Source organism: Nyctereutes procyonoides, unplaced genomic scaffold (assembly GCF_905146905.1).
Source record: "Nyctereutes procyonoides isolate TBG_1078 unplaced genomic scaffold, NYPRO_anot_genome, whole genome shotgun sequence".
Classification (NCBI taxonomy): Eukaryota; Metazoa; Chordata; class Mammalia; order Carnivora; family Canidae; genus Nyctereutes; species Nyctereutes procyonoides.
Window position 1 is genome coordinate 48,556,372 of NW_026575051.1, and position 1,153,433 is coordinate 49,709,804.

Here is a 1,153,433-nt window from a genome sequence, read left to right on the forward strand (position 1 = left end):
TGTGAAAGCGCCAGCATATTATATGAGCCTCAATTTATGAAGACAATGTAGTCAGAAGCACAGTAGTGTTGGAATTAAATAAGACAACTATAGCAATATGATATATTTAATGACAACATAATTATCATTCTTTGAGCAGCATTGTGGTCTAGAAGAGTCTACGGAGAGTAAAAATTTCTAAACAAGTCCAGATGCTCTGTATCATCCATAATCCTTGTTTACACAGTTTTATCCTTCCTCCCTCCACAAGGCTGGAAAATCCAGTGGTTTGGGGCCAGAGAACTCCATGCAGGGGAAGCTTTCCTCTTTGGCACTGGCATGGGGCACCCCTAGTGCTGTGGAAAGTGCTGGTCTTCACTTCCTCTTCCCATAGCCTAGGATCCAGCCAAAACGGGGATGGCTTGTCCCACAAACCCTATACTATGTAGCCCTAACCTGTCCTGCCTTTCTCATGTCTTTGCTCAGGCCAACCTTTTCATCTACAATAGCACTAATAGAATTTTCTGTGGTTGTGGAAATATTCTATATATCTGTACTATCCAATACAATAGCCATTAGCCACATGTGGCTATTGAACAAAGCACTTGAAATGTGGCCAGTACAGTGGCAAGAACTGCACTTTTATTTTATTTTACTTAAATTTAAACAGATACATGGCTAGTGGCTACCATATTAGCACAGGTCTAACATGAATTTTTCTTCCTTTTTTTTTTTTTTTTTTTGATGGTGGGGAGGTGGGGAGAGAGAGTGGAGCAGGACAGATGAAAAGGGAAAGAAAGAATCTCAAGCAGACTCCCCACTGAGCACAGAGCCTGATTCAGGGCTCCATCTCATGACCCTGAGTTCATGAGCTAAATGAAGAGTGGGATAGCATGTACTTTTCTACATGTGCATTTAGCATGTAAAGCTTCTCAAAATCTCCAATCTTCAAAGGTCACCTCAGGGGCCGTTTTCTCCATTAGATCTAGTCTTTCCAGTGGAAATCATTCTTTCTTTCCTCAGAATTTCCATTACATTTTGAACCACTTAACACTTTTTAACTTATAGATATTTGTATATCCTGGACATCTCAGTGCTGAGAGGATTAGGGTTAGGGTTGGTTTCATGAATCTATAATAGCAGCACAGCAACCAACATTACAATAAACAACTGAGGAAGATTGTTGCACAATCTGGTCTGAGGCCAGAGGAAATGGATGAGGGACTGACAAGAGGAAGGAGAGGAGAAGCTGGGATGCATAGGGCAGTTGTGTGGCAGTCGTGGTGAGGGAGGAGAGGATCAGGGATCTACAGGCCCCTGACTTTAAACTTCAGTAGGCTCTGGCACCCACCTGAGCTCTAATCCTCAGGAACTAAAAATCTCTGCCTGCCCCTGTGGAGCAGATGCCACAAGCCAGCACTCGCCTGACTTAAGGCAGGGTCATCCTCTCTTTTGCTGCACCATTTGGTCATCCTCTCTTTTGCTATACCATTTGTACACTCATGACCAAAGGACCAGATACGCAGACCCTGAGCAGGAAGGTGGAAGGGGTTGTAGGTAGGAAGAAAGAACAGAACAACTTCTTTTATTAAGCAAGAAATCTGAACTGGGCATTCTTTCTTTACTTCCCAGAACAGCCCTCTGATTCCACAAGCTGTAATTGAAAGAGGAGGTACCCTTCTCAAAATTGTGTTCTTTATATTTCCACAAATACTACTGATTAGAAGTTCACTTGAGTTAACTAGCAAAGATCTAAATTACGGATAAGAGAAATGGTTATTCATGATTTATTGTAGATTCCGTTAATCAGATTGCTTTCCTAACCTTAGTTTAGCCACATTAGAGAAAGTCACTACCTTGTGGAAGGGAGAAATCATCCCAAGGTGCAGGGCATTTCTGGTCAGGTAGAGTCCCAGGGGTGGGGACTGGGCTTGGACACAAGGATTATTAAGGATACCTGTCTGATAGGGGAGAAGCCCAGAAAGAGAAGTAGGCTGGAATATGGAACACATTTCCACAGCAGATCCATGGCTCCTTCCTCCCCAAGACCAAGTCCTTGGCCCTCTCCCCAGCAGTAGACTTGTCCTGCATGGAGATTCTAGGAGAGAAGTTTTTAAGCTGCCTTCACAAGGGTCTCATAGGAGACTGGAGGTGCTTTCCTAGACAGACCTAGGAGTAAAAGCACCAGCAAACAGAACGGATCTGTGGGGTCAGTGGGGGTTGGAGGGAGGCAGAAGAGCAGCAGTACTGCCATATGTAGAATGAGTGCAGGCTTAGAGAAGTTCTCTGAGAGACCTCTATTTGTTCATTTCCACAGGACCAGGCACAGAGTGGGTACTCAATATTTAATGAGTGGTTGAATGGATTGCAAAATCATGCAACCAGGACCCCTAGGAAAACACTGACCAATAAATTAAGTTGAAAAATATGTAGGAGGCAGGAAATATCAACCTGGAGTATTTGTCAATGGCGTGGGTGTTCTGGAAGATGCGAAGACCCATGTGGCCCCTCAGAAGCCCCTTCTTCCTGGAGGAGTTGGATTCATTGCTCAGAGCCAGGTGGACCACTATTTTGTCTTGTCTTTCTTCTTCTGTCAGAATATGGCTTCTTGGGTATCCAGCCAGACTGTTGGCCTCAGACTCACTGTAGCTTCCATCCAGCATCATGGTTCTCGAGTGAAGCATTCCACACATGCACGGGAACTGTGGGCAGCAAATGCAAGGAAGGTGTCAGGCATGTTTAGGGCTTGTGGAGAGGCAGAGGAGGTGCCTTGGGCCCAGAGCAAAGCCCCATGGCTACTCAGAACCACAGAAAGGCAGAACGAGAAGGATCTCCAGAGATCACTCAGTCCAGTGACTCTCTACATATTATAATTCTCTGAATATTAGAATCATCCAGGGAGCTCTTTAAAATGGCCACATCCAGGTTTTACTCTAATTGATGTGAAGCTCCCCAGGTGATTGTACCACCCAGCCAGGGTCCAGAATCACCGACTTAGTCTGTTGCAGAGGGAAAAACTAAGACCCAGTGAGGCTACACAATTTTCCTGAGATTACACAGCTAGTGTTGGAGTCAGGACTTTAACCCCCCACATTCTGGGGGCACCTGAGTAACTCAGTTGGTTAAGCATCTGACTCTTGATTTTGGCTCAGGTCATGATCTCAGGGTTGTTGGCTTGAGCCCTGCATTGGGCTTCACACTCAGCTCAGAGTCTGCTTGAGATTCTCTCTTCCTCTCCCTCTGCTCCTCCCCCTGCTCTCTTTCTCTCTCTCAAATAAATAAAATCTTTTAAAAATATATTTAAAAATAAATAAAATAAACACACACATTCTGATTCCAGTTGTGGGTCTCCAACTCTTTGTGCATGAATCAAAAGATGATTAAATAGGAGAGTATCCTTACTTTAAAGAGTTACATTTAAGCATAAAAGGTCATGGTACCTGCAATGCACTTTTAAATGGTTCAACTACATGGACAAAACTACATGTATATGGAGAAAGAGCTCACACAAAAATGCCAAAACATTAGCAATGTTGAGTGTAGGTGCAGAGTCTATGGATGTATATTATCCTATTTTTCAACTGTTTCTACAAGTATGAAAATGTTTATAAGAAATTGTAAGTTGGGGCAGCCCCAGTGGCACAGTGGTTTACCACTGCCTACAGCCCGGGGTGCAATCCTGGAGACCCAGGATCGAGTCCCACATTGGGATCCCTGTATGGAGCCTGCTTCTCCCTCTGCCTATGTCTCTGCCTCTCTCTCTGTGTGTGTCTTTCATGAATAAATAAGTAAAATCTTTAAAAAAAAAAAAAGAAATTATAAGTTGGAAGGAAGGAAATGGCTTCACTTCTCCCCATAATTTGAGTCAGCAAAGAGTGGGCTTCCAGCTGGCCCTGGTTAGTAATTCAAGGGCATGTACCTGTCAGGTGGAGGCATGTTATTTTTTTTGACAGCTCCATACAGGAAAGTTCATTGGATTATAAATCAAAAGTGTTTAAATCCAGAAGTCCATTTGACAATGACCAATGTGCAGATTTATTGAAAATTTGAATGAGTACTCAAATGCTAAAGTAAAAAAGGTTTGAATAGAACTTTAAAAATAAATTCTTAAACAGTCTAGCCTAAATATATATAATATATTTAAGTATAATCTGGGCATTGAAAAACTGTTTTTGAAAAGGCAACACATCATCTTTTCCTAAAATTTAAAGCTCCCTTATGTTAAATAGCTACCAGCCACCTAGATGTACATAAATGTGGGATTTTCATATCCCCTGATCTTTATACCTTCTAGGTGAATACCCATTTTGATTAGTACAATGATGACCAATGATTTAGCAACAAGTTGGCATTTTATTGTTTACTGTGATTAATAAGAGTCTGAATATGAATGGAATGGAGTCTCCCTCCCTGTCCAAAGGCCGACGCACATTGCCTGAATTTCCCATTTGTATTCTATCTCATAACTGACGTAGGTTACTACACTGCAGTACAGTGTAGACAGCATAGTATTTCCAATGAGTCTGAAGGCTAAAGTTGTATGTAGCTGAATTTCCACTGGGTCAGAGCACAGATAAATACAGGAGTTTTTAATTCTAGACCTTTCCCCTCATCTGGGCACAGGACCTGGAGGCACCTTCCCTAAACATGTTCGTAGTAATAGTGATACTTTATGTCTGCCTAGAACCCCACAGTTTCAAAACAACTTTTGCATACGTTATCTCATGTGACCCTTACAACAACCCTGGGAGGAGGGGAGGGGAGGATTCCTCTATACCTTTTTACAGATGAGGAAACAGAGGCCCAGGGTAAGTGGTGCCTAAGAACCCAAGTCTTTGGGATCCCTGGTGGCTCAGCAGTTTGGCGCCTGTCTTCAGCCCAGGGCATGATCCTGGAGTCCCAGGATAGAGTCCCACATCGGGCTCTTTGCATGGAGCCTGCTTCTCCCTCTGCCTTTCTGTGTCTCTCATGAATAAATAAAATATAAAAAAAAGAACCCAAGTCTTCCCAGTCCTGTTCCAAAGACTTTCTGATTCCTTTTTTTTTTTTTAAGATTTTTATTTATTTATTCATGAGACACACACACACACACAGAGAGAGAGAGGGGCAGAGACACAGACAGAGGGAGAAGCAGGTTCCATGCAGGGAACCTGACGTGGGACTTGATCCTGACACTCCAGGATCACGCCCTGGGCCTAAGGCAGGCGCTAAACCGCTGAGCCACCCAGGGATCCCCTCTTTTTTTTTTTTTTTTAAGATGTTATTTATTTATTTGAGAGAGTACAAGCAAGGGGGAGGGCAGAGAGAGAGAGGGAAGCAGATTCCCCACTGAGCAGGGAGCCCAACGTGCACCTTATCCCAGGACCCCAGGATCACGACCTGAGCCCAAGGCCAACGCTTAACCCACTGAGCCCCCCAGGCTCCGGACTCTCTGCTTTCTGGGATGCTTGGTGGTTGAAGCTAGAACCCCTTCTGGAATAGATCCTCCTCCTTTTGGGCAGCCCTGGCTCCCTGCCCTTCTCATGCAACCAGTAGCCTGGGCTGCGGGCGGGAGATGAGGGACTCTGGTCTCGCCTTGTCCCGCAGCTTCCGCTCCTTGCGCTCCTGCACGGTGGTCAGGTAGTTGACGGCCGCGTACTCCAGCACCGAGAGGAACACGAACACGAAGCTGACCCACAGGTAGATGTCCACCGCCTTGATGTAGGAGACGCGGGGCATGGAGGCGTTCACGCCCGTGATGATGGTGGACATGGTCAGCACCGTGGTGATACCTGCAACGTGCAGCCGGGGTTCAGCCACCGCGAGGGTGCAGAACGGCCCCCACATTTCACAGAGTCACCGTTTTGCATTCTTCCTCCGTGTGGGAAACCCACGGAGGGGCCCCCCCCCGGGCATGGAAACCTCCACGCGGCAGATCTGCTCCATGGGCAGCAGGCGGGTCCCTCCGGGCCAGCTCGCTGCTGGCCTCCTCTGCCTTGCAGCCCCCCATCCTCACCCGGGGGGCTGGGAGGGGGCTGGTGTCTGTGGTGTGGCTGGCCGCCTCCTCAGTGCTTCACCAAGGACCCGGTCAGATGTGGAATTTGCAACAGTGACCGGAGGACACCCCTAAAGGAAACTCCCCACCCCTGCAGGGAATGCCCTCCCTCCCTCTCCTCCCAACCACATGTATTAAGTCTCTGAACGCTGTGGAAATTCCTGGAAGCCTATCATGCTATCTTCTTCACTGTGCCTTGCTGGTAAAACCCTCACATTTCTTGGAGACCCGGCTGATTGTGGCCAAATTGACCATGATGAGCTGTACACGTTCCCCCTGTTCCCCCTGGAGCTTCTGGTCTGTGGAGGCGGAAAACCACAAGTCCAGGGAGTACAGCCCTCCCCCTCCCCCAAATCCCCTATTACCCCCCCTGCCTTCAGACTCCAAACAAGGAGGACACACAGAGTGTGTGTATTTACAGAGGGAGGTTTTGGTGTTTGTAGAATTGTCTTATTTATGAAAGTACTGAGCTCTAATCCTGCTGGTGGTGGAAGTCTATCCCCCAGACAGGCTTCATGTTTCTGAGATGATTCGAGCAAAGCTGATGTAGCTTTAGCTCCCTGTGGTTTTCCTAAAGTAGTGGAGGGAACAGCGTGGCATGTGAGTGGTGACGGCAACAAGTGGGAGGAACGTTTGCTCCCTTTGACTCTGACAGCCCATCAGTTAAGAACTCTGAATAATGGTTGTCCTTTTTCTCTTTATAGTGACCAGCTGAAACAATAACCACCCCACCGCACCTTATCACATGCTTTTACCCAGTGAAACTCTGGCGGGCACAGCTCTGCGGTCGATCCAGAAGGACACCCAGGACAGCATGACCATCAGGGTGGCAGGGAAGTAGGTTTGGAGGAGGAAGAAGAAGATGTGGCGTCGCAACGTGAAGTTAATGTACAGACGGTTGTACCAGCCTGGGGGACACAGGAAGAAACCGGGGAGGTTCAGCTGGAGAGGCGAAAACAAACCCCGTCCCCAGGAGCCCTTCTTCCCCCTCCCCCCCACACTGCTCTCATCTTCAGCAGAAAGTTAAAAGTTAATGATTAATAGACTTAATATAGTACATCTCCTATCTAAAATCTAAGCCCTCTCTCCTATAAATAAGTATCTTGCGAGTATCTAACACATGTACTGTTTTTTTTTTTAAGATTTTATTTTTATTTATTCATGGAAGATACAGAAAGAGAGGCAGAGACACAGGCAGAGGGAGAAGCAGGCTCCATGTAGGGAGCCCGACGTGGGACTCGATCCTGAGTCTCCAGGATCACATCCTGGGCTGAAGGCGGCGCTAAACCGCTGAGCCACCCAGGCTGCCCTACATGTACTGTTTTATTCAATATTACCTAACTTTTCTTCCCCTAACATTTTGGGAGAACGTAGAAAGAGATATCTAGGTTTAGTTGTTTGTTTTGTATTTGTTATTTGCAAACCAAAACCATATTTCCTGAGGACTCACTGCTCAGGAGGCCCAGAAGTGGGACTGGGTTCTATTTCATTGAGGCCAGGGCAGCCTGGGTGGCTCAGCGGTTTAGTGCCAACTTCAGCCCAGGCTGTGATCTTGGAGTTCCAGGATCAAGTCCCACATCAGGCTCCCTGCACGGAGCTTACTTTTCCCTCTGCCTATGTCTCTGGCTCTCTCTGTGTGTCTCTCATGAATAAATACATAAAATCTTTTTAAAAAATAGTATATATTTTGTTGAGGCCAGTACCACTGAGGCAGGAGCCAGCAGAGCCTGGGTCTTGCCACTGTTCTCTCTGTTGTAGATTGGTCAACTCAGTCAGTTTCCACATATATCATGAGATGGGTGGTTGTAAATAAGGACTAAAATGATAAGGTCTCAAATCCACAAGATCTATACCCAATCACTGGGATCAAAGATGGTGTCAAGGACAGTATAAATGTGAAAAAGTGGACTGAAACTGTGTGCACACACACACTCCACTCTCATCTCAGCCCTGCCTGGGATACTGGCTCAGTAGCTTACAATGGGACCCAGAAATCTGCTTGTCAAACACACTCCCCTGTGGATATGGATGCAGGAGGACCTCAGGCTGCTCCCAGGAAAATGCTGCGCAGGTAACAAAGGCTACCTGGCTGGTGTAAAAAGTTACTGTGGAGTCAGGTTAAGGAAGGGTTGGATCAATAGGGAAAGGCTCAAACAATAGGATGGGTCCAGACAAGCTTGACCCATGGTTCCTGTGTAGGTTCCTCTGTTGTTTGAATGAGCTAGCTACTTTTAGTGGACTGGATAAATAGAAAGTGATCTTCAGATGTGACAGAAATAACCTAATCCTTTTTTCATCCCACAACCTTTGTCCCGTCATGTCAGCTTTATCTTCCCTACGTAAATCGGCACCCATGAAGCAAATCACATTGTGCTTTAGGTTTGTACAGGGTCTTTCTGGAAGGGCTGAGCATTGCCTTAATTCTGTTAAGGTTTGTTCCACTATCCTTTCCTTCTAAGAAAATCAGGGAGGGTTGCCTTGGAAACACTAAGAGGGAACCAGGAGCTTCACAAATGTATACTCTGTGTTCCAAACAGAGCACTCGTGGGGAGCTCACAGCCCCTGTACCAAGCCACTTGTTGGCACGTAGTAAATAATGGGAGAGGAAGATGCATTTTAATCTGGACTCCAGAAAGGCTGGAATGGGGGACAAGACAAACAAACAAACTTCTATTTGAACACAGAAAACGTCTAATAGAAGTACACATAGTGACTAAGGCACGTTGGCCACTTACTAGCTGTGCAACTTTGATAGGCAAATTAACCCTTCTGAGTCTCAGTTTTCTCATCTGTAAATTGGGGATGATGATAATATCTACACCACGGGGTTGTTGGGTAGAAATTAGTTAATTCATATAAAGCACTCAAGACAGTGACACATAGTAAAAAGTTATATAGGACATTCTTAAAAATGGTTTTAGCAAGAGAGTGGATTTGAACTTGCCAAGAAGAGATGAGAAATTGTGTGGTAATACATACCAGAGGAAAAGAAAGGGAGGAATGAGGATGAGTCCTATGGGCAGAAAGGGAAGGCACCTTGGGCTGTCCAGACACTAACTCCACCTTCTCTGAGACTCAGGCTTTTTCAGTGATTGATGTTGGGGACAAAGGGGTGTGGGGGGGGCAGGTGAATGGGCAGATGGTGGCTATGTGGGGACAGACAGTAGCACAGAAGCTCCACATGTAAGGGCTGGGGTTTCTCAGCATATGGACAAGGGGTGATGAAGTGAAAAGTCCCTTAGAGTCCTGTAGCTACTGCAGAGCTGTCATGGGGGTGAACTGTGTCCCTCAGAAAGATATGTTGAAGTCCTAACTCCCAGTTTCTGTGAACATGGCCTTATTTAGAAATTGGGTCTTGCACATGGAATCGAGATGAGATGAGGTCATACTGGATTAGGGAGGGCCATAATCCAATGACTAATATCCTTACAGAAGAGGGAAATTTGGACACAGATCCACAGAAACAGCAGCATGTTAGGACACAGAGAGGGACATGGGGGGAATGCCACGTGACAACAGAGGATGGCACTGGAGCAATGCAGCACCCACCAGAAACTAGTAAGACACAAGGCAGAGTTCCTTCTAAAGCCTAAGGGAGGGCAGCCCCGGTGGTGCAGCAGTTTGGTGCCACCTGAAGCCTGGGGTGTGATCCTGGAGACCTGGGATCGAGTCCCACGTCGGGTTCCCTGCATGGAGCCTGCTTCTCCCTCTGCGTGTGTGTGTGTGTGTGTGTGTGTGTGTGTGTGTCTCATGAATAAATAAAATCTTTAAAAAAGAAAAAGAAAAAAGAAAGCCTAAGAGAGGAGCATGGCCCCCAGAACTGTGGGCAAATATATTCCTGTTGTTTCAGGGCCCCAGTTTAGATACTTTATTTTGACAGCCCTCAGAAGTGACTATAAGAGCTAAGTAATGGTGAAATTAGAGACAGATGGACAAGTGCAACCTCTCAAAACTTCAAACACAGCCCAGGGTCCGGGATGAGTTACACTAAACATTAAAAATAAGTCTAAAGTGCCTGGGTGACTCAGTCGGTTAGGTGTCCGACCTCTTTTTTTAAGATTTTATTTATTTATTCATGAGAGGCACAGAAAGAGAGAGGCAGAGGCATAAGCAGAGGGAGAAGCAGGCTCCATGCAGGGAGCCTGATGTGGGACTCGATCCCGGGACCCCAAGATCACGCCCTGAGCCAAAGGCAGACACTCAACTGCTGAGCCACCCAGGTGTCTCAAGTGTCCAACTCTTGCTTTCGGCTCAGGTCATGATCTCAGTATCATGAGATCAAGCCCCATGTTGGGCTCTGCACTGGGTATGGAGCCTACTTAAGACTCTCTCTCCCTCTCTGCCTCCCCTTCCCCCCACTTAAGTAACTAACTAAATAAATCAATAAATCTATAGATCTAAATATAGGTAATAGATACATTTCCTCGAAAAGCTATCATCCGTATCATTAAGTCAAACAAATCAGATAACAGCATAGCACGGAAAACATGACCCCACTTTACATAATTAAAGCAAGATGTTCACAAGGGTGTGTGCTAAACCGTTAGGAGTGGTTGCCTCTGGCCATCGGCTTTGAAAAGATGACAAAACTTTTTAAATTTCTAAGTGTTGCTTATGTTTTGTAGAACTATGCATTCCTTAGTAATACAGATTCATTCTCATTGGAAGGGGAAAAGTTTAAGGCTGGAGAAGTCTTTTTTTTTTAATTTTAAAAATTTATTTATTTATGATAGTCACAGAGAGAGAGAGAGAGGCAGAGACATAGGCAGAGGGAGAAGCAGGCTCCATGCACCGGGAACCCGATGTGGGATTCGATCCCGGGTCTCCAGGATCACGCCCTGAGCCAAAGGCAGGCGCCAAACCGCTGCGCCACCCAGGGATCCCAAGGCTGGAGAAGTCTAATGTATTTTCTCCCACATTTGCACCCGACCATGGCAAACATTAGCTACCAGTGCTGCTGTAGAAGGCCAGTCTGGAAGTGGTGTGAAATTTCTGAATCAGAAACTGGGACAAGGAGATCTTCTCATCAGTTTTCAAGGATTCGTCCCCATTCTTCCAATACAGCATCAGATCTTCATCTGTATATGCATCTTTGGAGAGAGGAAAATAAGTTAATTTGACTCCTTGGCTTCTGATGTGGCCGAAGCAACAGGGAAATCCTACACCAGCCTAGGAGTAAACAGGTCTTAACACTGGCAGGCAGTACTCAGCGTCACGGTTACTGAAGTGGCACAGAGATTGGAGAGGGAACAAGGCAGAGATTTGTCGTTAGGGACACTGATACTTACAGCTTTCCAGCTCCAAAGAGCAGGTCTGGGAGTCCAGGGGAAAGTGGCTGAAGTCCATGTTGCACATGGCAGTCACCGTAATCCTAGGCAACCCAAACAGGCATGTTGGCTCATGCAGTGAGTTCTTGGCTCATGTGCCTGCCCCGAGTAAGAAGAACACCAACGACCAAGAGCAAATGCTTTCTCACGTCTAATTCAGAAGCTTGGAAACCCTGGTCCCTAAGTTGCAGGACCCTAACTTTCAAGTTCTGTCTTCTGCAGGACATGTCATCAGCGCTCTGCTGGGCCCCAGCTACTGTCAAGAGCCCATTCCTGCACTCTGCTCTGCGCCTGTGAGCAACCTCCCCCCAAGATGCCTGGGTGGCCACACCTCCCTACCCCACACCACCCCGCCCACACCTCCCTACCCCACACCACACCAAGGCTATTAGCATCAAATTCTGGTGAACCCTACAAGCAGGCCAAGAAGATGTGGAATAAGCCTGTGCAATCACTCATTGGCCCAGAAGCCAATCTGGAATAACACTCAATAAACAGTAGGTCTTGTTGTCTTTTTAAATCTTTATTATCAATAAACTAGAATGATAGGCTCTCAGGGGTGGAAGGCACGTAGAATGTCATTGACTCTCAACTCACTCAGGTCTAACAAGTCTCCTAACCTGAGCTTAAGATTGCCGATGACTGGGAAGTCACTGGCTACTAGGGTGACCATTTCATCTTCAGAGACTTCTAAGAGCTATCAGAAGGCTCATCGCATCCATATAGCCCTCAGGCCCAACCACAATGATAAACTCTTCAGGGCCAAAGAGACTGACCATACGTATTAGAATGGCATTGGACAAAGAGCCAGTGACCCCATGGACAGTTACCTCATGCTGTATAGCACGTGCCCATCCGGAAACACCCTCAGCATGATGTTATCAGTGGTGGTGTCATGAGTGAATGACCTTTTGGAGTGAACAAAGAAGACGTCGGGGACCCAGATCTTCTTTACCAGCCGACCATCGAAGGTCATGCTCTTGTTACTCGTGCTGGGAAAGGCCAGCCTCTCATCCTTCCAGTAATGCCGCAGGTACAGGGTCATGGTGAAGTCCTGTGGGAGCCCCAGGTGACACCAAACACAAGTGCTTAGAAAGCTTCCTTTCTGGTGGCTCTACCGGTTAAGCATCCGACTCTTGATTGCAGCTCAGGTCATGATCTCAGGATCGTGAATCGAGCCCCACATCAGGGTCCGTGCTGGGCATGGGGGCCTGCTTGGGATTCTCTCTCTCCTTCTCCCTCTGCCCCTCCCACCCAGCTCTTGCCCATGCGTGCTCTCTCTCTCTCTTTCTCTCTCTCTCTCAGTCTCCAAAATAAATAAATAGGGACGCCTGGGTGGCTCAGTGGTTGAGCATCTGCCTTCGGCTCAGGGAGTGATCCTGGGGTCCTAGGATCCAGTCCCGTATCAGGCTCCCTGTGGGGAGCTTGCTTCTCCCTCTGCCTAGGTCTCTGCCTCTCTCTCTCTGTCTCTCAGGAATAAATAAATAAATAAATAAATAAATAAATAAATAAATAAATCTTTAATTTAAAAAAAAAAGCTTCCTTTCCTACAATCAACCCATCATTAACCCACGTAACGGACACCTCAGGCTCAGCCTCCAGTGACAGGGCTGCAGCACCTACAGGAGGGTGGCCGCTGCCGCAGGGGTGCTGCTACAATAGGAAAGGGCCTGGCGCATTGTTGCTGCGCATCGTGAGGTGGGAGCCTGGGACGGGGAGCAGCCCATCCTTCAGGCTTTGAGGATGAAACCTACAGGGGTGAGGCAGCCAGCAAGGGGGCCAGCAGGGCAGGATTTCCCAGGAGTCCTGCTCTCTCCCCTAGACTCAGGCACACAGTGCTCCTTTCCTGTTGGCCAAGCATGCAGTTTCAGGTTGGTGGATGCTGGGAGAAACCTGCACGGTCAAGTGTCCTATTTAAAAGAGTTTCTGTCATTGATCTTGGAGAATCTTTGTGGGCAGAATTGTGCCCTGCGTGCCATTGAATCCCCAGGCCCTACTTGGCAAGGCACACAGTGGGTGCTCAATAAATATTTGCAGGATAGAAAAATGCGGGGTGGGGGTGGGAATGAATGGATGAAGGTATGTGCAGCTGCAGATCCACTATCATTTCAGCCTGAAAGTACTTTCTGTTAAACAGTGTCTCCTCGCCTGCAGGGCTGCTGCCTTAAACCAAGAGCCTGGCACCCCCGCCACAGCGGAAGATGCAAGTGCTAAGTTACAAGTGCAGATAAGTCAATAAGGGCCCCAAGCATCCCCCTCGGGAGCGAGGATGGAAAGATGCCTGGTGACAGTGGTCTCAGAGCATAGTGCCCACTTCTGCTTTACCAGCACACCTAGAACTGACTGTCCTGCAGGCTCAGTGGGGAGGGGAGCACCCCCACCCTCCCCCTCTCCATCCCCACCCCTTCCTCAGTTTGTGCTCTACTGTTTTATTTTGTGTTTATAAACCTCCTGTTTCTTCTGCCTCAAGGGGCCCTTGCCCCACTCTTGCTCTGGCCCTCCCCACGATGTCTCCTTCTTATCTATCCTTCAGGTCTCAATTGAAACAAGGCGTCTTTAAGAGCCTTCCCTTACTGCCTGACCTTGGTGGACACTGCCAAGGAAGGCGTAGGGAAGCAATGCTCAGGTGGGCATTAGCAAGCAGAGAACTGCAGAATTTCTGTCTGAAAATGACCCCCGCCTGTGCTCCTCCAAGTGTGGTTCATCTCCCCAGTCCCATCACCTGAGGAGTGTGTTCAAAGTGTAAGGTGCCGGGCCTCACTCCCAGAGACTGGTCCAGGACGTCTCCGGTGGGGCCCAGGAATCTCCTTGTAACCAACTCCCCCAGTTACTTTTACCCATCAGGTTGAGAACCCCTGCTTCAGGTTTCACTGCACCTGAGCCAACTTCCAAGTCCTAGTTTTACCCCCTGCTGCCCTGGCTCTGCCCACCAGGCATAGCCTGCACCTGCGCAGCCACCCCAGCCACAGGCTCTCACAGACCCTTAACCTCAGGACCCTGGATTTGAAGCCCCCGCCAAGGGCGCTGCGCACCATGTCCACCTCCGAGATGCTGTCCAGGCTCTCCACCTGCACGTCCACGCCCACCGGGATAGCAGGGCCTGCAGAAGAGCAAAGACAGCTGAGGAAGGCACATTCCTATCTACCAATGGGTCCGCAGCCACACACCCCTCCTGGGGATAGCCTGACCAGAGCAGAGTGAAGCAGGGGTTCCAATTCTATGAGGGCTTTCTTGCTACATCCTGACATGATGAGTGCCTGAGCTTTCTTCCTGAGGGCGGAGATCGTGTCTGACTTATGTGTCTTTCCTGGACCAAGGTGAATGTTTAATCCATGCTTGTGGGATGAATCGATGAGCTGGATTACTTTCTACATCCCAGGGCTATCACTCTAGGGTAGAGGGAATAATGTTCTATGTGTGTGTGTGTGTGTGTGTGTGTGTGTGTGTGTGTTTTTAAAGATTTTATTTATTTATTCATGAGAGAGAGAGAGAGGCAGAGACACAGGCAGAAGGAGAAGCAGGCTCCATGCAGGGAGCCCTATGTGGGACTTGATTCCAGGACCACAGGATCACGCCCTGAGTTGAAGACAGGCACTCAACTGCTGAGCCACCCAGGCATCCCATGTTCTAGTGTTTGAATAGCGACCCTAGTTAATTGTCCTCTTATAAAGGGCAGATGAGGCCTAAGAACCTCAGATCCAGGCTTGGGACACCAGCCTGCCCAGGGCCAGATTCATTTGGTCACTCAACCTACACCTATAGAGTAACAGATAACTGGGATCCTGCCCTCTAGAAGCCTCACAGTCTCGTGTGAGATAAGATCTCTCTGCAGATAGATCACAGCCAAAGCAATTTACACATTCAATACAATCCCTATTGAAATACCATGGACTTTTTTTAGAGAGTTGGAACAAATAATCATAAGATTTGTGTGGAATCAGAAAAGACCCAAATAGCCAGGAGAATATTGAAAAGGAAAACCAGAGCTGGGGACATCACAATGCCAGATTTCAAGTTGTACTATGAAGATGTGATCATCAAGACAGTGTGGTACTGGCACAAAAACAGTCACATAGATCAATGGAACAGAATAGGGAATTCAGAAATGGGCCCTCAACTCTACGGTCAGCTAATATTTGACAGAGCAGGAAAGACTAACCACTGGAAAAAGGACAGTCTCTTCAATAATTGGTGCTGGGAAAATTGGACAGCCACGTGCAGAAGAATGAAACTAGACCATTCTCTTACACCATACACAAAGATAAACTCAAAATGGATGAAAAATCTAAATGTGACAAGAATCCACCAAAATCCTAGAGGAGAACACAGGCAACACCTGTTTTGAACTTGGCCACAGCAACTTCTTGCAAGATACATCTATGAAGGCAAGGGAAACAAAAGCAAAAATGAATTATTGGGACTTCATCAAGATAAAAAGCTTCTGCACAGCAAAAGATACAGTCAACAAAACTAAAAGACAACCTACAGAATGGGAGAAGATATTTGCAAATGACCTATCAGATAAAGGGCTAGTTTCCAAGATCTATAAAGAACTTATTAAACTCAACACCCAAGAAACAAACAATCCAATCATGAAATGGGCAAAAGACATGAACAGAAATCTCACAGAGGAAGACATAGACATGGCCAAGAAGCACGTGAGAAAATGCTCTGCATCACTGGCCTTCAGGGAAATACAAATGAAAACCACAATGAGATACCACCTCACACCAGTGAGAATGGGGAAAATTAACAAGACAGGAAACAATAAATGTTGGAGAGGATGTGGAGAAAGGGGAACCCTCTTGCACTGTTGGTGGGAATGTGAACTGGTGCAGCCACTCTGGAAAACTGTGTGGAGGTTTCTCAAAGACTTAAAAATAGATCTGCCCTACAACCCAGCAATTGCACCGTTAGGGATTTACCCCAAAGATACAGATGCAGTGAAACGCTGGGACACCTGCACCCCGATGTTTCTAGCAGCCATGTCCACAATAGCCAAACTGTGGAAGGAGCCTCGGTGTCCATCGAAAGATGAATGGATAAAAGAAGTGGTTTATGTATACAATGGAATATTACTCAGCCATTAGAAATGACGAATACCCACCATTTGCTTCAACATGGATGGAACTTAGGGTATTATGCTGAGTGAAGTAAGTCAATCGGAGAAGGACAAACATTATATGGTCTCATTCATTTGGGAAATATAAAAAATAGTTAAAGGGATTATAGGGGAAAGGAGAGAAAATGAGTGGGAAAAGTCAGAGAGGGTAACAAAACATGAGAGACACCTAACTGGGAAACGAACAAGGGGTAGTAGAAGGGGAGGTGGGCGGGGGGTTGGGGTGACTGGGTGATGGGCACTGAGGGGGGCACTTGACGGGATGAGCACTGGGTGTTATACTATATGTTGGCAAATAAAACTCCAATAAAAAATATACAAAAAAATAAAAAAAGATCACAACCAAAGACAATACTACACAAGATTTTTAAATCCTTTCAGGACATGTCAGAAGAAAAGTAGAAGAGTACATAGCACAGGAGTTTGACACTCAAGTCCATCTGGCTCATGGCAAAATTTCCAAAACCAGGTTTAGCTGTGGATTTATCTGTGGCTATTGTTCTATTTCTTGGGCTGGTTGATGGTTACATTCACTTTGTGATAACTTAACGGGCTGTCCGCTCAAATTTGTGTACTTTCTATATGTATGTTATACTTCCATAGAATATTTTAATATTTTTTAGATTTTAATATATATTTTAAATTTATTTAGTCATCAGAGAGAGAGAGAGAGAGAGAAGCAGAAACATAGGCAGAGGGAGAAGCTAGCTCCCCGAGGGGAGCCCGATGAGGGACTCGATCCCGGATTCCAGGATCACGCCCTGAGTCAAAGGAAGATGCTCAACCACTGAGCCACCCAGGCGTCCCTAGGTTTTTAAACCTAAAATAGGGAAAATGAAAATCAAAAATGTGTTTGTCAAGCATATTAACAAATGCTATTATACTCACAGACAAAAAAAAAGTGTATATATATATATATATATATATATATATATATATATATATACCTCTGAGAGTCAAGTGGGAGCTGAGCTAGGTTTCCTGGGGAGAGGGTATTGTCTAGAGGCCAGCCCTGCTGCTCCTAGAACCTCTGAGTGCAGGGAGTACAGGACCAGGGCATGCTGACCCACTGTGGTCTGAGCAAGAAGAACCTTAGAGTGGCCAAGGGAGCCTGGGTCTTAGTGGTGAGAAGTTCTGGAAGGCACCAAGACTTTGGTCATGGGCAGGGAAAGAGGATCAGAGACACTGACATGGAGTGGGAACCAGAAGGCTCAATCCTCAGTTCCAGCCCAAACTGGGGAGCAAGGGTTCCTCATGGAGGTGGCCCATGGCATTGGATGGACTCACCAACTTCCCCCCAAAACTCCCCTGTACACCTGCTAATATAATACTTACAATCTCACCATTAAAGATTCATTTTTTGACTGAGCCCAATAGAATGGAAGCATTTTATTTATTACTAGTGGGAGGTAATGGATATTTTCTGTGTTCTTAACCATGTTAGCAAATGAGTACAATGCTTTACTTTTTAGTTTTAGTTTTTCCCTCTCAAATAAATCAGAGTGTAAGCTGATCTTTTTATTTTCCCATAGTTTTCAATTGATGCTTAGCTTAGGTCAGGGCCCATGAGAAGTCTCTGCTCTGACAGCTGTGTTCATTCCTTATCTCAGGCTGCAGGGGTGCTTTGAAAGCGCCAGAAGTGGAATGTTCAGTGTGGGAGGAGGCCCCCTCCTGAGGGCTGACTGGGCTGCCTTTCTTCCCCAGGGAGCTTGCATCACGAGGGGGTTCTGCAGGCAGCCTGGCCAGGGTCCTCTCCTGGCCCCCACTCCCCTGCGCAGGGCTACATGCTCCCAGCATAGCCATCAGGGAGGTGGGGCTGAGTTTCCTCATCCTCTGGACCCTAAGCCAGAGATATTAAAATGATTCAGCGTCTAGGCTGTTAACTGGGGTAGCCCTGCCTCTCATGGAGGTTTGCTGTACTTGCTCCCTCACTTTCTTTCTCTCTCTAAAGTGCCACGCTATCTGCTACACCCAGTTCTTCCAGGAGCCAAATGGAAGAAACAATATGCCATCAACCTCTTTGGACCTCCCTCCTAGTGGCCCGGTTTTCAGATAATGGGCCCAGTGTTTGAATAGGAGCTGGTTTTGGCAAAGGACGCATTCAAGATAAAGCATATCAGCTTGCTTGGAATCTGGAATGGTGTCTCTCTGTTCTCAGGGCCTGCCCTGCTCTCCACAGCTCCAGCTGCCCTTCGCAGAGAAATTTGATAATACCTGTAAGGGTGGCGTCAGTGCTCTGGAAGGTAGTGCTCACGTGGGAGTGCAGGTCAAGTTCTCAGGAGATCTGGATTGTTGGAGGTAAACAGTCTGGGTGTTCAGGAGGCTCTAAAGCTGCATTCCGTGGGACTCACCTCAACTTTGTACAGAAGCAACAACCTGTTCTCCTTAGTCTGAGTGCAATGGAGTTGATCTCTGTCCTTGACCTGCCCACTGCCCAGGGCGAATGCTTCCAGCCTCTCCTGAACTCTATTTTGTGGCCCTTCTTGACCTGATTTTGGGAGAAAGTCTTCCAAAGTACTGGTCTTTCTCCTCCTTCCTTGAACAATTTTATGTTTTGAGTGGGACTGGGTTCCATAGGGTGTTAGAAAGAAAACGGTCTCATTAAACTAAGTAGGCATTTCTGCCTTGGCCTCGTCACACTGCTGTGGTTTTCCTGCTTTGAGAGAGGGATCTGGTAAACCAAATAGAAGTCACTGGTGGAATTTCAGGCAGTATAGCCAAATGAGGTGACAAATTCAAGGCAGGATATGGAGATACATGTGTAGCCAAGGATTTTCTTGGTTCCTAGCCTTTCTATCGTTATTTGTCCTCACATGGTCCTAAAAAGCACACATGAGGAATTTATCCATTTTTGAAGTTGAGATATCCCACTTCTTCCTCACTGACTCCAAGAATGAAAGTGAGACAGAATTTTCAGAGAAACTAAAACAGAGAATTGGACATGTGTCCTGCCCTAAATGAAGATATTTCTCAAGTTGAAGGAATGTGATCCCAGAGGGAAAGCTGGAGATGCAAGAATGAAGAGAGAAAACAAAAATGGAAAACGTACACATAATTGTAAGTAAACATTGGCTATATAAAACAATATTAATAATATACTGGGGAGATGAGAAAACGAAACAGAAATCCAAGCAAGAATAGCATTTGAATGAGGAGGGATATAAATAGAGTGAAAGTGTTGTGAGGTCTTCACACTGTCTGAGAGAGAAATAAAAGTAGCTAATTAACATACTAGTCTGATAAGCCAAGAGTTCATGCTGTTTTCTGGGGAGCCACTGAAAAATAGCAAGAGTACATATGTTCAAAACTAAAATAGGAAACCCTAAATAAGAATAACCAAAAGTAGCCAATCCATAAGAAAACAAGTAAGGAAAGAGAAAAAGAAAGAACATAGAATTGGTTAGACAACAAAAAAGAAACAGTAAGTAGGATGACAGATTTATTTATTTATTTATTTAGATGACAGATTTAATTTATTTTTTATTTTTTATTTTTATTTATTTATGATAGTCACACACACAGAGAGAGAGGCAGAGACACAGGCAGAGGGAGAAGCAGGCTCCATGCACCAGGAGCCCGACGCGGGACTCGAGGATCTCCAGGATCGGTCTCCAGGATCGCGCCCTGGGCCAAAGGCAGGCGCCAAACCGCTGCGCCACCCAGGGATCCCTAGATGACAGATTTAAAACCACATTTGGATCTACTTCTCCTGGGAGAATTTGCTAACTCAGGAAGGCAACTGAGAAGCTGAAGGATGCTTTTGATGGTTTTGGGAAGCCTCAGGTCTTGGATTAGACACCAGGGCCCACCAAGTGGTCTAGCTCCAGCTTAGGATCCCTAAGAGCATATCCTAGCAGTGAAGGTACCATGTGCAGCTCAGCTTCAAACCAGATCAGTCCCTACAAGTGGGTTAAAGTTATCTGGAGTGGTAGTGGCCTCAGGCAGCCCCAGGTATTAGTGCTACCAGGTACCTGGTAGAAATAAATGGAAACAAACAGAAATCCTCTCTGGAGAAAGATAACATCATCCGAGGTCTCCATTTATTTCTATTAAAAATATTGTAAATATAATATATAGTTCATAATAAAAAAAATAGCCAGGCACACAAGAAAGTAAGACATACAATAACCATCAGAAAAAATAGAAAATAGGAGCAAGGGGCTTTCGATATTGAAATAGCATAAACTTTAAAATATCTTTGTGTACTAAGTGCAAAGAGATTAAAAAATTAAGCTTGAGAATTTCTGCATAAAACTCTAAACTATAAAAACAGAATCGGGCCCCTGGGTAGCAGTCAGTTAAGTGGCCACTCTTGGTTTCTGCTCATGTCATGCATTCAGGGTTATGAGATCAAGCTCCACATGAGACTGATGCTCAGTGCAGAGTCTGCTTAGGTTTCTCTCTCTCTCTCCCTCAGTCCCTACCCCCCAACTCTCTCTCTCTCTTCCTCTCAAATAAATAAAAAATAAATCCTAAAAATAGAATCAATCAAATAATTTTCCACATTAACAGAAAAGCCTTTACTAAAATTAGTGTCCATTTATGATTTTTTTAAAGCGCACAAGAATAGAAGGGAACTTCCTTAATTTGAAAAATGATAGCTACCAAAAAATAGCTACAGTAAATACCATATTTATTTTTAAGAATTTTATTTATTTATTTATTTATTTATTTATTTATTTATTTATTTGAGAGAGAACATGAGTGGGGGTGGGAAGCAGAGCAAGAGAGACAAGCAGACTCTGCGCTGAGTGCAGAGTCCAACACAGGGCTCAGTCTTGCCACCAAGAGATCATGACCTGAGCCAAAATCAAGAGTTGGACACCTAACCAACTGAACCAACTGAACCGCCCAAGTAAATACCATATTTAATGGTAAAGTGCTGAAAGATTTCCTTTAATATTAAGAATGCCTGTAAATGTCACTTCTATTCAATATTGTTTTGAAAGGACTAGATAGTACAATAAGGAAAGAAATGAGAAAAACTTATGACAACTGGAAAAAAGAAACAAAATTACTATTATTTGTATAAGATTGGGTATATAATTTTTTAATTTGCAGATAAACTATTAGAATTAATTAGAGATTTTAATAAAGATGTTGAATACAGAGTCAGGATACAAAAGTCAAAGTTACAAAAGGAAATTTTTTCCAAAATGTCTTTAATGATAGCATCAAAAAGACCTAGGAGGGGGGCCTGGGTGACTCAGTTGGTTAAGCATCTGCCTTTGGTTCAGGTCATGATCCCAGGGCTTTGGATGGCGCCCCACATCTGGCTCCCCACTCAGCAAGGCAAGGGTCTGCTTCTCCCTCTTCCCCTGCCCCTTCCCCAGCTTGTGCATGTTCTCTTTCTCTCTCACTCTCTCTCTCCCAAATAAATAAATAAATAAAATCTTTAAAAAAAAAAAACCCTAAGAATAAGTACCTAAAATAAATCTAACAAAATATATGGATGTTCTCTATGAAGTAAACTATGAAATATTATTGAAAGAAATTAAAGACCTAAATAAATTGGAAAATAAATCATGTTCCTGTATTGGAAGCTTCAACATTATGAAAATATTAGTGATCCTATATTGATAGATAGACTCAATGCAATTCTAATCAAGATCTCATTAAGTTTTCTTATGGAACTTGAAAAAATGATTATCAGGAAATTCAAAGCAGTGAATTTTGAAGAAAAACAGTGTGAGGAGATGTGCTGTACCAGATATCAAGATTTATTATAGAACTACAGTAAACAAGAAGTGAAGGACTAGCATAAAAATGAACAAACTGACAAATGGAACAGAGTAGAAAGTAACAGAAACAGACACACACACTTAAGGACATTGACTTATTATAAAGATATCACTATAGATCATTGGAGAAGGAATAGTATCTTTAATAATCAATGTTAGGACAATTGGTGATACATATGCAAATCACACAATATGCAAAGTAACTCCAAGTGGATTATAGATCCAAATGTGAAAAGTAAAACAATATGCTCCAGATGTTAATAGAGGGGAAGGCATTCTTACCTCAGGGGAGCAATATCAGGACACAAAAAACACTAACCATAAGAAAAGATCAGATCAGATCAATAGATTTACATTGAAATTGAGATTACCTAGCAAAACAAATATTTGGTGTTAGAAGTTAGGATAATGGGACAGCTGGGTGGCTCAGTTGGTTGAGTGTCTGCCTTTGGCTCAGGTCATGATCCCAGGGTCCCGGGATGGTATCTCACATAGGACTCCCTGCTCAGTAGAGAGTCTGCTTCTCCCTCTCCCTCTGTGCCTCCTCCCTGCTCCCTGCTCATGCTCTCTCTCTCAAATAAATAAATAAAATCTTAAAAAAAAAAAAAAAGAAGTCAGGAAAATGGTTGCCTATGATGGAAGGATAATGAAAGGGAGAGGAGACTTCTGGAAATACTTGATCTAGGCGCTCATTAATGAAAGTGTTCAGTTTGTAATAATTTACTAAGCTGTACACTTATGATTTGTGTATATTTTCTGCATACATGTTACCATTCAATAAAAAATTTTTCATTGAGGGGCACCTGGATGGCTCAGTCGGTGAAGCGTCTACCTTCAGCTCAGGTCATGATCTCAGCCCCTGAGTTGGGATCGAGTCCCTGAGTTGGGCTCCCCTGATCACAGGGAGTCTGCTTCTCCCTTTCCCCCTGCCACTCTCCCTGCTTATGCTCTCTCTCTCTCTGTCAAATAAATAAATAAAATCTTAAAAACATTTTTCCATTGAAAAAATCAAGAACTCCTATTTATCAAAAAACACCACTGGCAAAGAGCTCATATGCCGAATATATAAATAATTCCCAGAAGTCCCATTAAGAAAAAGTCAGACAACCCAATACAAAAACAGGCATGAGACTTGAATAAGCATTTCAAAAAAAAGGAAATAAATAATAGTCATATAAAATAGACAGAACTCCATTTGAAACACAGCAAGCTATAACTACTCTATCTAGTCAAATTGACCAGAGTCTCAGCTTAAACCCTTCTTTTTTTTCTAGGAGGATTCCCCCAACTGCCTAATTGAGGTTGTCGAAACCCAGGGTCCTGTTCTTTTCCTACCAGAACGCTCATCCACTCCCCACCCCTGCAAGCACTGGGGAGGAGGGTTGTCTTTCTATTTTGTCAGCCTCAAAAATCTGCACTCTAGAAAGCTTCTGAGACACCCGCACCCCCACACATTAGAGTTGGGTGGGGCAGTTAGCATATCAATAGACAACAAGACCTGAGGATAATGGCTAAGGTTCCCCCAGAAGTGTGGAAGAAGAGCAAGTGGTGGGGAGATGTTGCAGGCCCTCTGGTCCCACAGGGTGGAGAAGAAAGTGGTCATTTACCAACTCTGGTTAAGGAAGCAGGTCCCACTCCCATCTTCTCCAACCAGCTTATCAGTGGGTTGAGGAACCGCTGCTGCAGGAATGATTAAGATCAGGAAGTGGAAGATAAGTCCAAGAAAGCCACCTTGCCCTCAGGAGCGCCAGAAGACCGAACAGGCTCCAGGGCAGGATAGAGGGCCATTTCTTTGTCCCTCTGGTCCCCCACCTGGTCTTGCATTCCCTCCTTTGCTTTCTCTAGGTACTCTTCATGCCACATCCCAGCAGCCCTGAACTGCTTGGCTCCTGTCTGTGTTTTGTCATTCTCTACAAATGTCCTCACATGGAGATCATCTGTGCAAGGCAGGCAGGGGTAGTTATCCTGAGCTTCAGGGAGCCCCTAGGGACAGGTGCAGGATTCTATGAACCTCCTGACATTGCATATAAAAGTTTGTGTGTGTGAGAAACAAGTAGATTTTCAAAGGACTCAATGCTTCAACAAAGTAAAAAAACAAACCCATTGTATTAAATAGCCAGGAGCTGAATTTTGGCTCCAACATTTACTAGCAGCGTGACCTTGGGCAAACATAATTTCTCTGTGCCTCAATTTCCTTATCTGTAAAGTAGGTATAGTATATACCAACCTAATATAGTCGTCATGAGGATTGAATGTGTTAATCCCTGCAAAGCCCATGTAAGGGTTTGGCATATAAGATGTTCTATAAATGGTTGTATTATCACTGCCATTGTTACTGTGGCCTGGCTCATTTACCTAGAAGGCAGAGCCCCAAACTCATTCATTGTTATTTCCCTCAGAACTCACAGAACAGAGAGCCTGGCCCAAAGTGGGCTTAATACACATTGGAGGGGGCAGACCCCGGTGGCTCAGCGGTTTAGCCCCACCTTCAGTCCAGGGCCTGATCCTGGAGACCCCGGATCGAGTCCCACGTCCAGGTCCTTGCATGGAGCCTGCTTCTCCCTCTGCCTGTGTCTCTGCCTCTCTCTCTCTCTCTCTCTCTGTCTCTCATGAATAAATAAATAAAATCTTAAACACACACACACACACACACACACACACATTGGAGGCAGGAATGATGGCCATCCTCTTAGTCCTGGTGTCATCACTGAGGCGCCATGGTGCAGATCCAGTTCCCCAAGGAAATCACAGGGACCCTGGTGTCCCGCCCACCACACCAGCATAACCGCCCACTGTGCCTGGACTCCGCAGGGCCAAACTCACCCAGGCCCAGCCTTGGGTGAAGTGCAGCTTCACTCACCTCCAGCAGTGCGAGCAGAAATAAAATTCTCCAGACTGCCCTGGAATAGAATGGGGAAGCCCAACAACAGAGAAATCACTGTGGGCCACCCTTGAAGAAGGGCTGGCAATTATAGGCAGTGTATGCTCTCAGCTACATGGAGTTACAACTTGTCACTTGTCACAGTAAAGGGAAAGTACACCTCAAGGGTTTGTCGAAAGAGATGCTGTGGTCAGTGAATGAATCAGACTCATCTGGCAGTATCTTTTTAGAAACTAAAAATTTAAATTCCAGTAAAGCTAACATATAGCATTATATTAGTTTCAGGTGTACCATATAGTGACACAACACTTCTGTACATTCCTGCATGCTCCTCCTGGTAAGTGCGCTCTTCAATCCCCTCCACCTATTGTACCCATTCCCCCCACCTACCTCTCCTCTGGTGACCATCAGCTTGTTCTCTATCATTAAAAGTCCTTTTGTTTTTTCTCCTTTTTCCCTTTCTTTATTTGGTTTTTTAAATTTCCCATATGAGTAAAATAACATGGTATTTGTCTTTCTCTGACTGATTTATTTTGCAGCATTGTACTCTCCAGATCCATCCATGTTGTTGCAAATGGCAAGATTTCATTCTTTTTACGGCTCAGTAATATTCCATTCCATCTTTATCCATTCATCTATTGATGGACATTTGGGCTGCTTTCATTATTTGGCTATTGTAAGTAATGCTGCAATAAACATAGGGGTGCATATATCTTCTTGAACTAGTGTTTTCTTTTTTGGGGGTAAATAGTACTAGTGGAATTACTGGATCATGTGAGAATGCTATTTTTAATTTTTTGAAAAATCTCTATAGTGTTTTCCACAGTTTGCATTCCCACCAACAGTGCAAGAGGGTTCCTTTTTTCCCCCACATCCTCAGCAGCACTTGTTTCTTGTGTTGTTGATTTTAGCCATTCTGACAGGTGTGACAGGACACGCATTGTAGTTTTGATTTACATTTTCCTGATGATGGGTGATGTTGAGCATTTTTTTGTGTACTCGTTGGCCATCTGGATGTCTTCTTTGTAGAAATATCTGTTCATCTCTTCCGTCATCTGGCCGTATCTTTTCAAAGTCTTTCCAAAGCCTCTTTTTATAATGAAATGTTCTTGGGCTTGTAGTAAAATTAATTGAAACAAAAAACAAGGCCTTAATAATGATTCTTTATTATTCTTCTTACTTTGATATTTTAGGTGTCACAGTCTTTCATAGATCAGCATAGCAGCAGCTTACTCTGCGTAAGACTCTCCACATATGCTCTCTATCAGTACTTCCTGATGTTACCATGCCACACTGACTGCCTGCTTCATTCATTCAAACCTGCGCTGTCCATGTCCATCAGGCCAGGCCCTCAGGGGTGCAGTTGGGAGCATGGAGATCAAGAAGACAGTTTCTTTCTCCAGGGGGACTGGAAAAACACACTAAGGGGGACAATGAGCTCTGTTTCATGGCACATCACAAATGTAATAATAGAAGCATCAAGGAGAGGGGCACCTTGCTGGCTTGGTCAGTTAAGTATCTGCCTTGGGCTCAGGTCATGATCCTGGGGTCCTCGGATCGAACCCCACATCAGGCTCCCTGCTCAGCAGAGAGCCTGCTTCTCCTTCTCCCTCTCCCTCTGCCCCTCCCTGTGCTCACTCTCTTTCCCTCTCCCTCTCAAATAAATAAATAAAATGTAAAAAAGAAAGAGGAGTACCTAGGAGATACTGCAGGAGGCCAGAGGAAAGCTCAATTAATTCTAACCAAAGTCACTGTAGAAAATTTTACAAAAGAGACAACTTTTGATTAATTCTCACAGTGGACACTGGAGAAAGTGTCCCCATAGGGACAGTGTTTGGGCTGGGCTTTGAAGCATTGGTTACTTCTCACAAGTAATGAAGGGACGAAAGGCATTTCAGGTTGTATGAACAGTGTCAGGAAGCACAGGGGAGCAAGGTGGATCATTAACCCACACTTCTCAGATGTGAAAAAATAGGCAGCTTCTTTGATCTTTCTTGCAAAAGATCATGCCTCAAGGTGTGAGAATTTTGCAGTTACCAATTAATAGCAGCTCAGTCTAGTCTGGTTTTAAAAGTGTTTTAGATTTCCCCTCACCTTGGGTGACCTTGCAGCATAGAGGAGAAAGGGGCCCTTGTATCCACACCGGCTGGCTTCTATCATGAAGTACTTGGTCTGGACCGACCCCTGGACTGGCATCTGCTGAGCTGCAATAAACTCCATGGGTCTTTTGGCAAATCCATGAACCCTCCTTTTGCCTCCAGTAGCAAAACCCTCCCACCCAGTGGGTCTCTGTGTCCAGACCTGAAGCCTGTGCTGGTCTGCTGGTCACTTCAGCATGCTATATCTGCTAAGGCAAGAAACACAGACTAAACCAGACACACACACACACACACACACACACACACACACACCCTCTCCCATGCTATGCCAAGGCTGTGAGCAACCAACCTTCCTTCTCTACCACATCCACAAAACATTCTTGGGTTCCCTCAAAAAGACAGACTGGCACTCAAATGATGAAAAAACTCTCCGTTGTACTGTTCCAAAGAGGGACCAGGTTACTTCACAGAACATCATATGCTGCAGGATTCCATTGATATGAAACTCAAGAATGAGCAAAACTAATTAGACAGAGGAAGACAAATCATGAGAGACTCCTAACTCTGGGAAACAAACAAAAGATTGCAGAAGAGGAGGAGGGTGGGGGGATAGGGTAACTGGGTGATGGGCACTAAAGAGGACATGTGATGAGATGAGCACTGGGTGTTCTACTGTATGTTGGCAAATTGAATTAAAGGAAGAAAAAGAGAGAAAGAAAAGGAAGGAAGGAAGGAAGGAAGGAAGGAAGGAAGGCAGGAAGGAAGGGAAGGGAAAGAGCAAAATTAATTTGTGATGATAGAGTTCAGCATAATGGCGACCCTTGGGAGGCACTAACTGGGAGGGGAGATAAGGAAGCCTTTTGAGGAGCTGGAAACGTTCTAGATCTTGATCTCGGTAGTGCTTTCAAGGATAAATGTTTACATATGTAAAAAGTCAAGCTATATACTTAAGGTTTATGAACTTCACCTTACATATCTTTGTGGTGGACAGAATAATGCCCCCACCCCAAGGATGCTTATATCCTGATCTGAAGAACCTGTGAATATGTTAGGCACCATGGCCAAGAGGAATTAAGATAGCAGATAGAACTAAGGATGCTGGGCAGCCCAGGTGGCTCATCGGTTTAGCGCCACCTTCAGCCCCGGCCATGATCCTGGAGACCTGGGATGGAGTCCCACGTCAGACTCCCCGCATGGAGCCTGCTTCTCCCTCTGCCTGTGTCTCTGACCCTCTCCCTCTGTGTGTGTGTGTGTGTCTCTCACGAAAAAATAAATAAAATCTCTAAAAAAAAAAAAAAAAAAAAAGAACTAAGGATGCTAAGCAGCTGACCTGAAGATAGGAAGCACAGCCTTGATTATCCAGGTGGACCCGATGTAATCACAAGGCCCTTCAATGTGAAAGAAAGAAGAGTTCAGAGTGATGCAGGGTTGGGAGAGCTTAACCAGCTGCTGCTGGCTTTAAAGACAGAGGGGGACGCTGGGAATTCAAGAATCTGGGCAGCCTCCAGAAGCCAGGAAGGGCGAGAAAGCAGACTCTGTCAGGAGCCTCCAGAAAGGAGCACAACCCCGGTGACCCCTTAAGTCACCGGTGAGACCCGTTTCAGACTTCGGAACGACAGAGCCATAAGGTAATAGACCTGTGCTGTTTTAAGTCTCTAAATCTGTGGTGATTTGTTAAAGACCTCCAGAACCCTAACACGGTGCTTACTTCAAGAAAATATTGTTTTAAGGCCCAAGAGAGAGCGTCCTGGATGGGCAGGAGAGAACCCGGGTGCAGACCGTGTCCATGGGCTGCCTCAGTGAGCACCCTGTGCACCCTGTGCACCGCTGACTCCCCGAGGATCAGCCTCGACCGCCTTGCTCTATTTCACTGACTCTGTGCTGAACTGTTCTGGGGAAACCGCTCACATATCCATCACTGGGAAAGGTAGAAGGGGACGCTGGGTGGGCACAGACCCCAAGGAAGGAGGGGCCTGCTGTGAACTGAATGCTTGTCTCTCCCCCCACCTCCACCCCAAATTCATACGTTGAAGCCTAGTTGCCATATGTGTGGTGTTAGCAGGTCAGGGCCTTCGGGAGGCGAGCTGTTCATGAGGGTGGAACCTCCACAGATAGGACTTGTAAGAAGAGACACTTATGAGGACACAGCGAGAAGGTGGCCATCCGCACACCAGGAAAAGGACTCTCCCCAGGAACCACATGGATGATCTCAGACTTCCAGCCTCCAGAATGGAGGCTCTTTATAACCTGCTCAGTCTATGGTATTTTGCTAAAGAAGGATTTTTGGTGTTAGGACTTTAGGACCTAGGCTGGACTAGACCGGGGTGGGGGTGGGGGTGGGTGGGCTACCTTCCTTAGCAGCAACAGCCTCACCAGGCACATGTTAGCAACAGGATTCTGGAGTCTTACGCCAGGGCTCCTGAGCCGGAGGCTCTGGGGTGGGGCCCAGGAGTCTGGGTTTTCAGAAGCACTATGGTGATGCTGATCCACACTCAAGTTTGAGAACCTCTGGATGGCTGACCTCTAAGGAGACATCCGAACCAAAATGAGATTGTACAATTTCCCATGCCCTCATGGCCACTTGCCTCTTATTGCCAATCTCTTCCACTACCACAGCTCCCCCAGCTGTCTCCACCTCCTACCTGTCCCCTCCTGACGCTGCTGAGCTGCTGAGTAGAGGAGTCTTCTAGGGCCTCTGGTTTCCTTGTTGAAACCCCTCCCTCTGTGGTCTCTGGAACAAAGCTCTTCTCTGCAGACACTCAGCCCCTCCCACAACCAACTCCCCCCTGAAAGGCCACACTGACCCTCATCACTCTCCTGGTCCCCATCTCTGACCCAAACTCCAATAGCCTGATTGTTGGTTAAAGATTAAAAGAGGCCTCCAGCCTTCCTTTCCAACTAGGGCCCGGCAGAATGGCTCCTGCAAAGAAGGGTGGCGAGAAGGGCCCTTCTGCCATCAATGAGGTAGTGACCAGAGAATACACCATCAACATTCAAACGTATCCATGGAGTGGGTTTCAAGAAGCGTGCCCCTCGGGCACTCAAAGAGATCCAGAAATTTGCCATGAAGGAGATGGGAACTCCAGATGTGCGCATTGACACCAGGCTCAACAAAGCTGTCTGGGCCAAAGGAATAAGGAATGTTCCATACCGTATCCATGTGCGATTGTCCAGAAAACGTAACGAGGATGAAGATTCACCAAACAAGCTCTACACGCTGGTTACCTACGTACCTGTCACCACTTTCAAAAATCTACAGACTGTTAATGTGGATGAGAACTAATCGCTGATTGTCAAATAAAGGTATAAAACTGAAAGAAAAAAAAATAAAAGAGGCCTCCACTGGATATCTAACAATTTCTTAAATTTAACATCCCAAGACCGGCTCATTAGTGGGGCCCAGCAACCTGTCCTTTTGGAGCATGGTGACCCTGTTGTTCACCTGGGCTCTCAGGTAGGGCCAAGTGAGGCCCCTACAGAGAAAATTCTAATAGAATTTAAGGTTGTCAATTAATTCAAATTTATTTTTAATTTTTTTAAGATTTTATTTATTTATTCATGAGAGAGAGAGAGAGAGAGAGAGAGGCAGACAGAGACACAGGCAGAGGGAGAAGCAGGCTCCATGCAGGGAGCCCGATGTGGGACTCTAGATCCCAGGTCTCCAGGATCACACCCTGGGCTGAAGGTGGCGCTAAACAGCTGAGCCATTCGGGATGCCCCAATTAATTCAAATTTAAATGAAATGCTAAGAAAGAAGGTGAGAATATGTGTGGTGGAAGGGGGTGAGGCACGGGAAAGGGGGGGCAGATCTGAGTGACAGTTTGATGGATGAATTGATTCAAGCTGGTTGGTTTGGAAGGGGACAAGGACAAGGGCTGGATGAGGGCTCCAGCCTGAGTCGCCTGACAAAGAACTAACAGAAAACCAGCAGGTTCCTAGGTGAAGGTTGGAAGCATTGGGGTTTGCGGTTATCTCGGTTATCTCGTGAGCCAATGCTGCCTGCCTTCTCTCCTGAATTCAGTCCTTTTGCTGTGTGAATTTAGCACAGAAAGGGTGTTCTCCTGGGTTCCAGAAGCTGATGTGGGGAAGGCGCTATGGCCTAGCCAGTGCCCCAACCTGCCCCTGGTCACAGGCTGGGTTCAGTCCCCAGGGGTTTTTGGAGTCCCTCAGTCTCAACCCATCCGGTGCTCACCTCCAGGCCCACTGTCCTCCCTGCCCGGTGCTGGGGAGCTGACCTCTATGGACAGCAACAACATTGGCAGGCCCGCCCATAGGCAAGAGTACAACCAGAGACCTCTATGCCATATGCTTGAATATCTGAAGGTTATAAACCAACCCAAGGTACTGCAACATGATATATAGCCTATCTTACCTCTTTGACAAATATATCTTCCCAACAACCCCAAAGGCCAAGTCCAACTTCAGAACACTTAGACTGCTCAGAGTTCCAGGCTGGCCCATGGCAGGGCAGGGAGATCAGGCCCCAGGCCCTAAGCCACCTTCCTTTTCCCCACAGCAGCACCCTCCGTGCAGAAGAGCCTCTTACGCATGCACGTGGACACCCCCCACCCACACCCCATAAGTCTATCCCACCCCCTTCCAAGAGCTATGCCTCAGCCACCTTTCAAAAAGAGGGGTGTACACACGGATAGTACAGTCCCCCTTGGGGGCTTGCCTAGGGAAGAGGCCTGTGCAGGCCCTGGAAACAGGCTCAAGGTAGTGTGGACAGGTGAGTCCAAGTCCCTGTGCTCAGATGTGGCCAGGAGGGAGACCCCGGGTGGGTATTGCCTGGTGGCCACACAGAGCATAGCCTGAGGCAGACGTGTGTCAGAGCAGGGCCACAGCAGGGTCCCGCTGCCTGGGCTGAGGACTGCTGCTGACGACCACAGGTCCCTGCCTCCCGCCTTCGGTCTGGGTGCATCCACTGAAGGTGCCAGTGGGCATCAGAAGGCAGGAGGAGAATGAGAGGAATAGCTTCTCTCCCAGAGGCCACAGCTCTAGATTTTTCCTAGATTCAGGTAACTGCTGCTCCCTCTTACCCTTCAGGCCTCAGCCTGGTGATGGCTCCACACTCCCAGCACATTGGGCTCTCTCTGCCCCCCCACCCCGCGCCATCCATCTCTTCCCCCCGCTGTTACTCTGTCTTCTCCCAGTTTCTTTTCCTTGATGCTGCCTCTCAGTGAATGGTCTCCCCCTACACAGATGCTTAGGTGCCCCCAGTGCCCTGATGGCATCCGAGGCTGTCTCCCTTCTTAGCATCTCTCAGACCCCTCCACTTCTCCCTGTGGCCTTAGCTTAACCTCTCACAGGCTCTGTTCCAGATGAGAAGTGGCCAGCCAGTGACCAGTAACCATTTTAACTGCCCAGCATCCTCCCACAGGCCCACAGTGAGTGTCCTAGAGCACAGTCTTCCCAGAGCTGCCCCTGCCCAGCCAGCCTTCTCTCTCTCTGCCCCACCTCACGCACACACACACGCACATTAGATATAGTCCAGACACAAGGAGCTTCTCATATTTCCCTGACACACTTCATCTTTTATCCAAGAGCACCCTCCTCCCTGGTTTGTCCTTTGTCCTTTTTTCTGCCCACTGGGCTCACTCACTAAACATCTTTCCAGATTCATTGCAAGCATCGCCTCCTGAGGGAAGGCATCTCTGGTCCTCTCTCTGAGCAGAACTGACCATTTCCTCAGCACCCTCACTCCATCAGTAGGGACATCCAACGTTGCTTCTGTGGTACTTGGACATTGCTTCTGTGGTACTTGACTGCGCTTCATCATTTCTTTGTTTCTGTTAGCTTCTCGAGAACAATCTATCTTTTCAGGTGAAGTCACTGAATGTAAAGGACTCCAATGGTACATGCTTCCCAGGCAAGGGTGACTCCTTGGTGTTCTTCCTCCCTGGCTTCTCAGGGCAGCAGCCCCCTGGTACCGCATGACCAGACCCTGCTGTGTGTACCCCACGGCTTCCGAACTTTCCTTCCCAGCAGTTCTCACATCTTCTAAAGTGAGGATCTCATTAACACTGGTCTTTCTCACTAGAGTGAACTCTTCCTCACCACTGGGTCCCTGGATACCACAGGCCCTGCTGACACATAATAACAGCTCAAAAAATATGAGGCTTTTTTTAAAAAATAGGCTCCACACCCAACATGGGGCTTGGCCTCATGACCCTGAGATCAAGAGTCTCATGCTCTACCAGCGAAACCAGTCAGGTGCCTGCAGCTCAAAATACATGTATTTGTCTTATGAACAGAAGTATTTTGGTTGGAGAACCTGACCTACTTTGTTGCTACCATTCTTCTTGATAAGCCTGACAAAGTCCTTGCATATAATTCAAAAGAATCCATAAGGACACTCCATCCCTCCTATAACAGTTTGATTTTAAACATCAGCATTGTGCTAGTGGTAATATAAAATGCACAGCTGCTATACAAGAAAGTGTGTAGGGTCTTCCAAAAAGTAAACAGAACTACCATATGATCCACCAATTCCATTTCTGAATATACCCAAATGAATTAAAAAGCAGGGTTTCAAATATATTTTTTTAAATTTTATTTATTTATGATAGTCACAGAGAAAGAGAGAGAGAGAGAGGCAGAGACACAGGCAGAGGGAGAAGCAGGCTCCATGCACCGGGAGCCCGACGTGGGATTCGATCCCGGGTCTCCAGGATCATGCCCTGGGCCAAAGGCAGGCGCTAAACCACTGCACCACCCAGGGATCCCAGAGTTTCAAACAGATACTTGTACACCTATGTTCATGGCGGCATTGGTCACAGAGCCAAAAGGTGGAAACCACCCAATACCTACTAACAGATGAATGGATAGGGATCCCTAGGTGGCAGAGTGAATTAGTGCCCGCCTTTGGCCCAGGGCGCAATCCTGGAGACCAGGGATCGAGTCCCACGTCGGGCTCCCGGTGCATGGAGCCTGCTTCTCCCTCTGCCTGTGTCTCTGCCTCTCTCTCTCTCTCTCTCTCTCTCTCTCTCTCTGTCTATCACGAATAAATAAATAAAATCTAAAAACAAAAAAAACAGATGAATGGATAAACAAAATGTGACCTATACATTCAATGGAATATTATTTGGCTTTAAAAAGAAAAGACATTTTGATATATGCTACAACGTGGGCAAACCTGGAGCACATTATGCTAAATGAGATTACCCAGTCACAAAAGTCAGTCAAGAACTGTAGGATTCCCCTTCCACGAGGTACGGAGACTAGTCAAATTCATAGAGGCAGAAAGTAGAATGAGATAGAAAGCAGTAGGTGGTTGCCAGGGGCTGGGCAAAGAGGAAAGAATGGGAGGGAAGTTTTTAATGGGCACAGAGTTTCAGTTTGGGAAGATGAGAAAATTCTGGAGATGGCTGATGGTGTTGGTGGTTGCAGAACAGGGGCACTGACTGTACACCTAAAAATGATTAAAATGGTTCATTTTATGTTCTGTATGGCAATTTTTTAAAAATTGCATTTAAACTCAAATAAACAGCATTGTGACGTACCTCCTAACACGTGGAGGAGCTCCCCGGGTCTCTGGAGCTTCCTCTAACCAGGACACGCTACTGCATCAGGCAGCTGGGAGCTTAGGCAAGGTATTTTTGTTTCAACTGATCCCTGGGATTATTAGGAAGCTGCTAGAATTTTAATCTTTTCTCTTTCCAGACTGAAAAGGTCATCCACAGGGTATCTAACCTTAGATAAATTCTTCTCTATCAACTACTTTTAAGCATCAATCTACAAGGAAGTCCCTCTTAAAGAAAATAGAGGAGACAGGGAAAAGAGATACCCCACAATTATCAACCGATACCCCTGTTCAAGTGACCCGCTTAGTGCACGTGGGTGCTAAGGAGAGGAGGGGGTCGGGATGGGCCGGCATTAGGGCTGGTGGGGCCCAGGCTCTGCTGCTAACCAGGGGCCTGGTACAGGGCCGTCCACCAGCAAGGAGTGCCTTCTGCTACTTGCATGGAGTTGCCCATGTGCTGTTCTGTCCCCCAGGAACTGGCTGTCGCCTGGGTGGTGTCCCCCACCCAAGGATGAGGTGCTGGGGAGAATGGGAGCCTCAGGAGCAGGTGCAGGGGAAGCTGCTTGGCTCTGAACCCTCTCCAGATACTCCCCACTCCTAGAATGACCCCATCCCACCCTCCTGGCCTGGACTCCCTGAAGTATAAACCTTCTTATCTACGGGCTGCTGAGAGTGTGGAGCCCTGGCACCTCACTGCGTGCTCCCTTTTCCCCACTTCAGTCCAGTGATGTCTGGACATCCAGGAAAGCCCTGAATAGGATAAAAGGTGACCAAAGGACCAAACGCCCTGGGCCGGGGCGGGGCGGGGGGGGGGAGTGTAGGGGGAGTGGTTTGGAAAGAGGAACAAACAGCCCCCATCCTGTCCTTTGGGAACTGAGATCTGATATGTAAGAGCCTCAGGTCTTATCATACCTGCCAGAGGTGACCCCTCCTTCCCCTGCAGCTTCCCCCAAAGTCAGGGCCTTCCCAGCCTCCTTCAGAGGCTTACACAGGCAGGGGCAGGGGACCATCCTGACCCTTCAGTCTGTGTGGGGCCCCCTTGGATGGGACACAGAAGGCCAATTTGCTATTCGAATGTGGTTGGAGGAAGGAGCACCCTGACTGGGGTTGCAGCCTGTTGGATGATTCTCCTCAGAGCCAGGTTTTCTGGGAACATGGCAAGGCTTCACCCTCCGCTCCCGAGAGCTAGCTCCAGGTTTCCTGACTCTCCTGGAGGAGGGCGCATTTTTATGAGGCTTTCAGTTTTATAGTTTATGTCCCAGATGAAACCAGTTCTGCTCCTGGCTGTCCTGTAGCCACCTCCTAATCCTCCTGGGTGCCCCCAGCTCTTCCTCTTGATACCCCAGGTAAACTAAGGGTATTGACCAGGTGACTGCAGGCTCCTGCCCGCAGCAACAGCCTCCAGTGAAAAGTTACAGCAAGTTCTCCAGGGTATTACCACACCCATACACACACACCTGCCCCACAAAACTGGACAGTGAGGCAAGGGCCATGGTATGACCTTTGAGGGCCTGGGGCATTTTTGCTTTCATGGGCTCCTTCTTCCATTAAAAAAAAAAAAAGCATATCTCATAACTGTTTTGGCCTGAGGTAAATATATAATTATATATCTTAAGAACTTTTCTCCTACTTAACATTGCATTTTTTTCCTTCTGGTTTTAACATATTTTCAGAGGCTTCTGAGAGTATCACTGTGAGCATCTGACTCCGTGCCTACCCTGCCCACTGGATATGTCAGCCCTACACTGAGGGACAGACAGGTGGAAGGGACAAGAAAGAGCCTCAGCCAGGAGGGAGGGCCTGACCTCAGCAGGCCTGTGACCTCACCTCTCTGGGCCTTCCCCAGATGGGGAAACTAATAGTACCTACCTCACGGAGTGGTTGTGAGCACTAAAATAAGATGTTGTATGTGTCTGCCTTGATTAGAATGGTGCCTGGCACAGAAAAAAATCACCCTGAGGGGATCCCTGGGTGGCTCAGTGGTTTAGCACCTGCCTTTGGCCCAGGCCCTGATCCTGGAGTCCCGGATCGAGTCCCGTGTTGGGCTCCCTACATGGAGCCTGCTTCTCCCTCCTCCTGTGTCTCTGTCTCTCTCTTTCTCTCTGTGTCTATCATAAATAAATAAATCTTTAAAATAATTATTAAAAAAAATCACCCTGAAGTGTTAGCTGTCATTAATACTAATGTGTGTTACTGTCCCAGCCGCTCAGCTGACCCTCTCCGTATCTCCAGGGAGAGGCATCGTGGAGCTTCCTGCTGAGAGGATGTCGCATTTAGACCTCCTGGAGCAGATACAGCTATTTTCTTCGAGCTGCTTATTCAGGAAAACTTTGTTTTCATAAAATTCCTCCTCAGCATTACTATGGCTGGCGGCTCCGGGGGGGGGGGGGGGGGTGGGGGGGGTGGAGGGGGGGGGGCGGAGGGGGGACCAGAGCTGCCAGAGAGATGGCAACTTCCTGACCTGAGCCCCTGGTGAGCAGCCTTCCTGGGCAGGAAGCAGAGGCACAGGGCCATAATCTGCCTCCTACTTTTCTCCTGCTCAGCAGGTGTCAGAGCTCAGGGATTGAGGGGGAGGCTTTGAGGCCTTTTAAAATGCAAAGGCCTCTGGGATAAAGGAATGTCTAATCCCTTAACAGTCACACAGAGGAAGGCCTGACAGCTGGGTTTTTCTAAGGGGACCCTGAACCCTTATGTGTCAAGGGCTTTACATACATTATCTCCTTTAATCCAGGCCACCCCTGACTGTAGGGATTACTATCCCCATTTTACAAACCTGCAAACAGAGGCTCAGAGAGGGCCTGGGACTTACTTGCCCGAAGGTCACCCCTACTGCCTCAGGAACCTAAGAGGAGATCTGGAAAGGGAGACAAAGGAAAAGGGAAGCCGGCTTGCCCAGTTCTGCTTTGGCCAGGGCCCACTGGCTGAAATGCACTGGGCCTCAGTTTCCAGAATCCACAAGGGGGACATTGGCCCCACGTCTCACACATTCTGCTGTTCTCACCCCACTCCCTGCCTGGTCAGAACAGATGGCTGGCTGGCTCCTTTCCTGGCCTCCCTGTGGCATTTCTCCAGTCCCTGGAAGGGACAGCCACCAGCCTCACCACCCCTCTCTGACTCCAAAGCAGCAAAGCCCCTTTGGGGACAGGTCTCCGAGGGGACTTATAGTAGGTTAAATTGTTGCTGCACTGAAAGGCAGGTGGCCTTCAAAACCCCAAATTCCCAGCTAATCACAGGGTGACCAAGCAGGGGAGCCATTCTGTGTCCAGCTCTCCGGGCTGGCTCATATTTTAGGAAAAGCAATATGGCAGCAGCAGGGCAGGTGGACTCTGGCCGTAAACAGCTTAGCCCTCAGCAGCACTCTAGTCAGCACCCTTCTCTGCTCACTTGTCTCCTTGGGAACACGAGTAATTCTGGAAGCCGAATTGGGCTTATCTGACCAGGAGTGGGATAATCAGGGCCCCAAGGGAGGGCTGTGCCTGAGAGAACAGGACCGAGCAACAGCAGCCCATCCCCAAGGACCAGGCCCCACCTCGGCCAAGGCAAGTACTCAGTCCTACCTCCAAAGGCGGGCCTCATGGAGAAATCATGGTCCTCCACTCTGAGAAGTGGCTGAGGCTTTCCCTTGCGGATTTTGGTCACATCAAGGTTCTTCTTATATAGGTGACTGCAAAGACAAAGTAAGAGACATTTTCCAGTGGCCCACAGAGGCCTGTGGGGAGATTACTCCCTGCAGGATTTACCTGTTAAGCATCTTTTCTCCATCTGCTGAAGGCTACACACTCACACCTCCCCAGGTCCTCACAGGCAGGTCCTAAGGACCAAACCCTTCCAGAGCCTTCCTAAGGTAAGTTATGATCGAATGACAGCAGTTGGTTTGAATGGTGCAGGATTATTTTTTTTTAAAGATTTTATTTATTTATTAATGAGAGACACATAGAGAGAGGCAGAGACACAGGAAGAGCGAGAAGCAGGCTCCATGTAGGGAGCCTGATGTGGGACTTGATCCCGGGTCTCCAAGATCAGGCTCTGGGCCAAAGGCAGATGCTCAACCGCTGAGCCACCCAGGTGTCCCGGATTATAATTTTTAAAAATATTTTATTTATTTATTCATGAGAGACACAGAAAGAGAGGCAGAGACACAGGCAGAGGGAGAAGCAGACTTCCCATGTGGAGCCTGATTCAGGACTTGATTCTAGGACCCTGGGATCACATCTTGAGCCAGAGGCAGATGCTCAACCACTGAGCCACCCAGGTGTCCCTAAATTTTTTTTTCTTTTTAAGTGTTTCTCTTATCTTACTGCAATATTGATTTTGTGATAAATAAAATTCTGAGACAAATACAGTAGACAAAAACAGTTTTAAAATGCTGGTCCTAGTCAGACCTGATGCTCCTTACATCAGCCCAGTTAGGAGCTGTCTACAGAATCCACTCTAGTGCAGAGCCTCAATCCCAAAGAGAACAGACAAGGTACAGCCAAGGGGGATCAACACCCCAGCTGGGGACAGGGTTGCTCTGGCCACTGAGCCAGGTGGTGGAAGGTGGAGCCAGCCACAGACTGCAGACCCTGGTCCACTCTCCTTCCCTAACCCAGATGACAAAGGAGTCCCTCTCTATTCTCTCTCATCCACACTCACTCTTTCTAGATCATCTTTATGTTTTTTTTTCGCACCACAACCACACATAATCCTAAAGCAGTAAAATCCAAAAAATATATATATTTTAAAGATTTTATTTATTTATTCATGAGAGACACACAGAGAGAGAGACAGGCAGAGACACAGGCAGAGGGAGAAGCAGGCTCCATGCAGGGAGCTCGATGTGGGACTCGATTCTGGGACTGCAGGATCATGCCCTGGGCAGAAGGCAGCACTAAACCGCTGAGCCACCCGGGCTGCCCAGAAATCCAAAATATTCTAAAGCAATATTCTACTGACATGATTATCACTAAACAAAAGGAAGAGAGGAGGGAAAGGGAGAGAGAGGGGGGAAGGATGGATTTGTGTCTGACAAGATGTGAGATCTAATTCTTGACATAAGAAACTAAACAACCTTATCAGAAGTTAGTGTTACTGTAAATTTCGTTATGTGTAGGATATTTAAGGACTCTAGGAAACGAAGAGGTTTTTTTTTTTTGTTGTTTTATTTATTTATTTATTTATGATAGTCACAGAGAGAGAGAGAGAGAGAGAGAGAGAGAGAGGCAGAGACACAGGCAAAGGGAGAAGCAAGCTCCATGCACCAGGAGCCTGATGTGGGACTCGATCCCCGGGTCTCCAGGATCGCGCCCTGGGCCAAAGGCAGGTCCAAACCGCTGCGCCACCCAGGGATCCCGGAAATGAAGAGGTTTTGTGTTGAATGTTGTTCGTTTATATATACACCCCGATTTTACTCTGTTTTTATCACCCTTTTTTTTTTTCCAGAGAAACAGACCTATTTCCTGTTTAAACTCTATAAGAGGGAAGTAATATGTTTCCTCTCTTGAGAGCCCGTTCTTTGAGACACCTTTCTGTGCAATCCTCCTTAGCTTTCATTCTCTGTCAGCTCTGCTTGGATGCTGTAATTTGATGGGAGGTCTAAAGTTGTGCTGATCAAAAGAGTAGCCACTACTATTTCTGGCTATTTAAGTCAATTAAAATTAAATTAATAAAGTCAATAATAAGACAAAATAATATCAATTTTATTTAATTATACAGGCCGTACTAATGTGCTTAATAGCCACATGAGGCTAGTGGCTACTGTATTGGATAGCGCAGATCTATAGCATTTCCACAGTCTCAAAAAGTTTTATTACGCAGTGCTGGTCTAGAGGTTGGTCTGCCCTCCACTCCCCTCCCCATCCAGGTTAAACCCTATAACCTGGGTTTCCCACCTTACAGCACTACCTTTAGAGCCACCTGGAGCTCCAGACCTCCCAACTATTTTCTCCCTCTTCCAGCAATGGCTTTGGTCCCAACCACTTCTCTTCTTCTTCATTCACTTCCTCCCATCAACCTTAGGGATGTCCATATGGACAGCCATCCTACACTCTGGTCACACAATTCCTCAATTCCTAGACTCAAAACCAATTGCTAACCACATTTCTGTGGAGAACCTACTCTGTCCAGTTTCTGTACAAGTCATGTGGAGGACATGAACTCACTGCCCTCACAGGGCTAAATACCTAGTGGGGGAGATAGACAATAAACAAGTGGACAGATAAATGACATAACTTCAGAAAGTGCCAAGTGCCATATCAATGTAATAAAGCAGGGTAAGTAGTAAGAGGGAGATGGGTTGGGGTGGAAGGTGGTCAGGAAAGCCACCTGCGACCTGGAGGGGATGAGGGGCAGAGCAAGTCATAAGAAGATCTGGAAAAAGTACACTCTGAAAGAGGGAATAGCAAGTACAAATGTCCTAGGGTGAGTCTGGCTTGTGTGAGAGCCAGTAAGACAACCAGTGAATTGGAGGACAGCAAGGAGAAGGAAAGCAGGAGGAAGGAGGTGGGAGATAAGACCAGAGACAAGATCATGAGACCCTCACAGGTATAATTCTGAGAAGAAACACATGAAATTCTGAGCAGGGGAGTCACAAGGACTGGCTTAGGACCTAAGAAGATCCTCTGGCCACTGTGTAGAGGAGACTGAAGAGAGTGGAGTAGACATGGGAAACCATTAGGAGACTTGCTGAAAACATGGCACCTGGATCAGGGCGGTAGGGGAGGGAGATGCAGAGAAGTGATCAGATCTGAGAAAGGCAGAGAAGTCTTGATGATGGATTAAGGTATGAGGGAAGAGAGGGCCAAAGATGACCCTGGTTTATAACTTGAGCACCTGGGTAAATGGTGGGGGCATTCCCGAGATGGTAGGTGACATGTTTGTGGTGAAAAGGGGTGCATCTCATTCTTAGCCATCTGGATTTTGAGGTGCCTGTAAGATATTCAGATAGAAGGTGAATACAGGGCTGGGGCAACTTGGGAGCAGGAGCAGTAGTAGTACTTTCACTTCTTTTAGCCTTGCAGTTTCTTAGAGGCCGGGGGCTTGGCAGAGGTGCCTGACCCTCCTCCCAGAACCCTTGACCTCTGCCCTCAAAACTCTCACCCCAGCTTCCTCAGCATCTCCCTTTCCTAGGGCTCCCTCTTGTCAGCTTTCCAACTGGATTCAAGTCTCTCCTCCCTTAAACCAAAACTCATCAAAATGTCTAGACTGCACATCCTCACACAAAATTTATTGAAAAATGGTAATGGTAATTATATTTGTCTTTAAGCTTGTTCTTTAAAAAAAAAGGTCTTCCCTCTTCTAATAAATCCATAATCTTCCCAGAGAGCTGAGTGCCCCGTGCTGCTGCCACATCCTGACTCCCAAGAACTTCTTGCCCCACTTGTATGCCTGACCCGAGGCATTGAAGCTACTCTTGCTGGACGCTGGTTTCTCTGCACCACCGAGGACCAGGCCTCTGCTAGAAACCTGGTCTTTCAGGACCAGGCACTGGGTTGTACTCCTATATCACCTGAGAGCTCATTCTCAATCTCCATTGCCGCCCCCCTGCCCTTAGCCCAAATCTTATGCTAATATCCCCAGGGTCCCGTCCCAGCCACCCTCTCTTCTCCCTTTACCCCTCTTTGGCAGGCTGGCCTATGTCTGTGGCTTCAGTGGTCATTAACATGTTGATGATTCTTCAATTTGTACCCTCTGCTCTAGACCTTTTATCCAACTGCCCAACTGATGATACCCAAATGGATATCCTATAGGCATTTAAACTCAGCACACCTACACTTTGGTTTGGTACATGCTACATTTGAGGTGGTCTAGGCTGAAGGATGGGTGGGCATCCAGTAAAAGGGGAAGGGAAGGAAGAGGCACAGAGGCAGACCAAGTGAGTCTGCAGGGGCATGCAGGGACCAGGCCAGGCAAAGCCCTGAAGATCATGTTAAGAATTCTGTTTTTATCCGAAGGCAATGGGAAAACACTGAAGGCGTTAAGCAGTTGGAGGAAGAAGCCATGATCAGAGTTGCTTTTAGACAAGCCCTTTGGAGAGAAGTCCAATGTAATGTCTTCCTCCCAGTTAGCTGGAATATGGAACCCAAGTCCAATTCCCTTGAAGCACGGTGGTCACTGTCACGGTGCCTCCACGGAGCTTCCCCTTTCGGTCGTGGTCTCTGTCCCAAGCCTGGCTCCAGAAGGCAGGAGATACCAGGCCCAGTTCCCTGCTCAGCAACTGCATGACAGGCCATATTTGACACCCCAGCAAAGACACCCTGGAGAGGCAGAGGCAGAGCTCAACCTGAGGGTTTAGCAGATCACAGACATTAAATTGTGAGTGCAGCCGTGTGGCTCTGCCTCCTGGGAAGCAAATCCCTGCTGGCTAGCAGTTTCCATATCCATTTAGAGGGGAGGATTAGGGAGCGGAAGTCCCAGAATTCCACCCCAGCAGGACAGAGAAGATTGAAATGCCTGTGCCATTAATGAGGGCCTAGAAGTGTTTTGTTGATTTTTTTTTTAAAGGAACCAGTTATTTGATAACTCAGGCCACTAATATCCCCAGCCTTGGGCTATTTGTGTGAGCCAGATGCACTCAATTCATCCTTCCAGTGCCCAGATGCCTTGGCCCAAAGCCTCCAGACTCCCCAGACTCTCTGAGTCCCACCTCAGTGAGGGGAAGCCAGGACTTCCATGAGACCTCAGACCAGCCTTGGGTGGAGAGAGAGGAAAAATGTGCTCACTACCTTTGAGAGGTAGGGCTAGTGCTACCATGTTGAGGTCTATTTGGTAGCCATAAGAGCAGTCATACTGACCATGCCCTTTCTCTGTGCGGGACCTGAGCTGTGGTTACCCCATCATCCCAGTGGGGAAAGCCTCACGACCAGCCCTTTTCAGTTGGAGAAACAAGGTTCAGAAAGATTGGGAAAGGGGATGCCTGGATGGCTCAGTGGTTGAGCCCTGCCTTCGGCTCAGGGCGTGATCCCGGGGTCCAGGAATTGAATCCTGCAGCTGGCTCCCCACAGGAAGCCTGTTTCTCCCTCTGCCTATGTCTCTGCCTCTCTCTGTGTCTCTCATGAATAAATAAAATCTTTAAAGAAAAAAAAAGAAAGAAAGAAATATTGGGAAACGTGGCCATGGCCAGGGAGCAACAGAATCAGGACCTGAAGCTGGTTTCCCTGACTTCCTGGCACCATGTCCCTCCCCAGGCCCCTGAGAAGGTGAGGATCATTGGGCAGCAGGAAAGCAAAGCTGTTCCTGAGCCCAGCACAACTTGAGACACAATGCGGACCAGGAGAAGGATGGCCAGAGGGAGGGCAGCAAACAGGAGAGGAAATATGGAAGGGGCCCCCCGGGCTCTGGGACCAGAGGGAACCAGAAAGTGTTATCCTGGACCCCGAGAGCCCAGAGCTAGATTCCCTCTCAGATCTCCAGGGAGAAGGGCCTCTCTTGCTGGAAAGAAGTTGTGTGCTCAGGAGGCCAAGTTAGGAGGCAGGCAGGAAGGAGTAGGAATAAAGCTGGGAGGCTGAAAGGCAAGGAGAACAGAACAAATCAGACAGCTAAGTGAAAACGGGTTCAAGTGGCAACAGTTCAATAAAGGGGAACACGAAGGGTGGGGAAATTGGAAGCAGTTTTTTTTTTTAAAGATTTATTTATTTATTCATAAGAAACACACACACACACACAGAGAGAGGCAGAGGCACAGGCAGAGGGAGAAGCAGGCTCCATGCAGGGAGCCTGATGTGGGATTCAATCCCGGGTCTCCAGGATCACACCCTGGGCTGCAGGTGGCACTAAACTGCTGCACCACCGGGGCTGCCCTGGAAGCAGCTTTTGAAAAAGCACCCACTGAGCAGAATAATTGTTCTGTGAGGGTGTCTCGGCCAGAATAATTAATACAGAAGGTATATGGGTTACAAGAGATCCTAACAGAGTGTGTGTGCATGTGTGTGTGTGTGTTTGTGTGACTGTATACGTGAGTGTGACCATATAATTTACATGTGAAGGGATGGCTGTGTGTGTGAGACCATGTGTGGGGCGTGCATGTGTGTGCATGACTATGTGAAATCCTATGTATGGTGTGTGTGTGTGTATGACTGTGTGGAGGGGGTTGGGGGGACAGCATTTCCAAGAAAAGAAGCTCCCCTACAGAGATGCAGTGCTCTAAAAGTCAGATCATTTTATTCCTGTTTATTCTATAGCTTAACTCTTCTGTGTCAATGATGAAAGTAATTGTTTAGACAGATGCTTGGCTGAAATTTTTCACAGCTTCATGATTGAACTCCAGCTACATGCCCTGGTGGACTTAGAAAGGCCTAGAATCATGTTCCCCGATGTGACATTTTCTCTGTCCTCTTTCCCAGCCTCTCCCTTCAATAATTATTTTATATTTGTTGAATGTATATGTTTACCTTTTCTTCCATTTTAACATATCCTGGGATGGAGTTCAAGAAACCGTGGTCACCCCTAAGGGTCAGTTCAGTCTGTCCCCAAGCTCGGGCAGGTGTCTGGGAATGACTGCGGGTCTTCTGAGGAGTGACACAGGTATGAGAGCCCAGGCTGCCGAGGAGGATCCCTGAGGATCCCTGAGGATCCCTGAGGGGCTCCTGCTGAACCCTAGCACTGTTCTCGGGGTACAGACAAGTCCATATAATGCTATTCCTCCAGGTGTGGAGGCCAAGAAAATTAAGGCCATTCCACTTTAAGTTCAGCGTTCTCACAAGTACAGCCATCCCAGGCCCCTGTGAATAAGAGCTGAACTTGACCTTGCTTCAGTTACAGGAAGAAAACAGCTTACAGCTTAACGTCCTAGAAAGCCCCATATTAGAATAAGAACAGAGCCCAATGCCCTTGAAAGCCCCATATCAAAATGTAAACAGAACTTGAGAAATTCTTCCACCCCTTCTGAAGATCCCCTAGACCAGCCTATAAAAACTAAGCTGAAACCCACCTCGGGGTCCAAGTCCCTGCTCTGCTGTGTCGGGTGCACTTGGACCCAAGCTCGAGCTGGTAAATAAACCCTCGTGTGTTTGCATCGGTGTCGGCTCCACAACACAGGCTAAGTACATCAGGGACGTTCTAGCCCCTGGGGGTCACTAACCAGCTGTGTGAGTTACCCATGCCTGCGAGCCGACTTTCCAGCGTCTGTAAAATTGAGATGGTGTTTCCAGTGTGTGCTCTGTAAAATAGGAATCCCACAAGAGAGTGCCCCAAAAGTGGGGTTTTCTGAGAAACTGCATAATATATTTTCCTTTTCCAAATTCAGAGTGTCTGCATAATAAAGGTTCTAGAAGCTGCACTATAAAGACATCTGTTTAAAATGGTGCAAACCAGAGTTTCCCAAGTTCCTTTGACCCGGAAACCCCTTTCTCATACAACACCTAGTCACATTTACAGTCTAAAAGCTCAGAGGAATTACCAGATCAAATGACCTCTGAGCTTCCTTCCAATTTACCAGCCTGTAATTCTGGCAACGTAACCAGGATGAGGCTTCCAGAACAGTGCGTCTTCCCTGTATCCTGGACAAAATTCATCTGTTTGCTTTCTGCGTAGGTAACATTAGGCCCTGTAGAGCGTGTAGCTCCCCCAGAGCAGCGGCCTCCTAAGACACTCGATGCGGACGCAGAAAGTAGAGATTGTAACTCTTACTGATAGTCTTTATCTAAAAATAAGGACCCGATCAAGTTTTACTTCTGTATACATATGCACAATAGCACAATGTATATAAGTGAATATACGGGAGGTACGGTTTCAAAAAATTGTCACCGAGAGCGGTGCCTGATTAAAAATAAAAACCAGTTACCTAGAAAATGTGCCTCAGTGTATTACTGCTCACAGTCATTAGTTCACACATGATGAGTAGAATGGGGAACAGATGTGTAACATCTCACACATGCTGTTTACATCTCAGCTGCTTACTCTTTTCTCCATGCTGAACAGTTGTTCGATGTCGGGCCTGGAGTATCGCACTTCGTACATCGGTTCAAACACACTTAATAAGGAACTTTGATTTGTAATGTCACGATTTTTTAATGCAAACTCTGCACCTAACCAGTATCTTGGAAACGTATCCGTCACATGGTGCCAATGGCAGTTGCTGTGTCCACACATGTATTTCTGATAACCTAGCAAATTTTAAATACCTTTTTTTTTCTTTCTTTCTTTCTTTTTTTTTTCAAATACCTTCTTAAGATTGAAATAGTGAGAGGTGCCTGGGTGGCTCAGCGGTTGGGCATCTGCCTTCAGCTCAGGGAGTGATCCCCAGGGTCCGGGGATCCAGTTTCACATGGGGCTCCCTACGAGGAGCCTGCCTCTCCCCCTGCCTGTGTCTCTGCCTCTCTCTCTGTGTCTCTCATGAATAAATAAATAAAGTCTTAAAAAAAAAAAGATCAAAACAGTGAAAGGAAAATTGATACCATTATAAAGCTGTTCCCAGGGATCCCTGGGTGGCGCAGTGGTTTAGCGCCTGCCTTTGGCCCAGGGCGTGATCCTGGAGACCCAGGATCGAATCCCACATCGGGCTCCCGGTGCATGGAGCCAGCTTCTCCCTCTGCCTATGTCTCTGCCTCTCTCCCTCTCTCTCTCTCTCTCTCTCTCTCTCTGTGACTATCATAAATAAATAAAAATTAAAAAAAAATTTAAAAAAAAAAAAAGCTGTTCCCAATCAAATAATTTAAAGAAGTCAACTTTCAGTTACATGTTTTTCTTAATAGTTCCAATGAAATTCCTATATACAGTCCCCCCTCCGACGTTCCTGAGTGCAGTTACTCAGCAGGCCCCCACCGTCCCTACAGGATGTCATCCTGAGCAACAAAGCAACACAAGCCGAGAAGTACAAGGTGTTTTACCCCCGAAATCTTCAACCACCTGCCTTAAGTCAAAATGCTTGGACAGAACAGATACCAGAACAAAATGCTTAGCCTAGTCTAGTTTTGCTCTCCTGTGCCTGTGACACTAGAGAATATTTGTGCCCTGAGACAGACTGGTGGCCCCATCTACCCCTGGCTGGAAAATCGATTCCAGGACAGTGTCACCACTAGCCCTCCTGGGAGCTGTCCCGCTGTGCCCCGGTGCTAGTGGCCTTCCTCGCCTCCCACCCACCACTTTACCTTGGCTTGGGCATTTCCAGCTGCCCTGTCCATCTCTTCCTCTTGGGCTTTCTGCTTTCCACAATAGCCATCAGGCAAAACAAGAACAAAATGAGTCTTGTGAAATAAGGCATTCTGTGAACGTCTATGATGCCACAAGCTGCTCTCCAGTGACCTGCAGCGGGGCAGACCCCCCTGTGCCGAACCATGGATTCAGTCTGTCGCTTTGTGATGGTGCTTCTCCAAGGGGCTGCAAGAGCATGACTGGCCAGATGGATTTTTGCGATTAATATTTGATAGTGATGCTCGTCCCACCCCACCTCCCACCACAGCTCTCCCACCCCCCTGCATGACACAGACACCAAGGCTTTGCCCTCCCTGCTGCTTAGTGATTGGCCATTAGTCAACAAGTTTGTCCTCCTGTGAAATTCTGCTTCCGCTGAGTCCCAGAGCAGCTTTGACTAAAACTGTTACGTAAAAAAAAAAAAAAAAAAAAAAAAAAAATTTAAACCTTTTGAACATGCCAGCTCTTTGCTGAGAGCATTAATCCTTCCCTTTGGCTGCATAAAACCAGTCTGTCACATCCACTAGGGAGACAGCTTGGATTCTGAGTGGATTTGCAGGGAAGACCTGATGGACAAGCTGAACGCATGAATGTACTCCGGAAATCCTGAGTAAACACACAAATAACCCATTTTCACAGGATTGCTTTATTTCTCAATCTAAGAAAGCATGCGTTGCCTATGGCCAAGGATGCTTGCTTCCTCCCCAAATCCACATCGTTTTCTCAATGAAAATACATCTTATCAAAGCATAAAGCCCATTTTGATTTTGAAGGAATGTATAAACCAAAGGAGAATTCAGGATTATGTAAACTCTTCTTCCTATCATGAGCATTAGATTAATTTGGATTTTTAATCCTAAAATGTATAATTTCATCATAAAGTAGCCTTGATTCCTATCCTGGGATATGGAATCATGAACATTTGAAGTGTAAAGATATATGCGGTTATATTTAATCTACTGAATAGGATAAAATGTTTAAAAACTACTTATTACTTGCCTGCTGTGTCTGAGATGGAGAGGAGTTTAGTGTGGTAGAGACAGAAGGAGGCAAGGTTGGAGTTCAAAGGAGTGGTAGCCAGAAGGGAACAGAATTGGGGTGTATTATGTAAGAAAGATAGAATCAAAAAAAGTTCTTTTGATTCCTTTAAGCAAAGTGGGATGACATGATCCACTTTATTTTTTTAAGGAATTCCTATCTGGGATCACTTGTATTCGAGAAGTTATAATAACAAAGGAGGATGGGGTCCTGCCCTAATGGAAGGAATGGTGGGAGGAGAAGAGGAGGGAAAACAGAAGGATGAGACAGTCAAGTCATTTCTGAAGTAGAAGACATTAGCTGACTGAATAGAGGGGGAGATAGAGAAGACAACAGTGATATCTACAATCTAGTTTGGAGGTAGGACTGGTGAATGGTACCATTTACCGATACCCATTAGAGGTGGACAAGTGTGGTGGGGAGATGACATAGATTTTGACTTGTGGGGTTTGAGGGATCGTGGGACTTCAAGATGCCAAACAGGCCGCTGGAGTATAAAGAAGCCTGGAGCTCAGGCTTCAAGGTCTGGACTGGAGAAATAGATTAGGAGCCATCAGTGTATGGTAGTAGTCTAACCACAGGAAAGGGTGAGATCTTCCAGGAAAATAGAAGTCCCAGTGAAGTGTAGAATCCTGGGGAATCTCTACTTTCTTTAAGATTTTATTATTCATTAATCTCTATACCCAATGTGGGGCTCAAACCCACAACCTCGAGATCAAGAGTTGCATTTTCTACTGATTGAGCCAGTCAAATGCCCTGGAATCTTCACTTCTAATGGATGGATGGGAAGCCCAAACAAAAGCGTAGAAGAACTAGCAAAGATATTGACTATGAAAACCAAAGGAGTTTCTGGAAGGGGGTAGTCAACAGTGTTGTGAAGAAGTGAGGGCAGGAAACAGGTTCACTGGGTCTGGCAACCAGAACATTGGTCCTAACTTCAGTTAACTGTAGTGTTAGTTGAAAGATGTGGCAGGAAGCCAAATTACAGGAATTAAATAGGAAGTTGGGAGTGGGAATAATTTCAGTATTTGGACTAATTCAATGGTTTTCCAACTGGCTGCTTCTCAGAATTATCCAGGTAATTTGTTTAAAAGTCCTATTAAAGTTCTTTCCCATAGATTTTGTTCAAAAGCTCACACTTTTCCTCTCTTCCATTTGCAACAGGCTTATAAAGGACTGGCTAGAAGCCTAGAACTATTTATGGATATTGTTAGTTTTCAAGAAATATTTGTTTTGGGATGCCTGGATGGCTCAGGTGGCTAAGTGTCGCACTCTTGGTCTCAGCTCAGGTCATGATCTCAAGGTCATGAGATGGAGCCCTGCATAAGGCTCCACACTTAGTGGGGAGTCTTTTTTTTTTAATATTTTATTTTTTCATGAGAGACACAGAGAGAGAGGCAGAGACACAGGCGGAGGGAGAAGCAGGCTCCATGCAGGGAACCTGAAGTGGGACTCGATCCCAGGACTCCAGGATCATGCCCCAGGCCAAAGGCAGGCACTAAACCACTGAGCCACCCAGCGATCCCCTTAGTGGGGAGTCTACTGGAGATTCTCTTCTTCTCCCCTTGCCCCTGCCCTCCTCTTCTCTAACAAATAAATAAATATTTTTTTAAAAAGAAAAGAAAGAAATACTTGTTTTTTTGCATCCTGGAATCTATCAATTTTTTCTTGAAATCCTTATTTTCAGTAGATCAATTATTGTAATGATGGTATGGAGAAAAACTCAGTTGGAGGTAAGTATAAATTTTTAAGTAATGGCTTTATTGAAGTATTGGTCACAGACATAAATTTACCCCTTTATTTTTCAAAGATTTTATTCATTTATTTGAGAAAGAGAGCATGAATGGGAGGAGGAGCAGAGGGAGAGGGAAAAGTAGATACCCCACTGAGCCAGGAGCCTGACCCAAGGCTCCATCCCAGGACTCGGAGATTATGACCTGAGCCCAAGGCAGATGCTTAACCGACTGAGCCACTCAGGTGTCCCAATTTTATTCCTCTAAACTGTGGTTTTTAGTAGTCAGTGTGTGTAACCATCACCAGTATCTAATTTTAGAACATTTTCATCTCCCACCAAAGAAACCTCATACCTATTAGCAATCACTCCCCCTTCACTTCCCTTCAGCCCCTGGCAATCACCAACCTACTTGGTGTCCTGTGGATTTGCGTACTGTGGGTATTTCATATAAATGGAATCATACACAATTTAGCCTTATGTGTCTGGGACTTGATGTTATCTTTTCTTTTTTTTTTTTCCGGCATGATGTTTTCAAGACTCATCCATGTTGTAGTATGCATTATAACTTCATTCCTCTTTATTGCCAAGTAACATTCCATTGTATAGACAGAACACATCTTGTTTATCTTCAGTCAATGAGCATTTGAGCTTCCAGTACATAATACTATGAATACTTGTGTATAACTTTGTGTAACTATGTCTGCATTTCTCTTGGCAATACACCTGGGACTGGAATGATGAGGTCATATGGTAACTCCTTGCTTAATTTTTTGAGGAACTATCAGTTTTTTTTTCTTTTTTTAAGATTTTATTTATTTTTTAAATTTTTTTTAAAATTTTTATTTATTTATGATAGTCAGAGAGAGAGAGAGAGAGAGAGAGAGAGAGGCAGAGACACAGACAGAGGGAGAAGCAGGCTCCATGCACCGGGAGCCCGACGTGGGATTCGATCCTGGTCTCCAGGATTGCGCCCTGGGCCAAAGGCAGGCGCCAAACCGCTGTGCCACCCAGGGATCCCAAGATTTTATTTATTTATTCATGAGAGACACACACGCAGAGAGAGAGAGAGAGAGGCAGAGACACAGGCAGAGGGAGAAGCAGGCTCCATGCAGGAAGCCCGACGTGGGACTCGATCCCAGGTCTCCAGGATCACGTCCTGGGCTGAAGGCAGTGCTAAATCACTGAGCTACCCGGGCTGCCCAAACTATCAGTTTTTCAAAGTGGCTGCCCCACTCTACATTTCCACCAGGAATGGATGAGAATTCCAACTTCTCCACATCCTCACCAACACTTAACTGTTTTATTCTAGCCATCACAGGGGATGTGAAGTATCTTACTGTACTTTTGATGTGCATTTCCCTAATGACTAATGATGTTTGAGCATCTTTTCATGTTTCCGGGTCATCTGTGTGTCTACAATCCCTTTGCTGTTTTTAAATGTTTATCTTTTTTATTATTGAGAAATGAGTTCTCTAGATATTGATATAGATCTCTTATCAGATATATCTGCAAATATTTTCTCCCATTCACTATTGTCTTTTCACTTTATTAATGATGTTCTTTGAAACACAAAGGGTTTATTTTGATAAAGCATAATTTATCTACTTCTTTCCTTGGTTACTTGTGCTTTTAGTCTTGTGTCTAAGAAATTACTGCCTCATTCATGGTCACAAAGTTTTAGTATGCTTTCTTCTAACAATTTTATAGTTTTTGTTCTTAACATTAAGGTCTTGGATCCGTTTTGAGTTGTTTTGTATATGGTGTGAGGCAGTAGATGTATAATTTTACATTTGTTTATTTCTCTCACAACAGAGGATTGGCCCGTGGCTCAGAGCTGTGGAAAGGCGGCAGTAGACATTTGCTGTCAGATTAGGCCAGAGAGGTCAGAGGGACTCTAGTTACACACAGCCTTATAAACTACATTAAGGGTGTGAGCTTAAGAGATAGAATCAGACCTGCACACTGGAGAAGATGCTGGCAGGGGTAGGGGGAATGATAGGGCAAGACTGGAGACTTGTCCGAGGAGAGGAGGCTCATTAGGGTAAAGGCAGGGAGCATAAAGAGAAGTGGAAGACGTGAGAGAATATTTAAGGAGGCAAAATGGATTGAAGATCGAATAATATAAAGAATACAACTTTTGGTCAAAGCACGGTATGAATAAAGTCACTGGTTTTATTGAGCAGCTCAAACTAGTTCTGAAGGCAACTGTTCAAGAGGCGTTCCAAACAGCTTCTGAGCAATGTACACCCTCCCACAAGGCTTAAACAGTACACACGCTAATGTACACATTAGTCTTTAAGAGTCAGGTTCACTAAATGCAGTCATTTCATATACTTAATTGCAAATGATGCAACAGTATAGGCTTTTCAGTACCTCAGCCTAGATTTCTGCTCAAGTAAGTCCAAATGTGTGAGGTTTGCTTGTTTACAGATTCTGGTCTATAAAAATGGGAGGTCTCAAGATACCAGAAGGTTTATTCATAGCCAAAAGTAACAAAAAGATTTCTTATTCTCCTGAAATAAGAAATATTACATTTCCATAGTCAAAATGATAAACAATTTTAAAGGTTTTTTTTAAAAAACTTCATTGAGAATTTTGATGAAATTCATTTATTTCAGTAGAATAAAACAAATAAGCAGCATGAACATGTAAAGTGCTACATAAAAGCCCCACAATACATAAATTTTTAAAGGTTTCATCGGCTTAAACAGTTACAGGTGAAACAGACATTATATATTTTTTTCAAGCATGCTATTTTAACTACCTTGATATGTAGTCATGTGCTTTGTTGGTCAAAGAAAAAGCCACGAATTACCTAAATCTGAGGATTGGGGGAAGGAGTCCTAAGCCTTTACCAACCAGATCACACGTATCTGGTTTTGCCCTTACTCTGTAATTAAAGGGATAAACTGGGGCTTTAAAAAATAACAGTTTTCTGAAGTCTCTTCAGGTGGCATTCAAGTAAGAATAGCCCCAAAGATCAATTTTGCTCATCAACTCCAGGATGGGAATCAGATTGACAACTTAAGGATTTTTAGGTAGCATATGTGAGCTGAAAGGGAAAGAGCAAAAAATATGCCACTTTCAGGTATGTGTATCAAGTGCTTAAAAAATGCCAACACAAACAAGTGGCCTGTCAGCTGACAGGTGTGAGACGAGAGGCAAATCAGATAGAGAAGGACCTGCACAATGCAAAATCTTCTCGGCTTAATCAATCTGAAAGTATTGGTACACCCCATGGATACATGTAACAAGATCACAGAGATCCAGAGGCTGGCTCAAGTTTGAGAGGAAGTGGAGGGAAGATTGTTCCTAGCACATGATTAATCTCAGCAGAGGTTGAGAGCAAGGGGACTTTCTTTTTCTCAGGTGATGATGTTATTTGGTCTTCCCAGGTGGGTCAATGCCCTCTTCCTAGGAGGAACCAATATCTCTAATATTTTGTGTTCCAAACCAAAACTTCAGAATGTGCTTTCTCATGGGCAATAAAGTTATAAAATGGGAACCTATAATTTTCCTGACATAGGAGGTCTTCATAAAGTCCTTGAGCTTTTTTTAAGACTTTATCAACTTTGTAGATATAACAGAAACAATCTGTTAACACTTTTAAAATGCTAATTTATTAAAGTTTAAGACAATTATGTGTTATATAATAGTATACAGTATGTTCTTTATTTTAGAGGTGGACATAAAGGAAAAACGGCTATCAGATGAACATAGAAATTGTGTCTGATAATGAACAGAACCAAAGTCCATAGTAGCAATAAAAATTAAATTTGCCTTTAATATAATTTTACAAATTGTTTCTATCTTGCCCATAATTTCGGTTAGTTAAAACTACATTAAGGACTTTATGAACACCATCCCCCAAAGTACTCGAGACACATTATGGACTAACTTTTTGGACTTGTCTAGAACCCGAATGCCATTTATAACAGTTGTAAAAAATAATAATAATAACCCACAAATGTACTTTTAGAACATAACCTATTTGAAAGCAGGAGGACGGTCTGTATTTAAAAATTAACTCTTCATTAACAAATACACTTGAGTGCCCTCAATGCGGCTACTGAATATGGTGAAGGCAATGTTTTTCTGTGATTCTATGTTCTCACCAGGCATTATGATGATAAAATTATCTGCTACAATCCGTGGAGCTAGTTCGCACTACATTATATATGTTGATTTTGCACTGAAAATTATTTCTTGGGCTTTGATTAGGTGGACAATTCTAAGTAAAGGTTTTTCCTATTTCTATCACTGTTACTTGGGCCCTGAGCTTTTCTATTAAAATGGTACATGAAATATTTCAACATTATGCATTATTCCTAGAATAATTAAATTTATAGTGATTACAAAGCTAGGCATATAATACCTTCAAAAGATATACAATTCAAAGCAGAGCAAACATTAAAATCTGAAGATCCTTCCGTTTGACTTCTGGAAGAAAATCAAGTGATTTCCTGGCTTGGACCCTTCTTTCCTTAAAAAAAGCTCTATGGAGGACTGTTTCCTTTCTTTTTGAATCTTGTGTGCATTTGGGAGAGAAGGGGATAACAGCATATCAAAGTGGTTACAAAGCATTATTCCCTCCAAGTAACATCCAGTAACAAAGATGTAATCTCTCCTCATAAATGTCTGACTGAAATAATTACTTTCACTGAACAACATTTAGGACACAAAGTCACAGAATGGGCATCCCAGTCTATCTCCTATGAATGACATTCTCAGCAAGCTATCTGAAGAGCTCTACTTTCCCTTTTCAATTCTTATCCCTAGATCATTCTACATAAGTAGAAACAGAGTACTCAATAAATGATATTGAGTAACTAGTAATACTCACTGGAACTTAAAACACCTTCTTTAATCCAAAAATTTCAAAGAGTTATACTGAAAAGTATCACAAATTTACATAAAAAGAAGTTGAGGCATGAGAAACAATAAGTTATTTCTCTGTAAAGCAGGTCATATGGTGAGACAAGGGACTTTGACTTTCTAGTCCCCTAAACTAAGCAGACACAGTCTGAAAGTCTAGCTATATTGATACTGAATTTATAAGGATCAAAAAAGGAATGAAGGGTAAATACAAAATAATATTTTTGTAAACAATTCTTAGATTATACCCAATGCAGAATGTTTAATGAAGCAGCTGAGTCACAGCTCTTAAGACACAAAACAATATTATAACTCAAAGTCAAATATGTACTCATTGGCCAGATATATTCGTCGGAATATAAGAGCTGCCAATGCCAAAGTCAAGATGACAATCAGAACAGCAGATCCTCCATGATCAGTGTGGTTGTCTCTTGGCTGCTGGCCCTGGATCACATCTGGGGAAGTAGACGACCTTCTCTGACTCTGCTGCTGGGCTCGGCGTTGTCGAGGGCTCATGGAGGTATTCTTAACTACAGGCTGAGCAGGTCGTTGAAGGGATGCTGCTGAGGGGTTCTGGGCTCCATACTAGGAAATTTTAGGAAATCTTGTTTGAAATTGGCAAAGAAAACTTGTATATATGGAAGTTACAAGAATACACAAAACCTCAGAGCACTAAAATATGACTATGGGCAAAACAACCAAGAATGATGTGAAGGCTGAAACTAATTACCCTCCTGAACAAGCCAACAACACAATTTATTCTGAATACTCATCAGGTAGAGGAGGACTTTATCAGCAACAAATAGGATGAGAACAGAGGTTAGCCATGTGCTCTACAGATGGCTTTCTACCCTCCTGTAGCTACAACTCCAGCAATATATGTTAAGCATCTGGGCATCTTACTTTCTTACAGGAGAGCTAAGAAGGGAAGCAATCTGATTTCTTTTTGGCTTGAAAATTTGCCAGACTAAATGTCAAAAAGTTTTAACTCTCAACAGTTTGCCTTTCATGAACCAGGTCTCTTCCAATGTTATCTGACTACATCCACATGCTTCCACAAACAATCATACAGCATAGGGAATAATTTCAAACCATACTTTCTTCACAGCAGTACTGTTATAAAAATCAGATGTTTTCAAGCCACATTTGTCTTTTCTCATAACTCCTGCAAAGTGAATTGAGCACAAGTCTAGAATAATTCTTTACTGTGTATTTGAATTATGTTACCGGGATCCCTGGGTGGCGCAGCGGTTTGGCGCCTGCCTTTGGCCCAGGGCGCGATCCTGGAGACCCGGGATCGAATCCCACATTGGGCTCCCGGTGCATGGAGCCTGCTTCTCCTTCTGCCTGTGTCTCTGCCTCTCTCTCTCTCTCTCTCTCTGTGACTATCATAAATAAATTAAAAAAAATTGAATTATGTTACCTTATGCATATAAAGCATACTTTGGCACACTGGAGGGCCCTACAAAGCACAAGATATCAATTGTTTTCTGTCCTTTCAATGACTACTGGGCCTAGCATAATTACAATGTGATACGAAGTGATTCAAAATCTTAAATATGGTATATAGATAAGAAAGCTCTACAAAATATAAATTGCATTTTATTTATATAGAGACCTTAACTCTACCTCTAATAACCCAGTGGCCTTTAATTCTTTTATTGAAAACAACTTTATATTGGTTATATTAGTACCAATAGCCTTTCAAATAAAAAATAAGAACGCATGTCTTTTTCAGGATAACTTTAAAAACTGAGTAAATATAAAAATATTTTTAAAACTTTCCATTAGAGAAGATTTCAAATAGAAGAAAAAAATCAATAATGTACTTTTTAAAAAGCGTAAGAGGATGAGCTTTGTTCTGGCAACAGCTATAAACATTAGGGAAGAAACTGCTGATCTAAGTTACCTACAGAAGAAAGTACATTTTAAATCTGACATTCATTTCAACATTACAAGGTGTGAATAATCTGAGTTTCTTAAAACTGTCTTTTGGAAGCACTCGAATGTAGTGACCCATGACACAGAGACAGAAAAGGAACTACGAGGTCTTACACTGTCACCGGCATCATATTATCTTAATAAGCACTCATTGGGTTGAGCTGAGTTATAGTGGCTGATACAGCAACATTCCATTTGAAATCTCCCATTCTTCTGATTTCTCAGCCAAGAAGCTAAAAGTGTCTAATGCAGTAAAAGTGCTCAAGGCTTACAGGGAAGGTTCTTAAGGAAAGTAAAAAACACAAAGGTGCTATCAATCCAGGAACTAGCACAAGAGATTGATTCAGCTTAAAGATTTTATTTTATACATGTTATTTTTTTCCATTAGTTTGAGAGAATACAATGCCCATACACCTGACTAAAACAAGCAGCCTTATCATTCATTAATTACCAGGCAGGCTCTAGCACTTTGGGGATGCAGGACCCTGGGCAAATTATTCAGCCTAAGACTCAGCTCTTTCATCTGTACAATTGGATAATATCCAATTCTGTACTTATAAGGATTATTTGTTTTGTTTTAAAGATTTATTTATTCATGAAAGACACACAGAGAGAGGCAGAGACATAGGCAGAGGGAAAAGCAGGCTCCTCACAGGGAACCCGATGTGGGACTCGATCCCCAAACTGGGATTATGCCCTGAGCTAAAGGCAGATGCTCAACTGCTGAGCCACCCAGGCGTTCTATGTACTTATAAGGATTAAAAGGATTAACAATATAAAATGCTTAGGATACACAACTGCTGATAAATGTTACTTATTATTAATATTGTCATTGTTAATATACCCCTATGGAGACACTAGATTTAGGTTTGTTTTTTTTAAAGATTTATTTATTTATTTGAGAGAGAGTATGTGTGCATGCACACACAGGGTGGAGGGGTGGAGGGAGAGAATCTCAAGCAGACACTGGTTGAGCTCCAAGCCCTACTTGGGGCTTGATCTCACAACCCGGAGTCAGGACCTGAGCTGAAACCAAGAGTCCATCAGTGTTTAACCTACTGTGCCACCCAGGAACCTCACAGATTTAGATTTTCAAAAAGTGATTGCTTAGGACAGATTTTCAGACCTCTGTTAGTATGATTAGCATATTTTAGGGGCACTGGGTGGTTCAGTGGGTTGAGGGGTTAACTCTTGGCTTTAGTTTAGGTCATAATCTCAGGGTCTGAGATCCTCCCACCCATGGGGCTCATGTCCTCAAGGAGAAATCAGTTTCAGATTCTCTGCCTCTCCCTCTACCCCTCCCCCTTACATGCCCACTCCTCCCACTCCTTCTCTCTAAAATAAATAAAATCTTTAAAAAACATATTTAGAAAAACAGTCCCTATAAAACATTGTCTTTAGATGATATTTTAGTACATGCACTTAATGGAAATACTTTATAGACATACTGCTTTAATTAGATTCCTATATTTCAAGGACACCTGGGTGGCTCAGTGCTTGGGCATCTGTCTTCGGCTCAGGGTGTGATCCCAGGGTTCCAGAATCAAGTCCCACATCGGACTCCCCACAGAGAGCCTGCTTCTCCCTCTGCCTATGTCTCTGCCTCTCTGTGTCACTCATGAATAAATAAATAAAATCTTTTTTTTTATAAAATCTTAAAAATAAAAAAGATTCCTACGTCTCAGATGCCTTCTGGATACTATATTGTTGAGTATTACTGACTAGCGCTGAGCTGAGATATAACATTCTAAAAATTTTCCTATTTAAAACAATCACATCATAAGAAAATGGTAACAACCCTAAGGTTATAGACCTGGAGGAACCTAGATTGCTTGGAGTTGAACTGGACAAAATTTTGGCAGTTCACATGGAGTTGGCATTTTCAAAATGCTGTGTATGGGCAGCCCGGGTGACTCAGTGTTTAGTGCTGCCTTCAGCCCGGAGCCTGATCTTGGGGTCCCGGGATCGAGTCCCACATCAGGCTCCCTGCATGGAGCCTGCTTCTCCCTCTGCCTGTGTCTCTGCCTCTCTGTCTCTCATGAATAAAGAAATAAAATCTTTAAATAAATAAATAAATAATAACAAAATGCTGTGTATGATTGGGAATCAGACTTCTAAATTTTTGCTGTTTATCTAAATTTGTCCAAACACACCTATCACTGAATGAAGACTTAAGTCATACCAGTTTCCATGTCCTTAGTTAAGATGAAGCAACCATTTTTGGGAAGGCAGAAGTTTATGACATTTGTATTTAATTCAGTTAATTTTTAAAAACCATTAGTCACAGATAATTCCCTTATAATACATATAGGTTTTTCTATAATAATCTAGAATAACCTCTATTAGTGAAGGAGTTGTATGTTTGCTTTTTAATATAAAATAGAATGGCTTATTCAGAACCTCAATCCCTAGGAAGAGTGGAAAAAAGTCTAACAGACTGGAAGAACATAAAACTACCATCAGTATTTTCCCTCTTTCTACATAGCTAAAAAAAATCTGCATCAAAAAGCAACAGATGGCCTGATATTATCTGCTGTATTTAGACTTTGGGCAATCTCTCGCCCCCTCAAGGCTAAAAAAACATAGCTTATCTGGGATTTTATGTATAATATTTTAGTGAATTTATATTACACTTGCATGTAAAGCAGCCACCCCTAGCCAAAACCAAGTTTCAATTACTTCCATAGTGATCAAATTATATAATTATCCTCTGAGATAATCTGTATGTAAATGTAACCAAAATCTTAACTTGCAACTGTAGACAATTTATTGCTTCTTGTGTTTTAACCAGAATTGGTATCAATTACCTTTATCTATGAAAAAGAATTCAAAGTTTTATGTAATTTAAAATCAGAATGCCCAGCTGAACCTAGAACAACACTGTATATCAACCTAACTGAAATAATAAAAATGAAAACAAATCACATCAAACCAAAATGGAAAATACCACTATGATAATAATACTAGTTATGCAATGTATATACTTAAACTTCTAGATTTCTTTACCTGTATTTCTAGTATTTTTTACAAGTGCCAATCCCAAGATTCATTTATTCAATCAAAAAAAGTATTAAAAAAAAAATAGTATGTATTGGGCAGCCTGGGTGGCTCAGCAGTTTAGCGCTGCCTTCGGCCCAGGGCGTGATCCTGGAAACCCAGGACCGAGTCCTGCGTCGGGCTCTCTGCGTGGAGCCTGCTTCTCCCTCTGCCTATGTGTCCACCTCCCTCTTTTTCTGTGTCTCTCATAAATAAATAAATAAATAAATAAATAAATAAATAAATAAATAAATAAATAAATAATCTTAAAAAAAAAAAATGTATGTATTGACCACCAACTATACAACTATACACAAGGCACAAGGCCAGGCACCAGGGATATAATGCAATAGAAGGAAAGCTCTGATCCTCAAGGAACATTCTGTGAAGATAGACAATAAATAATTAATGATAAAATAAATTACAAGTAGAATAACTGCGATATGCAATAGGGGGACTTGACATAGATTTAAGAGACTAAAGACAGATTTGAATACATCACAAATATCAGGAGACTGTCCTTACAGGTGAAAAAAGATAAACACCCTCTTCTCTGTAATAGGATGGTTCCATTTAAAAAAAAAAAAAAAAAAGAAAAAATAAAAACAGGGGATCCCTGCGCGGCTCAGTGGTTTAGCGCCTGCCTTTGGCCCAAGGCACAATCTGGGAGTCCCAGGATCGAGTCCCGTGTCCGGCTCCCTGCAGGGAGCCTGCTTCTCTCTCTGCCTCTTTCTATGTCTATCGTGAATAAACAAATAAAATATTTAAATAAAATAAAATAAATAAAATAAAATAAAATAAAATAAAATAAAATAAAATAAAATAAAATAAAATAAAATAAAATAAATAAAATAAAAATAAAAAATAAAAACCCAAAACTATAAAATAAAAAAACAATTAGAATTCTAAAAGTGAAAAGTAGTCTGAGTTTAATATTTCAAGGTAAAACATATACTGACTAAAATTAATTCATAATATCCCTCTGCAATTCATAAAATTACATGGGGATCATGTGAAAACAATTTAACTCTCAGCATACACTTTTTCCTTATACCTCCATCTCCAGTCCTCCAACTGCTTCCTCCAGCGTACCCTTTCCCCTTCTCTCTCCAGCCTACTTCTCTCTACCCATCTCACTCTCTGAAAAGGAGAGAACAACCACTCAGGACTATGCAGTCCCACTTTATAGTAAGTTATGCCTGAGGAAAGGGCACATCTGTATTGGCCAGCTATCTAAATTTTCCTGACCCTTTAAAATCCTCTCTAAAACTGAAGAGGGGGGAAAGAAGATGCAGCTACTCAACCAATCTGTTACCAAAAGACATCTGTTCTTTTACATATAGAAAGGAAATCTATGTTTTTCCCCCAGAATCCTAATTATTTAGTGACTATACATCACATTTTCTTAATCAATCTCTGATGATCTATACCCACCAGTACTTAGACAACAGGTCAGGGCAGAACTAACAAGACACATAGTATTCATTTAATCTTTCATTCAACAATTAGTTATTGGACACTTACTATGTGCAAGGCAGCACTGTCCAATAGAACTTTCTGAGATGATAACATTCGGTATCTCTGCTGTCCAAATGGCATCCACAGCCACAAGTGGCTATGGATTACTTGAAATGTGACCACTATGACTCAGGAACTGAATTTTAAGCTTAATTTAATTCTGAGTAACTTAAATACAAATTTAGATAGCTACATGTGCCTAGTGGCTACAGTATTGGGCAGAGCAGATCTGAGACAAATCTTTGGCTCTAGTCCTTTATTAATTGAGTGACTTAATGCAGCTTAAAAAACCTGCCAAAGAAACAGTGCCTATTCAGAAAGTGGCCAAACTATGTATCTTTTGTTTTATTCAGAGTGTAGTGCTATATTGTAACCAACTTTTCAGAGAAATCACAGAATTCTGGAGGGACAATAGGACCCCATTTAACAAGAAAGAAGGCCCAAAAAGTATGAATAATTTGCTTAAGATACTATGATTCATTAGAGGGAGAGGTGAGCTGGAATCCAACTGTCAGGGCAGCCCTGGTGGCATAGCGGTTTGGCGCCGCCTGCAGCCTGGGGTGTGATCCTGGAGACCCGGGATCGACTCCCACATTGGGCTCTCTGCGTGGAGCCTGCTTCTCCCTCTGCCTGTGTCTCTGCCCCTCTCTCTCTGTGCCTATGAATAAATAAATAAAATCTTAAAAAAAAAAAAAAAAGGAATCCAACTGTCAGGAGAATCAAAATATTCAGATATTTCATCTAGAGATTTCCTCCTCCTATTGCAAATGACAATGATACAGACATACATATATGTAGAAAACAAGAGCCATACCGAGGTACTGGCCGTAGCACCCTGGAATGTTGTAGGTATATCATCCTGTAAATCAGTTAGTGAAAAAGAGTGGTTTAAGTCTGGCTCAGCAATAGTCTTTCCAGATGAATTGACTTCTGCCTGTAAAAAAAGTACACCCAAGAGCTGTGTTAAAATAGGAAATGTACAGAAGAACCTACACCTACTAATCCTCTCTTGGACTTATTTTATTTGCTAATTTACTATCAACTATTAAGTGCACATGTGTCTAAAACTGCTAGGTATTTCAAGATGCACAGACAAAACCTGTTCTCAAGGAGCTATCACTTGGTAAGAGACAAAACTAACACCCGTGGCTCATAATCCACAATTCTAAATGAAGTTTTTTGGTAATTTCCAGATGAAGTGTGACATGTGAAGTTATTAATACTCTTTATCCCACATTAGTGTAGATATTCTCAGGTTTGCTGAGGGAATATTAATAGACTTGATTATGGGTTACTGCCCCAGATCCCATTTGTGGGTACCAAAATATGGTGTGTGTTTGTTATTTTCTAAAATCCAAAATTCTGATGTATAAAAAAACCTGGCCCTACAATTTTCAGAAAAGCAATATTAAGTATGATAGGAATTTTCAGAAGAAAGAAAATAACAAATACTTATTAAGCACCTCCTCTTCCAGGCAACACAATGAACAGAAGGAAAAATTTCTCCTAAGAACTGGATATGAAAGGACAGACAGGATGTTAAGAGACGTGAAGAGGGAGAAGTAGCATTGCTGCATAATGCAGGTTGACATTTTTTATAGAGCTAATTAAATTCCAAAAGTAATTATATGTTTGAGTAAAACACATGTGGAGAAAAAGGACATAAGGGAGATATGCTAAAATATTAACAGCAGTTATTTCTTGGGGATGGGATTATGTATGACTGTGATTTTCTTATAAATTACTATATCTTCTATAACAAGAGTTAAAATTTATTAAGTATCAGGGACAGTTCTAAATGCAATACACTTAGGTATTAACTCAATCCTCATAAGAATCCTATAAGATAAGTAACGTTATTAACAGATGAGAAAAAGGCACAGAGTGGGTAAGTAGTACGTCTGAGGTCCTAAAACTAATAAACAGTAAAGCTGAGATTTGAACCCCAGCATGGTATACCAGAGTCCAAGCTCTTAACCACTATGCTGTAATGCCTTTCTAAACATTATTAGTTTCGTAATAAAGAATTATTCGTAAAATCTTACTTCACAAAACTATATCGCCTTTACTTTCTATCCAGAATTTGGCAGTAAACAAAAAGGTTACATAATTACGTTTACAAATTTAGAGTACCTTAAAACTGATTTGTCTAGCCAGTTCCTTGGCTTCTTGGTCAGCTTGACTTGAATCACTTCCAGATTTTAAAGGCAACAGGACATCCTTCATGGCACAGCCACATCCCTCACAACAGAAATCTTGTGATCTGGTAGGAAATAATTTTTTGATAGGTATAAATCAAATACTTGAATATTAATTTAAGATACTCAAATACTGAATGATTCAATTTAAAATAAAAGAATACTGGAAAATTCCATATCATATTCATCTATAAATTAGACAATTACAGCAATATTATAGTTCTGAGACAAATACACAAGTTAGGTTAGGTTGGTATTAGGAAAAAAAACTCATGCTGGGGTGCTTGGCTGGCTCAGTCAAAAGAGCATGCAACTCTTAATCTCAGGGTTGTTGAGTTCAACCCCCATGTTGGGTGGAGAGATTACTCAAATAAAACTTAACAACAATAAAAACTCGTGTCAATTATATCTCAATTTTTTTAAATCTAAATTTTTAAAAAAATCAGGGCTTAGATTCCATTTTTTCCCAACATACTCTTTAAAGAAAACTAAGTTTATTTTTTTTAATCTTTTTTTTTTTTTTTATGATAGTCACAGTGAGAGAGAGAGAGGCAGAGACACAGGCAGAGGGAGAAGCAGGCTCCATGCACTGGGAGCCCGACGTGGGATTCGATCCCGGGTCTCTAGGATCGCGCCCTGGGCCAAAGGCAGGCGCCAAACCGCTGCGCCACCCAGGGATCCCGAAAACTAAGTTTAGATCTATACAACAAAATATATAGAATGTCTAACCACAGTGTCCTAAAGATCACATAACAAAACTATGTTAAACCTGTGAAAAAAAGTCCGTTATAAAGTTTGAATTACTTTTTAGCTGAAACATAGATAAAATAGTAAAGAGGCCATTAAAAATAGAATTTACAGATATTTCTAGGGAAAAAATTCACAAATCTTATTCATCTAAATAGCAGTATAACTTATGGTAAACGAAATAAGAGAAAGACAAACACTGTATGATTTCACTCATGCGCAATTTAAGAAACAAACAAGAGAAGGGGAGGAAAAAGAGAGAGGAAAACTAAGAAACAGACTTTTTTTTTTAAGATTTTATTTATTTATTCATGAGAGACAGAGAGAGAGAGAGAGAGAGAGAGAGGCAGGGACACAGGCAGAGGGAGAAGCAGGCTCCATGTAGGGAGCCCCACGCAGGAAATGATCCCCAGACTCTGGCAGAGGCTCAACTTCTGAGCCACCCAGGCATCCCAAGAAAGACTCTTAACTATAGAGAACAAACTGAGGGTTAGCAGAGGGGAGGAGCGAGGGTAGGAGGTGATGTATGGGGGGTGTTAAACAGTAAATAGGATTAAGGAGGGCACTAGTGATGAGCAAAATATATATCGTATATAAATGTATATAAGTGATGAATCACTAAGTTCTAAACCTCAAATTAATATTGCACTGTATGTTAACTAGCTAGAATTTTAAGAAAACTTAGAAAAACATAATAAAAAAATAAATAGCAGTATAACTTGAAAGACAGAGAACTCATATAAAATCCAAAGACTGAAATTTATCGCTCATTATATTAAGCAGAGTCAAGATAAATCTGTTAACTAGACTACTTCCTAAGATTTATTTGTTTTTCTAGGTTTTCATTTTCCCTTTTGTATTCCAGATATAGCCAAAAGTGTCCCAAAGTCCACAAGAGTGCTGAGGATTTGTAGGACTGGAAGTAAATATGTCTAACATATAAAAATATCCATCATTACATTGCTGAACTTTAAAAAAAATCATTTTATTGTACTTCCACTTCAACATAATAAAAGCCTTTGTTCTTTAAGATCATGCTATTTAAATTTATTTAAAAACTTCATGTGAACAAATATATGTAAAAGTCGTATTTTTTTTTAATTTTTATTTATTTTATGATAGTCACAGAGAGAGAGAGAGAGAGAGAGAGAGAGGCAGAGACACAGGTAGAGGGAGAAGCAGGCTCCATGCACCGGGAGCCTGACGTGGGATTCGATCCCAGGTCTCCAGGATCGCGCCCTGAGCCAAAGGCAGGCGCCAAACTGCTGCGCCACCCAGGGATCCCCTAAAAGTCGTATTAACTTAGTACTTGTTGATGAATATTTTTATTTCACCAGAAGCAGCACTGCTGTCCATATCCTTTTGAAAGTCAGTTGTATTCAAATTATTTGCTTTAAAATGTGTCCACTTTAACTGAGAAGTCATGAGACTTAAAGGGGAAGGTTAATTTTTAATATATTAGTTTATCCACAGGACAATATGCTACCATGGATGAATGCAAAATCATGTTTTTTAAAACGCCTCTATCATTAGGGCACCTGGGTGGCTCAGTTAGCTGGGTGTCTGCCTTCAGCTCCGGCCATGATCCCTGGGGTCCTGGGATCAATCAAGCCCACAGTCGAGGCTTTCTGCTCAGAGGGGAGCCTGTTTCTCCCTCTCCTTCCACCTGCTGCTCTGCCTACTTGTGTTTTCTCTCTGTCAGATGAATAAATAAAATCTTTAAAACAAAATAACCTAGAATATATACACTGGTAAATCTAGAACAAAAAAACAAAGTTCTTTTTTTTCCTTATACATGAAATGAACTGGATAAAAGTATCAAGACAGAAAGCCAACAAAGAAAATCAAATAAAAGCATATGCTATATATTCAGAGTACATATTATATAATTTGTAAATAACAGCTACAGTATAAGGTATACCCCAGAACCTGGAAATAAGGTTTATAAAGAAAAGTTGTTGATGAAATCCAAGAGTCTATCAAATCTTTCAGACACTAAAATCTATTTGATTTAACAAACATCTAAAGAGGACATGTTCTGGGCTGTGCTAGGTAAGATATACTGTAATTTAATTAACATAATATGTCTGAGAGGTGATAGCAGAGTCCAAGCAGGAAAATGATGAAGATCAAAGATTACAGAATGTAAGTACTTTTTTTTTTAAAGATTTTATTTTTTTATTCATGAGAGACAGAGAGAGAGAGAGAAAGAGACACAGGCAGAGTCATGTGCCAGAAGGCAATTCAGAGCCATGAAGCAGGCTCCATGCAGGGAGCCTGACGTGAGACCCAATCCTGGGACTCCAGGATCATGCCCCAGGCCGAAGGCAGGTGCCAAACCGCCAAGCCACCCAGAGATCCCCCTGTAAGTACTTTTAAATACTCTTCCTCCTCACTCAGTGCAATTTTGGAATCTTTAACATTTGTTGAGGGTTGGGACTAGTATTCTAGGATTGGAAAGCCTTTTTATAGGATTTCTTATAGGGTCTCTTCCCTATGCACACTGATTAAAAAATAAACTGGGTTAGAAAGAAGTTGGTCTTTAAAAAAAAAAGGAGAGGACAGCCTGGGTGGCTCAGCAGTTTAGCGCCGCCTTCAGCCCAGGGCCTGATCCTGGAGACCCGGGATTGAGTCCCACATGGGGCTCCCTACATGGGGCCTGCTTCTCCCTCTGTCTGTGTCTCTGCCTCTCTGTGTGTCTCTCCTGAATAAATAAAAATCTTTAAAAGAGAGAGAGAGAGAGAGAGAGAGAGAGAGAGAGAGAATTAGTCTTTGCACTACTCAAAGAAGAGGCTACTCTGAATCTGGTGACTAATCTGGGTTATACAGACAGAATGCATCTGAAGAAAATGAGAAGGCAATACCACTAAGAAGCCATAACTTGATAAAGAAAATCTCCTTTATTTTATTCTGGATCGTTTATTGAGTATTTGCTTTGAGCCTGATACTGTAGATGCAAAGATGGGTAAAGTGGACTTCCTCCCTGCCCTTTAGAAGTTTTCAATCTTATGGAAAGCTACATATAAACAATTGCGTTGGTTTGGTTTTTTTCTTTTTCTATCTGTAATTCTGCCCAATTGGAGACAAATGACCAGAATAGATATCTTCTTTTAGAAGATACGTTGCTATTACCAAGTACTTTCTAAAACTAGACAGTATGAAATCAATTCTTTAGACTCTGGTCACCCCTGGATAGTAAACTGCTACAAATGAAATTCTAAAATAGCACAACTAGACTAGATCCTGTAACCAAGGTAACTCACAAAGAGACTGAGCCCATCTCCTAACAGCCATTACCCAGAATAGTATTTAAATCTTAACAAAGAATGAAATGCAAAACTTACTTTTTGGCAAGTGCTCTTCTTTCCTCTGGTGTGTAATCTAGAGAACCTATGGCTCCCTCTCCTTTTGTTGGCATAAACCCAATGATGGCTAGTAACGCTGTTCTTACTGAAATAAAAGGTAAACATCAATCTAAGTTGTTTTGTAAAAGGAACTGGGTTTACTCTGGAAGAAGAAAACAAGACGCATGGGCTTTTACTAAAAAGGTACAGGTAAGGTGGTTGTGTTAAAATGATGGCAAAAATTGAGACAAGGCAAGGATTTTTATTCTTTATTCAGTAACATCAAATTAATTACCCCAAACAGCTTCAGTCTCAAGAGGGTGTTATACTTTATAATTATGAGTTAATTAGAATTACAGAAGATTTATATTCACTTTAAATTAATACTCACTACTCCATGAAGGCTGCCAAGTTTCAGGATGATGTCCTGAGATGCTCAAACAGATCTTCTTGCCTACTTCAAATCGTCCATTAGCCTTAGAATAAATAAGGCATTTAAAAATATATATATGTAATGTTTTATATTTTATAAATATATTTTATAAATAAATAATTTTAAAAGAAAGCTTTAAAAGAATATAATCTCCAAAGGGACTTAGATTTTTTAGACACTCCACAAATACTTGTAAAATATATGCTGTTTTTAGAAGTTGTAGCACCTTTCTGAAACTGAGTTATATAACTGAAATCTAAAATCTAAATAACTGACATAGCAAGATAATTAATAAATAAATAAATAAATAAATAAATAACTGACATATAATGATGTCCTGATATCCTCCTCTGAGTATAATACTGTGCTAGGCTCTGTGAAGGATCTAAAAGAGAAGACATGCAGAGGCTAGGAAAAACCAGAGGACTTGGTGTCACCTAACTAGATACTGCTGCAGAAGGCTCTGAGACAGGAATGATTTTCATACGGATGATGCAATTTCATAAGACAAGAATACAAAAGAGGCAGATCAGAGGTAATGATTTCCATTTTGGACATGGATCTGTTGTCTTGGTAGAAGAGCTACTGATGATATACAGCAGAAAGGCAGAAATACAGACACGCTGATGTCAGAAGAAGATACATGTGTTTGGTATCTGACTTCACAGAGGTGACCAGTGAAGCCATCTCAACAGGCGTAAGAAAAAACAGCTGATATCTGAACTTATAGAATATCCATACTCATGGGGATGGGCAAAGAAGAGACATGAAGTTAGAATATAAGCTCCACATAGCCAGAGAACTTGAGTTATTATTCCCTGCCACACCTACAAGGGCATGACCTATATTTTTTTTAAATTTTATTTATTCATTTTGAGAGAGAGAGGGAGAGAGCAGGGAGAGGCAGAGGGGGAAGGAGAGGGACAAGCAGACTGCACTGAATGTGGAGCCCTATGCAGAGCTCAGTATCATGAACCCTGAGATCATGATCTGAGCTGAAATCAAGAATCAGATGCTTAACTGACTGAGCCCCATGGTTCATGACATATGTTTAGTAAATATTTGCTGAATGAAGATTGGAGAAGGCTTTCCAAAAGAGAAAAGTGAATCAGAAAGATCAAATACTGAAAACCAGGAAGGCAGTGTGCTAACCATAACCATACATCAGTTAACTACTGAAATATTTCTGTATTTGTTAACAGCTGCTGCCCCAACTACCCCCACTACCACCCACCCCTGGTTTCCCCATACACCAGCCCCATCCCCTGAACCACCTGGTTCTCCCCAATGTCAAGCAACTAAAAAGTGACTCCTAATACAGGAGGGCCCCTCCAAGACCCTACTCTTACCCTACTGCTGGCATTAACAATTCACAACATCACCTAGTATTTGTTAAGCAGAAAATGTTATGTCCTAGGGACTTTATATTGTGAATATATTTGCCATACACAACCCTTAACAGATGAGAAAATTGAACCTCAAAAAGATTAAGTAACCTGCCTGGTGTAATGGAGAGAGCAGTGGTCAGAATCCAGGTCTGTTGGCTTTGAAATTAACGCTCTTTCCACTGTACCACACATGGGTAAAAGCAGCTTTAGTCCAGTATTGATGAATACCTTCCGTTTCACCGTTTGCTACTCATGTGTATCAGATGTTTAACTTATATGGTCTGGGATGAGGACTGAGAAGAGGCAGTGGGAACTGTCAAGCTGGTCTCTGAGACTGGTGCAGTAAGCCTGGAGAAACCAGACTGCAACAGGCTAAGCTAGAGGAAGGATGTCTTGAAAGAGAAAGTAGGACAATAGCTTAAAGAGAAAGGAGAGATCCAGAAAGGCTTTTGTTTTGGTTTTGCTTTTTTCAAGGTTAGGGATAATCAGCCATTCTTGCAAATGAAAGGAAATGAGGGAAGAAGAACTTACTAAGAGAGGAATTTACTCTGAAGGAACAACATCCCAGGAAAAATAAAGAGAAAACTGGATCAATAGTTTTCCTTACATGGAGATAAAATATGTGGAGAGAAATTCGAAGATATAAAGAGTAATAATATAACTAACATTTATTGAAGACTCTGGGACAGTTTTTATTTTCAGAGCTCTATGTAAAAATGAGGAAACTGAGGAAAAGAGTTTAAAGTGAAAAGTTGAAGGTGATGATGTGATTAAGAGATATAGTAACATTAACTACCCTTTCCTGGTACTTACCAAGTGCCAGACACTGTCCCTAGCACTTTGTATCCACTAATTCATTGAATCCTATCAACAATACTATGGCAACTGTGCATCCATTAGCATTGACAATTCCTAGGAATTATTTTCGGGGAAAAGAATTGTACTATCAAATCTTGGTCCCCAATGACAAAGTTATAGCAATGTTCTGCTTTATTTCTTAATGAAAATGAGTATGCTAACCATGCTTTGCAATCACCATGAAGAGTTAAACGACAAGCATTCTAAATTGCCAAGAATCCTTACCGTTAAAAGAATAATGCTTGGTGGTTTCATGGGATATTCTGGGGGCAGTACTATTCGTCCATGATAAACTCCTCCATCAAAATCAGAATCTGGGGGCCCTCTAACTGTGAAGTGCCATTCAAAAAGGTTATCCTGCACAGAAACAATAACCAGTAAGGAATCAATAACATTAAAACATTTGATCATCTTTATTAATGAGTACCAGAAATATTCCCGGGTGAGAAAAATTAAATGTTTCAAATTATTACTAGAATAGTTTCTAATGCACAAAATAACTCAAGTATAAAAGTTATAAATAAGGGCAGCCCCGGTGGCTCAGCAGTTTGGTGCCGCCTTCAGCCCAGGGCGTGATCCTGGAGACTCAGGATGGAGTCCCGTGTCAGGCTCCCTGCATGGAGCCTGCTTCTCCTTCTGCCTGTGTCTCTGCCTCCCTCTCTGTGTGTCTTGCATGAATAAATAAATAAATAAATTTTTTTAAAAAAAGAAAGTTATAAATAAAAGCTATTTGATCTAGTTTTCATGTCCCACAAGAGCTAAAATTTTTTTTTAAGATTTTATTTATTTATTTGATAGAGAGAGCACAAGCAGGGAGAGCTGCAGGCAGAGGGGAAAGAGAGAAGCAGGCTCCCCACTAAGCAAGGAGCCCAGTAGAGGGCTAGATCCCAGGACCCTGGGATCATGACCTGAGTGGAAGGCAAATGCTCAACTGACTGACTCACCCAGGTGCCCCTAAAAGCTTTTTTAAACAAATACATTTAAAAACAGCTGAGCATTGTTATATATTCATAAATTAGATTACATAATTAAGCTAAGTTAAATTAGATTACATATTTAATTAAGTTATTATATAATCAAATAATTGCTGTAAATGTGTATTATTTTAACAAACCTTAAAAAATCATCCCTCACAAAAAAAAAAAAAAAATCATCCCTCAGGGCAGCCCTGGTGGCGCAGTGGTTTAGCACCACCTTCAGCCCGGGGTGTGATCCTGGGGACTCGGGATCAAGTCCCACATCAGGCTCCCTGCATGGAGCCTGCTTCTCCCTCTGCCTGTGTCTCTGCCCCTCTTTCTCTGTCTCTATGAATAACCAAATAAAAAATCTTAAAAAAAAAAAATCATCCCTCATAGATGCTCAAGAGCTTATTTATTAGTCAGTAATATTAATTTTTCGGGTGATATACTATCATCATCTTAGAGTCCCCAAGTATTTTACAGTTTACAGTGTGCAAAATATTTGCACTTTATTATATTTTATTCTCATTATCAAGGAAACCAGACCGAACACATTTAAATATCCTCCTCCGACAGATGAGAAGACTGAAAAGAAACAGAGATGTTTGTACAAGAAGCCCAAACTAGCTGCAGAGGTCCCTTCAAGGGGCCAGGTCTTCCAAACTATAGACTTTGGGGTTCTTTCCATTACCCCTCTCTCCCTCATACTTACAACCTAAAACTAAAATCTTAGCATTTAAGACCATTTTATAGAGACTGGGAATTTGTTTCTAAAATGTCAGATTCTTGGGACGCCTGGGTGGCTCAGTGGTTGAGCGTCTGCCTTTGGTTCAAGGGCATGATCCTGTAGTCCCGGGAATGAGTCCCACATCAGGCTTCCTGCATGGAACCTGCTTCTCCCTCTGCCTGTGTCTCTGCCTCTCTCTCTCTGTGTCTCTCATGAATAAATAAATAAAATTAAAAAAAAAAAGTGAGATTCTGAATGGCTAATGGAATAAGTACTAAGAAAATACAGGGAGTAAAATATATCAATAAACCATATCAAACACATCTGTAATGACTCAAAGCAATGAAAAAACAATTTAAGGAATTCATTTAAAATATTAAGGTATTAAAATCCAGATGTAAAAGATGGAAACTAACCTCTAATGGCTGTGCATGGTAATGATCTGTTGGATCTTTCAATTCTGCTGCTTCTTTCATTAAACGCTTAACAGCTAAAATAAAATTTATAAGATAGAGACATTTAAAATACACTTTACCAAGACATTAGTACAGATTTACAAACCTAATGAAAAAGTTCCTACTTCAATAAAAAATGTGTAGAGGACTAGTTCAACTGAGTATATGATAAAAGTTTAATTATGAGATAACAGTAATAATTGGAGAAGGGAAGGACATGGCAGGTAAGCATTAGAAGAATTATATATTAAATTAAATATTTAGGGCAGTACTATTTTTATTTAATAAGTACTTACATGATGTTTCCTATGTGCTAGCACTCAAACATTAATTCATCTAGTTCCCAAAACAATGCTATGAGATAGGTACTATTTTTATTCCCATTTTCCAGACAAAGAAATGGAAACATAGAGAAATTAATAATTTGTTCAAGGTCACACAGCTAGTCAATGACAGCTGGAATTCTAACACAGGCAGTCCAACTCTATCTTGTTAAAATGCCTATCTTAACAAAAACATGCCCTCTGTAATTCATGTTTATGAACAGTAGACTCCCCCATATCTTCCATCTTTTGGGAATTTCCACCCACCATCTGGCATTAATCTAAATGGGACAATCCCCAGAGGTCACTGAAATGCCACAGTTCTAACAGAATTGCTTTTTTTTTTTTTGTAAGTTCTATGCCCAATGTAGGGCTTGAGCTCATGACCCTGAGATCAATAGTTCCATGCTCTACTGATTGAGCCAGCCAGGTGCCCTTGAATTCCTTTTTTGAAATGACTCAACTTGGGTAGCCCAGGTGGCTCAGCAGTTTGGCGCCGCCTTCAGCCCAGGGCCTGATCCTGGAGACCCAGGATTGAGTCCCATGTTGGGCTCCCTGCATTGAGCCTGCTTCTCCTTCTGGCTGTGTCTCTGCCTCTCTCTCTCTCTCTGTCTCACATGAATAAATAAATAATAATAAAAATCTTAAAAAAAAAAAAAGAAATGACTCAACTTAAAACTTTCAATCCACTGACACCATAACTTCCTGTGCTCACCTACACCTATATTCGCTTCTCTCTTTATCCACACACTTGGCTCTTAGGAGTTCTTTTCTCACAATCCCTAATAAAATTCAATTCTAGCTGACCCAACCCCACCATCTTCTTATTTGGTACCTATACCCAAACAGCTGGGTATTACTGAAATGAGGGTGAGGGAAATCACAGAAGCAGGAACACTGATGCCATTATAATCTACAACCTCCACTGGGACACAATGCTACCTAATATTCCTGTTTCTCTAGTAAGCTCACCAGCCCACTCCAACTAGTACCCCAAGACTATTTCACACCTGTTTTCTCCTCACCTTCTCTTCCACCTCTTGGAGTTAATGGCAAAGCCTTTTACTTCCATGATAAATGACTGTTGACAGCTTACCACAACCTACAATCCTATCTGTATCTGTACCCTCTTTCCTTCCCTATTGGCTCTCAAAGATCAATCCTTTGATCCCAGCCCCTTTCACCTCAAGTTTTGGGTGCTAAAAAATGTCACGATACTGGTGTAGGAGAGCAAAGCCAGGGAAAAACCAGGTAGTCCAAGGCTCACCAAAACTCTGCTTGAAAATCAACCGGTAGGTTGGTAGGTCAGGGATGGGAGGAAAGCTGACTTACTGGATCAGCTGATGTGGTTCAACAAGTGCTATAAGAAAAGTATGTAATCAAGTGGCACCTAACCTGAGAGCAGACAGAAAAGAAAAGGGATCAGGTACTGACATCTTTCAGAAAGAGAGTAGGGGGACGCCTGAGTGGCTCAGTGACTGAGCGTCTGCCTTTGGCTCAGGGTGTGATCCCAGAGTCCCAGGATCGACCACATCGGGCTCCCTGCGTGGACCCTGCTTCTCCCTCTATGTCTCTGCTTCTCTGTGTGTCTCTCATGAATAAATAAATAAAATCTTAAAAAAAATAGATAGTAGGAAGTATGCATGAGTATGAATACACAGAGGAAACAATAAAAGTAAAATATATGGAAGTTTAGATTGGAATGCTATGGGGAAAGAAGTTAACTGAAAAAACCTCCTACATACACAGAACCAAATAGTTCAGTAAGTATCAGACTTCTGCATAAAATTTCATTTTAATCAAGAGTTCTTAAGTGGGGGGAAAAAGTTAAGTCACTACCCTATTCCATAATTACTAATTTTTTTCCGTCTCCTGCACTGAACTAGGTCCCTAGAGGCACAGACTTTGCTCACTTGATGGAAGTATTTGAACATCAAATATTTATTAAGTTCATACTAGATGTTACAGCTATAACCAAAATAAAATAGTTTTGGTTACCAAGGAGCTTGTAGTCTTGGGGCAGGTGGTGGGGGAATCAAAGAATTGAACAAAGCCTCCTGTCCAGAGCATGGAGGGAAAATGCGTCTCAATAGGTACATATATGGGGACGCCTGCGTGGCTATGCGGTTGAGCGTCTGCCTTTCACTTAAAGTGTGATCCCCGGGGATCCCTGGGTGGCTCAGCGGTTTAGCGCCTGCCTTTGGCCCAGGGCGCAATCCTGGAGTCCCGGGATCGAGTCCCACGTCGGGCTCCCAGCATGGAGCCTGCCTCTCCCTCCTCCTGTGTCTCTGCCTCTCTCCCTATCTCTCTATGTCTATCATAAATAAATAAATCTTTAAAAAAAAAAAAAGTGTGATCCCGTAATGCTGGGATCAAGTCCCGCATCAGGCTTCCAAAATGGAGCTTGCTTCTCTCTCTGCCTGTGTCTGTCTCTCTCTATGTCTCCCATGAATAATAAATAAAGAAAATCTTTTTAGGGGATCCCTGAGTGGCGCAGCGGTTTAGCGCCTGCCTTTGGCCCAGGGCGCGATCCTGGAGTCCCGGGATCGAGTCCCACATCAGGCTCCTGGCATGGAGCCTGCTTCTCCCTCTGCCTGTGTCTCTGCCTCTCTCTCTCTATGTCATAATAATAAATAAATAAATAAATTTATAATATTTATTTTTTTTTTTTTTTTTTACTTATGATAGAGAGAGAGAGAGAGGCAGAGACACTGGCTGAGGGAGAAGCAGGCTCCATGCCCAGGAGCCCGACGTGGGACTCGATCCCAGGTCTCCAGGATCGCGCCCTGGGCCAAAGGCAGGCGCTAAACCGCTGCGCCACTCAGGGATCCCTAAATAAATAAATCTTAAAAAAAAAGAAAATCTTTAAAAATAATATGTATGGGCAGCCCTGGTGGCGCAGCGGTTTAGCGCCGCCTGCAGCCTGGGGTGTGATCCTGGGGACCCTGGATCGAGTCCCATATCGGGCTCCCTGCATGGAGCCTGCTTCTCCCTCTGCCTGTTCCTCTGCCCCTCTCTCTCTGTGTCTCTATGAATAAATAAATAAAATATTTAAAATAATAATAATAATATGCACGTATATTTTCTACTCTATCATTTGTCTTGTTCTTCAGCTTGCAATACTGTTCCTACTCCCACTCTCCATCTCATCATCTAGACTGGCTTTAGAGTAGCTTTTTCAGAGGGACGCCTGGGTGGCTCAGTGATTGAGCCCCTGCCTTCAGCCTAGGGCGTGATCCTGGAGTCCTGGAATCCAGTCCCACTTTGGGCTCCCTGCAGGACCTTGCTTCTCTCTCTGTCCTGTGTCTCTGCCTCTCTTTCATGAATAATTAAAATCTTTAAAGAAAAAATAATAAGCTTTCTCAGGAAGGTCGCTCTGACCCTTTCCCTTGTACATGCTGCGGAATGACTAGAGATTCCCACTGGGACAGATAAAAATTTGAGGAATCCTGGGAGGGGAGTGGAGACCAGAAATACTTCAAGTTATTCTCATAGTCTGTCACGTTTGGAAGCCATTACCCTAGAAACTAGGTTGAGTCTCCTTGCTGGAAGCCCTCATAACACTCTGTATTTTATCTTTTATAAAGTTGATCTCACCTGTAATTACTTAACCCCGATCTTTCCTGTTAAACAATTTACTTCACTGCAGGCTCCTCAGGGCTTAGCAAACAGTAAGCACTCAAATATTAGTTTGCTTGAATTTTACTATCATCTCCTCAAAAATCTCTAAGCATCTAATTAAAATGGTTTTCAAACTTATCTGACAATAAGATAAAATCCTTTGTTAAAAAAAAAAAAGCTTCATGAGAACCTCAGTGTGTAAAAGAGGTAACAGAGCTGCTCTGATTGAAGAAACCAGCGTGGGGCAGCCCCGGGTGGCTCAGCGGTTTAATGCCTCCTTCAACCCAGGGCGTGATCCTGGAGACCCGGGATCGAGTCCCACATCGGGCTCCCTACATGGGGCCTGCTTCTCCCTCTGCCTGTGTCTCTGCCTCACTCTTTGTGTCTCTCATGAATAAATAAATAAAATCTTAAATTAAAAAAAAAAAAAAGAAGAAGCCAGCATGGAAGGGCTGTTGACCCCTTTCGACCTAGTCTATGGAAGCGTCCCATAGAACAAAGATGGAAAAACTCTGGTTTAGAGCCACACAAAAATATCATTCTTTCAAATTAATATTATTAGACTTAATTAAATTTTGGAATCTGTCATGAAGTTAATTTATTTGGCTGCTGTTGGCAACCAAAGATGCCACGGAGATTGTTTTTCCTTCATTCCTCAACAGTTGGCTGAATAAGCTGAAGAAGTCAGATTTTATGTCATTCCATACCCTTACCACATTTTCTCTGCCTCTCTCCCACTCAGCTCAGTTCAATAGGAGAGAAGAAAATAAACACCCAGTAGTACCTCAATATTATGAGAGATGTAAGAAAGGGTCAGAATTGATTTAAGAATGTATTTAAAGGAACAATCATTTGCTCAACAACTAAGCATGCTGATTTTACTAGCTCATATAGCCATAACAGGCCATACAGTCAAATAGTAGGCAATATTAGTTTAGTATTTTCATAATTTTTCCCTACATTTACATATATTACAAAACCGTAGTGCAAAAAAATATGGACTCCAAATTACAGCTGCATCAAACTTCTGGCTCTAAATCCTTAAATAAATCACATAATTTTATTCTTCTTCAATGTTTGTATCTAGTGAATGGGAGTCAATGATTTCTTCATATAATTCTCCTTTCTCCCTCCCCCTTCCATGGTCACAAGTTATTAAAGTCAGAAATAGATTGGGATATAAGGCTCTCTCCTTGGTTCAAAACCAAGCAACGAACATATGCAGTTGGCTTCATAGCATGGCTCTCTGGTTCCCAAGGAGAAATATTACTGCTATGGAACAGTCAAGTTTCAAAATACTGCCTGGCAACCGGGGCTAGTGCATAATCTGCCACTCCTGATACTTCATCTCTTGCTATCACATAGTTAGAAAACTTCTTCTGATCAACTGCTCTCTTATCTTTGCAAGATTATTCAAGAAATTCTTCTACCATGGTGAGATAAGATGTGCCAGGGAAGGGAAAGAGGTGGGAAGCACCTGCATGCCTGCTCTTGTTCTTTTCTATGGAGGCCACATAATCACTCTAGATCCAAGCTCTAGGCTCCTTAGGCCCAAGCATCTTCCCATGTCCAGGCTCCACCACACCAGGCTTACACTGGGCTTTGGAGACAAAGCTCTAGCTAAAGAGATCTTTTACAGGTTGCTGTCTCTCATGGATCTAACTTCTCTTGGAAAGCAAATATCTTAATATAATCAATCTCCAAAGCATAGATAGGACGCAGGATCAGGTATTTTGAGGACATGAATTCAATGTTTGCTCCCCAAGTGCCTCTTCCTGCTCCCATAGTGAAGGCCTTTAAGCAAATGTTTAAGGACTAGTGTTTCTGCCCCAAATGACCCTACAAAGGTATCCATTCAACAAACATTTAAAGAATGTCTGAGTGATGCAGACAGAAGAATAACCAAGACCTGCTTCTTGCCTTCAAATAGCTCAGAGTGAGAAAGATATGAAAACAATTATAATACAAACACGACATATGTACAAATACAGGGACTACCTTATAGTTTACATAGTGGTCAGCTGAACAAGGCTGAACCTTAAAGAAGCTTGAAGAATAGGAATTTCAGATGGATTAAAGGGAAGCCATTCCAAGCAGAGGTTCCAACAGGTCTTTATCAGGGCATACATAGGGCAGCACGGGTAGCTCAGTGGTTTAGTGCTGCCTTCATCCCAGGGTGAGATCCTGGAGACCTGGGATCAAGGCCCACGTCAGGCTCTCTGCATGGAGCCTGCTTCTCCCTCTCCCTGTGTCTCTGACTCTCTCTCTCTCTCATGAATAAATACATAAAATCTTAAAAAAAATATATCAGGGCATACAGGTGAGAAGAGTTGCTCCATCTAGAAAGTCACTTGGAAAAATGGATACATGGCAAAAACGCAAAGGAGAAAAAAAAAAAAGGCAAAGGAGCAGTTGTGGGAAACTAGGTTGGTGAGAAAGGCAAGGATCAAATCATGAGCAGCCCTGTAGGTCAAGCTAAACACTTTACTTTGAACTTTATCCTTAGGTATGAGAAAGCTCCTGAAAATTTTTCAGTGTGAGGAGTGATCTAATCAGTTTTGTTTTATTGGATCTGGTGACAATAGTGACTGAATAGATAAAAACTTATTGTGTGGACTGGTACCATGTGAGAATGCCTGTGTGTGTGCGTGTGCGTGTGCGTGTGCGTGTGTTCCTGGCTAGGAGGTGAAGTAAAGGAGTAGACCAAGAGATCAAAGATGATTCCTACAAGTACCTAGTTGCTATTAACCCCTGGAATAAGGGATGGGGTGCAAGTTTGGGGGAGGAGAATAAATTGATGAGTTCAGTTTATTACCTTCTAGAGATTTTTTCAGTCTGTGGGAAATTCATACTAAGGGCATGGGTGGGAGAAGCTCCCAGGTTTTTGATGGAGATAGTAGGATCCTTTGCACTCGTTTCTTATGTACCAATCACCTGCTAAACATACCAATAGGCCCCTTCTGGAGAAAGCTGCCACAAGAGATCACACATGGGTCTTCCTACTTTGTACTGTGAGACCCTACTGCCTTGGCCAGAGCAGACCCAAAAAGGGACCAGGGAGCTTGATGCAGTGCAACTATTGAGAGGCTACGTCAGAGGCTTATGAGGTGGCTCTCTACAGAGCTCTCTGCCCATCGCCAAAAGTCCATTCGAGAAAAGTCACAAAAAATTAAGTTTTCCCACTTACAAAATGAACAAATTACTATCCACATGCTAGCACACTGGCCCTTAACCAGTTATGGGTATTCTCTTAATTGAACCATCCATACCTCTAAGACAATTCCACATTAGAGAGAAAGGGTTATATCTCTTACATTGTGCAGTGCTTTTAACCACTTTTTTCCACATATGCATTGCTCCAAAAATATCACAGCACTGAAAATAAAACAAAGGAAGGAAGCATTTTCATCGTGCCTCCTAGCATTTCTAGTGCATCCCATATGTCATCTAATTCACCTTCACTATGAACTCCAAATGATCCATACAACAAAGCAAACAAACAAAAAAGATTTTTAAAAATCATCTCGCATAGAACAGCAACACCACCTTTGAGGAAATGATACCAAAAAAGAGGAAGCAATTTATAAACATGGCATGTCGGCCAAAGCTCAGCCAGCTGGTAGATCCTACACTTTGGAAATGCACAAAATTCTGGAGAATTTTAAAAGTTTCTCATAACCTCAGGTCTGATGACCTTTTGAAAGTGAGCTATGTGCTCTTAACAACGTCTTGGGACCCACCAGTTCTCCGTTCCAGAGACTGCACTATTATTTTTGTTTGCATTATTCTCTGGACACTCCACGAAGTCCCTCAGCTGTTCTAAGGAACTTGGTATCATGTGACCTCTAAGGAGTCACCATACATGTTTACCCACATAGTTTCATTTAAATCTATGAAAATCTAAACAATTTAAGCATCCTACCATCTAATCTAAAAGCGAAGGTTTTCTTTCCCTCTTTCTTCTTTTACTTTCCTTTTTTCCCCCTGGGGGTTCTTAAGAGAAATTATATGAATGCATTTCTTGGAAAGGCTTTGGGCTTTCCAAGGCTTTTCCAAGCCTTCACCAGATTTTAAAAGCAGTCCATGCACCCTCAAATATTATGATCCATTCTACACACTTGGTCAGCTAAGACTATTTCTCAGCCCGACAGCACTCAAGTTACCAACACTCTGTTCGATCAATATCCCCAGACTTTTCTGGAGTTCCTACACATTAAGTATTTCTTAAAGATCAAAGATTCGCAGTGTCAGCTCTATTCCATCGGGATGCTAATCTTGCTGATTCCTACGGAAAAGACGCTTCCTTGGAAGGAAGACCTAAAGCAGCAGCAATATGTGCTCAAACCATCACTAATATTCTAGGATTACCATTTAGAGCTGAACTGCGGAGTTTCTCCCTCTTGACAAACTTATCAAGGTGCAGATAAAATGAATACCACTTACAAAACCTAGTGGTTTATTTCCAGCCTGCCTTAATAGGAGAGAGTGGCTTAACTTTTCTTGCATCTTTACAATGCACCAGAGAAGAACTTGAGGCTGGGATTGTCCGGGCTGCTATGTGAATGGGGCTGGGGCACTAACCACAGGAAGTCTCTATGACGGAATATCGAGATCTATCATCATGTTAGTCGTCACGGCAAAAATCATCTTAGGGGCAGCCCGGGTGGCTCAGCGGTTTAGTGCCGCCTTCCGCCCAGGGCGTGATCCTGGAAATCCGGGATCGAGTCCCACGTCGGGCTCCCTACGTGGAGCCTGCTTCTCCCTCGGCCGGCCTGTGTCTCTCATGAATAAATAAATAAAAAAAAAAAATCATGGTTAGCCCCAGAGTACACGGCTCATCTAACTAGTTTTCTGAGCTCGCTGGTTTCCAACAGGGCACTTCTTTATGTCTGTAATTCCAGTCGCCCCAAATGCTGCAAATGGGAAATTCAAACAAGCCGGTCCTCACACGCCAAGTGAGTCAAACAGCTAATAAAAGTCCCGTGGCGGCGACGAAGGGACGGCGACGGTCTGTGTTCCGGGACCGCAGGGGCTAGCTGCCGCCCACGGAGGACATCACCGTGACACCTGCTCTTGGCGAGGAGCCTAGGGCCCAGCACTAGGCGCCCACGATGACGGGAGGGAGAGCCCGGGCGCCGCGGGGAAGCGGCCGGTCCCCGGGGTCGGCGGCGGGCGCCCGCCCTGCGGCCTGCACCAGCCCGGCAGGCGGCGGTCTCGCGTAGAGCGCGAAGCCCCGCGGCCGAGCGGCGAGTGCCGGCGGACGCGAGGGAACCGCAGCGCCGGGCCCGGGAGCCGGGGGTCGCGCCGGCCCTGCCCGGCCCGCCCAGGGGCGCCGCCCGCCGCCCGCCGCCCGCCGCCCGCCGCCCCGCTCACCCGGACTCTTCAGGTTGTAGCGCGTCTCCATGGCCGATCGCCGTCCGGGCTCCGGCCTCCCGGCCCGCCGCCTCCACCTTTCCGCGCCGCGGCCGTCCGGGCGTCAGCGCGGCTCGGGCCGATTGGGTCGGGCCGAGGGAGCCTCCGCAGACGCCGCCCAGCCCCGGCCCGGACTGCGGGCGGGGCGCGGGCTTCGCGATGGCGCCGCCTCCTCCGCGGCTCCCCCGCCTCCCTGAGGGCCGGGCGGGCGCGGGCGCGGGCGCGGGCGCCGGCGCCGGCCGCGGCGTCGCAGAGCGGGGCGCCCGGGCTGCAGGTCAGCCTCGTCGCCTGGCCGCCGGCCCCACCCCGCCGCGGCCGCCGGCGCTGCGTCACCCGCCCTCGCCCGGGTTTGTGAAGTTGCCCTGACGTGGCGGCCGCTTCGTGGCGGTCGGTCGCCGCCGGGGTCGCTCCGGGCTCTGCAAAAGCGGGCGGCGCCCGGGTCCGCCTCAGGCTGCGGCCCCGCCGAGCCCGACCTTTCGCGGGTGGTGAGGGGCGCCGCGCGGGCCCGGAGCCCATCCCACAGCGGTAGGGACGGCCGGTGCGGGACCAAAACCCAGTCAGGAGCCGATGGACCCTGGGAAGCGAACGCGGGGTGGCGGCAGGGGCGGGGGGCGGGGGGCGGAGGGCGGGGGTTGGGGTGACCGGGTGACGGGCGCTGAGGGGGCACTTGACGGGACGAGCACTGGGTGACGTGCTAGATGTTGGCAAATTGAACTCCAATTAAAAAAATAATAATAAATTAATTTTAAAAAATCTTTAATCAGGAAAAATAAATAAAATCTTTAAAAATAAAAGGAAATTGAGTAGGATTTTTATTTTTTTTATTGTTTTAAAAGATTTTATTTATTTATTCATGACAGACACAGGAAGAGAGAGAGGCGGAGGGAGAAGCAGGCTCCACGTGGGCCTCGATCCCTGAACTCAAGGATCAGGCCCTGGGCTGAAGGCGGCGCTAAACCACTGGGCCACCCGGACTGCCCGAGTAGGATTTTTTTTTTTTTTGATATTTTATTTATTTATTCATAAGAGACAGAGAGAGAGAGAGGCAGAGACACAGGCAGAGGGAGAGCAGGCTCCATGCAGGGAGCCCGATGTGGGACTCGATCCTGAGTCCCCAGGATCAGGCCCTGGGCTGAAGGCGGCGCTAAACCATGAGCCACCCAGACTGCCCCCCCCCCCGCCCCCCGTAGGATTTGTATAGCAATTTAGGTTTGTGGGTTTCTTTTGTTGTTGTTGTTTTTGTTTTTTGTTTTTTTGTTTTAGTAATGTGATTAGGTGCAAGGTACTTTTAAGCCTGGGGAGTGAAAGAAATGATAACTTGTCAAATAAAACAGCGAGTCACATTGAATTTGGGGGGAACGTGTACAAATACATAAGGGTAAACCTCAAAGGACACAGTATAGGCTTCATTGTGGAAAGTGGGATTCAAAGAAAGGGCTACATACGGGTTCTCGAAGGCTAAGGAAGGGGTGAGAATTGAGGCAGACAGGGAGGGATTGGCACGGTGGGGAGGATGAAGAGGATGAAGAGGGAAGGGAGGAATTCTAGGTGAGGTGAAGCAGGGTTAATCTGGCTGGACAAGTTCTATTTTGTTACATAGAGAATTGTACCAGCAACCGTTGGTAAAGACTGAAATGGAGAGGGAAGGGACGAAATGGAGGATATCTAAAATAAGAATTAGGTGGTATCTTTGAAGCCATTCCATGATGTTGTTTTCTGAGCCGCAAATGGATAATCAGAGTGGCTGAGATATGCAAACAAAACCAAACCCCCATACCCTGCTTCATTCATTTATGCATTCTTTGTGTTAAATCTTCAAATTGTTTAACACTTGACAGTTTTGCAAAAGCCTGTGGCTTGTGCAATAGGCCTCACAGTAAAGAGGCTTGTGAAATAGGTACTATCATTCTCCTTGATAGCTAAGGAAACAGTTCTGGAAACACTAAGAACCTTTTTTTAGTTTTTAACTTTACAGGTTTTATTTATTTATTCATGAGAGACACAGAGAGAGAGGCAGAGACATAGACAGAGGGAGAAGCAGGCTCCTTGCAGGGAGCCTGATGTGGGACTTGATCCCTGGACCCTGGAAGTGTGAAGACAGAGGTTCAATGGCTGAGCCACCCAGGCGTCCCTCTTAATTTTTAGAAGACATCCCCACCTAGTCTATTCCTTGGTGCTGAGGGGGTTCAGGACAGCAGTCCCCCCACCTCCCACCCCCTGAGTGTTATTTGGCATATGGATTATTTTAAAGATTTTATTTATTTATTCATGAGAGAGAGAGGCAGAGACACAGGCAGAGGGAGGAGCAGGCTCCCTGCAGGGAGCCCAATGCAGGACTGGATCCCAGGACCCCGGGATCACACCCTGGGCGGAAGGCGGCCCTAAACTGCTGAGCCACCCGGGCTGCCCAATTTTGTTTGTCTTTAACCAAGAAAGGAGAGATTATAATTACCACTGAGCCAGTCTTGGGGTGGGGGAGGGAAAGAGTCCAGTTGAGGAGCAAGAATTCTTTGTCCCTTTTCACGGAGCAAGAACTCCTGTCCCCTTCAAGGTCCTTCTAGCTGGACCAAGAATCAAATTGACACAAGACAGATAAACAGGAGAAAATCAACTTTAATCGCGAATGTACAGGGAATCTAAAGAGACATGGAGACTCCAAAGACGGAAAATGAGGTCTATACGTCATCCTGAACTAGAGAGAAGGAGGTAGGGATCTGGGATTTCAGAGGGAAGGAATACAATTCACGGGCAATAAGGAGAACAGATGTTTGGTAATTAGATGTTTGCCCTGCCATACAGATGGGTCACTCAGATAAAATTTATGCCTTCCCTTTATCTGGGAAAGACCTCCAATTTAGATTCTTCTGTGTGGTTAAGGGAGGGGCAAAAGTTTCTTTTGAGCTCCCAGGGTCTTAAGTGCCTTCAGCTCAAAATAATCCATATGCCAGGGGCTCCTGGGTTGCTCAGTGGTTGAGCATCTGTCTTTGGCTCTCATAAATAAATAAATAAAAATTTTCTTAAAAAATTTATTCTGACACTTTAGTTAATGGGCACACGTTAAAGTTTTTAAGCTTATCTCAAGAGCAAAGACCTCTAAGCCAATAGAAAGATTTCTCTCCGCAGAGACATTTATAGATAAAAGAGTATTTATTTAGAACCACAATCCAGCACCTGGGTACTTAGTTCTTTAAGCATCTGACTCTTGATCTCAGATCAGGTCTTGATCTCAAGGGTTGTGAGTTCAAGCCCCAGTTGGGTTCCATGCCTACTTAAAAACACACACACACAACTATAATCATTGACCTATACAGTTCCTCTTTTCCTTAGATAGAACAGAAGCCCTTTGAAGTGCAGATCCCCCACCCATCTTTATTTGCATCCAGGGAGCAGAGCAGAGGACTATACTTTTTGAGCATCTCCTGTGTATGGGGCCCAGTATTGGGCACTTGACATACATCAACTCATTTGTTCTTCAGAACAATACTGATAGCAGCACAGGTTATTTATACCCATTTTACTAGTGAAGACAGTTGAGGTCTCAGAGAAGTGAGCAATTTATTTTTTTGAAGATTTGGTGGGGAGTGTGCCTGGGTGGGTCAGTCAGTTAAGCATCTGACTCTCATCTCAGATCACAAGATTGAGCCCAGCTCTGCCTTCAGCTCAGAGTCTGCTTGGGATTCTCTCCCTCTCCCTCTGCCCCTCCCCTGCTCAGGCACTTGCTCTCTCTCTCTCACTCTCTCTCTCAAATAAATACAATCTTTAAAAAAAATTTTTTTAAATCTGTACACCTAAAATGGAGATCAAACTTATGACCCTGAGATCAAAAATCACATGCTTCACGATTGAGCCAGTCAGGTGCCCCAAAACCATTTACTTTAATTCTCAGTTTTTTCCACTACAAGTTCTTATGCTTCTGACATTATTGCTTTATCATATTGATGAAAACAATTTTTTCTAGAATTTTTTTTATTTTTTTATTTGATTTGAATACTTTGAAATCTTAAAGTTTCATTGTCTTATCAGAGGTTGCTTGTCTAGAAAGTGGAAGAACACTGATTCAAGTCCAGGTCTTCTGACTCTGAAACCTGGATTGTTTTTGCTACACTAGCAAGGAATCATGCTATTTTGGGGAAAATCAGGCCTTTTCCTCATTATTTGAAAATGGATATGCTTCTTAGAACCTCAGTGTTATTCACTTTAAGATATTTATCCTTCAGGGATCCCTGGGTGGCGCAGTGGTTTGGCGCTTGCCTTTGGCCCAGGGCGCGATCCTGGAGACCCGGGATCGAATCCCACGTCGGGCTCCCTGTGCATGGAGCCTGCTTCTCCCTCTGCCTGTGTCTCTGCCTCTCTCTATCTCTCTGTGACTATCATAAATAAATAAAAATTTAAAAATTTAAAAAAAAAAGATATTTATCCTTCAGCATTTAAAGCTTTTCTTATATATATTTTTTTATTTGAGAGAGCGAGAGAACACACACACACAAGTGCGAGCATGGGTGGGGTGGTGGTTAGAGCCAGAGGGAGAGGGTGAGGGAGAATGAGAATCTTAAGCAGGTTCTATGTCCATCAAGAGCCTGATCTCAGAACTCTGAGAGCTGAAACCAAGAGTCCATGCTTAATTGAGCCACTCAAGAGCCCCAAACTTTTCTTATTTTTTAAAATGATTTTTCTTCTTGGTCATAAAGGTTTACATGATTGTTGTTCAGTATCTGGAATATGAACAAAATGCAAATCTCCCATAATCCTACTGTACAGAAATGGCCATGATCAACATTTTAGTGTATTTACCTTGAGCCTTTATTTATAAAGTATTAGTACTTTAACAGAGTTGAGCTTCCTTTGTATATAGTCCTTTTTATATTAAAAAATCTAATAAATAAAATCTTTAAAGAGGAGGGGGCGCTTGAGTGGCTCAGCAGATGAGCATCTGCCTTTAGCCCAGGGCATGATCCTGGGGTCCTGGGATCGAGTCCCGCATCGGTCTCCCTGCATGGAGCCTGCTTCTCTCTCTGCCTGTGTCTCTGCCTCTCTCTCTCTCTCTCTCTCTCTGTGTGTGTCTCTCATGAATAAATAAATAAAATCTTTAAAAAAAATAAAAGTATCTGCCATCAGCTAACTGGATTACTTGTTTTGCAAGTAGCAGTACTATTATCACTTAGATTGATAGTGTAAATTGACTAATTTCACATCAATGCCTTCCTAGAGTATACTTAAAAGTGAAAAAACACCTCAGAAAGTCATATATGGACTCTATTGTAGGTATTTTATTAATTACTTTGAATATTTTCTAATAGACACTTTTCAATTTTTCACTTAAAAGAAGACCCACCTGCCATGGTTTTCCTATTGTTTCACCCCCAGGATTTCCCCTTTAAAATAATTAATAAGAAAAATAGGACTAATTATTCAATGGAGATGTAATTATAGCTGATATTAATATAAGGAGATGCTGGCCATTATCGGGGACCCAAGTTTAAACTCTGCTCACCTGAACAAAAATGTCAGCCAGGAAGGAATTTGTTTCCCGTGAGCCCAGCCTTACTGCACCGCAGGTCCAGCATCTACCCACCATCAGGTGGCAGGCTGACAGATCCAGGAGTGAAATGACCTCTTCATTTTATCCTCCTCAGTTTCTGATTTGTTCAAGACATATCTGACCTGCTAATTCTATGTTAACACTTTTCTAATACTGTGTTCTAGAAGAAAGTATTGTGAAGAGATCACATGTGAATTTATCTGAAACCCAGTGGAGTGCTTGTGAAACTAGTTTAGTAGGGCCCTTCCACCAAACAACTTGTAGTCCACTCGTTTTAAAAGTACCTCATTTTCCATTAATAAGCAAAGAAGCAATTTCTAAATACAGTAGTAAACAGTTGTTTGCAACACTATTTAAATCGTTTTTATTGTCTTTTACTGTCTTTTTGGAGATCCAATCTGCGGCCATAATTTTGATTTATCTGACACCTTACCCAAAATTACAGCTCTTGATATTAGAAATGAGGAAATAGAGGGGTGCTTAGGTTGTTCAGTCAGGTAAGTGTCTGAGACTCTTGATTTCTGCTCCATTCATGATCTCAGGGCCGTGAGATGGAGCCCCATAAGGGACTCCGCACTCAGCAGGGAGACTGCTTGAGATTCTCTCCCTCTGCCTCTCCCTCTGCTCATGCGCATGCTCTCTCTCTAATATAAATAAATAAAATCTTTACAAAAAAAGAAATGAAGAAAAAGAAACCTGCTTAGTATTGTGGTTTTGCTTCATTTGCAGGGACTGCATTTGTTTTTGTGGTTTTTCATAGTAAAGTGCCTTTATTTATTTTCAATTATTTAAGTAATCTCTATACCCAACCTGGGGCTCAAACTCAATGACCCTAAGATCAAGAATCACACGCTCTTCTGATTGAGCCAGTCAGGTGCCCCTCATAATAAAAGTGCTCTTAAAATTAAAAAAATTGCAATACTCATATTCCGTACTCCTTAGTTCTAACAGATTGATGAGTTGGTCAAGAGATATTTCATTTTCTAATCTTAGCTCTAAGGAAACACCTGCCACTAAGATAAAACTAGTTGTTCATGGGTGAAAGAACAGGTACCTCACGATGTGCCTGCAGCTGTGTCTTCTTCCTACCTCCTCCTGGGTCCTTTCTTAATTATTTCTCCCAGCACTGTCCCTCTGCCTCTCTGTCTATGCCTTTTTTCTTTCAGGTCCCCTATCGGGCCGTTGCCAATCCATCATCCTCTGAGCCTTTTTAGCCACTTGCCAATTGAAGAAACTTGTTCACTTATGAACTAGCCTGAATAGCTTAAAAAAACTGCTCCCTATCTTGAAAGCAGTTTCAGTTTCTATTCGTTGGGAAAATACAAAATGGCAAAAAAATTACTTTGAGTTTAATACTTTTAAAGAAATTTGTATTTCCTTCATCACTATAGTATCCACAGTAGTCCAGAAAAGTCATTGTTCATAAAGATGTGAAAACTTCTTTAGTCTACAGACAATGCTCAGTGCATACACAAATTACAGACTTTCCCGGAGAAATTTTGCAGCCCCAAGGCATTTCAGTAATACTATTAACATCTTTAGAACAAACAACCTTATGCTCCTTCCCATTAAAATCCAGTCTACAAACTTTGAATGACAAGTCATCAACTTTTAAAAAGCAGTGCTGGACTTCCCTGTGGTTTATCCTTTTAGCATAAAATAACCAAAAGGCATGGGTATGCCATACTCCATCCACCTTCTAGCATCTTGTGAGAAATCAGCTGGGCCAGTCTGACTTCCCTGGAAGTTGAAGTTGGGTTTAGGTGCAGATGTTCTTAAAAGAAAATGTATGCTATATATATGCCAAGAAGAGAAAGCAAAACTTTTCCCAAATACCATTTTTCAGAAAGGAGAGTTGCCTTATATTTTTGTCTTTACTTTGTCCTATTTTTTTTTTAATTTATTTATTCATGAGAGACACAAAGAAAGGCAGAAACACAGGCAGAGGGAGAAGCAGGCTCCTTGTGGGGGAAACTGATGTGGGACTTGATCCCAGGACTCCAGGAGCACACCCTGAGCCAATGGCAGACACTCAACCACTGAGCAACCCAGGTGCCCCTACTTTGTCTTCTTGAACAACGTACTCTTCAGAAAGAAAATAGGTCTTGAAAGGCCTTCAAGCAGTGGCAGTTTTCTAATAAGGGCCACCTAAAATTTAATGGCATACACATGGGGAATCCACATAGAAATGTAAACTCCAAAGACAGGCAAAATGAGGTCTGTATGTCATCCTGAACTAAGGAGAAGGAGGTAGGGACCTGGAATTTCAGAAGGAAGGAATGCACTGCACAGGGTGATAAGTAAAGTAGATATTGGGTAATTAGGTGTTTGCCCTGCCATACTGATGGGTCACTCGGATAAAGTTTATCTCTGGTAATAATCCTTACTCTGTGAAAGACCCCCAATTTAGATTCTTCTGTGTGGTTACAGGAGGGGCCAAAGTTTCTCTTGAGGGTCTTAATTGCCTTCGGCTTAAACTTCACACCAGAGGGACCCATCTTGGGCCTGCATTAGCATGGAAGAAACAGGTCCTAATTGCTCTACTATAGTTGGGCATTCAGGGGAAGGGTCTTAGTTTTGTTTTGTTTTTTTCTTTTTTAAGATTTTATTTATCTATTTGAGAGTGAGAGACCATGAGCAGGGGGGAGGGGCAGAGGAAGAAGAAGCAGACTGAGGACACTGAGCAGGGAGCCCAATGTGGGGCTCTATCCCATTACCCTGGAATCATGACCTGAGCCAAAGGCAGATGCTTAACCAACTGAGCCACCCAGGCACCCCAGGCCTTAGTGCCTTAGTTTTTTGTTTTTTTTTGTTTTTTGTTTTTTTTTTATGATAGTCACACACACACACACACACACAGAGAGAGAGAGAGAGAGGCAGAGACACAGGCAGAGGGAGAAGCAGGCTCCATGCACCGGGAGCCGGACGTGGGACTCAATCCCGTATCTCCAGGATCGTGCCCTGGGCCAAAGGCAGGCACGAAACCACTGCACCACCCAGGGATCCCGGCCTTAGGTTTTTTACACAGTTTTGGGAGACTAGAAAGATCCTCCTTGCCCCAGCAGCAAGGGGCACATTGAGTACACATTGAGGAAGCTGGGATGTCAAGACCCCAGGCAGCGAGACACTAGTTAATGCTCTCCTCCACACTGAGTGTAGCAGCTATATCAACTCCCTTTCATGGGGAAGGGACTTGTCCACCTGCTTCTTGGAGTGTTCAAATACTACAAAAGGGCAAAACTTGTGGATTCTTGATACCAGATAAGACCAATGACATCTGAATTAACAAAGGTTCCATAGAATTTAGATACACTTATGAGTCCCTAAACTCCCAGTAAGGTTAATTACTGGGGTGCCTGGGTGGCTCAGTCAGTTAAGCATCGGACTCTTGATTTGGGATTTGATCTGGCCAATGGATTCATTCACTCCAGCAATGCTTCACAAATTACAGGTCATGACCCATTAGTGGATTGTGAAATCTTTTTTTAAAAAGGAAATAAAATAATACTAGAATGCATTGCAGTAGAAGGAATAGTACTTTGTGATTTTTTTTTAAAGTAATAATTATAGGGTACCTGGCTAGCTCAAGCAATGGAACATGTGACTTTTGGTCTCAGGGTTGTGAGTTCAAGCCCCACCTGGGCATAGAGCTCACTTAAAGAAAATAAAAATGAAAATAAAAAATAAAAGTAATATTTATAAGGGGCGCTTGGCTGGCTCAGTTGGTGGAACGTGTGACTCTTGATCTCAGGGTTGTGAATTAGTGCCCCACATTGGGTGTAGAGGTTACTTAAAAATAAAATCTTTAAAAATAATAATTTAAAAAAACTTTAAAAAGTAATTTTTATGTGACTATGTGATAGTTTGCAGTGTGAGTTGTATTTTTTGTGACTCACAACAACAAAAAGTTTAAAATGGATTGCATGAAGAGTTAACTCCTACAGTTCTGTAAAGTACTTTATTTTCTATTACTAAAATCCTTCCATCTCTAGAATCTGCCTTTTAGCTGTTTTATTAAGCACAATGTCTGGCATATAATAGGTGCCCTATCAGTCACTGATGAATGAAAAAAAATTATCATTTCCCTTAGAAAACAACTGACAAAGAAAGGAATCAAGATTCATGGTTCCATGGGGGTGCCTGGGTGGCTCAGTTGGTTAAGCCTCTGCCTTCTACTCAGGTCCTGACCCCAGGGTCCTGGTCAGCAGGGAGCCTGCTTCTCCCTCTCCTCCCCAATCATACTCTTGCTCTCTCACTCTCTCAAGTAAATAAAACCAGAAAAAAAAAAAAAAGACTGTTTCCTCTTATTTACCATACACTATAGGGGCATGCTGTTTCACCTCTGTTGAGAGATGAACCACAGCTAGAGAGGGAGGTAAGAACCAGGGAGACAGGTTCTTGCAAACTTTACTGAGGAGTTTGTTATCTATAATGGAGAGCTATGAGAGATGTTGAGCAAGGCAGTGATATGGTCAGAATGGTGGTGGTTTGGAAGGGTCACTCTGGGTCTTGTGTGGAGAATGGAGATGGATGGATGAGGTGGAATGATGTTAGTTAAGATGCTATTGAGATCCATAGAAAAGGAGATGGTGGTCTAAACCAGGGTAGTGGCAAAAGAGATGGAGAGAATTGATTGAATAGATGTTTATAAGGCTGAACTGAAAGAACTGGATGGTTGATTGGATGGAGTGAGCTGGAAGGGAGAGTTAAGAAGGAAGCCCACATTTCTGGCAGGGACTGCAGGAAGCAGAGTCACATCGCCACAGAAGGAGAAGATTTAGCAAGAAGGGAGTTCAATTTTGGACATTTTAGATTTCTTATAGAAGATTCCAGTTAGATTATGCTAATGGCAATTTTAAAGGTGGATCTGCAGCTCAAGGAGAGGTTAGGATTGAAATGTATCTTTTTGGGGGTGTCTGGGTGGCTCAGTTGGTTAACCCTCTGCTTTTGGCTCAGGTCATGATCTTGGGGTCCAGGGATAGAGCCCCTCATCAGGCTCCCCGCTCAGCAGGGAATCTGCTTCTCCCTCTCCTCCCCATTATTGCTCTGTTGCTATCTCTCTCTCTCAGATAAATAAAATCTTTTTAAAAATTTGAGTTTTAATCCAGATCATTGTTTTTTTTTATATAAATATGGTTGCATATAATAGAAGTGAAGTAAAAGGTTGAATATAGCTAAGATCAAAGACTAATTCTCTCTTGACTTTCTGAGAATTTGATATACTTTTGCTTCTTAGAAAACTAAGTGTCTGGAAAAGGTATTTAAATTCTCGTTTGATATTTAAACATTTTAATATTATTTTTCACATTCAAGTTATGTAATGAATTAGGAAGAAGGCATAATCTTGAGTGAAGCACATTAAAAGGCTGCTCTTACTGCTTCTCATGTGAGAAAACGTATTTCTTTTAAAATTTTCCAGCATTTTAGCCTTCATAATCCCAGGCAGCAGTAAATCCTAAACTTCAAGTCCCCCATTTTACTATCTGTAAAGAGATGGCATTTAAAGGGACATGTGGTACAGCTGCTTAGAGCAGTATTGAGGGTGGACTCTCCAGCTAGACTCCCGGCTTTGTGTCTTGCTAGTTACGTGATCTTGACTGGGTTATTTTAACTCTCTACCCTCAGCTGCCTGATCTGTAAAATAGGAGTGATAATAGTATCCACCTCTTGGGTTTATGAAGATAACTTATGCAAAAGCACTTATGAGCCTGAAATAATAATGTGTGCACTCAATCATTATACAGCATTAGTAAGTAATTCTGTTAAAGACATTTTCTTTCTCCTAAACTCAACATCACTATCAGTTAAAAATCTTAAAAACATATTATTTTAGACCAGATTTTCCAATCAGAAACAGAATTTCATATATAAGATATTTTTTATTCATCCATTCATCCGAGACACACAGAGAGAGGCAGAGACATAGGCAAAGGGAGAAGCAGGCTCCCCTGCAGGGAGCCTGATGCGAGACTTGATCCCAGGACCCCAGGATCACAACCTGAGCCAAAGGCAGATGCTCAACCACTAGGCCACCCCAGTGCCCCTCATGTATGATACAACATCTAAAGCTACTCTTCTCTGGGAACTCTAAGAATCTGTAAAAGTCATTACAGATTGGAATCCTACTAAGCAAGTCAGAATCGATAAGGTGGACTGTTTGGAAAAGAATTTCCAGATGGCTAGGGATTAGAGGACAGAGCAGCAAGAATTAGTATCTGAGGTTTACTGAAAAAACAGTTCTATATTCTAAACAACCATGCTCCCATAAAAAATTTGGAGAGATAAGAGAGCTTAAAAATATAATAAAAATAAAAGTGTAAATAGAGTGATTTATCCTCATTTCCATAAAATGAAAGCTGGTTAATCGGGACATTTTACTAAAGGGACCCAGCCAATGAAGCCATGATATTCACATGCAGTAAACAACCACAAACAGGAAGGATCATACTTACACCTCACCAAAGAGAATATTCTGGTCCCAGAATGATTAGTTACGAATATGCTTGAAATAAAACAAGGGCCTTACCAAATCATGAGCATGACACATGCTTTTAAATTGGCAGTTAACATCTTTGAAAGCAATGGTTTAACAATTATAAATGTACTGCTTAAAGTAAAACATAATATTGCGCTTGATTACAAATTACAACCAGTCTATAGAAGTTAAATGCATACCATACTTTAATAATCAAGACAGTTCAGCCGTTTTTCTGGAGTATGTCTCAAACAGAATTAGCATATAACCCGTATATAACAATATTGCTGTGTTTTTTAGTCCTTTTATGTTTAAGGGTCCAAAATATATTATGCTCACAAAATAACACTGTCTGTGAAGGCCAACCAGTTTTTTTTGTTGTTGTTTTTTTTTAAATTTATATTCCTTCAAAAACATTCTACCCTGGTCATACACGCTAATTTACATAACTAAAAACAACCAAAGATGGTAATTCACAGTCTCACCTCCACATAGAAGTTCTAATTGCCCTAGAACCCCACAGGTCAAGTTCTCAACCTTTGAAAAGGAGTCAAAATGTTCCAGAGCAGTCACTGTAGCCATGTATTTGGGCTTTGTATTTATAGCATTAGATTTGAGACCTAACCATGGCCATACACATCGCAATAAGCAAAGTTCCATATCAAAAATAAAATGCAAAAGGAATAGATTTTGTAATTCCAATAGCACAGACTTAAAAAAAAATTGAAAACTTAGACATAACTCCTACATCTGTCTTTAACTAAGAGGTCATTGCCATGCTTACAGGTTTGAGGCAGTAATCTATGTTATTAGTGTGTAATCAATCAAAGAGTGCACTTACTACCATGAACTCAGGTCCTATGCCATAGGATTATTTTTGCTTTTCCCCCAAAGAATCATTTGCTCCTGAAGTAATAGACTTTTAAGGCACATTTTACAAAAACCCATCATACACCCAGCTTAAAAATGGAAGCTCCTCCTGGTTACAATAATATGTATATGTATACCTAAGTATTGTGTGATTTACCAGATAGGCAAGTGTCTCTACCTTGAGGATAAAGTCACATTAGAAAATTGTTTATTTGCTTAATCAAAAAGAAAGATTGTGTAAAAAATATTAGAACATTAAATTTATAAGAATAGCCCATATGTACCAAGTCTGTTGGCAAAGATCCAAAGAGCCAACAAGATATACAGGTCTAGAAATTAAGGAAAAGTCTCTTTTGGAACCCTGGGTTCCTACCCACCCAGGCTTCTGAGCAGGAATCATGAGGAAGGGAGTTGGGCGCCTTAATAATTCTGAGAAATTTCCTTCCAAAATGCACGGACCCTTGGGAGGACTCAAATCTTATACCTGAATCAGCTACCATCTTGCATTGTAGTTAGCAGCCTCAAAGGAATAGGACTTGGGGAGGGAGGGAGAGAGGATGGAAGGAAGACACAGATAGAAGTAGGATAGTTTTAAGGTTAAGTCGCTTTAGGAACTTGGTACATTTTGCTAGGACCAGCTTCGATTTCCTTACGAGTCTTTGCTTAAAAATAAATACATACATAAAATTATTTTCTAACACTCTCAAGTATGCTTTAGGACACTGACCCTTGGGACGGACATAGAATTATCTACTAGGAATGGTTTGGGATGAGGGGAGATTTAGGAGTCCCTTAATATCCTGAAAGTCTAAAGTAAATATAAGTGGAAGAATTTCACAGAAACAAACACAGAGCTAACTGTAATGCCTCCTCTGGCCGTCCTCTTCCCGCCGATTGTTAGGGGTTTGCAGGATGGCTTTTCAGCTGTGCAGAGTGTGCTGCTGGCAAGCTGAGCTCTAGTTCAATCAGAAGGTGGGAACAAGCAGAGTCCACAAGGCACACTGTCATGGATGAGCAGGAGACTCAGTGGTGACAAATGTGCTCAGCATTATGCTCTTTGGGAGAGATCTGAGACATTCCCTGTGGTTATGATCCTAAATAACATTTTAAATGTTGCACAACAGACCCATCTCACAGCGGCCAAACATACAAATTGTATATATATATATTTAAATCTGTAGGTACCAATCACCTACATTTGGGAAACCACGTTACCTCTGATGTTACTTCAGCCTAAGTGGCAGGTACAGAAAAGCCTCCAGAAACCCTGAAATTCAGCAACATTCTTATTTCTCTCCAGTGATTGGCACCATTTTGGAAATCTGGTCCCGAAGATTCTAAAGAACAGTCATGCAGCAAAAAGGAATAACCTCTCTGTATAAAATGATTCTAGAGATGTGTGTTGAGGTAAAGAGCTTTGTAAAAACTGTTCAGTAGGGAAGTACTGCCACAGCTATAGAAATTTTTAGATAAGTTTGGTGCTAATATTATTCAACAAAACTCCCATTTATACCAGTTATAAACAGGAGACAGTTCTTATTGCTCCTGGAGCTTGCCGCCCCGATCTGTCTCAGCTCCACTGAAAAATGATTTTTCTCAACAATTAGTAGCAAAGATTCCCAAATTTGTAAAAAAAAAAAAAAAAAAAAATCATTGCCAGTGCATTGCTTTTTTGATTTCTGATTGCCATATAGATCTGAACTACCCTACAGTATGCATGTCCTTGACACCAAGTACAGAAAAAAGCTTAGAAAAGTTGTCTTATCAAAGTTCAAAGAAAAAAAAAACATGAAAAAGGAAAATATATACAGTTCCTGACAGTCCTCACATCGGAGTTTCTGACTACAGACCATAAAAGTTTACATTTGTGTAAGGAAATTACAGTAGATTTGACTTCGTTGTTAAAATACAAGTTTCGGCTTCAAAGTGCTCACTTTATTTAAAAAAGATCAAGAGGGTTGCAGGATTTTTTTTTTTTTTACAACAAATACATCATGTGTCCCAATCTCCTTTTTCCTCTTCCGTTAGTGCAACACAGGGCAGCAGCCTCAAAAGGTCTGACTTGCAAAGATACTCGCGAAGCCTCACTACAGGAGCACGTTTGGGGTCCCATTGGGGGTGGCTCCTTTCTTCTTCTGCATCCGATTCTGAACCTTCCGTGATTTCACCATTTTCATTCTCACCTCAAAAACCTCATGGATGGCTTTCCGGAAGCAATGAAAATTATAGTCAATAAGCCCTGGGGAAGAAAACAAAATAATTAGAAATGTCACACAGAAATAATAATCTCCTCTTGTCATGTCATGCTATGGTCAGGACAAGCTACTAGAACAGCCTCAACAGAAGGTCCACAGATTTCCCTCAAAGCTCTGCAACTGGGCTTCAGGAATCGCATGCAAAGTTTCGTGAATGTCCACATTTTCCTAAGGAAAGGTTCCAGAGGAGAGACCACATTTTCAAAGATGTCTATGACCTGTAATATTGAAGAACCAACTGAAATGCACATTTTTTGACCTATTAGAATTCAAGATCTCTCTCCTTTTTTAAGATTTTATTTATTTATTCATGAGAGACACACAGAGAGAGGCAGAGACATGAGCAGAGGTAGAAGCAAACTCCATATGGGGAGCCTGATGTGGGACTCGATCCCAGGACCCCTGGATCACAACCTGAGCCAAAGGCGAGATGCCCAACCACTGAGCCACTCACGTGCCCCCAGAATTCAAGATTTCTTACAATTAAGACATATCTTCCATGATATGTTTATTATTTTTCCTCAAAAGGGATTATTAAATTGACTGAGTGGTGGCCGACCCTGACTTGAAATGTGGCTAAGATCTCAAAGCTCCAATATTCATCATTCAACCAATCAATACTTACTGAAAATCTATTATATTTAAGCCATTGTCAGAAGCCCTGGGAAAAGCAAAGTCCCTGACCTTGGAGTGGTAGTAGTCACCTCAGGTCAATTCCAAGCTCGGAAGTTCAACGACCAATGACACTCACTCAATACTAAGTAAATTTTAAATGCAGAAATAGTAGGGGAGAATCTTCTATTGTGTTCTGAAAATACTGGTACAGGAATGGAATAAAAGATAATCCCAGGGACACCTTGGTGGCTCAGTGGTTGAGTATCTGCCTTTGGCCCAGGGCATGATCCCAGAGTTCCAGGATAGAGTCCTGCATCGGGTTCCCTGCATGGAGCCTGCTTCTCCCTCTGCCTATGTCTCTGCCTCTGTGTGTCTCTCATGAATAAATAAAAAAAAATTAAAAAAAAAAGATAATCCCAAATCTTGGGTGCATTTTTTCTTTTTTTTTTAAGATTTTATTTATTTATTCCTGAGAGACACACACACACACACACAGAGAGAGAGAGAGAGAGAGAGAGAGAGAGAGAGAGAGACAGGCAGAGTGAGAAGCAGGATCCATGCAGGGAGCCTGATGTGGGACTCGATCCCGGGTCTCCAGGATCAGGCCCTGGGCCAAAGGCAGGCTCTAAACCGCTGAGCCACCCAGGGATCTCCCTTGGGTGCATTTTTCATTACACTAATTTGTAAAAGTGTTGAGAGCAACATTATGTTTATACCACTTAGGATAAGGCAGTTGGTTCTTTTTTTTTTTTTTTTTAAGGCAGTTGGTTCTATTTGCTATCTTTAAATTCATTAGAATAACTAGCCCAACAATCATTTCTATCCACTGAGGTGATGCTTCCAAAGCCCTAACCAAAATAAAAGAACTGGGATTCAAGCCAACGAGTGAAATTCTTCAAAGTAGTCATACAACCTCAAGTGTCCTGGAGGAAACACTAGCTCAACTTCCAGAAGCAGGAAACTCTCTGAGTGGCGCCCTCTGCTGCTTCTGAAGTGACAGTGACCACAGTGCAATAAAACCCTTAAGTGATAATCCTAAAGGCAAGACTACTGGAATAAGGGGGAAAGTAGTAAGAAATAAATAAGCCCCGGGCACCTGGCTGGCTCAGTCAGTAGAACATGTGACTCTTGATCTCAGTGTTGTGAGCTTGAGCCCCATTTTGAGTGTAGAGATTACTTAAAAAGAAAATCTTGTGGCACCTGGGTGACTTGGTTGAGTGGCTGACTTCAGCTGGGTTCCTGACATCAGGGTCCTGGAACTGGGCCCTGTGTGGGGCTCCCCACCCTGTGAGGTGTCTGCTTATCCCTCTGCCCCTCCCCTTGCTCATGCTCTCTTTCTCTCCCTCTCAAATAAATAAAATCTTTAAAATAAAATAAAGCCTTAACAAATAAACATTCATTTTCTAAGGCTTTCTTTGGTACCACATAACTGCCTTGACCACACACAGACAGCTACCAGGGATATGGGAATGAATATTTTGAGGACACCCCTCAAACAGGGGCATGGTGGAGAAAGGTAGACAAATGTTGCAGTCTTTCACAAACCATGAGAGACTCCTAACTCTGGGAAACAAACAAAGGGTTGCAGAAGGGGTGGTGGGTGGAGGGATAGGGTAACTGGATGATGGGCATTAGGGAGGGCACGTGATGAGATGAGCACTGGGTGTTATACATTACTATATGTTGGCAAGTTGAATTTAAATAAAATTCTAAAAATAAAAATAAATAAAAAATGTTGCAGTCTCCCATACTCAACTGGGGTGATTCGGAGTTTGTTCCACACAGCTTCTCAGAGATTCCCTTATTGGGAGTGAACATAAATCTACTCATCGACACCACTATGGGTGGCTTTTCTACCTTCCCTGTCTCATTTCCCTACTTCATCATTTTTGTTTCTTGAGACCATCTTCCAAACAAAGCACGTAATTAAAAGAAAATAAACAAGGAGCAAATAAATGATTTTATTTAGTGGGAATATGGATAGAAGATATGAGAACCACCTCAAAATCCTTTGCCTATATATGCAACCAACTGCCTTAGGAAGAAAGTTTAGCTAGAAAAACTTTGGCTCAGTGAGAAGTCAACTTGCAGAAATAATCTGTTGGTAGTTCTGACAAGTCTGAACTTACTCATCTTCACAGTTTTTTTAAAGATTTTATTTATTTATTCATGAGAGACCCAGAGAGAGAGAGGCGGAGACACAGGCAGAGGAAGAAGCAGGCTCCATGCAGGGAGCCGGATGTGGGACTTGACCCCAGGACTCCATGCCCTGGGCCAAAGGCAGATAGATGCTCAACCACTGAGCCACCCAGGCGTCCCATCATTTTCACAATTTAAAACCTAACAGTTAACTTGCTGCATTTGAAGTTTTAAAAGTAAAAATTCACAACTGAGGTTTTTAAAGGAAGCATTCGTATCAAGTGGCTGCCATTTCTTTCAACCTTTTCACTAAAAGCTTTTGAAATGTTCAAGAAGAGAGACTCCAACAGAACAAACACTATCTTCACCACCACAAATGGTTACATGATGGTTCCACATCCTTCTCTGCTTCAGTGGTTCTCAACCCTAGCCGTACAATAAAAACATCCACGGTACTTAAAACAATTTAACAATTCATAGGCCCTTCTCCCAGGAATTCTAATTGTTTGGAGGAGGGCCCAGATTTCCATATTTTTTAGCCGCCTCCTTTCCCAAGGTACCTATAACGTGCAGCCAAGGCTGAAAACTCCACATCTGCTTTCGATCCTCTCCTTTCTGCCAAAGTAGTCACAGAGATCATTAATGAAAACTCAGACAGAGACCCAGCATGAGGAAAAGCTCATCAACAAGGGTCCGTTATCTGCGCCAACAGGACTCTACAATATGAGATGAAAGCAACAAAAATAGGGATGCCTGGCTGGCTCAGTTAGAAGAGCCTGCGACTCTCGATCTTGGGATTGGAAGTCTGAGTCCATGTTGGGTTGAGAGATTACTTAAAAATAAAAATCTTTAAAGAAGAAAAAGTAGGGCAGCCCGGGTGGCTCAGCGGTTTACCACCGCCTTCAGCCAAGGGCCTGATCCTGGAGACCTGGGATCAAGTTCCACATCAGGCTCCCTGCATGGAGCCTGCTCCTCCCTCTGCCTCTCTCTCTCTGTCTCTTATGAGTAAATAAAATCTTTAAAAAAGAGGAAAAAGTAAAGCTACAAAACCAAACTATTTTATGCATTTATAAGCATTAAGTTTTGTTTTCAATGATCAACCACCTAATCCTCAGGGTGACCAATTTGCCCCGTTTGCCTAGGACGTTCCCAGTATCAGCTCTGAAGGTCTCCTGTCCTTGGAAGCCCTTCCATCCCAGGCAAATAGAGATAATCACTTTAAAAAGGCACATGAGGGGACACCTGGGTGGCTCAGTGGTTGAGCATCTGCCTTTGGCTCAGGGCATGATCCTGGAGTCCAAGGATCGAGTCCCACATCTGGCTCCCTGCAGAGAGCCTGTTTCTCCCTCTGCCTGTGTCTCTGCCTCTCTCTCTCTCTCTCTCTCTCTCATGAATAAATAAAATCTTTAAAAAAAATAAAAAAAGCACATGAGTTTAACATGATGGGTTTAACATGATGGTTTTTTTTAAAAATACTTTATTTATTCATTCATGAGAGACACAGAGATCGAGGCAGAGACACAAGGCAGAGGGAGAAGCAGGCAAAGGGAGAAGCAGGCTCCATCCATGTAGGGAGCCTGATGCAGGACTCGATCCCGGGACTCCAGGATCACACCCTGAGCCAAAGGCAGATGTTCAACTGCTGAGCCACCCAGGATTCCCTAACCTGATGGGGTTAAATCTGTCATTTCCTAGTTAAAACATTAAAAATAATACCTAGGTTTCTAGCTAGTTTAGTAAATGCTACCAAATCTGCCTATCCTCAGAGATGATCCCACCTAGGTGGCTTAGCAGTACCTTACAAAGACCCACATGATAAACTCCTGTTTCAATTTATTTCCACAACCACAGATGGATGTTAAAATTAGTGGGCAAAGGTGTGAGGAGGAAGAGGCTTTACATCATTTGGAATCATTTATTAACTACAAAGGGAAAGAGGAACTTTCCAGTGATAAAACCTGGCAGGCGTTACCTTAACTAAATCAAGGTCAACATCACCAGTAATAAGACTTATCATCATCCTGAACTGCTTGATATGATGCACCAAGAAGGACACATTCTTGTCAAAGTGCATAATCTTGTTCCAACTGGGTGGAAACAGCAGACAAGCCTGACTGGAGGGAACACTCTACAAAATAATTGATCAGTAGTCCTCAGAAGTGTCAAGGTCATGAAAGACAACTGTCAGAGACTGGAGAACACTAAGGGGGATAACAACTAAATCGATTTGGAATCCTAGAACAGAAAAAAGGGGCATTTTTGGAAAAATGGTGAAATCTAAATAAGGTCTATGTTTTTTTTTTCATTTTTTAAAATTTTTATTTATTTATGATAGTCACACACAGAGAGAGAGAGAGAGAGGCAGAGACACAGGCAGAGGGAAAAGCAGGCTCCATGCACCAGGAGCCCGACGTGGGATTCGATCCCGGGTCTCCAGGATCACGCCCTGGGCCAAAGGCAGGCGCTAAACCGCTGCGCCACCCAGGGTTCCCGGTCTATGGTTTTTTAATGGATACTAATTAATTTACTAATACTATTAATTAGTATTATGCCAATAGTGATTCCCTATTTTTCATAACTATCTATAGTATATAAGATGTTAACATTTGGGAAATTGGATGAGGAATATGTATAAATTACATACTATTTTTACTACTTTTCTATTAAATCTAAAATCAGTTCAAAATAAACAAGCTCTCTGGGTTGATGCTAACATACCCTAAATTTTAGGACCTGCTGCTAACCTAGATGTTTTGGCGGCTCTAGTTGTACTATTTGTATTACTTTTATTTTACTTAGCTTCCAAAATCAACATGAAATATTAATCACCAAATATAAATTCTGGAAATATTTTTAACCAAGGAAATATATATATGACAGTACAAAGCACAATGTACACAAGCGATTCTATGTAGGGACAAGTCCAGGAATCTGACTGCCATACACAGGTAGGAGGACTTTGAGAGAAAGTCACTTTATAGTTCCTTGGTGTGCGTAAAAATCATCTATAATTGAGAGAATGAAACAAGGTATGGTCTTGTCTATGTTCAGAATTCCAGGAGCCTATTCTTATTTTCAGCAAGATGAAACTAAGGAGTGAAAGATTAACAAGACTCAATTAGAAGTTTTGAAGGCCAAGAACACAAAAGGGAATTTGGTTGATAACAGTCATTAAATATAGGAAAAATACACAACTTCACCAAGAAGCAAGGAAATATAAATTCAAACAAGATTAGTTTTTAATAATTTTTTTAGTGCTAATATCCAATATTGATAAGAATACAGCAAAATGGACACACTTATATACTCTTAGTAGCATAAACCCATAACATCTTTCAGAAGGACATTTTGATCATACGTATTAGAAGCCACCAAAACATGCCTACCCTGCCCTTGGATCTAAGTAATTCCATCTAAGTAATTCCATTGTTGAAGTTTTTCCTAAGGAAATAACCAATATGTACACAAATATTCAGTGTAAGGAAGGCCATCACAGATTATTTACATTAAAATCTAAAAACAATATAATTTTAATAATAAAATAAACTAACAATTATTAAAATGATAAGGTAAGAAAAAAGGCCTAGTGAATGAGAAAGATGTCTGTAATAAATTCAGTGAAGGTTGTAAAGTAGTATTTATCATATTATCCCATATAGATAGAGACATAGCTACAGATGAAAAAGTCTGAAAAGCTCTAAAGAAAATGTTAAGAATGGGATGCTTGAGTGGCTCAGTTGTTGAATGTCTGCCTTTGGCTCAGATAGTGATTCTGAGCTCCTGGGATCAAGTCTCACAGGGAGCCTGCTTCTCCCTCTGCCTATGTCTATGCCCCTCTCTCTGCGTCTCTCATGAATAAATAAATAAAATCTTTTTATAAATAAATAAATACATCCAGCTTTAACGTTCTATAAGTCCTCTCCTTTACACAGGGATCTCAAATGGTCACATGGTCCCTAAGACCTTCCAGAGGAGTGGACCAAGAAGGAGGCCTTGACCCTCCCTACAGGCTGCTGGGCCCTCCCTGGCAGGAGACTTTACAGCCTGGCAACAAGCTTTTAAGAAAAAGCTAGAGCCCCTGGGAGGATTGTCTGGTGCCATTTCCACTTCATGGCAGCTGCATCACTAGAGGGCAGGCTGGTTCAAGGATCCCAGAAACCTGACAGACATGGGCAGGAGTCCAGGGGACCTGGGACTCAAGCTGGGAGCTTCAAGAGGCATGCTGCTGATTGTCCCCATTCAACAAACAGTAGGAGCAGTATAGTCTGAAATGAAATGCTTCACTTAAATCACACACACACACACACACACACACAAATTACCTTTTCTTTCAAAGCTTTCCTCTCTGACAAAGCAAACAAGAGCCAGGAACTTTGTCACTTCTTTTAAATAAAGAACTGTTGTATTATTCAGCTTTATAATGGCTGTTGACTCCTTGTCATAGGGGGTTCCTGCTCCATCTTCTTTGAGACTAAATGGAGACAGAAACCAGAACATATGTGACCATTAAGAAAAAACTATAAATTGTAACTCAGTGAGAGAAACCAGCTTTAATACACACAATGATAATCATGAGAATTTGTTTACAATCACGGTGCCTTTCAGCAGTCTTAGAAACACACAATCACAAGGATGTACATAGTGTATGACAGTCCCTTCCTACTGACACAATGAGTGGCTGTTGGGGCAGGGGGGCAACCCTCCAGCACCTGAGGAACACACGTGAGGGATGAAGGTTAGCTCTTCTCTCCTCCACAAGGGGTGTCTTGTTTTTTTTTGTTTTGTTTTGTTTTGTTTTGTTTTTTTCTGACAGAATAACCAGGCTGGTCAAAATCATGGTCTGATGAAAGACTGAGAGCTGAATGACTATTCCAGATTACAGAAGCCTAAGGAGACATGACAGCCAAAGACTGGCCTAGGTCCTGGATCAGGAATATAGATAGAATTGGAACCATAGGTAAGATTTGAATATGGAGGGGCACCTGGGTGGCTCAGTTAGTTAAGTGGCTGCCTTTGGCTCGGCTCATGATCCTGGGTGGTGAGACTGAGCCCTACGTCAGGCTCCCTGGTCAGTGGAGAGGGTGCTTCTCTCTCTCTTCCTGGTTCCTGCTCTCTCTCACTATCTCTGTCTCTCTCTCTCTCAAATAAATAAATAAAATCTTTTGAAAAAAAAAAGATTTGAATATGGGCAATATATTAGATAATGCATTAATGTAGCCATGCTAAATATGCTTAATATGCCTAAACTGTGGTCCTATAAGACAATGTCTGTTTTTTTTTTTTTTTAGGAATTTGTATTTTTTTTTAAGATTTTATTTATTTATTCATCAGAGACACACAGAGAGAGAGGCAAAGGGAGAAGAGGGAGAAGCAGGCTCCATGCAGGGAGCCCAATGTGGGACTCGATCCCAGGTCTCCAGGATCACGCCCTGGACTAAAGGCGGCGCTAAACCGCTGAGCCACCGGGGCTGCCCCCCCCCCCTTTTTTTAAGATTTTATTTGAGAATGTCTATTTTTTTTAAAGAGACATACACTCAAGTAAGTGTCTAGGATCAAAGAATCATGATGTCTGCAATTCACTCTCGTATGGTTCAGCAAAACTAACCACAGAATGTATTAGAAAAAGAGAGAGCAACTATGGCAAATTGGTAGAATTGGTGGATCCCAGTAAAGGGTATCATACAGGAGTTCACTAGACTATCCTTGCATATTTTCTGTAGGTTTGAAATTTTTTCAAAATAAAACATTAAATATACTGGTCTGTTTAAGAAAAGGTGTGGCCTACAGACACAGATGACTCATGTTTGAACCCCAGCTCACTTATTATGTGAACTGGAACAAGGTGAATAACTTCTTTGAACCTCAATTTCCTCACCTGTATACTAACAGTAATTACCTCTAAGTTTCCCAATGCAATGAAATAAGAGATATACAGCACTGAGCACAGTTCTGAGACCATGTAAAATGCATGGTTAACCACTATTATTATTATTATGTCCTTTAATGATCAAAACTGGACCCTCCAGGGGCACCTGGGTGGCTCAGTTAGTTAAGTGGTTAAGTGGTTAAGCTTCTGCCTTTGGCTCAGGTCATCAGCTCATGGTCCTGGGATGGAGCCGCATAACCGGCTCCCTCATTAGTGGGGAGCCTGCTTCTCCCTCTCCCTCTGCCCCTCTCCACCACTCCCCTCTGCGCTCATTTTCTTTGTCTCTCCCCCTCTCTCTCAAACAAATAAATAAAATTTAAAAAAAAAACAAAACTGGACCCTCTGAAGACACTGACGTAATCAGAGTTTTATGTCCTTTCCTTATAGGCAAAGGAACACTTCCCTGGAACTTTCCCCCTTATCCAAAACTGTGTGCGCATATATATGTATGTATGTGTGTATTTTTATTTCCAAAATTAATGAATAATTGATCAGAAATTTAACTTAGTTGGAATTGTGCTAGACCTTATTAATACAACACAGTAACACGGCAAGAGCAACATGATCCCTTTGCAGAGTAAGAGCCAACATTTAAAATGTCACAGGCACCATTCTTAGTTTTTATACTGAATTATCTATCATCTGGCCTAAAAATCATCTAAGCTAGGCATTGAGGAACTGAGGCTAAGGGAAATAGGATAATTTGGTCAAGGTTGATGATGGGGGTAGAGGCAGGACCTCAAACTAATCTAATTTCAGAGTTAATGCTTTTAATCTCATAAATATCATAAGGCGGTAGGATGACAAACCAGATTAAATGAAAAGCTGAAATAGAGTATTTCAAAGGAAATGCAAGTTTTTAGTTTGGAGAATATTTTAAACTGCCACACACATGGCTACTTAAAAGTAAACCAGGGAAGACAGTTATTTTTTTTTTTTTAAAGGATTCAACTCACTGTGACCTACCAAAACATTAAAGAAAAATCTCTAAGAAGTGTTGGATCTCAGATATTAAAGATGCTTCATCGGAATTCTTAACTTCCTTTGTACTATTTTTAGCTGTTTTTCTTTCTTTTTTTTTTAATTTTTATTTATTTATTTATGATAGTCACACAGAGAGAGAGAGAGAGGCAGAGACACAGGCAGAGGGAGAAGCAGGCTCCGTGCACCGGGAGCCCGACGTGGGATTCGATCCCGGGTCTCCAGGATCGCGCCCTGGGCCAAAGGCAGGCACTAAACCGCTGCGCCACCCAGGGATCCCTTTAGCTGTTTTTCTAAACTGAATTTGTCTTGCTAATAAGTAATGTTCTGAGAACAATAGGCTAAAACATTTGAATTTTTTTTTTTTTACCCAATGAAGAAAACTGTATTTAAAACGTCCAAGAAGGGCAGCCCGGTGGCTCAGCAATTTAGCACCTGCCTTCGGCCCAGAGCGTGATCCTGGAAACCTGAGATCGAGTCCAACGTCAGGCTCCCAGGATGGAGCCTGCTTCTCCCTCTGCCTGTGTCTCTGCCCCTCTCTCTCTCTCTCAAGAATAAACAAAAATCTTTAAATGAAATAAAATAAAATAAAAACTTCCAAGAGGGATGCCTTAGTGACTCCGCGGTTGAGTGTCTGCCTTCCACCCAGGGCGTGATCCTGGAGTCCTGGGATCGAGTCCCACATCAGGTTCCCTGCATGGAGCCTGCTTCTCTCTATTTTCTGCCTCTCTCTCTGTGCCTCTCATGAATAAATAAATAAAATCTTAAGAAAAAACTTGCAAGAAAATAAAATAGTAAACAGACATTATACACTGTTTACTAACAGCACCAATTCTTAGGTAATAATGTTAAATGCATAAAGCAGGATATATTTAAAATTATACATACAAAGTGATCACAGTATCCTAAAAATTATACAGAGAAATAAGAATAAAACACATTAAATGTTAATAGTGACTGTCATTAGGTGATGAGATTATGGGCTATTTTAATAATTTTATTCTTTATGCTTTTACATATTTTCTGCAGTGAGCATGGATTGCATTCATAGTCAGAAAAAAAGTAAACATTAAACAAATTGGAAAAACCAAAAAGATCCAAAAACTTATGAGTAAAAACTAGTGATGTAGTACAACTCCAACAGCTACATGCTACTACTCAAATTTGCATTCACCAGTGAAAATACACGCAGCTGCAATGGATTTTAGAATGTGTGGTGCTTGTATGCGTGCACTTGCAGAGCAGAAGCTCCGCAGATTCCTGAGCAGGCTGACCCAGGCACCAGGTCTCCATGGAGCATCTGGGAACTGGCAGCAAGCCTGTTTCCTCGGCTGCTGCCAGTCAACTGGGCTGGCTCCTTGTGGCTCCAGCAAACACTGGGGAAACTCCAAGGCCCACAGCCAACGGGTGACCCAGACTGGTTCTTACTGAACCTGACAGGTTCTCAGGAACACTGCACGCTGCCACAGAAAAACAATCTGACTCCTCCTACTGCCACCCTCCTCATGTTTGTTTTAGCTGGGTAAAAGGAACTCTGATTAACATCATTTACATGAACAGCTTAGCACTTACATCTAATTACCATATGGCACAATAATAATTATGCATATCATTAAATAGGTGCCAGATTAATTGTGTTTATGGTATTTGATTACCACGACAACCTAGACTATAATCAGGATACATTCAGTTTCCATGACTATTTCAAGGTCATCCACTTAGTGTTTAAAAACAATAGAATGCTGTATAGCAGTGATCTCAGAAAACAAGGTCTATTTCTGAAGCCAGATGGCAGTGTTTAATAATACTACTAAAAAGGCAGTAATCTTAGGGAATAAGGTCTGTTTCTAAAGCTAAATGACAATGTTTAATAATAATAATAATAATAATAATGGCAGCTACATTTATCCAGAGCTTACCAGGTGATATGTCATCCTTACTGTGGTCTTGTAAGTATCACTTTCCCTATTTCATAATGGAAGGGACCCTGCGTGCATGTGTGTATAAGACAAAGAATCTGAACTGAGGGGCAAAGGATTTTCAGAGGAAGAGAGAAATGGGGAGACCAAGACCCTCACCAAAGCTGACAGAGGTGGCCAGGTGAGGCAGGTTACAGCTGGTGAGTAGAGAGGAAGAACAAGAACTTTACGCATCAGTGATTGGATAAGCAGGGATCCCTGGATGGCGCAGCGGTTTGGCGCCTGCTTTCGGCCCAGGGTGTGATCCTGGAGACCTGGGATCGAATCCCACATCGGGCTCCCTACATGGAGCCTGCTTCTCCCTCTGCCTGTGTCTCTGTATCTCTCTCTCTCTCTCTCTCTCTCTGTGTCTCATGAATAAATAAAATCTTAAAAAAAAAAAGATTGGATAAGCATGTAAGATCCAACATAAATCGACAGCAACAACTTGATATCTTAGTAAGACAAACTAGTTCATATCCATTCACTCTATACAACACCCAAGAAATTTAAAATATGTGGAATTGTTTCTATGTCTGGTACCACAATCAATTTTCTTCACTCCTTGCTTATTTTATAATATTTTAAGTGTACAGGAAGTTCTGTTTCCTAAGACTCTAAGAAATAGAGTAATAATAAACAGGTAATACTGTTTGCTTAGTTTTGTAATTCTCTGCTGCTCCTAAAAGAAGGCAAAGTGTGTTAAAGAAAACCCAGCAGTAAAAAAAAAAAATCATAAATAAAATTTAAAAAAAAGACCCGGGATCGAATCCCACGTCGGGCTCCCGGTGCATGGAGCCTGCTTCTCCCTCTGCCTATGTCTCTGCCTCTCTCTCTCTCTGTGTGACTATCATAAATAAAATTTAAAAAAAATAAAAATAAAAAAATAAAACCCAGCAATTATTTCCTATAATGAAGAAAGTAACAGAACTGTTGTTAATATGAGATATGTATTTAGAGTTGGAGGATCCTATTAGTCTCTCCCAAGTGTGTATGACATTATGATATGATGACAGATTTTTCAGAAGAACCAGGAATCAGACTTGAGTTCAAATTCTAGTTCTGTCCTTTATTGACAGTGTGAGCAGGGGCTAGAAACTTAACCACTCTGAACCTCACTTCCCCCATCTGTGAAATGGGGATAGGAAATTGCACCTCATGGAATAGTGGGGAATTAAATGTTATAATGTATGCAATACACTTATTAGCAGAATGTCAGGCATTAACTCAATGATTTTTGTTGTTATTGCATGCTAAGTTGTTATTGCATCCTATATTTATTTATAGGTCTCAGTCATTTAAAACACAAGTATTAAAATCAAATAAGTAAATGCAAATGTTATAAAGGTTATGAAAGGTTTCATTTTCTAATCTGAAGTATGGTTTGATTGTAGCCTTCAAGAATATTTTACTTACCCATAAATACAAGAAATGTCAATAACGACATCGATCATATCACAGCAGAGCTCATAGGTTTGCATATCCACTGGGGTACTATCAGTTGCAATATAAATTTTACTGACCACATCAAAGAGAAATGCCTTTTCAATTCCAGAATTCTGAAACAAAAAGAATATGCTATCTTAAAGGGACAGCTGATTTGAGAACATGTCACCACTTATAAAAAATTACATGCTATCCTCACTGTAAAATATGAATGAACAAAAATTAATTTACTAAAAATGTTCTATTTTATTACAACCTCACATAAAGCTTTATAATGGATTTGCATAAGACATGAAGAATTCTTATTTTTCATCAATTATTTACTGTAGGTAAACAAATTGGCCACTGTTTCCTGGTTCTTAGAGATGTACCTGTAGTTAGGAAAAGGCAAGCAAAAACACTAATTTTGCTGACTGTAAATTTTAAAATAAAATAAATTTTAAAAATCTAAACAAACTCCACAAACGGTGGAGTGACAGAGTAAATATGAGTACCACCACCAAGTCTGACTCAAGTCAACAGCAGAGCTTGCCTAGAGCTGACGGTTTATAGGGCTCATTCAGCCAGCTCATCACAGGGTTAAACATATAAAATATAAAATAGTATTATATCTTATTGCCCCAACCACCCTTACTGCTTCCTACATCTCATAGGGCTCTATCAACATTGAACGACTGCCTACAACTTTAATAAACACTCTAATTATATCAGGAAAGTACAGGAATGGTTTGGGGAGTTAGATTTTAAAGAACATAAAACAGTATATAGGAGCATTCTTCCAAAATAATCCTTCAGTGACCTTGCAGTGCCATAAGAGCAAGCAGAAATAAGATTGTTTTCACGCTTGCAATGTTATTCTAAAATTCTGCAAATGGTTCTACCAGGATGATATTATTTACTTACTGAGATAAAGATGTTTAGCAAATTCTCTAGGGTGGGGAGCTGCGGAATCAGTTTCTGAACCACTTTGCTAAAAGCTTCAAATATTGAATGATCATATATACTTGTCAAATAGAAGCTGAAAGAGAAAACGGTATTTCATCACATTTTCCTTTTGACTGGAGAACAGATTGCTTAGGCTGTCACAACACCAGTGCCCTGCTCCCTGTGTCTACAGTCCCTACGCACACGTTCCAAATGACCTCGGTAAATAGTGAACCATGTCTTAACAAGCCATTACTCCAACTCCCAAAAAGCAAGGATTGTACCCATTCTCATCTGCTGACTGGCTGGACTGGAAAGCTTAAAAATTGCAGTGCTGTGTGCCCATACAAGCTTCCTTACATTCTGCAAAAGAATCCACAGCAGGTCATCTTTACGCACACCTCTTGGGTTAGTAATGCCTAGGTTATTGGTATTGAAGCATCTTATTTTTCCATTTCCTGATTTGTAAATTGAATGATGTGTACACCTCCCCATAAATAAAATTGATAGAGGGGCACCTGGCTGGCTTAGTCGGTGGAGCATGCGACTTTTGATCTTGGGGTTGTAAGTTCAAGCCCCATTCTGGGTGTAGAGATTACTTAATAAAATCTTTTAAAAAAACTGACAGAGAAGTGGTTTTCCTCTGTATTTCTATTTGAATCCTCTTCAGAGTTCTCTTTTACTTGAGACTATAAATACTACTGTATTCATCACGAATTGTAAACTTCAGCAGTGATTAACTTCCTGGATTATGTCCTTAAGTTTTATGTTATGTTTTTCATATGTGGGGAATGCTTTGACCATTTGTTTAAAAAACAAAAACAGGGATGCCTGGCTGGCTCAGCGATTGAGCATTGGCCTTAGGCCCAGGGTGTGATCCTGGGGTCCTGGGATCGAGTCCTACATTGGGTTCCCTGCAGGAAGCCTGCTTCTCCCTCTGCCTGTGTGTGTCTCTCTCTCTGTCTCTCATGAATAAATAGATAAAATTAAAAAAACAAAAAACAAAAATATCCCACCAAAAATCAGAATTAGCACGTGCAAAGCTTGCTTTTCCCAAATACTGTCCCAATGTATACAGCACAAATAGGGTAAACAGATGAACACCAAACCACTCATTGTGACTTTGGACTTCACACCTGCTTTTTGTTGTTGTTGTTGTTAACTGCGATCCCAGAGGGCTCCTGTTCTCACCTGAGGTGAATTTTTTCTAATCCAGCATCTGCCAGGTCATCATTTGCCCTCTGGTGAATATCTCTTTGGGTTTCAATTTTGTGGTCATCTGACAGACCATCCACTTTATGAATGAACACTTCGAAGTTGATATCGGTGTTCACTTTGTAGGCCCTGGTCACGGTGAGGTGGAGCCTGGCCAAGGCTTCCATATAATCGTCCTGGGAACAAACACACACTTGTTAGGGGAGGCCAAACCCTTCTGAGCTGCCTTCCACAGACACTCCTTCTCCCCCAGTCTTATTGAGGTATGATGGACACATAAACACTGTGTGTGTTTAAGGTGTACAATGTGATGCTCTAATATATTATATACATCATGAAATCATCCCCCCAATCAAGTTAATTTATCCATCACCTTATTTCGCAGTTATCTTTTTTTCCCTTCCATATACACTTCTAATCTGGAAATCACGTGGGTACAACCCTCCAAAATATTTTGCAAAAGCCCAAATAAAAGCTGGTTTCATGAAATTCAAGTTTGAAAACTGAAGTTGCATCAACAAAGAGATGAAAAAGAAAGGCTAGAAAAACACAGCTGTAGGCAGTTGTGATGGAGCTTGATGATAGTCATTAAGATCAGCGTTGTAGTTTTAGGACTTCAAAATGACCCCATACCACCTAGGACCTACCCTGGGACACTATCCTTCCCAGACGTATGAGTCCCTTGGTGAACCGTGATGAATAGTTAGAGATGGAAACGCGATATGGGTCACTGGGAGAATGGAGAAGGAGCCAAGAGGAAAGGTAAGGGCCACTGATCTAGAGCACAGGTCAGCAAACCATGGCCTGAGGGCCAAACTGGGCTCATTGTGTGTTGTTCCTAAGTAAAGTTTTATTGGAACACAGCTACACTCATCTATTTACATATTGTCTGTGGCTGCTTCTGTGGTACAGCGGCACAGCTGAGTGGCATTCCTCTGTGGAAACTCCTCAGAGATGGAACAGACAGCCTGCAAAGCTTAAAATAGTTACCATCTAGCCCTCTACAGAAAGTTTGCTGACCTTTGATCTAGAGTAACTAACCCAAACAATGCAATACTATTTTTTCTCCTTCCTACAAATGACACTTTTATAGTAACATGATGAACGTCTACATATGCATCTCCCTGTTTAAGAAATCAAACACTAGGGGTGCCTGGCTGCCTCAGTTGGAGGACCATGCAACTCTTTTTTAAGTAATCTGTGCACCCAACATGGGCCTCAAACTCACAACTCCGAGATCAAGAATTGCATGCTCTATCAAGTGAGCCAGCCAGGCACCCTGAGCATGCGACTCTTGATCTCAAAATCGGGAGTTTGAGCCCCACATTGGGTGTAGACATTAATACATAAAATTTATTTTTTAAAAAAGAAAGAAAGCCCTTGTGTGTCTCTCCCCATCTTCCCAACCCACCTCATCACTCGACCCTCGATCCTCCAGAGGTATCCACTATCCTGAGTTTAGTGTTTATTCTCAATCATCTCTTTATGTGTGACTACATACGTCCTTAAACAACAAAATTCATTTATGTTGTCTCAAAATTTAGGGGGAGGCTGTCTGAGAAAAGACAACACAGGAAGCTTTTGGGGTGGTGGAAATATTCTGTATCTTGACTGTGAAGTGGTTACAAGGTATATGCATTTCTCAAACTCACTGAACTGCACACTCAAAATGAAAGAATTTTATTGTATGTAAATTATACCTTAAAAATTTGTTATTGTTTATGTCTTTAACTTAACAGAGGAGTTAAGGGGACATGTCTGTAAGCGAAATTAGCCAATATCAAGAGAGTATCACAAGCTCAAAAGATTAGAAATTGCTACTGTAACTTCCTTGCCAGGCATACAAGATGATCTGATTACCAACTAAGTGATGAAGTGGCACATACCTACAAGGACTAAAAATAACATTGGAGGGGTGCCTGGGTGGCTCAGTGGTTGGGCGTCTGCCTTTGGCTCAGGGTGTGGTCCCTGAGCACCCGGATGGAGTCCCACATCAAGCTCCCCTCAGGGAGCCTGCTTCTCCCTCTGTCTAGGTCTCGGCCTCTCTCTCTGTGTCTCTCATGAATAAATAAGTAACTAATCTTAAAAAAATAACATTTGAAAGAAGGAAATACTTGGTTTATTAGAATAGAGGGAGCATGGATGATTTTTCCCACTGTGTTTGTTGCTGTCTTCTACAACAAATAAAAATACAGGAAAAAAAGCACTGCTTAGTTCCATAATTAGATCTAAGAGTTACAGGGGCAGGTCACAATCACCAATGTAGATGAAGCCAACACTCCATTGTGGTTCCCAAAGCCTCAGGGGGCCAAGGGTGGCCTGGGAGGTGTGGGACATATTGGGCTCTGCCTGGGGGGCTGGCAGTGTCATGCAGTTAACTCACAGGAAACTGCTCTTGGTACTTTCATTCTCTTTTATTTTACAACACTTTGTGAGGACACATTTATCTCCCTGGTGATATATTTATCTGGCAATCCTGTGATTGTGAGGAATTCACAAGGAAAAAAATAAAAATATGAGGCGTCAGACCAACACAGCCCTGTTTAAAAATAAAGGCAATGACGTTCGAGTGCCTGCCAAGACTCCCTGATTTGCTTTTCTTTTCGGTACTTGTAAGCACATCGTATATAAATTTCTAAAAACATGGTTTTTATAGTCTGCTTCCAATACAAAAGTATGTATTAGGCTCCGAAACAACTTATTGAATTATTCCTTCCTTTTAGTAAATGATAGCTCTCAATAATGTTTTTCCTACTTTTTAAAAGTGGAACCTAAAAAGACAGATTTCTCAAACATTCTTAAACCTTTCTCTGCCCTCCCTTGGGGCGGGGGTGGGGGACCAAGAAGCAAAATGAAAGAAAACACATTTACCAACCCAAACTGAAGGGCAACTTTTCATGTTCAGGTAAAATTAAAACCAAATTACAGCTGCAACTTAAAAATAGGCAAGTGAACCTATTTTGGCCACATTATAGCTATACTACAAACACGTAGGATGAAAAAAAAAAAAGAACAAAAAAAAACACAACTAGGATAGAGTTGCATTGGACATTTGAATTCTATAAATGCAAACTGCTACGTAAGCATGGACAGGCTACTGAAGTGAGTACTTACTAAACTTACTAAGCCACTGTCTTGAAAAGATGAGTCATCTGGCTGGAATCCACTTACCCACGGGGAGGGCTACTATTGCTGCTCCCTTGTTCAACAACTACAGAAAGAGCAGTGGAGAGACTTAGGGGAAAAACTGGAGCTTAGAAGAGACAGCTGAGTGGGACATATCCAAGAGCTTGCCCCCCACGCCACCGCATGCACACAACCTGGACTGCTCTTCCGAGCTCCAGCTCCCTGATTTATGGCGCTGGCAGACCAAAGCAGGAAGGCAGTGGCTCCTGCCAAGGCCACAGAAGGGCCAGAAAACAGGTCAGTACAAGTGGGGCAGCCAAGAAAGCAGCAACGGACTGCAGGCCCAGGACCTGTTGCAGGTGTCTACAGCATGCGTTTCCAGATGGGCCCAGGGGAGGAGAGGCACTGCTTACTGTTCACAGATCGGGCCCTGGACTTTAAAGCCTCTCCTCAGGGGATCTCTGGATGGCTCAGCGGTTAAGCGCCTGCCTTCGGCCCAGGGCGTGATCCTGGAGTCATGGGATCGAGTCCCACATCGGGCTCCCTGCATGGAGCCTGCTTCTGTCTCTGGCTGTCTCTGCCTGTCTCTCTTTCTCTGTGTCTCTCATGAATAAATAAAATCTTAAAAAAAAAAAAAAAAAAGCCTCTCCCCAGCACACTACCACCAAAAAAGAAAGAGCGAGGCCCTCCTACCATGTGGCCGCACTCCCACAGCTACACTAGAAGTCCACGGTGCAATCACTTGGAACTAAAAGGCTTAGTCGGAAATTTCATTATTATATTAAACAGGCACTTAGTTCCCTGAAGGAATTTATGATGCTCTCGGGCATGAACAGTCTTCTCAGAGAATGGCTTTCCAAGTGTGGGCTCAGAACCATTATTACTAGCAGTTTACATACCCCTTCCTTCTAACACCATTGGCATTCCTGGAAGGGGCAGGTATGCTCGGCCCATGTGTCTGACTGTAGGTCCAGTTTCAGGGAAATACCATGCCCTGAACTTAGAGCGGGTTTAGTCCATTCCTGAAGACTTATTGCCATTTATTCCCAACAGCTATAAAAGAGAGCCCTTTGGAGAGCCTTAGGGCTGAGCTTATGTTTCTGGATACTTTCTAAGAGTGCCTGGACATGGGGAGAGTTTGAAGAGCATCACTGTCCCAATTCTGTTCCTTGTACTCTTTCCTAAGACTGGCATGCCTGAGATGCCCCTGCTGGCTCTCACTTTACAGGAGGAAGGCCTAGAATACCAAAGAGACAATTCAGGAGACTAGTTTGAACACTAATAAAGGGAATAACTAATACCTGGGTAATAAGGCTCTTCACCAGTCAAGGGATCCTCGCGTCTTTGCTTTCAGCAAAGCTAAAGGAAGGCTCAATCAGAATGTCTACTGATAAACTACTAGAAACAATCCCTTGTGATAGTAAACTGGGCAATTTAGAGGATATAACTTGGAAAGCGTTTAAATAATTGAGCGAATGCTATAACAAAACTCACTCTGTATCCATCTACTTATTTATGTGAACAAAGTTTCTCAGAACTTTTATCTACACAATCAAAAACAGAATTGACGCCAAATCTGGTCTTATTCAAGCATAGATATGTGAATCAAGTGGAAAAATATCCATCGTCTTAAGAGATATACTTAACAAAATTAGTTTTCTATATAATAATTATCCATAAAATACATAATAGTTTAATCAATTGTGTACCAATAATAATTATAATAACTTAATTAAAGAAAAAAACTTCAGGATGCCTGGGTGGCTCAGCAGTTGAGCGTCTACCTTTAGCTCAGGGCATGATCCTGGGGTTCCAGGATCAAGTCCTGCATCGGGCCCCCCATAGGGAGCCTGCTTCTCCGTCTGCCTATGTCTCTGCCTCTCTCATGAATAAACAAATAAATCTTAAAAAAAAAAAAAAAGAAAAACTTCACACTTAGAATTTTATCTTCCTAGGAAAGAGCCAACATTTAAAATGGAGACTTAGGGACACTTGGGTGGCTCAGCGGTTGAGCACCTGCCTTTTGCTCAAGGTGTGATCCTGTGGTCCTAGAATCGAGTCCCACTCCTTGCATGGAGCCTGCTTCTCCCTCTGCCTAAGTCTCTGCCTCTCTCTGTGTGTCTTTCATGAATATATATATAAATAAAATCTTTAAAAAAAATAAAATAAAATGTAGACTTATATACAAATTTTTGTTGCAAAGAACCTATGCTGTTTTATAGATGTCTGCCAAGAGTATCCAGGCAGGTGGGGAGGGGACACATATTTACTGTCCTTGGTCTGTATTGCAGCCCCCTCCATCTGTGAAGTTTCTATGATTTGCTGTGACTACACAACTCCCTAAGGGTGCTCACTGCTCTCTGGTTAGGGTTACACAGAGGAAGCCCTTTCCCCTTTGCAGCCCCCAGAATCCCCACTGAGAAACACTTGTTTGGTAAAAAAAAGGGCTAGTCCTGATTCTAAAATCCAAACCAAATCCAGTCACAAATAACCTGGTTTGAACACAGGGGAGAGGCTGCCTTTAGGGGGAGATGGGGCCTGCAGTCTCTTGTACCCCGATACTGAACTTCACCTGGGAATCGATGACAAATATCAGTGCTCCTGTTCCCCGGAAGATCATCTCATAGTCAAAGGTAGGATCAAAAAAGTCAATCTGTCCTGGGAAGTCCCAAATCTGAAAATTAACAAAGGAGCTATTGGAAACATCTTCCCGGCAGATCTTGTTTGTGCTCTCCAAGAACAGTGTTTCGTTGGGAGACATTTTGTGAAAGACAACTTTCTGAATAGATGACTTGCCACTTCTCCTCAGGCCCATGAGCAGGATTCTTGGCTTCACCTCAGTGCTGAAGGGATCGCTGAAGTCCAGAACTGGAGAAACCACAAAACAAGAATGAGAGTGAATCGATTTCACAGTGGTTAATTAGAGGAGTTTCACTTCCACCTCAGATGTGATTTATGATTCACAGTCAATGCTAATCTTCCAAACACAAAGACTGCTAACTACAGCACTCCCATTCATTGAGGGGCCTCTGAGTAAGTTCAGAACACGGAAAAATACTGTTTCACGATCTGTCACACCATTCCAGAGGGCCAGAAAACCTGTACAACTTCACATCACAAGCAGTGAAGCTGGTGTGAAGAATATAAAGCTTTCCTGGAGCAGACCATGACGGGAAAAATCCAGTCTCAGCATTCCAAAGCAACGTCTTCTTTGTCTAGATCATCAGAGTGTCTCTGCCCTAAAGAGATGCTTGTTCATTTGAGTTATGACTCAAACAATTTTGGACTTCACGAAAGTTTAAAACATTGGTGCTTCAAAAGACACTATCAAGAAAGTCAAGACAACCCACCAATTGGAAGAAAACACCTGCAAATCACATATGTGATAAGGGACTAGTCTCCAGATATATAAAGAACTCTTACAATTCAATAATAAAGACAACCTAATAAAAAAAATGGGCAAACGCTCTAAGTAGACATTTCCCCCAAAGAAGATACAAAAATGGCCAGTAAGCACATGAAACAAAGCTCTACATCATTAGCCATCAAAAAAAAAAAAAAAAAAAAATAGGATCCCTGGGTGGCGCAGCGGTTTGGCGCCTGCCTTTGGCCCAGGGCGCGATCCTGGCGACCCGGGATCGAATCCCACGTCGGGCTCCCGATGCGTGGAGCCTGCTTCTCCCTCTGCCTGTGTCTCTGCCTCTCTCTCTCTCTCTCTCTATCAAAAATAAATTAAAAATTTAAAAAAAAATACTAATGAAAACCACAATAAGATGCCACTTCACACCCACCAGGATGGGTATAATAAAAAAGACAAGTAATAAACAAGTGTTGGTGAGGCTATAGAATAATTAGAACCCTCGTCCACTACTGGTGAGAATGTAAAATGATGTGCTTTCAACAGTTTGGCACTTTCTTAGAAGGTTAAACACTGAGTCACCATATGACTCAGCAATTCCACTCCTAGGAATATATTCAAAGAAATGAAAATATATGTCCAATGTACTTGAATTTCTTTTTTGTTTTCTTCTGACAACCCCTCATGCTTTTCTCAGTCCCTGGTCCCACTCTAATTCAGTAGCGATTGGAAAGTAATTATTTTTTCCCTTCTTGTAATTAATAATTTTTTCCAAGTCTCTACAATTGTCTAAAACACATATTAATACTTGATAATATCTTAGTGAATTTCATTTACCATATATAATATTTTGATGTTTGAATTTGCAATAGGTTTAGGTAAACACATAAATTTCAGGTAAAACGGTAAGTTATGAATGAAGAAAAAGTAAGCAGGTACAGATGTGCACAGCAGCTACTCTACTACAAGCAACACTTCACTCCCACCCTACCCACACACACACTCTTTTCCAGTTCAACTTAACCCAATTCAATAATCTGCTGATGATATACAATAGAAGCAGTAATGCAGAAGCAAAGCACCCAAAAAGTCACCAGCTTTCTTCTTTTTCATCAGTCATTATATGCTACTCACTCACAGTACTGTCATTACAAGTCAATCTTAGTAAAATCAGGGCATAAATTAAAAAAGAAAACAGGGCTTCCCAGTTTTAAAATTTTCAGCCTGATAACATATCACAGTCTTCCCCTTTCATAGTGAGTCACTAAAAATAACAGAAAGGTATAAACCATAAAGTAAACAGATGAACAAATAAACATAAATATCTGAGCTTACACCAAACAAACAAAACCCCTCAAGGTTGACAGATTACAGAGAAATCCCTAAAAACCCCAAAGGTCAGGGTGAAGAGGGAACCTGCAGCCCCTGACTAGGAATGATAGGGTTCTGCTACAGAAGGTAGAACTGTTAGAAGCCTGAACAGGAAGGGACATGAAGACAATCAACAGGGTTGTTATTTGGAGAATCACAATGAGAAAAGTCAGCAGATAAACTCTACACTACTGCCACTTACCCAGTACACACTTCCAAGTAGAAGCAATGAGTGTAGGAGTTTGGGTATGAGGGAGAAGGCAGTGCTCCAAGGGCTCAGGATGCCCAGGAGGAACAATGAGCACCCACACTACCACTCTCCAAGTGCTCTGACCTTCCCTAATTCTCACTACACTTTGTAGAGTTCAACAGGCGGAAGCAGCACCATCTTCCCTCCAGACATTTCCTCAAAAGTCTAATATCCATATACCTGAACATACACCTGAAAAAGCAGGGTTCATACAGGAGTCACAGTAAACTTCCAAGTTAAGTATAATTAAAATATTCAAAAAAATAAAATAAATAAATAAAATAAAATGTTCAGAGAAAATGTAGTACCCATAAAACAAGAACAGAGAGTTTCAGAATAAGAGCAACCATGAAAAATGGCCTTAGAGATGTTAGAAATAAAAATATAATTGTGTGTATGGGGGGGTTAGATATATGGATTGAAAAGTAGAATAAAGATAAAGAGGGCAATAGTGAACTAGAACATCAAATCTTCTCAGAATGAAGTACAAAGGGATACAATGCTAGAAAGTATGAGATAATGGTTAAAGTGACATCAGGAATAATTATCTCAAACCAACAGAAAATATAAATACTTGACAAAATACATTAGAAAAGGGTCCAGAAGGATGCACCGCAAACAAAAAGTACATGAGTGAAAGATTTGGGGGGAGGGACGCCCAGGTCGCTCAGCAGTTTGGCACTTGACTTCGGCCCAGGGCGTGATCCTGGAGACCCAGGATCGAGTCCTGCATCAGGCTCCCTGCATGAAGCCTGCTTCTCTGCCTGTGTCTCTGCTTCTCTCTCTGTATTTCTCATGAATAAATAAATAAAATCTTAAAAAAAAAAAGATTTGGGGGAATCATCAAAGGGGTTTGGGCTTTAATTTTTTTTAGTAATCTCTACACCCAACATGGAGCTCCATCTCATAACTCTTGAGATCAAGAATTGCATGCTGCTTCGACTGAGGCAGCCAGGCACCCCTGTGACTTTAATTATAGAAAGGAAACACATTTATATTTATATAATTAAAATTAGTTTTTAAGAAAATGTTTAATGTAGAGAGAGTTCTGACAGATACAGAAATATTTCAAAATATTAAATATTCTTTATTTTTTAAAGATTTTTATTTATTTATTCATAGACACACAGAGAGAGACAGGCAGAGGGAGAAGCAGGCTCCACACAGGGAGCCCAATGTGGGACTTGATCCCAGGTCTCCAGGATCATACCCCAGGCTGCAGGCGGCACCAAACCACTGCACCACCAGGGCTGCCATTAGCTATTCTTTAAATTGTGATTTCAACTTAACACTTTCTCGTTAAGTGGTTGTTGTAAGGTTTCTGTTTTTTCAATACAATAAATATATTGGGATGCCTGGGTGGCTCAGTGGTTGAGCATCTGCCTCCAGCTCAGGACGTGATCCCAGGATCAAGTCCCACATCGGGCTCCTGCATGGAGCCTGCTTCTCCTCCCTCTGCCTATGTCTCTGTCTCTCTGTCTCTCACGAATAAATAAAATAAAATCTTAAAAAATAAAAATAAAATAATAAATAAATATACTGGTTAATGTACTGAAAGTAGTAAGGTCGGTTGGACAAAAAGATATGCAAAACATGGTTATCTTGGAGCTCCTCAAAATCCAGTCTAGACGATGTGGTATGGGCAAAAAGACAGAGAAAGAGATCATTGGAATATAATAAAGAATCCGGACATAAACCCACATATACCAGGACAACTGAGTTTTGACAAAGATTAAAGCCAACTCCATGGAGACAGGGTAGTCATTTTCACCAAATGGTGCTAAAACAAATGGATATTCTTATGTTAAAAAAAAAAAAGGAATTTCAATCCACATCTCACACAATATACAAAAATTAACTCAAAATAGATCAGAGACTAATTTTAAGTCTCAAACTATCCAACTTCTAGAAGAAAATATTTATGACTTTGGGTTAAACAAAGATCTTTTAGATATAACACCCTCCCCCCAATATTGATAAACTGGACTTAATTAAAATAAAATCTTCTGCTCTACAAATGACAGCATTAAAATAATAATAAAAAAAGGCAAGCCACAGATTAGAAGAAAATATTTGTAAATCATATATCTGATAAAGAATTTGTAGCTGGAATATGTAAGGAACTCTAAAAACTTACTAATAAGAAAACAAAACTCTATTTTCAGAAAGATGGGGAAGCAAAAGACTTAAACAGATAATCCACTAAAGAAGACTTATGGAAGGTAAATTTGTACATAAAAAGATGCTCAGCACATCATTAGTCATAAAGGAATGTAAATCAAAACCACAATGAGATGCTATTGCTCACTCGCTAACACGGCTAAAATTAAGAACACAGGCAGTAACAAGTATTGAGGATGTAGAGATACTAGAACTCTCATACACTGCTAGTGGAAACGTAAAATGGTACAACCATTTTAGAAAACAGTCTGATGATTTCTTGAGAAGTCAAACATATATTACCCCAGCTATTCCACAGCTATATATTTACCTAAAAGTAATCAAAGTATATATCCATACTTGTACACAATGGCTCAGAGCAATTTTATTTGTAATAGTCAAAGACTGTTAACAACCCAAATGTTTATCAACAGGTGAATGGAAAAAAAAAAAAAACAGGTGAATGGATAAACAAATTGTGGTGCATCTCAGCAATAAAAAATTGTTGATACATATGACTTGGATGAATATCAAAATAATTATGCTGAGTGAAAGCCAGTTGAAAAAGAATCACACTCCGTGATTTCATTTACGTAAAGTTCTAAAAACTGTAAACTCATCTACAATGACAAGTAGCAGATCAGGAGTTGCCTGGGAAATGGAAGAGGTAGTGAGAAGGGGTCAGAGGGAGAGACCTTGAAGGGGTATAAGAAAACTTTTGGGGGTGATGGATACATCCTTGGTTGCGGTGACGGTTTCACAGATGTACACTTACGTCAAAACTTATCAAACAGATGCACTTAATTTTTTTTTTTTTAAATTTTTTTTTTTTAAATTTATGATAGTCACAGAGAGAGAGAGAGAGAGAGAGAGAGAGAGAGAGAGGTAGAGACATAGGCAGAGGGAGAAGCAGGCTCCAAGCACCGGGAGCCCGACGTGGGATTCGATCCCAGGTCTCCAGGATCGCGCCCCGGGCCAAAGGCAGGCGCCAAACCGCTGCGCCACCCAGGGATCCCCAGATGCACTTAATTTTATGTCAAATATACCTCAATAGAGTTTTTTTATTTTTTTAAAGATTTTACCCATTTATTCATGAGAGACACGGGGGGAGGGGAGTGCAGAGACACAGGCAGAGGGAGAAGCAGGCTCCATGCAAGGAGCCCGAACCAGGACTCAATCCCGGATACCCAGGATCACGCCCTGGGCTGCTGAAGGCGGCACTAAACCACTGAGCCACCTGGGCTGCCCAACAGAGCTTTTTTAAAAAAGATTTATTTAGAAAGAGAGAGAGAAAGAGAGAGCCTAAGAGAGGGGCAGAGGAAGAAGGAGAGAAATCCTCAAGCAGACCCCACTGAGCATGGAGCCTGACATAGGGCTCAAGCCTACGGACCCTGAGATCATGACCTGAGCCAAAACCAAGAGTTGGTTGCTTAACCAACTGAGCCAACCAGGCGCCCCCTCAATACAGCTGTTTTAAGAAATGTATTCTCTGGGGCACCTGGCTGGCCCAGTCGGTAAAGCATAGACTCTTAATCTCGGGGTTTTGAGTTCAAGGCCCATGTTGAGTGCAGAGATTACTTTTAAAAAATTAGAAAATGGGCAGCCCGGGTGGCTCAGAGGTTTGGCGCCTGCCTTCGGCCCAGGGTGTGATCCTGGAGACCCAGGATCGAGTCTCACGTCGGGCTCCCTGCATGGAGCTTGCTTCTCCCTCTGCTTGTGTCTGTGCCTCTCTCTGTCTCTTTCTCTGTCTCTCTCATGAATAAAGAAAATCTTAAAAAAAATAAAGATAAAAAATTAGAAAGTAAATAAAAATAAAATAAAATTTAAAAAGAATACCTAAGAAAAAATGTTTAAAAATGTATCCTCAAGGACAAAAATGGAAACCTCAAGAGCTATAGTTATTCTATTATTACCTCACAAACAGTGTAGATCAATGCAAAGAGTAGGGGAGAAATGCCCATGGGCAGTAGGAAGGAACTCAGCACATTACAAGAGCTTTGAATGCAGACAAAGCAGCACAGGGTTTGGATGGGGATGATGGGTGTGGGGAGAAGGAGGCTCTCTGAGTGGAGCCCAAATGTAGGCAAAGGTAGAATGCCTTTCATAGAACAGGGAAGTATGTGTGCAACGAAAACTCAGCAGCCATGTATGAAAGTACCTTCCTATGCCAAGTACTGTGCTAGGCACTCTCCACACCCCAATCCTATTCAACTCTTTCAGGAATACATAGTATTACATCCATTTCATAGGTAAAGAAATTTCAGGCTCAGGAAGGTTAAGTAACATTCAAACCGAGGGCTAGCCCATCCAAAAATCTATGCATTCTGTTTCTGCTGCGCAACACAGAATCAACAATCCAACAGATATTGGACTGTGCAACAATCCAATCAAAGAAAGTAAAAGCTCATGTTAAATTATGTGCAAGCACAAAAATATTTAAGTGTTTATACATGTCTTTATTTCTTCCCAATTTATACTGCTGGATGTCAGTGTAGATTTTATCTTCCTTAGGGTCTGCAAGTGTCTCTGCGGCATGACCATCCATGCTGGTGCCTTGGAGGACAGACTTCCTCCTCCTGGGAGAGTGGGAGGTGATGGAGGCCACTGTGTAGAGAGAAGGTGGTGTATTTGCACGTTATGTATATACACAGACTGGCTGGGAAGTGAGATGCACATGCTGCTACAACATACACATGTGGTTGGAAGTATTTCCTTTTCCCTGCCAAATTCAGGCACAGGCCACCAACGGTAAACTGCTGGGCAATGGTGAGCCAGATCAGCGAGGGTACCATCAACTCTGTGGAGACCCCTCAGACCCATGCAGATACATTTTACATTTAGCAGGTATGGACATGTGCCAGGTACCTTGCTAGGTGTTTCTTAAACTTTTACCCCCTCCTCCTCAACATGACCTCTATCCCCCACCCCCCAGCAATGAGGAGGTACAAGTCTGTTTTGCACCTGAGGAATCTGGGAGAAGGAACATGCCCAAGGTCACAGGGCTGGTATGTGGTGGAGTCCTCACCTAGGGCCTTAGCCAACAACCAGATGGCAGTCAACAAAAACTGCAACAAAGAAAACAGAAGAGACTAGGAAATACCAGAGTACATCATGCATAGTAAGAGTACATACCACTAGCAAAACTCTTTTAGATTTACTTAGACATATATGGTGTTGATTCACAATATAAATGTTATTTGTTATGTGAACCACAGTCAAAAGCACTTTGTTAACCACTGCTATTGACCAGGAGAGGTTTCTTTTATCACAGAGGACTGCTGACAAAAGTCCCTCCTTTGGGGTGTTTGGCCGGCTCAGTCAGTAAAGCATATGACTCTTGATCTTGGGGTCATGAGTTTGAGCCTCACCTTGGGCACAGAGATTACTTTAGAAAATAAATAAAATTTTTATTTATTTTTAAATATTTTTTTTCAAAGACTTTATTTATTCATGAAAGACAGAATGAGAAAGAGAGAGAGGCAGAGACATAGGCAGAGGGAGAAGCAGGCTCCATGCAGGAAGCCTGATGTGGGACTCTAGGATCATGCCCTGAGGCAAAGGCAGCCACTCAACCGCTTTTATTTAGGTGTCGGTGTCCCTAAACAAAATTTTTTAAAAATTGATTTGCCATTACTCTCAAACACGATGGGCCTCTAGGGTCTGATACAGATCATGTATATATATATTTTTAAATCTCTCCTCTAATCCTCTCCCACCTCCCCTCATGCTTCTGAAACCTTGTGGGGTTTTTCAGAGACTCTCATCCCACTCTGGGAGTGATAGCAGGGAATGCACATCAGGAAATGCAGCACCCAGCCTCCTGGCCAGCTGGCTCTCTCCACTAAACTTACCCTGTGCATCACCACTTGTTCAAGAACATCATGAGCAAGGTGAAAGGAAGAGAATGAAGAATGAAGAATGAGAGCTGCAATAAAAGGACTAACACTTTAAAAAGAAAAAAAAAAAAAGATCAGAAAGGATTTGGGACTGGAGATGGCATCCCAGGGAGGGCCCTTTAGAAGTGTCAGCGGGTGCTGGAGGAAGTTGCCGGGAGAGGTGAAATTTACCAGCGGGCAGTTTGTTCAGTTTCATAAAGGTTCCCTGATCCTCTGCCAAGTGTTAGACCGGGCTGAGCCAGGGGCTGCAGACACAAAGAAAGATTCATTCCTTAGTGATTAGAGGAGAAAATTGACAAGAAAAACTGACAATTACAATGCACTGCTATCGAGGTGTACGGGCTCAGAGAGAGGGCTCCCTGGAGATAAATGTCTGAGTCTTAAAGAAAAGGAGGTGTGAAAGAGATGAACGGGGGGGGGGGGGGGGGGGGGGGGGGGTTGTGCCAGGAAGAGATTCTGGCTTCCCTGGGGTTAAAGAAATGTAGTTTAAAGGCAAGAAAAGGCTGCACACTAGCCAGTGACTTCCTTCCCACAGCATTTTGAATAAAATCCACTTTCTTTCCCCAGAAGGCCCTACAGAGGCTACTACCCTTTCATCCCCACTAGTTCCCTATCCTGTAACCACACTGACCTTCTGGTTCCTCACCTCTGGGTCTGGACCTGCTCCTCCCTCCACCTGACAGGCTTCCCTTAGTTTTCTTCCCATGTAGCCCAGCAGCAACTTTACCTCCTCTAGCTCAATCAGACCTCATCACTTCCTGGTCACCCTGTGTCTTCGGAATAGTACTTATTACTAGCGGCTCCTGGGTGACTCAGCTGGTTAAGCCACCAATTCTTTATTTTGGCTCAGGTCATGATCTCAGGGTCATGATCTCAGAGCCCTGAGATGGAGCCCCGCATATGGGCCCTTCACTGAGCAAGGAGTGCACGTGAGATGCTCTCCCTCTGCCCCTCCTCCCATTTGTCTTCTCAGTCTCTCTCACATAAGTAAATAAATCTTTTTAAAAATTAGTACTTATAAAAAAAAATTAGTACTTATCACTATACAAAACTATCTTTTTACTTTACACTTTTGTCTTCTTGTCTGTTTACTTGTTTATTGTCTGTCCCACATATAGATAGGCAAATCACAAAGCATGTGGCATGAGTCCAAGAAGTATCAGTTGATAGAGGAGCCTGTTACCTCCATAGCAAACAAAAACTGCAACAAAGAAAACAGAAGGGACTGGGAAATACCAGAGTACATCATGCATAATAAGAGTACAAACTGCTAGCAAAACTCTTTCAAGTCTACCTAGACATATGTGGTGCTAGTTCACAATACAAACATATTTTTTACTGCAGACCACAGTCAAAAATATTTTGTTGACTCTGTCACCCTACGAATGAGACCCTACGAATGAGATGCCAGGAAGTTCGGATTTTACTTTGAAAGCCATGAAGAGGGACGCCTGGGTGGCTCAGTGGTTGAGTATTTGCCTTCAGCTCAGGGTGTGATCCCAGGATCCAGGATCAAGTTCTGCACTGGGCTCCCTGTGAGGAGCCTGCTTCTCCTTCTGCTTATGTCTCTGCCTCTCTCTCTCTCTCTGTCTCTCATGATTAAATAAATAAATCTTTAAAAAAAAAAGTCATGAAGAAATCACTAAGAATTTTAGGGGAAACTAACATGCTCATTTTCACACTTCAAGAAGTTCACTCCAGAAACAGATCTCCTACAGGGGGTCAGTGTGGAGACAGGGAAGGGGTCTAGAGTAAGCCACTGTGGCATGAAAATTACACTGAGTGAAAGATATTGAAGTCCCTGAAATCCCTTATTTGCCTAAAGTAGAAGCAAAAGAACTCACTTGCCATAAATCTCCTTCCCAGAAGCAGCTCTAATCTTTTGGTGAAGACTGGAATTGAGACAGAAGTTGGCATCACACTCAACAGACATGGTTCCCAAACTATCCTATCTCCCAGCTGTTCTCTTGTGCGCCCATTTATCTTTCCAAAACGTCACTTGTTTTTTCCATAAATGCCCTTTCCCCAACTCCCTTCCAAGAAGTCATTCATTATCCCAGAACTGCCCCTCTGCCCTTCCCCATCCTCTATTAGGATAGTAATAAAGCCAGAATTCTGGAACGCCTGGGTGGCTCAGCAGTTGAGCCTTTGCCTTCAGCTCAGGGCATGATCCTGGAGTCCCGGAATCGAGTCCCACATCGCCTCCCTGCATGGAGCCTACTTCTCCTTCTGCCTGTGTCTCTGCCTCTCTTTTTCTGAGTCTCTCATGAATAAATACTTTTTTTAAAAAAAAAGCCAGAATTCTAAACAGTTTTTTAAAGTTATTATTTAAATAATCTCTACTGCCAACATGAGATCAAGAGTCGCATGCTTTTCCGACTCAGCCAGCCAGGCGTCCCTCTAAACACCTGGTAAGTTGCATTTTCTGTGAACTCTCATGCATTAGTACATAATTAAATCTGGTTTTCTCTTGTTAATCCATCTTTTGTCAGTTTAATTTGCAGGCTCCCAATTCAGAACCTAAAAGAGTACAGGAAAAGCTTTTCCTCCCCTGATAGCAATTCAGTTATTCTAGAACACAAATGAGAAATGAAAGGACTAATAAGGCACAGGCCATGGAAATGGTCAGAAGAAATGGGTTTGTGAGTAGTCCAATCAACTCAATAGTATTTAGTGATTCCCTGGACACAGATGACGAGGGAGAAAGAAGCCCCGAGTTTCCAAGCTGGCAGACCATGCTAACAAGAGCCCGTTCACAAAGATGCCAAAGGGAAAGGGGCTGAATGGGTATTTGAAGTCGTGGAATTTGTCCACCTGCAGCTCAGGTGAGAGAAGGATCCAGGGCCTGGGAAGAACATGAGGTCACAGACAGGTTTGAAGTGGGAATGTAGGTTGCTGAGGAAGTCCATGCCTCAACTCCTGGTTTTTCCCCTAATCTTGTTGTCTGAGGGTGAGGGCATTTTTGAGAGGTTTTAGCTTTGGCCAGCATGAAACAGCTCGAACCAACCTGCTCCAACCTCTTATCGCCCAGCAGTTATCATTTACTGACCACCTGCATAGCATGTAGGGTCAGCTCTAATCCTCAAATTGATAACATACATCCTTTACAGATGCAAAAACTGAGGCCTCAGTGCTTCCTACAGTAAACACTCCACAGATGTCTGCTGGGTGGGATAACTGAATGAAAGTGACAAAGCAGAGTTTGAAGCTAAATTAACTGAAGCTTTTAAAAGAAATTTGAGGGATTCCTGGGTCGTTCAGCAGTTAAGTGCCTGCCTTCAGCTCAGGGCATGATCCTGGAGACCCAGGATCAAATCCCACGTCAGGCTCACTGCATGGAGCCTGCTTCTCCCTCTGCCTATGTCTCTGCCTCTCTCTCTCTCTCATGAATAAATAAATAAAATCTTAAAAAATAAAAAATAAAAAGAAATTTGATATCTGACATTGGCCCAGATCAGCACCTGAGTATCAAAAGTATGATCTTTATGCCTAGGTAGTTTATCTACTGTGGTCAGGGACACTGAACATAGCTTATCTATCTTGCACTGGGTCCTGTCAAGGACCAAATTTTCCAAACAGCCTGGCTTTGTAACTAGACTTCTGGAAATCCCAGGGAAACTCAATCATCCAAGGAACAGCATTATGGGGAAGGGCCATCTAACTGGACCTGCAGGTTAATTACTTCATCAGTAACTGGCAAATCCCTTTCAAAAATCAATAGGACTTAGAAATATACAAGGAAGGGAAAGATGCATGGCACATGGCTGCCTAGGGGCCACACGCGACAGATCTGTGGGATGGGAATATTCACAGCAAAGAACCAGGAATCAGGAAAATGAGAACTAAAGGCCTGACCCAGTTCTACCAGGGTTGGCCTTACCTTCTTAAGCTCAAGCGGTCTCTCAGAGGAGAATGAGACATCATATGGAATGTACTTCATAGGGCAGCCCGGGTGGCTCAGCGGTTTAGTGCTGCCTTCAGCCCAGGGTGTGATCCTGGGGGCCTGGGATCGAGTCCCGCATCGGGCTCCCTGCATGGAGCCTGTTTCTCCCCCTGCCTGTGTCTCTGCCTCTCTCTTTCGGTGTCTCTCATGAATAAATAAATAAAATCTTTAAAAAAAAATTTTTTTTTTATTTATGACAGTCACAGAGAGAGAGAGAGAGAGGCAGAGACACAGGCAGAGGGAGAAGCAGGTTCCATGCACTGGGAGCCCGACATGGGATTCGATCCCGGGTCTCCAGGATCGCGCCCTGGGCCAAAGACCGGCGCTAAACCACTGCGCCACCCAGGGATCCCTAAATAAATAAAATCTTAAAAAAAAAAAAAAAAAGAAATGCACTTCATAAATTCTGAAATATTATATAATCGAGAACTATTCTAATTAAGGAATGTTCTCCAAAAGGTGACACCTTTAAACAAGTCCAAAATGGGAAAATTAAACAGTTAATGAAAAGTTAGGATAATATGATGGCAGAGTGATGGTAAGTGGAATGGTTTAAATAGTACTGGATGGTGACAAACTGGGGTTCAAGTCCGAGCTCTGCCATGTACCAGCTGTGTGACCCCATACATGGCCCCTGGCCCATGAGTCTGTGTATACACATGCACCCCCACCTTCCTTCCTTTCCTTCTTTCTCTTTCTTCCTCTTTCTTTCTTTCTTTTTCTTTCTTTCTCCCTCTCTCTCTTTCTTTCCCCAGCCGAAGCCTAGGTAATGAGAGGTCTTTTTGTGGAATGTGGCTACAGTGAGAGACTCACACGGCCTTAAGGGAAAGTCAGAATTTCTTTGCTATTAGTATTCTGTTGTGTCACCACAGAAAGGCTTAAGTTTCTATTTATTTATGCTTTTAGGAAGAGGCCTCTGATTTGTTTCTATTTGCAATATTATCTGTGGTCCTTTACATTTCTGATAAATAGAACTACTTATACATTCAAGACCCCAGGAGCTCAGGGGTACCTGACTGCTTCAGTTGGTGGAGCATGCCACTCTTGATCTCAGGGTCATGAGGCTCTACACTGAGTGTAGAGCCTACTTAATTAAAAAAAAAAAAAGGCCCAGGAGCTCAGGGAGAAATTATATCATAAGTGGGAATTAAATATGAATGATAATACCATTAATAAAAGAATATGCAAAAATCATAAAGACTCTATTTGATCAACTACTTAGTAAGAATTAAATGCAAACAACATATATTTTCAAAGGCATCAAAGATTTTGAAGGTGATTTTTATTTATACGTGAAGACCAAATCTCTCTCTATGAAATCCTTTCCCATCACACTGACAGGTCACTGAAAACAATTCCATATATGAATATTTCCTTAACATATATATTCAGTAACATTTCGAATGTGTTCTGATTTACTAATGTTCCTGAAAAAAATGCAAAGTGTTCATGTGAACTTTTTTTAACAATCACTTTGACAGTGATCTAGGTTGGTTTTCTATGGTCCCCTACTTGGTGCACTGAGAAACTGAGCTGGTGTCTGCCCCAGAGGTCTCCAAGAGGAGAAAGTCGACAGCATCCTGAACTATTTAGGACAGGAGTGAAAAACCCATTTGCTTGAGTGTCACAGCACCAGGGAAAGCCACTGTTACAAGACAGCTTGAAAGCTTTCACAGAAGAGGAGGAACAGAAAAAAAAAAAAAAAGGTAAGGAACAGTAACAGAGGTAGAGAAGTAAGAAAAATAAGCAGGAAAGTGGCTGTGGTATGAAGTGAAATTGTGCCACCCACAACAGCTATGGGGGCCGAGGGACTGATTAAAGCAGATGGTAAACAGGGAGACACACAGTCAACTGGGGATCGACAAAGATGATCTTTCAAACTCAGAGCTACTGCCCTTATCCAGAACTCTAGAACTTAGTTTCTTTTTTTTTTCTTTTTTTTTTTTTTAGAACTTAGTTTCTGCCTTTTTTCTAATCCCATCAGACTACCCTGTATCTGTTCCAAAACAAAAATGGGAGAGATTTCTGATCAAAGTATAGAATCAAGGATGCCTGGGTGGCTCAGGGGTTAAGTGCCTGCCTTTGGCCCAGGGGATGAGACCTGCCTTCATGGAGCCTGCTTCTCCCTCTGCCTGTGACTCTGCAGCTCTCTCTCTCTGTGTCTCTCATGAATAAATAAATAAAATCTTAAAAAAAAAGTATAGAATCAAGATTCTACGATACCCTGAATCACTAAAACATGTTTGCAAAATATCTAATATAAAAATATGCTCTTAAGGTGCCCGGGTGGTGCAGCTGGTTGAGAGTTCAACCCCTGGTTTTCACTCAGGTTGTGATCTCAGGGTCAGGAGATCAACCCCTATGCTGGGCTCTGTGTGGAGTCTGATTAAGACCCTCTTTCTCTCTCTTCCTCCCTCTCTCCCCCTTCCCCACTCACATATTACATGTATTTAAACAAGCATAGTGGGGATCCCTGGGTGGCTCAGCAGTTTGGCGCCTGCCTTCGGCCCAGGGTGTGATCCTGGAGTCCAGGGATGGAGTCCTGCATCAGGCTCCCTGCATGGGGCCTGCTTCTCCCTCTGCCCATGTTTCTGCCCCCCCCCCCATGTGTCTCTAATGGATAAATAAATAAAATACTAAAAAAAAATAAACAAGCATCGTGCCTAAGGTGTGACTTTGGTCACATCATTTTTACTCATTTTTTTTCATTTTACTCATTTTATTTCATCTATTCTGACTCTTCTGTATCCTTGGATTTCCAGGGCCAGAGGGAAACCCAAGAGATTAGGCATAGCCAGGGCTGTAGTCAACCCAACTCTTTTTTTGGACAAGGGAGAATTACTAGGAAAGGGATTTGCATTTCCATGAACTTGACCCTCTACTAAACCTTGCTCAGGTTTAACCTTATGTTGTGGCTGCAGAAAAGTCCTGGCACCTCTGAGCCACAGTCTCACTATCAGAAGAACAATGATCTATCTCTACTTACTCTCAGGGAACAATGAGAGGATGAATTCACTAGTAATTTTAAATTACTTTAAGAAGAAAAAAAAAAGCTGACACTCATGATTAATAGATGCAAACTGGTGGTTTCACTGCATTTACACCCATCACGGAAGTATCACCTGCTGACCGTCGATTTTTCGTGCCTTCAGTAACCACCTAAACTGTCACTTCCTCAGACCCTAAGAGAGTTCACAGGCTACTATGGAAACAGGACCGCACCTTAACTGGACTGTGGATGATGAGCAGCTGTCTTAGCCAAGTTTCCCCCTAAAAATTGGGAGGAACTTTGGGAAAAAAACAATTTCACTTTCTGATTATGATCTTTTCATTGCTTTCCTTGTGATTGCAGTTTTTAAGGCACAACAATTTACTAAAGATTTAAACTCCATGTGTCTAAAAACAATCATTATATTTGCTGCAATTGTTTTTAATGGCTTATTTATTGCCTCCACTCACTGGAGTTTTATCTGGAGTGAGGAGGTTGAAGGTGAAACTCACCTTATCTCTGATTAACTATATTCAAAGAGGGGTGGAGAGGTGCCCAAGTCTGTCCTTAACAAAGCTACAGTGCCCGAGAACATTCCTACTATTCATAAATAAAATTTGGAGTGCAAGCCAGAGAAGTGCAATTTAAGTTTCACCTTAGTTGCACTAAGTTTTCAAATTCTGCACATTGTGGTAAAACTTATAAGTCCCTCAGTTTAAAAATAAGATCAGAGGTTCCTTCTAAGGCTAAGGGAAATGAAATTTATACTATCCACTTTCAATCTGCTTTTTTTTTTTTTTTTTTTTTTTTTGCACAGTTCCTGACAAATTCCTTTGCAACTGACCTGGTGATGCTAGTCAGGCCTGCATCCCACCTACCAGAGTACATTTCTGAACCTCACGGAAAAAGCCCCAGGTCTCCACGAAGCAAAGGCATTAAATCAAGTCCATTAGGAAGGTAAAGGGAGAAGGGAGTTCATTAGAGAAATACTTTGTTCATGCTTCAAAATGTACCATACCCACCTTTCCTCAGAGTAAAAAAAAAGTCCCTTCCTCTCCACATTCCATTTCTTACTTTTGAGAGCAGGTAAATGTAAATTTTACCAAAAATAACACAGGACTCTAATGCAGTATATGCCCAGGGCCCATTAGAAATTGAGATGACCCTTTTGCGGCACCTGAGGTCCCAGGAATCAAAGTCACAACTCCTAGCCTCCACCCTCGTCTCAACTTCCCAGGACCATATCAGTTGGCATGACAGGACAGTTGTCGCTAGAACTGCTGACTGAGGAGCCTATCTGCCACTCTAGAAAGTGAATGCTCTGATAAGAGACTCTGCATTCAGGCCTAAACCCCAAAATCAAAGCTAGGGATACATGGAAAAAACAGGAATTTGAGATAACAGAGGAAGGCTTCTGAGACCAGACCACCTACCTACCTACAGCAGGCCCAGCAGCTTCAGTAATGTCTGCAGGAGCAAATAATCATTTGTCGCTCCTCTTACCACATAAATACACTCAATGCTTTTACAGCAAGATTCCAGGTTGATCCCAAGAACTCACGAGGGATGATTTCATTACTGAAGTAATGAAAAGCATCAGTTACAGACGAGTTTGCCTTTAGGTTAGGAGCAGTGGGGAGCATTCAAGACCAGGCTCTAGGGAAGCCCTTTGTTCAGGAAATCCCACCCCTCAGGCAAAGCTTTACTTTCATTTCAAGTCCTCAAATCAAATTTGAAAAGTGCCCCCTAAAAGAGCTACAGAATAAGCAGGCCCTTTACTTTCCATGGAACATCTCAGGTCCCCAGAACAATTATCAAATTACAGGGCTTTTCTTCCCAGATACAGTCTCTTTTCTTTTTCTTTTTTTAAAAGAATATCACACATGCACCCTATTGTGTGTCTACCATTTCAAATATCTTCCAAACACATCCCCATTCTGAATCTCTGGAGTCTTCTAAGAATCTAGAAGGAGCTAAGGAAAGCAATTTGAATAATACAAAGCGACTGAACAATTTAATTACCAAAGGTAGCCCCAGAGACTCCAACAAAAGGGTTGAAAGCCTTTATCTACAAAAACGTGGCCACGTGCTCAACTGTGGGACCAATTATGGGGAGTGCAGAAGAGAGAAGCACACAGGTGCACACACCAATTTAAGCAAATGGAGAATTAGCACAAATCCTCTGTGGAGACAGGACACTATGAAAAAGTGTGACTTAAAAAGCTTCTTTCTCATCTATCAGCCTCAAGATTTAGTTAACTTTTTTTTTTTTTTTAACTTTCTTCCCTTTCTGATTAATTGAAAGTAGCGGCTGGCGTATTTAAATCACGGGAAGCATCCTCCGCAGAGAGGCTTTGTATAGGAATTTTTAAGTTCAAGGCGTTTTCAACAAAAGTTCTTCCAAATCAACCGTCACAAAGGTAGTTTTACCCCTCCCACAATTTCTTCAAAGTGAAATGTTGAGAAGTTAGTTCCTTCTTTAGGAAGCACACGGCTTTCATCTAAATGTTGTGTTTAACAGCCTCATTCTATTGACCTTCTCAAGTGACCTTACAATAAAGGACCTTTCCCCCTTGCTTTGGAGGCCAACAACAACAAAAGATGAACCTTTCTGGAATCCCAAAAAACTCTCAACTTTCTTAGGCCCCAAGAATTTAAATACAGGACCCCCCCCACCACCACCACCACCACCAGGCTGAGCAATTGCTAAATCCCACTTCTTAAACCGGAAACAGAGTTTGCCTCCGAATGGCAACGCAGTTCCCCGCCCCTCGCTCACTCTGGGGCAAGCGCTGCCTTGCCCAGGTGGTGACGCCGAGCAGAGACAAGGTGTCCTAACAACTCTATTTGCCTGGATGCCGGGGAGCCCGCGGCCGCTCGGCGACTCCCCCCCCCCCACCTGCGCGCATCCCCCCCCCCGCGGCTCCAGGGTGCCCCCCACGCTGCAGACCCGGGCAGCCCGGGGACCCCTCCCGCGGCCACACGGGCTAAGACTGACACCCGCAGCTGCCTGCGACCCTGCCAGTCACGCTGCCGCCGGCTGCCTTTTTTAGCCACGACATCTGACCAGGCTTCGACAGCAGCATCCAGGGAGAGGTCCCAGGGCGCGCCGGGCGGTCCCCTCCCACTCCCAACCCCCAGACCCTGCGGAGAGCCCGGGGTGAGGGTGGAGGAGGGACCAGCCGTGGCGGGGGCCAGAGAGGGCGCGTTCCTCCTGCCCCTGCGCTCCCCCCGCCCCCCGCTCTCTCGGCGGATCCGGGGCCACCCTCCGCCGCCCGCACCCGGGATCCCCGATTTTGCAGCCCCCGGTCGCTCCTCGGGCGCCCCGCCCCCCGCCCCACCCCCAACTCCGCTCTCCGGGGTCCCCTCCAAGTCGGTGGCCCGCGCGCCCGGCCGGGCTGGGGGCTGGAAGACACAGGGGGCCGGGGCCGGGCGGGGGCCGGGCGGGGCCGGGCGGGGGGCCCCGCGCTCACCTCCCTCCTCCGCCCCGCTGTCCGGGTCGGCGTCCGAGGAGTCGGGCCCGTCCCCGTAGTCCGCCAGCCCCACCAGCTCATCCTCCTCGTCGTCGTCCTCGTCCTCCGGCTGCGGCTTCCCCAGCACCTGGCTCATCGCTCCCGCGGCCGGCCGGCCGGCCCGGGGGCGGCGGGGGTCCCTGGCGGGGGCCAAGCCTCCTTCCCCGCCGCTCGCAACCTCTCTCTCAATCGGGGTTTTGTCTGGAGGTTGGCGGGAGCCCGCGGAGGCAGGGCCGCGCGCCCCCCGCGGCGGTCGGCGTCCAGGTCCGGGGCTCGCGGTTCCCACCGCGCCCGGAGCCCCCCGCCCCGCCCGCCCGCCCGCCGGCGGAGGAGTCAGGCGGAGCGCGGCAGTTCCTCCCCGAGGAGGGAGAGAGAGACTGCGTGACCCGAGTCACCTGACACACACTGTCACTCACTCACACACTCACACACACACACACACACACACACACGCGGGCGCGCGCGCGCTTTCCCGGGCTCCGGCTGCGCTCCGCAGGGCTCCGCGGGGCCCCGGGCCGCGGCGGCGCGCGCACGCCGGGGAGGGCGCGGGGGCAGGGCGGCGCGCAGGTCTCCACCTAAGCGGGAGCTCGCGGCGCACACGCCCCGGGCCGCGGGCTCCCGGCCGCTGCGCAGTCACCCACCGCGGCTGCGCGCCAGGGGCCCCCACGCGCGCCTCCTGCACGTGGTACCCGCACAGGCCGGCGAGCGCGGGGCCTGCCCAACCCAGAACGTACCCCCCTCCCCCCACACACCTCCACCTCACGCACCCTACCTCCTTCCCCAGGGTGCGTGGCCTTCTCCACTGTCAGCCTTGGAGAGGGTTCCGGTCCCGAGGCTGCCTCTTGCCTCTCCCCGACCCCAACACCGCTGCTGCGCCCGGGCCCCCACCCAGAGCAGCGTGCCTAGGACGCTGCATGGATGCTGAAGCTCCCCCGGGCAGAAAACTCCAGAGCAATGCACTGCAGAGGCTCAGTCTCCATGGCAATTGCCTTGCAGTGTGCGTTTATGGTTCAAAGTGCTTCCCACCAAGAATATTAAAAAAAAAAAAGAAAAAATCAGGCCTACCCAGATGTAAATGTTTCTTCAAAACGGAACGCGCCTCGTGGCTGCCTAGACTGAATAGTAATTCCTCTGCAGCATTTTGGAAAAGGTTGCAGGGGTACAACATGTTTAGAGGTTATTCGTGATCCCCACTCCTGTCTCATTGTTTCGTAGACTGGGATCCCACATCTCAGAATGTTTCAAGCCTTGGGGTGGGGGGGGGTGAGGGGGGCAAGTCTCACATAGGAAGAGCAACAATGTGGGGGTGAAACTAAAACCTGCATTTCTCCACAAGCTTTTTATCACAGGACAGACTGTACCCACCCTTTCTGGATACTGCCAGAATCACGTGGATGAACTTCCTTCTGTCAAGCACAATAAGAAATAAACCAGCTGGCCAACATGGTGATCCAGATCCTACAGGTGCCAACAGCGCAGCAGGTGGCGTGGGGGAGGAGGCAGGGAGCTGAGACTGCAGGCTCTTGGGGCCCAAGGGTGCTGCCTCTGTCAGAAACATTTATTGAGCACCTATTATATGCCAGGGGCTGAGCTAAGTGTGGGATGGGGGGGGGTCCACCTACACAGTGTAGACAGTGTTCCTGACACTGTGTTCCTGACATAGAGGACCTCTCAGTTTAGCAGATCATAACTCAAGTCCTGAATTTTATAGTAGTTGTGTTAAAGGCAGATGTAGACACCTTGGAGGTGGCTGCTTCTGACTGGGAAGGTCTTCAGATTTTCCAAATGGAGGAAGCATAACTTGATAGGACTGTATCAGTCAAGGTCCTTTCTAGGAGGAAAACAGATGGCAGGGGCAAAGATTTTAACTTATAGAAAGTTTTACATTAAGGGACTATTTAGAGAGGCATGGGCAGGGTTCAGAGAATCAACACAGGGATTAGTAACAGTGTGAAGATACTATTAACCCTAAAATATTAGGAGGAAAAGAAAGGATCTAGAGTACTGGACCGGGGGCACAAAATTGGAGCTCTAGATGATGAGAAAGCAGCCACTTTCAAAAGCACCTCACTGTCAGGGAGACAGTAATGGAAATATGCTGACATCTCTCTCCAACCGCCATTCTCCTAGAAGTGCCTCCCAGTGGCAAAACCCAGCTGGAAACCAGAGGGCAAGGGAGTCTAGAACCTAGTCCAGGATGCCTAGCACAGGGCAGATGGTGGGTCCCAGGCTGGCGCTGGAATAGGGGGCAAATAGCGTAGCCAACAGAAGAAGGCTCTACTTGTTCTTATCAGAGGAAGTTACTCTAGGGGTAATTTTCCTGGCACATTTTCATCCATTTTATAAAAGGAGGTCCCCAAGAGGAAGGAAGGAGTCTTCTCCCAGAGTAGATTTAACGACTTTCAGCTATCCCAGAACAAACCCACCAGCTTGAGAAGGACATTGAGCTGGCTTGATTCATACTGCAGAGGGCTACTTATGGGGCCATAGAAGCCAGTCCAAAGTCAGGCTAGACAGGGCGTTCCTGGGCTGGTTGTTGAGTGTGTCTGCCCCAGGGACCTGGGGTTCAAGATAGGACAGTTCCTAAGGCAGAAGTCCCCCTGTGCCTGAGACCCAGAAAAGATAGAGATATTTGATGATCCTCTGCTTTTCCCCAAAAAAGACAGATTTTAGAGGGAACATCAGCAGTAAATTGGAGCATACCCTAAAATATTTGAGAATTGGACCATTCTTGAGAAAAAAAGGAACAATTCCATAAAAAATCAGTAAGAGCTAAATCTTCAATTGTGCTCCAGCCCAAGGTAGATAAAAGTCATATATAGGGTTAAGAAATTCTAATTCATTGTCATTCACAAATGTATAGTATTGATAAAGTTTGGGCAAACAGAACAAGAAAAAAATTCACCGCTTTTCTTTTGCTGTTATTTCAATACTGTCAAATAAGGGATATATTGAAAAAATTGAAAGAGAAGTATTTTAATTTAAAAAGTCATATATATAGGTTCTTTCAGAATTTAAATAAAAATGGAAAGACTTTGGAGTACTTGGCTGCCTCAGTTGGTGAAGCATATGACTCGATCTTGGGGTCCTGAGTGAGTTCAACCCCACATTGGACATAGACCCTACTTTTAAAAAATAAAAATTAAAAAAAATAATAAAAAGAATGTGAGGGGCACCTGGGTGGCTCAGTGGTTGAGCGTCTGCTTTTGGCTCAGGGTGTGATCCCGGGATCCTGGGATCAAGTCCCACATCGGATTTCCCCCAGGGAGCCTGCTTCTCCCTCTGCCTATGTCTTGGCCTCTGTCTCTGTGTCTCTCTTGAATAAATAAATAAAATCTTTAGAAAAAATAATGACCTGACATATGAGAGAGATGATCACTCTTAGGCCTTCATCCCTTCAGGACTGCCTAAAGATTTGAAAGAATCACAATATAATGACTATTAAATGCTTATTTTTACTCATCCTTCCTTCTAAAAAAAACTCTTAACTCTTTTTCCCCCCCCTTAAAATTTTTTTATTATATTTCTTTTTATTTGAATATAGTGGACAAAAATTACTAACTCTGAGAAGTATTTTGTAGCTTAATGAAAGATGAGCTTTGTCTATTGCATACTAAAATTTAATCAACTAGGGACACCTGGGTGGCTTAGTGGTTGAGTGTCTGCCTCTGGCTCAGGGCATGATCCCGGAGCCGCAGAATCGAGTCCCACATCGGGCTTCCTGCATGGAGCCTTGCTTCTCCCTCTGCCTGTGTTCCTGCCTCTGTGTGTGTGTGTGTGTCTATCATGAATAAATAGTCTTTTAAAACATAATAAAAATAATAAAATTTAATCAACTAATATTTAGTGAGTTTTTCCACAAAGGAGCCACTGTTCCAAAATACTATGACCTTCAAAATAATCACATTAAGTAAATATGATTGTCTCTACAGGTAAGAACACTGAGGTTAAACTTTCCCCAGGGTACCACATAGAGTGGACCTGGAGCGGATCATGGAACTACTTTGGAGCTCAGTTAGACATTGGATCTTATTCCTACTTAGTAGCTACAGTCAATTTAAATTATAGCCTTAAACTGGAAAGGGGGTTGGGGGAGAAGTGAAGAGCTGGCTCCCAATCTCCTCAGTAAAGAATCAAAACACACATATACACTCAAAAATGGATCTCTTGTCTCAAGCTATTTAACTTATAGGATTCACTGAAAGGAAGAAAATAAAATCTCAAAGCGTCCTAACCAAGGAAAGTTAGAAAACTACTTGCCATAATAAAACCGCTGATTGTCATTGCTCCTTCTATTAAGAACACAAATAGCAAGTGATTTAATAACCCTTTCTGGTTTATATGGCTAATATTGTACCATGAAGCCAAAGTATAATATCTAAGTGGGTTTTTTTATTTTAAATTTCAATTTTAGGGCAGCCCGGGCAGCTCAGCGGTTTAGCACCGCCTTCAGCCCAGGGTGTGATGCTGGAGACCGGGGATCGAGTCCCACATGGGGCTCCCTGCATGGAGCCTGCTTCTCCCTCTGCCTGGGTGTCTGCCTCACTCTTTGTGTCTCTCATGAATAATAAATAAAATAAGAAGAGAGATACAGAGAGAGAAAGAGAGGCAGAGACCCAGGCAGAGGGAGAAGCAGGCTCCATGCAGGGAGCCCCATGTGGGACTCGATCCCCGGTCTCCAGCATCACACCCTGGGCTGAAGGCGGTGCTAAACCGCTGAGCTGCCCGGGCTGCCCAAATAAATAAAATCTTTAAAAAAAATTTCAATTTTAAAGGCCAGACGTTTGTGTCCTTATTTTAGTGAATTATTTTGCCATTTGCAATTAGATGTCTTGTGACAAGGAACATGAGAGCTATGTAAAAGAGACCTGTACAATTTAGGGAGAATAATTGCAGTCCTGAAGAGGGCAAGCAATTAAATGGAGCCTGCATCCTGCATCTTAGGATATTTTAAGGCATCTGATGGCATTATGCCTGGTTCTTGGGATTCACATGTTCAAAGTCTTTTAGGCTTTCTTTTAAAATATGTATTTATGTATTTAAAGCCATTAATTCTCTCTTGAAGCAAACAAAGGAAAGAGCCTTCTACAGAATCTCCCTGGACTCCTGCTAATCCAGAGAAGCCAACCACATTTTTCAAGAGTGCTGCTCACAGTCTCCAATTCTCCTAACAGTCATTGACCTGATAAAATCATTAAATAATCATTGAATCATTTTCCCTGAGGCAGTCCATCATTAAAGAGATTTTATTAAAATAACAGTTTGAGGGGCACCTGGCTGGTTCAATCAGTAGAGCATGAGACTCTTGATCTTGGGGTTGTGAGTTTGAGCCCCACACCGGGTGTAGAGATTACTTTAAAAAATAATAATCAGGGCAGCCCGGGTGGCTCGGTGGTTTACCGCTGCCTTCAGCCCAGAGCCTCATCCTGGAGACCCAGGATCGAGTCCCAGGTCAGGCTCCCTGCATGGAGCCTGCTTCTCCCTCCGCCTGTGTCTCTGCCTCTCTGTCTCTCTGTTTCTCATGAGTAAATAAATAAAATCTTAAAAAAAATAAAAATAAAAAAATAATCCATGCATATGGTAAAATAGTCAAACAGCATAAGAGAATATCCAGTGATATTTTCCCCTCCATAGAAGTGTGCTTTTAAGTGTGCAGACATATTTGTAGCCATTTTAGAGACTTATATTTGATAACTTCATCTCTTTAAAAGTCAACAAATATGCTTTGTTTTGTTTTTTAATGACCATGAAGACAATTAGATTTTCAGGGCTGTACTTTGAAGGAGATGAGCAGAGGGAGGTGAAAGAGTACATGGGGGTGAAAGAAGGAGCCTGATGTTGATGGGGTGGCCACAGAAGACCTCTATAAAAAAGATGACATTTGGGGCACCTGGCTGCCTTAGTTGGGTAGAGCATGTGACTCTTGATCTTAGAGTTGTATGTTCAAGCTCCACATTGGGTGTAGAGATCACTTTTAAAAAATAAAATAAATAAATAAGTAATAAATAAATAAATAAATAAATAAAAAATTTGACATTTCAGTTGACCACAAGGAGATATAGCAAAGTTAAGCCAGGATGAAGAGTGTTCCTTTGGAAGGTTTCTCAGTAGTTGGAAAAACCAAGGAGCAAGGGAAGGGCATTGGAGGAACAAAATGTCAGTGTCATGAGAGAGGGGGACAGTGGTGGAGTAGGCATGAGGGACAGGTGGTCTTTTCAGGATAGGGAGTTTTGGATTTTATTCAAAGTGCCTCTGGAGGCATTGAAGAGTTTTAAGAAGGGAGATGAGATGTGCGGTTTACTTTTCTAAAAGCCCTTGCTAGTGGATTGTTTCCAAAGATGGCCACAACCATCCATACCATCCCACATGCTGTTTTGCAAATGTGACTTGGCCACTCCTCCCACCTATTTTCCTTCCTTTTGAATGTGGGCAGGCCCTGTGACTTGCTTTAACCAATAGAATGAAAGTGAGGTGGGGAGGGGAAGGGGTGACTGGGTGACGGACACTGAGGGGGGCACTTGATGGGATGAGCACTGGGTGTTATGTTTATGTTGGCAAATTAAACTCCAATAAAAAAAATATACAAAAAAAAAAACCCAAATAGAATGTTACAGAAATGACAGTAACAATGTGCAACTTCTGAGATTGGGCCATAAGAGGCCTTGCTACTTCCTTTTTCACTTTCTTGGAGCCTAGAGCCACCATGAAAAGAGATCTGGGCTAGTTTGGTGGAGAAGCCTCATAGACAGAAAGGCCATGAAGGATGCCAGAGCACAAGAGTAGAAAGGCCCAGCCTTCCAGCCATTCCAGCTGAGGGACCAGACATGTGAGTGACACTGTCTTGGATTCCCCGGCCCGTGTTGCAGCCACATCAGCAAGTCCAGTCCACACCATGTGGAACACAGACTTGCTATTCCAGCTGAACCCTGCTTTGCCAACCCACAGAATCATGAACAAATAAAACGACTCTTGTCATCGTCGTTGTTTTAGTAGGCTCTACACCCAACGTGGGACTTGAACTCACAACCCCTAGATCAAGAATCACTCTACTGACTGAGCTAGCCAGGTACCCCTAAAATGGCTGTTTTTTTTTAAAGCCATTACGATTTGGTTTGGTTTGTTACACAGCAGTAGATAAGTGATGCCTATATTCTGGCAGAGGTGGGGGAAATGGATTGCAGATTTATAGGTGGAAGAAGAAAGAACAGTGAAAAGTGAGAGGAGTGGGTAGATTTTATATCAATTTCAGAGGTAGAATAGATAATATTTGTTGGTAGCTTCTTTAACATGAGTGGTCAGGGAAAGGACTCCTCCCAGGCATTTGGTTTGAGCAGCTAAATGTATTGTAACGCCGTTTATTAAATTGAGTAAGACTCAGACAGGAACAAGATGGGGTGGAGGAGCAAGATGTGAATCAAGGTCCTTGATTTCTAACATCCTGGTTATTGTACATTGCCCTTGGGCAATTTCTTTTAATACTGTGATTTTTTTGGATATTTCTTAGATATCTATCATGTTGTCTTTGGAATAAATAATGAATTTTTCTGATTTAGAGCCATGAACCAACTGAAGATGACATTTGTTATTACCCAAGCAAAATCCCAAACTAGTGAGATGGACCACATGTGGACTTCTATAAAAAATAAATAAATAAACTTTTTATTCATATGGACTTTCAAGGACAAGCTTCTGACCTAAATGGTGCCGTAACACGAGGGCAGAAAACTCCTGACGGTAGAGTCAACCAAACAAAAGTATTAACCGTTCCGCCTATCTGTAGATCGGTTTGCACTTGTCAACTCCTGCTTAGGCCAGAAAGTTATACTAATGTATACATTCAATGATACAAGAAAACAGATTTTTTAAAGATTTTATTTATTTATTCATGAGAGACACACACAGAGAGAAACAGAGGCAGAGACACAGGCATAGGGAGAAGCAGGCTCCTCACAGGGAGCCCCATGTGGGACTTGATCCCAGGTCCCCAGGACCATGCCCTGGGCTGAAGGCAGTGCTAAACCACTGAGCCACCAGGGCTGCCCAAGAAAACAGATTCTTTAAGAAAAATGATCATATTAAAAATCTACTAGAGGAGCACTTGGCTGGCTCAGTCTGCACAGGAATTCTTGATCTCGGGTTTATGAGGTCAAGCCCCATATTGGAGGTAGAGTTTACTAAACAAATAAATAAATATCTACTAGAATGAGATCTAGGAACTGTCATGTAAGCGTTTCACTTAGTGTGACCTGCCAAAGTTGCAGACACTGTTCGTCAGCTACTTACCAGCCTTTCCCAAATTTCCCAAACCCACTTCCCTGTTCTTCTATGTCCATTTCCCAAACTAGAGATGGGAAAAGTCAAATACTCAAACTTTGAGACTCCTTAATATTTGGTCAGTAAGAAATAAGGGGGAATCTTGCTAGGGAACTTCTAGGAAAGAGTTTGCTTTCTCATAAGAGAGGCCAATGAATCAGAAGGGCCGCTTGACACCACCCTTTCCTGCTTTGAAAACAGTTGTGTAAGAACACAGTACTTGGAGGTAGGGAAGCCATCTTGCAACCATGGGTACCAAGTCTAAAACCAAAACCCTGTCATGGAAATGACAGGATAGAAAGATAGAGTCTGGATGACTTTGCCGAACTACTGTACTCAGACTTGGAAAGGCCTATCCCCAAACTTCTTATTTCATGAGAATTTTTTTTAAGTAGTCTCCACACCCAGCTTGGAGCCCAACATAGGGCTTGAACCCTGAGATCAAGATCTGAGCTGAGATCAAGAGTCAGAAACTTAGCCAGCTGAGCCACCCAGGTGCCCCTTAGAAGTCCATTCTTGAAGCCACTGTTTTCCCATGGTAAAAATAGAAAATGATACTATTTATATGGCACACTGACATAAATGGTCAGGCTACTTGCAGCCAGAGGCTCAGAGACTTTGGTCACCTCAGGTCCTGCCCAGCTGCCCCAAAAGGCTGAAGAAATCAATAACTTAGCTGAATCGGGATCCCTGGGTGGCGCAACAGTTTGGCGCCTGCCTTTGGCCCAGGGCGCGATCCTGGAGACCTGGGATTGAGTCCCACGTCGGGCTCCTGGTGCATGGAGCCTGCTTCTCCCTCTGCCTCTCTCTCTGTGTGTGTGACTATCATAAATAAATAAAAATTAAAAAAAATAACTTAGCTGAATCTATAACCCATTTATTTGCACACAAGTGGTAGTAGCAAACCATTTGGGAAGTTCTGCTTGAATTACTGTAGAGGGGTAAGGATACCTAGCTGGCTTGGTAGATAGAGCATGCAACTATAGATTTTGGGGTAATGAGTACAAAATTCACACCCAGCTAGAGCTTACTTAAAAAAAAACAACTCTGAAAGTGAGTGTTCTGACCTTTGCAATAGAATGTGTCCTGATTGACACAATATATACCCTTTATGAATTGGGGGAGGAGGGAAGCCTGGGTGGCTCAGCAGTTTAGCACTGCCTTCAGCCCAGGGCCTGATCCTGGAGACCCAGGATTGAGTCCCATGTCGGGCTCCCTGCATGAAGCCTGCTTCTCCCTCTGCCTGTGTCTCTGCCCTCTGTGTGTGTGTGTGTGTGTGTCTCTCATGAATAAATAAATAAAATCCTTATAAAAAAATAAGCCTCAATCTTTAAAAAAAATGAATGGGGGGGATGGAAGGAATGAGTGGATAAAACCTGATCATATACTTGGTGATAAAGTTCAGAAATTATGTTATATTCAATGGATTTTGGTAAAGGTGTCTTAAGATATTATGGGAGATAATTGAGGCCTCATTAAAAAGGGAACTCATTTTTTGCTTCTTTCTACACTTCTCACTTCATTCTTCAATCTACATGAAAACTGGCTTTCTATGCTTTTCATGCCAGGTGACAGAAGATGGTGGCCCCACCCTTCTAGTCCCCATGATAGTGGTCCCAGGCTCTAGAACCAGGCTACCTGGGTTCAAATCCTAGTTTTACCACTAACTAAGCATTGTGATCTGGCCTAAGTTACCTAACCTATCTGTGCTTCAATTTCCTCATCTCTAAACTGGTGATACTGTTATATATCTCAATAGAGTTGTGGGAATTAAATCCACTGAACTGTGGGTGTGTGTATATCTATATAGCTACATATCTATATTTAAAAGGCAAACACTATATACGTATTAGTTATTAGTATCTTTTCTTTTCCAAGGCAAGAAGATTTGATTGAGTTTGGCCCAGTGGTCCACTCCTGGCCTAATCTCCCAATCATACTTTACACAGTGCCATGTATGCTACACTTTTAGAGCATTTCTCTCAGCTATAATTCAATATTTGATTGAGGACTGTATTCACCACAAGACTCTGGGACTATCTGATTTTCTCTCCATTCTGTTCTCAGTGCCTAGCACAGTGGTCAAAACTCCATGAAGCACAAGCTAGGGATTACTGTTTACATTGTATTCCATGTGCAACATGACAACTTGATGGTGGTCAAGTCCTAAATGATATGCTGAATTAATGGTTTAATCCACTATGGCTGGGGGGTGTGGTTGGTGGCTGCAGAGGTCTAACCTCATGAGCATGGAGGCAGCTCTTAGCAAAAGGGGATAAGCTGAACAGAAGCCTCTAAATGTGTCTACCATGAGCCTCACCTGGTCAGACAGAAGGGATGCAAAGTCAACAAATGTCAGGTAGACATTGTTGGTGGCATAACCAACACTCCCCTTACCCCTCTCTTAGTTTGTTATACTGAAATACTTTTGGGTATCACCATACTTAGGGAAGGAACCTCAGACCTAAAGGTTGAATCATGGTTCATGACTTACCTAGGTATAGTAACCACATCCCTTACCACCTTGTGACCGAGCTGTATCCAATGATACATAAGAAGAAATATATTTAAGGGTCATCTGAGAATAATTTGTTCCCAAATTGAAATAAATGCAATGAGAAGGCCTGTCCCTTTCTCCTGCTTAAATGTCAAGCTAAAGACAAGAGCCAAAAAATAAAATAAATAAAATAAAATAAAATAAAGACAAGAGCCAATACTGAGTGTGATATAATAAATTATAGAAAAACCCTAAACTCAGATTTTTTTATGTAAGTTATTATGTGTTTTATGATTTAAACCACTATAGTCAAGCATGCTGTCTCTTGTAGCCAAACACAGGCTAACTGATAAATATGGTCCCATTATCTTTGGAACTGAAAGTGAGTGATGGAGCCAGATCAGACAATCAGTAGCTTAAAATCAGAAACAGAGAAGGATGCCCACTGCCACCATTTCTATTCCACAGTGTGCTACATCCTTGATTGCAGGATAAGATAGGGAAAAGAATCAAAGGTATGTGACACTAAAAGCAAGTACTATCCCTAAAAGAAAAAAAAATCAATAAATTGGATTTTATTAAAATTATAGCTTTTTCTTGTAAACTCCCTGTTAAGAGAATGAAAAGACAAGGTGTGACTGGCTGGCTCAGTTGGTAGAACATGTGACTCTTGATCTTGTGGTGGTGTGTTCAAGCCCCACTTTGAGCATAAAGATTACTTGGAGAAGAAAAAATGAAAAGCTATAGACTGGAGCGAAATGTTTGTTAACGATATATCTGAAATAGGACTCACATTATAACATGTAAAGAATTTTTGAAACTCAACAGCAAAAAAAAAAAAATCCAATTGGAAAACAGGCAAAAGCATGAAGACACATTTTTTTATTTTATTTTTTTTATTGGAGTTCAGTTTGCCAACATATAGCACATCACCCAGTGCTCATCCTATCAAGTGCTCCCCTCAGTGCCTATCACCCAGTCACCCCAACCCCCCGCCCACCTCCCTTTCCACTACCCCTTGTTCGCTTCCCAGAGTTAGGAGTCTCTCATGTTCTCTCATCCTCACTGAATTTTTCACTCATTTTCTCTCCTTTCCCCTTTATTCCTTTCACTATTTTTTATATTCCCCAAATGAATGAGACCATATAATGTTTGTCCTTCTCCGATTGACTTACTTCACTCAGCATAATACCCTCCAGTTCCAACCACATCGAAGCAAATGGTGGGTATTTGTTGTTTCTAATGGCCGAGGAATATTCCATTGTATACATAGACCACACCTTCTTTATCCATTCATCTTTCGATGGACACCGAGGCTCCTTCCACAGTTTGGCTATTGTGGACATTGCTGCTAGAAACATCGGGGTGCAGATGTCCTGGCGTTTCACTGCATCTGTATCTTTGGGGTAAATCCCCAGCAGTGCAATTGCTGGGTCATAGGGCAGATGTATTTTTAGCTCTTTGCGGAACCTCCACACAGTTTTCCAGAGTGGCTGCACCAGTTCACATTCCCACCAACAGTGCAAGGGGGTTCCCCTTTCTCCTCATCCTCTCCAACATTTGTTGATTCTTGTCTTGTTAATTTTCCCCATTCTCACTGGTGTGAGGTGGTATCTCATTGTGGTTTTGATTTGTATTTCCCTGATGGCCAGTGATGCGGAGCATTTTCTCACGTGCTTCTTGGCCATGTCTATGTCTTCCTCTGTGAAATTTCTGTTCATGTCTTTTGCCCATTTCATGATTGGATTGTTTGTTTCTTTGCTGTTGAGTTTAATAAGTTCTTTATAGACCTGAGAAACTAGCCCTTTATCTGATACGTCATTTGCAAATATCTTCTCCCATTCTGTAGGTTGTCTTTTACTTTTGTTGACTGTTTCTTTTGCTGTGCAGAAGCTTTTGATCTTGATGAAGTCCCAATAATTCATTTTTACTTTTGTTTCCCTTGCCTTCATAGATGTATCTTGCAAGAAGTTGCTGTGGCCAAGTTCAAAAAGGGTGTTGCCTGCGTTCTCCTCTAGGATTTTTTTTAAAGATTTATTTATTTATGATAGACAGAGAGAGAGAGAGAGAGAGAGAGAGAGAGAGAGAGAGGCAGAGACACAGGAGGAGGGAGAAGCAGGCTCCATGCCAGGAGCCCGACGCAGGACTCAATCCCGGGACTCCAGGATCATGCCCTGGGTCAAAGGCAGGTGCCAAACCGCTGAGCCACCCAGGGATCCCCTCTCCTCTAGGATTTTGATGGATTCTTGTCTCACTTTTATATCTTTCATCCATTTTGAGTTTATCTTTGTGTATGGTGAAAGAGAGTGGTCTAGTTTCATTCTTCTGCATGTGGATGTCCAATTTTCCCAGCACCATTTATTGAAGAGACTGTCCTTTTTCCAGTAGATAGTCTTTCCTGCTTTGTTGAATATTAGTTGACCATAGAGTTGAGGGTCCACTTCTGGATTCTCTATTCTGTTCCATTGATCTATGTGATGAAGACACATTTTACTGAAGAAGATACAGGATGTCAAATAAGCACATGGAAAGATACTCAGTCTTTTGGTCAGAACCACCATCTTCCAGTAGTCATCCAAAATGACCAACCCAAAGACAAAGAGGAGAATAACCCACTATATGTGGTTATATATAACCCACTTATATTCTAAGCCTTAGAAAACATGGATTTGTTCCTTTGGCTGTATACATGCTAATCTACAAAAAAGGTGTTACGGTAGACATCAAGGCAATGGGCACTATTCAAAAAGGAGTACCTCACGAATGTTCCCATGACAAAAATGGAAGTCTGTAGTGTGACCCAGCATGCTGTTGGCATTGTTGAAACAAATGAGCTAAAGGTAACATTCTTGCTGAGAGAATTAATGTATGCATTGAGCACGCTAGGAGCCAGATAGCTTCAAGAAAAAAGTGAAGGGAAATAATCAGGAAAAGAGGGAACCCATAGAGAAAGATAATTGGGTTCAACTGGAGCACCAGCCTACTTCACCCAGAGAAGCACACTTTTTGAGAGCCAATGGAAAGGAGCCTGAGCTTCTGGGATCCTTTTCTTATAAATTCATGGTGTAATGAGTATAAACAAAAATAAAAATACTCTAGGATGTAAGAGAAAAGAGAGTCAATATCACTAGCCATTAAAGAAAAGCAAATTATTGGGACAATGATGACATACTACTGTTACCTATCAAAATGGTTAAAACAGGGGCACCTGGGTGGCTCAGTCATTTGAGCATCCAACTCTTGGTTTCTGTTCAGTCATGATCTTAGGGTCCTAAGGTCGAGCCCCACATCGGGCTCCACGCTCAACAAGGAGTCTGCTTGAGATTCTCTCCCTCTGCTCCTCCTCCTGCTCCCACCCTCTCTCTCTCTTTCAAATAAAAACAAATAAATAAATCTTTTGAAAAAATAGCTAAAATTTGAAAAGTAGTAATAACAGCAAATGCTGGCAAAGATGTAGAAAAACTGGATCTCTTATATATTGGTGATAGGAATGTAAAATGACATAGTCACTCTGTCAAACAGTTAATTTGATCTCATGGGTCTTGATATTGAGCCCCATGTCAGGCTGTGTACTCAGTGAAGTCTGCTTGAGATTCTCTCCTCTGACCCTCCCCCTTCAAATAAATAAATCTTTTTTAAAAAATTAAAAAGGGGGATCTCTGAGTGGCTCAGTGGTTTAGCGCCTGCCTTCAGCCCAGGGCATGATCCTGGAGTCCTGGGATCAAGTCCCGGGGTTGGGCTCCCTGTATGGAGCCTGCTTCTCCCTCTGTCTATGTCTCTGCCTCTCTCTCTCTCTCTGTGTGTCTCTCATGAATAAATAAAATCTTTAAAAAAAATTAAACATGCAACTACTGTACAACCCAGCAATTGCATTTATGGCCACTTTTCTTAGAGAAATGAAAACATGTTTATTTTTAATTTTTTTTGTAAGATTTTATTTATTTATTCATGAGAGACACACAGCGAGAGAGGGGGCAGAGAAAGACTCAGGCTCCATACAGGGAGCCTGATGTGGACTCGATCCCGGGTCTCCAGGATCACACCCTGAGCCGAAGGCAGGCGCTAAACCACTGAGCCACCCAGGAATCCCCAAAAACATGTTTGTATAAAAATCTGTATATGATTGTTCAGGGCAGCTTTATTCATAATAGCCAAACCTCTAAACAACCCAGATGTCTTTCAACAGATGAATGGCTAAACAAACTGTGCTACATCCATATTATGGAATATTACTCAGCAATAAAAAGAATGAACTATTGAAACATACCAACAACTTGGATGAATCTCTAGGGCATTTACACTGAGTGAAAAAAAGACAGTCTCAAAAGGTCACATTCTGTATGATGTCATTCATAAAACATTCTCGGAAGATAAAATTGTAAAGATGGAAAACTGATTAGTGGTTGCCAGAGGTTAGGTTGGTATGGGGAAAGGAGAAGGTGTGGAACATGAGTAAGATTCATTGTGGTAATGGAATAGTTCTTTACCCTGATTGTGATGGTGGTTAAATGAAGCTACACATGTGATAAAATTGCACACACATCATACCAATGTCAATTTGTTGGTTTTGATATTGTGATATAGTAATGTAAAATGTAACCATTGGGAGAAACTGGGTGAAGGATACACAGGACCTCTTTATACTATTTTTGCAAATTTTTGTGAATATAAAATTATCTCAAAATAAGTTTTTTAAAGATGTAAGGATTAGAAAGGAAGAAATAAAATATCCTTACTTGTAGGTACATAGAAAAGTAAAGAATTTACAATTTACTCAAATTAATAACAGAATTTAGCAATGTTTTTAAATGCAAATATAATAAAAAAGATATTTGCATTTTTGTCAACAACACAAGGGGTAGAAAATGTACTTTTAGAGGTAGAGATATCACTTACAATAGTAAAAAGATAATAAATCTCAGAAAATGAATAGTTTTTTTTAAATTTTATTTATTTATTTGCATGAGAGAGAAGGAGCACTAGAGAGATAGCAAGCACAAGTGGAGAGCAGAGGGAGAGGGAGAAGCAGGCTCCCCACTGAGCTGAGAGCCCCATGGGGGCTTGATCCCAGGACTTGGGATCATGACCTGAGCCAAGGGCAGACACCCAACCAACTGAGCCACCCAGGCACCCCAGAAAATGAAAAGTTCTAAAACATTTAAGTCACTACATTTTTAAGTAAATGTCAAATATGTTCATAGATAGAAAGATACAACAGTGTAAAGTTGCTGATTCTCGGGACGCCTGGGTGGCTCAGCGGTTGAGCATCTGCCTTCAGCCCAGGGCATGATCCCAGGTTCTGGGATGGAGTCCGCATGGGGCTCCCTGCGAGGAGCCTGTTTCTCTCTCTGCCTGTGTCTCTGCCTCTCTTTGTGTCTCTCATGAATAAATAACATTTTTTTTAAGTTGCTAAATCTCTCCAAATTGCAGAAGCAGCAAACTATTTCTTGCTCCCATTACATGAGAGCACAGAGCATCTGTAATCATACTGAGCTCTATGATTCCATGTGATTTCTCATACTGGCAGCCACTCTTTGCAGTATATTCTCATAGCAAGGACGGAAGCTCAAGGTGAGAAAAGCAGGGGCAAAGAAGCACTAAAGTCCACAACATATTTAAAGCTTCTGCTCCAACATGGTGTTGGTCAAGACAAGTCACACAAGTCCCAAACCAGTGGGGCAGAGGAATCTATACCACTATAGGGAAGCATGGCAAGGGTAGAAAGGTGAATAAACAATCATGAATTTAAAAATGCCATCTGCCATATAGATTCTCTGGATTTCAAATCAAGATCACAAAATTTTCATGGAGGGGTACCTGGCTGGCTCAGCAGAGTATGCAACTCTTAATCTCTGGGTTGTGAGTTTGAGCCCCAAATCTGGCATAGTTTACTTAAGAAAATTTAAAAATTTAAAAAACAGAACCCAAAATTTTCATAGAGCCAGACAAGCTAAACCTAAAATGTCTCTGGAAAAGAGCTAAGAATACTTGAGATTCTTTATGAAAAAGAGGTAGATCAGGGTAGGACTTCTATGATCAGAAATCAAGATTTTTTTTAAATTTTATGTATTTATTCATGAGAGACAGAGAGAGGCAGAGACAACAGCAGAGGGAGAAGCAGGCCCCGTGTAGGGAGCCCGAGCCCGACATGGGACTCGATCCTGGGTCTCCAGGATCACATCTTGGGCTGAAGGTGGCGCTAAACCGCTGAGCCACTCCGGCTGCCCAGAAATCAGTTTTTTTTTTTTTTAAGATTTTATTTATTTATTCATGAGAGACACAGAGAAAGAGAGGCAGAGACATAGACAGAGAGAGAAGCAGGTTCCATGTAGGGAGCCTGACATGGGACTTGATCCACAGACTCCAGGATCACGCCCTGGGCCAAGGGCAGGCACTCAACCCCTGAGCCACCCAGGCATCCCAGAAATGGAGATTTAACAACACCAACAAAAACCCCACCAATTTTCAGGGCACCTAGGCGGCTCAGTAGGTTAAGTAACTGCCTTCAGCTTAGGTTATGATCCAGGGGTCCTGAGATCAAGCCCCACATTTGGCTCCCTAAGTGGGGAGTCTACTTCTCCCTCTGCCCCTCCCATTGCTTGGGAGCAAATAAATAAATAATAAACAGCAAATAAATAAACAAAATCTCAAAAAAAAAAAATACCGGGGATCCCTGGATGGCTCAGCTGTTGGGCATCTGCTTTCGGCCCAGGGCGTGGTCCTGAAGTCCCGGGATCGAGTCCTGCATCGGGGTCCCTGCATGGAGCCTGCTTCTCTCTCTGCCTGTGTCTCTGCCTCTCTCTCTGTGTGTGTCTCTCATGAATAAATAAATAAAATCTTTAAAAAAAATACCAATTTTCAGGCAGTATGGCACTTGCACAGGAATAGGCAAATAGAACAAAATAGAGAACCTAAAACAGACCCAAGCATACATGGAAACCCATTGTAATGCTTGCATGCTTTGGCGTTGCAAATGAGAGGTGAAATGAATTTCAGATGGAATATGGTCTTAAATATGAAAGGCAAAACTTTCAAACTTTTTAAAAGATTTTTTTTTATTTAAGATTTTATTTACTCACGAGAGACACACAGAGAGGGAGAGATGCAGAGACACAGGCGGAGGGAGAAGCAGGCTCCATGCAGGGAGCCTGACGTGAGACTCCATCCCTAGTCTCCAGGGTCACACCCTGGGCTGAAGGCAGCGCCAAACCGCTGAGCCACCCAGGCTGCCCTAAGATATTATTTTTTTAAGTGATCTCTACACCGAACATGGGGCTTGACTCATAATCCCAAGATCAAGAGTCACATGCTCTACTGACCGAGTCAGTCAGGTGTCCCAAAGCTTTAAAACTTTTAGAAGGGCAGCCTGGGTGGCTCAGTGGTTTAGCGCCGCCTTCAGGCCAGGGCCTGATCCTGGAGCCCCAGGGTCAAGTCCCACATTGGGCTCCCTTGCATGGAGTCCGCTTCTCCCTCTGCCTCTCTCTCCTCTCTGTGTGTCTCTCATAAATAAATAAAATCTTTAAAAAAATAAATAAAACGTTTTTATTTATTTATTCATGAGAGACACACACACACACACACAGAGAGAGAGAGAGAGAGAGAGAGAGAGAGAGGCAGAGACACAGGCAGAGGGAGAAGCAGGCCTCATGCAGGGAGCCCGACATGGGACTCGATCCCAGGTCTCCAGGATCAGGCCCTGGGTCGAAGGCAGGCACCAAACCACTGAACCACCCAGGGATCCCCTAAATAAAACTTTTAGAAGAAAATATGGAAGAATATTTGTATACCTCAGGGTCAAGAAGGATTTCTCAAAACACATGGAACAGGGCAACAGACATGACTAACAAAAGAGAAAACAAGAAAATTTATTAAATGTTAAAGATGTTCAATTGTACTAGTAATCGGGAAAATACAAATCACAACCATAATAAGAAATAATTTCACACAAACACGCACAAACCAAAAATAAGTGCTGGCAAAGATGTAGAGGAAGGGGAACTTGAACACATTGCTGATGGAAATAAAAATTGATACAACTGGTTTAGAAAATTTTGGTGGGGGGCCTGGGTGGTTCAGTTGGTTAGGTTAATTGGCAGGCTCTTGATTTTGACTTAGGTCATGATCTCAGGGTTATGAGATCGAGCCCTGGGTTGGTGCTAAGCACAGAGCCTGCTTGGTATCCTCTCTCTCCCTCTCTCCCAGTCCCTCTCCCTCCCTCTCTGCCCATTTTCTTGACTATGTGTGCTCTCTCTCTCTCAAATAAATAAATCTTTAAAAAAAATTTGGCATTACCTAGTAAATTTGAATACATACATACCTTAAGACAGAACAATTCCACTTCTATTTTTTGTTTTTTAACAATTCCACTTCTAGATAAAGATCCTGAAAACTCTTCCACGCATGCATCAGGAGAAATATTTGAGTGTTCATAGCAACACTGTTTGCAACAGCAAAAACTGGAGCCAACCCAATGTCCAAAAGTAGACTGGAAAATAAATTGCAGTATCTTCTTACAATGAAACACTATATAGCAGAGAAATTGAATAGCTGAATCTCAAAAACAGAATGCTGAGTGAGGAAAGCAGGATGCATAGGAAGAGGGCAGAATGATTTTTTTTTTTTTTAAGATTTGTTTATTGGGCAGCCCCGGTGGCTCAGCGGTTTAGCACCACCTTTGGCTGGGGCATGATCCTGGAGACCCAGGATCAAGTCCCACGTTGGGCTCCCTGCATGGAGCCTGCTCCTCCCTCAGCCTGTGTCTCTGCCTCTCTGTGTGTGTCCCTCATGAATAAATAAATAAAATCTTTTTAAAAATATAAATATTTGTTTATTTATTTGAGAGAGAGAGAGTGAGTGCGTGTGCACTCCAGCAAATGGGGGCAGGGGAAATGGCAGAGGGAAAGAATTTCAAACAGACTTTCCTATTGAGCACAGAGCCCTACACAGGGCTCAATCTCACAACTCTGAGATCACGACTTGAGCTGAAATCAAGAGTTGGATGTTTAATTGACTGAGCCACCCAGTGCTCCCAAAATGATTCCATTTACAAAAAGTTCAAAACTAGGCTAAACTGTACAAGGTAGTGTTTAGGAATATATACATATAGATAGATATAGATATAGATATATACATATATATTTGTGATAAGAGAATTATTAATACACACAGGCAAAATTTTTTTTTGGTTGTCAAATGATCCTTTATTGAAATATTTTCCTTCATAGTTCTTAACCAGCTGGGCATTCCACTGCACCACTGTTGATGTCATCTATGAGGTCACGAGGATGGCGAATGTTGCTCGAAATCAGAGCAGATTATATTCTCAGAAAGTAGGGAAAACTATCATTGGCAGAACAGACTTTCTTGTAAGGCAGAAGGAGGAGGTAGGGAGGTGGATCTATGAGGCTGGCTTTGATTAAGCTGAACAGAGGTACAAGAATGGAACTGTAGGCTGGGAGCCTTCCTCCTATAGTGGGAAGTTTAGAGTCTCTTTTCATTAGTTTTCCAAAGACTGTGTGCCCACTTGGAGATGAGCAAACAAGATCTGTAAGCAGCTCACCCACTGCCTGCTTTGGCTCTCATGAGGCCCCTCAGCCAGGAATTCCCACTAGTCAAAGCCTGGGAACCATTACAGACCAGTTGGCTTCCAGGAGCAGGAACATGTTTTATGGGTTAGCTTTCTCTTCTTTCAGTAGAATTAATGGGTGATTGCTCTGACTGCCCACAAATGAAACTTAAAACTCCATCTCATTTCGACTTTATGGTGATGTTTTAAAGCTTCCCAGAGGAATGGAGCACTCTGTATCTCTAGCAGTTCATTTAAATGAACAGCTAGGAAAACTCTTTAATCTGGAAACATACAAGAAAGAAATTATCAAGTTGATAAATCATACATACATATCTTGACTTTGGGGGTTCACCTATAATTCACCGGTGACTTGCCTAGAGTGAAATCAAGAGCTACGGATGGGCAGGGAAAGGAAATGCGCTTTTTTTTTAAGATTTTATTTATTTATTTATTCATGAGAGACACACACACAGAGAGAGGCAGAGACACAGGCAGAGGGAGAAGCAGGCTCCATGCAGGGAGCCAGAGGTGGGACTGAATCCAGGGTCTCCAGGGTCACAATCTGGGCTGAAGGCGGCCCTAAACCGCTGAGCCACAGGGACTGCCCAGGAAACGTGTTCTAGATGAGGAATGACAGGGATGGGAACAAATCTGAAGAGGGTCAAAGCACACTCAAGGGAGGTTTCACACCTTGCCAAGAAAAGCTGCAGCTATGGCTATGGGGCGGGGAAGTTCTGACATTGTAGAGGGAAATCAAGCACTTACTCATTCTGGGTGTGAGTTTGGATTTCTCCTACCCTACGGAATGGAATGCACCCTGAAAGAGAGAGGGAGATCAATATCTTAAGAAAAAAAGAGAGATCATCATGTTCCTTTGCCTCTGGAAACCAGGCCTATTTCAAAGCAGATAAGAAAAATCAGGTTCAAAATAAGCTTATCCCAACCCTCAGGTAAGACTGGGACTCCATTCTAGGGCTCAACCCTCTCCGTCCTGCTGTGTCCACAGCAGTTACCTGTCATGCTCCTTGAAAAGGTTGAATGAGGTTCTATTCATTCACACATACACCGGACAGTACTTTATTGGACGCTCACGATTTTTCAGGGAACTCTTCTAGGTCCTGAAGAAGTAACCGTGAAAAACAGACCAAGTTAGGGCAGCCAGGGTGGCTCAGCCGTTTGGCGCCGCCTTCAGCCCAAGGTGTGATCCTGGAGACTGCCGGATCGAGTCCCACGTCGGGCTCCCTGCATGGAGCCTGTTTCTCCCTCTGCTTGCGTCCCTGCCTCTCTCTGTGTGTCTCTGAATACATAAAATCTTCAAAACAACAACAACAACAAAAAAAGAAAAACCAGACCAAGTTAGTGGTACGTAAACTGTGCTTTGAATACAAGAGTCAGGAAAGCTCAATGCTTTTGTGTGTGTCCATGGGATGGTTCTGACAAGCTACTTACAGACACGCTGTTTGCAACAAGGACTTCCTTACCCTTTCCAGCTCTTCAATGCATCTGCATCATCCATCCCTGTTGAGCTTCCACTGGGCTATTCCGGTTAAGTGAGCTAAGAGTAGCCTGAAATACCCATTTGGCCACGGGATGAGGCATGTTCTCTGCGCCCAGTCCCTCTCCCTCCGATAAACCCTGGAGCCCCGCGCCCGGAAGAGCTCACCCCACTGCGGCGCCCCCTCGCTCCCGCAGGAGGCGTCCCGGGGGGCGGCCCAGCAGGGAGCGGCCTGCAGCCCGCGGGCAGCCCCAGGGCCGTGCCCCCGCCACGCCCCTCCCCGGGCCCTGCCGTGCCCCGCGCAGGCCGCTGCGGGGCGCTGCGGCCCCAGGTTGGGAGCCCCGGGTGGGCGGGGCCAGGCCGTGCGGGCTGCGGGCGCGGCGAGCTCCGCCACAGGTAAGCCGCGGGGTCCGCGGGGCGAGCGGGCGGCGGGAGGCGCGGCGCTGCGCGGCGCCGAGGCCCGGGGCCGCCGGAGGCTGCGGGAGCCGTCCGCGTCGTGTCCCTCGCCCCCCACCCTGTCGCCGGCCGCGGTCCCTGCCTGCGGCGCGGACGTCCGGCGCGCGAGGGAAAGGTACGGGGCGACCTCGCTGGGCTCCGTGGAGACGCCCTGCACCTGCACTCCCCGGGGACCTCCCGGCCCGGGGGACGGCGTCGGAGGCGGCGGCGGCGCTGCTCCCTCGGCGCCCCAGGTCGCCGTCTGCTCGGCGGGGAGACCCAGAGGGAGCGCCCGGCCCCCCTCCCGCGGCCTCGGGGCAGCCGGGACGGGCAGGGTCTTCCCGGGGCACCGCCCTGGTCGCTTCGCTCCACTCGCCTCCCCGGAGGACAGAACTTGGGGGGCGGCGGCGAACTCCGTCACCTCTGCGGGTCCCCTCCGCTTTCTCCCGTGAGCTCAGAGTTCGAAGAAAGTGGGGGTGGGGGGGTGGGGGGTGGGGGGTCCCAGGCGTTGCTCCCGGATGCGGCGGCTGGCGGTGCGCGGGAGGAGGAACGGAGGGTCCCCCGTGCGGCTCGGCTGGGGCGCCCCGGCAGCCTGCCCCTCCCCTTCCCTCTGCGCCGGCTGCGGAGGGGCGCGGACCCGGGGCGCGGGGCGCGGACTGGGGCCTCGGGGGAGCCGCCCCGGCCGGAATCCGGCGCTGGGGGCTCGGCGCGCGGCATCTCCCGGGGCCGGGCCGAGGAAGCGAGCGCGGGTCTGACTTCGCACACCCGCTTGCCCGCACTGGGCCTGGGGATGCAGGTGCGGGGCTTCCGGTACATTTGGGGAGCGTCGGGGGAAGTGGGGGGCATTATTTGTGACGGGAGAGGGGCTCGGATTTCATAAAGCTGGTCAAGAAGGTTTCCCTGCAGCAGAGTGCGGTGGATCAGGTGGTGGAGGTCTGCTTGACACGTACGAGGTTGTGTCTTGATTCCACCACTTGTTAGGTGTAGGACTTTGGAAACCCCATTTCTTTCTTTCTCCTTTCCTTTCCTTTCCTTTCCTTTCCTTTCCTTTCCTTTCCTTTCCCTTTCCCTTTCCCTTTCCCTTTCCCTTTCCCTTTCCTTTCCCTTTCTTTCTTTCTTTCTTTCTTTCCTTCTTTCTTTCTTTCTTTTTCTTTCCCTTCCTTCCTTCTTTCCTTCCTTCTCTTTTCTTTTCTTTTCTTTTTTTTTTCTTTTCTTTCTTTTCTTTCCCCCTTGTTTCTCTCTCTCCCTTCCTTCCTTACAAGACTAGTGAAGTGAATCAGTGGGAATGGAGAAGGAACAAACAAATCTATCTGTAACTGGTGGTGATCAATTAATTTTAAACACCACTGCCCTTGGACCAGCCTGGAAAACCCATTTCACTAAACTTAGTTTTGAGAACCGTAAACTGGGTGTATTATACATAATTGGGTAGTATTGTGGAAATTAAATGAAATGATGCGAGTAAAATGCTTGGCATGGTGCTCTTGAATGTTAGGCATCCTTTTTGTGAACCTGTTGAATGGTTCTGTTCATTCATGTTTGGGTAAAGTGTTATAGGCCAATGTAAGTGTAAAGAACTTGGCAGTGAAGACATATACACCTGGGTCCACAGTAGTGTACAAGTGTACTGATTGTCTCTGAGGAGATATTTCCCATCCCTAAAATAGCAATAGCAACCTGTTGTTTTTGCTTGTAGTAGGTGCAACCATACGGGTTTAAGTGTTTAACTTCCTTCTGCCATCCTTAGCCAGTGCTTAGCATATGGCAAATGAATTTTTTTTAAAATTAGGGATGTAAATGAAAGTTGGAAGAGTTTTCTGCCCTTTTGGTCATAAGAGGGGAGGAGAGAGTTGGAGACGGTGGAGAAGAATAAGACACCATAAAACTACTAGCTGCACATTGTTGGAAGGTATGAACTAAGGGTGATAAATGCTCATATGATGGGGTTCCTGGCTGGATCAGTCAGTGGAGCATGTGACTCTTGATCTCAGGGTTGTGAATTCGAGCCTATGTTGGGTGTAGAGTTTACGTAAAATATAAATATGTATATATATGTATACACATATGTATATGTATATTGGGACACTTGGCTGGCTCAGTTGGAGGAGTGTGCAACTCTTGATATCAGGGTTGTGAGCTAGAACCCTATATTGGGTGACACGTTCATTTTATTTTATTTTATTTATTTTGTTTTTTTTTTTTTTTCCATGAAAAACAGGCAGAAACATAGGCAGAGGGAAAAGCAGGCTTCCCACAAGGAGCCCTATGAGGGACTTGATCCCCTGACCCAGGATCATGCCCTGAGCTGAAGGCAGACACTTAACCACCGAGCCACCCAGGCATCCCAACATGTTCATTTATTCATTCCTTGTTTTTTAGTGATTATACCAGAAATTAACCTTAACTTCCCATTTAAATTCATCATCCTCTCCAGAGCCCTCGGGCTAAGCATTTACTTCAAGTAAAGGTGGATGGCTAGTGATCCAACTCAACTTAGAGACAAGGCTTACTTTCAACTCCGGAGGCCCTACCACATAGAAATTCTGTGTTCCCATCCCCATTATGAAATATACCTGCACAAAGTATCAAACTACATGTTCAATGTAAAGAATAAGAATAGAGCCCACGCACCCAAGTACCCATCACCCATTTGAAGAACTAGAGCATCCCCATGGCCTTGGAGCCCCCAAATAACTCTCCATGGCATTCCATTCCTCCTTCTTCCTGCAAGGAACCATTGGTTGAATTTGTGTTAATTTTCTCCTTGCTTTTCACACATCATATGCTACATAAAAAGGTCTGTGAAAGGGAAGTTTCCAAACAAGCATTTCCTCAATAACCTGGAGCATTCTTATTGAACTTAAAAGCAGGATATTGAGAGTAGGATGCAAACCACAAAAAAGCTGACAGTCTCAAAGTACTGGGGTGAGGCAGTCTGTCTTTCAAGGTTTCCCCCAGGTTTCTTTGGCACAGGCTCTGCGGGCGTGTTCTGTCTCTATAGGGGAGGTGTAGTCTCTTCCAAAATAGCTTGGAGGCTATAATTTTTAAAAGCTTTGCTTGAGTTCTTAAGAATGAGAAAAACAGTAATTTGTGTGCATGTGTTTTAGAAGTTTTTTTTTTAAATGCAAATTATCCAGGGGAACATTGTGTGGGATTTGAAGGATTAAACCAACAGAGAGCAATCTTTAAAAATGATTTTAACCCAATTCTTTTCCTGGTTGTTATGTTTGTGTTTTGGACTTTCTTTTAAGTTACTTTTTCAGGGTTCCACAGCTCTCCAGAGAATATTGCACAACTCCATCACTTCTTGGTTAAGGCAAAAGATTCCTAAACTTGGTTCATGGCTTATTTAGTATGTTAGTATGTTTTCACAGTGCCCTAGTTTTAAGTAGTTCATCATAGTTCGGTTCAAACAACTTATTGAATATATACGTCCTAACAACATAGAAGCTATTTTAAAGAAATAATACACATAAACTGAGAGAAAAAATATTGATCATTCTTAAATAACCATAATTACAAGCAAGATGTGTGTACCTGTACTAATTCTTAAATCTTGGGATCTTATTGGATACCACCACTCTCATTTCCTTTCGACATTAACTTTTCGTAGCACTTGCTTTTTATTTTATTTTATTACGATTTTATTTATTTGTTCATTAGAGGTACACAGAGAGAGAGGCAGAGACATAGGCAGAGGGAGAAACAGGCTTCCTCCAGGGAGCCTGTGGGACTCTAGATGTCAGGACCCCAGGATCAGGACCTGAACCAAAGGCAGATGCTCAACCACTGAGCCACTCAGGTGCCCCTGGAGCACTCACCTTTTTTTCACAGCATCCACTGAAAACCCAGGTTTTGCAAAGATGTGTATGATGTTATTGATAGGAAGGAGTGTAATGTGATCCACCATTGAAACTGAATTCTGGTTTGTAGGTTCAGCATTTTCCAACCTGTTGAATACATTGTGTTTCTCAAAACTTTCAAATATCCTACCTAAGGCCTTTGTGAATTTGCTACAGTATCCAGATTACCTTGGTACTCAGTTTGGGCATTGTTGGTCTAAGGTAATAAAAACCCTCTTCTAGGGAGAGGGCAGTTACTAAAGAAGGGGTCTGTCTGAAATAGCACCAGGTTAAGCTACTGTGTGGAGTGGGCTACATCTTGGCTTCTCCTCTACATAAATGGAATGGCTAAAGCCTGCCTCTTAGGGTCATTAAGTGGATTAAACTAGATAATGCATATAAAAGCATCTCTAAAAAGCCTGAAATAGAACAGAGTCTCAATAAATGATAGCTGTTTTATGATTACTAAATACTCCAATAATAAGTAAATATATTATAGTCACTATTTAAGTATAGCCAGTGCAAAAACAAAAAAAAGTCAATGCTTGAAATCTCAATCTTAGCACATAATTTATGAAGTAGTTGGTTCACAATATAAAATGATTTATCATCCAGCTTTGCAGACCATCTTTGGAATGTTCATTTTCATTTGCCAGCTTGTACCCAGGTTTGAAGAGGCAATCATAACTGATTGGAAAGAGAAGGCCTGAGCTTGGACAAGTAGACTTCTGATTTCAGGAGAAAAGTACTTTTGTCTTATATCTTGGGAAGTTTGGATGTTGGTTTGTAGGGGCCCAGGGCATGCTGCCCCAAACGGGCCACTTTGGCAAAAAGATTATTTTGAGTCAAGAGTAATAGAAACCCAGCAGATGCAGCCAAGGTGCTCTGCCTCCCCCTAACTGCCTAAATTTACATTAGAAAGGAGAGCCTGCTGTAGGAAGGGAAGTATTGACAGAGGCCCTCTTTAGGAACTCATCTGCATAATAGAACAATCTTCTTTTTCCAAACATCTCCTTTCACCTTCCTGCTAATGAATTTTCTCTCCTTTGTATCCTCAGGCTGCTGCCTTTTTCCTTAGCTCATGTAAGCTTCAAGTTGCCTCGTTGTCTCTGGAATCTCGTGTGTGTGTGTGTGTGTGTGTGTGTGTGTGTGTGTGTATTCCCCCTAAGTATGCCTATTAAATCTAATTTTCTCCTGTTAACCTGTCTCAGGTCAATTTAATTCTAAGTCTAGCTAGAAGGACAGAAGAAAGTCTTCCTTCCCAACTGGTTACAGACCTGCAGATGTTTCAAGTAGGGTTTAATTTTTGCATCTCTGTGCAGCATAGAGAGGCAGACCATCTTTTCAGTGAAATAGTTTTATTAAACTGATTAGCAGCACATGGTAATTCCTGTCAATAAATGGTACTTACTAATCCTCCAAGGAAAGGCTGACTTTATTCAAGAGACATGTTATACGTGGCTGTCGCGGTGTCTTTTAGGAAACAGAGACCTTTACCCCCTGTCCTGTTTATTTTCCAGACCCTAAGCCTAACTTAGAAGCTGGTGATTCTTTGACAATTTGTGAGAATACATTCAATAGTGGTATTTCTAGTGTAGTTTTTAATTTTTATTGTTGTTTACTTTGGTCATTTATCATTGAGGAATCTGTACAGAACCATAGATGATCATGATGATGCTTCCAAGTTGACATAAATACTACTGGAATACAATTTTTATTTGTTTTGATTCCTTTCTTTTTTCCCCCTTAAAGTAGGCTCCATGGCCAATATGGAGCTTCATGAACTCAGGACCCTGAGATCAAGAGTTGAATGCTCTACCAGCTGAGCCAGCCAGGCACCCCTGGTTCTAATATTGAGAGTTGTTAATTTCTTTATAATATTTGGGATGTGTGTGTGGGGAGAAACTGTTTTGATTCTTCTTAACTAATTGTTCTCTTTTTTCCATTTGATGTCTGATGTGGGAAACAAAGGCAAAATAAAAAATTAAATTTCCTTACTACTTACAGCCCATTGACAAGTCCTTGAAACAGGGCAGAGTGACCTTCCACTGGGAGCTTGGCTGCCTCCATATTGACACTTAGCTAAGGGCAAAAGGCCGTTCTTAACCTGACCCCCCCCCCAAAGGATCCTATGAATCTACATTAAAAATATAGAAGTTTCTTTGGAAGCTCCCTTTGTCTCTTATCCCCACTCCCCCCACCAAGATACATGATAGGAATCATCATCCAAGCATAGGGCCCACTAATATACATCTGAAGGGTCTCAGGACTGAGACTTTACTAAACAATAATAAAAAATAAATAATAAATCAGACCCTGGGCTGAAGGCGGCGCTAAACTGCTGAGCCACCCGGGCTGCCCCTAAAATCACCTGGGTGGCTCAGCAGTTGAGCATCTGCCTTTGGCTCAGAATATGATACTGGAGTCCTGGGATTGAGTCCCACATCGGGCTCCCTGCATGGAGCCTGCTTCTCCCACTGCCTGTGTCTCTGCCTCTCTCTCTCTCTCCCTCTGTGTCTCTCATGAATAAATAAACAAAATCTTTAAAAATAAAATAAAATAAAATAAAATCACCTTTTTAAACAAAAGACGTCTCAAGCATTCTTCCTTGGCTGTCAGGTCCAGATCCCAACAACATGAAAAACCACATCAATGTCAATGTAATAAATTGTCAGCATTTTTTTTTAATTTTTAAAAATATGTTATTTATTTATCCACGAGAGAGACACTGAGAGATGCAGAGAGGCAGAGACACTAGCAGAGGGAGAAGCAGGCTCCATGCAAGGAGCCCAACGTAGGACTCGATCCCAGGTCTCTAGGATCACGACCTGGGCGGAAGGCAGAGCTAAACTGCTGAGCCACCTGGGATGCCCTCAGCATCATTTTCATTTAACATAGAATTTCTCTTTTAAAATAATAAATAAGGAGCACCTCGGTGGCTTAGTTGGTTAAGTCTGATTCTTGATTTGAACTCTGCTCATGAGATGGAGCCCCAGGTAGTTCTCCATACTCAGCAGGGAGTCAACTTGAGATTCTTTCTTTCCCTCTGCCCCTCCTCCCCACCTCGCACATGTGCTCGTGCGCTCTCTCTCTTTCTCAAATAAATAAGTAAATTCTTTTTAAATTTAAGATATTTATTTATTTGTTTGTTTATTCATTTATTTATTTGACAGAGAGAGAACAGGGAGTGGCAGAGGGAGAGGGAGAAGCAGACTCTGAGCAGGGAGCCTGATGCAGGACCTATCCCAGGACCCTGGGATCATGACCAGAGCCAAAGGCAGACATCCAACCTACTGAGCCACCCAGGTGCCCCAATAAATCATTTTTTTAAATAAAAAATGTTTTTAAATAAAAAATAAATAAGAATTTCAAATATTTCTCTGGGTTAGACTGACTATAGTTAATACTCAATATCTTAAGGTTTTAGGGTACAAAGTAGAAAACTACATTATAGATAATTAAACACACTAGAATGAATTGTTTTCCTTTTGTTGTTTTTTAGTCTTTAAAAGAAAATTGAGGGGCGCCTGACTGGCTCATTGTTTAGACTGTACAACTTTTGATCTCAGTGTTGTGACTTTGAATCCCACATTTAATGTAGAGAGTACTTTTAAAAAATTAAAAGAAAATTGAAAGTCAGAAAGTTTGAGCATCTATTTAACTATTAGAATTCAGTGTTTTGGGATGCCTAGGTGGCTCAGCAGTTGAGCACCTGCCTTTGGCCCAGGGCGTGATCCTGGAGTCCAAGGATTGAGTCCCACATCAGGCTCTCTGCATGGAGCCTGCTTCTCTCTCTGCCTGTGTCTCTGCCTCTTTCTCTCTCTGTCTTTCATGAATAAATAAATAAATAAATCTTCAAAAAAATTCGGTGTTCTAGGTACAGAGTCCTTTGGGAAATGCTTGACTCGGTATTCTCATGAAAAACTAGGAAAGGGCATAAAAAGATTAAAACAATTTAAATTTGGGAGCTTATTGGTAGCTGAATGGACTTAATTCTTCATCACTGACTTGTTCTTGGTACAAGAATGGAGATTATGGGAAATATTTCTATCCATGATGGTAAAACACATTCTTTTTTAAAAAAGTGAATTTAATGGACCTATCAGTAAATAGTAACCAAGAATGGAGAAGTAGACCAAAGTAAACTAATCTTAATAGCTAAACAGGAATAAGCAAGGCCTTTGTTTGTTTTTGTTTTTATAAAGGACATCTGCTTTAATCTTTCTAAAATGAATAGATACAATCGAATAGAATAAGGTTGATTTTTCTTATAGATGTTAAGTAGATGAAAGATGAGGTTCTATTGAGGTTGTGACCTTTTTCACTTTAGCTTTAGGAATCTTCTCTTATCTGGCTGGGTTGGGTGAGGCAGTGGGAGATGGAGGAGCAAATACTGGGACCTTGTAGAGGATGGAAGGACATTGATGAACTTCAGAAAACATGGTATAGTCCTGACCACCAACTCACTGTGGACCTCTACACATTGAAATTCTCAGAGCCTCAAATTTTTCATTCTAAATAAGGAGACCAGACCAAAATATATCTTTTAAAAAATACCGTTCTGTGAAATCATACATATTCATAGTGGCAACACTTTGTTTTTCCATAATTTTAGAGAGAGGTATCTTCAAGTCAACCTGATGATTCGTGGAACAAAAGGAACAAAAGGAACTAACTGTTAACTTGATGTAACCTGATGATTTTCTGACGTTAACTAAAATCGTCCTACTGATGTTAGTATGAACATCAGTAACTTCCTGTGTAGTGTCTTTTAAGACTGTCTGTGGGGCACCTAGATAGCTCAGTGGCTGAGCGTCTGCCTTTGGCTCAAGTCGTGATCCCAGGGTCCTGGGAACGAGTTCCGCATTAGTCTCCTGGCAGGGAGACTGTTTCTCCCTCTGCCTGTGTCTCTGCCTCTCTCTCTGTGTCTCTCATGAATAAATAAATAAAATCTTAAAAAAAGAAAAAAAAAGGCTGTATGTATTCACATTCTACAATATAAAGCAAGAGTTCCATTTTATTCTACAACTTGATTCCAAGGTCATAAAATTCATATTCTTAGGGGCGCCTGGGTGGCTCAGTCAGTTAAGCATCTGCCTTTTGCTCGGGTCAAAATCCCAGGGTCCTGGGATCGAGCCCAATGTCTGGGGTCCTTGCTCAGCTTTTCCCTCTCTTTTTGTATCTCCCCCTGCTCATGTCTCTCTTACTCTCAAAATAAATAAATAATACCTTTTGAAAAATTCATATTCTTATTTCAATGGGTTAGAAATTTCAGTTTCTAGGGCAGCCCTGGTGGTGCAGCAGGCTGCAGCCAGGGGTGTGATCCTAGAGACCCTGGATCGAGTCCCACGTCAGGCTCCCTGCATGGAGCCTGCTTCTCCCTCTGCCTGTGTCTCTGCCTCTCTCTCTCTCTCTCTCTCTCTCTCTCTCTCTCTCTCTCTGTCTCAATAAATAAAAATAAAATCTTAAAAAAAAAAAAAGAATTTTCAGTTTCTACATGCCAGGGTGGCTCAGTAGTTGAGTGTCTGCTTTCAGCTCAGGTCGTGATCCCGGGGTCCTGGGATCAAGTCATACATTGGGCTCCCCTCAGGAAGCCAGCTTCTCCCTCTGCCTTCTCCTTCAGCCCAGGGCATGATCCTGGAGTCCTGGGATCGGGTCCCACGTCAGGCTCCCTGCACGGAGCCTGCTTCTCTCTCTGCCTATGTCTCTGCCTCTCTCTCTCTGTCTCTCATGAATAAATAAATAAAATCTTTTTTTATTTTTTTAAGGAATTTTCAGTTTCGTTTTTTCCTGCACTTTATTTGAAATCTAGGAAAGTCCCATGGGAATCTGATACACAGGGAAATTTCCTCTAGCTGGTGAGTTTTAGAAGTATTGGGGTCCCCCGCCACATCTTTATGGGAACTATAAAGACTTGCAATGAGAATATATTACATTTACAATCAGAAAAATAGGGGTACCTGGGTGGTTCAGTCAGTTAAACATTGGATTCTGGATCTCAGCTCAGGTCTTGAGTTCAGGGTCATGGGTTCAAGCCCTGTGTTGGGCTCCATGCTGAGTGTGGAGCCTATTTATTTATTTATTTATTTATTTATTTTTAACTTTTATTTATTTATGATAGTCACAGAGAGAGAGAGAGAGAGAGAGAGAGAGAGAGAGAGAGGCAGAGACACAGGCAGAGGGAGAAGCAGGCTCCATGCACCGGGAGCCCGACGTGGGATTCGATCCCGGGTCTCCAGGATCGCGCCCTGGGCCAAAGGCAGGCGCCAAACCGCTGCGCCACCCAGGGATCCCTGTGGAGCCTATTTAAAACATCAATCAATCAATCAGGTAAAAAAGCTTTAAAAGTCACACAAGAAAATTCAATATTAGTCACATTAGTCTTTTTTTTTTTTTTTTTTAATACTTTGTTCTCCAGGATCCCCGGGCGGTTCAGTGGTTTACTACGGCCTGCCTTGGCCCAGGATGTGATCCTGTAGTTCTGGGATCAAGTCCACATCAGGTTCCCTGCAGGGAGCCTACTTCTCCCTCTGTCTGTGTCTCTGCATCTCTCTCTCTGTGTCTCTCATGAATAAATAAATAAAATTTGTTTAAAAAATACTTTTTTCTCATAATGGAACTATTTGGATGTTCTAGTAATTAAAATACGTATTTGTGGCACCTGGGTGGCTCAGTTGGTTAAGCATCTGCCTTCAGCTCAGGTCATGATCTCAGGATACTGGGATTGAAGCCCACTTTGGGCTCCCCGTTCAGTAGAGAGTCTATTTCCTTCAATTCCTCTACCCTCCCCCCCACCACTGTGTGCGCTCTCTCTCTCTCTCTCTCTCTCTCAAATAAATAAATAAAATCTTAAGAAAAAATAAGATATTTATTTAATAGGAGGTGAAAATGTGATGACATGGATGAACCTATTTCATCATGCTTATATGATGGTGATTTTTAGTTCATTTTTTAAAAATTTTTAAAGATTTTATTTATTTATTCATGAAAGACACACAGAGAGAGAGGCAGAGACACAGGCAGAGGGAGAAGCAGGCTCCGTGCAGGGAGCCCGACATGGGACCCGATCCCAGGACTCTAGGATCATGCCCTGGGCTGAAGGCCAGCAGTAAACCGCTGAGCCACGGGGGAGCCCGTGATTTTTTTTTTTTTAATATAAGTTCTGTGTCTGAGGTGGGGCTTGAAATCACCACCCAAAGAATTACATGCTTTATTGACTGAGATAGCCAGCTCCCCCTCTAATAGTGATTTGAATTTATTATTAAGGATAAAAAATAAACCAAACCATGAACAATCAACTTGGAAAATTTCAGCTCAGGTTTTTCACAGAACAAAGTTATTTCTTTTTCTCTGGTCGGGATAACATGTCTTATGCCAGTTTTAAAACTTATTTTTTAGCTAGGAAATGCCAAGCTACCCCTAAGTCCCAACATGAAATTCTGAATTCAACTCAACTTGGGTAAAATGCTGAGATACAGCATTTTATATTTTTTATATTGTATTTTATATTTTAGTTACACTTTATATTATGCCACCTATAAGTCCTAGAGAATGGATTTCTTTTTTCTTTTCTTTTTCTTTTTTTTTTTTTTTTAAGATTTTATTTAGTTATTCATGAGAGACACAGAGAGAGAGAGACAGAGACATAGGCAGAGGGAAAAGCAGGCTCCCTGCAGGGAGCCTGATGTGGGACTGGATCCCAGGACCCCGGGATCACGCCCTGAGCCAAAGGCAGATGCTCAACCACTGAGCCACCCATGTGCCCGTGGAGAGTAGATTTCTTGAGTGGGTACTCAAGAGGGTTTCCTAGATATCCTCTATACTTAGAGGATCCTCTATACTTAGAGCTACCAATAGTTAAGAGCCATAGGCTTCACAGTGATCTTACTGGGTTTGATGCCTGGCTTGCCACCTATTGGTTGTAAAAATTTTGACAATTTACTTAACATTTCTATGTCTCAGTTCTTTAAATATAAAATGAGAATTTGAAATAACTTTTGAACTTTTCATGGTGCTCACATGAATCTATATATGTGATAAAGTATATGGAAGTATACACACACATCCACACACACACACACAGTGAGTGCATGGAAAAAGTGAAATTCAAATAAAATCCATAGTTTAGTTAATATTATGACACCAATCCAATTTCCTTGTTTTGATAACTGTACTGTGGTTATATAAGAGCATCATTGGTAGGTAGGATACACAGGGACTCTAATTTTTTTATTGTGATAAAATTCATTATTTCAATAATTTTTTAAGTAACTTCTGTCTCCAACGTGGGGCTTGAACTTATGACCCCAAGATCAAGAATCATGGGCTCTACTGACTAAGCCAGCCAGGCACTCCATCCATTTAATAATTTTTAAGTATGCTGTTGAGTGACATTAATTACATTTACAGTGTTGTGCAGTCATCACCACAATTAATCTTCAGAACTTTTGCATCATCCAAACTGAAACTCTATACACTAAATAATAATCCTTCACGCTCCCTCTCCCTGCCATGCCCCAGGCCCTGGTGACCTCTGTTCTACTTTGTGTTTCTATGGATTTCACTATTCTAGATACCTCGTATAAGTGGAATCATACAATATTTGTCCTTTTTTGATTGGTTTATTTCGCTTGATATCTTTGAGGTTCATCTACTATTTTTGCAACTTTTATATGAGGTCAATATTATATCAAAATAAAGTTTAAAAATAAAAAGCCCCACTGATGGAGTCCCAAAGCCGGACTGTACCAAGCACAAAGGTTAGGGACAGTGCAGGGTAGCCAGAAAAGCTGAGGAGTGACATTACCTTTCCCTCCAATCTCTAATCAGGGGGGAAAGATGCAAGAAGTAGCAATGTTCTGTCTCATATAGGAAAGTGTCTACATTATTTACTAGTGAGTTCTTACACCAACCTGAGAAGCAGCTATGAAATTTCCCACTAAAATAGGAATTTTCTTTCTTTCTTTCTTTCTTCTTCTTTCTTTCTTTCTTTCTTTCTTTCTTTCTTTCTTTCTTTCTTTTCTTTCTTCTTATTTTTAGATTTTATTTATTCATGAGAGACATACAGAGAGAGGCAAAGATGTAGGCAGAGGGAGAAGCAGGCTCCCTGTGAGGAGCCTGATACAGGACTCTGGGATCATGACCTGAGCAAAAGGCAGACGCTCAGCCACTGAGCCACCCACAATTTTATTTTATTTATTTTTATTTATCTATTTTATTTTATTCCCTAAAATAAGAATTCTTAACCTGGCGTTCGTCCATGGGCTATAGATCTCAAGAGCTCCCTGAATTTATGTATGAATATTTAAATGAATGTTCATATGTGTATTTGAGAAGAAGTTCCATAGCTTTCATCTGATTCTCAAATGGTTCTCTAACCCCAGAATGGTTAATAAGCAGTACAAGAAAATATTGTTTACAGAGATATAACAATCCCACAATAGGCTCTTTCACTTGGGTGTTTTAGCCCCTTTTAGTTCTCTGGCATGTCTTTCCCCCAGAGGTTTCTTTCTGCTCAAGCCTGGGATAAGCTTGAATAGTTCTTTACCCTTAAAGCCTCTGGCCATTCACCTGTGCCCTACAAACTCCTGGACCTATCTTTAAGGACTAGAGGAGCCCTAGGGTGAACTGTTTTGGAGGCCCTAGTAGGGGACATGTCGAACTAAAGTTTTGTGCAGAACTCCGTCTCATGACTGCCAAATCTCTCCCCACCTTTCTTAGGCCCCAGAAAATAGAAAGGAAAAACTCATGAAGTGGTAACAAATGACTGAAATTCAGTAAATTCTGCCTTGGGAAATGTAAATTTAATTTTCAGATTGTCTTCTGGTTTACACTTTATGTTTTAAATGTATTTTAAATAATACAATGCCTTCTACCTTGTGTAATATTCAATGATTTAGGTAGCTATTGCATTGACATATTGTTATAGGAGATGTTGAATGTTAGAATTTATTTAGACTGATTTGTAGGCTCATATGGATGGATTGCAGAAATGGCAAAAATGGGATCCCTGGGTGGCGCAGCGGTTTAGCGCCTGCCTTTGGCCCAGGGCGTGATCCTGGAGACCCGGGATCGAGTCCCACGTCGGGCTCCCGGTGCATGGAGCCTGCTTCTCCCTCTGCCTGGGTCTCTGCCCCTCTCTCTCTCTCTCTCTCTCGCTCTGTGGGACTATCATAAATAAATAAAAATTTTAAAAAATGGCAAAAATTGTAATTTGCCAATTTTCTTATACATATGACTCTTCAATATTTGAATTTATCTCAGAAACCCTTCAATAAATCATGTTTATTGACTCTTTTCTCCAACTCAGATATATTCTGTTAAGGTAGACTAAGTGCTCTAATAACCATCTCCAAATGTCAGTGACTTGATCCAGTCAGTAAAAGTTTATTTCTAGCTTATACAAAGTCTAAATCTGTTACTCCTGTTTGGGCAGTTCTCCTGGTTACCTGTCTTACTCGTGACTCAGGGATAAAGGCTCTTTCCGTCTTGTGACACCACATCTTCAACATGACATAGAATCCAATGTCACTATAAGGGGAAGACAGTATGGAAAGGCATACTAGATTAATTACCTCCGCCAGCAAGTGAAACACATTACTTCTGCTCACCTCCTATTGGCCAGAACAAGTCACATAGCCCCACCTAGATTTAAGGAAGGTGGGAAATGTATTCCTTGGCTGAGCAATTGTTTCTGAGCAATAATTGTTTATTTTGAAAGGGGAATGGAACTCTTTGGTGGGTAAGTAGCCATCTTTTCTACAAATGTGCTGGTCTTTTTACTAGTAAGTTAAGGGTAACTACCTTCATATAATTTATTTTTCACTTTCCAAACATCTGTGTATACATAGCATATCTATATAGTGTAAGGTATAGATGAAACTTCCATACAGGAAGCAATTATATCATAATTGCCATGTAATAAATAAAAATGGGAATAAGCCATCTAGATTCATATATTTATTAGGGAACAAAGTATATTTGATTTACTCAGAGTCATCCAACCATGTAGAGAATTGTACAGTTGAGAAAGACTAGCAGAGAACAAGAATATGCATGTTTTATTGGCTTTATGCATGTTACCATAGCAGTTAAAACTACTTCAAGCTGCTGGCAATAAAGTGTGAAACTCTTTTCTTTTTCAAAAAAAAAAAAAAAAAGGTAGTCTTTGCCATGGAATGTATTACACAGTCACAAATACATGTGTCCCTTTTACTTATTTGCTATTAAGGGAAACTAAAATTGTAAGGTTTGGACCTATTTGTCTTATTTGTTTGAAGTAAAATTGTGCCTACGAGGGCACCATTTGGCTATGTCCAGCATCTTAACAGCTGCGAATGGAACATATTGAGGGATTAAATATAAGACCATATGAAAGATACCAGTACCCAGTTGCAGTCATGGAGAAAATGGTTCTCAATTTTAGTACTGTGGGATCCCTGGGTGGCGCAGCGGTTTGGCGCCTGCCTTTGGCCCAGGGTGCGATCCTGGAGACCTGGGATCGAGTCCCACATCGGGCTCCCGGTGCATGGAGCCTGCTTCTCCCTCTGCCTGTGTCTCTGCCTCTCTCTCTCTCTCTCTCTCTCGCTCTCTCTCTATCATAAGTAAAAAAAATAAAATAAAATAAAAAAATTTTAGTACTGTATACTAACCATAGTAATGCTTCACTTATCCATTACTGGCTCAAATTAGACTGTTCTACTTAAGGAAACTATCCAAATAATTAATATTTACCATCTTTTAAGTCCTAGGGTTTTGTTTTGTTTTGTTTTGTTTTCTTTAAAGATTTTATTTTATTTATTTGACAGAGAGAAAGCACAAGCAGGGAGAATGACAGGCAGAGGGAGAGGGAGAAACAGGCTTGATCTGGGGCTTGATCCCAGGACCCTGTGATCATGACCTGGGCTGAAGGCAGACACTTAACCGACTGAGCCACCCGGGTGCCCTAAATCCTAATTTTTAAAAAAGTTATATTTCACGGTCCCCATGTTGGAATTAAAGGTGCACCAAACCAAAGGTCAGTAAATTATAGCCATGGACCAAATGTAGCCCACTGCCTGATTTGGTAATTTTTCAGTAGAACTTGAGTAGGACTTTGTGCCAATCTCATTCATTTATATACTACCTATGGTTGCTTTCACGCCACACTGGGAGAGTTGAGTAGTTATTTATCACAGAGACCCTATGGCCCACAACACCTGATATATTCACTTCTATTCCTTTACAGGAGAAGTTTGCTAACCCCTTCACTAGGCTTAAAATTAGTGTAACTTGGTTTGAGAATAATTCTCCTGTTTAGAATTTACTTCATCTCTCTGGCCCATAGTTTTCTCACCATTATAGTCGGGTTAATAAGACCTACCTACTGAAGTGCTTAAAGAAAGTAGATTTTTAAATTAAATGACCTCAGGCAAGTCACTAAAGTTATCTTCAAGATAGCAATCTGCCTACTTATTTTCCAGATAGCTTCCTTAGACCAGTAGTTTTTGAATCTATCATGCTGAGATCATCTGGGACATCTATTAAAATTCAGATATTCATGGGATCCCTGGGTGGCGCAGCGATTTGGTGCCTGCCTTTGGCCCAGGGCGCGATCCTGGAGACCCGGGATCGAATCCCACATCGGGCTCCCGGTGCATGGAGCCTGCTTCTCCCTCTGCCTGTGTCTCTGCCTCTCTCTCTCTCTCTCTCTCTCTCTCTCTCTCTCTCTCTCTCTCTGTGACTATCATAAATAAAAAAAATAAAAAAAAATTCAGATATTCCCACCCTAACTACTTAGATGCTGATTCGGGAGGACTGGGGAGGTGCCCATTTCACAAGCACCCCAGATTCTGATGCGGGTGGCCCGGACTTGACGGAACCCAGGCCCTTGTGGCAACTTGTCTTTTAGTGGCTAGAAATAGTTTCTCTGGCAGCTCTATATATGCTTTTTGTCTCACCCAGAATTGAAGCCTCACCTACTTGATAGCAGACCTTGCAACCAAAAGGAGAATGCCCAGCGGGTGTTAATCCTTGGCATTCTTAGCATGTGCTGAGAGACCCAGTCAGTGGGCTTATCCTATAAATCAAATCATTCACTGCCTGACCTCACCTATACAGCCATCTGCTGCTTTGCTTCCAAATAGAAATAATTATAGGAAAGTTGGCACTGGGGCGTTAGTGAATGGGACTGGTTTACAGTGAAACGCAGAATGCCTCTTGATAATGCTAAGAGAGAAGAAAATCACACTAAAATTAGCATGATGGTCCTGGGTTAGCTGCTTCTTTTTAAAATCAAGGCAAAAGTTAATAGCAGAAGGAGTTACCATGAGAGGAAGAACCTAAGTCCTGGTGATTTATAAGCGCATTAAGAACGGATGCTTATTTAATTGTTTATAATTTCCTTAATCTCCAGAATGTATTATCCTGGGTTAGGGGATACTTAATGAATGGCTTGCTCACTGAAGCCTTTGTATGCTTCCATTTGTTATTCAAAAACTTAGTAAAGACTGCAGAACCAGTCATGAATAACAGCAAAATCCCCTGGCACCTGCTGGGTTTTTATACAATACAGAAAAAAGTTAAGACCTTGCCAAAAGACCCCAGAATCAAAAAACAAAAAATATAAACTTGAGGAAGAGTCAAAGAACCTCACACCTTCAGTACAGAATATGAGTGGAGGTATGTTGCTGCTGTTTTGAAGCACTTCTTTAAAACTAAGAATTAGGTGCCTTTAAATATTTTTTATTTTTGTTACCCTGCTGGAATAAAATATGGATGTTTGATTGGGTGTAAGCCAGGGTATTTTGTACTTTGAAATGTAAGTAAAGTGAACACTTTATCATCCAATGAAGGATTTCCAGCTAATTAGATATCTTCCTGCTGGGAGCCATCTAGGGAAATTGATTTCAAAGATGTGTTAATAGGGATTTTTAAAAATCCTATGTAAGATTATTAAAGGATTCCTTTAAATAATGAGTTCCCTTAGACCAAGGATATTTAACATATGATTAGAATTACTAAAATTCAAAGTATACCCTTGTACAGGAGCCCATTCTTGCCAGGAGGTAGGAACATCACTAAGGAACACATTCTAGAAAGGTTGCAAACTAAATAGCCATCTTTTATTGTTACTAACATGATGGCTCTAGATCATTCCTTTCCCCCCTCCAAAAAATGTAACAGGTCTAATTTATCTCTAGATAACAGAGTTTCTTTTGATTAAAGCCTTAACAAAAAGTCCATTTTGAAGAAAATAAAGCTTATATCTTTTTTTTCTTTATTTATTTTTTAAAAGTAAATTCTACCCCCAGTGTGAGGCTCGAACTCACAATGCTGACTGAGATCAAGAGTTGGTGCTCTACCAAACAGGTTGGTGCTCTAGCCACCCAGGCGCCTCAGAAAATACAGCTTATATCTTTAAAAACTAATTATTATTTTGATATATTAAGAGTAATTGTCTTAATGCTCAGTGCATTTCCTTTTTTTAAAATCCCAAATTCACTAATTTATATTCTTGCCTTGGTATTTAAAGACTCTAAAACACTAACTCTATGCTTATAATTGACTGGTTGTGTTAAAAGTGACTGTATTTTTTGTGCATCTAAAAATAGAACATAAAAATTGTGTCAGGTTTTGCTTTAGGACTTATGTGTAATCTTTTACTATGTCTGTATGTCCCCACCATTTGGAATTTCCCTTAATGCCAGGGACATTAACTTTGTAAAGGAATAAATCTTAGAGACTTTTAGGATTTGCTTTTTAAAAAAATTCTTAAAATTATTTATTTATTATTTATTTAACTATTTATTTATTTATTTTTAGGATTTGCTTTGAATTTACTAGCCAATTAAATTGGATGGAAGTTAACATCTCAGTTATATCGGTCGTTCTTTTTGTTATGTTAGCAAGAATCATCATTGTTATTATTTTATTATTTTTCTTTTTAAAATTTTAAAAAAGATTTTATTTTTTAAAAAGATTATATTTATTTATTTACTTAATTGAGAGTGAGTGAGTGCATGTATGCATGTGTGCACACCAATAGGGGGGTGCAGAGGGGGAGGGAAAGGGAGAGAATTTCAAGCTGACTCTGCTGAGCATGGAGCCCACTGCAAGACTTGATCCCATGTCACTGAAATCATGACCTGAGCCGAAACCAAGGGCCCTACACTCAATCAAATGAGCCACTCAGGTGCACCTTAAAGATTTTAAGTAATCTCTACACACACCATGGAGTCAAATTTACAACCCCTAGATCAAGAGTTGCATGCTCAACTGATTGAGCCAGCCGGGCTCCCCTTAAATATTTATTTATTTGTTTGTTTGTTTATTTATTTATTTATTTATTTATCCACTCATTCATTCATTCATGCATTCATTCATTCATGAGAGACTCACAAAGAGAGACAGAGACATAGGCAGAAGGAGAAGCAGGCTCCATGCAGGGAGCCCAATGTGGGACTCGATCCTGGGACACTGAGATTATGCCCTGAGCTGAAGGCAGATGCTCAACCGCTGAGCCATCCAGGTGTCCAATATTTTTTTTTAGATTTTGTTTATTTATTTGAGAGAGAGAGAGAGAGTTGTATGCACACATGAGCAGGGGGGGAGGGGCAGAGGGAGAGGGAGAAGGAGAAGCAGGCTCTCCGCTGAGCAGGGAGCCTGATATGGGGCTTGATCTCAGGACCCTGAGAGCATGACCTGAACTGAAGGCAGACGCTTAACCAACTGAGCCACCTAGGCACCCCTCTCCTTAAATTTTTTGATTGAAGTATATGGTTGATATGTATTCATTTCAGGTATATAACATAGTGGTTTGAGAATTACCATGGCAAGTATAGTTACCATCTGTCATCACACAAAGTTATTTCAGTATTATTGACTATATTCCCCATGCTTTACTTTTCATCCTGTGACTTATTTTATAACTGGAAGCTTATACCTCTTAATCCCCTTCACTCATTTTACGTCCCCCCTACCGCCCGACTGGTTTGTACTGTGTGTGAGTCTGTTTCTGTTTTTTTGTTTGTTTGTTCTAAGGTGTTCTAACTTCTTGTTAATATTAATGAAAGCTATGTGTAAAGCAAAGGGAAAACATACTCCCTACATCAGTAGGCAATAGAAGCCATGTAATATCTGATGGATTCTGTATGAAAAAAACTGTATCAGAGGCTACTAGGGGATTTAAGTGAAGGGGAAAATGTTACATTATGGTACTAAATGTAGAAGGAAAGACCCAAGTATTGATTGTAACCTAACCGGGTATGGTAAATGCACAGCAGCATTGCCTTGGCCCTACAGGATAAATGGCATTCATTAAGTGTGAGTGTATTGTTGCCCTAAGGTCAGGATGCAAACTGTTTTAACGATTCTCAGCCAGCCTAATCTCTCCATCTGAAAAATAATTTAAGAAACAAATTTTAAGGTCAGAGACCCTCTTTTGGCCTTCTTATATATTTATTTATTTATTTATTTATTTATTTATTTATTTATTTATTTTTGGCCTTCTTATTTATTAGTCTTTTTCTTTCTGATTAGCATTAGATAATGTATCTTAAAACCCCAGGCCTCCACATTCAAACCTGGCTGAATTACCTCTCTTGGAAGTGGACAATAAAGATGCCCTTTAGGGGACGTCTGTTTCATGGGAGACTGGCCGGGTTGAAAGAGAGGAGTGCACACCTGGCTGCCAGGAAGGCCTGGGTTCTGGTTTCAGGTTTGACAGCAGCTTTTGTGCCCTTTGCCAAGTCACTTTCCTGCTTCTGTGGCTTTTCTTTTCTTTTCCCTCAGAAAGGTGACCATAGGCCTGATGTTTCAGATGGGTCCTCATTTACTAGTCCCCTGCTACCATGGATTTAAGTCACAGAAACATTTTTTAGCTTAACAAAGTATTATAAGGCAAATACCTTTAGTTAAGGGTAACAGAAAGATCTCTGCCAGTCGCTCCAGAAGCCTCTCCTTGTGTCAGATCTAAGCCATGATCCTGTCCCCCTCTCCCTCCAAAGTGACTCCAGGCAGTCCTTGCATGGTATGGCATGATGCTGTGGGTCTGCCGAGGTAACAGTATATGCTGAAGCCCTCAAAGGCTCTCTTAGTAATCAGTGAGGGAAACTGCAATTTTTCTGGGACCTTAGACATTTGGCTTCAACATTAAAAATTCTTTTACTAAAAAGAAATTCTCTTACTGTCGGTTATAAGTGTACAGAGAAATGAAAAAAAAATAAAATTTAGTACACTGTAATTTAAAACATTAGCAACATCGAGAATTAAGCTTTTATTGCTTTTAAAAACTTACCAAGAGTAGTTTGGTTTGCCTTCTTCCCATCCTATAATTTATGCTACAAGTACCTTTTCTATGCCTGGATAAATTTTTTCAAAGTTCTTTTGAAATTTGGATCAGTTCTGACATTTTATCCTTCATGCTTTTTAATGTTATGAAGTTTTTTCAGTAATTGCTTTATTCTTTTTAAATTAAAAAAATTTTTTAACGTAAGCTCTATACCCAATGTGGGGCTTAGACTCACCACACTGAGATCAAGAGTCACATGCTTTAGTGCTTGAGCCAGCCAGGCACTTCTCTAAGAGTTCCTTTAATGTGAAATTCCTAGAATTAACTAATTTTTTTTGAATTAACTAATTCTTTAAGTAATCTCTACACCCAAACATGGGGCTTGGACTCACAACCCCCAAGATCAAGACTCCCATGCTGTACCAACTGAGCCAACTAGGCACTGCTAATGTGAAGTTTTTGCCAGCATCACTTCTTCATCCTTTTCATCTCAATCACTTTGCTCACTTATGTCCATGAGTTGCCTTCATGAAGTTCCTCTGGCTGCTGGGACACCTGGGTGGCTCAATGGTTGAGCATCTGCCTTCTGCTTAAGGTGTGATCCCGGGGTCGTGGGATCAAGTCCCTCAATTGGCTCCCTGAGAGGAGCCTGCTTCTCCCTCTATGTCTCTGCCTCTCTTGCTGGGTCTCCATGAACAAATAAATAAAATCTTTAAAACAACAAAAAAGAAATTCTTCTGGCTGCACATCTAGAATCTTCAAGTGAAAGCAATGTCAGCATTCCCATGGTCAGTTATGTCTTCTATAACTCCATTGTATTTTGGTCAGATTTCACACCAATGTTACCACTTTTCATTTCTTTGCTGTACTTTCCTCTTTGTTGGCCAATTACTGGTCTCAGTTGTTCATTTTGGTAAAATATTGTGTGGGTTTATCAGTGGGAGACAAGCAATTTCAATGCATGTTTGCTGTCTGTGGGTGAGCTGAATAACACGTGAGGAGCCACTGATCACTGACACTTTGGAAGATGGGACGGGATTCATCACTGATTATGATGCATATTCTGTTAATCACATAGTGACTTGTAGACTGAAGAGTATTAGCGAAACTTGTATTTTATGCAGTTTCTCAGTTAATACATCATGGTGAGATTTGAACTGTATTGTTGGAGAATTGGTGTAATTTAACTGAACTCTAGAAACTGAAAGTGTAGGCTGCCTATAATAGTAACTATTTCCTTTTATTATTTTTTTTATAGTTCTGTTACCCAAGTGCTCATCTTTAGAAACTATGGTTTAATGTTGTTCCTTAAACTGTTTTTATGTTCTCTCTCTCTCTCTCTCTCTTTCTAATCTATAAGTTTCTCCTCTGTATTAGTTTTCCAGTGCTGCCATAATAAAGTACCATAGGCTGGGTGGCTTAAACAATGGAAATTTATTCTCTCATAGTTCTGGAGGCTGTAAGTTCCAGGTCAAGATGTTAGCAGATTTGGTTTTTTCTGAGGCCTCTCTCCTTGGCTTGCAGATGGACACCTTCTCACTGTACCCAAACATGGTCTTTCCTCTGTATGTGCACTCCTGGTGCCTCCTTCTCTCCTTTTAACAACACCAGTCTTATTGGATTAGGACTCACCTTAATGGCCTCATTTTAACCTAATTTTTCCTTTAAAGGCCTTATCTTTAATTACAGTCCCATTCCTAATACTAGGAGTTAGAGTTTCAATATATGAATTTGGGGGGGGGGGGCGGCATACAATTCAGCCCATGATGTCTTTTACTGCTTTTTTTTTCTTTACTACTTATCTATCAAAATAGTTGGGCTGTTTGACCACTAGTCATATAAAATCTAAATTATAGAAACTTTTCATTAAAGAGTCAGTATCATTCATGAAGGAGACTGTTGAAGATTAGGCCCAGATCATATTGGGTAAAATTATGTTCCAGTAAGGCTGTGTAGCAAATCATCCCAAAACTTGGCAACTTAAAACAGCAATAATTATTATCTCCCACAGCCTTTTAGTCAGGAATTGGAGAATGACCCAGCTGAGAGGTTCTGACTCTAGTCTCTTGTCTCATTGTTGTCAAATGCTAGCTGGGGCTACACTCATCTGAGAGCTTGAATGGGGTTGCAGGATCCACCTCTAAGATGGCTCACTCACTTGGTTGGTATGTTGGTGATGACTGTTGGTGGGAGGCCTCAGTTCCCTTCTGCACGATTGTTTGAATGTCCTAATGTCATGGCAGCTGATTTCCCTTGAATAAGTAATCCAAGAGGCCAGGACAGAAGCTGTCCACCTTGGATCCACCCTTTGATTTGAAGAGTGGTAGCAGAGCAACCTAGGGCAATCTGGAGGGAAGGGGGGTATATGCACTCCTGCAGGTGTAAGTGCCTTGTTTCCTGTTGGTTCACAATTTTCATCCTCATTTGTTTTTCCTTTTTCTGGATAGTCTCTGTTCTTCCAAATAACCATACCTTTAAGTTCATCACCTCAATTTCCATAAATCCAGCAATAACTCAAATGAACTTCAAGTGAATGAAAAGTTTCTGTTCCCAAGAATTGAACTCTGCAATGTCCCTTCCTGGTCTAGCCCTCCAGCTTCTATTTCTGCTGCCATCTAAAGATCATTTATTTATCGAAGCAGCATCCTAAGAGTTAGGGTTGGTTTTATTTAATCATGATTATAATTATAAGCAGATATATCAGGCCCCACCTTTATTTCTTTCCATAAATATGTATCTGCTTAATCATATGGACAAAGATAGCAGATAATATATAAGTATTTCTAATGTTTCCAGAACTGTGCTGCTACTGTGTAAAACTGATTAAATATTATCCTTCGGGGATCCCTGGGTGGAGCAGCGGTTTAGCCCCTGACTTTAGCCCAGGGCGCGATCCTGGAGACCCGGGATCGAATCCCACGTCCGGCTCCCGGTGCATGGAGCCTGCTTCTCCCTCTGCCTATGTCTCTGCCTCTCTCTCTCTCTCTCTGTGTGTGTGACTATCATAAATAAATAAATACAAAATTAAAAAAAAATAAATATTATCCTTCGCCCTAGGGAGCATACATTTTTGGAAATGAAGCATTTTACTGTTAATTCAAATAATTCACTTTCTCTTGTGGCAGTTTTTTAGAATTGTCCTCCTGGATCCTCAAATTGAGGATCCAGACAGCCTTTTCCAAGAGCACACCAGATACGGGAATAATGGTACCTGACAGATCATGATCATGGAGACAGAAAACTTGCCTGACATTGATCCATTTGGATAATAATATAGTTATCATTAATGAAAAACAAATTAAATTTTTCCTTTTTTTCTAAAGAGAGAGGATGGGCAATATTTAAAGCCAAACCAATTTAAAAAGCAACTATTAAAATCAGAGGAGCTTCAAAAATGCCTTATAGATTAAGGAGATTTAGGAAGCATACTAAATAATTCTTAAGAATTATTTTTCTCTCAAAAAAAAAAAGAATTATTTTTCTCTCAAGTTGTCTATTACATTTGCTAGTTGGGAGCATTTCAGAATGAGAGACAGTGGAGGGACAGAGAAAGAAATGAGAGTCACATTATCCACCCTTGCTGGATTGTACTAATGCCATATCAGTGTACAGGAATTCACAAAGTGGAATGTTAGTTCCAAAAGATTCATATCCCCCTCGGGAGTTCCTGAGTTACTTGAAATTGGGATCCGCAGTTTAGCCTTTGTGTGAGTAGGAGACTGTACTAGAAATGACAGAAGAGCATGTGCTAAGAAGCAGGAAGAACATAAAAAGGAAGGGAAGCAAGTTGAACAGAGGTGAAGGTGAGTAGTAGTAGGACAGTCTGTTAGTTGAGGGGGATAATAGAATTGGTGTGAGATGATTTCTGATTACAGATTGTGCTAAAGTATTATTTACCATTTGTAGGAAGATCTGTGGTTACCGAGTAAGTTTGAAGCATGAAAAAGTATGAAATTCTGGCTTTCTGTTAAATCTGCTTATGTCCATTGCAAGACTGATGCTAATACTCTAGGATCTAAATATTTTAGTAGTGCACATTCACTCAACAACTCAGTATCATTTGTTAAATAAAGATGTTTGGGTTTATTCTTTTTTTTTTTTTTTTAAGATTTTATTTATTTATTCATGAGAGACAGAGAGAGAGGCAGAGATACAGGCCCAGGAAGAAGCAGGCTTCATGTAGGGAGCCCGATGTGAGACTCGATCCTGGGACTCCGGGATCACTCCCTGAGCCGAAGGCAGATGCTCAACCGCTGAGCCAACCAGTCACCCTGTTTGGGGTTTATTCATAAAGGAAAATGCGGAACATTATTTTAAAGCCCCATAATGTATTGTAGTTTGACTGGACTACACACAGCTGTGGAAATGAGTTCAGTATTCAATCCAAACTCTTGTGAATAGAATGCTAGAAATGATGTTACTGAACTTTAACACCCCTGGAAGTTTGTCGAATAAATTGAGTACTTGTCACACTGAGTTTCATAAATTCACATCTGAAAATATAACTAAGAATTAATTTAGTTGTCTTCTACCTCATTTCACAGGCTCTTCAGAGGTGGCTGGTTTTGCTAGTTTGAAAAATGTAGTGCAGGAAGTTAGTGTTTGCGTTCATTTGGGATCTGGCTGTTTTGCAGAAACAAGTTAAGTTTTTGAAATTTATTTGTGGTAGAGGTGGGTGAATAATAAGCAGTTCTTTCCAAACACATAATACAAGCTTGCTGTTGGCTTCTGTCTGTCTGCCTGAGGAACAAAGATGTCTCTGTGCTGCAGGATAGAGACCTGGAGTGAAATGACCGCCTGATAAAGGCTGAAGAGCACATACAGGGCAAAGAATCCCAGGGACTAGTGTGGTGACTGGATTGCTTTGGAAACACCAATACCTCCAAATCCTGATTGGAGTGGTGTTCACACCATTATTTCCAAATCCTGATTGGAGTGGAGTTCACAAATCCGTGTTCTTTCATATTTCATATGTAGCATTTTGTTTCAGAGAGAATAGGTCTGTTGGGTAAGATAATGAAAGATTGATTGTCTTTGGGCAATTGCTTCCTATAACAGACTTTCTGTTTTAACAGATCCCTTGATATTTGAGCCCTTTTATTTATTTTTAAAGACATTTTAAAAACCAGAAGAGTACACAGTTACCCCTATGAATTGACCACCAAGATGAGTTTTTAGTTTTTAACATATTCATGATGGGAACTTGATTTTTCTGCTTCACAAAATATTATGCTCAGCATAAAGTCTTTCAATTTGTGGAAAATAAGACTAGCAGAGTGAAGAACATAGATCCCTTCCAAGACTAGCTTTTATTTATAGATGTAGCTTCTAACTTTACTACTTTGCACTTTGTAAACTCACCAGTCCCACTGCTTCACATTATCAATAAGCTGTGACTTGTTTGTTTTAGTGTAATTGATTGGATGCCTTTTTTTGGGTATTATCTTCAAATGGTTATACCCGTCCCAGAGTAGTGAGGAGGAAGAGAAAATGAAATGGATCCTTATCCTTTTAAAAAATGATCAGAAAGGGTGCTCTTGGGGTGCTGGGGTGGCTCAGTTGATTAAGTGTACAACCTTGGTTTTGGCTCAGGTCATGATCTCAGGGTTGTGAGATCAGTCCCCACGTTGGGCTCTACATGCAGTATCGAGTCTGTTTGAGATTCTCTGCCTCTCCTTCTCCATCTACTACGCCCCTGCTCAAACTCTCTCAAATAAATAAATTAAATCTTTAAAAAATATATCAAAAAATTAAAAATGATCTTCCTTCTCATCTAAAGAATTTAGTAACTCTGAAATGTCAACCACTTAATGTGGTTGATTTTTTTTTTTTTTTCATTGTGCTTGGCTCATTCAATATGGAAACTCATTCTTCAGTTCTGGGAAATTTTCTTCTGTCGTTTCTTTGATAATTAACCTGTCCTCTCTTTGCTCTCTCTTTAAATTCTTTTTTTTTTTTTTAAGATTTTATTTATTTATTTGAGACAGCACAAGCAGGGAGAGAAGGGGGCAGAAGGAGAAGCTCTCCACTGAGCAAGGAGCCCCACTTGTGGTTCCATTTCAGAATCCTGGGATCAGGACCTGAGCTAAAGGCAGACACTTTTTTTTTTTTTTAAGATTTTATTTATTTATTCATAAGAGGCACACACAGAGAGAGAGAGGCAGAGACACAGGCAGAGGAGAAGCAGGCTCCATGCAGGGAGCCTGATGTGGGACTTGATCCCGGGTCTCCAGGATCACACCTGGGCTGAAGGCAGCGCTAAACCACTGAGCCACCGGGGCTGCCCAAGGCAGATGCTTTTAACTGACAGAGCCACCCAGGTACCCCTTTGCTTCCTCTTTAGAAATTTCTGATATGCAGATATTGGACCTATTGGATTGAACCTCTTTTTGCTTAAGTTTATTTTTTTTAGATTTTATTTATTTGGGCAGCCTGGGTGGCTTACTGGGAGCTTGCTTCTCCGTCTGCCTGTGTCTCTCCCCCCCCCCGTCTCTGTCTCTCTCTCTGTGTCTCTCATGAATAAATAAATAAAATCTTAAAAAAAAAGATTTTATTTATTTGAGAGAGAGAGAGAGTACATGAGTGGTGGGAGGATCAGAGGAGAGGAGAAGCAGACTCCTCACTGAGCAGGGAGGGAGCCAGACATCGGGCTTTATCACAAGACCCCAAGATCATGACCTGAGCTGAAGGCAGACACTTAACCAACTGAACCACCCAGGCACCCCTCTGTATCTATTTCCATTTCTATTTCTGTCTTTTGGTTCTACTTCCTGGGAGTTTTCTTTTTGTTGAATTTTTAAGATTTTGTCAATCACATTTTTATTTCGAGGAACTCTCTTTTGTTCTCTGATTATTCTTTTTTGTTTTAACTTGTTCTATAATACTTTTAAAAATCTTTCTGAGGATACTAATTAAAGTTTTTTTTTTTTTTTTTTTTTTTTTTTTTTTTATGTTCTTATCAGTTACCAATGTTATCTTAGGGCCTTACTCCAGGGTTATTTCTTTTTGTTTTGTGGTCTCTCCTTTTCATTTTGGAAACTTGAATGTTTGCTGATTGATCCTTGGTTTCTAAGGTTTTGTGTTCATGTTTAAGACTAAAAGGCAATTGGAGGCTCTGTGGGCAAAAATGTAGTGCATATGAAGCACTTGCCTAAGGAACCTTTCAAAATCTCAAGAGAGGAAACTTACAATGTTGGTGGAAGAAAAAGCAAGCCACAGGTGAATTAATACAATATTAATATTAATTTTACAAATTGAAGAACTAAATGCTAAATGACTTATGGATATATGCATGTGTGACAAAACCATCATAATGGCAAAGAAAACTAAACACAAAATTCAAATAGTGCTTACACTTTGGATATATAATTGGGGTGACAAAAGGTTTCACTGTTACTGGTTACTTTCTAAATTGAGAAGTGAGGGGGCACCTGGGTGGCTCTGTTGGTGGCTCAGTTGTTAATCAGCCAATTCTTGGGATGCCTGTCTGGCTCAGTGGTTGAGCATCTGCCTTTGGCTCAGGTCATGATCCAGGGGTCCTGGAATTGATCCTGCATCAAGCTCCCCCCACAGGAGCCTGCTTCTCCCCCCCACCCCATGTCTCTGCCTCTCTCTGTGTGTGTCTCTCTTGAATAAATAAATAAAATCTTTAAGAAAAAAAAAAGACTAATCAGCTGACTCTTGGTTTTGCTCAGGTCATGATCTCAGGGTTCATGAGACAGAGCCCATGTTGGGGTCCATCCTCAGCGGGCAGTCTGCTTCTCTCCCTCTCCAGCTCCCTCTGTGTCTCTTCCCACTCACTCTCTCTCTTTCTCTCTGTCTCCTAAAGTAAATAAATAAATCTTAAAAAATAGAGAAGTGACTTTTATTATCATTTTCATTACTAATAGATATGTAATATATTACATATCATCTTTTATATGTGTCAAATATTTTATAATAAAAATTAGATATTTTATAAATAATTTATAATATTTTATATTTATAAATATTCTTTTATTTATATAATAAAATTTTTTATAAAAAATAAAATAAAAATTTTATTTTATTTATTTATTTATTAAAGATTTTATTTATTCATGAGAGACACAGAGAGAGAGAGGCAGAGACACAGGCAGAGGGAGAAGCAGGCTCCATGCTGAGAGTCCGACGTGGGATTTGATCCCTGGTCTCCAGGATCACACCCTGGGCTGAAGGCTGCACTAAACCGCTGAGCCACCCTGGCTGCCCAAAATTAGAAATTTTAAAGAAAACTCTTTTCATTCCATCTTGAGAGAGTGGATACTTTTTAGTATTTTTTTTTTTTAAGATTTATTTATTTATTAAAGAGAGACAGAGACACAGGCAGAGGGAGAAGCAGGCTCCTGGCAGGGAGCCTGATGCAGGACTCAATCCCAGGACCCTGGGATCACACTCTGAGCCGAAGGCAGAGGCTCAACCGCTGAGCCACCTAGGTGCCCCTAAGATTGCTTTTTGATAAATTTTTGCCATTGAAGGAGCTCATACTAATTAGTCTCATTCTTTGGTAAGTCAATCTTTTGTTAGGTTCACTTTTGCAAAACAAAGATATAATGTATATCTTTGCACTGGAAATATGGATCAATCTAATCTTTCAGTTAGGTATAAAACCACAGCCCTTCAGTAATGGGAACTTGTCTTTAAGAAGCTCTTGGATAACAAAATAAAATACTTTTTTATGAACTGTAACTCAGGAGAGCTATTATTGGTCCCTGAAGTTAAGAAGCTGCCATTGTTCTGTAATAAGATAATTTCATCACTACTGGTGATATTTTATCTGGTAGCCTAATTCCTGCTTCTACAGGCAGGAACTTCTCTTCTTTTTTAACCTGATCAAGTGTCCAATTTTAGAACAACAGATGTCTGAAGCTTGCTTTATACTGATTAGTAATATTTTTTTCCTCTAAGTTACATAAGACATTTTTTTTTAGTCTCTTGCAACTTGATCATCTGCACCCTTACGGAAATCGCAGTGCAACCTGGATAGTTCAGAGTGTTATCTACAAGCACTTACATCTGTCAGGCTTTTGTTCAGAGGCCAGAGCAGGAGTGACACATGATACACAGGAAAAGATCCTGTAATCTTACCTATTCTTATGTGACACACCATGGTTTGTCAAGAGTCTTTTGTATTTTAATAGCACCTTTCCAAGAACCTATATTGCTTTCATCTAAACCACCCTGTAATATCCTTAGGCGAAAATAGCATACATTTCTATGTAAGGCAAATGGAAAATACTTTGTTTTATACTGGATTGTGAGTTAAATTTTATTATGTCTGGATAGACTTTTGAGGAGTTACTTGTGTGGGACCCACCTTAGCTTTTAGGAACAGGAAAGACATTCTCAGGGAATTGTTGTGGGCTGGGAAGGATACAGGAGCTCCTGTGTTGCCAATTACAGCTTGAGATTTTGATGATTTGAGTTTGTGTGTGTGTAGAGGGGTGGGTGATAGAAGAGTAAATAGATGACTTTTCAGATAACCTGAGTAAAAACCTGAAACAAAAAGGACAACTTGGAGACAGAGAACTTCCGGTTTTACCACCTGTCTCCCAATATGCCCTCAAAATTCTGGCCCACGAGGATCCTCTTTCTATAAGAATTTGTCATGTATGTGATTATAGATTGTCTGGCATTTTGCTTTAAATTATTTAAAAAAACATGAATCATTGCAAAGTGGTTAACAGATTAGACTCTGGAGCTAGGTCAACGAGGACAAATACTGGCTCCATGATATACCAGCTGTGTGACCTTGGACAAGTTCCTTAATCTCTCTATGCCTCAGTTTTGTCATATTTAAGATGGAGATACTGGGCACCTAGATGGCTCAGTCAGGTAGGTGTTTACCTTTGGCTTGGGTCATGATCCTGGGGTCTAGGGATCTAGTCCTGCATCAGGCTTCCTGCTCAGCAGAGAATCTGCTTCTCCCTCTGCCCCTCCCCCCGCTCAAGCTCTCTCTCTCTCTCTCTCTCTCTCTCTCTCATGCTCTCTCTCACAAATAAATAAAATATTTACAAAAGTAAAATGGAGATAATTGATATTATCTACCTTTTTTGGATTGTTATGGGTAAAGTACTTAGTCACAAAATTAATACATATTCATTGTAGGAAAGTAGATAATATGGAAATTTAGCAGAAAAGGATCTCCAATCTTCCATCTGTGGTTAACTACTATTACTACATTGGTATATATCCTTATATATATTTTTTGTACACATCTTTGAGATTATACTTTCCATGATATTTTGTAACTTTTTCCCCTTAATAATTATATCATGAGCCTTTTCCCATACTACTCAGTTTTCTACGTCATTCTTTTTTAAAAGACAGAACTACACTGAATGGAATATATTGAATATATTTCAGTTTATTAAACTGTTCCCATATTATTGAAGCTTTAGGTGGCTTCCAGTTTTTCACTTTTACATGTAATGCTTCAATAAACATTTTTGTATGTTAATCTCACTCTTGAAGCTACTTTCCTTAATGAGAAATGGAATTGCTGAAGGAAAAGGTAATTATTTATATTTTTAAAGCCTTTGACACATAATGCCAAATTGCCTTCCAGAAATATTACTTGCAATACATGTTTGTTTTCTTTGCCCTCCTTTCAGTATTCATTATTCTAATTTTTTAATGTTCCATTTTCTGGGCAAGAAAATTATATCTTTATTGTTTTATTTTTGTTTGATCATGAAGAAAGCTGAACATTTGTATATGGTTTTTAGCTCTTGAATTTCACTTTCTTCTCTGTGTGTGAAATGCCTGTGAATTTCGTGGGCACTTTTTTAAAGTATTCACTTTTTTATAAATTATCTGTTTACAACAGATCTGTATATGAAAAGGTGTTGATTGGCCTTCCTGAGATTTTCCCCCACAAAGTTAAATTTTAGCAACTTTGCCAATGAATCTAATGTGTTGAACTTGGTTAATTAAGCTTCATCCATAAATTCTCTAAGAGAAAAACTACAAATCAGTTGATATTTATAATACATAGCATATTATTTATTGATAAAACAGGGAAGTCTTTTATTCCCCCCTTCTGAGTACAACAGATACTTTTGGTAAATTGATTTATTATGGTTTGTAGTTTGTTTTGGGTGAAATATACTTAATTCATTTTGATTAAATATTATGAATCCTATTTCATGCTACACCTGCGATGTCTTGGTAGATTCCCCAGCTACTTATTGGACACTGTCGTAGTATTTAAGCTCTTGTAGTCTGCCGCAATGTTTATGCCAGGTATTTATTCAAGGAATCACTGTATAGGAGCCACCTGGGTGGCTCAGTGGTTGAGCATCTACCTTTGGCTCAAGTTGTGATCCCGGAGTCCCGGGATTGAGTCCTACATCAGTCTCCCTGCAGGAGCCTTCTTCTCTCTCTGCCTATGTCTCTGCCTCTCTCTCTGTGTCTTTCATCAATCAATAAATAAAATCTTAAAAAAAAAAAGAGAGAGACAGGTCAAAAGTCAAGATGGTGGTGCATAGATTTTTGTGATGCTAGAATTGAGAACATAATGTTTAGTATCCAAATCACTTGAAAGATGGGATTCTTAGAAAGATTGGAACTCTTGAAAAAGATTTACGCTTCACTGATCCTCTTTGAAGAGTATCACAAGAGCTCACCCTGTATAGGGAAGGTCATTGTTGCTCAGGCCTCCTGCACACATAACTGCTGAAAGCATCTCATGTTGGGGGACTCACTCATCCGTGTAGCATTTTGAGGCTTGAGCAGGAAGCATATAGTTTTGTGAAACCTGGAGCTGAAGTGAATTCCATTAGTGCAGTTTGAAACTTTATTCGTACCTATAAATACATTTTGCAATTTAAAACAACTGCAGAAATTCCTGTTACACTGACGGAGTTTGGAGTTCATGTGGCAGTGTGTATGTTGTTCCACGTTCTTTATCTCCCAAGCCTCTCCCATTGCAAATCCCCCCAAATGTCTAAGCAGGCATTAGCACTGAGTAGAAAAGCCCCCTAAAAACCACAAGGTAACTCACATCAGGTATCTATGACTTTGGGTCTCACAGATGATTTTTTTCTTAATAGTTTACCCTCTTTATCTTTAAGGACACTTAAGAAGTTCTGGTTGGGGAGTCTAAATATTCATATCTTACCTAGTAGGTGATGAGAGTTTTTACCTCACCTGTCGGGATATTTTTTTATTCAAAGTTTGATGAAATATTCTGTATTACCTATAACCTTTTATTTAAAAATGTGAATAGACTTTGGGGAAATATGTAAAACCTATATAAATCAGGTGAGCAAAAATCAAGTTCTTACGAATATTATTTTTAAAATTTAATTTGTTTATTTATTCATGACAGACAGAGGCAGAGACACAGGCAGAGGGAGAAGCAGGCACCAATATTATTTTTTTTTAATTTTTTTTTAAATTTTTTTATTTAGTTATGATAGTCACAGAGAGAGAGAGAGGCAGAGACACAGGCAGAGGGAGAAGCAGGCTCCATGCACCGGAAGCCCGTGGGATTCGATCCCGGGTCTCCAGGATCGCGCCCTGGGCCAAAGGCAGGCGCCAAACCGCTGCGCCACCCAGGGATCCCCCAATATTATTTATAAATATTTAGATGTTATTGATTTAGGCATAACAAATATGTTCTTTTTTGATTGAATGTGCAGGTTGCTTAGAATTAAATTTTGAGTTTCAATTTTTCTTTTCTTTCTTTCTTTTCTTTCTTTTGTTTCAGTTTTTCTGAGTGGTAATGACTTTTCCTGCTAACTTAAGTGATTTTTATAGTATTTGGCTGCTTAACCTGAATTTAGAATTTTTAGTATTTTTTTTTAAGATTTTATTTATTTATTCATGAGAGACACACAGAAAGAGAGAGGCAGAGAGACACAGGCAGAGGGAGAAGCAGGCTCCATGCAGGGAACCTGATGTGGGACTCCATCCCGGGTCTCCAGGATCACACCCTGAGTGGAAGGCGGGGCTAAACCGCTGAGCCACTCGGGCTCCCCTAGAATTTTTAGTATTTTGAGAAATTTTCAAGGCACATCATTTTGTAAAAATTTCTATTACAAGCTTGTTTCTTTCTAATTCTCCCTTCCTTAGCATGCATCTTTTAACTTCTCCACCCTCCTGTACTGGGGCTGTTTTATCTATCACTTCATGCGTAATGAATATTGCCTGAGACTTCTCTTATAAAGTCAACTCTTTCTAAATGAGGCACTAGAGCTGTCTCTTATATTTTGGATTTTCTTTAGGATAACTGTTCATTATTACTGCCTCATTTTCTTATACCCCACTCAGTAAGTTACAGAAAGAGAAGAGGAAACACCTGTTTATAAAATGGGGTATTTGAGAGGCGACCTGAGTTGCTCAGTCAGTTAAACCATGTGACTCTTGATTTCAGCTCAGGTCATGATCTGAGGGTTGAAAGTCAAGCCCTGCATTGGGTTCTAGGCTCCGTGCTCAGTGCCCAGGCTTCTTGAGGTTCTTTCCTCCTCTGTATCCTCATCTGCTCCCCATCCCTTGTGCTCTCTCCCTCTCTCAAATAAAATAAAATAAAGTGGAGTATTTGAGTAAAATTCTTTCTTTTCTTTTTTTTTTTTTATGATAGTCACAGAGAGAGAGAGAGAGGCAGAGACACAGGCAGAGGGAGAAGCAGGCTCCATGCACCGGGAGCCCGACGTGGGATTCGATCCCGGGTCTCCAGGATCACGCCCTGGGCCAAAGGCAGGCGCCAAACCGCTGCGCCACCCAGGGATCCCCTTGAGTAAAATTCTTAATGCAAAATGATAGATATCATAGATTCATATAATCCACTCAACCTTGTCTTGATGAGATTTCCCCAGGTTGTGGATGTCAAATGGTTCATACTGTAAATAGACTTCTACTACCAGGCTGTACATGGCACTCTTCACTTCTGTTGCCGTCATTTTAATTCACAACTCTAGTTCATGTCTCTGTCACGTTGGCTTTTTCATTGAGCTTTCCTTGCCTCCACAGTCTAGTTCCTTTAATGTGTAAATACAACAAGTAGCTACTGGATTAATGTGTCCTAAGCACCATTAGGAGTATGTCACTGCACTGCTCAGCCCTCCTAAATTCCTGCTGAGTTATGATTAAAGTCCTTAGCCTCTTCAAGTCTTTTTACCATCAGCTCCAGATTACTTTTCTGGTCTCATCATCATTTGCTGTCCCTTGACCCTAAAATTATGCTCTGTTGATCTGAGTGGCCTGCCAGTTGAACAGGCAACACTTTTCTTACCACCATCTTCTGCAGAGAAATCTGACCCACTGTGGAAGTGACACCATTTCCTCCAGCATTTCTTTCCAGATCCCACCCCCTACCCTGTGAGCAGTGTTCCTCCAAATCTGCAGCTCCTGTGTCACTCATCTGAAATTATTTTTATATTATATATACCTTTATGTCTCTTGCCTGAGAGACACTCACCCACTTCTCATTCTTTTCCTCATTAACAGTCCGATTTCTCCTACTGTAAAACAACTGCCCCAAACTCTCTCTTTACCCAAATCTCCTTCCTGCTGCAAACATGGCTCTTCCCTTCATGAATTTTCTTTTAATGAAAGAGAATAGCTTTGTTGATTTTCCTGACAAACAAGCTTATTGGAGAAAAATGCAAATAATTCAGAAATTGAAAAGGATAAAAATCATCCAAAATGCCATTGTCCAGAGAGATAAATTGCCTTTCACTAAACATCCGTTTCACACATACGCACACACTTTCACCAGTGGTATACAGTTTCATATCACACTATTCATGCTGTTGTATAACCAGCTTTAAAAAAAAAATCAACAATTGGGGCACCTGGGTGGCTCAGCGGTTGAGTGTCTGCCTTTGGCTCAGGGTGTGATCCTGGGGTCCTGGGATTGAGTCCCGCATTGGGCTCCCTACAGGGAGCCTGCTTCTCCCTCTGCCTATGTCTCTGCTTCTCTCTGTGTCTCTCATGAATAAATTTTTTAAAAAATCAACAATATATCAGGAATATATTTCCAAATCAATTCATGATAATTCTCATCATTACTGTAAATGACTATGAAGTATTCCATTGATCAAAATTATTTAATTTACTACCTTTTGATGAGTACATTCATTTGTTCCTGTTTTTTTTAACTTATGTAACTAACACAATAGTTTTATTCATTAGGATTCTCCAGAGAAAGAGAAACAAAGGAAGATCACAAACACACAATGCTACACACAAACTTATTATAAGGATATTGTCAAATCATCCTATCTTTGCCAGTTTTATGGTTTACAAAATGTTTTTACATTTCAAGACTGTGGTTGAATATCATTTTGTGAGTTAATGTGTGTGTGAATGTTCCTTCAATTAGACTGACCATTATTTTTTTTAACATATGATAACTCCTTTTTTAAAAAAAGATTTTATTTATTTATTCATGAGACACACAGAGAGAGAGGCAGAGACATAGGCAGAGGGAGAAGCAGGCTCCCTGCAGGGAGCCCGATGTGGCACTCCATCCAGGCCCTCTGGGACCACGCCCTGAGCTGAAGGCAGATGCCCAAGCCCTGAGCCACCCACGCGTCCCTAGACTGACCACTATCTACTGCAGTCTTCTAGGGTCCTGAGTTCGAATAATTCCTGTCCTATAATATAGGTGTGGAACTGCCTAATCAGATCCTTTATTCACTTTACTATTTGAATGTTTTGTCTTTATTCATTTGTAAAAACTTAAAAAATATTATTCATGTTACAAATATCTGTTATAACTTTCCTATTAAATTTTTGGCTTTTATGATTAGTTGAAAAAGACTTCTCTGACTCCTAATATTGTAAACATATTAGTCTATTTTCTTTTGAAATTTTTATGGTTTGATTTTTAGAATTATCTTATTTGTGTATTTATTTATTTATTTATTTATTTATTTATTTATTTGAGGGAGAGATCATGAGCTGGGCGGGGAGGGGCAGAGGGAGAGGGAGAAGCAGACTCCCCACTAAGCAGGGAGCCACATGCATGGCTCCATCCCAGGACTCCGGGATCATGTCTGGAGTCAGTTAAGGTGAATACTTAACTGACTAAGCCACCTAGGTGCTCTATCATTCATTTTCATATAATACATATACTAAACATTTATATATATATATTTTTTAAGATTTTATTTATCCATTCATGAGAGACACACAGAGAGAGGCAGAGACACAGGCAGAGGGAGAAGCAGGCTCCACGCAGGGAGCCTGACGTGGGACTCGATTCCGGGTCTCCAGGATCAGGCCCTGGGCTGAAGGTGGCGCTAAACCTCTGAGCCACCTGGGCTGCCCCAACATTTATATTTTTACCTTTATTTTTATAATTTGTAATAGGTAACAACCTTTCTGTTTTTATTATTTTCAGAGTTTTTCTATCTGTCCTCCCATGCTTGCTTTACAGTTAATCTTTAAAATCTTTTGTAAGTTAAAAATATCTGGCAATGCCTAGGTGGCTCAGTCACTTAAGTTTTAGACTTTTGATTTCAGCTCAGGTCATGATCTCTGGGTTGGGAAATTGAGCCCCACATTGGGCTTCATGCTTCGTGTGGAGTCTGCTTACAATTCTCTCTATCCCTCTGCCTACCCCTCTTAAAAATAAATTAAACAAGGGATGCCTGTGTGGCTCAGCGGTTGAGCATCTGCCTTTGGCTCAGGGTGTGATCCCGGAGTCCTGGGATCGAATCCCACATCAGTGTTCCTGCATAGAGCCTGCTTCTCCCTCTGCCTGTGTCTCTGCCTGTCTTTCATGAATGAATAAATAAAATCTTTTAAAAATTAATTAATTAATTAATTAAACAAAATATCTGTTGTTTGGTATTATATTGGATGTATGGATTATTGGGTGGAGAGTCAATGTAATGCTGAATCATTCATTCTTTCAAAGAAATTTATGCAGTGCCTGCTGTGTACTAAGCATTTGCTAGTCACAAAATCCACACAAAGCCTTGCCATTGATGAAGCTTACATTCTAGAGCTGTACCATCCAATATGGGTAGCCACATGTGGTTACTGATCAACATTTAAATGTTGCTAGTGGTGCATGTTGAAGTGATATATTGAGTAAGATAAAATATAAAATTAAAATTAATTTTACTTGTTGCTTTTTATGTGTTTAATATTAGCTATATTAAATTTTAAATGTGCAACAATTTTAAGTTGCATGTGAGACTCAGATTCAGTTACATTTCTATTTGATAAGTCTGATCTAGAGTTTCTTTCAGGAGATGTGTATTAGAGGAGAGGCTGAGTATGAACATAAAAAGTAAGTAATACAAGATATTAGGTGGCCAAAAGTGATAAAGAGGAAAGGGGGAATATAAGTATTTTTGTGTACTTTGTGTAAATGGTCAGGAAGACCTCATTGAGGAATCTCTTGGGTAAAGTTCTGAAGGAAGGGAGGAAGCAAGCCATGTGAATGCCTGGGGAAAGAGCATTCTAGGTAGAGGAAACAGCAAGTGCAAAGGTCCTGGGGTGAGCACACACTAGTATTTTCAAATAGGAGGAAGAGTGGCCATTGTGATTAGAACTGTGCATAGAAGAATAGGAAACAAGGTCAGAGGGTCTAGAGTGTAGAGGAGAAATCTAGGGTAAAAAGTCAAATGCTGGAGTTATCAGCACTTGAAAGTAATTGATGCCACGAGACTGCATGAGACGCCTAAAGAATTAGTATGGATATACTGGAGGCCCAAGGACTGAGTCCTGGGACTGCTTAACATTACATATGGGGAGATAAGGAGGAGCAAGCTAAAAACATGGGGAGCAATGGCCAGAAAGATAGGAAGACAACTAGGTGAGAGAGAGAGAGAGAGAGAGAGAGAGAGAGAGAGAGAGAATGTGTGTGTGTGTGTGTGTGTGTGTGTGTGCGCGCCTGTGTTTTCCTGGAAGCCAAAAACATCAAGGACAAAGGACCCACTTCCTCAAATGATGCTAGGGATCTAGTTAGTGGAGAACTGAGAAATGACGTTGGAGTTCAGCAATGTGCAGATCACCAGTGACCTTGATAAGAGCAATTGTAGTGGAGTGACAGAGTGAAAGCCTGAATGGAGTAGACTTAAGGGAGAGGAGGAGAGAAATTTGAGCTATAGACTCACTCCTTAAGGAGTTTACCTATCTAAGAACGAGATTTGTTTTCCTGTTAAGTCATCTTTCACGTACATTCCTCAGCAGTTTTTAGTTGTCTTATATAGAGACTGCCATTTCTTATTAAATTCATTCTTTAGGTGTATTTTACTTTTTTTAAATTGCTGAAGTATAAGCACCATACAGTGTTATATTACTTTCAAGTATACAACATAGTGATTCAACAATTCTATTCATTATTCAGTGCTCACAAGTGATGTGTAGTCACCATCTGTTACCAACATTATTGCAATATTGTTGACTATATTCCTTATGCTATACTTTTTATCTCTGTGACTTATTTTATAACTGCAAATTTCTATCTTAATCCCCTTTATGTGTTTAACCTATCCCCGCACCCACCTCCCTTTTGGCAACCCTCAGTTTGTTTTCTATGTTTGTTTGTTTGTTCATTTGTTTTATGTTTTATGTTCCATACATAAGTGAAATCATATGTCATTTGTCTTTACTTCATTGATTTACTTCACTTAGCATAATACAGTCTACAGTTATCCATGTTGTTGCAAATGGCAAAATCTCATTCTTATTTATGTCCAAGCATAAATGGAACGAGAGCCATATGTGCTGCCATAGCGACCTCTATTTATGGTTGAACAATATTTCATTGTGTGTGTGTTCTGCCAGAACTTCTTTATCCATTCATCTATCAATGGATACTTGGGTTACTTCCATATCTTAGTTATTGTGAATAGTGCTGCAATAAACATAGGGGTGCATATGTCTTTATTTGTGTTGCACTTTTTGGAAGTTGTTATTGTGAATAGGGGCACCTGGTAGTACAGTCAGTTAAGTGTCGGACTCCTGGTTTTGGTTCAGGTTATGATCTGAATGTAACAGTGGTACAGAAATAGATACCATCAGAGTTCATGAAGAAATTTTCATCTGGAGGAACTAAAATATCAGTAATTTATAGAATTTTCCCCTCTTTTTAGTTAATCTGAAAAATTCCCCAGTACATTGTTACAATGAATATATTCCAGAGACAAACCTAGTGTTAATTTCTTTTGCCTCCTTTGTAGCCTACACTGAGGAGATCTGATTTAACTGTATTCTTGACCTGATCAGAATTTCGGTACTTCGAGTCAGTCAACCATAAAAGAAAGTCAGCGTAAAGTGAGAAATGTATCTTGTTTATAAATTGCCAGAAAGCAATAACCCTAACACTCTCTATGTAAATGATAGTAGATACATGGAAACACAGCTTAGTTAGGAAACAAATCCTGGGAGCCTGAACTTAGGATCTAGACATTTCCTATTTAAACAAAAATAGGAAAAGATGAGAGCACATACAGCTCTTGTTCCATCACTGTTTTCATATGAAGAGTTGCTATACTCTAAATTCTGTTTGTGAAGTTGGGAGGTAAGAAAGCAATCTAAAACCCACTTATTTCAGTTGAATCTGTATGTCAGTATCTGTGCCGGCATGCTTGTGATTGGAACGTGGAGAGTTGAATCAGCACCCTTGTTTCTGGTCAGTTGCCAGTAATAAAGACATCAAAGGAAATAGATAAACTGGGCCGCAAATCAAAGCTGCATGGGTTTTTCATTTAGTGGGTTATTGTAGGTCTGTCTGCAGCTTTTCTAAATGAAATTGTCCCTCCCCCAATCCCCCCTATGAAGGACCACCCTCCCAATAGATGAGCTGTTCGCTCCTGTTACCTTTGCATTTGTACATATGTAGAATTGTTTTTGCAGGACAGATTCCCACACGTGGAAATGCTCAAAGGAAGTGAACACATACAGCTTTAACAGATACTGCCAAGTTGTCCCCTAGAAAGGTGGTACCCATGTAGGAGTGACAATGAGAGCAGCTGCTTATAGTGAATGACAGCGGGGGGTCTGGGTGGAGGAGGGGAGCCACTCAAGCCTGAGGTTTTGCCTGCTTTTTTCTAATTCAGAAGTTGATTCTTGGAATGGTGATGAGCTGTTGTAGGCAGTGTTAAACAAGATACGAACATCCTTAGAAAAGAACATTTTCATAAGTACTTTTAAAATGAAAATATAATTGTATTAAAGAATCTTTAAAAATAATGCATAATCCTACTCTTAAAAGATTTTCAGTTTTGCAAATTATCATCAACATGTATAAATTTTACCAGTCATAATTAGTGTATATGTGTTTTCATATTTTATTTTTTCACATAAGCTGTTTTCTGTTTCTACATACCTTTCATAACAGTCACTTAAAAGCTGCATAATACTGCATTATGTTACTGTATCAATGATTTGCTAAATATGTCCTTTTTATTGAAGATTTAATATACAACCAAATACTTAAACTGCGTATTCTTAACTACTAAGATTTGTTGGTTCTGGTTATGAGAGTAATATAGTTCATTACAAAAAAATTTAAGGGGCCTCCTGGGTGGCTCAGTCAGTTAAGCATCTGCCTTTGGCTCAGGTTAGGATCTCAGGGTCATGGGATAACCCTGGGACATTAGCTCCCTGCTGGGTGGGGAGCCTGCTTCTCCCTCTCCCTCTGCCCCTCCCCCACCGCTCATGCTCTCTTGGCCCTGCATTCTATCTCAAATAAATAAATCTTTTTAAAAAATTAGGAAAACACAAAAAATAAGAAGGCATACACAGAACTCTTCCTATAACCTCTGATAATGAACTCTGTGAGCATTATCATAGATTTCCTTCTTGCCTTTTCTTAATATTTTATTTCTTCGTTTTATAAACTATACTATTTGTGTAAAACATGTTCATTTTTTGATATTTCCAAATCCTTTTAAAAGGGTTTAAATTAAATTTTTTTCCTTTTTTAAAAAAAGTGAAAGATGTTTATTTTCTCAACTATAAAAATAATTTGAAACTGTTATAAGAAATTGGGAAATAATCCCAAACATTCATAATCCTATTACCCAGCGGCAAATACCTATAACATTTTCATTTATTACCTTCGTATTAAAAAAAAATTGAGATATTATACCATCAATGGTTCTAAGTTTGGGATGGTCATGGACCCTTTTAAAAGTCTTTAAGAATCCAAATTAAGGGCAGCCCTGGTGGCTCAGTGGTTTAGTGCTGCCTTCATCCTAGGGTGTGATCCTGGAGATCCAGGATCAAATCCCATGTCAGGCTCCCTGCATGGAGCCTGCTTCTCCCTCTGCCTGTGTTTCTCATGAATAAATAAATAAAATCTTAAAAAAAAAAGAATCCAAATTAAGAACTCTTGTTGTATACATAAATATACCTAACTTTTTTTTCTATTAGCCATTATGAAATAAGTATTTCCTTTTGTTGTGAACTCTTATAAATCTCTAAATTTGCTGATTGTTAGAGGTTGAATTGTGTCCCTCCCCCCCCCCCAAAAAAAACTTCCTATGTGGAAGTCCTAACTCTCATTACCCTATATTGTGACGTTATTTGGAGATAAGGTCTCTGCAGAACTCATCAAGTTAAAGTGAAGTCATTAGACTTGCCATGCCATATGACAGGCATCTTTATAGAAAGAGGAAATCTGGAGACAGACATATGCTCAAGGAACGTGCTGAGCGTAGATGGAGAAGATGGGCAGCTACAAGCCAAGAAGAGAGGCCTGAGAGGGGCCCTTCTCATACTGCTCTCAGAAGGAACTGAACCTGTTGGCACCTTGATTTCAGACTTAGAGCCTCAGAACTGTGAGACTATAAATTTCTGTTTGTTGAAGCCACCCTATTGGTGGTACTTGGTTATAGCAGCCCTAGCAAACCAGTACCCTGACTGTATCATTTTACACGATGTAGACATTTGGATAAATACTTTGTGCTAGAAACTGTGCCAGATGTTGGGAATACTAAGTCAGTGAAGTCACGTTCCCTGTCTTTAAGATGCTGAGATCGGCACATAACATGACCTGGAGTCATGCTATGATGGGCAATGCATAGAGCATCCTAGGAGCCCAGAACTGGGCCAGGGTGAGGGCAGACTTCTCAAGAATTACCACTCAAGCTGAGTTTTGAAGAACCAATAGGAGCCTATTTATTCTATTCTTGAGCATTAGGGTATTTGCAATTTCTTTTGTTTTTGGACTATTTCTATAGAGTAGATCCCCAGTAATGCATTACTGAGATAAGGATTGTGAACCTTGAAACATCATTTTTAGGGTAAAATAATATTCTGTCAGATGGAGGTTTCCTGATTTATTGAATCCTACTCTTTTACGGGATAGGAGTTTCCCTGACATTCTGTTTCCAATGTTTTGCTGTTATAAATAATCATATAATGTACATCTTTTTTTGCTTGAAGCTTTCTCTATAATTAGAATTATTTCCTTAGTGATAGAGTTCTAGAAATAGAATTACGTTATCAAAAAGGTCAAATTGTTTTTCAGAAATACTGATCTATATTCCCATTATTAATCAAGTGAAATTTATTAACAGATCTATTTGATTTATTATAGTCTTTATATACTTTGGGGTCTGGGAAAATAGAGTTCAATGTTTCCCTTTTTGGGAGATTGAACCCTTACTAGGAACCAACGTGTCATTTGTATCACTTGGGTTGAAAGAACTACTCCTTGGGTTCCTTTCTTCATCTGAAAAAACCTGCTTGAAGGGCATTGTCCCATCAAGAAGCCCCACCTGGTTTCTAACCAGCAGGTAGGTGTGTGTACTGGCCTCTGGTTATACTCTCTTAATAAGACTCACCGTCTATCTGAAATGTAACTATCTCAGAAGACCAGCCTTTGGAGTGAGCTGTCATTTCTTTCCTGAGCTGCTTTTACAATGACTCTTGTACTCTCCACTCTGCTAGACTCCAAATCCCACTTACGGTGGCAGCATATCTACTATAATAGAATAACAAAAAGAATTGCAATCATGGTGACATGTTGGGATTATAGACACATGAATGAGCCACATCAGAGGTGATGGTATTGTGTCTCCTTGAGAGAAGAGTTCATTAGCAAGTACTGCATTGTTTCCTTCATTTTAAAAGTGAGTGTGAGGGGCGCCTGGCTGGACTCTTGATCTCGGGGTTTTATGTTTGATCTCCATGTTGAGTGTAGAGATTACTTAAAAACAAAATCTTAAAAAAACAGAGAAATAGGGATCCCTGGGTGGCGCAGTGGTTTGGCGCCTGCCTTTGGCCCAGGGAGCGATCCTGGAGACCCGGGATCAAATCCCACGTCGGGCTCCCGGTGCATGGAGCCTGCTTCTCCCTCTGCCTATGTCTCTGCCTCTCTCTCTCTCTCTCTCTCTCTCTCTCTCTCTCTCTCTCTCTGTGACTATCATAAATAAATAAAAATTAAAAAACAAAACAAAACAAACAAACAAAAAAAAACCAGAGAAATAAAAGTGAGTGTGAGTACAAGGAGTGCCTGTCTGGCTCAGTCGATGGAACATGGAACTCATGATCTTGGGGTTGCGAGTTCAAGCCCCATATAGGATGGAAAGATTACTTAAAAATAAAATCTTATCAAAAAACCAACAAAGTAAAAAAAAAAAAAAAAAAAAAAACCAACAAAGTGAGTGTGAGTACCAGATAACAAACATCAAGGAATAAAGACTACACCCTAATCAGTTTTGTATTTCTATGTCATAGCCTGCTTTACAAAATTGATTAATTGATGTAAAATCATAATCAATGTAATTTTTAAAATGCCCCACTCATTAATTACTTTTGAAAACTTATTTTTGAGAGCAGCCCTGGTGGCGCAGGGGTTTAGCGCTGCCTGCAGTCCAGGGCGTGATCCTGGAGACCCTGGATTGAGTCCCACGTCGGGCTCTCTGCATGGAGCCTGCTTCTCTCTCTGCCTGTGTCTCTGCTTCTCTCTGTGTGTCTCTATGAATAAATAAATAAAATCTTAAAAAAAACATATTTTTGAAATCAGAAAAGAAGCAAAGCTATACATTTTTTAAAAAGATTTTATTTATTTATTCATGAGAGACACACACAGAGAGAGGCAGAGACACAGGCAGAGGGAAAAGCAGGCTCCATGCAGGGAGCCCGACGTGGGACTCGATCCCTGGTCTCTAGGATCACGCCTGGGCTGAAGGCAGGCGCTAAACCGCTGAGCCACCCAGGGATCCCCAAAGCTATACATATTTTAAACATTATAGAAGTGCACAATGTGAAAAGTGTAAGTCTCCTGTATTTCTACCCCACAAAGGTAAGCAACCATGATCTGCAATTTAGGGTATGTTTCTCCAATTTTTTTCCCTAGCTATTTAAGAAATAAAATGATGCTTAACCTCACTAACAAGAAGTAAAATACAGAGTAAAGAAGAATCAGATTCCCTCTCCACCCCTGCCCCCATCAAGTTCTCAAAGATAAAACAGGTAGGAAAATGGGTACCCGCAGATGATGTTGGTGGTAGTATAAATTAGAACAGTCTACTTGGAGGCTAATTTGTCAGTAATTGCCAAAATTTTATATATACATACCTTGTGTGTTTTCTGGCTTTAGAAAAAATAAGAATGTCGATACCTTTTACAACAATGTTATTTGGTATTGTGGTGGTCGTGGTGGTGGTGGTGGTGGTGGTGACAGCAGTGCTGCTGTCTTCTACTCTGAGGAGGCTGGATGAAGTCACATCCCAGTGGGCTTTGTAACCCAGAACAGTGCCAGGGGGCAGCGTGGCTCAGAACAATTCTTCGATTCTTTCAGGACATGGGCAGAAAGGTCAGCTTCCCAGGGGAGGAAGGACTTTATCTACCCTTCCCTTCTTAAGTTAGAAACAGTCAGGGGCCACACAGACCCTTGCAGATACATTCAGAAGGCACTCCCTAGGAACTCCCTCCTGTTCTCTGCTTTTAAGTCCAAAACCAGCAGTGAGATTCTGCTCTATGAAATATTCATAAAATTCAATTGACCGTAGAACATTTTCTAAATGTAAGTGCTGTAAGTGACCTAAATTATATTAGCAGCTTTTTGAGAAACGGAGAGAGAAAGGAAAAGGAACGTAAGGGAATGGGATCCAGAGCCAACCTTGGCATTTGCAAACCATAATAAATGGGTCCTGGATCTGCATTGTGTAATTTCAGAAGTGACTAATGCTTGGACTGTTTCGGGGCATTAGCAGAGTGGCCTAGCCCCATGTAAATCAGTCTTTCTACATTACACAGATTGTGTGCCCCTTTTAAAATCTATATTTTTATTTCATAGTCATTTTGTTTCCAGCTCTAAAAATCTTGAGAATCTGTACCCAAGGCAGTCTTCCTATATCAGATGCTAGGGAAGTCCTGGATGCCCAGTTGGCCTCCGGGTGAGAATGCCAGGAGCCCCTGCCTGCACTTTAGTGCAAGTCCTTGAACAGGGCCCTGCGGGGAAACTTCCCTACCCGCTGACTCATGGGGACCAGAGATTTTCATTGTTAGAAAACTCTCCTGTGTTTATGCAGATGCTATCTCCATCCAACCATCTATCCTTTGTTCTGCTGTCTGGAGCTCCCAGAATAAATCTACTCTTTGTACCTTTTGATGATGGAGGATGGTCATTCCCCGCCCCCTCCCTGTCCAAATCATTTCTTTCTTACCCTAGAATTTTTTCCTCTCTTGTTTACCCAATCTTCTCTGTGGAATACAGAGTACACAGACCATCTATTCTCCTTCATCCCTCCCATGCTCATCATACTGCCTTTCTGATAATGAACCCTAAAATTAAGTTTGTGCGTTTGCTTTTGGCATCCACTTCACACCTTTGTGTCATATTGACTTGTAAATAAACTAAAACCCCAGAGCAGTTGCTTTTTGAGCTTAAATGAAAGATGTAACATCTATTTTTCTGAAATCTTTCTTCCTCTTGGCTCATTTTTCTTTAACCCAGACTGCCTTTGGAATTCTGATTCTGTCATTTTATCTAAAGCATTCATCTCTCCCAGCATGGTGTCGTCGGATCCTTTGAAAAGCCTGCCTGCAGATTGCTGATGTATTTACCTAGGCTCAGGGCTTGAAGAGGGTGACAAATCCCTCATAATGAGTTTGCCAAATGCCTGCTGGCAGCCAGCAGATTCAAGGCTCTGTGGAAAAGGGACAAGGACAAAACCTAAGCCTCTCAACCTGGAGGGGCACGGGCCACCGGAGTTGGAGGAACTTTGGTTTGACCATTGACATGTAAATGGTCGCAGGGCCCCTAGGCGGGTCCCCAGCAGACCCTCCCACCAGCCCTCCGACCACACAAAGCCCTGGCCGGGAAGGGCTGCAGGCTTTGCTTCAGCGAGGCCCCTGGGCATCCTGGCTGCAGAGGTAAGTCCCCTCATTAGTTGTGTTGTAAAACTGTTCCATTTGGGGCAGTGATTGTGGTCTGGAAAGTTCTCCCAGCCACATACAGTGGGAGTGGTCTCATTGGACCTCACTCTGTCCTGGGCAGAGACATAGGCCCTAAAAAGGTTTTTGAAATGACAAAAAATACTAAAAAGAGAAACAATCACATTTGCCCATATGTGTGTACATACACAAGAACTTTTTGAATGTTACCTGAAATTTCTCTAGGATAATTCTGTTTTTCTCACTGTATTTCCTGGAGTCAAGCTCCCTCCCCCTCTCTCTCCCCTCCTCTGTCTTTAAAACTTCCTTACTTTTCCTCTTCCCTCCCTTCCCTTGTAGTGATGATAGATTGTGTAACTCACAAGGGAAATGTTACTATGTGCTCTACAAGCTAGAGAAATAAAGGAAAATTACACAAGACTAGAAGAAATCACATGAATAAATCACTGCTAAAAAATGGGGATTTGCTGATTTTTCTGCCCTCTGAAACCTTAGTGGAAGAGTTTTTGTAGTTCTAATGTCCTAAATGTAACAACATGAATTATAAAATTTATGGTGCTCTTACCTTTACATGGTAAAAGGTAAAGTATATGTCATACTTTGGACTGATTTTGTTCCAAGTCCTTTAAGAACTAGCAAGAAATTATTTAAAATATGTTTAGATTTTACATTGAGAATGAGTGCCAGATGGAGTTAAAGGAGAATCTTGATTTTAAAAAATCTTGATATAGGGGTGCCTGCATGGCTCAGTTGATTAAGCATCTGACTTTTTTTTTAATTTTTTATTTATTTATGATAGTCACAGAGAGAGGCAGAGACACAGACAGAGGGAGAAGCAGGCTCCATGCACCGGAAGCCCGACGTGGGATTCGATCCCAGGTCTCCAGGATCGCGCCCTGGGCCAAAGGCAGGCGCCAAACCGCTGTGCCACCCAGGGATCCCCAAGCATCTGACTTTTGATTTCTGCTCAGGTCATGATCTCAGGGTTGGGAAATCAAGCCCTCTGGAGGGCTCTGCGCTCATCAGGGGAGTCTGCTTAAGATTGCCTCTCTTTCTCTGCCCCCCTCAAATTAATAAATAATCTTTAAAAAGTCTTGAAATAAAGGGTTTAATTTGGTAAAATATCCCACATAGGGCTTACTTTCCTGACTGCTTGCAGAGATGGTGCTTTTAGGAAAATATTTTCATAATACAATGCAAATGTTTCCAGATTCACCCCTCCACTCCTCTACTCCTTTCTGTTTCTGTTTCTGTCTCTGTCTCATAGATACTGTTTTTTGTAGGACAACTCCATTCAGTACACAATGGGTCCTGAAGCCTTTGGTGGTTGTTAGTTCAGATACTTTTTTGCTCTTTTAAAGTAACTATAGTAATAGAATTATGCTTTTATTATATTAGAGTACCCATAATGAAATTTATAAAGAAAACTCATCCAATCAGTCTTAGATCCATAAATCCTGTCATTAGGTATGAAGTCTATTTGTAGGTGTCTCATGCTCCAGTGAGCATAGGGGAGTTTGGTACAGTGGAAAGAACACCATACTAAGTGCTACGAGATATGGGATCTGTGTCTAGCTACCAAAGTGGCCTTAACAATTGACTAAATTCTTTGGACCTCAGGGATAGACTGAATCAATGGGTATCAACCAGGGGTGGTGATGTCCCTTGAGGGGTGCTTGGAAATGTTGAGGGGGAACATTTTCAATTGTCACAGAGTATGGGGGATGCTAATGGTTGGAAACCCCAGAAATTAGAAATCTGGAAATGCCACCCAGCCCAGTGAAGAATTGGCCCACTCCAAATGCCAATAGCACTCCAACTGGGAAACACTTGACTGCACAATCACTAAGATTCTTTCAGCTTTATTTCTCTTGAGTTCATAAAGAGCATTTCAAACATCTGAAGTGATATTGAACTATTACATTTAGTATCTGTATCTCACATTTAGCATTAGATGCTGTGTTGTTGGAAGTGAAGTCAGACCCAGTAATGCTGGGGCAGGACACTCATGGCATGGCAGTTGGGATGCAGAACTAATATCTCTGGGTCAATTCCCTCCTCTAAGCATAGAAAAGCACCGGTACTGTTCAAAAGCAGGTGTGGAGCCAGGCCTGGGTTTTTTGGTTGGCTTTGAGTTTTGTTTCTTGTCCTCCTTTTCTCAGAGGGATGAAGTGGGTTTATTGTGGCCACAGGCATGGCTTTGAGGCCCTGGACTTGTTGCCTTAGAGGAAGGCAGCTGTCTAACCACACTGCCCTGCTGCTGGGCGCTGTCTATCTGTCGGGAGGGAGTCATTGTCGAAGCAGGTGCTGGGCTGAAAATCTGCCTGCCAGTTGTCAGAGGCCAGACCAGAGGCCTCAATGAGGCAGAAAGGGATTTGGGCTGGAATAAAGACTCCTGGGGAGTCTGATTCTTAGATTATTTGGTGTGATTAAGTTAGTTTTTACTTGACGGTGAAGTGCTATTAATTCAAAGTCCCACATCAAACCTTCTCTTAGGATTGTCTTTTTTATTAAAAAGGAATAGAGAGATGAGTTATAAATCCTCACCAGAAATTTACTGTAATTTGTATTTGTATCCAACTCTCAATAACTAAACTGTACCTGGAACATATTTTTTAATTGATAAGTTGTTTATAGATACACAAATGATTTACCTAAAAAATTTCAAATATATATATGTATGTATATACTGTATAGTAAGTGTCTTGTACTATATAGTAATTATATATTATTATATTATAATTATATATTAATTATAATTATTATATATACTATATAAAAAGCATTTATATTTATATTCATATATTTATATTATATATACTATATTGTACTATATAGTATATATAATATAAATATATAATTTTATATATACTATATATATATAGTATCCAGTATATATCTCCTGCTAGTCTTAAAAATTTTATAAAAATGGTGTTCCGGTATGTGATGTTTTATAACCTACTTTGTTCATGTCATACTACCTCCTGAATATATTTCTGTAACATAGATATTACATAATTTTACATGACTTCTGGTGATCCACTGAGAGAATGGAGTCAAAGACAACAGACTTTAGAGTCAGACTCTGGCTTCATACCTCAGTCCTGCCTCTTATTAGCTGGACAATTCACTTTTTTGTGCCTTGGTTTACTCTTCTCTAAAATAGGGAGAATAATAATACCCACTACATTGGAGTGTCTTGAGAATTAAATGGGATACTATGTTGAGTGCATAGAATAGGATCTTGTATAAAGTAAGCACTCAATATCTGTGGCATACCATCATGTTTTCAGCTTCAGCGTCATTATATGACTATATCATCTCTGCTAATCAGTCCCCTGGTATTAGATATTTTTACAACTAAATCTGTTTTGACATTCAGAGTTATTACTTTCATATCAGTTCCTAAAAGTGGAATTTTTAGGCCAAAGAACAAACAACAATTTGGGTCTTTGTTTTTTTTTTTTTTTTAAGATTTTATTTATTTATTCATGAGAGACACAGAGAGAGGTAGAGACATAGGTAGAGGGAGAAGCAGGCTCCAGAGGAGGGAGGGCATGTGGGACTCTAGCCCCAGGACCCTGCCCTGAGCCTAAGGCAGACGCTCAACTCCTGAGCCACCCAGGCGTCCCCTTTTTTATTCTTTAGCAGGTTGCTTGTGATCCACTAACTTATTTTCAAGACCCACAAATGGGCTGTGACCTCTATTTCAGAAATTGTGTTCCACAGACGTTTTCTTATTGAGTGTGAGATGACTGGTAATCTTGGTGGAGGACTTCCAGCCCTTTCATGGTGGAAGCATGTTCCCTTCCTCCTGGTGCTGCGTCCAGGGCAGCTTTCTATGCCTGGGGCATTGCCTCCAGAAGGGTCTAAGTCCCAGGGAGCCTGGCAGGAGGTGGAGGCAGACAGTCTTGTGTTCACCGTCTGGGCATTTAAACAGCTTTGTATTTGAGAATTTTCTCCTTCTCTGGACTGGCTGCTGCAGCTGACAACTCTGCCTGAGAGGGAAGGTTTAAACAAAGACAATAATTCAATTTGAGTGTCCCTGAATCATGTCTTTGTCTCTGCTCTTGACAGAACAGAAGGAAGTTGTTCATTATTAAGGATGCCAGCTGCCCATGGATTGATATATCTGTAGCCAGGGCTGGCTCACTTTCAAGTAGGTAGAGAGGTGGCTCCCTAGTCGGTGTATTCTGAAGAGGTCCAGAAAAGATTTCCTCAAAATGCCTACTTATCTCGGGGTGCCTAAAATTTTATGATTAAAAGTTCATTCTTCTAAATTATTATAAGCTTTTTGGTCTTCCAGAATTCCAGATCAATATAAAAATGTCTTAGAAAAGAGAATACCTTAAGATTGTATCAGATAACATTTAATGGGGGGTGGGGGTGTAGGAGGGGGTGCAGGGAGCTTAGAGGACTATCAACAAGAACCGAGGAGGTTGCTGGGCTATGGAAGTTTTTGTGTCTCATGATCTTTTGAAAGTTATTTGAAGTTTTGGTGAGCTCTTTACATTTTTTTAAAGATTTATTTATTTGAGATAGAGATAGAGAAACTGAGAACACACTCCTGCAAGAGGTGGGGGGTGAGGGATGAAGGGAGAGGGAGAAGCAGGCTCCCTGCTCAGATCCTAGGACCCTAAGATCACAATCTGAGCCAGAGGCAGACACTTAACCGGCTGAGCCACCTAGGTGCCCCTCAAATTTTTTAAAAAAGATTGTATTTATTTATTTGTGAGAGAGGCAGAGACATAGGCAGAGGGAGAAGCAGGCTCCCTGCGGGGAGCCCTATGCAGGACTCTATCCCAGGACTCCGGGATCATGCCCTGAGCCAAAGGCAGATGCTCAACCACTGAGCCACCCCAGCGTCCTTCCTTAAATGGTTTTATGAGAATGTTGTAAAGACCTGGTGGCTTGGGGTGAACTTGAGTCGGGCTTAGGGTTAAGGATACTGAAGCCCACCAAAGATGGCCAGAACTCTTACAACCTTACAACCACTTGTTCCTCAGGGATTTTGTGGCTAATACTGTCCAGTGCTTGTGTTTTGTTAACACATTTACTACCAGTAGATGACATGACTGAAATATGCTACCCAAGGTTTACAGCTTATTGTGCCCAGTGCCTTCTAAGCACCTTCAACTTATTGGGCACTCTTCCTTAACCTTAGCTTTCTGATTGCTCAGGTCGCCACAAATTCCATTGCACGCCACTTTGTTTTTCCAGTCTTTGGTTATTGTAGAATTTAGAGCCAAAAAAGACCTTAGTGATCCTCTGGGTCAGTGTTTTTTCAAGCTGTTGTTATCTCCCCATTGCAGGGCCATTAAATCAGCTTCATGGGTGATGCTGACAGAGACTTTTGGTTGTGGAATGGGTGAGAACCGCCTAAATATTTATCATCACTACCAAGTGCTGTGTGACACAGATATGCAGCACCTCTTAGTGAGTAACCGTATGCACAACAGTACATTTCATATGGCACAGATACAGTCATTTTTTATTTGACAAATATCAATTGTCAATTAAGCACCTATTATTTATAGATACTATAGTGAGGGACAGGGGTATAAAGGTGAGTAAGTCATGGGACCTCCTTGGAGATGCTCAGGTGGTAGTGGGGGAGACAGGCACAGATATTATTGTGATAGTGTGGTGGTTGCAGTGGTGTTACTTTTTCCTTACGTAGGTGAGGTGGAGAAGCAATGGGCTGGCTGATTCCTCTGGAGTCAGAAAGTAAGACAAGGGAGGGCTTCTGATGAGAGGTGATATCTCAGCGTGGACTATATAATGGGTTGAAAATTTCATTCATGCCTTAATCCCTAGAATCTGGGAATGTTCCCTTATTTGGAAAAATAGTTTATACAGATGCAATTAAGTGAAAGATTCTGTGATGAGATCATCCTGTATTATCTGAGTAAGCGTTAAATTCATTGGCAAGTGTGCTTTAAAGTGTGAGGAGATCTGGCCCGACAGAAGAGAAGGAGATTGTGTGACCAGAGATTGGGATGATGCGTCAAGGAATGCCAAATGCTGCAGCCACCAGAAGCTGGCAGAGACAAGGAGTGATTCTCCACAAGAGCTTCTAGAAGGACTGCAGGCTAGCCCACAGCTTGATTTTGGAGTTGTGGCTTCCAGAAGTATAAGAAAATAAACTTATGTTGTGTTAAGCCACCAGGTTCATTGTGATTCATTAGAGCAGCCCTGGGAAACTTTTTTTATTGGTCTTCTAGCTTAGGGACTTCCTCAAGGGCACAGAATTTTCTGAAAATAATTTTATTTTATTTTATTTTTAAATATTTTATTTATTTTTTCATGAGAGACACACAGAGAGAGGCAGAGACATAGGAAGAGAGAGGAGAAACAGGCTCCATGCAGAGAGCCCATTGCGGGACTCCATCACAGGACTTCAGGATCACTCCCTGAGCCAAAGGCAGATGCTCAACTGCTGAGCCATCCAGGCGTTCCTGAAAATAATTTTATTTTTTATTTTATTTTTTAACATATATTTTAAAGTATTTTATTTATTTATTCATGAGAGGGGCAGAGACACAGGCAGAGGGAGAAGCAGGCTCCCTGTGGGGAGCCCGATGTGGGACTTGATCCTGGGACCATGGGATCATGCCCTGGGCTGAAAGTGGATGCTTAACTGCTTAGCCATCCAGGGGGTCCCAGAAAATAATTTTAATATGCAAGAGTAGTCTGGGGAAAATATAACTATTATGACAGGATTTTAACATGCAGTATAAGGATCTTTATAGGATTCACAGATGTGCTTTAGGGAAATCCATAAACTCACTGAAATCTCTTATAACATATACTTTACTATAGTATATGTTATAATAATGGTATATGTAATACTATATGCAAACTATACTATATGTAATACTATATGCAAATGTGCTTTAGGGAAATCCATAAACTCACTGAAATCTCTTATAACATATACTTTACTATAGTATATGTTATAATAATGGTATATGTAATACTATATGCAAACACATTTTTTTTTTCTCGGAGAAAGAGCAAAGCCTGGGACCTACTGAAAGGAGGTCATTTCTGGAGAGAGTACAGAGGAAGAGGCAAAGCCCTGTTTGCAAAGAGACAAGTGAGCCTTCTCACTGGAGCACAATTTTTGTGAGAGGGACTAACAGGGGATAGGGCTGGAAAGTTTATCTGAGTCTTTGCCTTTGTGGTCAGTTGGAGTAAAAACCTGTTTTTAAAGATTATTTATTTATTTATTTATTTATTTATTTATTTATTTATTTGAGGACAGAGAGAGAGAGGCAGAGACACAGGCAGAGGGAGAAGCAGGCTCCATGTGGGGAGCCTGACGTGGGACTCCGATCCTGGGACTCCAGGATCACGCCCTGGGTGGAAGGCGGCGCTAAACCGCTGAGCCACCTGGGCTGCCCTAAAAACCTGTTTTTAAAGGTGATAAACTATCATGTGATATAGTTCATTGTACTGCCTCGTGGGTGATGGCTATTAACACTGGGTGACAGGGCAAAAAATACAGGATGAGATGGCTACAGTCTTGTGTAGAGTGTAAAGCTTCTTTGATTATATTCCCCCTTGACAGAGCCATACACACCCCCACTGGAAGGTTTCTTTAGTCACTCAACACATCTTGTTCTTGAACTTGCAGTTCTTCACCGCATTTTCCTAAAAAATATATATTTTCATGGCACTGAAAAAAGTATGTATGTATGTATGTATGTATGTATGTATTTATTTTTAAGTAATTGCTATATCCAATATGGGGCTTGAACTCACAACCCCAAGATCAAGAGTCATATGCTCTACCTACTGAGCCAGCCAAGTACACCTGTTTTCTTTTCTTTTTTTAGTTTTTTTAATTTATTTGAGAGAGAAAACAAGTGCACACACATGCAAACACACAAGGGCCCCCCTTAGAGGGAGATAGAATAGAATTCCAAGCAGGCTCCACACCCAGTGTGGAACGTGACACTAGCCCCGACCCCACAACCCGGAGATCATGACCTGAGCCGAAACCAAGAATTAGATGCTTAACCTCCTGAGCCACCCAGGCACCCCTATTTTCATGGCATTTTACTTCCTCTAAATTATCAATTAATGTATAATTATTCCTGTGACACGCAGTGAACATCTTTAAACCAGATGAAGAAAATCATGTTCCTCAACACAAAACTAGCCTATGCTTTCAGTTATTCAGGAGTGCAGATTCTAGAGCAGACTCTCCCCACATCGTGCTCTTTCTTTGAGAAGAACTGAACCAGTTGATACCTTATTATTTCCTTTAATGGAATAGAATTTATTAGTGAGTACATTTGGGGATCAAGTTAAATTTTATTTCTTCAGACTGAGAAATAGCAGCTAAAGGTCTTGTGTCTCCTCAGCTGTCTTTGTGACCTACATGATATCTTCTTATATCTTGGCTCTCTTCCAAGCCCAATGTTTTACACAGACTCATGTTTTATGGTGTTTAATTACAAAAATAATTCAAGCTTATTATAAAAATTTCAAGTGGTAGATTTGATTATATTGCTCTTTAATACTGAGCTGGCCATAAAACAAATTTCTCTCTTTGCTATGGTCTGAATGTTGGTCCCCCCAAAATTCATATGTTGAAACCTAATCCTCAGTGGGATGGTCTTTGGGGGGTCAGGCATTTGGGGTTTTGGGTTCATGAGGGTTCCACCTCCCATACAAAAGTAGTCTCAGAGAGCTCCCTTCTTCCTTCCACTATGTAAGGACACCGTGGACAGGTGCTGACTATGAAACAGAAAGTGAGCTCTCACCTGACACTAAACTGGCTGGCAGGTTGATCTTGGACTTGCCAGCCTCTGAACTGAGAAACAAATTTCTGTTGTTGATAAGCCATCTGTGGTATTTTGTTAGAGCAGCTTGAATGGACTGACACATACTTCTATCCCTGTTTTAGTTTCTTGTGGCTGTTGTAGCAAATTAATACAAATTGGGTGGCGTAATACAACAGAAATTTATTTCTCACCGTTTTGGAAGCCTGAAGTTCAAAATCAAGCTGTTGGAAGGGCGAGCTCCCTCCAGGGGCTCTAGGGGAAATTCTGTTCCTTGACTTTTCCAGCTGCTGTTGGCCACAGATATTCCTTGGCTTGAGGCCACATCTATCCATTCTTTGCTTCTGTCTTACATCACTGTTTCCTCTTCTGTTTGTCTCTGTGTGTCTGTGTCCCCAGACTCTCTCTGCCCTTCTCTTATAAGGATACATGTGATTGCTTTTAGGGCCCAATAAAGCAATATTTATTCTTTTGCTGCATAAGTTAATACTCACAGGTCCTGGGCATTAGGATGTAACATAACTCTTGGGAGACCACTGTTTAATCCACTAACCATTGTTAAAGAAAAAATTATTCTGGCACATGTTAAAATGGTAGAGAAGACTTTATTCGGGATTGTTGTGATAGGTGTCAGAATTGTGATAGTTGTCAAGACTGTTGTAGTTGTGGGGAGAGATCGGGCTTAACTCCGAATACAGCAAGAATAACTGGGGATCCATAGTATAGGAGCAGGCTGGAGGGTGGAGGGAAGGTTACTAAGGGGGGCTTCTTACCAAGCTAACAGGATTCTTGTTGAAGGCAGGCCAGAGTGAGCAGGTTTTACCTAAAGAATGGTGTGGGATAAGGATAAGGATCAGATAATGAAGGCGATGCAAAATTAAGAGTGAGAAGATTCTTTCTCGACTGACTTAGCAGGATTCTTGATAAAATGGGGCTACACAGACCTGGCAAGCACAGGGCCATGGTAAGTTAGGTCTAGGAGAAAATCTTTGCCACAATTCTTTAAACAGTGTTTTCCAGACTTAGAAAAACCCAGTCTTTCTGGATTTTCCAAACCCAGATTAGCAGCAACTAGGCTTGTGCTGGTGGGGAAATTTCTGCAGCTGCTGCTTAATTAGAAACATGGCTTTAGGGGATCCCTGGGTGGCGCAGTGGTTTAGCGCCTGCCTTTGGCCCAGGGCGCGATCCTGGAGACCCGGGATCGAGTCCCACATCGGGCTCCCGGAGCATGGAGCCTGCTTCTCCCTCTGCCTGTGTCTCTGCCTCTCTCTCTCTCTCTCTCTCTCTCTGTGACTATCATAAATAAATTAAAAAAAAAAAAAAAAAGAAACATGGCTTTATGCAGGAGTCTCTTGTCTCCTGCAGTGACTTCCTCTTGCCTCTCCCGACCTGCCCTAGCAATGTGGATATGCCACCTTCTTTAGGAGGGTCAGTTTACAGGCCAGTTGCCCTCTCCCCCAACCCCCTAGTTATAAAGCAGCACCTGCCCCTGTCTGGGTATTATTGTTTGGATTCAAACTACAGGAAAAATAAAACACCCATGAGGGCTGATGTTAGGAAACTCATTGCAGCATCAGAGAGAATGTCAGATAAATCATGATGTGGGAAGAGGAAATTCAATGTTGGTTTTGGGCCTAGACTGGGAACATTTGGTGACTGATAAGTCCAGTGGCCATTCTAGGGATCTGATTAGCATGAACTCCATGGCTTTAGGAGTGGGGACAGAGCTGGTCCAGTTTCAAGACTGGGCATGGGGGGGAAATCTCTTCCATAGCAGGGGAGGAAGGGTCCACCTTTAAACCCCAAAGTGACCTAATCCCTCAGGCCTCTGGCTGGACTCCCCTCGGAACAGATAGATACTGGCCTGTATCATGCCTCAGACTCTGACAGGTAGTAAATAAATGAAATGCACTCTGCCATTCTGCAAGTAGCTCCCACTGGTGCTTCAGGGAATAAGAGGCCCTGCTTTCAGAGTGTTTTCTGGTACTCTTGTATAGAAGCTCATTTTTCTACTATGGGATGAGAGACAATAATGCTTTTTAACTTGTCAAACTGGAACTCTTTCATAGAGCTTCATGCAATTCAGTACCCTAATTCTGTTACACTTAACTCACATTTATTGAACACCGATCCTATGCTATATGCTACCTAGGACACTTTTTCTTTACCTCATTCACACCTGTGAGTTATCGGTATTATCTCCATTTCTTAAAGTGAAGAAACTGAGGTCAAACCTGACTTGCCTAGGTCCTCCCATCTGCTGACTATAGGTCAGGATTGGAATCTGGGGGGATGCCTGGGTGGTTGAGCACCTTTGGCCCCCGGGACTCCAGGAGCACGCCCCACATCAGGCTTCTTGTGTGGAGCCTGCTTCTCTCCCTGCTGATGTCTCTGCCTCTCTCTCTCTCTCTCTCTCTCTCTCTCTCTGTGTCTCTCATGAGTAAATAAATAAATAAAATAAAATAAATAAAATCTTAAAAAAAAAAAAAAGATTGGAATCTGGGGCTGCTGGTGCTAGACCAGTGTGTGTGCTTGGGTGCAGCTCCAGTAAAGAAGGGAAAGCACTGTGGAGCTGATGGCCACTTTCAGGTCTTTAGGATATCTTTTTTTTTTTTTTTTTTTTTTTTTTACTTATGATAGTCACAGAGAGAGAGAGAGAGAGAGAGGCAGAGACACAGGCGGAGGGAGAAGCAGGCTCCATGCACCGGGAGCCCGACGTGGGATTCGATCCCGGGTCTCCAGGATCACGCCCTGGGCCAAAGGCAGGCGCCAAACCGCTGCGCCACCCAGGGATCCCCAGGATATCGTAATTATAAATGAGGGCACCTCATGTTGAGGGTACCTGGGTGACTCATTCGGTTAAGAGGCTGCCTTCAGCTCAGGTCATGATCTCAGGGCCCTGAGATGGAGCTCCAAATCCTGCTCCCTGCTCAGTGGGGAGTCTGCTTCTCCCTCTTCTCCTGCATCTCCCCGCTGCTTGTCTTCTCTCTCATTCTGTCAAATAAATAAATAAAATCTTAAAAAAAGAAAAAAACCTGTTGAAAAGTGAAAACTCTGGAATTATACTTCTCCAGGTCTCGGGAATAAGCAAGTTGCTTATTCTTATTTTTTTTTATTTTTTTGGAAGTACTTAAGAGTTTCATTTGGGAAGAGTATTTGAATGGATAACAGGACAGAATTCTGTGTATGAAGGGGTGTGGGGCATCTGGGGTACATAGAAGGTGAGATTCTGTTGAAGTGATTAAGGCTGTCAGGAGCAGAATAAATCACCTGCCACGATCCTGCTTAGGACAAACCTGCAGGACATTAGCCAAAGTCCGTGTGTAGACTCAGAGATCGGCAAGTATGAAGCATGGTGCCATCCCCGTCCAGGAAACCTGCCTCCTCCCCGCTTCACTTTTCAGGTATATGCCCTGGGGAAGTCTAAAATTTAAATCCTACCTGCTGTCTTTCAAGCAACAATGAATAAACTTTAAGTGTGAGAATTGGGGAAACTTATGAGGTTTATAATGAGGTTTACTACAACATCTAAGTGTAAACTCCACCAGTTATCGTTTGATAGACAATATTGATGAAACATTAAAGTTGTTTTACTTCTTACTTTCCAGCAGACAAAACTTCTTCCCCAAACGTAATGCCTCCTGCTCTGGGTGGCTTTGTAGCTTCCTTTAGTCTGTTTTGGTGTAAATTCTAGCTTGTTGGAGATGCTTCCTTTTACAATAGAAAATGAGGTTTCTTGTTTTCATTTTGCACATTTTCTTTTTTTATTTTTATTTTTTAAAAAAAGATTTTATTTATTCATGAGACACACACACACACACACACACACACACACACACACAGAGGCAGAGACACAGGCAGAGGGAGAAGCAGGCTCCATGCAGGGAGCCCGATGTGGGACTCGATCCCCGGTCTCCAGGATCAGGCCTGGGCCAAAGGCAGGCGCTAAACCGCTAAGCCACCTGGGCTGCCCCTTTTTTAAAAATTGAAGTGTAATTGATATACACTATCCTGTTAGTTTCAGGTGTACATCATAGTGATCTGATTTCTTTTTTTTAAGATTTTATTTATTTATTCATGAGAGAGAGAGAGGCAGAGACACAGGCAGAGGGAGAAACAGGCTCCATGCAGGGAGCCTGATGTGGGACTCGATCCCGGGACTCCAAGATCACGTCCTGGGCTGTGAAGGTGGCACTAAACCACTGAGCCACCGGGGCTGCCCTGGTATTTTTATATATTACAAAATGACCTCATGGTAAGCCTAGTTACCATCTGTCACCATACGAAGTTATTACAGTATTGTGGAGTATATCTGAAGTTTCAAATTAATTTTCCTTACAAGGTAGATTTAATGTGAGGTGGTTTTTAATGGATTAGATTGTCCTGAAAGTTTAAAAAATAAAATTAGAAAAAAATTACTTTAGTGCTTAGCACAACCTGGTGATTTAGGATATTTAAAGTTGAATGAATTAGAGGCCCCTGGCTGGCTCAGTCTGTGAAGCATGCGGGCTTTTTTTTTTTTTTTTTTTTTTTTTTTTTTGCCTGAGGCTCTTGATCTCCGGGTTGTAAATTCAAGCCCCACCCTGGAGGTAGAGATTACTTAAAAATCTTAAAAAAAAAAAAAAAAAGTTTGAAACTTTAAACTACACTTATTTAGTTGTTTGTCATAACTTTGTTTTTCTCTTTTACTTTGTAACTTTTGTATAAACAAAGGGATCTAATTACCTCTTCTTTGCCTGTGGAGTTCCTGACTCCTGGTGAGTTCTTTTTTTTTTTCCTGGTGAGTTCTTGTTCCTGCATTTCTTTGGCTGGATCAAGCACAGACCTATTTGCTGTTTTTCTTTTTCTGTTTCTAATTTTCAGATTTGTAGAAACATTACAAGAAATGATATATATGACTAAACACTGATTTTCTATGATGCTACATCAGAACCTTTGAAATCCTTGGAGAGTGTCCTTTTGTCAAAATTGCCTTTTTTTATTGTAACACTTCTGCAAGTCTTATTTTCCCAAGTATAGTATTAACAAGGAGCAGTGGTGCATTTCTCTCTTTCTCTCTCTGTCTCTGTTTCTCTCTGTCTGTCTCTCTCTGAGGGTGTGTGTCTTCAGATGGGAGAAGGGAGAGAGAGACTCTTAAGCAGGTTCCATGCTTAGTGGGGGAACACCTCATGGGGCCTATCTCAGGATCCTGAGAGCATGACTTGAGCCAAAATCAAGAGTTGTCTGCTTAAACCTATGGAGCTATCCTGGGGCCCCTCCCAGAGCTATTTTAAAAATAGCTTTATTGAGGTATAATTTACATAGCATAAAATTTATCCATTATAAGCATTCAGTTAACTGATTTAAAAAAAATTTTTTTAAAGATTTTATTTATTTATTCATGAGAGATACAGAGAGAGAAGCAGAGACACAGGCAGAGGAAGAAGAAGCAGACTCCATGCAGGGAGCCCGATGCGGGACTCGATCTCAGGACTCCAGGATCACACCCTGGGCCGGAGGCAGGCGCTAAATCACTGAGCCACCCAGGGACCCCCAGTTCACTGATTTTTTTTAAAACAAATTTATACGGTTGTGCAACCATCACCCCAGCCAGTTTTAGAACATTTTCATCACTCCTGAAAGACTGTGCCTATTTACTGTCAATCTCCACTCCCACTCCTGGCTCCAGGCAACCATTGCTCATCTTTCTGCCCCTGTAAATATGACTTTTCTAAACATTTCCTATAAGTAGAATCATATAATATATATAGTTTCTTGTGTTTGACTACTTCCATTCAGGACATCTTTGAGGTTCGTCACTAAAGTGTATATCAGTATTAATTCCAGAGCTATTTAAAAAAAAAAGCCTTTCTATTGTGACAAATTTCAAGGTTAGAGAGACTAGTATAAATCACCCACATGTACCTCACTCCCAGATTCTATAGGTACAAACTCATGGTTAGTCTTATGTCTTCTATTGGCCCTCTCTGCTTCTCTCCCCACTCTGTTAGATTATTTTGAAGCCAATCTCAGATACGGTATCACTTAATTTGTAAATAGTTTAGTGTATCCATTTGTATGTATCTCCTGCTTTTTTGTAGCTGAGGAGCTAAATATTTTTTAGAAATTATGGGGATTTGGATTAAAGGGAAAGGTAAGAGGGCTAAATATTAATTTAACTAAGATATAATACTCCTGCTATGTTCAAGATGCTACATGTGGCAATCTAGGATACAGTGGTTTATGTATCTTGTATATCTTTTAGGTCTATAAGGTAAAATAGCAATTCAAACATCATGTATTGATAATATATTTCCCTTCTGTGGGTTTTTTTTTCTTGTGTATGTTTTGCTTTTATGCTAAGAATCAAGTTTTGTTTGAAGAGGAGAGATGCATTATGGAGGGTGATATGACATCTTCTTTTGAAAGCTGTTATATGAGAGGTGAAAGCAGATAATTTCAAATTTGCTAATTGGAATTTGTGACTGGGGTGAGCATACTATTTGGTCATTCTTTCTGTTGATTTTGGAGCCTAGTTGGCTGCAGATTAGATGGATTCTTATTTGAATTAAAATAGGCAAGAGAAATAAACTCCGGATTAGCTTTGCAGACCACTTGTTAATTTTTTCAGAATTATTGAATATAAAACATAAGCCAGCTTCCTTGTTGAATGTGAACAGTGTTGGATAAAGATGCCTATGGCAGATACCTGACATGGGCTCTCTCCAGGCCTGTTCTCATTCTCAGCTGCCTTCTTCCTTGCCTTTCTCTTACTGCAGAGACTGGAAATCTGAATGTTCCAATGTCCTAACTATCCTAGTTAGGATGCCTATGTGATGCAGTTTGGCCAGTGCAGTAAAGCTCAAGTCCGTTGAGAAGGGCTTCCCTTCATGAATAAAAAGACATACCTAAGCGCCCCTGAGTGGCTTGGTTGATCCATCTTCCACCCAGCCCCAAGTCAGGCTTCCTGTTCAGTGGGCAGTCTGCTTCTCCCTCTCCCTCTGCCCCTCCCCTATGCTTGCATATGCTGTCTCTCTCAAATATATAAAGAAAATCTTAAAAAAATAAAAGACATAACTAAGATGGAAAAAGTCTTTGGCTTTTTTTTTTTTTTTAAGATTTTGTTTATTCATTCATGAGAGACACACACACACACAGAGAGGCAGAGACACAGACAGAGGGAGAAGCAGGCCCCCCGGAAAGGAGCCTGATGCAGGACCCAATCCCAGATCCTGGGATTACACCCTGAGATGCAGACAGATGCTCAACCCCTGAGCCATCCAGGTGTCCCCCTTTGCCTCTTTTGCATTCTTCTTGCCTCGAACCTAAATGTGACATCTAGAGGTGGAACAGCCATTTTGAAATCATGAGCTTGACATGAGGATAAAAGTCATCACACAAAGGATGGCAAGGCACCAAAATCAAGAGTCTGGGTTCCCTGGGGTGTTATTACTTACTGTAGACTGCCTTCCTCAGGGGTTCTTTGTATGGGAGAAAAAAGTAATAAGCTCTATCTAGTGAAGCCTAGTTATCTATTTTTTTGTTTGCAGCTGAATGCCTTCTTCTTTGATGATAACTGTGTGTTTGTACCTTTTTCCCACCTCAGGGCATATTCACACCGAACACTTCGTGGACTTGGGAAATGTTAAGCATGGGAAATTCTAGAAATTATCTAGTGTAGTGGTTGTCAGCCAGGGGGTATAGGTCACTGTCTGCAAGGTGCTGCTGTTATGTAGCAGCTGGAGGCCAGGGGAGCTAACAACCTGTATTGTGTGGGGTAGGCCCACAGCATGCATGTTGCTGTTCAAAATGCCAGTAGTGCACGATAATAAACACTGATATAGTCTACTTCCCTGATTTGGTCCTAGACAGAGAGCAAGCCACCCAGGGGTTTGGAGACACTGCTACACTGGTTTGGACAATCTAGAGAGTATCCCCAAAGTCCTTTTGCATGCCTCTGCTCAGTATAGCCTGGCTTCCCTTCTCCCTCTGCTTCGGCACCCTCCTCGATAGAGACTGCAGCATTGAGGTTGAGTTGCAAGTGGAAGACTAGAGAATAAGGGACAAAAGCATGGAGTATCCATTGAACTCCCTAACGCCTCTACAAAACCACTCTTCTGAGAAGTCTCTGAGGCATCTGGGCTTAGAGTTTTTGTTCACTGTCTCCAGACATTCCATTACCTCCCAGTTTTATGAGGCCTGGGCTTGGGGTGACATTGGTGACTGTAATGATGAGAGAGGTTGTGGGTCACCTTTTCTGTCTCCAGTAACTTAGTCTTGTCCCAGTATGGAGCGGCTGGCCTTGATACTGGCAGAGGTGAGAAGAGGCTCTTGTCATCTAAACAGCTTTTGGTCCCTTGCATAGTAGCCGAGAGCTGAGTCTAGAGCTTCTAGCCTGGCATCCCAGGAGATAGTTGGGTGCCACTCTTTCTTTCTTTCTTTCTTTCTTTCTTTCTTTCTTTCTTTCTTTCTTTCTTTCTTTCTTTCTTTTTTTAAGATTTTATTTATTTATTCATGATAGAGAGAGAGAGAGGCAGAGACACAGGCAGAGGGAGGAGCAGGCTCCATTCAGGGAGCCTGACGCGGACTCGATCCCGGGACTCCAGGACCACGCCCTGGGCCAAAGGCAGGCTCTGAACTGCTGAGCCACCCAGGGATCCCCCATGCCACTCTTTCTTTGTCTCTCTTACCCAGAGGTGAGATTCCAGGAGAAGAGGCCAGAGGCTGTTTGCCCTGCAGTATCCAGGATAGAAATGCTACCCTGAAGTTCCTGGCACCAAAAAGTAAAAGTGAGATATACCAGGGTCAGAAAAATGTATCAAGCCACAACATTTTCACCAGGCAGTCCGTTAACAATATCATAGGATTTTTTTTTTTAATACCAACAAAAAGTACACTGAAAGTAGATAGTAGCTGGAATTGATAAAGTCCTGGTGTGTCTTCTTCAGTAAGCCACTGGATTTCTAAGAGTTCTCATAGATAATAGGGATAATAGTGTAGCAACCATCTCCTGAGTGGAGATTAAAGGGGATGTGGGCCCGGAAAGCACTTTGGAATTGGTAAATGGCTATACCGAAGTTAATTACTGTTCTCATGAGAGCAATTGATGCTTTTAGTGGCTTTGGGCATTAAAAATAGTCAAAGGTTGTGTAGCAGGACTGTGGGTCATAGTTTAAGTTGGTGTTGGTTATTGTTGTATTTTAATTTATTAGGACCAAGTGAATTTATTTCAGGCCAAGGCAATGGGTTAAGGAAGCAATAAAGATAATAAGGATGCACTTAGCAAAGTCAGAAGAGGATTGTATCCAGCTGAGTCATACTTCTTTCCAGCACAGAAAAGCACAGCTTTCACTCTGTCTGAAAGGCACTTTGCTGGGAATGTGCATCAAGATGGGGCTTGCAGTTGAGGCCATTTCTTAGCAGCAGCTTTTTTTTTTTTTTTTTTTTGCATCATAATTACACAACACGTCCTTAGACTGCTTCTTATTGAGGTTGACTTCCCTTTACATGGTACACAAATCCTACCCACAAAATCAAGACTTAGGCTTATCTCATTGTTTTCTTCTGTGGAACAGGCTTGTTTCTAAGTATTTCCAGTGCTTTGCCCTTTAAGGAGCACATGATTATAAAAACAGATACTTTCAGCCAAAAGTCTCTTGTGTCTCCCTTCCACAGCTTAGACTAAAATCAATGGGGCTCGATCTACATTTGCATTCAAAAGGGAAATGCCTTCTTGGCAAATACCACAGGCACGCCGTCAGTCTTGGGTTACTTGGAACTCCTTAAGCTTACTTAAACATTCCTTAGTAACACATTCCTCTGAAGAGCTCGACATGACTCCTCAGGAGGAGAGCACATCTTATTCGTGGCATTTAGTTTCTGTCACTAACCAGCAAGGCAGCTCTCTAGAAGGAAACAAAACATGACAAAATGCTGGTCAACTATGTACATCCTCTAGTATCTTTGCATTAAAGAAATGTACTTATTTCAGTGATTGGGGAGGGGCATTCTGGGAGAGATCCGTTTGGAGATGCTTGAAAATAATGTGTTTCTCACCCTGGAGTAAATGGGCATTTGTGGTTTGTATGATATTTAGTACTGTAAGATTCTTCTTCTTTTTCCTTCCTTTCTCATTGAAAAGACATTGTGTGCTAGGTTCTTAATATGAGAAAGTTATCTTCAAAAAACAAGTGAAGGGGGATCTCTGGGTGGCTCAGTGGTTTAGTGCCTGCCTTTGGCCTGGGATGTGATCCTGGAGTCCCGGGATCGGGTCCCACGTCGGCATCCCTACATGGAGCCTGCTTTTCTCTCTGCCTGTGTCTCTGCCTCTCACTCTCTCTCAGTGTCTCTCATGAATGAATAAATAAAATCTTAAAAAAAATAAAAAAGTGAAGCCGTGACTTGAGTGGTACAGATAACATTATGCTGCATCCCACTCCTGACCCACAGAATTTCTCTTCTAACTAGTCTAGTTTCTCAGTTGCTCACCTGCATTGGTTTCTAGCCGAAATGTAGTTGGCCACTGAGGTATATAGCACTGTGCCTTAGCCCCTGCATTCTTGTTGATGTTAAATTACACTTGCCCTAAAACTTCCTTTTATTCCCTTTCTCTCACTAGTTATTAGAAGCTTGTAATTCTTGGGGAACCTGGGTGGTTCAATCAGTTAAGTGCCTGCCTTCAGGTCAGGTTCTGATCCCAGGGTCCTAGGATGGAGCCCGGATTGGGCTCCCAGCTCAGCAGGAGGTCTGCTTCTCTCCTTCTCTCCCCTGGCTCATGCGCCCACTCTCTCTCTCTATTTCAAATAAATAAATAAAATCTTGGAGAAAAAAAGTTTGTAATTCTGAGGCCTGCCGCATTTCCTCACAGCAACAATTGTGATCACTGTGATAGTAGTTAGATCTGGGATTTATACCGCCTATTTTTAAAACAGTTTTTGGTTTGATATATGTAGGTATTTTAGTGATATTACCAAAATTAACATAGCCATAATAAAAGTAATCTAACTGTAATTATCTCTGTAACCAAATTGTAATGCAAAATAACCATTTCGACATCTCAATAGAGATGGGAAAAGGAATAGGTCCAGATCCCTGTCTTACCAGGCTTACAGCCTAGTCTTATTTGTTGTTTAGAATGGTCTGGGCTGATGAATTAATATTTTTAAAGTCAGCTTTTAAGGTTCATGCAGAGTCAATCCTGTATTCCTTACCTGACAAGACCCTTTTTGAGCTTTTGGCTGTTGTTGAGAAATACAGTGATTAAATCCCATTATGATAATAGCTACAGAAATGTAGGATTTACAGCATGGCAGGTACTATTCTAAGTCTGTTATTTATATTATATTATATTTGCTTAATTAAAAGAAACACAGAGTTCTCAACATAAAGTATAACACGAAAGACTGCCAGGCTCTAGCTAATGGTCCACCTCCTCAAATACATATTTCATTCAACAAAGGGAGGGGTGCAGGTTAGGTGATTCTAACAGGCTTTCAGCCATCCTTTGCTGCTGCTGCTACTCCTGCTTCTATTTCTATATAAGCTTGTGCCGTAATCCATCCATTGCTCCCTCCCCAGCCTCCTCCTAGTGCTGTAGAGCCTGTCTACCCTCTCTTCCATTCAGCAGTCTGTAGAATGCTTGGCTTGGACCTGTACTATCCTTTGTGCCTAAATATAAGGTAATTTGTAGAAGCCACCTTGCCTGAAGTTAGTGATTGGCTTAAAAGATGGACACAGCCCATTTTTTTTTGCATTAGATTAGTGGATGGATCTAATGCTTTTTGACTGCTGGGGCTCTCAAGGAAGGATTGGAAGAAGGACAGGGAAAGTCCTCAGAAAGTGGGCTCCCACTGCTTCTCTGCCCAGTGTGGAAGCAGTGTTGATTGGGCCCAATGCATCTAAGGTGAGCACCTCTGCTCGGTAGAGAAGACAGCAACCCGTTAGATTTACATCAGTTCAAAGCTAATGCCTGCTGCATCTCTGCCAGCCCCGAGATGTGGAAGGAGGGTTTCAGGTGCCCTGGATAGTGTGCAGGTGTCTGAGTCACAACCTGAGTGTTTTTTTTTTTTTTTTTAGATTTTATTTATTTATTCATGAGAGACACAAAGAGAGAGAGAGAGAGGCAGAGACACAGGCAGAGGGAGAAGCAGGCTCCATGCAGGGAGCCCGATGCAGGACCCGATCCCGGCCTCCAGGATTGTGCCCTGGACCGAAGGTAGGCACTAAACCACTGAGTCACCCAGGTATCCCCAGTCACAACCTGAGTTTGGCCCCTAGCACTGCTTCTTACCCCATGCATACGTGGGCAAGCTCCCTATCCCTTAGATTCTTCATCCATTCATTAAATTCAACAAATATTTATTAAGTATTTATTACCTATTATGTCCCTGATACAGCCTTGTACAAAACAATTCCCACCCTCATGGAGCTCGAAAAGGGTGAAAACAGTACACTAAATATACAGGTAGTGATAAATGCTGAGATTGCAATTTTATATAAGGTGGTCAGAGAAGGCATCATTGATAAGGTAACATTTGTGCAAACACCTGTGGGGGCTCAAGAAGAGGGCATTTAGACATCTAGGTGAAAAATAGTTTATGTAGAGAGACAGCAGTGCAAAGGTCCTGAGGCAAAAGTGTACCTTGTGTATTGGAAGAGTAGCAAGAAGACCAGCGTGGCTGAAGTAGAGTGAGCCAGGGGTCTAGCTGGAGGTGTGATCAGAGAGGAAAGAGGGAGCAGATCCCGGAGGACTTTATAGACCATTCTACAGACCTGAGCTTCTATTCTAGGTAATATGAAAAGCCATGTTCAAGGAAAGGAGGTTTCAGTAGAAAAGGGACATGATCTAACTAGGTCCTCAAAAACCGGCAGCTGCTACTGCTGTACTGAGGGGCTTGTTGTCTTATAGGGCATCCTGACATACATACAGGAAACAGGTCAGGGATTTGTCTGTCCAGTCAGCAGTAACAGCGTTGGGAGTGGTACTCAGAATTGCTGGCTTTGAACCCGAAGTGTGCTTCCTGCCTTTCCCTTTAAATGAAAATCTAAACCACTGTGAAACCACAGCCTGGAAGTGGTCGGTTAAATCGCACACATGGAGAAGAACTGCTACCGGCACATCTTATTTTAGCCTCATTTTATGTAGTGTGAGCTTTGACTCCAAAGCAGCAAGCCTGGTTTCCATATGTCACGTGTGTCCTCAGGCTGGTTTGTGGCTGACTGGTTCATCAATTCATTAATACATTAATTAATTTAAATCAGTTTAATAACTTAAGTCAATTTCATAAATTAGTTAATTGAATACAAATTAAATCGTATTTAAATTTAGCCTTTATGGTTTAGGTTTTCCTGTACCTCTTCCCCTCTTCTTTTTGTCCCCTCTGTGCGCAGTTGGGCTGGCCCTGACCCTGGCACTGTGCTAGTTCGCCATTTCCTTGCCAGGTTTCTGTATTGCTGTTTCCTCCAGGGGTTTGTTCAGTGTCAGCACCTGCCACCTGTCCTGAAGCAGTCTGAGGTTGGGTGGTTAGAACGTAAACATAGGATGGCTGCATTTGCATTTTGTAATATTTTCAAAAGATCTAGGATTTTTGTTGTGCATAGGTAAGGGCTGAGTGCAGGAAAGAGAAACCACTCCGGGTATTTTAAGTGGGAGAGGAGGTATGGAGTGTTCACCAATTTACCCAGCTGTAGTCTGGGTCCCAGGTGGTTCCAGAACAGTGCAAAACTGGCCTGCCAGCGGGCTCCCAACTCAGAGGACAGTAAGTGGTGCTTTGGGTTCAAGAACCTACTCCCTGCCTGGGTACCAGGGATCAGGAAGCCTGAAGTGAGAGAGGGTGGCCAGCATGATGGTCCTACAAGGTGGCCACAGAAAACCTCCCATTTCCACACCTTGCTTGCGAGCCAAAAGCTGCATAGAGAAGTCCTCCACTTCACTTCCGCTTCCTGATTTTGCACAGGTACCTTGGATGTGTTGGATCACATCCCAATCTCTAGCTACAGGGTATGGGGACTACAAAATGTACTTTTCTGCCCTCCAGTGAGGAGGGGATTGTGGTGAGGTTAAACAAGCCAATCCCTAGTCCCCATGACATGTCACTTGTCTGCAGGGAATACTGTGGGGGGCTCTCCTTCCTCGTATGTTGGTGTTGGCCTGTGTTGAGAAGATACTACACACAACTTTATGTAAAACACCGAATCCAGGGGATCCCTGGGTGGCTCAGCGGTTTAGCGCCTGCCTTAGGCCCAGGGTGTGGTCCTGGAGACCCAGGATCGAGTCCCACACCAGGCTCCCTGCATGGAGCCTGCTTCTCCCTCTCCCTCTGCCTCTCTCCCTCTCTCTCTCTCTCTTTGGGTCTTTCATGAATAAATAAATAAAATCTTAAAAAAAAAACACACTGAATCCAAATGTCCATGTTTTCCAAGTTTATCTTTAGTCCAACACAGTGTACTTTGTCATAGAGGAGCTCTTATAATCCGTTACATTGTGGTGACCCCCTCTGATATCTGTAAAATAAACAAAGTGGACTCCCATCCTTGACAGGCAGATTTCAGTTTATTTGTATTTGGAGAAAATAATGAGTCTGGATTTCTGTTTCTCACAAAACGTTTTTATGGTTCATGTCATTCCATTTAAAATCTAGGCTAGGGGCACCTGGGTGGCCCAATCGGTTAAGTGACCAACTCCTGATTTCATTTCCTCAGGTCATGATCTTGGGGTTATGAGATCGAGCCCTGCATTGGGCTCCGTGCTTAGCATGGAGTCTGCTTGAGATTCTCTCTGTCTGTCTTCCCCTTACCCCCATGCTCTCGCTCTCTTTCCCTCTCTCTCTCTCTCTCTCTCTCTCACACACACACACACACAATAAATAAATAAATCTTTAATTTTAAGAAAAACCTAGGCTAGTTCCACTATTTATCTGAAAATTCATTATAATGTTTGGTATGAACTGCAGTTTTAGTAGACTAATTTCACTATAAAAACATAAACTACGGACACCTGGGTGGCTCAGCAGTTTAGTGCCTGCCTTTGGCTCAGGGCCTGATTCTGGAGTCCTGGGATCAAGTCCCACATCAGGCTCCTTGCATGGAGCCTGCTTCGCCCTCTGCCTGTGTCTCTGCCTCTCTTTCTGCGTTTCGCATGAATAAATAAATAGAAACTTAAAAAACAAACAAACACACCATGAGCTAGTGGGTGTCAGGTCCAGATAAAGATTAAGGAAAACATGAACTGGCATTGACACCGGTCTGACCAGTCCACATTCTCTGGAGCACAGAAGTATCCATTTCTTGCAGCTTTGTGTTGAGTGTGTTTTGTAAAAGTTAATCAAATTTCTCTGACCATTACCTGATAAGGCAGCAGGGAATTCAGCTAGCCTAATTAGCTTGGGAACTAAATCAGACAGAGTGTGTGTACAACAGAGCCTAGAGTAGGTGTCTTCATCTGAAGAAATAGGTTACTGTTGGTCTAAAAGTAATTTCTTACCTATCATGGGGTCCTGATGAACACCCTGACTGATAAAAACTGAAATTGGCAGATTGATGTGTTTTTGAAAATTGGAAGTTGGGATAAAAACGAGCAACATAGCACACATATATTTAATACTACTTGATACACACAAATATGCACTTTAAAAACATACTTAGTATATAATGTTCTAAAGGTATCTGCTTTCAAAATAGACTATATTCCTTGGTAGCCCTTGTAAACCATTCTCTTCTGTTGTTCAGAAAACATTACCACGGCTGTGTCATGGGCTAATCTAGCTGCCAGTTTTATGTTATATTTTATGTTGTTTCCCCCAACATTTGATTATGAAAATTTCTCTACATACAGCAACATTGAGAGAATTTTACAGTGAACCCTGTATAACCATCACTTAAATTCTATCAACATTTTATTAAAATTGTTTTATCAAGTAGCTATAGGTGCTTTGTCACTTACAAAGTCAGTTTTTTGCTGCATAACAAATTACCCCACACTTAGCAGCTTATTTAGAAAAAATAAGCTTCTATTATCTCACATAGTTATTGTGATCCTAGAATCTGGGAGTGGTCTGCAGTGAGTGGTTCTGGCTCGGAGTCCCTCATGAGGTTGCAGTCAAGATGTTGGCTAGGACTGCTGTCATCTGCAATTTGACTGAGGTTGGACGGTCTACTTTCCAGAAGGCTCATCTACTTCCAGGGGGCTCACTCATATGGTGGTTGGTTTGAACATTAAAAGATGGCACAAGGCAGTGTCAAACCAGTGTGTTGATAGTAAGTGATCCAGAAATGGCAGGAAATTCAGGGAGAGCTGTTACCTAGAAGGTGGCACTTGCCTGGAGCCTGTACCCAGGGCCATGGCATTCCAGCCCAGAGAGATGATAATACAAGGTGCGGAGAGGGAAATCATATGGAGTGCACAGCAGAGTGAGAGCGTGCTCCAAGGCACATCCTAAGAGGCACAAAGGGTTTGAGGTGATAGATTACATTCCTGACAGTGGCTTTAATAGCTCTTGGAAAGGAGGAGCCTCAGCTTCTGAGACTAAAATCATTGATGTAGTCACTAACATTTAAAAAACAGCACTGAGAGATTTCTTTTCCTAGCACACGCACATTTTTATTCGCACATTCAGTGCGTTCAGCTAAGGTTGCCATATCGTGGATGACTTCCCACCCTTTAAAGCTCTGTTTTGCTGACAGCTTTTTTCCCCCCTCAGCACATTTTCCTGATTTTTCATTTTGTATTTCTGTTGCTGACTGCAGAATAGGGCCAGACTGGACCACAGAAAGGTCCCTGGGAATGTTTGGCTCCTCTTAAACCGTGAGGATGACAGCTACTGCCCCTCTAACACAGAGATGCAGTGCCCACCTACGAGGGAAGGTGGAAGTGTGTGTGGCAGGCTGCTTCTGAGTGGTGTGTGGAGTGGTGTGCTGAGTGTTTTAAAGTCCTCATTCAACTGTGGGAGGAGGTGAGCTCACCACCCTCTGGGTGGAGGCCAGCTGCCCTCTGAGTGACTGTTTACCCCTCTTACCACTCTGCTTGGGAGGGGAGGCACTTCCTTTGAAGTGTACTGGGACCTGCCTCTCTCCTGGCAGCTTCCTGGCATCGACTGGCAGTCAGTGGGCGCTTTTCCAGGTTGGTAGGGTTAGAGTAGGCCTGCCTAGAGGGGAGAATCCAGGTGAGGTTCGCCTTTCTGGACCAGGCAAGGAAGGGGAGGATCCTCCTTTATGGTAAAAGAATGAAGAGTAAACAATGAAAAATACCATGTTAGGCCAAGTCAGTGACCCATGAATCAAAGAATTCCAAGCTCTTAGTGCTGGAGAACCTTGGAAATTACCGTGTATAGCCCCTCTTTATAAAGATAAGAAGGAAGCCTAGAAGCCAGAGCCTGGGCAGTTGGTCAGAGGCCAGGCCAAGTAGGCTTGAGCTTCCCGGTTCTCTGTTAATAAAGGCTGCTGTTTATGTTGGACCTACTTTGTATGTGTTGGCTCTTGTGCTGATACCTCACACGCTGCCCATCCATTAACTGTATTATAAAAATAAAAAGCATTTCCTTTCAATCTTGTTTTCAAAATAATATAAACCATGTAGTGCTTATGGTATTAGTACTTGCCAGGAACTGTTCTAAGTTCCCTATAGATAGATACATTCAGTTAATCTTCTAACAAACCAATGAGGTAAATGCTGTTACTATCCCCATTTATGGATGAGGAAACTGAGCCATGAATAGATCAAGTTAACTTCTCTAAGTTGTGTGATGTCTGGCTAGTGTGTGGCTGCATTAGGGTTCAAAGCCAAGCACAGTGTTTCACAATCTGTGCTCTTAACCACACTGTGCCCTAATTCCCTGTGCAAACTCTAGGGCTCCTTACTGAATATTCTATTCTATTTTCTAGGCATGTGATGGGCACCTCCTGGCCTCCTTGTGTTTGTGGGGCCATGTGACAACTTCTGACGATCGAGTTGTGAAATGCATACTGTATCACTTCTGGGCAAGATCATGTGATCACTAGATCTCTCTTTCCTTGTGCCATGGAGACTGGCAAAGTTCCGGATGATGGTTTTTCTATCAGCCTGGGCATGTCAGAGAGGAAATAGCTTCCACTAACCTAGGTGAACATTGCTTGAATGTGACATGAACTTGTGTTGTTTAGCCACTGAGATTTTGGGTTTGTTTGTTACCCAGCTTCTCTTGACTGATGTAATCTCTACTGTGTCTAATAATTTAAGGGATACATCACTAAATAAGTTGGACACTTAAAGATCTTTCCAAATAATTAATTTTTTTTATCCTCATTGGGTAACATTCATTTTCTTCCTTATATATAGAAGGCAGCCTAGTATTGTAGAAACAGCATGGAACTTGGCTTTGAAAGTTCTGGGTTTTGTTCTTCGTTTTTTTTGTTTGTTTTGTTTTTTTAAGATTTTATTTATTTATTCATGAGAGACACAGAAACATAGGCAGAGGGAAAAGCAGATTCCCTGTGGGGAGCCTGATATGGGACTTGATCCCAGGACCCCAGGATCATGCTCTGAGCCAAAGGCAGATGCTCAACCACTGAGCCACCCAGGCATCCCAGTCTTTATTTTTTTAATGCAACAGATCTATTGAGATATAATTCACATACCATACAGTCCACCTATTTAAAGTGTACAATTCAGTGGTTTTGAATATATTCACAGAATAGCACAACCATCACCACTATCAATTTTAAAACATTTTCACCTTTCCAACAAAGAACCCCCCTTATGCACTAGCAGTCATCCCCATTTCCTCCTAATCTGCCAACTCTGGGCAACTACTCATCTACTTTCTGTCTATAGATTTGCCTTTTCTGGACATTTCATGTACATGGAATCATATAGAATATAAGTTCCTCTAGGGAAGGGATTTTTGCCTACTATGTTCTATGCTGTGACTCTGGCACCTAGCGCAGTGCCTGGCATATAGTAGGTGCTCAGTATGTATTTATTGGATGACTGAATGGCTGCCAAAGGCAAGCGCTGAGAGCAGGGTGGTGATAGCTGTGTGCTGCTTAACATCACCCTGGATGAAAAATTAAGAGGGCAATATAGTAACCTGTTGATAATCTCTGTCTTCTGTTTATCCAGAAACTTTTATCCCAGGACTTATTATGAAGTTTCAAAGATAGGTCCAATGAGGGTCATGCCCTTGACATGGGATGCATCTTAAAATGCCCCCTTGCAGGGCTGAGGTCATGAAGGAGTAGGTGCAAACCCACCACATCCTAGATTTCTCTTCCTCTATAGACTTCTCGAACCCATACTTTTCTCACAACCCCACTGGGTTCCTTCCCCTCCAGGGCAACCTACTCCCCCTGGCCCTCCTTCCCTGGTTACCTGGCCAGAGATGGGATCTAAAACCATGGATTGTACTTTTTCTCAGAGGCCCACAAAGAGGGTTGGGAGATTCTTGTGGTTCTGAGTAGCACTGTGGGCACTGCTGGTTTGCTAGTCTGTGAAATTCCTACCCCCATCTGCAGACTGAAGCCTGGGCAGCCTGTTTGCCTTTGTTAAGTACTCAGCCACATTATTCAAGACCATGAGGGAGATGCCTGGGTGGCTCAGCCATTGAGCATCTGCCTTGGGCTCGGGGAGTGATCCTGGAGTTCAGGATTGAGTCCTGCGTCAGGCTTTCTGCATGGAGCCTGCCTCTCCCTCTGCCTGTGTCTCTGCCTATCTCTCTCTCTGTCTCTCATGAATGAATAAATAAAATCTAAAAAAGCAAAAAAAAAAAAAAAAAAGAAAAAAAAAAAAGAAAAGAAAAGAAAAGAAAAAGAAAGACCATGAGGAGACAGAGTAGTGTAGTAGTTAAAAGTACAGGTTTGGGGTCCTGATCTCAGATTGGTTATCTAAGAAGCTGGGAAAAGTTACTTATCCTTTTTTAATCTTTATATCCTGTCTGCAAAATGAGATAAGGATAGTATAATGACATGAACACTTATGAAGTTTACCCGGAATGATGCATGTGAACTTCTTAGTGCAATGCCTAGCCCAGTAAATTGTTTGCCTCTGCTTTCCATATGATCAATAATGTGGTCATGATATGGTTGATGTCACTATTACCTAGGGAACAAAAGAACCAAATTTAAATTAGTCATTTCTAAATTGCCCTAAGATTTGCCAGATGATTTATAAAGCTGAGTAACTGAATTTTGGTGTGCCTGTCATCTCCTGAAAGGGAGGTGAGGGAAAGAGTGGAAAAGCCATGAATGGCCATAGTGGCAAAGACCACACTGGCTCACTGTTTGGTCTTCAGGATGGTTGTATCATAGGCTTACCCTGACTGTTCATACCAAAGAAGCCATGTTGAAAGTAGCTGCAGGGCCACATTATAAGCCTGTGTGAGCCATTTAAACCTCAATGCACAGATGTTTCAGAAACTTAACAAATATCTTCCACTTTGATGATCATTACCCCCCCCACATAGAAACTTATTAGCCAAAAAAAAAAAAAAAGAATCTTATTAGCAATTATTTTTTAAAAATCAGTAAATTCTGTATTTGTAAACTCCAGGCACATGTGGTAGAGAGGCTGGGTCTCAGCGTCAATAAACAAAGGGGCAATGTTAAAAATTTCTCTTTTGGATATGTCCATTGTTGTATCCTACTCTCTCCACTGTCTCTTGAACTGCCATGAGGCAAATCTAAGCTCTCTGTTGGTTTTGTTTTTTAAAACAACAGTGAGGGGACACCTGGGTGGCTCAGTGGTTGAGAGTCTGCCTTTGGCTCAAGGCATGATCCCAGGGTCCCCAGATGGAGTCCCGTATCAGGCTCCCTGCAGGGAGCCTGCTTCTCCCTTGGTGTATGTCTCCACCTCTTTCTCTCTCTCTGTCTCTCATGAATAAATAAACAAAATATTTTTTTTAAAAAATAAAATAAAGCAGTGAGTATTTTGGCACCTAGGTTACTCGGTGAGTTGAGCACTTGACTCTTGATTTTGGCTCAGGTTGTGATCTCAGAGTCCGGGGTCCAGCCCTGAGTTGGGGTCTGCACTCAGCATGGAGTCTGCTTGGGGTTCTCTCTCTCCCTCTCCCTCTTCCCCTCCCCCTGCTCATGTACTCAGATAGATAGATAGATAGATAGATAGATAAATAGATAGATATAGATAAGTAAGTAAAATCTTTTACACAATGCTTGAGAGTCTCTATCTAAGTTTGGGGCTGGAGGTGCAGTCATGGGATACAGAATTCCTGAGCTGTCATCTGGAGCTGGCCATGAAACCTAGGAGTGCAGGGTTACAGTCCAGGATCTGCTTAGCAGCAGCATCTGTATTTCTCTGTTGGTGTGCACTTGGATTTTGGCTGCAAGAAGATATTTGCAGCACTTTACCAGTATTCATGAAGCTTGGAAACTAATTTATTGGCCGTTTCAGAAATGCCACTAAGCTTAGCAACTGGCTGCTGCAGCACTTTGTACATCAATACCAATTTTCATCAAAGGTACTGACTGGGGGAAATTTCTCAGCTAACTTGGAAAGAGTAATAATCCTTGTTGCCTTTCTTTTCTTAGAGAAGTGAGTGGTTTCCTTTCAGAAAATTGAGAACCAGAGGTTTAGAGCTTTAAAAAACTTTTTTCAATTAAAACATAGTATACCAAAAAACCCCCACACAAATCATGAACCTACAGATTGATGAATTTTCAAAAGTAAATGAAACTACCATCCAGATCAGGAAACTGAATACTGGCAGTGGCCCAGAAGCCTCCCTCATGTCCCTCCTGGTCACTACCTGCCTTCCTCCCCATAAATCTTTGTCCTACTTCTAACACAATAGATTAGTTTTGCTTGTTTCTGAATTTTAAATAAGAATCATACAGTGTGTCTTTTCTGTCTGGTTTCTTCTGCAAAGCAGAATGTTTGTGAGATTTATTCATGTGGTTGTGGGTAGTAATAGCTTATTGATTTGCATTGTTATGCAGTCTGAATATTTCATAATTTGTCCATTCAGCTATTAATAGACATTTAAGTTGTTTTATGGCTTTCTAAAATTGACTATACTGTATTTTAAATTTTATTTTCAATTTGTTTGTGCTACTCAAGCACTAAGCAATTACTAAACAACAACTTCAGAACATAATCCAAATATTTTGGTTAATTTCATTCTAGAATAGAAAGGCATTGATGTTCATTTTAGGTGGCAATGAGCTTTACAGAAGAGACAGAGAAGTTTATACTTCATTATAAAGTAATTAAATGTTTCCCTGTTTATGGCATGGTTAAGGGATTCAGGATGCATTTGTTACTCTGTAGATAAATTGTTAAAATCATAACATAGGAAAATTTAATGTTCCAATTTGTGACAACAAGAATTATCAAACTCTGTCATATTTTAGCTAATTAAGTAATAAAATCATAAATGGAATTACATTGTACATAATACATCCACAGTAGCCTGTCATAATATATTTTGTGGAAATAGAGACAATTCACATCATCTCTATGTTTATACAGGCTACCAATAACTTCTTTTACAGTGTTTTACTATTAAGAGTGATGCTACAATGAACATTCCACATATATCCCTTGATGCACGGGTGTTTGCATTTCTTTCTTTTTTTTTTTAATTTTAAGATTTGTTTATTTATTCATGAGAGACACAGAGAGAGGCAGAGACATAAGCAGAGGTAGAGTTGGTGTGGTTGGTAGACAAAATAGCCCTCCAAAGATATATTCACTTCCTAATTACCAAAACCTATGGCTATTACTTTATATGATAAAAGAGTGGATACTACCCTGTATGCCTCCCCCCCCCCAAAAAAAAAGATGTGATTAAGGACCTTGAGAGGAGGAGGAGGTTATCCTGATTACCAGGGTGGGCCCCAAATGCTGAGCCTTGAGTGGTGACTTGTTACACAGCAGCCACAGGAAACAAAGGTAGTTGGCCTGACAGAAGTTTGTTGGTCCATAACTTCTTTTAATGAGTAATAGCTTAACAACTTTATTATAGTCCGTTTCTAGACTGTAATTACTATTTCAGATTAAATTAGGAAATGCAGTTCTTTGATTATGGTGCTGACAAGTATGTAATTTTAAATACATTGTAAAAAGAAGTACAATGATTTCTATTGTTACTACAAAGCTGGCCTCTTATTTATAGAATCAAGCAACTCATTTGATGAAATTCAGATAGGATAAAAATCTGATGTGCATTATTAGTTTTCCCTAATATAGGGTAGTGCATTTATTAAAAAAATTATTGAGACACTGATTAAAAACATCATGTGGAAAAAAACAACTTGTAGTGAATCATTATAAATGAAGAAATTTGGATTTATAGTTCAGATAGATCATTTAAACAACATAATCATCCTTATAATTTGGAAAAACTGATAGTCATGTTTATTCCACTCACTTCTAAACAACACTTTTTAAAAAGAAAAATTATATTTTCCTCTCGAGTTTAAAATTCCTAAATAGAATAGAAGCCCAGAAGCCTCGTTTGTTTTCCTAAAGTTGTTGGGATATATAGTGGGGTGTGGATAAACCATGTAACACCAGCTAGGATCCTGGGATCTCCCTGGTCATAGCCCCTGTAACAGTTGCTTTACCTTTTTCAGATATAAGCCTATCTGCAGGCACTTGAGAGCAAAGCCCATGTCTTCATAGCATCAGTGATTCATTTAATATATTGTTGTTCTCTCCTGTTTTGTCCCAAGTGCTGAGCCGGGTACCGAAGAGACTTGGAGCAGCAGAACCCAACATGATTCCTACTTTCATGGTGTTTACAATCTAAGGACAACCCCAAAAATCACTAAGACAAATGTGCTATGCAAACTAAGACCAGTGATCTGAAGGAAAGGCACATGAGTCTATGAGTACACAGGAAAACAAAGCTTGAGCTAAGCTGAGGGATCAGGAAAGGCTAACGATGAGCTGAATCTGAACATTTCAAGTGGACAGATCAGCTCACACAAAGTCATAGGATCCAAGAAAGCAAATCACCAGTGAGGAGCTGAAGGAAACCCCAGTGTGACTAGTCACCAGAAAGTTAAGAGTTGTGTTGAGAAAGATAACCCTAGCAGGGTGGTTTCATGCAGAACGTTTTCCATCAAGTCAGGGACATATATATGTATCTTAAGAGCCATGGAAATCTGCATCAGTTCAATTGGCCTGCCATAATAAATAGCACAGGTGACTGAGTGGCTTAAACAACAGAAATTTTATTTTTCCACGGTTTTAGAGACTGCAAGTCCAAGATCAAAGTGCTGGCAGTGTTGGTTTCTCCCAAGGCCTCATTTTTGGTTTGCAGATAGTTGCCTTCTTGCTGTGTTCTCATATGACTTTTTCCCTCTCTGCGTACGCATCCTTGGTGTCTTTTTTTTTTTAATAAGATTTTATTTATTTATTCATGAAAGACACACAGAGAGAGGCAGAGACATAGGCAGAGGGAGAAGCAGGCTCCCTGTGGGGAGCCCAAAGTGGGACTTGATGGCAGGACCCTGGGATCACAATCTGAGCCGACGGCAGATGCTCAACCACTGAGCCAGCCAGGCATCCCTGTCTCTTCTTTTTCTTAAAGGTGTTATGGCTTAAATATATGTGTGTCCCAAACTTCATATGTTGAAACCCTAATCCCTAGTGTGGTTTGGCTATATTTGAAATAAGGACATAATTACCGTTAAATGAGGTCATAAGGGTGAGTCCTTTAATCTGATAGGATTAGTATCCTTATAAGAAGAGACATCAGAGACCTGGTTCCCCTCCACACCTCATCCGTCTCCACCCCATGCCAATGCATCAGTGAAAGGCCATGTGACGTGGTCTTGCTATGATAACATAACAAGAAGGCAGTCATCTACAGGCTAGCAGGAGAGCTCTCATTAGCAACTGAATTGGCCTGAACCTTGATCCTGAACTTGTAGCCTCCAGAACTGTAAGAAAATTAACTTTTGGTATTATAGTAGAAATGGATGTGAGAGAGATTTTGGAAGTGAAATCGGCAGGATGCAGTGATGATGAATTGAAGAATTTGATAGAGGGGATAGAAAAAGAGATTTCAAGATTGATGCCAAATTTTTAGACTCGCAGAGTGGCAATAGGAACACCGAAGGAGACTAGGTTGGAGAAAGCTAAGTTTGGTCTTAGATTTGTAGATTTGTCTCTTGAGACATCTGGTGGAAATGACAAGTAGCTAGATATGTGGATCAGGAGTTTGGAGGAGAGATTGGGAATTAAGATACGAATTTGAGAGTCTTGGGCCTACAGATGGTGATAGTACTTAGTGCCCTGTCTAGCATATTTTAAATTTTTGATAAATGTTTTCAAGTAAAAAATAAATAAATGGTGGGCTAAAATGTTTCCTATGTTATGCAGCAGGACATAAGGATAGTTCATAATTGTCTCCTTTCAAAGGCTGTAAGTTGAAAAAAAAATAGTAGAATGCATCTCTAACCAAACAAATGATTCTTTGGATCACATGATACTTTGTGTCTAGGCAGTTGACTCTTCCAATAAGAATTTTGGAAAGAAGTTGGAAAATAAATTCAAGCTATGGGAGTAAGAGGAAATTTGGTACTTCTCATTTTCCTGAGAGTCCTGCAGCTTATACCTGTCTCATCTGTTGCATGGACCACAGACCCATCAGGCAACTACCTGCACAGATGCAGGAACAGAAGTATGTTGCATATATTTGGCTGCAAATCTGTTAGCGGCACAACAAATAGCAAAGACACAAAAAATATCACAGCAAACTCATCACAGCAAAATATCACAGCTAACTCACAAAGGATGAGAAAGATAGGGACTCAGGGTCCTATCAAAATGGTCTTCTAGCAACAGTTCACAGCTTTCTTGGATTATTCCATATGCCTGGATTATTAATGGCTTATGTTGAGCCAGGCACAGACCTGGTATCCAGATGGCCAGATGAGTTTAGAAGTATCCCCTGGAACTTTGAAATCTAGGCTTCAGAGTAGCAGAGGTGAGTCCAGCCCTTCTTGTTCATGTGAACAAGAATGGTGCATGCTTTTAAAAGGCAGCAATTATATTAGCTTTAGTTATGATAGTAGGTGCTGTTTGTTTTGTCTTCGAGAACAGTAGGTATGTAGATACAGGAAAGCTTGGCACAATAAATGTTTGTCCTCCCACATGCTCTTCTTTTAAGATGTAATTCTTAAAATATCACAGGAGATAACATGCTGAGAAGTACAGAGATTTTATTTAATGTTGCCCTGGTTTTCAGAACTTCATTTTTAAAGAAATAAAGCATTCAAATTCAATATTTATTGAACACCTACTTTGTGCCAAGGTGGGGCCCTTGTGGTCCTTGCCCTCAGAGTGCTCATGGTCTGTCCCAGGAGACAGGCATTAAACAAGTAATTATAAGTCTAATCAGAGTCATGAAAGAAACCTTCAAGATACTGAAGGTTTATCTGGACTGGTGTGTCAGGGAAAGTCTTTCTGGAAGCAATATCTAGACTCAGCCTTCAGAGGTGAGTAAGAATTAAACCAAGAGAAAGAGGGAGAGTTCCAGATGGGGGAAGCAGCATGTCAACACGCCAGAACAAGCACAGCAAGCCCCAGGAGGTGAGGCTGGAGTGAAGGGGCCAGTAGGCTCCGAGCCATGTTAAGGATTATGAATTTTATCCTCAGGGCGCCCAGTATGCTGGGGAAGGTTTTAAGAATGGAAATGACATCATCAGATTTATGTTTTTAAAACAGCATTCTTGCTTCAAAGAGAAGAAACCAGAGAAAGTGAAACAAGTCTAGTTGTAAGAAGCTAGAGGTGAAGTTTTAGTTCAGAGCAGAGATGATGGGAGGCCTGCATTAAGGTGGCTGCACTGGGGCTGGAGAGCATTGAAAAGATAAGATAGCCTATTTTCCTTTGTAAAAATAATGGTCTTTTTTTTTTCATAATATTTTTCCTGCAGAAAATCTTCAGAAAATATGTGAGCACAAAAAAGAAAATAAGTCACTCAACTCCATCTCTGAGGGAGAAGCATTGTTTATTTGATATAAACCCTTCCAGTCTTTTATGCATTTATAATACATATTTATTTTTAAAAACAAAATTTGTATATTATATATACCTTGTTTAAGAACCTATATTTTTAATAATATCCTTTCTAGCCTCCAGTGTAAGTTCTTTGGCTTGTGTTGGCAAATGAAATGGCTTGGTATCAGTTTGTGCATGTTCCCAGAAAGGATCCCCTATCAGTGTTTGTAGATAAACCTGGGGCCTATTTTCAGAGCCTGCTATTCATGGTCCTGATCTTATTAATTTCTGATCTGCAGGAACACCTGGGTGGCTCAGTAGTTTAGCATCTGTCTTTGGCTCAGGAAGTGATTCTGGGGTCCTGGAATCGAATTCTGCATCGGGCTCCCTGCAGGGAGCCCGCTTCTCCCTCTGTCTATGTCTCTGCATCTCTCTCTCTCTCTCTGTGTGTCTCATGAATAAATAAATAAAATCTTTGAAAATTTTTTCTGACCTGTAGGAGTGTCTACACAGTATTTGGCATCTAAACCATAGGAGAAGGGTCCCTGGGAGAAGCTTGTAGAAGCTCCAGTTCCAGAGCTCTGCTGAAAGGCAGGCAACCACCCGTAGGGGTTCCTTGAGGCCATTGTTGGGGCTGTGGAGATGCTTACAGAGCTCAGTTGCATCTCTAAATAGTCAAGGTATTATGAGGGTGAATTGCCAAGTAGCTCCCTGCAGAGTGAGCTGAAGCAGGCATGCTCTCTTAAAACCTGCTGAAGGGGAAACTAAGAAGTGAAATACTGAAAATGATATAGTGTTATATGTCAATATCATTTCAGTTTAAAAAAATGAAATAATATTGGGGGTGTGGTCTTAAGATAGTGTGATAACCCTTCTTGACAGGCTGTAAAGCAAACTGATACCCTTCTAAATCGGAAATTGTCAGCACTGTGTGGTTTGTCTCTCTCATTTTGACGCTGCTTACTGATGCTTTGCAAAACCCGTGGAAGGGATTCCAGCTTCCTGAGTCAGCAGTATACACCAGTTGTCTGGGACATTTTTCTAGGGCAGCCACAGAAGATTTAGGGAATAACATCTCTTGATTCTAGAGAAGTTTCTTATAGAATTTTTTTTTTCCTTTTCTCCCAGAAGAGATTAGGAGGGAGTCTCATGGCCATGAGCTCCACCTATTTAGATGTGCACACTTGCTGGTCTTTTGTATCTGGCTGCAATTGGCACTGCATAAGGGGAGGGAGGGATAATTCTAGTGGTGGGAAGTCCTGTCCTAACCCTCCTGAGATTCAGCCTTCAGATTGTCAGGGAGTCAGAAGTACAGGGACTCGGGATTGCTGCAGGTCACAAGCATTCCTACACAGTGCTGCAGGGATGACCCTCTGTGCCGTTCACCTGCCTAGGTTAGATAGAGACAGGAAGTTTCCCCCTAAGAGCTGGAGCAGCCTCTTCAGCCTGTTGTTTTAGTCTCTCTTCATTAACGGTGTTAATGTGTGCTAAAAATACTGGCTTGGGGGATCCCGTAGTGACTTAGCGGTTTAGCACCTGCCTTTGGCCCAGGGCCTGATCCTGGAGACCCAAGATCGAGTCCCATATCAGACTCCTGGCATGGAGCCTGCTTCTCCCTCTGCCTGTCTCTCTGCCTGCCTCTCTCTCTCTCTGTCTTTCATGAATGAATACATAAAAAATAAAAATAAAAATCTATAAAAATACTGCCTTGTCCACCCCAGAAGAGGGTCTTTAAGGAGCTGTGGCATCAGCAGGCTGTCAGTTCTACATTGGACAAGATGTGTATCTTCCCTTTTCTCTCTGAGAAGCTGTTTGCTTCTTTGCATTGGTGAGCAGCTATCTTTGTGGGAGAGGCGAGAGAGAGGCTGGCTTTTGGTAAATAGAAAGAGGGAATTTGCCTTTGAAGACTGTCGTGCAAAAGATCTAAAGAGAAGATATTTCAAGAAGGCTTTTTCTGCTACCGGACCAGCTTATGGTTGGAAGACCCTCAGGTCCTTCTAGGGGACTATGCATATTTAGGTATGTCATAAAAAGTGACAAAACCAAGCATTGCCTTTTTGAATAAGAGCTCAGAAATACTGCTTTATGCCACAAGGGGACAGTTCTTTTTATGTTTATCATCTTGGTGACTCATTCTTATCATGCCTAGAGAGGAGCTTTAGGTCCCTTCTGCGTCTGGAGTTCTCCATCTTTTTAAAATTTTTAAAATTTTTAAAAGATTTTATTTATTCATGAGAGACACACAGAGAGAGGCAGAGACATAGGCAGAGGGAGAAGCAGGCTCTCTGTGGGGAGCCTGATGTAGGACTCCATCCCAAGACCCCCAGGATCATGCCCTGAGCCGAAGGCAGACACTCGACCACTGAGCCAACCGGCATCCTGCAAAACATGTTTCTTTCTTTTCTTTTCTTTTCTTTCTTCTTCTTCTTTTTTTTTTTTTTTTGCAAAACATGTTTCTATAATGAGATTAGCTCATATGCAATTGACAGAGGTGCATAATGTCAGTTCATATGTTTTTTGCCCTATTTTAGAGGCGCCCAAATAACAAGAGTAAAATTATAAACTTCATCAAGAAAGGAAAATGCCCTCAGCTCAACTTTTACCCCCAGGAGCTCTTTCTGCTCTGATTTAAGAAACTTAAAAAATGGAGGCACCTGGGTGGCTCACTTGGTTAAGCAACCAACTCTTGATCTCGGGTCAGGTCTTGATCTCAGGGTCATGAGTTCAGGCCCCACATTGGGCTCCATCCTGGGTGTGGTGCCTACTTAAGAAAAGAAAAGACAATTAAAAATGAGTGCCTGTGCCCAGGTCTCTATTCCTAGAGACTTGGACCCTAGCCTTGAGGACTCTCAACTGGCGGCAGCTATACTTCCTCCTGTCTTATCCCTGGGAAACCAGCATTTCCATCCTATCACTTGTGTGCTTGGAATATTTATTTTTTATTTTATTATTTTTTTAAGATTTTATTCATCCATTCATGAGAGACACACATATAGAGGGAGAGATGGAGAGAGAGAGAGAGAGAGAGAGAGAAAGGCAGAGGGAGAAGCAGGCTCCATGCAGGGAGCCCCATGTGAGACTCGATCCCTGGTCTCCAGGGTCAGACCCTGGGCTGAAGGCGGCCTTAAACCACTGAACCACCTGGGCTGCCCTTGGAATATTTCTTGCAGCAACTTCTTGCTGCCATGAGCTGTTGGTTTGCTTCTGAGGTACTAATGGTGTGTGAAAGTGTGAGTGTGAGTGCAAGCATGCCCTCTGGTTACCATAGATTTCAGATGGTCTCGAGTGATCTGGTGCTGCCATCCAGAGAGCCAAAGGTAGTTAAGCATCCATGACCCCAAGAGATGGGAGTGGCAAGCCCTCCTTTCAGCTTGCCCCAACACCCTTCCATCTGTGAACCCCCAAGAGTGTGAAGTCCCAGTAGTCAGTTCTGTTTGCAGGCTCTGAAATGTGGCTCCTCAGATTGCAGCTCTGGCCTCAGCTGGAGAGAGAGGAGACTAGTGGAACCTGTCCATTTCTCAGTGGTTCAGATTCTGCAGGGAAATTCATGGCCCTTTTTCCATCTTCTAAAGTGGGCATGGGATGAGGGCTCCTAAACTAACTTATCACATGGGAAGGGGAGCCAACGGGCTATTTGGAATCCCTTTTTGTTTGGCCTGATTCTGTTGTGACCTTAAGTGAGTAATAACACTTTCTCAGTGGCAGCAGGGAGTTAAGTAGCCTAGTTTACTTTCAGAGACACAGACCACCAGTGGTCTTCACTTCGGGCCGGACATCAGGCTACCACTCACAGTGCTCCGACTTGGGGCCGGGTAGAGCCAGCAGGAAGGGCCCCTGTGGGAATAAATCAAGAATATGGAACATCTGGCCAGAAGAGCTTGCTTTGAAAGTGTTCCCAAGATAAATGCATAACTTGATTCTTTTTTTTTTAAGATTTTATTTTATTATTTATTCATGAGAGACACACAGACAGAGAGACAGAGACACAGGCAGAGGGAGAAGCAGGAGCCTGATGTGACACTCGATCCCAGGACTCCAGGATCAGGCCCTGGGCCGAAGGCAGCGCTAAACCGCTGAGCCACCCAGGGATCCCCTGCATAACTTGATTCTGAACGTTTTACTTTATGGGGGCTGGAGATATCTCCCAGCTTCCCCACTGCCCTGACCCTCCAGTCTTCATGCTACATAGCGGCAGACCAGTTCAAAATCAAGAGGTTGCTTTGAGAAGCAAATCTATTTATTTATTAAACTTTTGCATATGAATGTCAAGAGTTTAAAAAGATGGTTGGTTTTGTTTGTATCACACACACATACAGAATGCAATCATGGGAATCCATGGGAGGCCATATTATCCTCAATTTGCTATAAGAGTTGCAAGTGAAGGGTCAATTATTGTTGCTGTGAGCCCCAGAAAACTGTGTCTATGGGAATGAGAGCTGGCGGTGTGTGCCTGTGACCATGTATGCATTCCTGTCTGGGAATTCAGCCAAAGTTCTGATCCATTTTTTCTCTTAGCTCCTGTTTTTACAGTTATATCACTGTTAGACTGAAGAAAGGGGATAGAATAATCAATAGACTGGAAGGTGTGAGCAAATAAATATGTTTAAAGTGGAAAAATGGGGTACCTGGGTGGCTCAGTTGGTTAAGTGGCTGCCTTCGGCTCAGGTCATGATCTCAAGGTCCTGGGATTGAGCCCCGCGTTGGGAGCCTGCTTCTCCCTCTCTGCCCCACTTCTGCTCTCTCTTGCTATCTCTCTTTCTCTGAAATAAATAAATAAATAAATAAATAAATAAATAAATAAATAAATAAATAAATAAAAAATAGGAAGAACCAATGAATCCACTATACTAACAAGCACTTTCCTTGAAGGAGAATTACAGAATGTTTTATCTCCCTTTTCTAAGAAAAAAGACATTAATATCTAATCATGTGGATCAAAACTTCTCAATATTTCATAGATCATTCCATGTCAGATTTTCCCCATCTCTACCCCAATCCAAGCCTCTGACATCTACTCATGCTGCAGCAGGAACAGCCCATGATAAACCAGCTCCCCTATTGCTTCATTCCTCTACTTGTCATGCTGTACCTTTGCAGACCATTTAAAAATCGCAGATCTAGTCATGATACTTCCTCTAAAATGCCCTCCCAGAGCTCAGCATTGCTCCATACATCTCCTCGCCCTCATATCCCATGACTTACCCATTGGGACTGCTAGACCTTGGGTGGCCCCCACCTACATGACCACCTTATCTCTCCTTATTCCCTATATTAGTCAGGGTTCTTCAGAGACACAGATCAATGATACATGTATATATACAGAGATTTATTTATTTATTTATTTATTTATTTATTTATGAGAGACACAGAGACACAGGCAGAGGGAGAAGCAGGCTCCATGCAGGGAGCCAGACATATATACAGAGATTGATTGATTGATTGATTGATTGGTTGATTGATGAGAGACACAGAGACACAGGCAGAGGGAGAAGCAGGCTCCACGCAGGGAGCCACACATGGGACTTGATTCCAGGATCATGCCCTGGGTCAAAGGTGGTGCCAAACTGCTAAGCCACTGGGGCCGCCCTATACAGAGATTTATTATATGGAATAAGCTCATATGATTGTGGAGGCTGGCAAGTCCAAAAACAGCAGGGTGGGCCAGCAGGCTAGAGGCCCAGGAGAGCTGATGTTTTAATTCAGTCTGAAGGCAACCTGCTGGAGAACCAGAAGGAGCCAGTGTTGCAGATGAAGTAAAAGGCAGTCAGCTAGAGAATTCTCTCTTGCTTGGGGGAGACTAGTGGGTTTTTTATTGTTGTTCTATTCAGGCCTTTAGCTGATTAGATGAGGCCCACCCACATTATGAAGGGCAATCTGCTCTACTCAAAGTCTACAGATGAAAACATTAATCCAAAAACAACCTTACAGAAACATCCAGAATAATGTCTGACTATATTGATAAATATCTGTGCACCTGTGGCCCAACCAAGTTGATGCATGAAATTAACTATCTCACTCCCTGTTTGCTTTTTGTCACCTGTCCACACTGGACTGGTTCCAGCTTTTCTAATGTGCTATGCTAATACTGGACTCTGGGTTTTTGCACATGCTACTTATCCCACCCAGAATGTTTTCATCTGGTCCATTTTTATTTACCCATCATGTGTCAGCTGAAATTCCACTTCCTTGAAGGGAACTTCCCTGATTTTCCCGGGCTAGGTTCATTCCCTTAGATACATATTGCTAAAGCACCTTGAACTTCCCTTTATTTTATTTTTTTAATTTTTATTTCTTTATTCATGAAAGACAGAGGGAGAGAGAGAGGCAGAGACACAGGCAGAGGGAGAAGCAGGCTCCATGCAGGGAGCCCGACGTGGAACTCGATCCCAGGACTCCAGAATCATGCCCTGGGCCAAAGGCAGGCACTAAACTACTGAGCCACCCAGGGATCCCCTGCACTTCCCTTTAATATAATACTGAGAGTCACTTGTTTTGTGCCAGTCTTCCTCACTAGACTTTAAGCTCCATGAGGGCAGGAAGCATATCTGTTTTGATGCTATATGCCTGGACGTTTACTAGCTGTTCACAGATCATCTGATGAGTGAGTGAATGAATGATCTGAAAGTTTATACTGCATTAAACGCTTACAAGGTACACAAGGCCCTTACATAGATACAACCATGTGAGGTAAACTATATTATCTTCACTTTTACGGATTGAGGTCCACAGAGGATAAGGACTATTCATATAGAATTTGGCCTTCAAATAAAAGAATAGATGCAACCACTAGCACTTACAGCTCTTACTAAGTGTTAGGCACTATGCTATATACACATATAGAACTTACAGCAACCTAATGAGATGAATAGCCCTGTAGCATTCATTCTCGGCTCCTGGTATTCACTCTGCAGGGTCCAGTTCCATGTGTCTCAGGGATCCAGAATCTGGAATTCGTGGGAAGGTTGGTCCACTCTTCACCCTGTGGTCTTTCTGGACTATCTCCGGTTCTATTTTTCTCTGTCTCAGTAAACAGGGGCAAATTAGCAAGTCTGCTAGCCAAGCATATGTCCAGTTGAGGAACAGAATGCTGGTCTCCCCTTGTTGAAGTTACCCTAGTTTGTATAAGAACCCCCTTGCCTCCAGCCACCATGAGTAAGCATGTGTAGAGAAATGTTTCTCTTCATAGTCACTGTGCTCTTCAAAAAGTAGCCTTCTCTGTCTTCCATTTAGATCAACCTAGCCAGGTGTGTGTGTATGTGTGTGTAAGCTAAATTCTCTGAGTTGACATCTCAGTGACCTGGAGAAGGCAGAGTGGGAGTGGGATGTCAGATAGTACCTAGTGCTAATAAATAGTAAGATTTGTTGTTTTTTTTTAAAGATTTTATTTATTTATTCACGAGAGACACAGAGAGATGCAGAGACACAGGCAGAGGGAGAAGCAGGCTCCATGCAGGGAGCCCCAAATGGGACTTGATCCCAGACTCTAGGGATCATGCCCTGAGCCGAAGGCAGATGCTCAACCGCTGAGCCACTGAGGTGTCCCAAGATTTGGTTTTCTGAAATCCAGTATATACTTGTATGTTTTGAGGCTAAGTGTCTTCCCTGGAAGACTTGAAAATACATCTGTACTCCTAGAGTTTGGGGATATTGTAGCTAAATGTCTGCTTCATTGTATTAAATTACAAACCAATACCCTAGAAGAATGAATTCCCCAAATGATGGAACAGGTCTTTTTTCTTCTATGCCAAGTCACAGTATTAATAATGCAGTCAAATGTGGCTCTGCTGTAAAAGAGTTTAATGTTCAAAGACAATTGACAATTTTATGGCTGACTTGAAGCATTTGTCTGTAACTACTGAGTTGATATCAGTTGCTTTCCTAACGGATTCTTGCTGATAGCCAAAGGAGAGGTAAGATGTGGCAATACCAAAGCTTTTCAATTAACTTATGATTCTGTTAGGTGTAAAGCCTATAATTACTCTGTGGTTGTTGACTTTGCCAAAACTAAGTTGAAAATGTGTTTTATGGGAAAGTTATTTTCTGAACTTGAAAGAGAGCATAGGTTAAAAAAAAAAAGTTTGTACTCCCTCCTCCAGAGTGAGGGGTGGGGAAAAGTGAAGGTTTCTGGTCTATTCCTTCTCCTAACCAGTGAGTTTATAAAATACTATTTGGTAAAACAGGCAAGTATTTAGAACAATCTTTAGATCCTACTTTTACATTATTGACGAGCCATCTCATATCCAGCTGATTCATTCAACACATATTTATAAGTGCTGCTATGCCCAGGGATTGCTGCAGGCTTTGAGATAAACTGGTGACTATGGAAAGAGCTCCTGTTCCCTTGGAGTTCCCATGGCATGCAGGTGACAAGAGACAATATATAAGTAAATAAATTAATGAACAAGATAATTTCAAAGTGGTTGATTTGGGGCAAAAAAATAGGAATCGGTAATGTGACAAAGTATGTGGACTTATAGGAGGGAAGCAGCTAGTCCATTCAGACTCACCTAAAACACTACAGACCTAGGGAGCTGGTGCCAGAGAAAGGTTCCCCATTTCTGCCTCTCTCCTATCTGGCTATGCGAGATGGTGCAGCTCCCATGGCAGGTGGAAATGGAAGCTTTTGCAAAAAAATGGTAAACCACTAATAGGACTCTTCTTGGACTCCCAGTTCAGCTAAGTAGAGCAGATGGCTTCTTAGGGAAAAGAGGAGGAGGCACTAAAAGTCTTAAACAAAAGTAAGATTCCCCAATCGCTGCCTTAATCAAGTTCATTAAAACCAAATGTATATTTAAAGCTTTCTTATGATTAACTTTATTTAATGTAAGTAATAATATTTGAATTCCTCCATAATGTCAAAAGGTATGTTCATTTAGGAGATGGGAGAAGTGTGCCCCTCTAATGTAAATCTTTGGCTTTCATCAACTGTTTTTGTAATAAGCCCCAAATGCCTGCAGTATAATTTTCTTTTAAAGATGTATTTATTTTATTTTAGGGGATGGAGGGGCAGAGGGAGAAGGAGAGATCTCAAGCTGATTCCCTGCTGACCATAGAAGCTGACTTGGGGCTCAATCCCATGACCATAGCCGAAACCAAGAATCAGACACCTAACCGACTGAGCCACCCAGGCACCCCTGCAATATAATTTCTACGAATCAGACATTCTGGGGGGAAAAATACTGGGTTTTAAGAACTACTACTACAGACTATTTCCATGTTGCCTCAGCCACTGTATTGTGACAGCTGAGATAATAAGTCTAAACCAAACGAGAGTTTAACACACACACACACACAAACTCTATGTGGGAAAAGACCAATGCACAGATAGGAGTTTGTGGAATATGGAATGTGATGTGCACATGGTTGTTTGGTGGAATTCCTACCCTGTGCCAGCCCATAAAGTACATGGAACACTTCTCTGTTCAACAGGGTCCTCTGCAGAGAACTCCTGATAACAGTGACCAGTAATATAGGGCTTTGCCCAAATTTAAGTCAAAAATGCATTTATTCTGAAAGAATACCTTAGAATATGGCCTATACTTGGCCTAACATGGAAAGTTGATGCCTTCTTGATACTAGGGTCCAAGTATTTGCCCTGGTCTTTGACAACCTGGTTCACATCCTGACCGAACCACTTATTAGCAGTGCAGTCCTGATGAAGTGGCCTCACACCTCTCTCCAGTTTATTTCCTCATCTCTGAAATGTGAAATGTGCAATCCTAGACCCAACCCCTTGTGCCACCAAGAGGATTAAGTGACGACCTTACCATGATATACAGCTTAGGGTAAGAAGCTCAGAAAATGTTTGCCCTCTTGTCATTCCCACCATTATTATGGTCCAACTGGTGCCCACACGGGGTTTCTTTTGCCCTTTTCTGTTGTCCCGGTTGCCTTTTCTCTGTAAAGCAGCATGAAAGTTACATCCCCAGAAATGAAGGTGCTGCTAGGAGGAAAGCATGTGCTGCTTCCTCTTGAAACAGCACTTTCTCAGCCTCAGAATGTGGAATGTGCTTTGGTGGAATGTTGCTCTGACTGTCCTCTCTGTAGCCCTGGTGAGCAGAAAAAGACATGTTTGGGAATTTTTTAAGGAATGTAGCTGATCCAGTAGGAGTTGTATCCAAAAGCTTCTCTGTCAGGCTAACTTGAATTGTTTGTATATATGTGTTATATATAATATATATTTGTGTAATATATACATTGTATTATATGTTTATACATTTTAAAAATACATATTTTAAAAATATATTACAGCACGGAACTGATTAAGCAGAATGAATGCTCTTATATTATGTTGGGAGATCCTTGGGAAGCATGTCAATAGGCTGGTAGATCTTCTCTTTTCTGCTCTAGGCCATGCTACAAACGTGGGCAAGACACTTGCCCTCTTTTCCTTTCATTTACCTATATGAAAATGAATATGATGGACACAAAGAGACATTTATTTATTGCAGTGTTATTTGTGACAAAAGAATTGGAAACAACCTAAGTGATTATCAATAAGGGAATTACCTAATAAACTATATTTTCCATAGAATACTATAATAGCAGTTTTTGAAAAAAAGCACATTGCAAATAATACATGTGGCAATTATGCTAAAATATACACACACACTACTATATACTGTTGAAAGAGTATATATATTTGTGCTTCCGTGTGTGTGTGTGCACTCACAGAAATAATCTGGAAGGAATGACATCAAACTGGGAATATGTTTTCCTATAGGAAGGGAGTGGGATGGAGAGGAGGGAGGTAATGATCAAGGGGAATTTTGCTTTGTCATATTTTAATTTTATTCTACAATGAGAGTTTAGACATGCATTACTTGTGTGATTAAATTTAAAATAACTTCTAAAGTAATCATGAGGCTGACTATCTTAGTTTGGGCTTCTGTGACAACAACTAAACAATAAACATTTACTTCTTAAGAATTCTGAAGTCTAAGATGAAGTGGCAGTGATTTTTGGGTTTTGGTGAGGACTCTCTTCCTGGCTTGTAGACAGCCACCTTCTTGCTGTGTCCTCACATGGCAGAGGGTGGGGGGACTCTAGCCTCTTCCTCTTCTTATAAAGGTACTAATCCCGCCATGACAGTACCACCCTCACAATCTCGTCCAAACCTAATTACTTTCCAAAGGCCCTGCTTCCTAATATCACCGTGGGGATTAGTACTTCAATATATGAATCTGGAGAAACGCACGCATTTAGTCTGTGTTGCTAGCCTATAACGTTGTTGAAAATCACCATTCCAGTCAGGTTTGACTTGCCCATGACTCAAGCATCTTCAGAAACATCCTCTCTAAGCTGTCTAAGCTGAGGGAGTGTAGTTTACCTCCACTTAGTTATGTCTGACAACCGAAGGGAGGCAGTGCAGACTGAAGGGTTTTATTTTTTTTTTAAAGCTTTTATTTATTTTAGAGAGAGAGAGTGGGGAAGAGGCAGAGGGAGAGGGAGAGAAACTCCAGCAGACTCCCCACTGAGCATGGAGCCCCACACAGAACTCAGTCCCACCACCCTGAGATCACGACCTGAGCCAAAATCGTCAGTCCCTCAACCGACTGAATCACCCAGGTGCCCACTAAAGAGTTTTAAAAATTTTAAGCATATTCTAGATATCTATGTTTGTAATACAAAGGAATAAAAAAACTTTAACAAAATCTAGACTGTTTGTGCTACCCAGAAAACACCGTAAGAGACCTGAGTTTTAAAAGATTAAGAGTTACCCACAAACAAGCTTAATGCTAAGAACCAAGGGTGTCTCAGAGCTATGTGTCTTCTGTTCATCTACCCCTGACTGTGCTAACCATTATCCGTGATCTGGATTATTTGTACATATGTCCTACTATTTTTTTTTAAATGTCTATGGATCAAGAATAAAATACTTGATTTTTCATAGTAGCTTTTGGTCACTGGGCTTTTTTGACCACTTAAAAAAAGTTTAATTAGAAAACATTTAATACATATGAAAATAGAAAGAAAAGCACAATGGACCTATACAAATCACCTCGATTTCATAATTTTCAGAGTATGGCCAATCTTATTTCATCTATACTCCTCTCCTCCAAAACTGGGTTACTTTGGATGAATCATGTTATTTCATCTGTAATTATTTCATTTTGTATATCTAAAACCACTCTTCTAAAGTAAATAACTGCAGCATCTTTATCACACATTCAAAAATTAATCACTCCTTGATATCATAAAATATTCAATAATTACATTTTTCTGTCACATAAAATTTTAAGTTTCTTTTCATGGGAATCCAAAAGAGGCTGTATATAACAATTCACTAAGTCTTCTAAGTCTTTCTTAATCTCTGAGTTTCTCCTCCATCTCTTTTTTATTTTCTGCAGTTTTTTGTTGATATTGAAAAAAATCAGGTCATTTTTCTTACCGAGTAGTGTTTTTCAGTGTGGTCTGGTGTTGGTTTGTGACAAGTATAGGGTAAATGTTTAGAACTTATTATAGCAATTAGACATTGCTGTAACATCCAGGCTTTTGAGTATTATCAGCAAATGTGGTTTGGACTTAAAATTTTGTGTATGAGGCTGTTCTAATGCTGAAGCTAGAATGATAAAACATTCTAGAGTAATTATGAGCATGAAGAAGCTAGTGTCAGAAAGTAAATAAACCTGCTACTTCCTGCATCACAAATGTCTTGGCTATGAAAATATGTCAGCAGAGGGGTGTCTGGGTGACTCAGTCAGTTAAGCGTCTGCCTTTGGCTCTGGTCATGATCTTGGGGTCCTGGGACTGAGCCTTGGATTGGGTTCCCTGCTCAGTGGGAAGTCTGCTTCTCCCTCTCCTTCTGCCCCTCCCTCCCCCCTACTCATGCTCCTGTACTCTCTTTCTCTTTCTCTCTCTCTCTCTTTCTTGCTTTCTCTCAAATAAATAAATAAAAAATCTTTTTAAAAATGTCAGCAGAATTAAACAGTAGGCTTAGTGATATATGAAAAGTTATTAATTTACATAAAGGCTAATCTGTTAAATTTGAGATTATTGTCTTTATTATGTGATAAGTAGAAGCTGATCATAAACAATAGTTATAGTGTACAGAAGTATGATGACTTTTGAGGGAAAAGTTCTTTCAAAAGTAGGAACTTTTAGTGTTCCTCAAGATAAGAAGCTAGTTTGGTGGCAACTCTTTAAAAATGTGAATTTCTTTTTTTTAAAAAAAGATTTTATTTATTTATTCATGAGAGACAGAGAGACAGAGAGAGAGAGAGAGGGAGGCAGAGACACAGGCAGAGGGAGAAGCAGGCTCCATCCAGGGAGCCCGATGCAGGACTCTATCCCGGGTCTCCAAGATCACACCCTGGGCTGATGGTGGCACTAAACTTCCAAGCCACCTGGGCAACCCTAAAAATGTGAATTTCTGTGATATCTTTTGTATTTTAATCATAGTACCCTTGTGCAAAGAAGAAAAGCAATGTGCTTTTCAATGGCAAATAAGATCAAAAGAGAAATAAAAGCTTAGAAGAGCAGAGTTTCAATTGATTGACATATTCCATAATTATAACCACTGTCAATGAAGAATATCCACATGTGACTTTCTGCATATATAACAAATGATCACCGGATATCTCTTGAATTTTATCAAGCATTTTGAATTTAATTTTCCATCAAAAGAAAATCCACGTAGAGGAGATTCATGAATCTGGAAGTCCATTTTTTTCATTGAAAGATAATTTAAATTTAACCATATACAATAAATTACTCAAGTTGGCTACTATAGATTGAAGATAAATTTTGAAAATGCAACTTCTGCTGATTCACTTTATTTTTTATTTTTTTTTAAAGATTTTTATTTATTCATAGAGACACACAGAGAGAGGCGCAGACACACACAGGCAGAGAGAGAAGCAGGCACCATGCAGAGGGCCTGACGTGGGACTCAATCCTGGGTCTCCAGGATCACTCCCTGGGCCGCAGGCGGCTCTAAATTGCTGCGCCACTGGGGCTGCCCTGCTGATTCACTTTAGATAAAAATTAAGAAGTAAATATCTTGAACTTGCTAAAGTTACTTTAAAATCTCTTCTTCCATTCCTGTAAACACCTCCTTGTGAGACTGTTTTCTCTACTATGATTATTATTATACATAGAAAAAATTCATATAAATATCCTCAATAAGTAGCATTTTCCTTAATCCAGTTTAGGTCACACTGGTTAATAGATTTGAAGTAAGCAAATTTTTAAAAAAAGATTATTTATTTGAGGGAGGGAGACAGAGAGAGAGAGAGAGAGAGAGAGAGCATGAACAGAGGGGTGGAACAGAGGGAGAGGAAGAAGCAGACTCCCTGCTGAGCAAGGAGCCAGACTCTGGCTTGATCCCAGGATGCAGAGATCATGACCTGAGCTTAAGGCAGACACTCAGCCAACTGAGCCACCCCGGCGCCCTGAAACCAGCTGATTCTAAACATTAAAATTTTTAAATAGTGATATACATAGTGTTCATTCAAAGTGTGTATGTAAGCATTTAATATAAAGAATTGCTATTTTGTTCAAAGCTTTATTTAGCTGTGACTGCAGAATGACAGAAAATTCGGAGTGTAATAGCAATTTTCTATTGTGTATTTGCACATTTTCGATGAATAATGTGCATAGCTTTCCTAATTCTTTTCTTATTTTATGTATTTTTAATCTGTAAATAAAAACTTGGGGCTTGTATTTTGTACGTTAATTTTTTTCCATTAATACATTTTTATTATACTTACAAATAAAATGTTAAAAACTGAGAAATAAAAAGGCTAGAAATAAAAAGTCAAGTTAGAAGAAAGCATCCGCATGGTGTCCTTTAACACGTGCCTCTATTCCTTATATTTTCTATACATTGGTAGTTAGATCTCCTAGAAGCTTGATCAGATTTGGGCTCTTTTTGGGGGGTGAGAGGCACAATTGGTGTTATGTACTTCTAACAGAAGGTATACAATGTCTAGTTGCTGCTGTCTCTCTCTGTAATGCTATTACCTGTTGATTGCCGAGATCCATTAATGCATTAAGCAATGTACAGTGATCATATTTCTGTCATTCTTCCTTTTTTTATCTCTGTACTTCTGTACTATGAGGTAAACTTTTTCAAAGAGAAACTTCATCTCATTTACTGTTTGATCATCCTGAGGCATAGGAGGCATGGATAGTACAGGACACAAAATCCTTTTGACACTCTCAGAATCCTTGCTCCTGGTGCTGCTTTTCTAGTGATCTCTTGTCATAGAGAAATAGCTCTCACCAACTGTTTTTTTTTTAAGTTTGTATTATCATTCCAGTTAGTTAACATGCAGTGTTCTATCAGCTTCAGACATACAATATAGTGATTCAATACTTCCATATATCACCAGGGCTCATCACAACAAATACACTCCTTAATCCTCATCACCTATTTAACCCATCCCTTTGCCCACTTCCCCTCTGATAACCATTAGTTTGTTCTGTATAATTAAGAGTCTGTTTCTTGCTTTGTCTCTCTTATTTTTTTCCCTTTCCTTGTTTGTTTCTCAGATTCTACATATGAGTGAAATCATATGATATTTGTCTTTTTCTGACTGACTTATTTTACTTAGTGTTGTACTTTCTAGCTCCATCCATGTCGTTGCAAATGGCAAGATTTTATTCTTTTGATGGCTGAATAATATTCCATTGTATATATTTACCACGTCCTTTTTACCCATTCATCAATCCATGGACACTTGGGCTGTTTTCATAATTTGGCTAATGTATATAATGCTGCTATAAATATTGGAGTGCATGTGTCCCTTTGAATTAGAGTTATTGTATTCTTTGGGTAAATATCCAGTAGTGTGATTGCTGGATCAGAAGGTAGTTCTATTTTTAACATTTTAAGTAACCTCCATACTATTTTCTACAGTGGCTGCACCAGTTTGCATTCCCATCAACAGTGCATGAATGTTCCTTTTTCTCCATATCCTTGCTAACACTTGTTGTTTCTTGTGTTGTTGATTTTAGCCATTCTGACAGGTGTGCAGTGATATCTCATTGTAGTTTTGATTTACATTTCCCTGATGATAAATAATGAAGAGTATCTTTTGATGTGTATCTTGGCCTACTGGATGACTTCTTTGGAGAAATGTTTGCTCAAGTCTTTTGCCCAGTTTTTGTTGGATTATCCTTTTTTTTTTTGTATTGAGTTCTATAAGTTCTTTATATATTTTAGATTCTAACCCTTTATCAGATAGTCATTTGCAAATATCTTCTCCCGTTCAGTAGCTTGCCTTTTAGTTTTGTTGATTGTTTTCTTCTGCACCAAAGCTTTTTATTTTGATGTAGTCCTGATAGTTTATTTTTGCTTTTGTTTTCCTTGCCTCAGGAGACATATCTAAAAAGAAGTTACTATGGCTACTGTCAAAGAAGTTACTGCCTGTGCTCTTTTAGGATTCTTATGTTTTCAGGTCTCATATTTAGATCTTTAATCCACTTTGAGTTCATTTTTGTATATGGTATAAGAAAGTGGTCCAGTTTCATTCTTTTGTATGTTGCTGTCCAGTTTTCCCAACACCATTTGTTGAAGAGATTATCTTTTTCCCATTGCATAATCTTGCCTGCTTTGTTGAAGATTAATTGACCATATAGGGGAATCCCTGGTGGCTCAGCGGTTTGGCGCCTGCCTTTGGCCCAGGGTGCGATCCTGGAGTCCCGGGATTGAGTCCCGCGTCGGGCTCCCTGCATGGAGCCTGCTTCTCCCTCTGCCTGTGTCTCTGCTTCTCTCTCTCTTTCTCTCTCTCTCTCTCTCTCTCTCTCTCTCTCTGTGTCTCTCATGAATGAATGAATGCATAAATAAATAAATAATAATAAATAAATAAATAATAATGTAATTGACCATATAATTGTGGGCTTATTTCTGAATTTTCTCTTCTGTTCTATTGATCTGTGTGTCTGTTTTTGTGCCAGTATCGTACTGTTTTGATCCCTACAACTTTGTAATGTGACTTGAAGTACAGAATTGTGATACCTCCAACTTTGCTTTTCTTTTTCAAGATTGCTTTGAGTAGTCTCGATCTTTTGTGTTTTTATATAAATTTTAAGATTCTTTGTCTCACCAACTGTTTAATGAGTATCTACTCTGTGCAAAGCACTGTGGAGGCAAGTAAGGTTAAATAAGAATAGGATATGGTTCTTTAACCTTAAGAATTTTTTGTGTGTTATTTTTTGGATCAGCTCTGACACCTAAAATTCTTTAAGGTCATCAGTATAAGGAATTCAGTGCTAAATCACTTCATTTCACAACTTTTCCATATAAAGGTAAAAATGAGCTGCAGTCATTCCTAATTATAGCTTTTAATTTCAACCACATAAGCTGGTGTCCTTTTTTTCTTCCTCTTTGTCTAACAAATTTGTATTTATACTTGTTAAAAATGGTAACACTGTGGGGAGAATGGGGACTTCATTTGCCCAAATGAATATTGTTTAACTGTTTAATCTCAAATTGCCAAATATGAATTTGTTCTTGGGCTTTTTATGGTATCTTACATTCAGCTATTCAGCTTGTCTGGTAATGGACAAAATTCAGGTCACTAAATATCATGGACATGTAAGACTATCAGACATGACAAAAGGCAAATATATTGTGAATGTTCCTTCATACCATCTTGTAAAGGAATATAGACTATCTTTTATCTTTATTTTTTCAGACTGCCAACTATTATTCCAGGAACAAAATACTGTTTTGCTTTATAAATGTAAGAAAAATAGCATCTATAGGGGGTCTTCCTCTTCTACAGAGAGAGTGTCCTTACTCTTCCACAGGGTACCATTATGAGGGTTATGTCAGTTTCTAGGTATATCTATATGAAATAACCACAAGATGCTTTTGTGGACCTACTAGACGTGGTGACAACTTTGTCACGTGGAGTCCATAAGCCTCTGCTCCAATTGGAAAAGTAGCATTTTGGTCCCATAGGATTAGAGTCAGCTTAGACCCATAACCAACATGAAAAATCTGGCATTCCACTTTCCTCAGTGCCAACAATCCTAGTAAGTGGTTCCATGTCCTTTTGTAGAAGGATCAGTGAAACCTTTATTGTATGAGCTTTGTGGTAGTATTGCAGGGTTTTTCCCCAAGAAGACCTAATCTCTTCTCAGTCAGTGGCCTGTAAACCTATGAATTACAGCAACTGATATCAACCTTCTGCTCTCAGCTGACTCTTTTTTTATACAAGTCAAATAACATCCTGGTCAATTGTCTCCTCATCTTTCCCATGGCCAATCAGCATTGCCATAGATGCCTTCCAAATGGCCAAAACCTCTTGTTTGCCAGTGTGGCCTTGTTGGCAGTTCTTATATTTACATCCACCTAGCCTCTGATGGTTAGTTGTCACAGCCTGGCCTCTGCAATTTTGGAATCTTGTCATTTCCCATTAATTCAGAAGAGCCTTATACTATGGCAGCATCTCCTATAGTCAACTCTGGTCAACAGAGAACAGAACCACTGGACTCTTTAATGATGCCCCTTATCCCTTTAGTGATCAGATCTTCCTGGGATCATGTTCAGACAGTGAGTACTTTGGTTCATAATAAATCCAGTCTAGCGCACCCATCTTTTTGCCTTTTGACTCCTCCCTCAACATTCTGCCAAAGCTGTTCCTGCATCCCTATTAGCCTCTGTAGGCCATTACTGTGCCCAGACTTCAAGGAGCCAGACCAACTTCAGGTGTCTGTGCCAGATACTAAGCCACAACTTACAAGAGAGTGCTTTTGTGTCAATAAATTCTCATCAGTCTATCCTGACATTCATCCCATTGACCTTCCCTCACCCATGTGTTCCCTCAGTTCCATCAGTACAGAACAGTGGAATCTGAAAGTCCTTCGCTATGAATCTAGTTCCTGCAAGGGCAGGGACTGTTTCCTCACATGGTGCTGAGACCTGACCCTAATTATTGGCTGAGGTGGAAGGATTTTGAAGAAGAGGAGTATCGCCTTAGGAAGCAGTTGCCTTAAGTGAGGTGTTTTGGTCTCTGAGCAAGAAGCGGCAACTTTCCTCTATCAAGTAAAAGTTACTTTAGGGGTTCAAAAAGTTCAGGGAGGAGTTTAGAATTCTGGAACTTGTCCACAAAATGTTCCCATGGCAAGTTTCAGGGTGGGTGGCTCCATCTGTGTAAACTTCCCACACCTCTACGTTGTGCCAAGAGATATGCTGAGGGAGTCCCACTCTGTAGTGTCAAAGAAACTGCATCCCCAGGTGAGGTGCTGCGTAGGTCTCTGGTCTGCAGTTCTGGTTGGAGCAGCAGTCACTTAAAAGGTGAAGTCAAGGGGATCCCTGGATGGCTCAGCGGTTTAGTGCCTGCCTGCCGCCCATGGCATGGTCCTGGAGTCCTAGGATCGAGTCCCACATCGGGCTCCCTGCGTGGAGCCTGCTTCTCTCTCTGCCTATGTTTCTGCCTCTCTCATGAATAAATAAATAAAATCTTAAAAGAAAAAAAAAGGTGAAGTCAAGAGAATGATGAAGTGGTATATACAGGTGCCTGAAACAAGGGGTCTCCACTAGACTTTATTTACAAGAGGAGCTCAGAGAAATACATCATTTAAACCTAGAACTTCCTGTGTGACAGATACATTCACAGGGTTCACAGAGGCCCAGTTCTTCCAAGTGTCTCAAACCCCAAAAGGCATACTAACTCTTGAGGAAAGCAATATTGAACCAGAGTCAAACATGATTGTCTAATGCCATAAGAGCAATAATAGTCGTTACTAAAAGCTGGTATCTATGTCATTCTAGATTCATTATCTTATTTCTGTAACTTAATGTTTCTATTATCTTATTTAACACTATCTTATTTAATGTTCATCACCATTCTATCACAAATAGATAATATATCCATTTTACAAAAGAAGCAGCTGATACTCAGAGAAGTTAAGTAGCTTTTACATAGTAAATTAACCAGTAAGGAGTGGATCCTAAATTTACCTGGCTCCAACTTACAACTTTTTTTTTTCCAACTTACAACTTATAAGCTATGTTGACACTCAACAAAGCCATGAAAATTTAAGAGAAGTAATGTATATACTAGCCAAAATTTTATACATATGTAAATAATTTATACATACATAAATACTTTCTGAGAAAGGAACAGTACAGCAAGCCGATGATGTAAAAACACTGGTAAAAAAGCTGAGGGTCCCCTGGGGCGTGATCCTGTAGTGGGGCTCGCTGCAAGGAGCCTGCTTCTTCCTCTGCCTGTGTCTCTGTCTCTCCTCATGAATAAATACATTTTTTTAAAATTTTTTTCAATTTTTATTTATTTATGATAGTCACAGAGAGAGAGAGAGAGAGAGAGAGAGAGAGAGAGGCAGAGACATAGGCAGAGGGAGAAGCAGGCTGCATGCACCGGGAGCCCGATGTGGGATTCGATCCCGGGTCTCCAGGATCGCGCCCTGGGCCAAAGGCAGGCGCTAAACCGCTGCGCCACCCAGGGATCCCTAAATAAATAAAATCTTAAAAAAAAAGCTGAAAGCAATGTGATGATTTTTAAAAATTACATCAAACTACAGTTAGGAAAAGGTAAAAGCAAAAAAAAAAAAAAAAAAACTAATAGAAGGAAGCTCTTCTGTAGGATCTTACTGTGATTGATGTTCACAAGAGGAGCAGTCCCAAAGACCATTAAAGGGATACGCCCTGCAGTCAGTCTTTCTTCAGTTCTTGGTAATTATAGAATAAATTTTGAACTGTCACCCCTGAAATATTACTTTCAAGGAAATTTCTGGTTTATGGAGTACCGTTGGCATTGCTAAAACCATTAACTAGAAAGATCCTATTACAACTTATTATTTGAGGGATTAAATATGATGTGTTCCAGCAACAAACTGAGGCAGGTGTAGGGGGCAGCGGTTGTTCTGGCAAGAGGTGAATCTTGGAGATGGTATTTGAGGGGTGGCATCCTACTCAGCTGATTCTCAGCCAACAAGGACTTCCTGGCAGCAACTGCCTGACAGCTTATCCTTAGGAACTCTGGAGACAACTCTTGCATCCCTGTTATTCTGCTTGTTGATATGTCTTCCTTTATAGCAGGATTTCCCCCCTTTTGACTGAACAGCAAACCTCACTTGTGTAACTCCTTATATATTATATATATATCAGTTATGTCCTTTAGTGGGTTTGATAGAAATAATTGATGAGTGTATCCTGGAGGATGTCAAAACGTGCATTTGCTAGGAGCCAGTTTCTACTATTTCTGCAAACATTAGCATCATTACTAGGCACTTTCTATGTGTGATCACTGTGATAAAAAAGTATCATCTTGAGTATCCTAGTTGCCATTTGAGATCATTCTTTTATCTCCATTTTACGGAGGAGGAGACTGCAGCTCAGAGGGCTTAAATCGCTTATCCACAGCATCATGCATGTAGCAGCTGGAGTCAAGTCCATGGCTGTTTGATGTCAGTGCCCTGGTCTGAACTTGACATTTTAAAAAATGGAGATATACTTCATATATCATAGAACTCATCCTTTTGAAGTATACAATTTAGTGGTATTTTCTATATCCACAAAGTTGTGTAGTCATTACCTATTCCAAAACATTTCTATGACCCCAAAAAGAAAACCCATACCCATTAGTAGTCATTCCCCATTCTCTTTCCCTGTGCCCCCTTCCAATCACCAATCTACTTCCTGTCTCTATGGATTTGTCTATTCTGGATATTTTATATAAAGGCAAGTATATAATGTGTGATCTTTTATGTCTGGCTTTGTTTACTTAGCTTAATGTTTTTCAAGGTCCATCCATGTTATATAGGATATATCAGTTCATTCCTTATTTTATTTTATTTTATTTTTTTAGAGAGAGAATGTGTCTGCAAGCAGTGAGGGAAGAAGGGCAGAGGGAGAGGGGGAGAACGAATCTTAAGCTGACTCACATGGTATGTCTGTGACTTAATTGGATGTTTACCTGAGAAAACTCTGGAATCTTTTTTGAATATGAAAGTAAAATAAGGTAGTTTCTGTGGCAATGCTTTAGAAGACTATCATAGTATGGAAAAGCAGGCTCCTGGAGGGGATTTTTCCTTTGGAGCTTTGTTAAGTGTTTTTGTAGAACTGTCCAGTGACTTGAAGTGCTTTGTAAAGCAATGTGATCCTGATTCTTAGTGTGTGGGCCAGGGAGCACATGATTTACAGAATAATAATTATGCTTTCATTTCCATTTCTCATCTTTGGAATACATCCAACTACTTTTTAAGACTAATTTGATAAAAACAAGTCATGAACTAATGAAATACTGTTCTTGGTGTCCTTTTCTTTCCATCCATTGGGCATTTGATGTGGGTCCAGTGGGTGGAGTGAGTTTCTTCTTGGTGGAAGGAGCAAGGCAGCTGTCCGGGGTCAGCATTGTCTGCCAGTAATTTTTCAGTTAATGATATTCAGGCAGTGATAGTTCTTTTGCTCTGTAACATACTTATACAAAATAACAAAAGCAAACTAAAGATTTGTTCCTCTTACATGATTTTTTGAAGGCATAGACTGTCTCTAAGAGTGGTAGGAATAGACAAACCCAGTGCTCCTCATTTCTGCCTGGGACTCTCATGTGCCTTATATGATTCACATAGACTGATAGGATACATGTGATTGTGAGAAATATGCATAGAAACATCTGCTGAATTTGAATATACATGTGCATGCCTATGACCCCAAAATTCTATTCCTAGGTAGACTTGGCATATGTGTCTTCACCAAAAACTATGCATGTAAGAATATTCAAAGCCGCACTGTTTTGAGTACATGAAATATAAAACTACCCGAAAGCCCATCAATAGAATGGATAAATGAATTGTGGCGTATTCATACAATGGAACACTACATAGCCATGAGAATGAATAGAGTACAGTATGGATGAATTTCACAAATGTGAAATGAAAGAAGCCAGACAGAAAAGGATACATTCTATTTGATTCCATTCACATAAAATTCAAAAATAGGTGAAACTAATCCATGTTGTTAAAAATCAGGAGAGTGGTTACTCCTGGGGGTGAAAGTAGAATTAGATGTGCATGAAGGGGGCTTCAGGGATACTGGTGATTGATTTTGTGGATTAAGGTGCTGGATACATGCGTCCATTCTGTTTCTGAAAGTTCAGATGTCCCAGCAACATTTTACTTTAGTATTAAAACTAGAGGGACACCTGGGTGGCCCAGCGGTTGAGCGTCTGCTTCAGCTCAGGTCTTGATCCCGGGGTCCTGGGATCGAATCCTGCTTCGGGCTCCCCACAGGGAGCCTGCTTCTCCCTCTCCCTGTGTCTGCCTCTCTCTCTGTCTCTCATGAATAAACAAATAAATCTTTTTAAAAAATCAAATAAAATATTGCTAAACATTTTGCTAAGCCTGATACAGACTGTAGAATTATAAGACATAAATTCTATCACAAGGAGTCCCTGCACTGATTTAACCAACACCCAGTGAACAGAGATTGAGCTGGGCTGAATATTTCTGGCTGGGGGAGGGGCGGGAATTGGAAGGGATTGCCCTTGAGTGTGCTCCCCACCTCTTCTTATCAGTAGCTGCATCCTAGCTGTGGTACGCTCATGGTCTTTTCATGTTGTCCTTCCTCCTGCAGTCCTCCCTCTCTCCCCTTTCTCCTTCGTTTTTCTCTCTTGCCCTCTTCCCAGCGTGCTCTTTGTTTGGACATTGGACTAAATGATCATCAAAGAGGCAATCTGCCTGAAGGTGGAGAACACATGGAACTGTTTGGGGGAGCAACCCCCTCTCCCCCAAGGAAGGGCTAGAGTGGGTCTGTGGATTCTTCATAGGGACTGAGTCCCAAAGAAGATCGGTGGAAACCTGGGAACAAAAGCTTCACGTATCATAGCGAATCCAGACCTACCCTTTGATGAAGAGAAGCACAGCTTCAGTCCCTGAGAAAACTATCAGAAGAGGGAGGGCAGAGGCTTCACCTGGGACTCTTACCCAGAGGGTCTCATGCTTTGTAATTTCTCAAGTTGACCCTGTCTCCTGAAGACTGGTGAAGCTCAACTAATTATATATATTTTCATCATGGAAATAATTTGACCATGATAATAATGAGAAATTCCTAAGAGACCTATTTTAAGATTGTTTAAAACTCTTGGGGACAGATATCTCTGGGGCTAATTCTGGGCATGTAATAAGCAATTCAAGGTCGGTGTCATTTCTGTTCTTGCTGCCTTCACTGTAAGAACCTCTTTTCCTTGTAAAGATGTGGCCAAATTTTAATTTCAAATAATGGACCATAACTGATGCTGATGACAATTGGGCATGATTGTCATGTGATGCAATTATTAGTAGCAAAAGAATTTAGACCAGATTTGCTATGGTTAATCTATGACCGAAACTTAAAATATGAACAATAACCAGTTTGAGAGAAAGTCTGAGCTGGGAAATAACCAGGGGTAGGAAGAGACTGAATGTGAGGAGAGCTGACTTCAGGTGGAACATTCCACGGAAGCTTGCCCTCCACCTAATAAATAGATCCTCACCTTCCTGGGATGCAGAGTCCACGAGGTCAGAGGCCATCTTTCCAAGCATGCACATGTCTGTCGGTGTGTGATGGCCCGAGTATGGGGAGAGGCTGCAAAGCCTCCCTGATGGCCAGCTCCACTTGAAGTCCTAATTCCCCTCCTCTGTGGGAACACTTGATCCTAGCAAAGGTTTGTGCTGAAGCCAAACGCTGTGTCATGCTGTGTATTGAGTAAGGCCAAGGGACCAAGCTCTCCTTGGGGCAGCCACTGGGAACTGTAAAGAAGAGGTAGAAGGAGGATTAAATAATGGAAAGAGTTTGGAAATCTAATTGGAGAATTTAGCCTCTGGTTGACTTTATTCATGTGCACACACAAACACACACACACACACACAATATTTCCTGAGTGCTTACTCTGTGCCAGGTGCTATGCTAAATGCTTGTCATCTACTCCCACAGGTAATTCTTTCAGCTTCCTGATGCAGCTAGTAGCTACTATTATTACCCCCATTTTACAGATGAGGACATTAAGGCCCAGGAAAGTTATATAGCCTGCCCAGAGTCATGAAGCACACTCTGTGAGCGGAGTGTTTAAGTAACCTTCTTCTTCCCTTGCTTCTACCCACTTCTACCTCAGCCAGTCTTAAAAGGGAATTGAGATGAGAAATCCATGTGTGTATAGTCTTCTGCAAACACTGGTGTGGAAACAGTTGTTTATTGGAAGTCTCTTTTTGTAGGTGATGCACAATATTACTATTGCATCACATCTAACCCAGTCATGCTTGCTGAAAGTTGCAGATTTTGAAAGAGCTATTATTACAGGGGATCCCTGGGTGGCTTAGCAGTTTAGTGCCTGCCTTTGGCCCAGGGCGTGGTCCTGGAGTCTCGGGATCAAATCCCATATCGGGCTCCCTGCATGGAGCCTGCTTCTCCCTCTGCCTTTCTCTCTCTCTCTCTCTGTCTCTCATGAATGAATACATAAATAAATAAATAAATAAATAAATAAATAAATAAATAAATAATCTTTAAAAAAAAGGAAGAGCTATTACAGAAAGTCATGTGGATTAGGGGAAATAGGAGTTGGGAAGGAGAGGTGGTATCTATTTCAGTATCAGATGGATATTATGTTAATACTTCATCAACTGTACAATTGATCAAATTAGGATCACTCCTATAAAAACTGAGTCCAGCAGACTTAAAAACAATAATTTCTGGAAGATTAGATAGCAGACCTTGATAAGTAAAAGCAATAAGTGTGCATGCTGGAGGAATTTGAGTGGTCTCCTGCAAGGGTCATGGGCTTGCTGACCAAGAGACCTCCTCCAGCTCTGAGAGAAGACCTCTGTTCTCTGAGGAATATAGTGGAAGAAATAATGCTGTAATTATAGTGGCAGGTCCCTGCGATGTTTACTTCTGAGTAGACACTCCTGTTAATCCCAGACTTCCTTTTACCGTATTTGAAACTATGTCTATGGGCTTGCATTCAGACACTTAATTCTTGGCTGGCAGAGCAACTTTATGATTGAGACTTGTGTGTGTATGTGTGTGCACACGCACACACTGTGATACAGAATTGGGAACTGAAAGTCTAATGTGGCTCTCTTTCAGTTCAGCAGTGTTTCCTGCAAGTGCTTCCCTCCTGTGCTAGCTCCTTCTTGAAAGAATGAGTGAAGGACATTATGTAGGAGTATGTAGTCAGTAGACACTTAGCCCCCGGAACCTGACTACCCCTCAGACAGTAGCAAGGGACCGTTTGGTTACAACAGCACTGTAAATGTTGAAGTGACATAGTACAGTCCTGGCTCTTGGCCAGGAGAGAGTGGGTGAGTGACTTTGAAAAGGAAGCACAGCTTGTGATTGTAAGTGACCCCGACAGGTAATTGACAAAGAGTTATTGAACATCCATTATGTATAAGCATTTGTGTTATTTTCCTGTGGCTGCTGTAACAAATCACCATAAACTCGATGGCTTAAAACAGTAGGGAGTTATTCTCTCACATTCTGGAGGCCAGAAATCTGAAATCAAGATGTCAGCTGGGCTGTACTCCCTGTGGAAGCTCTAGGGGATAATTCTTCCTTTCCTCACCTGGCCTCTGATGGCTCTAGGTGGCATGTGTCCTCATCACTCTAATCTCTGCCTTTGGGGTCACATGGCCTCCTTTTTTTCTGTTTTAAGACTCCCTTTGCTTCTCTTCTAAGGATTCACATGATTGCATTTAGAACTCACCCAGATAATCCAGGATAACCATCTCTTCTCAGGATCCTTAACATAATATATCTTTTTAAAAAAATAATTATTTATTCATGAGAGACACAGAGAGAGAGAGGCAGAGACACAGGCAGAGGGAGAAGCAGGCTCCATGCAGGGAGCCCGACGTGGGACAAGATCCTGGGTCTGCAGGATCACGCCCTGGGCCAAAGGTGGCACTTAACCACTGAGCCACACTGGCTGCCCCATTAATATATCTTTTGTTATATAATTTAGCACTCAGGCTCTGGGGATTAGGACATGGACATATCTTTTAGGGGGGCCACTATTCAACTCACCACAGCATTCAATGATTTATTTGGATAGATGGAAAAATTAGAGCATTGACTTGCTCATAGGAATCTATGATCCAGTTGTATAAGCATAGATGTGTTTATTTATTCAGCAAGTATTTACTGTTCATACATCACATATGGCTGTGTGATTGCATTGGATTTACAGAAAGCGATGAGACACAGCTCCTCTACTGGAGAAGCTGACTCTAGAGCAAAGACATTGTAAACAAGGGTACCCCTAAAGAATTTCAGTTTCATGTGGTCTAGTGTTTGTATGGATGTATTCAAAAAAATCACAATCCAAAGACCAAAAATAATTTTTAAAAAATAGTAATCATTAACTTGTTCCTTTTTAAAAAATTAAGGGAAACTCAATTCATAAACTCCCGGTAACAATTTTCATATCCCTTTTCCTCCCCCTAATTCTCTCATATTCCACAGTGTTTAGAAGCCAATTGTTTGCCGCCAACCTCCAGAAACTCTTTTAAACTCTTTTTCCTTCCTCCATCCTGCATGGCACTTCTTTTCTCTCTCTCCCAGCTCTTTGTTAAACAGAGTAGCTTGGCCTCCCTTGACAAGTCAACCTTCTCCTTTCCCCTCGCTGCTGACTGTCCTGTAATTCTGCATCCTAAAGTCCAGAAGCCTCTCTGGCTGGGACAGTGTCCTTAGAAGAGTAGCTGAATGGGGAAGGCTTTTTAATCAGAAGGTAGGAGGGGAGGCCAAGAAAACTGACATCACACAATTGCAGTCCAGTTTGGTAAATACTTACAATGAGATTTAAAAGTTACATTATTTTATATTAGCCTCTTTTAATGTTTGCAACAACCCAATGGGTAAAAACTGCTATCCTTTCTATTTTACACATGAGGAAATGAACTTAGATTTATTAAATACGTTGCCCCAAATAAGTAGTCAAGTCGGATTTGAGCCTAGGCTACCTGGGGTTTGGGCCTTGGGAACCTGGAATATAGAGTAGCATTGGAAGAATCTTCTGTGAGAAGGAAACCTTGAATCAGGTTTGAAGGATAAGAAAGAGTTTGGAAAAGATCTAAAGAGTATTGTAAGCAAAAATGGCAGGACGGTGCTTTTCAGGTTCTGTATACCTGTGTGGTGAAGCCAGGGTGCAGAATGGGCGGGTGGGAAATCGAGGTAACACCAGGCCATGTGTGGACTTGTGTCTCATGGACTTTGTTCTGGGGGAACCCGAGTCACTGAGGGTTATTAGAAAAGGGGAAGCATGATCACATTTGCTGTGAAAAGAGCATTCTAAGAGTGATGATATATATTGAGGTGGAGGAGGGGATGGGCAGGACTTGAGACCAGGAGAGTACCTTGGGAGATAGCTTCTGCATGCCAACTTCTCTCCTGATTAGCAGTCTCTATAGCCCCCATATGGTCTGGTCATAGAACGCTCTTTGACCAGAAGCACAAAGGATGAGAGGTCCATAGACACAGGCAAAATAGTTGGCACCAAAGACCTAGGCACCACAGCCGAGCAGACTATTGCCTGGCAGATAGGCAGTGTTAATGACTCCTCCAGCATTGCAGCTCATCTGTCTGCAATTTCAATCTTTGCCATCCTGAAATGAATTAGAGAAGTTTCCCATTACTCCCTTTCTTCTACACACAGAAGGGAGAACTTATCCCTTACTTGCTCAGTGATCTTCTAAGGCCCAGTCAGAGGAGAATTTAACACTGTTGGCTCAATGGCTCTCTTTCCTGAGGGTCAAGTTTAGTAAATCCTGACAACAATCTGGGCAGGTTATATTGATTTCTACAAAGTTAGCTTTTATTGAAGATATATTTTGAGCCCAAGTATACTCACTGTCAGAATCCTGAACATTAGTCTGGCCTACTTTTCCCTTGGTAAAAACTCATCTGCAGCAGCAGATTCCATTACACAAGCTGAAAAGTACTTCACCTTTCTTATCCCAGTTTCCAAGTTTAGATAATCAAAGGCAGAATTTCAAGAAATGTCATTAGCATGCAGTTGGAGATCACTGTGATAGTTCAGGTAAGAAATGACGACTTCCTAAATCAAAGCAAGTGGCAATGCAGCTAGAGAAGAGAGGATAGATCAAGGAACATTTAAGCAACAACCATACAGCCATGCTTATATTTACTGAGCACTGTCTGTGTGCCAGGCATTATATAGTGCGTGTATTATCTCATTCAATCTTTGCAACAACCCAGTGAGGTAAGAACTGTTATTCTGTTTTATACATGAGAAAACAGGCTTAGAGTCATTAGAAATTTACCCAAAGAAATTTACCCAGAGCTGGGATTTGAGCCCAGCAAACTGATCCCAAAACTCTCATATTTTTTAAAGATTTATTTACTTTATATGAGAGAGACAGAGCACGAGTGAGAGGGGCAGAAGGAAAGGAGAGAGGTCCCAAGCAGTACTCTATGCTGAGCATGAAGCCAGCTGCAGGGCTTGATCTTATGACCCTGAGATCACATCCTGAGCTGAAACCAAGAGCTGTCACTTAACTGATGGCACCCCTCAAAACTCTCATTTTTAATCTCTGTGTATTACTGTCTCAAATCAGGAGGATTTGGTAATTTATGGAATGTGGGAGCGGGGGAAGGAGAATTAGAGGAACGGGAGGAGTGTTCCAGATTAGGGAAACAGGCAGATAGATGAAAGATGGAGCTGGTCACCAAAATGGGGATGGAGGAAAAGGAATGGGTTTGAAAAAAGGATGATGATTTGGTGTGAATATGTTGATAGGGGACATCCAAGTAAGATGTCTTTAAATGGTTGAGTGCTTAAAATATGGAGCTTCAGAGAAAGTGATTGAGGCTAAAGAAGTCTGTATCTAGGCAGCAGAGGAGCATGTGGGCAGCAACAGCAGGGGGTGGGGAGGTGGGTAACCGAGATTTTCTAGAGAAGAAGATGAGCAGAGAAGGCAATCAGAGATAGAATCTCAGGGACCTGCATTTGGGGACCCGTGAATGAAGAGCCCTTGAATGAGAGAAAAATAGTTCAAGGGATGGTAGGAGAACAAGAAGAGACTGGGTCACAGACACCAAAGGAGAAGGAAGTGTGATGAAGGGATGATAGCAGTGCCTAATGCAACAGAGAAATCATATAAGGTAAGAACTGAAAGTTACCATTCCATTTGGCAATTAGGTCAATGTAAAATCAGCTGGTGGGAATGTAAAACGTTAATAGCCATTTTGGAAGACAGTATAGCAGTTTCTTATAAAGCTAAACATTTTCCTAGCATATGATTTACTAGTGGTATTCCTTAGTATTTACCAAATGAGATTAAAAAAAAAAGAGAAGTGTGACACACAAAAACCACATCAATAGTTTGTTTATAGCAGCTTTATTCATAATTGCTAAAACTTGAAAGCAATGAAAAGGTCCTTTAATAGATGAATGGATAAACTGGTACATCTGTAGAACGGAATATGATTTAATGATAACAAAAGTGAGTTATCAAGCCATGAAAAGACTTGGAGAAACCTTAAGTGCATGTTACTAAGTGAAAGAAGCCAACCGAAAAGGTTATGTACTATATGATTCCAACTATATGACGTTGTGAGAAAGGGAAAACTATGAGATAGTATTGAGTTCAGTGGCTGCCAGAAGTTGAGGGAAGAGAGGGATAAATAAGTAGAGCATTAGGCCAGTGAAACTATTCTGTATGGTACTGTAATGGTGTATACACCTCATTATACATTTGTCCAAACCCATGGAACTATACACACAAAGAAACCCTAGTGCAAACCATGACCTTTAATTAGTAATAATGTAACAATATTGACTCATCAATTATAAAACATTTTTCATACCAATGCAGAATGTTAATAATAGGGGAAACTGGCAGGGGGCTTTTGGGGGGGTACATGGAAACCCTTTGTACTTTCTGGTCAGTTTTCTGTAAACCTAAAACTGATTTAAAAAATAAGATCTATTGACTAAAACAAAAAGAGGAAAGGAAGGAATAAAAGAATAAACAAATGAAGAAAGAGAAAGAAAGCCATGTGTATACAATCTTGAAAGTATAACGTGAACCTATAATTATAATAAATCTAATTCTTAGAAATCTTGAAGTCTACGTTGAGTCAAAATAGGACTAGTTTCTCTTCTGTTTACCAACTTCTAGAGCTGCCCATCACAAATGCAAGATATAAACCAAACTTTGGCATGATATGAACATTTTTTCACAGCTCAACTTTGCAGCATGATCTCTGGGTCATCACCCACATATAATGAGCTTCAGCTGCAACAGTCTCTTGCTTGTCTTTACCACTCATGATGTGTACTTCAAGACTACTCTGCCTTTTTGCTCTTGCTGTTTCTTCTACCTATTTCTTCTCCCCTTCTCTAGCTAACAAAATCCTACACATCCTCCACCACCCATCCCACACCTTCCCTTCTCTGTGAGAACTTTGTTGATTCCTTTTTTCACCTCTAACACACTAAGCAAGAAAGATCCCTTCCCCGGCTTCTATACTTCTTTGTGCCCATCTCTTCCATAAGTGCGTAGTATAGTACAACATCAACAACAAATAGATTAGTGAGAAAATTGGAGTGGAAAGAAGACTGATTAAAGCAGATTTAAAAAGTAGGTGGGAGAAATGTATGGATAGAAGGTAAACTATTGTGTGGGGATTGGTCTTGTAATTTGGCATTGCTTGTTTTGGTTTGTCTTTAGCATTTGTGGTTTTACCCAACTGGGATTGAGGGTAGCAAGAAAATTCTGGAGTGGCTGTGGCGCTGTCCAATGCTTGCAATGCTGATGGACCTGTGGCACTGGGTAGGATCTGTCTCAAGATCGGTAATTCTTCTCTCCCAGGAGCCTTGGTCCTCTGTTTTGGGGTTGGAGGGAGAGAGGAGAATGGCTATATCCATTTATTATCTCTCAGAGGTTCAGGAGCCATAGCCTACCTCATCTGTGGGGGAAAGAGAAAAAGGTTTGCTGACTTGGTTGACACTTCCTCTTTTTCTCATGGGATCCACAGGCTCCTGAAGATGAGTTAATGACTAGAAAAGCAATTAGTTATTAGTTTTTCTTTTCTTTTTTTTAACTAAAACAGTTGACAATTTTATTTTCACATTTCACAATACAAATGAAAATTGCCCTTTTTTTTTTTGTCCCACTATTCCCCTGCAGAAACTATTCTCTCTTTGATAGGAAGGGGAAGCAAGTCTTCCTTGTCATGCTGTTAGAAAACACCTAGAGTCACAGCACCATGATCTCCTGGTGAAGTAGAACAAGTAATATAAAATGAATATAAAGAGGTTCCTGTCTCTCCTTATCTGTCTGGTCGAGTCATTCCTGGCCGAGTGGGTACCATCATGGGACGAGCAGGAGGTCTCATCATTGGGGGCCCAGGCATCATTGGCATATGGCCTCCCATAGGTGGCCTCATTCCAGGAGCAGGTCCCACTGGCATCATCCCAGGAGGAGGAGGGCCTGTCATTGGCATCATGGGAGGGCCCCCCATATGGGGGACTGGCATCATACCAGGGCGAGGAGGACCCGTTGTTTTGTCGATCAGGCTCTGAGCCTGCTCTTCCATCCATTTCTGATAGTAGTCTTTCACATTCTTTGTGTTTCCTACCCCTGCAGTGTGTCTTTCTCACAGATGGAGAGTCATGGGTGAGGTATGTGTCTCAGTAGTCACAATAAAACTTAGGCGTGTTGCTCTGCAGGCTGTTGGCCACTCCGTCCCGCGCTGCCCAGTTATTAGTTTTTCTATCATCCACTTAACAGATATTAAAAGCTAACTATTCCAGGAACCATCCCAGGCACTGGAATACAAGATAACCAAAACACGGTTCCTGTCTTCAAGGAATTTCGTCTAAGCAAGATCAGCCTTGAGCCCATGCCAGCAATTACACTGTGAAGGGAGCTGTCTTAGTTTAGGCTACCAGAACAAGATACATAGACTGAGTGGCTTAAGTAATAGAAATTTATTTTCTCATAGTCCTCAAGGCTGGAAGTCCAAGATCAGGGTCCAGCAGGGTTTGGTTTTTGCTAAGCACTTCCTTCTTGGCTTGCAGGTGGCCACTTTCTTGCTAGGTCTTCATATGGCCTTTCCTCTGAGAGTGTGGGTGGTGGTTGTAGGAGTGTGATGAGAGGGAATAGGGGGATGGACTTTCTTTGGTATTTCTCTTATAAGGGGGCCCCATTCTATGACCTCAATTTATTTACCTCCTAAAGGCCCTATTTCCAGTACAGTCACACTGAAGGTCAGGGCCTCAACACATGAATTGGGGTGAGGGGGAGGGGCACAATTCAGTCCATAACAGGAGCTTATAGAAAACTGTAAGAGCACAGATGAGGGCATAATGGTCTTGTTTATGGAAAGAAGGCTCAGTGATGACTCTTGATGTGGATTCTGAGCACATGGGTATCAGTATATGTGATTTCAGTAGCCCCAAGTTGGAGGCTCTGGTGATCTAGCCAGAATAATTATTGTCCCGTGTAAAAAGAAGAGGTCTCCATACCACAAGCTGTCAATCATAACTTTATATTCAATGATATTCTTAGGCCTCTGAAACTATTTTTATATCTATTAGCAGCTTTTCTTCGTAGTAGAGGATGTCACAGGTTTCCAGATGTCACTCAGCCTTTATTGCAACAGGCTCTATATGCCTCCTGCAAAGGTGATTATCTCAACGAGTCAATAACTGTCAGGTTCAGAAGTACTGTACTTCTAGTGGCTCCAGAAATAAGCATACATGTTCCTCTGCAGTAGTAAGGTGTGTAAAATGAGTCATGGGCTTGTTCAAGAGGGTGTTTTGCCTCTGTTGTCCCTGTCTTTTGCAGATAGTGTTTGTGGGTACCAGGCTCTGTGAACAGCGAGTGCTGAAATGTCCTCATTGATAATATTAGGTCGAGGAGTCCCTGTATGTGGGGTACATATTCTCAGAAGAAGGAAGCTCTGAAGTCCCAGAAGCTCTGAGAAAAGTAACCACTGCTTTCTTTATACTTCTGTCACATTTGGTGTACCTTTCTCACTTGGCATCTGGCCTTTGGGCTTCATTCAGGCCTATCAGAGCCAGTTTCTTTAAAGCAGGGAGTGAGTCACATTGCACTCTGTTCTAACCTCACTTGTCCTCCAGTGGTGGTAGCAGTATCCCCGTGGTGATCACTTTTGGATAAACTAGTACGATTGTTGAATATTAAAAATAAGCTATCATTCTACTGGCACTTTGTCTCCCCAGCAGAATTCAGTCTGTCTGTAAGGCACTGCCCTGATTCTGGCTTTTCTCCCCTTGGTATAAGTCAAATAATGGCCAAAGAAGCATCCCAGTCTTTTGCCCATAAGAGCTGCTACCCTCAAGGACATAGGGGCAAGGCCTTGAGGAGGGAGGATGCTTTGCATTGACAGAGTCATTTTCCCATCTTGAGGACCAACAATTTTGGCTTTAGAAATAAGGAAAAAGTGGTAATGTGGCTCAAGTCAAAATGAAAACCCTCTTCCTGGGGCAGCCCAGGTGGCTTGGCGGTTTAGCGCCGCCTTCAGCCCAGGACCTGATCCTGGAGACCCGGGATCAGGTCCCACATCGGGCTCCCTGCATAGAGCCTGCTTCTCCCTCTGCCCGTGTCTCTTTTTTTTTTTTTTTTCTGCCCGTGTCTCTACGCCTCTCTCCTCTGTGTGTCTCATGAATAAATAAATAAAATCTTTAAAAAAAAAAGAAAGAAAGAAAGAAAAAGAAAACCCTCTTCCTTTCTATGGCTACTCCAGTTGGGGAGTTAGTTTTCTGTTGCTTCAACAAGTGGTCTGGAGGACACCTCTGTGGTGTTTAGGGCCATTGATGGCACTTGAACAGCTTTGTTCCCTGTCTCCTGCCTGCCCTCTCCCCACAGAGACTCTGTTTAGAGGAGCATTTGGGAGACAGACTCTGGGCTTACAAACATTGAAATAGCCTATCTCCCAGCCCCTTGACTCCTATGCTGCTGCAGTCACGATGCTGGAACTCTCTGCCGGGGAGGGTGGAGTGTCTGGATCTCTGCTGTTCCCTGTTACCATAAAGGCAGCTCATTACAGGTTTTGACCCTTCTTGCATTCTCCCTCCCTTACAACATGCACATTCCTCTCTTCTCCTGGCATTACTGCTGGCAGAGTGCAAACTTCCTTTCTCTGTCATCTGAGCATCATTCAAAAGCAGTCCGCCCATCTGTGAATTATGCCCTGACTCTTCGATAGGGCAGTGTTACAGGTCCTCTGCTGGCAGGAGGGAGCAGTCCGACAAGATCTGAAGACCAATACTTTGAGAAGCTGTGACGAGCGGACTAGGAAACCACAAAACATTGTGAGCTGAGTGGATGTCTTAATAAGCTTTTAGATGTGATTTGGCCAGAGTTGGCAGAGGAAGCCCAAGGGAAAAAGGCGAGTAAATCAATGCAGACCCACTGGGCTTGACAATCCTAGGAAGCTAATGATCTCTCCAGGAAAGAACTGAAAGCAAATATCCAGCAACAGACCACCATGTAGGATGGGGAGGACGGACCCCCGGATGTGAGTACAATCTCTCTTCACTACAGGGCTCTGAGCAGTAGGAGCAAAGCAAGTTATTGTCACTGATGGTGCTCCCTAACCACTGGTTCCGGGGGCCTGTGGACTGTCTCTGGGTGGGCTGTGCAGAAGGTCCTGGCTGGGACTATTTGTAGGCCTTTTCTAGGATATTTTGTCTGTCAGGAAACTGAATATAGTGGTTTGGGGATATTGGTACCAGGAGACTTTGTTGTAAACCCTCAGGAAACCAGCAAAAGCAAACCTCAGAGACCTTTTGCTATAAAAAGAAAACAGATTGCATCACAGACCAAGCAGCTGTGTGGCCTTCTGGCATTCGCGATGAGAGGAAAAAAGCATAGGCAAATTGGAATGCAGTGAAAATGGGGCAGTGGGCTGGGAAAAAGGAGGGAAATCTTAGGAAGCTAAATACCTTTCTGGATTCAGGATGCTCGTTGAATATTTATGATCACGGATTTATTTCATTTCTGCTTAAAGAACTGGCAGCATGTTTGCATTTAATGTTTTTCTCTAGAACCCAGTGAAAGTGAGCATTGTGACGAAGAGGGATGTGATTGATAGATGTGGGGCAGAAGAAATTCCTCACCACCATCAGTGGGAAGTGTCTTGAAAGATAGCTGATCTACTTGGAGGAGGAGGCTCAGATTTAATGAGGGAACGGGGCTGCTACAACCCGGGTACCCAACAGGTTGGCAGTGAAACTTAACTCGTTTATTGCAGACTGGTTGCCACCTTTCTATTCTTTTCCCCTTACCATTTATTATTGGGTGTTCTCTCTCCTCCTTATTCCCCACCCCCTAGCCTGCCTCTGCCTGGCCCAATTTGTCAGTTCAGAGGTGTCACACGAGAAGTTGAGTATTTCCTGACTCCAAAAGGATGTAAGGAAAAGGATGGGGGTATAGAAAGGAAACATAAGACTCAGCCACTTTGATCCCTTCCCACCACCCTGAGTGTAAGTGCAACTGTAGGTGAATGCTGGAGGTCCTACAAGTGAGGCTATTACTGGATTTAAATTGAGAATGAACATGAGATGCCCAAGCACACAGGGATGATGCTAACTGCAGACTGGGAACTGGAACCCTGGGATTTTGTTCCTGATTTTGCAGGCAGTTCTCTGTGCAATTCTAGTTGGGAGCAGTATCCAAAATCCTATAAGCAACATATCCTGGAGCTGCCCAGTGCCTCAGGCAGGCTGTGCATTGACCAAGGGGGAAGAGGAAGGGTGAGGAGTGGAGAGCATTTCATTCCTAAGTAGCTGTAACTGAAAAGCTAAAAAAACAAAAAACAAAAACAAAAAACAAAACTGGCCAACATTTTTCAACTGTAGTGTTTTTCTATCTTAAAAAAAAAAAGGAATAGTAATGTATGCTAGATTTGCAAAGGGCTGTTTACCAAAGGTAATTATGTAAACAAGGCTATCTCAGAAGGCTGCAACCATGGCAATAGATGTCTGAGAGCTGAATTTATTGTCTGGGACAGGAGGGGAGTGGCTGTACATGTACTATGGGCCCATTGACCCGTGCATCTGTTGCTGGGGAGACTGGACAGCACTGCTGGTCTGGAGCTTGTGACCTCGGCTGATGGGCTGCACTGAGTTTGCAGCTAGGACATCTCTATTCCCTAAGCTCTGAAGTAAAATGAGTGAAATTTTAGCCATGATAATAGTCTTTGTATGCACTGGGCCATTGTCCTTGAGACATTCAAACGCCCATTGCAGGAAAAGTTTGGGTACGAGAAGGTGGCAGTTGAGTGTGCAAGGACAACAAATGAGTAAATGGAAGAATGTGGTTGTGGAGGGAGAGCATTTAGGAAGCCACGGCTAATATTGTATTTTCGTGCCACTTGGGCCTGGAGCGCTTTTGCAGTATTGGGACAAACAGAGCAGAAGCTCAGTATTCTTGGTGTGAAGGTTCCACGGATGATCTATAGAGAGACAGTGTTTTCAATATTTACAAAAACAGGGCAGCCTGGGTGGCTCAGCGGTTTAAGCACCCAGGGTGTGATCCTGGAGTCCCTGGATCAAGTCCCACGTCGGGCTCCCTACATGGAGCCTGCTTCTCCCTCTGCCTGTGTCTCTGCCTCTCTCTCTCTCTCTCTCTCTCTCTCTGTGTCTATCATAAATAAGTAAATAAGGGATCCCTGGGTGGCGCAGCGATTTAGTGCCTGCCTTTGGCCCAGGGCGCGATCCTGGAGACTCAGGATCGAGTCCCACGTCGGGCTCCCGGTGCATGGAGCCTGCTTCTCCCTCTGCCTGTGTCTCTGCCTCTCTCTCTCTCCCTGTGTGTGACTATCATAAATAAATAAAAATTTAAAAAAAAAGTAAATAAAATCTTTAAAAATAATAATAATAATAAAAGTATATCCAGGAGCTAACTCATTAAAAAAGAAATATTTACAAAAACAAACCACTTGTAAACAGTGGAACAGTCTGAGAAACATAAAGCCCGAACTAGTCTTTCAGTGGGGCCCTGGGAGTTTCCAGTGGCATTTCCAGCTCTGTTTCTGTGTTTTGAGTCTCAGCTTGATTCTTTAATTGGCTTATTCTTCATTCACCCAAGATTTCTGGTGCTTCCCAGGGACCTCTGACCATGGCTAACAGAGGAGTCCTCTGCTTTGGAGCATCCCTTCTCCAGGTCTGCTGAGCCAACAATGAGCAGAGCAGGGTAGATTGGTGAATGTTTCTTGGCTCTCTTTCCTTGCTATTCTTTACCCACATTTTGGGCAATGTATGGATGAAGTGAGAAAATTTGATAATTAACAAGTAGGGGGTAGGAGGGATAATCATTACCTTTTTGAAAGTATAATATTCACATTTGGCCAATACTTTCACATAATAGAATGCTACGTTTCATCCCCACCAATTTCGTTTTTTTGTTTGTTTGTTTGTTTTGTTTTGTTTTTGTCTGATTTATATATGATCATTTAACCCCAGCCTTTCAGAGCTGTTGGCAAAATGACTTACCTGGAATGCCATGGTAGGATGAGAGTTAGGGCAAGGTACCTACTGTCCAGAACTTTTCTAGTCACCTCATGGCCAGTTCCTTAGTTTTAGAGGTTGAAAGGAGCCTTGAGTTTGTCTGGAAGCAACTGTAAAAGATGTCGTATCTTCCAGGCCTTCAAAATTAGAATGTATAGTAGGGCCTGGGGTTAAAAGTGGTGTCCCCTTGGCATAGTGTTTTCTGTCCATTTGCATATACTGGTATTTTTAATAAGTATGTTTTAAAACACAAAGCACAAAGCTTTCACTTCCTTTATGTCCTAGAGGAAGTGTGTTTAATTTTTAAGCATTCCTTCTTTTGCCCCGCGAAAACTCTTTTTTTTTTTTTGAGGGTGGGGAGGGCAAGAGAGAATCTTAAGCAGACTCCATATGCACCTCAAGGCTTCATCTCAAGACCCTGAGATCATGACCTGAATGAAAATCAAGAGTCAGGATCCTTAACCATTTGAACCACCCAGGCACCCTGAACCCCTTACTTTTGACATAATTACCAATGGCTTTGGTTTGCTCTCATGGTGGCCTGGGGCCACTGAGAGGAGTCAGTCTTTAAAATTCTGTTCATTTGCCCTTTGGTGGAAAGAAGAGGTTAAGTTTACTACTGGTTACCACCTCCAGACCGCTGCTCTGAGTCGGGGCTTCATGTCCTAGAGGTGGCTTTAGTAGGCCTTTTATTTCCTTTTAAGCACGGAGGCAACACAAGCAGCCCTTCCTGGTGCCACTGGCAGTGCGCACTGTCAGTATTTCTAGCATCCTTGTTTTCCCAACGTGTGTTGTTCCGACAGTAATTGGAACTGGGAGATGGCCCCGGGCCTGTGCCCAGCTCTCCATCTGCCCCAGAACTCAGGAAACCGCACTGCTTACAAAAGAACTGCAGTAAATGCCAGGACAACATCCCAAGGATCTAGCCCAGTCCTCAGGGCCTCAGTGGGGTGTGGTCCACTGGCCCCTTTGCCAGAGAGGGGGGATGAGCATGTTAGCTGTAGTGGACCCCTGGCACATGGTCAGAAGGCCCTCTGTGATCATACACACAGGACAGTGACCTGCAGAGGCTGACCTGGAAACCCCATGATGTTGATGGGGTTCTATTTTTTTTTTTTTTAGATTTTATTTATTTATTCATGAGAGACACAGAGAGACAGAGAGTCAGAGATATAGGCAGAAGGAGAAGCAGGCTCCTCGCGGGGAGCCCAATGCGGGACTCGATCCCAGGACCCCGGGAGCACGCCCTGAGCTGAAGGCAGACGCTCAACCACTGAGCCACCCAGACGTCCCTGTTGATGGGATTCTATCAGGTGTCTGCAACCCAGGATGGAAGTGCAGAGCAGACCTCACAGTTTGGGCTGTGGTCCTCTGGGGAATGTCCCTGAAACGGGAAGAAGGGAGGGCGACTGGCGCACTCTGCTGTCATCTCCTCCCAGGTTCAGGGGTCTTGGTGTGCAGAGACAGTTCTTCGTGCTTGTCCTGTCCTCACTCAGCTCCTGCCCCCTGCAATGAGCCATCAGCAGATGCCCTAAAACCAGAGAAGAGGTGTGGCCGGTCCTGTGTACCGAGTGGTGCTGATGGCAACTCTGTTTTGTAATCCCCAGGTCCCGAAGATGGCATAGTAATAAAGACCCCTTCTAATGATCGGGAGCATCTTTACCTGTGGGTGCCTGCCCGGGCCGGTGGCGTCGTGTTGAGCCGAAAGAACTTGACTACTGCTGTCCTGAAAACCTCTTTCTCTCCTAATTCATGAGCCAGCAGGATGCGGTCGCTGCACTTTCAGAACGCCTTCTCATAGCTGCGTACAAAGGCCAAGCGGAGAATGTGGTTCAGCTCATCAACAAGGGCGCCAAGGTAGCAGTTACCAAGGTAACAAGAAGGGGGTGAAAAACCGCTTTAGCCATTCCCTGGGAAAAAGCCTACCTCTTAATAACCATTGTCTGTACAACTGTTGTGTGTGGTTTGAAGCTTTCACAGAACTGGCTTTTTCTTTTTTCCAGTGATGGCAGTTTGGAGAGAAGGAAGGAGGATTAAAATGCTTTCAATGCTACCTTTCAAATGGAGTGACTTGTAATTAGCATTTGAGTCTTTAAAATCACAGTGTGGCTTTTTCTCACCTATTCCTTTAGCTAAAAGGACAAGAGATCTCTCTGGAGAAGTTGGGACACAAAAATTTATTGGGAAAAGTGTTTGTACAATAGTCACATTAGACTAGCTTGTGGACCGGCAGCCCATCCACTGTGGGGAACCTCGCTGTTCCCGTCTGTATAGTGACAGACCTGGACCAGATGATGGGCGCCTTCTCTTTGGGCTTTCATTTCATATGGGTCAGTAAAAATGCATAGTAGGCTTTGGAGGACATTGGTTACCCCTCACCGACAGATGACACCATGGGAGATGAGAGAACAAACTGGCCAAGGGCGCAGTTTTGTAGCAAAATGGAGGAAAGTCAGGCTGCAGAGTTAGGTGACAAGTTAAAAATACAAAAGTGAAATAATGCTGATGGAAGATACTTATTGTGCACTTAGTATTGCTCTAAGAACTACAGTTCTCTAGAAGAGGTACATTTTTGTGCCCACTGTAGAGATGAGGAAACTGAGGCACAGAATCATATAAGCAACTTGCTCAGGGTCCTTCAGCTGTTGAGTGACCGAATTGCTACTTGTATCTGCAGAGTCTGGCTCCAAAGCCCACCTTCCAGACCACCCCAGACAGAGCTGTGGTGAGAAGCACAGTTTAATTTTCAAATGGTAATGTCTGACAACCTGTGGCAACAATTGGCCAGCTCACATTTTCAGTTTCTCACATGCAGTCTCTCTGTTTCATGATTCTGATGTGTGCTTCTTTGGCACCACCAAGCAGTTAGCTTAGTTTTGACACTATCTATCTGGGGATGGTGACAGGTCTTAGAGTTTAAGGTCTCCGTCCCACAAGAGTGCCTAGCCTCACAATACCCCTTCAGATTCCAATTGCTGAGCACGGTTGTCACCTGTGCTTTTCATCAACTGGTTATAAATCAAAGGCTCTGGGGATCCCTGGATGGCTCAGGGGTTTGGCACCTGCCTTCAGCCCAGGGCATGATCCTGGAGTCCTGGGATCGAGTCCCACATCAGGCTTCCTGCATGGAGCCTGCTTCTTCTCTGCTGTGTCTCTGCATGCCTCTCTCTCTCTCTCTCTCTCTCTCTCTCTCTCTCTCTCTCATGAATAAATAAAACCTTAAAAAAATTCTTCCTATTAAAAAAAATAATCAAAGTTCTCACAACCTCGTCCTAGGGTTTGATTAATTCGCTAGAGCAGGTCACAGAACTCAGGAAGACCTTTTGTTGGCTAGATTACCAGTTTATTATGAAAGGATATAACTGAGGATCAGCCAGATGGAAGAGATACATAGGGCAAGGTATAAGGAAAGAGGCACAGAATTTCCATGCTCTCTGAGTGCATCACCCTCCCAGCACTTCCATGTCTTCATCAACCCAGAAGTTTTCTGAATTCTCTTGGGTTTTTATGGAGGCTTCATTGGTGCTTGATGAATGACATTCAGACTCCAGCCTCACCTCCCTCCTTCGAAGTCAGAGGATAGGACAGAAAGTTAACCCTCTAGCCTAGTTTGGTTCCCCTGGCTACCAGCCCCCATCCTTAAGGGCTTTCAAAAAGTTACCTCATTAACATAAACTCAGGTGTGGTTGAAAGGGGCTTATTATGAAGAACAGACTTCTTTCACTTTTTTTATTCTGGGGCTATTTCAGGAACTAAGGACAAAAGATCAACTATTGTAACAAAAGATGCTCCTATTGCTCTTATCACTTAGGAAATTCCAAGGATTTGGGGAGCTGTGAGCCAGGACAGGGACTAAAACCAAGTATATATTTATTATTAAAAAATTCCATCCTCATTGGTTGGGAGAAAAAAAATTGTTAAAATATCTATGCTATCCAAAGCAATGTACACATTAAATACAATTCTTATCAAAATACCAACAGCATTTTTCATAGAATCAGAACAGTCCTAAAATTTGTATGGAACCACAAAAGATCCCAAACAGCTAAAGCAATCTTGAAAAAGAAAAGCAAAGCTGGAGGCAATCAGAATTCGGGGTTTCAAGTTAAATTACAAAGCAGCAATAATCAAAACAGTATGGTACTGGCACAAAAATAAACACATGGGGTGCCTGGGTGACTTAGTTATGCATCAGACTCTTGGTTTCAGCCCAGGTCATGATTTCAGGGTCATGAGATTGAGCCCCTCATCAGGTTCCACATTCAGTGGGGAGTCTACTTGAGATTCTCTCTCCCCATTTCCCTCTACCCCTCCCTGTTCCTCCCAAAACAAACAAATAAATAAGTTTTTTTTTTAAAGACCCATAGATCAAATAAACCTGCAATTATATGGCCAATCAATCTTCAAAAAATGAAGTAAGAATGTACAATGGGAAAAAGACAATCTCTTCAACAAATGGTGTTGGGAAAAACTGGGCACCTATATATAAAAGAGTGAAATTGGACCATTTTCTTACACCATACACAAAAATAAATTCAAAAAGGATTCAACACCTAAATGTGAGACCTGAAAACTTACGAATCCTAAAAGACCACGAGCAGTGACTTCTTTAACATTAGACATAGCAACTGCTTTCTAGATATGTCTCCTGAGGCAAGGAAAACAAAGGCAAAAATAAACTATTGGGACTACATCAAAATAAAAAATCTCCTGCACAGCAAAGGAAACAGTCAACAGAACTAAAAGACAACCAAGTGAATGAGAATAGATAGTTGCAAATTACATATTCAGTAAAGGGTTAGTGTCTAAAATTATAAAGAACTTATAAAACTCAACACCCAAAAAACAAATAATCCAATTTAAAAATGGGCAGAAAACTTGAACAGATACTTCTCCAAAGAAGACATACAATTGGCCAACAGGCACATGAAAAGATGCTCATCATCACATATCATCAGGGAAATGCAAATGAAAACTACAATGTGATAGTGTGTCACACCTATCAGAATGGCTAAAATCAACAACACAAAAAACAACAGGTGCTGGAGAGGTTATGGAGAAAAGGGAGTCCTCTTGTACTGTTGGTGGGGATGCAAACTGGTGCAGCCACCGTGGAAGACACTATGGAGGCTCCTCAAAAAGTTAAAAATAGAACAACCTTATGATCCAGCAATAGCACTTTTGGATATTTACCCAATTAATAAGCCATATATGAAAAGCCTATAGTAAATATCATTTTCAGTGGGGGAAAAACAGAGCTTTTTACCTAAAGTCAGGAACATGGCAGGGATGTCCACTATCACTACTGATGTTCAACATAGTACAAGATGTCCTAGCTTCAGCAATCAGACAACAAAAAGAAATAAAAGGCATCTGAATCAGCAAAGAACAAAAGACACTAATTCAAAGAGATGCGTACACCCCTATGTCTATAGCAGCATTATTTACAGTAGCCAAGATGCAGAAGCAGCCCAAGTATCCACTGATAGATGAATGGATAAAGAAGACAGATAGATAGCAATATCATTCAAGATTTTATATACATATATATCAGAATATTATGCAGCCAATGAAAAGAATGAATTCTTGTCATTTGTGACCACATAGATGGTGCTAGAGCAAAATAAGAGAAAGAAAAATACTATATGATTTCACTTGTGTGGAATTAAATAAATGAGCAAAGGAGATAAAGAGAGAGAGAGAGAGAGAAAGACAAACCAAGAAACAGACTCTTAACTATAGAAAACAAACTGGTAGGTTACCAGAGGGGAGGTGGATGGGAGAAATGGAAAAATAGGTGATGGGAATTAAGGAGTGCATTTGTCTGGTGAGATATGGAAGTGCTAAATCACTGTATCATATACCTGAAACTAATATTACGCTGTATGTTAACTAACAAATTAAAATAAAAACTTTTTAAAAAGTAGGTATTACTTTAATTTTTATATTGTACCTCCACATAGATTAAAGTCAAATATGTTTACTGTGTTTCTCTTCCTTTTCTGATTCTCCAAAGCCAACTACATTCAGTCTTTTAGGTAGTTTTCCTTTAGCGTTTACATTCATAAATGGTATCCTGATATTGTTCAATCTTGATTTTTCCATTTGAGGCTTCATATGTTGATGTAACAATATGAAAACTGGTGATTTAAGATTTAATTTTCTTTTTTCCCTGCTGTCATATATGCCTGTCTACCTTCTCCAATATAGTTGTGTCATTACTTAGATGATATCAGCATTTGGTCTTTATGTTAATTTAACCAGTTCATTTATTTATTGTTTATTTTAAAGATTTATTACTTGAGAGAGAGTGGGGGGAGGATTAGAGGGAGAGAATCTCAGGCAGAGTCCCTGCTGAATGCAGAGCTGGATCCCCTGACTCTGAGATCATAAGCTGAACTGAAATCAAGAGCCAGACATTCAACTGACTATGCCACCTAGGTGCCCCTTAACCAGTTTATTTCTGGATGACCCATGTAGTAGGTACTATCGTTAGGTTTCCTTTTTTTTTCTTTGTAATAATTCGTTTACTCTGATGTTAATAATTGTCTTGTGTTTGTTTCCTTGGTTTTGTCTGTGCATACTACAAACTATCCTCAAACTCTCCCTCAGTTGCTAATCTTCTCTCTGGATGTTCAGATGTGTGAGGTAGTCTCTCTACTGAGTCTCTTTGAAGAGATGTTCTCTGGAGCCCCCTTCCCTATTTCAGTCTGGACTGGTGGCCTGTAGGGCCTTCTAACAAATGTCACTCTTCACTATATAACTGTTATCCTAAGGATTCCATTTACCATTTTCCAATATATTTATCTTCTGTTTCTGGACCCTCGTGTCTTTTTCTTTCTTGATTTACTCCCTTGGTTTGATGAGATACACCCTGTAGACAGCACTGTCCAACAGAACTTCCTGTGATGATGAAATGTTCTATATCTGTGCTAATAAGGTAGCAATGCATAGCTATTCAGTACCTAGAATGTTGCCAGTACGGCTGAATTTCACATTTAATTTTAATTAACTAAAATTGAAATGCCACGTGTGGCTGTTGGCTACTGTATTGAATAGCACAGCTGTGATGTCTTCCTGAGAATGAGTGCATGGAAGAGATTGATCAACTTCAGACATAATCTATTGCCCCTTTCTCTTTCACACTCTCTCAGTCTAGTTATATCACAATTCTTGAGCAGATTCAGAATTACTGTGATTATGTAATTGCTGTTCATTGGTGAGCCAAGAGTTGTACTATAATTAATTCCATTTCCATTTTTATATAACTTGCTGTTTTTCCTGGACTTGATAATTGCCTTGATTTTTTAATTTGGTTAGCTTTACTCAAACTTATAATTAAGAGTTCCTCTGCCCTCCAACAAATCTGTAAAGCAGTTCTTAGTACAATTTTCCATGACCGATCCTATCATGTATTTGTCAGGTTTATTCTATTCCTTGAGATATCCCTTCTGGAGCCATCCATCTTTTCATTCCAGTTTGATCTGTGTTGTTCTCTAGTTCTGCTTGAACAGAGTCGTCCTGAGAATTTCTTTCACTGCTCCTCTGTACTAGATCCTATTTGCTGGAACCCATGTCACCCTTAGTTTGGTGGTGCATGGTGACTGGTAACTTCTAAATAAAGGCAACAGGAAGATAAATGTTTTGAGAGTCTGCACGTCCGAAAAAATATCTTAATTCTAACCTCTCACTTAAGTGACAATTTGGTATGAAACCTAGGCTGAGAATTATTTTGCCTCAGAACTTTGAAGGCAATATTTGTCTTGAGCTTGCAGTGTTGCTGTTGGGAAACTGTTTATAGATTCTTCCCTGCGAGACTCCTGAAAGACCCTACATACCCACTCTGCCCCCATAAGGCCTACTCATTCATTCTGAACCTGGTGCAGGTAGTTCACTTAGAGAAGTATCCTGCATGGTATGCGCTCTACTCTCAACTGGTGAAATGCTGCCCATTCAGTCTAATAATTGGATACTGTTGTGTGGATACTCACAACTCCCCACCAGACTATTACTCTGACCTGGTCTGAGTTTATCTCCCATATCTCTCTGTGTTTGGCACAGAAGACGAGCAATGGATTTGGAATCCAAAGACCTTGGTACAGGCACCTGCTCCATTGCTTATTAACTACTTGTTAATGTGGCCAGGGTTGCTTGACTTCCATATCACTGACATTTTAGGTCACGCAGTTCTTTTTGTGGGAATTGGTCCTATGCATGGTAGAATGTTTAGCAACATCTCTGGCATCCACCCATTAGATGCCAATAGTGCCCTTTTTTACCCAGTTGTAACAACCAAAAATGTTTCCAGAAGTTGCTAAGTATCTCCTGGGGGGCAAGATCACCATTGGCTAAGAGCCACTGATGTAGTTAAATTTCTTCACTTCATGAGTTTCAAATTCTTCACCAAACTTTATTCTAAAGATTTCATTTTTAAAAAAAGATTTATTCGTTTGAAAGAGAGAGAGAGAGAGAAAGAGCCCTCACATGGTTGCGAGGGTAGTGGCAGGGCGAGAAACTTAAGCAGATTCTGCACTACTCAGACATCCCTTAAAGATTTTATTTTTAAGTTATCTCTACACCCAATGTGGGCTTGAACTTAAAACCACAAAGTCAAGAGTCACATGCTCTACCAGTTGAGCCAGCCAGGTGCCTCGAATTCCTCCCCAGACTTAAAGGGTTTCCATAAGAACTAAGTGTGAGAACATTAGTTGCCACAGTTACAAAGTCTAAGTAGGTACATCATATGCAGTATTCACACAGTAAGGCCCATGTACATTGAGTGAGGGAATAGTGTTGTTGAGTATAAACTGCTTTCCCTTAAATAAATAGTGTTTCTGAGGTGCCAGGTACTCTTTCAAGAGCCATTCAGTGATTAAATGTTTTAAACTTACCACAACTCCATTTTCCTTATTATACAGATAAGGAAACTGAGGTAAGACGAGATTAGGTAACTAACCCATCCAAAGTTTCACTTAGGAAGTATCAGGACTGGGATTCAAACACTGGCCATCTGGTTCCAGAGTTCTTGCTCTGAGCCAGCATGTTCAAATGTGTGGTTTATAACTTTGGATTGTGAACTTCCTGTGGGCTACTTCTTGTTAGAATATCTTCCTTGGTATCTTGCACATGGTAGATGTAATCTGCAAATGTTTTCCTGCCTAGAACACCATCTGCACAGATATTTTAATAAAGCCGTATCCCAATAATGGTATTATACATGGGTGTAACATTTTATACTTTGCAAATTATTTTCACATACATGTTGCTCAGCCCCAGAACCTTTGAATGTACATACACATATTTTTCTTTTGGAGTTGTAAGGAAATGGGAGGCCCCCAAAGGGGAATGACTGGTACATCTAGAAAGTGCCAGTGCTGAGACCAGAACCAGGATCTCCTGGCTCCCATTCAGATATCCTGTTAGACCAGGGCTCAGACAAGGGTAGTCTCTTCTGTGTCATGGAGATTTTTACTTGGTAGCTAATAGTGTGTAGTTGTGCTATCTTATCTGCCAGGTAGGGACAGAATTATGCACAGGACAACTCCTCAGAGTTAATGGGGTTGGGAGTTGGGAATTGGGTAGAAACTACATGTAAAAGAATTTTTTTTGTATTTAAAGATTTTATTTATTTGACACAGAAAGAGAACTCTGATTAGCTATTTGCATAATTTTCATATTTAGATCTATTATTTTCATGTTGTATTGACCAACACATTTTCAGTTAGAACAGGTAACCTGACAAGGACAGTGGATATCATATGTCAGACATATCCCTAGAGTAAATTGGCTGTTAGAGATGGAAGCTTGGGATCTCCCAGTATATTGGCTCCCTTTCCCCTCACTTCTGTGCCACTACTCTCACCCAAGTCACCTGTTATCTCACCCATCCAGCAAGTATTAATTGAGCACCTGCTTTACACCAGTGAACAAGACAGGGTGCGGGGGATGGGGTGAGAGAAGTCTGTTTTTGTTGGGGAAATTGGCAAGAATTTGCATGTTGCCCATCCTCCCTCCATGAAGATCTTCTGGCTCCTTAGTGCTCTGCCTCTTGGGTTTTCTTCTCTCATGCTGCCTCCATCTCCTTTTGCTGTTTCTGCCTCCAAAGCTGGCCTTCTTCGGGGCTCTCAGCACTCATTGGCTCTCACTCTGCACACCCACCTTGACTTACCAGCTCTGCTGGGCACCTTCACCTTCATCTCCTGATCCACCTGGTGATCCGCCCTCATGGGCATCTTTATCTGAATGATGTGTGGGCATCTTTATCTGAATGATGTGTGAAATAACCTCACAGTTATTTCATTTTTTATGTATGTTTTTATTAGAGTTCTATTTGCCAACATATAACACCTGGTGCTCATCCTGTCAAGTGCCCCCCCTCAGTGCCCGTCACCCAGTCACCTTATGCCCCCGCCCACCTCCCCTTCCACTCCTCACAGTTATTTCAGATCTGAATACACATCACTGACCCTATGCCCTTCCTGAAACCCAGTCCTTTTTCCATGGTCTCCTTGTTGATGAATGGCATCCATTTGCTCAGTCCTCAAGCAGAAGGTCAAACCACCCTCTCTTCTTTTGGCTGCTTTACATCCCTCCCCTTATACAAGTTCCCAATGGCACAGCACTCCCCGCTCTGCCTCCTAGTTTTCTCTTTCCCCTGTGCCATTCTAGTTGCCCCACTGAGGTATTTGGTACTAAAACATTAAGCGAGATTTCTTTCTCTACAAGACAACATATTTTATGTGAACATATTCTCACCATAGTCACCTCACATTTTAGTTAAAAATCTTTACCTACGACTTAATTTTGTTACTTCAAAACCAGTAGGTATGGGGCACCTGGGTGGCTCAGTGCAAGCTGAGCCTCTGCCTTTGGCTCAGGTCATGATCCTGGGGTCCTGGGATTAAGTTTCACATCAGGCTCCCCACAGGGAGCCTGCTTCTCCCTCTGCTTATGTCTCTGCCTCTCTCTGGGTGTCTCTCATGAATAAATAAAATAAAAAAAAATACCAGTAGGTATTTTTCTGTCTGAATAAACCCTTTGTACCTCAATGCCATGTGCCAACCATGTAGCAAGAGTGGTTGTGAACCTCTAGGAAGCCACAGGTAGCGTGTCTTTTTACAGAGCTTTTAGGAAGCTGGTCCTTGGGTTGTTTCACTGCAGCTTTTGGTTCCTTCCAAAACAACCAGACAAAGGTTATTTGATGAAACTTTAGTTAAAAAAAGTGGTTTTATTTATAAAATTAACCTTTCCCAGATTTCCATTTGATACCTACTGCTACCCCTGAATAATGAAATAGGGATTTAGACAATTAAGGACAGATCGTGGGGCACCTGGGTGGCTCAGTTGGTTAAGTTTAGTTTGCCTTCTGCTCAGGTAGTGATCCCAGGGTCCTGGGATTGAGCCCCTGTCAGGCTCCCTGCTCAGTGGGGAGTCTGCATCTCCCTCTGCTCCTCCCCCCTGCTCATGCTATTGCTCACTCTGTTGTCTCTTTAAAAAAAAAAAAAAAAAAAAAAAAAAACCAACCAAGTACAGATCATGGCCTCAAGCAGTTTGTTCAAAGAGTGCACCCCCACAGTTCGCTGCAGAGTAAGCAGGGAGAAAACTCAGGAGGTGGCCTCATGGGGATACTTTATGGAGGTGGGGAAAAAGGGGCCAGAGGCAAGGAAAAAAACAGAACTAAAGGCCATATGTACACCATTCCCAGAGTTTTGTAGCAGCTTTGAAATTCCCTACCAAGGCTGTGTAGTGTAGAGGGTGTGAGCATGGATGTCAGAACCGGACTGCCATGGGTTCCGATGCCAGTGCATTTACCAAACCTTGCTGATCTCGAGGAGATTACTTCATCTCTGGGCCTCATATTGTCACCTCTGAAATGAGTAATAAATAATAGTAGCTACCTCATTAGGTTGTTTAAGAAACTAAATCAATATATGCAAAGTACTTAGAACCATGCTTAGTGTCAAATGTGGAAGCCCTCAGGAGATTCTGATGCCACAGTGGCCACCTCCTGGTCTGAAAGTTGTGGTCTGAGTAGCAGGCAGTGAGTCCTGAGCAGAGGGCACAAGGCTATTCAATGTCCTCACCTGAAAAATGAGGATAATCCCAACCTCGTGGTGTTGCTGTGAAGATTAAATGAGATGGCAGTTGTTGAGCACAATTTCTGTCATTAAATAAATGACTGTTACAAGCTTTCTTGGTTGAAGTTGAGAAGCTGAGTCTAAAATTTATATGAAAATGCAGGGCAGGGATCCCTGGGTGGCGCAGCGGTTTGGCGCCTGCCTTTGGCTCAGGGCACGATCCTGGAGACCTGGGATCGAATCCCATATCGGGCTCCCGGTGCATGGAGCCTGCTTCTCCCTCTGCCTGTGTCTCTGCCTCTCTCTCTCTGTGACTATCATAAATAATAAATAAATTTAAAAAAAAAAAAAAGAAAAGAAAATGCAGGGCAGCCCGGATGGCTCAGCGGTTTAGCGCCACCTTCAGCCCAGGGTGTGATCCTGGAGACCCGGGATCGAGTCCCGCACATCAGACTCCCTTCATGGAGCCTGCTTCTCCCTCTGCCTGTGTCTCCGCCTCTCTCTCTCTGTCTCTCATGAATAAATAAATAAAATCTTAAAAAAAAAGAAAGAAAATGCAAAGAAAGCACCTAGACTAGCCAAAGCAATTTCGACGAACAGAGTTGGAGGGTTTCTAGGTTTACTGTACAACTATGATAATCAACCCAGACAAGAGCAAAAGAATGGAATACGGAATTCACAAATAGATCTACACACATGTGGTCAGTTGATTTTTGACAAACATGCCAAGGCAGTTTGGCAGGTAAAGAACAGTCTTCTCAACAAATGGTGTTGGCACAATTGAACATCTGTATGCAAAAAAAGTAAATGTATTGTAGCATATGCAAACATTAACATAAGGCTTAAATGTAGGGACTACAAAATATAAAAATTGTGGAAGAGGGCAGCTCTGGTGACTCAGCAGTTTAGCGCCGCCGCCTTCAGCCCAGGGCCTGATCCTGGAGATCCAGGATCGAGTCCCACATTGGGCTCCCTGTGTGGAGCCTGCTTCTCCCTCTGCCTGTGTCTCTGCCTCTCTCTGTGTGTCTCTCATGAATGAATAAATAAAATCTTAAAAAAAAAATTGTGGAAAAAAACAGGCTAAAATCTTTGGGATCTTATGTGATGGTTAATTTTGTTTCAATTTGGCTAAGCCATGATACCTAGATATTTGGTCAAACATTATTCTATATATTTCTGTAAAGATATTTCTTGGATGTGATTAACACTTAAATCAGTAGACTTTGAATTAGGCAGATTATCCTCCATAATGTGGGTGGGCCTTATCCAATCAGTTGAAGACCTTAAGAGAAAAAGACTCCTGTGAGGAAGAGATAGTTCTGGCTCCAAACTGCATTTGAGTTTGAGGTGAAGGAGCAACTCTTGCAAAGGTCTGCAGCCCGCTAGCTTACCATGTGACGTTTGGACTTGCCAAGCCTCCACAATTGGCAGGAGTTAATTCCTTAAAGTAAACCTCACAACTACCAATGATAAACACATTGGGAAATGCTATTCAGCAATAAAAAGGAATGAGCTACTGACTGATGGAGGAAACAACATTAACAAATGTCAAAAGCATATGCATTTGAAGCCACAAAAGGCCACACACTGTATGATTCCATTCATGTGACATTCTAGAAGAGTCAGAACTATTAGAATGGAAATCAGGGGGTCTAGATGGTGGAAATGGATAGACAGAAAAATTGGAAGGAATGGGGAGGGGGCAATGAAAATATTCTATATCTTGCATGTAGTGATGGTCATATGATTATGTACATTTATCTAAATACATCAAACTGAATACTTTGAAATGGTGAGTTTTAGTGAATATAAATTATACCTCCAGAAATACCTTTTTTGGGCAGCCCCGGTGGCACAGCGGTTTAGTGCCGCCTGTAGCCCAGGGTGTGATCCTGGAGATCCAGGATCGAGTCCTGCATGGGGCTCCCTGCATGGAGCCTGTGTCTCCCTCTGCCTGTGTCTCTACCTCTCTCTCTCTCTCGTTCTGTGTCTCTCATGAATAAATAAAATAAAATCTTAAAAAAAAAAACAAAACAGAAATGTCTTTTTTTTTTTTTTTTTTTAAACCAGCAAGAATAGGTTTATTTAGGAATAGCAGAGAATTACAATTCAGGACATGCAAGCTATGGCAAAACCACAGGCAAGTCCCCAGAAACTTGATTTTTTTATTTTATTTTTTTAATGATTTATTTATTTATTTATGATAGACATAGAGAGAGAGAGAGAGAGGCAGAGACACAGGAGGAGGGAGAAGCAGGCTGCTTGCCAGGAGCCCGACGCGGAACTCGATCCCGGGACTCCAGGATCGCGCCCTGGGCCAAAGGCAGGCGCCAAACCGCTGAGCCACCCAGGGATCCCTGAAACTTGATTTTTTAAAACAGCTGTTCTAAATATAGCAATTGTTACAGATAAGGAAGCAAACATAAGGAGGTTTAATAACTGTTCTCATCATTTGTAGTTGTGGCTCCTGGGGGCTTTCGTATCTTGTCTCCCTAGTAAATGACTAAATGACTAAGCTCCCATTAACATAAACTCTAAACTTGTAAAAGAGAAATGCAAAGGGTTTGATTGTAATAAAGAAAATTTCCCAAGCATGACACTTGATAGTTTTTGTAGAAATGAAGAGTACGTGGGGCGGGTACATATTTTCTGGCAGTCACTCCAAAGAGAAGGCTGGAGGTAAAAGATGTATTCGCAGCCTAGGAACTAGAGCAAGAGCAGGCTCTGCATGCATCATCCCTCCTACTGCCTTTGCCTGGACTTCTTGCTCTTGAACCTGTTTCCTGTTGAGTAAAATCCCCAGGACGGGTCTGTGAGGCCAGCTTTCCCAGACGGAGGGAAGCAGTGGGAACCAAGGATCTATTTTGTTGTTGTTCATTTGCTTTGTTTTTGATTCTGTGAGTGTGGATTTTGTTGTTTTTTTTTTTTAAGTGTGGATCTATTTCTGGATGCTTTATTTTATTTTTAGTTTAATTTAATTTAAACTCAATTAATTAACATATAGTGTATTATTGGTTTCAAAGGAGAGTCATTGATTCATCAGTTGCATATAACACCCAGTGCTCATCACATCACGTGCCCTCCTTCATGCCCATCACCCCGTGACCTGATCCCCCCCCACCTGTCTCCCCTCCAGCAACCTTCAGTGTGTTTCCTAGAGTTGAGTCTCTTACAGTTTGTCTGACCATGTGTTTAATATTAGGACTTACTAGAATGGTGTGGGTACAAATTTGTGTTTGCCAGTCTGTGGGTTTGTGGCTGCCAATCCCCAGGAGGTGGGTGGTAGGAGAAATACATGCTTATGAAGTTTTTGCTCAGGTGAAATGGTTCATTTGAGGGAAAACGTGTTGTGTGTAGTGTGCTTCTTCCAGAAGATTCCATATACTTGCTGATAAAGATATAAAAATTGTTCAGGTTTTTAGTAGATAACCTATTCACATGGTTCTGATACAGAAGATACAGTGTTGACAAGTCTTCCTCCCATGCTGTCTCCCAACCACTCAGTGTTTCCCTCTGGGTAGACCACGTGTGTTACCTGTTTCTTGCGGTATTTTCCTGATGTAATTCATGCATATATGTGCAAATACACATATTTGTGTCTAGCTGAGATCCAGTAGATATTGGGAAACAATAAAGTGTTTCCCTCCTTTTATGTAAATTGTAGGATACTATACATATTCTTCTTCACTATGCTTTATTTTGTGAACCATCCCCTAACCTAACCAGTAGGGGAGAGGTTAGGAATTGGCCTAACCCATCCCCTACTGATGGGCATTTAGATTGTTAATCTTTTCTTATAAATTACGCTGCAGTGACTAACCTTGTCTTAAGGTATCATTATACACTGGGATCAGTATATCTGATGAACAGATTTCTCTAACTGGCACTGCTGGGTCAGGGCATGTGTGCCCTTGGAACTGTGCCAGCTTGAGCAGAATTGCTTTGCACTGAGCCTGTGTCAGTGGACACTCACTAGCACAGAGAGAGGCCTGGAGCCTGAGCCTTATGCACAGGCCACCAGTGTTTTACTGACCTCTTCCTTCTTGATAGCTCCATCTTCCCTCTTTCCTGGACCTTCATCTTCTGAATTTATTCTGCCTTTATAGCACTCACTCAAGGAGCTCTCTGCTATGGCTCATTTGGCCTCTTGGCCTTTGTTCCTCTTTGCTTCAGCATGGGTTTCATAGAATTTTCTTCCTTTTTTTTTTTTTTTTTTAATACCTGTTCTGGGTTATGTCAAAGGCCCACTGCCAGGAGTCAGGGAAAAAAGACTGGGGTGGGCATCTCCACACCTCTTTGCTTCCTCACCATCCAGTCAGCTGGAAGACAGGGTTCCCTTCCAAGGCTGCCTGGGACTTTTCACCTCATACCCAGTGGCCCCATGTGTTCTCACCTCCTGAATGGGGGCTGGAGCCTAGGCAGGGCTGATGAAGCCCCTGGTCCTGCTCTGGGCTCTTACATCTACACACCCCATGGAGGGCAGCAAGGATGAACAGTTACATCTCAGGTCAGGCAGAAAGTCTGCTTTTTGTTCTGCGATAGCTAAAAGTGTCGTCTTGTGGGGAGAAAACCTCAATCAGGAGAACTTAGGCCTTTGTAGTTTATCATCAGAAATCATCAGGGAAACTTGACATATGGTGGTAATTCTGAGCAACAGATATAAAACAAACACATGTTAAGATTTTATTTAATCAAGTCATGAGGGAACCAATGAGATGTTGCAACTGGCTCAAAGGAGAATTCAAAGAATCATAAGTGTAGGCCATCCGGAAAGTGGAAATAAATTTGCTGTTTAGATGTAAAACTGGCCAATATCTACTGGATCTCAGCTAGACACAATTTATTGGCATCACACTCTGCATCCTGCTACTTAGAGCTGTAAAATAGCTAAAAGACAATGAAGATAACTGGGATATAACTTGGAATTGCACTGTGTGAGACAGGGCATCAAATCCTCTCTCTGTCTTTCTCTTTCACCCATTTTTATTTTATTTGTAAATTTCTCTTTTTATTTTTTAAAATTATGACAAAATATACCTAACCTGACATTTACCATCTGAACCATATTTGAGTGTACAGTTCAGCGGCATTAAGTATATTCACATTTTTGTGCAACCATCAGTGCCATCCATCTTCAAAACTTTTGCATCTTCCCAAGCTGAACCTCTGTGCTCATTAAACAATAACTCCCCATTCACCCCTCCTCTGGTCCCTGGCAACCACTGTTCCACTTTCTGTTTCTATAAATTTGTCACCCATTTAAAAATCTTTCCTTACCAAGAGTGGAGGCAGCAAATCACATTAACTATCTCTGTGATGTTGGCCAAGTTATTAGCCACCTGAACCTTGGTTTCCTTTCTATAAAATTAGCATAACAGCACCTCCCTCAGGGATTTGTTGTGAGGATTTTTTTTTTTTATAAATTAATTTTTATTGGTGTTCAATTTACCAACATACAGAATAACACCCAGTGCTCATCCCGTCAAGTGTCCCCCTCCGTGCCCGTCACCCATTCACCCCCACCCCCCGCCCTCCTCCCCTTCCACCACCCCTAGTTCATTTCCCAGAGTTAGAAGTCTTTATGTTCTGTGTCCCTTTCTGATATCTCCCACACATTTCTTCTCCCTTCCCTTATATTCCCCTTCACTATTATTCATATTCCCCAAATAAGTGAGAACATACACTGTTTGTCCTTCTCCGATTGACTTACTTCACTCAGCATAATACCCTCCAGTTCCATCCACGTTGAAGCAAATGGTGGGTATTTGTTGTTTCTAATGGCTGAGTAATATTCCATTGTATACATAAACCACATCTTCTTTATCCATTCATCTTTCGATGGGCACCGAGGCTCCTTCCACAGTTTGGCTATTGTGGACATGGCTGCTAGAAACATCGGGGTGCAGGTGCCCCGGCGTTTCATTGCATCTGAATCTTCGGGGTAAATCCCTAACAGTGCAATTGCTGGGTCGTAGGGCAGGTCTATTTTTAATTCTTTGAGGAACCTCCACACAGTTTTCCAGAGTGGCTGCACCAGTTCACATTCCCACCAACAGTGTAAGAGGGTTCCCTTTTCTCCGCATCCTCTCCAACATTTGTTGTTTCCTGCCTTGTTAATTTTCCCCATTCTCACTGGTGTGAGGTGGTATCTCATTGTGGTTTTGATTTGTATTTCCCTGATGGCAAGTGATGCAGAGCATTTTCTCATGTGCATGTTGGCCATGTCTATGTCTTCCTCTGTGAGATTTCTCTTCATGTCTTTTGCCCATTTCATGATTGGATTGTTTGTTTCTTTGGTGTTGAGTTTAATAAGTTCTTTATAGATTTTGGAAACTAGCCCTTTATCTGATATGTTATTTGCAAATATCTTCTCCCATTCTGTAGGTTGTCTTTGAGTTTTGTTGACTGTATCCTTTGCTGTGCAAAAGCTTCTTATCTTGATGAAGTCCCAATAGTTCATTTTTGCTTTTGTTTCTTTTGTTTTCGTGGATGTATCTTGCAAGAAGTTACTGTGGCCAAGTTCAAAAAGGGTGTTGCCTGTGTTCTCCTCTAGGATTTTGATGGAGTCTTGTCTCACATTTAAATCTTTCATCCATTTTGAGTTTATCTTTGTGTATGGTGCAAGAGAGTGGTCTAGTTTCATTCTTCTGCATGTGGATGACCAATTTTCCCAGCACCATTTATTGAAGAGACTGTCTTTCTTCCAGTGGATCGTCTTTCCTCCTTTGTCGAATATTAGTTGACCATAAAGTTCAGGGTTCATTTCTGGATTCTCTATTCTGTTCCATTGGTCTATGTGTCTGTTTTTGTGCCAGTACCACACTGTCTTGATGACCACAGCTTTGTAGTACAACCTGAAATCTGGCATTGTGATGCCCCCAGCTATGGTTTTCTTTTTTAAAATTCCCCTGGCTATTCGGGGTCTTTTCTGATTCCACACAAATCTTAAAATAATTTGTTCTAAGTCTCTGAAAAAAGTCCATGGTATTTTGATAGGGATTGCATTGAACGTGTAAATTGCCCTGGGTAGCATTGACATTTTCACAATATTAATTCTGCCAATCCATGAGCATGGAATATTTTTCCATCTCTTTGTGTCTTCCTCAATTTCTTTCAGAAGTGTTCTATAGTTTTTAGGGTATAGATCCTTTACCTCTTTGGTTAGGTTTATTCCTAGGTATCTTATGCTTTTGGGTGCAATTGTAAATGGGATTGACTCCTTAATTTCTCTTTCTTCAGTCTCATTGTTAGTGTATAGGAATGCCATTGATTTCTGGGCATTGATTTTGTATCCTGCCACGCTACCAAATTGCTGTATGAGTTCTAGCAATCTTGGGGTGGAGGCTTTTGGGTTTTCTATGTAGAGTATCATGTCATCGGCGAAGAGGGAGAGTTTGACTTCTTCTTTGCCAATTTGAATGCCTTTAATGTCTTTTTGTTGTCTGATTGCTGAGGCTAGGACTTCCAATACTATGTTGAATAGCAGTGGTGAGAGTGGACATCCCTGTCTGGTTCCTGATCTTAGGGGAAAGGCTCCCAGTGCTTCCCCATTGAGAATGATATTTGCTGTGGGCTTTTCGTAGATGGCTTTTAAGATATCGAGGAAAGTTCCCTCTATCCCTACACTCTGAAGAGTTTTAATCAGGAATGGATGCTGTATTTTGTCAAATGCTTTCTCTGCATCTAATGAGAGGATCATATGGTTCTTGGTTTTTCTCTTGCTGATATGATGAATCACATTGATTGTTTTACGAGTGTTGAACCAGCCTTGCATCCCGGGGATAAATCCTACTTGGTCATGGTGAATAATTTTCTTAATGTGTTGTTGGATCCTATTGGCTAGTATCTTGTTGAGAATTTTTGCATCCATGTTCATCAGGGATATTGGTCTGTAATTCTCCTTTTTGGTGGGGTCTTTGTCTGGTTTTGGAATTAAGGTGATGCTGGCCTCATAGAATGAGTTTGGAAGTACTCCATCTCTTTCTATCTTTCCAAACAGCTTTAGTAGAATAGGTATGATTTCTTCTTTAAACGTTTGATAGAATTCCCCTGGGAAGCCATCTGGCCCTGGACTCTTGTGTCTTGGGAGGTTTTTGATGACTGCTTCAATTTCCTCCCTGGTTATTGGCCTGTTCAGGTTTTCTATTTCTTCCTGCTCCAGTTTTGGTAGTTTGTGGCTTTCCAGGAATGCGTCCATTTCTTCTAGATTGCCTAATTTATTGGCGTAGAGCTGTTCATAATATGTTTTTAAAATCGTTTGTATTTCCTTGGTGTTGGTAGTGATCTCTCCTTTCTCATTCATGATTTTATTAATTTGAGTCTTCTCTCTCTTCTTTTTAATAAGGTTGGCTAATGGTTTATCTATCTTATTAATTCTTTCAAAGAACCAACTCCTGGTTCTATTGATCTGTTCCACAGTTCTTCTGGTCTCAATTTCGTTGAGTTCTGCTCGAATTTTAATTAACTCTCTTCTTCTGCTGGGCGTCGGGTCGATTTGCTGCTTCTTCTCTAGCTCCTTTATGTGTAAGGTTAGCTTTTGTATTTGAGTTCTTTCCAGTTTTTGAATGGATGCTTGTATTGCGATGTATTTCCCCCTCAGGACTGCTTTTGCTGCTCCCAAAGATTTTGAACAGTTGTATCTTCATTCTCATTAGTTTCCATGAATCTTTTTAATTCTTCCTTAATTTCCTGGTTGACCCTTTTATCTTTTAGCAGGATGGTCCTTAACCTCCACGTGTTTGAGGTCCTTCCAAACTTCTTCTTGTGATTGAGTTCTAATTTCAAGGCGTTATGGTCTGAGAATATGCAGGGGACGATCCCAATCTTTTGGTATCGGTTCAGACCCGATTTGTGACCCAGTATGTGGTCTATTCTGGAAAAAGTTCCATGTGCACTTGAGAAGAATGTGTATTCAGTTGAGTTTGGATGTAAAGTTCTGTAGATATCTGTGAAATCTATCTGGTCCAGTGTATCATTTAAAGCTCTCGTTTCTTTGGAGATGTTGTGTTTAGAAGACCTATCAAGGGTAGAGAGAGCTAGATTGAAGTCACCAAGTATAAGTGTATTATTATCTAAGTATTTCTTTACTTTGGTTAATAATTCGTTTAAGTATTTGGCAGCTCCCACATTCGGGGCATATATATTGAGGATTGTTAAGTCCTCTTGTTGGATAGATCCTTTAAGTATGATATAGTGTCCCTCTTCGTCTCTCACTACTGTCTTCGGAGTGAATTTTAGTTTATCTGATACAAGGATGGCTACCCCTGCTTTCTTTTGAGAACCATTTGAATGGTAAATGGTTCTCCAACCTTTTATTTTCAGGTTGTAGGTGTCCTTCTGTCTAAAATGAGTCTCTTGTAGACAGCAAATAGATGGGTCCTGCTTTTTTATCCAGTCTGAAACCCTGCGCCTTTTGATGGGGTCATTAAGCCCGTTCACGTTCAGAGTTACTATTGACAGATATGAGTTTAGTGTCATCATGATATCTATTTAGTCCTTGTTTTTGTGGATTGTTCCACTGAACTTCTTCTTAAAGGGGAATTTTAAGAGTCCCCCTTAAAATTTCTTGCAGAGCTGGTTTGGAGGTCACATATTCTTTCAGTTCCTGCCTGTCTTGGAAGCTCTTTATCTCTCCTTCCATTTTGAATGAGAGCCTTGCTGGATAAAGTATTCTTGGTTGCATGTTCTTCTCATTTAGGACCCTGAATATATCCTGCCAGCCCTTTCTGGCCTGCCAGGTCTCTGTGGAGAGGTCTGCTGTTACCCTAATATTCCTCCCCATGAAAGTCAGGGACTTCTTGTCTCTTGCTGCTTTAAGGATCTTCTCTTTATCTTTGGAATTTGCAAGCTTCACTATTAGATGTCGAGGTGTTGAACGGTTTTTATTGATTTTAGGGGGGGATCTCTCTATTTCCTGGATCTGAATGCCTGTTTCCCTTCCCAGATTGGGAAAGTTTTCAGCTAGGATTTGTTCAAATACATATTCTGGCCCTCTGTCCCTTTCGGCGCCCTCGGGAACCCCAATTAAACGTAGATTTTTCTTCCTTAGAGTGTCATTTATTTCCCTTAATCTGTCTTCATGGTTCTTTAATTGTTTATCTCTTTTTTCCTCAGTTTCCCTCTTTGCCATTAACTTGTCTTCTATGTCACTCACTCGTTCTTCCACCTCGTTAACCCTCGTCGTTAGGACTTCTAGTTTGGATTGCATCTCATTCAGTTGATTTTTAATTTCTGCCTGATTGGATCTAAATTCTGCAGTCATGAAGTCTCGTGAGTCCTTAATGCTTTTTTCTAGAGCCACCAGTAGCTGTATAATAGTGCTTCTGAATTGGCTTTCTGACATTGAATTGTAATCCAGATTTTGTAGCTCTGTGGGAGAGAGGGCTGTTTCTGATTCTTTCTTTTGAGGTGAGGTTTTCCTTCTAGTCATTTTGCTCAGTGCGGAGTGGCCAAAAACAAGTTGTATTGGGAGAATGAGAGAAAGAGAGAGAAGGAAAGAAAAGAGAAAAAGAAAAAAGAAAAAGAAAAGAAAAAGGAAAGAAGAGAAGAAAAAGGGAAAGAAAAAGAAAGAAAGGTGAAAAAAAAAGGGGGTGGGGGAAGCAATCAGAAATCAAAAAGAAAAGAAAAAAGAAAAGAAAAAAAAAAACACGGGGGAGTATTTCTGTAGAGTTTAAGTCCCTTGACTTCCCCTGGAACTGGTCCGTCCAGCTGGTCTTCTGGGGGAGGGGCCTGTTGCGCTGATTTTCAGGTGTTAGCACTTGGGGGAGCTGCTCTGCCCCTGCCTGCTGCAGGGCTCAGAGGGGGTTGTTTACCCCGTGAGGTCTCAGGAGGAACAGTTGCAGTTGCTATGGCAACTCTGGAAGCCTGGATTCAGCCTCCGCAGGAACTCGGGGCTCTCGGCTCTCCGTCCGCAGGGCCTGGAGGCTCCGGGGCGGGGCCGCTGATCTGCTCAGCTCGGGGCAGGAGCGTCCTTGCTGTCCTGGGCCCTCCCGGCCTCTGCCTGTCCCGGGGGAGGCCGGATCCTGGGCTGTGTCCCGGCGCCCTGTGCTCCGGGGCCTGCTGTTGTTGGATTCGCGCTCCCGCCCCGCAGCTCCCTCCCTGGAGCCGCTCCCGAGCCCCTCCGAGCTGCTCCGGTGCGTGCTGCAGCCCTTAGGGAGCTCGGCGCACTCTCCTGCGGCGCAGGTGCCTGTTAGTGTCCCCGGGAGCCCGAGGGCATCCCCGCCCTCCTGGGTCCTGCTCCAACTCCCTGCGAGCCCCTTTCCGCCCGCCGGGAAGGTTGGTGCAGCTCCTGCTCCTCCGGGACGGGGCTCTCCTGTCCTGGGGACACTCGCCCCGGCCTCAGCCCGGCTCCTCGCGGGGCCCCTCCCCCTCGGAGGCCTTTTGTTTCTTTATTTCTCTTTCCCCGTCTTCCTACCTTGATAGAAGCGCGAACTCCTCTCACTGTAGCATTCCAGCTGGTCTCTCTTTAAATCTCAGGCCGAATTCGTAGATTTTCAGGATGGTTTGAAGGTTATCTAGGTAATTTGTTGGGGACAGGTGATTTGGGGACCCTACTCCTCCGCCATCTTGCCCCTCCTCTGTTGTGAGGATTAAATGAGGTAGTCTTTGCAGAGCACTTAGTGTAAGAAGTATATAAAAAGGTCAATGGATGGTAGTTTTATTGTCATACTTACTGTTTTCTCACTTGAGTTTATGGTCCTCAGAGGCATGGAAGTTCCTTTAGGTCAGTGGTTCTCAGTATCAACTGCACATGTGATCACCTGGAGAGCCTTTGAAAATGCTGATGCCCAGGTCCCACACTCAGAGGTTCAGATTTAACTGGTCTGAGTGTGGGTTGGGCTTGGTGGGCTTTCAAATCTCTAATGGGACACCCGGGTGGCTCAGTTGTTTAGTGCCGCCTTCAGCCCAGGGCGTGGTCCTGGAGTCCCCAGATCAAGTCCCACATCGGGCTCCCTGCATGGAGCCTGCTTCTCCCTCTGTGTCTCTGCCTCTCTCTCTGTGTGTCTCTGGTGTCTCTCATGGATAAATAAATAAAATCTTAAAAAAAAAAAAAAAGCTCTAATGAGCAGCCAAGTGGAGAACCACTCACTGCTCCAGGTGTTTCTCCCTGAGGTCCCAGAGCTTCATGGCCATGTGGGATAGGACAACACTCTAGTGAGCATTGGACCAAGTCAGTAGTTAGACACCTGAAGTCCTTGCTCTTTGCAGAACACTATGGAATATTGATAATCCAAATGCCATACTTCAGACTAGAAACTTGTTTACTACCAAGAAATAAATGTCCCAGACGTGGGAAGAGAATTGTGTGGCTTGCCTATGAGACAGTGCGTGGAAATTTATTGGGTCAATAGTAGGAAAGTCTCATTGTTAACTTATGATGGGGGGTTAATTAGGCAGGCAGCGCTAACAAAGGTAGGGAGGCACCCTCTGGAGATGCTCTTGCAGGAAGGAAAAGTAGACTTCTCTGACACAGAGGGACAATGTAAGAACTGGTGTAGCAGGTCACTCAGGAGTCCCTGCAGGGGCCTGTGGGGAGACAGGCTCGGTTGAGGAAGCAAGCCTTAGAACTTTATAGATGGACACTCAAACCTGACTCACGCATCTGAGGAGGCGCTGTTGAGGCTGCCATTGGAGCAGGAACGCTGGAGCTGGCCCTGCGTCTCTCGGCTACTCTCCCCCACACTCTGCTGCCTCCGAGGAAGTCTCTGGAGTGTCACCTCGCTCTGCAGGGCCTCTTCTCTTCCCTCATGCCCGTGCTTACAGTGGTGTTCAGTGGGGGTGGAGGCAGGCCAGTGCACCTGGGCAGTCAGGCAGCTGGCCATCTGTTCCTTGTGCCCGTGGTCTGCCTGTGGGGTTTGCACTGTTGCCTCAGCAGTCTGCACTTCAAATTGAGGCCTCTAACTACACAGCTGAGTATTTTGTAACACAGATTAATGTGCCACAAAACCCCCTATAGTTAAAAACCAACCAACCAACCAACCAACCAACCCTGAAGTCATGTATTTAATAGTTCCTAACCACCCTAGAGGAGATATTTTAAATGTCCTGGCACACCTGGGTGTCAGTATTTTAAAATCCTCCCTAAATGTCTCTATCTTTTCTGAATGAATACATTGGAGGATTAGTGGTTTCCATGCCAGTAATTGGCCTGTTGCAAGGTTTCCACGGTGTCATCACCTAATCTGTGTTGAGGAATATCATGAAGAAACCACGGGGGAAGGAGCTTTAGAAGCTGCTCAGATGCCAGTGCAGGTGGTCTGTTGGTAAGTTCCATGAGTCCCTCTTATTGGTTTTCTTCTTTCTCTTAGGCTATAATGACTCAGGTTTCAGAAAATAAACTAATCCAGAAACTTGTTCAGAAGCTGAGATTTTTTTCTTATCAGTCCTCACAGTGTGTTTTCAGTGAGAATTGGCTGTTGTATTTAGATTGTTGTAAATCAGGATCTAGGATAGATGAGTGAGTGGGTAGCAACTGTGCCTGGTCTTCTTTTAGCTCATGTTTCCATCTATTCAAGCAAGGTATGAAGAATTATATACCACGAGCAGATGAAATTTATTCCAAGTATGCAAAGCTAGTTCAACACTAATTAATATAATCCTTCTATCAACCGATGTGTTAGTTTGCTCAGGCTACTATAATTAATAGTATAGACTGGGTGGATTAAACAACAGACACTTATTGCTCACAATTCTGGAAGCTGGCAAGTCCAAGAGCAAGGTACTGGCAGATTCAGTTCCTGGTCAGAACCCTCTGCCTGCTTAGAGACTGTCACCTTCTCACTGTGTCCCCACATGTCTCTGATCTCCTTGCTCTTCTTCTTTTTTTTTTCTTTTTAGAGAAAGTGCTTATAAGCAGGGCTTAGGCAGGCAGAGGGAGAGGGAAAGAAAGAATCTTAAGCAAGCTCCACACCCAGAGTGGACCCCAACACGAAGGTCGATCTCATGACTCTGAGATCATGACCTGAGCTGAAATCAGAGTTGGATGCTTACCAACTGAACTGCCCAGATTCTCCTCTCTTCTTCATCTTATAGAGACAATGCCTATCTTGAGGTCTCCATATTCACCATCTCGTCTCAGCCTATTTACTTCCCAGAGGCCATGTCTCTAAACACTATCACATTGGGAATTAGAACGTCAATATATACATTTGGGGGGGACACAAACATTTAGTCCATAACAATAAGCTAAACAAGAAAAATTATGTAATCGTATCAACAGATGCAGAAAAGGTGTTTGACAGAATCCAACACCCATTCATGGTAAAAACAAAACCCTCAGAAAAATAGGAATTGAGGAGAACTTTCTCAACATGATAAATAGCATCTATATAAAACCTACAGCTGACATCATACTAAATAGTAGAACACTGAACTCCCCTCTAAGATAAGGAACAAGGCAAGGATGTCTGCTCTTACCACTCATATTCAATATAGTGTACAAATTCTAACCACTGCAATGATGCAAGAAGAAAAAAAGGCATGCAGATTGGAAAAGAAGAAATAACTCTTTTTGTGCAGATGATGTGATTGTCTACGTAGAAAATATTAAGGGATCAACAAAAAACTAAAACTAGTAAGAGTTTGGCAAACTTGCAGGGTAGAAGATCAACACACAAAATCAACTGCATTGCTTTATACTAACTGTGAACATGTGGAAATGGAAATTAAAAACACAATACCCTTGGGACGCCTGGGTGGCTCAGTGGTTGAGTGTTTGCTTTTGGCTCAGGTTGTGATCCTGGGGCCCCAGAATCGAGTTTTGCATCGGGCTCCCTGCAGGGAGGTTGCTCTTCCCTCTGCCTATGTCTCTGCCTCTCTGTGTCTCTCATGAATAAATAAATAAAACCTTAAAAAAAAATAAAAGCACAATACTCTTTATAGTCACTTTAAAGGGAATTAAATACTTAGGTGTATTCTTACCAAAACAAGGATATGAAACCTTATAAAAAAGTGGTGAAGGGAATCAAAGGAGACCTAAATAAATAGAGTTGCATACCAGGTTCACAGAAAACTCAACATAGTAAAGATAACAATTCTCTCCAAATTGATCTTTAGATTGAATGTGGTTTCTATTCAAATTCCAGCATAGTTTTTTTTTTTGCACATATAGACAGACACATTCTAAAATGTATGTGGAGAGGCATAGACCCTAGAATAGGTGGGAAAAAGTAAATTGGGAGTAATTACTCTACTAGATATTAAGGCTGAAAATGTAGCTACAGTAATTGAAAGAGTACAGTATTGGCAGAAGAATAGACACAGAAATCACAGAACACAATTAACAGAACACCCAGAAATAGACCACACTGTTTTTATTATGACAATACAAAAGCAATGCAGTAGAGGAATTCTCCACAAATGATGTTGGAGCAATTGGATGTCCATAGTTTCAAAAAATGAACCAAATACCGTATATAGAAATTAACTCCAAATGGTTCATTACCTTAAATGTAAAATTATAAAATTTTTAGAAAAAAATCAAAAGAGAAAATCTTCAGGACCCAGGGCCAGGCAAAGAGTTCTTGGACTTTATACCTAAAACATGATATATAAAAGGAAAACTTGATAAAGTGGATTTCATTAACTTTAAAAAGTTTTGCTGTGTGAACAACTCTGTAAATGATGACAAGGCAACCAATGGTCTGGGAGAAAATATTTGCAAACTACATATTTAATAAAGGATTCGTATCTAGAATGTATAAAGTAACTATTATAACTCCAATAGCAAAATAATGAACAATCTTATGAGAAAATGGGCAAAAGACATGAAGAGACATTTCACTGAAGAAAATATATGGTTTGCAAATATGCAAATGAAAAGATAATAAATATTTTCTTATCTGATTACTGTGGCTAGGAGTTCCAGTATTATGCTGAATAAAAGTGGTCAGAGTAGATGTCCTTGTCTTGTTCCTGATCTTAGGGGAGAAGCTCTCAGTTTTTCACTGTTGAGTATGATATTAGCTGTGGGTTTGTCATGTATGGCCTTTATTATGTTGTGCTTTGTTCCCTCTAAGCCTACTTTGTTGAGGGTTTTTATCATGAATCTACGTTGTACTTTTTCAAATGCTTTTTCTGTATCTATTGAAATGATCATAAGGTTTTTATTCTTTCTCTTGTTGATAACCTGGTCTCGTTGATTGATTTGTGAATACAGCCCGATTTTTAAAATAAGCAAAGAACTTGAGAAGTTTCTCCAACAAAGATATAGATATGGTCAGTAAGCACATGACAAGACGTTTAGTAGCACTAGTCATTAGGGAAATGTATAGCAAAATCATAATGTGATACCTCACACTCATTAGAATTGCTATTATCAAACAAAGCAAACAAAAAGTAAGTGTTTTAAGAACATGGAGAAATTAGAACACTTAAACCTTGCTGGTTGGAATATAAGATGGTGCAGCTACTCTGGAAAATGATTTGGTGGGTCCTGAAAAAGTTAAAAATGGGATTAGCATATAATTTGGCAATTCCACTTCTAGGTGGGACTTGAAGAGATGTTTGTACACCCACGTTCATACAGCATTATTCACAATAGCAAAAGTGAAAGCAACCCATATGTCCATCAGCAGATTAAAGGATAAGCAAAATGCTGTATGTTCATGAAATGAAATATTATTATTCAATCTTAAAAAGGAATTAAATACTGATACATGCTATAACATGGATGAACCTTGAATGTGTGTGCTCAGTGTAATAAGCCAGATACAAAGGACAAAATTTTGTATGATTTCACTTGTATGAAGTACTTAGAATAGGCAAATTCATAGAGATAGCAAATAAAATAGAGATTGGCAGGGGTTAGGAGGAGGTGAGTGGACGGAGGATTGATTATTGTTTAATGGATACAGCTTGTTGGGAAAATGAAAACATTGGAATTTTTTTTAAATTTTTAAATTTGTAAAAAGTTTTTAAAATTGGCTCCATGTGCAACATGGAGCCCAATGCAGGGCTTGAAACTCATGACCCTGAGATCAAGACCTTAGATGACATCAAGAGTCAGATGCTTAACTGACTGAGCCACCCAGGTGCCCCCAAAACTTGGAATTTGATAGCGGTGATGGTTGTACAACATCATGACTATGCATAATGTTACTGAGTTGTACACCTCAAAATGGTTAAAATGGTTAATTTTTATGTTATGTATACCTTACCACAAATAAAAAATATCAGCAACAAATTGACCCAAGAAGAAGCAGAAAACTTAAATAGTCTAGTTACTGTAGAAGATTATAAACATGATTAAAGATGCAGCTTTAAAAAAGTACTAGGGCTGAGGGATCCCTGGGTGGCTCAGCAGTTTGGCGCCTGCCTTTGGCCCAGGGCGCGATCCTGGAGTCCCGGGATCAAGTCCCACATCGGGCTCCCTGCATGGAGCCTGCTTCTCCCTCTGCCTGTGTTTCTGCCTCTCTCTCTCTATGTCTATCATGAATAAATAAATAAATAAATCTTTTAAAAAAATAAAAAAAATTAAAGAGTACTAGGGCCAAATGGTTAACCCTGTTCCATAGTTTAGCAACAACAAAAAAATAGTTCCATTGTTATTTAAACTATTCTAAGCATAGAACAAAATGGAAAGCTAGATTTGGTTTATGAAACCAGCACAACCTGAATACAAAAACCAAGTAAGTATGAGAGAGAGAGAGAGAGAGAAAGATACAGTACAAGAAGTATAGATCAACCTCACTTATGAACATAGATATAAAATAATAACATTACTTAGATTAATAACATTACTTAGAAGGATACAGTATTTATCAAAAGAATAATACTGTGTGATCATGTAGGGTTTGATCCAGAAATGCATGGTTGGCTCCATAATTCAATATGCCAACAAGTTAAAGGAGAAAACTACATGATTATATTAATAGTTGCTGAAAAGGCAGTGATTTCTAGTAAAAAAAAATATATATATATATATATATGAATATGAGAGGACAGTTCTGATCTCTTGACCATAGTTCATTCTGCATTGGACCACCGTGTTTCGTTCTGTCAATGCATCAACTGATTGAAAATGCTAAGCAGCAATCTGTGAGGAATATGGGGGCCATGAAGTCATGCTTTATCACTTAGGGACAGATGTACTATAGGAACTGATGGAATCCTTAACAGCCAACTAACTTGCTTGAAGTATTTTGGTTCTTCTTTTTTTTTTTTTTTTTAAGATTTTATTTATCTATTCATGAGAGACACAGAGAGAGGCAGAGACATAGGCAGAGGGAGAAACAGGCTACATGCCGGAAGCCTGACGTGGGACTCGATCCTTGAATTTGGATCACGCCCTGAGCCAAAGGCAGATGCTCAACCGCTGAGCCACCAGGGGTCCCAGTATTTTGGTTCTTCTTGCTGGTGGACTTTTCTAGAAGCAAGCCTGACCCTGGCAGTTACTGGATCACCTTAAAAAGAAATCTAATTAATTAAGCTATTATATTTGAATAATTGTTTCTTAACAATATACATTTCAAATCATCTCACCAAATTATTTATAATTATCAGGCTATCCCCAAAGTAAGACTTAGAGAAATATTATGAAGATTTTGGCATAGAAAGTTGGTAATTTGAAAAGGGAGGATTATTTTACGGGACAATTCTTGTACCCCTGCCCTTGTGTGATTGGACTGTTGATCCTCAGCACAGGAATTTTACATCTGCCCCCATTACATTTTGTCTTGTGAAAATTCGTGTATTCTTCCAATATGAGATTTTCTTGGATCCCAATTTTTGTCATCCAAGGAATTTAGTTAGTCTCTTGCTGCTTTTTTGTCACCTATAGTCTCATTAAGATGTGATAAGTCACTCATCCAAGTAGACAGGTAGATAAGATTCTTTTCCAACAAGGAAAGAAAGCTCCGAAGGTTCATTGGTATGTATGTATGTATGTATGTATGTATGTATGTATGTATGTATTTTAGTGGTGGGGAGGCGCAGAGGGAGAGGGAGAAAGAGAATCTTAAGCAGGCTCCAGGCCAAGCATGGAACCTGACTTGGGGCTCCATCTCAAAACCCTGAGATCATGACCTGAGCCGAAATCACAAGTCGGATGCTTAATCAACTGAGCCACCCAGGTGCCCCTCTGAAGGCTTTTTAAGCTATCAACTTTTTAAAAATAAAAGTTGTACTGTCTCAGTCTCCTTCGATCCATGGTACTTTTTCTTTGCCCATTTTCTCCTGAATTCCTTCATAACTTTCTTTTCATTGAATCATAAATCTGGGAAGGACTGAATTTTTCAACCCAAATCTATACCATTCTAGGCAGTTGGGATTTGGGGAACACTGTCTATTAGAAGAGGACCCAGGGGCACCTAAGAAAGTTGGGGGGGTTTCTACAATTTAAAATCTAAATGAGGTTCCAAGTGGCCAGGGTTCTAGATCTATGCAGTTCTGCCAGAAATTAGATTTATAGTCTTACAAAATCATAGAACCTCTATTACTCTTACTATCCTCATCCAAATTAAACTCTCAAAGACCCTTATCAATCTGAACATTATTCTGTTTCTAAAATATGTTGCTCTTATTTTACCAGCATTGCATCTTTCTCTTGCCTCCTATCTCTCTTCCCTTGCTTCTTTCTTTAATGCCACGGATAATGTAGACAGACGTTTCTTGCCTCAGTAAAGATTGCATGACCCTGATCTATTTCATGATCTCCTGAAGAAAGGAAGTCTTGTCATTTTGAAGTTATTATATTAATCTAACCTAAATTCTTCCTCCCTAAACTGTTTCCCTTCCTGTGGGTAACATCTGTGCAACTGCCCACCTTGTAACAACTTCCAATTAAGAGATTTAACCGTTTTATTTTTTTGAGCTACTGAGTCCCGGTTCCTTCATCCTTGCCGCTCCCCTCTTCAGAGTCTCCAGCCTTTTTATTCCTTTGGGTTCTGTCCCAGGGCTCTGTGTGACTTTGGTCATAAGCATGTCATTGAACAAAGGCAGTGTTCCAAGAATGGGTAAACACAGCACCCTTTCTTCTCATTTTTTTAAATTGAGATATGATTGACATATAATATTTTATTAGTTACAGGTAAACAACATAATGATTCAATATGTGTATATATTGCCTTCTCACTTTTTAGGCCTGCTCTCTCTTAGACCAGGCAGCTGCCAGAGGGTCAGGGCTCATCATTCACGGGATCATTCATTGTCAGTCTGAAAGGCTTGCTCTTTACTAAGGATGATCTGGGATACCTAAGCACGAGAGAAGAGCTGGGACCCAATGTCTGAATCCTGGCTAAAGTAATGAGTGACCAGGGTCATGGCCACATGGAGTCTGTAGAAAAGGAGTCTTTCTAGGTTTCTGTCGGTTGTAGTTCTCAAATGGTCCCTAGTCCCCCTCCCTCAGCTCAGCTCTTTCTTAGGAGTCTCTCCAGTAACCATTCCTGTCCCCCGAGGATTGTCAGTGACAGGGTTAAGCCCCATATCTGAACACCTGGTGGGAACAAAACACCTCCACTTCCTTTCAAGGTGTATTTTAAGCTGGTTACCTTTGGCTAGTCTCCCTTGTCATCCCCACCGGTAGGAGATCTTTATCTGAGCAAGAATCCTCCTCCTGGAATGCTCCCTGACAGAACCCAGCCCCTCCAGCCTGGAGCTGGCCTCTTCAGAATGAGAAGCAAGGATTGCTTCATTCTGTATACCCTTCATGGTCACCTCTGAGTGTAATTTATGGATCCTGCCTGCTGGAATAGGACTCTGCTGTTCATGCAGCAGTTCTGCTCGAAGTTGGGACCCATCAGGCTGACCTGCATAATAAAGCAGCCCCCTTAGACCAGAATCCCAGAGTCGCTGATACTGAGGCCACTTTTTTTGTGGTTATTGCCTGGCAACATCTCAAGGCCCTTTGCTGTTTAGTTCTCCAGGAGTGGACAGGTGCTGAGTCTCTGTCTCACTCTGGTTAAATCAAGGGAAATGTGCATTCCCTGCAGGGTCTTGTGTCCTCTCACTGCTACTGGTCTCAGATGGCCTATCCTGATGCCAGGGAAGGTTGGAGCAACTGGTACCTTTAAAGGGTCCCAGGCAGGGATTTATAGCCTCCGGATGCACATTAGAATCACCCGGAACTTCAAACTCCTATTCATATTCTTCCAACCCTAGGCTGAGAGAATACAGTCCTTTGGGGGTAAATTTTGGGTTTGTTTTTATTTTAAGATTTCAAGTAATTCTAATATGCAAACAGCCTGAAAATCAGTGGTTTACATCAGTGGCTCTCAAAATGTCATCCCCTACTAGCAGCATCTGCCTCTCCTGGGAACTTGTTAGAAATGCAAATTCTTAGTCTCCACTCTAACCTACTGAATCAGAAATTCTGAAAGGGCCCCGATACCTATCTGTCCTTTGTAACAAGCCGTCCAGGAGATTCTGGTGCCCAATAAAGTTTGAGAAGCGCTGGTTTAAGGTATAATATTAATAAAAAAGGAAGATAGTTATATGTGACCTATTGATATAACTTGCAAAAGCATCAGTAGAAAAGATGCAGTGAAAAAGATTAGATAAAAATAATAGCTGTGGGATGCCTGGGCGGCTCAGTCAGTTAAGCATCTGACTCTTGGTTTTTGCTGCAGGTCATGATCTCAGGGTTGTGAGATTGAGCCCATCGTTGGGTGCCCCCCTTCAGTGCAGAGTGTACTTGGGATTCTTTCCCTCTCCCTCCCCCTTTGCCCCCGCTTAAATAAATGAATGAATAAATAAATAAAAGATTTTAAAATGGGGTACCTGTGTGGCTCCGTCGGTTAAGCGTCTAACTCTTGGTTTTGGCTCAGGTCATGATCTCAGGGGTCCTGAAATGGAGCCTGCCTCAGGCTCTGTGCTCAGCATGGAGTCTGCTAGTCCCTCTCCCTCCCCCATCTGCACCTCCCTACCCCCCCATCTCTCTACTCCAGTGCTTATAAGCTCTCACACGTGCTCTCTCTCAAGCTAATAAATAAATAAATGTTAATAGTTATTTAAAAATGATAATAGTTGTATTTGGTGGTAGAATTACCGATTTTTAATTTTCCAAATTTTTAGTAATGTCATTATATTGCTCACACACTCTTTTCAGAAACAGAAACTCTGGGTTGTGGTGGTGCAGTATTTTAGTGTTTTGTACTGACAGGTGGGGTTGAGAGCATCACGAGGAATGTAACTAGAGGAATGACTCGTGCCTGGACAGGCCCAACAGGGCAGGTTTCACCTGAGGGCCTATAGCTTTCCTGGAGAGGATTATCCTACCCCCTCTTTATCTCCTCCTATGGTTCTTAGCCCGGTCACTCACCTGGGAGGGTGTAGAACAACAGATGCCTGGGCCCCACCGCAGAGAGTTGAGTCAGAAACTCTGGAGAAGGGACTCACACATCAATATAGGTGGACAAACAGACCAACCTGCCCAAGTTATTAGCTGTAGAGTGAGAACAGAAAACCTCTCTCCTTGTCCTTGAGATTCTAAGGAAACCAGGTGATTTCCAGAGGTCATCATCTGGGAGTCTTGGGAACTTCCTAACTGTGCGACGTGGAACCCCTCTGCAAGGAGAGAGCTTCACACACACACACACACACACACACACACACACACACACACACAGCAAGTGGGCAGCAGGTAGGTGGGTCAGAGTGTGGGGGCCAGAGTCAGATGGCTTAGGGGTGAATCCAGGCTCTAATTACTTGCTTTATAACATAGAAAAAGTGACCAGATCCCTCCATGCCTCAGTATTGTCATCTCTGAAATGGAAATTTCTCACCTAAATACAGTGCCTACCTCATAGGGTTGTGAGGTGGCCTGAATGAGCTAGTACATGTAACATTCTTAAGATATCACATAGGAAGTATCCCATAAATACTAGCTGCTGCTGTTTCTTGCTCTTGTCCTTATTATTAATGGTTTACCTGAGCCTCCAGAGCCCAGGTTGAGTTGAGTTGAATTGAACTGGGGAAGCCAAGGACAAATGGGTGCTTCAAAAATTTCTTCTTTTTATTGTTTATAGTTCATAGTCTTTCTCCTTTTCCTGTTTCTTACATTGGCCAGTCCCACGGGCATGAAGATGAGAGCAGTTGAATCCTTGGCCCTAAGTCATTCAGAGACTTCTCTAAGGGTCGGTTATTATTTGCCCCCTCACACTTAGGGGGATTGCAGCTTTCCCCATTTGCCGGGGTTGACCTTGAGATGTCCCTGTGTGTTGGGTGGGAGCAGTAACTTTTTTTTTTTAGTATTTTATTCAGTTTGCCAATATATAGTATAACACCCAGTCCTCATCCCATCAATTGCCCTCCTTAGTTCCCGTTACTCGGTTACCCCATCCCTCCACTCTCCTCCCCTTCTGCAACCCTTTATTTGTTTCCTAGAGTTAAGTCTCTCATGGTTTGTCTTCCTCTCTAATTTTTGCCCCATTCAATTTCCCCTCCTTCCTCATGGTCCTTTTCACTATTTCTTATATTCCACATATGAGTGAAAACCATATAATTGCCTTTTCTCCAATTGACTTATCTCACTCAGCACAATACCCTCCAGTTCTATCCACGTCAATGTAAATGGTAGGTATTCATTCTTTCTGATGGCTGAGTAGTATTTCATTGTACATATATACCACATCTTCCTTATCCATTCATCTGTCAAAAGACATGGCTCCTTCCACAGTTTGGCTATTGTGGACATTGCTGCTATGAATATTGTTGTGCAGGTGTCCCATCGTTTCATATCTGTATCTTTGGTGTATATACTCAGTAGTGCAATTGCTGGGTCATAGGGTAGTTCTATTTTTAACTCTTGAGGAACCTCCACACTGTTTTCCAGAGTGGCTGCACCAGCTTACATTCCCATCAACAGTGCAAGAGTGCTCCCCTTTCTCCACATCCTCACCAATATTTGTTGTTTCCTGTCTTGTTAATTTTAGCCATTCTCACCAGTGTAAAGTGGTAAGTCATTGTGGTTTTGATTTGTACTTCCCTGATGGCAAGTGATGTGGAACATTTTATCACGTGCTTGTTGGCCATATGTAGGTCTTCTTTGGAGAAATGTCTGTTCATGAGCAGTGACTTTTCTGATTGGCTCTACTTTTGTTACTTTTCACAATATAATGTCATAGAAAACCAAATGCATTTCTGCTTCTTTTTTGCTCTCCACCTTTGGTATGTGTGTGTGAGTGTGTGTGTAAGGGAGTTGGTCTTGTGTTAGGAAACCCCAGGGAACAGGAATGAGACAGCTTCAGGTTCCATGGGAAACCAATAACTATTGCCTTTGCAGCTGCTATACTTTTACCTGATGCCAGAAAAGCAGCCACATGTGTGAGGGGGACACTGACTCCTCAGAGAAGTCCCCATGTCACTGTTGCACCTGCTTAAATACTTATGAAGCCCCTAGATGTCTACACTTCTCTGAGGGCCTGAGACATCCCAAAACCTGGAGTCCGCAGCCATTCCCATACTCTCCATTTCTCTGACATCAAGCCTGGAATTGGAATTTGCTCCTGTGTCCCAGGTAGCCTCAGTCTGCCTGTGGCTCAGGAGCACTGTCTGTCTCCTCCTTAACTTGGCCCCATACTACCCCAGAGTCAACCTGCTTCATCATTCATGGAAGGCACAGTCCTGCCCTCAGGGGATTATGGCCTAGTTGGAAGGAAAAGCCAGGGCCCAGGGTGACAGAATGTGATGGTTTCTTAAGAGGAAGCTGAGATGCTGTGGGAACAGAGAAGACAAGTCTGGGAATGCTTCTTGGGGAATCTGAGAAGTCATAGTTTAGAGAAGAACATTCCCAGGAAGAAGGCCCATCTAGCAAAGATGTAGAAACTGGGAACCATGAGCCATATTTCAAAAATGGAAGTGGACAAGTGGATCAGGATTGCCCAGTTGGAGGGGCGCCTCGGTGACTCAGTCAGTTAAGCATCCAACTCTTGCTTTCGGCTCAGGTCATAATCTCAGGGTTGTGAGATTGAGCCCTGCATCAGGCTTTGTGCTGAATGTGGAGCCTGCTTAAGGTTCTCTTTCTGCCTTTCCTTCTGCCCCTCCCCACCCCTAAAAAAAAAAAAAGAAGAAGAAGAAGAACTGCCCAGTAGGAACCTTGACCTCTCAGCTGGAGCCTAACTGAATATCCAAGTGATCTGATTTCCAACACTTTACCCAGGTCTGTTCACCATTGAAAATATCCCACTGATCTTTGCTAAGGCAAAAGTGTAGGGATGCCAAGGGGGAGAGGGAACAATTGGGGTATCTTCAGGGGTGAGGACTGAGGACAGCTGGCGGGAAGGAAAACCCATCTTAGATGGTGGATCTTATCTTTTCTGGCATTAATCTGCTCATTTATCCTACTTCAATTTATGGGGTGAATAGTGGAGGCGATTCCTATTTTAGAGGTGGGAAAATGGGCTTAGGAGAATATCATGCACAAAGTCACAGGTGTTATTAGTCAGAGCTGAGATTTGAACTTGGCTCATCAGGCTCTAACACCTCAAGCCTGTCCTTTCTCCACAGAAAAGATTCTCTGCTGACTTTGGATTAGGAAGGTGCCTCTAGTCCAGGGCCATCTTGTTAGTAATTTCTAGTTTCTAAATGGCCCTCCTAGATGTGACCTGGTTTGAACCACAGCAGCATTTCCTTCTGCCTTCTGATTATTTGTGTTCACTTGGGCAAACCCTTTTGCCTCCTTGGGCCTCAACTTCTAACCAGTTATATCTGGTTACTGATGAGGATGTTCCTCAGGCTGCTCTGCCTGACACCTGGAGTCTCTTTGTCCTTTGTCCTCTTCTCCAGGCTCTCTCCAGTGGCTTCTCTCCATCAAGGTTTATATTTTCCAGTTGCCCAGAAGCACTTGTCTCCCACCATCCTGTCAGCCTTGCTCACAGCACACACATCTGTCTCCTCACAAACATGACAGACTTCCCTGTTTCCTAATGCCTTAGAAACTTAGTGAAGGTCATCATCAGACGTCCTTAGCAAGGACATGTGATGACAGATGGATCCTGGGACCAGGCCCAGTGAGTGGAACCCGCTTATTTTGCTCCATCTGATCAGCTGTGGACCTTTCATTGAAAGAATCAAGGTTAAGCAGTGTGCACTGAGACGACTGCTAGCCAAGGAAGGTCACTCCATCTCCTCTCAGACATTGCCTTTTTATGAAGGCTTTTTATAGCCCACTTTCTTGGGAGTAACTTTTTTCTTAATTAAGAATTCTAATTTTAAAGTGAGCTCTGACCTCTTTCTTTATAGAATCATTCTACTGCTTTGATTGCATTTCATGGGTAGAAATTAAGATCCTTTATTGTCTGCTATCTCTGTTTTCCAAACGGCTGGTTACCCATGGCAAACTGACACTTTATGGAGATCATAAATGAGTTTATCCTGCTAGAATATCAATAAAGCTCCTTGGAAAGTTTTATCGAGGTACTAGAAGGACATAAGAGACTATTAGCTCCCTTCCTTTTTTAAAAGATTTTATTTGTTTGAGAAAGAGAGAGAGCGAGGGACTGAGCACAAGGTAGGGGGTGAGGGAGAAGCAGGCTCCCTGCTGAGCAGGGATGTGGGGCTTCATTGCAGGATCCCAGATCCATGACCTGAGCCGAAGGCAGATCCATAACCAACTGAGCACCCAGGTGCCCTCTTATCCTCTTATTAAGAATGCACAGGGTGTGCTTCAGCATGGGTGGGAGCTGTAGCTAAATGACTTCTGAAGCAGAACGTAGAACATTTCTTTAGAGTGAACTTGAGGGAGAATGCAAAGGGAATATGATGCCTCCTTTAGAATTTGAAGAAGTTGGAATTTGGCAAGGCCAGTTCTCTGGATAGAAGTTGATTTACACTGAAGAGCGTTATTCTGAGTATTACTTCCTGTGTACCTCAGGAACCAGTCATCTCTGCGACCCAACCACAGGGCCAAGAAGCCTCCTCAAGTGCACAGGGAGATGTGTACACAAATGTGTCTGCAAACCCCTGAAAGATCCGGGGTGCCCATCAGTAGAGCATGGGTGAATAATAAATAAATGAACCGGAACTACATGTGACAGTATGAAAAAGAAATCTAAAATATATAACATTGGACAAAAATATTGGCAAATGATATTTTAATAGTTTAATGCTACTTATGTAAGGTTTTAAACTAAGCAAAAGAGTGTTTAGTTATTATTTATGACAATAAATGCATAGTAAAATACAATAGGTGGCAAAAGAATGAAGAATACCAAATTTAAAAGTGATTACCTCTGGAGCTGGAGGACTCTGGGAAATGTTCACAGGGAACATATCTGGTTTCTTAAAGTGATTGCTAGGTATGTACATTGAAAATATTATTCAGGGATCCCTGGGTGGCGCAGCAGTTTGGCGCCTGCCCTTGGCCCAGGGCGCGATCCTGGAGACCTGGGATCGAATCCCACGTCGGGCTTCCGGTGCATGGAGCCTGCTTCTCCCTCTGCCTGTGTCTCTGCCTCTCTCTCTGTGACTATCATAAATAAATAAAAAATTAAAAAAAAGAAAATATTATTCATATTTTTGAGGCTGAAATATGTTGCAATTTTAAATTTGGTTTTACAAAGGGAGAACCTATCCAAAACAGTTTGGCCAGTAGTTTCAATTTTTAATAATTACTAACCAGATTTTTCTGGGGGCTGATTAACTTGAGATTTTGTTGTTCTCTCATCTTTTGCCCCATCCAATTCATTGTGGTCACTTCATCATCCTTGAGCACCAGGGGGAAAATAAGAGAAGACAAGAAACTCCTCATTTTCCTATTTGTTTGTTGAGTATGGAGTAGAAATTATGCACTGAAGGAAATCTTTACATTTTTAGCATATTCATTTATCACAAGGCTCATAACAGGTTAACTGAGACACACTTGAATTCTGGGTAAATATATAAGGACTTCCTGCTGAACTGAAGGGGAAGGGGCCTGCCACTGTGTAAATATTTTTTTTTAAGATTTTATTTATTTATTCATGAGAGACACACAGAGAGAGAGGCAGAGACACAGGAAGAGGGAGAGGCAGGCTCCATGCAGGGAGCCCGACGTGGGACTCGATCCCGGGACTCCAGGATCATGACCTGAGCTAAAGGCAGACGCACAACTACTGAGCCACCCAGGCGTCCTTACTGTGTAAATCTTGCTCCAGGTCCCCACTCTGCTCCAGGGCAGTGTTTCTTAGTTTTTTTTTTTTTTTTTAAGATTTATTTATTTATTTTAGAAAGAGTGTGTGCAAGCAGCGGGAGAGGCAGAGGGAGAGAATCCAAGTAGACTCTACACTGAGCACAGAGCCTGACACAAGGCCTGGTTCCATGACCCTAAGATCATAACCTGAGTTGGCACTAAGAGTTGGGCGCTTAACTGATAGTCACCCAGGTGCCCTCGGGGCAGTGGTTTTGATGTCCTGTTCTGAAATCAGTGTTTGTTTTGCCTTAACAGCATGGCCGGACCCCCCTTCATCTTGCTGCCAATAAGGGCCATCTTTCTGTGGTCCAGATCTTGCTGAAGGCTGGCTGTGACCTTGATGTCCAGGATGATGTGAGTAGAAGCCACATTCTATTGGGATGGGATGTTAGGAGATCTTGTCTGCCTAGAAATCCACAGTACAGTGTGTAACCAGCTATAAGGTGGAAGAGTAGAAGTTGCACTTCTACCATTTTTTAGCTTTATCTTGGTCCCCATGGCGGGAAGAACTTCCTCTTAAAGACCTGCCCTGGGATCCATTCTCAGTAACAAGCTAGAGTTTGCAACGGTGCGGTAGTTTTTGCTTCATGGTTCATGTCCTATCTAGTATCATCCAAGTGTAGAGCCTCAAAGGGCGTTTTGCCTATGTCCTGTCTTGGTGTGAAGGAGCACACTACACACAGACACACGCATATGCACACGTACACACACTAGAGTGAATGTGGGCAAGGCCTGTTGGAAATGTGTAATTGACTAGGCTTACTACTAGAAAAAGTAGGGCTTAAAAACTTAATTTCTTCCTTTTCTCACCTTGATTTCTCTTAGTGTACATTTAGTTAAAGAGGATCTGTTCAAAGAAAAAAAATAACTGATACCATGGAATCCAAGAAAAAGGTAGCCTGCTGAAGGAATTCCTTCTGGGGCAATGCCTTTATTAAGACTTATTTCTGAGTCTTTCATTCAGATTATCTAGAGAAAGACTCTGATTGGCTCCTTTGGAGTCAAATATCTATTCCTGAGTCAATCATCAGTGGCTGGGGTGACGTCACATAGTGCACAGGCTTGCCTTGGTCTTTGGGGATATAGATTCTCTAAAAGGAAGATAGAGATAAGATTATATAAATTGTCCTCCAATGAGCTATTACCGAAGTCCTATGATAATGTGATTGGAAATTATTTTCAGAAATTCTATTTTTTTTAAGGTTTTATTTATTTATTCATGAGAGACAGAGAGAGAGAGAGAGGTAGACACACAGGCAGAGGGAGAAGCAGGCTCCATGTAGGGAGCCTGATGTGGGACTCGATCACAGGTCTCCAGGATGACACCCTGGGCCAAAGGCAGGCGCCCAACCGCTGAGCCATCCAGGCGTCCCTATTTTCAGAAATTCTAATTTCAACTTTAATTTGTGTGGTAGGACCCTAACAAATAAATTTTGTGAGGAATACAAAATCTTAAAGAATTTGCATTTATCATAATCTCTTCCTGATTCACCTTTAATAACTGTGGTTACAGAGTGTTAATCAAATTTCAGACCCTCAAGTATGCTAGCATATAGGTTACCATAATGCTTCTAATTTTGTGTAATCATCTGTGCAATGTTCTGAAACTTGGCAGACACACAAGATGGACAGTATTCGTAAAGAAATAACTAAATGTCATTGTTTTACGTACAGGCAGAAGGCTGTCCAATATCATTCTTAAATCTCTGGTTATATTTGGAAGTTGTTGGGTCATCAAAACTGTTACTTTCAAAAGATGCTGATTTAGCTTTTAGCTGTTGATTTCTACTCTGGATCATAATACTTTTTTTCTCCACACTGTAACCATCGTAACATTCCTGATTATATATCATCTCCTTAGATGACAGGAATGAAAATACAATACAAGAAGAGAGAAAAGATTTTGACCACAGAAAAGGCAGGGCATTGGGTGCTGGTGCGGACATGTTGGTCTTCTCTTTGCATAATTAAAGTCCTCACTGGCTCTGCCAGCAAGGCTACCATGCCAGGCGTGCTAACTCCTCTCAACCTAAGTCCTGCATCAAGCTTAGGCTCCGAAAATCACTGTGTTCTCATGTAGCAAAAGCCACGCTAACTTCCTTACAAGTTTATATCAGGCAAGGGTGTTTATATTAGGTAAGGTAGGAAGTAAAATAGGAGTTTTCACAAGGTAGCCAAGGGGAGACATGTCAGCAGAAGGAAGTTCAGCACTACTTTTAGACAGAAACTCCTTCATTTCATTTATTGGAATAATGTATTTTCTTGCATCTTTTCCTTGCCCTTATCAGACAATATATACATTGCTTCTCCTTGATAACTTAAATCAAGACAAAACAAAACAAAAACAGAGCAACAAAACCATGTAAAATCAGTTGGGAAAGGAGAAAGTAGCATTGATCATCATCACTAGTTCTGAAGTAATGCGTTCACCAGAATACTCTTCATGTCTGTCTTCTACATTTTCTGTGCCTGTTGATGATCAGTTTTGAAATTTATGCACGAATTCGAAGAAGAAAACTATGGGTGTTTGTTTTTTAAAGAAGCTGGGACATTAATTATTGGAAAAAATCAGTTCAGAAGTTACCTGTCTTGGATGATGGGTAGAAATAGAGAATGTTAATGTTGTGAAGAATTTACTCCTAACTTCATATTCTACAGATACATTCCCTATGTCATGGTAAGGACTGAGAATTAGTTGAAGAATGACCTCCAGTGGCCTGGAATGGGATTATTATGAATTTCAACCTGTGGAAACAAGTTCTTTAGAATATGCAACTCCAGGAGAAAATCCCCTCTTGCTTCCTGCCAATCCTGTCAACTCGCATTGGAGCTCTAATGCCATCTCTGATTGGTCAATGAGCAACTACATGGCCCCCACCTCAGAAATAGTCCAGGACCCCGTGGCCATGATCAAAGCCACGAAGGAAGAAAAAAATAAGAAAAACCAGAGAAGAAAGGCTAGGAAGAACCCTAGAAGATCAGAGAGAGAAAAAGAGGTCAGCAGCTTGCTTTTGCACACCTGTGCTGTTCTGGGCTTCCTTGCAACATGTCTGTCAGTGCCACCTGGGAAGGATTCCTCCTGAAGAGGGACGTGTTCCACCTCTGTGTGCTTTGGGCTCCTTGGGCTTCTTCCCAGAGCTTAGCTTTGGAATCTCCATGCACTGTGTGCTCACTCTTTTTCACCACGTAGGAGAGAGAATTAAAAGTATTTCACAACAAAGATTTAGACCTCAGAGGTTGCAAGCTCCTTAAATCCCGTAAGTGAGAAACACTGAAGCCAGAAAAATTGAGAGCTGGCAGTTTACGCACTTTGCAAACAGGTCAGCATGTCCCAAATCAAAGTGCCAAACTGCAGGGTTGCTGCTGGCTCTCCAGGTTCCCAGCTGCAGTGTTTTTCCTTCTGCTTCTTTGTAGTTAATCATTCAACAAATACTTCTTGGGCACCTGTAGTGGCCATGGCACTGTGCTAAAGCACTTAGCTAGATGATGCCATAAAGAGGCAGCTGATCTTTTTTAAGGCCTGCATTGAGGTTAATTGACTTCATGGGGTGGATACAGCTTGGAGTAAGTGCAAAGAGCCTTGACAATTTGAATTCTGGCCTAACCGTGCTACCCCGAATTAACTGGATATCCTCGGCGAGGCACTGAATAGCACTGAGCTTTAGTAATTTGTTTGTTTGTTATCAATAAAATGAGAGAATTAGATGCCATTTAGAGTAGAGGGTCAATAAACATGTATTGAACAAACAACTATCGAATGCTGTTAAGAGTGTCATACCTTTTCCAGCATTTTTTTTCAAATTTACAGAATTTCATGGTGTACTTAGATAATACAGAAATAAGGATTATGTCAAAGTTGCCGCCTGGGTCTGTTAATAAGTATGTATTGAGGACACATTTTGTTGTTTTTTGTGTCCCATTTCAAAGACGAAATGTTTCTACAGTAAATTTTATAGGAGAAAAGTAACTGGCCCTATTTCAGTCGAGGGTCTCAGGTGCTTGATGGGGTTGGGTTTGGGGAAGAGGAGCCCTGAGATAGATAGCCCAGGGTGGCCTATTGCTTATATGTTTCATGTCTCTCTGAGTGGCCTTCCGCTCTCATCTTGGTAACTTTGTGGTGGCTGGTATTTATAAGCCAGAGAAAGTGTCTCATGCAGTCCTCTAGAACTGCCCCATCCAGTGTTTGCAAGGCCAATGGCACAGCTCAAGGACAGCCTCCTACAGTGAGGAAAAGCTGATGTTGGCCTTCTTGGCAGTGTTTATCTGACTGATGGGGTCAGGACCCAGGCTCAGAGTGAGTTCTCAGAGGGGAGTAGAGCTGGAGGGGAAGCGGTGGCCTAGAGACAGGCAGTGCCCTCAAAGTCTCTGCAGGAGACATCTGCTCCAGTGGCTTAGGACAATCTATGTTCTCACTGCACCTCACTCACTTAATTAGATCTCCTTGAGTCTTGATAATCCGTCTGGAAATTTACTTTTAAAGGCTAAACCAAAAGTTAGATTTAGCTTCTTTCATCGAGCTAGAGTTTCACAAAGGAAAGTCCTCTCCAGGGAAGCAAAAGATTCATGCTGAGAGCAAGTAATAAATAATAGTGATATTCTAGCTCTGAAGCTGCTTGAACTTGTGATTTAGAGGCAGCTTGTGAAACACAAGAAAACACTTGATCTGCAGCAAGGCTTAGGCTAGACTGCAGCCTCACCAGCTGAGGCCCCTCATGCAATGACTTGGACAGAAAAGTGGCTGACGTGACCCCTGAGTGCCGGGCTTTGTGCACAACACAGATCAAATGGTTAAGTTCTGTTATGTGAAAAGGCAGTTCTCATCAGTCCAAGGAGTGCTGGTTCCAGTGCTGGCAGTCTGTGGGAATATTAAAAGGTCCTGGGAGGGGTGTCTGGGTGGCTCAGTGGTCAAGCACCTGCCTTTGGCTCAGATCATGATCCCAGGGTCCTGGAATAGAGTCCTGCATTTGGGCTTCCCACAGGGAGCCTCCTTCTCCCTCTGCCTGTGTCTCTGCCTCTCTCTGTGTTTCTCATGAATAAACAAATAAAATCTAAAAAAAAAAAAAAGCCATGTTTATCCCAAAAGACTAAGCTGCAGTCTCCCCTTCTTGCAGAGAACAGAACACCATCTATCTTATCAGGTCATCAACTGTACTTGAGGCCCATTTTGGGAAAACCTGTCACCATTCTGATGGGGAAATGGCAGTCTTGGAAATTCATACAGAAAATTTTTAAAAGTTAAGATTTGGGCAGTTTCTCATAGGATGACTTGTTTGTACATAGTGTATGTCATCTGGAAATACTTCCTAGCATGTTTCAGAGGAATGTGTAATGGTTTGATGCACCTCCTGCAACTGCTGATCCAGTGGCCACATTCTTCTTGTGACTGCAAGGCATGCAGAAAGGGTTCTCTTTGAGTAAGGGGTCTGGGAAGGTGGACAAGAAAGTAACCAAGTCTTAATCTAATTTATAATGGAGATAATGGTTTAGAATGCCAAGAGGGAGGGTTCATGATAGAAATGCTGGGGGCAGTGGATAAATCATAATAATGGAGCTAGATGTCCTGACTGATCACACTGCAGAAATCCCTTAATTCTATACATGAATAGTGAGAAGAGATTCTGAGACATGGACAATCCTATTATTGGTATATTGTTACAGCTTAGACTTTTAATAAATAGCAGTTTTCCCTGTTGCTAAAATTGTACATCTTAAATATAAAAAATAGGAAGATATTTAAAAGTATAAGGAAAAAAATAAAAATTACTTCCCCTCATGGATTTTTATTTTATTTTTATTTTTTAAGATTTTATTTATTTATTCATGAAAGGCACACAGAGAGAGGGAGAGACACAGGCAGGGGAAGAGGCAGGCTCCATGCAGGGAGCCTGACCTGGGACTCGATCCCAGGGTCTCCAGGATCACACCCCAGGCTGAAGGGGGCACTAAACCGCTGAGCCACCAGGGCTGCCCCCCCTTATGGATTTTTAAAGGGAGTTTTTTTTTTTAATTTTAAGAAAGTGAATTTGAGTTTTAAATAGCCTTATATGCTCTTTTTATTATGATAAAATGCACATAAGATTTACCATTTTCAACTGTACAGTTAAGGGGCATTAAGTATATTCACATTGTTGTACAACCATCACGACCATCCATCTCCAGGATTTTTTTTTATTAAGTGATTTTAATATGCATGGTTGTTTTTTCTAAATTTTAGGGTGTTTAATAAGTAGAATCAGCATTTCATTAAGGTTATTTATAGGTAGCAGTACATCCCTCTTCAAAAAAATCTCCATATTTTCTGTCTTATAATGGTCTCTCTTTCCTCTCTTGGGCTAGGATGAGGGATGCCCCAGGGTATGTCCTTTGCTCCTCTGGTGCTCCACCAGAACATTTTATTTATGCAGAACTCTTACCAACCAAATCATAGAACCCAAGAAGGGAAGGGACAGACCTTGGGGACCATCCACCCCTCCTTTTATAGGTGAAGTACCAGAGGCCCAACAAGGTGACAGCTGTCTCCCAAGGCTGTGCAAGACTCACATCTGGCCCCCTTGCCCTGCACCCCTCCCTTTTCTACCAGAAGTTTTCCACACTGTTCACCCATCTCTCTGTTCCAGTTTGGACCCCAGGCTGACTTGATTTGTCTCGACTTGACTTCCGGAGTACATGTCAGAGATGAGTTATGCTCTTAGAGACTTCAGAACCCTCTCTTATCTTGATCATCTTACTTTCTCTCAAATGCAATTAGGGGAAAGAGTCAAGTTCCCTTTGGTGCCCTGATGGAGAAAGAGGAGGTCAGCAATCCCCGGCATCTGATCACAGGGAAAGGGGTCAAGTGGCAGCATAAATCAGTGAGGATGCTGTCATGAAATATCAGAAGAGGCTTCATAGACATACACAGTGGTAGCTTATAGTCCCTGGAGTCCTCAGATGACATAGCATAAACCTCAACGTTGCCCTCAGCCTGTACAGATCAGTCCACAAATATGCACCCATCATCAAATCATGAGTGTTGCTAGCTGACATAGCTGGATACGGATTCCTCTGAAAGAAAGCAGACAACGGGAGGACTCAGTAGGGAGTAAAGATTGCTGGTTTGATCGCATAGCACACACAGTCTAGCTCTCAGACTTTTCACAGATGTGACAGTCATAATCCCCCCGAACACTGCCATTCCTTGGGGCGGCGGGGGAGTGCCTGACCCTTATTTCGAGGTCAGCACTGAAGCTGTTCTATGGTTGGTTCAAGGTTCCCACTGAGTTTGTGAACAAAAAAGCTCTGCCTGGCATGGTGGCCAGTCTGCTCCAGTTGAGGAGAGGAGATGTCCTTGTGTCAGAGTAGGGGAGTTTGAGTATTGCAGGGTGGGGTCGGGAGAGCTGACTGCTGTTCCTGCGTCCACGTCACTCTGCAGGGGGATCAGACCGCCTTGCACCGGGCCACAGTGGTGGGGAACACGGAAGTCATCGCGGCGCTCATCCAGGAGGGCTGTGCTCTGGACCGCCAAGACAAGGTGACGTGGGGCGTGTTGGCCTGAGGACGCTGCTTTGGGAACTTGTGACTGTTCAAGGTGTTATCAATCCTGAGTCCTGTCACTCATGATTTAATGTGATAAAATCAGCCCAAACTTCTTTTAAAAGACTAATATTCCAACAAATTGTTTTTTTTTTAAATCCTCCCATTCTGTGGCTGCAATGTGCGACCACATAAATATAAATGATAAAGAAGAAAAGTCTTTTAATAATGAACTGTGGAGGCCTCGATGGGGGAAGGGATGTGCCCTGGATTATTTCTAATTTTTCTTTAAAAGAAAGTGACCAATTTATTTGAAATAGATTGGAAGGAAAAAATAAGCAAAACTAGTTCTTTAAGAAATCCCAATGATATATATATTAATCATTGCTTTTCATTCATTAAACAGTCTTAAAACAGGGGACTTCATAATTAAGCGCAGCTCAGCCGGTGTTTACTTTTTAGACAACTTTTTATTAAAGTGTGATATATATACACAGAAAAATGTGCAAATTATAAGCGTGCCGTTCAGTGAGTTTCCACTAAGTGGGCACATCCGTATAAGGGCCCCCGTCCCCCCATCAAGACGCAGAGCAGCAGCAGCACGCCAGAAGCACCCTCACCAGTGCCCCCAGTCACTTTTTCCTTTGCCTCCTGTGCAGTCGGGCCCACGGGCCAGTGCATGCATCGCCACTACCATTCCCAGCACCATCCCACTCCCTGGCCTTTGGGACACTACCTTGCCTTCCCCTTGTGGGTGTCAGTGCTAGTGAGCCAGTCTCGTGGAGTGGACACTCTGCGCCCTGACCTGGAACAGCACAGGTGGTCTCTGTGCCTCTCCTCTCCATGTCTCTCCCCCCCCTGTAACCCACACCCCACTCGCTTCACTGCAATTAATATTTCTTTTATAGGAAGGTAAGCAAGTGCCAGCTGTGTGTGTCCATTGGTTGGTTTTTATTTAAAAGCCACATATCGGGGGCACTCGTTTATCTTATTTACAAGTCAGTGTTTTCTCAGTGTCTGCTAATTTGTTTCAGTCCCTGAGACTTTGGCCTGAACTGGATGAGATTAAATTTTGGGGGGAGAAGATGAGAGGAGGAATCTGTCTATCCAGCCCTTGGGCCTGGCAGTTTATGAAGCCAGACTCTTCATTTGCCTGATCTTTGCAGAGTTCTCTCTGGGGCCAGGAGCAGAGCAGACCCCAAAGGCTGTTGGAGGTGGGAAGGAATGAACATCATGTCCTCTTGTGGTTAAGCATAACCTGTGGATGAGCCTTTCTCAACTGGGGTTCCTTGAGAGATTTAAGCCCTAATGCCTTAAAGCATCTATTATACATCATAAATCTAAAATGGTATTTGCTTGAGTGCCTGGGGGATTCAGTCATTCAAGCATCCGACGTGATCTCAGCTCAGGTCATGATCTCAGGGTCATGGGATTGAGCCCCACATTAGGCTCCAAGCTGGGGGTGGAGCCTGCTTAAGATTCTCTCTCTCTTCCTCTGCCCCTCTCCCCCAAAATAAAAATTAAAAAACTAAATGGTACTTATTATGTACTGTTTCTGGGAGAAGGGAGAAACTGGCCACTGATATCATTTTCTGGGCTCTGTGGTTCCAATGAAAAGCCCCATTTGAGAAAGGACCCGTGGTGTGCCCTCGAAGTACACTATGGTGTGTCGATACTAAGGAGATGAATTAGGTCTTCGACAATGTGCTTTCTGTTTCTGTATGTGTTTCTCAGGACGGGAACACGGCTCTACACGAAGCGTCCTGGCACGGTTTTAGCCAGTCAGCCAAACTGCTCGTTAAAGCAGGAGCCAACGTGCTTGCCAAGAACAAGGTGAGGCCCAGCAGGTGCTAGAACCCTTCGTCCACAGGTGAGGATGGCTGCGGGCTTTTGTCCCTGTGGGAGCCTCCTCTCTGAGCAGAGTGAGAGCTCAGGGGAGCACGTGGAACCCAGCCGGGGAAATGAAAGCTTGGAACTCGTTAGTGAACCTATAATCTCCGTGATGAGCCAGAGAACCCACTAGAGTCGCTTTGACTTCTTTGAATTCTCCGGGCTCTCACTGCTTTCCCATTGGTTTATTAGGGTGTGGTTAGGCAAGCAGCCCTGTCCTCATGGAGACAGGGAGAGGCCAGGAGCACCTCTTCTCCCTCCTTTTCCTGTCTCACCTGCAGTGACACATCACGTTTTCTCCCCCTCCTTCTGTGCTCATTATTAATGAGTGCATCTCTGGATTGCTTCAGAAGCCTCACAGCAGATCGGCCCGCTTGCCTAGTCCCTTCTTCATCCTGCTCCTCCTCTGCCCAGGAATCTTCCAGTAAAGCCCTGCAGCCTGATGCTGTCTCTGGCCTCCCTGCAGTGGCCTCTGTCTATGTCTGCAGCCTCCTTCCCTGTGCCTTTCCCAGCATGTGGCTCCTCTACTCACAGTGGGCTCACTGTCCCTCCCTTTGAGGAAGCCTGCCCCTCATCTCCGCCTACAGACCTCCAACCCAGACAACCAGGGCAGTGGCCTCTCCCTCTCCAAAGGCCCATCAGGCTACTTCCTGCACAGCTCCTCTGACACTACACACAGCTTTGTGCTGTCATTTATAGGTTAAATGTTTCTCATGGTTCCCTCATGGGACAAAAGCTTGAAGAAAAGAAGCAAGCCATGCATTATAATATCTCCAGTAATGCCTGAGTCACTGCCTGGCAGACTGGTGGCTGCTTCCTTTCTTCCAAGTGGTACATTGTCTGGAACATGGGTTGTAGGTGGATCCGCATTGTATATTTAGATCCTGGAACTCTGAGAAGTGGGTGGTTCCCAGTTAATGGATAGGGAAGCCTAGGTGGGAGCCAGTAGTCTCAACTATGACATGTGACTTGTTTGTGACACAGTTAGGGCCATAAACTAGCCTGAGTCTATCTTCTCCACCACTCTGCCTCCCATCCTATATGGATCCCAAAGGTATTGTGGAAAGCCACAAGATCTCTCTGGATAAAATAGTAGCGACTGTCAGAAGCAAAAGTAGGTGTTACCCTAGAAAAGGACTTCTATATTCTGCACCAGCCACAGCCTCTGGGGAAGCCTATAAAAAGGTTGTCCCCTCTCCCCTCACTTTTATTGAGGTACAACTGACAAGTAAAATTGTAAGGTATTTAAAATGTACAAAGTGATGTCTTGATAGATATATACATTGTGAAAGGATTGCCCCCCCATCTGGTTAATTAACACATCCAACACCTCACATGTTTACACTTCCCCAAAAATATTTGATGTGAACATTTCAGTTCTATTCTTAATGCAGTTTATCAACTATAGTCACCATGATCTATGTTAGACTTACTCATCTTATAACTGAAACGTTGTACCCTTTTAGCAAGCTCTCCCTACCTTCCCCACCCTCCACATATAAGTGATACCATACAGGATTTGCTTCTCTGGCTTATTTCATTTAGCATATTGTGCTCCAGGTTCATACATGTCACAAACGATACAATTTCCTTCTATTTTTAAGGTTGAATGATACTCCATTGCATGAGAACATTCTGTCGTATAAGAACTTACTCAGTGAGTGTATCAGCCTCTGTCTGGGAAATAAGTACTCATTACTCAGGATGGAAAAAATGCCTGCTATGTTTATCTATGTAGGTCACATTTTCTAAATGTCAGCTTCTGAGGTAAAATCCATATACAATAAAGTTCAGCCTTCTTAGGTATATTGTCATAGGAGTTTTGACAAATGTGTACAGTTGTGTAACCACCTCCTCAATCAAGATATAGAATGTTCCCATTACCCCCAAAGACTTCCCTTGTGTGGCTTGGTGGAAATGGTCCACCCACCCACCACTCTCGGCTCCTGGCAACCGCCAATCTGTTTTTGCCTTTCTCAGAACATCATATAAATGGAATCATATAGTATGCAGCATTTTTGTGTCTAAACCTCTTTCACTTAATGTTTTCGAGATTTCTCCATGTTGTGACACGTATGATTAGTTCATTCCTTTTTATTGCTGAGTTCCAGTGTGTGAACATACCATAATTTGTGTATTCTAACCACAGCTTTTACCTTTCTTGATCCAAATATTTTTCAGCATTATTGATACTTTCTTATTAGCAAAGTTTGGTGTACAGCTCTAGAACCATTAGGTTTCTTTTACGTCACTCAGTTTTTCAACACATTTAATAGCTCCCACGAGGCCAACACCTTTGAGACAACCTACTCCCTTTGCAGTAAGAATTACACCAATCCAGGCACTGAGCCCTTGCACAGGGAACGGAATGTTTAAAATGTGGACAGACCCTTGGTTTTTGAGAACTAAGCTAGCAGTGGCTCTCTACCTGGTGGTGCTTTAAAATCTCCTGGAAAACTTCAAACAGAAACAAAAAGTTGGGGCACCGGGGTAGAAATAACCAAACTCACCTGATGGCTAGCTGTAGGGTGATGGGCTGTCCCACTTTTCCCAGAGTCAAGGGGCCTCCCGGAGTTTAGGACTTCTAGTGCTAAAGCCTGCACTGCCCAGAATCCACTCTCAGGCCAAGTACACCAGAGCCCCTAGATGGGTTGCAGCTGGGCACCGGGATTAAGGCTTCCTCGGGTGATTCTGTGGCGCAGTGGGAGGTTGATAACCACTCAGCTCACTAAGCCCTCAGTCTTAAAATCTTCAGATTCCTTGCAGGTAACAGCAAGGAAGAAAGATTCTACCCAGGGAATTAGGGCTGAGGGTGTGAGGGGGAGGTAGGTGAACCAGCCACGTACAGGCTTCCTCTGTGTGTTTTGTTTTGTTTCTTTAAATAAAAACTTAATCGTCTTTTCAAGAAGTGAGGAATAGAACATCCTCGAGTATGGGCAGACAGTGCTGTGGGGTCCAGACCCTGGCTGAGGAAGAGCTGTCATAGGCAGTGAGACAGCTCTGAGTCCACGCTGGTGCAGTGTTGATGCAGCTTTTTAGCACAGCCCTCAATCACCCTGAGCTTATATACTTAACCTCCTGTATGCTCCTAGGCTCTCCAGGCCAACACCGTATCTCCTCCTGTGCTGTCTGCTTTTCTTGTTACTTTTATCAGCAGCCTTGCAGGCACTGCGTGCATGGCTTTAAAAAGTTGTATTTATGTCATAAATTCTTTCTGTAAGATTACCGTGGACATTATTCTGCTCCTGGGTTGTCACTATGAAATGGCATATTGAAGACAGAGCCCTAAAAGCAAGGGGGACTCTATCTCTATGGTAAGTCGTGGATGTAATTCTATTGCCTGCTGTGTGGGTACCTGGTCCATGGTTCACGTTTTGATGTTTCAAGAAAAATACGAGAATGGACGACTTGCACAAGGCCTACAAGTTAAATCTCCGTGATCTACACTTGCAGGAAGTGGCCTGTCTTGCCTTTCCTTCACTAGTGGAGCACTGTGGCCACAGCTGTTATCCGTGTGGCGCAGGAAGGATGCAGCCCTCTCCAAAAGGAGTGTAACGTAGTGCATGTGCACAGCATTTGGCCCTTAAATAAAACTTTTCCTAGGCACTCTGAATTCATCCCTACAGCCTCAGGAATGTAAAACATTCCGTTTTACAGGTAAGGAATTCAAGACTGAGCATATTAGGAGTCTTGATCAGTGACTTTCAACTAGTAAGTGGCAGAGCCAAGGTTTCCTGACAGATGTGACTCTTGTGCCTGTCTGGATTCCAAATGAAATGCTCTTGCTTCCGAAACGCCCTGCTGGGGTCACCAGTCAGGAAGCAGAGAATGTGAGCATTGACTTTTTCTTTTCCCTGCAAGTGTCTGTCATCTGTCTGCAAAGCCTGCCCGGTGCAGGTCTGCCGAGAAGCGTGTCGCTAACGTGTCCTCCCTTCTCTTGCCTCTCTCCAAGGCGGGGAACACAGCTCTGCACCTGGCCTGCCAGAACAGCCACTCCCAGAGCACACGCGTCCTCCTGCTGGGCGGGTCCCGGGCCGACCTCAAAAATAACGTGGGTGAACAAATCCGGCTTCTCTCGCGCTCTCTTGAATCACCTTGGGAAATAACCCTTCCGAAAGCATACCTGAGTATTAACAGAAAGTGAAAATGTGCAAAATGTTTGGGGCCTATCTATAAAGTATTCACTTTTTTGCTATGTCTTAAGGGGTCGGCTAGGGGCAGGAGAAGAGCAATCAAGATGTCACAACACTGCTTTCCTCGCAGCCTTTCCCCTCCTTCCTCAGCCTGGGTTTGTTTCAAGGTTTCTCCTGGCATGTGCTGGCAAACGAGCCCAGGAAAGCTCTGCCCACGTAACGTACAGTTTAGCAACGGCAGATGATGCCACGCAGGGAAGGCCTTCCGATGCTCCATGACCTGCGTCTGCAGATCCATTGCTGAGGCACCCCTGGGTCGGTGGTTCTTGGGGAGGCCTGACTTTTGAGGTCACGTGGGTATGCTTCCTCCCTCCATAGGCAGTGGGGTTTCCTTTCTTTTTTTTATTTTTTATTTTTATTTATTCATTCATGAGAGGCACAGAGAGAGGGAGGCTCCATGGAGGGAGCCTTATGCGGACTCGATCTCGTGACCCCAAGATCACCCTGGGCTGAAGGCAGGCGCTTAACCGCTGAGCCACCCGGGTGTCCCTTGTTTCCTTTTCTAAGTCCTGTGCCTCAGTCACTTGGCTAGAGACTCTGACTGAGGCTCCTCTCAAAGAACGGGCTTAGCTGAGGTCTCAGAATGCCCTGAACCTGGGCCTTGAGCCTGGCTCCCCCTTAGTCTGGGGGAGAAGGTTATGCTGAGTGGTTGTCATCTCTAAACAAAGTCAGAATGGAAACATCAAGAAAACCCTGCAGGATGTCATGACTTTGTCTCCAGTTTTGTTCTCTCTGGGAGCAAGTTAGCCTGTGACCACTAAGGAAGATCTTGATGCTGGGTTTTTCTGCATGCCCAGTTTTATGTGCTGTGATTGCCACCCCGTCAGCTGCACCCCCTGCTCTGCCCCGTGTGGGCTATGGTGTCACAATAAGATGTAGCTCAAATTTTTTTTTTTAGAACACATGTGATCTTAAAATCTGACGGCTCTCCCTGCCGCCCTGAGGCACGACGAACGCACGATGAAAAGGGCTCATGTCGAAGGCGGTGCCGTTGGTCTTAATTCGGCATAGTCCGGAGCCTTCGGGCTGCAGGGGAAGCCGTGCTGAGTGGATCCCTAGCAAGTGCGGGGTAGGCAGAGGCTGCCTTAGCCCTGGTGAGGTCTCGGGGCAATGGGCCTCCAGCATCTGACCCCCGAAAGCAGAGTCTGTGCGGCCGGGGGAGCTGCAGACAGCAGCACAGCATCTGCGGGCAAGGGGCTGCTCCCACCTCAAAGATTTATTTATTTATGAGATTGAGAGAGAGGCAGAGACACAGGCAGAGGGAGAAGCAGGCTCCATGCAGGGAGCCCGACGTGGGACTCGACCCCAGGTCTCCAGGATCACGCCCTGGGCTGAAGGCAGCGCTAACCCGCTGGGCCACCCGGGCTGCCCTGCTCCCAGTTCAGGCCGAGCCCCTCTAGAGAACACACGCTACTCTGCCAGTCTTTTAATGATCTTTTTTCTTTTGTAATTGCTCAGATTGTGCTCAGAGTTTGATTTCTGTCCGCAGGCAGGCGATACCTGTTTGCACGTTGCCGCGCGCTATAATCACTTGTCCATCATTAAGCTCCTCCTCAGTGCTTTCTGTTCTGTCCATGAAAAGAACCAGGTCAGTGCATGTGTCCTCCCCATGGCTCCCGGCCCCCTTCCCACAAGGCTGACAGGTGTGTTAGCACAAACGGGTGCAGAGGCCACCGGGAGCCTCTTCAGGTGTAGGACTAGGCCAGTGCTGGCCTTTGCGTGGGGGTGCCACCGAGTTCCCGTGGTCCTGGTTTATCTGGTCCCCTAGGGAGAGCCTGCTCTTATCATTCCAGTGCATAGCTCCACATTTGCACATTGAACATCTGAAAATTCTGGGGCAGGTTTTGCTTTTCATGCTTTTACAAAGGAAACCCACAAAGAGGAATGTGACAAAATAAAGAAACAGGGAATTAGATGTCCCTTGACTCCCTGAGTTCCGTTCCTTGCACTGGCACTTTGAGCTGACGGAATCTCTGGTCTCTGTAAAATTGGGTGTGTGATCTGCATCTGTGCCATAGAGTGGGGGTTTGCAATAAAGCTGTGATTATTACAGTGTTCCGGGGAAATGTGTGTGATTTTTCAGTAGTTTAGATTTTTTTTTTTTAATGTCTTGGTATTTACTGATACCTAAGTGATAGTTTGGCTTTTCTGAGTTTTGGTGCATATATCTGAAATTCTAAAAACAGATCATTATTCAGATTAACCGTGCCCCATAATGGTGGTTTCTGACCCCGGCTGCATATAAGAATCAACAGGGAAATTCTAAATACCATCGCCTAATCCTACCCCAGTTTAAATGACCAGAATCCAGGTAAATGGGATTTTTAGAAAGCTCTTGACCAGAGTGTGCAGACAGGATTGAGAACCACTGGCCTAGCTAAATAACTAAATCCTGTCATTCTACAGCCTCCTAGAGGATTCCAGTTCAGCAGATTACCCTTACCCAAACCCCGTGAACCAGTGTTCCTCAACCTTGGCAGGATGTTTTAGTCACTTGAGAGCTTTGAGAAGTCACTGCGCCCCAGCCTACACTTCAGAACAATTAAATCAGTGCCTGGGGGCAGGCTCCGGGCATCAATAGGGCTTAAAGCTCCCCCAGCTGATTCCAATTTGCAGCCAAAGTTGGAAACCACTGCTACAGAGCATCCCCCAACACACACAAGTGACTCAGCAATGAGCCAAAACCTCCCTAGCCATTCTCGGGGGAGGCCACAGGAGAGCTGGATTTTCATGCTGCCCAGGAAAACATGTTCTCCAGAGCTTTACCTGATCACCCAATGGGAGAGAATGAATTATTTCACATCTGTATTTGCCTTATTTATATCCTTCTTCTTGGGGAAATACAAATGTTTACATTTGGAATTGGCCCATCAGGCCACAGTTGTCCATAGCCTTTCATAGTTGACTGTCTGAACATCTTATGTATAAAGAAAACTGGAACTTTATTTTTTTTAAAAGATTTTATTTATTCATAGACACACACACACACACACACACGAGAGAGAGAGAGAGAGAGAGAGAGAGAGAGAGGCAGAGACACAGGCAGAGGGAGAAGCAGGCTCCATGCAGGGAGCCCGACATGGGACTTGATCCTGGGTGTCCAGGATCATGACCTGGGCTGCAGGTGGCGCTAAACCGCTGTGCCACTGGGGGGGGCCCAAAATTGGAACTTTAATATAGGCTATTTGGTAAGGGGTGAGAACAGCTGGTGTTAAGTGAACACTGATTTTCTTCAGTGACTCCGCCCAAGTAAATGAAGAACCCCCTGAGCCTACAGAGTGATTCCCAGTGAGCCCTTCACATTCCCCCAGGTGCTTGTAGAAGTAGCCACTTTTGCAGCTTCTGCTCATTCTAGCACTCAGAAACCAAGGGGTCCTCCCCCTGGGCAGAGGGACATGGTGCAGAGCTCTGTGATGGCTAGCCTGCTGGCCCCTGGCTGTGTGCCCATCATTCTAGCTTTGTGTAAGGCTTCGGGTCTCCCCGTTCTCAGCCACCCCAGCCCGACATATTCTGCTCCCTGTACTTCATCCTGTGATTTTTGGTATCCTTGGTCAGAAAGGAATGTGATCTTTGTACACAGGTCATTTTAAAGGGAACCACATAACCCTTGAGCAAAGGGCCCCCTATCAATCAGTCTAAGGCAAATCCTAATTTGAGAAGCTACCACCAGGCCATGGGATGAAAACCAGAGGGCTGTAAACCATAATCAGTGGAGTTTAGCAGCCTTTCTTCTGATTGATTTCAGGCTGGAGACACAGCACTTCATGTTGCTGCTGCCCTAAATCACAAGAAGGTGGTTAAAATCTTATTGGAAGCTGGAGCAGATGGGACCATTGTTAATAATGTAAGTTAAGTTGCAACAATGTTTCTAAAAGTCACTCTCACCCTTTTCCAGAATGGAGTGTGTTGTTACTGCCTCACCTCCTGCAAGGCGCACAGCCCCACCCAGCCTTACTCTGTAGGAACTCTTGCTCATGGCAGCCCCATGAGTTGTTGGGCCCTAAGGGCTTATCTTTAGACTCCTAGCTCAAATGAGCACATCCTGCCAGGAAAGCTTGGAAGGTCAGAGGTGTCTAAGTAAACTGACCAGTGGATGTTACTGAAAGTGATTTCCTGCCCTGTAAAGGGATAGGGTCCTCAGAAAAGTGGCCACAAATGACTGTCAGATTAATCATCCTCAAAACTCTTCTCTCTCCAAAATCTCTCAGGATCCCACCCCACACTATTCCCCCTCTCTCCCGGGTCCGATGACAGCCACCAGCTCGAGCACCCTTTCTTCCTTGAGGCTGACCTGTGCTCTCTGCCCTCCTGAAGTAGCACAGACTCAGAGGGGCAGGGGGTGGAGCAGTGGAGTGGAGGGTTGGGGAGCACTGAAGCCTTCCTCTTCCTCCTCTTCTTCCTCTTCCACCTCACAGCTCCCCTACCTGTATTGGGTAGTGCATGATTGTACCTGTCCCATGATGCCTTTTCCTTCTTTGAATCCCACCATTATCAACTCCTGCTTCTTGGCTTAATCTCCTTAGAGCCTCCGATGGCCATAGCTTCCTAATTGTTCTTTACAATCCAGGTCCTGAGACTTGGCTGGGCCCTGATCCGCCCTTCCAGGTGTCCTCCAGGGAACATTCATTGCTTGGCTGGATTTTATGATCCTTTGTGTTTCTACAACTGAAATCTTACAGCTTGACCTTGTCTTTTACATTCCCGCCTCTCTTTTCTAGGAATCATTCCTTGGTGGGCAGGTATTGCAGAGCTTTGCTTCTTGGAGCACTTTTCGCTGGGTCAGCACTGACCCTCTGTTGCTGTATGTTAATCATTATGCCCTCAGGTGTGACTTGGCTCCCTCCCTGAGTGGGGTGAGGCTCAAGAGCAGGGCCAGGTCTTCCATGTGATTATATTTTGTTGGGCTTAGGTGTACGTGCTGGTGTGCTGTGTGCAGGGTTGGTGTCCCCTTTGGGCTGGGTGTGTACAGGGTTGGCGTCTTTTACTCACTTGTCCTCCCCTGTGCCTTTCTGTAGGCAGGCCAGACTCCGTTGGAGACTGCCCGCTACCACAATAATCCAGAAGTCGCTCTTCTCCTCACTAAAGCTCCCCAGGTAGGATCTATTGCATTTTCCATTACACTGATTATGTGGGGCTGCAGAGTTATTGGGCTTCTCTGGTGGCCATCTACTAAACCCGGTTCAAACTAACTTGAGTAGGAAATTGATGGGTTCGCAACCAGGCCATGGAAGTGGAGGACTCCATGTGGGCGTCCAGGGTAACCAAAACCTGAGACTTCGGGTCCAGCACACTCGTCTTCATATGTAGGCATCCTTTCTTCTCTGTGGCTGGATCATTGTCATTACCAGCTTGGTGGATTGTAACTCCCCAGGTCCTCCGGGAAGAAGTTCTGGTTTAAATGATTACAGAAGAGGATCATGATGGGCGAGATTGGAGCAAATAAATGCCCAGAACAGGTAGGGCAGGGCAGGTGCTTTAGGAAGACACCTGAGTCCATATCTGACTACGTGGTTCCTAGAGAAAGGTGGGAGGAAGGGATCCAGTCTGGGCAAACAAAGCAGGAAATGTCCATTAGAGGCAGTTAAGTATATAGTATTCTTTCGTTTTTAAATTTTTTAAAAAGATTTTATTTATTTATTCATGAGAGACACAGAGAGAGGCAGAGACACAGGCAGGGGGAGAAGCAGGCTCCCCGAAGGAGCCCTATGGTGGGACTCGATCCCAGGTTCCAGGATCACACCCTGAACTGCTGAGCCACCCAGGCGTCCCCTCTTTCCTTTTTTATTGAATATAATGGGATTTGGGTCATCGTTTAACATAAATTGATAACATTTTAGTTGAGATTGAAATTATCTAACATTTAATAATGTATAAGCCATTCATTTCAGCACCTTAAAATAACTGCTTTTGTTTCATGTTACCTTTCAGATACATAATTTTTATAATTGTGCCTTAATATACATACCCTTTTGTATCCTGCCCCTTTTCCTAACTATAGTAGGAAAATGTTTGGCAGTTCTCATAATTATTCATCACAATGGAAATCAGTTTGCTTTTTTTTTGTTGCTGTCCAATATTTTGTTAACCTAAATGTCCAATATTAAGGAAATGGTTTGCTTCCTGCCCGATTGGAGCTACTCTGAGTTACATGACAGCAAAACTGATTAGTTTTTGACCTTATTCTAACTGACGCTGTGAGAAGGTTAAGTTTCAGAGAGCCGGAGGAAGATTCCAGAAACCAGCCTGCTGTGCCTGAGCCCTGGCAGCCCAGAAGTCTGCTTGGCCATTATTCCATTTAAGTTTTAAAATCCTGCCTGATATACCTAGCAGTTTCTGGAAGTGGTGAAGATTTTTGCCTTTTGAAAACTGTTCATCCTATTGCCCATGGAGTTGGTCCTACTTAGTGGTGTCTGGAAGTCTGTGGAGCCCCTGACAGCCTAAGTCAAGTGGTCCTTTAGAAAAAGTTTCTACCTCTTTCTACTTGCAAACAAATCATCAGTGGAATCATACCCATGAATCATGATAGAAAAATGCTGGTCTCTTATAGATCAAAAAGTACAGATTGCTATAATAAGGGTCAGAATCCATCTCTGTTATGTGACATTTCAATGTTTGGCAGTGTGGACAGCCAGCTCTGTCCTTAGCCATATGAAGACCATCAAATTTTGTGGGGTGGGCTATCCCCAAGGAACACAGACTTACTGGCCTTTAACCCAACCTTTGTCTTCCAGAACTCAAGGATGTGAGTTCATAGGGAAAAAGCTTTACTGTGGACCATTTTCCTATGTGAATTCTCCTTTAGTGTTTCTGTTAAAAAAAAAAAAAGGCTTCAGTTTTTCCACCCCCATTTGAATAGCAAATATAAATAGGATGACACTATACAGAAGTATTTTACATGGTTGTATATGATAAACTCTATCCTTGACACGAAGGAACTTTGGAATATGCGTAAAATCATACACATGTCGTTCTTTTGTTCTGAAGTTACAAAACTAGACTTTCTCTTTGTGTGAAACTCCTTGCCTTGGCACCTTGGTTGACCATGGATTTCGATGGCTCACAGCAGTGCTAAGAGGTTACTTTCTAAAGATCCATATACCCTGATTTCCGTGAACTGGAAAAGATTGATGACATTCCATTTGGTAGGTGATATGGTTCGCTGGGAAAGGCTATAAGCCATGCAAAGTTATTTTCACTGGCTAATAACATGGTCTATGGAGGGAGTTATTCTGATGATTTGGGTGACCTTGAGTATCCCTTCTCATTTTAGATGGATACGGCTCACAAATGCTTCTGAAAGTGAATTTTGGGCTGATGCTGAGGCTGTATCCTGTTCCAAGAGTCCATAAACTGAATGAATGATGGGCACTAGTCACTTCTTTTCATCAGATTTGATTTCCTAGTGAGACTGAATTTAGCTTAAGAAAGGGCTTAGGACCTTTTGCGTCTCAGACCTTTTGGTCTAGGGACACTTAATGTTCTAGAGACCCATGAAGAACTGTGTTTATATCTATTCATAGTTACCATATTTGAAATTCAAGTTGAGAAGTGTTAAAAATGTTTATTCATTTAAAAATAAGTTCATGTTGTGATAACATAAATTGCGTCATTTTTTAGAAAAGTAACTATCAAAACAAATTGTGTGAGAAGTAGCATTATTTTACATTTTTGCAAATCTCCATACTGTTTGAGAAGATGAGAGGGCTTTCCTTTACTTCTGCACACCATCCACTGGAGTATTGTGTGCAGCTTCTGGCACACACCACTGTACACTCAGTGTGAGAGAGAAAAAGGCTGGCGTGGTTGTGATATTATAGAGATGATTTTAGCTTCATGGACCCAGGGTTCCCTGGACACTTTGAGAGCTGTTGGCTTAGGGGATGAGAATATAATTAAAAAACCTGCTTCGGCCATGGGTAGGTATTATCAGGAATCCTCCAGTTAGGTGGTACCCGCTGCCCATAGAGGTTCTTTCTTTTTTTATTTTATTTTATTTATTTTATTTTATTATTTATTTTTTTCGTAAAGGTTCTTTCTGTGGTCTTTCTAGAGGTCATATAATGGTGTCATTTGAATTTAATAAACATAAGAAAGTTGAACGTCGAGATGAAAACACTGTGCTGAACTTCAGAGAACCCTTCTCTATCTGCATATGAAGACCAATGTTTTTTTGCAGAAATATTGTGAGACTTTGAATAAATGTCTTGACTTCCTGGACCTCCTTGGTTAAAGGGGACGACCTTGGGGGCCACTGGGGGAAGGGCGTGGAGCTGGGCCAGAGACCAAAGCTCAAAGGACTGAACTCTGGTTACAGTTCCTCTGCCAGTTAAGGTACTCACAGGACTGAGGCAGGAAGAAAGGTCCCTAACAGTGACTGCCGGTCCAGGGCACGCCAGCCATCTGCTTTGTCTTGGCTAATTCCATGAACTCCCCACATGTGCATTCGAGGATACAGAGGGACGTAACCTCCCCAAGGAGTCTACAGCTAGCTGCTGCTAGGTTCCAAAATCAGGCTGCCGGACCCCATGTCCCCTCGCCTGTGTCTGTTCTACTGTCCTGCCCTCGAAGGGCCAGACCAACTGCTTCCTTCTAGGGAAGAGATTCCTGTCCCACGGTTGGTACCGTGGTTCACAGACGCACCTCCAGTGTTTTGGTTTTGTTTTTTTTAAGGTTTTATTTATTCATTCATGATAGAGAGAGAGAGAGAGGCAGAGACACAGGCAGAGGGAGAAGCAGGCTCCATGCAGGGAGCCCAATGTGGGATTCGATCCTGGGACCCCAGGACCACGCCCTGGGCCAAAGGCAGGCGCTGAACCGCTGAGCCACCCAGGGATCCCCGACCTCCAGTGTTTGAATCAAGCTGCAAATGACTTGAATACAGTCTGGTCCAGAGAAAATCTGATGGGCTAGTTCAGGTCCAGGGCACCAAGATAGGGAGCCGGTGGCTGGCACAGTGCGCCACGCCCCGCGCCTCCAGGGGGTGCCACTCCTCCCCTAGTCTGTGGGAGTGCTGGGCTGGAGGTAAGTGTGCGCAGCCCACACACGCCTCGGGGTGGCCGCGGCCCGGCACACGAGCGCCTCTGGTTCCTGCCCTAGACTGTGCGCTCCTCGACGTCAGGGAGGTGCTGCTCCCTCCCAAGGCCTGGGAGGCACAGACAGTCTGGAAGCTTGTTTGACGTGAACGCGTGGTCCCCCGACGAGTCTGGGAGCTCCTGAGGTCAGAGCGCCGGGTCGAGGACCGCACGTCGAGCCCATCTGCGCGCACCACTGGTCGGTAACCATGCCTCTTGCCTCCTCCAGGTCTTGCGTTTCAGTCGTGGGCGAAGCCTGAGGAAAAAGAGAGAGAGGCTCAAGGAAGAGAGGAGAGCCCAGTCTGTGCCAAGAGATGAGGTGGCGCAAGGCAAGGTGGGGGGTAGCCCTCCCGCCCCTCCCCAGCCTCACCCCCTTACAGAGGATGCCCCCCCTCGCTGCTCCTGCTGCCAGGCCCTCGTCTGTCTGTCTCTTCCCCTGGGTCTTCAGACCGTTGCCAGTGCTTTCTCTTCAGCTTCGTGTCCGCCACTCCTCCGGGGTTTCAGGGGTTTCAGATCCTAGGCCTGTGCTGCCGATCTTCGTGTGGGGGTGTCTTCTAGCCCCCTGTGTTTGTGGCCTCGTCACCACCGTGTGGACGGCACTGCCTCTGACACTGCCCTTAACGGTATAGGGCGGTGGTTTTCAAAATGTGGTGACTGACCACTGTGTCATCTGGGACCTTGTTAAAAATGCAGAGTTTGGGGCTTCATCTGAGACGCCCCCCTCCCCCGGATCAGAAGCCCCGGGAGGGGGCCCAGCAATCTGTGTTTGAACAAGCCCCGCAGGGGCTTCTGAAGTGGACTAAAGTTTGACAACCATTGGCATAGGGTTTCTCCTTCCTTTCTGCTTAGGGCATGGACGGAGGCTGTGCTAGCCCATGTGATTCCTCGGTGAACGTTTAGAAAAAGATGCCCCCTGGGCAGCCCGGCCCTGCTCAGGGCACCCAAGATAAAAGAGCCGGAGCTGGATTTCAGCTCCCTCTGCTCGGTGCCCTTGTACAGTGGACAGCTCGCACAGCCGTACGCCGTAGCCCTGGAATGACCCCTGCCTTGCAGCTCTCGCAGGAGGAAAAAGACTAGGCTACAAAGACAACTTTTGGCACATAAGATTTTTATACCAAGTACTCATTATTCTATTTTGAAGTCTTCTTATCCGTTTCCAGGGTTAAGGCATTGTGACTCTGATAAGTTCCTGTGGGTGTATTGTATATATTAATTTGTGAAAGTTCTTACGAGGATTGGAAATGTGATGTTTTTTTCATTTCAGACGTTTCTCCTACTCCATTATGAGGGCCAAGTTCGAAGAATGAATTTTTTTTTTAAGATTTTATTCATTTATTCATGAGAGACGCACTGAGAGAGAGGCAGAGACACAGGCAGAGGGAGAAGCAGGCTCCGTGCAGGCAACCCGATGTGGGACTCAATCCTGGGACTCCAGGACCATGCCCTGGGCCCAAGGCAGGCACCAAACCTCTGAGCCACCCAGGGATCCCCAGAATGAATGTTTTTTTTGTTGTGGTTGAAATGCAAAAAATTTTTTTTGAATCTCTAATGTTGAAAAGATGTTTATGGTAGGCCCCGAAGCTCTAGAATATAGAATTAGACCCAAGACTATATTTAGTTTAGCACCTAATAAAGCAAAAGCCAAATATTCAACCGATTAGTAAAACAGAATGTCTTCGGTTTAGACCACCGAGCGGCGTTCCCTATTTGTCATTGGCTCAGAGTCCCACGGGTCCTTTAGTGGATGCAGTCTTGAAAACAGAATTTTACACCATTACAGAAAAAAGCAGAGGGATGCAATTAGAATTCGTTTCTGGGCTTTTTTTTTTTTTTCCCCTCTGTAGGGAAGTGTCTCAGCAGGAGACACCCCCAGCAGTGAGCAGGCTGTACCCAGAAAAGAAGAAGCTAGAGAAGATTTCCTGTCCGCCTCCCCAGAGCCCAGAGCAAAGGACAACAGGCAGAGAAAGTCAAGGCCCAAGGTCAGGAGGCACGTGAAAGCAGCCAAGAGAGGGCTGGGAGATGGGTTGGCAGAGGGCCCTGGGATAGCGTCATGCCCACTAGCTAAAAGCCGCTTCACTTGGCTTGCTGGTTGGCAGCCAGAGCCCAGAAATTAAATCTGGCTAGCTTCAAACACAAGGTTAGCGTGCTGATGTATTTCTTTTGACATGTGGTGCTTAGAGTGGAATGCCACGAGACAAAGCAAGGCGGGTTCTTTGGCCAAACGTGGGTGAGATGCGAGCGGTTGGCTGGGTGTCAGTCCTGCAGATGTCACAGTGCTCAGGGGTATTGTCGCTTCCTCTCCCACAGGTGTCAGCGTTTTCTGACCCCACCCCACCAGCAGACCAACAGCCTGGACATCAGAAGAACGTGCATGCTCATAACCATCCTAAAAAGAGAGCCAGGCACCGGTGTTCACCCCCGCCCCCTCCCCATGAGTTCAGAGCGTACCAGCTCTACACGCTGTACCGGGGCAAGGACGGGAAAGTGATGCAGGTACCCAGCGAGCCCTGTCTGGACGTGGGACCGTAGGCCTTGGGCAAGGCTGTCTATTTATTACTGTTCCTGGGACTGATATCCACTTTCCGTGTTGACGACTTAGGAAGGCATGAGCTTTGAGGATAAACCAGATGGCCCTCCTGACCTAAGCTGCAGGCACGTCCCCGTAGCTTAGGCCCAGACAAACAGAGGTAGTCACAAAGCTTTCTGTACCATCGTTAGGTGACTAGGTAATCTTGAGGCCCACAGGCCCCCAGGTGCATAAAAGTGACAAGGACCCTGTGTAACCCTGTGTCCCTGTGTCTCTGAATTTTGTTAGTGCCTGTTGGTCCCAAAGCTTGGCCCACTGGACATCCCAAAGTCATGCCAGGGATGAGTCTGCCTCGTGCATCCTCTGTGTCCCCCGGCATACTGACTGGCACTGGATGGGTGCTCAAAACCAATCTGTTGAAGGAATGACTGAGTGGATTGATTCCTTTATTGTTCTCCCATCAGGCACCAATAAATGGGTGTCGATGTGAACCCCTAATCAACAAGCTGGAGAACCAGTTGGAGGCAACTGTGGAGGAGATCAAAGCGGAGCTCGGGTCAGTTCAGGATAAAATGAACACAAAGCTGGGACATATGGAGAACAAGACCCAGCACCAGGTCAGTGTGTTGCGCATCTTCTCACATCCAGGTGTTCTGACAGGAAACGAACTTGGAAAGAGCCCTCAGCACGTCCTTCTGTTCTAGACTCTGCCCTGAGCATGTCAGGCGGGCCAACAGGGAAGAGGCCTGCTCTCGTGATTTCTTTCAAACTCATTTATTAAAATTTTTTAAGATCACGTTTAAATTGTCTCTGCTTATAAAAGTAATATCCATTATAGAGCATTTTTTTAAAATAGGAAAATTAGGAAAAGAAATCACGGAGACACCCACTGCAGTGACAAGTCACTATTGATATTTGGGTTTATTTTCTTCTTTTATGTCGTCTTTTATATCCCATATACCTCTTTCCCATCTCACACAATTAGAACGATCATGTCTATAGGTGTCTTTACTTTGAAAATTTTCAAATGAAGCAAAGAAAAACATTGAAATAGTGTAATGAATGCTTGTTTACCCTCCACCTAGATTCAACCAATTGTTAATATGGTTGCCACATTGGCTCTATGTGTTTCTCACGCTTTTTTCTCTTGCTGAACTGTTTGAGCTTTTAGTTGGAGACTATCCTGATCTCTCACTTCTAAATACTTGAGAGCTCATCACCTGAGAATAAGGACTTTCCTCTTCATAATAGAATACCATTATCAAATATAAGAAAATTAACAGTAATTGCATAATATTCCATCCATATTCAGATATTCTTAGTTCTTCTGAAGCATTTTTTTATAGTTGGTTTTTGTTTTCAATCTCAGCTCAGCATCTAGTGATTCTTTTGTGCATTCATGTTATGTCTCCTGTTTGTTTGTTTTTTTAATCTACAATAAATAGTCTGATTCCTTGTTCCAGCTTTTGTCTTTATTCCTGTGATACTAACTTTTTTAAAAGTCCAGGCCAGTTGTTACTATAGAGGATGTTCAGTGTTCTGGATTTGCCTGATAGTCTCTTCATGATGTTACTCAACTTGTTCCTTTGTCTGTATTTCTGTGAACTGAATGTTGTTAGGTCTAGAGCAGTGGGTCTCAGCGTGTCCTGCTTGTTACCAGTAGCATCAACATTATCTGCGCAGTTGTGTGCGGGGTGGCAGGGAGATGCAAATTCTTGGGCCTCAGTCCAGATCTACTTAATCGCGAATAAACCTCTGGGAGTGGGATCTAGTAATCATGTCTTAACAAGACTTCCAAGTGATGCTGATGCACCTCCATTTGAGAAACCACTAGTGTCTAGATGCCTGTTTAGGTTTGGGTTAAAAATTATTTTGGCAAAAAAATTTCATAGTTAATGGTGTAAACTTCAAATGACATCACATCGGGAGGCATGTAATGATCAGATTTATTATTAATGAAACATCCTGACACTTGGCTAAGTTGGTAATCACCCTTTCTTCCATCAAAGTTACATTTTCCCTTTGTAATAAGAAATGTATGGTGGATATAGACTTTTTTTTAAAGATTTTATTTGTTTATTTATGATAGACACAGAGAGAGAGAGACAGAGACAGAGACACAGGCAGAGGGAGAAGCAGGCTCCATGCAGGGAGCCTGACATGGGACTCAATCCCGGGTCTCCAGGATCATGCCCTGGGCCGAAGGCAGGTGCTAAACTGCTGAGCCACCCAGGGATCCCCAGATATCGACTTTTATTTTTATTATTTTATTTATTTATTTATTTATTTATTTATTTATTTATTTGTTTGTTTGTTTGTTTATTTATTTATTTATTTTTGGATATAGACTTTTAAATACAAAAAGTACTTTAAAAATTTATAGGCTAACACATATTAATTGGGAAAAACATTCCACATTACAGAAATATGAAATATAGTGACACTTCCTGGAGATCCCCTCCATTCCTGGTTTGGTCTATTTTCCTAGAAAATAATTAATTGAACTGTAGTTGGCATAGTTTAGTTTACATTAGTTTCAGGTATACAACATAATGATTTGACAAGTCACTGTTATGCCATGCTCACGACCCAGTGTAGTTATCTGTTACCTTTCACCCTCATGACCTATTCATTCCATAACTGGAGACCTGTACCTCCCACTCCCCTTCACCCATTTCACCTACCCCTTCTCTGGCAACTACCAGTTCTCTGTATTTATGGGTCTCTTTCTGATTTTTTTTTTTTTTTTTTAGATTCTACATAAGTGAAATCATATGGTATTCATCTCTGACTTATTTCATTTAGTGTAATACCCTCTAGGTCCATCTATATTGTCACAAATGGCAAGATACTCTTTTTTATGGCTGAGCAGTACTTCATTTGGGGTGTGTGGGTGTGTGTGTACACCATATCTTTTTTTTTTTTAAGATCTTATTTATTAGTACATGTGCATGCACGAGCAGGGGGAGAAAGGGGCCATGCAGACTCCACCCTGAGCGTGAGCCTAACTCAGGGCTCAATTTCATGACCTGAGCCAAAAACAAGAGTCAGACTTTTAACCAACTGAGCCACCCAGGCGCCCCATACACACTGTATGTTCTTTATCCATTCATCTCTCAGTGAATACTTGGGCTGCTTCCCTATGTTGACTATTGTAAATAATGCTGTAATAAACATAGAAGCGCATATGTCTTTCCAAGTTAGTGTTTTTGTTTTCTTCAGGTAAATACGCTGTAGTGGAATTACTGGGTCATATATGATAATTCTATTGAGGAACCTCCATACCGTTTTCCACAGTGGTTTTACCAGCTTACATTTCCCACCAACAGTGCATGAGGGTTCCTTTTTCTACACATCCTAGCCAGCACTTATTTCTTATGTTTTTGATACTAGCTCTTCTGACTGGCTTGAGGTGATCGTCTCATTGTGTTTTTTTTTCTCTCATTGTGGTTTTGATTTGTATTTCCCTGATTAATGATTTTGAATGTCTTTTATATGTCTGCCATCTGTCTTCTTTGGAAAAATGTCTATTCAGGTCCTTCCCCCATTTTTAAATCAAATTGTTTATTGTTGTAGAGGTTATTTATATATTTTGATTGTTAACCCCTTATTGGGCATATCACACGTAGGTATCTTCTCTCATTCAGTAGGTTGCACTTTCATCTTGTTGATGGTTTCCTCAGTGTGCAAAAGCTTTTTATTTTGGCGTAATCCCAGTGGTTTATTTTTGCTCTTGTTTCTTTGCCTGAGGAGAGCTATCTAGAAAAATGTTTCTAAGGCCAATGGCAAAAAGATTACTCCCTCTATTTTCTTCTAAAAGTTTAATGGTTTTAGGCCTTCCATTTAAGTCTTTCATCCATTTTAAATTCATTTTTTTTGGTATGGTGTAAGAAAGTGGTCCAGTTTCATCCTTTTGCATGTAGCTGTCCAGTTTCCTCAGCACCATTTATTGAAGAGACTGTCTTGTCCCCCATATATTCCTGCCTCTTTTTTCATAGATTGACCATTTAGATGTTGGTTTATTTCTGGGCTCTCTATCCTCTTCATTGATTTCTGTGTCTGTTTTTGTGTGAGTGCCATATTGTCTGGACTATTATAGCTTTGTGGTATATCTTGAAATCTGGGATTTCATCCAGCTTTTTCTTTTTTTTTTTTTAAGATTTTATTTTTATTTATTAGAGAGAGAGAGAGAAAGAGAGGCAGAGACCCAGGCAGAGGGAGAAGCAGGCTCCATGCAGGGAGCCTGACATGGGACTCGATCCCCGGTTTCCAGGATCATGCCCTGGGCTGAAGGTGGCACTAAACCGCTGAGCCACCTGGGCTGCCCGCAGCTTTTTCTTTATAAGATTGCTTTGGCTATTCAGGGTCTTTTGTAGTTCTATTCAAAAAAATTTTTTCAAAATTTTCATTTTGTTCAGAACTCTCTGTGCTTCTTGAACCCAGATGTCTGTGTCCTTCCCCAGCTAAAGGGAGTTTTCAGCTCTCCCTTCAAATAAGTTTTCTGTTCTCTTTTCCCTCTCCCCTCCTTCTGGGATTCCTATAATGCAAATGTTTGTTTGCAGTTGTCAGATCTCTTAGGTATCATTATTTTTTTTTAATTCTTTTTTTTTCTTCTTATTGAACAGTTTGGGTGCTTTCCATTACCTCATCTTCCAGATTCCAGACCCATTCTTCATCCTCTATTCTGTTGATTTCCTCTATTGTATTTTTCTTTTTGAGTTACTATATTCTTCAACTCTGATTGGTTCTTTTTATATTTTCTGTCTCTTCCTTGAAATTCTGAGTTCTTCCCCTTCTTTGCAGCTGGTGAGCATCTTTAAGACCATTACTTTGAACTTTTATCAGGTAAATTAGTTATTTCTGTTTCATTTAGTTCTTTTGTCTTGTTCTTTTGTTTGAAGCCTATTCCTTCGTCTCATTTTGCTTGACTTTCTAAGCTTGTTTCTACGAATTAAGCAGAACAGCTTGAAGGAACATTCTTGTGTCTGGTCATCCCCCTGTTAGAGTGTGTATGCTTGGGGACTTTGGCTGGCTGGTAGAACTGTGGCTGCTGTGGCCTAGGGGTCCCCAGACTCTCCGCACTGGGCCTGTATCAGAGGATGGCCCGAGCTGGAGTGGGTGAGTTTGGGGCAGCGCTGGGGCCCTCTGTGCCAGAGGCCTCCGCAGAGGTGAAGTGGGTGCACGCTGATGTGTTCTGAGGTGCTCTGCACAGGGTGCACCCCAGCACATTGTCTAGAGCCAAAGGGGACTCTGCGTTGAGTGTGCCCTGGCAAGTCATTTGGTGTTGAAGTGACATGGGCCTGGAGCGTTCGAGACACTTTGCACCCATGTCAGTGAGCACTGACAGAAGATATTCAAGTGTGTACCACGCCCAGGCTGCCTTGGCAGGGCAGAGAGACCCAGTGTGGGTTAGGGCAGGGCTCACTGAGGTGACAGGATGGCGGTGGTGCCCAGGCCCTGCTCCCCATCTGTGGCATCAAGCTGGGGAGGAAGAGAGACCATGGTGCTCGCTAGCCCTTCTGACCTGGGGAGAGTTCAGTGGCTCCCTTGATATTTGGCAGGGTTCTAGGGCTGGATCCTTTGTACTCTAGTTGCCCTTTTATATCCTGGCTCTTCTTCTGTACACTAGGGCAGAAGTGTACCCACATGCCCTCAGTTCTATCTCCACTACAGTTCACAGTGTTGGGGGTGGGGGGTTCCCTTTGCTACTGTGACTCTGTCTTCCTTGCTGTTCTCTATATGGTTTATTGTTTGTGGTACAGATACTGCTCAGTCATCCCCCAGGTCTTTAGGAGGAATTGCTCTATAAATAAGTATAGATTTGGTGTGTCTGTGTAGGAGATTACAAGGTTTTCCTGCCTCACCATCGTGGACCCGAAGAGCCCTTGTCATCTTTGTAGCTTATGTCTAAATTTAGTATTATTTTAGACATATTGAGTTTCAGTATGCTACTTAGTGGCAATGTACTCTTCTGTATATAAAGCTACGCATTAAAAAAAATAAAGCTACGCATAAATTTGTTTTTATCTAGTACATGGTTTATTTTATTTTTGCTTCCAGTATAGTTAACACACAGTGTTATATTTCAGCTGTACAATATAGTGATTCAACAATTTCATACATCACCCAGTGCTCATCCCAACAAGTTCATTCCTTAATCCCTATCACCTAGTTCGCCCATTCCCCCTGCCCACTGCCCTAAGTTATACCTTAGGTTACCCTAATACTAGATCTGTGTTGGCTCAAGTTGTAGATTTACTGTGTGTTCCATCTCTTCAACACCTTAGGATTTTCACTAATGAGAGAAAGAAGCCTTGACTACACAAACATGGTCAGGGATTATGCAAAGCTAGAGTTTGATGAATACTAGGTGAGACCTTAAGTTATATATTTTTGCTTCCAGCTTTTTTCACCTAATTTGACCTCCTAAGCACTTTCCTGTGTCCTTTGCTTCACAATATTCTAGCATATTAATACAACAGCTTATTTAACCATTCCTTTTTGTTAGACTTTAAAATCACTTATAGGGGATCCCTGGGTGGCTCAGCGGTTTAGCGCCTGCCTTTGGCCCAGGGCGCCATCCTGGAGTCCCGGGATGGAGTCCCACATCGGGCTCCCGGCATGGAGCCTGCTTCTCCCTCCTCCTGTGTCTCTGCCTCTCTCTCTCTCTCTCTCTGTCTATCACGAATAAATAAATAAATAAATCTTTAAAAAAAATTAAGTCACTTATAGCTCTTCACTCTTATAAGTAATACTATGATGAACATTTATGTGCATAAATGTTTGCTTTTCAAGTTATTTGCTCAGAGTTAGGATAATTGGGTTCAAAGTTTAAGAATAATGTTATTCATGAGAGACACAGAGACAGAGGTGGAGACTGAGGCAGAGAGAGAAGCAGGCTCCTTGCGGGGAGCCTGATGTAGAACTTGATCCCAGGACCTAGGAATCATGATCTGAGCCAAAGGCAAACACTCAACCACTGAGCCTCCCAGGTGCCCCAGGTTGTACAAATTTATATCCAACAGTCAGATGGGATATAAATTGAGTCTCTGTCACAAATCTTTGCCATCATTAATGTTACCATTTTTAAAGTTTTTGCCAAATTAAGGATGATCTTTTTTTTTTTAAGGATGATCTTTAATTCTTATTTCCTTGTTTGTTGGTGAAGTACAACATTTTAGGTTTATTTGCTATTTGTACTAATGGAAAGCCTGTTTAAGAAATCTTTCCTACTGCCCTAATATATTAGTTAAGACTGTTTTACAAATAAAAGCCACTTCAACTAGCCTAAGCCCAGAGAGAAGTGTATTAGATAAATGGTGGACTTTCTCAAGGACCTCACTTCAGTTCAAGAAGGGTGACAGATGGGGGTGGAGACTCTTAGTCCTCATCCCTAATCACAGGTAAAGGACTCTGGTGTGGCGTGAGTCCGGTGCTCATGCCTGAATCAATCAGCCATGCCCTGGAACAAAGCTGTGTATCAACATGGGTTGCTCTTGACAGAGGATAAGGAGATAAGGGAGGAGACCAATCCTAGAAAACAGGAGAGCGGTTCACAGAAAAACACGAGGGATGAAGAAACAACACAGGTGCTTACCACATCTCCAGAACTGCTGCTGCATTTTTTTCTTTTGAACATCCTGTGTGTCCCTGACAGGAGAAGAGCTCACCGGTGAGCCCTCATCACTTCTCCAGAATGAATCTTCTTTTTGTTTGTGTTTTGTCCATCTGAGTGTGGAACATCATGCTTGTCCCACCCAGGAGAGGAGCTCAGCAGTGAGCCCTTGTGGGCCGGTCCCTGGTAGCAATGTTCCTTTCCCTTGTTTGAACCTTGTCAATGCAGTGAAAGTCTGGCTTTCCTGGCTGTTAGGGCCCTGGGGCAAATGTCAAGATGATGGGGGACCCAGGAGGACATCATTAAGAAGGGGCAGCCATTCATTCTCTGAAACACTTTCTCTGAACTCCCTCCCTACCTTTCTTCACACTTGTTTTGATTACTAACACTGGATAAAAGCCCTGAGCAATTCAGCTTCTTTCACTACCTCACAGGCAGCCACTAGCATTTAAGTGAAGGGTGTTAAAAATGGAAAGGGTAATTAAAATCATGTATAGCTCCAAACATTTAGATATAGTTTTCCTTTTCAGTGATAGTCTTGGAAATAATGTTCTGAGACCTACAAAAATACCCCTGTGTACAAGGTCTGCATTGGCTCAAGTTGTAGATTTATTGTGTTTCATCTCTTCAATCCCTTAGGACATCCACAATGAGAAAAAGAAGCCTTGACTACACAGAAACATGCTCAGGGATTGGAAAAAACTAGAGTCCAATGAATACTAGATGAAACTAGATGAAAAGAGAAGTTGAGGCTTGTTTCTATTCTTTCTGGCCCCTGCTTGGTCTCGCAGAGCCCCATCCTTAGATCATCTCAGTCCTATGCTCTTTGCCCCTTGACTTCTAGATGCGTGTTCTGGACAAGCTGATGGTTGAGCGGCTCTCAGCAGAAAGGACGGAGTGCCTGAACCGCCTGCAGCAGCACTCAGACGCAGAGAAGCACGAGGGAGAGAAACGACAGGTGAGAACCAGGATCTGTTCTTACCTGGGTACTGACTACACATCTCCACTGAGTTAAGACGCAGATCCATCACTGAATACCCAGAGGCCAAGAACCCAGAAGAGCATTTGTGTCATGTACCATATCCTTTTTATAACTCTGAAATGAAGATAGAACATGTAGTTCAGTTCATTTGTTGTTGAATATTCTGGTAATAGATGGAGACTGAACCGTTTAAAGAACACGCTGGGGAAAATGTGGTCTCTGCTTTGGATCACTTCTATGCGTTGTGCATTTGTTGGGCACTGTTCTGCTGTGAGCAAGCTTTGGTTCCTGCCCCTGGGGAGTCTGTCTACCTCAGACAATAGACATAAATGAGTACTTGTTGAGTGTACAAGAGTTCATGCTCCTAGGAAGCCAGAAGTTCTTGATTTGTAAGATTCGGGAAGCATTGGGTGTTCAAGGTGTCCCTTGCCCTAAGTCATTCAAAGATTATTGAAACGATTGGGTTTGGTGCCAGGTGAATTCCGGTCTACAGAGGGCAAGCGAGCAGAGACGGCTGTGTGGCTTTTGGGAGGGCAAGGTCATCCACAACTTCTAGGCTTGTCAAGATGGTATCTTGAACTATCGTAATTGAAAAGTCTAATCTTGATGCTGTAATTCATATACCACATGTCAGATTCACCTGATCATTTATGTGGGTTTTTTTTTAATAGATGTCATTAGTGGATGAATTAAAAACCTGGTGCATGTTAAAGATTCAGAATCTGGAGCTGAAGCTTTCTGGAGATTCTAGGGCCTCTAGGACCAAATCCACACCATCTACTTGCGAGTCCTCTACAGGTAACACATGTGCGATGAGAGCCATTCCATCCAAAGGTGGTAAAACCCCCAGATATTGTTCTCAGCTACATCCAGAGGCATCCCATAGTATAGGGCTGTGGAAAACACTGGATTGTAAACTCTGTAGGTTCAAGGAGTTATTTTGCTTACTGCTGTACATTCTGTTCCTATAAGGTAATAAAGCGCTCCCATTTAAGTATTCAAACATTTGAATGAAGGAATAAAAGAATTGGTGACTGGTGATAGCAGTGTTTCAGGTATGTCTGTGGTGTCAGAGTGGGCCCCAAAGATGAAGAGTGATGAATGAACATCTGTCTCTTCAGCAGGGCTCTTGCCCTGGCCCTTGTGTTTCTCTCTCTTTTTTTTTTCCTTAAGATTTTATTTATTTATTCATGAGAGAGACAGAGAGAGAGAGAGAGAGAGAGAGAGGCAGAGACACAGGCAGAGGGAGAAGCAGGCTCCATGCAGGGACCCTGATGCGGTACTCGATCCCGGGTCTCCAGGATCACTCCCTGGGCTGAAGGTGGTGCTAAACCGCTGAGCCACTGGGGCTGCCCTCCTTTCTTCCCTTTGATCAGCCTTTTACCTTTGTCCAACTGTGTAAAACTTCCATAAATAGCAGATCATATAATGAAGCTGTCCCCGGTGCTAGATAAAGAGATCTTTCAACCAAAGTGTCTTTTCATTAGCCTACAGTAATTATACTCAATGGTAATTTTGAGGACATTTAGAGCCTTTGTAACTAGGCCTCTGTGAGGAATTTTGATATGTCAAATGCATTATGTTATTATAAACCACTTCCGGGACTGTGGTTTTATCTTTTTTTGTGCCTGGGACATTGGGGAGATCCTGGGCACCTTGTTTGTCATCGGTCTAGTTAAAGAGCTTGGCTGGAGCTCTGAGTATAGAGGATTTGACCACCTCTCCAAATTGGAGCTTGGCTCAAGGACTAGTAACTGGCGCCATGGCCTGGGAAAGGCCCATCAATTAGGGGAGGGGCATATTCATTCTCATCAATACATGCCCAGTCATTCTGCAGGCACTTGACGAGCTGGGTCATCCTTAGCAATCCAAAATGGTACCCAGAGCTTTCTAAGGTAAATTGAAACTGGCTAAAAGAAAGGCCAGCAACTTTTTTTGGCTTAGATGCCGCCAGTGTGATTAACAAGGTTATTCATGAAAGCCCTGACAAGCCAAAATGGTCATCAGGGGTAAGTGGTAGGGGAGGACACATGGTGGTTGGCAGTTGGGTTGCTTGGGTGGTTGGGTGGTAGCTGATGGTTTAAAGGATTACCAGGACTCTGAAATGCTGACCCAGAGCCACATGACTGTGTGAATGTGGTTTTATTTTCCTTCTGAAACTAGGTATGGATCAATCAGTGGTCACTGCAGGTCCAGTAGCAGCTTCTGACAGTTCTCCTCAGGTGGTTAGGCCCAAGGAAAAGGCCTTCAGCTCCACGGTTCCCCACAGACTCCAGCAGGAGCTGTCTTCCTCAGACTGCACAGGCTCCCGACTGAGGAACGTCAAGGTACAGACAGCCTTGGTACCCTTGAAAGAAGCAACCAAATGTGATCAGCAGGCTGGGCCCTGTGTTGACAGAGGCACCCAAACCAAGAAGTCTGGGAAAAGTGGGCAGACGAGGCACCGGACTCAGCAGCCAGCACCCAGCAACACCTGTGGGCCGCCCCCACCAGCAGCAGGCAGTGAGCAGACTGCCCCTCATGTTCGAGACACCTCCCAGGCTCTGGAGATTACTCAGTATTTTTTTGAGGCTGTTTCTACCCAGATGGAAAAGTGGTATGAAAGGAAGATTGAAGAAGCTCGAAGCCAAGCCAGTCAGAAAGCCCAGCAAGACAAGGCCACCCTGAAGGAACATATTAAAAGTTTAGAAGAAGAACTTGCTAAACTACGGACGAAGGTGCAGAAGGAAAATTAGGACCTGGGAAGTAGCACAAGAAGGGATTCTTGAGGATTGCTGGTTTTGCGACTGCAGGATAGCTATACCCAAGGTGTCATTTATGGACACAGCAGACTTGCCTTTAAAAAAAAAAAACCCAAAAAACAAAAACAGATTTCTGAAATGTGCCAGAAACATGCTTCCTATGCCCTGAAGTTATGAAGACCTCAACAATGAGCCTGAAACCAGGGAACACTGGCTTAGTTTCAGGTTTCATTACAAACTCCTAACCTCAGTCCAGGTTCCTCATCTGAGGTTGCAAAGTTCAGATTAAGTAAGCCACGCTAAGAAACTGAATGATGTGTAAAGCCTGAGCCCTAAAATTTAGGATGTATATAATAATATAAATCAAAAGGAAGAAGAAAAATTAATCCCTTGTAAGCTCCAGTGGTCATTAGCGTGGTGCATACCTGCTGTGCCCAGACAGGAGCATCTTTCTGTAAGAGATGTAGCTGAGATGTGCTCAGTCGGCTCTGTCAAATTCCTACTTCTTGAAGTGCTGACCTTTTAACCAGATGAAAACTTATCAAATAGATTTTGAGAAAAAGATTTTCCTGATGTCACTAGAGCCAGTATATCTTAAAATATTTTGCAAAGTCAGAGGGTACTGAAAATAATGAGCAATTGACCGATAGCCCTGGGAATATTTGTTAATAAACTCAAATGAGAAAGGTTCAAATCCTTTGGTCATTTTTTTCTGTATTTCCACCCAAAACGTGGAAATACTACAATTAACTAATTGTACCGATTTTAAAGATTAATGGAAAAACATTCACCTAACAGTTACCTGAAACTTCTATCCATATCCACATCCATAATACACAACAGTTATCCAAGAGAACCTTTCTAAATTTGAGCTTTATTGGTTTACATTTTATAAAGAAGTAAGGCCATTTCTTGAAAATATTTCACTTCTCATCGTCTCTTGTCATTGAAGAGCCTCAAAAGTTTCCCACTGCTTTGCACTGATTATGTCAAGGTAAAATAATTCAGTAACTTGATCTAGACCCCACTGTTCTCAGCTTCGCAGAGCCCCAAGGATTTTACTGTACTCTCATCCTAAAGTTGTAAAAGTAGCTTGGTTATGTTGAAATTTTGGAATTATCTTCTATGCTTTGTGTCCCTTGGTATGTGGGACTGTATTCATCTCACGGTTCCATGTGTGCACAGAAATCTCAATTCTGTTTCCATCAACACAGGAACTGAGTAACCATTGTCTCTAACACTGAATAAAATGTTGCTCATTGAGCCAAAGAGAAAATGATTTCCTGACATGGGAACACCCAGAAAAACACAGTATGTTTATAGTCCTTTTGTTTTTGCCTATCAAGCTCACAGTTGTTTAATAGTGATGATCTATGGATATAGATGGACATTCCTAACAAATCTAGATCTAGTTCTAGGTCACCATTACACAACCTGGATGGGAAATCCATTGAATGTTCTATCGAGTTGATGTTCACGGCTGCGAGCTTGTCTCGTTCCTCAGCGGCTCCTGTTGCAGTGCTGCACGTAGAGGTGCCTTCCTCTCCGCATTCCCCCCTGCGTTCCTGATGCAGGCACTGCAGAGTTAGATGGTACTTAGTTGCCCAGCTCCCCTAATCAGGCATCAGGGACATCTTTGGAATCCTTCCTCAATACCCATCAGTTTCTTGAGAACTGCCTGATACTCAAAGACATGAAATCCTGAGATAGTAAGTTGTAGTCTCAGCAGGAGTTCTTTTCACCTACGAAATCTCCTGTTATCCCAAGGAATATCCTTGCTGAGAAATGCTGAAAACAAATTTTAACTAGACCATAGAGTGCTTTGGAAGGAAGGATTTTGATTATATAACCTCTACCCCTCAAGTAGGCAGCTTCTCATTGTGAACTGGGTATTTTTGTCCAAGTAACAGGGAAGAGACTAGGGAAGAATGAGAAGAGTCAAAGCCACCCAGTCTGTCTGATTACCTGGATCCTTCTCTAATGGAAAGGAAAACCAGTAGAGAGGCAAGGAAACAGGGTCAGTCAGCGTCCTAACCCAAGCTGGTGGCAGCATCCCAAGACCAATATCTTTTTAATTTCAAAGACTGGGTTTTTGTTCTTTAGTTCTGTCAAAAATTCAACTTTGGGTTTGATAGGTATCTTATTTTTCCCTTGTGCTATCTGCGAAAATGAGCGAATGTCACAATAGTACTTTTCCAAAGAAGCAAAATTATTAATTTATAGTCTCTCGCGTGGGTTGTGTTTGAAAGTGAAATTGGAAATCTCAATAGCTATAAAATGATGTAAAATACAGACTGTCTAACACTACAGTGGGGCTTTTGTTACTGAATTATTGCATTGAATAAAGTAAATATCTGTGGTTAGATTGAATATAGTTCTAAGCTTACTTTTGACTTTGGGAGCCCAAAATAAAGTAAGTGATGTTTTCATGTTTAAATCTTTTTTTTTTTCTTCAGCCAAGCGCTGATAATTAGAGGTATGTTGTCTTCTATTTAGTATTTTTATTACCTTGAATTTGTCTCTTCCAAACATCAAACCATGGTTCTCAACATTATGGATATTAAAATCCTTATTTAGGGATCCCTGGGTGGCACAGCGGTTTAGCGCCTGCCTTTGGCCCAGGGCGCGATCCTGGAGATCCAGGATCGAATCCCACATCGGGCTCCTGGTGCATGGAGCCTGCTTCTCCCTCAGCCTGTGTCTCTGCCCCACTCTCTCTCTCTCTGTGTGTGACTATCATAAATAAATAAAAATTAAAAAAAAAATAAAATCCTTATTTAGAAATGAAAGTGTGAATATTTAGTGTACATTTTCATTTGTGTGGTTGACCAAATTTATGGTTCCCAGAAAGAGTACCTTCACCTAGCCACACTTTACCTTGTTTTGATAGAAGAGTGACTTCTGGTAAATGCATCCGCTTTAAAGTAGCGATCAGATGCACTGCATGAAAAATAAATTTTTCAAGAGCCCATAATATGGAAATATTCTCAGTGCAGGCTTGTCTTGTTTAAAATGTTGACCTTTTAGAAAATAGCAGAGAACAAAACCTCACTTATAACTGTAAGCAGGCGAAATAACATTTCCTAACAAATTGTTCATAAAAACTAAATACATTTCTTCCTGTGATATAAAAGCCAAATCAATTAGGATTTAAAAGACAAAATCAGTGACCTTTTAGAATTCTTATAAATAAGAGAAATTAAAATTGTTTCCGTTGATTTCAAAGGGAAACATTCTTCTCTAATATTGTCAAAATATGACAATAATTGTGCATATATTAAATCCATGAGACACATAATCGAGAAGCAGCAGAGATATTCCTAATGGAAAACAGTGTGGGTAAAAAGCAATTTCCTCTTAGTAAACAAAAATAGCAAACTTAATCCTGATAGAATTTCTCAGATGTCTGACTGAAGGAAGGAAATAGGCTGTGGCAATTTCTAGTTTGGCACAAAGTGATGATTTGCTTTTGATCCGGCTCGGACTTGCTCTCCATAATCCCGGGTTTTTTTCCACATGGATGTGAGCTGTTACCTTCTGTTGTTTAGCATTTTTCCTCCAAAGAAGAAACAATTTAGGTAAGTGTGGTCTCAGTCTCTTCTGAGTACCTGCTTGTGTGACTACAGTAATACAAATACCAGGAAATATGTTCTGTTTTCCTCAAATATTACAAAGTCCTCTGCAGGCACCCTCCACAGCAATCCCTGTGCCGTGAGTTTAGGAACTTCCAACCCGATGGCACACTTAAAAGGCAGTAATGATGTAGGAACAGTCAGTATGCTAAATAATAGCCCTAGCCGCTTGTCCTCATGCTAGAAAGCTTTTGTATTTTAAAAATTTTAATACAAAGATTTGACTTGTTGTAGTTCAAATATTGAACATCCAAATATTTTAAACTTGACAAAACTTTTACATTCAGATAAGGGTATAGTTGTGTTTTTTTTTTTGTGCTTTAAGGGATGGGTAGGGAATAAGGGAGAGAGGGACAGTCTTAAGCAGGCCCCATGCCCAGCACAGAGCCCAACTCCAAGCTTGATCTCACAACCCTGAGATGACATGAGCAGAAATCCAGAGTCAGACACTTAACCAACTGAGCCACCCAGGTGCCCCCACACAGGTAATTTGTTATCCAAGCCAGAACACTGATAAAGACGCTAAATAAAATGTGTTTCACCAGGAGTTCTAACTGGCCAACATCTTAATGAGCATGATTCCATGTGGGAGGAGAAATTGTTGTTTAGCCTAAGATTTATTTAGTATTAAAACACTGTCCATTATTACTTAATATTATAATAATCTTCGCTTCTAGAAGATGACAATTCAATTTGTAGTGTTTTGCCCAATTTAAAAAACATACAGAACAAATCCCAAGCTAGGTTTTCTTAGAGTCTGGTATTTGCATCTTACAAAGTACAAATGCTCCTTACATCTTTGACATATACCGCTGCTAGGAAGAACATCATCAAGTCACTTCTACATCTCATAAAAGGATGATTTATAGTGTCAGGATTTTAGATTTACTAGAAATAGTCTATACTTGAGTATGTATATCATGCTACACAAAAGTGTCCTCTGTTCAGACTGTTTACAAATGCTTCTGTTCATCAGGTTGATTAATGTACACTTATGTACAAATCTGATAATTAGCTCCTGCATTTTGATATTAGATTACCCTGTTGAAGAATATTCAGAATTATTTTGTCTTGTGGGCTGAGGCTGTGGGAACGGCAGGTGGATCCTGGCAATGCAGGTCATTGACAAACGCCACCATCTGCTTCTCTCTCCCCTTTGGCACACAGTACAGTACTAGGTAACCATCTATCATTCTGCAACTTTTTTCCTACACTTTTCAGGTGCTGGTCAGATTCTTGGATTAAATTTTTAGATCTATTCTGTAGAACAGAGGATGTCTATTTGCAGGATTGACAATCCAGCCTCTTTCATAAGTTTTCACTTTCACTAACTAGTATACATTTGGTCTCAGAGTGTCTTCAGGTCCACTTCTTGTCTTCAGTGTATTCTTCAAACTTTTTCTTCCTGTCACTGGAGGAGAACCTAATGCACCAAGGATCTTCCTTGATGGTTTCATGTCTTTCTATATGGATGCTAAGGTAATTGCATTAGTTTCATCCAGATACTGCTTTTTCTTTTTGGTAAGTGCTTCAATGTGTTCATTAAGCCTCTGTCTCTCCTCTTTCCAACAAAGATCTATATTCCCAGTGATCCTTTCAGAAAGTCCTTGAGCTACTGCATCATTACAAATCTGAAGAACCTACCTCACCAGCCCTCAGTAATGCAGGATTTTTTCTAGAAAGGCCTAAGGTATCTCCTGAGGTCAGTATACTTCCATACATCTCATACTGTTTCTTAAAACAGCTTTATTGACTTACACAGTATGTCAATTATATATCAGCAAAAAAAACAAAACAAACAAAAAAAAAACCCTTTATTGAAGTATAATTCACATATACATGCAAAATGCAGGCTTTAAAGGACTTTAGTAGATTCAGAGTTGTGTAACCAACGCCCAAATCTAACTTTAGAATGTTTTCATCACGCAGAAAATAAACCCCATGTCCAGTAGCAATCCCTCTCCTGCTGTCCACAGTCCTGGGCAACCACCTCTTCCTACTTTAGGTATTTCATGTAAATGGAATCACATATGTGATCTTTTGTGACTGGTCTTGGGGTTCATCCATGTGTAGCAGGCATGCATCAGTACTTCATTTCTTTTTATTGCTAAATATTCTAGACATTTTATTTAACCATTTGTCAGTTGATGGGCATTTGGATTGCTTCTACTTTTTTGGTTATAAATAATGCTGCTATGAATATTCCTGTAAAAGTTTTTTATAGAAAGATCTTCAGTTCTGTTGGGTATAGGCCTAGGAAGAAACTGCGGAACTGTATGGTAACTTAATCTTTTAAGCAATTGACAGTCTGTTTTCTGAGTGGCTGTGCCATTTCATAAGCCCACAGCCATGTATGTATAGGGCTCCAATTTCCCTGCATCTTTACTAACATTTGTTATTAGCTGTTTTTAATCACAGTTATTCCAGTGGATGTGGTACTGTTTCAATGTGGTTTTATTTATTTTTTTATTATTATTTTTTCAATGCGGTTTTAATTTGCATTTTCCAGACGGGTAATGATATTAAGCATCTTATGTGCTGACCACTTACACTGGTTTTCGCTGCTTGAACTGATGACACATCCAAAAAATTTTCAAAACGCAGGATTGTTTTTCAGTGTTAAGGCAATTGTTCTGATATGCTTTTGTTTGCTCTGACATGCCAGGCTCCATGTTCTGATATTTTCCCAAGTACTGTACAGTTGGACTTGGTTTTAGGCTGCCCATCGTTGAGTCTCTCATCAGCCCAACAATACATATGGACTGAAAATCTTTCACAATGATGCTGTAGGTTAAGATTTTGCCAAAGCAAGTGTTTTTTCTAACTCCTTAAGTTGCATGTTGCCTTGAGTAATCATCATCCGGATTGTATCCTGTAGAAGAAAAGTGAAATTTGGTTACTGTTTGACTAACAAATGAAAGAGTAGAGCTGTACTGTGTTTAACCAAGTAAGAGACCAACACTGTGAATTGGAACTACTGTGAATTAGGGTGCACACTGCCTGGCATGTTCTCATATACCCGTCATCATACTTCCCAAACCATCATGCTGTCTTATTATTTCTTCTTGTATGTCTGGTTTAACAGAGGAGTCAGGTAATGCTACTATAGAGCAAAGACTGTAAAATTTTCTTTTATTATTTTTTATAATTTTTAAAAATATTTAATTTATTTATTCACGAGAGACACAAGAGAGAAAGAGAGGCAGAGACACAGGCAGAGGGAGAAGCAGGCTCCATGCAGGGAGCTCGACATGGGACTCGATCCCTGGGCTCTAGGATCAAATTTCAGGCTGCAGGCGCTAAGCCGCTGCGCCACCGGGGCCCCTGTAATATTTTAAATATCAATTGAGTTGGAAGTTGGTAACATTAAAAGCAATGGTCAGGATCTATATCTCCGTGACCCTTATATTCCAAGACATCTATTAAACTTTTTTAAAAATAATTCAACTGGGGGCAGCCTGGGTGGCTCAGTGGTTTAGCGCTGCCTTCAGCCCAGGCGTTATCCTGGAGACCGGGATCGAGTCCCACGTCGGGCTCCCTGCATGGAGCCTGCTTCTCCCTCTGCCTGTGTCTCTGCCTCTCTCTCATAAATAAATAAAATCTTAAAAGATAAATAAAATATAATTCAACTAATACAAAATAGTCAGGGCTTATCCTCAACGTGATCGTGTTCTCACCTCTTCGGTAGCACTTTTGTTTCTTTTGAATTCTTCTCTTGCCCAGTCCTTCAGGTATTTGCGATCAGAATCACCTGGAACTTGTCGAATGGCTTGCAAAATCCTTCTGTAGAGGAGGAGGACTTGTTGCCTTCTCAAGAACTGTGGAGGGAGGAGAAATGTCGATTACAACTGCAAAATCTACAGCCCCAGAGAACTTTAATTTTTTTAAAAATATTTTATGTATTCATCAGAGATAGAGATAGAGAGAGAGAGAGAGAGAGAGAGAGGGAGGCAGGCAGGCCGAGGCAGAAGCAGGCTCCATGCAGGGAGCCCGATGCGGGACCGATCCCGGGACTCCAGGATCGCGCCCTGGGCCGAAGGCAGGTGCTAAACCGCTGCGCCACCCAGGGGTCCCCCGAGGGCTTTACTTTAGGACACCAAACTACATAGACCGACTTCTCTTTCGTCCTCAATTTTTAAAAAGGGCGAAGATGAACTTAAAAGAGCAAAAGGTTGATTTGGGCTGTTTGCTTATTCCCTTTGTCCAGCCTAAGGACCCTCAACAGCAAGAGAGGGCCACTGAGCAGAAACACGGCTCTCCGTTCCTACAGCCTTAGCTTCACGAACAGCACGATCCCCGAACCAGAGCAGGTGCCGCATCCGTCGGCAATCCCGCCCCGCCCTCCGCCCCGCTCGGCCCGACAGGCGGACGGCCTCACGGGCCCCGCCGCCGCCCCCGCCCCCGCCCCGCCCCCCAGGGCGCGGCGGAGGGCTGAGGTCCGACCCTAGACCGCGGCCTTCGAAGGCGGCCGAGAACCGGCTACCTGCTTTAGCGTCAGCGTCGCGGGGGGTAGGCGGGAAGCAGCCATGTCCTCCCGAGAACGCGGGCGCGCTCGCCCCCGCCGGCCCCGCCGCGGGCTCCAGTGCGCAGGAGCGGAAGCGGGGGCGCGGCCAAGGGGCGGGGCGAGCTCGGTTTCCTGGGAGACGGCCGGTGGCTTCCCCTCGGCCCCCCTCCCCCCACCCCCCGCCGCAGTGTCAGAAGTGAGGCGGTTGGAACCCATAACGAGCCATAGAGCCTCGGGCAATTTTACTGGACTAAATTTCCTTATGGGTGAGAGGGGGCAGCAATTCTTGCGTCACAGACAGTGGTGATAATAGGAGTGGTAAGGCGACTGGCACGGTTCCTGGCACCGTCGGATTAGTTTGAGAGGGGTAAAATTAGTGTATTCCTGTTGAGGCTTTTCTTTTTTTATTTCTTTTTAAAGATTTTATTTATCTACTCATGAAAGATACAGAGATAGAGAGCGGCAGAGACACAGGCAGAGGGAGAAGCAGGCTCCATGCAGGGAGCCTGTAGAAAAGCTGATTTGGTGTATCTCCCCACCTCAAAACTGCCAAGAATTAAAAGCTTTTGATTTATTTTGTTTTATTTACTCATGAGAGATACAGAGCGAGAGAGAGAGAGAGAGAGAGAGAGAGAGGCAGAGGGAGAGGCAGGCTCCATGCGGGGAGCCCGACGTGGGACTCGATCCAGGGTCTCCAGGATCAGGCCCTGCAAACTTAGTATGTTTTTGAAGTTTATCCATGTCATAGTATATATATCAGAATTTCATTATTTTTTAGGGCTGAATAATATTCTGTAGAGATATAGCATATACTGTTGATTCATTCACCTATTGATGAACACTTGGTTTGTTTCCACTTTTGGACTATTGTGAATAATGCTGCAATGAAAATTGTCCTACAACTAAAAAAAAAAAAAAAATACACTCCAGGATTACTCCAGAATAAGTGTATCACAGGATCATGCCCTGGATAGAAGGCAGGCTCTAAACCACTGAGCCACCCAGGGATCCCCTGTTGAGGCTTTTAGATGTGTAGAGTTAGAAATAATAAAAATGTAAATGTTGGCTTTTAGAGTTTGTGTTCTGTTCGTCATCCCCCCCCCCCCCCCCCCCGGTTTTTATCCTGATCTTTTCTGTTTGCAAGCATTTTCCCCATGGTGGCAGTCTTACTGGTTGCCATTACTTACATTAATCTTATACGTAAAGGTTATTTTACCAGCAAAAGTGGATTTATTTGGGAAGAGAGAATTGCAGTTGGGGACACACAAGCTACGGCAAAACTACAGGCGAGTCCAGTAAAGGGGAGAAACTTACTTTATGGAGAAGGAAATTGAGAGTTCTTTTGCAAAATTCATTGGGGGGAAAAAAATCAAGATTCTTCCTGGAGTTGCTGGGGTAGTTGATTTCTTGAACATTGTGCTTCTCACATCTTTTCCCCCTTAGGGCCTGTAATTGATTATTCTTTCCTGTTGACCTTCTTTTGGGAGCTATAATTAGGCGTCTGCTAGTGTCTGTAACTGACAATTCTTCCTGGAAGGGACATTGGTCCCTCTTAGCCTCCTAACTCTACTTTAGTGAAGTCTCCCTGTAGTAATTTTCACATTATTAGCTCTCAGGTTTTAGATGGCTGCTCCATTAAGTTTTAACAGTTTTGTATCACTAATAATGAGGAACTGAATGTTCCCACAACTTAAGCTTTTCCTCATAACTTTATCCCCACAAAACACACATGCCCTTAAATTATGTAAGTAGCATTAGTGAATCTTTGCTATACGTTGTCAAATACAATTGTTCTAATTTAAAACAGCCAAAAATGAACATGTTCATTTGGTTACCTATTTACTATTTATTTGTCTCACTTGTTGTAAGCTTTTGGTGCTCCCTTTTCCTAATTGTATTCTTTTGGCAACTTAATCTCTCCTGGCATCTTTCCTCATCTGGAAGGAAGCTGAAATAACATCTACCTCAGAGTTGCATTATACATGTAATGCACTGAAAACAGGACCGGCCACCTATATTCCAATGCCTACCTTTCTTGACCACTACCAGGCACTGAATGGGTGATGTTAACTGTGACTGCCTCTTAAAGTTTCTTCTAATTGGCAATAGCAATTCATTCTTTTCTTACAAGAATTACTGACATAGGGCAGACCCGGGGGCGCAGCGGTTTAGTGCTGCCTGCAGCCCAGGGTGTGATCCTGGAGTCCCTGGAATCCCTGGATGGAGTCCCACGTCTGGCTCTGTATGGTGCCTGCTTCTCCCTCTGCCTGTGTCTCTGCCTTTCTCTCTCTCTCTGTCTCTATGAATAAATAATCTTTAAAAAAAAAATGAGTAATCTTTATTAAAAAAAAAACAACAAAAATTAGTGACATAAAAGTGGCAAGGGGTATTTTATGAATTGGCATGACTGGTCCCATTTATGGAGATGAAGGCTTTTATTCTAATTTTGTATGGCCTGTCTGGCTGTTCTTTTTGTTTATATAGCCTTAAGAAGTCTCTATATACTCACGTGTTTTTCTTTTGAGGCTTTTCAATTTCATCCCCCCACCTTTAGAAATTTGCAATTAGACCTTATTGTGTCTTAAAATATTTACTCCATCTATTTATGGCATATGAATGTCAAACCTTTTTCCAGTTGCTAAACTAATTTTGACACCATTTATTAAATCACTCTTCTTGGGCTTTATGATACCATATGGTAATTTTTTTTAGGGTCTGAACAAATTGTTCAGGATTACTTCATAGAGGACTAATACATTTTATTATTCGTCAGGACTAATACCCTGTAGTTTCTTGCAAGAATCTTTTGTATCCTTTCCCTGCAAATTATAAAATCTTTTATAGTGCTGAATCTATAAATTAATGTGAGAAGACATTTTTATACTAGTTCTTCCCATCCAGAAACATTCACTCATGCTAGACACTGGGATACCGTCATGGGTCAGACTCACTTTGGGCAGGAGACATAACACAGGGAGCATCTAAGTCCAATATTATAGATGGCAGGGTTCATACTTGAGGGCTTATCTGAACTAGGCAGCTGGTTCAAGAAAGGCCCATTAGGTAAGAAAATTCCAAACTGGTGGATTCCAGGACCTCTGGTTTGCTGTGACTAGACCAGCTACTGTTGGGGAGATTCTGGGAGAGAAGAGACAGGAGAGGTCACCCTAAGAAGGGTGAATAATGCCCTCTTCACAATAGGGACCTCTAAAGGAATTTTAGAAAGATCTCTTGGCTGTTATAAGAAAAGGAAGCAGGCAAAGTGACTTGTCTAGGTTATCACCAAAGTAGGCCAGAGTACAGATTAAAAGTGCTCCAACTATAGTGTAAGCAGAGCAGAAGGGCATATGGGATAAAATAGATGTCAACGTTAGACTGAACAAGATTGGGGTGTGAAGACAAAGTAAGGCAGCTATAACTTCTGAGCTCCAAAGGAGACAAGCGTACCCTCAGAACTCCCTCTGTGACCTGACATCACCATTCCTTTGGAGGTCTCCTGGAACTGCTTCCATGCTTTCCAACCCTTTTCCCATCACAGCACAAGCTGACAATGGGACTCTTAGGTACCAGCTGGGAAGCTCCAGCTTATATGGTACAATTTCAAAGATATATATGATAGACCATATTATGGTCAGAATGTTGGTGTCTTTCCCTACCAGACCCATCATAGAGGGCAATGGCCAATGAAACGAACAAACATGTCATTTCGAACAAAATCTTTAGAAGCTCTTGTGTTTTTCAACTCATCCTTTCCTCTGCTGCAGAGCCAGCATGTGGCAGCTCACCCATCGTGGATGTGAAACACAAATGAGAGAGAAACCATTATTGCAGTGAGTCACTGAAGTTGTGCAGGTCATGGTGACACCATATTAGCCAGTGATAGCTGACTGATGGAGCAGACAAAATCATTCTTCTGGCACACCTTTTATACAGTTGTCATAGTCCATTAAGAATAGTCATGAATTATATCAACAGAGGTATATATTTAATAATTTTCAGAATATAAGCTGCATAGCTTTTTAGAATAAAAAATGATATAACCTCAGGTACATGCTTTAGGACACTTGGTTAAACAACAAGCAATCTGTGTCTTTGATGACCACCTCAAAAATGTGGCAAACTTCACAGTGTAACTTGAAAACAGATGTGGAGATAGACAATTATACATCATGGCATATTGTCTACAAAAGAACATTCTGACAACTTAAATAGAACACAGCACACAATTTCAAGTATTCAAGCAGTGTTTTCTGGCCAAGTAAGAACTGTCTAAAAACCGCTGATGTATTTTGACTTGGGGGGTGGAGGTGGGGTGGAATGTAGCTGCTTATTTTTCCTAAAGACAGCATTTTTTTTTTTCCAGAATGGGACTGGCTCAGTCCAGCTTAAAAGCATTGAAGGAACAGCTCTTCCTCTTGTTAAGAAAAAAAAAAAAAAAAGACCTAAAGAAATAAATACAACAACAGGGGTGGGCTGTGGCACTAGGAGGATGAAATAATCAAAGGGAAAATTAGCTTCCCATCATTGCATAGTCTCCTGAAGCAGCAAAAGTGAAAGACAACATGGAAAAGCTACTTCATTTTCCCATCACCCAAGGGTCAGGGTCATTTTTCTGACCACCTGGGCCCCATGACTGGTTGCTTTCTGAGAACCCCTATAATGCAACCTACCTACCCTCCAAAAGAAGGTAGTTCCCGTCATATGAAGCACAATGAGAAAAGATACACACTCAGGACTCCACAAAGCTGCTGTTGTCTCAGCCTCTTGATAGCACTTGGATACACATTATGGGCTTGGCAAGGTGGAGCCTTAGAGCAGAGTCAGAAGGGGAGCTGTCTTTAGTCCTTTGTCCAAAGGACTGGGACAATCCTAATTCTAGCAGCTGCTATCGGTAGGTGTACAGGGCTCCTGCAAGAGGGAAAAAGTAGCTGGTCCCAGGTCTCCTCTTAGGCCAGGGCTTCCGACACCAGACACTTGCTGCTGCTATTCCTTCACTGACCCAGATTTCTTACAACTGTAACCCAGGCAAAGCAGGGAGCCCCAGGCTTGCTCTAGCTCTGAAAGCACATTATAAAATAAAATGTACATTGTAATAAAAACTTTCTGTAGCTAATAAGTGAATTTTTATCAGTCAGATCAAAAGCACTTGTCCAAAAGAGGGAGCACGTAGCCAGAGACGCCACAGTCTGACTGTGTTTTAAAGTCTCACTTTAAATTGTTCCTTCTCTACAGGTGATCGGAGGCTGCCACCAACTCAAACCACTGCCTCAGAGCATCGCTGAGTGTCTCAGGGAGGGCATTCACATCACGAAGAATGATGTAGAATGGGAATGGGAACTCTTCCATGTATGATCGGATTTCGGGCATCTCTCCAGGTCCTTTAAATATTGGCACTTTAATATCCAAGATAGAATCCTGTCAACAGAAAACATTTTGATATAAAAGAAAAACCAAACCAGTATCCTTGGCTAGCTTTTCTCTGATCTCTTTTGCTAACAGTTTTTACGTCTCCTATAATCTAACTCCTACATATAAAATTAGCTTTTATTACTAAGGAACAATTTTCAGAACTCTTACTGAGGCGGCAGATCTCTTTCTGAGCACTCTTTGAGGGAATATGGGCATTAAAAGGGAGCAAAGGGCGGACAAGAAAACTCAAATTTCCTATAAGGATATTATCCCATTTTCTACATGGAGTAATTCACAAGTCTTCCAACTTGTTATCCAGGCCTTAATGTGACTTGTAGAGACAATGCTTCCCCTGGAACAGAACTGCCCTGTGGGTATCTTTCACTTAGCAACCGCTGCACCCTGCTCTGAGAAGGGCACTGCTGGGATAGAAGTAATTGGAATGGGCTGGGGCTGGTCTACAGTTTCAAGTGGATAAGGCCCATTATCAAGGCTGCAGTACCTACAAGGAGACAGTGCAGAGGGAAAGGATGACTCACAAAGGTAGGAGTTGGCACAGAAAGGGTAGTCTCTGGAATCTGAATCTGGCTTTCCTACTCATTACCTATAATAACCTGTGTTTATGTCTTTCACTGCAAAGTGGGAATAATGATCCCTACCTCACTGGGTTATTCACCAAAAACAAGTGCCTAGAAGAGTGACCAACAGAACATTAGGGGTGATGATAGTGTGACTTAGGCCATATTTCATCAGATAGGACAGGCTGAAGGGAATCCCCACTTTAACCCCAGAAAAGCAACTTTTAGTAACACTTACCCGTGAACTGGGATTGTCCAATACAACAAAAATGACAAAGATGTTAGCATTCCGGGCGGCCTGGACTGCTGCCAGTACTCTGTCTTTACCCTCGAGGAAAAGGCCACGTCCATCAGAGACCACCAGGAGGAGTTGTGCGGTTTCTAAAGTGGAACATATAGTAGGAGAGGAAACAGGGAACAAAACAAAAATCCCACTTTTAACAACTCAAATCTACTTGAAGACAAATTACTGTAGCCTTTCTCTATACTATTAACCAAAGAGATGTCCAAAACCGATGAATTCTGGACATAAACAAAAGGGACCTAAGTCTATTACTTCAGACCCTCCAGTGGGACACAAGGCTGCACAAAGACATATGAAGCTTCTGTCAATAAAACAATTTCTCTGTCACATTAATTTCATATAGCAATAACAAAACATATTTATGGCTATAAAGTATAAACATGGCAGTATTGAGGGGTGCCTGGGTTGCTTAGTTGATTAAGCACCCTGCTCTTGGGCAGCCCCGGTGGCCCAGCGGTTTAGTACCGCCTTCAGCCTGGGGTGTGATCCTGGAGACCCAGGATCAAGTCCCACGTCAGGCTCCCTGCATGGAGCCTGCTTCTCCCTCTGCCTGTGTCTCTGCCTCTCTCTCTCTTCTCTATGTCTGTCATGAATAAATGAATAAAATCTTTTTTTTTTTTTTTTAAAAAAAAGCATCCTACTCTTGATTTCAGCTCAGATTATGATCTCAGGGTCGTGAGATGAAGCCCCATTTTGGGCTCCACACTGGCATGGAGCCTGCTTAAGATTCCCTCTGGTTATGAGTATAGTGGGATGAAGCAAGCAGCTTGTGAATGTACATAACAGAAAAGTATTTTGTTAATAAAAATTAAAAACTGCAGCTCACCTGGACTGGTGTTCTGTGAGGGCTGCTGAGCAGCTGCAAACATGCTGGCTACGGACTCCAGAAACTAAACCAGAACCAGAGACAGGCCATTAGAAACCTACTGAAATTCTCTTCTTTGTTGCAGAGACTGAAATTACTCCTAACTCTTAAGTGATAATCAAATAACCTTCTTAGATATATAGGCAATCACACTGCCCCTTCAAGCCATCTGTACTGGGGACCGATGACTCGCACTGTTGGCATCTATCCTTGGGTAGTGGCATTCTCCAGCACAGACCTGTATCTCTAGCATACATGCTATTAGTGTTCTCTAACACACCCTAGAGGAAAAAAAAAAACACTTCCCCTGGGGGATAAAGATAAGACATCAAAAATGCCCCCCAATTTAACAAAACAGTTGTCTTCTTTCGGAAGAAAATAATTGAGTAGAAAAAGGCAAGAAAACATACAATCTCTAGTGCAACATAATAAAAATAGGTTAAATCAAGGCAGATATGAAGAGGACAGAATTATCATCCTATGCTGTTTTGAACTTATGTCATCGTGAGCAAGTCACTGGTTTATTTTACATTATTTCTTCTCTAGACTAAATGGGGGAGAAAAATTGGCCGAATTAAGAGTACAGGAAGATGGTTTATTTTTGCAAAAGTCCCTAATCTCTCATAAAACAGGGAGCAAGAGAATTAGTGACACAAAGTCAAGCAATCTTTGGGGAACTGAGAAAAAGGAAGTCATGCCCTATTTGCTAATGGGTGCAAAGAAGTTTTTATTCCCATGACAAATAGGCTGAAGTCTAGAACTATTCTGCATTGGAAATTTTACCTGTCCTAAAACCGTACTGGGGAGGAGAGAATGCTAAAAATTATGTCTCTGGGGCCCCTGGGTGGCTGAGTCAGTTGAGGTTCTGCCTTAGGTGCAAGTCATAATCCCACGGTTCTGAGATAAAATCCCATGTAGGGCTCCCTGCTTAGCTTCTCTCTCTCTCTCTCTCTCTCTCAATCTGGCCCTTCCCTCACTCATGCTCGCTCAATCAAATAAATAAGACCTTTAAAAAAAACCCTTTTCTTATTAAAAAAAAAATAAAAATTACGTCTCCCCACACCTGCTTAAGAATGACTGTGCAGAGGATCTTTGATGTTGTCAGCATACCTGAGCAATCTTGGTTTTCTTCTGTTGGAATTTGCAAAGTCGCAGAATCTGGGACCCCGAGGAGTCACTGAACTGTTCATGGAATGGATGTAACAGCTTTACGGACTCTCCAAAACTAGAGAGAGAAAAATGAAATACAGTGGGAGTTATTTTTTGTGTGATCAATGTAACAATAGTTTGATTTTCCTACTGGAATTAAAAGGCACCCTTACCTGCACACAGCAATCTGACCCACTTCCAGGAGTGTAAGAGCATTTCCAATCACAGCCAAAGATTCAAATGCCAGCTATGAAATAGAAAGTTAAGGAAGGGTTGAAGCAATCAGAATATCCTCTAGATCAATGCCTCTCACCTTTTATTATACCAAGAGTCCCAAGGAAAATGGTATTTTTGCATGGCCCACAGGGAATATCACCACGGCTATTCACAATCAAGCCAGAGGCCATAGTGGCTCAGACCCTGTCAAGTATCACAAATCCTGAAACCCAGAATCTATTACACTAGTAGCAAAGGTCTTTTCTAGACATCATCTAATAAAAGTGATCCTAAGAGATTTGGTCCATAAAATTTTTAGAATTTTTCCCTTTGGGGGGTGGGGGTGGAGGGTAGGGCAGGAAGACTACATAAAAAGTAATCTCTTACGGCTACAAGATTCTAAAAACCAATTTATTTTAACCCATATGTAAATGATATCATAATTTTAGAATTTAAATCTCACTAAAAAGGTGATACTTATAGCAGCTAACATCTACTGAACACATATCAAGTGCTAGGCATTCAACTGAGTACATACTTCATTTTAATTTTCACAACTCTGCATATAATAGATACTATTTCAATTCTCATTTTTCAGAAGATGAAACTGACAGCAAATAAATCACCCAACATCATTAGGAAAAAGTGAGGAGCCTGGATTTGAACCTTTTTCAAGAGAACATATATAGAGATTTAGGTTGTTCATTGGTTCATTCTAGGTAATAGCATCAATGCAAAAACCATCAGTCTTCCCTTAAGCCATATGTATACTAGGGGTACCTGGGTGGCTCAGATTGTTAAGTGTCTGCCTTTGGCTCAGGTTATGATCTCTATGTCCTGGGATGGAGCCCTGCATCGGGTTTCCTGCTCAGTAGAGAAGTCTGCTTCTCTCCCTCCACTGCCCCTCCCTCCCACTTGTGCGTGTGCTTGCTTTTCTAATGAATCTTAAAAAACAAAAAAACCCTTGTGACTAAGAGAGCACTAAGTCCAGATAATTTCAGACTTAGAGAAATACAATGAACACTTAAAAAAAATCAATGATAGATATGTTGTTGTACAAGGTCATAAAAGATAGTTTAATAGTACGTTGCATTTTGTGGAAAATAAACATTGTCATAGTTACTCTTCTGTGGCTAGACAGGAGCATAGCAAGGTTAAAAAGAACAAGTGGGGTCCCCTAGGTGGCTTGGTGGTTTAGCGCCTGCCTTCGGCCCAGGGAGCGATCCTGGAGACCTGGGATCAAGTCCTGCATCAGGCTCCCTGCATGAAGCCTGCTTCCCCCTCTGCCTGTGTCTCTGCCTGCCCTCCCACCCCGTGTGTGGGTCTCTCATGAATGAATGAATGAATGAATGAATTAATTAATTAATTAATAAACAAACTTAAAAGGCCTCCAACAGTAAGGGACCAAATTATTTTGAGACATCCTAAATCTGCCTTTTTAACTTCTTTTAAAAATTTGAGGTCTTCTCAAACATGATATCACATTCTAAGAACAGTAATTGTTATTTCAAAGTGCTTTTTGCCAGAACAATATTTTAATCTTCTAGGTGGCCATGAAGCATGGCTTGGGGTCAATTTCTCATTAAACTAGCACTGTGCTTCCTTACCTGTTTGGTATGGTTGTCCACCATGCTAGAAGAGTCATCGATAGCCAAACAAATCTGATACTGGCGTTTACTGGGCTTGGTCCTTCGAAGCCAAATCTTGTCTTTCCGAAATTGACTAGCAATGTATGGAATGACCTTCCTCATGTTTAGCCGCTTCCCGGTTCGATAGTCTCCTCTATTAAATTTACCCAAATGAGGCAAAGATTAGTTAACAACTGCTCATCCTCTGATAACTTTTTTTAAAGAATAAAATTACATTGTAATACTTCATAAACAAGAATACCAACCAGTAACCTGGCACACTCAAGTGTCACTGTCAATTGAGAATTGAGGGCAGTCAGAAAAACTGGATATGTATTTGGCAATAATAATTAGGTCCTTCCAGGTAAGCTAAGACACATTTTAAAAATTAGAAAAATATGTTTGCGCTGATTAAATCTTGGATTCTTTTCTGTTCTGAAATTGTCAGTTTGGATAAATCTTTGAAAAGATCTAAGTGAGTAACACATGCAGCAAGCCCACACACCCATCTAAAGGCTCAGCCAATTTTCCCATCAGATGTTAATAAATCAAAGGAACTGTAGTCATACCAAACTTAAAAGACACTTTTTAGAGGTAACATGAAAAAAGGTATAGAATAACATACTGGTGCCTATGCAGCACAAATGGCCACCACAAGCCAGTACTTTAAGTGGTTAAGGGCCGAGCTCAATAGAAAGGGTGACAATGCCATCTTTTCAGGGCGCTATGAGTGAGTCCAATGGAGAAGACTTACTTCAGCTTGGCTGCCTGGGTAGGCTCTAATATGAGGCGAAGCTGTTCACACAACTGCTGTGAAAGAGGCGCAGTTAAGGCCAGGTAACTCTGCCACATCTCAGCTGCAGCCTTTTCCTGTGACAGTAACGTGGAAGTTACCCATAGAACGTCAGAGCCAGCCAAAGTCATTACAGCGAGAGGACACTTGAAGCAGAGCAGTACAAAATGACCTCCATGAACCTGGTCCACAGAAGCTAACTCAAAAGCTTCTCTTAGCAAGCTGCCATCTATTTCATATCCTTAAAAATGTCTCCTCTTCTACCAAACCCACAACCCTCAGTTCCAAATGAGAAAGGATGAAAATGGCAGAAAATATTGGAATTCATGCCCAAATCAACACTTTATTCTCACTACTTATGAAGCCTATAACCTGTACGCTTCATGTGGCTAGGGAGCTGTGGATGGATATTATGGTGCTATGAGATCCAGCCACATAATCATGGGCTCTCGGAGTCATGTTTCAAAAGCAAAAGCAATGAGTGCAAATCTCTCAACAGTGTGTTATTGCCGAGACACAAAGCTCCAACTATGGCAGAGCCCTCCTACAGGTCTGTAGTGGGAATGAGGATAGTGGCCGCAAAATATAAACATGTACACATACAGTAAATTTAGGATGCCAAGTCATTAAAAATGAAGCTTCTGACTTAATGCTGACACATTAAGTCAGCCAGCAACATTCCAGGTGGCCTATTCTGATAATGACACATTTTGCCTCATTTTTCAACCAATGTCACATCTGTTTTATCTATTATATACAGTAAGTAATGGAAATGAAAGGAAATAAACAGGGACGTCTGGATGGCTCAGCAGCTGAGCATATGCCTGAGCCAAAGCTCAGGTCCTGATCCTGGGATCCAGGATCGAGTCCCACCATCAGGCTCCTTGTGGGGAGCTTACTTCTCCCTCTGCCTATGTCTATGCCTCTCTCTTTCTGTGTTTCTCATGAATAAATAAATAAAATATTTTTAAAAAGACTTTTTTAGGGACATCCTGGGTGGCTCAGCAGTTTAGCGCTGCCTTCAGCCCAGGGCATGATCCTGGAGACCCAGGATTGAGTCTCACCCACGTCAGGCTCTCTGCAGGGAGCCTGCTTCTCCCTCCACCTGTGTCTCTGCCTCTCTCTCTCTCTCTCTCTCTCTCTCTCTCTGTGTGTGTGTTTCTCATGAAGAAATAGTCTTTAAGAAAATAAAAAAATAAAAAGACTTTTCAGTTTAAAAAAAAAAGGAAATAAATACATCAGCTTCTCTGTTTTAATTAAGCTACTTATCTAGTGGCAAAGTAGGCAGAAAGCAATGGATAGGCTTAGGCTTCAGACTGTTCATTATAGCCTCCATATACTCACTCTTGTACAAGGGTGATGGGTGCTAAGAACCTGTTAAACTTGCTGCATCTATTTAAAAAAAAAAAAATCAAGATATCTTATGAAAAGACCAGTGACTTACTTCTTCTGGGTTTCCAGATTCATGTGGCTGCCACATTTCCAGCTGTCTCTCCAGTTCCTGTCTTAGCTCGCTGATATCTTTTAAAAAGGGCTAAGAAGAAAAAGCCACAGGTAAGAGGCAGTCTAGGGTAAAATCACCAACTCATTATCACTGGCTGCCTTCTTCCCAGCAGTATGAACTCCAAATACATAACATGAGAAACAAAACTTAAGCAAATTTAATGGCACAATAAGAAGATGCCAGGCAACTAGTCTTTTTCCCATTTTGTAAAGACAAGATAAAGGAAATCTTACCATTTACAAGAAATATATCCAGCAAAATAAAAACCAAAGGTATTAATATCAGAATGTTCTTTGATTAATCGAGACTGCTATTAAATCAAATGATTAGGGAAAACAACTCCGTTAAATCTGCTTTCCCTAAGGATTCTTGCTACTTCACCAGCAAAAGCTATAAATTGTCACACAAGGATGCTGGATATGAGAAGAGTAGATCTGAGAACCTGAAGCTGGAGGACCAGACCCACCAGCACAGCCAGGTCAGGACAGATAATCCATCAGGACCCTGGGACTGACTGCTGGAAGAGTGTTATCTATTTAGAGAGAACTGTCACAAAGAGTTCTAAAAACGTTGATAAGATACTCCCAACAATGAGATATTCCATGAAGTTCTAAAGACAAACATTTAAAAGCAGTTTATAACTACATTTTGTTAACTTATTAAAGCAGTAATCTGAAAATTTTAGTACCTGGAAAACTGTGCCCATGAGGAACTGATGGGCTGTGTGAATGGTCGAATCTCGGCTTCTCTCTGGTTTCTCATTCTCTGTCTCCTCCTGTGATATGTCAGTCCTGGGATCTTGGTCTTCTTCTGTTTTAACAGCTTGAGTCTCCACCTCCGTCTCATCAAAGCCTATTTGCATTTAAGAGAGTTTTACTTACCATAATATTACAAAAAGACACTTTGCAATTGCCTGCCAATCCTAATAATTACTCAAACCTCACTCCTTCACTCCTCAGAAAATTTCCACATGTTCTTTCTCTTTGGGTCAGTCACTGCCAATTCTTAGTCCACTAAGCTCCCCTCCTCCCCACTGCAATGTCAAAGGTGGCTGTTCTACAAAGAGAAGTAGGGGAGACTCCGAATTACCCTGATAAGCCTTGTGTGATTCTTTAAACTGTGTGATTCTTTAAACTACGTGCATATAGACCTCGGATAAAAATAAAAACTAAAAGTCACATTCCATTCTAAAGATGAGAAAACTGAGGCAAAGAATATATGCTCAACAAATATATTTCCTCAACCTATAATGTGAAGAAGAGGCAAAGTCTGGATTCTGAATTTTCATCAGAGCTATGCCATTCCCACTGTTATATAATGGCTGGGCAGTCATAGTTCTAAAACCCGAGAGGACAAGAAGAAGGCAGAAAAAAAAAAAGGCCCTTGAATTGGGCAGGTTCTTTTGAATTTGCATTTATTCCACCACTGATAAAGGTATTTTTTAATGTGTTAAATGTATGTCTTTTTTTCTTTTTTTTTTTTTTAATAAGTTGTCTGGTAATAATACTTGGTCAACTATATTTAAGACATTTGGTTACTTTTTTTTTTAAATTTTTATTTATTTATGATAGTCATACAGAGAGAAAGAGAGAGAGAGAGAGAGAGAGGCAGAGACATAGGCAGAGGGAGAAGCAGGCTCCATGCACCGGGAGCCCGATGTGGGACTCGATCCCGGGTCTCCAGGATTGCGCCCTGGGCCAAAGGCAAGCGCTAAACCGCTGCGCCACCCAGGGATCCCTGGTTACTTTTTCATATGCATTTTCCCCATTCTATTTCTTTAAATATTTTTACTGTATTTTATGCTGTCTATATTTTTATATAATTGAAAACATTTCTCTAATAATCAAGAGTGTATCTTCTGATCATAGCTGAATTAAGTGTACTATTTTGTTTCCTAGATATTTTTAAAAAAACTGATGGCCTGAAACTCAGGTTTCTGAGGTGTCCTTGAAGGATACTGTCTACAACATCACTCCACTTTATTTTATTTTTTTTTTTTTTTAATTTTTATTTATGATAGTCACACAGGGAGAGAGAGAGAGAGAGGCAGAGACATAGGCAGAGGGAGAAGCAGGCTCCATGCACCGGGAGCCTGATGTGGGATTCGATCCCGGGTCTCCAGGATCGCGCCCTGGGCCAAAGGCAGGCGCCAAACCGCTGCGCCACCCAGGGATCCCCATCACTCCACTTTAAAAAAAAAAATTATTTATTTTATTCATGAGAGACAGAGAGAGAGAAAAGCAGAGACACAGGCAGAGGGAGAAGCAGGCTTCCCACAAGGAAGCTAATGTGATCCTGGACCCCAGGATTATGCCCTGAGCCAAAGGGCATAATCACTTACTGAGCCACCCAGGTGTCCCACAACTCCACCTTTTGACTCAGAAGTGAAATATAGTGAAATTATCATAGGCAAATAAGTACCTAGGCCATGGTTTAGGATACGGGAAAACAAACCAGATCAGACTACAGAACACCAGAAGTGATTTCTCCAAGTCAGAAAGCTCAGAAGGGATTCGTTCACTGCAGGACTCACCCGGCGTGGTCCCTGACTTGACCTTCTCTGGTTTCAGCTGCTCTATGTCTGCTGCTCGGAGCTCCTCCTCCTTCTCTGTGTCCAGAAAGGTATCCTCCACCTCCTCTTCCTGATCCCTCCTGGAATCTTCTGTAGACTGTTGCTGCTGCTCCTTGCTTGCCACATCTGCCAATAAAGCATACAAATACATAGAAGCCTAGGTCTTTGCAGAACAAAGTAATCATGAGTGGGTGTAGTTTGTCCTTTTTAGCTTCCAAGGTTTTATTCATGCTGGTTCTCCCGCTGACCAACTATGTGACATGAACACAGTGCTTGGCTTTTCTGTGCCCCGGAAGCTCTACTGACCTACTGATGTCACTACCTATTCTCTACCACAAAAGTAGGATGCTTAACTAGGTTTTTACTGCTATTACAAGAGATTGAACTAGAATAAACAGGCTGGACAGATGACTCAGCAGTTAATGGAATTAACCATTATGTGCTCCATTAACCATTATGAGTGAAGAAACTATAATGATTAAGAGTATAACATAGGACACAGAAGAACCAACACTGAGACTAGCATTGTGATTTGGACAAGTTCTTAAACTTGTCTGGCTTCAGTATCCTCATCTATGAAGTGGAAATATCATAACTCAGGGATGCCTGGGTGGCTCAGTGGTTGAGCACCTGCCTTCGGCCCAGGGAGTAATTCTGGAGTCCCGGGATCAAGTCCCACTTTGGGCTTCCTGCATGGAGCCTACTTCTCCCTGTGTCTCTGCTGCTCTGTTTGTCTCTCATGAATAAATAAAATCTTAAAAAAAAAATCATAGCTTATTAAGATTATTGGAAAAATTTCATGATCATTCAACAGACTCTGAAGAGTGGTACAAAGTAAAGGCTCAATTCATGGTAGCAATGATTATTACTCCTTTATTTTTCTAAAAAGTGAAGTCAGAAAAGTAACTCATGGTAGAGCAATCATTTCTGAAACTATGTTCATGGATAAGTATCATGAACACTAAATTTTGCATATTAGGAATAAAACACTAAAAAGTCACCAAGAGAACTAGGAGAGACTAAGACTGGTCACTCCCTTGTGATTTTCTTCCTCTTTTCACTTATGAAAAAAACATACACTTCTAGTTCACACCTCCTGCCATTGCAGGAGTGACCTCACAGTGACCAAGAAGCAATATGTCCAGTACTCAGAAACCGTGAAACTAGTGCTAGGTTTGGATGTGGCCAAATGTTATCAAGGATATTAAAAGACTTATCCCAGACCCCGAAACCCTGAACACTTGCACTTGCTGCAGATATCGTTTTAGACCCAAACCAAACTGTATTCCTGCATAATTCTTATTAGAGAGAAAACAGTTCAAAAAAGCCATTCCCACCCCTAAGATGAATTTGTTTATCTGCTGGGCACACAGTCATACAGCCTAGTCTCACAAAGAACTCAGCAAAGGAGAAGCCTTCTCTGAACCATACCATACATCTGTGCATCATACGGGTCACTGCCTTGCTTAATGTGCTCAAAGGCATCTGCATCTTCTGCCTGCGGCTGGGGCTGGGCTGGCCCCTGCTCAGTGTGGTTCTCCATATCCACAGTCTTCAGCCGCTTATGCACATGCTCACTGTGATCACCCATGGAGCGTTCATTGTCGGCCTGTCCAGGTTTCCTTTTGAAACTCTGTGGGAAATAGGAAATTCACTAGAGTTTTGTCTATACTGGCAAAAAAGACTTAACATACCTAATAAAGTTAACCAGCCCCCTATGGATGGGCAACCACAGAAAAATGGAATTCAATGCAGCTGTTAAAAAGAATGGGCTGATCTCCAGACAAAAATATAGATCTGTATGATAGACTTTAGATCTGAAATAAAAGGAAGAAACACATCCATACTTAAGTTACATACACAAAAGTACATGTAAAACAAGAAAAAACTGTTGGCAACAATTTATTCTTATGTGGCTTAAAGACAGGAATAAGATGGAAGCTTTTTAGGGGATTGCTTTTTATATATGAATTTCATTTCATGTACATGAATTATATCCCGTTAAAAAAAAAAAACAAAAACCAAGAAACCCTAATTTTTAGGGTCACCTATGGGACTCAGTCAGCTGAACATCTGACTCTTGATTTTGGCTCAGGTCATGATCTCAGGGTCATAAGATCGAGCACCACATCAGGCTCCAAACTGGACTCAGTGCTGTGGGCACAGGGTCCACTTGGGATTCTTTCTCTGCCCCTTCCCCCACTCATGCTTGTGCTCTCTCAATAAATAAATAAATGAACTTTTTAAAGACCCTTATTTTTAAAACACAAAAAAGTGGGACAGTGGAAAAAAAGACTGGCTAGTACTAGGCAACAACAGCCAACACTTGGCTCTTAGGCTGCATAATAGGAATAGGGAAGGTGTGTGTGTGTGTGTGTACACACACCTCCCTGGGGAAGAAGCCTGGGGTCCTGATATGCTTGCTATAGCCACCATCAATCATGTTTGGTGAGACAGCAAAGCCTGGGAGCTTGGCTGTTTTTAAACCACCACACTCAGGGCATCTTTTCACACATAGCCTGCGCCCAAGTTCAGCAGAAGAGGGACAGAGACCTGTGTGTTTTTCCTGGTCTGTTTCTGGGAAGCCAACCGAGCGATGAAGTTGGATTCATGGCCTTCTGCCTGATTTGCGTCCGCAGCTCCACTTCCGTGTTCCTATGAAATCCAAGCGACGAGAGAATGAAAGTGGAAGATGCCGTATGAGCACCTGGCTACTGTGCTGTTTTATATGCAGCTTCTCTACTATTTTCCTCTCAGAGTCAAACAATACACCTGTCTCCCTGGTCCAGAACTCACCTATGACTAAGGCCTAGCCTGTGGGCAAAAATAAGAGCATCTAAATCCAGATAGGTCACCCTCTTGAGGGACTTCACTATGTAAGGCTGATTAGTTCCTTGTTTCCAGAACGGTAATGGCTTACTCTGAAGGCAGGAAAGACCTCTACAAGAATCCAGGCTCTGACATTTACCAGCTGTGCATCCTTGAAATGGTCATTTCACTTTACTGTGGCTTATTTAGATCAAATATAAAATGGAGAGAGTAGTAACGATAATCAGCAGTCTTAGAGAACTATTATGAGGACTTGAAGTAATAAAAATCCTTAGCACCTACCTAAATGGGTGCTCAATAAATGGGGGGTGGGCAGTACAAGAAGTATAAGTAAGTGTTATTACTGGTGAGAAAACTGGGTTCAAAGAGCTTGAACAAGATGTCCAGAGTCACCACTGTAAGTAGCAGGTCCTCTCTTTCCATAGCATATAAGTGGCCTAAACTGTGGTCCATATAGACAGCAATCACTCTAGCTAAAGGAACAAAGAAGTGCTTTGCTTTTTTAAAAAGAAAACCTTAAGAGCGGTGCCTAAGTGGCTCAGTCATTTAAGCATCAACTCCTGATTTTGGCTCAGGTCATGATCTCAGGGTTGTGAGATCAAGCTCCAGGTTGGGTTCTGTGCTGGGTATGGAGCCTGCTTAGGATTTTGTCTCCCTTTACCTCTGCCTCTCCCCCTCCACTGATGTAGTCACTCTTTCTTAAAAACAAACACAAAACCTTTAGAGCCCAGTGAACAGCAGGGAAAAGGGAAATACTATTAAAAGGCAGATTACTGCCTCTTGAAGTCTAAATTCAACCTTCCTTTACTTGGAAGCTTTCTAAAAATTAACACCAACTGGAGTATCCCATGATACTACTACCAGCCTAATAGCTTTTTCTCATTAAGCACAATACTTATATACAGCATGTAGCAAATATTCTAGGGTTTGTTCTGAGAGGCATATAAAAGTGCATATCTGAATCATTTTCTTAAAGAATGGAAGATCATCTTTTAGATGTTAAGAGAACATCACATATACACCAACTACTTCTAAATAGATGGTGGTTTCACCCAGGGGAAAGAGACCCTCTAGAGGCAGCTGGCACAGGCAGTGAGGGCCTATTACCTCCTTCCCCTGCTCCTTCTCAGGCGCAGTCCCAGCCAGCTCCACAGCTTGTGCACTCTGCATACTCTCCAACCCAGTCTGTCCGCAAGAGTCATGCTCTTTCCTCTCCGTGGCCTCTGGCACCTGTTCCTCGGTGTCAGAATTCTCTCCGCCTTCTTCTTCCTGTTTTTGCAGGGTAAGCAAACACCACATTAAAATGCTCTGAAGGAAGAGTATGAAGCAGTGGGGTGAGGGGTGGATCCTGCAACAATAAGATACCCCACTCCTCACCATAGGGAGTCTGCAGGGTTATTAGCCAGAAAGGGTCTTACACAGAAACTTAAAGCTGCTCAGCAGCGCCACCTGGTGATAGAGAAGTATCCTAAAAGATTCTGATTGGAATATAATAACCTCTGTTTGCTATTATTTTTAACTTGAGACAAGCCAGACACTACACAATACCTGGGGCTGGAGACCTTGGTCAACAGGAACGCCATTCTCTGCACTTCCCTTACTGGCTTCCTCGTCCTTGTCTTCCAGAGACTGCTGCTCATCCTCTGAGTTTTCTTCAGGATGTTCAGCAGTATCTTTGTCTTGGCCGTCAGTTCCCGTGTCCATCTCTTCCTCCTCCTCGCCCTTTTCCTCTTCAATGGGGCCTTCCTCAGGCTCATGTTGGCCCTGCCCTTCACTGTGGTCAGCCTCGATCTCTTCCTTTATTTCCTCAGCTTCATGACCTGCTTCTTCAGTATCCATTGGTTTTTCTTTAATTTCCAAAGGATTTTCTTCTGGATACAACAAAAGTAAGACACACAGAATTTAACACAACTTAACATGGGATTGAGTTACATAAGCTTTTTGTTATTACTCTTGAACCAGGAATTGGCACACTATGGCCCAAGGGCCAAATAGGGCCCAAGTGTCTCTGTAAATAAAGTTTTATTGGAATACAGCCACATCTATTTGCTTACTTATGTGTTTAGCCCGCCTACTCTGTGTTGCCTATGGCTGCTTTCACACTACTATAAAAGCAGAATGGAGGTTTTGCAACCCGTCGCAGCTTATGGCCTATAAAGTATGATACATTTATTATCTGACCCTTACAGAAAAACTTTGCCCACCTCTGCTCTAAACCATTGTATGTTACATACAATTGTCTGGATGGTGCATTTCATTTTTTTTTTTAAAGATTTTATTTATTTATTCATGAGAGACACACACAGAGAGAGGTAGAGACACAGGCAGAAGAAGCAGGCTCCATGCAGGGAGCCCGATGTGGGACTCAATCCTGGGTCTCCAGGATCAGGCCCCGGGCTGAAGGCAGCACTAAACCACTGAGCCACCCGGGCTGCCCTAGATGGTGCATTAAAAGATTCTTTTTTTTTTAATTTTTTTTTATTTATTTATAATAGGCACACAGTGAGAGAGAGAGAGGCAGAGACACAGGCAGAGGGAGAAACAGGCTCCATGCACTGGGAACCCGACGTGGGATTCGATCCCGGGTCTCCAGGATTGCGCCCTGGGCCAAAGGCAGGCGCCAAACCGCTGCGCCACCCAGGGATCCCCTATTAAAAGATTCTAAGTAATCTACCAAAAAAATCCTAAAAGCCAGCACAATAGGAATATTTTGGACCAAAGATTGGCAATGATGTTTTACCCTTGACAATAACTGGTAGACAGCCTTTTTTATCATACACAGAAAATACAACATACATTCAATGGAAACATTCCTATTTGGAAAAGTTTTGTTTATTAAAAGCATGTTCCTATACTTTGGACACTTCAGAAATCACAGCTAAATAATTCTTTAAAATAATTGCTTCTTAGTTTATATACACAATTGTCTACAGTAAGCTTGCGTGTTATTCTAGAACAAATAGCTATTACACTCTCGTTGGATTTTAGTTTTCTTAATTTTATGCTTGCTTACTTCTTGAATTTAAGGTTGATGTCAGAATCTAAAATTATATGGTAGTGAAATGGTCTCAGAAGTAGCAACTTATACAGTGCTAAATAAGTCAGCTAGAATTTTTTTTAAGTAGGCTCCACACCTTGCATAGAGCCCAATGTGGGGTTGAATTTAGGACCCTGATATCAATACCTGAGCTGAGATCAAGAGTCGGACACTTAACTGACTGAGCTGCTCATGTGCCCTAAAAGTCAGAGTTTAAATGTAACAAGTCTCACCTTGAGATGTTGGGAAATTTCCTTTAGGTTTCTTAATAAAACTATACAAAAATGGGGGATGGGTGGGTGGGGAGTAAGCTATAGAGAGATTCAGAGAGTGAAGACTTGTTCTTAGCATGAGGAAAGCCTGTTATCAAATTTTCAATCAAATGATTCTGGTTAAATAACAGTTCACAAATTCATTTTTTTTAATTATTAAATACTTCAAGTATGGAAAATGCATTTTAAAATCAAAAACCTGGGCAGCCTGGGTGGCTCAGCGGTTTAGCGCCGCCTTCAGCCCAGGGCGTGATCCTGGAGACCTGGGATCAAGTCCCAGGTCAGGCTCCCTGTATGGAACCTGCCTGTGTCTCTGCCTCTTTCTCTCTCTGTGTGTCTCTCATGAATAATAAATAAACATAATCTTTTAAATAAAAATTAAAAAATAAAATTAAAAACCACCTAGATTTAATAGATGTGAACACTGTGCCGTATTTGTATCAAACTTCTGTCACTTGTTTTTAAGAAATAAATGGTTCTGGGTACAACTATATGGATTCTGGATGCCTTTGCCCTTCCTACTTCCTCAAAGGTCACCATAACCTGAAGCTGCTGTGTTTTATTCCTTTTTGTGTTTTCCTATATTTGATGCACCCATTAATATATAGCATTAAACTTTTACATAAATGTTACTTCTTATTTATTCTTTTATAACTTACTAATTTTGTCCAATATGGGGTTTTAAAAAGTTTAATAACTTTTCTATATATGTAACAGATTTGTTATGAAGCACAGTGAGGCTAGCTTCTATCTGTCGGATTACCCACCATGATTGCGGACTTTCTATTGTAGGGGCATTTTCCAAACAATACGGTATCAGCTCTCCCTTGTTGAGGGAACTCACTCAAACTGAACAGCGGATGACAGGCAGATTACTGTCAAGTGCCCTGTGACTTCTCTTGATTATTCAGTTTCATTCCCTGTAACAATGACTTCATATTTCAAATTAAACATGTAACAGATGCATAGCCACCAATAACTGAAACAATCATTTCCCTAAGAAAGCTGTACCTAAGGCTCCACTAGAGGCCTCATATACTCAGATTTCAGTGTCTACATCAATCCATGAGATGGGGCATCGAGATGGCTGTGAGGAAATGAAGCTTTGTGTGATGAAGGACCACACAGCTACTGCAATGCTAAAACATAGGACAGGAGGGGACATTAATGACAAAAAACCTGCTAGTTTACTTTCACTGTACTCAGCTTAAGCTTTAAGTCTAACTCAGGTGAGAAACACTACAGAGAAAAAGCAAACAATTTTCTCAAAGAGGAATTGAGATGACTGGACAGGATTTATGACCTACCCATGATATGGCATGAAGAAACTGGTTATTGTACATTTTTAGTAAATTCCAACTGGTCTCTTTAGGTTTTGAAAGACATACCTCCTTCTTCATGGTCTGTGTCCTCACCACCGTTCTTGTCTTCACTGTCTAGGTTCAAGTCGTCTGGAAGGTCCAAGGCCTCAGGTTCTGGCAGCTTCTCCTGATTGCCATGGTAAGGGTCCACCTCATTTTCATCATATTCCCTCTTTGGACAATGGAGAGAACAGGAACAAATAAATTACAAACTTTTTAAAAAATAGTATTTGCATATAATTAGCTTTAAGCAGCTATGCTAACAGAATACAAAGTCTCTTCTCTAAAATTTCCCCCATACTTCAGAATTTTACAAATGCTTCTAGAAATTTCAAACTTCACTTTCTATGCACGTTCTCCACTGATAAGAGGTACTGTGTTGCTTAATTTCAAGAAAGAAACTAAGGTTTACAAGGAAATACATAGAAAAGAACCACAGAATTTAGCTTTCAAACTCCAGCATGAGCCCAAACAGCATGAAGACTACCTCATTAGTAATCAATAGTTAGATATTTTATGAGGTGTTGAGAGACTTTGTTACACGTTTTATGAGGCAATGGGAAAACAACTGATGAACAGGATGAAAATATCTTAAGACTTCCCCAGGAGCTCTGCAGTACAACAGCCCTGGCCTTGAATCAGGGGTAGATCCATTTCATAACCTCATCACCTCATCTATTTGTTCATTAATTTTGTCCTGGCCTTGTCCATCATCAGCAACTTCTTCTTCCTTTTCTTCCTTATCTTGGTTTTTATCTTTGTTTGATTTCCCAGCATCTAAGTTGTCATCTTTGGCAACAAGTCCACAATCTTCCTAAACGTCAGAGGAAGAAAAGGCACAAAAATCACAAAATCATTACTCTCAATATAAGAAACTGCTTTCATGTAGGTTGATTCTATCTAAATTAGTTCTTAGACATGTACAATTTCTGCCTGTTGGGCCAATCCCATGGAAATATCCAGATGACAGGCTGTCATTTACAACCTAGAAAGAATAGTCTGGCTTTAGCCCAGATGGCAGCAGTAATAGCAGAGGTGTGAACAGTGGGATGGGCCACACTGTGCTGCTGCAGAGTCCCATCCAGCCCGACTTTTCCCAAGCAGGGAGGTGGAGAAGTTCAGTGGCTAACAGCCAAATCAGAACCCTTGCACTGAGTCTTAACTTCGCTCTTCCATAATACATGGCCCAGGTTAGGCCATTCTTCTGGCTCGGAATACAATCAAGAAGAGGCAAAAAAGAAGAAGAACAAGAGGGATGAAAGAAAGAAGAAAAACAATGACAGAGAAGAGCAGTAAATAACAGAAAATGGTAACTGGTGGGAACAATGTCTCCTCTCAACCTGGGGACTATAGGATAGGGGGAATCTTTTAATTACCTCATCCATTCCTGGTCCTGTTTCTTCAGTTTTACTGTCTTCTTCCTCCTCCTCTTCTTCCTCCTCCTCATCATCATCACCCCAAAGCCTCTCATCTAGTTTATCAGCTTCCTCACCGTTCAGATCGCCCATCTGTTTATCCAGGTCTCCACCATCACTATCTGATTTCCCATCATCCTCTTCTGAAAGGGAAGACAGCTTAGTAAGGTAAATCCCCAAACTGGTCCATGTGTGCAGAACAGGGATGGATACACTACCTGGCAAGTGCCCCACCTGAGATTTATTGCTTGCATTTACAGGACTTTGTAGGGGCAGATGCCTTTAGACCTACTGAAGTAGTCCTACTGTGTTTTGCAAACTATTTGAAGGAAAAAAGAAGTCGTAATACGTGATATTAACAAACAGAAGGTGGTAGAATAGCTGTCAGTGTGTCTACTTCTGGTGCTAGGGGGAATATTCATTATGAGACTCAGCAACTTCACTGGGTTTTGGTTTCTTATCTGTGAAATGAAAGATTTAAACTATATAATTTCCAAGGTTCCTCCCCATTTCTAACACATTATATATACACTTCTATTTCATCCAACAATCTAAAATCATGTGTCTAATTCAATCGAACTTTCTTACCATTGTTTTTGCTCAAGGTCTACTGTGATAAAGGTTATATTCTTTAAAAAAAATTTTTTTTTTAAAGTATTTATTCACAAGAGACACAGAGAGAGGCAGCGACATAGGTAGAGGGAGAAGCTCCCTGTTGGAAGCCTGATGCAGGACTCAATCCCAGGACCCCTGGATCATGACAGAGCCAAAGGCAGACACTCAACCACTGAGCCACCCGGGTACCCCTAAAGGTTATATTCTTATGTTTCTTAGGCGAGTGTATACTTTTCTACTCTAAGGTCAACTCTCATTTCTGCAATACCTTCACTTACAATAAGACATGATATCTCAAATTACACTATGGTCAGAAATTTAGGGCAATTGCTGAATTATGGTACAAACCTGTGACAAGTGATAATGTGCTATTAAGAAATCACATTCTCAAATAATTGATAATGATAGGGGAATGTTCATATGTTAAATGAAAAAAGCAAACTGACTATAAAGGACCCTGGGTGGCTCATACGGTTAAACATCTAACTCCTGGTTTCTGGCTCAGGTCATGATCTCAGGGTTGTGGGATCAAGGCTCACATCAGGCTCCACGCTGGACATGGAGCCTGCTTAAGATTCTCTCTCCCTCTCTCTTTGCCCATTCCCCCAGCTCTCTCTCTCCCTATAAAAGGAAAAAAAAATAAAAAAAAGACTACAGAACTACTTATGGTCTCTGTGTGTATACATATATACACACACAATAAATGGAAAGAAATAAAAATTTATTAAGTGGTTTGAGTGGTAAGTCTAAGGGCTACCTATTCACTCCTGCACTCTCGTTCCAAATCATCTGTAACAAATGCCTACTACTTTTTTTTTAAATTGTTTAAAGAAACTTCCCTGACCAATTTACTTTTGAGCTGAGAGTCAAGCTCTGTTAGGGATATCTCTTCTTGTTCTTTCAGGCTTCCCTGAAGGGGAAGTCATTATGTCTAGCACAGGAGGCAGCCAAAATACCAATGTCTTGAGTTTACGGAGATGAATCTCCAAAACGGACTATAGACTTCTGCCTCAGTGAAGACAGTGAAGAAACATACATATGCTAATGTTTTCATTTCCAGTTATGCAGAGTAATAAACTTGTTCCAAAAAATTATAATAGGCTCCTTATTGAGAACATGTAATTTCCTAGATAAACTATTTTTTAAAAACAAGAATGAAGTAACAACCACAAACCTTGTTCTTCAAGTTCCCCACCATGCATTTTCCCATCAAAGTCTTCTGACATCTCAATGGCATTATCCTCGCCCTTAATGTCTGATTTTGAGTTAGGATCCTCTTTATCCTTTTCTTGACCTTTCTGAAATGTATCTTCTGCCTATATAAAAAAAGCATTATAGAAAACATAAACACCGTCACTTTGCTGTTGTTTATTCAGCTCTAAATAGAACATAAATATATAAGCCACCATTAATGATATAAAGTTATCTCTAGGGAGAGGAAAAATAAGAGAACCAATGGGGATATAACCACACACAATTTCTGGTTTGCTTTAGTAGGTCTGTAATTTCTAGTTTTATTGCATTGGGATTAGAGAATATAGAATTTTGTTGAAGTTTTCTTCTTGTGAATTGTTAAAAAAAAAAAGCAATTCCAGACATATTCAAAAAGAATATGCATTCTTAAAAAAAATAACTTCTTAAGAATAAGAAGGATAAAAAATTCAATCTTATTATAATGTCCACATCTTCAATATTTTTATCATTTTGGTCTCAGATAGTAACTGAATGTAATTTTTGTTCACTTTTCCTTAAACTATATACATTCCTATATACTCTAGGTGTTATTTGTGGCAGAAGATTCATGATTGTTCTCTTATTATGGTTGAATTTTATTTTTTTTCAAACTATGGTTGGATTTTAAAATGCTTTTTAAAAATACAAACACAATAAAATCCCATTAAAAGAACTGTAAGCAAAACAGAAAGAGTAAGTTTCCCATGGAACCACCGTCCTGCAAAAATCTCAAAGAAATTAGTATCAGTGACATTCTGGTACATCTTTATATCCATGAATACACCTAGGTGATCTGTATCAGTACACACCCCCCACATCTTTATAAACAAAAAGGGATCACTGCTTTACTAACTGCTTTGCAATCTGCTTTTCATTTCTTTTTTAAAAAATTTTTTATTTTTAAGTAATCTCTACCATTCAACATGAGGCTCAAGCTCATGACCCCGAGATCAAGCATTGCATGCTCTATTGACTGAGCCAGCCAGGAACCCGGTTTTTCTAATTTAAAAAATAAAGATATTTTCAGATAGATAGATTTCCATCTTGATACATATAAATCTATCTCATTCTGTCTAATTAGCTTAAAGCACTGTTCTGCATGGATGGTGTCATAATTTTTTTTTGATGGTGTATAATTTAAACAATTCCCTCCTGATAAGTATTTGGAATTTTTTTCACAATTTTCACCATTATAATGTTATAGGGAACATCCTTGTACAAAAAAACCTCCTTCATATACCTATTTATCTTTAATATTAACATTTCTCTCAGAAAACATGGAATTCCTAGGTCAAAGAATACATACAATTAAAATTTATGAAATATTGCCAAATTGTTCTGATAGCTTTTATCCCACATCATGTTTTTTTGCACAGGATTGCACTTTTCTATTAAGTTTGTGATTTTTTTTTTTTGCTTTAATTTTGTTTCCATGAAAAAAGTAACGTTGACGAAGAAATTAAAGAAATACAGAAAAGCCAAATAAAAAAATGTATGTGTATTAAACAGAGCTCTACCATCAACACTAGCTTAACTCTTTTCGTTTTTCTTTCCAGTTTTCAAAGGATAAGTTTGAATTGATTTCCTTCTTTATTTTTAATAGCTACAACCATAGCTTATTTTTTTTTTTTACAACCATAGCTTAAATAAAAATGTGTGGTCTGCTTTAGATTTAGAATATAGGAGCTAAAAAAAAAATTCCATTATTTCTTCAAGTCACAGTTGGTAAATCTGTATGACTAATAATAGTATGCTTAAAAAAAAAGAAAAATCACTCCCAAATAAGACAGGCATTTAAAAAAAGCAACACAGGAATCTTAGCCCAAAACACCTATTTCAAAAACATTCTTGATTCCAACTAAAACAGGATATAAATTAAGATTTTTCAACAGGTCTTAAAGATATGCAATAGAATCTGTTAATAATAAACACTGGTATTATTTAATGCACGTTACTTAAAATAGCCAAGTTTTTTTATCCTTAAATGAGTCACTACCAAAAATACTCTAGAATATCATCAGCAAAGATCTCTCCATTTAAAATAAAAAATTTTAGATTACTTCCTTGTCAAATTATAGCCATAACTAATGACTGAGCTACAAAGATCCCTTCTGTAGTTTTTTGGCTTTTTATTTATCTCCACTCTCTAAAGCTTTAGTATTCTTAGGGCTCCACAAACCAGAGTTCGAAAATCATTAACCTAGTAAAAAACATTCATGTATAAAACTTAATATTGAGAAGAAAATAAAAAGGGAGTTTCTGAAAACTGTATGTATATTTTGGGCATGCGATAACGTACCTGTTCTTCATTTTCTATCTGGTCACTCACATCTTTCATGCCCTCGCCTTCCCCAATTCCACCCCCCTCATAGTCATGGAATTCAGTTGCTCCTTCTCCTGCTGAATCTTCCATGAATTCTTTAGGCAGGCAAAATCCCTTAAAAACAAGAGTGAATAATTAGGTACAAAAGCAATAAAAGAAAAATAATTTTTGACCTTTTCTCTCAGTATTTTCAATCTGATGGAAATTCATACAGTAGACATGGCATTTCCTTCTTCCTTGGTGATAACAGTCATTATGCTGTTCAAAGCTGGACATTAGATTTAACATATAAGGTTTTGACTTTGTAGAGGTCTTTCTGATATGTAGTAATCCTAACTGGCAAGACAAAAATCTGAATCAATTATACTAGGACAACATTTTAGGACCAAGTCACTCAGCAAGAGTATAACCTCTCAAGTGTCTAAATCCCAAAGGGATAATTCATTCTTCTTTATTTACTTCTCAAATTAGTAAAGCCAGAGAGCAGCCTGGGTGGCTCAGCAGTTTAGCACCACCTTCAGCTCAGGGCATGATCCTGGATAACTGGGATCGAGTCTCATGTCAGGCTCCCTGCATGGAGCCTGCTTCTCCCTCTGCCTGTGTCTCTGCCCCCCCCCCCTCTGTCTCTCATGAATAAATAAATAAAATCTTAACAAAAAAAAGAAAAAAGAGAAATTAGTAAGTCAGAGAAGAAAGAGAGGAGGGCAAGAAGACCTATAACCCTGGAGGTACAGCAACTTGAAGCAGATGCCACAGTGGGAAATTTCATTTTTACTTCAAAAATTGAAGAAAATTTGGTGTGATGCTCAAATAAAATGTTAATTTTAATATAAAAAAACATGCCTCCCCCTCAACTCTTAAGGTAGAACTGTCACTCTTAATGTATGTGCCATGTTTTCTGCCAAGGCATCTGGCATGTCATGGGTTCTAGAGTCAAGAACAAGGTCAAAGAAAAGACTCATGAAGTGTTAACAAAACAGTATTTAGTGTTGGAAAATATTTTGGAAAGGAAAATCAACTACTAGCATATGGGACAAAAATGAACAGAAAAACAAGTATAAGAGAAGAGTAGTTCTCAATCACAAATTTTATCAGACAAGCTATCAAGTTATTTGTCCATCTTAGGATGGAAAAGTACTAAGAAATCAGCTGCCAACTAACACAGAATCAAGAGCCCCAAACCAGTTGCCAACTGTGTCACCAAAAGCTTTCCATGGATTGTTATAATTATGACCTAGATCTTAGCACTGAGTCTAACCTACTTTGTTTCCCTCAGGACTATTCAGAAAGGATATGAATATAATTTGGATACATAAAAACTTAAAGTAAAGGCAAAATAACTTTTAGGACATGTATTCCTGGAATATTGATTGAAAAATATGTTTTGGTTAACTTAACTAATTTTCCCATTGGGCTACATTATTTTAAAATAGGTTTAGATATAGACAGAATACAACCATACAGGAGAAGACTCAGATGTCCTTCTGCAGGAGCATCACTACAGTAGCTACCTCTAGAACAGCCAAGGGCTCCCAACACTTTTGCTTATATCAGAACCCCCACACCCCACCGAAGCACAGGCCAAATTCATTCTAGAACCTGTCAGACCAGAGCAACAGCACAAGTGGACTAACACAGCTAACTCAAATCTCCGGGCACCCTCACTATACACTGTCCTGCCACTGTCTTTTGCATGCAGTCTATCTTCCAAAGAGTGATGGGGAAAAAAAACAAAAACAAACAAACAAAAAAAACAGAGTGATGGGATGTGAGATTGGCTCAGTGCCCATTGGAGAGAGGGAGCAAATAGGACTAACTCATTTATTACTAAACAAATACAAATATTTATCCTCTAGATATGCTTGCTGCATGGGCTTGCCTCCCATTTTTAAACCCTTTCTAGTATTCCAGATACTCAGAACTAAGAACTCTTGACTATTTATAAGAAGGCTAGACCCAATCTTCAGTCTGTAAATTCCTATCTTTCTCAAGTGATTCTCGCCTGTATTGTACCTGGATTTGGAAAAAATCTTAGAATACTAAGGAAATAAAAACAAAACAAAGTATATATTCAGTTAAATGTAGTTCTCACAAAAATGGTAAGGAATGTAGGCAGATCTCACTTTACAAATGAGGAGACTGAGGCTCACGACAGCCCCTGGAGTCTAGGGAATTCATCAGTGGGGGACCTGCAGGTTCCAAGACCTTAATGGAAACAGGCTTAGCAAAAGGGTGTTGGATAAAGCCCTGAAAAATCCACAGGGAGAACAAATCACCTATTTGTGAAGGTTCAAAAAAACCAACTTGGGAACCCAAGCACTAATGGGTATGGAGGATGATGGACAGTCCTTACCTCCTGGGCCAACTCTGTAAAGACCTGGGCAAGCACAGAGAGCAGCTTTGCAGTGCTACGGTGAGTTGCCAGAGACACCGTCAGGAAGAAGAGGACAAGGTCTGAGTATCTGGAGAGCATGGGCACCAGACGCACCAACACGCAGCAGGACTGGCTGAAGAACTGTGGGCAAACGATCACAAGGCCTGTTCACACTAGTAACCAGTACCAGGTTTTCTCTGGGGTAATAATAATGTTCTATAACTAGACAGCAACAATAATTGCACAACACTGAACCTACTAAATGCCACTAATGGTAAGTTTTATGTATATTTTCTCTTATACACACACACACCCCTATGCTCACTGATATTTCCTCCTTGTTCACACAAACCTTCACAAAAGTACATTTTAAATTCTGTCACTTAAGTTTCACTTAGTTAACAAGGTTTTTCGTTTTTGCTTTTAAATAAGACGTTTACATACAAATTCTATTTGGAATCAAAGTTAGCACTGGAAGCAATACTAGAGACTTATGATATCCTACAAAATAAATTGCTTCTCTGGACTTTTATGGACACAGCAACTTCCCCCTCTGCTGGTTTGTTATGAAGGGAAAGGTATTTGCAGGGTGTGGCCATTCAGCCTTAGAGGACAGCAGTAGCATCCACATTAAGATCAAATACCCAGGAGTATGTGGTTGAGTATGAAAGAATCCCAAGAAAATAGAGAACTCTGGATTGCTGGCATTTTTTGCGTCTGTGCATCTTACAACTATAACCCTTAGCTAGCAAGCCCTAAGGATTACAAAGTTTGTCAGTGATGTTTACATGCATAAAGAAATCAAACTTAGTGATTTTTTTTTTTTTTTTTTTTTTTTTTTTTTTTTTTTTTTGCCACAAAGGCCTGCTTTGGGACCAACCACTTGGAGCAAAGTGAGACCCACTCTGCCTTTGCTCAGCCCACTCTAGATAGCAAGAAGTCTATATTACCGTGTGCTTTGATGCTATGCCATCCTCGCCATATGATTTCAGCCTCTCCAACAGCTCAGAGACAGCGGAAATTATTTTCTGAACATGCAGAGCGCTCACATCGGCCCGTAAGTCATCCTCTAAGAGTTTTGTTAGATGTCCTGTCTGCAATCTCTCAAAGCCTGCTGCCTCTTTCATTCACAGAAAAGGAAGACATGATGAATAATACAAAATACTCTTTTCATCTCCATTCATCCAGTCATCATTCCTAACATCTGTCCTTAAATATTTAGCCACAAAAATAAATTTAAAAATTAAATAAAATATAAAAATCGTTTTTGCCTGATTTCAGACATACCATCCTCTTCTTGTGGTCTTGTTTGGTCAGCGTTCTCCTCTGTCTTTTTACTGTTTCTTTCTGCTAAATTCTGGATGGCACAAAGGATGGCCCTGATGGCAGTTTCCACTTGCTCTGAAAAATCTTCCACAAACCCTTCCTCCAACATTTGGTTTCCTAGTAAGTAACATGGTGCAAAACAAAAAAACCCCAATCATTTGCTTCAATGTCTCTGGAAATAATTAACAATTCTCACTTGTTACTTTTTACAAACGGCTACCTATCAAGTACCTACTATGGATGAGCCACCGTGTCAAACTGCTGAAACAAAGGTGAATGAGACTTATTCCTTATCTAGATAAAACCTACAAGAGTTTACCATCTTTTATTGAATGCTTTCCTGGAAGAATGCCAAAAATATGAAGATAGTTATGATGGTGCATATAAACACCAACTTAGTTATCAGCCCTCAACTTTCCAGTGTAAGAGAGAATGGTTTGTAACAGCGAGTGAGCCTGTGCCACCTCCCTACATATGTGCTACAAAGTGACATCATCAATTCAGAGGCAAGATACTCAAAGAAAAGAGGCAGCAATAGTTAAAAGCTGTGAGTTCCAACCATACCTGTCTGTCTTAGAAACCTGGATAGATATGTCTGGAACAAAACATAATGTGTTTTTAGGATAGGCTGGACTTAAATCTGTAAGACATCACTCCTACCCTGGGCTTTGACTCCCTTGTTGAAGGACAGTCCTTACCGCCTTGGCTGCCTAAAGCAAGTAGATGTGTCTTCCAGGTAGTAAAGTCATCTGTGGCTTTATTGATTTCTCCTCTTAAATATTCCAGGCTCTCAACTAATGCCATTTGTTGATCTGTTTGCTCAACCTCCATCCCTGGAATAATGAACAAGGACTCTAGGCCTTGCAAATGAACTGACATCTGGGATAGGCAACTCAGCCCAGAAGAGCAAACTTCAAAATCTTTCCTGCAACAAGAGAAATGCCACAACGTTGAGAGGAAGGGGCTACCGTACACACACACACACCTCCCTCCAACCACTAAAATTTAAGCAGGGGAAAATTCACTCCATTTCAAGATTAATAGTGAGATATATGCCACAAAGCACCATGAAAGCCCACAGAAAAACAGAGAATTAAAGCAAAATCCCTTTCATCACTTGCTCTCATTACTAAACCTTGATCAAGTACCTGAGCATAGAGAGGGACAGTAAAGACATAGGCACACTCACCAAGAATGAAAGAGAGTCTCACAGGATAGCTGCCTGATTTTGTCCACATCAGCTTTTACTGTTTTAATAGTTTTCAGCATCTCTGTTAATCTTGCAGTTGACTGTTGCCAAACTTGGTCCTGTTTACGCATCAAGCAACCAGAGGGCAGCTGATTTCGAGGTACTGGGGATGGATGACTCAGTTCTGATGGAACGAGGTCCTGTACTGCTCTGGAAAACCGTCCCTCGGTGAGGTCTGGTCCTTCTGGGTAGGCAGCAGAAGGCTGACCCTGTGCTTGGGCATCACCTCGGCCTGGAGTTGGCCCTGCACTGGGGCAGCACTGGAGGAGCCAGGAGAGCTGCTCCAGAAGGATCTGGCTCTGCATGGCTAGGTGCTGCAGCCTTTCTGTCCACTGCTGCACACCACCCTGAGGAGGGAAGGCCACTGGGTACACCAATGGGCCAGTCAGCCTGCTATGAATCTCCTGCACACAGCCAAGGAGGTTCCTGTGCCGAGAAACCAACAGGGAAAACACATGGCACCTTAAACTGTGTCACCATGTTGTTTTAAACAGGAAATTCATTTATTTCTAAACAAAGTATGGGCTTTTTCACATAATCAAGAAGACAGGATCCCCCGCAGATAAGAAGTCTGTTAAATGCCTTTTAATACACTTAATTAAACACATCCTTCTGAAGACTGAAAGGAGGCTCTTCAGTCTTTCACAAGTATCAAAACTCACTGCTTATCTATTCCCTTACAGCTTATCACACCCAACATAGTCACACCACTGCAGTGATTTCAACCATTATTTAAGAAAAAGAAAATCCAGTAATTGTAGTATACTTTGTTAGATAAACCCTTATAAGTAAAGAAGAAAACAGCTGTAGCCAAAGTGTGTATATAGTCTGGAAATACTACCTTTCAGCCAACAATCCACTCAACAAATGGATGACAGCCTTCCTAACTGTCCTCATTTTTTAAATATCTATTTCCAATGAGAAGCATCTGTGTATGGCTCAGTAAATTGCAACTCTGTGATCCAAAAAGCCTAATGAATGGAAACAATCACAAATCTGATCTGTGTTCAGAGACAGATACTCCAATACCATAAACACAATCCTGTCACACAGCCAGATAGACTGTCAACCACAAACCCCCTCAATCCAGACCTGGGTGTACTTCAGCCCGGAACTCCTCCTCCAGGGCCCATTCTCCCAAGAGGTGGTACCAGAACCACAGAGCAGAAGCAGATAACCAAGAGAAAGGGACAGAGCCAAGAGAAACCCCACCTACATCTCTGAGCCTCAAATTTCATTTCACGTGAGAGCTGACTCGCACAATTCTTCCTAATTCATGCCACAAATCCTACTAACTAGTTAGCAAATACCTGAGGAGGATCCACTGCTCAGTCAGCGTGGTCAGGGAGCGCCGCTGTCGAATAAGCATCTTCATCAAATGTGCCGAGAACCCTTTGCACCGCTCAACGTTGCTCATGCCCAACTCCTGACAGGGGGAGAAGGAAGCATGCCAAGGGTGCCGCTGGCAAACACCACCACCTATGCAGGTGTCATTAGAGAGCTGGTTCATCTAATCCTCTCTGGGCAAGTGCCCCTTGCATAGATAAGCTTTGGATATAGACTGCAGTCTAGAAGCAACGCATTCATCTTTTTGAGCAGTGCTTTTCAAATTATGCGTCCAGATGTTCCATGAATAGGAACTAGACTTAACATCAAAATTAGTAGTCTTTTCTCAATTCACAAAGAGAAAAAAATACAAGATGGCATTCTCACTTGAAGCTTTTTTGACTTAACTTTTCTTAAGCATTGGGTCTTGCTGGCAAATGTAAGTAACAGAATTTATGATAAAATGCTCCATGATTAAACACAAAATTGGCCAAACCTGATTTATATTAAGTTTAATGATGTTCTACAAAAAACTCAGTCACTTTCGGTAATGTACTCTGATCGCTTAACAAGACTTGAGAATGCTACCCTAGGGGCACAACAGGAGCTTTCTTTGCGTTTCTGCAAAATCTCTGGGGTTCTGTCACCTACCTTGACAGGAGCTGCTAAGGCTGCACTAAGTCTGGCGTGCCGTGCAAGAGAGCGAAAGAAGTATTTCTGGCATCCATCCCATGAAGATGAGATTTCTGTAAGCAGTCTAGAAAAGAAATCAACATGATTTACTTAAATAAAACCACTATTTCCCAGCGCAGATCCTGAAGACACAGAGATTGAGATTGTTTAATCACAACTCAAAGTCAAGTGTGTGAATAAATTTATTTCTGTGCGGTCTCATTCAGTCTCAGGTACTTGTCAGCCCTTTATGTGAAAAATGTGTTATATACTCAGCACTGGAGGGATAGTAGGGAAATAAATTATGATGACAATATAGTTTCCTTAATGAAAACTTTGTAACTATCTTAGGAGTGGAAGCTATGGGTCATAAATTCTGATGCCTACAGGGGCCAAGCAGATAATATAAATGATTAAGGACAGCCAAGCATAAAATGATACATGCCAATGACAACTGACTTCAATGTAGAATATGCAAAAGGTATTGTTGAAGACCACAATGATATGAAGAGCATATGTCCTGTCAAAAGGAGGGAGCTACAGTTTTAACTTTTGACTACATGGAAAAGTGAACCCACTTGGCCAAATCTTCCTGAAAAACTGAAATCCAGAATATTTATGTAAAATTTCTACTTTTGGGGTGACTGCCAGGCTCAAGTAGAAGAACATGTAACTCTTGATCTCAAGGTTATGAGTTTGAGCCCCTCGTTGGGTGTAGAGATTGCTTAAAAAGACTTAAAAAATAATTTCTATTTTTTACAATGTTGTGTTGAATTAAAATTTAAAGCATTGAGAGGACCATTGGCAAACAAAATACAAATGTATGCATACCCAGGTGAGCAAATCATCATTTACAACCACCTCTGCCATAGTTATGAACACAGTTCTGTCTCAAAAGGTTCTCAAATTCAAGAATATATTAGAAATTATAAAGAATTTATGTACAGGGAACAGCTACAAATGTGGCCATTCTCTCGTGGATTTTCACCTGTGAATTGAAATCAAGTGAAGAGACCTTAGGAAAATCAAAGGACCAAAAATATAATGGGAGAGGTGAATACAAGGAGGAAAGGAAAAGATACTTTTAAAAAAGTGTGTGTGTGTGTGGGGGGGTACTAGCTGGCTCCATCAATAGAGCATACAACTCTTGATCTCAGGGTCAAGAGTTCAAACCCCATGTTGGGTGTTAGATGGAGGCAGGGAGGGAAGGAGGAAGAAAGGAAGAAAAGAAAAAGAAGAAAAGGAAAAGGAAAAGGAATGAACTTTTATTTAACGAATGCTTACCACAAGCCAGATCCTAAGCCAGGCACTTTTCTAAATGTTATCTGTACACCAACACTAGGAGAGAGATATTCTATACCCATTTTGGCAAATAAGGACATGGAGGCTTAAATAACTTGCTCCGTTTATAATTTAAAAAACAAACCTAGAATCAGCTTCCTGAGTGCTGACTATAGACAACGCGCTCCGGATATCTAATGGGTGAAGATAAAGCATCTCTTGAGGGTTTTTTGAACGGGCCCAGGCAAGACCTTTGCGATATGACAAACCTGGGAAATAAATATCATGTGTTTAAGAAACTCAGAAGAGAATGTGCCATGCCTCATCCCATCCCACCATCATTGCTACTCAAAATAAAGTCCTTGGAACAGCACAACCCAGTAGCTTCTTAAAAAAAAAACAGGCTCTCAGGCCCTGCCCTGCACCTGAACAGAACTACTACACTTAACGAGATTCCTCAAGTCATTTGTACATGCACTAAAGTTTGAGATATGTTGCTCTCTAAGTTATGTTGAAAGGGTGGGTGCCATACAACATATGGTGATGAAAATAAAGCATGGTTTTTGAGAAACTTCATTACAAAACTGTGAAAATATTTGGAAATCACAAATGGCTCATCAGAGGAATTTCATATGTATGACTGTACTCTCAGAATGGCATTTCAAAATCTTGCCTACATACCTTCTGTTTCCCACCATCAACCGTCTCTAGAAATTTCCCCTAAATCACTCACGTTGTTTCCCCCGCTAATAGCTGACCATCATTCTCCATCAGGTTTCAAGCAATAATCTTACCAGTTTTTGCAAGGTGTTGAAAGAGGTCTGCTAAAGCTCGCTGCTTCCGCAGAAGAATGTGCTTGGCTTCTGATCGTTGCTTCTCCTTCTCTGCAGAGGGCTCCACCTTTAAGCTCTGTAGTTCACCTACAGAGGAAATCACTTCACCTGAGGAGATAATGAGGCAATACTGAAATCACAAGGGCTTAGTCATGTGTTAAAACCAATACTCAAGATTCAGTACATTATAGAAAATAAGAACCAGGTGAGGTTCATATTTAAGGCTCTGACAAGTAGCATAGTCCCTAGCACTTAGTAAATTCTAAACTAAAGGAATAGAATGCATGACTATTCCATGACTAACGCATGGAAATAGAAAATGAAAAATTACGGATTTTATCTCAACAAACAACCCAAATAAAAGTAGTTGTTTTTTTTTTTAATCTAGGGATTTATATTCGATCGGGCAGAAAGCACTTGTTTAGCACTATGCGCAGCAATTTATAAGAATTTAAGTCATCTGAGATAAATTTCCCATAAATATGATACATACTGAGGTCCTATCCTATACCTAGTTCCTGGTAGATGTTCCTTTATACCGTACAACTCCAGAAGCACTGATTTCTAGCTGCTTGGAGAGGCTCAGAGAGGTCTCATCACTTTCTAAAGTCCATTTACTTAAAGAATGGACTAGGAGGGGGCAGCCTGGGTGGCTCAGTGGTTTAGCGCCACCTTCCGCCCAGGGCATGATCCTGGAGACCCAGGATCGAGTCCCGAGTCAGGCTCCCTGCATGGAGCCTGCTTCTCCCTCTGCCTCTGTGTGTGTGTGTCATGAATAAACAGATAAAAATCTTAAAAAAAAAAAAAAAAAAAAAAAAGAATGGAACTAAGAGATAGGACATGAACCCTGGCCAGAATGACTCCAAAAGCCCAAGTTTTCTCTCCAGCACCACACTGCCTTGCTGAATACTCACAGGTACCTGTAACATGAGGCTGCTGCCTGCCTGCCACAGGCAGTGTTATGGGTGAGCGTGACCCCCAAAATTCATGTTACCGTATCCTAACCCTAGTGCTTCAAAATGTGACTGTATTTGGAGACAAAGCCTTTAAAGAGGTAATTAAGGTAAGAGGAGGCCACATGGATGGGCTCTAATCCAACCTGACTAATGTCCTTAACAGAAGAGTAGAACATAAGAAACTATGTGAAGACAAAGAAGGAAAACAGACATCTACCAGCCAAGAAGAGGCCTCAGAAGAAACCAAACCTGCTAGTACTTTGTTTTTGTATGTTTAACCTCAAAACTGAGTGAAAATTAATTTCTCTTAAATCACCTTTGTTAAGGTAGCCCTAACAAACTTAACACGGGCCATCTAGCCTTCCAGTAGTCAGCAAATGTACTGCATACAGACACTGCAGGAGTGTTAGAGAATTCTTTATGTCACAGAGTGGGTGCCCTTTCCAGAGGATCCACATGGAACCTTCTGTTGATCCTGGTCATCAGGCTTAGGTAGGGAAGGTTATCTTGAGAATGGAGATTATTAGGCTATTCTTCTAATAAGTTTTAAAGATAAAGAGCTCCCTGAGATCAGACTGTAGCCTCACTAAAGGACCTGACACTACTGACACTACACTCACTAGGGATGAAAGGGGAGAAGGATAATGGTGAAAGGTTGCCAAGACCTCAATCTATTAAGTTCTGAAATCTGTTCCTCAGTCATTGCTGTTAAACTACAAAGCAAATCTTGACTCTCAACTTCCCTATGTGAGGACAACCAGGGAGATGAAATTGCTCCATTTTTCCACAGTGGAGAAAACAAGAAGACTGTGGATGAATCTTCTTTCATTTAAGACAACAGTTTGAGAGGTAGGGATAGCTTACAGACTCTGGGAAATCCATCTCTCCAACCAAAGAGAGCTGATATAGACAAGGCTATTGTAGAAAATGGCATAACATAGCATTAGTTTACATGAGAGGAAGACAAGATGAAAATTATGGCTCCTGCATCTGGGATCTGTTAGTTTTTAGCCCACTTGTTTATTCAATTAACTACTCAACACTATTCAAGAGATCAAAAAAGGGCATACATAACAAATTCCCACCCTCTTTGGGGACTGGGGAAAACAGAGAGCAAACCCCACCCTCTGCCCTGGCTGCTGGTACCCACCGGTGAAGTGATCGAGGCTCTCCACTAGGTGAGGCAGACGGCTTTCCTTCAGGAATGTCAGGCACATCTTCCTCATTTGTTTCATGAGCTTTGGCAGGCGACGCAGCAGTTCTCCCTCTGAAGGAAAAGGAGCACCCTGACACTGTTCTGGAATCACAGCCTGTGAGACAAGGCACAAGTTAGTCTCACTGCCAAGAACAACTGTAATAGCACTAACTTGCACATGTGCTAAATTTAAATGCTACACCCCTCCAAACACACCTGGCTCAGCAAATATTAAACTCTCTCCTCCCCATCTCTGAAGTCTCACAAAAAGCAGCATCACCAAAATGAAAAAGGCATGTGTCCTGGATATTCAAAAACCCCTCTTGCTGCTCTACATGAGATCACTGTAGAAGGAGCTCTTGTACCCCAAGCCAATGCTACCTGTGCTAGCCATAAGAAGGCTCCAGTCCTCATCTCTGAATGTAGTAACACTGCTATCTTTATGGTGCTGTGCTGCAGTGCATTTCTCAGCCACACAAATCCTACTTCTAACCATCTCTCCCCACCCTCCACTTCCTGACAATTCAATTATCAGGAACCCAGACATCCAATAAAGGGGAAAGCTTTCACCCACAAGGGCTTATTTTCTTTTTTTGTTTTTGTTTTTTTGTTTTTCCTTTAGAATCCCTGAAACTCCTGTGTTGTCATCAATAGCAAATCAAAATTTTTGGTCATCAGGACAGAAATCAGTGAGTTGATGAATATAATCAAAAGAAAGTAAACTTGGCACCCATATCATTTGTAGAGCCATATCATGGCTATATGCTCAATTTCTATTATGCTTTCTGTACTGCGAAAATACCAAGAATAGCTTGAGGACCTTCACTGCTTACTCTATGGAACCCAAGATGGGAAATACAGTAAGAAAGCCAAAGCTATTACTCTCTTGAGGTGTGCTCCTTGATCCCAGAGCTCTTTACATCTAAGGATATGATGTGAGAACATACATCCTGTAACAGATCTGCTCACCCAAGCTCTCCAGGACTATTATATTTTCTGGAATTTTGCAAGCCAACTCTTTAACTGCTAGTGCTTGAAACTGGCCACAATAAGAGAATTTATATCATGGTCATCAGCAACCACTAAAATCAACAGAGCACTGCATACAGTCACCCCCTGTGCGGCAGCTTCAGTGGCGTACTCCTCAACTGATGCTTCGAGTCTTCTGTCCCAGGTAGATGAAATCTTCACAGGTGAGCACAATACTTACTTCTCATGGGTGACCATTAAACTTTCAGCACCAGGATCAATGCTTTCTGCATTACCATGCAGCAGTGTCAGGCAGACATACAAATGCTATACTTGTCCAAAGAGCAAGATTTCAAAGGCATTCCCTTGCCTAGTTCTAGGAACACCCCCTACAGAGAAAGCATACATCTCTCCTGACTGGGCAGGAATAAGCAAACACTGTCTTATGAGATATACCTGTGCAGCTGCTGGCCGGGCCAACAGGGTCTCCCTCAGTGCCTTGTTCAGACTCTGAATGGAGGATGCCTCACTAGTGGCTGCTGGCTGTGACAAAAAGTCAGGCTGCTCCTCCTTGTGACTCTCCATCAAGGATGACCGGCAGGGTTCACTCAGGACAGCTTCAAATTTCTTCATGAACTTAAACAGGGTCCTGGCCCCAGGTAATGACAGATGAGGAGGGAAAAATGGGTGGAAAGTGAGGAAATGTAAAAGTGGCAAAACGCATACATACATAACTTAATAACCTGTACCTACTGTATACATGAACTCCTTAGATATTCAAATTGTTTTTAAATTTTTTTTTTTTTTTTATGATAGTCACAGAGAGAGAGAGAGGCAGAGAGGCAGAGACACAGGCAGAGGGAGAAGCAGGCTCCATGCACCGGGAGCCCGACATGGGACTCGATCCCAGGTCTCCAGGATCGCGCCCTGGGCCAAAGGCAGGCGCCAAACTGCTGCGCCACCCAGGGATCCCCTCCTTAGATATTCATAATCATCCTGTTTGTTTTTAAGGAAAAGTAAGGCAGGTATTGTCATCTCCCTTTTCTAGAAGAAAAACCTAAAGTCAGGAATGGTGGGATCACTTCACTCAAGCTAAAACAGCTAGTAGGTGACAAAAGACTCAACCCTTCTACAGTGCTTAGCCTGCTTTGTCTCAAGGCACACCAATTCCTTTTGCACACAGATTTTGCTTTGGGTGTTACGGTGCTGTTGAAAAGCCACACCAAAACAATCTAGTGCTTCATAATAAGTTCAAGGCAACACTACGTCAGGCCACATTAACAATGTAGTCTTGCTATCTAGCATACAAAAGTTCTGAGCTTTGGTTCCCCCCATTTTTTTTTAACAGGCTCCACACCCAGCATGGAGCCCAACGCAGGGCTTGAGCTCATGACCCAGAAATCAAGACCTGAGCTGAGATCAGGAGTTGGACATTTAACCAACTGGGCCACCAAAGCACCCCGTCACCCTCCAATTTTTAAAAAATGAATTACCTGTGTGTCTTTTCCACAGATTGTTTAATGGACCAGAAGCTGACATCATTCCACTTGGATATTTTAACAAATTCCTGAAAGATAAATGAAGATCAAGGAATGGGTTATCAAGCTGGTGTTATTCTGTTCCTTTCTAAATCATCTGTTTGCCAAAGACCAGAGCCCACTCCATCCCAAATACCAGACTATGTACCAGTAAACAAGTCCAAAAAAGGAACCACATATTTGTCACCAAGCAATGAAAAGAGTGCTGCCACAATCAACAGGTCACCTGATATGTATTGTTTGTGCCACAGTTGGTTCCATAACCACAGAATTCTCAAAAGACAGGGTCCTCCTTTCCCCAAGGCATCTTGATAGCACTCAACACTAAATAACACTCCTCTGAGGTGGATAATCAGCCTGGGCAAGAGCAGGGGAGGGAGCACTAAAAGAAGTATGTGGCAATCCTCTTGAGGAGCCTTTGACAGGGGCCACTCCACTAACCTCTCAAACCCCTGGACAGGTCAGTAATGGAGCCAATGCCACAAAATGTAAATCTTGCCATCCTACTTGGCAGTTGCAATGCTCTCTTCCACTCCTGAGAGCCCCCCGGCCTCACAGTTAAATAGATAAAAGAACAGAACCAAAAAGAATTTACTGATTTTATTCTCCCAAGAATGATCATGACAATTGCTAATCTTACTTTAAGTTCTTTTTCAAGGGGAGAACGAAGTTCCACAATTTTGGCTTGGACCCGGTCAAAGAATTGCTTGTAATAATGGTACAGATTCCACAGAACACTGCAAAGTGAATCTGGAAGAAATGAAAAGGAAACAAAAACACCACACTTGCTGCATATGCTACTTGCCACACCTGTGGGCTCCAACTTTCAGTGATGCTCCTTCCTTATTACTTTTAAGGCCATGAGATTATAGCACAACATTCCACAGGTAGATTATTTAATAGCTCATTGGGGAGCCTGAGTCTAGCTGTTCCCAGAGAAGCAGGAAGACTGTCAACACCAGCCCATTTTTAAATTTCAGCTTGTACTGAATTTTTTGCACTTTTGTTCTTAAAGATGGTGTACTCAGATGTTCCACTGAACACAATTTCAAACCCTTTCTTGGAATCTCAACATAAAGTTAGCAGAAACTGAGCCCATCTTAAAAGATGGTGAATTAAAAGGTTCACCCTGGCTGCTCATTCACATACAACCTATAGTCGTGGTTTTGTTTCATCCAAATAGGTGTGGTCAGGGACAGTAATTAACAGTGTTTTATGTGCAGTTACTTGACATGTAGCAGAGCTCTCACTAGATCAAATAATCTAATTATGCCCTCGATCAAGCAAAAGCTTAGCAGAACATCTACACTGTCTAGACAGAAAGATCTGTAGCCTCAACACACTGGTTCCCAAGATCTGAATTTGGCAATTAATCTCTGGCAGAGTCCACTAGTCAGGGCTTCATCTATAACCAGTTTGTACTTTAATGTTGTTCTCTGTATCTAATGTGAATCACTTCAAAGTAAAAGATGACTAAAAGTATCTTATTTATTTTTAAAGATTTTATTTATTTATTCATGAGAGACACAGAGAGATAGAGAGGCAAAGACACAGGCAAAGGGAGAAGCAGGCTCCATGCAGGGAGCTCGATGCGGAACTTGATCCTGGGTGTCCAGGATCAGGCCCTGGGCTGAAGGTGGCGCTAAACTGCTGAGCCACCCAGGCTTCCCCAAAAGGATCTTATTTAAAACCTGGTATGCAGAGATGCCTGGGTGGCTCAGTTAAGCATCTGACTCTTGGTTTCTGTCAGGTCATGATTTCATCGTTGGTGGGATAGAGCCACACATGAGGCCCCACACTCAGTGTGGAGTCTGCTTGAGATTCTCTCTCTGCCCCTCTTCCACTCATGAATGCTCTCACTCTCTCAAATAAATATATAAAATCTTTGTGTATAAATAAATAAAACTTAGTATGCAACAAGATACCTACCTATCTCATGGAGAATTCAAAGCCTAACCATGTAAATAGCGTAGTGTAAAAGAAACACACACACACACACCCCCTCCTTACCCTTTCCTTCAACTTGAGGCATCAACAAGACATGACAATGGAAAACCAGTAACATCTGAAGTCGTACGTGGAATTCTCCCAGTGAGGATCCTTCAATAAATGCTTGTAATGTGCTGACCAGCAACATCAGGGTCATCTGTTTGTCATCTTTAGAGATTCAAAGTGGAAAACATATGCACTTGCAACTATCATTCTGGATTTATAACATGCATCTAATCTACTATGGGACACACTGAAGGATGGCAGGCAAGTACAGACCACTTAATGTTTCAAAGCAAAACTTTGAAGCAAAGGACTAGAGATAAATTCCAAGCTGATATAAAAACAGCTGCAGGCAGGATATGTGATAAATGCAGTCACAGCAAATTATGAAACTGAATGTAAGATGTTGTTTTAAGCATGAAATGAAATACTTTTAACTCAAGCACATCAACTAGTACCTAAGAAGAGAAATCTTCATTGTGACTTGTCTCTTGGATACAGAGAATAAGGAAATCTTATCTTACAACCAGCTCTCTAGAATTTGAACAAAGTCACTTAAAACTCTCAGGAATACTATCAAGTCAAATGATGAATTCCATGTAAAAGCAGTGGTGCCAGAAGACAAGGCAAACAAGTAAATCCTACACTTTGCAGCACTCTCCAATTAGCCTGCAACTTTTAAATATGCAGGGAATTTATGGACAGGTGTTACCTTCCTGCTCCTCTGTTTGTTCCTGCATGTGCTTCTCAAGCATCTGATAGATAGAGAACCAGTGTTTAGTGGATTTCTCAGTATGGCGCTTCATAGTATTATCCAAACTCATAGACCAGCAACTGAAATGTGAGAGAAGAGGTCAAAGAGACGTTTAAGGAAACCCATTTGAAAGATCTGAAACCACTGAAGCAGAAGCTAACCAAACGTTCCCTAGTCTCTCCTCCCAAGTTGGAGGTGGAGAAGCCACCTAGTTTGCTGCCTTGGAAATGTATGCTGCTGTCTGGTCTCTACTGAGACCATTTTAATGCCCTGCTTTTAATTCTGTGATTAATAACCGAAAAGTACATTCTCAGTCTTACTACATCAACAAATTATCAAAAGACAAGTGTCTCTACAGCATTAGTTCAGGAGGGGAAGGGAAGTGACAGATTATCACTTACTTCAGTTCCAGTTTACGCCAACGAATGATCATCTGACTGACTAAATCGAGATGCTTCCTCAGAGAGAGAGCTCGACTTGCATTCTCCTCCCAATCCTAATAAAAGCAAAGATAAAATTTACTATGGCCATTATTCAATTTCTTAATCATCTCCCACCCTCTGGAATATCTTGGACTTTTTTTGTCTTTGAGTAAAGACCACCGGACCCCTAAATAACTTTTATGGCAATTTACCAATAGCAATGAGTTTACATCTAGTGTATCAAGCTTCAAGTTGTTTCTGGTTACCTGACAGAACTCCAGAAGAGCCAAGTATAGGCAAACAGCAAAGGATTTGGGGAGCTGAGTCTGAATTCCTATTGTCAGACATGTGACTGCTCCAAAGTGCAGAGCCCTAATTTGATAATCAGGGAAGCACCAGATACTTCAAGAGCTGTGAGAGGATGGAGGGGGACATGTCCAGGCACTCAGCTAGTTTGGAAGCCTATCTGGAAGCCCCGGCAGAGGGGGAGGTCCCAGTACCAGTGGATGTGGCATCCTATCCTTGAGAATAGGGGAGGCAAGTCCCTCACGTGCCCCACAAGGCAACGGTTTCACTTGTAATAATCTGACTCCATGCCAGAAAAACCAGGGAAGCTTATCCCTCTCTCCAAGCCAAAAGTATAACTTCTGTCCTCTAACAATAACTTTGCTACAAGATAATCTTTTTTTAATTGACTACTAACTAAAATGAGAGAGGGAAAGAGAATTATCTTACCTGTGCCTTTGCAAGAAGGATCTCTAAGCCATTCAGGAACTTTGAGATGGGACTGGAAAGTGGGAAACTACGAATCCTATCCATTACAACCAGCAGCTGCAGAAAAAGAAGAAAAAAGATCTAGGCATCTCTGTGGGTATATCAATCACCCAAAGTACTGAAGAGAGGCCTAATGAAATTTTTATGCAAGGTCCCTGCTTTGCACCTGCTACAGCCATGGAGGAAACTTCTAGGAATGTGGATCTAAGAGAAACACTTTATCTGCTGTATTACTCTAGAAAAAACATGGAGTTTGAGAAGATCATTACTTTTTAGATTTGTTTTTTTAGTAATCCCTACAGCCAACGTGGGGCTTGAACTCACGACCTAGAGATCAAGAGTCACAAGCTCTTCTGACTGACCAGCAGGTGCCCCCAGATAATCTCTCTTAACCACTCTCTGTTGTAAGAGTTATTAAAAAATTGGATGAAGACTACAGAGTAAAGTCTCTGTTAAAACTGCTGATAGTGAAAAAACCAGGCCTTTGCTAATATACATAGGTATCTGAATAAACAGAGCAATATAGCAGTATTTTAACATGTGGACAGCAAACCTGATCAACAAATAAAATTAGTGGAATTTGAAACATCATTTATACAATAGCTATACAAACTGGTATGTCCATCCTGCAATGAGTAGTGTCCCACTGAAGTGGGGTTCTGTGAATCTTTGTTTATACACTGAAATGTATACGTGAATGCCCTTAGAGACGGCAGAGATCATATCCTCAGTGCTCCCTTCCCACCAGCTGCCCTACCTGTTCGAGAGCTGGGTGTTCTGGCCAATCCTGCAGTAGCTGACTAACAGCCTCTGAGAAACCCTGAAGCACAGGTTGACAATGCCTTGCTTCTGGGACATTGGGGTGCTGGTAGAAGTCATAGGGCCCATCAGGCTTCACTATTAGATCCGAGGTTGCCTCACCAAACAGAGTGTTATAGGAGAGGGTACAAGCCAAAAGTTGGCTGCCCAAGAGTTGGTCATTCAGCTCAGCTCCTATGAAGTTAACATCATAGTAAAGTCAGCGAACTCAGTAGACTCAGTAGGTTGAGATACCAAGGTACAAAGATGACAAAAACGTGTTCAGAAATAATGAAGATATTTTAAAGCCATTCATGCCCGAAGCAACATAGGCCTAAAGGACTAGGAGGACCCTAGTATCACAGGAATGTCACCAAAATCTGCCAAGTGTTTGGGATACATAGAGGAACTCAGATATTGCCTACTGTTATCAAGAGATACAGTTTGGTTTGATGGATTCAATTTCCTGGTTTTTGTGGCTATCTTGGTAGGCAGAAATGAAATCTAAGGCCTCCTTCCTAATAGCCAAGGAATAACTCACGAGGTCATACAGGGAACTGAATCAAACAATATTCTGTAAGATTAATTTCTGAGATCCCAGGATGCTCCCAGGAACACATGATTTGAAAACCACTGAAGCTATTAGAGGCAAATTAGAAATAATATTGAGGAACAAAACCACTCAAACTAAGTCTATATCCTTATTTTTTTTTTTAATTTATTTATGATAGAGAGAGAGAGAGAGGCAGAGACATAGGCAGAGGGAGAAGCAGGCTCCGTGCACCAGGAGCCGGACGTGGGATTCGATCCCGGGTCTCCAGGATCGTGCCCTGGGCCAAAGGCAGGCGCCAAACCGCTGCGCCACCCAGGGATCCCAGTCTATATCCTTATTTTTTAAATCCCTTCACTCCAAAGTATTCAGAGGAGAAAAATCCACTATTGCAGAATTTTAAATCAAGTTTTTTGAAGTAGCCGGAGTCTCTTAAGCTAAGGAAACGACCTCAACAAGGAATTCAGTAAAAAACAAGAAGGTAATGACTAACTGCTCCAGAAGTAGTAATCCTATTTATTCATTTGTATTCCCCAAAAGTATAACACAAAAGTAAACCGTCATACCCATCAGAGAGTAGAAGTGTGTCACAAGAGATGCCCCAGTTTGATAGCAGGACAGAAACAGGCCAAGGTAATGCTTTGTCTCATGTGGCGGTAGAGGCTGTTGGTACCAGAGGGACCGAGCAAAGTTGAGGCAAAGCTGCTGGTGAATCAACATCACAGCCTGCATTGAGCTCTGGGAGAAGAGGGCAGGGTCTGTGGCTGCTCCCTCTTCTTGCACATCTGAAGTTCCCTTCTCGTCCAGTGTTGGTTCTACTAGAATATCTGCAAAATCCTGCCAATAACATTAAAGCAAATGAACTTCTAAAAATTAAATCGTTTTAACAAAAAAGGAAAGGGCAAAGGTGGAGTGTGAACAATAAAGAAAACAAAGTAATGACTTACATAAAGATATGATAAAAAGATAGATAATCAAACCATTCAAAGGTAACACAGGTGGTATCAAGGGAAATTATTCCAAAACAAACCCTGTTACTACCACCCAACCTTTTCATGAAGTGGGAACTGCTTTCTGAACTCCCGTTCTTCCTCCTCCTCCTCGCTCAGGGCTGTCCTGGAGTTTCTGCTCCTATATCTGTATAGGCTGCTCTCCTGCTCGGCCTTCTCTTGGGCTATGCGTTCCTGTTCATCCCACTCATTGATAATTTCCTGAAAAGTCACACATTTGAAAGGAAACTTCTTTGCCTTTGCTGAGGTGCTTAAATAAACAAAGCAGAACTTGCTATCTCTTAGTTTCTCATGATAACAACAGTACCATGGTTCAAAACAAGTAAATGCCAACATCCAAAATACTCCAGGTAATAGCAAATAAACTCTGTTTTTAAACTGTATCTGCAGCAACCCATTTTCTAAATTCCCCCTTGCTATAGTGCTACATTTTCACAGTGTAAAAACATGCAACAATAGGGCTAATACCACTGGAACTTCCTGTCAGAAGTTAATGGAGTTCTGTACTAAGGATAAGCTCTGGGTAGGCAATGTGGGGGTTGTGATTCAGACTGGACTTGGCTAACAACTCAAGCAGCTGGCCCAGGAGTTCAGGAAACAGAAATGTGGGCCAGGGGCAGGGTGGTTACAGGGCATCAATCAGGCAAAACCGGGCTATGCCTTACCAAACACTTTTTAAATCCCCAGTAACTCTAAGATTTTTAAGTCCCAAAGTTTGGCAAAAAGTATAAATTAAGAAAACACTCCGTACTGATGAGAATCGAGGAGATGAGCATCTACCTTTCAGAATGATAGTTTGTATTAAAAACCTAAAGCGGTTAATCTTCATCCCGGCAATTCTGCTTTCTAAAATTTGTTCCCAAAGACCTAGGTATAAGACTATTTATGGTGGTGGTGATGTTTTCTAAGACAGGAAAAAGACCACATAAAAATATAAATGTTCAATGATAAATTAGTTAAGCGTCTTAGAGCATATCTATATAATAGAAAACTAGATAGCTAGTCAATAGGATGCAGGTGAAAAATACCATAATTATGGAGGAAAATAATCACTTAGTGCTGTCAGGTTTTTTAAAGCAAAGTATAAAACAGAATGGACTTTAGCAGTGGTTTGTGGAACTCTAGCAACTTAAGGACCAGCTTCAGAAGCCACAGAGAGGACAGAATTGTCCTCAATTAAAGTATGTCTTTTATCTATTACATACTGGGAAACTATTCTAAGACTTTTATTTTTAAAAGAGTTCTACTACTAAAAAACAGAAATTTATAAACCACTGGGATGAATGACTTAAATTTATAATGTCACAGACATACAGGTACAGACACATCTACAAACAAACAAGGCTAGAATGGGATGCACCAGAACGTTAAGTTTATATAGCTTAATTTAAGTGGTAAAAAAATCTAGTAATTTTTATTTATATTTATTATTTTAATTGTATAAATTGAGAACAAATTGTTTTCATTGATAAAAAAAACAGAAGTTACTTTCTTAATAAAAGCTGTTACTATCACATGGCCAAAACCACCATAAATAAAGTCTAAAACAAAAAACAGACCAGGGGAAAATATATATAGTGCGTGTCAGAGACAAAGAATTAATATCACTAATTTTTTCTAATCTCTTAATAATTCAGGGACAAAGACCCCCAAAACGGAAAACTGAATAGGAGTAATAAACGAAGACACTAGATCCCACTGCCTAACCACAGGGTCTCCATCCACATTGCTAATGTCCTGCAGATACCCTGCTTGTGCTGCCAGCGCCCTTCAGGAGGAAGTCATGGGCTTACCTGGCACACGTGCCTGAAAAGCTGCAGAGCCCTCTGGTCCAACTCTCCCTTGCACAACACATGGGAGCGCAGGTAAAAAAGTGCATTCATCAGCAGCTGCTCTCGCGTTGGGCAAGGTCTCTGGCCCTTGCCTTCTAGTTCCTTTCCTCCTGAGCGCTTGAGGATCAACTTTCCAAGGCCTCGAAGAACCTCTTCTGACTTCACTGAGCATAAAGTATCTGCATGAGCATAGTAAGTGGGGAAGGCAGGGCCCACCGATGGAAAAGCCAACAAGGATGTGGCCAGGCTACCCAGCCTGTCTGCACAGACTACACTGCCATGGAATGAAGCACAGACTTCAGATGCCACCAGCCTCATCCCATGCTGCAACTGCAAGATGGATGCCTGCAGTGGGGTCACAGAGTCTGGATACAGGGCATACTCCTCGGCCAGCCGCTTCCTGAACTGGTGGTGGGATTGCTGCCAGGAGGCTTCCTCTTTCAGAAGGTTCTGGACCACCTGGGCAGACCGAGGTCCATCCATGTGGAGGGCCTGCAGGAGCCGTGTGAGCAGATCCTGAACAGCAGAGGCCTTGGCAATGCTGGTGACATAGTGGTGGATCTCCTGCACCAGTGACTCATAGGCAGGCACCTGGGGTCTGAAGGCCTGCTTCTTTGACAGGCTGCAGATTAAATTCTCCAGATGATCAATTCTTTGGCGAAGTAGTCTAAAGGCAAATTAACACAATATACAAATTCAGTCAAGAGAAAAACAGCGAATCTAGACTGAGCCCTTAGCTAGGAAAACAAAATAAAGACGTAGCAGCCCCTAAGGAATAACATGAAGAAAATATTGACTATAATAATGTAAATGAATAATACAAAGAGATCATTCATCACATGCCACACATGGTGCTAAACAACGGAGATGCATATTTCATCAAAGTCTAATCACAATTCATCAAAGTAAATGCTATTATTCTCCCCTTACAGACACAGACTCCAAGGCTGAGAGGCAATTAAGTGATCTATTCAAAGTCTAAAGCCAAAGGGCAGGGGCAGGACTAAACACAGACCTGCTACACTATATAATGTTTACCAAGACAACAAATCCACAGAGTGCACATCACCAGACCCAATTTCTGTCATGTTGAAAAAAGTTTTGTTTTCAATGCTCCTGACCGACCCCATGTGAATCCTGCCCCTCCTTTCAGAATATTAATTTTTCCTGACTATAACCATGGCTTTAGGGTCTAATTGCTAATGTAGTTCAGAGTATGTATTATCAACTGCAATTACATTGCAAAGGCCAACCTTAAAATGTCTTAAAAAAAAAAAAAAAGTCAATAAACCCCCAACACAATCACTCCGCTGTTACCTGATGTGAGGATGAGAGTAACGGATAATGACTTCATCTTCCAAGTCTGTTCCAGTCAGTAGCTGGGACGAGAGCTTTCGGGTCTTCCACTCACACTGCAACTGGTGTAACTAACAGAAAGGAAGAAGCAGGTCTGCTGTGCCCAGCTGTGACCCTGTCCAAGAGGACAATGCCCCAGGGAAAGGTAGAGAAACTGGATAGAAGGAATCTGGGCTCTTGAATGACTCAAGAGCAGGGGTTTCTGCTCCATTAACCTGGACCACTCACCTTAGAGCTATTAGGAAAAGAAACTACCTTATTTATACTGCTGAACTTCTAAGGACTCTGCTATAGCAGCTTAGTCTTTACCAACTCATATACTAGTTCCACATTTTGAAGAAGGAAAATTCTATCACTATCTTTATATATTCAGCTCCTGAGTTTGGTCAGAAGTTCAAATATCAAGGGATACCACATAATCTAAATCTACTTGATCCTTGAGTTTTAGATAACAAACCAAAAGTTCAAAGCTGAGGAATACCATACCACATCTGAAGAAGTTATCCAAGTCCAAATATTCGACTTAGTTCAGATAGAGGGAGTATGTATAAGAGAGATACCACTAGTTCTCTGGCAATGCCTCAGATAGATGTTCAACTGTCGTGACCTCTGCCTACTGTAGTCTATTGGCAAATACATCAGAAGCTTAGGAAGGACCCCTCCAAATACCTAAGCTTACTCAGAGGAATTCTCAAAGAGGAAAATGCAGTCATTAGAACACACTCCTGGGATATCACAGGGCAGCCTATGCAAAATCATCTCTCTGGTGCTCTAAGCATTCAAAAGGCAATAAAAGGAGTAATATACTAAGTCAGGGATGGAGCCCCATGCTCCAAATTCTCACCCCTCCATACCTCTTCCTTAGCATACTTGAGCTTGTATTCCCTCTTCACTGCAGGATCAAAGCGTGCCTGCGGAAGCCACGTCTGAATCTGGAGCAAGCCAAGGCTCACCCAGAGGCTCCCACGATGGGCTGGCTCGGAGAGGTCCTGTTTAATATCCCCTTCCCCAAACAAGTGGCGCAAGGAAGTAAGCAAGAGGCATAGCAGCTCTTTGGGCAGAGGCTCCTGTCCAGCCATGTCTCCAAGAGTCTGGCTCACATGCTGGAAAGCTTGTCTGTCCCCGAGCAGCAGCTGTTCGCAGTTCTGCATATACTCCTGCCGCTGGGGTTCAGGGAGCAGCTCTGTCAAACCTGCCAGGTGCCGACACAGCACAAGCCCCTGGAGCTGGGAATCTGTGCGTCTGTAGAGATAAGGAAGCACTTAAGGGCTTGCATTACATCAAACAGCACTCTTTTCTCACAACTATCATTCTTTCAGAAAATGACAGGGTAGATCGCATTACTGCACTAATTCACCACTTAGCGGTGAATTTCTCAAGTAACCTTACATGCTTTTCTAAGCACCGCTCTATCACAATAAGCTTAAAACCAACAGAGGTTGGTTCAGGATATCCAGATATCCAGTTGGCTAGTGAGCCAACTCCTAATAACTTGTCATGGGCTAAAAACCTGCTGATCCAGTCAGAAAATATACTTGTCTTCAGCCATCAAAACTAGCCACTACAGAAACAAGTTATGACTGAGTTCTCTGCTACATGCTCTATAAAAAAGACAGAACTTTACAGTCTACCTGGGAGCAGGGCAGGGGAGGGCAAGAATACCTGAATTCTGTGACTGAAGGCACAGCCATGTTGGTCCAAAGCGCCATGCTGATGTCCTGGAGCTGCTGGGCTCTTTCAACCCATTCTCCCAGGATGACATGTGAGGAGGATAGGATAGGGAGGCCACTCACATCCCAAGGACTTGCTCTGCAGCTGCTGGTCAAGACTTCAAAGCAGCACTTGGAGAATATGGCTCTACTGAGACTGCTGGGGCCCTGATGGACAGAGAGGAGTCATGTATCTTTTAGAAATTAAAACGATTTGGGATCCCTGGGTGGCTCAGCGGTTTAGCCCCGCCTTCGGCCCAGGGCATGATCCTGGAGACCCTGGATGACCCAGGATCAGGATCGAGTCCCACAACAGGCTCCCTGTATGGAGCCTGCTTCTCCCTCTGCCTGTGTCTCTGCCTCTCTCTCTCTGTCTCTCATGAATAAATAAAATCTTTAAAAAAAAAAAAAAAGAAATTAAAAGGATTTTAACAAGCAGCACTGAGCACTTCAGAGGAAGAAAGGGAGTAAAAAAAAAGGAAGTTCAAGTTGCTAGAACCAGGTAAACATCAACCAGAGTGCAGAACGGTGTCAGGTGTTAGACTTTTTTTTTTTTTTTAAGGTGTTAGGCTTTAAAGAAACAGACTCCATTCTCAAAGAATGAGGAACAACTGGTGCTTTACTAATGCAAGAAAATCCCTCCAACCTGGGCATCAAGACCATTCTTGCAGTAGAGCTAGAAGATAAATGTTAAGAGCCAGGGACAAAGTTTGTTAAACCTGTGCTCCTTGGACTGTTCATCTGGGACACAGTAATAGCTATCTACAGCAAAGGATTAAGTGGTTAAATACATAAGATGGGAAACACTGTATATACTCTGTAACTCTCGGGAATTCACAAGATTTCTCACTGAAGGCTTTCAGAAATATTCTACAATAAGGAAATCAATTTTGAAGGATGCCTGGCTGGGCCTAGTCAGAAGAATATGCCACTCTTGATTTCAGGGTCATGAATTGGAGCCCCATGAAGGGTACAGAGGTAATGAAAAAAAATTTTTTAATTAATTTAAAAGATAATTTTGATAGAGCAAGAGAACAGAAGAGTCCCAAACAAATCCATGAACATCTGTGGGAATAAGGTATGATAAAGGTGGCATTTCAAATGAGTCGAAAGGATAATCAAATGTGGTGTTATTATGCTGCTTTTAGATATACTGTTTGTATAAAATATTTATATACCTACCTCACAAAATAAGATATCCAGATATAACTAATGATTTAAATATAAAACAAAAATATACAAAAAATTTTAGGCAAATGGTTTTCACCTCTAGGGAAAGGGAAGGGGAAGACTATTTTTATTTTTTAAAGATCTTATTTATTTATTCACGAGAGGCACAGAGAGAGAGAGAGAGAGAGAGAGAGAGAGAGAGAGAGAGAGGCAGAGACAGAGGCAGAGGCAGAGGAGAAGCAGGCCCCATGCAGGGAGCCTGATGCAGGTCTTGATCCCAGGTCTCCAGGATCACGCCCCATGCCGAAGGTGGCACTAAACCGCTGAGACACCTGGGCTGCCCCAGAAGACATTTTTTTAAAAGCATGACATCAAAGCCAGAAAATAGAAAGGGGGTAGAATATTTGAAAAGAAAACACTATAAAACCTGAGAGAGATGGGATGCCTGGGTGGCTCAGCAGTTGAGTGCCTGCCTTCGGCCCAGGGCGTGATCCTGGAATCCCAGGATCGAGTCCCACATCGTGCTCCCTGCATGGAGCCTACTTCTCCATCTGCCTGTGTGTCTCTTTCTCTCTCTGTGTCTCTCGTGAATAAATAAATAAATAAATAACATCTTAAAAAAAAAAAAACCTGAGAGACAAGATAACACTAGAAATATATTTCTAACCATATGGTGGGTAAAGGTTTAATATCTATAATTTTTATAAAGAGATCTTCAATATGAAAATGATGACTTCATTTTTTAACAAAATGAGCAGTAAACATGACTGAAAAATACATGAAAGGAAATATACATACATATAAAGATGTTTAATCTAAAAAAATAATGAGAACAAATTCAAACAAGATTTTTTAAAACTGATTAGCAATAATTAAATATGCTGGTAACACCTAGTGTGTCAAAAATGTAAATAAATAGATTACATAATAAGTGAAATTGTGCTCTAGTCCTAAGTCTTCCTGTGATTATCCTGGGCTTTGTGATCCTCCTTTACCAGCTCCTAGCATGTTTGACAAAGTAAAAAACACACCCTGTTGATAGCAGCATTATCAATAATAGACAAATTATGGAAACAGCCCAAATGTCCATCAACTGGTAAATGGATAAAATTTACACACTGGAATATTACTTAACCATAAAAAAAAAAAAGAATGCAATATTGCCATTTGCAACGACATGGACAGAGCCAGAGAATACTTTGCTAAGTGAACTAAGTCAGTCAGAGAAAGACAAATATATGGTTTCACTCATATGTGTAATTTTTTTTAATTTTTTTTTAATTTTTATTTATTTTATGATAGTCACACAGAGAGAGAGAAAGAGGCAGAGACATAGGCAGAGGGAGAAGCAGGCTCCATGCACCAGGAGCCCGACGTGGGATTCGATCCGGGGTCTCCAGAATCGCGCCCTGGGCCAAAGGCAGGCGCCAAACCGCTGCGCCACCCAGGGATCCCTCATATGTGTAATTTAAGAAACAAAACAAATGATGATGGGGGGAGGGCGGGGAGAGGCAAACAAAGAAACAGACTCAACATAGGAAACAAAATGACAGTTATTACAGGGGAAGGGGCCTGGAGATGGGTGTTAAGGAGGGCACTTGTGAGGAGTACCAGGTAACTAAATTCTACACCTGAAATTAGTGTTACTCTGTATGTTAACTGGAATTTAAATAAAAACTAGGTGGGGAGATGTATGTGTGTGTGAAAAACAAAAACCACTGCTAAAAACCACCTGCCCAGACATTCTGAGAATAGCCATAAATTTCTTTAACTGTACAGACATTCTAACCAAGGAATAAATTCTAGTTTTTATTATAGGAAAGGGAGAAATAAAGGCAAAAAACCTCAACATTTATGAATAAGTGATTAAAATAAATTCCAGCACATTTGAACAATGGCATACCTTACAAAGTATAAGCTGGAATGACATGTTTCCATGACATATGAACAAAGAAAGCGATCTTATTTTTATGTATACATTTAATACAAAATGTATGTAAATAAGATACAGAGCAAATAATACTTATTTCTACAGAATTCTATATATAGATGTAAAGTTGATCCTCAATCAACACAGGGGTTAGGAATGCCAATCCCCCACCCCCACCCCACCACATACATAAAAAAAAAACCCCATGTATTTAATGGTTAACTACCCAAAACCCTAACTATGTACAATACTGTAGAAAAAGACACACAGGCCTTCTGATCTCCAACCAAAGTTGGCAAAGTTGGACCCTAGAGTGCTATCTGCTACTTGCTACTATAGCAAAGAATGCAGAATCTCCTTCCACATAGAGTCCAGAGAAAGGCAAAGAACCAGGGAAGGCAGAGCACCTTTACTCACCTTTCCTGGCCACTTGCTCCACCTGGCCCCTATTCCAAGTTCTAACACCGTTCCTGCTTACAGAAAATGGTGGCAAGCAGTGAGCCAGCTGCCACTATCCCTGTGGTATTAATTCCCTGCCTCAGACTTTCAGTACCATGGATAACAACTCCTCCCCGCAGTCCCCTCTGTCACCAAGAATCCTGTTTAGTGCTCATCCTACCCCCTGGTTCTCCTAGACTTCTTACTTCAGGGAGGAGGCAGGTTATCATTCTGTTGTCCTTGGCCAACTCTGGCCAGTGATAGGTCCTACCACTGTAGTGAGAATTCACCCCCCAAGCCCGTCAGTTCCTTTGCACCTCTTTCACCATTCAATACCTCAATGACCAAGTTTTGCACATGTAGTAGGATAAGGAGTACCAGAATAAGATGATGGCCCTTTTGTTCCAGCCTTCCCTGTATCTAACTTCCCTTTGCTTCTAGGCATTTGGCAACTTCTACCTTACTTTTCAGTCACAAATAAAATACATATTTATTGGGAAACATCCATGTGTAAGTGACCTCCTGTTCAGTTCAAACCCTGTGTTGTTCAAGGGTCAACTGTATATACACACACATATACACACATATATTTGTATAAATGTGACTAGAAAAGATATTTTATTTAGAGAATAAAGTGAAGACTATTATTTTAGAGAAAACATGAGCAGGGGAAGCTTAGAGGGGGAGGGGGGAGAAGAATCCCCAAGCAGACTCTGAGCTGAGTGTAGGGCCCAATGCAGGGCTCAATCTCATGACCCTGAGATTTTGACCTGAGCTGAAAACAAGAGTCAGATGCTCAAACAACTGAACCATTGAAGCACTCAGGTACCCTGAGTGAAGACATTTAACTTTATTTACTTTAATTCAGGTACCCTCAGTGAAGTCATTTAACTTTATTTACTTTAATTTTTGAAATAATTTAAGATAGAATATCTTTTTTGAAGGTTTATTAACATCCTGCAGAAAATAAAGTATTAGAGAGTCACTTATTTAGTTGTTCCTCTGTCCTTGGAATAAATATTTATTGCTAGATCAAAAAATTTTTCCACCATCAAACATCTTCATGATTTTATGCCAACAAACCTTCAATGTGGAGTCCAGAAGGGACCTAGGCATCTCCCTCTGCTGTATATCAGGCAGAGGGCTCCACGTTAGCCAGTACTCTGGATTTGTAGTCACAGTACTGCTCCAAAAAGACCCAAACATGGAATTAAATAAGTCAGACCACAACGAAGTAATTTCTTCGGTAGACACCTAGAGATAAATAGATAAGAGGATATCTGAGAAAAATTCCATAAACCGAGTTATGAGGTTTCTGTCTTATAAATCATCTAAAATTAACATGGGTCTAAAGGTGTTAATTCTAATGTCCCTGATTTTCTGCCACCCTGGTCATCTTGGTTAAGCCACTTATCTTATTGATGATAATTTTATAAAACTGAGATCTGCTTTTATGAGGTACAGGAGGAAATATAAGTGAATCACATGATTATAATATCAGGAAAACAGATAAATGAATAGAGCATCATAAAAAAATTAAGGTTGTACTAATGAAGTTATATTAACTGTAGTTTACCACTACTCACATTCAATTCTTGGGGGAAAGATTAAAAACACTCACCCACTATGTTTTTGCACAAACAATAAAAATAAGCAAATATTTTAGCCTCATTTAACTGGAAACCTAATAGAATGATTCTAGGAAGAGCTGGGAAATACACAGATAATTACTGCAAAAAACACTCAAAATTCTCCCCCTTTGAAAGTTAATTCAAGTAAGATTGGAGTTTTGGACATAAATAAACCATTCTGCAACCAGTCTGTCACAATAAGTCTAATTGGCTCATAGTATAGAGGTTTATTTCCCTTTTGATTTTGGTTTTTACCTTCTGATGGTGCAGTAAGGACCAAAGGTCTCGAAGCTCTTGCGGAGCAACTGGTGTGTGCTTAAGACAAAATGTGATGTGATGACTTATCTCCTCATCTATCTGGGGTTGCTGATTTTTGCTGGATCTGTTCCACAAATAAAGAGGAAGAAAGGATGGGCTGTCGGCTATCAATAAAGTGCTAAAAATCTATTATGTATGGGAAGATGGAACACACAGAACTTAGAGTGCATCTATTAAAAAACAGACAGCAATTCTATTGGAATAACACCCAGTAACTTATAGAGGTGGAATCAAAATAGGCAAAGAATCAGTGGCAACTGACTTCTCTTGTTGTCTTTCAGTAACTAGTCCCCTTTAAGTCTGTACTTTGTTTCACATTAGGATACAGAGAATAATCAAACAAGAAAAAAAAGTCCCCCAGAGGAAAATGGCTTACCTTCTTAGACAGGCCTGTGTCATAAAATCAGCTACCACTTTGTACTGCCAAAGCATAGCCAGGTACTCCATCGCAGGCCACAACTGAACACTCCTGGTAAGCTGGATTAAGGAGGTAAAGTCTGGTTGGAACACGGAGGAAGCTTCATTGTGCTTTTTCTCCAGAAAATCAAATGAAATTCCTTTGGCTTTTAGTTCTAAACAATGAGCATTCACAAGATTCTTCAACTCATCTGGACAAAAAGACACATGCAACATTATAGCATAGTGATAAACAGAACAGGCTTAGATTCCCAACTAGTCATGTGACTGTGAGCTTAAACTAAGCTTGAGCTTTGTACTTGTAAAATGATGTTAATACCTGCACAATTCTGATGAGAGAATTACATAATATATGTAAAGTTCATCTCTATGCCTGGCACTTATTTAATTGTAGTTATAGCATACAAAAAGAGGAAAGAAAAAAGGAAGAAAGTGAAACAGTAAGAAGAAAATCTAAGGGAAAAACTTAAAACTTATTGGCTACTGGGCAAGAGATACTCCTGGAACACCTGTCAGTAGGTTAAACTCCAGAGTATATTACCTAGATTGGCATCTTCCAGAATATTAGCTCTGAGGACCAATCCCCAGGCCTGCAAGAGACTTTTTTTAAAAGTCCATTCGGAAGCAACCACTTGGAGACGATTAATGTCTTCCCACCATCCACTTTCCCCAAGGGCAGGCATCCGCTCCCTTATGGCAAGCGCTTTGTTAAGGATTTTCAACTGAGAAAAACATTCCACCACCAGCTTGTTCTGAAACAACAAAACCCAGGAGAACCGACTTATAGAGGAAAAATGAGATTCTTTTTAGCAGCCTGTTCACATCTAAGAAAAAATTTTAAGTATTTCCACAGTGCTTCTAGAAAACATACAGTTAGTTTACCCCTGCTGCTCTCAGATTTTACAGTAATAAAGTTAAAACACCACCCAGACTAATACTGTCAACAATAAGCAAGATGTTAACACTTAACAAATCAGTTAATAGTATTCAGTGAACACTTAGAAGTTATACATTTAGGCAAGGATAAGTCTAGTTGAATGGCAGGCCTCATGCTCCAGGAGAACTTCAGAAGAGGTCAGATCTTTGTGTTTACTACATGTTTCTTAATTATACCTTAAAAGGAAATGGTCGTCCCAGGAACTTCTGCAACTTCTTTATACCAGTGAAGCCACCAGTCGGGCTCCCCAAGCAATTCTGAATATGTTCTGAGACCGTCTGAACCTCTTTGTAGTATCTTTAAAGCGGAAAAGAGCAGAGGGAAGTAAGGAAAAGGGGAAATGCTGGATAGTAGAGACAGAGTAGAGATATCATTTACATTTGATTTACATTCACCAATAGGCCAACGGAATAAACCAAAGTAAAGCAAGAAGAAAAGTTTAAATTCCAAACCCTTTTCTCTTTATTATCATAGATGTACATACTGACATCATTACTCTAAATGACTCTTACTTGTCTTCATGGTTCATTAGGAGGTGGGGGATTTGACGGACCAAATGTTTTAAAACCCAGTGCCAGTGCAGGGCAAGCAGGGCCAAGCCGGGGTATCCACTTTTACTGTGTCAGCCACAGTCCAAAACCGGTCCCGCCACCGCACAGAATCCAAGATCTAAAAACAAAGTAAACCAAATTACTCACAAACATTTCTCCGTAAAAACACAAGAAACATATTTCAATTGATGATGACTAAGAAGGCTTAAGTGGATTAAAAAATAAATTAAAATTCCACGGTTCTTCAAGAGATGAATGGATTGTAGTACATACATTTGATGGAATATTACTTGGCAATAAAAAAAGGAATGAACTGATACGAAACAATCTGGATGCATCTCAAAATAACTGTTTTGAGTGTAAGAAGCCAGACAGAAAAGTATAATGCATGACTCCATTTATATAAAATGCTAGAAAACACAACTGATCTATAGGAACCAAAAGCACATTAATGGATGTTTGTGTGGGGGGAAGGGAGAGAAAGGGAATACAAAAGAACATGAAGGAAGGCTTGAGGTTATTAGGTATGTTCACTATTATGGTAATGGTTTCATAGACATATACATGTCAAAACATAAAATTCTACACTTCATATATATGCTATTTATTATGCTAGTTATATACCCATAAAGTTCTAAAATATGTATATATATATATTTAAAACTGTTAAGATATATTAAATTTCTCAAGTAATATTGGGCATATAACAACACTGTAGTTCATTTCTCCAAGAATCTGAAATATTTCTCTTAGCACAAAAATAAAAACATGAAGTACATTTCCTCACCTTAATGACAATGGCATCAGACACCACCCCCTGAGAGGACTGTACCCAGAGCAGGATTAGTGCATCGCAAAGTTCAAAAAAAGCAGCAAGGTTGACCACAATTTCATGGGGCAAGCTGTGATAGCTCTCTGGATCTTAGAGTTGACATAAATAAGAACATTCGATCAGATTTAAATTAATCCCTGGATATTATCAAAATCAACTGTAACATGCAACTTAACTGCATCTTTAGTACAAAGGTCAATTTTGAAAGGTCAAAATTGAAAGTAATTTCTTAGTCTACTATTATATTAAACTTAGCAAATCAGGTATGCATATCTACAGAAGTTCTTAATGTCTTAATGAAAAATGAAAATTTTAAAACAATGCAGATTTTATATAAGTACTTGTTTAAATACAAAACAAATCGAAGTGTATGTATGTTTGAAAGAATAGACAGCACAGAGGAGAAGATACAAATGAATGTACTATTAACAATAACGTCTTCAAAGACAGACTTCTATTTTTATGCTTCAATATAGTCCAAATTTTCTCTGACAATCACAGATATATTTTCAATTTAAAAAATAAAGGAAGAATGAAGAAAGAACCTATAGCCAAATAGTTAGGAGCATGAACATTTTGAGCCAACAGATCTAGATTTCAAATTCTAGCTCTATTACTTGCTAGAGATCTGACCATGAGGATCTCTATACATCCTTCTCCTCTTTCACAGCATAGGACCATGGTGTACCATGCAAGGTTGCTATAAAAAGTTAAGTGAAATCAAGAACATGTAACAAAGCAGTTAGTCATTATTACTGAATAAATTAGGCCAGCAAATCAAAAAGAATCAGAAAACGGCAGCAGCTGCTGAACGTCTCTTACCTTTAGAGACATTCTGTGATCAGATGCATAACTCAAGAATACAAAAGGTTAAACTTCTTACCTTTATGGAATTCAAAGGACATTCTCAAAACACTATTTCTTAGCTTTTTGCCACCAGTGGAAACCAAATTTGCTTCAGTAAAAATCCGTTTTTCCCGGTCAAGATATAGGATTGTCCTGAAATGAGATCAATAATATAACAAATATTCAGTTATTGGTGTATACTACTTGGCAATCACATCCTCTAACTGCTAAAATCTTGAGAATGCTTGGAACATCAATCTCCTTCAACCTGTCATTCACTTCCAACCCCTGCAAATTCTGGATTGAAGAGATGGAGGTGAAAAGTGATGATGACTGAGTTGGGGGTAGGGGTGAAAAAGGGGGGAAAGATGACTGGGAAAACCTGCATTTGGGTAAACTGCCAGGCTTTACTGTGACCTGACAAACGGCCCTATCAACTCTTAAAAGCGGCCAAAATAAAATTAATCTCCAGTGTTAGAAGTTATCTGGGGAGGCAGATGGGGAAGCTACTAGGAGGGGGAGACAAGAGGGCCTTTGAAGTGCTACTTCATACCACATGCATGAGTTCATTTTGTGAAAATCCATCGAAACCAAATATACTCATTATTAAGTGTACTTTTCTATAATGTACATTATACCTCAATTACAAAATTAGTTTTAAAAATGTATTACATTGCTTTCATGAAGATGGCACCAAAGGCAAAGAAGGAAACCCGTCCCCCTGCCAAAGCAAAGGCTTTGAAAGCTATGAAAGCGGTGCTGAAAAGCATGGACAGTCACAAAAAAATAGAAGATCCACATGTCACCTACATTCCGATGACCCAAGACCCTGCGTCATAGAAGGCAGCCCAAATATCCTCAAAAGAGTGCCCCCAGGAGAAACAAGCCTGATGACTATGCCATCATCGAGTTCCCCCTGACTACTGAGTCAGCCATGAAGAAAACAGAAGGCAACAACACACTTGTGTTCACTGTGGATGTTAAGGCCAGTAAGCACCAGATCAAACAGGCTGTGAAGAATCTCTATGACACTGATGTGGCCAAGGTAAACACCTTAATCAGGCCTGATGGAGAGAAGAAAGCATATGTTTGACTGCCTCCTGACTATGCTTTGGATGTTGCCAACAAAATTGGGATCATCTAAACTGAGTCCAGCCAGCTATAAATTTTTTCACTATATTAAAAAAAAAAGTATTACATTACAGATAGTCAATTAAAAAAATAATGCTGGCCATTGTATTAAATGTGAGGAAAGACCAGCCTATGAAACAATTAGATAAATTTGTATGTTGAGTGTGTAGGTGAGCGTACAGGTGCTACATATTTCTCCAACATGGGAAGTGATGTGGAAGGCTGAGGAAAGGACCTGTGAAAGAATGAGCAGGTGAAAATGGGAGGAGCTGCTGCAAATCAGGAATAGAAAACAATTGAAGCATGACTATCCTATGATAAAGGATTAATTGCAAAATAAAGGCAACATTAACGTTAAGCTGGTATATCTCTAAAAGCATCCTATTAAATTATTAAAAACTTGCAAAATTTATAGGCATTTTGATACCAGAGCCAGAATTACTTGAATGAGCAGAGAGCATAAAGGAGAAGCAGCAATGAAGGAAATCCCACCTAATATCCACCACTTCTCGGGTTCAGAAGATTAAACACATGTAAGCTAAACTTGACAGAGTTTAGAAAAGGTATAATCTGTAAAGCTATATTGTACAATGAGGTAAACAGTGCTCAGAATATCAGGCTTCACCTACTTGTTCGCAACAGACTCTAAAAGGGCAAAGAGCTGCTCAGGCTGGTCTGTTTGTGGATCAAAGTCCATTGAATTTTTAATGATGTCCAAGGCCTGCATATTCCATCGGGGATCCAAAAGAATCACAAATTCATCTGGTGAAAATATAAAACAAAAAGTAGAATTTTGGAGTTAAACTCTTTGCCTAGAAAACTTCAATTGAAGATTTTTACTATCTTAATTTGATCATATTCAGTTCTGATGGGGAAGGGACAGAATAGGAAAATTGCTAGTTTCAGCACACAGCATTAGAAAAGTAAAATCAAACTGCTTTTACACTTTCCTTTCTAAATGAAAGATTTCTACTAGTCCTGAAAATTCATTCCACTGTAGGATATAAAGTAATCTCTCTGGAACATAAGCATTCCAACCAATACAGTCACTTGCTCCAAAAACAATTCATGAGCTTAATCACCCAATCTGCTGTCATTACCTTCAAAAAACTAACTTACGTGGTGGAAAAATGAATAAATATGTCTCATTATTTGATTTCAAAAAGAAAATCAATTCAAGGAGCATTTGGGTGGCATAGTTCAGTGTCCAACTCTTATTTCAGCTCTGGTCCTGATCTCAGGGTCATGGGACCTGTGTCAGATCCTGTGCATGCATGGAGTCAGCCTGAGAGTCCTCTCCTTCTACATGTCCCCCTCTTCTTTGAACTTGCAAGCACAGGTGCACTCTCAAAAATAAATAAATCTTTAAAATACATACACACACACAAAAAAAAAACCCCTCAAGATTATTTTATTATTTAAAAAAGCCCTTTCTTTATAATCAGAGAATGTGGCATCTGCTGCTTCTTCGGCTTAAACTTGGCACCTCTTCTGTAAGGCAGCAGTGATCAGATCTGACTTTTCTCCAGAGGCTGTGAGAACTCAAAGAAGGGAGGCAGAACAAAACAAAGGTAACATAAACTTCAAGGCGGCTGGGTAGGTCAGTGGAGCACTTCAAGTTTTAAAGGTATCTACCATCTGAAGAGGGTACCTGCACCCCAGTGGTCATAGGAGCAATGTCCCCTATGGTCAAACTAGGAAAGAGCCCAGATGTCCATCGACAGATGAATGTATTGGATAAAGAAGATGTGGTATATAGATGTATACAATGGAATACTACTCAGCCACCAAATAAAGAGAAATCTTGCCACTTGCAATGACATGGATGGAGCTAGACGGTATTATGCTAAGTGAAATAAGTCAATCAGAGAAAGACATATGATCTCACTGATATGTGGAATTTAAGAAACAAAACAGAGGATCATAGGGAAAGAAAGGAAAAAATAAAACAAGAGAGGGAGACAAACCATTAAGAGACTCTTAATCACAGGAAACAAACTGAGGGTTTCTGGAGAAGAGGAGGAAGGGGGGAGGGTATAACTGGCTGATGGACATTAAAGAGGGCGTAGGACATAATGAGCACTGGGTATTATAGAAGAATCACTGACTTCTACTTCTGAAACTAATGATACAGCAATTTAAATTCAATTAACATATAAAAACTTTAAAAATAAATAATAGTAAATAAAGGTTATCTACTATACAGTAGACTAACAAATGCCTACTGTGAACAGCAAAGTACATGGAGGAAACTCACATTCCAAAGTCCAGTAAGACTACATGATCCAAAGATATACACTTAAAAAGGAAGATGAAGGCATACCTACTATGTTCCAACAGTGGGCAAATGATACCTGCTAAAAAGGGAAACTGCTACTCTAGTCTAGAACTATTCCCAAAGACCAAAATTCTTTCATACTTGGGAAACCATGATTTAGTTCAGCCACAACATGACCACTACAGAGTTTTCCCTATTATTTGATTTCTTCCCAAACGTTTACCTGTTACCTTTAGTGTACAAAAGACAACTGGTGTAGCACAAAAGCATCATGCATGTTTTCTTCTAAACCAAATGGCAATGGTATTTTTTTTTTTTAATGATAGTCAGAGAGAGAGAGAGAGGCAGAGACACAGGCAGAGGGAGAAGCAGGCTCCATGCACCGGGAGCCCGACGTGGGATTCGATCCCGGGTCTCCAGGATCGTGCCCTGGGCCAAAGACAGGCGCTAAACCGCTGCGCCACCCAGGGATCCCCAATGGTATGTTTTGATCTATATCAAATGAAGATAGGGATGGGAAATTAAAAACCTGGTTCTGTGAACATGTCCCTAATTTCCTCATTAATGCTTATGTTCAACCAACTTCATATTATTCTCTTCAAGTAAAAGAATCTTACTCTAATTAAAAATAAATTCTGGGGGCTCCCAGGTGGCTAGGTCAGTAGTGTTTGACTTCCACTCCGCTCATGGTCCCAGGATCAAGCCCCAAGTCAGGCTCTCCCCACTCAATGGGGACTCTGCTTCTCCCTCTGTCTTTGCCCCTCCCCCCACCTATCCTCTGTCTCTTAAATAGTCTTTTTAGGAAATAAAAATAAAAAAATAAGTTCTGAGTGCCTCATTTGCTTTTTTTTTTAAGGTTTTATTTATTTATTCATGAGACAGAGGGAGAGAGAGAGAGAATGACAGAGACAGAGAGAAGCAGGCTCCACGCAGGGAGCCCAATGCGGAACTTGATCCCGGGACCCAGGATCATTCCCTGGGCCAAAGGCAGACGCTCAACAGCTGAGTCACCCAGGTGTCCCTGAATGCCTCATTTGATTAGATACCTTGAATGACTATTTATTTTATCATTATGGTTTTATAACTTTATATTTAAGGCTTTAAAAAGTTTATTAAGGTTTTGTATCTTCTGAGGTAATTCACACAATATACCCATAGCTTAAAACCCTTTCTGTTAACAACACTAATAAGTAACAGAATGCTTTGGGGGGAAGGGACCCAGAAAAATGAATTTAATTCCCCTATTATTCAAACATAGGAAGTAAATATGAATGATGGTTTCCAAATGAAGCCAGTTTGTGGCTGAGTTGGGACCACAGACCAGTCTTCCAACTCCCATTTTCTCCCCCTATGTTGTATATCACCATCCTCTTTCAAAGACTAAAGAATAAATGGATAGTTTCAAACAAAAAAAGTGGAATTTGCATCTGGATACATTGAGTCTTACAAAATACAGTGTTTATTATAGTGGCAGTTGTGACAGGTCTTTTTCCATGGACTCAATGGACCAATTTCCTAAACTGTGCATTTCCTGAACTCGAAATTAAATCAGGTACAGTACCTGTTATATTTGGTTGTAATATTTTGATGACATTACTGACCCCAGCTGAGAGAGAATTTGAGTAAAAATTCCTAAGAGATGCAGCACTGGCTTCCAAATGAATCTGTATTGATTCTGTGGAGAAAGGAGAAATAATGTTAATATCTAAAGTGGGGCTGTCCAAGCAAACTTTTTGCAATAATGGAAACATCCTATAGTTGCAGTGTGAGGGCAGCCATTAGTCTTGTGTTAGTAAGCATGTGAAATGTGGCCAGTGCAACTAAGGACTGGATTTTAGATTTTATTTAACTTTAATTAATTTATATTTACATTTTAGTAGCTACCTGTGGCTAGTAGCTCTCATACAGGACAATGCAGATAAAATACAAATTCTCTCTATACAATTTTAGACAGATCACATGCATAATATAATACACATATTCTTTGGCTAAGTTCTCATGGATAGAAAGGTTCATATAAACTCTACTACTTTAGGCAACAAGTTCTACCAACAAATTCCAAGTCCTGTACTTTGCAACCCATGTAATGTTGTTAAGGTTGGTTTTTCCTCTTAAAATGAAAAAAAAAGTACAAGGAAATTAAGCAGGACAACTTAGAATACTGGAACTAAAATAAGTCTCCTAAGCACTTTAAGGCAAATGAAGTTTACCAAAAACAACCTTCCCCAGATAGGATGGTTGTATAGCAGCATGTTCAAAAAATAAGCAGTAACATGATATAGTACATTTTCCTTTTGGATTTGATAGAAAAGTGGAAGACCATGAAATGCTAAGGATTACACAGGGGCAAAGTTTCTCTTAGGACACATCTAAGGGCAGTTACATGCCTTAATTTTTTTTAACAGCTATACAAATAGTAAGGCCAGGTAACAAATTTATTGCTAGATCTCCCAGATACAATTTTAAGTATCTTCACAGGATAATACAGCTACTGAGGCACTAAAATAGTTTACTTATGCACTTATTATACAAATTAAGCTTTTCAACTCACCCAACCCCTGTGGTATATTCTTGGCTAAATGATAAAGCCATTTAACTCTGAGCATCCAATCTTGATTGGTTGCTCGTTCTATAAGCAATTTAACAGCCATGGCCAGAACATCTGGTTCATCAATCCAGTAAGTATCCACTTCGACTGAACTGAATTTCAAGCTCTCAGGGTTAGGAGACTGCATAATTTTCTCTAAATCGGGTAAGGTAAGAGGCTGAATCCTGAAATTCATTAGAAAAATAAAGCAAAGTCAGTACTAGAATGAACTTTCATTTTACATTTTAAAGAACCAGGAAAATAACTTTACAAATAACAGATCAAAGAAGTAATAGGGGAAAGATTAGTCCCTTTCAAAGGAGAATAATTAAAACATATCTAGTGAATAATAAATAGGGAGCAATATTACAATGAACAAGGAAACTATAACAGCTGGGTAATAAATGACCATATAACATTCCGGTCAAACATGTTGGGTCATGACCACTACCATCAAAAAAAAGTCATGATGCCAAAGAGACACAAACTCAAGGCTCCACTAACCTGGCCCAGCTGCTGGTTTTCATGCTCATCCTGTTAAGGCAATATACTAAGATCTGTCCATCACTTCGGACTACAGACAGGTGAGAGTCTTCTGTAACAAAGAGAGCTGAGGGCAGAGAATCTGGCCACAGGCCCATAGCAAGGATGGAGTTACCCCAGGTTTCATGTGCTCGAAGAGAAAAAACATGTTTCTCCAGTAAAGCCTGTGCAAGCTGGTAGGAGATAAAAACACAAAGGCAACATCTAAGTGCTATTACCAAAAAGTAGAAGAGGAATAATAGTTTTCCAGGACCTTTGTGATCATCCCACAACTCTCATCACAGTCTTCAATTTTCAACACTACAAGCTAAATTCCACTTTGCCTAAAGACAGCTAAGTTTCAAAGAATATTTACATTTAACCTATTTTCCAGAAAAGTACTTAGAGACCAGATCTCTACTACAGAGTAACTGAAGTGCTCCACTCTCAGTTCATTAAAGTCACCATCAATAAAAGGAATTTCCCCCATTCAAATAATGCAAAGTGTTATAAATGAGAAAGCTGTTTGAAATACTTCATGGTACCTTCTGGTTTGCTGGTGAATGCTGGGAGCAGACATATGCTTCCCAGCATACTTCAGAAAAAGCTCTGTCTAAACTCAGCCCTCGCTGTAGGTACTGCACAATGAATAAGGCTGTTTGAATTAGAGTTGAAATAGAGGACGTTGGAGAACCTATAAAGAAAAAAAATATTGCCATCTATGAGCAACAGATTCTGCAAAATCTCCAATGAAAATAGATAAATTCATCTTCTCATCAAACTTTGTTTCATTCAATCCACCCACTTACCTTAGAAAGCCTTTTAAGTAGAATCTAGAGTCTCACCAGCACATTATGGACTTATAAGAACATTCATATTCCTTCCCTATCCTGTCTCCCTCCCTCCATTTCTGGCTGTCACAAACATACTGCAGGAAAGTGAAAACTACAAGTAGGACAAAGCCTGGTCATTTATATCCTTAATCTAAAGTTGACAAATGCTGAAGTAGCAAAATGAGCATGGCCTCATAAAGGACCATGCACTTTAAAATCCAACAGAACTACATTCAAAGCCTCACTGTTTGGCTTTGGTGAGTTATTCAACCTCTCTGAACCCTATTCTATAACACGAAAACATGCCATGAAGAATTAACGTGAAAACTAAAAAACCAATAGACATTGAACCTAACACATAGCAGTTACTCAATATATAGCATTTATCATTACCTTTGTTATTATTCTTGCCTGTTCCTGTATATTTGGACAGATAGGTTTTATTAGAAGAAATAACACCTGTTTTAAGCAGTTCAAAGTTCCCTCTTTATTCTATCTTCAAAAGACTCAATGACCAGATAAGAGGGATAAACTTTACAAATTTTAGTGCCTAAAGCAGTATTCCTTAAGGTAAGAGTGTCTGAATGAATCTACCAGAATCATCTGGGGAGCTTCTTTATAATACTAATTTCTGTGTCTCACCCAGATTTACTGAACCCAATCTCTTAGGGGGAAGATAGGCATCAGCACATCTCTATTTTTAACAGACTTTTCTGGTAATTCCTATTTGTATGTACACTAAATTTAAGAACTCCTAGATTAGCAGTCAAATGAAAAAACATATGAATTTCTAGAAGAATAAAACTCTGCAGAGGCCTGTAAGTCAAGCACCTTACCTACTACAGTGCTTTGGATCTCTGTGTGTAGAGCCAAGAGGCTATCACACACACTATCCCCCACCAACCCAAGGCTGTGCAGCAGAACTTTCAGATCCAGGTCATCTGGGATGTTTCCATCCCCTTCTCCTGAAATGTAGATTTCAAGTCCACGATTCCTCATAGCTCGGGATATTTCTCCATGAACAGGATCCATCGAGAGAAAAAGTCTAGCAATTCAAAGGGAAAAAAAATTAAAATCACAGTTGCAACCAATGATGCAGCTCAGCAACAACTGATGAGGGCAAATCCTATGTGTTAGAACTTCAGGGAGATACCATTAACTAAAACTCTGCTATTTTCATCTATATTCTATCTTTTAGTGCCAAAATGCACCAATATAGCAAAATCAGTTTCTCTAAACCTATTCTCCTTAGAAACTGTTTATCCAATGCACCTTTAATGCTGAGAATATAAATTCTTTCAGATAGTCCCCAAATCAGACAGTGCTAATTCATCATTCTAACTCACCTACAGAGATCAGAAAAGGGAGCAGTGTATTCTCCTGAAACAATTACCTTCATATATGTCTAGCAACATCTCCATATAGCCAACATCTCCAAAGCTAAACAGTGGATTCCCTGCTAACCTTCCCATGTCAAACCTGCTCCTTTGCCAGTCTTTCCTTTCCCATATTTACCAATTACCCAAGCCAAAAACTTGTATAAAATCCTTGCTTCCTCTTTTTTTTCAACCCACACATCCATCAGAAAGTCCCACTCATATGGCCACCCTAGTCTAAGCTATCATATCTCTTGCCAGAACTACTGCAAAAAACTTGTGATCAGTCTCCCTGCTTCTACCCTTTACCATCATCCCACAATAGGGACCTCACCTCTCTTATTTTTTTATTATTATTTTTTAAAGTAAGCTCTGTGCCCACAATGGGGCTTGAACTCACAACTCCAAGATCAAGAGTCACATGTTCTACCTACGGAGCCAGCCAGGAGACCCCTCTTGTTTACTGATGCGATCCCAGAGTCTGGCAAATAGCAAAGCCTCAATAAATAAGTGCTAACTGAATCAATAAATGGGTGAACATACTTATAACTGGATGTATAAATAAAACAGGTAAGAAGGTCCTACTTAATTGAGGCAGTCAGATTCTTAAGCAGAAACTTAAGAGGCAAGAATACCTGAAATTGGGATTTGGTGTTATGGTGGGAGTGGATCCATCTATCATCCCCCTCTCACTAAGAGTGAGTACACCTCCAGGTTCAAGCAAAGCATTCAAACGATCCAGCACCGATGGGCTGCACAAAGAGAATTCAAATACAATGGTGACAGACTGACACGCTGCACTGGTTCTATTTTCCTCGCACAGGCCTCCTACTGCTCCTGACTCAGGTCGTCCTTAAGCATAGACCACTCCCCCCATATAGAATTGTGCTCTCTCTCCCTGTCCAATCCCCTTTTCACTCCCAAAGGCATTCTTTCCAGAGATTTACAAACAGTAAATATGTAAAATATTTGTTAAATAAGTAAATGAAATTAAGGAAAATTGTTCCATGATCTATAGCTCTTTCTTTTTTCTTTCTCCTTCCATCTCTCCACTTCCTAACATTATCAAACCAATTTGAAGACACCTGGATTTCAATTCAAACATTCTGAAAAAATCTCCAGGTAGAGAAACTCATCATCTTGACCCGGAATAGTTTCTATTATGCTATGTACTACGGAAGTTTTACGATGCCTTTTTCCTTACTTTAGAATCAAAGCAATACACACTGATGCATATTTACTAAATGTCTGGCCTGTAAAAGATCACTATTTCAAAAACTTGGCCTCAAGAATGACCCTAACAAAAGGAGTATTTTCGATATTAAATAAAAAGGTCTACCTCAAAAATGGTTGGAAAAGTAACCCAATTGTGTTAGCCTTCAGCTCAGTTCAAAACAGTCATACAAAACTAAAATCTTGCAACTAATGACCAACTACCTTTGTTCACCACAGGGATATGTATCTAGTTAACAATGGGTTCAAAATACCAGAGCTTTCAACTGGGTTTCTACTTTGACAAGCATATCTCAAATATCAATCTTGTGATTAAGCAGAAGGTCCTTACTTGCAGAAGTTAACATTGTCCATCAAAAGCCAATCTCCAGACTTCAGAGCCCGAACAAACATGCTGTCAACCCATTCAAATGTGCCATGGCTGTGGCCACTGGTGGACTGCAGAAGCTTCACCCCAAAATTTCGGAACTCTTCCACAAGTTTGGCAAATTCTGAAACGTCACAGCCATAGCATTTATTTTCAAACTGGGACAATAAGAAAACCAACAAAAGAAAAACAAAAAACCCTAAGAGTTTATTAAAAGAAAATTGGAGGGCAGCCTGGGTGGCTCAGTGGTTTAGTGCCCGTCTTTGGCCCAGGGTGTGATCCTGGAGACCCAGGATCGAGTCCCACATCAGGCTCCCTGCATGGAGCCTGTCTCTCCCTCTGCCTGTATATCTGCCTCTCTCTCTGTGTGTGTCTTTCATGGATAAATAAAAGATTTTTAAAAAAGAAAGAAAATTGGAAACTTCTGACCCAGGTTTTTTAAAAAGATTTATTTATTTATTCATGAGAAAAACAGAGAGAGAGAGAGGCAGACACACAGGCAGAGGGAGAGGCAGGCTCCTTGCAGGGAGTCCGGTGGAGGACTCGATCCCTGGAATGGGATAGCGCCCTGAACCAAAGGCAGACGCTCAACTGCTGAGTCACCCAGAAGTCCCTGGCCCTAGTGTTTAAAGTTTTGTAATAGAGTATAAATAAGAAGGGGGTTTTTGTTTTGTTTTTATTTAAACAAAACAGGTTAAAAAAAAAAAAAAGGAAAGAAGAAAAATTAGGGCTGGTGGCAGAAAATATTTTTTAATGCTTTTCTGAATTAATGGCTAGGTAGAGGGAACTCAAAGGTGATAGTAAAGGTAAATAATCTTTGTTATAATTTCTTAAATGGCATAAGGAGAATAATGCCTCCCACCTATTACCGCATTTTTATCAAATGTCCATGAAATGGACACTAAAAATTGGCACAATGAAAATCAACGCCATTAAACTAGACTTTCTTTATAATGACGATATCATACGATTATAGTAACAACAGGTATTTATTTGCTTAGTGCTTAAATGGCCCATGCCAAAAACTTTTCAACTGCTCTTTTTTTTTTATTGGAAGTTCTCTTATGACTCTTGTTCATATCACCAAGTATTATGCATTGAACTCCATGAGGAATAATAAAGTTTAGACTTTACCTCCACTGTTAACCACCTAAAAACTGTATCAAATATATGAAACAACTGCTTTCAAACACTGGCCAACAGCAGAGGGCTGTGACACCTAAGGAAAGGAAGCCCTATAATTTCACTCGATTTCTGCCTGGAAGCAATTTCAGGATCGCAAAGCAAGGAGAGGGAACTCAAACATACCACAGAGGTCTCAGACAGACTGGAAACAAACCTACCACGTTGAAGCAAATAGGAAAGGCTGAGAAATATTCTCACCATAAACCCCATCTCTAGTGCTGTGTGACCCACAACTTGGAAAAGCCTGAAAACGTGGAGCTTCTCACTATGGAACAAAAGGTTTGAACCAGGGATCCCTGGGTGGCACAGTGGTTTAGCGCCTGCCTTTGGCCCAGGGCGCGATCCTGGAGACCCGGGATCGAATCCCACGTCGGGCTCCCAGTGCATGGAGCCTGCTTCTCCCTCTGCCTGTGTCTCTGCCTCTCTCTCTCTCTGTGTGTGACTATCATAAATAAATTTTAAAAATAATTAAAAAAAAAAAAAAGGTTTGAACCACACATCAGGAATCCCAACTTCTAAAACATGAACCTGAAAGGCAAGCCCTCAAAACATCTATCTTCTAAAAGCAACAGGGTCACATCCCAAGAATACAAGATTGTGATTGGAGAAAGGGCTCACACACACTCAGACTCCTCCAACCCAGGGCAGAGCTAAGAGAGACAGCTAACTGCACCCAGACTCAAAGTGAAGGAGGCTCACCTCGTTGTATGGAAGACACACCTGAGAAGCAAGCACCTAATATAACATATACATCCTAGAGCCCGCTGGAACACTATCTGGGGAAGAAGACTGATGGGCACGATCTTTGTGCTCTTCCTTTGTGGTGCTCTAGAGCACCAGTACTTCCCAGAAAGCTTTTTACATTAAGTCTTGGGCTCTGATTTTTATAGCTATCACTCAGGGGATGCCTCTTGATCCTCTGGCTCTGGAGGCCAGGAGAGGTTGAGTTCCTGATCTCATGGAACTGTAATAAGCAGTGTCACCCAGAAATGAGATAGAATTGGTAAATTCTACGAACATTCAAAAAGAATATCAATCTTTCTCAAACAATTCCCCAAAAAACAGAAGAAGAAGAGGAGGGAACTTTTCCAAACTCATTTTATAATGTCAACATTACCCCGATACCAAAACCTGACAAGGATGCCGCAAGGAAAGAAAATTACAGTCTATGGGTGCCTCGCTGGCTCAGTTGGTAGAGCATTCAACTCTTGAGCTTACAGCTGTGAGTTCAAGGCCCACGTGGAGTCTACTTAAAAAAAAAAAATTATAGGCTAATATCACTGATAAACATAGATCTGAAGATTCCCAACAAAACAATCAGTAAACTAAATTCAGCAATACAGTGAAAGGATCATACACTACAATCAAATGGTTTTTATTCCAGGGATGCAAGAATGGTTCAATATCTGCAAATCAATGTGACCAAACAAGTTAACAAAATGAAGGATAGGGCAGCCCCGGTGGCTTAGCAGTTTAGCGCCACCTGCAGCTCAGGGCGTGATCCTGGGGACCCGGGATCGAGTCCCATGTCGGGCTCCCTGCATGGAGCCTGCTTCTCCCTCTGCCTGTGTCTCTGTCTCTCTCTCTCCTCTCTGTGTATTCTCATGAATAAATAAATAAAATCTTAAAAAAAAAATGAAGGATAAAAATCATATGACCATTTCAACAGATGCAGAAAAAGCACCTGACAAAATTCAACATCCATTCATGATAAAAACCCTTAATAAAGTGAGTACAGAGGGAATATGCTTCAACATATTAATATATTACTATATAGAGTTTTATTATAACACAGATAACATCACACTTAGCAACAAAAAGCTGACAGCTTTTCCTCTGAGATCAAGAACAAGGTAAGGATGTCAACTCTCACCATTTTATTCAACACAATACTGGAATTCCAAGCCAGAGCAATTAGGAGAGAAAAATAAAGCATCCGAATTGGAAAGGAAAAAGGAAAACTGTCACTATTTGCACATGATGTAACATTACATAGAGAAAACCCTACACCACCACAAAGAAAGAAAAAAAATTCAGTAAACTTGCAGAACACAAAATCAACACAAAAAAATTCACTGTGGGGCAGCCCCGGTGGCACAGCGGTTTGGCGCCGCCTGCAGCCCAGAGTGTGATCCTGGAGACCCGGGATTGAGTCCCACATCAGACTCCCTGCATGGAGCCTGCTTCTCCCTCTGCCTGTGTGTCTGCCTCTCTTTCTGTCTCTCGTGAATAGATAAATAAAATCCTTAAAAAAAAATAAAAAAAAAAAAGAAAAATGGTGCTGGGGAAATTGGATAGCAACATACAAAGCCACATATAACTTCTGACTCCTCAAAAACCTAACCACTAATAGCCACCTTACCAGCAGCAGTCTATTAACACATTATGCACACTGTATATACTATATACTATATACTCTATTATTACAATTCTTAGTAAGCTAAAAGATTTTAAAAATATTATAAGGAAAATACATTTATATGTTTTTGGGAAAAAATCCACACATAAGTCAACCCATTCAAACGCCATGTTGCTCAAGGATCAACAAAAATGCAGCACTAAGCGCTTAAAATTTCCAGCATCCAATCAAAATTACTAGACGTACAAAGAAAATATGACTTACAACCAGGAAAAAAAAAAAGTCAATAGAACTAACCCAAAAATCAGATGAAATTAGCAAAAATGTTAATGCAGCTATTATGAAAAAGCATTAGCATTTAAGATAAATATATTCTAGTTCTCAAGTTAATAATATAACTCATGTATCTTCACAGTAATGTTAAGATATAAATATTTACAGAAAAAAACATTTAACCAAAAGTAAAACAGAAAAATTGTTTGACACACCTTTTCTCACTCTATTAATACCCCTAAGAAATTACTCAATATGAAAGTGATTCTTAAATAAGCAGCATTTTGAATGAGCTGTGAGAACTTACTGTAAATATTTAAATTTCAACTGAAAGATACATAGAAGAACTAGACTGAAGGCTGTAAGGTCAGAGGATTAGATTCAAAACCTAGTCAAGCCACTTTGTAACTGTACAACATTAAGCATGGTATTTAACCTCTATGAGCAACCATTTCCATAAACATAAGATGAAGATAATCTTTCCTTGTAATGCAGTGGTATTGTGAGGTTTAAAAGTAAATTTTTAGGGATCCTTGGGTGGCGCAGCGGTTTGGCGCCTGCCTTTGGCCCAGGGCGCGATCCTGGAGACCCAGGATCGAATCCCACATCGGGCTCCCGGTGCATGGAGCCTGCTTCTCCCTCTGCCTGTGTCTCTGTCTCTCTCTCTCTGTGACTATCATAAGTAAATAAAAATTAAAAAAAAAAAAAAAGTAAATTTTTAATACAAGACTACCACCCACTTGGAATTCATAGCTCAATGGGAAATTTTATAATACCTTCAAAAAATGTATAAACCAATGTATAACTCCATTAAATATCTCTCACAATTAAATTTGAGTGAATGAGGAAAGGATTTCAAATCTAATTAATGGGCTTGAATTGGGGGAACTGACAAATCAAATCAACAATAAAATCATTCTCCTGCTTAAGAAAGTAAACTATTTAACCCACAGCCATGGATACATTGTTTATAGAGCTAGATGAGAGGAGTCTCACTTCTTTATCTCTAAGGAATCAACCCTTTATAACCAGTAAAAGGCTTTGAAAATAAAAGATGACAATCATAGTGATGGACACAATCTATGAGCCTATAATCTTCCCTAAAAGCATAATCTTCATCACCCAAAAAACTGCACCACAATATGCGAGAAGTTTCCATGTTAACTGAAGATTTTCTTCCACTTTCTATACAAAACTAATAAACACATCCTAATGATCAATTTAGATTTCTATTCTCCCATTTAAATATTTAATTTTGGGGAGTGCCTGGGTGGCTCAGTTGATTAAGCATCTGCCTTTGGCTCAGGTCATGATCTAGGGTCCTGGGATGGAGCCCCAAGTCAGGCTCCCTGCACAGCAGGGAGTCTGCTTGTTTCTCTTCTCTCCCTTCCACCCCCAACCCCCCACACACTCATGCTCTCTTGAGCGTGCACTCTCTTTCAAATAAATAAATAATAATTTAAAATAAAATAAAATTTTAGGGACGCCTAGGTGGCTCAGCGGTTGAGCATCTATCTGTCTTTGGCTCAGGGCGTGATCTCGCGGTCCTGGGATTGAGGCCTGCATCAGGCTCCCTGCATGGAGCCTGCTTCTCCCTCTGCCTCCATTTCTGTCTCTCTCCCTCTGAGTCTCTCATGAATAAGTAAATAAAATCATAACTAACTGAATGAATGAATGAATAAATGATATTTTGAGAAATTACTTAACTAGTTTTATTTTTTTAACTAGTTTTAAAAGCCAAGAAAAAAATAAAGCCAGTTTACATGCAAATGATTTACTATCATAGATGATTACATACAAGATAAACTATCAAGCTCACTAAATTTCTTTCATTTTTGCTTTATAATTCTAAATTATTTTACATCAGCTTCATGTTAATTTCTAAAACAAATATTTTCAAGTTTTCTTAATAACTATTACATTAATTAAAAAATTACAGATAATACCTTACAAATACATTACTACTTATACATGGACACTACATGGACAATACTATCTACATATCTGAAACACATATCCAAACACACATACCTGCCTTGGAGTAGGAGTTGATTTTGTTGTTGAGTCGCTGCATAAGCAATAATACTGCTTCCAGCTTGTTGACAATCTCCATCGTGATACCTTTACCAGCATCTCCAAGACACTTGGGCTTATAAGTCAGAAGAAAGTGACTCCAGGCTCGAAGCACTACTTCTGCATCATCAGAACTGATAAGAAGGCTGTCTCTTAACAGTGCCCTTACAGTGCCTTCCACCTTTTCTAGCAGCTGCCTCCATGGCCGTATAAGATCAACCTGAAATTTCCAGAGCATAAACTCATCATAGCCACTGGCCAGAGTCAAAAGAACACTCTTTTAAATTAAAAAACAAAACAAAAATTCCTACTTGTAGTCACCAACACAGAAGACCAAGAGTCAGACCACAGCATTATACATGTTTTGACTGAAAATGCAAAGGCAGACTTTACCTGCTCAAATCCACCCAGAAGCTCTGTAGTATCCATTGCACTGTTCATAGCCATGATCTTTAATGTGTGACCAGTAAGGTGTGCCAGAAGCTGGACCAGGCTGGTCTTGCCCACAGAGGCTGGACCCACAAGGATGACCATCCAGCTCATCTGCACACATTTCATAATAGACTCCAGAGACTGTAATGACTGGTGCAGGAGCAACAGGGGACGGCGGGACAGGAGAGGAACGTAACTACCACGGGAAAGGACAGAGTAGCCCAGCTGAAAAAGACATGCCAGTCAGATTTCACAAGTGTGCCTGGTTGTGGGGGCAGAGAAAATCAAAGAAAAATGTAAAAGAATAGTGGTTTATTCTACATGACTCACCTGAACATCATAAGGAGTGATGTGAAATAGTCTGGTTCCCAAGTATGGGTTGGAACTTGAATTAAACACATCCTTGAACACAGCAATGACCTAAATGAAGATAATACAATCAAAACATGTATCACTTCATCAAATTCCTAGCCAAATCTTCTAGAAAACATGCACAGCAAGAGATATCACAATACTGTGAATGAACACTAGTCACAATTTCCCTATCCTTTTGATTTTTCTCTTATAGATTACATTTATTTAAATCTTCAGAATGATAAATAAAAATTAAAAAAAAAAAAAAAAAAGGGATCCCTGGGTGGCGCAGCAGTTTAGCGCCTGCCTTTGGCCCAGGGCGCGATCCTGGAGACCCGGGATCGGATCCCACGTCAGGCTCCCGGTGCATGGAGCCTGCTTCTCCCCCTGCCTGTGTCTCTGCCTCTCTCTCTCTCTCTCTGTGACTATCATAAATAAATAAAAATTTAAAAAAAAAAATAAATAAATAAATAAATAAATCTTCAGAATGAAAGCAAACTGGAACTCAAGAAAAGAGTAATCACCTAATCTCAAACTATATGAGATTCCAGTTGAGAATATATCATAAATTAAAGCCATGGATATTATGGCAAATCTACAGATAAAAAATGAATCTGGAAAAAAAAAAGAAAAATGAATCTGCTTTCCTTTTTCTTAAAAGATTTTATTCATTTATTCATGAGAGACACACAAAGAGAGAGGCAGAGACACAGGTAGAGGGAGAAGCAGGCTCCATGCAGGGAGCCCGATGTGGGACTCAATCCCAGGTCTCAAGGATCAAGCCCTGAGCTGAAAGCAGAGGCTCAACCACTGAGCCACCCACGCCTCCCTGAATCTGCTTTCCCCATTCAAGATACCATCTAAAAAGAAGGTAGAATAGTCTGAAGATTTTGAAGAGCAATGACCATTTTTTGAGCATCTATTATGTGCCAAACATTATAGAAGTACTTTAATAGATTATTTCTGATCCTTACAGCCTTGCAAGATAGGTATCATTTCTACTTTATTGATATATATAGCAGGATTCATAAGAGTTATAGGATTTACTCATGGTTAGTAAGTTATTTATTCCATAATATGATTTTAGCTTTCTAAATATTTATGTAGAATGACAACCATTGCTATTTTTCTGATTATTTACATCAGTTATCCCTTCCTTACCAGAAATACAATTAGAAAACTTGCCAATAGCCCTACTTCTTTCCTTCCTGGATTTCTTTTTAAGAGGAATTGGGGCAGAGAGGATAGCTAGGGATGTGTAAAATACACAATTTAGTCCAGAGTAGCAAGAAAAATTCCGGCCACCCAAAATAAGTACACCAAATTGCATGTTTCTAACAAAGCAGCCAAAACTCATTATCACTGTACACTGGACTAAAGTCAGAAAATAAAATAGCAATATTATAAAATAAGTCATAGGACAGAATGTACAGCATGGTGACTGTAGTTAATAATACAGTATTGTGTGTTTGAAAACTGCTAATAGAACAGGTTTCAAAAGTTGTCATCCAAAGGAAAAAGTCTTTTGTAACTATGTAAGGTGACATGTGTTAACTAGACATATTGTGATTTCACAAGGTAAACAAATACTGAATCACTGTGTTCTACACCTGAAAATAATGTTTATATGTCAGTTATATCTCAACTAAAAAAATTAATAAGAGTTTGACAAACAGGAGAAAAAAAAAGGTAAAATCATTATCAGTACCAAATGTTGACTAGGGGTCAAAGAGCAGCACAGGAGAAAGTGCTCCTGTCACATACTGCTGGGTCCAGGTACTCAGTGACCTTATATTCTACTCCAAGGCAGATTATCCTCTCCTCTCCCTAATAGTCCACCAGAATTAAAATTACAAATACATTCACAATGTGGTTTATTTAGTTTTATTAAGTCAGACTGAATTTACTCAAACTCTTCCAGCTTAAATAAACCTTTCTCCTATTACTATTTTTCCTCACTTTTGTGTGTGTGAATTACAATAACTGACACAGAGAATGGATAGAAACCTTCCCTTATAGTGACATACCATCTAACATCAGTTACCCAATTAACTGGCCAGGGTCTTGCCACAATGAATACACTATAATTAGTAAGTGGACAAAGAAAATAAAGTTCTAGGTGATGGTATATGAATTATAAGTAATAAAATTATATTTTCTAAAAACTAGGTGAATATTCTAATGTAATGACCAAAAGCCACTTGTACATAATAAATGAGTTAACATTTGGCTACAATTGTGAGATGGAAGGAAAGTTCGGGGCTGGAGTGCTGGCTCTACCACTTTACTATAGGTGACACCCCATGACTCTAGGCACTGGATCCTCATTGGTAAGAGGTCATAGGTCATGATAGTGCCTCTTGCCTGCAGCTACTGTGAGTATTCTGTGAGACTGGACTTTAAATACCACAAGGCAAAATGAACAGCTGATTAGTTGTTCTAATATTGGCTAGAAATTCTAGTGTCATTTTCTATTTACAAAGGAGATATTTTTATTTCCATTCAGATACAGAATATTCTCCTACAATACTTACTTATATTTTCTAGATAAAAGGCTTTGTAGCTCAAAAGTTTATTTAAAAACAGAAAACCCTCCTCCTCTACTGATTATCACCTGTCTCCTCCTGTTTCTCCCCTTTGTGCCTTGAAAGATGATGAAGACCTAGCTCTTTATTACTGGGAGGCCATAGTGGTTTTTTTTTTTTTTTAGATTTATTTATTTGTTTGTTTGTTTGTTTATGATAGACTGAGTGGGGGGGCAGAGACACAGGAGGAAGGAGAAGCAGGCTCCATGCCAGGAGCCCAATGTGGGACTCGATCCCGGGACTCCAGGATCGCGCCCTGGGCCAAAGGCAAGCTCCAAACCGCTGAGCCACCCAGGGATCCCCTGGGAGGCCATAGTTTTAAGAAGGTTTGCAATAAGAGGGTTCAGAGAGATCAACAAATTGTGTATTCCAAAGCAAACTACTCTGCACTTTGAGACCTTGAGATAGGTGAACATTTAGTCTCTTTAACTTCTAAATTCTAAGCAGCTTTCCTGAGGTTAGTATTATTAGTGAGTATGCCCTTTCTCTCCCTTAGGAAGAAATCAACTTTCAGATGGAAAAAAACACAAGGAACAAGAGTGAAACTCACCTTTTCTTTGTCTTCCTTGGTTCTCATTCTCTCACCATAGACCAAAAACACATGTTGACCAGGATCATAACACCCAGGAGACTGGTCAACTAACATCAACTGACACCAGCGGAAAAGGTCCCGAAGGTTGAATTCCCAGGGTCCTCCTTTTTGCCCCCATTTCTTTTCGACAGTCACTTCATGATCAATCTAAAAAGAAAACGCCATTCATTATTGGGAAACATGTCCCATTAGTAGGCACTGCATTAAGTACTTTCATTGTACTACAAATGCATACATAATCGGGAAACAGAAATCAGCAGGTTTGATACAAATGTCTCTTTCTCCCAACCCAGATGTTTAAATCAGGATACTCTTGTAAGCATTAACATCCATACACATAATAGATCTGAATTACTATAATCCTCAAATGAGTAGTTTCTTCCACTAAAAATGTGTATTATTCAATGTGGTTTATTTTAGAGAGACTGGTAAATTTGATGGTATCCCACATTGAAAAAATTATGGTTCTAAAAAAGACTTATGGTTCTATCACAGCATGAAAATAAAAAACAATACAAGTAGGTACTTACTTGGTTATTGAAAGCAACCATCTTCTTAACAATATTTTTGTCAATGGCTGGAAACAGAGTACTAGCAATGAACTCCATGTCAATTACTGTAAGGGGATCCACAAAGACCTATCGAATCCAAAAAGAACACGAAGAAATGCTATTGCTTCTCTTTACTGAACACCAGGAAGGACTACCACTTGTAAAGTAAAACTGTTATTTAACACCAAAGTAACGATACCTCAGTTTAGATATATATATAAAAATTGAGTTAAAGAAATCTTTCCAAAAAAAAAAAAAAAGAAAGAAAGAAAAGAAGTCTTTCCTTGCATTTTTAGGATACAGAATCCTAAAGATAAATGAAATACAGGCAACAGAGGTTTTGTTGTTAGCTCCATGCTAGTGAATTTTTTAAGGGCATAGGAGCATTAACTTTAAAATTTCAACTTTTTTGGGCAGCCCAGGTGGCTCAATGGTTTAGCGCTGCCTTCAGCCCAGGGCATGATCCTGGAAACCTGGGATCAAGTCCCACGTCAGGCTCCCTGCATGGAGCCTGTTTCTCCTTCTGCCTGTCTCTGCCTCTCTCTCTTTCTGTCTCTCTCATGAATAAATAAATATTTTTTAAAAAATTTTCAACTTTTCAGTTGAAAAGTTTAAATGTTTGAAATTCTTCATAATAAATTATTCTGAAAAGATATTCAGCAAATTATTAACTGTCAATGGAAAGGGACATTAAAGAAAGCTAACATCTAGAGCCATTTCCAAAACTGGAGCCTAGTCAAACTTTGGCAAATAAATGTTAAAACAAGTAAGCATATGTACACACACACATTCTCCCCCCACCCTCACCCCCGCATTTCTGTAAATGAGAATATAGGCAGGAAGAAAGACATTGAATGTTAATAATAATTGACTCTGGTATGGAGAATACTGGACTTTTTTATTCTTCCTGGTAGTTTTCTGTTCTTTCTCACTTTATTTTAATTTTTTTTAAGATTGTATTTATTTATTCATGAGAGACAGAGAGAGAGAGAGAGAGAGAGAGAGAGAGAGAGAGGCAGAGACACAGGCAGAGGGAGGAGCAGGCTCCCTGTAGGTAGCCCGAGGTGGGACTCAAATCCACGGACCCCAGGATCACACCCCGGGCCGAGGGTAGACACTCAACCGCTGAGCCACACAGGCGTCCCTCTTTCTCACTTTAACTGAAATGCATTATTTTCATCATAAAAAAAAAAAAATTCAGTATTTTAATAGATCACTTAGACACCTGGAAAGGCTGAATACTGGCCTTTATTTTGAGCACAGTAATGGGATTTCCTGGAGGAATGGTTACCTTACTCTCTAACTGATAACACATCAGATCCTCCTAACTAAAGACAAAGGGACTCACACCAGGAGGGGAGTGATGATGAAATCAGTCACATCAATATTCATTACATAAAGACACAGAATTGAGAAACAGATCATTAAACTGATGCTCTCTCATTCTTATAGTGAGTGTCCTAATAGCTTTGTGCCAGCAGTCTTATCACCCTCGACACTCCACCTGTAGTCTCCATGGCAACAGCAAATCTTACCTGAGTGAATCTGTTAAGGAAAGACCTTGGCAAGCCCTTCCTCCCACCTCCTTGTCTAAAAGGATTTTGACACCCGAAAATCTTCGTCTTTTCATGCTGTACTTGAAAACTCATTCCTAACTCAGGAACATAGATTTCTCCTCTGTGGTCAAAACAAGCATTGAGTCCTTCCAATACAGACTGAGAAGCCAGGTTGAGCTATTTGAAGAAAATATACATATTTATTACATATGGCATAACTATACCAAAAAGCAGAATAATATGCATAAAAGTAGAACAGTATTGTTTTCAAGAGGAGAAAGCTCAAACAATATAAGTAATATTCTATTTTTTTTAGATTTTTTTTTTTGAAAGAAGGGAGGAAGGTATGAGGGGTAGAGAGAATCTCCAGTAGACCCCCTGCTGAGCACAGGGCCTGCCTTGGGGCTCAATTCCTTGGAAGACAGAACCAAGAGTCTGATGCTTAACCAATTGAGCCACCCTAGGAACCCTGGTAACATTCTATTTCTTTCTTTTTTTTTTTTTTAAAGATTTTATTTATTCATGAAAGACACAGAGAGAGAAAGGCAAAGAGTAGGCAGAGGGAGAAGCAGGCTCCAGGCAGGGAGCCTGACGTGGGACTCGATCCTGAGACCGCGGATCACGCCCTGAGCCAGGGGCAGGTGCTCAACCACTGAACCACCCAGGCATCCCACATTCTATTTCTTAAACCAAGTTTATTCATCCTATTATTTCACACACACACACACACACACACACACACACGCATGCACACACAAATACACGTCAGACAACTAGGGTATATAAATTATCAAGAACTTTTAAGTAAACTGAATAAATACTCTGAATTTTTTTTAAAAAGCAGTTAAAATCTTCTCTAAAATTAAACTGTATCCTTTGTATTCACCCCTATATGGACCTACCTTGCACATCCCAGCTTACCAAAAGAACTTACCAGTACAGAGATCTCACTTTTGCAAATCTGAGATCTTTAAAGACAAAGACTGCTCTTTACATACTTAAATAAGTATCTTTCCCAGCTCAAATACTGAATGAAATCTCCAAATGGGCTTCAAAGCCATGACATAAACCACACAAAGGAGACTGACACAGCTAACTTTCACCAACATTTTTATGAACAAGAACAAATATAAGAAGTTTCTGTGCAGCTCCGGTGGCTCAGCGGTTTAGCACCACCTTCAGCCCAGGGCGTGATCCTGGAGTCCCAGGATCGAGTCCCATGTCGGGCTCCCTGCATAGAGCCTGCTTCTCCCTCTGTTTGTGTCTCTGCCTCTCTCTCTCTCTCTCTCTCTCTCTCATAAAATAAATAAGATATTTAAAAAAAAAAGGAGGAGGAGGAGGAGGAGAAGAAGAAGTAGTAGTAGTAGTAGTAGTAGTACTGGTGGTAGTAGTAGTAGTAGTAGTAGTAGTAGTAGTAGTAGTTGTTGTTTCTGTGCCAAAAATGAAAAGAGTTGAATGGAGGTCTTCAGATGCTAAGTTCAGAGGTCGGGGATGCGAAGTGTGATAGTTTTGAAGGAACATGGAAAAATTCAATAAGGAAAATGTAAAATCAATAAAATGCAAATGGGCAAAAAACTGCACTACATTATATTAGAATTTCAAGTGTCATGTTTACATAAACACTACAAAACACAAATTCCACCGAATATTCTCAAACAGATAAAACTCTAAAAACTACTCTTAAATGTGACTGCAGTCAAGAATGTCTTGGGTACCTGGATGCATTTCCACCCAGTAAGAGTATGGTCTGAGACTTAAACTTTAAAACCAGGCTCTTTTTTTTTTTTTTCACCTTGGCTGAAGAATACTATCAGGCATCTTTTTCCAAAAATCGGAATGGGACACACCTCCTTCCTCCTTAATATCTCCCCCATGCTAAGTAGGAAGCAGCTCAGCTGAAAAGAAATCCCACAGCCCACCCTCCAACCTCAGACCCAAAGGATGTGAATCTTAGGACCCACTGGGGCCAGTCTCAAAATTTCCATCCATAGCATTTTGATCACACCAATCGCTTAAGTCCACAACTACTTCCCAGCTTTTTCCTGGATTAACAAGGCATATCCCAAAGTGACCCAACACCTTTGCCCATAGCCTTAATTCTATTTTTGTGCATCACTTTTCCATTATCTCCAGCAGCCTGCTAGTCACTAAGATTCAGCATTTATCCCAGGTATCATGAGGGGTTCTGTTCTCCCCAGTCAAAAACTTATCCAATATGCACACGTAACACTGACTGTTTTCTCACCATTTTTTGTATGCCTCTTAAAATAACATCCTGCAGTCTTTCTGTTGTACTTATAAAACATGTGGTGGTTGACACTGCTTTGTATTAACACTCATGAAATACATACAAAATACCAAACAAGCCCACCAGAGACCACAGTATAAACTGGTAAAGAGACAGTTTTTCTCTGAAAGCTGGCTTACAAAAGGAGCAGTGGCTTGTATATATAGGGGCTTCTATATGTGCTTTATTACAAGTGACTTTTCTTATTCTTAAAAGAAACCATGGAGGACTTTTCTTCATTAGAGAATTTATCTTTACTAGCAAAATAGCAATGAGATACAGCCTAGCAATATGAAAAGTATGACTGCTCTTCCCATTGTGACCCCATGCTTGGCACGACAGACAGTCCTCTTACCTCATCCAACACAACCCAATGGCCTGCCTTCAGAGCTGCCAGCAAGGGGCCATCCCGCCAGGCAAACTCTCCTCCCTTGCCACCTTCAACAGGTAGATCTGCTCCAAACAGGTCTGTGATGTCCTTTGAGAGGGGGTAGAAAGGAGAAAAAGCCAACATTACATAAAAAAATTAACTAGATCTCAAGACCATAAATCTAAACTGATAAATTCTTGGGCTTTATGTCACTTTTCCTTTTTATACCCAAGACAGAACTAACCAATCTAACCAATCCTAGCACTCTTTACCAGGAGCCCAGACATGCTCTGAAGAATCGTCCTATCAATCATTTGGAGTTAGAGCTCTGTATCAGTAGTTCTCAACTGTAGCTATACTTGGAAATTAATTGGTGAGCTTTATAAAAAAACAAAACTCAAAACAAATAGGGACGCCTGGGTGGCTCGGTGATTGAATCTGCCTTTGGCTTAGGGTGTAAACTCGGGTCCAGGGTTCCTTGTGAGGAGCCTGCTTCTCCCTGTGTCACTGCCTCTGTCTCTGTGTCTCCCATGAATAAATAAATAAAACCTTTAAATAAATAAAATAAAAACAAAGACCAGTAACAACATCCAGGCCCTCTCTAAGACCTCATTCCTAGAGAGTTTCATTTGTCACCTCTTGTCCCATAATTTCATAAGACTGTTAAATGGACATTTTATTTCTACTAATTTTTTCCAGAAAGTACAAAAATAAAGGAGAGTATACAGAATTGGGCAATTACCTCTCAAAAGACTATTAGGATAAAGCATCTAGAGAGCACAATATTATAGATATCAGTTATTCATGTATCCAAAAGGACACTTAGTTTAGAAGCTCATGTTGCTGTGGTCTTTTATCACTAAGACATATTTGGAATACTGAAAAGGTCATAACTATTTTTGATTAAGAAACTCTATGAACAGATAAATCCATTACTCCATATACCCATCCTCATCAGCTGTAGGATGACTAAGCTTACCGTCTGTTCAGACAAGTTGATTCGAACAAGGATGTTGCCTGAAGCCTTGGCTAATGCTCCCACCAAACTTGTCTTGCCCACACCAGGGGAGCCCTCCAGGAGAATAGGTTTGTTCAGTTTTGTAGCTCTTAAGAGTCTCTGGGTGTTCATAGCTGTGGTGCCTGCACTAAGGGCATAGTCAGCAATATTATTCCTGTGAAGGACAGGTCCTTAAATAGAGAAAAGAAAAGCCACATATAAGCTGGACCTCAACCAAATCGTATATACATATCCATTCAAGACTTTAAGAATCTAACCAGTAGATTTTCAGTCAGTGAAGTACCATCTGTAATGAAAATGTTCAGCCCTATTTCAACGTTTCCCCACTTCTAGGTCCATAAAATGCTTTAAAGGAATAGCCAGCAACATAACGTTCTTCAATTGTGCCTACTACTATGATCCCTCCTGCACTTATAATTACACATATATGTACTTACATAGGTCTACCTGCAAGCACACATTTTTCCTTTCACAACCTACATCTGGAATTACTATATGTACTTGTACAATTTACCTTTACAAGTAAGTATTTTCCTAAAAGTCTAAGCTAGTGTAAGCTAGGTGTATAGGCCACATGGTTCCAAATAAATAATTTTATCCAAGGTTTTTAGGTCTTGAAGACAATTCAGGATGTATCTTTAACCCATAACCTAGCTGAATTACAGATTAATAATAGTTTTATAGGGATTAACATTTATGTCATTGTGTCTCTTGGAAGAAACTTCTCATATAACAGTTTGGAGGGCTAGGAAAACATCCATGACCTCAGCTATGGAAGCAGAAACAAGGACCACCCCAGTCCCAGGTCACTAACATACAGCTCCTATATGAGAATACCAAATACTATGATGGTGATATAGGGAAATTAGATCATGGATGCACCATCAGGAAAGGAGAGCACTACTTAAGAGGGAAAGAGAAAAGGGCAATATTCCATTAGGCCAGGAACCTGACTGGTTTCGTTCACTACTGAACCCCCAGTAACTGCCAGTGTTCCTCTCAGCATTTCAGACACTCAACAATTATTAATGTACGGAGAGAAGAAGAAACAAGAAACAAATGACCCCCCCCAAAAAAAAAGAAACAAATGACCCTGCTAGAGAAGTAACAGTCTAACAAATTATTAGTGCCTTAGAAGATAGCTAATCTATCTCATTTAAATATTTGGTAGAAGCAACCTAGTAAGAATGAGAACAAGGATTAGAACTGAAACCCACCTCAGTTTCCCATTTATCATTCATTCATTTATATCCATTTACTCAATCAAAAGACATTTTCTGAATGCCTAGGACTGCTGGACTACATCTCAGGTGTCAGAGACAAGACAAGAGACACAATTCCCACCCCCAAGAGTTCACTAAACTATCTTGGTAAGCACTGATGAGCATCTATAGGTGATACATTATGGGCTGAATTATCACTATAGGAAAGCTCTTGTCTTGAGCATCAAATAAAAAATGAATTTTTAACGTGACAATCTATTCAAAGACTAAAGACTATACTTTTTATATGTCAGTTATGTATTTTTAATTATTCATGAAATTATGGTTGGTTATGCCAAGTCAGATTCTAATTCAGATAACCAGTTTAGAAATAATCATGAACATGATACACTAAAAGTCACAATAAAAGTCAAGTACCACCTATGATCTACAAGAAGAGAATCTTCATTTATTCAAAATCATTCTTACCCCTTGGTATAAAAAATGGATGAATTCCCCAAAGGTTATCTATTCCAGTAAATTCTTTGGCTTTGAGTCTGTCATAAATCTTCAATTCATTTTTCTGACACTCTGTAAGTCGCACTATCTTGGAAAGTTTCTTGATAAGGAATTTCAGACATTCTTTGCGAGCCAAGAGAGCCGTACCAAACCCTGAGGAAGTTACCCCTAAAAGATAATGGAACAGTCCATCAAACATGACATGACATGACGCCAAGCTTTCCAACTACTAATCAAGAGCTCTTGAGCACTTTCACGGAGAAATGAGGTCCTAGTAGAAGTACACCCAAAATACAACTGCTAGTGTAAACAATCCAAAAGCAAAAGTCTCGATCCCTTATCCCTTCAATTTACAGATCAGCAGCAGCTTATTCAGTAAAGCACCCATGCACTCCAGGATGAATCAGCCTGGAAGACAGGAGTAACTAATGTGGTACTGCTGATCATTTTGGTTTAATCTCTAATCTTCACTGCTGAAAAAACAGAAAAACACTGAATTTTATGAAATTATGGCAAACTTAAAAACAAACTAAAGGATCCAGGCCATTAACTATAAATAACCATTCATGTTAAGAATATCCAGTCCTGGGTGCCTGGGTGGCTCAGCCAGTTACACATCTGCCTTCAACTCTGGTCGTGAACCCAGGATCCTGGGATCAAGCCCTGCATCTGGAACAGGGAGCATGCTTCTCCCTCTCCCTCTGACTGCTGCTTCCCCTGCTTGTGTGCTTGCTCCCTTACTCTGTCAAATAAATAAAATCTAAAAAAAAAAAAAAGAATTATGTAGTCCTATTAAGGAAGGCATGTGATGTAATACGCCATGATATTATATATGACTGATGAATCACTGACCTCTACCTCCGAAACTAATAATATATTTTAATTGAATTTAAATTTTAAAAAATTAAAAAAAAAAGGAAGAAAGAATTATCCAGTCCTTCAGGAGCAAGAGCATTTCCAAGTCTTCTTTTTACTCTAATCATCATTTCATGTTTACCAAGTTCCTGGCCTAAAAGCAATGAGAAGTTGCAGCCTATCTTTCATATTGAACATCTCTCAAAAACAGAAAGAAAAGAAAATCCATTCTTGGTCTTGGAAACGTGAGAGTGACTAATTTTTTAACATATCTGGGTCAGAGGTCAGAGATCTGGCTTGCTCCATTTCATACTCTCCTCTACCCTAATCCCTTTGTCCCCACACCATTTAACAGACAACATACCTGAACCTATTCCATCTATGTACACCAGGCATGCAGCATGGACAAAAGACGTCACAGTGGAGATGGTCTCTGGCCTTTTCAAAGCAGCTTCCTCCTCCATTGTGTTCATGAAATTAACCCAGGACAGGATATCTCTGATACTGACCACACATCTTCGGCCAAATTCCTGATGGGTCAGCCAATAAATGAAATCCAGCATCACCTCAGCTATGTCAGCCCCTGAAATACAAAGAGGCAAAAGCAGTTGCTTAGAAGTAGTTGCATCAAACACTCCTAATAGGGTTTTGTAATATAGGCCCTAGAGATAGCCTATAAGAGGTCTGTGCTCCATAAGATTATATGCAAATTTTTGTGAAAGTACATTACTGCTTTTTTTAAGGAGGGAGGTGTGTGTGTGTGTGAAGTCCATAGTTTTTATTACAGTCCCAAGAGGTTCATGTATAGTATAACACATCTTAAGAATTACAGCCTAAGAAGCAATCCTGAAAACCGCTCAAAGAAAAGTATTCATTTGGTTCATGTTCAAATACAATTCTGAAGTTAAGGTACAATGATTTTAGGAAATATATAAATTTTATTTTATTTTAAACTGATTCACTGGAACGGAGATGCTATATCTGCAATGGCATTTTTTAAAAGGATTTATTTATTTATTCGAAAGAGAGAGAGTGAGTGTGTGTGTGTGTGTGTGTGTGTGTGTGAGAGAGAGAGAGACAGAAAGAGGAAGATCAGGGGGAGGGGCAGAGGGAGAAGCAGACTCCCCATTGAGCAGGGAGCCCCATGTGGAATTTGATCCCAGGACCCTGGGATCATGAGCTGAACACAGATGCTTAAACGACTGAGCCATTCAGGCATCCCTTCAGTGGCATTTAGTTCAGCTTTGTTTTGCTAAATTAACACATCCATCAGAATTCAGCAAATTAGAGGATTCATAAATTTTGTTTCCTAAATTTTGTTTCATGATTTATTCTAATTATCACAATTTCATATTGTAAAATATTTGGAAACAAAATACTTCTTAGGTAATACAGATTAGGGGACACCTGGGTAGCTCAGCAGTTGAGCGTCTGCCTTCAGCCCAGGCATGATCCTGGAGTCCCGAGATCGAGTCCCACATCAGGCTCCCTGCATGGGGCCTGCTTCTCCTCTGCCTGTGTCTCTGCCTCTCTGTGTTGCTTATCAATTAAAAAAAAAAAAAAGTAATATGGATTAGAAGTAATTAAGTTTAATAAAGCACTTTGTGTAACTCCTGAATATTAAACGTTTATCTAAAAAGCATGATACCAAAGAATGTTTTTTATTTTTTTTCCAAAGAATGTTTTTTAAAAAAAGAAAATACAATAAGGAATAATCAGCACTGCTGTTAATAAAATTGGACCATTTAGCAAAAGGCTTTAAGGCTACACTGTGAATCACTTAGAAGAAAACTATCTAAAGTTTCTTTAGAAGAAAAATATTACCAAAAAAAAAATTCATTAATCTTTAAAAAGAACTTAAAATGACAACTCAAGGGGAAAAAATCCAGTCACAATGAGGAAAGAAACTAAATGCTGTTTTAGCAACTAGGTATTAAACATGAGTACTTGAAAAACAAACAAACAAACATGAGTACTTGGATCTACATTTCAGAGTGGAATAAGTTTGAAGTAAATCAAACTTTACTTTAGCCATTGTTAGAGGATAATTAGACCTTGACTGTTAGAAAACCATCAGGCAAGGTGGTTGGGTTCATACATGTATTTTTTATAACAAATATTAAAAGGTAACAAAAAAGGAATCTATGTGTTAAATGTAATAAATAATACTAGTATGTAAAATGATTGGGGTACATGGCTGGCTCAGTCTCCAAAATATGTGATTCGTGATCTCAGGGTCTTGGATTTGAGCTCCAATATAGGATGTAGAGATTACTTAAACAAATAAAAATAAAATGACTGGTATTTATTAAAAAGTAAATCATGCAGAATTCTCATCACTAATAATTAAAGAAAATGAAATTTTAGACTATCCATTAAAGTAACAAGAATAAAACAATGGATTTCATAATATTACAAAGAAAACTCCACGTTGGAAGGACTATGCCAAGAAGGCACATTTACTAAATTGCTGGTAGCACTACGAATGGGACCATCCTTCTGGAAAGCAATTTGGCCATAACCAATGAAGACCATGAATTTATTTCCACTTTCAGAAATACTACTCAAAGAAATAATTCTAAATACATAATTTTAACAAAAATATAATGTCTTCAGAAGTACTGGTCATAAGAGTAGGAGATTTAAAAAAGCCCACATGCCCTTCAGAGGTTATTATTATAAAAAAAAAACATCAATTTCATAGAATATTTTCTGTTTTGTTCATATTGTAGATGTAGAGACAAAATTACTATAGAGATTCGAGAACAAAAAAAAATTCCTAGAGAAAGTTAGAACTCAGTATTTATATTTTGATTAAGACAATGCACTAAATATATCAAGTATTCTTTTTTTTAATTTATTTATGATAGTCACAGAGAGAGAGAGAGAGGCAGAGACACAGGCAGAGGGAGAAGCAGGCTCCATGCATGGGAGCCCGATGTGGGATTCGATCCCGGGTCTCCAGGATCGCGCCCCGGGCCAAAGGCAGGCGCCAAACCGCTGCGCCACCCAGGGATCCCTATCTTAAGTATTCTGAATAGGATCAGAATTCAGTTTAGAATTCATAATCAGATGATATATTAGATTCATTAAATCTTACAATCTTTAAAAGAAAATCTGGAAATAAAAGCTTTAGTTTCTTGTTTTTAAAAACATTTTTATACTATGCCAATCTGATCGATTTCCAGATGATAAAAATTAAGCCACTTCTCCCTTATTCTCCTTACTCCTTCAGAATCTCTAAAGCTTCCCTCAAAGAAGTCACTGCCATATAGCCTACAAAGCTTAGAGTAAACAGGCTCTCTAAGGAAAAGCAGTGAGGCTCAGAGTCAACTCCTAGGAGCTGCAACGGCAACTGCCCTATAGAGGAAATGTGCACTCTGTTAAGCATGAAGGCCACTGGTGATGGAGCAAATGTGGCAGTGTAATGGCAGCTACATTCTCTGCCATTCTTATCACAATCCAAATAACTTATAAGAAGAGTACACAGCCCAATAAAACATACAGAGGCTACTAAGTCCTAGGGGGATCTGGCCCCAATACAGAGCCAAAAGGTAAACCATTTTACCAGAATTCTCACAATAAGTGCAGGACTGCAAACAGCACACAACCAAGGTAAGTCAGAATTTCTGAGTATGGGCCTTGGACCAACATTATTGGTATCACCTAAAAAATTATTAGAAAGGCAAATTCTCCAGCCCCACTCCAGACTGACTGAATCAGAAACTGTAGGTACAAGGCCCAGGAAGCTTTATTTCTATAAGTCCAGGTGAATTTAGAACTCAAAGAAGTAAATATCCTTTTACCTTCTTTAAGAATGAGAGATTTAAAGAGAGAGAGAGAGAGACAGAGAGAGAGAGAGAGAGAGAGAGAGAGGGGAAATGGTCCAAAAAACTATTAAGGTTTGAAACCAGAACTGGATTCTAAATTTAGTTCTTCAATATGTTAAGATAAATATATATACATCATGATGAATGTTAGATTTATTGTGATCATTTCTCAATAGATACAAATAATGAATCATGTACACCTGGAAACTCAGGATATTGCATATTGATTATACCTCAATAAAAAAAACACGCATGTAATAATACATCAAAGTAATCTAGGCTCAATAAAAGAACCATATAAAAAATGTTTTGATCCTTACTAGGGATCTTTTTTTATTATTTAAATTCAATTTGCCAACATATAATACCCAGTGCTCATCCCATCTTAAAAATTGCTAAATTTAGATTTTAGGTATACAGAAGTTTCATTTTTAATACTAATTTTCTATTTCCTTATGTTTGAAAATTTTTATAATGAAAAGAAAATTTATTTTTTTTCTTGAAGAGAGCGAGCAAGTGGGGGGGGGGTAGCAAGCCACCCAGGAAATTTTTAAATAAAGTTTATAATAAATTAGTTGATGACAGGAATGCCTGGGTGGTTCAGTCGATTGAGCATCAGACTCCTGATTTCTGCTTGGGTCATGATTTTCGGGTCATGGGACTAAGCCCTGCATTGGGCTCTGCACTGAGCAGGGAGTCTGCTTAGGATTTTCTCTCTCACTCTCCCTCTACCCCCAGCCCCACCGCACTTGCTCTTTCTCTTAAACATAAATCTTTAAAAATAAACAAAGCTTTAACATAGATTTTTTTTAAGTATTTTGGTATTATTTCTGATTTTAATTAAATGAAATCTTAGACCTAGTCCTATTTTCTAAAGCATGATTTCTAATTTCTATTAGCTTCAGAAGTTTGCGAATTACATTTGCTACCTGAAAGATCTCACCTTTATGATCTATTCTGCCCAGAGACAATCCTGGACGAAGATTATGTCTGATAATCTGAATTAAATCTTCACGATTTGTGCTTTGGGGGCACCATATTTCTGTAAACCGGTTTCTTAAGGCAGGAGACAGCTACAAGAAACAAAAATTTCAATGTGAACGTAGTACCTATGAGGAAAACTAGAAAACAAATCCTTTGAAGGAGTATTAGCTGATGAGTCTAACAAATACCAGATGCTTCTTTTATTACCTCTACTACTAGGTACAATTTATTAAAGACCTTTTATCCTGGCTCCTTCCACAGGCCATCTCCACCACACCCTCCAAGACAATATTCCCATCACTTTCTTTTTTAAGATTTTATTTATTTATTCATGAGAGACAGAGAGGAAGAGACATAGACAAAGGAAGAAGCAGATTCCCTGTGGGGAGCCTGATGCAGGACTTGATCCCAGGGCCCTGGGATCACACCTGAGCCAGAGGCAGATACTCAACCACTGAGCCACCCAGGTGCCCCCCATCACTTTGTTTATATGCATAGTACAGAACTTCAAGGTCATATAGAATAAGTGCTGCAAGTTGAATTCCAGCCCCAGTGGGTAACCCCCAAACCTGAACACTTTCCCCTAAACAAAGGCTCCTCCTTTACCTTCAGTTATATAATTAATGCTTTAAAGAAAATAGCAGCTATTATCCCACAGAGGAGAGCTGTCTGAAGTAGAAAGAGAAAACTTCTTTTATGTGGCTCAAAGGGGAACAGTGAAATTATTAAGGAAGTACATATTTTATGTCTTGTATAACAAAGAATTGTTAGTCCTTTCAGTTTTATGGCCTTTGCCCTCAAAATGGATTCCTCTTACCCTTCTTTCCCTTTCCCTACATCAATTAACTCCTATAAACAAGAGTTTACAATGCCACATATCCATAGAACTATTAGCTTATCATTGCTTTCCTTTGACTTGATAAACTCCATCATTCTACCTGGCTTACTGCAGCAGGACTAGGAGCAATGCTTATACTCAGGTGCAGCTCAGTGAAGACCCAGTGAATGTGGGAGTGTTCCTTGTTGCCATCCTATATAAGCAGTGCCATTGGTCTTCAGCATCCTAACTCACTCTGCCTGCTAGGCATACAGAAACAAAAAAGAACTTTCCCTTAGAAAAAGACTGCCTACTTTCACCTAAAAAAAAAAAAAAACTATCCTAATTTAAGCTAATCTTAACACACACAAACTTGAAATCAGATCTTTCTATGCTATTTCCATTTGCCAAAGAACCAGTTTCCAAGTAAGGTTTGAAGCTATGCTGTATTTCTTCCTATTATTTCTTCTCTTCAGAACATTTCAAGAAGCATACTGATAATCTTTCTTATTATGCTACGGGAAAATCAAGCCCCAAATATCATATTCACATTTCAGGGGGCACCTATCAAGTTGCCAAGAATTTTAATCACTTTCATTCACAATCAAACCCTGTTTCTTCTCATCATCCCTGGCCTGTCACCACATCAACATTTTCCTAACAGACCAGGATCCCACACACAATGCAAACTTCTCCACTGAGAGGCTTCAACATGGTGTTTAGGGTATTGGATCTGGGCTGAATCCTAACACCACCCCACCCTCTGTACAGAATGCTGCTCTCCACCCTTTCCTTTACAAATAATATGAGAGTAGCCCAGAAGAGATACGTACCACCTGCAAAACCAGAAGAGATTCCAGGCTGCAACATTTTTGTCACTTTAAAACACTCAAAGCCACACCTGTGTTTAAGTGTTTAACTAAAATCAATTTAAGATTAAATTTTAGTTTCAACTTTTCTCATCCATGAAAGTAAGAAAATAACTCACACATAGTTACTGTGAGGATTTGTTATAGTAACATATGTAAAAAGCTGGGGAAAATGAAACAATGAAATTTCAGTTACGTACACAGAGATAATAAGGAAACAATTATGTCAGAACTTCTGAAACTTGTAATAATTCTAAAATATCTTTCTAGGTTTTTAATTTTTTCCCAATATAAAATTCCAAATGCATTTTTCATACTATATTTACAGCTGCCAATGAGCTGAGGTCAAAAACTGGAAAAAAAATTATGCTTCAGGAACACAATTTTACCTCTTTTTTTCCAAAGTCGCCCCCAGGGTTCATGGTTGCTAAGATACGGAATTTTTTCCCAGCAGTCAAGAGCTCTACCTCATTATCCTTGTCCTCTACACTGCCCTTTTCAGCTAATACCAGGGACTTTTCCACTTCAAGGACACTAGAAGACAGAAAAATTGAAGAATATAAGATTAGAAAAGGCTTAAATAACCTTCCTATTTTGTGGCCTTCAAATTCTCTTAAAAAGGAAAGAAGTTATCTCTTCTACTGAGCTATTTTAGTTAACACTTTCCTAGCACAAATTTTAAAATGACTCATTATCCCAATTCCTGTGTAATGGAACAATATTTCTGATCAAAAAGAAAAAAGAAATCCCTTTACCCACTTATGACCCATTAAGACATCTGGTTTAAAAATGAGTGTCTTGTAATCAAATATCCATGGCAGCATTATTCATGAGTAGAAATAACCCAAATACTGTCAAGTGAATGAATAAAAAAAAAAAATGGTATATCTATATAATGGAATACTCTCAGGAATAAAAAAGAACTATTAACATAGGCTATTAACATGGATGAACATCAAAACAATGCAAAGTGAGAGAAGAGGCCATTTATACACAAAGTGCTGAAAAGACAAATGTTTCTTTTTTTACAGAAAGTAAATTAGTAATTGCCTGGTGCAGTAGGTGGCATCAGAAATATACTATGAAAAGGCAGAAGGGATACTACTGATATGGTGAAAATGTAAAACCGGATTGTGGTGCAAAAGTCAGTAAATTTACCAAAACATATAATTATACATTTGAAATGGATACATTTTATGGTATGTAAATTAAACTTCAGGGACACCCAGGTGGCTCAGTGGTTGCGCATCTGCCTCCAGCCTAGGGCGTGATCCTGGAGACCCCGGATCAAGTCCCACATCATGCTCCCTGCATGGAGCCTGCTTCTCCCTCTGCCTGTGTCTCTGCCTCTCTGTGTGGGGTGTGTGTGTGTGTGTTTCATGAATAAGTAAATATAATCTTTAAAAAAAAAAAAAGTAAATTAAACTTCAAAGAAGAAAAATAGGTATATATCAAAAAAATTCATATTGGTCTGAGATTTTGAGGTCGTACAGCCATATATAATCCATAATTCTGATTCTAATTCTTTGAAGAATTTAGACAAAGTCACATTATTTGCCTTAATAAAGAGTTTTAACTTCGGCTCGTTTGTTTTAGCCCTGCCATTCCACAGTCTCACCTTTTTGATTATTGACAGCAAAACAGAAAACCTAAGCCTCTTAAAGGACCCTGCGTGCTAAAGCCAAAAAACAAACAAAAAAACAGTAACTCATCATTTTCAAACATTTACTATGCATCTATGAAGAACTTTACTATAAAACAAGACCAGTAAACAGTATAGACAAGTCTCAAAAAATTAAAAACAGAAGTACCATATGATCCAGTAATTCCACTATTGGGTATTTATCCAAAAAATATGAAAACACCGATTCAAAAGGACATATGCAACCCTATGTTTATTGCAGCATTATTTACAATACTCAAATAATAGAAGCAGCCCAAACATCCATCAATAGATGAATGGATAGAGAAAATCTCTCAGACACAGACACACACACACACACACACACACACACACACACACACACACAGTGGAACATTACTTAGCCATAAAAAGGAATGAAATCTTGACATTTGCAACAATATGAATAGAGCTAGACTGTACAATGCTAAGTGAAGTCAGTCAGTCAACGAAAGACAAATACCATATGATTTCAGTCATACGTGGAATTTAAGAAACAAAACAAATGAACATAGAAAAAAAAGGAGACAAATCAAGAAACAGACTCTTAACTATAGAGAAAAAACTGATAGTTACCAGACGAGAGGTAGGTAGGAGGATGAGTAAAACAGATGAAGTGGATTAAGAGTAGACATATCATGATGAGCACTGCTTAATGTATAGAATTGTTGAATCACTATACTGTAATCTGAAACTAATATGCTTTATGTTAACTACATGGGAACTTTACATTTTTTCATTACTTAAATAATTAAAAAATAACCAGACCAATGAGAACATCAGACACAGGGCAAACCTCTTATACATATACCTATTGAGTCTTTCCAGGACAGAGTCATCAGCCAGTGAGATCTCATCCAAGAGAAAAAAGCCATCTTCCTTCATGGCCAAAACTAGAGGACCATCATGCCACTCAAAAAGTCTTGATGTATCAATTTCTTCCTACAATTGGGAAAAGAAGGTGTGAAATTAAAGAGCAGTTGGCTCCACAAGAAAATACACATGTAGCTAGCTGGTATCTACTGGAGTTAAGTAATCGTTCTGCAGAAAGGGTCTAAGAACAAGGAATAAAACCTGCACAACAGGATGCTATGAAGGCCCTTTGTAGAAAAATGAAAAACCTAAAGATATATACCAAACCTGGAATCAAAACCTCACCATGAACAAATTCCACAGCTGACTCATGCACAGAGCCAAGAGTAATTCTTCAAATCAATGAACACATCATCATTCACTATTGAACAAACCTTGTCCTTTGACATCTGTCTCACTGGCCGTAGCCCCCCCAGGAAATCTGATGTCTCCATGTGTAAGTGGCAGTTGACAGAGTATAGTTTTTGATTTGACAAGCTGGCAAACACCTGACAGATAGTAGTTTTCCCACACCTGTTAAAGAGATACATACCAGATTAACAAGGACCAAAACTTCCAAATATACACCCACAAACACACTAGTCAGCAAGAGGGGAGCTCTGGTGAGGGCCTCACGGCGGCAGCAGATGATGTTGGCCAACATAGAACCTCTGCACCCTGGGCTTAGGACATCCTTCCCCCAAACATCAGCACCCTATAGTGTTTCTTATCCAAAAAAGCACACACTGCCTGAATTCTATCCTTTCCTACTTCTACCAAAACCACCAAAGGATGAGAAAGAAATCTAATCCTTACAGACTTTCAGGAGAGAGTAGCTCATCTGCTGTTCTCTATAGATATATAAATGAATGTCACTATTTATAAGAATTACAGGGATCCCTGGGGGGCGCAGCGGTTTGGCGCCTGCCTTTGGCCGAGGGCGCGATCCTGGAGACCCGGAATCGAGTCTCACGTCGGGCTCCCGGTGCATGGAGCCTGCTTCTCCCTCTGCCTGTGTCTCTGTCTCTGTCTCTCTCTCTGTGACTATAATAAATTTTTTTAAAAAATTTAAAAAATATAAAATAAAAAATAAAATTAAAAGAAAAAACAGCTGCACTGATAAAAATGTACAAAATCATTCTTTTCTATCCTCTTCTGAAAGAAGAGGAAAATAAACAATATCTCTTACATGCCCTCTCCAAAAATAAAAAAAGGGAGAAAAGGAAAAGAAAAAAAAAAAAGATCACATTCCTGATAATCCTTCACAGATAACTCAAGTACTCCTATGCAACTTAACTGAACCATCATGAGTTACTATCACAGAAGCACAGAACTTTACCCAGTGTCTCCAACCAGCAACACTGGTTCACCAAATTCCAGTGCCCTTCCCACCAGCATCGCCAGTCTCCGCATGCTTTCAGTCCACACAATGTGTCTGAATGTAGATTCCAAAGTGGATACCTGAGTGGACAATTTACCTATAAAATGTAGAATAAATGTTTAGCTTCTAATAGGAGTACAGTTCAATTCATTTCCTCCGGATATTCTGACCTACTCACTCAGTAATTTTAGGACATTTTCCCTGGAGAAGAGGGACTGAGGACACAATTTTTTCTTGAAATGTTTTTCAAGGACTTCTTGAATCACATCAATCTCCTCCTGTTTCCTTACCCGGCCTGAGAGAAGCATAAAACCTTAAAAAAAAAAAAAAAAAAAAAAAAAAAGAATCATCAAGTGTCAGGTTATAATAGCAAGGGATGTTGAGAATATGTAGCAACAGCAACTCTTATTTACTGCTGTTGGCCAGGGTTATCTAAAGAACAACCTTGGAAAACTGGGAGAACCTACTGCAACTAACCATATGCAGGCTATGTCCTAGCAACATGACTTCCAGGTAGACCTAAACTCAAGTAAACATGTGTGCACCAGGAGACCTACAGAGGAATGCTCAGAGCAGGTCTTTTCATAATAGCTAAAAAGTGGAAATAACCCAAAGAACATGTGTGCACCAGAAGACCTATATAGGAATGCTCAGAGCAGTTCTTTTCATAATAACTAAAAAGTGGAAATAACCCAAATGTCTATCAATAAGAAAATGAATAAACATATTATAGTATCTCCATACAACAGGTTATAATACAGTAATAATAAAAAGAACGAATTCCTAATACACATAACAGTATGGCTGAACCTCACATTACAATGGGTGAAAAGAGGGACGCCTGGGTGGCTCAGTGGTTGAGCATCTGCCTTGGGCCCAGGTTGTGATCCCAAGGTCCTGGGATCAAGTTCCACATCAGGCTTTAGACAGGGAGCATGCTTCTCTCTCTGCCTAGGTATCTGCTGCCTCTTTGTGACTCTCATGAATAAATAAATAAAATCTTTAAAAAAAAAAAAAAAAAGAATGGGTCCAAAGAAGTCAAACCAAAGGAGTACATACTGCATGATACTAGCTGAAGCTCAAGCATAGACAAACATCAGTGGTGATAGAGGTCAGAGCAGACGTTACCTCCAGGGTAGGTTAAGACTGGCAAAAGTCATGATAGAATCTTTTGAGGTACTACAAAATATTCTAAACCTTGGCCTAGGTGATGTTTTATGTGAGCACATACATATGTTAAATAAATAAACAAACAAACAAATAAAACATGAAAAAATGAACTCTAAATTCACTTTACTATATATGTTATACCTTAAGAACTGTTTTCTTTGAAGTTTTTTTTTTTAAAAAAACATGTTCCTCCATCTATCTACCAGTAAAGGAGAAAAAATACAACTTTCATAGGTTTAATTTACTCCCCTTATTAACCACTCCATTAATGACTCATTAGCACTTTTCAAATCCAAAGATTCTGAAATGCTTTCTTTCATATAGAGAAACATATAAATTCTTTCCATGGATTAAACCAAAATGAAGAATCGTGAGTCTCGGATGACATAAATGCCTTCCTTCAGAATTCTGATATTACCTGACCAACCTGTCAGTTTTCTGTTAAAGGCACAGGCATGACTCTCTAGGAAGAGTGGGTTGCAGATACATAGTCTACAAAGACACCACCAACCACCTACCGACACTCCCCCAGGCACCGGGCTCCTATCTGACTCTTACATGTAGCCAAAGCAGAGAGAAACCCAAACAAACTAGCACAAAGGCCTGCGGAAAAGAACCATTTTCAAAAGCACTTGGCACTAGAGAGAGAATGACTATTTCTGGAACACCTATTAATATGTATATATTGAGCACAATTTGGGAAAGATTTATTTTAATAAGAAGGTTTGATATCTGACATAACTTTAATTAGCATCCAATTAAAAGCATACCATCATTGGCTAAATGCTGTAGCCAGTCATACTCTTTCTCAGTCTGTTCAGCCAATCTGTACCTTTCAGCCCATCGAAAAAGATCACGAAGGGTGATGAAACCCTGTTTTCCAGCAAACACTGAAGAACTTCTGCGATAGGACTATTAAAATATCAAAACAAATCAAAAAGGGCAATAGTAAGCACAGTTTACAACCTATATAAAATTTTTAACAAATTTAAGCTCTATAAAAATGATTCATCCCATTAAGATGAATTTTTGAAAAAAGTAAATGGACTACAATCCTTTGAAGATATTCAAATTCATGTATGAGCATATAAATTTCAAATCATAATACCAAGAAAAAAAGGAATTCCTTTTCCTATACCATACAAAAAAAAAAAAACTATGAATACAAATGATGGCAAACATGCAGAAACATTAATCCCATAATGTGGGAACATAGTAAGATTGCCAATTATTATTAGCTCTCTAGAAAATAAAAGTTTATTAATTCTGCTAACACTTTTAACACCATAAAATGAGATATTCAAAAAAAAAAACTGTAGCTTTGCAGAGTTGACAGGGGAGAGACCAATCTTTAGTTATGTCCATTCAAGGACTAAATTCATTTAGAAAACAAAATTGTAGCTTGTCAATGCCAAATTCCAATCTAAACAAAATGTTCCAACATTATCCACAAGAAGGGAACTATTACCATAATAAGCATGAGAAAAACTAACATATCAAACTGTTGATTTACAAAACCAAAAAATGGGTATCATGGAGTGCATTTTAAAGATAGTATCCTTACTCTGTGAAAAAAAAATGGATGGACTGCTGTGGCTACCTGAGAAGGCCATCAAATTTTAAATTTACTCGCCAAATCTAATCAGTACATTCCATTTGAAACTAAATGAGAGAAAGATGAAATACCTGAAGGTCCAGCATGACTTTAACCAACTTGCTACAATAGGAGGGTGGCAAACTACAGCGCTTATGCAAGATTGTTTCCAACTCAGAACTAGGCAATTCATCGAAATGCAATTCCACAAACCGATTCCTGAAGGCTCTAGAAAGCACCTGGGAAACACACAGGAAAAAAACATGATGAAGAAAGCCTTCTTATCCAGTTTCCAAAACGGAGGCTCTCCTTTTCACCACAAAAAGAAAAACCCTTCAAAAGAAATAAAAACATCTCAGTCTAACCCAAGAAAGATCTATTACTTGACCAGGTAACAAATGGGCAAATGAAAGGCTACACACCTTTCTGCCTCCATAAAGTCCTGGGGGATTCTGGGTAGCAAAAAGCATGAACCGAGGGTGAGCTTTAACAACTTCTTGTGTTTCTGTGATGAGCAATTCACGATTATCATCTAGCAATCTGTTCAGTGCCTCTAACACATCAGTAGGAGCCAAATTTAATTCATCTAAAATAATCCAGTGGCCCTTTCTCATAGCATCAATAAGAACACCTTAGGAAAAAACAAACACTGAGGATTAGAGCATAAATTAGTCCAAAGTTTTAAAATATATTTAAAAATGCTATATAAATCAACCAATCCTAGACCATTACATTTCAAAACAAATTACTCCCTGCAGCAGCTAGTCATGCCCAAAAATAATTTGTGATGCCAAATATCAAGGAAGCACAATTTTCAATTAAAGTAATCCTTTTATTTCATACAGAAGGAGAGCTAAGGCTGATAAATATATTTCCAATTTTTCCCCCTGCAGTCTAATTTCATTTAAATCACCACATTCAGGCAGCCTGGGTGGCTCAGCAGTTTAGCGCCACCTTTGGCTCAGGGCATGATTCTGGAGTCCGGGGATCGAGTCCCACATCCGGCTTCTTGCATGGAGCCTGCTTCTTTCTCTGCCTGTGTCTCTGCCCACCGCCACCCCCACCCCCCGTGTTTCTCATTAATAAATAAATAAAATCTTTAAATAACATAATCAATCAATCAATCACCACATTCTTGGGGCACCTGGCTCAGTCATTAAGCATCTACCTTCAGCTCAGGTCATGATCTGGGGGTCCTGAGATTGAGCCCCATGTTGGGCTCCCTTTCAGTGGGGAGCCTGCTTGTCCCTCTTCCTCTGTCCCTCCCCTGCTTATGCTTTCTCTGTGTCAAATAAATAAATAAAATATTTAAATAAATAAATCACCACATTCTCATATCTATTCTAAGCTTCCGTCTGTTCAAAGCTCATCTCATTCTTCTGAGTCTCTAGGACATTAAGTAGCAGTTCCATTGCACCCTACAGAACTTGGTGCTAGTCCCCTATACAGCTGACAAGATGAGTGGGGCCCAAAGGAAGCTGGATCCATAACCATCTTCCCTTAACCAGGGAGATCAGAGAGAGAGAAAAACCAGCTCTTATGGCAAAGGTCCATGGGCCTCAACTGGAAGGGATGAAATTTACATGGGGAAATGTGCTTAAAAGAATGAATGCCTATAACCATGGAAGGAAATAATAGCCCTACCTTCTTTAAACACAAGTTTCCCTGAAGAGTCAGACGTATAACAACCAATGTACTCCTGAATATCCGTGTGTTCATGATTGTTAATACGTACACAGTGGTTACCAGTAGCTCCAGCCAGCCAGCGGATAAGGCTTGTTTTACCAACTGACGTCTCTCCCTGAATCAACACCGGATAGGTTCTTTAAAAGACCAGCCAATAAAGCAATTTAAGGGAAAAAAAAAAAAAAAAGACAAAAACCAGAATTAATTCAAGTAGTATTAAAAAGGAATTTATTATCACCATAAAAAAACATTTTTATATACCTATATGCCACTAATGGAATGTTTCTGAAGCCATAAGAAGTTTCTATGTAAAAACGGTTCCTCGGAAAATACCGAGGAAAGCAATCTCAACCTTGCTTGTAGTACTTGTGAGAAATGGTGAATGGAACTAGCTGTTATTCATTTAAATAATGGATGATAAGTAGTCATCAACAAAATACTGGAAAATAAGCATAATGATGGCCAAAATAATCTGCATCTGTATTGCTTCCACCAAAAGGTACAATTAGAAACAATGCTTCGTGCCAGGAGAAAAGTGACAATACTGATTTTAGAAGGAATTACTCATTTAGCAAATAAACAACAATAAAGAAATTTGAAAATTAAGGAAGTAAAAAAAAAAAAGTAAAAAAAAAAATAAAAATAAAAGAAAATTAAGAAAGTAAGACTAGAATGTCATCAATGCCTATGCTGGTAAAACTTTAGAGCAGCAAGAGAAAAGGTCCACACACCCCGCAGAAACCACTCGGACAATGTCTCTCAGGTTCAGCTTAACAGAAGATGTAAGAATGTAGGTCTCATCTATTGTAGGTTCCTTGTCTCCCACTGAAATCCAATATCCTTCAACCTGGATAAGTCGTCCTCCTTTTGGTTCTGGAATAGGCTGAAAGTCACAGAAGTTAGAGAAATAACCCACAGTCCTATTCTTTCAGAGAGGGGCCTAAGGTAGGAGAAAACGCTGTCACCAAGAATGCTGCCCTCTTCTGGATGCTTTCAACATTAAAAGCCATGGGTGAAATATGAAAAGTACTTTGAGGAATGAGAACAAAATGATGACATGTATTGGTTTTTAAATCCAGGTGAGTGGTAGTGAGGAAAGAACTTGAATTGGATAGTTTCTGATTCAGTTCTTTTCTCTCACCTACCAAAATTTTCACTCTCAGTCTGATGAAATATTTGTCAAAAACATGTACTTCAAATGAACTAAGTTCCTAAAAACAAGACCAGTTCTGAACTGAGGGAATGGGCTTTTGCATTATTACACTGATTTATAACAAAACTGTCATTTTCATACATCAAAAATAGTCAAAAGTGGTCAGATTTGTAGCTATGAAAAAATGTTCTTCTAAAACATTTAGTTCCCTGATTTGAAGCTACTACCATTCTAGGCACTTCTTTAAGAGCTCCTCAACTGAGCTCAGAAGCAGTGGGGAAAAAAAGGATCCTTAGGCCTCCATCAGGGGTAACCATGAGGAACACATAAAAAAAAGATAAGTAAAGGACAGTGGTATTAGAATAATAATCAAATGAAGCTTAACTTTTTTTTTCAATGTTTTTATGGTTTACCAAAAGTACATATTCATGTGTTACTTATATAAATTTTAAAAAGGAAAAAATACTGAATCCAAAGTAATCCTAAGTCCCTAATAAGGTTCCTTCTTCCTTAAGAGCAAGGAATCAACATAAAAACAAACCAGTTAGTTGATAAACTACTTTCTCAGCATCTTTCACTCCCATGTTATTCTAGAGTCTCCTCCTCAAACTGAAATGGTTGCTGTGTTTAATAAGAAAAAAAAAAAAGTCCAACTATCAGATGGGAAATGTGTACACAAACTATGGTGTAAGCAACAAATTAGTATGCAACCATTAGAAACCATGTCATAGTGATCTGCGGTACAGACACAAAAATATATCCAGGATATGGTTAGGCTAAGAAAGGAAGCCACAGAACAGTATTATGAGATGATTCTTTTTAAGTCATGTATATTAGATATATACATTAGAATTTGCCCTTACTGAGTGAAGTCAGGAAAAGACAAATACCATTTGATTTCACATATATGTACAATCTAAGAAACAAACAAACAAAAAAGACAACCCAAAAAAAAAGACTCTTAACAAGAGAGAACAAATTGATGGTTTACCCAAGGGGAGGGGAGGGAAGGAGAGGGAAATGGTGAAACAAGTGAAGGGAATTAAGAGTACACTTAGCTTCAGCAACGAGTAACATACATAAAGATTTGTTGAATCACTGTATTATATACCTGAAACTAATGTAATACTGTATATTAAATATACTGGAATTAAAATAAAAAACAAGAAAGAATTTGCCTTGATAAATCTATACATACACTGTCAAAATTTAAATATATAAAAAACAAAATACAAATATAATTTAGGTGGAAAGGTATATGGTTTAAATCTAAAGAGTAGAAGGATTACTAGGAATTTTCACCATCTAAGACACAACTTAATTTTTTGGAACAAACTGATTACTTTTATAATTAGAAACAAGTTTAAAAAAAACAAAACACCAAAATTTTGATAATTCAGCCTTTCATTTATGTTAAAGAAGTCAAAAAAATCAAACAACATACCTGCTTCAGCAGACTTTTTACATTGCCAGAGACAATGTGTTGACAAATGAGCTTCTGAACTATTGGGTGTGATGCCCTGTCAAGCTGTGTTAAGAAACCCAAACAAAAGCCCTAGAAAAAAAACCAAATATGCATAAAACTGATTACACCCTTCTGCAATTACAGGCCAACTTATTTCAAGAAAAAAATTCAACCTCTTGGGTGGTGCTGGTTCCCAGAACAACTTTTAAATGTGATATTATAGAATAAGGACAGGGTCACTCTGGTATGTTCTGGGCTGATCTGACTAAATGGAACACACATGCACAGGCAGACCCAGCATATGCATCACCACTCCCTCCCTTTCAATGATGTACCCATCCACCAAGCTCCCATCCAAGCACAGACTTTAGGAAGACCTCATAGAGCGAGCGCTGGATGTTGCCACACGGATTGGAAGCTGCAAATCGCAGAGCCCTGCAAAGGGTCCGAAGGCTGTAATGAGGTCTATGACCAGTTCCATCCACCAATTTTGTCCCAGAGTCTTTCCGGAGAGCTGTGTACAAGCTACAAAAAAGACAAAGTTCAGATGACTTTATTAACTCATATGCATTCACCATTTTGCCGTTACTTTGATTTTCTACACATGGCCCAAAAGCCACTTTTATAGAATTAGATATTTAAGCTTACATGCAATTTCCTAGAGCATTCATCAAAACCTCTCAGACATTCACTTTTAAATCTATTTCTCACACACTCAAAGACTTTTTCAAAAGAAGGATCTATCAATTTCCTTTTGGGTAAAAAGAGGAGAGAGGTGATGTTCTTAACAAAAAGATGCCAAGACAGGAGAAGTCCTAGTAAAAATATCCAGAGTTCAGAGGCACTTGGGTAGCTTAGCCATTTAAGCGTTTGACTCTTACTTTCGGCTCAGGTCATGATCACAGGGTTGTGGGATCAAGCCCCATGTTGGGCTCTGTGCTCAGAGGGGAGTGGGCTTGACCTCTCCCTCTCCCTGTCCCTTCCCCTTCCCCCCATGCTCTCTCTTTAAATATAAATAAATCTTAGTATATGTATTGCAGAAGCAAGCACATAAATAAACCTTAGAGAGAGAGAGAGAGAGAATATACAGAGTTCAAACACAGTGTTCCTAATACTCTAATACAATGGGGAAATAAAGTGCCTATGTAATCTATAATAGTAATGGAGAAGAAGCACACAGGAAAAATCACAGTGTATTGAAAGGTCATAGGTACTGCCATAATCAACAATGACAAAATGTTAAAAAGCATGAAAATATGACTGTTATCATTATCACAAACTTTAGAAGTCTAAAAGATGACAAGATGTTAGGAGTTTCAGAATAAAACATGAAATGCGAGGAATTTAAAATTTCATGAAATTCATGATCAGCTATACAAGATCAAGAGTAACCAAATGCATGTCACATATGAAATCCAAATGAGATTTGGCTTATCTCTGCAATCTAGCTATATATTCTTTCTTTTATAGAAAGAATCTACATTCCAGAAATGGGTTATTACAAATGGAACACTTACTACTTATACTATCAGCATCTTACAAGAGCCTCTGCTTTACTAATCTGTTTTATCTCGCTTTTGAATTTTAATCACACGTATTTATACTTTTTCCAAATAATCTTGGCTAACAAAATATGTTCCAATTTTAGAATGTGGTATTGGTAAACCACTCCAAAGCATTTTCACAAATGCCTTCTTAACTATCCTATTTAAAACAGGGCCCCAAGCCTGTATTTTCTAATCCCCATTTTACTTTATGTGTTATTTTTCTTCACTTACCATAACCTAAAATAAGGAGAATCAGGATTCAGATATAGCTATTATTAATATTAAATATTCAGATATTTATAGCTATATCTCTAGCACCTGGGGAACTCAATAATTATTTGTACAAAAAAAAGGGGAACAAACCACAAAAAGCAAAGTAAAACATTAATATGATCCTATTTCAAAAACTTTACATAATGTAATGTTCTTTCTAGATGACACAGACAAAATTAAAATTACTAAGTAATGTGCCCAGAATGATAGAATTTGTTTTTGACAGAGCTTGTACTAGGATTCAGGCTGTCTAATATAAGAGACTGTACCCTTTTCACATGGCATAAAAACAAAACAGAAACAGTTTGCACTAGCATGCAAACTGCAAAAATAAGATTTCATCAAGACAGATCAAAATACAAGCAAGCCTTTTACACCTTCCAGAGATGCAAACTCCTAGCTATGAATACAAAACTAATTAGGAGAACATTGTCTCATTGTTTACATATTCTCCTTAAGTGGTAATTTCTAAGCTTTCGATGTGGCTTCATTAGGAAGATCCATGGGAATTCTTAAAGTTCCAACTTTAAAATAGAAACCTTAATGATAATCCTTCTCTAATAAGAAGCATTAAATAAATAAATAAACAAACAAACATAAAATTAGTATTTGCGGATGAGGCACAAGGGGACCTACCTGATGATTCCTTGCACTGTGGTCTTATTTACACTCAGTCCTTTCAGATAATCCACAATAAGAATTTGTAAATCTTCTTTACTTTCCAATTCTTCTACATAAAGTTCTGTGAACCTATAAGACAATGATTATTACATAATAGCCACTTTTTAGGAAGTTAATACAACTATTCTGACAATTAAAAAATACAAAACACAAAGGATGGCTGGGTGGCTCAGTCAGTGAGCCAGCATCTGCCTTTGGCTCTGGTCATAATCCCAGGTCAAGCCCCTTGGGGGGTTCCTTGCTCAGTGGGAAGCCTGTTTTTTTGTTTTTCCCTCTCCCTCTGCTACTCCTTCTCACAGTTTGTTCTCTCTCAAATAAATAAATAAAATCTTAAAAAAAAAATACAAAAAACAAAAAGCTATGTAAACTCATTTTAATTGCTTATAGTATAAAATATGAAAGTCTTTCATCTAGCTATAAACTGACCATAGTGAAATAAGATAACGTAATTGTTACCAAAAATTTATTATTTCTACGCAATACTCTTTGTAAGAAATAATTATAAAAAATAAGACATTTATCCCTTATTTTCAGAGGTGTTATAGCTACATGTAATAAAAAAAACATCCAGCAGCAACAACAAAAAGCACCCACACATTCAAAAATAAAGTCACTGGAGCAAAGGTAAATATGTTTATAGTTTATAAAATTTTCCTAAGAAGGTTTTATTACTCTTATAATGAGAGGAATCTAATAAAATTTTAACACTATTTTAATACTCAAAATTCAACAAAAGGTCACCAACAAAAATAAGATCATTTATCTTTTTCCAAATGCTATATACATAAAATACCAAACAACTAAGTTCCATGTTAGTGTCAGTGTTTACTGAACAGTGAAACTTAAAAGGTCTTTTACAAATCACTGGCCTCATCCAAGAGGATTCATTCAGTTCCTAAAATGTACTTATACTGTTATATATTATACTGTTTTATTAGTATGTAAAGGTTTTCCTAATAGCTATAAGGTTATTTGAAGTAAGAAAAAATTTTATTTTCAACAATATCCATGAGCCATTACGTGTCATACAAACAACTGAAAAAATTCTCCAGTGTTCTGGGGTCCTCCATATTCCTATCACCTAAAGAAAGTAGAAGAATATGACAAAGTAGAATTCCTCTTAGCAGAGATCAAGAAATTTCAAGCACTATTATGAGGACTGGTTATGTTATTATTATCAACCAATAAAGAGAATTTTTTAAAAAATCCCCAGGAACCAAGCCATGTCCCCTCACCTGTTTCTTATTCCTGGTGGGAGATTTCTTTTGCCCACGTCTGTTGCTGGGTTCATACAAGCAAATAAACGGAAGTCAGGATGACGAACCAGGGGTTCTGGTAAGAGAAAACCATAAGTTATCAACTGGTAACATCAAGTGATCAGCCACAAGTGCCCCGGGGAAGACTAAGTTCACAGAACCTCAGGCCAGGAAGCCCTGCCTCAGACTTAGCAAGAATGGTGCTGGCTGTTCAAACCATCCTTGGTTTTTCTGAAATCCCACTGAAACCAATTTCCAGACATATGTAACAACTTAATCTTATGCTCCCCTTCCACCATCTTTTAAGGTATGGTTGTTCATTATCATTTATCTTTTATCACCTATTCACCTATATGTATATCACCTATTCAAATATATACAATTCAGTATATACTACCAAGTAACAAATTCTTATTCTTGGGCGCCTGGGTGGCTCAGTTGGTTAAGTGTCTCCTTTTGGCTTGGGTCATAATCTCAGGGTCCTGGAATCAAGTCCCACATTGGGCTCCCTGTTCTGTGGGTAGCCTGCCTCTGCCTTTCCCTATGCCTCTACCTCTCTTTTTCTCTCATGAATAAATAATTTTTTAAAAGATTTATTTATTTATTTATTCATGATAGAGAGAGAGAGAGAGAGAGAGAGAGAGAGAGAGAGAGAGAGAGAGAGAGAGGCAGAGACACAGGAGGAGGGAGAAACAGGCTCCATGCCAGGAGCCCGACGTGGGACTCGATCCCCCGACTCCAGAATCGCATCCTGGGCCAAAGGCAGGCACCAAACCGCTGAGCCACCCAGGGATCCCCATGAATAAATAATTTAAAAAAATTTTTTTTAATTCTTATTCTTTGCATTCCCCATGCCTCCTAACTTGGCAGAAAATTAGTCCTGTGGAATGAACACTGGGAGACCTATGTAATCCACCTAACCAAAAGAATCTTACTCTAAAGAGGTCAAAGACCTGGCATCAAGTCAAACCTCAATGAGATCAAGTACCTGTGTCTCCTCGATCCAGCAACACTAGGGAGCCAGAGGAACCTTCAAGTAAACCACTGAGACATTCTAATGTTTCTGGAGCAGCCAGATTAATCTCATCCAACAAGATCCACTCTCCTTTCTTTACGGCTTGAGCTAGTGTACCCTAAAAGAAGATAAAGTGTTAAAAATCCACTGCAAAAAAGATACTCTCACCAAGAGCAGTTATGTATAAGCAGGGTTAGAAACAAGGGCAAACCTCTTGTACTTAATGAACTTTCACCCTAAATGCTGAATGGCTGCCAGGTGATTTCAAGAGCTAAGGTCAAGTTACCATTTTTAAATGTCCAGAAGGGTCAAGGGAGTATGTTTGAACCTAACAGAGACACGCAACAAACTAAATCATCTCAGTAGATGGATAGTCAGGTAACTAATAATCTATAATGTGTTTAGATGTTTAGAAGTATCCAAATTGTTATTAAAACCACTGAAAATAAATGTAGGGTCAGCTGATGAGTATGCAAAGATGAGACAAATGACTAAGTCGAAAGAGTGCAGTGGTTGTAATACATAGCCTTATACATTTGCTAAAGAATATAAAAAGAAATCTTTCCTCTTCTTCATTGATTTATCTCTTCAAGTTCTGTTTCCAAGAGAACTGAAATATAAATCTTAAAATCCACTGTTGATACAACACCAGAAACTGTTTTATTATTAAATGGCTTTATACTTTTGTTTTCACAATGATCCTAATAGAATCATCTATAAATTGAAAACATTAAAACAGGACAAGGGTATTGAACTCCAGTGTAATGCCAAGTCATGAAATAGATATAAACCTTATTTTGAGAGTATTTGACATCCTAATTGGTTATTTAAAAAAATATTCCTATTAAGATGACATTCTCTGATGACCAAATTTCCCATATTGATGGACATGACTGAGTAATCTCTCTCACCAAAACACTATCTCAAACATGAGTCCCACCTCCTTTTAAGGTGTGGTCTAAAATATGTCACAGAAACAATTTATTATTATTATTATTTTTAAAGAAATGCCACAGTTTATTGAAGACTACAAATATTTTGTTACAAGTTGAAACTACATGCCTTCCAGAATCAAAAGCAACAGCAGGTGTGTGCATTGACGCTTCGGAGGTGCTGCACCACTTGAACTCGAAATGGGTAAGAGGGTCAGACACATGGGGGAGATGGAAATGGGGAAAGGGCAAGTTCAAAGCTTAGAAGGCAGAAACAATTTTTTAAAATAAGAATTTAAAAATCTTAAGCTGGGGATCCCTGCATGGCTCAGCGGTTTAGCACCTGCCTCTGGCCCAGGGCATGATCCTGTGGTCCCGGGATCAAGTCCCACATCGGGCTCCCTGCTTCTCCCTCTGCCTGTGTCTCTGCCTCTCTCTGTGTGTCTCTCATGAATAAATAAATAAAATCTTTAAAAAACTAAAAATAAATAAAAATCTTAAGCTATGAAAATTTTTTAGGGTGGTCCTTCCCACAGGGTGATAGGCAGAAAACAGAACTACCCATTCACTGAAATAGAGAGTGAGGCCTAAAGTGAATAGATCCAAATCTACTCCCCCTTCCCCCTCACCATGAAACAGAGTCCACTAGTTGTCCTCAACTGCAACTTTACGAATAATGGTGCTCATCAAGACCTTATAATTTCCATAAAGGATATTTTTCAGAAATCTCCCCCTGAATTATTATTTCATTAGTGTTTATTAAGTCTTAAACACCAAGCACTAAAAATATCAACATAAAGATAATACAAAATAGTAGCCTGCCTAAACCTGAATTTTGTATCAAATCAACATTCCTTTAACCTAAATAACTGAACCAAAATACCTCTACAAATGCAAACAATAGGGCATTTTCAGTCATTTTCATCTGTTGTTGAGCATGGTTGAGTCTAAGACCAAATGCTTCCCATTTCTCTTTTAGGAGTAACCCTAGAAAAGAATAAGGACAAGAATTTAACATACACTTTAGGTTGTAAAACACAGAACTTAAACACACACAAAAAAACAAAACACATAAAAATCAAACATCTTAGAAGTATAAAAAAATAAGTTCAAATACTTATATAATGTTATGTTTCAGCCACAATAGTAACTAGTTCACTTATATGCATATGTACGTTAGTTAATTCTTTCACCGCTCATAACAGCTCCGAAGTAGATACCCTTATTCCCATTTTATGAACGAGGAAACACAGAGAAGATAACTAAACTACCAAACTCCCTTTGGCTGTAGAATTCAGCTTTTTGGATATAATTTATTTTCTAAGGAAAGATGACTTATTGACCAATAAGTGGTACTTGTACATCAACATTAACAACCATGTTTTTATGGAAATCATGCCTAGAATCACAAGAGCAGCAATACTTCAGAATTAGTCATCTCTCCCTTAAGTCCTACAAAGCTCCAATTTCTACTGCTTCATTCTTCCCCAAACTCCTCCTAATTCTGTAAGGGAACCCAAGTTTGTCTGCCTGATGTGCCAATCACAAAGACACCAACTATGCAGCAGGAATTTATTTAAGAGTCAGCCCAATGAGGAGACTCTGAATAGAAACCTCAATCCACCCTTCCCCAAGAAAGATAGGAAAATTTAAAGGCAAGTGAAAACAGGTCTGGGTAAAAAGTTGCATCTGTGGTTTTAGTCTGCATCTGCACTTATTATTGGTCCCACTAACCCTCTGTTACCAGTTTCAATCCCCACTGTCTTTTGAACATGATTCACTCTTGAGTAAATTGGGATAACAGTTCTAACTACTTCCTACTGAAACAGGGTGCAGTTTCGGGGTTTGAGGAATCAAACAACTTTGTGCTTTCTTGGAAATATTCCCTAGCACTTGGCTTAACATGTACATTCTGCTTGACTAAACAGTAGTTTCTTCTTTGGTTGCTTTCAAGCAACATCAAAGCTGACATATTCAGCAACCATACAAGCTACCAGAAGCAGCTCAAGTCCTTTACCTCCATGCAGCAACTAACCTTCATCAAGAATAAGGAGCTTTACAACTTGGGAAAGAGCTGTATCCCCAACACTCTTTCTTGTCACTAAATCTCATTTTTCTGGTGTGGCTGACAACTGCATTATCACCAGTCAATTCTTTCACAGCGATGCCCAGAAGCTCTAGAAGTTTGCTGAATTTGTTGCTGGTGTTGGAAGTAGTGTTAAACACAATTCACTGAATTCTACTGAATCTCCTCATTCCTTTAAAACCCAGCCACCTGATCTAAGTCTTGGATATAAATTGGTTTTTCCTCAAAGGCAAATAGCATTAGTTCACAGTAGGGGTTGGCTTGTGACACCAATGACACTAGTAAAAAGGTGAATGCAAGAAATATTTAACTGTGGAGAAAAACATTCTTATACTGTACAACAGGTGGGTCATAGAGTGCTGTCATAGCACCTCCTACTCTGACCAGATGGGTTCTATCAGCATCAGTGGCCACCATCTGTGTATACCCCCTGGTCATTTTTCTGCATGTCCATATTCAGACCCTTGTGTAGGTAAAAGCAGGAAATCTGGCCACTGTTTTTCTATTAGAGACACAGCTCTTCTTACAGTGGCACTTTAAGGATGTACAAACACCATCACCTGTTGTCCAGCCTTTATTGCTTGTGGATTCAACCTGCTGTAAAGTATATAGCAAATCAGTAACCCCAAGTAATAACACTCCTCTGTTAGTCTGTCTCTTAAAAAAAACATCTTAAGATATATTGGGGTGGGCACGCGGGTGGCTCAGTCAGTTATATGGCCTACTCTTGGTTTTAGCTCAGGTCATGATCTCAGGGTTGAGATCAAGCCACAAGTCAGGATCTGCACTCAGCAGGGTGTCTGCTTAAGACTCTCTTCTCCTCTGCCCCTCCCCCCATGCTCACTTGCTTGCTTTCTAAAAATACATAAATCTTATTTTAAAAAATCTGTCAGCGCTCACAAGAATAGTTAGCAAAATTTTCGTTCCAAAAATAGTGGGTGAAATCGATACTCAAGGTGTGCCACCATCCAAGGTTTGGGTGATCCTGGCTCTTATGTTTCTACGAATTGCCTTTAAGCTGAAACATACTTGCAAGATCATCAACAATAACTATAAATGGCAAAAGGCTCAAAAATGGCCATGGTTAAAGATCTGATCAGAGTTCATTATAATACAGTTGACAGGGAAATATAATTATTACTGGGCACACAACATTTTAATAATTAGAATTACAAGTAATGACGCTGTACCAAGTTATATTAAAATCTTATAACCTGGGACGCCTGGGTGGCTCAGTGGTGTAGCTCCTGCCTTCGGCCCAGGGTGTGATCCTTGAGTCCCGGGATCGAGTCCCACATCGGGTTTCCTGTGTGGAGCCTGCTTCTCCCTCTGCCTATGTCTCTGCCTCTCTCTTTCTCTCACTCTCAGTCTCTCTCACGAATAAATAAAATATATTTTTTTAAATTTATAACTTAAGAAGGTTTACCATCCTTTCTTTGACAATGCTTCCATGTAATCTGACATAACAAACAAGCCTAATTAGTAAAAAAGACTTCATTTAGAAGTTGAATTTTGGGAAATTTGTCAGAAGTATCACAAAATTTTGAAGCATATGCCAAAAATAGGATTATAGATCATTACGAAACTTAGTAACCTATTTAGCCAAGGCAGCAATAAGAGATTCTAAAGGTTACAGAATACAAATACAGAAGGTTACAGAATCGTTAGCAACACTGTTTTTCTTTTAATACTGAGAAGATGCAACTTTCTTAAATAATCAAGGATCTAATAAACACAAAACACAGAAATTTGTTTTTCTAAGTAGATTAAAGATAAAAACCTGTTTATAATTTATTAGAACAATAACCTAAGGAAACTGTCATTTTAACATGAAAACCTAATTCCAATTTGATGCTGGTATACTTCTGGTATACTTCTGATATTAAAGATTACTCGTTCCAACAAATGAATTCTTTAAAAATTTATAGAGTCCCTTCCTTTTTCCTGTCATCTCCCATGCTGACATACACTTATTAGGGTAAGGATACCCAGGGCACAGGATGGATCTGAGTTCTTGTGGTGGGTGTAGTGATGTACTGACCAGAATCTCCATCAGAAATGAAGGACTCTCAGCTGCAGGGGTGCTGCCAACAGTCTTCAACTCTGAAATGCCACTGGGGATGGCCTTGACTAAAGACAGCTGCCTTACCAAGGGCATGCCCTCTTCCCAGGTGGTCACATCCAGTAACTATTATAAAAGTCCAGTCCCAATTTTGCCCCAATTTAGGATGGTTCTGAAGGGGCAGCCCCGGTGGCGCAGCGGTTTAGCACCGCCTGCAGCCTGGGGTGTGATCCTGGAGATCCAGGATCGAGTCCCACATCGGGCTTCCTGCATGGAGCCTGCTTCTCCCTCCTCCTGTGTCTCTGCCTCTCTCTTAGCTCTCTCTGAATGAATAAATCTTTTTTTAAAAAAAAAAAAAAGGATGGTTCTGAAGGATAATCCAAATTTGAAACTCCTCAGAGAATCAGCTAAGCTTCTGTTGATATTGTATCACTGCTCAACTTCTGTCTAATCTTGCTTTCTTACTCCCTTCTCTTCCCCAGGTGTTGATCACTCCCTAATAACTTAATCTTAGTGCCTACCAAGCACAAAATTCCTTTCCAAAGATTCCTTTCTCACAAACCTACAACTTTCCTCTTTACATTCACTTTTTGTCCTCAATTCTCCCTCTCAATAACCAGTCTCACTTTCCTTGCATAGTTTTTTCTCTGATCATTTCCATTAATTCTATATATTAGAATTCTTAACTCTTAGAAACCTTAAGTTTCTGGTGAAAACTAAGTAGTAACTAATTGTGAACTGTCTGTTGTACCAGCAGCATTCCTTAGACTGGTGAATTTATGACATTTAAGAATTTTTAGAAATATACGCCTTATCTCAGCAATGGCACAAAACATGTTTACTAACAAACTCAAATATCTTTAGTTTCTCTGTAAAAGGAGGCCAAAAGCATATAAACCTATGTTTAGTAATTAAGGTTTTATCTTATTTAGAAATGATCTAGAGATTTAGTGTTTTTACTTAACTCATCATTTAACTTAGTAAAACTTTAGTTTTAGGTTACCAAGGACTTTGAAAATGACTTTAAAGTTTATCTATAAACCTTTTAATCTCATTTACAAGTTTGTTCTTAACAGTTATGTTTAGATTACCCACGAAAACTATAAAAGACAAAGTCATTCATCCAAGCTATATGTATTTTAAAAATTATATCAATTTATTTGACTTAAATAAATTTGACTTAAATAAATGCTGAAAATTCTAAAGATATGTCTATTTTAATTAAACCAACAAACTTAAATTACCTTTAATACCCAATATTTTTTCAGATCATATGAACTTGAAAACCTTGGATTAGTTTCTGAGTTTTAGAATGCCCAATTCTTATACACACTCGCCTTTAACTGAAATAGTGCTCCTTTACAAACTAATTTTAGCACTATCTAGAGGTGGAGAAAATATCTCATATTTACAGCATACATGAACACATATCCAAATACACAAACAAGGTGCAAACAAAATCTTACAGAACAAATCCAACTGCGAGATGGTATTATAATTTACGGATTCATTAAGTGGTCATTCTTATCCAAGGTCTAATGAATATTACGGCTAAGCAATGTTGCAAAAAAAATCTTTCTTGTTTCATAAGTTCCTAACTACACATTGCCCAATTTTGGAGAATATAGCCCAAAGGGCTACATTCAGGAGTCAAGTTGTCATTTCCCATTTTCCAATTAAAATGCGGCTGATTTTATCCAAAGATGACAACAAAAGCTGCAGCAACAAACCAAATTAAGCCCAGAATACCTCTATAAGCACTGGTTACTCCCTAATATCAGGGCTTCACCAACCAAACCAAATGGCTTCCTAGTTAACCTTTTCCTAATCCAGCAAGAAAAGGAGGCTAAGAAAGTGAAGACAAATGGGAGAAAGAAATAAGCTCACTAAGACACATCTGTCCAAAGCAAAAACCATTTCCTTGCCACACCAGCTAAATTAAGCACTGAGGGCTGGCAGCACCCAGTCAGGGTAGGGCTTCAGGTACAATCCCTAAGACAAAGAGCCTAGGCAGCTGCTTGAACTTGTAACCAGATTTTTGTTATCATTTGGCAGCCCACGAACCACTGGCAAAAAGCTACTGGATGGATGGCTCACCAAATTCATAACTAAACCAAAGTTCATGTCTGACACACAGAAAAGCCAATTGAGTAAGCAGCAAGGAAAGAGATTTAATTAAGGAGGCAGCCAAGAAGCAGCTTATCTCAGGGTTGTAGGTCTGAGCCCCACTTTGGGTATAGATTCCTTGAAAAATAAAATCTTAAAAAAAAAAAAAAAAAAAAAAGGCAGCCAAAATAAGGAGATGGAACAATAAGCCTCAAATCTGCCTTGCAGGGGAGAGGAGTCAGGGATGTTTAATGGAAAACACTGCGTATAGATTCCTTAAAAATTAAATCTTAAAAAAAAAAAAAAGGGCAGTCAAATAAGATGTAACAATAAGCCTCAAATCTTGCAGAGGAGAAGAGTCAGGGATGTTTAAACACTGCAGCCTCATTTATTAGTCCCATTAGCCTTGTGGTCACTGGTTTCAATTCTGCTAATTACACCCCAGCCTGATGACCTCCCACTAGTAGTATGGGTCCTATTCTTACCAGTTTCACTCTCTTTTTCATCCTTGTTGACAGCCGACTTGTGCACATGCTGCATTAGTCTGAGGAGATCCTGCCACCGTTTCTGCCTGTAACAGGTCTGAATATGTCCCAAGAACGTAAAGTTTTGCTTCTTAGAAAATGTCTGGGCAAAGAGTTCTTCAAATGCCTCCCGTAAGGGCAGCCAAATAAGCTTATGGTCCACTGGTTTGTAACTGAAACAAAAGATAAATGTAATTCCAAAACTTCTGAGGCTAAGAGAATTTAGAAATCATGTCTTAGAATATAGGAATTTTAATCAAATTTAATCAAAATCGGAAATAATACCAAATACTTTTAAAATCTATGTTAAAGTTTTATTTTTTTATAAAGATTTATTTATTTGAGAGAGAGACCAAGGTGGGGGTGTGGAGAAGGAATCCTCAGCTGATCAAGGCCAACATGGGGCTCGATTCCAGGACCCTGAATTCATGACCTGAGCCAAAAACCAAGAGTTAGCTGTTTAACCAATTGAGCCAGCCAGGTGCCCCAGGTTAAAGGTTTAATTAAATTATAATCTATTTTCTCCACACTAAGTGTTTGAAGGGTCTATACTGAAGGTAAAAACTAGTATTTGATAAACAGTATTATGAAAAAAATTGGAAATTCCTAGTTGGGCAGTAAGAGGCATGTCACTTATTTTACTAACATGTTTAAATAAACATCATTAATGATGTATTTTATTAAAGTTAACCAAAAAGTTTTCAGGATATTTTTAGAAGAAAATACAACTCTGAAATTAACTTAAGCGAAGTGAACACAGCTCATAGCATCTCAATTGATGGGGGAATATACTGCTCTTAAAGAGACATAAGATGGGAGAGAGGGGGCAGCAACAAAACCTTAGACATTGCAATGGTTTGTTGCCCTCCAAAGCTCAACATTTTATTACTTAGTATTTAGATTCTCTCTTATTCTTTAGCAATTCTCTGGTTGAGGAGCTAGAAAATTAATTCATATAAATTTTATTTATTTATTTTAAGCATTAGGCTCCAGACCCAGCATGGAGCCTAATTGCAGAGCTTGAACTCACAACCCAGAGATCATGACATGAGTTGAGATCAAGAGTTGGACACTTAACTGAGCCACTCAGGTGCCCCTCTGTAAATTTTAATTTAATATTCAGGGTTAAGGATGATAATGAAGAGTTCAGAAACACTTCTGTAGCTAAAAGTTGCTCAAGCACCACTAATTGTTCCTGAAAAATATAAATATACAATTTTCTGTATCCTAAGATACTAATACTATAATTCAAGGACCATGACATAAAGTTTATTTCCAAGAAAAATAACTTGAGAACTGAAATACCAAGTATGCTTCAGAAGAGTCAAGCACAATTAGAGAACACATAGACCCTATTTACTCATTGGACTGTGAGGGAGGAACCATGAGATAAGTAAAACCAAGACCCTGACACTGAGTATCTATCAAAGAGTCTGATTCCAGAGAAAAAGTACGAGAACTTCAAACTCATTTATATTTAACAGCAAGCACGAACACATTGATAAAGACATTTACTCTATTTACTCAACAAAAATTTACTGAGTACCTGCTAGGTGTTAGGCACTGAGTAAACAAGACTCACAAGGTCCTGCCCCACTATAGCTTACAATCTAACAAAAGAGAAAATAAAAAATATACCTACCATAAAATACAAGTAGTGCTGTGAATATAAATAAAGGAGAGTGGGAGAAGAAGGCACTGATAATTCAGTTATGATAGTCAGAAAGGCTTTCTTAAAGATTGGAATTTGAAGGGGATTCAAATCAAGCATGGGGGCGGGGGGGGGGGGGAGGGCGGCAAGGGATGCCACAGAGACAACAGCACCTAGGTGCAACACGGAAAAGTGTGTGGCTGGAGCTCAGTGGCAGAGCCAGACAAAGGAAATTATGTCAGAGAAGTGCCAATGCCGGATTATACAGGGCCTTAGAGATAAAAAAAAAAAAAGAAAAAAAAGAAAAAAGCCTTTGGAATATACTCTAAATTGCCTGAGAAGTCAATGCAAGGATTTGAGACAGAGAATGATGTGCTTGCTGTCCAACTTCTGATTACACCTTTGAAAGACGATTAACTACTAAATGGAAGAGAGACCACAGGGAAATTAGGAGTACAAGGAAAGATGAGAGAGCTACACACTGGAGCAAGCAAATGATGATGAACAGTAGAAGAAGTAAGGAATTAAAAAAAAAAAACACCACATTTTATTTAAATAAAATTGCTAGTCTTTAGGATGATAGTACACATGGAACCCAAAGCAAACTGAGGTAGCAGAGTAATGATTAAAAGTACATACACTCAGTACAGACTGCCTAGGTTCAAACATGAACCAGCCATTACCTTGAACAAGGTACTTAATCCCATGTGCCTCAGGTCTCTTGAGTATAAAATGGGGTAATAGTCTGTGCCTCATGGTTGCTAAAAACGTTAGCACAAAGGACTCCAGGGTGCCTGGGTGGCACAATTAGGTGTCCAACTCTTGGTTTTGGCTCAGGTCATGATCTCAGGGTCCCGAGATCAAGCTCCATGCTTGGCAGGGAGTCAGCTTGAGGTTTTGCTTTCTGCCTCTGTTCCCAACCCCTCTCCCCCACCTTGTTCTCTCTCTAAAATAAATAAATCTTTTAAAAATAAAAAATAAAGGACTCTAAATAGTGCCTGGGGCAGCCCCGGTGGCGCAGCAGTTTAGCGCCGCCTGCAGCCTGAGGTGTGATCCTGGAGACCCAGGATCGAGTCCCACGTCGGGCTTCCTGCATGGAGCCTGCTTCTCCCTCTGCCTGTGTCCCTGCCTCTGTGTGTGTGTGTGTGTGTGTGTGTGTGTGTGTGTGTGTCTATGAATAAATAAACAAAATCTTAAAGAATAAAATAAAATAAACTATGAGATTAAAAAAAATAGTGCCTTGGGCAGCCCCGGTGGCGCAGCAGTTTAGCGCCGCCTGCAGCCCGGGGTGTGATCCTGGGGACCCAGGATCGAGTCCCGCATCAGGCTTCCTGCATGGAGCCTGCTTCTCCCTCTGCCTGTGTCTCTGCCTCTCTCTTCTCTCTCTCTCTCTCTGAATAAATAAATAAATCTTTAAAAAAAAAATAGTGCCTGGAACATGAGTATATATATAAGAATCAGCTATTATAATTATTACCATTATTAACTGGCCCAAGTTTATTGAATTCATGAAAGTATAGTAGCTTAATAACTACAAATTAGACTCAAAGAAACATTTGTTCATTTAAAGTGGAGCCTAAAAAAAAAAAAAATAAAAAAAAATAAAGTGGAGCCTAGTGACTGAAAGAGTTAAGTCAATATAAGTCAATTTTACAAGTGATGTAAAAACTGAATGTGTGTGTGTGTGTGTGTGTGTGTGTGTATAGATAGATAGATAGATAGATAGATAGATAGATAGATACATACATACATACATACATACATACATACACTTCAGGGATACCTGGGTGGCTCAGTGGTTGAGTGTCCGCCTTCAGCTCAGGGCATGATCCTGGGGTCCGGGATCGAGTCCTACATCAGGCTCCTTGTGGGGAGCCTGCATCTCCCTCTGTCTATGTCTCTGCCTCTCTCTCTCTCTCTCTCTCTCCTGCATCTCCCTCTGCCTATGTCTCTGCCTCTCTCTCTCTCTCTCATGAATAAATAAAATCTTAAAAATATACACTTCAGAAAAGAAAAAAAAACTGAATTGCAACACAAATATTCAGTGAGAACCAACCTGACACTTGAGAGAACATAACGCTGAGAATGCATGTAAGAATTCATTTGAAAATGGCTAAAAGAAAATGACTTTCTAAAACTGTAATATGTGAAAGAACACAAAACAGTACATGCTGAGAAATGATAAACACTCTTCTTCAAGGGGCACATGGGTGCTCAGTCGGTTAAGCATCTGCTTTGGCTCGGGTCACGATCCTGGGTCCTGGAATCAAGCCCCATGTGGGGCTCGCTGCTCAGCAGAGAGCCTGCTTCTCCCTCTCCCTCTGCCTGCCACTCCCCTTGCTTGTACTTTTTCTCTCTTTGTCAAATAAATAAAAAAAAATTTTAAAGGCGGTGGGAGTAAGAAACACTTTTCTTCATTTTAGAGTCAGGATTCCAAGTTTATAAGCATATGCACTTCTGCCCTGCTCTCTTCTGAGCAGATGTTTCTATGAGTGGCAAGAAAGAGGATAGGATGCAAGTTGGTCGCCCTTCCATTTCTACGGGATCTTTACTTTTCCTCCGATTTTTTCTTTCCTTCATTGACAACTTCTCCAAAGGGACCTCTCCTTCTCTATACAGCTGTTTCTCCCTCAGAGGTTGCCTTTCCCGAGATAATCTCCTTCTCAATAGTCAGTACTGTGAACCTGTGCTCTGGGTTTTGCCATTTAGTCCTAGACTTCCTCCTTCTGGAATGATTTTATCTGGTTCATATAAGTCCTCTGTCTCCTTTACTCTTCTTTATGGAGTCTCATCACCCTCAACTCTGTTTGAACTTGGGTTCTCTACTCACAGGTAATCTAAAGGTGTATGTTCTGCCTACCAGAATAACAGGAGCACCTGGCTGGCTCAGTCAGTGGAGCATGTGACTCCTAATCTCAGGGTAATATGTCCGAGCCCCCATGTTGGGTGCAGAGATTACTTCAAAATAAAATCTTAAAAATTAAAAAAAAAAAAAGAGCTAAAATTAAATGCAGGGGATCCTGGCTGGCTCAATCAGTAAAGCATGCAACTCTTGATCTCATGGTCATGAGCTCAGGTCCCACGTTTGGTGTGGAGTCTACTTAAAGGGGAAAAAAAAACCTCACAAACCTAAAATTAAATGAAGGAAAAAGGTATACCAAACTAATACTAATAAAAAAAACAAGGAGGTACATATACCAACAAAGATCAGTAGGCAATCTGCATAACATAAAACTCTGATGGTCTCTGAAGCTTAACTTTTACCAAGTGTTTTTAATCCTCAATAATAATCTTCTTAAAACCAATCTAAAGGATCCAGATTCACAAACCAAACTAATTAGGTTTATAAATTTCTTTCATTTTTTTAAAAGATCTTATTTATTTATTCATGATACACAGAGAGAAGGCAGAGACATAGCAGAGGGAGAACGAGGCTCCTCGCAGGGAGCCCGGTGTGGAACTTGATCTCGGAACTCTGGGATCACGCCCTGAGCTGAAAGTAGACACTCAACCGCTAAGCCACCCACGCGTCCCTCTTTCGTTATTTTTTTACAATAGTATTTGACACATGCAAACTATGTTTAACATAAGTTATAAAACCTAATAAAACAGATGAAAGTTAACAACACATCCCCAAAATAAAGTTATTACCCTTTCTAGATCCCATCTCCCTGCCAACTCTTGAATATTGTTTTCCACTCCCTTGTCTTTTAAAAGTAATTTTGTCTCTCTTATATACAAAAATTCATAAGCAAGGGAATCATCCATGCATCTACAATATGTTATATACTAAAAGATCTGATTTATACTACTTTCCAGTAATACAAAAGAATAGGAAGCAATGCATATTTCCAACCATATAAAAATTGAAGCATATGTAAGTTTTCTGAAAGCTGATGCTAACCTACTGACAAGGAAAAATGAATATATACTCTTTTTAGCAAGTTGGCACTAAAACAAAATTCCAGTTACCTTATTCTGATTCTAACCTTTTAATATTATCAATTGCATCAGGACACAAATAAACATCTTTGTACTCACTATGTTTAAAACGATTTAAAATGGTTGACATAACACTATAAATTCTTACAAGAGACAGACCCAGTCCATGTTCATTTAGTACGAGCCTAGCCATTTATGTTAGGAATACATAACAAGAGAATATTCCTGCAGACATATATAGATACAGAATAGAGAGAAATACATGGTAGTATAGACATATCTAGTTAAGTAACAAATTCTATGTTAGTGAAAACACATGGCCAAGTACCTCAATGAGGGAAAGGGGAGATTAAGTGTCAATTAATTGATAGAAGTAAAATAAACACAAGGTAGAAAGATCACCGGGGAAATAAAAGTAGAATTAGAGTAAGAAAGATAAGCCTCAGCTAATGGATCTTAAGATAATATATATTTAAAACATATATATAACATATATACTTAAAATAAATATTTAAAGCATTAAGTACAAAATTACTAACATGTGTAGAACACAATATAAGTAATAGGTAAGAAAAGAAAAAGTACCAAAGGAAGCAGGATTCCAAAGTGGCACTCTACTCACAGCGAGGAAGGATATAAGACAAAGAGTATAAACAAAAAGTGCTGTAATGTGGTCCTCAAAAAAAAAAAAAAAAAAAAGAGATAAATGAAAAGCTTTCTGGCAGACACCATAAAGAGCAAAAAGGACAATAAATTCTACTTCATGCCTTTAACGATTTTTTTAAGTAACTGTTCTGAGTTAATAAGACACCCTAATATTGCTCAACATAAAGAATGCCAATAGCATCCATCAGCTTTACAGCTTTCAGCACAAACTAAAATTGTAACTGTAACATATTCAAAAATACCAACATGGAAGAAGGGCATTTTAATGACCTTTGTGGGGTCCTAGGAGCAGCATTTAACCAAATAGAGTTACTCAATGTTTCAAAGATAGCTGAACTGCAAGAGAGAGTCTAGCTCCAAGGCATTGCGACTCCAGAATGTAGGCTGATAAATGACTGGACACACAAATATTAGTTGGTTATATACGTGTTTTTTTTTTTCTCTCTCTCCATTCCAGCATGATCTTTGAAAGCAAGAACCTCAAGTGTTCTTTAAAATAAAAAGAAACATCTACAAATCCAAGAGCTCTGCAATACAATCCAATAAATAACCTGCTTGGGTGGGGTAGGGGTGCACATCTTTGAACCTTTTTCTAAGGCTACTTTTGAACTTTAAATGGAAAAATTATTTGTTCCCTCAAGCAGAACATAAAGTAACAAGAAAAGAATTTTAAATCATACTCACCCCCCAAGCAAGTCTGCAGTGTCACTTTGTTGATTCATATTGACAACCCTCAAACGGTGGCCTTTTAAAAAGAAAGGGCGAAAGGGTCACTCTGAAAATGTCAAGACTAATTATATCCAGTGTGATCTTTAAGGATGTGTGGACATGAGCATAAGGCAAATCTTTAAGTGCGTATTTCTTCTGATCCTCTTATTTTACTTTCAGGAATTTCCCAACCATTCAATAATTTTCACCTAACCCAGAAAGATATGTGTAAGAAGATTCATTGTGTATTATTGCTGTGGCATCAGATAACTGAAAACAACGAAAAAAATCCTTCAGTAAGTCCATGTCATCTATAAGTTAGAATTAAATAAACAGCCAGTATAGAATATTATTAATTAGCCACTGGAACAGAAATGAAGCAGTTCTATTTTTAAAGATGCCCAATTTATTTAGGAACTAAATGCAATACAAAGAGCATGATCCCATTTTTTTCAACATAAAACCAGACTTAAATGTTTATATATTTGCAGGCCATAGATTAGAACCAAAAAAAGTTAATACCAAGCCATTAACAGCAGTTATTTCCAGGAGGAAAAAATTACATTATTTCCGAGGAAAAAATCTTCGGTGGTTATTTCCAAAGTGGAGTGGTGGCACTTTTTAAACTCCCAATATTTTGTGGACTTTTTATTTAAGGGGACATAACAGGGCAGCCCAGGTGGCTCAGCGGTTTGGCGCCGCCTTCAGCCCAGGGTATGATCCTGGAGACCCAGGATCAAGTCCCATGTCGGGCTCCCTGCATGGAGCCTGTTTCTCCCTCTGCCTGTGTCTCTCTGCCTCTATGTGTGTGTGTCTCATGAACAAATAAATAAAAATAAAGTATTTTAAAAAGGGGGGGTAGATAACAAAAAAAGGCAAAGTCAAACGTTTATTGTCTGGGGGCAGAGTGCTTCCCCTCAAGTTACCTGTAATGTGAGCCAAGTACTGGACAGTAGAGGTCTTGCCAGTCCCTGTCTCTCCCACCAGCAACACAGGCTCCCCTTTACTAACACACACTGCAAGCTGTTCAATAAGAACAGAGGACGGCCTTGTAGGAGCAAAAGTGAACTTCTCCCTGGGAATGGGAAAACAAATAAGTAGTCAGAGAAGCAGGCTACAAGTTTCTCTTAAGTGTTATTTTGAGGAACCAGATTTTCCAGACTCCGCAAAAATGAGAAAACAACCCACAGCATCTGTTTTCATACTATAAAACAGGTATCCTTATAGTCTATGAGTTGCAGAATTCATCAATTCTACATTACACCCAATACTTTACTAGACTTCCAAGATTCAAAACATCAATAAGGTAGGACGTTATCTGTCCTAGCTATGTCATCCTAAGCCAATTACTTAGGCTCTCTTAGCCTTCATTTCCTCACCTGTAAACTCTGGATCAGAGTTACTATTTGTGTTGGGTTGAATAGTTTTTCCCCAAAATTCATGTCCATCCAGAACCTGTAAATGTGACCTTACTTGGAAAAGGGGTCTTTGCAGATATAACAAAGTTAAAATCCTATCATACTGGGTTTAAGGGTAAGCCTTAAAATCCAATGACTGTTATCCTTAGGAAGACAGAGAGAGACTTAGAAACAAAAACACACACAAAAACAAAAACACAAGAAAGATGATATGACAATGGAGAGAGAGAGAGAGATGGAAGAGTGTAGCTACAGAAACAAGGAACACCAAAGATTGCTGGGAGCCATCAGAAGCCAGAAGGAGGCAAAAGCCTTCGGTGGAAGTGTGGCCCTGCCAACATTATTATGATTTCAGATTTCTAGTCTCCAGAGCTGTGAGAAAATAAATGTCTGTTGTTTTGGCTACCAAGTAATTTGTTATGGCAGCTGTAAGACATTAATAAGTTAATTCATAAAGTTATTATAACTGCTACATAAGAAAACATATGCAAAGCACTTAGCACAATATTAGGCATATACAAAGTATTTAATAAATGGTAACCAGATCTCAGAATCTAATACAATTCCAGCCTTCAAGGAATTAACAGACTAACGTTAGGACCTCGTCTAACTTCCAAGTGAGGCTTACTTTGTAAATACATGATAGTGAATAAAACAAAAAATGCATTTTTTCTAGTTCCAAGTCCCTAATGACCCTCATCACCTCCTTTACCTATTAATGTCTAATTTTATAAAATATACTTTAGGAAAGCACTGCTTCTTACCATCCAGCACAGTGGAGAAGTCATCACTCACACAACACATTTTGCTCAGACACAAGGGGCTGGACTAGTCAGTCCTTCTATCATGTTCCTAACGCCCCACAGTCTCAGATTAGTTGAGAGACTATTTACCTCTGTATGTGGACAGCCTCACTTTGTTTCCGTAGAAGCCGTACTCGACCCACTTGCACATCTAGCTCATTGATCACAATTTCGGGTTTATAAAGCTGACAGAAGAATTCGGCCTATGGAAGGGGACAGAGTAAAATTCTGTATAGTCTTTAAAAAAAAAGAAATTCTGTATATTCTTCAAACATTTCCTCGGCCATGTGGCTTATTATGCCCATCTAATTAGCCCTTTACTACTAAGGATTTTCTACTTCCAAGATAGGCGAGTTAGCTTCAATTATGTCTTTTCTAGAACTGACTGAATTTGGGGAGCCCGGGTAGCTCAGCGGTTTAGCGCCGCCTTCAGCACAGGGCATGATACTGGAGATCCAGGATCAAGTCCAAGTCAGGCTCCCTGCATGGAGCCTGCTTCTCCCTCTGCCTGTGACTCTGTCTCTGTCTCTCATGAATAAATAAATAAAATCTTTTAAAAATAAGTAAATAAATAAAATAAAATTGACTGAATTTCTGTTCATGTATTTTAAAACATTATGAAATGCTTTCTTATAATGGTACTTTTTATTCATTCAAATAAGCCCATATCTGCCTATATCTAAAGTGAACATACATATTCCAATAGCAAATGAACAGAAAGTTCTACTCCTAACTAAAGTTTATGAAAAAAAACAGTGATTGTTCTTCACCTATGCTTTTCTAAAATATTACTAAATATTCTAAAATATTAGATTCTAAAATATTGCAGGAAACAATGATTTGAATGAACCATGGTACATTTGACTATAGCCAGAACACAAAGAGAAGCTGTGACAGATGCTTCCAGGGTATCTACCCATAAGCGATCCCTCTCTTGTCAGTGTCACTAATCCTAAGAACCCATTTTGTTTAGATTTGGGGCAGGAATGAAAGGAGCAGTGAAGTGTTCAGGGAAAGTGAATCTCTCTTCAACCAAAAGGGATAAATACTGATCAGTCTAAGCCAATTGTGGTAGTTTCATTTCTTTTTTGCCTACTATAATTATTAATTATTTAAGGCCCATTTACAAGGTGTTTTGTCACCTGCAGCTAAAACCATCTCAACAGTTTCAGAATCGTAAGGAGCCCCTTGAACATAAGGTTTTTTTGAGTCATCTATTTGGAAATGGCAGATATCTGCCACAAGATGGGCCTCAGACATATCTCTAGCTACCATTACCACTCTGAAGGGCTCTCTCCTCCAAAAATACATATTTTGAAATAAAACAAGAATGGCAAAATATTAAAAATGTCAGCAATGAACCTAAGTACTAGTCTTTGTACTATTCTTGGTATCCATTGGTACTACTATTCTCAATTTTTCTGATGTCTGACATTAATGAAAAGTTGGAAAAAATCTAATTGTGCCTAAAATCACAGACAAAGGTGTTACTAAAACAGCTCCAGTCCTGAGTCCACAATCTATGAAATAACACGTCCATTAAAACACTGGAGAAAATAATGCATACATGGTGATATAAGGTACAAGGTAGTCACTTTAAGAATGTAGAGCACATGGAGAACTTCTTATCTAAGAGACACTGAGAGCTTTATATCCATGAAAGGCAACAATGAAACTATCAACTTTGACAGAGGAAGTAGTTATTACAAAGGAACTATTAGATAAGGACCAGACACTAGCAAGTAAATATCCCAGTTTCCTTCCAACAGAAAAGTAAAAATAGCACTGCATACCTTTTTCTTGGAAATGTTCAATTTGCTTCCAATTATTTCTGCCATTTTCAGTTTGCTTGTATGCTTAGAAAGCATTGCTGTGAAACAGTCCAGAGCCTATTAAAATAACGAAGGTCAATGCAAATTGATTTTTTTTTAAATACTACATTAATCACAGAGCACCACTACCCTGGCCACAAAAAGGAAGAACATAAAACCCAGGAGAAACATATCTGCTAGACTGAGAGTAGAAATAAGGTACCAGCCCTAGACTCGAGGGCCTTACAATAATACAGACAGGATAAACAAATGTGAAGGCTTTACTATCAAAATACTGTTGAATTAGGGGAAAAAAAAAAAAACCGACACAGAAAAAGCTTCATTTTACAGGGTACCTGGCTGGCTCAGTTGGTTAAGCATCTGATTCTTGGTTTTGGCACAGGTCATGATCTCAGGGTCCTGGGATCAGATCCCATGTTGTGCTCTGTGCTCAGCAGGTAATCTGTTGAGGATTTTCTTCCTCTCCCTCTACCCCTTCCCCTGCTCATACCTCCCCTCCTGCCTTCTAATTTTTTAAAAAAGCTTCATTTTACAAATTGAAATTCAGGCAAAAATAGAATAGAGTTAATCATTATATGATTCATGAGGGAACTGACTCTTAAGCCACGAAAGTAACACCAAAAGATTACTTGCTAGCTGTAAAGGAAAATTCTTGATGCACACCCTAATGCAGTACTCTATCTCAGACAACTACTGATAGGCCAACCAGATATGTGTCTTCTGCCTTTTTTTTTTTTTTTTTTTTTTGGTAAGTAAAAAAATGTGGGGCTTAAACTCACAACCCTGAGATCAAGAACTGAGCTAAGGTCAAGAGTCAGATGTTTAACCAACTGAGCCACTTGGGTGGCTCCAGATGTAGGTCTTCTGTATATATTACCACTAAAAATGAATTCTACCCAAAAAGTTTGAATTGGAATACATTAAGCATTTTAATAAACTTCTACTTACAGGAAAGACAAGAGAGAAAATAACAACAGAAAGGATACTATGAGTATAGCAAACAAAGAATACATTTGGTTCTGTCACCACCAAGTGTAAAACATCAATAAACTTCATAAACATTTAAAAAGAGAGGGAAAAAAATAAAAAATAAAAAAAATAAAAAGAGAGGGAATTTATACAGTCCTTGTTCCTAATACCTGGCACAGAGTTTTAAAAACCCTTGGAATTACCAAAAATAAGAAGTGTCTTTTGTTATTCACTAAGGCCCCTTTGGACCATACCATACTTAAGTTTATTAAGCTAAGCAAGGTGTGGGACACCTGGGTGGCTCAGGGGTTGAGCGTATGCGTTTGGCTCAGGATGTGATCCCTGTCTGGGGATTGAGCTCCCAGCGAGGAGCCTGCTTCTCCTTCTGCCTGTCTCTGCCTCTGTCTCTCTCATGAATAAATGAATAAAATCTTAAAAAAAAAAAAAAGTTTAAAAAAAATTTTAAAAGCTAAGCAAGATGACTCTTAATGGGCCTTTAGGTAGTTTAAGGAGGGACTGGCCAGGTCAGAAAGACCAAGCACTGACTTGGAGGGTTGAAATTTTCAGCTCCACCACTAAGGGAGGGAGGAGGGGCTAGAAATTATGCTCGATCATATGGCCAATGACTTAAGACCTAATAAAATACTGGACATCCAAAGCTTGGAGAGCCTAGCTGTTGGTGGACATATGGATATGCCAGGAAGCTAGTACACCCTAACTAACTATGCTCAGGACCCTTGAGACTTTGCCCTTTATCTCTTCCATTTGACTGTCTTTAAGTTATATCTTTTATAATAAAACCATTACCCGTACTTTTTATAAGTATAGTGCTTTCCACGGAGTTCTGTGGGTTGACTATTGAACCTGAGATGATCATGGGAACCTCTGAATTTGTAGTTGGTAGGTCACAAATACAGGTGGCCCCCAAGACTTGCAGCTGGAGTCTAAAGTGGGGGTAATCTTATGGAGGCCTTGAGCATTTGATTCTTGATCTTGGGGTCCTGAGTTCAAGCCCCAGGTTGGGTGTAGGGATTACTTAAAAATAAAATCTTTGGAAGGAAGGGAGGGAAAAAGGAAGGAAGGAAGGAAGGAAGGAAGAGTAGAGAGAGATCTAGAAGGAGATACACCAAGGTATTAAAAGTGTTAGGGAATGTCTGGATGACAGCTATTTTTTTTTTAAGATTTATTTATTATTTATGATCGACACAGAGAGAGACAAAGACACAGGAGGAGGGAGAAGCAGGCTCCATGCCAGGAGCCCGACGCGGGACCCGATCCTGGGTTGACGGCTATTTTTATTTTACCACTTTGCTTTCCTATATTTCCCAATTTTCAACAATGTATATATATTGTTTCTACATTAATAAAATACCTGTATACAAAAGTTCAGAACAGTATTTGTCATAGCCAAAAGGTGAAAACAACCCAAATATCCACCAATGAATAAATGGATAAACAAAATACAAACAAAATCTGTTATTATGAATACAATGAAATGTTATTCAGCCATAAAAAATAATTCAGGCTACAACATGGATTAACTGAGAGAATATGCAGAGTCAAAGAAGTTAGATACAAAGGTCACATATTCTATGATTCCACTTATATGAAATATCCCAAATCAGCAAATCTATAGACAGAGATATGCCACAGTTTTATTTTAAAAGTGCAAAACAAGGTCATCTCTAGAAAGATGATAAATTTAGGGAAATGAAAAAGTGAGTTCACGGGAAAGAAGAACAAGATTCAAGGACTGGCACACAGCATTTCAGGGTTCAGCTCACCATAAGTGTGAATTCCAAATGTGGTTTCTTTCTACTGATACTAACTTTGCCAACACAACAAGAATGCAATGCAAACCAAATTGGGTCACTACTCTCCTCAATCCCAAATGACAGAAACCAGAGTTAGTTACTTAATTTATTGAGAGACAGAAAACACCTGATGTGGGGCTCAATCTCACAACCTTTGAAATCATGATCTGAGCCGCAATCAAGAGTCAGATACTTAACCAACTGAGCCACTCAGGCACCCTTAGAAACCAGAACACTTTGGGATACCTGGGTGAGTCAGAGGTTGAGCATCTGCTTTTGGCTTGAGTCATAATCCCGGGGTCCTGGGATAGAGCCCTGCATCAGGCTCCCCACAGGGAGTCAGCTCCTCCTGCCAATGTCTCTGCCTCCCTCTCTGTGTATCTCAAGAACAAATAAATTAAATCTTTTTTAAAAAGAAACAAACAAGAATACTTTATAATCAAAATTAGTGTTTTGGGGATCCTTGGGTGGCTCAGCGGTTTGGCGCCTGCCTTTGGCCCAGGGCGTGATCCTGGAGTCCCGGGATCGAGTCCCATCTCAGGCTCCCAGCATGGAGCCTGCTTCTCCCTCCTCCTGTGTCTCTGCCTCTCTCTCTCTCTCACTCTCTATCATAAATAAATAATCTTTAAAAAAAAAAAAAGTAGTGTTTTAAGAGCCCACAGATCTTCAGACAGTATCACTTTTATTCTTAAGCAACCAGGAATAAATATCTCCCTGTTCTTATTGAATATGACAGAGTTGTAATTCAAGGGGGTTTCCCTCCCGCACAACACATTTTTTGACCAAGCCCAGCATACAAGGCTATACTTTGTAACCCCTACGTAAATTTCTCTAGACTAAAGTAAAAGGCCCTACCAAGAAGTGGAAAGATCAGACAAATAGAACTCTTATCAAATAGATTATGAAATTTTATGTAGGAATAAATACTGAGCATGTTTTTCAGTAGGCTCCATACCCAAAATGGGGCTCAAACTCATGACCTCAAGATCAAGAATCATATGCTCCACAGACTGAGCCAGCCAGTCACCCCTAATACTACACATTTGAGAAACACTTTGTATTTCACAACATTACTGTCACCTAGGAGATTTTCTTTTCATTTTATCTGTAATATTTCAGTGTCTGCTTTACTGTATCTAAACTATCCTTATTTATAATTTATAGTAACCTGCTTTAAAACTAAAAACAATATTATGCCCATATTAATATGCCCAGTTAGTTTTAAGGCAACATTAGTTGAGTTTTAACTAGCTAGGGATAATAAACACAAAAGAAAAATTCTGATAGCAACCAAGAGACAGAAAATGACAATGGAAATCAACAGCCTCACAGGATAAAAAGAAAACAAACATGAATTCTCTACCTTACCTCTTGAAAAATATTTAAGGATGCTGATGAAGACAGACTGTCAAAACAATGGACAATCCTATTACACCAATTCAGTAGATCCCTTTAAAAAATAAAAACAGAAACAAGGAAATAAAAGACCATAGGTCAAAGACATCAAAGCCATCAGAGTTCAATCCACCTAAGTCTGGGGAACACATGACAATGAAGTCTCTCTGTTTCTCTGGCATTGTAAAGATAAATAGTGCAGGGGATAGAATAAGTGAGGGATCCCACCTATTAGGAAGTGATCTGTCACATATATTATCCCAATCCATGCCAGATAAGGTTGGGGAGAGTGGGACAGCAACTAACTCTCAGAGCAAAAATCAGGGGAGTTGCCCCATTCCTAAGGCTCACTTAAAGGGAAAGCCAATCATCGAGAATAGAAAGCAAAGGTATAGAACTCACTGTATATAGCAAAATCAAGGGTCTTATTTAAGACCCCAAATGTCACAAAAGAAAAAGCCAGTGAAAGAATTATGTCAGTAAGGAATTTCAACCTTAGCTTTTAAAGTTATTTTTTTTCTTTTCTTTTTTTTTTAAGCAGCCTCCACATCCAACATGGGGCTTGAATTCATGACTCTGAAATTAAGAGGACCATGTTCTACCAACTAAGCCAGTCAGGTGCCCTCAAAGTTATTTTTTAAAGCTAAAATAACATTCCCTTATAAGCCTTCCTAATCATTATCTATAAGATCTGAAACAGGATCCAACATAATGAAGCAGCCCACAGGTCTAATTTCAAAACCTGACCGCTCATAACCATTTAGTGATAGCTGCTAAGAACTTTTAAGGGAAATAATTTTTAAAATATTACCTCAAGGAGCACCTGGATGGCTCAATTTGGGGAGCACACAACTCTTGACCTTGGGATCATGAGTTCGAGCCCTGTGATAGGTATGGAGCCTACTTAAAAAAATAAATAAATAAAATATCAACTCAAAAGTGCTTAATCTAGTACCTTAGAGACAATTCTCTTCCTTCAAGGCTTAGTCTTTTGTTTTCTCTTCTGGCTTCTGCAAATTCTTCAGGTACCTGTTCACATGTAACAGAACTATCACTGCGAGAGTGATGTTTCTCTCCAGTAAGTTGGATGTAAATGTCAAGCAGGTGATCAGTTACTGCCAAGAGGCTGGGATATCTATTCTGAAGAACCTGACAGAGGGAAGAAAAAAGCAAAGAAAATTTAGCAGCAGACACAATAATTTTTAAAAAGCACATATAAGGGGAGCCTGGGTGGCTCAGTCAGTTAAGCAGCTGACTCTTGGTTTCAGCTCAGGTCATGACCTCAGGGTCCTGGGAGCAAGCCTTCCATCAGGGTCCACGCTCAGGAGCCAGTCTGCCTGAGGACTCTTTCTCCCTCTCCCTCGGCCTCTCCCTGAGCTCACTCTTGCTCGTTCTCTCTCACTCTCTAAATATATAACTTTTAAAATAAATAAATAAATAAATGAATGAATGAATGAATGAATGAATGAATAAATAAATAAATAAATAAATAAATAAATAAATGCACATGTAAACTCCTGCTAGTATTAGTCAAGCAAAAAATGAATTTCTCTTTGAAATTTGTACCAAGTACTCCCCCAAGAAACCCAGTGGATGCTTAAAACTACAGATAGTACAAAACCCTAAACATACTATGTTTTTCCCCACAGACATACCTATGATAAAGTTTAATGTACAAATTAGACATAGTAAGAGATTAACAACAATAACTAATAATAAAATAGAACAATTATAATATGCTGTAATAAAAATTGTATGAATGTGGTCTCTCTCTCAAAATATCATGTATTATGCTAACATGAGATGATAAAATACCTAGAAAATGATATGAAGGGAATGACACAGGCCCTGTGATGTAGTGTCAGGCTACTACTGACCTTCTGACAATACATTAGGAGAACCATCTGTTTCTGGACTGAGGTTGACTGTGGGTAGCTGAAAGTGCAAAAAGCAAAACCAAGGATAATGGGGAGCTACCATGTAAGAACTTCTGCCTGTACCAATATCCCTTGACCCTCAAAAACCACAACTTTTTTCCTGGCCAGAACGCAGTTATCTGGCAATCTCATCATTTACACAACTTAGGGTACAGAAGCCAGATGGGAAAAGAGTCTTCAAGCAACAAACACATCCAAGCCCTAGGAATTTATGCACTGAAGAATCCTGTAAGTACTACTTTAATTTTAACATAATTCTAGGGGCACCTGTGGCTCAGTTGGTTAAGCGTCCAACTCTTGGTTTTGGCTCATGTCATGAGCTCAGGTTGTGAGATCCAGTCCCAAGTCAGGAGCTGTACTCAGCAGGGAGTCTGCTTGAGATTCTCTCTCGGGCAGCCAGGGTGGCTCAGTGGTTTAGCACCACCTTCAGCCCAGGGCCTGATCCTGGAGACCCCGGATCAAGTCCCACGTCAGGCTCCCCGCATGGAACCTGCTTCTCCCTCTGCCTGTGTCTCTGCCTCTCTCTCCTCTCTCTCTCTCTCTCGTTCTCTCTCTGTGTCTGTCATGAATAAATAAATAAAATCTTAAAAAAGAAAGAAAGAAAGAAAGAAAGAAAGAAAGAAAGAAAGAAAGAAAGAAAAGAAAGAAGAGAGAGAGAAAGAAAGAAAGAAAGAAAAGAAAAGAAAAGAAAAGAAAAGAAAAGAAAAGAAAAGAAAAGAAAAGAAAAGAAAAGAAAGAAATTAACTCTTTGGGGAAAAAAAAAGAGATTCTCTCTCTCCCTCTACCCCTCCCCCGATTCCCACTCCCAAAGGCTGGCACATGTATGTGCTAAAATAAATAAATATATCTATCTTTAAAAATAAACAAACACAATTCTACTAAGATTTGTTAGGTCAGGGAAGCCCGGTGGCTCAGTAGTTTAGCGCTGCCTTCAGCCCAGGGCATGATCCTGGAGACCCGGGATCGAGTCCCGCCTCGGGCTTCCTGCATGGAGCCTGCTTCTCCCTCTGCTGTGTCTCTGCCTCTCTCTCTCTCCTGTGTTTCTCATGGATAAATAAATAAAATCTTAAAAAAAAAAGAAAAAAGAAAGAAAGAAAGATTTGTTAGGTCATTTTTCAGCAAAAGCAACCAGAAGCAATTAATAGGAAAAAAAATAATAATAAGCATATAAAAGCAAACCACAGTAAAAGAAGCTAATATAAAGTACTGATAAAAAGCAACTGATCTTTAAAAAAAAAACAACAAAAAGCAAACAGAAATTAAAAAGCAAAAGATGTACTTAATTAATTAAAAAGCAAGAATAAATGTACCTATTTACTTCAATTATTGAGAATTTTTTCCAGAATAATACTTGGTACTCATACTATTGGTTTTAAGCTTTTATGATATGGATTTATTCAAACAGATCTATTTGAGAAAAAAGGGAAATATGTATATATTAGAAATATTGTCTGGGGTGCCTGGCTGGCTCATCAATGGAGTGTAAGACTCTTGATCTTAGGCTGTGAGTCCAGCCCCAGGTTGGGTGTAAAAGTTATTTAAAAACAAAATCTTGGGCATCCCCAATGGCGCAGTGGTTTGGCGCCACCTGTGGTCCGGGGTGTGGTCCCAGAGACCTGGGGTCCAGTCCCACATCGGGCTTCCTGTATGGAGCCTGCTTCTCCCTCTGCCTGTGTCTCTGCCTCTCCTCTCTCTCTCTGAATAAATAAATAAATCTTGAAAAAAATGAAAAGGAGGTCCTTTTTAAAAAAATAAAAAATAAAAAATAAAAAAATAAAAACAAAATCTTAAAAGAAAGGAAATATTGTCATCCAATACATTTAAATTAGCTTGAAAAATATATTGTGATTCCAATTTGTATATGAAATATCCACTTATTCTGTATATGTAATGTATACATATTTACAAAAATAAGGATCTACAACCTTTTAACAATGTCATCTCGAGTAGTAGATATCACAGATTTTAATTCATGTTTTTTTACTGAAGGACTTTACGATACTGCTGAAAACATGTTTCAGATAGATTAAAAATTAAAACAAAAAAGTTACAAAATCAGTAAAATGGATATACACATAGATCTTTAAAATGCAGAATATATATTTTTGGGTAGGGAGTAAACATTTATAAAATTGGACATATATATTCATGACCTTGGTCACCACAAAATATAGACTATTTCCAACACCTCCCCCTTTTTTATTAAGATTTATTTATTTGCTTATTTAGAGACAGAGCACACGTGTATGAGCAGGGGCAGGGCAAAGAGAAAGAAAAATCCCAAGCAAAATCCCCACTGAGCGCAGAGCCAGACACAGGGCTCCATCCCACCACGAGATCATGACCTACAATGAAATCAGGAGTTAAGACACTTAAATGAGTCATCCAAGTGTCCTTCCATCACCTCTTCAACAAAAAGTTCCTGGGACACTTTTGGGTCAGTGGTTGAGCATCTGCCTTTGGCTCAGGGCATGATCCCACAGTACTGAGATCAATCCTACATTGGGCTTCCTATATAGAGCCTGCTTCTCCCCTTTGCTTATGTTTCTGCCTCTCTCTCTCTGTGTCTCTCATGAATAAATAAAAATTTTTTAAAAAGTTCCCTTATGCCCCTTTTGTAATCAATCCCTTCTCCCACACCCCTGCCTGTGGGAATCAGGTATCAGATTCTGATCCCTATAGATCTGCTTTCAAGTCGTCATCTAGGGGCAGCCCCAATGGCTCAGCGGTTTAGCACCACCTTCGGCCCAGGGCATGATCCTGGAGACCCAGGATCGAATCCCACATCAGGCTACGTGCGTGGAGCCTGCTTCTCCCTCTTTTTTTTTTTTAATAAAGATTTTATTTATTTATTCAGGAGAGACAGAGAGAGAAGCAGAGACACAGGCAGAGGGAGAAGCAGGCTCCATGTGGGCTGAAGGCGGCGCTAAACCGCTGAGCCACCCACGGTGCCCGCCTGCTTCTCCCTCTGCCTGTGTCTCTGGCTCTCTCTCATAAATAAATAAATAAAATATTTTTTAAAAAAGTGTCATCTAAAAGGAGTCATACAGGATGTACTGTGTAACCTGGTTTCCCTTACTCAGCTAATGTTTTTGAGATTTATCTAGACATTACTGCATGTATCACTAGTTTAAACGTTTTCACTGCTGAGTAGTAATTCCATTATATAAGCATGTATATTTATCGTAAGAATGAGAAAAAAACGATTTTTATTTAGAAAAAAGAATTTTATCAGTTTTACACTTTAGTGAGGGCTCAGCTATTTGGGTAAAAAGTTCTGAATAGAAAAGATCTATAAGGGATCCCTGGGTGGCGCAGCGGTTTGGCGCCTGCCTTTGGCCTAGGACACGATCCTAGAGACCCGGGATCGAATCCCACGTTGGGTTCCTGGTGCATGGAGCCTGCTTCTCCCTCTGCCTGTGTCTCTGCCTCTCTTTCTCTCTCTGTGTGACTATCATAAACAAATAATTTAAAATAAAAAAATTTAAAAAAAAAAGAAAAGATCTATAAATACACACAAACCGGCTGTTTTCTTCCTTAGCCAAAAAATCTTTTCTTTGTTATTACCACAAATATAAAAATTCTAAAACAATGTCACTTAATAAACTAATCTGATATAATATGGCTCTATTATCAATTTAATATACGTATTTTGGAGGTTCATTCCTTTAATAAGCATTTCTTAAGTCCCCACTTACATCAGCAACACTAAGGATACGAAAACAAAACCAAAATGAATGTAGCCTACCCTCAAGAAATGCTATCTGGTCTAAAAAACAGATACACAAGCAAATCAAAATTGCAATGTGGTCAGCCCTCCCTGGAGACCCAGGAAGATTTCATGGAGATGTTGCACTTGGCAGATGTCATTAACGGTTGTGAATAGGCACTGCCAGCAGAGACGGTAGGTCTTCTAAGGCACTATCTCCTAAGATACGAGGGCACATTCAAGGTATACAGAGGAGACAAGATTTGAGAAACTGCCAGGGATGACTCCCTGGCACTTATTAGCTATGAGGAGTTAGCACTATACAAATAGCTCATTTTTTAAAGTATAATCTGTTATTTCAGCAAGTCAAAGACATCATTTTTTGAAAAATAGGCTCTATGCCCAGTGTGGAGCCCAACATGGGGCTTGACCTCATGATCCTGAGATCAAGACCTGAGCTGAGATCAAGGGTTGAATGCTTAACCGACTAAGCCATCCAAGCGCCCCATTCAAAGACAATCTTTCTAGGCATAAGATGACTGGAGCTGGCAGCAATAGAAATGCAGTCCCTTGTGCTCCCCATGAGATCAGCTTAGGATATTATTTTATTTCCTAAACAATGCACACAAGCATTTTAGCCAATAGTCACTTATTCAGGAGAGTGTTATTAGAATTTATTAGTTAGGTTCAAAGGCTTAAAAATAAGAGAACTTCTCAAGGTCAACTAATATGATATACATTATTTAAATGAGGGGGTGAATGCTCCTATTGTGCGTCCTATAAGCAGAATGACTCAGCTGTTCATAACAGAAATGGAAAATGAGCTTTGGCTTTTACCGAAAAAAAAAAAAAAAAGTAGCATGTTGTCATCCTTTCAATGCCCAACAAATCACACCTAAATGTGAATTTCGGACCTCTTATTTAAAGAATAGGATGGCAATTTAGTAATGAAAACTAAACATGGCATTTAGTAATTTAGTAATGAAATGTCTACAATTGCAAAACAAAGAGCTGAGTGATGACAGAGCAACACAAGTGCTTATAATGTGCCAGGTGGAGTGGATGCTGGGGACACAAAGATGAATGTTATTGGAGGAACTATTGTGGAGGGCAGCAAAACAGGGATACACAAACAGACAAAGAAATAGACAACTAGGAATTAGAATGAGATAAACTCACAAGTCCAAAATAGGCTGCAGAGTTACAAAATCACAATGGCAAAACAAGGCTTCTGAGAGATTACACGATCAAACTTTTTCCAGTAATACAGTGAACTAGATACCCTGAAAACCTCTCTGCTAATAAACACCTAAAATGGTGAATAAGATATTTGGTAAGGTTGTCTTGTGTCACTTATTTATCTAAAAACTTACACCAAGAAAGAGCAAAGCATCCTTCCCATGCCTGTATAATCACCAATAGTGCATTATTTGCTATGCTCCCAGATGAAGTGTTGCAGAATGGGAAGCTTTCCAACTGAGGGGGTAAATGTAAGAGGAAAGTGGGGGGAATTAGCAGGGTAGAGAGGTACAATTCTTAAACGTTTGAGGATAATGAGCAATACCACAAAATGAATCAATGAGTAACATCTAAAAAGTAATTCATCTTGGGCAGCCCTGGTGGCTCGGCGGTTTAGCGCCGCCTACAGCCCGGGGCTTGATCCTGGAGACCCAGGATAGAATCCCATGTCGGGCTCCCTGCATGGAGCCTGCTTCTCCCTCTGCCTGTGTCTCTGCCTCTCTCTCTCTCCTCTCTTTGTATTCTCATGAATAAATAAATAAAATCTTTTTAAAAAATAAAATAAAAATTAAATAAAAAATAATTCATCTCAATTTTTATTAATACCCAGAACAAAATGTATATTAAGTTGTTGAATATATGAGACATTAGTTACAAAACAACTTAGTAAATTATTTTTTTAAAAAAGGAGCTTTGAAAACAATTGAGGAAACTTGAATATAGTCTGAAAATTAAATGGTATTGAGACATTACTGTTCATTTTACTGGGGACGATAAAGTTATTGTGGTTATATATGGAAAGGCCCAGGGCACCTGAATGGCTCAGTTGGATAAGCATCTGCCTTAGGCTCAGGTAATGATCTCAGGGCCTGGGACTGATCCCAGGCATCCTTTGGGCTCCCTGCTCAGTGGGGAGTCAGCTTCTCCCTCTGCCCCTCCCCCTGCTTGTGCCCTCACACTCACACATGTGCTCTCTCAAATAAATCTTTTTTTTTTTTAAGATAGATTTATTTATTTATTTATTTATTTACGAGAAACACAGAGAGGGGCAAAGACACAGGCAGAGGGAGAACCAGGCTCCATGCAGGGAGCCCAACGTAGGACTCGATCCTGGGACTCCAGGATCACGCCCTGAGCTGAAGGCAGATGCTTAACCGCTGAGCCACCTAGGTGTCCCTCAAATAAATCTTAAAAAAAAAAAAAAAAAAAAAAAAAAAGCCCTTAAAGTTTTAAAGCAAAGTATTGAAGTATTAATGTATGCATTATTCAGGAATGAAATGTTAAGGGGTTTGCTTTCAAATATATTGGCAAATAAAAAATATTAGATGAAGCAAATGCTGTAAAATGTTAGTACATTAACTGTTAAACTTAGGTTGATGAGTATTTTGATGATCAATTACACTATTTCCTCTATTTACACATATATCTGGAACTGTTAATAACAAAAAGTAAAAAAGAAAACCACTAATACTTTCCCACTGATAACCACATACCTCATTCAGTTCTGTCTTATCCATGTTATCCATGTGAATTTTTGTCCAGTATTTGTCTAGCAGAGTAGCATGACTATTTAGAGGTCGATACAAATTTCCTCCACAGCTCAAGAGTCTGTATTTCAAAATTTAAAAAAAGAATTACACAAAATTCCCAATTTAATCTTTAATTATGCCTCTGGTTAACCCTTGCTAGACATTATCTCATTCTGGTGCCAGATTACCAGTATGTTGGGCTCACAGGGCAGATGACAAATGAAAGAGAGGCTGACAGTTGACCCAAGTCTGACTCTTTTCCCTTTTTTTTTTTTTTAAAGATTTTATTTATTTATTCACAAGAGACACAGAGAGAGAGAGACAGAGACACAGGCAGACGGAGAGCAGGCTCCATGCAGGGAGCCCGATGTGGGACTCGATCCCGGGACTCCAAGATCACGCCCTAGGCTGAAGGCCGCGCTAAACCACTGAGCCACCCAGGGATCCCGACTCTTTTCCTAAGGTCATTTAATAGCTTTAACCAAGTTATTTTCTAATCACTATAAATGATTCTATTAGGTTTATCTTTTTTTTTTATTTTTTTTTTATTTATGATCGTCACACACAGAGAGAGAGAGGCAGAGACATAGGCAGAGGGAGAAGCAGGCTCCATGCACCGGGAGCCTGATGTGGGGTTCGATCCCGGGTCTCCAGGATCGCGCCCTGGGCCAAAGGCAGGTGCCAAACCGCTGCGCCACCCAGGGATCCCTAGGTTTTTTTATCTTAACAGCATGTTTCTCTTCCTTAAGACATAACTGTAGGAAACAGAAAACATAATCCAAAGCCCACAGCATTAAAAATAAGTTCAGTGCTTATTACCAAAAGCTACAGTACCCAAAATCATTAAAAATTTCAAGAAGGAATATTCATTAAACACATACTCTGGCCAAGCCACAAGCTTGCATCTAGGCCATTTACTGTAATGCATGTTTCACAACTTTCTGAGATGGCACCTTACTTTTCTTCTAATGCATAAAGAGGAAGAAAGTAATGTCCTCTGATCACTCAGCTACAAATGGCAGAGGTAAGAACTGAATTCAGATCTGTCTGACACCTTCTACAATGTCCCAGGACTTTCTGAGATATGAACATAGCAGAGAAAAACTTTACTATCTCTGAATAAAGGCAGGGTTTACTTTAAAAAAGCAGGACCTAGCTAAGTGTTCCTTGACAACTATTAGGTTAACTCCACACTCCACCTCTTGATGTTCACCGAGGCAAACACTACTATAACTACTTATTATGTGACATTACGATCATTCTTGAGCATATTAACATGGAAAAGTGTACAGATACATACTACCAGTAGAAAATCAATCACTGTGTTCATGTTGTTATAAAATATAGACATGGACATATATACTAAGTTTGTTTAGCTTTTATTCCTTTCTTATGTTTATATTCAATTTTTTTTAGCTACTTGAAATCTACAGGTCATCATCATCACCATCATTGTGGCTAGCCATTAGGTGGGCACTTAATACGGGACAGATCTTTAATACAAGTTATTTCATTTAATCTTTACAACTTACACCAACTTGTAAAGTAAGTATTATTAGCCCCATCATTATCAGACAAGAAAAGTATATACAGGTACAAAATATCAGTGTCAGGACTCAAACCCAGGGCTGTCTAACAATGGTCTCAACAGTGATTGTTTTTGAAAACGTGAAAACAAGATAAACTTTTAAAAAACTGAATATCTTTAAGTGGGGGGAGGAACCCTCTCATTTTGATTTAATTATCTTTATTTAAAACAAGAATGAAAGGGGCACCTGGGTGGCTCAATTACTTGCCCGACTCCTTGATTTCAGCTCAGGTCACAATCTCTGGGTCCTAGGATCCAGCCTCACGTAGGGGCTGTGGGAATACTTTCTCTCTCTAAAATAAATAATTCTTTAAAAAATAAAGAAAATAAAACAGGAATGAAGGGGCATCTGGAGGCTCAGTTGGTACAACATGCAACTCAATCTCAGCGTCGTGAATTCAATCCCATGTTGGGTATAGAGCTTAAATCTAAAACACAGTAATCAGGACACCTGGGTGGCTCAGTGGTTGGGTGTCTGCTTTTAGCTCAGAGCATGATTCTGGGATCTGGGGTTGAGTCCCACATCAGGCTCCTTGCAGGTAGCCTGCTTCTCCCTCTGCCTGTGTCTCTGCCTCTCTCTCCCTCTCTCTGTGTTTCTCATGAATAAATAAATAAAATCCTTAAAAAAAAATAAAATACTACAGTAATTAAGATACTATGATATTGGTGTAAAGATAGACAAATGAACAATCAAAGTAGAGTCCTGAAATAGGAACTAGATCTTTAAAAATTAGGTAATTAAAATAAAACAGGAATGAAAAGGGTGGATCTGTCATCAGTTCCAACTGATCCTGCTTAATGTGGGCCCAGAAAACTACTCCAGGACACTGGATTCAGTACTCCAGTGTGGGGACTTATGAGAAAAAGGCTCCAGTGGGAATAGATAGGTTAAAAGAACACACCTCCTAGTTGCAAAGAACTGAAATCCAGGAGCCACTTTCAGACAGTCACCTCGGCCAGGAATCAAGAGCTCTCCATTCTCCAAAAGAGGGATCAGCACGGAAACCTAAATCACAAAACCCAAACGATAAAACTATTAAGGCAGAAGTAACAAAAAAACAAAATAACCCTCTCTCCAAACAATGAACACATCCTTAAAGAAAACCTTAGTTTTCAGAACATGAACTAAGATCAAAAGGCAAGTGGCAATGTGTGAGCCACCTAGACTCCAACGATTTATTCATTCAATATTTACCAAGCCAGACACTCAAAATCCAGACATGACTGAGGCCTTACAGCCTAGCATCTGACAAAATAGCCATGCAAACCACCATACGGCATGATGAGTATGACCCTAGGGGTGACTGTGAATCAGAATAGAATGGTGTAGGGATCCCTGGGTGGCGCAGCGATTTAGCACCTGCCTTTGGCCCAGGGCGCGATCCTGGAGACCCGGGATCGAATCCCACGTCGGGCTCCTGGTGCATGGAGCCTGCTTCTCCCTCTGTCTATGTCTCTGCCTCTCTCTCTGTGTGTGTGACTATCATAAATAAATAAAAATTAAAAAAAAAAAAAGAATAGAATGGTGTAGAAGCATTGAAAGTGCAGACAGACATCCCAGAGATAATGATATTCACTGAGTCTTAAACATGAGCAGGAAGCCAGTTTTGGTGGAGGGAAACTCCCAGCACATATACTCCAGGCAAATAATATTCAAACAGATAAAAATCTCTGTTCCTAAGAGCATAGCATGAGAGGATTCCGCTGTTAGGGCAGAATGTGCATATGAAGTAGTGGAAAACTATAAAACTTAGAAATAAATAAAGGGTCTCCTGTGCTGAGCTAAGGAGTTTGAATTTTTTTCATGAAAGTTACTGAGAGTAAATTAGCCTGGGGGAAAAACTATAATTTTTATTTTAGCAACTGTGCAACAAACAGAACATCAACTGAAAGGAGGCTAGCCTACAGGAAAGAGGCAAAAACAAAGATAGGATGGCTATATAGATAGATGTCTGGCTGGCAAGAAAGAAGAGTAAAAGGCAGCCCTGGTGGCACAGCGGTTTAGCACCACCTGCAGCCCGAGGTGTGATCCTGGAGACCCGGATGAGTCCCACATTGAGTTCCCTGCATGGAGCCTGCTTCTCCCTCTGCCGGTGTCTCTGTCTCTGCCTCTCTCTCTCTCTCTCTCTCTCTCTCTCCCTCTCCCTCTCCCTCTCTCTCTGTGTGTGTCTCTATGAATAAATAAATAAAATCTTTAAAAAAAAAGAAAAGAAGAGTAAAGAAAAAAGAAAAAGAGAAAAATAGGTAACAAAGCAAAATGGCTAGACAGACGGATGAAAATAAATCCTATGCTAAGGCAGTGGGAGAGAAAAAAATAAAATAAAGAGATAAAAAAACACTAAGCAATTTAAGACTAAATAACTAAGAGACTAGAAGGAGACATCAAACTATGGCAGAAAAGGCTGTTCTGAGAAAGAGCAAGCAAATTCCATCTTGGACATCTTTAACTTCCACCAGCTAAGGGACATTTTTTTTTAAATATTTCAAGAAAAGGGTAGGCCACACACATAGATCTAGAGAACATGAGTTTATAGAGGAAGCTTAAAAAGAAAAAACAAAGTAAGACCAAAGAGTCAAAGAAAAGGGTTCTAAAATATCAGACGTAATTTTATTAAATATTCTTACTACACACCTGGCTAGAAGCTGAAAGGAAAGCCCAAAATAATATAGGAGCAACTCCAAATGATTCCAAAACTTGAAACTAAAGAAAAATAACCTGAATATCTGTAAAAGCTACCTTAAAATAAAAAAGGACTATTAGGGATCCCTGGGTGGTGCAGCGGTTTGGCGCCTGCCTTTGGCCCAGGGCGCGATCCTGGAGACCCGGGATCGAATCCCACGTCGGGCTCCCGGTGCATGGAGCCTGCTTCTCCCTCTGCCTATGTCTCTGCCTCTCTCTCTCTCTCTCTCTCTCTCTCTCTCTCCCTCTCTCTCTGTGTGTGTGACTATCATAAATAAATTAAAAAAAAAAATTAAAAAAAAAGGACTATTAGCTGAGAAGTTCTGAAAACAACAAAACAATAATCAAAAAGATCTAGGCATGTCTTTAAGTAAACACAACTTCATTATAACAATAATGAAGTTTAAATATAATCAAATGAGCAACATAACCTTTATATGAACACAACAAATATATGAACAGGAGAATGGTCTACAGAAATTTGGACTAAATGTAGAAGAATTTTCTGACATTTATGAGATACTGCCAAAGGAAGAGCAAGTCAGAAATTGTCAGTTAAGTCTTGAATCTGGACTTTACCTTCAAAGAATATAATTAACTATAAGACAATACGAGATCCCTAGGCTCCATCATGGCCTGGATGTAACCTCTCTCATGTTCACCTATCTTCTTTGGCTCTAATTCCACAATGCACAATCCTAATGATTTCCAGATACCCTGATAGCTGAAAAAACTGCCTAAGGAAGAAAGCACTAGAAAACGGAAAGCCGGGGCAGCCCGGGTGGCTCAGCGGTTTGGTGCCACCTTCGGCCCAGGGCCTGATCCTGGAGGCCAAGGAACAAGTCCCATGTCGGGCTCCCTGCATGGAGCCTACTTCTCCCTCTGCCTGTGTCTCTGCCTCTCTTCTCTGTGTCTCACATGAATAAATAAATAAAATCTAAAAAAAAAGGCAATTTTTCTAAAAACGAAAATATATATCCAGTATATTTTCCGTAATGAAACAAAAACAAACATGCTCTCTTCCTTTACCTGTCCTCAGCCTGTTGCTCTACAGATGCCATAGCTAGGAAGCATGGTCTCAAAATTCTCAATGTATTTGTAACATGGGTAAGCTATTTCCCACAAGGCTTATTCTTTTGGAAATGTTGACACTGATCACATATTCAACTAAAGGAGCAAAAAACTACAATGAAATTGATCACATATCCAACTATAGTATTTCCCCCTTATCCATGTGGAGTATGTTCCAAGACCCTCGGTGGTTTCTGAAACTGTGGATAATACAGAGTCCTATATATACTATGCTTTTTCCTATACATACATACTTTGATAAAGTTTGCCTTACAAATGGGCAAGGTAAGAGATTAACAGCAGTAAATGACAATAGAATAGAATAATTGTAACAATATACTATAGTAAAAGTTATGTGAATGTGGTTTCTCTCAAAGTATCTTACTATACTCACCCTTCCTATGGAGATGTGAGATGATGAAATGCCTATGTGACCAGATAAAGTGAGGTGAATGATGGAGGCATTTCGACATAGTGTTAGGCTACTACTGACCTTCTGATACATTAGGAGGATCATTGCTTCAGGACTGAGAGTAACCACGGGTAATTGAATGGCAGATAAGGGGGGACTACTATACTCAGTGAAATAGTACCAGCAGAACTTTATCAATTTTCTATCAAACAAGAGACCAGCTAAGTAATTCCACCTCAAACCAGATTAGGTAGGTAATCATGAATGAGCTTCTCACAAAACGTAACATCTCTAAGCAAATACCTATTATTTTTTTAAGGATATTTATTTTAGGGAGAGAGAAAAGGAGCAGAGGGGAGGGGCAGAGGGATAAAGAGACAGAGAAGCAGACTCACCCACTGAGCAGGGAGTCCGATGCAGGGCTCCAATCCCAGGACCCTGGGATCATGATCTGAGCCAAAGGCAGATGCTTAACTAACTGAGCCACCCAGGTGCCCCTGATTTCCTGTCTTTGAAATGTATTTTGTTAATAGTGATTTTGGGAGATAAGTTTCAGTAATACAGGTGTCTGGGGCACCTGGATAGCTCAGTGGGGTAAGCATCTTTCTTAAAAAATAATCATGAACCCATGGTCCTAGGATGGAGCCAGGCATCCTTAAGCTCTCTATTCAGCAGGGAGTCTGTGTCTCCTTCTCCCTCTGCCCCACCCCTACCCCACTAGTGCTCTCCCTCTTTCTCCTAAATAAATAAATAAAATCTTTTTTTTTTTGGGGGGGGGGAAAGACAGAAAATCAGTAAATAATTAGTGAGGTAACATACCACATCTAAGGGGGCATAGTCAATATCCTCCAGAAGGATCCAGTGTCCCTTTGTGACTGCCTGTGTGAGAGTACCAGGTTGCCACACAAACTCTCCTGGGACATCTGTACACCGATACATTCCCAACAGCATCTTGAGGAAAAGGAAAAAGTATTAATGAAACCACATATCTGAGATGCCAATGCCACATCCTTTGATTAATTCTGTTAAAATTCTATACGGATATAAGCAGGCACTTGATGTTTTTACACGTTGGTCCCATCAGTTATGAGGAGGACCAATAACTATTCTCACATTCCCTTAGCAAAAACAATACTTTAATGCAAACATTTATAAGCATGTGAACCCACCAAAATTTGCTATTTCTTAATTACCTTACTGTCGGTCTGATCTCCAAGCTGGACTTTAAGAAGCTGAGGGGGCTTCCTTCTACCCGTCATTGAACCTAAGTGTTCAATTAAGGAAGTTTTGCCACATCCTATTGGTCCTTCCAACAACACAGCATTCTGAGAAGCCACTGCCATAGCCAGTGTCTGAAGATTTTTGCAGATTGAATCAACCAGCACATAAGATCTAAAGGCCAGCTCCTGTTCATGAGAAGAACTCCTATTACTAGCCTAAGGAGGCAAGGGAAAAATAAAAGGCATGTTAAGTCTTTCCTCCAAAGTGCACAGATTAATTTCTACAACAATGATTTCACTAACCTTTACATAAACCTCTAATTAGTAGTACTAGAACTATAATAACAACAGGTATGTTACCCAAAATAAGGATCTTTTTCCTTTTGGCAGGATTTAAGGAAAATCTCCCAAAGTCTGAGAAGCCAAAAAAGTTAACACACAAAAGATAGGGGCAAACTTCATCTCATGACTGCATTTTTGTTTTCCTTCCTCTTATACAACATTCTAGGACTTCGTATCTTTTTTTTCTTTTTTTTTTCTTAAGATTTTATTTATTTATTCACGAGAGACACAGATTGAGAGAGAGAGAGGCAGAGAGACAGGCCGAGGGAGAAGCAGGCTCCATGCAGGAAGCCTGACGCGGAACTCGATCCCAGGACTCCAGGATCACACCCTGGGCCCAAAGCAGGCGCTAAACCGCTTAGGGATCCCCTAAGACTTCATATCTAAAATAAAGAATGCACACAACATATTTATCAATCAGGGAAAAGGATACTTTGTATTATAAAATTATTGTATTTTTTCAGGTATAATAAAGAATAATGGCTTTTTTAAAAGTTCTTTTCTTTTATATGTATATACTGAATTATTTAGGCATGAAATGATGTGCTATCTGGAAGTTGCTTCAAATAACACTGGGGAAAGTGTGCAGAACTATAAATAAAATGTAACTGATAATTTATAATTACTGAAGCTAAGTGATGGGTACATGGGGATTCATTACACCACTGTTTCTACTTTGAAATATATTTGACATTTTCCATTAACAAAAAGTAAAAATAATAGTAATAATTCTCTCAATATGTTTAATGTGTATAGAGTTTTAATTCTGCAAAATGAAAAAGTTTTGGAGTTTGTTTATAAAACAAGATGAGTATATTTAACATCACTGATGTGTACACTTAAAACTGTTTAAGATGTTTGGGATGCCTGGCTAGCTAAGTCAATAGAGCATGTGACTCTTGATCTCAGTGTTTCAAGTTGGAGTCTCACATTGGGGGTAGAGTTTATTTACATAAAAAAAAAAGTTTAAAATGGTAAATGTTTTGTTTTACTGCGTTAAAAAATTTTTCAAATAATAATGTACCTAATATAACATAAGGAAAAAGATCCCTTGGGAAGGTGGAATTTTTAAGAATTTTTTTAAGGAATAAAAACTTCTCAAACACGGCTAGTTCCCTATAGATACGTGAGAATAAAATGAGATTCAAGGCTGGAAGTTTGTTTGCTTTTTATTTTTTATTTTTTTGTTTGTTTGTTTGCTTTTTAAATTCTATTTATTTGAAAGAAAAAGAGAGCATGAGCAGGGGGAGGGCCAGAGGGACAAGCAGACGTCCCACTGAGCACAGAGCTGGACACAGGGCTGGATCCTAGGACCCTGAGATCCTGACCTGAGCCAAAGTCAAATGCTTAACCACTTAACCACCTCCAGGTGCCCCAGGACTGGAGTTCTTGAACTCTCTGCAGGGCTATTACTCTGTTATTAAGCAGGCAGGCTGGGACATAGCACCATTTTGTGCTTCTGCCCCAGTGTCTTGTCACTGCTACTCAACATTAGGCCCATCCCAACTAGAATCCTTCCCTATGTTAAAATTCTTTTTTTTTTTTTCCTATGTTAAAATTCTAATGATCCAAACCTAATCCATGTTAGGAGAATGGTTGGGGTTGGGAGGATCTTAGTGACTAGAGGAAAACACACGGGCCGCTAGAAATGCTGCTATCCTCGTGTTGGTTACATAGATATATTCAGTTTATGAATAATCATTGAGCTGTACATTTCAGATGTGCATTTTTAAATGTATATTAAGCTTTTTAAATGTTTTTAAGGTTATTTATTTGAAGTAATCTCTACACCCAACATGGGGCTCAAACTCACAACCCCAAAATAAAGAGCCACAAGCTCTTCTGACTGAGCCAGCAAGGTGCCCCCATTATGCTTCTTTTCTTTAAATTGTACTGCCCAATGGACAAACCAATGATTCAAGGAATGACAAGGGCTTTTTCCAAAAAGAAAACGGTGAATCTGACCATCACACAAAGTGACAACTGACTAAAGACTACTAGGGAAAACAGAATGGCTCCCAACAGTTTCAGATTATAGAGCTAGATTATAATCTATAAATCTTTCAAAAGCATGGGTCTGGAGACACATTCTTGAAAAGAAGCTCATTTCATATGGCAGGGGATGTTCACTATACTTACTAGCCTCCCACACAATGAGTAAAAAGAATGTCATGACATAAAGAGGCTGCTGGGAGTTATACTTAAGCCTAGCCCTGTCTCTCCCAAAGAGCAACCCAAAGGTCTCCAGACTAATCATTCTGCCTTTGTTTCATATAAAAATGTTACCACAGTATGTACTACCCAACATCACACAGAGAATAAATGGAAGAGCTTTGCTGAAGTTAAAAGCATCATATAGGCATCATTAGAGTTTCTAATTTAACATCAAATAGAGACAAAGGAAATATCAAAGAGAGCCCTGGGTAACTTTTTCTTAATCTCTTCTGAGTACTTCTGTAAATGGAACAGCAATTTGGCAAACTTAATTTGACTCACACTTTTAACACAGAGCCCAAAGAAAAAAGCACACTGAGTGTTTAAGAGGGGGAAAAAGATACCCTACTGATGCCAACATACCTGCTCTCCAGGGACTGGTGGCTGCCCAGGCAGCACCACACCACAGACAGCAGTCACTCTGGAAGAGAGGTCAGCTGAAACAAGATGTCCCTGTAAGTACTGCAGCTCCTTCTCATTACGCCAAAGGGAGGTTTCTGGATTAGCCAAAACCAGGGCCTTCTCCAAGTCCTGCAGCTGGGCCTCTTCTAGTAACCTGAGGAAAATGAGGATCTCATCAGTTACTTTAATACACAGCAAAGCCACATGAACATCTCTAGGAATCCTCCTCCTTACCTCAACCTGAAATGAATCAGTTCCTCACTATTAAAAATCTTCTTAAGGAATGATAACTTGTGCTCTTCATTCATACAAGTGACCAAAGCAAGACAATTGGCTGTGTACCTGGAGAAAATTAAAGTATATAAACTCAGAACAAGCAGCTAATTCTCAAGAATAAAGAAAATTTGCTAGCCAACTAAATACTAAAAAAAGAAATTCTAGGGGCGCCTGGCTGGTTCAGTTGGTAAAGCATGCAACCCTTAATCTCTAGATGGTAAGTTCAAGCCCCACACTGGGCATAGAGATAACTAAAATAAATAAATGAGGAATGAATAAACTTTAAAAAAAAAAAAAAGAGAGGGATGCCTGGATGGCTCAGCAGTTGATCATCTGCCTTCTGCTCAGGCATGATCCCAGAGTCCTGGGATCAAGTCCCACATCGGGCTCCCTGCACGGAGCCTGCTTCTCCCTCTGCCTGTGTCTCTGCTTTTCCCTCTCTGTGTCTCTCATAAATAAATAAATAAAATCTTTAAAAAATGATAATAATAATTATATAAAGAAAAAGAAAAAAAGCTCAGTCAGTTCTGCCTTCTTCTCAGGTCATGATCCCGGAGGTCCTAGAATCAGCCCCTGCTGGGCTTCAGCAGGGAGCCTGCTTCTCCCTCTGCCCCTCCCCCCAGGTGCTCCCTGGCTCTCTCTTGTCCTCTCTCAAATAAATAAATAAAAACCTTAAAAAAAAAAAAAGAAGAAAAAGAAATCTTATAGAATTGATATATTATAATTAAGAGTACAAAATACAAATCAGGCATGATGAATTCATTTGACAGAACCCGAAAAAGGTGCACTCCACTAGTATCATCTCATTTTCCATAAAAGAGATACATGATTAAGGAAAGGCAGTAAGAACCCCAAAGGCACCAGAATAAAAATAACACATTTTACATAGCTTCCTTTCCCTCCTGACGCACAGAACTCTACACTCCCTCTACCATCCCCACACTTGAAACATGAGAAAAGTCCAACAGCTACAGACCAGCGGACCAAGGTGTCATGGCTTCTGAGGAGAGGGACACACACACTCCAGTCCCAGAGCTCCCGAAACACAGACTGGTCTTGTTGCAGAAACTTGTAAGCTGCTTCCATTAGGTCCCGGAGCTTCATCCGCCTGCGTCCATAGCGGACTGGATTAGCATCTGAACTCTCTAGGAAGAGTCTCTGAAAGACTGGAGAAGTGTCCTTGAAATACCTCAGGGCAAACCTTCAGAAAGAGAGAGATTATTTTCATTTGTTAGTGAGGATATCAAAGCATAAATTTCTACTTTGAGACAGGACAGCAGAATGTAACAGGAATTTCCAAGGGTCTGAAAACAGATATGAATACTGAAGCTACCTAGTCCTAGACAGTATCCTGTTTAACTAGGACCATGGCATGATATGTCTAAGAAAATACAAAAATCAAAAGTACTTACCCCAAGTGTTTTCTACTGAAAATACACTCATTTTCAACAAACACTTATTGACCTCACACTAGAAGCCAGACACTGTGTTAACTACAAGCCGTACAAAACCAAGGAGATACTTTCCTTGAAGAGCTTCAATCTAGCAAGAAAGATAGTAATTTACAGAAACAACAAGAGGCACAAAGGAAAAAGATTCAACTAAATCTGGGGGAGTCCAAAAGAGATGCCTTAGTTGCATCTGAAGAGATGAACAGACTTGCACGAAACATAGAAGGAAGGCGGCTAAGATTGTGAGAGGGACAAAAACTTCAGACGAGGTGCCTGGGTGGCTCAGCCAACTATGTGTCCAATACTTGGTTTGAGCTCAACTCATGATCTCAGAGTCATGAGACTGAGCCCTGCATGATGCTCCATGCTCAGTGCTCAGCACAGAGTCTGCTTGAGATTTTCCTTCTTCCTCTCCCTCCCCTTCTGCCCTTCCCTGCACTCTTGAGCTTACACAGTCTCTCTCTCAAATAAATAAAATCTTAGGGGGGAAAAAAAAGCTTCACATTGAATTTCTTTACATAATCTTAATGTTAATCCCCTATCAGAGGCAATTTGCAAACATTTTCTCCCAATCTGTAGGCTGTCTCTACATCCTTGTTTCCTTTGCTGTGCAGCAGCTTTTTAGTTTGATGTTCCATTTGTCTACTTTTGCTTTTGTTGCTTGTGCTTTTGGTGTCACCAAAAAAAAAAAAAAAATCACTGCCAAATCTAGTATTATGAAGCAATCAATCTCTTCCATCAGCCTGTTCCTGAGTTGCATCCTTTTATAATAACTTGGTGAACTAGTAGTCAGTAACAGAATCCTCAGGAGCCTACTGGGGATGCGACAGAGCAGGGGCAACAGCCATTTGAATCTGTTTTCCAGAGCAACTTGTATTGAAGCACCAAGGAAGTATACCCCAGACTCCTAGCTCAAGAAATCCCCAAATATACAACTGTAATTGGGAAATAATGAGAATTCAGGAGATGGGTGAGAAAGCTTGGAACTTCCACAAGCAAGCCAACAAACAGGAATAGGGACTTGGTAAATTAACACGTGATATTCTGAAGGCGACTGGATAAAGGAGATTTAGAAGATTCAAATGGGGCTCAGAAGAGACGTGGCAGAGTAAGAAAAAGAAAAGAAATTTGGGAGAAAACACACCAAAACTATTATTAATAAGTTATCCCTAAAAAGTAGGATTTCAGGGTGAAGACTTCTGCTTTTGGCAATTCTTATTATTACTTAATACATTATTACTTAAATATACTACTTTTGTAAAAATAAGACATTTTTTTCTTCACAAGTATACTGTCAGAATAATTCTTCAGGGGAAAGAGGCTGGTATTCCACTAGCTCAGAGGCAGCTACTGTTGGCAGCACATGTGGGACTAGTGGACAGTAAGAAGTATGCAAGCATGGCAGCCCAGGTGGCTCAGTGGTTTAGCGCCCCCTTCAGCCCAGGGCGTGATTCTGGAGACCCGGGATCGAGTCCCATGTCGGGCTCCCTGCATGGAGCCTGCTTCTCCCTCTCCCTGTGTCTCTGCCTCTCCCTCTCTCTGTGTGTCTCATAAATAAATAAATAAAATCTTAAAAAAAAAAAAAAGTATGCAAACAGATAAGCAGTAACCAAATGGTCAACCTGACCCAGGAGGTCTTTGAGGAAGATAGGGGGAAATGAGCAGAGTGTACTGGCAATGATCCTGCATCTGTGCAGCAATGGGGAGAACAGTGATCCAATCTAAGCACACAAAAGGGAGTCTGGTCAATACTCTCTTCCAAACTTATTTGACTACAGTAGCACCCTTTACTCTAGAGACCCATCATTTTCAAGGAGTGCTCTAAAATTCTGGTCTAAACAATGACAGATAAACCAATAAAGTAAAGCATTTTTAGCCAGAGAATAACAACATTAGTTTTTTCCCTAAAGAATATTCAAAGACTAAGGAGAAGAGGAGGTCTCTTTCCTGTAGTATGATAAAGAGTCATAAGGTTCAAAATGCAACATGGAATACCACCCAGTTAAACATCTAATCTTGGACAAGCCACTTGGGCAACTCATCAGTCTTCCTACCATCTAGAAATAAGACCTGTGATCCAGTTCTGGCCCTGACACTTAGGACAATTTAGTTAACCTCTCTAAAGACTTAAAATAAGAGTAATAGTGACTGAGGATGTTATAATATAAAGATTAAAGAACGCCTGACTGGCTCAGTCAGAAGAGCATATGACTCTTGATCTCAGGGTTGTGAGTTCAAACCCCACAGTGAATGTAGAAAGAAAAGGAATAAACAAAGAAACTTTAAAAAAAAACAAAACAGGAAACAGTCCACCACTAAATGCAAATCAAAGAATAAAAAGATAACATACAGCTACATACTTAAATGCTATATAATCCTGTATAAAAATTACTAAAACACCACCATTGGGGATCCCTGGGTGGCTCAGCGGTTTGGCGCCTGCCTTTGGCGCAGGGCACGATCCTGGAGTCCCGGGATCGAGTCCCGCGTAGGGCTCCCGGCATGGAGCCTGCTTCTCCTCCCTCTGCCTGTGTCTCTGCCTTTCTCTCTGTGTCTCTCATGAATAAATAAAATATTTAAAAAAAAAAAAGAAAGTTCTTTTCTCAATTAAAAAAACTCTAACACTCACTTTACTGCCCCTTTGACAATTCCACACAAAAGATACTTTACTATTAATTTAAAAGGCAAAGGTAGATAGTGTGGTATGAAGCAATAGACCCCAGCTATTTGGGAGGATGAGGCAGGATTGTAGTTCTGGTCTGTAGTGCACTATGCTGATCTGGTGTCCATGATAAATTTGGCATCAATATGGTGACCTCCCAGAAGTGGAGGACCACCAGGCTGTCTAGGGAGGGCTGAACCAGCCCAACGTGGAAACAGAGCTGGTCAAAAGAAAATCACGTTAGAATCCAGTTCTAATACCACTTCTTACCATACTGCTTCGGATAGATTGTTATAAAGTTAGAACGGACACCAGAACTCTTCCGACTCCTGCAGCTGCTCTAGCAAGCAAAAAATGGCATACATCTAAAGTGAATGCTGTAAGAGCTTCAACTAAAACTCATTTAAATCAGGGCACTTGGGTGGCTCAGTTAGTTAAGCCTGTCCGCCTTCAGCTCAGGTCATGACCCTGCACTGGGCTTCCTGCTCTTGGGGAACCTGCTTCTCCCTCGCCCTCTGCCTGCACTCTACCTACTCTCTATCACATAAATAAATAAAATTATTTTTAAAAATAATAAAATAAAACTCATTTAAATCACCTTATATGGATGTCTCACCAAATGATACAATCCTTGAAGATAGGGAACCTATCTTGGCCATTTTGCCAGACCTGTCTTGATGGCCAAGATTTAAAAGAACCTAGTAAATGGTCACTAAACTAAGCTAGATAAAGGGATTCCACTGTGATCATTTTTATAAAATAGTACCACCTATATTTCTTCTTTCTTGTATTTCCCTTCTCAACTCACTCCTTCTTTACATCCCAAGTTCTACTATCTCAAGGAGAAATGTGAAGAAAAAACGGTTACTCACGGAAGGATGTCAGGATGGTTACAGATGAGTTTGCTCATTGACACACAGAGCCTTTCGTGTAAATCATGGTTGACTTGGCCTCCAGCTTTAATGGCCTCAGCATTCCTTTCCAGCAAATCCAAAAGAAGAGGGCGTAGCTGGCGACCAACCAGCACAGTACAGTCTTTATCCAGAAGTAATTGTGCTAAGGTATTCAGGATACACTGGCGATCTTGAGGTGTCCACACCTGAGAGAAAGGCAAAACAAAGTCTATGTGAATGCTACTCATTTGCACTGCTACAGAAGAGCAAAAAGTCCTAGCTTGGAATTAAAACATCCAATTTCCAGATTTCATAAATGAGTTTACCTTATAAAACACAGTGAAGGTTTTTGCAATAGACGATTACAGTGAATTTAATGTAAAAGGCTGTTACAAAGAAGTTTCAGTCCACTGGGATTTTCGCTAAAGGACTGATAGCTGAATTCCATGTAAAATGCTACACAACTTCCCTGAAAAATAATCTGCTTCATGGTCTCAGCACTTCCCAGAAATTCCAATGTTTCCCCCAGCTCCTTTGCTCTTGAAGGAAAACAGAAATTGCATGGGTTTGGGCACCAACCTTGCAGTTATTATGTAAAACTGTCAACTCTCTTGAGGTAAGGATAGAGATTAGAAATCAATTCCTCAAAATGAATGAGGACAGCCTTATGAAGGCTTCAGCCTCGAAGAAATAAAACAGATCCAAAGGAGACGGCCATACTTTGATATGAAAGATGAAACAGACCACAAAATTCTAGTGCCTGGATTCAGAATGTCCATAAGAGTAACAAAGAAAACTGAAAAAGTGTGTGAAAAGTCTCATGTTGCTAGTGTGCATGGAGGCCTATACAACCCTTGCGGCCAACAATGAGATTGTGGGTTTAAACTGTTTAAGGGTCATAACCTCTGGCCCAGCAAATCCAATGCTATGAATGTATCCCAAGGAGTTTCATACTAAGGAGTTTCATTTTTACATCAGATGTAAAAATTTAACAGTTTTCCAAAATTATCTCAGAAAAAGGTCACCTTACACTTAAGCTCTTAAAAAAACTGTCAAAATATACAGCATTGACTTATAAAACTAATTCTGAACAAAGCACTGATTGGAGGAAGATGTTATATTGGAACAATTTCCATCAATATTAGTCCTGCAAGGACATTTAACAGATTTGGTCATGATTCACAGGAACATGATGTGACATTTTCGATTGCTGAATGTCCCTATAAACAAGTCCACGAAAAATATCACTTAAAAAGTATACAGTAGGGATGCCTGGGTGACTCAGTCAATTAAGCATCTAACTCTTGATTTCAGCTCAGGTTATGATTTCAGGGTTGTGATTGAGCCTTGCCTCTGGCTCCATACTGGGCGCACAGCCTGCTTAAGATGCTCTGTCATGGGACGCCTGGGTGGCTCAGCAGTTGAGTGTCTGCCTTCGGCTCAGGGTGTGATCCTCAGTCAAGGGATCCAGTCCCACATCGGGATCCCTGCAAGTAGTCTGCTTCTCCCTCTGCCTGTGTCTCTGCCTCTCTCTCTGTGTCTCTCATGAATAAATAAAATCTTAAAAAAAAAAAAAAAAGATTCTGTCTTCCTCTGCCCCTCCTCCCACCTCAAAAATATAAATAAATAAATAAATAAATAAATAAATAGATAGATAGATAGATAGATAGATAGTATTCAGTAACTAGTTACGAAGTGAAGAAAAAAAAACTTCATCTACAAAATGAATGAAAAAAACCATAACTCTCCAGGACATGTTCTACAAATGGATACTTGCAGGTTGGGGAAAAAACCTCCAGAGAGAGTATCATTTCACGAGCTTTATCTTCAAAAGGTAATATGGAAGTGCCTGGGTGGCTCAGTGACTGGGTGACTGTTGATTTTGGCTCAGGTCATGATCTCAGGGTCTCAGGATCGAGCTCTGCATCAGGCTCCACACTCAGCAGAGTCTAGCTGAGATTCTCTCTTTTTCTTCTCCCTATGCCCCTCTTTCCTGCTCATTCATGAGCGTGCTCTAAAATAAATAAACAAAATCTTAAAAAAAAAAAAAAAAGTAACCTGGAAAACTGTGTTAGAAGAAATAGATAGTCAGCCTTTTTTAAAAAGTAAACTCTAAGCCCAACATAGGGCTTAAACTCCTGACCCCAAGATCAAGAGTCCCATCCTCTGGGGCACCTGGGTGGCTTAGTCAGTTAAGTATCTCTTCAGCTCCAGTCATGATCTCAGGGTCCTGGGATGGAGCCCCGTGTAAAACTCCCTGGTCAGCAGGGAGTCTGCTTCTCCCTCTCCCTTTATGCTCGTCCTCTCAAATAAATAAAATATTTAAAGATAAAAATAATTTAAAAAAACAATAGAAAGAGTCAGTAGTGCTCTACCAACTGAGCCAGCTAGGTGCCCTCAAACATTTAGCTTTTCAAAAACCAACTTCAATCCATCAATCTTTTTTGACATATACTCTACATACAATAAAATGCACCCATTTATAGTTTGATGAGTTTTGAAATATATACACACCCATGCAATCACCACCCAATAAAAGTATCAAACCCAAAGTTCCCTTATGTTTCTTGGCAGTCAATCTTCTCACCAATAATATGATTTTAGGACCATAGATTAGATATGCCCAGTCTAGAACTTTATGTAAATTTAATCAGGGCATGCCTGGGTGGCTCAGCGGTTGAGCGTCTTTGCCTTGGCTCAGGATGTGATCCCAGAGTTCTGGATGAAGTTCCACATCGGGCTCCCCACAGGGAGCCTGCTTCTCCTCCCTCTATGTCTCTGCCTCTCTCTGTGCCTCTCATGAATAAATAAATAAATAATCTAAAATAAATGAATGAATTTAATCATGCAGTATGTGCTCTTTTCTGTCCAATTTCTGTTCAGTATAATGCTTTTGACAATCATTCATGTAAATAAATGCTTCAATAGTTTATTCCATTTTGTTACTTTTTCACTGTCTGAATAAACCACAACTTTTTTATCCATTTGCATGTTGATAGATAGCTTCACTGCTTCGCTGTTTCCAACTATCATCCAAAAAGCTACTATGGGAGCACCTACCTCAGTGACTTAGTGGGTTAAGTGTCTGACTTGATTTTGGCTCAGGTCATGATCTCACAATTGTAAGATCAAGCCAGGCATTGGCTCCCTTCTGGGTGTGGAGTCTGCCTAAGTTTCTCCTTCCCTCTGCTCCTCTCCCTCCTCTAACCACCCCCCTTAAAAAAAAAAAAAAAAAAAAAAAAAAGCTACTATGAACATTTAGGTACATATATTCAATGCTTTCTTTTTTTGTACCAGCTGTAATATATTTTACATAACCTAAGAGTGAGATTGCTAGGTCATATACCTATATGCTTAATTTGAATGTAAATTTTAATTTAACTTAAAAAATTTTTAAAGATTTTATTTATTTGAGAGAGAGCGTGTGCACAAACACAAAGCTGGAGAAGAGGCGGGGTGGGGGGGCGAGGAGCAGAGAGTAGAGGGAAAGCAGATTTTTTTTTTTAGATTTTATTTATTCATTCATAGAGACAGAGAGAATGAGAGACAGAGACACAGGCAGGAGAAGCAGGCTCCATGCAGAGAGCCCGACGCCGGACTCGATCCAGGGTCTCCAGGATCATGCCCTGGGCTGCAGGTGGCGCTAAACCGCTGCGCCACCGGGGCTGCCCGAAAGCAGATTTCTTGTTGAGGGCAGCGCGGGTGGCTCAGCAGTTTAGCCTTCGGCCCAGGGCCTGATCCTGGAGACCCGGGATCGAGTCCTGATTCAGGCTCCCTGCATGGAGCCTGCTTCTCCCTCTGCCTCTGCCCCTCTCTCTGTGTGTCTCTCATGAATAAATAAAATCTTTAAAAAAAAGAAAAATTTCTTGTTGAGCACAGAGCCAGATGGGGCTCGATCCCAGGACCCTGAGATCTGGGCTGAACTCAAGACACTTTTTTTTTTTTTTAAGATTTTATTTATTTACTCATGAGAGGTCTCAGGGTCCTGGGATCAAGCTCCCTGTGGAGTTCCCTGGTCAGTGGGGAGTCTGCTTCTCTCTCTCTCCCTCCCTCCTGTCTGTGCTCTCCTCTTACTGTCTCTCTCTCTCTCTCAAGTAAATAAAATCTTAAAAAAAAAAAAAAGTCACATCTATCAATTAAGGCAGCCAGGCGCCCCTCAACCTTTAACTTTAAAACAAGTTGGGGGGGCAGCCCCTGTGGTGCAGCAGTTTAGCGCCGCCTGTAGCCTGGGGTATGATCCTGGAGACCGGGGACCAAGTCCCACGTCAGGTTCCCTGCATGGAGCCTGCTTCTCCCTCTGCCTGTGTCTCTGCCTGTGTGTGTGTGTGTGTGTGTGTGTGTGTGTGTGTGTCTATGAGTAAATAAATAAAATCTTTAAAAAAATAAAACAAGTTGGGGATCCCTGGGTGGCTCAGTGGTTTGGTGCCTGTGTCTCTCATGAATAAATAAAACCTTTTTTTTTAATAAATAAAATCTTTAAAAAAAAAAACTTTAAAACAAGTATTTGTACCAGTGTACACCCACCAGCAATGCCTGAGACCTCTAGCCGCCAGGTAACTTCACCAACATATAGTATTGTCAGTTATAATTTTAGTCATTCTAGTGGAGCGAGAGTGGTACCTGGTGCTTTTATCTGCATTTCCCTGATGCCAAAGATGTTGAGAATTTTTTCAAGTGTTTAGTAGCCATACATTTATCAACTGTTGTGATGTTTGTTCAGTCTTTTATCCATTTTCTTAAAGATTTTATTTATTTATTTATTCATATGAGAGAGAGAGAGAGAGAGAGAGAGAGAGAGAGGGAGGCAGAGACACAGGAGAGGGAGAAGCAGGCTCCATGTAGGGAGCCCGACGTGGGACCCACCCGGACTGCCCTCTTTTATCCATTTTTAAATTTGGCTGTTCACATATATTCAATGCTTTGAAAATGTTATGAATTTCCTTCCAATTACTGCTCTAGCTGCATTCCACAATTTGTTTAAATTATCATTCAATTCAAAATGCTTTCATAGGGGCACCTGGGTGGCTCAGTAGGTTAAGCATCTGCCTTCGGCTCAAATCATGATCTCAGAGTCCTGGGATCCAGTCTCATGTACTTCTGGCTTCCTGCTCGGCAGAGGAAGTCTGCTTCTCCCTCTTCTTCTGCCCCTTCCCACAGCTCATGCATGCATGCACATGCATATGTACTCTCTCTCAAGTAAATAAAATCTTCAAAAAAATACTTTCCGATTCTACCAGTGATTTTCCTTCAACCATCTTTAATTTTGTTTTTTGTTTTTAATTCCTAACATTCAGGGTTTTTTTTCCTAATTTAATTCCATTGGGGGGCAGCCCGGGTGGCTCAGCAGTTTAGCATTGCCTCCCATTGACATGGGATCGGGTCCCATGTCAGGCTTCCTGCATGAGGCCTGCTTCTCCCTCTGTCTGTGTCTCTGCCTCTCTCTGTGTCTCTCATGAATAAGTAAATAAAATCTTAAAAAAAAAAAAAAATCCATTGGGATCACTGAATATCTCATGTATGACTTTAATTCTCCTAAATTTATTAAGACTTATTTAATGGCTCAGAGTATGCTCTATCTTGGTCAATGTTCCAGATGAGCAGAACATGTATTCCACAGTTACTGGGCACAGCATTCTATAAATGTCAATTAGATAAGGTTTATTGATAGTGGGTCTTCCACATGCTTAGTGATTTTCTGTATTTCTTCAATCAATTACTCAGGACAGGATGTTAAGTCTCCGTTTATAATTGTGAATTTGTCTATTTTTCCTCCTCTGTCACTTTTTGACTCATGTATTTTGATCTTCTGTTATTAGGTGTACAAATATTTAAAATTTATTCCTTAAATTCACACCGTGAGGCTATCACATGCATTATAACATATTTGGCAACACTCCTGGCCTCTAAATACTACATGCTAGAAGCAACCCCACCAGCAGTTCTGACTACCAAAAATGTCTCCAGATTTGCCCTTGGGGGCAAAATTACCCCAGTTGAGAATCACTAGGCTGGATTTAAAAACATCTGAAACAAAAAATGGAAATAAAGCTGACAGAAAAAAAAATTCTTTTAAAAGCTTTTGTTTTGGGGGCACCCGGCTGGCTCAGCTAGAAGAGTATGAGACTCCTGATCATGAGTTTGAGCCCCACGCAGGATATAAGGACTCAATAAACTTTCTTTTAAGAAACTTTTAAGTTTAAAATTAAAAAAAAACAAAACACCTCACATACCATTTTAGAAACCTTGGATATTTATTCTAGAGACAATGGGGAGCTTTTATACAAAATACTTATAGAGTCAGATGACTTATTAATTATAAGTATATTAAATGATCAGAATAGGGGACCTATAGATAAAAACAGTAAGTTAGTGGTTGCCTGGGGGGATGTGAGAAAGCACAGTGATGGGGGTAGGGCGGTGATAGCTAAAAGGTATGGGGGCTTCTTTTTGAAATAATGAAAGTGTCAGGGCTTCTGGCTTGCGCAGTTGAAAGAGCATGCAACTCTTGTTCTCAGGGTCATGAGTTTGAGCCTCACATTGGGTATAGAGATCACCTAAAGAAAAACATTTTTTTTAATTTTTTAAAAGGATGAAAATGGGGATGCCTAGGTGGCTCAGCTGTTGAGCGTCTGCCTTTGGCTCAGGGCGTGATCACAGGTCCGGGGACTTGATCCCCCACATAGGGCTCCCCGTGTGGAGCCTGCTTCTCCCTCTGTCTCTACCTCTTTGTGTGTCTCTCATGGATAAATAAAATCTTAAAAAAAGGGACACCTGGGTGGCTTAGCGGTCGAGAATCTGCCTTCAGCTCAGGGCGTGATCCTGGAATCCGGGATCGAGTCCCACATCGGGCTTCCTGCGTGGAACCTGCTTCTCCCTCTGCCTGTCTCTCTCTATCTCTGTGTGTGTGTGTGTGTGTGTGTGTGTCTCATGAATAAATAAAATATTTTTTAAAATAAAATTTAAAAAAAAATCTTAAAGAAAAGAAAAAGGATGAAAATAAACCTGAGCCAAAGCCAAGAGTGGGACACTTAACAGACTGAGCCACCCAGACACCCCATGATTTTTAATAGTACATTTTTCTTAAAAGCCCTTGGAACGTCCTGTGAGGAGAATGATAAAAGTGTCTTTTGTTGTATTAAGGAGGTGAATTTTATGAGGTTTTTAAAGTTAAGTTCGAGGCCCAACGTGGCCCACCACCCCAAGATCAAGAGTTGCATGCTCTACCAACTTATGCCAGCCAGGTGCCCCACAAGTGAATTCTGGAAAGTACCTAAGGGCTGGTTATCTAGAGAACCAACCAAATCATTAGTGTTGGACTTTCAGTCATACACCCACCTCCACCTCAGGCCAGGGTTGGATATAGTTCCAACACCAATGGCTAAAGATTTCATCAATCATACCTAAGTAACAAAGCCACCTCAAAAACCCAAAAGGACTTGGTCGGGATGGCTTCCAAGTTGGTGAAGACATGGATATGTGGAGAAAGAGCCACCTCTGGAGAGGGCATGGAAGCTCTGCACTCCTTCTCACACACCCTGTCCTATGCATCTCTTCCACCTGGCAGTTGCTGAATCTGCTTCTCTCTGTCTCTTATGAATAAATAAATCTTTAAAAAAAAATTATTTCAGATCCCAATTGCAATGAGAATCATCTTTCAAAGGTCACTGCTTTCCAATAAAAATGGTTTTGTTTCCAAAAATAGGAGAAATACAGACTGGCAACACAATCAACTCTTCTGAGTGAAAATCTTAAAATTATTACTGAAAATGGCTCAAGGAACAAACCTGAGAAGACATCTCAGGACAGAATTTAACAATGTGAAGCAAAGAAAAGGGAGAAGCAAAGGTGTTCAAATCTCCTTAATTCAAATGAACTTTTTTTTTTTAAAGATTTTATTTATTTATTCATGAGAGAGACAGACGAGAGAGAGGCAGAGAGACACAGGCAGAGGGAGAAGCAGGCTCCACGCAGGGAGCCCGACGCGGGACTCGATCCCAGGTCTCCAGGATCACGCCCTGGGCTGCAGGCGGCGCTAAACCGCTGAGCCACCAGGGCTGCCCCCTCAACTGAACTTTCTAGTAGCTTTCAGATCCAATACTATTTCAAATACAATCTCAGAATCCACATGAGTGGTTCTCACACTTACGTGTATCAGATTCTCTAAAACTTTATCTCCTAAAGACTACAAACCCTTTCCCCACCCTACTCCCAATACATAAACACCAATTTTACATTCAATAACAGCAGTGGGGACACATCAATCTCCTGTTGCTGGTTCATGATCCCCGGAATCAGAACCTGTGCTTTGAATTCTAAAGCCCACTTACAGAAAAATACCTCTAGCAACAATACATAATTCAGGAGCCTGTAACGAAAAGCTCAGCTCACGCGAACGGATTATCTCTTCCTTAGTCCAACCCATCAAAACTCAGTTCTCTTTCTACAGCTCACCATTTGATTAGGGATTCCCTTCACTGGGTCTCAGAAGCCAGAAATTCCAGGCTATCTTGACTCCTCCGTCCCTTTACTTCACACTTTCAATTTGTTGTCACCAAACAGAAATGCCTCTCGTGTCAATTCTCTGCTGCTCCAGACCCAAAATACTCCCGTTATTCCTAAGCTATGCCATGTGTTTGTGTACAACGCATTAATGACTTAAGTTAGATACTGGAGTTAGAAGGAAAAAAAAAAAAAAAAACCCCACATTTTCTACTCTCAAGAAGCTCCAAGATATTGGGGGTGGGGAACCTTAAAAAAAGGAAATTAAAATGCAACGTGGAAAAAAAAATGCATGATAAAGGTCCTCCACTCAAGACAGCAGGGAGTCCAGAGAAGGCTCTTAAAAGGCCAAACACCCACTTCCTAGAAGACTCTAATTCACCTCATAACGCATATGGTTAATGTCACAGTTCGTACTCGCTGTCTCGCTTTGTCCTTCAGTTGTTTTCTGTGTTTACCAACTGTCTCCAAAAATAGACGCTGTATTCCCCGGCGGGCAGAGACCGTAACCAACTTCTCCGTCTCCTCACAGAACCGCACGGTTACCTCACGTAAAGCAGGAACGCAATCGATACGTGCCTGCGGGCCCGAACTACGCGATGGGACGGAGGGGGGGGGGGGGGAGAAGTCACCCAGACTAACGGGGGTGGCTCAGACTTGGCACACTTAAGTAAAACACATGTCAAGCGGGCCGAGATCCAACCCCAATCGCAGGAAAAACCAACCACGTTTCCTTCGGAAGGCCGTGTCTGCCACAGAGCGCTCGGCGGCTGCCGGGAACCGAAGGGCCTCTCAGGTACGCACAAAAGGCTGCTTCCAATTTCCTCAGACGCGCGCGGACGTCCCCGGCCCTGGTCGGCCCTGGGGAGGGGGCCTGGAGGGCAGAACGCCGAACCTCCGTACCCCGAGCGTAGTGCGTCTCGCTCAGGGCCGCAGGGCACGCGCCACGGGGGCGACAGGGTCCCGGCCCGGCGATTCCCCCCCCCACCTCCCCCCTGCTTTTACCTGTTTGGTCAAGAACCTGCCCAGTTCGCTACGGCTCTTCTCGTTCTTGGCAGCGAGTAAGCGCAGCGGGGCAGCCGCCACCTCCAGGAAAAGGTGCTCCATGTCCGCAGGCCCTGCTGCCCCCGGCGGCCCCCAGCGCTCCCTACTTAGCGCTCGGAGCTCCCCCCCCCCCCCCCCCGCCGAGCCGCGGAGGTCGCGCGCGGCAAGCGCCAGCAACTACGCCCCCGGGGAAAGCCGAAGCAGCAGCCCCGCAGACACCGGGAGAACTGCAGCACACGTGGGGGAGCACGCGGCGCCCTGCGTCATCAGCCCGCGACCGCGACCGCAAGGGCAGGGCAGCCCCAGCCCCGCCCCCTCGGCGGCGGAAACGGCGAGAGTCGCCCCCGCGCCACTTCCGGGAGGGAAACGGGCCGACAGCTCTTGCGGTCCGGGTCCCGAGAGTACCGTGATGGGAGGTCTCAGAGACCACGTGTGGCCGGACCGCGCGATCGGAGGTTCCGCTAGGCCCGAGGCGGGGGAGCCCTCGGCCCACCGTGTCTCCCTCCGATGGAAATTTCTCGCACACAAGCACACCCCTTGCAATATTCTTAATAAATATATATATATAATATTGGAATATTTATATATAATATGTATATTGGAAATAAGTGTTCAGTTAGGGAATATTTAATGAAACTGGTATATACACTATAGAATATTCAGAAGCCGTTGAAGAGTGGAATAGAAGCGTACACGAAAGCTCATTTATGTGAAGGTCAAGAACAAGCCAAAATAATGACAAAGTCGAGCTAATGGTTGCCTTCGGGAGTATTGACAGGCCAGGGTCCTAAGGGAGCATGGTGCGGTGATGGAACGGTTTCAGGATCTTCCTCTCGGTGGATTGGAATGGTTACTCTGGTAGATAAATTTTTAAAAGCAAAAAAAACAAACAAACAAAAAAAAAAAAACTCTACCCAAGGTTTGTGCACCTTGTCCAAATTATGCCTCCAAAATGGGTTTTAAAAGCAAGTAGAGGGATCCCTGGGTGGCTCAGCGGTTTGGCGCCTGCCTTTGGCCCGGGGCACGATCCTGGAGACCCGGGATCGAATCCCACGTCGGGCTCCCGGTGCGTGGAGCCTGCTTCTCCCTCTGCCTGTGTCTCTGCCTCTCTCTCTCTCTCTCTCTGTGACTATCATGAATAAATAAAAACTAAAAAAAAAAGCAAGTAAAATAAATAAATAAATAAATAAATAAATAAATAAATAAATAAATAAATAAATAAATACAAGCAAGCAAGTAGAGGGGCAGGCCGAGTGGTTCAGCGGTTTAGCGCCGCCTTCAGTCCAGGGCCTGATCCTGGCGACCTGGGGTCAAGTCCCATCGGTCCACGTCGAGTCCCACGTCGGGCTCCCTGCATGGAGCCTGCTTCTCCCTCTGCCTATGTCTCTGCCTCTCTCTCTCTGTGTGTGTCTCTCATGAATAAATAAATAATAAATCTTAAAATAAAAAAATAGATCTCTAATAGCAAGTGTATACTGTGATGGAGTCTTTCAAAAAGGCATTTGAATTTGAATTTTCTTTCCCTAGGGTTTTGAATGTTTGCTTTTGGGGGAACTCAAAAAGCACAGAACTTCTAGAACATCCAGAAGTAGGAAACTGTGAAAATGGGGCAAAAAACATTTCCAAGAACTAGGGGACTGTGGAAATGGGGCAAAAAAAAATCTCCAAATAAATTTTAAAATTTCCAAGAAGACTGAGAAGGTCCCCTGAGGACCTAGCACAATGAATGAAAAATTACCCACGTTTGGAGGAGTTACTCATTTTTTTCCCCTGGGTATCTCCCATGTATATGTGAAGTGTTCATGTTAATAAACTTATGTGTGGGGGCATCTGGGTGGCCCAGTGGTTGAGCGTCTGATTTTGGCTCAGGTCGTGATCCAGGAATGGAGTCCCACGTCAGGTTCCCTGCATGGAGCCTGCTTCTCCCTCTGCCTGTGTCTCTGCCTCTCTCTCTCTCTCTCTCTCTCTCTCTCTCTCTCTAGTAAATAAATAAATAAAATCTTTAAAAATAAATAAACTTGTGGTTTTTTTTCCTCTTAGACTTTTATGACAAGAACTTAGAAGAGTAAAAGGAAAGTTATGTTTACTCCTCTACACACCCTTTCTTATGACCTCTCACAAATAACCATAAGACAACATTTTTGGGTGATAGAAATGTTTCAAGACTACTGTGATGGTGGCACAACTTAAAAATTGAATAAAGTCATTGAATCGCACACTTACAGAGGCTGAAAATTTTTTTAAAGATTTCATTTATTCATTCATGAGAGACACAGAGAGAGAGAGAGGCAGAGACACAAGCAGAGGGAGAAGCAGGCTCCCTGCAAGGAGCCCAATGCAGGACTCCATCCTGAACCCTAGGATCATGCCCTGAGCCAAAGGCAGACACTCAACCGCTGAGCCACCCAAGTGTCCCACAGTGGGTGAATTTTATGATATATAAGTTATACCTCAGAAAAGCTCTAAAAATAACAATAATAATCATCAAGGAATAGGGTATGTGTAAGTATAGATGAAACAAGATTGACAATATATTGATAATTATTGAAACAATGTCAGGTAAAGGGAGTTCATTATACTTTCTCTACATTTGTGTATGTTAGAAAATTACAATAATAAAAGGTAAAATAATATTTTTTTAAAAAAAGGAGAATAAGATCTTGTCAAAAAAACTCAGGTACTAAAGAATAGCAGAATATATCACTTAGGTGTGAAAGAATTTGGGACTTGCCACCCCAAACTATGTCACTTTGGCATATTGATTATTCTGAGCTAAAAACACTTTAGAAATAGTAGATACAGGAAGGGCTCTCTGACCACCCCTTCCTTTTCTACCTAAAGCAGGTCATAAAATTTTTTTTTCAGGCCATAAAATCTCTCATGAGAAAGGTGCCCCCCCCCTTTTGCCAGGAATAAAAGAACATACTTATTACCAGAGACTCTTAATTGACATTGAATGGGTCTGTGCAAACAAACTTACTAAAATGACCCTTATCTTCCACTAGTTTCCCCTCCATATATCTTCTAATCACTTCCCTGCACTTCCCTACAATTTACTGCCTCTAGCCCAAACCACTTTTGGCTTATCATTTCTTTTACAAATTTATTCCTTCTTTTTCTAGAAGGTATATAAGCTTTCTTGAGCTGAAGGCAATGAGGAGAAGCAGATATAAAAGCTCTGTGCCCTCCTCTTATTTGCCTAAAGCAGAATATAAGTGTGTAAAAGTGTTCCCCTTTCCCCTCTCTACCAAGGACAGGAGTTAATCACTGGAGACAACTGTCAATCTCTATTAGCACAGAGACAGCATCAGAAGAAACTACAGAACAAGCCTTGATAAAACTGTTATCTACCATTAGTTTCTCCATGTATCTGCCTTCCCACAGTTCGCCACCCCCAGAAGCTCAAAGTTCTGTCTTGTCACTTCTCTATAAACGTTCTGTTCTTTTTTTTTTTTTTAAGATTTATTTTTATTTGGGATTCCTGGGTGGCTCTCATGGCTTTCTCTGTGTCTCTCATGAGTAAATAAATAAAATCTTTTAAAAAAAAGATTTATTTTCATTTATTTACGATAGACACACACACACACAGAGAGAGAGAGAGAGAGAGAGAGAGAGAGAGAGAGGCAGAGACACAGGCAGAGGGAGAAGCAGGCTCCATGCCGGGAGCTGACGCGGGACTCGATCCTGGGACTCCAGGATCATGCCCTGGGTCGAAGGCAGGTGCCAAACCGCTGAGCCACCCAGGGATCCCCTTGTTCTTTTTTTTAAGATGCTATATAAGCCCAGGTTTTAACTACCTCTTTGAGTTGCTGGTCTCTGAGTGCTCCCATGTGTATGCATGATGCACATATATAAAATATAAAAGTGTTTTTAAATGAATATAGAAAATGTAAACAAAAACTAAAAAGTTGATTCAGACTTCAGGACATGTCAGGGATAAGAGTTTTCATTTCTCCTAGGCACTCTTCTTTAACTTCACATTATTGCTGTCAAAAAACTATTTGTGCCTCAAGGGTGCCTGGCTGGCTCAGTTGGTGGAGCATGCGACTCAGTCTTGGGGTTTTAAGTTCGAGCTCCATGTTGGGTGTAGAGATTACTTAAAAATAAAATCTAGGGGATCCCTGGGTGGCTCGGTGGTTTGGCGCCTGCCTTTGGTCCAGAGCGCGATCCTGGAGTCCCGGGATCGAGTCCCGCGTCGGGCTCCCGGCATGGAATGGAGCCTGCTTCTCCCTCCTGTGTCTCTGCCTCTCTCTCTCTCTCTCTCTCTCTCTCTCTCTCTCTCTCTGTCTATCATAAATAAATAAATCTTTAAAAAATAAAATAAATAAAATCTAAAAAAAGTTTACTCATGCCTCATTAGGATATCAGAAGTGTTAACTGAAGTTGAGAGAGCACTGAAACAACATCTAAGGACCTGAGCAATTAGTTGTACTTTTCCATTAACTAGCTATGTGACTTAGGTTAAGTGACTTAACCTTCCTAGACCTCATTTTTTCTCTAGAAGTTCTGATTCTGTGTCTATCTTCCCAGAGTTGATATATACTCTTGGAACACAGGAAGTGCCTTATTCATCTTTGTATCTCACACAGCACTACATACTTTCTCAACAACAGGTGTTTAACAAATGTCCAATCCTGGATGCTTGGGTTATTCAATCTGTTAAACGTCTGCCTTCAGCTCAGGCAGGTCATGATCCCAGGTTCCTGGGGTCAAGTCCTACATCGTGCTCCTTGCCCAGCACAGACCCTGCCTACCTCTCCCTCTGCCTGCTGCTCCCCCTGCTGTGTTCTTTCTCTCTGTCTCTGACAAATAAATAAATAAAATCTTTAAAAAAACAAAAGTTCAAAAAAAATAAAAAATAAAAAAACAAAAGTTCTTTCCTTCCAGGTATTTAGACGTCTGAGAAAACTAAGAGCCACTTATTTAATTAAATACTGTGCAAATTATAAAAGAATCGTATGTTTAGAAACTGTTGCATGATTTCCTTCTTTACTTACAAACCGTATAAGAGTAAATATAAATTAAGAGGCTTAATATCCCTTGTTGAAAATTAAGAGAAGAAACTTCTCCTCTTCCCACTCCACCTCATCACTCATCCTTTTCTTTAAGAATTTCTTTCTCTCTTGGACAGCCTGGGTGGGTTAGCAGTTTAGCGCCGCCTTCAGCCCAGGGTGTCATCCTGGAGACCCAGGATCAAGTCCCACATCAGGCTCCCTGCATGGAGCCTGCTTCTCCCTCTGTGTCTCTCATGAATGAATAAATAAATAAAATCTTTTTTTAAAAAAAAAGGAATTTCTTTCTCTCTTTTTCAAATGTATGTAAACTTTTTTAAAAAATATTTATTTGAGGAAGGGGGCGGGGATGGAGGGAGAAAGAGAGAGAGAATCTCAGACTCCCCACTGAGTGCAGAGCCCAAGACATTCCAGAACCTCATGAGAGCATGACCTAAGCCTAAATCAAGAGTCAGCTGCCTAACCAACTGAACCATCCAGCTGCCCTTCAAATGTATGTACATTTTTAACAGAAAAAATTTATCTTGCCAGTTTTACAACTCAGGAATTTTTCTTCAAGGATCTGGGAACCATCTGTTCGCAATGAAATTATCACTAGGGAATATAATGCCCGGCTGCCCAATTTCCAGGGAGTAGTGGGCCTAACTTGTTACTCGACTCTAATTTGCAAAACCTACTCAATGTAATGGGTTATATCCATTTGGCTATTGTTAAATTAATTAAACAGGCCATTAGACTGAGGTGGCTCTAATGCTGGTAGCCTTCTTAAGCAAATCAAAATCTAAGTCCATAAACACCTGAAGGTTAGGAAATTAAAACACTAAAGAATCACAAACAGCCAACTCGGCTTTGAGCTATAGCAAATCAAATAATTTCCCTTTTTTGCATCTGTACTTTCTCTGTATAGGTCTTTCTCCTTGCTTCTGTCACAGGGCACTCCTAACTATTTCTGGTTTAACATTGACCAATTTGAATTGATTTTTGCTCAAACTCTTATAATTTTTAATATGCCTCAGTTTATCTTTTAATGCTATATAAAAGAGTGAGATATCACTCCTTTTCACGGCCATCCGGTGTGTGTGGTTGACTGTTCCTCACCATATCTTCTCACAAGACTTACAGAATCAAGCAATTCCTGGCCAAGGAACAAAAGCAGAATCGTTCCATTCCCTAGTGGATTCGGATGAAAACTGGTAATAAAATCAAGTGCAACTCCAAGAGGAGGCTGGAGAAGAACCAAATTGAGTCTATAAGACATCTCACATGAGATGGCACATATAATTGGCACACATATTTAAGCTGCATGAAGATCACATGTCCTTAATCCTGTCACTCTGTAAACATCCCTCCTACCTGGCCAATAGATGTGTTTTTTCAGGGAAATGATTTTTGTCTGGTACTATGCCTCCACATCAGTAGGTTGGTTCAGTAATAAGTGTGAGACCTTTTGGTTGAAAAGAAAAGAAAGAGACTTCTTTTTGTCTTTGTAATCTCTTTAAGGGATTGTCTGTGATATGCATCACATTCTGGTTTAATGCTAATTCAGTAAAAAATTGTTTTCTTTCTCTCCCTCTTTGGAGAGATATTTTGGGTTTGGAGGAGACTTTGTTTTTAATAGCTTTCCCCCGGGGATCCCTGAGTGGCTCAGTGGTTTAGTGCCTGCTTCCGCCCAGGGCAGGATCCTGGGATCCCGGGATCCTGGAGTCCTGGAGTTCTGGATTCCTGGAGTCCCTGGATCTGGATCGAGTCCCGGGATCGAGTCCCACGTCCGGCTCCCTGCATGGACCCTGCTTCTCCCTCTGCCTGTGTCTCTGCCTCTCTCTCTCTCTCTCTCTCTCTCTCTCTGTGTCTTTCATGAATAAATAAATAAAATTTAAAAAAAAAATAGTTTTCCCCCAACAACTATGATTTCATATATAAAACAAGTGGTAAAAAGAACCAAAGCACCTTAAGAATTACAAGAAATTAAGTCACCCTCATCATTATTTTAAGTAATGAATTCCTTATTAAAATATCAGTTCCTTCCATAAATACTGACTACCCTTTATTTGCAGTTAGTTTATTCAATATATACTAGAGACCTTTCTGTTATCCATATTTAACAGTTAATGCCCACAAGAGGCAAAACAAAAATTATCTTAAGATTTTCTGGTTCCAAATGTTCCTAATTCTCATCTCAGTGTAAAGACGATGGACAGGGGCCCAGACGTTAAAGGATTCTCAGTCTTATGGTAAAGACAGACACCTAAGAGATAGTGTCAAAAATGGCTCTAATAGGGATTTGGGAAGAGGGTGCTTGAGAGTACAAGTAGGGAAGCTGCCAACTCAACCTGGAAGATAAGAGACACTTCTAGAGAAGAAGAGATGTGAGCTTAGGCTTCAGAGTGATATGATAGGGTTTGGGTTTTTTTTTTAAGACTTTATTTATTTATTTATTTATTTACTTACTTATTTAAGAGAAAGAGGGCATGGGAGGGAGGGGCAGAGGAGAGGGAGAAGCAGACTCCCCACTGAGCAGGGACCCCAATGTGGAACTCCATCCCAAGGAAAGGGCTTAACAGACTGAGCCACTCAGGTCCCCAATATAATAGGTTTTATTACAGGTTTAGGGAAAATTCAAAGAAATTACACATTAAATGCTATTTCTCTAGCAAGCTTTTCATGGAGACCCTTGTTGCTAGCCCTACTCCCCTCTCAATCACCCTCCTCTCTGCCAGGTTCTGAGAAAGGACCCTCCATCAAGTAAATCTGTGTCTCTTCTAGGAAAACTCTATTCCTTTCCCACAGAAGTTGGCCTCATTGATGATCTGTTCTGTTTCCAAGATATCTGGGAGATTTTCCAAGACATATTAACAACCACACATTTCTCACAATCCAACTTCTTTAACCAATACTTTCCTCTGCTATTGTTAAAAACAACAGGCCCAAAATGAAGCCTCTTATGCTAAGCCCCTCTTCACTAAACCCAGACTTAATTACAGTTTGGCTTGCCCAGAAATGGAATCTTAAACCAGTCAATCAAGAATTGCCAGATCAGTACTAGGTAGGTAATCTGCCTGAGAGACCCCTGCCAATCCCCGATAGAAACACACTTTGCAATAACCAATTTGATTTTTTACCAGTATAACTTCTTTGTTCCCATTCTTTTGTCTATGTAAGTCTTTCATTTTGTGCAGCTCCTCGGAGTTCTTTTTTATTTTCTAGATTTTTTTTTAAGATTTTATTTATTCATGAGACACACACACACACACACAGAGGGGGGCAGAGACACAGACAGAGGGAGAAGCAGGCTCCATGCAGGGAGCCCGACACGGGACTCTATCCTGGGTCTCCAGGATCAGGCCCTGGGCTGAAGGTGGCATTAAACTGCTGGGCCACCAGGGCTGCCCTATTTTCTAGATTTTTAAAAAGATTTTATTTATTCATGAAAGAGAGAGAGAGAGAGAGAGGCAGAGACATAGGCAGAGGGAGAAGCAGGCTCCCTGCAGGAAGCCTGATGTGGGACTTGATCCCGGGACTTCAGGATCATGCCCTGAATCAAAGGCAGATGATCAACCACTGAGCCACCTAGGCATCCCATTTTTAAAAAATAATTTTTTAAACATTTTATTTATTTATTCATGAGACACACACACACACACACACACACACACACAGGGGCAGAGACATAGGCATAGAGAGAAGCATGCTCCATGCAGAGAGCCCAATGTGGGACTCCATCCTGGGACTCTAGAATCATGCCCTGGGCCAAAGGCAGGTGCTCAACCACTGAGCCACTCAAGTGCCCTTTTCATTTTCTAGATTTAATGCTAGCTGATTCAAATAGATTTTTGCAAAAAAAAAAGTCCTTAAATAAACCCTTAAAATTTTTATTATGCCTCACTTTATCATTTAACATTATCAATAGGACCATTGATTAATTTTGCCTGATCTTGAACTTAATATAACTTAAATCACACAGTATTATCTATGTCTTATAACACAATTTATTTTTTCTTTCTCTTTTTTTTAATTTTTTCTTTCTCTTATTGGTAAACATTTAGGTTGTTCCCAGTCACAGCTGTTTGAAAAAAGCCTTTATGAATATTATGATGCATGCCTCTTGTTCAAAAACACACATAACTCTTGGGTATATAAGAGTAAAATTGCAGGACCATAGGCTGGGAATTTTATTTTATTTTATTATTTTATTTTATTTTGTTTTGACTGGGTAATTTAAACACATGCTGTGGTGGATAATGTCAAAGAGTTTTCTAAAATGGTTATACCAATTCACACAATCATTAGAAAAGTGTGAAAGTTTCAGTTATTCTATTTCTTTGCTGATACTTGTTATTCTCAGACTTGTTATTTTAATGTTAGCCAGGCTGGTTGATTTGTAGAGGTATCTCACTGTTTGAATTTGCATTTCCCAGATGAGCAAGTATGTTAGTATGTTTTCAACTACTTAGTCATATGGATATGCTTTTTGAGTAGTTCTTTTGCCCATTTAAAGAAGTTGGGTTGTCTTTTTGTTACTGATTTGTGGATGTGAGTGTGGCTTGTTTTTTCTTTTGTTTTGTTTTGTTTCATATTCTGGATTTAATTCCTTGTCAGATATATGTATTATAAATATCTTCCCCTCATCGGTAATGAAAAAGTGTAGGACGTTCTACTCCAAAATACACTGCTTCGGTATACTGATGACTTTGAGCAGTAGGTGCTTAAACAGCAAATACAGGGAGAGGCTTTCTCTGAGCTCCCTTCATCTGTCTAAAGATAGATCCTCCAAAAGGAACTCAATTGTCATAAACCTCCTTCTTGAGAGTTTTATCAGCCAGGAAAGATCGACCCTTACCACAAAAGAGGACACTATAAGTCTATACCATACCCAAAGTTTGTCACAAACTATCCTACCTCCTATCTATTTTTCTAAGGGTCCATTCATCTTTCTTAAAAATCATTTGCTTTTCCCTAGAAAGTTTGTAGTCCCCCTCCACCTTCTCCTATTAAGAAGGTATATAAGATTTTACATCTCACTGCTTTTTTGGATACGTACTTTTTTGAATATACACAGTGGTGCCATGGTGATGCATATAATGTTAAAATCAATAAATTTGTAACAAATAAATAAACAAATATATGTATACCTTTTATCCTGTTAAGCCGCCTGTTGTCAATTTATTTCATAGAACCACCTATAGAACCCCTAAGGATAGAGGGGAAGGCTTTCATCCTTTACAGTAGCTTTCCTTTTCATTATTTTTTAAAAAGATTTTATTTATTTATTTATTCATGAGAGACACACACAGAGAGAGAGAGAGGCAGAGACACAGGCAGAAGGAGAAGCAGGTTCCATGCAGGAAGCCCAATGTGGGACTTGATCCCAGGATTCTGGGATCATGCCCTGAGCCAAAGGCAGATGCTCAACCACTGAGCCACCCAAGTGTCCCTCCTTTTCATTATCTTAATAATATCTGTTAACAAACTAAAGTTCTTAATTTTAATAAAGTTCATTTTAAAAATGACTTATGGTTAATATTTCTTGTCTTGTTTTTTAAAAAAATCTTTGGCTACCTCAAAGTTACTAAATTATAATCCTGTATTTTCTTCTAGAGGCTTTATTGTTCTACCTTTTATTTTTAAATGTTTTTAAATATTTTTATCTACTTATTCATGAGAGACACACAGAGAGAGGCAGAGACATGGCAGAGGGAGAAGCAGACTCCCTGAGGGGAACCTGAAGCAGACCCCAATCCCAGGACCCCAGGATCATGACCTGAGCCAAAGGCAGATGCTCAACCACTGAGCCACCTAGATGCCCCTTGTTTTACCTTTTAAATCTATAATCTGTCTCAAACTAATTTAATGCTTGGTATGAAGTAAAGGGTTTATTATTTATTTATTTATTTTAATTATTTTTAAAAATATTTTATGTGTTTATTCATGAGAGACAGAGAGAGAGAGAGAGAAAGGCAGAGACACAAGGCCGAGTGAGAAGCAGGCACCACGCAGGGAGCCCAATGTGGGACTCAATCCTGGGGGCCTCCAGGATCAAGACCTGAGCGGAAGGCACATGCTCAACTGCTAAGCCACTTAGGCATCCCCAGGGTTTATTTTTTAAACATCAATTTTTTTAAAGTAATCTCTACACCCAATGTGGTGCTCAAACTCATGACTCCAAGATCAAGAGTTGCATGCTTTACCAACTGAACCAGCCGTACCCCATTTTTAAAATATTAATATTTAGGTTTTTAAAAGTAATCCAGGGTTTATTTCAATATGGATACCCAGTTGCTCTTCACCATTTATTGAAAAGACAACATATACATATATATGTATATATATATAAATTTTTATTTATTTATTTATTTATTCATGAGAGACACAGAGAGAAAGACAGAGGCAGAGACACAGGCAGAGGGAGAAGCAGGCTCCCTGCAGGGAACCTGACGTGGGACTGGATCCCAGGTCTCCAGGATCAGGCCCTGGGCTGAAGGCGGTGCTAAACTGGTGAGCCATCTGGACTCCCCAAGGGACCTCTTTTTCATGTACTGATATGCCACATCTCTGAGGCCTGGTCAGAATACTGGTATTCTGTGCCATGGTGTCTTTTGGCTGACATCACCCATTCAGTATGTTTCACTTTCCTCTGCATTCAGTATGTTTCACTTTCCTCTGATCACCACATCTCATTTGTGGCTAGAGAAAATATTGTGACTGGGTTTTTCCTTTCCACTTGGAAAAGACAATCTTTTATCCACTGAATTGCTGTGGCATCTTTGTCATAAATCAAGTAACCCTATGTGTGTGGTTCTGTTTCTAGACTTTCCATTCTGTTCCATCAGGCTATTTGTCTATCTTTGCAGTCATCCTACATTGTCGTAATTACTGTAGCTGTTGAAATACGGTTGTAGTAGTCAGGGTTCTCCAGAGAAACAGAATCAATAAGAGATATGTATGTATAAACAAGTATTTCCTATAATATCCTATTATATATATTTTATTTTTTAAGATGTTATTTTTTTTTGACAGAGAGAGAGAGAGAGAGAGAGAGAGAGAGAGAATGAGCACAACCAGGGGGAGCAGGAGAGGGAGAAGTAGGCTCCCCGCAGAGCCCTGGGATCATGACCTGAGCTGAAGGCAGATGCTTAACCTACTGAGCCATTCAGATACCCCTATTATATATATTATATATGTATGGAATTGATTCGTGAAATTATGGAGTCTAGGAAGTTCCATATCTGCCATCTGCAAGCTGGAGACCCAGGAAACTGAGTAGTGTAGGTCTAGTCTCATTCCAAAGACCTGAGATCCAGGAGCATTGATGGTATAAATTGTGGTCCTATAGCAGGAGAGAATCCTCAAGCTGATGCCACACTTAGCATAAACTTAATGTGGGGCTCGATCCCAGGACCCTGAGACCATTCCCTGACCTGGAACCAAGAGTAGGCTACTTAACTGACTGAGCCACTCAGGCTTTTCTTATCTTTTTTTCTTAAAGAATTTATTTTTATTTATAAAATATTTATTAATTTGAGAGAGAGAGAGAGAGAGAGAGAGAGAGAGAGAGAGAGAGAGAACATGAGTAGGGGAGAAGGGGAGAGGCAAAGGCAGAGGAAGAGCCAGATGCGGGGCTGGTATCCCAGGAACCTGGTATCATGAACTGCTTCAGGCAGAACTGCTTCAGGCAGAAGCTTAGCCAACTGAGTCATCTGGGTGCCCCTTAAAGATTTTATTTTTTTTTTAAGATTTATGTATTTATTTATGATAGACATAGAGAGAGAGGCAGAGACACAGGCAGAGGGAGAAGCAGGCTCCATGCCGGGAGCCCGACATGGGACTCGATCCCAGGACTCCAGGATCGCGCCCTGGGCCAAAGGCAGGCGCTTAAACCGCTGAGCCCCCCAGGGATCTCAAAGATTTTATATTTAGATAATCTATACACCCAGTATGGGGCTCAAGCTTATAACCTTGAGATCAAGAGTTGCTTGCTCTTCCGACTGAGCCAGCCAGGCACTCCCTCTAGAACCACTCTCATTGGCGTTATCTTGCTTCAAATCCTCTGATTATACTATTCCCTTGTTCAGAATGCATTTCCATCCCACTTTTTCTTTAGCTAACTTTTCCACTTTCAGGTCTTAGCTTAAAGGTTGCTGAATCTGAGAGGCCTTCGCCAGAAGAAAGTATCCCTGGTAGCACTTTATGAAATTGCTTCCTTTGTCTCTCTGCCCACCCCAACTAGAGTCAAAGTTCTTGGGGTGAGAGACTATATATGATTCATCTTCATATTTCTAGTGATAATAGTAGCTTATCCCATGCCAGGGAACTTTAGGAGTTTTACATGTGTCAACCTATTTAATCCTCACAATAATCTATGAGGTAGATAGTATTGACTTAGAATCCCCTCAAGAGAACTGGCTGGCTCACACAGTAGGCTCAATAAATATATGTGAATTAATGAAGTTTGTTACAGTCATGTAGAACATTATTCTCCTAACAAACCAGGCTGTTTTCTGCTTCCTTGTATTTCTTCCTACTGTACTCCTACTTAAAATAGACTTCACTCCTTCCATTTCTATCATCAACATGATCTACTTTTCATTGCTTACCTTAAAAATTCTCTCTTCTACTCCATCCCTTTCTTCTTCTTTTTTAAGTTTTTTAAAATATTTTATTTATTTATTCATGAGAGACAGAGAGAGAGGCAGAGACACAGGCAGAGGGAGAAGCAGGCTCCTGAAGCGGAACTCGATCCCAGGACCTTGGGATCACAACCTGAGCCTAAGGCAGACGCTCAACCACAAGCCACCCAGGTACCCTTCTTCTCCTTCTCCTTCTCCTTCTCCTTCTCCTTCTCCTTCTCCTTCTTCTGTAACCCAAGCTTTCCAAGTGTAGTTTGATCATTTCTTTTCCAGGGTACCCACTGTTCCACATGCTCCTATTTAGAATTATCAGCAATCCTCTTTTTCTGGGGTTGAGCTTTTCTTTTATATTCTTAATACACAGAGGGCATTCAATAAATGCTTTGTGATGATTGGGAAATATCAGTGAGGGTGACAGAACATGAGATACTCAACTCTGGGAAACGAACAAGGGGTAGTGGAAGGGGAGGTGGGCGGGGAGTTGGGGTGACTGGGTGACAGGCACTTGATGGGATGAGCACTGGGTGTTATGCTATATGTTGGCAAATCAAACTCCATTAAAAATATACAAAAAATGCTTTCTGAATGAATTAATGCCACTGTCCAAGAACAGCAACTTCTTTCCAGAGTGTACATTTTTCCAAAGCTGTGAACAGTCTTCTAGCCACTTCATACAAACAAATGCTATGAGTCCAACTAAGGTCACCATGCCAGGATCCTGCAGAAAAAAAAATATGTGTATATTCGCAGGTACCCCTAAATTCTTTTTAAACAAACACAGCAGGCAGCCCCGGTGGCTCGGCAGTTTAGCGCCTCCTGCAGGCCAGGGCGTGATCCTGGAGACCCTGAATGGAGTCCCACGTCAGGCTCCCTCCTTGCTTCTCCCTCTGCCTGTGTCTCTATGAATAAATAAGTAAAATCTTAAAAAAAAAAAAAACACCACAGCACCTAGTATGTTACCTACCCTATGTCTTTAATGAGTATTTGTTAAAGTGAAGGATGATACTGAATAAATGAGACACTGAAGGAAATAAGAGAATCAACATTTGACAGTGCCACACTTCTATGTTCCAAGAATTTGGCTCTTCCAGGTTGCAAGGAGGAGAGAAATGCTGAGGTGTTGTGAAAGATGCATGGAGAAGGAAGGAAGCCCAGGAAGCTCTGGCAGTAGGTCCCTGAGGCAGGCAGGAGCAGTGTCTCCCTCTCCCCATGCCTCAGCAGGTATGCTAATGGTCTTAAAAGCATCTGGGTCTATTGGGGACACGTCATCTGGGACAGTCATTTTTGTAGCGACTTGTCAAATTCACATCTTAGTTCCTTTCCATCACTGTCTCACTCTTCTGCCTCTCCCTGACCTTATGGTTTCAGCTGTTTCAGTTACCTTTTTTCCCCTCTGTATCGGTTGTTTCAATTACTTTTTTTCCTCTGTGTATTTTGTATCTAAAACTCCCTTACAGAAAAGATCTGAATGCATCAGCTGGCAGTTTGTCACCATCTAATAAGAATATAGTTGACCCTTGAACAACACAGGTTTGAAGTAAGCAGGTCCACTTATATCTGGATTTCTTCTCTCTCTCTTTTTTCTCTCTTTTTAAAAAATAAATACAGTACAGTACTATAAATGTATTTTCTTTTCCTTATGACTTTTAAAATTTTGTTTATAACATTTCCTTTACTCTAGCTTACTTTGTTATAAGAATATAGCATATAATACCCATAACATACAAAATGATTTGACTATTAGTCAAAGGGAAGGCTATTAGTAGTTAGGTTTTTGGGAACTCAAAAGTTATTGTTGAATGTATTGCTCGTCAGGTATTGTTGCTTCCAGACTTTTTAAGGAACAGAGGTAAGAAATACATATTTTTAAAAATCATGAGGTCATGTTGACATTTCCAATTCAGATTTAATAGTATAAGATTTCCCTCTAATTTTTAAAAATTTTCCCCCTCTCTAATTTTTTGATTTTATGTTTGGATCTATTTTCTCTTCCATTAAATATCTTGGTTCCTAGGGATCCCTGGGAGGCGCAGCGGTTTAGTGCCTGCCTTTGGCCCAGGGCGCGATCCTGGAGACCTGGGATCGAATCCCACATCGGGCTCCCGGTGCATGGAGCCTGCTTCTCCCTCTGCCTATGTCTCTGCCTCTCTCTCTCTCTCTCTCTCTCTGTGTGACTATCATAAATAAATAAATAAATAAATAAATAAATAAATAAATAAATAAATAAATATCTTGGTTCCTAAAAATATTAACATATTACATATTTATCTTACAACATATGTTAAATAGTTTCAAAATTACAAAATTACAATATTAAGGCTAACAATAAAACTGCATAAAGTATAAGATTTCTTTGGAGTTCTTTTTGTGCTTGGAATAAACCCTACTTACAATCAGAGCATTGTGTTTAAATGTTACTTGAGATAATTTTTTGGTTTGAATGGTTATATTTCTCTGGTTGACACAGTTCATTTATTTCAATTTGTTTTCCATTTTAGCATTTTTTCTTTCTGATTTGATTCAATCTTTGAATATATGGAACACTTCCATGAAGCAAAAGCAAAAGTTTATAAAAAGGCAAATGCAGCACTTTAAATAGGTGAAATACATGGTATGTGAATTCTTCGTCAAGAAAACTGTTATTTAAAAAAAGCAGTTATTGAAAAAGGAAGAAAAGCTATGTATATTTGCATATAAAAGTACTTAAATGGAAAGATTTTAAAAAGGCATACTCGAAGGAGTTTCCTTTCTTCTTTATCCCTCCAGCCAGTCTCTTTCCCTGGTAAATTACTCTTCTATTAGGTTTTAATTTTATTAGTTTTTTTTAAAGATTTTATTTATTTATTCATGAGAGACACACAGAGAGAGGGGCAGAGACACAGGCAGAGGGAGCAGCAAGCTCCATGCAGGGAGCCCGATGTGTGACTCGGTCCAGGGACTCCAGGACCACACCTGAAGGTGGCGCTAAACCGCTGAGCAACCAGGGCTGCCCAATTTTATTAGGTTTCAATCCTTCAAGTGTCCCTTATGCAAAGAGAAGAAAAAAATATATATATATTCTTTTCCTAATTTATTCCTACACAAAAGCTAGCATGCTATGCTGTACTTTTGCCTTCCTTAACACTACACGTTGTAGATTACCCCCATTTAAGTACATGTAGACCTCTTTAGGATTTTTTTTTCTTTCTGTAGTTGTGTGTGTGTGTTTTTTTTTTAAGATTTTATTTATTTATTCATGAGACACACACACACACACACACACACACACACAGTGAGAGAGTGAGAGAGGCAGAGACACAGGCAGGGGGAGAAGCAGGCTCCATGCAGGGAGCCTGATGCGGGACTCAATCCCCAGACCCCAGGATCACACCCTGGGCATAAGGTGGTGCTAAACCGCTGAGCCACCCAGGCTGCCCTGTGTTTTTTTTTTTTTTTTTTTAAGTAAGCTCTATGTCCAACAGGGCCTAGAGCTCACTACTCCCAAGATCAAGAGTGCATGCTCTACCAACTGAGGCAGCCAGGCTCACCTAGAAATGGCTTTTTTAAAAAGGAACATTTGTAATTATGAGTTCAGATTTCATAAAACATGTAACTGTGTTACATTTGTTTTCTTTAAAAAAAGATGCCAATTCCTTCAGTTGACTTCTAGAAGTATCCCAAATTCCCAAGTTGGCATTGATTGAAGTCTTTCTAAGCAAACATTTTCAAATCAATCGCTTTCTATTCATTGTAAAGTTTTTAAGAAGTACTGGTAAAATGAGAGCCTTTGTAAGGAGTTCAGTAAGAGGGCCACTCTTCTCTGGAAGATAAGTTTGGGGAAAACTTCAGTTATCCTTGAGGTATATATTCTATGTTCTCAATAAATATTTTTTGATAAATGTTTTTATGGACCCATGTAGAAAACCCATACTCAATCATTTGCCAAGTTTGGTTGATTTCATTCACCTCCTAAATATTCTAAAATCTATCCTCTCTATTACCTACCATTTTTTCCAGATCATTTTCTCTAGCTTGGATCATCTAGTTAGAGCATCTTAAAATTCTCCTTCTTAAGGACAGAGGATTTTAATAATGCAAATCAGATCACAAACACACAAAGCTAAAATCCACCAATGCCTCATTATTTAAAGGTAAAATCCAAGCTCTCTGACATATATAAGGACTTCCAAGTTCTGACCCCCGTCTCCCCCACCAGCCTCATCTCATACTTCATGCCCCATAATAAACGCCACATAGTTGCACACCCTTTACTCTTTTCCAGGCTCCACTACCTGGAATGCCTGCCTAACTTCTCAGAAACAAAGCTGGTTGGGGTAGAATCTAGGAAACCAGTGTTCTTCCAGAACATACTCTCCTGAATGGGGTGGGGGGAGGTGTCTTTCTGAAAAATTAAAAAATATGTAATAAGTTCATAGGACAGTTAGAAATTACTAAAATGGACAGACAGGTGGAAAGGGTTAGAAAGCAAGATGAAGATCCCCTGATCAGGTAGGAGAGGAAGTCATCTTTGTTTTACTCCCCCAGCAATCAATGGCATGGACTCAGTCTCTGGAGGCTAGACCCTACAGGCACCTCTATTTCCTGCAGATTCTATAAGACAATTGAGGTAGTCTACCCTCCAGAAAGTTCTCCTGTTCCTCCCATCCCACCTGACTTGGATATCCCCTCTTCAAAGCTCCCAAAGCCCTGGGCTCAATTGTTGGCCTATCTTGCAGGGGAGTGTTGAGGACAAGGCACAGCGCTTATTCATGATTATGTAGCCAGCGTCTAGCACCTCGTCTGACACGCAGTTGACTGACACTCGGTAGAATTTATAGAATAAAGGACTAAAAAAAAATAATAAAGGACTATATGGTGGCTCAGCAGTTTAGTGCCGCCTTCGGCCCAGGGTGTGATCCTGGGGACCCGGGATGGAGTCCCTCATCGGGCTCCCTGCACGGAACCTGCTTCTCCCTCTACCTGTGTCTCTGCCTCTCTCTCTCTCTCTCTCTGTGTCTCTCATGAATAAATAAATAAAATCTTTAAAAAAAAAGTTAAATGAAAGTAAAAGACAAGGCCTTCTCAGAGCTTACTTTCCCTTTCATTAAAGACCTTTCCCCAGACCCCGCCCCTAATTTACCTGAGGTCCCGCCCCTTCCGCTGCTAAGCCCCGCCCCCAGCCTGGGCCCCGCCTCTTTCTCTTAAAGTCCGCACAAGCCTACGCGAGTTTGGCGCCAACCGTGGTTTTTTTTTCCGCCCTGCCAAAGGCGGGAACTAGTTCTGTGCGCCGGGACGTGCCTTACGTCTGGTCTGATTGGCCAGGGATGCTCAGTCCCGCCTCCGCGTCCTGACTGCGCCCTGGCATTGGCGGAGATGCCAGGGAGACCTCGGTGTCCAGAAGGGAGCCCCGGCTATCTTGGGCTAGGCAGGGCGGGTAAGTTGATGTGGGGGTCCGGTCGGCTCGGGGCTGTTGGGGAAGAGACTAAATGGCGCGGTGGTGCCCCAAGCGGAAGCTGGTGGTTTCCGGGGAGCCAAGGAGTCGAAGGGAGCCGCGGAGTCGGGGGAGGGGGGCGCGCCTGGTGTCCGGGGCCCGCAGGTCGCTGCGTTCCCGCCGCCTCGGGTGCAGTTCCTGGGTTTGCTTTCGCGTCCCTCTGTGGTCCCTCGAGAGGATCCAGGGGCGCTTGGGGCGAGCGCACGTCGGAGCTGCGCTTCCGACTGCTCCTCCCGCCCCTCCCGCCCCTCCGCCCCTCCCCCGTCTTGTCTTGGAATGTACTCCTTAAAGCTTTCGGGTGGGATTCTGGAGGAATGGGTCTGTGCTAAGTGTCAGGTGGTCATTGATGTCGGTTGTTTTCGAGACTGCAATAATCCAGCGAAGTTACTTACCTTGATCTCCACAACGCCTAGAACCGCACCTGACACATAGTTGGCCCCCAACTCAGTTGTTGGTGTAGCATTAGCAGAATCTCGGGATTTGTGCGTCGGGGATCAAGTTGGCGTTGACTCTGATTCTTCCCCTGGTCTTTCGCGGATTTTTCCCTCATCTTTTCCATTCTCCGCAGCTAGAGCTCCAAACCTTTCCCTTCCTCAGTGCCCCTCCCCCAATCCCATGGGCAAGAATTCCCCAACCCCCACCCCATTTATCTTCTAGGGTTTCTTCCCATTTCACAAGACGTGGCCCCCGTTCAATGAAAAATTATTTTTCCATCTAATGAATATTCTTCATTTTTGTCATTTGGCTTTAAAGGAGCTGGAATCTAATCCCAGTGATGCCATTTAGCGGCTGTTTGACCTTGGGGCAGGTTTCTTGATCATTTGTTATCTGTTTCCTCATCTATAAAATGGGAAAAAGAATAGTTATACTTAATGGGATGTCGGGAAGATTTAAATAATGTATTTGGAACATTGAAGGCCCCGGCCCATAGTGGTCAGTATATGCAGTGTTTGTTATTATTTTCCCTTTACATTCTCTTCAGGGCTCTTGCTCTATTAGATTTAGCCTTTCCCATGAGCCTTAAAATATACTCTCCTTCTCCCCTCACTTTTTCCTGTTTTTCTCTACAAATGCTTATTTCATTCTTTTTCTTTTCTTCTTCTTCTTCTTTTTTTTTTTTTAAGGAAAATTTCCTTTAGAGTGTCTTTTTAAGACATTGTCCTGTCACAAAAGGGTGGGTAATCTTTCTCTCATATGCTCCGTCTTCACATCTGAATCCATTGGAATTGTTCCTAAAATAATTGGGTGACTTCGCAGTTCTTTTCTTTCATCATCATGGTTCTCAACACGTAAAATTTTGCCTCTACACTTTGCATAGGTGTAACACTCCTGTCAATAGTACCTCACCTTGTATGTTGAGATACTCATTTGGGGGAAGGTGAGAGAGAGCCCATGTGAATAAGCCCCTCTTTCCAAGAAATCTGTACATAATTCTTCCTCTTCCTTCTCTTCCAGGAGAATCATGGGCCTTTGTGATTTCAAGAGAGTAATCTGATCTCTACCAATTAGGTTTTGTCTTTTGTGCTACATTCTCCAGTTTCCAGTTTTTTATTAGACAACTTCACCTGCACGTCCAACAGATAATTCATCATGTTTTCTTTGGTTCTCTGTTTCAGTTAAAAGCAGGACTACCTTGTTGTCAAAGGTAGGAACTTCAGAGTTGTCATTAGTATTGGGAATATCAGTAATTCAACAAATATATATATACATACATATATATATATATATATGTATGTATATATATATATTTTTTTATTACCTACTGACTTGGAAGGCCCTGTGCGGAGAGCTGGGGATACAATGGTGAACAGAACAGAGCCAGTCCTGTTCTTCATGGAGCTTATAGTCCATTGGATGAGATGGACATTTCTTTAGGAATTCCCACAAAAATGTAATCATAAACTAAAAAGAGGCCATATAGAGAAAGGACGCAGTGGTATAATAATATATATGAGAGGGACTGATCTAGGGGAGAGAGAGAAGCCAGGGAGGCTCAAACGTTACTTAAGCCAAAATACTAGAGATAAGTTAAATGATGGTAGGAGCATTAAGGAAAGACCATTCCTTGCAGAGGCCCTGTGGTGGGAGGGGACAAATGGCATGTTCACGGATGAAAGAAGGTCAATTTGATCAAGAGTAAAGACTTCTGGGAAGTGGGGAAGTAGGATGCAGACTAACACTGGAATTGTGGGCGGAGGCCAGGTCACTCTGGACCTTGTAAACACAATTGTGACTATTTTTTTTTTTTAAGATTTTATTTATTTATTCATAGAGACAGAGAGAGAGAGAGAGAGGCAGAGACACAGGCAGAGGGAGAAGCAGGCTCCATGCAGGGAGCCTGACGCAGGACTTGATCCCGGGTCTCCGGGATCATGCCTTGGACTGAAGGCGGCACTAAACTGCTGAGCCACCTGGGGTGCCCCAAAATTTGTTTTTTTTTTTTAATTTTTTAAATTTTATTTATTTATTTATTTATTTATTATTTTTTTCCAAAATTTGTTTTTTAATCTGAAATCAACAGGAAGCACGGATGAGTTTTAAGCAAAGGAGGGAACATGATTAGACTTGCATTTTAGAAAAGTCAGATAAGTTACTTGGGTTTCATCCAGTAGGAATTGGAAGAAACCAACGAAAGTGTTTTTTTTTTTTTTTTTTTAAGATTTACTTATTTATTTATTAGTCATGATAGACACACACACACACACACACACAGAGAGAGAGAGAGAGAGAGAGAGAGAGAGAGAGAGAGAGAGGCAGAGACACAGGAGGAGGGAGAAGCAGGCTCCATGCCGGCGGCCTGATGTGGGACTCCATCCCGGGACTCCAGGATCGCACCCTGGGCCAAAGGCAGGCGCCAAATTGCTGAGCCACCCAGGGATCCCCCCACCGAGGGTTTTTAAAGCAAGATAATACCATGATCAAATCTGGATTTCAGGAATTTAACTGTAGCAAGAAGAGTATAGAAAATATTACTTACAAAAAGTAGAGAAGACTATGAAAACAGTACAGGAGACCATGAGAGGTGACTGAGCTATAGCAGAGATATAAGCAGATCTGAGTTTTCTGTGGAGAATAAAAAGATTTAACGGAAAGTGTATTCAAATGTCCACTCCTGACCATTTCAAAACCACAGCCTGACTTGCCTTTTCAAATTACAAAAAGTAAGAGATTTCTGAAATTCTAATATAGAGGTATTCACACCCAGACTTGCTTGTGAGCAATGTAGTGCTTGTGAGATGTAGTGGGGAGATGGTATCAGGGATTGTGTTTGCAAACAGGAGCCTGTTTTCACTGAACCTTGGGATTTTGGAAACCTTGGGACAGTGAATGATGGGGCTAGAAAGTAGGCATCAGTATGTATCAAGGTAGGGTGTTTGGACTTTATTCAGTAGATATTGGGAAGTAATGGAAAGGCTTTGAGCAGGAAATAATACGAGCAGGATTACTTCAGAAAAACCCAACAGTTGTGTTTGGCATGTATTTGGAGAGAGGAGATAATTAGATAACTATAGTGGAGCCTAAAATAAAATGCAGATAGCAAGATCAAGGATAAATGGGAGAAACATTGCAGACCATTATATATTCAGCAGACTATTAATAGTCAGCAGACTATTAGGGGATGCTAAGTGCTACTCAAGTAGACATGTCAGGAGGTGACAGATGTTGATGGGAAGATGATCTCTCTTGGTTTTGGACTTGGTGAGTTTGGACTTAAAGGAATGTGTTTATTAACTTTAGCATCTTGTTGCTGACTGCTGATTTGTGTTTTAGTTCAAATATTACTAATTTTCAAGTACTCTGAGGTGGCAGCAGAGGAGTCTATAAATCTGAAATGGTGCTCATGTTTGTGTTTGCTTGTGTTAGCTTATCAAGTGTTTAACCCAATGAAATAAATTTTGCTTTGTAGTGGTAGAAAAGAAGATATTGATGTCCAGGACCTTATTGCCTTAAGATAGCATTCAAATAGATTTTTATAAGGGCCCAATTGCATTTAGAGCTAGTTAGGTGTTATTGAAGTTGAAATAATCATAGCTCTGTGAAATCTTTCCTGTGAGCTTTTTGTGGCAAATGAAACTATAAAGATAATAAATTTGTGTTAAGACACTAAGTTTGTGTAAAGTTGTTAGAGCAGCAATAGGAAAGGATTATACTCAAACTATGCATATTTTGCATATGTAATCTACCTCCCATGCCTCTATTGATATGCAGGTCTTTTGTCTACAAAGCAAATCGTCAGCAATGTGTATGCTCTTATTCTCCACACATCTTTGCCAACATTTGGGAGAGGATAATGGCTACAAGGGGACATAAGGAGTACTTCTAGGGTGCTGTTAATGGTGTCCTCATTTGGAATCTGTCTCCCACTCCATTGATATGCAGGTCCTTCTACAAAATAAGTCATCAGCAATGTGGTACACATCTCCACGCATCTTTGCCGACATTTGGGAGTGGCTACAAGTTGCTACATATGGTTAGTAGTTACTATATTGGACAGCTCAGATATACAGAACATTTTTATCGTCATAGAAAGTTCAATTGGCCAGCACTGGTCTAAGGAAGGTAGTTTTCTGGGCACCTCATTGGCTCAGTAGTGTAACACGCAACTCTTGGTCTTGTGGGTTGTAAGTTTGAGCCCCATGTTGGGTATACAGATTACTTAAAAGTAAAATCTTAAAAAAAAAAAAAGGGGGGGGGAAGGTAGTTCTCAAAGTGTGGTCCTTGGGTTAGCAGCATGACCTGGGAACTTTTTAAGCGTGCAGATTTTTAAGTTTCACTCCAGACCTACAGAGTCAGAAATTTGGGAGATGGGACCCATCAACCTTGTGTTCTAACTCCTCCAGGTATTTGATGTATGCTAAAGTCTAAGAACAACTTTAGAAGGCAAATAATTGCAGTGGAGGTAGCTGAATGTAATAGTATGTTCAGTGTGTCAGTACAATAAGGGAATGAGGATTGTGTCTCTAGAAAAGGGGGTTCTCTATTATGGTAGTTGGGTTTGGGAAGAGGATGAACAGTCCAGGTAAAGAAACAGAAGATGCAGGATATTGTGGATTTAAGTACATGGCATAATTTAGGAACTGCAAGTAGTCTGCAGTGGCAGACTGGATGGCTTTGGCTCTTTGCCTGGTGTTTGGGTGCCCCACAAAGACGGAGGAAAATCATGCTTACCTCCTTGCAAGACAAAGGCTGTTGCTGTACTGAGATCAGAGGAAGAAAGGGGACTTGAACATCTAGGGTAATGGCATTAACATAGGACTAGAGTCCTTCCAGGCTTGTTGCATTTGGCTGCTATAATTTATGGTACATAATCTTTTAATCTGGGAAGAATGGTGTCTGAACCAATATAATTTCTACATTACACTAACATCATTTCTCTACTTCTCAATAATGTGTACTACCTTGCATTATAGAAACGAATGGTGTAGTACAGAATGTCTCATGTGGCTAAATGCGGTAGGTGAGGGGAGCAATGTGAGATAGAAAAGTTGTGATATTTCTGGAAAGGCCTTGTGTTCTGTGCTAGACAAGCTTAATTCAGTAATGTTTTCAGTAGCTCCTAAATATTTTTGACCTGGGAGTGAAACACGGTTAGACATTACAGGATTTTTGCTTTAATGGTTGAAGGAAGGGTGCCTGGGTGGCTCAATTGGTTAAGTGTCTAACTCTTGATTTAGGCTCAGGTTATAATCTCAGCGTCATGAGATGAAGCCCCATGTCAGGCTCCATGCTGAGCGTGGAGTCTCTTTAAGATCTCTCTTCCTTTCATTCTGCCCCTTCTGCTTGTATACGCCCATGCATACTGTCTCAAAAAAATCTTAAAAAAAAGAAAGTGCTAGAAGGAAAAAGGCTTTAGTAGTATGGAAACTAGCTAGGAGACTATAATAATTTAAGTGAAAAATAATTAGAAACTGGGATAACTGAGTGAAAAGGAGACATTAAATTTGAGAGATTTAAAAATAAAGTCGCTAAGAATTTGCGACCACTTGAAAGTGAGTGTGGGGCAGCCCCGGTGGCCCAGTGGTTTAGTGTCACCTTTGGCCCGGGGTGTGATCCTGGAGACCTGGGATCGAGTCCCACATCGGGCTCCCTGCATGGAGCCTGCTTCTCCCTCAGCCTGTGTCTCTCTCTGTGTGTGTCTGTCATTAATAAATAAGTAAAATCTTAAAAAAAAAAAGAATGGGTAAGAAAACAAGTTTAAAAAAAAAAAAGAAAGTGAGTGTGGATATAAGAAAAGAATCAAATATAATGGAAATTTGTAGCTTGAGAATGAGTTGAGGCAAAAGATGATTGTTTATATTTCCCATATCCAGGCATCTACCCTATTTGCTTTCTTCCATTATTATATCTCACATAAACATCCTTTTCATTCCCACTGTCTCCATCTTGGATTATTTTATTATGTGGACCCATAGTAGCCTCCTTTCCAGTTTCTTTTCCTACACTTTCTAGTTCATTCCACACATTAATCTTTCCATTTCATTTTTTATACCAGTGTTTCTAACTCAGAAACCTTCAGTGCTCCTGTTTTTGAAAGTTCAAGACCAGACTCCTTGGTTTGACATTTAGTGTCTTCTGTTTGACTCTAATGAAATTTGAGTCTTATCCTCCATCCTCTTCTGCCTGAGGTCCAGGAATGTATGCCTTCTCTCCAAAGTTAATGGTGTCCTCATTTGTAATCTACCTCCCATGCCTCTATTGATATGCAGGTCTTTTGTCTACAAAGCAAATCATCAGCAATGTGTATGCTCTTATTCTCCACACATCTTTGCCAACATTTGGGAGAGGATAATGGCTACAAGGGGACATAAGGAGTACTTCTAGGGTGCTGTTAATGGTGTCCTCATTTGGAATCTGTCTCCCATTCCATTGATATGCAGGTCCTTCTACAAAATAAGTCATCGGCAATGTGGTACACATCTCCACACATTTTTGCCAACATTTGGGAGTGGCTATAAGGGGGCATGAGGAATACTTCCGGGGTGCTGATAGTGCTCTGTTTCTGGATCTGGATGGTAGTCAGATGGATGTGCTTAGGTTGTTAAAAATCATAGGACTGTCTATTAATGATTTGTGCTTTTTTTCTATATTTATGTTATACTTCAGTAAAAAGCTTACTCCCTTTCCATCAAAATAAAAAATGTTCTGGCTTTCATAGGCCCTTTACACTTCAGTTTGAATTTTATGGTCAACTTCTTAAGTTTGGGTGAAATTGCATTGAGTTTATAAAGTTGGGGAAAATTGCCAACGTTGATAATGAATTTTCCTATATGTGAATTATATTTATTTATTAATTGTTTTTTAAAGACTTTTTAGAAGATTTATTTATTTACAAGGGAGAGAGGGAAAGAGAGAGCCCAAGAGTGCAAGAGCACAAGCAGGAGGGGCAAGAGGGAGAGGAAAAGAGAATCTCAAGTAGACTTCTCTTTGAGTGCAGAGCCTGATGCCAAGCTTGATCCATGACTCCAAGATCATGGCTAGAGCTGAAACCAGGAGTAGGCACTTAACTGACTGGGGGACCCAGGCACCTCTAAAGATTTTATTTTTTAAAATTTTTATAAAGATTTTATTTATTTCTTTTCAGAAAGCACGCCCGTGAGCAAGGGGGAAGGGAAGAAGGAGAGGGAGAAGCAAGCTAGCAGGCTCTCCACTGAGTGGGGAGCCTGATAGACATGGGGCTCGATCCTAGGATGCTGGGATCATGACCTGAGCTGAAGGCAGATGTTTGACCAACTGAACCATCCAGGTGCCCCTGTCAACATGATTTATGACTATTGATACAGGTTTCCTCATTGTTAAGCCCCACCCCCCCCATACTCTGTTTTTTGGAAGGGAGTCACTAATGCACAGCCCATATTTGATAGTGGGAAATTATGCCGTGCCTGCTCTGTAAATAAATAATTTGGAATTGTACATGGCAAATTCATCTCTTTTCCATTTATTAATTTACTAGTATCAGTATAGACTGATATATTTATGCTTTGGGTTATAATACAATACTACTTTAATTTGTTGCTCAAATTGTTCCAGCTTGGGCTCTTCAGGGCTGTCAGTTGGTTCCAGTGGCCCTTTTTGACATACTTTCATCAATTGTTTTTTTTTTTTTCTTTTTAAAAAAATTTTTTTTTTTTTTTTATTTATGATAGTCACAGAGAGAGAGAGAGAGAGGCAGAGACACAGGCAGAGGGAGAAGCAGGCTCCATGCACCGGGAGCCCGACGTGGGATTCGATCCCGGGTCTCCAGGATCGCGCCCTGGGCCAAAGGCAGGCGCCAAACCGCTGCGCCACCCAGGGATCCCTCATCAATTGTTTTTAAGCTTGAGGGAGATTTTTTAAAAACTTCATTGATTAATTTAAGGGTTATTTATTTTTAGTAATCTCTTTACCCAGTGTGGGGCTCACACTCAGGACCCTGAGATCAAGAGTTGCGTGCTCTACCAACTGACAGCCAGGCACCTCCTTCATCAATTTTTTTGGACACTTATTTACTTCTGTGCACTAGAAGATGCTTCACTTTTATCTTGTATATTTTCTGTTCCTCTCTTAAAATCAGCTACTTTTCCCAGGAGTCTTGGTCCATTTTAGTGGAGAATAATATTAGAAGCCAAAATGTGGATACTAGGTGTGCTTACTGTCATTGAGGTGTTGTTTTTTAGGCCCTCCCAGCTGGTAGAGCAAAGAAATATATGTGTATGTACTAATGCATGTATATACATATAACTGCAAATATTTCTATATGTAATCAATATCTGTATTAAATTAAATAGGAGTTCTTATTGATGATTTCAACTCTAATCCATTGCTACAGGGGTCATTCTAGCTTATTCTCTTGTTTTTCTGTAACCTCCCACTTCAGTAGTGGAAAATATGGTTCCTATCATCTATCATCCATTTATGTGAATTATTCATTTCCAGTATACATATAAAATAGTATAAGCCCCTAGGAAGCAAAGGGGGAGGACAGTACTTATGCTAATTGCCTTTTTAATGTTAAACCATTCTTGCTTTTTAAAGATAAAGCTCACTTGTCTGTAGTGTGTTTTTATTTTTAAAGATTTTGTTTACTTATTTATTTGAGGTATCTAGTGAGCCAGGGGGAAGGGCAAAGGGAAAGGGAGGGAGAATCTCAAGCAGACTCCATGCTGAGCACAGACTGTGATGTGGGCCTTGATCTCACAACCCTGAAATCATGACCTGAGCTGAAATCAAGAGTCAGATGCCGACTGAGGCACCCCTTGTTTTTGTTTTTTGCTTAATATCTTGCTGGATGCATTCAGTAAATTTTAAAAAAAGATTTATTTGAGAGAGTTGAGCGAGAGCATGAGCTGGTGTGTGTGGGGCAGGAGCAGAGGGAGAGGGAGGGAGAATCTCAAGCAGACTCCACACCGAGTGGGAAGCCTGATGTGGTGTTCGATGTCATGACCATGAGATAATGACCTGAGCTGAAACCAAGAGTCAGATGCTTAACCGACTGTGCCACCCAGGTGCCCCTGACTAATTTTTTTAAAAATTTTATTTATTTATTCATGAGAGACACAGAGAGAGAGAGAGAGGGGCACAGACACAGGCAGAGGGAGAAGCAGGCTCCATTCCATGCAGGGAGCCTGACGTGGGACTCGATCCCGGGTCTCCAGGACCACACCCGGAACTCAAGGTGGTGCTAAGCCACTGAGCCACCCGGGCTGCCCCCCCCCCCTGACTAATTTTTTAAGGCTGTTTTTATGCTTATAAAAAAAGATTGGCCTATAGTTTTCATGTCTTGTAATTTTCCAATTTTGTCCTATTTTTGCCCACTTTTGATGTCTACACTGTACTAACTTTATGAAATTATTTGTCTCTTAGACTTTTTCTCCCTTTCTGCTGTCTGGAATATATTATGTTTTATCTGTTCTTTGAAAGTATGGTAGAGTTCACTGTTTGTGTTTAGTAGTTTCTTTGTGAATAGATTAACTACTGTATCAAATTATCTAATCATCTTAAGTATGTCCATGTTTTCTATTTCTTCTTGAGTCAATTCTGGCCAGTTACATTTTTCTTTTTCTCTTTCTTTTCTTTCTTTTTTTTTTTTAAAGATTTTATTTATTTATTAATAAGAGAAACAGAGAAAGAGAGAGGCAGAGACACAGGCAAAGGGAGAAGGAGGCTCCATGCAGGGAGCCCGACACGGGACTTGATTCCGGGTCTCCAGGATCACCCCCTGGGCAGAAGGCGGCGCTAAACCGCTGAGCCACTGGGGCTGCCCAAAGCACTTTTTTTTGAAGTGATTGTAGAGAGTGAATTTATTCATTGTGTCCAGATTTGGAAGTTGCTTTTTAACTTAAAGCTAGGTTTATTCTCTGAATTGTGAAGTTGATTTTAACAGTGGAAAATCTTTATATATTCAATACTTTAGATGGCGACTGTCAAAAGGAAATAGGATCATGGCAGCAGATGATGACAATGGTGATGGAACAGGTTTATTTGATGTATTTCCTGGTAAGAGCTTATTTTAACTGTCTTTCTAAATTTCTTTAATTACAAAATAATTTATTCTCATTGAAAACACTGTCATCAACTTTCTTCTCACACATAAATGAATTAATACAACAAAGTGCCTGGCAAATAGGAAATGTTTAGTAAATGTGAACTTACTTTTTTTCTTTTTTTAAAGATTTTATTTATTTATTTGACAGAGAGCAAGAGAGCACAAGCTGGAGGAATGGCAGAGGGAGAGGGAGAAACAGGCTCCCTATTGAGCAGGGACCCTGATGCTGGGCTCGATCCTGGGATCCTGGGATCCTGACCTGAGCTGAAGGCAGACACTTAACCCACTGAGCCACCCAGGCACCCCTAAATGTGAACTTTCTTATAATTGTATGCTTTCAGGCCTTTTAAATTTAATGAAATTAACAACTTTGCCAAAGTAAGTGGTAATGATATTGTCATATCTAAAGAAATACAAAATTGGTATTTGTTACTTGTAAGTTGCATACATCATGTATATACTTCTTAGTGTATTTCATAAGAAAAAGTTAGATTTTTAAAAATACAATAGCATAATTATCAATTTCAGTAAATTTAACATTGATAAAATACTTTTATTTAATCTGCTGTTTTTATTCCTATTTTATCAGCCCCCAATTTTTTTTTTATTATTGTGATTGGATTTTAATCTATCATTTTAATACTTTTAGTTTTTCTCATCACTTTTTTCTTTCTTTCTGATTTTCTTGCTTTCTTTCAAATGTTGAATGTATTTTAAAATTCTATTCTAATTTATATGTTAGCTTTTTGGGATATACCTCTTTGCATTATTTTTTAGTGGTTGCTCGAGGGATTTATTATACTTCTTTAACATTTTGTAGTGTACATCCTACTTTTCTACCTTTTCATCTAAGATGTAGAATCTTGTATGTATAGTTGTATTTAACTCATCCATCCTTTTTTGCTAAAGACGTCATAAACCTCATGATACAAAGCTTGTAATTTTTACTTTAAACCATTCTATGTCTTTTAAAAATTAAGAGGAATTAAAAGAAATTAAGAAAAATTAGTCTTTTATATTTACTCATTTATCATTTCTAGTCCTTTTAATATCCTGTAGTATCCTTCTAGAATCATTTCCTCCCCATTCTCTCTTTTCTTCTGGGACTCCGGATATATAGTATGTGAGAACTTTTGACGTTATCCTATAGGGCACTAAGACTTTTTTGGTTGTTTGTTTATTTGTTTGATTTCGTTTTAAATCTTTTTCTCTTTGGTTTTCAGATAGGGTAATTTATATTGATCTGTCTACTGTCAAGCACATTCAGTGGATTTTTTTGAATTAGAAATTGTAGTTTTCAGTTTTAGAATTTTCATTCTTTTTATTTTTTTAAGCTTATATTATTTTTTTCTAGTAATCTCTGTACTCAGTGTGGGGCTCGAACTCATGACCCTGAGGTCAAGAGTTGTGCACTTCTCCAACTGTGCCAGCCAGGTACACCACATTCTTTGTTTTAATGGTTTCTGTTTCTTTTTTTTTTTTTTTTAATTTTTTTATTTATTTACGATAGTCATACAGAGAGAGAGAAAGGCAGAGACACAGGCAGAGGGAGAAGCAGGCTCCATGCACTGGGAGCCCTATGTGGGATTCGATCCCGGGTCTCCAGGATCACGCCCTGAGCCAAAGGCAGGCGCCAAACCGCTGCGCCACCCAGGGATCCCAATGGTTTCTGTTTCTTTGCCAAGATTTCCTATGCAGTAATTTTGGATTGCATTCTGGACACTGAATTCTCATGTTTTAGAGACATTGGATTATGCTAGAATTGTTCTTTTTTTTTTTTTAAGATTTTATTTATTCATGAGAAACAGAGAGTGAGAGAGAGGGAGGCAGAGACACAGACACAGACATAGGCAGAGGGAGAAGCAGGCTCCATGCAGGGAGCCTGACGTGGGACTCGATCCCTGGGTCCCCAGGATACACCCCTCTACCCCCGCCTCCCGCCCCTGCCCCGGGCCGAAGGCGGTGCTAATCCACTGAGCCAGCCGGGGTGCCCTGCTAGAATTGTTCTGAAGAGTGTTGTTTTTACTTGTAGCAAGGATTTAACTTGGCTGAACTTAGACTTCTCTCCTACCTGTGGTGGATTGCAGCTGAAAACTGTTCAGATGCTTAACCAGCCGGACATTTTAGAGCTCTAACCTTTGCTTAATGTAGTTTGGGGGTCACTTGGAGATTTGGGTACAATTTGGGGAATACCCTCTCTGGCTCTCTGGATTTTCTTTCTTAGTTTCTAGTTGCTGTTTTCACTCCCAAATTTTTTCTCTCATTCTTTATTATGACTAGAGGCTTCTTTTTTTTTTTTCTTTTTCTTTTTTTTTTTTTCTTTTCTTTTCTTTCTTTTCTCTTCTTTCTTCAGATTTTATTTATTTATTCATGAGAGACACAGAAAGAGAGGCAGAGACACAGGCAGAGGGAGAAGCAGGCTTCCTGCAGGGAGCGCGATGAGGGACTCGATCCCAGGAATCCAAGTTCACTCCCTGAGCCAAAGGCAGATGCCCAGCCACTGAGCCACCCAGGTGTCCCGACTAGAGGTTTCCATATGAGATTTCTTTGTCTATTGTAGTTTCTGTTAGGGCCAATCCTATAAAAATTTGTAATAGAAGGGGATAGGGAACGCATGTAAGACTGTTTGCTTTTTCAGGTGTTGTCTTCAGTTTTTGACTGCTTTGGAGTGCTATTTAGTTTTTTAGATCACCTTTTTTTTCCTCCTTCAAATTTAGGTAAAATTTACATATAAGTTTCTGTTAGTTTCAGGTATAGGACATAATGATTAAATATTTGTATATAATGGGAACTAATCACCACAATAATAGTCTAGTGATAGAGCATTTGGACTATATGTAATAGTTTGCTTGGAGTTTATGGTCAGCAAGAGGCTTGATCTTTTTTTTTTTTTTTTTTAAAGAGGGGGAGAATCTTTTTTTTTTTTTTTTTAATTTTTTTATTTATTTACGATAGTCACACACAGAGAGAGAGAGAGAGAGAGGCAGAGACACAGGCAGAGGGAGAAGCAGGCTCCATGCACCGGGAGCCCGACGTGGGATTCGATCCCGGGTCTCCAGGATCGTGCCCCAGGCCAAAGGCAGGCGCCAAACCACTGCGCCACCCAGGGATCCCAAGAGGCTTGATCTAATAGAACTACTCTATTATTGGATTTGGAGTTGTCTGAAAAGTTTGTTTTTGAAGGTGAATTTTTAAGCCTAAATCTTATGTACTGAGTCATAAATCTGTGTACTGAGATCTTTCTGTTTATAAGGATGTATAAAAACTTATAAACAATTGTCTTTTTTGGTATAAACAATTGTCTTTTTTGGTGTAAGACTAATAAAGTCTCTATTTTCCTTCAGAGTAGGAATAGAAAAATTTTATTAAGTGCATAAAGTCAGTTTTAACTATTTGATTTTCTTGCAGCTTCTCCTCTTAAAAATAATGACGAAGGTTCTTTGGACATATATGCTGGGTTGGACAGTGCTGTTTCTGGTATGTAAATTCTAGTATATGTGCTGCTGAAGCGAGCACTGGTATGTAAATTCTAAAATAAATAGTTTAATATTCTTTGATCAGTCTGTTGGAAGTATTTATCTTGTTGTTACCAATTCTTGGAGTAATGCATCGTTCCTCAACAATTTGGCCATTCTTTGAAAGGATTTTCTTTTTTTTTTTTTAATAATAAATTTATTTTTTATTGGTGTTCAATTTGCCAACATACAGAATAACACCCAGTGCTCATCCCGTCAAGTGCCCCCCTCAGTGCCCGTCACCCATTCACCCCACCCCTCGCCCTCCTCCCCTTCCACTACCCCTCGTTTGTTTCCCAGAGTTAGGAGTCTGAAAGGATTTTCTTGACCAAAGTTTGATCAGTAGAACAAATTAGCACTCAGGTTTGCTATTCATCTAGGTCTCAGATTTAAATGGACCTTGAGCAAATATATTTTGTACCATTGAAACTTAGCTGGTGGTGATATATGTACATACATTATTAATACTGTCACTGTTTACATGATATTAGAACTTTTGAAAAGGGTAGTTGCTATAAATGTTTTCAGATATATCAGTTAGAGTGGGCTATACAGAGAGACTAATGACCTATTCAAATTAGAAACCTTTTCCATAATTAAATCTCTCAAAACTTTGAGCAAATATGATCCTTATATCTGATTTGTTGGCACAAGCATTTTAGGTAAATTGGTTTTCCAACCAGTCAGTATAGATTTGGATGAAATGCAGGAGATAGAGAAATGTAGAGCCCTTTGTGTTGAAGTAAACACATCAAAAAACTTATTTGCGTATATTTTCTTTTTTTCCCAGCTTTATTGAGATATGGTCGATATATAACATCGTATAAGTTTAAAATATAAAATATAAGTATGGATTATATACATTTATGTGTTGGAAAATGTTACCACTTTATCCTTAGCTAACACCTCCATCAATCATGTCACATAATTACCATCTCTTTTCTGTGGTGAGAACATTTAAGATCTCTTCTCTTAGCAACTTTTAAGTATGTAATACAGTATGATTGACTGTAATCACTATGCTGTATTTTAGATTCCCAGAACTTATTCATCTTATAGCTGAAAGTTTATACTCTTTGATCAACATCTCATCCTCCCTGACCTTCCACCCCAGCCCCTGGTAACCACCATTTTGTCTGTGTTTCTATGTATTTGGCATTTTTAGAGTTCACATAAAATTTGATATCATACAGTATTTGTCTTTCTCTGACTTATTTCATTTAGCATAATGTTCTCAAAGTCCATCCATGTTGTTGCAAATGGCAGGATATCCTTCTTTCTCATGGCTGAATAATATCCAGTTGCATATATGTATATTTTGTGTCACTTTTAACCATCCATCTGTTAATGAACACTCTTTCCATATCATGACTATAGTGAATAATGCTGCAGTGAACATGGTTGTGCAATCTCTTTGAGATACTGTTTTTATATTCTTTAAATAAATACCAAGAGGTGGGATTGCTGATCTAACATAGTTCTATTTTTAAGCTTTTGAGGAACCTCCACAATGCTTTCCATAGTAGCTGCACCAGTTTACATTCCCGCCAACCATGCACAAGTGTTTCATTTTTTTCACAGCTTTGCCAACACTTGTTATCTCATGGTTGTTGTTCTTGTTTTTTTTTAAGAGAAGATCTCTGTGATAACAGCAACCTTTCCTGAATGTTTACTTTCTAAGTGTGGCAGGTGCTTTTTATTTTTTATTTATTCATTTATTTTGTTGAAGTATAGTTGACGTATAGCATTATATTAGTTTTAAGTGTACAGCATAGTGATTTGACAATTCTATACTTTATGTAGTGGTCGTCATGCTAAGTGTAGTTACCATTTGTCACCAACAAAGTCATTATAGTATTATTGACTATATTCCCTCTGCTGTACCTTTTTATCTCTTGTCTTTTTGATAGTCATTCTAACAGGTAAAAGGCAGTATCTCATTTTGATTTTGACTTGCATTTCCCTGGTAATTAGTCATGTGGAGCACCTTTTCATGTTGTCAGCCATTTGTATGTCTTTGAAAAAAATGTCTCCAGTTTCTCTGCCCATTTTTCCATCGGATTTTTAAAATTTATTTCTTGCTCTTGAGTGGTATGAGTTCTTTTTTTTTTTTTTAAGGTTTTATTTATTTATTCATGAGAGACAGAGAGAGAGAAAGGAAGAGACACAGGCAGAGGGAGAAGCAGGCTCCATGCAGGGAGCCCGTTGTGGGACCGATCCTGGGACTCTGGGATCATGCCCTGGGCTGAAGGCAGGTGCTAGACCGCTCAGCTACCCAGGCGTCCCTGATGGTATGAGTTCTTTATATAGTTTGGATACTAACCCCATGTTAGATATATACTTTCCAAATATTTTCTCCCATTCTGTGAGTTGGCCTTTTCATTTTGTTGATGGCCTCCTTTGTTGTGCTGAAGCTTATTTTTATTAATTAATTAGGTTTTTTTTTTTTTTTTTTTTTTTTTTTTAAGAAAGAGAATGGCAGAAGGAGAGAGAGTCTTAAGCAGGCCCCCTGCCCAGTGTGGAGCCCAACATGGAGCCCAACGTGGGACTTGATCTCATGACCCTGAGATCATGACCTGACCCAAAATCAAGTGTTGGATGATTGACTGAGTGAGCCACCTAGGCGCCCTGTGTTCTGAAGCTTTTAATTTGATGTTGTTCTACTTGTTTATTTTTGCTTTTATTTCCCTTGCTTTTGGTGTTGGATCCAGAAGTCTTTGCCTGGACTGATGTCTAGGAGCTTACCCTTATATTTTTTTCCCTGAGAGTTTATGGTTTTGGGTCTCACATTTAAGTCTTTTAAATCCATTTTGAGTTGATTTTTGTGTTTGGAGTTAAGTTGGGGTCCAGTTTTCCCAGCACCATTTATTGAAAAAGCTTATCCATTCCCTATTGTATACTGTTGGCTCCTCTGTCATAAATTAATTGATCACATATATTTCTGGGGTCTCTATTCTGTTTCATTGATATGTGTCTGTTTTTATGCCAATAGTAATCAAAACTGATTTGATTTTTGATTACTATAGTTTTGTATTATAGTTTGAAATTAGGAAATGTGATGCCTCCAGCTTTGGTCTTCTTTTTCAAGATAGCTTTGTCTAATTGCTATCTTTGGTGGTTTCTTATGAATTTTAGGATTGTTGTTTCTATTTCTGTGAAAAAAATACATTGGAATTTTGATAGGATTGAATCAGAAAGTATATATTTTAATTTAAGAGCTTTTTGTTTGTTTTAGACAATACTTCCAAATCGTGTATACCATCCCGAAATTGTTTGGATTTATATGAGGAAATCCTGACTGAAGAAGGAACTGCAAAGGAAGCAACATACAATGATGTACGGTTTGCCATAATTAAGGACAATTATTTTACCTTTTGTGGCTTCTGAGGTTCATCCATTAGCTTACTATTAAACATTCTGTTTAAGAAATAGCTCGTAGTCTAAAAGAATATTTAAGTCAGTTTCTGCCTTCAGATCTGCTTTAAAAAAATCTTTTCTGAATGCTTGTCTAAATTTAGTTACAATTTGACTTGATTAAATTTGTGTCTGAGTATATAAAACCTCAACAGGCAATCAGTATGATAAAACATTTTATCTTTTCATGATTTGTACTAAGTTATAAAATGTTTCAAGACTTAATTCAGACAAATTTCTTTCTACCTTATTTGAATTTTAAGATCTGGAGATTAAATGTGAAACTAAACAAAATAAGTTTTTGGTTGGGACAATTTTTAAAAACTAGTAATTTTACTAAATATCTTGTAGTAGAAATAGACCTTGTCTACCCTTCATAGTGGGTTGATTTTCTAAATTTTAAAGTATTTTAAAATGTCATTTAGGCTAAGAAAGTAGTTTAGAACAATACTTAAGTTAATTTTTTTATATCTTACAGTTGCAAGTAGAATATGGTAAATGTCAACTGCAAATGAAAGAGTTGATGAAAAAGTTTAAGGAAATACAAACACAGGTAGGATTATAATGAATATTTTTGCCTTTTTAAAATTTCTCTTTCAGTCAATGGAAGGGAAACATTATGAGGCCCTGGGGCCTTTTGCCTTAGTTTTAAATCAAAATGTAATAAATTGGGATCCCTGGGTGGCGCAGCGGTTTGGCGCCTGCCTTTGGCCCAGGGCGCGATCCTGGAGACCCGGGATCGAGTCCCGCGTCGGGCTCCCGGTGCATGGAGCCTGCTTCTCCATCTGCCTGTGTCTCTGCCTCTCTCTCCTTCTCTCTCTGTGACTGTCATAAATAAAAAAAAAAAAAAAAAAAAAAAAATTAAAAAAAAATGTAATAAATTGTTTTTGTTAGAAATTAAGATACTAAAGTGTTAGTGGTTTAAAAGGAAACTCTCATTAGTGTTACATGAAACATGCATTATTTCCTGTGTCCAGGAAATTGATAGCGGAAAGTGGATTGATTTGTTAAATGACATTGACATAAAGATCTGTTAGACTAGTTAACAGTTAAATAATAGAAAATTAGTGAAGGTGATATCAGGTGGTTTAAAAGAGAATGGTTTGAGGAGCAAAGATTTAGAATGGCTGTTGGGGGAAAATGGTTATGTCTTCACAATTTTTGCAAGAATGACTTTTTGTGAGCATGCTGTAGAATACAGGAAGGTCATGTCTTGTTCTGATTTTTTTCTTTTTGGTAGCGTTGTTTCTCTTCATTTCCATTTCCCCTAAAGAACAAGTTAATCCTAATAAATTCATTCTTTGTTCATCTGAGAATTAGTACCTTGTTGCAAATTAAACATTAGTTGTTAAATATAATAAAGTTTGTCTTTATTTTCAATTTTCAAGATAATGACCCAAGCAAAACTTTTTTCTTGTCTTTTTACTGAACGTTATATTGCCTATTCATTTTGATCCCTGTTTTAAGTAGTTTCATTTGAACTGGCCTTTCTCTGGTGCCAGTCATCTTTGAATCTCTGCTGCATAATGAGCATAATCATACTTCTCATAGGATTTTTTTGAGAATTACACAGGGAAAAAAATGTGATGCCTGGCATGTAATTAGAGCATTCAGTAATCATTAGCTGTATTCTATATGTAGAAGTTTAATAATCCTGTGGACATATTTATATATGTACTTTAAATATATTTTATGCTGTTTAGAATTTCAGCTTAAAAAATGAAAACCAGTCTCTTAAGAAGAATATTTCAGCACTTATCAAAACCGCTAGAGTGGAAATAAATCGCAAGGATGAAGAAATAAGTAATCTTCACCAAAGGTACAATTGAAGAGTGTGGGTCTGTTTATAAATCACATGGGTATTGATATGTGGAATATAGTAAACTTTTGGTGGAAAGATAGGAAAATCATGCATTTTATTAAGAATTTAAGGTTTTACTGTAAGTGACTAATATTCTTTTTCTCTTTAAAATTTTGGTTGGGTGCGGTATTCTCCAGAGAATTTCATCTCCTTCCCTTCCACAGTCAGACCTTCAAAGACCTTCTCAACTTGCTGTCTTCATTTTCCTTTTCTACTCACTTTAGACTCCATTTTATGCTGATTTCTACCTGTTGGTGTACTGAACCAGCTGTCATTTTGGTCAGTGGTCACTGTTGTTACATCCATCAGTTTTGAGTTCTAATTTTAACTTGCCCTCACACACTATTTGACATAATTGACCTTCTTTTCTTGAAATAGTCTCTCACATTGGCTTTCATGATTCTTCGTTTTCTTCCTAACTTCAATTTTATTCTTTCATACTTGGCTAGATTGGAATTCTTCAAAGCTCAAACCTGTGTTTTTTCCTTTCTCTATCAGTATTTTTGTATGAAGTCATCTCATTCATAGATCAATTCTATTTATAACTACTTTACATCTCTATAAAATATTCAAAATTACCTCATCCAAAATGGAATTTATGATCAAACCTCTTCCATGTTTCCTAGGTCAGTGAATTCCCCCTCATTAATTCAGCTGGTGCAAGCCAGAGACCTAGGGGTAGAATGACCATGTAATTTATTGCCCACACCAGGACCCTTTTAAGAGCAGAAGTGGGTGCTATTAATAATTGCATGAGATTACTTGGCAAACTGGGACATAGAGTCTCCATGCCTAGAAGTCATCATGGGCACTTACCTCTTTAATCACCCCTCAGATCTAAATTCATTATCATGTCCTGTTGATTTTTCAATTAGCAATAATCGTGCCTCTGATAAACCTCATTGGCTACGATACTGCCACTGCGCAAAGCTTGTCCTATTGATTTTTATGTCTTTATAATCACTTACATTACTCATTTCTCTCCGTTTGTACCATCATTGTTACTACCAACTCTTATCAGGCAGCACTGTTTCTGCTGGTCTCTCTACATCCATTCTTGCTCTTTCCAGCCTCTGGTTTATCTGTTCTTAGTATGAAAGCCACAGACAGGATACCTTTTGTTTTTTCATTTTTAAAATTTTATTTTATTTTCTTTATTAGGGAAGGAGAAAGGGAGAGGGAGGATTGAAGGGGAGGGGTGGGGGGGGGAGAGAGAGAGAGAGAGAGAACCTTCAGTAGGTCCCCTGCTGAGTGTGGAGCCCTCCATGAGGCTCAATCTCATAACTTTGAGATCATGACCTGTGCTGAAATTAGGAGTCAGATGCTTAACTGACTAAGCCACTCAGGAGCCCCCAGATGGACACTTTTTAAAGTACAAGTCTGGACATCTTGCTATCATAGAATTACCCCACTCTTCACAATATTGTCCTAAACTGCTTTTCAGGTCTTGCCTTCAGTGTTTACCTTTGTCCTGGGTGTCATAGCTCTGGTATGTCTCTGGCATTCTTTTGGTTCCTTGGATGTACCATGAGCTCTGCCTTTGCATGGACTGTTTCCATTCCCTGGAAGGCTCCTCCGTCTGCTAAAAATCACTTCATTCTCAGGTCTCAGGATAAACTTCCTTTTCACAGGGGTATTAGTCTGTTATCCCTCAATAGGTCAGATTTTTCTTTTGTAGCTTCATGTACATTTTGAGTTTTTAAAATTGTTAATGGGATTACTTGTTTAGTATCTTTCTTATCTCCATATTATCTCTTGTGTTACAAGCTCTATGGACTAGAACTATCTTTTAGTATCTATCTTTCCACTAAACTGTAAGCTTCATGGAGCAAGGACCATGTCTTTGTATCTTTAACATTTTTATCAAGCACTGACTATGGCAGATAGTCAATAAATGTTTGACAGGTGAGAGAAGATAATCTTATATGTGGACTATACGGCATCATAAGTCACTTTAGGCCTGTTGAAAATGAAGATGTTGGTTATATCTGTTTACTAACCTAAATCCCATCAGTGCAACTAGTATAAGATTACTTCCTGAAATATTGGGGAAATTTTATACAAATTTGAATCTTTTATAGGAGGGATGTGATACTTGAACAGGGTGGAAAGAGAAACTGGGTGAATAAATGAGAGTTATGTCATTAGATTGATTGATGTGTTTTTACATTATCTAGTAAATATTCTGCCAAATAATTTCACTTTTTAATTGTGATCTGTATCTGGTATTCTAATGGTAAGTGTTTATCATGTTGAAATCTTGTTTTTAATAGAAAAAACATAATGTAAGGTGAAATTTAAGAGTGTAAATTCTGGGAAGTGTGTTAGGTGAAGGTTCATTTTAATAGAAAACTTTACTTTAAAAAGTTTATTTAAGTAATCTCTGCACCCAACAGGGGCTCAAACTCATGACCCTGAGATCAAGAGTTGTATGCTCTTCTGAGCTAGCCAGATACCACTTAATATAAAGCTTTGGATAGCATTTTACCTAGTAAGGAGCTATGCTAAATATGTATTACAAGCCCTGTAGACTAGAACTGTCTTTTAGGAGCTTACAGTTTAATAGTTTATAGGTTTGATAAGGATGACGTACATTACATGTATGTCCTTTGTTGAATATGAGTTCTCTGTTGGGTAAATTTATCACAAACATCAGCCATTCTGAGACTTATCACTCTTTATTGTGTCTTTTAAAAAATATTTAAATTCAAAAAATAAAATAAAATAAAAAATATTTAAATTCAGTTTGCCAACATTAAGTATAACACACAGGGCTCATCTCATCAGGTGCCCTCTGTAGTGCCCATCACCTAGTTACTCCATTCCTCCCCTTTATTGTGTCTTGTGAGGATTAGAAGTTTTTATTTATAGTGATGTTCAGTTCATCAGATTTTTTCTTTTATAGTTAGTACTTTTTATATTCATGTTTCCCCAGTTGTCTTGAAGGTATCTCCTAATTGTTTTTTTGAGTCAAGATCTGTATTAATTTCCTAAGGCTGCCATAACATTCTACCATAAACTGGGTAGCTTAATAAATATTGTTATTTAAATTTATTGTTTCATAGTTCTAGAACCTAGAAGTCCAAGATCAAGGTGTTAGCAAGATTGGTTCCTTCTGGGGACTCTGTGGTGGAAGGATCTGTTCCAGGCCTCTCTCTTTGGCTTGTAAATGGTTACTTTCTTCCTGTGCCTCTTCCTTTTGTGCTCCTTGTACACATATCTCTAGTCTATATTTCCCTTTTTTATAGGGATACTAATTATAGTGGATTAGGGCCTGCCCTAGTGACCTCTCTTTAACTTGATTGCCTCTGTAAAGATCTTGTCCTCAAGTAAAGTCATACTGAGATATTGGGAGTTAGGACTTCAACATATGAATTTGAGTTGGGAGGCACAATTTAACTCATAACAAGATCCATATAAAGCCTGTCTATTGTTTTAGGTTGTAGGTTTCCCATATCCTCTTTTGTTTTTATAAAAATCTCTCTTTATTCCTGAGTCTTTTAAGCTTTGGCGTTCTCTATACATTTAGTACTGAGTAGGAATAGATTTATAGAGATTTGAGATGCCTGAGTGGCTCAGTGGTGGAGCATCTGCCTTCTGCTCAGGTCATGATCCCAGAGTCCTGGGATTGAGTCTCCCCTGCAGGGAGCCTGCTTCTCGCTCTGCCTATGTCTCTCCCTCTCTCTGTATCTCTCATGAATAAATAAATAATTAAAATCTTTTATAAAAAAAGGGATGTCTGAGTGGCTCAGCAGTTGAGCATCTGCCTTCGGCTCAGGGTGTGATCCCAGGATCCAGGATCGAGTCCCACATTGGCGTCCTTGCAGGGAGTCTGCTTCTTCCTCTGCCTGTGTCTCTGCCTCTCTCTCATCAAATAAATAAATATATAAATGTAAAAAAAAATTATGGAGATTCAGGAAAGTTAAGGAATTCAGGAAGATGGACTTAAAAGTATTACAAAGAACTAATATGAGTTATTTACTTTTTATTATTAGGAAAACTGCCAGTTTTCTGAAACACTAATATAAAACCTTTTAGGCTTTTGTTGTTGGTAAAAGATAAATATATGCCATTCCCCTAAGAAAGAATCATATACTACGCAAAAATAAAGAAAAATAAAGAATAATATGGAGTTATGTGCCACTTTAAGATGACTATGCTTTGGTTTACTGTGGGATTGTATGTGAAACAAAAAACAAAACCTAGGGTAGAGAGCTACATAGAAACCTATGATTGTGTTGTTGGCAGTTTTTTACCTTTTCTTCTGTTTCAGTTGTACTAGAGTAAGTATGGGCAAGAAAACAGTGTCATTTGTTCTAAAAGAAATGAATCTGTGGTGAGTTTGTGAGTTGTCTGCCTGTGTTAAGGGAAGTCTGGAAGACGTTGGTAAATGCTGAGATAGAATGGAGAGGTCCTCCAGGCTTTGAGCAAAGCAGATGAAAGAGTTCCCTGTTTTGAAAACGGGCCCATTTAGTTAGAAGCTGGTAAGTATCACTCACGTCTTTATATAAATAAAATCAGTTTTGCCAGGATGTGAGCCCTGAATTTTAAAGTGTTTTGCATGTGATTAAAATTTAGATTATTAAAAAGCAATTAACTTTGGTTTTTGTTGTAATTTCTATTTCTCAATAGATTATCTGAATTCTCACATTTTCGAAATAATCACAAAACTATAAGGACACCAGATATAGTTAAAACAAAAGATCTTAAATCCAGATCTCCCCATTTGGACGACTGTTCAAAGACTGATCTCAGAGTGAAAAGTGATGTTTCCAAAGATGTACATCATAGCACTTCACTGCCAAATCCCAAAAAGGAAGGAAAATCACATTGTGAGAAAAAGAGCCCTTTGTATTTGTCTCCATCTGTTGAAAAACACTGCACCAATGGCATTTGGTCACGTTCCCATTATCAGGTTGGTGAGAGTATCTCAAATGAGGATAGTAGAAGAGGGAGAAAAGATATTAGACATAGCCAATATAGCAGAGGAACGGATAGAATACGGAAAGACTTAAATTCTGGTTGTGGTGATGGTGACTCGAGGAACATAGAGGGTAGTCAAAGGCTACAAGGACGTTCTGAGAAATATGGTAAAGGTGAACCAAAGGCTGAAAGCAAAAATTCAAAGTTTAAAAGTAACACAGATTTGGATTATAAAAATGAACGCATTAGCTCTTCTTGGGAAAAAGAGACCTTTAGAGAAAGGTCACACGCCCGAGTGGAATCTCAAAGTGACAAAAAACTAGAAAGACAAAGTGAAAGATCACAAAATATAAATAGAAAAGAACTTAAGTCGCAAGACAAAGAAGAAAGAAAAGCTGATCAAAAACCGAAATCCGTAGTAAAAGACCAGGATCATTGGAGAAGATCTGAACGAGCGTCAGTTCCTCATTCCAAGAATGAACTAAAATCTTCTTATAATTCAAGTAAATACCACCCGGACGAGAGAAGGGGGAGGGAGGATTGTAAAAGAGATAGAGGTGTAAGTAATCATAGTTTTCAAGAAGGAAGATGTCCTTCCTTTCTTTCATCCAGTAGAACTCATAAACACGTTGACTCCAAGGAAGTTGATGGTTTACACCAATGGGAAAATACACCTTTAAAAGCAGAACGGCATAGAACTGAAGAGAAGAGGAAAAGAGAACGAGAAAGCAAAGAAGAAAGTAGGCATATGAGAAGTGAAAAAAGAACACCTACAGAACATTTGCAGAAGACTAACAAAGAAACTAAGAAAACCACTACTGATTTAAAGAGACAGAATGAGCCAAAGAACGATAAAGGCGAAGTCTCTAACGATACTTCCGAAGGAGCAGATAATAAGGAGCTTGCAATTAAAGCTGACAGTGGTCCAAATGAAACAAAAAATAAAGACTTAAAGTTGAGTTTTATGGAAAAATTAAACTTAACACTTTCTCCTGCTAAAAAGCAGCCTGTTTCTCCAGATAACCACCGTAAAATAACCAATATCCCCAAATCCAGTGGCATATGTGATTTAGAGTGCTTGGTGCAGGCGACAACAGTGACCTGTGTTTCCTCTGTCAGTGAACATACCACAGAGGAAACCGAATCAAAGTTGTCAGAACCAAAGGATGTTCTTGCAGTTACATCTGAACCCAGTACCAGTAATCCAGAAAGGAAAATGGAAGAAGAAAATAGTTTGTTAGTTAAATCTAATGTTGAGAATACTATGGATTGTGATGTGCCCATTTGTGGTACAGAGACTTCCTTCTCAACACCTGTGGAAATGGAACAAACAGAATCCCTGTTTCCATCATCAAAAGAAATGGAACAAACTATTAACGGTACCAGGGCAGCAGTTCCTGTAGTAATGGACATATTACAAACAAATGTTTCTCAAAACTTTGGCTTGGAATTGGATCCAAAAAAAAATGATGATTTAAGTTCCTCTACTATTTCTGAAGGTATGGGAATAAAGGAGGCTTTTTCAACAGAAGTAGCTGAATCCACTGATAGCAGTTTGCAGCCTTCAGTTGAAGAAACTGGCATTTTGCCAGTAGTCCTTTCAGAAGATGGTAACTGCAAACTTGAGCCTTCTCTTGTAGATACACCACTGGTTGAAAATAAGTCTTACCATTTGGAGCCTTGCTCACCTAAGGAGACACTAGAATCCTCACTTCAGCAGACTGAGTTAATGGACAACAGGATGGAAATCAGTGAAACAAACTCAGTATATAATGATGATGAGAATTCAGTTCTGAGCATTGATCTTAATCACCTGAGGCCTATTCCAGAAGCCATCAGTCCTCTGAATAGTCCAGTGAGACCTGTAGCAAAAGTTCTTAGATTGGAAAGCCCGTCTCAAGTTCCATTATGTAATAACAGTCATAAAGGTAATAGTTTATATTATGTTCTATAACTTTTTGTGAGAATTCAGAATATTATAAGAAAGAAGAGTTAGTGCTTTTTCTTTTTTGATAATATAATTAACATACTATTTAGACCCCATTGTTAATTAGAAATGTACATTGAGTCTAAAAAAAAATGTACACTGAGCCTTTAAATTTAGATAATTCTTATTTTTACAAAAAAGGGAGTGCTAGGACAGATTGCTACTAATACTCTTTACTTGCTTTCATGGATGTTTTTGTTCAAAAGCCATCATCAAATGATGTAGAGTAGGTAATGCTGCTAACATGAAGTAAAGATACCTGAAGAGTTGGTTGATGGTTTTTCCGATGACCATATACCATCACTGAGCACCAACTGAGACCAGTAAAGACATATGACATGATTAAATATTAGGCATTAATATTTTATTGAGAAAAAAAATTAAAATAATGAATAAAAATATATTACATGATTAAGTATTAGGCATTAATGGTTTACTGAAAAAAGCTATTAAAATAATGAATTGGGGGGGACACCTGGGTGGCTCAGTGGTTGAGTGTGTCTGTCTGCCTTTGGCTCAGGGTATGATCCCGGAGTTCTGGGATCGAGTCCTGCATCGGGCTTCCTGCATGGTGCCTGCTTCTCCCTCTGCCTATGTCTCTGTGTCTTTCATAAGTAAATAAATAAATAAAATATTAAAAAAAATGAATTGGGGGTGCCTGGGTGGCTCTGTTGGTTAAGCATTCGACTCTTGATCTCAGGGTTGTGATTTCAAGCCCTGCATTGAGCTCCAGGCTTAGGTGTGGAACATATTTTCTTTTTTACTTATTTATTTTTTTAAAGATTTTATTTATTCATTTGATAGAGTGTGTGTAAATGAGTAGGGGCAGAGGCAGAGGGAGAGGGAGTAGCAGACTTCCCACTGAGCAGGGAGTCCAATGGCTGGGCTCTATCCCAGGACCTAGAGATCATGACCTGAGCCAAAGGCAAACACCCAATTTTCTGAGCCACTCAGGTGCCCTGGAGCCTACTTCAAAAACAAAAAAAGAAAAAGAAGAATTGCCTCAGTATTTTAAGTTTTTGTTAAATTTAGTATGAAAATGTCAAATGACTAAGGCTCTAGTCATGTGACTATAATATATTTTCTCTTCCACAGATATATTTCCAAATTCAGCTCAGTCTACCTCCAAGAGCAAGTCTGATCTCAATAAGGAAAATCAAAAGCCAGTTTGCAAATCTGACAAATTTATAGATGCAGACTCTCATAAGAACTCATCTTTAGATGAATTAGAAGAAGGAGAAATTGTAAGCGATAGTGAAAAACCTAAACCACAAAAAAGTTTTGAAAAAAGTGCCAAATCTAGGACTTCAACTGAGGTGCAGAACCCAAAAACTAGCCCAGGAAGTAGGAAAAGTACTATGCATTTGGGTAGAGACAATAGGAAAACATCTATAAAGATCCATCAGACCAAAAGCAAATGGAATAAAAGACGAAGTGAATCTAGCAGATCTTCAAAAACAGAGAAGAAAGAGAAGACAATGAGTACCTCCAGCCTGGAAAAAATAGTTCCGATTATTGCTGCACCCTCTTCTGTACGAGAGATTATGCACATGTTGCGAATGATAAGAAAACATGTAAGGAAAAATTATATGAAATTCAAGGTAAAATTTTCATTAATACAGTTTCATAGAATCATCGAGTCAGCAGTTTTGAGTTTTACATCACTAATTAAACACCTTGACTTATCCAAAATCTCAAAATCTGTGACTACTTTACAGAATAATCTTTGTGATGTTATAGAATCTAAACTTAAGCAAGTTAAAAAGAACGGCATTGTGGATCGTTTGTTTGAACAGCAGCTACCAGATATGAAAAAGAAATTGTGGAAATTTGTAGATGAACAGCTGGATTACTTGTTTGCAAAGCTTAAGAAAATCTTAGTAAAGTTTTGTGATTCCATAAACTTTGGCAGTGACAGTGATGAAGGAAAACGTGAAAAGATAAATAAAGAGAAAGCACAATATTCTAATTGTCAGAAGGGGAATGTGGACTATGCCAGCAAAGAAATGCTGAAGGAGAAATCTCTCAAATCAGAAGTTTCTGTTAATTGTAAGTCTTCACTAGGATGTAAAAAATCTGAGGAAAAACATCAAGACCAAAATAATTTCAATATTAACACAGTAAAGCGTGACATTAAAAAAAGTTTTAACACTTGCTTTGATAACATTAAGAACTCTCAATCTGAAGAACACTCCTTGGAACCAAACTGTCCCAACACCCCAAAGCCAGGGAAAATTGAAGGCAGCACCATAGAGGATGCACAAACATCCCAGCACGTAGCTTTGAAGCCAGAACGCAGTTTCGAGATTCTTACTGAACAGCAAGCCTCTAGCCTTACTTTTAATTTAGTGAGTGATGCACAGATGGGTGAAATATTTAAAAGTTTGTTACAGGGTTCTGATCTTTTGGATAACAGTGTTAATTGTAATGAAAAAAGTGAGTGGGAGTTAAAGACCCCAGAAAAACAGCTGCTGGAGAGTCTTAAGTGTGAATCTATACCAGCCTGTACAACCGACGAGCTCGTTTCAGGGGTGGTTTCTCCGTGTCCTAAAATGATTAGTGATGATAACTGGTCATTATTATCATCTGAGAAAGGCCCTTCTCTGTCATCAGGGCTTTCATTGCCAGTTCATCCTGATGTACTGGATGAAAGTTGTATGTTTGAAGTGTCCACTAACATAGCTTTGAGTAAAGATAATGTATGTAGTTCAGAAAAGAGCAAGCCCTGCATTTCCTCCATACTTCTTGAAGATCTAGCAGTCTCTTTAACAGTGCCGTCACCTCTGAAGTCAGATGGTCATCTTAGTTTCTTAAAGCCTGAAGTTTTGTCTAGTTCAACTCCTGAAGAAGTTATTAGTGCCCATTTTAGTGAAGATGCCTTACTTGAGGAAGAAGATGCATCTGAACAAGATATTCATTTAGCCCTGGAGTCTGATAATTCAAGCAGCAAATCAAGTTGTTCTTCATCATGGACAAGTCGGTCTGTGGCTCCAGGCTTTCAGTACCACCCCAACCTGCCCATGCATGCTGTCATTATGGAAAAGTCCAATGATCATTTCATTGTGAAAATACGGCGTGCAGCACCATCTACCTCGCCTAGTCTTAAACAGAATATGGTGGCTGATGAGTCATTGACATCTTTACCCAGAGTGGAAAAGGAATCTGATAAAGAGGCAGAGAAAGAATATGTTTCATGTCAGAATGAGGTTTTTAAATCTGTGGAGGAAGTAAATTCCAACAGCAATGTTCATAGCAGTAAATCAGCTCAGGAAGAACAGGACTGTATGATACAAACACAGGTTCCCGATATATATGAATTTCTTAAAGATGCTTCTGGCAAAGTGGGCGATAATAATGAAGTGACTGATGAATGTTTCAAGTTGCATCAAGTGTGGGAACCAAAAGTACCTGAAAGCATTGAAGAATTGCCTCCAATGGAAGAAATTTCACATTCTGTCGAGGATCACCTTCCAAACACATATATAGACCTCACAAAAGATCCAGTCACTGAGACCAAAAACTTGGGGGAATTCATAGAAGTAACAGTTTTAAATATTGATCAGTTGGGATGCCCTGAGGGCAATTTAGATCAGAATGCTCAAATATTAGATAATATGCAGCCTGATACCGTGGATGCTTTTATTGATTTGACACAAGATGTTTCAAGTGAAAGTAAAAATGAAAGTAACTGTCCTGCTTTAGCTGTTGAACGCTCAGAGTGTCAGGTAATATGTGTAGAAGGAGATAATTGTAAAGAAGAAAAGGTGCAAGTGGCAGACAGGCCTTTGGAATGCATTGTTGAAGAAGCCTATATTGATTTGACCTCAGAACCTCCCAATTCGTGTGAAGTTAAAAAGGATGATTTAAAGTCAGAGCTGGCATCAAATTCTGATGGTTCAATGTTGCCTGGAGCTTTGGATAATGCTCCTAAAAAGAGAAAAAACCTTTCTGACCTAAATCATTCTCATAAAAAACAGAGAAAAGAGACAGACTTAACCAGTAGGGAAAAGACCAAGAAAATTACCCAAGATTCTGGTGAGAATGATGAAGCTCACCGAAAGAAAGCCAGTAAGAAAAAGGCCCCTGCAGTGACTAAAGACCCCTCCTCATCAAGCCCAGGGATTAAGGATCCATCAGCAGCATCTTCCACGTCTCCCATAAGCCTATCTGCAAAGAATGTTATTAAAAAGAAGGGAGAGATTATCGTTTTATGGACAAGGTAAGAATCTTGAGACTTTTAAATCAGGAAATTTTGAGGGGCCAGATACCTGTTTTGTCATGTCATCATAGTTTTATCCCATTCTAAAATAAGGCAAATGATGACTTCAAAAGTGGCCCAAGTTGGTAGAAGATGCACTCTAGAGTACAGTCTAACTGCAGTTTAGAATGATCTAGAGCAGTGGCTCTTAACTAGGTATGTGCACTGGCACTATGAACATAATTTTTCACTGTTTTTTTTTTTGTTTGTTGTTGTTGTTTTAAATAAGCTTCACACCCAGCATGGAGATCAGTGCAGGGCTTGAACTCAAGACCATGAGATCAAGACCTGAGCTGAGATCAAGAGTTGGATGTTTACCTGACTGAGCCACCTGGGCGCTCCTGTTTTTTGTTTTTTTTTTTAATTTCACTTTTTCAGTCAAAAATTCTTTTTGATTTGTAAGGAACTGATATAGCCACACTTTATTTTTTATTGTTTTTAAAGATTGTATCTGTTTATTTCAGAGAGAACACAAGTGCAGGGAAGAGCAGAGAGGAGGACAGGCAGATTGCACTGAGCACAGAGCCTGACGCTGGGCTTGATTCCATGACCCTGAGACCATGACCCAAGCCGAAATTAAGCCAGACGCTCAACCAACTGGATCACTAGGTGCCCCAGCATAACCACATTTTAGAGAGGAAGAATGACAGGTGGTAAAACAGGGCAGAAAGTGAGCATTTGTAATTTGCGTTTTCCTCTAAATTAAGAGTTTTAAAAAAAAGTTTCATCAGTAGGTTGCACTTTTGTTTTTGTTTTTTTTTTAAAGATTTTATTAAAAAAAAAGATTTTATTTATTCATGAGAGACAGAGAGAGAGAGAGAGAGAGAGGAGAGCAAGAGAGGGGCAGAGACACAGGCAGAGGGAGAAGCAGGCTCCATGCAGGGAGCCCGATGTGGGACTTGATCCTGAGTCTCCAGGATCACACCCTGGGCTGAAGGCGGTGGTAAACTGCTGAGCCACTTGGGCTGCCCAGGTTGCACTTTTGATTTTTATGTGGACTTTTTAAGAACTGTAGATTTAAAGATCCAATTTCACACATAAATGTAACCGCAGTTGTGAACCACTGGACTAGAACTACACTGCTCCCCAGATTTAGAGTACATAATGAGGGAAGCTTAATCATATTGAAATTGGTGACCAGTTTTATTATTTATTTTTATTAATTTATTCTATTTAATTTTATCATATTTTATTTTTTAATAAATTAAAGAGATATGTTTATTTTAACCAAAAGCACTAGCTACCACAGAACACCGCCAGCTTCTAGAGTGTGATTTGGGGGCATGCGCGTTTGAGGTATAGTTGGTATTGAGAAGCACCTGGAGTGCCCAGCTCCCTACCCCACTGAGAGCCCCACATCTTCTCTCCCTGGTCACAGCTCAAGTCTCCAGACATTGACCTTTTGTTTTTGCTCTTAACTTCGGGTCCTGGATGTGCTCAGAGGTCTGGGGCATCTCTGTAGCAACCTCCTGGTGACCAGTTTTAATACCACAGTCTTCCATGCCTTCACCTCTGGGGATTTACAGATGGCAGAATAGAATCTCAGAGATTATAATAACACACACTGGTTCAGACCATGTAGAGAATCAGAGGTCTGAGAAGGAGAACATCTGGATTCTGTTTTATTCTTTTTTTTTTTTTTTTAAGATTTTATTTATTTATTCACAAGAGACACAGAGACAGAGACACAGGCAGAGGGAGAAGCAGGCTCCACGCAGGGAGCCTGACGCGGGACTTGATTCCAGGTCCCCAGGATCACACCCTGGGCCTAAGGCGGTGCTAAACCACTGAGCCACCCAGGCTGCCCCTGGATTCTGTTTTATTTATTATTTTATTTTATTTTTTAAAAGATTTTATTTATTTATTCATGAGAGACACGGAGAGAGAGAGAGGCAGAGACATAGGCAGAGCGAGAAGCAGGCTCCACGCAGGGAGCCCGACACGGGACTCGATCTCAGGTTCCCGGGATCACGCCCTGGCCAAAGGTGGTGCTAAACCACTGAGCCACCCAGGCTGCCTCTGGATTCTGTTTTACTTGTGGTTCTGCTTGTTAAGACTGTGATCATGTTTAGCCCTTGATTTTAAAAGTACTCTACAATTAAAGGTAGAAGTTAAAAAAAATCCTTAACTTTTCTTTTTTAAGATTTTATTTATTTATTCATGAGAGACACAGAAAGAGAGGCAGAGGGAGGAGAAGCAGGCTCCATGCAAGAAGCTCAATGTGGGACTCGATCCCGGGAATCCAGGATCATGCCCTGAGCCAAAGGCAGATGCTCAACCACTGAGCCACCCAGGAGTCCCAAAAAATCCTTAATTTTGTAATTAGAAAAAATATATTAGTTTATTTTAGAACATTCTGGTAAATACTTGTGAGCTCAGATATTAAAATCATCCGTAATACTTCTCAGAGATAATCACTGTCCATATTTTGGTGTATACATCTTTATTCGTGGGTTTTAATAAAAATGTTACCCCCTATTGGTAGACATTAAGGCAGTCTACCAATTTTGTTTACCTTTCGGCTTTAATCTATAAAGGCTAAATAACGTTTTTCTCTCTTCAGAAATGATGACCGGGAAATTTTACTGGAGTGTCAAAAAAGAGGGCCATCATTGAAAACATTTTCTTATTTAGCTTCCAAGTTGAATAAAAATCCGTATCAGGTAACTACCCAATTTTTACATCTCTATAGTTTTATAAATGTTGCTACTATAAATATTTAGATTTAATTTTTATCATGTTTGAAATAAGTAGGTATTTATTAGCCACAATTCTTTTAACAGTATGGCTCTTCATGTAAAACTGTTGAAAACTTAGGGGCACCTGGCTGGCTCAGTCAATAGAGCATGTGACTCTTAATCCCAGGGTTGTGAATTTGAGTCCCACTTTGGGCACAGGAAAGAAAAAAAAAAAAAAACTTGGTGATTGTGGAAGAAGTTTGGATCAATCCTAATTTTTTCCCTCTTGTTTTACCATTTACTTATTTGATCTCAGGCTGTTTTGTAATGACATTTGCTTGTTAAAGAAGGTTTAATATTAAAAATTAAACTAATAATCATCTTTAGTATGAAGATAAATCTCATTTTTCCAAACATTACTTCATGTCTTTATTATTGAGGGCAGATATTTCTGTCTTTAGATGTTTTTTGAAAATATTCGTCACATATTAAAAAAAAAAGATTATTGAGACATTTGTAATTAACACTTGTTTAAAATTTTTCAGGTCTCAGAAAGATTCCAGCAGCTAATGAAGCTCTTTGAAAAGTCAAAATGCAGGTAGTTAATGGTTCTGCTACAGGAGACTAGTGAAGTAAATGTTTGACACTGTTACTGTGCAGTTAATGACCTGTTAGTCATTGAAGATACGAGTAGTGGGTGAGAGATACCCAGTTGAGTTCCTGCTTCAGTCACAGGTTGGAGGATGATTGCTCGTGCAGGCTTCTGAGGTCACCTCATCCACAGGGACATGCTCAGAGAGAAGCCTGCTGCAGTTCAGATCAGCATGGCATCTCTCCTCAACTCTCCCTCTCTCTTTTTAAAGTATAATTGACATACCATATTATATTTCTCCTCAACCTTCTGACTGCTGATGAGTCTAGGGTGGAGGGGAAATGCATTTGATGATTAATAAAAAATTTTTTATAGGTGAAGAAAAATAAAACATTCTTGAATAGCATATATTTCACAATGAAGTCTATAGTCTTTGTAATTTAATATTTTTCAAATTTTAATTAGGAATACTAAATACTTTTAAAATATGAAACATACATCATTCATAAACATGAAATCCACTGTCATCTGAATAGATGACATCATTTACCATATCAATTTAAATTAATAATGTTCACAGACATGTTTCCTCAGTTTATTTAAGCCATTTCTTTACAGGTTTATTAAGGCAATAATTAGAGCAGTTTTTTTTTTTTAAGACCCAAACCAATTGCTTAGATATTTTGAACTTTTACATAAAGAAATGGTAAAGATATGTAACCTATCACTATTTTTCAGTTTGTTTGTAAGTATAATTGAGTGCAGAACACCCAATTTCAAATGAACTTCAAATTAAATTCAGTACAAATTAAATTAAATCTGAATAGAAACTGTATTGGGACATAGATCTTAGTGTAGAGCATCCTGAATATTTTTGAGTTTTAAGTCTATTTCTGAACCCAATGTAAATTACTGTCTTGAGATAACCTGTTAATTTCAGTATCCTCTCTAAGCAACTCAATTGCTAGTGAGAGCTTAAGATGTTTAGCAGTTTACTATGAAGTTAAAATCCTATTTACATAATTCAGAATGTAAGATTGAATAATGGAGAGTTTAAATAGAAAACATCTTATTCTTTAAGAACTTTTCCAAATGGCCCGATTATTTTTCAGATTTTCTGGACTTTAAAATTTTCACAGCCTTTAAGAGATTAAGCTGAGTTTTTATTTTACTTGAATGTTATCTTAAAATGTGACTTCCATTCTCTTGTGAAGATAAACACATTCATGAAAGAATAAACTTGTATCTGGAAGTTATGTTTATTAGTTCCATTACAAATCTAAAATCCTAATGGCTTTGATACTTGAAATTTTATTTGCTTGCATGATAGCAGAAACAGTAGGTTATTTTAATCCTAGCTGTCTCTTAACTCATTTTTTCTATCGCAAGTACTATAGTCTCATTAAATTCTTTCAAAATCAGAATATAGCAATAAAGTTACCAAACTGATTCTGTAAAAAGCTAGTTCTTTAACATTGATATCTGAGTGAACTCATTTAAAGAACAACACCTTATAAAGGGTCATGTAAGAAAAATAGAATCATAACTTCAGCATTTTCTTATATTACAGATAAATTGCTGAACTTTTTGGAATCTTAATTGATATTCCATACTACACAGAAGCTTAGAATTCCTCATGTTTTAAATGGGGAAGTAGAGGGCAGTTTTATGGCATATTTGGTTACTAGATGAAAATCAATATTTGCTATTACTCGCTGACTTTTTAATCTCAAGTCAGCTTATTTAGCTTGTTCCAGCCATCAGTCTGATTGCCCACTTGTTACTGGTCAAGATATTTATTTTTAAACAGAACTTGTTATTAAGATAAAAGCAACAGTGAAATGGCATTGAAACCTTAGTTTTGATATTTCAGAGAAACGACTTTCTTTTCTAGATTTTTCAGAATAATTTTGTAGCATTTTAAACAATGATTATTTAGTTTGTTTTCATCCATTTTTATTTGCTTTTCTAATTGCCTCTCATTTTGGTAAATTGTAAAATAATTTAAATAGTGTATATGTAAATATGTATAATTACAATGATGTAAAATACTTTGTGTGTGTGTATGTGTGTTTGTGTGTATACAAACACATAAAGGGCTTTGCCTAGCCAAGGATTTTTTTTATATGTATAAAACTTTTTGTATAAAGTTTGCTTTCAATACCATTAATGTATAAATAAAGCCATGTAAATTCTGTTATATTTTTATTAGAATGTTTCTTTTAGTGTGTTTAGATAATGATTAAAAGGAAAAAAGTAAACTCCCAGGGGACATGGGGGCTGTTTTGAATTGGTTCTTGGTGGGGATATGGCTTGCTGAATGTGAGTAGATTCGTTAGAGAAAACCAGTTGCCTTTGCCTGCTTTCTTACAGCAGGTACTAGTACAGTGAACCAGACTTCTGCTGCAGGTGTCCTCACAGATAAAATCTGGGCAGCACAAAAGCCCTTTTGGGTGAAGATTTGGGGGAAAACAGGTAAGGATTGACTAGTTTGTGCATTATTTGTTCACTCCTCCCCCTCCAGACTCATAGGTCTGGTGGGTTGCAGTGTCAGCCCTAAATTCTAGGAAGTGTCTTAGGAAATTGCCAATTCTTCCATGATATCTGAAGAGGGAGCTCTATTCTGAAGGGTTACTTGGTAGATTACAAACTGAAATAATTTACTATGGTTTTAGTAGCGTTGGGGCTGTCCACCATCAGGCTGTATCTGCTTGCCTGTCTTTCAACCCTCAAGATAGCCCAGGGGGCTGGCCCTCAGCCTTTCCTTAGAGCATACTATCACTCAAAAGAGCCTACACCACCAGGTAAGTGAGTTCACAGCCGAAAGAGGTGCCACTGGTTCAAAAGAAAATTGATTACATAAGACCATCAGAATCTAAAAGTAAGCCCATAAACATTAAAAGAAATAAAGGGAAGATTATAGCGATGTGATACAAGAATAAGAAATAATGACCCAAATAGAAATATAAAAAACAAGGCAGCACGGGTGGCTCAGTGGTTTAGCGCCGCCTTCAGCCCAGGGCGTGATCCTGGAGACCCGGGATTGAGTCCCGCATTGGGCTCTCTGCATAGAGCCTGCTTCTCTCTCTGCCTCTCTCTCTTTTTCTCTGTGTCTCTCATGAATGATTTTAAAAAAATTAAATAAAAAAACCCCAGTATTTAATGTGTATATTAATGTGATAAAGTGGAATAAAAATAGGATGGATGTAACTGAAGAATAAATTAGTAAGTTGGAAAATCAAATTGAGAAACTCTCCCAGGGATCCCTGGGTGGCGCAGCGGTTTGGCGCCTGCCTTTGGCCCAGGGCGCGATCCTGGAGACCTGGGATCGAGTCCCACGTCGGGCTCCCGGTGCATGGAGCCTGCTTCTCCCTCTACCTGTGTCTGCCTCTCTCTCTCTCTGTGTGACTATCATAAATAAATAAAAAAATTAAAAAAACAAACAGAAAAGAGCATCTCTTTAAAAAAAAAAAAAAAAAGAAACTCTCCCAGAAGAAAGAAGAAAAAAGAAAACATGGATATAGATTTAAGTGAGATGAAGGACGGAGCTTGATGGACCAACATTTAAGTAACTAAAGGGGTCCAGGATAAGAAAAAATTTGAAGTTCGGAAGGGCCATAAAGTACTAATGAAGAAGAAAGTACTCACATCTGGACACATTGAAATTTAAGAGTATTACAGATGAGAAAAATCTTAAGTTTTTCTTGTAAAAAAAAAGTTTTTAAAGATTTTATTTATTCATGAGAAACACACAGAGAGAGGCAGAGACACAGGCAGAGTGAGAAGCAGGCTCCATGCAGGGAGCCAGACATGGGACTTGATCCTGGGTCTCCAGGATCACGCCCTGGGCGGAAGGCAGGCGCTAAACTGCTGAGCCACCCAGGGATCCCTGACCTCAGACTTTTCAAGAGCAATATTGGCTGTAAGAAAACCTTTTGAAGTATTGGATCTAAAGTTTTATATCCACTTGTTACTCAAATGTGAGGTCTAAACATTAAGGTTTACCAATCAAAAATCCATATTGTAAACACTTTTTGAAAAATACTCAACAAAAAATAAGCCCAGGAGATAGTATAAGAGCTAGGCAGTAAGAATGGTTAGATATCTTGGTAAAGTGTAAATAGGGCAAGAAAGAGAAAAAAGGACAAATCCATAATCCAGAATTAGTTTTTTTTTTTTTTTCAGAATTAATTTTAGACCATACCAACACGATGGAGATCAAGGGACCATGAGAATGTTAAGAGTTCTTGTCTTGTTAGGATGAAGGTACACGTTTAAAAATGTTGAGCTTCATTTTTTTTTTTAATAGATTTTATTTGAGAGAGAGCATAGTGAGGGGAGGGACACAGGAAGAGGGAGAATCAGACTCCACTGAGCAGGGAGCCCAACATGGGGCTCAATCCCAAGACCCTGAAATCATGACCTGAGCCAAAGGAAGATACTGAGCCACCCAGGCACCCCGAAAGTTTGAATTTTAAAAATTAAAGTCTGGCACTGAGAAAAGTAGCTTGGTAAATTCCCACAAAGTGAACAGTTCTATAACACCATCCAGGTAAAGAATGATAATTTTGTTAGCTCCCCCAGAGAGTCCCACCCCCCCATTCCTAGTTATAATCCATCTTCTTGGAGATCGGTGCTATTGCTGATACTACCGTAGGATAGCTTTACCTGTTTTAATGAAATCATACATCATATACACCCTTATTTGACTTTTGCTCATTCAGGTTTGTGAGAATCTTCCATTTAGGATGTTTCCATTGGGGGTTATTTAAATAATGCTGGTCTGAACATTGTACATGTTTTTCTGCTGCATGTATGGACACATTTGTGTTGGATACATACCTATTAGTCGTATGCAGATGTGAAACTTTAGTAAACGCTGCCCAACAGTTTTCCTAAGTGCATTTGCCAATTTACATGTCTTCAGTAGTGTGAGTTCCAATTTCTTCACATGCCCTCTACCACTCAGTATGGTAAGTCTTTCATCTTAGTCATTCTGGTGGAGTGATTTCTCCTGAATGATGGCCATTTGAATACCCTTTTTTTGGTAAAGTCCTTGTTCAAGTCTCTGATCTATTTTTCTTACTAATTTGTAGGAACTATTGATATGGTCTGGATATGATCCCTTTATTCTGTACATGGAAATCCCTTTTCTGACTTTGTGGTTTGCCTTTCACTGGGTCACATATTTTTTGATGAGCAGACATTTTAATGAAGATCTAGTTTATCATTCTTTTAATTTATAGTAGTACTTACTGAAGATAATCTTTATCAACTCCAAGATGAAGATATTTTCTTAATGTCTGAAATTTTTATTGGTTTACCTCACGCATTTACATGTACAATTTACTTGGAATTGATTTTTTTCTAGGGTGTGAGGTAGGGGCTGACTTTAATTTCTATTTTTAAAAAATATCTTCTTGATTAAGTCTCATTTGTTGTAAAGACTGTCCATACCTCACCACTCTTCATTGCCACTTTGGCAACAAATGAGATTCCCATGTATACATGAATTTCTTTCTGCAATGTCTCTTCTGCTTATTGGTCTCTTTTTCTAAACTTGCACTCACATTATCACTCTCTTAATTAGTGTATAGTAAGTTTTGATACTCAGTAGACAAATTCTGTCACTTTGTTTTCTTTCCTCACCATTGTAGTGGATGCATTTGGCTCTTCACATTTCCACATACGGGTTAGAATCAGTTTATCAAGTTCCACAGAATCCATGAATCAATTAATTTGGGAAGAACTGACATCTTTAAAATTTTGAAATTTCTAATCCCTGAGCATGATATATCCCACTATTGAAATGCATTTATCTAAATAACAATGTGTGTGTGTGTGTAAGTCTTGCATATTTTCATTCTTACTGTTTGATAGTATCCGATCCTGTAATAAACAATTTCATTTTCTTTTTGGTATACAGAAATACACTTGACTTTATACCTAGAGACTTGCTGAACTGTCATATATATGTTAAAGATTTATCGGTAGATTCTTTTGAATTTTCTGTACAAATCATAGTTTTATTTCTTCCTTTGTAATCTTAATTTTTTTTTCGTTTCTTTGCAGTGGCTAAGAACTCTAATACAATAATGTTTAGAATTGATACTAGTGAACATTCTTGTCTTATTCTTGATCTCGTAGTGGAAACTTAAAATATTTTATTAATATGAGACTTCCTGTTGGGGATCCCTGGGTGGCTCAGCGGTTTGGCACCTGCCTTTGGCGCAGGGCGTGATCCTGGAGTCCCGGGTTCGAGTCTCACGTCGGGCTCCCAGCATGGAGCCTGCTTCTCCCTCCTCCTGTGTCTCTGCCTCTCTCTCTATGTCTATCATAAATAAATAAATAAATAAATAAATAAATAAATAAATAAATCTTTAAAAAAATATGAGACTTCCTGTAAATCAAAAAAGAATGGATACAAATTAAGGAAGTTTCCTTACATTCCTAAGGGCTTTAAAAAAAATCATGAGTGAATATTTATTTTTATTAAACTGTTCTTTTAGTTTGTAAATGTGAATTACATTGATTTTTAAATAAACCTTGTAATCTCAGAATAAGCCTAACTTTGATGTATTAGATCCTTTATATATAATATTAGGTTTGGTTTGCTATTTAGGATTTTCTGTGATTTTTTTAATTTTTTTTTGTGCATGAGATTGATCTTAAAATTTTTCTTAATGTCTTGTCAGATTTTGGTGTTCCGGTTATGCTGGCTTCATAAAAATGCATTGGAAGGTGTTCTTTTTTTCTGTTTTCTGATGAGATTGTGAAAGATGAGCATAAGCCCATTTGCTGAAACTATTTTGCTGTGAAATGAGTTTCTTCAATAGAAAATGTGTGGAATACAGTAGTGGTGAATAGGTATTCCATAATGCCATTCTAAGAATATGATTGCTTCCTGTTCCTTGGACAGAGTCAGTGTGATGTAATACACCTGCTACTCAGTAGTTGGCTAGTCCATATTTGGACTTAACTTTGACTTCGTGGTTGATAGGTTAAGACTTACACAGTGGATGTACCCAAAAGAGCTGTGGTAAGGGGAAGTCCATACTGTTGAGCTCATACAAAGCTTTCTTGCCATATGGCCATTTTTACACTAAGCACTGGGTTTGCAAGGGAAAGAGACTCATTTCCAGAATGCGTTATCTTGTCCACCTCATTGTTGAGATTCTGTTCAATAAGCAGATGCCTTTTGTGAATATTCACATGGGACACAGTCTTCTCTGTGTATGATGTTAGGAATGCACTCACGTTGCTGCTTCCCTAGACTTTGTCATATATCCAATTATGTTCTCTTCAATTCTAACCTTCTAGCTATGCTGTTAACTACTGTCCTTGAATAGATTCTAGTTTTGGCCCTCTCTCTGAGTGAAGGAGACAAATATAAAGTTCTGTGTCTCCTCCTACCCCCATCCTTGGGGAGAATTTCCCTTTTTCTTTCTTTCTTTTTTTTAAAGATTTTATTTATTTATTCATGAGAGACACAGAAGGAGAGAGAGGCAGAAACACAGGCAGAGGGAGAAGCAGGCTCCATGCAGGGAGCCTGATGTGGGACTTGATCCCGGGTCTCCAGGATCATACCCCGGGCTGAAGGCGGCAGTAAAACCGCTGAGCCACCAGGGCTCCCCGAATTTCCCTTTTTCATTCTGTCCTGATTGGGATTGTAATAGAGCACTCGACATCTGGCTTGTGCTAGCATGTAATACAGAAACACCTGGAAGCCAGGCCCAAATCTTTTTCTTCTCAGATAACTGGTTATAAGGGGCTGCACATGAAGCCATAGGTGTTGAGTGAGTGAGAAGAGAGGTACAGCATTACATATTAGAGTCTGAATTACCTGCTTATGCAACTTGTATCTTTCAGATCTGCTTCAGCCTGCTTATTTATATAACATATCTTCTTATTGATGAATGCTGCTTTTTGTGCTCAACTTTATGATTGGGTGGGTCAGATAAAACCCGGTTAATTCTAGGCAGTTTGGGTCACCTGGTCCCTTGATTACCCAGGGTCAGACATTCAGTTTCTAACAGGGTACACAGCTTTGTTATAAAACACTGGAGGTATCCACTCTGATTTCTTTTATTGAGGGTTATCAGAGACTTCATGCAACATATTTATTAGCTGTAGTCTCTTTGAGTCTCATCTTATTTGCTGGGATCTTGCACTGCTTTTGTATTATAGCCTGACCTTGCTACAGAGCCTTCTCTTTGTTCCCTAGTGGAAACTGACAGCCTTACAGCTTAATCGTTAAGTGGGGGTAGTGTAACACATCAAATGGCCTCTGGAATTCATAAAGGCTTATCAAGCATTATGGATTTTGTTTTTGCAATTATTTTAGTGCAAAGGACAGCAACATATCTTTTCACTTGGCAAGGGATGGACCTCCAGAAACTCCACTGGGGTGGCAGGCCCCTTCATTTTGATGGGGGTTTATATCCCATCCTGTGGCTTGCATGTCTTATTACTAAAGCATCTACCATACTTGCTACCTCTTTCTCATCAGATCCAATCAGCAAAATGTGGCCCAGTATGATGTTCTGGGGATGTCAAGACTGTCTAGACTCTGTGGCCTAAATGATGGCAGAAGACAGGGAAATTGATGTAACTTTCAGACAAGATGGTGACAACTGTATTGTCTGTGATCCATTTTGAGTTAATTTTTGTGAAGGCTGTAAGCTCTACGTCTAAATTGAGGAAGGCAAATGAAGGGTTAGGGAAGAAGCATCTAGAAAATGGTGTCAGTGTTCTACTCAGTTTGGTGTGGGTTCATGGATGTTCACTATAGTATTAAAAATACATTTTCAAAAAAGATCTACATGAAAGAATAATGGCAGTGTGCCATGATCCAATGGTTATGATTGATTTGATTCAGTGCACTGAGGTATACTTTAAAAATTAAATACATATTGAGGTGCCTAAGTCCTGACATTGTGATAGGTGCTGGTGATAAAAATGAAAAATTCTTCCTCTGAAGGAGTTCAGCTTCTGGGAAGACAAACACCCAAGTTAACTGTGAGAAGTGATACACTGGTGTTACAGGCAACAAATTGGGGCAACATAGAGGAAATGCTGTATGATCTGGTCCTTGAAGGATGCCAAGGCAGAGAAGAGTTGTGAAAGGCATAAATTCAGCTTCGTGGGTAAATTATTTTGAAATTTAATTGAAAATTTTGTGTAGGTAATACATTAGCTTGGTTTAAAAATTAAGAAGATATAAAATGGGGGCGCCTGGGTGGCTCAGTGGTTGAATGTCTGCCTTTGGCTCAGGTCCTGATCCTGGCTGGGGTCCTGGGGTCGAGTCCTGCATCGGGCTCCTCACAGGGATCTGCTTCTTCCTCTTCCTATTGTCTCTGCCTCTCTCTATGTCTCTCATGAATAAATAGATAAAATCCTAAGGAAAAAAAAAGTTATAAAATGTATCATTCTGAGACTTGCTTCTGTCTTTTTCTTTGTCCACCCTATTAGGGTAATCTCATATTAATTTCTTGTGCATATTTTTTACTACTACCTTATGCATTTTCGTTTCTTATTTCTTCCCCTTTCTTACAAAAAGAAAAGAGTTATGTACCTTGCTATTTTCATTTCATACAATACGCTGGAGAATGTTCCATATCAGTATGTTTTCTTTTGGACAGCTGGAAATATACCATTGTGTGAATTTGTCATAGTTATTTAACCAGTTCCCTGTAGATGGACATGCTGGCATTTCCTATCTTCTGCAAATGAATCACTTTGTAAACGTCATTTTATACATGTGCAAGCATACCTATAAAATAAATTTGTAAGGGTAGATAATTGATAACCAAAGTAATAGATTAAATTAGGTTCATGAGCATACATCCTGGTACTGGGAGAGGCAACTGGCTGAAGGTGGTAAGAGAAAAGTACTGTTTATTAAGCAGTGATGTCTCCTAAATATGACAGTCAACACTGCATTTTTTTTTTTTTTTTAAGATTTGATTTTATCAGAGTGTGCGAATGTGACGGGAGGAGAGGCAGAGGCAGAGCTAGAGAGGGAGAAGCAGGGAGCCTGCTGATTAGGGAGCCTGCTGCGGGGCTTGAACCCAGGACCTCAGGATTATGACCCAAGCTGAAGGCAGACACTTAGCCCACTGGGCCATCCAGGCACCCCAGTGGAGGGATTTTAAAACAAGATTTCAAAATTAATTCCTCTGGCAAGTCTTTGGATTGGGGGAAGTAGGGATGTTCAATAGATAAGTCTGGAGCTTTCCATCCTGGCTGGCTTTATCCAGACTGCCTGTTTTTACCGTTTTATAAATTGAAATTCCTAACAACAATTGACTTTAGGTTCTGCTGCTACAGTGTTTTCATCTTTTATTTTGCAGTTCTGTTTTTCTGTAATTGGCATTTTTTTTTGGGGGGGGTGATAACTTATCTGAAGAACACCAAATTCTTTGCTTGGAACCTGATGGGTTAACCCAGTTCCTATAATTTCTTACATTTTCTCTTGGGAATCTCCTATTTCCTCTGAATCTGAGTAACAGATGAGGGACTTGGCACAAATGAGCTTTTTTCTTCTGCAGCTTCTACCCTATATTACTCGTACTTTCCCTTCATTGGTATTATATTGTCTTTCCCAGTCCTAATGTTTTACAGCTGCTTATGGGAAACCAACAACCTCTTCTGCCTCTAGGGAATTTATGTCATCCCCCCGCGGTGAATGTGGGGACTCTGTAAGTATCTGTACCACTGACTAGCACAGAGGCGGTAACTAGTGGAGCTCTCAACTCCATGTGCATCTTCCTCCATCCTGGGACATTTATTCTCTAAACTTTCTGTTCCCTTCTGTTTCTCTGAGTGTGTCTTGAGCCTGCCAGTGACTTCACAGATTCAACATAACTTGGTGAAGGAGAAAGGAGGAAATTGGGGAAAAACACACACAACCTTGTTCTCTCTGGCAGTAGTTCTCCTCCTTTAGTGTGCTAATTCCTGCTGAGCCTTAGGGCTGGTTGGGGATGAGGCAGTGGGTAGAACTTCAGCAGCAGGGCAGGATTATTTAACCTCACTAGGCCGTTTTAAACTATTGTGAGATTATGGGAGAGTTGTCCACTGTGTGCCTCTGCCTTAAAGATACTCACCTGCTTGCTGAAAAGTCCTCAAGAGGGCAGCCTGGGTGGCTCAGTGGTTTAGCGCCGCCTTTGGCCCAGGGTGTGATCCTGGAGACCTGGGATCGAGTCCTATGTCGGGCTCCCTGCATGGAGCCTGCTTCTGCCTGTGTCTGTGCCTCTCTCTCTCTCTCTGTCTCTCATGAATAAATAAATAAGGTCTTTAAAATAAAAATAAAAAGTCTTCAAGAAGGAAGTGATCAGATTGATACATCTGCAGACTTTTTTTAAAAAACAAATTGACATATAGTTGCGTTTATTTTTACTTCACTGCCTAGTTTAAACATTTTCTTGAATTAGGTGATACATTTGCTGTTCAGAGGATTCAGTGTACAAGATTCATCTTACCTCTTCCCCAGCCACTCAGTTACCTTCTGTTGAGGCAACTAATATTAGGAGTTTCTTAAAAAAAAAAAAAGGAGTTTCTTGTGTACCCTTCTGGATTATTCTATGCATAATGTATGATTTTAATGTTTGACAAGATGCTTTAAAGGCATTACATTCATCTCTTCAGGTGAATTTTGGAATTAAATGTCAAGGGCTTTCTGGAACAGTGTGCTCAATGCCATAAAAATACACATATTAATACATTATGTGTTTTTGCTTCTAGTTAATTCTGACAATTTGTTCTTCAGGCTAGTGTGCCAGATAGTGGAAATTTTTTTTTTAATTTTTTAAATTTATTTATTTATGATAGTCACAGAGAGAGAGAGAGAGAGAGAGGCAGAGACACAGGCAGAGGGAGAAGCAGGCTCCATGCACCGGGAGCCCGATATGGGATTCGATCCCGGGTCTCCAGGATCGCGCCCTGGGCCAAAGGCAGGCGCCAAACCGCTGCGCCACCCAGGGATCCCCAGATAGTGGAAATTTAACCTCACTTGTTTAGCTTTTATTATTCTTTAAGACTAAATATATGAAAATAGAATAGTTAGATGATACTTAGGAACTATCATTAATTTATATACTTTCCAAAAAATTTTAAAATATTTATTTATTAGAGGGGGGTGGCAATGGGACAGAGAGAGAAGGAGAGGAAGAGAGTCTTCAGCAGACTTCATGCTGAGCGTGTAGCCTGACTCAAGGCTCAGTCCCATGATGCTGAGATCATGACTTGAACCAAAGTCAAGAGTCAGATGCTCCGTCAACTGAGGCACCCAGGCGCCCCAAGCAACAAACTCTTGATCTCAGTTCAGATCTTGATCTCAGGGTCATGAGTTCGAGCCCCATGTTGGGCTCCATGTTGGATGTGGAGCTTACTTAAAAAAAAATGCACAGGAGCTGTCATTTGGTATCATCACTGGGTTCTAGTGATACCCTTGCTTCAACCCCTCTAAGATAGCAGTAAGACTGTGTATTTGAGATGTGACTGATGTAGATATTACAAGACCGGGGGTTAGGAGACATAGTCTCTGCCCTGCATTGGGCAAGTCATTTGACCTCTCTGGAATTTAAATGCTTTTTCCACAAAAATCTGTCATAGCTCTCTGAGGCTTTCAGATTATGTACTGAAAAAAAAATTCCTCAGCTGTCTGTTTCAACCTAATGGAATATTGCTAGAACAATCTACAGACGTGTAGCTGGCTCCCTCTCTGGTCTATTGATCTCTTTTTGCGATGTTTCTACTTTCATCCTAGCATGATTTGCAAGAACACTTTGGGTTTGTCATTCCATTGTTACTTGTTCACATTTGACAAGGCAAGACTCACCCCAGGCAGCTCTTGAATGAAATTGGACATGTCCCATTGATCTGTTACATGCATTCCCAGAGTAATCAGTTGGAAGAAATGCACCAAAACTCAAATCACTGTAATCATCCACAAATAAAAAAGGAAAATTCTCATTTGTCTCACTTTTTGTTTCTAAATATGATACACCAGGAGAGGCTCAGGCATGGTGTCAATTAGGAGAAAATATTACAAGAGAATTGCAAAGCCCCCAAAGGACATTTTGACCTCCAGGGAGAAGTAGGTTAGACTGTATTGATCAAAATTACTGTGCTCATTCTGGATTCTGGCCCACACACAGCTGATCAGAGTCTTTATATCTGCAACCAGCAGCAGCTGTTCACTAATTAGCCACTCATGGTCCAACTTTAAGGTTCTTTGATCCCAGTTATTTTTTTTGACCACCCATGAGGTAAGTGGTAAATATGTGGACTTGTTTATGAGAAATATGGGGAATCCCTGTGGGGATAGAAAGATAAGATCTGAACTAAAATTCAGGAAAGGGGCACCAGTTTTTACATGGGAGATGCTAAATTAGTATTTGATAATAAAATTCAAGAATATTTCTAGGACCTGTAGTCATTATTGGTAAAAAGTAGTTACGTTTAGGAAACATGGGAATATTTGTCTGAAGGATTTTGCTCTTGCGTGCCAATATGCATGATTGTAGTTTTATTTTTCATGTTGACCTAGTTTTCTTTTACTTGCTATGTAAAGGTAATGATTACCAAGTTTTAAAGAGATAGTGGCAATAAAAAGGATTAAATATTGGGGCACCTGGGTGGCTCAGTGGTTGAGTGTCTGCCTTTGGCTCAGGTCCTGATCCCAGGGTCCTGGAATCGAGTCCCACATTAGGCTCCCCTGCCTGTATCTCAGCTTCTCTCTCTCTGTCTCTCATGAATGGATGAATCTTTAAAAAGAAAAAAGCATTAAATAGTTTAGGACTGCCAACTAGAGAATAAGTTAATGAAATGAGTTAGCTTTCCCATTTCAGGGTTTTTATATAAAATAGAAAGTCTAGATTTTTTGGTAAGTGCTAAATGAGTGATTTAAAAAAAATAATGGGGATCCCTGGGTGGCGCAGCGGTTTGGCGCCTGCCTTTGGCCCAGGGCGTGATCCTGGAGACCCAGGATCGAATCCCACGTCGGGCTCCCGGTGTATGGAGCCTGCTTCTCCCTCTGCCTGTGTCTCTGCCTCTCTCTCTCTCTCTCTCTCTCTCTCTCTCTGTGACTATCATAAATAAAAAATAATAAAAAGAAAAACTTTAAAAAAAAATAAAAATAAAAAAAATAATGTCCAAAATTTTTAAAGAAATGATGAGAAAGGACCTAAACTTTAAGAAAGGATAGAACTTAGTAAATTATTGCCTCAGTTCATGAGGCATAAGTCCAAGGTTTTAAAATCTAATTTTTAGGGCAGCTCTGGTGGCGCAGCAGTTTAGCGCCGCCTGCAGCCCAGGGCGTGATCCTGGAGACCCTGGATTGAGTCCCACGTTGGGCTCTCTGCATGGAGCCTGCTTCTCCCTCTGCCTGTGTCTCTGCCTCTCTCTCTCTGTGTGTCTCTGTGAATAAAAAAAAAAAAATCTAAAACCTAATTTTTTATTTGCAAGTACTACATATAACTACATTCCTAATTTTTCAATTTCAAAGAATTCACAAGTACATAGAATGTTTCATTAATACCCCTCCCAAGTTCTGAGAGCTATCTACTAAGTAAATGTTATTTTAAAAAATTATGTGTACATATGTATGTATATACAAGTAAAAATTTACATAAATAATTTACATTGGATAAAAATCTGTCATGCTTAGAAGAGTCTTTATTCTTTTTCTTTTTTGCCTCTCCTTGCCCCTATACCTTCATCACCTTCTACAGACCTCCAGTATCCTATATATATGTTTTTAAAGATTTTACTTATTTATTCATGAGGGAGGGGGTGGCAGAGACACTGGCAGAGGGAGAAGCAGGCTCTATGCAGGGAGCCCGACGTGGGACTCGATCCCAAGTCTCCAGGATCAGGTCTCCAGGATCAGGCCCTGGGCTGAAGGTGGCGCTAAACCGCTGAGCCACCTCGGCTGCCCCTCCAGTAATCTATTAACTTCATAGTGTGTGCCCTGTATTTTTTCTCCATGCTCATATAGATATATACCATATACCAAATATGTATACACATTTATAGGATTTTATTTTACTCTGATATAAAAATCTCACATTGAATCTATGGATCAGTTAATTTGGGGAGAATTGACATGTTTACAAATACTATTTTCCAATCCCTGAGCATGGTATATCCCCCAATTAATTTATATAAAGAAATATGTGTATTTGGCAGTGTGTCTATCCTTGAAACTTTGTCCTTTGGTTTCAGTGACACTATTCTTAGGGTTCCCCCACCCACCCTTTGTCCATTTTTCATTTTTATTTGTAGATTTATTTTCCTATGCTATTTCTCAGCGTTCTGTCATTGGCTTACTTTGTCTTGTCCCAGCATGATCTCTACCTATTCAGTGATTATTCACAAATTGTAAATGTTTATCTCCTGTTTGTACCTTTTTTTTAAAACGTCTTTTTTTTAAGATTTGTTTGTTTGCTTATTTATTTATTTATTTATTTATTTATTTATTTATTTATTTATTTATTTATGATAGACATAGAGAGAGAGGCAGAGACACAGGAGGAGGGAGAAGCCGGCTCCATGCCGGGAGCCCGACGTGGGACTCGATCCCGGGACTCCAGGATCGTGCCCTGGGCCAAAGGCAGGCGCTAAACCGCTGAGCCACCCAGGGATCCCCATGTTTGTACCTTTTGTTGTTTTTACTCTCGAGACCCAAATGCCTTCTGGACATCTCCACTTTTGGTATTCAATTTTTTGGGTAAAATCTAAAAATTTTTCAATTGCAATTTCTGGCACTGATGTGCTTAAAAAGGATTTCCTTTACTTCAAAATTATAAAACATTTGTCCTTTATATATATTTTTTAATTAATTAATTTATTTATGATAGAGAGAGAGAGAGAGAGAGAGAGGGGCAGAGACACAGGCAGAGGGAGAAGCAGGCTCCATGCACTGGGAGCCCGACATGGGATTCGATCCCGGGTCTCCAGGATCGCGCCCTGGGCCAAAGGCAGCCGCTAAACCGCTGCGCCACCCAGGGATCCCTGTCCTTTATATTTTATTCTAATACTTTCATAGTTAACTTTTTTACATTTAATACTATATTCCACCTGGGATTTATTTTATTTTTGGATATAAGTAGGGAAAATGGAATGATTCTATATTTTTTCTCTTGTTTTTTTAAAAAGATTTATTCATTTGAGAGAGAGAGCAAGTGCACTTGCATTGTGTACAAAAGAGCAGGGGAGGGGCATAGGGAGAGGAAAAGGAAGAGAATCCTCAGCAGACTCTCAGCTGAGTGCAGAGCCCAACCTGAGGTTTGTTCCCATGACCTTGAGATCATAACCTGGGCTGAAACCAAGAGTTGGACACTCAACTGACTGAGCCACTCAGGCACCCCTGTCTTGTGTTTTTGAGTTGATATTCATCAATTCTTTTTCAGTATTTGTCTGTTTTGTATGTTAGTGAGAATCCTTACTAAGTACTATGAAAGCTGGACCAGGTATATCTTGTTCATTGTTGAATTCTTTGGCTCTAGGACAATGTCTAGGTGATAGTAGGATTTTAGTAAATATTATTGAATGAATGAATTGTGGAAGGGGAAAATTCTTTCATTATTGGTTTTAACTTTATAACATTTTCTGTTTTTTTTTTCTCCACATTTTTAGTATTGGGAAGTCTTCCACATCTTAGAAGCCTTTAACCTATTTAAGTATTTTAATCTCATCGAACTTTAAAAATATTCTTTTTTTTTCAGGGTAAACCAAATAACCTATTCATGTCAGCTATACTTGGTTCTTTCCTAGATTCCAAGCTTGCTAGAGAAGCAGTTTATATTCACTTTTCTTCTAAATTAACAAAGCTTTCATGAAAACATGCAGTTCCAGATGTGGCTTTGTGGGTATAATCACATGTCTGGTACTGTTTCTATGACTGCTTAATCTTTACTGCTACCCTGTGCCTGTCCCAGAGGGCTTATTTGGTTGATTTTTCTTACTTGCAGTGGGATCCATAGACAATACATAATGAGGATCTACTTAGATTTTTTTGTTGATTATTCCAGTGATAAAGCCAAGGAACAGTTTTAAAATGGAAAGACATTTCATCCCAGTATTATTTAATGATACCTTCTGTGTGTAAAGAATAAAATGCTATAGAAAGTGTCTCTGTCTGCAGAAAGTATACCTTTCCATGAAGAGGGACATAAGACATAACCATCACAAAACTCATGGTATATACAATGCCAGATGAGTGGTATTCAGGAATGGGAAAAATCTCTCTGACTTGGGATGGTTAAGGAAAAACTTCCTGGCAAAATTGAGACTTAGTTAAGATCACATAGGATAGGGGAGCCTGGGTGGCTCAGTTGGTTAAGTGTCTGCCTTCAGCTCAGGTCATGATCCCAGGGTTCTGGGATTGAGCCCCACTTTGGGCCCCTGCTCAGTGGGGAGCCTGCTTTTCGCTCTCCCTCTACCTGACTCTCCCCCTGATTTTGTCTCTTCCTCTCTGTTAAGTAAATAAATAAAAATGTAAAAAAAGTTAATGTAGGATGTCTGGTCAATGGGACATCTGATATAGGTAGAAAAAGGATCAAAATTTGTGATGAATGCATTGTACAAATACGAGGGCCATTGCATATGGTGGGATGATGGGATGATAGTCAACTTTGTGTGGGAGAGGAGAGGATAGGCAGGAAACTGGATCAGTCTTTAGTTTTTTGTTTGCCAAAAACATATTCCTTGAAAGTATCCTATTTCAATCAAGCATGGACCTTAAATATTAGGGCTGGAAAATCCCTCATAGTTTTGCTGACATGAAAAAAGAAACTGCTTTATTGATGAGCCTGTGTTGTTGAACATTATATCCATGAGTGCTAATAACTTCAGCGTTTTCTGTATGTTTCAGACATTAGCCTCTTACCATGGGGGATTGGAATTTATTGGGTGGCATCCTAGAGGAAGTTCATTCCCACTCAACTATAGTGGGGAAAATCTGGCTGACCATTCTCTTCATTTTCCGAATGCTGGTACTTGGTGTGGCTGCTGAAGATGTCTGGGATGATGAACAGTCAGCATTTGCCTGCAACACTCAGCAGCCAGGTTGCAACAATATCTGTTACGATGATGCTTTCCCTATCTCTTTGATCAGGTTCTGGGTTTTACAGATCATTTTTGTGTCTTCTCCTTCTCTGGTGTATATGGGCCATGCACTTTATAGACTTAGGGCTTTTGAGAAGGAGAGACAGAGGAAAAAGTCACACCTCCGAGTCCAGATGGAGAATCCAGAACTTGAATTGGAGGAGCAACAAAGGATAGATACAGAACTGAAAAGGTTAGAGGAGGAGAAGAGAATCCACAAAGTCCCCTTGAAAGGATGTCTGCTGCGTACTTATGTATTACATATCTTGACAAGATCTGTGATGGAAGTAGGGTTCATGATAGGCCAATTTATTCTTTATGGGTTTCAAATGCACCCCCTTTACAAATGCACTCAACCGCCTTGCCCTAATGCAGTGGATTGCTTTGTATCCAGGCCCACAGAGAAGACAATTTTCATGCTCTTTATGCACAGCATTGCAGCCATCTCTTTGTTCCTGAATGTACTGGAAATATTTCATCTGGGAATCAGGAAAATCATGAGGGCACTTTATGAGAAATCCAGCAATGAAGGCGTTGAAGAGGAAAGTGGAACCCCATTCCATTTGAAAAAATATTCAGTGGCCCAGGAGTGTATGATTTGCTCTCCCTTGTCTAAAAGAATCTCTCTACTTCAAGCCAACAATCAACAGCAAGTCATTCGAGTCAGTGTGCCAAAGTCTAAAACCACGTGGCAAAGCTCACAGCCCATGCCAGTTGAAGTAGACCCTTGCTATGTTAAAAAAGAGTGGGCCAGGAAGGATCAGTACAGAGGACAGCTCCATGTGCACAGCCCATGTCCCTGGGATGGCGTTACTCAAATTCAGCACCCGGGACAGCAACCAGACCGCTCCTCTGGCCTAGAAAATGCAAAGTCCCAGTCCTGGGTAGGTACAGAGATGGCTTCTAAACACTACCGATCCCATGCAGTAGGAACCTGGGAGCAGTCCCAGGGTCGACGATCCTCAAGAGAGCCTCTCACAGATTTGCACAGTTTCTGTAGAGACAGCGATGGCAGTGTGAGAAAGAGTGGGGCCTGGACAGACAGATCTTACCCGGGCAGTCGCAAGGCCAGCTTTCTGTCCAGATTGCTGTCTGAAAAGGGACAGTTGCACAGTGACTCAGGAAGCTCCAATTCTCGGAACAGCTCTTGCTTGGACCTTCTGCACCGGGAAAATAGCCCCTCACTTCTGCCTTCAGCCACTGGGTACAGAACATCAATGGTAAGTAAAGACAGACAGCTGGACTGAACATAGAACTATTGCAAGAGGTTTTCCACTCTGGCTACTTCTTAGCCTTCCTTTTCCAGCTTCCTTGTGTGTATATGTGTGTGTTAAGAGAGAGATAGAGGAGGTGAGGGAGGTTAATTTATGGGCAGTTAAATCCAGTCATTCAATACATTCAGTTAAATTCAATTAATGGTATAAGCTTACTGAAAACTTACTTTATATCGTTCAGTCTTGTAAGTGCTGGGTTTATAAATGGATAAAATGCTGTCTATGCCATCAAAGGACTCAGAGTCTAGATGGGAAAGTTAGACAGGTGAGCATACAAATGTGATCAAATGTAAGGTGCCATGTTAGAAGGGGTGGGAGGGCAAAGGAGGGGGTGGTCAATTCTTTATGGATGGGTTGGGAAAAGCTTCATACTTTTGAATTGAGTCTTAAAAGATGTGATGAGTTTCTCCAGACCTAAGAGGGCTGGGACACATGAAAGAAGGCCATCCCAGTACAGAGAGCAGCACAGACAAAGGCTGAGAGATGTGACACAGTAGTGCTGTCTGGGGAGCTATGTGTGGTTGGAGCACTAGCACGTAGGAAGGCTATGGACAGGGAAGGCTGGAGAAGGGCCATGGAGGTCTTGTGGGAAGACAATGGAGAACCCACTGAGAGTGTGCAGTGGAGAAGAAATGGGATCAGAACTACATTTTAGAAAGCTCTTTTCTGTCATAGTGTGGAAAATGGATCAGAAGAGAGATCATTTGTAACCTTGAGTTGCCCATGTCTCATTAAGGAAGGAGGGTGTGCTCCATTGTTTTTAATAGCTCTGGCATTTAAAAGACATATACAAATATTTGGCTATATAGTTCACAAAGACTAAAATCAATATTGTATCGATTTTAATTCTGTTTTCTGAAAAGCCAATGTGTAATAAACATTTCCTGGCCATTGTTAAGACATAATGGATATTTACTATGGACTCTTCTCAACTCTGGAAAAAAGAATGACACTTGCTTTATCCACTGTTCTTAACAGCTTTTTCTATTAAAAGGAAACTCCCCCAAGTTTAGTGGGGGAACTTCCTAGTTGAGCTCACTTGGTTAAGCTCTACACACATACTTTCTCCTGTTAATGATTATATCTGTGATGATTGAATCTCTCCCTTAGTTTCATATCTCCTGTGAGTTTAGAGATACTTTGTTATGCACTAAAACCATATATTGAGGAGGAATCATCCTATCTAGATTTTTCCCATAATACTTCTTTCAAACTGAAACTCATTTTTTGTCAGTGACCAGTCATCTACCCAGAGACTATGTTTAGGATCAGTGTGTGGCTACTTGGAACCCATACCAACCTATAGCAGGGTTCTCAACCCTGGCTGAGTTAGAGTCATCTGGGTGCTTTAAAAAATCTTTTTGCCTAGAACCCATCCAATTAGAATTAAACCAAAATCTCTGGGGGTGGACTGCAGGATCAGAATATTTAAATAAATTCTACCCACAATGTGGGGCTCGAACTCATCATCCCAAATCAGGAGTCACATGCTCTACTGACTGAGCCATTCAGGTGCCCCTAGGATTAGTATTTCTTTTTTTTATTTTTTTTTAAGATTTATTTATTTATTAGACACACCCACACACACTGTACACAACAGGGGTGAGAGGAGCAGAGGGAGTAGGGAGAGAAAATCTCCAGCTGGCTCCCTGCTGAGAGCAAGGAGCTTGATGCAGGCTCAATCCCACAACCCTGAGATCCTGAGATCCTAACCTGAGCTGAAACTGACTGAGCCACCCAGGCACCCCTAGGTTAGTATTTTTTAAGCTCCCATGGTGATTGCAATGTGCAGCCAGGGTTGAGAACCACTATTTACAGTAAACTTGCCAGTGGTTACTACTTCTTACCTACATTTGTGAAGTCAGCAAGACAATTTTAATCATTTTCCCTTTCTTATACCTCCTTCCACGTGCGAGGAATCTTTGTATCGGCAGAGAATTGAGGGAGAGTCCAAAGTGTTTAGTTGAGGCAGATATTTAAAAATCTTTCAGATTATCTTTTAGGTGAGGCCAGCCATTTTTTTTAAGCCTGGAGAAAAGATGATGAAGATGACAGACCCCCTATCTTTTTTCTTCTCTTTCTTCCCTGTTTTTTATGTTTCTAGGAATTACAAATAATGTCTTTGGACACAGAGCTTTCCTACTTATGGTCACTTTCCCACTAAGTCTCTTACAGGGTCGACGGGCTACTTCACTCCCCAAATGGTAAGATGACTTGGGGATTGAGGCCCCAACTATCAACCCTAGGGCTCTGTGGATGACACATCATGCTTCTTGCCAACAGAGGGACCTTTAATTAGAAATCAGTGCAGCAAGAAGGATTGTAATCATCACTGTGAATATATTGACTATAACCTGCTTTTTTACACTGTATTAGGCCCTGGATTGTAGAACTTTTAGGACTCGGTCAGATGCATTCTGATTTTGGCAGTTGATGTTTCAGAGAGAAATGACTTCTGGTTAGGACCACAGTTGCTTTGCCACTTATGATGTCTCCCTTGGAACAGTTCTGCAAGAGAAATGCATACTATTCTAGAAGACCATAAAAGCCACCTAGAGGAGCCATGATTTTATGCTCTGAGACATTTCCCTTGCTGTCACTCAAATCCCACTATTTCTTCAAGTCCAAACTCATTGATTGCTAGATAAGTTCCTATCAGGGTTAGTTCTTTGAGGTCAGACTTGGCTGGGCATGGAAAGCAGACTTTCATTTTGGCCAGATGAGCCTGGGGAAGAGGGCCGGCTGAGTTGTTGAGCAAAAATGGAGCTTTGGAAAAGGTTGGCTTACAGTTTCAGACCTGGATTTTGGACAAAAAACAATAAAAAACAATGGGAGAAGGATAAGATGGCGGGATCCATGGGTGGCTCAGCAGTTTAGCATCTACCTTCGGCCCAGGGCATGATTCTGGAGATCTGGGATCGAGTCCCACATCGGGCTCCCTGTATGGAGCCTGCTTCTCCCTCTGTCTGTGTCTCTGCCTCTTTCTCTCATGAATAAATAAATAAAATCTTAAAAAAGAAAAAAGGATAAGAAGATGGCAAATGGGATTTGGATCTTTTAGGGAATCTAAAGAATCTGAAGAATTGTCTTCAGCAGGTTTTGATTGGATCCCTGGTATTTGTGACATACACAGAGTCCCAGTTGGGTGGGCAGGACTGACTTTTACAAGCCCTTTGGATCTATTTTGCTTTGTTTGTCTTGTTTCCTATTTCTTTCAGAACATGCTTCTAGAACTTTCATCTATTATGAAAAAATAATCCATGCGTGGGGCTAGAAAAATGGACCCAGGAGCAGCCGGCATCTGCAGGAGAAAAGTTGCACTTTTGTTAGCTCAAATTGCAAGAAGAACTGCAGGAACCATTCTCTCCACAGGGACACCCACCAGGTGATGGGTGTGTACAGGGCCCACAGGAGACCTTTCCCTGATGGGGCTGGGATCAATGTCTGGTTGCCCCTGGCCTCACCACTGGGGGGCAGGTCTGCTCTCAGGCAGGATGAGACAGGGAGGAAGTGCAAACCAGGAGAAAAAAATCTCGGGGAAGAGCTCCTGCCACTCTGAGGGGAGAAGGATTAAGAAATGGCTATCCTTGCCCCACCGAGCAGCCTGGTGGGACTTGTTGCCCTGTTCACTGCAGAGAGCACTCCTGCTCTGCAGTGGCACAGCAGCAGCTGGAACCATTGAATAGATGGATCGATCGATCGATCTCCTATTGGCTCTCTCTGGAGGACCCTGATACACTGGGTAACTGCCTGGGATGCTGCGGAAGGGAGCCCAGCATTGGATGGGGCTGCTCTGTGCTTCTAGCCCGAATGGCTACTGAGTCCTCTCTGTCCCCATACTTTGCAGAGGTGGAAATGAGGTGTGGAGATATGAAGAGGCATGATCTGTTCCACAGTGAGTTGCTAGAAGAGCCGGTGAAGACCATGTGGATGAAAACGATGTTGGGGCCAAGTCCAAGTGTGTGCGTGCCCTTAAGGGGCCCACCATATTCCATGTGCTTGATGAGGACTCATTCTATCTTGTACAGCTGTGTAAAGTTATTGTTCATCCCGTTTTATAGATCAGCGAAGGCTCAAAGAGACGAAGTAACTTGCCCCACAGCTAAGGATCGCACAGCTGAAGTGTCTGCTGTGCAGCTGAATTCAAACCCAGTCCCAGCTGCTCCAAGGTGCAGACCCCTTCCAGGAAGCTGTGAAGCCGTGCTGCCTCTTGTCCATAACAATCAGCAGCCCCTGGGCCATGATTTATTTGCACATCTGTCTGTCCAGCTAGCCTGTGGAAGCTATAAGGATAAGGCCTGTGCATTTTAAATCTTGGATGCCCAGCATGCAGCACAGCATTGGATGAATGAATGTATGTTTATGCATAGATGCCAAAGACAATATATTACCTTTCACTTTCAAGTCTCTAGGCTCTTCCTTATTCACTGGTGTTCTGTTGTGTGCTGTCAATAGGTTTATTATGAGAGACTCTTTCAGAAACCTGTATGGCAGCGGGTTTTTTTTTTTCCTTTAAATTTCCTTTACCCCCAGAAGCCTTTACAGGGTCATAAACAAATAGAAGTTATAAATAAACGTTAAAGGAGTGTAAAAGGTGATGCTTCTAGTAAATGCTGGTGTGTCTCTGATGGATTCCATCTTTTGCTTTAGGATGAGGCTCACTGCCTCAGGGATGCACCTGTCTTCAAGGGGGAAGAGGAAAAGCTAGCCATGAAGAACCAGTAATGCCTCTTTCTGGTTGACTGAGCAGGCCAGTGGCAGGTGTATGTGGGGATCTGAAGGAGCCAGAGGTGTGAGGATAGAAGGTATCATGGTTCTTGAATCAAAGTGAAAGGAAAGGCACTTGAGTAATGGGATGTGGGATGAATAGCTTTTTCCATCTCTCTGGAAAGCGACAGTGCTCAAGGGGGAGAATTAGAAACCCATTCCACTCTGGGCACTATTGCCAGCTGATGTTAAACATCAACTACAGTCTAGCTCGTGCATTATAATTGAGGGGTGGGGGTGATGGGTTGGAGAAGAGTGAAAAATTCTAGAACAGTTCGAAAGCCTAGTTTTTTTTTTTAAGATTTTATTTATTTATTCATAGACAGAGAGAGAGAGAGAGGAAGAGACACAGGCATAGGGAGAAGCAGGCTCTATGCAGGGAGCCCGATGTGGGACTCAATCCCGGGTCTCCAGGATCACACCCCAGGCTGCAGGCGGTGCCAAACCGCTGTGCCACCGGGGCTGCCTAAAGCCCAGTTATTTCTAAACAGATCCCCAAACTGTTGGAGGGAACTGGTATAGCAGTCGCTAATCTGAGAATCCTCATTGTACCCTGAAAGTAGATATGAATCCCTCCAAAGGTGCTCAAAGGAAAGTGGCTGCTGACCATCTGGGGTGGGCGGTGTTTGAATGCTCCTGTTCTGCAGAACACAATGGCTTTATTCTATTTCAAACTATCATGGTCATTCCCACCACAGGTGCAAATGTCAAGGCCGAAGAGCAAATGACCATCAGTTCCAAATGACCAGGTTGGCTTTCTGGCCTCCCTCCCTCCCTTCCTCCCCTTCCTTCCTTCCTTCCTTCCTTCCTTCCTTCCTTCCTTCCTTCCCTCCCTCCCTCCTTCCTTCCTTCCTTCTGTTCTTTCCTTCTATCCTTTCTTTTCCTTCCTTCTTTCCTTTCTTTTTTCCTTCTCTTTCTCCCCCCCCTTTTTAAAAAAAGATTTCAGAGAGAGAGAAAGCGCATGCGCATGGTGGAGGGGGGAGCAGAGAGAGAGGGAGAGAGAAAAACCCAAGCAGACTTGGAAGCTAAGTGCGGAGCCCAACATGGGGACTTGATCCCGTGACCCATGAGATCATGACTTGAGCTGAAATCAAGAGTCTGATGTCTAACCAACTGCACCACCCAGGCGCCCTTAAATCACCAGGTTTTCTTAATAAAATTTTTTGGAACTAAGACCCACCTGCTTTCCCCAGAAGGGATTGAATAGCTTTGTGTCTTTAGGCAAAGGACTATACTTGACCTCTCATGCCTAAAACGTTATGATGGTGTGGTTTTGCTAACAGTTGCTAACCCCATTATATGCTCCCTGGAAGCCCTCCTTGACTCAGTAGAGTGCCCAGGGTGTGGAAATTAGTTTCCCCATCTGGTGGATGGGGTGAGGCCAGGCACTTCCTGAAGCTCAGATCTCAGCAGCACTGTGCTCTTCAGACAGCATGAGAATTTATTATTGACCACCCACGTCCAGCTCTCCTCATGGTCATCTAGCCTACCGGCCATTCGGTATCTTGCTTTCCTTTTACATTGAACTCCAGGACTCAAATGATCAAATACAGTTTCCTAGTTTAATGTTACTCCCTTAACCACAATTCTAAATTCCCCTAACCACAATTGTAAACTCCCTTAACCACAATTCTAAACTCCCTGCCCTGCTGATCCTCGTATCTTGGTGTTGTTGGTTTAGTGCCCCTTTCTCTCTGGTTACTTTTAGTTAGCTTTCTGTTTTATTTATTCATTTAGTCAGTCAGTTAAATCTGCCCCCAATGTGGGGCTCAAACTCACCACCCTGAGATCAGAGTCACATGCTTCCCTGACTGAGCCATCTGGGCACTCCTAGCTTTCGGTTTTCAATTAGACCTGTTATTTTGCGGTAACTGTAGATCCACATGTCCTTGTAAGAAACAATACCCTTCACCAGCTGCCCTTCACCAGCTGATGTTTTGTGTGGCTATGGCACATGGAAGCCAGGAAATTGCGTTTAATGCCTTTTATCTGCTTTACCAGGCATTGGGGATTTTTTTTTTTAATTCAGAGCTGAGGAGTTACATTAGCATTATCCCATTTTTTAGGTCTCTCATCAGATTAATCAGGCAGCAGTTAAGGGTCCATGCTAGAGGAATACCCATGGCCTCTCTGGGAGAAGAGATTTCCTACGGCCTCCAGTCCCGTGATCCGTAACACAGGGAGCAGAGGCAGGGAAAACCAACTTACAATGCATAATGATATGTCTTTATTTCATCAACAGAAATGGTGTCTAGACAAAATTCAGTTAACACTAGCAATTCAATTGAGTGAAAATTCTTTTTTGCACAATAGTGTATTTACAATGAGTAAATGAAGTTTCAATTCATTAGTTCATAGCAATGCTTTTTTTCCCCCAAAATGGTAAAAATTCTTAGTTACAGAGAATAAGCATCAACAGCCATTTCATTTTTACAATAAAAACCACAACAAAAAACCACAATCACTTAGAAAAAAAAAAGACAAGCCTAAGAACTAGTACAATAAAACGATGCATCGAATTAAGTTACATTAATCGCATAGAATCTGTGTAAAAAGTATGTAGAAAAACACCTGATGTAACCTGTTACAGTCGTTGAGCAGTTATGAGAGGTACAGAGGGTTATACAGGTAGATATGTGTGAAACTGTCCGTATGGTTCGACCTGGGGAGGAAGAAGAGAGGGGCTGCAGCCCCTTGCATACACTGAGAAGACCCTGTTTTGAATATGGCCTCTGGAGTTTGTAAGGCATATATTAGAGGTGCGCTTGCATCAGACTGGTTCTGGAACAAATCCTCCCAGGCCCTTCTGGCCTCACAAGCAGAGGTGGTGCTTGCCTTGAGCGGCTCACCGTGTCTAACCAGCACCCGGAGCTCCCAGGTGCACTCACCAGAGGTGGCAGGTCTTTCACGTCCGAGCGTGAATGGGCATCCCGGCCTTCACACACACCAGCGGCATTGCTAGGACCCAGGGGAGGTCACCCCTCTGCCCGCAGGCATATTTGGGTAGGAGACTTAGCATCATCGGTAGGAAAAACCCTCTTTGTCCCAAATCCCTTCCCTCCTTCCTCATATACGTGTCTGGTCAGCCCCCCCAGGAACACTTGGCACTGACTGAATGGTCTTGGTGCCCTTCTGCTTCTAAGGAGGGCCACTGTTTTATCTGAGGTCAAGAAACTGGAATGAAGTGAAAGTCAGAGTTGTTTATCCATTGCTTGGTAGTGAGATGCATGCACCACGTCACAACATTAAATCAAAGCTACAAAGTGGGCCTCTGCACCCAAGGGGTAGTCTTCACAGAATGGCAGCATCATTTTCCTATTACCATTAAAATGCACTGATACTCATTTGATATAAATATTATCTCCCCGGGTGGAGTGTAGGAAAATACTATACACGTCCTTTTCTTTGCAAGAAATGTTTTTGCACCGTCAGCCGAATAATTTATCCTCAATCTGCCACCATAGGTCCTTTCTATGTACAAATACGATCTGCACACACTATCTGCGTACAGATGTCGTCTAGTCTACAGCATCAGTCTTTGACGCTCGGGTCAGGAGCCGGCTCGGGCGGTACTGAGAACATCCAGATGGCCTCCATGCACACGGACCTCCCGCACGAATACCAGCTCCACACAGGGTACTGCACCGTGGCCTGACTCGCCATTAACTGTGCCTACAACAAGATCCTCAATTTGGGGAAGGAATATTAACCTAGGATAGAGTGAACAGCTTTATTTTTAAACAACAACAAAAAAATTCTGCCCCTCAGTCTATTTACAGTGATTTGAAGACAAGACTTGATTCTTGCTCCCTTTCAGGTCTGCGACTCCTCCAAAACTAGAAGCAGAAGGGGAGCAGTGTGAAGTCATTTGTTAGGCAGCTGCTAGTTTAAATGGGGTATAATGTAGAGACCCAGCCGGGTAGGTCTTTTGTAGCCAAGTAACCTTGCAGACTTTACCCACTTTGAGAGGCGCTGTGCTACTCCACAGGATGCAGAGCAGCCCAGAGGGACAGGGCTCTGGGATTTCTTAAAAGGCTTATAGTTTATACGCCTTTGTTTGTTTCTTCTTCCTTAATGGCATCATTAAGTATTAAAAGAGTAATTGTAGGTTTAGGCCTTTTTTTTTTTTTTTAAAGATTTTTAAAAAGTCATCTCTACACCCAATGTGGGGCTGGAACTTAACCCCAAGATCAAGAGTCGCTTGCTTTATCGACTGAGCCAGCCAGGCGCCCCTAGACCTCCCGATCATAGCTTCGAACTTCACGTTGTGCCCACCTGATTTCTGGCAGTTCTCTCGTGCAAGTCCTAGAGCTGGTCCCTGGCCTCCTTTTTAAGGAGAAGTGGCAGTTGGCATTCTAATCACTAGCCTTTTTTTTTTTTTTTTTTTACTTCCTTGGGAAAGCAATACAAGGATTAAATCCAAAGTCATAGTGCATCTTAAAAGCAGCATACTTTTAGAAAGACAGTTAATAAATTACTTATACAAAATAATGTTTTATACTGCAGCATCACCTCTGACGCCTGAGTCATTGTTAGGGAACCCGGAATAGAAATAGCAGGATGGCCTAGTAACTTCGCCAGCTCTTTTGTTTTGTTTTTGCAACTGTTTTGTTCCAGAATCAGTATGTAATGAAGTTTGATTTTATTCAAGGCACCCCCAGATAACGCAGAGAAACACACACATACAGCAACACTCACCTGCCCAAAGCCTGACCAACCTGAATGAAGTGAGGTTGTCTGGACACACAAGTAGAACAAAGGCAGATCCAAGGGGAGGACTAGATTCAGGCAGATGCTAACTAGCCACAGGGCCACCTCCGTGGTCCCCACCCCAGCAGCTCATGCCCACCTCTTCGGAGACTCAACTTGGCCATGGCAGGGATCTTCCTCAACAGTCCATGGCTGGAGGGTCCTTTATTTTTTATAAGGAAGGACCCATAAGAGCACAACTAAATGTCACCGCACTGTGCAAACACTATTTCTTGCTCTTAACTTACTTTTCTTTTTCATAAAAGACACGGGCCTCCTAAGGGATCCCAGGTTAAGGAGATAGGCTGGTTTTTAAGACTCCACTCGAGGCAATTTGGATTCTGGCCCCCAGCTAGTCCTCCCTGTGAATCCATCCAGAAACAATTTTGACGAACACATGGTTCAGGGTAGTAAAAGACAGGACAGGTCACGGAGACAATTGCACAGAGCCAGTCACTGTTTATGGTACATAGTGAACAAAATCCCAAGTTGTTAAAAATCTCTAAGAAATGGAAAGAGTTTTTTCAAGCAGTGTTTTTAACCAGTTCCCCATAGCAGGGGTTTGGTTGAGGAAGAGGAGGAAAAGCGAGGTGGGGGTAGATGGAGGGAGAATGTGGACTGGGTCAGGGTGGAGGGACCTAGGGAGAGCCTTCCCCACCTGGCCACGGCCGGCCGCGCAGGTGTGTGCAGACCGAACGACAGGGAGACAGGGAGACGGACGGAATGTGGTCAAGACTACCAGTTGCACATGAGTTGTCACCAGGGTGAATCACGCCAACAAGTTGGTTTGGACCTGGTTATGATACTAGCAGAGAACATTCTTTTTTTTTTTTTTTTTTCAAAAGAAGAGGAGGTCACTTAACAGAGGCAACAAGAGAGTTAAAACACAAACTACTGCTGGCTGACTCCTCCACCGTAACACATACCTGTGGCCTATCACAGGATTCACACTGAATTTCAATCCCAGCTGTCACCAGTTTTCTACAAAGGCAAACCCCACGGTGAAGCACAGCACGGTTCCACTAGGCCGAGAAATTCCAACAACCCTCATAAGAAGGGCAGCTCCAACTCCGAGCTGCGGCAAAGTCCGTCTCAGACTAGCACACGCAGACACGCACACATGAGGAGAAACAGAAACCCAGAGGCAGGTTTTAAAAGCGGAACTATTTTAAAAGAAAAGTCTTTTTTTTTTTTTATCCTACCGCATGAACCAACAAATTTCTGGCATTCATATTTAAACATTTAGCGCTAATATTTGTACAGAAAAAAGTTAATAATACTAAAACATATGTTACTATGATTTCACTTTTCGCCTACATCATATACTAATTTCCCCTTTTACATGCAGCTTTAATATTGTCCAAACAATGGCACAAATAAAGAAACAAAGTCAACCATCTACTCCCCACTGCCCACCACCCCATCCCCACATCAAACCTTTCGGGACTCTTCCCGCAGCCCGGCTGGAGGGCCCACCGGAGGGAGGGAGCCGATTCCTCCTCTTAGGCTGGCGGCAGGGTCTGGGCACATCTTCCTGTAAACGTGGCCAGGGGCCAGCACGCCCCCAAAGCCAAGGGAAGCTGCTCTCCGTGGGTTGCAAGCCAACCAGTTTTGCAGCAAGAGAAGAAAATTATCATCAGGTGAGGGTAGGTGTGTGTGTGGCGGGGAGGGGGGCAGGGAGGGCTCCTTGGCCATATCGCGTCCAAAGCCTCAGAATGAAATCTGCCTTCGGACAAGAGATGAGCAGAAAAACCTCAGAATTCAACTCAAAGCATCTGGAGAGGGGGAAGGAGAAAGAAATACTTCTGCCTGCGTCAGGGACAGACCCCAGGCTCACGTGTGCCCCCCCCCTCCCGCTCTGCTCTCCCCTCCTCTGGGCGAGCTGCATCAGCCCAGGACGCCACTTACAGGCAACTCCAGGTGCTGTGATGCAAACTCACTCAGGTGAGACATCCTGGGAGCCCGGCCTGGGCAGGGGAGGGGCGGGGTGGCCGATCCACCGGCCAAATCCTTCCAAAAAGTTCCTCCCCCACTGCACTTCCAAGGGCAGGCAGAGGCCTGAGGACCGGCTGAAATGAATGGGACTCGCCCCCTGGGTGAGAAAATAGTAATAACTTGATTTTTAGGAGCCAATGCCTGCTGAGTTCTGGAACAAAATCATGGGTTCCTGCTGTTTGGATGCACTTTCGAGCGGACGTCCACACTCTCTCCCCACTTAGGAGTCTGAACGTCCAGCATCAACTCTGAACTCTCCGCATTTAAACTTTGCTTCCGGGAAAGGTGGGGAGGAGGTGAAATATAAAAATATTCAAGCAGATTATTGTCTACACATCCTAGGATGAATTCATTATTTGGCAAGATTATTTTTCCTACATAATTATCACCTGAGTGCTTTTTAATTAGCTAAAATGTCTTACTTTTTAAACTAAAAGCAAAGAATATACAGTATACTTGAGTTATACTGAAGTAACAACTTCATTTAAGAAAATAGGTTTGACCCAAAACTCAGTGCAAGTGGCAAAGTTGACCATGACTGTACAGTATCTGCAAGAAAAAAAAAAGAAAGAAAAAAAGAAAAACAAACCCATGACACTCAGATGACACCAGCTGATGGTGCCCAAAGCAAACCAAACGACAACAAAAAAGGGTCTGAAATAAAACCTCCAAAAAAAAAAAAAGCTTCCAACACTGAATTCTGATCCATAAATAAGTACAAATTGAAATTGAACTGCGAAGCAAGAAAAATGACCATGTTAACGGTTACCAAACTAGTTCTAGCATCGGAGACAAAAGAAGAGGAATGTTGGAACCTGTTGGTAAATGAGAAATGAAGTTTCCAGTTTCAGGATGAGAGAATTGAGGCATGCAGGACTTTTGCATATGGATATATATATATTTTATATATATATATTATATATAATATGTACAGTCTAGCTATAAAACTTTGATGTGTATAGAAGCTGTCTTCAATGAAAAAAATTGAACATTCAGAAGAAATTCCTGAGATAGGGTTTGTGACATGGGCCACTGAGAAAAAAAATCCGTGGTTGGGTCCTGGAGGTGTTATAGTCTATCCCTGTTGAGACTGAAATTCACCCACAGACAGGCAGTGCCACCACCGCCGCCGCCCCTTGCCGGGCAAGGGCTAGCACCATTGGGAAGGTAACTGTACCGCTCGGCGCGGAGAGAGGAGGGAATACTCAGAGACAGTATTGCTGCTAAGAACGCTGTAGTGTGCACCGATTCCTTCTAGGTTCTTCCAGACGGCAGAAGAGCAGCACGGCGGGCTGCCCGGGGAGCACCTGGGGGGCGGCGGGGCCGCCAAGTGGGCCGCGTCCCTAGGTGTACTCCTTCCTGGGCTGCTCGTCAGTTGTACACTTGTCAGTCATTTCCTGGCAGAAGTCCACGGTCACCGTCTGGCTCCTGGATTCCAGCGGAGGCCCCCTCTCCGGGAAGCCCCCCGGGTCGCTGCCCTCCGGCCTCCTCGTGCAATTCTCCGAGGAGGAGGAGGAGGAGGAGGAGGGGGGGGGGCGCCGCCGGGAGCCCAGGGGGGGCCGGGGGGCGCGGGCCCGGGCTCCAGGCAGCAGGGCGTGCTCTCCCCCACCGCGCACTGGGGGGCGGCCAGGTTCTGCTCGACGCCCAGAGGCGCAGCGTTAATACCGGTGGCGGCGGGGAGGCCCACGGGCCTGAGGACGGGGCAGTACCGGTGCAGGGCCTGGATCTGCTCGGGGCTCTGGATGTCGCGGCAGACCTCCTGGGAGAGGCAGGAGAAGTTGTCCAGCAGCTCCCCCATGCAGGCCTTCAGCTGGTTCCTCTCCGACAGCAGCTTCTCCTTCTCGCACACCTGCACCACAGAGAAGGACAAGGCCCCGTCAAGCCTGACCCGGAGGACAGGAGCCCTCGGCCGGGCTTGGCCAGCTGCTGCACTCTGTGTTACACGGGGGCTCACGAAAGCACAGGCCAGGATCTGGGGACCCACAGACCAGGTTCAGGGAGCTGGGCCTGAGCAGCCTACCCGGGCGTGCCAGGGAGCCCGACAGACAGACCAGACAGACGCCTTCTGTGCGGCAGCTCTTCGTCGTTCTCTGGGGTCTGGCAAAATTATCACCTGCGAGAGAACTGCAGGGGGTCAAGGTGCTGGTTTCTGGGAATTTGGGGGTTGCAGAGAATCAACTGGAAAACTCTCAGTACCAAAAGTGTAGTTGGAAAAAGCTCCCCCAAACGCATTAGGCTGCCATTTTTGAAGGTCAGAAATTGACCAATTCCAACTCTATGACATTTTGGAAAGAGGCAACATTATGGGGACGGCAGAAAGACCAGAGGTGGCCAGGGAGTGTGGAGTGGGGGGAGAGAGGGATGGGCAGGTGAAGCACAGAGGATCTTCAGGGCAGCAGAATTACTCAGTGTACAGTCAGGATGCATCTACTGTCCAAATCCACAACCTACACAACACCAAGAGCGAGCCCTGATATAAATTATGGGCATTGGGTGACTATGATGTGTGCATTCAAGTTCCTCAACTGTAGCAAATGCACTACCCGGGTGGGAGGTGTTGGTGATGGGAGAGGGGGTGAGTGTACAGGGGTAGAGGGCAGGGGCGTCATTCAATTTTGCTGTGAACCAAAACTTCTCTAAAAAAGAAGTCTATTAAAAAAGTCAACAAAAATCACAACAACAAAAAGTGGCCACTGGCAATGTCACACGGTTCGATTAAACCTCAGCTGGTTTTCTGGCCTTTGCGGGGGACAGACTGCACAGAGCAGGTCCTCTCTGGGACAGGTGGGGACCGTGCAGCGGGTCACGGGCATCGATTCTCCGCGGACACATGGAGGGCAGACACAGGCATGGAGACCGAGCCCTAGCAGAGCAGCCTGAGGTTCTGAGAGGTTGTCCTCCAAGAAGTTCTTGTGTTACTAAAATTCATCATCCCATCAGAGAGATGAATTTCACCACTAGGGGGGAGGCTGGTGAAGGTTACACCTGAACTATCTGTGCGAGGAGAGAGTTGTGGGGGTCCCATGGGGCACACCCAGTGAGAGAGATGAGGAAACCGGACATCACCGCCAGATGGGAGGGCGAATGAGTTGGGGGTGCGGCAGAGGGAGAGGGAGAGAGAAAGGAGGAGAGGGAAGCGAACATACGAGATGGGGGCTCCAACATGGTTGCTGCACGTGCTGGAGCATGAATGCAATCTGGCAGGCAGCGTGGGCATGTGTGTCGGAGACAGAGATTTACACGGGGAAAGGGCACCTGCTAAAATATTTATAAATTTATCAAGAAAACATGTTTTAAAAATGAAAAATAAACAGATGTACAAGTGCAAGTTGAGAGAAATACATTATGCAACTTTGCAAAAGCTGAGTGGTGCGCCGGAGGCAGTGTGGGAGTGGGGGGTGAGTGCGTGTGTGCCGGGGGCTCGCGGGGCGTACTGGCCTCCCCCCTCTGCCCCCACACCAGGGCCATCCTTGACACCCAGCTGGAGGGCGGTGGATAAGAAACAAAGTACATCTGGAGGTCCCTCCCCGAAAAATCTTACCTTTGTGGCTGTGCCACCCAGAGCGCCCAGAAGCACTGGGGGCCTGCAGAGCTAGAGGCAACAGTGCCTGGTCCCAGGAGGGCCATCTCAGTCTCTGTTATGCCACATTATCTTGGCCAAGCCATTGACCCCCCCCCACCCCCCACCGATATGCAAACTGTTGCGGACCTCTTTTAGGGAGAAGAAAAAGAAATGCTTCTCCTCCTTCTCTTTCCTCAGCCTTCAATATGCCACGTGCTTCATTCTCTTGCCTTTTGGTAAAGATAAAAGGCAGATTTGAGGAAAGTATACTATTATCATGGAACGCATTTTTATGGTTGTATTATAAAATTGTTGAAAATAAAGGGTCTAATGGAAACACTTAATGAGGAAGTACAGGGGCTCTATCACATGTACCTCCCCCCCTTTTTAGTGAATAGACCGTTTAAAGTAAATTAGGTAAAGGATATAAATTCTGTTGTTTCAGTTTTAATATTTCATGACTGATTTTTTAATTTTTTTTAATTTTTATTTATTTATGATAGTCACAGAGAGAGAGAGAGAGAGAGAGAGAGAGAGAGAGGCGCAGAGACATAGGCAGAGGGAGAAGCAGGCTCCATGCGCTGGGAGCCCGACGTGGGATTCGATCCTGGGTCTCCAGGATCGCGCCCTGGGCCAAAGGCAGGCGCCAAACCGCTGCACCACCCAGGGATCCCCATGACTGATTTTATAGATGAAATTATATTTTACCATAAATAGGAAGAAGAATTTACACAGCCTGTTCTATTTGATGTGAAATAGCAAATCCCATTTCTCTGCAGTTGTAAAGAAAATTCATTATAATGTCTTTAGTTGTAAGAGATGGTTTCGTTGTGATTAGTTACATTGATAATAAAACAACCTTTTCAAATGACCATAAGAAAAAAAAAAAGTGTTTTGGCTCTGTGCAGGAAAGGCAGTATAAACCCAGGCCTTGGTTACCGGGGTGAAGCTCTAAGTCACAGATGTACATTGATGAGCTCGGAAAACTCTCACTCAGTGGGAAAATGCAGCCTATTATTTAAGGGGTCTCCAGAAACGGTGGGAGGAGAGGTAGGAGACGCCCTCTCTGTCCTTCAACTGAACACTATCAGCAAAGTGCTTTACGTATCTGCCTGGTGTGTGGCTTAGACTTTGCTATGTGTTCAGTATTACAAAATTACAAGGAAAGAATGCTAATTACAAAAATCAGGTATTTCTCAAATACAGGTGATGAGAATCGTTCTGCTTTCTGGAGAGGGGCACGGGGCCGAATGACCATGGACCTGTGCTCAGAGCCCCGAAAGCCCGTCCTTGGCAGACTCAGCCTTGCTGGGTCCCTGCCGAAGCCCCGCCAGCTTTCAGAAGACCCATGTTCACCAGCAGCAATGTCTTGCTTCCTTATGTGGCTTAAATGCAAACTGTTCTTGTCGTTGTTAAAGCAACGTTAAAGAAAAATTGGGAAGAGAGAAGGAATTTGTAATCCCACAACCCAGTCACAATTTCAGATACATTTCAGGGCAAGAGACGTTTCCTGAGAGGCATCCCTGGCCCTGCTGTGGTGAGACTAGGGGACGATCCAGTCATCACTGACCCTGTTGTGAGGAACCTACCGCTTCGCCCAGGAGCTGGGGGGACAGACACACACACATAGATGAGGCAAGACTGCTGGGATGAGCAGGAAGCCAGAGGTCAGATCAGGACTCCAGGGCTGGGTGCTCAGTCTCCCCAGGGACTCGGGAAAGGGGTTTCCTTGAGAGGAGGCAGTAACCTGATTCTTAAAGGATGAAGTCAGAGAAGAAAATAGCCAGGGAATGTCCATGGTAGAGGGGAGCTAGCACAAACACAGAAGCAGAAAGAGCAAGTGGCAGGAAGTGCAGAGCGTTTGATTTTATTATCGGTCAAGTTTGGAGTGGAAGGTGATTCTGGACGTAGCTACAGACTAAACCTGTATGAGCAAGTATGAATGTCTTCCTAAGAAGCTTGGGCTTTATTTGGCAGGTGAGGGGAGGCCCTGCCAGGAGCAGTTCCCCTGCTTGGTGGGAGTTGACCAAAAAAGAAAACAGACTCTGAAGTCCTGGATGACCTTTACTCATGCTTTTCAAATGTCTTATCTCGTTCTTAGGTTCTCATCAGGACGGTGGCTTACCATGAGGCCCAGGATCACCGTGTATGGTCTGAGGACCCAAACTTAGATCATAAGCACATCACTGTGGCCTCTCTCTTCTTCAGCCTGACATGACATGGCACCTGAGATGTTCCCGGTATTTGGCCAGCACAAAGGTTGAGCTGAATGAGGTTGCACTCTCTGCTTTCAGAGCTAAGTCAGGAGCCAGAGGCCACCTGGATTTATTTCCTGTGGCTTAAGCTTGCTTACCAAGGAGAAGGGGGCACCGAGCTCCCAGTGAGGGGAGCCTGGGAACTTATTCCCTGAGACAAAATACTCTCAGGCACGGGGAAGAGGAGCCAGCCACTTGGAGGCAGAACTGCAAACTCAAGGACCCTGGAGCTTCGAGGGGGTTCAGGTCATGTGGTGTCCTATCTGGATTCTACATTCTTCTGTGGGGGCAGGAGAAAGCGGCGGTGGCAGGTTACAAGATTTGGAATGAGGCAACTGGGTTTGCATTCAGGCTCTGCTACAGAGCGGGGAGTTGGCAAAACTCTCTGCACTCATTCCCTCCTCTGAAAATGGAGATAAAATAGAACCTAAGTCATAGGGTTGATGTGAGGCTCTAATGTGATCGTTTACAAAAAACAGTTGGGAATAATACCTGGCCCACACGCGTACGCAAAGGATGTTAGCAGCTAGGACATGTTGAATGGAAAAAACCCAAAGGACTACCTCTATATGTGTGGCTGGAGGCCATAAAATATTGAAACGTGATTACACACCTGCACAGACCCACACAATTGCAGATATAAAGCTACTACTTTTGTTGAGAAACTTGCTTGAAAATAACCCCAAACTTCCCAGAATGCAACTTGGCACGAATCCTGCTCACTCCAGGTTGCCGACAGCAACGAACGGGTCAACTCACCAATTTGCGGATTTCACATTCTAAATTCTGAATACAGTCCAGTTTCCGCTTGCGGCAGCGCTGGGCCGCGATGCGGTTCTTGCTGCGCCGTCGGACGTCGTGAATGAACTCTAACTGTTCTGAGGTTAGCTTGTGCATCTTAATCATCATCTGGAAATCGTTCCTTGGAAGATCTGTGATTTGATCTACAGGAAAGGGAAGTTTGACCTGAAACCAAGAACAGTAGAATATGATTATGGTGGTTGGGTTTTAGTTGGAATTCCAGCTGGCAAAACATCAAAAAAAAAAAAAAAAAAAAAAAAAGGTAAAACCTCCTTTTTAGGATGACCAAGTAGTATGGAAACTACTGAATGCAGCCAGTGATCAAGTCTTTCTTGTTTCAGAGAGAAATAAGATGTAATATTTAGAGAGTCAAACAGAATGTGAACACAAATTATTATTATTTTTTAAAAGATTTTATTTATTTATTCATGAGAGACCCACACAGAGAGAGGCAGAGACACAGGCAGAGGGAGAAGCAGGCCCCATGCAGGGAGCCTGATGTGGGACTCGATCCCGGGACTCCAGGATCACACCCTGGGCCAAAGGCAGACACTCAACCACTGAGCCACCCAGGTGTCCCGTGAACACAAATTATAACGTGGTTATCATTCCTGAGATTTCTGAAGCAAACAGCATGGGAGCTATTGGAGAATGCATACTTTTTCACTGCTGTAGCAATTTTGTAACAAGGGCTAGATAGTTGAAACCTACTTCCATGGTGCCTCGACTCCACAAAGAACAATTCACAGACAGATACCATCTAAGGAATTATGGGAATCACTTGAATGAGGAGAGCACCACACACTTCGAACGGGCTGGAAAGATGAAACCGCCAGTGTGATTTTCAGTGCCATGGCTTAAGGAGATGCAGCGAGAGAGCTCAGGTAGGCTACACCGAGGTGGACTAGGAGCTGGAAGTGGGCTTTAGTCCTTCTAGGAGACGTGACACTTCAGGCTAGTTACCTTACTTCTCTGGGCCTCAATGTTCTCATCTGCAAAATGGGGCATGCGTTTGGGCTGCATACGGCTGTACAAAGTTGGGCACTTTGGCGGATTGTATTTTCCAAAAATACAATGGCCATCCCATCTCACATTTTCTTTTACAACATGATGGTGACTTTTCTCCATCGGGGGGGGGGGGGGAGATGCACATTCCTGCCTCTCAATCATCGCCATGCGGTGGGAGTCACAGTATGTGGTTTGAGGCGAGGTTATAAAAGGAGCTGTAGCTTCTTCTTTAGGCTCCTAGACTGCTCCCTCTGGAGGAAACCAGCTGCCGGGCCTACAGGACTCTCAGGCAGTGCTGTGGAGGGCCTAGGCCCATGTGGAGAAGAACTGAGGCCTGCAGCCAACTATCAGCGTTGCCTGGCCACTCGTGTGAACCAACCACCACGGACGTGGATTCTCCAGGCCCATCACACCTTCAGGTATGGAAGCCCCAGACACTGACTTCAACCTCATGACGTATCCCAAGCCAGAAGTGCTCAGATGGGCCACTCCTGAGTTCCTGCCCCAAAGAAGAGATGATAAATGATTTAAGCCATGGAATCTGGGGGCGATTTGTTATGCAGCAGTGAGAACTGATGCAGATACTGTCAGCAGCAAGATTCCAACTTCCAAACTCCTGACAAAGGCAAATAAGCATTATCCAAGACAGGACGTGAGTCTCTGGAGGGATGGATCTGTGACCTCCTTATATTCTGTCAAATGCACAGGCCTGAATCTTCCAGCAGTTCCTCACTGCCTCTCCTGGTGATGCAGGGACTCCTGGGTTTGGTTCTGGATCTGTTTCAGAAAAGGAAGGTTGCGTGTTGTTTGGCCAAGAGACGGTGTCTCCCAGCTCAGCTTCACTTAATTCTTGCTTACATCAGCGTCTGCTTCGCGTGGACCAGCAGATGGCACCATAGACCTAAACTTCAAGTGCCCGCCCAGTGCTGTCCAATGCAAATAGCAAGAGCTGTGATTTTGCATTTCTAGGAGCCACATTAAAGGGAGTGAAAAAAAAAAAAAACAACCAACAACTGAAATTCATTTTAATAGTATATTTAACTTAGCCCAGTAGGTCCATGATATTTTCAACGTGTAATTAATATAAACATTATTGAGTTACTTTACTGTTTTGGCAGCGCGTTTTCAAAATTGGAGGCCTATTTTTTGCTCTTGTCACAATCCAGAACTAGGCACATTCTTCTTTTTCTTTTTTTACATTTCTAGGGCTCCATAGCCACGCGTGGTTTGTGGCTGCTACACTGGACAGCACAGCCCTAGAAGACGGGACAAATGGGATGCAGTGAACTTAACCAGAAAACCAGGAGAGGTCGGGTCTCATTGATCAAAATATTTTTGGGTGAAGACACCAACCCCTCGTTAATATGCAGAAGCTGCAGTGTTATGTCTGCGCTGTTCAGGGGAGTGAGATGAAGATACTTTAGTGTGAGCTCAGGCTTTTTCTTTGATTGCATCAGATGCGGAAGACGAGTCTAGATCCTGGCACTGACGGCCAGTTAATCCCCACGCACAAAGGCAGCTCCACTGCGCGATCATTTGACTCTTCCGTGGCCGGATGCGACTGCTTTGTCAGGGTCCTTCATAGCCCTGAGCCTGCTGGACGTGCCATTTGCTGAGGGCTCCCAATGGGTGCTCTGATTCAAACTCCGCCTGGCGAACCCTGCCCCGTGCCATCTGTGCCATTTCGGCCCAAGAAAGCAAAGTGGCGACAGCTCGCATTCCGCCACAGTCAGCCCAGCCCTGCTCCCACGGCCGAAGGCCGGCAGCCAGGGAAAGCCAGCAGGCTTTGTCCACGGGCTGTGTTTGCACAGGGCTCATAATGATCCGAAGAATGTTTGATTTCCCTTTATACCCTTTGGATAACAAACAGACACGCCAATCCTGGACGGTGCGTAACTCACACAGAGATGAGCCTGGCGGGGACACGGGTGTCTCCACACCAGGAAGAAGCTTGTTTGCACACACAGGTTGCAGCGCTGTGGGGCCTCGTGGGGTCTCCCCTTCTGCTGACGACAAAGCAATGCTGCTTCGGCTCTGAATCCTGTTTACTTCTCTTCCGAAAGAATACATACCTACGGTTCGGGCCGCAGGGAAAGTCAAAAGGCCTTCTAGACCAAGAGCTACTACTGTATTTAACATCATCCAGACAGAGACTATAAAACACCAGGGAAACAGGACAGAGGATGACAGGAAGAGGAAAAATCAACAACGCTTGTTTCAAAGTCCTCGAAGCAAAAGGCCATAGAAAGTTTCGGGAGAGCTGTTGCAACTCCAGCTGCTTTTTAAAGAGGTCAAAGGAAAAGAAAATAGGCAGCTACAGACCTTCCTCCACGTAAAAGAAACAAGAGTGGCCGGGCGGTGGGGTTTCTTTTTAATAGGCTCCGTTAGGCCTCAAGCAAGGGAGAATTCACACTGCCCACCCGAGGGAAGTCCCGAAGTGTTTGGGATAGAGCAGTGGGAACACTGCTATTTTCAGAGGAGTAAGTTCCAAGCCAGTGGGCATCTTCCCTGCAGATGAAGAGCAGCCAGAGCCCCTTATGGGGAGGGGAGAACAGTCCATTCTGAAGCTGGCAGGCACCCAAACACTCCCCTAAAGGAGCTCGAAAGTCACCTAATGCGACCTGGCCTTAGAAGGTTCAAACACGTCGAGAGGGGCAGAGGCCCTTCTCCCTTTCTTCTGGCAAATTCTCATAACCCAAATAGGCCCTAGAGGGCTTAACATCTTATTTCTTGTCCCTCCACACGCTCATTCTTCCAGGGTTTTACTTCTCAGCAGTGGGTTCATTTTCATTCACTGGACTCTCAGTGCAAAACACCTGACCTCCAGAGATGAAACGTCCTGCCAGCTGCCGTCACCACCCGCCTGGACGCAGGCCTGCAAAGGTCCACCTGCAAGACCCACAGGAGGCTGAGCACGCTGCACAAAAGGGGGCAGGGCCCATGGGATGGAGCGTATGGTTTCTCATGGCTGCTGCTCATGCCCGCCCCCACTTTGGTTTTCAGTAGAGACTCCAAAAGTCAGGGGCAGCCACGGAGGCAGCCAGCCAAGGGCCCAACAGGGCCCCATGGGCCAGCGCCACAGTTTGCACCGTCTGCTGCTGTGGATTTGCTGCTCAGTGGCTTGAGCCTTCTGGAGCACAACTGGAAGTACAGGACAGGGGGCTTTCCAGTCCCGTCCCAGGACCTGACCTGGACCCGAACAGCCACCAGAGCCAGGTTAGGCCTTCTGGGGGTCCCAGCTCATGAGCACACGGTGAAATGGGTGGTCACTGCAGGGTGCTGAGGGACCTCTGGCCCTGGGGGCTAGGAAAAGGTGGAAGGAAAGTTATGACATCTAGATGGCAAATGAAACCTAAATATTTCTCCTCCAGGGCCTGAGCAGGGGTGCTGGGGGACCCTGCAGTGCCAGCGCCTCCTCCTGTCCAACAGGAATCAGTTCCACTTCTCCCCTTACCCACAACCACCTCGTTCTGCGGCCCAAACTACCCCCTGCTCCCAAGTTAAACAAAAATACCATTAAAGGTGTTGTGCTATATGTTGGCAAATTGAATTTAAATTTAAAAAATGTAAAAAAATAATTATACGAGAAATAGAACTTCTTGCAGAAAATTCAAATGAGACAAAAGGTGAAGAAAAAAAATTCCCACTCCCAAACAATGGCTGTCTCGCTCTGGTGACCTCGGTTTTCCCTGCATCCTTTTTACAGGGGTGTAAGCAGACCACAGGCACCTCACTTCACCATGCCTCTTACCACATTTCACCTGCCTGGAGCTGCAGGTTTGCTGAATGGGAGCTACTGGAGAAACGGGACACAGATGCAAAAATTGTGGAAAAAGCTGAACACAAGCATTTCCTCTAGAAAGACCAGCTGAAGCTGGTTTGTGAATCCTTTTTCCTACCCCCTTTCTTGGTTTCACTATCCGGTGTTGAATAGAAGCGGCAGGAGTTGGATCATACTAACGGTACCCTTAGGCCCAGCGTCTTTAACACCTGTGCTCTAACGAGGCCCTCAGTTCTCTGTACCTTGTCAGGGGAGGAAGCGAGATGCCCCCCGGGCTGACGAGTCAGTGCTGCTGGCCGGCGGACAGCCAGGTCCACACAAGACAGATGCCTGTGACAGAATGTCCCATCGCCACTAAGAAATGTTTCCCACACAATTGTCCTCCTACCCTCTATTCTCATGGTCCATTTTCCAGAACAAACGCAGGACACCTGGGATTTAGTTGTACTGCAATTAATTAGCCGCGTGACCTCAGGCCAGTCTTTCATTCTCTCTATCCTGAAGTTCTTTGAGGATCTGTGAGAAAGGAAGATAATAATACATGCCCTACTTAGCTTACAGGATTGCTATGAAGAATAAAATTGGGTAACAGATGGAGAAAGTGCTTTGAAAAGTCTGAATTGCCTGATAGGTATGAGGTATTATTAATTCTGTTTATTAGCCCTATCTTTCTTTGTCACATGGTTTCTTCCTCCAGACAGACTGTATGCTTTGGAATTCCCGATGCTAGGAACATTTTTCTAGACAACACAAAAACATTGTTTTAAGCAGAACTAGGGCCGACTTCTATGCTGCCTAGCAAGGTTTTCTATGAAGCAGACCAATCATCAGCATTTTAAAAAAGATGCCTGATTCAATGAACTGCAACAATGAGTGTAAAATTTTTACATACAACTTATGTCTGGAAGTTGACATGTGGGTGGAAGAATTAGGGTCAGACACAGCTCTTCCATCTTATTGCATGCCAGACATCATTGCTCCCTGCTCCCACAGTCCTGTGTAAACCCAAACGTACACACTGTCACATACTTTTATCCCTCCTGACATAAAATGTGTTCATAAAGAAAGTCCAACTAATCAATGCTTTTGGCCATGCAAAGAAACTGTCGTTCTAATGCTTTCTTGCTAAAACCTACAATTAGGTAGAAATGCTTGTAGTATAAAACCATCCCACTACGAGGGTTACTACTCAGAAAATGCTTCTGACTTTTCTATAATTTTCAAATACTAAAAATGAACTCACAAACCAAAATGAGATGCCATTCCACATTCACTAGGATGGCTATAATAAAAAAAGGTGGACAGTAGCCAGTGCTGGTGAGGGTGTGGAGCAACAGGAGCCCTCATACACTGCTGTGGAAATGTAAAATGGTGGTTACCTTGGAAGACAGTCTGGTAGTTCCTCAGAAGGTTAGACATACAGTTATCATGATTTAGCGATTCTGCTAGATGCACAATGAAGAGGACTGACAACTTGTCTACAAAACACTTGTACACCAATGCCCACAGTAGCATTATTGATAATAGTCAAAAAGGGGAAACAATCCAAATGTCCCTCAACCGATCAATGAATCTACAAAGTGTGGTATATCCACAGAGTAAATTATTATTCGGCAATAAATAAAGAACAAAGCACTGATACATGGTGTACCCACTGGTACATCAATGGCAAGGATGAACCTTGAAAGCATTATGCTCAGTGAAAGAAGCCAGACACCAAAGGCCACACAGTGTAAGATCCCATTGTTATAAAATGTTCAGAATAGGCAAATCTTTATAGAGATAGAAGGTAGATTAGTGGTTGCCTGGGGTTAAGGAGAGGACGGTGAGGAGCATCTGCTAATGGGGATGGTGTTTCTTTTGGGGGTGATGAAAATGTCCTGGAATTAGAGTGGTGATGGTCCAAACCTTCATGAATCATTAAAAAAATCCCTGTGCTCACTTTAACAGGGTAAGTTTTATGGTGTGTGAATGATATCTCAAAATAATGACCTTGTGTGAGATACACATAAATAAAATTCAAACATTAGAGGTACACAGAAATAAAACTTTCCTTATATTCTTCCCCAACTTTGCCTATTTTATCTTATTCTCTATACCACCTTTTAAGAAATAATATGTATATTTATGAAGCAAACTAGGATCTTGTTATACATACTGTTTTGTTACTTTTTCCACTTTATATGACCTGTTCGTTTTTTTCATCATTGGAAGATAAAAATTCCCAAACTGACTTTTTAAGTAATATAGCAGACCCAAAAGTCATAAAGACAAAGATGCTCAACCACTTTACATAAAATTTAAAATTACATAAAACTTAAAATTTTCTATATTGGAAAAAAATTCCCTAAATAAAAAGATCGAGTAGGAGAAAAAATGGGAAACGTTTCTAATAAAAGGTTAATATTCCTGTATTAAGGATTAAGGATCCTATAAATTGGTTTAAAGACGAACAGCACAAGTTAACAATGGGCAAAGATATAAAGTGGTGAGTCACAGGAAGGGAAATATAAATGGCACATACACACGAGAAAAGATGTCAACCTCATTAGTCATCATCTTTTGCCTATCAGATTGGCAAATTCTTAAAAAAATATTTATTTATTTATTTGTTTATTTATTTATTTATGACAGACATAGAGAGAGAGGCAGAGACACAGGAGGAGGGAGAAGCAGGCTCCATGCCAGGAGCCCGATGTGGGACCCGATCCCGGGACTCCAGGATCGCGCCCTGGGCCAAAGGCAGGCGCCAAGTCACCAAGCCACCCAGGGATCCCCCAGATTGGCAAAATTTAAAAGGACTGGTAACAGCTAGTACTGGAAAGAACAAGGGGGAATGGACATTCATAAATTGGTGAAGGATACAACCTTTCAGGGGAAGTAATTAAGTAGTATTTCACAAATAAGCATCATCACCTTTAACCCACTTATGGGATTCTAACCCACAAAAATAAAAGCACCACTACTAAATATGTTCACAAACATGTTTATTGCAGCAATTTTTATAGAAAGGGAGAAAACTGGAAAAACTGTTGAGAGATGGTAGCTGAATAAGCTGTGATTTGTGGGGCCCATGGATATTAAAAAAGTTTGCTTTAACCTGATGTGACTGACCTACAGGCATGCACACAGGAGATAGCTCTGTGAAAGAAGCAAGCTGCTGTTTGATTATTTCAAAGAAGGAAGTAATTTTAAAAAGCTGATTGTTGGGGCACCTGGGTGGCTCAGTGGTTGAGCATCTGCCTTTGGCTCAGGCCATGATCCTGGGGTCCTGGGATCAAGTTCCACATCAGGCTCTCTGTAGGAAGCCAGCTTCTCCCTCTGCCTATGTCCTCTCATGAATTAATAAAATCTAAGGAAAAAAAAAAAAGCTCTGATTGTTGAGAAAGGACAATACTGTGCTATCTGAAGCTCTTCTTCAAAGCTAGGGGACAGATGGAAAGGATGAGAGAAGTCAATATCGATGAGATGTTATAACCAGAAACACCTTACAGACTGTAAGGGATGCCAGTACTTTTATTCTGATCTAACATTTTGGCTCCTTACAGAGGTGGAGGGAGAGAGGCTGAGAAGGAGCCTGGCCTGTCGGTCTGAAGCACTGGACAGGTGCCTGGCAGGAGGGGAGAACTCTCTTGTTTCCGACTTCAGTGTCTCCTTGGGCTTTACTTGGAAGAGGAGTCATGTGAAGGCCTTATAAGAGCAGATCAGGGCAGGATCAGATCAACAGATGTCGGCCTCTTCTGGATTAGTTCAACTCAGGAAAAGGAGTGACAGTTCATATTGTGAATGAAGGATCTGCCTTCATGGTTATTACTGGGGACCACACTTCCACTGAGTCAAAGTAACTTCCGGAAGCAACTTATTAACTCAGAGAGGACCAGTCATGCGGAGCCCCTGAGTAGACCTAATCTCTACTTTAGGAAAACTAAAATGCCAAACTGGGAAAGACATTTACCTTTACCCTAACAACCCTGTCCAAAATGCCCTTCTGAGAGGGGCTAAACGTGATCCTTGAAATGGCCTAGAGCTCTGGTAAACGTTTCCGCTTTCAGTGTTTAGAAATGCAAAGACCGTATTTCTTTTTGGAAAAATAAATATATATATTCTTTAAGACTTTTATTTATTTATTCATGAGAGACACAGAGAGAGGCAGAGACACAGAGGGAGAAGCAGGCTCCTCGCAGGGAGCCCGAAGCGGGACTCGATCCCCATATTGGGATCACGCCCTGAGCTGAAGGCAGATGCTCAACCGCTGAGCCACCCAGGCCTCCGAGGTAAAAATATTTTTAAAGGGCTGATATCTTTCAGGGGGAGACTAGTCCTGTTCACGACTCTTTTATAGGTTGAATCTTCCTTTTGAGTGGTTCATTTAGAACTGAAGCGCTCTAAAGGGAGACAAGTTATGTGGCCAAACACACAGGAAAAACGCATGTGCTCTTGTTGGTGGCATTTAATTTGAAGTGACTTTTTTTTTTAAGACTTTATTTTTTTTATTCATGAGAAACACACAGACACGGGGCGGGGGGGTGGGGTGGGCAGAGACACAGGCAGAGGGAGAAGCAGGCTCCATGCAGGGAGACCGATGTGGGACTCGATCCCGGGTCTCTAGGATCACACCCTGGGCCCAAGGCGGCACTAAACTGCTGGGCCACCTGGGCTGCCCTGAAGTGACTTTAAGCCCATTTTCGGGATAGGAGAGAGACAAAAGGAGATAATCAGAAATGGACAGTTCCTTGAACAAATGCCAATGTCATGACAACACAACCCATTCAGGTTAATGGTGGGGTTCCCCTTAGGGGAGAGGCAAAGAGGAAGACATTTGTCCTTTTCTTGAGACACCAATCCTCAGCAAGATAAGTCATTATGCTGATGAACCTGACCCACGGACTAGGCTTGTGCATCAGGGGTACTTAGGAACAATGTGGGGGGGAGGTGCAGAACCCAAAACTTCACCTAAGTTATGGTCAGTCGGAGGAAGAGGAATGAGTGAGGGAAGAGAGAGAGTACAAACGTTTCACTGTTTTCACAAAAACAGTCCTCCCGGGTCATGAGCACAGATGCCACTGGCTGGGGCACCTGGGCACACCCAAACCTGAGGGGATATGGTGTATTCAGACAGAAGAGTTCTCATTCAATTTTCCTTTAGCTAAATTAAATCCTTTCAGTATGTTTCTTTCTCCATCCCCCCACCCCCTCCGGCAGTAACAGAAGCGCCTGGACCAGGCTAGCAGGCAAAATGAGGAAGTGACCACAGGGCATCCCTGCAGTTGGCACAGGGAGCTTTGGGATCTATTTTCAAAACATGCCCTAACTAAAACCTCATGTTTCTTGCCAATCTTGCCGAGGCTGAATAAACCGCACGTGGCTTTGTGAAAAGGCACCTCACCCCGTGTGGCATTTCTGCTGTCTGGTTGGCTTAACATCCCTGCTTTACTGGGGGCTGATATCCAGGGAGGGCAGACGTGTACCGAGGGCGCTGGCCTAATGAGGACCACGCTTCATTTCCTCCTGTGGTTTCCAGATAAGCAGCTCTGAGGAGGGACTTCTCACTGGGTTTGCTCACACTGCTCCCAAGGCAGGTCTGAGACCCAGGTGCCAGTCTCAGGTTGGTTCCTTGTCAAGCAGCCAGACAGCACCAGATCATGACACAGACTCCCTCAGATCTTTGCAGGGGCCTCTCATGTTACAGAGGGGAAGGGAACGAACGGGGCATCTCCTCTTTCCTCTCCTTAGCCATGTGAGTTTTGCTCCATCTCCCAGCATTGGTAAGATGGATGGAGCCTTTGGGAGTTTTTATCTATAAAGCACTAGAAGGCACTTTGCTTTCGAGGGGGCAGAGACTGCTACTCAACCCCACTACTCCTTAAAGTGACTTCTCATCATTTGTGGGGAGCTCAGGAAACGATACATTACACAATTATGTGTGACTGACCAGGGTGCTTCTGCAGTGCCCCGGGGACCAGGATGGATGGCGAGTTCCCTGTACTGCAGTGGACAAGGGATGGCCCTGGGACTCCTGTCGACAAGGAAAACTTAAAGGGTGCTGCAGGAGCACCTGCTATTGTGGGTCTGTCTAGTGTCAATCAATCAGTTTTGAAAGTGAGTCTCTATTTTCCTTCACACTGAAGGGGTGCAGCACCAGGATGAGGGTGATGAGTATAGCATCCTTTCAAAGCAGATGGAGGAGAAAGGGAAGAGGAAGGGAGACATCTGAAGTACCCGAGCATGCTTTCTTTCACACATTAGACTTAACTTTTTTTTTTTTTTTTCACTAAGCAGCTTGCCTCTGCTTGTTGGGTACTGAAATGTAGGTCAAATTTCAAGTGCCCTCTAGGACAAAAGTGGTTAATTTGGAATAACTCTGAAGCATCCTGCCTCTGTGGATGGGGGAGGCAGTCCCTTTCCTGTAACCTTTAATCTGGGGGTGGTGGGGCAGCAGGTGGAGTCCAGATAAAGGACTGCAAGAGTGGATCACATGCTTGAATTTATGCGGGTTCCCTACCTCCTGGCCCCTGTCCTGCACAGGACACGACTCACTGTCTGCTTCCGAGAACGATCCGGATTCGTCGCTGGAGTTGGTTCCATAAGACTGCTCACATTTAATTTGGGGTCGGACTTGGTTGTACATTCCATCTCCCATCAGGCCTGGTTCCTGATGTTCTGTGGCTAGGAATCTGGCTCCCTGGGAACAGGGCGAGGAGGAGAACTCACAGAGAGGGAGGCTGCAGGGTGAGCCCCCGCTCCCGTCCTCTGCGTAGGAATAGGAGGAGCATGAGCTGGAAGTCCTGGTCCTGGTCTCCAAAGGGGGCGAGCGAGGGCAGACTTTGATTGGCACCGGGCAGCTAGTGTTGGGCCGTATCCTTCCTGGCAAATGGTCAGCCATCAGCCCACCGTGGGAGTAGGCCTGTGAGCTGGGGAGGGACTGGCCAGCCCCCACCCACAGACCCTTTGGCACCGGCTCAGAGAGGTCTTTGTCCAAACTGCTTACCCCAGAATACGAATGCACCGCAGTGCTCACTTGGTCACAAGCGCTCGAGGAGAAGATCACACTTCTCCGGTCCAGCTCTCCTTCCTGTTTACAGAGAGCCTCCAACCCAGGCCCCTTGAGGGGCGACCCCATGGTGAAGTTGGACACGTCCTTCTGGCCCAGGTGGGGCTGTCCGTAATTCCCCGGGAAAGGGGTGTAGTCAGTTTTAAGGTCACCCTGAGTGATCCCCTTGTCAAAAGGGCACGCTGAACTCCTGGCAAAGTGCTGCTGAGAGGTACTGGGCAGGCCAGACAACTCCACGCTATTTTTTATGCTGAATAGAGACCTTAGACAGGAGGGGGAGGACACGCTCCTGGATCTCTCCAGGCAGGTGGCCCCGGCAGGGGGGGCGGGGGCGGGGGCAGGGCTGGGCTGTTTCCGGTCCATTTCCACGTCCCCCGCTCTGTCCTTGATGTCAGGCTCGTCTCCGGACAGGCAGAGCGCGATGCTCTCTTCCTCGTTCTCTTCACTGGGCGGCTCACTTTTAATCTGCCCCATGGCAAGGCCCGGCTTGAGGCTGTTGCTAGAGTTCTCTTCACTGAATGTGCTTGCAAAACCTGAGGTACTGTGTGATGCTGCATTATAGACATTCTTGGTACATGCAAGCTGGTATTTCTTGTATCTGGGGTACTGCGTCAGCGCGTCCTTCTCCGAGGTCTCCTTGGTGTCGGTGGGCACGTCGGACTCGGGCAGCAGAGCTGCTTCCTTCTCGGCGACTGGGATGGCAGTGGCCTCAAAGCTGATGGGGTCTGCAAGCATCTGGTCCCGGGGGCACCCCAGCTTGGCCGTCTCCGAGTCCATGGTCTCCTCCTCCTCCTCCTCCTCCTCTCCCGCGGAGTTCTCACGGTCCTCGTGCGGGCGCTGGCACGCAGCATCCTTCCGGCACACGAACAGGCCATCCTCGCTGTTCAGGAGCTGGGTCTGCAGGAAGCTGAAGCAGGAGTCCTCCAGGTTATGCATGCGCAGGAACTCAGCACAGCGGATGACCTCGCGGATGTTTTCTCTGCTGAGTAATAGCTTGGCGGTGTAGGCGAACTGTAACAGCGGCCCAAAGCCCCTGGCCGTGACCTGCAAAACAAACAGGGAAATCGCCGACGTTACCATCAGCACCGCTATTGTCCCGAATCCCTCAACTGAAGCAGGATCACCAGACAGTGCTAATGTCCCAGAATAAAGACTGCAAAGGAGCAGTTAATCTCGCACTGGGTCAGCACTGATTCTGCTTCCAATAATTAGTGCCCGTCTCGTGCATGCCTCGGCTCCACTTCATCACCTGGCACAGGGAGTTGAAAATCACCAGGGTCAAGTGGCTAAACACGACCACAACGGGTCCAGTGTTTACACTTAATGAAATACCCTGGCAAAAATGCATGGTGACGATGGGAAGCCTATTAATTCCCCGCCCCCCAGTCTTGTGGAGGGCCCTTCTACGTAAGGGGTGCTGTGACACTTGCTCCCCACTTGAGCCAAGGGAAGCATTCTGTTTTTCTTGTCAACTGCAAAACTCGCGACACGGCCTGTTTAAAAACTGAAGGTCCACAGGGCTTGACAAACAGCTTTCCCTCGCTTAAAAAGTTAAAAAGTGACATTAAAAAGCAACTTGTGTCTTTCTCATTCATTGTGGTTTCCAGACGGGACTTTTCAGTCATCACGTCATACCTGATCTCACAGCGATACCAGAGATGATGACAATCCAAAGCATTGTTCTCAACAAGAAATCAACTCCTGGCCGGTGAAGAATGGGGGTTACAGAACTAAACAAACCGGCTGTCATTTCAATGGTCCAAGTTGCTGAGTGGCACAGAACGCAGGCTATCCCTTCCCTAATTATGAGCAGCAGCTTTGCCATGCAGCTTTTTTCCTGCAAAATCTTTATAGAAGCTCAGCCTACTACTGTCAGGTGCTCTTCATCCTTTAAATTTTATCGATTGAAAATGTGCTATTTGTGCACAGCTTTGCGTACGCACACACCCCCGTACACACAGGGAATGACTTAGACAATTAGAAATACAATTGTTTTTTTCAGATGGAAGTGGATTAAATGAGCTGGTGTTCAGGGCAGGCTTCCTCACCCTATATGCAAAACCTACACACATCTTCTGGGTTCTTGCAAGCACTGCTTCCTCCATAGGAAGGGGAGGCAGATCTATGGATCATATGTACAAATTGAATGGAAGCAGCAATCATGGGGTCCTTGCTGGAAGCTCCAGTAGCGGTGATTACAAAACAACTGCTAAGGGAGTAGGTGTAGAGCAAGTTGAACTGGCCAGCTCTGAACACATCCCACATGTACTGAGTTCACTGCAGCACACAGAGCCAAAACTCTTGTGAGGACTTATATCTGTTGCTTGAGATTCAACTTGGACATCACCTTCTCCAGGAACAGTCTCCCAACCTCTTAGAACAGATGATACCAGCCTCTCAGCCCCATCGCTAGGGTGAGGAAAATGTCCTGGATGCTCCCAGCCAGCACTAATTTTAATATGCGGCATTCTTTCCAGTAAGGGAAATTTCTTAGATATATAACAGAATGGGATTTTAATTGTTAATATTTTTGAAGGACTTTATATTCCAAATTAAAAAAAACTCTGTCAGATAATGAGTCCCAAGATATTTGGTTAAAAAAAGAACACAACAAAAAAACACGACCGCTAGACTCACACTATAGTTCCACAAGGGCAATCACTGCCATCTCACTTTTATTATACTTAATTGGGTCTGTTTCTATGGTAAGACAGCAAGCTCCTTCAGATCAGGAACTGCTTCATTTCTCTTTATAACTCTGCATCTGATTAGGGTCTCTAACACGGTATACACCTGATAAAAGCATGTGTAGTACTGAAATGTCATAAGTCTAACTGTGCCCCTAACATACAGCTAACTGCAGTGTACAAATGTAACAACACGCTCTGTTTGGTGAGTACTGCCTCAAATTACTTTGGAGCAAGTCACTGTGTAAACCAACAAACCACACCCCAACTAATCAGAGGCAGGCAACAGTCCTTTTTTGTCCTAACCCCTAGTACCACGATTGAAACAGAGCTCATCTGGCCAGGCTTCATGTCCTACTAAGCTGACGTGGTAACAGATTCAGCAAATGCAGTATCTATCTGCCATATCCATTTTTTGTCCCTAGGAACCTTTCAAAGGGAGTGCTAGGCAAGGAAGTACACATTTAGAAGTAACCAAAGGCAGTGATGGGAATGTCACATGACCCACTTCTTCGCTGTAACGTGACTTTGCCACAAAGAGAAGAATGACCTAATCAAGGCAGAGTCGACCCCTCCATAAGCAAGCATTTCCTGCTCTGCTCCCAGGCAGTCTACCAGTTGCTGACGGGATAACACACATCTCAAGTTTGGGTAGATGGGCTCAGTTTTTGCGAAAAGGGGGAAGCTCTCCTCAACATCATTTATATTTTTTATATAGCCCTCCCTTATGGTCATTTCCTTTTTTTTTTTGATGACATTGATCTCAATAAGTCCTGCCACTGTCTCCTACTATGGCTGCTTTTAAAGAAAATTCCTAGAGAAACCAGGAACACCCTGGGGATGATTAGACCAGTCACGGGCATCGCCACCTGCCACATGGCTACAGGGAGCTGGAGAAAGCCTCTCTATGCAGGGACAAGCTGATGCTTCAATGTATGAGTGGGCCTGAGGATGCCAATGAGCACCAATTTGCACATCCCAAATCACATCACTAATCCTTTTGGGCCTAGAAGACATGATGAGCTTGAAATGATCACCATATGGTCACAAAAGAGTCATGATTAAAAAGAGAACTGTAAACTGTCATTCAAGTTCAAGGTTAGAGGAAATGGTGTCCTCCCCATGAATTTTCAAATTTCAAGAGTTTAAATCCTCTGTTTTGTCAAATTCAGTTCTGCTAAACTTTGCTCAGCTTGTGTGTGCAAGGCTGTGCCCAAGAAACCTACAATTTAGCTTTGTAACACACCTTAAGAATGGAAAGTTAATTATCAAATAACATCAGTCAGCAATGGGAAGGCTGTTACAAGATTACACGATTAGCTGTCAACTGAGAAATCCTGACCAGTCCAGGAGAGAAGGCTACTTCAGAGGTCTGTAGGGATCCTGTGAACACTTATAAGCACAACACCTAGAGTGCAGTGAAATCGCCATGACTATGTCCACTCTGGGTCAAGAGTTGCTTTGATGCAATGGGTACCTCCTGAACCACTTGGTGTTCCTCCCAGGAATCCATCGCTGGTACACACTGGGCCAGCTGTAATAGCTCCAAATACACAAAACAGAAAGCAAGTGCCCGTCACACATATAGGCCACGTCAAATTAGGTGGAGCCTTTCTTTTTTTTTTTTTTATTTTTTTTTATTATAAATTAATTTTTATTGGTGTTCAATTTACCAACATACAGAATAACACCCAGTGCTCATCCCGTCAAGTGTCCCCCTCCGTGCCCGTCACCCATTCACCCCCACCCCCCGCCCTCCTCCCCTTAGGTGGAGCCTTTCTAAGGACTGGATTTAGCTTCCGTCCTGGTAGCTTGCACGGTCCTTTCATTTTTAGGAATCGTTTAAACTCCCCCACTGTACTCAGAAAGCAAATATCCAGGTACCAGTGGAAAGCTATATGTTTATGAACCCATGATCACAAAGGCTGCATTGTTATTTACTTTCTGTTTTTAACAAGTAAGGCCCTGATAATGGGAAAAATAAGAAGGAGTGGGAAGTGGAGAATCACACATAAAACTAACGACCCATAAAAATGTTATTTAAAAAGGTAATGATCATAAAGTTAAAGTGGAATGAAGTGGCTGGAAATAGCAAACCAGTTCCATTTCACTGATGGTATTGGAGCTGTGTCCCACTGCTCTAAGGGAAGCAGATATATCTCTCTTGCCTTCTGGTTGCTCCCAAGGAGGTGATGACCTTCTCCAGCCTTTGGCACACACAAGGCAAGTGACCTTGACCTTTGGGTTTCAGGTCGGAAAGAAACAAGGTCAAACTACCAAACTTGTGCTATGCTGTGAGTCCACATGAGGATAAGGTATTGAAAATCTGACTCACTGAAACTATGACCCTTATTAACCTTTTGTTCCCGTGGGTTCTGAGGTATCCTCTCTATGCTTTTGATGAAAGTTAGATGAACTGATGAAAACTGAGCAGGCACAGGGCACGTTTGGGTGCTGTTTGTAAAGCTCCCTCTCTGGAGGTACACGGTTTGCTGCTGGACAGAGCTCCTGAAAGGAAACATCCAACAGTTTCCTTGCTCTGGATTGTTACAGAGGTCGGGCAGGTCGGCTTCAGCTGTAGATTGAAAACAGGGCTTGGGAATTTTTATGAGACTTGGAGCAGAGTTTTCTACTTAAGCCATGTGATTAAGGTCTTCTCAGTTGGTTCTGGCAGTACAAACACGCAGTTGTAGCACTGAGCTCATCTGCAGAAGGCTGGTCAGACGGATGGGGAGATCTCAGGACTGTTTTCTAAGAGAAGGACGGCACATTCCTCAAGGCTGTCTAACTACAGCCTTTTACAAAACACAAAACCTTTTACCTTCAGCAACACCATGCATACTTCCCCGATGAAGTTGGATCTCATATACATGCAGGAGCTGGGAAGATGAAGGTAACAGAGCTATGCTGATGGGCTTTTAAATTTTTTTTAATTTTTTAAAAAGTTTTAAAGATTTTATTTATTTATTCATGAGAGACAGAGAGAGAGAGAGAGAGAGAGAGAGAGAGAGAGAGAGAGAGAGGCAGAGGGAGAATCAGGCTCCATGCAGGGAGCCCGACGTGGGACTTGATCCTGGATCCCCAGGATCACGCCCTGGGCCGAAGGTGGCGCCAAACCACTGAGCCACTTGGGCTGCCCTGATGGGCTTTTTTAATACAGTGAGCCTTGGTCATCCTTCTGGGTTGTATTTTCATGGCAAGCACTTGTCAAAGAAAACAATATTGGTGACAACTCACTCTTCCTTTCCACCTCCACATTGCCCTGTATCCCATTTTATTAAAAAAAAAAAAAAGACAAATTTGGCGATGAGGTGTCACTTATAATCTTAATTTTCTATAATCATTATCCATATTATCATGCTCTTCTCTCCAAAGTAACATGCTATACAAGCATACCACACAAGCGTATCTGGATGTATTTGTTAAATTAATTAACTTCACTCTTTCAACAAAGCTTCTGGTCATTTTAGTATTAATTTAGCTAAAGATAGAGCCAGAGAAACCAATCTTGTTTCCTTTCTCAAAGTAACAACAAAAAAACATTTAGGTTGATTTAGACATATAAGTATATAATTTCATACATTTTTCTCCTAAAAAAATGTCTGTGCTAGTAAATGTGGCTTAAAAGCATAAAATTGGGGGATCCCTGGGTGGCTCAGTGGTTTAGCGCCTGCCTTCGGCCCAGGGCATGATCCTGTAGACCCGGAATCGAGTCCCACATCAGGCTCCCTGCACGGAGCCTGCTTCTCCCTCTGCCTGTGTCTCTGCCTCTCTCTCTCTGTCTCTCATGAATAAATAAATAAAATCTTAAAAAAAAAGCATAAAAATGTCTTTTCTCCCCTCTGCAGGTTTGAATTTGGGTCTGCAGCCACAATATAAAGTTCTTCTATTTGTAAATCTGCCCCTTGAGGTTCTCTACCTTATCTTTTAGTCACTATCTTTTATTCATTCATTCATTCACTCATTCCTTCACCAACCACTACTGGGCACACACCGCACAGTGGGTGAGAACTAAAACCACCTTTCTGGGATTCAAATCCCAGCTCTACTATGTACCGTCTGGGTAACTTGGGCTGGTTACTTACTTTTAACCTTTCTGTTTTTCAGTTTCTCAAACTGAAGAAGGGGATCCCAACAGTGACTGTTTTATAATAAAATCTTTGGAACAGGTTCTGGCATTGAGTAACAACTATATCGTTGCTATTGTTACAAAAATGAATAAAAATAGTTGCTTTCTCCAAGGAGCTAAGAGGTTGACCAGGGAGCCAGATGTTTCATACAAAGGTCTACAATGTAACCTAAGTATGTAATAGGTATTTAAAGGGTGCTAAGGGAGGACCACGCTGGCACTGGCGGCAGAAACTGCTGAGAGAATGATGTAAGCCTTCCTGGAAAAGGTGCCTTTGCCTTGAATGTTGAAGGCTGAGCTGAGCTGAAGTTTATCAGAATGAGACAAAGAATGATATGGCTCCCTCCCCCCTCTCCTTTAAGCTCTTCCTCCAATGCCACTTCATCTGCCAGGCCTTTTCTGGACCTCCCTTCACAACGGCCCTCCTCCACCCTACCACCCAACTGGCTACATGATTTTCAGGAACATTAAACCAAGTACAGGGTTGTTCTGAGTATGGGGCCCTGCACCGGTTGTGCACCTACGAATATAGCCCTGTCAACACATATGCCCTATCCACTGCAGTTGAAATGGGCTCCCCGATTTTAGTGGGGTACATGACATCCAAACAGTTGAACTACACTGGAGTTAACTCTAAAGGCTTGCTGGCATGGCTTCTGAGGTCAGCAGCATAGTTCAGTGGTTACCAGCAGGATCATGGGTATCCTGGAAATACATGGTTAGCCTACTAAGGTACTTTTAGGTTGGTTAAAAAAAGGGAAATCATATAGGCTCACTGAACAAAAATCTGGCTTGAATCCACTCATATGAAGTCTGTATGAGTCCCCACAATTGAAGAGTCATGATCTCAGATTGGAGTCTCTTCATGGACTCAGACTCCCTGAAACTAATTCCTGGGAACTCTTGAGGACGGATCCTACAATAACCTGCGTTTTCACTATAACTATTCCTGCCACAAGGGTTTGCAGAAACCTGTATCTTGTAATTTTTCTTGCCAAGTCATGAACTAAACATAATTTTTTTATTTAGAAGAACTTTCATTGAAAGTTATTCAGAAATTGTTCAGCTCAGAACTAAATCTATGCATCAGTGTGTCTGTGTATCCATCCATCCCCATCTGTGTATTAAAGTAATATTACTTTAATATAAACAGGAAAATAAAAATAATTCCGACCAACTACTAACTTCGACTTCTATAATTTAATTTACTTTAGTCTGACATTATAAACTCATAAGCTATTTGTTTACTATCGTCTCTTGGCCTCATGCCAAATCTTTTCCTGTTCCTCTCTGTAATGCTGGTAGACTACGTTTCTCAGGCTTTGCTGGTTGACTTCTTATTGGATTCTGCCAATAGGGGGGCACTGGTGGGATATCAGAAAATAGGAGGAAAGAAGCTGTGGTTCCTTGGGTTTCTTGTTCTCTTTCTTTCCTTCCCTGGTGGTGTGTTCTGGAGGAGGCTGCATCCTTGACTCCCTGCTGGAGTTTCTGGTAAGAAAATTTAGGTAAGAAAACACAGGTACAGCCCCTGAGGCATCAGCCCTTTCTCTAGGCTCAGAGGAGCCTTTTATCCCCTCCGGCCCTAGGAGTGGTAGCTGCTTCCTACAATCATTAATTACTGAGTTAATTCTCCTTCCCCTTTCTGTTCTTCCAGTTTTCCAACACCTGTGTAACCAATTCCTTGTTTTATATCCCCTCTGTTTGAAACACCTGGCATGGTTTCTGTTTCCCTGACTCAATCCTCATCCACTTTACAGACAAGGAAGCCAAAAAAGGTGAAGCCCAGAAAGCCCAGAAAGGTGAAGGGATTTTCCCAAAGTCACACAGCTGGTCAGCCAGGGTTTAACTCAAGTATTCTGACTATAGCTTTCAACTCTCATTCTCCTTTCTCACTCAGGTATATATGGTTATATTTCTCAGGTAAGTGACAGGCAAAATTTATATATGATACAAATACTCTATTCATATTTTCTCTAAAAGTATACAATGAAAACAGGAAATCTCCCTTCTGAAAGATTACATAATGAAGTTCATGGAATAATTTAAAAAATCTAATTTCAGTATAAGTGTAGATCCTAAAATAGGTATAAAATAGTAGTAACTTTTTACAGTTTTCAGTGTAAAATGAAAGTGAAAAGCATCCCACTCACTGGTAATGAAGTGGTAAAACCTGCATCTAGGTTTATAGTTTCATTTGAAAAACCGCCTCCAACCGAAAATTATTTTTTAAAAGAAGATTTAAAAAAACTACCTAATTTTCATTTTAAATGACCCTTTCCCCATTCAGGAAACCAATGATCTTCCTAGACCAGAATTCTCTTGAGTCAAGGTTTGGTTTTACCTCCTCAACCCATCCAGTCATTTCAAACCAACCATCAACCACTTGATCTTCAACCAGAAAACAAAACATTTTTTAAGTCTTCCAGTGTTAAGAGGTTCAGTCTCTCACCAGAGCCCTCTAAGTTCTCCATAGCAAGCCAAAATTCCCATCCCAGAAACCCAACCAGTTATGAGCCCTTATAGGCCCCTCACTGCTCTCCTTGGAACCATCTCCAGTTTGACTATATCCCCAGCAGCGTATCTGGATTGAGTAAATACTCCTGTCAGGGGTATGGAGGCCTGAACTATCACTTCTCTCAAGTTTAGAGCCTATTTTCTAGGAGTGCCGACTAAAGTTTATTTCATTGTCACTTATTACTTGTGGTGTTATCAATGAACATCTCCGAGGTTTTTTTTTCCTAGCAAGTGTTACTATTAAGCCAGGTGTCCATCTTAATCTTGCAAAATTGATTTTTTTACCCAAGAGTATACACTTGTCTTGATATTCAGATTTATTGTCCAGATAAATTGTTCCTATTATACAAATTGCTCTTCAGTCAATTTTTTAAAGATCTACTTTCTTCCTTTCTTTTTAAATTATGTCATTTTCTGATCTCCAGACTTCTGATGCTTTCCTAGTTTCTGCAACTTTTCAAAGATTTTGACCATAACATGTTGTTCCATAATCATGTCTAATTTTTTTCTGTAGTTTGGAGGCTTTACTTCATCCACACTGGGAACTTAGGTATTTTCTCATTATTCATCTACCCGGGGTTTACATTCCCTTCTCCAAGTTTTACTTACTTCTCCATCAAATAGACATTCTCCTTGAAACACAATATGGAGGTAACTCTGGACTCTTTGTCATCCTCAGTACTAAAATGGTCAGCCCTAAGACCAGCTGTTGGTTTCCTTGCTTTCTGGCTCTAAAGAGGCCCATACATCTATTTTCCTTGTCTGTTTAAACCCACATGTCCATTGGTGGATGAATAGAAAAACAAAATATTGTATACAAAGACAATGGAATATTGTACAATCTTGAAAAGGGAAGAATTCCTATCATATACTACAACATGGATAAATCTTGAGCCATTATGCTAAGTAAGATGAGCCAGTGAAAAAAAGGCAAATGCTGTACGATTCCACTTATACAAGGTATCTCAGGTAGTCAAATTCATAGATACAGAAAATAGAATGGTGGGACTGAGGTCAAGGAGAAAAGGGAGGATTATTGTTCAATAAGTTCAGAATATTATCTTGTAAGATGGCAAGAGTTCTGGAGATCTGCTTAGTTTCATAGCAATATGAATATTCTTTAAGATGAACATTTGATGGATGTCAGTATACTCAGTTTAAAATGGTTAAGATGGTAAATTTCATGTTTTCTTTTAATTGCAATAAAAAAGTCTTGAAATATTTCAGACTATGTAAAATGTCCTCTTTGACTATCACATTCTCTAAGATGGTATCTCTTTCTTCTAAGGATCCTCTCATGTGTACTCCTGTCAATTCCTTTTAGTCAGTCAGTATTAGGACTAAAACAGCAATTCAACTCTTGTACCCTCTACCCTCTTGAAGGTGAAACTGCCAATATGGCAAATCAAGAACTACTCAGGTATTCTTTTCTTCATTGAAGGGAATTATAGTAGCTATTCATATAGCTGAAGTTCTGCATCATACTTCTCCCTAGCTATAATTTTGTAAATATGGAGTTGTGTCTCACAGCCATATTTCAGTGTGATGTCCTTTTGCTCATTAGGTTACTAAGAAATTCTATTTATCACCCTGGCAGTAATCTCCAATTCAATTTTTTAATTACTCCTGCTTCCCCTACTGATGGATAGACATTAGAGACTGTAAGTATTGCTTCTGTCTTCTCCTTCTCCTTGGTTTAGCCAACGATTCACCATATACTTCACACTTTTATATCAATGTCAAACCTGCTTGCTTCTGCAATAATTGATGTCATGAGTTTAGCAGGATATTCATCTCCCTTCTTCTCTGACCATTTTCAGTTTAAAGCATGAGCCCTGTGTACTGCAGGTTCTTTATAACTATTAGTTGAACTGAATTGAGCTAACCCTAGTAATGCCCATGGGGTCAAGCAGACAGTTTGAATCCTTCCTTCATATGACAATCCATCACATATTTGAAGACATCTGTCAAGCCCGGTTAGGGATTTTTTTTCTTTAAGAACTGAAGTCATATTTTCCATCTGAAATCAAAACTGAAGAACTGACAGATCACATGTCTCTTATGGAAAATGTTATTTTCTATTTGGCCTCTGGTACAAGTGGGTTTATACTCCACTAATACTCCAGTAGCTATGAGGACCCACTGTCAGCAGGGGAGGACCACTGGTCTTTAGTAAGGAAGGTAATTTGATCCTGACAACTTGAGACATTCTGCTGCCATTTCCCTCTGTCATTTGCGAAACAGCGATAAACCAGGACACGCTGAGGAAATCATCTACCTGAAGGGCTTTTGAGACACAAAACATGAAAAATTCTAAAAAGATGTATATCATCTTCTCCATGCCTTCCTCATTGCCTTTGCAAGGGAAGTGGGTGTTACTGTGGCTTGCAGAAGAAACAAAGCTGTGGATTTTGCCTTATGGGCATGGTTTTTACAACAGCAATAATAGTATTTCTACAGTCTTTAGTTTCCTTCATCTAAGTCCTTCTTAACTAACTACCACATAACAGAAGCTGAGACACACGGACTGCGTTAGCCAAGGCTCTACAGTAAGTCAGGGAAAACGCATATATGGAAACCAGACTTTTGCCAAAGGGACGGTACACTCATCTCTCCTCCCTTCTCCTGTTTCTATGATGGGCTCTGCCAATGGAGAAGAGTTAATGCTGATGCAATGCAGGCACCATCTGTGCTCTGTGAGGATTTAAACAGCGGCCATCGACACAAAAACCCCCATATGTGAATGGGACAATGGCTGCCCTGGAGCTATGGGACTAGCAGACAGCAGGCACGGCTCTACAGCAGCCTGGGCTGCAGGGATTGCATGACACAACCCACCCACACTCCTGGATAGGAACACGAAGTCAGGTTTGCCCCTCGGCCACTTCCCCTCCTCCCCTGAGTTCCAATCTTTTCTCTGTGTGATCCGTGTTGTCAGGGGAGGGAATGAAGAGGCAGCCGGTTCCCTCCAAATGCATGGCCACGTCTGTGGTTTTTGCCTCATCTGTTGGGCTCTTGCCCTGCAGCCTTCCACAGCCTTTCTTGGGATGCTAGGTTGCCAGCCTGGCAAATGACATCAAAGAGGACTGGAAGCAGGCCTTTCCTGAGAAGAGCGGTGTATTCAGGACTTCAGGCAGCTGGGGCATGAAGGGGCGGTCCTGTTTTTGCCAACGGTGTCATCTCTGGCAGCATGGCTGCTGAAGCAGAGGAGGCAGAAATTTCCAACAATGTCTGGCTGATTGTGTCCAGTTTCTGTGGGGCTGAGACACACTTTCCATGCTAACTTGGGGATGGCGAGAAAAGGAAATAAGTCATGGTTGCATCCAGAAAGTGCACCGTGGAGTCTGTTCTGGGACATCTATTTTGAATGTGGCTTGGAACTGTTATGAAAGACCTCTTTACTTACAGCTCCTAACTAGGAAAACACCTTTTCTACTAAAAATACAGATATCCAAACATTCTGAAAAGGAAGGTTTTGGTTTTTGATAAATACCGCACCTCAAGAACACCAGGTGTTCTTGTTTTGGGTGAATCAAACTATTCTTGAACATACCTTTACTTATTTATTCATGAGAGACACAGAGAGGGAGGCAGAGACATAGGCAGAGGGAGAGACAGGCTCCTTGCAAGGAGCCCGATGTAGGACTCGATCCTGGGGCTGGGATCATGCCCTGAGCCAAAGGCAGATGTTCAACTGCTAAGCCATCCAGACATCCCTTGAGCATACCTTTAAAGGTGTGAGTTAAGGCATCTACAGTACTTGGGGGTATTCCAGTATTTTGATGGGGTTTTAGTCCTTGAAGCTGAAAGTCAGAAACCTACCAAATCCTGGTAGAAAACAAGTCCTCCACTTTCCTTACGCTATTATAGCAGGAACCATTTGGCTCATGGGAGAAAGGGTTGTAGAATGCATCCACAGCACATTACCAGCAGCCTTCCAAACTGGTATAGCTCTAAAAACCCCCAAGTAAGCTAGCAGGTGTCTAGATGGCCTTGTCATTTCTTTAACAAGCGTAGGAGGCCAGGGCTTAAGAATCTCTGGGTCACCACTGTGGTAAAAAATACCAAGACTCAAAGCAAAAGAAAACACCTCTCCTCTCTGTTGATGCCATCTTTCCTCTCCCATGCACCTCCATGATCTCTCTGGATCGTCAATCACAGGGAGGGAGCCGGGAGAATCTTCTGGGGAATGTTCCTGACATGGACTATGTTTCAAGCAGCAAGCCCCTGCTTTAGAGAGCAAACTTTATTCTTTTCTGTCTTCTAGATTCCCCCCAGACTGATTCCCTTTTCTGTCTCATTTCCAATTGTCCTCTTGAGGCAGACTGCTAGCCTTCCTCTTGCCTTCTAGCATTTGCTCAGGCTGTACTCACTGCCTAGATGCATTCTTCACTTTGTTTTGTCACTTCCAACTGTACCTATGATAGTTGTGAAGGACAGGGGTCCATCAATATAGAATGCAAGGGCCAGGAGAAAAGCTTGCAAAGGAGGTGGCGATTTAACTGGACCCCATTTCCAACCATTAAGACAACAGCTGCTGCTTATAGACCAGTCCTGGCATTTCATCACCTAAGTGCTATTTTCCATTGTTATCTAAATGTTCCATTGTGCCTATCTTGATTGGAAATTCCTGAAAGTTGGGGTATCTGGCCAGCTCAGTTGGTGGAGCATGGGACTCTTAATCTCAGGGTTGTGAGTTTAAGCCCCATGTTGGGCATGAAGCCTACTTGGTAAATAAAAAAATAAAATAAACCATACGACCAATCACTGAAAGTCAAGTACCAAGTCTTATACTTTTGGTATGTAATCTACATGTACTCTAATAAAATCTGCTAAATATCTGCATTACTAAAATGAGTTGGTTATTTTTTCTAGAAGGCAAGAGCATCACACATTGAAAAAGGATTAACAAAAGGTGACATTTGCATGTCAATCAGATGAAATAGTGTTCAAGAAAGGTCACTAAACAGGAAATCATTAGATTGTAGAGAAGCACAGGAACCATGAGTATTTCTGTGTACACTAGGTATCCTGCACAAACAAGATGCTACTAAATCAGCAGTCCAAAAATATTTACTTGAACATTTGCTTTGTTGGGAGCTAGGGAGAACCTGAAAGATGCAAAAAGTATAGTTTTACCTTGGAGAAGCTCACAATATAGTATTCACAGCTGGAGAATAAGTAAACGCTATCCTCTATATTGTTGAGACTCCTGTGCCTCAGACTTTGAGAGAAGAGGGATGAGCATGGCTATCGAAAGGCACTAAGTTTGGACCAGGACAGGCTGGAAGACAGGAGAGCACAACACCCATGCAAGTCAACCTTTGCTCTCCAAATATTGTGGTTCTGTAACAAATAGCCTCGTGGCCTTCTAGGAAAGGAATTTCTATAAATACCCAGGATTTAACAACACTCTTCTCTACCTAAGAGAAACCAGTGTCCTCCACCCCCATCTACATGAAACTTCAAATGTACGCCATAAAAGGGAGCATCACGGTAGAAAAAGAAATGATCCATTGGGAAGAGGTTGACAATGCACAGAAGAAAACCTTAGGGCTAAATAGGGAGGGTTTTAGGAGAGGACACAGCCACCATCCTGTAGGGCAGAGGGAATAAGACTGGGAACTGGTTTGAGAAATGAAGACTGGGAGTGTTAAATGGTTGAGCAAAACTGGTTCTTCCTTAGCACGTTAAGTTAGAATGATAGCAATTTAGATTTGAGGGTGTGTGCTCTTCTGGATGGGCTTGAGAAAAATCAAAATCAAAATCTTTTACACTAAAATAGGAAAAATGACATACTTAGCCAGGATGCTATTTTGGAAAGTCGAATGGGGAAAAAAAAGAATATAAAGTAAATGGGTAAAATTGTGAAATGTCTAAGAAGCAACTGCAATGAGACAAAGAGGTGGGCAGGGTCAGAGCTCAGAGGTAGCTCCAGGGGATGCTGGGAGCCAAGGAGACCAGGTGAAGTCTGGTCTCCCTCTTGAGGGAGTGTTGTCCTGCTAGCTCTATAGCAGGACCTTGCACTGCCCCATTTCCAGCCTTGTGCTCCTGATGCAAAGCACCACCTTAGCCAGCGGTGAAGACCATTCTACATCCCTACTCTTGGTGGGGAGAGAATATGGTGTGCTCTTCACCACAGTACAGAGCAGATATCAGAATACTTTATCTGGCATATGGAAGGAACAGAATGTCAAAGGGGTTTTTATTGCACCTGACCAGATAATTAGGTAATTAGCACTGTTAACTGATAGGGCACATCCTCCATGCATCTGTACATCTCCAGGGAGGAATATTTTCAAAAATGTACCATCGAGTGCTTTTTATTTTATATATGTACATATATATATATATATATATATATATATATTTTTTTTTTTTCTTTTCTGGACAGCATTTCATTTCTCAGAAGGGATGCCAGGCACATTTCTCTTCCGTGCCAGTATGGCCCTTTTTCACTTAGTCAAGCTGGCCTGCAAACAACAAAGAAGTGAATCTGTTTCTGGTCCCCCACGGATCTTACAACATGCCCTGCAGCGCTGGTTAGCTTCTTTGTTAACACGCCAAGCCCCCACCTGGGGGGGCGGGGGTGATGTGTGCACAATTCTAGGAACATGGTCTTACTTAAAGACAGAAAAGACCAGGAGAGGGAGCACAAGAACACAAGATATTTATATTGGTGGGTTTGCAGGGCAAGTCATAGAGAGAGAGCAAGGAGAAGAGAAGCAAATTGCCTCAAAAATATATGTAGAATCTGAATGGTATAGTTTTTAGGGGGGAAAAAGGGCATTTGGGACCTCTTATTGGTCATCGCGTATAAGAAATCTTTAGCTGGTTATACTGAATGCAGACCTAAAAGGCTGTTCGATTTGTTCTTATTTGTCCTGGATCATAGCATTACTTTATGAACTGCTAAGTCTGTTGGCAATTAATAATACTTTATAGTTACCTTTCCTCGTCATTTTAGTTCACCTTTGCCACACAGTGATATGGGAGCAAATGCATCAAAATGGCAAGTGTGTAGCCTCATGATTTCTCAAGACCAGGAAATCTTAGTTCTACCACAGTCCTTAGCTGGGTTAGGTTTGCAGGCTGAGGAGCCTGCATCATCCAGTTCGAGGCAGTGAGACCAGGTGTCCTCCCCTACAGGGACCTTACTATATGGGCTGCTGCTGTGGACCACCTTTGCAATATAGGGTACAGCTCACTTTTCTCCCTTAACAAACTTCACCTACCTCCCATGCTTCTATAGCCTTAGGTGCTAGGAGGATAAAACAATGAATAAGGAAGAAAGGGCACCTAGTCTGAGATGGTCTAGGCTGATGGGACAGAGACGAGTCTGCAGGTAGTGAAACACAGTGGAAGAGCTGCAATGGTGCAAGCACAGGTGTTGGCAGAAGGGGCATCTGACTCAGAGGAAGGAAGACAGAGGTGGAGGCCCAAGTGAGGGGTAGCCACGTACTGGGTGGGCGCTGGTGCTGCATGTGGAAGGGATATGCAGACATATCTAAAGGTGCCGCAGGAGTTCAGCTGTGGTGGGGTGCTGGGGTGGCCATAGGACACTAGAGAGCTGAGCAGGGGGGTGAGCAGCACAGCCAGCTTATGTCACACCTATGAGGCTGGCCGGCAGTCGAGAGCCACTGGAGTCTGCCAAGCAGGAGTACTGGGGAGATTAGCCACAGCTTGGGGACAAGCTGGGTAGGGGGCATGTCCTGACCCGAGTGTGGCTAGTGATGTAGACAGATTAGAGAGGCTGGGAGGCGGATGAGCTGCTGATGAGTGACAGCATGGACTGAGACTCATATACAAAGGGCCATACTGCTTGTAACCAACCAACCAAAGCCAGAGCTTGGATATCACAGTGGTGGAAGTAGGGTTCCAGTCACAGTCTTTTGGGATGATTTACCACGTGACGGATATGATAGGAATTATGTACAGGTTCAGAGGCATCACTAAGGTAGTTTGGGAATCAAAGTCATATATTACTCATGAGGATATGGGTCAGAATTCCGTAGCCTGGAGCTTTCTTTAAAGGATCACAACCATCGATGCTAGCCAGTTGTTTTAGCCACTGCATGATGTAGGGTTTTTAAGGACAGCTAACTTGCCCAATAAATCATTCTGGCCTGGCAATGGGAAAGAGGTGAAAGTTCCTAGAGAATGTGAGAAGTCTATTTTATTTTAAAATAAAGATGAATGGAAGATAGATGAACTAATAAAATGAGATGACTTGCTGAAAATAGCTATGGTCAGAAATGGGGAAAAGACAACCCAGTCCCTGTTCATAGATTTTTATGATAACTGTGGAGCAACCGACCAGTTCTCTGGTCAGGGTTTCTACCTGGGACTCTAGAAACTTCTTCTATCATCACTTGAGTGGACCTCAGACTTTCAAGTGGACCTTCAGAGTCTGACCCTTCTGCTTCCCTCTTATGATTACATTGCACCTAATTAGATAACGAAGGATACTTTCCCCAGCTCAATCCTTAACTTAATCCTTTTTGCCATGTAAGGTAAATATACTCATAGGTTTGGGGGGATCAGGACATGGACATCTTGGGGGGCCATTATTCTACCTACCACACTGGGTTATTATTAAATCTGTATAGGGATGCCTAGGTGGCTCAGTCAGTTAAGCATCTGCCTTCAGCTCAGGTCATGATCTCAGGGTCCTGGGATTGAGCCCCACATCGGGTTCCCTGATCAGTGGAGAGTGCTTCTCCCGCTCCCTCTTGCTTCCCTCCTTGTGCTCTCTCACTTGAGTGCACTCAAATAAATAACTACAACCTTTAAAAAAATAATTCTATTAAAAAATCTTTATAATTGGTTTCTTAGACATGTCTTATATACCTTGTGCCTCAAAAATGAGGCCTCAGACAAAAGCAAGTCCTTACAGGAGTCAAGATGACCTAGATATTAAGGTTTTTATGTGATCAAGTGGCATGAATTGAGGAATTATCCATGGGTAGATAGAATGAAAATTTATCTCCGATTTAAGGTATTTTCTCTTTGCTATCATTTTACATTTTATTTTTTTTTCAGCATTTTTCGTTATTTTTGCATGAAGGAAAATTTCTCTTGCTAGGTTCCTGGTGACTTCTTTGTGGCACAGGAAAACCTTGAACAAGAGATGGAGATACTGGCTGTCTCCAAGCTATAGCTGACTGGTGTGTCAACCTGGGCCTTGTTTTCCCATTTGTTTAAAACACAGACACCTGGGGTGCCTGGGTGGCTCAGTCAGTTAAGTGTCTGACTCTTGATTTGGGGTCAGGTCATGATGTCAGGATTCTGGGATCAAGCCCCGTGTTGGGTTCTGCGTTCAGTGCAGAGTCCACTTGTCCCTCCCCCTCTGCTCCTTCCCCTGCTTGCTCTCTCTCTCTCTCAAATTAATAAATAAGAAAATCTTATAAAACCCCCCCAAGCCCACAGACACTTGCATCTTTTTTTTTTTAAGATTTTATTTATTTATTCATGAGAGACACACACACACACACACACAGAGAGAGAGAGAGAGAGAGAGAGAGAGACAGAGACACAGGCAGAGGGAGAAGCAGGCTCCATGCCGGGAGCCCGATGTGGAACTTGATCCCGGGACTCCAGGATCACACCCTGGGCGAAAGACAGGCACTAAACCACTAAACCACTGAGCCACCCAGGGATCCCGACACTTGCAACTTTAATGAGTGTACTACTGTCATCTCTGAGGCAAGAGGTTTAGTATATGGGTCCTGGAGTCAGGCTGCTCAGGCTTCTATCCAGGCTTCTTGACTTAGGAGCTGATCTTGGCACAATTAACCTCTCTTACCTCAGTTTCCTTACCATATGGAGATAATAATAATAATAGCAATCCCAGACGGTCAATGAGTTAAACATGTAAAAAAAGTGCATGGAGCAGTGCCTGGCACATAGTGAATGCTCAATAAAGGTTATTTTTTTAAATCATCATCAGCATCACTATATTAGACAGGAAGGCTATACAGAAGATAAAATATAGCCCATTTCTTTAGTGCTGGGTCAGATGAATTTTAAGACCAAGGTTTTATGATTCCCAATATATCACAGAAGAAAAAAACTCCCCGATGTTCTTACTTCCCATGCATCATGCTGCGTTAGCAAGATCTTTTAATATTTCTCCTTGCTGCCAATTAAGGGCACCGAGTCAAAGTTGATATGTAAAAATTACTGTTCCATTATCACCTGCTGGCCTTGCTAATAAATCTTTGCTTAATGAAGCATATGTATCTTTTTAGTAGAACAGAGTATAACCCAAACTAGAGGGACAGGAGCTCCAGCTTGTTTATAATAGGACCTTCAGAAAGCCTAGTGCATAACTGCATGCACATAAATACTAATGCTGTTATTTTCTTGGATCAAAGATCATTTTCAAAAAGTAAGCACATACACATCTATACTCGTGGTAGCTTCTCAAGCAGGTTCTACAAGGTCCAATAAGTCAGTTTTGAGAGTAGGCCTTCAAATAGCTCTCTTCCACTTGAAATCTGAAGTGTGGAAAGTGGAGTGGTTGTATGTTTTACTGGAAGAGTCAGCAATAGAAAATAGAGGACACTCACAGCTGTAGCAAGCCAGGATGAATTTATACAGTGAATTTTAAATCAGGCTCAAAATTGGCTTATGTTATCCATTGAAAAAAATTCCATTGATTTTGGGCTTCCTGATGATGTTTTCTGGGTGAGGCAGACCTTTGATTGAGAGCCAAAGAAATCTTCAGATGCAGACTCCTTTATTTTCAAAAGAATCTGAAGAGGCAGAAATTGCTAGCAGAATTCAGGAACAACAATGAATATTATATTTCCACTTGGTAGCAACTATCTTGGTATTAAATTCGACTGATTTGGTCCTGTCCTTAGTGGCTGAAACTCTTCCACCTTATTCTTACTTCTTTAGACAGATTTTAAGGACTTTGTTTCTCGCTGTCTTCTTTTCCCCTTTTCTGTCTTCTATTCAAATATTTCTACAAGTGTTTATAATGGAACATAGTATTCCATTAAAAACCCCCTGACTCTGTAAGTCCACTGATCTTTTCTCATTTCTCTGATCCTAAGAACTTGTTATTCTGCTCAAATTATTTTTATATTCACTTAGTATACAACAGGTGCTCAATCAAGTTAGTTTTTTCTTTTTTGCTTGGACCTTATCTGAGAACATATTCCTTTAGCCTTTGGTTTACAAACTACTTGCCAAATAATTGGCTTTGAGAGCCTCCTTAAGAGTCTACATCATTTATTGGGGAAACTCTGCCCCCACAATGATAACTCTCATAAGGCATCTTGGAATTGAAAAGGTTTCAGAAAAAAAAAATAAAGCCCCACTTATCAAAAATGAAGTGCTTTTGTTCTCATTTCAGATCTGGTGGCAGAAGGGAAATGTCAGCTTTCAGAGGTCCTAATGAAATATTTGACAAGATATGTGAGATGTTTTTCTTTATTTGGGCTGCTCGTTTCATAATACACTTGATGTGTTTCACAAGAAATCCAAGGTCAATTCAATTGATCAAACATGGTTTCAGCGACAGATACACACACATATAACATGCTCACATTCTCCCAGTTATAATGACACTGCATCTAATTTAGAGCCACAAGAGCTTGGGAATTAAGAGTTAATACTTAGGCCCCGTCCTTAATTCATCCTGTCATGCCTGAGTATCACTTCTATAGCAAGCAAGATCACCCACCGTTCTGAGGCCACTAGACAGAGAATGAAATCGGCTATAACATTACCGTGTCACCACGGAGGTAATTAGGGATGAGCCTGGAGAACAAGCTTGGGTGCTCTTTGTATGTGAGAGCGGGAGGCAGGACAGGAGGGAAAGAAAGGAAGATAAAATAAAAAGAGAAAGAAGGCAGGCACATTAGCCACAGGCAAGCTCTTGCTGGTCCTCCGTTCTGTTCCTACCGAGGGCATCTTTAGAGTAGGGTGCAGGCTGCTGCTCTCACTGCACGGCACAGGCTATTAGCAGTCTAAACTCCCAAACAAACTTGAAAGGATATATGAACCACGATGATCAAGCTGATAAAATGCTATGGTCTAACGCTTTCTCATGCAATTGTGCATGTGGGCAGGAAAAGGGGGGGGGGCTTCTCTTCTCAGCTGAAGGGCTCCTTGGTTTGCTTATTTTAGGAATGGTTTGGATTACTGCTCTTTCAACAACATTATGGGTCATATATACCCACTAAAATGAGACAATCATACTTTATTTTTTTTCACACTTTATTTCTTTATCATGAATCACTGCTTTAATTTTTAATCTGACCCAGTGGGAAAGAAATTATGTGTTTAACTCCATATACTTTCCTTCGATTATAGAATTAATAAAATCTCTGTTACCAAACAGAACCCATGCACTATCTCAGGGCAACATCAAATTTAAGGAGGGAATCACCCCCGCCACCCCTTCTCTAATGCCTTCTTGGTTTGGAACATATAAAATTACATACAAAAAAGGAAAAAGGAACTTTACTAAGTTGCCTCCCTTATTTGCTATTTTACTGTAAAGAGGTTTGCTTTCCTTATAAATTCATTTTTCTTCAAGGCTTCCTCATCATAGGACTAGGTCCTGCCAATAAATAATACTCTCAGATTGTCATTTGTCTGTAAACTTTTAATGTTATTATTTCTTCATTTTTGCAATTTGGAAAGTTTAATCACACACTGAGGAATCACTATTTTGATGCTGTTAATATATATATATAATGAATTTCTTCCTTATCCTGTTTAAGGTAAAGTACACCTCTCAAAGAGAAGAATGACCTCATGAAATATGGGTTCTGTTTGAATTTATTCAGAAAATAAATACATATATTTGTTATTAGGATTTCTCAAATTTATGAAAATAATACCTATTTGAACCCAAAACATGTGCAGAGGTTAGCTATTATCTTAATCCTAAATTCTATTATATTTATATCACAGATGTTCTGTGCTGATAGAAAAGTCTGAGCCAGGTTGGATTAATAACTAGCCATCTCAAATCATTAATGATGCTGGTTCCAGTTCAGTGATTGAAATGGGTAAAGAAAAAAAATCTCATTTTATTCTTTCCTTATGAAAGAGCTGTTGGCTTCATGATGTGCTTCTTTCTGGAAAAAGTCCTTTGGAAAGGAAGAATACTGAAAACGGTGTAAAAAGCACTAGAGAAGAATAGAAATTCATTTTAAAGCAGTGTACCATGTACAAATGCTGTCTTACAAATAGGATTATTTAATTTAAACCTTAGATCTGTCAAGCTCCATTACTTCAAATGGAGCCTGTCGCTTCTTGAGTTCATTATATATCGAGATTATATTACAATTTATGTTAGGTTAAGTCAATGCTGAGATACAAGGCGGTTAAAAAAATAATTACACAGCAGTGTCAGTAAATAGAGCAAAGTCACTGCAGTGTTCGGAAAGGCAAAAAGTCATCTTGCTAAATGAGGATCCAAGCTGTCCTGTACCAAGACTGTTCCTAATAAATAAAAGGCCTCTGGGAAAAGTGCTGAGCGTATGCTGGATCTATTTTCAGCTTGCATCAGCAGCTGCTGCCCCTGGGATCACATCTTTACGCATACTCTACACCATATGTAATCACTCCAGTGCTGCAACCAGTAAGATAATGAAAGAGCATGGCATAAATCTATACTTGAGTGGAATGCTAAATGAGGAAAATAATACAAAAAGGGGGGAAATAAACCGCATTTTCAAGTCATTAGGAAGAAAGACTTTGACATATGAAGTGTTGCAACCATTAATAGCACTTATCATATAGAGTGGAGACAAAGAGACAAATTAATCAAACTGACAGAACTGGGACATTTTATGCTAATGCAGGCTCCTGGGTTTTAGTCTGTATTCCTCTGCGTCTGGAAAACTGATACCATTACAGGGCAGGAAATTGCATGAATAACATGCAACAGATCATAAAAATTCACACACCAACTGCAGAAACACTGCCAAAAGCTCTGTAAAAACAAGGATGGAGACCTCAACAGAGAAACTACCAGCAAGTAATGAATGTAAATAAGTCCAGGAATATCTCCCATTCATGCATCGTAATTAACCATAGGCTTTTCGCTCATAATTATAGTGGCAAAACCAAAGCCTAGAGAGCGGACGCTGAGGCTAGCCAGAGAAGGCTACCTAGGCCCTCATTCAAGGCTGCCTGCCATCAGCTGGGGCGAGGGCCACTCAGAAATTTACTGGCTGGATCGTGTTAGCATGAAAAAATGCAAAATAAACATAAAAACATTAACTTCAGACTTTGAAAGGGAGGGAGGGGAAAAACTGATAATGCAAAGAAAAGATAAGCAACAATTTCCATATATGTTTGTACAAGTGGTGGAAATAAAGAGAACCTAATACTGAAAGCTGTTTTATGAAACACATGCTGCCCCTGACTAAAAACAGCCCCCACTTTGTGAATAAGCTGTACTTAAAAAGTGAATGGCAGGCAAGTCCTCATGAAGGCTCATGGGAGAAACTGCCCTTTGTTCTCCAATTGTGAACACCCATGCTGGTTGGTTGAGATGGATCCACGGGCTTATTAAGACCGATCTATAGAGATCGCTATCCCTCCCCAGAGGAAGCTCATGCATCCTTGATACTGAGAGAAGATGGGCTCCTTAGCTGGAACCTCAAAAATATTTTCCCATAAAAAATATAAAACGAACAGCTTAGGCATGGCTGAAAAAAGACACCAGAACTAGAAGCCAGTGATATCCTCTTTGCTGGCATTCAGACTCCGTTACCTTCCTCCCTCTCACTTCCATCTAATACATGCTACACATTTTCCTGCCCCTAGAATTTTTCTAAAGGATGCTCTTGATTTATTTCACAAATATTAACCAAATGGCTACCATGCTGGCATTGTTCTAGACAGTCCATTTGCAGATTGAAAATACAACCACCACACAGAAATCTTGCACAAGGATCCTACTGTCTAGATGAGACAGGCAAGTAATAACTCAATTACCATATAAGCCAAAGGTGCTATGATGGAGATATAGAGAAGGGGCTACAGGCATAGTAAGGGGGATGGACACTAACCCCAAGATGGCCTTTTTCTTTCTTTCTTTTCTTTTAGATTTTCTTTCTTTATTCATGAGACACACACACACACACAGAGAGAGAGAGAGAGAGAGAGAGAGAGACATAGGCAGAGGGAGAAGCAGGCTCCTGGCAGGGAGCCTGATGTGGGACTTGATCCCAGGACCTTGGGATCCTGGGCTGAAAGCAGATGCTCAACCACTGAGCCACCCAGGCGTCTCAAAATGGCCTTTTGCCATCCATTGAAATTCTACTTGTACCTTCTGTCCTCCATCATGTCCCCTCTCCTTAGAATGGCCTACACTTCCTTTGTACCACCATAGCCCTTCACTTATTCCTAAAAAATTCATTTCCTTCTCTCTTTGCAAGATAATGTTCACTGAATAAATTTTAAAAAATGAAAGATGATACAGATGTGAGGTTTGGGAGCTGATTTAGGAAAGTAATCATGATTTATAACCTATTTATAGAAAAAAATTACACTCTAAGTTCAAACCATTAATTTCTTAAGAAACTTTTGGAATGTAATTTATCCAGACTGCCCATCCTAGCCTTTGTTCCTTAGACAATGGGCTACCAAAAATACAACCTGCATCTACAGAGACCAATGCATGAGACAATGGAAATGTTTCAAGTAGTGCAAATGTGAAGTGAAAATTCTTCTTACGGTTATGTAACTTGCATATTAAAAAAAAAATCAGTGTTTCAGGGGAGGATTCTCACTGTATCCCAGCCGTGGTAAGATGGAAAGTGAAAGGCACACTTGGTCTTACGTATGAACACAGGGTTATGTTTGGTTGTATGCAGTACTTTATATAAAACTGCTTCATAAGGACCCTAAGTTGATCCATTATTATGATTATAATAATCAGATTAGGCTTCTCACAGTGGCAGATCTGGGAACACAGCTAGACCACAGGAGCTAACCCTTACTACCATGGTACCAAGTCTGACTGGCAACCCTCCAGGGGGAAAAGAAGGGCCAGGTGTGGTTTTTCTCTGCTGCTTTTCAGCCCTGAGGACACATGCCTGAGAACCCAGATCTTGGGTAGAGTAATCACCTACCAGTGAATCTGTAGAACCATGCTGGCTTCTGCTGGAAGGACTTGTACTGTTGCTTTTTCTTTCTTGTAAAGTCTGTATAACTTTTCTTTTTTTTTTTTTTTTAAAGATTTTTATTTATTCATGAAAGGCACATACACAGAGAGGGGGGGGGGGAGAGAGAAAGAGAGACAGAGAGACAGGCAGAGGCAGAGGGAGAAGCAGGCCCCATGCAGGGAGCCTGACGCGGGACCAGATCCCGGGACTCCAGGATCACGCCCTGGGCTAAAGGCAGGCGCTAAACTGCTGAGCCACCCAGGGAGCCTCTAACTTTTATTTCTTAATGTAATTTTACAATGGGCTAATTGTCTAAATATTGTAAACACAATATTTTCAATGTTTATCTTTTGTTATAATTTCAGCATACTTACCATTTTACCCTTTTATCAATACAATCAATTGTCATGCTATTGATTAGTCAGTGGTGAGCTAGTCTCACTATAAGGAGAGCTTAATTTTCAGTATTTTCACCAATGGTCGGGGCACAGTGGCCTTATTCTTCATGTACTAGCCACAGAGAGATGTCTGAATTAGAATTAAAGCTTAAAAGGTGGCAGATAGTGTATTCTGGTTAGGTTTAATTAGATGTTAATATTTTGGAAAGAAAAAAGATATAATCCAAATGTAAGACAGAAATAATTATTTAAGCTCACATATGATGAAAACCAATAGGATTTCTAATGATTCCTACCTTTAAATATGATTAGAAAGAGAACATGCTCTCAGTTGGGGAGAATATTGAGGACTATGATGGCAAAATCTGAAAACTGATACTCAGGTTCCCTGAATTGATGAGCAATTATTTGTATTGTGTATAGTTATAGCCCTTTATTTTAATAAGTATATTAAACTCTGGAAAAAAATGACAAAAAGACCAGAAAAGTCATATATATGAAAAAGAAATGGGACTTATGTACTATGAGAAAGTATTTCTAAAAAAAAAAAAAAAAAGAGAGAGAAAGTATTTCTAGTGGCAATTTAGTAACTATTTTTGACAGGAATCTTTAAAAATCCAGGATCTGGGGAAACAGCATGAGATCACGACATGCAGGCCAAGTTTTCAAAATTTTCTCTAGTAGTTGTTACCTACATGAAGAATCTAAGTCAGTGCGATGTTATTTGATAAAGTTATACAAAGCTCTGTCTGTGGATGGTCAGTACCTGTGGAACGATGACCAGCTCTTTGCTATAATCATGGAAAGTGAAGAAAGGGAAATGGGGGTGAGGTATAGATGCTTAGCAACCCAAGCAGAAGAGCTAGGGTATTTTGGAAGAAACACACAAATCAGATAACCAAGAATGGTTGGTTGAAAGAAACACACACAAGAAGTTTTTTCATCTAAATGTACTTAATGCAAAAAGCCTGTTCCTGTATTTTATATAAAACTTATGAAAATAGGCATGACCCTGTATTCCCTATGAGATGCCACTGTGGCTTTCTTTGGGTGGAAATTGTACAAGATCAACAGGGCTGTGGACAGAAAAAAATACTGAGTTATGAAGTGTTTCCTAAACTTCACAGAGACTTGTGACCCACTGTCATAATTTTTAGTATTTTCTCTAATCCAACTCTCTTTCCTCCTCAGATACATTTAGTTTAAAAAGAAACCTATCCTAAGCAAAACTGTGAAATCTTAGGTTATACTTTCTCTAGTACATCTTAAAATAAACACAATAACTTGTAAAAAGGTTCCTCATATACCACTTGAGATCATTTCACGTCCATGTTGTACTACACAAATTCATATTTTGAGAAATATTGGGATTAGGATTCTGGCTAAGTGCTGACATAGAAGACATTTGGCCATGGCCTCTCATATTATCCAGTCTGAAACACAGGGAAAGGACTGTGTGTTACTTCCTCGTGGTTGTGGGGCAGGGGTGGAATGGGGTGGGGAGTGAAGCAGCAAAAGGTGGTAAAGTGTTGGTAGACATGAAGTGTTAATTCTTGATCGGCAACAACATCATTTTCTTTTCTGGGGCTAGTGAGAATCAGTGGATAAACTTTTACAAGGTGCACAGAACTTTGCAAGTGTCTACTGTAGCTATCAGTCCCTTGGAGGGAAGTAAACAACTGAGGAGGAGGCATCCAGCCTGGGAGGCCGACCGAGTACAGGTTTGTGGGTGGCCTAAGGGGGTCCTGTTGGCATCTTCTAGCCTGTATGCTGACAGGCTACCTCCTCTGTGTGTAGCCCAGGACTCCAGATGCTGTAGTAAGGTGGCACCAGTTTGGTGAGGGTGGGAATGTGAAAATTCTCATATCAAGGATGCACAGATGTCAGAACTCCCCCATTCCTGCTACTGGCACAGGGCTGCCTCTGGGGCCGCCACATGAGATCATCTGAGTTGGACTCTCCAGGGACTCAGCTGGGCGGCGCCTCTACAGCTTTTGTCAGAGGCTTATTTTTCTTGCAAAAAAGGAGAGAAAAACCTGACTCCCCAAATGAAGGGGACTTTCTGTAACCCTCCCGCCATTTCTCTCTCACCTCTATAGTGTAGCTGAGCTCTTAGAAAACCAGTGTTAAAGCACTTCAGCAAGAAGCCAGGCCACTGAGAGCCCCCTTCTACCAGCTGTTAATGGTTGTCGATGAAAAAGGCAGACACAGGGCTGCAACGAACGGAGCCAAAAATAACTCGACAGCAGTATTTTCCAGGATTCAATCATTTCTGGTGCTGGAAAGAGGGAGCTTGAGGAACTGAAGTACAGCTCTATGACCACAGTGGAGAGCTGGAGGGACGAAGGCCATCATGGGCTGATGCTCGTATAACCTAGTCCTCGTGTAGCAGGACCTGTAAGGGCTTTCTCAGGAACCCATATCTGAGAAAGACTAAAACAGGAAAACGGAAAGGCAAGGGAAGGAGGACTGATGTTGGAAGGGAACTGACCTCAGTCCCCCTGCATTTTAACTCCGGGGCCATGCACTGGGGGAGCTCTGTGAGGCTGGCTCTTCTTGGCGAGTGTATGTGTTTGATATGGTACACTGTAGGAATTTGTGTGTTGTCCTTACACAGGGCCATACTAATCTTCTCTGTACTTTCCAGTTTTCGGGTATGTGCTGCGGAAGCGAGCACTTCTTGATGTGTGTTTTTAATCTGTGTTTCATTCTGTGGGATTTACAAACCCATCCCATGATCAAGACATGGGATGTGCTAAGGAGACATATTTCTCCTTAGAAACCCTGCCCTTGACTCCTAGCCTGAATGGGGTTGCCTCCCTACTCCCTTTCCACTCAACAGGATCGCTCTTTAATAGAGATTTGTAGCGGCTCAGGAACTCAAAGTTTTTGTTTTTCTAACATCCTGCCTCCATTTCTGCTCTTAAATCATATATCAATCTTATCAGCCATTTCCCCAAGAATTGTAGTTACATTATTGTTTTTTTGGTTTTCTTTTCTTTTTTTTTGAAGATTTTGTTTTTGAGTAATCCCTATACCCAACACGGGGCTCAAACTCACAACCCTGAGATCAAGAACTGCTTGCTCCACTGACTGGGCCAGCCAGACGCCCTATGGTTTTCTTTTCATTTTTACAATGTATACACATAATAGAGGAGTCTTTTCCCTGGTATTTTCACTGTCATTCAATTCAGATGTGCATGTGGCACTCTTTCTACCCGCTCTCTGAAAGTTTTGATACTCCTCGAGAGTAAAACTAGTAAGCCTCTGAACAGCACTTCCATTTAAACTATATACTTGATCTTTCTGGGCTTGGCAAACCATCACCCACTCAGAACCTAGACAGGGAAGTGGGAGATGATTCAAGCTTCATTAGGAACAAGTCATGCCAAAATAACTTCATTTCTGGTTTTGATAGGATTACTGCTCAGAGAATGCAGTAGAAATAGCATCCCAGGATTTCAGCAAGGCAGCTGATATCTCTTAGGCCACTCTTTGAATAATATGAAAAAAAATGGGGTCTGGAAGATAGTAAAATTAAATGACCAGTAGCTGGATGATGGATCAATGTCAACGTCAACCTGAAGGAAAGTGTCTGGTGACGTGACCCAGGCTTCTGTTGTCTGCTCTGCCGTTTAAGTTCTATACCTGACTAGGAAAAGATGTGAGTGGCAAACCGCTCAGATACTTCAGGAAAGACAATCAAGATTCCAAACAATGACCACAGACTAATATTATGGAGTAAAGTATAAAGATTCACTTTAACAAAAATAGAAATTAAATTCTCTATGGGGATTAAAAAAGTGAACTTTAAAAGGACAGGATGTTAAAGTGCTGGCTTAACAAGGTGAGTCACTACAGTGACACAGATGCCAGGAAACTTAATGCAATCCTGGGCTACAGCAAGAGATGCATAATGCAGGGACAGGGTAATAACTTTACCCTTCAGATCACATCGAGACTCTAGCATTTAGTGCTGTATGTTAAGAGCAACAAGGATCATGATGCGCACTGAATCCATGTGATATACGGAACCAAGCTGTTAAATCCAGAGAAAGCAAGATTTACAGGGCCCACATAAGAGCTGCCTTTAGAGAGCTAATGGGCTATTACGAGAAGAAGAGATGAAATTTGTTCTCTTTCATTCCAGAGGGTATAAATAAGATCACAAATAAAACTGTAAGGGATGTAGATATCTGCTAAAAGTGAGGAAGGATTTTCTAGTAATCACTGATGACAAAATGGAGGCAGCTCTGGAGTGGTGGTGAGCTCCCCATTGCTGGAAGTGTTCCAGCAGAGGCTGGAGAGCTACCTCTATCATTTTAATAAAAGCATTCCAAACTGGATGGGAGATTGGACTAGATGATTTCTAACATGCCTTATTTTCTAACCTGTAATCCTTGACACTCCTTACCATTTTCCCACAATAATTAAGAGTAGTTATGGTTCTTAGTATTCCTTAAACACTTGATACAAAAATTGACAAGGAAGAAAGACAAGGTTGATAGTATTTTCATTTACTCTGGATACCACTGGCAAGATATGTGGAGTTGGCAAAACAAACAGCTTTCTTGAACTTCCCCAAGTCTCCTGTGAGTCTATGAATGACATATCCTTCAAGCTACTTTAGTTTGGAATGCTGGCCTGGTCCAACCAGTCTGCTGAGATCATGTACAATTTACAGGGAACACAGGGAGTCTTGATAGAATGTAATGGAAAGCAGTATTAACAAAAATAAAGAAGTCAGTGATTTCCTAAGTATGTAAGTTTTCAAAGGCCATCATACCTATTCAACAAAAATTCAACTGTATAGTTACAGAACCTTGAAATTAAACAAATGCAGACTTAGCAGACTGAGTTTCAAGACATTTATACAGGCATTATTTCCAGGCATGATTTTCCCTCACTGAACAAGTAAGCTCCTTCTATTTAGACCTGCCAGGGGAGCAAGTGTAGTCAATCACATGGACCTACAATTTTGTTTGAATGGATAGCAGCATGCCCCATCTTGTATTTTCCTGGGCTTGACAAAATAACAGCCACTTAATAATATCATGAAAGTCGTACACACCCTGCCATTCTATACACCTTGAAAATGGCAGGAGAAAATAGCCCGAAGCCTTTCCTCCTCAATAATCTCTTGGACAGGGTTTAGTACTGAACCAGGTAATCCTGAAATCTTTGCTAATGAGAGGAAAAGAAACCAGATGATCTGACCACAGGTAGAAGAGATGGAGGACACAAGGCAATGAAAGCAGTGAAATGAGGTAACTCTAAAACATGGAAGTCAGTACTGTGATTTACTCATGGTTGATACTTACGGTAGATATCTCTATTTTATCAAGAATGGTCAGAACTTATGAGAGAACACAGCTCTGTACCAGCAACCTGAGGCCAAGGCAAAAGAGATGCTCAGGCAATGATGGGGCCAACTAGGTTCCTGGAGATCACCCATCCTAGCTCCTGTGTAGCCATCTGTTTCCTGTGCTAGTGCTTAGGACTCGAATCTGGGTTGGAATTTTTTGGGCAGGTTTCCCAGGTCTGTGACCTTGCTATCTCATTAATGATTCTAACTCAAACTCTAGACACAAAGTTGAGATGAACAATTGAACTAGGGCTTCCTATTGTGGAGCTGGCAGTGGAGGGACCTTCTCTTGACACTGGCCTTTGATCACAGATGGCCATGCTGGTACAGAGCCTGCCCCTCTAAGTTCTATTAAGACAGAACAGGAAGAAAGCCTTGGATGCTAAGATGATCATGCTCTTTCAGAAATCTTTAACTCAAAGCAAGTTACAATTTCAAATAATATCATACATTTTTTTTCTCCAAAAAGGATTGAAGTAAATCCTAAGATCCAAAAATAACCTTCTAATACAGACTGAGGAACCCACAGGGGCCAGACTCTATAGGACCCAGGGAATTATACAATTCAATACCTGGTTAGAAAAGGGGCCCAAGTGTGTATGAAGCATAAAAGAGGCTGAATTTCAGTTTTGGACCAAGAGGCAATTGTATTTGAAGTAAGTAACAGTAGGAGCTGAAATAGAAATTTGTGCCAAGTAGAGCTGCCCTAGACTGCTGCTTGACATTAAGCCTAGCAGAGGACTACCCAGTGGGCATGCTGGGTATCTTAAGGGTGACTCTGAAGCCTTTTCTTATCATGAATGGTGATGATGACCATGAATGGAAGACCCCTGTGCCATGTACCAGGTACTCACTCCCATCCTGCAGAGCAGATATATTATCCCCGGGAGCTAGGCTCAGGGTTTTAGGAACTTACCCAGCACTAAACTGGTTGGTGTGGGAGGTGTTGCTTCCAAGAGGCTACTCTCTCTACTTATCTTGCTACCTACTGAAATCCAAGCTCTTAAATAAGAACTACTCCTGGCCAGAGAGCAGGAGTTGCCTGAGATAAATAAAAAGAGTGATTCTGGGGCTAGGTATCCTGGATTTTCCAGTAATCGGTTATGTGAGCCTGAGTATGTCATACTGCTCCTTGGTCTTTCTTTATTTTTTTAATTATTTTTTAAAGATTCTATTTATTTATTTGACAGAGAGAGCGCGCGCATGAGAGCGCACACACAAATGGGGTACAGCAGGCAGAGGGAGAAGCAGGCTCCCTGATGAGGAGTGGGGCTTGACCTCCGGACCCTGGGATCATAACCAAGGCCAAAGGCAGACACTTAACTGACTGAGCCCCCCAGGCACTCCGTCCTTGGTCTTTCTTTAAAAGACAAAATTACATCAGGTCCCTTGTGCAGATGAACCCTTAGAGGAACTTAAAAATGTCTACAAAATGCTGGAGTATTTACACATAAGATATATAGGCACACACACCATATGTATGTGCATCCTGTAGAATCATGCGGAGGTGGTAATAGAAACATCTATGGTCATAACATAAAAACCTTACCCCACGGGCTAACAGGCTCTGCCTGTTTGCTATGTCCTAAGGCGTTCAAGTTTTAGAACTCGTGTATTTTTCTTTCCATGGAAGTAATGCTGCTAATGTAGCTTTAAAAAAGCTGTGGTAAAAACCATGTACCTTAAAATTTACCATCATGGTCATTTTTAAGTGTATAGTTCTGTAGTGTGAAGTATATTCACACTGTTGTGAAACAGATCTCTGGGACTTTTTATCTTGAAAATCTGAAACTCCGTAACCATTAAGCAACCCCCTCTTCCTCCCCTTACCCCCCAGGCCCTGGTAACCACCAATCTATTTCTGTTTCTGTGAATCTGACTACTTTAGATACACCATATATGTGGACTCATACAGTATTTGTCTTTGTGGCTGGTTTATTTCACTAACATGACTTTTGAAATAAATCCAGGGAGATGGGAAGAAAAGGTCTGAAGAATGAGAGGGAGAGGGCGAATCCACCTCCCCTCTGCTTCTGGTGTTAGCTAGAAAGGATGGTCTCCTAGAGTGTCCTCTTGTGCTGGACCACAGTGGGTAGAATGTACTACAGCTGCAGAGAGAGGGTCCTCCAGGCAGAGTGGGTTCAAGGCCTACCATCTCCACCAACGAGTGTCTACGGAGGGCCCCATTTTAAGTACACTTTCTGAAGTCCACAGAACCTCAGCAATTTTTCAAGAATTCTCATGAAAAGCTCTCAGCATCTTCCTGGGGGAGGAAGAATCTGAATAAATAAGGCTTCATTATTTTAAGAGCAGCCTCTGTCGGAATCTTGGCGGGAGAGCAGAAGAGGCAATGGAATGCGAATGAATAGTTTCAAAGCTGCCAGAGCCTGCTCTTGAGGAACGAAATATGCTTAGAATGTGTGTCCCTGATGGACGCAGGCGTGGGGCATAGAAGGAAGGGAAATTTGGGCTCAAACTGAAAGACAGCCTGTGGAATCTGGTCACATGTCAAAGGGGTCATTGGCCAAAAATGTCTGGGAACCACTGTTACACTCCAGCTGAACCTTGTAGGGCCGCTCCCACCAACGCGGCCTCACATGTCACTGTGAATAGGGCCATGTCTTCAGCACGAATTCCTCCTTTCCCACCGAAACTTCCATTCAGCACCCAGAACCAGGGAGGCCCTCTACAGCAGCTCAATGTGGGAGCTAGACACCTTTTCTTTCTTTTTTTTAAATATATATATATTTTTATTGGAGTTCAATTTGCCAACATATAGCATAACACCCAGTGCTCATCCCATCAAGTGCCCCCCTCAGTGCCCGTCACCCAGTCACCCCCACCCCCCGCCCACCTCCCTTTCCATCACCCCTTGTTCATTTCCCAGAGTTAGGAGTCTCTCATGTTCTGTCTCCCTCTCTGATACGTCCCACTCATTTTTTCTCCTTTCCCCTTTATTCCCTTTCACTATTTTTTATATAGACACCTTTTCATCTGAGCTCACAGAGTTCACTCGCCAGTAGGTTTATTTGTAAATAAAAACATTCTATGAAAAGACTTACACAAGGCAAGTCTAATTATCCTTGCACAAGCTTGCTGTGAGATTCCCAGATTTTTACATTTTTGCCTCTTCGTTCCACCTGACTGCTGAACATCCCTTGATCTTGCCATCCACCCACCCAAACCCTTGTTGCCTCTCTTAAACCTGCTCCTTGGGTAGACTTTCCTTCGCACCTCAGTTCAAGGCAACTCCTATCCTTCTGGTTTTGCGGCCCAAAACCTCAGTCATCTTGGATCCTTTTCTTTCTCTCATATCCTACTTCTAGTCAGTTGGTGGGAACTTCGGCAGTTCTGCCTCAAAACAGAGTCAGAATCCAAACCCTTGCATTCCCCCCCTGCTATGTTCTTGTACAGACCACCTCCTGCTTGGGTTATCGTAGGAGATGCATAACTAGTAACCCTGCTTCTGCCCCGGTCCCTGTGCAGCTCATTCTCCAACCCACCAACCAGAGGCATCCTTTAGAAACATAAGCTGGATTACATCACTGTTCTAGCCAGAATCCTCCAAAAGATTCCCATTTCCCTGAGTCAAAGCCAGTCACTAAGCGGCCCATCAGGTGCCATGATGAACTGTCTCCTCCCAACTCTACTCTCACTCTGATCTCTGTGTATTTCCTGCTTGGTGAGACCTTCCTGAACTACTGTATCTAAGATTTCAACTCCTGTCCTCATTAACTATTCCCTTCCCTGCTTTATTTTCCCCTGTAACACTGATCACCAACTTACACCGTCCTACTGTTTATAAACCCTGAAGGGAACATACCTTTGTGAAGGTAGAGGGCTGATCTGTACACGGTAAGTGCTCAATACAAATCTGTTGAACGGATGAACGGCTCCTTCTGGCCACTCAGGTCTCAGCTCAAAGGCCCCCTTCTTGGAGAAGCCTTCCCTGGCTGCCCTAGCAAACACTGCCTCTCCCTTGATGGCTATTCATCGTATCACCCTGTTTATTTTGCTTCCAGCACTTAACCACAATCTAGACTTATCTTGTTTTCTTTTTTGTTTTCCCCACTAAAAGACAGGCCCAGAAGAACTCCAATGGACTCTGTCCTATCCCTTGCTATATCCCCAACACTTAGAACAGGGCTTGGTACAGAGTAGGTGCTCAGTGAATGCTTTCTGAATGAATGGAGCACTTTCATTGCAGAATCAATCCACATTGATTATTTGTTTGCCCTGAATTTTTTAACTTGGAAATTTTAATCTATAGGGAAAAAAAGCAAGAAATTTACACTTATACCATTAATCTAGAGCCACCAACTGTTCAATTTTGCTAAATGTGTACACTCTCCATTCTATCAATGTGTATACACACACACATATACATTTCTTTTCAGAACCATTTGAGAATAAATCATGGCATTTCACTTCTGAATACTTCAGCATATATCTCTTGAGAATAAGGACAGTTTATATAACAAAAATACCATTTTCCTACCCAAGAAAAGTAATGTTGATATAACATTGTAAACTAACATACAGGTAGTCTATCTTCAGGGTTTCTAAATTGCTCCAAGGATGTAATTTACAGATTTTTTTTTCCCAATCTGGGAGCCAATCAAAGGTCACTTACTGCATTTACCTAGGATAATCCCTCATCATTTTGACTTTCATGACACTGACATTTTTGGAAAATTCAGGCTAGCTGTCTTGAAGAATGTCCCACTGAGGCTGTCTAGTCACAGGACCAAATGCAAAACTTAATCTAATTTATCCTTTTATTCTGTGTGGTTAACCAACGAATTTAAAACACAGTGAGTTCATTTTTTCTATTTGTTTTAAATTTTTAGGTTTGCTGCTTCTTGTCCTTTTGCCTAAATTTAAACCTTTTGACTATGTAAAACATTTAAATGGTTCAAAAGTCAACCTCAAGTAAAAAGATATATTCAGAGAGTCTCTCATCTCAAACCTTTCACTCTCTTTTCACCCCTGTTCTATAGGTCACTCTTTTTTCATAATTCTTTATCTTTTCTGTTTCTTTTATAAAGTCTGAAAATGTGTGCATGTTTATGAGTTATACATATACTTTTATATATTATAAATATATATTCTTATTTTCCCTTTTTCCTTGCACACAAGGGAGCATACCATACTATATAGTGTATGTGCTCTTCTGCATCTTATTTTTGCCTTCTAAAATATATCCTGGAAATTATTCCATATCAGTGCATGGAGCTCTTCTTTTTTTCTTTCTTATGACTGCATCATACATGGTTATGTGGTTGTACATATGTGCATAATGTTGCACATGTGTTGTTCTGTATTTATACAAATCCATCTTTTTTTAGTGTATTGTTACAGACTGAATTACATCCCCTACCAAATCCACAGTTTGAAGCCCTAATCCCTCATGTGGCTGTACTTAGAGATGGGGTCTTTAAGGAGGTAATTAAAGTTAAATGATGCCATAAGGTGAGGCCTTAATCTCATAGGACTGGTCTCCTTATAAGGAGAAGAGATACCAGTGCTCTCCATGTACAGAGGAAAGGCCATGTGAGGATACAGCGAGAAGGTGGCTGCCTACAAGCCTCAAGCCTCCAGAACTGTGAGAAAATACATTTTTGTTTAAGCTATCCAATCTGAGGTATTTTCTTATGGTACCCTGAGCTGACCAGTACATGAGTGTTAGAAGAATTAAATACTATAGACCTCCCATGTAAACAAACTGAAGTTGATTTAAGAAAAAAATCACTTAAAAAAAAAACTTAAAAGAGACATTTCTGGAGGTCCCTGAGGAGGAAGCAAGGAAGAATCAGTGCTCTGTTGGCCAAAGTAGGTATTAGTTTGCCTACTAGGTAAAAGTTGTTTTAAATGCCAGCATGAGCCTTACAGGTGCAGATCCATTCGAGCATCACTTTCTATTCTGACTCACTCTTCTGAAATTTCAATCATACACGTGTCAGTTGTCTTCTTCCAGATTTTGGGCATGATGAAGGGGAATCACCTTATTATTGCAGGGCTCCCATGAACTGATGCAGGGGAAATGTGGAAAGGAATGAAAGCCGAGTAAGTTCCAGGGGATCCCAGGGGTCTAGGCTTTTCAGGATCAGGGGGTGACTTCGTTGTGTCTTCTTTTAATAAAGCCCAGTTAAAGGTGAAAGAAGCCTTTTACTGTTAGTTTTGTAAAATGTCACCATCCATCTGACTAAGATAAAGACATGTCCTTATTACTGAACATTCTGACCCATCTTTGTCAAAGATTTGTCTAATGTAAATACTAAAGTTATTGAGTGACTTCCCAAAGCAGACCTTTAGAGATATTTATGTATGTTGGAAAATATCTATGAAAGGATGCTCCTTTTTTTGAGTTTCAGTACTTGAACACCAGGCTGACAGGAAAGGAGAGAGAACTCTTCACATCCTCTCCATCCTTCATAGCTGCATCAGATTTGAGGGAAGGGTGAGACTTTTTTTTTTTGTATTTTTTTTTATTGGAGTTCAATTTGCCAACATCTAGCATAACACCCAGTGCTCATCTCGTCAATGCCCCTCTCAATGCCTGTCACCCAGTCACCCCAACCCCCCCCCCATCTGCCTTTCCACTACCCCTTGTTCATTTCCCAGAGTTAGGGGTCTCAGGGTGAGACTTTTCTTCTCTATCTGGGAATGCCTTAGGGTTAGAGACTTGGAAAATACCTGAGATGTTTCCATCTAAAATAACAGTAGTGATTTCCAGAGGTGTCACTCTAGAAAACATACAGGAAGGCAAGGGCATCTCTAAGTTTCAATGTCCAAACTTAAATATGAAGAAAGGTCCTAAACTTTTAATAAGAAGGAATTAGAAGCAACCTATTTCCTTTATTGCTTGTTGGTTTGATTTTCACTTAACCAATGACACCGTAGATACCAGTCTGATCAGCCCAATTTAAGGACATTAGTTTCTAAGGGGAATGCAGATCCCTGAACTGGACAGAAGGGAGCAGAAAGCATGAGGGCAGCACTGGTACTTTTAGGGAGAAAAACAGTGAGGCCCACAGAACCTCTGAAATCATATATAAAGTCATATTTGAAGTTTTATTCTTCCAATGCTATGCTCCATACTTCATTAGGTCTTCCTTCGTTCCTTTCCTTCTATCCACTGAGCTGTTCAAATAATCCTTTTATTACTACAAAAATGTAATAATGCACGCTGTAGGGAATTGGAAAATCCAGACAAGCAAAACAAAATACATCACATTCTACCACTCACAGGTCACCACTGTTAACATTTTAGCACATGTCCCTATGGCTTTTTACACACACACACACACACACACACACACACACTCTCTCTCTCTCGTGTTTTTTAACCAAACCAAGATCATACTGGGTGTATCATTCCCCAGTCTGCCTTTTCCAGTTATCACCACCTTTCTATTTTAAGAAAACATCTACTTACCTAGACTACATTTGAATTTCTCCAATTTCCTCCCAAAAGTCACATAACTGGTTGTCCAAACCAGTAACCACTCCAGGACCATATACTGCAACAGGTTTTTAAATCTGTTAAATCTTGTTTAATTTAGCATAGTCCCATTTTTATGACACTGACTTATTGAAGAAATCGGGCCATTTGTTCTGTAAAACGTTCCACCCCCTTGATTTGACCTGTTGCTACCTTCATGGTGTTGTTAAGCCTATTTCTCTAATCCTTGATTTTTCCTCTAACTGGAAGCTATTATATAAAAGGCTTTGAGGTCAAGCTATGCACATACATTGGGGATGATGTGTATTTTATGAATATGTGCAGCAGAAGACATCTGATACTTGGTTGGCCCACCAGGAGTGATGCTCAGATTGATCCCTGCCCGTGTAGATGCGCAGTCAGTGTGTGTGTGTGGTGTTACCTGGTGTGTCTGTGTGTTGCTTTGTACTACAAAAATGTCCATCAAACACTCACCACCATGGTTTTAACCCTAAGTGATCACCTTTCCCGAATCTGTTCCTGGCATTTAAAAACATGTGATACGGGATCCCTGGGTGGCGCAGCGGTTTGGCGCCTGCCTTTGGCCCAGGGTGCGATCCTGGAGACCCGGGATCGAATCCCACATCGGGCTCCCGGTGCATGGAGCCTGCTTCTCCCTCTGCCTATGTCTCTGCCTCTCTCTCTGTGACTATCATAAATTAAAAAAAAAACATGTGATACCAGATTATAAATAACCCTGAAGCAGGGACTTAGTGCTCTAGAAATCTGATATATCCTTGTGGGTCCTTGTACGCAGGTGTGCTAAGTAAGACTTGATGCTCAGAGTATCATTTGGGAGACATACTCCCTTAAAAGGTGATTTCAGGAGCACCTCTTCATGCGTCTGCAGTGAGATAAACTGCTGGAGATGAAATATTTCCCAAATGACTGAAAGGAAAGTTAAAGCCAGTGATCCTGAGTAAACCTCATTCTTAGTAGAGGAACCAGCAATGGGGGTCTAAGTGTTGGAGTCCACCTCAGTCCCTGCCTGCCCCCTTTTTATCTTCTCTTTTCTGAGGAACATCACGTCCTGGTGATTTCAGCCATCACCTACATGCCAGCATTCCTAATATTTGTCTCTTCAGATCTGTACTCAGTGTCTTGGGTATATATAAAGCCCCATAGATACAGATCAAGGTTCCATGGCCTTTTTCCCCACCTGTGTGTTGTCACAGCGAATTTTCTGGGATCTGTGGAAGGTGTTATCATTCTCTCTTCCCTTTAACCAGGGTACAGACCTTTCTCAGCTCATGCTAGGATCAGGGTGAGTCTCCTAAGGGTACCCTCTGTCAGGAATAGTTTGTCATTCCATCCATTAACCATTCCATTGCTAAACAGATATTCCTTAAACTATTTTTCATCACATTATTTCTTGGCTCACATTTCAGTGAATTTCTCTTGTTTATCTGACCAAAATTAAATTCTTTTTGTCTCAATTTTGTTCTTTCATAGTAAGGTCCCATGTAATCTGACCGTATTTTTTTTTAATAATAAATTTATTTTTTATTGGTGTTCAATTTGCCAACATACAGAATAACACCCAGTGCTCATCCCGTCAGGTGCCCCCCTCAGTGCCCGTCACCCATTCACCCCCACCCCCCCGCCCTCCTCCCCTTCCACCACTCCTAGTTCGTTTCCCAGAGTTAGGAGTCTTCATGTTCTGTCTCCCTTCCTGATATTTCCTACCCATTTCTTCTCCCTTCCCTTCGATTCCCTTTCACTATTATTTATATTCCCCAAATGAATGAGACCATATAATGTTTGTCCTTCTCCGATTGACTTATTTCACTCAACATAATACCCTCCAGTTCCATCCACGTTGAAGCAAATGGTGGGTATTTGTCGTTTCTAATGGCTGAGTAATATTCCATTGTATACATAAACCACATCTTCTTTATCCATTCATCTTTCGATGGACACCGAGGCTCCGTATTTTGAACTATTTCCCCAAGTCTGCCATTGTGCTAATCCAAGCTGGCTCCTTAATGTCTTGTGAATGCTTCATTTTGGGCCTTGGCTATGCCAGTGTCCTCTCCTGGAGGATCCCTCCCCACGTGTTCCCTAAAAAAGTCCTATCAGTCCTGTTAGTGTTGGGTTTAAGTGGTCTAAACTTCATGGAGGAGATGAAAGGAAAATCCTGTCCTTTCCCACATTACAAACAATGGCCAATGGCCAACACAACTTGGCAGCTACAACAAATGCTCTTGAGTTGTTCAGCTTTGATTTCATTGGTTTTATCTTGATCTTTCAACTATATTGCAAGCTCTTTGAAGGAAATGATCTTGCGTTATATTTTTAAGTTAATCCCCTAAAGAAGTGACCTATGAAAGAGTTATGTGTTCCACCCTTCTGCTTCTATGAACTGCTTTAGTGAAGCCACCTTGTCCTTTTGAATACCTGCTTTAAACACATCACACATATACACCCCATCTCTTCTGAAGTAATTCTGGTTTTTTTTTGTACCTTTTTCCAGTGCCTAGCATCTTACCCTATTATACAATTCTCCTTTAATACAGCTGAAAACCCTCAGATGTAGGGAGGATACTATTTCTTCTGTTCTGTGAGTGAGAACATCTGGTCAACATTTACTGTAACTGCCTTAAACAGAGGCATTAAGATACTTTGTTAAACAGAACTTTGAAAGGTCATCACATTTCTCCCTATGAGCATCTTGTAAATCTGATGGATTTAAGTCACTCAAAAAATTTCCAGAGTTTCAAAAGGTGTGCTTCAAATATCTTTCAGTATCCTACTAATTTCCACAAACTATGAGGTTCTTACCCTAACTCCTGAAGTTCTACATTCCTAGTCTTTCCACCTTCCTATTGCAGGGCACACAGTTCAAGTCTTGGGCTACTACAGCTTCTCTAGGGAGAAGTTAGATTCCCACAGTCTGAGGTGTCTACTGGGAAGGAAGAAGCCCTCTTTATGTGGCAGGACCCTTGAGAGTTCTATCTTTTAGCACACATTTTCCTGGCCTTTTAGTAATTTTTCTGTTTTTCCCCACCCTTCTCTTTTTGTAACTAATAAAAAGCAAGAATAATAGGTCAGTTGTCAGGCATTAGAAAGCCTCTCCGGACAGATCTCTGAAGTGACTCACACACATAATTCCATTCCAACCCACGTCACTCAACATGGCTCAGCATACACGTGTGTGGCTGCTGCTTTCAGAAACCTGCTCTGCTCTACTCTGTTCTGGTTGCCGGGACCACCTTCACGAATGGTATCATCTCTATATTGTCTTTAGGAAGAAGAATCTGTCAGCAGCTTTTGAAAATAAAGAATTAAAAAAGAAAGCAACAGAGCAAAAATGAAGACTCAGAAGTAAAGAATCAGAAAAAAATGAGTCTCTAGGATATTTAATACATTCCTTTGTAGAGCAAAAGACAAAATGAGATAGTCGCTCCTTCAGCTGTAATTGTGACCTTCTGTAGCCTTCTTTTGATTTTCTTCTAAACACAGGAATCTTTTGTTGGCTAAATCCCAGATTTTCTTTTTTTTTTTTTTTTTTACCCCTGGGCCAACTTTTTGGCTTGCTTGGAAACAGCTGCCGGTATTTCTTTTTGCTGCCAGTCAGTCAAAAAATGTGCTCACATTGGAGGCCTGGCTCCATCCCACCCAGGGTGCTGAATGCATTAACTTTTTCACACACAGTCTTTGCCAGGCTGCACATAGAAGTCCATCTCAGACAGTAAAGCTCACTGAATCATCAGCTAGCTTGGAGTTGGTGCCAATGTCGGGTAGAGACTGTCAACATATTTTAGGAGTCTATGGCAAAGTGATAAATTTTTACTATATGCACCAAGTTAATAGGAAAAAGAACACTTCTGAGATATCAGGAAACCAAAAGTGCCATTATTTAATTGCTCCACTCTTGAAAGCAAAAACAACGCAACCTTTGATCTAGCCTGTGAGTTGGTTAAAAACCAAAATAAACAAGAATAGAAACATAAGGTATTTAACTGATTACTGCCAACAATTTTATTTTACTTTCTTTGTGCTTCTAAGAGCAGCCTTTTCTACTGACAACCACACACCACTCCAATGTCTGGATATGATCCATTTTATTAAGAAATTCCTGAATCAATTTCCTGGTTTATAGCTTGTCCAACCAAGAATCCAGGTGTTCTCACCATAAGAAGGGTCTCTTTCAAAAGCTGTCTGCTTGTATAACTGTACACCCAACAGAAATGTCATGGACACCCCAACAATAGAGCTGAAGCCTGAAGCAGTTTGGTGACATTCCAAGTTTTTGAATGGAATGTGAACCCATTAAGATTATTAGGTAACTTTACTGATATCCTCAAATTTGTGCCAAGCGTTAAAGCTGCCAAAGAAAAGACAGAATAAAAACTGACTCTTGGATTCCAACTCTGAGTATTTTGGTGTGGAAACTGTATTTTCTTGTAACTCATTTAAAAAACACACCATGATTTCACTGTTTAATTGCAATCTCAGTTTTCAGGAAGCAAAGAGAAACAAGATACATAATCGATGTTTCTCTTCCGTTCGGCTTTCAGCCTAAATGGTCCTGTGCTTTTATTGGCAAAGCAGGGCAGGTAATAACAGTGAACAAGAAACCTATTCTAAGAAGAACTGGCTCAAGTGAAGTACCACTACATCATGAGTGAGTCAACCATCTACTTGAGAGTGATTACTCTGCAACGATGAAGCCATGCTAATTGGACAATGGCTTGCTGCCAGTTCATGTTGGCATGACCTACAATACCCTTGGCTGACGGCCATTATGTTTCTCTAGCACATTTTTTTTTTTTTGTAATCTGGATGGGAAGTGGAAATAATTTTTTAAAAACTCTCCCCAGTGCTATTTAACTTCTTATCATGAATTAAAAGTTTAATTAAGTACCCTGTTAAAGGCCCAGGTTCTATGATTAAATATGACAAAATAATAGTTATGATTACTAACCAAGTGACGAACTTTACAGCTCTGAACTTTGTCTTTAAAGCTATTATTAATTTTAATTGAAATAGCTAAGAGACTCCATAATAGGAGAAAGGAAGAAATGTAAGGGACATTTAATTTCTTTATACGGAAGAGGTTTAAAATGAACAGATGAGGCAGTAACTAATTTTATAAAATGTAATGCAAACAACTTTGCTGTCAAAGGCTTTGTTTAAATCCATTTAAAAATGTTAACTACTGAGGTCATCTCATATGATCTAGGGATAAATAGACATAGTGAAAAGAATCCTTAAACTGGCTTTGAAATCAGGTCACTTAAAAATAATTTTTAGATATGTCTTAGTTTTTGTCAACTCAACTCCTTCTACTATGCCAAAATAGCGCATTTCTGCTAAGTTTCTTTAAATAGGACTTACTGGCCTCAGGATTTAAAAAAATGTAAGAGGTTTGGAAACAGCTTATGCATTTCAGTTTTAAAATTAGCTATTGCTGTGGCTATTTTCACACCAGATTTCCCTCCCTCTGTATCAGCACCATTGAGCAGCCTTTGGAGGTGGAATCACAATAGTATTAGCTCTTCTTTTCTTGGCTTTGCTTTATTACACCCCCATTTGAGACTGAGGCCCAGATTTCAGGGCTGGAAGTCACCTTTATGTTACTATAAATAAGTTCTGCCTTTAGGCATTTCAAAATTATCAGCATGATTCTAGGACTTGAAAACTTCTTACTTGCCAGCAAGTAGTTACCTGGAATATTTTGACTTATTATTTATTTGCTTTTTTTTCATCTGCTGCCAAGTCTCACTAATGCAACCTGGAAAATTGCACCACAGCTTTTAATGAGGATTCTGAGGTAAGAGCCATTTCATCAGAGAAGACTATGCTTTCCTTTTATGGGAATAATAACACCTCCTGTTTATATAGCACCATCCTTCCAAGAAGTCTAACAGATCACATTTCATTAATCCGAATGGCAGCCCTGCAAGTCAAGCCAGTAACCAGTATTGCTACTCCCTACAAATTCACACTGATATTGAGGTCATTAAATGCAAATACATTTTTCAAAATCCTAAAATCTTTGGAAATGGTGAGAGAGCAATAATCTAAATCTTCTATGACTCGCTTGTATTCCAGGTTATCAAACAGCCCAGTGGTTCTACTACAGCTCTTTAACTGTCATCTCCTGCAAACTCTTGTAAGACCATTTTTTTTTTTTTAGTATTTTATTCATTTGTTTGAGAGAGAAAGAGAGATAGAGAAAGAGAGCACACGGCAGGGGGAGAGGCAGAGGGAGAAGCAGGCTTCCTGCTGAGCAGCGACTCTGATGTCGGGCTCCATCCCAGGCCCCTGGGATCATGACCTGAGCCAAAGGCAGATGCTCAATTGACTGAGCCACTCAGCTGCCCCCTGTAAGACCATTTCTGAAGGCAGGAAGAATTCACAAAGATGAGTAGGAGAAGGAAGCTCGCTCCTCTTGTGAAATCCTATGGTTCTTTCCTTTCCTGACTGGTTTGCTTCCCATCTCTGTGGCCTTTCCCTAATCCAAACATCTCTCCTCTCTTTCTGACCAGTAGGATTTATTCTCTCTCTGTGGTAGGAACCTACAAAGTTCAAGGGCTATGAACTTACGGTACAGGGTCAGACCTCAGACATCATTTTCATATAAGGATGTGTTAAGTCGAGTCTGCCCACTTGCTCAGTAGATCCCATCCTCTTTCAAGTACCTAAGAGCATTTGTTTAGCAATTGGTCTTCTGTCTCCTGTATTATCAAGTTTTCTCTCTCTTTGGCAACATTCCCATCAGCCCAAGTCTTAGGATGGGCTAGGCTGTGCTGAGGAAACAAACACCAACTCTTAATGGCTTAACATAAAGGTTTATTTCCCATTCATGTCAGAGTCTGATTTGACTCCCATGGCTCTTCTCCAGCAGTGACTCAGGGAGCTGGGCTACAGTTCCAACATCTCAGAATACTTGGAGTTCTTTGACACCAGTTAAATGGGAATAAACATGAAGAACTCATCCCTACTTTTAACTGTTTCAGGCCAGAAGTGACCCACAACTTCCACTCATATTTCTTTGGCTATAGCTAGTTACATAGCATGCTTGACTGTAAATTTGGTCTTCCTGTGTGTCCAGAGAAGAGAGGAAAACTGGATGTGGGTGGATACTGATCCTCTTTACCACAGAGAGCAAACATGCTGGAATTTCTTCCCACTTAAAAAAAGCAAATTAAACTTTTAACACCATTTCCCTCCAGCTGCTGGCCCATTTTTCTGCTTCCTTTAATTAGAAATCTAGCCTAAAAAATGTAGACTACTTTAGCGTTTTCACGTTTTCTTTTCATTCTCTTTAGAACATAGTCACATTGGTTTTTGATCCCACTGCTCCCCTAAAAGTGCTCAATGAAATCACAAATGGCTTCCAAACTTCATCTTAGCGGTCTATTGGCATCATTTGACACAGTGGATTACTCTGTCTTCTTTGAAATGCTTTCTTTACCTGGCTTCCAGTACACTATATATTCCTGCTTTTCCCTCTATCTCAATGGCTTTTTCTTCTTGGTCTCAAGAAGACCGACTGACTCCTCTTTATCTCTCTGACTTCTTAATTCTAAAAAGCCCCAAGATCCGAACCTAGGGCCTCTTTTTTCCTCTTTCTATCTACACTTACTCTCTTGGTGATGGTATTTTGTCTCATGGCTTTTAATATCCCCAATACTGTGGTATTAAAACTTCTATCTCCAGGCTGAACTTGTCTCATGAATTCCAACCATGCATATCCTACTGTGTACTAGATATCTCTACTTTAACACGCGTCTCAGACTTAATGTGTATGAAACAGAACTCCTAATCTCCTTCTTACCACTTAAAACCTACTTCTCCCCATCTTCACCAATCCCAGTTAATGGCAACCCCATTCTTCCAATAGCTCAGACCCTAAACCTTGGAATTCTCTTTAATTGCTCTCTTTCTCTTCTTCCATCCTATATCCATTATATAAGGAAATCTTGTAAGCTCCATTTAAAAATGTCACCAGAATCTGACACTGATCATCACTCTACTGCTATCACTCTGATCTAGGCCATTCTATCATGCCTGGGTTGCTGCCTTAGCATCTTCAGTGTTTCCCTTGCTTTTGCCTTTGCCCTCTCTTTCAATCTATTTTTTATTTCTTTTTATTTTATAGATTATTTATTATTATTTATTTATTTATTTATTTATTTATTTATGAGAGAGAGAGAGAGAGAGAGAGAGAGAGAGAGAGAGAAGCAGGCTCCATGCAGGGAGCCCGACATGGGACTTGATCCCAGGTCTCCAGGATCAGGCCCTGGGCTGGGCTAAAGGCAGTGCTAAACCACTGAGCCACCCGGGCTGCCCTTTTCATTCTTTTTAAAAGAGATTTTATTCATCTGACAGAGAGAAAGAGAGAGAGACAGAGAGAGAAAGAGAGAGAGAAAGAAGGAAGGAGAGGAGAGAAAGGAAACAAATAGGGGGAGTGGCAGGCAGAGGGAGAGGGAGAAGCAAGCTCCCTGCTGAGCAGGGAGCCCAACGCAGGCTCGATCCTAGGACCCTGGTATCATGATCTGAGCTGAAGGCAGATGCTCAGCCAAATGAGCCACCCAGGTGTGCCTCTTTCAATCTACTTTCCTATACCAATCAAAATGATCTGTGAAACTTTCCAGAAGGCCTCTCAGCTCATTCCAAGAAAAAGTAATGTATCTAAAAGGTGCACAGACTGGCCCTGTTACCTGACATGCCTCCCCTCCTATCCTACCATTTGCTCATTCTGTTACTGTGTGTCCATTATGACAAGGCCATTTTAGCCTCAGAGGCTTTCCTTGTTATTCCTTCTGCCTAGGCCACCCAGATGTCAGCATGTCTGGCTCCCTCATCTCCTTCAAGTCTCATTCAAAGTTATCCCCTTAAAAAGGTCCTTTTTAACCATCCTTTCTTTCTATGCATCTATCTACTTATCTCCTTATTGAGTATAGTTGACACAAAATGATACATTAGTTTCAGGTGTACAACATAGTCAAGAAGTTTATACATTAGTCTATGTTTACAAGTGTAGCTGCCATCTGTCACCACACACTATTACAATATCATTGTTGACCACTGTATTTAAAACTGCAGGGATCCCTGGGTGGCCCAGCGGTTTAGCACCTGCCTTCAGCCCAGGGCGTGATCCTGGAGTTCTGGGATCGAGTCCCACATCGGGCTCCCTGCATGGTGCCTGCTCCTCCCTCTGCCTGTGTCTCTGCCTCTCTCTCTCTGTGTCTCTCATGAATAAATAAATTAGATTTATTAATTAAAAAAATAAAATTGCAGAGCCCTGACATTCCTCAACCCCTTTCTGTTTTATTCTCAATCGCATCTAAGTACATATTGTATTTATATTGTCTCTCCTTCCTCTCCCCCAGTGGAATATAAACTCAGTTGTTCCCTAAGTTCATCCAATAGCTAGAGCAGTGCACCCTGGCAAATAGTAGGGCCTTGATTTGTTGAATGAAAGAAATTTGTATTTGTTGAATGAATGAAAAATGAGTGAGGGGACTCCTGAGTGGCTCAGCGGTTGGGCGTCTGCCTTTGGCTCAGGTGGTGATTCTGGGGTCCCGGGATTGAGTCCCGTATCGGGGCTCCCTGCAGGGAGCCTGCTTCTCCCTCTGCCTATGTCTCTGCCTTTCTGTGTGTGTCTCTCATGAATAAATAAATAAAATCTTTAAAAAAAAGAAAATAAATGGGTGAGGAAACAGAAGCCCAAAGAGGCTGACTGGCTTGGTTAAGATCTTATATGAAATAAGTGCCAAGGTTCAGACTGGTTTTCCCAGCAACTCATGATGGGAATGAGGCTACTGCTCCTTAAATCTACAATTTTGCCTATTACTCTTCGTCAGTTTTGTCTAGGTGGTGAACGGGGTGAGGCCAGAGGGCTGGCTCTGTGCTCTGGGGTGGGTGTTTCATTCTTTTTATCTTGGTCATGCACTCCCCAAATAACTCAATTACTGTTTCCCATCAATTCTCACCTCCCCCAAAGTTACACTCAGGCTAAGAACACTGTTGGCAAGCTGGGCGCCAGGGTTAAGTACTTTCTGTAGTATTGCACACCAAAACTACTGTCCAAAGATAATCGTGACTATCTTATTGCTTCTTTAAAAGACTGGACCTAAGCCATCCCAGAGACATTAGCAGTTTTCATCTCCTCTAAAAACCTTCAGTCAAGGAGATTCCATAATTTCCTCATCGGTCTCTGTGCTTGGCAGTACTACTACAAGAACATTCCTTATTGTACCCTGTGGTTAAGTCTTAACAACAAATGCCTTTGCTTCAGAATCCTTCTGGGTCAGTTTTCCTTTTTGTTTAGCACTGAAAAAAAATGAGATCTGCCCTAAAATGTTGAGAGAGAGAAGTGAAATAGAGAGAAAGCATAAGACAGAGATAGAAAGTGAGCCAAAGCTTGAAATATATTTATACCTAAGAGAGCATATGGTCCACCTGAAGGGGCATACTTACCCCTACCCAATAAGCTCTTTTCTGCATGAAACTTTCTCCTTCTCTAGAAGGTGAAAGACCATGGTTAGTAAACCCAAAGAAAGGTGGTAGAGCTGTGGCAATAATCTTATTTTTTCCTCCGTTGTTTTTATTTTTTTAAAGATTTTATTTATTTATTCATGAGGGAGAGAGAGAGAGAGAGAGAGAGAGAGAGAGAGAGAGAGAGAGAGAAGCAGAGACACAGGCAGAGGGAGAAGCAGGCTCCATGCAGGGAGCCTGACGTGGGACTCGATCCTGGGTCTCCAGGATCATGCCCTGGGCCGAAGGCAGACGCTTAACCTCTGAGCCACCCAGGTGTCCCTTCCTCCCTTGTTTTTAAAATATTTATTTAATTTTCACAAATAAAAATTATATATAATTAAGGTTTACAATGTGATGTTTTGATATGGATATATAAACACTATGAAATGATCACCACAATCAAACTAACTTACATATCTAACACCTCCCATGGTTCTCATTTGTGTGTGTGTGCATTTGTGTGTGTGTGTTTGGGGTGAGAACAACTGAGATCTATTCTTTTAGGAAATACAATTATATATTATTATTAACTACAGTGTCTATGCTGTACCTTAGGTTTCCAGAACTTACTCATCTTAGAACTGGAAATTTGTACCTTTTGAATAGGTACCTTTGTACCTATTTCCACTTTTGGCCCACACCCTCCCCGAAGCTTCTAATAACCACCATTTACTCTCTGTTACTATCATTTGGCTTTTTTTTAGATGCCACACAGAGTGAGATCCTGCAGTATTTGTCTTTCTATGTCTGGCTTGCACTTAGCATAATGTCCTCCAGGTTTACTCATGTTGCCGCCAACAGCAGGATTTTTTTCCTTTTTAAGACTGAATAATATTCACACACACAGCATCTTTTCTTTATCTAGTTATCTGTCAATAGACAAGTTGTTTTCACACCTTGCCTAGTGTGAATAATGCTGCAATGAACACAGGAGTGCAGGTACCTCTTCGAGATGGTGATGATATTTCTTTCAGATATATATCCAAAAAGTGGTACTGCTGGATCACCTGGCAGTTCTATTTTTAATTGTTTGAGGAACCTCCATCCTATTTTCCAGAGTGGCTGTACTGATTTACATTCCTACCAACAGTGCATAAGGGTTCCCCTTTCTCCACATCCTCGCCAATACTTGTTATCTTTTGACTTTTTGATAATAGACCTTGGCAATAACCTCTTAACAGCTGCTCTTCCTCTGGCATTCTGGGAGGGAGCCAAGCAGCCCCATAAGGATGGGGCTAATAGGCAAACCCACTGTGGGCTCCATAACTTCTAAGGAAGCACACCCCATTCCTGCCCTCTGTACTCAACACACCGTAAGACTGAACTGAACTTCATGATTGTGATGCCACTTCCAGCATGGTTGGCATCTAGCCCACAATGGTCTCCATGACTACAGCTAAGGAGGTGTTTGTTGAGCCAACTTTAATACTAATGAGCAGTGGAGTAACGGCCTTGCAATGCTTGGCACATCGAACACTTTCTCTTCATCTCTTAGCACAAAATACACTTACTAATTATACATTAAATGATCTGTTTTATTATTTAACTAAAGTACTAAGTTACAATGCCTTATGTCTTGCTTTTTGCTGATACACATTCTTGGGTGTGTTTTTCAATAGGGAGCCAACACTCAAGTTATATAAACTCTAGGGACTGTCATTCTATTTTAGAAAAAAAAAAAAACTAGAAAAGAAAAAAAAAAAGAGCAAGACATTTCAATTACTCCTTGACTTCCAGAAGGAGGCCTCTATATTTGTGTCTTTCCCTTTTAGTTTAGAGGTTACAGTGGGCACTGTAGTGGCTCTAATTTGCCAGTTATAGCATTGCCCATAGAAGTCAGGATTTTGGGGTAGAACTGCACAATTGGATAACTAGATACCAGAGCTGGGTTTGGCCTAAACTGATCAACTTAGGGAGTGGGAGCGGCACCAGTATGTATCTGGAAGTTTCACAGTCCAAGAAAGAGCTTTTGGACTCAGCCATGAGGGTCCCCTGAGGAGCACAGAGGCTGGCTAGCTAGAAGTGTAGAGGTGGGCCAAGTGTGAACAAGGCTGGGACAAACCAGAAGTTAATTTGAACTTGGTGACAGGATAATGATGAGGTTCAAAAATTTCTAAGGAGCTAATCGAATGTTTTTTTTTTTCTTACATCATATAAACCAAATGCCGATTAGTTTTAAGCAGCTACTTTCCAAGGTAATGTTTGGGATGTTTGCTTATTCATGACTTAATTCAAATTCTAAAGTCATTCACTGAGCTAAGTGGGGACAATGACTGTAGAGCCTGCAAGGACATTTCAGTGCACACACAAGGAGACGAAAACAATGCTTAGCACTTGGGGCCACAGGAGGGTGCTCTGAGCAGAGGGAGTGGGGTCTTGGAAGGAGGCCTCAGAAACAATTACAGACCACAAAGGAAAGTACCACTGTGGCTGGCTTGCATGCCACATCAGCAAGATACCTACAAGCTGGGTTACTAACAATATGAGTTCATGTTTTATAGGAAGGAAAAATATCTAATTGTATCTGAAGGTTTCAGGTTTTAATGGTTTGGAAATGTAGATAATGAAGAAACAGCAATCATTTTACATGACTAGGAAGAAAGAAAATCAACACTTAGCAAATTCCCACTTAGTTGGAACACAATCAAAAAGGCCAAATAGCAGATTTTTGTGTGATGTCTATACAATGTGCCTCTTCCTTTAAAGAGTTCCTAATGCCGGGGCGCCTGGGTGGCTCAGTCAGTTGAGCATCAGACTCTTGATTTCAGCTCAGGTCATGATTTCAGCATCTTGAAATCAAGCCCCTGGGTTGGGCTCTGGGCTCAGCAGGGAGTCTGCTTGAGATTCTTTCCCTCTGCCCCTTTATCCACACTTTTTCTCTCTCTCAAATAAGTAAGTAAATCTTAAAAAAAAAAAAAAAATAGAGTCCCTAATGTCAAGGAAATAAGTGATTTTCAGGGATTTGATCTAAAGAAACTTTCAGTTATGCCATATGCATTTATATCCTGGTTTTCTTTAAATTTTACTGCCTTGGTATTGTATTATGATAAATAATTCAAGGATTTCAGAGTTTTAGGTGTTTCTAGGGGTAGAAACTGGGGCTTAGATTGGGGGTGGGTAAAATGACTAAATCAGGATCCCAAAGCTAACTAGGGGCAGGCCAGGGCACATAGTCCACAAAGTTTTGAGATGGGGCCAGAAGTCACTGAAGAGAGACTAAATTACATATGATTTTCACTTGTAAATACATTTTAATATAACCTTTTTTGAAAATTGGTAAAAAACTTATAAATGAAATAGCTCTCAAACAGATATAGATAATAAATAAACTATAAAATCCAGCCTCTCCCCAAAACCATTCTGGATGATTGGAAGTTTTCCAAATATTTCTAGGGAATTCCAGAGTTGGACTAAATTACAAAGTTATTCTTGCTGCCCATCCAGAGAAGAAAGGGTCTTATCTTTGATGAATGCCTACTATGGGATAGAGACCATGCTGAGAACCTCTATGTTTATCATCTCATCTAACGATGGGTTAAATATTCACCCACTGATGTAGATGAGGAAAATCCAGCTCAGAATCACATCATAGCTGCCATTCCTTGGCCTTTTTTTTTTTTTTTTTAAATGATAGTCACACAGAGAGAGAGGCAGAGACACAGGCAGAGGGAGAAGCAGGCTCCATGCACCGGGAGCCTGACGTGGGATTCGATCCCGGGTCTCCAGGATCGCGCCCTGGGCCAAAGGCAGGCGCCAAACCACTGCGCCACCCAGGGATCCCTCCTTGGCCTTTTGATAGTACTTGTTACATAAGTTTCCCTCCCTACACCAGCCCCAATTACATTATCTACAACCAATTTGTCCTTTTGCCTCTGGAATTGGGATCTTTCTAGTAATCTAATTCCTAGGGATGTGAGGAGTGGTACTGGAGCCCTTTATGTGGGTACATAAAAGAGAATATTAATGAGAAAACATTGATTGCTTATGCAGTCTTCACTAAGCTGGCCACTCTCTTGCTCTGCAGGGTTAACAGCAGATGCCATTTAATAAGGGACTGGATCTGGTGAACCTTTCTGACCCCTGTGTCTTGTTTGCATATTTGTTTTTTATGTTGGATTTGGATGCCTTTCTGTGGAGCAGGTGCTTACCCCACCGTTCCTAGTATCTTATACACAGCCTGCTTTATTTATTTATATTATTTGCCAGGCCTCTGGAGGCATTTGGGTTTGTGACCCCTGGGATTTAATGCTACTTGTATTCATTAGTACCTTACTCAGGGTCATGGGGTCTTTGGTTTCTTTCAGAGTTGCTATGAAAAGTTGTGCAGTTGCTCTGGGTCACTGCACAACTCTAGGGCTCCATCCGCATAGACTATGGATTTGAGTTGTCCCTCTGGGAATTGTGCAGTGCACAGCCTGGACATACTAGTATCTATACACTATATAGATGCACAGTGAAAGATTCTGGACCTGAACACAAAGTGTAAGGCTGCTCAGTGTTACCCTTGGTCCCATGTATATGAAAGGGAGCTAAGATGATGGAAATAGAGGAACTGTATACATAGTTCAAAGGGTGACCATTTTAATGTTTTGTCATTTAAAGCCCATCTTTTAAGTTCTTGCAGCTTAGGCCATCCAACTGAATGAATACTGACTCTCAAGAGAACAGGTCCAGCTACCAGTGTCCCTAAAGTACAGATATAACTGTACTCACTTAAGTAATTAAGAAACATGAGCAGGGTATTTTCAACAATGGTGAGAAAAACAAGTTTGCACTTCTTAGAATCCTACTATATTAACTGTGAAAATTACTGATTGCTTTTACTTTTCCCCCAGGCAAGGAAGGTGCTGTGAATACTCTCATTCTTTTACTCTCAAGGGAAATCAAGTGTTCTTTCAACCATTTGAAAGAGAAAAATCATAGCCACGGTCTCAGTGACTCAGATCCCACATCTAGGACTATAACAAACTTTGGCTGTACTACTCAAAACCTGAAGAGTAAGTGAACTAGAAACTACAAGTGGCCGTGAGCCACAGGTGAGGTTCAGTTCCCTTACAGAAAGATGCTCTGCTCAAGATTCATGCCTCCGAGACTTTAAGTGCATCAAACAGAAACTGGCTATGCCATGAACCTAACAGTGTTGGTGATATGGACATCAGTCCCTGGGCAGGAATGTGGCCCAGGATCCACCTTTTAGCTCCTACTTAGCCGACTGTCTACAAGTTAATAAACCTCCATGAGCAACCACACAAACAAACCAAAGTACTGTACCTCCTCAGGCAAGCTGACCACCAAGTCATTTTTCGTCTGTCCAACCAGCGCCTGCCAGAAATATTCACTGCATGCGGCCAGCACAGCCCGGTGGGCCCGGAACTCCTTCCTTTCCACGATCAGAGTCACGTCACAGAGAATATCCTTTTTCCGCTGGTCATTGAGGCCCAGGAGGATGTTGGTGCAGTGGACTGTGGACTCATACACATACATGGGGGAGTCAGGCTTCTCATCCACAGACATGCCGTTCACACCCTGAAAGAAAGAAAGGCTGGGTCAGATGCAGGAAGTGAGAAGAATGTCACAGTTCCTGTGTCCCATTGCCATGAGCCAGGTGAAAAGGAGAATTGTCCATTAGCATATTCAGGCTCAGCACAATGAGCTCAGAAAACGCATCTGGGAAGTCATGTTCAATGGCTAGTTTTCAATCCTTTCCACTTACTATGTCCTTTTACCCCATGGAAACAACCTGGGTCTCTTCTTAAAACCCCCAAAACATTTAAAACACATACGTACTCTAAAACTTGGTAGTTTTGATTTTGTTAGCTGACTGAAAAGGAACTTCCACATATATATGGTCCCAATTCAAGTACTGTTTGAGCTTTGTGTTAAGGGGAAATGAATAATTTTGAAGTATTTGTAATGCTCTCTTGATGAAGTACACATAAGCTCCTAGGTTGACATATGGCTAAGATGCCAAACTGAATGAATAAATATCTAATCACAATACATAACTGAACACGTGAAATAAACTGTATGTGTACTAAAGTGTAGATATAGAGAGCTATGGCAATTGCCCTCCACTTAAAGACAAAGCACAACCAACATAATGCTCTTGTTGCTCACAAAAAGCTCTTGAAAAGAAGTGGACTTTTATCCATTATCCATTATCCCAGCAGACTTGATATATATCCTCTTTAAGGAAACAAAATATATCACATGAAGAGTCATAAAAAAATATATACCCACAGTGAAGATTACTTTTACAAAAGAGTTCTTATAAGTAGATACTTCAAAAGTAGTATCTGTAATTAATTTACATAACAGTTTTTCAGTAATGTCTACTACTAGTATGAATTCCAATAAAGTTTTACTTTTCTTTTGCTTCATTCTTATTTAACACGCAATAAATTGTATGTATTTACAGTGGGTGGTTTGATAGGTGGTTTTGGCGTATGTATGCAACTGTGAAACCATCATCACTATCAAGACAGGGAACATATCCTTCACCGTCAAAATATCTATGTCCCTTAGTAGTATTTCCCTTGCACCTCTCTGAGCCCCACCCCCTGAAAACACACGTCTGCTTCTTAACAGTATATATTAGTTCGCAGTTTTTATATTTTATGTAAATGGAATCATACAGATTGTATTCTTTTACGTCTGGCTTCTTTTACTCAGGATAGTTATTTTGCAATTCATGCATGTTTTTGTGTGCATCAAACAGTTGTTCCTTTATTGCTGAGTACTGTTCCATTGTATGGATACAGCACAATTTTTTATCCATTCATCTACTGGCAGATATTTGGGTGTTTCCAGTTTTGGGCTATTACAAATAAAGCTATCAATTAGTGTATAAATATCTGTATGAACAAACGCTTTCATTTCTCTTGTGTAAATCCCTAGAGGTAGAATGGATGGATCATTTGGCATGTGTAAGTCTAACTTTCTGAGAGACTATCCCTGTTTTCTACAGCGGTTGTAGCATTTCACATTTCAAAAGCAGTGTATGAGAGTTCCAGTTCTTTCACATTCTTGCCACCACTTGTTATACTCAGTCTTTCTACTTTTGGCCATTCTAATAAATATACCGTGTTATCTCTTTGTGGTTTTAATATGTTTTTCTCTAATGACTGCAGAAGCTGAGCATCTTTCGTGTACTTATTTGCCATCTATTTACGTTCTCTGTTGTTTCCTGATTATTGAGTTTTGAGCATTCTTTATATACTCTAAATAAAAGTCCTTTCTCAATATGTGATTTGCAAGTATTTTCTCCAAGTCTGTAGCTTGCCTTTTCATTCTCTTAACAGTGTTTTTCAAGGAGCGGAAAATCTTCTGAAGACCAGTTGAGAATTTTTTTCTTTTCTTTTTTTTTTAATTTTTTTTTATTTATTTATGATAGTCATACAGAGAGAGAGACAGAGAGAGGCAGAGACACAGGCAGAGGGAGAAGCAGGCTCCATGCACCGGGAGCCCGACGTGGGACTCGATCCCGGGTCTCCAGGATCACGCCCTGGGGCCAAAGGCAGGCGCCAAACCGCTGCGCCACCCAGAGATCCCCGAGAATTTTTTTCTTTTATGGATTATGCTTTTGGTAGTATATCTAAAAAATCTTTGCCTAAACCAAAGTCACATCTTGTCTTCAGATTTATACCTAGATGGAAATATTCTTAATGATTTTTTAAAAGATTTTATTTATCTATCTGTGTATGAGAGAGAGAGAGAGAGAGAGAGAGAGAGAGAGAGAGAGAGAGAGAGGCAGAGACACAGGCAGAGGGAGAAGCAGGCTCCATGCAGGGAGTCTGATGTGGGATTTGATCCCGGGACTCCAGGATCACGCCCTGAGCTGAAGGCAGATGTTTTAACCGCCGAGCCACCCAGGTATCCCGATTTTGATTTTCAATTTAAATTCTTGTTTTTCACCATTACTAGTATACAGTAATATAAATTATTTTTGTTTATTGATCTTGTATCCTGCAATTTTGCCTAACTTGGTTATTAGTTCTCACAGCCTTTTCTTTTTTGGTACGTAACATAGATTTTCTACAAAGAATAAAACATGTATGTTGTCTGTGAATGAAGACATTTTATTTTCTTTCCAATCTGTATGATTTCAATGTTTTTTTTTCTTGCCTTACTACATTGGCTAGAACCTCTAGTGCAATGTTGAATGTAAGTGGTAAGAGTAAACATCCTTACCTTGTTTCTGATTTTAGAGGAACACTTTATCCTTTCTCTGTTATTTATGATGGTGGGTCTATGTGCTTCATAGAAGCCCCTATTGAGTTGAGGAAATTTTTTTCTATTCCTATTTGCTAGGAATTTAAAAAAAAATCAGGAATGGATTCTGGAGTTTTTGTTAAGTGTGTTTCTGCATGTATTGATAATCACATAGTTTTCCTTTTTAAATATGTTAATATGAATAATGATTGATTTTTGAATGTTAAATCAATCATGCATCTCTAAAATAAGCTCCATTTGACCATAATGTATTTGTCTTGTTACACAATGTTGGATTCAATTTTTTACCATTTTGCTAAGAATTTTTCCATCTATGCCCATGTGGGATATCAGTCTGTAGTTTTCTTTTCATATATATATTTTTTTAATCAGGGTAATGCTGGTCTCACAAAATAAGTTGGAAAATAGTTCTTCCTCTTCAGTTTTCTAGAAGAAATTTTGTAGAATTGATATAATTTCTTCCTTAAATATTTGGTAGAATTTATCTGTGAAGTCTCCTTGGCCTGGAGTTTTAACTACAAATTCAATTTTTTAAAAAAATTCTCAAATTCATTGGCACCAAGTTGTACATAATATTTCCTTAATTTTCTTTTAATATCAGTAGAATCTGTATTGAAGCTCACTTTCCTGATATGGGGAATTTGTGTCATCTTTTTTTTTTTTTCTGATCAGTTTGGCTAGGGGTTTATTAATTTTATCACCATTCCCAAGGAACTAGCTTTTTGTTAAATTGATTCTTCTTAATGTTCTCTTTTTTATTACATTGATTTCTGCTCTTGTATCCTTTCTTCTGCTTACTTTAGGTTTTAATTTGTTCTTTTTTCTTGCCTTTTATTATTTTTTAAATTTTAACTCCAGTATAGTTAACATGCAGTATTTTATTAGTTTCAAGTGTAAAATATAATTATTCAACAATTCTATATAATGTATACTCAGTGCTCATTATGATGTGTACTCTTAATCCCCCTCACCTATTTCATCCATTATCCCCAACCCCACCCCCTACTTTCTCTTTGGTAACCATCAGCTTGTTCTCTATAGTTAGGCATTTTTTTTTTTGGTTTATCTTTTTTATTCTTTTGTTTTGTTTCTTAAATTACACATATAAGTGAAATCATATGGCATTTCTTTCTCTGACTTATGTCACTTAGCATTAAACTCTCAGATTCCACCCATGTTATTGCAGATAGCAAGATTTTTCTTTTTTATGGCTGAGTAATATTTCATTCCCACCCCCCCCCACCCCACATCTTTATCTATTCATCTCTCGACAGACATTTGGGTGCTTCCATAATTTGGCTACTGTAAATAGTGCTGCAATAAACACAGGGGTACATATATCCTTTTGAATTAGTGTTTTCGTATTCTTTGGGTAAATATCCAGTAGTGGGATTATTGGATTATATGATAGTTCTATTCTTAAATTTTTGAGGAACCTCCATAATGTTTTCCACAATGACTGCACCCAGTTTACCTTTCCACCAGCAGTGCAAGAGGAGTCCTTTTTCTCCACATCCTTGCCAACATTTGCTGTTTCTTGTGGTTTTGATTTTAGCTGTTCTGACAGGTGTGATGTGACATCATATTGTAGTTTTAATTTGCATTTCCCTGATGATTGGTGATATTGAGCATCTATTCATGTCTATTGGCCATCTGGATGTCTTTGGAAAAATGTCTGTTCATGTCTTTGGCCCATTTTTAAATCAGATTGGTTTTTGGGTTGAACTTTATAAGTTCTTTATATATTTTGGATACTAAACCTTTACCAGATATGTCATTTGGAAATATCTTCTCCCATTCAGTAGGTTGTCTTTTAGTTTTGTTGACTGTTTCCTTTGCTGTGCAGAAGGTTTTTATTTTTATGTAATCTCAATAGTTTATTTTTGCTTTTGTTTCCCTTGCCTCAGGACACATATCTAGAAAAATGTTGCTAAGGCAGATGTCAGAGAAATTACTGCCTGTGCTCTCTTCTAGGATTTTTAACAGTTTTGGGTCTCACATTTAGGTCCTTAATCCATTTTGAGTTTATTTTTGTGTGTTGTGTAAGAAAGTAGTCCAGTTTTATTCTTTTGCATGTAGCCTTTCAGTTTTCCCAACACCATTTGAATGAAATTGTTTTTTCCCATTGCATATTTTTGCCTCCTTTGTCAAAGATTAATTGACCATTAATTTGCTCTTTTCTCAGTTTCCAAAGGTGAAAGTTGAGTTCATTGATCTGAGATCTTTCATCCTTTCTAAGAAAAGTTTTAATGCTCTACATTTCACTCTAAGTACTGCTTTATCAGCATCTCAGAAATTTTGAAATGAACTTTTATTTTCACTAATTTTAAAATGCTTTCTAATTTCCTTTTTGCTTTCTTCCTTAATGTATAAATCATTTGGAAATGTTAGTTTCCAAACATTTGAAGGAGTTTCCAGATATCTTTCAGTTATTGTTTTCTGATTTAATTCCATTGTGGTCAGAGAACAAATTTTGAATGACTTTAATCCTTTTAGTTTTTGGAGACTTGTCTTATATCCCAGAATATGGTCTATCTTGGTAAATATTCCAAGATACTTGAAAGGAATGTGTGTTCTGTTGTTGGCTGGAGTGTTCTGTAAATGTCAATTAAGTCAAATTGTATAATAAATGTTGTTCAAATCTTCTATTTCTTTACTAATTTTCTGTTCATGGGTTCTATTAAGGTATTGAGAAGAGTCGCTGAAATTTCTAATTATAATTGTACATTTATCTACCAGTTTTTGCTCCATGCAGTTTGAAATCCTGTTATTAGATACATACATGGTTAGAATTTTTATTTTCTCTTGCAATATTTATTCTATCACAACATGACTTTTTAATTCCTGGAAATGTTATTTGCTTCAAAATCTAATTTGTCTGATATTAATACAGTCACTTCAGCTTTTTTTTTTGATTAGTGTTAGCATAGTATATCTTTTCCCCTACTTATCCTTTTAACCTATCTGTGTCTTTATATTTAAAGTGTATTTCTTGTAGGCAGCATATAGTTGAGTCTTGGTTTTAAAAAAAAATCCAAGCAAGGGGTGCCTCAGTGGCACAGTCAATTAAGCATCAGACTCTTGCTTTTGGCTCAGATCATGAGACTGAGCCCTGCATTGGGCTCTGCTGTTTAAGACTCTCTCCCCCTCTCCTCCTCCTCACCACACCTACTTTCTCTCTGTAAAATAAATACGCAAATCTTTAAAAAAAAAATCAAATCTGAAAAAATCCAATCTAATAATCTCTGACTTTTAATTCTGGTACTTACATCATTTGCATTTAATGTTATTACGGATTTGGCAGGGTTCAGATACACCATTTTGAAACTTGTTCTCTTTGTTCTTTGTTCCCTTTCCCCTCACTCTCTGTTTTTGTATTAACAGTATTTGTTATAATTCAAGCTTATCCCCTTTATTGGCATGTTGTTTTGTTATTTTATTAGTCACCTAGGGTTTATAATATGCTTCTTTAAATTATCACAATATATCTTCAAGTAATATTACACCACTTCAGATAGAGTAAGAACCTTACAATAATATGCTTCCATTTCTCCTTTCTTGGTGATGCATTTTACTTCCGCAAATGTTATAAACCCCACACTACACTGTTATTATTTTTGTTTAAACAATTATCTCTTACAGAGATTTAAATAGCAAGAGAATAAGGTGTGCACACACACACACACACACTTTTCTTTAGCCTGAAGTACTTCCTTTAATATGACTGGTAGTGTGGATATGTTGGTGTCTTAGTCACCCTGGGCTGTCATAGCAAAATAGTAGAAACTGGGTAACTTAAATAACAGTATTTCTTTCTCATAGTTCTTTAGGCTGGGAATTCCAAGATCAAGGTGCCAGCTGATTTGATTCTTTGGTGAGGGCTCTCTTCTTGACTTGTGGATAGCTACCTTCTCACTATGTCTTTGCATAGGGAAGAGGCAGAGCTTTAATCTTTGTCTTCTTATCCTAGGGGCTCCATCCTCATGACTTCCTCTAAACCTAATTGCTTTCCAAAGGCCCCATCTCCAAATACTACTGCAGTGGGGTTAGGGCTTTTGGGGGTGGACATAAGCATTCAGTCCATCATAGTTGGTGATGAATTCTTTCAGTGTTTATTTATCTTAAAAAGTGTGTTGCCTTCCTTTTTGAAGGCAGATACAGAGGTGAGGTACAGATTCTAGGTAGGCATTTTTTTTTCTGTTCAGTACTTTAAAAAATGTCATTGCACTATCTTTTCATTTGCATGGTTTCCAATGAAAAATCCGCCTTTATCCTTATCTCTGTTCCTCTATACGTAATGTCCTTTTTCCTTCTAGCTACTTTTAAGATTCTTTATCACTTGTTTTGAGCAATTGGATTATGATGTACTTTGGTGTAGTTTTTTTCAAGGTTTTTGAACTTTTCGAATGGGTGGTTAGAGTTTTCACCAAATTTGGATGCAAGTCAGACATTATTATCTCGACTACCTGAATGTAGACTATCTGAAATTGTCCTGTAGCTCATTAATGCTCTGTACATTTCTCTTTCTGGTAGTCTCTTTTCTCTGTGTGTTTCATTTGGGACAGTTTCTATTGATAGGCCTTCAAGTTCACTAATCCTTTCTTCTGCAATATCTAATCTGCCATTAATGCCTTTTACAGTAATTTTCATCTCAGAAATTGGGGCTGTCATCTCTAAAAGTTTAATTTGGGTCCTTTTTACATCTCCCATGACTCTACTTAGTCAATCACTGCTCCAACTTCTTGAACACTTGGAATATAGTTATAATGACTATCTCTCTCTGTTAATTCTAACATCTGTGTCAATTCTGGTTTAGTTTTGATTGCTAGTTCTCTTCATTAGGAGTCATATATCTCTGCTTCTGTGTATGCCTGGAAATTTTTTATTGGAGCCAGACATTTCGAATTTTACCTTGTTGGATGCTTGATATTTGTGTGTTCTTATTAATATTCTTAAGCTTTGTCTTAGGACTCTGCTGAGTTATATGGAGACAGTTCAGTCCTCCAGGTTTAGCTTTTGAGATGTTAGGTGGGAACAGCAGCATTTAATCTAGAACTCCTTATTCTCCACTACTAATTCAAGACTCTTCTGAGTATTTTACCCAATGCCCCTTGAATTATGGGTTTTCTAGTCTGGCTGAGAGGGATGAGTATTATTCCTGAACCTCTGTGAGCTCCAAGTACTGTTTCTTCTAATTGTTTCAGGTGGTTCTTTCCCTATTTTTGGTATTTTTCTCACACACATGTGCTATTAAGTACTTTGCACAATAATTAAGGAAAACCCTCTGCAGATCTCTGGAGTTTTCTCTCTGTGAAGCTCTCTCTTCTTTGCTACCCTACTTTGTGAAGGCCACCGCAGTCCCTTTTGATTATTAGCTCTGTCTCCTCCACTCAGGAGTCAGCCATGATCTTCTTTGGTTTCTCTTTCCCCTGCCATTGTCTGGAAACATTCTCAAAACAGTAAGCTAGGCTCAGATTGTTTTCCTTCTTTTAGGGATCAGTGTCCTTTGTTGCCTCATGTCCAATATCTTGAAAAGCTTTTTGATATATTTTATTTGTTTTTATAGTTGCTTCAGGTGGAAGTAAATTTAGTAAACCTAGTACCTGTCTCTCCATCTTGGCTGGAAGTAAAAATCCTGGATTTAGTCTTTATGTTATAGTTACACCAAGCACATTACAAACAATAATTTATCACTTTGCTAACCATACAGTATAAAGTTTGCTCTACTATAAATGATGATTTGTAAGATGTAATTTACAAAATATTTCTGCAAAAAATAACTTTTAGTCCTTTGTATTCCAATGAAATAAAGTATCTGTAAGCTTTATAATCTAGAATCATCTTTTATGCAATAAGAATAGCATTTTAAATGTCACAATTCAGTTACAATGACCATAAGCCATGGAACAAGACTGAGTTTGCATGGCTTCTGTTTTTATGACTAATTACTACTGAATTCTTTTTTTTTGTTCCTTTTTTTTAATAAATTAATTTTTATTGGTGTTCAATTTACCAACATACAGAATAACACCCAGTGCTCATCCCGTCAAGTGTCCCCTTCAGTGCCCGTCACCCATTCACCCCCACCCCCCGCCCTCCTCCCCTTCCACCACCCCTAGTTCGTTTCCCAGAGTTAGGAGTCTTTATGTTCTGTGTCCCTTTCTGATATTCCGAACACATTTCTTCTCCCTTCCCTTATATTCCCTTTCACTATTCTGAATTCTTTTTTTACCTAGTAAGAAGACAAATATTTTTTCTTTTTTCCCCATTTTCCCAAGATTAAATGATTATTTAAAAAGTACGTTACATTGCATAGAAGTCAACATTCTTTCCCATAATTCTGTGCATCTGGGGCTATAATAATGTTACTGTCCCTCCCCCATATCTTCAAATTAACATTTTCAGGTCACAACAGTAAGTCTTCCCAAAGGGGACCTTCTATAAAAACAAGGTATTTCTTTGGCTTATATTTCCCTCTTTTTGTAGCATGAGCCAGAACTCTATTCAAAAGTATATATATTGGGGAGTAATGAGGGAATTCACCAGCAAGCCCACAGTTGTTGACATTCATAAAATTAGAGACAAGCACAACATACTGGAAAAAAATCCTGTCAACATACTGGCAAAAAAAATCCTGTCAAATCCTTAATTAAGTCTTTAATGAAACAAGAAATGAACGAAAGTCAAAAGAGAAATGAAAGTGAGGTGCAGTTGAAGAAGGAGTATACCTGGAATCTAAGTCTTTTGATCCAGCTCTAGCACTGACCAGTTTTGTGGATTTTGGATAAACTGCCTAACTTTCTCTGGACCTGCTTCCATATTTGTAAAATGAAAAGCCTAAACTAGAAGATCAGCAAAGTTGTTATATATCTACAATTCTCTGAGTCTTAGAGTCTATAAAAGAAATGTCTAATTGGTCACAGGGAGTGGGTCATTGTCACTTTAGTTGAGAGAAACTAGCTTTCTTTGGCTTTATTAAGACCATTTATATACCCTATTTTATTGTTGCTAATGTTGCATGACTTAAAAGAAACTGCCTCTGCAGAGGCGATTACAGGGAATGGGATGGAGGGCATAAAGGAAAAAAACAAAATCTTCTGGGACAGAAGGAACTAGTACCCCAACCCCTGCTCTCATAGGTTACAAATTAGAAAGATCTGTCTGGATAGAGCATGATATCTCTGAGTAAATGGAGAAGAACAGGTTAAGTCCCTTGAGCTGTAATTACCTTTCAGAAATGGGAGAATCCAAATACAGGAAGACATTTTGGCACAACATGTGGTGCTAATGTTATTAGCTCTTTTAGTGCTAGACATTTTAGCCCATAGGTTTGTTCTGAGAACCATGGCTGGGTAAGGGAGTATAAACTGAAAGAATTATGTCACCTGGAAACCCAGTGTGGAGTTCCACTGAGGTCTGAGTGGGGGCCTGACTGCTATACAGCAGCATTGGATGAGAGTCTACCCCACCAGGGGGGAAGGAGTCATCAACAGTGGTAAAGCCAAGGCAGTGGGTGGGATCTCAGATGCCAGTTCACATGCTTGATGGTCTCTCTCTGGTCTAAGATATCTAGTGGGGGGGCGGGGGCTCAAGGAATGATTCAATATCCTACTATAGGGCAGGTTTGGGAAAATAAAGGGGTAATGGCAATATATGCTCCCCAAGTTAATGCAGAAGCTATGATAGTCACATGAACATGGATGTCTGCTTTTTGGGTTAAACCTTCCAGAGAGTTTTAGAAGACACTTAAAACAGATTAGATCTTTTCGTCAAATGGTATAATCTAAAATCTATCATTCTCATGAAGCTATTGCTAGACTTTAACCTGTCTGAGGATTTTCTTGCTTTTATTACATTATTCCTGGATAATCCTTCCTTATGCCATGCCAGCACCACTCTCTTCCTCTTGGCCTTTACATTCCAATTGGATCTTATCACACCCCTCACTGTTGGCCCCTCTTCAAGCATAATGGAACATACTGTTTCTTCTTCTTTTAGAAATCAGTCAGCCCTTCTCATCCTCCAGTTATCATGGGTGCTCTTCTAGGAACTCCCTCCAATTTGTCTGTTTTTGACTCACCAATACCAACGTGAATTCTGTTTCTCCTATCACTGCATTATGTCCCATTAATTTTTTTTCCACTTGCCTTGCTAATATTAATTAAAAAAAAAACATTTTCCCTCCTAATGCCGCAAATCCTGAAATCTGCAGCAGGACCCATGGGATCTAAGAATGAAATACTTTGTAGTGAGTAACAGAGCCCAGAATAGCATGTAGGAGTCTGACAGCCAGTCTTTACACTAAGCATTAGACAATGTGTTAAAGTGTGTAGACATTAGCTGAAATCAGATTGTAAGGAAGCTTTCCAAAGGTTCTGATTTGGGTTTTGGCTGGATCTCTTTCTTCTTTTTGTAGGCCAAAAAACCCAGCTGCACATGTACATACACATATACCCCAATCATCTTATCATATGGTTCAGCAATAAAAGTTAATTACTATTATTTTACCATAATATGCTCATTCCATCAAAAAACCACACAGACCACAACTCTTATCAGTCAAAGATATAATATTAATGAGTAGAGACTCATGTATTCACTTACTCATTCAGTTTTCATTCATTATTGGTTCATATTCAGAACTTAAAACATCTAACACTTAGTTCTGAAGGTTAAAAGTATAAATCGAAAAACCAGAAAGAAAAAAAAAAATCTACAGTGGGAAATGTGAAAAGCTGAAATTCACAAAAAAGTAGAATGTTAAGGTTTTTCAGACAACCTGTCATGTCTAGAATGGTTCACATGAAAAGAAATGAATACGCCTTGCAGGTAATGATAAAGACCAAATTGTAAACCATTTCATTTGAAATTCCAACCACATTTCCCATAGAAACAGGGCATTAAGTAAATACTTCTGTGAATCACACACTAAATTATTTAGTAATTGCTGAGTAAATTCCTGCTCTTATCAAGCATGCTTTTTTTAAAAAGTTATTTACAATGAAACTATAAGGGTTAGTTTTTATAAAAGAAAGTTATCAAGTCTATAGAAATTTTAGAGTGCATAGTGCCATTAAAATTACTAAGTTATTGCTTTTGGATTGGAAGCACTTTTCAATTGCATCAAGACTCAAACTTCTTACTTAAAGTGGAAAGCAATCCAATTTCAGTATTTTATAATGGAAAACTGCAGTGCCTGTCATTTAATGTCTCTAATGCCTTAGATAGCTAGAGTAAGGGCCTGACATTGAGCAGCTAAAACGTTCCGTGTTCTTTATTTACTCAAACACTCCATCTGCGTGTGTGCTCGTCAGTGCCAAGGGAACTGAAATTTAAGGCTGCTGTTAGAAGGAAGCACTTGCAATTGTATCGTCGAATCCTTAATAGCTCTGAATGGTTCTCGTACTTCAACATAAACTTCCATCTTCTTTGACCTTTTGGGAGGAAGTTCAATTTACTGACACAGTTTGTGACAATGGTTTTTACTGTACAGTAGAAAAAAATACATAAAGAATTTAGGGACAATTATCATAAGCCCCAATTTTGGGGTAATTCTTGTTGATGTTGTTTCATTCATTTTTTAAAAAAACAGACCAAAATAAAAAATAACCCAAGCTTTCTCAATATCTAGTAATAAAACAGTGACAAGTACTGTTTAGATGTGAACTGTATGGAGAGGCATGCTGTGATATGGAAGCTGAGCTAGAAGAAGTACTGGAATGTTGGTAACAGGCAATCCCGATCAGAATGCCACTAGCATTTTTCACAGATCTAGAACAAACAATCTTTAAATTTGTATGGAACCACAAAAGACCCCAAATAACCAAAGCAATACTGAAAAAGAAAAGGGAAGCATCACAAATCCAGACTTCAAGCTATATTACAAAGCTGTAGTCATCAAGACAATATGGCACTGGCACAAAAACAAACACACAGATCAATGGAACAGAACAGAAAGCCTGGAAATGGACCCACAACTATATGGGCAACTAATCTTAACAAAGCAGGAAAGAGTATCCAATGGAAAAAAAGACAGTCTCTTCAATGAATGGTGTTGGGAAAACTGGACAGAGACATGCAGAGGAATGAAACTGGACCATTTTCTTACACCATATAAAAAAACAAACTCAAAATGGATGAAAGACCTAAATGTGAGACAGGACACCATCAAAATTCTAGAGAACACAGGCAGCAACCTCTTTGATCTCAGCTGTAGTAATTTCTTATTAGACATGTCACTAGGGGCAAGGGAAACAAAAGCAAAAGCAAATTACTGGGGCTTAATCAAGATAAAAAGCTTCTGCACAGTGAAGGAAACAATCAACAAAACTAAAAGGCAGCCTATGGAATGGGAGAAGATATTTGCAATTACATACCTGATAAAGGGTTAGTATCCAAAATCTATAAAGAACTTATTAAACTCAACGCCCTAAACCCAAAAAACACAGTTAAGAAATGAATAGACATTTTCCCAAAGAAGATATCCGGATGCCTAAAAGACACGTGAAAAGATGCTCAACATCAGTCAACATCACAAATCAAAACCACAGTGAGATACCACCTCACACCAGTTGGAATGTCTAAAATTAACAACATGGGAGACAACAGGTGTTGGCAAGGATGCAGAGAAAGGGGAACCCTCTTGCACTGTTGGTGGGAATGCAAAGCGGTATAGCCACTCTAGAAAACAAGTTCCTCAAAAAGCTAAAAATAGAATTACCCTATTATCCAGCAATTGCTCTACTAGGTATTTATCCAAAGGATACAAAAATACACATTCGAGGGGGCACTTGGGTGGCTCAGTCAGTTAAGGGCCTGACTCTTGGTATTTGTCTCAGTCTTGAGCCTGAGTCTTGAGACTGAGCCCCTCACTGGGCTGTGGACTGAACATGGAGACTGTTTGATTCTCACTCTTTTCTTCCTCTGCCTCTCCCCTCCCTGTTCACATTCTCTCTCCCCACTCTAAAGAAAAATAAACATTTGAAGGAGTACATACACCCTGATATTTATAGCAGCATTATCAACAATAGCCAAACTGTGAAAAGAAGCCAAATGCCCAATGATGGATAAAGAAGATACGGTGTGTGTGTATGCGTGTGTGTGTGTATATGTGTGTGTGTGTATATATATATATAATATTATATTATATTATTATATATAATAATTGTGTGTGCATATATAATGTATATATATATAATTCCATTATATAATGGAATACTCCTCAGACTGATGGATAAAGAAGATACGGTGTGTGTGTGTGTATATATATGTACATATATATAATAATTCCATATATATAACGGAATACTCCTCAGACATCAAAAAGAATGAAATCTTGGGAATGCCTGGGTGTCTCAGTGGTTGAGTGTCTGCCTTTGGCTCAGGTCGTGATCCTGGGGTCCTGGGATCGAGTCCTATATCAGGCTCACCGCAGGGAGCCTGGCTCTCCCTCTGCCTATGTTTCTCATGAATAAATAATCTTTTTTTAAAAAAAGAATGAAATCTTGCCATTTGCAACAACATGGATGGAACTAGAGTGTATAATGTTAAGCAAAGTAAGTCAATCACAGAAAGACAAATACCATATGATTTCATTCATACCTGGATTTAAGACATAAAATGGATGAACACACGGGAGGGAGGGAAAGAGAGAGAGGGGGGAAACAAATCATGAGAGCCTCTTAGCTATAGAGAACAAACTGATGGTTGATGGAGGGACGTGGGTGGGGGATGGGCTAGATAGGCGATGGTTATTAAGGAGGGCACTTGTTACGATGAGCACTGGGTGTTATATGTAAATGATGAACCACCGAACTATACTCCTGAAACCAATACTGAACTGTATGTCAACTAATTAGAATTAAAAAAAAAAAGAATGTTGGTAGCAGGCTGTCTGTATTAATCTAAAGGTATTAAGGGATTGAAGATATATTACACATCCACCAAACTGGAATAAACTAAGAAGTTTGGCAATTTCAAGTGTGAAGATGTAAAGCAACAGGGACTCTGATACATATGGACAGACTATGACCCAGTATTTCCATTCCTGGATTACGCCCAAGATACTCCTGCATGTCTGTAGCAGGAATGTGTACGAAGTGTTCACAGCAGCTATGCAGCATTGCTCCCAACTGGAAACAATACAATGCCTGTCAGTAGCTGAATGAATAAATACACTGAGGTATATTCATATATTCATATAATGGAAAGACACAAAGCACGTTAGAGCTATATGCAACAACATGAATGAATCTCACTAACCTAATGTTGAATACTGAGCTAGAGAAACAAGACACAAAATAACAACATACAACTGGATTCTGTTTAGATCAAGTTAAAAAACGGCAAAACTTAAATATCTAGGGATACATACGTAGGTGGTAAACCTATAAGGGACTCAGAACAGAGTTTCTATTTGTGGGAAAAGAGTTGTTACAGGTCAGTGGTACTGAGGAGGGACTCTGGGGTGCTGTCACAACGTTCTATTTCTTGGCACTGGTGATAGGTAGACGTGTATTCACTTTGTGTTAAATTGTACATTTGTCTAATGTATTTTTCTATACCTACATTGTATTTTATAAGTAAAAAAACAAAAACAAAAACACTCCTCCAGCTCCCTCCAAATTAAAGATTGTAGGAAAGGGTTAACAGCTCCGGTTCTATAACTTAATCATGAAAGTCCTATGGTAGACTTTGGGCTTCAAACAAAACACAAAGTCTGCAAAAATGGGCCATGTATGGGGTTGAGGCCCTTCAGGAGGTGGTGAGAAATCTAAGCCTGGCTTTTGCTTCCGAGGACTCTTTTCAGAGATCTCGAGTTTCATCCTCTCCTGTGACGACCAAATCATTTCAACACACTTCCATGTCCTTATTTATAAATTGAGCAAACAGACTAGGTGAACTGCAAGGCATTTCGAGTTCTATTTTCCCTGGTTCTATGAAAGTATAAAAACGTTAGGAAAAACCTGAAATGTGACCTTCTCTACCTTCAGTTCTTGAGAAGGCTGTTTTTGAGAAGTGAGAGATGGTCAAAATAACACAGCTGGCTGGAAGGGAGACATGCCAGCACATAACTTCTGGGACAGACCAAGAAGAGAGGAAGGCTTGCCCAATAACCATGTGAATTTTTCTATCTTATGATTGAGTTAACCCAAAGGAAGGATGAAGCAATGGAGCACAGTGCTCAATGGTACCCAGCAGTAGTTCAACACTTTGCTCTCTTCTCACTCCTCTCCCCACCAAACAATGCTCTGGTGTGCAGGTCAGAGTCTCAGAGACTGTGTCAGATAGATAGCTACAGAATCAAGGCGGGTGTTGGCCAACTCCTCCTGTCTGAGTCTCCACCCAGTAACATCACGTGAGACAACACTGTTTGGGGCTTGGGGGAAAGCTACAGCTTGGGTTTAACAAAACATAGTGCATATACTGTCATCTCAAAAACTAGATGAAAGAGATTACATGCTTTGAAATCAATGGGTGGAAAGGACTCCCATGCGAGGCTGTCCAAGATACACAGTTATTGTTAGTGGAGGCTGGCATGATGAGGGTGTGTGTATGGTTAAGGGGGGAGAACAAGCAGGCAGAAAGGGTGGAGTGAGGGGTCGGCAGATTTGTATATGTGGCTTTGCAATCATCTACTGTGTTCTTCTTTTCTGTATTTTTTTAAATGATTTTGTTTATTTATTCATGAGACACACAGAGAGCGAGGCAGAGACACAGGCAGAGGGAGAAGCAGGCTCCATGCAGGGAGCCCGATGTGGGACTCGATCCCGGGACTTCAGGATCATGCCCTGAGCCGAAGGCGGACCCCAACCTCTGAGCCACCCAGGCGTCCCTTCTTTTCTGTATTTTGATGCTTGTTTTGGGTTCTTTTGTGATAACCCACCAACTAGGGGTTTGGCCAAAGCCCCCATTTATTCTGCTGGGGTAGGTCCTTTTCTACCCTTGACTACTTTTCTATCTTGTCACTTCCAGTTTGTCTCCCACACTACTTCTTTGTATCTCTGTTCCCCATTTATATTCATTTCTCATACATCAATCTCTGCTTCCTATTAGCATTTGCTTCTTGCCTATTAGGAGTTAGAGGACAGAGAGAAGTCATTTCTTTTCTACATTTTTCTTTATCAGGGCATCTGTGTAAAATATTCTCTCCCAATATCCTCTTCCCTTGCCTTCTAGCCAGAGAATATTACCCTAGAGCTTCATGTTGCTAATGTGAGAAGAAATTATGAACAGTGATTAGGAGGCTAAATGAGGGTGGTGGAACCTATTTACTTCATTAGGTTCCTTCAGGGAAAAAGCAAGGATGGGAAACTGAGAGATAAGGGTTAATACTAAAAGAATAAAAGATCCATTTGACTCAGAGCAATCTTCCAGTCTGCCTGGATTCTATCAGACACCCTTCTCCATGGGGAAATCATTACAGAGAAATGACATGCAAAGTACGCCATAAAGCATCTGAGTCAAACCAGAGGGAGGATGACTCAACGGATCGTTTTACATTTTAATAGAAGGCACTGCAGATTTGTAACCAGTGCACAGTTCAACACGGGGTGCACATCCCCTCCCCAAAACTTCTCCATTGGGTGGGAGGGGAGTTCCCAGAACCTGACAGAAATTATTCTGTCTTAGATAAGAACCAAGTCAAAACTCACAACAGAGAATCAAAGACTAAGAAAAGACAACAGATAGTCAAATGCAGAAAAAAGGGGAGACTACAAGTCTGTCTGATTCCAGCTTCAGCATTACTGTCAAAACTCATATTGTCAAAAACTGAACTTGGTAATTAGTGGACTTTGAATCTGATGAAGGGGAGGGGAAGAAGAGGTAGTGACAGAGGGAAGCAGGAAAGGAAGGAGGAAGAAAGGAGAGAGAGAGGAAGAAAGAGAACATCTAAGTGCTATAAATTTAAAGATGTGCTCCTTGGAATTAGCTTCAAAAGATACTGTGTAATTATTGCCAGAAGCTCACCCACCAGATCAGTGCCAAACACTAGGCTTGGGTGTCCACGTGAAGTCAAGAAACCCTATCAGGGATGCCAGGATTCCCAGCACAATTTTTGAGCTGATTTATCACTGGTAGGTGCTAATAATCTGCCAAAGGTAGATTCATCTGACGAGAAGTTATGATGGTAGAAATTGGATTTTCAACTCTAAACTCCTTCTCCAGGGGTTCAACCCCAGATGTGGTTCTGACAGAAAGGTCTGCGGTACCTGAAGAGTATCTATGTCTATGGGTATGTGGCTGTTCATCCCTATGATCGCTCTTGATGCTTGCCCTGCTTCCTAAGTGGGCACACTGCCCACAGGTGGGAAAGAAAACAGAAGTGAGTTTTCAAGTCTTGGCAGAAAGACAGCTTTCACAGAAAGGGTTCTTAATAAAAGGAAACTTGTTTCTTTCACGTATCAGGGTCTTTTGGACAACATGATTCTGTTCTGAAATATCATCTTCTCTGCAGGGATGCAAGCTGGAATGGACAAAGTTTAGATTGCAAGATGGTTCATCTGGTAACTAAAACAATCAAAACTCAGCATCCATGGCAGGCAGCATCTAATCAAGGCAGAGGAGTCATCTGGCTCAAGGGTCATTTTGGGAAGTGCTTTGGGAAAGGTTTTTGAGTTTCTGCTGAAGCCTTGACACCCTCGCTCCCATTTTTCCTATTTAAAAATGATTAAAACCATGAGGCTAAGACCATTGGCTGGCAGTTTGTTAGATTCCACAACCAGTAATAAAAGCACTTGGACCATCTGTCACAATTCAGGAGATTGAATGGAGGTGGAATATTAACACACAGGTGAAATGCTCTCTTGGGAGTCAGGGGTAAAGGCAGGAGGTCAGAAGAGAGAGATGGGGGAGGGAGAAGGATGTACTTGGAGCCTTCCGAGTCTCTGTCTTGTCCTTGGCTGCTTCTCAGAGTAATGATTATTGTTACCAAAAGGCAGGGACACAAATGCTTCAGGACATCGAGTATGTTGTTTAAAAATAAGTCCTATTATATGCTTATACCACCACCATCCACACAAATCACTGGTACCCCACAGGATATGCTGCAGATAAAGCAAAGCATATTCAAGAAGAGATTATTTTCTAACTCACTCCTTATAAACAGTCAAAACTGAACTGCAGCAAGGGAAAAGATACCTTCTGTCCAAACGGTCAGGAAGGGGTTTGACAAGGGCCAGCCCTTTCAACACATGGTAACGGAGAAGCACCAAGAAGCCCCCAGAAGTACCCAGGCAGGAAGAGATTTCTCAGCACTTTCTTGACTCGATGTACCACTTTCTCATTTCTCCTTTCATCCGAGGCCGAGGGGCCTCCTTTTGAGACCCATCCTCCCACTTCCTAGCTGAAGGGCTTCGGGTGTGTTTTTAGATTCTGTCTCTAATCCTTGGTTTTTCCACGTGCAAAATGGCTGGGAAGATTAAATGAGATGAAGAGATAATGTATTTAGGATAGCCTCTGTTTTATATAGTGAATATTCCATAAATAAAAGCTATTATGAATGGAAAATTAGTTTCTTGGTACATTATACAAATCTGTAATTCTGCACAGGCTGGGTTTCTTATATGGAGGCAAACCTGGACTACATGGGGAATGATGTACGTCTTTGTTTGCCAGATTCTCCCGCTTAACCTTGGGGAAAGGCCAATTTGCTTGATTTCCATCCATGGCCTATGAGAAAATAATAGGACAGTGTGTTGGATCTGGCACTTTCTGGCAACTTCAGCCATGCCACCATGGCAGCCTTCTCTCTGTAACATCCCACAGTGACCATGAAGGTCAAATAAGGCAATAGATGTGAGAGCTCTCTGAGAAGTACAAAGTACTTTGCTTGCATCAAAAATTACCCTCCCCACCATTTGACTAATTCTACACATAATTATATCAAGAATGTCTGCTCTTACGGGCACTTAACCCTGATATATTTCTCTTTCATGCCAAGAGAAAGCATCTGGCAGATGGGGGACTTGTCCTGATTCTCATCTAATAACATTTCCAAAAGACTCTATCTCCTTATATTTGCTAAAAGTACGTGCTTTGAATAATCCACCTTTCTATTGCAGGCTTTTTCTCTTTTCTCTCTCCGATATCTTTGCATAGGTTTCATTCAAATCAGAATCCTCCATCGTGAGACACAATGTGCTGCAGTGGTGAAGAACCAGCCCCTAGTGCCAGCCTGCTGGTATCTGAATACTGACTGCTAAACCCCTCAGACAAATTGTGTAAGCTCTCAGTAAGGACTCCCTATCTTCAATCCCATTGTCATGAGGAGTAAATAATTTAAAGTGCAAACATGCAAAGTGCTTAAAACAATTCCTGGAGTGTCGTAAGCACTCACTAAATACCATATGCATGATGGTTTATGGAGGCAGTAGAGTGGAATGGTTGAGAATGCAAGCTCTGGAGTAGGCTGTCTGGCTTTGAATCCTGATTCTGTCATTCACCTCTGGCAAGACACTTAATTTTTTCTGTGCCTCAGTTTCCTGATTTGTATGAAAGGGTATGATGAAGAGCACCTACCTCATTAGGCTATGAGGAGTAAAACACTCCACGTGTTTGTTCACTAGTTCATTAATTTACTATTCAACATACAATAAATGTTAATATAAAATTAGCTCTTTCTTACCATGCCAACTGTTTGCATTCACCTTTCATTCCTGGCTTAATAACGGCCTGTCCTTTCACGGCAGCATCTCCTGCTTTCAGCCCTGCCTACACAACTTGGGGCTCTTCCAGCTGCCTTCCTATCTCTTGGAATTATAACAGTTCTCACGCTGCATGGATTTAGGGTAACAGGAGTGGGGCTGGAAATGTGCAGTTTAACCCCCAAGGCAGCTGACCCAAGGCAGCTCAACATACCTGAAATGTCTGCCCTGGCCTTCCAGGGTGGAAAACTTACATCTTAAGTCTTCCTAAATCTTACTTTCTCACTTCCTTACTCACTTCTCTGTCTCCTTACACATGGAAGGAAGATCAAACATGCCTCCTATGAGACTATTCTGAGATCTCAATGTGTTGGCTCACTTCCTGACCTCCTTTGGGTCTTTGGTCAGATGTTGTGTTCTCAGAAAGGCCTCCTTGACCATCTCACTTAGACCCAACCCCAGCCTTCCGCCCACACTCATTGTCTTCCTCCCTGCTTTATGCTACTTTTATTTCTGCTAAGGTCTCCTTTGAACCTACTTCATTGCACATCTTCCTATACTCTCCGGAGCTGCCTGTTTTTTCTGGGCTTCCAGCTCACCTTGCCTATCCTTTCATCCATAGAAAACTCAGTCCATTCTGAGCAATGTGAATGTTAGAGGAAACTAATGATATAACCTCTGAGATACACAACCCAGACATTGGCAAGGTGCAAAAGCTATAGGAAAAGGCTGGACTGACACAGTGAAGGAAAAGTTAGTATCTGGAGAGTTTCTCAGTGGAAGGGTCTTAAGTGTATTTTGTTTCCAAAGCTTTCTGGGCACAACGACTCACAAACAGTGAGTCTTATTCTTTTTCTGTTGTTCTGTACAGTGTAGGTCCTTACAGAGAATAATTTCGCTGTTCTATCCTAGTAAAAACCTCCTTGCTCCCAATTCTGAAAGATGGCGCTGATTCCCTTCCTCTACATTCATAGCTTCCCATCTCAAATTGTCAAACAGTCATGCCCTCTCCTTCAAGCAGCATCTGAGAGTCCAAGCCCTTAGGAGATGATGACTACACAGGACCCTCGATGGCATCCTCAGGACAATCGATGTTTTTCAGAGTGTGGCTACTGCCTGGGCCTCTGATGCTCTGAGACAATACACAGCTCTGGAGGGCTTGGGATGGAGAGAAGATGGGAAGAGGAAGATTCCTGACGTTCATTCCAAAATCTGAAAAGCAATCCTCAGGAGCGACAGGGATGGGCCTTGGTTCTACTTATAGTGGTCTGATTACAAACGTCTCTTTAATAATTTATAATTTGAAATTATAAGACATTGGAGCAAGTGCAACCATGTAAAAATAAACGACTCATGATCTTCCTGAGAAAGTGGAGGTGCATTTGCACAGCAATTCCCTGGAATGATGCCCTGTGGATGGTTTTCTGATCATCTTAGAAAAGGACTGATTAAAAACCAGCATATGCATTGTAAAGTTTTGTACCACAAGCCTTCAAAATTCTTTGGAAAGAAAAAAGATGGTCACCTGTTTAAAAAAAAAATTGTATCTTTCTAAAGGACACACTTGAAAACCAAAAAAAAAAAAAAAAAAAAAAGAAAAGAAAAAAAAAAACAAAAACAACAACAAAACAAAACAAAAACCAGGCATTACCTTCTTTAAAAAAATAAAATGGCACAGCAGAAGTTCACATAAAATGCTCAACAATGTTTCTTTTCAATAGAACTCAGGCTGAGGGAGACATTCTTGGATTCTGAGCTTTGGCTGGTTACCTAGGTTGCAAAGGATACCAAAAGAGACTCACACCAGGAATTCTTAGTTAGAATGCCAGTCAAGGAAAAGTTCATAATCCTTTCAAGTTTTAAATTCTGTGTGTCTGTGAGGAGGAAAACCAGTTAGTATTTTGGACAATTGGAAAAGAAGATCAGACCAGACTTCGTCTATAAAGACTGTACACTATGCGCTATAGTCATCAAAGGTAGAGGGAAATGGCTTTTTAGGCTATAGCACTTGTTATTCTTTTTTTGAAAATGTGTAGTTATATGGAGACTGCTGGTTGTTTAATTAGAATGGAAACAGATACACAGAAAAACACATGAACTGTATCTAGTGTATGAGCCTGATATTCATAACCAACAATTGATTGCTTAAAATTGACCAGATTTGAAATCCATTAAAATTTCTTAATTATTCATATGTACTCACAGTTATTGCTTTCTTTTAAGGAAACACGAAAGGCTTAATGATTCATATAACAATTTCAAAGGCTTTCTCATACAGATTGGACTAGACTCCATGGTCTTTACAGAATGATCATTACTTAGTTAATGAACTCAGCACACTGAACATTTTTCAGCCACCTGAAACTCCCAAGTATTGTATGAGTTTTTGGCCAATTAATTATCAATTACAACATCATAAAACATTAGCACAAAAATAGGAATAATGAAATTTAATTATATATTATTCTTCTGAGTTGCTGCAAATACTATACAAGATTGATTCTGATTAATAATTCATTCAGCAATAAAGTATCAGGAAAGATAATTATGCAGTGCCACAATTCTCACACTGATTTCTATAATTACAGATTACAACAGTGTTAGCAATTTAAAAGGTTAGAGAGCTGTGGCAATTTGCTATGTCATCCTCAGCTATATTAATGTCTCCCTTTGAGCATCCAAGATAATTGAAAATATAATAATGGACCAAATCAGATGGCTTGCTCATGCTCTTCTCACCTAAAACATCTTCAACCTAAGTACATTAGTAAAGTCAAGTCCTTGATAATTAGCCTCTTTCCTTATTTAAGTAGCCCCCAACTCACATTCAGTTTATAGCTAATCTAAGGGAGAAAATATGTAGGTATATGTGCCAAAATATGCAAACACAGAAACATATCTATAGAAAAGGTATAACATGCATAACTACAACCAGGTATGTAACTTTTATCTGGCTTGACTATGAATACACATATTTATATCTGTATAAATACCCCTTTAATTAGACTTGCCAAGAGACCACATAATACTGGAAGTTGAGTTTCTGTCTTTGACAATACAGTTGAATAAATAGCACGTGAAGAGATACAAAGTTTATCCAATTACATTCTTTGAGTTGTTTATATACTGTGACACACCAAAGTACTCTTCCCTTTGAGTTCTATTACACCCTGAGAATGAAAATAGACTCATCCCACTAGGAATACTTATCCTATTCTGTTTTAATCCCTCAGGAAAGATACTGGCTAGCAATTGAGAGCCTCTTCCGATTATCAGCATTTAAATGAAATTTTCATTTGGGGATAAGCCCAAGTAAACAAAACACATAGTTCCACAAATAGAAAAATCACTTTCTTCTCTGCTCTTTTTGTATTCTCGGAAGAGATGCACTGTGGCCATAAGTATCTCTCCTCTCCTCAATGTCTTGAGTATTTGACTAGCTTCAGATCCAACTAATATGGAGAAAAAGAAAGAAAAGTCACTGGGACTAAACTCTTAAGCATTATTTAAATGAGCTCCTAGCAGAGTCCTTTGTGTGCTTTGTTGGGACTGGGGGTCCCTTCCTCTAAGAGTATGTCAGGGTCTGGATTCAAGATTTTATTACAGCTGGCCCCCAAAAGATGACCTAGGATGAAGGGCAGGGGGAAAAGTTTTATTTCAGCACTAGGAGGGATTTTGTAGATCATCTGATTGAATCTACTCTTTTTTACAATTGTGGAAATTTAGGCTCAAAGAATTTAAAAGCAATTTACTCAAGATCACAGAACCATTTAGAGTAACAAAAACGAAGAGAACTCAAGTGTTTCTGATTTCCAGGTTTCTACTATATTGTATTAAGGAAAACACAATAGATGAAGAAGGGCGTGGGTGAACACTTGGAGACAATTTCTTTTCTAAATCAAATGCATTTATTTACATTTACTTCCCACAAGGGAGATAATTATGATATTGGATGGGGGTAGGTAGAGGAAGAGTAATTCTAAGAGAATTCATAGAATTGTAGCTCTTCATATCTTTCTTCAAGTAAAAATAAAAATGGGTTTCCTTTGCGTCATGAGCACAATTATAAAACAAGGCATTGTTTTTGATGGAGCCTAATCAGCTTTCTTCCTGGGCCACGTGTAGGCGGCTGGCACAAGATCATATTGTATGATGCCACATTGAAATGTAAATGTCCTTTGCCCTTTTTCAACTATTTCCTTTTCAAAGCCTTATTCCAGTAGGGCAATAAAACAAGCTCCTGTTTATTTCTGTGAATCTGTTGCTGGACTGACCAGGAGATCCCTGGCATAGGTAAGACTGTTCCCTGTTTTAAGTAGGAGACATTCAAGTCTGTGACAGAAAAAATAAAAGGCAAGTATACTTTGGCCCCATATGTGCAAGGTCCTCTATGGTTTTGTACTTTGAATTTTTCTAAAATCTCATGAAAACTTTCAAACTTAACAGAAAAGCTTAAAGAATTTTACAGTGAACATCTAATACCTAACATCTAGGTTCTACAATTAATATTTTAGTATGCTTATTTTATAATACATCCATTCATCTATATCCATCTCTAGCCATTTGTCAATTCATCTTATTTTTTTCAATGTACATTAAAGTACATTGCAGACATCAGCACACTTTCCCCTAAACACTAACAGGCATATCATTTACTAGGGTTCAAGATTTGTTTATAGTTTTTTCTTTTGATGTAAAATTTATATACAATGAAATGTACAAAGCTTCAGACATCTGTTGAGTTTTGATATATGTGTATACCTCTGTATTCTGAACCACATCAAGTTATAGAATATAACCATCCCCAGAAAGATTCCTCATCCTAGCCAATTTCCTTTGCCAAAGGCAATCACTGCCTTACCAAGTTTTTTAACATAGATTAATTTTGCCTGCCCTACCATGACTGAATTTTGAAATTGTTGAAGGCTTCATTTGACAGTTAAATGGCTAATTGTTCTGTTTTTCTTCCTTCACTCAATGAACACTTATTGAACATGTACAATAAGCCATGCACACTGGAAGCCAGTGACAACGAAATAATTATTTCATTAAATTAGAAAAATAATTTCAATGGTGGTGAGACTTACGGGATTAATTATATCTCAAGGGAGATTTGGATGCACAAATAGTTGTCTGATACTCATTTGGAAACTTGCTCACTCTTTGATAGAAAAATAAAACCCATACCCATGCCTAGTGAAAAATGAAGGCTTTGCAGGATCCCTTGGAGTAAATCTGAAAAATGAGGAGGCTTTTTTAAAAAGCCCATCTTCAGACCAACATTATTGCTCTATGATGAAGATGAATGGTCATAGTGTGCCAAGCTATATCCTATAAAGTCACAACCCCTAGTTTTATAGAACTGTAAACTCATGAAGGAGGTTATCAAAGAAGTTAAAAAAAGCTCCTTGTTTATTTTCTTTTATTTTTTATTATTATTTTAAAAAGTATTTTATTTATTTATTCATGAGAGACACAGAGAGAGAGAGGCAGAGACACAGGCAGAGGGAGAAGCAAGCTCCATGCAGGGAGTGCGACGTGGGACTCGATCCCAGGTCTCCAGGATCATACCCTGGGCTGAAGGTGGCGCTAAACTGCTGAGCCACCCGGGATGCCCTGTTTATTTTCTTTTAATTTAACTAAGTGTAGTCAGTGGATTAGGCCCTTATTTTCCAGTAGCTGAATTATTGCCAAGGAGATGACACCATTGGTAAACACAGCACTGTTACTTTTTTTGTAACAGCTCAAAAATGGCACACATTACAAATCAGTCACTAAAACAGGATTAAGACATTCCTGTATAGCAACTCTAATACTCTAAAAATTCTCCATTAACCTTTGTCATAGACTGATTGTGTCCCCCAAGCCCCAAAAAGATATGTTGAATTCCTAACCTCCAGTACCACTAAATGTAACTTTATTTGGAAATGGGGTTGTTGCAAATATAATTAGTTAAAATGAAATCATACTGGAGTAGAGTGAGCCCCAATCCAATATGACTGCTATCCTTCTAAAAGGAACTCCATGTGAGATACCATGTGAAGATGGAGGCAGAGACAAGAGTGATGTATCTACTAGCCAATGGAATGCCAAGGATTAATGGCTACCACCTAGAAGCAAGGAAAGATTCTTCCCTACAGGTTTCAGAGGGAGCATGGCCCTGCTGACACCTTGGTTTTGGACTTCTGGAGTCCAAGACTGGGACACAAGAAATTCCTGTTGTTTTAAGCCACTTAGTTTGTGGTACCATGTTACAGCAGTTGTGGGAAACTAATACAACCCTAAATATTTTTTTTTCTTTTCTGTAATTTTTAAAAACTGGAATATAGTTTACATGCAGGAAAGTGCACCAACCATAAAGGCAGCGATCACCCACTTAACTGCCACCCAAATCAAGAAAATTACCAGCAACCCAAAAGTCTCCTTTATGCCTCATCCCAGTCATCATCCCCACCAAGCTAAATGCCATTCTAACTTCCTTTATCATAGATTAATTTTGTCTCTTTTTGAACTTTAGCTATATGGGAAAATATTATATATATGTAAATATATGTATATTTAGGTGTGTCTGGCTTTTTTTTTCTCAATATTATGTTTGTGAGGTTCACCCATGTCCTGTGTAACTGGTTTCTTCTGAAGACAATGTTTTTTTTTTTTTCTCTTAAGTGAGACTTGAATTCACGATCCTGAGATCAAGACCTGAGCCAATATCAAGAGTCAGTTGCTTAAGTGACTGAGCCACCTAAGTGCCCCACTGCAGACAATTTTTAAAATATAATTTAAAATGTTGTTGGCTGGTTCAAATTTCAAAAAATACAAGTGGTATACAGTGAAAGTCTTAAAAATCTCCCTACCACTGCTTCTCAGTCACATAGTTCCATTTCCTAGAGGCAACTAATAATATCTCTTGTGTATTCTTCTAGAGGGGTTTTATGCCTATTTAAGCAAATATATATATATATTTATATTTATATATAAATCTTTCTTTTTTTTATACAAAACTTACCATACCATACTAGTATTATGTACCTTTCTCTTTAATTTTTTTTCCTTTCTCTTTTACTTTAAAATACATCTTAAGTAATGTATCAAATCTACCCATAAAATTGTTTCCTCATCCTTGTTTTATGGTTACATAGTATTTCACTGTAAGAATATGGTACATGTAACATTACATATATAACCAACTCTGTATTGATAACCATTTGGGTTATTGTCAATCTTGGGTTATTGTAAACAAGACTGCAGTGTGTAACCTTGTAATTTTGCACATCATAAGCACATCCATGTTTTCCCCAAAGCAGAACTGATGCATCAAAAGATAGAAACTTTTGTAATTTTGATAATGCCAAATTCTTCTCCAGTGAGGTTGTACTAATCTGAATACTTACTAGCAATGTATAATATTACCTCCATAGTTTTGCTAATAGATTGTATAATCAGACTTAAAATCTGCAAAATAACATTTCATTATAGTTTTAATTTATATTCATTTTTTCTAAATGAAGCTGGATATATTTCATATATCAATAAGCAGTTATTTATATTTCCTCTTCTGTAAACTGTTAACAACCTTTATTTCCTATTGCATTGTTGGTCTTTTTTTTTTAAGATTTATTTATTTATTCATGAGAGACACAGAGAGAGAGAGAGAGAGGCAGAGACATAGGCAGAGGGAGAAGCAGGCTCCTTGCAGGGAGCCTGATGTGGGACTCGATCGCGGATCCTGGGATCACGCCCTGAGCTGAAGGCAGATGCTCAACTGCTATGCCGCCCAGGTGTCCCTGATGGTCTTTTTTTCTTAGTGCCTTGTAGAATGCTCTTTACATATTAGGGAAATGGCTTTTTCTTTTATATGAATTGTTAAATATTTTTCCAGGGATCCCTGGGTGGCGCAGCACTTTGGCGCCTGCCTTTGGCCCAGGGTGCGATCCTGGACACCCGGGATCGAATCCCACGTCGGGCTCCTGGTGCATGGAGCCTGCTTCTCCCTCTGCCTATGTCTCTGCCTCTCTCTCTCTCTGTGACTATCATAAATAAAAAATTAAAAAAAATTAAATATTTTTCCTAGTTTGTCACTTGTCTTTTGCCTTTGTTTGTGGTGATACTTGCCTCTCAGAAAAATTCTGACTTTTAAGCAATTGAAATCACTTTATGGCTTTTTTTTTTTTTTTACTTTATGGCTTTTTAAAAAAGATTTTATTCATTTATTCATGAGACAGAGAGAGAGAGAGAGAGACGCAGAGACATAGGCAGAGGGAGAAGCAGGCTCCCCACGGGTAACCCAATGCAGGAATCGATTCCCAGACCCCAGGACCATGCCCGGAGCTGAAGGCAGACACTCATCCACTGAGCCATCCAGACATCCCTATGGCTTTCTTTTTATAGCTTCTGGATTTTGCATCATATTTTCACTAATGGATACAAAAAATTCCTCCTAAATTCTTTAGTAATTTTAAAATACTTTTTAAAAATTAAGTCTTTGATGCATTTAGAATTTATCTTAGTGTAAACTATCAATAAATTTTATTTTTCCAGACAGCTAATTAGCCCAGCATCATTTATTCAACAATCTAGTTTTATCACGCTAATCTGAGATGCTTAATGTAAACTAAAATTCCAAATGTATTTGAAATTATTTCTGTACCCCATGCTGTATCATTGAACTATTAATACCTAAATTCAAATATATAAATATATTTGCAATATGTCTTAATATTTATTTATTTAGATTTATTTATTTGAGAGGGAGAGAGAGAGAGCGTGTGCATACACATGTGCACGTTGTGGGGAAGTGGCAGAAGGAGGAGGAGGAGACAGAGACAATCTCAAGCAGACTTCTTACTGACCATGAGCCTGAGGAAAAGCTCTGTCTCAGGATCTTGAGATCAAGACCTGGGCCAAAATTAAGAGTTGGATGCTTACCCGACTGAGCCACCCAGGTGCCCTGTAACATGTCAATATTTAAAAAGCAACTTTCTTTTTTTATTCCTGACTGTTCTTGATTAAAAATAATTTTTTTCATGTAAACTTCAGCATCAGCTTTTTTGGCTGTCGTATTTTTTAAAAAAATTCTGTTGGTATTTTTACTGGGATCATGTTAAATTTCTGATGCTGAGATTTTTTATCCAAGAAAATGGTTTGCCTTTCTATTTATTTACATTCTTTCTTTTTTTCTTCTGCATCTCAGGGAATTAAAGAAGTTTTACTCATTTATAGAACTATTCATATCTTACAGATACTTTAAGTTCAATTCTTATATTTATATATGATGTATTCTTGTATTTATTTATATTTACATTTGTATTTTCCTTTTTTGCTACCGTAAATGAGATTTTTCTTCCATTTTATCTCTAATGAGCTGTTGATCATATATATGAATAATGTTCATTTTTACCAATAAGTTGGTACTCAGCCACCTTACTGAATTATTATTGTTTGTAATAATTTCTCCAGTTGATCCATAGAACAAGCATATAATCCAAGTATATGATCATATCATCTGCAAATTAATATAAACATTAGTTCAACCTCCTCCTTTTGCCTTTTAATGCTTCCAGCTTCTTTCTCTTGTACTGCATTGGCCAGTGCATTCAGAACAATGTTAAAGAATAGTTATAACAATGAACACCCTTGTCTTCATTCTTTTTGGCATAATATGGCTTCTAAGTGTTTCTCTATCAAACATGACACTCAATTCTTGAGTGAGATACATATATTTTATCATGTTAAAGAGGTGTTCATTACGTCCTATTTTATAAAGTGTTTTTAATGAAAAATTGATACTGAATTACATCAATATATTTGCAGCATTTATGAATGAGTTTTCTATAAACATCTACTAATACAGTAAATTTAAAAAATGATAAATTATATTAAAAGATTTCCCAATACTGTATCATTCTTGCACCTCTGGAATAAACCTCATTAGGTCATGGTACACTGTTCTTTCAAAATGCTGCTACACCCTGTTTGTTAATATTTTATTTAGAATTTAACATTAGTGTTCTATGGTAGTTGTTCTGATGGATTTTCCTTCTCTTTTGCAGTCAGGGTGATTAAACTATATTTTCTTAGATAATTATGCATTTCATCTGGGTTTTCAAATTTATTTGTAAAAAGTTCAGTAAAGGAAACCATATTTCCTCTAAAATAATACTTTATATTCATCTTATTTTACTTATTAGTCAAGTTAGCCAAAGCTTCTTCTATTTTGTTGTTTTCAAATATGATATTTGCATTTAATAATTCATTTTTCAATTTCTGAATTCATGCTTTAATTTTATTATTTCTTTCCTGATGTTTTTCTTAGGTTTGTGTTACTGTTCTTTTTCTAACTTTCTAAGTGGGATGCTTAATTCATCTACTTATATTTTTCTTACTTACCAAAGTAAGTATTTGTGGGCCATGACTTTTCTTCTGATTATTGTTTTAGCTGCATCTCTTGGATACTGATAAAAGAAACTTACTTAGATCAGGTTGGTTTTAGGTAATAGATGTTTACCTAACCACTATATATATATAAACTTTGGGAAATCCATCATTTTAAAGGTAGTAGGGAAGATCATTAAAGGAATCCAGCAGTGAGTCTGCTGTAATATGAAGAATAATTCTTTCACAGACATTCTTGGTGTATTGACCACAATTCTGGATAATGTGAGAACACAGATGCACATGAAGCATTCTCCGTCTTTCCACTGTTAAGGGAAAAACCCCAAACATGAAATATGTAATCACATGCCATAATACTACAGAACCATTAGGACAAGGCATACAAATATAAAAAAGATACAAACTTTGACATCAAGAGGATTTCATTCCTCTACTAAAAGCATACATATTAAGACTCTTTCATAAGAACCCATTTAGGTGATACTGACCTAAGTTGCTCTTCCAGTTTTAATTTAAAAGCTTTCACAATGACAATGTTGGTTTTTGTAGGAAGGTGGGTCATTGTGGGGTCAGAAGAGAAGCAAGGAGGCTTGTTGGGAGGCTCTTGCAATTGTCTAAGGGAACAATAATGATGGTTTGGACTATGGAAGAGGTGGTGACTAGAACCTGGATTTGGCATATAATTAGAGGGTAGAGCTGATGGGATCTGCTAATGGATTGGATACAGAGTGTGACAGAATGAATAGTTTTAGATGACTGAGAATTTCATGTAAACAATTGCTTGAATTGGGTGTGTTACTGAAGGGGAAAACTCCAGAAGAGGATAATGTTTGGGGGCTAGGATTAAAATAAATTATTGTTTCTTGGCAGCTCATCTACACAAACTCATCTCACACATCTCTCTCAGAAGTTGGCCATATTCAAAATCTTTGTATTACAGCTCCATGCTGTTGTATGTGTTGTTTCCACATATGAAGTGTCCTTCCCTCTCCTCTCTGTCTGGCAAACACCTGCTCATCCTTCAAGACTAATCTCCAATGTCAGTTACTCCAGTTACCTTCATGACCCCTGCAGGCACAGTTAGGAGATTCTTGTTTGAGCTTCCCCAACGCACCAGCCATATCACAATCACAGAATTGCTCATGCATCTGTCTCTGCTACCCAGGACAAGTCCCTCAAGGACAGAAGCCATGTTGTTTTTTTTCTTTTTTCTTTTCCTGTAGCATAATGCCTGAAACAAAGTTGGCTGCTCGATAAGTTTTTTTTAAAGATTCGTTCACCTATTTGAGAGAGAGAAAGAGAGAGAGAGATAGAGCACTCTTGAGAATGAGTAGGGGGAGGGGCAGAAGGAGAGAAATCTCCCAAGCAGACTCCCTGCTGAGCAGGAACCCTAACTTTGGACTTGATCCCACAACCCATGAGATTATGACCTGAGCCGAAACCAAAGAGCTGATGCTCAACCGACTGAGCCACCCAGATGCCCCTCAATAAGTGTTTAATTCACTCAATCAATATGGGCTGAGTGCCTACCATGTACAGTAGATGATGTCATACACTAGCCTAGGTGCCCGAGGATACAGCAATGAACCCAGCAAAGCTGTGCTGTCAAACTGTGCTGTGCCATCTACCCGAGCAGAATGTACTGGGGTAGATGGCAATACACAAACAAGTAGAACCACAATAAAATGTGCAGTAGAGAAAACAAAGCAAGGCAGAGCAAGACAAATGAAGGATGAAATTTGAAAACTGGGATGCCTGGGTGGCTCAGTGGTTGAGCCTTTGGCTCAGGTTGTGATCCTGGAGTCCTGGGATCGAGTCCCACGTCGGGCTCCCTGCATGGAGCCTGCTTCTCCCTCTGCCTGTGTCTCTCCCCCTCTCTCTCTGTGTCTCTCATGAATAAATAAATAAAATCTAAAAAAAAAAAGAAAATTGAGAACTGAGGTGCTGTTTTAGAGAAGGTACCCATGGGAGGTCTCATTTAAGCAGATTCTAAATCAATGAGGGTATAAAGTGGGTATGTATCGAGGAGAAGAGCCTTCCTGGTAAACAACTAGCCAAAATCCAAACTCCCTAGAGGATAGTAGCCAGAGAAGGCTGCTGAAGCAGTCAGGACAGTGAGGCAATTCAGGGTGGGAGTCTGGGTTTTATTCTAAGTGTTATGGGAAGCCACAGTAGTCAGGGATCTGATTTAAATTTTGAAAAGACAACTTTGGTTTTTATGTGGACGATGGGTTGTTGTGGGGTCAGTCTAGAAGCAAGTTGAGAGGCTCTCAGCCATCTAGCTGAGTAATGACAGTGGATTAGAGTAGGAAGGGAGCAGAAGAGGTGGGGACAAGTGGCTGGATTTGGCACATGGACTTTGCAAATGGACTGGATGTGGGATGTGAGAGAATGTGTTAAGGATGACTTTGAAGGAGCACCTGAGTGGCTCAGTGGTTGAGCATCTGCCTTTGGCTCAGGGCGTGATCCCAGGGTCCTGGGATAGAGTCCTGCATCAGGCTCCCTACAGGGAGCCTGCTTCTTCCTCTGCCCATGTCTTTGCTTCTTTCTCTGTTTCTCTCATGAATAAACAAATAAAATCTTTTTTTAAAAGGATGACTTTGAGGATTTCAGCTTAAGTGACCAGATGAATAGAGATGTCACCGATTGAAATGAGAGACCTTGGGGGAGGATTGGGTGTAGAGAGGATGAGGGGAGAACAAGGATTACTTCCGGATGTGCTATGTAGGAGCACAGCCTTATTAGACTGCCCTTTGGAGATATTATGTAAGCAGCTGAATGCAGAGCATGAGACTGAGGGCAGGGCTGATTCTAGAGATACACATTTGGGAGGCATTAGCGTAGAGATGGTATTTCAAAGCCACAGTACTGGGTGAGATCACCCAGGGAGTAAGCTCATGTGGGTTGAATGAATGAATAAGCAAGTTTATGTGCAGGAAGGAAGATGTTAACAGGTTCATATAATCTGACTGCACAGATGAATTTTTCTTCCTTTCTAGGTAGCCGATTCAGATTTTTTCCCTTGGACTCTTGTAAGAGCCTGGATTCCAAATTATTTAAGTCTAAAGTGGATCACTGGACTCTCCGTAGCAAATTTCTATTGTGGAGCATGTGGATAGGGTGTGTAAACCTTCTTTATGCTGTTTGGGAACTAAGCATCTCTCTGGGGAAGGGCCCTATCATAGCATGAGGTGTGGGCTGGAATCCATGAGGATGAGTCCTTCTGGAAAGAAAAGAGATTAACATATGTACACAATGTGTTTCAAATTAGAAAGAGGGGAAAAGATCACAAATCTAACATCTGTAGACATCCTTTATATGCAACATGTCGTTTCCACTGAAGAAATAGACAGGCAACCTTCCACAATTCAGATAAAATAATCTTTGCCATAAGCCCAGGACAAGTGTTGTGGAATTTGAGATAGTTAAGTTGTATTTCTCAGAAGTCAAAAGCAGGTCAGTGGGTCCACCAAATTCTTTTGGTTACTTCAAATATCACATTACCCATTAACAATAGCTTCTCAGACCCATGGGAATATAATCACATTAAAAAACACTAAGAAGGATAATGATGTAAGAGATATCCACTGTGAAAAACTTCTTTTGCATACTTTCTAAGATTAATATTTCTAAGTACACAGTTGTGTTTATATCATTATTTTGCTGTTTAATGAGGCATTAAAAATCAGCATTTAATGCTCCAGTATCTCCGGACTTTTTCTTTTTTTAAAAAGATTCATTTATTTGAGAGAGAGAGTGACAGAGGGGAGTAGCAGAGGGAGAGGGAGAGAAAGTCTTAAGCCGATGCCACCCTAAGCATGGAGCAGGGCTCAATCTAACGACCCTGCGATCTCAACCTGAGCTGAAACCAAGTCTGAGGCTTAACTGGCTATGTCACCCAGGTGCCCCTATCTTTTTTTTTTTTTATCTTTAGTCACTCCTATGGTGTTTTAAGCTTTTCTCACTTAAAAATCATCAACACATTGCTCATACTTGCTCCCTTGCTCCACTGTGATCACAGATACTTTTATCTCAATGTAATCCTCAAAACAGGAATCCTCAACAGAATCCTCAAAAGACCCAAAGTGAAGTCTTATTGTCCTGTGCCTTCTCAAGTATCCTACCCACAATCCAAAGAGCTAAAGCTTTGCTCTAGAATTTTTTAAAAAGATTTTATTTATTTATTTAAAAAGGTTTTATTTATTTATTCATGAGAGACACACAGAGAGGCAGAGACATGGGCAGAGGGAGAAGCAGGCTCCCCACAGGGAGCCTGATGCAGGGCTTGATTCCAGGACCCCGGGATCATGACCTGAGCCAAAGGCAGATGCTCAACCACCGAGCCACCCAGGCGTCCCAGCTTTGTTCTAGAATTATTGTTAACTGCAGTGGGAGCTCCTGCTCTACAACTAGCTGCTCAAACTACATAAATCAACACAGTGATGTACTTATGGGTGCCCAGAAATAGACAAACTACAATACTCAAAGAAGAGCAAAGTTAGTGTGGAACTTTGGACAGGTAGAAAGATTCAGTCATTTACACATCCAGGAAACATTTACTATGCCAGCACTTAGATAGGAGCTAATTCAGAAACACAAGTAAGACTCTATAAATGATAGAGAACAAAGTGAAGGTTTATGGAGGGAAGCGCACAGAGGATGAGCTGGATGGGTGACGGGTATTAAGGAAGGTGCTTGTGATGAGCATTGGGTGTTGTACGTAAGTGATGAATCACTGAATTCTACTCCTGAAATCAATATTGCACTGTATGTTAACTTACTAGAATTTAAATAAAAATTAAAAAAACCCCAAAAAACCCAAATAAGCCTCTGGAATGTATAACATAGTGGTTAATCAGGCAAATTAGATACCACATCATAAGACATGTTGCAAGGGTATTTCAGCATGTCATCAAGCACAGATGGGAGCCTTCCCAGCAGTGACAATGTCTAAGCTGAATTCTAAATGACAAAGTAGGAGTTATTTAAGAGAATGAAAAGAGAAAGATCAACTCAAATTTGCAAAGAAGAATCAACTAATATTTGTGGGTCTCTATATTTTCCCTAGCTTGATGCTAGATATACAAAGATGAATATGAAGATATAGTAGCTATTTTATTTTTTTTAGTAGCTATTTTCAAACTTCTAAGGAGAAATGTGGAAAAAAAAAGCATCAGACTTTTCTGAGTGGCCCTATGAGTGATACCGACAGAGAAGATACTTTAGAAGAGGCTGCCAGAAACTGTTTCAACGGGCTATTTTGGATATTTTCTCCACTGACCTATAGAGATGACTTTTTGAAAAAGATCAACTTTATGGGCATTCATAAATGAATTGAGCAGAGGAATTAGAATCTTTCCAATTAGATCTACAATTGAGCTTTGGGATGCTGATGATTTTTTAAAAAAAGATTTTATTTATTTGACGGGGGGGAGGTGAGGGAGAGAGAGAAAACAGGCAGAGAAGTAGGCAGAAGCAGGCTCCCCACTGACCAGGGAGCCCATGGGGCTTTATCCCAGGACTCTAGGATCATCACTTGGGCTGAAGGCAAACTTGACCAACTAAGCCACCCAGGTGTCCCAAGCTTAAGGTTGATTATTAATGGAAATTAAGAAAATCTGAGTATCTCATAACTAAGCTTTTTAATATTTATATGAAACTATGACCCTGACCATTTGCATCTCCAGAAAGAGACAGTCTGTGCTATTAGCTATATACTGCCAGCCTGGGGGCAGCCCTGCAATTTTATGACTTGGTGTTTCCATTTCAGAAGCTAGAGACCCTTTATGCCCTGGCAAGGATTCCAACAGATATTAAAGATGAAAAAAAAAAAAGATGAACAAGAACTCCACAATGGATTAAAGTCTCAAGAGAAGGAGATACTATGGAGAGAAGAAATTTTTTATACTTTTTCCCCCAAAGATTGAGAGAGAGAGAGAGAGAGAGAGAGCATGAGCAAGCTTGTTAAGGGGAAGGACAGAAGGAAAAGGAGAGAGAACCCTAAGCAGATGTGTGCTAAGTGTGCAGCCATTTCAGGGCTTGATCCCACAACCCTGAGCCCATGACCTGAGCAGAAACCAAGAGTTGAATGCCCAACTGACTATTCCACCCAGGTATTCTGAGAATAACTTATTTGATAAATGCTAGAGTGATAACTGTTCATGGTGGGTATCCACTGGGAATGGGACTACATGCATAGAAAGAGGTTTCCTGACATTTTATATCACAAACCATAGACATTGTGTTGCTGGTGGGGATGAACATATGGGTGAGACAGCCCTCTGGGGAGTTTGGGTTAAAAACTTCAACAGAACAATGTATTAGAATATCCCTTTGTATACTCTGCAGATATAAGACCAAACAAGTCATTACCAGAAGCCAAGGCCAGGCCTAGACTAACTGAACAAGGTATTTATTTCTAGGAATCATTATCCTCTAGGTGTCTCAGGGAAGTTCCTGGCTTAGGGCAGTGGGAGAGGCCTACAGGGGAACTGATATGTACTAGATAGGGAGGTTCCTTTCCTATTGCTGGTGAGAATCCAATATCAGCTAGAACTACACTGGCACATCCATGGTCCTCTCCAAAAAAGACTCAGGCAAAGGCTTTTCCTAAGACATTCTGCTTTTCCTCCCTCTGTCTCCTAGATATCTGTGTTCCTTTGCTGACAGATCTTCCCCCGATTCCCATTTTTCAAAATCACTTAAATTTTTTCTTTGTTCTTCTGACTATAGTTTCTTCACTGTGTACCTCTGTGTGTTTAGAGCTTTATTTTTTGGAAAGCTGTGAGTGACTTCAAATCTCTCCTGAAGTTGCCAGAAGTATTTATATTCTAACTGAAGGCGAATGAAGTTAATGGATAATTGTGAACTTTCACACAGGTGGAAAAGAAAGGCCCCGTGAACGAATGGCTACTGTAGAGTCACACCACTAACCCCTGCAAGAAAGCTGGCCCTGAGTTTCCACTAGCACATTTTAAAAACAGAACTAGGATGAAACACTGATACTTTAGTTTTTAAAAGTTCTAGATCTTAGGGCTAGCAAACACAATCCTAGGGAACTGACTGTCCAAGTTCTTTATGGTGTCTACATTGGCTAATCTAGGAGCTTCCTTGAAAGTCTGTTGGTAGATCTTTCCTTGGTATTAAAGATTTCACATAAAACAGAAACAGAGCATCCATCTGTCTAGATCAAAAGAGGGCTGACTTGTATTCCATGTTCTACTCCTGATTCTATGTAACCCCTAAAACTTGGTCATAGCTTCCCTGTGGCATATTCTATGAAGTAAAGTTACAATAGCTGAGATTAGGTTAAGGCTTAAGTCTCCATGCTGACAAGCATGTTATCACCTATTATTGGACACTTGTTCCAGCCAGGAACCAGGGTAAAGGAGAGATCTTTGGTGTGAATGTAACTTAAGAACTTCATGCTCATTTGCCATTGCTACAGTTCCTATGAAAGATCCTAAGAACTTCTGAGCAAGAGACTAAAGAAATACAATGGTTTCTTGGGAATTGAAGACTGAGGTAAACATTTCTAAAATGTGCAAATAAGTTAATTTTGAAAATCTGCTGCTCATTTGTTATAACTTCAGAGTTTCAATTTTAATTACTTTAAAAATTCCCTCTAACAAACACACTTTCTGAATGACTACTGCCTCATCATTTGGCAGCCAATTCTTGAAACCTTGGCACTCTGAGCAATAATTGTGATTATGTATTAATGTGCATCCATTGAGTTACTGTTTCACCTGGGAGGAAGCTGAAGGATACACCTTAAATTTTTGGCTCTAACACTTATCTTTAGGTTTGGAACAGTTCTTGTTGACTGTTTTTTTTGTTTTGTTTTGTTTTTTGTTTTTTGTTTTTGTAAAAAGGGATAAATAATACTCAGCCTTCAGGGTGTTTGTGAGACTAAGTTAAAAACATATGTAGCAAAACTCAAAAGTTCCTTCTATTATTATCCATAGAATCTAGGGTACAAAATAGCTATTTATAGCTATGAGGCAATCTGAACAAGAAATGAAGAGAATCCGAGCTCCCTGTATATCATTTCAAAATGATTCAATCATTCCTTAAGTATTTACTGAGTGCTTAGTTTCCAAGTACTATTTTAGATTTTGGAGATACAGTTTTTGTACTGAACATGATAGACAAGGTCCCTGCATTCTCAAGTCTTACATCCAGTTGAGGGAGACAGATAACAAACACATAAATAGATAATAAATTATCAAGTACTGATAAGTGCTATGATAAAAGCAAAGTAGGGTCATATGTTAGGGAGTTACAGTTCTCTTTGCAGTCATGGCATTTAAACTGTGATCTGAATGACATCTAGGAGACAGCCACATGAAAGTCTATGGCAAATGATCTCAGGTATGGTTCACAGAATCCCTAGGGATCCTGACAACCTCTCAGAAAGTAAATGAAGTCATAAAACTAAGATGTTATTTGTTTTTTCCACAGGCATAAAACTAAGATGTTCTTTTTTATTTTTATTTCTTATAATTTTTTTTTAACAGGCTGGCATTTGAGTTGATGGTGCAAATATAATGGTGGGTAAAACTGCTGGTGCCTCAGCATGAAACAAGACAGTGGAACCAATTGTACTAGTTCTTCACTACCATACAGTAAAATAAAATGTTAATTTCACTTAAGAATGTATTGATCAAGTAGTAAGAATTATTATTTGTATTAAATTTATATTAAATCTCAACATTTGAGTACACATCATTTTAATATTTTGACAAATGCGCATAAAATACTTTTACTGCATACTGAAATATGACTGTTGTCTCAAGGAAAAACATTTGTGGGATTGTCTGAGTTGCAAGTTGAACAAGCCACTTTCATAGAACATCATTTTTACTCGAAAGAATGCCTGAAAAACTATAGTTATTCAGATTTAGGTATTTGGCAGATATTTTCTTGAAAACGAAAAAAAGTGAGCTGTCATTTCAAGGAAAACCACTGGTAGAATTTGCTAATGACAAAATGCAAACTTCTAAAAATCAGATTTTTGCAAAGTGTGTATCTGCTACTGTGAGCGTGACAGCTTCCTCAAACTAAAAAACTTTTCTGATGGGATTGTTGGTAATATTAACCTGTGATTTTTTGGACACTGCAAATAAAATGTGCTACCATTTTGAAGATCTGTATAACTGTTAACCAATATTTTCCAAATAACCAATCACGGCCTTTAAAAAATCATGCTTTGGTAATAGAGCCCTACAATATGAAAAGCAGGCCAATAAATTTTAATATAATGGAGTGGGTCACTGATTTGGTTTTAGATTCTGTATTTCAATTAACATGTAGGAAGTTACCACATATCAAATTTTGGTGTAGGGTCAAAGAAGAGTATTCACAGTTATTTGAAAAGGCTATTAAAGGCTTTCCCGACTACAATCTGTGTAAAACATAATTTTCTTCATATAGTTTAACCAAAACAACATATTAAATACTTAAACAGATATTAGAATCCAAGTATCTTCTGTTTTGCTAGACATTAAAGAGATTTGGAAAAAAAATAAAATAATGCCACTTTTATTTTTTTGTCTTGAAAGACAGTTTTTTCATAAAGATACGTTTTTTATGTTAACATGAGAGATATGACTAGCACAGTTATTGTTTTAAATTAATAAATAAATGTTCACTTTTTAATTTTTAATAAAGCAAATATAGATGGATAAAACCCAAATAAACAAAAGCTCTTTGCTATTCTCAGTAATTTTTTGGACTATAAAGAGGTCTGAAATCAAAATTTTGAAAACCATTGGTCTGAGAATGAGGCAGATTAAACAACAATATTTAAATTTCTTCAGAGTTTACACAAAGTTTATTAGATCCAGGCACTTGAAAATTTTATTATAAAGAACTTTTGAAGTTATTTTGTTGTGTTACTGGTGTATAAAAAGGCAACTAATTTTTGTATATTGATCTTATATCCAGCCACTCTGCTAAACTTCCTCATTGTTTTTTGTGCAATCTTAACCATTAGTCCAGTGGTCAGTAAATTATGATCCATAGGCCAAAATAGGTTGTTCACTAGTTTTGTAAATAAAATTTTATTGGATGGAACAGAGCTACATCTGTTTGTTTTGCACTACAATGGCAAAGTTGAGTGACAGAGACTATATTGCACAGAACCAAAAATATTTACTACTTACTTTTTTCAAAACTCTGAACTCTATTCACAGAACCAGCTTTGGCTCTGTTGATCCCCTATCTCATATTTTAAATTTCAATTTAATTAATTTCTGTTGTCATATTTATTCCTCCTTCCTTCCTTTCTCCTTCCTTTGCCTTTTGCTATCTTCTCAAAGTTAGTTTATTAATTTTTACTTTTTTCTCTTTTGGTAAAACATTTGAGGCTATAAATTTTCCTCTAAGTACAACTTTCACTGCATCCCACAAGTTTTGATATGTAATATTTTCATTTTCATTCATTTCTAAGTACTTAAAAATTTCCATTGTAAAATCTTTGATCATTGAATTATTTAGAAATGTTTTCAAATTTCCAAATATAAGGGGAAATTTGGAGAATTTAATGTTTTAGTTACTGACTTATAGTTTAATTGTACTATTAACATAAAATTTCCATTGTAAAATCTTTGATTTTAAAAATTTCCATTGTAAAATCTTTGATCATTGAATTATTTAGAAATGTTTTCAAATTTCCAAATATAAGGGGAAATTTGGAGAATTTAATGTTTTAGTTACTGACTTATAGTTTAATTGTACTATGATCAGAGAATGCAGTTATTATTAGTTATTCTTGGAAATCTGGTGACATTTGTTTTGTGGCATAGTATAAGGTCAATTCTTATAACTTTCTTGTGAAGAATACATGTATCCTAATTGTTTGGTGGAAGATTTCTTATGTCCATGAATCAAACTATTTAACTGTGATGCCTAGCTTTTATGTATCTTTACTATTTGTTGTCTCCTTGACCAAGCAATAACTTGTGATAAATATGTGAAATTTCCCTAAGTTTTATCAGTTTTTGTTTCATATAGTTTGAGGCTATTTTAGAAATGTTATACTTTTCAATGAATTAAACTTTTATTTTTACTTAATTTTACTATATCTGTCTTTTAGCTAGAAAGATCAGGTCCTTTACATAAATTGTGATTGCTAATATATTTGTATTTGTTCCTATAATCTTACCTTTGTTATTTATACTGTTTTATTTTCTATGCTTTATTTTTGCTTGATTTTTAAAAATGTGGCTTGGAAGTTATATACTATTTCTATTCTTTTAGTAGTTTCTCTTGGACTCTAAAATTAATATTGTAATCTCCTTCAGAACAATAAAAGGACCTTATAATACTAACTCTGATATCTCCTTCCCTGTGTACATGAAGTTTAACCCAATATTTTGGTTTATCTTTTCCTTTATATTAGACATTATTAATGGTTATTTTAAACCATTAATATTTGTTTACATTTACCTATAGGTTTACCAACTTCTTTGCTTATCATTTCTCCCTGTATTTTAGACTTTTTCTTTTACTATTTTTGTCCTTATTTCTGAAATATATCCTTTGCCTTCAATGTAAGCCTGCTGGTAGTAAACTCCCTTAGATTTTCTTCTTATGAAAATAGTATTTCACTCACATTTTTGAAAGTTATTTTTGCCGAGTACACAATTTTATTATTCTCAGAACCTTAAAAATACTGTTTCACTGTTCCTGGCTTAAGTTGTCACCATTGAGAAGTCTGCTGTCAGCCTAATTATTATTCCGTAGAGGGTATACTCTGTGTTTTCTCTATGGCTCCTTTTAATAGAACTCTGTCTTCAGTGATGTGCAATCTTACTTCATTGTCAAAGGTTATGTATGCCTTTTGTATTTGTCTACTTAGTACTTACTGCTTCCTTTATCTGTGGATCCATATTTCTCATCTTATTTGGAAAATTCTCAACCATAATTTCATTGTCTCACCACCATCTTATATATTCTTTCCCTTTGTGACCCTGAATCACCATATGATAGGCCTTCTTATTCTGCCTTCTATACTATTAACCTCTCTTCCTTACATTTCCATCTCTTTTTTATTTGTGCTCCGTTGTATGAAACTAGTTTGATTTTCCTATTCATGAATTCATCAATTATAAATGAGCATATCCACTAATTTTTTTGTTAATCAATTAATTCTTTTCATTTCACTTTTTCAGAAGTGTCTGGTGATCCTGATAGCCTATTGTTGCTGGTTGTTTTGTATTCTATTTTAAAAAGTGTTTTAAAATATAGAGGGAGGCTTTTAAAAAAAAGTCTTATCATTCAAACACATAAAGTCCTTGGTGGGGAAGGGGTAATACATTATTTGTTGCTTGTGATTTCTACTCATGGATTTGTTTCCCTGTTTGATGATCTTTATTTGACAATTTAGTGAAAAAAATGAGAATTTAAGTTCTGCTTTTGATATGTAAATTTTGAAATGATTATTAAGCATCCAAACAGATATGTCAAGTATACCACTGGATATATGCGCTGGATATTCACGGGAGAGATCAGAGTTGGAGATATAAACTGGGGAGTCAGTACTATGAACTTTTGGGAGCAGAGGAGACAGCAAGTGCAAGTGCAGAGAGAGAAAGGATGAAGTTAAGGATTGTGCCTCAGGGCACACCAATTTGGACACTAAACAGAGAAGACAGCAATGGTGACTGGAAAAAAACAAAAACAAACAATCCAGGAAGTGGTGCTTTCATGCAGGCCCAGAAAATAGTGGGTTTCAGGAAGAAGTGAGTGGTTGACTGTGTTGAATGCTCCTGAGAAGCTGTGGAAGATGAGGCAAGAAGGACATTGGTGGCCTTGACATGAATATTTTTGGATGAGTAGTAGGATTATGTGAGGGAGCAGAGATAGCTCATGCCTACAGACAAAACGCTCAGTGTGAAAGGGAGCAGTAAAGTAGGGTAGGGGCTACAGGAATGTGTGGCAAAAGGTTTTTTTCATTGGGTGACATTAAATATTTTATATACCAATGGAAAGACTGGGTACAAGGGGGGGAAGCTAATCATATGAAAGACAAGAGGATATGTTCAGGAGCAACATTTTTGAAAAGGCCAAGTGCCCAAAGTCTTCTAAGATGTGATGTGGAACATGTGTGTGGCATAAATCATGCATACAACCTACAGGACAGAAAGGCTAGGACACCTATATTATACAAGGATTTGGGGACTGTGTAATCCTAAATATAGCCAAGTTCTCATGATAGGTACTACATCCTAACTTCAAATTTACCCATGTCATAGCAACAGGTGGTAGAAACTATAAAACATATCTGATAATCATAATCCAAAAGTTGTTCAGAGTATTTATGGAAGTAGGAGATTAACTCAATCACAGTGCTGAAGGAGCCTTGAGAGATTTCCTACTTTGGTCTCCTATCCACCCTAGGCAAATGAATCCAAAAGATCTTGGAATAGACATCTCACTGTGGTATCCCTGGGGAACACTGGTAGAACTCTGTCACCATGTAATGTACCCAAAAGAAATAAAAGCCAAGTTCCTCATGTTTTGTGCTTAGTGGACATAGAGTATAGCTGAACTGTTATTTTCTTCACCAAAAAACCCTTAAGTGTCTGAGGACAGAAATTAACTTCATTTTTTCTTCTCCAAATGAAACAATTTTTCCCTGTTATTTTCCTTCATAGAACTTATTTTGTATTATTTGGCTAGTCTTCCCAACATTTTTCCCTCTCTCCAACTGCTTTTCTAAAAGTGCCGTGACCAGAAATCAACAAGCTACTCAAATAAAGTCTGAGTAATCCTGAGAACAGTGGGGGGATTTCAACACATCTCCTTTGGACAGATGAAAGGCTGAATTGACTCTGCCAAGACTTGAACACATTCCAGTTCCTGCTGATCTGGGGAGAGTCTTCCACTTGCGTTTTTCTTCTTTTACCTAGCAATTTGAATACAACAAAAATACAACCAGACATATACAGGAAAGAGTTTTTAGTACTGTACACCTGTTCTTGAAAATCAGCCTGACATCAATATAAGTCAAAAACTGTATATACCAATTCCTCCTAAAATGTAGTAACTATCTGAACTTACTAATAAAAACAGCTTTGTCTCTTAAATGTATATTTCAGAGAGTGCTTCTTAAAATCCAGAAGGAAGTATTCAGATGAAGTAATTAATTAAGAGAAGTGTTGGGTTTGGAGAGCCTTCTACTCTTTTGAGGCTAATGGATGGATGAGAAAGTCCTATGGGTGTGATCCTGCCTGCTAATTACTACTCAATATCATTCAACAATCATTCTGATTTTTGCTAAGCAGCATGAAATATCACATCACATTACATTATGTTATGTCATGCAACAGGGTGTTCCTAGGGTAACATGATAAAACAATACAGCTGGGGAAAAACACCTGAAAGGCCAACTGATGTGCATATAATTTTGAAAAGAAAGAAGAAGGTCCATGTTGATAATAAGACTTAGAGCTAGCTTACTTAAGGGTTTTGATATCCAAAGGTGATTTAGGAAAGCAGCTATGTCTCAGCCACAAAATTTGGCTCTTTTATTTATAGTAGTCTCACTGTGAAAAAAAATTGTAGCCTCTTTAAAACTTTAATTTTTTTCCCATAAAATGGGAATAATACAACCTATCCTACCTCTCTTATATGACTGTTGTGAGATTCCAATGCCTGGCACCCTTAGGTATTTTATCTAGTTGGATACATATTTTAGGTATTTTTATCTAGTTAGATATCTGTATCTATCTAAATTGGGTTTAATATTTTGTATTTCACTGATTCTAGGATGCACATTTTCTCACTTAATAATTTTTCCTATTTCAGAAATTAGGAGACATCTTAAAATTCATAGCTTATTATAGTTTGGTATTTTTCTTTCTTAGTGGTTTATAACATATTACACTTAAATCAATGGCCTCATAGACGTATGGCAGATAAGAGTCTGGAAATAGTAAAAGTGATACACAAATGTCAGTTATCCATTTACTCATAAAACAAGATTTTACTAAAAGTCTCCTCTGTGCAAGGCACTCGGGAGGAAATGGAAATGAATAAGACCTGTTCTTTAATTTCAAGTAGGGATGTAATGCATGAGGTAGATGAGAGAGGATAATTCAAAAGCCAGACAGTATGAGATATGTATCATCTAAGTTGCACTCCAAGCTCAGCACCCTGTGAGGGCAGAGAAGGAAATAGCTTTCAATGAGGGCAATCAGGAAAGCAGCATGTAGGAGGTGGCACCTAGCCCTGGCTTTGACAGATGAGTAGTAACTCAAAAGACATCTGCAAACAGACACAGGGACACACTATGCATACTCAGAAAAAGGCAAGGAGTCTAGACAAAGAGGAGGTTAGGGTCTGTGTTGGGGTGCTTACTGAGGATATTAAAGAGTCTGTTTGTTGAATGGACAAGGCTTTTGATTAAAATGATGCATCAGAAGATCAGCTGGTTGGTGATGTTCAGGGGCAAGGGAGAGGAAGAGGCTGGAAACAGGGCACCCTAAATTAGGCCACATATACTTCTGTGAAGTCCACCTAATAGGTGGGTGGTGGGGGTAGAAGGGAGATATGAAAGGATGGGTCATAATTAAATACTAAAGATCCTTAGTAGGAATCTAAGAGAGCATCCATTTCACAACTGGACAGAAGGACACACAGAACTGATGTTTGGCTGAATGCCCCCTGAGGATAGGAACTGCCTATTTAGTTCATCACTGCATGGCAGGGCCTATGGCAGTACTTAGCACATTACAGTTACACAGTAACTATTACTTGTACTCCCTTTTCTCAGAGATTCAATTTATGAGTTTAGTTTAGTTCCACAAAAGCACATACTGAGTATACACCATGTGTGCAATGCTGAACACTGGGGACAGCCCATTCTGGTGTAACTTATGTGACTCTAGGGCTTTACAGCTGCCATTGAAGCTAGTATTCTTATTCAGTTCTATAATGTTAGAATATCTTTTGTTGAAGATGTGAATGAAGTGTGCATGTGGATCAACTTTTGAATTCACTTTTGTGCCATTTTTGTAAATACAATAGTTTTGCACAACCTCTCACAAATGTCTGTACTAATTTCACATACTAAAAAGTAGATGATGTGCCAACCAGAAGCACAAGAGTTCCTACACAAAACTCTGTACATCATTAGAGCTTTTGTATAGTAGGAGTAGTTTACAATCTTGGGCTTATAGAATACCAAACTGAAATCTTTGCTTAGTCTGTCATAGACTTAAGCTTTTTCATTTGTTACTAATATCCATGACATTCAGTGGCCTTGTGCAGATATGATATGTTGCTCAGGCATATCTTTTGTCCTATGCAGAACATTTCATTTTGACTTTTATGAAAATTGCAATTCATGTAATTTATACAAACTTTTTAAATGCAGAAACTTTTTACTTCCACAGTCCATTTGGGGGACACTAGAATAAAAGGCTTCGATACTCTGAAAAAAAAATAAAGTGAAGTGAAGGGGGAATGGTGCTTAAGGAAGAATGAGCTGGTACAGTGGACTATTTTCCCAAAATGGCTGCAATAACTTGCTCCTGTAATACAGGCTCCTGGGTTGTCCCCCAGCCCCACTCCATCCCCAACCCTGATTCTGGGCTTGGCTACAGGATTTACTTTTACCAAAGGGACAATAGAAAATGTGATGCAAGCAGAGTTGAAAAATGCTTATATATTGAAGCTTGCCCTCTCTTGCTACTTGTTGGAATCCTGACACCACTATATAAAGAAGTCTGGCTAGCCTCCTAGAGAATGAGAGACCACATCAAGCAGAAATGAGTATCCCACGTGAGGCCTCTCCAGACAAACCAGCCTGCCAACCACTGGACAAGTAGGTGAGGCCATCTTAAAGCAGGGTTGGCAAACTTCTACTCAAAGGACCAGAAAATAAATATTTTAGCCCTTGCAGCTTATATGCTGTCTTCACAACTACTCAACTTGTACTGTAACAGGGCAACCATAGACAGGGCAGCCCGGGTGGCTCAGTGGTTTAGCACCGTGTTCAGCCCAGGGTATGATCCTGGAGACCCGGGATCAAGTCCCTGCATGGAGCCTGCTTCTCCCTCTGCCTGTGTCTCTGCCCCCCCCACCCCTCTCTCATGAAAAGATAAATAAAATCTTTAAAAAAGAAGCAACCATAGACAAATATAAAGGTGACTGTGTTGCAATACAACCTTATTTACAAAACCAGTCGCAGGCTATAGTTTGCCCACCTCTATCCTAGATTATTCAGCTCTAATCAAGCCAGTCCGAATGAGAAGTACTGAGTCTGGTTAACTCACAAAATTATGAGAAATCATAAATGTTTATTGTTTTAAGTCACTACGTTTGGGGGTATTTCATTACACAGCAAATGCTAACGGATAAAGTTGGTATAAAATACATAAGGCTTATAGGCTTTCTTGCAAGGCATTTAAAATCCACCTGTGGAAGTAGAACACATATGCAGGACCCACTTAAATAACGATAAAAGGCAGAACGTGAGTAAATGTCAAAATGCATGTAGCAGGGCAATTAATATAAAGGCTGATAAAAGAGAAAAATTAATTTGGACAGAAATATACTTGGGTAGATCTTAATGGATGAATAGAATGTGACCAGCTACCCAAATAATTCTGCTTTCCTGTCACTGAATATCTTTGTGCTATTTATTGTTTGTCTATATACTTTAACGGACTGAGGTCCCCCTGAGGACACAACGTGCCTTATTTTCTATTTTCTATGTTCCCACAGCCTAACGCAGTGGTTGGTTCACAGCCAGGCTCAATGTGCACTTACTGAACAAACCAATAAGCCCAGAGCTACAAAGAAGGAAGGGCATTTATTTTGAAAAACCAAACTTCACAACTAAAGGGAGAGGTGGGAATCTATGTGCTCTGTTCAAGAGAGAAGATCAGAGGCTCAGAGAGAGGACTGGGACTGGGGGAAGTAGAAGGTACAGTTGGACACATGATTCTGGAGTGGGGGCGGGTAGGGGTGACAGGGCAAAGTAAAGGACCCCGAAAGTTAGGCATGGGAGTTTAAACCAAATGTCACGGAGCAAAGTGACCACGTTGATATTTACGAAGATTAATCTGGTGGCAGAGAATATGGTAGATTCCAGGCAAGGAGAACAGGATAATTTGTATTCCAGGAGTGAGAAAACACACTTGTCCAGGAGCCAGTGAGGATAGTAAGCCTGTGCAATCTCCTGATACATAATCGCCAACTGGAGCATGTGCCTCAGTATAAACTAACCCAAAGGGGACATCTCAGGCATTTGTTCATACCAGATTTACTGTGTATGAGGTATTAAGTTATATATCACGAGCCCATGGGGGAACTCAATAGATCTGTGTTGCACTGGGACCAAACTATGTGTAACCCAGGATCTCTCCTACTTGAGGGGAAATGTAAGACAACCAGCATTATGGGTGAGGCTGCTGCGATGCTAGAGTGGGTGGTGTCCAGGTTTTCCAGTAACACAGACCAGGGGTTTGAAGCCTCGCTCCACTCTTACCAGCAGCGTGATATGAAATCATCAACATTGCTGGTTGGGGCAGAACTCTAAAAAGGGCAGGTGACTGCATTGTACCATGCCTCAAATAGAGTAGACACTAGTATGAACCAAAAGTACAATAAAAGCAACATGTAATAGGCAGCATTTGAGGGGTATAAGCCAAGCACTATAATAGTATAGAGAACAGAAAGTCACTCTGGGCTGTACCAATCACTCTGAATTTGATAGTAAGAATACCATGTAGTTTGATAGTAAAAAAGGAGTATGATTTTAATAAGTAGGGCAAGAGGACGGGCTCTCCAGGACAAGAGAACGACATGTGGAAAGAACATAGATGAAAGGTGAGCCCGTCTGTGGAATGCAATGGAATTTAGTTAGCTTGGCTTGAGCGTGTGTGAAGCAAGGCTGAAAAGGTTAGTCAGACAGTGGAGTGGCCTGAATTCCAGGATGGGGAGTTGGACATTATTCAATAAATAAAGAGGTACTGCTAGACGATCCCAACTAGACAAATGATGTGATCAAAGTGATGTGTGAGACAGATTAAACCCAGGACAGCATGCAGAGTGGCAGAGGTGAGAGACAAATGCAAGGTCAGACATGAGGTAATGCAAGCCCATTGCAGGGGTGGCAAGAGCAAAGGGGGGAGGGAGCATGTACGAGAGGCTACAGAGAAAGAACTGATTGCATCTGGTGAACAGTGTGAGTGGGCAGGGAGAAGGCAGAGCTGAAGTTCACTGTGAACTATGACCACGGACTGCCAGGGATATGCTCATTCATTCAGCCAAACTTCCACTGAGCTTTGTTTGCTGTGTGCCAGACACGGTTTCAAAGAGTGGATATACACATATGCAAAGGACACGGTCCCTTGTCTCCTGTCTGGGGTCGGGGTTGGGGGGAAACAGACACAACACAAATCACTCTAATGGGGTGTGATAACAGACTGTACATGAGGTGTGGACACAGTAGTGGCACACTAGGGGTTCATCAGAGAATAACACGAATATTTCTGCATCAATGAAGTTACCACATTCCAGTAAAGAACGAAAGGAAAAAAAAAAAAGAACGAAAGGACCCATCAAACCCAGAGTAAGTATAAGGTTAGTGGCTAAATCACTGCACTTTCAGCTTTGAAAGGCCATCTGGAGGAAGGTTAGTTTAGGGGTGACCTCGCAGAGGAGGTGGCCTGCCAGGTGCGCCAGGTGGATGAGGTGCGGAGGGTCTAAGGGAACGGCAAAGGCACAAGAGCGTGAAACCACAGGGTACATACAGAAACCTCAAATCGTTTGGTGTTGCCAAAGGGCAAGGTGTGCCTGTGTCCAGCTCTACCGTCTAGTCTCCAGTCTAAATCCTCTCTCTGAGCGGCTGGTCTCTCTTGAACCAGCCTTCACTTTTAGATTTCTTATCTCTGCCTTCACTTTTAGAATTCTCACCTAAGTGCCCTTCCCTCATCTCAGCTCTGGCTCGACTGGTTCACTCAGTAAACGTACATGGAACTCACATAATGTGCTAGACCCCTGGAACATAGAAATGAAGATGGAGTGGAGGGGCAGGAGATGAAACTAGAGAAATAAGCAGGGGCCAGACACACAAGATGTTATACAGGCTGTGTTAAAGAGTTTTGAATGTATTGGTTCACATCTGTGATTTAGAAGGATCTCTCCGGGTTCATGTGGAATAGATGAAAGGGGGTGGGAAAGGCTGGAGACAAGATGGTCAGCTGGTGCCAGACCAAAGCAGGGGACTGCAGAAGAACACGGATCAGAGAGGTTTAAGGTAGCACCCGCACATGTGGAGGCTCCTTGGATGCCTGGAACATGAAGGAGAAGGATGACTCATAGGCTTGTCTGATGGGTGGATATGGAGGGATTATTCTTTAAAATTTTATTTAAATTCAATTTGCCAACATACAGTATAACACCTATCTAGTGCTCATCTTATTCCAGGCCAGGAGGGATTATTCTTCATAGGGAGAATGGGCGGGTGAAATGACGAGTTCTAGTCTGGACAGATTGAATACAAAATCCCGGCCGAATGTCCAGCAGGCAATTTAGTATAGAGCACTGAGGGAAATGGAGTCTGGAATAAGACCTGGTCAAGTTCTCAGCATTTAGGTGGTAACTAAAACTGTAGGGATAGCTATGGAACACCAAGCTTTAAGAGAGAGGCGAGAGGAAGAAGAACTGCAAAGGAGGCTGTACTAGAAGGATGCTGGAAAGAAGAATTTCAAACCAGGAATGCCTGTTCTCACCTGGCAGCTTGCTTTGACCTGGAAGTCTGATGTGCATGTTTACTGTCTATGCAGCCTTCAGCATGACTGCATCCTGGCACTTATCATGACTCTCCACCTCCTAAGGAGCTTGACAATTTAGGATAAAGGTTAGTTAAATAAAAGGACAAAAGCTGATTGTTCTTTGATCTTCTTATTTCAATGTGAGAACAACAACACTTAAATAATAACCATAAATCTCTGCATACTTTTTCATTGCTTTCCCACATCCTATAATAATTAGTGGTTCCATATCCTGTCTTCCTCGTTAGATTATGGAGTTCTTGGAGCAAACTATACCTTACTCAGCAGCCTAGTCCCCAGAGTCTACCATAAGACTTGACACACTCATTCATTCATTCAGCAAACATTTATTAAGCACCTATTGCATACCAAGCATAGTCTGAGGCCCTGGAGACAGAGAGTTTAAAAAATATTTCTTCACTTGTGGAGGTAATAAATTTTAGTAAAGAACATGGGAATCCAGCAAATCTAGCAGTAAGTATGGTGTTCATGGCTAGATCACCATACCATGTAGATAAGGAGAATTTCTTGAAATCTCTGCATTTGGTCTGCACTCCAAATGTAAACAAAAATCACTTCCCTTATTCTGTGTTCCAGAACTTTTCCTGGGGTCATCATTTGTTTTCCTCTTCAGAGTTAAAAAAAAAATTCTGAAAAGGTCCAAAATAGCTATTTTTTTTAAATTATTTATTTATTTATTTATTTATTTATTTATTTATTTATTTATTTATGATAGTCACACACACACAGAGAGAGAGAGGCAGAGACACAGGCAGAGGGAGAAGCAGGCTCCATGCATCGGGAGCCCAATGTGGGATTCGATCCCGGGTCTCCAGGACTGCGCCCTGGGCCAAAGGCAGGCGCCAAACTGCTGTGCCACCCAGGGATCCCGAAAATAGCTATTTTTATATAGAATCAAGTTAATGAGCTTAAAAATAGGGTTATTAATTTTGGGATTGAAATGGAGCATGACATGGTACAGAACATATTTGCTCAAATAAACATTCATGAAGATCCACTATTTGTAAGCCCACGTCAGACACCACTGATAACAGTAGTGAGGAACTGAAAGTCCCTATCCTCAAGAATCCTGTGAGATCATAAGAGGGATAAGACAAATATAAGATACAGGGTCAGACAAAACTAGGATTCTCAAATGTGTCTTGCTTTTTCTTTTCTCTTTATTCTGTTTAAAGGGTTAGTTATCTCCACTAGATGTGCCCTTACTGTAACCCAGCTCTACCTGTCAAATAAATTGGTACCTGCTACCCATGTCACAACTATTTATGTATGTCTTACTGCTGGGTGGGGATTGAACTTTATGCAACCCTGCATGGGCAGTGTAGTGGGCATTTAAGATAGGAACATAGTGTTGTGGAAACCCAGAGAAGTGGCAGTTTAAAGCTCAGATATTTTTGTACTGGTTTACAAAAAACAACAACAACAAAACAAAAAAACAAAAAAACATGAATATTTGCAAACACGACAAAGGCCCAGAGAATTTTCTGGAAAAGAAGGAGAAAATTATTTCTCTTTTAGGATGTTGCAAGATTCCTCTAAATGGAATTTGGCAACTGACTAAATTGGAGATAGCAAATGACCTCAACTGTTAGGCTAAGATTTTAGAAACACATAAATATACTGTGAAAATAAAAACTGACATTGTTATATTCCAAATAAAATTCTTTACATATTTAACACCTTAGTTTTCAAAATTCCTTTGTATACATACATCTCGTCTTACTTGATTGCCAGGACAACCCAGGGGTGTACACAAGGCAGACATTTCTCCTCCTGACCCTCCCACAAAGACCTGGAGGTCCAGGGAGATAATACATCACTGGCTGCTGCTGGGTCATAGGCTGACCCAGGAACAAGAGCAATGCTTTTTCCACTAGGTCAATGGCCCCAAAGAAACACTATGATCAGCAAGAGATGGGGAAAATGGACTGTTTTTTTTTTTTTTTAACTTTTCCTTGGGAGGGAAAGAATTCAGTTTTCTGATTTACAAGTCAGAAATGACTAGAGGGGTAAAGTTGCATTTTTCTGCTAAATAACAAGCAACATAGCTTAAAGGGAGAAAAATCAGAAGAAACGTGTGTTCTAAGGGATGTACCCAGAGAATGTGTGGCTTCCATTTTGACTTCTATATAGATGAAGATAATTAGCATCACACTTCCCCATAAACTTTATTCAAGTTTCCATATGTAGTGATGTTTCCCTGGATGCTCACTGCAATCATTAAATTGTACTTAGTGCATGCTGCAATTTATACCCCCGGCACTACATATAATATAATTTCCTTTCTTCCTTTGACTGTTCTCCCTCTTTCATTCTTTTTCTTCCTCTATCATGCAGCTTTTACTGTCATTCCTGTGTTACTGCAAAGACCCTGTGAGGACTGCTGGGAATATGGGAATACAGATGAAACAAGCCACTGTTCCAGCAGCTCAAAAAGCAGAGTAGATACAAGGAAGACTAAGGGCAGGGTCCTATCACTCACCCAGGGTCTGCCCAGGAACTTATGCTGGGTTGTAGACAAGAACCTGTTTCTTGAGCATTTAATATGGATGGTTAGGGGGATGGGTGGATGGATGGGTGAAAGAGATGTCTGAATATGGACAGCGGTGTTCTAATTTCTGACTTGGTAAAATGGTTGAAGCTTCCCTCCCCTGCCCATTGCTTTTTCTGTTTCAGCAACCCGCTTTCAATAGGAAAGGCTGGGACAAGAGAATCAAATTGGCATTCTGGCGCTCTTTATTTAGCAATTTGCTCTGTCTGAGTTAATATATGGGTTAGGTTCCCCGTGAGCGACACTCTCCTAACTCTAGCAATGTCAGAGAGACACTCAGCTGCTGTGTGTCTAGCAAATTAATGACTATAAGCCCAAGGGATGGAGGGATGGGAAAATGTTAACATTTGAAAAAAATAACTTCAAGCAAATTCAGAAGAAAATGAAAAAGGCCTCATCCTCCCCAAAAGCTATATAAAACCTCTTATTTTGAACAAAAAAATTATAGGAAATAGTACTTTAAACTTTGTGCCGATCAGAATCATCCACCCCAGAATGCAGAAAAGAAAGACAGAAAGGGAAATTAGATGGCAATGAGAAGAAAAGAGTACTGGGAACATGTGGAAGGAGAAGAGGAAGGAAGAACCAGAAAAGGCAGAGAAGGCAGCTCTGTGCTGAGATGACAAGGCAACAGGAGAGGGTACAAGCACCGGGTGGAGTCTCAGGGGCAGGTGAAAGAACCTTCTGAGGTCCTCAGCAGCAGAGGTATCCCAGCTCCACAAGGTGAAACAAGGCTGACCATCCAGAAGACCTGCTCTATGGCAGGAACTGTGCTTTCAAATGCAATGTTACGTTCAGTTATCCCACTTGCAGCAACTCTGCAAGGAAGGCAATGATGCCCACAGTACTGGTGACAATGCTGAGCTCACAGGCCGTCAGTGATGTCGATGTCCACAAAGGACTTTATCTTACTTACTTTACCTTACTTCAGCCTTAAGACAACTCTGTGAAATGAATATTATTTCCATTTTGCGTGGCAAAAAGTGGAGACTTGGAGGCTTTGAGGGAGTCACTCGCACTCACACAACTAGCAGGGGGCCAGGATGCATGCAAACTGGGAAACAACCCAGTGCTCCTTCTGTTTCACTATACAGACTTCCTGTGGGAGTAGCCAGCTCCCTGCCCCATACTCCATCTCCAGTGTCAGCCTGTAAATTGTGAGCAGTTGGGGGCTGAGCACCAGACCAACAAGGTACCACGTGGAGGTTGGGCTGATGTTCCATGGTCATCCTGAGTGTGGTTTTGCATGGAATGGGGACTCTGAACCTTAAAAATCACCATAGGGTTACATGATCTAATAATTCAATTACTGGGTATTTACCCAAAGAAATAAAAAACATCAAAAAAACATGCATCCCTGTGTTTTTTTTTTTTGCAGTACTATTTACAATAGCCAAGATATGGAAGCAACCTAAGTGTCTATTGGCAGACAAATGGATAAGGAAGATGTGGTATGTGTGTGTGTGTGTGTGTGTGTATACAAATATATATATATACACAAATATATTTATAAATATATTATATATATATATATATATATATAATTACACAGTCATAAAAAAGGATGTGATCTTGCCATTTTGCAACACCACGGATGGACCTAGAGAGTATCAGGATAAGGGAAATAAGTCAGACTGAGAAAGACAAATGCCATGTGATTTCACTTATGTGTGGAATCTAAAAAACAAAATAACAAATAAACAAAAGGCAGAATCACATCTATAAATATAGAGAACAAACTATGGTTGCCAGAGGGGGAAGGCAGGTGGAAGATACAGGGTTCCAATTATGGAATGAAGAAGTCACAGGGATAAAAGGTACAGCATTGGGAATATAGTCAACGATACTGTAATAGCATTGTATGGTGACAGATGGTAGCTAGTTACACTTGTGGGGTGCATACCCATAATGCATAGAGAACTTGAATCACTGTGTTGAACACCTGAAACTAACGTAACATTGTGTGTCAACTATACTCAAAAAAATGAAACCCCCTCTACCATGGTAAGGTATTTGGTTTGTGCTCCCACACAGTGTAGCAATCTTGTTTACAGGAGTTCCCAAACATGGCCCTAAAATATAATGATTCTCATTCTAGTAATAGGGGATTCATTACTACCAAATGGGGCCACTGGTTCCACTGCGGGCTAGTTCCAGCCACATGAAAATAAGCGTTTTGAAGCCAAATCTCTTTCTCTAGAACTTCTACCTTTTGGCTCTGTTTTTCTTAGAGTGAGCAAGTCTTTCCTTTATCTCATCAGCACAGCTATTGTGTCTCAATTCTTATTCTCTTCTCCTGGCTAACCTTCCTCAGTTCCTTCAAACACTGTTTATAGGACATGCTCTCTGATGACCTTTCCATTTCTGATCCCTATTCACAGGTACACTCCCATCTGTCTATTTCCCTTGCCATGTGTACTATTAAAATTGTTTGTATGTCAAAACAATTCATATGTTGATGTGCTCTAAGTACTGTGGAGTCCAATGAAATCATCACTACTCTTTTTTTCTCTGGGCATACGATTTCTACTGTCACAATTAAGATAATGCTAGCTTTTGCAGCAACCACTTCGTTGGGGAGAAAGATAAATAAACAAGCTCATGCAGTAAGGCATGATAAGTGCTGTGAAGGTGGCCGGCACTGTGCTGTGGATCAGAAGAGGGGCAGCCAATTCAGCCTGGAAGAAGCAAACAAAACTCTTGGAGACGCTGTTTGAATGACTCAAAGTCAGAGTTAACCAGGTGGAGAGAGTGGAAGAGCTTTCCAGGTAGATGGGAAAGATTTTGCAAAGATGAGCTGGCATGAGAGAACATAGCGGTATTGTTCCCCTCCCCCACCTCCTCAGGTCTCCTCTTTTCCATTCTTTTCTTCAGTTTTCCTCTGGTTGGCTTTGCTTCCTTCTCTGACGTTCTTTTCTGTCAAGGCCTGGAATAAACTAGGGCCTCCTGTTTTAGGAAATATCCATCATATAGAGTTTAACATTCTTCATATAACACCTGCATACTGCAAGTATTAAATGTGCATTAAATGGCCAAAACACTGGCAATGTTATGGTCATATGTATTTTGAGCCTGCTCTTTTTTTCAGAGACTGTACTTCCACTTCAGTCGACTGTCTGATGAGGGTTGAAAAGCAAACAGCGCCTCCAGTATTCAAAGGCAGCCAAGGTTCCTTCAGAGCCATGAGATGGACCATAGCTCTTGGGAAGAACTGCAGGAGTCAGAGGTCTTTGCCTCTGGATCAGCTGACCCGTTTTTTTCTTCAGTGCCTCCAGCCAGCAATGCTTGAAGTAAGGCATTTAAGGATATCTAAAGTCTCATGTGTAAGGTTATTATTCACACTCTTACCAAGGCTGTTTTCTCAGGCTGGAAAGCAGACAGGCTAGGAACCTCACCTTGGCAGGGGAATTCAAGAAACTCAAGATGTGGTAACTCATGCACCTGTTATTTCCTTCTGCTTGTTCCTTCTCTGCCTGCAGCCTCTTGGGTCATCCAATCCCCTCCTCTGAACAGAGCACAACTCGAGGCTTCCCTTAAACCTCTGACAGGTGAACAAAGAGACATACCTCTCATAAATCCAAAATATCAAAGGATAAAAGAGAGAACAGAACCTGTCGTAAAGAACCCTAAACATCCCACCAGAAAGTCCCAAACAACCCTGAAAAGTGAGAATAAAACTACCAAAAGCTGACAGAGGGTAACAAGCATTATTTCCAACCCACATTTGTCCTTCTAAAAAAAGCCAACCAACTACTGAAAAAACCCCTGAAATGTATGAAATCTAACATCGTTAACATATTTCCTGTCCTCACATAGCTTATAAAAAATGTTTCTGAGCTTTTCCCTGGCTCATTTACAATGACGAGAAGGAGCAAAAAGGAAATGCAACAGATGGGACTACCATCTTCTCTCGCAGTGATTTATCTTTACTTGAGGTAGCTTGGGCAAGCTTTCAAACATTTCTGAGATGTACCAATAGCTTATTCCTGCTCCAGAACAATGAAGATGAGGTTCCCTAAAAAAAAAAAAAAAAAAAAAAAAAACAAACACCCTTGCAGGTTATAAGCCATGTTTACTACTATCTATTTTTGTTATTTCTAAAAGAGATCACCTCAGCTTCCCTCCCCAACCCTCCTGGTACTGACTCCATGAGGATCTAATCTGGTGCTGATTTAGAGCTGACAGGTGGTACATGCATAATTAAAGATGACCTAACACAGAATGCTCTCATTCCTGGCATATTATCAGACACTTAAGCAAAGCAATTATCAGTAGGCAATCTTTTCTGTCAACAGAGATAGAGATGAAACATTTCTTCAATTAAGAGGATTTTGCAAGGATGCTGTATATATATCCATTTGCAAATACTTGAAAGTCTTTACAGTATAATAATAGTAAGACAGCTCAATGGAACACTTTTGGTCAGTGAAATCGTGCTCCTCCCTGCCCTCTTATCCTGGAAGGTCACATTTTAAACATCAGAATCCCCAAAATTGGAATGATTCTGAGGCACTGTCAGAGACCCTGATCCAAGTTGACAAGGAACTCCCTGGATTTTTCTGCCATAGCCCAGTTGGGCTTTGCAAATATACCAAACCTTCCTTTAAAGGCTCAAAGCGAAGAAGGACAGGGTTCAAGTAAAAGTAAATTTAATTAAAATTTTCCTTTAAAGGAGCGTTATTCCCTGCTCATGCTCCACCAATGTCAGAGGAGTTAGAGAACTGTTATTAAGCCTTAAAACTTCATCTGGAATCTAAAAGTGATTTAAAGGATTTTTTTTTCATTTTGAAGAAATAAATATTATTCAAAGGAAGAAGGGTCTTGATAAAATGATAGATTTCCCATTTCAGGTGAAGGAGGGAAGAGGCCCATTGCATTTCCTAATAGAGTACTGTGTTTTGTTTTTTTTTTTTTTTTTATAAATTATAGTGCATGTACTTTATATAAATGAATGCATTTCAGCTTTCCTTAGAATAGAAATTGCTTTAATGTTGTAGCGAGACAAGTGATTTTCATTTCTTTTTTTTTTTTTAAGGGTGGTTTATACGTTAATGGGTTTTTTGAAGCCCATGTAAAAACTGCCTTCCATGAGACAGAGAACTTCACAACGTTTGTGGTGCATATTTTGCCACATTTCACAAGGGGACTTATTGTTTAAATTCTTATATCCTTATGTCATATGTGAACAAACGACCTTATTGTTCATTTGAACATGTCTTTATAGGATCTCTGGTGGTAGAGCTGGTGTTGTTGTTTGCATTTTTTTTCCTCATCAAGTCAGAACAAAAGTCTCTTTTTCTGCAGCACTGGGAAGTCAAGGGAACACGGCAATGTGTGGCAGCAGTTGTCATTTGGAAACACCATAATGATAATGTAAGTGAAGTGCTAATGTTAATGGGTTGACTTCTGACGAGTAAATCAAGGTCTACAGAAAAGTTTCTTCTACATAGCAGACTGTAAGGTGATGTAAAATAGAAGCACTTTAAAGGACAATTAAGACTCTCCCAATAAACTATTAAAGAGGTGGGCCTGCTAGGCAACCAGACCCAATTCCTTCCAAGATGTGTTTCATTTGGAGGACACTCCATTCAGAATATTAGGGAAAATACAAGTAGTCTTTGGGGAAAACATAATCAGGCGGAGAGGTGGTGATGATGGTGGGATCGTTAATGGGAGATTCACAGGACTCAAAGCTCAAGTTCATTATATTTCTGAGAACTAAGAATAGCTTCTGAATGAGTGCTCACAATTCTCCACAGACCTATATCTCCTAAGGAGCATCCCCTTTCTCCCTTTCCAATTTTAATGTAAAAAAAAAGAAGAGAATATAGTTAGACATGAATACGTAGGCAAGAACAAAGGAACCTCCACATAACAGAGGAGCATCTAAACCAGTTCCATTCTAGATGTCATTAAATTGCTTCCATCAGGTTCAATTCAGAAAAACTCAAAGATGTAGTTTGATAGCATGCTGCATCAAGAGGCCAGGACAAAGAAATATGCTGTATGTGTACTATTGTGGCAAACAACAAAACACTTGTGATTTCCCAATTGATGTCATGGATAAAGAGAAAATATAAGCTATGAGGCACATACTCCCATCAAAATAAACTTAAGAAAAAAGGAAAAAAAATTCTGGTGAGTTTATTTAGGGAGAGACTCTCATTTCCCATACAGCAAAGAGTCCTAGACTTTTGTACAGCTTTAGTAAATAAAGCAAAGTCTATAAGCACAGTCTGTACGCTGAAGATGGCACATGGTGTTAAGGCATTTTATATCATGCTTTTTACACTGAGTTATTATTTTAGAATCATCAACTAACATTTTTTTTTAAGTGGGCTCTGCACTGGGCTCAACCTCATGACCCTGAGACCAAGGCCTGAGCTGAAATCAAGAGTCAGACACCTAATCGACCGAACCACCCAGGCACCCCCATTAACCAACATTTTTTAAGGTGATGGTACCTTACATAATACAGAAATGTCAACCATCTTATTGTTAACCTAGGTTTTTCCTAATCACCCTCAAAACTAGTTTTCCAAATATCTTGGTTTTAGTAAGTTTTATGCTTGGATGAATAAAAGAAGACTGCAACTATAGCAACAAAATAAAGACTAAATCATACAGACGATCTGGATCAAGTATATTTTGGAAAGAATAAAAGTCAAATAAAAGTCAAGATATTATTATTGTCACTGTTACCTATTTGTGTCCTGTTTCAGAAAGGTTGTTTGCAACCTGCCATTTGGAAGTTTTACAGAGACATTCTGCAGAATCTATGTGTTCTTCCTGTTAATAAATTATCAGAGATGCTTATTGGATTTATTTCACTAAGGACAAAGTACAGCATATTTAAGAAAGTCAGAAAGGGTGCCACTCACTCCAAATCTCTATCCACTGGGGAGAAGACACTTACTTTCTGGTTCAGAAGTGACTATGTTAATTCCAGAGCACTTGGAATTGGCTTTTTCAAGAACTGACATTGGAGGTCAAACCAGACAAAGGTGGCTGGCACATCTTCAATGACTCAGAAGGCAGCAGTACAATCAGTCCTCTTATTTTCTTCTCCTAATACTTCCCTAGAGATAGTCTGACAGATGGACCAAAAAAGGGATGGCCTCACTTCACTGCAGGGGGATAAAAGAAAATAGAAGTGAAAAAAATGTTTTCTTCCCCCCACAAATTGCACTCTAGGAATCAACTGTTCTTAACTTTGAGTTCTTTCACAAAACGAAATGCTATGTGCCAGTACAATTTGTTTCCCTTAGGGAGGGAAGGTGCTGAGAGGAAACAAGTGTTAGGAGAGGATTAAAGAAACATATGTTCTTATTAAAGCAGGGTTTGAAAGGAAATAATGTTACAGAGGGAATGATGAGTGCATCCTAATAAAGTATGTGGAAAACCTCACTAACAGAAAAGAAAATAAGGGCAAGCTTATATTGGACATCTAATATGCCCAGCTACAAATAACAAGAAAGAAATTCTTAACACTAACCAATTCCTACAAATCAACTTATATTTATTTCCTGACGATTGACCACATAACCTATACCCCAAGTAGACATGATGGCTTTTATGCGGACACGTTTCTAACGTCTGTAAACTAATTAACAAAGGAGAATACAAAATATCCAGGCAGAATGGAAACCAGTGACTTCTATATATCCCTGCAGCCAGTTGTACTGTAATATCTTCCACTTGGTGCTGACAGCTTTCTCTTCCCTCCTCTCATTCCGACACAATGCCATCAGGTCTGTCTAAGTAATGTAATTTACTGGAGTGGAATTCCCCTGGTAGCCTGTGCAGCACTTGGTGACAGTGTCATTTATACTCCATAGTGTCGTGGCCTGACACTGATACATCAGCCTTCATCCCTCATTCATAGCAGAGCGTGCAATTTCACCTTCTGCTGTGCCCTTCTGTAGTATGTGCGTACAAATTTACTCCATTCAGCCCTAATTACAAACCTTGGTTAAAATGCTCTCATTAGATTTATATTTCCAGCTCCAAATGTCAATCTTATTGAAAATTCCGATTTTCCCGAGGATTCATCCATTAGCAATAAACTCTAAAGCATTCCATGACTGAGTGCATTAAACCAGCAATGCGGACATGCACTTAAAATACATCATTAGAGCAAATCTCCATTGCAAATGCTTTACATTATTCAACCAAAGGAATAATGAGCTCGGCCCAGCCAGTACCCTCAAATTGCACATGAAGGATAGGTTAAAACTGGCTGTTATCCAGGAAGAAGCACACAGTATATCAATGGGATGGATTTCAGAGTTTTTGTCATTCCTTATGAAGGTGTGGGAGGAAATCACAGCCATTGCCTCACTCATCACTTTCTTTTGCCTTTTCTCTCCCGAGAAACTTCAGTCTGTGGCAAAACACAATAAGGGAGGCAAAGATAACAGGGGGTGTATGTGTTCATGTAGAGGACTAGCACTGTATCTGCAATGCCAAGAACTTTGTTAGTTACCCCAAATGATTTACTCTGCCTGAAAAGCAATCTTCCATTTCATTCAACAGAAAAAAATGTAAAAAGCAGGACTGTCTGGATACACTGTAAGAACCTGGGTACCATTCTAATAAAAGACAGATCTTACTGGTGGAGCCAGCCTGAGAATCATCTCTACCCCAGCCTGTTGAATACTAACATTAAAAACCCAGAAAACCCAATGATGATGTTGATATGTAAATTACAAGTCAGCAGTTGTATCTGTCAGTGGGTAGGACCTACCAAGAAAAAAAATTGGAGAGAAATTAAAAAACAAAACAAAACACAGCAACTAATAAAATATATCACTTGATCACTTGCTAAAACCAAGCCATCATTGTTTTCTATCACTCTCAGTTTTAATTCCTTAGCTTATTGATCTCGTTTATCACCTCTTGTCAAGTCCCAGGTGAGGCAAAGTCAAGGTGTAGTCGTAATTTATTTTTTAATTTGGTAAGAGAAAAAACTGTATCCTGGGAGGTCATGGAGGAGGTTGAAGGAAGAGTCTGATGTGAACTCTTTGCATCTAATACATATATTTTACTTTTTTTTTTTTTTTAAGTAAGCTCTACACCCAGCTTGGGGCCGGAACTCATGACTCTGAGATCAAGAGTTGCACGCTGTATCGAATGAGCCAGCCAGGCACCCTAAATATATTTACTTTTTTTTTTTTTTTTAAAGTAGGCTCCGTGCCCTGTATGCCCAACGCCATGCTTGAATCACAACCCTGATGTCAAGACCTGAGCTGAGATCAAGAGTCAGATACTTAATCTACTGAGCCATGCAGGTGCCCCTATATTTACTTTTTTAATGGAAAAATTTAGTGGGCAGAAAGACTCTTAGAAGGGTGGGGATACACTACATTAAACAGTAAATAATTTTTCAAAAATAATACAAAGTAAAAGAAGCCAGAGCAATTGTTTTCTGCCTGTCAGTATCCAGCCATCTCTAAGATGGACTAGTAACCAGAATTATAATAGATGCAATATTTTCTGTGGGGAATTATACCACCACAGAAGCTAATTGCTCCTGAAGTTTTTTGCCCATTCCCACCTGAAATATTTAAAATTGTACTTGATTACAACATTAGCGCTCTCTCTTTCAGAATGTATATCAGCAGGTACTACAATTAACATGCACAGATGTTAGCACTGAAATATCCACTTTGAAATAAAAAACATAGTGAGAAGGTAAAAATAACCGAATATGCTCAACACAGTAGTAATCTTAAAAATAAAGAGAGGCTTCCACTGTGCTAGTTTCATGGCAAACTAAAGAAATGACCTCCCAGATGGCATCAGTAACCTATGAAGAACCAAATGACTCTGTAAATGACCTGTAGCTTTCTGATTGAGAAACAGTGAACAAGAGGCTGATTGTGTGTCCATTTAATTCCAAAATTTGTATCCCAAGCACAGAGGGGAACCTCCAAATGCCCTAAAATTCTCCAACACATTCCTATGTTCCAATGGCACAAATAGGAGTATCATCATTTTTTATTAAGTGCTGGCTTTGTGCTTCATATATGTTATTTCATTTAATCCCCACAATCACCTATCCCTGGTGGTAGGTACGGTCCCTGTTCCCGTTTTCAAATAAAAACAACCAACCAGGCTCAGAAAAGGTTAAATAAACAGATCAAGGTCAGCACCTAGCTAAGCTGAGATAGGGTCCTGAGTCCTCTTTCTCCCAAAGCTCTTGCATTGCCATAACCACCACACTTTACTGTCTGCTCAGTTGGAGATGCCAATGAGGAATGTGATTTGCAGTCTTCAATTTCCAGAGGCTTCTGGAATGACTGCCCTCTTGACTCATCTCATTTCATAAATTACATCAAACCGAAAGGCTCAGAACACTTGCAGACATTCTCATTCTTTGGAAATGCCACAGCCACGCAGCCAGTGGAATGGGGACAGCACCATCACTGGGATCACGAAGGTACAAATTTCCCTGTGAACGCTGACGCCACCTCTCTTTGGTGTTTCTTCTAGCCACAAACTGACATGTTATCACTTACTGTGGTTGCAGTAGACTCAGCAGTCAGATGAAGGGGAGTTTTTACTTGGTTAACTGCCTCCCCGCCAACATCTGTGTCCACGGAGGGTATTCCAGGACGGGCATGCACTCATCCTCGTCCCCCTTCCCTCACCATCCCATCAGTACACAAACAAAAGCCTTGGCTCATCTCTTGGCAGCACCACCAGGAAATCCTTCCCTTGCCATTCTACGAGGCTTCAAGAGACAACTTTCTAACAATGAGTCAAAAAGATGGATGTTTTAAAACAGCATTTCAAACAAGGCAATTACTTTTTAAAAAAAGATTCGAAGATTCTATAACTTCTTCTTTCAACCTTCCATCGACACAATTTGTTTATGTATGAGCTGTGTCTTTCTTCCTTCAGAAGGGGAAAATGCTGATAAACTAGCACATGTAGACAAACAGCGCAAACCTGGCTGCCTCTTGCCGCTTAAACAGAGTCACATTTATTTCCCAATGCACCACTTACCAGACAGATGCAAAGATGTGGGCAAGCCAGTCATCAGAATTAACAGAGTGATTGTGCTTGCACTACATATTCTGATTTGTATGAATCTTATTTTTAGCCAGGCACAAAGGGCAATAAATGGAAAATCTTATTCTAACCGCTACTTTTTTCTGGGCCACCCACACTGCTCCACCTACCGCACAAGTTCACAAATGTAAAAAACCCGACCCAGGGTTTGTCCTAACAAGGGATGCAAAGAGGCTAAAATGTGTGACATTTTTTCCAGTTAGTGTTGGTACTTTCACTCTTTTTCTGTATCAGGACTTTCAGGGAAAACAACGTTGACTTATCTACAGGCATTTTCCAGAGACTCCACGTTGCTCTGTCATTCCGCGCACAGGCAAGCGTGATCCGCGAGCCACACGTCAACCACCTCGCAGCAAAGAAAAGCACCCGCAAACCTTTCTGTACGGTCGGGAAGACCATACCCACGACGTTTTGTTTTGAAACAATGAGCGCGTTTTAAAGGTTCTTCAAATGAGCCAAAGTGATGTCGGCGAGCAGACACCCTTGAGACAGAGCAGGAGGGCAGGCACGATTTGACCCCAAGTGAGGTCAGGATCACTTGCCCTGGATCTGTTTTTAGCGCTGCAGTAGAACAAGGCTCACCAAGGCTGATGTCCCCTTTGGCGCTCCCCGTCCTCCCCTGCACGCACTCGTCCCCCTTCTGCTCTGGCCACCGTCCCCACCGTCCCCACTGCACAGGCCGAGGCTCACCAAGTGCTAGGGCGCACCGCTTCCACGCCACCGGCTGGTGCTGAGACACACTTGGAGAGCCACCGAGGAAAACACGGTGATGAAGACGACGGCGACGTGTTCCAGGGGCGCAGAGAGAGCAGAGCCTGTTTTGGATTTACCAGTCTCTTTAGATGTCTCACGAAGAGTTAGACTATTAAGGTCCCAGGGTATCGACTAAAATGCTCATTCTTCCGAGCCCTCTGCAGACCCCAGCAGCAAACATATATGCAAGTAGTGATCACTATTTAAAAGTCAACTCAGCAAGAATAATTAAGACACAAAAGGAGGCAATGCTGAGAAAGGCATCTTTCTTTACCTGTGTGCTTGCTCATTATCCAGAAACTAGAGGAAACGTCCTGTCATCGTCTGGTAGTTAACACACGCCCAGCAGAGCTAGCACCTTCTTCCCATAACGCACGGTACTAGAGCAGCCCCGGTGAGGTGTATCAGAAAATCTTTTTTGGGTTATAGTCCACTATCGTCAGACCTTCTGACTAGTGCTGTAAAAACACGGGTAATTAAGTGTTATGAAAAAGTGGGTCATACACCGCCGAGATACAACCACACCGCCCCCAAACTAGACTCCAAATGACTGTGCTCTGAGGAGGTGGGAGGGGTCTGAACACAGCGAAAGCAAAACTTTTATGTGGTGAGGAGCATTTTGGTTTTCACTGGTTTAGGTTAGAGAAAGTTAATCTCAATGTCAACTACAAACCAAATAACTTTTAATGTGTTCTTGAAATTTTATGACAAATGCTGGCTCTTAATGTAATGGGAAATTCAGGTACAATGTCATAAACAGTCCAAGGGACAGTCTCAGGCTTAGGTGACATGCCGATCACCGAAGAGCGAGCGCTGTGACTCAGTGAAGCAAGGCGGTCAAACTGAAACTGAAGACAAAGAAGCAAATGCTTATGATCCACATTAGCATCTCCTTTTCCTAGGGAGGATCAAAGTACTGTATACCACTTCCCCACACCTGTAGCCAACCCGGGCATTTAACAGTCACGGATATTTATCAAAGCACCCCTTCTGGGGCAAGAAGGCAAAATGTAGTACCTGAATTGAGCACAGTCGTTCACCTGTCACTCAAGAGTCACAGAAATACTGATTCTATACATACCGAGTCCCTATTATAAACAAGGACACAAACGATGTGAAGGGATGCAGAGAGAAGAACCGAGAAGAATCTGCTTTCAAAGAACTTCAGGTCTGTACAGAGGAGAAGACCTAGTCATACCCATGCCAAATATAGAGCATTCTTTTAAAACAAAATCTATTCTAGCAACTGCTTATCACAGACTTCCTATTCTATTGACACAGGCTTGCAGATACCATTCCTACAACATTTCTCAGATGAATCTTTTAACTATTCCCTAATTTTTTTTTAATCCGGGTTTTCTTTCAGTGCTCAATATCCTTCCTAACCTTGGCTACATGTTAGGATTCATCCCCATCCAAAAGGAAGCACGGGGCGGGGGGAGAGTGGGGTGGGGGATCCCTGGGTGGCTCAGTGGTTCAGTGCCTGCCTTCAGCCCAGGGCGTGATCCTGGAGCCCCGGGATCGAGTCCCGCATCCGGCTCCCTGCATGGAGCCTGCTTCTCCCTCTGCCTGTGTCTCTGCCTCTTTCTCTCTGTGTGTCTCTCTTGAATAAATAAATAAATAAAATCTTTTAAAAAAACAAAACAAAACAAAACAAAGGGAAGCACGGAGTTCTCACACAATCCCAGGAACTACTACTACACCAGAAGAATTTAAAGAGAAATTTCTTTGAAGGGGGATAAAGGGTACAAAGTTGAAGGAAAACTCTGGTTCACAGCACAAGAAATGATATATTTGAATCACATTTTGTTACCATGAGGTATAAAATTAGAATTTTACTGGAGAACATATTATTTGGATTATGGATGGGGAAAGGGGGAATCTAACTAACTAACCTTTCCCATTTCTGGCAAACTGCTGGTTCATACTGATTATGAATTTTTAAGTAACTACAACATAATTAGTTGATCTAACACTAAAACCATCCTGTACATAATTAAAATTTTCTTTTATGATTCCAGAGGCCCATTAGGATCTTGCAGGCCATTTAGTAATCATTTTTATTGACAAGATGCAGAATGGAAAAAAAAAAACAGTTAATACGGACTTCCACTTGATAAAGATAATGGTGTGTCGACACAGATATCTGTTCTTTTTTAATGTATATTTTATTATTATTATTATTTAAATTCAACTTGCTAACATCAGGTATCTCCTCTTTTAAGGGTTGATTAGTATAATCTGAGGTGAGGAAAATAAGAAGCTAGGAAATCACTGTCCTAGAAAATGATATCTAAAGTCATCATACCTAAGGTCCACCAAATCTGTAGGACATAATCGGTCCAGGGTACTGCTTATTTGGAATTATTTGATTAATTGAAAAAAGCCTGGAAAAATACACCAAAGTATTTAACAGTCAGGTTTTATCTAGGTAGCTGGATTAAAGAGAATTTATTTTTTTCTGATTTTGTTATTTTATAAATTATGTAAAACAGGCATATTACTTTCACAATCAGGAAAAGTTACTTCTAAAAAAAAAAGAAAAGTTACTTCTGTTTTGATGAAAGGAAACAATTAATTATTCTCTGATTCTGTTCTTCCTAGTAATTAAAAACACTTAATACATGGAACCCAGTCTAATAATCTGGCCTGGTGACAAGTCAGACATGCAATATAGGAAAAATCTACTAGAAACAACAGGCTACAGCTTTTAGTTAAGTTCTACAAGGACTCTAAGAATCCTGCTACACTCCAGACCTTTGCAAATACCGTTCTTCTTCATCATGGTTGAGGCACTCTCTAGTTGCAGCAAAGCTCCAGATGCCAGGGCCCTCAGAATGATCAATTCAATGGGGAAGAGGGGTTGGTGTCCTTGTAAGAATGTGGTGCCACCACTTGGTGTAAATCATGGCTCAGAGAGAGGTGTCACTTTGCTAATGAAAGGCACATCCAAAAGAAAGCATACCAATGATTTCTAAAAGCAACAGATTGGAAATTCTGTTAAACTCTGGAAATTCTGATAAACTATTTGTGCTACAACTGATAATCACTTGGTAAAGCAGCTTTATAACACGCATGGCTGAGTTTATTTGGAGATTCACAGGGAATACCATTTGAAATTTTTGATTTACATATTAATGTATATTACCATGCTGGTAAATATCATCCCTATCTATACCATCAGTGTATATGCAGAGAATGAAAATTATTTTGATGACGCCTTAAGCAGAACATAATTGTGAAACTGAAGACTAGATTCTTTTAAAAAAACACAAGACAATTGGCTTCAAAACTATACCAATTGTTTTCCAATGACTATAAGAACTGAATATGTACGTTCATAAAATTATTTTCTATATTACTCTTAATATCATTAATACTACAACTTTTAAAGTGCTTCTAAACATAAAAAACATAAGGAGAATATCTGAAATTAAGCTCCGGCATTGGAAAGGTAGTAAAAGTCAAAACCTGTACAGTTTTTCAAGAAGAAAAAAAATGGTATATTTCTCTTTTGTAAATCAACAGTTTAAGATTATTAATTAGGCATGAAAATAGGTACAATAAAATTTCAGTTAACTGGACTAATTGAGGACAAGAAGATTTTTGTTTCTTTCAATTTTCTGATTGACAGCTAGAAAATGCCTTTTGTTGAAAATACTTCCAAAGCAGTTTCTTTTCCTAATTTTAAAACATTTAACCATTCTCAATGATTCAGCAGGTCAGTGTCATTAGCTACAGATATCCTCCAGGGTATATTTTCCATCTTTACTAAACCAAAGCTATCTTGTTTTCTGAATCTCTATTTCTGAAAAAGGGAAGTGGGATGTGTGCGGTGGGTAGGGTGGGGTGTGCGGGAGGGGGTGAAGTGAGGGTGGGGAAGTGTGAAGGTTAGTTAATTCAGGGTTCTGGTTAGTTGGGTTCCAGGTAGCTAAGCCATCACTAAACATGAATTCAGTGTCTGATATGAGGTGATCTGATTCCTAGGAAACATGAGAGCCTACATGGGGAGGGAGCCCCCAAGGTTCTGTCTTTGTTGATATTCTCTACCTATGTCATTGAGTCTGGGTGACTAGGTTTGCTGGTCTTCTCTGTGGAAAACCTGTGTCTAAAAAGTATGGTCTCTGAAGTCATGGGAATGAATCTATTTTTATTTGATTCTATATCCATGTCATTTCAACACAAGCTTAGGGTGCAGGTAGCCACACATACATGTAGATGTCAAGGATGAATAAACAGTTGCTTTTCTCTTAGACTTGCTGCTCTAGATTTTCTTTTCTATAAAAATCTTTAATTCCAGTTTCTGATATCTTAGCAGCTGAAACCTTTATTTTGCCCTTTGTCCATCACCTAGAGAGTTTATTTCTAAGCAGGTTTGGAAAAGCTGGGTAAGAATGATAGGACTGATTTATACATATTGTACTTTAACATTGACAACTTTATTTTTTATCATACCTTTTCCTTAAGCCAAATACATACATATACACATATGTGTATATGTGTGTGTATGTGTGTGTGTATATATATATTTATTGCACACATACACACACACACATAAATAATCTTGATTATTCCCTGGTTACTCCTTCCTTAAGAAGGAAGTGGGATAAATTAGGACAGAGATTTCTTTTTTTTTTCTTTTTTTCTTTCTTTCTTTCTTTCTTTCTTTCTTTCTTTCTTTCTTTTTTTTTTTTTTTTAGGAGGGAGATTTCTGAGCTTTTTGGAACTATGGGTCCTTATGCTCTGCTCTTCAGGAATTAGAAGCCCTGTTCAGATCCAAGGGCAGGTCCTGAAAGTAGTACAGGATGTTTGAAGAAAGCATGGCTACTGGGTCCCATGAGAATTTGCCGATCATTCGACAAATCCAGTTTTCAAGAAACATAGAATAAAAAGCAAAATCTCCCCAGAATAGGGCCTGAAGAGACTAATCTAGTAAATTCAATCCTGCATATTCCTCACAGAACTGCAGGACTCACTAAATTGTTCTGTGATTTATGGGTACATTGACACCTAAGACTACTATGATTTGCTGATGAGGGGTAGACTATTATTTCATTTGGAGTATGTAAAACAGGCATTATAATGATTTGAGGCCCTGTTGCAAGAGAATTGTTTGCTATTCATTTCCTCCTATAGCTTTCCTTTTTTTCTAGGTTTCAATCTGTGGCTGCAATATAATCAAATCTATAATCCCTGGTTTGTGCCTCAATGTCCGCCTCTACTGAGGAAGACCTGTCACGTACCACAGCTATGCACACGGCGCCGTGATCCCGTACAGTATGGTACACTGTAGTTGGACTCATTCATGAACACACAATTCAGATGAATTGAGCAGCCCCAACACAGGAGCACAGGTAGATACATACTCCCTCCATCACAGTGAGACAGCTTTCCTGTATGTGTCAGTGTCATTTGATAGAGTTGTTTATGACAAATTTCCCTGGTGGTTTCCTTCTTTCTTTCTCTCTTTCTTTTTTTTTAATTTTAAGATTGTATCTATTTATTCATAAAAGACACACAGAGAGAGGCAGAGACATAGGCAGAGGGAGAAGCAGGCTCCCTGCGGGAAGCCCAACGTGGGCCTTGATCCCAGGACCCCGGGATCACGGCCTGAACCAAAGGCAGATGCTCTGATTGAGCCACCCAGGTGCCACTCCCTGGTAGTTTCTGACAAATATCTCCTTGCTCTGAGAGGAAAGCCATCCCTAAGATTAAAGTATACATTCTGTAGATCCCTTACTCTTGCCCAAAGGGTGCCAGGGAATATATCAGGGCTGAGGGAGGTATGAGGGACATAGCCATCAATTCTTACTCCACCCTTACAAACTATAACAGTCCTGTCAAGCACTAGTTAGTTATTATTCTGCACAGTATTCTTGGAAGGAAAGTCAGCTCTGGTATTCAGTTCAAAACAAAAAAATCAATTATTTTTTCTGGGGTAAAATATATATAACATTTACCACTTTTAAGAGTACAATTCAGTAGCATCAAGTACATTCAGATTATTTTACAACCATCACCACTATCCATCTTCAGAACTTTTTTATTTTCCCAAAGTGAAACTACCCATACACTAACTCTCCATTCCTCTCTATTCCCAAACCTTGGCATCCATCATTCTATTTTCTGGCTATAAGCTTCACAACTCTAGATATCTATATAAGTGGGATCATATGATACTTGTCCTTTTGAATCTAGCTTATCACATTTAGTATCTTCAAAGTTCATCTATGTTGTAGCATGTGTCAGAACTACATTATCTTTATAGGGCCAAATAATATTCCATTGTATGTATATTCCACATTTTTCTTATCCATTCATCTGTTGATAGACATGTGGGTGGCTTCTACCACCTTTTGGCTATTATGAATAATGCTGTAGGAACATGGGTTTACAACCAGCTGTCAAGTCTTTGCTTTCAGTTCTTTTAGGTATATGCCCAGAAGTGGAATTACTGGATCATATAGTAATTCCATGTTTACTCTTCTGAAGAACTGTCATACAGTTTGGTATTTAGTTTTTTTTTTTTAATTAATGAACTTTATTTTTTTAATGCAGATTTAGGTTGAGAGCAAAACTGAGGAAAGAAGACAGGGTTCCCATACCCCTTGTCCCCACACATTTATGGTACTTTTACAGAGACGCTCAGGCATTCAGTGACTTGGGTGCTTCACCCCAGGCTGGTGATCGAGGCAGGCTGTGCCAGGTCTGGCAGGAGCTCTCAGCGCTGAGTCACCTGAGGCAAGTCACTTGAGGTGTCAGAGCAGACTTCTTCCCTCCCCAGCCTGTAGTCATGAAACTGACTGACATCAAAGGTCATCCTGCAGGAAAACCTGATGTGTAAACATGGACATTCACAGATGCCAAAGCAGGAAGGAGATTAAGGAACATTTAATCCAACCTACTTCTTTTCCGTATCATGGTGAAGATGCTTTGTACACTGAAAACTTCGCTTCCAAGAATGCTGTGCAGAATAACTCATTAGTGCTTGACAGAGATGTTATAGTTTGTGAGGGTGGAGTAAGAATACATAATTACATCACTCACAACTCTATCAGCCCTCTTACCAGCCCCGCTACCCCGTGGACAGCACCTAGAAGACAGCTCTGGATTAATTCCTTATAGAACTCTTTCATCAGCTATCACTTTTTTTTTTTTGCCTTGTTTATCTGATTCTGCGATTTTCATTTTAAACACACACACTTAAATCTATCTCCAGGATTTTTGGCTCTGCCAATGGGTAGGCAATAGATAAGCTCCTTCATTATGTCTGCTTTGGTAGTGCTTTATTAACAGTGATTATTCTCAATTTCTGTGATTTCTAATAAAAGAACTGTAAGTCCTAAGTGCTATCCTGAACGAACATTTACCATACCAAGTAAAATGTTATAAATCACAATGCTTATCCACAGATTTAAATGCCCAGAAATTTCTCATACATTTCCTGGACAGCATCACTCATACTATTTTTATACTCCCATCGACTCAATGAAACAAAAGAAAAATGTTTAAAATTCTTACAATGAAAGCTAGGAATATACAAAATGCATATATATTCATAGGCACATATGTACATTTGCATGTATGCTCACATATATCCAAATGCACATTTGTTGAGCCAAAATCTTCTACTTTTTCCCATTAACATGGAATAAATTGTTCTTGTCCTCAGTGGAGAGGTGATTGGCTTACTTCAAAGCTAACACTGATCCTCAAAATACTGATCCTCAAAATATGTCAGTCTTGAGAACTTAAAATCCCAGAGAAACCTGGCTTGATGATAAGGACTATTTATTAGAGATGCGCCTCCCTTCCCACATGTGTTTTGTAAATCATTTCCCATTTAAGTGTATGAGAGGAAAGATAATACCATGATGATTCACTTTAAAAAGCAGCAATATATTTCTCAACCCAGGGGAAGAAAAGATTTTCCCTTCTGAGTGTCTAAGAACATGATGAACATGCCCACAAACGGACTGCCACTGTCATTTTTGCCGGATACGGTGCAGTTAAGTCACCCTTGTTGAAAACCAAGGGCAAAGAATGACTGATACTATTGACTCTGAAGCTGGCACAGAATAACGGCATCTACTTGGTTGTACTTTCAAATGTGATGGGGCCGAGAGGACCTTAAAACTCTCTTTTCTTGAGAGATGAGTCAATACATTCAGCAAGGCACTAAGTATCTGAATTAAGTGGTGTGTAATACCGAATATTTAATACTTTTTTCTCCCTTTATCGTTCATCCTTTCAGTTACACTTGAATTAAAGCAGTGATTCTCAAAGTGGGGTCCCTGGACCACCTGCCTCAGCATCACCTGGAAACTTGTCAGCACAGCAACTTCCCAGCCCGCCCCAGGTCTCCTGAACCAGAAATTCTGGGCATGAAGCCCAGCAAGCTATACTTTAAAGAACACTTCAGGTGATTCTGATGCAAGTCCAAGAGCCAGTGAATTAAGGAGACACCGCTATGCAGATTTGAATCCCTGCTCCCTTTCTCAATTGTAATTTTCAAGAAACTTTGTTGAAAGAAAAGTAACCCATGCGGGTTTAGGCTACCTGCTGTTATCATCTAGAAAATTCTTACCATTGTTTGGTTTGAGGGAAGAAACCTCAGTCAAAACTTACATGTAATTCTTCCAGGCTCTGTGCTGGCTTCGAGGCTTAGGATGCGGGGAACTGGGCGAAGGGAGAGATGAGAAGGCTACAGCAATCCATTCAGACATGGACACCAAAGCTTTGCAGGGCAACTTTGTGACAGGTCAGTGAGTGTCCACCTGAATGGGATGGAAGAGCTGTCCATTAGCAGGGTAAACCTCGGACATCAGCCTTTCTCCCTCCCTCCTGCTATCCTGTGACACTGTCTTCCTTGTGTTTATAACTTCTAACTTACTGTGCCTCTGTCTGCCTCTTGACTGGTCCACATAAACAGAATATGATAAGATATCCCAAGGGATCAATGCCAGGGCTCAACACACAGGGAAGCCCTATGCCATGAGTATATCCTGTAGGTGAGCATCCCTCACCGGTTGCTCTTTTTAACCCAAAAGCAGTTTGGAGATGGATCAATGTCCAATCTCATGAAGGTTTTCCTTTCAACAAACCAGAGTACCCGGATTTAAAAGACACATGTAACTGCAGTGACAGGAAGACACAGGAAGCAAATGACAAGGTCAGGAATTCTTTTTTTTTTTTTTTTAGTTTTCACTCTATATGTTTATTATAGTTTCAGAAATAATGACAGTGCATATGGTCTCTTGTGAATTTTTTGGTTGAAACTCTGATTTACTACTATGTAATAAAATACATATAGTTGATATAAATATTTCTAATGGAATGGATATTTCACACAGCTGTATCTTAACCATAATTTTATGAACACTTAAGACACACACAGAGCCCAGGATGAGTACTATTATTAAATCATTGATTTTTAAATGAAGTTAAAATAATTCACCACATCCTTTTTTCATAATTCTTCAAGTTATACTAGTACATAAATATTTCTCAGAGGAGAAGACTTTCTTGATCATGATCAAGTTCAGGAATTCTGACTGAAATGAGGTGATTCTCTGAGGCCTTAAACACGTTGATTTTTAACACTTTTTTTCTCATGATAAATTGATACATGCTTACTGTAGAACATTTGGAAAATATGGAAAAGCATAAAGATACCAACAAGATACCAAGAAACAAACTTAACTGTTGGGAACAAAACAGAGGGGAGGTGAGGTGGATGGGGGGACGCATGAAATAGGTGATGAGAATGAAGGAGTGCACTTGCGTGATGAGCACCAGGTGATGTATGGAAATGTTGAATCACTACATTGTACACCTGAAACTAAGATAACACTGTATGTTAACTAACTGGAATTAAAATAAAATAAACAAGAAAAAGGAAAGATCAACTATAGCCTTAGCACTGATAAATCACTTTGTTGTATGTTACCTTGTTGTATAGTTCTACAACCCCATAACTGAAACTTCTGAGCTTCAGGGTATGTTTCAGAATTCAGAATTGTTTGGATTTTAAAACTATTTATTGGTGCAACTACCATTTATCACATAATACTCCATCAGGGTCTAGAGCAGCACCTATTTCATAACATTTCTGTAGCAAAACAGATGTATATTCTTATTAAATTGGATTAAAATAGAATCTCACATTAGTTCAGAGCAGCTATTTCTATCAAAGAAATTGCCAAAAACCCCTTTGAATTTGGAATGCTTTTGGATTCAAAATTAAGAATAAAAGATTGTGGACCATTATTCTTTTCAGATACACAAAAATATTCAGTTTTGTTTCTACTTTTCATTTGATGTTATATGAATGTGAGAATTTACCAAAGTTATTAAAACACTTCCAAAACATGCTTTTCAATGTCTATGTAATATTATATTCCATGGAAAAGGGTTTATTTAATGATTTCATTTAGGGAATTACATTTTTTTGGTTGTTGTTAATGCAAATAACACTTTGAGAGATGTATCTGAATATCAGATTGTCTAAATTTCTGAATACTATATTTTAGGTATATTCTAGAAAAAGGATTATTGGGTCAACTGGTGTGAACTTTAAGGGTCTTGATGATTTCCCAGAAAAGCTATACCAATTTACACTCCTAACACAGCATGAGTGCCTGGTTAATTTGTTTAATTACCCACATTATCATAGCACAGAAAAAATGCACTTGCATCTCATACATCTTAACAAAGCTCTAATCAATGATAATCATACTTAGGAGATTTTATTTTTGTTTTTCTTACACAGAAGATAGTGAATAGCGTACTATCTTTCACACAACAAGAGAGAAATGGGATTACTGTGAGTTTGCCATCAAATGGAACCTCATTAGACCAGACTGAGTCAGATCTGGGCAATGGAAGAGTTGTCACTTGTCCATGGGGTCTTAACTTGGCAAAAGTTATGGGGGTGGGTTTGGAAATAATTCACACATCATCCTGAGAAGACAAACACTCTGATGCTAATTATTTGTAGGCTGATAAATTCTGCTTCTAGGCTACGGAGGGCTTTTTTCCCTTCCTTTTGGTGTTTTTGTGTTTCTTGGACATTTTGCTGCTACTCACCATGGCCATCAGAGAGCAGAAAGAGATGTGAAGACAAAATCAAGTCAGACAAGCTAATAACAGTGGATAGCTCTTATGAGTGCTTACCATGTGTCAACTCTGGTGCTGGGCAGGTTGTGTGCATTATCTCATTTAATGCTGAGTGCACTGGTATAAAAACCGACAGCCGCAAAGTTTAAAAGCAAGTGCTCACTCATCAATCACCTTTCCTCCCTAATAAGTTTGGAGGAATCAGAAGTTTGGAATTTCAAAGGGCTAATCAAGCCTACTGTCTTATTACATGACTTCACGTCTAGCTATAAAAACCTTACCCTTTATGCTTTTTTTGATCAGCACCCTCTATAGCAGCATCTGCCACAAAAGCAGGGGAAATGACAAAATCCAAGAAAACTCTAGATATTAATAAACACTTTGAAGGTCTTATATGTACAGGAGGAAGGCCACATCTCTCAGAGTACAACAGAGAGTTGGGAGTCTGCTGTGTAACACAAAATAGGGTACATGTAGAGAAGACACGGATACACACATAATACATACTTCTTCAAAAAACAAACACCAAACACATTCTTCCCAGATAGGACTACAAATTGGTAATGATAAAGTCAGGACCCACAATCTCAAGTTCCTTTTCATTTATAGCTTTGTCTAATGATTTTTCTCTTTTCCCTTTACATGTATTAAACATTACAGGATAATTGGTGTAGAGAATGCCACCATTTTCATATGCTAATAAAATAAAACTGAAGAGATACTTCTTTGTCATATAGAATGAAATAACATCACTCTTTTCCTTATCTACAAACTCAATTTCTCCATAGTAGAATATAGTATATATTATAAAATGGTTGAGATTCAGAGAGAGAGAGAGAGAGGGAGAAAGAAAGAAACACATGCAAAAAATTCCACTTTATTTTGGGAGTGGGTTGAGTTGATCTTCCTTCCCAATAATCTTATCTTAGTAAGGGATGTTTCTATCAAAATTATCAAAAGACCAAAAGACAAAAGATATATCAAGAAGTGAATCATTTCCTTCACTGTGGCTTCTCTTTATAATTTAAATAACATTCTCCTGACAGTTAGATGTCAAGTGAGTAGAATGGCTCCTACAGGATTTTTCTTTGCCACAATCATATATATGGTTAATTTTCTAAATATACTAGAACTATAGGGTGTGAAAAAATAAAGCAGCAATAGAGGAAATAACCCCTCAAAGAACATACTTTGTTTTTTCCAAAATGCCTAATTGCTTGGGGGAAAATACAAAAAATAAAATAAGCCACCTACTAATAACAGAAATGACTACCAGAAGCTCTTTATATACTCAAACTGCACAACTAACATTTCTAAAGCTAATTACAAATTTGGATTCTCTCATTTTAAAAATACACTTCGAAGCAGCCCACTTCTGTTTTAATGCTGAACCAAAGTCTGTGCAATTGGCACATTATCAAAGTAAAAAAAATGCGTTGCTTGAACAAAGTTACCACTTTCAATGTCACTAAATCTTGAACTGCAAAATACCACAAGCTAAAAACTAGTAATACCATGTGGTTATGTTATCTTACATTTACAAAGGAGTTTATAGTTTCCCAAGCCCTAAGAGACTGAGATCCCTGTTATCATAGCAGCTTTGTTATCTTGGGAAGGTCATTTGCTACTTCTTAACCCAACACCTTTCACAGGTTCTTGGGAGGATTAAATGAGAATGCATACAAAAGGGCTTTTGTAAACTATAGGACATATGTAAAATGTGGGGTATCATTTTTTTTTTACTAGCAACTCTGTGAGGCATAAAGATATTAATTCCCATTTCATAGTTAAGGAAACTGACAACAGGAAGATGTACCAAAGGAAAAAAAAAGTACCAAGTTAGGAGATTCGAGTTTTATCTCTAAATTGGCCACAAACTAGTTAGGTGACTCTGTGACTTGTTTCTTCAGTAAAATGAAATGGATAGGAGGAGATGATTTTAAGGTCTTCTTGAAGCCAATGGTTCTGTGGTCTGGGACGTGGCCATGGTGGTGATACGGCAACTCTTAGAAAAACTCTGGGACCAGTCCCTCCTGGAGGCTAAGTGCTGCACCTATTAATCTAAGGCCTCCAGTGCTGGGGTGGAGAGTTCTTGAGCAGTCTGCTAGCTCCAGGGATGGGACTGGCATTAGCTAACATGTTTTGCTGGATTAAGGGGAGGTTGGAGGATACTAGGTGAATGGCCAAGGCCTCTGGGCCACAGGAAGTAGGTACTGGAGGGACTTGAAATAGCCAACTCTTTATTAACTGGTACAGATATTTCACACACTAACTAGCGTAGTCAAATGAGTACATCACCGTAATGTCAGTTTGCTAACAGCCCCGCTGTTGTTTGGCTTTCAGTTTCAAAGAGATAGCCACTTCATGGGCCACCGACCTTTCTTGACTGAATTCTTACAGTGTTGGGGAGAGAGATGTAAAAACTCTACTTTTTAGGGCAGCCCGGATGGCTCAGCGGTTTGGCACCGCCTTCCGCCCAAGGTGTGACCCTGGAGACCCGGGATCAAGTCCCACATCGGGCTCCCTGCATGGAGCCTGCTTCTCCCTCTGCCTGTGTCTCTGCCTCTCTCTCTGTGTGTCTCTATGAATAAATAAATAAAATCTTTTTTTAAAAAAGTCTACTTTTTAAATTATGAGTGCACATTATGGTCACATGGGAAATTCACTTTAAAAAAATTGGAGCCGCCAATTTAGGCCTCTACTAATGATATTCTATCAGCACTAACACAACTCTCTGTGATGATGAAAATTTTCAGTACGTATGCTGTCCAATATGGCAGCCACCAGCTACATAGGATTATTGAGTATTTAATGCTCAATAAGTGCTACTGGGCAACTGAGGGACTGAATTTTAATTTTAATGTATTTAAATTCAATTTAAATAGCCACACGTGGTTAGTGGTTACCTGATTGGATAGTGCAGCCCTAGATGCCTTACATACTAGTTTTTTGGGACATATTTCAGACTCCAGAAGCCCACTGGACAACACCCATTCAAGAAGTTTTTACTGAGCTTTCCCTGGGTGCTGGGCACCATTTAAGTGTCTTAAAACAATGGTGAACGAGAGCTATGGACACTTCCTGCCCTCATGGTGTTTCTCAGCTAGACTGATTTCCGAAGACCTCACAAAACCTTGAAGTGGTTCACAGGACTGTGCTTAGGAAAAGGTGGGTGAGTAGATATGGTAATGCTACACTAAGCATGAAAGCACAGCTTTTTCATTTCTTCATATTTACTGTTAGAGAAGCTGGGGGAAAGTTTAAAAAAGAGATATCTGAATGATTACTGTTCCTTCCCTTACAAGTAAAGTAACATATCCCAGGTATGGGAAATTATCTGTAAGTAATTCCCTCTTGCACAAACATAAATTTATTTAAAAGAAAAAGTCAAGGAGACCTGTATTCTTAAGCCTAAGAGAAACTAAGTGGTATTTAATTACAGCAACAATCATAAAAGCATAAGTGGATCTCAAGCTGCATGCAGTGGGCAAGGGAACATTTATACCAATTAGCAGCGAAATGATCGGGTTTTCTAGAAGGTACCTCTTGTATAAGTGAAGCTGATTGCATCTTTGTCTCTACAATTCAACTCTTAGCTAAGATTTTCTTAGTGGTTTTAATGGGATGTGATGAACAAAACCGTATTTGCTTTTTGCTAGGAAACTATAGATGGAGGTACTTTTATCTACACCACAAATATAATACTAACAACATAATTTCTAAGAAAGTGGTTTGGTTTAGTGCTTTTCCAATTTCCAATAATGTTTTCCCTGTCCTGTCGTCAATTCTTTCCTATGCTTACCACCTTATGAAACCACTGTATCATTTAGAATGTTACAAGGAAAATAAAACAAAATATTTAGAATTGGTTTATGTTCTTGTTTGAACCCGAATCCAGGTTTGCCTAAATTTAAAAGGACAGGGACATCTTGCTCTGGGATACAATAATTTTTTAAAAAGATTCCATTTATTTATTCATGAGAGAGAGAGAGAGAGAGAGGCAGAGACACAGGCAGAGGGAGAAGCAGGTTCCACGCAGAGAGCCCAATGTGGGACTCGATCCTGAGACCCCAGGATCATGCCCTAGGCTGAAGGTGGCGCTAAACCGCTGAGGCACCCGGCCTGTCCTGGGATACAATATTTTTAAGTTCTTTTCACTGTATTTTAACTTGAGGCAAAATATTCAACTGGGTTTTGCTTAGTATCCCAGCAGGGCCGTACCTGGCTGGTACCATCGAGCCAACCTGACCTCCTAGTCTTAAAATGCCACTCTGGTCCCCTGCCCAAATTTGGACTACTGATTTTGGGAGCTGATAAATGACTCTTACACATCTATAGACACACAGGCATGTTCCCATCACTTTTTCTCTCTAGATTGAGTAGAAAAATAGATTACAGTAGTCAGAAAATAAGAGTTCAAAACTTAGACTGAATGTAATTTGTACTTTTGGAACTATCACCTGTAGAAAAGGTCAAATCTCAAATGTTCCACTGTCCCATGCTATATAAAATTTACTAAAAATTTGGTGACAGCTTTAGCAATAAACATGTAAACTGAGAGTGGCCCTGGTGTCCTTATTCATATTCAGAAACACTAAATGGAGTCGTCACACATCATTTTATGGCCAGAAGGGCTTTAAAAAGAAAGGGGTTAATTTTTTGGAAACTACAGAGATGAATTTTTAAAAACTTTACATTTCAAGCAATTTAAATAGTCACTTGTATAAGGCAAAAGACCTTTGAATCATAGATCTTGTGGCTTTTGTGTTTTGCTCTACTGGCATGGGAAGGTGATGCAAGGAAATGTGCTTTCTTTCTTTTCTTTTCTTTCCTTCTTTTTTTTTTTTTGCTACAACACAGAAAGACGCAGCCATTTCAGACAGGATGGAGAAAATTAAGATGAAAATGTCTCTGAAAGTTTCCACTTACACATTTCAGGTGCTGGGACGAAGTTATTCTGGTTGGGGAATATAGCTAGAAAATTCACTTCGTTGATATTCAAGATGTTTGTGTTCCCAAAATATGGTAGGTTTGTCCAGATTTCTACCTCTATTATAAGAGGATAGTGCTATTTTAGAATTATTTGCCATTGACAATTCAGAAAAGAAAAGCCCAAAAAGAAATAAGTATTAAAAATACACACCTGAAATAATTTTGGGGTCTGTAGGCTTTATATCTAAAAAAATACTGGCCTGTACTTACATATCATACTAAGTTCTATTTGCTGAAAACTTCTGTGTACTGGGAACCATCATAGGAATTTTACAGGTATTATTAACTCGTCTGCTGGATGGGAGAACTATGGCTCACAGAGGGTAAATGTCTTGGCTAAGGTCACAATGATGGAGAAGGGGTGACATGCAATCTGAATCCGTCTCCACCTGACTCTCAAGGCTACTCCTTTCCTGTGTAGTACTACCAGCCACTATAATTTGGGGAGATGACATCCCTCTTCCCAAAGGAAACATGATCAATTTTCCATGTGCTACCAGTAAAATGTCAAAGTAACCTGATGAAGCTGCAGGTCCTACAGTAATCTGATTATGTGTAGAAAAAGAACTAATTAACTTGTTAGTCCTAAAATGGTTATATTTCACACATTAGAATTAAATTAGAATTAATAAGACTTAAATACTTTTTTCTATTGCAGTTTCTTTAAATAAAAGTACTACCGTGTAGCTTATTAAGAAATGACCCAGATCATTTTCTAAAGGTGATTTAAAGCACAGGATACCTGTCCTTAGTCATGGGACATGGCAGTGAAAATGCTGCATGAGGAATCTCACTCTGGGTCTCAATCTCAGAAGAGCATCATCATTCCTGGCAATCAATGTCCAAGCAGAAAATGCCCAGAGCAGGGTCTGGTGTACCATTTAGGGCTCAAGTACCATATTTTCTATCCCTATGTCAAAGATCATCCATGAAATCACACAATGACTAAGTTCATCTGCAAGAAATGCAGTGGGTAAGCCCAGTGGCTTTGCTTGCCAACATAGTGAACGGCAGTTTCTTGAGAACGTGGATGGGCCAATAGTGCCTTGACTTCTCCTAGGTTCCATGCTTGGTCTGATCTATCTGCCTCCTTCCCCTAATCTGAGAACTTCAGCTCTGCCCATGCTCATTTACCAGCCAGAAAAACCTGGAAAGTCCTATCCCCCTGGGGAGCTTCAAATGTCTGCTGGCCTCAACTGTCAATTGCAGGTGCCCCTTGACTTCCAAGCTGCACAAGTGTGGGTGCCAAGTGGGGCTCACACAAAGCAAGGTGCTGCTGGGCTGTCCCCAAGTGAGGCTGGCGAGATCCACACAGAGCTCACTGCAGGTGTGACGGCTGCAACAATTTTGGCCAGGACCCTGAAGACAGGTGAGCCATATGTTGTTCAAAAAGGGTGTGATAAACCATTTAAGGAAAAGGCAATACCACTGACCTACAGCTAAAAAACTAAGAGTTACCTTAGATTTCTTAGCCTTTCCTCTCTCCCTCTCCCTTCTAAACATCTAACCCATTGGCAAGTGCTGCCGATTCTACCTTCAACTTATATTTCCAATCAGTCTACCCTTCTCCATCTCTACTCCTGTCACCATTATTTCTCACTGGGTCCACTGCTATTGTCATGGTAACTGGCCTCTCTGTTTTCAATTCCCTCTTGGCATCGAAAGTCCCCAGGATCGGGATCCCTGGGTGGCGCAGCGGTTTGGCGCCTGCCTTTGGCTCAGGGCGCGATCCTGGAGACCCGGGATCGAATCCCATATCGGGCTCCCGGTGCATGGAGCCTGCTTCTCCCTCTGCCTATGTCTCTGCCTCTCTCTCTCTCTCTCTGTGACTATCATAAATAAATAAATTAAAAAAAAAAAGAAAGTCCCCAGGATCACAGAAGGCTGGGTGATTTGCGAGGAGGACTCACGAGACAGCATGTAGTTGTACCTACGCTTTGATTTATTAGAGCCAGATCTCATCTGATTCCAGCTCAAAACCTGATTGGGGACTCTGGCCACACACCTGCCCTCACCCTCCCCTCCAGCTGCCACCTGCACCCTCAGAAGCCTCTTCTTCCCCTAACAGGCTCTGCTTCCTGCTGCTTTTTCCTCACTTGACAAACTCAGCTTCTCTCCCTGGATCTACAGTCTCTATGCTCCTGCCACCATCTGCCTTATATAAATATCAATTGTACTTTATACATCAGGTCATACATCCTTCAGTGAATTGGGGGCTGTGGCTCTGAATCCCACGGTACCCATAACCACATGGCACTATCAGAGCCAACTCCAGTCCTGCTGCGGTGTAGGCACTGCATCCAGCCTGACACCCACCGCCAGGCCCCTCACCCCAGCCCTCTGTCTTGAGCCACCTCAATCCTCTCTCCTCATTTCCCCTTTCTAAGCTTACGGATGATTCTCTGCAGGCTGAGGAAAAGAAAAAATACGGAGCAGAGGAGAGTGCAAATCAGAAGTGGCAAAAGCTGCTGTGTGTACACACAGGGGACTGCGGCTGTCCAGATGGATCTGATACTGTTCTGCAGACCTATTTTTGTTTTCTGTTTTTGTTTTCATAAAGCATGGATTGGTAGAGCTGAAAGGACCTTGGAGATCATGGCGTTCAATCATCCTCCTTTTACTGATGAGGAAACTGTGGTGTGAGAAGAGAATGAGAAGGAGAAAGAATTTATTGAAGGCTCATCATCTACTTTGGATACATGTCCTAGGTCCCACAGCCAGTGAGTAGGTGACAGAGTTGGGGCTACAGAGTGCTTAAGGGAGCATTTTCATCTCACATACACTTTTGCCTATTACTTACTCATATCAATACAGAGGAAAGGGCATATATTTAACACATAAAGATACTTGGAATTCCCATCTCAAAAGGTAAATGATTTCCCCCTCTGTATTATCCAATGCATATTTTCATAGCATCAATGCATATTTCAAAACACATAAAACATAAAAGTCACATTTTGACCATCTTTAAGTGAACAGTTCAGTGGAATTAAGTACATTAATTTTGCTGGGCAACCATCACCATGACTCATCCAATACATTTTTTTAAAAAGATTTATTTATTTATTTATTCAAAGAGAGATAGGCAGAGGCAGGCAGAGGGAGAAGCAGGCTCCATGCTGGAAGCCCGATGTGGGACTCGATCCCGGGTCTCCAGGATCACACCCCGGGCTGCAGACGGTGCTAAACTGCTGTGCCACCGGGGCTGCCCCATCCAGTACATTTTTAAGAGTATTTTCTGGGGGGCCTGGATGGCTTAGTTGGCTAAGTGTCCGACTCTTGATCTCAGTTCAGGCTTGATCTCAGGGTTGTGAGTTCAAGCCCCGAGGTGGTCTCCACATTGGGTGTGGAGCCTACTTAAAAAAAACATTTTCTGAAGAGTAAATTCGAAATGCAATTTAAGAGTGCTCCTCCCCAAAGAAAAGACAGGAAAACACAGGTAGAAAATAAACTTTGGGGGTTACATTTCATCTAACAAAACCTTTCAGATATACTTCTCTCTGTGACATATTCTCCATTATCCTCTCAGTCTTGAAACCAGAACTCTAAGAATGCTGGTTGCCAGGTGAAAAGGTAGCTTTTGTTGTTTCTCGAGGTTCTATACTAGTTGTATCTGCTTACAAAAATGTTATGCAACCCAGGAAATCACAGCCTTCCATGCCTCCTCCATAAAAGGACAAGTAAAACAATATTTCTTGGAAAGATAGGCATTTACCAACGTGCTACATCTAGATGGAGCTGTCTCTGCCGCTCCAGTCTGTTTCTCAGCAGGGTTTAAAAGTGTTGGCACAGAGCACAAAGAACGTCCCTCAGCTATTCAGCATTTAGTTCAACTCCACAATATATTTAGCAAGATTTCTCTCTCTCTCTTTTTTTTTTCCTTCCCTTCTTGGTTTAATGACCTCAAATGTACCAACATCCTGTCTTACCTAATCCCCTAACAAGTTCTATCAAATGCCAGGACAGAATCAGACAGCACTGTAGGCAGTGAGATCATTCACTAAGAATTCATTTTTATTCCAAAAATTAGGAGTGCCAGACCATTTAACACAATCTATCACACAGCCAGAAAATTAGCCCGGCACTTTAAGAGAAACATCTAATTTTTTTAAAACCTCCTCCTGTCATAGGTCCTTTCACAAACTGATGACTTTTTCTCCCCAGAAAAAGATGCACATACAGAACATATTTCCACATTCTGGGAGGGGTTCAAGGCATCCCCTATGAACCCACAGACCCTAGGTTAAAATCCTCTGCTATAAATGAACTCCAAAAGAGTTCACTTTGTCTATAGACCTCTGTACTGGGTCTCTAGAGCATCCTAGGGTGACCTTCTTTGGTACCACTTTAGCCTCTAGGTGAAAGTGACTTTTCTTGTGTTGGCTTCAGGAACAGTCCCACCTGGCTTCTGGTCAAAATCACATCAGCAGGGCTACATCTCTCACCAAGTCAGCTGGCTGCTCTGGGAACACTCATTTCTCTCACTGATCTATGACAAGCTTGTTCTACCCTCATGTTCCTGGGTTCTGCTCTTTATTTTGCTGTCATAGATCTTGCTGTCCCCTTTCTCTCCCTGTCACTTTCCTTGCGATGGCGCTCTTCTAATAAAAAAAGAAAATGAGACCTGATTTTTTTTTTCTTTACCATAAAAGTAACAATCTCCATTTTGTTTTTAATTCCTTTGCTTTTTCTCCAAAAGCATCCTTCAGCCTTTCATCCTTTGAACCCTGGGAATAATCTGCTCAGAATGCTCAGTAGCAGTCCCTGTGCTCTTTGTTCAGCCAGGGACAGAATTTCTCCATCAGGAGCAGTGAGTGTGGTTGGTGCAGGAGGAGGAGAGTAAGCCTAAAGTCAGACAGACCCGAGTCCAATCCCAACTTGCTGACTGACTTTGGCCACTAATTTAAATAAAGGCTCAATTTTCCCAACATAAAATAATAGGGATGATAAGAACCAACTTGCAAGGCCAACTGACCTTTGCAAATAAGGTCATTGACCCAATATACAATTTGCAAATATCTTCTCCCATTCTGATTATTTTTTCATTATCTTAATGGTTTCCTTTGAAACATAGCAGTTTTTAATTTTCTTAAGTTCCATTTATCTATTTTTTTCTTTTGTCTTTTATGCTTTTGGTGTCACATCTAAAAAAAATTGCCAAATCCAAGATCACAAAGGTTTATTCCTGTTTTCTTCTAAGAGTTTTACATTTAAGTTTGCATTTAGTAAGAGCTCTTACATTTAGTTTTATGATCTATTTAGAGTAAATTTTTGTATATACATACAGCAATTTTTGTATGTGCATAAGTATATACTTTAAGGTAGGGGTCTAATTTCATTGTTTTGCATGTGAATATCCAGTTGTCCCAGCACCATTTGTTGAAAAGACTATTATTTCCCTATCAAATATTCCTGGAACTCTTATTGAAAAACTTTAACACAAACATAAGGATTTCTTTTTCTTTCCTTCCTTCTTTCTTTCTTTCTTTCTTTCTTTCTTTCTTTCTTTCTTTCTTTCTTTCTTTCTTTCTTCCTTCCTTCCTTCCTTCCTTCCTTCCTTTCTTTCTTTCTTTCTTTCTTTTCATTTATTTGACGGGGAGAGATGGAGGGAGAGAGAGAGAGAGTGAGAGAGAGAGAGAAACAAGCAGGGGGATCAGTAGGCAGAGGGAGAAGCAGACTCCTTGCTGAGCAGGACCCTGGGATTTTGATCTGAGCCGAAGACAGATGCTTAACTGACTGAGCCACCCAGGCACCCCATAAGGATTTATTTCTGGACTCTTTTAATTCTATTCCATTGTCCTATGAACACTGTCTTGATTAGTATAACTTTGTAGGATGTTTTGAAATCAGAAAGGAAGTTCTCCAACTTTGTTCTTTTTCAAGATTGTTTCAGCTATTTTGGCTCCCTTGCATTTCCGTATGAATTTTTAAATCAGCCTGTCAATTTCTCCAAAAAAAGCTAGCTGGGATTTTGATAGAGATTGCATTGAATATGCATGTTGATCAGTTTGGTAGTATTGCCATCTTAACAAAACTAAGTCTTTTGATCTATGAACATCGGATGTTTTCCATTTATTTTAATTTCTTTCTGTAGTCTCCTATAGTTTTGTGTATAAGTTTTACACTTCTTTTGTTAAACTTATTTCTGAGTATTTTATTCTTTCTGGTGTAATTGTAAATGGAGTTGTTTTCTTAATTTCATTTTCAGAGTCTTGATTTTTGAATATTGACCTTGTATCCTGCAACCATGGCTGAACTTGTTTGTTAGCTCTCTTTTCCTCTTTTTGTCTTAAAGCTGGAGTCTTAAATATTTTTAAGTATTCCAAAGGACAGGTAGATCCCAGCACATAATACTTAAATTGCACCACAGAAAAAAGCCCATGCTACTCATCCGTCCTCCCTTGGCACTAGGTGATGTTCCTGCTTCTGGGTGATAGTCTTAGTGGCATTCCTACTCTCTGACAGACCATACAATAATTTGAAGAGATGAGTTCCTGGAACTCCAGGATTCACTGTGAAACATAAACCTATTTTCCAGAAAGGGGTGTTCATATAAGACATGGCAGGTTCTCAGTCTATCCCATTAGGTCTATTTGAGTGGACATCATTAGGTAAAGCTGCTACAGGTTCTAGCCTCACCATTCTCAGAGTAACAGAGATTAAAGTTTTGTTTCAATGGGAAACCACATCCTAAAGGAGTTTTGTTTGATCCTTTACAAAAGAACCTTCCCTATCAGCAGAGACTTCTAAGGGGTTTTCATGTAGATCCTTCTTACATACACCTTGACAACTCAGTACAGACTCCCAATGTACATTACTTGGAGGGACAGTGGTGATTACTCTCACAAAAACTGCTAAACTTGGCACAAATGATGTATATTTTTTATTACACTATATTCACTTCAGGTTTAAAAACTGATTTCTAGCCAGCCAGCATGCAGAGACCTACTTTGCATCTTGATCCATGAGTCACTGATTTAAGTATGCATTTGCCCAGAATACCCGGGCATGTGAAAGGATCAAAATATCACACTTTGATTGATTCAGAAAGTTATTTTCTACCACTATGCAGTCTGAGAATTTCTATGCAGCGTCTGACTAAGTGGGGAGGTGTAAGAGCAGACAGCTAGGAGTTGCTGTGTACAAGACCTTGTCCCTCTTCTCAGGCACCAAGATCCCAGGGAGTAAAAGCCGCAGCTCTCCAAGGCAAAAGACGTCCGTGTGATGCTCCTCTGAGCATAATCTGGGTATCGGAGTTGTCTTTTGAAGGGATCCTGGTATTTCGGTTTGACAAAAATCGAGAAACATTGAGAAAGAAAATCGGATTTGTGTGTAAATGAAGAATATTCCTGAAAAGAAACTCTGTTACGAAACTGAAATCTGGAGACCGCGGTGGTGCTAAGTTGAGTCATCAGTTCCCTTTACACCCTAATAATTGACGGCACTTTGATCACAATGACTGCTCTGGGTGATGCTTTTGTGTTTGCTTTTTTAAGTACTTCCTTGTGTAAACAGGTTGTCTCACTATCGTCTTGCAAACATGTTTACATTTGGGGGATCATGGGGAACATCTGTTAGAAACAGATTTCACGCGTTTCTGTCAACTTAGGGAAATCTGAATCATATTTCTTGGTAAAATAAAAAAGCTCTTGGATTGTTAAATGAAGTTTTACTGGAAGGGGGCTTGATAGGATATCTAGTTACCTTTATATCCCTACTTAGAAATTTGTCCTGAAAACTGCCTCTTGAAGTAGTCAGAAACAAGCACTAATTAGTCTCCATTTTTATAGATGAGGTCAAGGAAGTATAGAGATGTGAAGGGGCCTGGTCAATGATTGAGAAAGTGGCAAAGGAGAGGCCACACACACCACAGGCTTTTCGATTTACAATCTTCGGGGATCGAGGATCCTGTGATGTTATTTCCCCCCAAAATGTTACAATCCTTCCCAATTTTATTAAGAAGATAACTTCTTCTGATGAGGGTAAAAAGAGGGGCTGACTAATGGACTGTAAGAGAGCAGTTCTTAAATCCAGGTCCCAAATGAGACACCTAGATGTCTGTGGAGAGGTGCAGGCATGCAGAATGGAACAGGAATAGAGCCTGAACAATAAGATGCAGGCAAAATCGGCAAAATGCTCTACTGAAACATCAACACTGCACCTGCTCCTGCCAGGCCCAGAAGCATGATGCCATGATGCTTCTCTTGGAGGACACGCCAACTCTGGCCCTTAGCAGTCAAGGCTGGGCTGTCTACATGTGTGCATTGAGGCCTCTGCAGTGTGGGACAGAGTGGGCGAGTGGGAGAAGGGGTAGGAAAGAAGGGGCAGGGTGGACCCCGGCTCTCTGTACACTACCATGTTCTAGTTGTTTTTTTTTTTTTTAAGATTTTTAAATTTATTTATTCATGAGAATACACAGAGAGGAGAGAAAGAGAGAGAGAGAGAGAGAGGCAGAGGGAGAAGCAGGCTCCATGCAGGGAGCCCAACACGGACTCGATCCGGGGTCTCCAGGATCACGCCCTGGGTTGAAGGTGGCGCTAAACCGCTGAGCCACCTGGGCTGCCCTACCATGCTCTAGTTTGGAGCTCCAAGGAGCTTCAGAATTCTAGATCCGAACTTGGCCTTCTGAAAATTCCTCATGTCAAGGTAGCTGGACAGCACGTATTTCATGCAACTAGTTTGTTAGCCTGATTTATAATATTTTCATGTTTAAACACATGGCACATGAACTTCATTTGTTCCCTTCCTTGCTCCGACTCACATGAATGTTAGGGCCAGGCCTTCCTGGTGGCCACTGAGGTCTGGGCACTTGTGGATTATACACACTAGTGTTGCAGACACTGACTGACCCTCTGGGTGAGGAAGTAGAGGTGGCTTCACGGGGCTTTTAGAATATCAAGGCATTTACACAACAAAGGTTTACTTCACTGTAGTTTTGAGGTGATCATACTGAAAGAGGTTAGCCAAATCTTTTCCTATCTAGCTGCTCTACATCAGGCTCTTGCTGTGGGCTAAGCAAATCTTATCTTAAAAATCTTTTTTTTTAATCACTGAATTTTTCATCTCTTGTGATTTTATTTCATATACACTCCGTAATACATTTGTTAGCGGCTAGTTTGAACAACTCAATGGTACTGGTGGGAACCAAACCAACAAGCAGTTAAGACATGTCAAGGAAGTACCAAATGTAGCCAGGAAAAGAAAAATACCAAGGCACGTTAGGATGACCTATAAGAAATAATTAAGTGGCTGTACATCAAATGAATAAATATGATTCATTTTAAAGGCCCACACACATTACACCCACTTTCAGGAGTTTCCCGAAGTAATTTAAAACCATTTCATGTTGCTTCCTGTTTTTCAGTCCTTTTATCTATTGATGGGGGTGGCAATTCTACTGTTACCCACTGAACAAGAAGAAAAGTGGAGGATGGGGCAAGTTTCCTCATTTTAGTCATCAAAATCTGCTTTAAAAGGCCTCATCATTAGATTTTAAATTCCAAAATTTGGGGCTCTAAGCCAAAGTAATTAAGATTTATCATGTATTATAACCACAGATTGCACCAGTAGTTTCTCTTGGAGTTAATAAACTTCTTGCATCAACTTTGGGCCACTTGTCCTCTTCAAAGCTCTCTACCAAAGCAACTGATCTTCAGAAGAAAGAAGATAGGTTAGAGGCACACTGGCCCTGGTGTGTGTGGTCAGCATATTTCTCTTTTCTTCCTTGAGATAAGGGCTGACCAGAAAAAGGCCTTTTCACATTTTGAAGCTGGAGTTTCAGAAACACTAGACAAATATTCCAAAAATATTTGCTCTAAAAAATCATCTTCAAGCACCAATAGCAGTAGCTCTGGAGAAGTGGCCACCTCTTTTTATTTGGCTTTAATAGCTTATTATTTTATTTTGTTATTTTTATTTTAATGGCTCATTATTTTAATCAAGTAGATGATTAATGAAAAAAAACCTCTATACTCTGCATGAAATAAATATTGATAAATACCACAACAGGGCGAGAGGTACTTTGGGGGTTGTCTAGTACAACCCAACCTCAAAGACTTGACCATCAAGAGGTCGATTCTGATTAAATACCTCCATTGAGAAGAAAGGTACTATCTCCTAAGCAGCCACGTCTGTTTTGGAGAAGTATATGTCATTGCATATATCATTACAGTTCTTTCTGAAGCAAATATGCCTCCTGATAGCTTAAAACACTGGTCTGCCCTCCTGAGAAACCAGAGGAAGGATTATATGTGTTAGGGAATAACCATGGCTCCAATTCTTTTTACCCCAAGTCTTTTCTCTGGGTAATTTTTTTTTTTTTTCCTCTGGGTAATTGTTTCTAATTCCTTCAAATTTCACCTGGGACATGTTTTCAAATTCTCTCACTATCATTGTCTTGGGCCCTTGTCTTTAGAAAACTTAAGCTCTAAATTGAAAAATAACAATTTAAGTTTACCACCAAAGAATAGGCAACAGTATATTTGCCAACTTATCCATCAAAATGTGACCTCAAATATAGTATAATTTTAATAGTGAGGGGCAGATAGAGATATCTGTCAACTTCTCAGTCCTACAATGCAGATCACAATTTCATTAACATTGTGGGCCACTCCGTCACATCAGTGACTAGGACTGAGCTTGTAGAAATTAAACCCTTATGACTTTTTGTATATTGCTACTGCCTTTTATTTTCCACATTCTCTATTTGTGAAGCTCATTTTTGGGGGGTGGAAGGGGAGGATGCAACCATAGGGTCTTTATTTCTGTTATTAAATTTCAGCTCTTTCAGATTGAGTTACTTGTTTTTTCTTCTTTCTTCTGTTTATATACTCAGTGGCAAAGGAAAACATGAAAGAGAACAGTGCCCAAGAGATTTTTTTTTTATCATGAAACTGTAGTAGGCTTACAAAGCAGTGGCCAGTCAGGGTGAAAACTCACTCGGTAAACAATACCCTTTAGGAACTGGCTCAGTGTGTATGCTGTGTTGAATCCTGCTCTGTCAATTCTGAGAGGAAACTCGGAATAAATATTTATTATATTTATTTATTCCTCCTACTGAGAACTATCTAAGATAAGAGGATGTTTAATGATGAAACATATTTCAGGATTTCTGCTCTATGCAGTATCCTGCCCATGGGGCGTGAGGACTGACACAAGTTCCAGCCTCATAATGAAACCAGACACAGTTCACTTCCTTTTTTTCTGAAACTACCCCCTCACCTGGGGGATGTCTTGAGATGACACAGAGTTAGTCATGTATCACTAACCTGAGATACTGAAGGGAATGATTGATACTCATTCTCATTAACAATAATAATGTTTAAAATATCCTCCTAGGAAGATGGACAGCATTTGCTTGGTATAGAATAGAGCCCTGACCATGCTTACCTGTTCCAGCTGTCAATCCCTGCAGTCTCAAAAGGAGAAAAGAGACATTTCAACTCCAGAGCTGTTTTCTCTTGTAATTGGAATAACAAAGAGAAATCCAGGTGTCCAGTCAGATGGGTGGACACCAGGCTACACTCCTATGGCTTATTAATGAAAGCAAACAACCAAGAAATCACAATGCACTCTTTGTCCAGTCCCCACTGTGCCCCCAGGCTTTTGGGAGACAACCTGACTACTGGGGATCAGAGAGATGGGGCTAATCCGATCCCCAACCTGGTTGTTAGGTGGGTACTCTGCTTCTCACAGCCTGGGGGAAGACAACCAAAGGCTGGGGCAGTAGAGAATGTTTGCCATCTCTCCAGACAAGCGGGAAAGAACAAAAACCAAACAAGTGCAAAAAAAAAAAACAATCCCCAAACAAATGTAGAACCTAGACCCCTTCTCATTTCAGAGGCCCCGAAGAAACGTCTTTAGTTTTGACTGTTTTCTATTGTCAACCTTTTTGTTAAGGGCATAGAAATGCTCTGCCCCATTCCTGGGCTTCCTGTTTACTCTTCCTCCCCCAATTAGGAATCAGTTACTGTTCTCAAGCTCTGGATCCTCTCTCTTCTTCACTCAAGGAATTTGTTCCGGATTTATCCTCATTCACCTTGTGACATCAATTTCTCCCTTTCTCCTGGACCACTGGCTTGCAAACAAATTTAATATCTCCCATCTTACAATCTTGATTCACTGACTTTGATTCACTGACTTCCCCAAGTACCACTCACTTTCTCTGCCTCTGTTTCAACAGAAGACCCTTGAAGGAGTTATCTAGACTTACTGCTATTTTCTCATTTCTCATTGTCTCCTTAACCTGGTGTACGTAAATTCTGTGTTATTTCAGAGAAACTGTGTTTATCAGGGTCACCAATGATTCCATCTTCCCAATTCTATGCTCAATTCTCTCTTTTCATCTTGCATGACTTCTCAGCAGCTTTTGACTCAGCCCTCCATGAAATGACTTCTTCCCATGGCTTCTGTGGTATCACATTGTCTTGACTTCTCACCTGCCTCATCTGTGATTCTTTCCCAGTCCCCTTGGCTTGCGCCCCCTCTAAATTTAGTGTGTTCCAAGCCTCTGACCTTGGACTTTTTCTCCTAACTATACTCACTCCTGGGGCTGTGGTTTTGTTATCCGTATGCTCAGGGCTCCCACATGTCTTATATCTTGCTCTAACCTCGTCCCTAATTTCCATCCAGTTACTCACTCAGCATCTGAGCTGTATATCCAACATGCATCTTAAACACAACATGGCCCAAATAGAGTTCTTGTTCCGACCCTCCCCACCTCACTCTGTTGCCTGAAACCTTTTCTATAGACTTTGTACTGTTCTTAGCATAGAGTCTGAAGTCCTTACTCAGGACTGTTGGGTCCCAGCTTGGTTTCTTTCTTATTTGTATCTGTCCTCCTTTTGTTCCCCCTCCTCCAGCCACTTTAGCTCATGGGCCCATTCCTCAATCCATGTACTGTTCATTTTGGCACTTTTGCATATTCTCTTGCTTCAGCCTAGAAGGCCCTTCTCCCAGGTCTTAGCATAGCAAGGTCCTTCTCTTCATTCGGGTTTTAGCTCCATGTCAAGTACTATGTGGCCTTCCTATACATGCTTCCCTACACATCACCCTCATCACAGTCCTCCATTTTACTACCGTCATTCTTCACTCTCTGAAATTATTTTATTAATAGGGTTTCCAGTTTACAGTCTACATCCCTGAAATAAAATGTCAATTTCCACAAGAGCAGGAGTCTTGTTTTTTGTACTACACTATATTCCTACTACCTAGGACAATACTTGGAATATAGCAGGTGATTAATTAATATTTGCTGAATGAGTACAAGCATGCACGAGGAATAATGGGTGGTATGCTGCCATGTAGGAAAGCCCTCTGTGTATGGCAAAACATCATGTACATGTAAGAGAATAATAAGCTGTGACTAGTAGTACTCTGCCTTCCCAAACAAGTCATCAGTAACATTATTATTCTATGAATGTTTGCCATCTTGGCTCCATTTCTGCAGATGGAGCAAGGTAAGAAGAGTCCAAGTTTTCACTGTTTCTTGCCAGTTCCTAAACTGGTCTCCCTGCCACCAGTCTTTTCCTCTCTGGGTCATCTTCCACAATGTAGCTAGTCTTTCAACATGGAAACCTGATCATGTCACTTCTCTGCTTCTCACCAATCTTAGGATAAAAATCAAATATGGCTTCAAGGCTGCTCATGATCAGGATGTCACTCCCTCTCCAGCCCCATCTTTCACCACCCCTTCTCCCCTACTCTCTGTCCCAGCTATCGTGAACTTCAGTGCTGTGAAAGTATCAGGTATTATCTCCTCAGGATTCATGCAATCATTCCCTCTTCTTCCTACCTCTCTCACCTGGCTAACTCACCCGTTAGGTATAAGATGAGAGAGTGTTTCCTCTGGGAGCCTTTGTAGGTCCTCTCTGTCTGGGTTAAGTGTACCTCTTCTGAAATGCTAGAGTGTAACTATACAAAACCAGACTTTGTCATTTCTATGATGACTGTTAATCAATGTGTCTCCTCCAGTGAACTGTAAGTTCCTCAAGGGCAGGGACTATGATCTCCAGTCCATCACTATACCCTAGTGCCTGACATACCACCTAACACACAACGGGTACTTAATAACAATTATGGAATTAATGAACAAATGAGCTAACCTGTGAATCCTATCAAAGACAAGAGAGAGAATTCTAAAATGTGTGTATGTGACCAGCTTTGATTTTTCTCTGCTTTAATGTCTTTAACTCTTCCCAATTCCTGAACTTCATTTTCAGCCTTCCTGTTTTAGCTTTCTAGTCCTTTACCCACATTTTGGATCAACATACATCTCTCCATTTGGTGTTTCACACACCACGTGTGAATAAACAATTGTTCTTTATCTTATCTAAGTTTAGTCCCTTTTCTTCTGAAGTCTTTTTCATTTCACTTTCTTCTACTATCCCATGTTTACAAGCAAAGTGCTCCACTGTGTTTATTACTGACTGTAATAGTTTTGTTTTATGCTTCATTATAGTTCCACTTATAAGTGGCTTTGTTTAAGGACAGTTAAGACTAATGGACAATGTAAAGTTCTTTAGAGCAATTAAAATTCAAGCTAAGAAGTTTTCAAGCAAACCCATCTCCTGTGGACATTTTCCAGGAGTATAATGCTAACCAAAGAATCTGAAGGAGAACCATCTACTCTTTATACTAAGGAAATGAGGATGGTGGCTTCACACGGCTGACTTTCTTTGCTACTGTCTAGCCTTTCCTGGTCTGTGGATAACAGAGACAAGACAAAAGAACCATGATATTCCATGAGTAAATAACTCTTTTAAGCAACTAGATTGCAAGTCGGGAAAAATTACTCTCCAGTAATTAAAAGAGCTTTCTGGAATCCCCTGTTATGGCATCTAAGTACATCACTAGTCTCATTGGGGGAGCTGATTCCCATGGAAGATTTCGCCCTACAGTTCATAGGAGTTTTGATAAATAATTTCATTGTATTTGCATTCACCTACTGTTAATACAGGCAAATCAACAACCAGTACACATGAGCTACAATTAAGTTCTCATTTATTCAAGAAATAGGCATTTGAGGAGTGGACCAGCCTTACTCAAAGAATACCAATATGCTACTCTTAAGAAAAGCTGACAACAGTAAGCTAATAGGATCACTATAAGTATCTAAAGTAAAAGTGGAATGAACAAAGGATCCTTTGTTGTTCTTTGTGGGCATTCAAACAGGCAGCAGCAGAGCATAGTCAGGAAGAGTGTGGGCTCTTGGGCCTTACCCAGACCTGGGTATGGTTCCAAGCTCGGCTGTTCAGTGCCTACAAGGGATCTAGAAAAGGTCACTCCACTCTTCTAATTCCAGTACTATATAATGAGGATAACAGTAGGGGATTTTTGTGAGGATTAAAGGAGATAATATATGAAGTATTTGAACTCAGTCCCAGGTACATAGCAAATGTTCAGAACATTTTACTTAAATATTGTATTTAAATTAATACAAGCAAATATTCAGAACATTTTACTTAAATATTGTATTTTATTTTTCATTCTCCTTTGTACAAACATGTGACATGACTCATACAAAATGTAAAAACTGTATTTACATGTAAGACTTAATGTGACACTTATAAATTTGCATGTCCATATGACATTTGAGAACTTTTATTGATATGCTGTAGAAACCGAATTTGTACCTGTGATATGCATGTAGCTACATCTAACGATGGTGGTTTAGTCAAGATCCTTTCAGGGTCTCCTGTGGGCCCAGCCCTTACTACCTCTACTTAATTATGTTAGTTTCAATAAACAACTAAAATATGAAGACTTAATGAAGAACATAAATAAAAATAATCCACACATACCAAAAACCAACTTAAACCCACTGATGTCCAAAATTCATTATTTGAAATATGGTACACATTACAGAAATGCTTAATGATAGTCCAACCTACCACTGGATTTGTGATGTTGGATTATTGAGCCATCAATTTAAATTAAAAACCCTGAAATTTGGATATACAGAATAGATGAGCAGCTGTAGAAACAACCTTCTAAAAATATATAATATTATCCAGCAGATGGAAAAGCAATTATTTATTGAAAATATTCAGAACTTGGTATTATCAAATAACTGCAAAAGTTGCTAGAAAGATATAATTAACATTTACTGGAGAGTCTTAGTGGGTAAACTGTTTTAAATAAAACAAATATTTAGTAGTTTTTAGTTACTGGCAAAAGCAATCTCTTAAAATATAATGTTCATTCACCTTGAAAAGGAAACTACTAACTTGGACATTTCCAGATAATTTTGAAGACCCAAAATAAAAACTCCCAGATGTGTGTGTGATAACACATGCGATTCGCCCATCATTGAAACACAAAGCCTGTCAAAATAAAGGAGTTGCTCATCTTGGTTTATATTATTTGTCATACTCTATGACTAGATAAATGGGTCTTGCTCAGATCTGGGGAATATTAAGGACCCATGAAAGCCAGCAAAACACTAGGAGATCCTGATGTAAGAGAAAGAAATAAAATAGTCAGAAAACCTGACTCTAACCACAACTTTATGTTTTGCAAGCTGTGTGACCTGTCTCTCTCATCCATTGATTCACCTATTCCAGGTATCAAGGATACCAATGAATAAGACAGACATGCCCCTCACAGAGCTCATTCAATTAAGACCTCACCAGCGACTTAAATATGGGGTGGAGGAAGGAGGACCACAAAGATTTAAACCAAACGTCACAACAGAAAACCCATTTTCATGGAGTGGACAGTCTTTGGGTCTTTTTATCCACAGAACAGGAATAGAAACACCTGCTTTCTCTACCTCAGTAAGGATCAAACTCTGTGAGCACTCATTATGTTGTACAAGTTTGAAAGTAAATGAACAAACAAACAAACAAACAAACCACTGCCTTATCAGAATAAACTATTAGGAAAACCAATTTCTCTAAAGTTCAATTTTCTCAGGGCAAAGCTTCCCTCTTCCACAATATCTTCAGAAGGAGCCAAGTATTTGTATGACTACAAGTCTCCTTCAATATCTTGAGTCTTAGTGAAGATCTTAATATCTCCAAGTGGGTCCCTATGTGTGACAGAACTCTTAAAACAATTTTAAAGCCACTTGCTTTTATTTTTTAAAAAATATTTCATTTATTCATTTTGAGAGAGAGAGAGCAGGAGGAAGGGCAGAGGCAGAGAGAGAAGCAAACTCCCCACTGAGCAGGGAGCTGGACTCAGGGCTGTGGGGCTCAATCTTAGGATCCTGGGATCATGACTGGAGCCAAAGGCAGATGCTTAATTGACTGAGCTACCTAAGTGCCCCTGAGACTACTTGCTTTTAGAACTGATTTTTACCTATGAGTTTCTTGGAGGGCTTCAGAATATATCCCATAGAAATTCTCTTAACTGATGGACGTGCATCTGGGAAACTGCATGCTTAAACAGTTAATGCAAGCTGCATTTGTTATGATGATTACATAATTTAATTAAATATTGTGTTGGTTAATGATATATGAGTGTTAAAAATAAAGTTATTTGTCTGAAAATTTAGTGAAATAGAAGACATGAAAGGAGCAAGTTGCTGACATAAATTTGTTATTGAACTAGATATGAGTAAGATAACTGAAAGATGAAGGAAATGATATAAATTTTAAATGGTTTTGCACTCAGATCATGTTGCAAGTATCTTTTAAAATTCTTTCAATTTAAAGAGACTGCAAATGGAAATCATGCAATAATGTGCATGAAAGATATCACAGAATTACAACCAGCAGACTCGAACTCCAAGAAAAGGCCTTGGGCTCACATCAAAAGATTGGCAAATAACTGCATTTGTAGCTTTTCATTAAATACATTATTTAGGCCATGCAGTATCTTTTTTTTTTTAAACGATTCATCCTTTAACTGATTTTTCAATTAACCATAAAATATCTGGTCCCAGTCAGGTTAGCTAAGAGAGACTGTACAATTAGCCATGACCCTGGGAATCTCTAGGAATATGGAGTTTCTTCTTTTTTGCTCTTTCTAATTTTTAATTGTCTAACTTTTCCCAATGGTCATTCACTGCTTATTTAATAAAAATTAAAAACATACATATATATGCTTATTTAGGTTACATGTAAGTTTCAGAGATCCTGGAACAAACAGCCTTTGTGTATTTTAAGAAAAAAAAAAAAGAAAGCTGAATATTTTCACTCACATAAAAATGTGTTGCTTACATAGTTACAGTAACTTTGCCTTTTGCCTCACTATCTCTGGTGTGACGATACTTACTTGTTTGTAAGACTGGGTTAATTGGGTTTTAATTAGCATGAATCTCCCTAGTAACAAAAGCTGGATCTTTCTAATCTAATGGTTGATTCTGGGGCATTAGAACCCTAGCATGAGTGAAAAAGTTTCCTTTTATTAATCTGGTTCTCCTCCTGTACATTTTGGGAAATGACACAAGTCCAGGCAAAGCACATCATGGGTCAAATGCACATCTCTGCCTGGACCTTAGAGAAACTGTGACTCAAAGCATTTCACTGGGGATGCCCAGGGGTTGTGCATGACCAGACACTGGCAAAGCAATTTTGAGAAACCTCCTCCTCAAATGAAAATACACTGTGAGAAACCTGTAGCATGTACTGAACAAGAATCAAGTCAAACACCAAGAAAGATAGGTTTGTGTCAGTCTCGGTATCAAACACACTTCACCCTCCTTTCCCAGAATAATAACTACAACAAAAAAAGGTTTACAGGAAGGGACTGCTTGAAAGCAGTAAGATGGGATAGATGGTTAGACTCATGTTAGCCTTTGTCCTTCTCCCTATAGGCCAGGGTGGGGAAGGCTAGCATTGAACCTGTTCAAAGTCTAGTTAAATACAATCAGAAGACTTATGATGATATTTCTCTAAAATTTCTACTCAGCTATTGGTTTTATTCTTCAGTAAACATGTCTCTAATTTCTACATTGCAGGAGAACCTGGGCAAAGAATGACTATTAGATCATATGTCCACCAGAGCACTGGCAAGAAGTATGAATGTGACCAGAGAGAATGTTGAGAGTTCCTGGCTCTCCCAGGTCCTTTGATAGCTAGAATACTGCCAGACAAGAGGGGGGTCCCCCCAGGATAGAGTCCTAAGCTCCACAATGCAGCTGCATTGCTAATGTAGACACTGACTACCCTTGGCAACCGTTTAACTTTTCTCATGGAAGAACTTCCTAGAGCTATACGTAATAAAGGGAAACAAAACAAAAAACTCAATCTCAGATCAAAATAAAAGGCTACATCTCGAATGTTCTTCAAAATGGTTGTTCAACTACTTAATGGAGTGGGTTAAACTGTGGCTGCCAAAGAAGGTGCATCTTGGTCCTAATTCCCAGAAGATGTACATGTGACCTTATTTGGAAGAAGGGTCTTTCCAGATATAATTCAGTTGAGGATTTTGAAATTATCCCAACTTAATAGGATGGGCCCTATATCCAATGACAAATGTCCTTATAAGAGACAAGAGAAGACACAGAGGAGAAGGGCATGTGAAGATGCAGCCACACACCATGCAAGCCCCAGAAGCTGGAAAAGTCAAGGAGAGCATCTCCCCTAAAGCCTCAGGAGAAAAGTAGAACACCTTGATTTTAGACTTCTGGCCTCCACAGCTGTGAAAGAATAAACTTCTGTTGTTTTAAGCCACCAAATTTGTGGTGATTATTCAGAGTAGCCCCAGGAAAGTAATACAGAAGGCTCGGCAGAGCAGCGTATCAGGAGACTGATGGAAAACTTCAAGAAACATCTATTGGAAGTATTAAGTCTTATGTGTGGAAACCAGTATCAGCCCCCCAGTGCCCAAAACATGATGATTCTGAGAGAAGGGAGCAGGGCAGAGGGTAGAAGCCTCCTGTAAATGCACACATGGGCCCAGTTTCTGATGTGTAACAATCTGAAGTCTGGATCAGAGGCCAACCCTAGTGTGTGTCAGAAACACCTGGAGAACTTTTAAAAAAAATGCTGATTTCTCTGCTTAAGGATGGTTGAACCACAATCTCTCAAGAACCTGTGTTTTTCAAAAGTCTCCCATGTGATTCTGATGATCCATCCTCCTTAAAAATGACTATCCTATGTGGTCTGACTCTCCCTTAAATGCTTGAGAAGTAAATCTGAAGTCAACTTTTTTGAAAAGACAAGGTTTTTAACAGGCTAATTATTACTTAAAAATTAGTTCTACTGTTTATGTAAAGTTGATATTGATGCATGATATATAGAAAAGCACAAATATGAAAGCAAAATCATCCAGATTCATCATGTTGTAGAATCTTCCATGCACTTATTCCGGGCAAATTTATTTGCACATACATGTATGTGTAGAGTTGAACCTCATCTCAAACCGCATCTCAAACTGTGGTCCACAGACCAGTAGCATTGGTAATACTGGGGAAACAGCTAACAGTTCCAAATCTCAGTATTAACCAGGTCCTCCTGAGTAGGAATCTACATTTGCATATAAGTATTTGAGAAACATTGGTTTAATATAACTCAAATATTCCTTGTTCGATACTGTAAACATCTGTCCTTGGCAATATACAGCTATACCAATCTTTCTCTTTTCTTTTAAAGATTTTATTAATTTGAGTGGGTGCACGTGCATGGGGGGGGGGCAAAGGAGGGTAGGGTAGAGGGAGATAGGAAGAGGGAGAGAGAGAACCCTAAGCAGACTCCATGCTAAGTGTGGAGCCTGAGAGCTCAACTCAATTTCATGACCCTGAGATCATGACCTGAGCCAAAACCAAGAGTCAGACACTCAACAGACTGAACCACCCAGGCACCCCTATACTGATCTTTCTTTCTTTTCTTAAGATTTTATTTATTTATTTATGAGAGATACAGAGAGAGGGGCAGAGACATAGGCAGAGGGAGAGGCAGGCTCCCCGCAGAGAGCCTGATGCAGGACTTGATCCCAGGACCCTCGGATCATAACCTGAGCCGAAGGCAGACACTCAACCACTGAGCCACCCAGGCATCCCTTATACTGATCTTTCTTAATGGACACACAGTACTCCTTTATGTACCATAATTAGTCCCTTTTTGATGATCATTTCTATTTGCCTTTTTCCCCCCACTATTGCCAGCAACACTGACATAAGAATCCTGAGAATACATCTTTCTGTTTTGTTATTATTTTTGGGTAAATCCCTTGAAGTGCTTTTGACAAGTCAGATGATGTGCATATTTGTAATTCCAGGATGTCTTCCCAAAATACTACACCAGTATGTGTGCCTACAGACTGTGCACATCAATGCTAGCTACCTCACACCCTTCGCAACATAGCAGTTTTCCTGATAGTTTTAACCTTTGCCGGATACTGAAACATGGGAGTTCACTGATATTTTTTCCTGCATTTTTCTAAAACCTATCAAAAAACCGAATATTTCTTCGTACATTTATTGGCCATCTGTCTTTCTCCCTTTGTGAACTGTCCAGAGTAGTTCTGGTTATTTAAAATAACAGTTATAGAAGAATCTGCAGAATTACGTAGTTTAGAAATACAGTTTAATCACAATGAAAAGACACGAAGAAGAAAAAAAAGGAAGGGAGAAGAAAATGTGCCATAAAAAAGGATAATCAAAAGATTAGTTTGTGTGTTTATTTATAGACACTGGTTACAGCAATCCAGTGATTAGGCAAATTAATGCAGCTGTGTATGATCGCAGCTCTGGGATCAGCCCCCACATCCTTTTCAACTGATGCCACCTGTCATTTAAGTATTTTGCATTTGCCTTTTATGTTACATACATTTCATGATGATTCCCATTTTAAAAACATCGTTAGTTAACTCTTTGGAGTCTGACATGATATGGATTTCTTTTCTAGTATCTCTTTTACAGTCAGGAAGTGGAGAGCTAACCTCCTCCCTACTGGGCCAGGCAGGAGAAACGGTGCATTTGCCTCCGAAAAGGAACAACCCTCTTCAAATGCTTACTTTTTAGGAAAGAACAGTTGAGTTCATTTCACTGGGTATAAAATGGATTCACTGCTCAGAACTGACTGGAAAACATGGGGATCAGATGTAGTATATGGCTGGACTTCAGTAGCACATGTTTACCATATCTCATTCTGTATGATGGGTACAGTCCTTACACTCCCTGAGTGACCTTAGGCCTGCTCTCATACAGAGACATCCTTCACGGGCTCAACACTTTGCATGCACACCCTCTCTACCTAACTAGCGGCAGGGTCTTCTCATAAGGCCCTTGGAAATCTCTTTCAAACTGAAGATGATGCTGAAGGGATCATCTTCAACCCACCTCATCCACCCCTGCCATCCTCCGTTGTTGCAACTTCATTTGTGATTGGAGATGCATCAGTTACCTTCATTGACCAAGCATTTTCCACATATGATAAGTGCCCTGTACTGGGTGCTGAGGAGGGAGGGCTGCAGAGAAATGGTGAAGACACGGGAGAGAGAGAAAGTTTTCAGCCTCTGCTTTGTGGTGTGAGGATGTGAATAGGCTGAACAAGGTCTTATTCAACACATTTCAGGATGTTACAAGTAGGCTTCATTATAAAGCCTAAAGAAAGGAATTTTAGAATAAAAAGATAAGCATGACCTTTCAGAGCAGGTCCTGTGTAAACATATAAAGCATACAAACCTTGGGGAACATGCAGGCTAAAATAGATTTCAGTAGCTGTTAGAATAGGAATGTTATGCACAATAGATTCTTACACGTTTTAAAAGGATTGGAAACTCTGGAACACATCTTAAAAATGTGGGTCAGAGTCAAGGAAGCTCATTGTTACAATGCTGTAAGATACTCCTCCGTGCTACTGTCTGATAGGAAGCAGCAGGGAAGGGAGGCCCTGGGTCTGCCAGAGGTATGAAGAGTTGTAGACTTTAAAAATTGGCTAGGGATACAGAGAGGAGAAAGAATGGAGACCTTTAAGCAAAAAGAAACAGAAAAGTGAAAATGAATCTATCTAGATATTTTCTATATCTAGAAAAATATATACATAATTGACCCTTGAACAACGTGGGGGTTAGGGACGCTGACCCCCTGCACAGTGAAAAATCTATGTGTAACTTTCAACTCCCCCAAAACTTAACTACTAATAGCCTCTTGTTGACTGTAATCCTTACTGATAACACAAAGTCAATTAACACCTATTTTATATATGTATTATATGCTGTATTCTCACAGTAAAGCTAAAGAAAAGAAAATGTTATTGAAAAATCATAGGGTGGGGGTGAATGGGTGACGGGCACTGAGGGGTACACTTGACGGGATGAGCACTGGGTGTTATTCTGTATGTTGGTAAATTGAACACCAATAAAAATTAATTTATAAAAAAAATAAAATAAAAAAAAAATAAAATGAAAAAAAAAAAAAAAAGAAAATACATTGACAGTACTATACTGTATTTATCAAAAGAAAAACCCCATGTGTCAATGTATCCTTGCATTTCAAACCCATGTTGTTCAAGGATCAATTGTGTATGTGTGTGTATCTCAACCTGAGTGAAGCGAGTGACTGTTTTAACTGTGTGAATAAAGTTCAATCGATTATTCAACCTTATAGTAATGAAGGTAGTAAAAGAAATAAAAGAATATATCTCTCATGTCACCGTGCTTGACACATGTGTTGTCTTTGTGTTTTGCACTTTATAGTAATATATTTTTTTTAAAGATTTATTTATTTGAGAGGGAGAGAGCATGAGTGGGAGGGGTAGAGGGAGAAGGAGAGAGAATCTCAAGTAGACTCCACATCAAGCACAGAGCCCGACTCGGGGCTCGATCTCGGGACCCTGAGATTATGACCTGAGCCAAAATGAAGAGTTGGATGTTAAACCACTGCACCACCCAGGTGCCCCAATGGTGATATCTCCTTTAAGAGTGATGTGGACCACATATTCTAGAACCAATTCTAAAATAGTGGGAAGTACCCAATGCCTGGTGGTTTAGGTAGATACTCAAACACATTAAGAACATCATCCACTCTAAAAAGTTAACAATGGGGTGGTCAAAAGAAAAGGCAAAAATCACAAGATGGGCGTGGCTACAAATTTCTGCTCCTTATACCCCAGCCAACTTGACTTGTCAGGGAGGAGGCATCTTTTGTTTCATTCTCCCCTGAGAGCAGGGACGGCAAGCTGTTGACAACTCCTACTGTACAAAGAGTTGTTCACACTGCAAAAGTGTTTACTGCTCACAAGTGATGCTCAAAATTAATTCACAGCAGCAACACCAGCAGAAAGCTTTGACAGACTGTCTTATGTGTTGACACAGTTATAAGTTGTTAGATAAAAAAAGTAACACACTTTCCCTCTTTTCCAGCCCATACACATCAAAGTTGCTCCTAAGAGAGAACATGAAACGTGTCTGAGATTGTGAATGCCATCTTGCAGGTGAGATTTCCGGTTCTGGGGTTCATGGCTTTGGGCGTGAGAAGAATGTGGACCCCGGTTTTCAGGGGAAGTGAGGTGGTGAGCCTCTCACCCAGCCTCAGCTACAACTGGTCACAGTGGTTATCTTTCCTTCAAGAGCACTTCCCTTGAGGGCAAACCTCAGGCACCAAGGTGGGAAGTAGAGTAGAGCTGTTTATACACCTCCTCAGCAGCAAAAAGGGTGCTAGTATAGCAGCTTTCATAAGACACAAATAATTCATCTCCTTATTCTTTTTAAAACCACAATCCTTTACTTACTATGGTTTCAGGGAAGCTAGAAAGATAGGACTTGCTTGCTCTGAAATGATTTACACTAAAAAATCAGAAAGAATGCAGTCTTATTTAATTATCTCAAGCCACTTGAGATAATTAGGATAAAAAAAAAAGAAAAAGAAAAAGAAGCCAGGTGGGATAGCAAATATTTGGCCTTCTCTCGAAGATGTTATACAAACTCACTGGGGCTCAGCTCAGCTCTGTGCTGTGTAGAGTGGGTGTTGTGTTTGGAGATTTCCTGTTGAGCAGAGAGCATCCTCTCCATTATAAGTCACATGCTTTGGAAAATGAAGATTACTATTTAACATCGTAGCTGTGCTTCCAGGGATCAGAAGTTGCCATTCAGTCAAAACTGGGCGTGTAAGAGCTTTCTTTAGGAAGGCTGTATTTAAATAACTATTGAAAACAACATAGCACTGACCTGGAGGAAAACTGAATCAGGCAAATTCTCTGACTTCCCATGGACATTTTCATACCAGCCCCTCCATCTCCACTCACACTGGCCATGATCCGTGGATTCTGAAAGAGCTTTTCCGGCTTTGCCCTCAGCAGACCCCCTATTCTCTCCTTCATTATCAAATTCCCCTTTCTTTTGGTGTTAGAGGATAGAATTCATATCAAGATACAAATGACTGATGCTATAGGGTAGCCAGCCTCACAAGGTGCTGAGAATTTGTGAGAGTGTACCCTGTTGGTGGAACTCTTGCCAGTGGGATGAGAGACACTGAGAGGGCTTTAAACATCAAGGTAAGAAGGGATAACGGAGTGTCCTTAAAATCTGGGATTTAGGAAGTTGGTCTGCTTTATCCAAGAGCCCTACGCCCAATATTCAGGTGTACACTGGCAGTCAGCAGGAGAGTCAACCTGACCAAGAAAGCCATGTGTAAGAAAGCTCTGGTCCTCCCAATGATGATGATAGTGACAGTGACATAATATTAACACTGATGGAGCCTTTCCCTTGCGCTGGGCATCACGTGATGTACTTTTACATATGTGGTCTCATCCAATACTCAAGAACCCTGAGAACGAGTGCTTTTGTTATCCCTTGTTTACCAAGGCAGTAACTGAGGCTTAAGGAGGTTAGGTAACTTGCTTAGAGCTGTAACAGCTCATAAAAGTGGCAGAGCTAGAACTGAAAGCCAACTGAGTCTGGAACAACTGCCCTTCTATCGCCCCCAGCGGTTTCACCCCAACGTAAACCATCTATTGCGAGCAGCCAGCACAGGCCAGCACGCCCTGGTTTACCACAGTGGGATGCTAGGAGAACTAGAGGCCACACTGCAGATGCAAAAGGCCTTTCTCATGTGAATGTGGTGCAGTAAGGAGAACATGAAATTAGAACGCAGACAGATTTGGTTAGAATCCCAGCCCTGCCTATGACCTGGGGTAAATCTCTGACTTTAGTTTCTCCTGTCAAATTAATCTGGTGCTACCTGGTTCACAGAGTTGTGAGTATTGACTAAGGTGATGCACATGACATGTTTTTGGAAGCATAAACTGTTAATTGTTATTTATGACTGTTAATACGGTCTTTCCATGGGAAGAACAGTTCCTGAGAACAGATGATTGCCCTCCGTGTCGGTACAAGCTAGCCCAACCTGACAAAGCCTGGAGGAGGTTCTCAGGATGATGACTGGGGAAAAGGGAGTGGAAGCAGGTTACAATGCTGGCATTTACCAGTGATAATGAAGTCTGACCCTAAAAAACAACACATGAGGATGAATTCTGTAACCAGATGACAAATGGTAACGTTCAGTGAATTCAGAGTAGGTGACCCTTTCCACACTCACAGCCTGCTTCAAGACCCGTGTGTCAGCTGCTGAACTAGAGTATGGGGTGCCATTTTCTTACTGGTGATTGCACGTATGCCTTTGTACACTGCAGACTGGGTTCAAAAGAAAGGGTCACCTTTGTGCAGTTGACTCCTCATTTTGTAACAATTCCAAAATGCAGTAGCTTCTCCCAAAGTATTTCAAAGACATCAACCTGCTGAGACCCAGGGGCATCCATCAGGGTACTAAACCTTCTTTTTCTAATGGCCTCAATCTCAGTGAATACTTTTGAATAGATAGGTGAGCTCCAGAAGGACTGTCTGTGGTTATTAATCTAACCCCTCTGTTATGGAGAGTCTCAATCCTTTTTCTACACATGAGCTCACCCTTCAAACCACCACATTTGTGACCATTTTTGGGAGGGTTGAACTAAAGTTTAAAGCATTATGTCATTGTAAACAAATAATCACATGTAGCATGAGTCGGTGGAAAATACAGCATTTCACTCTTGTGGTGTTGGTTCCACTAAAAGAACAGGGAACCCAAATGATGAGGTCAGTGGGCCAGCTGCCACACAAAAGAGAATGCCAAATCCACGTACACAGAGCAAGCCGCTCTCACTCACAACTAAAAAATTAAGCTCATTATTCTGACACCAGCCAACAAAAGTGATTGCTTTCCTAAATTAAATGGAAATAGAACTTCAGAGACTGCTTCTCCCTGCATCACACATTCTTGCCTGGAGGTCAAGAGGGCTGTTACCCTTGCTGATGATGACATGATCACATCCAGGCCGGTTTCATTTAGATAATGTCTAGGCACATTTCTAGCTAATAAAAGGTAAATGAAAACATGCTACCACAACTCAGTAGCTAGAATGGAGGCAACAGAAGTAGGTGGTAAGAGAGGAAGTTATCTAAATCCTAGGCACCTTACTCAGTCAAAGAGGGTAAACCATATTCTTCTGCCAAGTGCCTGTGCTTCCGGTTGTAAGCAATGGGTGCGCAGGTATGTATACTGGTGTGTAGGTCAACCTGACTTTGTCTTTGTCTATTGTTGCCTAAGGGAGAACATTACTCTTCCAGCAGGCAACAGAGCTGACCAGAGCCCCTGCATCATTTTTTTTTCTAGCAAATCTAATGGAAGCATTAGAACAAGGGGAGGTGGTTTATATTCTAGTCACTCTTTATCTTCCTATGTCCACCAACTATTCTTTTGGGTATTCAGGCTTACAGCCCATGGGTCTTCTCAGATTTCTATTTCTTTTGTCTAGTCCTGACTCTATCAATATTCACATTCAGTACTCACCAAAGTCTCACTGATTACTCCTTTGATATATGTCTAGACTTTATCTCTGTTCTCTACTCCTACTGTCACCATTTTGTTCAAGACCTTTCTGTAGGCCACTCCACCCATGGCTACACCATCACAAGAACTTCTTGATGGTGTCATGCCTCTGGTTTCTGCCGCCACAAATCTGGCATGGACACTATCACTAAGTCACCACAATGGCCTTTAAAGGCTGATAGGCAGCAAGTTAAAAACTCAGCTTATGTTCATGGTCCTCAGCAATGTGGTAACCAATCTGCCTCACCAATCCTATTCTTGCTTCTGCCCTACACGCCACCACCCCCTGTCCCATACCCACATCCATGCCTTTGCGCACACCTTTTCTTTTTTTTTTTTTTAAAGATTTTCTTTATTCATGAGAGACACACACAGAGAAAGAGGCAGAGACACAGGCAGAGGGAGAAGCAGGCTCCATGCAGGGAGCCAGATGTGGGACTCGACCCCAGGACTCCAGGATCATGCCCTGGGCTGAAGGCAGGCGCTAAACCACTGAGCCACCCAGGGATCCCCCCCGCGCCCCCCCCCCCACACCTTTTCCCCTTCTTCATTCTGTCTGGCTACCCACCAAGGTCCAAGTAAGGCACATTTCCTCTAGGAAGATAGCCCTGGGCACTCCAGGAGAATGTGTATAGCCCTGACCCAGATGCTCGCTTGATGATAAGCAGTGTACCTCCTTGTGACCTCTTTTATAATATTTATTGCTTTTATTGCTATTCAAATATAAATTGGTTAATTTGCCTCTTCACTTAGACTTATCATGGCTCCCAGAAGATTATGTTCTCTACTTCTTTGTATCATCTCTGCCCACCCCATCCTTTGTCCTTCTTCTCCTTCACAACCCATGTAGCAATTACAATAAGGACTTCTTTTTATCTATGCCCTAAGGAGAAATCAGGAAAGGAACCTAAACAAAATAGAAAAGTAAACTCAGCAGAGACAAAACTGGCCCCCTCTGAGTGGATGACACAACAGAACTGAATAAACCCTGAATTAAGTACATCTGCTGTCAGCAAATCTGCAACACTGGCAAATATGCTCACCTATGTTAAACCTGGTAATAACTCTGGGGTTGAGATATAATTCAGTATGTAAGGGAGAGACAGGAGGAGATAAAATATTTCCTCTACAGAAATTCATTTTTCCCCTAAATGCTTTAAATACATGCCTTTACTTTTTAACCAGTTTTTATTTAGAAGTATTTCATATTGTAAAAAAAATTTTTTTTCTTATGATGCACATCACTGCCCTGTTTGGGGTTCCTATCAATCGGGGCATGGAGAATGATAAGGGCAGTTCTTTTACAAAATTATGGATAAGCAGGAGTCTTTCCTGGTCAATGGGGTTCAATGAGACAGGAGTGATTTGAACAACTGGTAGAGCTGGGATCACAGGATGTACAGTTCCAGTGGTCAGGGCTCTGAGGTCCCATTTCTCTGGAATAGCAATTAATTATGCAGCAGGATAGGCAGTGCACAGGAGAATAATTGAAATGGCAACCTTCTCCAGAATGGTGGCCTCCAGAGTGAAACTTTTTACGTTACAGAGCGCAGATCTTCTTACCTAAAAGGAACGGGAGCAGGTTGCCAGATGAGTTGGTATTTATGTCTAAATTGAGAGTTATGTGTTCTGGTGAAACTGAAACCTCATGCAAAGAACTGGTGTTTGCTTTGGTCAAGGCCCTGAAGGGCGGGCCAATTCCTTCCCATCAACCTAGCTGGGACAGTCACGTGGAGACTTGGGGCCTTGGATTTCTAACAATCAGTTATTGGGATACATGGTAGAGGCAGACGTAGAACAGATGGTATGAAATGTGCAACAAATAGATCCGGACCTTGTTGGGTCCTGAGATTTACACTTTTAGAAGAGTTTCAACAGTTCCATTACTTTTAACCATTTGTCTGCTTCTCTCTCAATGGACAGCATGCCTTTGCACACTATTATTGCTTGTCAGGTAGCATGCTGCGATCACCTTTTTGCAAAAATGAGAATGAAATTAAGGAATGAAGTCTACCAAAGCAGCCTTGCCTTCCTTCAAAGTGGTTTTCTCATCCTACAAAACTTTTCTTTATAGTTGTCCTTCAACTGTCATTGTCCTTCAACCCAACACAACCGACTAAAACAGAACCTCTGCTGTCTTCATCATAAGGTGAAGCTCTGTTCCCTCCTATCACCTCTATACCCACCCATCTATCTCACATCTTAGAAATCTACAACAGGACTTTAGAAAATGATGACACTCCTGCACCAATGGCCCCAGGCTACAAACTTCTCCCAAGTTTTACTGAATGTTTGATGTTGTTCAGAATTCTGGTCACAAGTTTATTTTTTTTTAAAGATTTTATTTATTTATTCATGAGACGGGGAGGGGGGGCAGACACAGGCAGAGGGATAAGCAGGCTCCATAGAGGGAGCCCAACGTGGGACTCAATCCCAGGTCTCCAGGATCAGGCCCTGGGCCGAAGGCAGCACTAAACCGCTGAGCCACCAGGGCTGCCCTGGTCACAAGTTTAAAACAGAGGATTAAACGCTATGATCAAGAGGATTATTAGAAGCCTTGTATTCTCTCCCATCAACCCTCCTCCCATTTCATCCATCCCTCACTAAGCATGGATGTGCCAACTCAGGTCTCACGGCCAGCAGAGCACTGATGATGCTGAGCTCCAGGATGCGCTCCCACCTCTTCCGCTGCCCCTGGGTCTGCACCTCTGCAGGGGCGCTTCGCATCTTTACTACTGCCAGCAGATCCTCCCCACTTTCCATCCCAGCTGCTCCTTACTTCCACTGCTCTGTCACTTCTCTGCTCTCTCACCACTTCACCCAAGCTTCCTGTAGTTCTCTACTAGTAGTAGGCCTCGTAAAAAGAGGCCTCCCTTCCTGTGACCAGTCAGTCCCACAAACATAACCCCGATCCCAGGCTCTAACTTCACACTAGGTTCTGCTGTTGCTAAGGCTGTGTTTCTTCACTTCCAGAGGTACTTATTTTTTCTTTTCATTTCTTTTTTCTTTTCTTTTCTTTCCCTTTCATTCCTTTCTTTTTCTTTCCCTCTCTCCTTCCCTCTCTCCCTCCCTCCCTCCCTTCCTTCTTTCTTTAACTTTCAGGATTAATTTTATTACAGATAAATGAGACTATTAAAGTAGGTTACGGTTATGTGAGCTTTATGTAGCCATGTGGAAAGAGCCTGGCTTTGGAGTCAGACAGATCTGGTTTCAAATCCTGGTCATAACTGCAATACTAGCTGTAGTAACTTTGACAAATCGTTTGACTCTTCTTGGTCTCATTTGCCATATCTGCAAAATGGGGATGACAATTCTCCCCCATCGGTTTGTTCTGATAATGACTCAATGTATAAAATGCCTTCCACACAGAAAGTGCCCTAGAAATGTTCCTTCCCTAACCCACTCCGTCTCCCCCTACACAGATGATACAGAAGATGGCTACATAAATAGGAAGGAGAAGGGACATCCATGGTAAAATTTAAGCAAATCTTATCATAACTAACCAGTTAACCGACAATATAACCAGTGCTAGTCTATTATAAAAATCTAGAGATTAAGTTTTTTTTTTTTTTTAAACAAGGTCGCAAAATTAGATCTACAGGGGCAATAAGGCAGCAGAAGAAAGAGGTAACTAAATGTGAACTCCACAGCTAGGCTCTACAACAAAATGCATGTTAAGCTATTTACTGTATTTTTTAAGTGTCCTATAAACAAACAGGATATAAGGAAACTAATGTGTGAGAAAAGCCTGGCCTTATGCACAGAGCTGACAAATATGAAAAAACCTAGACCAGATTCCCATTTTAAAAAGGAATTTGCAGAGTGACTAAACCTAAAGTGAGGCATTCTTGTATGCCAAGTCATCCTGGGACCCTTGCGCAGGGCAGCACACAAAATGCGTGTGAATGAAGCCATGAAGAGAATGATGTACCACAGGCAGAAAGAGGACCAGGCTTATCTGGCCTACACTTGCTGTTTTTAGACCAAAGACACGATATCACCTAAGGAATACTCATACTAACTTTTTATTCAACTCCTCGTCCACGGCAGGGCAAGTGAAGTGAATGAAAAAGTACAGCTGTCTCTATATGCTCTCGGAGAGGTAAATCTAACTCTTTGCAAATACCCCAGCAGAATGTTCAGATGTTTCTGCTGTAGTGAGGAAAAGCATGTGTGTTTGAGTGAAATATGATGGTTACCAACTGTCTAAAGATGCCACAAGTCTATTAGCTTGAACTTCAAAGAACAAATTCTGAGAAAATTGAAAGCCAGGGTGGGGCAAGTAGAACTGGATCTAAACCATCTCTCTGTTCTTTTCCAGAAAAACAATGCAAACCAAAGTAGGCTCCAGTCCCTTCTCCCAATTTTTACTACTTGCCATACTTTTGAAAATCTCTTCTGCATAGTTCTGTCTCTGACAAACAGATTCTTATTCAAGTTTGTGGTTAAATGCTACTCCATGAGCTCATTTTTCTATGATTTGTTGGACATTTTAATGTGGCTTTTACTGAGAACAGTTTAAAGAGAATTATCTTTGAGAAGCCTGTGGGATTCTATAATTCTCTAGTGCTCTTCCCAATCAGGATGATTTATTCCAAGACAATTCTAAACCAGGAAGGACTTGATGCCCAGATTTCTAATAAGCTTGGCTGCTGTCTTGCAAAGCCGGGAAGTGTAGGACAGTGGGAAGGGCAAATGGGTCCAGGCTAAAATCTATTGTGTGGCCAGGGCAAATGATTTCATCTCCCTGAGAGGTGACTATAAAATGTTAGAGGGGTGATGCCTTCTTAGATTCTCCAGCCCTAATACTCCATGATGTTACAACATCTACTCATACTGCATATATACAAACGCACTGAAGCTCAGGATATGCTTTCTTATAACCAAAGGCTCATTCTACATTTAATCAAAGAGACAAATGGGAGAAACACAGACATGAACGGGGTGGTGAGAGTCTGTTTAAATTACCAGGGACATACAAACAAGTATAATAACGGGCAGGGGGGAAAAGATCTATGTCAGCCTTTCCCTTGAAAAATCCAAGGGATCCCTGGGTGGCGCAGCGGTTTGGCGCCTGCCTTTGGCCCAGGGCGCGATCCTGGAGACCCGGGATCGAGTCCCACATCGGGCTCCCAGTGCATGGAGCCTGCTTCTCCCTCTGCCTGTGTCTCTGCCTCTCTCTCTCTCTGTGACTATCATAAATAAATAAATAAAAATTTAAAAAAAAAAAAAAAAAAAGAAAAATCCTTGAAAAAATCACTACCATAGCTTGAAAACTACAGGCCCATATGAATAATTGAGGTGAATTTTCACTACATACACTAGAGGATACTTTCTAGGAGCTAGAACATATTAAACTAAGGAAGCATTTTCTAGGCTCACCCCTCCAGCTCCACTAACTCCTTGCCACTAAATAATAACCTTTAATAGCTCTATCAGGAAATGACACATACAAGCTTAAATAAGACATATGAACACAATACCCGTAACCCACTTCAGCGTCTGTATTAATTGATACACCACATGTTTTAGTAATAAGAAAGTGAGGGTGGGAAGAATAGTGGGGGTAAAGTGAATTCTTGCCAAGCTCAAGTAGAATGAGCTAGAAGGGGGGGCCAGGTTTGTGTCTTGAAAGAATACCCTTTCTGCTCCATCAGCTTCCCCTACGCACACCTGAACAAGGTGAATAAACAGGATATGTCCACTATACTCCCCTGTCTTCTCTTAAGGTGACTTCACTGAAAAAGGGGCACCAAAGGCCTTTATTGCTAATCACCAGATAGAAAAAGTCTGTTTGCAGCAATCCTTTATGTCCATGACTGAAATCTGAAATTGTTCAACCTTATATCCTTTCTCCACCCTTTCTCCTCTTTTCTCTCTGTCCTCTTATTTATCCCTTGCCAAGTTTCTCATGATGCAATTGTATATTTCATGTTTCATGGAAAATGCTGTGTGCCTTGAGCTGTCTGGTGAAAGAGCTAGATAAACCTAACAGATGCTCACAAATACTGTTTGTAAGAAAAAAAGTGAAGATGAAGGTAGAGAAATGCAGCCTGCAGCTTGTTTCCATCCACAGTGACAGGTCCCATGAAGATGCTCAGGCTCACAGTGTGGGGCTGTCAGTTCCAAACTGCTGCCTCATGCTCCAGGATGCCACTGCCCGATGTATGTTTTGATAGAGCAGTTTGCTGTGGGTTCTCTATATGAACATCCCTCCTTCTTTTTTCTGGGAGAAAGAGGGGGAAGGAAAGGGATGCTCTGGAAACCCACAGGCCTATTTGTAAATGAACACAGGAAACATGATTATGTAACGCAGTATTCTAATGATATCCTTACTTTCCATATGAACAAAGCTGTACTTTCATATGCTGGTAGGGTGCTCTGAATCTGTTAAGAAAATCACTTTCCATTAATGATATAGAAAACAGAAAATGAATGTAGGAAAGAGCACAGAAGATAGAAGGCCATAAAATTGGTAAGATCACTGTTTTGGACAGGATTAAGCCAGACTCCAGGTAACAGAGATCCCCAAACAGAGACTTCAATAGCAGGTTTCTCTTTCCTATAAAAGAAGTCAGGCGCAAGCAGTCTAGGACTGTATGAATGTTTCTCATTCATCAAGACCATAGCTCTTTTCTGCTATCTGCCCTCTCATGTGGTCCTCCTCCTCTAAGTCCAAAATGGTGCTGGTGCTCCAGCCATCACATTTATGTTCCAGGGAATAAGATGGAGGAAGAGATGAAGAATGGTGTGGCCCTTCCCACACCATTCACACACACACACACACACACACACACACACACACACACACACACACACCTCATTGGCTATAATGTAGCCACATGGACAGGGAGGCTGGGAAACATGCCTTCTAGCCTGCTAGCAGCAATGTGGCTCTCTGGCTAGCAAATCAACTATGCAAGGGAGGAGTCTGTTAATCGGTGAGCATGGAGAAGGCAGCTTTTTGATGGCTAACAAATGGTCTCTGATATAATGAAGGCTTTGCAAGCTTCCTTATTTATTGATATAATATGGGGATTAGCAACACACACAACAGATAGAAACATAAAAAGCACTATTATAGTGAAGTACTGTAATAGAATTCTACGGAATTTAAGAAAAATCATATGGATTCTCTGTGTCATAGACTCGGTGATGTGTTCAAATGATTTAATGTCATTCACAGGGAAGGGGTAATATATCACACGGTCCTGTAGAGACACCTCACTGAGCCCAGTGGTTGCAAACATTTTCAATCAATAGGTTTGGACAACGCAACAGACATAAAACCCTCTAACCTGTATTTAATACTAATCCAGTGGCATGAAGCATGAGGAAGGAGGGAGACAGAATAAACATCTTGGACAGCAATAAAATGATCTTGCTAAAGAGTTACTCAGAATTAATTAAAACACTGCCACAAGGGGACAATAATTGAATAATTCCCTAGGATGTGAGGAAAGTATTACTGATTGGTGCAATCTGAAAATTTATATTAAATACCTTAAAATTCTGCAAGACTCTGACCCAGCAAATCTATTTCTAGAAATTTAACTTAAGAAAAATAGCCACGGATATACCCAGAGACTTATCTATGCAGACATTCATCAAAGTTATTTAAAACAGTAAGTGGGAAATAAACCTCTTCGATACCTAATAAAAGAGGACTGGTTAAGTAAATGCTGGCCCGTTCACTCTAATGTAGCAATTGCGAATGATATGGTTAAGAAAATTAAGTCACGGAAAAGCCATAATTCTATAAAGTATAAAAAACAGGCTACAAAACAAAACATACACTGTGATCCTGTTTTTTATTTAAAAACCAAAGTACCGGGATGCCTGGGTGGCTCAGCGGTTGAGCATCTGCCTTCGGCCCAGGGTGTGATCTTGGAGTCCGGGGATCAAGTCCCACATCGGGCTCCCTGCGTGGAGCCTGCTTCCCCCTCTCCCTGTGTCTCTGCCTCTCTCTCTCTCTCTGTGTCTCTCATGAATAAATAAATAAAATCTTAAAAAAAATAAAAATAAAAACCAAAGTACCTATATTACCATGCACATCTGAATTGAGGTAGCCTCAATTTAAAACATCTCCTATTTTATTTACCAATGTGAGTACAAAAACAAAAAATCAAATAGTTCTGCTAACTTGAGTTTATAAACCTTCAGGAATGTGATGAAATAATTATCTTTTGATATTTACTTCATATTTGTATTTCAAATTACATTCACACAAAATAGAAGATTGATTTGAAAATGTTTTGGAATCCCATTTTATGAAAAAAATTTTATCCAGATGTTTCACATACATCTCCAATGTCTTCATCATTGTTAGAATCCCTTTTGAGTCACCTAACAACTGTGACTGAGATGGAATCTCTAAATTTCTATGTGATATTGTCACTAGAAAGGTGATCCCAAGTGAGAAATAACCATTTGCATCATATTAAGAAAGCTGGTGCTGGGACACCTGGGTGGCTCAGCGGTTGGGCATCGGCCTTTGGCCCAGGACGTGATCCTGGAGTCCCAGATCGAGTCCCATGTAGGGCTCCCTGCATGGAGCCTGCCTCTCTCTCTGCTTATGTCTCTGCCGATCTCTCTGTGTGTCTCTCATGAATAAATAAAATCTTTAAAAAAAAAAGAAAGCTGGTGCTATAATTTGATCTGTATGTGATCTTCACTATGCAACTACTTATCATGTTGCTTTTAAAAGTGCTCTTTAAAAAGATTTGTTCTTGATTGCATCCAACTGGGGCTGTGAGGTCATGCTTTGGGCTAAATTTCTATTGACTTTTATCATCATCATCATTGTTGTTCAAAAATAAAATTATAGAGAGAATGTCCAGATTAGGAGAAAATTTATATGAATTTGATCATTACACCCATTTCTGTAATGGAAGTACATGGCCAAACAAAACCCCTTTCTTGCCTTATATTCAGATGTATTTCATGTATACACAGAAAAAGGACTAGAAGAACCATTTGTATAATAATGTCTGCAGTGGTTACTGCTGATAGGGAGATTACTCTCGGAGATTTAAACTCTCTTCTGAAAAAAAAAACTCTCTTCTGTTTGCTTCTCTTTATTTTCTAAAGTTTCTTCAATGAATGAGAATGTTGAAATTGGAAAATAATTATTATGAAATAAAAAGAACAAAGAAAGAGACATTATGTAAATAACACATGGGGCATGAGCAGAGACAGGCTAAGCCAACCATGCTGTGTGATTTCAGTTCAAAAACAATTCCCTATTGGCCTGAAATTTGTCACTCTTTAGGGTGACAGCGAGCTGCAAGTTAGTTAAAATGTAGATGTGTTTTCTGGAAAGGTAACTCATTCATCTACTACTCCCCCCACCACCCTCCCCCTTCACGGCAGACTCATTTATCAGATTCGTTTCCATGTCTGGAGACAGTCCAGAGGGAATGAGTCAGTGACAGGACAGGTGAGTTTTATGTGAGGAGAGATAATCAGAAAGGTCACACCTTCTCTCTTACTCCCCACAAAGTTCTGATGGCCAGGGAGCCAGGGAGTAAGACTGAGATGGTACAATGAAGGATAACACCAGTCAGCAGCATCTAGAGGCAGTTTAGCCTACAATTAAGCCTGCAGCCTCTGGAGCCTGCCTGCCCAGTTCGCATCCTACCTCTGCTCATCATCAGGTGTGCTACCTTGGGCAAGTAACTTACTCTCTCTGTGCCTCAGTCTCCCCAACTGCAGGATAAGGATGATAACTGTTTCTATTTCACTAGGTGTTTGTGAGGCCTAAGTAGTAAGTCCGTACATAGAAAGCACTTGTATGAGTTCAATAAATGCTGATTATTACATGCCAGTGGCCACATCCAGGGCTCAGACCATGGTTCTCTCTGTCGATTGTCACAACAATCGTACCAGGTGCGTACATACAACTATATCTGTTTTACAGATGCAGAAACTGAGGCCCTAGGAAATGAAGTGACTTGCACAGGTTTATACAATTACTAAATGGGACGTGAATTCTTTATGAGGGGCAGTCATCTGTGCCTCCTTGCGGGCCTCATCTTTGACTTGGAATACATCAGCCATTCCTTTCAGTGTCTTCCCACACAGACTGCTATCGTTGGACCCCTCATCAACCCTCCCCAGCTTCTCCCTACTTGGAAGGACATCCTATGCAGGCAGGGCAGCCAGAGGGCCCTTCTAAATCCAGATCTGAAGTAACTTCATAGTTCAGAAATGACTGACATTGCCCTGTCCTGCTGACCAATAGGAAAAAGGCCAAAGTCTTCAACCCTTTCACTGTCTGGCCCCACCTGGGTCTCCTGGAATTACCTCTCCTACACTTCCCTCTGCAGCATCCTGACACTGCTCCTGTAAGCCCCCAGGGACCTTCACGTCTTCTGCCTTTACTCACACTGTCTAGAAGGTGCTTTTCTTCCCCATCCCTTATTGAACAGCTGAAACGTCACTCCCTTTAATAGGCCCTGACTGAAGGCTAACACCACTGGTTGATCCAAAAATACTAATTGCCTACTATGTGTCAGGCGCTGCCTCACACATTTTGGATACAATCTGTCCCCACCCTTCTAAATGCTCATAATCTCTCACTCCCCAGCCTACCCCCAGTGACATGCTATGGTTTTAATATACACTTTACAGAACTCCTTTCCTCTGTACAATGTGAGTCCTTGGAGAAAAAGGGACCGTGTCTTCTCAGCTTTATATTTTTTTGTGTCTGGCAAAGAGCCTGATGCGCTAAAGCACTTACTAAATATTGGATTGATGAATGAGGTCTCCAAAAATCTTCATGCTAGAAAATACTCACCTATAACTACGCTATGAGCAACTGTTCTATTTGGAAACATGGAGATGATTCATCTAAAGATATTTTCCCTTTCATTAAAAAAAAATGCGTATGGCTTGCCTTTCGGTAAAAAACAAACCAACCAACCCATGTGTCACTTGTGTCTATGTATTTAGCTCTGGATCCCTAGGACTTTATACAGTGCTAGGTATTCAGTAGGCACTCCATAAAGGTTTGTCGAAGGAATGGAGGAAGGTGGGTAGATAGGAAGAAAAGAAGGAGAGAAAAATGAAAATTTGGGTGCCAAGAGCTAAAAGTGAACGACCATTATCCCTGAGGTAAGTAAGGCACAGGAAGCTGTTAGCAAACATGGGTCTGGCCCCAAAGGAGGAAGGCAGTGTTGACCAGCAAAGGGAGATCCTGGCTAGGCCTGTTGCACCTGGGGCAGGTTTCACTCCTCAGGTTAGGGGGATACCACTGTTCCAGAATGACAGGCCTAAGAGATTTAAATGCTAACTAGGTGAGTAAGCTCCACTGAGGAAAGTAATAAAACCAATTTCTTACAAATACTCGAGAAGCACAATAAATAAATAAGTAATCCTTCCTGACATGCTTCATTTGGTGAGTTGAGTCTTCTATTCACCGACAATGCAGGTGAGCAAACAGGCTTTTGAAAAGAAACAGAAACAAACTCATGTTGAAACTTCCCAGAGAGCGATCATCCTTGATTTTAAAGAGTTTCTGCCAATAACCAACCAGAATTTCTACCAACCTGCAAATAAAGATCAGAGTAGCAACACTCTTGTAGATGGACTCATCCATAAAAATGGGTGTACCATCCCAGAGATCACAACCTCTCTCCGCTGCTCCCTCAACCGCTCCCCCTCACCCCCATCCCAAACGCAACACACACTGAGGTTACGGTGGTAATTCAAGCTGCAGATTCAGGGGAAAAAGAGATTAAATCAGACAATGTATGTGGGAGTGATGAGAGCACGCTGCCTGACACACAGTGGGTCCTCTTTAAATGTTTCTAAAATAAAATAAAAAAGGCAGCAAGGGAAAGAACAGCTCATCTAATCTATACTTGGAATTTCTCAAATTACTCATAAGAGCACTTAAAAAATTCCAGAAAGACAGAGTATGCAACCCCTGTCAAAATAGTATTAAGTGCTAAAACACAGACAAAGATAGGTAATTAACAGCTACCAGCTTAGATGAAAATGTCTGCAATCTTGTTTAAGTGCTTGGGTGATAGAAAGCATTAGGAGATAAACTTAGGAAGATGTGGAGGCTGGGAAGTGAAGAGAAAAGGTGTTTAAAAAGTAGCACGCAGTCAGCTTTTTACAAAACTGGTTCACACAAAAACTTAAATGCAAGACACTTAAAACACAATCAGAGCTCCCTCAGAATGATGGAAATACGCTTGACAAGGTTCTCTGAAGGTCCCTAAAGGGTCTCTTTCTGCAGATACATCATCTAAAAACGGCAGGGAGTGACATTCTCCTAAATATGACTGATGTGCCAGGACTTCGAATCAAATTATTCATATTAAAATATATGACTTCATCATTAAGTCTCCCTCTGACTAATCTGGACCTTTTGATCTACTCAGCTGCAAGGAATGGTAACCCCAAGAAAGAGGGATATCACCTTCTGAAAGGGCACAATGGATTTGCATAGAGAGGGAAAACAGGTAGGTTTAAGCAAGAAAAAGAAAACAGAGCGTAGAAAGAAGCTGAGGAGAAACAGCTGGAAAATGACAATGTCCTTAACCAACTGGCTAAGTTGTTCTGTGACCTTCTCTCTTTGACTTCCAATAAATTTTCAATTCTGGAATCAGGAACAAGTTACATCTGAATAGGCGTTTGAAGTTAAAACTTTGCTTGAAAAGTTTTACATTAAATTCTAGGCTAAGGTACACAGAAGACTTAAAAAATTGAAAAATAAAGGATTTTTTAAAAGACTGAATTTAGGAACAGTGCTTTTGGGGTTAAATTTTACTACACCGGAAACAATATTCTCACATCACCATGTATAAAAAAACCAAGGACATACAGAAACACAGAAGTGATGGTATAACACTGTGTTCAACTCTAAACCATAGTGTATTGACCTAGGTCAAGACTCTGTGTGTGTGTGTGTGTGTGTGTGTGTGTGTGTGTGTGTGGCGCTGAGGGGGGGAGGGGGTGGGTGATCCTAGTTTTCTAATGGTATCCGCCCTCAAGCACTAAAGATGATGGTTTTACACCAAGGCACTGATTCTGTCATTGACACGGCGTGAAAGTCTTCTAGAATGAGATATAAAGACAGGAGTGTCTAAAATGGCTTTAACTACCCCATGATCAAAAAAAACTACCCCATGATCCAAGGTTGATTGGTCAAGACTTCCAAGACCTTGTTTTAAACTAGATAGCCAGACATACTTAAAGAGCAAATGGTCTCAACACAGAAAGAGACAGAAGACTGAAAAATTAGTAGATGAATTATTTATTTCAGCTTAGAACAATTAAATACCTGAATATTTCCAGAGGAGCAATTTCTGAGTTCTCTTTGTTGTTTTTAAAGCACCAGAATGGACACTGCATGGAGATTTACCGGAAGACTGGCTCATGTTCAATTCGCCTCTTGTCTTATAATCTGAGAGTGAACTATCAGGAATGATGTAAAAAACGAGTTCAAAAAAAGTGTTTTGGGAATGAAGATTTAAAAATTTAGGAACTCAAAGGCCATGACAGTAGAAGAAACAAAAAGGCCTTTATATCAAAAGGTGTAAGTAAGTCAAAGCAAACACACCATCACTTGTTCCCGGTCTCACATTTCTACTGTGTCTTTAAAAGAAAAAGAAAAAAAGAAAAATTAAAAGAAAAAGAAAGAAAAAGAAAAAGAAAAAGAAAAAGAAAAAGAAAAAGAAAAAGAAAAAGAAAAAAACACACACACACACACACAAAAAAAAAAAACCAAAAAAAGAATTTTTCCCGAAAGGGTAGAATATGGCAGAAATAGTAAATACCAAACCCAGAAAAAAGAGGAAGTCGGTCCCTTACATAGAAATGGGTGGCGGGCTTTATGTGATATTAAAAATTGCCGCAACACGAATGGGGCAGTAATAAAAATAAATTATTTCCCTTTTTGCAAAGCATGTGAGGGTAGAAAATTGACCCAAACTGCCAGAGAAATGAGGAAGCACCCTTTTCACACTGTCCTCGGAAGGCTGTTTCATAATTTATCCCATCCCGCAGATGCCCTTTCTCTGCCACGTCCCCTGCTCTCTGCTCTTCAGCTGTCCTCTCACCAAGCTCCTCAATTAAATTACCTCACGTTTTTCTCTGATCTGCTGTTCGCAGCTTGTCACATCACTCTACCATAAGCCTCCCCACAAGCTGCTGAAACAGGACACGGGGGGAGCCGCTGGTTTCTCCCTTCAGCTGCTCAGGGGCCTGGCTCCCAGGCTCTGACTGCAGCCTCACTGTCCACAGGGAGCATGCGCGTGTGCAGGCCTCTTCCCACAGACCCACAGACGCTAAGGAGCCTATGGAGCCACAGCCCTCAAAACATCACGAGAGGTGGCATGACCAACCTACTGAGGCGACAACCTATGTCCCAGACACCGCAGTTGTGCCTGTCCCTCATCCTGCTGGATGGGAGGACGGGCAATTTTCTCCCGAGCACTTGCAATGACAAGACTCAAGCCGCACAGCTGCCCCCAGTGCTCAGCTTTTCATCTTTTCATTTCTGCAAGATAAATATAATGGTTAATCCTTGGAGTCTGTAAGAAGTCTTTCACAAAACAGTATTTCAAAAAATTGTTTTATGAAATATTCCGTCCAGAATGGCATGAATTATCCAGAGCAGCGGTACAAGGAACCTATGTGCCAAATTAAAGCATTAAATCAAAAGGCCAATAGCCGAGAAAAGAGGAAATAGTGTTGCAAAATGAGATGAGATTAAAGAAAGAGACACAGATGAGATTCTCCAGTTTGATGAGGCTGAGGTGCAGAAAAGGTTCTTTCCAGAGGGTCAACACTTCAGAGAAACAGTGCATTGATTTAAAGGGGGGTAATTTAGACGAGGCGGTGGAAGCTAACACAGCCAATAAAGAAGAAGAATCTCACATGAGCCAGGGAGACACCCTATTCAAGGAGAGTTTAAAAACACTGGAAAATTGGAACTGGATACACACATGAGTAAAGTACTATTTTCTTACTCTTTCTCTTTTCCTTTCATTTTTCCCCCCAGGTAGGACTACTGGTCCCATCAGGAACCAGGTGTTCAAAGCTTCATGTGCCCTGAGGGGAGGAGATAAATAGATCCATCCTTTCAGGAGAGTAATTTGACAATATGGTACCAAAATCCTTAAAAATGTTTATCTCTTAGGTCTGGTAATTCCATTTCAAGGATGTGTGGAAAGTTATATGTGTGAGGATGCTATTTACTGCTCTCTTTATAATTTTCTGCCTTGTTTATAATAGTGGGGAAAAAAGCAGAAACAACCTCAATGTGCAGCGATAAAACGGAATACATTCTAGACAGACATCTGAAATAATGCTGTAGAGGGATGTTTAGTGACGGGAAACTAAGAGATTACAACATTTAAGAGGGATGTTACCAAAAAGTGGGAGTGTGATGGTTTTTATTTTACACACACACACACACCCCACTCCCACTTAGGATTATAAGATACACTCAGGATGCACACAGTAGGGATGGCAATATTATAAGTGCTTTTGAAAAAAAAATTATTTATTTGGCAGAGAGAGAGCCAGAGAGCACCAGAGGGGAGAATGGCAGAGGGAGAGGGAGAAGCAGGCTCCCTCTTGAGCAGGGAGACTGACACCAGGCCCAATCCCAGGACCTCGGGATCATGACCTGAGCCAAAGGCAGACGTTCAACCACTGAGCCACGCAGGTGCCCCAGTTATGAGTGCTTTAATTTTTTTCTTATATGCTTCTTTTTGAAAATATCTGTAATAAAAATATAGTACTTTTTGATAAAGAGAAAAACCAATAAAAACATTTTTAAAGGAACAAAATCAGGGGGTGGTCTTGTGTACAGATACCTATCAACGCCAGGGCTATAAGGGCCTTGAGCTCCCTGAGTCACCATCTTAATTTGACATACGAGAAACCAAACATACATATAGAACAGGAAGGTTCTGACCTCAGAAACGCTCGGGAAAGGAATGAAGGCAGTCACAGCAAGAAGGAAAACAGGCTGCTGAAGGCTGCTCCAGTAGGGCTGAGTAGGTAAATACAACATAAGTGATAAGCATGTATGATTTGGGCGTGGGGGGGGGGGGTTGTTCAAGAGAGCTGAAGGTCCCAGGAGATGCTAGGTTTTGGAACAATAATGTATCAGGAACTTAAGGAAATTAGGAGATACGGTAGGGAGCACGGAACTAACATTTTTTCAGCACCTCCATGTAAAAGGCTCATGTTAGTTCATGGAAACCTCTAAATAACTTAGAAAATACCAGTACTCCCATTTTACACATCGGGACACTTAAGTTCAAATAACTTGCACTGGTCACAGATGTACCAAGTAACAGAGCTATGATCTGCTCTCAGGATGGATTCCCAAGTCCTTCTGAACTTTAGCACCTGTGTGTGCAAGCGGCGGGAGGTGGGACGTGGGGGGGTGGGGAGAGAAAGAATCCTAAGCAGGCTCCACGCCCAGCCCAGAGCTTGACGCAGGGCTCAATCTCACTACCCTGAGATCATGACCGGAGCCAAAACCAAGATTCAGATGCTTTACCAACTGAGCCACCCAGATGCGCCACCCGCCCCCCATGCGTGTTACTTATTAACTGAGGCAGCTGGAGGTGTAATTGATAAGTCAATAACCCGAGGGATGCCTACAGTAAGGCCGGCACAGACGAACCATTCAAAATGATATATTCATGAAACTCAAAAAGGCCAGCTCCCCCGACCATGGCAATGGGATGGAAAGAAAGAGTGGTATTTCAAAAATCCTATTTCTGGATATATAGACACCTGAATGTCTTTTAATCCTGCCCTTACAGATATCAAGAAACTTGTGTCCCTTTCCTTCCAATATATCCCTCAGAGTTCCCATTAGTGCCGCCCTTGAACTACCAGGTGTCCACAGGTGCAGCATTAGCGGTGACCTTATATAACAGCGGCGCTAGCTGGCTATTATTTGGAGGAGAACATAACAGCAGGCACTGCAATACCTTCTCTCTTTTGGCCTGGAAAACGGACAGCAGACAGTACGGATTCCATTAAATGGGGGATCTCAGCCACCCATTAGCTACTCGCAGAAACCAAGACATGATCATTCTCCTTAAAGCCCTGCAAGTACTTTTCTCATTGCAGGGTTAGTGGAAGCATTAAGTCTTCTCATCCTTTTCTTATTGTTCTGATCATCTCAGAAAGGTCTGATTAGGATCACAGCCTTTTTCCCAGTTATCCCCAACTACAGTGATTGGCAACCAAGCTTATAGGCTTAGTTAAAAGTATGTCATATTGGTAAAACAGGCTTTTTTTGAATAAAAGAATATAATTTTGAAACCCCCTATATCTTAGTTCTTTAGTACTTTCAGCTTTGGATATACTTCTAAATGGTAGCTACTAGTCACATGTGACTATTCACATTTAAACTGAATAAAGCAAAAAATAAAAATAAAAATAAATAAACTGAATAAAGCTAAACATTGAGTTTCTGGGTGGCCCCGGTGGCTGAGCGCCGCCTTCAGCTCAGGGCGTGATCCTGGGGACCCGGGGTCGAGTCCCACGTCGGGCTCCCTGCATGGAGCCTGCTTCTCCCTCTGCCTGTGTCTCTGCCTCTCTCTCTCTCATGAATAAATAAAATCTTAAAAAAAAAATCCAAAACATTGAGTTTCTCAGTCATACCAGCCACATTACAGGTACTCAATAGTCTCATATGGTGAGCAACCATGGTTCTGGATGGCACAGACATACATTTCCACAACTGCAGAAAGTTCTCTGACCAAGGCTGCCACAGAGCAACAGGCAAACTCAGAAATACTGAGTTCTTATGTGCCAGGCATTGTTTTAAACTTTTCAAATGTATTAGTACATATACTACTCACTATGATTCCATGAGCGATGTTGGGCTTATTATTGTTCCCATATCATAGGGATGTGCCACTCCAAGGCACACAGTGATTAAATGATCTCTGATTCCTCTCTCTCCCATGGTATCCAAACCCACAGACCTTCCCTGTGCTGTGCCTCTCATACCCATGGCAGAGTCTGTCATCACAGATGCTATATACTCATTTAGGTTCTTACTGGACAATGGCTGTACCCTCTTAACTGGTCTCCTTATTTAAACCATCCTCCTCCATCCTCATCCTGATCAAATAATTAAGCACTCAATGGAGTCCACTGAATCAGAGTCAAATTCTTCAAAGCAGTTTTCAAAGTTGCCTATAATATGGTTCCAAAAAAACCACAAAAAACAAAAAATAATATGGTTCCAATTTTTTTCTAATCTCATCCCTATTTAATATCTAACACTTACCAATAACTAGGGCCACTGTGTTAGTTTGGGTCTGCTAGGAAGCAGACACTACCACCATAGGATTAGATATGCAAGAGGTTTTTTGGAGAAGGGAGCAGGAGTGGACTGAGAAAGCATATAGACTGAGATGTAGGTCCAATGCTGTGGAGGAGAGGAAGGAGGAAGGGGGATAAGGTGGGAAGCATCTCAGAGTGCAGCACAGTTCCAAGAGAGGTTTAGCTATGCCAGTGGAGAGTTCCTGAGCCAAAGCTAGTCAGTGGAGGCTCCCCTGTCTTGCTGGAATGGACATGCCTTGACACCTTCACTGTGCACAACTGCTGGCTGAGAGTAGCCCAGGGATAGCATGGCTGTGGTGCCAAAGCGTGGTGCGTCCAGAGGGGCTGCTGCTGGGGATGTCAGTTAGTTTTGCTGCCTATAGCAGGAGAGCAGAGTGGTGCATTTTCACAGCCACTGTATAACTTACCATTTAACTGGGATAGTTTCTATCTTTAAGGATTCATTTATTTATTTGAGAGACAGAGTATATGCACTTGCAGCTGAAGGGGAGGGCAGAAGGAGAGAGAGATTCTCAGGCAGACTCCTAGCTGAGCATGAACCCTGACGCGGGTTTGATCTCAGGACCCTGAGCTGAAATCAACAACTGGATGCCTAACCAAATAAACCACCCAGGTGCCCCTAACTGGGGTACGTTTAAGAGTAGCAGCAGCAGGTGCTATTAATAATTAGACTGAAGGGCAGCCTGGGTGGCTTAATGGTTTAGTGCCACCTTCAGCCCAGGGGGTGATCCCGGAGACCCAGGATCGAGTCCCACATCAGGCTCTCTGCATGGAGCCTGCTTCTCCCTCTGCCTGTATCTCTGCCTCTCTCTTTCTGTGTGTCTCTATGAATAAATAAATAAAATGTTTAAAAAAATAATTAGACTGGGCAACAGGTGAAACCAGGGACGATCCTAGGCAAAGGGGAATTTATGGTCACCCTACAACAACTTACACATCAAAGAGCCTACTCAATGTTCATCAGCACAGATCATTCCAATTCTTGGTATTCTTTCAGTCTGGAGCTGCTTTATAACCCAAACTGTGGCTATAGAAATCTTAGACATCTTTTAAAACTGACCTCAAATGGTACTTCTGAATGTCATCTTTTGGTACTACTTCATATGTACCTTTCTTAAAATCCTGATCCATTCTATGTATTTTAATTAGTTTGGAATTATCTCATTCCTGATCATCAAACAGTAAAAGTCCCCAGAGGGTAGGGACTGTGTTTTTCAGTTTTTTTTCCTCCCTTTGTGACTAGCACAATGTCTTGCACATACAGTGGGCACCAACAGAAGGTGTACTCTTGTTTTTTTCATTTTTCATTTTTATTTTTATTTATGATAGTCACACCACCCACCTGAGAGAGAGAGAGAGAGAGAGAGAGGAGAGAGAGCAGAGACACAGGCAGAGGGAGAAGCAGGCTCCATGCACCGGGAGCCCGACGTGGGACTCAATCCCGGGTCTCCAGGATCATGCCCTGGGCCAAAGGCAGGCGCCAAACCGCTGCGCCACCCAGGGATCCCCAGAAGGTGTACTCTTAACTTAGCAGAGTGCTCCAACATCAGGCTTTCTTAGAACTCTTCTGTATTATTTATTTGTTTATTTAAGATATTATTTCTTTATTCATGAGAGATACACAGAGAGAGATGCAGAGGGAGAAGCAGGCGCCATGCAGGGAGCCTGATGTGGGAATCGATCCCTGCACTCTGGGATCACGCCCTGAGCCAAAAAGGCAGATGCTCAACCGCTGAGCCACCCAGGAGTCCCAGAACTCTTCTGTTTTAAACAAATACTTGCATCATCTTGTATTTCTTAAATGCCATTTTTTCTATATCTTTATAGTTCAGAGAATTCAAATACCAGCCAACCTTGGTGAATGAATTCTTTTATGACTTGCTAATTGTCCTTTTTCTGCTCAAAGCCTACACTGAATTACTTCAACTACACCTCAAAAGGGGACTAAAAAAATTGCTGAATATAACTTGCACTTTAAACAATAAAGTTACTAATGGCATTTTAGCAAGAACACTCATTTTCTTTTCAGCAATACATCAGCATTTCATCCATTATAAATTGCTTGGTCAGCATCAAATGGCTTCAGAATAAATCTCTTTCTCCTTTCCACCTCTGCTGTCCATGATAAAGAAAGGAGGCAGAAGGTAATCCTGTGATCTGCATTCCCGGGCATATCATTTTCATGCTGCAGGATTCTGTAATTTATTTCTAGTGATAAACCCCTTGTAGTCCTATGTTGGATTATGCTCACACATGTCCAAATACACACACTCCTCCACATTAACATCCAAATGAAGGGGCTTCCAGGTGAAGGACTTAGGGACCACACATAGTAGAACTGTGAAGCCTATTATAGATTTGAGTACCAGGGCAGATGTAAAAATAAACAGCAATGTTCTAATAATTAGACTATTCTTTTTGAGCCTCACCTCCAGGTATGGTTATAAATACAATATAGCGACATTAGATGGGACACAATTATCTCTTAAAGATTAGGCTATTGTATCTGCACATTTCTGAGATATATACCTCAGAAGTTCTACTTTTTAAAAAGCCCTCGCATTGAAATTTTCTCAACTCTATGATGTACCCATTTTTGTACTTCTGAACACAGCACAATATCAAAGTGGGTGCCTAATTAATATTTAAGTGAATGAGTTAATAGATGAATGCTTTTCATTTAGTTTGCTGAAGTCTTATTAGTTAACAGTATTATTCATTCATCAAAACTAAATACTATTATGTCATCTACAGTTATTATAAGCTGGTCCTTCTTATTTTAAATTATACTGATATTTGAGAGTTATGCTTACTGTCAGTTACAGTACTCACATTTCAAATATATGGAGGACTTTATGAATGTTATTATGAATAATGGTGATTAGTTGCTTTTAATATCCTAGGCAGAGTGAAAAAAAAATAGACTTAAGCTACAGCATGAGAGATTTAAGTCAGATAAGAATGTTCCGGCATCAAATCTAATTAACACTAGAGTGGATTAACGAGGTAAGTCATGAAATCTTCCTTCTTGGAAGTCTTTAAAAGTAAGATAGAATCGCGGCACCTGGGTTAAGTCAGTTAAGTATCTGCCTTTGGCTCAGGTCATGATCTTTGGGTACTGGGATCGAGGCCCGCATCAGGGTTCTTGCTCAGCGGGGTACCTGCTTCTCCCACTTCCTCTGGCTGCTGCTCCCCCTGCTGTGCTCTCTCTCTCTCACTCTCTGTGTCAAATGAATAAATAAAATCTTAAAAAATATATGGAACCTATTCATATATTTATCATTAAGTATGCCCCTATAAAAAAATGGAAGAATTGGTTTCAATATTCTCTGAATGACAGGTATATTGATTAAGGGTATATCTAAAATAATATAATGTTCTGAAGCATGGATGTTCAGGTAAAATACTGGTATCAATTCATAATCAAAGACATGAATCATATAAAGAAATGATTTCTGGTTTTAATCTCCATTTCCTCATGTGACTTTATGGCAAGCCATTTTATCTCTAAGGTAAAGATTCTTTACCAAATAAATAGGAATAATCCTAATTCTAAGGATTAGGATTAGTCTTCAAAACAAATTATGTAAGATCTTGTTGGGTAAATTATATCTGAATAAATAAGCTGTAGGGATATGATTCCTACAATTTAAGGTTATTTCAATGCTATATCCTCATTTTATTGACCTGAAGTAAATTATACTATATATATATAGAGAGAGAGAGTAAAATGTTTATTATACTGGTAACAATTAGAAAAGAAGTACTAATAGATAAATTTTAGATTATGGCAATTAAAGGAAAAGAACCTGACACAGGGTTTACCTTTAAAATCCAAGTGCTATAATATATTTATACCAATCTCTTTCCATGTTGATAATCTTATTGTGGAACTTTATTATTATACCACAGATAAATCATTTCATTAAAAAAATTTTTTAAAAGATTTATTTTAGAGAGAGACTGCATATGTGCAAGAGAGCATGTGTGAGCAGGGGAAGGGACAGAGGAGAGTGCGAGAAGCAGCCTCCCCTCTGAGTGTGGAGCCCAATGCAGGGTTTGATCTCACAACCCTGAGATCATGACCTGAGCTGAAACCAAGAGTCAGATGCTTAACCAACCAACTGAACCACTCAGGTGCCCCTGAATCTATCATTTCAAAATTCCCAGGCACGAGGCTTGAGCAAATGAAAACTAACACTCCCTTCATGTTATGGAATTTAGGGAAAATAATGCTTTCTTAGCCACTGGAATATATTTTCTTCCTCAAGGTTGACAACTTTGGAAAAATCATGGTACAGACTATGCAATTTATGTTTAAAGTATTGTAACTGCTTTTGTGTTATGATTCATACTATGCGAAAATTCTTTTTTTTTTTCTGCCTGGATATTGATCTATTTTGATTGTGGTCATTGAATGTTATACAGCCTAAAAAGAACATATAATTCCATTCTCTGTCTCTTTTAAAATAGAGACTTTTGGCTACAACATGTTTTTCCCAACAGCCCACCTCCTCACTCAGAAATGCCAATACAAAAGCAGTATTTCAGGTGGGAGTGCGGGAGGAAATAACCAGAGCTATTTGCAGAGTACAATCACAGGTTCCAGTGGTAGAAATGTGTGACAAGTTGGGAGAATGTGAGTTATAAAGCATACAGGGGTGAAACAATGAAATGAATAAAATGAACTCATGGAGGACAATTAGATAAGGAAGTAGAAGAGCCCAACCACGTTGAAAAGATCAACTTTCAAGAGAAGGACGGTAAATCAGGTCTTTAAGAACATTAGAACATTAATGTGGAAGCAATGTTGAAGGTCATTTGGAGACTAATCTCCCTTTACAAATGAGGAAATGGGCCTAATGAGAGTATGTGACTTTCTCAGGGTCACCCTATCCCAGGAAGTGACAAGTGCACTGCACAATTCAGAATAATGAGTGGCAATTTCAGAGCCTGAAGACCTTGCAGTGAGCCAGGGTACCTGCCCATCCACTCAGGAGGATCTTCTCTCCAAGCGCCTAGCCCTTCTCCTATGGATCACCACACTTCGAATCTAGTTAGTGATGGGGAATGATAGGTGAAGAAGGAAAGGACATCTGTCAACACTTAGAATGTATTCATTCTGATGGTCCTAGCTCCAGCTACCTTTCGAATAGCACCATCCTAGTTCTGGACAGGAGGCAAAATGAGTGTTATTTTGACATAGTTCTGGCCCTTGAAGAGAGACCCACTGAGAGCCTTTAGTCTAGAGGCTCAGACAATGGGAAGAGCCATGCCACTTCCTCCCAAGGGTCAGCTACTTCAAGGAGAAAGAAAGGCAGCATACAGAAAAAGGGAGGACAGAAGAGTCAGCGAAGGAAAGGGTATATACATTCAAAAATTCCAGAACTTGGAGGAGGCTCATCTACACACAGCAGACACAGGGCAAGGGGGCACTGTACAAGGAGATCATACATACAATGCTATTCTGGAAAGCGTTGTCTGTGATCTGTAATTTATATAGATATAATAAACTCCATGCCTAAGACACAAAAGCCCCAAACAGCCACTACCAAAACACAAAACACGTGTTTAAAGAGGAAAATTATCCACAACATTAGGTTTTTCCACATGGCTGGACCAGGAGGTTTGCAAAATCCATCACTGTTATGGGCTGGAAAGCCAACTTGGGGAGCCCTCTTACTACTTTTAAAGGGAAACATTTTGGATGAACCTCTTGGTCTTAGAAGAAAGACAGTTATATTTAACTATAAACACATGGCAGTAGGTGTCAGAGATATGCTCCATTTGAAGACTATATAAAATAAATACTATTTTTGGAAAAGGAAACTACACTAAGAATAGATAACCTGAGAATGCCAGACAAGGGCTAGTGCACCTTGCCATGCTTTCTCAAGCATTTAGCACTTAGATTTAGCCTTCAGCTGAACTACACTCACTTCAACCATCTTTAATTTATGCAGATGATTCATCTCCAACATTAAATCATTACAACACTGTAACAACAACAGACTAGAAATACAGGAGGCCTGCTCTGACCACCTAACTTAAAACTGCAATCTCTCTCCCTCTCCCCAAACTGACATTCCTCTTACTCTGCTCTCCTTTTTTCTTCTTTTTAAAGCAACTTTCACCTTCTAACATACTATAATTTGCTTATTTGTTCAGTGCTTATTTTGTGTTCTCCCCCAATAGGATATAAGCTCCAAGAGGACAGGAACTTTTGTATGCTTTGCTCACAGAGGTAGCCCAGGCACCCAGAACAGTGTGTGGCATACTCCAGGTGTGCAAAAATGCTGGTGGATAAATCAGAAAGAGACAGACATGGATGAGGTGTCAATACCATATAAAGCTCTTTTCTCAGATAACAATGAAGTGCCTCACTGGTAACTGAAAAGAGTATATATTTTTCAATAGAAATCACCAAAGTTAAAAAAAATTTCAAATTCAGAGGTTGGTGGGGCAGTTCTGCTATCAGAAGGAGGTGATTCACTCCAAAGGTTTCAGGGGAACTGATTTCAGCATGTGTGGGTCCAGGCTGATGACCTGCTCCTGCATCTCTATGGGTGTACAGAGGGAAACTGAGGTAAGTACTGAGCAGTAGGAAAAGATGCCTCACAAGGGTTTGTCTTTGGTAGCTTTATAACATTAGTATGTTTGCATGTGGCACTTCCCTGGGCCTAAGAAATGCTTTCACTATATCTCACTCTACTTTGTTTTCTGATCCGTGGAGAGTGTGTCATTTGCCCAGGGTGGTGGGCCAAAGTGGATCATACATAGCTTGGAATAAGAAAGCAAGTACAAATTCTGTGCTTTTTTTTCACATGGCATGGCTGAAAGTATTACTCTCCAAGACTGTTTAGCTACCCACCTCCTGTGGTTTATTACCAGGGGAGCATTTTAGAGAAAGGAGTGATTGCCTGGTCTTCACTGCCAAAGTGATCTAGAGAAAGAAGTGACTGCCTGGTCTTCACTGCCAAAGTGCCCGGAGATCAAGTAAATAATGAGAGAACTCCGAAGTCTCTGCTACCAAACAAGCAGGCACTTCAGAGGGTATTTATTTCAGACCCTGCATTTCCTATGTTATGGAGGAGGTCTATGAAAAAAAGGCAGCAGACACAAAGCCTAGATTTACAGGGATCATTCAAAGTTCTGTCTGTGCAAAAAATGCTAAGAAACAAACCAAACTCCCCTCTTATATAGAAACTATTCCACAACCATGGAGGAGGGATCTACACCACAACTCACCAAAATGCAGACAAGACAGAGAATGTGTGGAGTGGGCAGGTCTTGAGAATTTTATCCCCACACAAAGAGAAATTGTACAGTATCCAGAGAGAAGAAATGAGTATGGTAGCTGAGGAGCATTAGCAACCAAAGGGGATGAATCAGCTCAGCGTCTGAAAACACCTACAGGTTCTGTCAAACCTGCCCGCAGTCTTCAAGAGCTTCAAGGCTCACAAACAGGAAATTGCTCGGTATGACTTAATCTGACTCTCAACCTCCTCAGAGAAGAGCTCGCCCCAAAAAGTTATGAACAAAGTGCGGAGCCAAAAGGTGAGAGGTGAAGAAGAATGTGAGCTCAAGTTCAGAGGATGGGGCATTTAGTAGAAGGAAATAATTTTCAAAACATATAGCAGTTCCTTGGGATTTCAGCATTGGGTTCAATACTGGTCAACATCTCTACCAGCAGTCCAAAGGTTTATAGAAATGAAGAGAGAGAAAACTGAATTACAATGGGACTTGTGAAGATGTGAGATTAAGTCATTCATTTATTCATGTGTTCATGACATTCTGTTTCAGGACATCTTCAGGAACAGAAAACTGAATTGACTTGAACAAATAAGAGGATTTATTAGCTTATACAACCGAGTTGCCTGGAGGTAGAACCGTCCCAGGACTGGTTTATTTATAGCACCTCGGCAACATCATTAAGGACCCAAGTTCTCTCCATCTTTGTATTTTGATTTGCTTAGACTAACCAAAAATTCACCCTCTGGATCAAGAACTGGGGTTGAGGCTTGGGCCAGCTGCCGAGAGCAGCCAGAAGCAAGTAAATACTTCAGCCAAAACAGAGTTGTGCTAAAAAGAAAGGGGCTAATGGCCACCGGTGGGTGGGGGGTGGGCAGAGATATCCGTGGATGTTCACTCAACAATATTCACTGAGGATCTCGTACGTCCATTCCTGTACTGGTCACTGGAAACATGGAAAAGAGGCACTACGTGCTCCTAGGAATTTAGAGATTAGTGGATGAGACAGACATTAATGAAATAACCACAAAAATAATGATGAAGCATCAACTGCCCTAAGTGCTCTGCTGAGAAGGTGTGTGGTGCCATGAAAGCATAACAGGGGGCTCTGGTTAATGGGGTGGGGGGAAAGCCCTGAAAAAGGGACCCTGGAGCTGTTGTGATGGGGGACTGAGAAACATTTCAGACCGAGGGAGCAAATGGAATGGTCAAGCGAAAGGAGGGAATAGGGCGCATCCAAAAACCATCCCTCGATGGAGAACACACAGGGAGGATAGGCAGGAAGCAGGAGGAAGGTGAAGAGGTTCACGGCAGCCAGACTCTATGAGTTATAGACAATGGAAGGAAATATTAACAAATTCATATTTTTGGGGCAGTCCCGGTGGCTCAGTGGTTTAGCGCCGCCTTCAGCCCAGGGCCTGATACTGGAGACCTGGGATCGAGTCCCATGTCAGGCTCCCTGCATGGAGCCTGCTTCTCCCTCTGTCTGTGTCTCTGCCTCTCTCTTTCTCTCTGTGTCTCCCATGAATAAATAAATAAAATCTTAAAAAAAAACAAATTCATAATTTTAAACTTTCAAAATCTTAGACCTTTTGTTCACATCAAGTTTGACCCAAAAGGGGGCTTTTAAAGTGTCTGAGTGCACAGAGGCTCTGAGAATGTCAAGTGGCCATTCCCTCTCCTTTCAAAATGAATACTTTTGGTCACTTCACATAAGAGTATACCCCAGGAAGAAAGGCTGGGTGTGGGGCTGGGGAGGTGAGGCACGGGCAAGCCTGGAATCTGGGTTGTAAGTGGAAACCACAGAGTTGTACCTGATTGGGAAAGGAAAGAATTCATGAAAGATGCTGGGTGAGGTAAAGGATGTAGAGGGGCCCTATGACTCTGAGACATGGTTGAATGGGATCAGGGACCTGGACAGAAGTTCCTGGGGTATGGTAACAAGACAGGGTGCTTGAGCTAGAGGGTGCAGGAAGACATGGAAGCACAGTGAATGGAGGGACCCCGCTGAGGGGCAATCTTACCCTGGTCCCGGCCTCACACCTTTGGAGAGGTAACAAGAGTGAGACTGCAAAATTCAGTCTATTTCTGTGCTTTCTGGGGTGTGCTTGCTTACTTATCAAGAGATTAGACAGAAATTACTCAAGGTAAAGTGCCACAGAATCCTCTCAGCAAATGAAAATACGCTTGAGGAATAAACACCACCACCACTTCCTTATGGGGCCAAAAAATATTACCTCTTTCTCTGGTTTCTTATCACCATAAGCTAACTCATAATCTCTCAATAGTTGAGTATAAATGGTCTAATTAACCATCTTTTGCCCTTCAAATACTTAAGAATTTCCATGGTGACTAACCATGCATTTCTTCTACCACATGGATAAGCATGTAACTAAAAGGATTCTTGTCCTCCAAAGCAGACATTTAAAGTGTGACAAAGTCATTTCAGAGAAACTTGGCCCTTTTGAAATGAGATAACTAATTACCCGGTGAAAAGGCAGTCTTTTCCCACTGAGAAATCAGCTATGTGGTCTAGTAGAATGAAAGGCATGGACCATGGCAAATCAGGTCTGCAAATACAGTAAACAAAACAAGCCACAGAACAATTAACACATGTGGAAAACGCAAAACAGCACCAGCCACACAGTTGATTTGATTTTAAAAAAACTGAATCTGTGTTTCAGAAAGAAAAAAAAAAGGGTGAAAATACACAAAAGTATAAGAAACAAAATACCCTAAAAGCACAGACAACTAAAAGCTAAGTAAAACTCATACACACCAACCTCACAGACTACACAAATTATTTTGTCTGAATTATCTACAAACTTAGGAAATGGCCCTATGCATGGATTTTATCATTCAGGAATATAGCCCGTGTCTCTTCCAGAATCCCACTGCTAACAAACACAAAGCAGTGAACCATGGAGACGGTTTTCCTTTCAAAATAGGGACATAACCTATTTTCTCTAGATCAGATGTAGCTGTAACGGAGAGCCTATACATACTGTAGTAACACAGAGAAAAGGAAATGGATGGTGAAAGCAAATTTAATCCAGTGAGCTAGCAACATTATAATGTACAAATCTGCAAAGGGGATAGAGGTGGAGACAGACAGAAGACACACACACAGTGGCTACTTTGTTCCTTTTCAGCTTTATCAAATTACATTATATATTGTCACTTTTGCCCTAAGAATCATGAAAAAAAATTGACAATAAAAGGTTATCCGAATGGAACATTGGTCTTTGGTTAAGTGTCTGGCACAAAAAGAATCAATTTTTTTTTTCAACGAGCCTTCAAACAAAGTGTACGAGCTCTTGACATCTGCAGATGAGCTACAGTTTCCTCTTCTTCAAAACTCAAAGCTTCTCTAAATTAAACAGAAGCTTGTTTTTGGTGTCTGTAAAATATATGTGGATAAAATTCAAAGTTTTAGAAAAGGAGTTGCCATAGTAACACACAACTCCCTAAAAGAGCAATCCGTTGCCTCTTAAGGCAGCCCGTCATCATAGATATTTATTCAGGGCTGCAGACAATGCATAAAGGACAGTCAGAATGCACACACTGGACAAATACACAAATTAAATAAGTCAAGCAATTTAAGTGGGGGATGATGAGCCCATCTGTATGAGTGTGGTGTGGGGACGTATCATGTGAGCTGAACCCTGTGGTACAGCTGAAATGCAGCCATCATACAAAGATTTATTTAAAACATAATTCTGCAACAATCTGGGCATTGCACCCAGTTATCATTATGGACTGTTTTCTGTGAATTCTTTTAAAATGTGGATGTAAGTACTAGAAGCAGCACTTACAAAAATAGCCTTATTTTTACTAGCAGAGTAGACTCAAGCTAAAAATAAATTAAATGGGAATTTTGTACTGTAGACTTTTCAAAAACATAGTGTCAGTATACCTAGACAAACACCACCTCTTTATTAGAAGCTTCTGTGCACATTCCAAAAAGGTCACCCGATTTCCAGCCAGATTACAGTTCTTCAGACTTGCTCTCTCTTGAGACAAAGGAACTTCATGGAGATAAAATCTAAGTTGGAGTCTTGAATCAAACCACTTACTGATCCTGAGAGAAAGATTTCTGTTCTCAGGCTTTCACCAGAAGAGGCCAAATTATCACACAGCCCTTTGACATTAGGATGGTCCTAGCTGGGAGGAAACAAAATAAGTATCTTTGAAGGTCTGTGTCCCCAAAAAACTTGCAATGAAAGTTTGGGATTAAAAAAAATTAAAGCCAAAAAAAAATAAAATAAAATAAAAAAATTAAAGCCAGGTTAAGTCATGATTTGTATGAAAATGTGATCTTTTGTGCAGTTGTATTTATGTGTGATCAGTACTAATGATTTTCAAAATGTATCAATAGCCTCAATAATTACATTTTTCTAAGGAAACATAAGCATTTCATAAACGTTAACTATTTAATACTTGGTAGGTAACATGACTACTGTTAATCAAATCTTACAAATGGAAAGACTGTTACCACCACTTATGATTTGCCCCAAGCACAGATGACCAACTTCTGAATTTATCTTCAATAAATATAAACAATAAAGTGCACATGTGCTTATTTAGAAAGCATCATGATTAGCATAGTTATTCAACTGATTAAAAAGTCATCTAAGGGCTGACTCAAAAATCAATCAAGTTAAATCTAGGTAACACTGGCATTATTCCAAAAGAAAGAAAAGACTGAGAATGTTTAAGATCTATCTCACCCTTCAGTTGCTAGAAGTAACAGATCAAAGTCCAGAAATGGTTAGTGGACCAGAGTGCCAACCACAGACATGATGGATCCCTCTGGAACCATTTGAAGGCATTGTGCAACTAGGCTATGGTAACAATCGACACCTGGATGATGATGGTTACAGGTCTGAAAATGTATACTGGAAGAAGTGAAGTATCTGGCTATATAAGTTTTCTCTACTTGGATTTCATTGTATGAGTACTCTAACTTCTACTCATCCTTTAAGATTCAGACCAACCAGAAGTTCCTTAGGGAAGCTTCTCTGAGCCTGGGGCTCAGCACAGGGACTCTGCTCCAAAAGATTTCCTGAATCCCTACTACAGCAGTGCCTCATTAATTTTCAGACACTAGCTTTCTCAAAATCTTCCTGATTCAATCACAAACTTCGTAAGGCTGGAGACCATATCTGTTCTGTTCACCTCGGGAGCCCAGAACTAGTGAAACTCAATAAATGTTTGCTGAATAAATGAATGAGGGGAGCATGGATTTATTTAAGTTACTGATGCTCTTATCTCTTAGAAGGTTTATTAATTTGGTGGAGATCCGATAAAAATGGTGTGGGTTAAAAGAAATAATGTTCCTCGTTATCTCAAAAAATTCAGAGACCAGAGATCTGTCCATTAATATGGATTTTCATTTCCTTAGGACAAGAAAGCAAAGAATGATCATGGAATGCTGTACTTAAAACCTGGAGGGTTGAGGAGCTAGCCACACATCACTGATGCTGCCCATTCTTTTATTTTGAAGGAACACTCCTCTGGGCATGACAGAGAAGGGTTACATAACTACAATACACTTTTTGACACGTTTCTTAAATCTGTAAACGTGTCCAGTGCTCTGAAAACAGATCTGTAGTTGTTTTTAAGAAAATAATAAAAGATCACCATGATAGTTAAGTAAAAAACACTGATATGGCTTCCAAATTCTCCTAAGTTCCTGAAAAGCTTATTTTTCTTAAGTACACCAGTCACAAATAAAGGCCAGCAAGTCACCTCTTTCTTAATACAATCAAGATCTCTAAAGATGACATACATACACACCAGGCATCGGAAGAATTCTCTGGTGGGAATTTAAAAGGAAGTATCTGGTGGCAGTAGAGTCACATGGAGACTTCCAACAGATATTCTCCAACTACAAAAGAAGGAAAAGGCTTCCATGCTGCAATTGTTTGATAAACATACCACAGCGGCCTTTTTACTTCTTCTGATATAAGTGAAAATGGCTTTTTAGTGCTATATATCGAAGGCAACAGGTAAAGGCAATGAAGTGATGAGTATTTACAATACTGATTTAATTTCCTCTACCAAAATGTCTGAGATTTTCTGCTTTTAGCAGGATCATCTTGCTTAATATCTTGTCTAATTGTTACTTCAATTTGAAAAGAGAAAAGTGTGAATGCCTAAAAGAATCCATCTACCTTTTCAGAATCAGTTAAGCACCACTTTTTAAAACAGCTTTAATCTAGAGTGCTGTTTTAATAAGACTGTGAAATTATAAAATTGAGGGGTACCTAGGTGGCTCAGTCAGTTAAGCATCTGCCTTTGGCTCAGGTCATGATCCCAGAATCCTGGGATGCAGCCCTGCATTGGGCTCCCTGTGCAGTAGCAAGTCGGCTTCTCCCTCTCCCTCTGTGCACTCTCTCTCTCAAATAAATAATCTTTAAAAAATTATAAAATTGAGTTGCTTAAAAATTTTATAAATCAAGGTCAAAGATATCTGCATTTTAAAAAATATACTACAGTCACATACAGAAAGAAATACATGTTACCTAATGTAATACACAATACATAATTATATGTGAAATTACAAAAGAAATCTTAGCCATTCATGATAACCCAGGAATGAGCTTCCATACAGCTTAGTTTCCCAGAGAGCTGATGGGTTCCAGAGTCTTCTTAAAAATAGAAATATTTCCAAAATATACCATGTAACTTTGACTGTCTATGATCAGAACCTCAGCACATAATATACCTTTTTTTCTTGATAACTTACACTTGAAAATACCAGCTCATATGTATAAATGGAATGTAATTCAAAATGTGATACATATGTGATCACAGATGAAAATATATGCGCTGAGGACCATGGAAAAGAAAACACTCCAGTTGACTCTCAAATCTGTCCTCTCAAAAAAATTCTGATGTCAACTTCTATTTTGATCATCTGTCTCTCCTCACAGAGGTAGGGTGAAAGCTACGCAGTGTAGAATGACTTTCTAGGGGAGCACAGTGTTGTTTTAAAACTAGTTAGTGGGGGATCCCTGGGTGGCTCAGCGGTTAGTGCCTGCCTTTGGCCTAGGGCATGATCCTGGAGTCCCGGGATCGAATCCAGCGTCGGGCTCCTGGCATGGAGCCTGCTTCTCCTTCTGCCTGTGTCTCTGCCTCTCTCTCTCTCTATGTCTATCATGAATAAATAAATAAAATCTTAAAAAAAGAAAAACTAGTTAGTGACCAAAGGCTAGAGAAGTTTCCTGACAAATGATTTTCCTGTTCTCTAAGTGGGTATCTTCTTCAATGTTGCTATCAGCTACCTGTGACTTAGCTGGAGCTTCAGCCTGTAGAAGCTCCCAAGAGCTCAGGGCCAGGATATACTTCCCCAGCTTTCTCATTGGCACTTAAATTTACTTGACAGTTGGGGGAGAGGAACACTTTTGACCAATTCACAAGGGTGGGGAATTCTCCAATGTTTCACTTTTTTTTTTTTTTTTTTTTTGCTGAGATATTCTTACAAACTGTTCTTAGAATGAAATTAGCAAAATCTCTTTGAAAGGATAATTTGGTGCACTTTCTGGACATCAAAGCATAAGAAAGTATATATTCTTTGGCCCACCAAATTGCTTTCTAGGAATCTAGCCTAAGGAAAACATTGGGTATGTAAACAAAGAGGGTGTGCAAAGAGGTTGACAGTACCACTGATTACAAAAATAAAGTTTTGCTAAACTTCTAGCAATCTAGGGAACTGGTTAATAAAATAATAGAGTCAAACAACAGGAAACTATCCTGCCATTAAAAATGTAAAATAATGATGCAGACCTACATTAATTAAAACACAAAGATTTCCACTATATATTAAGTGAAAAATAAAAGGTTTCAAAAATACATATGGTATACATAGGAAAAATTCTGGAAAGATATATATTAGAGGTTCCCAAACAATTCTGGAAGCTATTACAGTCTCAGTAATTTTTTTTGACAGTGCCTCCAGGCCAAAACAAATTTCTAACAGTGTTGTCTGTTAAGTAGTTAGGTCCAAACAACTTAAGTATTTATGTCATAATGACTTAGTAGCTATTTAAAAAAAAATGACACACATAAATTAGAAGAAAAATACTATTTTTTCCTTCTTAAATCACCTCTTAATAATTTATTAATAGAATGTGTGCACCTGTTGGGTAATGCGTAACTTCAGATCTTGGAATCAGATTGAACCCCATTTCCCTCATTTCCTGTTTCATGTTGGTTTTCACATCGTACTCACTTTTTATCATTAACAACTTAGCAACCATTGGAAACCCGCTTTTGCAAAGATACTATGTCATCAAAAGGAATGTAGTATGATCTTAATGTTGAAACTGTGAATTACTCTAATGGTGTTGGACAGATGTCTTTCCCTTGATGGAAAATAACCTGTGGCAACCTCATAAATTTGCTCTGGTGCCCCAGAGCACCTTGGCACACAGCTTGGGAACTGCAGATATATAACAATATTAACAGCTGCTTTCTCTCAGGTTACGGGTGATATAAAAAAAAAAAAGGATTTTCTGAACCTTTTCCCAATAAACATCTGTTACTTTTTACAATGAGAAAAACCATTAAAGTGATTTACATATTTCAGAAGTTTTTTTTCCCCTTTGGTTTAAACACCAAACATTTATCTCTTACTATTCTGGAGGCTGAGAATTCCAAAATCAATGTGCCAGCTAATTAAGTATCTGGTGACGAGCCCTTCCTGGTTTACATTGCTGTCTCTTCTCACTGTGAAATGTTTTTTATCCTAAAAACAGATAGATATTCCATTCTCAATTTTTTACTCTTAGAAAAGTCTAGGCATAAACAACATTGGAAATTGAAAGTCTTGACTGGAAATAACCTAGGTGTCCATTAATGGATGAATGGGTGAAGAAGATATGATACACACACACACACACACACACACACACCATATATATATATATATATATATATACAGACACACACATATACAATGGAATATGACTCAGCCATAAAAAAGAAGGAAGTCTTGCCACTTGAGATGACATGGATAGACCTTGAAGGCATTATGCTAAGTGAAGTAAGTCACACAGAGAAAGACAAATACCATATGATTTCACTTATATGTGGAATCTAAAAAACAAAACAAATGAACAAAACAAAACTCATAGGGAACAGACTATAGGTTATCAGAGGGAAGGGGTTGGGGTAGGTGAAATGGGTGAAGGGGGTCAGTTACATGGACAAATGGTGACCAGACTTATTGTGGTGACCACTTTGTAGTGTATACAAAAATTGAATTAATATGTTATACATTTGAAACTAATATGCTATATACCAAAATTTTACCTTAATTAAAAAAAAAAAAACCAAACCTACAGGTCATGTATGACAAGACCTTAAAAAAAAAAGGAAAATCTTGGATGATGCTGTAATGATGGAAAACTCACTCTTGAATGACCTTCTGCAATAACTCTTACTACTCTGAACCCTTCCCTGATACTTACACAGATAGGATCGATGGAGACCCCAATGTGAAGACACTGACCTAGACATTCACCCTGCTTCCTATAGGTAGTCACTACAACTGTTTCACAAGAGACTCTGTCCCTCAGCTGATGTGCCTATAACAGAGCATGCTCATGCCCTTGTGGAAGCTGAGCTGCAAATGGTGCTTTACTCTTGGTCTACAGAGCTTCAGTCTCAGGATTAATGGTGCTCCTTTTGAAATAGTGCCTACTGCTATTCACCCCAGTATCCACTGCCACTGTCTTTAAAGGTCTCTACTACTCTCTTTGTTCCCTTCTGGTTACTTCTGCCCTGCTTGTCAGTTTCTGCACTAAAGAAATGAATGGCCTTTTATAACTTCACCAATTGGTACTTTCAGAACCAAATGAGTAGTATAACAGATATTTAGCTTCCTTTGTAATTAGTTGTTGGTGAGTGTTTTGTTTGTTTTATCCTTTATGGGGGTTGATGGGGACAAAGGAAACTTTTCCAGTTTAAAGCTGTTTTTAAAACCTAAGGATTTTTAAAGTTTTGGTGTTTAAGTTTTATTGTAGTCAATGTTTTCTAATCATTTACTTTCTTACTAAAGAAGTGCCCACAGAATTATTAAAAAACAACTTATTTTTCTAATCTATGAATGTCTATAAATGTATATGTCAATTTCAACTTAACCTTTAGAAATTTAAGTTAGAATTAACAATGCTGCAGTAGTGGAAGCTTAACGTAACTTCTTCCATGAACTTTAATTGGAATGGAACCAACAGTCTTAAATATAGTCTTCCCAAAATGAAGATTAAGATCTTCCAATTCTCCTTTACCTGCCTAATTACTCCCTACAGCACGAACTACCTTTTAACATACCACATACTTTGCCTATTTATCTTGTTAATTGTTTATCTCCTCCAAGTAGAATGTAAACTCAACAAGGGTAGGAATTTTTGTCTATTTAATCAATAATATGTCCCCATGACCTAAAAGAACTAAAACAACCTGGCAAAATGTAGGGGTGCAACAAGTACTTGATGAAAGTAAGTGAATGAGTGACTAATTCTTTTTTTTTTAAAGATTTATTTATTTATGAGAGAGAGAGAGAGAGAGAGAGAGAGAGAGAGAGAGAGAATGAGCAGGAGGGACAGTGGGAGAGGGAGAGAGAATCTTGAGCAGACTCTGTGTTAAGTGCAAAACCCAATGCAGACTCGATCTCATGATCCCGAGATCAGGAGCTGAGCTGAAACCGAGTAAGACGCTTAACAGTCTGTGCCACCGAGGTGTCCCATGAGTGACTAATTCTTAAAGATCTTTCATAATTCCATTTTAGAGGGCCACAGATGAGAAAAATCTTTTTAAAATGAACATTAATGTTTATACACATCAACCACTCTTTTTTTTTTTTGGAGGTGAAAATCAAAGTCAAGAGTCAACCTTTGATTATAGTAAAGTCCACAAATTACAAGGATCTAACCAATTACAGATATTTTATTTATTTATTTGAGAAAAGAGAGTAGAGGTGGGGAGGAGCAGAGGAAGAAGAAGGACAAGCTGACTCCATGCTGAGTGAGGAGCCTGACACAGGGCTCAATCTCATGACCCTGAGATCATGACCTGAGCTGAAACCTAGAACTGGATGTGCAACCAACTGAGCCACCCAGGCGCCCCATGACCTAACCAATTTTTTATTGCTTCCCTGTGGGAAACATTTTATCTTTCAAGTAAAGAAGCCTTCTAATTGTCAAAGTATGGAAAATCCATGTAGAACACCTAAAAATGCTGAGGTGAGCATTAAAAAAAATATTTTAAAAAAATCATAGCTAGCGGCACCTGTATGGCACAGTTGGTTAACTGGCCAACTCTTGGTTTCGGCTCAGGTCATGATCTCAGGGTAGTGAGATCCAGCCCCGTGTCAGGCTCTATGCTCAGCACGGAGTCTGCTTAAGGTTCTCTCTCCCTGTGCTCCTCTTGGGACCCCCTAAAATAAACAAATAAATCTTTTTTAAAATCATGGCTAAACTTTGAGAAAGTAATAGTAATTTTTAAAGGTAAAAAATGATGAGAAGCCTAGAAGCTAGTTAGATATGTACCCTGGAGACATAAGCCAATCCCTGGTGGAGGTTTTAAGAGACAAAAAGTCTATGGGACAGGAGACAAACCTAATGTTCACATGTCTGAAAGATAAAAATCCTCAGTGGGGTAAGGTTAAAGAAAATGTCCCAGGAACAGAAGAAAGAAAGGATAAGCTTAAGTGACAGCAGGAGAAGGGACAAAGGAAAAAGTTTCCTCGGAAAAATCCCAAACCCACTCTTGCACTGCTTGGGATCAGAACCTGTATGTCCTTTCCAAAACATGAACAATTAGAGTAAAAAATCCTAGGGTGGCAGTGCCCTCAAACACACAATAGAAGCAAATGTAAAGCTCTCTAGAATAATGAACTTTAAATCCAAGTTCAAAGAATCTTCATAGAGTTCCAAGTGATTGAGTTCACAGTCAGAAAGTACAAAACACACAAATAAGAAAGTTGTCACGAATAAGAATAATAAGAAAAAATAAACTGTAGAGTCAAACCCTCAAAGGCTAGATATTGGATGTATCAGACACAGAATATAAGACAGATTTGTTTAGTGCCTAAAGAGAAAGAAAGGATCTTAAAATATGAAAAAAGGAGTAAGATACCAAATCTGACTAGGCAGGTTTGGGAAAGAACCAAAATAACTTCTAGAAATGAAATATAACAATCATAATTACACATTCGAAGGGTGAGTCCAATACCAAATTAGATATAGCTGAAAAGGAATCACGATCTGGTAGATAGATATAAAGAAATTATATATAATCTTATATAGAGATAGAAAAAAAAGAGGAAAATATTAAAGATTAAAAGTTAGGGAGCATAGAGTATGAAGGAAAATACAGAGAATAAGGGAAATGCAGGGGATCCCTGGGTGGCTCAGCGGTTTAGCGCCTGCCTTTGGCCCAGGGCGCGAACCTGGAGTCCCGGGATCGAGTCCCATGTCGGGCTCCCAGCATGGAGCCTGCTTCTCCCTTCCCCTGTGTCTCTGCCTCTCTATGTCTATAATAAATAAATAAATCTTTTTTTTAAAAAAAAGGGAAATGCAGCACTAGAAGTGATTACATTTGTTGTTTACTTGAGACTAATATAATATTGTATGCCAACTATACCTCAAGGAAGAATAATACTAATAAACTTTGCCTGAAAAAGAAAAAAAATGATAATAATTGACTTTCCAGAACTATCAATCACCAAATTCAGGAAGCCAAAGGGATCCCAAGGATGATAAAAAAAAAAGAAAAAAAAAACCCTCACCCAAATAAATCCTGGTAAAAACTCCAGAACACCATCATCAAAAAAGATCTTCAGAACAGCTGGAGAAAATAGCAGGTTACCTACAAGTGAGTGATTATTGGACTGAAAGCTTATTTCTCAATAGAAGAAGAGAAATCTGGGGACGATGTATTTATAACAGAGAGAGAAAATAATACTAAACATGGAACTGTATACTCAGCAAAACTATGTTTCACCAAAAAGCAAATAAAGGCATTTTTAGTCTAACAAAAAACAGGGTTTATTTCCAAAGAATGTTCATTATGAGAACTTCTAAATGACATATTTCAAAGAAAAGCAAGAGATTTGACGGAAGGGGGATGGTAAGTAAATAAAATAGTAAACATATGACCAAATTGAAATAAGTATGGGCTGTGTAAAACAAATGCTGACTATATGCAAACTATAATAATGTCTAATACAAAATGAGGATAAAGGAGCACCTGGGTGGCTCAGTCAATTAAGCGTCTGCCTTCAGCTCAGGTCATAATCTCAGGGTCCCTGGATAGAGCTCCACATCAGGCTCCCTGCTCAGCAGGGAGTCAGCCTCTCCCTCTCCCTCTGCCACTATGCCTGCTTGCGCTGTCTCTCAAATAAAATCTTTTTAAAAATAAGGATAAAATTGAAAACTGGTTAGCAGTGGCACATTAGATTAAAAAGAATGAATTCTAAGATTCCTGAATTGTTTGGGGAAAAGAGGGAAGATACTGTGTAGTGTAAGATTTCATTAAGTTAAAGAGGATGCTAACATCTTGATGGTAAGCAGCGAAAGAGAATAGTGTGTACAACTACCAAACTAGTAGAAGAAATAGCGTAGAATTGTAAAAACCAAAACAAAGCAAAATCTCGTCTAACCCAAACGAAGGCAACAAAGAAAAAAATAAAGCACAGGAAAAGTAGGACAATTATAAAGCAAAAAAGAAGATGGTTAAAGTGAATACAAACACATGATTATTTTTTGTTTGAAAACACAAATGTAACTGATACAATCTACTAAACAGAAATGTAGTATATCTTTTGGTTAAAAGACAACGATCATCTGATTGAATTAAAAAACAGAGAACATGTTTACATAAGCACTTGGATGTGAATGTTCATAGAAGCTTTATTTATAAGAGCCCCAGAACTGGAAAAACCAAAATGTCCAAAGGGTGAATGGTGAAACAAATTGTGGTAGATCCATGTAGTGGAATGATACTCAAAAATACAAAGGAATCAAATATTGATACATGTTACAACATGGATGAATCTCAAAAGCATGATGCTAAATGAAAGAAGTCAAACACCACAGACTACCTGCTGAACTGATCCTATTTATATGACATTCTAGAGAAGATAATACTCTAGTGATAAAAGCAGCTCAGTGGTTTCTTGGGGCCAGAGGTGAGGGAAAGAACCTGACTGCAAAAGGGCATGAGGAGCTTTCTGGTGTGATGGAAATGATCTGTATCTTTATTGTGGTGGTGGTTACACTTGTCAAAATTCATCAAACTGTACACTTAAAATGTGTGAGTTTTTATTGTATAGAAATTACACCTTAATAAAGCTGATAGGACAGAACCCAGTTACATGATTTACAAAAGACACATTTAAAACCTTTTGCATCCTTGAAAAAAGCAAAGTGGAGAAAAGTATTAGCAGGCAAATACTAACCTGGAATCTGGTGTAGCTAAATTAAACCCATACAAAATTAATTTTAGGCAAAGAGACTAAATGGGTCATGACATACTAATAAATATATTTAATTCACCAGGAAGATATAATAATATTATATGCCTCACAACATCTTCAAAACACATAAAATGAAAATTCACAGACCCCAAGGAAAAACTAAACAGAGAACAATTTTATTTGTAAATATAAATGCAAAAGTCTTAAACAAAATGTGAGCAGTTGAAATCCAGTAATCAGTAAAGAAAAGAACTTGTCTAAGTTCGAGTTATTCCCATAATACAAGGTTGTTTCAGTATCAGTTATTTATCATGTTAGCAGATTAAAATAGAAAACACATGCCTATCTCAAAGGATGCAGAAAAAGCATTCAAGAAAATATAGCAACTATTCATGATTAATACTTTTAGTAAATAAGGAACAGAAACTTCTTTAATGGGTCAAGGGTATCACAAAATAATCCTATATCAAACATCATACTCCAGGGTAAAGCTTTTAAGTTATTACCTATAAAGTCAATGAAAAGATAACATTTGCTATTACCACTTCTACTTAACAGTGTAGATTCCAGTCAGCTCAATAAAACGAGAAAAAGAAATTAACATTATATAAATTGGAAAGGAAAAAAGTAACCCAAAGCTATCATTTCTTACTGATGATCTAAATCTAAATAGAAAATCCTATAGAATCTACAACTTATTTTTACTCTAATTTTATTTTTAAAAAGATTTATTTAGGGGTACTTGGGTGGCTCAGATGGTTAAGTGTCTGCCTTTGGCTCCAGTCGTGATCTCCAGGTCTTGGCATTGAGCCCTGTGTCAGGCTCCCTGCTCAGCGAGGAGTCTGCTTCTCCCTCTCCCTCTGCCTCTCCCCACTGCTCGTGTTCTCTCTCGCTCTGAAATGAATAGATAAAATCTTAAAAAAAAAAACCAACAGATTTATTTATTATTTGAGGGGGAGGGGCAGAGGATGAGGGAGAAACTTAAGCAGACTCTGCACTGAGCATGGAGTCCCAGGAGGGGCTCCATCTCACATTCCTGAGATCAGACCTGATCTGAAACCAAGAGTTAGATGTTCAACTGACTGCCACCCAGGTGCTCCTACAAATTATTTTTATTAACAAGGAGGCCAATTAGGTTACCATATACATGAGAAAATTCAGGGCCTTTCAACAGTGAAATGGTTAAATTATAGTATAATAAGTACAATAAAACATAATACAACAATAAAAATGAATGAACTAAGTAATACACATCAATATGGGTGAATCTCAGAACATAATGTTTTGGCAGGAGCAGGTCACAATATAGTATAGTTCTACTTATGTAAAGGTTAAAACAATATCGTGTATTGTTTAAGGATATATACATATGTAGTAAAACTAAGCAAAGGCAAGAGAGTAATTATCTCAAAATCCAGGAAAGTAATTGAGGAGAGGAGAATGTGCTCTAGGAGAGAGATACATCTGAGTCTCAAGATAGATAAGGTTCTTGAGGTCAGTAGAAGAAATGTGGATGTCTCCTTACTTGATTGTTTAAAATATACCAATAAGCTCTATATTCCCTTCTGTAAGAATGATATACTTAAAGAAATAAATGAACCTGAGTGAACTTTGTCAAAATGTGCACTTTAAAGTATTGTTATACTATTTCAAGTTGAAAAACACAAGCATTTAGGAAGTAGTTTTTCTATATCTAAATTATAAGATTGATTGATTTTTACTCATAGAAAAGTTTAGTCTTCATTCATACTATGATTTTCCTAAAACACTGAAATCATAAGAAACTCTCCTGGTAGGGTTTTTATTTTCTAGTTGGCTATTTTATTTTATAAATAATATGAATTAATTCAGTTATAATTGACATACGTTATATTAGTTTCAGGTATACAATGTAATGTTTTGATATGTGTATATCTTGTGAAGTGATCACCATTCTCTTGATAGGTTTTAAGGGTACATAGCAAAATCACTGTTTTCAGAACTGTTCGCATTAGACAAAAGAAAAACAACAAGAACAAATGGTAAGAAAAGAACATTCATGAAGAAATGCCTATAAGGCTTGAATTCTTACATTAGAAACAACTTTTCAGTGGAAAAGACCTAATCCCTTTGTTTAAAAGGTAATTCTTGGAAAGAGCAGTTTTGCTCAGACAAAAAATAATGAGCTGACCAATGTCAGAAAAAGTTGAAAATATTTTCCTTTCTCATAAAATGTTTTAAAGTTGCCAATATAATTAAAATGATATTGATGATCCAGCCATCTGGTTACCCAACCCAAAATATCTCAAATTCTACTGGGTGGCAGGGTCCAGTCACCCAAGCCAGACCCGAGGCTTCCAATATTTTACACCACCCCCATGCTTCCCCTCCTCCAATACATCTTCCACTTGTCCACAGAGCACTCTTTACATGTAAATACTACCACATTATTTTACAGCTTAAGAATTTTTCAGTATTGACCCATACTCACACAGAATAGCCTCCAAGCCATTTAGAATATGGCCCCCTTTCTGGCTCTTCTGTGTATACACTTTAGACCATAGCACTGCAAGCCAATTGTGCCTCTATGTCAATATTAACATGTTGATGTTAAATTATTTCATACATTAGCCTACGGTATGTTCTTTTCTCTTCTTGAAAAATTCCTGCCTGCCTCAAAATTATCATTCATCTTCAAAAATCTGTGAAACAACCTATTCTGAAGCCCTCCCAAATCACCCCGGTTTGCCCTCCTTATGTACTTCACTGCTAGCATTTCACTGAACACACCCTGCTTTATTCATCTGTATTTACCTATATGTCTGTCTTGCTAACTACACTGCAAGTTACTTGAACTCAGGGATGATGTCTTATTTTCCTTTAGGTCTCCAGTGTGCATAGCATAGCACCTGGCCCCAAAGGAGCTATCATTTATTGAGCACTCACTGTATGCTAGGTTTTGGACAGCGTTTCACATTTTACCACACTGAGTTCCCACAGCACTTCAATAAACTATTATCCTTTTTTTAGCAAACAAGTAAACTGAGATTTAGAAGTTAACATCGCCAGGATCTTCCAGTTAGTAAGTGATGGAATTCCAATTAGAACTTGGGTCACTTGGACTCCACTGCCTACATTAACGTCTTCAATTTCTGGTGAAATAAAAAGCATAAAATGTGAAACAGGTCATATGAAATCTCACCCAACTTATGCTCTGGGTTAAAAACTGTAAAGTTTACGCAGAGTACTGGAGGAGCCATCACAACTCCAGGATTCTGTTTCTACCACTGATGAACTGTAACTCAGAACTGTCCCATGGGATCCCTGGGTGGCGCAGCGGTTTAGCGCCTGCCTTTGGCCCAGGGTGTGGTCCTGGAGACCCGGGATCGAATCCCACATCGGGCTCCCGGTGCATGGATCCTGCTTCTCCCTCTACCTATGTCTCTGCCTTCTCTCTCTCTCTCTCTGTGTGTGACTATCATAAATAAATAAAAATTAAAAAAAAAAACTGTCCCAGGCTGAACATCACTTACCTCACTCCAAACTTAACAGATTTCATATCACATTCTCACAATACTCTAAAGCTGATAAGAAAGTCTTCTGGCTCATAAATCTAGGTATTCTTTCTAATTCCTGGCCTTGAAACACATCTTCCTTTACTGAAAACCTTTCTGTAGAACAAATGCCAGAAGCCATTTTGGATAGAGGGTCAGGAGAAAGTCCACTTTTGTTCTCAGCCCAGAGCAGACACCTGTACTCTCCCTTTCCCCCATGCCGTGGACCAGAATAGTAGCACGCCAGCATGAAGCTGGCCAGAGACACACTTTCTGTAACCACTCTGCACAGAAGAGAAAATGAACAACCTTGTGTTTGAATAATGTGCAGGGTGTGATACCAACAGAACCTCCACCCTCCTTCCTGGGGAAATGCAAAGTTAGCTGTGGCCTTTTCACAAACCTCGAAGAGGATGAAATGTCAGCTGCAACTCTGAATTTCCTGGCTTCATTCCACTTACCTCACCACCTTACTATTATCTAAAATGACATACATGTTGGATATTAATATACTACATTTAAACATCATCCCTCAATCAGACATCATGTTACAAACAAACAGCTAAATTCTACAGCTGTTCCTGCTAGAAACAAAAAGATTCTTAACATTTTTGAAGGGAAAAAAAAATCTGTTTGTTCCCAGATGTCTCCTGAGCCATATTTTGGGGGCTTGTCTATTAGCTAGTTGGTTAGTAAAAGCTAACTACACCTGTCACTCCTATTTACATACACTAATGGTTTTAAGTAACCACTCTTTCCCATCTCCCAAAAAAAAGACAGCTAAGAAAACAATGTTCACTTGGAGGAAGAGAAACTAAAATTCTTTTTGCTGTTCCTCTCAATCAAACCCTTGCAGGAACAAAAGTATTCACTGTGGTTTATACAGTTGTCACTCAAAAAAATGGCACCTAGAAAGGCCATGAGCCTTTCTATAATTTCACTTCTACTTAAGGAGTCTCTCTGTACTTGATTTAGGCACAAAATGCAGAGCTGCTGACTGGCATTCTGGAAATGGTATAGATGAAAACTATTTAAAAAAAAATACATCCTACGCCTTGTGTTCCTGGGAGACATTGTTAAACTCTAACCTGTTTGTATAAGCGGGGTCAGTCTGGCTTCAGGGTGGCACTGGACCACACATACCCATGCATGTACCAAGTCCTGTTCTGAGTTATATGCTGTGATAAGTGGTATATATTTACAACTCCTTAAAATAGCCTTAGGAGGTGGGTATTTTCTCCCCTATTTTATAGATAAGAAAACTGAGTGCTGTGTGAAGTGCCTTAAATCATAGTTAAGTTCTGAACAGTTGGACTCAGAATATGTAACACATAAGTTCTTTAAGGGCACCCAGGAAACAAATGTTCATTTGCTCGCAACTACTGAAATACACTCTATTGTATGTTTCTAATTTTTTTTTCAAGTATCAGGAGAAACTGATCATTAATGAAATGTAACTATCAAATCTTAAGTATTTCAATGATCAAACAAGTAACCCAAAACTAAAATGAAGACATTATAAATGTTTAAAAAAAAAAAAGGTATGTCCCTCAAAAGGGCTCTGGGGGTGCCAATATTTAGGAAAATAAATGTGTTTCAACTACTGCCCTCTCCTGGTGGCATAACTAACCAAAGGTATGTACCTTTTTCTTAATTTAATCAATTTAAAAGATTTTCACCTAACTGACTTACCACAACAGAAACGTAGATAAAGATTGTAGGGCACTTCTTCAGGATGGAACTTGGTTCTAGATTATGCTCAAGAAATTTCTACCTGGGTTACTCTGAAAAACCATTCCGCTTCTCTGTGCCTCCAATTTCTCATCGGTAAAATGGGAATCATAAGATCTACTCTCAAAGGTTATTTTGAGCATCAAATAAGATAATGCATATGAATTTTCAAATACAGTTGGCTCTTGAACAATATAGGTTTGAACTGTGTGGGTCTGTTTATATGGGGATATATATATATAAACACACTACTGTAAATGTATTTTCTCTTCCTCATGATTTTCTTAGTAAGATTTTCTCTTCTCTGGCTTACATTATTATAAGAATATAGTACATAATATATATTACATATATATGTACATATATGTTTTCATCACACATATTATATATAACATATATATGTGAATGTATAAAATACATATTCATCAACTATTTATGTTATTGGTAAGGCTTCCAATTAACAGTAGGCTATTTGAAAAGTTTTTGGGGAATCAAAAATTACACATGGATTTTTGACTGCATGGGGGGCCAGTACTCCTAATACCCAAGCTATTCAAAGGTCACCTGTACTCTAACTGTACAACCTAAAGCATTTTTAAATTAATCAACTAAAGCCATTTACAGCCACATCCATTAAAATTGAAATTACATCCAGGTGCCTAGGTGTCTCAGTTAGTAAACATCTGACTCTTGATTTAGGCTCAGGTCATGATCTCAGGTTATGGGATCAAGCCTCACATCAAGCTCTGTGCTGGGCATGGGGCCTGCTTAAGATTCTCTCTTTCCCTCTCCTCTAAAAAATACAATTAAAATCACATCTACTCTTTAATCTTGCAGTCCTATTCTTTGGAACCAATGCTAAGAATTACCAGTACTTGTTTGCAAAGACATCTACAAAGTCATTTATGACTACAGCACCACCAATGGCAAAAAAAAAATAATAATAATGACCAAGGTAAACATTAATCAATAGAGTAAACTATGAAATAAATGATAATTATTCTACAGAAAATTATGTGGCCACTAAAAAGAATGAACCAGAGCTTTGTCAGTTGAACAAAGAGATTTCAACAAGGCTTTTATGAAATGCAAGATATAAAGAGAAATATAATTAGTCCCAAACACCTTAGTGCATTTTTAAACTTTGTAAATTTCAGACGCATGAATGCTATACACTTAACAAAAACAACATTTCAGAGGTTAATCATTTAACATTTAAAAATGTTAATGTTTCTTATTAAAGTTCAACATAACAGAAGCTGTTGTGCAGAAAAATTAAGAATAAAATGTGCTATTCAAAATTTACAAAAGAATTAAATAAGTGTAAAATAAATGTAAATAATTAAATATTCAGGTGTTTCTTTTGCAAATGTATAGCAATTATGATCCTGAAGTTATTAACTTAAAACTACACTGATGCTTGGGGAATACCTCATATAACATGTTTTCATTTTTATAAAATAAAATAACAATCTCCACCCCCCCACACTTGTATGATGGTGTGTGTGTATATATTTGTGTTTATACGATTCTACACTTAAATCACTTGTATTATATAGGCATATAAAATTACTTTTTTTTTTTTTTAAATAGAAATGAAAGAAACTTGTCCCTGAGTCCCATGGTACGTAAACAGGAGGAGAGCCGGAACTTGTACCTAAATCTCAATGACCATAAGCCTGGGCTTTGACCCTCTCTCATCTGGATAGGCAGCAGGGCAACTGCACTCTACACTACCATGACTGGATCACACTGGCAAGATTCACCAGCCTTGGCATCTTTAAGATGGGGCTCCAGACCATGAGTCACGGACCTCTGGAGCTCATTTCAAAACAACTGTTTGTCCCTGAAACTTTTCATTTCCAGCACAGCATGGTTGATACTGTAGACAGAGCCTAATCACAAGTCTTTTGGTTGATGCTGATAGCAGCCCTCTGTTTCAAAGACAGATATTTTTAATCACCATTGCTATGAAATTCTTACTGATCTGTTCATCTCTGAATCAAAGACACCTTTTTTCCCTGTCTTAAATACATTAAAGGTGGAAACACGTTGACAGTCTCTAAACAAGCAATGCACTTCCTTTCTCTAGGCCTGTCACACACCATTCCCTCCACCTGGAATGCCCTTCCTCTTTTTCTCTGCCTGGGAAACTCCTCCGCATTTTTCAAGATGTAGCTCAAATGCCACCTTCTCCGTCAAGGTTTTCCTGTCTTTCCTAGGCAGAACTGCTTCACCCTCTGCACACCCACACTGATTAGGATAGGCATCTCTCAGCGGTTCTTAGCTCTGCTTTGATTATCGGGCTAGATGCTGACTTTCCCATTGGAGTGTGGTGTCTTATTTGCCTCTGTACCATTTCTCACCCTCATCTTGCCTACTTAGGGGCTAGTGTGGTACTTGGCACATCAAAGGCCTTCAGTAAAATATCAGTTCTGTGGAACTGTGAGATTGAGAGCTTATTAATTCACAAGGTGAATGAATAATAGGTCCAAGACACTGGTAAATCAACACGTAATCTGCTATGCACAGGGCCAAGAATTCCTCGCCTTTAAATAATATCTAACAAAATTTCTACTATGAAAGACAATACAACTCATACAGATGTATCTTCATTCTTGTCTTTTCCAACTCAGCAAGACAAGCTACTAGAGTTCCCACATCCTTTCAACTGCTGGCTTTAGGTGTGAAACTGGAATATGAAGTGTGTGTGTTACAGGTGTATGTTTACACATATAGACTGCCTCTTCACCAATACAGACCAACCTTTTCATCCTAAGTATGGGATTATTATTTTTTTTATTTTTTTAAAGTAATATCTATACCCAGCATGGGGCTCAACCTCACAACCCCAAGATCAAGAGTAGCATGCTCTACCAACTGAGCCAGCCAAGTACCCCCTCAGTATGAGATTATATACAGAAATGATAATAGGTGACATTTGTATAACACTTAGAATGTATTTGCTATCAGAGACATCATCTGATCTGTGGCATGGAGCAAACAGCAAGTCAATTAACTTCATATATGTTTATGTTGATGCTGATTTTGTAGTAGATCATCATGTTGAATTTATGACTTGATTACATGTCCATAGCTGACAATGTAGACTGTAGGTCCCTGCTGAACATAACCTAATAATGTCTATCTCTCTTATTATATAGCATAGATAGACTTAAGCAAGCCAGAAAGTTTTAACAAAAACTAATAATTCTTGTCAATAAAAGTGAATAGTATCTCAGTGAAGAAAACAGTCATTTATTTGTTCCTACTGTCATCACTGAAAGCAGGAAAAACATTTGGTGAATCCATTTTCAGCCATTCTTAAATTTGGGAAGGACACGCTCAAACAGAGGAAGCTGATGTAGAGAATAGTGAAGTTAACCCATTCTACTGTACAATTCATCCTGACCAACTCCTGGGGCTCTGTGAGCTGCCTGTAATCAAGACTATTTGGCTGAGTTCTACTAGCTGTCAAGGTTTTCTAAGCCTAACTAGTTAATGTGTGATGGCTAGTTTTCATTCCATGACTTCACATCACCCATGATGCAATTAAGCCTGTACCTCACGGTCTCCCACAGGAGTTGCAAAGGTGCCTTAGTCTCCTGAGAAACTAAATTCAGTGTGCTTTGAGGGGAAACTATTTTAATCATGAGAGGTGGCACAAGATGCCTTTTCACAGTGTCTGTGTTGGGAGAGGAATGTTGCCAATTTTTCCCCCACGTAACTTGGATAGCTGTTTCTTCTTTTTTTACCTGTCTCTCTGAAATTGTAAAGGGCTCTTATGAATTGTGTATATGAAACCAAGTACCCTGACCCATAGGCAAGGTATTCCTGGAACTGCTGAAACAGCAAGCAAGATAATGATATCATTTTAGAAAGTGTCAGGCAAGAAAGCTCTGATTAACCACTGAAACAGAAACATACTCTTGTGGAGATATTTGTAAATAGAATGAATGTCACTTTAACATCTCCTCTTTATCTGGGCTCCCCCTTCCTGGTATGCTGTTATTGTGAATATTTCCTCTTTCGATTCCTGCATATAAAGAAGGTTGTTTGATATAAGGGAATAAAAGTCTTTTCTGGAGGGAAAAAAAAAAGGTGAGTGTTCATGGAGATAATGGAAAGATTTTGAGCCTCATCCAATATTCATATGCAATCTTACTACTTTGCATAACCTTCCTCCATCTGCCTCTTTTTATTCCCTCCCTACTACTTAGCTAGACTGGGCTTTCTCTTCTGATGCTCAGTAAGAAGAGAAGGCTTCTGGAGGAAAAGTAGAAGGAGCAGATGAAGTTTTCTGAAAGGGATGACCTTAGGGATGCTGAAGCAACTCTTCCTAACACAAGGGGTGAACCCTAGCCTAAGAGGCACATATCCTCTGGGAGGTGGGAACTGGTTTCCATCACTCCTTAAAAACCCCTTCAGACTCCATCTGCTTCCAAGGTGCTTCAAGAAGCATCACCTTAAGCTTAAAGATGTATGAACTCAAGCAGTTGTTTATGGTATGGTTAAGGAGATGGCAAACAGAGTTAGTCATTTTTACACAGGACCGCAATCTTTTCACAACACTTGGGCCAATATGCCTCTTTTCATCTGTGTGCATGAATATAAACACCCAGAGAATTAGTGGGTGTGTAGTTCTGTGGTTGGTGGCACTATAGGGTAAGCTCTTCAGAGATCGAAGGAGTTAAGAGTACCCAACTAGCTACCAGAAGCTGAATGTCAGCCGGTATGAATGGTATGTAGCTGGGCAGTTTTCCAAAACCCACGCCATGGCTGCATATCAGGAAGACTGCTATAAACAAGTGTGCATGTGTGCATGGAGCCTGATAAGTCAATGAGGAAAGATAGACACGGAACAGCAACCCAGCCCGAGGAAATATGCAGAGCCGGGTGAGTTTCCACTTTAGGTGAACAATAGCTCTGTTTCGGAAACAGGTCTGGATGGGCTGGTGAACAGTGAGATTGATCCTTTAACTTTTTATACGTTAAGTGACCAGAAGCTGGATTCTCAACTTTCAAATTATACTAAATCATAACACTGCTAAAATTACATTTAAAAAATATTTAATAGGAAACATGCAAAGATATGGTAAGTGAAAATAGCACAAAGCAAAACTGCATACATAGATTTTGATTATGTAAAAGTATACAGATACATTTTAAAAGATACATTAAAAATGGCACTAAAATATAACATTGGATAGTCTTCTCTAGGTGATGGGATGATATGTGATTTTTGTGTTTTCTCTATACTTCCCTTTTTAATTTTTCTGAAATGAACTTGCATTAGTTACAGGAACCAGTAGAAAAATACAAGTTCTTTAATTTAAAAAGTTTATCTCATGAATAAACGGACATGGATAATTTGTAAATGAGTCACCTTAGGCTGAGAAAGGCACAAAATAGAACCATCCATAATGCTTATAAAATGTTAACGTGAATTTGCCATGTACGCACACATTAGTATCTTCTGTCTTACATTTAAACTCCTAGAGAGCAAAGGCTGTGTCTAATTCTGTGCAGCGTTTGGCTCAATTAAAAATGCAGATAGAACATAATTTTTATGACAATTATACAAATGCACCTGGTTTTTATTCACTCTGGTAGCCAGACTGGAAAATTCCTTAGTGTTACTAATGCCTGGACAGGGACACAGCACAAGAACAGACATCCTTTCTCCAAATTTAAAACCTCTTAAAAAAACTACTTCTTATGCAGCATGTACATTCATAGAGAAGACTGGCCTCTACTATATTTAAAGTGGAGAGAGAAACAGTACTAGAATTTTCTCTGTTCAAGCCCACTTCAGTGTTACATAATGAATGTAATCCTAAGGATTAGTTTAGAGTTTGATTTCAATATTAATTCAACTACTGGACTCAGCACTGACTCAACCCCTGGAATTAATATAAAATAGAGACACAAAAGAGTTTTTCCACTTAAGAAACAAAACCAAGCCCAAACGGAGCTAAGTCAAACCACTTGCACAGTTAACACTGGAGCCATAAACAACAAAGAGGCACCCATTTCCAGTGTTTTTAGACCCTTCAAAACCCTTCCTAATGATTCCAGCAAAACATAAGCAAGGTTACTGTAACATTTGAAGTCACTCTCGAGATATACCTTGCAGTCTATAAACAGTAGCTTTTTATTTTTTCAGTGTAGTAGCAGCAAGAAGATACAAATGACTATCAGAATTTGGAGTTGATATTCTTACTAAAAGTTTAAAATACAGTGTATCATATTTGGCCCAAATGAGTCAGTTCCTTTCAAGGTTATCATGAAATAGACAAGCAAGCAAATGTAAAATCCCAGGTGCTTATTAAATTGAAACAGAAAAAGTCACTTTTGAGAACTCGGCCATGACTCCTCCCTCATCCCCATCACAATGGCTAACATTTATCAACTTTTCACCAGATGCTGAATGTTACATTTGTAAGGGCATGATCTAACATAATCCTCAAAGAAGCCCTAGGAGGTAAGTGGTTCCATCAGTATTTTAGAGATGATAGGTTTAGGAAGAGGCTAGTGACATTATCCATGATCTCCTAGCTCCTCTGTGGTAGAGCTGGGATTTGAACTCAGGTCTGATGATGCCCAGAGTGCAAACTCCTAACCATGAAGGACATGGTGACTTTAGGGACCTAATGAAGCTGGAAATCAAAAGTGAGATATAAATATAATTGCACCACTTTCAAGTCTGTTGCATATACATAGCTGGTCTTCTCCTACATTAAGCACAATGTCCTATTAAAAAAAAGATGACCAATTCCGACAACAAAAATCTCCTGGGGGAAACTAAGATCATTCACTGAGGCAATAACTCATGTCTCTTATTGAGAACATGGCAATATTGAGGCTTGGGTGTGGTCACCTGAGAGATCTGGAGGAAATCTAGAGGCAAAATTTACCGAATTTTCTATTGCACAATACAATCTGCCTGTGGAAAGCACCCCCTAAACGGAAGTATCTGTCAAAGTAAAAATAAATCTGGTTAACAGCATCTGAAAAATATATTGTGAGTGGGATTCATATTTCTTTCATTTGCTACGGTACATGCATATATTTAGTTTTTTGGTCCTAATTAAAACATACACACACGTAGCTTTTCAACCCAATCTACAAAACTCTGACAGGGACTAACATCCATTTTGTAGGAATTAAATGGAGGAGGCAGGCTGAGTGCTTCACACAGTCTCTTCTGGGGAGTTTCCTCTTATAACTTACTAGTTACAGGGAGGCCAGGTCCATTGAGGTCTCAGCTTTGCATGAAAGAGAAATCGTTTGTGTCTGTTCACATAAAAACTGTTCTTTCTACTCAGAGTCATAAAAGCCAGACTGACAGATTACTTGGAATGCTAATTTATCAATCTACACAGAAAAACAGAACTTTCCAGAAGAACATAATACTGGGGCAAGATTATTATTATTTAATTAAAATATCTACTGAGAGCCTACCATGGGTCAGGATCCATTCTAGTGATTTCATTTAACTCTCACGACAAGCCTTTGAAGTATCTTTAGTATACACGTTCAAGCTGAGGAGGCTGGAGTCCAGAGAGGCTGAGGGCCTTGGCCGAGGTCACAGAGAGGAACAGCAGAGCTTCCAGCAGAGCCCAAACCTCAATGCCAGGGGTCTCACTGCTGGGAAAATGTTAAGTTCAGGAGTGCTGGCAAGGGACCAAGTGATCGTAGGTTGGTGTTATTAAACCTCAAGGACTTAAAATGCATTGGGCATACATTTTGCCAAGAGCTGCCAATTAGTCTGCAATAATCAGGGACATCTCTACAATTTTAAAGGTTCCCCAACTTCTTTTGGTGGCTGCCACACAGACCAACAGCCAACTGTTTGCTTCTGATATTAGCATGTTAAAATCTCTAAAGCGTTCAGTTTAGTTACTATTATCAACATTTATTTTGATTTTTGTTGGTTTGTCTAAGTGTGGATTACCTTCTGGGAATTTTACACATAGCTAATCTCAGCCATTTTTATGTTGATGTTTGAGAGTTTCGGTTTCTAGTGATGATATTTTCTGCCACTGTTCCTTGAAATTCAAATTTTGAGGGTGTTCATTAGCTGGTACCTGGGCACTAATTTAGTTCTATCTATTAAAAATACATACATAAATATATATGGCACAAAACTACGTGCCATACTGTGTACTTATTTATAACTAAAAGAGGCACTGGTAATTTGTAAACCTATCCTAGTAAACTAAGTCAAAGAATATAGTTAATAATATTTCATACTGTTCTTTTTCTGTTCCTATTGAAAAATATAGTAGATTTACTATTTCAATATTACCAATCCAGTTCAGACCATTCTAAAAAAATGAATCAACATCATGAGAATTTCACGCTAAACAGCTATAACAGGAAGTGGTGGTCCTAAAAATGAAAAAAAAAAAAAACCACAACAAAAGGAGGCTCTTTGGGTATGTTTTTAGCATTAATTAACAAATAAATAAAAATCAGTTTTCAAAGAAAAATCAGCCTAGCTGTGAACATTTTGCCTGCTTTTGACTTCGAATTGCAGGCTTAGCCCAGAAAATAAATCTTACTGTGATTGTTCAGAGAAAACTTGAAGACAAATTAATATTATTGTGGCCTACCATGATTATTCTCATTTAACAAAGCTTCCAAAGAAAACAGCCAAATTTTAAACAGAAGTTGAGAGAGTAAATGGTTTCAGTGCACACACACGTGAATATTCACATTAAAGAGTCAAACACAAATATTTAAAATCCACCCACAGAAAAAAAGAAATGCAGATTTTGGAGAGAAGTAATGTAGGTAGACATCACTGATTTTTTTGGAAGGCATACCAAAGAATCCAGGGAATGGTGTTTTTGTTTGTTTTCATGGAACTGGGATTTTCTGGAGAGAGCGGTATGTTGTTTCAATAGAGCGAATACATGAGTCACATTTAAAAATGGACTTCCATTAGATTCAAACTGAACAGCTGGACAAGGATGCTATTTAATTCTTTCTCTTCTCTACCAAAAGGGGGAGGTGCTAGAGTGCTTTTCTTATTCTCCCCCTCGTTTATTTGCTGAGCAATAGGGCTCTTACTTCAGGCAGGTTAATCTGCTGAGCCATGACATGTATGAGAAGGCTGTCTGGCGGGACAACATGCTTACACACCAAAGGTATGACGGCAAAAGAACCGAAGCAGGAGCAACTCTGCAGCATCGCACCTCTGGGCCTCTGCTTCCTAACTGTGGGAATCAATCTATTAATTCTTGCACGTCCTTTAGGCACTAACATTCCAACTGTCTGAGATTCCAAATAAGAAAGTGCTATTTTAAGTGATTCTTTAAACTCCATTGCAGATAACTATAAAAAATGTTCAGGCCTGAAAAAAAAAATGTTCATTCAACACCAAAACGTAACTCACTTCTACCTAATTGGCTGTTCTTCTGCTAATAACAGAATTTTGTCATCACCACAAATATTTATTGCACATTTGCTATACACAGAAGGTTCATCTCAGAGAACAGAGAGGCAGTAGTCTACAATAAAAACACTCCAAGTTTCCCTTACATGTCATACTGTAGGAAGAAGATAGAATGCACTCATTTTCTCATCTAGACTGTTCATGACAGCCTGTGCACAATAAAATTCATAGACAACTAGAGTGCTACAGTCCCTATAGACTTCAGAGATAATCTGGCCCATAGATTCCTTTGTGTGCTGAAGCCCTGGAGAATCTGTTGTAATAAGCTTTGAACCACTCTCTCCAGAAAAAAAGCATATGCATATGAAATATGAGACTCAATTCCTAGCATTTTACACACTCTCTGAAGACACGCTAGGCTAACAACTCCTGGTCTACTCCCACTGCTTCCTCATACATATGGAGACACCAAGTTTCAAACAGGTGATATGACTTGGCCACAGTCACACAGCAGAAACCATGAACAGAATAAATGGTATGAAACTGAAAATGATACAGATACCCCTCAAAAGTCTAAATCATCCTTTTCATCAGAAGTCAGGCTTATCATGTTGCTAGGAAAGGTGAAAAGGTGAAATGTTTTCAGAGGAATATATCTTTCTTTTATCTTAGGGTTCTAGCTGAGCTTCTCACTGGAAAACAGGCAGGCTTTCTTTATCTTGCCCTCAGGCCAGGCCCACCCATGGTTCAAGGCTGCCTTTTTTTGTGTTTGCCTCAGCAAATCAATAAAACCTGCATAACCTGGCACATTGAGAAAGGGGGCAAGTGTGAGAGCATGAATTAGAAACTAGTTTTCAGGAACCTAACTTGAGTTCTAAAGAACTCCGTTAGTCAGATAATGGATGCTTAAGAAGTATTCTGAATCATACATAGACTGCTCATTTATTTAGGAAGTGGTAGTCTACTAAAGTGTTAGCAAGTTCTAGAGACCTGCTTTAATGATTAGATGGGACTAATTTCCAACTACTGCATTAGTTTGTTCGTTTGCAAATGGCTCCCCTTCCCCCCCACCCCCGAAAAAGCTAAAGCAGTCATTCTGGGGTGTTGCATTTTACTTTTAGCTTAGCAAATGCATCTAATATATTTCAAATTCCCTTCAACAAATATTCTCCTACAAGGCAATGTGACAGAATGAAAATGTGCATGTGTTTTGGAGTCAGTTAGACTTGAATTCAGATACTGGATCTTCGATATCTAGACACATGATATTGGTCTCATTACTTAAACATCTCTGAGTTCCCCCATCTGCAAAATGGGAATAATATCAACTCTTGCAAATTGGCTGTGAAAATACCAATAGTATATAGTCTATTATAAAAGGAGCTAGTGCAATATTTGGCAAACATTAGGGACTCAATAAAATGGTAACCAATTAAAATAATGATCAGTTGTCAAAAATCGACAAAGGATACACTTCATCCTAGACCCTTCTCCAAAATCTGAATTCATAACATCTAAATGAGTGAGCATTTAATTCATTCTTAAAATGACTCCAACACTTGTTTTAGTCTATTTTGACATGTGAAGAAGTATAGCCACTAAAAATTAAAAGGCCATCGTTCAAATAATTATCTTTACTAAAGTACCCGTGTCAGGTTTTTTGACCAAAAGGAAATCTATTGTACCACTGATAGGTTTTAAGTCTTTAGGTAACATCAATGTGTTAAAGTACCAGAATAATAAAACAAAGGGAATGGTTTCTTGACATGGAACTTTATGACTAAAAGCCTAAATTAAATATTATGGTTCAGTAGTATTAACGTGTTTTCACACTACCTACCAAGTTTTCAGATTGCACTCTACTTATCCTTTTCAAATTGCTATCAGTATCTTTTTCATGGGAAATTTCTTACAAATTACTTTGAGAAGCCAAAAATTTACAGTGGAAATTTTTTCCTGAGTTCTTTTTTAGAAAAAAACTTATTCAACAGGCAAATCTAAATAATTTTTAGCAGTTCTAAATGTAGAGAATTCATGACTTCTTACTGTAATTGAAAAGTAACATACAAAGCAATTACATAGTCACTTATAAAACCCACGTTCAACTTTCGAAATAATGACTAACCTGATAGGAGAGACAAGACTTTTATAATTAAATACTAACGTCTAGCCATTTGAGATAAGCACAGCAGGTTATATAATTGTCCTCTGTACTCACAATATCCTTTTTTCTCTTCTTGGATGCATATCATTTTTCAGTAATAATAGAACATGTAACAAAAAAAGTCACTGTACTGTAGGATATCATTCTAACCACAAGCTAAATTTTTGGCCAAGAGAAGGCCTCTATAATTTGGATTTCACCAGTTTCATAAGGAAAAAAGGTGCCCATTAATAGTGTAAGTAAAATTCCCTGGAGAATATATTAGTCTTAAGAAAACAAAACAGTAAGCCTCAGGCATTCATTTACAATATAAGCATTTGGACCATTAATTGAAAAGCATTCCTAGCCATGGCGGAATGGAATTTTCAAACTTGGATACTCTTAAAATCTCTTTCAGTGCCCTATGATGGGCATGCTCAGGAGCACTGGAAGAAATGGGACACAGATGACATCTTTTTTCTAGAAAGATAGGATGGCTCGTGTGCACACACATGTGCCTGGAGACACTTGGCACAGTCACTACTCATCCAGGGACACTTCCCAAGCCCCTTGCATTCAAGTGGAGCCACCTGACTAGTTCTCATCAATGGGCTATGAAGAGAAGAGATGCTGAGTCACTTCAGGGCTACAGTGATTAAGAAGTAAATGATCTTTCTTTATGTTCTTTCTCTTCCACCAACCAGATGCAGACAATCAAAAGCCTCAAAAGATGACATTATGGGTTGAACAGTGTCCCTCATCCCACATTCATATGTTGGAAATCCTAACTATCAATACTTCAGAAAGTGACCTTAATTCAGAAATAGGGTCATTATAGATGTCATTAGTTAAGATGAAGTCACACTGGAATAGGATGAGCCCTAGTTCAATATGACTGGTGTCCTTATAAAAAGGGGAAAATTTGGATACAGCAGGAATAGAGGGAAGACAATATGAAGGGGCACAGGGAGAAGACAGACACCTGCAAACCAAGGAGAGAGCTGGATAACAGATCCTCAGAAAGAACCAGTCTTGCTCAACTCTGATCTTGGACTCCTAGCCTCCAGAAGGGTGAGACGATAAATTTCTGTTATTTAAGGTGCCCAGTTTGTAGTACTCTGTTATAGTACCCTAGAAATCTAATACAGACAGTAAGGGCAGAAGATGGAAGGAGCCTGAGTTCAGGATTTCTGAGTTAACTGCTGAATAAAAGCAATTCACTGACCAGAAAGACCTACACTGGATTGATACTTTAGAAAGAAAGGAAACCTTCATTGTGTCAAACCATTGAATTTTGAGAACCTATTCATTAGAACAGCTAAATTACCTAATATAATACTTAACTAAGTAATTTAACTGGCAAGTAATTTTTTAAAAGTTACTTTACATAGAAAAAAAAAAACCATGGACACAATACAGAGAATCATATAAAATCCATATAAATTTTTAGGATAAAAAGGAACTTCAAAAAAATTATGAGTTTACCAAAAGATATTTTGGGGTAATTCCCTCAAATCCTCCGCAGGGTACAGATTTACTTTCCTCTACCAGTAGAAGTAGAATTTCCTCAAGAATTTTTAAAAAGCCACAATGTCAAGGTTGCTATACATAGTTTAAATTATGCTATAGTTCACTTAAAATTTTTAATTTTGTAAATTCAGGGAGGCACTTCTCCCAAGTGGCCCAAGTATATAATGTTTTACTTAAATACTAAGGACGAGAATACTGTAAATGAGGTCTCAATTTTTTCCAAAGTTCTCAATATTATTTGTAATCAATCTGAAGAGAAATCACTATGTGACCCTCAGCTTCTGCTTTCAAATACAGACAAAAAACGTACTTCCTTTACAATGAGGTAAATAATATGGAATCAATACGTCATTTTCCAGTTTTTTTTTTTAAACTTGTGTGATGAAAAAGTAAAAGGATATTCTAGCTAAGACATAGAGTTTTAATTCAAAATACCTCAAAAGCTGAGCTGGCAGCTGGGTTCTCGTGTTTACAGAAAAGCTAGGATGATTCAGCCTGTGCTCAGAGCTCAATTTAGATCATAGCATCTGGATTCAAAACACATGTAAGATGTGGCGGCAGGTTTCCAGGTCATGACTGATCCAAGAGAGAGACCTGCGACCACTCACCAGAACAATTCCAATCGGAGAAAGTGCTTGGGGGAGAGAAAAACCTCAAAGGTGTTTGGAAGACCTGGCCATAGTCAGCCTTCCAAATTGCAATAACATAAGCATTTCCTGCAGCTGGCAGGTGCTGGAGAGGCCAAAGCAAGGCAGCCAGGGGAAGACACTGAAAGTCCCCAAGTCAGTTTTGTCACGGTCAGAAAACATCTCTCACAGATGACTTCTTTCCTGAAGTAGCTATTGTTCAGATTCAACTATGGGAATCTGGTCAGTGGAAAACCTTAGAGAGCACACACTTCCTGCTAAGATCCGTGCTTAACTTTGCTTTGTTTCAAAGAGAAAAACTGGGGTAGGGAAAGGGAAAAAAAATTTTAACAGCTTTTTTTTTTCTTTCCCCTGGGTGAGAAGAAATCATAGCCACAGTAACTATAATGTAGGCTACACACTGAAATCTAAGAGGGAAAAAAATAGTAACACAAAATCTTCCCAGCCCAATTTTATCTCCATCCGAATTCACCTCGCTCCTTCCTTAATTTTCCTTGGATGTGATGTATCCAGAACATTGTTGGTTTTGCAGCTACGGATTTTCTGTGCAAGAAAAAAATACTTCCCCTGCTGCTTTTCCTCATCTTCCCCCTCTGAGGTCTTTCTTCCTCGCTCTCCTTCTTGTCTCTTTGTTGTGAATGTCAGGGCTGTCAGTGTCACAGTCTGACATGATTAGTGTTTCTGACATTACACCAAGAAGCAGACAGAGAGCAAGGAGAGCGGGTGGAGGGGACGAGAGTTAGGATGTGCAGCCATTTAAAGCCAAAGGAAAAAAAGAAACCCAACCTCCTTTCTCTGAGGTTCCTTGATTACAGGGCAACTAATAAATCACCCCGGATTTTTCTCATTTATCCAATTAGTCCGTTTTCCTGCTCCTGTGGAGATCACTAAGGTGTAGATCCGTTCATCGAGATCAAAGTCGGTGGCTCCAACAACAGATAAGACGGAATTTGTGATTCAGCAGATTCTAAGGCTGTGGAAGTATAACAATCGGTGCACTTTGGGAAGATAGCACCAGTCCATTTCAAGTATCGATTCACTGCACTTTGTCACTCTAATGATGTTATCTCATTAAAAGAGATAAATGCCCCACTGTTCTTCCCAGAGCATCTGCTTCTTACTCTTCTCTCTTTTTCAACAGCATGGCTCTCAGCAGCAGCACATTAAAATCAAATTGAAATCCAATGCAAGGCTTGGCGACAGAGCTGCTTACCGAGGCTTCTTTTTAATTGCTTTTTCTTACTCTTGTCCCCTTCCCGCTCCCCCTACAACTGTCATCCACTGAAACAAGCAATATAAAGAGAAACAGATGTAGGAAATAGGAAATAATAGGAAAGCATTTATTGAGTGCCTATTTTGTGGGGCCTTCACTGCGTCAACATTTAACCTCTCCCACCATGACCTTCCTAGGTAAGTAGAACGATCCCCAGCGGGCAAATGAAGAAATGGAGTTTGATGTTAAGGTATGTGCCCAAGATTACATATGTAATGGGAGACTGAGCCACAATTCGAACAAGCATCCATCCAATATAAATGCTTTTCTTTTAATCCCTATTTTCACTCATGGAACAAATAAGTAAATATGATTGCAACTTGATTAGAATAGGTAAGAAAAACTGTAAAAGCTGGTAGCAATTATTCTTCAGCCTGCTAATACCCAGGAACATAATGCCATAGGCAGTGCAATAGTTTTGTTTCAACAGATTTCTTATTAAATAAAAAAGGTAGCAATTTTCCATAATGAATGTTTTATACATTATTCCTTTGTGTATCAGGCCTCTAAAGTACACACTATTAAAGTCTATTAAAGTCTGTATTTAGCAGCATTACTAATGTGCCTTTGGGGAAATTATTACAATGAAACAGCATCAGTCTTTTTCACAAAATTTCAATTGTTTAATATTCCTCTTCTGATCTTTAATACACATGTCTATTTTTAGCTATAATCAGACTCCAGCCAAAATGCCATAATCCCAGCCTAGAGCTGTCACAACAAGTTGTTTATGGGTTGGATTTAGGAAAAAAAAAAGAGAGAGAGAGAGAGAGAGACGCATATATTGCTAATTTCAACCAATCTTTGTTTTCCTCCAAAATTCATTGCAGTCATCCTACTGTTCTAATTAACAGGTGTTTCTTGATCACTGTCACATGTGATGACACTTTACCTCTCTGGCCTGGGTTGGTTATCTTAATTAACTGCTTATACTTATATCTAATTGAGACTAGCCTCTCAGGATAAAGCCACTTCATTAAAATCTGAGGGTGGTAAGAAGTTACAAAACTATTTCATAAAAAAAGAGAAAATCAAAGAAATAAACTAGAAGAAGATATAAGCTGTGATTAATAAAATCTAAATGTTTTCATTTAAACCTAAACATTGTCATCTATGAGAGACCAGAAATATGTCTTCTGAATATTAACTGAGAAAGGCCTGTAAAATTATGTAGTTTTATATACTCTAAATAGGCATCTCTCCTCCTTTATTAATTTTATAACACAGTATGAAGTTTTAAAGAATGAAGCAAATAGGGCCCCTGGGTGGCTCAGTTAACAGAGCATCTGACTCTTGATTTCGGCTCAGGTCATGATCTTGGCATCATGGGATGGAACTCCACTTCGGGCTCCGTGCTCAGCTCAGAAGAGCCTACTTGGGATTCTTTTCCTCTCCGTTCCTCTCTATTATTCCTCTCCTCCCAACAAATAAATAATTTTTTTTTTTTTTTTAAGAATGAAGCCAATAATGGACATATAGGGCAGCCCGGGTGGCTCAGCGGTTTAGCGCTGCCTTCAGCCCAGGGCCTGATCGTGGAGACCCAGGATCGAGTCCCACGTCAGGGCCCTGCATGGAGCCTGCTTCTCCCTCTGCCTGTGTCTCTGCCTCTCTCTGTGTGTGTCTCTCATGAATGAATAAATAAATAAAATTTAAAAAAAATAATGGACATATATTCAAAAGTACAATGTTCTCTGAAAACACAGAAAACAATGTTAAGATTATTTTACAGAGACAAAAGATAAAAGGAAGCTGGAAGGAATACAAGCAAAGGGCTACATGCTATAAACCACAAGAAAAGAAGGGGGAAGGGACAATTTAAAGTATTAAATGATACTCATTAATAAGCGGGGTTGGAAGTAATCTCTTAGTTATGCACTTGCCCTTATATACAGCATTCGTTTGAGAATGATTTGTTCACAAAATCGGGCAAATTAAGTTGTATGTTAATATTCCAAAGATGGACAAGTCACAGATTAAGTACCTAAATAGTCATGTTTCCAATCACCAATTAACTAAATAGGATGTAACTTAATTGTACCCATTAAGACCTACTAATTGAGTGAAAAAGGGCAGGGTTGAGGACTTGGAAGACAGAAGCATTCCTCCGCATGATTCACAAAGGCCAGAATCCACTGGCCTCTTTGTTACAGGGACCCAGCCACCACCAGCATCAAAGAAAAAGGTCGCAGCACTCATCACATGTCCAAAGGACCTGTCTAATTATGCTGTGGGCTTGTGTGGGCTTAGTGATGCAGATATGGTGATGCAGAACGAGAACCCACCAGTTCAGTCAACATTTAATTAAAGCTCCACATGAAGGCTGGCATGGGGCAGTTCATCAATTAAAAAAAAAAAAAAAGCAAAACTTGTTTCAATCAAGAAAATCGTAGGCGCTATTCTTTAAATCTGCAAAAACAAGAACAAACAAGATTCCACAACCCACAATCACAATGTATGTGAAGTGCCACTGGAAAAATCAAAGTGAAACTGAATATCCTCTTTCCTTCAAGTGAAACCTATTTTATGGTCAGTAGCTAGGGCCACATTTCAAAGGGCTTATCATGATTCAAAACTAGGCCTCTCAGACTTGAAATTATATTACAGTTATGTCAAAACATAGCTCTTCTCCTGCTGTGGGGCCATTATGGTCTTAAACCAAAAGTCCAGCCTTTCTGCTCCAAAGCCTTAATTTGCCTCCTACCTGTTCAGATTCTCCTTCATCTTTTCGGACATAATTGGGAGTTGTTAAGTCAGGCCACTGACACCTCCACCATCAGGTCCAGGCACTGTCACATCAGCATGAATGCGGTGAGTTTACATGGTCTTAAGGCTGGTGCTGACTTCCACGTGCACCGGTGCATTATTCATCTGATGCTCCAGTTCTCTGGATAGAAAGGTCCAGAGTTTCAACTTACACCTTGGACCATGAAGACTGCTTCTCAGAGAAGTAGGCACTGACCACTGCTCTACCATGAGAGATTCAGAGGCAAGCTGTGCACCTAAGAGACCAACTGAAATATGTCTCCGGTAAGTAGAGAGGAGAAGCCTTGGTACTGAAATGAAAGCATTGCTGTTGCTTCCACGGTAGAAATGACTATGAAACTATCAAGAGACAATTCTATATAAATTAGGAAGCATTTCTCAGATAGCCTGAGTGTTTTATCCATATTGACAAGTTATACACATGCACACATTTTAAAGACAAATAAGCATAAACACATTCAGCTAATTCTTTTAAATTTATCTTCTCCATACTTCACATCAAATCAACCATTTAGGATATTACACTTGAATTTTAAGTTTATATTCCCATACCTCTCAGAAGGGAATTATATCTCTGTTTTCTTCCTAAAAAGTCACTGAATTTCCCAGTGTGCTGACCATGGGAGAGAATGAGGGTCCAGTTTTACCGTTTCTGTACAGCCCACATTTAGCAGAATTTGACTTACAACATAACACAGGAGCTATGCCGGCCTTGTGCTAACAATGTTCCATTTAGTCTCACAAACTCTATAAAACAGTTTCTTTCTTTCTTTCTTTTTTTAATAAGGACTAAGTGCAGTTTTTCATTAAAGACAAAGAGGGTAGGGACAGATGTGCTACAACGTCCAGGGCACTCACTACTCAGAGCCTCGGGTCCAGCTGCTTCTTGGAATAAGTATTGCCAAATATAGGACATAGGCATGGTCTAGTTTACTGGTTCTCAGACTCCTACCTCAGGACATGCTTAAAAATCACTGAAGTCCTTCAAGAGCTTTGGCTTATGTCACTTCTTTCTACCAATGGTTATTATCTTAACGAAAATGGAGACAGTTTGTGAAAACACAAGCCCACATCCCAATAACCATCACAGGGATGAGTGCCATTGGATGCCATGTAGCCTCCTGAAAAACTGTACTGTATACTCAAAAGAGTGGAAAAGGCAGAAAACAAACAAACAAAAAGTCAATATTATGAAAGTGGTTTTGACCTAGCAGGTGGCCAGTGAATGGGCTCCCCAGGCGTTCCCAAACCACAGTTTGAGAAGCACTGGTCTAAACTTGTATCCATCAGCAAAGTCTTTTGAACAGCTGGATGAAGAAATGACACATACTGAGTAAGAGGATGTAATTCCATTTAAAAGTTTTGAGTCACTGAATCAAAGGACAGTATCTTTTTCTAGAGTGTTGCTCTACTTACTACTGCCCTAAATCATTAACATATTAAAAAGCTCCTTCCTGGTAGTATGTCACACAGAATCAATCCCAAATTTAAATCTCAGTTTTGACCAAGGGCTCTCTTTTTCTGTCTACTAAATACCTTCATACAGTTCTATCTCAGATGCAAAACAACTAGAGTGGTAGTTATTTTAAAATACTTGTTTTCTGATTGTTACTCACATATACAAATACTGTAGGAAAGTTGAAAATACAGAAAAATATTTTTAATTTTTAAAAAAATTTTTTAAAGCTCTATTTATTTATTCATGAGGGACACAGACAGAGAGAGAGAGAGGCAGAGACATAGGCAGAGGGAGAACCAGGCTCCACGCAGGGAGCCCTGATGCGGAACTCGAGCCCAGATCTTGGGATCACGACCTGAGCCGAAGGTAGGCGCCCAACAGCTGAGCCACCCAGGCGTCCCAGAAAAATATTTTTTAAATAAGAAGCCAATACATACCATGTGCCCACCGTCTGAGAAAACCACTACTAACATTCTGGGCAACATCCTATCATGTATATCTTAAAAATAGTGAAGTCCATATCTTAAATATAGCTTAATGTCTTTTTATATATTATTTTTAGTATGAAAGAATGTACATTACTAAAGAAATTTAGAACATAAGAGCAAAAAGAAGATAATGCTCCTAACATTTTGATGTGCATGAGCAGATAGATGTTTTTTGAAAAATGAAATAATGATCAAACTACATATTGTTACATAATTTGCCTTCACAATTTATTTAAAACTCTTTTTTATATCATTAAATATTCCTCCATCCCTCCCTGGTACTTTTATTATATGGCTGTATATCACAATTATCGCCTTCTAAAAAGTACTATTATCATAATATGTGATGAACACCTTGGCTCAGTTTTTGTACACATCCATGGCAATTGTCTTGAGTAACTGTTCTAGAAATGGAATTTCTGAGTCAAAAGGTGTATATTTGAGGTTTTGATACACATTGTTTAAATTCCCTTGAGGAATGTGTTCTTTCACTGTGTCTAAAAGAGCCTGGGTCATCTCTTTCCTATCGTGATAGAGTACATTTTACAAGTCCTCATCAATTGTATAGGTAGAAACTGCCACCTCATTGCTTTAATTTGCATTTCTTTGATAACTGTTGAGGTTGAACATTTTCTTGTACGTCACTTGCTGATTATATTTCTTCTTTTATTGGTCTTATCTTTCTGTTCTTTGCCCCTTTTCTAGTAATCATCTTTATCTTATTAATTTATAAGAATTCTTACTAAATTGGCTAAGTTAACTCTCTGTTGTACATGTAAATAATTAGCCTGGTGTGTCTTTTGTCTTTAGGGTAGTTCAGAACACCTTTTGGTGGAAATTTTGAGGTTATAGTCAAATACATTCTCTTCCTTTAAAATTTCTGCCACTAGAGATTAATAAAGCCTTCCATATTCCAAGATCACTTAATTTTTATTTGCATTTTTTCCATGTAACTAGTTTTTGATGTGTGCAATATTTCTTCAAAGTCGGCCACAAGGGGGACTTGGCCACTGCCTGCAAAAAAAAGAGTGGAGACTTACTGAATATAGATGGGTCATTTGGTAAAACCTCCAAGGATGTCCTAGAGAGGAGAAGACAGAGATCCATGTTTATTGTTCACCAATTTCTTACATCGCATCCAATAGCTCTGTCAACTTGCTCTTCAAGTGAAAAAAGTTTAAAATGGAAGAAGTTTTAATGTTAGGTGTATGTTTAAACATTAAACCTCTGAAATAAGATGACTCTCATTACCTTGGCCAGCATAGCAGCTTTGGATGGCAAAGACCTTTATTTTGTTCACCGATAATCTGCAAGTACTGCACGCAGTAGCCAGTATACACTAGGTAAGTGTGTGTTGGAGGAGCTGATGTTTAATCAAGTAGAGTCATGTGTATGCCAGGTAGAGAACCAGGGGTAATTAGTTTCTCACTGCTTCATATTAAGGAGATGCCAAGTAAGAAAAACTCTAAATGAAGGCGGAAACTAAATTTCAATCTTACTCTTTAGTTGACTGTAGAGATATTGATCTGAGTGTAAAGGTGAAACTGCCTCAAACCTGGCACAGTAAAATATTCAGAGAAAAAAATTCTGCTGGGTAGATATTGAGCAAAACAGTAGCATCCACCCACCAAGAAAGATAAGACACACTGCTCCACTTCATTTGATGCTATAGCATTTGTCCAAAGCAACAGCAGTCAGATTTGGCTTTATTTGAACATAAGAAGGAAGAAACACTTCTCAAGAAGATTCCTTTGCACTGTAGGGGAAGAAGAGCATTCTGTATAATAATGGTAAAATCGATTATTTTTCAATCAGATGGAGTGTCCTCATAAATTCAAGACAGACAATAGCATGTGATATGACTTCATGAAAATGATGACCATGAGGGAAAGAGTTTAAAGTCATAATTCCAAGGTTGCTGCTAGGAAGAGAGAGCTTTCAAGAGTGGAAGCTGTGAGTGTGGTTCTGTGAACTTACATGGTGGTATGTACTGAATGCATACCCTCCTGTCTAATTTGCCTCTACAAAGTCCGATCCTGTCCAACTTGACCCCCATTTGGCTATGATTTTTTTTAAAGATTTTATTTATTTATTTGAGAGAGTGACAGAGCAAGCATGAACAAGGTAGTGGGGGGATGGGCAGAGGGAGAAGCAGACTCCCCTCTGAGCAGGGAGCTGATGTGGGGCTCGATCCCAGGACCCTGGGATCATGACCTGAGCCGAAGGCAGATGCTCAACCACCTGAGCCACCCAGGCACCCCTTGGCTATGATTTTTTAAGTAATACCCAAAAATCCTTTCTTTACAGCATGACAATAGATGAATAACACAAATATAAAACATTAGCCCTTCTTACCAGCAACAATTTGTGTTACAGGATCTATATTTATACATATTAGCAAGAGAACGCCTGAGAAAGGAGAGAGGATAAAAACTTGTGACAAAATTTAAAGTTACATCCTGATTATAAAGTTTTGGACCAGTATAAAGATTGGAAAGTCAGCCCTTGTAAAAAGATCTAAGGAGAGTATGGAACTGGAAAGATGGTTTTAAAGTGTGCAGGAGAGGGCAGCCCAGGTGGCTCAGCGGTTTAGCGTCGCCTTCAGCCCAAGGCGTGATCCTGGAAACCCAGGATCGAGTCCCACATCAGGCTCCCTGCATGGAGCCTGCTTCTCCCTTTGGCTGCTTCTCCCTCAGCCTGTGTCTCTGCCTCTCTGTCTGTTTCTTGAATAAATAAATAAAATCTTTAAAAATAAAATAAAGTGTGCAGGAGAGCCAAGGACAATGAGTGCTCTGGGGAAAACCGTGCACCCAAAATTTCTTTAACATGCACGGCTAGAACATAAAGCCCCAAATGAACAATCATTCAAGCCTGTTTATAATAATAAGAAGGTGAATAAATGTGAGGGTATCCACTCTGTAGAAATCTTCCGTACAAACCAACGTACCAGTGTGCTAGCTGTCTGTGGCCCAGAACTGCACCCCTTCCTGGTGAGTCTCCCGACTCTGCTACAGACAGAAGTTCAAGAATGTTTGGAACGAAGCCCCTACTTGGTGGACAGCAGTTCACTATCAGGTTAGCCTGGTTAAATTAGACAAATAATCAATCCCTTGTGCCATGGGGGTCATTCTAGTTATTTTCTAGAGATACCATCTTGAAAGAACCTCAAAGAGAGATGTCAATGCCTCACTGTGCTCAGAATCGCCCTGTAATTTCACTGGGCCCTAGGATACCATGCCACCCTGCATGGTGACACCTCCCCGGGTAAAGTGTCCCATAAGCTAGCTGGGGTTACTACAGTGTAGATCCAAGGAAGTAGAAAGTGCACAATTCAAATGTCTCCAACTTTCTAGGAACAAATCTAAGAAAATCAATCACACCCACAAAAATATTTCTAACTTTCTAACTTACATATCCTAATTGATGAGATGATTGTCTGGTTTTATTTACGCTGAGATCTATTTCCTCCCCAGAGGGTGATCTATTCTTTGTCTTATGCCAAGAAAACCGTAAGAAAAATGCTGACCTATGAAGGTTACACATCATGCTTAATCACTACTTTAAATTAAAATAACATAAAATAAAGCATTCATTGGGCCACTTAGGCAGAACATAACTTCCCAAGCAATAGACACACCTACTGAGACACTTGAAATGTCTGAGGAGTCTAGTTCCCAGCTGTGTTTCAAGAGCCAAACCATGACATCAGGTCTTGAGTTGCCCTGAAGAAATTTAGGGCAAGGCTGTCATTGCAAACTGTGCCTGCCAATCAGATTTCCCAAGAGCTGTCTCTGTGTTTCAGTATACCAAACTCTAGCTAACTAATAGAAGCCAAGGTTTGTAGTTGCCACAGTGATGAATCTCCTCTCTTCCCCACCCTCCAGTCGTGAGCTTGGGGTGGAACACCTGCCTACTTTTCAGTATTCCAAAAGCTCACTTCTCAAAAACTGCTTAAAAGTAAGTATTTAAGCCACTGGTGGGGGGTGGGAGCAGGGGTGGCGGGTGAAAACAAGGTTTCCTTCTCTTGGCTGAAAGAAAATCTCTCAAAAAAAAAGAAAAAAGAAAAAAGAAAAATATAAAACAAAAGAAAATTTCTCAAAAACAATTGCTTATTATTTTCTGGTCTCTTCCAGTGCAATAAAGCAGCCATCCCGAGAAGGCCAGACAAGTGGCCATAAGAAAAATTACCACTGGAAAGGGGTTCCTGGTAAAGAATCTCATCAAACTAAATGGGTTCTCTTAAAGCCTGGGGATTTCCAAAATACCTTTTGACCACTGTCTAAAAGCACTGTCCAGCTCCATCACAACCCATAACTAATGTGATAATTGACCTCTTCTTGTAGCATCTGGAAATGTCTCTCGCTTGTATTAGATCCTTCAGTGGCTCTCAGAATTGAACCCTTACCTCCTTCTCTGGGTTCCTAACTACCATCTTCCACCAGTGCAGTGGTTCTCTGCCAGGGGTATTTTTGTTCCCTTAAGGGACACTGGCTAATGTGTGGGAACATTTTTGGTTGTCAGGACTGAAGTCAGGGAAAGGGGATGCTACTGAACATCCTTCAATGTGGGAGACAGCCTCTCACTAGAAAGAATTACCCAGTTCAAATGTTAACAATGTTGAGGTTGAGAATTCCTGCTGTACCCAGCTCTTTGTTCTCTAAACATGCCAGACTTTCTCATATGCTTTGTGCCTAAACATAGCCTGTTTTCTTTACCTGGGATGCCCTGCCCTACTTCTGTGTCTAAGAAATGACCATTTATCATTCAGGATCTGACTCAAAAATGTCACCTCCTCTACAGTTCTTTCCATATCTCCTAAAGTTGGATGTTCCTTCTGTGCCTCCAGAGTTTCTGGTACACATCTCATGAAAACACTAGCCACACTATACCCAAGCCTGTCACCTGCTATAGGCAAAACCTAAGCCTCATTCATTGTTCATCCCTGAGTGCCCACTTGGTAACCAACTTGCTGAGTCAATCAAGGAACAAATGGAAATGTTGCAAATACACTCAACACTCTCCTGTAACAATATCTAAGGGGCAATAGTGTTCCCAACATCAAAAACAACAATAGCCAATATTAGTCAAATGCTTGTAATGTAGATAGGTACCACCTTAAGCACTGGTGTACATATCAACTTGTTTTCATCCTTTTAACAACATTGCTGTTATCATCAGCATTTTACAGATGGGGAAACTGAGGCACAGAAAAGCCACTTGCCCAAGGTCATCAAAGCTAGCATTTGGAAGAGCTGATATTTAAACCCAGGTAGTCTGGCTCCAGAGACTCATTCTTTCAATATTTATGCCAAGGAAGTTGTAGTAACAACCAATATTTCAGCCGCTCAGAAGTCTCTGACAAACAAAGTGACATAACTGGAAGACTATACAACCACAGAGTGGCCACCACCTCCTGGGACCCTGCCTATAAACACTGCTTGCCGGAGTCACATAACTCTCCAACTCCTGGAATGGTTGTGGCAGGAGAAGCAACCTCTCACACCATGGAAAGGCATTATGTTTCCAGAAAACTCATGGTACCATAAAGAAGACACAAAGGCTGATTCCCAAAGGTATCTTTTACCTTGTTCATGCTGCAGGGACTGGATCAAGGGCTCAGACATGTCACAATGCGAGGCAGCTCTTGAAGATTCTCCTCGTGGCTGTAGACCTCACTTCCTGAAGCAGACAGCTGCACTGCAAACACAAAGAGGAAATCTATCAGCTGGGGCTCAGGAAGACACAGAGCAGTCCTGTGTCCAATGGAACTTTCTGTCATGATGGCAATGCTCCACGCCTGCGCTGTCCAAAATGGTAACACCAGCCACATGTGGCTACTGACCATGTGAAATGTGGCTAGTGCAAGGGCTGAATTTTACATTTTATGTCATTTTAGTTAAATTTTAATGTAAATAGTCACAAGTGGTTAGTGGCTACCATACTGGGCAGTATAGGTCTAGAGAGTCAAGTCAAAGTCTTGAGGTCACAGACTCTAGACAGGTCAGCAGCCAAGGAAAAGCTGGATATTATGTGTTCAGAGTGACTACAGGCACCCAGGAACAAGAACATTCATGCAATAACTAGTTTCTCAGTACTCACTAGATGTGGGGTACTGAGGACATAGTGATCAAAAAGCCAGAGCTCAGTTATTTAAAAGTTTCCTGCTCAGGCTTGACCTCCTTCAAAAACGAAAGGATCTAGCATGTGAGCAGTATTTACTTCATGCCAGACCTCAATGCCTTCCTCACTGCCTACAAAGGAAGAGACAGGCATTTGCTGAAGACTGACTTTACCACTGTCAGGGCTTAATAGATAGGACCTTCCACAGAGCTCTTACCATAAGGGAATTCAGGAGGTCAGTTTTCCATGAGCCAAATGAACAAGGTGATTCAACATCCCCTCAGATGGAATGAGTCCACGTTTTTATCCATGCTTTTCTATTGGTTCTTTAAGAAGGTTATCTGATTCACTTGAATTACATTTTTTTCAAAGATTTTATTTATTTATTCATAGAAATGCAGAGAGAGAGAGAGAGAGGCAGAGACACAGGCAGAGGGAGAAGCAGGCTCCATGCAGAGAGCCTGACATGGGACTCGATCCAGGGTCTCCAGGATCATGCCCGGGACTGCAGGCAGCGCTAAACAGCTGCGCCACCGGGGCTGCCCGTGAATTACATTTTAGAGTCAAATGGTTAATGTATAGCTCCAGAGTTCTTAATTTTTCAAATATTAAGGAAAAATAAAGAAAATATCTTCAATCACTTAATTAGATTAGTCTTTTCTTTGGAAAATGTGTATGGGTGAATTTGAGAGGAAAACCAAACACTGTAAGGTTCCTTGTAATTGTCTTATTTCTATGTTACTTTTTCTGGTTACATCTAGAAAAGATTTATATATCTGAACCTCTCCATAAACACTGGAATTACAGGGCCACCTGTACAGGGTTGCTCAGTGGTTGAACGTCTGGCTTCGGCTTAGGGCGTGATCCCAGTTTCCTGGGATTGAGTTCTGCATCAGTCTCCCTGCAGGGAGCCTGCTTCTCCCTTAGCCTATGTCTCTGCCTCTCTCTGTATCTCTCATGAATAACTAAATAAATAAAATTTAAAAAAAAAAAAGACTGGGATTACAGGTTTAAAAAGAAGCACAGTGCTTTAAAATATATATTCTTTTTAATAATAATAGCGATATAGAAAATTTCACAGGGAAAAGAAAAAAGTAACCACAATCCCACTAATCATAATCACCTTTAGTTCTTAGCACAGTGGGGAATGACAAGAGGCCCTGGCAAGTCTGCTGAATCAAGGACACAGAGAAGTCCAAGGCTATATCCCCCATATTAACATCTTTCACCATTAAGAAAATGCCTTTGTAATTTATTATTTTCAAAAGATAAACTCCTACCCCACATACATTACAATTCTGTGAACATAATATTATTAAATTCCTTTTACAAATCAGAAGATAGGAAGACAAAATTGCAGAACACTCCCTGGCTATTTGAGACACATAGATTCCAAAGAAAATACCACATTAAGTCATAGTAATAACATATTTTAAGAATGATGTACAACATAGAGAGACCCTGGAATTCTTTGTAGCCTAAACACATCCAAACACCCCTTGTTACTTGATATACTTGACATCTAGTATGACTGTAATCGATTGCTACTTCAAAGTCAAGAAAACTCACTATCTAATCCTAACCAATCTTACAGTGACTGAAAGAAAATTATGCATAAAACTTTTACTCTGAATTCCAGAAGCAGATGCTAATAAATTTGTTTTAAACAGAATTCTAGGGGTGCCTGGATGGCTCAGTGGTTGAGCGTCTGCCATTGGCTCAAGGTCGTGACCCCAGGGTCCCGGGATTGAGTCCAGCATCAGGGAGCCTGCTTCTCCCTCTGCCTATGTCTCTGCCTCTGTGTGTCTCTCATGAATAAATAAATAAAATCTTAAAAAGATAAAGTAGAATTCTATACATGCTGTTTCCTTTTTAAGATATGAAATTCAATCCACTTAAAACCTACGGTCCAGCACTTAACTGGGAAACTTGTCCGAATGCCTTGCATAGATGCCTGATATCACAATTCCATTAAAATGTACACATTGGTATCAACACAGGAAAGGTGGGCACAAGAAGATAATAATAAACAGACAAAGATTCTTGAACATAATTTCCCCAAGGAAATTCCACCCAGCTCCAATCATGCCACAGTCCCCATTCCCTCACATCTTAGATATACAGTCTGCACTAAAATAATTATGGATCCTCCCCTGTGCCCCCCACCACTCTAAGTGGTCTTGTCATTTTCTCGTATGTTGGTTCTACAACAAAGCCAAAATAAAAACTCATTGAGGGAAATATTAGTCACATAGAAAATTCTTAATAAATATTATGCTTAGATTTTTTTTTCTTTGCTCTCACTCACAGAGCCTAGGAAGATGTACTCATAATGTTGACTCTTAAACACAATGTTGACAATCATTGCAAATTGCCTCTGCGGTTTTTTAAAAAGGGAAAATCTCTTAATGTCCAGGACTGTAAACGTTTTAGAAAAATATTAAGAATATCTTACAGCTGTACAGTGCTCAAAACTGTACAATATACTTTTATATTAGTGCTCTCAGATAGTACTGATATTGATCTGAGGGGTAGTTTTTTAAATTAGGAAACCAGATTCAGAATTCTTAGTCATGCTGTCATAGGCAGTAGACCCTGGGCTGCAAGTGGCTTCATTTCAAGATACTACGGAATTAAAATATGCACAAAGCCTACAAATGAGAGATCTCTCTTAATACACACACACACACACACACACACACACCATACACACCATCATTAACCAAAAACACCTCAGCATACAGATGACAGTTTTAGAAATTGGGTCAGTTTGCTTCTGGCCAGCAACCAAAAAGACTGGCCTTGTTGTACCAAGTACTTTAAATCTCCTTTGAAACAGAGAGGACCTGGTTGTTTTGCAGCCAATTCCATTTAGAAGCTTAGAGAAATACAGAGCTTAAAAAAGGAAATCGCATCATAAATATAAAGTATTGGGGGAAAGATATGTATGTTACTATAGTGGAATTAAGGGAGTTTTCTTCTTTATTCTATTTTTCAGTGTTTCTTTTTAATCGTTCACGAAGTTGGATTCCTCTGATACTAAACAAAAGGCATGTATAGATACCTTTCAAAGGGTGCCTGGAGAAAGTCAATCACAGAAGCTAAAGTGTGACTTCCACTCAGTTGATCCTAACAGAGTTGGCTCCATGGGAAACAAAGCCTGTGGTCAACCTTGGGCTCCGGAAAGGTTAATGAAATGTAATTCATCTTTCCAGGTGGGGAGAAGTGTGAGTAAGCAGAAAAGTAGAGACAGGGCAAGAATAAGAGATCAAAGAGAGAATGAACAGAAAAGATGAAGGCTACAAAGAGAGAAGAAAACGAAAGGGCAGGTAAGCAAAGGTATCTAGAGACAGGTTCAGTGATGCAGACAAGTGCCTCTCACCAGCCAGGTCCTCATGGACAGAAGAGACGGAGAGACTCAGGCTCCTGGTGATAGCACCGCATCCTACAGCTTCTCTGGGTGTCAGCAAGTGGAGCCGGAGTAGTGTTAAGACCGGGCTTACCTGTTTCGCCACTATTTATTTACCATCAGCCTCCACCTACCACAGAGAGAAGTCTATTTTCCCTGGATCACTGATAATGTGCCATAGGGGTATGGTGAGAACAGCATAAGCCAACTTTATTCTAGTCTCTTTACTCTAGCTAACAAGAGTACTCTTTAGAGTATTTGTTCTTACTCTTGACACTCTTAAACATGTCGAAGGGCTGTGTGTGTGTGTGTGTGTGTGTGTGTGTGTGTGTGTGTGTGTGTGTAGTGCTATTTTTTGGCCTTTGAAAATGCAACTAATACTACCAATACAGAACGGAGTATGATGATCTGGGCTTTCTCCCCACTCCAGCTCTCCCACCCCCTTCTAAGACATTCTTTCTAGAAGGCTTTGGTTATATAACACAGAGCTGGGTTGCTCAGGCACTCCTATGGGAAATAGGCCCCTAGGAGCAAGCAGGTCACTCACAAGGTTAATGACCTTGCAGGCTTTTAGATATAATGTACCCTGACATCAGTCTGTGGAACTGCCTCTTGTTTCTTCCCTCCCACCACCAAATCCAGCAGCTTAGGTGGACAGAGAGCTCAAGCATGAGGATCCGAGAACTTGTGAGGAAGAATTAAGCAAAGTCATAAAGACACAAACAGGGTTTGGAGAGAAAGGGGGGAAAGGCAAGAGGACAAAACTCTACAGGAAATTCTCTAAATCTAGGACTTAGGAGCTTGGAAAATCAGACAAACAGATGAAAGATACATCTCTAATACTCTCCAACCCCTGCTTTTATGAGTTGGAATAATTTACATGTCTCTGAAGTGAAATCTTGACAACCTTCAATTGGATAGAATCCTTGTACAAGACTGGATACACTTAAGACCATTTTCTTACAGACAGTCCAATTCCTCTCTTCCACACTAAGGAGCACGGTGCTGGGATTAAAGGATCCAAAAGTCAAGCAACAAACAGACCCCGTCCCATTCCCTAAATGCACACATAGCTCCCACACAGCTGGCTCCTTCCTTTCTGGAGAAGCAGAGGAATCAGAGCAGAGCTCCTTGAGGAACTCCCCAAAGGCCCTTCTCCATCCTCAAAATCACAGCAAACATATGTCTCTGGTTCTTCAGGACCTTGCTGTCCTTGCCACCCGCACATTTAGGCAGCAAACATGCCATGACACAGTTCTGCCCTAAGAAAACGAGCAATGTTTGCCATTGTGCCTTGCCCTCATGCCCTGCCTTCACAATATGCCATGAAAACCACCAACCCAAGTCAGAAGGATGAGAGCATCTTCCCATCAAGCATGATTAGAGGCCTTCTTCTTCCCCAAGGACTGGTAACACAATTTGAAAATTAGTGTTCCGAAATTTCAACTAGCGTATGGCCAATGGTTCAACAAGAAATTGTGATAAGGAAGAGGAAATAAGAGGATTATAAATTATAAAGAAGAGTGCTGGGGGCACAAAAACATTGCCCTGAGAGCTAAACGAGGTGTAGTAAGAATGCCAAGTGATAGTGTGTGTCCATTGCTGTCAAAGGACTACTTCTGGCACACGTGTTGAAGGCTTCTTCCACTTCATGAAATCATACACAACGATATCAAATGTTTAGATTCAGGGCTATCACTCTATAAAAGATCATTTTTAGTCCCTCAGTAATTTAGGAATATCTTAATTAAAGGCACAATATAGAACTCCCAAGGGGTTACCTGGCTCAGCCTACTCCTCTTGCCTGTGTGACTATCTAAACCAGTGGACCCAGATTCAGATGCCTACAGGAGTCAAGAAAGAATAAGATGAAGGAATGGGCAGGCCAGAGAAGACAATGAGTTGTCATTCCCTCCCAATGAAGACAGGGATCCCCGGAGAGGCTGCCACTCAAATCCAGAAAAGTAGGAACAAAGTACATGTTCCCTGAGCTTCTGATAATCAAGAAGGACAGAAAATGGAGAGATTATGTAAAGTCATGTGCTTGTTCAATGTTGGCAATTTATGTTACCATTTTGGAAAATTGGGGTTGGATTTGGTCCGCCAGTTTGTATCTTCCATCATATACGTTTTGTGTAAGTCATGGGACTGTTTCTTTAAATCTCCAGGACTGGGGGCTCCCATTCTGTCTCCTGATCCCTCCAGGGCTATAGGGCTATGGCTTCATGGTGCAGCAAGCCTTCCAGGAGAGTGGGAAAGTCATTCCATCTGAGTTATCAATTCTGTGTCTTTGCACATGATTTCAGTAAGTTACTAACCCTCCCTGAGTCTTTATCTCTTTACCCAGAAAATGGGGGGAAATTATTTATATGTCCTAAGATTATTTTGAAGATTAAATGGGGTAACATGAGGAAAGTATTTAATGCATGGTGTTAAGAGATGAAGTCCTTCCCCTCCTCTGTTTCCCATCACCATTCAGCACTACCTCATTCTGCATGTAATTGCACGTAGGAGTTTACCTCTCAACCACCTACTGGATTCTATGTTTTCCAAAGGAAGATATCTTCTCTGTTTTATGCCCAAATAGTCAGCACCTGTCCCACCACCCTACACACACAGTAGGCTTTCAATATATGCAAAATGTAATTATAATGTTGTTATATAATTTTATAGACTGAATGTTTATACCCTCCAAAATCATAGATTGCTCAATTCCCAATGTGATGGTATTTAGAGGCAGGGCTTTGGGGCAGGTAATTAGGTTTAGATGAGGTTATGAGGGTGGAGCCCTCATGATGGGGTTAGTGCCAGTATGAGAAGACATACCAGAGAACCTGCATGTGTGTGCACAATTTCTCTCTTCCCCTCTCCCTGCCGTGTGTGTGGATGTACCAGGAAGTCAACCATCTGCAAGAGGTCCCTCACTAGAACCAAATGGTCTGGCATCTTGATCTTGGACTTTCCAGCTTCCGGCACTGTGAGAAATATACCATTGTTCAAGCTACTCAGTCTATGGTGTTCTGTTATAGCAGCCCTAACTAAGACAAACTTTCAGGAAGATCTTCCTTAAATCTGGCACCGATTGAGCCTATTTCCACTTATCCTCTTCTGATGCTTTAATGTCAAAATGTATATCTACTTCTCATTTGGCCAGAACATTTTGAGACTAAAAGAAAAAAAAAAAAACAGGTCCAAATTAAGAATAAAAGATTGAAGAATTTTCTCTTAAGATATATGGCATCGCTTTTTAAGTCAAGAGGGTACTTTCTGGTACCCTCTGCATGCCTCAGCAGAAAAAGTTACACCTAAGAGATTTCATCACCCTATTAATAAATAAAGGAGCATGCTTTCATTTCAGCATCCTGAGTTCATGTCTGCCAACACTGCGTGTCACTGCATGGGGTGTACTTGGTGGCTGCCCAGAGCTCTAGGAAATCCCCTATCCATTTGTCCACCATGGATTGAGAAGGCCAAACTGTATTCATCTAAGATGGTTTACCAGCCATGCCTGACTACCTGGTTTTCTCTGATATTATTCTGAAAGAATCCCAGAGACCTTCAAACAATCCCGGCTTCCTTCTCCCTGGAGGGGTTTGCTTAACAATTTAGGCAAACACATTTCCTGTGATTTGCTGAGAAGCTAAAATAATTTAACAGAAAGCCTAGTTAGCAGGTTACTTCAGAATGACCCACTGAAAAGGAACCGATGGCAAGGGAAATCGCTAGAAAGGTATCTCTTTACAGAAGCTCAAGGAGACCAGCTATCTCTCCAATAGAGAATTTAAATATTCTCAAGAATACCTTGAGGACAAGTGTAATGAAGGGGCGATTGCCTTACTGGGGGCTGGTGCTTACAACTGAAACTCATCTGCTTAGTAAATCAGGTCGGGCGTAATGCCCTGTTCCTCTGGGAGGGGACTTTCATTAATCCTCAGAAGGAAGCTCAATTTGGCAGGACGGGCCCTTGTCAAAAGCAGTCTCAGGGATTTACTACTAACCTCTGCTTTCCTGAGGCTCTCATTCCGTACTTCCCAATACACCAGCTTCTCCTTAGCGTGGCTTGTTCTCTGTGAGGCTGCATCACGTCCTGGGTTGTTAACCTTTCCAGAGGGACCTAGTGTTTGCTTCTACCAGGACTCTACAGCTTTTAATGCTCTCAAACCAGCTTAGTGTTTATGTCAAAACTACTGAAGTTCCTATACTGTGCAGGTAGTGAACTGCAGACCCCACAGCTATTCAAACGGCATAACCCTGGATTTCCATCTTCTATCACTGTACCCTAAACACACAAACTCAAAGCCCGACACAGACTCTAAGGGCAATTCTACTTGCCCCTTTTGGCAAATAGCTCCCATGGAAGTGAACCATCACACCCCCTAGAATCTGGCCAGGTCTGGATCACTCACAAGCCTGAGGCATCAATGGCTTCTGGCACATGGGAATTTCCCATTAAGTTCTATTTTCTCTTTTATCCAACATACCTAAGGATTGGGGGTGGGGGTGGCGGAAGAGTTGGGCAGAGGGGGCTAGAAGTGGGCCAGGCTGAACCAGCTCAGTGTATACTGTGGTGCCAGAAATATGTAGTTTGGGGATATCTCTAAACTCAACTCTGCCTATATTTAGGGTCCTGTAGATGGCCAATTGGCTATAATCCAGGCTAGAGCCAGAAATATGTCCCTTGTAGCATACGCTACATTGTTGTGACTCATACCCTAACTCTTCCTAGCACAGCAATGTCGGGTGAGGAAGGGCATAGGGGGGCCCAGGAGCTGAGAAACGAACCCTCAGCCAGCATCAGCAGTGCAGGCAGTTTCCCAAGGAGGTCAGCTCCCGGTACAAGACCGCACTTCCCGCACACAACCAGGTCCGTCCTCAGGTCTGAGGAAAGGAATCCGCCTCACACGAGCTTTTCCATGACTTAGAACTGGATGACTGCACGCTGACGTTCTGGCAGCCTCGGAGAGGCAAGATGGCAAGGAATGAAAGGAGGGCACAACCACCACCCCCCCACATCATGACCGAGGTCGGTGGAGTCACTGCGTTCTTCCACAGCAGCCAAGAGAACAGCCACAGAAAACGGCTCCAGCAGCCGACCTGGAGGCCTTGTCCCTGGGGTATCCTCTGATCTCATTACAGCAGTCGACACTAGTCCTCACAAAACAAACAGAGGAAATTTATGCCTGCCTTAGCCTGCGGAGAGCTCCACATTCCTGGTTTAACGAGAGTTCCAGCTTCTGAGACCACAGCCATCAGGATGGGGAGGATGTCTGCTTTGCTCCAAAGAAAGAACTGTTGTCGCCGCCTTTCCCTCTTTCTGGGGCTGGATATGAAGGCGGAGAGCCTGCAGCGAGCCACTGAACTTGTGGCCTAGGCTCTCTGCTCCGGTCCCTGCAGAGAAGTTCCCTTTCTTCTTATGTCAACATCCCCAAGCTCAGTCGCTGGGGCCACTTCCTCTTGAACAGCTCTGGGAAAGTCGCTGCACGGCCCTGAAGGGTTCCACCTGCCAAGGCCAGCACTGAGAGAGAGACTGCTCTGTTGGACAAAACTCTAGGTCTTTTGGGAGGAAAAGTTTCCCCCCAAAATGCCTAGCTTGAGCCTTGGAAAACTTGACCTAACTTGGGGTTCCCCCTTTTAGGATAAATGGCAGGAGGGAAAATGTTACTTTATATCCTTGAATTGGATCTCAAAAGTAACTGAGTGCCCAGCTCATGAGGTAAAGAAACTTCCAAACCAAAATAAGAATACAGCAGAAACAGGTTCTGAGCCAGGGTGACTTTGCCCCTTAGGAGACATTTCTGAGGCATGGAGACTTCTTTTTTCTTTTTGTCATGCCTGGGGGAGACTGCTACTGGCATCTAGTGGGTAGAGGCCAGGGATGCTGCTAAATATCCTACTGTGCATAAAACAGCCCCCATAATAAAGAATTATTTAGTTGAAAATGTCAACAGTGCCCAGAAACCCTGATGCAGAGGGAACACTCAAGGATGTGCGTAGGTTTAAAATAATGGCAAATCTTTTTTGTCTTTACAGAAACAGTTTTCAGTTTTTAATGAACTTGTAAACAAAAAAGCTTCCATTTCAAAATGAAAACAAAATCCCAGATCATATAGATGTTTATGGTGACCACATTTATCTAAGCAACATACATACACATTTAGTTGTAAGATGTTAACTAAATTTCTGTGACAAATATGCTTTTTTTTAAAAAAAAAGATTTATTTTATTTATGATAGACATAGAGAGAGAGAGAGGGAGAGAGAAAGAGACAGAGACACAGGCAGAGGGAGAAGCAGGCTCCATGCCAGGAGCCCGACGTGGGACTTGATCCCAGGACTCCAGGATCGCGCCCTGGGCCAAAGGCAGGCGCTGAACCGCTGAGCCACCCAGGGATCCCCTGACAAATATGCTTTTAAAAAATATATCAAGAATATTACAGGGCTCATGCAGAGCCCTAAGGAAAATCTAGTCATTGCTATATTTTTAAGTCTTCACTGTAGATACTGTTGTTCAGCAGTCTGGGTCACCCAAAATAATGACAACTCTTAATCACATAACTAATGTTGACCTCCTATAGTCAAAATGTGCACAATTAAAAACCACAAAAATTTACCAATTTTCTCTTCAAATAAAATAAATGAAAACAGGAGCACCTGGGTGGCTCAGTGGGCTAAGCATCTGCTTTCAGCTCAGGATATGATCCCAGGGTCCTGCATGGAGCTCCCTGCTCTGCCGCTGCCTGCCACTCCTTCTGCTTGTGTTCTCTCTCTGTGTCATATAAATAAAATCTTTAAAAAAAATGAAAACTGTCTTTTACCTATGCAAAGTTAGGTCATTAGAGCTGCCTGGATAAGAGTGGAGTGGCTTCGATATTAGATTAGACTATTTCAGCACCACTGTTAGGTGTGATTGAGTGCTTACTATTATAACTCAGTGGTGAGTATTCATAGAAGGAATTTATGAGCCAAGTTCTATGATTACTAAAACCATATATATAATCAGAATATATCTAGGTCTGGAAAACGTGGCAAAATGTTTCAACTTCTACAATTATCAACCAAGTATGAGGAACCGTGGTAATGGTGACCTACCGTGATGGTGGTGCTGGGGAGGCTGAGGAAAACAGTTACGTAGTAGGACTCTAAATAAATGCAGAATTGGCAGAAATGTGTCACAGTGAAAATAATCATTGTACATTTTGAAATTCTCCCATTCCTAATTTTCTGAACCTATTTCAAAATATTCTCTTTCCTCCACATAGCATACTCTCACTACATTGGTCATAATAACATACGGTTAGATAACCCAGTTGTTATTCTCTCATGAAGTCTTTTATTAGTCCAGCGTAAGAAGGAAAAAAACCCACTTCTATGCCCGGCTAATGCATGTAAGCACATCTAAGAAGAAAAAGAATTTCATGAATGAGCAGAAGACAATTTTTTAATGGAATGTTTTAGAGGCTTGTGGTATAAAAAGTAAACAAAACTGATTCACTAACTGTTAATACTGTTTACCATGATGCAAGAGTTGGGCTTTTTTTTAATGTTCCAGAAGCCAGAGGAAAAGGAATACTGTGGTAGGGAAAAATGATACCTTCTGTGGCATTTCAAAATCGTTGCTCAATTCCTCTTGAGCAACGAAGCCATAGTAATGACTTTATTTTACCTACCGCAATTATGGTACACCTCGAAGTAATTCTCCACATTATCCCACTTTCCTCCCTCCACTCAAGTCCTGCTAAATAATTTCTGGAAACCATTAACCAAGAGCCCTGTTCCAATTTTCCTTTCCTCCCTCCCTTGCTGCCTCAGTCATGCTGGAGTCAGGACAAAGCAAACTTGTATTACATCACAGAGCAAACTCATTTTCTCTAAACCATTCCGTTGGTAGTTTACTGCTACTGGAACCCAATGTTGTCAACAGTGTGGTCTTTGTTTGGTGGGCGTTGCTTTAAAAATTAAAAAAAAAAAAAGTTTCCCCACACCCCCTTCTGCTGTTAAATACAGGCGAGCAGTTCGAGGAGCCTCCTCAGCCTGGCTCCACCCCGCTGTGTAAACTAGACATTACCTTATACACAAATGAATCTACAACATTCCTCAGTCTAGCTGCCTCGCTGCAAAATTCCTATGCTCCGCAGCAGCCACGGCAGCACGCACTCCCCCTGGCTTCCCTCCTCCTTCCTCTTCCCCCACCCTCTCTCTCTCTCTCTCTCTCTCTCTCTCTCTCATCTCTTTTTTTTAAATTTCCACTGCCTCACTGTGTTTTTGTGTAAATGATCTCACATGACTCAACAAATCCATCTGCCTGAAGCAGGCCAAGTCTGGAGCCCTCCCAGGAGGGAGGAGAAGAATTGCTTTGTGGAAAGGACCTGGAGCTCTGCCCTTTCTCTGGCTCGAATTACCCGCCTGTCAGGCCTGACGGATTTGGCTAAAAATAAAAGGAAGCGGGCCGTGAAAAGCAGATGAATGGGCTCAGCAGTTCCTTAGATAACACAGGCCTGCTGTTGCCCAAAGCTCCCCGAACAGAGACTTCAAATGCAGGCTCTGTGAGTGCAGTGATGTGGCTTCCAGGTGAAAGGGGGCTGTCAAATCCATTGGGGGTGGGGCGGGTATGGCCTGTGTTTTAGATTTCTGTTTCAGAACTTGTATGTGTGTTTGTGTGTGTGAGAGAAAGACAGACAGAGAGAAAGACACACACACACACAGATTCATTCTTGTATGAAATGGTTCTCTGAAAAACAGCAGAGTTCAGTGGAGTGAAGGCTTGGCTTAGAAAAAAAATGTTGTTTCCACTACAAAATTACTCTTCTCCCTACCTCCCAACACCAGACATTTTAAGCCTCCCTATGATGTCACTTTGGCATTCAGAGCCAGCAAAGAGCTAAAAGTCCTTCTTGTAAGTGTATGCCCAGCGCCCGCAGTGGGTATTAAGCACTTAGGTTGGCAATGTAATGACACACTGTAACAATCTGTAATATGAAGCAGTCAGCAAAGCCCTGGCTCTGAAAGCTATTTCTCCCGACCATTAACCATATGTTTGGCTCCTCTGATAGCCAAGCGGGTGTTCCAGCTCACCATCTGGTTTCTATCCACACAAGCAACTGCAAAGCACAGACTATCTCCCTCTGGAGCTGCGTGTTTCTTTTTCTCTCTCTTTTCCGTTCTTCCCTTCCCTTTCCCTCCTCCCAGCTCCTTTGGTTCCCTCTGCTAAAGAATTCTCTGCCATTCATCACGTGCAAAGAAAACTTTACCTGACATGGCAGCGGCAGAGCCATTAAGAATGCACAGCTGTACTGTAAACACGCCAGAGGGCCGTTTACCATCCGCTCAAGCTGCAGAACACGGTCTCTACCCCCTTCTTCATCTCCTATTGAGGGCTGACACTTGATCCAGTTTGTTAAAAATAGGTACATTCTTGACAGATCCAGGGGTTGTTGTGGTGCCCTTCACACTCACTTCATATTCTGGGAGTGGGGCTTTAAAGCAAGCGAGCGCACACACGCACACGCACACACACACACACACACACACACACACACCAAGTTTGCCTCTGCATTCAATCTGCATGACATCAGTCTCACACAGATGACACACCGACTGCAAATAACCAAGTTAACTAAAGGATTCTATCCCTTTTTATGCCCTAAAGGATTCCAACCCCAAGTATGTAGTTTTCTTTCTTTTTTTTCTTTCCTAAAGAGCCAGCCATTTCAACAAATTGCTAATTTGCAAAACTTATGCTTATTTACATTTACATTTTAATGGTATATACCAATGACATGGAACATGCTATCAGAGTTCATAGGATTTTTTCTTACCATGTCACCAGAGTATTTATCCCAGATTTTCTTCTTTTCAAGATTTTCGGTACTTTAGAACTCTTTAAAAATGTATGAAAATATAGAAATTAGGTAATTTTTTTCTCCTGTCTCCATAAGAATTATATGTGCATCGCCGGCCCATTTTACTGAATTAGGAAATTAAAGTTATTCTTTCCCACACCTTAAAAAAGGCATTAGTTTCGCACATACCAGTAACAAAAGGAACAGTATCATTAAAAAGTGATTAAGCAGAATGTCAGATTTTATCAACACGGTAGGGCTATGAAGGCCCTGTCATGGGAGAACTGTTTATTCAGGCTAACAAGGATGCCAGGAAGGCTACTACCTGTGCAAACTTCTTACACCCACTGCCCTTGTCAGTCCTCTTTCCGTGATCTAAAATAGATAACTATTGTTAGCTACTTCTACCAATAAGGAACATTAAAATTCTGCTGCATGTAGGTTCTAGAAAATGACCAAAATGGGAAACTTTAACTTCAGACAATTTAGGGAATAGTCCACAGAACTTAGGCTTAAATAAATTTTGTTTTTGGCCCTGAAATCATATATTAAGAGTAACATCGCATTACCTTCACTCACAGTATCTTTAATAAAAGGAAAGAAAAATGATCAACTAAAAACTTCCACATTTTTATAGTTTACCTGGCTCTCTAAGCACTTGTGGAATCAACTTATTACAAGATATTTATGCTTTTCATAAATACTGGTGCCTGGGCCCTCCTTCCCCAGCTCAATTCTAGCAGGACCCTTGGGGGTCGGCCTGGGCATGGGTATTTTTGGAAGCTTCTCAGTTGTATCTCTTGTGCAGCCAGAGTTGAGAAGTCTTACTCTATATGAATTCACATGACGCTAGAAACTAGGAGAACTTTGGGACAGAAATGTAAATGAAATTTAGGATTAGAACAGTGACTTTCAATCTTGTTTAGAAGTGGAATCTTCAATTGAAAATATCTTCTATGAAACCCCTGTAAACAAAATAGTAAAAATGTCATGTTATACTGTCATTTTATACTCAGTCTGTATAATATCCATAGATTTCATAAATTCAAATATATAATTTTTAATTACTGTAAGTTATCCAGTGAGGATGAAGAGGCCATTTTATTGAACATAAAAATCTCAAATTGGGGTCATGTCTGAGAGGTCCGTTACAACAGTCCACCTCAACATCCATTTTTTTTTCCATGGCCAACGGTTCAGATGGTCAAGGCTGGATATATGTAAGAAGAGCAGTGTGTGCAGCAGTAGGATTAAATTAATTCATACATTAATTTAAGAAATGTCAATTAAATGTCCAGTAGACACGAGGTTCTGCCCTCGTAGGAATAAGCTACAGCCTTTCCCTTGAGAAACCTACTTAAGAAGACACATCATGGCAGCACAGCAAGGTAAGCAAAATAACAGAGGTACCAACAGCCTGCGACAGAGAGAAGTGGCTAATTCTGTCTGAGGAAATGGGGTACAACTTCACTAGCATGGGACAATTAAATCAGGTCCTAAAAATCTGAGTAGGATTTTTAAAGCTAACAAGGAAAGAGAAGAACATTTAGAAGGGAACAGAATATGAGAAAAAAAAACCCCACCCCACAAGTATAAATAGACCTGGTGAGATCTGGGAGTTCTGAGAAATTCTGAGGAGGTCAGCAAGGGCTGGGATACAAGGTTAAAGCAGTATCTGAGGCCAGGTTATAAGAAACCTTAAATGTCATGATACAGTTAAGGCTAGCGCTGACCAATAGATATATCTGGTGAACCATACACATGATTTCAAATTTTCTAGTATACACATTAAAAAAATAAAAAGAATCAGGAGAAATTAATCTTTTATTATAAATTAATTTTGATGATACATTATTTAGACCAATTTATGTAAAATATAACCATTTCAATGTATAATCAATATAAAAATTATTATTTTTTTTAATTTTTAATTTTTATTTATTTATGATAGTCACAGAGAGAGAGAGAGAGAGAGAGGAGAGAGAGAGAGAGAGGCAGAGACATAGGCAGAGGGAGAAGCAGGCTCCATGCACCGGTAGCCCGATGTGGGATTCGATCCCGGGTCTCCAGGATCGCGCCCTGGGCCAAAGGCAGGCGCCAAACCGCTGCGCCACCCAGGAATCCGTCAATATAAAAATTATTAGTGAGATACTTTATCCTTTTTTCTCACTAGGTCTTTAAAATACAGTGTGGGTTTTAGATCTATAACATCCCAATTTGGACTGGTCACATTTTAAGAGCTTAGTAGCCATGTGTAGCTAGTGGATACTGAGTTGGACAGCAAAGGTTTACACCTTATCCTATAGGGAGTGAAGGCCAAAGGACTTGCTGAGGACAGCAACAGTGTGGAGGAGATAGAAGACTACATCTGGGAAAAGCTTGCAGGCTGCTTCCATAGTCCAAACAAGAGATAAATAGAAGGGGGACACTTGAGAACAGGCATGGCATGGCAGAAGGATGGCATGGAAGGATCAGAGTCAAAAAACATTTCTAGAAAGAATTCATAAAACTACAAATGGCTGTATATGAGAGAGAAAAGAAAAAATTATGTAATTGTCAAATAGCTTCTTTAGTGCTAAAATTTGTGTTTAGTGTAGAAAGTTGCTAATTGTGTATTTAATATGAGGTTGTATTGTTCCTTTCAAGCTTGCTTCCCTCTGCTGTGGAATGCAACGTCACTTAATAAACATGTGCTGAGCATCCACCATTTGCTAGGTAATGCCAGCAATTGGCAAGAATGAGACACAATTCTTCCTTTCAAGGGGCTCAGATATAGTGTTGGAGACAGACAACAAACTACAACGAAGTGTTAAGTATATTACTAGAAGGATGTCAAAGAAGGTCTACAAATTGTTCCACAAAGTATAACTTATAACTATTCCCTATAGTATGTTCAGTGGAATTTTAGAGATATAAGAGACTGGGGCTTTCAGACAGTAGGCTTACTAACTTAAACAATTTTTGTTATTTAAAATAAACAGTTCACCCATTTTATCCACCCCAGCTCTTACAACCACCAGTTTTTCTATCAGGAGACTGTTTGTTTGTTTGTTTGTTTGTTTTTTAAGATTTGTCTTTCTCTGCCCCACTTATTTCACCTAACATAATGTCCCTGAGGTCCACCCATGTTGTTGCAAATAATGAGATTGCATTTTTCATGGCTGAATAATATTCCGCTAAAAATATATTTCATGTGCATGTATAAATAATAATTTCTTTATCCATTCATCTATCAGTAAGCACTTAGGTTGTTTTCATATCTTAGCTATTGTAAATAAAGCCACAATGAACATGGTAGTACAGATATCATTCCAAATTCATGTTTTTGCTTTTTTCACATAAATACCCAGAAGTGGAATTGCCAGATGATCCAGTAGTTCTATTTCAATTTTCTGAGGAACTTCCAAATGGTTTTCCATAGTGGACCAATTTACATTCCTACTCATAGTATACAAGGATTCTCTTTTCTCCTCATTCTTGCCAACACTTGTTATTTGTCTTTTTGATAACAGCCATTCTAGCTGGTATGAAGTGACATCTCATTATAGTTTTGATTTCCACTTCCCTGATAATTAATGATGCTGAACATTTTTCATGTACCTGTGGGCTATCCGTATGTCTTCTCTGGAAAAACATCTATTCAGATCTTCTGATCATTTTTTGATCAGATTATTTTTTGTTTTTGTGGGTTTCTATTATTGCTAGTGATTTACATAAGTTCTTTCTAATATCTTGAATATTAGCCCCTTATCAGATATAGGACTTACAAATTATTTTTTCCCTTTCAGTAGGCTGCCTTTTCATTTCTCCCTTTCAGTAGGTTGACAGTTTGATTTGCTGTACCAGTTTTTTAGTTTGATGTAGCCCTACTTATTTATTTTTGCTTTTGTTCTCTTTGCTTTTGCTGTCAGATTCAAAAAATCATCATAAAGACCTAATCAAGAAGCTTACTGTCTGTGTTTTCTTCTAGGAGTTTTATGCTTTCAGGTCTTTCATGTACGTCTTTAATCCATTTTGAGTTAATTTTTGTGTATGTTGTAAGACAGAGGTCCAGTTTCATTCTTTTGCATGTGGCTTTTCAATTTTCCCAACACCATTTATTGAATAGCCATCCTCTCTCCATTGCCTAGCCTTGGTTTCTTTATTGTAAATTAATTGACCAAATATACATGGGTTTATTTCTGGGCTTTGTATTCTGTTCCATTGATCTATCTGTTTTTATCCCAATACCATACTGTTTTGATTACTATAGCTTTGTAATATAGTTTGAAATCAGGAAGCAGAATGCCTCCAGCTTCGTTCTTCTTTCTCAAGGCTGTTTTATCTATTCAGGATCTTTTGTGATTTCATATACATTTTAGGATTGTCTGTTCTATTCTGTGGAAAATATCACTGGAATTTTGATAGGGATTACATGGAATCTGTAAATTGCTTTGGATAGTATGAACACTTTAACAATATTAATTTTTCTAATCCATGAGCATGGAATATCCTTCCATTTATTGGAGTCTTCTTCAATTTTTTTTCACTAATGTCTTGTAGTTTTTCAACACAGAGGTCTTTCATTTCCTCGGTTGAATTTATCTCTAGTGCTTTATTCTTTTTGATGCAATTGTAAATAAATGGTTTTCTTAGTTTCTCTGACAGTTTATTTTTTGTATTCTGCAACTTTACTGAATTTGTTTATTAGCCCTAAAGGTTTTTTGAAAGATTGTTTAGGTTTTTGTTTTTTACATATAATATAATGTCATCTGCAAATAGTGACAGTTTTATTTCTTCCTTTCCAATTTGGATGTCTCTTTTCATTTTCTTGCCTGACTGCTCTGGCTGGGACTTCCATTACTATGTTCTTAAATGCAAATGAACTGAATTATCCAATCAAAAGACAAAGAGTGGCTGAATAACAAAACAAGACCTATCTATATCCCTACAGGAGACACCTTTAGATGTAAGGATACACATAGGCTGAAAATGAAGGGATGGAAAAAGATATTTCATACAAATGGAAACCAAAAGAAAACTGGAGTGGCTGTAGTTATATCAGATAAAATAGACTTTAAATCAAAGACTGTAATGAAATAAACAACAAAAAGAGGTGTTACATAGGGCTCAATCCAACAGAAAGATAGAACATTTGTAAATACTGATGCATCCAACATAGAAGCAACTAAATACATGAAACAAATATTAACAGGCCTAAAGAGAGAGATAGGTACCAATATAGGGATAGTAGGGGACTTCAATGCCTCACTTACATCAATGGATAGATTATCCAGACAGAAAATCAATAAAGAAACATTGACCTTGGGATGCACGGGTGGCTCACTGGTTGAGCATCTGCCTTTGGCTCTGGTCATGGCTCTGGTCATGGTCCTGGAATCAAGTCCTACATCGGGCCCCCCTTGGGGAGTCTGCTTCTCTCACTGCCTATGTCTCTGCCTCTCTCTCTGCGTCTCTCATGAATAAATAAATAAAATCTTAAAAAAAAAGAAACACTGACCTTAAATGACATGTTAGATCAGATGGACTTAACAGATATTTACAGAACATTGCATCCAAAAGCAAAAGAATACACTATCTTCTCAAGTGCACATGAAACATTTTCTAAGACAGATCATATGTTAGGCCACAAGTAAGCTTAAGAGAACTAAAATCATATCAAGCATCTTTTCCAACCACAATGGTATGAAATTAGAAATTAATTACATTAATAAAATTGTAAAATTCACAAATATGTAGAGATTAAACAACATGTTAGTGAACAACCAATGGGTCTTTTCAAAATCCAAAGAAAATTTAAAAATACCTTGAGACAAATGAAAATGGAAATGTGCCATACCAAAATTTATGGGATGCAGCAAAATCAATTCCAAGAGGGAAGTTCACAGTGCTAAGTACCTACTTCAAGAAACAATAAACATTTCAAATAAACAACCTAACATCACACTTCAGGAAAACTGAAAAAGAACAATAAATGAAGCCCAAAAGTTAGTAGAAGAAAGGAAATAATGAAGATTAGAGCAGAAATAAATAAATGAAATAGAGACTAAAAAGACAACAGAAGATATTGTCACTAAGAGCTGGTTCTTTCAAAAGATAGACAAAATTGGCAAACCTTTAGCTAAACTCACCAGAGAGAGAGAGAGAGAGAGAACACACACTCAAATAAAATCATAAATGAAAGAGGAAATGTTGTAACACAAAAATACAAAGGATTATAAGAGACTACACTGAACAATTATATACCAACAAGTTGGACAATCCAGAAGAAACAGATAAATTCTTAGAAACATAGCACCAAGCAAGACTGAATGATGATGTTACAGAAAATCTGAAAAGACTAATAAACTAGCAAGGAGATAATTGAATCAATAATCAAAAACCTTCCAGAAACCAAAGTCTAGGACCAGATAGTTTCACTGGTGAATCCTATCAAACATTCAATGAAGAATTAATATAAATCCTTCTTGCAAAAGAGAGAAGAGGGAGGAACTCTTCCAAACATATACTAAGAGTCCCTGATACCAAAAGCAGACAAGGATGCCACAAAGAAATTATAAGCCAATATCCCTGATGAACATAACCACAAAAATCCTCAACAAAATATTAGCAAACTGAATTCACAACAGATTAAATGCATCATATACCATGATCAAGTGGGATTTATGCCAGGGGTGCAAGAATATCCATAAATCAGTCAATGTGATACACATTAACAAAATGAAGGATAAAAATATATGATCATCTCAAGAGATGTAGAAAAGTATTTGATAAAATTTAACATCTATTTATGATAAAAAAAAAACACCTCACAACAAAGCAGATAAAGAGTGAACGTACCTCAACACAATACAGATCATATATGGTAAGCCCACAGCCAACATCGTATCCAATGGTGAAAAGCTGAAAGCTTTTCCTCTAAGATTAGGAACAAGAAAAAGATGACCACTGTTGGCAATTTCATTCAACAATGTATTTGAAGGCCTACCCAGAGTACTCAGGCAGGAAAAAGAAATAACTGACCTTTAAACTGATGTAGCTTATGAGTTATTCCTGTCTTTGTATTTGGTTGCACTGTATCAAGAAAATCCTGATGTTCAAAGGTAACTACAGATATCACTTGCTGTCTGAATCCCTGCTCTATAAACTCATGGACCAAACAGATTCAGACAAATTTTCAGATAAATGTTTTGCTATCTGCTGCACTTACTACTTGTATACAAAACTTAGAAACCAAATGGACACAAATAACACTGTATCCTTTTATTTCTATGGGAACTCACTGTGGGAAATTTCTCTACCCATTTTCTGGAGATGAATGGATTGAAACAGCAAGGGACAGTTATAGTGGAAATGATAGCAGTTCTTTAGCAATTCATTTTGTTATCTCAAAGTATCCCTCAAACTAACACAAAGGATTGGAAAAATAAATGCAGTAGTTAAGATTTTTTTATTTCATATTTTGCCACTAAACATAATCTGACAACTACTTGATTTCTTTAACAGTCAGCCAAGGAGCATCCAAAATGTAGGGTGGGTATACAGAACCCTGTAACAGAATGTATGTCATTATGGGTTATATGCTTTGTTTACTTCTTGTACAACTAGCCATTAATCCACATAGAAACCTACACTCATCAGAGACACCCAAGCTCTGCCTGGCATGAAATTTAGTATGCTAAATATGCTGAACAAGAGAAATTTGCTTGTTCAATTCCTGATCACCCTGGAATCTGAAAAACACTGGTACTGAACTTCCTCATCAATGATTAATTTATAAGAAGTTCAAATATATAAGCCAAAACAGCAAAAAACAATTTAAGGTTAACCTGATAGTCCAATTCAATACCTTGGTGGTCCCGAGTCTTAAAATTTCATACGTAACATGTTTAAGTATGCATGTGTTTTTATTATGATTATACAAAATTGTTTAAAATACATCAAAAATGAAATACAAATTAAACATTTGCAGAGCTCTTCAAGTATCTCCAGGAAACTTCTGCAGACCAGAATTTGAAGACTACTGGTTTACGGCCCTTGAGGTTAAGATGTAAATCTAAAAGCAGCAATTTGGTGCACTTACTATTTAAGGATCATCAGGGCATTCCTAAATTTTAACCAAAAGCAGATACCACTCCCCTCATTATCCTAAAAGCAGTAAAGCTGATAAGCAGAACTGAAGAAACCGGTTTAAGATTCTCTGGTGAGTTCAAATCACAGCAGCTGATACCCAAATCTGAGATACATTATTCACTTTTCAATGTTGTTCACTTGCTGATTCTCTCGACAATATTTACTGAGTACCTATTATGTGCCAGGTGCTGTTCTAAAATCTGAGATATGCCAGTGAAGAAAACAGACAAAACCCCTACCTTTCTGGAATTTAGAGTCTAGTTGGCTAGGGGGTGGGGAGTGGTGATAGGGGTATAGATTTTAAACGCACACAAGAAACATAATAAGCTTTGTTTTGTTTTTAGATTTTTTTATTTACTCATGAGAAATGCAGAGAGAGAGGCAGAGACACGACAGAGGGAGAAGCAGGCTCCACGCAGGGAGCCTGATGCGGGACTCGATCCTGGATCCGGATCATGCCCCGGGCCGAAGGCAGGCGCCAAACTGCTGAGCCACCCAGGCTTCCCAATAAGTTATTTCTTATAAAGTGACAGGTACAAGGAAAAAAATGGAAATAGAATGGAGGAGGAAGGCTGCAATTTTTAATAGGATGGTCAGGGTAGGTGAGGAGGTGAAACTGAGTCAGTGACTTGAAGGAGGTAAGAGGTAAATCAAGTGATGGGTTGGAACAGTGGTCTCAAAGTGCAGACCGAGGATCACTGGCTTCACCTAAAAACTTGTCACTGGCTCAGAACTGTGGGGAGGGGCGGCCCCCGTCTGTCTTAACCACTCTTCAGGAGATTCTGATATGCGCTAAGTCTGAGGACCATGACCCTAGAAAGAGGGAGGGCCTAGGACATTAACAGAAACAGGGGGGAGAGCAGGCTCTGGCCATGAGTGCCAGGAGGACACTGGTGGGGGTGAGGAAAGACAGTGGGACGGCAGCCAGAGCATGGACAACTTTCAGGCCATAGTGAGACTTTTACTCCAAGTGAAATGGGGAGCCATGAGATGGTTTTGGGCAGAGGAGCCACACGGTCTGGTTTTTATTTTTATTTTTTTAAGATTTTATTTATTTGAGAGAGAGCGCATGAGAGAGAGAGAGAGAGAGAGAGAGAGGGAGGGAGGGAGAGAGAGACAGCACAAGCAGAGTGAGGGGCAGGGAGAGAAACAGACTCCTCATTGAGCAGGGAGCCCAACATAGGGCTCGATCCCAGGACTCCAGTATCATGACCTGAGCTGAAGGCAGATGCTCAATGAGGTGAGCCACCCAGGTGCCCCAATATTTTAAATGGTTCATGCTGGCCATTGTGCTAAGTAGAAACACTACATTCTTGGCCTCAGGAGAAGACTCCTTAACAATTTCTTCTTCTTTTTTTTTTTTTTTTTTTTTAAGTCTCACGACCCTGATATCAAGACCTTAGTGGAGATCAAGAGTCAGATGCTTAACCAGCAGAGCCACCCTGACACCCCAAGACTCCTTAACTTCTAAATTCCTCTCTGGGCAGAGGTACATGGCTAAATGTTGAAAAAACGGGCCCTGACAGTGGAGAGCTCCCCTTTGTAGTGTTTGCTGATATCCATGGTGTAAATACTCCCACCACAACCGACTTCAAGCTGGCAATATGACTCACTGAGAAAGGAGTTGTGAAGGGATGTGTGTGATCTACTCCCAACACTGATTTTAGGTCCCAGGATCACTGCTATCATTAAGAACATTTAAAAATATGGTGAATTTTGTGAATTTTGTAAATCTGACTGAAAATGTCCATGTTACTTCAGATATAAAAGTAGTGTGTTCTACTGGCATATTACTGTTAATCAAATATAGATCCCAATTCCTCGGAAGTTAACATTAAGACAATATATAAATTTAAAAAATGAACTCATTAGCATTAAACCCCAAATTCCTCTACTCAATAAATCTATCTTTTAGCTGGGGTTCCTCTGCTATTGCTTTTTTTCTCCTACTATAATTAATATTTTAACCTTCAAAAGCATGCACTGACTGGGATTTGCCATGTAGAATATGCAGGGCTGCCACTCGAAAAGCTCCATAAACCCGGAGTAGGCCATCGAGGAGCATGTATCACAAGAACAATATTTTGCATTTATTTGAAGATGAAGTGAAATTTCAATCTGATTTGCCATTAAGAAACTAAGAAACTTCCCTTAGCCTAAAAGAAGAGCCCTATTTCTGTCAATTGGGGCAGATAGTGGTTTGTGAAATATATTTTAAAAGTATAGCACCGTCCATAAAGAAAAAGTCACTCTGTAAACTCCTGGTAAACAAAAAGTGTTTGCTACCATCAGGAATATGTTTCACACACTCTCCAGGCTGCATTCCCTCAGCCATGTCCCACCCACACCCAGACCCCAGCCGGCCACATCAGCAAATGTGCACGAGCTCGCACTCCTGTAAAACAATGAGGTCTTTCAGGCCTCACAATCTTGTGAAGAAACAGGCTGAAACGTCATGGGAAAAATTAGGAAATCTCGGAGGAAAACAGCTCACAAAATGAGGGGTGGAACCACTTGCTCACATGTTCTAATTCCTGAACAAAGAGAAACAACCGTGACAGCCCCCTGCCTACTCTGACCCTTACATTTCAAAAGAGAGGCGTCCTAACCTCCTTTTCTTTTCTTGGGGATTACAGCAGCAAGACATAGACATCAGAATGAAAAAATTTTTAAACCTAAAGGAGCAAAGTTAATTTCAAAAGCTCTACCCTCTAAAAACCAACCCAAACTACCAGACTTGTTCGGCAGTCCATAATACCAGCACAATTGCAGACCAACTGGACTTCAACAATTGCACAAAGAAAAACAGAATGCCTTCTAATGCACACACACACACACACACACACACACACACATTTTTAGGTCTTCGTAAGTATTCTTGCTATTAAATCTCACACAACAACGAGCTCCACCTCAGTGATCTTTCCTCATTACCTGCCATACTCAGTTTATACCTTTCATACCTGCCTGGCTAGCTGGCCCAGTGGCCACCAGTGCTCCACCCTCTAGCTCCTTGCTATTGCTGCAAGTTGTTCTGCTCACAAATTGCCTGTCTCCTCTTACCCACCAAACAACATCTCTCTCACCTTAAAAATCTCAGTGTAAGACTTAGTATGTACTTAGCACAATGAATTTCTAGATTAATCAAGTATATCTGCAAACCTGTCAACAAATTTACCCTTCTACTTTAATATGCTTTTATAATCCCATTATATTTTCCAATTGGTTAAATTAATCCAACTTTTCTAAACTCTCTGAGGGCACAGTCTGAGTCACTTCTTCCCTATGTGATCTCCAACTTTCCACAATCTTTCTCTCTATGTAAGATTTTATCAACTGTTAAGCACCACAGGGCATGTCAGCTGTTGTCTCCTTGTAGTCAATCTGACACTCAACCGTTTGAGAAAAAGACCTATAATGACTTATTATTATAAAGCATTATGTGGGAGATGTGCTTACTTTGCTCCTGGAAGAAAAGGGTAACATGTATTGAAGTCATAAACATGTTTCAATTTTAAAAGAGACAGGGACACTTCACACAGTGAAGATAAGAGTCCAAAGAGTCTGAGAACCTTACAAAGAGAGCTCACAGTCATGTCACGTTGCCAGTATCACTCAAAGCACCCAAGCAGAAGAATGACCCATGAGAAGAAACCGTTATTTAACCTTGAGGTGGAATTCCTAGTCAGGTAGTGAGCCAAGTGGAATTTAATGCAAATTGATCATGCTAACTAAAATGCAAAAGGAGATGATAGGGAAGCACCGTCAGAGAGGTGAAAAGTGAATTCAGTCCAGAGATTCCACAGTCAACACCCCTGTGAACTTACAGACCAAGTCAAAAACCAGTGCTTCAGACTCTGCTACATATCAGAATCACCTGCAGAGCTTTTAAAAATCCCACTGCCCAGGTCACCTCCCATATCAATCAAATCAGAATGTCTGGGGTGGGAGCTAGGCATCCAGAGCTCTTAAAGATTCCCAGATGATTCTAATATGCATCAAGGGTTTGAAACCGCTGTCCTACCTAGACTGTGCTGGTAAGGTTTTGCTCAGTGAGGAAAGAGCATAATACCTTATGTGAAAGGTGGTAATGGTGATGAGTCAAAGTAAACTTTTGACACTTCTAAGTGGGAAATCATCACTTTGGTTCAAATAAGAAGACACAGTCTTTAGAAGTCTCTAGATGAACTTGTGGCCCTGGGTTTTATTTATTTATTTTAAAAATTTTTTATGTATTTATTTGAGAGAGAGAGAATGGGACAGGGAGAGAAGCAGGCTCCTCGCAGAGCAGGGAGCCCAATGCAGGGCTCAATCCCAGGACCCTGGGATCATGACCTGAGCTGGAGGCAACGTTTAACTGACTGAGCCACCCAGGTGCCCCTATGGCCTTGGATTTTAAACTAGGAAAGGGAAAGTGGGCATGATAGTAGGTAAGCCCTGTTGACAACATTACTAACTGGAATGCAGACCATTGTGCCATCAAGGTATTTGGCTTTACAGTAAGCAGCCTAGATGCAAGGCCTAGGACAGTTGCCTGCTGCCTGTGGAGCTACAGGTAACTGCCCAACCAAATAACCCTAACTGTTCTATCGGATGTGTTCTATCCTGGCTGCTTATTAGCATACCAAATGCAGGCTGCAACCCCAGACATTCTGGTTTGCAGAGGGATCCCAGGACCCATATATTTTAAAAGCAACCCCCCCAACCCCAGAGACTGTTATGTCATAGGAATGTGGAGAATCACCAGCAGAGAGATTTTAAGAAAGGGGTCTGAGGCCATACAACTTGGACTCAAATCCCTGCTCCATCTGTTACTAGCTACAGTTCAGTTTCCTTATTTGTAAAAACAGAGCTAATGGATAAGATATTTATTATGGGGCTTAACTGACAATAATTTATCCACCTCACTGGATTATTGTGGGTATCTGGTGTAACACCTGGTATGTAGCAAACGTTCGATTTTATACGTGTCCTATACATACACACAAGTGTGTATTTGTCATAAGGATTAAATGGTAAGATACATATAAACTGCCTAGTGCCATCTCCATTCAGAAATACTCCGTAGATGCTAGCTAAGCTGATGCTGACGGTAGTGGTCATGGGAGAACCCTGGAACTGGCAGAAAAAGATTTCATCCTCTCTTCACTGCAGCCTTTGCTTCAGAAAACCACAGCTACAAGACAATAAAAAATTATGGGGATGCAGAAGAATCCTTTTGCTCTGCCTTAATTATTAGGAGGTTGCACGATCCATGGAGGGTTTATTCTATGCAGAGTAATTATGGAAATGTGGGCTTAACGGCAAAGAAGAGAAATGTGGAGACCCTGCCCCACAAGATGATAAACGCAGAACTTGACATCCAGGGGAAACTCAACACCCTCCCTTCCTAGGGAAACCCAGAGCTGACAAGTCTTTTGTCCCAGATCACACTGGTAGTAGCAGAACTGGGCTCAGACTTTAGCCTCCAGGTTCCTTCCACTGATCATCTCTGGTGAGGAACGCGTCTGGGAGGTACATCATCGCAGAGGAGATGTGGTACGTGCGGTCAGAGCCAACGTGAAATGAGGAATGTGTTGCCCTGTTTTCCAACCGCTTCCTTCCTTACTCTGCCCAATTCCCTTCCCTGGTCCAAATTCCACACCCTGCAGGCCATTTCCGGCTGAGATGGAGGATATGGAACACTAGAAAGCAGCTGTGATTTGCTTTGCAGCCAAAATCTTTTCTTGGGGATGTTCAGTTCCAACTTTATAACATTAAACAATTGTAAAAAGGGTTTAATTTTCCAAATTTTCATTTACATGTAACTGTCCAGGGGTGTGCATTTATTAAGGGATACTGGTGTGTTTGTTATCCACCGACCTAGGACAGGAAATCCTGTCTTTTGGCTGCTGAATCTCAGACCACTCCATCTGAATATCCTTGCTGACAAATGTGACCCTGCTTAGGTTCTGAAGAATTTAAACATTCCCTCAATGTCATTTCTACTTGACCTTAGCAACAGGACCAAGCTGCAAATGCAATACTATTTAGTAAAGGTACAACATTCACATCCTGTCACCACTCCCCCTCCAATTCCAACCCAGTGACCCTGGGCTAGAACCTAATCCAAAAGATTACAAAGCAACATCCTGATGAGTCGTCATGGCAACCCCTAGATGTCAGCTATCCCATGTCCCAGGGCTGTAAATTCTCATTTTTAGTCTACTCATATCCTACTATTTCATGTATAACAACCAACTAAAATGCAATTTTGTATGTCAGCTGCCAAGCATAATAAGGGATGTCATTTGCTATTATAGCCAATAATAAAAGATTTCTAGTTGCTTCTGTTTTCAAAGGTACAGCAAATCACGGTGTATTCCAAGTCCACTGGGCTGGTCCTCAAAGAGAGGCTATTGAGCCAGGCTTCGTCTATTTTGACTTAATTAGTCAATATTTAAGAGAGCCTTGGAAATGAAAAGAACTCTAGTGAAAGCTATGCATTATTATTTTCTGAACAGGAGGAAACACATTGATCTTCAAACTTTCAATAGACACTCTATATTTGATCCAAAGGAGACACGGACGGACACACACACACACACACACACACACACACACACACCCTGTGATCCATGCCTTTCAAGGACATAAATATGCAACAAGGGTGCCTTGCAAGACTTTCAATTCCTTGTAACAGGACAAAAAAGAAATATATATCACTGAAATCCAGGTAATTCAAAATCCTGTTTTAATCAATGCTTTTGTTATGGGTTGAATTGTGTTCCCTTCAAATTCATATGTTGAAATCCCAACCCTGAGTACTTCAGAATATGACTGTATTTGGAGACAGAGCCTTTAAAGAGGTATTTCAGGTTAAATGAGGTCACTAGAGTGGGCCCTAATACAATATGATGGGTATTCTTACGAAAAGAGAGTAGAGGCATCTGGGTGGCTCTGTCAGATAAGCATCTGACTCTTGGTTTCAGCTCACGTCACAATCGCAGGGTCATGGCATTGAGTCCTGTGTCTGGTTTCTTGCTCAGCAGGGAGTCTGCTGGAGATTCTCTCTGTCCCTCTCTCTGCCCCTCCCTCCCCCACACTCTCTCACACACACAAATAAATGAATAAATCTTTAAAAAAAATTTTAAAAGAAGAGGAGATTAGCATACAGACACAGAGGGAAGATCATGCGATCTTCAGTCATCAATAAGCCAAGGAGAGAGGCCCTCAGAAGAAATCTTCCTAACACCTTGATCAAGGACTTCCAGCCACCAAGAACTGTTGAAAAACACATTTTTCTTGTTTAAGCCACACTGTCTGTGGTACTTTGTTATGGCAACCCTGGCAAACGAATATAAGTTCCACCATTTTGACATTCCATATCCATTCGCCAAAGTGCCCTTCATCTTTTTATTTTTTAAATTGGTAACAATGAGGTGTGTTTTTTTTTAAATTTTTTTTATTTATTTATGATAGTCACAGAGAGAGAGAGAGAGAGAGAGAGGCAGAGACACAGAGTGCCCTTCATCTTGAGTGTAATAAAGTCAAACTTACCTCTGCAGGTGTCCCTGCCTGTCAGCCTTCACCTTGTGGCCCCCCTTGGGGCTCCCTAAACACGCACAGACACAGGCTGAACTCTAACACAGGCAGGAGCTCTGTTAGTAGGTCGATACAGAGAGACCTCTCCTGAAATTCCCAGTAGCTAAAAAAACATTAATATCACCTCTGTAAATAGCAAAACTGATTGCTAGAGTTGTGTTTATTTTTTCCTATCATTTATCAGAATGCTAATGAGAAATATCCAGATGAACAGCAGGCTGAGAAGGAAAGAGAAATGAAGACACAGATAATACATAAACCAGATTATCAGTCCTGAAATAATCCAGAAGTAGACATATGATAAATCACACTCTGTGGGGTTTCATAACCCTAAAAATATGCAAAATGTAGAGAAGTATACAGAAGGCTGCATGTCAACAGCTATAAAGCAGCATCAACCAACACCTGTGTAGAGTTGCAAATTATTTTTCTGCGAAAATTCCAGGAGAACTTTTCTACTTTTGGGTTTTGAAAATGAATTTCCACTACACTTCTTTTTCCATCTTCACAATCGCTGCCAAAAGGTTCAAAATCACATTTATGGCCTGTTTCTAGTAAGTCTAGAAATGGTCTTCTTGGTATCTTTTATTAATTTCTAGCCTCATTTTCCTACTTTTGTTATCAGCTTTAATAGGGTGTACCTCTGCAGTCAAATTACATTTTTTGCCATGATGTGGGGTATTGTTAAATAGATAGTCTTCATTAAGCCTCACATATTTATGGGTGTTTTTCTTCCAGAGCATCTCTTTGATCTGTGAGATGGGAGATTTCATGCTTAAACAAAAATTTGTTTCAGTTCACGGAGAAGCTGAAACAACATCAATTTCTCATACTAGTTTTAATGACAATGTGATAAGCTAAAATGGAGAGGAGAGCGATACTAGGAAGCTGGACCATGAGAGGGGAGAAGCCACCTTTTTTCAGGACAGGTGGAGACTTACACTCATGGTACTGGCCAGCACCCAGAAGACACAGAAATTCCTGTGGTAAACTATTTATCAGACTACCATGCAATCCTTTTTTCCATGTAAGAGTGTCACCACAAGAGATATATACTGAAGCCTGCCCTGGGTACAAGTCTCCAGCCTATTTGGATGGATCCTGTCTGCTTCCATCTGACTATGTACACAGGCTCCTAGCCTTGCTTCACCCCCAGTAAAATCTACTTGACTATTTATTAGTGCTAGCTGGAATTACATAGGTCTCAGTTTGAATTTTATATCTTTTACTGGCTGTGTGATCCTAGACAAGACATTAAGCTGAATTTCAGGTGGCTCATCTGAATATTGGGATAAAAAAGAACCTCTTGAGGTTAATGTGGGGAATAAATGTAGTAATACAAATAGGGTCCTAAGTAAAATGTCTGGCACACCACAGTCAATACTCAATAAATATTAGCTATCATCATCATCATCATCATCATTAGGCTAATGTGAGAAATTTCCCAGGATGATTTCATTTCTATATGGTCATAGAAGGTGCCAGCCATAGCCCTGTGGGCCAGCCAGGCAGGAGGTGCCACAGCTGAGCAGAAGGTGTAAGAGCTGACCAATGATCTGGTTTGGAATTATACTTCACTTCATGCATAGCATTTACATGCTCAGAAATTGGGTGCTCCTTATCACTACTTTCATCAGAAATGCCAATGCCTGCACCAGGGTCTTCTGGGCCATGAGGACTGGGGAGCTGGTGAGGTAGGTACATTTCCTGGAAATACAGGCAACAATTTCCTGTGGCTTCCTCTGTTTTTGATGTAGAGATGAGCACACGTAGAAAATAAACACATCAAGGATCAGAGCTTTAGTCACTGGTGTTGCAAATGCTGAAAATACTGTCATTTCCTCATAAACAGATTTAGAAGTGCAAAGTATAGGCAGTCTTCCAAAGAGCATTCTCCCTACTAAGGATCTGTACAGGAGGACTGCAAGGTGACCAGGAGAACACAGCTAACCTTCTATGCCTGTATGACATCTATGACCTGCTGCTGGAGCTGATGAACATTTCCATGAACTGAGACCCAAGTGAGCAAGAAAAATATTTTCCATGAGGGCCAATGTTTTGCATAAACCTTAGCCTGAAAAAGCTCTGGTCTGGTCACAGGGCTTCAGTAAAGATTTCTCTAGAATTTGGGTCCTGGTCAGAAAAACCTCACCCTCCGAAGTGGAAAGTAGTGAAATTATTAGTGAATTTAACTGTTTACATAACTATCCCAAAACAACCATTTAAGATTAAATAAAGCACTTGCAGACTACATTTGGGAAACAGCCAGGTTCACAGAAGGTGACCACAGTGTGCCCTCAGAACCAAAATGAAGCAAAGAAAGAAAGATGTGCAGTCTGCATAGGGGGTCATACAAATCAAGCTGGCCACAGAATGGTTATGGAGGCAGGCAGCCTAGTTCCAAATTCCACCTTTGTCATTCACTAGCTGAGTACCCTTGGGAAAGTCATTTAACTTCTCGAAATTTCCACTTCCTCCTGTAATTTTTATGTTTATCCATCACTGGCTCCCCTTCCTATATGAGGAGCTGCCTTCCACCCCAACTGGAGCACCCATCTTGGTCACCAGTCACACGACACAAAGACAGGTCAGTTACAGGACACAGGTAAATCTTTTCTGCTTCAGTTAGTCTGCTGCTTGAATCTAAAAAACGTCTCGGTTAATATACCCCACTTGCAAGAATTGCAATGAGAATTAAATTTTTTTAAAGATTTATTTACTTTAGAGAGAGGGAGTGCGTGTGTGTGAGAGAGAGAGAGAGAGAAAGAGAGAGAGAGAGCACAATGAGAATTAAATTTTAAGCAATATACAGTAAACACTAGAAACACTGGTTGCCTGCCTGGAAAGGTGGGTCAGCAGACATGCTGGAGTCTGACTGTGTGAATTCAAATCCCAGCTCCTTTCACAAGGGCTCTCCAGATGAATTGCTTAGCATCTTTGCTCTCCATTTTATAGTCTGCAAATATAGGCTAATAATAGTAACTACATCATAAGGTCGTGAGTATTGAGTCTATGTAGAGAAAGCATTTAATACAGGTCCTAACACACCTAAACATTCAGTAACTGACAGCTATTATTATTACAAAGGTAGAGCTCTTCTGATTGCTGCTGAGGACTGTGTGAAAGTCACTGATCTAGAGAGAAATACCCTTAATTAAGAAAAGAATCATTCTTCTAGATAATCCAGCTTGATAGAAAATTCCTCAAAGGGGCAACTCAGTGGCTTAGTCTGTTAAGCATCTGTCTTCAGCTCAGGTCATGATCTCAGGGTCCTGGGATCGAGACTCAGGAGGAGTCTGCTTCTCCTCTTGCTCATACACTCTCTCTCTCTTTCACTTGCTCACTCTCTAATAAATAAATAAATAAAATCTTTTAAAAAGATAGAGAAAATCCCTCAAGGACAATTAGAAAGAATTCAAGTGCTCAAATTAGAACTTAGCAAGCTCTAATATTTGGCCCTCTAAGTGGACTTGTTGACCAAGAGGATGTGGCCTGAGCAAATGACTCATGTCTGTTGTGCTGCCTGATTTTCCTCTTTCTCGTTGTCACAGATTACAAGAACATCTCAGTTCTGAATTAACCTGCCATAAATTTAATGATGAATCAATTCTTGCAAGTCACATCTTTCTAGGAGAACTAATAAAACTGATTTGGGTCCCATCGTATCTCCCATGGCTATATACTTATGAAGCCCACCCTGAACAAACCAGCTAGCCTCACTCTTGTTGAAATCTGTATTAACTTCAAATCGAGCCTATTTTATGGGCTAATTAAATGTAGTCTCTCCTTCACCCGTGCTTCCTGTATGATATAATCACTAACTCATTCATTCATTCACATAAATAAACTATTACTGAACATCAACTATATCTCCAGTGCTAGGCTAAGAAGTTGGTTAAACAAACACAAGCAAGAAACAGTCCTCAGGCTGCTTCAAGTCTAGTGAGGCAGGTAAGTCAACTAACCATCAGAAAACAGTGTGCAAGGACAGAGGGGTACCTGAGGCATAAGAAGAGCTCAGGCCCACAGGGGAAACCCAAAGAGAACTCAAGCATTCAGCACAAAGCATTTGAGAAAAAAAAAAAAAAAAGGTTTGTCTAGAGCACAGAGGGAGTAGAGGGGATAGGGGAAGATAAGTAGCTCCTAGACCCTCTGAGCTATTAGGTGCTTCGCAAAGGAGTGTGTTCTGTTAAGGAAGAGAAGTCTTGGAAAGGTTTTAAGCAAAGTCAGGACAAGATTCAATTTTTGCCTTTCAAAAGATCATTCTGGTTGGCCAGATAAACAAGGGGGCCCTATGTGGCATCTGGGAGGCCAGTAAAGAGGTTACCGAGTTTACCTGGAAGAGAAACAGTAAAGCCGGAATAAAGGAGGGAACAAAAAAAGGAGATTCTGGGATTCCACAAGATGGGAGAAATCATATTCTATTTCTGTTCCACTAAACAGAATGGTGAAGGTGTCACTGGTCAGCTACTTCTTGAATGAACAGAGACACAGATTAAAACCATGCACTAGGGGCACCTGCGTGACTCAGTGGTTGAGCGTCTGTCTTTGGCTCAGGTTGTGATCCCAGGGTCCTGGTACTGAGTCCTGTATCGGGCTCCCCACAGGGAGCCTGCTTCTCTCTCTGGCTATGTCTCTGCCTCTTTCTGTGTGTCTCTCCCGAATAAATAAAATCTTTAAAAATAAATATAAATAAAAAGAATAAAACCATGCACTAGATGTGCCTGAACTGTCAACAGCATTCATAAAACTCTGCAAAGCCATTCTCCGTGACCCAGGGGTGCCCACACCCTCATTTTAGGAACTGAAGAGAACTTGAAAATATAGAAAAGGGCTTTTAAATTAAATATTCATCCTTCCTTCCCAAACAATTAGAAGTTACTGTGACCAATCAGGATTTAACAGGCTCAGAGACATCTTGGCTTCCCTGTCATCCTTGTAGGCTAACTGAAATTCCCCCATTGTCAAGCCCAGTGTAATTTTATTTCCTTAGTACCTATTTCCTGCCATGTTACCTTCCCAGATGTTTGCCCTTTGAATTGAACTAGATAAATGCCATGAGCCCTGCCATAGCATTAATACTCTCAGTGAGCATTCATTTTTTTGCATTACAAGAATAATATCTGACCATATCTATTTGTTTTGCAATGGTACAGGCCTTGAGAGAGATGGGGAAATTGTCAAAACAAACCAACTGTTTATCTTATATTAAATATAAGATGCAATGGAATCCCTTCTGTACCACTCGTTACACTGTGGTCAGCTTTTCTGAATGAACCTGTTGCGAAATACTGAGATTTCTACATAAATAAGTTATGATTTCCATTGTACTTACCATATACAACCTTTGACAAGAAAGTAGAACCACAAAGGGGGTTTATTAAATCCAGGTCAGAACTCTACCAGGGCAGAGACTCATGGCCTGGTGGATATGAAAGACAATGGTACAAAAGGGACAAAGGAGAACATCAAACATTCCATGCAGGGTCTCACAGGGAGAGCCAAATGAATTTTAATTTTAAAGGGACATTGGTCATTCTAGAAATCAACATGAGCTGAATTCCACTGTTCTAGATATAAATGCCAGAAAACATTTAAGAAGATCAATACCTTTTTTAGAAATCAGTACTTAACCTAGTTCCATTATTAGCTTAAACTAAATTTATAAAACAATGGACTTGTCTCTTAGCCAAATGTATTCATGCATAAGAATGAAGCCATACTCTATATGAAGCTAAGAGAATTTTACAAGTCTGAAATCCCCACTGAAAAAAATATACATATCTGTATCTACTTACCTATCTATCTATGCATCTGTGCTTCTATCTATCTATCTATCTATCTATCTATCTATCTATCTATCTATTTAAAAAAGTGTATTTAATGATCTCCCTGAAACTCTTGGAGAAAAATTATGGGAAGACACACACTGGCTAGACACATTTCAATAGTGGTTACCATAGAAACAAGTAGATAGGTTTCTTTTTTGGAGTTGTGCCTTTTGATAAAATATTAAATTTTGTAGAGTAAATGCATATACATACAACACTACCACTGCTGATGTCCACATAAAATTATATTAAAAAATCAAGCTAGTTCTACATTTAGTTTACTAATATCTATAAAGAAAAAATTCATTCTTAATAAGCTAATTTTTTAAAAGTCTTTATCTGCCTCTCCACTCTTTCATACTGGGAAGAACCTGAAGTGAGGGTGGTAAAGGCATAAAGGGAGGAATCTAAGAAAACTGGGTTGGTCTTCCTTGAGAAAGACTCAAGTTGGCTCAAACCAACATGATGTTAATGTTCTCCAGGCCAACTAACTAGACAACAACTCTGGTAAATTTCTTTTAATTAAACTAATACTTGTATCTCATTTTTCTATGGTAAGATGGCTCTTTCCCATAATGTGAGAAATGATGGTATGTTTCCCTCTTAAGGAAGTAAGAATTGTAATACTGCCATATGTGGAGCTCACCAGGTGTCTCCTTTTTATTTATATTTAATTATGCACTTGCTGGGAGCCTTAAAACCCTATAAAGCACACACTACACTTCCTATTTTGAAAAATAAGAAAACATATACATTGTAATATAAAGATCAGAATTGCAAAGTATAACACTCAAGTACTGCCTTTTTAAACATTTTTATTTATTTTTTGTTAGTTTCAGAGGTAGAATTTAGTGATTCATCAGTTGCTTATAACTCCCAGGGCTCATCACATTAAGTGCCCTCCTTCATGCCCATCACCCAGTTATCTCTCCCGCCCCCACCTCCACTCCAGCAGCCCTCAGTGTGTTTCCCAGAGTTCAGCATCTCTTATGGTTTGCCTACCTCTCAATTTTCATCTTATTTTGTTTTTCCTTCCCTTCAAACATGGTCTTTAAAGCGTAAGGAACAGCAGGTTAGTTGCTGCACTAAATTTTTCTGACTGACAGCCACTGAGGTATTTGCTGATCAATGCTCTAATGATACCTGGATTAGAATCAATAGACAGGGATGCCTGGTGGCTCAGCGGTTGAGCGCCTGCCTTTGGCTCAGGGCGTGATCCTGGAGTCCCAAGATTGAGTCCCACATCGGGTTTCCTGCATGGAGCCCACTTCTCCCTCTGCCTGTGTCTCTGCCTCTCTCTGTGTGTGTATCTCTCATAAATAAATAAATAAAATCTCTTTTTAAAAATAAATAAATAAATAATAAATAAATAATCAATAGACAACTTAATGTGTATAGGGCATGCCAGGAACAAGCCCATCTATTGCTTGACCTGAGATTTCAAATGCTCCTGAATCACAAACCCAATAATCTTTAAAATTAGAGTTGGTGCCTTTAGCTTTCTGTTAGTAGGGACCGTCTGCCCTGGCATTAAACCAAGAACCTCAATCCCTTTAAAACAATGAATTCAGCAACAATCCTGACTTCTAGACATAAGAAATAAATCACATTAACATCTGAGAAGAGGCTATGAACTTTCTGTTTTGAAGGTCAACCAGGAAAGGAAACAAGAGAAAGATCAACTGAAAATGTCATGAGTGAACCTGAGCCAGGTGCTGGCTCCAGGATGACAGCAAGGTCCTGATGAGACATTAAAGGGACACAGACACTCTAGAAAATGATTTATAATTCTCTTTTGCTTTATGAACTATATATATATGGATGTACATATTTCAATCATCTCTGGAAATAAGTACATGTTTCTATTACTATATATGACTAAGACATAAATCTTATCTATACGACTGAGAGAAGATGGCTATCTCCAGTAGGATCAAATGTCATGTTTGTTTCTCTTTCTCTATTATAAATATATGTAAAAAACACATAGATACATTCTGACAATTTAAAACTTAAAAAAAAAAAACCCACCATATAAAGATTAGTTAAGTAGTGGAATGACTAAGGGCGCCTGGATGGCTGAATTGGTTAAGCATCTGACTCTTGATTTCAGCTCAGGTCTGGATCTCAGGGTCATTGAGTTTGAGCCCCACACTGGGCTACATCCTAGGTGTAGTGCCTACTTAAAAAAAATAGTGGGATGCCTAGAAAAAGAAATATATGGATCAATCCCAGAGCAATCTCTACTACTATTTCAAACTTTCTTTTTTTTTAATTTTTTTAAAATTTATTTATTTATGATAGCGAGAGAGAGAGAGAGAGAGAGAGAGAGAGAGAGAGGCAGAGACACAGGCAGAGGGAGAAGCAGGCTCCATGCACCGGGAGCCTGATGTGGGATTCGATCCCGGGTCTCCAGGATCGCGCCCTGGGCCAAAGGCAGGCACCAAACCGCTGTGCCACCCAGGGATCCCTATTTCAAACTTTCTAAGTAAAATAAAGACATAAAAATTAATCTTACAGGTCACACTACATCCTAACCTTAAAAAGTTCTATTTGTAGTAGTTAGGTGCTAGTTTAATTCAAAACATTTTGGAATAGATGAAAAAATATTATGCTTTTTAATACTATAGTTTTTTTAAAGATCTTATTTATCTGAGAGAGAGAGAAAGCATGAGCCAGGGTTGGTGGGAGAGGGAGAAGGAGAAGCAGACTCCCCCCCGCTGACTGTGAAGCCCTACACATGGCTCAACATGGGTCTCAATCTCAGGACCCTGAGACCATGACTGAAGCCACAGTCAGATGCCTAACTGGCCGAGCCACTCAGGTTCCCCTTTAATACTATAATTTTTATTAAATATTAGAAAGTTTAAAACACACTAATCCTTTTAAAGGTTTATTTTGCCTTCATAAAAAAACGTGAAGTAGATTATAAAGTAATTCTAAGATCAATGAAGAATGTTTCATGCTTCAAGGAGGTAAACTAACTGCATCCAAAATTTTTAATTTAAATGGTAAGAGTTCTATTTATAATTTATGTAACAATGAGTTTTTCAAACACTTGGAAAATATTTTCCTTTGGTGTAGGATTAAATCCACAACATTTAGTTACAATTTTTTAAATACTCTGCTACTGTCTGCCTTACAAATTCTTATATTAAGAAAAAGAACACACACACACGTAAGAAAAAAAAAACACAAGAAAAAGAAATTGTTTTTCCCCACTGCCCACTATAACAAAACCTTACAAAAATCACAAATTAAGTAAGAGGATATGTAGTACAAAAGTCTTACATATCACCACACTATAATAAGAAAGCAAATTGACTTCCAAAACCATGGTCTACACAAAACTATTAATCCTCAGCATGTAGATTATCTGCTGTGTGGATTAGTTGGAGTGAACGTTAACTACGACATTAGCTTTACTCTGCCAGGAACGAAGTCCCTATCTTTTGCATCACAAACATTTGCAGGCTACAGAAGACAACCAAATGTTAGTATTGCTTCCAGCCAAACGTAATTAAGAAGCTAAATCTGCTAACTCCCACTACGATAATATAATGCTATTTCCAAAGCCAAATAGATATTACATTTGAACTCTATCACTCTTCTCTGTAAGATACTTCTCAATGGCAGCTGCTGGTCTATAGGGTGCTTTTACCTATCACAGCTAAAACCAATCAAATCTTGCTCTTTTATCATTTAAATGGCACCTAGACTGGGACCAACCTCTCCAATGGCTCCCCTTTTCCCCATCCCACAGGTAAGGTTGTTGGGGGCAGGTTGGGACAGGGAGTCCGTTGAGACACTCAAGTTCACCTAGTGGTCAAGTGCAGTCAGACTGTATGGGTATGGATTTCCTCTCCTCCAGTGGTCTCACCTACAAAAGGGGAATTGCTGCAAAGAGATATGCAAAAATAGAGCATTTAGCACGATGCTAAAGGCACAATAGTTACTGGCCCAATCTCCACCCTCAGTTCCTGTCTGCCGTCAAAAGTCAGATGGGACTCAGCTAAAGCTAGAGCTGGGGTGAAAGGAATAGAGAGTAGGATGTGGGCAGAAGAAGAGAACCTATCACTCACAGGGTGGGCAGCTCTCTTGCTCTCTCCCTGACCCTCACAGCTTGAAACGTTTGTGTGCCACAGAGAATTGCCAAACTTGCTTTTTATTTAACCACCCCTTACTAGCTACAGGTTGATGAGATAAAATGTAAGATAAATGAAAAAAAATTTTAAAACAACCAGAGATACAAGGTAGGGGCAGATTATATAACAGAAGTTATATTCAGGATTTTTGTTTTGTTTTGTTTTGTTTTGTTTTGGGATGTTATTCTGTTGTATCTGACTATAAACTTTTAAAAATTTTACTTGGTATTTTTAGTAGTAGACTACATTTCATAGAGCAGTTTTAGGTTTATAGAAAAACTAAGCGGAAAGTTTTCCCCCCTTGTCAGTTTTTCCTGTTATTAACATCTTGCATTAGTATGGTATATTGTTATAATTAATATATCAATATTGATACATTATTTCTAACTAAAATGCACAGTTTACATCAGGGTTTACTCTTTATATTATACAGTTCTACAGGATGACAAATGTCTAATGTCACCTAACTACCATTACAATACTATACAGCATAGTGTCACTGCCCTGAAAATCCGCGATGCTCCACCTATCACCCTGCCTATGGCAGCACTTCTCTTTTTATTGTCTTTATAGTTTTGCCTTTCCTGTAGTTGGAATCATACAGTATGTAGCCTTTTCAGGCTGGCTTCTTTCATTAACAAAATGTATTTAAAGTTCCCCCATGTCTCATTAGCTCTTCATGTCTTCATTTTAGTGAATAATATCCCATTGTATGGATGTGCTACAACTTATCCAAAATCTACTGAAGGACCCTTCCCAGTGTCCTTTTAGTTTTTGGCAATTATGAATAAAGTTGCTATAAACATTCATACACAGGTTTTTGTGTGGACATGTTTTCCACTTATTTAGGTAAATAACCAGAAATGCAATTGTTGAACTGTATGGTAAGCCTAGGTAAGAAACTGCTAAATTCCCCCTAAGTGGCTCTACCTATTTATTATTGATAATATTTAAAAATCCTTCTACCAAAGTGTATCTTATTCTATCTACACAATGTGACTAAGAAATACCCCCAGAACATTACCCATGACCTAAGTGAAGGATAGTTAACTTTCAGAGTATGACCAAACATTTAAGGTAATTTGACTGAAAAATAAAGGAGTCCCAGCTAGTGACTTTGGGCAAATAACTTGACTTCTACAGCCTCAAAACATGTAACTAGTCAAGAAGACTGTCTTTAAAATCTCTTATAGTTATTAAATCTTATGCAACTCTTAAGAGGGCAATTATGATTTTTGTGATGTCAATAATATCATTATACTTTTTTTAAATTTTTTTTAAATTTTTATTTATTTATGATAGTCACAGAGAGAGAAAAAGAGAGAGGCAGAGACATAGGCAGAGGGAGAAGCAGGCTCCATGCCCCGGGAGCCCGATGTGGGATTCGATCCTGGGTCTCCAGGATCGTGCCCTGGGCCAAAGGCAGGCGCCAAACCGCTGCGCCACCCAGGGATCCCTACCATTATACTTTTAAACCAATTTGTGCTGGTGTCATTTTCAATGAAACCATAATAAACTGCAGTTCAGGCTTTGGAGAAAACGTATAATGATCAAGATGGCAGAAACCATTTGGATGGTTGAGCTGTTGTTTTTGTTTTTTTGGTTTCAGATCATACAGATTTTTTCCTGTTAACAAAAGAAAACATTATCTTTTCATTGGAGACATTTTCTAACTAGTATTATGGTCTTTACATAATGTTCATCTCTTATTTCTATACCTGCCCTAATATTGCAGAGTAATTACTGCATCCCTTTAAAGTTTGGCACCACTGGGGAATTCCATGAATTTAGCAAAGATAAAGATTGGTTCCCCAAAAGCATTTTCTCAGCATTTAAATAGTTTTCTTTGTCATAAATATTGACTACTGAAACAGTATCCCATCCCCCACAAAAAAATGAAACAAAAAAACACCTCTACCTAAAATGTAGTAAAATGTCATTGAATTGAAATAACTAAAATGACTGAATAACTGAATCAGTTATAAGACATTTAAAAAGAGTTTTATTACTTTCGTATAAATAGAATAAAAGGCACTTTTATTACTTTTGTGTAAAAATTAACATTTTCTAAATACTTACTATGCACCAAATGCTATTCTAAGATCTTCACATATATCTTTTCAGTTAGCTTTCAAAATAACTCCATGAGGAAATTAATAATACTGCTTCCACTTTACAGAATCAGAAAGTGAAGATCAAAAAAGTCAAGCCCCATCTCCCTCTCAGGAAATGCAGCCCTGACCCAGAGCCCCCGGATAATGGCTGAGTCCAAAATTCCTGTGGATAGAAACTGCTGCCTACATGGACAAGCTAGTAGTATCAATGGTTCTAGGGTCCCCATGAATGTATATAGTTGCGCCCCCCACATATACATACACATGCATGCATATACACAAAAACATACTTCTATATGTGCTTTGGGCACAAATGCTGCCTGCCGATGCTATAGGGATCACTGTCTGGCACATCTCATGTTCACCTGCTGCATGGACTCCTCCACAGAAGCGATTCCTATCTCGTAGGAGCCCTCATCTATTCTCATAGATAGTAGAATATTATAGAAATAGAACCTACATAGAGAGTAGAACCTACTCTCCAGGTAATGTTCCTTAATCTGCTGAAATTAAACAAGCAAGAACCATGAAAGATAAACAAAGCCTAATGTAGTATCCTCTGGGGATATATTCCAAGACCCCCGGGGAGTGCCCAAAACCACAGATAGTACTAAATACTATGTATTTTCCTATACATATGATATCTCTGATAAAGCCTGATTTATAAATTATGTACAGTAAGAGATTAACAATAACTAAAAATAAAATAGAATAACTACAACAATATACTGTAATAAGAGTTATATGAATGTGGTCTCTCTCTCCTCTCAAAATATCCCATAGTGCTGTATAGACCCTTCTTCTTGTGAGGATATGAGATGATAAAATGCCTACATTAAGAGATGAAGTGAGGTGAAGGACAAAATAAGCATTGCAATGTAGTGTCAGGCTACCCCTGACCTTGTGATGATAGGATATATCAGGAGGATCACCTGCTTCTGGGTATCTGAAATTGTGGAAAGCAAAACCATGGACAAGCGGGGGGGACTACTGTCTAAGTTTTGCTTTAACAATAGATTTCAGTGATTTAAAAAAAAAATAAACTACTAAAAACAATTATTTAAGCATTGCAAACTCCTTCTTACAATATAATTCACTTTTAAAGATAAGTGGACATTTCTGAACTGGATGAAAGTAATTTGTCCTCTTAAGTTAGGGAAGTATATCCTTCCTATCTTCACTTACATCATTTGCTAGTTTAGTTAGTTCCATTCTTACACAGATGAACTTCAGACCAGCTACAAGGTGACGAGAAATAATTTAAATTTGAAATAAGAGAACTACAAATTTTAAAAATCTTTAGTATTTGGATTAAAACAGTTTTTTAGGGTTGCCTGGATGGCTCAGTCAGTAGAGCATGCAACTCTTGGTCCTGGGGTCATGAGTTCTGGCCCCACAATGGGTGTAGTGGAGCTTAAAAAAAATTTTTTTAGGAGGTGAAATAGAATTGAGAAAAATCTCTAGTCTCGCTCTCCAGGAATCTGTTTCAAGGGCCTCCAGGCCCAGATTCTCATTCCATGACAGGAGGCTGGCAGTGACAGAGTAACGGGGCACAGAGAGGTGGAACGGATGACAGCTAAAGAAGCCATCAAGGGAAGAGATGTGGGAAGAAGTGACATAAGTCAAATTGGAGTGATGAATTGGTAGGTTGAGTCTGAGTGATTATTGTTGGAACAGAAGGAACAGAGGATCCTTTACTCCATCTAGAATGGTGAGTGCCAGGAACCACTAAATTACAATTAATCATAAATGTACATGAACTCTGGGTTTCAGCTTTATTGTTTTTCTCTGCCTCTACTGTATCCTTTTGCCCTTTAAACAATTGTCACAGAATAGATATCAAGCAGAGTAAATTGCTGTACTTTTATATGTAATAATATGTACAGTGGAGATGATCAATTTCTAAGTTATAATGAAACATCTACTTGTAAATATAACTGCCCCACTTTTACTATTACTGCCATCCATTGAAAACAATTTCTTCCAGGTAATCTGGAAACCTCAGGTTCATCCTTCAATCTCTGCTCAGAATTCTTTAGGACAGATTTCAACAAGTTTTCACACAAAAGAAAAAAATCAGTTCTGTTAGTGTCAAATTTCCTCTGCCTCCCCCAATCCCTCCCTATTGGCTGTCTGATGCAGTGCAGTATATCAACTAACATGTTCACCTGAAACAAAGGAACACATTTTCTTAAAAAAAAAAAAAAAGACTGAATAAAAATCATTTATTTAGTTTATTGTTTTCAGGGTTACTCTACAATTCAAGAAAAATGGGTACTTAAAATTCATATTTATAAAAGATGAACTAGATGATATAAATGGATTCACTGAAAGATTATTTTAAGTAAAAGATAATCAAGTATATCACAGTACAATCTGATTTTTAAGGTATTTCATAATGAACTTTCCAGGCACACAGATACTCCATAAAACAGGCTACTTCTGCTTGAACACCAAAGTGGCAGTTAAATAGAATTTGATCAGGAAAATGAAAATTCACACTGAAATTGTTAGGTACAGCATGTGAAAGTATTCAAAGGAAAGCTAACATTAAAGTTCTGTGGAAGTTTCCTTAAAATACACATAAGCAGCATATTTGCCAATTTAGGATACCTATTAAGAGTCAAGTTTCTGATATTACAGATGTGAGAAGGCTTCAAATATTAGGTTTCTATAAAAATGTTTCTACTAGTTTTACTTTTTGATAGACTAAAGACCGTGAATAAATTATTGGCCTGCAATCTATTATGACAAGAACACGGACACTGTTTAAAAGCCTGTAACTTTTAATTCTCATCAAGGGAGGACTGTTAGGTGCATCAGGCATGCAATGTATTTAGGCAAACACTAATTTATTAAGGGCTGTTGGACGGCAATATGAGTATTGTTGCATTCAGGTAATTAAAATCAGCCTTTTCTGAAATTCAAGAAGTTTCAAAATTCTCTAAAATATAGCCTCTACCTACTTTTTCTGTCTGATATCTTCCTATTCACCATCACCTACCTTATACTTTAGTCAAAAGGAGCTAAAGTTGGTATTACAAAGAGCAGACAAAACAGCCATGATCCTGATGGAGCTTACCATCAAATGAGAGAGAAAACAATTAAATAAACAAAGTCAGAGATAACCATGTAATTAAAATTCTAATAAGGGCTAGGAAAGAAAGGAGATGGGAAAGTCTGAACAAGGAGGGGGTGCTCATTAAGGGTGGAAAAGCTTCTGAGGAAGCGATGATATAAAGTAAGACTCAAGGAGGAACTAGAATTAGCAAAATGAAAAGCGTTAGGGAGAGCATTTCAGGCAAAAGCAGTAGCACCAGAAAAAGCCTGCCCTCTGGTCAGAGTGGCTGATGAGCCGGGCTGGGGCTGGGGCTGGGTCAGCAGAACCCAGTAGGCTCCAAGGAGGAGGCTATATTCTCTCTATGATAGGAAGCCATGGAAGGGCAGATGAGGGGTGGTGTGAGCTGACTCCCTCACTCTTATTGTCCTCAGGGTCCAGACCATGAAACTGCCTTTTACTTTTACTTGGTTTTTGTTCCTCCCTAGGTATGGAATCAAAAAGGAGCTCAAAAAACTGGGAAAATTTTACACACTTTCCTGCTATCAGAGGAATACAAAAATATTAAAGCTCAGAAAAAACAGAGACCTTTCAGAAGATTTACGGTCTGATTCAGAGGTAAACTCTGCTTGTGGCAGAGTGGGGAGGAGGGACTAGGTAAGATCATTTTTCTTTTTTTTTTTTTAAGATTTTTTTAATTTATTCATTTGTGAGAGAGAGATTGAGAGAGAGAGAGAGAGTGTGTGTGTGTGTGTGTGTACAAGCAGTGGGAAAGGCAGAGGGAGAGGGAGAAGCAGACTCCCTGTTGAGTTAGGAGCCCAACGTGGGGCTGGATCTAGGACCTGGAGGTCCCAACTTGAGCCAAAGGCAGATGCTCAACCACCTGAGCCACCCAGGAACCCCAAGATCATTTTTCTTTATCACTTGTCAAATGATGGGCCAGAATCATCATGGAAATGACTCAAGATGCTACGTTTTGGAAGATGGGGCGACTATCTCTGCCATGGGAACAGAGTGAAGGCTTGCCAAATATCAGCTGAAAGAAAAGATGCACTCTTGCTTTTGGTTATAGCCAGGTGCTGTGTTGGAATGAGGCCACTAAACCTCTGGACAGGCGACATGGTCTCCTACATCTTCCTCCCAGGACTGCAAAGTCATGGCAATGCAGGGCCCCCCACTGCCTGAGAGAAGGAAGTGGGCCTCTGTGTAAGCCACACTTTGTGCCTACTCCAAAAATGGTAATACTTAAGCATGAAAGAGAATGTTCACTGGAACATTTAGTATGTCATAAAAATAAAATCTAAGGTTGAACAATAAAAAGTATTTCATCCAGAAGCAAATAAAACCTTATCAAAAATTTACATTTTTCCAACAGAATAGATCATTTAAATGAAAACTCCACAGAGCAAGACTATAATTTATTTCAAAGGTGGTAGGTTTTTAAGTGAGAGACAGGTTCTTCCTTCCTTTCTCCCCACCCACAGAGTTTGGGCCATTTCTAGATGATGTTCAGCTGACCTTCTTTTAAGAGACCCAAAAAAAAAAAAAAAAAGGTGATGCTTACTCTCAGTGGAAAGGTAGTGTTCTACCAATTTTGGTAAATACTGATCTAGACCCGAACCTTTGACTTCTAAATGAAAGAACAAGATGACTCACATATGCCTAAGGAAAAAGTAGGTCTGGTGGCCAGATCTGAAAGAGAATAAAAATGCTGAAAATGTAGAGTAAATCCTGTTCAAAGTCTAGACAAATCATTTAACATATCCTTTTTCATTTCACTATGTCTACACTAAGTATACTATTTTTCCCAGTTTAAGAAAAGTTGAACCTGCCAAAATCAGAATTTTTATAATAGTTATAAATAGTTATTTGTTTTAAAAATTGCTTCACCTTATGAAGAGTCGGTTTTCTATGCATATTTAAGATCACTTAAAAATGGATCTACTGTTTAAAAAATATTTTTTCAAAAACACCTCTACTATGTTAAATGAAGTCTAACGGTTCTCCATCCAACCATCCATCCAACAAACATTAATGGAGCCCCTGCTATGGGCCAGGCATGGCTCTCAGCAGTCATGGTACAGCAGTGAAGAGGGCAGTGTAAACTCCTACCCTGATGGTGTGCTTTCTCACGTTAGGACTACATCATCAGGATAGAAGTTTAGAGTAGAATTAACTATGAAGAAAAATCAGCTTTTAAAAAATAATAACCATTTTAGGGGCACCTGGGTGACTCAGCTAGATGGGCATCTGACTCTTGGTTTCAGCTCAGGTCATGATCTCAGATTTGTGAGATCGAGCCCCATGTAGGGCTCCATGCTGAATGTAGAGCCTGCTTAAGATTCTCTTTCTCCCTCTCCCTCTGCCCCTTCCCCACCCCAACCTGCACTCTCTCTCAAATAAATAAATGTATCTTTTTAAAAAATAAAAATAAACATTTCAGTTTTGCAAGATGAAAACATTCGAGAGAACTGTTACACATCATCATACATAGAGTTACCACCATTAAACTATACACTTAAAAATGGTTAAGAGGATAAATTTTATGTGTTTTCTACAATTAAATTTTATGTGTTTTTTTTACAATTAAAAGACTAGGGTAGCCCAGGTGGCTCAGAGATTTAGTGCCGCCTTCAGCCCAATGCATGATCCTGGAGACATGGGATTGAGTCCCATGTCAGGCTTCTTGCGTGGAGCTTGCTTCTCCCTCTACCTGTGTCTCTGCCTCTCTCTCTCTCTCTCTCTCTTTCGAATAAAAAAATAAAAATAAAAAACTAAAAATAGTAAAAGGACAAAAATGAACATAGCCAATATTTACTGAGTACTTATCATGTACTGGGTTGTACTCTGAACAGAACTCATTAAATCTTCACAAAAATCTACGGAGGCAGCACTATTATTATCTCTATTTTACAGAAGAGTTCACTGAGGCCCAGAGCAGTTAAGCAACATATCCAATATCAAATGTCCATGGGATGGAGCTGAGCTATAAACCCAAGCAATCTGATACCAGCAACTTGTCTCCTAAATCCATTCAAAAATGTTGAAAAGCAATACTGTTTTCAATTGGAACTACACTTCATAGTATGAATATGTAATAACAGTACAGTAATAGTAGAAGTAATTGCAATCACCTGTTCTCATTCTTGATTTGGCTTTGAAAATCTTGATGATTTGTAACCCAACTTACTGCTCTTTTGATAGTTGTTTTTCCTAAAAGCCTAAGCACTGAACAAACTGCTTTCGACCACTTCTCTCTAAGCCATAATATTCTTTTCCTACAAATGGAAAAAAAAATCACACAGGATGGTTTCTTTTAAAACAGACATTACTGAAACTGTAAATATTTTTAGCCCTTTGTACTTTTCATCCAGCAGCTTGGCTGAGAATAATATAGAAACATTTAAAAATAGCCCTTCGGTACTCTGAAAACCATTAAATAGTTTAGCACATACCCAGCACCTGCTTGACTTGTCTTAACACTATTTTGCTAGTCATTTTAAAAAAGAAAACCCTTTCAGTTTCAGAATTTTTCTCCCTTGAAAACCAAATGTGTCACCAGAGTATTTTGTGCTAGGTGGCCCTCTCTCTTCCTAACTTAGTAGGTGACACCTGGACTAAGTCATGGGTAACTAATGAAGATGCAACTTTCCCCTAGTACAATACATCTCACAGCATGCAAGAAAGACTTTCCCAGGCACGGGAAAACAATTATAACAAACTTCATAACAATTGTTGGAATTTTAATGGAAAGTTAGTTTTGTTCTATACATACAGAAGTTATTTAGAGTGATATGAGGACACATGGTGCAAATCTATCCTGATACAGGAAGGTGACAGTGGTGATATAGGATGTATTCCCTGGCCTCTTTCTCCAGAGGTGAGAGAGTACAATCCATAGATTTCAAAAAGGCAGAAAGAAGGAAGAAAGGGGAAAGGAGGGAAGAAAGTAAATAATTTATTTAGAATCTACTTTGTGTTCAAGTACTTTGTGCCTGGCATCGAACTTTCAACTACGGTCTGAGCTGCACCATGTTGTAACAAAACTCAAAGTACCAGCCTAGACAAATATAAACATCACTATATTTTAAAGTCCAAATTAAGGCGAGACACTGGTTTTAAGACTGTCAGGTATCCTTAATTTAATAATACAAAGATCGACATAATTTGATGTCAAGAAAGAAGCTTTTCTCCCTCCAGTCACATTTGATGAAGATTTTGTAACATCACCTGACATAAACAAAATTTCTTGGAACATAAGAAGGTCTCTGATGTAAACCAAAGAGAGGCAGTTAAAAAATACCATGCATTAATAAAAAGACTCAGTGAAGGCAGAGCTTTCGGGTGAATACATACTCTCTTGTCTAAACGGGACACTTCATGAGCAAAAGAGGATATTATCAATTAATCCAGACAGAGGAACAAACTGGGATACACCTGGGCAAACCAAGACTTACAACCGCCCATCTGTAATCCACATCTCACAGCTACAGGCCCCCAGAGGAAAGGTTATAACCAGGCTCCAGTGGAAACCAGTTTGTTTCATTTGATAGTTTTAGGTCTCCTACAATCTATGAGACAATGCTGACAGACAGCATGCCTTCTTCTGGCTTTCCTATTCAACTTTCACAGATGCAGATGATAGAACAATTAGATTCTATCAAAGCAAAAGTAAGTGAATATCATCCCAGAGAGAGGTCTGTATTTAGCTCATTTTCATCAATGACTGAAAGACCCAGAAGACATATTGGTATAAAACACAGTAATAGGGATAACAGAAACAGGATTCCAAGATTCTTGTAAGGGTAAAAATGGACCAAAATGAATTTGGCCAAGTTTACTAAGATTCAGTGTAAGGTACTATACAGTCAATCTTCAGAGCCCAGCAGCTTCCTAATTCATCAAAGACAATGTGACAGGGCTGCCAAAATGCCCTCTTGAGCTGCATTAAGAAAGAGACTCTTCTAATGGCCAGAGAAATCCAAATTCCACCATACTTGGCTCCAATCAAACTATTCACAGAGAATAGCTTTGAATTTTGCCCACTACATTTTAGGGTACCTTCTTGCAAACTGGCGAGTGTGATGAGTAGGGAGACAAATGATGAAGGAACTATCCTAGGAGGACTACTGAAGGGAACTGAGCATCACCAGGTTGGAAAAAGACTTACAGAAGTCACTGTTCTGTCTTCATCTAAATAACTGAAGAACTGCCGAGTGAATACTTAGACTTCTTTACTACCCAGAAATTGGGATCCCTTATACAAGGTGTCTGTACTAGACAGTGTTGAATTTGAAGGTTTATGAGGTCTTGCCCGGTCTACGAGTCTACTTACTGGGGGGGGAGTACCACACTCCCCATGAAATCAAGCCCCAAGAATAGGTCCAGGGCCACGTTGACACATTCTCTTTGTCATATTTGTGGAGCTCTTTTCTACCCACACTGAAGTAAGGATTTCTTTCTTTTTTTTATTTTTTAAGATTATTTATTTATTCCTGAGAAACAGAGAGAGAGAGAGAGAAAGAGACATAGGCAGAGGGAGAAGCAGGCTCCCTATGGGGAGCCTGATGCAGGACTCAATCCCAAGACCCCAGGATCATGACTTAAGCCAAAGGCAAAGACTCAATCACTGAGCCACCCAGGTGCCTCTGAAGTAAGGATTTCAAAGTATTTTTAATACACCTCATGGATGAGGCCACATCTATTGGAAAGCGAAAATACAGGAGTAGTTACACCATATATTTTATATTTGACCTAAAATCGGCCACACAGAAGCCTTTGTCATCATAAAGGACTTCTCTGGTCAAACACAATGTATATATAGAAATAAATAAAAACGTCACTGCCAAAGTGTCTTCTACCAGCTATCATGGCATAAGTTGTTCTTAATATACAAAGACTTCTTACTCCAAAAAGACCTTTTCTATACAGTGATGCAATAGATCTTTCTTTTTGCCTTACTGTTTATCATCCTCACACACACAAAAAAAGTTTCCAAAATACATACATCCACTTATAAAAATTCAAATACAGGGCAGCCCGGGTGGCTCAGTGGTTTAGCGCCGCCTTCAGCCCAGGGTGTAATCCTGGAGACCCGTGATCGAGTCCCACATCGGGCTCCCTGCATGGAGCCTGTTTCTCGCTCTGCCTGTGTCTCTGCCTCTCTCTCTCTCTGCCTCTATCTCTCTCTCTCTGTGTGTGCATGTGTGTGTGTTTCTCAAGAACAAATAAAATCTATAAAATAATAATAATCATCATCATCATCTAAAAAATTCAAATGCAGGTGATTTGGCAACAAATCACAACCAGCTAAAAGAGCTTAAGTAAAAGAACTCTAGGGCCAGAAACAAAATCAGAAAGATAAGACACCTTAGAAAAATACAGAGAAGCCAATCAACATACTATAATCTGAATATCTAGTGCAGAGCATGGCAAATAGTTGGTGAATAGAAATAAATGATGCTCCCTATAGAAAGACTCAATTAAGTATACAGCATAATTTATTCATGAAAAAATAACTGAGAGTCTTAGGTCTTCTCAAAATTACTTGAAAATATTCACTAAATCTAAAGAAAACTGATATATTAAAGCACGCTAATAAAATGAAGTGGACTGGGACACCTGGGTGGCTTAGTGGTTGAGCATCTGCTTTTGGCCCAGGGTGTGATCCCAGGTTCCTGGGATCAAATCCCACATTGAGCTCCTTGCAGGGAGCCTGCTTCTCCCTCTGCCTTTGTCTATGCCTCTGTGTGTCTTTCATGAATAAATAAATAAAGTCTTAAAAAAAATAAAAGTAAAAAATAAAATGAAGTAGACTGACCTGTTGCTTTAGGGAGCAGTGATAGTATAATCTGATGTGTATAAGCCCCTGGACCACCCAATGGTGTAACGCCCTGCAAACTGAATAAAGGAAAGGAGATTTAATTAATTGTTTTCCACCTCTTTGAACTGACAATATGTTTGGTTTTAAGAAAATAAAAGGACCTAGAACAGAAAAGAAATATTATATTGAATGGTCTATATTCTATATTTAGAGTATGTACCTTATATTTAAGAAATATTTGCTCTTGAACTTTTATCCTATAATAAACAACTACAGACAGCAAAAACAATAAAAAAAAAACAGTAACAACAAAAACCAATCTGTTAGGGGATTTATAGAAAAGTAACAGTGAAACATTCTAGCTGTATAAAGAGGTCTCCTGCCAATTCATTATTTTCCCCTTAACAAGTAATTTTACACATATTCTGAAAGGCCTGAGGAGGTATTGCAATGTTGCAAACTCAAAACGAGTCTCCTGAGTATTAATATACCATATACTCCCTATCGTCAACCAAAATCTCAATTTGCCTGCATCAACGCTCCAAAATAACTCAAGATTGTAAAAATCGTGGGTTCCCAATCAATGGACTTTTTCAACATCTGATGATTGCACAGCCTTCATAGACTTCAAAGCCCTAATATACACACTTTTTTAGCCCCCATAATAATATAAACTGTATGTCAATGATTGTTTTACAATTACAGGAAATCACTATAGATCATTCCCTTCCAACACATTATCTGAGGTTTTCGGTGGTTTTTTTTTTTTTTAACTTTTATAATCCTCATGTGATTTGTGGCCACACAAGACTGATTTTCCAAATGGAACCCCACTATCTTTCTACTATTGCCTCTCCAAAATCAGCAAAATTTATTCATTTGCATTCAATAATTATTTATTAAAATTTTACTCTATGCAAGACACTGTGCTACAGGTAGGTGGTACTAGAAATTCACTAGAAGTCCTGAGGAGTTAAGATGGTGGAAGAGTAGGGGAATCCTAAGTTCATCTCGTCCCTCAAATACAGCTAGACAGTTATCAAACCATTCTGAAATTCAACCCTATCATCAATGAGTTTTAAATCGTTGTAGGTGGGGGATCCCTGGGTGGCTCAGTGGTTTAGCACTGGCCTTCGGCTCAGGGCGTGATCCTGGAGTCCCGGGATCAAGTTCCACATTGGGTTCCCTGCATGGAGCCTGCTCCTCCCTCTGCATGTGTCTCTGCCTCTCTCTCTGTGTATCTCTCATGAGTAAATAAATAAAATCTTGAAAATAAATAAATCTATCTATCTATCTATCTATCTATCTATCTATCTATCTAGTAGGTGAAAGACTCATAGCCAAGTATCTACAAGGCATCCAAGTGACACCTGAATGGTGAAAACAACACCCAAGGTAGCCAAGGAAAGAAGAGGTGTTTAGCCATGGTAAATGTGAAGAAACAGCGGAGGAGTTGTCATTTGAACTGGGCCACAGAGGATAGGATGTCCAAGATTCTGACTGCGAAAGATGAAAGGGATGAAAGGCGGGATGGGGAAGAAAGTCAACTTTAAGGAGAGGAAACACAAAGAGCATAATTTGCAAAGGCAAAAACTGCAACAAGTCCTGCATACTATCAGAAAAGCAGGTAGGTCAGGTTACTAGCTGAAAGCAGGGTTCATTTATCCAGTTGGAGAAAGGGTGGGAGATACATGGTTCATCTGAAGGATCAGTAGTTTCACAGGGTCTGAAACATAATCTTCCTTTCTCTGTAAGTCATACTCTCTGAGTGCTTAGCTTCAGAAGGGTCCAACGTGAAGGAAGGAAGAAGCAAATCCTGGCTGGTTGTCCAGGTGCAGTACCTAAAGCCAGCAACCCACAGGGTAACATATGTTGTGACTAGGACTTTCTCACATCAATCCAAAACATATGGAAATTCTGAAAAGACATTTACCAATGGAAACTTGCCCTATTCTTCGTTTTAAAACTATTCCATTTTGAAATAAGAGTAGAGCCTCCAAACTCTGAATTAACCCAACCACCGATTATCTCCACCCTTTCACAGGTCATTCATTGTGAAGCTGTGTTGAGGTTGCTAGGGGGAAAAATCACATAATTGTAGGATTTAATACATCCAGGTCCCCCTACTAAGCTGGTCCTCCCATTTCCTACAGAGGCTCTTTCGCCAAGCTTATATCCTCCTCTTGCTGGCACACAAGTAGGTCATGGCACATTTCCCAGCTGTGGTGAAATATGACTGAGTTCTACCACTGAAGTGTGAGCAAAAGTGATTATGCTAATTTCCACGCCCGGTGCATAAAAACCTTGTGTGTGATCCTCCATGTTCTTTAATCCTTTCTTGATGTAACACAAACAAGCAGAGTTAACTGTGGAAGCTATGCGTTGAAAATGGAGAAATTACAAGATAGAAGTAATCTGGATTCCTGAAGGACTACCAGGAGGAATGCTACCTAATATTCACTAACACCCATTTTGAACATTATGCAAATAAGGAAAAAACTTCTCTTGTTTTATACCAGTGAGAGTGGAGGGATTATCTTTACAGCAGCTAAGAATTACCTTAATAATACACAAATTCTGACCATGGTTTTTGCATTAGTTTGGATCTACTGAGAAGTAGGCACCAAGACAGGATTAGAAATACAAAAGGTAAAAAAAAAAAAAAAAAAAAAAAGGAAATACAAAAGGTTTGGGAGCACCTGAGTGGCTCAGTGGTTGAGCAGCTGCCTTTGGCTCAGGTTGTTATCCCAGGGCCCTAGGATTGAGTTCCGCATCAAGCTGCTTGCAGGCAGCCTGCTTCTCCCTCTGCCTATGTCTCTGCCTCTCTTTGCGTCTCTCATGAATAAATAAATAAAATCTTCTAAAAAAAAAAAAAAGAAAGAAAGAAAGAAAGAAAGAAGAAAGAAAGAAAGAAAGAAAGAAAGAAAGAAAGAAAGAAAGAAAGAAAGAAAGAAAGAAAGACAAAAAGGTTTACTAGGGGATGGAGCAAGAGAATCCAGGAGGTTCTTTAGTCCATACCTTGGATAGAGAGAGAGAAGGAAGAAGGTACAGATAGAAGTCTCAGACTGCAACACAGTTCCAAGAAAGGTCTTGTCAAAACAATAGGATTTCTCAAGTCAATGTGGCCCATTAGAAAAATCTAGTATCCCACAGGAATGAAGTTGCAATAGGAGCTCCCACTGTGCTCAGTCAGTGACTGGGAGGAACCAGGGGGCGAAGTGTGGCCTTAGTGCCAATAGAGAGGTGGTTTCAGAGGAGCAGCAGCTGGGCCCTGCTGTTCCCAGCTGCAGATCTGAGCAGTTCATATTCACAGATACCACACTCTTCAAACTTTCAAGTCCTACATTCCTTTCCCTCGCCTTCTTTTTATGCATATCCGCACCTTGCTGTTTTTCCTTTGCTCCTGTCAAGAAAAGTTGTTCTCTGGTCCAAAGCTAATCTCTCCATGTGTTCCAGCTAATATGTACCCTCCTTTTCTTTGCCTCTTCCAGAGTCTTTCTATCCTCTTCTATGTAAACACACTCAAGATTTTCAACCTTAAAAACTAAGATAAAAATATATTCCTTGACCTTCTTGTTCTCCTTCCCTTCACATCTAAGTTTCCTGCAAGAAAGGTTTAAGTGTACTGCCTCATTTTTTATTTTTCATTGCTCATCAACTGCTCTTTACTGGATTACATGAAGCTACAAATTGACATATTCTGAATCTTTTCTTGACCTCTCTGAAGTGTTTAACACTCCTCATCACTCCTTCCCACTGGAAACCCTTGTAATTGTGTCCTGGGATACCCTATGCTTAGGTTTTCTTCCTCCCTGAAGATCATTCCTTTTTATTTCCCTCCTCCTTAAATGTCCACTTCCTGTGGCTTCTCTCTGTTCTCACTGGTTCTCTCACTTGATTGGTTCTCTCTGTTCTCTGTCTTGCATGTTAATCTGATGATTCTCATGACTTAATTATGCACTCATTCACTGATGACATCACTCACGCAGTCACTCACGCCTGAAACCTGGGAGCTGCCCAGAATTATTTCCTATATTTCAATACCTATATTCAGTCAGTCACCATGTTCTGAGGATTCTACTCCTTAACTGGCTCTCAGCACCACCATCTCTTGGTCTGGATCCCTACCCACCACTGGCCCATCACTTTTCTCATGAACTTCTGTAGGAACAGAGTGAATGATCCTCTGACCTCTGACCAAGTCCATTTTCTTTCCGTCCCATCTCTGCAGAGTGGTAAGACAACATTTCTAAAGCACAAATTTGATCATGAGAACTGCCTATAGGATAAAGGCCAATCTCCCTAGAATGGTATGTAATTATACCATCATAATCAGGCTCCCATCTATGTTTTAACCTGATCTTCCTCCACTGCTCTGTGTCTCCAAATGCTAGTCATGCTAAACTGTCTGCAATTCACACACTGTGTTACATACTTTGTGCTTCCTTTGTACATACCATTTGCCTTGAATGCCCTTTCCATCACCCTTGTCCTTCTAGGGGAATTTTCTATACATTTTTCAATAATCAGTGTTGGATTCATTGGTTTAGTGATGGCTCTACTAACTCACCTTTGTGTGGGACCCCTTATGATCTCCTCAACCCCATCCCAGACCCGGGGACTCTTAAAAGGTTAGCAGTACCTGATTCAAGGGCTCTTATAAGGTTAGCAGTACCTGTTCCTGACACTCAACACATGATTCCGGGGTAGCAATTTTATCCTGTTCCTTTTCAAACAGCACTGACACAAAACAGGCACTTAATGAATGTTTACTGACTGAAAGAATGATGAACTAATCTTCCATCTTGAGTTTGGCCTGATAAAATTTGTCTCCTAAAAACAAAATTTTCAGAGTGGCCAAAAACTATTATGATGCCAATCAACATTACAGGCACGCACTGGTGGCCAAGTTCAAGTAGTGACATCTTCAATTTACATGTGAAAAGTGAGTACTTGGCATTAGAGGAGAAAGATTCAAATACTCTACATAAGACAGCCGCAAAGATAGCTCAAGGGCTATTATCCCAAGGGACATGCATTCATTCTTAGTAACTGTGTAAACCAGAGTTCACATTTCGCACAGAACTTTCTAACAAATTGGAAACAGGAGATGGTTTAGCTAGGCAAAGGAAAAGCATGGCTTTGATACACAAGAAACTACACATGCATTTTACATTAAATGCTGTTGTAATTTGCTCACAGAACACAGCACAAAAATTATTCTAAAAGTCATAGCTTGTAAATTTGATATGTAAATAAGAATTTAAAATTAGAAATCTCCATGGCCACTGAATACTAAAAGAGTAAGAGGAAAAAGGAAATGAAAGATAAAATACACCATTTCAGACTGTCTGGAATGCATCGCCTTCTAACCTGAGTAGAGGCCAGTTATCACATTCAATACACTTGGTAAACAGAGTTTACTGAAAATGGACCTTTTCATAAAAAATCATAGGTCAAACAATCTCTATGACATACACTGCTGTTAAAGGAAACATACTTTTCCTCATTCTTGACATGATGATGTATGATGTGCTTATTCAGAGAGACAACTTAATATGGTTCCCATCCCAAAACTTAGTGAAAATAGCTTTTTTAAAATTTGAAAAATAAATCCCCAGACACAATTCTTGTAAAATATTAAATCCTGCCAGAGATGGATGTTTTCAGGGAAACAGTCCAAAGAAAGCTTTTAATTTATTTAATGTTCTATGAGCTAATGGTATCAAGAAAATATATCTTTGTTTAAAATATACAAATCAGTGATGCTTATGTATACCATTCACTTGACATAGGCCCTGCTGTTCAGCTTTGTAAGAGTAGCATTTTTCCTGGAGCTGACTCCTTAGGCCTAAATCTACAAAAAGTATGTGATGACATCAAGCTTAACATTTGGCCAGGCCAGTAAAATTATTCCTCAAAATGGGTGCTAATATATCACTTTTACTCAAACCTAAATGAAATGTCAGGAAAGCCCTCCCATGATTACTTCAACTACCCATTAATAAACATTTCTGACCAAAATAACTGAAGGTCCCATGTTCTCAATGCAATGATACCAGCAAATTCCCTTAAAAACTTGCTCATAACCACAAGTCTAGGTAGATGTGACCTTTCAGGTTTTAGATCGATGATACTAAAAAAATACATTTATGGGCTGAAAAACTTAAAACCCTACCCAAAGCACTCAATGACTTCCAAGCACCAGGAGAAACTACTTGAACTAAATAAATATTTGGGGAAAATCTACATCATTTGGGTGGTTCATTGGTATATACAAAATGTATCCTTTAACAAACAAATAGGATTTCTAATTATGTTCCTATATTTCTCCTCCTTACACTTTTCAAATTTAATCTCAGCACTGTTTAATCTCTGTCTTTTTTACTCTTTGCCCTCTGTCTGAAGTTTTCAATTAAGAATTACTTTGTAATAGTATTGTGGTTATACTGGAAAATGTTCTACTTTTTTAAAAAAAAATATTTTCTTTATTAATTAGAGAAAGAGAGAGCAAGCATGAGCAGGGGGAAGAACAGAAGGAGAGGAACAAGCAGAGTCTATGCTGAGGCCAGAGCCTGACATAGGGCTTGATCCCATGACCCCGAGGATCATGACCAGAGCCAAAAGCAAGAGTAGGACGCTTAACTGACTAAGCCACCCAGGCACCCCTTGGAAAATGTTCTTAATTTCAGAGATGATGTTGAAATTTTTAGGGATACAGTGTCATGAGGTCTGAACTTACTTTCAAATGGTTCTAAAAAAGTGAACCCCTTTCCCCAACACAGATACATAAAACTATACATAACAAGATAAAACAATAAATGTTAATAACTGGTGAATGCAAACTTAGGGTATGGAAATGTTCCTTATATTATTCTGTCAACTTCCCTCTAGGTTTGAATTTTTCAAAAGAAAAGGAAAAAAAGTTTTAAAAGAATAACTTTACTTAATGAGTTCCAGCTTTTCAAATTATAAATGTGATTTTTTAGCATCACAAGCCTAAAACTTGAGGGATCTTGTAATAAGGACTGGCAAAGGACACATGTGATTGTCTTCTACAGACATATTATTGATTCAATTTGCACACCCTGGAAGTGCTGCGATTTGAGTCAGGGATGGAGGTAGAGAGGCATCATGACCACATCCACAGTCCAAGCGTTTCCCTCCAAAGGGCTCCAAAGTTGGCCACCCAGGGTCTCCTGGTCTCTACTTCCTAGTAAGATCCTGGTTTGCTTATCTTCTCCCAAGCACTTAGTGACTCCTGGGAAACGCTGGGAGATCAATGAGGGTTTGCAAGTAGATTCTGCATGTTAGACCTGTTAATTTAAAAAATACTTAAATACTTAAGTGTCTCAAATACTCTTGAAGGCTTTCTAAATTGTAGCTGAATCTAAAATGCTTTTTCAAATATTTATGTGCAAATCTTACACAAGAGAGTTGCTATTATAGTCAGTATATTTGGTCAGAGAAACAAAAGACTAACTAAAGGTATGCTTCATTTCTGGTAAAAACATAACTATTTTCCTCCTGCAATTACACTGGCACCTATGACAAAAAAAATTTTAAACATTTCCTTGCATCAGGCATGTTGGAGTGATCTTCTTTGTCTTCACTGAGAATGCTTTGTTACACAGTTGAGAGCAAGATGGTGAAGGAGCTTCTTCTTCAACTTTTTTTTTTTTCTAAAATCACTTCCTACTTGCCCTAAAATCTTGGGTCAGATTCCAAAAGACAGATTTTACACTGTCCACATATTTTCTTTGGGATGCAACAATGTGATATAAGCATAACTTTAATATATTTGTGCTAATATCATGCTAAATTCCTAACTCACACATCAGGATCTTAGCTATAGTCTATCTATCCTGAACGTTATTGTCTTTTAATTAGCCTGATATGTTTATGGTAATAAACATAAAGCTTCAGAACAACTCAATATACTCAGGTGAAATCTTCACCACTTACAGCACAGTAATCAACTAGTAATCAACTAGATGGCGTTTTCTAAATGAGAAATACTAATTGCAAGGTAAGATACCTTTCTGTCTATCTATACTGAGTATTTACTTACATGGAAGGCATGGTGCTAGGAATCTCGCTGTGCGTATCACATCATTTTATTCTTACCACAGCACTGTGGAGCAGGTAATGTTATAGGCTCTGGGCAGGAAAGGGCAAAAGAATCTGAGAGGGGGAAATGAACACTTATCCAACACTACCATGTGGCAATGTAACAGTGCTCTTTAGGTGTTATCCCGCTTCACTCTTTCTACAACCCTATGATGTAAGAATCGGTAACCTGATTTTACAGAGGAGAATACTGGGGAGGTACATAACTCGATCAAGACTGCTGATCTGGGAACTGAACCCACTTACGCCAAGTAAAACATGGGCACAATTCCTCCCTGTGGTCACATTCCTCGGCTCTAAGCCAGATGCTGGAGATGGAGGTAACCACCATAGAAGGAATAGCTCTGAATACTGCCTCCCAGTCACTGCACCTGCTAAGGACGAGGATCCTCAAGGGGGAAAATAAGCAATCCTTCCCTTGAATAGAAAGTGAGTTCCTTTTAAAATCCAGAGCACTGGGGTGATGGGGGGCGGTGAGACTTTGTGTTCTGATTTAATCCAGCTCTTAAAGCTAAATGAACATAAATTCCCAATCTGACCTGAAACTGACCCAGCCTTCTAAACATCCTGTAAATAACCAATCACCTAGAGAGGAAAGCTCCAGAAGACCAACTAGAAGGTTCTTCTCCATTGCCGTCCTTGTACTTCATACCTCCCTCCACATGACTAACTTGAAGCATAAATTTACATGTGTGATTATTCACAATAGCTAAAAGGTGGAAACTACCCAAATTGTCTATCAACTGATGGATGGGTAAACAAATTGGTGGTGTATTTGTGTCATACAATGGAATATTATCCAGCCATCTGAAGGACTAAAGTACTAGTACATGCTACAGTGTGGATGAGCCTCAAAAACATTATGCTAAATGAAAGAAGCCAAACACAAAAAGTCACGTATGATTCCACTTATATGAAATATTCAAAAAAGGTAAATCCATAGGAGCAAAAAGCAGATTAGTGGTTTCCAGGGCATGAGGAATGAGGAGAATGGAGAGTGACTCCTTAATGGGTCTAGGGTTTCCTTTAGGGTGATGGAAATCTTTTGCAACTAAATAGAGGTGATGATTTCGTACTAAACTATACACTTTAAGAGGATTAAATTTATGTAATGTGAATTTACTTTAACAAAAAAAAGTACATATATGAACACACGTTTCTTAGGCAGTGTTGAATAATAATATACAGTATGTCAAGCCATAAAGATGCCCCACCCTGGGTTCTTTTTACATTACACGCAAATAGAGACGGATTTCCTGTAAGTTGATCTTGAAGAAAAAAATGTCAGAGAAAGAAAATGAGAACTAAGCCATCTCAAAAGAAACCAAACTCAACACTACAACCTTGTAGTCATCTTCCTATCTTCTCTATCCCACTAAAACAGAAACCCCAATCACTGAGTACACCACATACAGAAAAACTAGTAATTAAAAGACTTAAACAAATTAAATCTATTGTGGTTTGTTCCCTCAAAATTAAACAGAAAGATCCCACAGGCCCTTAAACATATGAAAAGAGGTGCAATCTCTCTGGTTATCAGGGATATTAAAACTAAAACAACTGGAGATCATTCTTCATCCATCAGAGAGGGAAATTTTTCAAAGATTCCTAATACCTACTGCAGTGAGGCAACCAGGTACTCTATATTTTGCTGGTGGGAATCTGCACTGATGCAATTTTTTTGGAATGTCACCTAGCACTATCTTTGACTCAGCTTTTAGGAATCTACCCTTCAAATACCAAAATAAATACATAAGAATATACATACATAAGTTCTAACTGCAGTGACGTTAAGAATGATAAAAACCCCGAACGCTCCTGAATGCCCATCAACTGAGGAACAAATGAATGAAGTATGGTACAACCGTAACTGCAGAAGGCATTAGATTTATATCAAAAAGAGGTACTAGGGTGGCACAGTTAAGTGTCTCACTCTTGGTTCAGTGCAGGTTGTAATCTCAGGGTCATGAGGTTGAGCCCTGTGTCAGGCTCCATGCTCAACAACAGGGAGTCTGCTTGAGATTCCCTCTCCTTCTGCCCCTGCCCCCTCCTCTAAAATAAATAAATTAATCTTTAAAAATAAAGAGGCATTAGATTTATATTTGTTGATAAGGAAAAATATGACAAAATATAAAGTAAAAACTAAGTTGCAGGGAACTGCTTATGATTCCATTTTTATAGGAGGGAAAAATATATATGTGTGTGTATGTGTGTGTGTGTGTATGTTCCTCTGTATATCATATATAGAGAAAAAAACGCTCTGAAAAATGGGGGAAAAGACAATGAACGTTTTCCATATTCACCTTTATATTGTTTGAAATATTATAACAATCATGTACTGCCCGGAGATATTCCTAAAAGCAGAAAAGTTTAAATAAACAAGATATTAATCTGAATTTTTCTTTTATGAGTGATAAACATATATGCAAGAATATGAAGGTGACAGTTCCACAAAAACCTACTTCAAAGGTATGTACTGAAGTTAGCAGAGACTCATCTTTAGCCTCCTGAATGGTCTATATTCTCTCCAGACAGTGCAACTCACAGTGGGATCTGCATACCAGCCCCAGTCCCAGCACAGAAACAGGGAGTAGATATATAGAAGAATTTCCATTTTGCCAGAGTGATTTTATACCCATTGACTATAATAATTTAGAACCTAATCAAGCTACTGTTTTTGTCTTTTTAATTTCATTTTTCCAAGAATGCACTTTTATTGTATTTTATAAAATCATCAAGTCCATGATTCTAAAGAAACAGAGAAGCACAGTTTTAAACAATGAAAGTCAATGTTCATAATGATAAAGCAAAGTAATATATTTAGGAACTTTAACAACAAAAGATTAAATTACATTAAACATCTTTGGACTATGTTAATACACTCAAACTCTTATACCATGATCCCAAACAAATCAAGAAAAAACCTTTCGGTTATCAGAACAGATTTCTAACCATGTTAAGTAAAGGCTCAAGCTATTTCTCTCATTAGGAACAGTGAAGTCTAGATTGCATTTACAAGTGAAGACAAAGAGAAGTGGGGAGTAAATGAAACCCCACACAGCTTTAGGAACCAACTGACAAGAGTTCAACCAAAGACACTTTATCTTTTGCCAAAGCTGTAGATAAAAAAACAAAGTGAACTTGACTTTCATTTTTCTTCCCTCTCATACTTCTGAGTCAAGATGCATCTAAAGATGAGAAAAGACAGGTAGTAAGAAAGAGAAGCCAGGGGCCCAAGGGGGTGGGAGGTGGGGGTCTGACTTTCCTGAGCTGACACTATTTTAAGTTTCACTTACCAGTACTCTATGCTAGGGGAAAAGGGCTTCCCATCAGCTAGGAACCATGGCTTCACAGTTTTCCTGACAGAGACATATTTTTTTAAAATCAGAGTGCACCAAGTTATAGTTACCAAGAAAAACTGGCTGGAGGAATAAAGAACCAAATGGGCTTCTAGCCAAAAGCTAAAATAAAAAATACGATGGTTTGTAAATGCAAATTTCTTCTCTCTCAAGTTTTCAAACCAATGTTCAAGTGAGGTGCATTTCCAGAGCTGGCAGCTTAAACGTAAACAACTGTTGAGTACCACCGTGGCAGATAAAAAGCTTTTACAATTCACAGCTGTGGTGCTGAAATAAGGAAATCCTGGATTCTCACCAAAGGGTGAGCAGCATTGGAAGATCTATGACACATTTTGGTGGATTCTGAGGATTTCTGAGAAGTCAGGAAAAAATTTAGGTTATTTTCATAACAGTTGGACTTTACGTGACAAAAGGGCTCTAAAATGAAAAGAAGCCCTGGGTAGATGGCAGAGCTGTCATACTGTTTGGATTCCCTGTAGCCATCTGTGTATTCAAAAGAACCTTAGAAATAAATTAAGCCCACCACCCGGAGGGGTGCGGCATGTGGTGGGTTGCTGCGTGAACCTAGAAGGCATGATTCCAAACTGATGGTCCTCTGTTTCACTTGCTCTGCTTCAAGGGCTCATCAAGTTAGCCCCAAAATGATGTCTTCAGTGGGTGGTGACCAACTGAATACTTCCATAGTCAGAAACGGAGCTACGTGAATTAATGCGCTAAAGGCAAAGTGTGTTAGATCACACAGATTAGTAAAACAAAATGCAGTATCAGGCAACCAAGTGGTATTTACAAAGCTCCCACTCTGCTTGGTGCGGAACCACCTGTAAATTTAGTGCTTAAAAAAGGTCCTCTGAGGCAGAACTCAGCAACACCAAAGTCTTTTGTCCAGCTGGATTTCACTTGCCCATTCCACCAAGCCTACTGTACGGGTACTGATGGTCTTCCCCTTTGTGAAATTTTATGCCTCCCCCCTTTCACTCTTTGTTCCTCTTGACCTCTCTGAAGCAGCTGACACCGTTCAGCAGCTTTTTATTTTCTCTTTTAATTATTCTCTCTCCCCTGGTTAGCTGCTTCTTCTGTTTCCTTCATGTTTTCCTGCTCCTCCTTCTCCCTCTGCTTGACTAAGAGCCCTTTTCAAGGCCCATTGGTTTCTCTTTGAGAAATCACCCATCCCCAGGGCATCAATTCTCTCCCTGTAGATAACTCCCTAGCCTTTCCCTTGGACTCCTCTCCCTTATTTTCAACTCTCCATCAAATCATTTTTCTTTTTTTTAAGATCTTATTTACTCATGAGAGACACACAGAGAGAGGCAAAGAAAGACATGGGCAGAGAGAAAAGCAGACTCCCTGCGGGGAACCTGATGCGGGACTCCATCCTGAGCCAAAGGCAGACGCTCAACCACTGAGCCACCTAGGTGCCCCTCGAAAAATTTTTCTAGCATGTGGGGCCTCTACTGTGTATTTATTTATTATTTTTTTAAGGTTTTATTTACTTATTCATGAGAGACACAGAGAGAGAAAGAGGCAGAGGCAGAGACACAGGCAGAGGGAGAAACAGGCTCGATGCAGGGAGCCCAATGTGGGACTCGATCCTGGGTCTCAGGATCACGCCATGGGCTGAAGGCAGGTGCTAAACCACTGAGCCACCCAGGCTGCCCCTCTACTGTGTATTTAAAGCCATTCACAGATCTTCATTTCTTCCCCTTTTGCTATTCCCTGGACAAAAGAGTTTCTGTCTTAAACCTCATTCATTCCTTCAGCAGCAAAATCGTCTTCCTGGTCACCCAGGCTCCAAATATTAGAGTCTTCCTCTTCTTCAATTCCAATCATCCAAGGCCTGTTAATTTTTAAAATCTCACTTCTGTCTCTTGCTACCCGCTTGCCCTGACCAGACCTTGTTCATCTCAGAGTAAACTGCTTTTCTTCTTTCCTAGTGTCTTGTCTTTCCAAATTGGCCAACATGCTGCCACCATTTTGATCTTCCCATTACCATCCCCAGCACTTCAAGAACCCTCACCATCACTACATAAAACCACCTGCCTCTCTAGTAAAGAAGGCTAAGTACAGCAGAGTCGCCAACAGCTGGGTTTTGAACCCCACTGCCACCACTTAATGACTGTGAGCCTCGGTCTCCTCATCTCAAAAGGAGAGTTGAGAATAACATCCCCCTCAGAGAGCTGCTGTAAAGGTAGGATTAATTAAAAGATGTGAAGAATGTGGAATAGTGCCTAGCTCAGAAAGTGCTCATTTACTGTCAAATTTTGAAGGCTCCTAGCTTCACTGGCTTCCAGAGTGTGCACCCATTCTCTCTTCATTATCACACCTGCCCTCATCCAGTTTATACTGTGTGGGTGACCCTTTCTCCTCCTGGCTATTCTACAGAAATTCTATCTATTTTCAAGGCTCAGGTCTAACTCCCACCCAGCCAGTGGGTCTTCTCTGGTTACCCCAGCTACACCATCTTGCTCCTGCCTCTGGATTCTACGATACTTATTGGATGTCCCCTAAATCAAGTTGTTCTCTAAATTACCAAGTGTGAGAGACAGCCCACACACTGGACAGAGCATTGCTGTTGGCACCAGAGGCCTGACCCTTTACTATGGGTCCCCCTACGTCAGTGATTAATGTCTCCGATGGTCAGCTTCTTTCTCTGAAAAAGTTATAACTTCACTTATAAGGTTTTCTCAAAGACTGAATAAGATCATGTAAAGCTCCTATCACCTCATTGGGCATATTAATAAATGTTCATTCCCTTCCACTGAGACTATACACCCTTCAAGGGCAACTCACATTTCTCCCAGCATCAAGGACAGTGCTATGCAGAAATTAAAAAGACATGTACAGGGATCCCTGGGTGGCCCAGCGGTTTGGCGCCTGCCTTTGGCCCAGGGCACGATCCTGGAGTCCCGGGATCGAGTTCCACGTCGGGCTCCTGGCATGGAGCCTGCTTCTCCTTCCTCCTGTGTCTCTGCCTCTTTCTCTCTCTCTCTCTCTCTCTCTCTCTCTCTCTCTCTCTCTCTCTCTCTCATAAATAAATAAATAAATAAATAAATAAATAAATAAATAAATAAATATTTTAAAAAAATAAGACATGTAGGTAAATGGCAGGCCAAATAAATGAACCCCTTCCAAGTCTAATGATTCTATGACAGTATCCTGAAATGGACTTTTTTTCCGTATCTGCTCTAACTGGCAATGCTTCCATCATAAAATGCATTTTAACATACTCAATCTGCCAAGAGCATAAACTGATTTTATTTTTGCTCTAATGAGGGAATACATTATCCGTTTAACCTTTCTTTCTCTCTTCTGTGATACTGAGATTTTTTTTTTTTAGGACTCATTTAAAAAATCCAGAAAGTCCACAGCAAAAGAAAAAAAAGAAATTGCAACACTAAGTAATTTGAAAGATTTTTCAGACCTAAAAAGGGAATTTTTAACCACAACCTTAGTCATAAACCTTCAGCAGGCAAATGAGAAGCAGTGAAAGATGAAGTCCCAAGGAGAGGATGGGTTTGAAGTGCGACTCGCATTCAGGCAGCGGGTTACAGCACTCACAGGACAAGCTGACGGAAGTGGGTGCTGTACCTTTATCACGGCCGCCCCCACCTGACCACCTGTAGCAGCCTCAGAGGAAGCAGACAACCCCCACACACTTTCCAGCTGCATCTTGGCAGCCACAAAGTACGCACACATAATCAACCAACGTATAAAATTATATCAGAAGCATCAATGTGACGGGGGAAAATCTTTAACTCGTGATGAGTAACCTGTGTTATTTAGATTGTCACCAAGACCTGAAGCTAAGCTAAGGGGAGACCCCTCTCAACACACCCACGCAACTCTGATAACTGGCTACACAAGTACAATCTTAATAGCAAATATTTAGGGCATTTAAAAGGCTGAAGCAGCAAATCCTCTGATAGAGGGTAGGGGTTCCCTTGGGGGTATTATGAGAGCTGTAATTCTCTTCCTCCTAGTATTCAACGACAAATGGAATTATGTCACTGGGTCCAAAAGCAAGGAAGACTGTTCCCTGCCTTAAAATTGGGCCAAAGAGAAGACCTATAGCCCTGTGACTCCGTTGTCCTACAAATGAAGGGCTGGATTTTACTGAAAGAAAGCAATTCATATGTTTGGAGCAGTGTTCTTACAGGGCTCTGCTTCAGAAATCATATTATTTAAGTCAAGTGAAGAGAAAACCAGAAAAAAATAAGAGCAACAGTTTACAAGTCATTTTTAAAACTTTGCTTTGTTCCACTTGAATAATTTTTAATTGCCATTTTAAGCAGTTAAATTAAAAATGCACCTGTGCTGTAAATCATGAGAGAGCACACCTGCTCTTCAAATATGACTTGAAAATAATTTGATTCCCCCCCATGCTCTCATTTTATATTTAATTTGGAAAGTGAAAAGAAAAACGGAATAGGCGAAAATTCTAGCCCATAACTTGTAAATCCTAAAGAAATCGCCAATGGGCATTAAAGACAAGTGTCACTTTTAAACATATACCCATAATCCAAAATACACCCAGTTTTTGAAGCTACTAATCGCAACTTCAGTGACATCACAATCACAAGAAAGGGATTTACATAATAGCAAGGATGTCCACCACTGCAATACATACACAGAACTTCAAGTCTATAAGAGCTATGTCCTAAATTCATGTCATATTCTCCATTCTAAAGTAAGTTTAATTTGCAACAATGTTCTTTGTTCATTGGGGCCAAAGAAACTATCAAGAGTATTTACCCACTTACCCATGCTTCCATTTCCCATGTAACTTGTCTAGGGCCATCCTGAGTCAGAGCACAGAAAAAACAGAGCATTTCTCTCTCTGTCCAGTCTGCTGAAGTTCACCAACTCTTATAAGTCTAAATATAAAATACACATCTTTAAATAATCATCGTTAATAATCCACAGAGGTAGATGCTGAAGTTTTCCACAGAGGTAGATGCTGAAGTTTTCCATGTTGGCAAATCCAAGAATGACACTTCCTCCACACAGGATACTTCTGGATAAATGTCTGCCCTAGCAATTATTTCTAAAGACAGGTTAGTAAAGGGGCACCTGGTCGCTCAGTCCGTTAACAATCTGCCTTTGGCTCAGGTCCTGATCCCAGGGTCCTGGGATAGAACCCTGCATTGGGCTCCCTGCTCAGAATGGAGTCTGCTTCTCCCTCTCCCTCTGCCCCTCCTCCCTGCTTTCTCTCCTTCTCGCTCTCTCTCAAATAAAAAAGAAAATCTTTAAAAAATAAAAGAATAAAAACAGGCCAGTAAAGCTGCAATTGCCCTCTTTGCAAGAATACAAATGTCTGCCAGCAGATTACTCTAAAAAAAAAGAAAGAGGAGTGGAGAAAAGCTCAGTAAAATGTTGAGAACTGTAGCTTTCATTATGGATTTTGGGATATAATGTCCTATCATCTACCCCCATCTTCATTTCCTCACCCCCCAGTAAATACAACGCCAGTTATTCATCCTTTGTTATATCCTAGTATAATGGTGTCCTACTAACAATTTCATCTTAAATTTCTACTATCATCTGCCAGAATATATTTTGGAGAAAAGAAAGTAAAACTGTAAGAGAAACCTGAGTGATACACATCCAGTATTTCAATATGTTAACCCTTTCAAACTCTATCTAGATGAAAGAGTTTACTATCTCTTCGCTCCCCCTTCCAAAAACGTTAAGGTAGCAAAATTCCTCTACCTTGGCTCCGTTTGTAATGGCTGCCTTCATATTTATTTTTATATAATATTTGAGTTATTAAAAGCCTAAAGTTTTTACTTCTCTTCAAAAGAGTATCAGAAAGCCAATTTTCAGCCTCATCTACAAGACAATTTAATAATTAAGCTGCTTTTGTAATTCTGCTCTTACATATATGCCCAACAGAAGTGCACATGTGTGTTCATCCACAGATATGCTCTGGAATGTTCAATGGCAGGGCTATTCATAATGGCAGATAACTTGAGAACCACACAAATGAATCAACAGTGGTTGATGTTCACACAATGAAATATTATACAGCACTGAGAATCAAAAATTGACCATTATATGTAACAATATGGACTTCACAAACTTATTATTGAATGAAAGAAGCCAGACACGAAATAGTACATGCCATATGACTTTATTTATAAGAAGTTCAAAAGCAGGCAAAGCAAATCTACACTTTTAAAAGAGCAATGGGGCGGCTGGGTGGCTCAGTTAAGCATCTGACTTGATTTCAGCTCAAGTCATGATCTCAGGGTCGTGAGATCGAGCCCTGAATCAGGCTCCATCCTCAGCAGGGAGCCTCTCTCCCTCCCTCCCCTTCGTGTGTATGCATTCTGTCTCTAAAGTAAATAAGTCTTTAAAAATTTTTTTTAAATAAAAGAGTAATGGCCACTATAGGGGGGGCAGACACTAAAAGGGAACATAAGAGATTTCTGGGGGTAGTATTGGTAATGTTCTGTGTCTTAATCTGGGAACTGATTCTATTAATGTTCATTCTGAAAATTCATCAGTATAATGAGTGTCTGTGATATGTGCACTTTTCTCAATGTATCATTGAATTTAAAGTTAAATAAAAGAAAACTAGCTTCTTCTCTCAAGAAATAGATCTACAGATATAAAAACTGGAGTAGCTCAGCATAGTAAAATGAAGCTAAAAACCTGGATTCAAATTCAAGATTTTATTATTAATTATGCAATCTCTGCTTCTCTGGCTTTCGCTTCTATAAAACGAACAGCAAATGTCAGATGACACACAACGGTGCATTTTTTAGCAAAAAAGATGCACAAATGTTTATTACTGATGCCTAAATATTAAATTACATTATACTTGACCAAGGATTCTTTAAGTTATAAGCTTGTACACAAATGTCAGTATAAATGTAATTGGTAATATTAATATCACCAATTCTGCTATTTAAAGAACTTCCTAATGATTAAAGATAGACAAATGTATTCTGTTTACACCTTACACTCCTAAATCCTCCCCCGACCCACCTCATCTTTTCAATGACCTCTTAACTGTCCTGTGCTTTTCTATCTTTTCCCTTTTGTTCCCACTCTACTCCCACCTTCCTAGCAGGCCATGCCCCATTCCTTCTGCCTATCGGGATCCTACCCATTCTCCAGTTAAATCACCCCTAGTTGAATCACAATTCCTGTAGGACACCCTTCTCGGCCACAGTGACCTTTCCTTCTTTTTCCATTTAGTGCCTCTACCATCCGTTTGTGACAGTTCTTAGATAAGAGCATTGAATAGCTATTTATCTCTCACACCACGATTTAACAAGTCACATGTTCATATCTTGCCTCCCCAGTAGGCAGAGACCTGTGTGATATTTATTTTAATCCCCCTCAATTCTCTGTACATTGTAGATATTAAATAAATGCCTGTTATACCAATGCTTTTTTTTCTGGGTTCAGGAAAGCAGGCATCTCTGAAAGTAGGGCAAAGGTGCAGCCTGGGATTTCTTCTTAAAGTGAGTGGATTCTGTCAATTGGCATCTCATCTCTAAAACTCTCTACTAAGCTCTGATCTTCTTTCCTCTGAAAGCTTTCAATCACTCTACCCTTTAGGAGTCTAGACTTGTACTTTCAAAAAGAAATATAATATGAGCCCCATATGTAATTAAAATTTTTCTAGAATTTACCTTAAAGATAAAGTAAAAGGAAACAGGTAAAATTAGTAACATTCTTACTTAATCCTATATATACAAAATATTATCATTCAACCGACATAAGAAATTATTAGAGAGCTATTTTGTCCTTTGTTGTATACTTCACCTTGAACTCTGACATATATTTTTACACAGTGAGCACCTCTTAATTTGGACTAGCCCCATTTCAAGTGTTCAAAAGCCCCATGTAGCTAGTGACGACCGTATTGGACAGCATAGGCTAGAGTCTAGACCCAGTATATATAATTTTGAACCATTCTGAATAAGATTAAAATCAGGTAAACCCTCTAGGGATATGTAATAGCCTTCTCAAACCTTGCTCTTAAGAATTGAAGAATATACTTTAAGCAATTATATTTTAAGCTATTAAGTTCAACATCAATCCATATCTACTCAATATTTAAAATGGTGATCTACTCATCAAACGTTCAGTAAGGTGCTATGATTATTAAAAATAAATTTACAATTAAATAATTTTGGACATTGGAACTTTCTTATTCAGAGTACTCAGCCCAGAGCTTTGCACAGAGGAAGTGCTCAATATATATTCACCATGAATGGATAAATGAACAAAATAAGTAAGCAAGCAAGCTGGAAGAAAAAAGTCTAGCCTTACACCTCACAGCTAGTTATAAATACGGCAGAGACATGGTGACATCTGTTCTCATTCATTTATGGATTAAGAAATAAAAACTTGAAGAATCTCATCAAGGTGGAATTTAGATTTTTTAAAAAAGCCAGTCCTATAAAAGTTAGGGAAACTCTGGTAAACAAAAATTAAAACACAACTGTAATGTACAAAAGTTATTAAGATGTCTATAGTACTTTCTCAATTTATAAAGCTATTTGTCATACATTATGCAGATAACATACATACACCAAATATTATCTAACCCAACTATCAAAGTACAGTTTCCTTCTCCTATATGCCAAAAGAAAATAGATGTGGAAATAAGTGCTTAAACCAAATAACTCATGGTTCCATGGCCTTAAAGAACATCTTGTATTCATGAGAATGTTTTCCCATTCATTTGTGCCATGCAGTGCAGCATACTTTCTATCTGATTGTAAGTCATTTAAGAACTTCTTTATTTTGGAATTGTATGACTATCGTGTGAAGTGTTAGTTTTACTATGGACATCAAAAGAATAAATGACTAATTACGTAAAGGGGAAAAGATGAAATGAATCATGGATTCCACCTGAACTTCAGCAGTTAAAAGGGTAAGTAGCAAAATATTTAAGGAAAAAAAAGAGATCAGCTTCAGTTAGTCATGGTCTTTTGAGATAAAAAAGGTAAATGTATTTTACTTGCCTGATCTCAGATCTAGATTCTCAAAGATAAGAGGTACTATGGAGATTCACTACAAAATACTCAGACTTCAAAAGTTCCCATAAGGTCAAAATATGGAATATGTACAAGCAAAAGATAGGTACAAAATCAATATATTATGAGATGTTTTTATTATTAATTGTCTCTCTCAAGTATTCAAAACCTTAACCTAATCTTGACATCTTAATGAATATATAAGAAAAAAACTGAAGAAATTAACAGAATTTTTAAAGCAAAAATCAAATGCTATATATTTAAAAAATACTTAAGGTTTAACTGTTATAAACTGCCCCAAAACATAAGCAACCTAAATTTTGCTTTAGGAGAAAAATTGACAAATCCTTTTCAAACTAATTCAGCAACAAATACTTGTTATAATACTCAGGTATTTTACTTTTTTAAACATTTAAAAATTAAGAGGTAATCAACATATAACATTCATTTCAGGTGTATAACATACTGGCTTGGTTTTTTTTATATATTGTGAAATAATCACAACAGTAAGTCCAGTTAATATCCATCACCACACACACACACACACACACACACACACACACACACACACACACACAAATATTCATCACCACACAGTTACAAATTTGTTTTTTCTTGTGATGAGAACTTTGTTTTTGAGAGAGAGAGTATGTGAGTGAGCGGGGGCTGGGGAGGTGGGTGGAAAGGAGAGAATCTCAAGCAGGCTCCACGTGGGGCTCCATCTCACACCCCTGAGATCATGACCCAAGCCAAAATCAAGAGTCAGATGCCTAACCGACTGAGCTACCCAGGCTCCCATTGTGATGAGAACTTTTAAGATCTACTGCCTTAGCAACGTTCAAACACACAATACAGTATTGTTAACTATGGTTAGGCATTTTTAATTGATAATGTCACATATAAACTGGTAATTTTTAGTTGAATAGGCAGTTTACTAAATAAAATCACATAATTAAGAATTATGAAGAGGGGTCTTAGAAACATTTAGCCTAGTGCCTCTCACCTTTAATGTGTATGTGACACAGACTGTGATTCATTCAGGAGGTGTGGAGTGAGCATGAGATTCTGAATTCTAACAAGTTCCAGGTGGTGGTGTTGCTGCTGGCCAGGGACTACATGTCAGGTAGCCAGGCTCTAGTGAAACCTACGGAAGGTCCAAGAGACTCTGCTTGGGCATCTCCAGTAACCAGAAGCTGAAATTCGCTTCCACAGTAGACATTTTAGGAATCTGGCTTGTAATGAGAGCAACAGAGAAAGTCTGCTTCCTCTCCTAATGGAAGACAACCTTTCTCTCCCTCCATCTCCTCTTTCCCATGTTAAACATCCCCACCTCCTTAGCCACTATTAGAAGTGGCCACTTTCTGAAGCCCTAAACATCTTGATTACAGAGGACACTCTCTGCGGTCAAATATTCCTCCAAGTAGTCCCTGGGGATGAGGAATATATTCTATGGGACAATCAGGACTAAGAACAGCTGAGGGGAACCGCCACATTGCTCAATCTAAATGGGACAGCTCTCTTAACATGGTTCTAAGGTGATGTCATCTCATGTTAGAATCAAAAAAACATACTGCACTGGCAGCTCACAATCTTGTAGAGAAACTGGTAGAAAGCAGGTGTACAAATTCTGCATTTGAACAACTTATTCTTTTAATTTAACCCGAATATAGGAATTTACATTTATTCCTGTGTATGCTAGAGCTTTGCATTCTCTGAGGTAGTTTTAAAATAACAGATCAAATAATAAATATTTTAAGAAAATAACTTACAGAATTCTTTTAAAAATCTACTAATATGTCATATGCATATACACATATACAAAAAATTATGTCCAGTTTAAAAATTTTTTTATAAAAAAGAACATCCTTGGGGTCACTACTGAATTTGGAAAATAAAACATTGCCAGGCTTTGGAATGCCCTAATGAGCCCTTCCCCAGCATGGCCTACTCCATCACCTCTGGAAGTGATGGTTATATTGATGGGTTTGTGACAATCATTCCCTTAATTTTCTTCATAGTTTTACCATCTATATATGCATCCCTAAACAATGTATTTAGTTTAACATGCTTTTGAACCTTACAAAAATGGAATCATACTGTACGTATTCTTCTGTGCCTCGCTTATTTTATTCAACATTATGTTTGTAAGACTCATCCATATTGATGCATGCATTTTTTATTTGTTTAACAAACACACAGAACTTATGACATGCCAATCATTCTCCTAAGCATGCCACAAATATTAACTCATGTAATCCTCCTAACAATCCTATTGGATAGACACCATTATTTTCCCCAATGTACAGGTTAAGAAACTTGCCCAAGATCACAAAATCTTAAGTGGCTACACCTGCTTTTGAGTCCAGGCACAACCCTTGACTTGAACCACCAAGGATGGCTCCTCTAAACCCTCTCCTCTATGTAGTGTTAATAGCTCATTTCTTGCTGCCAAATAGTATCCTAGTGCAATATATATACAGCAAAAACGAGTGGATTCAATCCAATGTTGATGGGCACTTGGGTTGTTTCCAGTTTTTGCTTCTATAAACAATACTTCTTTCAACATTGTGTTTCTTAGAAGCACTTCAGTAAGAGTTTTTTCCTAAATGTATATGTAGGACCAACACTGCTGGGTTCTAGATCATTAGCAGGTTGAGCTGGTTAGGTAATAAGCTGTTTTCCAATGTAACTGTTATCAAATTATACTCGTACCAGCTACATACAACATCTCCCCACATCTTTGACAGCACATGGTATTGTCAGACTTTTAAATTTCTGCCAATCCAAAGAATGTGTAAGGTATATTATCATTTTAATTTGCATGTGTTTGATTATTAAACTAACCATTTAGTTTCTTTTGTGAAAGGCTTGTTTAAGTATATAAATGTACAGTGTTTTTTAATTGGGTTATCTGGGTTTTTCTTATTGATGCATATATGTTCTTTACACATGCTGGACCAGTGCCATATATATGTGCCATTTATGATCAACTACTTTAAACTTACTTTTTCACTCTTCATATTTTTTAGTTGCAGTATAGTTGACATACAGTATATCAGCTTCAGGTATACATAGTAATTCAACAATTCTGTACATTATTCGATCAACACTATGATAAGTATAGTCACTATATGTCACAATGGAACATTACAACATCACTGACTTCATTCCCTCTGTTGCACTTTTCATCTCCACAATTTATTTATTTTTTAACTGTAAGTTTGTACCTCTTAATGCCCTTCAGCTATTTCACTCACCCTCTCACCCATGTCCCCTCTGGCAACTACCAGTTTGTTCCCTATATTTTAAGGGTCTGTTTGATTTTCTGTTTATTCATTTGGTTTGCTTTTTAGATTCCACATGAAAGTGAAATTATATGGTATCTGTCTTTCTCTAATTTATTTCACTTTGCATAATACCTTCAAGGTCCACCCATGTGTTGCAAATGGCAAGATTTCATTCTTCTTTATGGCTGAGTACTATTCCATTGTGTATCTATACCACATCTTCTTTATCCATTCAACTACTGACAGACACTTGGGTTGTTTCCAAATCTTGGCTATTTTAAATAATACCACATTAAACATAGGGGTAAATATATCTTTTTGAATTAGTGTTTTTATTTTCTTTGGGTAAATACCCAGCAGTGGAATGACTGGATCATATGGTATTTCTATTTATAATTTTTTGAGAATTTCACACTGTATTCCACAGTAGTTACACCAATTTACATACATTCTCATGCACAATGCAAGCAGGTTCCTTTTTCTCCATATCCTAGAGAACACTTGTTATTTCTTATCTTTTTAATACTAGCCACTCTTGCTGGTATGAGGAGATATCTCATTGTGGTTTTGATTTGCATTTCCCTGATGATCAGTGATGTCTAGCATCTTTTCATGTGTCTGTTGGACATCTATAGATCTTCTTTGGAAAAATCTCTATTCAGATCCTCTGCCTTTTTTTTAAGTTTTTATTTTTTTAAAGATTTTATTTATTTATTTGAAAAAGAGAGAGAGAGAGAGAGAGAACCAGCAGGGAGGAGGGGCAAAGGGAGAGGGAGAAGCAGACTCCCTGCTGAGCAGGAAGCCTGACACAGGACCCTGAGATCATGACCTGAGCCGAAGGCAGACGCTTAACCAACTGAGCCACTCAGGTGCCCTTTTAAGTTTTTATTTATTTAAGTAATCTTTACATCCCATGTGGGGCTCAAACTCGTAACTCTGAGATCAAGAGTCACATGTTCTTCCAACTGAGACAGCCAGGCACTCCATCTTTGTCTGTTTTTTAATTCGCTTGTTTGTGGGGCATTTTGGTGTTGAGTTGTATAAATTCTTAATATATTTTGGATAGTGATCTTTTATCAAATATATCATTTTAAAATATCTCCTGCCATTCAGTAGTTTGCCTTTTTTGGTTTTGTGGTGGTGTTATTTGCTGTGCAAAAGCTTTTTGCGTTAGCTTAGTCCCAATAGTTTATTTTTGCTTTTGTCTCCCTTGCCTGAGGAAATATATCCAATAATGTGTTGCTAAGGCTGATGTCCAAGAGATTATTGCCTATGTTTTTGTCTAGTAGGATTTTATGGTTTTAGGTCTCACATTTAGATCTTTAGCCCATTTTTAATTTATTTTTGTACACCGTATAAGAAAGTGGTCCAGTTTCATTTTTTTACATGTAGCTGTCCAGTATTCCCAACACCATTTATTGAAGAGATTATCTTTGCCCACGTTGTATATTCTTGCTCCTTTATCATAGATTAATTGATCATGTAAGTGTGGGTTCTTTCTGGGCTATCCTGTTCCATTGATTTTTGTGTCCATTTTTGTACCAGTACCATATTGTTTTGATTACTACAGCTTTGCAGTGTATCCTGAAATCTGGGATTATGATACCTCTAACTTTGTTCTTTTTTCTCAAGATTGCATTGGCTACTCAAGGTCTTTTGTGGTTCCATATGAATTTTAGGATTAATTGTTCCAGTTCTATGGAAAATGTTATTAATATTTTGGTAGGGATTTCATTAAATCTGTAGATTGCTTTGGGTAATATGGACATTTTAACAATATTAATTCTTCCAATTGATAAGCATGGCATTTCTTTCCAATTGTATGTGTTGTCTTCAAGTTCTTTCATCAATGTCTTACAGTTTTCAGAGAATATGTCTTTCATCTTGTTGGTTAAATGTATTTTTTTTTCGATGCAATGTAATGGGATTGTTTTCTTTTTTTTTTTTTTTTTTGGATTGTTTTCTTAATTTCCCTTTCTGCTACTTTATTATCAGTGTATAGAAATACAACAGATTTCTGTATATTTTTATTCCTGTATCTTTACTGAATTTATTAGTTCTAATAGGCTTTTTGTTTTTGGTGGAGTCTTTAGTCTTTTCTATATATGGTATCATATCATCTGCAAATGATGACAATTTTACTTCTTCTTCACCAACCTAGATGCCTTTTATTTCTTCTTCTAGCCTGACTGTTGCAGCTAGGACTTATAGCACCGGGTTGAATAAAAGCGGTGACAGTGGATATCACTGTCTTGTTCTTGATCTTAGAGAAAATACTTTTAGTTTTTCACCATTGCTATTAGCTGTGGATTTTTCATATATGGTTTTTATGGTTTTTGTCAGGTTGAAGTACATTCCCTCCAAGACTATTTTGTTGAGAGATTTTATCATGAATGAATGTTGAATTTAATCAAATGCTTTTTCTGCATCTTCTGAGATAGTCCTATAGTTTTTTGTCTTCCTCCTGTTAATGTGATGTACCATACTGACTGATTTGTGAATATTTAACCACTTTCGCATCCCAGACACCTGATCATGGGGAATGATCCTTTTACAGTATTATTGAATTCAACGTGCCAACATTTTGTTGAGGATTTTTGCATCTATGTTCATCATGGATAGACCGGTAATTTTCCCTTTTTGTCATGTTTTTGGCTTTGATAACAGGGTAATGCCTTGTAGAATGAATCTGTAAGTTTTCCTTCCTCTTTTATTTTTTGGGATAGTTTGACAAGAACAGACACGAACTCTTCTTTAAATGTTTGGTAGAATTCACCTGTGAAGCTGTCCGGTTCTGGACTTTCATTTGTTGGGAATCTTTTGTTTTTTGTTTTAAAATACCAATTCAGTTTTATTACTAGTAATTGGTCTGTTCATATTTTCTATTTCTTCCTGATTCCATTTTGAAAGACTGTATGTTTCTAGGAATTTATCCATTTCTTTTAGGTGGTCCAATTTGTTGTCATAAAATTTCTTTTAGTATTCTCTCACAATTCTTCATATTCCTGTGGTGTCAGTTGCTATTTTTCCTCCTTCATTTCTGATTTTACTTATTTGACTCCTCTCTCTTTTTTTCTTGATGAGTTTGGCTAAAAGTTTATCAATTTTGTTTATCTTTTATAGAACTAGCTCTTGATTTATCTTTTCTTTCTTTTTTTAGTTCCTATTTCATTTATTTCTGCTCTGATCTTTATAATTTCCTTCCTTCTATTAATCTTGGGTTCTGTTTGTTCTTTTTCTAGTCCCTATAGTTATAAGGTAGATTGCTCATCTGAGATTTTTCCTGTTTCCTGAAATAGGCTTGTATCATTTAAACTTCCTTCTTAGAACTGCTTTTGCTGCCCTCCAAAGATTTTGGATTGTTGTGTTTTCATTTTCACTTGACTCTATGTATTTTTTTTCCCTTTTTGATTTCTTCATTGACCCATTTGTTGTTTAGTAGATGTTGTTTAGCCTCCCGTATTCGTGTTTTTTTCCAGATTTTTTCCTTATAATTGATTTCTAGTTTCATGCCATTGTGGTTAGAAAAGATGCTTGATATGAACTCAGTCTTATTAAATTTATTGAGATTTGTTTTGTGGTCTAACATGTGATCTATCTTGGAGAATGTTACAGTGCACCTGAATGTGCACTAGAATGTTCTGTATACATCTATTAAGTCCATCTAATGTGTCATTCAAAGCCGTCATTTCTTTATTGAATAAACTGTTTGCTGATGATTATCCATTGGGGTGTTAAAATTCTCTACTATTATTATATTACTATCAATTTCTCCCTTTATGTTTGTTAATATTTGCTTTATGTATTTAGGTGCTCCTTTGTTGGGTGCATAGTTATCTACAATTGTTACATCATCTTGTTGGATGGATTCCTTTATCATTATGTAATGCCTTTCTTTGTCTTCTGCTACAGTTTTTGTTTTAAAGTCTGTTCAGTCTGCCCCGCTACCTTGGCTTTTTTTTCTTCTATTTGCATGGAATATCTTTTTTAATCCCTTTAACTTTCAGTCTGTCTTTAGGTCTGAAGTGAGTCTACTGTAGGTAGCATATAGCTCAGTCTTGTTTTCTTAATCCATCGTCATCCATTCTTCTGATTGGAGCACTTAGTCCATTTACATTTAAAGTCATTACTGATAGGTATGTACTTGACTTTTGTTCACTGTTTCAATAGTTCTTTTCTGTTTCTTTCTTTTGCTCTCTTCCCTTGTGGAACTATTATGCTTGGATTCCTTTCTCTTTACTTTTTCTATATCTATTATAGGTTTTTTTTTAAAAAAAGATTTTATTTATTTATTTGACAGAGAGAGGGAGAGAGAGCACAACCAGGAGGAGAGGCAGAGGGAGAGGGAGAAGCAGGCTCCTCACTGAGCAGGAAGTCTGATGAGGAATTTGATCCTAGAACTCTGGGATCATGACCAGAGCCAAAGGCAGACACTTAATCCACTGAGCCATCCAGCACCCTATTATAGGTTTTTTATTTGTAGTTACCATTTGAGTCACATATAACATCCTATGTGTAAAGCAGTGTATATTAAATTGATGATCATTTAAGTTCAAACACATTCTAAAATCACTAAATTTTTACTCCTCCACCATGTTTTATGTACATGTCATATTTTATATCTTTTTAATTTGCATATACCCTAATTTTTGTAGAAATAATTCATTTTACTACTTTTATGTTTAATCTCCATACTGACTTTATAAGTAATTAATCTACCACTATTACTATATATTTCCTTTCACCTCTAAAATTCTTTCCTTTCATAATTTTCTTATTGCTACTTATGGCCTTTTCTTTCAACTTAAAGAATTCCTTTTAACATATCTTGTCAGACTGGCTCAGTGGTGATGAACACTTTTGTTTGTATAGGAAACTAGTTATCTCTCCTTCAATTCTGAATGATAGCCTTCCCTGGTAGAGTATTCTTTTTTTTTTTTTTTTTTTTTTTTAAATTTTTATTTATTTATGATAGTCAGAGAGAGAGAGAGAGAGAGAGGCGCAGAGACATAGGCAGAGGGAGAAGCAGGCTCCATGCACCGGGAGCCCGATGTGGGATTCGATCCTGGGTCTCCAGGATCGCGCCCTGGGCCAAAGGCAGGCGCCAAACCGCTGCACCACCCAGGAATCCCCCTGGTAGAGTATTCTTGGTTGTAAGTTTTTTCCTTTCAGGACTTGAAATATATCATGCTACTCTCTTCCGACCTGCAAAATTTCGTTGAAAAATCAGCCAAGAGCACTAGAGGGTTTCTCTTGTATGTAACTTTCCTTTTTTCCTGCTGCTTTTAAGATCCCCTTTTTATCATTACTTTTAGCCACTGTAATTATTATGTGTCTTGGTGTGGACCTCTTTGAATTCATCTCGTTAGGGAATATCTGTGCTTCCTAGTGTCTGTTTCCTTCCTCAGATTAGGAAAATCTTCAGTTTTTATTACTTCAAATAGGTCTTCTGGTCTCTGTCTATGTCTTCTCCATCTGAAATCCCTGTAATGTGAATGGTATTACACTTGATGATGTCACAGAGTTCTCTTAACCTTTTCTCATTTTTATTATTTCTATTTCTTTTTGCTGTTCAGCATGGTTGCTCTTCATAATCCTTGTTCCAGATTGCTGATCTGTTCTGCATCCTCTAATCTGTTGCTAATTCCCTCTAGAGTAATTTCCCATTTAAGTTCTGAATTCTTCAGCTCTGTTTTTTTTTTTTTTTTGTATTTTCTATTTCTTTATTGAAGTTCTGAATTCACCCACTCTTTTCTCAATCCAGGGACTATCTTTATGACAGTAACTTTGAACTCCACCTCTGTTTCATTTAGCTCATATCCCGTGACTTTGTCTTGTTTTTAAATTTGAGACATATTCCTTTGTCTCATTTTGTCTAACTCTCTGCATTTGTTTCTATGTACTAAGTAGGTCAGCTACATCTTCTGGTCCTGGAAGTAGTGGCCTTGTCTAACAGAGGTCTTGTGATGTCCAGTAGTGCAATACCCCCTGGACCCCAGAGCTAGGTATCTAAAAGTGGCCCCTGCGTGGACTGAATGTTCCCTCCTGTTAAGGCTGAGCTGCTTTTGGCCTAATTGGCTGCAGTGACTTCCTATGTCCACTGTAGGTACACTGCACAGGGTTTTCTCCCTGACTGTTGAGAGGCTTGGCTATAGGCTCATTGGTGGACAGGACTGGCACTCAGCCTGTCTGCAGTTAGCTTCTCTACCCCAGCTGCAGGCACACTGAAGGTCAGGACTTGCTCTCTGAGCAGCTGGCTAAGAGTCTGGCTGCAGGAACTATGGGCCTTTGGGTATGTGGGGGTTTCTCCCTCCTTCCTAAGGCAGCAATCACTTTGAAAAAGCACGAGTCCCAGCCAGGGCTGCCTATTAGGCATGATGAAGCAGTAGCCACTTTGGAGGGATCCCTGCTAAAGTAGATAGGCTGGGTGGGACAGGTCTGCAGGAGAATACCAGGGTGGGGCTCATGGTGCTAGCAAGGTAGAGGGATAGTGTCAGAACTGGTTGGCTCCTACAAGTGTCTGGTTATCTAGGCTGAAGAAGACCTAGAAAAATGGTGCCTGCTAGCATTTTTGTTTACATAGAAATCCCCTGCAGATACCCACTCCTCTGGCACACATTCTGAGATTAGTCAATAAACCTCCTTCAGGTATATCCCTGGCACTTTCAAACTGCCACTGCTGTGCTATGTCTCAGACTAAGTTATTTAATGTGCTGGCTCTTGAAAGGCAAGAACTCTGTTTCCTATCACCTTTTGGTTCTCCCAGATTTAAGCCTCCTGATTTTTGAGCCCAGATATTATGGGGATTTATCTGCCCAGTGTGGGTCCTCAGGGCCAGTGTGGAGTCTGAACCCCCTTGCTTATGTCATCCCTCCTGTTTGCAGTGAGTTGTGCCAAGGGTTTGGTTCCTAACCGCATTTCTACCCCTCCTACCCTTTTTGATGTGGCCTCCTCTCTACAGTTAGTTGTGGAATATATGTTCTGCCAATCTTCAAGTTGTTTTCAGAGTTAGCTGCATAATGTAGCTGTTGCTTCAATGTGTCTGCAGGACAAGGTAGGCTCGGGATTCTATTCTCACCTTTCCCAAAAGGTTTGTGTTCATGTTTTAGTGACAGAAGTTCTATGTACATTTTTCTCAAACAATGAAAGGGAAGGACTCCATACATTTTAAACTTTTTGTACTATTATAGGAGAATTTTGCATGTTTGCACTTAGAATCCTTCATATCCCTCCACTCATTCCATTTTTAAAAAAAGATTTATTGAGCTATTTCAGAGAGAGAGCATGCATGTATGTGAGTGGGCGAGGGACAGAGGGAGAGAATCTTCAAGCAGAGTCCCCACTGAGCTCAGAGCCTGACATGGGGCTTGATCTCACAACCCAGGTGACCATGACCTGAGGTGAAACCAAGACTCAGATGCTTAACTCACTGAGCCCCCCCACACACCAGGCAACCCCATTCATTACATCTTAACAATGGTCAAGAAAGGAATATCGATATGGACAATATGAACAATAAAGCTGACCTGACATCTATAAAATTGTGAAGGTATCAAGTAGGGAATTAAAGACCACTTCAGTAAATCCCCAAATCTTTTAAGGACATATACAGATCCAACTCCTCCTTTTTAAGTTTCCCCACCCTCCAATCCTTGCGGACTCTTTTCTCCCAACTCCTACCATATTTATCTCTATTACTCATTCTTGTCCTTCATCACATACTACCATGCACTGTACTCCAAATGCTTCATGTTTATATGTGTCATTTCCAAGATAAAACAATTTTCCTATAAACAGGGACCATACTTTATACTGATATTGTATCCCACATACCATATTCTGTGCCTAACAGAGTTATCCACAAACAGTTAATTCTCATAAGTACTGATTTGTCTAAGAAGTAATTTTAGGATAAATTTTAAAAACTTACATCAACATATGTGATTCATACATTAGGAAATTGTACAAAATAAAAACATGAATTGGTTCAAGAAGCATTTAACTGAAGTCAAAATGAAGTTAACACTGGTAAAAAAAAATAATAATAAAAATTAAAAAGACATCTGAAATGGGAGGGCAGGAATAGGTTATGAGAAGCTCCAAATCTTCTGTCATGGAGTTCAGACCTCTGTGGGCAGCAAGAAGTCGTAGGTGATTTTTAAAGAGGGAAAGTCAGTGAGTTCATTCATTCATTCATTCATTCATTCAATAAATACATATTCACTGAGCATCCTGAGTGCCAGACACTTTCCCAGGTACTGGCAGTACCTCAGCGACCAGAGGAAACACTAACTCCTGAGCTTATGGCTTATGTCACAAGGAAGACAATAAACAAGCAAGCAACACATATAGGATGTCAGGTGATAAAAATCTTTGGAGAAAAAGAAGGAAAGGAAAGGAGTGGGACACCTGAGAAGGAAGGCGGTCCCTGCACTCCATGAGGTGTCAGGGAAGGTCTCCCTTAAGGCGTGGGAGAGAGCCTGAGGCTAATGTGATAGAGCTACTCCTTACTGTGTGTCCCATGGATTTTCCTGCCTGTTCCCACAGAGCAGGCAGGCTGTACAAGCATATTGACAGCCAGAACGCCATTCAAAGATTCCAGTTCTCTTTCACACTCTGGGTTCTGGGCCTCTTCCTCCCCCTATTTCTCTCAGCTACCCCACCCCATCTAGATGCATTTCTGACACCATGGGGATTCTCAAATTTAAGGCTGGGTGACAGAACCATCTCAACCTCTCATCTTCCTTTGCCCACTTCCCTGAGCCTGGCATCTGCAGCCTGGCTTCTTTTTTTTTAAGATTTATTCATGAGAGACACGCGGAGAGAGGCACAGAGACATAGGCAGAGGGAGAAGCAGGCTCTCTGTGGGGAGCCCAATGTGGGACTCGATCCCAGGACCCCAGGATCATGACCTGAGCCAAAGGCAGACGCTCAACCACTGAGCCACCCAGGGATCCCTCCAGCCTGGCTTCTGAAGCTGGGGCCTCCCTTGGGCCTTTTCCTGGTTTCTCAAAATGTGGCCTCCTTCCCAGGATGCATTCTCAGTAGCAGGTAGGAAGTCAGTTCCGACTCTCCTTCTGATTTCCTTCCCACCTGAATAACCTCTTCCAGAAACAGGCTGCTGGCAAGGATGGCAACAGTAGCAGCAGCTGAGGCCACTGTGGGGGTCTCCACGAGCAAGAGACCAGGGTCAGAGAGGAGCATCGTGTAGGTGCATGTATGCACACATGGGTGTACATGGAAATAGGTAATTAGGCATGCATGTGTATGTGCGTGCCCAGGTCTGTACAAGAACGATGTGAAAAAGGGGTGTGAGCAAGCAAGCAGGAGGAATCTCAGAGAACAAGCAAGAAGAAGAGAGTGCTCACAGAAAGAAATGCAAATATGTGCCAAAAGAGGGAAAGTAAAAGGGGCCCAAAAGGAAACTCCACAGAGTATCAAGACACAAGGATAAAAGCGTGTAACAGGGAGGTACTAGTGTTAAAATCCCAAAATATGGGTAAAATGGCGGGAGACCAGAAAAAAAAAAATCTGTCTACAACGTAATATAAAAAAGGCAAGACTGACACAAAATTAGAACTAATAAAATTCTGATTTTGTGCTTCCTCTAAGCGTTTATTTCCCGCAACAAAGCTAACATGGCAAAAATCACTAGGAAACAAACGACAGAACCTTTCTAAAGATGATGTTTGGAAAGAAAAAAAAAAAACTAGAAATTCTACAAATTCAGTTGCTTGTCTTACAACAGGCAAAAAGGAAAGGCTCTTGGGTAAGACCGCTGTGGTACACAGCTAAGATAATGATCCTGGATGGTCTGGCCAAACTACAGGCAAAACAAACCAAAACTAAACAGGAAAACAAGAATGCTCACATGGACAGACGCAAGTAAATAGGCGGCACCATGTAAACACGCCCTGGCCCTCCCCATGATGTTCAGGGTCTTCCGGGCAGCCCCTTGACCAGGGAAGGGAGGCAAGGCCCTTCCTCCTGTGATAAGTGCCCCTACTGCACTCTGCTCTTTCCTCTGACTCGCATTTTCTGTTAACCTTCCTCTTGGAATCCTTTGACGATGACTCACGCAGCAACAGGGCTAGTCAGCAATACCACAGCCCTCCATAGTAGACGCTGTGTAGGAGGCAAGCAGCTCCGTGGAGTGTAGTGGGTACCAGTTTTTTCCTTTCTCTGTTCAGGGAGGATTTGCTTTTCAGCCACATTTCCCTCAAAACACAGCCCTGACAGGAGATGCTTACTACACAGATTTCTAAACGATGAAATGATCTGACTTTGGCTATGTGGTCATAATGAAACTAAAAACACTAAGATGAAAAAACAAGAGAGTGATCATCACACCTACAAAAAACAACTTTATACTTGGGTGAAATCATGAGATCAGAAAAAAAAATGCTCAAACTAATATTTTCCAACCTTTCACTAACAGCTAGGGCTAAAACCACATGTTGTGAAGGTCTTGCACTGTGTTATTATTAGAAGTCACAATTCTATTGATACTGATGAGTCATTTGTATCGGCGGAAACCAAGAACTTCCATCAACATCATGTTACACACAGTCACTGTGGCTTGGTTTTTTCTTTATTACTGGTCAAAGCTGCTTCACAATGCTTACTGAAGCTAAAAAAAAAAAAAAAAAAAAAAAAAGGAGAACTCCTCAAGGATGTGCAAAGCTTTCCTTCCCCACCTGATCTCAAGTTACTCATCCTTCTCAAGATGGTTTAGGTTGATCTGATCGACTTGTATCTGCAAAAGGAAGTTTATTTAGAAACCTCAAAAAAGTAACATTTCACACTTTCTGATGAAAATAAGCAGAACTGAACTCCAAAAACAAACAGTGAAACCATCTCTGAAAATATATGCCAGATTTAAAATGACCTGAGGTCAGGTTGTTTTGTGTATATATATCCTTAATAACATGCAACGGATATAAACAAACTCTGTCATCACTTGAGGGGTTGAACCACACAAAACCGTGTCAGGCCAGCCACTGAGCACCCACTCTCTTACCTCCCCCCTGAAGGCACAACACTCCTCACGGTGGGAGAAATAGGACAGGTTTCATTTACACTAAGTAAACCTATGTTAAAGGTTTATGAAAGTTCTTTCTAGCGCGAGGGAAAAAAATAATAGCATCTATCTTTTCCCTTAATATCATCCCCTTACCCTTCTTCCCTTAAAGAATCCCAGAAAACTAAAATGAAGGGGAAAAAAGCCATTCTCCTGAGGGACACCCAGAAATGCCATGATTCTTAGGCAGCCTCTACAAAGGTAGGAATATGCCCAACAGCCTACCCTACGATGCAAAGGATATGATTGGCTGTTGGAAGAAGGGAACCCAGCTCAGCAATGACTACAGATCTGAAAATAGCCTGCCAGCCGCTCTCCAAGGACAGCACTGGTACTGTGGGCAGTTTACAGTGCGGCCAGCTGAGTGCCGCAACAGCTGCATGAGTCAGCAAGCGCTTCTGGTAGGAAACTGCTGACATGCTAAATTACTCTTGCATACATAAGGTGCACACACCTACCCAGCAAAAATCAAAACAAGGTACATGCAAATTAGCAAACAGGAACCTCTCTACCCTTGCAGTTCTATTTTCCAAGGTTACACCAAAAATATAAATAATCTATATGCCACTGCTCAAAAAGTAGCGACTAATAATAATTAATAGTGGTAATAAACAAACAACTCACTGTCGGTGTTGTGATGTGTGGAACAGCTGCATTCAAATCTCACAAGCCAGTTAATTTTAACTGGTTTTAATTTTAACTGGATTTAACTGCTTTTCCTCCCTTCTGAAAAATCAAAATAGTTGCCATATTGACCACAAAAAACTGGTAACAGACAAGCACAGTTCCTGTTTTTCAGAGGGGACTTACTTTCAAACCCACAATATCAAGATGCTTAACATAAGTGGAAATTTAAAATCTACTGTTTGATGTGGGAGACTTAAACCTGTACGCTAATTCAGATCCCACAAACGTTGTAGGGTAATTACATCTCAGGTTTGTCCTACACGTCTTTCATCTCTCTTCTCTCATTTAATACAAGACCCAAAAATCTACAGGAAACCTGGTGGTCTGGAACTTGGAACACATTTTTCCATAGAGACAATGTCATGCCAGTGAGATAGTGTTCCAGAATAGTCCATGGAACTGTCTTGAATGTAAAAATACGAGTGAGAGGTTAAATTTGCAATTTAGAAAGAGAAAGTAATACTGTAACAATAGTTCCAAAACCAATTAAAAACAAACCAACCACCTTCTTGATTGACTACTTTTGAGGAAGCATCTAATAAGAGGATGATAAGGGGATAGTCTTTCTAAATAAGATTTTTGGACTTTGTCTTTCGTTTCACTTTGGTTCTTTTAACATGGTTTAAATGATTAATTTCACTTTAAAATGCAAGGCATTCTCTTACTTTGGCATAACGTATCTTTAGAAAAATCTTTATCAGTTGTGAGCACCGATTTTTTTTTTCTTCATGAACAAGAGTTGGAAGAGAAAATGGAAGAAAGGCTACAAAAAGGGGATACTAGTGAATGAGGAAGAGAAGGAAATGGAGTTATGGAGAAAAGAAGGCATTGGGGTATAACTAAACTCTGAAGACAGAGGAAAGGTAGGAATTAGAGAAAGGTCCCCCACAGTGCAGTGTACTCCCAGAGAGGGGTACTCTTCGCCCAGCAAAGGAAGAACAAGTCCAGCAGGACAGTTCCATAGATTGGCACTAGATGGCGCCATCAACTCAACATAGCATGGTTGCTGGAGGAGGTTACCTTGGGGGAGGGGTACCAGGCAAGGCAGTGCAACTCCATGACTGAGTATTTAGCAAGCAACATGTCTACCTAAAATAAGCATGGTTTCATTAGTCAATCAACTTCTCCAAACATCCAGATGTCATTACCCTGCTAGTAGCATAGGACAGTTTTTAAATGTATCAACTCAATTCTTAGTAATAAAGTAAGGTCAGGAGGCAGCTGAGTGGGGTCCATTGCTTTTTTTGCCTCCTAAAATGCAACATTTAGGGATAATGGAGTATTTTGGGTTAACTGCTACTGAATGACAAACATTCCTAATTATAAACCAAGTGGCTTTCCCCTGAAGCTCTGTTTAAATGTCAAATAACACACCATCTTGTTACACAGGTTTATGTAATCAGATCTAGTATTTGGCAGGAGGAAGGTGATGTTCACTGACAAATGTATTTATTTATTCATTCATTCATTCATTCGAGACACAAAGAGGGGCAGAGACACAGAGGTAGAAGCAGGTTCCTCGCAGGGAGTCTGATGTGGGACTTGATCCCGGATCCTGGGATCACACTCAACCACTGAGTCAGCAACCCAGGTGTCCCTGACAAATGTATTATAACATTAAAAATCATTGGTCCTTTATAGTTTTAATATTACAGTGGTTTTTATCCTCTAATCTGCTTATCTATATTCTCTATCGAGGGTTGACTTATAAACAGCCCTCTCTCCACTCAGAGATGTCCTCCCATAACCAGCTTACAAGCATGTGAAATCTTAACCATTTCCATCTACAGAATTTCACTTCTTTGGCTTTGTCTCCTATTAATATGCTGATGCTTCAGAAAGAAGTAATGGTCCCAGGTATGCTATTATTTATACCATAGTAAAACTGGTTTCATAAAATCCCTTTCTGAAGTTAGTTCTGAAAGGGAACAAGAAGACTAGTTAAGGGTACTGGTGGCTGCAAAGCAGCATAGGATGGAGTCAGAAGGTTGCAAAGAGGACTGTGGAAGAACTGACAGCAAACCTTGCCTGGCTTTACAACTGCAGAAAGGATCATCATTCCTGACACTGATCTTCCCAAGGAGATATATGAAAAGTAAGGGTTAACTCTAAGTATGTCTGCATTTTCCACTTGCTGAATGGGTAATAATATCTTTATAGTTAATTTCATTTTTTTTCACAGTTTGACTCTTCAGGGCTCATTCATTTGCATAATATGGAATCTTGAACCCATATAGATATTCTACAAATCAATGCAAGTAATTCTCACACGAAATCAGCAGCTTTAATTTAAGCTCATCATTGTTTGCATAGAAATCTTTATGCACTCATCTGCTTGATTTTTTTAATCACTTAAAACCTCCAACAGTGACACACTAAGCATCTCCTCACTTAGCCATCTCCAAAATTTGAACTAAATACTGAAAAATAAGCACAATACATTCATACGCTAGATCATTTTCCAAATTGAGCTTCAAATGTATGCTTGATGTTCCAGCGGCTCCCAAGAATGATGCCTCTTGACTAAGGAAGACAAGTTGGATGACCATCCCAGGGCAGAGCTGAGTCAGCATTCTCAACAGTGACCCTGCTAAACCGGGGTGATCAGGTCACTGCCAAACCAACTGCCTAGCTGAGTCCTTTAAAACCATTCAAATCCCCAGTTGAGAGTTGCAACATGCTAATCTGGCAAGATAATCTCTTCCTGAAATTGACTAGAATGAGAGCAAAGGTTACCTGCTTTTATCTGCTACTAGTAGCTAATATTTCTAATTAGGAGCTCTAACGGATTTGGTTCTAGATGAAATTCTTCCACCTGGGTAGAAAGAAACCTATTATAGAAATGGTTTCTTTCACCTTTCCTATACCAAGAAGAAAGGAAGAAGGAAGGAAGGAAGGAAGGAAGGAAGGAAGGAAGGAAGGAAGGAAGGAAGGAAGGAAGGAAAAGGAGAAAGAGAGAGAAAGAAAAGAAAGAAAGAAAGAAAGAAAGAAAGAAAGAAAGAAAGAAAGAAAGAAAGAAAGAAAAAAGCTAAAAACAAAGTCATCACTTAACAAAAGGCAGAAGTTTAAACTGTAAGAAAATCCTGGGGACAGAGCCATGGGATTCATGTTCTTTGTCTAGTTCTTCTCTTGTCTTTAGATCACCACTTGTGCTCTCTGATCCCCAAATGGACCATTAGACCTGAGGAATGAAATTATTAGAAAGTGAATCATATGAAACATAAAACTAACATTCACTGAAGTTCCCTGACACATTATTTTTCTATTTTATCTTTCAAATAGGCATCAACAAAATAATCCAATATTTCAGAGTGAGTTGGCCTATACTTCCACTTCTGAGAACTTTTGCTAGAGAGCAAAAAAGAAAAGTAGGGGAGAGCGGGAGGGGGCAAAATAGCATAGGTGGTTAAGAGAACAGGCTCTAGCCTCAGACACCTAGTTTCTTTCCAATACCAGCTCTACCTCTCATTAGCTGGGTGACATCTGTACCTCAGCTTCTAATGATCACACCTAGCTCTGGATTGTTAAAAGGATTTAATGAGTTAATACGAGTAACACAAATAGGAAGTTCCCAACATAGGTTAGCTATCATCAAAGAAAAAGAATTTTAGCATATAGTACAGTAATATGTTTTAAAAAGATATTGTTGGGGCACCTGCGTGGCTCAGTCAGTCTATGGAGGCACCAATTCTTGGTTTTGGCTCAGGTCATGATCTCAAGAGATCTCAGATCAAGACCCAAGTTGGGCTTTGCGCTCAGCAGGGAGTTTGCTTATGTATTCTCTCTCTCCCTCTGCCTCTGCCTCTCCCCCCACTTGTACACACTTTCTCTAAAACAAATATTTTTTAAAATGCTTTAAATTAAAATAAATAAATAGATACTGTCAAAACTCCTAAATTGTACTAAGAATAGTCTAAATAATCCTTCTTGGTCTACGGAGGCTGGAAACTTGCTCTGAGCTAATAAGCAGGGGTTTCACACAGAAGCTGGCCTCACATTTTCACTAAAGACCCCTGCCTAGGTCACACACATACCAGCCAACTGAGAGGGATGTCTGAGTAACTTCTAATCATTTTAATGTCAGAATGACCCAAAGTGACACCTGGGTGGCTCACCAGTTGAGTGTCTGCCTTTGGCTCAGGGCGTGATCCTGGGGTCCCAGGATCCAGTCCCCTACATTGGGTTCCCCGCATCATGGAGCCTGCTTCTCCCTCTGCCTGTGTCTCTGCCTCTCTCTCTGTGTCTCTCGTGAATAAATAAATAAAATCTTTAAAAAAAAAAAAAAAAGAATGACTCAAAGTATGTTCAAAATAAAAATGCCACCTTGAATTTTTTTCCAAGTATGAAAACAAACCACATTCTTGGCAATTAACAATTCTGTTTTTATCAGGTTCTAAAGACACAAGTAAATAAATCAATTCTGGACTCTGTATACAGGAACCATTATTTGCCAAAATGGCCCCAAGGGTTATATCATGGTTTATGCAATACTCCAAAGGGCCAAAGATAGTAGTGAATTAATAGGATTAGGAGGCTATGAGGAAACAGCAAGCCCGAAATTTCAGCTTGGCCCCGATGGCATTTCACTCCATAATTCCTCAGGGAGGGCTACCCCAACTTCCTAATCTGGTGAAATCCCCCAATTACACCCTCTGCTGCATGGAATACCTTTCCTTCACAGAACATGTAGTGGGTGATCTGTCACTACCTAATTAATGTCATCTCTCCTACTTTTTTAAGATTTATTTATTTTAGAAAGAGAGAAAGCATGTGCATGTGCATGCGCGTGCACACACACACACACCACACACACAGGGAAGGGGCAGAAGGAGAGGGAATGAATCTCAAGCTGGCTCCCTGCTGAGCAAGGAGCCTGATGCTGGCTGACCTCACCACCTTGAGATCATGACCTGAAGGAAATCAAGAGTTGGATGCTTAACCTACTGAGCCTCCCAGATGCCCTGTCATCTCCCCTATTTAACGCCATTCTTCACTAGAACAGGGAACCAGGAGTGCATTTGCTCCCCATAAGCACTCTGATCACCTAACACCATGAACTCTTGGCCTGTTTAGTTGCATCCAAGTGGTTTTGTTGATCAAGAAAATACAGAATGGGAAGAAAATAAAAACTGCCAATCATGTGTGACTCCCGGGATACCAAGGAGACTTGCTAAGTACCCACCTTCACCTTGCTTTCCTACTTATAGAATGGGGATAACCACTCCGGGCTCTCCCAACTTTAAACTCCAAAGTCACAATCTAATAAGCCTTCTGAGTGACACTCATGCAGAGTCCTGAGGGAACTCCTGAAGCATCTGTGGAAAATGACAGGAGAGAAAGAAGAGAAGGGTAAGTGCAAGACTAGAATTGACAGAGGACCTGGACACTCAAAAAGATTTCTTCTGAAACGAACCTGGAGTTTCTCATACACTAGCTGTAGACTCGGGGACAAAGGAAAACAATTAGGAGAAGAATGGGAGTGCTGGACATTGGATATTTAAATGCTTGGGAAGGGGAAGACAAAACTGACACAAAGATAGGAGGGAGCTAGCAACCAAGCGCCAGCTCTTAGGGATATCAGCAGTGCATCCTACAGCCTTTGGGAGATGAACAAAAAGGTCAGGGAGGGGAAATGACATATCTCAGAACCAAAGGACAATTGACTATCAGGCTAAGAACAAAAGAGAAGTTAACCAGGGGAATATGCTGAAGAAATGATGATTATGAAGTCACTGGGGGAAGACTGAGAGACATTTTGGCTGTAATTCCAATGACTAGAATGAACGAGTACGTGAAATGCTTTCAGATTGGGGAGATTTATTATTTTGGAAAAAAATAGCTCAAGGAAAAACAAAGGCAAAATTCCTGCCTCCTGTGAAGTAGTGCCACTAGGAGGACAAGGTTCAATTTCCATATTCTTTAAAAAAGAAATGGTCCTTGAAAAGGACAGAGTAGTGATTTCTGAGGATACTTCCAGCTTTAGGGAAGCTGAGCAGCATGCTGATGGTAAGATTAGGTTTCAGTTTTAGGTAGACATTTGAAATTAGCAAGAAACAAAAAAAAAAAAAAAAAGACAAAAAAGTAAAAGGAAAAACACTGAATTGGCAAGAAAACTACTTTTCTATGAAATGTATTAGACCAAAAGAAAAAAATGTTGTGGGCAATCTCTCTGAATTTACAAAATGTTTAGTTCACAGCAGGTTTCAGTTTGGACTTGAACGATTTGTAAATATTTACATAAAATTTAAAGATGGGCCAGAACTAGGTCACTGCCACTGACAAAACAAGAGCAATTTTTTTGTCATTCCCAAGGACTTAGTGCTGCTTTGCCCAATGGGGCTCCAGCTAAGCCAGAAGTTTATCTTCTTTTCCCCTCAAATGCAAATTTTTACAACCAGCCTTGGCTTCTGATCTTTTAGTGCCTCTGGTAGGGTCCTATGTCACTGGAGCCTCTTTAACATTCAGTTAGGAAAAGCAGAGGAGGGACGCCTGGGTGGCTTAGCGGTTGAACATCTGCCTTCGGCTCAGGGTGTGATCCCACGGTCCCAGGATCGAGTCCCACATGGGGCTTCCTGCATGGAGCCTGCTTCTCCCTCTGCCTATGTCTCTTCCTGCCTCCCTCTCTCTCTGTCTCTCATGAATAAACAAATAAAATCTTAAAAAAAAAAAAAAAAGGAAAAGCAGAGGAACAGGGAGGCAAATGCAGTGCTTGTTGTATACACACAGATTTTGACAAAGACGTTACATCCGGAATTGTTCTCTGTTCCTTGTATGTGAGAGCAGGAACCATGTCCTCTGTTTACTATGGTCCCCACCTCACACCTGGTCATTGACTCATGGCTGGACTGTGTAAGACAGGATGGGGAATAACCTTCAGATAGTCAAGAAAACACACAATGCATCCAGATGAAATTCTTTGCAACATAAAATGAGAAAATCCCTCCTCTGTAGAGTGGGCACAATGCCTATTTCACAGGGCTGCTTTGAGGAGTCAATGAGATAAAAGGGGTAAAGGAGGTAACTCTGTTCCTGGCATATAATGAGAGTTCAATAAATCACAGCTATTATTTTAGTGGGTGTTCTCCAATGTCAAATTCTCATGTAGGTCCTCAGGCATTAAACAACCAAGTTACCCCGTCTGGTCAATAACAACTAAATAGAGCACAGGTTATTCAAAAGCAATGGGTTATTTACCTGCAGAGGACTACATGGTGCCCATGGCATTAATTAAGCATTTGGCCTTTCACGTCGCATTCTCTATCAAAAAGAAAGTTATCAATTCCTGAGCGGGACTCAGTGTTGATTTCAAATTCTGTTTTTCTTGCATCTTTCAACTTTTTGGAAAGCTATAACCATTTACTTGGTGGAGACTCATAAATCATCTATTATGTGCCAGGCCTTTAGAAAATAGCCAGATACAGAAATATTTTCTTAAAAGATTTTATTTATTTATTCATGAGAGAAAGAGAGAGAGAGGCAGAGACATGGGTGGAGGGAGAAGCAGGCTCCTTGCAAGGAGCCCAATGCGGGACTCGATCCGGGATCCTGGGATCAGGACCCGAGCCAAAGGCAGACGCTCAACCGCTGAGCCATCCAGGCGTCCCCAGATACAGAAATATTAAACAACACGATGTTTTAGCCAGTTCAGTGGTAGAAGACAGGCTGCCTGCAGGTCAGCTCTAGCTATTGTGCACATTCCTATTCAACATTCAAAAAATGTTAAGCTAATATTTAAAATTAGAGATTCTACAGAAGAGTCCAGATACCCAGCTTCTCTTGGATAAATCCGACGACATGGTAACACAAAGCCAGCATTCCCTCCCATTCCTACCTGGCTTCAGGGGACAACAAGAAGCTGAGACAAAGTAGCGGGTGCCTGCCCCTCTATGCTATGCCCTCCTCCTCACCAGCAGAGTGAAAAATGAAAATGAAGGGCTCTGACTTCAAGAATTATTCAGGATTTCAAGATGATTAACAACAGAAGATTCAACCAAGTGTGAGATCCTTCTGAGCAGGGGAGGAGGGTGCAACAGAGCAAGCACATGCCCACAAAGCTAGTCCCACACCACACTCCCTCAGCAAAACAGGAAGGGTATTTATTTCTCTAAGTATTCCGTCATTCATTCAGCAATGAAGCCTGCATTTACAACAAGCCAGATACCATACCCCCTGAAATCTGAGGTACAAAAGGTAGGGGAGTGAAAGCCCCACACAGCTGAGCTAGAGAGCCTCTAGGATCTCTCTCCTCCCTTGTTAAGGCTGGATCCAAACCAGAGACACTAAGCGTGAGTTAATCCAAGTAAAATTAAACTGCTCCCAACAATATAGATTGGCCTGAGCCCTTTTGTTGGCATCACAGGAGCCCCGATCATACATTCTGAGGAACAGCTCACAAGCACTAATGAATAAGTCCCGGCGGCTGTGCAGACAGCGGGCCCAGAAGTGAAGGGCTGGCCTAGGAGAGATTTGAACATGAACCTGACCATCTGGCTCTCTGCGACTCACTTTGATCACAAAATGAATTGCAACAAATTGAAGAGCACATGGCTAGAGTTAATTGTCTCATCTGTAATCTGAACCTACTTTTAAGCAGTTATTATTACCCTCTATCAGGTGGAAACGTTTCCTACCATCACTGCAAAGTGCATTTCCTGATGAACTGTAATGGATCATTAAATTCCATATCTGAATAACAATACTTTGCACTTATGCAGTGCCTTTCATCCAGGGATTTCAAGGCAGTTTGCAAATAATTAAGCCCCTCACACAGCAGCCAGAGGTGAGCGACTGTGAGGGACTTGCCTGAAGACACTGAGTCAAAGGCATGATTCAACAGAAAGAGAATAAATGGTTTCCTCCCAGGCATTAGTGATACTGAAAAGTGAATTGGGGTGGGGGGGGGAGAAGTGGGTTGTTCGGCTTCCCTCCCTCCGGGTCTGCCTTTGCCCTTCTTCTCTATGGCAGATCCTGCCATGCAACCTACAAAGAGCAGAAAAGTAACCAACAAGGGTATTTATCATTTAGCTAAGAGTTCAGAAACACACCTATGAGGAGAATGCTTTTTCCCTCTAATCCTGGCATATACAGAACGAACTGACATTTCAATCCACCTGCAGAATCGACAGATACCAGAGGAATTAACACACTTAAGATTACCAAATGTCAAGCCTAAACCCTTCCAAAATCCAAAAATGAAAATACTGCTCTGCATAAATAAAGTGTGTTCTAACAAAAGTACTTTATTCCATGGTGGCATATTCCATTTTGGGGGAGCCCCCCACACACACACACACAGACACAGACACACAGACACACACACACACACACACACACACACACTTCCCAATGGCATTCCAAGTTTCGGGAACAGCAAATAGGACAGAATTGGGCAATCGATGTATTTTCTGAACCAGAACCCTGGAAGGGAAAAAACCTCTCAGCCACCACAAGTTTTGCGGTGAAATTATAAACTCCTGAAAAACGGAATCTATAATGGAAACGCTGACAGACCTTTCACTGGAGCAGTTTGAGCGCAACACTGTAATTTAGCAATCCCTCTTACAGACTAAAGACTAATTCTAACAAGATGTCATTTTGACTCACGTTTATTACTACCTGCAAGAATGAAAAATGCCATTTACTCGGGAGCTGCCAGGGAACCAGGGTGGGGCAAATCTCACATCTGAAGCAAGACGCCCGCTGCCTCACCAAAATAGCCCTCTCCCCCCCAAAAAAGAGTGGCAGCCTTTCACGCTCAGCGCCCTTCATGTCGGCCAGGGCTTCGCAGCCCGACACGCCTTTCCTACACGCTACATTTTAATGATCTGAGCAAACCGTTATCAGAGTTCACATCTCTGATTTTACTCTTAAACAGACAAAAGCAAAAATATCTCATTAGGCATCATCTCCGCCAAGGTTCCCACTAGGCAGAAAAGGATTTTTATTCTAAAGTAATTGCCCTTGTGGAGTGAAAGCGGCTCAACAGATGAGAGGTGCACACCGAGCGCCTCTGCAGCACCAGACGGTGAAGGTGACACGCGAGGACCGCGGGGCGTCTGCGGCTCAGCACGGGGTGGGGGTGGGGTGGGGTGGGGGTGGGGCGCCCTCGTCCCTCCCCTTTCTCGGGGCCACGGCTCGCAGCGACCGCGGGGACCCGGCGCAAGAGCTTGCGAGGCGCGCCTTCTCCGGCCACAGACAAAACCATCGGGCAGCGTCTACACCGGAACTTCCCCCCAAGTTGTCAAACTCGCCTACACGCCAGAGGGTGCTGGGGATACCCCAAGCGTCCCCAACCCCCGAAGCCCAGGGGGCGCGGCCCTTTCGCAGGCAGACGCTCGGCCCGCCTCCTCCCACGGCTCGAGGTCCTGCAAACCCTCCGCCAGCCCGCGGGGGACCAGATGCTCACTCGAGTCCCCTCTCGCGGGCGGCCGGGGTAGCCCGTGAGCGCCGCCCGCCGCCCTCTCCGGCCGCACCGAGGGCCGAGGGCTACGGGGCCATCACGGGGAGCCCCGGCGAGGGGAGGCGGGGAGGCGTCTCCGGGGTAAACTCCTGCTCTAGGTGGAGCTTGCAGACCGAGGTGCGGGGACGAAGAAGAGGGTGTGTGCGCGTTGCACTCCGATTTCATGCACGCTCTGGGGCGGGGGGGAGGTGCAGGGGTTCCCGGCCCGACGGGCGAGCCCCCAGGCTGGAGGCGGCGGGGAGTCCCACCCAGCGCCCCCCCGGCTTGCCTCTCCCCGGGACCCTAAACTTGGGCTTGGAAGCCGCGCGGGTCGCGGAGGTCCCGGTGCCCAACGGCGGCGCCTGACAGCTGGGCGCGAAGGCGCGGCGGCCGCAGTCCCTGCAGAGCAGCCGCGGGCGCGGACGCCGCGGGCAGGGAGGAGGCCGCCGGGCCGGGCTCCGGGCTCCGGGACCGCGGGCCGGGGGCCGGGGCCGGGCCGGGGGCAAGGCCGTGGGTCTGACAGCTGCTCCGGCTCGCGCGGACGCGCGCCTCCCCCAGCCCGCCCTCCCCACGCCTGACTTCTTACCCTCTGCTCCTCCTCCCCCTGCTGTTCCAAAACACCCGTCGACGCGAGCAAAATACAATGCCGCCTCGCCCGCCGTAAACAGCCCGGCGAGAGCGCACATTCGGCGCGGCGCGGCGCGGCGCGGCTCCCACCCCCTTCCCGTTCCTAGAAAATGCCATAAAAACGGGCCGGGCGCGCTCGGCGGGCGGCTGCGCGCCGGCGGCCGCGACTCCCCTTCCCGCGCGCTCTCCCCGCCGGCTCCGCGCCCCCGCGCCCCCCGCAAACTTGCCCCCGCCGCCCCGCCCCGCCCCGCCCCGCGCCGGGGCCCGGGACTCACCTCGCCCGAGAACTTTGCGTCCTTCTCCGCCTCCTCTTCCCAGCGTCTTCCCAGCCGGCGGCGCCCCCCCGCCCCGAGGGAGCCGGCGCGGTGGGCGGTTCGGGGGTCACCGAAAGCTCACCGAGAGGACGCGCATCACATGGCAGCTGGTTCCCAGCCCCCGAGCGTGCCGGGGAGGGGGAGGGGAGGGAAGGGTCGAGGGGAGGCCGGGCGGCCGCGGGAGTGGGCAGGCGGGGTGGCGAGGGCGGCGGCGGGCGCTCACGTTAGCGCTGCTGCGGCCGCAGCCCGGGCGTGCACGGTCGCTGCTGCTGCTGCTGCTGCTGCTGCGGCTGCTCCGGCGGCTGCTCGGCGGCGGCGGCGGCGGCGGCGGCGGCGGCGGGGCGGCTCGGCGCTGTTTGCTCCGCGCCGCGCGGCTCGCGCTCTCCCCGGAACGCCCACACTCTCAATCGCTACATTGTTGACATTCGGCGCTGACGTCACCCGCTCCCCATTCACAATAACTTTACGGGAGCCGGGCAGCGCACCTCCCCGGCCGCTGGGGCGCGGTACGCCCGGCGACTAGCGTAAGCCGCTCCGCGAATGGCGCTCCGGGGGCTGGGGCGGGGGCGGGGGCGGGGGCGGGGGCGCGCGCTCCGCCGGCTCGCGGGAGGGGGCGCGCCTCGGCCGCCGCTGCGCTCCCCGCTTTGTGCAGCCGCGCGCCGGGGACGACCCCCGGCTCCCGGCGGGGCTGAGCGCCTGGCTGGGGCCGGCCTTGCTCGGGACTCGCCAGGGCCCCCCGAAAGGCGAGGGTGGGGGGGCGCTGCTGGCGGTAGGGGTGGCAGTGGAGAGGGCTGGTGTGGCACGTGGGGAGGGCTGCAGAGCCCGGGGCCCTAGCGCGGGCAGAGGAACCGAGACCTGGGGTTCCTGGGTCGTCCGGCGTTTCCCAGGAGGGGCGGGAAAAGATGCTCCGCGGGCCCCCACCGAGCCCACCGGGCCCCCTCGGGAGCGGGGGCGGGGCAAGGAAGAGCAGCTTCCGACCCACCCGCGGCGCTGACGTTTGAATGCTTCACCCCCGGGGCCTCCTGAGCGAGCCTGTAGGCCCCCACGACTTGTTCGAGAAGGGGCGAGAGCAATTGCGAAGTGTAAAGGAAGAGCCTGGCTCTGGGCCCCAGCCCCAACCCCTGCTGTGTTCCAGCCTCTCCCCTGCCTCTGACCCTGGAGGCTGCCTGGGTGTTGCTGCTTCGGGCCGTCGATGGTGTGTGGCTGCCCCGGCAGAAGAAAGCTTGGTGGTGGCGAGGATTTTACAGAAAGTAATTAGGACTTAGCCTGAACGAACATTTGCAATAAAAGAAGGTTGTGTTAGTGCAGTGCTGGTGCCTGCAACTTTACCCCTGCCAAGGCCAAGAAATTCTGCTGCGTTTCCCTGAACACCTATAACTTGGCCCCCTTGTGTACCGGCAGTATTCCATATTATTACATGTGGTGCTGATTTTTAATGAATATTATAAAACTTTGGCTCGCTCTCCTGAGAGGAGGATCATAAATCCCCCCTGTAAAATGGGCACTGGCATATGCTGAGGAAGCAGCGAAGCATTGCCCTGGGACTCTTGTGATACCAGCCAAAGTGTTATGCCCTGAGCCACCACCTTCTTTGGAAGGCAGAGTTTTGACCGTCTTGGTGGAAAGCTAAGAGATGGACCAAAGGAAGCTGAAAGGGGCCAAGCTAATTTTTCTAACCCTATTGTAGGGCCTGTCCGTGTGGTCTAGAACCACACGGAGAGTTTTTCTCTGCTAGCTTCTAAGGGTTTTCAGATGAAGAGAAGCCCCAGAGCTAGGAGGAAATCTCAGTCTCCTGACTTTGGGCTCTGGTGCCCCTTTGGACAAAACACCCTGCTTCTGAGGTCCCTGCGTGGCCCCCTGGCCAGGACTGAGAATACTGGTCTCTGGTCGGTTCTGGCGGGGCCAGTTCTTAGTCTTGTGGATGGTGATGTGTCTGCATTTTTCATCCCTGTAAGTAATCTGAGTGTCAGTGCGGTAACTTTGTGCATTTTAATAGCACCAGTCAGTGTTTTTCTAGAGCCTAGGCTTGAGAAGAACCCTGTGAGGGTCATGCCAGTTCATTTCTTTTCAAGCAAGCCAGCTGTGAGGAATTGGGCACATTGGTGTGGGAGGTGGCGGTGGGGAGGGGAGGGCGCGAGAAGAGAGGGACACTACTGCGAGCTGATCTTGCCACCTTGCTTCTGATCCCAGATGGATACAACAAAGGCTCTTAGGTCAGTTCAATTAGTCTACTTGCCAAAGACTCAGACTGGAGTTTGCTTCATTTGAAATTATCATGTGTGAGATGGGACAGCAGTCAGAGATGAAAAAAACCAAATGCAACTGTGATAGGTTGTATTACCTAGTCATTCAAGGTGGTTGGATTAGAACTAGTTGACCTCTAAAATCACATCCAGTACTGCAAGCATGAGGCTCTGGGGCTATGAATAACACAAAACCATTGCCTTTGAGGAGCTTGAAGCCTAGTAAGGAGTTTGTTATTTCCTCTTCAATAGTTAGAAGTAGGTTATTTGAATTAAAGCCTATAAGATGTATTCAGCCTGGTGGCTCAGCAGTCTAGCGCTGCCTTCAGCCCAGGGTGTGATCCTGGAGACCTGGGATCGAATCCCACATGGGGCTCCCTGCATGGAGCCTGCTTCTCCCTCTGCCTGTGTCTCTGCCTCTTTCTCTCTCTCTGTCTCTCATGAATAAACAAATAAGAAAATCTTTTAAAAAATTATATGAAATTAGTATTGGACACTTTTTCTTAAAGATATTTATTTATTCATGAGAGACAGAGAGAGAGAGAGAAAGAGGCAGAGACACAGGCAGAGGGAGAAGCAGGCTCCATGCAGGGAGCCCCATGTGGGATTCGATCCCAGGTCTCCAGGATCACACCCTGGGCTGAAGGCAGCGCTAAACTGCTGAACCATCTGGGCTGCCCCAGTATTGGACAGTCTTAACAGTATTACCTCATGGGTTAGGCTGTGGACAGCCTTAGTACCCTTTTAATGACTGTTTGCTGGCCGTTCTCTGGGTTTATGGTGCTGCTCTGGGCACTCGAGGCATTTACAATGTGAAACAGGTGCAGGTTCTTCCCTCTGTATATTCATGGCAGTACCTTAGGTAGAGGTCACTTTATTTCCCATATCTGCAACATTCAGCCTTTTCTGATATATATTTTTTCTGTATAATTACATATGTGCACTGATCCAGAATATGGGTTCATCTGTGGTGCATTTCTAAGCAGGATATGATTTCCAAGGATAATAAATTTGTACCATAGCATTGAAGTCAGTAAACATTATTTCTATACATCTCCTTGATTTTTTTAAAAATAAGTTAGGAAGAATTATTCGGGAAACAAAAAATGAGCAAAGGAAGAAGAAAGAAATGAACAGTTCACAAGTCCTTGATTTTCTTACTCTCCAGCACCCAATTAGAGGATCTGATGATGTTGAGAAGATATAATGGTTTCCCTTAGGCAGAACAGTAGGCAGAATTTTAAATGTGGTATCTTGAATAAGATATAGCAGGACGGGGCGCCTGAGTGGCTCAGTCTTTTAAGTGCCTGCCTTTGGCTCAGGTCATGATCTGGGGAGCTCTGGGATTGAGCCCCAAGTCACACTCCTTGCTCAGTGGGGAGCCTGATTCTCCCTCTCCTCCCCACTTGTGCTCTCTCTCGATATCTCTGGCTCTCTCTCTCGGAAATAAAAAAAAATAAAATCTTAAAAAAAAAAGATATAGCAGGACAAAGTTAATGTCCAATAAGAGAGAACAGAGTAAGATGTTTAAAGGGGGAGAAGGCCAAAGCCAAGAGCAACAAATGTATTGAAGGAACTTCTGTTAGGAAGAATCTGAGTTCTACTCATTGGTCAAATTCCTTCAGAATTATGAGTAAGGTTTATTATTTCAAAATCTGATGTTTCAAGGTGGATCTAAACCATTAAACTTCAACTCAGCACTGCACAGGTGACACTTGGGAGAACTGATGAAATTTGAATGGGTTTGGTAATTTGTTCAATAATTTTTGAGCCCCGTATTATGTGGCATGCACTATTTTACAAGCTGGAATGGTGAATTCTTATTCTAGTGATGAGATGGGGATGGGAGAGGGAGACAATGAGCTTGTGTGTGTGCATGAGTGTGTAATATATGATATACAAATATAACTATAGACAATAGTATATACAGTTAATATTATATAACATCAGGTTGTATGTTATAATAATTGGAAGTAAAGAGTGTTGTAAAAACAGAGTATGTAAAAGGGAGCTCAGGAGTGATAGGGATGGATCCATTCTTAGATAGGGTGGTTGGGACAAGGGAGGCGTCCCTGATGAGAATATTTGAGCAGAGATATAAATAAAGTGAGGGGGCAAGTTCTGAAGCTGTCTTGAGGAAGACCTTTTCAGATATGGAGAAGAGCAAGTACAAAGGCCCTAAGGTAGAGAGGACTTGGCATGCTCCAGGGCTAGCAAAGAGGCTACTATGCCTAATACAGAAGAATAGGAAGGGAAGTAGCAGGAGATGCTGCCAGAGGGATAGGCAGCAGGGTTATAATTTAGTGAAATGAGAAGGTATTTTGGGGAGTTTCTGTGGAGAAAGGGCATGATTGGCCCCTACTCATAAAAGATCATTCTGTTTGTGAAGTGGAAGGGGAGGAAAAGTGTGGAAGTACAGACTATTAGGAGGCTATTGAGATAGGCTAAGAGACAGGTGATGGTAATTTGGACTACAGTGATGACTATAAATGGAATTGAGATATATGTTCAAAGTAAATCAGACAGGACTTACTGATGATTCATTTGTGGGATGTGAGAGACAGAGGAGTCAAAGGGAATTCTGAATTTGGGCGTGAACAACTGGTTATTGGAAACTTCCCCTAACGGAGATAGGGAAGGCTACAAGAAGAACAAGTATGGAGGGAAAGCTCAAGTTTTTGGGTTTGGATGTAGTAAAATTTAGATGCCTATCAGACATCAGATGTGGATGGAAAAGTTGAGTAGTCAATGAGATGTGAGAACCTAGCCTTCAGGAGAGAGGTCTGGACTAGAGATAGAAATCTGTGTGTCATCAGCATAGAGAATCTGGGAACATGGGAAGAGAGAGAAGAGAAGGAAAGGGAAGGAAAGGGAAGGGAAGGAAAGGGAAGGGAAGGGAAGGGGTTTGAGGATTGAGACCCAACATTGAGTCCAACTTTTAGAGTTCAATGGATGAAGAAGATGAAGATCTAGCCAAAGTGATTGAGAAACAGCAGCCAATGAGGGAAAGGAGAGAGAGACTTGGAGTCAAGTGAAAGAGAATGTTTTGAGAATCAGGGAGTAATCAGTTATGTCAATGCTGCTGACTTTTCAACTTGGTACCCTGGAGGGTATTGGTGCCTTTGATAGAGGAGAGCAGTGAGGATCACCCCTGGCTGGAGTGGATTGGAGAGCCAGTGGGAGGAGAGGAAGTAGAGGCAGTAGATGGGGACCACTCCCTTGCTGTGCTGGGAAAGTGAAGATGGGGAAACAGGCAGAGGGCAATGGGAGCAGTGAGAGCTCATTGGAGGGAATAATCCAGGCAAAAGGAGCAACTGTTGATGCAGAGAGAGAGGGGAAAACTTCTGGAGGGAAGTTCTTGAGTTGGGTGGGGCCCTTTGATCTCTAGGGGATTGAAAGGTGCTCAGGTAGCGGGGTGTGGGGAGGCTGGACTGTGGTGGTGAGAAATGTGAGCTGTCCCTGTGTCAGTGATTCTGTCCTTGATTCTGAGTAGATTCCAAAGCCAGATGATCAACTGATGGTGGAGGGAAAAGTGTGGAAGGGGGAGGAAAGAGGAAAAGTCTGGTCCTAGTACAAAGTGGTGTAGCAGGACTGCTGGGCAGCACAGAGGAAATTTGAGGGTCACTACTACAGCCTTTATAAACATGCCATTGTCAGGAAGAGTTATTTCTCACTGTATAAAATCTCGCACAGGTTTTGAAAAATAATCCGTGTATTCCAAACTAGAGAGCAGTGTAATTTCCCAGAGTAACTGGGATCATGCAAAAATTTTACTCTGGCTATTGTCAAATTGGGCTTTCTTCTTTGTAACTGCCCATTCCTCTTATTTGTCTTGTCTTTATCTCCCCCAAAGATCACCTCAGTTCTTTAGAAGGACTTCGGAAATGGTCCTTAAGAAGAAAGGATGTTCTTACATCACTAACTGTAGTAACTAGCCCAAGATCTGCTTCTACAATAAAGAATTGATGCCACTGTTATCTAAAAATATAAGTGAAAAAAATCATTATTTTTTAAAATATTTTATTTATTTATTCATGAGAGACACAGAGAGAGAGGCAGAGAGAGAAGCAGGCTCCCTGTGAAGAGCCTGATGCAGGACTCCATCCCAGGACCCCAGGATCATGACCTGAGCCAAAGGCAGACAGATGCTCAACCACTAAGCCACCCAGGTGCCCCTAAAATAATTCTTTAACATGCACAACTGAATATCTGTTGCGCTGATGAAAGATGAAAAATTGGAAAACTTTGGGTCCTATCCTCAGTGAACTTTAAAAAATCTAGGCAGTTAGTCAAAACTCATATAAACGAAACAATTGACAGATGCGATCATTTTATAGTTAATTTATTTTATTATTAAATGTATTACTTATAATTAATATTTAAAGTTATTTACATAGAAATTCTATTTATTGGAATTTAAGCTAACGTAAAAATTAAGAATGTACAGAAAGATTTTTTAAATACATGATAGTAAAAACAAAGTGGAAAAATTTAAATGCCTCACAGCAGAGAATTGGCTAAATTGTGGTTCATATGTAAAATGGAGTACCACAGATTCATCAAACATTACATTGAAGAAGTATATATATATTGGTATTTTAATGTTTTATTAGTACATTTTAAAAAACAATTTGTGAAACCGTATGACCCCAGAAGTGGAAAAACTAAGCATGAAAAGAAAAAAAGTCTAGAAGGATATACAGTGTTAAAGTGGTTCTCTCAAGATGAAGAGCTTATGAGTGGTTTTCCTTTGTGCCTAACCGGTTTTTAAATTTTTTTTCTATAGTATAAATGCATTACTTCTCTAATAAAGAAAGCCAATAAAAGTTATAAAATTCAAGACATGTGTAATTAAATTCTAATAAGAACTTAAGTGTTGTAGGTGTTAAGAGGGGGGAAAAATTTATGAGGGCTGGAGCAGCCAGGAAAGGTTTCAACCAAGAAGGTGGAATTTGAGTCAAATGTCAAGGCTGGGGAGGATTCAGAGAGGAGAAAAGGTGACTGGACATTCAACACATCTCTGCTCCAAGAAACTTGAACAAGTTTGGCTGTAAACAGAAGTAATCCAACAATTTCCAAATTACTGTGTGAAAGAAAGTCTTGATTTTATTCTAACAAAAATGTAGTTGTAATTGAATTGTTTTACTCAACCCAGCTAATGTTTCTTTGAGGGGCACAGAAATTGAGTTCACTAGCTCTGTAACAATTTCTTCCTAAAATATATGACTATACTTAGAGTTTCTAATCTATTAAAAAAAAACCCGAAACTTGTTTATGTGATAGAATTACGCAAGGGCATCCAACCTGAACATGTTGTGTTGGTCAGCACAGCTGTCCTGTCCTCACGTGTATACAGCAGGCACAGTGCCTGTGTGAACGGTGGGGATTTGGGCCTCACCTGTCTTCATTTTTCCAAGATGCTTCCTACGTAGATCTCCCACGGCACCACGCACTGAGAAACTCGGTTCAGTGTGTTTCAGGTGGTAGGTGCGTGCGAAAACCCAGTGACTCATGCCTAGACTTGAATCAGGCCTTTGGTGATCTTGCAGATGGATGAAAACATCAAGGTGTACTCTTTGTTCCAGTATCGCTTCAGCACCCTCTGAATTCACAGCTTTGCCCAGATCTGTCGTCATTGCAGGCAAGATCCTTTTTATAGATTTCCTCCGTCTTCCCCTTCTGAAGCCAAGAAGACCGGTGTCAGGGAGGTGGTTTGGTATATAATGTGTTTTGGGATTGGTGCTAGGCCTTGCTTCAGAGAAAGGACCTATTCCCAGACTTGACCAATTCATGCTACCCAAAGTGGATGATGAATCAGAATGCTTAATTATTAATGTATTATAACCCTAGTGGGTTATTTGCAGGATAGCACACTTCATTCTGGAGAGAGCTAAATGAACGCCAAAAATTATTTTCTCTCAAACTTTTCTTTTTCAAATTCAGTGATAGATTAAACATGTATCTTCATTTCTGACCTCACCTGTTACTGCCTCACCCATGGGTTCATTGCGATCATAGACCATGGATTTGAAAAATAATTCCTCTTGAAATACTTTCCAACTTTTGGAAAAGTTGCCTTAGTAATACACAGAACTCCCATATCACCTTCACCCATACACCCCAATTGTTAATATTTTAACACATTTGTATACTCTTTTTTCATATATATATATTCATATATATACACACACACACACACAGTCATCATTATTCTTATTCTGAATATTTAAAGAATGTTTTCAACAGGATGTCCACCAACCCCTAAATGCTTCAGAATATATTTTCAAAAGGCAATGACAGTGTTGTATATAACCACAATATACCAGTCAAATCAGGAAGTTAACATCGACGTGACACTGCCATCTGACCCAGAGACCCTATTCAAATTTCACCAACTGTCCCAACAATCCTCTTTTTGCTTTCTGGCCTGAGATCCTGGTTCAGGATAATAGGTTACACGCAGTTGTCGTATCTTTTCAGACTCCTTCCTTGTAGGGCAGCTCCCTGCTGATGTTCCCTGGGCCCCCAAACCTACCAGTGTATTCAGGGGAAGGGAGAAAGGGGAAAGGAAGCATGACGATACCACTCTTGACTGTTACTTGATTCAAAGTATTGGTGCTCAATTTACTGAGGATTCATTAAGGATTTGTGTGATTTTTGTAAGTTATGTCTCAAAAAAAAAAAAAAGAAAGAAAGAAATAACCAGGTAAAAACAAGTGCTTGTACTTAGTTGATAATTAATAGAAGCATCCCAAGTAAATGAACGTGTTTCCCAAGTAAATACTTGTTTTCTTTGCCTGTCTTCTTCCTCAGAAAACTCCTACTCCTCCTTCTACTAAGTGAAGGTTTCCTCACCACTCCCTAGGTTAGATCCACTTTATATGAACCTTGGACCTTAATCCTTCGCAGCATTCATTATTATTATATTCCCCTCACCTTTTAAAGATTATACTACAACACATATAACATAAAATTTACCATCTTTACCATTTTTAAGTGTACAGTTCAGTAGTGTTAAGTACACTCACATTGTTGTGTGGCCGATCTCCAGAACTCTTTTCATCTTGTAAAATGGAAACTCTAGACCCATTAAACAGCAGCCTCCCAAACTCCCTTACTTTCAGCCCCTGGCAACCACTCTTCTACTTTCTGTCTCTATGAATTTGACTATTCTAGGTACCACTTTTTCCACATCCTCACCAACACTTATTTTTGTTTCTGTGTTTTGATAGTAGCCATACTAATGGGTGTGAGGTGGTAACTCATTGTGGCTTTGATTTGCATTTCCCTAATGATTTGTGATGTTGAGCACTTTTTTTCATGTACTTTTCGGCATTTGTGTGTCTTTTGTGGAGCAATGTCTATTCAATTCCTTTCCCCATTTTTCTGGTCAGATTATTTGGGGGTTTTTGTTGTTGAGTTATAGGAGTTCTTTATATATTCTGGATATTAACCCCACTATCACATACATGATTTGCAAATATTTTCTCCCTTTATGTTGGTTGCTTTTTCATTCTGTTGATTATGTCCCTTGATGCACAAAAGTTTTAAATTTTGATATAGTCCAATTTGTTCATTTTGTTGCTTATGCTGTTAGTGTCATGTCCAGGAAGTCATTGCCAAGTTCAATGTCAATGAGCTTTCCCCTATGTTTCCTCATAAGAGTTTTATAGTTTTAGATCTCATGTTTAGGTCTTTGATCCATTTTGAATTAATTTTTATATATGTTGTAAGGTAAGGATTCAAGTTCATTCTTTTGTGTGTGTGTGTGTGTGTAGATATCCAGTTTTCCCAACACTATTTATTAAAAAGACTGTCCTTTTCCCATTGAATGGTGCTGGCATCCTTGTCAGAAATCATGTAGCAAGGGTCCATTTCTGAGGTCTCTTTTTATTCCATTAGTGTGTATGTCTGTCCACATGATAGTACATTGTTTTGATTACTGTAGCTTTGTAGTAAGTTTTGAAATTAGGAAGTGTGAGACTTCCAACTTTGTTCTTCTTTTCCAAGATTGTTTTGGCTCTTCAGAGTGCCTTGAGATTCCATATGAACTTTAGGATGGATTTTTCTATTTCTGGAAAAAATACCATTAGGATTTTGATAGGAATTGCATTAAAGCTGTAGATCTCTTGAAGTGGTATTGACGTCTTGGCAATATTAAGTCTCTCAATGCCTTTCCATTTGTTTGTGTCCTCTTTATAATTTCTTTCAGTGACATTTTATAGCTTTCAAGTGTACAAGTCTTTGCCTCCTTGGTTAAGATTATTCCTAAGTATTTTATTCTTTTGATGATATTGTAAATTGAATTATTTTCTTAATTTCTTTTTTGGATTGTTCATTTATTTTTTCTATTTGGAGTGGAATGATTTGTTCAGCTTTTATCGCTCTCTGGGCTAGAAGCTTTAGGGGTTGTAGAATCAGTGTCTGGTTTTGCCCACAGCTGTACCCTTAGGCCTTTGTATGGCAGTAGTCACTAAGTACATGTTAAATAAATATTTGTTAACTTTTTCTAATAGTGTCAGGCTGATTCTGTAGACTTACTATCTATTTTTATATGTAAATAAAGAGTATACTGATGCTGAACCATTTACCTTGACTGTCTTTTGAGTCCACTTCTCTTTAAAAAAAAAAGCTACCTAATATTTATTTAGTGCTTACTATATGCTACATATCTTTATATATGTTACTTTATTTCTTATAGCAATTCAGTGAGGTGGGCATAGAGTCAGAATATAGTTTATTGAAAGTCTGAGTTCTAGAATCAGACTTCCTTTGAATCTGTTTCTGCCACTTGCGAGCTATGTGACTTTGGACAAGTTACCTCATCTCTCTGTGCCTGATTCCTATACTATGGGATTCCTAAGATGCATACTCCTTTGGTTTGTCATACACATTAATTAAGATATTGTAGGGCTGCTTGGGTGGTACAGTTGGTTAAGCATTGGACTCTTGATTTCCACTCAGCTTTTGATCTCAGGGTCCAGAGACCGAGCCCCACATATGGCTCCACACTCTGTGCAGTTAGCTTGAGACTCTCAGCCCTCTCCCTCTGCACCTAACCCCCCATGCTCTCTCTCACTCTCTAAAATAAATAAATAAATAAATCTTTTAAAAAAGATATTGTATGTCAATTGCTTAGCACATACTAAGTGTGTACTACATCCTAGCAATCATTATCTCAACTTTGCAGATGTAGGAGCCTGGATTGAAAGAGGGTAAGCTGCCTGTGATCACACCTAGGCACTCTAGAATCCCTAATTACTTAAGCTCTACACTAAAGTCTCAGCTATGTACACCGTTTTCCCTTATATCTGAGACCGGGCAATGAGGAAAGTCATAAGCCCCTGAGGGATAAAATGTTTGAGTAATTTGCAAGAAATGGAACCTCCTAGGGTGCCAAATCAGGGTGTGCAGGGGTAGCCCTTTCATTCTTCAGAAATTCAGTTGGAACCCCTGGAGAGACTCAGGGTGTCCTGAAGGGAAATCTAACTCCAAAGATCAGAAGTCTTCTCTCAGGAGATCAAGCTCTGCCTATATACCTACAGTGCAGACTGAGCAGATGGCCAGCATGGTTCAGATGGACCCATCCTAGAGTGGGGAGGTCTCTACGGAAGGGGAGGGGGACTTCTGGCACCATTCCATGACCAAAGAAGAGGCTGGAGTCTAGCTCATCCTTCCTCTGTCTTCAATGTCATCACAGGAACACTACCATCACCTTTTTTCTGTTCCTAGTGATTCCAGGGCTTTGGAGAAGTGAAAGTAGTGTTGCCCTTCAGAAAAGGCTGGGACCCTATTCCCAGACCCCCAGGGGAAACAGTGACCGTTACAACAATCACATTCTCAATGGGTTTATAAATCATTGGTTAACATTTGCTGAACACTCACTGTTCTCAGCACTTCACCTGCAATATTTTATTTTATCCTTGGGTGACCATCTCATCCCAGTATACCCAGGACTTTCCCAGTTTCAGCACTGAAAATTAAGCATCCTGGGAAAGCCCTTCAGTCCTGGGGAAACCAAGAACAGTGGTTACCCTATTTATCTTCTCAACCACCCTGTGAAGTAGACACCTTGACACAGGGGAGTGGAGAACATTCTAAAGATTCAAAGATACCCCATCAAGTATCAGAGGCAGGATTTGAACTCCTTGAAGACTGACTCCAGGGCTTGTTTTCCTAACCAATACACAATGCTGCCTAAGCCAGTAAAAAGTAGCCTTTGACAGTAAATGCTTGGATTTGGTCCAGATACCAAATGGATAAAAAATAGTACTGGTGGCTGTGGGGGAAATAGTAAATTGTGCAATATGAAATTTCCCAAAATTAAAAATGGAAACTCATACTCTATTGCTGACAAACTGTCAAGGAATGCTTTTTCCATCAGCTCTTAGATTTGATGCCTTGCTTTATTCTAATTTTGGTTGTGCCTTTTATTTTGGCGAGAGGAGGGAATAGAGACCAGATCAGCCTTGTTGGTGGGCAGCTTTAAGGTGGGAGGTAGGATATGAGATTGTCATCCTCTTTGAAGGGCTTCTATATACTCCACTTCCTCTGTCATCCCTACGGAACATTGCCCACTTAGCTGCCACCTTTCTGCTAGTCTCCTTTTGCTTCTTTGCTTCCCCTATTCTCCCACTCCCAGTGCAGTTTTTCTCTGCTGCATTTTTACCTCTTTTCCTCCTCCCCTCTTCCACTCCCAGGAGCACCACCTTGGTAATGCAACATACAGTCTGAGCATGTAGATGTAATTACTCCATGGTCAACCATATCCTTTCACTCCTGAAATTACATGCAACCTCTTACCATTAGCACCAGCTGAGGCATCCAGAAGTCCTGGGTTCTAACTTCTACTCTGTAACTTCCTATACAGCTCATTTAACTTTGATGAACCTGTTTCTTCATTGATAAAACGATGATTGTAACTTTACTTGGGTAGTCACGAAAGATTCGATGGGATAACAAGTGTGACAGCAACCAGCAAAATGTCTTGAGCACCAAGAGGGCTTGATTAAATATACTTTTCTCAGCTCTGGGGCCCACATGAAACTTGATTCGGACCAAAAGAGAGCACGTGCCAGCTGAAGAAGAGTGTGAACCAGTTATCAGGACAGGACCAAGGATAAGGAAGGATGGGACACAGGATTAAAAACAAAAAAGCACCAGTCACACGTGCAAACACAATTTGGTGATTTTCTGGAGGTCAGAATAGTGATGGAGTTATTTCTACCTTGGATCTTTTAATTTTGTTGCTTAATTATATTTTTTCACTTGCAAGAAATAGAGACCTATTCAAGGCAATGCAAGGAAAAGGTGTGGAGGAAGTTATTTTCAGAAACGTATAAACTTAATTTGAAACTAGAATTTCAAAGCTGTTAATAGTCTTGGGGTCAGTCTCTCAAGGGCTGTGTGGTCTTTGCTTTTCTTTAAGTATCTCTGTTCCATTCTCCTCACTACTGACCAAATTTCTCTGCAACTTGGGAAATTCTGATGTCCTCTCAGCCCTGCTAGCAGAAGTTTCCTTAAATAATTTGTCCCTGGATTCACTGCATCAATAGTTACCACTTGCCAAGTGGCAAAATCTCAGCTCTGTCACTTCTCAAGGGTATGTATGGCTTATTTAGTTCCTGTATTAGTCAGGGTTCTCCAGTGAATCTGAACCAATTGGAGATATATATCTATATCTATTTCTATATATCTATATCTATATATATCTCAGAGGAGATTTATTCTAGGAGTTGACTCACCTGGTTCTGGAAGCTGAGAGGCCTACAATCTATTGTCTGTGAGTTGGAAAACTGAAAAGCCAGTGATATAATTCAGTTAACATACAAAGGTCTAAGGACCAGGAGCTCTGATGTCTGAGGGCAGGAGAAGATGGTTTTTCCAGTTCCAGGGACAGAGTAAATTCCTCTTTCCTCCACCTTTTTGTTCTATCCAGGCCCTCAAGGAACTGGATAGTGTCCCTGCACATTGGGAAAGCGGATCTTCTTTACTCAGTCTACTGATTCAAATGCTAACCTCTTCCAGAAACATCCTCACAGACACACCCAGAAATGATGCTTTAATCAGCTACCTGGGCATCCCTCAGCCCAGTTAAGTTGATACATAAAATTAACCATCATAATGTCTTGCTCTGCCCTCTGGCTGCCACTTTAGCCATCACTGAGGCATTGCAGTGGCATGCCCAAGCTGCTCCACAGTGGAGCTGACCAGCTCCTAACCCCTATGTACCCCAAGACATCTACTTACTCATCAGTGTGCTGCTCTCTCCCAGCAAAATGCCTTCTTCTTCTTCTAGTCTCCTCTGGTCTAGGCAATTTGGAGATAGGTTCGGACCATGGCAAACAATGCTGCTATTTCAGTTGTATTAAGTATCTTCCTCCAGAGGGGGAAGGAAGGGAGATTGTAGAGGAGAGCCTCACACTGTACCTTGAACCACTCTTTAATCCCGGTACCCAAGCTCTCGTGTCTTCTTCCAGCCCACCTGCTGGATTTCTCCTTTGCTTACAAATTGTTTTTTTCCCACTAAGGGATTCCTAGATTGCTGCCCACAGTATAGCCTCCATTATTTTCCATCTGTCCTCCCTCGGCTGGTCAGACATGCTTGAGCAGGTGCAACCCCAGCAAAACTGGGGGATGTTGTATGATGCTTATTGAAGGGTCCTTGCGCATTCTGTGAACCAGGAGAGGATCTCTGAAGCTCCTTCTACCTCACACCCAGCCCATTTGAGTCTGAGCTTGGAGCCCAGCCAAGATACCCCCTTAGGCTAATAATTTCTGTTGTCTAATAATTTCAGGAGTCGATGTTGCCCTTTTAAAGATTTTGACTCTTCCTCAGAATACCTTTATGAACCTTTTTAGCTTAAGCTCCTATTGTCTATTTTCTTGTCTGTGAGGTCTTTCTTAGATCAAATTTGTGAGAAAAGAAATCTGATTGGTCTAATTTATCTTTTAGCACAGGTCGATGGTCAGGCAACAGATTGGCTGCTATGGGCCAGGGGCCTACCAAGTTGGTAGGGAGGGTGGATGGAGAGAAGGGAAAGGTGTCATGAGGAACAAATCCTGGTCACCAAGGCCTCTCCCCTTTAGCAGCCTATGTGTGTAGATAATTCCTCTTTATATGTGCTGTTGGTGGGCAAATACAGTGATCAACATGTCAAATACATTTATATTTTTCAAACGAGCCGTTTGTGTGAAATATCATCTTGGAACCCACCGCCCCCCACCCCCACATTAGAACTTTCAACTCTGGTCTGTTTTATCTTTTTTATTTCCTTCTCAAGGTGTGAAAAGTAATGTAGAGGAGAAGAGTGTTTGGGGGACATCCTGTGCTGTCATCTAAGTCTGTTTTTGTCACTTAGACAATCCCCATGTAGATTTAAGTGCCATAAAATTTCACACAGATAAGTAATGATTCACAGCTTCAGAAGAATACTGCTGTGTCCTTTTATGCTGCCTTTCATAATAAGACTTCAACTGCTCTTAAACACTAACTAAATCTCATTAACATTATCTCCAACATGTTAATAGGAAAAACAGGTCTGTAGAACAGTGACATTTTATGATTAAAAACACATTTATTCAAATGGTTGAATTGCCTCCATTTGAATATTGCCCACTGCTTCCATAATAATAGCAGAAGTTTTTCACAGATGCTTTTTAATAGGTAACCTCTGCTATATCTCTACTAACAGTATAAAACCTTGAATAACAAACCTTGATTTGATATGTGCTAATTGCTTATCAGAAATTACTCAGTTGTAGCCTATCACTGCTGAAATTACTTCCAAAGAGAAAAATTGGCAATTTTGGTAGGTGCGTTAATGCCACCAGGCCACTAGCATCACATTTAGTATTCCAAAATAGTAACTGTCATGGGCTAAGTCCAAAGAGGAAGGTACAGAGAGAATCTGGCCCCAAATGTATAATCAAATGCAATAAAATTGCTTTATTCTGTTACTGGTTTATTTAAAATCATGAACATATCAAAGCAGTTGCTTTCTTTAGCTGAGTAGACACACTCTGTATTCTGTTGTAAAAAAAATATCAGATAATTAAAATCTTACTAAAAGTTTTGTGGAGTGGGGTGTGTGTGTGTGTGTGTGTGTGTGTGTGTGTGATAATGCGTTGCTTTTGATCTCAGGTAAATGAGGCTACATTTTATGTCCAACTCTGTGGTGTAATAGTGCCATATTTTGTCTTGAACAAGGCTCAAAATAGTACTTTTATAGTACTTAGGGTTGAAATACTGGGGAACACCAGGTCGATGGTAGTTTAATGATTGAGAGGGTAGAGCCAGCAAAATAAGTGCATGAACTTCTCAAAACTCCAGCGCAACTGGGACATTTGGGCTGGGCAGAGAGGTGCCAGGACTACCACTTACACAGATGCCCCCCTGTGGGCTGGGAGGTATAGGAAAAACACAGCCCTCTCTTGGCTCAAATAGAGGTACAGAGCTGGGGTGGATGGCATTGGAAACGAAGCACACAAAGGCAAAGGACAGGGTTAGGTAAAATGAAACATTGGCTCACTGTGATAAGGAAAGTGGGTTGGAATGATTTACATTTGCCTTCTTGGCCACCGTTCTTATTAATATCTGTTTGGCTTGTGTTACTGGAGAGGGCCCTGCTAGGCCTGGACTCTGAGGATATGGTCTCTGACTCTCTGACAGCTCCATTTTTCTCTCTGTTGTTCTCATACTCAAGCAAGTGCTCTATGAAGGGAAAGGTGGTCACCAAAGGCTTTGGGCTCACACGGTCCTTACTGTTCAACATTTCTTGGCAGGGGCAACAACACCTTCTCTTCTAGAATCCATATATCAAGCCTTTATACAGCCCTCCTGGGTCATGTGCCTATGCCATGGACCCATCATTTAGGAAAGGGAAATTAAAAAACCATGATTGGCACATTCCCATCTTGAAAGAAAGAGTGGGTGTTGGGCAGACAAAAACAGCCAGTGCCCACTACAGTTTCCTTGAGGTGCTTTTCTTGAGCTGGGATGTATCTAATTCTGATAGGAGCTAAATTTTTGTGAAAGGCCTGGAAGAGGAGTGGCTCTGACTTTATGTGGACAGACAGTCCAGGTGTGGCTTTGCCTTCAGTCTGCTTATGTCCAACCTATTCCCTTGTGCCTATTCTTTTCTGATGTTCATAATGTCACACCCACTCTGTGGATGGTACTCCTAAAATGTGCTGATGTGGATGTAGCAGAGGATCTGAAGTGCTAGACATAAATGTTTGCACTTAATTTCTTCATCAGTAGGGAAATGTTGATAATTTCTGAGCCTGGCGTGAAATGCCTGGATTTTTTACTTTGGGGAGCTCAATCAGGAAGAGCGTACAGGACAGATTAGCAGCAGAGACAGGTGGCAAGGAAATGAGGTAGGAAACTCTAACAGTAGTCTAGGTGGGAGGGGACAGGCCTGAATGAAGATGGGGAAGAGGGTGGGGATAGAACGAATGGTAGTTTGGGAGGCCAACTCTCGGTTTTTGGAAACTGATTTGACATTGGGTAGCAACAGAGAGGGAGGTAAATTTTAAAAACAGTGTTATTTCTCAAGTTTGGAAATTGAGAAAGAAGAGGAAGGAGATTTGCATTCAATGTATAGCAAGCAGGCGATTAGAAATGTGGGTCTAGGATTCAGGACAGGGGTCAGAGCTGGAAAGAGAGAGGATCATGTTACAGCTGAAATGATTACAGTTACAGCTGAAATGATAGGAATATGGAGATTATATCCAAAAGACTATGGGTAAATAAGAGGACAGCAAATGACAGCCACTCATTCCAGAGACCTAGGAGAGTCATCCTTGATCTCTCCCTCCCCATCTTCCAGACAGTCTGTTTTCAAAATTTATTTTGTATCTCTGCTTCTCTCTCCACCTTTAGTCAAGTTTTGGACTCTCCTCTGCTTGGGCTTTGCAGATACAATGGCTCCGAAACGTTCTCTTTGCTTCCACTTGTGCCTACCTCCAGTCTCTCTTCACATGGCAGTAATGATTTTCTTAAATGTGAATTGTATCATGTTACCCTGCTGTTCACAACCGCTTAATGGCCTCCTGCTGAGGTTCGAGTGCAATTCAAGCGTCGTGTCATGGTCCACAGCACCTTGCACAACCTGGCCCTCGCCCCTCTCCTGACTTGATATCATTCTCTCCTCTGTTCACCACCTTCCATTGTACTCATCTTTTAGTTTCTCAAACATATCAAGCTCTCCACCAGTTCTGTTCTAAACTCCTTCACCAGTCCTAGTCCTATCAATTCCCCTCACCTTCCATCTCTCAGCTCTCTTCCCACTCCCTTAATCCTCCCAAGAACACAGTGGTTTGTTGTTGTTGTTGTTTTTACTGCATGAAGAGTCATATTTCAACAACACAGCCCTCCGTGGCCACCCTTTTCTCCCACCCAGCACTGCAGCTGAGGAGCTGAGTTGGAACAACGTGAATATTCAGAAACCTCCTTAGAGGCCAAGGGATAGAGACCCCTTAGGCCTGACCCATTACATAATGCCTATAAAAATCACCATACTTTCCCCTCTTAAAATGTGCTCTAGTTTTAAAGAATATAAAGCTAAAAATGAAATTTGTTTTAAAAAACAGGGTCTAACAGGATTCTTTACTAAAGGATCCATTTTGAAGTTTCTTAAAATGTGGATTTTTTTTCTAATATAGTTAAAGCTTATAATTTAATTTTCCACACTTCAGTCCACACAAGTTTCAAGGTACCACAATTGCAGAAGATAAAGCGTGCTTCTATCATTCTATGTCACAGGTGGTAAAAATGAGTCACAAAGGCTTGCCGAGAATGACAAAGACCCCATAATAGAGTCAAGGTTAGCAACCAGAGAACTATTGGCATCGAATCTTTGCTCAAATCAAAGAATAATTCCGTCTCTCCAATACTTTCCTCTTAAAATATAGATTAAACTCCTGCTATTGTTTTCCAATAGCCACAGTGGACTTGAGTATAAAAATCTTGGTGATTTTTTGTATAGCACTGGGTAAGGGATTCCCAGATACTAGTTATTTCATTCCTTAGAACCTTCTCAGCCAATGCTATTGGTTTGTTGAGCTGCCTGCACTGAGGCTGTTTTTTAATATACACTTGTGTTTTATCCAGTGAGCGATCAATCAGGCAGAGAGACAGTGCTGGGACAGTTAACTTACATCTTAGTGTAATTTCAAAATGTGAATAACAAGTTCTTTTTTTAAATAAAAAAGGAAATGAAATTAAAAACAAGACTTCAATTTAATCTGGGAGACTTGAAATGGCAAGCTTGCCCCTTGTCAATTTTGTTCCGGTTCACCAAATCTTAACTATCACAGCAGCAGGGCAAATGAAGGAGACAGTGCCACTCAGCCCTTGAACCTCCTTGCATTTGTGGGTAATCTGGACTCTGGTGTTATTTTTAAGGGTTTTTATGTTCAGAGATTTCTGCTTGTGTTAACAAAGTTTTTATAGATATAGACCTATTTGATGCTAACCAGAAAGCATATGATTGCCACAGAAGTAATTTACAGGCAAAAAAAATCCAAATTCTTAGATATTTATGTGAGTATACACAACTAAAACTAAGAACTGGGAAGAACCCTGTCTATACACAACATCCTTATATTTTATTTGGGTGTAAAAATTGAAGTTAGTCCTTGCTCAAAAACATTCTAACATTAAGACAGGCTAACCAGCTTGATTGTTCCTTTCACCTTGTCTATCCTCCTGCGTGCACCAGGACAAGGGTGATAAATCCTACTTAGGGAACTGTTGTAAAGGAAATTGAAGGCCATGTAAATCCAGGGCTTATATTAACTGCCAAGAGCTTAGGCGCCAACAGTCAGTACCTACCTAGAAGCCTACACATTCTGCATCATTCTCAAAAACTAGAAGGGAAAAATGCCAAATCATACTCCTTCAGCACATAGAAATCATACATTGGTCCTAAAAATGTTTTTAGTACTACCATGTGAAAATAAAATGGTTTTTGACCAAAACATTCAGTTTTGCCTTCAAAAACCTTAAATAATTCCAAATGGAAACACATTTTTTTCCTCAGAATTTCACATCCTGGGGTTGGGGTAGGAACAATAATAATTACTGTTATTTGAAGTAAACACTAGACCAGTTATCATATATATTATTTGCTTAATCTTTACAGCAACTCCACAAAGTAGGCTTTATTATCTCTTTTCTACAGATGAATAAACTCAGAGGGGTTAAATATGCCCAGTGTCAAGCAGCTAGCAAGTGGCCAGCTCAATATTCAAATCCTAGCTTCTATCTCACACTACTTCTCTTGGAAATAGAGTTCTAGTCTTGTGGCAAGAAAAATTACATTGCTTTTATTTTTTACCTTCATAGCCCAAATCTATATCTTTATTTAGTAGTCTTCACTGAAAAGGGAGACTAAGAAAAATGGTCCACTCTGGCATTTGACTTTACCATAAAAATGACCATCTTACATGCTCATGCTATTTTGTTGACATTCAGTAACATTTTCCCTTGACTTGGTCTTTCTTCTTACCTCCTGTGGCCTCATTTGAACTTATAGAAACTGGTTCTATCCTGTCCTCCCCCCCCCCTCACTCAGAGTTTTCTAGTATGCCATCTACAAAAGGTATAGCTGACTTATATCCGTATATGCACATTGGATTATTTATAATGAATGAATTTTTATATTAAATTTTTACTAAATTGTAACGTACTTATTGTAAAGGGCACAAATCACAAGTTCACATCTTAACAGATTTTCACAAAGTGAGCACTCCCATATAACCAGTACCTATATCTGGAAATATAATAGTGCCAAACTAATGATATCTTAAATGCTAAAACATTCCTATTTCAAAGTTTATATACATAATTTTTTTGTAAAGGTAAGAATGCATTTGAAATGTTTTGTTATGCCCCACTTTGTGTCTTACGCATTCTGATTTTCATACCTTGTGTTTTCTTAAACCCATGATGCATTTAAAGGGACCCTGTGTTGAACAGAAGAAGTACCAAGATAGGAACACCTCCCTCATTCCAACCCTGCATCAGAACTCAGCACCATACAATCCTTGAACTACTTTCTTCTGGTTATTAAATTAAACCCTGTCTTTTTACAATAAACATCTAGTAAAGACATTTCTGTTTTCAATTTTTAAAATTTCCTTATCTTCAAGAAGCAACTCCTCTATGAGACCTTTTCTTTTTTGTTTACCAGTTGGTTCTAGTTTCATATTCACAGGAGAAGGAAGTTCCCAGTAAGAGCTGATATATATATTATATATATTTAATATGGTATACATATATATATGTATAATATTCCATGTATACATATATAGCTGATCCTTGAATAATGCTAAAGTTAGGGATATCAACCTGCTGTACAATAAAAAAATTCATGTATAACCGTTGACTTCCCAGAAACTTAACTTATAAATAGCCTACTGTTGACTGGAAACCTTTTGGATGACATAAACAGTTGATTAACACATATTTTGTATGTTATGTGTATTCTATATTGTATTTTTACACAAAAGTAAGCTAGAGAAAAGGTTATTAAGAAAAGCATAAGGAAAATACATTTACAGGAGTGCAGTCCAAAAAATCCACATATAAGTGACACACAGCTCAAAGCTATGTTATTCAACGGTCAACTGTGTGTGTGTGTGTGTGTGTGTGTGTGTGTGTGTGTGTGTGTATCACATTTTCATTATCCATTCATCTGCCAATGGAGACTCAGGCTGTTTCCAAATCTTGGCTGTAGTAAATAATGCTACAATGGACATGGAGGGGCAGATATCTCTTCCAGATTTTATTTCCTTCAGATGCATACCCAGAAGTAGAATTGCTGGAATTATATGAGAATTCCATTTTTAATTTTTTTTGAGAAGCTTTCATACTATTTTTCATTGGAGTTACTCATTTTACATTCCCATTAACAGTGCAGAAGTGTTCCCTGCACTTGTTATTTCTTGTCCCTGGTGGTTTTCATGCTCTCCAAAGTCTATGAACTGCTTCAATATTGGGTCATCCCCCACCATAAGATAATTGTGGGAAAGCAAAATTATAAAATCATTAAGACACAATGACATAATTTTTCATGGGAAGAGGATGCAGGCCATGATTAGGTGATTTGGGCTTTGCCGTCCAATGATATAGTCATGAAGCCAGAGGGAGAAGAGACTGGTCTGAAGCTGGCCAGTTTAGAGTTCTATATACTACTTCTGTTCTGTATCTCCAATTTAAAATCCAACTATAGGGGCACCTGGGTGGCTCAGCGGTTGAGTGTCTGCCTTTGGTTCAGGTCGTGTCCCAGGACCCTGGGATCAAGTCCCACATCAGGCTCTCTGCATGGAGCCTGCTTCACTCTCTGGCTATGTCTCTGCCTCTGTGTGTGTGTCTCTCATGAATAAATAAATAAAACCTTTTTTTAAAAAAAATCCAATTATGTTGTGTTTAGAGTTACCTTTTTTGCCCTAGAGTTATTTTGTGCAGAAAGCAAAATTTTAGGAAGTATGGACATGAGGACAAAAATTTAATATTTTAGTTTATTTCTTTAACATCTTTTTTGGTTTTGTATATGTTATCTTGTACATAGTTATCACTATTTTGTATCCTGCTTAAGATGTGTTTCTTTAAAATCATACTATGGTAGGCTTGGTTTTACAGTAACATTAAGCTCTTAGTGAAAGTAGTTTCATGTTGAAACCAAGTTTATCAATGTTATAAAAGCTGCAGTGGTTGCTAAGAGAAACTGATATTTTGTTCCCATAGGAACTGTTGTTTTAAAATCTAGAATCTCTAGATTCGAAGGATAGAAAATTTAATTGGGATGGGAAATATTTTACCCTTCCTGGAAAAAATGTGACAATTACCATCCTCTTATTGAAAACCATGGTTATGTGGTTGCAGTCTCCTGAATAGGTGAAATGTTCTGGGTGGGTATTTCTCTTTCAGTTTTCCTTGTGTTGATGGTGATGCATGGTGATCACGATAGGAGAGTACGGGAAATGAAACTAACTGCTGGTCAGCCCCTCCTAGAGCAGAAAAGTTGTTAGAAAAAGCAAACCTGCACCTTGTGTTTGATAATCCCTAAGATGGTATTTAGGTTTCCCATGAGAGAAGGGAGCAAAGGGAAGGATTTTTAGACCAAGCTGCTCTATAGCATTTAGGCACCCACATAAATTTGCGTCCAGGCATTGGCTCTTCATTTTAAGTAAAAGATAATGATTTTGAGTGAGCCGAAAAAAAATTCTACCTAATTGTGCTCAGAAGCCAAGGATGAGCATGAGATGGGATTGAGAACAACTGTTGTTTGTACACTCAGGGGCAAACAGTCCCTGGAAGGGCACTGTTCCCCGAACCCCACTCTGAGCAGCTCTTGTGTGCATTGCCACGGGCAGTGGATTAACAGCCTTACCTCCCCTGTCTGAGTTCTCCATTGCTCTCCTGATGTCCCCTGCGTCTTGCAAAGAAACTACTTACACTCCCGTGGTTGTCTCAGAATCTGCTTCAGGCAGATTTGTATGTCTGCAAACTGAGACATACTAAAAAAGCCCAAAGAATGATTATGACAATAAAATCTGCTGAATGGTATTGCGAGGTAGAATTATCACTGGAGCAGATGCATACAAGTACATTTATTTAGTTAGTCCTTGTGATGGATGCTATGTTGTGGGTCCCCACTCCCCTCCCCATTAAAGACTTATTACCCCAGCTTTTGGGAGTTCTGTTGGCAGACAGCTCTCCCTGGTTGTTACTGCTTCAGGATTAGTTTTGGCTGAAGTTGGCTGCTTCTCTCAAAGTGACACCTCCTTCCTGGGTTGACCTCCACCCAATGACAGGTCCAAGTGGGAATAAAAGGTCCAGCTCTCTCAACTCATTTGGAAGGCTCTGAAGGATTGCCTCATTTTCAGAACTCCCTGCCAGTTCAGGTAAGGCATTCTATGGAGACAGCACCAAGGCTTGACTTCTCCCTCTGCCCAACCCTTTTCCTTCCCATTCCTCAGGTTTCCAGGAACGCTCCCTAAGAAAACTCCCACCTGCTAATCTCCATCTCAGATTCATTTCCTTGGAAACCCAACCTAGGATGGAATTGATGAGCACCTACTAGGTGCTAGACAGTATTCTGTGGGATACGGTGAAGACCCAATAAACGTTCTGCCTTTACATTTGATTTGGAAGGAGTTCACATTCTAAAGCAGGGTGAGTCAACATTTTCTGTAAAGGGCCAGATAATAAATATTTTAGGCTTTGTGGGTCAGATGGTCTCAGTCACAGCTACTCACCCTGCTGCTGTACCATAAAAACAGCTTTAGAAATATATAAATGAATGGGCAGGGCTGTTTACCACTAAAACTTCATTTACAAAATAAGAGGTTGGTTTGATTTGGTCCATGGGCTGTAATTTGCTGACCCTGTTCTAGAGAGAAGGAAATAAGGAAACCAATAACTAAATAAGAAAACCTCAGACAGTATTAGTGCCATAAAAGAAATGAATTAGGGTGATAAAGAAACACTGTTATTTACTTGTAAATTTAAACTATTTTTATAGTAATATAGTCACATGTTTTAAAAACCAAAAGGATTGAAAAAATATTCATTTGCAAGTATATGCCCTGGTTCACTTTGATCCCCAATAGAATAATTGTATTTATTTACTTTTGTGTTTCTTTTCAATATAAGCAATTATAAATACATAGCCTTATCTCTCCTTTCATGCAAAGATTAGCATGTAATACATCTTGTTTTGCACCTCACTCTTACTCACTTAATATGTCCTGGAGGTCACATACAGATCATCTCCATTTGTTTTTCTATATCTGAGTACTACTTCTAGTATGCATATGATAGCTTATATGATCAATTCCTATTGTTTTAGGGTTCTCCAGAGAAACAAAATCTAAAACCAATAGTGTGCTTGTGTGTGTGTGTGTGTGTGTGTGTGTGTGTGTGTGTGTGTGTGTAGGAATTGGCTCTTGTGATTATGGAGGCTGACAAAGTCCCAAGATCTGCAGAGTAAGTTGGCAAGCTGCAGACTCAGGAGAGCTGATGATGTAGATCCAATCTGAGGGCTGGCAGGTTTGAGACCCAGAAAGAGCAAATATTTCAGTTCAAAGGCAGGAAAAAGCTGATTGTCTCTTATTGCATGGAGGGGAGAGAGGAGAAGGGACGGCTTTTTTGTTCTGTTCAGGTCTTCAACTAACTGAATGAGGCCCACCACCACAGAGAGGGCAATCTGCTTTACTCAGTCTACCAATTTAAATGTTAATCTTATCCAAAAACACCCTCACTGAAACACTCAGAATAATGTTTGATCAAACATCTGGGCACCCTAAGGCCCAGTCAAACTGACACATAAAATTAACCATCATATGCGCTTGAGTTGTTTCCAAATTTTTGCTATTACTGCAATGATACTGCAGTGAATGACCCTGTATATGTATTGTTTCATAAGTGTGCAAGTGTCTCTATCTGTAGGATAAAGTCTCAGAAGTGAGATTACTCGGTCTAAGCATATAACTTTCATGGGAATTGCCATGTTGCTATCTATGTGATTTATTCTAAGTTGCAGTCCCACTAGCATATATAACTGATTGTTTTCCCACAGCCCTAGTAACAATTATATTATCAAACGTTGAGAGATTTTGACCAATTTCAAGTAGTAACATCATATAGCTTTAATCTGAATTACTCTGTGTGAGGTTGCACATCTTTTTTTTTTCAAGGTTTTATTATTTTTTTAAGCTTTTTAAAAATTATTATTAGAGAGAGAAGGAGGGAGAGAGAGAATTAAGCAGGTTTCATGCTGGGAGCCAACAGGTCTTAATCCCACAACTTTGGCTCCTGAACTGAGCCAAAATCACCCAGGTGCCCCTCAAGATTTTATTTTTTTAAATCTCTATGTCCAACATAGGGCTCAAACTCAAAATCCTGAGATCAAAAGTCACACACTTCACCAACTGAGCTAACCAGGCCCACCCCCTGCACATCTTTCTGTATGTTTAAGAACCATTTGTATTGCTTTCTTTATGAATTTTATGTTCATGTCCTTTGTGCAGTTTCTATTGGGCTTTTGGACTTTTCTTAATTTGTTAAGACTCATTGTACTTTAAAGGGCTTGACCCACTATGATTTAGGTTGCAAACATTTTCTTAGTTTTTGTCACCTGTATTTTTGCTACTGTTGCTTTTGTATCGGTTTATATCAATCTTTTCTTTTCAGCTTCTGGATTTGAACCCTGAATAGAAAGACCTTTGTGGGATACTAAAACTGGGGTGCTCAGGGCTGTTAAGTACACCTCAAATGCTTGCTTGTATGCTGGGGAAATTTTGTGGAAGGATTGGGTGCTATGGAAAACCAGAATGTAGACAACTCAATCTAAATGAGAAAGAACACTAAAAATAGCTTTGATCCACTGTAAAGATTAAAGGTAAAGTAAAACAAATAATATCAGAGAATCACAGGTAGTAAAAGTAATTATATCGATTTCAGACCTAAGAAATATAATCTTTGGGGGGGTGGAAATTAGGGTTCATAATAATTTCTCCAACTGAACTAGGATGATGTGTTTTGATAAATACAGCTTGCCTAATTTAAAATTGATTTTAAAATCTTGCTGTTTCATCTTCATAAATTGAAAAGCAGGTTTGCTTATACTGGTAGCCTTTTATGGTACTTGAATAGTGGTCTGACTACTTTTAGAAATGAATAATGGATTAAAAGTACACTTTGCAGCTTACATTAGTTACTTTTGTAATGCAAAATAGAAGCATGATAATGTACTATTCAGCATGCTTTAATATGATTTATACATACACTACACAGCATAAGTAATTCATTATGCCCTTCACAGTGCATTTCCTGGGTACAGAAGCTCATGTTTACCAGTATTTCATTTCATAATCAGGTGGTCTAATGGAAGGAATCTGGGACTATGAGTGAGGATTCCACACTCCACTTGTCCCTTGACTCATTCAATGACCTCAGGCAATACTCTTCTGGCTTTGGACTCGGTTGCTTATAAAAGTGAATGGGGTGCATATAACACCTTATGGATCCAGCTCAGAAGAAGGGACTGTGGACTAGTAACTAGCCTACAAACGGCTTTGAAGTCTGGAATTAAATAGGCTTCATGGTGTAATTACTATTTTTTCAGGAATTATTCTACTTGGGAAATAACACTCTGCAATGGTCATTTAATAAGGCAACAGTTCATTTCTCTGTATTTGGGAAAAAATCATCTATTGCTTCATAAATAGCACCTTGTCTCACACTGTGTTTTTCTATTTGCAAAGTGTGGATTTACCGAATAGCATAGGTGATAGCCTTCAAGATCAGCTGCCTTTAAAGCCAACTGCATTCCATTTTTAGAATGAACATGTACAGATTTGATTGAAGCTTGTGAATTCGAAGTGGGGGAGTGGTTCTAAGAGGCAGACCTTCCCCTAACATTTGTGGGGCCTGGGGCAAGAGTACAAATGGAGGCCCACATACCATATGTTTAAATATTTAAATGGTATAGATCAAGCTAACAGACTGTTAAATAAAATATGTTCTATCCTCTTTCCTCAACAAATATATCTTCATAATGACCTGGAAGGCCAGGTTTGAATTTTAGATTTCTCTGAAGGTCCCAGAAAACTTATAAATCACATTTCCCTTTCTTTCCCCCTGTTGCCTGGTATTAGGATGATAGCATCCAGTAACACTCTCCAGACCAGATTTTGAACACACACGTCCTAAAGGTATGTTTTAAACTCTGTACCTGTTTATGATATGCAAATCATGTTTCTTTTTTGATAATGTTGATGACTGTCTCTGTGAAAATGGAAATCCATTAAAATAACTGAAACCTCTGAAATAGTGAGATTTGCGCATATGAAAAATGCTTTGACACATTTTGATTCTTTTGCCATTCTGGTTTTTAACCTGATCTATTTAAATTCTTCTGGGAATATAAGTTCGCATCAAACGTCCACTGTAAATTGTAGGATGAGTAAAATATGCAGGTTTTGCATACAAACTTATTTTTTTGCCTGACACATAAACTGTTATTGTAGATTCAGGGCATCTTATTGGTCAAATAGCTCTAATAATGAGAATGATATAATAGAAAAATTTATATCCTTAGAGAATGCACCTTAAGCAGTTTTATTTTATAGCTGATATTTTTATTTTTGCTTGGGTATACGATTCTTGTTTATCAAGACTCCACTTTCTTTGTTAAAATGTAAAATGCATGTTGGGCAAATGCTCCAGGGCAATTTGCATAAAAAGTGATGACAAAGAGCAATTAGTACTTCATTATTATGCAGTGAAATGCTACTTTGCTCAAAAGTGACTGTAGTTCTCCCCCCCCAACCCCCTTATAAATCTGGTACAGCATTGTTCTAAAAATAGTACTTAAGAAACCTCTGTTTGTAAATCAGTGTCTTTGACTTTCTGCTAGAAATCCAGGGGGAAAAAATGCAAGCACTAAATAAAGTTATTACCCCAGATCTTTATAATGAAAAACAAGCACCAGAATTCTGTTAGATAAGACAGGTCAGAAGATTTTAGTGTCTCATCAAATTAGTTCCATATCTTATTTTACCCCTTGGGATTGGCTTTCAAAGCAGGCTCAGATCATACATTGATAGCAACGTCCCCTTCCCCCAACACACACACTGTCTCCCATGCACACTCAGAAACAGGGTCATGCCACACACGGCTACACTGCAGAGAACAAACAGTCCCAAGGTATCTCTAGTTAGGAAGGCTTGATTTTTGAGTACAGATTTCATTACCATGAAATTCCTTTAGGGCAAAAAAAGAATTGCATCAAAGAAGCAGTGTGGGGAGGCAGACTTTGTAAATGTTCGCCCCATCACCTGTATTACCAGGCTCTGCCTGTCTTTAATTTGCCAGGAAATGCTCATGTTCTTTCTCATGTTGGGCCAACATATTATTTAAAACTCTATAAGTCAGAATGCACCAGCACTCTATGTGAGTGTGTGTGTGTGTGTGTGTGTGTGTGTGTGTGTGTGTGAGAGAGAGAGAGAGAGAGAGAGAGAGAGAATCTGGTAATTGCATACTCTGAAATCTTTAACCTTTGGAAAATGACCTCATGAGGCTGGAGATGGACATGGATTATAATATTTCTCTTTGGAAGTCCCAAAGCAGGCTTGAGGAGGAGGGGGGAGAAAGGGTTAGAGGTGGGAGGTTGGTAGACACTGCCTCATTTTCAGTTCTCCCTCTCCCTGACCCTCTGTAGCCCAGACCAGACCAATGCAACTCCCAGGACCACAGCCCTAAGTGGCATGGCCCCAGGACAGCTGACTTCACCTGCTTTGCTTGCGTCCTCAGGGGGCTGCTAATCCTAGGAGGCTGGGGTGAGCCTCATAGCCAGCCTGCAACTCAGGCTCAAGGGTTCAGGACTGTGGTGGCAGGTCTCTGAGAAAGAAGGGGTCGGATAGACACTTGGGTACATTGCTTTATAAGTACAGGTAACTTGTGCAGCCGAATGGCCTCCACCCAGATTTTATTTACTCTCTCCTTTGTTGCTGTTCTTCTCAGGCCATCAGTGAAAAGACAGTAGGGTCACATAGCTCATACCATTTCAAGGATTAGTTGTCTAACTGGAGGTAATGTATGATCATTTTATACACTGCCACAGATTCATTATTCATACAATTTTCTATTAATTTTTAATGCGTCCAAGTTCCTAGTTATTTAACATATAATGCAATTGGCCAGACGTCTTCATAAAGCTATGAAAAGTGGCTCTGAGGTGCTCTTCCAGAGCATCCCAATCTATTAACCACCTGATGAGGCAGTACTGCTCTTAGCCATGGGCAAGACCCCTGCCTTGGATTTCTACACCTCGGAAGTCCCTGTGATTTGGATGGCATTTCTTTTTTTTTTTTTTCTTCTTCACAGTACAAGATGTTTTATTTGAAAACACTCAGTTGAATTTGGAAGAACAATGATCTACTTGACTCAAGAAAAACAGAGACTAACAATGTTTTGAAAAAGTTACTCTCAATAAATATAATGTCACCAAGATCAACTATTAATCTAGGTTTCTTTGGATAAATCAGTCATGTAGATACTAATTTAAGAGCCAAATTATAAATTGGGTATAAAGCTAATCAGCCCACTGGCCAAAATTGAATCTACAACTTTTTTTCATTTGTTTTTATCCAAGTTCGATTTGCCAACATATAGTATAACACCCAGTGCTCATCCTATCAAGTGCCCTCCTCAGTGCCCATCATCCAGTTACCCCAACCTCCCGCCCACCTCCCCTTCCCCAACCCTTTGTTTCTCAGAGTTAGGAGTCTCTCATGGTTTGTCTCTCTCTCTAACTTTTCACTCGGTTCCCCTCCTTTCCCTTATAATCCCTTTTGCTATTTCTTATATACCCAGTATGAGTGAAACCATATGATGATTGTCCTTCTCCAATTGACTTATTTCACTCAGCATAATACCCTCCATTTCCATCCATGTTGAAGCAAATGGTGGGTTTTCATCATTTCTAATGGCTCAGTAATATTCCATTGTATATATAGACCACATCTTGGATGGCATTTCTTGAAGTCCTCAACTGCAAAGCTATTTGGGTTTGTGTGTCCAAGCCAGATGCCGTTCCTCCCCTTTAGAGCACCATGCTACTCTCTAGCCAGCCTGTAAGGTTGACCAGATATCTAGAGGAGTTCCAGAACTTGTATTTACATATTGTTTTAGAGCCAAAGTGGGGCGCAACTCAGGAGAGCAGCTTGGTCAGCATATGTTCCTGCTGACACTGGCCAGCAAGTTATTTATTTTGTAATATTGCATGACATTGGATCTATAGAATGGTGCTGACATACTGATTTGGGGTAACTCTCATTCACAGGGGATGAAGAAGACATGAACGTTCATATTGAGCAATAAATAAATGCCCATTATTCCAAATCATCATCAGCAAGTTGCTATACCTCACATGAGTCCATTTTCCAATAAAATTGCTGATATACACGTGCACCTACAAAATACAGTTGCGTAGGGTTCATGCTCTCCAGCATTAGCCATACCCCGAGGAACCACTGTAAGCTCTTGAACAAGGGCCAGTGTAGACTGAGTATTTGGAAAGGTGCTGGAGAAGAAAGGAAAAGAGCTGTGGTATTCACAAGGCTGAGAGGAGCCACTATAGACAAGCAAAGGTACCCTAGATTGAGTACTTCCCTTCCTGTAAGAGTTTCCTAGCTCTAAATGTTTGGGATTCTAATGTAGGGCTGAGGCAATAAAGGCCTCTGTGTGATGCTGCTGGAGCCTGCAGTGGAAAGAAGTGAAGAAATATTTTAACGTAATGCCAGTGCTGATAAAAATGATAGCTCATGTGTAACTGTGTGTCAGGTGTCATTCTGAGCACTTGACACACATGGCCTTATTCAGTCCTCATGTTTGTCTTTATTATCCACATTCTCCAGACGAGGAAACAGAATTAGAGAAAGTTGAATAACTGGCCAAGGTTAAATGCTATTATCATTGGCAAATTGGGTAGAGGAGCTGAAGACGTGGGAGGAATCGCAGGTGTCTCCAGGTGTTCAAGGCTGGAGGGCAGAGAACACAATTTGGATGGTTTTGTGGTGAGTTTGCTTGCTTTGTTTTGTTTTCTCATTGGTTATGGCGCTGAGGGCATTGAGATGATGAGTGTCTAGTAGCTCTGATAGCAAGTAGCCTGAGTGAGATATCCTGGAGAGATTTGGAAATACCATCTCCGCCCCCACCCCCACCTGCCCAGAGATCAAATGAGAGGTTGGGCTGGAGGCTGTGGATCTGGGCTCATCAAAGATGGGAGGTGCAGGTATGGGAGCGGGAGAGGCGACCAACTTCCAGGAGTGTGGGTAGACTTTCTTAAGAGAGCCAGCTTGGGAGGGAGAGCTCAGTGGGCAAGACTCCAGCATCAACTCAGCAACTAAAATCCCCAGCCACTTTTGAAGAGCTGTTCTATTATATAGTTTGGTCAGCAGCTCAGCTCCATATTTTCACCCACCAGAACGTTCAGATCAATACTCCCAGTCCTCATGATTTACTGAACCTGAATTTCTCTAACTGCTCCATTAACTCTTTGGAAAGGTTTCTCCTTCTGTTAGCACTGGATCATGATTTTCCATAAAATTTGCCCTTGAGCAAGCATTCTCTCATTATTCTCACTAGGGAAATTGTCTCCCCCCCACCCCCATCACTCTCCATCCTTCTTCACTTTCTTTAGAGCTTTGTTTCACGAACCTGCATTTTGCCTGCTAATTAGTGTTTTTGAATATATACTTGCTATTGAGCTTGGAACCTATGGGGTTTTTTTCATGCCAGTTTGTGAGGTCCAAATTCTTTGCATCAGTTCCTATTCCCCTAACTTGGTTATTAATTTAGGATCTTACCATTTCTATGTGCAGTAGAGACATTCGGGTGCTAACGGGCTTGGCGCCGTGGCCCTGGTCTCTGCGTACCCAGTCCTCTGCTCATGGTCATGGGAGCGTTTCCCTGCATACTGGGCACACAGGGGGCTGGTGGCCAGGCAGCCCATAATAAAAGGTGAATTCACTCACAATGTGCCCCTTTGTTCCAGGGAATATTTTGTTCCTCTGGTCCTGAGCTTCAGCATCATGAAAAAGCATTTGTCAAGCCCCTAATTACCAGAGTGCTGCACTAAGCACTCCATAAAGAGTTTCACTGCCATGGTAGGGCCAAGGGTGATGGAGCCAGGCCTGGATGTAGAAGGAAATTGCTATGGTTCTGGCCCTCAGGCAGAGTCTTGCAATTTGACAGAAAAAAAGGATGTCTTTCCAGGTATACCCAGTAGGAATGGGGGCATGGAAACAGTGGTACATGTGGTAGTAGTGATGGTATAGACAGATACCCCCAGAAAAGAGGAAGGGTGAGCAAGCTGTTTTTTCCTCAGGAAGCCTGAAGGGTGAGCTCCTAAGAGGAAGTTACAACATCAGCAAGTGGCACCCTCTTCAACAGTTTGCCAGGGAGGAGAGAAAAGTCAAAGTCTCTACAAATTCAGCATTTAGCAAAGTGTCAGCATAGAGTTCTTACCTATTGAAGCCAATAATGTAGCTTGGAATGACACAAATAACATAACACGTAACCACATAAAAGGCATAAACAAATAAAGAAGTAGACACGCATGAAGGGCAAGAGATGTTTTGTGTATGGAAGAGTAGGCGTGCCGAAGCCCCACAAGGGTATGGGGGGGGGGCGGTTAGATTAAATGGGTTAGTCCATAAAGTGCTTAGAGGAGTCATGGGTGAGTCCTTAGTGAGTGCTATATATGAGACTGTTGAATGAATGAGTGAATGAATGAATGAATGAATGAGTGAGTGAATCAAGTTCAACTTTGGAAAGCTGGAGAAATATCAAGGTGAGTGGGTTTTTCCCTCTTCCCACACCCAGTTGGCCGGTCCAGCCCTGGATTCACAGTTCAAGCTTAGAGGAGGTTCAGCTGCACAGAATGTCCCAGAAGGGGCTGACCCAGACCATCTTGATGACGGACATGATTCATCTCCGGGTATGTGCCCCTGTGTAATGTGGCACACTATAACACAAATAAATCTCTTAGGACAATTCCTGAGGGCAGAGAAAGGGAGAGGGCACTCCCATTTTGTTTGCTTTGCTCCAGACCCTGGAGCAGGATGTTTTGGCTCTCTGAATTCCTAACCTGGACCCTTTCAGTGTGTGGTTTCTCTGGCGTCTGTGTTCTTTTCATACTGTGGCCACAGGAGGGTGGTTTTAATGCCCCTCAGGAGCTATTTGGATCAGATTTCTGGATTGGGCAGCCTTGAAATACTTTCTGCATTGTGTTAGAAAACATTCCCCAGGCAACAGGAGTATAGGGAATCACTATTGACTAATCAGTGGCCAATGATAGATGGTTTCCAGGTCCCCAAACTCTCCTCTGATGGGTAGAACTCCACTGGGATTCACAAGAATCCCTGAAGTTCAACTTCAGACACCTAGAAAAACAAGGTCATCCTCTTCTGGGATCACAGAGTTGGGGGGATCCTGTTTAGCCATGTGGTCCACACTCTACAAATGTTGATCAAGTTCATTGAACAGTTTATCTCTGCCCTCAGACAAACATGAGTTTTGGAAGAGTAGAGGTGTGTGGGGTGTGTGTGGGATTTATCACAGGGAGATTTCTGCACAGATTTTCTAATTCCTCCTTCTGTGCCTTGTTGGATACCACAGCCCCTTCTCTCTCTCCACAGCTCCAAGCCATATAGGTAACTTTCCTGGCTTAACATTCACCTCTTTAAAGTTTTTCCTGATTAAGTCAAACATAGTCTCATGACTTTTGTATTTTTTTTTAATTTAAAAATTTGGTTAATACCTTTTTAGGTATTTTGAAATTTCCTATGTATTGCTTAGTATGAGGTTTATCACACAATAAGCATGCAATTAATGAATGTGACTTAATTAGTAATATACCCAATAAACATTATTGATAACACTAGTGAGCCAGAAGACTAACCAAATAATTTTGTGAACCACACTGTGTTATCCAAGGAATGACAGGGAAAGGGAAAAAGACTAACTCTGTCAGTTCTCTTTAGCAGCAGATGTGTGGAAAGTGGTATATTCATATAGCACTTGCCTAGAAATAGATATTGGTAGGGAGATCACAATGATTTTGTAGAAAAATACTATCGCATCTGCTAAATTCTTTCTTTCAACACTCCTCTCACTTTCTAAGATGTAATATGTATCCTTTTTAAACTTTCAATTACCTGAAATGAAGCTTCATGCCCAGGGTATAAGGGCATCTGCTAACAATGATTGCTCGAGAATAAATGTGAGTTAAGAAAATGTGCTGCTAAGGCACCTTCATGAACGGCCAGTGTTTGTGGATCTTTGGGTGAATGGTGCTCAGAGGACAGAACTTGTGTCCTAATCGTACCTGAAGTACCAGCATCCAATTCAATGCTTTGCTCAGAGATGTGCATGGAATAAATGAATGGATATTTTAATTAGCTTGGGTATCATGTGTTTAGTGCCTATGAGTGTGACATATAGAGCAGGATCTCATGTATTTGTTTGTTTGTTTATTTATTTATTTATTTATTTATTATTTATTTATTTTAAAAGATTTTATTTATTTACTCATGAGACACACACACACACACACACACACACACAGAGAGAGAGAGAGAGAGAGAGAGAGAGAGAGAGGCACAGGCACAGGCAGAGGGAGAAGCAGGCTCCATGCAGGGAGCCTGACACGGGACTCCATCCCGGGTCTCCAGGATCATGCCCTAGGCCGAAGGCGGTGCTAAATTGCTGAGCCACCAGGGCTGCCCCAAGATGTCATTTATAACATAAGAGAATGATTAAGCCAGAATGAATTTTGTGCTGTTATTTTTTAAAAATGACATAATTTAGCCGTATAAGTGGTAACAATTTTAAATTTGTATGATTGAGTTTTTTTGTAGAAATAATAGAACAATAATAGTACCAGCATATATATGTGTGTGTGTTAGGCACTGCTTTTTAATTGAAATGATTTTAACAGTAACCCTATGAGTAAATATTCTCATTTTATAAATGGGGAAGCTGAAGCATGGAGAAGTTGTGATTTTTTCTAGAGCTAAGTGTCAGAGGTGTGATCCAAAGCCAGGCAATCTAGCTCAAGAATCCAAGCTATTAGCCAGTAATTTATATAGCCTCTCAATAAGGATGAGAATCTATCCATACCGAGTACAGATAAAGACTAATTTCATACCCAGGCATTAAATAAATGTTTATATGTCTATCAATTATGTACAATATGCAGGTGACAATTTGGAAAGAAGTAGGGACACCCAAAGTACTTGTTAAAGTCATTTAAAAAAACCTGAAGAACATCAAAAAGAGAAAGGAATAACGGTTGTTTCTAATCTGCCAAATTATTAATGTAGGACAGTGTACATTTTTTTTTCCTAGTTGAAGATAAAAATCCTGGGAAATAGACAAAGAGGAATTGAGCATCCAGGAGGAGCTTAAGTGCTGATCCGTCCAGGAGATAATAACCTGGACACATTGTCTGTTATGGGTGGACTAAAATCATAGAATACAACCTTTAAATTAACCAGGAAGTTAATACATTTCTTCAACTGATAAATTTCTGAGCTAATGTGATCAGCAAGATGGGACAAAGAGACCATTAGAACTACCATTTACACATATCATTAGGTCAGAGAGAATGTCCTTCCTTCGAACGTACAAGAAAAACATTTTTGATTTAAAAAAAAAAAACAGGGATCCCTGGGTGGCGCAGCGGTTTGGCGCCTGCCTTTGGCCCAGGGCGCGATCCTGGAGACCCGGGATCGAATCCCACATCGGGCTCCCGGTGCATGGAGCCTGCTCTCTCCCTCTGCCTGTGTCTCTGCCTCTCTCTCTCTCTCTGTGACTATCATAAATTAAAAAAATAAATAAATAAAAAATTAAAAAAATACCAACAAGATGTTTTGCAATATATTTCAGTAAGTTTTATAAAAATGTCCTAAGGAATAAATATCTATAAAAGTTTGAGGAAAACCTAGAAGGATTTCATCCTGCATAATTGTGTGTAGGTAAGTTTTAACACATCCTATCACATATTCTAGATGGTATTTTTGATCTTTTAATTCTTCAAGTTGTTTCTGATAATACCTTTTAATTTCAGTTTAATAGCCATAAGTCTTTTTGAAATAATAATACCGTCAGTTCGCAGGTATATGGGTTAAAGGGGATGTCAAGTTTGACAAAAAAAAAAAAAAATCCTTTCCACTGGGCTAAGGCCGAGACCTCACTTTTGGAATTAAATAACTGAGACAGGGGATTCAGGTCTGTGGTTTTAGGAGTCAGTGGTGTAGTGTGTTGTTGGACTTGGCTGGGGGTGCTGGGTACTGTCTGGGGCTTTCCTGCATTTGACCACAGTTTCTCCTGTTGGTCCTGTTAGTAAGATACCTGTTTATTTTGGCTGTGTTCCCGCCCCTACAGTGTGCCATTGAAATGACAGTAATTACTGTTGGGAAAAGCAACTTTTCTTCATGGAAGTCCCTATTAGTCATTTATTTCATTGACACATTTAAAAAACAAACAAACAAGTAAACCTGTAATGGTAGTTCTGATCTGGTCAGATGGATGCTTTCCTTGCAGCTTCAGCACTGAGGTGCTCTTTCCCCCTCCCTGCCACCAGCTGCTGGGAGGGACCCCTTCCAGAAATTGCCAGAAATGGAGAGTTGTTTCATCCCTTCTTGGGGGCAGCCTGACCCCGATGACTGACAGGTGGAAATACAAAGACCCCACCTCTTGGCTTCCCTTGGGATGACTCTGCAGGGTCATCCCAGCCTCAGAGTGTCCTTGTGGGATCAGCTGAGGTTTTTGTTGTGATTGAATGTAGTCCCCTTTCTCCTCCTGCCCAGTCCAGCTTTCTTCACTCTCCTACAGATGTGGTTCCCACATTGCCCCCCGGCAAACTTCCTGCACCCCAGTCTGCTTCTGGGAGATTTGATCTGTAACCGCTGGCAGCATATTTTGGATGCTGAAGGATGAAGGTACACTGTGGAGAAAGATGAGTACAAACTTTCATAAGTCCTTTGGATAAGGGTGACAAATTTCTTTTTTCTTTTTTTAATATTTCATTTATTTATTCATGGGAGACACACACAGAGAGAGAGGCAGAGACATAGGCAGAGGGAGAAGCAGGCTCCCTGTGGGGAGCCTGATGCAGGACTCCATCTCAGGACCCCAGGATCGTGACCTCAGTGGAAGGCAGATGCTCAACCACTGAGCCACCCAGGTGTCCCATAGGTGACATTTTTCTTATTTGCTTGAACTATTTCCCTGATCCCTACCTCCTCATTTTCTCCAACCTTGATTAATTCCTAATTCACACATAGGGTTTTCTAATGGGAAATATAATTTGTGCTCAATGTAAAAAAATTCAAATATTAAAGAAATATGTATACATACATGACTTGCCACTATAGCATGCCCACCAGATAGGCATCATTTAGAAGACCCAGAGTAACCCTCTGCATCCCTACACACCTCTGAGTGTTGGCTAGTTGTCCTTCGTATATGACATTTATACCTTGATTAGTATCTCTGAAGATAAATGAGCATTGGCAATTAGAATGATAATGCTATTTGGGATTTATTTACAAGACATTTTCTATCCATTATACTGATTTATTTCTTGGCATCATTGAGAAAGTTTGGCCGTGTTAGCCCCATTTCATAGATGGAGAGTAACTTGCTCAAGACACTGGGGTTTGGGGAAATCTCTTTCTGATAGGCTTCAATTTCTAGGATCAATCAATGGGCTCAAACCCATCATTCAAAGAAAATAACAGAAGAGCCGTGGTGTTTTGTGAAGTGGCACATTCTGAAGTCTCTGTCACTGAGAGAAGGATGTAAGCTCAGGATCAAAGCATCATCTTCAAAGAAGGGTGAAGTACTCGTTAAATAACTCCTGGCAACTGCTTAAGCACTAAGCATTGTAATTGCAGAGAGCAGGAGCAGAACTAAAAATAGAAAAGTGGATAAGGACAGGACCAAAGACATCATTGTCACTCAAACTTGAATGTCACTTTTTGACAGCATTTGAGCAATTGATTCTTGGTTTTCCATGCGAGGAATTCAGTAGTCACACTTTGCTGTGACAGCCCTAGGAGAAGGAAAGGGCAGGACCCTGTAGGTGCCTGTATAAAGAATGGAGGGTGAGAATTATTATCAGCCTGTTCTGCCTCTTCTCTCATTGAAGTTCCTTTGAAGGCAAAAAACAGAAAGCCACTCAAGCTAGCCCCAATTTATGGAAATGTTAAAGGAAGATCTCGTGGATAAGACACACAACGAGACCCTGCTTAGCAAGACTGGACCTGAGAACTAGAAGGCCATTAGGAGCTAAGTTTCTCTCTCTGTTTTCTAGAACTGCATCAACTCTGTCTCTGAAGATCTCCTCTATTGACCTCTCATCTAAGCCAGTGTCCTCTGCATATACTCCTCCCGTTTACTTCATCCATCTCAGCTGCTAGTCCAACTCTACATCATGATCTCCAAGCTCCCGGAACCACCACTGAGAACAGTCTCCATGTCTCTTAGGGCAAGTTCTCATATGGGAGATACTTATCAGGCCATATTATGCTTTTCTCACAGTCTCTCTCCTAGCCATTTTGGATTGGTGTAGGGCCGTGGAGTATAGGAAGATGCAGAATGGATGGGGAAGACAATGAGACTTATTTATTATACCCTCACTTGTCTGTGTTTCCATCATGTTCTGCATCATGCTCCATGATCTAGTCTAGAATACACAAGAGGCTGGGTAATCACAGCAGTGAATCACTGTGTAGAGTGTGGTATCTACTCTAAATGGGTTTGTAATCTGGTTGATGTGATAAGGCAAAGCCCCAAAAAAGGAAACAAGTCATAGCAGGCAGTACCTGATGAGAGCATTGGATGACTGGTATAGATATTAGGGGTTTTAAAGATTAAGAAGAGAGACAAATCATTGTAAGTTGGGAAGTTCAAAGAGGATTTTTCAAGAGAAGTAGGGACAGAAGTGAGTCCTGAGGGACGGGAAGGATTTGGAGAGAAAGGGAAAGAGGAGTGGATTCTAGATTGGGGCAGAGGAGGGGAGGGTGGGATGCATAATACATGTCCAGGGCACAATAAATAGGCCAACCTATTCTGAGCATAGAGTGTGTGTTGGAAAGTACTAGAAGGTAAGTTAGGAAAAATGGGGAGGAATAAAATTAGGTGGAACCTTGAATGCCAAGCTAAATAGTTTGGATTTTTTATGAATATTTTTAGGGATGTTTGAGCAGGGTAAGGAATGGTCAGGGCAGTGCTCTAGGGTGACCCACTGGAGTGGACGAGGCCAGAGGCCAGACATGATTGAGAGGCCCTTACAATGTTGTCAGAAAGATCAGTCAAGAACTTGAAGATGAGAAGATGGACTCAAAAATATTAGAAAGAAAATGAGATTTTTATCAGTTAAGGTCTCAGTTGCCTGTTGATTATGCATTTACAGGAAGAGAAAATAAGTTCAGGGAAGCAACTGACTGAAGCTATTGCCTTTAGCTACCTGCACCTTACATGTCTCTGGCTTCAGCCAGTAAATGCAAATGCTGCCAAATTAAAACGAACACCCAAGTATTAAGAACTTGGGCCTCCAGGTATACATAGGAAGTCCAGTCTTCATAGAGTTCCTCTCTTGACTAGTCCAGGAGCTTGCCTGAAAACTCTATTAACTTACACAGAAAAGGGGTTTATTGGAAACATATCTTCTTGCTCATAAGTGAATGAGAAGAGTGGGAAAACCAGCTGGAAAAAGAATTCGGGCAAAAGAAACAGTCAACAAAACTAAAAGACAACCTACAGAATGGGAGAAGATATTTGTAAATGACCTATCAGATAAAGGGCTAATATCCAAGATGTATAAAGAACTTCTTAAACTCAACAGCAAAGAAACAAACAATCCAATCATGAAATGGGCAAAAGACATGAACAGAAATTTCACAGAGGAAGACACAGACATGGCCAACGAGCACATGAGAAAATGCTCCGCATCACTGGCCATCAGGGAAATACAAATCAAAACCACAATGAGATACCACCTCACACCAGTGAGAATGGGGAAAATTAACAAGGCAGGAAACCACAAATGTTGGAGAGGATGCGGAGAAAAGGGAACCCTCTTACACTGTTGGTGGGAATGTGAACTGGTGCAGCCACTCTGGAAAACTGTGTGGAGGTTCCTCAAAGAGTTAACAATAGATCTGCCTCACGACCCAGCAATTGCACTGCTGGGGATTTACCCCAAAGATGCAGATGTAGTGAAATGCCAGGACACCTGCACCCCGTTGTTTATAGCAGCAATGTCCACAGTAGCCAAACTGTGGAAGGAGCCTCGGTGTCCATCGAAAGATGAATAGATAAAGAAGGTGTGGTCTATGTATACAATGGAATATTCCTCGGCCATTAGAAACAACACATACCCACCATTTGCTTCGATGTGGGTGGAACTGGAGGGTATTATGCTGAGTGAAGTAAGTCAGAGAAGGACAAACATTATATGGTCTCATTCATTTTGGGGATATAAAAAATAGTGAAAGGGAATAAAGGGGAAAGGAGAAAAAATGAGTGGGAAATATCAGAGAGGGAGACAGAACATGAGAGACTCCTAACTCTGGGAATCAAACAAGGGGTGATGGAAAGGGAGGTGGGCAGGGGTGGGGGTGACTGGGTGACGGGCACTGAGGGGGGCACTTGATGGGATGAGCACTGGGTGTTATGCTATATGTTGGCAAATTGAACTCCAAAAAAAAAAATTAAAAAAAGAAAAAAGAAAAATAATTCGGCCAAGGTCACATGGATTGGGACGCTATCACTGGGTTCTTACCACCCTTCCAAATCAACCCTTGATTCTACTGCCACAGCCTTGAATAAATTCTTTCTAGAAGCAAGTCCCTGGATGGCATTTGATTGCCTGAGCCTAGGTCATGTTCCCCGTCTCTGCATTATAATGAATTATAAGAATGAAATCAGTTCCACTTTAACTTCTCTAGGATACAAGGCTGTGTCTCACAGTAGGACTCACAGACTAGGTGGTATTCTGAATGAGGAAGGAGGTTCAGACACTGGGCTGCCAAATCATGCTTCTTCCTCATATTTCCAAAAGTCCCAAACTGGGGGTATACCCATTGTTACTCTGGGTTATTTCTTTCCTCTTATAGCTGGTTGAGAAGACATGCAGAGCTATGGCTTATATAGTATCCCTGTGAGCTCACCCTTTATTTTTTTTATTTTATTTTTTTTAGCTCACCCTTTATATTCAATGCATTACTGAGTTTTGCCTTCAGAATTTATTCCCACCACAGTTCACTTCTTTCATTCTGCATTAGCATTTTATCCCATCTGTATTAGTTTCCTCTGGCCGTCATCACAAAATGCTACAGAGTGGGTAGTTTAAACAACAGAAATTAATTTTCTCACAGTTCTGGATATTGGAAAGTACAATTTTAGTTAGTAAGATAGGCTTGCTTGTGAGACCTCTTCCCTGGGCTTGTAGATGGCTGCCATGTCTCTCAGTACTCATGACCTCTTCTTTTTACATGTGTGGAGAGAGAGAGAGAGAGAGAGAGAGAGAGAGAGAGAGAGAAAGAGGTCTCTAATTTTGCCACTAATCCTATCAGATCAGGGCCCCACCCTTAAAACCTTACTTAAGTTCATTACTTTCTTAGAGGCCCCACCTCAAAATACTGCCACACTGGAGGTTAGGACTTCAACATAGGAATTTCAGGGAGACATAGTTTTTCTATAACACCTTCTCTATCTCCATACCCCTAATCTAGAGGTTCACTAATTTCAGTTCTTTAGAATTACCTGGAGGAATTGTTAAGACGTATATTGTGGTGTCACAGCCCCAGAGTTTCTGATTCAGTGGGGCTAGGGTAGGGCCTGAGAATTTGCATTTCTTACAAGTTGCCAGGTGATGCTGCTGCTGCTGGTCCAGGGACTCCACCTCAAGAACTACTTCCCTGGTCTAAACTGCTATCATCACTTACCTGGATTATCATTGTGACTTCCTAACTAATCTACTTCTACTTTTACCTCTATTCTCCTCACAGCAGCCAGAGTGAACTTTTAAAAATATAAATAAAATCATGTTATTCTCCTGTTTAAAACTTTCAATGGCTTCTGACCACCCCTCATGGTCTACAGGCCCTGCAATATTTAGCTCCTGCTAGCTCTGCAAACCTCCCTTGTGTCATAGTCAACACCTCCAGCTACTCCACCTTTAGTTCTCCCTTTTGAACATGTGCTTGCAAGCCTTACACTTGAGTTCCTCTGGGATGCTCCCTCCAACCTCCCCACCCAAGGGAAGATTGGTTGGCTCTGTCTCCTCCTTGATGATTAAACTCAGATGTTACCTCCTCCTAAGGACATTCTTGAACACCCTATCTGAAGCGGCTTTCCTCAGTTTCTATGTACTTCCTCACTCTTGTTATTTCCCTTCGTTGTAGTTATCACAATCATTAATTATCTTGTTTATGTATTATATTCTATCTATGGTGGTCCCCTCCATGAAGATTGTAAGCGCCTGGAGTGCAGGGCTCTTCTCTTCACAGCTTTAGCCCTAGGACTTTGCACAGTGTCTGGCACAGTAGGAAGTGCTTGGTAAGTATCTGTGGAATGAATATATCTGTATATACCTAAAGTGGACAAGGTTCAAGTATTTTTCTTAAAAGACCCCTTAAGTTCTATGTAGACCCATGGATATAAATAGATGCTTTGGGGAGCAAGATCACCTGTCTCTATCTGTCAGATTGATCTCATTTGATTCAACACAGTGAGGATTTCCCTTATACCTGTAACACTTGGGCTGATGAAAGCCAAGGTGGATTTTGGCAAGCCTCATTCTTCATACCAGTTCCAACACCCCCATCCTCTCTTCTCTTTCTGCTTCTGGGGGCTGCTCAGAGGCTCTCACTGCAGCACCCAGCAGGCTGATGTCTTCAGCACCCACCTGGTCATGTCACACCTTCTCATTATCAAATGTACCTCCCTGTTGTCCCAGTATCTGAAGAGTCTGCTCTGCTGCTGTGTGATGATGGGTGGGCAAGTGAGGTAAACAAGTCAATTGCTTTAAGTTCATTTGTAGTGAAGGGGTACCAAGGCCCCTTGGATAATAAAACGTATCTAAGCTGTTTCTAGGGGAGCAGTAAACCATGGAATTCAGGTTTTTACATAGGTGTCTACTTTGGTTTGGATTTCATGTAAATAATTAAAATAAATTGAAAGAAAAATGTTGTTTGAATAACAGGGTTATGACAACGTAAAAAGTGAAAGGAGGTCCTGAAAAACAGTTGCAAAGAGGTTTTTATACCAATCAGCTGAGAGTTTGACATGTCTCTTTATCAAAACATACAGTTATGCGATAGGAAACATTATAGTAATGAAAAAACGACTTACAGATCTGAGTTTCATTCAGTAACATTCTTGGTTAAGATCAAAATGAGGAATTTTTTTTCCATTCAGAAAATAGAGTCACTTTGCCTGAGTCATGATTGCCCACTTTTTTCCATATGGTTGAGTATTATTTATTGGCTGAGGTTGACAATTTTCTTAAGACTTTGTGGTTGATGAGCTCTATTTATGGCAGCAATTGAGAAAAGTAAACTTAGGTAATATTAGGAAGGAAATACTTGGCTTATTAAAAAATAGAAATCAACCACTGTAGCAAATACTGTGTAAGGCAAAAAGAGCTGAAATCATGAAAATTGCCTGGCTCTCCCAGTGCCATTCTCTCCATCCAATAATCACAAAATCCCTGATTCTCCCTTAGTCTAGTTCATAAAACTGCCACCTCCTCACTGGTTGGAGAGTTCACATCTTAGGCCAGGGCTTGGCATTGGTCCAGACTTCTCTACCTTATGGCTACTGATTAGTTTTCTTAGAACAAAATTTTGATAGTCCTCCCTTCTGATCAAGACTTGTGTCAGACGGGCACTGAGGGGTACACTTGACGGGATGAGCACTGGGTGTTATTCTGTATGTTGGTAAATTGAACACCAATAAAAATTAATTTATAAAAAAAAATAACTAACTAACTAAATAAATAAATAAATAATCTTTTTTGAAAAAAGGAAAAAAAAAAAAAGACTTGTGTCAGAGGAGAGAAGGCAAATGCCCACTCCCTAGTCTAGTGTCATAAACCCTACATTACATGTGGCTTATTACAAATGGAGGTGAAACATACAAAACACAAACTTTGCCACATTAATCATTTTTAAGTGTACAGTTCAGTGGCATTAAATATATTCACAAAGCTGTGCAACCATCACTGTTATCCATTTCTAGAACTTTTGCATCATCTCAAATAGAACTCTACCCATTAAATAACAGCTCTTCATCCCCTCTCCCTCAGGCCCTACTAACCTCTATTATACTTTCTTTTTTCTATGAATTTTTCTATATTAGGTGCCTCATATAAGTGGAATTATATGCTATTTGTCCTGCAAGTCTGGCTGATTTCACTTAGCATAATGTTTTTAAGGTTTATTTATGTTGTAGCATGTGTCAGAAGTTCATTCCTTGTTAAGGCTAAATAATATCCTCCTGCATGTATATATCATGTTTGGTTTGTCCATTATCTGTTGATGGTCATTTGGATTGTTCATATTTTTTGCTTTTGTGAATAATGCTGCTATAAACAGCAGTGTACAAATACGCGTTTGAGGTCCTGCTTCTGATATTTTGGGTCCGTAGAATTGCTAAACCATATGACAATTCTTAAACTTTTGGAGGAATCCTGGTTTTGACATGCCTATACCTTTTGTTCTCACTTTTCTTTTTCTATTTTGGCAGCTCTTTTTTTTTTCTTTTAAGATTTTATTCATTTATTTGACAGAGAGAGAGAGAGAGAGAGAGAAAGAGAAAGCAGGGGGAGCCTAAGCAGGGAGCCTGATATGGAGATTTAACCCTACAATCATGACTTGAGCTGAAGGCAGCCGCTTAACTGCCTGAGCCACCCAGGCACCCCCGGTGGCTCTTCTTCTAGTATGCTGGTTCTCAGCACATTCCCTGAGCAGATGCATCCTGTGTCTTCCTTCAAACTGAACACAAAATGCTTCTCATCTTCTCTACCACCAGCCAGTCTTCACCAACTCAAGCTCTTCCACCTAATGATAATAAATTCCAGCTTCTGCAACCTGGAAGTGAAAAAAGTAGTTACAAGAATGTGCTTTAAGTCTTTGCTTTTACTTTCAAGAAAGCACACACCATGACATTCGAAAAGCCTTCTTTCCCTGCCACTCTCCTGTGGATTGCAACAGCCTCCTGAGAATCTCTCTTCAAATTCCAACCCTCAAGCTTCAACACTCAGGCTTGCTGTCTCTCTCCCCTGCCCATCGCCCAAACTCTTCTTTCTATAGACAAACTTACCCTTTCAGGTTTTTAAAGTTTTGTTGTAAAAATAAAATAAAATAAAATAAAATAATAAAATAAAATAAAATAAAAGTTGGTTTTTTTTTTTTTTTGTATTTTCCCCATGATCTCGACTCTGCACAATTGAAAGCACCTGGGTGCTGACCCAGGAGGAAGAATCACACTATAAAAGTTAGGGATGGGCAAATATTGTGTATACTTATACATGAAGTATTTCTCCTTCTCTGTTCACCTTGGAAATGATTTTCACTTTCCTGCATTAAAAACATATTTTCCCTAGATAAAATCTGAGCTATGTGAAAGTAGATTTGGGGGCTCTCCTTTGCTTAAAAAGCCTCATTGTTAAGAATGCAAATTCCTTGTCTTGAAATTGGCGTTCATAACTCAATGCGTTGATCTCAAAGGGTCTTTCCAGTTGTACTTCCCGCTACCATCCTTTGTGCCCTACAGACCTCAGTGAATGGGACTACCAGCTACTTTCTAACTGTCCTTCATTTTCCTGTCTCCATTGGTTCCTCTTTCCATTTACCCTCTTTACTTTACTCTCATGCCTGCCCAATTTCTACCAATCTCTCAAGTTCAAAGTCAAATGCTGCTAATTCCATAAAAGTAACTGTTTTAAGGATTAAACAAAACAGTATGTACGAAGCAAAGAATTTTGCACAGTGTCCAGCATGTAGTAAGCCCTGGATTAATAGTGTAGAATAAATACTATGCCCTATCCCATTATTATTTGTGTAAACATCTTATTTATAATTTATAAGCTTTTCTGGTCTTATTTTTTTGCATGTCCTACATAGCCTATGTCACTTTGGATCCTTTTGGCAACATAAAACCAAACTCATCTGGCTTACACAAATAATGGGATTTAATGGGGCACATAACTGAAAAGTCCAGGGGTTGAGCTGGCTTCTCTTTGCTTCTAAACTCAGCTCTCCTCTACATATTTTAATTCTTCGACTCTGGAGGAGGTTAGATGGCTGCACTAGCTCCAGCCTCCTAGGGTCTTGGGAGAAAAGAGGGAAAGCAAAACCCCTTGAGTTTCACTGGCTCTGGCTGGGTTATGTTCTCTTTCCTCAACCACCACTTTGAACAGAGCTGTTCAAGATGCTTTGATTGACAATTCCTAGGTCACATCTCATCTAGTAAACTCCAGCAAAACTACTTTGAGAGGGCAGGTAGGTGGGATGGACCCACACATAAAAATTGGAGACTTACCAAAAGTAGGGTAAATGAATGCTGGGAAGTGAAGAAACACCAAATATCCTCCCTAGTGCCTTACATAAAGGAGACACTCAATAAATCTTTAATGGGTAGAATTAAATTAGTATTCTCTTTAGTGGTCAAAGAATGTACAAGATTAACTGCTCATCAAATGACAGTTGAAAAGGAAAAAGGGGAGGAAGCTGATGTTTGTTGAGTACCTACTATGTACCAGGTACTAGGAGATTTATATAGGTCGTTATTTTATTTAATCCAACAAAAATCTGTGATAAAGGTGTCATTATGCCCATTTTATAGGTAAGGAAAATAAGAGTAGAAAGATTAAATAACCCTTCAGGGGTCATGCAGATCTGAATTCCAGCCCAGGTCTGCCTCACTCAGAGGCCTGTGTCCGTTTCCAGTGGTTCCTGGCCCTGCATTCTGGATGGCTGTTCATCTCTCTTCAAAGATCACTGGGGATGGAAATTCAATAATCTATCCCTGCAGACAGATCCATGTTGTATAAATCCAAGGGTTTAAGAAACTCCTTGATCTCTCCATTGTTTTAAGTAGACTGCATTTCACCCTTTCTGTCTTCTATAGAATGTGGAAAACCACTGAACAGTCTCTTAAAAAAAATCTTCATTGTTTGATGGTAGTAGTTAAATATTCACTTTAATCTTTTCTTATTTTATGTTAAAGGGTTCAAACCTTTTAACCTTTCCTTGAAGAGCCTATTTTCTGACACTTTGACATAGCACATACTTTAGCTTAAGCTCTGGACCTGACTTTTCAGCTAGAACATGACTTGAGGCAGTCCTCAGACCACAGTTTCCCTGACCTCCAAAAGAAAATCGACTCAGCTATGTAGACTGTTTTTCCTCAGTGGGACCACTGGGTTGCTGCCAAACCCTCTCTACTGCTGTGACCCCCTACATACACACACACACAACAATAACATATACAAACAACAGCACACACATATAAACACACGACACCCCCCCAACAACATATACACAGAAACAACACCCGCCCACACCACATACACACACACACACACACACACACATACACACACAGAGCCTGACACATGCCCCAGGCTTGCAGGGAAGCCACGATTTTACTTCTCAGTGGCAATCACTGGAATCACCTTCTCTGAAGTCCTGACTCAAGGGAGCTGTCTGGGCTTCCTCCTCTGACCACAGCAGACTCATGCTATTCTTGTTTTGAATCCCTGGCAATCTAATTATGCTATTTTTTCAGTCCCCCAGTAGACAAGAGAGGAATGTGATTTGCTGTTTTTGAATTTCAAGAGATCCAACAGAAATAAGAGCTAATTTCTTGATAACTTTGTCTCTCCATGCTCTGGACTATGAAATGATTCCGTTTCTGGTTTAATGGGCCTATGGCCTGTTGGCCCTGGTGTAGGCTTTTTTGGCTGTCTTTGAACATATCAAAGAAAATTTAAAAAGGAGGGGAAGAAAAAAAGAAAACTCTGGATACTGGGTGGTGGATGATTTTGTTTATGTGTGCTTTTCTGTAGTTTCCAGACTTTCTGTCATGAACATGAATTCACTTGGAAATTAGGAAAAATATCAATAAATGTTAAAATTAAGCAGTTAAAAGAATAAAACCATGGTCAAATCTTTATCAAGTAGATGCAAATGAAATGAAAACATGAATGGCAATAATAAAGTAAAAAAGTAGCATTTATCATAAAACAGCCTTTGGGATAAAGGATCCATTTTGGCATTTTTATGTTGATATAAGATATAAGGCTGAATAAAAATATCACAGCGATAAAAGCATAGCATGAAATAGAAAAAATAAAAATTGACAGGAGGGACACCTGAGTGACTCCGTGGTTGAGCATTTGCCTTTGCCTCAGGGTGTGATTCCAGGATCCGGGATCGAGTCCCACATCGGGCTCCTTGCAGGGAGCCTGCTTCTCCCTCTGCCTGTGTCTCTGCCTCTCTTTCTCTCTGTGTCTCTCATGAAACAATAAATAAAATCTAAAAACAAAAAAATCGACAGAAAAACAGTTGTCTTTAGGAGACCTAAACTTTGACAATCAAAAAAGAGAAAAAGATACTAAAGTTTGAAATACTATCATTATTAAGATATAAGAAATAAATTATTTTTTTCCTTAATGACAAAGAATGAACCTTTTTAAAAACTATTATTTGAAACCCTGAGCAAAACAAATAATATAAAAGTCTGCAAAGAAAACTTTTATCTAAAATGCAACAAAACTAGAAAAAAAATTACACAAGTTTAAATAAGAATAAACAAATTTAAGCTCTTACAAATCTTAAAAATTCTTTATTAGAATTTCTTTAAAAAAAGAAAATCAAAACCATAATTACAAACTAGTTAGAAGGTAATGAAAATCAGAATATTATATACAAGTATTCATGGAATGTGGCCAGATCAGTACAAAGGACCATGTTGAACGCCTTGACCACTATCATTAGTCAGCCAGGAATAATGAAAATAAACTAGGCATATGACTAAAAAATGAGGAAAGTCCAACTTGATGAATAAAATCCAAACAAGCAGAAATAGATAAGAAAGATTAATACAACAATTTACAAATTAGAAGATAAGGCATAATGGATTAATACGAGAGCTTTAAATATTTTTGAAGGCTAACAAAGTAGAAATAATTTTCATTATTCAAAATCCAGGAACAGAGGAAATACAAACAAATATTAGAAATGGAAAAGGGATATGAACATATTACAAAGAAGATTTAAATAGAATAAGATAATATTGCATGTTAATACATGTGAGAATAGTGATAAATGGAAGATTTTCAGGGAGAAATTGCTAAAAATTGACTAAATAAATTATACATATGAAAAAATCAATAACCTTGGGAAGGAAGTGACAAAGTTATCAAGAAGCTCCTTCAAGAACTCTCCAAGTCCAGACACCCTACCAAAGAATTTTTTAAGAGTTTCAGAGAACATGATTTTTGTGTTTTGTAAAGCATTCAGGAACATAAGTAAAATTTGAAATCTACCAGATTTTCTTTATTTATTCATTTGTTGATGGACATTTAAAAAACTAGAAGACCCAGCAGTTTCACTCCTACAATCGACCAAGAGACATGAAACATATATCCATGCAAAGACTTGTATGCAAATGTTCATGGTAGCATTATTCAAAATAGCCCCAAGTATCCATCAATAGGTGAAAAGATAAACAAATGTGATATGGCCACACTACAGAATTCATCAATAAAAATAAAGTAAATATTAAATAAATATGAATTAAATATATGCTATTATAACATCCTAAAATGTGGCTAACACTCAAAAAAATATGGTAAGTGCAGAGTTGGACACAAAATACTACATATAATTCCAATTCTATGAAATGTCCGGAAAAGATAAATCTCTAGAGGCAGAAAGCATATCACTAGTTGCCTGAGAACTGGAAGGGAGCAGGGATTGACTACAAATGGGCTTCAGGGAATTTGGGACTGTTCTAAAATTGGAAAATGTCCTAAAATTGTTTTAAAATTTGTCAGTTACACAACTCTACAGATTTACTGAGAGTCTTTGAATTGGGCACTTACAATGAAATTTTATGGTATGTAAATTATACTTCAATAAAGCTGTTGAAAATAGCTAGTTATCAAACAAGTACAAGTTAGTATCAATAAGATGCCATTAACAGATGTAAACATCTATCCAACTGGTAAGATTTTTTAAAAAATTAGCGTAGCAAAGATTCAGTTCAAAGGGTACTGTTATACATAATAATCAGGATATAATTGATACAATGCTTTTAGAAAACAAATTGAAGGCAACCTTTGGAATGAGAGAAGATATTTGCAAATGGCAAAAATGGTAACTGCTTAGTATCCACAATATATAAAGAACTTATAAAACTCAACACCCAAAAAACAAATAATCCAATTAAAAATGGACTGAAGAGAACCAGACATTTCTCCAAAGAAGGCATACAGATGGCCAACAGATATGTGAAAAAATGTTCATCGCTCGCTCATCATCGGGGAAATGCAAATGAAAACTACAATGAGATATCACCTCACACCTGTCAGAATGGCTAAAATTGACAACACAAAAAACAAGTGTTGGTGATGGTGTGGAGAAAAAGGAACCCTTGTGCACTTTTGGTGGGAATGCAAACTGGTGCAGCCACTCTGGAAGACAGTGTGGAGGTTCCTCAAAAATTTAAAAATAGAACTACCTTATGATCCAGCAATCGCACTACTGGATATTTATCCAAAGAATACAAAATACTAATTTGAAGTGATAAATGCACCCTGATGTTCATAGCAGCAGTATATACACTAGCCAAATTATGGAAATGACCCAAGTATCCATTGGCTGATAAATGGTTAAAGAAGATGTGATATATATGGACAATGGAATACTATTTAGCCATTAAAAAGAATGAAATCTTTCCATTTGCAACAACATAGATGGAACTAGAGATCATTAAGCTTAGTGAAATAAGTCAGAGAAAAAAATACCATATTATTTTACGCATTTAAGAAACGAAACCAACAAGCAAAGGGGGAAAATGAGAGAGGGACAAATTAAGAAACAGATTCTTAACTATAGAGAACAAACTGATGATTAGGGGCGGTTGGTGGGGGGATGGATGAAATAGGTGAATGGGGATGAAGGAGTGGTCTTGCGATGAGCACAGAGGATGCATGAAAGTGTTGAATCACTATATTGTACATCTGAAACTAACATAACACTGTATGTTAACTAACTGGAATTAAAATCAAAAATTTAAAAACGTTTTTTAAAAAGAAAAATTGAAAACAAGATACTAAGAATTTTCAAAATGCTAATAGGCTTTGAATTATTAGTTTCATTTGAGGAATCTATCTTTCCAAAAATAAAGAAATGTGCTATAGGGATGGACATTGCATGATTCTTTATGAAAACTACAAATTAGAACAACCTTGATGTCCAACATTAGGGAAATGGGTACATAAATCATCGTACACCAAACAATGCAATTTATGTGATTGCTAAAAAAAATCATAGTATCAAAGACTACTTAAGGATATAGAAGAATGTTCAAGAAATAATGTCAAATGGGAAAAAAAAGTAGGGCATAAACTTTATGTATATGCTAATCCTAAATGAAGAAAAGAAGTATCTATTTATGATTGGCAGGGCCCAGGCCAAATGTTCACACTGATTATCTGGGTGATGTAATATTCTCCTGAATACTTTTTGTTTTATTTTATCTACATTCTTGACAATAAACATTTATTGCTTTATCATTTGCAAATCAGAAATTTTACTGGAAAACTATAAATGTTATAAAAATAACAAAAGTGAATGGAAATTAATTACATTTCTCTCCATCTGCACCAACTGTAGCTTTCAAATAGGAAGTAGAAGGTCTGTATAGCGATCCCAACTAGTTGAGCTTCCATTTGGCGAGGCAGTTAATCTTGAGTCCTCCTTCACTTTGCCTTCTTCCCATTTTAATGGAGGCCTAGGAGCAACTGAGTCAACTCGGTGTGTATATATGGCAGATGTATTTTGGGCAATGGTGGATTTTGGGGACTGAGAAGCACTTTCCCACCTTTGAGTAAGGGGCCTTTTGACAACTTATCTCCACAATGGTCCAAATCTTGGCTTCCGGTCTTCAGTGGTGCCGTCCTCTTGTAAAGAACCAGAGGACCTATGTTTCAAAGCATCGCATATATGGAAGAATCACTCCATACCAACCAATAACATCCGTGGTGGTTTCCAGGCCCATGAGTATCCAGAAGCCCTGGACCCTTCAATAAAAATCTTCCTTCGGGATTCCTTTTTGCTTTGAAGATTTCAGTCATTTGGAAAAATAGCTTAGGTGTGATTTGAGTAAGGGAGGCAGATGGAATCAGAGGGGCAAATGGCACAAACACAGGAAGAGAAATTAGGAGCCAGCACCTAACTGAGGGAAGTCCAACGTGAAGCAGCCTCAGAGCTAATGAGTGGGATGTGCCAAGCCTTCCCTCTCTGAAGTCACATTATTAGCTGCTCCACAAACATTTTCCAACCTAACTTTTAAAATAATTAAACAAATGAAAAAGAAACCAGATTCTCACATAAAAGCTCCTAAGGCTTTGGTCTTTATTACTAATAAACTTACACTGGCCACCCCCCACCCCCACCCCGCCTTGACAAGTGTGGGAGAAGCTGGCTGGTAACAAGATTTTGCCGCCCTGATGAGTGTGCTCATTAGGGAAGCCACTCGGTTTGAAGGCCCACCCCAGCCAATCTGATTGTGAATTTTATTGAAATAATTTTATAAACAAGTCTTCAGACAAGGTCTAGTCCTGATGAATCCTGCGAGCTCATTACCACCCTCGGGAAGAAATTTGAAGAGATAAAAATAAAAGTCTAGGATTAAAACAACACTTTCACCTTAGGCAAAACAGTCTCCCTGCGCTTCAGATTTCTCCATCTGTAAAACAAGGATAATGATATTTCCCTCTTCAGCTCATCAGAAGAGCTAATGCTAAGTTCTAGAGAGCATGTTGGCGGTTGGGAAAGAAGGTAACACATAAACCTGATTATTTTTAATAGCACGAAGAACATAACGGTGATAAATAGATGTCTGATCTCTCTCAAGACAGGGTAAAAACGTAAAGGGGAGGCGTACATATGGTGTGATAAATCAGCCAAATATCTTGGAAGTTCACCTGGCTTGAATTAGAAGGCTGTTCTCCCTCCAATATTTTCTTTGATATTAACGAGTTTGCAGTCCAATGACATTTCAGCATAAGATCATTAAATGTGTTTGTTGCGGCTGCTACTGCAGGATCAGAGTGACCTTAGGGAGATGCGAGTGCCGGAGAGCACTCGGGCAGCAGCCATGCATTCCCAGGCGTGGGAGCAATTTCAAAGCAGCTTGGCTTTGCCACCCCTCACCAATTGTCTAAGTCAAAAGGCAGATGACTTGAAAAATCCCTATTGACCCACAGGCTGCACAAACTCAACAGAGAGGGATGTGCCTGAATTGTAACATAATTCCACAGAGCCAGACTCCAGAGTCTGCACAGAAGCGTCACGTTTAAAACGTGTGAAAGAGCTGGATGGGCCTCAAGGATGATGATCGACATGTCCCTTTCAGACATACGCCGCGACGTCTTCTGCCTCTACCTGGTTTCTTAGTTTTGCATCAAACATAAATAGTAACTGAAGAAATGTAACTCAATAGCAAGAGCTTCAGGTTCCTGAGATTAGATGAAAGGGATCCTTAGCACCGAGGCACAAAGCCCTGAGAAAAAAAGGCAGAGACTAAAGGAGCAGCAAAAGGCAAACTTCAGTCGGAAAATCTTGTGCATCTGAGTGGCTGATCTGAGCTTCCCCGAGTCGCCTGGAGCACATGTTACACTGGGTTCAGCCACTCCATATACTATCAGATATTTCATATAAATAATTAAAAAGTCACTGGCTGCCAAGGCCGGGTTCACATGGACTGAAGGGGAGCGTGGATCATTGGTGTTCAGGCCTGGAGACTTAATGAGAGGGTCTCTGGTGACCCACTGGGACATGATCACGGTCTAGTGGGGGGGTTTAAGGATGGGCTCCCCTTCCAAGGCCCTGTGTCCCTGCCACTCTCCACTGGGCCCACCTTTCTGGCTCAGGGTCTTTCATGTGCTCATTTTATCCTCTCTTTTCAATTGACGGCTGCCACGTGGACCAAAGGACTGGGGCTCGCCTTGGAGAAAGTGTAGGGCCTAGCCGGGTCCTCGATGCGGCCCCTCCTCAGACACCGGCAGGCCGGGGGTGTTTAAGATAACAGCATTGCAGAGTGCAAACGGCCCCCACAGTGGAGCCAGAGGAACCTATGAGATCATTTGGAAAAGCTTGTGAATTCACTGCCATTTGCCTACTTGGCTTTGGATGAAAAGCAAATCTTAAAGCTGCTCAAAATGTGTCTGATTCATCTGTAACTGAGAATGAGACCAATCAGGGATAAGAAGTGAGTAAAATCCTTGTGATCACAGAGCCAAGAGAGCCTATTTTAAAGCACTTAATGTATTTTTTTTCTTAAAGATATATACACCAACTGTAATTAAGCTCTCCCTTTCCTTATGATCTTGGCAAGATGTTAAAAAAGAGATAGAGGGAGGGAGTCGACTTGCCAAGTGGATTTTTCTAAGCGTTCTCAGCCCTAATTAAAAGTCCTTTGTGCAAGGCCAACCAGCAATCAGATTCCTAATTAGAGTTGAGCAAACTGCCTTGGTGAACTACGGGTTTCTCTGAACCCAGGGATCTGGGGAGAAAGTCTGTCCCATAATGGGGCCATTTTCTGAAGCACATACACACCCAAGTCCTAAAAGGCAGGTATGCAAAGGCAGTGGCGCGACTCTATTCCTGTTGGGTCAATTCCTTTATTGCCTTGAAATGGCTCCGTAGACCCCGGGACCTGGTGTTGCTCCTTCTGTTTTGTTTGTCAGTTACACTGTTAACCAGGACTTGTCCCTTTTTAAGAGCCTGTCTTCAGGATCTGGAATTATGTGACTCCAGATTTAAGGATATCGAATGCTGGTATTTCATGGTTTACGTCCAGATAAAGGAGACCATTCTGCCATTAACTGGATTTCTCCCGGAGTCTTGGTTATCCTAATAGCAAACATGCACACGGTGCTTATTACATGCCTAGCACAGCTCTGAGAACCCTGTCAATACTAACTTACTTAACCCCCACGCGGGCTCCATGAAGCAGATGCTGTTGTTTCACCCCATTCCACAGAGAAGGAAGTCTAGAGCCGCCACCACCCGCCCCCCCGGTCCCCACCACCCTAGGGCCGGAGCACTGCCTTCCAAGCTGGCCTCAGGCTGAGGAGGACCCCGATTGGCCCCAGGTGTCACAGGTCAGAGCACCCACCGCACAGCATAGTTCAATCTCCTGTGCACCCTGGCCTGCTTCCCGATTGCTCCACGGGGTTTTCCAGGAACCACATTTCAAATTGAGACCTTCTGAAACGTAGGCCTTGAATAAAGAGATTATGCTGGGATGCAAAAATAAAGAACGTGGCTATTCTCCGTTCCCAGAACTGTGGTGAAAGCAGCAACAATGGTACCCTTGTCTCTCTCAGAGACAAAGCACCCAAAGCCACAGCACCTGAGGGGGATGCCACAAAAAGTATGCACACCCTGGGCTTAGCTCATCTCCTACTTAACCCTCTGTTGCTTGGTTCTTCCAGAAAAGTATAGATCCTAAAACAGGGAGGACTTTCTGATAATTATATAATTTTCTTTTCCTCGTGTTTCCATTTGGGTAAGAATTCGTGCAAAAACAAATGTAAGAGGGTCTTTATGGGTTTTCTTTGAATTACTGTTTGATTTTCTTAAAAGGAGATATATTTTATCTCCAGAATTAAGTTAAATATACAAGATGTAAATATGATAGCGTCAAACTCTTTGAATGTTATATAGCAGAATTACCCACGTTGCAAAAAAAATACTTCTGTATGTTTCAGTGAGTTGGCTATTTGCAAGGTGTCACGTGGGGGGGATGACATGACGAGGGGATGACAGGACTGGAACAGTGGAAGAGGAAAGAAGTCAAAGGCAACAGCAAACATGGCAGGGGACTGTGGGGAGAAAAACTAGACTACAGAGAGAATTGAGGGAAGGGTAAGGGGCCCCAGTGAAAGGCTTGGGGTTTTTTGTTTGTTTGTTTGTTTGTTTGTTTGTTTTCCAGAGCCACAGGAACATTCTATAACTCTCACGAGGAAGAAAAAAAAAGGACGGGAGGATGGGTGGGGGGTGCTCTGTGCAAGTATAGGCAGATGAGGGTGTCTAGCTTTCGGGTTGTATTTCGATCCATTGCTGGGAAGGGCTTCTACTCCGGCTGGTGCCGAACTGGTGCTCAAACTCCTGTGTCCAGCTTCTCCAGGAGGTGCTCAGACACTGTCACCAGGTCCACTCACACATGTCAGCAGAAAAGGGAGGACCCCACAGATCTGCTTGTTGTTTTGCACTTTCCACATTGTGTTGTAATTATTTATATGCCTACATCCCTCACTTGTCTATAAATCAGAGCACGAGAGCTGGGTTTTATTCAAATTGATGCCTTCAGCACTTGGTATATAGTTGACTCTCAATATAGTTTGCAGATGACTAGGAGTTTATAGAACCAACTGCACTGGCCTATATAATGCCTTTTGAGTAGCAGCCTCTTAATAAATGTTCTTTGGTTGAATTCATTTCCCATAGTAGCAAGTAACTGTTTGAACATTTGAGTTCTGGGGGGGGAAAAAAAGCTGATAGAGTAGGAAGTCCAAGATCTGAATCACAAAATCTGCAAGACTTCCCAGAGAAAAAAAATCAGAGGGAAATAAAATGTTTGAGAATGATGAACAAATATACTTCTGAAATGTTAAGGAACAGGACGCTGCCAAGCATTTTAGGACTCCTCCGTCTGCATCCGCTTTCCCCCAGTTGAGGTGTTTCACCTCTCTGAGAGTCACTGAGACTTCTCAGGGTTTTGACATCCCTAAAAAGCAAGTCTGAGGAACTGGCTCAGATGCCACAACCATACCAGAACATAGGTAAACAGGTACCACCATTCAAGCGAGTGTTGATATGTGTAATTTATATGACCCTTGGGCAATATGCAAAGATATATAAATTCAGATGATCTAAGTTAGAGAAAAATGTAGTTAGCTGATTAAATTAAGAAGTAGTGTTCATAACCAGAGACTGATGAGATTTTAAGATTAGTTTGGGCTGATGTTTATTCTTCATTTCCTGTTAAAACATTCTTCAAAGCTAGGATCAGACACCAATCCAATCTGGAAGATACCTTGTTACTTTTTCTCTTCTATCCCAGCTTATTTTAAGTGCCAATTACACACGTCAGGCATTTTGCTGGTTTTTACATTCCTTTTTTTTTTTTTAAGAAAAATTTTGTTTGAGAGAGAGAAAGCACTAGAGAGAGCAAGCATGAGTTAGTTGGGGGTAGAGGGAGAGGGAGAAGCAGGCTCCCCCGCTGAACAGGGAGCCCGACGGGGAGCCCCATCTCAGGAATCATGACCTGAGCCAAAGGCAGATGCTTCACCGACTGAGCCACCCAGAAGCCCCCTGGTTTTTACATTCCTTTACTCATTGACATCTGGAGGTGACTTCTCCCAGTTAGAACCTGAAGTGATTTGTTCTTGTGTGTGTTTATGAAACTCGGGTCCCTAAATGCCAAATATCTTTTGAAGCTGGCACTGTGACACTGCCCGTCTTTTGGGAGGAATGCTGAGGTGTGGAATAGGTCAGTTTTGTTCCTTTGATATCAGGATGGGTGTAATATAGATATTCTCCAAATCCGATAGTCTAGTGCAGTAGGAATGAAAGGAGGCAAAGTATGTTCAACAGCTAAATATTTGCTGTGGATCAAAATATTAACTTCACTGTGGATCAAAAATATTAACTTCACAAAACTAAGAGTAGGTGGGGCTCTCTCAAATTTCTTTTGAGAGTATGGAATTGAAACTGCCATGGGAGCAAAGAATTTGGACAGGTAGGATTATAATATGGAATCCCTGGACTCCTTTGGGTTTTTCTTTTTTTTTCTTTTTTTTTAATTTATTTTTTTATTGGTGTTCAATTTGCTAACATACAGAATAACACCCAGTGCTCATCCCGTCAAGTGCCCCCCTCCTAGTGCCCGTCACCCATTCACCCCCACCCCCCGCCCTCCTCCCCTTCCACCACCCCTAGTTCATTTCCCAGAGTTAGGAGTCTTCATGTTCTGTCTCCCTTTCTGATATTTCCTACCCATTTCTTCTCCCTTCCCTTCTATTTCCTTTCACTATTATTTATATTCCCTCCTTTGGGTTTTTTCTTGTCTGCCTATATTTGTGCTGGAAAGGGGCTGGCATCAAATGTGAATGGCTTTAAAAACAACATTTATTGAGGACTTGCTGTGCCCATGCATGGACCAGTGTGCTGAGTGCTTGGCATGGATTATCTCCTTTCATCTTCAACACTCGTCATATGGGCAAGGTTCTGATAGTAGCCTTGTTTCCACTGATGAGGAAAGTGAGCCTTAGAAATATTAGGAAACTCACCTAAAGTCAAACAGCACACAAGTGTGATATAGCTCCCGAAGGAGGGATTTATATAGCATTTTATGACTTGTTAACCTTCTGTCACTGGCATCATTTACTTTTACTCTTACCTATCTTAGGGTGATGGGTGGCATTGCCCTTATTCTGCACATGAGAAAACAGAAGCTCAGAAGTTTTGTGGCTCACCTGGCTGTCCTCAACAAAGAGAAGTCTAATGGTAAGTTAACCAGAGACTTTTTTGTGGCAGATGGCTGGGCTACCTGTCCTTTCTCCAGCCTTAACAGGATGGAGAACAAAGAGAACTGAGCCAAGAGTCCCTGGCTCCACCACCTTCCATATAACCTTGAGGCTTCTATTTTTTTTTTTAAGATTTTATTTATTCATGAGAGACACAGAAAAAGAGAGAGAAAGAGAAAGAGAGGCAGAGACACAGGCAGAGGGAGAAACAGGCTCCATGCAGGGAGTCTGACGTGGGACTTGATTCCGGGACCCCAGGATCACCCCTTAGCCACACAGGCGTCCTATCCTTGGGGCTTCTATTTCTTCAATGGTAATATGTCGGATTCTCAAAGCTGTTTTGAGGATGAAGTGGTTTTTTTGAGAGTTGTGTATTGCATGCGAGTGTAACTTATGAATAATACTATTAAGCAGCCACTCTTCAGCTTGTTCTGAAAGCATCCCAACTAGCGCATAAACTTAAGATATGTCTTTCTCTCTCCTGCATTTGGTAACTGTATGGAATAGGGCAGTATAGTTGAAATGAATTTTAAAAACTTTTCTTCCATTTCTTTTTTTTTATTGAGGTATAATTGACCTACAACCTTATATTAGTTTCAGGTGTACAGCACAATGATTTGATATTTGTATATATTGTAGAATGATCACCACGGTAAGTCTACCTCACATCCATCACCACACATGGTCACAAACTTTAAAAAAAGTGATAAGAACTTTTAAGACCTATTCTCTTAGCAACTTTTGAATATGCAGTACGCTATTAATAACTATAGTTGCCATACTGTATGCTATGTCCCCATGACTTGTTTGTCTTATAACTGGAAGTTTGTATCATTTGATCCCCTTCACCAGTTTCATCCCCCCACCTCCACCTCTGCTTCTGGCAACCACCAATCTGTTCTCTGTATCAATGAGCTTCTTTTTTTTTTCTTCTTAAGATTCCATATATAAGTGAGATCATACAATATTTGTCTTCCTCTGCCTGACTTATTTTACTTAGCATAATGCCTCAGGACCCATCCTTATTGTTGCAAATAGCAAGATTTCATTCTTTTTTTATGGCTGAATAATACTCCACTGTATATATGTACGACATTTTCTTTATCCATTAATCCATCGATGGGCACTAAGATTGTTTCCATGTCTTGGCTGTAGTAAATAATGCTGCCATAAACATGGGGGTGTATATGCCTTTACAAGTTAGTGTTTTCATTTTCTTCAGATACTTTAAAGTATAATTGTTGGATAATCTAACATTTCTATTTTTAATCTTTTGAGGAATCTCTGTACGGTTTGGTATAGTGGCTGTACTGATTTACATTCCCATCAACAGCGTACAAGTATTCCCTTTTTTTCCACATCCTCTTCAGCATTTGTTATTTCTTGTCTTTGATAGTGGCCATTCTACCAAGTGTGAAGTTGCATTTCCCTGATGATGAATGATTTTGAGCATTTTTTTCATGTACCTATTGGCCATTTGTATGTCTTCTTTGGAAAAAATGTCTCGTTTTTCAGATCCTCTGCCTATTTTTTAATTGGATTATTTAGGGTCTTTTTTCTTCTTCTTTTTTCTTTTTGCTCTTGAGTTATATGATTTCTTTATGTATTTTGTATATTAACCCCTTATCAGATACATGATTTGCAAACATTTTCTACATTTAGTAGGTTTCTGCTTTTAGTTTTGTTGATGGTTTCATTTCTCCAATTTCTCTTTTGGTGGTGTGGGTACCCACTCCCAGAAGAATAAAATGACATAAGTGATTGCAAACAGAAGAAAGAAAGGAACTCAAGAAGAGCTGGCCAGATACAATAAAAAAGTTCTCCTTAAAAGAAAATGTTGCAAATATTCAAAATGTTTCAATCTCCCAGCACTGGAGGAAAAAAAAAATTCCCTGTTTAAGAACAGAACATCCTGGGGATCCCTGAGTGGCGCAGCGGCTTGGCGCTTGCCTTTGGCCCAGGGCGCGATCCTGGAGACCCGGGATCGAATCCCACATCAGGCTCCGGGTGCATGGAGCCTGCTTCTCCCTCTGCCTATGTCTCTGCCTCTCTCTCTCTCTGTGATGACTATCATAAATAAATAAAAATTAAAAAAAAAAAGAACAGAACATCCTGTGGTTAAAACATATCCAGAGGAAGAGTATCTTTAAGGCACGCTTTTTTAAAAACCATGCAAAAATAAGCTCACAGGTTTATGTGCTTTAAACTTTACCAATAGAAATAACTCTTTGGTAGTAGTCTTATTACATTGTTCTTGAAGAAGAGATGCCCAGAATGTTCGATAAACTCAGTAAAGTCAACATGTCCAGTGATGCAGTTTAGTCTCTGTGCAAGCCCAGCTGCGGAGCGTTGTGGGGAGGGTGCGGCCTCGGCTCCACTGTCCTCCTTCCCGGAACAACATTCTGCTTTTTTCCTTTTGCTTTCCCTCTGGATTCTTTGAAAAAGAAGGTTTCTGGTTTGAGGGAGAAATGGTTTTGAAATTCCTGTTTACTGCTTTTCTGGGCAGTAATAATGCCACATCCAGCTTAGCTCCATGTACGAGAAAGCTTAATCAGAGCTAACGTTTTGGTTCTTGATGACCAGCCAGTTCACACATTGCTGAGCAAGCAAGATTCATCCTTTCTAGGGATTCTTAGTGAATCCTCAGCCCTACCTTAGGAAAGCATTAAAGAAGTTCCGGAGAATGGAGCAAAACAAAAGGCACAACCAGAGACACTGGAGCTGTAAGCAGCAGGCATGTACTGGTCAAGGAATTAGATTACTCAAGGTGGTGACTCATTCAGCAACTATGTAGTGTTTGCGGTTGAAGAGAAACCTTTGCCAGAGAATGACTAAAATCTATTGGCAGCGTCTTTAAAGAAATCATGACTGGGCCTAAACCAGTGAATACGCAAGTGAGCTTTTTTTCTTCTCTTTTACTTATTCAGGACTGGGAGTAAGAAAACACCATGGCTGTTGACGTCTCCTGTTACAGCATGGTCTCCGGGGCATTCCCAAACACCACTCTGAGTAGGGCCGAGTCCAGACACATGTCTCTCTGTTGGGGCGTGGTCATGGAAGTTGGGGTGTGTGTGTGTGTGTGTGTGTGTGTGTGTGTGTTTGTAGTTAGTAGAATGAGCAAATCAGACTTACAATTGTTAGGGATATTTGGTCTTCGTAATTTAAAGAAAAACCTAGAGGAGAAAATTTCCAAATTTGGTTGGTTTTCCAGGGCGGACACAACAAAGTGCTACACATGGAGTGGCTTAAACAGCAGTTTATTGTCTCACAGTTCTGGAGGCTAAAAGTCCAAGATCAAGGTGTTGGCAGGGCTGGTTCTTTCTGAGGGCTGAAAGGGAAAATCTGTTCCATTCCTCTTTCCTAGCTTCTGGTGTCTGCTGGCAAACTGTGGTATTCCTTGGCTTGTAGAAGCATCACCCTGATCCCTGCCTTTACCTTCACATGGCCTTCTCCCTATGTATATCTGTCTCCAAAATTCCTCTTTTAGTAAGGACACCAGTCATATTAGAGTAGGGCCCCACCCTGCACTGGTATGATTTCATCTCAGCTAATTACATCTGTAATGACCCAATTTGAGTAAGATAACACTCTGAGGTGTTGGGGGTTAGGATTCCAACATAGGGATTTAGGGGAGGGGAACAAATTCCAACCCATAACAGTTACCTATCTATTGCCAGAGATAATTTATTTTAAAAAAAAATGGATTCATTTAAAATTCTTTGGTGGTTGATCTTAGTCTCCATTGAATCTGGAAAAATTGAGCATCTTTAAAAAGTTTGACTATATTTCGCATATATAAGAAATGATTATTTAGGGACGCCTGGGTGGCTCAGTGGTTGAGCGTCTACCTTCACACCTTGCTCAGGGTATGATCCTGTGGTCCCGGGATCAAGTCCCACATCAGGTTCCCCTATGAGAAAACTGCTTCTCCCTCTGCCTATGTCTCTGCCTTTCATGAATAAATAAATAAAATCTTTTAAAAAAAGAAATGATTATTTAAAATGAGAGAAATTCTTTAATGCAAAACAGAATATTTCAGCTAAACAAATATTTTGAGTCATTTGAGTACAATGCCATATAAATACATTTGCATTTATGAATGCAAGTACCTCACAAATATCCCCCCATTAACAATAGTGCAAAACATGAAATTTTCATTTAACAAAATTGTAATAGAAGACAAAGTTGGTGCCTACAACTTCAAGACTTTAGTTTTGAAGTTGCCATGAAGCTTATTTCTTTTACAACAATCCTTGAAAAGGGGTCATGCCCCCGTGTGAGCACATCCACGTATACCCACATCCCTGTGAGTGCGGTGTGCAGATTTATGTTTGTGCTGTTTCCAACACTTAAAGTCCATCGTGTAAATGAGGGTGAGCATAGACAGTCAAGGGAGAGAAGGACACTTGTGTCACGATTGTTAAAGAGCAAGATGAGCAAAAACATAAATCCCAGAATACATGGAGTTCTGGGTGAGTTCTAGGTCCTAGGAAGGTGTCAGACTTCCAGAGGGATGCACTTTATCTCTGCATAAAAGAAGAACATATTTGGGGTGCTTGAGTGACACAGTCAGTTAAATCTTGACTTTGGCTCAGGTCATGATCTCAAAGTCATGAGATGGAGCCCCACTTTGGGCTCTGCACTCAGCATGGAGATCTGTTCAGAGTTTCTCTCTCTCTCTCTCTCTCTCTTGCCCTCTGCCCCTCCCCACCACTCTCTCTCTCAAATAAATAAATATATCTTTTTTTAAAAAAAACATACTGGCGGTAAAAGTACCTGACCAGCTAACGTAACGACTGTTCCTTTCATTAGGGATTCATTTCTGTCCATCCCTGAGCTCTACACATTCTTATGTAAAGTAACAGCCAGTCTCCTGGTTACTGGTTACTAAGCCTGATTAGAGGCTTAGTAAGGGAGATCCGGCATTCTTGGGACATCCGGTGGGTGAACTCACTGGGGAGTTGAGTTCAAGTACTAAAGTTGAGGCTCTGACCTTTCTTTGTGGAAGCTTCTTTTGCTGGGGCCTGGTCCCAAACAACCTACCATAACTAAAGACCACTGTTGTGTCTTCATTCCTTACAGGAAGATAAAATGTGAGCAAATTCACTCATTAGGATCACGGCTACCCTTTTATTGTCAGCTGTAATACTTTGTCACGTTAAGGTCTTCTTAGTTCATCATAGTGTTAAGTGTAGCAAATTCATACAAGCACAGCCAGATATGCTTTTTCCAAGAGGGCTAGAGACTTACAATCATAAAATTTTATAGCAGAAGGTGACCTTAGAAATCATCTAGTTCAGCCCCTCATTCTACAGATAAGGAAATTAAGTTTTGTAGAGATTAAGCCATTTGTCAAAGGTCAGCAACCAGGAAGTGGCAGAAATGGGTTTAAACCCATTTCCTGACCCTCCTTTCTCTACTGAAACTGTCATATATGATAATCCCAGAGCTAGGTTACAAACTAACAAAGAATTATCCGATAATAAGCACTTCAGATAGAATCCTGTCCAATGAAGTAGCTATTTGTTATTCTTTCTCTGTGGACATTGGTCTCTGTATGTTTATTCAAAGCAGATGCTAATGATTTATTTAATTTGTGGTCAATTCTAAGTTTTCAAAGAAATGAAAGAGCTGCTCAAAGGATAGAAAAGAAGCAAATGTGGATGATTTGGGATAAGGAAAAAGAAAGGTATATCCTTGGGTCTATCTCAACCTTCCTTTTCTCCAGGTGGAGGTCCTCAAACAAAGAACATTACCAGATATTTACATTGACCTGAACAGTTGCTAATATCAACAAGCCACCTACCCCTTACTCCATTAAGATTTAGCGTACCGATAGCAGAAGTATGGAACTTATTTTAGATTTCTACCACCCACCCAAAAGTAGTTCATTTTTTGTATATGAGCAGTTCTCTTTGATTAATTTTGAGCCCCCCAAAGCTTATGCTTTAAAAAAATTTCATGTCGTCTAAGAAAGTATATTTCCTACTGCAGAGATGCAGCGCTGCTTCTGCCACAAGTCAGTGAAGCGTTCCATGGGCAAGCAAGGTAGGGCTGGGGTCTAAAAGAAATTAATTTGAGCATATTCAGTTGATTTTAATAGCCTGACCTCTGAGTGTGCACACAGCAAGGCCGGGAGGTAGCGGCAGGCCATACACAACTGAATTAAAACGAAGCCCTGGCATCGCTCAGGGAAGCCTTCCCACACCTGCTTCTCATTTCCTCTAGTTATTTCTGGTAATGAAAATTGGAACCGTTGCTATATATTTTGGGGTCTAGAAGGTCTATACATTTTTCTTTCATACAATATGCTTGTGATTAAGTATATGTCTCTGTCTACAAAAAACCAAGACCTAAGTATTCCTGGAAGAATAAGGGGAAAAAAAACTTAAGAGTATTCCCTTAAAAATAGATTTTTTTGGTTTGTTTTCTTCCCAGTTCCAGCTGGAAGGCTCTGCCACACTGCAGCCTTTCTACCTGTCTGCTGACATTTTCATCTACTATTCTCTTTAACTTTTTGCACGCTGGCTTGGCCCTTCATTAGGGACCTGAATGGCAAAGTGGAATAATAATACTGGCTTGTTTTAAAGAAGCTGAAGGATTTCTCAGGAAAGTTGAGAGCATTTGGATGGGGGAGCAGCCTTTCCCGAATTCATTTTTCACTTGGGTTTTTTATTCTCCAATCATCTCAGAGGCAGTCCTGATGTCTGTATCAAAAGAAAGGGATGTGTGGCTCAAAAATGCCAATTGGAGCCTTCTCTAGGGAGCTCTTAGCATAATTTGTTATGAGTTTAGGGCTGGAATTTGGCCCAGTCCCTAATCAATCCTTAGGTGGTCCTGGCTCTTATTTTCATGTTGCTAGGGACAGCCTTCCCATCTTCTTATCATTGTCTGCCTTCAACTGACATTCTGAAGTGCAGCTGTATTGATTATGACTTTTCCCCTCCCCTCTCTGGTAGCTTGGAATCTCATTGCTGAGGAGTAATAACATGATATATATTCATATGCACATATGCACGAACTACCGTGTTCAGTATTTGCATTTGCCTACACGTCTGCTGTGAAGAGTATGCCATGTGAGAGAGTCAGCCTCTTCCCCCTCCCTGCCATGTGATGTCTATATATTTATGAGTAGGAGAGAGAGGAGCACTTGGGTATATGAATCTGCTTGCAATTTCCTAATGGAATCTGGCAGAAGAGCTTTGCAATAGGACAAGTTCCAGTAAAAAAAAAAAAAAAATGTGTTCATGGAAGTGCTTTCCCCGTGTGCCTGTCACCTATTTGCCCTTCCAGACCACTGAAAAGATTAATCATGGAATGAGCCAGATTCTCTTTCTGGTCAGCAAACAATGAAATAAATACTGTGTTGAAGGAGGGGGAAATATTACCATTTTGTTCCTTTTTAACAGGGCATATCACAGGGGAGGAGCCCAGGTGAACAAGATCCCGAAGGGAGGAAAGATCTTGTTGACAATGGTCTACCTAGTCTTCTGTAGCTGACTGGGCTTTGGGTACTGCCATCTGGGAGGAGAAGTGCAGGGATGTTCTTTAAGGAGAGAACACCAAGTTGTGAATGGGATTAGAGGTGAACGGGTTTGAAAAGCTCTTTCCTCTGGGAGCTGCTGCTGTGTTGGGAGAGTGCTCTAAGATGAGAAGCCCTCACTATTCAGAAAAGGCCTCCATTAATGCCATGAGCCTTTGTTGCCATAGTCTGTGTCTGCATGGACCATTTATATCATGGGTCTTATAGAAAAGTACTACAAAGGTCCCATCCTGTCCCACATCCATACTTCCTAGACTCTCTGCCTTCCTTCATGGCCTCAGAATGGCAAAGACTGTCAGGATGAATGGGATGCTGGGAAGATTTATGATGGTTGGAGATGCCAACATACGGACTCCACAAACCTTGAAAATGTCTCCGTCTCTGCATGCAGACTTTTTAACTGAAACTTTATGTACCTTAGGTCCATATCTTTGCATGAATGAAAAAGACATTGCTTATTTGGGGAAGCCTTTGTGCAATTCACCTGAGATAATAAAGCCTTCGGATCACATACATCTCATTCTATAGACACTCCATGGAATGGAATGCTGCAATGTAGCTATATACAGCCTTGGGCAGAAAAGAGGCAGGAGAAATATTTCTAAGGAGCAAACTAATCTTTCACATTCTTCAAACGGACAATTTTTTTTGGTCATTTATTTTTTTCCCTCAGATACAATCTTCAATTATATCTGAACAGTTGTTAATAGATATAAAGATAAATGAGGACAGTATTTGTTTAGAGTTCACATGAGGGACAGAGTCAAAGCATAAATTCTTTTGCTATGGACACTGTCAAAGGTTTTTAATATTCCACATGACCTCCAGTATTCGCCTCATGCAGAGGTCTTGCCCTAGGCCACATGTATGAAATATGATGGTTAGACATCTGTGGCAACACTGCAGATATTTTAGGGAAGATTCTGAGAATTCCAGCAATGGCTATCAAGCCTAGCAGATGGCAGGATGGCTGTAGGAACAGACTGGCGATTCTAGAGTTGTTTCATATAAAACAGGCTAAGGAAGGAAAAAAAAAGAAGATGTAGCCACCTTGTAGCCTTCAGAAGCTTCTCCTGCTGGGGGCACTGAATGACCTGAATAGGGCTTCCTTCTGGAGGTGAGGAGACAGAACTGGCAGCTTGCAAGTGTCTGAAATTCTGAATCAATGGAAGAGAAAACTATGGCTGATAATTAGTAATAATATTATTTAAATCCTCTACATTTTAATGGAGTTTTTTGTTATTGTTGTTCTAGTTATTCAATCAATTGCTGGGGGGGGGTGTTAAAATCTCCAACTATGATTTTATAGAATTGTCTATTTCTCACTTACTCTATTTTATTTCATGTATTTTAAGCCCTGTAATTAGGTGCATATACATTTGTGATTATCATGTCTATTTGTTGAATTATTAAAAGTCCCTCTTTGCCTCTGGAAAGCTCTGTAATGCAGTCTACTTTATCATAACTCCTCCACCCTCCTTATGTTTACCATCTGCATGACATATCTTTTCCCATCCACTTCATTTCAACCTATCTGAGTCTTTATGTTTAAAGTGTATCTCTTATATTATCTAAAATATAGTTGGATTTTGCTTTTTATTCATTCTGACCATCTCTGCCTTTTAATTAAAAGTGTTTAATCCACTTACATGTAATGTAATTTTTGATATGGTTTGATCTAGGTCTACTTTTTCCCGTTCACTTTATTTGTCCCAACTAATACTTATTAGGCACTTCTCAGGGAAGTTACCTAAAGCTTGAAAATGAGGAAAGATGGCTGTGTGCCCTCATAAAGTCATTCTAAAGCATTGTCTAAAAGGCCTGCCTAAGGCAGAGAGAAGATAATTTTGTTTGACTTGCTATTTAGGAAACTAAGGTGCAGAGAGGTTAGTTACTCTGCTCAAGATCATCCAGGAGAACGTACTGGAGTTGGAATTCAGAGCCCCAAGCCCATAAATGTGATCACTTTACCATACTGCCTCCCATTGGTAATTGCCTCATTATTGAGTTTATGGACGATTACCAGAGGAAATAGGGAGGACTATAGCTGCCTTTTGCTAGCTATGGTACCTGCAGATGGCATTTTCCGTTAAAGAGAAGGGCAGCTGTGCGGTACCTCAAGGCACACATGAACCAAGCCCAGGAGTCTCAGGGCAGTGAGGCTCAGCCTGCATGCATCAGGTGTTTGTTCACTCTGTTGATCAGAAACCCCTCATGTTTATTGCTGCCAAAAACATAGATGCATAGAAATGAAATGCTGTTTTCAGGAAATATTGCTGAGCATTCTGGTGACATGCATTTGTTCTTCTGTTTGATAGGGGAGTAGGGCTGAGGTGAAAGAAAGAGTAGTATGACCAGCCAGGAAAACACACTGAGGTAGCAAAATGTTAGCAACGTTTTAGCACTTCCTCATGAAGGAGTGTGACCTCCTGCCACCCAGACAGGCTCTTTCTTTAGATTTTTCTTGCTCATTCGCCACAGCTGTTTGTTGTTTTCTTAAATGTTAAGCTTTTTATAGCTCTTCAGTTACTTATAAAAAGTATCAGTTATTCAGGCCATACGAGTACTGGTTCAGTGCTAGTCTAATGAGCAGTGAGAACACTGAAGGCATATTTTTGTTGCTTCTATTTTCTCACTGCTCCCCCACCCCCTTCTCTCACATGTTTCCCCTTTGGACTCAAATGACTCCAGATTTTTGAAATTCACTAAAAAGGTGAGCCACCAGTTGGTCTTTGCTGCTTAAGAATAATTCACTGCCTATGTTTAATGTTACTGGCTTTCCATTGTTTCGTGAAGAGAGAGGAATGGGTGGAACTTCACCCAGCCATAGGTAATCTCAGGTGTTCAGAAGGGATGCAAACCTGTACAGATGCACCTTTTTTCCTCTAGGGGAAAAAAGTCTCAGCTTTGTCATGCCAAGGGGGAAAAAAAAAAACAAAAAAACAGTGCTTGGAGTGCCTTCACTGAGTAAGTAGCAACTGTCTCTTCGATCTGCATCCACATGGAAAGCAGGACCAGTTACAGAAAAGGTCCTGATAGAAGCATAAGTAAGATTCCAGAAACGGTCAAAAACATAATTGTCTTTTATGTATTTGAAGAAATTGGACAGTCTGTCCTGGGCTTGGAGGCCTTTACAATGATGTCTCAATTGTACACACATTCTACATGATAAATATAAAACACTTGGAGAAATTGTACTGATCTTAGTTCAAGAGGATGTCATCGAATACATCACAGGTGAATCCTCTCAGGAGAGCCAAGACTGAGAAAGTCTGCATGTATGTTCAGCCATGGAGGTTGCCCACCTGGGAGCTTCAGGCACTGGGGGCACTTGGAGTGATTTGCAAGGGTCCTCACCAAGCAGTTTTAGTTGATTTAATAAAAAACTGTCCTACATATATTTGTACTATTTTTCACAAGTAGGTAGATACTAAAATGATTACTAAAATATTAAATATAGCATCAAACTACTGGTTAATGGTTTAAAAATTATTAATATTTTCATCTATTTATTTGTTTTTACCTTAATATAGCTATAGGTTAGAAGCTGCTGTTCTAGCAAGTGATCAGCCTTATATCCAGAATGTCTTATGAATACACTCCTTAGGAGACACTAGCCAATTATTTGGGTGGAAAAGGATCAAATTATTGGTTTGTTTTTAGGTAACCATACCCTCAGCCCTTTTTTCTTGGTGCTGGAAGAGGTGACGCCTTCCTTCTAAAAAAGAAGACAATTCAGCTAACAGACTACCTTGGATGGTTTTATAGAAACAGATCCTCATTAAACATGTTTTGAGATGGAAAATAGACTTCATTCCAACCAGTGTTGACCTGGATTGATCCCAAGTGTCAATCTTGAAAAGGTCTATTTATAGAGGAAATTGTATATATATATTTTTTAGCTCAGAGGCTTTTATGTGTACCTATTACAATATCATGCTTTTAAGTGTCCATGTAATAATAACAATGACTAATATTTATTGAGCGTTTAATACAAGCCAGACACTTTTCTAAACATTTCACATGTGTTATCTCAACAAGCCTTTGTGGTAGCTATTATTATTTTCATTTTATACATAAAGACATTCAAGTCAGAGAGCTCAGTAACCTGGCTTACCAACATCTGTATGATGGAACCAAGATTTGGATCCAGGCTATCTGACTTTTGAGCCAACACTCTAAACCACCATACTATATTCACTTCATATGGAAAGTCTGAGCCAAAGCTGGGATTTTTATTTACATTATGATTTAGCATTTTACAGCATTGTCTTTCTTCTCATTTAATTTAGGATTGAATTCTCCTTTCTCATTTGAAAATTGCTCTATTATGTTAAAAAAATCCATTCTCTATTTAGCTAGACTATCAAATATGAAAACTTATGGAAATTCACATGTACCAGTTTTCCTAATTCTGTTTAATAAAACTTCTCATTTCTTACTCAAGGATATTGTCTCCCCTTAGTACCCTCTGTGGCATAAATGTGGGAGTTTACATTTTCTTTTTTTGTCCTTAGTTCATCAGTCTTTAGAGTGGGGTCACCTTTACTCTAAAAACACCGTAAACAATTGTGAATTAAAGAAGATATACAAACAGCCAGTGGGCACAAAAAAGACACTCAACATTATTAGTCATTAGGTAAATGCTAATTAAAATAAGGAGAGGGGCAGGGGCACCTGGGTGGTGCAATTGGTTAAGTGCCTGACTCTTGGTTTCAGCTTGGGTTGTAATCTCAGGGTCCTGGGTTTGAGCCCTGCCTCAGGCTCTGTGCTAAGCAGGGAATCTGTTTGAGTTTCTCTCCTTCTCTCTCTCTCCCTCTGTTTCTCCCCCTGCGGTACTCTCAGTCTCTCTCCCTCTCTCTCATAAATAAATAAATAAATAAATAAATAAATAAATAAATAAATAAATAAATCTTTTTAAAAATTAAAAAATAAAGGGATACCACTAAATACACATAAAAGTGGCAAAAATCAAAAGAACTGACAACACCAACTGTTGATGAAAATATACAGCAGCTGAAATTCTCATTAATAGCTGGTAGAAATGCAGGATGATGCAGCCACTTTCAGAAAAGCAGTCTGACAATTTCTTATAAAGTAAATAATACACTTATATATGATTCACCAATCCTACTTCTAGGTATTAACACATGGGATATGAAAGCTATGTCCAACACAAAGACATGCACGTGGGTCTTCATAGAAGTATTGTTCATATTAGTCCCAAATTAGAAACAACCCAAATGTTCACCGGCTGTTGGATAGATAAACAAATTGTAATATACCCAAATGATGGAATATTCCTTAGCAATAAAAAGGGAACAAACTACGGATGGATACAACAACATAGCTGAATCTCAAAAGTGACATACTAAGTGAAAGAAGATGGACAAAAAGAGACTATGTATCATGTGATTCCATGTAAAAATCTAGAAATGGCATAACCATAGTGACATAAAGCCGAGTAGTTGTCAGGAGGGCAGGTTTGGGAGCGGGGTAGGTATTGACCATAAAAGGGAATGAAGGATGGGCAGCCCAGTGGCTCAGCGGTTTAGCTCCACCTTTGGCCCAGGGTGTGATCCTGGAGCCCAGGGATCGAGTCCCACATCAGGCTCCCTGCATGGAGCCTGCTTCTCCCTCTGCCTGTGTCTCTGCCTTTCTCTCTCTCTCTGTGTCTTCCATAAATAAAAAAAATCTTAAAAAAAAAAAAAAAGGAATGAAGGAACTTTGGGAAATGAAACAAATGTTCTATATCTTGGTTGTAGTGGCAAGCATGTTTGTCACAATTCATATACGTTTATCAGACTCATCAAGCTGCACACTTTAAATCACACCTCAGTAAAGCTGATTAGAAAAAATGTGTAGAGATCTTGGCAACTGAGCTGTATGTGAGACAATTCCATTTTTAAAACTCTAGGGTCACCTTCTGTTGAGTTCAACCTAACTCATTTCATTCAATGTTTAATAAAAGGGTCTGTGGTTTTAAAAAATTTTTTTATCTTACATTGAAGCTATTTCTTCAATTGGAAAAGAGGGTGTTTTGAAATTAGTGTATAACAAATAGTGAAAAAAGGAAAATTGAAATAAATGTGTTCATAATCAACTCCGTATCATTTATTTAGTGATTGTACAGCTCCCTAAGGGTCAGTGCGTCTTCGTATTTGTTGGTGTTGTTTATATACTGTCACGCTGGATCAACTGCCTTGTGAAGACTTTAGAGTTTTCGTAGGTAACATACTGGTTGCAGTATGAACCCCATACACCAGAGATTCTTCATGAAGAACAGAAGCTAACTCCAAAGAGCTACCTTGTAAAGTTTAAGGCTGAATTTCATTACAAGAAATCAGTTGGTTGTCTGAGGCAAAATAATGAATTATCCAGTTTATTTTGTAATTTTCCTGTAGGAACCAAAAAAAAAAATAGTGGTTTTTCCAATCGTCATACCCTTCAGAAATATAAATATATATTCTGCTTACCCTCACCTTCAGCCAAAATGTGTTTATCTAGGGATTTTCTTTGAGCAAGGCATTGTGCTAAGTACAACGGGAAATGCCAAGTTGCTTAAACTATGATGATTGCAGTCCTATTCAGTTAAAATTCTGCACTTGAAAATTGGCCGATATGTCTATAAAATTACATACAAATACTTGTTTTTGTCTATTTCAGGTAAAGGATTCAAAACACATATACTCTGAAGTCAGAATATTTAAAAGTGACTGTGGGATGGTAGAAAAGGCTCACCCCCTCCCCCACCCCCAGCTGGGTCTCCCACCAACCTGCCCCACAGGCCTGAAATGACGCTATTAGAGGAATATTGTGCTAAGCATTCTCTTTTCCCTCCAGCCAACATCACCTGGGAGCTTGTTAGAAATGCAAAATCTCAGCATCCACCCACAGACTGACTGATCTAGAATCTGCATTTTAACGAGATTCCCAGACACCTAGACCACATCATAATGTTTCTTCCAACCCTGAAGCTTTTCTGCTGCTCTGCCTACCAGTAGTATGAACATTTAAGGGCTTAATTCCTTCTGCTGCAATATGCACGGAAGGTCAGGTGTCTGATCCCTTCTACCAGGGAGAGACTTGAACCATTCATCGGGTTTCCTATGAGACCTCTCCTGATGTTTACTTATCTCTTGTAGTTCAATAAGCATCTTTGTAAGGAAGAGGAAGAAATTGCAGGTATCTGAAAAGCTTATGCACACAGCCCAAAGGGGCTCAGATTAGGAGAGCCTGCTCTGCTACACTCTTTATTTAATAAATGTTAAATGAAAATAATAAATGCCCTTCCTATTGGCTTGGAAATGGCTTTTGCATGGCCCCGGTACAAATACATTTTGTAATCCTTTCAAAGCACCTGTTGTTTTGTTCCTACCTGGTGCCTATATGGATGACTGTATTTACTCACTGAGGTGTACGCGGATTACTTTAATGGCTGGATCTTACAGCCAAGCTCTGGCTGATGCCTGAGCATAGCTTTTACTTTTTTACACAGAGAATGCACTTGAGGGACCCACTCTCCCTCCATCCTGTCAGGAGCTGCATGTTCACGGAGGTGGCCTGCCCCCTCTGTTAGAAGAAGCCACTCTGCACCCAGGGGAAGTATAGAGTTAGGAGTCAAGGCCCTGGAGAAGTTATCTGACCTCCCTCGGCCTTAGTTTTCTGATCTGTAAAACGGAAAGGTCCAACCAGATGGTATAGGATGTATTTACAACTCTACACCAGGAAAAAGTAGAGGGGGAGCTAGATTTGTGCAGCTGTGACACCCCTTTCATATTCATTTTTCAGTGTAAACACCACAATTACAAGCCGGAGCTCTTATTTTAGAGATGGAGGACCTGAGCCCCTGAGAAGATGAGGGACTTCCTCAGTTGCACCCAACTCCAATGGTAGGGTCTAAACTCAGGACCCAAATCCAAGCATTCTGACTTGGCCCGGGAGTCCTCTCCACTCTACCTCAGCTCTCACATACTCAGACCATTTTCTTTGTTTCATAATGTTTTTTAAGGCTGTGCAAAGGTCAGACATTCCAAATCTACCTGCTACTCTAAGTAGATAAAAGGAATTAGCTTAAAAATAATCTCTTGCAGGTCTACAGCAGCAGGAAATGCACAACAGATCTGGATTCTATTTGGATTATACATTCTAAAAAGGGCAAAATACTTTTCTAAACATTGCCTCTGTAGTCTAAAAACTCCCCTCATAAGGTGGGCAGAAGTGAACACTGGTAATGCCATTTCCGAGAGAAACGAAGGCAGAACAATTAAATGAGATCCCTAAGGTTTCTCAGTCAGAAGTGGACGATAATCACAGCTGCTGACATTTCTATGATCTATTTTCTCATCTAGCCACTTGTCCTGCCCACAGCCATCGTACCCAGGTGTTGCTGGCCCTAGAAAAATGGGGCTGGGGTTGGGGGGGGGAGAGTGCCTATAAGGAAACAATTAGGAAAATGCAGAATGGAAAAATCTATGGATACCCTTAGGTTCTGATAACACAGGAAAGGATCTTTACATTCCATCTAGGACATCATCGAATTTAAATATCTTACCAGCTTCAGCTAAACCTTCTCAAATTTTTAGCCCTGCTAAAAACAGATACTTATTTATCTGGAGTTTAATTACAAATATAGCTTTGTTCTGCATGGATAAAATGCAAAAAAGTCAAGAACAGTTAGCTAGAGTCAGAGCAAGTGAGAAAAACAGCTGCTTCCTTTTTTTTTTTTTTTTCATTTTTGACAGTCATAACACCCAAGTAGCACAGAGGCTAAGAGGGTAATTTAGTGTTGTGGTTAAGAGTGTGGGCATCAAACTGCATTTGTATCTTAGCTCTGCCATTTACTAACCTTTTGACTCTGAGAAAGTTATTTCTCAGGTCAGTTTCCTCATCTGTGAGGTGCAGATAATAATGGAAGCTACCTCTTAGGGTAGTTGTGAAGGTTCAGTGAGTTAGTATCTGCAAAATGCTTAAAGCGGGGCCTGGGTAATAGCAGGAACTCGACAAACGTCAGCTGTTATTGTTATTGTTATTAGTGAGGAGGGGAAGTTAAACATTTCGCTTTTATTGAATTTAAACCCAGTACCATATAACTGAATTCGACCACACCAAGTAAGGAACATGGGTCATCAACTGAGAAACTACGTGATTGCCCAAATCAAGAAGTGAGTTGTAGACAGGCTGGGAAATAGCCAGTCCATTTAATTGACTAAACATAGAGGCTAATGCAAAGTAATGGAAAATGCAAATAACCTCATATAGGATTAGTAACCTAATCCATTGTGATAACCACTGTCTAAAGTGATATTGCGGTAAGAAATGATCAAGGGCCTTCTTGAACCCCAGAAAGAGAAAAATCAGTTTCAACATGTTATGGTTGGTCACAAAAGGTCATATATTTAGGTGAAGGAACATTCCCTCATGGCAAATAAATAAATGTCTGCTCTGGTTTATACATTAGTCTCTAATGTGTATAGTTAGTGTAAGTCAGTTTCCCTCATCTTCATTAATTAACTCTGCATGAACTAGTAAATTCAAGTCCTGAAGTCAGCCTGGATTTGGGAATTCCCAGAGTACTGCAGCCTATGAAGTCTGGCCCCTGAAACCACTTTACCTCTTTCTAAGTGTATCTCTAACTAGATACCAGAGCTTAAAAGATCAGAATCCCTGTTTCAGTCCCACAGAGTCATTATACCTATGACGTTTTCTGCTTATCAGGAAAGACAAGAATGCTCTAGATGCCTTTGTGGGAAAGCTGAAGTTACCAAAGATAAATATTCTAATTAAGTGGAAAGTCTCCTTCGACCTGGTGAGAAGTGGCGGAGTCTGGAATTGACTGAATGAAATAGGCAAACTTCTCAGAAGGGTCCAGATGATTCTTGCATTCACATTTTGGTAATATCCGATCGCCCGTAAGATGCATGGAACTCCTCTTCCAGTTCTATGAAAGCACTTCCAGGTGGCATGAGGAAACTAGTTGCAGTACTTCACCATCTTCCGTTGTGTGTCACCTAAAACATTATTGTTCAGAGCTCACTCGTTCACCACACATGACTCTGATTTTTGGCAGTTCATAGAAATTGGATCCACTTTCAAAAAGTTAAAGATTGGCCGCCACTGAAGAGTCAAAAAGGAATGGATCACAGGCACAGGGGTGATCCAAAGGCTGAGCAGTGGCAGTGTCTTTAGGATAAAGGCAGAGCCTCTCAGGTGCCTGGTATGATGGGGAGATACTGACATGGTAAGTTCTAGTGTGCTTGCCAAGGAAAATAGCGTACTGCTAAGTGCATGGACTCTTGGGGCCTTTGTGCTGCATCCCAATTCTGACTCTGACTCTCCATTTTCCGGTGGCATGACCTTGTGCAAGTTACTTAGCCTTCTCGTGTCTTAATTTCCTCATTTGAAAATGAGTTTAAATCTCATAAGGTTGTTGGGAGGATTAAAATAGTTAATACAGTAAGAGTGCCTGGCACATAGTTAGCATTATTTTCAGCTTGATTATTCTTACATCATCAACCATCTTTGGTGCCATGTTGTGAGAGCCCATTGCTGCCTCTGCCCACCTGGAGTCATAATGGAGACAGGTACGTCTCCCCTCGGTGAGAACCATTCCTTAGCTGCAGCCCCACTCTGGCACCCTGGTGGTTGATTTTTCACTTTCTGATTTCTCTCTTCTGACTTTTCTACCTCCCTCTCCCCATCTCTGTTCTGTATATCTCTTTCTCCTCTTTCTTGAGATACAGGTGAGCATTAATAATGAATTTGACATATATCTTTTTCATTTTATGGATCCAGTGATTGATAGATGTGCTTATTTGTCTATTTGGCTTTATAATTCAGGAGAATTATAAAGAATCAGGGGCCATATGCTTTATTTGTTTTAGTGTGATAGTGGTAGATATAGCATGGCACTTCATGCTGTGCGAATATTTGCATCTCAGAAGTATTAGCATTTGCAACTTGTAAAAGATAGTGTTTGAAAAAAACTATTTTGAATGAAATTTACCATTTGAAAATATCTACTTCCAAATTTTGAGGAAGAAAACAACTTTTGCAACTTTTGAAAATTTATTTATGCTGTGTCCAAAGCAAAGGTAATTTTTAAAAATAGCGTTAGTGACAAAAAGCCACGCTTCTACATGATCTATTATAGAGGTTGTCACAAGGACTGGAACAGGTATAATTTCTCACAGCTAACATTAAAATTGGTCTGTTTCCTTTAGCCAGATGTTGGTATTGGAACAATATAAGGCCTTGCTTAATAGCATGAGGCACCTACCAGGCTAATTTATGGGATTTGGAATGTTAAGGCCAATCAAGTGATCTAATTGTTTCAACAGTGCACATGGATTTGTAATAATCTTCAAGATCAGGGTTTTGCTAGTCTGAACTTCCTCTCTCCCACCTCCACCCCCTGCTTTCTTCTCTCCCTCCAAGCGGTTAGGTTCTATTGTGTGTGCTAGTTTTAAGTTAGGTAGGAAACAGTTGAAGTGGAAGCTAGGGTTCAAGACCTAGGGTAAGATTACATGTGAAAATTCGTGGGGGGTCTTTCTGTAATTACCCTTTATGCATTTTATAAAGCCACTGCTGGGTTGGGAATGACTGACAGCCTTGACTGAAATGAGGTTTGGATGGAAAAGTGTGTGTTTATAAGGTTGGGGTGGAACTGTTCAAGGAGAGCCCCAGGGGAACAGGGCACCACTTTGCCAGTCTCCCATCTACTGAAACACCTTCATTAGGCCCTCACACTTGCTCCCTGACATTAACCCAGATGACATAGTAAAAATCCATTTTAATCAATGTGCTGCAAAATGAACTTGGACAACAAGAACGTACACAGCCCCCAAAATTTCATTATTCAAAGCCCTGTAAATGCACAGAGGGCAGTGTGATAGATGAGGGATGCCAAGCTCTATATGACAATCACTTACACAGAGCAGGCGTCTGTGTCCCAATAACATTACACTGTTGGTTAGATAAAAAGAGAAGCAGGGACATATGCAGTTTACTTTTTTCCCCAGTGCATCCAAGTTGCTAAATTTTATAGTTACTGTAAAGAAAATATCAGCTTTCTAGTAGGCAAGAAGATTTTTGCTTGAGTTAAGGGGGAAAAAAAAAGAAAGAAAGAAAAAGAACACAGAGAGAAGACAGGGATTTCTATCAGCCTTTATGGAGGGATTAATGTTTGCCAAACCATTAACAAGTTAACCTGGCGAATCTCTAGGTGTGAGGGGTTCGGTTATTGTCCTGGCTTTATAGACTGCGGTGGAGAGTACTTAAAGTTGTATGCAGGCATGTCATCATCAGTTGGGGGTTGGGTTTCCAGGGGTAAGTGGCCCTGTGATTTAGGAGGGAAACCAGACAAGACAGAGGTCTCCTGGTGAGGTGTCAGGAAGAAGCAAGACTGGTGACAGCTAAGCACAAGGACTTTAACCGTCATAAATTCCCTTTAGGAATCAAATCTACGGGGGTACAGACCAGGACCGGCAGGGGGCTTGGGATGCTGCTACGACCTTCTATTTGCCAGCCTGCGGATTTGGTTGGTGCTATGAGGAAGACAGTACTTTTGGTCTGGTGTAAATTGCCTGGACCTCGAGAGTTGATTTTTGTTTTCGCTTTGGGAGGGGTGTTGGTGGAGGTTCCCTTCGTCCTCTCTATCCAAACCTGCTTTTCCTAATCGATCTTCTCCTTCCAAGTCTCCTCATCTGGAAAATAATAATTAATAATAATAATAATAATAATAATATAATAGCTTTGGGGAAGATTATGTGTCACTGCCCAGTATAGAAGAGGCATTCACTCAACATTTCTTTCTTTCTCTCCTTTCAAAACTGCCATCAGAGGAAAAACCTACAGGGATTGTTTTTTTTTTTTCTAATGGCATTCCTTCTGGGGTCATTAGCAAAGGATGTCAGAACCCGCAGCGTCTCTGCTGGAGCCTGGTGCTCAAGGGAGCCCTTGCAGCTGGGCACCTTAGCTGTCACTCCCAGAAGGGAGGGGTGGCGGCAGTAGTGCCAGCTTCTCATCCCCACCTCCCAGGGCCATGGAGTAGGCCCCCTCACTCACCTTCACAAAGCAGGGTGGGGGAGGACCTACCTGCTAATTAGCACTCACACAACGTTTGGCGAAGCCACACCCCAGATAAAGGCTTAAGACAGCTGTGATTTCGTCCTGTTTTTCAACACAAGACCACCCATTTTCCAGAAGACAATTAAACCTGTTTCTGGGATCATAAACATCAACACTTGCCGTCACCAGAAAGATCTGGTCCAGGCTATTCTTAGACCTAGAGGTTCAGACATCAGTTCTGAGCTTTGTTCTCCTCCTTCCCTCCCCGGGCGTGGGTGTAGGGAGGGTAGGGCGGTATTCTTAACAAACCCTCCCCAGAGAACTCTCAAGATGGAGACAGGAGGAATTTGCTTCACTTCCTTTCCTCTGGTTAAAGGGCTGCTGGATCAGAAGTCCCCATCTTGGCAATTTCCTACACACAGTTTCCATTAAATGACAAGCTTGGATGACTGCTTTAAATAACATGACTTGAAGAACTTCGTTAAAAAGCGTAATAACTTTGCCTAGACTGAAAACTATATAGGCGACAGGGGATTTGGAGTAATAATCATTTTAGTTTGCAACTTCAGCATTGATGAGAGCTTGTTCGCTCTCCTTTGTTGCTGATACTGGTATGAATGTGGGCCTGGGCTGTTTTGTGCAGGACGCCGAGGCCACGTGGCAAGGAGGGGAGCGAGTGGAATTGACAGGTGAACCATGGCACAGGAAAGGAAGTGTGCCCTGACTGACTTAATTATTTGCAAGGTTGGTTTAGGAAAATCATTTCCTTCAATCATTCAGATCAAAAAGCAATTATCTCTGGAACACCCAACCTCCCATTCATAAAAGCACCGACTTCTCTTTCATACAGAAGCTTACCTTGGCGTCTCCTCCGTACAAGCACACTTTCTTCTCCCTTTACACCCAGACCTAAAATGGCTGCTGTTGGCAAGGGAGGGGAATAAGCAGTAATGCTCCTAGGCCTGCAGCAAATGGAAACTACCCCCAGAAAAACACTGATTTTCATCCTCCGCTGATCCATGAGCATTCATTTTTGTGAGCGGCCTGATATTAGCTAGAGAGCATGCATTAAAAAAAAAAAAAAATCCACAGAGCAAATGCTTTAGAATTTGGTTCATATATATAAGAGGAAACCGTCACAGAAAGCCTAACTCTACATTTAAAATGTAGTTTAAAACCCACCGTCTGTCCAGGAGTATGGCACTTCAGCAGAAATCTAAGATTCTTGTCCTCAAAATAGGCTAGATTCTGATACACACTCCTGTGTTGAGGCCATCTTCTTCACCTTTAATCAATTAATCAAAACTGCCTAGTGTTGAAAGATCTCCTGTTCCCCATGCCCAGATGGAGGATGAGGGGGTGTCTTCACTCCTAACCTAGAAGCCAAGGCCTACCATGAGCCTCTTTGCTTTACCAAGTCACTGTCCCACAGCTCGGAGCACAAGGAGTGGTAAATTCAGGCCGATGTTTTGCCAGCACGCATTAGTATAGCTGTAGTTATTGTAAAGTGGTATAATATTTTTCCACTGTCTGGTAAATAGCTGTGCTCTGAGTCCCTTGGGTATCATCCCTTACCCTCCTCTGGGACCACCTGGACCACCCCTATGATGTGGCAACTGGAAGGTTGACACCTGCTGCAGCTGGGGCCTTCAGGGAAACTGGCCTATCTGACCCCTCTTTCCCTCTCAGTTGTGAACTAATTTGAATATCACTCCTGGCTGGTATTCTCCATGTTGAAAATGACTGATCACACAGCAACCCTCCTCACAGTTTCTAAATTTTAGGGTGACATCAGTAGTCCTTTGCTATTTGGGTAAAGAAAGAGCCACTAATTAGACATTACTCCTAGGAATTTGTCTCCATCGATGCACTTAGCTTCTTTCCTCTTATTCAACTGGGATTTGATCCCTAGGGACACAGGCGTTTATTCAACAATTTAGACCAGTTAATTAAAACTTCAAGGCCTCTGTAAATACAATTCTTCCTCTGCAGCACCAGAACACTTGGTATGCATGCATGGTAGGAGCATTAGCAAAAGCACAAAGACAATAAAAGACAGAGGTGGCCCCTTTACTTTATATTGTTGGGGGCCTTCTAAGTGGAGCAAAGTTGTGAAGCATGAAGAAAGATCCAGAGCAGCCATGACCTTGGACTTCTCACCTCAGCTCAACTCTGGCTGAACACTCACATCACTGGGAGCTGGAGGTCAAGTGTGTTCTGAGGCCTTCCTAGCCGAATTCCCCTCCTGAAAAGCAGAGGCTACTAGGTGTGTAGACTATTTTTTATTTCTTTAGGACCATGCTCTACAGTGCTACTGTTTGCTATTTTGTTTGTATAAGTTTGTGTATTTGGATGAATATATCATGGGTAAGACAAGCTATTCTAAGTAATGGGAACATTTTCAAATATTTAAACGACTTTGAAGTTAAATCAGTAAATAATTATCATTAAGGGAATAGCCTTGGTATACTAGCAGGGATATATATGCTTCAAATTTCACGTGAATAGGAAGCAAGGTTAGTGGCAGAGCTAAAGCTGGACCTAAATGAGCTTGGTTCATTGATTGTCCACCAACCAAACCAAAGGGAAAGGCTGCAACAATTAGTACAGTGCTCTTAAACTTGAGTAATTTAGGATCCTTTCAGAGGAAAAAATCCTCTGGAATATCAGTATCAATCTATAATAATGCAACTTAAATACGTAAAAGAAAAAGGAGATGTAAACTCATGCTTAAAGCTTATAATTCTTAATTTACAAAATAAGAAGTAAAGCTAAACAAAGAAAATATAAATTCATAAAGTTAATTTAATATTGACGGTTGAGGTTTTATTGGCAGGAAAATGCCTCTTGCCATAGGAATGGTGGTGTTGTCCACTATGATATAGTATAGTATGAATAGTATGAATAGTGGTGTTGTCCACTATGAATACATGCTTTTGAATTCAATATTTCTCTTCCAGTGTGAGCTTTGGGGAGTGACTCAATTCTCCCACTCATCTCCATTCAAACCCCTAAAAATCCATTATTATATAGCAAATTGTGATAGCATTTGAAAGACTTCACTGGATGTGAACACATTCGTGTGTCCAGTCTCTTCTCTCTCAGCTCTGAAGTTCAAATAGAATTACTGACTATGTGATTATAATTACACAGGCAAACACAAATCTTGAAATCATATGACATTTCTTGGTAATAATTAAAATAATGACTAACGTTTATCAAGTGCTTACTGTGTATGAAATACTGTTTCTAGTGCTTTATATGTTTTAATTCATGTAACCCTCACCACTATCTTATGAAGAAGCCCCATTATACAGATGAGAAACTTAGGTGCTGAGAACTTCCTGGATGACACAGCCAGTAATGGTCAAAACCAGGTGTAATTCCAGGCAGTCTGTTTCAAAACTAAGCTCTTAAGCACTATGCTCTACAACCTCTTATAGGTAAATATAAACCAGAATATACTTATATTAATTTTTTCATGAAATTAAACACAACCTTAAAGTTCTTCCTACAGAGCTCTAGGATCTCTGAGAAATTATCTGTGAGCCCCAGTTTGAGAAACCATAATTTAATTCTTTACTATTTCTAGATGTCATTATACTATAGTGTTCTTTAATTCTTTAAAGTATAAAAATATGTCCTAATTCTATCCATGATTACCTTAGTTAACCATAAGGTACTTTTTAATAAGGCTATAGCACTGTATTAGTTAATTGGCATAAAAGCCCTGCTAGTAATAAAGGTGATAAAAGGGATGACATGTAGACACACTGCAATGTGCACAGCTATATGGTCTTCCAAGGATAAGAAATCATAGATAGGCAGCGATTTAGTCTCATTGTCTTTGAAAGGAATGATGATGAAGCTAGTGTTCCGGGGTGAGTGGCATTAAACCCTAGGAGATACTAGGAGAGGAGTAATTGGCTAAAATCTTAAGGAAAGGTTAGGTGCAGAAACCCACCCAAATCACCCTGCCCTGGAGGTAGCAGCTAGCAGAAAATTCTGGAGACAATGACCCAAAGTTGTCACTACATTTTTTTTTTTAAGATTTTATTTTTTTTATTCATGAGAGACACAGAGAGAGGCAGAGACACAGGCAGAGAGAAAAGCAGACTTCCTGCGGGGAACCTGATGCAGGACTTGATCCCAGGGCCCCAGGATCACGCCCTGAGCCGAAGGCAGATGCTCAACCACTGAGCCACCCAGGTGTTCCCTAATTTGGACTTTAATGGAAGGTTTTAGGAAACCTGGGAGTAGCAAAGTGGGAAGGTTAAAGAAGCAGGCATAGAAAATCATCTTAGACTTTTGCCCTTAGCTTATATTTATAACCTAAATAAATACTGCATCCAGTTAGGTCTTAGATCAAGTTTATTTCTTATTTGTCTAGGTTTTCACCAGGGTCATCTGTGTCATTGCTGCTTACTTGTCTTAGATTGTAAATGAAGATAAATTGGGGAGGATACTCAGCCTACATCACATATCACAATACCAGAAAAAGACACATGAAAGCATTTTTGAATGATAAATCAGTCAGACTTATTTATTGAGCACCTACCGTATCCAAAGCCCTCCGCTAGCTGTAAATGACAGAAGGATGGGTAATTCATGGCCCCTGCTGTACAGAAATGTCCTAGAGTGAGACAACAAACAATACATGTGAGTGGTATAGATAGTAAGGCCTGCCACTGGTATAACATGGTGGCTAAGCTCTTGGATTGTAGAGTAGAACCAGTTCCAATGCCAGCTGTAACCACCAGCTGGATGCCCTTGGACAAGTTAACCTCATTTTCCTCATCGGTAAATGGAGATGATGATGATACCAGTCCCAGATTATAGGGCTGTTGAGAAGACCACAAGAGATGATACACATACAATGCTTAGTCTGTTTGCTACGTAGAACCCAGTTTATCAAATGTGAACCTGTAGCTTTCGAGGCTCTGCTAACAACGACCATGTCTGACCAAGGGTGTGCTTTTGATTTTGCCAGAGTCCTTGCAGCAGGGCCTATTGGGAGGTGGGAAGAGAAGCCTGCAGAGGCAACAGTAGCGTGGTGGCGCCCCGGGCCAGTGTGTGCGTGTACCACTGCCCTCTACTGGACACAGTTCTCACAGATTTGTAAGAACTACCCACACTATGTCAGGATTCTCTTGTTCCAACACCTTGTGTTTATAAAAAGTCTCCTTTGTAGAGTGTTTCACAGCCCATCTGAGGTAGTTATTCCCTCCCCCAGATACTTGGGAGCCAGAGGAAATTCTATTGTCTGCCAGCCTCAGCTCCTCACCTGCTTTTAACTAATATGGAGTCTGGGCAGGTATTGATTTTTCTGCTTTTCTCTGACTGTTGCTCATCAATCATTTTATATTACTGGAGAGTCCATTAGCAATAAAAATAAAAGATGGAAGTTACAGAGCCCATTAGACAAACTTACTCTCCCTATCTTCGGGGTGAGGAAAACAATTAAAAGCACGTCTTCTTATAAACATCCTAATAAAGGTGTTAGAAAAGTGAATAAACCGGGGATGTGACTGTCAGGGGATGAAATGAAATCCTCCTTAGAGTCAACTAGAAGGGAGGGCCTGATGCTCTACGACTTTGTAGTGGGCACGGAGCTCAAATGCTCTAGGTGGGTGAGGTGAAAAGAAGATTAAATATGAGAATAAAGGAACAATACACAACAGAGCTTCACCCGTGAACAAATTTCAGAACAATAATGACAGCTCAAAGATGAGAAAAAGGAGGAGTTTCAACACAAAGGGGGGAGAGGTGGCAATACAACCCTGACTTTGAAATTTAGGTAAGTTGGGGAAACAAAGACATGAGTCTCCGCTAGGGTAGGCGGCCTTGCACTGGTTGTGCAGATGGTCACTGAAATTCGCTTCCTTCCCCAAAGAGGAGCTGAGAGGAGAGAACAAAGCAGGAACCAACCGAGGAACCTGATGCTTGTTGACTGGAGAAGGTAACTGATGACACAGGGGTCCTCGGGCTCCCTGGGCTGGTATGAGTGACTAGCAGCATTCCTGGCGCATGCTGGCACTCAAAAAATGTTAATTCCCTTGCTCCCTTCCCTGTAAGTGGGACAGTGTGTAGAATCTATTATGAATATTATGCTGCATTTAACTGAATTTCCATTTATTTTCTCAGCTTCTGAGAATAAACAGTTTTCATGCTAAGGACTATTTGGACCTTTATTCTCTTTAGATGAGCACTGAGTATATATTAAGGTGTCTGACCCTCTTTGGGCCAGAAAGTAATAAATAATTCCACAAAACCCTGTTATAGGTGGCAAAATTTATCTTTGGTTCTTTCATCCTTACTCAGACAGCCAGTTGTTTGACACTGTAGTAGGTTTTTCGACTTACTATAAAGTTGCTATGTGGTATGTTTTTTTCTCCAGATTACAATTATAAAGAGTATAATGGTAATACTGGGAATAATAAAAAAATTCACGATTTTTCTTCTCTAACATTTGAAGTATTTACACTTTCCATGTTCTTCCAATCTTTATCCCTATGCATATTTACTTGTTATACAGAATCTTGCATTTTGCTTTTTCATTTAATATTATTTTATGTATGTTTTAATATTGCTTCATGGCAGTCATAATTATCATATTTAATGACTGCAAAATATTTCATTAAGTTTATGTCTTATAATTTACTGAGTCGATTTTCTTTCAGAGGCATTAAATATTTCTTACTATTTTTACCATTATAAAAAATACCATCAGAGTGTATACATAGGTTTTTTTTTTTCTCCACTTGAATTATTTCCTCTGAATAAATTCCCAGGAGTTGAGTTATGGCTCTTGATGTACACGACCAATTATTTTCCTGAAAAGGTTGTATTATATTCCTCTGCCAGGAGTCATGGGTCAGACATCTCTTGCATATCCTCTGACCAGCTACTGTCTTCCCCACGTACCATCCTATTGCAGTTTTCTGTCTTACCTTCCTTCGTCTTCTTTGTAGACTCAGGGGCTCAGGCCCAGGCAGTCTGCTCTTCTCATTGCTTACATTCCCCTTGGAACAACCCTCCACAATGGAGTTTAATTACTATATCATTGGTCACACCGTATCGCTGAACATCAGACTCATATATCCAAATACCACGTGGACATCCTAGTCTTGTTCCCTTGAAACTGTTCTCTCTACTATAGCCAGAGGGATCTCCGAACATGTAAGTTGGATCATGTCATCTGTGAAACATGCTCCAGTGGATTTCTGTTGCTCTTCTGAAATAATTGAGATTCCCAAACATGGATCCCAAGACCCTTCGGGGTGTGATCCCTGCCCCTTTCTCTTGCCTCTCTCATTCCATATTCCTGCGTTCTCCTTGTATGGCTATGGCTTCCATCCATACTTACATGCCTATCAATACCCTTCTTTTACCTCTTGGTCTAGCTGACTTTTATGCATCCTTCAGGGCTCAGAGAGGCCTTTCCTGGGCACTATACAAGTTTCAGTTTCTCTGTTATATGTTCTCCAAGCCCCTTTCCTGATCAAGCACTTGCTGTGCTTTACCGAGGCCTGCTTCAGGTGCATCAATTCTGTAGCACCTCTGGCCTGCCCTATGTAGGGCCCACTCCTAAATCCAGTCAAAGCTCTCAGCAAACGGGACTCCCAGGAAGAGACAGCGGATGTGGGTGCTGAGGGCCTGTGGGTGAGGTACTGACAGCTTCTGCTACAGTCTCTCTCTAACATTTCTCAAATCCACTAATGTTCCCTATTAAATTCACCCTAGCCTGTCACTGACTCTTCAAGGTGGCAGCTCACCTCACACTCACCTGGTTTTTTCCTCTAAATTTCTTTAAAAAAAGAAAGAAAGAAAGAAAAAGATTCACAGGGAGGGCAGGTGGGACAAGCTACAGTCCCTGATGCTGCCCTGAGGCCACAATGGCGGCAGTTTTGCTGCTTTAGGCTGTTTGCTCAGTGGGATGACCCTGAATTCCCCTCTGAGGATCTGAGCCGCTGGTTACATTTTTGTCGAGCTCTGATTGCCTCTGGTCATTGTGCCTTTAAGGAATAGGAAACACAAATTCCCTAATCAGGTCACTTAGATAAGTGATAAGAGGGGCCATGTATTAAAGTATCCAAAGTATACTATGCATCTTAGATGATGACTTTATCCTAAAACTGGCACTTAGCTGGGCCCTCTAGAGACCTTTCTGACACTATCAAGCTGGCAGCCTCCAGGATGTACAGTGTATGAAAGTATAATGGATCCTGAGGTCCTAGGACATCAGGGTACCTCCTTGTTGTAAAATGGGTCTCTGGGTCTGAGGTGATGTGACATGTGATTGCATGTCAACAAATCAGCTACTCTGGGAGCTCTCAGACCTTGGGACTGGCCAAGGCATTGTGGACAGGAAAGGCACACCATACTGGGAACACATATCATCTCAGTAAGGAGAAATCACTGTCCCACCCCAACCCCAGGGTGGAAGGGATCTGATATAATCAACTTGCCATCAAGTGGCTGGTTGGTCTCCTCAAAGGATGGTATCATATGGGCCCTCAGTGTTGATTTCTGCTGCTCGGATCAGACACTCCTTCAGCAGCAGTAGCTAGATCAGCCTTGGTGCTTGACCTTTCAGCTTTCTGCTGATTGCTCCCTCTTCACTCTTAGGTATCTGCCCATAAACAGGCAGTGACTTTGTGTTAACGGGATGTCACTAAAGATCTTTGTTCACAGACTAGGTGCTCTTATCTCCTGCTCTCTCTTCAAAAGAGTTTTCCCAGATGTGCTTGGGATCCAAGCTGAACAGATTGTTTTTTACTTCAAATAGGCTACAAGAAAAGATTTGGATCAAAGCAAAACTAAAGGGGGAAGAGGTAGGAGATCCTGCCCTGGAAGAACAAGCTGACATGGATGGCAGGTGTATGAATAAGGGAGCAGAGGCAGCTGTCCCAAGAACCGAATTCTATTTAGTCACTAGTCTGCTCTAAGCAATTATCTTTGAAGATGCATTTTTGCAGATCAACTAGCACCCTCGTATTTCTCTTGTAGTGGTTGTATAATGATCTGAAGCCCATGAGTGCAAGAAAACAGCATAGCCCCCCACACACACCATGTTCCCAATGCCTGACCCACTGACCTGCTCAAAGTCCTGAGGAAACATATATATGTCGAATGAATGAACAAATAAACGAACTGATGAAGTCCTTGATAGATAAAGAATACTTTAAAGGTCAGACTCTTGATTTCAGCTCAGGTCATGATCTCAGGGTCATGAGTTCGAGCCCCACTTTGGCGTCCACAACCAGTGCGAGGTCTGCTTGAGATTCTCTGTTGCTCTCCCTCTGCCCCTCCTCCTGCTCATGCACATGCACCTGAGCCCTTGCTCTCTCTCTCTCTCTCTGTCTCTCTCTGTCTCTCTCAAATAAGTAGTAAGTAATTAAATAAGCAAATAAATAACTAAAAATCTTTTTTGAAAGACAGGGCTTGATCTGCAGAACTATATTTAGACGCAGCATTTCAAGGGTCTGCTTTCTGATAAAGGGAAGTACGACTATAAAGGAACAATGCTTTACTCAGGCTCTGAGTCACCCCACAGCCCTCCATCTCATCTGATAACGGTCCTTGGCAGAGCTGCCCTTTTGCCGGGGATTCCCCTGGGCTATCACCTCTTGCCTACCCCTGTGTGTGCTGCTGCATCACTCGGAGGGTTGCCAGGCACCAGAATGCAAGCACCGAGCCGGAGGAAATGGGGGGAATGTGAGGGCAAGCTTATGGTCCGGAAGCCTCCCGACGATGTGCATTTCTGTGGATATCATGCACATTTTACCTCACGAGGGTATTTTTTATGCTGACAGGAAGATAAAGCTGGGCAATAATGGAAACGCTGACTGCTAAAGGAAGGCCAAAAAGGAAATAATTTGTTTCGATGAGACATTGTCATTATGTGTGTTGGTTTAGCCCAAGCATCTGCCTCTCTTCCCACCCACAAAGGTTATCTTCTTCTAAATATCTTGCGGAGGAGGGTGGGGGTTGTATCAGTGCAAGCTGCAGCCATCTCTCCCATGCTGCCGCCTTCTACAACCCTCCTCACCCAACACGGAGATGACAGGGATGTGACAAATGGGGTTTATCACCTAACATTGGCATAGCAAGAGTGTCTTTATCTTCAGCCAGATAAAAATATTTAGCTAGAGCTTTCTCCCTCAAGAATCTCTCTCTTAAATAAAGCAAAAGCGGTAGAGATCCAATAGAAATTCGAAAGAAGCTGAACAAAAGGGAAGTAAAAGATCAGCGTATTCCATGCCTCCCCCCAAAAACACGTAAGCTAAATTAAAGGCCTTGGCATTCTCTGGTGAAACAAAGAAACTAGCTCTGATGTGCAAAGAGGAGTCCACCTGCACTCTGGCGCTAGCTTGTTCTGTGAAGCTGTATGATTCTGATAAGGCTTGGGGCCTTCCTGGGCCTTGGTCTCCTCCTCTGGTGACTACTAGTTTGGTGTCTCTCTCTCTTTCTCTTTTTTAATATAGGAACCTCTTCTTCAAATGAGATTTGTCAAGAAAGGAAAACCTATATAAAGAATATTACCGTGGGTCTTCTCTGGTTGAGCCAAGCAGAAGAGGAGTCAGAGGTGCCCATTCTTAGCAGCCCCTGCGGCATATCTCAGGAACCCCTAGGGTCCAATTGGAAAAACGTTTTAACTCTGGGAATTTATGATGTGCAAACTCTCTGAAAGAGCTGCTTTCCTTGTTTTGCCAGTCAGAAAAGAAGGGAGACTTCCTTGGCCAAGAGGACCAAGAATTTGGATATACTCATTGTAGCCAATTTTCTAAATACTCTGTATTAATTATTAAGCAGAACATTAACTTGAATCTGAACACTTATCCTTTAAAGGATATCTACAAACTTGGGATTCCCAGTTGTAGAGAAAATTGTCCTAAATAATTACGTTCATGATGTGGCTAACCCAATGGTCAGCATTTCTCTGTACAAACTCTCTTCTGACAAACCCTCAAAACAAGGCGGTGGGGAGAGAAATGGCCAAGGGAGGGAAGATTTCCCTTAAGGGCATTTAAGGAGATTGCCAAACCCAGATTAGAGGCAGCACCTTGCACCTCATTAACACACACACACACACACACACACACACACACACACAAGCCCAGCTCTAAGGCTGAGTATCACTCCTGTGGACTCGTGTACCAATCCCTTTGGCTCCCGGAAGCCAAGGCAGTCTCCTCTGGCCAGAGATCACCTCCTGTTTGCCTCACTGTGCAATTCAAATATTACAGCTCCCCCCTTCCATCTCCCTCCTGGAGCATGTAAGAGTATGGCAACTACTGTCCAAATCCCCATCGCTATAACTTGGGAAACAAATATGAGGATCTCCTGACTCCCAAGGTACAGTGCCAGGTATACAGCAGGAACTCAATAAACAATGGTTCAGTAAATTAAAAAAAATAAACGAATGAAATTCCTCATCCCGGTGTCAGTTTTGGAGACCTGCTGGTGGAAACCCAGGTCTGAACGCCTTCAGATCCATTCCATCAAGTTATGAAAAAGGAGAAAAAAAAAAAAAAAGCAGATGCTGCTGCTCGCCTGCTTTTGTCCTTCTCAAGCCACCCAGTGCCCCCTGCCCGTGGGCTCCCTGCCCGGCTACCGACCCCCCCACACAAGGTCTGCCCCACAGTCCTGCATCCTCCCGCGCTGCAGTCTTGCAACCACTGCCCCGTGTGCCCCTGCTCTGGGCCAGAAGGCCACCCGGAGGCCCCAGCAGAGGCACCCCCAGTTCTGCAGGGCGGCCTGTGCTGGGGAAGCCTGGGTATTTCTGATCACTGCCACCGGGCCTCGAGCCCAGCCTTAAGTCAGGCAAGATGCGACCTTGTTAGGCCCCCGGGGTCAGGAGCAGGGGAGGAGGATCACTGGCTTTCGAGTGGGCCCTGGAGAGAAGTGAAGGAGCTGGTATCTGTTTCTAAAAAGGTATTTTGAGGTGTCTCCTTTCTCCACTCATTTCAGCGGCCCATATTTGTTTTGCCGGTTCCAGAAGGTTCCATCCAGAACCTGGGCAGGGAGTGACTCGCTGCTTTTCAACAACCATAACAATCAGCCGGCAAAAGTGGCCTGGTTCACCCTTTTGAGGTATGGACCAAAAATGAGATGAAGCTTAATTTGCTATTTTCAAGACTCTAGTTCTATGTTGTTTAAGATTTTAAAGTTTTTATTTATTCATGAGAGACACAGAGAGAGAGAGAGAGAGAGGCAGAGACACAGGCAGAGGGAGAAGCTGGCCCCTTGCAGGAAGCCCGATGAGGGACTCGATCTCAGGACTCTGGGATCATGACCTGAGCGGAAGACACTCAACCGCTCCAGGTGCTCCTAGTTCTATGTTTTACTCCACTGTCCCTCTCTTTTACCCGGAATAAAAAGAGGCGCTGCACATGGCCGGCTCCCTGTGAGAAGTCTGATTTCCAAAGGTCTGCCTCTCGTGCCCTCTTCTTGAAGCCTTAATTCTGTGTTGCTTCCTTGCGTGATGGGCTTCTCCCAGCGGTGGTGTCCGCAGCCCAAAAGCCCAGGTTTTTCCCCTTTTGATTCAGGTGTCTGCCACCCAGGCAGTCACAAACCCCCTGGTACACTTGAGAAGGAACAGAACAGTTGTCAAATAGCAAATCAGCTTCTCAAAGAACTGGGCTGAGGGACTCCTGGGTGGCTCAGTGGTTGAGCATCTGCCTTCGACTCAGGTCGTGATTCCGGAATCCAGGATCGAGTCCCACATGGGGCTCCTGCATGAAGCCTGCTTCTCCTCTGCCTGTGTCTCTGCCTCTCTCTGTGTCTCATGAATAAATAAATCAGTCATTAAAAACAAAAAACCAAGAACTGGGATGCTGAGGAAGATATGATAACAGGCAACTTATCTCTGATATTCCCCCCTCAGGTTGTCTCTTTATTCACCCTCTCTTTCTTCTTATCCCCTGCTCTCCACAGTCAGCTCTCCAGAACCTTCTTTCTCCACCTGGTGTTGCTTCTCTCCTCAACACCTCCCTTTGCTTTGTGCCTCCCCTCTCCTATCTACTCTGTTCTCCCCCACCTTAAACCCATGGTAGCAAGTAATACAAATGGCAGTTTTGACATGTGAACTATTTACTTATGAATCAGGTTGCTTCATTCCTTAAATGAGGCAGGAAAAAAACTTTTATATTAAAAAAAAAAGAAAGAAAGAAAATGAATCCTCAAACCAGCCAATTTACTATCCCCACTGGATCTTTAATGGGAGTCCACTGTGGAGAAGACCATCCTTCCCTGGGCTGGGGTTGTACGACGGGACTGCTTCGACACTGTCCTCATTAGGGCTGTCCCTGTGTCTGGAGAGCTGAGACTGCAGAGCAGGTGAGAGTCCTGGAGATGAAAGTATGGAACAGGGACCCCCTGAGCCTCAGACTTAACTAGAAAGCACCTCCATTCTCCTAGGCTTTGCCACCAGGAACTTCCTCAGTGGCAGGTACCCAGTCCTTAGCACTTTGTCAAAGAGAAGAGGGTGAGGATTAATTGGGCCATACCTCAAGGGTCAGCTCCAGACTGGGGTCGTTATTTCCAGCTCTCTTGTCTTCCAAACCTGGGGTGGGATTGTATTCCCAGCCCCCTCATGGTTGCATGAGGCCAAGTGACAACTTCAGCCAATGACTATGCATGGAAGTGATGTGTGTGACTTCCAGACTGAAGTAGCTGAATGTCAGTGGAGAACCTCTGCAGTTCTCCTTCCCCCTGTTTGCCTGGATCCCAGAGACCAGGACAATGTAGAGTCAAGCTTTCAGCCAGTTGCTGATGGACAGGTGGTGTGAGAATTACACCTTGTTTTTAGTCACTGAGCTATTGGGGTTGTTACTGTAGCATAAACTACCCTAACTTGACTGAAATATGAAGTACAAACCTCTGCCCCCAACTTCTTCCCCTTGACCATCATGCCAGGGGTACTCACTGTGGGGAGTGAGAGCCATATTTGTCTGAAGAGAGGGAGGCCCCACCAAGGTCCTGGTGTGGTATTGGGTTTACTGAGCAGTGAACTTAGGAGCATGTGTTAAACCAGTTCACTGGTTGGCTTGTGGTTTAAAGACTCCCAAGGTCCAAAGGTAAACTCCAGGGCAGCCGTGGAGAACCATCGAGACTGCAAAGACTGACCTAGTGTACCACTGGATGACCCCCAAGGAGGGTTGGGGGTGGAGTGCAGGCTCCCCATAACCTCCTTAGTGCTTTTCTCTGCCCACCCTGGGTTGTTAGGCCCTCTTTGTCAGGTAGCATGGGACTGCTGTGTGTGTGTGTGTGTGTGTGTGTGTGTGTGTGTGTCCAGAGAGGGGGTGGAGAGGCAAGAAGAGGCAGGAGGCCATTTGCCATGTCCCCTTCCTACAGATGGCCAGTTTGGCTAGCCAGGCACAGCTTGCTGCCCCTGGGTCTCAGCTTTCCCCTTCCTTCCTTCCTTTCTCTTTTTATTCAAGGACTATTTTATACGAGAAATATTAATTGAGCACGTAGCACATCCCAGGCATTGTGCTGGTTCCTGGAGATACAGCGGTGAGGAAAATCATCATGGTCTTCAGACCAGTGATATTGGGAACCAAAGCACCCAATCGTGTTTCCAATATGGGCCCAGGAATGCTCCTCAGTAATCTCCACGAATGTGTCACATCAGAACAATGTCACACATCAACAGACTCCACTTGGGGATTCTTTCCTGACCTGATAACTCTTCCTCTGCAGCTAATTTTTTTTTCTCCTTCGAGGGAATCACCTGTCGTGATCCCTGCTCATCTGTTTTCACAGTGTTCTTCACCACCCTTCCCTGGTATTTACTTCCTGCTTGTTCCCATTCTGCATTTCTCTCTCGGTTCATTTCAGCAGGTGGCCCATTTCTGACTGACATTTCTCCACAGTCTCTTGGCTCCTGCTCCATCCTCACATCCTCAGCTTTGTGTTGTCCAGGGCCTTCGTTCTTTACATCCTGATGGAATCCGCAGCCCACTCCCTTGGCAGCTGGCTGCCTTCAGCTCACCTCGCATCTTGGATATCTTCTGTCCTCCCTCTGCTCTGCCTGTGTTCAGCCAGAGTTGCTGGGTGGTGTCAGGTGTCTCTTACAAGCTGACATCCTGCTGTGTTTCGAACCTGCATTATTAACAAGACCTCCTTGACACTGAGTGTCCAATGAGTCCGCTGCAGGAGCAAGCGGCAGCTGCTGGGTCTGGCCCAAGTCTCACAGCTAGAAACAAGGGAGGATCTTATCTCTGCCCCTCGGATTTGGCCTAGAGTTTGATGCAATGTGTAACCTGAGCCTCTCAGCCTACTCTCTAGCTCCCCGGAGGCCAGCTAGACTTTGCTCACTTGACTTTCATTCTCCTCTGCCACTGCCAGGTCACTGTCACTAACAGGTGTTACTTTGTAGAGGCTGTGACACATGGGCTCGGCTTGAATTCTGGTTCTGGCATTTACTTGGCTGTGTGATCTTCACTGCATTATTTAACTTCTCTGTGCCTGCGTCTTTTTCTTCTGTAAAATGCACGTTAAGCAGTTACCTAGTTCACTGAAGTGTTGATAAGATTACAGGAAGTGCTTATCCCCTTGTCTGGGTTCTGGCCCCTGGTTAGCGATAGACTTAGGACTGGACCTCAGCCCCAGACTCCCATTCTTTCTCCTACACCCCAAGCTCTTAAGAGTCTGCCTCATGGGATAAAACACTCAAAGATGTGGGTTTGTTGTCCATTGTGAAACAGTTGTCAAGACTTCTCTCTTGAATTTTTTGTTTTCACATAGCATTTGTTTCATTTTGCAAAGAAATGCAAAATTGGCTGAGTCCATTGACCATGAAACCTGGTCTATAAAATCCACGAAAATAGCTATCAATGAAATAATAATAATAATAATAATAATAATAATAATAAACTATTGTCCAGAGCTCCAAATATAGAAATGATTAAAAAATATTAGGATGTTGGGGCACCTGGGTGGTTCAGTCAAACATCCAACTCTTGATTTTGGCTCAGGTCATGATCTCGGGGTTGTGAGATCGAGCTCCGTACTGGGCTCCACAGTCAGGGGGTGTCTGCTTGAGATTCTCTCTCTCTCTCCCTCTCTCTCTGCCCCTCCCCTCCATGCCCTCTCTCTCTCTCTCTCAAATAAGTAAATATATCTTAAAAAGCCATTAGGATATTATCATGCTTATTGATCCTAATAGCAATAAAAAAATAGAATAGGAAATAATAAAGATCAACTAATTTTATAGTGTCTTTTCTTTGTTGGTAGTTGTTATTTTTCCTGATTTGGGAAAGACAAGAGCCTACATGATTGATGATTTTAGGAAAAATATTTCTTAAAAAAGACTTGTGGCATCTGATCTCTAATTGAGAACTAGAAATTGCACAAGATTTATAATTGAATTTGTTGGTAAAAGGCATTCAAACAAATTTCAGAGGAACATCCAAAAGTTGATGCACATTTCTCCACACTCCTTTAAATCAGGTCTCTTTGGTCTTCTTGGAAGTCTTTAGCTTTTGAGATAGATCTATAACTTGTGTGTGTGACTCATAGACAACAGTGGACAAAGTTTCTGTTGACAGACCTGTCAAAGGCTAGCTCCCTAAACGTTACCAGCAAAACCTCTTGATAAGATAAACAGAATGTATTAGTCACCAGGTAAGGAAAATTCACCTCAACAGAGCTTGGGAAGTGTCTCAGAGCAGGGAAGATGACATCAGAATTTATTGAGAATTGTAAGTTGGTGGAAGGTAAGGTTGGTGTGGAAACAGCAAGGTAAGGATTCTGAGAGGAGGGATAGCAGAATCTTAGGCTGAGAACTGCTGATGCTTTCCACTGAGGCATTTGTGAATCTTTTAGTTGACGTTCAGGTAAGACAGCTCTGGAGAAGTACAGTCATACTAGAGAAGCCAGGGGGAGAGCAGAGTCAGGTGAGTGTAGACAGTCAGGAGTAGTTTCAGTTCTGTGTCCAGGTTGAGTATGGGGTGGATGGTTTTGGTTCTCACATCTCTCTTAGGTGTGAGAAGCTTCCCCAGGGCTGGGGTCCTCGGCGTCTCTCTTACCACAGGCTTCAGTTTGCAGGCTTGTTTAGTTTGGTTAGCCTACCCTGTTTCACTTGGAGATGGCCTATTGCTGCCATGAACAAAATCAAGCTTCTGCCAACAAGGAAGAGAGAGAGAACGGACGTTGGTTAGGCTACTAGCTGTTATTTGCCATCGTGAGTAGGGAGAGAGATGGATGGCCAACAGAGATGTCCTGCCTTTTTTGAGGTCACCATTGCTCTGAGACCGGGGTCCCGTGGTAAGACTGCCTCAGCACCAGCTCTTCTTTCCTCTATGCCTAGGGCCCTTTCCTCGGGATCATACTCTGCTGCATTGCAGTCTTCTGCTAGCAGGAATGTCCCATTTGACTCTTTGTTCTTTGGCCAGTCCAGCCTGGTGTTGATGGTTTTTTCCATCTCCTTGCCTCTGATCTCATCTCACACCACTTTCTTCCTCTCTCACCATGCTCCAGCCACACTGCACTTTCCTGCCTCGAACACTGTAACTAATGCTGAGTTCTGCCTCAGGGCCTTTGTACTTGCTGTGCATCTGGCCTGGAACACCCTTGTTAGGATTCTCTGCATGTCTCCCACCATTCAAGCCTCAAACTGTCACCGACCCAAAGAGGACTTTCCTGACTGCCCTTTTGAAACTGGCCTCTGCTCTCAGGAACACTCTGTTCCATCATCCTTCTTTGCATCTATTGTTCTTTGAAATGATCTTGTTTGTGAGTTTTCTTACTAATCTGTCTCCACCTTAACAGGAACAGAAGTTTCAGGAGAGTCCTATCTTGTCTGTCTTCTTCACAACTAGAACCTCATTTCCTAGAAAAGGCCTAGCATGTAGTTACAATAGAGGTTCCCCGGGTGGCTCAGTTGGTTAAACGTCTGCCTTTGGCTCGGGTCATGATCCCAGGGTCCTTTGGGCTCTCTGCTTAGCGGGGGAGCCTGCTTCTTCCGCTGCCTCTGCCTGCCCCTCCGCCTACTTGTGCTTTCTCTTTTTCTGTCAAATGAATAAAATCTTTTTTTTTAATGATTTAGTTACAATAAAACATCACAAATTAATAACAGCTAACTTTTTGATTATTTATATTGGACTGAGCACTGTTTTGAAGAACTTCAATGTATTATTACCTGTTTAATCTTCCTAGAAAACCTATTGTCCCAATTTTACTGACACACAAAGAAGTTAAATGAGATCATAGACAGGAAGTAGCAGAAGTGGCATAAATTAAGTGCCCAATAAATATTTATTAGATTTTCTTAAATGAACCTTTTATTTTGTTCTCGACATCCCTGCCAGGTGGCGTGTACTGTTTGGTAACACATAAGAGTCTCTTGGCACGGAGAATGATGTTTCTCTGCTCCTGTCTTATTAATTTTCTAACAGTGCTAGGTCACATTTCCTTCTAAAGTTTTAACACACAACTACAGCATGAACATCACACATCTTAAGATTACATAACAGGATCATCCACAACAAGCCCACACCACATCTTAATTTAATATGTGATCCATATCACACATGTTAGAAGCACTTTGATTAGGTTATAAATGCTTATCCTCAAAATTCATCTATGTTAGAAAATATCACCTGGGACTTTCCACTCCATTCTCAACTGAACAGCTGAGCCAAGCAAATAACTATCTATGAACGTACTGCCCCATGATTGTGTCTCATCCTACTTCCCCTTATCAATGTGGCTTTAGACAATTAGACATGGTCTCACCCTATTGCTCTCTAGGTTTCGTGTCTGCCCATTGGGATGCTATTTCCCTTGGAAATTCCCCTTTTCATTCTCTTTTCTCATCACTGGCAGTGCTATTGCCAGGATGTTTCTCCCTTGTATGCCCACCTGATACCACATGTCTACAAGAGCTTATCCACTTAGCAAGAGGCATCAAGTATCAATTGCTTTACTCTACAAATATTAATTGATGTCCACTGCCCATTATACAGCAGGCCTAAGTGCTAAGGACATATGTATTAGAAAAATGAATGTGGTCATTGCCTCTCTAAAGCTTAGTGTCAGGGGTCACAAAGATATTAAAGAATCAAACCAATGTTGTTTAGTATAATGAAGGACAGTTATTGGATGCTGTGAGAGTGTGCCACGGTGGCCTGATATAGTCTGGGGGAGTAAGGCAAGGCTTCCTGGACCTTCTATCTGAGATCTGGAGATGATTTGGAGGAAAACAGGTAAAGAGGGGAAGTTGAAGTGAGGAGGACTAAGGTCAAGGCCCCGAGGGGGTGAGCATGTCCCTTTCAAGGAACTGATAGAGGTGGATGAGGTAGCTCAGGAAGAAGGAGGAGAGATCGGAGAGATGAAGTGGGCGGGAACCATACTGGGCAGGGCCTTGGGATCCATGTTCTGATTTTGGACATATTCCATGGGAAGGTCTTGAAAGCATTTGGGCAGAAGAGTCATGATCTTATTTGTGTTAAAAAGCTCAGCTGGGTAAAGTGTGGAGAATGGATTGGGTGACCTTAGGTTTTTGTCTTGTGCTGTTTGCTGTGATGAGAACAGAGGAGGAGAGCTATTTGAGGAGAAAAGGTCATAATTCAGGATAGATGTGACCAGCCTATGATAGCCTAGAGGCATTTAAGTGGATACACTGAGTGGGCAGATGAATAACATTTGGAGTTCCAAGCCAGACCTGGATTAAAGCTATAAATATGAAAGGTGATTAAAACCTGGGTGTGGCCCAGATTGCCACAGGAGACAGAAAGAGCAAAGGGGGCCGAGGACCAGTCTTGGATCAGTCAGCAAAGGAGACCAAGAAGAACAAGCAGGAGGGAGGAAAACCAGGAGAGTATAGTAACCTAAGGGCTGAATTTGAGCTCTTTCAAATGGATGTTACTGAAATCCATCTTCAACTGATTTAAACAAACAAACAAACAAGAGAAGAAGAAGGAAGAGGGGGGAAGAGGAACAAGAGGAGAAGGAGAACACAAGAACAAGAAGGAGAAGAATTAGAAGAATTTGTTGGCTCTTACAACCTAAACTTAGGACTAGTCAAACATGCCCCGATCCATGTGCTCAAACAGACCATTGAGAACCTGCCTTTCTCTCCATCTCTTTTTTTCTGCCTCCTGGTTAATAAGGACACACGGTATTTTGCCTTTGTTTGTTTTTTTTTTTTTTTTTTTTTGGTTTTTTTTTTTTGCCACATAGGTTATTCTATTAGGTAGTGTGATTAGGTCACTAGTCAAAGCTTCAGGTTTATATCCTACCTAAGGTAAAGAAAACATCTCTCTTCTATTGGCTCCAGCAGGAACATTGGATATTATTATTGTTGGCATGGCTTCAGGTTACATCCTCATCTCTGAGCTGGGGATTGGCATCAGCCTACATACACCTCATGGATCAAAAGTTCCTCAAAATGAAAATCAAAGTACCTAGAAACTCCAGTGGCAACCCTCTCAGGTCCCCTCCCTCCTTGGGAGCTTTGTACTATTACTTTGCTATTGCTCATTGAACTTTGCTTTGCTGCCACAAAATAAAATAAAATAAATAAAAGATTAAAAATAAAAATCAAGGTGCTGTTACCTGAAGAAGGTAGAGAAGAAGCCAGGCAGGTAAACACTCAGAGGTCTATACAGATGCCAAAGGGCTGAATATTCCAAGAAGAAAAATATATTCAAGAGTATTAAATACTATTAAGAGATCAAGTAAGACGATGCCCATGGGAGTTAGCCACGTGGAAGACACTGTGACCCAAGACCTACACAAAAGGCTGCTTCACACGATTTGTTGTGATAGGAATCATAACGTAAGTAGAAATAGCCATGTGAACTCAGGAGAGAAAATCACTTAGAACTAAGGCAATCAAGGAAGGCTTCATGTTAGAGGTAGCATGTTGGGTCCTGAAGGATGGGCAATATTTTAAAAACTAAAGGGGCAGCTCTGGTGGTGCAGCGGTTTAGTGCCGCCTGCAGCCTGGGGTGTGATCCCTGGAGACCTGGGATCAAGTCCCACATCGGGCTCCCTGCATGGAGCCTGCTTCTCCCTCTGCTTGTGTCTGCCCCTCTCTCTCTGAATAAATAAATAAAATCTTAAAAAAAAAAAAAACCAAAAAACCTAAAGCCATGGTACCTGGTTGGCATAGTCAGTTGAGCTTCTGACTCTTGGTTTTGGCTTGCATTGTGATTGCAGGGTTTTGAAATTGGGCCCTGCATGGCACTGGGCTCGGGAGTCTGCCTGGAATTCTCTCTCCCTCTCTCTATGTCCATACACTCTCTCTCTGTCTCTCTCTCTAAAAATAAACAAATCTTTAATTTAAAAAACCCACAAAATACTAAGGTCAGAGAAGTGGAGGAAGGAAGGGTATCCCAGCTAAATACAGCATGAGCAAAAGCATGGTGGTGGTGACATTTGTGGTGTGTTCACCAAAGAGTCCAACAGTTCATATTTGGTCTAAGGGTTAGAGGCCAAAAGTGATTGCTAGCTAAGGAAAAGGGACTTTCTTTGTTCAATTTGCAAATTATTCAGCTATGACCGACATTCCCTCAGGTTACCAGCCTGATTATATAAATGAGGGATAGCTGTCCCTGTAATGGGACTAACTCAGAGCCCTCCTGGGAAAGTGCCTCCTTCTAATCCTGCCTTTCCCCTTATAAGGGGGTCTCACATGTGAACTCAACCACAGCTTCTTCCCTCTCAACTTTGAGCTGTGGTCTTTCCTATGAAAGAAAAGAAAAAGGGAGAGGAAAAGAAAAAGAAAAGAAGGGAGAAAGGAAGGAAGGAAAAGAAAGAAAGAAAGAAAGAAAGAGAGAGAGAGAGAAAGAGAAGAAAGAAAGAAAGAAAGAAAGAAAGAAAGAAAGAAAGAAAGAAAAAAGAAAGAAAAAAAAGGAAGGAAAAGGAAGGAAAGACGTTGAAATCTCTACAGGGCAGGAACAGATGAGGAAACAGCATGGTGAGGAAGCCTGAAAACATGTGTCCCAGGACTCCTCTCAGGCCTCTGCTGACTCCAAGAGCCTGGGGCAGGGATCACGTGAGAAGGTGGGGCCAGTCCCCTACTTTCCATTAGTGTCTGGGGCTAGAAGAGCTGTCTGGCTCCTGGCTTGGCAGTGGAAAGAGGTCCTTGTCCGGGGGGCAGGGAGGAAGCAACCCCTGTATGAGAGTGGGACCCAGTTTGGCACTGCCTGGTGTCTTACTGAAGACTCAAGCTGCCTATCGCAGGGCGTCGGGTGTCCATCTTTAGTAGGGGGCACCCGGTGCAACACGGAGGCCTCATCCACAGTCACCTTGACAAGGCTCCCAGTGAGCCTCTCCTCTGAGACTTCCCAGTTCTTCACCCCTCGGTGAGGGGGTCCTTGGCCTGCTACTTAGTCTCATCCGACGTTTCCTCTTAATGGAACTTGGGACAACGTTGCTGCAGCTCCCTGGAGGGCGAGGGCTCCCTCATTCACATCCACTTGAGGTCAGACATATCGTCACCGTGAGGGTGATGGAATCTCCCTGGTCATGCCAATTCCCCTTTGCGATGCATGACAGGAGGCCCCTTCTGTTGTTGTGCCAGCCTCAGAAGGGTGATGCCTCGCCCCGGGAAAAGGATACAAACCCTTTTTATATTTCAAAAGGGAGATCTTTCTCACAGCCCTGCTTTCCAGTAACATGTGGGGAGCTTCCCTGAGTGAAAACCCGTTGACTTCACACAGCATGCAAGCACCGGGGGGCAGGGTGATGGGGTGGTGACACGTGGTTTGTGCCCACGGCCTTGAGTGCCAGAAGGATGACAAGGCCATAATGTTCCTTCCCCAGCTCCTGGGAGACAGCCTGAGGAGGGTGCCTCGATGGGTTTCTGAATCGCTACCACAGAAACAAGCAAGCACATCCTTAGACAACCGTGGTGATTAGAAGGGAAACATGATGCTAGTGAAGTTACCTTTCTCCATTCATTCCACAGGCATTTTTCTGAGTGTTTATTTTTGGCACAGAGCTATTTTAGGGGTGGGAGAGAGCATGTGGGGAAAAGGAAAGGGAATTGGTCCAATGTGGCAGCTTGAGAGGAGGCAATGGATGGTGGGGGATGGGCAGTATTAGTGTTTGGTCTGTGGAAGATGAAACGCAGCTCTGCTCTGTGGGCGGTTCTTTGATCTTCCAGTAACTGCTAGAGTAGCAATTAGCATCCTTAATGCTGAGGGGAGTCTCTGAGAAACCCTTTAGCCTGCTGATTTAGGTTGGTAAACCCGGAAGTGTGGGTGCCTGCGTGTGCGTAGGTGCATGTGTGTGTGTGGTGTGTGTGTGTGTGTGTGTGTGAGAGAGAGAGAGAGACAAATGGTTTTTAAATTAGATGTTTGAGATTTATAATTGATTGAATTTTTACTTTTTAAATGACAAAACATTTGAAGCAATCATAAAAGGTATCCACCACTCAACTGTTAGTATTTTGCTGTATCTGTTCATATGTATATTTTTAAATGTAAAAAAGTTACAGGTAACATTGAAATCTACTTTTTCTTCCTTCTCAGAACTAACCCCATTCTCTTAAAATCGTTTCTTGTCCACGCTCTCGTATCTATGGCATATGTATGGATTCACAAACAGCATACCATATAGTGCTGTTTGGGGGTATTTAAAATGTTTACTTAAGTAGTATTTTGCTGTTTTCTCTCAACATTGTGTTTCTAAGATTTACCTATTTTGATGCTCATAGAACGAGTCTGTTCATTTTTAAGATCACTATATCGTGTTCCATCTAGGAATGTATCATAATTGTGTGTCTATTCCCCAAATGATGGACATTTACGTTGCTTCCAATTTTTTCTTCTATGCAACAATGTGACTAAAAATATTGGTGTGTATGTCTTCTTGTGCACTTGAGTGATAGTATTTCTAGTCTGTGTATGGTATGTAAAGCTTCAACTTTCTGGCCATTACCAAATTGCTCTCCAAAGTGATTCACCGACCAGAGCTGTGTGAGAGTTCTCATTCCCTCACAACCTTGCCAATACTCACTAATGTATAGCTAATATTTTGCCACTGTCTTAATTTGGGTTTCTCTGATTACTATTGAAGGTGAAAACCTCTCTGCGTCTTGACGATTCAGGTTTTCTTCTGTGAATTTTTTTTTCTCTTTTGAGTTTTAAAATTCTGTTTATTTGTAAGAGATCTTCAGGTACCCTGGGCAATGATACTTTGTTGGTGACATGGATGTCTTAGGATTTCTTGGCAAGAGCAGGGATGATGACCCTTTCTGTGTTAGACACAAATTAATTAGTTGGTTCTTTGGTAAAACAGTGAGATATGAATGAATGCAAGGGACAAAAGTCAATCCAAAGGTTTTCAAACAAAATTTTTTTTTTGTTTTCTAACCAAGATAATATTAGATCATAACAGCTATTAACAACCCTCTTGGGGAATCCCTGGATGACTCAGCGGTTTGGTGCCTGCCTTCAGCCCAGGGCATGATCCTGGTGTCCCAGGATCTAGTCCCACGTTGGGCTCCCTGCATGGAGCCTGCTTCTCCCTCTGCCTGTGTCTCTGCCTCTCTCTCTCTCTCTCTCTCTCTGCATCTCTCATGAATAAATAAATAAAAATATTTAATAACAAATTTTAAAAAAACAACCCTCTTTTCTCAGCTTCTGTTGCTGAAGTTTCTTTTTGTATTTCATCAAGGTCTGCATGGTTAGGAGCCACTCCCTCCCAATCCCATATTAAAGGAGATAGACTAAGGGGTGCCTGCGGGGCTCAGTCAGTTAAGTGGTTAAGTGTCTGACTCTTGATTTCGGCTCAGGTCATGATCTCAGGGTTGTGAGACTGAGCTCTGTGTTGGGCTCCCCAGTCAGTGGGCTCCCTCTCCCTCTGCTCCCTGCCACCACCCTCCTATCCCAGGTCCCATGCACTCTTTCTCTCACAAAAAATAAAAGACAGAGAAAGAGATGGAATAAAAGAAAGGTTGTCATTCTGTAGACATGAACCTGCAATTGTTTCATAGTCAAGGAAGGTGTCCAGATGCACTCTTTAGAAGTCAGAATGATTGACAGAGGGGAAATCCAGTAATAACTGTTCTAACATCATTAGGGTCACTGTGAAGTAGGCTTTTCTTAATAGAAGCATTATAAAGAAGCAAGCATACACTGTATTTCTGAAAAAAGAGTGAGATGTGAGAGTGACATGCCCCTGGTCCTCCTCTGCTTGCATTTTATATGAATTATCTCCTGGGATGAAATACTGAGGACTTTGTGTACAGTGCTTCTAGAAAAGATAACGCCAGTGTTTTCTCTCCTTCCAGAAGAAGGAAGAATTGTAAGATGGCAGATGTCTGACAGCCTTGGTATGATTTGCCAAGGGTTTTGGGAATAGTGATTTGCAAATATTTCCTCCAACTTGTTGGTTGTTTCTCGTTTTTTGGTGTCCTTTCTCGAACAGAAGTGGATGATCTCATTCTTTGTGCCTATTTACATGTCTCTCCCTCAGTCCTTCTTAGGCCATTGAGGCCATTATTTTCACCAACCTCCTTTCGGGCCCCTGACTAATCAGCTCAGCCATCTGCCACTGCCCATGAGTCCATAAATACTTTTATCTTAGGCCACTTCTCTTCCATACAAAGTAGACGATGAAGTGCATTATCTGAATCTTTTTGGTAGAGGGATTTCCCCCATCACTGTCCTTCCACGACACCCTGAGTTGAGCTGTAGTGCCTAAGTGTTTCATTTTCAGCTTGTAACCCACATACCAAACCAATCCACCGTGAACCAAGTTCAGGGTGTTCCTTCTCCATAACCTTCTTATAGGGGACCTCTTCCCCAAAGGACACCGTGAGGTAGAATTGTGACAGAGGAAAGTGTCATGTATAGGGGCCTGGGTCATCTGCCTGTGTGGCACACTTGTGACCTCTGGACCCTCTTGAACTTGATCCCAGATATATCATCTCCATGTTATAATTTTAGAACTTATTACATCTGATATTATGCAACTTCCAGCTGCAGTCAGACATCAGCTCCCACACAGCCCAGTAGCATGGCAGGAGCTACTTTTCAAATGGTCTTGGATTCTCTGCTGTAGACTGTGTGGCTTTGCTCCAGAGTGTCTGCTGTTAACACTTGCCAGAGGCTCCACACGTTGTCTTTCTCTACCACAGACACCTCTGAGTAGTGAATGATCTTTTAGGTCACATAGCCCAGATGCAAGCCTGATTGTCCTACAGCCTGGACCTGCTGCTGAGCCCTTTCTTGCTTTCAAAGCTGGCAGCTTCCATATCACCCAACATAGCACCTTCAGACTATATTATGACAGAGATCAGAGTAGCTAACACTGCCCTAGGTTAGGGCCATAAATATACACTCTTGTCTATCCCATGTGAGGGCAAATCATTTCTGATCCCCCTTTATACCAAACGAGCCACCTCCTACCGTGTCTCAGATGCTGTCCACCTGCTATAGCAATGATACTGCATTTAGTACAGAAGCTGCAATTAGGGTACTGCTTGTTTAAGTGGTAGTAGTTCTCTGTCAGGTGCCTTCAACCAATCAGTTTTTTGGGACAGACTGGTGAATTAGATGGGGACAGATGACCAGGACGACTACCCCTGGATCCTCCAAGTTTCTGAGGGCAACAGTGATATCTATGCTGAATTGTTTTGATTTACTATCTTGGCCAAGGGACTGTTTCAGGGCTTCTACTTGGCTTTTTATATCCCAATAGTGCTTAATTTCAACATTGAAAAACAAATGTGAGATTTCTGCCAATTCCTAAGGAAGCCCGTTCTAAATATACATTTGGGAACCAAGGAAATGAGCACTAGATGTTTCTGTGTACCTACTGAACACACTGGGAAATGGCACTGGGCCAGGACTCCATTTATTGCCTGACCCCCGTTTGCTTTTACTCTAACAGGATGGCCACGATGGTCCTTTGAGTATTCTCCTTCCTTTAATACACATTTACCCTCTCAGGTGGACATCGGTATTGCTGGAGAAGACAGGGGAATCGCTAGAGTTCTCATGGTGGTGTAAGGCCCTTCCTTAATGGAAACCTGACTATTCTTTTTCAGTGGGCACTGGGTCGTAGAACTAGGCACTGGGAAGGGGATCATGTTTCTCCACTGGCCTGGCTGACCCTAATCTTCTGCTTATCTATTCTTGATCTCTTTTGAATATGCCTTTGTTGCTTGCCCATCTATACTGTCCCTGGGAACACCATGTTCTTTGAGCCATCTTCATAGATCCCCACGGGTCAGGCTCCCTGGCCATGATTCCATTTCTGCTGGAAATTATGCCCACCTTGCTTTTGATAGTTGGAAGTTGCAATTTGGCTTCTGCTATCCTAGGATCATATTACTTCCAGAGCTACCAGGGGGTCAAGATGTGAGATGGTGTCTTCTGTGTCCATTCTGCCCACAGAGGGCAGTCTCATCTTGAGTTTCTCACTGGTGTCCCCTCACTGGTGTGCTCTTTTTCACTTTGGCAAATGGAGTGTCCTGCAGGCTGAACTGGTCACACAATGGTCAGCTGGTGGAGTCAGACCCATTCTAGCTTGCCTACTTCTCTGAGCCTCTTGATCCCTTTCTCCATAGTTTACCACTAGAGTCTGGCATACTCAGTTCATTTAATGTATGTCATCACTCTTTCTAAGATTTCACGGGCATCTAAGCAGAGTGCTAATACTGTCACTTGGGGCCCTTAGCAGGGTGTTAAATTGTGTGTCATGGCAGCATGTCCTTGTGTCAATAAACTCTCCCATGTTTATGTTTCCTCCGTCTTGATCCTGCACCCTGAGGATCCTCCCCTTGCATATTCTCCATTCCTGCCATTCTTGTTCACCAGTCCTGCAGCAGCGTTGGCTCATCATCTCTCTCCTCCCTTAGCACGTCCTTTTTCCCAGTTTGGTTATGCTGAGATTTAACCGTAATTACAGATCCAGGAGCCAAGAAAAGAGGTGGGAGAGGATCCTGTAGGGTAAGCATTGTCTTGTAAGGCTCCTGCTTTATTTGAGGACTCTGTATAGTTTTTAAGAAAGCAGAAGGAGAAGGCATTTATATTTTTGTGATTTCAAAGAGTTCAAGAGAACTTGGAGCATCAAGGTTTCCAACAGAACCTATCCAGATATCTCATCCTGACTCTCAGTATCCCTCTCATTCCCCATCAGGGACCTGACAGTGGCAGAAGAGACAGGCTAGGCTGAGAGTTTAGCCTTCTCTGAAGTTCTTTCATTCTTAAGCCCTGTGCTTTTTTTTGGTTGCATATGTCCTCTGGCTGCAGAGGAGAAGAGTCTCTTCAAAGACTATTAAGGAGACCCCTTAAGACCTTACATTTTGCTTTAAGTTGTTGACTAATAAGCCTGAGCCTATTTCTCTCTTCAGCGAATCTTATAATTGCATCCTGCTTATTTCTCCGATGTCTGGGACATTGCCCCTGGTGGTACTTCCCCTTCCGGCCATGTCCATCCCATCCTAGTTCATCACAGGTGAATGCTGCTTGCTTTCTGTATTGCCCACAGACTCATTTAAAGATTTTAGTCATCTTTATCTTCTAGGCCTTTCCACATTTTTCTATTACCTTAGGTTCCTGGCTCTTGACTATGGCACTTTGTTTCCTTCCGTGAGTGTAGTATTCTACTGTGAGTGAGCCACTGTCTGGTTCTTTTCTGTGGAAGCCTTGTCTGAGCAGGACTGTCTTCATATCTTCCTATGCAGAGATCCTAGGATTCTTGTCTGTCCAGGACCAGTTTTTGCCAATTCCTATACCATGCTGATATTACAAATTCAGATACCACAGCCAATGGCTTAGGTTCCTGAATATTCATGGGTGATTCTCTTCACCTAGCACTGGGGAGATAAGATGCTTCTTCAGATTTGCTGGTGGAGCTGACCAGGGTCCTACTTCACATGTGACTTGTATCCAAGTGGCGCTCTGTTCCCTATACCTTGCCTCTTGGTGGTCTGAGGATTGACTCTTGTGCTCCTATAAAGATTTAAAACATTAGCCTCGAGTCTAGGTCTGCTGGCTATGTGGCCCTCTACATTTCAGTTCTTGCCACTGTAGGCTTTGGTGCCTGATTCTTTTTTTTTTTTTTTTTTTTTTTAGCCCCTGGAAATTGTCTTTCTTTAGTTTGAACCCAACAATACATTAAATAAATCATTTTGGCTATATTTCATCCAGCACTTTTAGGAGTTTGTAGCAGGAAGGTGGCCTGAACTTGTCAGCTAAATCTACCGTATTTACTGGAAATTATACCAATTTACTTTCAGAAAGCATGCTGGTTACTTCACTGCAGTCACAGAGGTTTTTATGGATAAATTCAATGGATAACTTCAGATATGATAACCACAAATGCAGGGCAGTTTTCTCTAAGCTTAGAATGCGGCTCCCATTACTTTCCACTCAATATGTGAACATTAGATTTTTCTTTATGGTGGAAGGGAACACTCTTTCTAAGGGAAACAGTTGATGTTTATATATTCCTTACTCCTATAGGTCATGGGATCATTAATGTGACAACATCATCTTGCTAGAAGGGACTGTTCAAACTACAGCAAGATTGTGTTGAGCTGTTGCCTGGTGATTATGGGAAAGTGATAAAGTACAGGACAAAGATACGTAAATAGAAACAGTTGGAAATTTCCAGATAATCCTGATAAACGGAGAAAGGAGGAAAATAAGTGCATTTTGCTTAGATTTCAGAGAGACGACTTCTGGTTGCATTTGAGTCCTGAAAATAAGTCTGCCTTCAGGCACTGAAAAGTGGGAGAGCTGACACCTATGTCACAGATCACATGGGTTTGGCTGCCTTATAGCATGACAGAGGTCGTGTGTGTGTGTGTGTGTGTGTGTGTGTAAAGATTTATGTTTATTTATTTCCCATCAGCGATATTCCCAGTGCATGAGGCAAGTGAAGGCACATTTTCACTCATCTGCTGGCAGACGTGTCTACAATTGCCATCCTCTCCATCCTGCTTCCCGGACACAACATAATTATAGGGCCATGAGGTAAGGGCCAGACCACAATATGCCTAGAGGGGTCTAGAGAGACTGGGGAAGTAGGTGATGCTTAAAAACAAGAATAAAAAAACTGTCATGTAAAGACATGCTGGGAGCAAAGCTGTGGCCAATGATCACATGTGAGACAGCAGCTGAGGCAAGCATCCAAGAGAATTGTATCTGATATTCATTTTTAAATATCAGATGTGTAGTTTTAGGGTTGAGAAGCTAAAAATAGGCACCACTCCATATAACCCACTCCCTCTAATTTCTTATAATTAATTCTCAAACAGCTTGTATTTCCCTACCGATATGCAAAAGTACATCAAGGACAGTGCTAATGTCTCAGAATTATAACAAAGCAGAAAGTTAAAGTCATAGACTTATGTGAGTAATACACAGTATCTCTTCCATATATATCAAAGAACATTTGTTGTTTCTTGCATTCAAAAAGTGTTAAATACAATATTCCACTTGTCTCAATCATGGAACATTATTGACTATAAGTAAAATACAGTGACCATTTATTGAAGGCTGTGTGTTTTTTAATTTTTATTTATTTATTTATTTATTTGTGTGTGTGTGTGTGTGTGTGTGTTTTAAATGTAGTTCTACACGCAGCATGTAATTCATGGTTGTGTGTGTTTAATATTTTGGTAGAAAATCCTCATATAAAGCAGAGCAATAAAAAACATACAGCACGTTGTCTATATATATATTTTTTCTTTTCCTACTACTTTACTGAACTTTCTCTTTGTCAAACTAAGTTGGTTTCAATGGTTTGATCTATTTTCTCTTGTTTTCCCCCACCCCACACCATTTAAGTTCACCTACGTATTTCTGTTTACTTCATTCCTGAATTCTTAGTTTTTCCTGGTCTTCATCCTTTGCTCTTCCTTTTGGACAATTTATCCACTTTGTTCCCTCTCAGTTAGCATTGCCTTCCCGCCCAGGACTGATTTAAATAGTTCCCTTTTCCAAATCGTGATCCAGGGCCACGCTAGACAGTAGAATGAAAGTAAAGAATGAAAGTAACCATAGTATGATTTCCTACCAGAAGCATTGCCTTCTGTCTGTGAACCCAACTACCAAAACCCTCAAGTCCCTTGTGCCTTCTAGTGACCTGGAAGCCTACAGGACAGGATATATCTCCTAAGCAGCACAGAAAAGCTCTGGCTCACTGGGTTACCATCCTTATGCCTCAGAAACACTTCTCAAGTGTAGGTCATAGGGTTGCTAGAGATTCAACTCAATGCCCATCAAAATCTGTAGGCTTTTTCTGTTTTTAATTGACAAGCTGATTCTAAAATCCATATGGAAAAACCAGGGAACTAGAGAGTTGCTAAAACAATTTTTAAAAAAAGAACAGAGTATCCATACTTCCTTATTTCCAAACTTGGTGTAAAGCTGCAGTAATTAAGGGAGTGTCAAACTGGTGGAAGGGTAGGTAGATAGATAATGGAACAGTATAGGGAGATCAGAAATAGACACACACATATATGGTCAATTGATTTTATTTTTACAAAGATGCCAAAGGAATTTAAAGGAGAAAGGGAGTCTTTCAACAAATGCTGCTGGAACAATTGGACATCAATTGGTTGAGCATCTGCCTTCAGCTCAGGTCATGATCCCAGGGTCCTGGAATGGAGCCTACTTCTCCCTCTTCTTCTGCCTCTCCCTCCACTTGTTCTCTCTCTCTCTCTCTCTCTTGATCTCTCTCAAATAAATAAATAAAATTTTAAAAATCTCTTAATTTGATAATAAGAAAGCAATCAACCAAATAAGTGATGGGTAAAAGATTTAAACAGATACCTCACCAAAGAAGATACATAGATGCCCTCTAAAAAAGCTCTTGGAAAAATGCTTACTATCATTAGGTATTAAAAAATGCAAATTGAACCACAGTGTGATGCCACTACAAGCATATGTATTAAAATGAGCAAAGTTATGATTTTTTTCATGACATCACCAACAACTGGAGAGACTTCTGAGCACCAGAACTCTCATTCATGACTGGTAGGATCAGAAAATTGTAAACCACTTTGGAAGATAGTTTGGCGGGTTCTTATAAATTTAAAACTATACTTACCATAAGCCCAGAAATCCTAACCCTACATGACTGACCAGAGAAATGAAAATTTATATTCACATCAAAACCTATACATGTGGGCAGCCCGGGTGGCTCAGCAGTTTAGCTCCGCCTTCAGCCCAGGGCCTGGTCCTGGAGACCTGAGATCGAGTCCCACTTTGGGCTCCGTATATGGAGCCTGCTTCTCTCTCTACTTGTCTCTCTCTCTCTCTGTCTGTGTGTGTGTGTGTGTATCGTGAATAAATAAATAAAATCTTTAAAAAAAACTTATACATGAATATTTATAGAGATTTATTCATCATAGCCAAAAACTAGCAATAAACCAAATGTCCTTCAACTGTTGAATGGGTAAACAAATTGTGGTACATCCATACAGTGGAATACTATTCAGCAATTAAATAGAACAATCTACTAGTATATGCAACAACATAGATAAAACTTACATGCATTGTGTTTGGTGAAAGAAGCCAGACAAGAGCTGCAGACTGTATGGTTCCATTTATATGACACTCTGGAACAGCAAACTATAGTGACAGGACACAGAGTGACAGGAACAGTCCTAAAGTGACAAGACACAGATCAGGTTGCCAAGAGCAGTGGGTGGAAGACGTAGATGAAAGACAATGCAGGGGGTAGAACCATTCTATGTCTTGGTCTTGGTGGTGGTTATGTAGATACATGCATCTCTACAAACTCATAGAACTATATATCCAAGGGTGAATTTTACTAAATGTAAATTACATCCCAACCTTCCCAACCTTAAGAAAATTAAAAACGGAGCAGTAGAAGAATTAAGTGATAAAAAAAACAAGCAAAAAATAAATAAATAAAAGAGGATGCTTTTAAAGTTGAGTGGTGAGTTCATGATAATATACTCTGGTTTTGTATATGTTAAGTATGAAATTAAAAAAAAATAAACAAAAAACTAAAAAATGGTGAAAAGTAAAAATGACAGCATCAACAAAGCGGGCTTCTTGAGTTAACAGTGCCCTCTCACCGCCATACCACTTCTGGGCTTCCTCTCCCAGCAAAACTTCTAAAAAAGATCAGACTTCAGACACAAGTCTCACTTGCCACTGTCCACTCAAACTCTGTCCTCACTAATCCATGGACTCATGTCAAAGTTCTTGTCAAGGTGACCCACGACCTCCTGACTGTCACATAGCCAGACAGGAGATCTTTTTCTTTTCTCTTTTATGCCATATTTTAGCAGCTTATGTTAGTTTCTTTTCTCAGTTTCTGTGACATCCTTAGAGTCTTGGTGTTCCTCCTCTCTATTCACACCTTTTTAGTTTCACTTGCTGCCTCTTCTTTGTAAAACCCCTAAACTGTGATATATCTGAGCGTTAGGTCCTCCGGCTAACTATGTTCACTCACTGTCTCTAGGTATTTTCCCTGGGGCCTCTGGCTTTAAATACTATCTATGTGCCCACGATTCCCAGTCTGTACCTGTACCCTGACCTTGTCCAGAAACTTCAGTCATGAATTTAAAGTCCTACATGACATCTTCATTAGGAATTACACCAGGCAGCTCAAAATTAAAATACTCATGAAATTAGAATGGTCCCATCCTCACACCTGACCCTAATCCATGCATTCCAGTAAATGGCATCTCATGTCTCCAGTCACTTCAGTGAAAAACTTAAGAACCATCCTGCCTCCTCAATTACCATCTTCTCCTACACTACTCATTATTACTCGGGTACTTCCAAGACATATACTGAATATTTTCCATTTCTACTAGTATGATCCTAATTCAAATCATCATAAACGCTCACTTATTTGTTTCTTCTTATTATTCTGTACCCTCCTCCAATTTCTTTGATAAATGCTTATATCTAATTTAAGTTCTAAAATTCATACATAGTTTTGTGAATGGTGCCTGTAATACATAAAACCTTAAATTTAAATTTCTATGAAACTACAATACTCTACTCTTTCATTACCTAGAGACAGTCTGGATTTTTTTAAGTAACTACTGAAGAAAATAGAGGAATTTTCTAAAAGTGAAGATGAGGAAAATATGAACATTGCCTTTCTAATTCAAAGTCATGCCTGCATAGCTAAATTTGAAGATGGAGTTTAGTACCAGGCCACTGGCAAGTAAGCACACATTATTTGTTCAGGGAAATATAATACTTGAAAACTAATAATATTTGAGCTGGTTGGTACAGATTAAATCTTGAAAGTAACCTCGTTATTTTGTTTTGTCAATTGTCTTTAGAGACCTAGAGATAATCCTAAGAGAGAGAATGCTGGTTCCTTTCAGAATCTATTTGATTTCATTAGGACTAATTTATTAGGAAGTCATTGGGAACCCAGTCTGGGAAATTAGTACATACACAAAGCAGCAAACGTTAATTCACTAAAAATTAGTGACCTTTAGTTTTACATCCACTGATCATGTATCTATGTTCTTTTGTTGGTCCAGAAACAAAGTGAAAAAAATCTTTGTTATCTTATTTCTGACTTAATAGATCAAACTCTCTTAGTTTTTCTCTTGGAATTATTTACCAAACTGTTAGAATCTTGTATTCTTTCCTCAAATTTACCATCATCTCCTTAAATCAAGTGCTGTAATTAGATATCATTGGAGAAAATAATGGCAGTGAGGTTAGGGACACAAGAATTAGGAGAATAGTAATAAATACTAGCAATAAAAATGGGGAAATTTATAGTTATTCGCCTGGCATTGGGTAAGACAACAGTTTAGGGCAAGCAATGCATCTGTGTCAGAATCTGATGCATACCAGGCCTACTTGGTTTCACATAATTGTCACAGAAACCATGGGCAATTTCCTCCATCATATTATGTTCTTTGTACATGCTTCTTTTAAAAAGTTGAAGTTTTATTTTAGTCAATTTGTTCTTCATTTATAAAGTTATCAAGGATTTTCACCAGTCATTCTTAAGACACAGTCATTTCTGTATTTTACATGGGTATCATTTCTTCCTGTCTACGTGGTAAGTACATGGAACCTGTGTTTGCTAATCTTCATCTGTCATCATTTAATTTAATTTAATTTAATTGGTAATTAGTAACTTGATCTAATTAATAATTCTTTAAGTGTGGGTTCTTGTGAACACCCTACTTTCTTTTTTTGGATAAATACCTAAATACCAAGCAAACATGCTTTTTGACTTTACACATTTTCCCAACTTTTCTTAAAATTAGGATTAGTGGGGGGGGGGTTGTGCCTGAGTGGCTCAGTTGGTTAAGTGTCCAACTCTTGATTTCAACTCAGGTCATGATCTCAGGGTCGTGAGATTGAGTCTCATGTCAGGCTCTGTGCTCAGTGGGCAGTATACTTAGAATCCTCTCTCTCTCTCTCTCTCCCTCTGCCCCTCCACCCACTCTCACTCTCTCAAATAAGTAAATAAATCTTAAAACAAAATTAGGACTATTGGCCTCAAACCATTTTATTACCTTCTGAATGAATAATAAATCCTCTGAAATTTTGGAACATAAAAGTAGGAGGAAGAGGGAGTTTCTATGAGGCCTTCAAGGCTGTGACTTATTTGCTGTATCTTCCTCTACCTTTCAACATCTTTTGTAGTTTGATGAATACTGGCTTTGTTGCGTGTTTTGTTTTGTTTTAACAAAGTAATATATGTGCATAGTTTAAAAGGTCAAATAATACTAAGAGGCTATAACAAAATATTGCCACATACCCTATGCAGACTCATCTCACTCTAGAGGCAACCATACTAAATATATTTAACTATTTCTTTTGATATTTACTATATGTTTCCCTTAACTAATACATATATAGTTATCTCTTGATACTTTTAATTATCTTTTGACTTACTATGTAGATGACAGTTTTAGCTTTTATACAGCCCCTTATCCCACTATGTTTGAATTATAATTGTTAGTTCAATCCATTATGTTTCCATTTAATTACTATGCAACTATTGTTCAGAAAGTTGCATTCTTTTGTTTAGAGTTAATAATTCCTCAATTTTTCACTTGCATCATTTTCTTTGAACATTATGGATTAGTTTCCCTAAAACTTTCTACAGTCTTCATACAGTTAAACCGTTTGAATAATCTTTAATTTCCATTCTTTACCTGAAAAATCTTTAATGCTTCCTTCCATCTCTCTGCTCCAAATGAACCAGTTGCTCTCTGGACTTATTACATACCTCTCACCCTATTCATAGACAGCTTGAGAGGTGTGTTAGTCAGTTATTTCCAGAGAAACAGAACCAAAAGATGTGTGTGTGCATGTGTGAGAGAGACAGAGGGAGATTTTAAAGAATTGGCTGATGCAATGGTGGAGGCTGGCAAGTCCAAAATCTATAGAGAAGGCCAGCAAGCTGGAGATCCAGGGAGGAGTTGATGCTGAAATTTGAGTCTGAAGGTAGTTTGAAGACAAAATCTTTCCAGTAGGGGGTCTTGGTCTGTTTTCTCTTAAACCATTCAACTGATTGACTGAAGCCCACCCACATTATAGAGAGTAATCTGCTTAATTCCAAGTCTGAATACCAGTGTATCTTATCCCCCTCAAATCTTCAAAACTATATCTACACTGGTGTTTGACCAAATATCTCGGTACTGTGGCTCAGTCAAGTTGCCACATGAAATTAACCATCACAAGAGGTAACCAAGAACATGAGGGACTGTTACCCAAATTTTGAAGGCTGTTTTTCTGTGTGGGAAGTTCTGCCCTTTCTAGTACCCTACCTCTCAAATTCTGGCCATTTTAGCAGCCTCAAATGTCCATCTTTGTTTTCTTTTCCCAGTGAGACCACCACCACTTGCTATCCAAGCTCTATTTTTTTAAGTTTTTATTTATTTATTCATGAGAGATACAGAGAGAGAGAGAGAGAAAGGCAGAGACACAGGCAGAGGGAGAAGCAGGCTCCATGCAGGGAGCCCAACGCGGGACTCGATCCCCGGACCCCAGGATCAGGCCCTGGGCTGAAGGCGGCGCTAAACCACTGAGCCACCCGGGGTGCCCCCCAAACTCTATTTCTGTGTGCCAGTTTGGCAGATGCTCTTAGGGAGAAAAACATGGTGGATATCAGGAATACCTTGTGTGCATCTCTGCATTGGTTGCTGTCCAGTGCTTGAAAAAAGCTGGTGTATTTATTTGTTTGGGATTTATAGCTGTTTATGGTAGGAAGATAAGTACTATTTTATAGCCACTCTTTAATAGCCAGAACAGAAGCCTGCTTGGGTTTCTTAACAAGCTATTCGGTTCCCACTCTTGCTCTGCCAATCTGTTCTCCACCCAGAACCGAGTGGTCTTAATGAAAATTAAACTCAGATCATAATGTGCCTTGCCAAAACTCTTCGCTAACTTCTCATCACAACTGGAATGAAATCACAGCTCCTTACTCTAACTTACAAAGTCCATCACAACCTATACTCTGCCTTTCTCTCCAATCTTATCCTTGCCGCTCCCCTTCTCCTTTCCACCCTTCACCACCCTAGCCTTCTATGTGTTCCTTGAAGATGCCAAACTACTTCCTGTCTTATGACTTGGCATCATCTCATAGCTCACCTCAATATACTTTTTTCCTTAGTGTCTCATGGCTAATTATTGTCATTCAAATCTCAGCTTGAACGTCATCTCCTCCAAGAATTTTTCCCTGACCAGCCAATTTAAACAGCCCCCAAGACATGTTCCATCACACAGCCCTGCTTTATTCTCTTCATAGGACTTTATCAGTAACTGTTCATTTCTGAGCAGTTTTCAGAAACTTTTCCTGTTTATTTTCATGTCAATTTTCAATGTCCCTCCACAACAGTGTAGCTCCATGAAAGCAGGAACCTTGCCCGAACTGTTGATTGCTATATCCTCAGCACTTAGGACAGTGCCTGGCACATTGTAGATTCTCAATCAAATCAAAATTTGTTGAATGAATGAGTAAACCGAGACAGATCCAGGGCTGGGGATACCTGTTGTAACAAGCATGTCAATGAATAAGAATTTTTTTTGGCTACCACTCGTGTGGCTTCAAATTTGGAAAGAAACTCTAAAAGAAATACTGCCTTCCTCGGTTTGGCATTAAGCAAACCCTTTTGGGTGTTGTGTGTGGTGGCATTTTTTGAGTGTCTGCCGTGTATCATCTCCAGAAAAGATGCTAACAGCACAGCCTTTGGAGTCAAACAGGAAGAATTATCAATCTTCTGCCACATTCTCCTATGTAACCTTGGACAGATTAATTAATCTACGTCTCAGTTTCTCCATCTGTGAAATAGGATGATAATAATCCTCATCTTATAAGAGTTTTGTGGAGGTTAACTTAAATAACTCATCTAAATTATTTAGGATTGTATTTTGGCACTGTATTTTGAATGTTCAAAATATAGTTAGTGTTAGCATTAAGTATTATTAGTTTATTGATGGTGCTATTTTGTAGGATTAATAGAAATCTTACTGGGGGAGGTGGTATTGGGTGAGGGATGAAGCACTCTATCCAAAAATCACCTTTTCCAGGAATTTCCTGATAAACCACCCCGTCTGATTACTTCTTGGCTTTATCCACTCATTACATGTATATTTAGTATTTCTACTTGGTTCTTCTTTTATTTTTTCTTTTCCTTGAACATTGTCATCGGTGCTACAAGGTCCTTCTCTCTTTTTAGGAATATACGGATGTTTCATTTAATCATATATTCCCTTTCATCCCAGCCCCCTCTTCCACTAGCAACCATTCGAAAATATTTAATGTGTATTATTTAGCTTTACGTGTTCTTGTAAGATGTATACTAGTTTCTTGTGCACATGTACTTCTAATTTTCATAAATGCCATTATATTACTCTCTATAACTCTGTTTCTCACATTTGTTTTTACCAAGCACTGTTTTTTGCTATGCACATATCTACTGTGTGCTTCTTAAGGATGCAAAGCACTCCATGGTGGGCATTTATCACATTTTACATATTCACTCCCCCATTGATTTTCAGATTGCCTTCCATTCCCCACCACTGCCACCTGCAAAGAAATGCATCCTGTGCATGTCAGTTTATAACTTGTGCTGAAGATTTCTTCAGAACATATTTCAAGGTGTGGAATTGTCAAGTCAGAGTATGAAATGGTATGTTCCTTGATAATTGTTCTCAAGTATCTCTTTCTGGGTACGGGTTGCATATCTCTAATTAACTTGTGAGCTGTGGGGTCAACTCTTAGATCTTAAAACAAAACAAAACAAAAAAACAGCAGAGAAATCAGGTCCAACACTGGGTAAGTAGAGACTCAAAGTGGCAAGTAGAACACGGGGAGAATTATTCCATTTCTATGTGACTACAGACATATGAGTAGAGAAATTGGCTGCATATTTGCTATTTTTACAGCTTCATCCACAAGAGGATTTGCTGGCATTGCTTGCACAGCATGTGGAGAGTCCAAAATACAATTATCCGAAGGGAAAAAAATTAACACCAAAAAGAATCCAGAAACTAATGGGTTGTAACTGCTTAGCATATTCCGTTTGCAGGTTGAGGAAGGCATGATCTTATCCCTGATTTGGACACTTTATTCTAATCTGCAACCATGTAAAGTCAGAAAATCACTGCAGAGGACTGGAAGGTACTGAGTGCTAAGGGTACATTTGTTCTTTTTTTTTTTTCTTCCATTTTTATTTTAACAAACTACAAACTTTAGAAAAGTTGCGAGAATAATACAATGAACACCTTTCTATTCTTCAGCAAGACTCACTGCTACCTTTTTGCTGCATTTGATCTGTCCACCTATCACCCACCTTTTGAACATTACCCCATAAATCTTCAGTACTCCTGTCCTAAGAACAAGAATATTCTCACCAATAACAACAAATTTAACATTGATACATGCTGTTATCGAGTAGACACTCCATATTCAAAAATTTAGAACAGGGCTCAGCGAACTTTTTCTATAGAGGACCAGATAGTAAATATTTTTGGCTTTGCAGGTCAGACAGTTTCTGTGTCAAGTACTCAATTCTGCTGAGGTAGAGCAGAAGCCACAGGCAAAACAACACCAGTGGATGTGGAGGGAGGGGGTCCTAATAAAATTTGATTTACCAAAACAGGCAATGGGCTAGTCTAGAGACTCTTAACCCTAGGAAACAAACAGGGTTGCAAGGGGGAAGTGGGTGGGGGGGATGGAATAACAGGATGATGGGCATGAAGGAGGGCACGTGATGTGATGAGCACTGGGTGTTGTATGCAACTGATGAATTACTAAGCTCTACATCTGAAACTAATGATGTACTATATGTTGGCTACTTGAATTTAAATTTAAAAGAAGAATTGGTTCAAGATTTACATTTTATAGTCAGTAAATCTTACAATTCAAGATATACTACAAAGATCAATCATGGTTTCAAAAAAGTTTTGCCATGGATTGGACTACTCAATTATAGATCATTCTACTGCCTACATTTCTTCATTCCTATGAATCTAGTTCCTACAGATCTACCTCTTCATCCTTTATTTGGAAAACATCAATACCTACCATAAATATCACACAGCCTTATCTTCTATAAGTGTTCTTTTTTAAAATCGTGGTAAAATATACATGACATAAAACTTAACTATTTTAACCATTTTTAAGTATACAGTGCAAGGGCATTAAGAAAATTCACATTGTTGTGCAACTATCACTACCATCCATCTCCAGAAAATTTTCATCTTCCCCATCTGAAACGCTGTACCCATTAGGAAGTCCACTTCCCATTCTCCCTCTCCCCTGGTCCCTGGAAACCATCATTTTACTTTCTGGCTTTATGAAGTTGACTACTCTAAGTACCTCACATAAGTGGAATCATATACTGTTTGTCCGTTTATGTCTGGCTTATTTGCTTAGCATAATGTCTTCTAGGTTCATCCCTGTTGCAGCATGTGTCAGAATTTCCTAGCCTTTTAAGGTTGTATAATATTCCATTATGCGTATAAACTATTTTTTGTGTATCCATTCATCTGTTGATGGACACTTAGGTCATTCCCATCTTTGGTTATTGTGAATAATACTGCTAGGAACATGGTTCTAGACTGATTCTTAAAGTAGTAATTTTCTTTCTGTCTAGGGGATAGGATCTAACAACAGATATGAACCTAAAGTGTCACATTTAGCATAATAGTGTCATAAGTTAGCTCAATAGAAGATACCTGTGCAAACTATCAAGTCACCTCCCCCTTTGTCCCCTTCCTTCAGAGCTTCAGCATCTCTTGCCTGGATATTTTGATAGCCTTGTGTCCTTGTCTCCAAGTTTGTCCTGACCTGCCCTGGCACCGCAGTGACCTAAAATGCAAAATTGATTGTATCATTCCTCTGCACTAGACTTTTCCATCGCTCCCTATTTCCTCTCAGACAAAGTTTAAAGGTCTTATCCTGGCATATCAGGCCCTTAGTGTCCTAGCTCTGCCCTATCTCCCCATCCTTACTTCCTGCCTAGTTTAGCTTCTCACTTCATATTTCGGTTGCAATGAGCCACTTCCTATCATCTCTTCCTCCAAAATAAATAAAAACAATAAATGATGCTATTTGGTGCCCCTTTGCCTTTGCTTGCTGTATTTGTTCCACCTGCCTGGAAAGCTTTTCCTCCCTTTTCTTTGCTAGGTTATATCCATTCATCCTTCGGGACTAATTCAGCAGTGGGAGCGCCTGGCTGGTTCTGTCAGTGGAGCGTGTGACTCTTGATCTCTGGGTCATAAAATTGAGCCCCACATTGGACGTAGAGATTACTTTAAAGGAAAAAAAAAAAGATTAATTCAGCAGCAATGCTTCTAGGAAGCATATCCCAGACATGCCCACCCATTCTCCCTGCAGTCTGTGTGCCCCAGAGCACCCTGTCTCTTCCTGTCCTAGTGTCATAGGGTCTCTATAGGATTTGTCTGATTTAGCTTCCTGAAGCATAGGGATCATCTTTCCACTCCCCAGTGTGCAAAAGAATGCCAGATATCTAATAGGTGCTTAATGAGTGTTTTCTGAATGGAACAGAATTACAGGTTCTTAAAAGGGCGTATTAAGCCCTTTGTAAGCTGCTCCAAATGTCACCAGCTTCATTTCCTGATATTCTAATCTCTCTTTTGCCCGTGTGCCCCAACCACACCTAATGCCAATACTTCCTCAAGTAAGCGATGAAATCCCATGCCTCTGGGCCAGTGCTGTCAACTCCCTCCCGCAGGAATTCCTTATACTTCCCTTCCTAATGTACTCCTATTCATCCTTCAACACCCAGCCTAAATATCTTCTACTCTGAGGAGCTGACTCTGAGATTCCTGATCCTGCCAGACAGAAGGAACTTTTGCTTTTCTGCTTGTCATAGAACAGAATATCCCAAGAAGCCTAAGTGGTGCAGTAGGTTGAGCCTCCAACTTTTGGTTTCAGATCAGGTTATGATCTCAGGGTCCTGAGATCTAGCCCCACATCAGGCTCCACACTGGGCAGGAAGTCTGCTTAAAGTTCTCTCTCCCTGGGACGCCTGGGTGGCTCAGCAGTTTAGCGCCTGCCTTCGGCCCAGGGCATGATCCTAGAGTCCCAGGATCGAGTCCCACGTCAGGCTCCCTGCATGGAGCCTGCTTCTCCTTCTCCCTCTGCCTGTGTCTCTGCCTCTCTCTCTCTCTCTCTCTCTGTCTGTCTCTCATGAATTAATGGATAAAATCTTTAAAAAAAAAGTTCTCTCTCCCTCTGCCCCTCCCATTTGTGCTCTTTCAAAACAAATAAATAAATCTTTAAAAAGAAAAGAGAGAGTGGAATAGCCCTATTATATACCATATCACAACATTATATTGTCAGTAACTTATGTATCTGTCTTTTCCCATAGACTGTACCTTGTTTTATTCATCTTTGGGTTTCCAAAGCCTAGCGCAGTGCTAGAGCACATAGCAGGTGTCCAATAAATGTTGGATAAATAAGTGGATGAATGAATGATGTAGACATTTGATAAGCATAGTCTGAGTGGACACAAAGAGAATCTGATTTAATCTGTTTTCATTCCGGGATAATATGACCTAACTTGATGTCTGGGGTTCAGATGCTAAAAGCATTATCTCTCCCTCAACATAGCCATTTATATTTGAAGCTTTATGTAGCCCTGCTTTTCCATAAATTTACACAGCAATGGAAGACCCTATTCCTTGGCTCCACAAAGGAGAAATGGAGTAATGGAGAAATAAAACTGTGACTAGTAGTCTGAAGTGTCCCAGACCAAGTTAGGAGAGACAAAAGGCCTCTGAGAAGCTCACCATAGGGAAGAGGTGAACTGGACTTAGTCTCAGGGCCTGTATCTTCACTGGGAAGTGATGATCTAGTAAAAGTACTAGAGACTCTGCTGAGGCAGCTACGTGTCACCATGGAGAGCTTTTGAAGAAAATGGCTGCAAACATGGCTATTGAAAGAGGTGTGTTATTTGTCAAAATGCTGTGATATCTGGGACCAGGCAATGTTGTGGGGGTCATCTCTGGAGGGAATAACAGGAAGGAGGGTCTACCCTCTTGCCACTAAGAACCACAGTAGCCTGGGCAAATTGTCAAAGGGTCTACCCTGGGGTAGGTGAAGATGGATGACTCTGTTTGTGTTGGTGATGACAGCTAGGCATGGGGGTCAGCGGACAGGTGGCTTGGTCAAGCCTTATAGTTAGACTGCTGGGGTTTTCAGCTTGGAGCTCCAGCAAGGGGGGCTTCGGGCTTCTGGCTTCATGTCTGAGGAATGTTGACAGGCTGCCAGAGTGGGACAATGATTATGGAAGCAGGCACAGAGGGCTTGGTCTGCATCACTGCAGCCATTGCAAGGGGATGATAATGAAGACTAGTTAATAGATACCTGTAAGGTGGCTCTGGAGAACTATTGACATAGAGACAGCTACTCTGGAAAAGACTGGAATTATTGCTAGGATCCGTAGGAAATTAAAGCCCTTGTTATTTAGACCTAATTGTTAATATGACCTTTTTTGTTCTTTTCCAAGCTGGTGAAACCAGGGACACAGTGATTGCATAGATAAATAGAAACCATTAACTAATCAAGTGAAAAGATACACCTATAAGAAGAAATTATTGCCCATAATGGATAGGACCAGGCTATACTCATCAACCTGGACCTTTTTCATGAAGCACAGTAGTAGTTTATCCTATTTTCTTGTGATTGATTGGTTATGTTCTGTCCTGCCTATACATTTTTTTAAAAAGTAATCTCTATGCCCAATTTGGGCTTGAACTCACAGCCTTGAGATCAAGAGTTGCATGCTCTACCAACCGAGCCAGCCAAGCACCCCTACCAATGTAGTTTTAAAAGGCCTTGCATGCAGAGCTCCTCAGTCTGATTGGGATGTATACTGGCAGGTGCATCCCAAAGGATGTACCCAGAATCCTGATCTCCCTATTCCTGAACGAGAAGCCTTGGAGCATCACTCCCCTTCTCCCTGATGTAGGACCCCTGTTCAGAGACTGGTCAGTTCCTCCTCCATTCTCTCCTCGTATGTCATCTTTGCCCTGAGATTACCTTCCTGCCATCCATTTCCCTCACACCCTGAGCCCTGTGAACTTGAATTGCAATAAGCTTGAACCGTAGACCCAGAGTCTAAATGTCTTGACCAACAAAATCTCATAAATTGTGGGCTCAGCTCCTTGGGAAGTGGTGGGCAAGACTTCCTTCATCATATTTAAGATCTGATGGAATTAATCCCTGAGGAATGTATTGAAGGAGACAGATGGGGAGTGGACCAGAGACCTAAGGAGCTGTTTTCCTCCCCAGTTTCCAGGATTTTGCAACAAATCATATAATCATATGCAACAAGTACAAAAAAACCAAAAGCTAAAGGAGAGAAGAAGAAGAAGAAGAAGAAGAAGAAGAAGAAGAAGAAGAAGAAGAAAAGAAGAAGAAGAAGAAGAAGAAGAAGAAGAAGAAGAAGAAGAAGAAGAAGAAGAAGAAGAAGAAAGGAGGAGGAGGAGGAAAGCAAGAAAAGAATAGACTAGAAAAGAATGGAATAGAAAAGAGGAGGACATTTCCCTTTGTCTCCTATTGAGGGGCTACTTCATTTGTACAGAAGTAATTGTAAACCTCAAGTATGCACTTGGGAATGTGTGTTTCTGGGAAGATTCGAGCTCCTCCCAGAAGAGCTGAAGGGGACTCTGACTAGAAACAATCTCTCCAACTAGTGACTCTGAGCCTGAATGAATTGAAAGAGATGCCTCTTTGCTTTAATTTTTTTGCCACCCCCAACTCCACAGTTAAGGAAGGAAAAAAAAAAAAGCTTTTTTTTTTTTTTTGAGACTATACCAGACTAGTTAATAGAATGGGATAATTCTGGATACAGGGCTCTGTGAAATAGGAGAGTATAATGAGAGGCATTTGAATGGATGTCATTGTCTTTCACAAAGCATGCTTTTGTCTCATTGTTTTCACCTAAGACTTCTTGCAAAACAACAGGCTTTGAAAGTGCAAGATATGCTGCTTCACTCTTGAAGAGCTGACAGTCATCCCACCTTTTCCAGGAGGATTGTGACTGGAGCTTCAATCATTGCTCCCCTTGCCCCCCTCCCCCCCACTTCAGTGAAGTAGGCGCGACAATTAGAGAGAACTGTTAGCTGACTATCCTCTCCCCGGTTCCAGTCCAGTCAGAAGGAAGTAAAAATATCCTGTGGTCAAACTATAGTGAGTCCTGCTTCTAAGGAGCTTGGGCTGAGGGTAGCCAGGGGGCGGTAATGTCACCCACAGAAGCGACAGCCAGCTGACACCAAACCATCGCATGCAATTTCCTTCATCCGAAAGTTTGAGACCCTTTGGACGATACTGCACTTTGGGGAAACAAACAAACAAACAAACAAACAAGCAAACAAAAAGGCCATTTGTAAATTTAGGCAGCTTTTGTAGGCTATAGTTAGTCACGCTTGTACTTTGTAAAAATATCAGAATGCATTTTGGCAGAAATTTTCATCGTGATATATAGTTTTTTTCCTCTCACTTCCCCATGTTGAAAGCTCTGGTGACACAAACATTAAGGAATATAACCAGAAAACCTGAGGAACTCTGCTTGACTCATGCGGGTATTCACTTGACAAAAATTTACTGAGACTCTGAATCAGGGCTTGTTCCAAGCCTCTGCTTCTCATCAGTTTTCACTAGAGTCTTTTGTTCTTGGAGCTCTCCAGGAAATCCCACGTAGTTGGAAAAAAGGTGACTGCTCTCTAACTTGTCTATATGTGCCGTAAGAGAGAGCATTTAAAAAAAAAAAAAACCACAGAGATCATCACATCTTGGTTGGTGGGGGGTCTTGTGAGCTTTGAATGCATTCATACACGTGCAGTGTCTGGTCGGAGTGTGGCACGAGGGGAGCGCACAATCAGCCTCTTTATCAGTAGGAGTAGTATTTGCACACAGCACACACAAATAGATCGGTGTACGCGTGCACCCTCTCCGTCCGAAAGACACAGGTGTGCAAAAACATCTCTGTCTTTCAACCCCCAAGGACCCAACAAGGCCTGTAACGGAGCAGGTCCAAACTGAAGCAAGAGCCTCTGCTCCCTTTTTTCCCACTGTGGTGACATATATACAACATAAAATGTACACTTTAACCAATTTTTTTTAAAGATTTTATTTATTTATTCATGAGAGAGACAGAGACAGAGACACAGGCAGAGGGAGAAGCAGGCTCCATGCAGGGAGCCTGACATAGGACTCAATCCTGGGTCTCCAGGATCAGGCCCTAGGTTGAAGGCAGTGCTGAACCGCTGAGCCACCCGGCTGCCCCCCTTTAACCAATTTTTAAAAAGATTATATTTTTGAGCAATCTCTACACCCAACGTGGGGCCCAAACCCACAACCCTCAGATCAAGAGTCGCACACTCCACTGCCTGAGCTGGCCAGGCAGCCCCATTTTTTAAGTGAACAATTCAATGGCATTAATTACATTCACATTGGTGGGCAACCATCACCACCATCCATCTTCAGAACATTTCTCTCTCTCTCTCTCTCTCTCTCTCTCTCTCTTTTTTTTTTTTTTCTGGAACGTTTTTCCCAAACTGAAACTCCGTTGCCATCAAACACTAACTCCCTCTCGTCCCTCATCTCCCTTCTGCCCCCTGCCCCTGGCAACCACTGTTTTACTTTCTGCCTGTATGAAGTCGACTACTCTGGGTACTTCATGTAAGTGGAATCATACGGTATTTGTCCTTTTATGTCTAGTTCGTTTTACTTAGCATAATGTCCTCAAGGTTCATCCCTGTTGTAGCATGTGTCAGAATTTCATTCCTTTTTAAGGCTGAATAAGGAGCTTTCGTTTTAAAATGGAGGTATTTTGGGAAGACCATATGGCTATAGCTCTCACAGGCGATTTCCAATCCTCTCTTCTCTCTCCTAGGCCTCATTGTATGAATATTCTAATGAGATCTAATGACATGGCTTCCCTGTGGTGTCCTTCCACCAGGACTGGCTTTGCCTGTGAACTTGGGCTCTGGAGTCAGACAGATGTGCATTTGCATCTGCATTATGTCACTTAAGAAATTTATTATCTTGAACATATATTTAGGTGAAAGCATATGATGATGCCGATGTTTGATAAGTTTTGTGTACTAAAATGACAGTTTCCTATGGCCCAACCTAATTTTTCTAGCCCTCTGCTTCTGGGTTATTTGATATAAAATATAAAGTTAAAAATGGTGCTTGCCTTGAGTGCCTGGGTGGCTCAGTAGGTTAAGTGTCTGACTCCTGATTTCAGCTCAGATCTTGATCTCAGGGTTGTGAGTTCAAGCCCCAAGGAGCCTAGTTAAGAAAAAAATTGGAGGCGCCTGAGTGGCTCAGTCAGTTAAGCATTTGCCTTCAGCTCACGTCATGGTCCCAGGGTCCTAGGATAGAGTCCCTGCATCGGGCTTCCTGCTCTGCGGCGAGCCTGCTTCTCCCTCTCCTCCCTGCTCATGTTCTCTCTCACTATCTCTCTCTCTCAAATAAATAAATTTTTTTTTTTTTTTAAAAATGGTGCTTGCCTCTTGGTGTTGCTATGGGGGCTGAATGAAAGCATGTGAGCAATGTTCATTCTGAGCTTGGCCAAAGCTGTTGTGGGAGCTACATGCCACTGCCTCCTTTGGAGAAGGGAGCCTCCTCATAAGTCCAGGCTTCTAGAAGTTTCCTGCTCATCGCTCCTGCACCTGACTGATTGTACCTTCATCATCAGCTCAAGGGCAGGAGAGTCAGCCTGGAATGAGAGCAATTTTTCTGACACTTGAGAAACTATACTACAGTGAATAAAATAAATAACATTCCCTACCTTCATGAAGTTAATGTTCTAGTCGGGGAGGGAGAAAGCATGGGAAGTAAGAGAAATATGTGGTAATTTAAGAAAACTGAAGTAGAAAAAAAATATCTGAAGTATCAGGTGGTACTTTAGGTGAGATGAGACATAGCACTCTTGTTCTGTACGTGAAGTAGATTTGGAATTTGAACTTCTTTTTAGGCCTTCCCCATACCATCCCCCTTCTTCCCTTCCTTCTCCTCCTTTACTCCCTTCTTCCTTTTCTTCCTTCCTTCATCCCTGCTCTCTTTCCTTCTCTCTCTTTCTCCCCATTAGCATCCTGGGCAGCTCTCGTGGCTTACTTGAAACTATCTTTCCAGGGTGCCTGTATGCTGACTCTACAGAGTTCCCCAGATTAGGAATTCCAAGAGAAGTCTCCCTTCTTCCCAGGCTTGTTACAGGACGCTTTGTTCAACTGCTGGCTTGGCGTCCATTAGTAATTGGGCTACCTTGGGGTTTTCTCTGCATTTTACCCTTTCATAATCCTAAACCTTCAAATATCTCTCACCTGAAGACTTCTGTCTCCTTGCCAACCAGTCCTTCCTTCTGAATCTCAAGAAATTACATGACCATATCATCACAAAACACGTTCTCATCAGAGTTATCTGTTGCCCCTGGCTCCAGCCAGGCCTTGGGCAGCCTGTTAAAACATAAACTGAGGCATAATAAAAAAATTTTTAAGAGTTTATTTGAGCAAAAATTGATTTGAACTGCCACAATCCAATCTAGTAGACAGAAAGGAGCTCTGAGGAGCTGTACAAAATGGAGACTTTCATAGCAGAAGAGGGTAGAAACAAGGAAGATATACTGGCAAAAAAAAAAAAAAAAGCATGTTGGTTATTACAAGGTTACTTTCTTTGAGGAGATGGCAGGGGTCTATCAAGCAGATTACCTCATGGTGCTGATCAGGCAATTCCTGATTGGCTGGTTTACAATTCCAGTTCTGTCAACACCCACGAAACAAACAATCCAATCATGAAATGGACAGAAGACAGGAACAGAAATTTCACTAAAGAAGACATACATGTGGCCAACAAGCACATGAGAAAATGCTCCGCATCCCTTGCCATCAGGGAAATACAAATCAAAACCACAATGAGATACCACCTCACGCCAGTGAGAATGGGGAAAATTAACAAGACAGGAAACAAACGTTGGAGAGGATGTGGAGAAAGGGGAACCCTCTTGCACTGTTGGTGGGAATGTGAACTGGTACTCCTATCCATATCCATATCCATATTCTATACAGATAGGGTCATGAACTGGTACTCTGGAAAACAGTGTGGAGGTTCCTCAAAGAGTTAAAAATAGAGCTACCTACAACCCAGCAATTGCACTGCTGGGGATTTACCCCAAAGATACAGATACAGTGAAACTCCGGGACACCTGCACCCCGATGTTTATAGCAGCAATGTCCACAATAGCCAAACTGTGGAAGGAGCCTCGGTGTCCATCGAAAGATGAATGGATAAAGAAGATGTGGTCTATGTATACAATGGAATATTACTCAGCCATTAGAAACGACAAATACCCACCATTTGCTTCAACGTGGATGGAACTGGAGGGTATCATGCTGAGTGAAATAAGTCAATCGGAGAAGGACAAACATGATATGGGTTCACTCATATGGGGAATATAAGAAATAGTGAAAGGGATTATAAGGGAAAGGAGAAAAAAGGAGTGGGAAAAATCAGAGAGGGTGACAAAACATGAGAGACTCCTAACCCTGGGAAACAAACAAGGGGTAGTGGAAGGGGAGTTGGGTGGGGGGATGGGGAGACTGGGTGACAGGCATTGAGGGACAGGCATCCCTTGACGGGATGAGCACTGGTGTTATACTATACTATTTGTTGGCAAATAGAACTTCAATTAAAAAAAAAAAAAGATTCCAGTTCTGGCAGAGAGGAAACTGTGAGTTAAATCTCAGTTTGCTGACATGGAGCTGAGCATAAGCAACTCCATTTTGGGTCTCTGGTCTTGTTTTTAAAAGCCCAATCCAAGGTAATTGATGGGGAGGGTATTTGCCTTTTCCTCCACAGTGTACATGAGACCCTCCAGAGCCAAAAAAAAACTTTATGAAGTATACAGATAGGGTGACAAAAATTAGTGTAGTAAAATATGTATATTGCAATACTGTGTTTATTTTGCATAATATGTATGGTTTGTTCTATTTTGTTTTAAAGTTCATAGTCGAGGCAGGAAGATGTGTCCGTGGGCCTGTGGGGAGGACTGCGGTGGTAGCTGATGATATTCTGCTACCCATCCCGCTTTCTGGACTTGTATGTTGTTCTTTGATGTGAGATGAGCTACAGTGAGCTATTGTCCTTCTGATGCCACCTCTTAGGGTCACCACTCTTAGGTTCAAGCTTTTGCTCAGAAAATGCTGCCTCATCCCTAATGGCTGCGCGATCAGGAAAATATTATTTTCAGATGTTTTAAATTTGTGCAGTGAAAAACATATGTCCTGCCATATGGAGCACAATAGGAGCTAGTTAAGGCCAAAGTGGAAACCAGAATTAGGAGGTCTCTTTTTTCTGTTTTTGAAGTCAGACCTGCAGGCCAGATTTCCCCAACCAGCAGTTGAAGCCGTGCTCTGAATTAGAGTACGTGTGCATCAGAGAGAGGCTATGTACACAAAAAGGCAACTGCAAACCCTTCTCTCTCACCAGCAGTATATCCAGTTAGGGGAGCTGTGCAATGCTGCTATAGCCCCATCTGGAAACTAAGTCACAGACAACCTTGCAAATGCTCCAAAGTCATGTGCACTGTGATATAGAGTATTAAAATATTTATTTGTACGATAAGATAGTTGCACTAAAGCTGCACATGGGAAACTTTGGTGTCATTTTAACCATCAGTTTTGAAAATAAAGCTCTCAGAGTTATAGTAGTAACAGAGTTGGACTTTCACATTTAATCTGAGAAAGAAATGCAAAGAACGCCAGAATATGAAAAACAGCATTAGCTTATCAGTCACTGACTGACTCGGCAAGTGACGCTTTTGTGTGCAGTCCAGAGCGGGGCTCTGCAGAGGAAAGATGTGTAAGACAAACTCCTTCCCACAAGAAAAGCTTCCAATCCACCTACTCTTCCCCTGAATTTTCCTTTCACAACTTCTTGGTTTCATTCACTGAGCTGCTCCACATACCAGGCATTGTGTGATGAGCTCTCACGATGCTCTTTCATGGAGGAAACGGGCAAGGAAACAGATTACTAATGTGAGCTAAGAGCTATGATTCAGATAATGAGGGATGCTAAGAAAGCTTAGTGGAGGTCATATGGACAGGATATAAGGTCAGAGAATGCTTCCCAGAGGTCATGGCACCTGGGCTGCATTGGAAGAAGTTTACCTAATGTATATTTAATTACGGTTTAAGGTGGTGGTTCTTGGGTGATGGTTCTGGATTGGCAGCTGAGCTAACAGCAAACTGGACTTTCTTGGAGTTTGTGGTCCATGGAGCCCTGGGCCCTAAGCCTGGTTCGTGCCCTAGCCAACAGAAGGCTCAACTTGCAAGCTCCACCCAAACAGGTCACCCTCTTGAATTCCTGTTTCCAATCTAGGAGGTAGGGATCTCCTACTCTTGGTCTTTGCAGAGCAAAGACATCTGACGGATCTTAAGTCCAAGGAATGGCTGCTTTTCCCCGGCTCCAGGTACCAGCTCTCCCCTTTCCTAGTGGTGACTCTGTTGTCTTCTTCTCTTCCTGTCCACCAGAGGTGACCACCCAGAATCTTAACTTGACAGGCTTACAATAGAAAAACATCCTTATGGACTATCGGCAGGAGTCTGTTCCCTCAGAGGGAGGGTGGGGAATTTTGCTATAGGATTGAGGGTGGAGCCAGATGGAAGGGAGCTGTAGAATACTAGACTGAAAAGCCTGGACAGTGGAAGCTGTTGCTGGTTGTTATCCATGGAGCCAACATGATGAAAAAATGGAGTTTTAGGAAATAGTTCAATGATCAAATGAAGATGCACTGGACAAGAAAAAAAGGGTAGGGGCAGGCGGACAGACTAGGGCAATAGTGCCATAGTGCAGGTTTAGATAATAGTTAAGTATTGGCCTTTGAATAGGAACACAGAGTGAAGTGAAGGTAGAAGCAGGACGACTTGGAGGAAGATGGGGATGCATGTAATTGAGAAACAGCAATCAGTGATGACGAGTTCACAAAGATGATTGATTTGATTTACTTTGGATGGAGGGATTACGGCTATTGACTTGTAATAACACAGATTTCATTACTATTTTAAAGACTCTCTTAAAATAAGGTCTGTATGTTGAGTCTGGTCCTATGCTTTAAGATTGGGCATCTGTCTTTCTCACTCCCCCCCCTTTTTTTTCATGTCTTATGTTTCACTGGCCTTGGTCCCCCCACCCTTAAGTCCAAGGACCCTATCCTCCCGGCACAAAGGCAAGCCTACCTATCCTCAAACTGTGCTTGGACCAGAAACATGTAGACAAGCAGAAACAGATAATAACCTGGATACAACACTTGAGCTTTGTATAAAGCCCTGATTGTATGTAGTTTAGGAAAATATATGACTTTGTTTTAATGCAGAATTTGAAGGGTAAAATTTTAAATCCCATACTCTTCTTTGAAAAGTGGAATCAAATGAAGATTAATTTGAATTAATCTGCCCACCAGATTGAAGTTGAATTATGGAAAAAGCAGTGCTTAAATCTGAATTTACCAAAAGCTTGTCTTGAATGGCCAGATTATGTTGTAAATGTGTTTGTTTCTAGGGTCAGGACGTTTCTAGCCTCCAATTGTGTGACATGGAAGTTTTCAACTTTTTTTTAATTATTATTATGAAACAACCAAAGCGAATCTTGATGTTTGGCTATTTCAAATTTCTTTCCTGACATACCTCGGGCAAGGTTCTTTCAGAGTAGAGATGGACCCTCACAGACTCAGCTCCAGCTTTATTTTGAAAGGTAAAACTCTTCCAGGCCAGTCTTCTTTAAGAGCACAGTCCATTGCTTGGAATGCTTTGAGATATTGCATTCCATTCTGAGTGCTTAAAAGCCCTCAAGTGGAAAACTCAGATCAGTCTCAAAGAACCAGCCATGTGTTGATAGCCAACTTCTCTGTGCAATTTCTATCTGTTCCTTACTGCTAGAGCAGCATGATGTCAGTGCTGGAAAAAGCAAGCTTTATGTCTTTGCTGCTTTTTCAGTTTCTGTTTGTAGCATTGGTGTTGTGTTAATCAAAGGCCCATGGGAAATATAATGTCTGATGCTGGTACTCAGAGCAGAAGAGCTACAATTGATTAGAACATGGAAGTCTCCTTGTAAATGCTATAAATTGTATTGTTGGGTTAACGTAAAGGTACAAAAATAAAATACCTAAGTCTGTTTCCTCAAACAGTTAATATCCATCCTGTAGAGATAGAAAAATCAAGGCAGAAAGAGGAGAAGGCGATGAATGTTCAGCTGGAATAAAAAGTAGAACAGACTCCTCTGAGTATGCTGATGCTTTTCTCCCCATAGAACTCATTTGGGTTAATCTTATATTTAAAGCTTTTTAATATTAAATTATAGATAAATGGCCATTTGGAAATATTCAAGATGGCAGAATGAAACAATTTGAATGCGTATTCTTATTACTCTACATTAACATAACGAATTTGAGATATTCAGTCAACTCCTTTGAAAGAGAGAATAGAAAAAGGGAAAAAGACAAAAGCAATGTTCCAAGAAGCAGAATTAAAACAGAGAACACCCTTCACCTGGTCAATTATTTCAGAGCAAGAGATAAGGCTCCTCATTGAGAACTAGCATCATAAAAAGTACTTTATATGAGGAAATTAAACAAGAAAGAAAAAAAGGTAGAGCAGGAAGCAAGGACTATGGAAAATGTTTCTACATTTTTCTAATTACTCACTTCATTTCCTGGAAAGGAATGGCTGCCCACTGGTGGATTGATCTAGTTTAATATTTACCTCAAAGTACAATTTTATCGCCTAAGCTTTATTAACAAAGTCGAAGTTACTGAGGAAAAGTGAATGAACATTAGAAAAATGCGGATTTTCTGATTATTAAGTGGCTGTGTGAGAGATGTCTAATTTTTTTCCTCACTTTTGCTGAGTGAGGTAAGGTTAACTTGGACAGACAATGCAAACAAAGAGAACAGAAAAATCTAGCAGGCCTAGAGAGTCAGTTCAAGCAACACTCCCCCCGCCCCTCCACTTTTTGCTATTTTAGAAATTTGACTTGAGATTTATATAGGAAACAAATTATGTCCTCTGCACTTGACCTTAGATAGTGGAAAATCACCTAACTCCCACCTCCCTGAATCCTTGCACTTATTTTCATGTTTCTTCTTAAAACAGTTTTTGTAGATCAGAAGAGTGATCACTTTTGCCCACAGCCACCTTCTCGAAGCGCCTGGCCCCAGTAGCAGAGGGATATATTTATTCACTCTTTGAGCTCTTGGGGGTGGGAAAGGGGAAATTTCCATCTGACCTTTCAGCACATTCCTTTTCTGAAAGTGACTTTTTCGGTGTGAAATCTCTGATGTGGTTGCATTTGACTGAAGCTATTTTATTTTTAGCCCACCTAGCAGTGAACCCAAATTTAATATTACTGCATGTGTATGTATTGGGGGGTGGGCGGAGGAGAGTAGCTTGACTGATGCAACCGTTAATGGAGGTTCAATCATGATGTCCATATCGTTGTGGGCCTTGGTTTTCCGGAAGGGCAAAATACCAATAATACCTAACTCTTAATATCTGGCAATAGTATTTGCAAATAAATTATGACTTTGGTCATTGTAATTGCAGCTGTGATTTTCAACTACTGCTATGACTTGTAGACTATGTACACTTCCAAGATTAAGAAACTTATGAAAAAAAAAAAAGAAACTTATGGACTCTAATTACAATCTGGAACAATATACACGTAACCTTCCTGAAAATGTCTTGATGTAACAAATACAGCAAATACAAATGCATTTTAACTTTGTTTTAAAATAGGTTTTATACCAGTCATTGAACGTCAGAGGTTGGACAAAATTATGCATCATTAGCAAGAAAATATCAGGACTTGGCAAAAAAGCTTATGATCTACCTCCCTGCTTGCTGTGTCTATTTCCTAAATGGAAATCACGATACTATCCTATAATAGGACAGTGTACTGAATTCATATCTACCTCTGACATATTACTCAACAATAATGACTGAGGTTCACATCAGCTGACATGTGAATAACACCTCCAAGTATTATAAGGAATGGTCTCCCTTCCCTCTTTTGCTCTTGTTCAGAAAATACAATTAATTGCCTCTGGGTTTAAATATTGGGCTTATGGAAGAAGCAGCAGAGAAGCCAGGTGAACTGCTAAAAATGCTGATTTGGACTCTTGGAGGCAGATACTCAGATTGTGCAGGGGCTGAAAAATCAGAGTGACAGATCCAATAGGGCTAATTTATTACTTTTGAAATCGGTGGAGGTTTTGTTCAGAAATGGGCAAGATCAGTGTTTCTCAAGCCTTAATGGGCTATGGATCATCTGAAGATCTTTTTAAAATTCAGATTCACAAGGTCGAAGTCTTGTGAGATTCTGCATTTCTAACAAGCCACTGGGGGATGCGGAGAATTCTATTTTAAGTAGCAAGGGATATGGTGGCTACTCTGAAATCTTTGTAAGGGAAGAAAGAGTGTGAGTCAAAAGGTAAGAAGAGAAAAGACAGAAGAAGGGACTCTGGATGGAAAGTTGGATCCTAGGCCCTGAGGCTGTTGAGGGTCAGGGGAGTTGGGTTTTCAGGAAGCAGATCCAGTGCCAGGAGAACCAACAGACCTGTGGGGGAGTGGTGAGCCAGATTGGTTCTCTAAGCCATTTTTCTGGGGAGGCAAGTTGTATTAGACCAATGTTTCAGGATAAGTATGGTGATTCAGTGTTGGCTTTCTGAACTCTTCCCATGGGTGGAATAGGATCTTATATCCCTCCAAAATAATGAGAGAACCCATGTTGAAAATCTCTATGCCAGTAGAGGATTATAAAGAGAAGAGTTCTTAAAGGCAGGTATGGGTTTAAGACTCAGCTCCACTAGTAACAAGTTGTTGATGACAAGGTTACCCTCTTTAAAACTCAATTTTTTCATTGGCAAAATAAGGCTAACCAACTGGTTATCCAGATATAGTTCTCTTTACGTCCAAGAGATAAGAAGCATTGAACTTGGTCTGTCAACTCTATAGAATGGATTTCCTACTTGCAGGCCCTAAGATCCAAGGTGTGCTACTTTAAGCAAGTTTACTTCTTTCCATCAGTATATTCTCTTGGACCTTGTATTTGAAGTTTAGGCTTTGTTATATTGACCATCACATTCCTTGCTGAGCAAATAAACATGACATATAGGCTTATTCTCTAATCTATAGAAAGATGTAAAGATGAGAATGAGTTTGGTGTGTTTTGGGGACAAAAAGACTTCTGGTATAGTTAAACAGGGTAGTCAAGAAAGAGTGACATCGGGTAAGCAGGCGCCAGTTCACATAAAGCTATGCAAGTTTCAGAAAGGATTTCAATTTGGGGCGCTTGGGTGGCACAGTCGGTTAAGCAGCCAACTCTTGGTTTCAGCTCAGGTCGTGAGCTCACGGGTGTGGGATCGAGCTCCATGTCTGGCTCCACTCTCAGAGTAGAGTCTGCTTAAGACTCTCCTTGGAGCAGCCCAGGTGGCTCAGCGGTTTAGCGAGGCCTTCAGTCCAGGGCATGATCTTGGAGTCCCAGGATCGAGTCCCATGTCAGGCTCCCTGCATGGAGCCTGCTTCTCCCTCTGCTGTGTCTCTGCCTCTCTCTGTGTCTCTCATGGATAAATAAATAAAATCTTAAAAAAAAAAAAAAAGACTCACTCTTCTCCCTCTGCCCATCCCCTGTCCCTGCATACACACTTTCTCCCAAATAAACAAATAAATCTTTAAAATTTTTTTAAAAAGAGAAAGGATTTCAATATTATCAAATGGGCAGCAATGTAATTGAGGATATTTAGGTGCCTAATGGTTAAATGAAAATAGTAATGGTACCTAACACTTACTCAAGGAAGGCTTACCCCTTACCAGGCGAGGTGTTGTGGGTTTTTGTGTATGTTAACGTTTAATCCTCACATTAACCATATGAGAAGGGTACTATTATTACCTTCATTTTGTAGGTGGGTAAGTTGAGGCTCAGGAGGTTAATTAAAAGGCCCAAGGTCACTAGCTGGTAATTAATAGGAAACAAGATACCACCACACTGTAGCCTTCTAAATCCACTGCAGCCTTTTTCTACCCGTTGTTTCAATTTGGGTTTGTTTAATTGGCCATGATTACTGATGGTCCTGGTACCTCGAGGCCTCTGGTCAAGCTGGGTCCCACGCAGCAGTCAGCGTGGATGTGAACCTGATGCAGGTGGAGCTCTCTAGGCAGTTCTGAGAGAAGCACGAGTGTCTTGTCACCTGGACCGTCCTGTCACTTTCCCGTCTGCACATCTCTGCATGCACACATGTCCAAGTGCCTATATCATCTTTATGACTCTAACCTGCCTTCCCTCAGGCCACAGCGAATCACTGCTTTTCATTAGGTGGCGTAATGGATCCATGTGCCCAGTGGCGCCTCGGAGCAGCAGCCCCTCACCGCACACATCTGTTCCCGTGGAGCTGCAGCGAGCCGCACGACCTCTCGGGGCTCCAGACACTGGGAGACACTTGGTTTTTATGTCAGCACACATCTCTCCCATCCTCCCTGGCGGAGCTGGCTCCCTTTATGTGGCTTAACAGGGAGACACCATATTCCTGAGCATTTGGGGACGGTTGTGAAGGGCAGTCCTATTGACAGGCCTCCTGGAGTGGATGAAAGATGACGACAGGCATGAATTTTATGGATCAGATCACATCTCTTTCACAACACATTGTCCTCAGAGTTTCACCGCAGCTCACGAATGTGACTAACACAGGAAATTGTGAAGACTGGTTAGCAGCAGGACAGAGGCCCAGGCTTCTGATTCCGCAGGCCCCGTGCTTCATTCACGAAGTTGAAAGAGCCACTCTCAATTCAAAGGGAGGCAGCTGCCACAGAGAGCTCAAATGGCAAATCTGAGACCCCACTCGAAGTTGGCAGAAGACAGCAGGATCAAACTTCTCTTCCGGCCCCCAACTTATGACAACTATTGCTGCGGCATGGCTCTTAGAGAATGGCCTACGAAGATCTTTCATCAGCGGTGTCAAAACAATGAGGATAAAAATAATCACTGCGTATTGAGGCCCTGCCATTGATGAGATGCAGGCATCATTTCTGGGAAGTGTAGGAGCACATAATGCCCATTGTCCTCTTAGTAATTGCCTTGGTCCCCAAGGGTCCTGATGGAGAAGGGGCTTAATGAGCTTTGGCTCACTGGAAAAAAGGAACTGAAACAAAATATCTATTGTTCTGAATATAACCAGAATGATCCCCAGGACAGAAAACTCTGGTGTTGTATAGGAAAGAGTACTCATGACTGGTGAGAGGAGGATACTCTCTATTGCTAAGAGACTTAGTTCAATATGGCAGTAGTATACAGAATTATCAAAATACATAACAAACACTCCTCTTTGTTCAGCAAATATTTATTAAGCCAGCACTATTCTAAGCACGTAGGATATAGCTGTGAATATGATAAAATACCTGTTCTCGGGCTGACAGTTCAGTGGGGGCATAAGATAAACAAGAAAAACATGGGTGGTAAGTGGTCGGCATAGAATTACTGCTGGGTGGGATGAGAGACAAAGAAACTGGGGTGGTCAGGGAAAGCTTCCTTGAGGTGACTTTGAAGCCAATGTTTGGATGCCAAGGAAAAGCCAAGTACACAAAGTTGAAGGGAAGAGCATTCCAGGTGGGAAACAGTTTCAACACCCTAGCTGACCATGAGCTTGGTATGTGTCAGGGACAGAAAGACCCCTGGCCGGGTCCGAGCAGGAGAAATGGGAAAAAATGATAGGGTGTGAGATCTGAGAGACAGGCAGGGGGCTAGATCATGTAGAGCTATCTAAGCCATGGAAAAGATTGAACAAACCAAGGCGACCAGTTAGGAGGCTATTGAAGAATTCCACAGGAGGGGTGTGGATGGCTTCTTCCAAAGTGTGTCAGCAGAGGGATGGGGAGAAATGGATAGATTCAGGCTATGTTTTAGGGATGGACTTAAGAAGTTCTGCTGATTGGAGCCCCTGGGTGGTTCAGCCGGTTGGGCATCTGCCTTTGGCTCAGGTCATGATCCCAAGGTCCTGGGAAGGCGCCCTCACATAGGGCTCCCTGCTTAGCAGGGAGCCTGCTCTCCCTCTGCCCCTCCCCTGCTTATGCACACGCTCTCTCTCTCTCAGAAAAATAAGTGGAATCTTTAAAAAAGAAGTTCTGCTGATGGTTTGGATATGGAGATGACACAAAGAAAGTTATCAAGGGTAATTTCCAGATTTTTGTCATGAGCTAGTGGTACCTTTTAAAGGCATCGGTTGGTGATTCCCCTCTGGTAACCACGTACTGAGAGAAGAGTGGTGGAGAAACTTTGGAAGGGAAAAATCAAGAATGGGATTGGCCATAAGTTGAGAGGCTTACTTAACATCCACATGGCAGTGCTAAATAGTCCTAATAGTTGGTGTAGGGAGTGGCAGGTGTATAGACGACATTTAAAGCCACAACAATGGATGAGACCACTTAGTGGATGAAGACCTGGAAGAGAAGTGGTCATTGCATAAACCCCAGGCCACTCTGACACTTACAGATTAGAAAAATGAAGCAAATTTAGTGAAAGAGCTGGACGAGAGGCAACTGGCAAGTAGGAGGCAGAACCTGGAGAGTGTGTTAAGAGTCAGAAGAAAGTGTTCTAAAAGGAAGGAGTGGTGAACTCTGTTGACTTCTGTTGAGAGGCTGAGTATGATGAGAACAGGGAATGTGCTTTGGCTTCTGCAGCGTGAAGCACGGTGGAGCAGGAGCCAGCAGAAGTGGGCTGAGGAGGGAGTATGAGGTGAGGGAGTGGAGGCAGTGACCGTGAGAAACTACTTCAGGAAGTTTGGCTGTTCAGGAGAGCAGGGAAATGGGGCTGTGGCTGTGTTGGAATATGGGGCCAAGAGAGGATTTTTTTTTTCTGTCTGTATTTTTAATATGGGAAGTACAAGATCACACTCTGGAGGAGTGACATGGATGATGCCGAAAAGCATTGCCTGACACAGGTGGAGGGAAGATGGGAGCTGGGGGGCAGTTGGTCTCAGGACAGTGGGACACCTGAGCCATTGTGGACATAGGGTGGTGGTTTTGGTAGTGACATGATGAGGGAGAGCCTTCTGGTCGCTTCAGTTTTCTTGAGGAAATGTGAGGCAAGGGCACCAGCTAACACTGGGGTGGAGACGGTGTGGAGAGAGGAGAAGCTCAACGGTCACTTTGAAGAACAGGGCAGCAAACACAGGGAGAGCTTGGCAGGGTTCCCCAGCAGTGCGGAAGGGCACTGGAGACGTGGGATTGTGAATGAGAGTGAAACTTGTCAGGAAAGTTGTGTTGAAAGAGAGTTACAAACTATGGATGCGTTCCCATGGTTCCGACAGCACTTCCTACCTGCACTGACTCGTGTAGCCATCAGCCCAACCCTGAGGAATGAGAAGGCAGCATGAATAGCTCCCCTTTAGAGATGTGCTCATCTGAAAGAGATGAAATGTCCATCCTGGGTCACAGAAGCAAAGCATTTGACTCTCAAACTCAGCCTCATTCCAGCACATCAACACTGGTGGAGGGGACCTACCAGCTAGAGCCATCACAGACCACAATACAACACAGACTCAGGGTCCTGGCTATTTGAAAATAATTTTTAGGGGTTCCTGGGTGGCTCAGTCAGCTAAGTGTCTGCCTTTGGTGCAGGTCATGGTCCTGGGATCCTGGGATGGAGCCCCACATTGGTCTTCCTGCTCTGTGAGGAGCCTGCTTCTCCTTCTCCCTCTGCCCTTGTTCTCTCTCTGTGTGTCAAATGAATAAATAAAGTCTTTAAAAAAAAAAAGGAAAAGATTTTTAAAGTTGATGCTGCAGCAAACTATGGCTGAAGGGTTTGTTGATGGTGATTTATAATGGAGTTAAAAAAATCCTCACCACATGCCCCAAAGAAAAATACGGTTGATAAGTGTGGATGATATCTGGTGCTAACACAGCATGATGGTTAAAAGGGTGGACTTTGGTATAAAAAATTATCTAGATTCACAACAATTTTTTTTTAATTTAAAAATTACCTAGGTTCAAAGCCTGACTCTACCTACCATGGGCTTTGGGATTTCAGACAAGTAGTTTAACTTCCCAAACTCAGTTTACTCAACTGTAAAATGGTCGTGATAAGATTATCTTCCCTTACTGAGTTGAGGATTGAATTAAATAATTCCCGTAGAGAGCATAGCACAGTGGCATATAGTTAGGGCTCATTCAAGCTATACCATCATTATTACTAGTGAAAACTAAAAATGCAATGTGAGGATGGGCTGCTGTAAAAGTGCATCAGCAGGTGTTATAATGTGAACTCCGGCAATTATATCTCAAAGGTGGTTGATTAAGGAATTAACACGATACTCTCTATATGAACCTAAGATTATTTAGCAATAATAATTGCAACTGCCACTGAGTATACTAGAACAGAAGCTTAATTGATAAGCTAACAGAATTGGCTCATAAAACATTTTGCTGGGGGCTAAAAACAAAAACTCATGACCTTATGCGTATTTATTTATGCATGTAAATATCTCACTTAAAAATCTATACAGGAAATTTAAGCAAATCTATAATACCGACAAAGAAACTACGTATAACTTGAAAAATTACAAAATCAAAGTAAACATGTTGGGTCGGCAACATGAGTGATTCTGATCTTCCCACGTGGGCACGTTATGTCACACTACAGCAACATTTCCAAGGATGAGGAGTTAGCTGGCTGTCTTCTCATCAGGGAGCTCTAGTCTGTCCATATGTGTGTATGTAGGGCTTAGCCGATGAACCCCTACTACCTTACTGAGTTTCTTTTCTTTTTTTTTTTTTTTTAATTTATTCATGAGAGACACAGAGAGAGAGAGGCAGAGACACAGGCAGAGGGAGAAGCAGGCTCCATGCAGGGAGTCTGATGTGGGACTTGATCCGGGGACTCCAGGATCATGCCCTGGGCCAAAGGCAGGTGCTAAACCACTGAGCCACCCAGGAATCCCCCCTTACTGAGTTTCTATCATGGCTGTCCAAGCTATTAAAATAAGGTCATAATGTAGTAGTTCAGGTATTTCTGGTCCCTATGCAGGTTAAATGTTGGCTTATCCAGACCAAATGTTATATAAAATTAAGGAGGAAACCTGGGTAACTGACCATAGAGGATTGCATATAAATCCCATGTTTTATACAGCCTGAAAAGTTTTTTAAATCTGTGTGTAGTAATTCTATTGAATTAAATAGTAGAACTATGCCATGCTGCTCGAAGGGTTATTTTCCCTTTCCAGTCTGGTTCTTGAGGTGCTAGTCTCTAGGAGACAGGATTTGTTTGCTAATGAAGGTTCTAGTGTAGTTCTTACTTGGCCCTCTCCCTCACAGGTATCTGTGCAACTTTAAAATTTTGTGATGCTCTGACCTCATCGGAGGGCCAGGGTTGGAGTCCAGGCATGAGCATGTTTACCGAGATCCACTGGGGGCGCCTGGGTGTTCAGTCAGTTAAGTGGCTAAGTCTCAGTTTCTGCTCAGGTCATGATCTTGTGTAGTGAGATGGAGCCTTGAGTCTGGCTCAGTGCAAAGTCTGTTTTAGATTCCCTCTCCTTCTCCCTTCCGCTCCATCTTGTGCCATCTCTTTCTCTTAAATAAATAAATAAATAAATAAATAAATAAATAAATAAAATCCTTAAAAAAAAGAAAGAGATCCACTGTGATTATGCTCTACCTGTGCACCCTAAAAGTCGAGAATTGCTTCTAAAAAAAAACCTCTCAACTTTCATAAGCTACTATACAAATATATGTGTGTCATATGCTCATAGATATATTTTCACTGAAATATTTTTTAAAGTTTATTTATTTATTCCTGAAAGATACACTGAGAGAGGCAGAGATATAGGCAGAGGGAGAAGCAAGTTCCCTGAAGGTTTCCTGATGCAGGACTTGATCCCAGGACCCCAGGATCACAACCTGAGTCAAAGGCAAAGGCTCAACCACTGAGCCACCCAGGTGCCCCTATTTTCATTAAAATATTTAGAATTTTTTAATGCCTACAAAGCTTATGCTTCTGAAAATTTGATTAGGAAGTCAAAGTGATTGTGGATTTGTCTGCTATGTCAGCAAGGTATTTCAGAAGCTTATCACAAAGCTCTTTATCAGATAAGAATGTTTTCAGCAGTAAACAACAGAAAACCTATCTGAGTCACTTTAACTATTTGAACAGTGTTTTTCTTCCCAAACTATGAAGTCTGCAAGTAGGTAACCCAGGACTAGTGCAACAGCTGAATAATGTCAATGAGAACTGAAAATCTTTTTCTTGCTCTCTTTGGACGTCATTACCATGTAGCTTGTTGCTCCATGGCTACAATATGGCTGCCTCTGCTCCAAGCATCACGTTCACATTCAAGGAGGGCAAGATTTCCTTTCACATTAAGGAAAGCAAGATTGGTGTTAGCCTATCTTTATCAGGAAGATACATACATCTTCCTGTGTCTTTATCAGGAAGAAACATAACCGCTCTCATCTCATTGGTCAGAACTGTGTCTTATGGAAATCTTTTGCTGCCAGGGAGATTTCTTTGCCTCCACAGTAAAGGAACAGGTAGGAAAGAGGGTTAGGAATGGTCAGCTGTTGCCAAGTACCACATTTTGTCTATCTGTATGCCTAGTTCTTTAACTTCCCTGGCATTAGAGAAGGAGTCTTTTTTTTTTTTTTTTTTTTCCAATTTAAGTAAGCTCCAGGCCCAACATGGGGCTTGAACTCAGGCCCTGAGATCAAGGGTCACACGCTCTACCAACTGAGCCAGTCAGGCCTCCAGGGAAGGAGTGTTAATACACCTCTCCAAATCATTCAAATTTAAAATTGCCTTTACTGTCATTGTCTTAAAAATGGCAAGTGATTATCATTTACTGACTTACTGTGTGCCAGGCGTTGTGCTAGCGGATTTTTCTACCTTTCCTCCAGTCTAGTTACTGTCATCCTACCTGCAAGGAGAAAATCACTGTCCCTATTTCACAGATAAGAAAATAGGCTCTCTGAGGCAGGAGAGGGTAAATGGTTTGCCCAAGGCTACATACTAAGAAGTGATGGCATTAGTGAACGTAAGTCTCTATAGCTCTAAAGCTTATGCTTTTCCTAAAGCAAGCACTGCCTCCATACCTGGATCAAGACTGGCCTTGAGGGATCCACACACATGAAGGAAGATAGATTTTCATAATCACCATACATTCTTCTTACAGCAGGCTGCATCTATTACCCACTTGCTGCCCTCTTACAACTCCTCGAAGTCACTCAAGTGAAAAAAAAAAGGCATCCTGATGTTGAAGACGTCTCCTGAGTGAGGTTGGTAACTGAGCCCCAGCAGTCAACTCGTCCCTGGGACTCTGTGCTGGCCCTGCACGTGCACCTTCCCCCCCCCCCCCGCCCCCGCGCTCTCTCACTCCTGCTACAGGGCACACAGCTTGGCAGCTTCATGTTGCTGTCTTTCCAGGAATTCAGCAAGGGCTCTGGGAAATACAGGGGCCATGCAGTTTGAAAAAGGGAAGTGCTGTGGACATGTTACTTCTCAAATGTAATGGATTTTTCAGTGGCAAGGCCAAGCCTTGATTCCTGGGGGAAGACCTCAACTGGGCAATGGTGCTCTGTGAAAATGGTCAAGGAGCTCTGCAAGGCCATTCGGCAACCCTTGGGTACGCGTCTACGGGAGGCTGGCACCAGGCGTGGACCCACCTCGGGCAGAGTGGCCCTTTCTTTTTCCAGTCTGATTTACAGGAGACGTGCCAACATGCAACAGAGAGACTAACCTCTGGCAGCTCCTTAGATGGAACTTTCTGTAAAAAGAGGAGCCTGCTGCAATTGTGAGGCTTTCCTTCTGCTCTGGAAAAGCCCTGGGGACATTTCTCTACTGGGTTTATAAGGCTGAAATTCTCAAGTTTTATAAATCAGCTTCTAATGGCCTTGGGATTCTCTCAAGCACTTTTGAGGTCCTTACTGAGTGGTCCCTTGAACAATCAGAGGAGAGGTGGGGGTGGAGGGAGTCTCTGGGGGATCTATTTCGAACCATGGGAGCCCAGGTAACTATAATAAAACCTGTATCTGCAGGTTAGTCAGTGCTTAGAATTCTCGTGAGACTCGAAGGTAAATCAGAAAACATTTTCCTGATTTTGACTCTTGCAAATACTCAGTTTTGCTTGCATCAGTTGCTTACTCTGAGGAGGCAGATGATCAAAGGTGACCCTGGGACAATGCCTCTTCTGTCTGTCGAGGAGCTGCCCGTAGCCTCTGGCTTTTTGGGATTGGTGCAAGCCAGAACCAAGACTTCCTTTCAGGTAACCCATTTACTCATTTGTCAGGCTTGGATGACTTAGGCAATGAGCCCCCATGAAAGACACCCTGGGGACTGAGAGCCAGAAATGCAATGTATTCTTTTTTGGGCCTTGGCAAACAAAGGCAGTTCTTTGGTCCTGCCATCTCTCTACCTTACCGGTGGCATTTTCGCCCATTGGCGAGGAGTCCCACGCACTAGGGACTCAGTCTCCACTGCCTACCTATGTTGGTAGATTGGGGGGCATGGTGGGGGATCTCTGTACTCGAAGTCAGCCTAGAGCTCTGCAATGATTTCAGAGATAAACTACATCCGATAAACTGCTTTTAAACTCCAGACAATTCCTACATGACTTGGTGCTAATAATGGGACCCTGAGGTTTCTAAATTCATAAATTTATAAATATTACTGTCTCCTTTTCCAAAGCTAACAATTCAGATAAGGCTGTAAACATCTGAGGAGGGTCCTCTGAGGCAGCCCTCCAGGCTTAAAATTCTCTTAGGCTTTTCTTGCAAAGCAGCAGATGACTTGGGGTTTATCAAATTTTCCATTTCTATTTTTGTCTCCCTCAGAAGGAAATAACCTGAATCTCATGGCTTCTACCATTATATCATCCAATATGTCTCGTGTCTTATTCCCCCTCATTCCCTTAATTCTTTGTGACTTTTTGCTCTTTCAAGGAGAAAAATCCTTAGGGTAGAGAAGAGAAACAGGTCTGCTTGTCCTAAAAATGGGCAGCCCTTCCCCAGGAGGCAGAAACAAGTTTGACAGTTGAGGATGAGGCACATTATTTTCTCAGTCAGTTCGCATTCAGCAAGTTTCTTTGTGATATCACCATCTCTGTCTTCTTGTTTTTGGGCAATTCAGCAGGAAATGAGCAACACAATACTTCCCCACAAAAGTGGCAGAATGGGGGGGACTGGTTTACCACAGACCTCCAACAGGTGAGGTTGCCTAAACAACCCAATTAGATTGGGATTTTTGTTTTAACTGTAAAGTCAACACAGGCGCTCCAGGGGAGTGAACAGAGGCCTCCTAAATCCCTTCAGTGGCAGATGCGTTTGGAGATGTCTTTCCAGCTCGAGGTCATTTCCCCTTCTCTGAGGATGACCTTTGTTTCACCATCTCATCCTCAGCAGTTGGCCTCCAGAAGCCATGCTCATTTTTTGTGACCCTACCTTTTGATTTCTCCTTTGTGGATTTAAAAGTGGGCTCCAAACTAACTCTGCTTAGTTGATTGGAGATCTTCCCTCACATCTTATCTTCTCACTGGGATCTACTCTGATGAATATTCAAAGTTGCATCCTGGGTTCCCCAATCCCCTTAACTCTGCTCTAATTTTCTTTCTCCACCTTCTTCCCATCCAACATGCTAGAGTATGTGCTAATTGATTGCGTTTACACCTCACCTCTCCTGCTGGAATGTAAACTCTGGGAGGGCAGGGTCCTGTTTTGTTTACTGTTGCAGCCTGAGCACCCAGACCAGTGTTTGGCACATATTATATCCAACAAATAGGAGCTGACTAATGAAGGGGAGCTGTGGGATGGCCATATTCTGTTACATGGTCTAGAGAAGCAGGAAAAGCCAGCGAGAATCAAAAGGAGAAAGAAGCAGCCTTTAAAAAAAAAAAAGATTTTATTTGTATTTATTCATGAGAGACACAGAAAGAGAGGCAGAGACATAGGAAGAGGGAGAAGCAAGCTCCCCACGAGGAGCCCGATGTGGAACTGATCCCAGGACCCTGAGATCACAACCAGAGCCGAAGGCAGATGCTCAACCACTGAGCCATCTAGGTGCCCCAAAAGAAGCAGGCATATAGGGAGAGGTAAACAAGGGAATAAGAGGTCCGTCTCTGGGTCTCAACCCCTTCTTGGGGTCAGGCTTCCTCCTGGCCTTGGGTTTCATGAGTCTGTTGTAGTAAATGGCCACCCTTTCCTTTAAGGTAGCTGCAATTGGTCTCCATGACTTGCAACGAAAGGACCTTGACTAATTATACAAACAGACAAAAATCCCAGGCTTCCTAGAGCTTGCTTTGTAGGAGAGGGAGACAAACAATAAAAAGAAATGGTGTATGTGATAAATCATATAGTGATAAGGGGTAAGGGAAATGAAAACAGGAAAAAAGGAGCAGGGATTTCTAGAAGGAAAGCATTTAAAATTCTTAGAGATCCCACTTAAAATTCTCAGGGAAAGCACCCCCGCCTAACACACACACATGCACCCAGAGAATGGGATGTTTGAGCTAAAACCCAAAGCAGATGAGAATGCCAACAAAGACTGTGTATGGGGAAGAACTTTCCAGGCAGAGGGAACAGCAAGTACAATGGCTCCAAGAGAAGTTTGAGAAAGAACGGGGAGCCCAGTGAGTGGAGAGGAAAGTAGGGCAGAGTGGCAAACTGGGTGGTGAGGGGCACTGTGGACATAGTAGGAACCTGGGCTTTTACTCTAAGTAAGATAGAAAGCCACTGCAGGGGCAGCCCTGGTGGCACAGCGGTTTGGCGCCGCCTGCAGCCTGGGGTATGATCCTGGGCACCCGGGATCCAGTCCCACATCGGGCTCCCTGCATGGAGCCTGCTTCTCCCTCTGCCTGTGTCTCTGCCTCTCTCTCTCTCTGTGTCTATGAATAAATAAATAAAATCTTAAAAAAAAAAAAAAGCAAGCAAGCAAGCAAGCAAGCCACTGCAGGATCTGACCAGCAGTGGGACATGTAGGTCTAGTTCTGGGTTTGGCTCCCACTCAAATCTGTTTTCTCACCTGTAAAATGAGGGGCTTGACTTCCAAGATCGCTCATGGATGGTCCCTTCTGGTTCCAACAGGCTGTAATTCTGAAGACTGTGTGAGTACATCACTGAAGCCAGATCCAAACCAGATGCCTAGGTCATAAAATAAGTGACAAATCACGCTGGCGGTTACTGGAATGATGTAAGGAGCTCAGCCCTGCCTCAGGCCCTTAGTTACTAGAATGAAGATGGTCTGTGATAAATATTACTAACTGGAAAGAGAATAGGTCACAAACTGAAGCTTAGATTACATTAATGTAGCAAACAAAAAGGTGAGACATACCGCAATGTGAGCACGGGTTCTCTCTCGGGAAGTGAAGTTATAGGTTTTATTTTTTCCTAGACTATTCTACATTTTTGAAATCCTTCACAAATCTTTTAATATAATTTAATGGATGCATGCATTCATAAATTTATGTGCCATTCACAAATGTGGTCTTTATATTGCTTTTCCTGTTTGGATTGTCCCCTTTCTCCCCCTCTCTACATCTGGGCATAGCACCCTCCAGCCCAGAAACCCATTTTCTACAATGAACATCAGTATTACATTGGTTGTCATCCATTCTTTCCTTTAGAGAATGACTCCAAGGCACAGCCTGGTCCCTCTACATACCATGGGAATCATCTTGGCTCTGACCTGTTTTTTTTTTTTCTTTTAAGATTTATTTATTCATTTATTTATGATAGACATATAGAAAGAGAGAGAGAGAGAGAGAGAGAGAGAGAGAGAGAGAGAGAGGCAGAGACACAGGAGGAGGGAGAAGCAGGCTCCATGGCAGGAGCCCGACGTGGGACTCGATCCCAGGACTCCAGGATTGTGCCCTGGGCCAAAGGCAGGCACCAAACCGCTGAGCCACCCAGGGATCCCCAGCTCTGACCTGTTTTTGATGGGTCAGGGAAAGGAGTGGGTAATGAGACTAGAGCGACAGGGGTATGAGTGTGGGGGGACCCCTGTTTGTTTCCTGAGTATCAGAAACCTGAGAACTAATAAAATCATTTGTAAAACCATGGGCCAGTTCTGAGAAAAGAGCAGCTTCGGACTCCCCTACCAGACTTTAACTCAGGGCAGATGTCCCCGGACATACGGATTGCTAATGTATAGTTCTGGATGAGGGACCAGGGAGCCTGAATGTGTGAGGCTGGGACTGGAAACACACCCATTCCTGAGGTAAGCTACCCCATAACCTGACGTAGAAAGTGCAGTTAGGAGATTCCCCCTTTGGCCTCCAGCCTAGAAAGCAAGTCTGTGGCAGGCAAGCCTCACCCGCCAGGAACAGGATGTATGACGGGCCCCACGAGACAGAGCAGGATGTTGACAGGGTCACTTCCTGCCAAAGACAATCACCTTGGAGACTTAGAGGGCTAAGCTCTGGGCTACCTCAGTCCTTTGACTCTTTCCTAGAACACGTCTTTGTATCCGTGCACATATTTATCTGCCTGTGTCTGTGTATATTTTTTCCTTCTTTCCTTTAACAAGTGACTCGGGCTTTGATGGGGGTGAGAGAGGCCCATGAGAAGAACCCACATGTGTGGATGGAGGGTGTGAAGCTGCTTGGTTCCCAGGGGAAAAAAGAGCCCTCGAGAAGGTTGGGGCAGCTGGGCCAGACAGGCTGAAAATCACAAAATTACACAGTCCGCTACTGGAAGAAACTGGATAAAAACAGCTCTAACAGCCATGGAGGAGCCTTGGAGGGCATTTGTCCTGTGGCGCTCCCTTGGCAGGCGAGGAGGCTGAGGCCCAGGGAGGTCAGAGAGGAGACCCGGCTCTTCAGCAGCTCAGTGACCACGGTCGGGCTAGGCCCGAGCACGTTTGCCTGCAGAAGTTGCCAAGTGCCAGTTCCTCACGAGGAGGGAGGACCTGAGAAGACTTCTCCTCTTCCTTTGTCACGATTAAACCAAATGTTGATTCTTCCCAGGCAAGCTAGAGTGTTAGGACTCCCTTAGCCTTTGCTGAACCAAAGCTAAGCGGATCTCCATCCTTCTGTGTGTGGGGTGGGCTGGTGGTGTTTACCTTAGGATATTTGTGCTAAATTGCCTGAAATTTTTATTCTTAAGGTGTTCGGAGTAGAGTCAGAACCTTAACTTGTGGTTTGAGTTTCTCATTCTTGGTGATTTAGTATTATTTTGGGAAACCCCAAGGCAGTGGATTGGCCTAAATATAACCTCTTGAAACATCTGGAAGGACTGACTGGTTTAGGGACATCAATGCCAAACTGAGCTTCCCAGCAGTCGCAGCAGCAGGAGCACATGCTTCCAGACCATGAGTCTCTCTCCTCAGAGGCTGTTAAATATACCAGAGGATCTCCTCTTTTTTTTCACGAACCCAGTGAGTCAATAGCTCCTGTGTCAAGAGTTTTTTAAAAATAATTCCTATACAGGAAAATGTCCTTAATTCTGGCAAATATCAAGGAACACCTGCCTGCATTGGAAGAACTGATTTAAAGGATAAGGTGAAATAAAGTGAGTTTAACCCCAAATATGTGCCTATATTAAAATAAGGCATGTCCCATAATCTTGTAAGTAATATACCCAATCCCAGGGCACATAATATTCAGTGGAGGTTCATCAAAAATATTTGGCATCAGTGGTTTGAAGTACAGGTATTCTGAAATGCTGAAAAGCCGCTGTGATCTCAAGAAGTGATAGAATACCTGTTCATTCCTACGAATTGAGAAGAAACTACCAACTTGCTACAAAGTGATCTATTCCCACGGATGGATCTGTGAGAGGGAATAATGAGAGAACTGCAAATCTTTCTCAGGGTGTTTGGGACATGTTTTGTTTTATTATTATTTTTTTTTACGATTTTATTTATTTATTCATGAGAGACACCGAGAAAGAGGCAGAAACACAGGCAGAGGGAGAACCAGGCGCCCCATGAGGAGCCCGATGCGGGACTGAATCCCAGGACCCTGGGATCACTCTCCGAGCCAAAGGCAGATGCTCAACCACTGAGCCACCCAGGTGCCTTGGGACACGTTTTCTTGAAAGAACATTTACATGATCTCCCTCGTCTGAGATACCCTTGCTCCTTACACAGTGGCCAATATATGAAATATGTCTTTTTTATGGAAAAAAAATAGGGATCCTTTGGGAAAATACATAATTGTCGCAATAATCAGGGAAGCTACAGTTTCCTGGATGCAGACATACATTAAGGGCAGGGAGCACCTGTTAGGAGTCAGATGGAAGAATGGTAAATCTGGAATGCTTTGAATGCAGTAATAATTCTTCGGTCCTTCCATCAGCACCAGAAGGTCACTGGATGGCTCCCACCCGGTGTGACTCTCCCTCTCCTCCGCCTCTGATTTCCCTTGTGCCCCGTGCCATCCCCCGGGGGCAGGAGGAGAGCGGAGTCCCAGGCTGCACGTACTCCTGTCTGAGTGGAAGGCAAATGAGCCCACGAGGCACTGTTTCCTCGGCGCTGTCCCCATTATCACCTGTGTCTAAAAACTGTTTTGTTTGGGGGTTGTTTTAAAAATAGTTTGCTCTAGAAGAGATATTGGCCTTTTTAGAAAACTGCTTCTGGCACGCACCAAGATATTCTGCGGCTCCAAGCTCTTCGGGAAGGCAGTGTGCATCGGAGAGCAGGCAGTAAAAGCGATGGTTGCTAAGGGAACAATTGAATTGCTGACACAGAGACAGATGATGGGACTGGAAACTCTTTTTTCTTCTCCTGCCACATGGAAAAGAAAGCAGATGAGTCAGAGGGAATGGTGGACGCTCCTTTCTGCCCGCTAAGAAAGCTAAAAGGCCGGAATTGCCCATTAGTTAGCCTAACGGGAAGAGTCTAGCGGTGGTTAAGGCAGAGAAAAGCTGAGAGCAGCTGGAAAGTTGAGGATAAGCCCATGAAGCCTGCAAACCCCACCTACTAATGAGAAGCAGCACGGAAGGCACTTAATTATATCTACATATATGCTTCTTTACACACTTCAAAATATTTTTGATTGGTTAATTTATTCACTCATGCACCATTTCTATTGCCATTTTTGAGATCCTGTTGTTTAAAGAAACACCTTTTTTTTGGGAGGTATAATTACACACCTTAAAATTCATCCCCTGTACCTATGAAGTTTAATGATTTTTAAAGTAATTGTAGAGGGCTTTGCAGTCATTTTCCCAATCCAGTTTTAGAACATTTCCAGCTCACCAAAATGTTCCCTTCTGCCTGTCTACAGGCAATCCCACTGCCAGCCCCAGGCAACTAATGATCTGTTTTCCATCTCTATAGATTTGCCCTTTCCAGAAATTTTATCTAAATGGAATCATATGATCTGCAGTCTTTTGTATCTGGCTTATTTCATTTCACAGTGTTTTTGAGGTTCATCTCTATTGTGCCATATATTAGCAGCTCATTCTTTTTTTTAATATTGAGTAATATTCCATTGCATTATATATCACATTAGATTATGTACATGTGTATTATATATCACGTTTTGTTTATCCATTCACCAGTAGAGGGACATTTGAATTGTTTCCAGTTTAGGGTGATTATAAATAATGCGGCCATGAACATTCACGCCCTATAAGTCTTTGTGTGGACATACATTTTCATTTCTCTTGGGTACATGCCTAGGAACAGAATTACTGGACCATAAGTATATGTTAAACTTGTTAAGAAACCACCAACTGTTTCCAAAGTGGTTTTACCATTCCCATCAGCAATACTTGAGGCCTCTGCTTTCTTTATGTCCTCCATCTACATTTACTATTTGTCAGTCTTTTTGGTTATGGCTGTTTAATGGGTGTGTAGTAATATCTCATTGTGATTTTCAAGTGCATTTCCCTAATGAGGGAATCCCTTCATGTCCTAAAGGTTTTATTAGGAAAAAAAATATTTTTAAAAGATTTTATTTATTTATTTATTTATAGAGACACAGAGAGAGAATGAGAGGCAGAGACACAGGCAGAGGGAGAAGCAGGCTCTATGCAGAGAGCCTGACGTGGGACTCCATCCAGGGTCTCCAGGATCACGCCCCGGGCTTCAGGCGGTGCCAACTGCTGCGCCACCAGGGCTGCCCTAGGAAAAATATTTAAAATAATATTTGAAATAATAGAATTTTGAAATCTGAAAACCAAAAAACTATGAATTGAGGTGCATGTCCAAATATTCTCCATTAGGGTTTATAGGACAGTGCTTTTCTTTGCTGCTTGCATCACAGTCACCCAGAGTGTTTGTTTAAAATGTACACTGTCCCTCACCTGTAGAATCAAGGCCTGTGTAGGGGTTCCAAAACTCACATTTTAAACTTCCCCTTCCCTGGTTGATTCTTATGCACTCAGGAGTCTGAGAGCCAGCACTCTCAACCCAAGGCACTCTTGCTCACCTGCTGACCATGTAGCCATAGACTACATGGTCAGCAGTCACTACTATTAGGTGAGGGCCCAAGTAGGAGACCTTTACCCCAAGCATCATGAACTCAGTGTGTAAACCTTTAGGAAAACCACCTTTCTGACTCTAGATTTCTTCTTCTGGACATGGAAAAAATTAAAACTCATCAGACACAATGTACATAATCATTGTGTGTTGTTAGAATTGCAAGAACTTGGTTCTCACCTCCTTTATAAGGTAGAAGAACACAGACCCGAGAATGTTCATAGAATTGTGCATTGTGCATTCAGCTCAAACTATGAAAACATAGTCTCACCCAAGCTCATGAAAACATTAGCCATTTTCAATAAGGAAAGCCCCATTTTAGTATCATTTCCAGAAGGAAGGTTTTAGCTTTGTCATCAGGTCAAATAAAAACTCATTAGTGAATGGCTTCAGGATTGAGTCTGGTGGTTCAGGACGGATGAAGTGTCCTAATCGATGTTACCAGTTCATCAGATACTTATCTGTGAAGGCGGGCTGACCTAAGTGATTTTAAAATTCTCTTAGACTCAGGGTTCTTACCATCACCAGGTCATGCTGTATGCGTAAGTTTGTAAGCACTATTGCTGTTACCCAAAAAATAAGAACAGAAATTGAAAATGCCATGGCCAGGCCAGGTTTTCCGCCAACTATTTCACTTTAAAAGGACGGTTTAGGACTCAAAGGGACTCATTCTTTGTATATCACGATAATGGCTTAAAGCAGAAAATGGTAATGAAACTGGTAGACAAGGGTTCAAAGAGCTTACAGTGGAGGTGGGCTGATGGCCTGGAATTTTACCAAGAAAATGCTTTCCTTTCCATAAAGGAAAGGCTAAAAAGGGAATCTTCCCATTTGTACTTCGAACTCGTTTTAAATATATTAGGAAAAAAATGTATACACACAACAAACCTCCCACCCAGACACCCTCCCACTGGCTGGTAATTCTATTTGAATGGTCCGTGGGTGGCATCCCGGGCAGCCAGTGCATCATTGTGCTGCTCTCAATACCTCCAGGAGGGACGTTGGGAGTCCGCACGTATGACGGCAGGACTACCTCTCCCCGTGCTCTCCGTGGGACCCTTTCCCTCCAAATGGCTACTTGGAGGTTTTGTGAAGTAGAATTGCTTCGTAGGAACCCAGAAATGAAAACATTTATGGAATCACTCAGCACAAATTACTTGGCACTGCAAATTGGAACAATTAGCAAACCTTTGTGACGGAAGAATGCTGAACGTGAAACAACTTGAGAATGGAATAAAAATGGACCTATTATTCTTTGACTCAATTAAAGCGCCCATAATCTATTCAATATGCTTTTGCCAAGCCATATATTTATCTACTGTTGGAGAGGGTGTGCCTACTCCCAAGCAAGACCCATTCATGCCAGCCCTTCCCCTCACCAACCTTGGAATGAAAGGAACAGGCAGTTCCTTCAGATGGATGGGAGCTAGCGAGGTTGCACAATATCTTGTACAGGAGTAAAACTATGCCAAAAACACTGGGTTCTTTCTTGTAGTGGTCACAGATTTTTAGAGAAATCAGCGATAGAGAAATGGATCGTTTGAAATAACGCAGTTTAGCGATGTGACTTTCTTTCCCTTTAGATAAGTCAAAATTATGGACATACTGTTCCCTGTATTTGTCCAGATGGTAAACTAGAGACGTTGGTTGGAAGTGAGCTTTAAAATTGGCACAAAGTTAACATTTCTGTCCTCCTAAAACAAAAATATCAAGTGGCCTGGTAATAATTTCACATTTTCAAAAGGCTATGAAATCCTTTTCTAGCTTGTCTATCCATATTATTTTTAAAATGTAATCTGTATGGTTATCATTAACATGCACCCCCTGGGGAATGAGAAACCAGTGACTTCAGGTTGCCACAGAACTTGATGGGACTATAAAGGAGTGGGTCTCACTCCTTCCCTGCGGGTCACTGGAATCCTCCTCTTCCAACGGCTTATCAGTCTAGCCCGAAACCACTCGGTGTCAAGTGTGTGCAAAAAAATGGCACTGGACAGCTGTGTTCTCGCCCTACAGTGAGGGGCCTGTAGGGCCCATTCACCAGGGGCCTCTTTTTGGTATTATTTTCTTCTGTCCCTTCTTTCTGTCTCTGTCTCTTTGCATTTGTTTTTCCTTTGAGAGTCATCTTTGCTGTAACATATATACTTGCTTTTATTCCTTAAACTTTTCTGATTCTCTTAGAATATTCAAGTTGGCAGTGTCTTGGCATTCATGTATATAAAGTTTCTTCTGTTTCAACTTTGAGGATCTTCCATCTTAGGACTCCTCTTTGTGAGGGGGGAGGGGTAGTTTTAAATTTTGAAATAATTTCAGAATTTCTGAAAAGTTGCAAGAATAGTGCAAAGAATTCCTATATACCCTTTACCCAGATTCTCCAATGGTTACCACGTTCCCACATTTGCTCTATCATTTTCTCTCTGCACAATACATATTTATTAGTTTTCGTCTGCACCATTTGAGAGTAAGTTGCAACATGAAGCCCCTTTACTCCTACATACTTCAGTGTGTATCTTACTCTGAAAAGTATTGCACTTCAGTGCTGAAAAAAGAAAAAGCAGATAAGCAAAAAGAAGGAAATTAAAATCCATCTGGATTCTTTCTACCCAGAAATAAGCATTTTGCTGTATATGCTTCCAGTTCTTTTCTATGCATATATTCAAATTTCTTACACAAATGTGACATTATGTATACAGTTCTAAGCCCTGCTTTTAGAGGAGGCTCTGTAGCACAGCAGGAGAGCTCTGGTCCTGGAGTCAGTCTGGGTTCCAACCCCTTGTGTACTACTCACTATCTGTATTCACTTCCTGTGGCTGCCATAACAAATGACCACAAACTGGGTGGCTTATAACAACAGAAATGTATTGTCTCATCGTTCAGGAGTCCAGAAGCCTAAAACCAAAGTGTCTGCAGGGCTGGTTCCTTCGGGAGCTCTGAGTGAGAATCTACCTGTTGCATATACCTCTCTCTTCTACCTTCTGGCAGCTGCCAAGTAACCCCTGGGATTCCCTGGCTCCAAGTAACTTCAATCTCTGCCTCCATCCTCATGTAGACTTCTACCTGCTGGTGTCTCTAGGTGTCTCAGACTGCTCTCTCCCTTCTCATATAAGGATACCAGTCATTGATGAACCCAGAATGACTTCATCTTGAGATCCCTAATTAATCACCTCTTCAAAAACCCTGTTTCTAAATAAAAAATAAATAAATAAATAAATAAATAACAACAAAACCCTGTTTCTAAGTAAGGTCACATTCTGAGGTTCAGAGTGGACATGAATTACAGGGGGGCACTATTTATTTCATGATACCATGGGCACTATGTTCATGGATAAGGGCTTTTACCTTCCTGCGCGTAAGTTCCTGGGTGTTGTAAATGTAACAATACACGTGAACCAATTAGCAGTATTATCTAGCACATAGTAAGCATTGAATGAATTCTAACTATTGGTTATGGCAATAATGTGATTAGAACATAATTTATTCAATCAATAACCTATTTGCTATTTAGATCTTTTCCAGTTTTTTTTGTTATGATCAGCTCCTAATAAATATCCTTGTGACTTTATTTTTGTAAAATTCTCACATATTTATGATCATTTCCTTAGCATAACTTCATAGGCAGAGGTCACAAAATTCTAAGGCTTTTGATTTAATAATTCCTTTCTTGGACCACATGGTCTTATGATTGACTTCCCTTGTCCATTTTAGGAAATCATCTTTGGCACAGCAGCCTGGAAACCTTAGTTTTCCCTAACTTATCATTCCTGGAAATACACACCACGCTGAAGGTCTGAGAATGTTAGTGCCTGTTCCCTAGGTGAGTCTTCTCCCCTGGGAGCACAGCCCGGCCTAGGAAGGAGGAGCGCGGCAGGCCGTGTCACTGGGGCCAAGGCTGGGTGAGGCACGAGAGGTACCAAATCTGAAGCAAAGCCACTGGATTCTGCAAAGCAGTTTTGAACACTCAGGTAGACGGTAAACCACAACAACCGTGGCAGGAAAACAGCCCACCACAAATAAAAGCCTAAAGCTCCAGCTGACACTCCGGTGTTCACGTCTTAATTAGAAATTGCTCAGCAGTTCAAACCTCCTGGTTCAAAGCCCTCACCACACGTGGAGGAGCCCCAGAGGCCATCTTTCCGGGGGTAACCCTTAGGCCACAGGTGACTCCGGGCCAACCTGTAGGTCCCCTCCCTCTTCCTCCTAGGCACCGAGGTAAAGTAGAGTAAGCACAAATGTACGCTGCAGCTGGAGGTCTTTGGTTTCCCATTCTAACTGTGCTCTTCCTTAGGTCAGAAGGCAGAGAGGCTCCTACAAGTGCACCTGCAAGCCGGGTCAGAAATAAATCGGCTGCAGGCACATCAAGGCCCCGGCACTTGACAGTTTCCTCTTGGAGCAAACGCACAAACCTTTAGTCAGCTTCTTTTGACCACAATTAGAAAATATTACCGGCGTAGGTGACCACAAATGGTATTTAAAAACATCTTGACAGTTTGGTGAGGGAGGACAAAATAGAGAAATACTCTCCTCACCCGTACACGCCCGGCTTTACTCCACCTCCCACACAAACCTACTTTTCTTTTGATTGACACTTTTGCAAAATAATGTTTGAAATAGTTCTAAAGTCATGAGTTTGGAGGTGAGTGGGTCTATCTGAAAAATCTATATTTAGCTTTGCAACGGGTTTGTGAAAACTTGTTTTTATTTTGATTGTTGTGGGTTCACACCCCTCGAGTTTCGTTTTGACTTTTCGGGTTAAATGAGTTTCAAAACGAAACTCCTCCGATTGTCAAATTTTCCCCCAAGTTTTAATTTAAAAAGCTGGAGGCTTTCTTATTCCATAGATTCTGATTGCTAGCCTTTCTCCAGGATTCCTTTCCTCTCCTTGTTGCAAGCTGAGTATATCCCTCCTGCTGTGTGTTTAATGCCTTTCTTTTCCTTAATGCCTCGGGAAACAATGAGTGAGGCCAAGGGAAAGCCCTTGGTTGGAGTGTCAAAAGAGCTGAGCTCATATTCTCCTCCTCCTCCTCCTCCTCCTCCTCCTCCTCCTCCTCCTCCTTCTTCTTCTTCTTCTTCTTCTTCTTCTTCTTCTTCTTCTTCTTGAAGATTTTATTTTTAAGTAACGTCCACACCCAATGTGGGGCTCAAACTTACAACCAAGAGATCAGGAGTTCTCTGAGAACTACTGACTGAGCTAGCTGGGCGCCCCTTGAGCTCATAGTCTTGAACCTGGGAGGCAAAGCAAACTTGGTCAGACACGTGCCTCAGTTTCCCCCCTGGAGAAATGGGGTGCAAATAAGATCTCCTCTCTATTTTTCAAGGGTGCCATGACCAGAAAACCAAGTTGAACTTGACTGCCAATTAAGGAATAATATTCCTTCTGTGTGAAAGTTGTTGTCATTATAGGGAGAGATTCATCCATCAAATGTTTTTATAACATTCTTGAAGCTTCAAGACTTGATATCAGAAGCTACAAAGTGAATTCTGCTACCTGAGAAAGGGACAGCCTCAGACAGATCCTCTAATTGGCAAAAAGAAGAATAAATTATGAAGCCAATCAAAAGAGAGAAGGTGAATGAGCTAATCAACCCTCGATACTTCCCCCTATTGTCATAATTTATTAGGATTATGTTTTTAGGGACACTTGGGTGGCTCAGTGGTCGAGCGTCTACCTTTGACTCTGGTCGTGATCCCGGGGTCCTGGGATCCAGTCTCGTGTCAAGCACCTGCTTCTCCCTCTGCCTATGTCTCTGACTCACACTCTGTGTCTCTCTCAGGAATAAATAAATAAAATCTTTTAAAAAAGGATCACCTTTTTAATGTCTGTTAAACATTATACAAAATGTTTAATAAGCTATAGCTATATTCAACTTACATTCATTTCCTATTGCTGCTGTAACAAGTTACCATAAACTGAGTGACTTTAAGCACAATGCAAATTTATTGCCTTACAGTTTAGGAGGTCAGAAGTCTGAAACCAGTTTCACTGGGGTCAACTCAAGGTGTCTGCACAGCTGTGTCCCTCCCAGAGGCTCCAGGGGAGAATCTGTTTCTTGCCTTTCCCAGCTTCTAAAGGCTGCCTACACTCCTTGGCTTGTGGTCCTGCCTTGTTGGGACCTCTCATAAGATTTTGATTTTATGATTACATTGGACCCACCTAGATAATTCAGAATAATCTCCCTATCTAAGAGTCCTTAACTTCATCACTTCTGCAAAGTCCCTCCTGCCATCTCAGGATGACACACTCACAGGTTCCAGGGGTCAGGGTGAAGACATCTTTGGCGGGCCCATTGTTCAGCCTGCCACAGGCTATAAAAGCGGGAACCCAATCTCCCCATGCTCAGTATTGATTCGAGGACCTAGCACACACCTGCATCACAGTGGGCACTTAATATACACATAGAATGAATGAAAAAAATAGATTATACCTGCTGTTGGCAGTTCAGTCTATCAGAGGCTTATTGAACACCTACTGTGAGCCAGGCCTGAGGGGTGCAGATAACAAGGAAACTGAAAGGCACAAAAGTCAGCCCTGGGTGTCCAGAACCCAGAAGAGCAAGGGCACCGTAACAATTGTTTGTATCCTTGCAGTTTCCCCCCTTTTGCTATTGCTGCTGTCTTCTCTAAGAATTCTTTGAACACATTCCCCTTGGCAAATGTGATTAATTATATTCAGATTTATTTCTTTATTTCTAGTCCCCCCACCCCCTGGGTACTCTTCTGATGTGCTAAGAATTTCTACTGAGAATTATTAAAAGAATCAATGTCGAGTCTCTGCAGACCCTCCCCAAACCCATCCATGTGCCCCACTCGGGGAAAGCTTAAGGGAGGTCTGAAGTGCAGCTCAGAAACACAGAATAGGTTAAATGGGTTTCCTGAGCCAGCCTGAGAACCTAAGCACAATGGCTTATTGGTTTTATGTGTAAATGTAATTCAGATTTCAAAGTGCCCATATACACGTCACACTTCAGAGTATATACCTGTTAGCAAGTTACAGACCGCCTGCTTGTGCACGGGTGTCCAGAACCTGAATTCCCCTGGCTCATTTTAGGACAATCAGGTGAGTTACAGAGCACCATATGGCTTAAAGCCTTTTTTGGACAAGGTCATCTGGGTTTCAGAAGGGCTGGGTTTCAGATCCTTAGGATGTAGGACTCCTAAGGATCCAGTGGCCGTCGCCTGTCTGGCTTAGGCTTGGGGCTTTTTGCATCTCTCCCATTTCCCCCTTCTCTCTCTCTCTCTGGCAGTCTGAAAGGGAGTCCACTCTGTCTACTGGATAAGCAGCAGGCTCAGAGGAGGCGGTCAATGAGAGGCTGAGGACAGAGAACCCCAGAGGCTGCAAGCAGCCACAGAGGACAGGAATGGGAGAAGCCGGCTGCTGCAGGACAGGCCAGGTCTAAATGCAGGTCCCTCGGAAGATGAAGACTGTCTGATGTTTGCAAGCCCACATCCCCCCCCCCCTCCTGAAGACATTGGGCTCTTGCAGAAATACATACTTACCCATTTTTGAAAGGTTGATGGGTCTTCCCAGAGTTTGAAGGGATGTCTCTGTTGTTCAAAAGGTATGAGTTAAATTGTGAACACATTTGGTTCAAGTTTAGTCTTGAAAACGTTTCCTCTACAGCTTCTCATGTCCTATTAGCTGATAGCACTCCTGAGCACAAACATTTCTGTGCTGCTGCCCTTTCAGTGGTGGATGTTGGAAAAAATACAGAGTGCTAATCCCACACACCTGCTTTCAATTCTGCCCACATGGGTTTGGAGTAGGAGGTCTGTTCGCTCCGAATATTTCTACAGTTTTCAAAACCTGCATTTTTCCATGCTAACACATCTCTGCTTGTCGGCACCTAATTGAACACACACACCCACCCACCCCATGTGTTCACATGCCTACCATTTATGTCCTCAGGGAGGAGTCTGGGCGTGTGTGCCAGGATAACCACTGGGTGGCAGTATATGACACACTCCCCGTGTGCTCAGGGGAAGGAAGTTTTAGGACTACCCAGAACTGGGGTTCCCAGATTTTAATCTGTAAAATTTTTTTTCAAAAGAAAAAGAAAAGGGGAGCGCTGGATAGGCTTGTTAAATTATTTTTCTAGGAACATCATTAAGATACAAATCAACTTCCACTGTTTCCTATGAGAAACATTTTAACCATAAAGAAATAAGGGTGCCTGGGTGGCTCAGCAGGTTAAGCGTCTGCCTTTGGCTCAGGTCATGATCTTGGGATCCTAGGATTGAGCCCTGTGTCAGGCGGTCTGCTTCTCCTCCCTCCCACTGTTTTCTGTGTCTCTCATATAAATAAAATCTAAGGAAAAAAAAAAAAAAGGAAAGAATCTAAACATTAGGGATCATCCTCCAAATCTAATAAATGTAGCTACATGAAAACTGACCATATGGTCTTTTTGTTTTCATTTTGATGCCAATCAAGGAAAGAGTCATCATGGACAAACGTTCGGGAAATCAACCTTGAGGGAGATTTGCAATTCCAGGATTGTTTCCATGAGTGAAATCACGATATTTGGGCTTGCACTATCCTATCTCCAAATTGACCCTAAGACCTAAGGATTTCCATCCAGGGGCACAAAAGAGAAGTGGTGATTGCCACTTGATCAAACTGGATTTCATAAAACCCACTAAGATGTGTGCGTCCAGATGAGTACATGGGAATACCTGTGCACATCCTGGCTGTGTTGTGGAACCACCAGCCCGAGCATCTGGACTACCTCAGTCTTCCTGTGCTGGTCGGGATCAAAATGGATCACTGCTAAGCCTCCCTGGCCTATGGGATGAGCCCAGTTACGTGAACCTCTGCTGAGATTGGCCTGCAGAAACTTGACGCCTGTCCCAGGTTGCTGAGTGGGGCAGTCCCAGTCCGGGCCCTCTATCCTGGCATCTTGCTCTTACTCACCAAAGGATTTAGCACTAGAACACGGGGCCCCACTGGCATGCCTCCATTCTGTGGCAGAGGCAGGGTGAGACACCATGCGCTGCTAAGGGATGTGCTAAACACAACTCTGGGGAGACAGAGTATAGGCTTTCAATCAGAGAGACCTAGATTCTAACTCTAGGGTGTGGGCAACTCACTTCACTTCTCTGACCCTCATGGTCCTGGAGCTCGGGTAGTAATAGTGTACACCTCTTAGTCACAGATTAAGTGAGATCATCTGTGTTAAGTGTGTAATACAGTCCTTACCGTGTGCTCAATATGCATTAATAAATATTAATCATATAATTAATTTTAGTGCCGAGCGCTCCTTTCTAGAGGCGACAGGCTGGTTCACCCCAAAAGATGCCCTTCTTGGCCATGTGAGTGCTACACACAATGTGTTGGAAGAAATTTGCTCCCAGTAAATTGCCACTGCAGAGTCTCTGATTCCTTTCAACAGCGCTTCGTCTGTAGCTGGTCACGTCACTGAAAGTGGCTGGGACGTTAAGAAGTCTGAGGGTTTGGTTCTGCAGCGCAGTGCAGGAGACCTGGGGTGTCTCCCAGGATCCCAGGCAGCCCTGCTTACTCACAGGGATGGCAACTACTGGGTATTCAAAGGGTGGGGAGCCTGCTGAAGATTTTCCCTCATTCACTGTACTTAATCCAGTAGAAAGTCCCATAGCTGGTGTCACCCCCAGCAAAACTATGCAGCCTCTAGTAAGGTTAGAGAGCTCAGAGAAAACTCCAGATAACCAAACACACTGAAACTGATACCACGACACTGGAGTTGTGGGTTGACTAAGCGGAGCCCGACTAGGAAAGCCCTCGCTTGCCATTGCTACAGATAGTGGATGCTGAGGGGTCCCTGGAAGGCTGTGCTTGTATTGCCACCTAGTGGTTACAAAAAGCTAGACCCCGGTCTGGGGAGGACTCCAGACCTAAATGTCACCCAGCTGTGCAGTTACTCCCAAGAACCGGTATCTTCCTCATGGAAATTTTGTAAGATGAACACAGTACTCACAGCTTTGCAAGCTATTCCCCTGATTTACTTTAATGACATCACCCCCGCCCCCCAAGCACTGAAACATTGAGATTCAAGGTAGAACCAAAAGGCCAGCCTGGGAGTCAAAATGTTCATTTGTCACTAGCTCATCGTACAGCTTTGGAGAAGTGGCTTAAACCTTCCATTTTCTCTTATAAAAGTGAAAATTAACAATACCAGGGTCTGGGGGGGGCTGTGAAGTTCAAGTATGAAGCCCCTTTACAAACTGCATGATGTTTTCCTGTAACATCTGGTTCCTCGACTTCACCTGGATTCTGGCTCTCTGAGCCCCGATGCCCACACCCATCCTTCAGTGAAACCAACCAGCCAACCTCCACTTCTCTCCCAGGAAGTGGAGATCCCTCCACCTTGGTACTGGAAATAGAATATAAAAACCAAATAAAAAGTGGGGAACAGCCAGTCCAGGATGTGCTCTGGGAGAGAGTTAACAATAAAAAGAGTCAAGGGGTACACCTGCCAGTCACCCATTTCCCAGGACAAAACTTCATTTAGAGGACAAAACACATTGAGGTGGGTTGATAACAGACAGGACATACTGAGTTTATACCAAATGGTGCTCCCCACCCCTAGCAGAGACCAAGGGCTCTGCTTGTCTTCCCCAGGCTCAGCCCTGGGCATTCCTGCATGACCTGGGCGGAGACATCCTCAGAACAGTTTCCTGCCTGGCTCAGCTCCTGTTTGATCTCTGAAATCTTCCCAGGATCTGAGATTCTGCAAACCTTTCCGCGCTCCCCTAAACTCAGACCCCTGCCTCTCATTCTCCATGGGGCTGGTTGTGTTTGTGAGTCTTGTGTCCCCAGCTGACCTCCAGGGCAGAGGTCTCCCAAATTGCCTGTGCACCCCTATCTGTAAAATCATTTTAAGCATATGCCTCACTACAAATATTTGTGTGTGTATCATGTATATTATAGGACATCTGCAAAAAAGATCATCTAAAAGGGTGAGAAATTTATACATAACGTTTCATCATGCATATGCTCTAGAGTGAATGCAACCCCCTTTGGGCATCAAGGATCTGGGGTGGGCGTGGACCCTTCCTCTGTCTGTAGGAGCTACAGTCCAGGCATAGAGAGGTTATATCTCAAGAGATATAAGAGAAGATAAGAGAAGCTGGACAGACAAAGCAGATCTTTTCCTGAGGCTGCCATATAAGCTCAAGCTGAGGGAGATATTTGCCAGAAAAGTGTGGGGGAGGAACCACAATTCCTGTAAAATACACCCACCGTGGGGTGTCTCAGAAAAGTGTGGCCATGCATGATGGAGAACCTCAGACACAGGCCATTAACTTTCTTGCCCTGTATTACAGGATTTCCTGATTCTCCTGAAAGGACTCTTGTCATGATTCGCTGAAGTAGAGATAAACAGCTCTCCAGCATCTACTGGATATAAGCATTAATGGTTCATTTACATACATTGTATAGTTTAATCTCCAAGGCCATCCTGAGAGGTCAGTGAACACCCTATTGCATACTGAAGCTGAGGTCGGGAGAGGGTAAGTAATGCCCTCAAGGGGCATCATCCCATGAGAAATAGGGTCTGCCTATTTGTAAACCCCCAGACTCATCATACAAGTTCAGAATAGTCAACTTTGCTAATAATATTAATATAAAATCAGTTAACATTTATGGATTGCTTAATCTTTATAAAGCCTTCACTGTTGCATTTGTTGCATAAAAGCATTATGAGTTGATTTTATTATTTATAAAGGAAACTCAAGCTTAGTGAGGTAATTTGTTCAGAGTTGCCAGTTCTAGAAGTTGTGAAAATGTGATGTCTGACCTCAAAGCTGGACATTGTAGCTTTTACTTCCTTCTCCAAGTCAGTCTGGCTCTGCTGACTGGGAAATGGGAATGTTGGACCCCAAAAGCAGCATTAGGAACTTGTTGAAAAGTTTCTCCTACCCCTGAGTATTGCCTGTACTGGGAAGGGTTTACTGGAAGGGGTTGCTGTTAAACAGAATTAGTTCTGTTTGATTCGAAGAAGGCAGGGCAGAGCCAGGACCTCAGAGTCCATGTGAATCTCTCAACTTGTTGTCTTTTTTTTATTTTTTAAAAATTTTTATTATTTTTTTAATTTTTATTTATTTATGATAGTCACAGAGAGAGAAAGAGAGAGAGGCAGAGACATAGGCAGAGGGAGAAGCAGGCTCCATGCACCGGGAGCCCGATGTGGGATTCGATCCCCGGTCTCCAGGATCGCGCCCTGGGCCAAAGGCAGGCGCCAAACCGCTGCGCCACCCAGGGATCCCTCAACTTGTTGTCTTGCTGTGAAATGGAAGAGCTGGATAAAATACTCTCCAAGACTCCCTTTACTCCTGATTTCTAGAAGACAGAAAATGGACATTTTTGTGTGGATAAGGGAAAGGTCTGAGTACAAAGAAAGATACTCCTGCCATTTAACATGGAATCAATTCTGCTCCTTGCCTGGAGGGACATTACCCACCAACTGTGTTCTCCAACTTCTAAACACATACTGTTTGTTCTTTTTAATTTAACTATCATGTAAAAAAAAAAAAATCAGTCCTTCATGTAACTCCTAAATTTCAAGGAAATATAAATATTTATTTATTAATACTAATATTAATAAATATCCTTTATCTCTGGAGACTTGTTAGCTTCAGAATGTGAATTAGTGGGATGCCTGAGTGGCTCAGGGGTTGAGCGTCTGCCTTCGGCTCAGGGTGTGATCCTGGGATCCAGGATTGAGTCCCACATCGGGCTCCCTCATGCCTGCTGTCTCCTCTCTTCTTCTCTCTCTGTGTCTCTCATGAATAAATAAATAAAATCGTTTTTTTTTTTAAAGAATGTGAATTAGCTACCTTAAGAATATCAAACGATATTCACATGGCCTTGCCACTCTGTGGGTGGTTTTCTCTTTAATTCAGCAACAATTAAACCAGAGTTTTACCCCAGAATGTGCCGAGTCCCTGAAACACAAAATTTGGAAGGTGTATTGAAGTTATAGGTTCAAAAATCCTTCCTAAGAGTCAATCTGTAAACATACTTTCAGCTAATTTTCAAAACGTATTTGTTGTGCGCTCTGCAGCAACATGATCAGGGGCCCGAGGGTAAGGGGATGAGGAAAATAAAGAAAAGTAAAGACATGGGGACAAGAGGGACACAGTGGATGATGTCCAAGCAGTGTCAACTTTATTCAAGGTTCTTACGGTATTATATAGCACAAGCAGAACAAAAATAAAGGAATATCTACATGCATGACAGACCCTGCTGACACAGGAGGGTCCTAGTTAATAGATAAACATGCGATTCTAGGTGCATACGCTTTCAAAAGGACAATAGATATGATTAACAGACCAGTAAGAATAGCACAGACCCCTATTTAACTTTACCACCAGGCTAGAACACATTATATCAATTGTATTATGTGGGCGATCACGTAAAAGTGAGCTCCGGAAACCATTGCTCAAGCCCTTTCTCAAGCGTCAACCAACTATTTACCCTTTGGGCTCCCGAGCCTTATGAGTAAATGAGGGACGCAAGTCCGAGCTCGGTTTGGTTTAGTAACTCTGAGTAACTGAGTAACTTTTAGTAACTCTAGCTAGTCCGTGGCCATCCACATTTCCCCCTTTTTTGTTTTAAGATTGAGGAAATGTAATTGTGCATCCATGTTGAATCTGTGTTGTCTTGCCTTGGCCTGAACCACACACCATGCAAAAAATAGAATAATCACAATAGTAAATATAATTATAAACATCCAGAATGAATGTTTTAATAGATTGCCTGGATTAAATCCGTGCAGGCCATCCAAGATATGAGCCATCATTTCAGCTGGGTTTGTCATACCTATCTGAGAATGACTGATACTGGAGATTTCCTTTTGCAATTTCAACAAATCAAGACTCATATTACTATGAAACCATATTCCTTGTAGATGTTTTTTAACTTGTCCCCATGTTACATTAGTGGCTTTCATAGGGGTGACACATATATGCTGAAACCCGCCATGGCAAACCAAGGACATCTGGGTTTTCAACTGGGATAGGTGATTCCCCAGAAATTTTACCTCTTCTTCAAGCCCATCAAGACAACTGAGAATTTTTTGATCTATATGCTCCTGAGTAGACAGCGCATAAGAGACGTTTTTTGCTAAGTCGTTAACGTGTTGTGCTGTCTGTATGCCCTGGGATAAGGCCACAGAGGCTGCAGCTGCAGTAGCTATCAGAGCAACCAATGCAGCAATACCGGCTATCAACAGCCCAAGGAAGCGTTTCAATCTTTTTAATTGTAGCTGCAATTCCACAGCAAACTGATAACCATAATTAGTATACCAAGGGCCTTCAATCTCAACAGGTAATAGTAAATAAGGCGGTTGCATAGTCAAAAAGATAGTGACAGGACCTGTTTGAGGTGAGGGCAAGTGCACAGGCAAACAATTGGTTAATACACAATTTTTACTTCCTAGTTCAAATAACATATCAGTTCCATTATTTTGCATAAAGGAAAAATTTGTCGTTCCATATCCTACCACCAATAGGAACGGCTTAGGGACACAGGCCTGTATAGTAAGATTGAAGTCCTTTGTGTTCGTGTAGCCGCTCTTAGTCATCTGCCTCTTGGCTGGTCCCATAGCGGCGACCAATTTCCAGAGTTCTGCGTGGTACATTTCTCCGACGGTGGAAAAAACTCCTCCGGGTATAGTCACATTATGCATTGGTCCACCAGGTGGATATGCAATATAGTGCAGAGGCTCCTTTCTTGTCATTCTTGACCAGTCCGTGATAGAAAATTCAGGGATGCCATGAGGAGAGATGACCAAAGGTGTCTTCTGAAGGCACTCTGTCCAAATAGGACCTGAAATAGCATAGGTTAAGTTTTGAGGAAAATTGGGGTACCCGGGAGGGCACCTACCTTGTTGAGGGTCACTGGGAGGGGTGTCACCAGTGACCTCATAGACGATCCACCTTTCTAACATTATGTTAAGTCGGGATGGAGGGTTTTCATTCTTTTCCATTTCTGAGAGATATGTTACTATGTGAGGTACTGGCTGAACTACCAAGCAACCATTAACTGGTTTTTGGTCACATAGTGGTAATTGGAAGCACATGGGTACCTGAGCTGCCAGGCCTGTCCAATTGATAGAATGGTTTGCAACCTCCATGTCATCAGAACTACTCCCTCCAAAATATTCTGTCATATTGGTGTGTATTTGGGGAGTAGGATCATCCCAAGTAACCGGCCTTATAGTAGGTGGGTCGGGTAGATAGGCTCAATATACAGCTGCTTCACCAACGGGAGGGGTAGTAATAGCTAATACAGTAAGAAGGATAATAAGTAAGGACTCATTAGGCTGTGTCTCTTCAGCCAGACTTATCGCTTGATTGATCAGTTCCCTTATCCGAGCCCAACAGTAGGACGGGAGACGTCTCCTTCTTCTTTTTTGTTGGCGAGTTATTGTTAGGTTGGCTAGTCTCCGGCGTAGGGGTGAGGAGTCGACACCATCGCTCCAGGAGCCATCGCAGGGTGTCCTCATCCTGGGGGAAAATACAGACAAACCCACGCCCCTTGCGAAGGACAGGGTCGGGGCCCTTCCAAATGCCAATCAGTGGTTCTTTCCACCTGGCGTAAGGGAGAGGAGAAAAATCTAGATGCCGAAACCGTTCAGCTGTCGTCCGTCCTATATCAACATTCAAAAAATCTAAAACAAAGAGTTAGAGTAAAATGCATATGGGAAGAATATTTCACTGTGCCCTGTAGTACCTCCCCCTCTTTTAATTTTTTAAGGTAAGATTTGAGAGTACTGTTAGCTCTTTCAACTATGGCTTGACCTTGTGAATTGTAGGCAATTCCTGTAGAGTGCTTAATTTGAAAGGTAGCACAAAGGTTCTGGAAGGCTTTGGAACTATAAGCTGAGCCATTATCAGTTTTTATGGCCTTAGGGGTTCCCTTTTGGGAGAAGGCTGAAAATAAATGATTTTGAACATCAGTAAAGGCTTCTCCAGAATGTGCTGTAGCGTGGATATACCGAGAGAAAGTATCGGATAGAGACATGTATATATTTTAAGCGGCCGAAAGCAGGAAAGAGGGTAATATCCATTTGCCAAAGATGATTAGGCATCAATCCTCTGGGATTAACTGAATAAGTAAGAACAGGATGGTGGATTGGACAGGCCGGACAGTTTTTTCCTATTTGGCAGGCTCTTCTCTAGTGATGCGAAATTGTCAACGAAGAGCTGAGGCATTTTGATGAAAACTAGCATGACTCTGCGTGGCCAATTGTTTGTTGTTTATGTTTGTTATATAAGTGTGAGTAATGGTGTCAGCAATGTGGTTGCCTTCAGAGAGGGCACCAGGCAGATTAGTATGGGCCCATACATGGGATATAAAAATAGGAGCTCACTTGGCCCTTAGTAATTGTTGAATACTAGAGAATACGTGATATAATTCCTCATCATTTGTGAGTATATAAGCGCGTGGCAAGGCTGGAACAGCTCGAGCCACGTAGTGGCTGTCAGTGAATAGATTGCAGGGTTCAGGAAACATTTGCAAAGCCAGTTGGACAGCCTTTAGTTCAGCTCTTTGTACTGACTTAGTGGGATAATGACTTTGATAAGTTGTTTTAGCCTTAGAGGATTTCTCGTAAATTTTTTTTTTGAACAAAAATATATTCCCTTCCCTTACATTTTTCTTACATATCTCCTTTTCTACATACAGAGTTGCTTTCCTTATCAGTCATCAGTCTTATTTTAGCAGAGTTTTTTCATTTTTAGGAACCTTAGTGTCCAGTGAAAACTAAGGAGTAAACGATTTTTGAACACCAGAACTCTTTAGACGGCAAATTTATGAAACAGTTAACTACAAAGCATGTTCACCAATAGATTCAAATAAACGTTTTAGCACTTTTTCCTGTTTGGAAAAGACCTAGATGTCCGATGAATTTAATTCCACTTATTATCAACGTGTGACTAAGGTTTCAGGTTACCAAGGACTTTGAAAGGTATCTTAACAATTACTTATGAAAACTTGGAAACAGACAGCCATCAATTTAGTAATTTTTTTTTTTACTAACATTGCAAAAAGATAACAGAGCTTATGTGACCTTTAGTAAACCTCAATAGAATAAAAGTTTCAGGTTTAGTAGTGATAATTTTCAAGACCTGTTTCCTATGTTCCATCTGGATTCACTTAAAGTTAATCAATTTGTTCCCCTTCGTCAATTTTTATCTGAGACACTGGTGGGGGAATCTGGAGGGGGCAGTGTTAAGTAATTGGTGGTCTTTTTGCTATCCGTTTTCTAAACTCAGGACAAGCACCTGAATTGGGTGCCCCTCCTTATTTAGGACTTTTGCTCCTTCGGAGTGGAAGCGAATTTGTGCCCCCATCTTGGTGAGCAAATCCCGACCTCCTGGTGGTGATGGTGACTCAATCATCGAATTATTTTTCTTTTTGTTCCTCTGAAGAGGTCTGAACATCATTTTCAGGGAGGGATTCATGAGAGGCTATAGAGATTAATTTGAAAGTATGTTGTGGATCTAAAGCCTCTCTTATTTCCTCCCAAATTTGCATGTTGCCTGGAGGACAGGCCATAGGACCACGTTTTTTAAGTTGATTTTTTAATTTCCTGTCCTACCCTTTGCCAGGTGTCCAAACTGACAGTCCCTTCTTTTGGAAACCAGGGACACAAGTCTGATACAGTACAAAAGAATTGCTGCAAGGCCTTTTTAGAGACCTTGGACCCTTCTTGCTTCATAAGGGCCTGCAAAGCGGTCATAAAAAAGACCTGTTCCATAGACTGCCACTGCCCCATATTTTTTTACTCCTGTTGTGGCCCTAAGTAACCGGGCTCCCCTTAGCTAACTGTCAGCAACTACTCACCTATATGTGCCCCTTCTCTTGCATGTGCTCAGGTCCCTGTTCGGGTGCCACTTGTTGCACGCTCTGCAGCAACACGATCAGGGGCCCGAGGGTAAGGGGATGAGAAAAATAAAAGTAAAGAGTTGGGGACAGGAGGGACACAGTGGATGATGTCCAAGCAGTGACAACTTTATTCAAGGTTCTTACGGTATTATATAGCACAAGCAGAACAAAAATAAAGGAATACCCACATGCATGACAGACCCTGCTGACACAGGAGGGTCCTAGTTAATAGATAAACATGCGATTCTAGGTGCATACGCTTTCAAAAGGACAATAGATATGATTAACAGACCAGTAAGAATAGCACAGACCCCTATTTAACTTTACCACCAGGCTAGAACACATTATATCAATTGTATTATGTGGGCGATCACGTAAAAGCGAGCTCCGGAAACCATTGCTCAAGCCCTTTCTCAAGCGTCAACCAACTATTTACCCTTTGGGCTCCCGAGCCTTATGAGTAAATGAGGGACGCAAGTCCGAGCTTGGTTTGGTTTAGTAACTCTAGCTAGTCTGTGGCCGTCCACACTTATTAAGTATTGTATACGCTCACAAGGGAATATTTACAAATACAAAAATCTAACCTGGTTCATAAATTCCCCATGATAGTTTGCTGCCTCTAACCCAGCAAGGACAGTGTATTTGCATTCACCCTCTGAATGGCACCTGCCTGAAGGGTGGAGGGCACACCTCATACATCTTGTTTTTCTACAGCTATGGTTCAGTGCTGTCCCCACTTGTTGAATTGCGTGGATTTTTAGGAAAAAGGAGTTCATAAGTTTGTTTAGTCTATCTGCTGCTGGAAAGCTTTAATAGAATGTAAATCTCCAGCACAGCTAAGACATATTTCCATGTAATGTGCTCCTCATAGGTGGGTGGATATTAGGAGAGCTCACTAAATCTTCACTCACAGACAGCAGGAGGAAAGACCAAGATTACTGGGAGCCTCTGCAAGCAAAGACTAGTTTGGTTTTGGAGACTACTCCCTCTTGATTTTTTGGTATTACAGCAGATGCCCAAATCACACCAGCAATATGCTATAGGAACCAGCCGTACAAGAACATGTATATGCTTCCCTGACCCCACTCCATTGGTAAATGAAGTCTTTTTACACCATCTTCCACCTTTGAAGCAAGGATTCATCCTGCATTTAGTCTCTGGGAGCTTGTGGTTTTCCATCTGGCAGGATATAATGGTCATTACTAGGTCCCACCGACTCTGCCATCTTTCCCACTAATCCCCTATCGTATGAACTAGAAGTTTCTGCCTTTAGATTGTATTTTATACAGAGCATGTTTTATTTTTATTTTTATTTTTTATTTTTTATTTTTTTTACAGAGCATGTTTTAAAATGCATCATCACAAGGTAACGATAGGACCATCTATTCCTCCCTGAATGAAGTTGGGATGGACAATGTAGAGAGCCACGTAGGATGAGTCACGGGACAGGAGGGTTCATCGTGACTCAGGACACGGGACAGGCAAGCTCAGAAGCAGGGTGTATATCATCCATGTCTGCACTCCCAGGACTTGGACCAGAGCTGGGACTTCACTGTGCCAAAGGAAATGGGATCCAGAGGGTGTGGTGTGCAGAGGCAGCACACATTGCTGGGTATCAAGCAAAGAAACGGTAAAGAAAGACTGGAGAACTCTAACCAAGCTCTCCAATGAGAAGTAGAGCATCCCTGTGCCAGTTTTTCACTTTGTCTCGTCCTGGCCTTCCAAATTTATGCTGTACTTGCTGGAATGCATGACACCATTCTGGAACAGTTAACCTTTGCCCTAGTTCCTATTATATGAGGCTTAGTAATGACTTTCAACCCATTGTGAAAACATAGGCAAGCCATAGGTTAAAAGTTTTGTTTTGTTTTGTTGAGTAGTCATACAGCTGGGCCATTGGAGTGTAGGATTAGAACTGGGTCTAATCTCCAGCACTTTTTGATCCTGGGTACCTCACTTAATATCAGTACCCTCATCTGTGAAATGGGACAACAGTAAGGATTCCTTGTCAGGATTGTCAAGGAGATCAATTGAAGTAATATTTAAGACAATATGCAAAGCAGAGAGCTCCATACAAGTGTCTGTCATTATCCTTATTGTTGTTCTTTCATTTGGCACCTCTTTCATAGCAATTACGGTACTGAATTCTGGGTGGCCATCATTACCTTAGGTTCACCAGATGTATGTGTTTCCCCCCCTAGATTTATTGTGTTTAAACAATTGATGGATCTACCTAATACCCTTATTTGAAGATGATGTAGTCACAGTCTATGTGGTTTTTGTGAGCCAGCGAAGAATAGTTTAATGGTTCAATTAGCTCCTTGAGGAGATACATGGTGCTTGAGATATGCCAAATAAGCAGCATGCAACCTCTGTGGGGAGAAAAGAAGTCAGCAGACTTCTTGTGAAGACACAGCTTCCTGCAGAGCCAGATGTAGTTCGCATTTTCCTCTTGCTTTTTCCCAATAGCAGTGCTCAGGGGGGATAAACTTTACTTAACCTAATTAATTTTAATCACAGCTTTCAAATCTCATACTGTGAAAAGAATTACAAATTGGAATACATTAATAGAAGCCATAGTTTATGCTGTAAGCTAATCATGAAATGTGCATTTACATTTTCTGCATGAGTTTGCAATTACCATTAAAATAAAATTCCGTTATGTCCTTTTAAATTACCAAAATGTGAAGAGCAGGTTGAGCCAGGCCCACTTTTGTGCTAAATTACTAGCAGAATGTCTAAATTTCCAAGAATTAGACAGCTTCCTTCATTGGAGTTGCAGCAAGAAATGATTTCCAGACATCAGCTTCAAGCTATTTCTGTTTTTTTTTAATTTCTGTTTTTAAATAATAATCTTCTAGACTAATTGTGCAAATGTCTCACCTGCTTTAACAAATGGTCCTCTGAGTTGAGTACAGAGGAGAAACTATATATCTATATCTAGATATAGAAATATATGTGTCTGGGGATCCCTGGGTGGTGCAGCGGTTTAGCGCCTGCCTTTGGCCCAGGGCACAATCCTGGAGACCTGGGATCAAATCCCACATCAGGCTCCCGGTGCATGGAGCCTGCTTCTCCCTCTGCCTATTTCTCTGCCTCTCTCTCTCTCTGTGACTATCATAAGTAAATAAAAATTAAAAAAAATCTTAAAAAAAAGAAATATATGTGTCTGTATGCACACATATATGTATCTATTAATACCTATAGGTATATTTAGATCTATATGCGTAATTTTGCTTTTAGGTTCCACGTAGACTTTTATTGTATGGACATATGTATGCAAGTAAATGCTTTCTGGTTCCGCAAATGATCTGAGGCAGTTTAGAGGAAACTCAGAGGGTATAGTAATAAGATTTTAATAAAGAATAAGTTCCCAAATTAAAATAGAATGGCAAGACATCTGTGGACTAATGTCATTGCTTCTGTATGTGGAGGGCTCACGCAGGTTTTTTTTAGCTCCTTTCACAGATTTCCTCCCACTTGGTCCGAAGGTAGAAAGTATGAGGGGGAGGGGGCTGGTTCCATTTTACACGTGAGGAGACTGAACGTGGCAATGAGGAGCAGAGAGGGTCTTCCAACTCCAGTCTGAGGCTCTTTGTATAGGAAGGCTCCTGGCATCTAGAAACACAACTTTTGAACTGCGAGATGGAGGAGGAACAAGCGGGCATAAGCAGCAACCAAGTGTCAAAGGCATCCTGATTTCTGCATGTTAGTGATGCACGACGTGGTGAGGCACATGCTCCTCCAGAGTACTTTATGAAGGTTCCGGTGGTTTGTTTGGCCACTTTGCTGGACTCATTTAGGCTTTGGTTTCCTGAGAATATTTTATATTGAATTATGCCTGGGAATGTTCCAAGAATGTTGCTGGCTGGTTCTCTAGCAAGGCACAGGCATAGCACCCCATGACAACAACAATAATAGTAATACAGCTCCCAATCACTGATTGCTTACTATGTTCAAGGCACTTTGTCATATTATATAGTTTTCCCATTTAGTGCTCTGTCTCCTTTTTTTCTCAGGGAGATATTCCATTTCTGCCAAAGTTTCTGTTGAAGATGGCTTTAAGATGCCCACCAACCAGTTTGTCTACCTGGGCACATGCTCAGACCATGAGAGTTCTTACCCTTGGCTGGTCTACATGGAGGCAGGTGAACTTCAGGACCAAGAGGGCCAGGACTCTTTTTCCAAGAGTAGTCCAGTTCCAGGTACCAGGTGTCCTTCAGATGACAGCTTCTCCTGACCCACTTCCTCGTGGCCTAGTGCTTCCTTTATTTGTGGCTGACATTACTTGCTTTGGATTCAAGTATCAAGAGTCCCTACCCTAGGACACCTCAGGCACAGGCCCAGAGCCTGGCTATCATTCCTCATTATAAAGGACAGTGGACAGTGTGTGGTACCGGAAAGTCTTGGGCTTTCAGATCATGCAGACTTGGATGTGACTGTGGCTCTACTGTGTGTCTGCTGCGACGCTGGGTGATTTACTGAATTGTTCTGCACTTCAAGCTCCTCATTTGTTAGCAGGGATTTATAGTCTGTTTTGCAAAGACTTTGGATGAAGATGAAATGTGACTTCTGTGTAAAGCATAAATTCAGTCCCTGGTACATAGTTAGTGCTAAGCACCCTGACTCTGAGGCTCCGCCTGGGCCCTTGCCTGAGCTCTTGGTCCCTTTTTTTGTGCCCGTTAGTATCTCACTTAATCCTTGTCACACGAGGTATCTGGGCCCATGTCTAAGCACGTGTCAGCCCCAAACCACCATTTCTACCTCTTTCTTCCCCACTATCCTCCTTCACTTCTAGGAGTGTGGAGCCAAACCTGAGGGCCTGGACTCCGGCTGGAAGGGACCCTGTGTCCCAGGTGTGTGGAGGATCCAAACACGGTTCTCTGGCAGACTCTGTACCATTGACTAGTGACTCAAAGGTAGTGAATCCCCTATGGTCTGTCTGGGTTGGCAAGTGATCAAGACTGTGACAAGTGCATTGAATCTTGCTACTCAGAAGTGTTCCGTGGATGGCAGCATTGGCATCACCTGGGAGCTTGTTACAAATGCAGAATCCTAGGCCACTGAACCAGAATCTGCATCTTAACAAGATCTCCAGTGATTCATAGGGACATCAAGCCTTGAGAAGTCCTGGATGGGCCACCAGAAGACAAAGGCCCCACACATCATTTCTGCAGGAGACCTTAGGTTCTTCATTCCAAGGGTGAGCACTGGTTTCCACAGAGCCTCCAATAAGTGTGTTCAAAACATCCATTAAAGTCAAATTGATCTGTGTAGGAGTCAGTTTTGTCTTCTTTCTAGGTTATCTAAAGCAAACCTTTGAATCCCTCCATGATAGGAAAGGGCTGAAGTAGGTATGGTCTGGGAGACCTAACAGAAAGGCAATGGGGACAAGCATGTTGATCTGAAGCAAGCTAGCAGCACCCTGGATTTTTTATGGGTCTTGGAAACTCAATCACACACAAAGAGGCAGGCACACATACACGGATGCATACATGTACATGAACATACATCATACACATGCATACACACACACCGGGGGCCATGCCATTTCCTACTCCTGGACCTGAGCTTGTGCAGTTCTTTCTGCCTGGGATGGTTTCATGCCCTCATTTTTCTGAATTTTAGTCTTCCTTTAAGTTTCATTTAAAGTGTCAGCTCAGGGATCCCTGGGTGGCGCAGCGGTTTGGCGCCTGCCTTTGGCCCGGGGTGCGATCCTGGAGACACAGGATTGGATCCCACGTCAGGCTCCCGGTGCATGGAGCCTGCTTCTCCCTCTGCCTATGTCTCTGCATCTCTCTCTCTCTCTCTCTGTAACTATCATAAATAAATAAAAATAAAAATTAAAAAAAAAATAAAGTGTCAGCTCAGGGGTGCCTGGCTGGCTCAGTTGCTGGAGGAGCACTCAACTCTTGGTCCTGGGGTTGTGAGTTAGAGCCCCACATTAGGTATAGAGATTACTTAAAAATAAAATCTTTAAAAATAAAAAGTGCCAGTTCAGCCAGTGCCGCCATTTTGCTCTCAAAAGGCCCTTTATACAATAGCTATGTTATGACGTCTCTATTGTCAACTGTTTATGGTTTGATCATGTCCTGGAAACACTGAACCCAGTGAGCACACTATCTCCAACACCTAACACAACGTCATGTACATTGCAGATGCCCTGAAAATGCTTATTGCATAAGTGAAGTGGTAAAAGGATTGTTGTAGCAGCTTGGCATTTTGTCCTTTGAAGTTTAATCAGAGTGAAATAAAATTACTGCAGACTCAAAGCGTTTGGGGAAAATTCTGTAAAACCTTGCAACCCAAGTGGAAAAAGCAGATCAAAGGGAAATTAGATGGCAATTTGTTTTTTAAAAAAATTCTGCAGCGGCATTTTAATTAGAGAATATTCTTCTCATTGAAATTAAGAACTCCCAGGGAAATACTTGGTATGTTCGAGCATCCCTCCTCATACTTTTACACCTGCTACTGCAGGACCTGCTGAGCTGCCTTTGTGAGGGAGAGCTCTGAGGAGGGCAGGACGCAGCACAATAACATACTCAGCACTGACACAGCATTCTGCACTTACCACAATTAAGCCTTTCACCACTCCATGCACTGTGGGGAGAACATGGAAGAATTGACAGGATTTGATGGCTGAGATAAGAGACTCTGAGCATAAGTGACCCACTTGATGCATACAACTGGACTGTCACAGGCAGGATTCAGCTTTCTGGATCCTCCTCTCATGTCAGTCTTTTCCCCCTAGTTCAGCATGTCATACCTTTTGACAGACATTATATGCCAAAACATAAGGTTCTTTGTAAGGAGGCAGTCGGGGCTAGATCAGTGTTTCCTAGACTTTGGGACAACACAGATCAGTAAAATTGTTGAAACTAAGGTTAAGGACGACTAAGTTTAGAATTGCCAGATTTGTTTTGCTCATTAGAAATGCTAAAAAAAAAAAGAAAGAAAGAAATGCTAGGAAAATCTATGATCAGGGCAGCCCAGGTGGTTCAAGCGGTTTAGCGCCGCCTTCGGTCCAGGGCCTGATCCTGGAGACCCGGGATCGAGTCCCACATCAGGCTCCTTGCATGGCGCCTGCTTCTCCCTCTGCCTGTGTCTCTGCTTCTCTCTCTCCTCTCTGTGTATTCTCAGAAATAAATAAAATCTTTTTTTTAAAAGAAAATCTATGATCAGAATTATGTCATAAAAGAAAATAAATGTTGACATTAAAAAAATGATCCCCCCCAAAAAATAAAAAATAAATAAAAAATAAAAAAATAAAAAAAATGATCCCAGAAGAAAGTCTAGCTTTTAAAAAATTAAATACATTTAACTTTATGAAACACTCATCACCTTTTCATTATTTTTTTTTTCTCATTTCACAGCAGGCCAGTGACAACGAGTGATAGTTTGGAGCAGTGTTTGGGAGATACGGGTTTGCCAGTCTTTAATATACTAGCTCCATGTATTTGTCGAAATCCCAAAGCCAAGTTTTTGTAGCAGGAAAGTGAGTGAAAGCTTGCATGCTGGCATTCTACACCTGGCCAGTCACCGGCTTGATCCTTTTATAACTGTGGCCAGAAGCACAGCTCACTCATGCCATTACTTTTCCAGAGTCAGTGTGTTATGTCTCTGCTTTATGTTCATTAAAAAAGATGGAGGACTTGAAACTCTGGTGTGATTTGTCTAGGGAGTTCGAGGTAGGATTAGGCTAAGCTAAAGTTTTGAGCTGAGCACAAGAAAAATAAAGAAGATAACTTATTTTGGGGATGTGAATTTGGGGGCTTATATGCTAAGGGAAAATAAAAAAGAACACAAAACTCAGTGTACATTATAAGAAAACTATGGAGTAAAAAAGATGAAAAAATAGTAACAGTGATTGGTTGAAGGAGGGGGATTGTGGATAGGTTTTTCTGTCATGTTTTCCAAGTTCTATATTTATATTACTTTTAGGATTTAAAGTAATTTTGTAATTATAAATAAGTGAGAAAAATTGAAGAATTACATCTTTAGGGACTTTTAGAGATGCCACGGAAATGCTGTAAAAGCAAGTTGCAAACTAATGAATGTGTTGTGGCAGACTGTATTTTTCAAAGATGGCCACAACAACACTGTCCCTCCACAGACTCCTCTTTCAAAGGACCTAACATTTCTCCCACTGAGCAGTTCCCCTTGAACCTGGCCAGATTTTTGTAATGTCCTCAACCAACTGAGTATAGTAAGGGATGTCATGTGACATTTGAAGCTAGATTATAAAAATATCATATAGGGGATCCCTGAGTGGCTCAGTGGTTTAGCGCCTGCCTTCAGCCCAGGGTGTGATTCTGGGGTCTGAGTACCCCATCGGGCTCCCTGCATGGAGTCTGCTTCTCCCTCTGCCTGTGTCTCTGCCTCTCTCTCTCTGTGTGTCTCTCATGAATAAAGAAATAAAATCTTAAAAAAATAAAAAAAAAAATATTATATACTTACTCTGTTTTCTTGGGATAGATACCACCCCTTGAATTCAGTAGCCATGTTATGATGAAGTTCAAGGAAGCAACCCACATAGAGAGTCCCCATGTAGATGCTTTGGATGACAATCCAAATGAGGACCCAATATCAACTGCCAGATATGTAAGTGAAGAAGCCTCCAGATGATCCAATCTTTAGGCTTTGACTCTTTCCAGAGGCCTCAGATACCATGGAGAAGAGATGGCTGTCCCTTCTGTGCATGGGTTAAATTCCTGATATTCATAGCATCCCTAAATCTAAGCACAATTAAATGACCACTTTATATTATTAAGGTTTGGGGTTTGTTACATAAAGAATACGTGTGTAGTATAATTCTTTTTTTTAGGAAAAGTAATCAATCAAGAGCAAAAATGAAATTTCTGTATTCCCATATCTCTCCCTATAAAACATCTATACGGTTGACCTTTTGAACAATGCAGGGAGTTAGGGATGCGACCTCACCAGCTACACAATTGAAAATCCATATATAATTTTTGCCTCCCTCAAAACTTAACTACTTAGCTATTAATAGCCTACTGATGATCAGAAGTCTTACCAATAACACAGTTGATTAACACATACTTTTTATGTTTTATATATATATATAATATACTGTATTCTTATAAAAAATTCTTATAAAAATTAAGCTAGAGAAAGGAAGTGTTAAGAAAAATCATAAAAAAGAGAAAATAAATTTACAGGACTGTATTGATTGAACCATTTTAACCATTTTTAAAAGTATAGTTTTATGGCATTAAATATATTCACATTGCATTACAATCATTACCACCATCCATCTCCAAAATTTTTTCCATCTTCCCAAACTGGAACTGTACTCAGTTAACACTAACTTCCACTCCCACCTCCCCTCAGCCCCTAACAGCACCTTTTTACATTCTGTCTCTATTAATTTAACTATTCTGGGCACCACCCATAAGTGGAATCATATAATACTGGTCCTCTTATGACTGACTCACATCACTTAGAATAATTTCTTATAGGTTCAACCATACTGTAGCATGTGTCAGCATTTCCTTCCTTTTTTTTTTAAGATTCATTTATTTATTTATTTCTGATAGACATAGAGAGAGAGAGAGAGAGAGAGAGAGAGAGAGAGAGGCAGAGACACAGGAGGGAGAAGCAGGCTCCATGCTGGGAGCCCGACGCGGGACTCCAGCCCGGGACTCCAGGATTGCGCCCTGGGCCAAAGGCAGGCGCCAAACCGCTAAGCCACCCAGGGATCCCCAGCATTTTCTTCCTTTTCAGGGGTATGTTTTGTTTACCTATTCATCTGTCAGTGGACACTTGGGTTGCTTCTACCTATTGTAAATAATGCCATTGTAGTGTAATATGGACTTGTTGAATGACTATGATGTACACCTGAAACTAAGGTAACACTGTCAGGTACATTTCAATTAAAAAAAAATAATAATGTGATTGTAAATAATGTTGCTAAGAACATAAGTGTGCAAATATCTATTCAAATTCCTGTTTTCAATTCTTTGGGGTACATACACAGAAGTGGAATCTGGGGATCATACGGTAATTGCTGCTAATTTTTGTTGTTGTTGTTAGTTTTCTGAGGAAGTATCATACTCTTTTTCATAGTGACTGTACCATTTTACATTCCCACCAACAGTGCATAAGTGTTCCAATATCTCCACATCAATACTTATTTTGTAATTTTTTTATATATAACAGCCATCCTAACAGGTATAAAGTGGTATATCTCATTATGATTACTCATTTTCATTTTCCTAATTATTAATATTGTTGGAGCACCTTTTCATGTACTTGTCATTTGTATATTTTCTTTGGAGAAATAAATATTTAAGCTCTTTGTCCATTTTTAATGGGTTATTTGGGCCTTTTGTTTGTATATAATCTTTTAAATGTATTTATACATGAACAAGGCAGAGGCAGAGAAAAATGGCCAAATAAGAGTGTTACCTTAGAGTCTGTGTGGGGAATAAGGGAACCAGGAAAAGGGAAGCCTCTTTGCCTTTTGTGTCATGTATTGCCAATTTCCACTTGTCACCAACATGTGTCACTAATTGAATAAAGAAAAAAATGTAAGGAAACTAT

General features: G+C 41.0%; 9 protein-coding genes, 1 non-coding gene and 2 pseudogenes across 21 annotated transcripts; 3 read left to right on the forward strand and 9 right to left on the reverse strand.

Moving 5' to 3' along the window:
- Positions 1 to 2,369: 2,369 nt before the first annotated feature.
- Positions 2,370 to 47,957, reverse strand: GABRR2 (gamma-aminobutyric acid type A receptor subunit rho2). The gene is made up of 9 exons (XM_055330518.1): positions 47,770 to 47,957; positions 38,263 to 38,369; positions 14,373 to 14,440; positions 12,171 to 12,394; positions 11,302 to 11,384; positions 10,963 to 11,103; positions 6,769 to 6,921; positions 5,554 to 5,750; positions 2,370 to 2,681 (listed from the first exon to the last, which is right to left on the reverse strand). Exons 1-9 carry the CDS (start codon positions 47,955 to 47,957, stop codon positions 2,370 to 2,372), a joined length of 1,473 nt encoding a protein of 490 aa, XP_055186493.1.
- A 4,775-nt stretch (positions 47,958 to 52,732) lies between these two features.
- On the reverse strand, positions 52,733 to 82,595 carry UBE2J1 (ubiquitin conjugating enzyme E2 J1). Its single transcript, XM_055330456.1, has 8 exons — positions 82,382 to 82,595; positions 73,026 to 73,099; positions 71,149 to 71,280; positions 68,636 to 68,720; positions 68,245 to 68,350; positions 64,089 to 64,218; positions 62,770 to 62,889; positions 52,733 to 56,045 (listed from the first exon to the last, which is right to left on the reverse strand). The coding sequence occupies exons 1-8, from the start codon at positions 82,410 to 82,412 to the stop codon at positions 55,767 to 55,769; spliced, it is 957 nt and encodes a 318-aa protein (XP_055186431.1). The 5' UTR covers positions 82,413 to 82,595; the 3' UTR covers positions 52,733 to 55,766.
- Positions 82,596 to 94,616: 12,021 nt separating this feature from the next.
- On the reverse strand, positions 94,617 to 137,734 carry RRAGD (Ras related GTP binding D). Its single transcript, XM_055330908.1, has 7 exons — positions 137,330 to 137,734; positions 118,462 to 118,757; positions 112,740 to 112,939; positions 111,528 to 111,642; positions 110,595 to 110,737; positions 104,636 to 104,784; positions 94,617 to 97,543 (listed from the first exon to the last, which is right to left on the reverse strand). Exons 1-7 carry the CDS (start codon positions 137,463 to 137,465, stop codon positions 97,392 to 97,394), a joined length of 1,191 nt encoding a protein of 396 aa, XP_055186883.1. The 5' UTR covers positions 137,466 to 137,734; the 3' UTR covers positions 94,617 to 97,391.
- Positions 137,735 to 159,615: 21,881 nt separating this feature from the next.
- Positions 159,616 to 360,703, forward strand: ANKRD6 (ankyrin repeat domain 6). Of its 3 annotated transcripts, none has more exons than XM_055330658.1 (16): positions 159,616 to 159,637; positions 282,889 to 283,153; positions 321,716 to 321,814; positions 328,872 to 328,970; positions 330,707 to 330,805; positions 334,815 to 334,913; positions 336,545 to 336,643; positions 338,801 to 338,899; positions 340,071 to 340,148; positions 344,356 to 344,460; positions 345,971 to 346,105; positions 346,434 to 346,619; positions 347,118 to 347,270; positions 355,113 to 355,226; positions 355,922 to 356,048; positions 357,414 to 360,703. In XM_055330658.1, exons 2-16 carry the CDS (start codon positions 283,034 to 283,036, stop codon positions 357,983 to 357,985), a joined length of 2,184 nt encoding a protein of 727 aa, XP_055186633.1. In that variant the 5' UTR covers positions 159,616 to 159,637; positions 282,889 to 283,033; the 3' UTR covers positions 357,986 to 360,703. The 3 variants fall into 3 exon arrangements, with proteins under 3 accessions (XP_055186633.1, XP_055186632.1, XP_055186634.1); XM_055330657.1 differs by lacking the exon at positions 159,616 to 159,637 and adding an exon at positions 159,672 to 159,812; XM_055330659.1 differs by lacking the exon at positions 159,616 to 159,637 and adding an exon at positions 264,634 to 264,692.
- On the reverse strand, positions 274,938 to 281,278 carry LOC129512410 (U1 small nuclear ribonucleoprotein C-like; annotated as a pseudogene).
- A 2,719-nt stretch (positions 360,704 to 363,422) lies between the features above and the next one.
- Positions 363,423 to 366,199, reverse strand: LYRM2 (LYR motif containing 2). The gene is made up of 3 exons (XM_055330285.1): positions 366,107 to 366,199; positions 365,301 to 365,441; positions 363,423 to 364,495 (listed from the first exon to the last, which is right to left on the reverse strand). Exons 1-3 carry the CDS (start codon positions 366,149 to 366,151, stop codon positions 364,415 to 364,417), a joined length of 267 nt encoding a protein of 88 aa, XP_055186260.1. The 5' UTR covers positions 366,152 to 366,199; the 3' UTR covers positions 363,423 to 364,414.
- Positions 366,200 to 370,090: 3,891 nt separating this feature from the next.
- On the reverse strand, positions 370,091 to 535,161 carry MDN1 (midasin AAA ATPase 1). The gene is given in 103 exon segments (XM_055329790.1): positions 370,091 to 371,542; positions 372,353 to 372,495; positions 373,245 to 373,308; positions 374,394 to 374,508; positions 374,606 to 374,679; positions 376,256 to 376,430; positions 377,031 to 377,146; positions 378,514 to 378,603; positions 379,262 to 379,425; positions 381,107 to 381,271; positions 382,577 to 382,778; positions 383,699 to 383,800; positions 385,082 to 385,243; positions 385,523 to 385,845; positions 388,672 to 388,816; positions 389,315 to 389,458; positions 390,021 to 390,202; positions 391,849 to 391,990; positions 394,207 to 394,344; positions 396,584 to 396,745; positions 397,555 to 397,724; positions 397,892 to 398,047; positions 398,629 to 398,855; positions 399,120 to 399,605; positions 400,490 to 400,605; positions 401,157 to 401,262; positions 402,604 to 402,727; positions 403,253 to 403,399; positions 405,398 to 405,557; positions 406,868 to 407,060; positions 407,905 to 407,978; positions 408,590 to 408,699; positions 409,960 to 410,106; positions 410,654 to 410,775; positions 411,097 to 411,191; positions 411,853 to 411,948; positions 412,649 to 412,884; positions 413,806 to 414,076; positions 414,289 to 414,450; positions 416,043 to 416,748; positions 417,399 to 417,508; positions 418,292 to 418,679; positions 419,100 to 419,314; positions 423,768 to 423,938; positions 424,571 to 424,697; positions 425,010 to 425,241; positions 425,592 to 425,802; positions 426,164 to 426,284; positions 426,500 to 426,593; positions 426,596 to 426,656; positions 427,326 to 427,459; positions 428,254 to 428,369; positions 429,977 to 430,109; positions 433,187 to 433,300; positions 434,177 to 434,397; positions 434,717 to 434,928; positions 435,280 to 435,428; positions 436,404 to 436,612; positions 437,579 to 437,695; positions 438,508 to 438,667; positions 444,392 to 444,653; positions 444,827 to 445,090; positions 445,196 to 445,285; positions 448,355 to 448,543; positions 448,927 to 449,034; positions 450,483 to 450,680; positions 453,146 to 453,268; positions 454,140 to 454,348; positions 455,870 to 456,067; positions 457,119 to 457,337; positions 461,528 to 461,657; positions 463,644 to 463,788; positions 465,747 to 465,877; positions 466,183 to 466,321; positions 467,127 to 467,265; positions 467,347 to 467,481; positions 469,109 to 469,250; positions 470,025 to 470,171; positions 470,355 to 470,563; positions 471,577 to 471,755; positions 472,350 to 472,501; positions 474,216 to 474,326; positions 474,614 to 474,761; positions 476,693 to 476,806; positions 477,973 to 478,069; positions 478,982 to 479,126; positions 480,824 to 480,927; positions 486,680 to 486,891; positions 493,662 to 493,722; positions 494,612 to 494,760; positions 495,997 to 496,109; positions 497,700 to 497,795; positions 501,890 to 501,971; positions 502,872 to 503,065; positions 510,295 to 510,409; positions 512,821 to 512,924; positions 516,901 to 517,032; positions 517,275 to 517,517; positions 520,221 to 520,413; positions 520,494 to 520,601; positions 521,512 to 521,736; positions 525,521 to 525,747; positions 535,046 to 535,161. Coding segments are annotated over 103 exon segments (16,779 nt in total). The 5' UTR covers positions 535,148 to 535,161; the 3' UTR covers positions 370,091 to 371,353.
- Positions 535,162 to 554,067: 18,906 nt separating this feature from the next.
- On the forward strand, positions 554,068 to 606,076 carry CASP8AP2 (caspase 8 associated protein 2). 7 transcript variants are annotated; one of them, XM_055330091.1, is made up of 12 exons: positions 554,068 to 554,133; positions 555,646 to 555,835; positions 564,581 to 564,663; positions 568,121 to 568,189; positions 571,463 to 571,563; positions 572,120 to 572,194; positions 573,345 to 573,460; positions 578,135 to 580,353; positions 581,508 to 584,631; positions 587,234 to 587,333; positions 587,894 to 587,946; positions 590,314 to 590,486. In XM_055330091.1, the coding sequence occupies exons 3-12, from the start codon at positions 564,609 to 564,611 to the stop codon at positions 590,321 to 590,323; spliced, it is 5,922 nt and encodes a 1,973-aa protein (XP_055186066.1). In that variant the 5' UTR covers positions 554,068 to 554,133; positions 555,646 to 555,835; positions 564,581 to 564,608; the 3' UTR covers positions 590,324 to 590,486. The 7 variants fall into 7 exon arrangements, 5 of the variants coding, with proteins under 5 accessions (XP_055186066.1, XP_055186065.1, XP_055186068.1 ...); XR_008665076.1 differs by lacking the exon at positions 555,646 to 555,835 and adding an exon at positions 606,059 to 606,076 and having other exon boundaries at positions 554,081 to 554,133; positions 590,314 to 590,415; XR_008665075.1 differs by lacking the exon at positions 555,646 to 555,835 and adding an exon at positions 605,816 to 605,930 and having other exon boundaries at positions 554,081 to 554,133; positions 590,314 to 590,415.
- Positions 574,353 to 574,434, reverse strand: LOC129513222 (U4 spliceosomal RNA; annotated as a pseudogene).
- Positions 605,832 to 612,840, forward strand: GJA10 (gap junction protein alpha 10). Of its 4 annotated transcripts, none has more exons than XR_008665077.1 (3): positions 605,832 to 607,268; positions 610,541 to 610,714; positions 611,170 to 611,726. XR_008665077.1 is itself a non-coding variant. In XM_055330097.1 (2 exons), exons 1-2 carry the CDS (start codon positions 605,832 to 605,834, stop codon positions 612,815 to 612,817), a joined length of 1,467 nt encoding a protein of 488 aa, XP_055186072.1. In that variant the 3' UTR covers positions 612,818 to 612,840. The 4 variants fall into 4 exon arrangements, 2 of the variants coding, with proteins under 2 accessions (XP_055186072.1, XP_055186070.1); XR_008665078.1 differs by having other exon boundaries at positions 610,541 to 610,707; XM_055330097.1 differs by lacking the exons at positions 610,541 to 610,714; positions 611,170 to 611,726 and adding an exon at positions 612,788 to 612,840.
- A 1,480-nt stretch (positions 612,841 to 614,320) lies between these two features.
- Positions 614,321 to 971,166, reverse strand: BACH2 (BTB domain and CNC homolog 2). The gene is given in 7 exon segments (XM_055330439.1): positions 614,321 to 620,347; positions 620,350 to 620,682; positions 625,410 to 625,616; positions 636,743 to 638,335; positions 691,796 to 692,050; positions 872,480 to 872,592; positions 970,827 to 971,166. Coding segments are annotated over 6 exon segments (2,568 nt in total). The 5' UTR covers positions 872,489 to 872,592; positions 970,827 to 971,166; the 3' UTR covers positions 614,321 to 620,176.
- On the reverse strand, positions 665,734 to 665,838 carry LOC129513193 (U6 spliceosomal RNA). The gene has a single exon (XR_008665174.1). It is a non-coding gene; the product is annotated as a U6 spliceosomal RNA (small nuclear RNA).
- Positions 971,167 to 1,153,433: the final 182,267 nt, after the last annotated feature.

What these genes read in the sequence shown, in the direction of transcription:
- GABRR2 (XM_055330518.1), bottom strand. Translation starts at nt 47,957, where the DNA reads ATGGTTCGGCACAGGGGGGTCTGCCCCGCTGCAGGTCACTGGAGAGCA. An exon ending in GCCCGCCAGAGTTTCACTGG is followed by an intron (nt 5,751 to 6,768) that starts GTAAAAGCATGT and finishes TGCACGTTGCAG; the next exon opens with GTATCACCACGGTGCTGACC. An exon ending in AGCGGAAGCTGCGGGACAAG is followed by an intron (nt 2,682 to 5,553) that starts GCGAGACCAGAG and finishes TGCTGCCCACAG; the next exon opens with TTCCCGTGCATGTGTGGAAT.
- UBE2J1 (XM_055330456.1), bottom strand. Translation starts at nt 82,412, where the DNA reads ATGGAGACGCGCTACAACCTGAAGAGTCCGG. An exon ending in ACCATGCACAGCCATTAGAG is followed by an intron (nt 71,281 to 73,025) that starts GTTAGTTTCCAT and finishes GTTTCTGTGCAG; the next exon opens with GATAACCTTTTTGAATGGCA. An exon ending in GTGCTACGGCCAGTACCTCG is followed by an intron (nt 56,046 to 62,769) that starts GTATGGCTCTTG and finishes AAAATTTCCTAG; the next exon opens with TATGGAGCCCAGAACCCCTC.
- RRAGD (XM_055330908.1), bottom strand. Translation starts at nt 137,465, where the DNA reads ATGAGCCAGGTGCTGGGGAAGCCGCAGCCGGAGGACGAGGACGACGAC. An exon ending in TATTTGTCATCGATTCCCAG is followed by an intron (nt 112,940 to 118,461) that starts GTGAAGTTCAGT and finishes GTTTGTTCCCAG; the next exon opens with GACGATTATATGGAAGCCTT. An exon ending in TGCTAAACATCTTTATCTCA is followed by an intron (nt 110,738 to 111,527) that starts GTAAGTAAATAA and finishes TTTTTGTTTCAG; the next exon opens with AATTCTGGAATTGAAAAGGC.
- ANKRD6 (XM_055330658.1), top strand. Translation starts at nt 283,034, where the DNA reads ATGAGCCAGCAGGATGCGGTCGCTGCACTTTCAGAACGCCTTCTCATA. An exon ending in ACCTTGATGTCCAGGATGAT is followed by an intron (nt 321,815 to 328,871) that starts GTGAGTAGAAGC and finishes GTCACTCTGCAG; the next exon opens with GGGGATCAGACCGCCTTGCA. An exon ending in CTCTGGACCGCCAAGACAAG is followed by an intron (nt 328,971 to 330,706) that starts GTGACGTGGGGC and finishes TGTGTTTCTCAG; the next exon opens with GACGGGAACACGGCTCTACA.
- LYRM2 (XM_055330285.1), bottom strand. Translation starts at nt 366,151, where the DNA reads ATGGCTGCTTCCCGCCTACCCCCCGCGACGCTGACGCTAAAGCAG. An exon ending in CGACGCTGACGCTAAAGCAG is followed by an intron (nt 365,442 to 366,106) that starts GTAGCCGGTTCT and finishes CTCCCTCCACAG; the next exon opens with TTCTTGAGAAGGCAACAAGT. An exon ending in ACAAAAGTGCTACCGAAGAG is followed by an intron (nt 364,496 to 365,300) that starts GTGAGAACACGA and finishes TTTCTTCTACAG; the next exon opens with GATACAATCCGGATGATGAT.
- CASP8AP2 (XM_055330091.1), top strand. Translation starts at nt 564,609, where the DNA reads ATGGCAGCAGATGATGACAATGGTGATGGAACAGGTTTATTTGATGTA. An exon ending in ATAAGTAATCTTCACCAAAG is followed by an intron (nt 573,461 to 578,134) that starts GTACAATTGAAG and finishes ATTTCTCAATAG; the next exon opens with ATTATCTGAATTCTCACATT. An exon ending in ATTATCGTTTTATGGACAAG is followed by an intron (nt 584,632 to 587,233) that starts GTAAGAATCTTG and finishes TTCTCTCTTCAG; the next exon opens with AAATGATGACCGGGAAATTT.
- GJA10 (XM_055330095.1), top strand. Translation starts at nt 605,832, where the DNA reads ATGGGGGATTGGAATTTATTGGGTGGCATCCTAGAGGAAGTTCATTCC. An exon ending in CTGGGTACAGAACATCAATG is followed by an intron (nt 607,269 to 610,540) that starts GTAAGTAAAGAC and finishes TATTTCTTTCAG; the next exon opens with AACATGCTTCTAGAACTTTC.